Source organism: Elephas maximus, chromosome 12, assembly GCF_024166365.1.
Source record: "Elephas maximus indicus isolate mEleMax1 chromosome 12, mEleMax1 primary haplotype, whole genome shotgun sequence".
In the NCBI taxonomy this organism is placed as follows: Eukaryota; Metazoa; Chordata; class Mammalia; order Proboscidea; family Elephantidae; genus Elephas; species Elephas maximus.
Window position 1 is genome coordinate 104,609,447 of NC_064830.1, and position 970,274 is coordinate 105,579,720.

The 970,274-nt window shown below is 45.6% G+C and overlaps 2 protein-coding genes and 1 long non-coding RNA gene across 10 annotated transcripts in view; all 3 read right to left on the reverse strand.

The window, feature by feature from the left end:
* Positions 1–37,273: 37,273 nt before the first annotated feature.
* Positions 37,274–579,542, reverse strand: GALNT17 (polypeptide N-acetylgalactosaminyltransferase 17). 3 transcript variants are annotated; one of them, XM_049904713.1, is made up of 11 exons: positions 577,896–579,542; positions 356,246–356,429; positions 303,613–303,779; positions 272,107–272,281; positions 257,843–258,040; positions 156,401–156,518; positions 87,205–87,390; positions 83,131–83,268; positions 73,189–73,284; positions 40,101–40,268; positions 37,274–38,980 (listed from the first exon to the last, which is right to left on the reverse strand). In XM_049904713.1, the coding sequence occupies exons 1-11, from the start codon at positions 578,131–578,133 to the stop codon at positions 38,852–38,854; spliced, it is 1,797 nt and encodes a 598-aa protein (XP_049760670.1). In that variant the 5' UTR covers positions 578,134–579,542; the 3' UTR covers positions 37,274–38,851. The 3 variants fall into 3 exon arrangements, with proteins under 3 accessions (XP_049760670.1, XP_049760669.1, XP_049760668.1); XM_049904712.1 differs by lacking the exons at positions 257,843–258,040; positions 272,107–272,281; positions 303,613–303,779; positions 356,246–356,429; positions 577,896–579,542 and adding an exon at positions 221,981–224,222; XM_049904711.1 differs by lacking the exons at positions 257,843–258,040; positions 272,107–272,281; positions 303,613–303,779; positions 356,246–356,429; positions 577,896–579,542 and adding an exon at positions 205,426–206,388.
* On the reverse strand, positions 228,801–237,261 carry LOC126087338 (uncharacterized). 3 transcript variants are annotated; one of them, XR_007519727.1, is made up of 5 exons: positions 234,414–237,261; positions 233,942–234,177; positions 233,706–233,882; positions 232,880–233,646; positions 228,801–232,525 (listed from the first exon to the last, which is right to left on the reverse strand). It is a non-coding gene; the product is annotated as an uncharacterized LOC126087338 (long non-coding RNA). The 3 variants fall into 3 exon arrangements; XR_007519728.1 differs by lacking the exon at positions 228,801–232,525 and having other exon boundaries at positions 232,536–233,528; XR_007519729.1 differs by lacking the exons at positions 228,801–232,525; positions 233,706–233,882 and having other exon boundaries at positions 232,536–233,646; positions 234,060–234,177.
* Positions 579,543–820,158: 240,616 nt separating the features above from the next.
* AUTS2 (activator of transcription and developmental regulator AUTS2) overlaps positions 820,159–970,274 on the reverse strand; it is a 1,314,883-nt gene continuing 1,164,767 nt past the window's right edge. For 2 of the 4 annotated variants that reach the window (XM_049903251.1, XM_049903253.1), the window contains 14 exons: positions 931,594–931,642; positions 851,357–851,828; positions 849,746–849,999; positions 848,503–848,723; positions 846,842–846,886; positions 843,566–843,661; positions 840,696–840,767; positions 839,152–839,181; positions 837,351–837,422; positions 832,065–832,206; positions 828,426–828,503; positions 827,441–827,524; positions 825,811–826,033; positions 820,159–823,274 (listed from right to left, as the gene is read on the reverse strand). In XM_049903251.1, coding sequence (XP_049759208.1) covers positions 822,026–823,274; positions 825,811–826,033; positions 827,441–827,524; positions 828,426–828,503; positions 832,065–832,206; positions 837,351–837,422; positions 839,152–839,181; positions 840,696–840,767; positions 843,566–843,661; positions 846,842–846,886; positions 848,503–848,723; positions 849,746–849,999; positions 851,357–851,828; positions 931,594–931,642 — 3,087 coding nt within the window. In that variant the 3' untranslated portion in view covers positions 820,159–822,025. Of the gene's footprint in view, positions 823,275–825,810; positions 826,034–827,440; positions 827,525–828,425; positions 828,504–832,064; positions 832,207–837,350; positions 837,423–839,151; positions 839,182–840,695; positions 840,768–843,565; positions 843,662–846,841; positions 846,887–848,481; positions 848,724–849,745; positions 850,000–851,356; positions 851,829–931,593; positions 931,643–970,274 lie in introns of all 4 variants that reach the window. The other 2 variants (XM_049903250.1, XM_049903252.1) reach the window with 1 other exon arrangement.

A 970,274-nucleotide genomic window follows, 5' to 3' on the forward strand; every position in this document is an offset into this window, starting at 1 on the left:
GACCTACTTTCTGAACATACGGGGGATTGAGTGCCACAGGGCTGCCCATCAACCTGATCCAAATGACATGCTCTGCAAGGTTTAAGAGGAGCCTGCTAGCTCGCCTTTCCTTTGAGGATGCTGACCTCTGCCCAGCCCAAAAGGCCTTTCCGGGGCTTCGGTCTGGGCGGGCTCAGACCTGTTGAGCAGAGACTAGAGAGCAGATCCGATAGCCAGAAGTGTGGCCAACCCTGTCAGCTGGGAAGGGCACAGGAGGGAGGGCTCCAGGAGCCTCAGCCACCCCCACTAGCCGGGTCATTCCGAATGTCTTCCCTCCCTGCCTCTGGTTTCTCATCTCTAAAGCCGGAAGGAAGGTAAACCAGATGTTCCAAACAGCCTGCCCATCGTGACACTCTGTTTGTCTCAAACAAATCAGAATAAATGCCCACTACTGAGAAGCTCCCTATTCCCCCCCAAGGATCAGGCTCAGGACCGGCGGTTTCGGTTTCTTTTTTAACACACGTCCCAAGAGGCAGTTGTGATAAACCATCTAGTTTCTGTCGATGGAACAATGCAAGTTGGTTTCTGTCAAGTTTGCCGGCAAGAGGCTTTGTTTACTCCCTGAGGTCTTGCTGAATCAAGGGAGCATCTATGATGATGGGCACTGTGTCTTTGTCTTTGCCAGCGTGAGAATTAAAGGGGTCACTTCACCACAGAGGCCGTGAATCAAAGTCCCTGAATAAATAGAGTGGAACAAAGCCAGATTCCAGGAAACGATACTTGCTTCTCCTTCTGAGAAAGCTAACTGGAAGCTGTGGACTCAAGAGCACAATTTCCGGTCGTTTCTTTCTTTCCTTTTGTTTTGGTCCCTGGAGCAGCAGTCCCAGTAGATGTGATAGTGGTTTGTAATTATTGGTAACACTGCAGAAGGAAGAGTGTTGCCATCTTTGGTGACCATCACGAATTAGGTGAAGTCCAGGGAGATCAGGCGCCTGTCATGGTCATTCGGAAGGCTGATGAGGGATACTGAATACAAGTGCCTGCTTTAAATGGCGACCCAGGCATGACTAGGGGGAGAGAGCACAAGAGAGGACCCACAAAGTCTCCCTCCCTTCTGCCCCATGCCGACATAAGCTCCTAGGTCTTTGTCCTACCCGCCCTCTTCCTGAAGCAGACAGAGGCCCCAGTCATGGGTGTTATCACAAGCCCTTCTGTTCTTCCCTGGAAAGCCCAGATTGTCCAGGAAAGGGCCCTCTCTGCTCCCAGTGGACCTTGGTACAGGCCATTGTCTCTCAGCTCTCTCCAAGGGAACAGAATATTCTTTCTGACCTGAAAATCAGGTCCCCGGGGTCCTTAAATGGCTTCATAGTGGGGTTTGGTTTTTCTCCCCCAATCCTAACTCCAGGAAGAAGCTGTTTCTCCAAGGACTAACCAAAGACAGTGCCCTTGGAGGGGCAACAGAAGAGAGAAAGTCTGTTCAGGCAGCGGGTTGGCACGCCATCATCTGCTGGGGTCATCATGATCCTAGGGGTCGTCGTACTTGAGATATGAGTTGTTTCTCAAAGCACAGCAGTAAATGACTGGATGCCCCCAGCCTGCTGGGTGGAAATTGGAGCACAGATGAAGACTTTATGATCAGGACGTTTGGAGCTTGGTAGCTTCACGGCCAGCATGGGCATGGGCCACTAAGAGTGAAATTTTGGATCATATCTTCCTGTTTATCTCACTTGCTTTCCATTGTTTTCATTCTGTATTAGTTGGTGATTTCTGCTATTCAGCGTCGCGAGAGTCTGCAGACTAGGTGAAAGAAAAATCTTTATATAAAATGTATATACTAATATAAATTAACTGGGCATGCAAACCACGGATCAAATGAAGTATATATTATTAACATGTTATCTTAGTGTATAAAGGAAAACTGGCTGCCATATTTACCAGATGTTTTCTCTAACCAAACTCGTCTGTAAATATATAATCTATATAAAAAAGTCTAATTTACCATTATTTATGCAATAGAAAAAAAAAATAAAAGTTCTTTTTTTTTCTTTCTTTTGATGAGAGATTCAGTTCATTACCTGTGGTTTGGTTTCAAATGGGTCATTTAATTCAGTCCTGTGACCCAGGCTGGCAACCAGGTCGGCTCAGGGGAAGTGCCAGCATCACCCCCTCCGAGAAGCGGCAGGTGAGAAACAGTCAGGGGGTCTGTGGGGAGGTGGGACCGTGGGGGGAGATGACTGGCAGCAGGAAAACAAGCCGACCACCGAGCATACGGTGAGAAACACGAGCCATCCTCTGCCTGGGGAGCAGCCAGTACGATGAAGAAAGCTTTGCAGGCACCCAAGCTAATGGCGTCATCCTTTTGGGATTCCGTTTGCCAAGTTTCCCTGACATTACTGTTCAGGTAGTGCATAGCTTTTCATTTTTTAGAATTTTTTTTATGGTATTTGAGCTTCTTGGGTACAGGAAAAGATGTTGTTGGTATGGTGGGTGCCATGGAGTCAATTCTGACTCACAGCGACCCCATATGACTGAATGAACTGCCCTGTAGGGTTTTCTTGGCTGTGATCTTATGGAGACAGATCGCCAGGTCTTTCTTCCTCAGGGCCACTGGGTGGGCTCAAACCACCAACCCTTCAGTTACCAGATGAGTGCTTAACAGTCTGCACCACCAGGGCATTCCTTAACACACGTGTGTTGTAAGCGTATGTGCCATCTCCACGGTGAAGGTGGTACAGGACCCAGCAACATCTCCTTCTGTTGTATAAAGGTCTCTGTGAGTCAGAGCCAACTCAACAGCAGCTAACAACGACATAATCACATGAGGAAGAAAGACCTAGTGACGTCCTTCCAAAAATTAGCTAGTGAAAACCCTACAGATCTCAACAGAGCATCGTCCGATACAGGCGGAAGATGTGCCCCTAGGCTGGAAGGCACTCAAAATACACAGGGGTCGCAGCAATAGACTCGAGCAGACCAGTAATCACGAAGGTGGTGCAGGACTAGGCAACAGTTATTCTGTTGTGCGTGGGGTCACCATGAGTTGGAGCCAGCTCAGTGGCATCTCGCAACAACATAATCACACGGTGTTAGATATGATTATAGGCTTTCTGGATGGTGGAACACAACACATATTACAGTGGCAGAAATAGCTGTTGTTAGGTGCCATCAGGTCAGTTCCAACACATAGCGACCCTGTAGGACAGAGTGGAACTGCTCCGTAGGGTTTCCAAGGAGGGGCTGGTGGATTTGAACTGCTGACCTTTTGGTTAGCAGCCTGAGCTCTTAACCACTGAGCCACCAGGGCAAGTTAAGTGACAAGACTAAGAGGGCTAGATTAGATCCTGGCCTAATTTGGACCAGAATTTTGGCCTCCACTCTCCAAGAATGAGGAGGCATCTCACAATTTCCTCACTTTCCAAAAATGTGACCACACATTCTTCCCAATGTACTTATGCCAAAAATCTGAGTCTTGACTTACGGTCTGACAGACATTAGTGAAGCCCCGAGAGTATGGCCCCCAGACACCCTTTTAACTCAGTACTGAAGTCACTCCTGAGGTTCACCCTTCAGCCAAAGATTAGACAGGCCCATAAAACAAATACTAATACACTTCGCTCAACCATGTATAGGAGTCTAAATGGGCACACCAGCCCAGGGCCAAGGATGAGAAGGTGGGAGGGAACAGGAAAGCTGGTAAGGGAGAACCCAAGGTCAAGAAGGGGAGAGTGTTGACATGTTGTGGGGTTAGCAACCAACGTCACAAAACAATATATGTATTGTTTAATGAGAAACTGATTTGTTGTGTAAACCTTCACCTAAAACACAATTAAAAAAACAATCTGAGACTTTCCATTGGTAGTGTTTCCAAGGTTTCTGATTTGGTACCCCATTTTAAATGTTTTATGTTATCCGTCTTCTCAGAGGTGACTTGTGAAGTAAAATCACTAAACCCAGTGCCATTGAGTCGATTCCGACTCATAGCGACCCTATAGGACAGAGTAGAACTGCCCCATAGAGTTTCCAAGGAGTACCTGGCAGGTTTGAACTGCCGACCCTTTGGTTAGCAGCTGTAGCACTTAACCACTGCGCCACCAGGGTTTCCGTAAAACCACTAGGCATCTGTTATTGTTTAAGAGTTCTGACAACACAGTGTTCCAGGCATAAAGCACACACTTTTCTCTCCATTAAAGGAGGCCTCTGGCAAATTCTGAGGACAGTGTTGGTTCAGTGGTAGAATTCTCGCCTTCCATGACAGAGACCTGGGTTCAATTCCTGGCCAATGTGCCTCTTGCACAGCCTCCACCCATCTGTCAGTGGTGGCTCGTGTGTTGCCGTGATGCTGACGAAGCTTCCAAGGCGCTCCCAGACTAGGATGGACTAGTAAGAGAGGCCTGGTGATCTATTTCCCAAAACGAGCCAATGAAAACCCTGTGGATCACAGTCCAGTCCATGACCGATCGTGGGGGTGGTGTAGGATCGGGCGATGTTTACTTCCATCGTGCATGGGCTTGCCGTGAGTCAGGGCCGATTCGACAGCTGCTGACACCACCCACAGGTGAGACAGGCAGGTAGACATGCAATTACAGCCCAGGGGAGAAGGATTCACTACCCGGAGGAGGAGAACATTGCGTGTTTTCAAATACTTTTAATTATGAAATATTTCTAATACACAAAACTCGGAAACAGCCAGCCATATACCTATCACCCAGCTGTAACATATGTGAATATTTCACCTGAGATCTCACTCTCTCAGACATTAATATTTTGACTGAGATTTTACCGAGATCTCTGTCTTTCTCTCTGCATCTCTGTCAAGAAATACAACCTTAGAGTGCACCCAGTGCCCCGTCCACTCCTGTCTTTCTGTCTTCCCTCCCTTGTCCTGATGTGACCACCTTCCTGAAGCTGGTCATCCCCACCTATGTGTTTTGTAGGGCAATTCTTGGAAGGGCAGGATGAGCTTCCTGGTAAAGAACTAGCCAGGCAAAGGGTGGGGAGAGTGCATTCCAGGCAGGGGCAGCAGCACGTGCAAAGGGCCAGGGGTAAGAGGACACAAACTGGACTCTAACCAGGGAGGAGACGACAGTAGCCTTAACACAGTGAGTGGCAGAGGGGACAGAGAGAAGAGGGCAGGACAGAACCGAGAGAGGCTGAGGAAGGAAAGTCAGTGGGCCTGGTAGTATGAGGCTTGGTGACTAAGGGTGAAATCCAGACTTCTGGCTTCAGACGAGGTGGGAAACACTTTGAATTTAGTCTAAGTGATGATTCATTCGAGATGCCTTTAGGCCATCTAGGTGATATCAGGTAGAGAGATCCAGTCTGTAGAGCTTTTGCTCCAGAAAAATGAGTGGCAAGTCGGTCTGTCTGCCCCTGGAGTAAGCTAGAGAGCAAGGCACCCAATGAGACGAATTTGTCTTCAAACCTCTCCCTTCCATTTCTTCCTTCCTTCTCCTCCTTGTGGCAAGAGAGAAAACTGCAGCTTGTCCTAAAAGTTAAAACTAGTTGCTGTCAAGTCGTGGGACCCAACTCATGGTGACCTCAGGTGTCAGAAAAGAAGTGTGCTCCACAGGGTTTGCAATGACTGATATTTCAGAAGGAGATTGCCAGGCCTTTCTTCCAAGGCACCTCTGGGTGGACTCAAACCTCCACCTTTCGGTTAGCAGCCGAGCACACTAACCGTTTGTACCCTCCAGGGACTCCTTGCAGCAGTGCAGATCTGATTAATTCCAGTTTGCTAATGAGGAGGAAATGGAGGCTCCGAGAGGTTAGTGATTTGTTCAAGATGGCCCAGCCACCTGAAAGCACAGCCAGGTTTAGAAACCAGAGACCCTGCTCCTTCCCTGTTTTTGCTCCCCCTGTTGCTGAACAGGTGAATAGAATCCTGAAAACTTGGCTGAGGACATGCTAAGCAAACAATCAGGCAGTGGCCCTGGGAGTCTGTCTCCAGGCTCAGCAAGCCAGGAGGGCTTCCTGGAGCAGGCTGTGCTATGTGGTGGGTACATGGGGAGGGGAGTGGCAGGACTCAAGGATGGCTGTCCCTGCAGTGTTGACCTAGGTGTGGGGGACCTCTCCTGTGCCCACAGCCTACCTCCCACCCGTCTTAGGTAGTTACCACTGTTCTAACATTGGGACGTACCGGGTGCTCGGGTAAAGTGCTCAGCCTCCCTCCAGCTTTCACGTAGACCCAGCCTCCGCCTGGCTCTGTGGGAGGCGGGCAAATGAGGGAGTTTCCTGCCAGAGGCAGGCTGGAGAGTGAGAACAAGATCTGCTCACCTCTGAGCGGGCACACAGGCTGGTGTCACAGAGAGGGCACAGCACCTCAGTAGCTTGGCCTAAAAGAACTGCTGCTGGCTTTCTCATTGTCCCCTTTGTACCCACCAGCTTCCCAAAAGATTTTTAAGGGGGTTCCTAGGGTCCAGATAGACAGAGGTGTTCCTGGGGGGTACACTCGATGAATGCACTTGGTTGCTAAGCAAAAGGTTGAAGGCTCAAGTCCACCCAGAGGTGCCTTGGAAGAAAGGCCTGATGATCTACTTCTGAAAATCAGCCATTGCAAACCGTATTGGAGCACAGCTCTGCTCTGACACACATGGGGAACCGTGAGTCGGGCTCAACTCAACGACGATGGGTGGATGAACAGAAGTGGTGGGCGTGGGGTCAGACCCCATTCGAAGAGTCTTGCTCTACTCGGTATGAGCGGCCTGGTACACATTCGTCAGAGGCCCTGTGAAAATGTGCACACCTAGCAGTGCAGCCAATTACCTACCCTCCTCGCTCCAAACCCCGGCTCCCCATCACACACACTGCCAGCCTTGACTTTTGCTCAGTTATTTCACAGATTAGTTGCCAAACCTGGATTTTTATAAATGATTTCCAGGAAACGTGAGGGTTGAAATGGAGTTGAACTCATGTGGTTTTGCTGTTTAACTTGTGTTTCCTCTGTGATTTCTGGAAGTCCTTGCAGCTCTGACTTTAGCAACCTCTGTTGGCTGCTTGTTTTGACTCTGGGAAGCTCCAAGATAATCTATCCTGTTAAACCCGGATAGAATGTTGGCAAGAAGAGTCTTCACAGCTGCCTACACGAAAGAAGAGTTTGTCTGGCCTGAGAAGTATAAAACCAAATACCCCTGTCATCAGAGGGAATTTTCCTCGCTTGGCTTTCAGAATAAAATATGCTTTGAACTGCCTCCCCGGAGGAAAGAAAAGAGCGAAATTTCTTCGGCTGAGTCACTTTGGCAAGACCACTGCTCCTGCCTTCTCTCTTGACACGTTGGAGGTGTCACAGTTGGTGTGATCATCTGACTATGAACCACTTTCTAAGTATCTTCATGGCAATGACATGTCATCATGTGTCACTGTGTGAAAGGACCTGTGTGAAAAAGAAATGCCACCTCACATCGTCAAAGATATTCATTTGAGATGAATCATAGACTTAACTACAGAAGGTAAAATAATACAAATTCTGGAAGAAAACGTAGGAGAATAGCTTCAGGACCTTGTAGTAGGCAGCAGTTACTTGAATAGGACACAGAGGACTAACCATAGAAGAAAATTGATAAATTGGAATTGGTCAAAATTTAAATGTCCACTCATCAAAAAGCACCATGGAGACATTGAAAAGGCATGTCAGAGACTTAAAGAATATATTTGCAAAGACCTAAATATAAAATCTAAAACGATAAAGATCATGGAAGAAAAAATAGGGACAACGTTAGGAGCCCTCATACACGGCATAAACAGTATACAAAACATTACTAACAACGCAGAAGAAAAACTAGATAACTGGGAGCTCCTAAAAATCAAACACCTATGCTCATCCAAAGACTTCACCAAAAGAGTAAAAAGATTACCAACAGACTGGGAAAAAGTTTTTAGCTATGACATTTCCAATCAGCACCTGATCTCTAAAATCTACGTGATACTACAAAAACTCAACTGCAAAAAGACAAATAATCCAATTAAAAAATGGGCAAAAGATATGAACAGACACTTCACTAAAGAAGACATTCAGGTAGCTAACAGATACATGAGGAAATGTTCACAATCATTAGCCATTAGAGAAATGCAGATCAAAACTACAATGAGATTTCATCTCACTCCAACAAGACTGGCATTAATCCAAAAAACGCAAAACAATAAATGTTGGAAAGGCTGTGGAGAGATTGGAACACTTATATACTGCTGGTGGGAATGTAAAATGGTACAACCACTTTGGAAATTGACTTGGCGCTTCCTTAAAAAGCTACAGATAGAACTACCATACGACCCAGCAATCCCACTCTTTGGAATACACCCTAGAGAAATAAGAGCCTTTACACGAACAGATATATGGACACCCATGTTCATTGCAGCACTGTTTACAATAGCAAAAAGCTGGAAGCAACCAATGTGCCCATCAATGGATGAATGGATAAATAAATTATGGTATATTCACACAATGGAATACTATGCATCGATAAAGAACAGTGATGAATCCATGAAACATTTCATAACATGGAAGAATCGGGAACACATTATGCTGAGTGAAATTAGTCAGTTGCAAAAGGACAAATATTGTATAAGATCACTATTACAAGAACTCAAGAAATACTTTAAACAGAGAAGAAAATATTCTTTCATGGTTACAAGAGCGGGGAGGGAGGGAAGGTGGGAGGGGGCACTCACTAATTAGATAGTAGATAAGAACTGTTTTAGGTGAAGGGAAAGACAACACACAATACAGGAGAGGTCAGAACAACTGGACTAAATGAAAAGCAAAGAAGTTTCCTGAATAAACTGAATGCTTCGAAGGCCAGCGTAGCAGGGGCAGAGGTCTGGGGACCATGGTTTCAGGGGACATCTAAGTCAATTGGCATAATAAAATCTATTAAGAAACATTCTGCATCCCACTTTGGAGAGTGGCATCTGGCGTCTTAAACGCTAGCAAGCAGCCATCTAAGATGCATTAATAGGTTTCAACCCACCTGGATCAAAGGAGAATGAAGAACACCAAGGACACAGGGTAATTATCAGCCCAAGAGACAGAAAGGGCCACATAAACCAGAGACTTACATCAGCCTGAGACCAGAAGAGCTAGATGGTGCCTGGCTACAACCGATGACTGCCCTGACAGGGAACACAACAGAGAACCCCTGAGGGAGCAGGGGAGCAGTGGGATGCAGACCCCAAATTCTCATAAGAAGACCAGACTTAATGGTCTGACTGAGACTAGAATGACCTCGAAGGTCATGGTCCCTAGACCTTCTGTTAGCCCAAGACAGGAACCATTCCCAAAGTCCACTCTTCAGTCAGGGATTGGACTAGACTATGGGATAGACAATGATACTGGTGAAGAATGAGCTTCTTGGATCAAGTAGACATGTGAGACTGTGTTGGCATCTCCTGTCTGAAGGGGAGATGAGAGGATAGAGAGGGTCAGACCTGGCCGAGTGAACTCGAAAAGAAACAGAGGAGGGAACGAGTGTGCTGTCTCATTAGGGGGAGAGCAATTAGGAGTATATAGCAAGGTGTTTATAAATTTTTGTATGAGAGTCCAACTTGATTTGTAAACTTTCACTTAAAGCACAATAAAAATTAAAAAAAGAGAAAAATATATATTTGCAATACATATATCTGTAAATATATTACCCCATACCAAAAACCCATGGCCACTGAGTCAATTCTGACTCATAGCGACCCTATAGGACACAGTAGAATTGCCCCATAGGGTTTCCAAGGAGCGGCCGGTAGATTCAAACTGCTGACCTTTTGGTTAGCAGCTGAGCTCTTAACCACTGAGCCATCAGGGCTTAAAATATATTACCAGAGTATATATATTTTTAATTTCTATAAATCAGTAAGAAAAAGACAAACAACCAAATGTGTAAAAAACCTGAACAGGCACTTACAAATGAAAATATCCAGAAGGCCAATCAACATATCAGAAAGTACTCAACATCATTACTTTTCTGGGAAATGCAAATTAGATCCTCCACCTGACCCTACTACACACCCAGTGGAGCGTCTGACATTTTAAAGACTGACAGTTGCAAATACTGACAAGGATGTGGAGAGTTAGAACACTCAGACAATAGAAAACTATTTGGCTATCTACTGTCTGCTAAACTGAACCTACGCCTACCCTTTGTTGTTGTTGAGTCGATTCTGAATTATGGCGACCCCATGTGTGTACAGAGTAGAACTGCTCCATAGGGTTTCCAAGGCTGTGGCCTTTTGGCAGCAGATTGCCAGGCCTTTCTTTTGGGGCACCTCTGGGTGGACTGGAACCTCCAATCTTTAGGCTACTAGTTGAGCACTTAGCCATCTGCGCCACCCAGGGATTCCATGAGCCAGGAATTCAGTTCCTAAAGAAATGAGTATATCCATCCAACAAGACTATAAGATTGGTCCCAGAAGCTTTATTCAGGATAATCAGAACACTGGAAATATATGTTGATCATCAGTATAATGTATTATTATAAACAATATAATGAAATACAGATGCAGCAGTACATCGAGAGGGAACTGCAGAAATTCAAGCTGGATTTAGAACAGGATGTGGAATGAGGGATACCATTGCTGATGTCGGATGTATCTTTGCTGAAAGCAGAGAATACCAGAAAGGCGTTGACCTGTGTTTTATTGACTATGCAAAGGCATTTGACTATATGGGTAATAATAAATTATGGATAACATTGGGAAGAATAGAAATTCCTGAACACTTAATTGTGCTCATGTGGAACCTGAACATAGACCAAGAGGCAGTCATTCAAACAGAACGAAGGTGTGCATCAGGGTTGTATCCTCTCACTGTATCTATTCGGTCTGTCTGCTGAGCAAATAATCTGAGAAGCTGGACTATATGAAGAGGAACTTGGCATCAGGATTGGAGGAAGACTCATTAACAACCTGTGATATACAGATGACACAGCCTTGCTTGCTGAAAGTGAAGAGGACTTGAAGCACTTACTGATGAAGATCAAAGACCACAGCCTTCAGCGTGGATTACACCTCCACATAAAGAAAACAAAAATCCTCACAAATGGAGCAACAAGCAGCATCATGATAAACGGACAAAAGATTGAAGTTGTCAAGGATTTCATTTCACTTGGAGCCACAATCAACAGCCATGGAAGCAGCAGTCAAGAAATCAAGCGTTTGCATCAGGCAAATCTGTTGCAAAAGACCTCTTTAAAGTGTTAAAAAGCAAAAATGTCACCTTGAAGACTAAGATGCGCCTGACCCAAGCCGTGGTATTTTCAATCACCTCATGCATGTTAATGCCGGACAGTGAGTCAGGAAGACCAAAGAAGAATTAATACCTTTGAATCACAGTGTTGGCAAAGAATACTGAATATACCATGGACTTCCAGAAGAATGAACAAATCTGTCTGGGAAGAAGTACAACCAGAGTGCTCCTTGGAAGTGAGGACGACGAGACTTCATCTCACGTATTTGGACATATTATCAGGAGGGACCAGTCCCTGGAGAAGGGCATCATGCTTGGCAAGGTAGAGGGTCAGCAAAAAAGAGGAGGACCCTCGACGAGACCGATTGACACCTGGCTGCAACAGCAGGCTCAAACATAGCAATGGTTGTGAAGTGGCTCAAGACAGCGCAGCGTTTCGCTCTTTAGTACATAGGGTCGCTGTGAGTCAGAACTGACTTGATGGCACCTAATGACGATAACAATACAGATGAAAGAAAAAAAACCAAACTACTGCAACTTTGGTTAATCTCACCGACAGAAAAGTCGATGAAGTCATATACAAGAGTGCCTGCTGTATTATTATTAATTCTGAAGTTTCAGGAAAAAAATAGAGGCTTAGAGAGTTTAACCAGTGTTTCAAAGTCACACATCAAGGAAGTAGGGGATTTTCAAATTAAATCTAATAATCCTATCTGATTCCCAGATTAAATTAACAGAGACCAACAAAGAAACAGGAAGGGAAGGTGCTTGGAAGAGGCACTTCTGCTCCCATTCTTACATGGATCTGGTGAAAGCTCCCTGCAATGCTCTCAACTTGGAGTTCTAGAAATAAAAGCTTAAGAATGTGATTTTAAAACTTAATAGTAGTTTCAAAAACACATAAAAATCTAAAATTACTAGACAATGGTACACAAAAACGCTTTAGTGTCAGTTTGGAAATAAGAACATCAACATGAACTCATGATTTTTCATTTTAACATATTCCCTTGCTTTTCCCACGGAAGCAATGATAGCCCCCTAGCAGTGAGGACACTCGGTGACCAGAGCTTGGTTTCTAAATACCGCAGCCAAGAAAAGCCTACGGAGTGGTTTTACTCTGTAACACATGAGATCTCTGTGAGTCGGAACTGACTCCGCAGTAATTGTTTTTTTGTTTTTAATTTCAGTTGAGTACTGATCAGCACATGCCCGTGAGGAAAGTACCAGAGGCTGGGAAAGAATTACTGCAGAGGGTTAGAGAGGGCAGTACCAGCGGCCCCTGACTTTGGGAAGCTCATTATCCGCCAAGGGTTGGGGAAGGGGCTCAGCAGACCCACGAGCAGGAGAAGGAGGTGCTGTCCCCCAACCCCACCGCTGCCCTCTGTGGTGCCCGCTATTGCTCCCTTACAATTCAGCCGACCAGGACTTTTTGGTCTCCAGGAGTCTCCTATGAGGCTGCAAACATTTCTTATCAGGAATTCGATTCCAGACGTCCCCAGCCCTGGCTGCACCGTGGAATCATCTGGCGGACTTTTAAAGCATATTCCTGTGGTACCCGGCTGTGGTGCCTGGCTGTGGTGCCCGGCTGCAGTGCCCAGCTGTGGTGCCCAGCTGTGGTGCTCTGCTGCAGCCCAGTTAAAGCAGGATCCCCGGGGAGCACCCAAGCTGTGTTTTCAAAGCCCCCCAGGAATTCTAAAGTCTTACCAGCGAAGGGTGAGAGCCTGGACTGGCTGACTAGTCCAGAGCAGGAAGGGACTTTAGGAATCACTAACTTTTTTGGCAGATGAGGAAACTGAGGCCCCGACAGGGGCAGGCTCAAGGATTTCAGTGATGGAGACCAGACAAGAAGTCTGCTAGGCGTGCATCTGAGCCCTCCTCCCTCGAGGCTGTCTCTGCACCTCTGAGAACACAGTGGAGAAGCGGGAGTAGAGAGGCATTATTAGATAGACGAGTGAGGCAGATGTGAGGTCCTGGTGCCCAGGGGTGGGACAGGTCATCAAAATGCTAGTGGATGCACGGAGGAAGGGGTCCCTGGTGGTGCAAATCATTAAGCACTTGGCTACTAACTGAAGGGTTGATGGTTCAAACCTACCCACCTGGAGGCACCTCAGAAGAAAGGCCTGGTGATTTGCTTTTAAAAGGTCACAGCCATGAAAACCCTGTGTAGCACAGCTCTACTCTGCAGCGCATGAGGCAACCATGAGTTGGAATTGACTCAGTGGCAACTGGCTTGGTGTTTTTTGTTTGAGACCAGGGAGAAGCTTCTAGATTCACCATTTTGCCCACTTGGTCCTGGCAGGAGGTTCTTGGCAACGGTTACTTTTTTGGCAGAGGAATTCCCTCCGTCTCTCCCTTCTGTCTGTCCTACCTGCCTTCTTTCGCTTCCGTATTAATTTCCTGTGGCTTCCATAACAAATGACCACCAACTGGGTGACTTCAAACACTAGAAATTTATTCTCTCACAGTTTGGGAGGCTAGAAGTCTGAAATCAAGGTGTTGGCAGGACCATGGTCCCTCCAATGGCTGTAGGGAAGGATTTTTCCTTGCCTCTTCTAGCTTCTCCTTGGCGTTCCTTAGCTCATGGCAGCATCACTCCAATCCCTGCTTCCATCTTCGCGTGGCCTTCTTGTCCATGTCTCCTCTGCGTCTTCGAACCTCTCCTGGGAAAGACACCAGACGTTGGATTTAGGACCCACCCTCATCTAGAATGCTCCTTAGAAGCAAGAATTGCAAGACTTTGGCTAGCTGACTTTGGACACATCAGCAGGAAAGACCAATTTTTAGAAAAGGACATCACGTTTGGTAATTAAAGCGTCAGCAGAAAACAAGGGAACCCCTCAGTGAGATGGACTGACACAACGGCCTCAACAATGGACTCAAAATCATGAAGATGGCACAGGACAGGCGACATTTCATTCTGTTGTACTTGAGGTCATTCTGTTGTACACAGGCTGTCTCGATGGCAACTAACAACAACCAGTCCCGTATGGCCTCATTTTAACTTCACTGCATCTACGAAGGACCTATTTCCAAATAAGGTCACATTCACAGGTACTAGGGATTAGAACTTCCACATATCTTTTTGGGGAACACAATTCAACCCCCAACATTTTCTTTCTTCCTTCCCTTTTCTCCTGTTGTTGTTCTTGGGTGCCATCGAGTTGATTTCGACTCATAGTGACCTCGTGTGACAGAGTAGAGCTGTCCCATAGGGTTTCCTGGCTGCAGGCTTCACAGAAGCAGATTGCCGGGCCTTCCCTCTGAGGAGCACCTGGTTGGTTTGAACTGCTAACCTTTTGGTTAGCAGCCGAGCACTTAACCATTGCACCACCAGAGCGCCTCCCCTTTTTTCGTAGCTGGCCTTTATTCAAAACTTTCCCTTATAGATTTTCCCCAGCGACCTAGAACATCATATGCTAAAATTTAGACTTTGCAGATGGGCTCTGGAGTCCAGAAAGGCAGGTGACCTGCCCATGGTTACTCAGCAGGCCCTTCCCAAGGCCGGCCAAGTTCAAGGTGCTTCTGCCCCAGGAAGGCTTTTCTGCCAGCACCAACTCATTGGCCTCCTGGCTCCCTCCCTGGGATAAAGGAGAAGCATGAGGCTGGCAGACCCACTGGCCCTAACTGGGCACCTGCTTTCCTGGTCAGCAGGGGTGGAGGGCAGACTTGGGCTGGTGGCCAGCCTCTGGGCTATTGGTGCAGACCTCCCATGCCAACAGCCTGCCCCTCAGGACCTGGGTGTCACAGGCCCCAGTTCCAGGTGTCACTCCAAAAGCTGCCACTTCTTTAAACCACCTGAGTGTCACACAGGCCCCAGTTCCAGGTGTCACTCCAAAAGCTGCCAACCAGTGGGTGGGCAGGGAGGTAGAGGAGGGATACACCAAGCCGCTAGGACCGACCAGAGCCAGGTAAGCTGAGAGTGGCAGGACAGCACCGTGGAGGAGGCACAGCCCACCTTCCGGACAGACAGAGCCCCTCCTCCGGCCCCGGGGCAGCCCCAGTCTCCTTCCTTCAGCATGGTACATTTGCAGCTACATAAGGAGCCCTAGTGGTGCAATGGTTAAAGTGCTCAGCGGCTAATCAAAACGTCGGCAGTTCAAACCCCTCTGCTCCTGGGGAGAAAGACCTAAGCAATCTGCTTCCGTAAAGATTACAGCCTAGGAAACCCTATGGGGTGGTTCTAGTCTGTCCTATAGGGTTACTATGAGTCGGAATCCACTCCACGGCACACAACAAGGGGCCTAAGCCCCGGTGTGACCACAGTGGCCCTGGGAGTGAGGGCTGACAGAGGACAGACCACCAGGACAGTGGGGGCTGAGACCCGCTGGCCTGAGTCCTGCGCTGGCCGCCTGCCCGCCCCCACGCTGAGCCCACTGGCAGCGGGCACCGCGCGCCCTCTAGTGGTCCGACGCGGCACTGCCGGGACTCCCTGAAAGCATCCACGGTGCACCCCGCAAGGAGGGAGCCTCGCAGAGCCTGGGAGCCAAGACACAGCCTTCCAGAATCTTCACCAACCCCGTGGCTCCCGGCCCGTCATCGTGTTGCGGTTTGCCACCGTCCTTTTTGCTTTTGTGTTGCAGTCCCCAAGCCCGTGCGGTGAAAAGACTTTGTCTTCTGCATTTATTAAATAATACTTAAAGGTTTTCCTAGAGCTCTTGTGGCGCCGTGGTTAAGAGCTCGGCTGCTGACCAAAAGGTCAGCAGTTAGAATTCTCCATCCGTTCCTTGCAAACCCTGTGGGGCAGTTCTCCTCTGTCCTATGGAGTCGCTATGAGTAGGACTTCACTTGAGTCGATGGAAAAAATCAAAACAAGATTCCCAGGTGGAATGCGGTGAGCTGAGGCAGCAGGTGTGACTGAACTGTAGCCCAAATGGAAGAAACACAACCTTTGGCCAGCTCTTCTGAGCCCGGCACTGGGGAAAGGACCTGTGGGAACCAGGCTGAGCTCCTGCTTGGTGTCCTGGGGTGTGCCACGTGGGCTACCAATATACCGTCACTGCCCTACACATGTTGTTAGTTGTTGTTGAGTCAGCTCCAACTCAGTGTGACCCCATGTACAATAGAACGAAACATTGCCCAGTCCTGCACCATCTTTGTGATCATTGGCATGCTTGAGTCCATAGTTGTGACCGCTGTGTTTTCAACCTAGGGGGCTCATCTTCCAGCACTCTATCAGACAATCTTCTGTTGTGATCCATAGGGTTTTTGTTGGCTAATTTTTGGAAGTAGATGGCCAGGCCTTTCTTCCTAGTCTGTCCTAGTCTGAAAGCTCTGTTGAAACCTGTCCATCATGGGCGATCCTGCTGATACTTGAAATACCAGTGGCATCATAGCAACATGCAAACCACCACAGCACTACAAAAGGACAGACAGTGGTGCCCTAGACGTACTGCTTCAGGTCAGCCTTGGTGGATAGAATGAGCCCAGAATGTATCTGCCCTTGACCTTGACCTCTGTGTCTCTCTCTGTGGTCTGGTTTCCTTATCTGCCATATGTAGCTCACAGTCCCTGCCTCGCTTACATCCTAAAAGTGCCGTGTGATGAAGAGTCAATGAAACCCTGTGCTGAGTGTGCTGAGCGTTTTGTAGACAGCAAGAGTGTGTGAGGGGGTGTGGTTGTTGCCTGCTCCTGCGTGCCCTGTGTTACTCTCCCTCTTGATGTCAGGGATCCCCTGGTGACCCCCTTCTGACCTGATCCTCAGGGAGCATTAGGACTCAGAATACTCAAAGAAGACTCTTCCTGGATGGTGTGAACAGTTAATGCACTCACTGTTGACCAAAAGGTTGGAGGTTCAAGTCCCCTCAGAGGCACCTTGGAAGAAAGGCCTGGTGATCTACTTGCAAAAAGAAGCCACTGAAAACCCTGTGGAACACAGTTCTACTCTGACACACATGGGGTCGCCCTGAGTTGGAATGGACTTGGTGACAACTGGTGCTGGCACCTGCTGTCAGGACTCTATTCCTCACATTGACCAGATATGAAGGCCCAAGAGTCCAGGGCTGACCTGTTACGCCACCCAAGTCAGACCAAATAGTAGATTTGGAGAAGAGATATGTTAAAGTCATTGCATCGAGGCAAATTGACAGAGTAGCCAAGTTGGAGCCTGGAGGAGAATGCTTGCTTTGCCCACCCCTCCCATACCCCCACCCACCCACACATACACACATGCTCACACTGCTAGAAGCACACCGCTAGAACCACCGCTACCGAGAACCCTGGTGCTGCCCACCCCTCCCCATATCCCCACCCACACATACACACATGCTCACACCGCTAGAACCACCACCCAAGAACCCTGGTGCTGCCCACCCCTCCCCATATCCCCACCCACACATACACACATGCTCACACCGCTAGAACCACCACCCAAGAACCCTGGTGCTGCCCACCCCTCCCCATATCCACACCCACACATACACACATGCTCACACCACTAGAACCACCACCCAAGAACCCTGGTGCTACCCACCCTTCCCATACCCCCACCCACCCGCACATACACACATGCTCACACTGCTAGAACCACCACCACCAAGAACCCTGGTGCAGCCCACCCCTGGTTCGCACTAGCTGGTGCTAGGTTAATTACATAGGCATAGCCTGGTTCTCTGTAGGGCTGGGGTGGAGCCCCAGAAATCTAAATTTTTCATTTCTACCCAAATGCAACCATGGGATCTACTGGTGACCCCATCAAGCCAAGCAGGAGACACAGGCAAACCTTTCTAACAGAGGTTCTGAAATAACTCAGTTTTATGCTTAAACCAAATGTTTAAAATCTTTAATTTTTTAAAACTTGGTTTAGTCCCTGTGTTGGGAGGACTGTGGATTAATGCCAAGAGAGCCATATTCTGCCCCAACCTCTTGATCTACAGTTACAAGGCCAAGCCCAGAGACATGACCCTGAGCACTGCAGTAATTTATGAGAAGACCCTACATGGGTTCACAAGCATTTACTGGTGGCTTGTGTAGGGGGAAAAAGGGGGCGGGGAGGTGAGAAGAGGAATTAGAGAAGGAAAAGGAAGGGAGGAAGAAGAAAGAGAAAAGAAAGCTACTGAAAAGACATTAACTTTCAAGTTAGAAGGGACTGTTACAAGTACAAAATATAGAAGGGGGAGAGAGAAAGGCAAAAAGAAAGGAGAGAGGGGAGAGGAAGGAAGAAAGAGGGGGAACTGAGGGAAAGAGGAAAGAAATAAAAGAAGGAGAGAAGGGAGGGAGGGAAGGAGGCAGGGAGCCAGGGAGGCAGGCAGGGAGGCAGGCAGGAAGACAGGCAGGTAGGGAGGCAGGCAGGCAGGCAGACACGGAGGCAGGCAGGAAGGGAGGCAGGGAGGCAGGCAGGGCAGCAGGCAGGGAGGCAGGGAGGCAGGGAGGCAGGCAGGGAGGCAGGGAGGCAGGAAGGCAGGCAGGGAGGCAGGGAGGCAGGCAGGAAGACAGGCAGGCAGGGAGGCAGGCAGGGAGGCAGGGAGGCAGGCAGGCAGGGAGGCAGGCAGGCAGGGAGGCAGGGAGGGAGGCAGGCAGGCAGGGAGGCAGGGAGGCAGGGAGGCAGGGAGGGAGGGAGGGAGGCAGGCAGGCAGGGAGGCAGGCAGGAAGACAGGCAGGCAGGGAGGCAGGCAGGGAGGCAGGGAGGCAGGCAGGCAGGCAGACAGGGAGGCAGGGAGGCAGGCAGGGAGGCAGGGAGGGAGGCAGGCAGGCAGGGAGGCAGGGAGGCAGGGAGGCAGGCAGGCAGGCAGGCAGGCAGGGAGATAGGAAGACATTCACTCTACCTTACATAAAACTTGTAGGAAAATTTGCCTTTGCAGATCATGGTGTTACTGGCATTTTCTGAACAATTTAAGATGGTGGTTCAGGAACGGAATTGTGAACAAGAGATTTTAATGCCAAGGAATTTGCTTTGTTTTGAGAAGAGATTCCTTATAGGATTTTTATTATCTGTGTTTTAATATATATATTTAATGATATTTTTCATCCTCCCACCCCCACCTTCTTCTGTTTTCTTTTAAACCTTGACCTTGACAATCCAGGCTTTGCCAACCATGACATTTTCAGGTGGGTAAACCGGCAAGAGGCTCTTCTGCTTCTAGGAAGGGCGATCACCTAGGTCTCTCTCCCCTGTTTCAGGGTCAGTGCTGCTCCATTTATAGACTGCCTGTCTCTCTAGTCCCATTTCTGTGCCAATGGTGGCAGGCTTCAGATGAAAGCAAGTCTTTTCCCCATTTCTGAGCTTCATTCCCTCGAAATCAACAGGGTTGGCCAAGTTATTCCCTAAGTCCCTTCTGGGCTCTGACATTCTAGGTTCTGAAGACTTCTCCAGTGCTGGCTAATGGCACTAGACACTGGACCAGAACAAAAAATTTGTGTTTTCACTTTCTCATCTGTAAAATTGGTGTCTGTCACAGAAATATGCTGGGAGATGCCACTGGGGCATCTGGGGAACATTCTGAGGTCAGCTGTGACTCCAGGATTGCACACAGACCAGAGACTCTGCCCCTGCTTCTGGGAAGATAGATGTGTTTTGTTTGCAAAGATGAGAAAGAGGAAGCTTGAACCTGTAATTGTTAAAAATAAAATTTCCGCACTATTAAATTTGTGTATTCACTCATAAGCTTATTCTTCAGTCATGAGCTGGGAAACGCCAGGTCTGGAAGTCAGATGAGCGTTTGGAAGCATGGTACCAGTAGAAAGGCTTTGGAACGCCAGACAAAGAGCAACAAGGAAGCTATACTGGGCGATTTTCAGATTGCTTACCGCGTTTTTCTTTCCTTATATAGGATTAAGGGAAAAATTTGAACCAAGCTAAACTGAGTGTCTTAGTTATCTAGTGCTGCTATAACAGAAGTACCACGAGTAGATGGCTTTAACAAACACATTTATTTTCTCACAGTGTAGAAGCCTAGAAGCTCAAATGTAGGGTGCCAGCTCCAGGAGAAGGCTTTCTCTGTCGGCTCTGGGAGAATGTCCTTGTCATCAATCTCCTTGTGTCTAGGAGTTTCTCAGCACAGGGACCCCAGGTCCAAAGTACACACTCTGCTCCCTGCTCTTCTTTCTTGGTGGTAGAAGGTCCCTCCTTTTCTGCTCGCTTCTCTCTCTTTTTACCTCTTGTAAGATAAAAAGTGTGACTTGAGCAAGGGTGTGGCTTGAGTAAGGTGGGTGAAGGGTGGTGACTTCAGATACATCCCACCTTAATCCTGCCTCATTAACACATAGAGGTCAGGATTTACAACACACAAAATGGAGGATAATTACATCAGGTCACAAAATGGAAAATTCTAGCCAAGTCGACACATATTTTAGGGGGACACAATTCAATCCATGACACTGAGCAAGCAAGTCCTGCTGGCTAGCTTAGGTTTCCAGGAGAGTTCATTGATTAACTTGGATTTCAGTTCCTGGGAAGATTAGGCATTGACAAGAAATAGAAACTTAGGGTTCTGTTTGCTGACATGGGGCTCAGCACAAGTGACTCCGTTTTGAGGCTACTTATAGTCAGGTTAACAAAATTAACTATTTACCCAAAAAGATTGTTTGTGAACTAGAAAGGACTATGTCACCATGAACTGTCAAGTTTACCATCCCCTGCCCACCACACCCGTCCCCCCATACTGGAGCCCCAGAGCAAGATGAGGTCAGATATAAAAAATAATTTGCATCTTTGTACTTCTGAGCCCCTAAATTTCAACTCCACTGTATTTTTATAAAATTGTGGTGCATTCGTGGGTCCCTGAGGATGTGAACATAGTGTGGAAGGGTAGACACCCAGGATCCTCCTGCCCAGCCCACCACCCCAAATCAGACGATGGCCTCACAGGGCAGCCTCTCTGCCACAGTGCAGAAGACAGGAACACGGCTTCTGGACCCTTCTGGCCAATCCAGGTCCTCACTGATTTCTTCTCTGTTAATCATGGGTTCTGGGTAGACAGAGGGTTGTCAGGTGTTCAGGCTGCCATCTTGATGCAACCCCCGCATCAATACACTCCAGTGGTTTCTCACCTGAAACCCAGGTGCTCAGACCAGCAAACGCTTCTTCCCTGGACATCCCTATTCGGCACAACCCGCCAAAACCAAAAACCCAACCCCGTTGCCGTGGAGTTGATTTCAACTCATGGCGACCCCACGTGACAGAGTGGAACTGCTCCATGGGGTTTTCTTGGCCGTGATCTTTACAGAACTAGATCGCCAGGCCTTTTTCCTGTGGCATCACTGGGTGGGTTTGAACTGCCAACCATTAGGCCTTTAAAGGCTCATTTAGGAAATATCAGTCATCCATAGGATTTGGCTTCAGGCTTCATGGTAACTAGCCTCACTTGTAAGGAGCCCTGATGGCACCATGGTTAAGTGCTCAGCTGTTAACCCAAAGGTCGGTGGTTTGGACCCACAAGACATTCCTCAACAGAAAAGACCTGGTGGTCTGCTTCCATAAAGATTATAGCTAAGGAAACCCTATGGGGCAATTTTACTATATCCTATAGGGTCACTATGAGTCAGAATTGACTTAGTGGCACGCAACAACAACATCACAGCTTCACTTGTCAGTTTATAAATAAAAAACCTGAACTCTAAGTAGTTGACTGCTATATAAAGAGCCAGCTCTAATTTCTTCAAATATTCTAGAGTATGTTTTTCACCCTGTGGTCAATTTGTGGTGTTGTGATACTAAGAAGTAAGAGGGAGATGGGCCCCACTCACCCACCTTTACAAACAGATCAGAGAGAGGCAGCGCTGGGCAAAGGTTAGAGCTGACCCAGTGCTGAATGAATCAAGTATGACTCAGGCATCCAGGCGGCATCTCATCCCAAGTTTTGGCAATGAGATCTATACGTGTGTTGTGGTATGGGTGACTTTGGCTGGGAGGAAGCTGGGGTTAGGAACACTTTTTCTCAATCTCTTCAAATTTACCCCAGACCTTTCTATTTAAGTTGGGGACGTTGTGCCTGAACCCCCAAAACTATCATCCTGCGATAATCTTTAAACTAAAACTATCCCCTGAAGTCTTCTTTGAAGCAAAATAATAGTTAATCTTAATAATTAAATATGTCTACCTTTGAGCATTGTGCTCTTTTAAAAAGTTATGTGAGATCAAATTGACAGCAGCAACTCGAAAGGTTAGATGAGAAGCTTAGGGGGCAGTGAGTCTCAGTCAATGGCGGTGGAACAATTTGGAGAAAGATGGTAAGATGTTTGCACAACTTGAAGACTGTAATCAATGTCACTGAGTTGTACACGTAGAGATTGTTGAAATGTTGTTGTTAGGTACCACCAATTCAATTCCAACTCATTGTGACCCCATGTGACAGAGCTGAACTGTCCCCATGGGGTTTTCTTGGCTGTACTCTTTACGGGAGTGGATGGCCAGGTCTTTCTCTTTCAGGTTGCTGAGTGTGACTGTGTATATTTTTACCAAAATAAAAATAAATTTTAAAAAGGGGAAAAAATAGAAGATACTATATTAAAAAAAGAGTGTAACTACAGGAAAAAAAAAGGCATTCCATAGTTTGTTCTGAGGCTCACAGAGCCTGGGGCTGCCTGGGGCCAACTGCAGGCCCTGCAAAGAGGGGCTCAGAGGAGCTGGTTCCCTGCTCCTGGAGCAAGGGGTTCTGCTCCCAGTGGGAGGATCCACTCAGCTGTAATACTTTGTCTTTTGCCCACTAGATGGCACTGCCAAAGGGTTTGCTTCTGAAGCCTTTGGAAAAGAGTATCACAGACCCTATCAGAAAGAAAGAGGCAGAGTTTTCAAACTTTCTCCACCTGTTTTAACTCTTCGCTCAGCTGCTAACCAAAAGGTTGACAGTTCAAACCTACCAGCCTCTCTGTGGGGGAAAGATGTGGCAGTTGGGTTCCATAAAGATTAAAACCAAACCCACTTGCAGCGAGTCTCATAGTGACCCTATAGAATATGTCGACTCACAGTGACCCCACAGGACAGAGCAGAGCTTCCCCATAGGGTTTCCAAGGCGCAGTTGGTGGATCCAAACTGCTGACATTTTGGTTAGCAGCGAGATCTTAACCACTGTGTTGCCAGGGCTTCTCCGTAAAGATTACACAGACCTAGACCTATTACTGTCAAGTCGATTCTGACTCATAGTGACCCTATAGGACGTGGTAGAACTGCCTCATGGGGTTTCCAAGGAGTGCCTGGTCGATTTGAACTGCTGACTTTTTGGTTAGCAGCTGTAGCACTTAACCGCTATGCCACCAGGGTTGTAAAGATTACAGCCTTGGAAATCCTACCAGGCAGCTCTACTCTGTCCTTTAGGGTCACTATGAGTTGGAATCGACTCGATGGTAATGGGTTTGGGATTTTTGGCTACTCAGTAGAAGAGCCCTGGTGGTGCAAACAATTAAGTGCTCAGCTGCTAACCAAAAGGTTGGCGGTTCAAACCCACGCAGAGGCACCATGGAAGAAAGGCCTGGAGATCTTCTTCCATAAAGATTTCAGCCAGGAAAATCCAGTGGAGGCATTTTTACTCTGTCACATGGGGTCACTATGAGTTGAAATCGACTCGACAGCACCTACCAATGACTACTCAGTGGCTTGCTCCCTGAATTGTCTCTTGGGGACCTCTGGGGCCTCAAATTCCATATTAACCTCGTAGCTTATCTTAAGCACATTCCTCTGGCCTAACTGCCGTTTGGCCAGGGTCGGGGTTTTCCTGTGGGATGTGAGGTGCAGGGACTGGCTTCTGGCAGGAGCTCTGATGGCAGAATTCGGTAGACTTGGGCAGCACAAATGCTTAAATGCTGACTACTAACCAAAAGGTTGGCGGTTCATAGCCGCCCAGAGGCACCTTGGGAGTAAGGCCTGGTGATCTACTTCTGAAACGTCACAGCCCTGAAAGCCCTGTGGAGCAGTTCTGCTCTGCACACACAGGGTCTCCATGAGCTGGAATCCACTCAAGAGCAACTAGCAACAGTAGCTGAGATGAGGGCAGCAGTGGCTCAGTGGTAGGATTCTCACCGTGCACGCGGGAGACCCGGGTTTGACTCCTGGTCAGGGCGCCTCATGTGCCGCCACCACCCACCTGGCAACGGAGGCTTGTGTACAGCTAAGGTGTTGACGGATTTCAGCAGAGCTTCCAGACGAAGGTGTTCGTTAGAGGTTTTCAGCGATGGGGGCGGGGGTGGGAATTCCCTCTCTAGATAGCAGACACTTGTTATTCTGGTGACGGGAGAGGGAACACAGAACGAGGGTGACGTGTGCACATCTTGATGACGGTAAATAATGACACTAAAAAGCACACAAGAAAAAAGGGCCTGTTGGTAACTGCTATGGCAGATATAATTTTGAAACAATAGCAAAACAACCAAAAATATATGTATGGGTATATGTGTATGTGTATGTGTAGGTGTATGTGCGTATACGTATGTATATATGTGTGTATATACAGGTATATGCGCATATATGTGACTGTATGCACATACGGTCATATATATAATAAAGTCATATATGTAATAAAATACTAACACTTCTTAGACAAGACCAAAAACCTCGCAGGATTGGTTTTCGGGGTGTGAAGAATGTGATAGTTAAGGTTGTGTGTCAGCTTGGATGGGCCATGATTCTCAGTGGTTTGGCAGTCGTATGATATTGTGGGAAACCCTGGTGGCATAGTGGTTAAGTGCTACAGCTACCAAGCAAGAGGTCTGCAGTTCGAATCCGCCAGGCACTCCTTGGAAACTCTATGGGGCAGTTCTACTCTGTCCTATAGGGTTGCTATGAGTCGGAATCGACTCGACAGCACTGGGTTTGGTTTTTTTTTTTATGATGTTGTGATCAATTCCATGATGAGATTTGATATAATGTGATCCCCTCCATGGTGGGGTCTGTTGTGAGTAGCCAATAAGCTGAAAGGGTGTTTCTTTGGGGACGTGACCTGCAACCCATCTAGATGGACTCTCTGGCAAGGCTCATGGTCTCTTGCTGGCTCTGAATCCTGCAGCAGGCTCTTGTTTTCTGACCTCCGATTCCTGAGACTTGAGCTAGCAGCTTACCTGTGGTCTTGCCTGCCAATCTTGGGTTTGCCAGCCCCTACAGCTGTGTGAATCAGTAGAAGTCCCCAGCCTGACCCACGGACTTCGGACTTTCTAACCTCTACAACCGTGTAAGCCATTTCCTTGATCTAGATCTCTCTCTGCATATGTATACTTTACTGGTTTCGCTTTTCTAGAGAACCCAGCCTAAGACAAAGAATTAGAACCACAGTCTTGCAGAACATCTCAGTCAACTGGCATAATATAGCTCATAAAGTTATGTTCTACATCCTAGTTGGTGAGTAGTGTCTGGGGTCTTTAAAGCTCTCAAGTGGCCATCTAAGATACAACTCGGGGTCTCTACTCGTCCAGAGTAAAAGAGAAAGAAGGAGACCAAAGACTCAAAGAAAAAACCAGTCTACAGAACAAAGAGTCTGCACAAACCACAGCCTCATCTACCCTGAGACCAGAAGAGCTAGATGGTGCCCGGCTCCCACTACCAACCCCTAATCCGGGCCACAATAGATGAACCTAGATAGAATGAGAGAAAAATGTAGAACAGAGCCTCAAATTCCAAAATCAAAAAAACTAAAACCAGACCTACTGGACTGGTTGAGACTGGAGGATTCCCCGAGACTACTTCCTAGGTACTCTTCAAAATTTAAACCACAACTGACCCCTGAGGTCGCCTTGTAGCTAAATGACAGATTAGCTCAAGAAATAATGAAATTGCCCGTAAGAACCACACAGCTTTAAAAAATCACCTGTGTGAGACCAAACTGTCAACAGTTACTTTAAAACAAAGGTGAGAATGTAAGGGGGCAGAGAAACTAGACTAATGGAAATGGAACAACCAGAATGGAAATAATTACAATGTTCCCTTATAATGAAGAGTGTAACCAACATCACTGAACAACTTGTACAGAAATTATTGAATGGGAACCTAAACTGCTGTGTAAACTTTCACTGAAAACACAATAAAATATTATTATTAAAGGAAAAAATCCTTGGAAGGCCCTCAAACGCCTGGAGATAGTGGGTCCCCCACAGCTGGTACCACCTGTCAGACCAGAGGTCAGAGCACAGAGCGGGAAGCTTGGTCCCCTCTCACCGGCTCCTCCTCCCAGCCTTCACAAACAGCCAGCCCTGAGGTCTCCTGAGGCCACAAGCTCCCCTTGTTTACTTGTTTTTTGGTGACAATATACACAACAAAACATACACCCATTCAGCAATTTTTACATGTACACTTCATTGATAATAATGACCTATACTTTTTTTTTTTTACATTGATCAAAAGGAGGAAGAAACGTGGAACAGAATTTCAAATTCTCATTGAAACCAGAGGATACGTTGAGTCTGGAGGAGCTCCCAAATCTATTGCCTGGAAACAGCTTTTAAGCCTTGAACGGAAGCTGTCCCATGAAATCATCTTTAAACTAATTTAGCTCATTTAATCAAGAGTGTTCCCTTGTTTTAACTCATTTCAGAGAAAAGGAAACAGCGGAAGCACTGCCAGGCGACAGACAGCAGGGGGCGCCAGAGCACTGCTCTCCGCTGCCCCTTTGGCGCGACCTTCTGGAGCTCAGCTCCTAAAGGAGGCCGGGGGCCCCCGAGACAGCAGACCCCGGTTTTGCACACACCGAGGTCCCCAGCAGCCACCACTCTGTAAATGAGAGGGAACAGCAGAGAGGGGGGCTGATGCTGTCTAGCCAGGCCCTGCTCTCTGCCACTCTGCTGTGCCGCTGTCCTGGCAGCCATGGGCACCCACATACCACGCCGGGGACACCCCAGGCTGGCTCACAGCTTGCTGTCTTTTCAAACCTCACAATTTTCTGTCCTCTCAACAAGAAAGGGGGATGCGGGGTCCGTGTCATAGAAGAACGTGCTTCAAATCTCCACCAGAGGCCGCAGGTGTGCAGCTGTGAGGAGAGCCCACCTGCCTTTCTCCCCTTCAGAAAAGGTGGGGCCTGCAAAGGAGACCACGGTTGACCAGCCTGCTCTCTTTCTGCCTGTTTTTCTCTCTTTGCCTGTCTCTATCTCGCTCTCTAGGAGGTCTGGTGGCGCAGTGGTTAAGCGCTCGGCTGGTAACCAAAAGGTCTGGGATTCGAACCCACTAGGCGCTCTGAGGGAGAAAGATGTGGCAACCTGCTTCTGTAAAGATGACAACCTTGGAAACCCTATGGGGCAGTTCTTCTCCGTCCTGTAGGGTGGCTATGGAAACCCTGGTGGCATAGCGGTTAAGTGCTACAGCTGCTAACCAGAGGGCCGGCAGCTGAAATCCACCAGGCGCTCCTTGGAAACTCTATGGGGCAGTTCCACTCTGTCCTATAGAGTCGCTATGAGTCGGAATCGACTCCAGGGCAGTGGGCTTGGTTTTTTCAGTGGAGGGTGGCTATAAGCTGGAATGGACTAGCCAGCAATGGGTTAGCCCACTGTCTGCTTATCTCTCTCCTTCTTCCCTCTCCTTTTCTTTCTTTACTCTTTGCCTCTCCTTTTGTCTGTCTCTTTGCCTTTCTGGCTGAATGTCTCTAAACCAGTTGCTGTTGAGTTGATTCCGACTCATGGCGACCCCCTGTGTGTCAGAGGAGAACTGAGCTCCATAGGGCTTTCAATGGCCGATTTTTCAGAAGTGGATAGCCAGGCCTTTCTTCTGAGGCTCCTGGGTGGATTTGAACCACCAACCTTTCGGTTAATAGCTGAGTGTGTTAACCATTTGCACCACGCAGGAAATCACCTGATGTCTCTTTGTCTCTATTTCCAGTTCTCTGTTTATTTCTACCTCTCTTTGTCTCTTTTTATCTCTCTCTTTGGATATGTTTCTCTCTGTCTCTTCTGCTCTCTTTCTAACACACACACACACAGAGGGAGAGAGAGAGAACACTGCAACTCAAGCAGCCCTTTGGCCTTGGCCTTCGTACTCACATGGCACAGGCCCTGACGTGATTCATCCTCCAGGCAGCCTCACCGCCGGATCCAATGAATCTTGCGGTCTGGACTGTGGTGTGGTCAGACAAACACAGGAGCTGACGTCCACAGACCCTTCTCCACCTGCCGTGACGGGCCTGCATCCATGGACCTTCTCCGTCTCTGTGACGGCTGACTAACCTTAGACAAGCTGCCTCACCCTCTGCGTCTCTTGTTCAAATGGACCTCACCAAATTCGATTAAATCGTTTACTTAAGTCGGGTTCGTGTAAGGGTTAAATAGACGTGGTTGGCAGTTTTGGTTCCTGAGACCCCTGCGCCTCGTGTATCTTCTCCCCTTGAGTGCGGGCTGGGTGTAGTGACTTGCTTCTAACACAAAGTCTGTGACAAAGGTGATGGGATGTCATTCTGAGATTAGGTTACCAGAGACTGATTTCTGACTTGCGGTGCAAACAGGTAACATACTCGGCTGCTAACCAAAAAGTTGGATATTCAAGGCCACTCAGAGGGGCCTCAGAAGAAAAGCCTGGCAATCTATTTCCCAAAAAACAACCACTGAGAACTCTACGGAGCACACTTCTACTCTTGACTCCCTCAGCGGCAGCTGGTTTCCGCTCCTCTCCCGGTGCCTCTCGTCTGCTTGCTCTGAGGACCCAGCTGCAGTGTGGTGAACTGTCCGAGAGAGCCCACATGGCAAGGAACTGAGGGGCAGCCTTATCATTGCAAAATAGCTGCTGCAGCTCCAGCCATCATGTCCATGTTCCGGGGAGCAGGAAAAGAATGGGACAAAGGTCAAAGGGCATATCTCCCAACTGTACTGGCTTCTCTAAAGAGCATTCGGAGAGGCCCCAGCCAACGACTTGCACTTACCTCTCGTTGCTGCTCACTGAAATACAGAGTTCCCTTACCACATCCCCTTGTTCCCTAGGGGAGCAGAAGATGGATTCGCTCAGACCCAGATCCCAATTGGCTTTTCTATAACAGCCATTAACGGTATTGACTGAGCTGTCGGTGTCACTGCGCTTCCCTGGCTGTGCTGAGAATGCCTGCGGCCACGGGCCTTTGTTAGGGCTAATAATGGATGGGTGTGAGCCAGTGGCAGGGACATCTCCTGGGCGGATGGATGACCACTTCCCAGACACAGGCATCCAGAGCTGGCCAGGGCTGCCCGGGATGACAGGACGGCATAATGCCCATGCAGCACCTTCTTTTAACTATTGAAACCTGTGGCTGTCAAGTCTATTCCAGCTCATGGCGACCCCCTGTGTTAGAGTAGAACTGAACTCCGTAGGGTTTTCTTGGCTGTAATCTTTATGGAAGCAGATTGCCAGGCCTTTATTCTGTGCTGCCACTGGGTGGGTTCAAACTGCCAGCCTTTAGGTACTAGTAGTTGAGCACAAACTGTTTGAGCCACTGAAGGACCTTTTTAATTATTCGTAGACTGTGTTTATTTGTTTTTTTAGGGAACCCTGGTGGCACAGTGGTTAAGAGCTCAGGCTGCTAATCAAACAGTCAGCAGTTCAAATCCACCAGCCACTCCTTGGAAACCCTATGGGGCAGTTCTAGTCTGTCCTGTAGGGCTGCTGTGAGCCAGAATCAACTCGATGGCAATGGGTTTTTGTTTTGTATTTATTAGAATAGTTTCAGACTTACAAAAAAAGTTAGACTAGATAGTACAGAGAGCTCTCATAAGATACTCCACCCACACACCCAGTTTCTCTTGTTGTTATTATCTTATCTTACATTAGTATGATACATTTGTTACAATCTTTGTTGTTGGTTGCTGTCCATTCAATTCCATTCTGACTCATGGCCACCACATGGTGAGCATAGACCTTCATAGGGTTTTGCAAGGCTGTGACTTTTCAGAAGCAGATTGCCAGGCCTTTCTTCCAAGGCACCTCTGGGTAGTTTCGAACCACCAACCTTTTGATGAGTAGTCTAGGGCTTAATTGTTTGTGCCACCCAGGGACTCTTTTTGGTTACAATTAATGAACTAATGTTGATGTACTATTGTTAACTAAAGTCCAGAGTTTATTCGGAGTTGATTCATTTTTACCCAGTGGCCCTCTGTTTTGGGATATCATCCAGGATCCCACATCACATTCAGTCATCACGTCTCCGTAGGCTTCTTTCAGCTGTGACATTTTCTCAGACTTTCCTTGTTTTTGATGACAAGCAGTTTTGAGGAGTAGTGGTCCAATATTTTGTAGAATGTCCCTCATCTGCAATTTGATGTTTTTCTCATGATTAGGCTGGGGTTATGGGTTTTTGAAGGCGCAGTGGCTGAGCACTCAGCTGCTAACTGAAAGGTCAGCGGTTCAAACCCCCCCAGCTGCTCTGAGGCAGAAAGATGTGGCAGTCTGCTTCTTAAAGATTACAGCCTGGGAGACCCTATGGAGCAGTTCTACTCTGTCCTCTTGGGGCGCCATGAGTTGGAATCAACTGGATGGCACACAACAACAACAACAACAACAACTACAACAACAACAACATGGCTTAGGGGAAGGAAGACCCCAGAGGTAGAGGGCCATTCTCATCACATCGTATCAAGTGTGTGTACTGCCAACATGGTCTGTGACTGTTGGTGTTGACCTTGGTCACCTGGCTGAAGTGAAGTTGTTTAGGCTTCTCCAGTATAAAGTTACCCGCCGCCCCCCTCCATACTGTGCTGTTTGGAAGGAAGTCACTATGCGTAGCCCCCACCTAAGGAATGAGGAGTTATGCTTCCTCTCCTGCAGGTGGGCTTGTGGTTGTTAGCTGCCATCAAGTCAGCCCTCACACTCATGGCGACCCCACGTACAACAGAAGGAAACACTGTCCGGTCCTGTGTCATCCCTGTGAGGGGTTGTTCATCAGACTATTGTGATCCTCAGTTTTCACTGGCCGATTTTGGAAAGTGGGTCATCAGGCCTTTCTTCCTAGCCTGTCTTGATCTGGAAGCTCTGCTGCAACTGTTGGGTGTCGTAGCAATATACAAGTTTCTACTAACAGGTGGGTGGTGGCTGTACATAAGGTGTATTGGCCAGGACTCCAGCTTGGCCTCCCACATGTTAGGTGCTGTTGAGTCAATTTTCCACTCATATCGACCCCCTAATGACAGAGCAGAACTGCGCCATCGGGTTTTCCTGGCCGTAATCTTTACGGAAGCAGATTGCCAGGTCTTCCTCCTGCAAAGCCAAGGGGTGGGTTGGAACCACCAACCTTTAGCTTAGCAGCTGAGTACTTAACCATTGTGTCCCCAGGCGTCCTTGGGTCTCCCATAGAGAAGGCGAGAATTCTACCATTGAGCCACCCTGCCTCCCTCTGTGAGGGTGCAGCACTTATATAACTTACTTGGAATTCTGCACTTGCCTCTTCTCAGTGAACATTTTTAAACTACAAGAGGCCGTGATAGTTTCTTCGTGTTTCACTGCTTGACCTAAAATACCCCTGTTACGTTTTCTTAAAATAAAAGGCTTAGGAATGTGTACTTTGACTTTGCCCAGGCTTAAATATTAAGTGATGTTTTTAAAGAATGGCGTGCTTTATTTTCCACCCTGTGAATCACCCAGTTAAATAAACTATGAACTGTCTGGTCCACTCCTCAGCTTCAAAAGGGACATGTAACAAGTATAACTTTCGTTGCCCGGCTGTCACGCACATGCCCATGAAAAGAAGCTCTTGTGATACCCAGCTCTGTCGCTGGAGCCCACGGCTCACGTTCGTACCAGCACTCGGAGGAGGGGGACAGAGAGCCATTGAAGGGGTTTACTTCAGACCAGCAGAGTCCTACAGACGTAGGGCTGGCGGTAACACCAACACTCACCTCAAAAAGCAGTCGCTGGACAAGGGCATCGTGGTTGGTCAAGTAGAGGTGTTACCAGAATAAGGGTCTGGCCTCTCACTGGTCAAGAATGAGCAGGTAAGTCATGTAGAGTTTTCCACACGAGCAAAGCTTTACTGAAGAGGTTTGCAAGTGGAGATGAGGAGGGCCTAGAGCAACGCATACGCCCCTCTCACAGAACAAAAGACAGGCCTGGGTTTTTAAAAGTTCTTGGGCAGGAAAAGATGCATGTTTATTCACAGGCACAGGCGGGGATATGGTAACTATGGTGCCCGCAGCAGCTTTCTAAGATGGCTCCTGTCCTGAAGGCCTCTGGGATTTATAGCAGGACTTATTATGGGGTGTCGCGCCTGCAAAGTCTCTCTCTCCCCAAGTTCGATTCCTGGCTGCTGCTGCTGCCCCTCACCACCCCTGGTGGAAGGTCACACAGCAGTCACAGGTGGATGTTCTGTGTATGTCCCTGGGGCTGGTTTTCTCCAGCTGCTTCTCTAAGACAACTTTAAAGAAGTTTGCCAGCTATCTTCTGATACCCTGCCCGTTTGTTCTGGGGAATGGCTTTGTTTCTACACCCTGGCCCATTTTCTGTACTTTGTTTGCAGATTTGGGGGCCCCTCTGTTACCTGTTTTAGAGGGTCAGCAAAAACAAGGGAAACTCTCAATGAGATGGATTGACACAATAGCCCCAGCAATGGACTCAACATACAAATGATCATGAAGATGGCGCAGGACGGGGCAAGCTTTCGTTCTGTTATACAGGGGGTCTCTGTGAGTCAGAGCCAACAACAACAAACCTCAACTTGAACTTCTCCAGGGGACAGAACCCCCTCCCTCCTCAGTCCTCCCACTCCTGCTTTGGACAAACAAACAGCTCTATTACAAAGCAGGTCTTACACTGAGCTTAAATCCAAACTCCGCTTCCGCCCATCTGGCTCTGCTCTGCCTCCTCGAGCAATAAGGAGTACATCCATCCATCTCTCCCACCACGGTCCCCCACCTGCCCATGGCCCACCGATTCTTCAAGTCTTCTCCAAGCTCAACCCTCTGGTTTCTTTAACGACAAGAATGGTTTCCAGTCTGGTCACCCACCAGCTGCTCTTCCTTGAATGGACTCCGGGGGGGCAGGGTAACACTTCCTTCTGGACTTGAGACTCCAAGATCCCACTGGCTTCTTTCTGAGACTCCAGACCCGTGTTGAGCTAACCATCATGAGCTGACAAAATGAGCCCATCTCATTTAGTTCCAGATGCCTGTTAAGCCAGACCTCCCCTAGCGTGCATCAGTACAGGTGGCTTTTTGGACCAAAATGTAGGAATTTACATTAATCCCATTATATTTAACTGTCATGACCCCATTACGTATTACATGTATGAATTTATGTGTATCCATATGCAAGGAGGAATCCCAGGGGGATGCAATCGGAAAAAGCACTTGGCTAACTAACCGGAAGGTTGGCAGTTCAAACTCACCCAGAGGTTCCTTGGAAGAAAGGCCTGGTGGTCTGCTTCCAAAAGGTCACAGCTGTGAAAATCCGATGGAGCACAGTTCTACTCTGAAACACACGGGGTTGCCAACAGTCAGAACCGACTCCATGGCACCTGGGTGTTTGAGAGAAGCACCGACCTTTCCCAACTTCTAGCCTTCAATGTTCAACTTCCTCACCCCCTGAATAGTTATTTAAAGATTATTAAAAATGAGTAACTTTAAAAAAATTTTAAAAAAAGAAAGGAAAGAGAAGCCTTCCACCACCACAACCCAAAGCCCGGATGATTTCTTCCTCAGAGATGGCAGCTTTCTCCCACAAGCTGTCATCACTCCTATTTATCGCACAGCAGTCAAGAGTTAGGTACTATTTAATATGACACCCCTGGGAGATTGTCACACGTGCTGGGAGAGCCTGGGAAAGCAGACAGGAGGGCTGTGGGAGGCCAGGGTGCCCAGTGGCTGGGAATCAGGGTTCTGTCGTTCTCTCTCCTTAGCAGTTACCAATTTCCTGGACGCTGTTGGCTGCTTTCTGCCCAGCACTATGCCCTAGGCTGCTTACTGGTTAGACCCTCACTGAACTCTCCAGAAAGAAATGCAGGTTCACTCTAGGGGCCAGAGCTGCAATTCTACGTTCAAAAGGAATTCTGGAAACAGCGTTGAGAAATACTTCCTGTAAACCCAAACCCGTTGCCGTCAACTCAATTCTGACTCATAGCAACTGTATAGGACAGAGTAGAGCTGCCCCATAGGGCTTCCAAAGCTGAAATCTTTACCGAAGCAGACTGCCACATCTTCCTCCTGCGGAGCAGCTGGTGATTCAAAATGCCAACATTTTGGTTAGCAGCCAAGCACTTAACCACTTAAACAAAAAAACCAGACCCGCTGCCGTCTAGTTGATACTGACTCATGGTGACTTCATGTGTTACAGAGTAGAACTGCCCCATAGGCAGCTCCTTGGCTGTCATCTTTATGGAAGCAGATTGCCAGGCCTTTCTTCCATGGTACGCCAGGTAGATTTGAACTGTCAACCTTTAAACGAGCCGTTGAGTGCCAGTGAAACAAAATTATATGACAGGAAAAAAAGGCTTCCAAAACCTAAGTAGAAAGGATTGGAGTGACTTAAGACGGTGGATCCTGGCCCAAGTTGTGCTTTTTAGTTTTATCTATTTCTTCCTTATCTAACCACCCCAGCGATGGTATTTCAAGCCACCAGAATAAGTGAAAGTATAAAGAAAACATTTGAGAAGTAAGAGACATAGATTTGTTGGCTTTGATGGCTTGGACGTTTACCAGGAATACCATCTGTGAGTTTTCTGCCATTTAATTTGAGAGGGAAGAGTATGCGAAAAAAGAGAAAGAAACGGCCACAACCAGGGCTTGTGGGAGGGTCGGTGTAAGGGAAGAGGGCTGAGGAGGTAGGAGGAGCCCCAGAAAAGGCCATGAGATCTCCACCCCTCCTCTACAGCATCCACCACTGACTGAGGGCAAGAGGGGGCCCAGAACGGATGTCACCTCTCAAACTCTGCTGTTGTCGTTGGTAACCATCGAGTTGGCCTCCGACTCATGGCAATCCCATGCACAATGGAAGGAAGCGCTGCCAGGTCCTACACCGTCCCCGTTGTGATCCACGGGGTTTTCTTCGGCTGATTTTTGGAAGCAGAAGGCCAGGTCTTTCTTCTTAGTCCATCTTAGTCTGGAAGCTTCTCTGAAACCCATCCAGCATCATAATAACACACAAGCCCCTGCTGACAGACGGGTGGTGGCTGCACACAAGGTGCACTGGCCGGGAATTGAACCAGGGTCTCCCACATGGAAGGTGAGAATTGTACCACAGACCCACCAGTGCCCCCCTCACTATACAAACTCGAAACATTCGAGGTCGGGGGTGAGTTTTCCTTGTGCTTGTTGCTGGGAGCTGGAAGGTGCATTTAACTCTCTGCCCAGCAGTCACCCTGCCGACAGGTAGGCTTTTGTCAGCTTTCACTCCCCCCTCCCCCAGCCGCCTACACACCTCTTCTTAGCCTTTGCCCTTGGCCTGCCATGCCTACCTCCATCAGGCCCAGGTGAGACCCTGTGGGTTGAAGCGGGTGCTGGCCCCCATGCTGACCTCACCTCTGACCTGTCTCCCCAGGGCTCCCACCCTTTGGGAAGTAGCCGTGGTGCCGGTATGAATGGACAGCCCAGGCCCCCTGACGCTGGAATCCAGGGCCGGGGCTGAGACATGGAGCACACCTACTCATGCCAGGAGGCCCTGAGCAGCACCCCTATCCTATCTAGCCAGACATCTGTCCTGCTGGGAGGTGGTGCTAAAGAAGGGACACCCACCTCTCAGTTCCAGGACACTTCCGGTACCGGTATGGAGGGGGAGGCCTCACAAGGAAAAATGAGCCCGAAGTGTGGGACCCTCTGACTCTCTCCTTTGGCTTGGGGTGGGGGCTCTAGCCCCATCAGAGGCTTTGGGTGTGGGCGCTGTGGGACAACAGAGCAGGAATTACGGCTGTCTTTGGTTTGAGGCTGTTTTGGCTCGTGGCGCAATGATTAAGGGCTCGGCTGCTTATAGGGTAATTCTCTGTCACATGGGGTCACTATGAGTCAAAATCAACTCGATGGCACCTGGCAACAGGTTCTTCTCCTGTAGGATAAACCTGGGCCCACTGAATCCTCTTTGGATTTGGGGCCAAAGCCTCAGCTAAAAATAGTAAAATGGGGGGCTGCCATCTTTGTACCTGCATCTCACGACATTCACATGGAGGGAGAACAGCTCAGTCAGGCAGGACGCTGCCCACAGGACGTCTTACAACCACCTCAGCCTATGCCTGCAGCCCACGTGGAACCCTGCCAAGTTTTAGCGCTTTTCACCTCACAGTTACCCTGATGTTTAAGACATTGATGTTTAAGTTTCGCTAACTCCTTGCTACAAAACGGCACCATTTCCCATTGATGTGCTCATGAACCCCAATTCTCATGGAACCCCAAAGATACATGGCAGATGTGAGTGCTTAAGTGTCGTGTGATGCCAAACAGGACGGGCCTTCTGGCCTCCTCAGAGGTTTTCTGGTTTCTTCAATAGAAAATGGGGGTGTCGTGGCCGAGGGGGCTCCCTGCCCGTCCCCCTGTGCCCACTGCCATGACAGAGGCCTTCCGTCCTATAGAATTTCCTTCCTCCATGCACAGCCAGTAGGCAGATGCTGCCCCAGCAGGCCCCATGGTCTAGCGGGCCGAGGACTCCACAGCATGGGGCCAAGGTGGTCAGGGTCATGAGGCCAGGCCACCTGCAACGCTTCTCTCCTATAGCACCAACCTGGCTGTGCTAACCCAGGTGTTCCGGGGGTTAGTAAGTGGGTGCCAGATGCCAAGCTTTGTCTGTCCTCTTTGGGGGGAAGGCATGTGCAAGGGCAGGCTGGCTTTGTCTCACCCCTGTGCTGGGAGGGCTTTTTGCCTTTAATTAGACCGAAAAAAAGGGGGGAAAAAAAAGCCAGCTGCCATTGACTCAGTTCTGACTTATGGCGACCCCATGTGTACGGAGTAAAATGCTCCAGTGGAACTGCTCAATAGGGGTTTCCAGGCTGTAACCTTTTGGAAGCAGATTGCCAGGACTTTCTTCCACAGTGCACCTGCTAACCTTTGGGCTAGTAATCAAGTGCTTAACTGTGCCACCCTGGTACTCCTTAATAAGACCAAACTCCCCAAAACCAAAGACGCCTTCTTCTATGTTGCTCAAGCCGCCCTCCCAACCCTGGGCTCTGGAGGAATCAAGAAGCAAACAAGATATCGAGAATGGCTACACAACTCGACGAATACGATCAGTGTCACTGGATTGTATGTGTAGAAGCTGTTGAATTGGTACATGTTTTGCTGTGTATGTTTGCACCAAAAAAATAAATAAATTATTACAAAAAAACAAGAAGAAGCAAACAAGACCACTTTGGGAAGTGCTAACAGGTATTTATTTCACAAGGTGGGAGATGGGGTGGGGGATGATCACGAATAAGATGCCACCAAATGAGACACTGTGAACCACAAACTGGGCAGCTTCAGGGTTTGGTTCTGGGCAGGGGCTGGCCGGGGCAGCAGGAGGGAGAGAGATGGTAACGGGTAAAAGGGGCAGCCTTCCTGTCTGGGCACCACTCGAGGCCACCCCAGGACTCCACGCCCCTCTGGCCTTCTGCTTGGCCAGCGACGGGCAGCCAACCAGGCGAGCAGTGAAGCACCAAGCCCACAGCTACACATCTATGTTTGGTCTACCACACGCTCAGCTGCACGCATCCAGACACGCACCCACACGGAGCACACATGCTTGCACACACACACGTGCTCGCACACACACATGCTTGCAGACACCCTGCCATGCACACCACACAGCACACGTACTCACTCATGTGCATGACACACGGCCATATATTAACTCTGATTTACAAGTGTACCCTAACCAGAGGGCAATTGGGGAAAAAAAAAAAAATTATTACTCTTAAGAGAGGAAAACAACTGCCTTCTCCCTGTCAACCAGCAGAGTGTGGGGCAAGATGAGAGGAAGGCAGAGCTGCTTCTGGGTTTCTGGCCCTCCTGGGCTGGCTGCAGCCCTGAAGCCCCAGGTGGTGCCTCCTCTTGCTCTTCTCCCTGGGGCAGCCTGAGTGTCCAGGCATCCTGGTCCTCACACAGACAGAGTGGGCACCAACAGGCCCTAGCCCCGGCCCCTAGCAGCTGAGACCATCCTGCCTGCTCAGCAGACACAGGCAGAAGAGCCCGCCCCAGCACAAAGGAGCCTGGTGTCCAGGTGACCGGGAGCCGCAGCACCACTTCCTTCTAAGCCATCTCTGGGGAGGTCCAGAAGAGTCTGGAGCTGTCGCCACGAAAGCCACCCTGATGGGAGGGTTTGGGGGTGGTGGCTGTCTTGGGGTTGTGGATGGGCATCTGAGCAGAAGCAATCCAGGGGAAACTGAGTCTCAGGGTCTCGCTGCCTCCTCAGAGACAGAGGGGGGCTAGGATGTGGCTCAAGTCTCCCCCTGCCACTTTGATTAGGACCAAGATGGAAGTCAGAAGCTGCTGTGGATGCAAAAGGTGGGAGCGAGGAGGGGACCCTGCCGGCCCCGGATCCTGACCCCGGGGTGGGAGCAAGGAGGGGACCCTGCCAGCCCCAGATCCTGACCCCGGGGTGGGAGCGAGGAGGGGACCCTGCCGGCCCCGGATCCTGACCCCGGGGTGGGAGCAAGGAGGGGACCCTGCTGGCCCCGGATCCTGACCCTGGGGTGGGAAGATGACCAGGAGGAGATGTGGACAGTTTCACTCTTTTGCACCAGGTTACATCCGGGGCTGCAGAAGACACATCTCTGGTTTTCCAGAGCAGGGTGGGGGGCCTTTCCACAGAGTGCAAGCCTCATGGGTGGCTGAGTGCCTGATGGGCAGAACGTCTCCCTCGGGGGCACGGGACGCTGGACAAACACCACTTCTCCCCTTGCTGTCTCTGCACCCCAGTGGCTGGTCCAGGGATGGACAGACCCCGGCTCCTGCTGGCTACTTAACGGAGTTCTTGATCGTCCACCTCTGCCCAGTGCAGCCGCGGAGAATGAGGTCGACGCCCGCCAGGCCGCGGTTCTCCACCTCCAGGCAGCGTCCTGTGCCCTTGTTCATGATGGCTCCATTCTGGGAAAAGGGAGAGAGAGAAGGAAAAAGACAGAGAGGGGCAGACAGAGACACAGGCGTAACCACCTCTATACCTGGCACACGGCTTCTCATTGGGATCCAATCCCATTGAAATTCCACGCACAGGGAGGACTTGGGGAGCCTCCTCTGGGCACCCTTAAGTCAGAAAATAAATCAGCTTCATCAAGTTCAAGTGGCTGAGCCAGGCGATGGGCACTGGGTAGCGGGGTCAGAATGAGTTTTTTGGGTTTTGAGCCTAGCTCTCAGGAGCCCTGGTGGTACAGTGGTTAAGTGCTGGGCTACTAACTGAAAGGTCGGCAGTTCTAATCCACCAGACGCTCCGTGGGAGAAAGATGTGGCAGTCTGCTTGCATAGAGATTACGGCCTTGGAAACCCTATGGGGCACTTCTACTCTGTCCTATAAGGTCACTGTGAGTCAGAATTGATGCTGGTGCGTTTTGGTTTGGTAACCTAGCCCTCACGCTGACCCCATGTGTGCAAAGTAGAACTATGCTCCATAAGATTTTCACAGCTGTGACTTCTTAGAAGCGGACCACCAGGGCCTGTCTTTCAAGGTGCCTCTGGGTGGGTTTGAACCACCAACCCTGCAGTTGGTAGCCAAATGTCTAACCATTTGGGCCACCCAGAGTTGGAATCAACACTACAGCAATTGGTTTTAACCAAGCTCTGGAGTCCCTAGGTTAACAGGCTTGGCTGCTAACCACAAGGTTGGAATTCGAGTCCACCCAGAGGCACCCAGGAAGGAAGACCTGGAGCTCTACCTCCCAAACATCAGCCTGGAGAGCCCTGCGGAGCACGGCTCTGCTCTGACACACGAAGGGTCGCCATGGGTCAGAATCAGTTTGACGGCAGCTGTTCTTTCCTTCCTGTAACCCAGCCCTCGCACTGACAGTATTCGGTATCGGGAAGGCCGACTCCCATAGAAACCCCCCACTGATTCCCCGGCAAGTGCTCTGAGTCCAGGAGCCTGGCCTGGGGCTAGGAGACAGCACTCTGGGCTGCACCTGGCTGGGTCCCCTCGGGGAAGCCAGCTTTCCACCTGTGGCCTGCAGCATCCTCACCTGCCCCGGGCTGCTGGCCCAGGCCACGCAGCACTCACCTGGATGAAGTTCCAGCGTTTGTACAGACTGCTTTTGACCTTGTCACAGTCGAGAAGCTGGGGGAGTCGACTCTTGGCATTGTCCACCAGGCAGCGGGTGTCAGGGAGGAGCGTGGTGGTCCCCAGCGCGCCCAGGTGCAGGAAGCCTTCCTTGGTGTATCGGGCCAGCTGTGGGGGAGCCGGAGAGCAGGGGTGGGAGGTAGGGTGTGAGCACAGGAGGAAGTCTGCAGGCCTCACCCGCCCCTACTGGTCAACACTGCAGAGACGGCCACCTCTAGTCCTGCCACCCCGCCCCCCAGGGACCCATCCCTTAGCACAGCCTGCTCCAGGAAGCCCTCCTGGCCACTCCCTGATTGCTTCCGTAGCATGTCCTCAGCCAAGGTTTTAGGATTTTAGTTGCCTGTTTAGCAACAGGGGAAGCAGGAACAGAGAAGGAGCAGGGTCTCTGATTTCTAAAACCTGGCTGTGCTTTCAGGTGGCTGAGCCATCTTGAACAATTCACTAACCTCTCGGAGCCTCCATTTCCTCCTCATTTGTAAATTGGAATTAATCAGACCTGCACCGCTGCAAGGAGTCCCTGGGGGGTACAAACGGTTAGTGTGCTCGGCTGCTAACCGAAAGGTGGAGGTTTGAGTCTACCGAGAGGTGCCTCAGAAGAAAGGCCTGGTTATCCACTTTCAAAAAATCAGTTATTGAAAACGCTATGGAGCACAGTTTTACTCCGACACACGTGGGGCCACCATGAGTCGGAAGTGATTCTACAGCAACCTTTTCTGGTTTTTTTCACATTGCTGCAAAGGGCCCAGAGAGGCAACTCCCTGAAGGAGAAACAGGTATGTCAGAAGGCATGGAATTGCACAGGTATTAAGAGACACTAAAAACTCAAACCCCAATGAGACACCACATTTTATAAAAATAGAGCTTCCTCATTGTGGCGATGTTAGCATAACTCAGGACCTCGCATCCCTGGGCTGGGGGGAGAGTAAATTACTACAATCTTTTTGGAAGGAAATTTCAAAATATGTACTTGGTGCTTTAAAAGTGTTCCTCCCTCCTTGACTCAGTAAGCCCCCTTTTAGAAATCTCTCCCAAGGAAAGAACCGGAACGTGAATGAATTTCATGTATATATAGGGTGTCCGCTGCAGCCTGGAACACGAGGGAAAAGCAGCCCCATCGTAAGTGTGCAGTGCAGTCCTGGTACTTGCTTTCTTGTCCGAGCAAGCAGCAAGCGGACACTGGGAGACAGGGGTAGGTGGCAAAAATGGCCACACCCTTCACTCTTCCCTGTGTGTGTCAGCTGCAGTAAGACTTTGCGGCAGCTCCCATCAAGAAATGGAGGCGATTTCCCTATCCCGGGGATGTTGGCCTGTGACTTGCTTTGGCCAAAAGAATGTAGCACGAGTGAGGGTGCACCTGTTCTTAGACTAGGCCTAAAAATGCCTTGCTGGCTTCCACCCAGGCTCTGGGAACCCTGCGGCCACCGTGGAGTTAGCCCAGGCTAGCCAGCTGGGGGATGAGAGACAGTGGCCCAGCCAATAGCCGGTCCACCACTGGACAGTGGATGAGGCCATCCTACATCAGCCAGCCCTCTGCTGACCTGCTAGCCTGAATTATGCATTCAAGAGATGCCTGAATGAACGTGTAAGGTCAGTCAAGCCTGACCCAGATCCATCCAGCTGACCTGTACCCTCATAGACCAGAACCAAACCCATTGCCATCAAGTCGATTCTAACTCATAGTGACCCTATAGCAATAATAAATGAATACTGCTTGAAGTCACTAAGTTTTGGGGTGGTTGTTATTTAGCACTCATTAACTGATACAGAGATGGTCTGCCCACCGACCCTTCCCACAACAGGGCCCATACTAGGTGGGGCTTCCCTTCCCTGGCTGCTCATTCATGGCGACCTCGTGTGTGTCAGAGTAAAACTCCGCTCTACATGATCTTCAAGGGCTGGTTTTTCAGAAGTAGATTTCCAGGCTTTTATTCCAAGGTGCCTCTAGGTGGACTCGAACCGCCAACCTTTTGGTTAGCAGCCAAGCGCATTAACCATTTACCCCACGCAGGGACTCCTTGTTGTTGTTATTAGGTGCTGTTGAGTCAATTTTCAAGCAGCCCTATGTGACAGAATAGAACTGCCCCACAGGGTTCTCTAGGCTGTCATCTTCACGGGAGCAGATCACCAGGTCTCTTTCTCTTACGAGGCTGCTGAGGGGGCTCAAATCGCGAACCCTTTGGTTAGCAGCTGAGCACTTTACTATTGTACCACCAAGGCTCCCCTAGGGACTCCTTAGTCCAACTTAAAGAAACAAACAAAATGTATTGACCCGTCTTACACACTCCTTAGGGGCAGAGTATGTGAGTAATTAATTTTGTTCCTTGCCAGGAGCAAATCACATACCAAGTGCTCAAAACATTTTTGTGGATGAGCACAATACACAGGGGGTGAATGTCTTCGTTTAAAAAACCCGTCATGTCTGTTCAGTTAAACTCCATGGGTGTACTGCGAAGAGTCTCTTGTGTGCCCTCCTGGGGAGGGCTTGGGGAGGATACAAGTGGGCTGTGTTCCCACCGAGATGATCCCAGTGCAGCCTGAGGGTGACTGAGAGGCAAACGCGGTCCTGCGGTCCTGTCCCCACAGTCCTACGAGGCGGCTGAGGTAGCAGTGACGATTATTTATACAGCTGGAGTCCAATAAATTAAAAAAAATCAAAATACCAGCTAGCACGTACTGAAGGCATACTCAATATCCTCTCTAAGCACGGTATGGTTTTGTCGTTAGCTGCCTCGAGTCGGCAACCCCAGCACAACGGTTCGAAACGCTGCCCAGTCCTTCACCATCCCGTGATCAGCTGAGTGGGACCGTTGTGATCCCTCCGTAGAGTTTTTGTTGGCTGATTTTTGAAAGCCAGGCCTTTCTTCCTAGTCTGCCTTAGTCTGAAAGCTCTGCTAAAACCTGTTCAGCATCAAGGCAACACACAAGCCTCAACTAACAGGCAGGTGGTAGCTGTGCTTGAGGTGTATTGGACGGGAATCGAACCCAGGTCCTCCACGTGGAAGGCAAAAATTCTACCACTGAACCAGTGCCCTATAAGCATTGTATAACCTAAAATCCTGTTGCTGTCAAGTGGATTCCAACTCATAATGACCCCATGTGTTATAAACTCGAACTGTTCCACATGGTTTTCTTGCCTGTAATCTTAAGAGAAGCAGATTGCCAGGTCTTTCTTTTGCAGTACTGCTGGGAGTGTTCGAACCACCAACCTTTGGGTTAGTAGCTGAACATCTATATAGATCTTCAACTACAAATAACGTAGTTTTCATAACAATTCTGTGAGATAGTTCCTATTACTCTCCCCATTTTATAGATAAGGAAACCGACGCATGAAGACATCTGGTCACCTGTCTGGGTTCCCAGTTGGAAATCCTCGTTTGGCCTTGCTCCTTAGGTCCCGAGAGGCCCCGTGGCCTGGCTGCCCCAGCCCTGCAGCTGAGCACCAGAAGGGCTTCCTCGGGGCTTGCAGCAGATCCGGCCTGCACCCCCAGGGTCTGGGCGTTTCCACCTGGGGTGAAGGAAGATGGTGGCTCTGCCGAGTGAGTGTAGGAGTCCCTCTTCTCCTGGGGACCAGAGCCTCTGCGGGGGTCCCTACCTCCTGGTGAAAGCCCTCAGAAACTTTCCGCATAACCCAGAAGCAGGAGCCTGCCTGCTCCCTCCGACACAGTGACAGGGAGTTTATTCAGTGTCCTCGAGAGAGGCAGAGAGCGTGTGCTTTAAACCCAAATTAGTTCCAAATCAGAGTCATTGTCGGAGGCAAAATGGAAAGAAAATCAGAAGCCCTCCTTCCCCTGCCTAAACAACGTCTCCCTGAAATTATTTAAATTCACTGAGTGCAGAGCGATGAGTGACGGCAAGCTGCCTTTATGTTCCCGGGAAAGATATACACAGCTGCTTATTGAAATTATGAATCAATCCATTATCCAGCAGGCAAATGAGCAGCGCCAGAAACATTAATTAACTGAGCGTATCTGTGACCCAGATGTTTAAAGAGCGAAGCGCAAGGCCACTGGGAGTCGGAGGTTTTCCTTGCTGAGGTCTGTCAGGGCATGAAAACAAGGGGATCCAGATATTAGAACCTGGAATGGCCAAATGCCACCCAGGCAAGCAGGTGTCAGGGTGGGCAGGGACAGGGGAGGTGGCTCTGGGTGGGATTTCTTGTCTGGGAAATGCACTGAGCTGCTGCATAGGCCCTGTCTGCCTAGGGAGCAGCCCCAGGGGCCGACACCTGGCTTCATTTTATGATGGAGTCAGGGGCAGGGAACTGGGGGCTGAAGCCAAGCCTACAAAGCTAGCACCCACTTCTCCTCCACACGGCAGGAGGCTGGAGAGCGCTGGGACCTGACATCAACCAAAAACAACAATAAAAAAATTCAAACCATTTGCCCTGGAATCGATTCGAACCCCATGTGTGCAGAGGAGAACTGCGCTCCATCGGGTTTTTAAGGCTTTCAGGTAGTAGTCAAGCCGTTAACCATTTGCACCACCCAGGGACTTGACATCAACCTCATCCCTGTTTTTGTCCCGGTCCTGGATCAGGAAGCTTCTGAGGTGACCTTTTGAGCAGGCTGAGTCCACCTACCACCGCTCCCTGACCCCTGGCTGAGACCCCACCCTCCCTCTTAAGCCCTCTGCTCCCTGCCCTCTGCATGTTCCACAGGCTTTCCTGCCGCCAGGACTTGGCTCCAACTGCCTCCCTACCAAGAAATGCTATTTATTGGCTTTCTTCTAGAACGTTCTGGCTGTGACTTTCCTGAGGCTCAGGGTAGTTCTCTCTTCTGCAATGTCTTCTCCAACTCTTCCAGCCCCAGTCATCTCCTCTCTAGTCTTCAGAGCCACTAGATATCTAAGCCCTACTGCCCTCTTACTCATCTTGGCTGATGGACATCGGGGTTATTTCCACTTTGGAGTTATTATGAATAATGGTGGTATGAACATTTGTGTACAAGTTTTGTGTGAATGTATGTTTTTAATTCTCTTGGGTATATTCCTAGGAGTGAAATTGCTGGGTTATATGGTAACTCTTAGGAGCCGTGGTGGCACAATGGTTAAGAGCTCGGCTGCTAACCAAAAAGTCGGCAGTTTGAATCTACCAGCTGCTCCACGGGAGAAAAGACCTGGCGATCTGCTCCCGAAATGATTACAGCCTTGGAAGTCCTATGGGATAGTTCTACTCTGTCTTGGAGGGTTGTTGTCAAGGATTGAATTGTGTCCCCTAAAATATCTGTCGACTCGGCTAGGCCATGATTCCCAGTATTGTGTGATTGTCCACCATTTTGTCATCTGATGTGATCTTCCTGTGTGTTGTAAATCCTGTCCCTATGGTGTTAATGGAAACCCTGGTGGCAGAGTGGTTAAGTGCTACGGCTGCTAACCAAAAGGCCAGCAGTTCGAATCCACCAGCTGCTCCTTGGAAATTCTATGGGGCAGTTCTACTCTGTCCTACAGGGTCGCTATGAGTCAGAATCGACTCGATGGCAACGGGATGGCTGGATGATATTAATGAGATTAGTGGCAGTTATGTTAATAGGGCAGGACTCCATCTACAAGAATAAAAACCCACTGCCATCAAGGTGATTCTGACTCACAGTGACCCTATAGGATAGAGAAAAGCTGCCCCATAGAGTTTCCAAGGAGCAGCTGGTGGATTCAAACTGCCAACCTTTTGGTTAACAGCCGTAGCACTTAACCACTACGCCATCAGGGTTTCTGTTAACACCATAGAGATAGGATTTACAACACACAGGAAGATCACATCAGATGACAAAATCGTGTTAATCCAACTGTTTGGAGATATAAAAGAGAGAAGTGAGCAGAAGAGACAGGGGGACCTCAAACCACCAAGAAACAAGAGTCAGGAGAATAGCACATCCTTCGGACCCGGGGTCCCCACGCTGAGAAACTCCTTGACCGGGGAAGATTGATGACAAGGACCTTCCCCTAGAGCCGACAGAGAGAGAAAGCCTTCCCCTGAGCTGGTGCCCTTGGACTTGGACTTCTAGCCTCCCAGACTGTGAGAGAGTAAATGTCTGTTTGTTAACGCCATCCGCTTGTGGTATTTCTGTTACAGCAGCACTAGATGACTAAGACAGTCACTATGAGTCGGAATCAATTTGATGGCAACAGTTTGGTTTGGGGTTTTATGGTAACTCTGTTTAAATTTTGAAGAACTGTCAAAATGTTTTCCACAGCAGCTGCACCCTTTTACAGGTCCATCAGCAATGGACAAAGATTCCAATTTCCCCACATCCTCACCAACACTTGTAATTTTTTGTTTAAAATTTTATTTTTATTATAGCCATCCTAGCAGGTATGAATTGGTACCTCATTGTGGTTTTGACTTGGATTTCCGTAATGATTAATGACATTGAGCATCTTTTCATGAAATTATTGGCCATTTGTATACCTTCATTGGAGAAATGTCTATTCAAACTCTTCGCTTATTTTAAAAAATTACGTTTTTCATTGTTGAACAGTAAGTTTTTAAAATATATTCTTGATAAAAACAAAACAAAACCCTTTGCTGTCAATTCTGACTCATAGTGACCCTTATATAAGAGAGCAGAACTGCCCCATAGGGTTTCCAAGGAACAGCTGGTGGATTCAAACTGCTGACCTTTCGGTTAGCAGCCAAACTCTTAAACACTGCGCCACCAGGGCTCCATATTCTTGATACCTGACCCTTACTGGAAATGTGATTTGTAAATATTTTCTCCCGTTCTGTGGGTTATCTTTTCACTTTCCTTCTTTCTTTCTCTTTTTTTTAATTGTACTTTGGATGGAGGTTCACAGAGCAAATTAGCTTCTCATTAAACAATTAATACACACTGTTTTGTGACATTGGTTGCCACCCCCATGACATGCCAGAACTCTTCCCTTCTTGATCTGGGGTTCCCTGTTACCAGCTTTCCTGCCCCCTCCTGCCTTCTTGCCTTGCCCCTGAGCTGTGGTGCCCATTTAGTCTCGTTTTGTTTTATGGGCCTGTCTAATCTTTGGCGGAAGGGTGACCCTCAGGAGTGACTTCAGTACAACTCAGTACTTTAACTTTTTTTTTTTTTTTAACTCAAAAAGGGTGCCCAGGGGCCATAGTCTTTCCATTTTCTCGATGGTGTCCTTTAATGCACAAAAGCTTTTAATTTTAATGAAGTCCAATATGTCTTTTTTTTTTGTTGCCTGTGCCTTTGACATCATATCTAAGAAATTGTTTCCCAGTCCAAGGTCATGGAGACTTCCATCTATGCTCTCTTTTGAGAGTTTTATAGTTTGGCTCTTACATATAGGCTCTGATCAATTTTAAATTAATTTTTATATATGTTGTGAAGTAGGGCTCCAACTTCATTCTTTCGCACGTGGACATACAGTTGTCACAGCACTATTTGCTGGAAAAAACCTTTCTTTTCCCATTGAATGGTCTTGCCACCCTTGACACAAATCAGTTGACTATAGATGTGTGGGTTTATTTATGGACTCTCCTTTCTATCCCATTGATCTCTATGTCTACCCTTATTCCAGGACCAAACTGTCTTGATGGCTGTAGCTTTGCAGTAAGTTTTAAAATCGGGAAGTGTGAGTCTTCCAATTTTGCTCTTATTTTTTGAGATTATTTTGGATATCCTGGGTACCTTGAAATTCCATATAAACTGTAGGATCAGCTTGTCCAATTCTGCAAAAATGGCAGCTGGGATTTTTATAAGGATTACATTGACTCTGTAGATCAATTTCAGAAGTACTGCAGTCTTAACAATATTAAGTCTTCCAATCCATGAACATAGGATGTCTTTCTGTTCATTTAGGTCTTCTCTGATTTTTCTCAACAATGTTTTGTACTTTACAAAATGCAAGGCTTGTACTTTTTGGTTAAATTATTCCTAGGAATTGTATTCTTTTTGATTCTATTATAAATGAATTTTTTCTTAATTTCAGTTTTAGATTGTTCATTGCTGGTATAAGCAGTACCTAAAAGACACTTCCATGAATTCCAGGTAGCCACTCCGGTACTTCTTGGTCACTCAGAACTGTGAGCTCTGCCTCCTGCTTCCACAGGACCAGGTCTGGGTGCTGGACTGACCATACCTACTGAAGACCCATATTCCACCTGTATCTCAGCCTCTCCTACCTCTCCCTTCACTTACTTCATGTCTCCCTGGCAGTCTGTCTTGGGCTGAGTTCTCTAGAGAAGCAAAACCAGTGAAGTGTCTATATACATACAGAGAGAGAGAGAGAGATTTTATCAAGGAAATGGCTCATGTGGTTGTAGAGACTGAAAAGTCAGGAGATTTCTAACTCTTGTAGCTGTAGGGGTTGGCGAACCCAAGATAGGCAGGTAAGCTGGCAGGCCGCTGGCTCACAGACTGCAGAGGCTGACGAATCCCAAGATCAGCAGGTAAACTGCTAGCTCGAGTCCCAAAAACCAGAGGTCAAACAAACTGGAGCCAGCTGCAGGATCCAGAACAAGCAAAAGCTCACAAGCCTTGCCGGAAAGTCCACCTATATTAGATGCAAGCCATACTCCCAAGGAAACTTTCTTTCAACTGATTGGCTACTCACTGCAGATCCCGTCATAGAGGTGATCACATTATATCAGATCTCATTACGGTGGTGATTACATCACTATATGATGCAAGGGTACATCCTAACTGCCAAACCACTGAAAATCACAGCCCAGCCAAGTTGACCCACAACTTTAATGATCAGTCTACCCCTTGTCAATTTGACACCTGTACACATCTCCTTAAACCATATATAATCTCTGAATAAAGACAGTTATAAAGTCATACTTGTACCCAACATAATACGACTAACACATGTACAACTGAAAACACACTAGCCCTTTTTACACCTTAAAAGTAAAGAAAACAAAAATATTTGAAGCACACATACATAGCAGAAATACTCATAACAATTACAGTTTTTGTTTCTGCAACTGGTCACGTAGTCATAACTGCTATTTAGAACTACCTTCTTCCACCACCCATTCTATTTTCCCTTTGCCCTCAGCAAGCACCTGAGCTGATCATGGTTCTTTGCCTGGTGGGTTGACCCAAACCTTCATTCCTGAGAGGTTTCAGTCATTACTAGTTGTCATGGATTTAATTATGTCCTCCCTAAAATGTGTGTATCAACTTGGTTAGGTCATGATTCCCAGTATTGTGTGGTTGTCCTCCATTTTGTAATTATAATTTTATGTTGAGAGGATTAGTGGGATTGTAACATCATTCTTCCTCAGGCCACTTCCCTGATCCAATGTAAAGGGAGTTTCCATGGGGTGTGGCCTGCACCACATTTTCTCTCTCAAGAGATAAAAGGAAAGAGAAGCAAGCAGAGAGTTGGAGACCTCATACTACCAAGAATGCAGCACCAGGGGCAGAGTGCATCCTTTGGACCCCGGGGTCCCTGCACCTGAGAAGCTCTTCAACCAGGGGAAGATTGAGGACAAAGATCTTCCTCCAGAGCCAAGAGAGAAAGCCTTCCCCTGGAGCTGACACCCTGAATTTGGACTTGTATCATACTAGACTGTGAGAGAACAAATTTCTCTTTGTTAAAGCTATCCACTTGTGGTATTTCTGTTACAGCAGCACTAGAAGACTAAGACAGAATTTGGTATCGAGAGTGGGGTGCTGCTCTAACAGACACCTAAAATGTGGAAGCAGTTTTTGAACTGTGGTTAGACAGAGGAGCAGCAGCAACAGAGAGCCTGTAGCAGCAGAGAATCTGCAGCAGCAGAGAACCAACAGCAGCAGAACCAGGAGACCAGCGCGATACCGCGCTGGAGATGACCCACAGAGCCAGAGAGCTGAGTGCTTGTGCGCAGGAGGCTTCCTGGTGGAGTGGGGTGGCTCTAGGCATTTATTGGTGCAGCTACAGAGCTTTGGAACACTTGCCCAAGTGGTGCAGATGTGGGTGTGAGGCCTGAGGAGCTGAGAGACCAAGAAACCAGGAAGCAGAAGCTGAAGAGACAAGGAACAGAGGAAGCCGAGCTGTCTCGGTCTCAAAAGGTATGGCCATGACCTCAAGGGTTTCAAAGGGTGGAGCCACGGCCCCTGGTGTTTCTAAGGGTGGAGTTGCCACTCAGATGGAAGAGGAGAACGGTGCGCCTAAAGCTGAGGGAGCAAAGTTGCTGTCCCAGTGGGCCTGGAAGGCAGAGGTGAAGCTCAGGGCCGAAGGGCCTACGCTAAGAATCGGAGAATGTGGCCAATACCTACAGTCTGGAGGGCAGGGCTGTTGTGTAAATTGTCTCAGGGAACAAAGGATGAGTATGTGTTCTGCTGACTTGCTTGGTGCCTGTTATCCCTTCTTTCCCTCCAGTTTCTCCCATTTGTAATGGAAATGTCTAGCTTGTGCCTGTTCTGCCATTGTACCTCTGGAAGCAGATAACTTGTATTCTAGATTCACAGATGAAGAGGAATTTTTTGATTTTGGACTTGGAGTTAAGACTTTTGCTATGGTTTGGACTTGTAACCTACTAGACTGTGAGGGAATAAATTTCTCTTTGTTAAAGCCATCCACTTGTGGTATTTCTGTTATAGCAGCACTAGATGACTAAGATACTAGTCATGTCAGAATTAGGTTGTTGTAGTTTATCACTGATCTTAATCACAGGGCATGGAAGTTCTAAGAGATGCCCTAAGGGATCTCCTATATTCCAGATATACTCTTCTTTACCTCCACTATGTAATATCAATCCGATTTCCTCTTGGGAATCATGATCAATCGCACCAACCAATATGGTAACTCCTTTTCTTGCCTGTAGACTCAGAAGCATAAGAAACCCAAAGTGGCAAGGTGGCATTTTTAACTCCCAGTTCAATGGAATCAGTAATGTGTCTTTAGGTGGGAGCAGTCCTCCCTTTGGAACTAAGACATCTAGACCTGCTGAGCATAGGATCACAGGTACGGGAAGCAAAAATTTCGCAAGTGGGTCATGAGGGGTAATAGTGAATGGTGCCACTCCCATTTCCACATCTTGATTCCTGGACCCAAGAATCCTGGCAATGGGAAAAACGGCACCATATATTGGATGCTGGTTTAGAGCATATACAACCTCCTGGAGAACACTGCCCCAACCCTGCAAGATATTGCCACCTAGTTGGTGCTGTAATTGAGTCTTCAGAAGGCCATTTCATTGTTCTACCAAGGCAGCTGCTTCAGGATGATGGGAAACACCGTAAGACCAGTAAACTCCATGAGCGTGGGTCCACTGCCACACTTCATTTGCTGTGAAGTAAGTCCCTTGATCTGAGGCAGTGCTGTGTGGGACACCATGATGGTGGATAAGGCATTCTGTAAGTCCACAGATGGTAGTTTTGGCAGAAACATTGAGTGTAGGGAAGGCAAATCCATATCCAGAGTGTCTATTCCATTAAGGACAAAACACTGCCCTTTCCGTGATGGAAGTGATCCAACGTAATCAACCTGCCACCAGCTTGCTGGCTGATCACCTGGAGGAATGGTACCATATCAGAGACTCAGTGTTGGTCTCTGCTGCTTGCAGATTGGGCACTCAACAGTGGCTGTAGCCAAGTCCCCCTTGGTGAGTGGAAGTCCATGTTGCTGAGCCCATGCATAACCTCCATCCCTGCCACCATGGCCACTTTGTTCATGAGCACATTGCGCAATGATGGGATTGGCTGGGGAAAGAAGATGACTGGTTTCCACAGAACCTGTCATCCTATCTGCCTGATTGTTAAAATCCTCCTCTGTGGAGGTCACTCTTTGGTGAGCATTTAAATGAGACTCAAATATGTTTACTTCTTTGGCCCATTCACAGACGTCTGTCCACATACCTCTCACCCATACCTCCTTGTCTCCAATTTTCCAGTCATGTTCTTTCCAAGTCCCTGATCATCCCTGGCCAAACCACTGGCCACCACCCACGAATCAGTACACAATTGCACATCTGGCCATTTCTCCTTCCAAGCAAAGTGAACAAACAGGTGCACTGCTCCAAGTTCTGCCCACTGGGAGGATTTCCCTTCACCACTGTTCTTCAGGGAGGTCCCAGAAAGGGGCTATAGTGCTGCTGCTGACCACATTCGAATGGTGATTGCATATCACGCAGAACCATCTGTAAACCAGGCACAAGTTTTCTCTTCCTCAGTCAGCTGGTCATAAAGAACTCCCCATGATGCCATAGGTGCAGATTGGGAGATGGAAGGTAAATGTGACAGGAGCAGAGATCATGGGCGTTTGGGCCACTTCCTCATGCAACTTACTTGTGCCTTCAGGTCCTGCTCAGGCCAGATCTTATATATACCACTTCCACTTACTGATGGAGTGCTACTTTGCACGTTCAACTTTACGGCTCTGTGGGTCAGACAACATCCAGGTCATGATGGGCAGTTCGGGCCGCATGGTGACTTGGTGGACCATGGTTAAGTGTTCAGTCTCTATTAAGGTCCAGTAACAAGCCAAAAGCTGTTTCTCAAAACGAGAGTAGTTATCTGCAGAGGATAGCACGGTTTTGCTTCAAAATCCTAAGAGTCTGCGCTGTGGCTCACCAATAGGGGCCTGCCAAAGACTCCAAACAGCGTCTCTGCCACTGACACTTCAAGAATGGATCAGCCAGATCATATGATCCAAGCAGCAGAGCAGCTTGCATGGCAGCTTGAACCTGCTGCAGAGCCTTCTCTTGTTCTGGGCCCCACTCAAAACTGGCAGTTTTTGGAGTCACTTGATAAATAGGCCAGAGTATCACTCCCAAATGAGGGATATGTTGCCTCCAAAATCCAAAGAGGCCCACCAGGCATTGTGCCTTCTTTTTAGTTGTGGGAGCAGCCAGATACAATAATTTATCCCTCACTTTAGGAGGAATATCTCAACATGTCCCACACCACTGGACCTTAGGAATTTCATTGACGTGGAAGGTGCCTGAATTTTTTGTCAGATTAATTTCCCACCCTCTAGCACAGAAATGTTTTACCAATAAGTCCATAGTCATTGAGACTTCTTCCTCACTAGGTCCAGTCAGCATAATGTCATCAGTGTAATGGACCATCGTGATATCTTGTGGAAGGCAAAGGCAATCAATAACCTGACTTCCACAGGCTCCCACTCCAACTGGTGGGCCACAGTGATGTTTTGGGTCTCCTGGAATCAGTGTCAGTTCAGAGCCAGTATCTAGTAATCCCCCAAAAGTCTGATTATTTCCTTTTCCTCAATGAACAGTCACTCTCGTAAAAGGCAGTAGATCCCTTTGGGGAAGGCTGGGAGAAAGATTAACGGTCTAAGTTTTTGGCAGTGTTGTGGAGTCCTTCCTCAAGGGGACCTGGCCTCCCCTTCATTCAAGGGGTTGTGGGTCTGTAAACTAGCTCAAGTCTGGGAATTGATTGAGGGGCTGTGACTCTCCATTCCGGTGATTCAAGTTAGACTGCTGTTCATGTGACCTACAATTCTTCTGCTTTATAGATCAAGTAAAATATTTAGTAGATTTCCCATCTATTTCATTCCTAGGGACACCATGACTAAGTAGCCAACGCCATAAGTCTACAGGAGTCAGACTATCCCATTACTGCTTTGACTCCGCTGTCCATTACTGTAACCATGCCTCCCTTGTCTGTTGACTGAGTGCTGCCACTTGACCCCTACCACCACAGGCTCAATCAGCCCCAATGTAGTTAGGTGTCTTAATTCAGTAAGGGCAGCTTCCACTGTCAAATCGGACTTACATAAAATAGCAATCACAGCGGTCTTCAAGGATGCTGGGGCACCCTTCACAAATTTTTCCTCACCATTGTGAGAAGACGTGTGTCCTCTGGGCAGTCCACATGTGCGCCTGTGGGTCGTCTCAGGAAAAGTCAGCTTTCAGCGCAGTCAGCAGGACAGAGGCGTGATATTCTGACCATGCTGTCTCATTTTAATCTAGATTTCCAGACTAACAGCTATGTTGTTTGAGAAAAACATGTTTCTCCTTGGTGGTCAAAACCAGACCGTGAAACCACATGCCGTGAGGGTCTTCACCAAGTGGCCATCTGCACCCCTCAAAGCACCCACACCCCAGAAGAGTGCTGTCTAAGTGCTGTTGACAGCAAGGTATTTTTTTCTTTTTGCAAGATAGACAAAGAAAATACGTGTCAGCATCTTGTGATCATAACGTAAGCATTCTTTGAAACTATCTGTAATCACTAACTATCCTATTAATAATCAGTGACCAATCAGAGTGTGATTAGTACAGTATTAATTGATTTTTCTGTAATTGCCCTTCCTGTGGTTTGGTTCCTCTTTTTACTCCATAAGAATACTTGTATAACGAAACTGCCCCAAGACCACCTGGCTCCATTTCCAATGGGCTATATAGTTTCCCCATTGCAATCATTTTATACCCTTATTAAACCTCTCTGTTTTGATTTGAAACAGCATTCCAGTTTCTCTCTACAACAGGGTCTAACCTGATAAATCCACTCTAACACACCAATTTCCCTAAGCCTTTGGATACCTTTTTCTACTATATAGCAAGGCAGGTCTGGTACTTCAACTTGACTGAGTGTGGGCCACCACGTAATCCATGCTTCAGTGACCCAACCAAATAAACTATCAGATCCTTTCCTAACCTCTCAAGCTGAAACACTGAATGAAGAATCTGTACTTAGTAAGCCCATATCAATAAACTCAGACTGATTCATCTCTATGTTCCTTGTACCATCATCCCACACCCTGAATAGCCATTCCCAGACATATTCTCTAGGTTTCTGTTTGTACATATTAGAAAAGTCAAGCAGTTTTTTTGGAGTGTAGTGTACCTCCTCATTGGACAAATCTGCTGCAAAGGACCTCTTCAAAGTGTTGAAGAGCAAAGATGTCACCCTGAAGACTAAGGTGAGCCTGACCCAAGCCATGGTATTTTCAATCGCATCATATGCATGTGAAAGCTGGACAATGAACAAGGAAGACCGAAGAAGAGTTGATGCCTTTGAATTGTGTTGTTGGCAAAGAATATTGAATATACCATGGACTGCCAAAAGAACGAACAAATCTGTCTTAGAAGAAGTACAACCAGAATGTTCCTTAAAAGCAAGGATGGTGAGACTGCATCTCACATACTTTGGACATGTTGTCAGGAGGGATGAGTCCCTGGAGAAGGACATCATGCTTGGCAGAGTACAGGGTCAGCGGAAAAGAGGAAGACCCTCAACGAGGTGGATTGACACAGTGGCTGCAACAACGACCTCAAGCATAACAACGATTGTAAGGACGGCGTAGGACCGGGCAGTGTTTCGTTCTGTTGTGCATAGGGTCGCTGTGAGTCGGAACTGACTCACGGCACCTAACAACAACAACAACAGTGTACCTCCTCCTGGGTCACACTGTGTACTTCACCTTTTGGGGCTTGCTGGGACTTTAGTCTAGTTATAGGTCTAGAAGCCAAAACGGGTGGTGGGAATGTGTTTTGAGAACATTCAGCATTGTCCTGTAAGGCATTTACCTCAGGCGATGCCCAGGCAATGACTCAGACAAAGGCTCTTCAGACACAGCTGGGTTAATTTCATCAGATGTGAGTGGAGGGGCTAATGCTTTTACTGGAGAGGGTGGCTTAACGGACAAAGATGGTGTTATCTCTTCAGATGGGGGTAGGAGAGCTGGTTCTGTAGGCAGGCATGATTCAATGGAATTTAAGGGCTCAACGTCCCCAGCTTCCTGATTATCTGCCTATATGTCTGTCATGGACTGAATTGTCTCCCCCAAAATATGTGACAACTTGGTTACGCCATGATTCCCAGTATTGTATGCTTGTCCTCCATTTTGTGATTGTAATTTTATGTTAAGAGGATTAGGGTGGGATTGGAACACCACCCTTACTCAGGTCACTGCCCTGATCCAATGAAAAGGGAGTTTCCCTTGGGTGTGGCCTGTACCATCTTTTAGCTCTTGAGAGATAGATAAAAGGAAAAGGAAGCAAGCAGAGAGGGGGGACCTCATACCACCAAGAAAGCAGCACCAGGAGCAGAGCGCACCCTTTGGACACAGGGTCCCTGTGCCTGAGAAGCTCCTTAATCAGGGGAAGATTGAAGACAAGGACTTCCTCCAGAGCCAAGAGAGAGAAAGCCTTCCCCTGGAGCTGATGCCCTGAATTTGGACGTGTAACCTACTAAACTTTGAGAAAATAAATTTCTCTTTGTTAAAGCCATCCACTTGTGGTGTTTCTGTTACGGCAGTACTCGATAACTAACACAATGTCCCCATCCCAGGTTTCAGGATCTCATTTCTTCCCGATCAATGCCCTCACTTTAACTTCAGACACCTCTTGAGGTTGGCAATTGAGTTGGCATTGTAATTCAGCCACTCTTATGATAAGACTCTCGGTTTGATTTTTGGCAATATCGGGTCTGTTAGTACAAGAAATAAGGCTTTCTTTCAAGGCACAAGTGGAAGCTTTGACGTCGTTTATGTGGTACTTGAGCTTTGACTCTGAAGCCCTGAGCACATCTCTTTCTTTCACCAGTTTGTCTAGAGAATGTAGGACCAACCAACCAGCTTCCTTACACTTCTCATTATTATACAATTGTAGGAACATATCAAAATGCTATCACCCAGAGCTCCACCTCTCACCAATACATCATCTGTTGGTGCTGATATTTTGCATATTTCTATTGCCACCTCATGCCATGGATTAGCAGTGCCCTCTTTACTACTGGAAGCATAGCCACCAACATCTTTTAGACTAACCAGACTTGAGAATCAATTTAGAAAACTCATCCTTACAACTGTATTTTTCTAGAACCACTCTCGGTACCAAATTTCTTCGGCGGGTTCTCTAGAGAAGCAAAACCAATGAAGTGTCTATACACATACATACATATATAAAAATATATATATATACATATATGCATATAATAGGCCTCTGGCTCAGACAGCAGAGGCTGACAAATCCCGAGACTGGCAGGTAAGCTGCCAGCTCAAGTCCCAAGAACTGGAGGTCAGATGAACAGGAGACAGCTGCAGAATCTAAAGCACGCAAAAGCTGGGACCCTTGCCAGAAAGCCCACCTATACTGGATGCAGGCCACACCCCCAAGGAAACTCCCTTTCAACTGATTGGCTACTCACAGCAGACCCCATCATGGAGGTGGTCATATTACATCAGATCTCATCATGGAAGTGATTACATCATGATACTACTACCAAACTACATCATAACTGCCAAACCACTGAGAATCATGGCCCAGCCAAGTTGACACACAATCTTAATGATCACACAGCCCTATCCAACATCTCTCCCACTTCCACCAGCGTCTAGATTTAAAACCATGTGCCCCCCCTTCAGTCTCCTAGCCTATGTCTTGGGGCCTCACTGCCCTCAGAGAATCTCACCTCCCACTTTGTTGAGTAGTTATCTCTCCAACCCCTCAAATCCTGTCTTTGCTTCCTCACCTCCTTTAGTCTCTGTTCCCTCCTCACCCTGCAGGTACCTAAGCCATTATCTCTCCCTTCTCTTTTCATTTCTTCAATCTGGTAAACTTGCAAGCATAACCAGATTTTTATTCCCAGAAGATCCTCCCCAGCAACAGCTCTAGGTATCTCCTAGCTTTCTCCTTGGATTTCCTCTCTCCTATTCTTGTTGTGGAAACCCTGGTGGTGTAGTGGTTAAGTGCTACGGCTGATAACCAAAGGGTCGGCAGTTCGAATCTGCCAGGTGCTCCTTGGCAACTCTATGGGGCAGTTCTACTCTGTCCTATAGGGTCGCTATGACTTGGAATCGACTCCACGGCAGTGGGTTTGGTTTGGTTATTCTTGTTGTTGCGTGCCCTTGAGTCAATTCCAACTCATAGGGATCCGATAGGACAGAGTAGAACTGCCCCACAGGGTTTCCAGGTTGCGAAGCAGACTGCCACATCTACCTCCTGCAGAGCAGCTGAGAGGTTTGAACTGCTCACCATTTGATTAGCAGCCAAGTGCTTGAACCATTGCGCCACCAGGGCTCCATTTCTTATTCTGACTGCTTCGCAATTTGGTTTCTGCCACCCCCATTTCATTGGATTTGCTCTTTGGAACGCCACCGTGATCCATTAATTATCGACTTCAATTCCTTTTTCTTAGTCCTAATATTGAGCACCAACTATGGCCCATACACTGCTGGGTGCAGATGGTACAGCCTCTGCTCCCTCCACACCACTCTCTTGAAGAGCTACTCCATTCTCAAGACTTTAAATAGCGCTTAGAGTCCCTGAGTGGTGCAAACAGTAAGCACTCAGTTACTAACCAAAGAGTTGGAGGTTCAAATCCACCCAGCAGCACTGCGGGAGAAAGGCCTGGTGTTCTACTTCTGAAAGATCACAGCCATTGAAAACCCTATGGAGCACAGTTCTACATGGGTTCGCCATAAGTCGGAAGCGACACAAAGGCAAATGTTCATTTTGGATATGCTAATTAACTTGGCTAAATATGCAAATTTCTATTTCAAAACCACACTTTTCCTGCAATTCCAAATTTGTATATATTAACTTCCTACTTGACATGTCTACTCGATGTCTAACACGTGTCTCAAATGTGCCTGACCAAAGGGGAACCCAGCCTCTCCTGTGTCTCCCACCCTCCCCTACACACTCATCCAGAGTCTTTCCGCCTTGGTGATGACATCTCCATCCTTCCAGCAAGGACTGTGACTTTAGCCTTGGCTCGGTTTTTTCTCTGACCCAGCATATCTGACCACCTCCACTACTTCTCTGTCCCACGCCACCCTTACCTCTTGACCAGATAAGTGCATTGGCTTCCTAACATGTCTCCCAGCTCCCAGCCTTGCCTCCCTGTCTCTTTCCCACATAGCACCCAGAGTGACTGACCTGAAAACATCATAACTGCACTGTTGATAATTATATTCCTTTAACATAGAGTTACATCATGCCATTCTTCTGCTTCCCATCTTACTCAAAATGAAAGTAAAAAGTCCTTACAAGGATGACAAAATTTTACAATCCTACAAGACCCAACTCAACCTGATAAGAGCTCTCTGAGCTCAAATCCCACCACTTTGCCCCTTGCTCCATCCATTCCAGCCACAAGTGGCCTCCTTGCTGATCTGTGCACATGCCAGGCCAGCTCTGGCTCAGAGCCTCTGCACTGGTTATTCCTTCTCTCTCTGTCCAATCTCACTCCCCACCTACGGCCAACAAGCAACCAGCTCAGTGCTGGACACCAAGTCCTGAGCTCTCCCCCAGGATCTCCACCAGCCAACTTGAGTCACATTTACCCCCTCCCTCTCCTTTATCTTCTCATCCACAAAGTTGCAAGCTCTATAATTTCTGCCTCCATCATGTCTCTTATGTTTCTTCCTAAAACTCCAGGTGTGATTATTCTGAAAACCTGACTGCTGTGTGGCTTTCTACCTGGTCCTCCTGCCTCCAGGACTTTGCAGTTTAAACCTATCCTACCCAAGTCTGTAGGTTCAAATCACACTACTCCCTGCAACAACCTGAAATTGCTCCCATTGCCCACCAATTTAAGAAAAAACCACGACCTTTCCCGAGAGAGCCTGTAATTACCTTTTCAGGCTTAGTTCTTGGTTTCCTGGCTTAGTCAGATTACTTGAGGTTCCTCAAAAGCAGCCCAAAGTTCTGCCTTCTGTATGGAGGGCACTCACGCCCCCATCCCCACCCTATCTCCACAGGTTCCACAGAGCTCCCCTCTTGAATGTGATCTCTTTCAACTTATTTGATACTTTATGAGCATGTCGAGGACCAAGAACCTTGCATAAAGCGAGTGCTCCGTACATGTCTTTTGAATTGAATGCAATTATTCTAAATTTGGCTGCTGAGCCACAACCTTAACGCATTAGAAAAAACCTCAAAGCTCAAATACAATTAATTCTCATTGGGGGTGGGGAGGGTGGAGCGAAGAATTTGCTATTTGAGATGATCTAAGAGACATACACAACCATTAACCCACATTTAACAGCCTGGAGGGAAAACTGAAACACGCACGCCGCAGCCAGATAAACACCAGCCAAACAATCGGGATGACTCTAGAACACAGCAGAATTCAACGAGTTGTCAATGAAAACATGGGTCGCAACTGCTTTGGTATTAAGGTTTTTCTCATTACTTTAAAATCAGGCAGTAGCTGCAGAAAACCACGGCTACGTGAAAAATGCCGTTTGCTCAGCAACCAACGGGAGACAGTGAGCAGTGTTACATGGATTCAAACCTGCTTTGGGGTGATTTTATTTGTTTATTGCTTGGTTGAAGCCCAAAAGAATGGTTTCTTGTGACCCCATGGACATAAACATATTCTTAAAAACAAACAGACCTTCTTCACTGTCCTGGGCAGGTGGGAATCAGGGCCAGGACAAAGAAAGAGGCAGCCCAGCAAGGGACAGGAGCCCTCCAGGGCCACCAGGGAGCAAAGACCCAGTTCCTCCTGGAAACAGTGGAGGCCTTGGGCCGGGAACATCTCAACCCCCACTGGCCTTTTGACATTTACAGAGAACTCTACCTTCAGGTACTTCATCAGGAGAGACAAATCGCTGGAGAAAAGGATGTCACACTTGGTAAAGTACAGGGTCAGCGAAAAACACAGAGACTCTTAATGAGATGGACAGACACAACAGCCCCAACCACGGACTCAAACATACCAACCATCACGGAGATGGAGCAGGACTGGGCAACGTTCCGTTTTGCTGCACGTGGTGTTGCCATGAGTCAGAGCCCCCTGGAAGGCATCTAACAACGATGGCAACTGCCTTTGGGACTTCTCAATGCCAGATCCCAAACTGAATACAGAAAAGAAGAACTATCTCAGAAACGTTTCTGAAAGTGGAGGGGGGTAGATTTCTGGGAGCTGGTGTGGAGAAAAGGTCTGACTGCAGAGGCATCCCTTTGGGGGTGATGGAAATGTTCCATGTCTCCACTGCGGAGGTGGCATCGCAGGTGTGGATATCGTTGCTGTTAGCTGTACTGGGTCAGCTCTAACTCACGGCGACCACACGTATAACAGAACAAAACTCTGCCCGGTCCTACACCATCTTCATGATCGTTCATCTGTTTGAGCCCACTGTGTGGCGACTGTGCCAATCCATCTCACTGAGGGTTTCCCTCTTTTTTTTGTTGACCCTCTACTTTACCAACCGTGATGTACTTTTCTAGCAATTGGTCTTTCCCGATGACGTGTCCAAAGTAAGTGAGCCCAAGTCTCACCATCAATTCTAAGGAGCATTCTGGCTGTATTACTTCTAAGACAGGTTTGTTCATTCTTCTGGCAGTCCATGATATACATTCGATATTCTTTGCCAATACCACAATTCAAATGCATCAATTCTTTTCTTCTGTTTTCCTTTTTCGTTACCAACTTTCACATGCATATGAGGTGACCTAAAAGACCACGGCTTGGGTCAGGTGCACCTGAGTCATCAAAGTGACATCCTTGCTTTGTTAAACTTTAAACAGGTCTTTTGCAGCAGATTTGCCCAATGCAATGCATTGTCCGAATTCTTGACTGCTGCTTCCATGGACTCTGATTGTTGATCCAAGTAGAATGAAATTGTTGATGACTACAATTGCTTCTCCATTTATCCTGCTGTTTTTTATCAGTCGAGTTGTATTTTTGCTTTCTTCACGTTCAGGTGTAATCCACACTAAAGGCTGCAGTCTTTGACCTAAAGTACGCATATGTGTTGTTGGTATTAGCTGCTGTCAAGTTGACTCTGACTCATGGAGGCAGAACAAAATGTTGCCCGGCCCCATGTCATAGTCACAATCACCTGCATGTGATGTCCGTCGTTGCAGCCACTGTGTCACTCCATCTCATTGAGGGTCTCCCATGCCCTTTGCTTCACCAAATATGACTTCCTCCTCCAGCGACTGATCCCACCTGATGACGTGTCCAAAGTGGGTCAGATAATGTTCTGTTGTGATCCATAGGGTCTTCATTGGCTGATTTTCAGAAGTAGATTGCTAGACCTTTCTTCCTAGCCTGTCTTAGTCTGGAAGCTCCGCTGAAACCTGTCCACCATGGGTGACCCTGCTGGTTTGTGAAATATTGGTGGTAAAGCGTCCAGCATCACAGCAACATGCAAGCCACCAAGGTACAACAGACTGACTGACAGGCGATGGGTGTGCATACGTAGACACTCTGAAATCTAACCAAGTCCTGTAGTTACGGTTCAGGGTCCAACTTCACTGAGCATCTTCTATCCCTGTTTTGGGTCTGTTCATTCAAGTGATGTTATTTAACCACTGACATCGACCCTGAAATATCAGGGCATGTCCCCTTTTTCTTATTCTGAAGAGACTATATTCTTTTTCTTGACTGAGAAGACAAAACTCCCACTGGAGCAGCAGCTTCTGCTCCTCATTTTACAAGCCTCTCCAACCGGTTGTGGAGCAGGAGACCTGGGTTCAATTCCTGGCCACTGCACCTCACGCACAGCCACCAACCATCTGTCAGTGGAGGCTCGTGTATTGTTAGGATGCTGAACAGGTTTCAGCAGAACTTCCAGACTAAGGTGGACTAGGAAGAAAGGCCTAGTGACCCACTTCTGAAAAATCAGCCAGTGAAAACCCTATGGGTCACAGCCGTCCGATCTATAAACGATCGTGGGGATGGCACAGGAGTGGGCAGAGTTTCGTTCCACTGGGCATGGGTCACCATGAGTAGAGGCCAACTCAACAGCGGCTAACAATAACCACCACCAACCAGGCTGGGTGCTCTCATGCTGACCGTCTCCACCTTCCCACCTGAGCTCACGAGCCTACCTGGAGCCCACTGTGGCTGCGTCCACCGTGCACTCACATCACGGCCACAGGCTGCCCGGGCCGAAGCATCAGGGGCCCGTCCCTGCCAGCGGCTAACACTCCATCTGTACCTTCTTCGTTGAACATTAAACATTTCTAGACCACCCACCATGCCATGCGCTCGTGAGTCAGACAGAATATAAAGTCCCCTTCTCTGGAATTTGGGTCCTTTAGAATTGTAAGCTCCACATGGTCTTCAGGGGCTGATTTTTCAGAAGTAGATCTCCAGGCATTTCTTCTGAGGCACCTCTGGGTGTCAGAATTGATACCACAGCAACTGGATTGGTTTTGGTTAGCACTGTAAGCTATATGAGGTGAGCTAAAAGTTGTAGTTCTCTGAAGGGTATGCCTGGGCTGGCAGGTCAGTCGTTTTCCACGTTTCCTTTGAGATGAGCTCATAAATTTCTCTCCAGAAAGAATAATCTAAATTTCTGCATCAATATCCCATAATTTGACCCAGGGGAAATTTAGTGTTAGGTGCAAAACCCATCACTGTCGAGTCAATTCTGACTCATAGTGACTCTATAGGACAAAGTAGAACTGCCCCACAGGGTTTCCAAAAAGTGGCTGGTGGATTTGAACTGCCGACCCTTTGATTAGCAGCCGAGCTCCTAACCACTGCGCCATTAGCCTTCAGGGTTCCTCAAGTCTCTGTTAGACCGGCAAGCCTTTTTTTTTTTTTGTGAATTTCAATTTTGGTCTATATTTTTCTCCCTCTCTGTCCAGACCCTCCATTGTGATCCCTGTCAGAGGATTGGTGGTAGTAGCTGGGCACCATCTAGGTCTTCTGGGCTCAGGCTGCTGGTGGCTGTGGTTCATGTCTTCTGGACTAATATTTTCCTTGCGTCTTTGATTTTGTTCATTCTCCTTTGCTACGAATGTGATGGGACCAACAGATGTATCTTAGATGGCTGCTTGCAACTTTTTAAGAACCCACATGCTACTCACCAAAGTAGGATGTAGAACATTTTCTTTACGAACTATGTTATGCCAATTGACCTAGATGTCCCCTGAGACCATGGTCCCCAGCCCTCAGACCTAGTAACTCAGTCCCTCAAGGTGTTTGGATGTGTCTAGGAAGCTTTTATGACTTTGCCTTTGTTAAGTTGTGCTGACTTCCCCTGTATTGTGTATTGTCTTTCCCTTCACCAAAGTTTTTTTTTTTCCACCAAAGTTGTCTACTATTTAATTAGTGATTTGCCCTCCCCACCCTTCCCCTCCTTTGTACCCAACAATAATCGTTTTTTTTCTGTGTTGTGATGGTTAAGATTGTGTGTGAACTTGGCCGGGCCATGATTCTCAGTGTTCTGGCAGTCGTGTGATGTTGTGGTCACTTCCCTGTTGAGATTTGATATGTGATCACCCCCATGATGGGATCTGCTGTGAGTAGCCAATCAGTTGAAGGGGAGTTTCCCTGGGTGTGTGCCCTGCATCCAGTGCAGACATTTAGGCAGGGCCCGGGGGCTTTTGCTCATTCTGGATCCTGCAGCTGGCTCCTATTTGTCTGACCTCTGATTCTCGGAACTTGGGCTAGCAGCTTACCTGTGGTCTTGTCTGCCGATCTTGGGATCGGCCAATCTTTACAGCCTGTGAGCAACAGCCCTGCTCTTCGACCTGCCGATCTTGGCTTTCCCAGCCCCTGCAACTATGTGAATCAGGAGAAGCCTCCTTCCTGATCCATGGACTGGGAACATTACAGCTTCTACAACCACAGGAACCATTTCGTTGATATAACTCTCTCTCTCTATATATATTTATACACTTTACTGGTTTTGCTTCTTTAGAGAACCCAGCCTGAGACATGTGTGTAAACCTTTTCTCGGGTTTTTATAATACTGGTCTTAAATAATATCTGTCCTTTTGTGATTGACTTATTTTACTCAGCATAATGCCCTCCAGACTCATCCACGCTGTGCGATGTTTAGCGGATTCATCACTGTTCTTTATCACTACATAGTATTCTCTTGTGTGTATGTACCGTAATTTGTTTATCCATTTATCTGTTGATGGGCACTTTGGTTGCTCCATCTTTTTGCTATTGTGAACAACGTTGCAATGACTACGGGTGTGCACATGTCTATTCATGTAACAGCTCTTATTTCTCTAGGATATAGTCCTAGGAGTAAGTTTATACATTTTTAGCAGAAAAACCACAGAGATGATGTTGTGTCCTTTCCAGTGCATGCTATCGGGGGCACATGGTGTTTTTTATGGTAATGTTAAACTTGTACAAGGAGCCCTGGGGGCGCAACGGTCAGACACTCAGCTGCTAACCGAAGGGTTGGCAGTTCAAACCCACGAGGCACTGCGCAGGAGAAAGACGTGGCAGTCTGCTTCCCTAAAGATTACAGCCTTGGAAACGCTATGGGGCAGTCCTACTCTGTCCTGTAGGGTCACTATGAGTTGAAATCGACTGGACAGCTGCAGGTTTGGTTTTTTGGTTTTTACTTCGATCATCTGGTTGAAGTGGTGTCTCCAGAATTTGTTCACTGTAAAGCTATTGTTTTTCCCTTTAAGAAGGGAGACACCTGGAAACTAAGCAAATATCTTCTTTTTCATCATATTTTGGCATCCATTGCTGGGAGGGGACTGCAACAATTATTCCCGTGATGATTGTTTAATGGTGATTTTCTATTTTCCACTTCCTTCTACATTTATTAGGTCGTTGGGTGGTGCCAACGGTTTGCACTGGACGACTAACCTAAAGGCTGGCAGTTCGAACCCACCCAGCGGTGCCAGAAAAAAAGGGTCTGACAATTTGCTTCCAAAACAATTACAGCTAAGAAAACCATATAGCAGTTCTATTCCGTAGCACATGGGGTGGCCATGAGTCAGAACCAACTTGGCAGCAATGGGTTGGGTTTTGGCTCTACATTTATGAATCTGAAATTCTACTGAAAGGAAGAGCTGTCCTTTCTCTCCATTTATTCATTTCTGTCAGTATGGATTCATGCATTTTTTTTTTTTTTTTAATCTACAGGTGAAGACCCAATGCTGTCAGTATTTATTTTGTTGCTGAATTGTTCTAGCTTTGGCCATTAGGCACTCCTTTAGGATAGCTTCTTGGTTCTTTGGACAAACCAACCATCGTGTTTTGAATGCTTCCTTTCTTTCTGGCACCACAAGATGTTCCTGGCTCAACTTGTATTTTCCCTACCCCAGCTCTGGAAGTAAGACCCTTTTAGTGGAGAGAATTAGGAAATAGATGTGTGTACACTAACCCACACATACACGTATGAAAGTATATTTACTTCTGTATCTAGAGATCTGTGTGTGTGTGAACACTTAGGTAGGCAGATAGATGGACAGATGGGTGGGTGGGCAGGTAGGCAGGCAGGCAGGTAGGTAGTTGTCAGCTGCTGTTGAATTGGCTTCCGACTCTTGGTGACCCCATGCACAACAGGACAAAATGCTGCTGTCCCGACGATGGTTTTTGGATGTGACCTTTGTGATCCATAAGGTTTTCACTGGCTGATTTTTGGAAGCAAATTGCCAGCCCTTTCTTCCTAGTCGGAAGCTCTGCTGAAACCTGTTGGGCATCCTAGCAACATGTAAGCCTCCACTGACATAGTGCATTAACTGGGAATTGAACCCAGGTCTCCACATGGAAGGTGAAGCTTCTACCACTGAACCACCGCTGCCTCCACAACCGAACATTTGGAAATATGAAACTTGTAACTAAGAAGCTCTATTGGCAAACAATTTACAGCTGTAATTCTGATTTCCTGGAAAGAAGAGCTCATCAGCCCAGACTGGGAAGAAAGGAGGAGTAGTTAATTCCTCCTTAACCTTGAGTCTCCTTAAGCAGAATCAAACACATGTGAACTTACTTCTGGGCATCATTAAGGAAAGCAAGCACTCCCAATCCCTATGTGTGAACTGTAAGACCCACTAAAAAAAAAAAGAAACCAAACCCAGTGCCGTCCAGTCAATTTCGACTCATAGCGACCCCACAGGCCAGAGTAGAACTGCCCCACAGAGTTTCCAAGGAGCGCCTGGCGGATTCGAACTGCCGAACCCTTTGGTTAGCATCTGTAGCACTTAACCACTACGCCACCAGGGTTTCCCTGAGATCCACTAGTCAGGAATAATTAGAAAGGGGGAACTGGGGATTGGAAATAGAGAAGCAGATGGCTATGAGAGAGCCTCGGGGCTCCAGAAAGTCTCAGGAAGTAAGATCAGAGTGACCCTGCATTTCAAAGAGGTCACAAAGAAGGAGGATGCCAGGGAGGTACAGAGGGCTGCTGAGGGCAGACGGGGCTGGGCGGGGCTGGGTAGGGTTAGAGGGGGCTGGGGGGTGGAGGGGGCTGGGCAGGGCTGGAGGGGTATGGGCAGGGCTGGAGGGGCCTAGGTGGGGCTGGAGGGGTCTGGAGGGGGCTGGAGGGGTCTGGAGGGGGCTAGAGGGGCTGAGTAGGGCAGAAGGGGTTTGGAGAGCCTGGAGGAGGCTGGGTAGGGCTAGAGGGGGCTGGTGGGGCAGCTGGGTGGACCTACTTGGGGCTGAGTGGAGGGAGGGCCAGGAGGCTGGAGCCAACGACCCTGAAGTAATGAAACCAGAAAGGTTTTGAATATTTTGAGAGAAGATGAGTCAGAGGAACAAGAAGAGAGCTCTTAATACCCGCCCTCTCTGAATTTTTCTGAGACAAAGCAACATGTACGCACACGCATACATGTTGGGGGGGCTGTCTTTAACACTGTGTGAAGCTCAGGAAATGGAAATGAGCCGTCCAGACACCCATAAAGCAGTGGGCATTTTCTCTCCTGGGCTGCCTCTTCCCTCTCCTTTGTGTGCGCTGGGTTTCCTTAGCATAAAAAGATACAGTTGATGTAATGGGTTGAATTGTGTCCCCCCAAAATATGTGTCACCTTGGTTGGGCCATGTGTAGTTGTCCTCCATTTTGTGGTTAAAAGGATTACTCAGGTTACCTCCCTGATCCAAAAGGGAGATTCCCTGGGGTGTACCACCTTTTACCTCTGTACCACCTTTTATCTCTCAAGAGATAAAAGGAAATGGAAGCAAGCAGAGAGTTGGGGACCTCCTACCACCAAGAAAGCAGCACCAGAAGCAGAGCGGGTCGTTTAGACCTGCGGTTCCTGTGTAAAGAAACTCCTCGTGCGGGGGAACACTGATGAGAAGGCTGACAGAGAGAGAAAGCCTTTTCCTGGAGCTGATGCCCTGAATTTGGACTTGTAACCTACTAGACTGTGAGAAAATAAATTTCTCTTTGTTAAAGCCATCCACTTGTGTTATTTCTGTTATGGCAGCACTAGATGACTAAGACACTTGACCTCAGTGCTCCACCATTTTCCTACCAGGTCTGGAGTTTCCCTGCTCAACTTTTCCCTCTCCTTCAGGGTATCCCACTCCCAGGACTGGAAAGGATGGCTGGGTTTGCTTCTGATGAATGGTGGGAGGCAGGTTCCCTGAATCTGGGTCAAGATCATCTTTCCTTGGGTGTTAACTTCAATTTGTTCTCCATGGCTTCATCCCCAGTGTCCCAAGACTTATTTAACTTCATAGGGAAGCCAAGAGGCTGCCGGTTGTCATTACCTTCTGTGCTTTCTGAGGATCTGGATGGGGAGGCTTGTAGGTGCTAACAGCTCACGGAAGCCCTATCACTCCATGGTGCTCCAGAGCTTACTGGCATGATGCGTCCTAATGACAAGGTGTTTGGATTATGTATGGCTTCAAAGATAAAGCCATGGAAGATTGAGTTCAAGATCAGATTATGTTTAATTATGGGATAAAAGGACTCTTATCTGTCACTCCGGTGATGAATTAACTGAGGGAAGGAATGGAAGCTTCTAGAAAAGAAGGGAGAGGAAGAGTAAAATGCATCCCATAGATGATAACCAGAGGAGAGACCTCTGGTACCCTCCCCAGAATCCAAACCAGAAAATAAAAAAACAGGTAAACCAAACCCGTTGCCGTCAAGTCAACTCCGATTCATGGTGACCCCACATGTTACAGAGTAGAACTGAGCTCCATAAGGCTTTCTAGGCCGTGATCTTTATGGAAGTGGATCGCCAGGTCTTCCGTGGTGCTGCTGGGTGGGTTCAAACCATCAGCCTTTCAGTTGGTGAAGGAGTACAAACTGTGCGTGCCACCCAGGGGCCGCACCCCCTGAACCCATTGAGCCAGGAAAGAAAGGTCCTTGGGACAGAGACTGACACCCCTCAAACAGTAACTGACGCCCTCGATCCCTCTCCATGGTGGCCAACCTCATTTTAAGAGCATCTCATTACCGATACTCAACCACCTTCTGTCAGGGGGTCACACCGTGTTGGCCTGTGTGTTGCTGTGATGCTGGAAGCTATGCCACTGGTGTTTCTTACCAGCAGGGTCACCCATGGTGGACAGGTCTCAGCGGAGCTTCCAGACTAAGGCAGACTAGGGAGAAAAGCTTGGTCTCTACTTCTAAAAATTAGCCACTGAAAACTCTATGGATCACAACAAATATTATCTGATATAGGGCTGGAAGATGAGCCCTCTAGGTTGGAAGGAAAAAGAGGAAGACCCTCAGGGAGGTGGACTGACACAGTGGCTGCAACAGTGGGCTCAAGCATAACAACGATTGTAAGGATGGTGCAGGACCGGGCAGTGATTCATTCTGTTGTGTATAGGGTCGCTATGAGTTGGAACCAACTTGACGGCACCTGACAACAACAACAACAACAGGTTGGAAGGCACTCAAAATACCCACTGACTGCGAGAGTGACCTCAAGGGTACCAGTGACTGTGAAGATGCTACAGGACCGGGCAGTGTCTGATTCTATCATACGTGGCGCTGCCGTGACTCGGATCCGACTCAACAGCAGCTAACGACAACCATTACAGATGCCAGCTGTTCCAGAGACACTCGCTGGTTCGCCAGGGCCGCGTCACGTGAACCTCTGCAGGTCATACCCGTTGTCCAGGGCCCCGATTCCTGAGTACCTGTGGTCCTCAGCTCAGGGAGGGAGCCCACGTCAGGGTGGCCTGGGGAACATTTACATGTCCGGGTGCACAGGCAATTCCCACAAACACTGCCGGGTGAGTTGGTCCTCAAATGTGATGTCCATAAAAGCAACTAAAAAGGGGCTCTGGGGGAGTATGTGGGGTGATGGAATTGCTCTGTATCTTGATTCTGGCGTGGGGACTTGACCACGTGTGTTTGTCAACACTTGGCAAAACTATACATCATATAAAGAGTGAACCTTACCTTAAGAGTGAAAAGAAAAACAATTACGTTATTACAGATAGTATTATAAATTAAAAAAAAAATTAAGCTGGATAATAGGCGTAAACTCTCCTGGGCAAACGGGGCCATATGATCACCACCTTAAGGGCTAACACAGAGCTTTGTCCATAATGATAATAATCATAAAACCGTTACCGTTGAGTTGATTCCGACTCCTGGTGAACCCAGGTACGTCAGAGCAGAACTGTGATCCATAAGGTTTTCGATGGCTGCCTCTTCCGACATAGATCACCAGACCTTTCTTCTGAGGTACCTCTGGGTGGACTTGAGCCATCAACCCTTTGGTTAGCAGCTGTGTATGTTAACTGTTTGCACCACCCAGGGGCAATGGAAGCTGGCGGGTTTTCTGGTGGCCGCTCCAGCTGCTCCAGCTTGGGGGCCTGCCCTGGACTTGGGCCCAGGAAGGCAATGGCACCACTCTGCTGGGCACCCCTGATACCTGGCTGGGGGTGCTGTGGGCCTCCTTCGCCCAAAAACTCCCACTCTTAATGGTTCAGGCTGACACCAAAGGCTGCGGCTGGGTCTTGACATTCCACTTTTAAATAAAACGTAGGCTCAAGGAAGAAACAGATGTTTGCGAGTGAGGAGGACGCAGAGAGACACCTCCGAGAGGGGAGGATCGCTGAGTGGCGGGAACCGTCACCATCTTGTTGACAAACACATGTTGCAAGACAGGAAATTACTCTCCTCAGTGCCTATTTTATCTCCGTTTAATTGCTGTTGGATAATAAATTACAACAGAGAGTCCATTAATTAAGCTAACAATGTACGTGGAGCACCAGTTCCATCTTCTGGGAGTTGTCTTGTGACAGGAGCTTTGACGCGGTCTCTGTTTGCCACAGCACTTCACAGAGTGGTTTACAAAGACGCCAAGGCACATGAGAGGTGGGAAGGCAGGGCTCCTAGATGAGCAGGAAGAGGCGCTGGTGGTTGACTGCTACAATTCTCACTTTCCCGTGAAGGAGACCCGAGTTTGATCCCGGCCGATGAACCTCATGCACACCCACCACCCGTCTGTCAGTGGAGGTCTGCATGTTGGCTGTGAGGCTGGAAGCTGTGCCACCAGTATTTCAAATACCAGCAGAGTCACTTACGATAGACAGGCTTCACCAGAGCTTCCGGACTAAGACAGACTAGGAAGAAAGGCCGGGTGGTCTACTTCCAAACATTAGCCAATAAAAGCCTTATGGAGCTCAACAGAACACTGTGGGATGCGCTTGCTTTGGACACGTCATCAGGAGGGATCAACGGCTGAAAGAGGACACCGTGTTTGATGAAGTAGAGGGCTGGTGAGGGGTAAAGGAGACCCTCGGTGAGATGGATTGGCCCAAATGCCACCACGATGGATTTGAACATCTGGCAATCCTGAGGATGACGGGGGACCAGGCAACTCTTCGCTCTGTTGTACATAAGGTCGCCGTGAGGTGGAATGGACTAGATGGCAGCTGTCTGTCTATAGGCACGTGGTAGGACTCAAATAAATACTTATCGAATTAAATGGAGCTGATGTGAATTTAAAGTGCTTCGGCTGTACTGGAGGCCTGGGTTCTAGTTTTGCTTTGCTCACAGGCACTCACCTCTGGGCCTCAGTTTCCTCATGCTGCCTGTCTACCCCCCAAAGTTGCTGCAAGGTCAGTGACTCAGGACTTGACCTGTAACCTGTCTGGCATTACTCATCCACCTTCGGAGGAGCCATCAGGCCAGAGGGCACTTGAAAGGTCTGGACTGTGGTGTCTATCATCGACACGGTGGTGGTGGAAGGAACACAAATCTACTCTTTCTAGGTACTGGCCCAGTGAGGAAGCAAAACTGCTCTGTGCAGAGAAAACCCGAGAGCCTTTGTGAGTGCACGCGTGACAGACAGATGTGAGTTTGCATGTGAGTGTGTGTGTTCGTCAAGCATGGGAGAGACCAAAGGAAACTTACAGGGCAACTTGTACAGAGGAACAAGCTGAGATCCAGAGAGAGAAGGTTCTCTGACCTTCTGTGAGGCTGGCTTAGAACCCAGCTGTCCAGTGCTCTTCTGGAATTGAATGTAAGTGTCTGCTCGGTTTGGAGTTTGCCTTTGTTACTACTGGTTAACGTAATGATGGTTTAAATTGTAATGGGTGTCAAGTCCAATGGGTGGCACTTAATCATTTGTGCCACCCAAGGAGGCATGAAAAACAGTAGTCCAAAAACCTTGCCATTGTGAAATGCTCTAAAGACACTGATTTATCCACACAAACACATACATGTACACGTGTATGTGTGCACACACGCGCACACACACAGCTGGCTAGCACAAAGTTGACAAAGGAAATCCAGTCGTCAGGGCTCTAGCTCTACTTTCGTGGATAATCATCTCGCTGTCTTCATGTGATCCCGTGTGTTCTCCTGAGGAACCAGAGAACACGTGTGTTCTGGGAAACGTCACTGTCAGCACTTTCCCCTCCCAGTCAGCACGCTGCTCTCCTCTCGGCACTTCCCGTCAAGGTCATACTCACGATCCAACTAGTGACGTCTTTCTGGATGGACACGTCAGTCAGGTCCTCACAGAGGAATCAGCTTATCATTTCTTTGGAGTTATGTGCATGGAGTCCCTGGGTGGCGTACACGGGTAAGTGCTCCCCTACCAGCCCAGAGGCAGCTCAGAAGAAAGGCCTGGCAATCTGCTTCTGAAAGATCACAGCCTTGAAATCCCTATGGGGGTTCTACTCTGCACACATGGGGTCACCATGAGTAAGACTCGACTCGACAGCGACTAACAGCAGCAGCACACGCGCGTGTGTTCTACACCAGCAAATTGGCAAGTGATTTGCTGTTTACTCACGTTTTCCTTTTAGTATGAAAAGTCCACATTGATCCTATTAATATTGATTGTAACAGGTGTCAAGGCCAATGGGCCTTAGGAATCTTTTCCCCGGCTTCTTTAGAGAAAAAGGCAGAAAGGCCCACCTTCTCATCAAAAGCTTACAACAGGTGACTGAGTAGGTAATAGCTACCCAAAGGAGGGTGACAGAAGGTTCCAGAAGTCTCCCAAGGCCCCAGCAGGCCAGTGATCTCACTCCCTTCCTGGTCTGAGATGGATTCCTACCTGCGGTCCCCAGCCGTGGCACGGGTACAGTATTGCCGTGTGGTTCTCCAGAGGCCCCTGGTCCAAGCAGACGTCTTTCGCCTTGTTGTTGCGAAGCTGCGGGAATAGGCAAAACACCACCGGTCAGAGCTCGGCTAGTGGGGATGCTCTTTCCCAGTCACGGCTTTCCCAGCCCTTGGAGCCTCCCAAGTAAGGACTCAGCTGAAGTCTGAGAGGCGGTCACTTTAGCAAGAAAGACGAGTCCTTCAGCGGTGGCCTGGGCTCTAGCCCTCCACCAATGTACTGGGTGGTCTGATCCCTCAACCCCTCTGCTCCCTCATCCTTAGCAGGAAAGAGGATTGCGGGGACTTTCTGGACATGGTACTGGTTCCCCAGGTGTTAGGTTTGTAGACACCTCAGGGAGAGGTCGAGTGGGAACTGTGACTTAGGAACAAATTCTAAACGGGTCTCTGCACCCACCCTGGGTTTTAATAACTCTGGGGATCAAAGGCCAGCTTTTCAGATCATTACTGACATTCCAGTTGCCATCAGACTCACGGTGACCCCATGTGTGTCAGAGCAGAACTGCGCTCCATACAGTTTTCAATGACTGATTTTTTGGAAGTAGATCACCAGGCCTTTCTTCCAAGGTGCCTCTGGGTGGACCCCAACCTCCAACCTTTCAGTTAGCAGCTGAGGGTGTTAACCATTTGTACCACCCAGGGACTCCATCACTGGCATAACCGACTGACTGATCGACCGACCGACCGACTGACCAACCAAAAAAAATCCCAAATCAACTGCCATTGCGTCAATTCCAACTCATAGCAATCCCATGTGTGTCAGAGTAGAACTGCGCTCCATAGGGCTTTCAGTGGCTGATTTTTAAGAAACAGATTGCCAGGCCTTTCTTCCGAGGTGTCTCTGGGTAGACTCAAACTGCCAACCTCCCAGTTAGCATCTAAGCATTGAATCATTTGTGCCACCCAAGGAGGCATCTTGCCATTGTGAAAAACTCTAGCAACATTTATTTACATATTCAAAGAATATCTACTGAACACCGATGCTGTGCCAGGCATCATCCTGGGTGCCTGGAATGCATTCTTGAGGGAAACAGACCAAAGTCCCCAAGGCAGCACCTTGTGCCTGCACGTCTCTTTGCTGGTATGCTGTAACTTGCATCGGATCTGGACCTCCAGGCACACGGGATTCTACACTGGGATCTGTCCCATCCACCACGCGGCAATCTCAGCGAACGTGGAAAATGGCAATGCTGGTCTTCCCCGTATGTACCTATTCGGTCCCCTCCAGGTGCGTGGTCCCTAGGTGGTGCATGTGGTTTGCAGTCACTGCGAACTGAATGGTTGGCGGTTCGAAACTACCCAGCGGCTCCACAGGAGAGAGACCTGGTGACATGCTTCCATAAAGATTACAGCCTAGAAAACCTTATGGGGCAATTGTACTCTGTCATAGGGGGTTGCTATGAGGCGAAAGCTGACTCGGTGGAGACAGGTTTGGTTTATTTTTTCCACGTGTATGTCTCCATGGAAACCAAGCTAACTAGGCAGGCTGTTCTTTGGGCACCCAGCTGTATCCAGGTGCAGAACGTGAGCAGACTCGTCTTAATGACTTCTAAAAAACCATTAAGATTATGAAAGTAACACCATCTCATCTGAGACATTTTGGAAAATACACAAGGACAGTTGTTCACAGTCCACTCATGTGTTCCCTAGTTCTGTGGATAATTGAATTTTGTCGCATCCTGGCTGTGATGAGCAACTTCATGCATAAAGCTCTGCTTCTATTTTGGATTATTTTCTGAAGACCAGAATCCTAGAACTGGTAGTACAGTACCAAAGGCACAGACAGCGGAATAGTCTTTACAGACTCTGCCCTTGACAAAGCAGGAGAAAAGTAGGGTGCAGAACTCAAAGTCTAGTAAAAACTCCAGACTTAATGGTCTGACTGAGACTGGAGGGAAGACATGGCCCCTGGACTCTCTGTTAACCCAGAAGTAAAACCATTCCCGAAGCCAACTCTTCAGACAAAGATTAGACTGGACTATAAAACACAACATGATGCTCGTGAAGAGTGTGCTTCTTAGTTCAAGGAGATACACAAGACTAAATGGGCAGCAACTGTCCAGAGGTGAGATGAGAAGGCAGAAAGGGACAGGAGCTGGTTGAATGGACATGGAAAACCTGGGGTGGAAAGGGCGAGTGTGCTGTCACATTATAGGAAGAGCAACTGGGGTCACATAACAATGTGTGTATAAATTTTTATATGAGAAACTAACTTGAGCTGTAAACTTTCATCTAAAGCACACACACACACACAAAAGAATGCCACCCAACTGCTTTCTGGAAGCTTTGAACTCATTCATATTCCCACCCACGAGATATGTAAATGCTTCTCAGTGTAATCATTTAAAAAGATGTGTTTTACACACCAGCCCAGGGGCAAGGACAAGAAGGCAAGAGGGGACAGGAAAGCTGGTAACGGGGAACCCAAGGTCGACAAGGGAGGAGTGTTGGCTTGTCATGGGGTTGGCAACCAATGTCACAAAACAATACGTGTATTGTTTAATGAGAAACCAAATTGCTCTGTTAACCTTCATCTAAAGCACAATAAAAAAAATACTTGTCTTAACTAAATGGTAAATATGTACCTAAAAAACAAAACACTGCCCCTTTCAGCATGTTCATTAATTACATTCAATCATGTTTTGAAACCATTAACTCTACCCATTTCCAAAAATCCCCATCACCCTCCTGTTCTGACGGGAGTCCCTGGCCGGTGCACATGGTTAACAAGCCTGGCTGCTAACTGAAAGTCTACTCAGAGGTGCCGCAGAGGTAGGTGCCGCAGAGGTAGGTCCTGGTGAACTGTTTCCAAAACATGAGTCATTGAAAACGCAACAGAGCACAGTTCTATTCGGAAACACGCGGGGTAGTCAACTCGACCGGCAACTGGTTTTTTTGTTTTTTATTGTTTTGATAAATTGTATTTATTTTAATAATAGCAAATATGTTTTATGTTTAGCAATTATTTCCCATTTGAAGAATTATTTGTTTATGCTCATTTTCCCTTCCCCACTGAGATCGTAAGTGGTTTTATTACAAATTTGTACGAGTTCTTTACCTATTAAGGATATTAATTATTTTCTGGCATATTTGTCCCATATAATGATTTCAGGATGCCAGGCTTTTAACTTTTGTTTTAATGCCATGCAATCAAATGTGTCATCTGGCAATTTAACAAATATTTACGGAGGGCGTGGTGAGCTCCTGGCACTGTGCTAAGTGCAGCTAACACCAAGATAAACAGAACAGCCTGTGCCATGAAGTGGTCCCCGGTCCCAGGGAGAGACAGGCACTGGAAGACAGGTGATGTCAGGGGCTCTGACAATGGCTGGAAGACGGTCTCCAAGGAGGACGTGCTCACGCCAGGTTCAGAGACCACAGCCAAGAGGAGGTGATTCCTCAGCTCAGTACTGAGAAGGGTACATACAGATGATGCCGGCAATGTTCTATCTGTTTGCCCAGGCAGTGGCTACGTGGATTTTTGGTTTGTGTCCATCTACTAATCCAGTGATGCTGCAGAAGAAAGGCCTGGCAATTTGCTTCTGGAAAGATTACAGCCTGAAAACCCCATGGAGCTCAGTCTCAGTTCTGCTCTAACACGTGGGGTCTCCAGGAGTCGGAACTGACTTGATGGCAATGGAGTTTTGGTTTATGTCTGTTATATTTCACAAAAAATAAGGGGTAAGTAAAAAAAAAAAAAAAAAAAAAAGACTATTAAGAGTGAACCAGGCGCAGAGGGCAACTCAGGCCACAAGGGCAGTGCAAGCTGGTCAGGGAGTTTTGAGTGCAAGAGCTGGTGAGCCAACGTTTCTGTGCACAACAAGGAGCTTTTTGTCACGTGGAGACGCAACACTCCATACAGGTGAGACGCAGGGCCTAACACATAAACACAGCTTTCTTTACAAATTATTTGAAGACACAATCCAGCTAACACAGATAAATGAAAATTTTTAAAAATCAAGGAAAAGGAGCTTGTTATCTAAGTGGGCCAAGGGACTAGAGGTGTTACAGGTGAGGCAGGGGCCCAGGGCTGATACCTGCTCAGACGCCTCTGCCCTCTGCCCACTCCCTGCGGTCTACCTATAACCCATTGCTGTCGAGTCTATTCTGACTCATGGCCGACCACATAGGGCAGAATAGAACTGTCCCGTAGAGTTTCCAAGGAGCGCCTGGTGGATTTGAACTGCTGTCCTTTTGGTTAGCAGCCACTGCTGTATAATCACTATGCCACCAGGGTTTCCTCCCTGCGGTCTAGGTGTGTTGAAAAAAACTAGTAGGAATGAACATTAAAAAACAGTTGTCTGAATAATGGTAAACTTTGTTACCAAACTGAACTTGATTAAAAAGTTATTCTTAAAGAATATATAAAATTTAAGTAAAATGCAATCATATTTGGGTCTGAAATCCCTGATGACATTAACAAAGACTGGAAAGTTAATGACGAGTCAGGGAAAAAGTGTGTTAAAATTCTTTTTCTGAAAAGAAAAAAAAATTTTTTTTAATTTAGTATACACACACATGTACATGGAAAAGTTTAAAGTTATCGTTTCTTGTTGATTGCCTTTACGCTGATATTTTTGTCCTTCCTACCAGGTTTTCAAAAAGTTGACGCGGTCCTTCTTGTATGAGAGAATGTTCTTAGTACAAAAAACCCACTGCCGTCGAGCCCATTCCAACTCGCAGTGACCCTAAAGGACAGAGGAGAACTGCCCCACAGTTTCCAGGGAGCACCTGGTGGATTTGACTGCCGACCTCCTGGTTAGCAGCCGTAGCTCTTAACCACTACGCCACCAGGGTTTTTCTAGTACGTGGTAGTAGCTGTTATTTTTAAAATGTCCTTACTTGGCAAGGGGCCCTGGTGAAATTTAAAGTCCTTGTATTACAAACGCTTGACCCTTGATTTTGACATAGAAAGGCTCAGAAGCTATTTTTTTTTTAATTAGCTGTAATCATAATGTAATTAAGAACAATATGCATAAAATTCACAAGACTAAAAAGCTTTTTAAAGCCAAAAAACCAAACTAATTACAAATAAGATCGAGAAGCGTAAAAAGTAGAACTATTTATTGGCCTGGGGACAGTCTCTCAAACAGAAATGTAAATGAAAACCATAGACGCAAACTACGTGTATAGTGAGAGACCCACGGCAGGCAGAGAAGGAGTAGCATAAGCAAATGCCCTGAAACGTTAACATTGATTCTATCTGGGAATTGGGAGGCGGAGTGAGTTTTGCTTTCTTCTTTATGTTTTCTACAGAATGCAATATATATTAATTTATTATTTAAAAAAAAATAAGGAAAATTTGCAAAGAAAAAAATGCTTCCCTTCCCAAAAGTCAGGCAATGGTCTCTATGTTCCCTCCCCAGCCAGCACAGCTCCAGGGGCATCACTTAAGCTGCAGCGATGTGAACGGCAGCCTCTGCAGTTGTGCAGTGCACAGCCTGTACAGCTGTACACAGCAGCCCTGGCCACCTTCTAGCATTTTCCCATTTTCATTCTTTCTTTTTCAATAACCACTTTTTGCTAATTATAAACTTAACACATAAACATTAAGGAAAATTGGAAAAACATGAAAAAGTCCCCACACAGAACTGTCTGCAGTCCTTTTACCCAGAGGCACCTGCAGCCTCCACCTCCATTCCCCAGGTGATTCTCCTTTCTTTCAATCTAAACTGTGGCCAATACAGCTTTTTTTTTTTTTTTTAATGGTATGCTACTTTTTTGTTTTAATCGTGGTAAAAATATACGTAACCAAACATTTGCCAGCTCAAAGATTTCTACATGTATAATTCGTTGATATTAATTACACGCTTCATGTTGTATAGCCATTATCATCATCCACTGCCCAAATCTTCACCACATTACCATAAACTAATGCCCCCTCTCACTAGCTCCTCCTGTCCACCCCCTCCCGCCCCTGGTAACCACCAACAAGCTTTGGTTTCTATCTGTTCACCTATTTTGTACAAGTGAGATCAAACAGTATCTGTCCTTTTGTGACTGATTTATTTCACCCAGTATAACATTTAGGTTGTTCTGCTCTGCCCTGTGGAAACCCTGGTGGCGTAGTGGTTAAGAGCTACGGCTCCTAACCAAAAGGTCTCGGCAGTTCAAATCCACCAGGCACTTCTTAGAAACTCTATGGGGCAGTTCTACTGTGTCCTATAGAGTCGCTAGGGGTTGGAATCGACTCGATGGCAACAAGTTTGGTTTTTGGTTTTTTACTCTGTCCTCTAGGGTCACTAGGAGTCGGAATCGACTCCGTGGCCATGGGTTTGGCTTCTGGTTTAACATTTTCAAGGCTCATCCGTGTTGGGGTGTGTTACAGGTCTCCATCATAGTTGTATAATCCCGATTTTCTCTTTTTAAGCATTACGTATATTATCAGTATTTTTCTCACGTCATTGACCTTTTCTACACACCTTTCGTAATGGCTGCAAAAGATTCCAAACCGTGAATATAGTCTACTGTAGTTAACCAACCATTTCCCTTCAAGTTTTGCTCCCTCTCCCCCCAAAAATCACTGAGATGAACAATTCTTCTCTTTAATCTCTGTCCCCACTTTAAGATATTTGCTCAGGATGAGAGTGGAGGTCAAAGTACGGCTATCAAGAAACCTGTGGTTTAAATTGCTTCTTAAAAAGCTGGTTTCAGTTTGCAAGCTCTGACACGTGATTTTTCATATTACCAAGACCTTGCCAGCAAAGTACCAACATACATTCCAAAACTAAACCTACGTTCATTCGGTAGGGGAAAAAAGGCACTTCGATGTACCCAAAAAGTTTCTGTAATTTCTTTGATTATGAAATAAATTTAAATTTTTCATATGTTTTCCAACCATTTGTATTTCTTCTTGTGTTAACTGGCCTTCCCTGTACTTTGTCCATTTTTCTTTTGGGATGGTCGTGTTGCTGATTTTTTTATTTAAATTGATTTGAGCTCATCACATGTTAATGGTATTATCTACTTATCTGTACTACTTGTGGCATACGTATTTCGAGTTTGGCTGTTATTTCCCTAACCAGTTGACGTATTAAAACCAAACCAAACCCAGTGCCACTGAGTCGATTCCAACTCATAGCGACCCTATAGGACACAGTAGAACTGCCCCATAGAGTTTCCAAGGAGTGCCTGGCAGATTTGAATCGCCCACCCCTTGGTTAGCAGCCGTAGCACTTAACCACTACGCCACCAGGGTTTCCAGTTGACGTACAGATTATTTTAACATTTATGTGCTCAGACACTCAGGCTTTTCTTTTGCATTTCCTTGCATGGCTTTCATTCTTAGAAAGCCCTTTTCCTTATTCAGAGACCAGATTCCTAGCTCTTCCTTATGGTTTCCTTTCTTTCATGTAATGCTATGTATCTGTCTGAGATCTATTTTGATATATGGTGAACAGTAAGGATCCAAATTGATTTCTTTTCCACAGAGCTAAGCAATTCACCCGATTGTCTCAGGCCCCTCTGGGTGGATTAGCATTGCCAGCCTTTTGGCAAGTAGTCAAGGGCATAACTGTTTGCACGACCCAGGGACTGGTCTTATTTTGATAACCTGAGAAATAACACATGCTCTTGTTTGATGAAGAAAAACAAGTCGGTTAGAACCTATCATAGTTAATGCGGCACGTCCGGGTCTGTTCTAGAAACTTCATATCATAGCTTGTCTTGTCCTATGAAGCAGGTGCTTTTATTTCCCCCATTTTACCAATGGGGGAAGGGAAGCCGAGAAGAGCCACAGCTGGTAACAGGCTGCTAGAATTTGAAGCCGGCAGGCTGGCTGCAGAGTCTTCACACGTTCTTGGCCACTGTACAGCCTGCCACTCCAAGAGATGGGCTTCTCATGCCAGATGCCACCATCAGATGGTCTAACCTGGCCTTGGTTGACTTTCTATACAACTATACAAGCACTGAGCATAAAATAGGGACATTCACAGTTGTAGAGAAAATGTAAACACTCTAAGTCAAAGACTCTTCTTAGCTTCTGCTCGGTCATCAGAGGGTCCCAAGCCGCAGAGGAAAGAGAACCAAATGCCAGAGCCAGCAGGTGTCTTCTCTGCTGCTGCCTCTGGGGGCCACGGTTCCCGCTCCCTGCTCCGAGCCCGACTGTGTCCCCAACTCCATGCCTAAAACCACACCCAAGGAGGGTATAAAGCAGGTGAACCAAGACTTATATGTAAGGGTGTTCTCAGCTGTGGTATTTATGATATTTTCAAACTGGCAACAACCTAAATGTTTAAGTTTTCAAGCAAAGCACCACACACACGATGCAATCATATGCATGTATTGATAATGTCGCAAAAAATACCTGATGACATAGGAGGCTATTCTCTGTATGCTACTAAGTGAAATTTTAAATGATAAGGCATTGTGGATAGCATGGTGTTAGTTTAAAATACAATAAATAAATGAATAAACACGTGTATACAGAATCCATGGTGAGTGCAAATGGTTAACACGCTCAGCTGCTAACCAGAAGTTTATAGGTTCAAGTCTACCTAGAGGCGCTTTGGAAGAAAGGCCTGCTGATCCGCTTCCAAAAAGCCAGCCACTGAAAACCCTTCGGAGCACAGTTCTACTCTGACACACAACGGGTCGTCATGAGCTGGAGTTGACTTGACCTGACAAATTTGTTGTTAGCTGCTGTCGAGTTGACTCCAACTCATGACGACTCCATGTGTGTCAGAGCGGAACTGCTCCATACGACTTTCAAGGCTGTGACCTTTTGGAGGGAGATCGCCAGGTCTGTCTTCCGAGGTGCCCCTGGGTGGGTTCAAACTACCACCCTTTTGGCTAGTAGTCAAACACTTAAATCATTTGCACCACACAGGGAGCATGTGCGTGTGTGTATGCATACACACACACACTACATACACACATACATAAACATACATGCACATGTATGTACATACACACAGTGTAAAATGCCACATGTCAAATGTCTACGTTCTCTCTGGAGTCAGAATGCCTATGTTTAGTCCTGGCTCCATGACTGATAAGCTGGGTGACCATAGGCAATTCATTAAATGTCTCTAAGTCTTAGCCTTCTTGTCAATATAATGGGGATAAGAACACACCCACACCTTCTAAGGTGAAGGTGAAATGTATTAGTCGTGATGAGCACTTAGAATAGTGCCCGGTGCATAAAAAGCACTCAACAAATATTTGTGGCTACTATTACTTGCGAAATTTTCTAAAATGACTATTTATAGTATTTGCACACTTTGTTTTAATGTTTCAAGAGGGGATTTTATCTCATTAAGGTCATCTGCAAAGAGCAGCCCTGTGCTTCTTCAGCGGAAAGCAGCTCCGAGCCCTGGCACCGAGCAATGACTACTGGTGGTGCTTTGGGTGAAGCCTCTCCTGGACTATACCAAAAAAAACAAACCCACTACCGCCGAGGCGATTCGCACTCATAGATGGCGTACTGGTTACGAGCTCGGCTGCTAACCAAAAGACTGGCAGTTCGAATCCACCAGCCACTCCTTGGAAACCCCATGGGGCAGTTCTACCCTGTCCTGTAGGGTCGCTGTGACCATGAATGACTCCTGAACTACAGAGCCAACTTCATGCTCAATGTCTCTGCTTATGTGTCCCTGAGCACCTGAAAATCAAAATGTTCCCAATAGAACTCACGGCCTAGTCTCTTCCCCAGGCAGAGCAGGCCGCCATGGCCATGTGTTCAGGCCTGCACTGTAAAGTGTGTTACACATCTCCCCACCGGCCTAAGAGCCTTGCTGTCAGGGCTGCCCCTGCACAAATCTCTCACCGATGGATAAACAAGCAAATGAATGAATGACTTCGCTGCCTAGCTCCCCCAGCAAGGCAATCCACACCACAGTGAACAGCAAACCAAGCCGAGAACACAGACGATCTGAATTACCTCCCCGTACGCAATGGTATTGTTGTATCTTCTCATTTCTGGGTAGACATGGTCCAGGTACCACTGAAAATTCTTACACTTTAAGCTTTTCCTTAGCGCTTTTCTTTCGGAGACATCACCAATGTCAATTCCTGGATTCTGGAAGGAGAGAGAAGCAAAGGGGTGTGAGTGGCTATGGAGCTCCAGCCAGAGAGGGCAGGTGGAGTCACCTTCAGGGAACCCTCGCAGAGAGATGCTAAGCTTACTCAAGAGGTCGTCTTACAGAAATCTGCTTGAATCATCTCCACCACCGGCCTGTCGGTGTGCCGCACTGTGGTGGTTTGTGTGTTGTTGTGATGCTGAAAGCTACACCGCTGGCGTTTCACATACCAGCAGGGCCACCCATGGTGGACACGGCGCTGGAAGGGACATCCCGATCACTGCGTCCAGTGTCCTCTACTGCTCGGATGTCTGGGTCTGGGTATTTTCAGTCTCTCATCTCTGTCTGGTTTGGCTCCATGGCACATAATTTCAGAAACACGAATGTAAAAAACTCGCACCACTGAGAGTCAAGAATCTGGATTTCTTTCCAATCTAGCTCACCCACTGTAAGGCCTGGGGCAATCTGTTAACCTCTCTGGGTATTAGTTGGGAGCTGCAAGTAGATAGCTTTATTTTAGTCCCACCACCTGTCTGTCAGTGTGTCATACAGCGTGCCTTGTGTGTTGCTGTGATGCCAGGAGCTAGGCCATCAGTATTTCAGATGCCAGCAAGGGTCACCCATGATGGACAGGTTTCACTGGTGCTTCCAGACTGAGACAGACTAGGAAGAAAGGCCTGGCAATCTACTTTTGAGAATCAGCCAATGAAAGTCCTATGGATCACAGCAGAATATTGTCCCACGTAGTGCTGGAAGATGAGCCCCTAGGTGGAAGGCACTCAAAATGCACAGTGGCTGCAACGATGGACGTGAGCATCGTGAAGACGATGCAGGACCGGGCAGTGTTTCATTCTGTTGTACACTGGTCACCATGAGTCCCAGTGACTCCACGGCAACAAACAGCAACTTGAATCATCTAGAACCAAGTCAGAGAATCCTGCTTCCTGACTGCAGTTATGGGCACACACCCCTAAGTCCCCAGATGACAGTGGCTGCCCTTGTCATCGCTGCCTCAAAGAGTCGCAGGACACACTGCTGTAGTGTGTGGCACATCCCACACTTCCTTGGTGACTCCCTGAGCCAATAATTAGGGGGGCTATTTGATTAAAACAAGAAAATAAGTGCCTATCCCCACCTCCCATCTTTCCCTCCTAGACCTGTGTGATTTCCCCCTTGTCGGCTCTTTGTGAAGTTCATTACATGTAGAAGTGAAAATCATTTTCCACTGCAAAGCTTGTAATGATGTCCTAATGAATAATTCACTCTGCTTTTATAGAAATGAACCTGTAATGGACTGCTGTGTGCTGACAGGAGAAAATAAAGTCTGAAATATGACTTCGCAGCCTTGGCCACAAGATGGCCGCGATTAGTGCAGATGGGATGTTCTCTCTGGGACCAGGCGGCCTTTTGGAGAAGAGTTCACATCATTTCATCAAGGTTTGGGCCGTCACAGCATGCTTTTGAAGGAAAACCCCTTTAAATCCCAAACATTAAAATTCAAAGGCAAGCCTAAGAAACAATTTTAACTCTTTGTTTTTACTATACTTCGCATGATTGATGAAAATGGTCGTTTTTTAAAAGCGCAGTCGGGGACCACTGGTAGCAGGTACTTGAAGGCTGTCTGCAGTGATGGAGAAAGCACTGGCTAGAGTCAGGTGACCTGAGTTCTTATGGACTGAAGTCTCAGCCTGTTCTACTGACTTCACGGGGCAGTGAGGGTGCTGAGTTCCATCCCTGTCCTGCCATGGACTAGCTGTAAGGTCATAAGCAGGTCACTTAGCCTCCCGAGCTTTGGTGTCCTCATCTGTAAAATGGACATCCTAATAGGTTCTCCCAAGTTAGCATTTACTGAGCACTTAATATGAGCTAAGCTCTGTTCTGGGCCTCCTTCCCACCTTCACAACAGCCCTATGCAGTAGATATTACTACAGTCCCGATTTTATAGGTGAGGAAACTGAGGGAGATAGTTTGTATGCCATGAGGTTGTTACGGGGAGTAAATGAGAGAATGGAAACCTGGGACATAGTAAGCCCTCAACAAATGTTGCTGATATTTGTTATAATTATTAACAATGCTGTTTTGTTGGGTGCCATGGAGTCGATTCTGACTCATAGGGACCCCAGGTAACAGAACTGAACTGCCCATATGGTGTTCTTAGCTGTACTCTTTATGGCAGCAGATAGCCAGGTCTTTCTCCCATGGAGCCACTGGGTGAGTCTGAACCACCAACCTTTCAGTTAGCAGCCAGTGCTTAACCAAGTGCTCAACCTAGCGCTTAACCTTGCACTTGGCACTAGGGCTCCTTAATAATAATTATGTTGCTGTTGTTAGGTGCTACTGAATCAGCTCTGACTCACAGCGACCTCATGTGTAACAGAATGAAACGCTGCCTGGTCCTGTACTGTTTTCACAATAGTAGGTATGTTTGAGCCCATTGCTGCAGCCACTGGGTCAACCCATCTTGTTGTAAAAGCACTTATTGTTTAACAACTATAAAGGGTTATGTGACCAGAAATGATTTTCAGTTACGTATTTAAAAAGGTATTTCAAAAATTCTAACAATGATATAAAGTCTTGACTTTTATCCTCATTATCTGTAAAGCTTATGTACCTTCAGCTGCAATTCTGCTGTTCTGGGCTCCAGCCTCCTGAAACAAAGGGGCTGCCAACTCTCAGTGGGACCCAATTCCAGTGCATTCAGTTGGCATGCCTCAGGGACACCTATGGATGCTGTGGCTGAGGAGAAAAACCCAGCTGTGGTGGACGGGGGCTGGTCACCCCACTGTGATTAAAGACGCTCACCAGTGTTACCAAGCAGGTATCCCAGGCCAGGCACTGCTCTGAGCAGGTCATGTGTATTAAACTCATTTTGTCCTCACAATCACTCTATGAAGGAGGAGCAGTCATTATTCCCATTTTATAGCTGAGGAAACTAAGGTACAGAAAAGAGAAGTGGATTTGTTCAAGATCTCATAGCTACTAAGTGGCGGGGCTGGAACTCAGACCAAGCTAGTGCACAACCACTGTGCGATCCTCCAGTGGGGCTGGAGTAACATGGGACTTTCCCTGGCCATACTCCAAGCCAAGCAGGAGGAAGAGCTGAAGAGCCATGTAGGCAGGGGTTCAATAGCCAGTAGGCATGTCCCAGGGCAGCTGGAGCTCCATGGTAGGGTGCAGTGGGAGCATGTGACGGGTTCTGGTGATAAAACTTTGGGGAAGAACCTTCTGGGCACAGTGTACATCCAGGAGCAGGTGCAGCTGATCCATGTAGTAAGACCAGGATGAACACAAGAGCTTTCCCATAATGGCAAATGCATTTAGAGGTTCCCATTGTACCCAGCCCCACATAAAGTGGGGTTCTAGAACTCGGAGGTCTGTGAACACCCTCAAAATACATTTGTGATTTTGCAAGTGTGATGGCTCATTTTATGTGCCAACTCGGCTAAGCTATGCTTCCCAGTGGCTTGGCCAAATACTAGAGAGTGACTTTCCATAATGTAATGCGATGTAATTGCCTTCTAGAATGCAATCTAATGCCATCAGTCAACCAGTTGGAAGGGAAGTTTCCTTAGGGTGTGGGCTGCCTGTAGACTATAAACAGGTTTTCTGGCAGAACTTTCGTTCTCCACTCTCCCTGCTGCCTGACCTATGGATCTTGGGATGCAAGCCTACAATAGTAGGTATGTTTGAGCCCATTGTTTCTAGCCTGCCACCTGACCTACGGATTTTGAACTTGCCAGCCCCCACAACCCCATGATCGTGTGAGCCAGTCCCTTGGAGTAAATGTCTCTCTCTGTAGGTGTGGCCATTTGTCAACCACTGGCTGTTTCCCTAGAGATGCGTAAGACAGTGAGTATGAGCGCCTTTCTGAGGAGTGGCCCTCCAAGCAGCAAGGCTCGCTCTTCCAGGGTGCAGGGAAGGGAAGCTGGCCGTACCTCCAGTGGCAGGTTCCACGCTATGTACACGTGGGACTTGTAGTCGTCCATCCAGACCTCAGCCACCCGGAGAGCATTCCTCTTGGTGTAGAAGCCGATGTTACTGTTGTACGGCTTCTTCTTCCTCTCAATGTGGGCCACCCGTGAGCACGGCAGGACCTCCATGCTGCCCCCGCAGAGCCACACCTGGGGGTACAAGGACTTGGTCAGCCTGATGGAGAAACGCCCAGAGGCCACCGCTCCTCCCCGGGGCCCAAAAGGCAATGGTTCGGCAGACTTAGCATGAGTAAGAAAAGACATTTTGCTATACAAAGCCACTGAGACTGGTTTGTTACTGCAGCAGAGTCTAGCCTGGCCTGACTAAAACCACCAGTTGCCATTCAGTCAATTCCGACTCATGGCAACCCCATGTGAGTCAGAGTAGAACTGTGCTCCAAAGGGTTTTCAAGGCTGTGTGACCTTTTGGAAGCAGAGTGCCAGGCCTTCCTTCCAAGGTGCCTCTGGGTGAACTTGAACCACCAACCTTGTGGTTAGCGGCCCAGCAGCCTACAGTGAAGTACCGGGGGGACGGGGGTGCCAGCCTGAGGATCTGGCACTGGCTATTCACTTCCTGCTCTGGGAGTGTATCCCCAGTGTCCCCGCCTGCCGGCACAGGGGGACCCCTCAGTTGCCTCCAATGACTCCATTCTGGATTTCGTATCATAAACCCCTGCCCATCCCCTTAAATAGCACCAACACATCTTGCATGAGATGAAAAATTACATCACTGGAACACGGAGCCAGCAAACTGTTTTGGCAATATCAGAGAGAACAGGCAGTTAAAGCTTAAAAAAACAACAAATAACACACAGAGGATGTGGGAGGCAAAGTCAGCCCAGGCCCTGGGTCCCAAGGCATCGCCAGCCCTGGAGCCGGGTCCTCCTCTCACTCCTCAGTGCACCGAGAGCTGGCTTTTACCTCCACTGTTGTTGGTGTTAGCGTCATTACTAACTACCCTGCAGCTGGACCCCTGCTCAGGGCAACCCTGTGCAGAACAGGACAAAATGCTGTCCGGTCCTGCACCACCCCAATGGTCAGCTGCAGATCAGACCATTGTGATCCACAGGGTTTTCACCGGCTGATTTTCAGAAGTAGATTGCCAGGCCTTTCTTCCTAGTTCATCTTAGTATGGAGGCTTTGATGAAACCTGTTCAGCATCACAGCAACACGCAAGCTGTCATGGATTGAATTATCTCCCCAAAAATGTGTGTATCAATTTGGCTGGGCCATGATTCCCGGTATTATGTGATTTTCCTACAGGTTGTAAATCCTGCCTCTATGATGCTAATGAGGGAGGATGGGGTGCAGTTGTTAGTGAGGCAGGACTCGATCTACAAGACTGGATTGTGTCTTGAGGCAATCTCTTGAGATATAAAAGAAAGAAGCAAGCAGAGAGACAGGGGGACCTCATACCACCAAGAAAGCAGTGCCAGGAGCAGGGTGCGTCCTTTGGACTTGGGGACCCTGCTCAGATAAGCTCCTAGTCTGGGGGAAGATGGATGAGAAGGTCGACAGAGAGAGAAAATCTTCCCCTGGGGCTGACGCCTTGAATTTGGGCTTTTTGCCTACTTTACTGTGACGAAATAAACTTTGTTAAAGCCATCCACTTGTGGTTTTTCTGTCACAGCAGCACTTGATGACTACGACCCAAGCCTCCAGGGACAGACAGGTGGTGGCTGCCCATGAGGCGCGTTGGCTGGGAATCAAACCCAGGTCTCCTGCACAGAAGGCAGGAATCGTACCCCTGCACCACCACTGCCCTCTACAACACTCCCCTGAGTTCAGGTGGATTTACCTGAAGCTTAAGCTTCAGGACCCCTTATTCTCAAGGGCTCCTTCCAAGGCCTCACCTTATATTTTATAATTTTATATTTCTAAAGAAAAAAAAAAAAACCCAAACCAAATCCGCTGCCTTCAAGTTGATTCTGACTCATACCGACCCTATAGGACAGAGTAGAACTGCCCCATAGGGTTTCCAAGGAGTGGCTGGCAGATTTGAACCGCTAACCTTTTGGTTAGCATCTGAGCTCTTAACCACTGTGGCACCAGGGCTCCATGTTTCTACAGAGGGTCCCCCAAACTGTAGAAGAATCAGACCCCACCAAACCTGGATACCCTGCCCCGGGGATTTCTCACTCAGAAGCCTTCCTTTCTACAGACAAGACATCCTTCCAGATGGAAGTCACTTTGGAAATCACTTAAACACATCTGTATTGTTATAAACAACATTTGTAGAACTTTCAACACAGAAATTCATGAAATAACCCCATTCAGTAATCCAAATGCTAGCACATTTCTGCCCTTTGTCTGGTGGTAAAATTGATTCAACAACACAGATTAAGTACTGATGCATGTTATGACATGGACGAGCTGACATGATGCAAGCGGAAGACGCCAGACACAAAGGGTCACGTTACATGATTCTGTTCATAGGAAGGAGTCCTGGGGAGGTCCAAATGGTTAACACACTTGGCTGCTGACCGAAAGGTTGGAGGTTTGAGTCCACCCAGAGGCACCTCGGAAGAAAGGCCTGGTGATCTACTTCGGAAGAATGAGCCATTGAAAACTCTATGACACACACGGGGTTGTCATGAGTCAGAATCAAGCGGACAGTAACTTAAAAAAAAAAGTATGGAAAGTCTTTAATAGACAAATCTACAGAGACAGAAATAGATTTAGAGGTTGTTCAGGGCTGAGGGGTGGACGGGAGCACAGAGGGGTGAAAGCTAAAGCATACAGGGTGCTTTTCCGGGGTGACAGAAAATACTAAAGCTGGCTGCGGTGACGGTTGTGCGTAGCTGTGAACATACTAAAACCCACTGAACTGTATACTTTAAAAGAGTGAATCGTATAGTACGGGGATTGTATCTCAATAAAGCTGTTAAAAGCAAACACACAAAGAAGCCCAGGGGGCACAACGGTTAAGTGCTCAGCTGCTAACCAGAAGGTTGGCAGTTTGAACCCACCAGCCGCTCCGTGGGAGAAAGACCTGGTGGCCTGCTCTAAAGATTAGGCTCAGGAAACCTTATGGGTCAGTTCTGCTCTGTCACCTGGGGCCGCTGTGAGTCCAAAATTGATCCAATGGCACCTAACAACAAAAACAAACCTGTTTTTTTTTTTTTTTTTTTAAAGCGTCTGAGAAAATACACACGGATTTCCGGCTAGCATTTTAAGTCATTGCTCCTATCCTAACAATCCTTTTGGGAGGACCTGGTCACCCGCTTCCTGAAAGAGCAGACTCCATCCCGCTGAAAGGCAGGGCTCCCAGAGGTGGCCCTCACTCTCACTGCTACCCCTGCCACCCAGGAGACAGGAAGCTGGCTTTTCTCTGTTTAAATGCACTTTCTCTCACTAAACTGGACTGACATTAATAATGGCTTTCCTTCTAAAGTCCTTTCCCGAAAATTCAGTTTCAATCTTCTGCTTTACTTATTGTTTCTCAGAAGAAGGATTTACAAATACGGACCTCAAGACACATCTCAATTTAAGCACCACAGTGGTGAGGAACCCTAAATACCCGGACTACCCTGCCAGTCGATACAAATCATTTCTCTCCATGCGAGCCGAGGAATTAAAATGAAGAAACACGTATCGGAAGCCGCTTGAGTGATGGAGCCTGGAAGGGGTGGTGGAGGGCTTTCTTCCTTTTCTTCTGATCTTTGTGGCTGTTGTTTATGCATTTAAAGGAATATACTGGGGGGAAAAGAATAATATTGGGTCTATATTCACCACTTTAAAATTTATCCCAGCCGTTCCCCCCAGCTTGATAGGGTGTTACTGTCAAGCGGTTTAGGGTTTCTATGTTAGCAGTGGTTCAGTGGTATTCTCGCCTTCCATGTGGGAGACCTGGGCTTGGTTCCCACCCAGTGCACGTCAAGTGCAGCCACCACCCGTCTGTCAGTGGAGGCTTGCCAGTTGCTATGGTGCTGAACAGGTTTCAGTGGAGTTTCCTAAGACAGACTAGGAAGAAAGGCTTGGTGATCTACTTCCAAAAAAACCCGCCACTGAAAATCCTACAGATCACAATGACCCGATCCTGTTGTGCGTGGGGTCGCCATGACTCAGGGGCCAACTGGAGGGCAGCTAACAGCAACAGAAATAGCTGAACGCAGCCTCAGAGCTGGCTTCAAACGTATCTAGGTCTGCTTCTCCCTGCCCTCTCCTCCTTCCTTCCCTTCTTCTCTTGCTCCTTTTCCTTCTTCTTCCCTGTACTCCATCTTTACGTCAACCACTCCCATTTCTCTACCACTGAGGACTCCCCACGTCCACCTTCTCTTGCTCCTGTTTCTGTCCTTCTCACTCCATCCCACTCACACGCTCCTTCCCCAGGACATTCCCTCCTTTTCAGGCAGCAGCTCCAGCTCAGTTGGGGTTAGGCATTTTACTGCTCTCTGTATACACTCACCTGCTCTTTGCATAGAGTCGCTATAAGTCGGAATCGACTCGACGGCAGTGGGTTTTTGGTATGGGTTTTGTATTCCCAGTGCCCAGCCTGATGCCTTTAACTTCAAACAAACACCTTCCTTCCTCATCCATATACATTTAGGTCAAGTTTACTAAGCTTCCTAAGATCAGGAGTCCCTGGGTGATGAGAATGGTTAACACGCTCAGCCGTTAACTGAAAGGTTGGAGGTTGAGTCTGCCCAGAGGAGCCTCAGAAGACAGGTCTGGGGATCTACCTCCAAAACATCAGCCACTGAAAACCCTATGGAGCACAGTTCTACTCTGACACGCGTGGGGTCTCCATGAGTCGGAGCTGGCTCAATGGCAACTGTTCGTTTAAACTAAGACCAGAGGTAAATGTTCCCAAAGACATAAAGATAATCGGGGCATGGATCCCACTTGCCACAGCTCATAGTCTCTGCTTCTTCATCTTTCCTCGGTGCTTAGACGTAGGATTTCAGGGGAACGCTGAAGACAGCTTTAGCGCCTTGGGGGAAGCAACGCGGGGCCGCGGACCTGAGAAAGGACACTGCGAACACTGCATCTGCCTCAGTGGTCCTGCTGTCGTTCAGTCTGCATTTTGTGTAAGATAAAGAGGAGATGGCAGGGTGTAATTACAGCAAACCATGCTCGACCACACGAGGCAGTGGTGGTTCGGTGGTAGAATTCTGGCCTTCCATGCAGGAGTCCCACGTTCGATTCCCGGCCAGTGCACCTCATGTCATGTCCACCCAGCTGTCAGTGGAGCCTTGTGAGCTGCTACGATGCCGAACAGGTTTCAGCAGAGCTTTCAGACTAAGATGGACTAGGGAGAAAATCAGCCAATGAAAACCCTATGGGTCACAATGGTCTGATCCGCTACCCATCATGGGATGGTGTGGCACTGGGTGGTCTTTGTTCCTTTATTCACGGGGTTGTCATGAGTGGGGGGCTGACTCGACAGCAGCTAACGATGACGATGCTTAATCACAGGAAGAAAGTGAATCATGTTTAATTCTTTTTCAACACCAAGGGCCAGAGCTTGGAGGTGGGTACAGTGATCTGGACGGGGCCTGGTGTGTCCAGATGCCTCAAAGACAGTGATATCACCATGTCCTAAAAGGTTCTCAAAGAGTCTTAGTTACCTAGTGCTGCTGTAACACAAATACCGCAGTGGGTGCCCTTAAAGAACAGAAACTTATTTTCTCACAGGCCAGGGGCTAGAGGCCAGAGTTGGAGGCATGGCTGTAGAGGAGGTCCTTCCTTGTCTATTTCAGATCCTAGCAGCTGCAGCCATCCTTGCAGATGCGTCTGTCTCCGCATCTGTCCTCTTCTCCCTCTGCGTGTCTGTGCTCACTCTGCTTCTTCTATAACTCAGAAGCGACTGGATTTAGAACTCACGCTACTTAGGTACGACCTAAAGAACACAACAAAGAAAACCCTATTTCTGAACAGGATCAGATTTACAGGTATCCAAACCGTAAACCCCAACCCATTGCCACCGACTCAATTCCAACTCAAAGTAACCCATAGGACAGAGTAGAAATGCCTCACATGGTCTCCCAGGTTGGAATCTTTACAGGGGCAGATCACCAGGTCTTTCTCCCACGGAGCAGGTGATGGGTTCAAACCACCAACTTTTCAGTTAGCGGTTGAACACTTAACCATTGAGCCACCAGGGTTCCTTATTTTCAAGTATGCCGAAAAACCAAAGCCACTGCCGTCCAGTTGATTCTGACTCATAGCGACATTATGAGTAGACAGAGTCACAGGACAGAGCAGACCTACCCCATAGGGTTTCCAAGGAATGACTGGTGGATTCGAACTGCCAACCTTTTGGTTAGCAGCCAAACTCTTAACCACTGTGCCACCAGGGAATTTCAACATATATTTTGGAGGGGCACAATTCAGTCCATAACGGCTGTGGTCACTTCCTCTAACTGAATCCCACAGGGTCAAGGCTAAACACAAGGCGTTGTCAATCACTGCTCCCAGAACCTCCACAAGGGGACAGTGGGGTATGAGCTGCCTGTAATTATGGGCTGGAATGAGGGGAGGCCAGAGTTAGGGACTGAATCACCGAACACTGTCCATGGCAGAGGGGACCCACAAAGGAGCGTCGTCCAGGTGGAACAGCTTTCCTTGCCCTCCCCCTGCCCTCCTAAGCCCTAGATGAGGAGAGAGGCCTACTCAGTTCCTCTGTGGACTGGGACACCGCAGGAGTCACAGCCCATCAACTCAGACACACTCCAGGTCTCAGGCTCGGCCGGGAAAAAGGGAAAGAGGAAAAGAATAATCCATGAACTTTAAACAGCAGGTGATTCCACCTCCCAATCCGCTCCTAAGAGGTAAGCGGAGTTCCTTGCAGGCAGCCGTTAGGTCCAGGGGGTAGGTCTGTAAGCTGACACTGCTCACACGCTGGGAGTAGCCTCACTGCTGTCTCTCTAAGCTGGGTTATTCACCACTTACTTCACCGTTGGCAGGTCCCTGGAATCCTTCTAATAGTGCAATTTCCCCTCACTACCTCCCCCCTTTTTTTGCATAAACTTTTTTTTTTAATTAATTTTTATTAAGCTTCAAGTGAACATTTACCATTCCAATCAGTCTGTCACATGTAAGTTTACATACATCTTACTCCCTTCTCCCACTTGCTCTCCCCCTATTGAGTCAGCCCTTTCAGTCTCTTGTTTCGTGCCAATTTTGCCGTCTTCCCTCTCTCTCTATCTTCCCATCCCCCCTCCAGTCAAGAGTTGCCAACACACTCTCCAGTGTCCACCTGATTTAATTAGCTCACTCTTCATCAGCATCTCTCCCCCCCCCCCCGCTGACCAGTCCTTTTCATGCCTGATGAGTTGTCTTCGGGGATGGTTCCTGTCCTGTGTCAACAGAAGGTCTGGGGAGCATTGCCTCCGGGATTCCTCTAGTCGCAGTCATACCATTAGGTATGGTCTTTTTATGAGAATTTGGGGTCTGTATCCCATTGGTCTCCTGCTCCCTCAGGAGTTGTCTGTTGTGCTCCCTGACAGGGCAGACATCGACTGTGGCTGGGCACCAACTAGTTCTTCTGGTCTCAGGATAATGTAGGTCTCTGGTTCATGTGGCCCTTTCTGTCTCTTGGGTTCTTAGTTGTCGTGTGACCTTGGTGTTCTTCCTTTGCCTTAGCTCCAGGTGGGTTGAGACCAATTGATGTATCTTAGATGGCCGCTTGTTGGCATTTAGGACCCCAGACGCCACATTTCAAAGTGGGATGCAGAATGTTTTCATAATAGAATTGTTTTGCCCATTGACTTAGAAGTCCCCTCAAACCATGTTCCCCAGACCCCAGCCCCTGCTCCGCTGACCTTTGAAGCATTCATTTTATCCCGGAAACCTCTTTGCTTTTAGTCCAGTCCAATTAGACTGACCTTCCTTGTATTGAGTGTTGTCTTTCCCTTCACCCAAAGCAGTTCTTATCTACTAATTGATCAATAAAAAACCCTCTCCCTCCCTCCCCCCTTTGTAACCACAAAAGTATGTGTTCTTCTCCGTTTTTTCTATTTCTCAAGATCTTATAATAGTGGTCTTATACAATATTTGTCCTTTTGCCTCTGATTCATTTCGCTCAGCATAATGCCTTCCAGATTCCTCCATGTTATGAAATGTTTCAGAGATTTGTCACTGTTCTTTATCGATGCGTAGTACTCCATTGTGTGAATATACCACAATTTATTTACCCATTCATCCGTTGACGGACACCTTGGTTGCTTCCAGCTTTTTGCTATTGTAAACAGAGCTGCAATAAACATGGGTGTGCATATATCTGTTTGTGTGAAGGCTCTTGTATCTCTAGGGTATATTCCGAGGAGTGGGATTTCTGGGTTGTATGGTAGTTCTATTTCTAACTGTTGAAGATAACGCCAGATGGATTTCCAAAGTGGTTGTACCATTTTACAATCCCACCAGCAGTGTATGAGAGTTCCAATCTCTCCGCAGCCTCTCCAACATTTATTATTTTGTGTTTTTTGGATTAATGCCAGTCTAGTTGGTGTGAGATGGAATCTCATCATAGTTTTAATTTGCATTTCTCTAATGGCTAATGATCGGGAGCATTTTCTCATGTGTCTGTTGGCTGCCTGAATATCTTCTTTAGTGAAATGTGTGTTCATATCCTTTGCCCACTTCTTGATTGGGTTGTTTGTCTTTTTGTGGTTGAGTTTTGACAGAATCATGTAGATTTTAGAGATCAGGCGCTGGTCTGAAATGTCATAGCTGAATATTCTTTCCCAGTCTGTAGGTGGTCTTTCTACTCTTTTGGTGAAGTCTTTAGATGAGCATAGGTGTTTGATTTTTAGGAGCTCCCAGTTATCTGGTTTCTCTTCGTCATTTTTGGTAATGTTTTGTATTCTGTTTATGCCCTGTATTAGGGCTCCTAGGGTTGTCCCTATTTTTTCTTCCATGATCTTTATCATTTTAGTCTTTATGTTTAGGTCTTTGATCCACTTGGAGTTAGTTTTTGTGCATGGTGTGAGGTATGGGTCCTGTTTCATTCTTTTGCAAATGGATATCCAGTTATGCCAGCACCATTTGTTAAAAAGACTATCATTTCCGCAATTGACTGACACTGGTCCTTTGTCAAATATCAGCTGCTCATACATGGATGGATTTATATCTGGGTTCTCAATTCTGTTCCATTGGTCTATGTGCCTGTTGTTGTACCAGTACCAGGCTGTTTTGACTACTGTGGCTGTATAATAGGTTCTGAAATCAGGTAGAGTGAGGCCTTCCACTTTCTTCTTCTTTTTCAGTAATGCTTTGCTTATCCGGGGGTTCTTTCCCTTCCATATGAAGTTAGTGATTTGTTTCTCTATCCCCTTAAAATATGACATTGGAATTTGGATTGGAAGTGCGTTATATGTATAGATGGCTTTTGGTAGAATAGACATTTTTACTATGTTAAGTCTTCCTATCCTTGAGCAGGGTATGTTTTTCCACTTAAGTATGTCCTTTTGAATTTCTTGTAGTAGAGTTTTATAGTTTTCTTTGTATAGGTCTTTTACATCCTTGGTAAGATTTATTCCTAAGTATTTTATCTTCTTGGGGGCTACTGTGAATGGTATTGATTTGGTTATTTCCTCTTCGGTGTTCTTTTTGTTGATGTAGAGGAATCCAAGTGATTTTTGTATGTTTATTTTATAACCTGAGACTCTGCCAAACTCTTCTATTAGTTTCAGTAGTTTTCTGGAGGATTCCTTAGGGTTTTCCATGTATACGATCATGTCATCTGCAAATAGTGATAGCTTTAGTTCCTCCTTGCCAATCTGGATACCCTTTATTTCTTTGTCTAGCCTAATTGCCCTGGCTAGGACTTCAAGTACGATGTTGAATAAGAGCGGTGATAAAGGGCATCCTTGTCTGGTTCCCGTTCTCAAGGGAAATGCTTTCAGATTCTCTCCATTTAGAGTGATATTGGCTGTTGGCTTTGCGCTTTGCATAGATGCCCTTTATTATGTTGAGGAATTCTCCTTCAATTCCTATTTTGGTAAGAGTTTTTATCATAAATGGGTGTTGAACTTTGTCAAATGCCTTTTCTGCATCTATTGATAAGATCATGTGGTTTTTATCTTTTGTTTTATTTATGTGATGGATTACATTAATGGTTTTTCTGATATTAAACCAGCCTTGCATACCTGGTATAAATCCCACTTGATCAGGGTGAATTATTTTTTTGATGTGTTTTTGGATTCTATTGGCTAGAATTTTGTTGAGGATTTTTGCATCTATGTTCATGAGGGATATAGGTGTATAATTTTCTTTTTTTGTAATGTCTTTACCTGGTTTTGGTATCAGGGAGATGGTGGCTTCATAGAACGAGTTGGGTAGTATTCCATCTTTTTCTATGCTTTGAAATACCTTCAGTAGTAGTGGTGTTAAGTCTTCTCTGAAAGTTTGGTAGAACTCTGCAGTGAAGCCGTCCGGGCCAGGACTTTTTTTTGTTGGAAGTTTTTTGATTACCGTTTCAATCTCTTTTTTTGTTATGGGTCTATTTAGTTGTTCTACTTCTGAATGTGTTAGTTTAGGTAGGTAGTATTTTTCCAAGAATTTATCCATTTCTTCTAGGTTTTCAAATTTGTTAGAGTACAATTTTTCGTAGTAATCTGAAATGATTCTTTTAATTTCATTTGGTTCTGTTGTGATGTGGTCCTTCTCATTTCTTATTCGGGTTATTTGTTTCCTTTCCTGTATTTCTTTAGTCAGTCTAGCCAATGGTTTATCAATTTTGTTAATTTTTTCAAAGAACCAGCTTTTGGCTTTGTTAATTCTTTCAATTGTTTTTCTGTTCTCTAATTCATTTAGTTCAGCTCTAATTTTTATTATTTGTTTTCTTCTGGTGCTTGATGGGTTCTTTTTTTGCTCACTTTCTATTTGTTCAAGTTGTTGGGACAGTTCTCTGATTTTGGCTCTTTCTTCTTTTTGTATGTGTGCATTTATCGATATAAATTGACCTCTGAGCACTGCTTTTGCTGTGTCCCAGAGGTTTTGATAGGAAGTATTTTCATTCTCTTTGCTTTCTAAGAATTTCCTTATTCCCTCCTTGATGTCTTCTATAACCCAGTCTTTTTTCAGGAGGGTATTGTTCATTTTCCAAGTATTTGATTTCTTTTCCCTAGTTTTTCTGTTATTGATTTCTAGCTTCATTGCCTTGTGGTCTGAGAAGATGCTTTGTAATATTTCGATGTTTTGGATTCTGCAAAGATTTGTTTTATGACCTAATATGTGGTCTATTCTAGAGAATGTTCCATGTGCACTAGAAAAAAAAGTATATTTTGCAGCAGTTGGGTGGAGGGTTCTGTATAAGTCAATGAGGTCAAGTTGGTTGATTGTTGTAAGTAGGTTTTCCGTGTCTCTATTGAGCTTCTTACTGGATGTCCTGTCCTTCTCCGAAAGTGGTGTGTTGAAGTCTCCTACTATAAATGTGGAGGTGTCTATCTCACTTTTCAATTCTGTTAAAATCTGATTTATGTATCTTGCAGCCCTGTCATTGGGTGCATAAATATTTAATATGGTTATGTCTTCCTGATCAATTGTCCCTTTTATCATTATGTAGTGTCCTTCTTTATCCTTTGTGGTGGATTTAAGTCTAAAGTCTATTTTGTCAGATATTAATATTGCTACTCCTCTTCTTTTTTGCTTATTATCTTGATATATTTTTTTCCATCCTATGAGTTTTAGTTTGTTTATGTCTCGAAGTCTAAGGTGTGTCTCTTGTAGGCAGCATATAGATGGATCGTGTTTCTTTATCCAGTCCATGACTCTCTGTCTCTTTATTGGTGCATTTAGTCCATTTACATTCAGCGTAATTATAGATAAATAAGTTTTTAGCGCTGTCATTTTGATGCCTTTTCATTTGGGTTGTTGGCCATTTCATTTTTCCACATACTTTTTTGTGCTGAGACGGTTTTCTTAGTAGCTTGTGAGATCCTCATTTTCATAATGTTTAACTTTGTGTTTATTGAGTCATTACGTTTTTCTTGGCTTTTTTCTTGAGTTATGGAATTGATATTCCTTTTTGTGGTTACCTTGTTATTTACCCCTATTTTTCTAAGTAAAAACCTAACTTGTATCGTTCTATATCGCCTTGTATCACTCTCCATCTGGCAGTTCAATGCCTCCTATATTTAGTCCCTCTTTTTGATTATTGTGATCGTTTATCTATCGATTTCCATGATTCCCTGTTATGTGTATTATTTTGTTTATTTATTTATTTTTTAGAATTAATCTTAATTTGTTTGTTTTTGTGCTTTCCCTATTTGAGTTGCGTTGATATCAGGACGTTCTGTTTTGTGACCTTGTATTGTGCTGGTACCTGATATTATTGGTCATCAAGCCAAACAATCTCCTTTAGCATTTCTTGCAGTCTTGGTTTAGTTTTTGCAAATTCTCTAAACTTGTGTTTATCTGTAAATATCTTAATTTCTCCTTCATATTTCAGAGAGAGTTTTGCTGGATATATGATCCTTGATTGGCAGTTTTTCTCCTTCAGTGCTCTGTATACGTCATCCCATTCCCTTCTTGCCTGCATGGTTTCTGCTGAGTAGTCTGAACTTATTCTTATTGATTCTCCCTTGAAGGAAACCTTTCTTTTCTCCCTGGCTGCTTTTAAAATTTTCTGTTTGTCTTTGATTTTGGCAAGTTTGATGATAATATGTCTTGGTGTTTTTCTTTTTGGATCAATCTTAAATGGGGTTCGATGAGCATCTTGGATAGATATCCTTTCTTCTTTCATGATGTCAGGGAAGTTTTGTGTCAGGAGTTCTTCAACTATTTTCTCTGTGTTTTCTGTCCCCCCTCCCTGTTCTGGGACTCCAATCACTCGCAAGTTATCCTTCTTGATAGAGTCCCACATGATTCTTAGGGTTTCTTCATTTTTTTTTAATTCTTTTATCTGATTTTTTTTTCAGCTGTGTTGGTGTTGATTCCCTGGTCCTCCAGAAGTCCCAGTCTACATTCTAATTGCTCGGGTCTGCTCCTCTGACTTCCTATTGTGTTGTCTACTTCTGTAATTTTATTGTTAATCTTTTGGATTTCTACATGCTGTCTCTCTATGGATTCTTGCAACTTATTAATTTTTCCACTGTGTTCTTGAATAATCTTTTTGAGTTCTTCAACAGTTTTATCAGTGTGTTCCTTGGCTTTTTCTGCAGTTAGCCTAATTTCATTTGTGATGGCTTTAAGCATTCTGTAAATTAGTTTTTTATATTCTGTATCTGATAATTCCAGGATTGTATCTTCATTTGGGAAAGACTTTGATTCTTTTGTTTGGGGGGTGGAGAGGCTGTCATGGTCTGTTTCTTTATGTGGTTTGATATGAACTGCTGTCTCCGAGCCATCACTGGGAAACTAGTTTTTCCAGGTAATCAGCTGGTACGCTGGCTCCTGGTTCTGAAAACGATCGCTGTCTGCCCGTATTTGTTCGTTCTCCGTCTCTAAGTCTGTGTTTGTTGTTCAGAGTTCGTAGATTGTTATGTATGTGATCGATTCACTTGTTTTTCCGAGTCTTTGTTGCAAGAGGGATCCGCAGTAGCGTCCACCTAGTCCGCCATCTTGGCCCCGCCTCTGCATAAACTTTTGCAACCAGAAGCATGTCTACTAATTTTTAAAAACTGGTAGTAGTAATTGGGTTAGAAGCCACAGATGTCAGGAAAATGGAGGTTTTCTGAAATTGGTGATGAGCTCTGATCACGGTGGTTGTTGTTAGCTACTGTCGAGTCAGTTCCAACTCATGTCAGCTAGGTGTGGCTGTAAGGTTCCTTCTCACAGTGCAGGTGAGTTGAAGTGAGGTGGTTACTCAAGGCCTCACGGGACTGCATAGCTTCTGTGCCTTCTCCACCCTCTCTTTCCCACCGCACGGAGGCCGTGGAAGCCAGGTGTTGAAGACGGAGGCAACACGATGTGGAGGAGCCTGGATCCCTGAAGGACCCCACAGAAGGCTACCTGCTAACCATGAACATCCACAATGGACTTTTGCTGCATTAAGTTACTGAGATTTGGAGTTTTGCTCAGTCCAGTGACTAGAGTTACTTCCCTATGCAGATGCCAGCCCCCGTTTCGACATGTAAGCGTGCAGAATTTTTAAATGTTTTGTCCAGGAAGCCTATGCTCTGAATGGATGATGTGTTCAGAAGCAAGAGGCTCCCCTACGTTCCCTTCCAGTCTGGTCATTTCATTTCTGCTTCTCTCCCAGAAAACAATCCACTTCCTGGCTTCCGTGGGAGCTGGTACTGCACCGGGCTGCGAGAAACGTCACTTATCTGCCCCATCTCATTCGGCTCTCTGCCCTGCCGGGGGCCAGCTGCAAGTTTTGGAAATGGCTGGAATGGGAGCCAGCAGCTGAGCTGATAAAAGGAAAAGGCCATTTAATTTTTCAACAGTTCTTTCTGGTGCTGCTTCGTTCTTGCTCTCCTAGCACTGCATACGGCATAGCCTCCAGGCCTGGGGTCTCTTTGAACAATTCAAAAATGTCATCTCCTTCCTGCTGGCTGGGGGTGCTGTAGGCAGCTGGCAGCTGGGCTCCCACAGAGCTGGTCAGGTACGATGTGTGTTTGTGTTCTACTCAGCCACAGGCGCGGTCAAAAGGAGGGCTGACCTGGCCGACAGGCCTAGCTGCCCTCTGGTTCAGAGAAAACATGGCCACAGCCTTGCGTTATCTTGAACATACCCCCTTTTTTACCCTTTAGTAAAAATGCTGAGGTGTGTTGGGGTTTTGGTAGCTCTTGGAGTGCCATTTAGTAGCATTGATCTTGAAACCTTAAAGAATCACCAGCTTGGGGTTACTGCAGAGGCCACCTCGGGCCTTCATCCTGGTGTATCTGAAGCACCATCTGTTGTGTTGATTCAAGTTCACTGTCTGACTTTCCCGACACATGCCGTGTGCACCTGTGTTTTCTTGACACCTTTAGGTCCTACGAGAAGCACTGAGAGGGTGGGAGAAAATCATGTCCTTCTTAGATTTTCCAGTCAGCTCGATGCAACGGGTTTGTTCTTTTGGTTTAATGACCGGCCGGGGTACTGCCCTAAACCACCACCCGTCTGTCAGTGTGTCATACTGTGGTGGCTTCCGTGTTGCTGTGAGACTGGAAACTATGCTACCAGTATTTCAAATACCAGCAGGCTCACCCACGGTGAAAAGGTTTCAGTGACGCTTCCAGACTAAGACAGACGAGGAAGAAAGGCCTGGTGATCTTCTTCTGAAAACTGGCCAATGAAAACCCTACAGATCACAACAGAACAGTCTGATACAGTGCTGGGAGATGAACCTCCGGGGTTGGAAGGCCCTCCAAACAGACAACGGTCACAACCATGGACTCGGGCACATCAATGACAGTGAAGATAGTGCGGGACCAGCGGTGTTTTGTTCTGTTATACATGGGGTCACCATGAGTCAGAGCTGACTCGACAGCAACTAACAACAACAGGGGGACCTGGCTCACAGAACCTAGAAGAAGGTTATGTAGCAGAAAACCTTCCTTCAAAGAATGTAATCTCCACGGACTGGACGCAGTCAATTGTCCAAGCACCGCAGGACCTTCTGTTACGAGCTTGGAGGCCCCTTTCTGGGGAATCGTTCAAAATCCCTTCCTGGTAGCAGGTGGGGAAGCTTCTGGCCTGCGGACTGGAAGGGGCTGCTTTGGCAAAATGAGATGCTCTGTTTCATGCAAAGAGCAGGGGCAGCAGGAGTGAGGCTGAGCGCCCTGGATCATGGAAGGGGCATCAGCAGACAGCCCTGCACCCCTGGTGACATGTCAGCACCGTCCCTTGCTCCAACAGTGGGATCTGCTCCTCCCACTGGGGCCTCTCGGCTGCACTGTAAACTCCAGAAGAAATGCTTCAGAGCGCAGGTCTTGCCATCACTTTATAGCTGCTGCTTCCCTCCCGTCTCTGAAACTCCGGTTAGCTCCCTACCAACAGGAGGAGCATGCTGTCATGGTTAATGTCATGTGTCAACTCGGCTGGGCTATGACTCCCAGTGCTTTGGCAGACACTGGACTGGGTGCTTTTCCATCATGTAGTATAATGTAATCACCTCCCGTGATGTGACCTGATGTGATCAGCCAATCAGCTGAAAGGGGCGTTTCCTGGGGGGTATAGCCTACCTCTAGCATATAAATGGATGTTCTGGCAAAGCTCCCTCTCTCTCGACCTTGCACTCTTCTAGTCTTACGTTCCTGGGACGTAAGCCTACAGAGCTAAGTCTCCAGCCTGCCACCTGGCCTGCGGATCTTGGGTTTGCCAGCCCCCACAATTGCGTGAGCCATTTTCCTGAAGTCAATCTCTCTATACTTGTATGTATACACGTACGTATACATCCATCTATCTCACTGGCTTTGCTCCTCTAAAGAACCAGGCTAAGACAATGCTCAGCAGGAGCAGCAGCAGCTGATCCTTATTATGTGACTTGTGCTCTACAAAGTGCTTTACATTCACTCTTCTGCTCACAGCAAGCCCACGAGCTCAGTCCTTCCATTTATCCCAAGTTATAGGTGGAGAAACTGAGGCCGAGTGAGGCAAATTTAGGGAGCGTGCTGAAGACACACACCTCATTCACACTCGGGAGAATTGACACATTTGAACTGTGATGTTGGTGTTGGTGAAGAATATTGAGTACATCATGGACTGCCAGAAGAACGAACAAACTGTCTTGGAGGAAGTACACCCAGAATGTTCCTTAGTTGTGAGGATGGCGAGACTTTGTCTTGGTTACTTTGGACACGTCATCAGAAAAGACCAACTTCTAGAAAAGAACATTATTTTTGGTAAAGTCAGTGAATATAAGAGAAACCCTCCATGAGATGAAATGACATGGTGGCTGCAACAATGGGCTCGAACATACCAAAGATTGTGAGGATGGCGCAGGACCAGGCAATGTTATGATCTGTTATGCACGGAGTTGCTGTGAATCAGAGCCAACTTGATGGAGCTAACAACAACTCTTCCCACCACACATACTTCCAGAAAGGTAAGAAGACCCTCTACCTAGGACTGAGTCTCTCAGTGGTGCTGCTAACCTCCATGTTTTGAGGCCCTGGTTATTGGGATGTAGGTTATCTAAGCCAGAGGCTCTCAAACAACAGGCCTGTGACCTGGGCTGGCTATATCCCCACCACCTGGGGACCTTTGGAGAAACACACATGTTCAGGTTACATTCCCTGAGATTCTGATTTAGCAGGTCCTGAGAGGAGCCTGAGAGTCTGCATTTTGACAAGCTCAGGGACTCTCCTTGTCCGGAGCTAGGCTGAGATTCTTAAACATTCCTGCCACAGATACTGCTGGCAGTCTAGGGAAGCCCAGGGATCCAGTCTCAGGATGTTTCTAAATGTGCCGCCTACAATAAAATGCAGAGAATTACAAACGAAACCAATTATGCTGAAATACAGGTCTCAAAACCTTTTAAACTGTGATATAGTAATACATGTGCTTCTTTATTAGCACATTAAATAATAAGATCTAGTGTTGGGTTCCACCACCCGTCTTTCAGTTTGTTACTATGATGCTGGAAGCTATGCTACTGGTATTTAAAATATCAGCATGGTCACCTACTGTGGACAGGTTTCCGCAGAGCTTCCAGACTAAGACTAGGAAAAAAGGCCTGGCAATCTTCTTCCTAAAATTAGCCAGTGAAAACTTTAGGATCACAACACAATATTGTCCGACTCACTTGCCTTGGACATAGCATCAAGAGGGATCAGTCACTAGAGAGGGTCATCATGTTTGGTGAAGCAGAGGGACAGTGACAGTGAGAGAAACCCTTGGTGAGATGGAGTGGCCTGACAGCTGCAACAATGGGCTTGAGCATACTGGCGATTGTGAGGGTGATACAGGACCGGGCGGCGATTTTTTCTGTTGTAAGTAAGATTGCCACGAGCCAGACTCAACTCGACAGCAGCTACCAAGAACAAAACTGTTGGGTTTAATCATGATCATAAATTTCAAAGCAGTCAGGAGGGTGACTAGGAATTTTGAGATATCACGTGAACCGGAATGTGGCGTGAGCAGGTGTGTGACGACTACTGGCGACAAAAACACAGGAACTGCCACAGCAGGGACGCTTGTGGCCTATGTAATATTGGAAGCATATGCTAAATATCAGTTACAGATTAGTGGAAAAAACAAAACAAAACAAAAACCCGTTGCCACCGAGCTGATTTCGACCCATAGCGACCCTATAGGACAGCGGGACTGCCCCACAGGGTTTCCAAGGAGCACTGGTGGACTCAAACTGCCGACCTTTTGGTTAGCAGCTGTACCACTTAACCACTATGCCACCAGGGTTTAAATAAATATGTATTTTTTATTCCTGACCAAGTTTACAGACCCCTGGATTTTACCACAGACCCCCTTGGAGATCTGCAGATCCCGGGTTAAGGACTCCTAATTTGGGGCTACAGCCAGATATCATTAAAAAAAAAAAAACAGACTATAGATCTCAGGTAATTTTTTTCTCCTCCCTCCACAAGCACAGGCTTTACTGAGCCGAAGAGGTGCCTCGTTTTCATGGGCAATGAGACTTCTCCATGGATATTTTAATTCAAAGGGACTATATCAAGCGATTGAATTAAAAATTAACAATGGCTGGTGGAATAGCAACCACCAGAAATCACATCCATGCGAATCTTACGGAGAAAAAATGTCGCCCGGTTTACCTTCCAGCCGGCATCTTGGCATTCAGAGGTGCAAGTTATTCCTTTTCCTCACTCTTGCTTTCTTTTGCACTTATCCTAATTTTCTAAATAACATGGTTTCCAGATTGCAGGAAATGATTATCCTCATTCCAAGCAAATGGTGCCAGAGATATACACTCATGAAAAAGGCTGCGTTCTTCGGGTAATCAAGCATCCTCTGGTTCCCCTGTCAGCGCCCAGCCCCCTCCGATGACACTACCTGAAGGTCCAGCTGGATCAAGCAACGGAGAAAAGCCCCAAGTGGCCACGAGGAACAAAGCGATACGGGCAGCCAAAATTTTGCTGTTTTTCGCTTTTCAGTATAGACTGGTGATAGGAGGATTTTGTTACTGCTCACCAAGCATTTGAAAGCGTAAAGTGTTCCCTGCTGGCCGCTTTTAGTTGTGTGCTGCCCTTGAGGTGGGTTTACACGTCTCCCAGGCCGCTCGCTATTATTCACCTCCCTGACGGAGGTTAACGGAGAGCCCGGCCAGCCTCGCTGCCCACCGGGTGCAATCACTCCGGGTCACAGCCTCCGATGGCGGAATAGAGACAGCAGCCTGAGGAGGACGGCGGGTGGCTGCCACCTCCCAGACACTGGTGGGCACACTGATGCATCCGGGAGATGAAGGGGCCTTACAGACGGTTAACTTCCTCCTAGGTGTGCGCAACGGAGGTGACAGTGCCGCTCGGTCAGACCCGTCCTTGGGAGGGTCTTATAGATCGAATTGTGTCCCCCCAAATGTGCTGGAATCCTAACCCTTATGTCTGTGCATGTAATTCTCTTTGGGAATAGGGTTTTCTTTGTTACGTTCACGGTGCCGTGTCAGTGCAGGGTGTGTCTCAAGCCCATCACTTTTGAGATATAAAAGGAGCAACTAGGCACAGAAGTGCTGCTGTGTCCAGTTGGTTCCGACTCACAGCGACCCTATATGACACAGCACAACTGCCCCATTGTTTTTGTTTGTTTGTTTGTTTGTTTTAGTTGTGCTTTAGGTAAAGGTGTGTAGAGCAAATTAGTTTCCCATCCAACAGTTTGTACATAAAATGTTCCAGGACATTCCCCTCAATTCGTCGGCACTCTCCCCATTTCTGCCCTGGGTTCCCTGTTTTCCTTTCATATGGATGTTCTCCCCCTCCTGCCTTCTCATCTTTGCTTTTGGCCAAATATTGCCCTTTTGGTCTCATAAAATTGATTGTTTTAAGGAATGTTTCTCTCAGGATGTTACTGTTTATTTGACGGGCCTGCCCATGGTTTGGCTGAAAGGTGGTCTCCCGGAATGGCTTCAGTTTCACCTCAGAAGGGCGTCTTAGGGCCATAGTTTCAGGAGTTCCTCCACTCTCGGTCAGACCAGTAAGTCTGGTCTTTTTTGTGAGTTTGATTTTTTGTTCTACATTTTTCTCCGGCTCTGTCCAAGACCCTCTTTTGTGATCCCAGTCAGAGTGGTCGGTACCCCATGGGATTTTCTAGGCTGTAATCTTTATGGAAGCAGATCACCAAGTCTTTTCTCCCACAGAGCCGCTGGTTCTTTAAACAGCTGAGCACTTAACCACTGAGCCACTGGGGCTCCTTAGGCACAGAAGTAAGGATGCACAAATGGGGAAAGACTGACGCCACGTGGAGATCACCAAGGAATGAAGGAAAAGAAGATGAAAGGGACAAGGATTTCCCCCAGAGAGAAAGTCTTCCCCTAGAGATGGTGCCCCAAATGTGAACTTCTGGCACAGTGGTTAACAGCTCAGCTGCTAACCGAAAGGTTGGCAGCTCAAATCCACTAGCTGCTCCTTGGAAATCCTATGGGGCAATTCCATCGAATCTTTCGAGTTGCTGTTGTCACTTTGATCCCACATATCCAAAGGTTTTCAATGCTTGATTTTTTTTTGGAAGTAGGGTACCAGCCTTTTCTTCTGAGGCACCTCTGGGTGGATCTGAACCTTCAACCTTTAGGTTAGTAGCTGAGTGTGTTAACAGCTTGTCCCATCCAGGTTCTTCCACTTCTGGCTTAAACAGCCTTAAATTCCATGGTATACAGAAGCCAGTGTAAAGATATCCTTGCTCTGATTCGTCCGTAAGCTACTCAGTGCTCTAAGTGGGGCTGAGAATGTGGTGGAGGCTTGGGAAGACCTCCCTGTCCAACATCCCCCTGGGCAATGCCTGAAGTCCACCCAAGCCATAGCGGCCCGGATAGAGGCTGAGGTCTCTTAAAAAGGGTACTCCCTGCAGGGGGTGGGGGTGGGGAATGGCATGAGGGTACCCCTGAGGGCACAACTCCATGAAGACAAGGGCAGGGGTGGGTACCAGAAAAGGGGTGAGTACAAGAGCGGGGGTCGGTACCAGGACAAGGGTGTATGAGGGCAGGGGTGGGTACATAGACAGGGGTGAGTCCCAGGACTGGGGTGGGTACCACGGCCAGGGTGGGTATCAGAACAGCAATGAGTACTTGGGCCGGGGTGGGTACCAGGACAGGGGTGAGTCCCACGACCAGGACCAGGGTGGGTACCAGGACCAGGGTGGGTACCAGGGCCAGGGTGGGTACCAGAACTGGCATGAGTGCTTGGGCTGGGGGTGGTACCAGGACAGCGGTGTACCAGGGTGGGAGGCAGTTACCAAGACAGGGATGAGTACCAGGGCAGGGGTTGGTAGCAGGATAGGAGTGGGAACCAGGCCTTGGGTGGGTACCAGGACAGGGGTGAGTATCAGGGAAGGGGTTGGTACCAGGACAGAAGTGAGTGTCAGGCCTCCGGTTGGTAACATGACAGCCGTGAGTACCAGAACTTGGGGTGGGTACCTGGACTGGGGTGGGTGGGCGTAGCAGCCTCAGACCAGGTAGCCAAGGGGAAGGTCCTCCAAGGGAGAAATGGGCTGTGATGCGGTGCTCCTCCGAGCTGGGCTGGGCCCTACAGACAGCTTCCCCGCTTTGTCTCCGCCCAGGGCTGACCACGCTTACAGTTCTTGATGTCGCATGGCTTCAATGCAAAGTAAAAATGGGCTTCATCCTCCAGCCCCGACCTGCAAATGCCAGTCATGGCCGGGACCTGCCATCCGCTGGGGAGAAAAACGAGTCCCGCCTGGGCTCTACTACGGCTTGCTGTGTCTCTGGCATTTCCAGGCCAGCGAGTCCTGAGCAACCGGAAAGAGGGCTTCAGTGACAAACTCAGCCCACAAATGCTGAGGGAAAGCTCTCGGGGCCTCAGAGAGCAACAAGGCGTGCTGTGTGAAGATCGGCGGAAAGAACAGCCAATCCCCCTGAATAAATAAATAACTGGGTGTAAATATCGAGGCGCGCAGCCATTTCCTCGGCCACTTTGACCTTAATGCCCAGGCTGGGTGAGAAGACTTCGTTCACTCCTGGTTGAGATGGATTCCGGGAGCTCAGCCCCAAACGCCGGGCAGGCTGGAGGGCTGTCCTGTCCCTCGGAACCCACTGTCTAGTCTCAGCTCCCCCACGTAAAGGGCCAGGTAGGCAGGTGTCTTAGTTTGCTAGTGCTTTAAAGAACAAAATTTTATTTTCTCACAATTCAGGAGGCTAGACTTCTGAATTCCGGCCTCTGGCTCTAGGGGGACATGCTTTCTCTCTCTGTCCACTCTAGGGGAAGATCCCCGTCTCTTACACCTTCTGTAGCCCTGGGGTTCCTCGGGTCCTTGGCTGTCTTCAGGTGGCCTCTGTCTTTCCCCTGTTTTGTGCTTCTGTCAAGGCTGCTTTTTCTGTCACTCAGAAGAGATTACGTTCAGGACACATCCTACTCGGATATGGCTTCTTTAACATAGCAAAGAAAACCCTGTTTCCAGATAGGGTCACCTCCACATGTACAGAGGTTAGGATTTCAGCACATTATTTTGGGGGGACACATTTCAATCCCAACAGTGGGCTATCTTTAAGGCCCCTTCCAGTGGTTTTAAGATTCAAATTTCATACACTGCATCAAAACACTCCATGTTGGGGGCCTCCCCAATCTAAAATGGGGCTGGGGCCAGGAGGAGGCAAGTGAGACCCTCTCCTCGAGACCAACATTTAAGGGGGTGCCAACAAACTCAGTAATCAAGATAAATAAGATTTTATGCAATAACTAAAAAAAAAAAAAAAAAGGCAAAAACAGAACTTCAAATTTTCAAAGAATCCAGACTTACTGGACCCATTGAGCCTGGAGGAATGTGATGTTTAACCTTGTGTGTCAGCTTGGCTGGGCCATGATTCTCAGTGTTTTGGCAGTTGTATAATGTGATCACTTCGTTGTTGAAATTTGATCTGTGATTACCCCCATGATGGAATCCGCTGAATGATATGGGTGGGGACTGGGCCTATGGCCACTCACCACCCCTCAGCCTTCACCTCTCCACTCTCTGCTGCCTGTTTCCTTCCTGCTTGCCTTGCCAAGGCTTTTGGCTTGCTTTGGATCATACAGCTGCTTCTCGTCGTCTGATCTCCGGTTCTTGGGACTTGAGCTAGCAGCTTACCTGCCAATGTTGGGATTCGTCGATCTTCACAGCCCATGAGCAAGAGTCCTGCTCTCCAGCCTGCTGATCTTGACTTTGCCAGACCCGGCAGCTACGTGAATTAGGAGAAGCCTTGAGGTTTTGCCTGCTGATTTTGGGATGCATCAACTTTCATTCACAGCCTGTGAGCAGGAGCCCTGATCTCCGACCTGCAAATCTTGCGCTCACAAGCCTCTGAGGCTACGTGAATCGGGAGAGACCTCTATCCTGGTCCATGATCCAGCCTCTACAATTGTGTGAGGTGTTTCCTTGATATAAATCTCTCTATATATTTATACACTTTCGTGGTTTTGCTTCTCTAGAGAACCCAGCCTAAGACAAGGAGTCTCCAAGACCACTGCCCTGAGTTATTCTTCAAATCTTGAATGTATACAATCCCCTGAAGTAACCTTTAAACTCAGTTCAGAATCAAAAAGTTAAGATTGTCACCCTTGATTACTGTGTTCTTTTTAAAAAAATTATCTATATAAGGCCAACAGCAGCTATTTTAAAACATGGATGAGAAGGTTGAGGGCAGGGAGTTTAAGTCAATGGGAGTGGAGCAGCCAGAACAGAAATAACGAGAATGTTGACACAGTGTGAAGACTGTAACCAGCATCAATCATCATGTCCAGAAACTTGAATGGGAGTGGGTTTTGCTGTGTATATTTCCACCAAAAAGAAAATAAAATTTTAAAAACAAAAAACACCAAAAATCCATGATGAGCAAAATGTCAGAGTTTTAAATAAATACAGGATCCAACCTTGTACGTGCACGACTCCCCTCACTCGCCCCACCCCTGCTGTCTCCCCCATAGACCCAAACTCAAGAGAACAAGTCCACCTATGAGACGGTGGCACCCTCCCCATCTCTACTACCCCTTCTTGTTCACCACCCCCCAACCATATTTTCAGGACTAGAGTCCCTGCATGGTACAAACGTGTAACACACTTGGCTGCTAACTGAATGGTTGGCAGTTCGAGTCCACCCAGAGATGCCTCAGAAAAAAGGCCTGGAGATCTACTTCCGAAAAATTAGCCACTGAAGACCCTATGGAGCACAGTTCTACTCTGACACCCATAGGGCTGCCGTGAGTTGGAATCGACTGGTGGCAAACGGGGTTTTTTTTTTTTTTGGGTCAGATGCACCTTAGTTATCAAAGCAAACAGGCTTCAGAGGGTCCCTAAACCCCCACTGTTCATACATTGTCCTGAGTTTGTACAGTTTGTGGGGAGAGGAACCATAGTTGCCATCAGACTCTCCAAGTGCCTGCTGATCCAAAACATAAAGAACCACTTGGTTAGAATAGGGTGTGAATGAAGCCGGTGGGGCTGTGGGTTCAGTTCCTGCCTGGGGCAGTCTCTCAGCCTCACTTCCTCCTCCAGCCCCCCTCTTCTGCTGGAGCCAAGCCTCACTTCCCACCAGTCTTCACACACACCATGTGCTTCCCACTCGGTGTTTTTACTCTGTCTGAAATGCTCTTCCCTTCATTCTTCATGGCCAAACCCCACGGGTCCTTCTAGACACCCAAGGATGTGCTCCTCGAGGCCTGTCTTGAACACCCATTCCAGGACCCCCAGAGCAGGACCACCAGAAGTGTGGCCCACAGACTGGTGCGTGCCTACCAGCAGCCTGCAAAAAGACCGGCATGGAAATTGTGAATAAGCTTTAAAGCATTTTGGTAATTTGTTGTTCTTGTTGTTAGGTGCCGTCGAGTTGATTTTCAACTCATCTTGACTCCATGTGACAGAGCAGAACTGCCCACAGGGTTTCGAGGCTGTAGTCTTTACAGGAGCAGATTGCCGGGTCATTCTCCCACGAAGCCACTGGGTGGGTTTGAACCACTGACTTTTTGGTTAAAAAACCGAGCGCTTAATCATTGCACCACCGGGGACTCCTTTCATAGCAATCAGACAGAGCAATTTTATGCCCATTAAATCTAATAATAAAAACTCGGGACTTATGTTTTATTTTTCTTATATTATTTTTCTAGTAATTCACTTTTATTGTATTTTATACAAATGATCAGTCTTTGATGGATTGGAAATAAAATACCTGATCCTGCACCCTAGACCAGTGTTCCACAATCTTTTTAAAATTATCACCCCTATGGAGCATTTCAGACAATTATTTCCTTAATAGCCCCCTGCCAGGAAGTTTTAATACCACAGATACCATGTTTATGTGCTGTTGGTATGTTTGGGCTTTACACATAAAAAGAGTAATTCTTTTTTGCTCCTCCCCAAGAACCAATCTTCATCCCCTTGGGGGCAATATCACATGTCCCCATGAGAATGCATGCCAGAGGGTGTTTGAGAAGGACTGCTGTGGTCCTCACGAGGCTGGCACTGCCCCAGGTAGGCTTTGGACACATCTATGGGTGTTTGTGTCAGCCAGCAGTACTGCCGACTCATGGCGACCCTGTGCGTCAGAGTAGAACCACTCCATACGGTTTTCAATGGGTGACTTTTCAGAAGCAGATTGTGAGGCCCTTCTTCTAAGGTACCTCTGGGTGGACTTGAACCTCTAACCTTTTGGTTAGCAGCCAACCATGTTAACTGTCTGCACTACCCAGAGATTCTGCTGAAATATATATTTTCTAGTAAATTATTTTTATTTCTCTCATACTATAGTTATTCATAGCAACCCTATAGGATAGGGTACAGCTGCCCCATGGGGTTTCTAAGGAGCGGCAGGTGGATTCGAACTCCCAACCTTTTGGTCAACAGCCTGAACTCTTAACCACTGTGCCACCAGGGTTGCCATGAGTCAGAATCCACTTGGTGGTAACAGATAGATCCTATTACCTATGATCTACCTGTTGGATTTGTGACTGATGGATGAGAAGGAGGAGGCAGCCATGGAGATGCCTGCAGTCAGTGGTTCCCATTGTTCTTGTTCCTCTGGTCATCTGCCCTGTGACCACCTACTACTCATCATCAAGACATCAGGGCAGCCACAGTGAGTCCTGTGGACCATCTGGAATGGCTGTCCCTACAGTGTGGGTAGGAGACCTTGGATCGTACAAATGGTTAAGCATTCAACTACCCACCCTGAGGCCCTGGTGATCTACTTCTGAAAAGGTCACAGCCTTAAAGACCCTATGGGGCAGTTCTACTCTGCAAACATGGGGTCCTCACGAGTCAGAGCTGACTCAGTGGCAACTAACAACAACACCAACAGAGTGTGGGTACCTGAGTCTAGTGAGATGTTCTGCAGACAACACAGTTGGAAAACGCTTCTCTCCTGGATCCTTACACTGCACGCAGCAGTGTAAAGACCCTGGGAGCCCACGTGTCACTTGGCTCTGTTCAAGGCAGAGTCTTCCAGGTGTGTTTGTTCACAGAACTCCTTTACTTTTTGCAGGAGACCTATGACAACCCATGGAACCAGCATTCCATGGAAAACCCTTTGGGAAAAACCAAGCCCACGGTTTTATTAATTCATATTCCTTTAAGTCAACTGGTAAAATCAGAACCCCCTCCTGGTCTGTGTGGGTGCTGAAAGGCCCGAGGTTCCTGGGGCCCCAGGCCTGTGTGTTCAGATATCGTCCAGGTTTGCACATACTGCCCACGACACTCCTGTAGCAAGTCTGAGGGACGTCGACACCCCTGACACTACCACACTTGAGGCTGGTCATCTCTCTCTCCAAGGTCTAGATCAAGATTCAGCAGACATAAAAGACTCAACTCATTTCTTGATTTCTCTTTGACCAAAGGTAGACTAGTTCTACCCTGTGGATTCCTATAGTTCCTCACATTCCCTCCCTTTGGGTCACAGCTAGAGCTTATGAGTGTTACAGCCACATTTAATGCTCAGTTCCTCTGAGTGCTCTTTGGAGCTGCCCAGATGGTGTCTCTTTCCAGAAGAACCCTCTTCCAGAGAAGCTGTCTTAAAAACAAAGAGGCAAGGCTGAGTTAAAAATCACCATCTGTTGAAGACGCCAGGATGCAGGCTTAGAGAACTCGGATGGGACAGGTATCTGCCTCTCTAGTTCAAGGCTTAGCCTGGTTCTAGTTCGAGGGCTGGAAGGGGCTTTGAAGACAGTTGAACTCATTCATTTCATAGATGGGGTACCAGAAGTTTTGGTTATTTTAAGAATAGGTGGCAGTATTACTGTTCTCACAATCACCCAACCAACCAGTTGCTGTTGAGTTGATTCCAACTCATGGCAGATCCCATGTGTATCAGAATAGAACTATGATCCATAGGGTCTTCAGTGGCTGTGATCTTTTGGAAGTAGATCGCCAGGTCTATCTTCCAAGGTGCCTCTGAGAGGATTTGAACAGCCAGCCTTTCAGGTAGCAGCTGAGCATATTAACTGTTTGTGCATTCCAGGGATTCCTCACTTCAGAGACTGGGAAAATGAGACCCAGGAAGGTAAAGTAACCTACCCATAATAACAAAGGCCATGGGCCTTGAACTCAGACCCAGTGGCCAATCAGTCCAGTAACCCACCCAGGCATCTGCTAGACAGTTTCTCCTCTGCACTGCTATCGCCACATCCCCCACAACAACAACAACAAAGAACAGAAACCAAAAACTACATAATTTTTAAAAAAGAGAAGGAAAAACAGTTCTCTAAGGGTGATGCAAATACTCGAAGCCTGGTTTTATAAAGATTAGAGACCAAAAAGGCAATAGTAACTTGGTGCTCCTGAGTTGCAGTTTTCAAAGTATGGTCCATGGAACCTCTGAAGGTCCCCAAGGCCTTTCCAGGAGGCCACGAGGGCCATACTTGAATGCACAGCGTTTCCCACAGGTTACATGGTAGAGAACAGATCATTGCTGTGAAGATCAATGGAATGAGTGAAGCAGATAGGAGAATCCAGCTCTCTTCTATTAAGCCAGACATTAAGAGATTTGCATAAAGGTAAAATGGTGCCACTCTTCTTACTAAATTTTTTATTTTTTGAAGAATATGGTTATTTTTCATAAGAATGTGCTATTTATGTAACATGAAATGAGCTTACTATTTGTTGGTTTTGAGTAGTTTAGTAAATAATTTTTCCAGTTTTAGTTTCTTATATAGTAAATATTGATCTGCACGGGTGAATTATCCAATAGGCAATGTAAGCACGGTACTTATCTTGCTTACCAGATCATCTGTAGTGAACAATTTCACATTTTTTCACATCAAAGATTCTGCTTCTAGAGCTATCCAAGAGTTGAAGGAAAAAGCAGATAAAAATGAGGAAAAAATAGACAAATTCATGGAAAGGCAGAAAAAAAACTCATGGAAAATATAGACAAAAAATGGAAGAATTTGGGAACATAACATAGTAACAAAATACCAAATAAATTCCAAATTGAAGTCATACCAAAAAAAAAGATAAACAACAAGATTTCAGAAACGGATACTGTCACAGAAGGGCTGAGGAGCAGATTTGAAACAATGGAAGACAGGACTGGCAAAATTGAAGACAAACACTTGGATACAACTCTAAGGAAAAACTGGAAAAAAGAACAAAGAAAAATGAAGAAACTCCGAGAATTATGTGGGATACAATCAAAAGAAAAAAATTTGGTAATGGTCAGAGTTCCAGAACAGGGAGAGAAAACGGAAAACACAGAGAGGATCACTGAAGAACTGCTGACAGAAAACTTCCCTAATATTATGAAAGATGAAAAGCTGACCATCTAAGAAGCTCAACAAACTCCATATAAGATAGACCTCAAAGGAAAATCACCAAGGCATATCATAATCACACTAGCTAAAACCAAACACAAAGAAAGAATCCTGAAAGCAGTTCAAGAAAAATAAAAAATCACATACAGAGGGGAAACAATAAGACTAAGCTCTGATTATTCGGCAGAAACCATTCAGGCAAGAAGGCAATGAGGTGACATATACAAAACCTTTAAAGAAAAAAATTACCAACGAAAAGTAATATATACTGCAAAACTCTCGTTCAAATATGATGGTGAAATTAGGGCATTTCCAGATGAACAGCAATTAAGGGACTATGTAAAAACCAAACCAAACCTACAAGAATTATCAAAGGGAATCCTTTGGTTTGAGAACAAACAACATCAGACCACAGCCTGAATCCAGGATGCAAGATTATACCAGCCAGATACCAACCTCGGAAATGAACTCTCATGTTCTATCCAAAACCAAAAGAATTACACCAGGGAGCCAGAGAGGTAAATCTGTAAATGACAACAATGCCAGAACAATAAAAGAGGGAATAAACGGTGTAGGTATAGAACTTTCTAACGGAGAGGAAGGTGAGGCGATACCAAGTAATAATATACTCATTCAAACCTAGGAAGATACGGGTAAATTTCAAGGTAACCACAAAAAAAGTTAACAAATCTACTCATCAACATAAAGAAGAAAAATATAAAGTCTCAGTAAAAGAAAAATCTACAAAAACAAACGAATGAAAAAACAATCACAAACAAAAGGAACTCAGCACAGGAGAGTAAGGGGAACAAAGAAAATGTCAGCACCACAAAAAAAAGCACTACACAATGACAGCAATAAACTCACACCTATGAACAACTTTTTTTTTTTAAATGTAAATGGCCTAGCACCCATAAAGAGACAGAGAGTGACAGAATGGATTAAAAACAAACAAACAAAAAAAAAAACCAGGCTCTATCAATATGCTGTCTACAAGAGACACATCTTAGAAACAAAGACGTAAATTTATTAAAAAAATCAAAGGATAGGGAAAAAAAAAAAATCAAGCAAAGAGCTACGGAAACACAGCAGGAGTGGCAATACTAATCTTAGATTCAATAGGCTTTAAAACAAAACCACCACAAAAGACAGAGAAGGGCTCTATATAATGATTAAAGGGACAATCCATCATGAAGATATAACCATAATGAACATCTACGCACCCAATGACAGGGCTCCAAAGTACATACAACAAACTCTAACAGTACTGAAAAGAGAAACTGACATTTCCACAATAATAGTAGCAGACTTCAACACACCACTCTCAGTATAGGACAGAACATCTAGAAAGAAACTCAACAAAGATAGAGAAGAGCTAAAGGGCACAATCAGCCAACTTGACCTCATAGACATATATAGAACACTCCACCCAACAGTGGCAAAGTACTCATTCTTTTCCAAAGCCGATGGAACATTCTCCAGAATGGACCACATCTTAGGCCACAGAGCAATCCTCAACAAAATCCCAAACACCGAGATAATACAAAGTATCTTTTCTGACCACAATGCCATCAAGGTAGAAATTAACAACAGGAAGAGCAAGGAAAAAAATCCAATACATGGGAACTGAATAACACCCTGCTTAAAAACCACTGGATAAAAGAACAAATCAGACATGGAATCAAAAAATTCCTAGAATCAAATGAGAATGAAAAACATCATATCAAAACCTTTGGGACACAGCAAAGGCAGTGCTCAGAGGTCAATTTATAGCAACAGGTGTACACATCAAAAAAGAAGAAAGGGACAAAAATCAAAGCATTAGCTACAAAACTTGAACAAACACAGAAGAGCAAAAAAGGCCCACAGCCACCAGAAGGAAATAACAAAGATCAGAACAGAAGTAAATGAAATAGAGCATAGAAAAACATAACAAAGAATCAACAAAGTTAAAAGTTGGTTCTTTGAAAGGATCAACAAAATCAACAAACCACTGGCCAAACTGACAAAAGAAAAACAGAATAGGACACAAATAACCCAAATAAGAAATGAAATGGGGGACATTACAACAGCTCCAACTGAAATAAAAAGAATCATAACAGAATATTATGAAAAACTGTACTCTAACAAATTTGAAAACCTAGAGGAAACGGATAAATTTCTAGAAACACACTACCTACCCAAACTAACACAAATTTGAACAGATCCACAACAAGAGAAGAGAGTGAAAAGGTAATAAAAAAGCTCCCAACAAAAAAAAGGTCCTGGCCTAGATGGCTTCCCTGGAGAATTCTACCAAACATTCAGAGAATAACTTACACTAGTACTATGCAAACTATTTCAGAACACAGAAAAGGAAATGATATTTCCGAATTCATTCTATGAAGCCAGCATAACCCTGATACCAAAACCAGGCAAAGACACCACAAAAAAAGAAAATTACAGACCAATATCTCTCATGAATATAGATGCAAAAATTCTCAACAAAATTCTAGCCAATAGAATTCAGCATCATATCAAAAAAATAATACACCACGACCAAGTAGGATTCATACCAGGTACGCAAGGATGGTTCACCATTGGAAAATCAACCAACGTAATTCACCACATAAATAAAAGGAATGAAAAGAATCACATGATCATCTCAAATGATACAGAAAAGGCATTTACCAAAGTCCAACACTCATTCCTGATAAAAACTCTCAATAAAATAGATATAAAAGGGAAATTCCTCAACATAATAAAGGACATCTATGCAAAACCAACAAGCCAACATCATTTTTAATGGAGAGAGGCTGAAAACATTCCCCCTGAGAACAGGAACAAGACAAGGATGCCCTTTATCACCACTCCTATTTAACATCGTGCTGGAAGTTCTAGCTACAGCAACAAGGAAAGAGAAGGAAATAAAGGGCACCCAAATTGGTAATGAAGAAGTTAAACTGTCCCTATTTGCAGCTGATATGATACTATACATAGAAAACCCAAAAGACTCCATGACAAAACTACTAGAACTAAAAGAAAGATTCAGCAGAGTAACAGGATACAAGATAAACATACAAAAATCAGTTGGATTCCTATACATCAATAAAGATAACAATGAAAAGGAAATCAGGAAAACAATACCATTTATAATAGCCCCTAAAAACAAAAAACTTAGGAATAAATCTAACCAGGAATGTAAAAAATCTGTACAAAGAAAGCTACAAAACACTACTGCAAGAAACCAAAAGAGATCTATACAAATGGAAAAACATATCATGCTCACGGATAGGTAGACTCAACATTGTGAAAATGTCAGTCCTACCCAAAGCAATTTACAAATACAACGCAATCTCGATTCAAATACCAACAACTTTCTTTAAAGAGATGGAAAAGCTGATCATCAACTTTATATGGAAAGGGAAGAAGCCCCGGATAAGTAAAGCATTACTGAAGAAGAAGAATAAAGTAGGAGGCCTTGCACTACCTGACCTCGGGACTACTATACAGCTACGGTAGTCCAAACAGCCTGGTACTGGTACAATGACAGATACATTGACCAATGGAACAGAATTGAGAACCCAGATATAAATCCATCCACCTACAGTCATCTGATCTTCAACAAGGGCCCTAAGTCCATCAGAGGGGAAAAGACAGTCTTTTCAACAAATGGTGCTGGCAAAACTGGGTGTCCATTTGCAAAAAAAAATGAAACAGGACCCATACCTCACACCATATACAAAAACTAATTCAAAAAAGATCAAAGACCTAAATATAAAACCAAAAACTATAAAGTTCATAGAAGAAAAAATAGGGTCAATGCTAGGGCATTAATAGGATACAAACCATAACCAACAACACGCACACTCCAGAAGATAAGCTAGATAACTGGAATCTTTTAAAAATTAAACACTTACACTCATCAAAAGACTTCACCAAAAAAGTAAAAAGAGAACCCACAGACTGGGAAAAAATTTTTGGCTATTACAAATCAGACAGAGGCCTGATCTCTAAAATCTACAGGAAAATCCAACGCCTCTAAGAAATAGAAACCCTCATGGCACAGTGGTTAAGAGCTACGGCTGCTAACCAATAGGTCGGCAGTTTGAACCCACCAGGCACTCCTTGGAAATCCTATGGGGCAGTTCTCTGTGCTATAGGGTTGGCAATGGGTTTTTTGGGGGGTGTTCTACAACAAAAGACTAATAATCCAGTTAAAAAATGGGCAAAGGAAATGAAAAGACACTTCCCCCCCCCAAAAAAGGAGACATTAAAGCAGCCACTAGACACATGAGGAAACGCTCGTGATCACTAGCCATTAGAGAAATGCAAATTAAACCCACAGTGAGATACCATCTCACCCCAGCATTACTGGCACAAATAAAAAAAACTGGAAGTAACAAATACTGCAGAGGGTGCAGGGAGATCTGAACTCTTACGTGCTGCTGGTGGGAATGCAAAATGATACAACCATTTTGGAAAACAATATGGCGCTTCCTTAGAAAGCTAGAAATAAAAATACCATATGTTCCAGCAATCCCACTCTTAGGAATACATCCTAGAGAAATAAGAGCTGTCACACGAATAGACATACGCACATCCATGTTCACTGCAGCATTGTTCACGGTAGCAAAGAGATGGAAACAACTAGGTGCCCATCAAGAGATGAATGGATAAACAAACTGTGGTACATACACACAATGGAGTATTATGCAACAGTATAGAACAACGATGAATCTGTGAAGCATGTCATGACATGGATGAATCTGGAGGGCATTACGCTGAGTGAAATAAGTCAATCACAAAAGGTCAAATATTGTATAAGACCACTACTATAAAAACTCATCAGAACGTTTACACACAAAAAGATGGTTACAAGGGAGGGGAAGGATGGGGATGGAAGAACACTAAATAGACAATAGATAAGTAGTAACTGTGGTGAAAGCTAAGACAAATACTCAACACTGGGGAAGCCAGCACAACTTGTCCAAGGCAAGGTCATGGAGGCTCCACAGACACACCCAAACTCCCTGAAGGACTGAATTGCTGGGCTTAAGGCTGCAGGGACCATGGTCCCAGGGAACATCTAACTCAGTTGGCATAACATACTTTATAGAGAAAACGTTCTACGTTCTACTTTGGTGAGTGGCGTCTGGGGTCTTATAAGCCTGTGATTGGCCATCTAGGATGCTCCACTGGTCTCACCCCTTCAGGAGCAAGGAATAGTGAAGAAAACTAAAGACACAAGGGAAAGATTAGTACAAAGGACTAATGGACCACATCCACCACAGCCTCCTTCAGACTGAGTCCAGTACAGCTAGATGGTGCCTGGCTATGACCACTGACTGCGACTGCTTTGACAGGGATCACAATAGAGGGTCCTGGGCAGAGCTGGAGAAAAATGTGGAACAAAATTCTAACTCACAAAAAAAGATCAGACTTACTGGCCTGAGAGAGAATGGAGGAACCCCGAGAGTATGGCCCCCGGATACCCTCTTAGCTCAGTAAAGAAGTCACTCCTGAGGTTCACCCTTCAGCCAAAGATTAGATATGCCCACAAAACAAAATGAGACTAAAGGGGCACACCAGCCCAGGGGCAAGGACTAGAAGACAGGAGGGGACAGAAAAGATGGAAATGGGGAACCCAAAGTCGAGAAGGGAGAGTATTGACATGTCGTGGGGCTGTTAACCAATGTCATAAAACAATATGTATAGTGTTTAATAAGAAACTAGTTTGTTCTGTAAAACTTCATCTAAAGAAGAATTAAAAAAAAAAAAAAGAAAAAAACCCAGCTTCCATGAAAAAAGTAACCCTCAGGACTTCCTTTCTTGGGCTGCAGTGAGAAGAACAGGTAAAAAGGTCATGCTGGGGTGAGGGTCCTGGGGTTCCACAGAAATGTCAACTACCTAGTCAGAAGGAAGGAGAAGGTTCTATGAGCCCCCTTCCCAGGAATAAGATAAATGGCTGGAATGCAACAGAACTTTTCTTTACCATCTCAGAAAGAAGTCTGTCTGGAACTATAAACCACAAATCTTTAGTACATGAACTTTGGGAGATTTTCAAACCTTTGTTTACCCATTGGGGTCATTTTCTCTTTGCCTCCCTTTATTGATTTGCAGTAAAAACCTTAAAAAAAAAAGAAGATTCTGCTCCTAGGTATGGCTGGCATCTCTGGCTCTCCCAACCCCATAGCACCTCCCTACAGAATCAAAGCCTCTTTTCAAATTTACAGACCCCAACAGGGCAGATGATCCAGTAAGCAAGGTAAGCACGGGCTTCCTCGTGCTTACTTCCTAATCTCTAGTGAACAGTTTCACATGTTTTCATCCCATCTCCAGTTGAAAATGTTCACTAAAGATTAGGAAGTAAGCACAAGGAAGCCTGTTCTTACCTTGCTTCTTGGGTAATCCCCCCTTGTCGATCCACCATCCATCAGTTTGCTGAACTGTGGGGGCTTCTGTGTTGCTGTAAAGCTGGAAGCTATGCCATCAGTATTTCAAATACCAGCAGGGTCACCCATGATGGACAGGTTGCAGCAGAGTTCCAGGCTAAAACAGACTAGGAAGACAGGCCTGGTGATCCACTTCCAAAAATTGGCCAATGAAAACCTTAGAGTCACAACAGAACATTGTACGATTCCCTCGCCTCAGACACGTCAGCAGGAGGAATCAATCACTGGAGGTCGTGTTTGGTGAAGGAGAGGGCCGGAGAGGGCCAGCGAGGGCAAGAGAGACCCTCAGTGAGGTGAACTGGCATAGTGGCCACAATGATGTACTCGAACATGCTGGTGACTGTGAGGATGACATAGGACCCGGCAACGTTTCCTTCTGTCGTATATAAGGTCATCATGAGTCAGAGTAGAAGGGACAGCAACTAACAACGACCACAATCACACAATTGATAGATATGACACACATAATCAAAAGCTCTTTGGGGTCTTCCATAATGTTTTAAGATTGTGAAGGGATGCCAAAACCAAAACGTTTGAGAACTACCGTTCTACAGCAACGAAGGTACTTACTGATGAAATAACCTGTCTTCTTTCTTCATTCTCCCCTATGCCATTTTTCAGGCGATTCCTTGTTAAGGCCTGATTTAATTTCTCCCAGGCCCTGATAGAAAGGAGAGACCGCAATTGATTACCTAGGCCCCTGTGGAGACGTGTCCCTAATTGTGGCTCTTGGCTGCACTGGCCTCCTGGCTCCCTGGTAGAGACCCCGCGAGGAAGGCTGCTGGGTCAGCTCCCCAGCTTCCCAGTGCTCGCTTCATGAATCTGTGATGTGTTCTCATCCACTTAATGAAGGGCCTCATGCCCTGTGGTTGGTGACAAACGTAGGAAATCAGCACCTCGCTGCTGACCCAGACGGTTCTGCAGAGTGCAACAGTGCCTGACATCACACAGCCATAAGGACGTCCTGGGTGGCTGTGACCTCCCTCTGGTCAGGGACAGGCCCTCTCCTGCCCGGCTTCCGCAGCCCCTTGGGGGACGCTCTGAGCTCTGTTTCTTGACTGGAGTTTTGGGAACATGTGGACACACCATAGATTCACCCTTTGTGTACTTAAGCAACCTGAGAGTTTGTCCTTTCTTTTGCCATTTTGCCCGGTGATGGAAGAAGGGAGGACGGAGGGTGCAAACAGGCAGGTGAGGGGGCAAGGTGTGTCTTAGTTCCTAGTGCGGCTGTGACGGACATGCAAGCGGGCGGCTTTAAAGAGCAGACATTTATTTTCTCACAGTTCAGGAAGCCGGAAGCGTGAATTCAGGGCACGGGCTCTAGGGGAAGCCTCTCTCTGTTGGCTCTGGGGGAAGATACCCGTCCCAGCTTCTGTAACCCTGCTGTCCTTTGGTTCCTTGGCCATCCCCACGTGGCATCTATCGTAACCGCTCCCCCCTCCCCCCATTTGTGCTCGCTTCTCTCTGTGTCTAATCTGTTCTCAGGTTTAAGACACACTTTACACTGATACGTCTCAGCAATATAATGAAGGAAACCCTATTTCCAAACGGGATTCAGCCGCAGGTATAGAGGTTAGGATGCCAACAATAGTCGGGCGGGGGGGGGGTCACAGTTCCAAGCAGAACATCGTGCACGCTTACGCGTGTGCACATTTGCACACGCAGAGGCCCACTGGGTGCACGTTTCCTGAGTACTCCCGTGTCAGGAAGCACCCACAACAGTAACAGGAGCTTACGCTTACTGAGGGCTTTCTCTGCACCGGCTGTTGGTCTGTATGAATTCATTTAATCCTCACAACAACCGTGTTGCTATGAATTAAATTGTGTCCCCCCAAAAAGAAGCTCTAGCCCTCAGTACCTCTAAATGTGACCTTGTTTGAAAATAGGGTCTTTGAACACGTTGAGATCAGTTAATATGAGGTCATACTGCAGGAGATGGGGCCCAAACTCCATCAGAGTGGCGTCCTTATAAAACAGGAGAGGAGAGGCAGAGAAACAGACAGAGAGAGGGACTACAGCCACGTGAACACGCAACTGCAAAAGAGGAAACGCCTGAGGACACCAGAAACTGAGAGAGCCAAGGAAGGATCTTTCCCCAGAGGCTGCACAGAGAACATGGCCCTGCAGACGCTCTGATTTCAGACTCCCAGCCTCCAGAACTGTGAGACAATTTCTGTCCTTATCAAAAAAACCAAACGTTTTGCTGTCAAGTTGATCCTGACTCATAGCAACCCTACAGGACAGAATAGAATTGCCCTATAGAGTTTCCAAGGGGCACCTGGTGGATTCGAACTGCTGACCTTTGGTTACAGCTGAGCTCTTAGCCACTGCGCCACCAGGGCTCTGTCCTCATAAAGCGGATAATGTGTGGTATTTTCTTACGGCAGCCCTAGGAAACCAGTACAACTGTGAGGAAGGCACTATTATTATCCTCATTTTGTGGGTGAGGAAGACGAAGCACAGAGCCATAAGTCACTTGCCCAGGGCCACAAAGCTAGGAAACAACAGAGGTTTTCGCTGGGGATGCCTGGTGCCAGAGTACGGGCTCTTTCCCGCTATGCTATACAGAGGGGAATAAGATGCATGCCCTTTCTCTGGGAGCTCGCACCTGAAGGGACGATATGGCCCAGACCCAGGAAGACAGAAAGGGGCAGTTGGATGTGAGGCAGGTCAGATACCACACTCATTCAGAGGGGAGAACTTGGTCTTAAGTAGGAAGCAAGTGCACATAGGAGGTGGGGCAGAGAGTTACGATCAGATGGACTGGTGAGGAAGGTCATACAGCCATGAAAACCCAGCCACGTCTCTCTGGACCCCCTCAACCCACTTGCTTCAGATACATCATCATCAACTGCTGAAGGAGATCATCACGTTTGGTGAGGGCAAGAGAGACCCCCAGTGAGAGGGATTGGCACAATAGTCACAATAGCCACATCGACAGACCATCCATCCACCCATCCATCCATCCACTCATCCACCCACCTATCCATCCATCCACCCATCCATCCATCCCCCCACCCACCCACCCATCTATCTATCCATCCATCCGCCCATCCATCCATCTATCCATCCACCCATCCACCAACCATCCATCCACCCAACCATCCATCTGCCCATCCATCCATCCACCCATTCATCCATCTACTGTTCCACTCACCCATCCTTCCATCTGTCCATCCACCTGCCCATCCACCCATTCATCCATCCACCCATCGACCCATTCACCCACCTATCCATCTGCCCGTCCATCCATCTACCTATCCACCCATCCATCCATCTGCCCATCCACCCACCTATCCATCCATCCATCCACCCATCGACCCATTCACCCACCTATCCATCTGCCCGTCCATCCATCTACCTATCCACCCATCCATCCATCTGCCCATCCACCCACCTATCCATCCATCCATCCACCCACCTAACCATCCATCCATCCATCCACCCATCCATCCGTCCACCCATCCACCCGTCCACCCGTCCACCCATCGACCCACCTATCCATCCATCCATCTGCCCATCCATCTATCCACCTATCCACCCATCCATCCGTCCACCCATCCACCCATCCGCCCGTCCACCCATCCATCCATCCATCCACCCATCCATCTATCCATCTATCCACCCACCCATCCGTCCACCCATCCACCCATTCATCCATCCGCCCATCCACTCTAAATGTTTCTTAAAGGCTAGCTACATGCCAGGCCCTATGCTAGGTTGGTCAGTGGATACACTGATGAGTAAAATAGACACAGACTCTCTCAGGTAGCTTGGAATCTAAGACAGAAAGGAGATGATGGAGCAATTACAAATATTTCCAGCATGCGTGGAGAAGGAGGTGGTCAGGGTGCCAGAAGAGCACTGAGGTAAGGAAGGGAGAAGAGAAGAAGAAAGAAAGCCGTGCAGAAAAGAAGTGTGTTAACAGAAGGCTCATTCACACTGAACTCACACCAGGCTGAACCCTTCGTTACCTAAGAATCCAATTAAAATGTGGGGATGCTGTCTCTCTCATATCTGCATTTGAATATATGACTAAGTCTATAATTAACTGAGTTTTTAAAAAATGCAACCCAGTGAAATCACAGACCCAAATCCTGTCTCTTGGGTGATTTACTAAAGCCCCATTAGCAATCAGACAAAGGCCATTGTCCCAAAGGCAGTAATTTGGATTGCAGCGTGATTTGAATTTGCAAGTCTGTGTGAATCGAGAATCGGAGAACAAACCTAATATTTATCCAAAAAGGGGAAAAATCCTGCTGATCCCAGAGAAGAATGACAACTGGGACAGCTGAAGGGCCAGCAGAAACCGACACAGAGGGGACTCAGCTTCTGTTAACGAGCCCCTTTTCCTGTTAATACTCTCCATCTTATTTCTGAATAACTCTCTGGATGAGAAGAATGGTCTCAAAGCCTCTTCAGAAATGACGAAAAATTCACTGATGAAAGAAGAAAGCCGAGAGGTTCACACTGCCCCCTGAAGTGAAGGGACCCATCACGTGTCACACTTCTAATTTAGGGGTGGGGGAGGGAAGGATGAAGCTTTGCTCCCTCCTTTGGAATCGCACTTGTCATTCACAATTATGACAAGTGTGTGACATGATGGAGGTCCCTGGAGCAGAGTCCCTGGGCAGAGGTGGCTCAAGGGCAGGACATGTTCTAGAATGACGGAGCTGCCCTTCCCAACCCACCCTACAGAAAGGGTCTCTTGTGGCCAAACCCACGCTTCAGGCGCCTGACCCATGGGTGCATTCGGCCTGTGGAGCCCAGTCTTCAGGACGAGGGGTCGGCCAGCTCGCCTCTCTGCTGCTGAGGGTGGACGACCGGTTTCTCTACCGTTGTTAGCTGCCGGAGGGTTGACTCGGACTCATGGTGGCGCCACGTGTGCAGAGTACAACCGTGCTCCATAGAGTTTTCAATGGCTGTGATCTTTCAGAAGCAAATCACCTGGCCTGTCTTCTGAGCTGCCTCTGGGTGGCTTTGAACCACCAAAATTTTGGCTAGTAGTCGAACACTTAACCTGGGGGGATCAAAAACGGTTAAGTGTTTGGCTGCTAACCGAAAGGCTGGCAGTTCAAATCCATTGGAGGTGCCTCAGAATAAAGCCCTGGGGACCTGCTTCTGCAAGGTCAGACCTGTTGAAACCCGTATGGAGACAGTTCTACTCTGACACACACGGAGTTACCACGAGTTGGAGTCAACTCAACGGCAGCTAGTTTGGTTTTTATTCTTCTCTAGTCTGCACTCACCCTGTCTACAGAGAGGGCCCCCAAGGCGCCTTGCGTCTAAGAGTCCAGTGTCCACCACACAGCACTGGAAGTGCCCCTACTTCCATCCTACACGCACGGTGGGCTGCAGGCTGAAACATTCAACTTAGATGACCCATGAATGATCAGCTATGTGTGGGGATGAGTGTCTGCTCCTAAAGGGCTCTTGCTGGTTGTTAGCCGCCATCGAGTCAGCCCCCAACTCATGGAGATCCCATGTACGATGGAAGGAAACACCACCCTGTCCTGCGCTATCCCCGTGATTGGCTGGGGATCAGGCCATTGTTACCCACAGGGTGTTCATGGGCTGATTTTCAGAAGTAGATGGCCTGGCCTATCTTCCCAGTCCACCTTAGTCTGGAAGCTCTGCTGAAACCTGTTCAGCATCATAGCAACACTCAAGCCTCCACTGACAGACGGATGGGGGCTGCACTTGAGACGCATTGGCTGGGAATCGAACCTGGGTCTCCAGCTTGGAAGAATTCTATCACTGAGCCACGACTGTCCCTCAAAGGCAGCACATTCTACTATTTTCCACAGGAATCCAGATCTTTTCCCTCCCAACCTCTAACCTCCTATTACAGAAGTTCAAGACTAGTTCTTTGTCTTTCACAGAGAAGGAGAAAGCACGGTGCTACCAGACGAAGCCAAGCTACATTCTGGGTGGTTCTAGAACTAAAAAGTAGACTCTCTCAAGAGGAGGAGGAGGGAAGAGGAGGAGAACCCGGAAGGAGGTCAAGGTGGCTAAATAAGGAGTAGAAAGTGTTCACAAAAAGCCTCTGGCGACTGTAGGGAAAACTGCTCCAGAGGAATAGTCTAGGAGGTGGCAGATGGAAGAACCCGGAAGAGGAATGGCAGTGTGGGACCCTTTTACTCCCAGGAGCCTGGATGAGAAGAGGAGAGAAAACCACAGCTAGAAGGGGAGGATGCTGGCCAGATTACGTGATTACAGAAAGAAATCAGCAAGAGGGAAGGGCTGAGGAAAGGGGGCGACAAGAGAAGCCATGAAGCCCCTGAGGCGATGGAAGGAAAGGAATCTTGGACTTAGTTGACTTTAAGCTCAGCATAAGCCACCACCACCCACCTCAGGCTCCAAGGTCAGGCCCAGATTCTAAGGGGACCCCCACTCCAGTAGGGTGTAGGCACAAACTGGGAGACCATCTGATGGGCACATGTGCTCATATTCTCACAATTTTCCAGGCATTACCCCAAGTGACCCTCACATCCCGTCCCTCTGTGAGGCCAGCTGGACAGGTGCCAGCCCATCTTACAGAGGCACAGTCTCCCCCCCAGAATATCAGGTTCAGAACTGGAATCTAGGTCTCTGAGCCCCAGGTCAGGGCTCTGCCTGCTTCCCTTCCATGCAGCACCTTCCCTGGTCAGAGGTGAGAGAAATGAGGGCTAACGGCTCCCCCTGAAATCACCAGGCAAAACTCTCCTTGCTTTCCTCCTGTCAAGCCAAGGGGAGCCAGGTCTTTTCTCGTGGCCTCATGCACTCAGAGTCCTTCGGAGAGAAAAGAAGTTAATGCAGAGTTAAAAAATAAATAAATAAAAAATAACAGCTGATGTCAAGTTGATTCCATCTCATGGAGACCCCATGTGTATCAGAGTAGAACTGTGTTCCATAGGATTTTCAATGGCTGTGATCCTTCAGAAGCAGATCTCCAGGCCTTTCCTCCGAGGTACCTCTGGGTGGACTGAAACCTCCAACCTTTCAATTAGTACCAAAAAACCCCATTGCCGTCAAGTTGATTCCGACTCATAGTGACCCTACAGGACAGAGCAGAACTGCCCCATGGAGTTTCCAAGGAGCGACTGGTAGATTTGAACTGCTGACCTTTTGGTTAGCTGCCATAGTGCTGAACCACTATGTCACCAGGGCTTCATTGTGATTAGTAGCCAAGTGCTTAACTGTTCATGCCACCCAGATACAGAGTAAGGGAGTTATAAACGAGAAAGTGCTTTGATTTCCAAGAGTGGAAAGAAGAGGAAGCCAAGCTACCTTGACCTAAGCCACAAGCCAAGAAAGTCACACCTGGGGCCATGACCAGGGCGACTTGCAGAGCTGGTCAGTGGATGAGGGCTGGGAAATAACAGAGTGACAGCACCTGTGACAAGGGGAGCCCAGCAGGCAAGGGCTCTGGAAGCCAGTCTGGATGAAGTCTCCATTGAACAATTACATCTAAAATTAAATATGACAAACAGCCTGCTCAGTTATAGGAGGTACTGGCAATGAGCCTGCACACTGTTTGCCGAAGTTCTTACCATTTCTTTCTGGCATCTTCCCTTCCCAGTCAATGATCCTCCCTGCCAAAGCTACCAGGGTGGTGTCGGAAGACTCCTACTAGTCTCATTGGTCTTGTAATAGGCTATCAGGCAGGAAGCCATAATCCATTTCCTTCTTAAAGAAAGCTAGAAGTGCCAGGTTGGAAACAACCCCGTGAGTCACCTCAAGGCCCTCTCCAGAAAAAATTTGTGTTGATTCAACTTTGTAGGATCATAATTGGGGTCTAAGGGACTTTTGTTTTGAAATATCAACTTGTGACAACATTGTGCCATTTCACAATAAAATCCTGGACTAGATAGATATATGTCATCGAGTCGACTCTGATTCATGGCGACCTTATGTACAACAAAATGAAACACTGCCCTTTTCTGTGCCATCCTCACAATCACGGGCATGTTCGAGTTCATTGCTGCAGCTACTGTGTCAATCCATCTCACCAAGGGTTTCCCTGGACCTCACTGGCCCTCTACTTCACCAAACATGATGCTTTCCTCCAGCGATTGGTCCCATCTGATGACATGCCCAAAGCAAGCAAGTAGACAATGTCCTGTTGTGATTTATAGGATTTTCATTGGCTAATTTACAGAAGTAGATCACCAGGCCTTCTTCCTGGTCTGCCTTAGTCTGGAAGCTCCACTGAAACCTGTCCATACTGGTGACCCTGTTGGCATCTGAACTACTGGTGGCATAGCTTCCAGCATCATAGCAACTTACAAGCCACACTGCATGACACACTGCCAAATGGGTTGTTGTTATTGTTAGGTGCCGTTGAGTCGGTACCAAATCATCACGCCCCTATGTACAACACAACGAAACACTGCCTGGTTCTGGGCCATCCTCACGATCGTTGTTATGCTTGAGCCCATTGTTGCAGCCACTGTGTCAATCCATCTCATTGAGGGTCTTCCTCTTTTTCATTGATCCTCTACTTTACCAAGCATGATGTCCTTCTCTGGGGACTGATCCCTCCTAAAAACATGTCCAAAGAATGTGAGATGTAGTCTCACCATCCTTGCCTCTAAGGAGAATTCTGGTTGTACTTCTTCCAAGACAGATTTGTTCATTTTTTTTGGCAGTCCACGGTCTGTTCAATATTCTTTGCCAACACCACAATTCAAAGGCATCAACTCTTCTTCGGTCTTCCTTATTCATCGTCCAGCTTTCACACGCATAAGAGGCGATTGAAAACACCATGGTTTGGGTCAGGTGCACCTTACTCTTCAGGGTGACATTTTTGCTTTTCAACACTTCAAAGAGGTCCTCTGCAGCAGGTTTACCCAATGCAATGTGTCTTTTAATTTCTTGACTGCTGCTTCCATGTGTGTTGATTGTGGATCCAAGTAAAATGAAATCCTTGACAACTTCAAACTCTTCTTCATTTATCATGATGTTGCTCATTGGTCCGGTTGTGAGGATTTTTGTTTTCTTTATGTTGAGGTGCAATCCATACTGAAGGCTGTGGTCTTTGATCTTCATTAGTAAGTGCTTCAAGTCCTCTTCACTTCCAGCAAGGAAGGTTGCATCATCTGTGTAACACAGGTTGTTAATGAGTCTTCCTCCAATCCTGATGCCCCGTTCTTCTTCATATAGTCCGGTTTCTCAGATTATTTGCTCAGCACACAGACTGAATAGGCATGGTGAAAGGATACAACCCTGATGCAAACCTTTCCTGGCTTTAAACCAATGGGTATCCCCTTGTTCTGTTCGAACAATTGCCTCTTGACCTATGTACAGGTTTCTCATGAGCACAATTATGTGTTCTGGAATTCCCATTCTTCGCAATATTATCCATAATTTGTTATGATCCACACAGTCGAATGCCTTTATGGAGTCAATAAAACACAGGTAAACATCTTTCTGGTATTCTCTGCCTTCAGCCAGGATCCATCTGATGTCAGCAATGATATCCCTGGTTCCGTGTCCCCTTCTGAATCCGCTGGAATTTCTGACAGACGGGTGATGGGCCTAAAATAAAATTATTTAGTTGTGACTGCCAACTAATTCTCAGAGAGTTAACCACTTGCTCCAGGCCTTACAGTGTGTGAGCTAGATCGGAAAGAAATCCAGATTCCTGGCTCTCAGAGTTACAAGTTTTTCATATTCATTTTTCTGAAGTTATGTGCCATGGAGCCAGGCCGGATAGAGAGGAGAGACTGAAAATACCCAGACCCGGGCCTCCGAGCAGTAGAGGACACTGGACGCTGTGTGTCCTCGAAAGCAGAGGCAGCTCATGGGCAGACGGACGCGGATTTAGCTGCAGCCTCCGCAGAAGGGCGCTGCTCCCCGGGGCAGGCGAACGCTGACCCCTCGACATCCTCGCCTTTGATTTCCTTAATGTGATTGCTTTCTTTCTGTGCTGTCTGACAAAAGGTCAGTTCCTGTTTGTCCTCTAATGAATGGGCTACTTAGTGCTGAAAAAAACAAGATGACAGAAAACCCTCATTGCCATCTGTGCATAAGTCCGGTGTAAGCCCTTTCCTTCTTGGTTTCTTCTTGCACCTTTGAAATTTTTAGGACATACAAATGCACCATCATTCGCCCTCCCTGGCAGCATCAAGCCCTTTATGGAATGACTTCCTCTCAAGAAAAAAATCATGCTTTTCTGAACATGCTGTATTTTCCTTGAACTGCTGGGAATGCAACTTCCTGTTAACTGGAACCCACAGCCAGCGCTGGCTGGGAAGCAGAGCCAGGCCTGCTGGCATCACAAATGTGTGTCGCAGCCACGAGGGCAGTGAGGGGCTGCTATGCCACCCACAGGCGGGCTCTGGCTCTCTGCCGAAGCTCTGTTTGTACCTGGGGACGCTTGCTGGCTCAGACAACCGAATTTCCATTCTCCCTACTTGTCATTCACGGGGACCGGGCTGGAGAGCGGAAACGAGTGGCTCATGCTGAAAGTCGTCACCTTGCCCAGTTTCTATCTGCAACTGTGTGAATCTGCTAGAAGCTTGGAGCAAAGAAAACAAAAGAGTCACCCAGGAAATTTCCAGTGTTTCCTATCAATATGCGAGGCCCAAGCGTCCTCTCCTTTCTAAGGAGAAACAATGCAGGGCTGCCTTTCCTTGCCTTCTGTTACCGAGCAGAATAGTCAGCATTCTGGAAAGGACTCCACCACTTCAGGTTCTCATTCTATCAAGCAATTATTTAGAATTTACAGCTTATTAATACAACAGCGTGTCTCATCTACACGGTATGCTAAAAAGCTTATACTTAATCAGAATACCAGCGCGATGAGTCCCTAAACACTGTCTCTTCTCCGGCATCCCTCTGATTTGGTGAATTTTAACCAAGCACATGAAGGGCACGGGGTTGGAGGCCAGTGGTTCATATGGAAATCAGGCAGAGTAATTATGCAGAATATCAAGTGAGGAATCCTGAGCATCTAAAAGGCCATTTCTGTATGCACATCACTTCAGACCACAGTACTGCTGAGCGATGTGTGGGAAAAATCCCAACCATTCAGTAAGATTCCTGGCCTCTTCCATCATGGGAACTCAGGTCTGATCTCAAACTCCTTCACTCTCCTAGTGTATAGTCTGGAAACGGTGGATAAAGTCTTCTGCATGGGGAAAAATTCAACTTCAACTCATTACACATTGTCAGGTGCATCGAGCCAGGTTTTCAAGAAGAAAGAAATCTGTCTCAGCCTGACGGATGCTGACCGTTTCAACCACTGACTCTTTACCACTGCCAGTACCAGGTGCTCTCCAGTCAACTCCGGCTCATGGTGACCCCAGGGGTGTCAGAGTAGAAATGTGTTCCGTAGGTTTAAAATATATGTATTATTCTCTCTTTTTTTTTTTGGTGAAAATATATACAACAAAACATACACCCTATTATGGATTGAATTGTGTTCCCCCCAAATATGTGTTGCGAATCCTAAATACCTGTGGTTATAACCGCATCTGGGAATGCGTTTTGTTATGTTAGTGAGGTTATATTAATGTGGGGTATATCTTAAATCAATCTCTCTTAAAATAGAGAACAGCAGATTAAGCAAGGAAGCAAGGAGACAGGGAAGATAGGTGCCCTGGTACGTGAAGATCACCAAGGAGCCAAGGAGCAGAAGCGGAAAAGAGACAAGGACCTTCATTCCCCAGAGACAATGAGGACAGAAAGCCTTCCCCTAGAGCCAGCGCCTTCAATTTAGACTTCCAGCCTCCTAAACTGTGAGAAAAGTTTCTGTTTATTAAAGCCACCTACTTGTGGTATTTCTGTCACAGCAGCACTAGATGACTACGACACACCCATGCAACCATTTTTACATGTACACTTCACATTGTGTCAACATTCTCACTATCTCTGCCCCTCTTGTTTTACCACCGTTAACTTAGACTCTGTCCTTTAAAGTTCTCCTCTGTGCTTTAGGGTTGTGGAACCAGGGATATCATTGCTGATGTCAGATGGATCCTGGCTGAAAGCAGAGAATACCAGGAGGATGTTTACCTGTGTTTTATTGACTATGCAAAGGCATTCGACTGTGTGGATCATAACAAACTATGGATAAAATTGTGAAGAATGGGAATTCCAGAACACTTAATTGTGCTCATGAGGAACCTTTACATGGATCAAGAGGCAGTTGTTCGGACAGAACAAGGGGATACTGATTGGTTTAAAGTCAGGAAAGGTGTGCGTCAGGGTTGTATTCTTATCCACAATCAACACCCATTGAAGCAGCAGTCAAGAAATCAAAAGACACATTGCATTGGGTAAATCTGCTGCAAAGGACCTCTTCAAAGTGTTGAAGAGCAACGATGTCACCCTGAAGACTAAGGTGCGCCTGACCCAAGCCATGGTATTTTCAATCGCATCATATGCATGTGAAAGCTGGACAATGAATAAGGAAGACCGAAGAAGAGTTGACGCCTTTGAATTGTGGTGTTTGTGAAGAATATTGAGTACACCATGGACTGCCAAAAGAACAAACAAATCTGTCTTGGAAGAAGTACAGCCAGAATGCTCCTTAGAGGCAAGGATGGCGAGAGTCTCACATACTTTGGACATGTTGTCAGGAGGGATCAGTCCCTGGAGAAGGACATCATGCTTGGCAGAGTACAAGGTCAGCGGAAAAGAGGAAGACCCTCAACGAGGTGGATTGACACAGTGGCTGCAACAATGAGCTCAAGCATAACAACGATTGTAAGGATGGCACAGGACGGGGCAGTGTTTAGTTCTGTGGTGCATAGGGGTCGCTATGAGTCGGAACTGACTCGACGGCACCTAACAACCATGCTTTAGAGTGACTGTTGCCATTTCAATCTCATATAGGTAATTCTTTAATAGGGCACAATGCTCAAGGCAGACATTATTTATTGAGCTAAATTGTTTAGTTTAAATATGACTTCATGGGATAGTTTTGGCTCAAGGTGTAAAAGTTGTTTCTAGGCAATAGATTTGGGGGTTCCTCCAGTCTCAGCGTATCCAGCAAGGCTGGTTTCCAATAAGAATTTGAAATTATGTTCCACAACTTTCCTCGTTTAGATCAAGACCCATCTGTTGGGTCCCTGATCAAAATGTCCAGTAATGGTAGTCAGGCACCATCCGTTTCTTCTGGGCCCACGTCAAGGGGGTAGTAATTCAGCTCCGTAGTATTTTCAATGGCTGATTTTTTGGAAGTAAATTGCCAGGCCTTCATTCCAAGGTACCTCTGAGTGGACTTGAACTTCCCACCTTTCTATCAGCAGCTGAATGCATTAGCCATTTGCGCCAAGCACCATTACTCTGACGTGTCTTTTAGGGTATATTCAGAAGTGATTCTGGATTCCCCAGGCTCTGGAATTCTCTTCGTGATTACAGATTAGCTCACATACGTCAGTATTACTGCTCTCATCATGCTTTGTCGCCACGCTCAAATGTAACTGTTTCTCTTCTCCTTGCCCACCAGATTCTAAGATCCTTGAGAACAGGAATTATGACTTATTCACATTTATGTCCCCGGTACCCAGTGCTCTGCTTGAAACCCTTGTCGGCACTCTGTCGTTCGGTAAATATGGAAGCCATGAATGGGCTGGAGAAGGAGTAAACAGAATGCTGGCACAGAGGCACATACTCCATAAGCTTAAACCCAGGGCGCTGAAGAATGGGCGGTGGACAGCTCTCTACGTACCCCTGAATCAGGTCTTCAGCGCTGGTGGTAGGGAATTCCCACAGTATTTCTCAGTCTGATGGAAAACAAAAGGAGTTTCAGCTACAGTGTCTTCCCTCTATCGATAGCACGAGGTGCCAGAGGGGCCACTGTGATCACAGGCTTCATTAAGCACAGCTTCTAGAATCAGGAATGGGATGACACAAGAGAAGGCGGCCCAGGACGGTGGGGACTTGAGTCGTGAGACCCATGGAGGAAGCAGGTCACCCCACAGAGGAGAGGACTGAAGCGCCAGAGGCAGTGAGGGCCCCACTGTGTTCAGCTATCTGAAGGAATTTCGTGCAGAAGAGGGGTTGACTTGTGCTACAGAGCTCAAGTGTGCGGAGCCAGTACCCCATGTAAAGTTCGCAGGGAGACATCACATTAAAGCTACCAAAGACAAACACAAAACACTAAGCCAGTTGTAGTCAAGTTGATTCTGACTCCTGGTGGCCCCATGTCAACCCCACTAGTGTCAGAGTCCACCTGTGCTCCGTAAGGTTTTCAAGGCTGTGAACTTTCAGGAGCAGATCACCAGGGTGCCTCTGGGTGAGTTTAAACTGCCAACCCTTCTGTTAGCAGTTGAGCACTTAACCAAATGTGCCACCCAGGGACTATTAAAGCCTCAGTGAAATCAATTAGGAAGCTACACTGCATGGTGATTAATTCTGCCTCTGAAGTTGGAGCCCTTGGGTTCAAACCCCAGCTCCTCCATTTGGTAGCTCTGTGACTCAGCTTCCTTGACTGGGTAGTGGTGATAAGAATGACAGGGCGTTGGATAGTTCTGAGAATTAAATAAGGCAATGAACACTTAGTTAGCATAGTGTCTGGATTAGGGTCCTCACTCTAAAACGCCGGCCATTAAAAACAATGATTGTTTCCAAACATCCAAGCAGTGCAATGGCAGAAGGGACGGTGAAGGTAGTGAGTGCCTCGTCGCTGGAGGAATTCAAGCACAGGCCTGCTGACTATTGGCACAGATATTTCACTGTTTATACCACATGAGTTTTTAGGTCCCTCCCAAGAGAACTCGACAGCCAACCGGGGAGCCTATAAATGGCCTGGTGGACATCTCTTACCAGCCAAAGACAGAGGCAGAAACGGCACCTCATCTGTGCGCAACAACCGTCTTGAGAAAGCAACACAGCCTCGATTCTCATAATTTCATTCCTCATTTGAAACGCTCCAACTACACTACATTAGAGCAATGTTTTCAATGTCAAAACATCAAAAAATCCCTTGCCATCAAGTCGATTCCAACTCATAGCGACCCTATAGGACAGAGTAGAGCTGCCTCGTAGGGTTGTCAAGGCTGTAATCTATATGGAAGCTGACTGCTACAACTTTCTCCTGTGGGGCAGCTGGTGGGTTTGAACCGCAGACCTTTTGGTTAACAGTTGAGTGCTTAGCCACTGTGCCACCAGGGCTCCTTCATCAAAGGTTCAGCTTTTCCTGCCTGCTGGGTCACCATAGGCAAGCAAAGGAGGGTTCATCTATTTTGGAGTACATACTGGGTGCTGGCGACTGCCTCCCCAGAATGGGCCATTCAGATTGGAATTTAAATCTTTCCTCAGCACAGATGGTGGATAAAAATAGCTAAAATTTCTGGCCTAAGAAGACAGCACTATTTGCCAAAAAAAATGGCATGAAATAGCATTATTTCTCTGTGTAGCTATATAGCTTGGGAGGGAAACATTCTACACATTTCTTTTTGAAATTAGGGAATCTCGGCAAAATTCCTTCCCCAAAAGACCATGAGCTTAAGACGAGGAGGAAGTCGGTTGAGACTAGTCCCAGGAAAAAGGCAGGAGGCACACTGATTTACTTAGCAAGTGTGAAAGGACGAGGCAAAGGCCAGCTTGCATGGGTCAGCGGGAAAGGATCCATTTGCAGACGCCCAGCCAAGCCTGCTCCAATCTTTCTCTGCAGCCACCGGGGAGCAAAAAGGCAGGCAGAGGCGCCAGGAGCAAGTTACATTAAGGATGGCGCTGAAGCTCCAAGGGTGATTAGTCCCCGGGTTGGAAGACTCAGCGCCTGGCCTCCCCCGTGTCTGATCTCTCAATTCTCAGTTTTCTTCCTCCTCACTTCCTAGTTCCTTGCCTTTCTCCTGCACCCCTTTCCAGCCCTCTGTCCCCCTCTTGTCTCACAGGTTCCCACCCGCTACTGACCCATAATCCAAAACCACCCCCGTTATGCATTGAACTGTGTCCCCCAGAAGAGATGCTGAAGTCCTGACCGCATTACTTGTGAAGGTGACCCTGTTTGGAAACAGAGTCTTTGAAGCTGTTATCAGTTAACATGAGGTCATACCGGAATAGGGTGGGTCCTAACCCTATATGACTGGTGTCTTCATAAAAGAGGAAATACACAGAGACAGAGAGACAGGGGAAGGATGCAGGAGACGCTGCAGCTGCGAGCCATCCAACACCTGGAGCGACCAGGACCTGGGAGAAGTGTGTGGACGGATTCTCCCTTAAAGCTGCAGAAGGCACCAACATGGCCGATACCCTGATCTTGAACTCCCAGCTTTCACAGCTGTGAGACAATAAAGTTCTGTTCTTATGAGCCCCTCAGTACGTGGTATTTTGTTATGGTAGCCCCAGGACACTCATAAAACCCCAGGTGCTCACCCCTCTGACCAGCATTTTGTCGTCACTGTGATTGTATATATAAAACACAGCGCTGGTCAACGGAACGTTTCCCACGTGTACAGTTGAGTGACGTCAATTACAGTAATCGTGTTGTGTGACCATCGCCATGGCTAAGTGTTCCATCACTTAAACAGAAACTCAATGCTTCCTACACAACGACTCCCCCCACCCCTCCCTCCACCCCTGGTCACCACTAATGAACTTTTCTGACCAGCTCTGTATATAACACCCCTCCAGGTTCCAAGTCAGCCTGGGTCCACATGACAAAGAGGAGTCCTTCCCTGGGACTGCTTCTGTAGCTCAGCCAATTATTTAACCTGTGTGTGCCTCAGCTTCCCATCTGTAAAGTGGGAAGTCCACAAGAGCACCTACCTCACAGGTCACCCTCGGCATGCGGTAAGCACGCCGTGTTAGCGATCATCACGATACTTTGTCCCTTGGTTCAGCTTTGCTCTGTGAATCCCTGCCCACCCCTTCTCAGTGTGCCCTCTGGCTCCCAGTTCAGTTTCTAGGTTCCTGTTGTACAGCCTCCAGGGAAGCCTGGCTAGGCCTTGGTCTAAGTCAGCCTTTTTTAACCTTGTTTCCATTATCACCCTCCTAAGGATCCTTTTCCACCTCCCATCTGTCAGTGCGTCGTACTGCGGTGGCTTGTGTGTTGCTGTGATGCTGGAAGCTATGCCAACGGTATTTCAAATACCAGCAGTGTCACTCAGGGCCTGACACAATACTTAGCTCACACCCTTGCACACAGGACTCAGACAATGTTTACTGAACTGAATTTAGTTCCTTCTTGGGTAGGAGGCCATACCAAGGTTGGGAGGCCTGCACATGGCAGCAGAGACACCCATGAAGGAGACGGCGCAGAGGGGAGAGGGAGGGATGACAGCAAGCTGTCCCGGCCCCCTGCCCTGGGATGGGGAACGTCTCACCCACCCAAGCTGGTGAGCCATGGTTTCTCCACTGTTGTGGTTAAAAACTGTCAATTCAGATTCACGGAGACCCCCCTCGTGCACAGTAGAATTGTTCCCTAGGATTTTCGAGGCTGGGACTTTTTGGAAGCAGATTGTCAGGCCTGTCTCTGAGGCTCCTCTGGGTGGGTTCAAACTGCCAACCTTTTGGCTCATGGCCAAGCACTTAACCATTTGCACCACCCAAGGACTCTCATTCTCCGCTGTGGCAGATGGTATTTTCCAAGATTGGCCGCATCGACATCTCTCATCCCACATGTTCCTCCATAATGTGACTCTGACACTCCGCCCACCAAGAAGTGAGGTCTGTTTCTTCCTCGTGAATTTGAAACTCCCCTTGAATTGTGACCATGCTCAGGGTGACGCTACATGGCTTCCGAGGCTAGGTCATAGAAAGTGATACAGCTTCCACCTTGCTCTTTAGTGAGGCTTGCTCTTGGAAACCAGCCGCCATGTTGTGAGGAAGCCCAGTCTGGCCCACCCAGAGAGACCACCCAGAGAGGCACATGGAGGTGTCCTACTCAACAGCCAAGCTAAGGTTCCAGTCTGTAAGCAGTATCAACTGCCTAACATATGAGTCAGCATGCTTCCAGATGATTCTAGCCCCCAGCTGAGGCCCCAGACATCATGGAGCAGAGACAAACAGTCCCCACTGTGCCCTGCCTGAATCCTTGACCCACGAAAGCAAAAAACCAAGCCCAATGCCATTAAGTCGATTCCAACTCATGGTGACCCCGTGTGTTACCGAGTAGAACTATGCTCCATAGGGTTTTCTTGGTTGTGCTCGTTATGGAGGCAAACTGCCAGGCCTTTCTTCTGCAGTGCTGCAGGGTGCGCTCAGATCACCAAACTTGGTCAAATGCAAGGCATTTGTGCCACTCAGGGGCCTCCAGATCCACAGGGGAGAGAATAAAATGGCTGCTGTTCTTTTAAGCCACAAAATTTGGGGTGATTTGCCATGTGGCTGGAAATGGAACATCGGCCATGCCTCCAGCCCGTCTGACTCCTTCATCGCCCTTGTCAAGCACCCCTGCCTCATACTCTCTTGCCTGGGGTGCAAATCTCTTCCTATTAACACTTTTATTGGAGTCTCCGATGGCTGTCCAGCTCTTTAAGGAGCCTGACCTGCCTCCAGACCACCTTCCCCAGCTCCAAACCTGCCCTGGTACCCTCAGGCACAGCTCGATGAGTCCCAAACCCTGGCAAGCCTCTGAGTTCATTTTCCTTTGACAGCTTCCCAAAAGAGTCCCGCATTTCCCATAATTATTGTAAGCCCAGCAGAAATGCTGGCTTTCTGGGTGAGCAAAAAAAGAACTTGGTGTGTGTATCAGTGGGGGAAGAACAGACAAAAGAAAATGATGGCTTTTCACTGAAATCTGCACATTCCTTGGGCCTCCTTCACTTCCAGGGAACGGGCCTTTGTAATCTCCCGCGTGGTTGGTCTTGTAGGAGGAATGGAATTTGAATGTGTCTCACAAAGGCTGGAAAAAAAAAGCACAAATGCAAGCTTTGAAAAATATCTGAGGCTTTAATTTTTTCCATTTCTGTCACATTGAGGAAACACAGTTGCAATTCCAAGCTTGAGTCCTTTAAAATTGATGGAGTTGTCAAATGCACAATGTATTTATTTCCCTTTTAGATTTTCAAAAAAGGGAGAGAATTCATTACAAACTGGTCAAATGTGGCGCCACTTCATGTTCTGTAAAGCAGAGAGTGGCTCCATGTGGCCGTCAGTGGAAGACAACCCCACACATGGCCTTCCATACAGGCTGAGAGTCACCATGGGCAAATCCGTCCGCCATATTTCCACTCTGCATTCTTTCTCTGAGCTAAGTGCTCTAAGTAAGAGCTTCTCCAGTGATGAAGGCCACTGGCATAAAGAAAGAGTGTTCTTGCTGAGCTGGGTTGGTGCGTCATATCTAGGGAACGATCTTCAAGGACAATCAGGGGCAGCCCCCAGCACAAACCACCCAGCTTTAGAACACAGTAAAGAGATGTCAGAGACGCTTCCAGGCTGGACTCAGGAATGCTCCAGGGGGACTGCAGCTGAGTGAGGGGCTGGCCTTCGGCATCTTCTGCCCTGTTGAGGCCCTTTAAATGCAGCTACCCCAGCATCATGTTGTAGAAAGAGTGGGAAGGCCAGCCTGGGGCACCTGCCTGTCCCAGGTACTCTCCCACGACAGCTATCTGCATTGGTGGTCCAGCCCGTCACTTCTCCCTCTGCTCTTCCTGGCTCTCTGATTCCCCGGCTGCATACTCTAGCCCCGATTCTTCTCATGCCCCCACCTCCTTGATGTAGCCTCTCTTCCCACTGCCTACTTGCCTGACCCTGGAGGCAACCAGAGTGCCAGGTACAAACAGCCTTGGTCCCAGAGGACCCACGGCAGCTGGCTAAGTGACACCTCACCCTCACCCTTTAGCATCTTGTTGTTGTTGGTTGCCGTCGAGTTGATTCCGACTCATGATGACCTCATGTGTGTAGAGTAGAATTGCTCCATGGGGTTTTCAAGGCTGTGACCTTTCAGAAGCTGGATCGCAAGGCTTGTCTTCTGAGGTCCCTCTGGGTGGGCGTGAACCACCAACCTTTCAGCTAGTAGTCAAGTGCTTAACCACTGGCGCCACCCAGGACCTCCTTTGTCATCGTAGCAACTGAAAACACCACCACCCCCCCCCCAATCAGTTGCCGTTGAGTCAATTCCAACTCATAGAGACCCCATGTGTATCAGGGTAGAACTGTGCTCCAGAGTTTTCAGTCTGCCTCCCCACTGCCATGTAGATCACCAGGACTTTTTTTTCAAGGCACCTCTAGGTAGACTCAAACTGTCAATCTTTCAGTTAGCTGTGAGCATGTTAACTGTTTGTGCCACCCAGGGATGAGGGAATAAAACACCAGTGTTCACCAGATAACATTCAGTGGGCCAAAGGACAAGACACCAAAGATGGATTACCTGGGGTTGTCCAACTGGCTGCCATCCACGTGACAGCCAACCCCCCTGGGGTCACCAGACACTCGATCACTTTCCATCTACCAGGTGCCCCTGAGTGGACTCTGACTCATGGCCACCCGATGTGTGTCAGAGTAGAACTGTGCTCCAGAGTTTTCAGTGGCTGATTTTTTGGAAGTAGATCACCAAGCCTTTCTTCCGTCGCACCTCTGGGTGGACTCAAACTGCTACCCCTTTGGTTAGCAGCTTAGAGTGTTAACCATTTCCACCACCCAGGAACAGGTGAAAGCAGTAACCCTGAAATTATCAGCATTTGCCACAGGGGTCCCTGCAGGCCGAACACACCCACCGTGGCCATAGTTGGTGCAAAACATCCACCTACCACCTGCAGGGAGAGGCTCAGGACCCTGGTGGCTATTCTCTGTGATGTGGCGTTCAACCAGCCTACACAGTACCAGGAAACTAGATGTCACGCTCAAAATAGAATAGGGACAGGTTGATTCTCAGTCCCTTTCCTATGGAGATAGTGGCAAATGGCAGCAAACACACCAGGATGCCACCTCCCAGTCCCCTGTCCCAGAAACACAGAGCCATAAATCATCCAAATCACAAATGTCCCAACTGGAGAGGATGGTATAAATTCAGGTTCACATTTATAGAGAATCAAATTATTGCTGTATCCCCAGGGAGATGAATGAGAGAGACAGGCCCTTTGCAGTTGTAAAAATAGATGGATGCTGCCTATAAAATAACTCACAGATGCCTACAGTCATTTCCAATAGATCTGGCAGGCTGGGAGCGGGCAAGGGGAATTCCAAACAGAACCCCATACTATTTTCCAGTGGCAGAGTAAATGGTTTGGCTATTATGATAATATAATACATTCCAGCATAGCAAATATATCTCCCCCTAATAGAAGTACATTAGACATCATTTATAAAAATATCAACATTGCCCTTCTGTTGCTTGGACTATATGTTAGACATAAATATAACACCATTTATGGATGAGGAAATCCAATTTCATGCTGTTTCAGACACATTTCTATTTATTACATAACGACAGCTCTCTGTGAATGAGATAGCGTATTACATGACATATATGTATGGGTATGGTGTCTGCGTGAGTACAGAGAAACCGTGGATACTCCATCTACCACCAGTGGGATTATTTTATGATCTGCGTTATATACAAGCAACGTTCTGGCACCTGTTATATGACTATATCACCATCTAATCTGCAGCGCTGTCACAGTTATCTGGATGGTCAGAGGAAGAGGGTCTCTGGATGAATAAATATTCCAAGAAATGGGGGATAAAAGCCTCAGAGAGTTTTATAGTCAGAGATCTGGGCTGAAATCCGGCTCTTCTATTGACTAGCTGTAAGACCTCAGATGAATTACTTGGCCTTTGCCAATTCCAGCACCATCTGTAAAATGGGATCAATAACCACAAATTCAAGGATTCTCGAGAGGCCTGAGTAATGTAATGTGTGTGGCGTGCACAGCACAGAACCGGGCACAATGTCAGTGACAACTGACAGTAGATTTATCATTCTGAACTGCACAAGGGAGCTTCTGAGACGACAGAAACGTCCTGTATCATGTTTTCAGAGATGATTATAGGGGTGTACATAACTGTCGAAAGTCATCGAACTGAAGACTGAGGATCTGTGTGTTCTATTGGGTTAAATTACACCTCAATAAAACACATATAGAAAGGCAAAACTACGGAGGCAGTGAAGGGTCAGTGGTTGCCAGGGTTCAGGGGGAGGAGCGAAGGAGGACTAGACGGAACACGGTGTTTTAAGGGAAGTGAAGCTAGACTGTATGATACTGTAATGACGGATACATGGTGTCATATATCTGTCAAAACCCACAGGGCTGTAGGACCCTAAAGTAAGCTATGGACGTCAGTTAATCCTAAGGTATCAGTTTTGCTGGGTGAATTGTAACAGATGTACCACACTAGGGCAAGATGTTAATGACAGGAGTAACTGCGGAGAAAGTAGGGGATACGTGAGAACTCTGGACATGCTGCGCAATTTTTCTATAGACCTAAAACTGCTCTAAAAAACAAAGTCTATTCTTTAAATTTTTTATTATTTAAATATATGTGTGTGTGTATATATATATGAAAGAGAAAATGAATAATGACTGCAATGAATTTAAACACATAAAATATATTTAAAATAAAAGCTTCGATTCTACAGTGTTACTAAAACATACACAAACTCACCAGTCTTCTCCGGAGGTTACTATGGCACTAACCCAGTTCTCTAAAAAGGTTTAAGCAAAAGGAAAGAATCAAGCATTTACCCTGCCTTTCTTGTCTGACTGTGTTTCAGTGTCCAAAGAGTTGAGGAGGACAAGTCCTTTTTTAAGAGAATTACAGTTTATAAATACAGCACGAACAGAGGATTTCAAAGTCACTATTTTGTAGGTTCAGATGAAACAACAGGCCTAGGCGACGACCGTCGGCGGCCGCTACAACCATCCCGGTGAGTCAGGCTGATAGCACCGGCAGCCACGGTTGAGTCTGAACATCACGGAAAGGGAGACTACCAGACGTTATTTATCTCCCGATGTGATATGATGGCAACTTTAAGTGCCACTTAAAGTATTCTCAAAGTGAGGAAAAAAAAAAAAGAGAAAGGGAAGGTGGAAGGGAGGAAAGAAAGAGGGAAAGAAGACAGGAAAGAGGGAAGAAAGGAAGAAAACTGAGTCTTATAATGGAGCTTCTAGATCTAATTACAGTTTAGAGATTGGATGTTGAAGACATCAAGATAAATGAACCCACCAAATCCACACTGAGCACATTTTATGGGACAAATGAATGACATGAAAATAATCCACGTGAGGGGAAACATTGTAGATGACAGGAGAGTTAAGGGACGCATCAACCAGATGCCATGTGCGCACCTTGTTTGTAAAAAGACATTCTTCAGGAGCTCTGATCAAGATTTTCAAGAAATACTTTTGACACGGCATGGACTGGGTATTGAACTGTGCTCAGTGTAATGTTATGCTGGAGCCCCTGGGTGGGACCAGTGGTAACACGCTCAGCGATGAACTGAAAGGTTTCGAGGGTACCTGTGATCTACTTCCGAACGACCACAGCCATCAAAAACCCTGAGGAGCGCAGCTCTGCTCGGACACGCCCGGGGTCGCCAGGACTCAGAGCTGACTTGACAGTGGCAGAGCTGGTGGTGGCAGAATGTCATATTGAGCTTCAATGTTTTTAAAAACATCTTTCTGGGTTAGAAATGCACACACAAGGATTTAAAGGTGGAATAATAAGACGTCTGGGATTTGTTTTTAAAATGCTGTGAAGCAGTAGCGGAAAAAAAAGGCATAGCAAAACGTCGATATTTGCTGAATATGAATGATGCGTATATGCGGACTCCTAATATTACGATGGGTATCAGTATGCGTAAGAGCAGTATGCTCTATTTTTGTGTACGTTTAAAATTTTCCATAATAAAATGGTGAATTAAAATAAATTAACATAAAATGTCCCGACTGAATCCTCCGTTTTCCAATTTGTTTTGAAGGGGGAATAAAAAAAGACCGGGAAAAAAATAACCTACACCCTCACCCACTCAGCCTGTACGCAGTTCCCACTACAGTTCCAGCCATTTCATTCTACAGCTGGTGTCACGTTTCTGCCGGCCTTTAGAATGAGTCTTGAGGAAGGACTGTTCGGGATGTGTTGTGTGTGTCTGTGTTCTGTGTTTTTTTTTTTGGTGTATATTCTGTGTTTTGTGTGTGTATGTATGTGGTTTTTTTTGTGTGTGTATGTTCATGTTTGGTGTGCATCTATGTGCATACATGTGTACATGCAAGAGAATGGTGATACATTTTAAGACGGCAAAATGGCCCTGCTGTCTAATGGCAGAAGCTCTGTTCTCATTGACTTTCTCCTGCTCTTTCCCTGCCATCATCCCATCCTGCCCTGAGGCTGAGCAGGCTGTGTCGCAGTGCAAGCTGGGAGAGCAAGGTGCTGACACTGACATTCCTTTACAGGTAGGTGGTTTGTCAGCTGCGGCGCTAGCGGGGCTTCACCTGCTCTTTGGGAGGCACCACTGACGCACCTGGGTCAGCTGCTGGGCTGGATGAGGAGTTAGAAACCCACATTAAAACCCAAAACTAAGCCTGTTGCTATTGAGTCGATGCTAACTCATGGCAACCCCATGTGTTACGGAGTAGAACTGCTCCACAGGTTTTCGTTGGCTGTGATCTTCACAGAGGCAGCTAGCCAGGCCTTTCTTCTGCAGCACTGCTGGGTGGGTTTCAACCACCAACCTTTTGGTTAGTAGTCAAGTGCACTACCCCAAAAAATCAGCCACTGAAAACCCTATGAGCACAGTCCTATTCCGACACATATGGCATAGCCATGAATTGGAATTGACCAAGGCAACTGGTTTGATTTTTGGTTTTTTGGAGCAGAGAAAGACGGAAGAAAGTGTATCAAAAGACGCAGTGGTGGCTGTGGCTGGGTGCCCAATTCCGGAGAACTTGGTAAGCAAGGACGTGGGCTTTTTCTTAAAGACCACGTGGATATTTTTGAACATATATGTAAACAGGAAAGGTCCTGGGGGTGGGCTGAATCAGGCAAGATGTTAGCATACCTGAACTGCTCCAATCCTTCTTATTCGCTTATCTTCAAAATCAGCAGCTGCCTCATAAATATATATATATTTTTAACAATAACGTACAACTCAGGAATTCTGCCTTTTATTCAGTCCTTGAGGTTCCTGATGAAGCTGAGGAATTTTCTGAGAGCTGGAGGGTGTCTTTCTATTGTCTTCCCTCAGGAAAGGCCGCCCGGCAGGATCCCGCAATCTTGTACACCAACGTTTTACACAACGGTTCTTCCCAAATTCACTGACATTCTGGGGAATTCTGAAGCCATCTGGTTTTAGAGCCTTTCAACGTAATCTGTTCTTCTCCTCTTGGGTAACTTTTTTTTCCCTTGTAACATTTAGACACGATACTGTAATATGTCTCGTTGATAGTTTCTGATTAATGTTACCTAGAACAAGATGAAAACTTTCAACTTCTAATCTCATTTATTTTCTCAGTCTTGGAAAGCCTTTTTTTTTTTTTTTTTTCTCCTTCAGTGTATCGATTGTTTTGGTCACAAGCAAGCTGCCTTTCACCCAAGCAATAACCCTCGTGTTAACGCTATTTTCTTTCCCGAACCTTCAGTTAAGACTTTCTATTCTGGTGACACCTCTTCCCTGACTGGGAGTGGAATTAAAAAGTAACAAAAAAATATCTTCAAGTAGTTAGAAAGATTGCAGATGGGTCTATTTCTGGTGCGAGGAGAATCACCAAGAAAAACTGGTATTTTCATATTAACATTTTCCCACTTAACTAAAGCATAGGGTCTTGTGTGATTAAAGGTTAATTAGTACATATGAATACATACGTGTGTATAGTATAAGAGAATTACATACATATATACCTACCTACCTACCCACTGCCATTGAGCCGTTCTGACTCAGAGAGACCCTATAGGACAGAGTAGAACTGCCCTATAGGGTTGCCAAAGAGCACGCGGTGGATTCGAACTGCCAACCTTTTGGTTAGCAGCCATAGCTCTTAACCACTATGCCACCAGGGTTTCCAGCTATATATATATGTTGTTAGCTACCGTCGAGTGGTGACCTCGTGTACAACACAATGAAACACTGCCTGGTACTGCCTCATCCTCGCAATCACGGGAATGCTGGAGTCCACTGTTGCAACTGTTGTGCAAATCCATCTCACCAAGGGTCTCCCTGGCCCTCGCTGGCTCTCTGCTTCACCAAACATCTCTCCTTCTCCAGTGACTGATCCCTACTGATGATGTGTTCAAAGCCAGCAAGTCAGACAATAGCCTGTTGTGCTCCATAAGGTTTCTATTGGGTAATTTCTGGAAGTAGATCTCCAGTGCTCTCTTCCTAGTCTGACTTAATCTGAAAGCTCCATTGAATTCTGTCCACTAGGGGTGACCTTGCTGGTATTTGAAATACTGGTGGCATAGCTTCCAGCACCACAGCAACACACAAACTGCTAGATGGGTACTAGCATGTGTGTGCGTGTGTGTGCATGTATGTCCATGTAAAACATACATATACTACATAAAGCTCCAGAATTTTGTCACATGCGGATGGATTTCTTAATACATTTATTATGCACCTTATTTGTGCTCTGAGCCACATAAGACAGCTCAGGATATGAAGGAGAGGAATACAGTTCGTAAAACAAAGCTCTCCCCATATACATTCATCAGCAACCTTGCAGTCACCTGGCAAGATGTCTGCATATGAAGAGTTCACGAGGAAGTGGATGCTGGTGCCCAAGGGGCCCAGGCATAGGGGCTGCGGTGTCCTGGAGGCCACCTGGAGGCCTTGAAAGATGAGACCACTCACGCAGACTCCTTTCTGATCAAGGCATGTATTTGCCAGAAAGTTGGCTGAAGTCAAAGTCCCTTTGCACTTGACTGCTAACCAAAAGGTTGGAGGTTAAGACACACCCACAGGCACCTCGGAAAAAAGGCCTAGTGATCTATGTTTGAAAAATCAGCCATCGAAAACCCTATGGAGCACAGCTCCGCTCTGACATACATTGGGTTCACCATGAGTCGGCGTCAACTTGACGGCAACTGGTCAGCTGAAGGTGGGGTGTAGACCAACATTTCCCCAACTTGGGTGCATATCAGAATCACCGGAGGGCCCATTAAAGCACAAGTTGCTAGGCCCCAGCCCAGGGTCTCTGACCCAGTGCGTTTGCTGCGGGGACCCAGAATTTGCATTCTAACCAGTTCCCAGGCGAGGCTGCTGCAGCTGGTTGGGGACCACACTGCAGGCTGTGGCTCCATGGATCCTGATCCACAACTTGACCTTTGTGGCACCAACCCTGCTCAACTCCTACTTTAAAGGACAGGCAGAGAGCCAAGAGCTGGCTAACAGCTTGCAGGCAGTACGGTCTACAAGAAGTAAGAGGCATAAACATTCCACCTCTCCTGCACTGATCTCAGATATGTCTCAGAGTATACTGTAAGAGGCAGGTAATTGCCCATGAGGGTGATATCCAGGCCTGGATCCATCAGACACTGTGATAAAGAGCAGTCAGGGCTGGGGTGGGGGTAGGGGGGCATAGGGGCTAGATGCCGCTGAGAAGACAAAGCCAGCAGCACCGTGTCTGGGAGCAGCTCTGCACGGCACACAGCACTCTCTCCAGCCTGTTAACAGAGGGAGGGGCCGTGCAACTCTCACCCTCAGCTGGGGGTCCAGGGCCTTGGTGCTCTGGGCTCCCCCTACCCACGTGTACTACAGGGACTGGACAAAAACCGGCAGGCCGCCTCCCTTCCTTTAGAGACAGCCCTGCCTGCTCATCATCACCATCACCACCACCCTACAGCCTGGTCTCACACTCAGGCCTTCCCTGCCAGGTCTCTGCAGAGCAGACGCCACTGCGAGTGCAGGGAGAGGAACAGCAACCCCCCAGCGGGTCTTAGCAACAAGCGTCGCTATCACTGCCTCTCGTCACCGCAGAACAGAGCTTGTGTTCTGGGGGCCTGGCAGTCACATCTGGGTGGACTTAGATAACTCTTTTATCGTTAAGTCCTTCATTATTGCTTTTACAGAGAGCCAAAGACTAAAAGAACAATGTCCTTGGTATAAGAGATTTGGGTGTCATTCCTCAGCCCATCATTACTTGACCTTAGGCCTGTTAGTTGACCTTGCTGGGTCTCAGTTTTCTTATCTGTAAAAAGGGGGGTGTCCCTGCTGTCCCAGGGTCGTTCCACACCTGCGGGGGCAGGGCTTCATCCCTCATCGGGTTTTCTCTCCTGTGGGGAACGTTCTACTCTTCATTGGCCCCCATCAAGCAAGTTGTTGTCAAGTCGATTCCAACTCATGGCAGCCCCCCGTGTGTCAGAGTATCACTGAGCTCCACAGAGTGTTCAATGGCTGATTTCTCACAGGAAGGTCACCAGTCCTTTCTTCCAAGGAGCCTCTGGCTAGACTCCAACCTCCAACGTTTCAGTTAGGAGCCGAGCATGGTAATTGCACCATTTGGGTGTTAAACAGGGACTCCTTGCAGCAATACAGATACTCCAATCTCTCTTGTATTTAAATTAAAAAAATAAATCTAATAAATAAATAAATAAAGCTCAACTGTCTCCATGCAGGGCTTCCCTCCACAGATAAGTACCTGGAACAAGTTCCCATTTTGTCTCATTTAGTCATCAAGTCACTCTAATCTGGCTGGCCTCCACTGCTTCACGGCTTCTACTCATGTGAAGGTTGCCATAGGCGCTTGTTCAATCACCTAAAATGTGTTTACTGAGTGTCTCACACGTGCCAGGCATGGTTAGCAGAGTAGCGCCAGTAGGCACGAGAAGATGGTAACAGGGTTGGCATTTAAGTTATAAGTCAACTATCAATATGCTGGGTCCAGATCTTTTCCATCCATTAAATTCAAAAAGGATGAATGACAAATATATTAGCTTTGATAACAAATTAATGGGCTTTTTAATTGCTGGGCTTTACAAAGAAATCCTACGTAAGTTCCACTGACGAGAGAACTCAGTCTGGAATTGAAGGCCCCGTTAGAAGAGTCTGCAGTCTTCAAATGGGAGTGATTTTAGCACCCGAGGAGTGTCCTGCTCCTTTCCCACCACCCCCTTCACCCTGAAGCCTGGACGTTCACCCCACCACAAGGCATGTGCCCTTCATTCTATAAGGAGAGATCAAGGGCGGACGGGATGTTTTGAAGGCAGTTAGGGATAAACCAGTAAGCTCAGATGCAGAGAGCGGACTTTGATTGGCATAGCGCTCCACAGGGGGTACCTACCTGGTTAGAATAAAGAAGAATGCAGCAAAGGAAGGCAGAAGAAATTCAATAAACCTTAAGCCTTACAACTGTGAGCCGAGTTGTTTCCAGTAAGACTATCCCAGGGACCCAAGGATAGAAAGGCTCAGCACAGGGGCATCGCCACAGAGACTGCAGCCTGGCTTCCCCTCCGGTACACACCTCACGGCATCGTAGGAGACACTCCAGGCAGAGCAGCGAATCCAGTATTAGCTGGTTACCAAGCACTCCCGAGACCCATCACTAGGACTCGGTCATCTTAACTCTCAAGGGAAGGAGTTGGATAACATCAATGCTTTCCAACTTTTTGTTGTTGTTCTGTTTTTTACTGTAGATTCCTCTTTTCAAAAAAAAAAAATCTTAAGCACGACTCAGTACATAAAATATATAAAAGTAGAGCTGATCTGAAGTGGGGGCCCAGCAACAGGCCCGTTCTGCTTCCTCCTTGTTCCCTTCCCTCATCACCCTCTCCACAAAGCTTTTCTGAGAAAAGGGGAGGGGCATCCCAGAGCACCCGGGCCTTCCTTCCTCTGGCATCTTACGTATGACGTACAGGAACTGTCAAAACACACATGACGGAAATGTTAATTTAAGGAGATACAGCCGACCTTCATTACTCATAGATTCTGTATTTGTGAATTCACCTACTTGCGAAGATTTATCTGTAGCCCCAAAGTCAAGGCTTGTGATGCGTTTGTGGTCAACTGTAGACACGTGCAGAGCAGCAAAAAAGTGGTCGCCCGACGTGTGTTTCCAGCTGAGGTTGAACAAGCTCTCCCTTTTTGCAGCTTTCATACTACGAACAAGTGTCCTTTTCATGGTCTATTTTGTGCCACATTTTGAGCATTTTTGTGCTTTTGGTTGGTGATTCTACTGTATAAAACGGCCCCAAGTTATCACATTTGCCAAGTTATGTGGCCTCTCTCAACCTTAGAGCAGGGCCTTACAGGTGGCCCAAGATGGCGGAGTAGTCAAATGCTTTGTGTTGTCCCTCTTATAAAAAAGACCCAGAAAAAACAAGTGAATTAGATATATATGACATTCTAGGAACCCTAAGCATCAAAGACAGGCTGAAGAATTGGGCTGAGCCTCAGGTGGAAGGAGAGACAATCCCAAAACAGAGGAAATGGAGAATTATGGATTGCTGGTGTCCTGTTGGAAACCCTGGTGGCGTAGTGGTTAAGTGCTGCGGCTGCTAACCAAAGGGTCAGCAGTTCAAATCCGCCAGGCGCTCCTTGGAAACTCTATGGGGCAGTTCTACTATGTCCTATAGGGTCACTATGAGTCAGAATTGACTCGACGGCACTGGGTTTTTTTTTTGTTTTGGTGTCCTGTTAGCCATATCAGCGTGGCGTGGACAAATTGAGACACGCAAACAGCATTCCCAGCTGAAACCCACGCCACCTGGTGCATCTAGGCAGGAGCAACTCTGCACACACCTCCATAGCAAACCGGGATTGCTTCTAGCCCTTCAAAAGTTAAGGGCAGGCACACCACACACCGTGCACACACCGTGCACACACCGTGTACACACCAGCCCCCCGCACCAGAGATCCATGGGCCTAGGGGCACTCCCACCCTCCTTGTATATCCCCTCTCCCTACTCCCAGATGCAATCCTATGGCATTTGACACCACCTGACCCCTAAACCAGGAGCTCTTGGTCCACACCTTTGCCCAGTCGCTGGTGCAGCGGGTCCACGGACTTGCAATGCCTTCTGCCCCCTTTGGTTACCTGTGCAAGTGCCCTGATGGCCCAGGCTGCACAGCGCAGCCATACTGAGCAAAGTAAGCAGCATTCCCAGCTGAAACCCCTTCCTCCAGGTGCAGACAAGCAGGAGAATCTGCACTCACGGCCAGAGCCAGGCAGGGGTGCTTCATGCCCTGAGAAAGTTAACTGCACCCACTCTGCTCACCCTGCACAACCCAGACCCTCATGCTGGGGGTCTGCAGGCCTGAGGGGCACTCCAACTCGCTTCACCCATCCCCTTCTCTGCTCGTGACTGCAGCCCTATGGCATTCATCACTGCCCCACCCCCCAAGATGGGAACTCAACCACCTATACTGTGGACCTGAGGGCTGGCGGTGTAGCTCACTCCAACCAGCCACCCACACCAGAGGCCTGAGGACCAGTGGTACCCCCCAATACAGCCAGTGAATGGCACCGGGCACCAGAGGACTGGCTGCACAAACTCCCTCATGAGGCATTCTAGTAGAGAGGCGCAAGCCCTCCAACTGGGCACCCAAGGGCAGGCAATATCCCCCTGCCTCATCCCCTACCTTGTGCCTTCCTGCAACCAGAGGCTTTTGCTTGCTCTGAACATCCCTGCACAGCCCTGCCCACCTTGGGCTGTGGGTAAGAGTCTCTGTACCACCCACCTGGTGACCGATGACCTGGGCACCTTTGCCATGACCAACCGGCAAGTGGCAGTGCACCCATACAATACCCAGCCCAATGACCAGGGAGAACAGCCCCTTATCTATGGCCAGGTGACCAGCAAGGCAGATACATCACCTCACCAAAAATGCCACCTACATTTTCAGCAGCCCCACAAGACCAGCAAAGAGGTACCCATGCTCACACACCCAGTTGCTACTCCAGCCACCTAGAGACAGGAGGTGAGAGCTTCAATGTGGCCAGATTAGCAATCAGAGTAGCAAACATGCCCAGCCTACTTAGATATATCAAAACAAAAAATTCAGGATGCAGAAAACAAACATATAATAAATAAATGAATATTTATTGATGCCTCAGAGATAATAGACAATAGGAAATCACATAAAGCAACAGAACAAGGAGGCTCCAGTAAGTGACGAAAATAGAGAACCAGAAAACCTTCCGGAAGAAGATAAAGCAATGGAACTACCCAATAAAGAATTCAAAAGACTAATATACAGAGCTCTCCAAGAGATCAGGAAAGAGGTCAGGGAAAACACAGACAAAACCAAGGAAAACACAAAGCGATAGAAGAATTCAGGAAAACAATACAAGAACAAAATGACAGAATAAATAGGCTATTAGAAAACATAAAAATCAACAACTAGAAATCCAAAAGATTAACAATAAAATTTCAGAACTAGACAACTGAATAGAAGGACACAGGAACAGAAATGAGACTATGGAAGACAGAATTAGTGAAACTGAAGACAAATTCCTTGTCACCAATTTGAGGAAAAATCAGAAAAAAAGAATGAAGAGAAATAAAGAAAGCCTAAAAATTATGTGGGAAAATATCAAGAGGAAAAACTTACATGTGATTGGAGTTCCAGAACAGGCAGCCAATGGAAAACACAGAATTGTTGAAGATTTGCTGGCAGAAAACCTACCTAATATCATGAAAGATGAGAAGATACCCATCCAAGAAGCTCAATGAATCCCACACACCACAGACTCCAAAAGGAAAGTCACCAAGACATATCATAATTGAACTTGCCAAAATGAAAGACAAAGAAAGAATCCTGAGAGCAGCTAGGGAAAAGCAAAAAGTCACCTGCAAAAAAGAACCAACAAAACTAAGCTCTGATTACGCAGAAGAAACCATGCAGGCTAAAAGGCAATGGAGAAATGGGAGAAAAAATGTAGAACAAAATTCAAATTCACAAAAAAGACCAGACTTACTGGTCTGACGGAGACTGGAGAAACCCCTGAGACTGTGGTCCCTGGACACCTTGCTAACTAAGAACTGAAGCCACTCCCGAAGCCCTCTTTTCAGCTAATGATTAGACAGGCCTATAAAACAAACAATAACACACCTGAGGAACATGCTTCTTAGTTCAATCAAATATATGAGACCAAACAGGCAACTCCTGGCCAAAGGCAAGACAAGAAGGCAGGAAGGGACAGGAAAACTTGACAAATGGACATGGGAAACTTGGGGTAGAAAGGGAAAGGGGGAGAGTGCTGACACATTGCAAGGATTGCAACCAAAGTCACAAAACAATTTGTATGTAAATTTTTGAATGAGAAACTAATTTGTGCTGTAAACTGTCACCTAAAGCACAATAAAATAAAAATAAAATAAAACTGGCCCAACCACAGTGCTGAAGTGCTGTCTTGTGTTCCTAAGCAAACGAAAGCTGCGATGTGCCTCATGCAGAAAACACATGTGTGAGACACGCTTCACTCAGGCATGAGTCATAGTGTGTTGGCCATGATTTCAAGGCCAATGAATCAACAATACATATTAAATAAGGTGTCTTTGAACAGAAGCATACATAGTAAAAGGTTATGTATTGATTAGTTGATGAAAGTGTTGTGACCAGAGGCTCACAGGAACCTGACCCTGCATTTCCCCTGGAGCAACGGTCCAGTGGGTGACTTTATGGAACATAACTACCACAAGTAACGAGAATGAGAATTGACTGTAATTTAATTCTGAGAAACATTTAAGGAAAGAACTAAACTGAACAGGACTGAGAACCAAACTCTCTGGCTAATATCACAAATTGGTACTGAGTCATGGGACAAATGGTTCACCTTCTCTGAGTCCAAGTTTCCCCCTATCCAAAGAGGGACGACAACCTGCTTGAACCTCCCTCAGGTGCAGGGCCGGGATAAATGAATCTGTTGATGCATCAGCTATGTTGTTGCTGTTGTTAGCTGCTGCTGAGTTGATTTTCAATTCATGAGGCCCGCATGTGACAGAGTAGAACTGTTCCATAGGGTTTCCTAGTCTGTAATCTTTACAGGAGCAGATCACCAGGTCTTTCTCCCATTGAGTCATTTGGTGGGTTCGAACTGCCAACCTTTCGGTTACCAGCTGTGTGTTAAACCATTTGTGCCACCAAGGGCTCTGCATCAGCATTAAAAAGCTTTAAGGAGCACACATCAAGGATGACTTAGCACCTCTGCTCACAAACATGAAGAAACCAAAAGGAAAGGGTACCATGTTACCAACCTTGATTCCAAGTTCTATATTTTCTCCTCCATACACATCCATCCCAGGGTCGAGGAGACCAATTTCACCGAAGAACTTCCTGTTGACTACGAAGGAGCAGCCAATCATGGCCGGCGTCCTGTGGGAGAGACAGAAGCTAAGCTCATTAAGGTGTCAGCATCAGAAGCCCTTTCATCAGCGCCCGCCGGAGACAGGGTGCTTGGTTCCACTACAACAAATCAAATAATTTCCCTGAAGGCTCTCCGGAAACCCTGGTGGCACACTAGTTAAGTGCTATGGTTGCTAACCGAGAGGCCAGTAGTTCGAATCCGCCAGGTGCTCCTTGGAAACTCTACTGGGCAGTTCTACTTTGTCCTATAGGGTCGCTGTAAGTTGGAATCGACTCGACGGCAGTAGGTTTTTTGGGTTTGGAAGACTCTCCATTCCCATGCTCCATCTCTCTATAAAGCTGCCTTTTGGGTTCAGAAAAAGTAGGGGATTCTGAAGCAGCAGGAATAGCCTGGCTCCTTCGTAGACTGGGCAAGGACTGACCTCACACAGCAGATGGTGACCGCATACCTGAGAACCAGGCTCCTCGCTCTGGTGTGCTCACTGCACTCCTAGTGACAGATGTGTGACAGGATGAGGACCCATGGGGGGGCTCAGAGAAGCTGGGAGGTGAGGAACAAGATGCGTCCACTCCCTACCTCAGGAATGAGAAAAGCTTTTGCAAGCCAGGAGTGTGAAGGGAAGCTAGAGAAGAGAAGGGAAGGTCAAAAGGAAGAGGCCCAATCCATAATACCTAAAGAGCTTCTACAACTCAACAGTGAAAAGAAAAACGATCCAATCAAAAAATGGGCAAAGGAGTTGAATAAACATTTCACCAAAGAGGATACACAAAGGGCCTTAAATAAGCACTTGAAAAGATGTTTGATGTCATTAATCATTAAAAAAAAAACACCCGCTGTCATTGAGTCGATTCCAACTCATAGCAACCCTATTGGACAGAGTGGAACTTCCCCATAGTTTCCAAAGCTGTAAATCTTCATGGAAACAGACTGCCACATCTTTCTCCCGCGGAGCGACCTGTGGGTTCAAACTGATGACCTTTTGGTTACCAGCCAAGTGCTTAACCACTGCACAACCAGGGCTCCTAGCATTAGTCATTAGGGAAATGCAAATCAAAACCACAATGAAATATCACCTTACCCCCCATTAGAATGGCTCTGAAAAAAAAAAACAAAAAAAAACCCAGAAAGCAACATACGTTGACAAGGATGCGGAGAAACTGCAAAATGCAAAATTGTATAGCTGCTATGAAAAGAGTTTGAGACTCCACAAAAAGTTAGAACAACCATATACCCAGCAATTCCAATCCTAGGTATATATCCCAAAAGAAGTGAAAGCTTCTATAAAGATCACAGCCAAGAGAACCCTATGGAGTGGTTCTACTCTGTAACACAGGGGTTGCCATGAGCCAGAATCAATGGGTTTGTTTTAGGTTTATGGTGGCCCCAGCACATGGGTGATTCAGCAGAGAAGCCAGCATGCAGAGGAAGGAGACAGAGGCACAGTGGAGACATGAGGCCACATGGGGTGAAGCTGCCTAGTGATCTTGGCTTTCCACTTGCTAAGAAGCCTGGCTCTGCTCTCTGCCCCTGGGTTGCATGAGAGTCCCCTATATCTTTGCAGTCAGTCCTCCTACTTAAATGGTGTTAGATAGGCATCTATCCTTTGCAACCAAATGATGACTACAATACATACCAACTGTGATGGTTAAGTTTACGTATCAACTTGGGTAGGCTATGGTTCTCGGTGCTTTGGCGAAATACTAGTCTAGTTGCTGTTCCATGATGTGATGTGATGTGATGTAATCACCTTCCATAATGTAATCTATGAATCAATGTAATGTAATCTAATGTAAAGAAAATTTCCTTAAGATGTGTTCCGCCACCAGACTAGAAGTAGATATTTTGGCAGAACATGCTCTCTCTCCACTCTGCACTCTTTCCGTTGCCTGACGTATGGATAATGGGACACAAGCCAGCAGGAATTTCCAGCCCGTTGTCTGACCACCAGATTTTGGACTTGCCAGCTCCCACAACTGTGTGAGTCAATCCCTTGACGTAAATCGTCTCTCTCTGTCTCTCTCTCTATATATGGTCACTGAGTGGCGCAAATGGTTTGTGTTTGGCTACTAATCAAAAGGTTGGTGGTTTGAATCCACCCAGCAGTGGCATGGAAGAAAGGTCTGGTGATTTATATATATTTCATTGGGTCTGTTTCTTTAGAGAACCCTGACTAAGACACCGCCCCCTCCTATGTTTGATTCAGAGAAAAAACAAAAACTGCTTTATCACACAGCCAGAAGAAGCAAACTGCACGGAGGATTCATTCTGGGAGAGTTCAAAGCCAGGGCCCCCCAAGTTATCAAGAAATGCTGGCAACACCCGTGCTCGTAGACATGAGGCACAGCCCTGGGTGCGCTGGAGCTGCCGAGAAGGAGGCGGTCAGAGGCAGCCCCGGTGTTAACTTAGCTTTCTAGAGAGCAGTTGCTGAGCACATCAAGAAATTCTGTGAAATCAGAACATTCTCGCCAAAGCCTGTGTTACAGTCTGAAAATCTGCAACATTAACAGGCCTGTGTAATTAAGACCCCACTCCCAGACTTCGAACTTCCCAACTCCTCAAAGGCACCCCAGAAACAGTACAGGCACAGAGAACCCCTCAATCAGCAAACTTTCTCTAGGCGCTGGCTTTGGATGTGGGCCCAGGACAGGGTTTCTCAGAGATGGGTCCAGGCCCACGGGGCAGGTCCTCAGAAACGCGGATCCCTGGGTCCACCCAGAACCACAGACCCGTTGCACAGAGATGGGGCTGAGGGATGTGCATTTGTATGGGCGGCACAGCCCCAGAAGTCCCTCTCCCCATGGACTCTCAGCTCCTGGAGAGCAGAGCAGCAGTTTATCTCACTTCTGTCTTCCCAGGACCAGTGCACTGCTGCATTGCTGGGCCCAGAGCAGGTGCCTGATAACTACTTTTGAATAAATGAATGGGCATGACAGACCTGGATGACCATTCCCGGTGGGAAGGGCTCTGTGACACCTCAGGGACAAACTGGCTGGACTGAACCAGAACCTAGGAGTGGGCTCTAGCTGTGGTTGGAAGGAGGGGAGAGAGGGAGGGAGGGAAGAAAGGGGGAGGGAGGGTGATAGAGAGAGGGGGAAGTGAGGAGAAGAAAGCAGGAGGGGAGGAAGGAAGAAGGGAAGGGAGGGGAGGGGGAGAAAGGGAAGAGAGACTAAGGGAGGGAGGAGAGGGAGAGGGGAGGAATGGAGAAATCTGATGCAAAGAGGGAGGGAGAGACAGAAGAGGGAGAGATGGAGGAAGGCAGGGAGAGAGGGGAGGAAGAAGGGGGAAAGACAGAAGGAGGGATGAGCGAAGGGAATGAGGGGAGGAGGGGAATGCAGGGAGGGGGAAGGAGGAAGAAAGGGAGGGAGGGCGAGGGTGGGAGGCAGGGCCTGAAGCGCACACTCTCACCATCCAGGGAGAGCAGACAGGCTCCCTCTTCCAGACACCTCTCAGATTGCCCTTTGGGTAACATTTTTCCCTGTCAAGCAGCTTGACATCTTAATCTGACTTGATTTGATCTGGGTGGTATTTTTTGGTTGTGGGCGGTGAGGAGAGAAGAATTCACAGTGTCAATTGCCCTTGGTCTATCTGCCTGGGAGCAGTTCTATTCAGCACATTCGACCAGGTTCCATCATCAGAAACCTTGAAATTTCTAACAACGGAGCTGAGAGTTACCTAAGTGCCTCCTCATTTAACAAGGCCAGCGCAGGACAGCTGCCCACAGGAGGCCACAGGAGCCCACAGGATCTGATAGGAGGTCACAGGAGTCCACAGAATCTGACAGGAGGCCACAGGAGCCCACAGGAGACCACAGGATCTGACAGGAGGCCACAGGAAGCCACAGAAGGCCACAGGATCCCGTAGGAGCCCATGGGAGGCCACAGGATCTGACAGGAGGACACAGAAGCCCATAGGAGGCCACGGGAGCCCCCAGAAGGCCACAGGAGCCCATAGGAGCCCACAGGAGGCCACGAGAGGCCATAGGGAGGCCCAGGAGACCATAGGAGGCCACAGGACCCCACAGGAGGTCAGAGGAGCCCATACAAGCCCACAGGAGGGCACAAGAGGCCATAGGGAGGCCCAGGAGACCATAGGAGGCCACAGGACCCCACAGGAGGTCACAGGAGCCCATAGGAGCCCACAGGAGGCTACAAGAAGCCATATGAGGCCCAGGAGACCATAGGAGCCCACAGGAGGCCACAGAAGCCACAGGAGGCCACAGGGTCCCACAGGTGGCCACAGGATCCTGGAGGCCACAGGTGGCCCACAGGAGGCCACAGGAGCCCCAGGAGGGGAACCCTTGGAGACTGGCTAGGCCAGCCAAAGCTGCCCGTGAGTTTAGTCAGAGGAGTGCTTTGAATTCTAGAAGGATCTGACTGAACTGATGGCCGCAGTACCCTAACAGCCCATGGTCTCCAACAGACAGCCACCTCAGCAAAAAATTAGCCACTGAATCCCTCTGGAGCACAGTTCTACTTTGACACACATGGGGTCTCTATGAGTCAGGGTCGACTTGATGGCAATTAGTAGCCCCTAGGCTGGGAGCTTCCGGGATCTGGACCCTTAGCCACACTCCTTCTCACAATCAGTAAGCCAAAGGCAGAGCCTGGCGCCACGTCCCTTGGAGGCTTCCCGCCACCTGCCCAGCCCTGCAAGCTGCTGTAATGGTGCTGCAGGGCTGATGAGGTCCTGGAATGTGCGTCTGCAGCCTCATTCTTCAAACTCAGCTTCAATTACCACCATTAGTACAAACATCTCAATTCAAGATCATTCAAAATGGTAATCGTATTAAGGCATCTGCCAGAGCCTAATCGCTCCGTTACAGGGAAGAGGAACGGCTGAAAAATAAACATGTTCATTGTTGCTGTTACACAAAATGCATGAGACACTCACAACAATGCAGCAGAGAGAGGTGATCGAGGAGAGGGCGGTGGCGCCAGGAGTTCCCACCATGGTCTCCTGAGGACATAAAGCAGATAAGATGTGGCCTCTACGTGAAACCACCCGCTGACTCCCCATGTCGTTCAGAGTGAGAACCAGGGTGTCACAAGGCCTACACGGCTCCGTCTAGATGGTCTGTGTCCCAGCGACTTCTCCCACCTCCTCTCCTTGTCGTCTCTGCAACATTCTTGCTGTTCCTTGGACAAGGCCACCATGCTCCATGGCAGGGTGTACCAGCTTCTCCCTCTGTCAAGGCAACCATGTTCCGTGGCAGGGCGTACCAGCTTCTCCCTCTGTCTGCACTGCTTTTCCAGGAGGCTTACCCATACAGCTCCTTTCCCCCACCTTCTTCTTGTCTTTGCTCAAATGTCATCTTCTCATGAAGACCAACCCTGACCACCTGATTTAGAAACTACAACCACCATCTATCAGTCTCTCCATGCCCCTTCCAAAAAACTAAACCCACTGCTGTCGAGTTGATTCCAACTCACAGCATCCCTACAGGAAAGAGGAGAACTGCCCCATAGGGTTTCCAAGGCTGTAAACTGTTATGGAAGCAGATGGCCACATCTTTCTCTCTCACAGAGTGGCTGGTGGATTTAAACTGCCGACCTTTTGATTAGCAGCCGAACCCTTTAGCCACGGTGCCACCAGAGCTCCCTTCCATTCCCCTCATCCAGTTTTATTTTATATTACCTTCTGTCATGGATTGAATTGTGTCCCCCCAAAATATATGTATCAATGTGGCTAGGCCATGATTCCCAGTACTGTGTGATTGTCCACCATTTTGTCATCTGATGTGACTTTCCTGAGTGCTGTAAATCCTGCCTCCATGATGTTGATGAGAGGGGATTAGTGGCAGTTACATTAATAAGGCAGGACTTTTTCAATCTACAAGATTGGATTGTGTCTTGAGCCAATCTCTTTTGAGAGATAAATGAGAGAAGAGAGACATGGGGAACTCGCACCACCAAGAAAGCAGTGCCAGGAGTAGAGTGTGTCCTTTGGACCCAGGGTCCCTGCACTGAGAAGCACAGGAAGACTGACTACAAGGACCTTCCTCCAGAGCCAACAAAGAGAGAAAGCCTTCCCCGGGACTGATGACCTGAATTTGGACTTCCAGCCTACTAGACTGTGAGAGAATAAACATCTCTTTGTTAAAGCTGTCCACCTGTGGTATTTCTGTTATAGCAGCATGAGATGATTAAGACACCTTCTTTCTCACCTTCTGACATATTATGTTAAAACAAAACAAAACAAACGACGGTTGCCATCAAGTCAATTCCAACTCATGGCAACCCTACGTGTGGCAGAATGGAACTGAAAAGTTGGAGGTTCCTGTCTACCCACAGGTACCTCCGAGGAAAGGTCTAGTGATCTACTTCCAAAAAACCAGCCACTGAAAACCCTACGAAGCATAGTTCTGGTCTGACACAAACAGGGGCAGCACGAGTAGGAACCAACTTGACGGCAGCTGCTGGTTTCATTATCATTTATAAGGGAAGGCTTCTCAGCAGGGACCAAGGGTCCTTGTTCATTTGTCAGTCTAGTCAACAACATTATGAGGCGACTCAGGAAGCCTCTGCTGGACTAAGTCCCGAGCCCCTGAAGATAGAAAAATACACGTGATACAGTCCTAGTGAACAAGCAGACTCTATTTGTTGCTCCTTAGTAAACACAGTTTCTGGTTAAGCCATGGTGTACGTGTCACCTGTCTGTAGGGGAGGCTGTTGGGACAGCCCCAGTGGTGGGGGTTCAAGGAGCCAGAACTTGGGGATTCTGCCCACCTGCTCCCTAACGACTGGGTGACCTGCTGCCTTCAAAAAGTCGTCCCTGTGGGGAAGTGTCTTCCCTCTGCCCTTGCTCCTCTCTTCAGGGAGGGCCCCTACCAGCTGTGCGCTTGTCACCGGGAGACCAGGTTGCCCTGGGGACCCAGGGGGGGACAGCAGTGCCGAGTCCATCCCTTGCCTTGCCCTGCCTGTCTTCCACCCCTGCTGTCCTCTGAGGCCCCACCTGCCCCCTGGCCTCTGTTCTCTGAGGCCATGTCTCCAAATCGGTATCTGGTTTACGGCCCAGGGATCAGGGGCTTAGCCCGTTTCGTCTCCACGATTCCAGGTGGCCTACCTCACGTGGCGGCTGCCTTTCTCTGACCTGGACCTTACATACCTGACACTTTCTCTGGTCCCACCTCTGCTGCAGCTAAAAGCCTATTTGCCTAAAACCAAGCCTAAAAAAAAAAAAAGCCTAGCACCTTTCAATACCCAGGCCACATTTGCAGGAAAAGGATAAAACTCAGCACCATCCCTGCAGCTGCCTTTGTATGGATTTCTGCACATTTTGTTTGCAGGGTACCACCAGCACTGGGTATTTTGGGTTTGGTTTTAAGAGCGTTGGTGGCACAGTGGTTAAGCGCGCTCAACTACTAACCCAAAGGTCCGTGGTTTGAACCAGACGGCTGCTCCTAGGGAGAAAGACGAGGCAGTCTGCTTCTGTAAAGGTTACAGCCTAGGAAAGCCTGTGAGGCAGTTCCACTCCGCCTTAAAGGGTCGCTGTGAGCCGGAATCGACTTGACGGCACTGGGTTTCGGGTCACCTTCTTTGGCAATGCTTAGGTTGGTTAATTTAATCAAAATGCACTTAGTTCAGTGCATTTTGTTGCAATCCTTGTGTGTAGATTCTTTCTATGCTGCTTTTGAATAACCAGAACGAGAGCTTGATTTGTGGGCTACCCTTCTTCAGTCACCCTCTGGCGCAGACCTGGTGGGCTACGGGGCCCAAAGGCGGGTCGAGGCCCAAAGGCGGGGTGGGGCCCAAAGGCTGGGGAGAGGACTGGGGGGGGGACGCGCCCCCCGGACCAACAACTCCCTTAAGGAGCAGCTCTACTCGGCTGACGATAATAGCCCCACTTTCCAGATGAAGACACTGAGGCTCAGAATGTAAGTGAATTGCCCAAGGCCACACACACAAGCAAGTGAGGAGCTAGAACCAACCCAGCAGCGTTTGACCTCACATCCTTTCTAGGTGCCCTTGTTGTTATTGTTAGTTGCTGTCCACTTGGCTCCAAATCAAGATGCATGGCCTTACGTAAAATAGAACAAAATGTTGCCCAGGCCTGTGCCATCTTCATGATCCTTGGTCTGTCTGGTCCACTGTTGTGCCTAGGGGGCTGAACTCTCAGCACTCTATCAGACACTATTTAGTTGGAATCCACTGGGTTTTCACTGGCTAATTTTCAGATGCAGATCTCCAGGCCTTCCCCATTTGTCTTAGTCCGGAAGCTCTGCTGGAACCTGCTCACCATGGGTGACCCTACTGGTATTTGAAATACCTGTGGCATAGCTCCCAGCCTCACAGCAACATGCCAGCTGCCGCAGTGAGAGACACTGACAGACAGGTGGCGGTCTAGGTGCCATACTACCTCCCAAACAAGATCACAGAAAACCGCCAGCAGCTAAGAGCTCCCTCGCTGTGTGGGATAAGTGGTCCCGCATTGAAGGTTTCTGGGAACCTGCAGCTGCTAAACACTAAAAATACAATTTTGGGGAAGGAATTGGCTGACTTGCACAGAATTCTCAACTGGCACAGGACTGTAATTTAATACTCAGAGTTCCATTTGCCTTTGCTATCCATATAAATACCAAAAGGATAAGTGCCGCTGCCTTTTTAAAAATCAAATGCTGTATCCAGCACACAAATATCTCACAAGAAAATGGAACCCAGAGGCCAGAGCTTCGCCTGTTAAATGGAGGTAGCGCTTTCATTTTTATTGCTGAAAAGATAATTCACGCTGAAACAACTTCCTCCAGACTGGGAAGTGAACAGTCGGGTACTAAGAGCCTTTCCCTTTGGAGGATAAAGGGAATGCTCATTTCTCGGGGGTGTAATTTTTACCAGATGCAGAAAACGCCAGTGTGGACTTAAGTTGCCAGTCACAAAGGCACTTCTGGGGCTGGCTGATTTTGCCTGTGCTTGTTCTATTGAAACAAAGACCACGTCAAACTCTCTACTGAGATATTACCTATAAATAACTTTCATAGGATAACACTTTTGTTCTTTGCTAATCACGTTTTCTTTAGGCTTCAAGAAACTCATTCGCAAATAATTCAATGAAGAGTCTTTTTGTAAAAGCATAGATGTTCCTTAAGAGGTGGTAACATACCGAGCCATCATCAGCCGTCAGCATCTTATACCAAAAGCAGACAAAAAAGTGTCTGGTTAGCTATCTTGCTAGGTGAATGTTTTAGGAAAAGAGAAAGGAAAGATCTAGAATAAGAGTCAGCGAGCTACACGGCCTGTTTTGGTCCAGCCCATGAGCTAAGAATGGTTTTAACAGATAAACACTTGTAATCGATTTGATGATAAAACCAAAAAACCAAATTCATTGCCATCCAGTTGATTCTGACTCATAGTGACCTGTAAGACAGAGTGAAACTCCCCCATAGGATTTCCAAGGAGCGGCCAGTGGGTTTGAACTGCCAACTTTGTGGTTAGCAGCCGAGTTCTTAACCACTGCACCATCAGGGCGCCAGGATTTGATGATAGGAACACTAATTTTGAATCCCAGTTAAGCAAAATTTTAAGAAATCCCACACCAAATTCAGCTATTCTCATTAGCAGACTTGTATTACAAATTGGACTCAATTGCTATTATTACCTTCTGGAATTCGTCAATAAAACATTTGTGAGAATTGGTTTTCTCTCCTGCTTATACGTATCTACAAAATATTCTCAATTTTGTCTCTTGGCCTATAAAATATTTACTATCTGGTTCTCTAGAGAAAACACGTGCTGACTTCCGTCCTGGAGGAGAGTGCAGGCTCAGGACAGGAAACAGCGAGGTACCGGGTGACTGCAAGGTAGAGAACTTCGAAAAGGGATAGATAAGGAACTCGAATGGGAAGATACTTAAAATATAGATTAGCTTCCTTCTCATTTATAAAAACCGGTCCAGTTGCCATCGAGTTGACTCTTACTCATGGTGACACCATGTGTGCCAGAGTAGAGCTGCTCCATAAGGTTTTCGGTGGCTGATTTTTCGGATGTGGACCGTGGGCCTTTCTTCTGAGGTACCTCTGAGTAGACCTGAGCCTCCAACCTTTGGGTTAGCTGCTGAGCACATTAACTGTTTGTACCCCCAGGGGCTCTTCAACTTGCAGGGCTAATGTAAGAACAAATGTGATAAGGCTTTGGGCCATACTCTTAAAAACGGCATCAGGTAACAATGCAAATAATGGTCTGTAAGAGGGAGTTGACTCGAGGCACTGGCTACTGGGGAAGAGGGGAAGAGCACCGAGATTTGTGCCTGGGGGGGAATCTTCCTGAAAAGGTTTTAGAACGTCCTACAAAAGGGAGACATTACAGGATAGCAGAGGTACAAGTAAGTAAATGAGGACAAGTGGGCAAAGGGGAAATGAGTTTGTTATATGAAATGCATACGTCCGTGCACGTTGTGTCTGGTGAAGTGGAGGGAAAGTGAGGGTGAGGGAGACCCTTGGTGAGATGGATTGGCACAGCAGCTGCAACAGTGGACATGCCAGAGATCATGAGGACGACACAGGACCAGGCAACATTTTGTGTTGTTGTTTGTAAGGTTGTCATGAGTGGGAATCAACTTGATGGCAGCTCAATCGATTGATGACCTATCAATCAATCTATCTATGTATCTATCACCTATCTGTTTATCGATCTATCTATCCACCCTTAATAACGGTGGGCCACAGAATCAGCTCTAAGCCCTTCTGCAGCCTGTGCAAACAGAATCACTGGAATGATCCAACTTACGTAAAAGATTTCTTTAAGACAAGTGCAGCTACTTGAGCACTACAGCTCAAAAGAAATTTCTCTACTGAGTAACGTGGTGAAAGTCTCCTCACTTCAGTAAATACAAGCTCCACAAATATGTTTCTTAAAACACCCTTCAACATCGGCCGACAGGGTTTCCCAAAGCACAATAAGACAGAAGCAATTGTTTTCAGGGCCAAAATGAGATCCAAGTAAGGACACAGCTTTCTGGCAGCCTTACTTATTTCACCCCTAGAATAGTAGTAAATCAGCACTAACAACAGTTGGCAGTAGTGGTAGAATTCTCGCATGCCATGTAGGAGACCCGGGCTCAATTCCTGGCAAGTGCACCTCAGGCACAGCCACTGCCCATCTGTCAGTGGAGGTTTACATGTAGCTATGATGCTGAACTGGTTTTAGCAGAGCTTCCAGACTAAGACTAGGAAGAAAGGCCTGGCAATCTACTTTCAAAAATCAGCCACTGAAAACCCTATGGATCAAAACTGTCCAATCTGCAACCAATCATGGTGATGGTGTAGGACTAGGCAGGGTTGTCCTTTCATCATGCTTAGGGTCACCATGAGTTGGGGGCAACTCAACGGCAGCTAGCGGCAATAACAGTCACAAGAAAGCAGTAAAGTAAAATGACATGATAATACATTCTAAAATATCTGAGGGCCTTTGTACTCTGAGTCTGCCGTTTCCGTAGCCTTGAAATGGGCCGAGACTATTAGAGCCGGAAGAAAAAAAAAAGCAAAGAAGATGTTAATTTTCAATTGTGGTTATAAAACAGACTCTTGAAGCCAACTTCTGAAACAACAGCCTCAAAGTCAGGATTTCAAGTGTGTGAGCCAAACATCAGAGAGATAAAAGCATTTTCTACATTTCAAAAGCCTCCCTTTAAATATCAAGGACCACAGCTGGGCAAACCCGGAGATGAAGGCAGTAACAAAGCCCTGTCCTCAATGCTGGCTGCCCTTAGCATCACCCATGCTCCGTGGTCACTGCGGCACCATTCACAATAGCCACAAGGTGGAAACAACCCAAATACCCACCAGCAGACAAAGTACAAACAAAATGTGGTGTATACACACAATAGAATATTACCGCGCCATAAGGATTTTTTTTTTTTATAAGGAGACTCTGAAGTCCTGACACGCGCTACAACCACAATGAACCTTGAAGACATTACGCTGAGTGAAATAAGTCAATCACAATAAGGACAAATATTGTATGATCTCAGGAATCTGAAGCTCCTAGAATAGGGAAATACTCAGAGATGAGAGTTAAGTAGTAGTTGCCAGAGATGGGAAGAGGACAACAGGGGAAATAGGGTTCAGGGAGCATCGAGTTTTTATGCGGATGGAAAGCTGCCAAAAGATATTGGTGATGGTTGTGCAACATGACTGATGGAACTGACCTCGCTGAATTGTACACGTGAAAAATGCTGAATCGGCAAATGTTGGGTTATCTGTATTTTTGCAACAATAAAAACAAAATGACCTGTGCACACTCTCACTCTGAGTAAACTGGTCTACGTCTGTATTTGATTCTGAAGCATACACAGGGTTGACAACCACTGCTATATGGAAGCTTCCAAACCCAGCCAAACCCAACACCAAACTCTCTTCTGTCGAGTCGATTCCGGCTCATAGTGACCCTATAGGACACAGCAGAACTGCCCCATAGGGTTTCCAAGGAGCAGATGGTGGGTTCGAACTGCCATAGCTCTAAGCAACTAATTCTTCCTGGGCTCAGGGTGGAGGGAGGAACGCTACCTTGCAGAGTGGCCTGGGCAAAAGCAGAAAGGTGGAGTGATGTGCAGGCAGACAGAGGACAGAAAACAGTGCTCCCAGGGCGTCCCAGCCAGCTTCCAGCATGCAGAAAATCCTGGAGTTCCTGTGTACCCCAGGGGAGACCAACCAACTGACGTTGAGTTGACCTCGATTCACGGTGAGGCCATGTGTGCCAGAGTAGAACTGTGCCCCATGGGGCTTTCAATGGCTGACTTTTCAGAAGTAGACTGCCAGGCCTGTCTTTCGGGGCACCTCTGGGTAGACTTGAACCTTTAACCTTTCAAGTAGCAGCCAAGCAGAGTGGCAAAAGCCTGAACAGGTGAAGAGGGTTCAAAAAACAAAAACCAAAGGCACTGCCACTGGGTTGATTTTGACTCGTGGCAACCCCCGGTGTTACAGCGTAGAACTGCTCCATAGGGTTTTCCTGGCTGTAAGCTTTACAGGTCACCAGGCCTTTTTCTTCCACAGTACTGCTGGGTGCGTTGGAACTGCCAACCTTCAGGTTAGCAGTTGAGTGCAAACGGTTTGGCAAAGGGGCGTCACTGTCTCTAGAAGGCCCAGAAGTTCAGAAGCAAAGCTGCTTCTCACACACCCTCACTTATTTTCTGGCTCCACAAAAAAAACTGGAAGTGCAGTCAGCTTTTTTGCTAGAAGGCTGATTAGCTGATAATTACACTGAGATGTAACACATATAATTAAGCAATACTCCACAGGAACAGGGATTTTACTGCCTTTTTCCTTAATGAAATCATGCCTTGCTGGAGATGTCTGACTGTTCCGAGGAAGAAGAGACAGGACACCAATTTCTAAGCACAGGGTAGACCAGCTGGCTCTGCCTCAAAACACTATCCCACACCCACCTCCAGACACAGAGGCAACAGCTCCTCAGAGGTCCCTTCCGTGCTCACAGCACCTTCAACCTGGCCTCAACACCTGCATAATGGATTCCAAACGCCTGGGTCAACCTTCAAGGGTCTCTGACCTAGCCCCTTCCGGCCTCTGGAACTTTCATTTCCCCAACGCCCTCTGGAAGTGCTCTGCTCCTTACTCAAGTGCCAAGAGCTTTTGGGTCTCTTTCCCTTTCAAGTCCGTACGTTTTACAGTCTGCTCGGACCCTGCTGCCTCCCTAAGTCCTTTCTGGGCGACCTCAGCATGTGGTCGCTCTCTGCTGCTGGAGTGTGTGTTGTCTGTAGCACGTCTTCAGCAGGTGAGTCGTGGGCTGTTTTTCATTTCTCCCCTGTCTCTCCTCCTCACCCCTACACCCAGGCCCCAGGACTGAGGAAATGGCTCTTTTCCCAGTCCTGGGTGTTATGCCCATAACTGTCAGTGATGAGAGGGGACTGTACCCAGGCAGTACCACATCTCGGCGGTAGAATACTCTTTTGCCTTTATTGATGTGACAACTGCAAGCATCCATACCAGCCCCACTCATTGAACAGTGTCGAGAAAAGCATGATGACCACAGTGAGAGACCACTTCACCCCCACTAAGATGACTACTATCAGAAAAATGGAAAATAGCCAAGTGTTGGAGAAGATGTGGAGAAATTGGAACCCTTCCTGCACTGCTGGGGGGAATGTAAAATAGTGCAGCTGCTGTGGGAACAGTTTGATGGTTATTCAGAAGGTAAACATAGAGTTACCATTTGACCCGGCAATTCCACTCCTGGGTACGTACCCAAAGACCTGCAAACAGACACTTCTATGAAAACATTCACTGCAGCACTCCTCACAATAGCCAAAAGGTGGAAACAACCCAAACGTCCATCGACAGCCAAATGGATAAACAAAGTGTGGTGTACACATCTGCACGTCCGTATATGTATACAGGGAGCCCTGGTAGCACAACGGTTAAGCGCCTGGCTGCTAACCCAGAGGCTGGGGGTTTAAACCCACCCAGCAGCTATTCAGGAGGAAGACCTGGTGATATGCTCCTGTAAAGATTATAGACGAGAACACCGTACGAGGCAGTTTTGCTCTGTCGCATGGGGTCACTACGCGTTGGAACTGATTGACAGCACCCAATAAAAACCACAATATATATGCGTATATACATGGAGCTTCATGGTGCTAATTAAAAGGTTGGCAGTTCGAACCCACCAGCCACTTCCTGGAAACCCTATGGGGCAGTTCTATTCTGTCCTACAGGGTCGCTAGGAGTCGGAGTTGACTTGATGGCAAGGGGTTTGGTTTTTGGTATACATATAATGTAATATTATTCAACCAATGATAAAGGAAGTTCTGATATGCTATGACATGGGTGAACCTTGAAAATATTACACCAAGTGAAATAAGACAGACGCAAAAGGACAAATGTGGAATAACTGCACTTACATAAAATATCTAGAATAGGCAAATTCACAGGGACAGAAAGCAGACAGCAGTTACCGGGGGACGGGAGGGAGGGCAGTGGGGAGTTACAGCCGGACAGGTACCGAGCTTCTGTTTGGGGTGATGGAAAGGCTGTGGCGATAGGTGGCGGTCACACTCACGATTACACTGTGAATGTAACTCACATCACTAAATCATACATTAAAAAAATGGTTAAAATGGAACATTTTATGTTATATATAACCATTACATATATATACATATTTTTTTTTTTTAAAGAGCTGAATAATTGAATGGAAGCCCTGGTGGTATAGTGGTTAAGAGTTTGACTGCTAACAAAAAGGTCAGCAGTTCAAATCCCCCAAACCTATGGAGCAGTTCTACTCTGTCCTATAGGGTCGCTATGAGTCGGAATTGACTCGACAGTCCAGAGACTTTGAGAAGAGAACAGGAGGAAACGTGATATTAGGAACAGCTTTGACCATGACACATGGAGAACAGGTGGGTGGAATAAGGGAGCTTGGCAAGGATGGAGTCTGGGGGATCAGGCATAAGGCTGACCTTTTGTGCAGGTGAGTTGTTCCTAGCAGCCCTGACAGGTTCAGAGTTTAGAAGATGAGGCTTGGCACGTTCCAGTGAGGGGGCTGGAAAATCCAAGTCCAGGGTCAGAGTTAAGTCCAGAGCCAGAGCAAGGAGTCAGAGAATGAAAACCAGAGCAGAGGTGTGTTTATGAAGGACTGGGTTCTGCAAGAAGCCCCAGTAGCACAGTGGTTAAAGTGCTCGGCTGCTAACTGAAAGCTCAGCTGCTCACGATCATTAGCCATTAGAGAAATGCAAATCAAAAGTACAATGAGATTCCATCTCACTCCAACAAGTCTAGCATTAATCCAAAAAAACAAAATAATAAATGTTGGAGAGGCTATGGAGAGATTGGAACAATTACACACTGCTGGTGGGAATGTAAAATGGTACAACCACTTTGGAAATCGATTGGGCGCTTCCTTAAAAAGCTAGAAATAGAACTACCATATGATCCAGCAATCCTCCTTCTTGGAATATACCCTAGAGAAATAAGAGCCTTTACACGAACAGATATATGCATACCCGTGTTCATTGCAGCACTGTTTACAATAGCAAAAAGATGGAGGCAACCAAGATGCCCATCAACAGATGAATGGATAAACAAATTATGGTGTATTCACACAATGGAATACTACACATTGATAAAGAACAATGATGAATCCATGAAACATTTCATAACACGGAGGAATCTGGAAGGCATTATGCTGAGTGAAATTAGTCAGTTGCAAAAGGACAAATATTGTATTACAAGAACTCAAGAAATAGTTTAAACACAGAAAATATTATTTCATGGTTACGAGGGTGGGGAGGGAGGGGGTATTCACTAATTAGATAGTAAAAAAAAAAATAGATAGTAGACAAGAACTATTTTAGGTGAAGAAAAAGACAACACACAATACATGAGAGATCAGCGCAAATAGACTAAACCAAAAGCAAAGAAGTTTCCTGAATAAGCCGAATGCCTCGAAGGCCAGAGTAGCAGGGGCGGGGGGTATGGGGACTATGGTTTCAGGGGACATCTAGGTCAATTGGCATAATAAAATCTATTAAGAAAACATTCTGGATCCCACTTTGGAGAGAGGTATTTGGAGTCTTAAATACTAGAAAGCGGCCATCTAAGATGCATCAATTGGTTTCAACCCACCTGGAGCAAAGGAGAATGAAGAACACCAAGGACACAAGGTAATTATGAGCCCAAGAGACAGGAAGGGCCACATGAACCAGAGACTACGTCAGCCTGAGACCAGAAGAACTAGACGGTGTCTGGCTAAAACCGATGACTGCCCTGACAGGGAACATGACAGAGAACCCCTGAGGGAGCAGAAGAGCAGTGGGATGCAGACCTCAAATTCTCATAAAAAGACCAGATTATTGGTCTGACTGAGACTAGAGGGACCTTGTAGGTCATGGTCCCCAGACCTTCTGTTGGCCCTAGACTGGAACCATTCCCAAAGCCAACTCTTCAGACAGGGATTGGACAGGACTATGGGACAGAAAATGAAACTGGTGAGGAGTGAGCTTCTTGGATCAAGTAGATACATGAGACTACGTGGGCAGCTCCTGTCTGGAGGGGAGATGAGAAGGCAGAGGGGGACAGAAGTTGGTTGAATGGACATGGGGAATACAGGGTGGAGAGAAGGAGTGTGCTGTCTCATTAGGGGGAGAGCAACTAGGAGTACATAGCAAGGTGTATACAAATTTTTGTATGAGAGACTAACTTGATTTGTAAACTTTCACTTAAAGCCTCCCCCTCCGAAAAAGAAAAAGATTACAGCCTTGGAAACCCTATGGGGCAGTTCTACTCTGTCCTACAGGGTCGCTATGAGTAGTAATCGACTTGATGACATGCAACAACAACACAGCTGCAGAAGATGGAAGAGAAAACATTTCACAATGTCTTTCACATTTTGGCTTCCAAAAAGGCAAATTGCTGGCTGCAGTCAGTTTGCAGAAGTAACTCCCATGTCTCTGGGCTTTATCATTTTGGGTGGAAAGGCAGACATTTCCTCCCATATTTTAGGGAAAGATAAACTGGATGGGAACTATATAGGGTCAATTTCAAAGGCAGGGGCACAGGATGAGAAATACATTCTCAATCATGGGAAACTGAAACTCTTTGAGCAAAGGACAAAGGAAAATAAAATTCCTTTAGAGTGTGGGTTCTCTTTTTAAAAGGTCAAGTGGTTTCTTTCCTTCTCTAGAAATTGAAGCAAACTGATCAGGCTTCTCGTTCCTGAGAAACCCTCCCACACCAACCAGGGCTGATTTCTACATTCTTACAGCTCAAATTTGTACGTTATTGGGATTCACACATCTGCTGGGTGGGATGTAAAAATCTGACAAGGCTCTGGAGTCATTAGCCTCAGCAGAAGGAGTCTGGGTACATCTACTGGCAAATAATCGGCTGTATATGTCAGTTCTCAAAAGGGCAAGGAGAGTAGCATGTGGCTCCATGTCGTCCACTCTAGCTACATCCTTGACGATTTCAATAACCTTCTCAAGATGGTAATTATCTTTAATTAGAGAGGAATGATGTATCCCAGAGTTAGAGGAATCAGCAAGGAAGGGTGTCTCCCTCCTCTGCATGCCAAGCAGCTTTGGTCCTCACCTCTCATCATTTTCCACCTTACATTACAGTTATTCACCTACATGTTCTACTTCTGCTCAAAAACAGCGCCCATGGTTTATTTCCCTTTGTGTGTCACCGACAGCTTTTAACACAATGTCCTTCACATGGTAAGTGCTCTATAGACCTGTGTTGCGTAGTGAGTGAATGAGTGAATGAATGTACGAATGAATGCTTGATCGATACCGTCACCAACTGCATTCCAGTTGGCCCCCGACTCATGGCCACCCCGTACACAGTGGAACAAAACATCGCCTGGTCCTGTGCCATGTCCATGATCGGTTGTGGATCAGGCCCTTGTGATCCACGGGGCTTTCATTAGCTGATTTTTTGAAGCAGCCCACCAGGCCTTTTCTTTCTAGTCCATCTTAGTCTAGAAACCCCACTGAAACTTGTTCAGCTTCACAGCAACTCACAGCCCACCACTGACAGATGGGTGATGACCGCTCATGAGGTGTGTTGGCTGAGAGTCAAATGCAGGTCTCCCACGCGGAAGATGAGAGTTCTACCAGTGAACCGCCAATGCCCCCTAAAAAGAATGAGGTGGAACTAAACCCAAGCCAAGCCTGTGGTTGTTGAGTCGATCCCTACTCACAGCAGCCTATCGGACAGATTAGAACTGCCCCATAGGGTTTCCAAAGAGCGGCTGGTCAATCCCAACTGCTGACCTTTTGGTTAGCACCCAAGCTCTTAAGCACTGGGCCACCAGGCTCCAGAACTAAATAGCAGATATGAATTTGTGTCCTTCATACATAAGCCAAAAACTCCAGTTGCAGAATAACGTGAACGATGTACTCAAAGCTTGGTACATTGTAGGTGCTCAAAAAAATTTCTTGGAAAAAAATGTTTGTTGAATTTATGTAGAAGGCACCATGTATGTTTATGAGTGGATGTGCATGTATACACACAGGTACACACATGTATACACACAGGTACACACATGCACACCCATCTACACACATGTACACACACATACACTCACACACTAAGGTATCTGTAAATGCGTAAAGGAAAGCATCTGGAAACCATATGCCAAGCTATCTGAAGGAAGGGAGTGAGAGAAGAAACTCCGGGGTTATATAATTCTCAATGTGTTGAGTGTTCCACAATAAACATTTTTCTATTTTTATAATTCAAAAGCCATTTTAAAAAAACTCAGTCTCCAAGAAACCTCCCCATGGAAAGAGCCCAGAGCAGTCGCGTGCATAAAAGGCAGTCATTAACGAATGCTCCTTAGAGGCAAGGATGGCAAGGTTTCGTTTCACGCGCTTTGGGCATGTTGTCAGGAGGGATCAGTCCCTGGAGAAGGACATCATGCCTGGCAAAGTAGAGGGTCAGTGCAAAAGAGGAAGACCCTCAACAAGGTGGACTGACACAGTGGCTGCAACAATGACCTCAACCATCACTACGATTGTGAGGATGGCGCAGGACTGGGCAGTGTTTCGTTCTGTTGTGCATAGGGTTGCTATGAGTCGGAACCAACTCGACGGCACCTAACAACAACAACATCCATCATCAGCCCCGTCCTGCTCCCTCCTTCCCCACCAATAGAATGTGAGGTGCAAGATGATCCAGAAACAGCCCCTCAGCCCAGCTCCCAAGTCACAGAGAGAAGAGACTGCAAAAACCCATTATAAACGCAGGTTAATTTGACAGCGGAAAAGCTATTCCCTCCACTACATTACCAAAAGAGGGAAGCTGATAAGGGCAATTGATCACTTTATTTCATCACTTCAAGGGACTAGAGAAAGATCTTTCACAGGCACTAAACTCACTCTCAAGTTTAAGGGCTTTTAAATCAATTTTATTAGGTTAATTGACGCTTATCTTCTGTGCACTTTTGCTCTGCAATCTGCCATGTCCTATTGGGCTGATGGAAATGCTCAAAGTGGAGTTCCCGGTCCCCTCGTCCCTGCTGAAGACAGGGAGAGAGAGGGTGATGTAACTGTCCACGTGCCGCCGGCTATGGGCCTGCCTGAGAGGAGAAGGGTCATTTCATCCTTCCTGGAAGAGCATGGTGCTTGAAATGGCATTAATAAGCTCTGCTTTCTAAGGTTTCAAGTAGACTCATAAAAACGTGATTGCAGCAGAAGACACATTTAGAATTTTCTCTTTCCTCTTAAATAATCTTTCAGCACTGTAAGTGTTCTAGCTGCCCAATTGTCAATGTTTATTCATTTAAAAGCTGACTCTCTGCTATGTGCTAAACCCGAAACACCAAATCCACTGTTGAGTTGATCCAGACTCATAGCGGCCCTATAGGACAGAGTAGAACTGCCCCATAGTGTTTCCAAGGCTGTAAATCTTTAGAGAGGCTGCTATCCAAAAAGTCGGCAGTTCAAATCCACCAGCTGCTCCTTGGAAACCCTACGGGGCAGTTCTATTTTGTCTTATAAGGTTGCTAGGAGTCAGAATCAAGTCTACAGCAATGGGTTTGGCTTTTGGGGGGTAGTGTAAATAGTTAATGTGCTTGACTGTTAATTGAAAATTTGGTGGTTCAAGTCCACCCAGAGGCATCTCAGAAGAAAATCAGCCACTGAAACCTTATGGAGCCCAGTTCTACTCTGATACTCATGGGGTCGCCATGAGTTGGAAATCAACTCAACAGCAACTGGCTAACTGGTCATCAAATTTAGGGCCGACCTAGATGATGTGGAAGGATCTCAGCTAAGATCTTCAACCCAGTTACATCTGCAAACACCCCTTTTCCAAACAAGTTCACACTCATAGGTTCTGGGGGCCAGGTTGCGCACATGTCTTCTTGGAGGCTGCTGCTCAACCCACCAGACTATCCAGGCCCTGAGGATATAAAGATATACAAGGCACAGTCTCCTCCTTGAAAAGTTCAGTTCATTATGTATAAATAAGTAACTATGATACAATGTGATATAAAATATAAAAAAATATAGAAACAACACCCTGGAAGCTGAGACAATTTAGGAGACAGCTATAGAGGAGGTGACATTTCAGCTGAGGCTTAAAGAATGAATAAGTAATCAGGAGGAGCCTGGGTGACACGAATGGCTAAGCGCTTTGCCAACCAAAAGGTTGGCAGTTCAAATCTGCCCAGAGGCACCTCGTAAGAAAGGCCTGGAGAACTAATTCTGAAAGATAACAGCCACTGAAAACCCTATGGAGTGAAGTTCTACTCTGACACACATGAGGTCACCATGGGTTAGAAACAATTAGATGGCAATTGTTTTTTTGGTTTAGACAGATGAAGGGGCAGTGAGATGGACAACAGGCATCCCAGGCAGCAGAAAGATCAGGGGCTAATGGAGGAAGGAACGGAGGTTCCATCATGCATGGTGTGCTCAGGGCATGGAAAGTAACCCAAAGGGACAGCAGCATAGGGCTCTTGAGGGGTGTGGGGTCAGAATATGGGGCTGGCTAGTGTGGGGTCGGCGTGTGAAGGACCATGCTCTCTGTCATGTCCAAGTCTTGTCAATCCCTTGTCACTACTTAGTCTTTTAAGGACAAACTTGTAAGTCACGTCAAAGGTTTATCTGTGTTCTGTGCATTATACAGGGAGGTTATCAAGGCTGAAGGCCCACTTCCCTGCCATGGCTGTGTCCAGGGCCTGGATCTCTGCCAGGCTGCCCAGCTGTGCTTGGAGAAAAGGTGAGACTCAGATGGAGAAGCCTCCAGAAAGCAGAGGTGTAATCGGAAACCTGAGTAAGCCCTCCTACTAGCAGTAGCTAGCCCTCTTAGTTATCTCTGGGAAAAGCATTTTAAACAGAAGAGCAGTAATTAAAGCTGATAAACAATCTTTGGCTATGAACAGTCACCATGCTTGGTCTTTAATCTTTGATAGCTAAATGCCCAACCAGGCTGATTGTGAAGACAATCAGCTGAGTCATAAAATGAGTCGCTAGACTGAATTCATTGATTTTTATGGCTAAACAGGCTTTTATAACGGCCTGGCTGGCTGTTATATAGACACAGCGTCAGTGTCACAGTACACCGAGTCAAAAATTCCAACTGTTGGAAATCAAGCGCTTATTACTACAAGCTAAATCGCCTGGGGGAAGTCAGCCCTAGGTGTAGGAACATGGAATGTTTACCAACTAATATTTAAATTGCTAAATAACCCCCTTGGGTCCTAACACTTGGCCCTGAAAAGACTTCTGTCTTCTTGATAAACAGATTAAATGAAATTGCGACCACGTGATCGCAGGATTTTAGGTTTGCCGCTCTACCTAGCACAGATGTTTGATGCAAACTTGAGAGACAGAGACCATGCAGAGGTTACCAGGCCGTGTGCTGGAAGGAAGCATCACAAAGAGGGCTGAGTTGTTGCTTCTGCTATCATCCTGTTGACTGCAGACCTTCGTTCCTGCTGTCGTTAGGGGCCCTCGAGTCACTTCTGACTCATAGCTGCCCTCTGTACGACAGAACAAAACACTGCCTGGTCCTGCACCATCCTCCGTAGCAGACCCTCACAGTCCTCAAACGTAATTATTACATACTTTTAATTCGCAGGTGAGAATGCATGGATATTAAAGGAGATGTACCAGCTTTTAACGTAACTGCCCTTCCTTCCCGTCCAGATCTCAGCTGGTGCTGGGCAACACCTCAGAACAAAGAGACAGCAGAATAAAAAGCACATGCCAGATTCAGACGCCACATAGCATCTGGCTAGCAACCCTTTGTGCTGCCTTCCCCTGAGGTGGGAAGATGGATGAAAACACAGAAAAAAGTTCAAATGTCTAATGATTCTCGAATCTTGGGTTCACATAACCTATTGCCAGAATCTGGCAGGAATACCGACTCACTGAAGGCCAACGAGGTGGGAAGGAAAGACACCACTGCAGCCTCCCTTTGGAAACACAGCCTTCTTGTCCTCTTGGAGGTTGACCAGAAGGTTAGCTGGCCCTTCCTCACCACCTGTCCACTGGCCCAAAGGCTCGGGGACAGAAAGAAACAGAACACTGAGCAGCTTGGCTTCTGAGACTTTTTAGAAGAAGCTACTAGACTGTACCACTTTCCCTTCTTTGCACACAAATTAGGAGCCTGAAACTTCTAGAAAACCACAGGGCTGGAAAAATGACGGAAGGGAAAATCGGTGGACTGTATCATAGAAGCATTACGGAAGAGCAGAGAGGAGAGAAAGGAGCAGTTAGTAAATGCTTGAGACTGAGACTAAAATGCAAAATACCTCCAGAGAAACCCAAAACAAACAAACAAAAACAAACCCCTACAGAGCCTGAGGGGGCAGGGGTGGTTCAGTGGTAGAATTATCAGCTCCTCCGAGGGAGACCTGGGTTCGATTCCTGGCCAGAGTATTTCACGCACAGCCAGCACCCATCTGTCAGTGGGGGCTTGTGGTTTGCTGTGATGCTGAACACGTTTCAGCAGAGCTTCCAAACTTAGACTAGGAAGAAAGGCCTGCCAGTCTACCTCCAAAAATCAGCCAAAGAAAATCCTATGGATTGCAATGGTCTGATCCACAACTAATCATGGGGATGGTACAGGCCCGGGCAGCAATTCCGTTCTGTTGGGGATAGGCTCCCCACGAGTTGGGGGCCAACTCGATGGCAGCTAACAACAGAGACTTAGAGGCCTTCAGGGGGTACAGTGAAGAGAGGCTGTCACCTCAGCCTGGACCAGCGGAGGTGTGTGAATGAAGCCTCTAGGACACTGCTCACATCTGTGTTCTGGGCACCTTGTTTGGCCTCTCGGCTTTAAGAGCTGAAAACGGGCTCTGACCAGCAGCTCAAACCTAAGACAATCAGCCTGTCTTGTCCCGCTTCTCTCCTGAGGATGAGAGTCTGCAGAAAAATATTCCAACGCAAGAGAAAGAGAATATCTTCCTGAAGTCTCAATGAGTCTTTGCTACAGGAACCAGAAATTTAAAAAAAAAAATGCAAAACTGCATAGTCTCATGATCTTCCCTAATATATTTCCTAAGACATTATACTTCAGACTTTTTATGGATTCTGGCATGGAAGATGAACATATTTTTGTTCCCCTAGAGGTTAATAAATTCATGAGTTTATATTACTAGCTTCTGTTGGTTCCTGTCTCTATTCCTTAGCTTCCCCTCCAAGTGAGGATGTTTAAGCCATGTGAAGAAGATAAATTATCTTAGATAATTCAAATTTGTATTAAGACATATATTTCTAAATATCATAGTCTGAGTTTGAGTAAAAGAGAAACCGGAGCACTTATTACTATCCTCCATCTGGCTTGCAGGTGGGGATGGGAGCATACACCCTTCCAGTCCGTCTCCACAGATGAAGAGCTTCATAAAACCCACATCAAGATGGCGGACACACAGAGGCCAAGGTGGAGAAGACATAGGAGCCCATTAAGGCAATGGGGCTGTTACTGGAGAAACACAGCAAGTATAAACAGTTGTAGCAAAAGACAACATCGCCTCCATGTGTCTTCCATTCCCTTCTTCCTCCCCATATGGGAGTGGTGAAATTTGTAAGGTTATGGGCAGGAAAAGACAAGGAACAGCTCTCTTAGGCTTGCCGCTAGTGCTCTGAGTCAACTGCACGAGAGAGCCTTCCAGGGACCAGTTAGCAAACCAGGGCTGACGTCCCGGCTCTAATAAAGAGTGTGAATGGGGCTGGCAGCTCCCTTGTGTGCAGGTCCTTTGGGAGCTTAGCTGGGATGAATGGTGCAATTGACAATGAGTACAGATTTGGTCCTTTGTATCCAGGCCATCTCAGGAGACATTGCCTGGCATCTACTATTTAGCTCAGAAAGTGAGGACATCATTAATACATTTAAACACATAATTTCTGGAGGAGTGCTAATCAAAAAACTCTGGGTGCGGGTGGTTCTGTCTATTCTCCCTCAGTTCCAAGCCCACCTACTCTGCATTGTGATATGGGGGCAGGAAGTCCCCAACAGACGTTTTCCAGTCCTCTGTACCTGGTCACCAAAAACCAAAAACCCACTGCCATCCAGTCGATTCCAACTCATAGCAACCCCATAGGACAGGGTATAACTGCCTCATAGAGTTTCCAAGGAGCGCCTGGTGGATTTGAATTGCTGACCTTTTGGTTAGCAGCTGTAGCTCTGAACCACTATGCTACCAGGGTTTCCTGTACCAGGTTAGATTCTGATCAAATTAGATGATGTAGTTTACGCCTGCCAAGTGATAGAGGTGCCAGTGGGAGGCACTGGTAGGAGACCTCAAGCAAGGCGAAGGAAACACTCTGTCTTCTGTTTCCAGCTTGAGCTTCCATCTCTCAAGAAATGAAGGGAGACAAGGCTTTCGACCTCCAACTTCTGCTGGCACTCCCAGTACCATGTGACTCTCGGGGTTCCTGGCATCGACCTCATGGGGTCCCCAGGTGAACTGAGCACTTGCCATCCACATCTCATCCATGGCTGGGGTACCTGCTGTGCTCACGTTCCCTCAGTTCCCTTTGATTCTCCCGGCTCTAGGGATGGTGACTGCATCCTATATTATGAGTCTCTGGGTTACCTCAGAATTCCCTTTTTGCTCTTTAAGTCTTCCAACAGCCAGATTATCCATAAACCAAAACACCAAACCCGTTGCTGTCACATCGATTCCAACTCACAGTGACCCTACAGGACAGAGTAGAATCGTCCCATAGGATTTCCAGGGAGCAGCTGGTGAACCTGAACTGCCGACTTTTTGGTTAGCAGCCGAGCTCTTAACCACTGTGTCGCCAGGGCTCCAATAAAAAAAAAATTAAAAAAATTTTTTTTTTTTTTTTCCCTATATTAAATCCCTTCTGTTTGAAATGCCTATCTTAGCTTCTGTTTTCCTAACTGGACCCTGATTGATCTATTACCTTTAGCAAATATCCTAGGGTTTGTGAGGTTTAAATGAGTTAATATATGAAAAGCTCTTAGAATAGTGTCTGGCACATAAGAAGCTTGGAAAGTTCAGGAGTCAAGCCACGTACAAGCATTGGCTGTTGTTTCTACTAACACCTCTGTTGCTGCTGCTGCTGCTCAATTGTCTAGCTCTGCACTATCCAATGCAGTAGCCACTAGCCACATGTTGCTTTTAATTAAAATCAAATTGAATTAAATTCAGAACTCAGTTACTCAGTTGCATTGGCTACATTTCAAGCGCTCAAAAGCCACACGTTGCCAGTGGGTGCCACAGTGGACAGCACAGATATAGAACATGTCCTTCATCACAGAAAGTCCTGTCGGATAATGCTGGTCTAGACCACTGATTCTGAAGCTTTATTCTGTCTGAGAATCAACCAGAGAGCTTGTCAAAAAAAAAAAAAAAAAAAAATTCTGTGCTCCTCCCAAAGACGCTGCTGATATTGTAGGTTTATGTAATCTGAGTTGATAACTAGACCCTCAAGTACTGCTAATGTGGGTTTTCCCAGACCACACTTTAAGTATAACTGAGATAGGCAACGGAATATCTACCCGTTAACGTTCCTCCTAAAAAGTTTTAAGAAAAATGTATGTGTGTATGTGTCTTGGTTACCTGGTGCTGCTGTAACAGAAACACCACAAGTGGATGGTTTCAACAAACAGAAATTTATTCCCGCACAGTCCAGTAGGCTAGAAGTCCAAATTCAGGGTGCCAGCTACAGGAGAAGGCTTTCTCTCTGCTGGCTCTGGAGGAAGGTCCTTGTCATCAATCTGTCCCTGCTTGAGGAGCTTCTCACTGCAGCAACCCTGGGTCCAAAGGATGCACTACACTCTTGGTGCTTCTTTTTTGGTGATGTGAGGTCCCCACTCTGGGCTCGCTTCCCTTTCATCTCTTGTAAGATAAAAGGTGGTACAGGCCACACCCCAGGGAAACTCCCATTACATTGGATCAAGGATGTGACCAGAGCAAGGGTGCCACATCCCACCCCAATCCTCTTTAACATAATCTAATCTTGCCTCATTAACCACAGGCAGAGATTAGAATTTACAACACATAGGAAAACTACATCAATCACAAAATGGAGGACAACCACACAATACTGGGAACCATGGCCTAGCCAAGTTGGCCCATATTTTTGGGAGACACAATTCAATCCATGACAGTATGCTAGATAAAGAGCCCAGTGGTCTAGTGGCTAAGCACTCGGCTGCTAACTAAAAGGTTGGAGGTTCGAAACCCACCAGCAGCTCCACGGGACAAAGATGTGGCAGTCTGCTTTGGTAAAGATTTACAGCCTTGGAAACCCTATGGGGCAGTTCTACTCTGTACTATAGGGACACAATGAGTTGGAATCAAGTTGACGGAAATGGATTTGATTTGGTTTGGTTTGCTACATAGACATACACGGATAGTGTTAATGCTCAATTAGCAGGCATAACAGAAATCAGAAAGGTTAGAGATTACCCCATCTCAAAAGAAAACCTCAGTCAACCTGAACAATCAAGGCAGGCTAATTGTGCTCAAGGACAGCAGGGACCCCAGAACTTGCCATCTCCCCAGTAGCGCTCTGTCACTAGGCAACAGTTGGCCAGGTAACTAGGAGAAATGGTGGCTCGTCAAACATGGGGTTGGGCCAAAGTGGAAGCGTGCTCACCTCATTAATTACATGTTCCTGTTTACCTTTGTAATCACAAAGCTCATGTTGAATGAATCGCTTCTACTTTGCTTATCACAATGAATGCTTATTTTTAAACAAAAGTATGTTTACATTTTACAGGTATTTACACTTCAAAAGCTTTCTATAGAAAAACCCAGGAGTTAAGCTTAATTAACACTTTTTAAACAATGAATCATTGATTACGTAATTAGCTATGCAAAAACTACAGTAAACATAACTAAAATTCACAGAGTTATTAATTACCTAACTGTCTGTAATGTGATGTACCCAGCCGTCTCCAAGAGCTTACAGAAGAGGATATCGTTCAATACACTGCTTCAATCCTTTATGTAAAAAGAAATAAATAACAAGTGCTTCTTGAAGGTTTGAGCTGGGAAGAGTTTTTTCTTCTAATATATGTGCATGTATCTATGAGAGCTAGGTACTCCATCTTTCTCTCTTTGCCCTGACTGCTAGGAGGCCCATTTCAATAAATGAAGCTTTATCTGTTCATTTTGTAGGAAATGTTATATTTCATTTTACATTTAATCTTATGTCAACTAGTTTTAGTCCACCACTCATCTGTCAGTTTGTTGTACTGTCAGGGCTTGTGTGTTGCTGTGATGCTGAAAGCTATGTCGCCAGTATTTCAAATACCAGCAGGATGACCCACGGTGGACAGGTTTCAGCAGAGCTTCCAAAGACAGAGTACGAAGAAAGATCTGGCAATCTACTTCTAAAAAAATTGGCCAGTGAAAACCTTATGAATAGCAGTGACACACCGTTTAGTCTTATATATCTATAATTTTATAATATATCTCAAATTCTGTCTGCAAATAGGCAATTATGAATTTATTCATCCATCCATCCATCCAACTATCCATCGAAACTATCCTTCCTTGCTGTCCGTAAAAGCTAACATTTGGTAACTGATTTGACTAGAAATTCCAATTCCCCACTGAACAAGCCAGAGTTGACAACTGGATCAATAAACAATATCATGATAAATGGAGAAAAAATTCAAATTGTCAACATTTTCACTCTACTTGGATCAACAATCAATGTCCATGGAAGCATCAGTCAAGAAATCAAACATTATGTTGGGCAAATGTGCTGCAAAAGACCTCTTTAAATTAAAAAAAAACAAACATGTCATTTTAATGACTAAGGCGAGCCTGACCCAAGCCATGGTGTTTTCAATTGTCTCATACGTGTGTGAAAGCTGGACAATGAAAACGGCAGACAGAGGGACTGATGCATTTGAATTGTGGTGCCGGCAAAGAATACTGAATACACTGAGGATGCCAGAAGAATGAACAAACCAGTCTTAGAAGAAATACAAACTGAATGCTCCTTAGAGGCAAGGATGGCGAGACGTTGGCTCGCTTACTTAGGATACATCTTCAGGAAAGACCAATTGCTAGAAAAGGACATCATATTTGGTAGAGGGTTTGCAGAAACAAGGGAAACCTTCAGTGAGATGGAATGACACGATAGCCACAGCAATGGACTCAAACATATGAAAAATCCTGAAGGTGACACGGGAGCGGGCAGCACTCATCCTGTTACACGTCAGTTCTCCACGGGCTGAAGCCAAAGTAATGGTGACTAACAAGAAGAACACAGTTACTGCCTCCCTGCTCTGACCAGGTCTTCCTGTGCACCCTTCTGCACCATTGACTTTTCCTTGGTCATGTGGCTTTCTTCAACCAACTAGATGTGACATAGGCCACGTTCAAACGAAATCTTCAAATGCACTAGTGTACTTGGGCTCTAGTTTCCCCTGCCCTCTTCATGAGGGTGCTATGTACCACACAGGAGTTACTCTTCAACCTGGTGCCTGAATGAGAAGGCACACACACAGCCAAATCTCAGCCTGGAGAAGAGCTGCTGAAATGTTGCCCACCTGCAGGTGACATATAACATGAACGACAATGACCCTTTGTTGCTGAGGCCACCAAGATATGGAGTCACTAGTTATGCTACAGGAGCCCTGGTGGCACAGCGGTTAAGAGCTCGGCTGCTAACCAAAAGGTTGGCAGTTCGAATCCACCAGGTGCTCCTTGGAAACCCTATGGGGCAGTTCTACTCTGTCCTATAGGGTTGCTATGAGACGGAATCGACTTGATGGCAATGAGTTTAACGGGTTCAGTTATGCAACATAACCTAGCGAAAGCACTCTTCTAAATTTTGCTTTTGCTGTTATAAAGGGACACCACTGAGCACTGGTCACATCTGATGGAGAACCATCCAGATGGGATTAGCTCACAGGACCCCACACCTGAGAATACCAGAACACACAGGTGTCGTGCTGGTCTACAATCCTCATGCGAGGAAGATGAAGCACGGGCAAGAGAGAGAATTCCCAGCTCATTTTACCTGCTTTTCAGACCATAAAAAGCAAGGCGATGTAAAAACTGTCAACAGTAACAGGCAGGGGATGTGTCATCACCCTGCACCTGGGACTGCTGGATCACTTCCAAGGTCTCGGCCCATTTGAACTCTCCCCACAGAGACCCTTTGAGTTTAGCACACTAGCCTTGATTATTTGGTCCCAGAAACCGAAGGGAATTTGGGTAAAAACCTCAGATCAACAAGTCATATTTCAGAAAAAGTGAAGAAAAGATAAATAAACACAAAAGTGGAACTCGGGTAGGGTGTGTTTGTGTATGTGTTGGCAGTTGTGTGTGTGTCCTTGTGCATGTCTGTGTGTTGTCTATGTGTGTGTATGTGTTTGTATGTCTGTATATGTTTGTATGAGTGTATGTGTGTGTGTGTTTATGTGTGTGCAAGGCTGTATGCATATGTGTGCACATGTTGTACATGTGTGCACACTGTGTGTCTATGTGTTTGTACATGTGTGTTTGTACATGTGTGTAAGTATGTGTGCATGCACATATGTGTGAGTATTGAAGGATAAAGTAAAGGTCTCTTCATACAAGATGCCAACAAGTCCCTGGCTCACTTTTGACTGTAGACATTTTAATACTTGCTACATTCTCAGATTTGCTAGAGATGGCAAATATTTATTAACAAACCAAGGATAAAATGAGCGCAGCGAGAAGAGACAGTGAAAGGTTTACATAAGCCTTGATGTGGAGAGTTAAGCAGGCTTCAGTGTCAGCTGTGGAGGGAAGGATAACGATCAGGCCAGAAAGGAGGAGAAGTGGGCTCCGCGTTGAGACTTTGAAACCTCTGGGCTAACGGCTGCTTTCAATTACATGCCAGGAAATCTAATGATATTCTCGGAGGACTGAGCTCACATAATCAGGGATAAAACAGTAGTTCCTCACATTTAAACGCTGGCATCACAGTGTTACGTGACAACTTTGTTCTGATTGTTCCCTTGTGTGGGTTTGTACTGCCTAATAACTGTTGCAATAATGGGTTTTTGGTGTGATTTTTATCTGTCATGCTGAATTCTCCTTCAACTTCCTCTTCTGTTTCACTGAAGGGATGTTTTCACATATGCTGAATTGATTTCATTCATTCAGAATTTATGGGATGTCTAATTAACAATGAGTACAACTGGGGCGGAGCCAACATAGCGCTATAGACAGAAACACCACGCTGTCCCTTCACAGCAAAGACCTGAAAAACTAAGTAAAACAGAGACAAACATCAATCCTGGAACCCTAAGCATCAAATGAAGAGATAAAGAACTCAACCAAGCTCATGGACTATTCGTAACCCAAAAGATTTACAATAGGAAGCCAAAGAAGTTAATCTGTAAATGACAACAACGTCAGAACAATAAGAGCGGATAAATGGTGCAGATGCAGAGCTTTCTAATGGAGAGGAAGGCAAGGTGATACCAAGTAATAATAGACTGGTTCAAACCTAGGAAGATAAGGGTAAATTTCAAGATACCCACAAAGAAAGTTAACAAACTTACTCATCGATATAAAGAAGAAAAACATAAAGTCTCAGTAAAAACAAAATCTACAAAAACAAAAGAAATGAAAAAAAAATCTACAAACAAAAAAATTCAGCACTGGAGAGTAAGAGGAACAAAGGAAAAAAAAAGCACTACAAAATGACTGCAATAAACTCACACCTATCAATAATTACACTGAATGTAAATGGCCTAAATGCATCCATAAAGAGACAGAGAGTAACAGAGCAGGTTAAAAAGAAAAAAAAAAAAAGGATTCATCAACATGCTGTCTACAAGAGACACCCCTTAGAAACAAAGATGTAAATTTGTTAAAAATCAAAGGATGGAAAAAATATATATATCAAGCAAACAGCTACTAAAAAAGAGCAAGAGTGGCAATATTAATTTCAGATAAAATAGACTTTAAAACAAAATCCACCATAAAAGACAAAGAATGGCACTATATAATGATTAAAGGGACAATCCATCATGAAGACATAACCATAATAAATATCTGTGTACTGAATGACAGGGCTCCAAAACATATAAAACAAACTCTAACAGACTGACAAGAGAAATTGACAGTTCCACAATAAAAGTAGAAGAGTTTAACACACTGCCCTCGGTAAAGGACAGGACATCTAGAAAGAAACTCAACAAAGACACTCAAAAAAAAAAAACCAAATCCATAGCCATTGGGTCAATTTTGACTCATAGCAACACTATAGGACTGAGTAGAACTTCGCCACACGGTTTCCAAGGAGTGCCTGGTGGATTCGAACCGCAGATCTCTTGGACAGCAGCGTTAGCTCTTAACCACTATGCCACCAGGGTTTCCAACAAAGGTACAGAAGATCTAATGGACACAATCAGGCAACTTGAACTCATAGACATACATAGAGCACTCCACCCAAGACCTGCAAAGTAAACATTCTTTTCCGACACACTCCGAACTTTCTCCAAATAGAGCACATCTTAGGCCACAAAGCAACCCTTGACAACATCTAGAACACTGAGATGACACAAAGTATCTTCTCTGATCACAGTGCCATCAAAGTAGAAACTAACAACAGGAAGAGCAAGGAAAAAAATCAATTACATGGAAAATGAATAACACCCTGCTTAAAAACCACTGGGTAATAGAAGAAATCAGAGATGGAATAAAAAAATTCCTAGAATCAAATGAGTATGAAAACACATCCTACCAAAACCTCTGGGACAAAGCAAAGGCGGTGCTCAGAGGTCGATTTATAGCAGTAGATGCACACATCAAAAAAGAAATAAATGAAAACATTAGCTACGCAACTCAAACAAATAGAAAGAGAACAGCAAAAGAAGCCCACAGCCACCAGAAGAAAGGAAATAATAAAGATCAGAGCAGAAATAAATGAAATAGAGAATAGGAAAACAATAGAAAGAATCAACAAAACCAAAAGTTGGTTCTTTGAAAGGATCAACAAAATCGACAAACCACTAGCCTAAACTGACAAAAGGAAAATAGGAGAGGATGCAAATAACCCAGATAAGAAATGAAATGGGGGATGTTACAACAGACCCAAAAGAAATAAAAATGATCATAATGGAGTATCATGAAAAACTATACTTCAACAAATCTGAAAACCTAGAGGAAATGGACAAATTTCTAGAAACACATTACCTACCCAAACTAACACAAATTGATGTTGAAAATCTGAACAGATACATAACAAGAGATTGAAAAGGTAATTTAAAAAACTACCAAAAAAAAAAAAAACTCTGGCCCAGATGGCTTCACTAGAGAATTCTACCAAACTTTCAGAGAACAGCTTACACCTGTACTACTCAAGCTATTTCAGAACACAGAAAAGAAGGGACATTCCAAATTCATTCTATGAAGCCAGCATAGCCCTGATACCAAAACCAAGCAAAGACACCACAAAAAAAGAAAATTACAGACCAGTATCTCTCATGAATATAGATGCAAAAAGTCTCAACAAAATTTTAGCCAATAGAATTTGGCATCATATCAAAAACAATACACCACAACCAAGTAAAATTCATACCAGGTACACAAGAATGGTTCACATTAGAAAATTAATCAACGTAATCCACCACGTAAATAAAAGAGAACCACGTGATTATTACAATCAATGCAGAAAAGGCATTTGACAAAGTTGAATACCCGTTCTTGATAAAAACACTCAGTGAAATAGGTATAGAAGGGAAATTCCTCAACATAATAAAGGGCATCTATACAAAAACAATGACCAACATTCTCTTAGTGGAGAGAGGCTGAAAACATTCCCCTTGAGAACAGGAACAAGACGAGGATGTCCATTATCACCACTCCTATTTAACATTGTGCTGGAAGTTCTAGCTAGAGCAATAAGGCAAGAAAAAGAAATATAGGGCATATGGATTGGTAATGAAGAAGTAAAACTGTCCCTATATGCAGATGACACGATACTATACACAGAAAACCCAAAAGACTCCATGAGAAAACTACTGGAATAGAAAGATTCAGCAGAGTAGCAGATTACAAGACAAACATACAAAAATCAGTTGGATTCCTATACACCAATAAAGAGAACGATGAAAAGGAAATCAGGAAAACAATACCATTTATAATAGCCCCTAAAAACAAAAAACAAACAAAAAATTAGGAATAAATCTAACCAGGGATATAAAAGAACTACACAAAGAGAACTACAAAACAACTACTGCAAGAAACCAAAAGGTATCTACATAAATGGAAAAACATACCACTTTCGTGGATAGGTAGACCCAACATTGTGAAAATGTCAATTCTACCCAAAGCAATCTACAAATACAATGCAATCCCAATCCAAATACCAACAACATTCTTCAAAGAAATGGAAAAGCTTATCAGTAACTTTATGTGGAAAGGGAGGACGCCCCAGATAAGTAAAGCACTACTGAAGAAGAAAAATAAAGTAGGTGGACTAGCACTACCTGACCGCAGAACCTACTATACAGCTACGGTAGTCAAAACAGCCTGATACTCATACAACAGCAGATACATTGACCAATGGAACAGAATTGAGTACCCAGATGTAAATCCATCCACCTACGGTCACCTAATCTTCAACAAGGACCAAAATTCCATTAAATGGGGAAAAGACAGTCTTTTTAACAAATGCTGCCAGCAAAACTGTATGTCCTTTTGCAAAAAAATGAAACAGGACCCATGCCTCACACCATACACAATAACTAATTCAAAATGGATCAAAGACCTAAATATAAAACCAAAAACTATAAAGATCATAGAAGAAAAATTAGGACCAACGCTAGAGGCCCCAATACATGGTATTAACAGGTACAAACCATAACCAACAACACACACACTCCAGAAGATAATCTAGATAACTAGGATCTTCTAAAAATTTAACACTTACGGTCATCAAAAGACTTCGCCAAAAGAGTAAGAAGAGAACCTACAGACTGAGAAAAAATTTTGGCTATTATAAATCCAACAAAGGTCTAATCTTTAAAATCTACAGGAACTCCAACATCTCTACAACAAAAAGACAAATAATCCAATTAGAAAATGAGCAAAGGAAATGAACAGATGCTTCACCAAAGAAGACATCCAGATGGCTAACAGACACATGAGAAAATGCCAGCAATCACTAGCTATTAGAGAAACGCAAATCAAAACCACAATGAGATGCCATCTCACTCTGGCATTACTGGCAGGAATTAAAAAAACAGAAAACAAATGTTGGAGAGGCTGTGGGGAGATTGGAACTCTTATGCACTGCTGGTGGGAATGCAAAATAGTACAACCATTTTGGAAAACGATATGGTGATTCCTTAGAAAGCTAGAAATAGAAATACCATATGATCCAGCAATCCCACGCCTAGGAATACATCCTAGAGAAATAAGAGCTGTCACAGGAATAAACATATGCGCATCCATGTTCACTGCATTGTTGTTCACAATAGCAAAGAGATGGAAACAACCTGGGTGCCCACCAACAGATGAATGGATAAACAAACTGTGGTCCGTACACACAATGGAGTATCACCCAACAACAAAAAACAATGATGAATCTGTGAAGCATCTCACAACATGGATGGATCTGGAGGGCATTATGTTGAGTGAAATAAGTCAATTACAAAAGGGCAAACGTTGTATGAGGCCACTACTATAAAAACGCATGAAAAGGTTTACAGTCATAAAGAAACAGTCTTTGATGGTTACGAGGGAGAGGAGGGGTGAGGAGGGAAAAACACTAAATAGACAATAGATAAGTGGTAACTTTGGTGAAGGGTAAGACAGTACCCAATGCTGGGGGAGCCAGCACAACCTGTACAAGGCAAGGTCATGGAAGTTGCACAGACACATCCAAACCCCCTGATGGACCGAATTACTGGGCTAAGGACTGTGGGGACCATGGTCTTGGGGAACATCTAGCTCAATTGGCATGACATAGTTTATAAAGAAAATGTTGTACATTCTACTTTGGTGAGTAGTGTCTGGGGTCATAAAAGCTTGTGAGCTGCCATCTAAGATACTCCACTGGTCTCACCACTTTGGGAGCAATGGAGAATGAAGAAACTAAAGACACAAGGGAAAGCCTAGCCCAAAGGACTAACGGACCACAACTACCACGATCTCCACCAGTCTGAGCCCAGTACAACCAGATGGCGCCCATCTAGCATCACTGACTGCTCTGAGAAGGATCACAATAGAGGGTCCCGGACAGAGATGGAGAAAAATGCAGAACAAAATTCTAACTCAAAAAAAGACTAAACTTACTGGACTGACAGAGACTGGAGAAACCCTGAGAGTACGACCCCTGGAAACCCTTTTAGCTCAGTACTGAAGTCACTCCTAAGGTTCACCCTTCAGCCAAAGATTAGACAGGCCCATAAAAGAAAACGAGACAAAAGGGGTGCTCTAGCCCCGGGGCAAGGATGAGAAGGCAGGAGGGGACAGGAAAGCTGGTAATAGGGAACCCAAGGTAGAGAAGAGCGTTGACATGTCCCGGGGTTGTTAACCAGTATGACAAAACAATATGTGTACTATTTAATGAGAAGCTAGTTTGTTCTGTAAACCTTCATTTAAAGTACAATAAAAAAAATTAGTACAACAGCAATGGATCAAATGCCTTTTATGTGTAAGACATTGTGCTAGATACAGTGTTGGACACAAAAATAAACAGGAAAAGATTCTAACTTGAAGGTCTGATGGAGACTCTACTAGAGTCCAGAGACTGCGGGAAGAGATACTGCTGTTGTGAGCAGCTGTCAAGTCGGCCCCCAACTCACAGCCATCCCATGCTCAATGCAATGAAAGGCTGCCCAGTCCTGCACCATCTCTGTGATCTGTTGCGGGTCAGACTACTGCAGGTCATAAGGTTTCAACTGCTTGATTTTCGGAAACAGATCACCAGGCCAGGCTGTCTTAGTCTGGAAGCTACGCTGAAACCTGTTCAGCATCCCAGCAACATGCAAGCCTCCACTGCCAGATGGGTGGTGGCTATGAATGAGGTGCTCTGGCCAGGAATGAAACCAGGTCTTGCGCTAGAAGGGGAGAAGCCTACCGCTGAACAACGGCTGCCCTTCTTAGGGAAAGCAATAAGGATATAAAATGAAATACTTAATAAAACAAAGCAAATTATCAATGCCATCAGTGAGCTACAGATGAAGGGGCAGTGCAGAGATTCCATGGGTTTCTGAGACAGAGGCAGGCGGTCCTTAGGGGGCTAAGGCTGTATCTGGATGTCAGTAGATGGGGAGGGCACTTTAGGCAGATGTGACCATGTGGGTGGATCCCTAGATGGCACAGTTTGCACTGGACTAATAGTCAAAGGGTTGGCAGTTCAAACCCACCCCATGACACTGTGGAAGAAAGGCCTGGAGGTCTGCTTTCATAAAGATTGTGGCCAAGAAAACCCTGTGGAGTTCAGTTCTTTGTAACCCGTGGGTTCACTGTGAGTCGGAAATGACTCAATGGTAATGGATTTGATTTTGGATTTTGGAACCGTGTGGTAAAGCCGCCAAAGCAAGATGGTGCCTGGAGATGTTGATAGTCTGGTGTGCTTCCATTTCGCAAAGGAATGTATTTTGAATTTCAGGATGAGACGTCTTGCCTGATCCTCTAACTGGGCTCAACCACTCTGTGAGACATTGGCTGCAGATCCTGGAAGAGAAGTCGGTGTCTGAGAGTGCGAAGGAAATCGCAATAATCTAGGTCTTGTTTCTATTCCTGGCACTGCGTGTGAGCGGCAGTCACACCAAGTCTCTTCTGGAAAAAAAGTGTAACATCCTACAAAAGAAGATCAAAACTAAGAAGGAAAAGTGGGAACATTTGGACTAAATGTTAGTGTGGCTAGCACTAAAAACATTTAAACACTTAAGACCAATCATTATTATAAGTGAGCTCACGGAAGTAAAAGCAAATGTCTAATATCCTTCTCCTGAGAGACCGTGGCTGATGTAAAAATCCATAATTAGCTGATAGCAATGCAGGTCTAACCTTCGGGGCTTATTAACAGGGAGCAAGAAAGGAGGGAAGAGCAGAAGGGCAGGAAAACACTGAAATGAGTTAAACGCCTTGTCGTACTGATAGAGAAGGCAGCAAATAGAGATTTCTTCTTAACTGTAATAACTTAAAAATATGGGCTTCGAGTGTTTTTGATACAAAAATAGAACTAAAAGTAAAACGTGTACTTTCCAAAGCACTGGAAAAATATGCCTCAGAGAAAAAGACAGAAAACTAAGGCTAAGAAGGGATATGATAAATAAAAGGTACAAAACCAGAACATGAGATAAGGGTAATGGTATGTGTTCTGACAATCAACAAATAGTTCAGACTCTTATATTAAAATGCAAAGGCCCTAATACTGAGTTAAAAAAACAAAATGCAACCACGCGCTACTAACAAGCAACATACTCAAAACAAAACGACACAGAAAGGTTATGCTTAAAGTCACCAAAGCAAGACACAGCGTCCGGAAATGTTGAGCACTTGCTGTGGGCAGAGATTTAACCGTATCTTTTACGCAAATAACACGCACCTTCTGCTGCACTCTCCCCTCCCCTCCTGAGGTATTTTCATAAGGGTGCTATGCTAACTTCTTTCCTTTTCTTTTTTTTTTTTTTTCATTAATCAGCATAGTGGTGCTTAGGAAACTACCTGGAGGAGGGAGGAAGGGCGTGGTTGGCAAATGAACATAGAAGGAGCACATTATTGGCGTAAAAATACGGGGAGCCAGCAAATGCAAACAAAAAGAAGGCACATGTTCAAAACTAGTCCCTGAGGTCATCTTTTAGCAAAATAACAGATAGGCACTCAAATTACAGGATATTACCCGTGAGTACAGGGCTCCATTAAAAACCATCTATATGACTTTTTTTTTTTTAATATGACACCAAAAGGTCAACAATTACAGCAAAGTCGAGAAGACCAGGGGACAGGGAAGCTAGAGTACTAGAAACGGACCAACCAGAACACAATTAAAGGAAATGTTGACACACTGTGAAAATGTAACCGTCACTGAACAATCCGTATAGAAATTGTCAAATGGGAATGTAATTTACTGTGTGAACTTTCACCAAAAACACAATAAAATATTATTTAAAAAAAAGAGAGAGAGAGAAGGCAAGTGTGGCAGTATTAACTTCAGGAAGACAAAACTCAGCGCTTGCTAACCAATAAGCCAGTTGCCATTAAGTCAATTCCAACTCATGGCGACCCCATTTGTGTCACAGTAGAACTGTGCTTCATAGCGTTTTCAAAGGCTGATTTTTTAGAAGTAGATTTTTCAGGCCTCTCTTCCCAGGCATCTCTGGGTGGACTCACATGGCCAACCTTTTGGTTAGCAGCTGAATACCTTAGCTGTATACACCACCCAGGGTCTCCTAATGCTTGCTGTTGTGGTGGTTGTTAGTTGACGTTAAGCTGATTATGACTCATGGTGGCCTCACGCGTGCACAGCAGAACTATTCCCATACAAATCAGAGACCGAGGTTGAGCAGATTAAGCCAGAAAAGTCATGCTCTCGGGGACACAACAACTTCACTTTCTTTAACACTGTTCTCCAAGGACAATTACCAAGAGCTTGAGGGAATTCATCTGGGACGCCCACCATGGCCATCTGCTAAGCCAGTTGGAGACTGAAGTCATGCGTGGACTCCCGACTGGGCAGAGTTCTGTCCAAACTCAGTGGTTCTCAAATGCGGGTGGCCTCAGAATCACCTGGGGGACTTGCTAAAACAGAGGTTCCTGGGCCCCGCCCCTGAGTTTCGGAGTTAGCAGGCCTGGGGGAGTCCCTGGGTTGTACAAGCGGTTAACACGCTCAGCTATTGACCAAAAGGTTGGAGGTTTGAGTCCATCCAATGGTGCCTCGGAAGAGAGCCCTGCTGATCTACTTTCAAAAAATCAGTCATTGAAAACCCTATGGAGCACAGGTCTACCCTGACGCATGTGGGGTCGCCATGAGTCGGAAGGGACTTGACGGCCCCTGGTTTACTGGAGGTCCGCGGGTGGGGGTGTCTAAGAACCTGCATTTCGAACATCCCAGGGGATGCTGATACTGCTGGTGCAGGAAGTACATTTTGAGAACCACTGGCTTAGATGATCCAAACATCCCCAATCAGTCAGGAAACAAGCCCAGGTGAAAACGCCTTCTGGTAGGTAGGAGGACAGGCTCTGTCATCTCCTCACTGGCCTGAAGAGCTGGCCTTGCCCTGCAGGGCCACAGGGTGTGGTCCGTCCACAGGAGAATCACCCACGTGGCCTCAGAAAGGGCCTACCATGCTCGCCAGTCTCTGGACACCTTTGAGGGCTGTCTGCAGCCCAGACGGATGCCATGCCTAGGAGCATATCAATCCCGTGGACTTCTGGCATGTTCTACCTTCTCGTCTGTGAGAACATGAAGCCCCATCAGTGGGCTCCATGGTGCTATGCAAAGAACATTGGACTGAATGCGGGGCCGAGGTTTCACTCTCAGCTTTATCAGTAGCCAGCTGGATGACCTTGGGCAAATGGTGGCAACTCACTGCACCTTGGTTTCCTTGTTTCAACACTGAAACTCTCCAGGAGCCCTTATGGCCTAATATTCTAGAATGTTCTAACTCCTTCTAGAATCAAAACTTTAGGGGGAAGAAACTCCATGGCTATGGGAGTGCTCATTCACCATTTACACTTTTAATACGAACCATCTGTTAGCGTTTCAAATCTGTTATAAATGCAGTGATGGTATCAGCTGGTAATCTGTGTCCTTTCCTTGAGGCAAGACTGATGGTATTCAGCCTTCCACCAAATGGATCAGGAAGAAACAATTTTCCAAGCAAGCTGGTGTGGTGAGCTGTGTTGGGCTCAGAGCCTGGACATGAGAAGTCTGGGAAGAACAAATGGAACGGAGCAGCATAAATCGGCAGCAGGCCCAGAGCTGGGTTCAGGGATGGTGATTGGATCGAACTGCAGGAAGCAGTGAGGAAGAAGGGCTGCCATGTTGGCACTAGGGTTCCAAGGACTTCCATGGGGAAGGTGTAGGTAGCAGCGGTTGGTACAAAAATAGGTCCCAGGCAGGCCCTGGGGTTCATCTGTGGCCCAGACCCCAGGAAAGGAAATGAGCAGGAGCTGGGGGGACTTCTCTGGGCAGATAAGCAAGAAGGATGGAAGAAGGGAAAGGCTCCTTCCTCCTGGGGAAGGAGGCAGCTGAGGGGAAGGTGGCCTTTTCATTGGGCACATCTGGCTGCTCTGGCCACCTGGGGACAGGTGTGCTAACCCAGCCTAGGCCTGACTCGTCAGCTCACACGCATGCCAGCCCTTAGAAGCTAGAACCCACCCTTCGGAAAGACAGAGCTGGCCTCGGCCTGAGTGTCCACAGTCACAGCCTGTTGTGCCACAAAGAGATGTGTGTGTGACAGTCTGGAATCCCAGCCCCCCGCCCCCCACACATCCAGAATCTTCCCTGGCAGCTTCTGTTCTCACCCCAAACCCCCGTGGAGATCAGATTTGCACTTCAGAGCGTGCCAAAACCACCACACCGACTCCTCAGCAGATTGTATTGCAGGCTTCCTGGTGAAAACGCAGAGGGTTACATCCTTCTCCACTCAGCAAACCTAACCCACGTCATCCACCTGCCATTCCTGGTCATTCTCTTCGTGTCTGGTCCCACGTCCCTGGCCCCATCCCCTCCTGCCACGCTTGCTCCGGCCTCCTACCTCTATCTCTCCCTGGTGCTCGACGCAGCAGCATCAGGATTCCAGGAAAGGTGTGTGGGCCCTCCACCTACCTGCCTCTCCAGGCACTTCCCCTGGGCTTCTGGAGCTCCACATACCACCCTGCCTCCTCCCTCCCTCCGCTCTGCCAGTAAGTCCCACCTTCCACAGGATTCCAGCACCACCTTCTACAGGAAGACTCCCTGGAGATGCCACATAGGATTGGGACACCCCCGCCTGCTCTAGAGCCCCATGGGACTGTGTGCATAAATTAGTCATTGTCTAACCCCACTGTATTCTACTTACCTATTTATTTTTACTTCAGAGACCCTAGTTGGTGCAAATGGTTAAAGCATTCAGCTGTTAACCAAATGGCGGCAGTTCGAGTACACCCAGAGGTGCCTCAGAAGAAAGGCCTGGCAATCTACTTTAGAAAAATCAGCCATGAAAACCCCTACGGAGCACAGTTCTACTCTGACACACACGCAGTCACCATGAGTTAGAGTCAACTTGATGGCAACTGGGAAACGGGACATATTTACGTCTTCTCCGTGGGCTATGAACTCTTTGAGAGCTGGGACTGCGTCTTTCTGATTTTTGTATCTTCAGAGCCTCGTGTGAAGCCAGTTCACAGTACGTGCTCAATAATCGTTTGGTAAATGGACAAACCAACAAACAAACGAATCAATGAATGAATGGCCTCAGTTCATTTCTGCCTTTCTGGCCACCCCACCCACCCCTCATCCTGTCTTAGTTCCCCAGTGCTGCTATAACAGAAACACCACAAGTGGGTGGCTTTAACAAACATATTTTCCCACAGTTTAGGAGGCTAGAAGTCTGAATTCGGGGTGCCAGCTCTCGGGAAAGTTTCCTCTCTGTGTTGGCTTTGGAGGAAGATCCTTATCTCTTTGAGCTGCTCCTGGGCAATCCCCTTGTGTCTTGGCATCTCTCTTCCCCTGTCTCCACTCTGTTCTCTTGTTTAATCTCTTTTATATCTCAAAAAAGATTGACTCAAGACACACCCTACCAACACTAATCCCGCTTCATTAACATAACAGAGGCAGCCCATTCCCAAATGGGATTATAGCCTCTAGCACAGAGGTTAGAATTTATGACACGCATTTAGGGGGGCCACAATTCAATCCATAACACCTTCTCAGAATAACTGCTAAACTCGCTTCTGTATCTCACGCCTCCGGGTATCATAGCCCTGAGCCAGCTTCACTCACATCTGGCCCCTCCTGGCTTTCTGCTCCTCTGAATTGCCCCCTACTTGATGCCAACACTTTAACGTGGAAAACAGGAATATGTCGACAGGATTCCTAACCACGACTCTGAAGAATCTTTGTGATTTCCTGAAGGGGGAAATGAAGTCTTTCTTGTTTCAGTATCCTCCAGGACACCTGGCAGAGTATGTGGTTACAGAATGTGAGAATGAATGAATGAATGAATGAACGAATGAATTGGCCAATGGTCCCTTATTAAACCATTTATCCAATGCAAGCAAGAGACCGGGAAAAACAAGCATGGGACCATTTACTGGAACCCAGAGAAGCTTCCAGTTTCATTCCAGGCAAAGGTTTGAATCTTTTCTGGCAGGTGGCTTTTAAAAATATCATTGCTCAGAACATTCGTCTTTTCTCTCTCAGCCCCAGGGGAGATGTGAGAGTAACACCCAAGTCGTGTCTAGAGGAAGCACATCTTTTGAGCTACACTGTTCTTCCGGAGCTTCCCGGTAGCTCACTGAGCGAGGGGACCTTTTGGAGATAACAATTTCAGGCCATATTGATTTTAGTAACACCTGCTGGACGCGTGTCTCTTGGACGATTAGTGGTATCCTGCTTAAATCTCACAGTTTACCCAGGACTCTAAGAAACACCATATTCCAAGCAGGTCCCTGGGTGGCACAAATGGTTTGTGCTCATCTGGGAACCAAAAGGTTGGCGGTTCAAACCCACCCAGTGGCACGGCAGAAGAAAAGGCAGGGCAACCTGCTTCTGTAAAGATCACAGCCAAGAAAACCCTACGGAGCAGTACTAATCAGTAACACACGAGGTTGCCATGAGTTGGAATCAGCTCACTCTGTGGCACACAACAAATACTGAAGCACAGCAGGCTACAGTGGCTTTAAGTGACAGCACTCGGGACCAACCAGAGGTCCCTGGGGAAAGTAATTTCTGGAGTAGAACTTGGATCCCAAAGGACCAATAAATAGGACAACATGAAGATCAAATAATCGTCCTTGTCAGATGTCAAGGGGAACAGAAAATCCACAGGATCAGTAGAAACGAAGAAGGCAGACACACAAAGTAGAAATGACTGGCGAGCACGGTACCCACCATTTCTGTTTTCATCAACTAGATCAGATCATGGCATGCCCCTGCTTAACCCACTAAAGGCTCCTTACTTGAACTGAGACTAACACCATGCCCACATGCCCTGGCGGGTGAGGTCCACATGGCCTGGCCCTCCGCTTCCCCTCTGATCTCATCTCTCATTCCTTCCCTGCATCGCCTGCTCCAGCCTCCCTGGCCTCCATCTAGGTCCCTGGAGGGGCGGAGTGCTGTCGCCCTCTGGGGCCTTCCGCCAGCTGCCTCCCAGAGATGAGAACCCCTCGCCCCAACCCCTTCCCCGTGGCTGGTCCTTCTGGTCGCCCTTCATCGATTTCACTCATGTCACCCTATTCAATTTGCCCTGTATTATCTTAATCACAAGCTTAAGTTTTTTGTATTTATTTACTTCCTCACAATGAGGAAGGTAATAGCTCTCCTCTCCCCATGGGAAATGCAAGAGAGAAAAGGAAAAGATGAGCCAACTTAAAGAGGGCTTGCAGCACACCCGAGGAGAGAGGGGGCCAGCATGGGGGCGCTCCCAGGAAGTCCAACCTTCAATGCCTTCAGTCCCGACCCTTTCTTGGCCATGAAGACCACAGATGGGAAAACTAAAGGCCAAGAGAAACTGAGGTGATGTCAGTTGTGACACGATGAACCAGCTTTAGTCATGAGGTCTACACAGGACTGCTCCCCGCCCATCCGGCCAGATCCTGCTGGCTGGGGGTCTTCAGGCAGCTGCAGAGCCCGCGGGGGTCAGGGTGAGGGGAGCTGTGCAGTCCCGGGAGTAAAATGCTAACCCCACCTCTCACCTGCAGATACGGCATCTCTTTCTCCTTTCAAATAAACTGTGTGGTGGTCGGACTCCGGTGGAAGAAATCTTGGTGCCCAACAGAAACTGACCACAGCAAGAAAGCAACGTTGGAGATGGCAAACCAAGGGGTTCAGATTTAGATCTGTAGAGAAAGGGAAGTCGGCGGAGGCAGAACAAGGTGAGCAAGGTAATGACAGCCTTAGAGCATGCTCTAGAAAGATTAACCAGGCATCCAGCAAGGGACGGTGGAAAGGCTGAGAATGAGGCAGGGAGACCATTTAGGACATTCTACCAAGAGAGAGAGAGACAGAGACAGAGAGAGACAGAGGGTGGGAGAGAGGGGGAGAGAGAGGGGATGAGCGTCTGACGAGGGTTTGGTGGAGGAGGGGGGACAGAGGTCAGAGATTTAGATGGCAGGCTCAGTAGGAACTAGTGTCTCCTTAACCAAGGAAGTCATTGCTGAGGGCAAAGCCCAGATGCCCAAAAAGGAGCCACCATCCATTGGCTCAAAACACTCTTACCTTTTACCTAGCTAATGTTTACCTATTCAGGTGAGGCTAGATCAGGAAGTTTCCCCTGATTATACCCCAGCTGGGTTAGGGACCACTCCCATGTGCTCCCATAATGCCTTTTAGGAACAATAACCCCTAGCACATTCTGCAGTTCTCATATTTTACCATCTGTCTTTTCAACCAAACCGTGAGCTCCTGGTGGGCAGGGTGCCATCTTAGTCACCATGGAACACACAGTTCCAGGATATAGAAAGCTTTTGTTGTTGTTGGTCACCGTCAAGTGGATTCCGACTCATGGTGACCCCATGTGTGCAGGGTAGAACTGTGCTCGATAGGGTTTTCAAGGCTGTGAGCTTTTGATAGCAGGTCACCAGGCCTGTCTTCTGAGGTGCCTCTGGGTGGGGTCAAACCTCCAACCTTTCGGTTGGTGGTCAAAGCGTGTAACTGTTTGCACCACCAGGGATTCCCCAGAAAGCTTCTAGCGCGTGCCAATTCTCTCACCACAATTTTCCTACATGGTTCTTCCCTTCAGGAAAAAGTAAACTAATACCTTAGAAAAAAATTTAATATTAAAAAAATAATAACCACCAGGGGGAGATTGCCCATGGGCTGAAGTTGCATGATACGTGCATGGAGGTTTCTATAAATCGTCTCTACTTTCAGCATATGTTTAAAATGATCCATAATAAGAAGTTGAAAATAAAAGTAAAATGAAATTGCCAAGGGAAGAATCAAAGATCTGGGATTCAGGCTTCCTTGCCCCCATGGAATGTCTCAATCAGGAAAAAGAAAACTCAGCCTTTAGTTACAACAATCATCCTGAAAAAACAACACAAACAGCTTCATCAACCCAGGAACAGAGAGAAGGGTGTTTGTGAAACGTAATTGCCATTTTAATGCATTTTAATTGCATGGAAATGCTATTTAATGTAGTGTTTCGGTTTCCATTTGCCATTTTGGGAAATCACAACGCTCAAAAAGAGGAGGCCAGGTCGTAGTTAGAGGAATTGTGGCTCATTTGACAACGTGAAATATTTCCCTTGACGGCCGACCTGGGCCTCGGGCCTGTTTCTCCAGTCTCTCCCCACCTCCCACCTGCCCCTCAGCCCCCACAACACACACCCAGGGAGCCAAGTTGGTACCTGGTTCTCAGAATGGAGAGAGATGAAGCCCAGGGTGCTACGGGGCGTGGTTCACCACGAGAATAAATGGGGCACAGCCAGTGTGGCCATGTCCCAGGTGGCGGAACTGAGGGCTTTCAAGACCTGCCCCAACCTCAGGAGTTACTGTCGAGAGGACGCGAAGCTTCTGTCCATGGTGGTGGAATAAGTCAGAGAGGGATACGAGAATGGCTGTACACTGTGAAGACTGTAATCAGTGTTGCTGAATTATACATGTGAAAACGACTGAACTGGCAAATGTTTTGTTATGTATACTTCTACTACAATTAAAAAAAAGATAGCACCCCCAACCTCAAAAGTCTCCTACACCAGTCTCAAAGGGGTGCTGGAAGCAGAGCTGCCTCCTCACTGTCCACCAGCGACCAAGCCGATATTTCCTCACACGGCACCTCCCTGGAAGGCTGGTGGGGAGCCTGCAGCTCTTTCTGAGGCCCAGGCAATGAGGCTCACCAGAGGCGCCAGACGTCAGGGTCTGTCCACACAGGAGGACTGGAAGGGAGCCGGGGACAAAGCACCCCCCTAAGCTACTGCCCAAAGTCACATCTCAACACGGCCAGGCAAGGAAGGGTGACCTCAATGACACACAGGAGGATGGGTCCCAAGCTGGCTAGGCATGGCAGCGGCCCACTCACGAAGGCACCTTTCACCGATCTGCTCCTCTCTCCTGCCTCCTTAAGCACAAACGGTTAAGCGCTCAACCATCAGCCAAAACGTCAGCGGTTAGAATTCACCCAGAGGCGCCTGGGAAGACAGTCCTGGTGATCTGCTTCTGAAAAACCGCAAGAAGCAGCTCTACTCTGTGGACACAGGGTTGCCGTGAGTTGGAATCAACTTGACAGCAACTAACAACAACATCAACAACCTGCCTCCTTCCCCTACTCACTCAGCATTTTCTGGGATCATCTCCCCAACAAACTGCTCGCCCCCAAATCCCAGCACCATGCTCCTTGCGGGCATTCCAAACCAAGACACACAGGCTTGGGTTTGAAATTTATCAGCTATGTGACTCTGGGTGAGTTTAAGGCTCAGAGAAGCCAAGTGTCTCCTCAGCTACCAAATGGAGATAATTAACACTCTTGGGTGAATTAAATAAGATAGCAAATATAAACCCCAGAGCAGTGCTTAGCACATGTATTAACAGAGAGAGGGAGCTAGCTAAATGGACAGGCAAGTGGCTGAGAATTAAAGCAGCTGAACACATACGTACACACATACACACATGCACACACGCACAAACACACACATGATACACACATTAACATGTGTATGGTCTTCTCCCGGGAGCTTCTGAAGCTGCAGACCCAGACAAGAGACTATAAGCAGAGACCTTTAAAGTTAGTGACCATATCACAAGGTAGCTTCCGGGTGTGAGTGATGTAACCGGGAGGGAAGATGGTCCTCTGGATGGACGTAAGGGTGGGAGATTGTAATACCTCCCACAGATTCTTAACCTACAAAACAGGGCAGGCAGCCGACCAGGACAGCCCTGAAGACAGGGGGCCACTAGGACCCACAGCTCATCAAGTCCAGTGCAGGCAGGGACCAGGAATAATCACCTAAACCAACAATGACAGCATCTCTCATAAAACAGCCCCTGGCTCAGTTGACCAGCCATAAAGGGCTGCTTGTGTTCCATCTCTGGGTTTTAATGACTGCTCTAGTCACGAAGGCCCCCGGAAAGCAGGGCAAATGTTATCGCTGACGAGGTGATGGCGGCAGAGTTTCTGTCTTAAAAAGCCAATTGGAAATTACACAGTGTCACCGATAAAATATGGGACCAGCAAGGCTGGCATGACAGAATCCTAGTGCTGAATTGCTCTAATATTTCTAAGTTGCCAAAGCCGAGACTCAGGATAAGCTGGCTTAACATAATTGCAAAAGGGACCAAAAACGCCTTTTTTTTTTTTTTTTTAAATACTCTGATGAATGTCACACCCCTACGGGTCTTCATTTAGGTTTCATTTCTTTCTTTCCTTGCCTGGAAACCAGGTTCTGGCTCTAAAAATCACCCCAGGGGAAGGTGTGAAGCCAGGGAAGGTGCCGCCTGCACACCTTGAGGCGCTGCAGCCCCTCAAAACCCCACAGCTCGGCCCTGAGAAGCTCAGCTTCCACCTCATTAGAACAAGGGAGGGCGGCAAAATTAGAAGGCGGTGGCTTCATTTCTTTGGGGTGGACTAGTACAGCTTAAAAGAGTTAATATTTTGTTTTATCTTCATTGACTTGTCTAATAATGCAGAAAATATCCTCCTCGGGCTTTCAACAAAGGGGATTATCCTGTCACACGGGCTTAACAAAGTCTGTGCGCTGAACGCTGATGCAAGATGTATGCAGCTTGCAAAGCCCCGGCTGAAAACAATTAGGCTCCTTCCCCAAGGAGAAGCTTCCCCGTGGTCCCTCATCCCTCGTTCAAACCCTTCCTGCCATACGCACCTGCAACGCGGCTCCTTCCTTCCCATGGGTGAGTATGCAACGTTCTAGAACATTATTTTACCTGGAAGGCTGTTGTAGTTAGTTGCCATCGAGTCCCCTCCGACTCCTGGTGATCTTATGCGTCACTGCACAGAACGTTGCCCGGTCCTGCACCATCTTCACGATCATGGTATGTTTGAGCCCATAGTCAGGCTACTGTGTCAGTTTGCCTCATGGAGCGTTTCCCTCATGTCGCTGACCCTCTACTTTATCAAGCATGATGTCTTTCTCTAGCGATTGGTCTTTCCTGATGCGTTCAAATTGTGGTGTTGGTCAAGAATATCGAATATACCGTGGACTGTCGGAAGAATGAACAAATCAGTCTTAGAAGAAATACAACAAGAATGCTCCTTAGAAGCAAGGATTGGTGAGTTTGGCTGGCTTACTTTGGACATGTCATCAGGAAAGACCAAGCTGGCAGGTCATAAACGGGTAATTGTTGTTGCTGGGTGCCATCGAGTTGATTCCGACTCACAGCAGCCCCATGGGACAGAGTAGGACAGCCCCGTAGGGTTTTCTTGGTTGTCATCTTCATGGGAGCAGATTGCCAGGTCTTTCTCCCATGGAGCCACTGAGTGAGTTTGAACCACTGACCTTACGTTTAGCAGCCGAGTGCTTAACCACTGTGCCATAAAAACCCATTGCCATCGAGTCAATTCCAACTCATAGTGACCCTATAAAACATAGTAGACCTGCCCCATAGGGTTTCCCACGCTGCAATCTTTACGAAAGCAGACTGCCGCGTCTTTCTCCCCCAGAGTGGCTGCTGGATTTGAACTGCCAACCTTTTGATTAGCAGCTGTATGCTAAACCACTACTGAATCAGGGCTCTGTTGTGCCACCAAATCAAAACCAAACCCGTTGCTGTCGAGTCTATTTCAACTCATAGCGACCCTAAAGGACAGAATAGAACTGCCCCATAGGGTTTTCAACGAGCCACCAGTGGATTCTAACCTCCAACCTTTTGGTTAGCAGCCAATCTCTTAATCCCTGGGCCACCAGGGCTCTGTTGTGCCACCAGGGCTCCTTAAATAGGTAATTAAAAACCAAAAAACCAAACCCGTTGCCATCAAGTCGATTCCAACTCATTAGGGGATGCAAATTACTGCTTCATTAAAGAGACAATGCTCAAACCAAAGATTCGGCAACACATTGGCTCAGGCCCAGCTGCATCGACAGGCACAAGCCAGCTGAATTGTCTTGGTATGCGGAGCCCGGCCCATAAAAAATTCAGACTTGGAGGGTGAAAATGGACCTTGAATGAGTGTCCCCTTCGGGAAGACAGTTCCAGCAGAACCATCCCAGAGGTTATCCGGACTCACGACAAAGTTCTCTCCAGAAATCACCCAGGTGGTATTCATAAACACCAAGTGTTTTCATCATTTTGGCTCAATTTAATTCTCTCTTTTTTTTTTTTTTATCATGCTTTAAGTGAAAGTTTACAGCTCAAGTTAGTTTCTCATACAAAAATTTATACACACATTGTTATGAGACCCTAGTTGCTCTCCCTATAATGTGACAGCACACTCCTCCTTTCCACCCCAGATTTCCCACATCTATTCAACCAGCTCCTGTCCCTTTCTGCCTTCTCATCTTGCCTCCAGACAGGAGCTGCCCATTGAGTCTCATGTATCTACTTGAGCTAAGACGCACTCTCTTCATGAGCACCATTTAATGTCTTATAGTCCAGTCTAATCATTGTATAAACAAAAAAATTTGGTATTAAAACTCTATATATATCAAGGTGGGGGGTACACAAGGAAAGAGGAAGGGTGGAGACCTAACTTTAGACCCTCTGGTACATTCAACTTGCCTGTTAAAGCCTTCTTTCTACTGCTCTTCTGTCCAGGAATCCCTGGGAGGTACAAACAGTTAATGCACTCGGCTACTAATCGAAAGGTTGGCAGTTCAAGTCGGAGAGGCACTGTGGGAGGAAGACCTAGAGATCTACTTCTGAAAAATCAGCCACTGAAAACCCTGTGGAGCACAGTTCTACTCTGACCCACGTGGGGTTGCCATGAGTCACGAGTTGACTAGATGACAACTGGTTGGCTCTACTGCCCAAGATGGAGTCCTCCTGTTTGGTTCTGATTCTTAGTTTCACTCGAGCCAAGAGGCATAGAGAGAGCGTAAAGGGAGCGACGAAGCCTGTGGCTTCCACATTTTTGGTGTATATAATGGGTATTGAGGAGCTAAGCGAAATGTTGGGTTGGGCTGGATGATCCCAGATATGATGCTCAATGCCAGAGAGGCTTAATTCATTACTTCTTTCTCTCTCTGTCCTTGGTTCTTTGACTAAGTCCTCTGAAGGCAGGCACCCTGAAGAGCCTTCAAGGGGCTTGTATTCAGTGGGAAGCCTAATCAAATCAGCACACAACTACCTGCAGAATCACTGGGATCGGACACTCTGACGGAGACATGCACGGGGCTCTAGTCAGTTGCTCTTGAGTCAATTCCAACTACGGTGACCCTGCACGTGTCAGAATAAAATTGTGCTCCACAATATTTTCAACGGCTGAGTTTTCAGAAGTAGACTGCCAGCCCTTTCTTCCAAGGTGCCTCTGGGTGGACTTGAACCGCCAACCTTTTGATTAGCAGCTGAGTGTGTTAACTTCGGGACTCCATATGGAGCTGTATGAGCACATAATGGAGGAATCTGACCTCTTGGCAATGCCCTAGAGGTTCTCTAGAAGCGCTGCCTCCTGAATGATGAGAAGGAATTAACTGGGGAAAGAAGGAAGAGATGTCCCAGGTAAAGGGACTAGCGTGTGCGAAGGCCCTTGGCAGGAGGAGGTGGGCTTGTGGGGTGAGAGCAAACACAGTGATGGGTGGCCCTGTTCAAGCTGGACTGGAGAGGTAGATAAGACTAGGGCATGCAGGACTTTGTGGGCCAAGTAAAGGATTAGACTCCTAATCCTAAAAGCCAAGGGAAGCCACCACGTTATTTAGTGTGAGAATGTTTAAGTATGCTAGTGTAGAGTGTGATCCAATGTGCACTTTGACAAAAAGTCCAGGGATTGCAGTTTGGGATTGACTGAGAGAATGTCAGGAGAGGATGGACGTACAGCAGTCGGAAGGGTTACAGCAGAGGCCAAGTGGGCAGTGACAACAGTCGGGAATAGTTTGCCTGCAGCAGAATGACAGGGAAGTGGAGAGATTTGAGAGAGATTCGGGACACAGAGCACCTACAGTTGACAGGACAGAGGGTGAGGCGGGGAGGTGTCAAGGGTGCATTCTACCTGTGTAACTGGATTGAAGTGTGTTCCCCAGAAGATGTTAGGTCCTCAACCCTGATGCCTGTGGACATGCCCTTGTTTGCAAATGGGGTCTTTGAAGATGCTGCCAGTTAAAATGTGGCCATGCTGGAGTTGGGTAGGCCCAACCTGAGTGGTGTCCTTAAAAAAGAGGAGAGATGCAGAGAGGAAGGACAACCACGTGAAGGTGAACAAGCCAAGGACCAGCTGGGGCTACCAGAAGCTCAGAGAGACAAGAAAGGATCTGCCCCAGAGATGCGGCGGGGAGCACAGCTGGGCTGATGCATTGACTGGACATCTAAGTCCGGAACTGTGCGACAATGAATGTCTGTTGTTTAAAGCCAACCCCTTTGTGGGACTTTGCTAGGGCAGCCCCAGGTCAAAAGACACTGGATAGGTGGTAGAGCCACTCAGTTCCCCTTTTTGGCTGAGGGTACATCTCACTCTCCTGGGCTTCCTCCTCCCTCGCGGCTGTTCCTTTTCAGTCTTCGTTGCTGGCACCTTCTCCTCAACATGTCAGCATTTCCCAGGGCTCTGTGTGGCGTCTCCTTTTCTCCCTGTATGCCGTTGTTGTCCTTAATTGCCACTGAGGTGGCCCCAACTCAAGGTGACTCCATGCAGAACAAAATAAAACACTGCCTGGTCCTGCACCCTCCCCACGATTAGTTGTGGTCTGGACTGTTGTGATCTATAGGGTTTTCCCTGGCTGATTTCCTAAAGTAGTTCACCAGGTTTTTCTTTCCTAGTCCATCTTTTTTTTTTTTTTTAGTCCATCTTAGTCGGGAAGCTCCGCTAAAGTCTGTTCAGCATCCCAGCCACACAGTGACAGATAGGTGGTGGCTGAACATGAAGCATTTTGGCAGGAACTGAACCTGGGTCCCCTACACAGAAGACGAGAACTCTACCACTGAATCACCATTGCCCCTTCTCAGTATAAGTACATATTTTTCCTAAGTGATTCAATGCCATTGATTCAAATAACACTACTTGCCCAAATCTCCACCTTCAGCCCTGATTTCTCCTGACTCATATATCCGAATGACTACTCAGCTTTTCCACGTGAATATCCAATAGATACCTCAGACTTCACATAGTCAAAATAGAACTCCTAATTCGGCCCACCCCTACTGACATCCCCCCACGTCTTCGCCACCTCAGTAAATGACAGCCCTCCCCTCTATCCTGCTGCTCATGTCAGGGGTCTAGGGATCACCTTCAACCCTCTTCCTCACCCCTCACATTTAATGCATCCATACAGTTAACGACCATTCTGTTAACTGCAGCTCCAAACCACATCCCAGATGTACCCAGTTCTCGTCATTTCTACCAGGACCACACTAGTCAGACCATCGTCTTCTGCGTGGCCTCCAGCAGCAGCCTCTGTCCCAGGCTCCTTGCCTCCACTCGGGCCCCCTTCAATCCATTCTCCACACAAGAGCCAGAGGGATCTTTTTAAACCAGATTGTGTCATGTTCCTGCTTAGAACCCACCGGTCTCCCAGCCCACTTAGGACACAAATCCAGTCCCAGTCTCTGGCTTTCCTCCATGGTGGGGTCCTGCCCACCTCTTCACCTCCATCCCACACCATCACTCCAGAGCACACAACAGACCTCAGTAAGCTTCCTGGAAACTCCAAAATTTTCCTCCCACCTCAAGGTCTTTTCGTTGTTCTCTCTGCCATGAATGCTTTTGCCTCCAATCTCAACATGGTGGTCCTTCTTTCTTAATAACAGCTTTTTTGAGATATAATTCACATACTATATAATTCACCTATTTAAAGTACAAAATTCGATGGTTTTTAGTATATTCTTAGATTAATGCAACCATACCACAATTGATTTTGGAATACTTTTATCCCCTGTAACAAAAAAAATCACCATCCGTTGATCAGTCTGTTGTACTGTGGTTGCTTTGTGTTGCTATGATGCTGGAAGCTATGTCACTGGTATTTCAAATACCAGCAGGGTTACCAACCCAGGTTTCAGCGGAGCTTCCAGGCCAAGACAGACTGGGAAGAAAGGCCTGGTGATCAGCTTCTGAAAATTAGCCAATGAAAACCCTATGTATCACAATAAATTTCCAAAACAGTGTTGGAAGATGAGCCCCCTAGACTGAAAGGCACTCAAAATACACAGTGGCCACAACAAGGACTTGAGCACACCAGTGATCATGAAGATGGTACAGGAGCAGGTAACATTTTGTTCTTTTGGATACGGGGTCACCATGAACTGAAGCAGACTTGATGGCAACTGTCTTAGGCTGGGTTCTCTAGAGAAGCAAAACCAGGAAATTGTATAAATATATATCAAAGATATGGCTCAATTCGATTGTAGAGGCTGAAACGTTCCAAGTCCATGGATCAGGACAGAGGCTTCTCCTGATTCACAAAGCTGCATCGGCTGGCAAACCCAAGATCGGCAGGTCTGAGAGCAGAGCTCTGTTTACAGGCTGTGAAGATCTATGAATCCCAGTATCGGCAGATAAGGTGATAGCTCAAGTCCCAAGAACCGGAGTCAGGTGAACAGGAGGCAGCCACAGATCCAGGGCGAGCAAATAGCCAAAACATCTGTCTGCTTACTTTTGGATGCAGGCTACACCCCCAAGGAAACTCCCTTTCAACTGGCTGGCTACTCACAGCAGATCCCATCATGGGAGCCATCACATATAAACACTGAGAATCATGGCCCAGCCAAGGTGACACATAATCTTAATCATCACACCTATTAACAACAACAACATACCCATTAGCAGTCACTTCCCATTTCCCTTAACCCCCAGCCCGAGGCCCCCACCAATCTACCTTTTGTCTCTATAGATTTGCCAATTCTGGACTTTCATATAAACAGAATCACGCAATGTGTGGTCTTTCACTGAGCGTAATGTCTTCTGGCTCAACTATCTTGTAGGAGGTATCAGGACTTCACTCCTTTTCCGGGCACGGTGGTTCTTTCTGTCCTTCACACCTCAGCTTTCATGTCCCCTCCTCACGATCACCCAGATCCTCTCTATCACATCACCTTTCTGAAAACCACTGCCCAGTATTTGTCACCATCTTATGGCTTCTTGCTTGCTTATCTCCATACTTACATATTTGTTTGGCTGTCTGCTCCCTCCCACTATCTAAAATAAAAGCTACAAGGAGGGAGAACTTCATCTATTTAAAATAAGGACGGTCACTGACTTGTTGGGTTGTTAACTAATGTCATAGAACAATGTGTGTACTAACTGTTCAATGTGAAAATAGTTTGTTCTGTAAACCTTTATCTAAAGTTCAATTAAAAAAAAAAGTCAGGAATAGGACAAGAAAACAGAAAGCATGGATAACTGCCTCCACGAACAACTGCCTCCTTTGCCATGAGACCAGAAGAAGTAGATGGTGCCCGGCTACCATTACTAAACATCTTGATCAGAGATTCTGTAGAAGAATCCTGGTTCAAAGGAAGAAAATGCCAACGGAATTTCAAATTTTCATGGAATCCAGACTTTCTGGAACCATGGAGGCTGGGTGAACCCCTGAAACTATTTCCCTGAGATAATCTTCAAATCTTAAACCAAAAATATCCCCTGAATTCTTCTTTAAACCAAACAATAGTTTAGCTTAGTAAAGAATGTCTGCCTTGAGCATTGTTCTCTTTTAAAGAATTTGCTATATGGGATCAAAGTGACAACAGCAACTCAAAAGGTTAGATAGGAAGTTTAAGGGACAATGAGTTTATGTTAATGGGGGAGGAATGGCTCGGAAAACGAGGGTGGGAGTGGCTGCACGACCTGAAGAATGTCACCAGTGTCCCTGAATTGTACATGTAGAAACTGCTGAACTGATACATGTTCTGCTGTGTATATTTTCAACAATGACCACAAAAATAAAATTCATTTTTTAAAAAAAAGGAATACTAGCTGGTACAATGCCTGAGTAATGACGGGCTACCAGGAACCCCAAAGGCAGAGCAGGTGGGTAAAAGAGCAGATTCCACATATAATTTTGAAACCTTGGCCATGTTGACCAGAGGGACTGCCTGATAGGTACCTGGACATGTGGGTCAGGAGCTCAGAAAAGGGATACGAAGTTGTAACACATTTGCACAGAGGTGGTAACTGAAATGTGAACCTGGAGGGAGCTGCCTAGGCAAAAAATATAGAGAAAAGAAGAAAATCTTGAAGAATTTCAACATTTAATAGTTAGGAGCCACTATCCGTCTGTCAGTTTGTCATACTGTGGTAGCTGCCATGTTTCTGGATGCTATGTCACTGGAATTTCAAATACCAGCACGGTCACACAGGGTGTACAGGCTTCAGCAGAGCTTCCAGCCTAAGACTAGGAAGAATGGCCTGGTAATCTACTTCTAAAAATTAGCCAATGAAAACCCTGTGGATCACACTTCCCGATTTGCTTGCTTTGGATATGCCAACAGGAGGAATCAACCACTGGAGAAGGACACCATGTTTGGTGAAGTAGAGGGTGTGGGTGATCCTTGGTGAGATGGACCGGCACAGTAGCAACTGTGAGGATGACACAGAACCGGGCAACATTCTGTTCTGCTATGAAAAGGCTGTCATGAGTTGGAGTTAACCAAACAGCAGCTAATCACAACAACAGTTAGGAGACAATGATGGAGGAAAACTGGACAGGAGCAGCCCAAGAGGTAGGATGAAAGCTGAAGGAGCACAGGTGAGGTTACACAGTGGTTGCCAATGGAAATGAGCATTTCGCGGTAGAGTGGCCAACAGCGTAAGGCCAGTGGCCAAGAAAGAGGAGATCTAAAGTATATCTGTTAGATTTACCCACACGGGGAGCCTAGCAACACTGTCTCAAGCATGTGATAGAGCAAAAGGCCCGTATTCAGAGCAGTTTTCTAAACACTGTGAGGAGACATTAATACACTGAGCTGCTAACTGAAAGGTTGGAGGTTCAAGTCCACCTAGAGGTGACTCTGAAGAAAGGCCTGGAGATCTACTTCTGAAAAATCAACCACTGAAAACCCTATCGAGCGCAGTTTTACTCTGGCACACACGGGGTTATCAGGAGTTGCATTCACCTTGACAGCGACTGGTTTTTTCCGATGAGACATAAACACGTAAACATATTTTACCAGACATTAAGACTGTAACAGGAGAGAGTGCAATGAATTGCCAATAATTGCTCTAGGAAATTTAGAGGAGAAAGCAATCAATTGGTTTGTTGTTGATTTTGTCTTTGGTTTGTGACTTTGCAGAGACCCCATCTGTTACAGAGTAAAACTGCTCCGTAAGGTTTTCTTGGCTGTAACCCTCACGGAAGCGGATCGTCAGGTCTGTTTCTTTCAAGGAGCCCCTGGGTCGGTTCTAACGGCCAGCCTTTGGTTACCAGCCGAGTGCAGGCTGTTTGTGCCACCCAGGGACCTTAGAAAGCAATCAGTTGGGATGGATCAGTCAGGGTTGGACCTAGAGAGGAAATGTTTGGATTTGAGATGGTTCCAAAAGAGCAGGTAACATCTGGACAGGTGAAGAGAACTTAGGAGCACATTTCAGGTGGACAGAGGCCAGAGCATCGGTCATGGTTCACTGTCTGAGCTTAAGGATGCTTTTCCTTAGAATCTCTTTTTGCTGAGTATGACGAGTCAACTTTTGACTCCTAGCAACCCAATGTGACAGAGTAGAACTGCCCCATAGTGTTTCCTAGGCCGTCATCTTTACAGGAGCAGCTCGCCAGGTCTTTCTCCCACGGAGCCGTTGGGTGGGTTCAAACTGGTAACCTTTTGGTGAGTAGCTGGGCTCTTAACTACTGAGCCACCAGGGCTCCTTTGGAATCTCTAACCCATTGCCGTTGAGTCCATTACGATTCATAGCAACCACATAGGACAAAGCAGAACTGCTACATTGGATTTCCAAGGCTGGAATCTCTACGGAAGCAGACTGTCACATCTTTCTCCCACGGAGCTGCTGGTGGGTTCAAATGCCGACCTTTCAGTTGGTAGCCGAGCTCTTAACTACTGCGCCACTAGGGCTCCTTGGGAATCTCTAGAGCCCCCCAAATATGACATCAAGACCTCAATATGAAATGACTGTCGTTAATGAAAATGCTGCGGTAGGCAGAATCTTCTCACTGAGCAGAGCCCGCTCACCTGCACCGGTTTGTTTCCCTGAGTCCCTCCCACTTGCAATGATGCCTATGAGTCAACATTATCTGAGACTGGAAACGTTGTTGGTACGTGCAAATACCAGTAACTGGTGACCCCAGCCCCGAGCCCTGCCATAACGGGGGTACCATTCCAGGTCATAGTATGAAGATACAGGAAAAGGCAAGATCCGAGACAGAAATGCCATGTCATTAAATGGTAGTTAACTTGGACTTGAGGTTTGGAGATGAAAAAAATCACACTACACTGTCTTTCTGCTTTCAGGTTCTCCTAAGAATACACTTCTGCCGCAAGAGTTGCTATGGAGATTTCCAAAGTCTTCCCACGTCCTGCGGGTCACCCTTACAGGTGGAGTTGGCTCAGTGCAGATTTCAAAGAAAATATCAACAGATGCTCTTAGCATCAAAAGTCACCGTGTCCTCAAAGGTGGCTTAACACAGGGGTTTTGCATTTTGTCAGAACCACAGACTCTCAGGGTTAGAAGGGACCTTAAATGTCATCTCTTTCAACCCTATTTATCTCTTGACACAGTTATCGGGCTCCCGCATCCATCTCCAGGGTTTGCTGAGGCAGCCCCATAGTTCACACCATGTGGTTCTCGCCTGTCCCTAAAGGGGTCTCCACTCCCCCAGCCCATCAGCCAGTTCAGATCCTCAGCTTCAAGGCATCTAGACTCCGGGCAAATCCCCTCCTCATACCCCCGGTTTGTAACCTCAAAACCCACACCCCTGACATTTTAAGCGCGGCTTCAGAAATCCAGATTCCATTCACTGACTCCAACTCAGATGCCAAACATTCACCTCCTCTATGTTTTTATTTGTTAAATAGTCGTTTCTGTCCTTTATATTATAACCAAAAACCTACTGCTGTTGAGTAGATCCCGACTCATGGTGATCCCACATGTGACAGAGTAGAACTGCTCCATAGGATTTTCTTGGCTATGATCCTTACCAAAATAGATTGCCAGGCCTTTCTTTCACAGTGCCACTGGGTGGGTTCAAACTACCAACCTTTAGGTGAACATTTTTGTCTTATTCACCTAGTGCTGCTGTAACAGAAATACCACAAGCGGATGCCTTTAACAAAGAGAAATTTAATTTCTCACAGTCTAGTAGGCTACAAGTCCAAATTCAGGGCATCAGCTCCAGTGGAAGGCTTTCTCTCTCTGTTGGCTCTGGAGGAAGGTCCTTCTCCTCAGTCTTTCACTGGACTAGAAGCTTCTCTGCACAGGAACCCCGGGTCCAAAGGATGTGCTCTGTTCCTGGTGTTGCTTTCTTGGTGGTATGAGGTCCCCACTCTCTGCTTGCTTCCCTTTCCCTTTATCTCTTGCAGGAGAAAAGGTGGTGCAGGCCATACCCCAGGGAAACTGCCTTTACATTGGATCAGGGATGTGACCTTAGTAAGGGTGTTATAAACCCATCCTAATCCTCTTTAACATAAAACTACAATCACAAAAATGGAGGGCAACCACAGAATACTGGGACTCATGGCCTAACCGGGCTGACATGTATTTTGGGGGACACAATTCAACCCATGACAATAGTCAAGAGCAAACCTTTCATGCCACCCAGGGACCTGTTTATGAAGTAATATGAATTCATTGTAGAAAATTTAGTAAGTACAGATAAAAAAATTAAAAATGGACTCACCCATATTCCTATCTGTTATGGATGGGGCTGTGTTCCCCCATAATTTGTATTAGAATCCTAACCCCTGTTCCTGATCCTGTCTGGGAGGATTTCCTTTGTTATGTTAATGAGCCCACATCTGTATAGGGTGCGTCCTAAGCCAATTGCTGCTGAGTTATAATGAGCGACACGGTCATAGAAGCAAGCAAGCAAGCACAAGTGGGGGATGGTAGATACCACGGGAAGATCACCAAAGAACCGAGAAACGCCGGGGCTACAGAAGCTGAAAGAGACAAGAATCTTCCCCCAGAGCTGACAGAGAGAGAAAGCCTTCTCCTAGAGCCAGTGATCTGAATTCAGACTTCTAGCTTCTTGAACTGTGAGAAAATACATTTCTCTTCTTTAAAGTTACCCGGTTGTGATATTTCTGTTACTGCAGCCCCGGGTAACTGTCTTAGGCTGGGTTCCTGTGTTCTCTAGAGAAGCAAAATCAGTGAAGCACATATATACATATATATATATACACACACACACACACACACACACGCATGCATACACATACATACACACTTCACTGGTTTATACATATATGTGTGTATACATACACACCAGCATATATATGTTTATATATAGAAAGCAAGACAGACAAAGATTTATTTCAAGGAAATGGTTCAAGCAGTTATAGAGGCCGGCAAGTCCTAAGTCTGTGGGTCAGGTGTCAGGCTGGAGGCTTCTCCTGACTCACATAGCTGCACGGGCTGATGAACCCAAGATTGGCAGGTAAGACAACAGGCTGCTGGCTCAGGATCCAAGAACCGGAGGTCAGATGATGATGAGCCAGACACAGGACCCAGAGCAAGCAAAAGCCAGCAAGCTTTGCCAGAATGCCCATGTATATTGGATGGAGGCCACACCCCCTGAGGAAACTCCCCTTAAACTGACTGGCTGATCACATCAGATCACATCATGGAGCTGACTGCATTATATCACAAAACAGAGGATAACTACATCATTACATAACTGCCAAGCCACTGAGAATCATGGCGCAGCCAAGTCGACACACAACCTTAACCATCACAGTAACTAAGATACCACCCTCAGGGATAACCTTCTTGTGGTGTCTCAGGCCTGATTCCACGCGTGCACATACATTCTTTTAAGACAGGACCATACTGTACTTTCTGGTTTGTGAATGACCTTTTGCACTGAATAATCATATACTGTTGATGTGCTTCGTTTCCCCCAGGCCTAGCATCAGTGCAAAGAACACCTGTGCTCCTGGAACTCCCCTTAGTACTAGCACCCCTGGAGGATGCTCCTACCACCTTGGCTCTCAGAACGGCAGCCGGAGGGCACAGGGGCAGATGACTCGCTCACCTTGGCAGGCTCCATGCGCCATTTTGAACATATGTTCCAGGGAAACGGCACACCTCCCAGTGGGCCACAGTGGACACACATGTGGTGAAGGAGGGTCAGTTCCTTGCAGATACAAACATCACACAATATTACCTCTCCAATCTCCACTCCCAGTTAGACTATTAAAAAAACAGCTGCTGTCAAGTTGATTCTGACTCATGGCGACCCCATGCATATTAGCGTAGAACTGTACTCTGCAAGGTTTTCAGTGGCTGACTTTTCAGAAGTAGACAGCCAGGCCTTTCTTCCAAGGTCCCTCTGGGTGGATTTGAACTGCCAACCTTTCGGTTACTAGCCAAGCATTTAACCGTTTGCATCACCCATGGACACCAGTTAGACTATATGGATCCAAATTTCTCTCCTGGGATAAGTTTCCTAATTTTAGGTCATTTTTAATTATTGAAACTGAGGCCGGTCCAGGAGAACTCCGATGTCACTGGGACTCAGTGCTCTCGCCCTTACCTAGTATAGTGAGAGGGGCCTGGACCGGAGACAGGCATCGTCTGACTCTGAAATATCTCCTCCTCAGTCCCCATCATGGCCTCAATCCTCTCTCCTCTGGGTCTGGGGCTTCATGGCCAAAAGGTAATATGGGGGTGGGGTGTAGAGGGAGCCAGAGGCTGTCTTATGTCACAGGATGATGTGAGGGGTCCTAGCCCTCGTTTTGGCTCCAGTGTGGTGAAGCCAAGCCTGTTATGTGCCGTGTGGTTTTCCTGGGGAGACGTTCTCTTCTAATACTAAGGTAAAGTCTCTGGTGGTATGCTCGACTGCCATCCTAAGGGTTGGTGTTTCAAACCACCAAGCAGTAATGTGGGGAAAAAGGCCCGGCGATCTGTTTCCATTTAGATTATAGCCAAGAAAACCCTATGGAGCAGCTCCACTCTATAACACATGGGGTTGCCATTGGCTACTAATAACAGCAAGAGCAATGCTAAGGGCCCCCAGAGAGACAGCCCTCTTCCATGTGCCAGGGGAACTGAGATGGGGCTTCCACTCTTCATTGCTTCCCAGGCACACCCCATGGTCTCGTCACTCCTGGTGGCACTTGTGGGTCAGCGGGCTTCCCCTTTTTGTCAGACCAAGAGCAGGCACCCCCGGAGCACTCCCCGCCCCGCGCTGCAGCCCCCTATACACTTGGGGAGAGGACAGGAATGTGATCACAACACACAGAAGAGGCGTTAGTGTTATTTCCAATTCAAGCTGAGAAACCACTGGCCTCCACATTGACCAACATGTGTCCTCCACTTACTGGGGCTGTGCCGAGATACAGGGTTGGCACACCCTTCCAGGCCTGGTCAGGAATGCAGTGGTTAGGGACCAGGGTTCTTGGGGTCAGACCCTGGCCTTGCACTCAAATCCACTCTGCCACTTGTTAGCTCTGTAACCTTGGGCAAGCTACCTGACCTCTCTGTGCCTCCCCTGCAAAGTAAAGATGATAATAGTAATAATAATAATATTACTGGCTTATTGGAGTAATGACGAGTCGATAATCCGTGGAATGGTAGAGTAGACAGCCAGCAAAAGCCAGGGAAGCCCTCAATGGGACGGATTGACACAACAGCCCCAACAGCGAGCTCAAACACACCAATGATCATGAAGATCGTTGTGGTTTTCAAACTGTGGTCCCCCGACCAGCGGAATCAGGGACTTGATGAAATGCAAATTCTGGTGCCTACCCTGGACCTACTGAATAAGAATCTCTGGGCATGGAGCCAGAAATCTGTGATTTAACCTGCCCTCTGGTGACTCCAGGGCCTGCTCAAGTTTGAGGACAGGTTGGTCCAGGCGGGCTTCTGATTGCATCAAGATGGGGCTGGGTGTGCTGCAAAGACCCTTGAACAGAGCTGACCCACTGGGCTGCACACAGAGTGCTGCCTCTTCTTACGGGCACAGACAGTGGGCTAATTTACCGGAGTGCACAGCTGCCTTAAATCTTCTGGGGAACAAGGCAGGGGACAAACACAAATAATGGTGCGTGCTTGGCTGCCATGATGCACATCACTACAAATCATAAGCTGTAAAAAGCCACTGGTAGAGCCAAGTGGTCTTAGCAGCTCCTTCCATTCTCTGCCTGCCTAGGAAAAGTCAAAGGCTATCCATACTCATCCCCCCGGCCCCACTACTCAGTATTACCATGAAGACCTAGGGGGAGGAGTCTGAGACCAGATGGCACCAGAAGGTCACAATTCTGAAGAGACTGGCTTCCTCTTGCCCACAAAACACCAGCACAGTATGGCCTCACCTGATGCCAGAGCTTTCCACCTGCCTGTCTGTCCACCGCATGTACTACGAATACTTCAGGTGCGTGTGCCATCATTCCAGATGCAGTAGAGGCCGGGCCCAATTCCCAGCCAACACACCTCACGCACAGCCAACACACGTCTGTCAGTGGAGGCCTGCATGTTGCTATGATCCCGAGCAGGTTTCAGCAGAGTTTTCAGACTAAGACAGACTAGGAAGAAAGGCCTGGTGACCTACTTCCAAATATCAGCCAAGGAAAACCCTATGGAGGTGTCTTAGTCATCTAGTGCTGCTCTAACAGAAATACCACAAGTGGATGGCTTTAACAAAGAGAAATTTATTCTCTCACAGTCTAGGAGGCTACAAGTCCAAATTCAGGACATCAGCTCCAGGGGAAGGCTTCCTCTTCTCTGTCAGCTCTGGGGGAAGGTCCTTGTCATCAATCTTCCCCAGCCAGGGAGCTTCTCAGCACAGGGACCCCCGGTCCAAAGGAGGCACTCTGCTCTCAGTGCTTCTTTCTTGGTGGTATGTGCTGTGAGAAGCAATGGGCTTTAGTCCACATTGAAAGGTCTCGACAGCCTGGAAAATAACCATTTATCACTACAAATGGAGTCGAGACCAGGGAAAAAATATATTAAACGTACCTTAAGTCCACTGGATCTACTGAATATTGCTAGCTGGGAGCTTAATTTGTCCTAGCCGTGATCATGAGGCTGGCTCAAGAATGGTCAAGATTTTGTTCTGTTACACATAAGGTCGCCATGAGTCGGAGCTGACTCGATGGCAACTAACAACATAAAATCTAGGGAAGAAATAGAAAACGGCGTAAATCAGTGAAACGCCATTTTGCTCCGACCAGGAAAAGACAACCATGAGATTACAAATCCCTTCAGAGAAGGGACAATGCTCACTGTATCTGATTACACAGCCTGTACGATTTCTGGGGGACAGAGCAAGTACCCATGCAGCCCTCTCGGTCCCGAGAGCAGATTACATTAAGTGAACACATGGGGAGGCCAAGGGCACTGTAAGAACAGTAAATGGCAACCCCAAAAACCACGTCTTAGCTCCAGATGGAAATGCTGGCCACATCCGTCCCCTGTTCCCAACTGTAGAGCAGGAAGGTGTTTGCTGGGTGTAAAATTAAAAGAGACCTAGGGCATGTTGTCCAGGACTACCTCCACTAAGCTGTGAGAGGGGCCGGGTGAGGGAGCCAGGCTGTGTCTCAGTGAAGACGCCACATGGGAAACAAGCATCTTCTATAAGGAACATCTTAAAGCCTGAGCCAGGTAAGCCATCAGAAGCCAGGACTGTCACATCTATGGCCAGATTGAGAGCAGAGGCCAAGGCAGATCTAAGATTAGGGCACTAGAGGAACAAGAAACCTGAAGCAGGATACTCAGTGTATCAGTCAGGGTTCCATCAGAGAAGGAGAACCACTAGGAGATGGACGTGTATCTAGATCCATTACCCACCTGTCAGTTTGTCTACTGTGGTGGCTTGTGTGTTGCTGTGATGCTGGAAGCTATGCCACTGGTATTCCCAATACCAGCAGGGTCACCCACGATGGACAGATTTCAGCAGAACTTCCAGAATAAGAGAGACTAGGAAGAAAAGGCTTGGAGATCTACTTCTAAAAATTAACCAGTGAAAACCCTATGGATCACAACAGAAGACTGTCCAATATGGTGCTGGAATACGAGCCCGCTAGGTTAGAAGACACTCAAAATACACAACGGCCACAACAACGGACTCAAGCATACTGAAGACGGTGAAGATGGAGCAGGACTGCACAACGTCTCATTCTGTTGTACATGGGGTTGCCATGATTTGGAGTTGACTGAATGGAAAATAAAAGTAACAACAGAGAGATATAGATACAGACAGACAGACAGACAGATGGCTTGTTGCAGGGATCTGACCTTATGCAATTGCAGGAGCTGGGTAGGCAGTCTCTAGAAGATTACTGTCTCCATGTCCGATGCTGGAGCTTGAAGTCCCACAGGGCAGACAGTTGGGAGGAGAAGGTGATGGATATAAAGTGGGGGAGCAAGAACAAAATGGAACCCACAAACATGAGCCAGAGCCCTGCAGGACAAATGAAACCTGTGTAAGTTCCTATTGCCTCTGACCTCGGTGGTATGTGTGTCCTGCAGAAGCCAAGGCCCTTGGCCATGGAACTGAATACATACTCCAGGCCGAAGAGTCAGAGAAGCTAAAGAGGCTCCAGGGCAAGGTGGACAGTTGCAGGCCTGGCCAATCAGGGGGGCCAACAGAGAAGGAACAAGGGGTGTGAGCTACCCAACGGCTGTTGCCTCACTTCCACCCTCCACATCTCCCACAGGAATCTCCTGGTGGCCCACCCTGCCCGGAAACACACCAGGACGGGAATTCTGGGAAGTGTAGCTCAACCTCGCCAAGCTGACACATTGCCGAGCCGCCACCTCCAGCTTCCACCTAAACTGAACTTGCTGGAGGACCCACCGGGTATGTTTTCGTAAGGGAGCCAAGCTACCTGCTCAGAAAGTGCACTAGGCCAGTACAAGGCCAGGAGCACTGGACTCCAAGCCAAGAGGTGACTGCAAGCCAGGATGGGGCCTGTTTCCCTGATTATCTTCACAGGCAGGCACACAGCCTCCCTCACTCTTGAGCTCTGTGCTGACGGACGCAGTGAAAGGGCCCATTCAGGAAACTCTTGACCAAGTACTGAAAGCACAGGCCTTAGCAGGCTGGCAACGGCCACTTCTGCAATGATGAGAGGCAAATCCTTGACATCAGTGGCTTCACTGGTGGGCAACATGTGTCACCAAAGTGCCTACGGTGAACGTGGAGCCCTGTGTCTGCCGCAGGCAGCGGGCTGCCCACTGCTGTGGGTATCGGCAGCACCGGGGACATCACACGGGAGCAGAAGGGGAAAACAGAGGCTTCATGTTGGTAGCCAAGAGGACTGACTGCAGAGGTCCTGCCCAGGAGAGCCACTGCCTGGACTGTTGAAGTCCTCTTGGTTCCCAAGAGCCATGGATGTTACTGTTGTTATGGAACATACCCTAACCATCCGTCCAACTGGCATGGCCTTAGAAACCAGGAGGAAAAGTTGTCAACTGACTGAAGTAACAAACTCATTGCTGTCAAGTCAATTCCAACTCATGACGACCCCATGTGTTTCAGAGTAGAACTGTGATCCACAGGGTTTTTGGGCTGTAATCTTTACGGAAGCAGGTTGCCAGGCCTTTCTTCTGCAGCACCACTGGGTGGATTTGAACCACCAACCTTTAGGTCAGTAGCCAAGCACAAATCGAAAGAAGTATACCAAATGGCAAAAACATCTTCTCAGAGGAGAGGCCTGCTTGGTTGAGGAGTAGCTGACTTCAGAGGTTGAGAAAAAGCCTTTGAAATTACTCCAGAGGAGAAAAGAACACAGCTTCATGGGGGTCAGGGAAGAAGAAGCAAAGCCTCTCTGCAAAAGTAACTCTGGTGTACTGTTTACATTTGAACACCTTCTTGAAAAATGGCTGGAGTAGCCCCAAAGTGGGTTCTGTCGCCTGAGAGTATCAGAGGAACGCTTCACTCAGACGCAGGTGCCATTAGCAGCTCTTCAGGTCCCAGCCCGTTCAAACAAGATTTAGTTATTCATTTGCACATGAGCTTGATGGCATCCCTGGAGACAAAATCTTGGATTTTACAATCTGTGGATATTTCTGCAGAGGCTTAAATATCTATTTGTCAAAGAATGACTTCTAGGAAGAGAGAAAAGTCATCCTCGATGCCTGAACTAAAGCCTTTTTCTCACTGATCAAGTCAGGAGAAAAGCTCTGTGCTTTTTAATGTCGAATCGGCTCCAACTCCTGGTGACCTTGTGTGTAACAATGAAACACTGCCTGGTCCTGCGCCATCTTCATGATCGTTGGTATGTCTGAGCCCATTGCTTGGCTATCGTGTCAATCCATCTCATTGAGGGTTTCCCTTGCCCTTGCTGACCCTCTACTTTAACAAACATAAGGTCCGTTTCTATAGATGGGTCTTTCCTGATGACATGTCCAAAGTCAGCAAGCCAAAGTCTCACCATCCTCGCTTCTGCGGAACATTCTGGTTGTATTTCTTCTAAGACTCATTTGTTTGTTCTTTTGGCAGTTCTTGGTATATTTAGTTTTCTTCACCAACACCACACAAAATCAAATGACATACTGCATTGGGAAAATCTGCTGCAAAAGACCTCTTTAAAGTTTTACAAAGCAAAGATGTCACTTTGATGACTAAGGTGTGCCTGACCTAAGCCATGGTCTTTTCAATTGCCTCACATGCATGCGAAAGCTGGACAATGAAAAAAGGAAGACAGAAGAACTGTGCCGTTTACCGCTCACAAATTCTCTTGTCTGAAGCAATGAACTGTCTGAGTGTCATTTGAAGCCATGGTGAAGTGTAATCAAGGAAGGCATCCCTGCCTGCCATGGCTCCTCTCTGCGGTATCTTCTAAGACAGAGCCTACCTGAAGGCACATGGGAGAACCACGTAATGAAACTGGGTAGAAAAACATTAATTTTGTTTTATATTTAAAACATGTTTTTGGAACTCATGTAGAAAACTGAGTCAATCATACATATGGTCATCAAGAGCTATGCCAGGCCACTGATGTTGAACTCAACTGTAAGAGACAACTTCTGATCTATAGAAAAAAAAAAATTGCCATTGAGTCAATTCTGACTCACAGAATCCTACAGGACGGAGTGGAACTGCCCCATAGAGTTTCCTTATGTAATCTTTATGGAAGCAGACTGCCAAGTCTTTCTCCCACAGAGTTGCTGGTGGGTTTGAACCGCCAACCTTTGGGTTAGCATGTGTTAACGCCAAGCGCTTAACCATTGCGCTACCAGGGCTCCTATAAGTAGTGTATTACCCAGCAATTCCACTCCTAGGTTTATACTCAGAAGACTTGAAAGCAGGAACACAAACAGATACTTGTACACCAATGTTCACTGCTGCACTGTTTAGATAGCCAAAAGGTAGAAACAACCCAAGGGTCCCTGAGCAGATGAATGGATAAACCAACTTTGTGTGTTCGTATGAATAGCATTCAGCCATAACAAGAAATCTGACACACGTACAACATGGATAAGCCTTAAAAACATTATGTAAAGTGAGATAAATCAGATACAAAAGACCAGTATTATGCAAACCCACTTACATGACATACCTAAAATAGTCAAATACACAGAGAACAAAGTTTACTGCTGGTTACTAGGGGTGAGTGGGAGGGGGGAAGAGGAAACTATTGCTTAAGGGGCACTGAGTTTCTGTTCAGGGTAATGAGAAAACTTGGAAATAAATAGCGATGATGGCCGCACAATACAGTGGACATAACTGTCATTGAATTGAACACGGAAAAATGGTTGAAACGGCAAATGTTTTGTTATATATGTATGTGTATATATATATTTCACTATGGTAGATAGACGATTGATAGCTAGCTAGATAGCTAGCTAGCTAGATAGATAGATAGATTAGATAGAGAGAGAGAGAGAGAGAGAGATTGGCCCTAACCCAGCTGTCCCTTCACTGATGCTAGGGACAAGATGCCACCAATAGGATCAGTACCACATTTGGCTTTAAAAGCTCAACATTTCTCCTCCACTGTCACCAGGATAGATTTCACAAGATACCCCCTCTTCTTCCATCACTCTCTTTCCAATTAAAGGCTCCCTGCAGGTGAGTCTGACTGGAGAAGCCTGGCTCACACTTCTGGGCCCTAGCTGCAAGGGAGGCGGGAAACCAAGCTTCCACTTCTGCCTTAGAAAGGCAGGACTCACAGGGTGGAAAACATAAGAAGGGTGGTCTCAAAGATGGTAGACAGTCATTAAGCAGGATAAATGTTCCCACATCCAGTGTGTCCTTACTTTTTTCTCCCAGGAGCCATGGTGGTACAAATGGCTAAGCATTCAGCTGCTAAGTGAAAGGCTGGCTGTTTGAACCCACCCAGCAGCAACATGGGAGAAAGACCTGACAATCTGCTTCTGTAAAGATTATAGACAAGAAAACTCTATTGGAAGTTCTGCTCTGTCACGTGGGGTTGTTATCCATTCAGTGGCACCCACCACCATCACCACCATCCTGAGCCCAAGCTTCACTACTCTAAGATTACCAAAACCAGCTGCCATTGAGTCGACTCAGACTCATGGTGAACCCATGCGTGTCACAGGAGAATTGTGCCCCAAAGAGTTTCCAGTGGTTGATTTTTCAGAAACAGATCACCAAGGCTTTCTTCTAGGCACCTCTGGATGGACTTGAACTTCCAGCTTTCCATTAAGCATCTGAATACATTAACTGTTTGTACCGCCCTGGGACTCTATGGTTAGAAGAGGCAAAAACATAAGCTATGGATTTATTTAAGACTCCAGCTTCCAGAATATTTACTGGAGTTAGAATAATACCAGCCCTAAATCCTACATCCTCTAAAGGTTTAGGGCCAAGGGTAGGCCCAGTAAGTGCCTCCATAGATGCTCTCTGGAAGATTCTCAATAAATAAAGAACTCTTTTATTACATGCAGTTTAATGTGTTTATTATGGTTGGAAATTAAACTAGTTCATTCTGGAAAGACTTTCAGCCACAGGGACCGAAATACCACAGGTTTTCTAGAAGGGTCTCAGTGAACACTTGGGTCAGCTAAGGCATCAGGGGAAGGAAGGGCACTGGGTTCCTCCCCGAGCACTGCCAGTGACTTGTGCTAGGACCTCAGGTGAGTCCCTGGTTCCATCAGACTTCCATTCTTCAGCCACAAAATACAGGGTCAGAGGACATCAGCGCTTCTCAAGCATGTTTTGGAGCAGCAGTAACACTCAGCTGAGCACTCCTGCCAGGCCATACAGACAGCACAGGCAAGAGGCTCTGCCTGAGGGGTGGCACCTGGAGACCGTCCCTCCACTCCCCTCCCCACCCTCTGGGATCTGAAGGTCATCATTTGAAAACCACTAAACTGCCTGATATCTAAGGCCCCTTCCAGGGCTACGATTCTAGGGGCCTCAAACTCTCATCCTAGATCAGTTTCTCAGTTTTGGCAATACTGACATCTTGGGCTGGGCAATTCTTTGTTGTAGGGGGCTGTCCTGTACACGGTAGGAGGTTTGGCAGCAGCCCTGGCCTCTACCTACTAGATGCCAGGAGAACCTCCCAATTGTGACAGCCAAAAATATTCTGGACATTACTGAATGTCCCCAAGGGAGTAAAATCCTGCCCCTTCCTTGAGGACCACTACCCTAGATTAATTAAAAATTCTATTAAATGTTACGTCCTATTCCATCAGCATTCTTGTCAACCTATATTTTCCTCACTCCCTCCCCCCCTTTTTTTTTAATACGATCTTCTTTTAAGCTGGCAATAAGGCACCTTGCTTTGACAGGTTATGATCCATGGGGTTTTCATTGGCTGGTTTTCAGAAGTAGATCACCAGGCCTTTCTTTCTAGTCCATCTTAGCCTGGCAGCTCCATGGGAACCTGTTCAGCACCGTGGCAACACACAAGCCCCCACTGGCTGATGGGTTGTGGCTGCCCATGAGGTGCTCGAGAAAAACCCATTGTCGTTGAGTCGATTCCAACTCATAGCGACCCCTAGAATACAGAGAAGAACTGCACTGGCTGGGTATCGAACCCAGGTCTCCTTCACAGAAAGCTAGAACTCTACAACTGACCCACCACTGCCCCCTTTCACAGGGTGACAGCTGAACTACATAACCTTTACTGTCCTCCTAAGCCATCCTTGCCTTGTATCACAGAAGTCTGTAGTTTGCTTAGTGAGTTCAACAAACATCTCCCCAACAATTCCCATAAAAAATCAAGCACATTAAGGGGACTTCTAAGTCAACTGGCAAAATAATACTATTATGAAAACATTCTGCATCCCACTTTGAAATGTGGCGTCTGGGGTCTTAAATGCTAACAAGCGGCCATCTAAGATGCATCAATTGGTCTCAACCCACCTGGAGCAAAGGAGAATGAAGAACACCAAGGTCACACGATAACTATGAGCCCAAGAGACAGAAAGGGCCACATGAACTAGAGACTTATATCATCCTAAGACCAGAAGAACTAGATGGTGCCCGGCCACAACCGATGACTGCCCTGACAGGGAGCACAACAGAGAATCCCTGAGGGAGCAGGAGATCAGTGGGATGCAGACCCAAAATTCTCATAAAAAGACCAGACTTAATGGTCTGACTGAGACTAGAGGAATCCTGGCAGTCATGGTCCCCAAACCTTCTGTTGGCCCAGGACAGGAACCATTCCCGAAGACAACTCATCAGACATGGAAGGGACTGGACAATGTGTTGGAGAGAGAAGCTGATGAAGAGTGAGCTACTTGTATCAGGTGGACACTTGAGACTGGGTTGGCATCTCTTGTCTGGAGGGGAGACAGGAGGGTAGAGAGGGTTAGAAACTGGCAAAATTGTCACGACAGGAGAGACTGGAAGGGCTGACTCATTGGGGGAGAGTAAGTGGGAGTATGGAGTAAGGTGTATATAAGCTTATATGTGACAGACTGACTTGATTTGTAAACGTTCACTTAAAGCTCAATAAAAATTAAAAAAAAAATCAAGCACAGATCAGGCTCCCTGAGGGCAGACAAGATGATACCCCAGGCTGAGGAGAGCTACATTATTTTTCTCCTGTTTCACAACATAATCACAAAATATAAATATCAGGATTGAGCCAATACACATAGACAAATTGAAAAATAAATATCTGTGCTGGGAAAAAGTTATTTGTTGTTTATTACCAATTCAAATAACACTCAATATTTGAAACACCTACCCTGTGCTCCCCAACGTAAGAACCAGGCAGCTGCCTTCCCTTGTGGCTCCCAGTAACTGTTGTCAGAGCTCTAGGTTCCCTTGGGTGTCACTGAGTTAAGCAAGTTCTCCAGGCTGTTCATTTTCTGAGTCATTTGAAATCTCCGCCTAGGTTGTGGCTTTTATATCATCTCCCTCCGTCTGCTTGGATCAATATTTTCACTTCTAAAAGCCACCAGTCTAAAAAGCATTCTCCTTCCTGCTTCCGAGTCTAAACCACTTGACGGAGACCTGTGTGCATTCCAGACAGGAAGGTGGGAAGGGGGCTGGCAAGGCTGAGGGGCGTCAGCTCAGAGTGCTCCTTTCAACTCAGCTTCCAGGAGTGTTTCTCCTCCTGGACACAGGTGAGGCCAAACCCAACAAACCAAAAAAAAAAATTTTTTTTTTTTTTTGGAACCTTGGTATTCCTAGTGTGTCTCTTATTTTTGGTAATGTATCACTGCTTTGGAAACCCTGATGGCATAGTGATTAAGTGTATGGCTGCTAGCCAAGATGTCAGCAGTTCAAATCCACCAGGCGCTCCTTGGAAACCCTATGGGGCAGTTCTACTCTGTCCTATAGGGTTGCTTTGAGTCAGAATCAACTCGCTTGCACCTAACAACAACAATACTGTCCATGGACCAGGTGGGAGTCAGAGATTAACAACGTGAAAGGATTATGGACTGACATTTGAACTCCTATCCCGCCCGCCTTTTTTCTTTAAAGGAGACCAGAAAGAATGAAAAGAGCATTTTCCCAGCAAACCTTTATGGTCTACAGTTAGGTAAAAACCCACTGCTATTGATTTGATTCCAACCCACTAAAAAGAAACCCACAGAGGGCAGTAAAACAGCATCTTTCTGTTTTAGGGGCTTCTCCAAAAAAAACGCCCCAGCCCTGCCTTTGTTTAGAGGTGGGGTTCACCAAGTGCACAGAGGCCGGGCTAAGAGGGCGCCCCTTTGGGTGAAGGGATGAAGGCCGGGGGCAGGAATGAGCACCTTGGAGGTTGGAAAGAGCATGAAGGTGGGACCGGGGTTCCAGAGGTGAGGCCTACCCCACAACCTACACCACAACCCACAGTGCTCGCGGGGGCTGCCGACCTGAGGCTGGGCTTCCCAGGAGCAGCAGCGAGAATCCTCTGATTTCCATGAGGGGCACACCTGTAACCGCAGGGCCCGCAGAGGACCAGCAGCCCACAGGAGCGGTGGTAGGGGCCTCCACATCACTGAGGCCCCAGTTCTGCTCTGCTCTTTCAGGACCCCTGTGTCCTTGATGAAGCAGGCTGGAGCACAGAGGTCAATAATGGCATCCCTGGGCACCTAAGCCATTAAGTCAGGTTTCGATTGGTCCCAAACTAAAGACAAGCATCATTTCTTGTCCCAGAGGGTCACACACAAGTTCATAACCAAGCCAACCCAGTTGCCATGGGATCCATTGTAACTCATGGAGACCCCATGTGTGTCAGAGTAGAACTGTGTTCTACAGTGTTTTCAGTGGCTGATTTTTTGGAAGGAGATTGCCAGACCTTTCTTCCAAGGCTCCTTTGGGTGGACTCGAACCTCCAATCTTCTGGTTAGCAGCCAAGTCGTGTTAACCATTTATACCACGAAGGGACTCCAGCAAGTTCAGGTTGCTGTTGTTGCTAGGTGTCATCGAGTAGATTCCAACTCACAGGGACCCTATAAGATGGAGTAGAACTCCCCCAAAGGGTTTCCAAGGAGCAGTTGGTGGATTCGAACGGCCGACCTTTTGGTTAGCAGGCGAGCTCCTAACCACTATGCCGCCAGAGCTCCAGCAAGTTCATAGCCGTTATGTAATAAACAACCCTGCCCTGTTGGGATGTCTGTGGAAGGCAGAGGGGAGCCGCTGGGAATGACACTCAGGAGCAGGACAGTGAAAGGCAGAGAATGGGAAGGGGGTGGCTGGAGGGCCCCCAGGCAGCCAGGCTCTAAGAGGCAGCAGCATGAAGCAGCCACGTGAGATATGCTCTTTCTGCCCGTGGATATGTTAATGGGGTCCCATTTCCGACTTCTTATGTTAATTTAAATGATGTGTGTTTGTGCCCCACTGAGTCAGAAGGACACTGAATTATGTGCCCATGAAAGGCGCTCATAGCCCTCAGCAATCACTCTCAAAATACCCTTTCAGGTGCTTTTGGACGAAGGACTGCTATACTCTGCTTCTAAGAAATCCTCCTATTATCACCTCCACGTTTTGAATGCTTACCTTCAAAGTCATTAAACACTTGGTTTCTTAATGAGAAGAGCATGCACCCAGTCAACAATTTATTTAATGTCTCTGCTTAAGAAAAATGAAAGTCCCCTTCCCACATTCTCCCTGCTTTTGCCCTCTAATCTATTTTTTTAAGCGTTTGTTTAACATCCGAAGTCCAAGGCGCTCAGCTGCTAACTAAAAGGTTGGAGGATCGAGTCTACCGAAAAGTATCTTGGGAGAAAGGCCTGGCAATCTACTTCTGACAAGCCAGCTATTGAAAAGCCTCTGGAGCACAGGTCTATTCTGACACACATGGGGTCGTCAGGAGTCAGAGTTGACTTGGTGGCAACTGGTAACTGGGCTAACATCCATGAGAGAATATTTTCAACGTTCAACGAAGTTTTGATTTGGTTTTCACCTGCTAAGTGCCCGGTGTCATCTATAAAGCCTGGAAAACGGGTTGGTGATGTCTGGCTAGTGAGTTCTTAAATGTCTGGGTTTCAATCACAAGCATGAGGAAGTTTTCAGGAACATGAAGTGTTATGTCTTTCTAACTTCCCCTACTTCTTAACTTTAGTCCCAACCCCAATTCCTTGGCATGAGACCGCCTGTGCCCTGTCAGCCCTGGGAAAGCTCTGCCACACACCACCAGTTACAGGTGGCTGCACGATCAACTACCTCGGTTGTTGTTTGTTGTTAGGATGGCAGTGATCTGGTTTCTATTTATTTTTATCTGCCAATGTGACCAAAACTTCTTTTTACTAAATATAAATCTCATGGTACTTTACTTCCCCCCAATCCTACGGTTCTATACTGTCACCCTTGTCTATTTAATAGAAGGCAGCGTGGATCAGTGGTAGAATTTCCATCTTCGATGGGGGAGACCCGGTTTTAATTCCCAGCCAACGTACCTCACACACGGCTACCACCCGTCCGTCAGTGGAGGCTGGTGTGTTGCTATGACGCTCAACAGGTTTCAGCGGAGCTTCCAGACTCACACAGACTAGGAAGAAAGGCCTGGTCATCTACTTCTGAAAATCAGGCAATGAAACCCTGTGGATCACGACGATCACATTTGCAATCATGGGGACAGTGCAGGACCGGGCAGTGTTTTGCTCTGTTGTACACGAGGTTGTCACGAGTCGGGGGTCGATTCAACAGCAACTCACAGCAAGGACCGTGACCTGGCTCCGCGTGTGTCCGCTGTGCCTGCCTGTTACCCGTGTGGCTATTCACGCGCTGGGGAAGCTCTGCTCTCTGGTTCTCTGAGCAACCATCAGACGCTAGCCCACCGATGCATAGCGGAGTCCCACAACCCCTCTGCAACGAATGCCATCAGACGCTAGCCCACGGACGTAGAGCAGACTCCCACAACCCCTCTGCAACGAATGCCATCAGACGCTAGCCCACGGACGTAGAGCAGAGTCCCGCAACACCTCTGCAATGAATGCCATCAGATGCTAGCCCACGGACGTACAGGAGACTCCCACAACACCTCTGCAATGAATGCCATCAGATGCTAGCCCACGGACGAACAGCAGACTCCCACAACACCTCTGCAATGAATGCCATCAGATGCTAGCTCACGGACGTAGAGCAGACTCCCGCAACACCTCTGCAATGAATGCCATCAGATGCTAGCCCACGGACGTAGAGCAGACTCCCACAACACCTCTGCAATGAATGCCATCAGATGCTAGCCCACGGACGTACAGCAGACTCCCACAACACCTCTGCAATGAATGCCATCAGATGCTAGCCCACGGACGTACAGCAGACTCCCACAACACCTCTGCAATGAATGCCATCAGATGCTAGCCCACGGACGTAGAGCAGACTCCCGCAACCCCTCTGCAATGAATGCCATCAGATGCTAGCCCACGGACGTACAGCAGACTCCCGCAACACCTCTGCAATGAATGCCATCAGATGCTAGCCCACGGACGTACAGCAGACTCCCACAACACCTCTGCAATGAATGCCATCAGATGCTAGCCCACGGATGTAGAGCAGAGTCCCGCAACACCTCTGCAATGAATGCCATCAGATGCTAGCCCACGGACGTACAGCAGACTCCCGCAACACCTCTGCAACGAATGCCATCAGATGCTAGCCCACGGATGTAGAGCAGAGTCCCGCAACACCTCTGCAATGAATGCCATCAGATGCTAGCCCACGGACGTACAGCAGACTCCCGCAACACCTCTGCAACGAATGCCATCAGATGCTAGCCCACGGACGTAGAGCAGACTCCCGCAACACCTCTGCAATGAATGCCATCAGATGCTAGCCCACGGACGTACAGCAGACTCCCGCAACACCTCTGCAATGAATGCCATCAGATGCTAGCCCACGGACGTAGAGCAGACTCCCGCAACACCTCTGCAATGAATGCCATCAGATGCTAGCCCACGGACGTAGAGCAGACTCCCACAACACCTCTGCAATGAATGCCATCAGACGCTAGCCCACGGACGTACAGCAGACTCCCGCAACACCTCTGCAATGAATGCCATCAGACGCTAGCCCACGGACGTAGAGCAGAGTCCCGCAACACCTCTGCAATGAATGCCATCAGATGCTAGCCCACGGACGTAGAGCAGAGTCCCACAACACCTCTGCAATGAATGCCATCAGATGCTAGCCCACGGATGTAGAGCAGAGTCCCGCAACACCTCTGCAATGAATGCCATCAGATGTTAGCCCACGGACGTAGAGCAGACTCCCACAACACCTCTGCAACGAATGCCATCAGATGCTAGCCCACGGACGTAGAGCAGACTCCCACAACACCTCTGCAATGAATGCCATCAGATGCTAGCCCACGGATGTAGAGCAGAGTCCCACAACACCTCTGCAATGAATGCCATCAGATGCTAGCCCACGGACGTACAGCAGACTCCCACAACACCTCTGCAATGAATGCCATCAGATGCTAGCCCACGGACGTACAGCAGACTCCCACAACACCTCTGCAATGAATGCCATCAGATGCTAGCCCACGGACGTAGAGCAGACTCCCACAACACCTCTGCAATGAATGCCATCAGATGCTAGCCCACGGACGTAGAGCAGACTCCCACAACACCTCTGCAATGAATGCCATCAGATGCTAGCCCATGGACGTACAGCAGACTCCCACAACACCTCTGCAATGAATGCCATCAGATGCTAGCCCACGGATGTAGAGCAGACTCCCACAACACCTCTGCAATGAATGCCATCAGATGCTAGCCCACGGACGTAGAGCAGACTCCCGCAACACCTCTGCAATGAATGCCATCAGATGCTAGCCCACGGATGTAGAGCAGACTCCCACAACACCTCTGCAATGAATGCCATCAGATGCTAGCCCACGGACGTACAGCAGACTCCCACAACACCTCTGCAACGAATGCCATCAGATGCTAGCCCACGGACGTAGAGCAGACTCCCACAACACCTCTGCAATGAATGCCATCAGATGCTAGCCCACGGACGTACAGCAGACTCCCACAACACCTCTGCAATGAATGCCATCAGATGCTAGCCCACGGATGTAGAGCAGACTCCCACAACACCTCTGCAATGAATGCCATCAGATGCTAGCCCACGGACGTAGAGCAGACTCCCACAACACCTCTGCAATGAATGCCAACAGATGCTAGCCCACGGACGTAGAGCAGACTCCCGCAACACCTCTGCAATGAATGCCATCAGATGCTAGCCCACTGACACATAGCACAGTCCCACAACACCTTTGCAATAAATGCTGCACGAGGCCTGGCCATCCCTGAGCCCAGCATCAGGTCTGGGCAGACACCTCAGACCGGCCTCTGCTTGTGGCACTCCATGGTGGCGGGATGGTGAGTGGGAGAGCACAGAGGACCCCAGTGGGGAACAGGGCATGGTTTCCTAGTGTGTGTGTAGGGGGATGCTCCCTGCCGCCCGGTAATGCCTGCTGTTCTGAGCAAATGTAACATCTGTAGCCCCTTTCCTCACATATACCAGCACCCCTTCGCTGCTCTGCGGGCCTCACACTTGATTCTGAGAAGCAGAGGAGAGAACCCCAGTTCACTGACCCCCATGATACGCCAAATACTCTGGTAAAGGGTGACACACATTTGATCTTATTTAAACTCTGCAGGTGCCCTGAGAGGTAGGCAGTCTTTTCTGACATTTGTCATGGGAAATCTGAGGTTGGCTGAAATTAACCAGGCCAAACAGCAAGTGCTTCTGGGACGGAAGTCTGACTTGTTCTCTTACTCACACAAGTTGTTGCTGTTGTTGTTGGCTGCCATCGAGTCGGCCTCTGACTCGTGGAGACCCCATGTGTTACAGAGTAGAACACTCCATAGGGCTTTCTTGGCTGTATGCAATCTAGACAGAAGCAGCTCACGAAGCCTTTTCTCCACAGAGCTGCTGGGCGGATTTGAACTACCAACCTGTAGGTTAGTAGCTGATCGCAAACTGCTTGCACCACCCAGGCCCCTACTCAAATAAGACTATCCATTAAAAAGAAGCCATCTCCTGCCCAGTGTGGCGTTTGCCAGGTGTGATCCGAGGTTCCAGATGAAAGCCCCTTCCCTCCTTACTCTTGTCTAACCCCGGGTGGAGAACGTGGAATGTCAAGCATTTGAGACAGCTGTCTTCTCTGGTGGAGTCCCTGGGTGAAGCAAACGGTGAATGTGCTCAGCTGCTAATGGAAAGGTCGTCAGTTTGAGTCTCCTCAGAGGTGCCTTGGAAGAAAGGCCTGGTGATCTACATCCAAAAAATCAGCCACTGCAAACCCTACGGGGCACAGTTCCACTCTGACACACATGGGGCCGTCAGGAGTCGGAACACACTCGATGGGAACTGGTATGGTGTGGTCTTTCCTGGAGCAAGAGCTATTGTTTGTCCCACAGGGTCTGGTACAGTGCCTTACTGCAGATGAGTAGATGTTCAAGAAATGTTTGATGAATGAATAAATAAGAGGAGGAATAAAGACTCATTAAAATGTAAGACAAAACAAAACAGACCAAACTCAGAAAGGTATTAACACCACTGGGACACATTAAACTGTTACATGAACTTTCAAAACAGTAGCGTGGATGGGTTTATAAGAGTTTAGCAAGTCAGTCACTGGGCAGGGGCCAATGTGCCAGACGGAGGAGAAAAGCCCTAAGAGAGGGACATGGAGCACCCAGCCAGGAGGTGGAATGCCAGAACACAAGAGTTGATCAGTGTGTCTGCTGGTGTTGACGAAGGGGCCTGATGAAAGCAGGGAACACCCAGAGAGGACTAGGGTGGGAAGGGGAGAAGGTACTGCTGAAAGAGACCGAAGAAGGGGGTGAGAGAACACCCAGAGAAAAAAACATGGTGCTTATTCATAGCCTGGGGCATACCCGCCCCCACTAACGCTACGCACACACACACACACAAAAGTCATTCGTGAATATTTTTGGAATCAGTTTGCCAGTTAACCAGGTTATTATGCTAGATAAAAAATGTCTGGAAAATCATTATGAATGTAGGTTCAAAGTGAAATCTGGTTAGAACTCTGCTCCCCTGGCCACGCAGCCACTCTCAACTTGAGTTCATGCAACAAACCTGTCTTTGCTGTGGTCTATACCCTAGAGGCCTGATAACGAACAAGGTAAGCAGGGCTGCTATCCGCACGGAGTTCACAGGCTGAGACTCTCCACAGCACCAAGGACAGCACCGCATGGAGTTCACAGGCTGAGACTCTCCGCAGCACCAAGAAGAGCAGGGAAAATAAGGTGCAGGAAGAGCGACCGAAATGGGCCAGCATTCAGGAACGACTGTCAATAATTGTAAAGGTACATGGAGCAAAACTGAGAAAAAAAAAAAGCTACCCAGGATTCAGCACCAAGAATATACCGGCTATACTTCAGGAAAAAGAAAATACCAGAAAAAAAAAAATAGGAAGATGCTTTGTGCTTGCCCCAGAGACCCTGGGTCTGCACCCACCAGAGCTGCAGGCAGGCTCCCTCTGCCATCAGACGCTGTGCTAAAGGGGACAGACTGCTATCCTCCTGCCTGCTCAACTCAGCTTGCATCTCTCCTTCTCCAGGTGGGCCAAGGAGGCAAAACACGAATGGCTTAAAAAACAATGTGTACCAATTTTTCTACCCAGTAGATAACCCACCTCCTTTCCCAATATTCATTATAAAAAATTCATTCTATATTACACCCGAAAATCTTAATACTAAATTACCAGAAAAAACAAATTTCACAATGCACTTAAAGCCAGCGATTGAGACCAAAGATTTACATTTGGTTATACAAAACAAAAACAAAAACAAATCTTCTAAATAACTCTTAGATCAAAGAGGAAATAAAAACTAGAATTATACACTATTTAGAAAATAGTGACAAATCTAACACTCCATATAAAAACTTATGAGCTGTGGCAAGATCTGTCCTCAAAGGAAAACACACAGCTTTAAATGCCAGGCTATTAAACAAGACAAAATGGGAGAAGAAAAAAAAAAAGAACTGAGATTTCACCTCCAAAGGACAGAAAAAGGGCAAGAAAACATGGGGAGAAAGAGGAAGAGACAAAACAAATTATAAAATTAAAATAGAAGCAAAATCTCCGCCCCCCCCCCCCCCCGCAAAAAAATAAACCCGTCGCCTTCGAGTCAATTGTGACATAGTGACCCTATAGGGCAGAGGAGAACTGCCCCAGAGGGTTTCCAAGGAGTACCTGGTAGATTCGAACTGCCAGCATTTTGGCTAGCAGGCATAGCTCTTAACCACTACACCACCAGGGTTTCCAGAGAGAAAGAAAGGAATTGGTAAATAAGGAGTCAGTTCTTTGAAAAGGCGAATTAAATAGAATTTAAAATTAAGCCTACTTTTAAAAGGAGAGAGAAAAAAATACATGCCAATGCCATCAGGACTAAAAAAGGGGCTTTGGGCACAACCTTAAAGAAGTTTTATAATTGTTTATGATAAACGAGTGAAGGAATGCCAGTCAACAACACTTTCTAAGACAGAGTAGAAAATGGGTGTAGACTACCCACTGAAAATCTTGGAAAAGTCATCAAGAATTACTATCTAAAAGGCACTAGACCCAGAGGATGCTGTTGTTAGCTGCCAACAAGTCAGCACTCATGGGGACCCTATGCATAAGAAGATCAGATGGTTGTGATTTTCAGAAGTAGATAGCCAAGCCTTTCTTCCTAGTCCATCTTAGTCTGGAAGCTCCACTGAAGCCTGTCCAGCATCATAGCAACATGCAAGCCTCCACTGGTAGTTGCGTGGTGGTTGCACATGAAGTGCAATGGCCAGGAATTGAACCCAGGTCTCTTGCGTGGAAAGCAAGAATTCTACCACTGAGTTATCATTGCCTCCAGACCCAGATAGTACTACATGTCAAATCTGTCAATTTCTGGAGGAATAGAAAAATACCATGCAAACTGAACTACTCCAGAACATAAAAGAAAATGGAAAAGTTCACAATTTTGTCCAAACTTGTGTAATGCTCATTACAAAAGCTGTGGAGGCAACACACAGCCTTTGAAAACATGATACTAAGTAAAAGAAGCCAGGCACAAAACACCACATATTGTAGGATTCTATTTATAAAAAATGCCCAGAATAGGCAAATCTATACAGACAGGAAGTGGATTAGTGGTTGCCTAGGGCTTTGGGGGCTGGAGATATGGGTACGGGGTCTCTTTTGGGGGTGATAAAGTATGCTAAAATTAATTACGATGGTTGCACAAGTCTGTGAATATACTGAAAACCATTGACTTGTACACTTTAAGATGTATAATAGGTGAATTATATCCCACCAAAGTTGTTATTTAAAAGTAGACAGCACACACACATAAAAGAAAAAACTACAGACTAATTCCACTAATCGACTGATGAGTGCCGTTTTTAAATAAAATACTAGCAACTGATATTCCATGGCCAAATACAGTTTATTTCAGAAATACATATACATGGTCCTAGTGTACCCAATCTATTAGTTTAATTCAAAACATTAATAAATTAAGAGAAAAACTATAATCACCTTAATAGATGACAAAAAGGCATATGAAAACTTTCAATATGTGTTCTCAAGAAAAACTAGTAAATTAGAAAGAAAATTCACTTAGTCTGGTGTCTTTCTAAAAAAAAAAAAAAAAGTCCAGTATGAGTTTTAATGACAAAACACTGAAGTCAGGAAGGAGTAAAGCTCTGTTATCACCATTTAGAGTTCCATATTGCTCTGTAAACGCAGCTAAGGCAATATATATATATATAAAGTTATAAAAGAAGCAAGTATGATCATTTATACATTATATGATTATCTTCCTGGAACAAAAATAAGAAAAGCAACAAAAAATTATGAGAATTTATTGTAAAAAGTTCAGAAATGTGGCCAGCTGTTATTTCTCATGAAGACATCATATTGAAGTAGAGCAAACATACAGAAAAATGCACAAATCCCAAGTGTTCAGCTCGATAAATTTCACAACCTGAACAGACCCATCTACCACCCACATGAAGCGGCAGAACGTGACCGCCCCAGGTGACCCCTCCATAACCTGCCCACGTTGTGCAAGAAAGGGAAAATAACCAAAGCACAGCACCGGAATCAGTTGCAAATAGTTAGAACAATGTAAATACTTAAAAATGATCTAATCAGAATTACAATATAACTGTAATGAAGGACCACCATCCATCCGGCTGTCAGTCTGTCATACTGCGGCACTTGCATTATTACTATGATACTGGAAGCTATGCGACGAGTATTTCAAATACCAGCAGGGTCACCCAGGGTAGATAGGTTTCGGCAGAGCTTGCAGACTGAGACAGGTTAAAAATTAAGGCCTGGCTATCTATTTCCAAAAGTTAACCAATGAAAACTCAGTGGATAACAACAAAATATTGCCCAACATAGAGGAGCGCCCTAGCTTGGAAGGCACTCAAAGCAGCAGTGGCCACCAGGCATCATGAGGATGGTGCAGGACCAGGCAACACTTCACCCTGTCGGGCATGGTCGCCGTGAGTCAGAGCTGACTCCAGAGCGGCTACGAACAACAAATAATGGAGGAGGGTGAGGGTGAGACGTACGTGTGTAGACGACAGGGGTAGGCCTGGGTGAGTCAAAAGGGTACATTCAAGGCCTCTCAAAATAGGAAGTCAAGTAAGAAAGCCTCAATCTTAACAAACAAAAAGTAGGAAGATAAGTATGTTATTTAGAGATACAGAGACAAGCAGAAGGATCACTTACAAGAAGGGAAGATGGCACCTCTGGAGAGTGGGTTACAACCTTACAGAATGTACAGTGGACTTTTTAAACACGAGCTTGCGTAATTTTTATAAAACTAAAAAAAACAATTTAAAATATGTAAGATACTCGTGAAATATTAACCGTGGCCATCGCTTGGTCGTGGGATTATCTAATACTTCCATCTATCTTTAAAATTTTTTACTATGAATATTAATATAATAGTATTCATAATAAAAATGTATTATTAATAATACTTGCAGTATTTATAATTGAAAAATGTACCATTAAATGTGATGTTTAAAGTTTCTGGTCTCCTAGCAACTGCCCTTGTTCTTCTCTACTGGGCTGGAAGACAACATCTGGACTGGAAGCCGGGCAGAAAAGCACTCATTTCTTCCCCTCCTGAATGCCAACAGACAAATTACAGAGCTCTGATTTCATGGCTGTCAGCTCTGTTCCTCCCTCCTCATACTCTTTAGGATTTGAAGTCTCTGCAATTTCAAGTTTCTTCAAGCAAATATTCCAGTTTCCCAGAGATGATGACAAGATTTAGGGGGATTTTTTTTTTTTCTGTGCATAATAACTTTTCAGTGGTAGAATTCTCGCCTCCATGTGGGAGCTGGACTCAGGCTCAATTTCCAGCCAATGTGTCCCATGCAGAGCCACCTCCCATCTGTCAGTGGAGGCTTGTGTATCACTGGGATGCTGAACAGGTTTCAGTGGAGCCTCCACACTAAGAGGGACCAGGAAGAAAGGCCTGGCGATCTCCTTTTGAAAATCAGCCAATAAAAATCCCTATGGATCACAATAAGGGATCACAATAGTCTGATCCACAACTGATTATGGACATGGCGCAGGACTGGGCACTGTTTTGGTCCATTATGCATGGGGTCACCACGAGCTGGGGCTGGCTGGACAGCAGCTAATAACAACATAGGGTTTGGTGGAGAAGGGTATGGAAATCCTCAGGGATACATGGTGGTCTGGTGTCAAAAAGGTCGAGGTTGCCATTCAAAGTCAAGGAATGTCATGTACTGGGCACAGAGGAGGAGCCCTGGTGGCACAGTGGTTAAGTGCTTGGCTGCTAACTGAAAGGTCAGTGGTTCAAACCCACTCAGTGGCTCGGTGGGAGAAAGACCTGGCGATCTGCTACCACAAAGATTACAGCCTAGGAAACCCTATGGAGTGTTCTCCTCGGTCACATGGGGTCACTATGAGTGGAAATTGACTCAATGGCCACCACCAACAACAGGCACAGAGGCTGACTGAAGAGGTTCAGCCCGTCAGGCAGAAGCACAAGAGTTCAGGTGCCCAGCAGCTGACCTGGGCATCAGAAATCCACAGTGACGTCATGAAGCTGGGACCAGGGCTCGGCCTGGCCAACACAGGAGCAGGGGTCACAGCCTGGGGTCCACGGCAGAGGTGGGAGAGCAACACTTCCCAAGAGGCCAGGCCTCCGGGTCTATCACCCATCCATCAGTCTGTTGTACTGTGGCAGCTTGGGTGTTTCTGTGATGCTGGAAGGTGTGTCACTGGCATTTCAAATACCAGCAGGGTCACCCACGGTGGACAGGTCGCAGTGGAGCTTCCAGACTAAGACAAACTGGGAGGAAAGGTCTGGTTGATCTACTTCTGAAAATTAGCCAATGAAAACCTTATGGGTCACAATAGCACACCGTTCGACTTCTTGCTTTGGACGTGTGGTCTGGAGGGATCAACCGCTGGAGGAGGACATCATGTTTGGTGAAGGAGAGAGCCAGTGAGGAGGGCGAGGGAGACCCTCGGTGAGATGGACTCCACATGCCAGCGTCTGTGAGGATGAGGCAGGGCTGAGCAACACCTCGTTCTGTTATACATAATGCCCCCTGAGAGAGAGCCTGGCTAAAGGAAGAAAGGCCCCTGGCTAGAAAGAAGCCAGGATTCTAAGACCTGGGCAGAGGTTTGCAACTGAGCGTCTAGATTCGGAGACCATTCCAGGCACCTCATTATCAGAACCAAGGTCTGTAGGAGCACAGGGTTATGTGGGAGGAGGGAGACCCTGCTGATGGCTGGACACAGAATGCCCTCAAAAGTGGCTCCACATTCAACCTGAGTACCACTTCTTAGCTCAGAACCGGGGGCCAGAACTGCCTCTGCCACCCACCTTAGACGTCCTGACCGAGGACCTGAAGTGAGACTGAGTCTGCGGATGAACAGACGGTGGTCATGGTGCTCGTGGGAGGCAGGGTGCCTCAGTGGAAACGGGGTAAGAACAAGCTGGGAAGTTGAGGGCAGAACTGACAAAAGACATGAGAGGCAGTGGTGCTTCGGTGGTAGAATTCTCGCCTTCCGGGCAGGAGACCCAGGTTCGATTCCTGGCCAGTGCATCTCAGTGCAGCCACCACCTACCTGTCTGTCATTGGAGGCTTGTGTGTTGCTCTGATGTTGCAGAGTTTCAGCAGAGCTTCCAGGCTAAGGCAGACCAGGAAGACGGGCCTGGGGATCCACTTCTGAAAGTCAGCCAGTGAAAATCCTATGGATCACAACAGTCTGATCCACAATTGATCATGGGGATGGCACAGGAGTTGGCAGTGTTTCCTTCCACTGTGCATACGTCACCATGAGTAGCTGGCCAACTCAACAGCAGCTAACAACCACCACCAACCATGTCTGTCTGCAGCCAGCAAGAAAAAGCCAAGGTGAGCAGAGTCAGATGGGACCTCACCAAGCTCAGAGGTTAGATCACGAGTTAGGCCAGCTGCAGAGGCTGGCCAGGTAGACAGGGCACTCTGCCCAAAAGGAAGGAGAGGACGCTCCCCACAAGCATCCTGATACTCCTATCGGCCACAAAAAAAAAAAAAAAAACTAGTGCCACAAAAAAAAAAAAAAAAAAAAAAACACAAGGAGGTATAAATTTCCCCTTCCCATAGAGCCAGGAGCCATCTTAGAGGAGCTGGGAAGGGCAGGGAGGAGAGCTGAGAAACCCGAGACTGAGCGTTCTTTCTGCAGAGGCTGGGCATTTCCAACCCAAAACCAAACCAGTTGCAAGGAGTCGATTCTGACTCATCATGACCCTGGGTGTATCCATAGGGTTTTATTTATGTATTTTTTTAATTGCAGTAAAAATAGACCTAATGAAACACACACCACCTCAGCCTTTCTCCACATACAGTTCAGTGGCATCGATTGCCTTCTTCAAGTCATTCAACCGTTCTCACTAGGCTTTTCCAAAGTCATTCCACCATATAAACTCACACCATAAACTCAACGCCCCCCAAGTCCATAGGGTTTTCAGTGGCTGATTTTTTGGAAGCAGGTCACCAGGTGAAACCGAGGTGCCTCTGAGTGGACCTGAACCTCCAGTCTTTCATCTAGCAGCTGAGCACTGAGCGTTTCCAAAGGGACGATTTAAATTCACAGGTGAGACGAAGTTTAATTAGGATGGGAGATGACGGTGACCTCTGAAGTACAGAGTCCCATGTCATGCTCGGAGCCCGTCTGTCCCACTGGAGCCACAGATCAGCTATGGCCCCGGAACGGCTCACCCTGCCTGCAGGTTCTGTCTGGGAAACCTCCCACAGCCACCACTTAAACCGCAGCCGGGGATTCAGTGCTAATAAAACACCCAAGGAGCGTCTTTTCCCTTTAAGTTACACTTCTTAGGAGCCTGGGGGGCTCCCCTGAACTCCATCCTCAGAGTCAAACTCCCAAACGCTGACTCGGGCACCCTACCAAGTCTATCAAGGGCTGCCTGTGCGGCCCGCATCCTCAGCCCTTGCTCGCTGCCGTTTTCAAAAAGCTTCTGAAGGGGCCAAGACTTGAGCCTGGAGTTATGTTGTTCTTAACAGTTAAGAAGCTTGTCACAACCCCTCTGTGGCTGTGAGGATGTGCCACCAGAATGATTTAACGACACAAGGGCTTAGAATGCCAGGAGAACATGATGTCCACGGCACCTGACGGCTGGTACGCCTGGTAGCAGGAGCTATTATTAGAGCCATGTTGGCAGCAAAAAGAGTGAAGGCTCTGACCTAAAACTCTAAATAGATATTGCAAAGCGTCAGCTCATATTTCCCTGCTTTGGCAAAGTTTGGGTAAAACCCCTGCAGCCTTAGGAGCTGTGCTGGGTCGAGAGGATGAGCAATGCCTCCTTGTCGGGTAAGTTAATGGCAAACGGTTATCTTTGTATGCTGGGTGGTGATAGTTCACTACTTGGCAGAAAAGGTCACATTCTGGCTCGGTCATGACCACTGCTCATAATTAACTTCCCAAGCACCGCAATAACATTCCATTTGCTTTCTCTCCTGTCTAGGAGACATGAAATAGTCTTATGTTCCTGGGCCTCCATCAAGGAGAGGAGAAAATGGACCAGTCTAGGGCTAGGCCTCCAACCTGGGCTAAACATGTGTGGTAAGGCCTGATAAGAACTAACCTGTCTCAGAGGATGAACACTCCAATAAGTGCGACAGCAGAGCTGGGTCAATGAAAATGGCTGTTTAGGTTTACGTACAAGTTATAATCTGTATCTTAACTATTTCACCCAAGATAGGTAGATAGACAGGTAGATAGCTGCCATCTAGTTGACTCTGACTCATGGTGACCTTATAGACAACAGAACATTGCCCAGTTCTGAGACATCCTCACGATCACCACCTTGTTTGAATCCATCATTGCAGCCCCTGTGACAATCTATCTCACTGAGGTTTTCCCTTGCCCTTGCTGGCCCTCTGCTTCATCAAACATGATGTCCTCTTCCAGCATCTGAGCCCTCCTGATGAGGGCAAGTTGAACCATGTTGTGATCCACAGGGTTTTCACTGGCTATTTTTCAGAAGTAGATCACAGGCCTTTCTTCCTAGTCTGTCGTACGTAGTCTGGAAGCTCTGCTGACACCTGTCCACCATGGGTGATCCTACTGGCATGTGAAATACCAGTGGCATAGCTTCCAGCATCGCAGCAACATGCAAGCCACCACAGTATGACAAATTGACAGATGGGTAGTGGTCTTACTCAAAGGACCCTCTGAAAACAACTAAGAAACAATAATTCATTGGGGACCAGATGGGTCAGGAGACAAGAGCTGCGCTGTAGAGAAATTTATCGGAGGTGGTCTGGAAGAAATGAGGGAAGGATATTTTCTGCTCTGAGCTCAATCCAAGAATCTTCTATAGTTTTTGGACTTTGAGGGTGAAGTAGAAAAAGAGGAATAGGGAGAAAGGGCAGAAGAAGAAGGAGGGACTACAGCAGTGCCCAGAAGATGGCACATCTGGATCCATCTCAGGTGGGGGAGTTAAGGCTACCAAAATAATGGCGGGGGCTTGCCCCTCCCTACCTTACCCAAACATACATAGCCTGATTCCACAAACATGCATATCCTGATTCCAGAAACATACATACCCTGATTCCACAAACACATAGAACCTAATTCCACAAACATACACATCCTGATTCCTCCCACCAAAGAAGAGGGACCTGAGCCCATTGCGCTTCTCCCATCTGATCAATTTGATGAAATTACTGGTACTGCTGCTTCCCTACATGTCCAGGGACTGGGTTTTTAATTCAAAGGGAAAGTGTATTCCATTTTTTTCAAATCCTTAAATTTGAAATGAAACTTGTCTGCTTTTTGGCAGCCCGCAGCATTGAACCTCTTTGTTAGGGGGGAGAAAAGCCTTTCCAACATTATTCAGATTAATCTACTGGCTGCTGTGAGCTGTCACAATATATGTTGGTCGATGGGGGCGGTCTCTCCACTTGTCATCGCCGAGAACGTTTACCCTGCAAAAATGTTCTCTCGCTCCAGGGCACTGCTTGGGAATTTTACTTCCAACTGAAAGGTATCTAGCAGCAAGATCTGTGTGTCATGCAAAAAGAAATAGTGATCTATCCAGGCCGGTGTTGAAGGTACACAGGTGAGGTGAAGAAATACATTTACTTCACCCAAAAGCAGCATGTTCACCATTGCGTAAGCACCCTTCCATCCTCTGACAAATAGCCTCCCTGTAGGGGCTGGCTTGGGTGGTGGGGGTCCCTATTTTCCTGTGCAAATTCCTTGGCATTAAAAACGCTTCTCCTTCGTTAGCATGCGGGGTTCTGTTCATGTGTAGGATACCAATGCAGGTACGGTTATTTTCCATGATCATTTGGTCATATAAGCTGCAACCAGATAAGAAGAGAAAGGCTGCAGTGACCCCATGGGGAAGTATAGCTTGCCACTGGGGCACACAGAAGGGCAATAATAGTAACTACATTTTTTTGAGTATTTGTTGTTGTTAGCTGCCATTGGACCGGCCTCTGACTCACGGCAACCCCATACACAAGAGAACAAAATGCTGCCTGGTCCTGCTCCATCCCCATCATCGGTTGTGGATCAGGCCTTTGTGATCCATAGTTTCGGCTGATTTTTGGAGGCTTTCTCCCTAGTCTATCTGGAAGCCTGTTCAGCATCACAGCCACATGGGGTGCGTTGGCAGGGAGCCAAACCCTAGTCTCCCATATGGAAAGTGAGAATTCTACCACAGAAGCACCAATACCTTATCAAAAATGTGCGGGCATAGATAAATATGAAGGGGATCGCAAGACAAGGAGAGCAGAGGTTTGCACATGACAGGAACTGACCAAAGCTCATGAACAGAAGGGGAGACACATGGAACACTGCAGAGCCAAGCCCTGTTCCTGAGTCATGTTTCATGGCGATACTTCTTCTGGCCGACGTGGAAGCCCTTGGTTGACCACATTGACTTAGCCGACACTCTCCATCAACCAGGCTCCTCCAGGCTTGTCCCTTGAAGAAACCAAGTTGAGTTTTCAAGTTTTTTATTTCTAACTATAAATTGCCTTGTGCCTTTCTGAGGTAAACTCTATTAACTGAAATATTTGATTACCTACAACACCTCACACCATGACTTCGGAGAGTTCACAATTAGTGCTTTTCTTCTGAGGGACCAAAGCTTTGTTATGGAAATTATCTACTTTGGGACAATACCCTTTTAGATGCTGGGTAGGCTTTATGGATCAGAAAATCAAAAGCTCACTTGCACAAAGAGTGAGTGACCCACTTGATGGCACAAACCGTGTTGGTGGCAAAATAGAGCAGGACACTGCTCTGCTCAGGAAGACTGGAAGGGCAGGAAAAGGAGGTGAGAATACCTAACTTTTCACTGTCATTTTTCTCTTCCTGAATTGCGACAGGATTCGCCTGGCCTCAAGCTAGATTCTTCCCCTGACTTACCTTTCCTAGACCCAAGGAGAAGTACTAACCACAGGGGCCTTCCACCGTCCTTACCCACAACATACTGCTACTGGCCAGTGTCACTTACAAAGCCAGAAGGTCGACAGCACCAGTCGTCTGACCCTGTGTGATGTCTAGTTCGCGCTGAGGTTGCTCCTTACTTTCTGAATCCCTACTCGCGACAGTATCACAGGAAGTTCTACTGTCCCACGTTTGGCCCGGTTTGATTGCCTGGTGTACTCTGTACTGTCCTTTCTCACAACAGGGGGGCCACACAGGACGCTAGGGTTAGCCTGGGATAAACATTCTAGGCCATTCTGAACCAAGAACTAATACCCAACGGCCTTCATCTTGTTGCAAGCTTGGCCATCTGCCATCTACTGAGAGCCACCAGGTCCATCATCATGCCTATCATCATCCCAATAAGCTTTTTTTTTTAAATAGATTTCTTAAGAAGTAATTCACACACCATACAATTCACCTATTTAAAGTGTACAATTCAATGGTTTTTAGTATAGTTAGGGTTTTGCAACCACGGCTACAAGCAATTTTAAAACAATTTTGATCACCCCTCTCCCAAAAAACCCAAACCCATTACCAGTCACTTCCCTTTCTCAGACCCACCTATAGCCCTAGGCAACCACTAATCTACTTTCTGCCTCTCCCAAAAAGTTTTTTTATCCATCTTCAATCCACCTCCCTGGGCCAGTGGATTGAGTCTGGGAACCACTGTTTGGCTTTTGATAAAAAAAAATCACCCTCTCATTTTGATCTACTGGATCAATATGCAACATCATGATAAATGGAGAAAAGACTGAGGTTTTCAGGGATTTAATTTTGCTTGGATCCACAATCAACACCCATGGAAGCAGCAGTCAAGAAATCAAAAGACACACTGCATTGGGCAAATCAGCAGCAAAAGACCTCTTAAAAGTGTTGAAAAGCAAAGATGTCACCTTGAGGACTAAGGTGCACCTGACCCAAGCCATGGTATTTTCAATTGCCTCACAGGCATGTGAGAGCTGGACAAGGAAGACCAAAGGAGAATTGATACTATTGAATTGTGATGTTGGCGAAGAATATTGAATATACCATCGACTGCCAAAAGAACGAACAAATTCGTCTTTGAAGAAGTACAACCAGAATGCTCCTTAAAACCAAGGATGGTCTCACATACTTTGGATATGTTGTCAGGAGGGGTCAGTCCCTGGAGAAGGACATCACACTTGGTAAAGTGGACGGTCAGCGAAAAAGAGGAAGACTCTCAATGAGGTGGATTGACACAGTGGCTGCAGCAATGGGCTCAAGAGTAGCAACAATTGTTAGGATGGTGCAGGACCGGGCAGTGGTTCGTTCTATTGTACATGGGGTCACTGTGCGTTGGAATCGACTCGAAAACACCTAACAACAACATTTGGATCTACACAATCTTCTGTTTTTCCTCTACTTTTCAATGCACATTTCCTACATTTAGTCTCCTCACCAGACCCTAAACACCCCAACCTCATTGTGTAGGAAAGGGTTAACTCAGCAGACTTAGGGTGCTCAAACCTGCACATCCCACAAAAAGGACTGGCCCTTGACCAGCTCTTGGGAATAATTTCTAAACCCTTGGAACATCCTGCCTGATAAAAGTGACTTTGTATACCTGGTACCTTGGGTCATGCCAGAGAGTTCTTGCTAACAGTGTGATTTATGGTGAAGGTCTACTTTTGTTTCCCTGGGTACCTGGGACACATTGTATTAGTTTGACTTCTTGGAAGACTAGAAGCAGAATAGCTAAGGTTAGTCATGAGGGTGCTCCATGCCTACATGACTGATTCCCAATAATACCTTGGACATCAAGGCTTGGGTAAGCTTCCATGGTTTGCAGTACTTCGTATGTGCTGTGACACATTGTTGCTGGGAGAGTTAAGTGCTGTCCATATGATGCCACTGGGATAGGACAACTGGAAGCTCATGCCTGACTCCTCCTGGACTCCACGCTACCTGCCTTTTTCCTTTGCTGATTTTAGTCTGTACCCATTCACTGTAATAAACCATAAGTATGACAGCTTTTTTTAGCTCTCTGGGTGTTCCAAACTTCAACATGCTCAGTTGTTAAGTGAAAGGTTGGAGGTCTGAGTCCCGCAGAGTTGCCTTGAAGAAAGGCCTGGCGATCTACTTCTGAAAAATCAGCCACTGAAAACCCTATGGAGCACAGTTCTACTATGACATACCCGGGGTCGCTGTGAGTTGGAGTCGACGTGACGGCAGCTGGTGGCGGTGGTGGGGCTATCCTAGTGAATCATCAGACCTAAAGATGCCCTCAAGGCCCCCAACATACTCATGTTCACCACCCTCCCTGGAATCGTGTTGTCCCTCATATACTTTGCCAGGACAGATCCTCTTCAACTTGCAAAGTCCAGGAAGCTGTACCTTTTCCAGGGGAGGTAGCTCAGTGTGGTTTGGAGAACATACCACACTGGACCTGGGCTAAGTCCGAATCCCAGCTCCACCACCTACTAGGCATGTGACCTTGGGTAAGGTGCTTAACCTCACTGTACCCCGGAGCCCCTCTCTAAAAAGGGAATAATACACGGCTTTTTTTTTTATTATTATGAAAATAAATGGGTTTGCATTTTAAAGCACAAGGACAGTGCCTGGCACGTACAAAATTGCAATGGCTATGGTTGTTACAAGGTGCCCTGGTGGTGCAACAGTTAAGCACTCAGCTGCTAACCAAAAGGTTCGAACCCATCCAGCGGCTCCGTGGGAGAAAGACCTGGCAATCTGCCCCAGTAAAGATTACAGCCTAGAAAACCCTACGGGGAAGCTCTACTCTGTTACATGGGGTTGCTGTGAGTCGAAAATCAACTCAGTAGCACCTAACAACACAACAGCAACATGGTTGTTATGAGCCTTCCCATCCTTCCACTCACACAATACCCCCCTGTCCCGTGTATTCACACCCACCTACGCTGAAGCGCTGTCACATGCACTGGGCCCTGAGTCTCCAGCCAGCCCACGAACTCCTACAGGACAGGAAGATGCTGTAATTTACCAATGCTGCTCCCATGGGTGCCTACTGGGGGTGAGCACACAGTTGGTTCTTAAAATATATTTGCTGATGAAGAAGGAAGACATCTTTATTATAACCTCTGAAAAAAATCCAATTCTTCTTTTAAAACTTTCCTCCTGTGTAAGCCAGTCAAATTCTCCTAGGGAGCAAAAAATAACCTTCTCTCTTTATGTACATTTGTGCATGGAATTTGAGATCCCAGCAACTATGTATACCCAGAGCAGCCCTTTCAATGAAAAGAGTCCAACAGACTCTAACGGCTCCTGCAACTTATAATTTATTAGCAAATTATATGTTGGATTACGGATTGTTAATTGTTAATTATCATCTCGAATTAGTTATTAATGAGTAATGTCACTAATTACAGGCCACATAACACCAAGCAGGAGGCATCGCTGGAGCATCATAGAAGAAGCCTGACTCAGCTTTCAGCCAGCCCGATGAAAGCAATGTGCTGTATTGTACAACGTTCCATCTATGACACCTAAGACCCTACCCTCTCATGGTAAGAGTCACGGGATTTTACAGCTGGGAAGAGCCGTATCCATCAGCAGTCCCCAAGCTGTGACCTACAGGCCCCTGAGGGCTGCTGAGTTAAGCCACCGTTCCATGAATTCACAGGCACAACCATCTAGGCTAACACTGCCTTCAGGCTGAATGTAGAATCTTCCTTCTTCTCATCTTTGCTGACGTTTTTTGTGTGTATATACGTATATACGGTCATGAATTTAAAAACATTAAGTTTACATAAAAGCACAATAGAATTCATAGTTTTTTTTTTGCCAACAACTCTTTGTGGAAAATTTGTTGAATGGATATTCTGGGCCCTAAAAACCACCACAGTTTGTTTTTTGTGTTCTTGGTCAGCTCACCCACTCCCATTACTCTCAGCAGTTGTCCCAGACCTTCTGCACTTTTCTGTAGGCCCGTGTCCAGGGCCTAACTTTCTGAGGAAATGACGGGACCTGCTGATTCACAAGGAGAACGTGGGTCACAGAGTGCGAACTCTCCACGGGTGGCTATTCCTGCCCTTCAGGACCACAGCGCTATTCGTGTTCTGAAGCCCCGGCCTCCCCTCTTCAGGCTCCTTCTATCTCAATCAGCCCCTCTCCTCTTTTCCATGTCTCAGACCATCCCCCTTTCCCCTTGTTCCATCCCCTCAGCCGTATGAACTGTGTTAAAACAGGACCCTTCCTTGTCCTCATTTCAGCCGAGGCATTCAGGCAACAGATGCCACATTCCAAAGAGATCATGAAAGAAGTTCAAAGTAAATATCCAACCCCATTGCCCTCCAGTCCGTTCCGACTCATAGCAATCACACAGGACAGAGTAGAACTACCCTACCCTATAGGGTTTCCAAGGCCACAATCTTCTCAGAAGCAGACTGCCACAGCTTTCTCCCGTGGAGCGGTCGGCAGGTTCCAAGGGACAATCTCTCAGTTAGCAGCCAAGCGCTTAACCACTCTGTCACCAGGGCTCCTTTCAGAGTAAATAGTACCCTCCCCCCACCTTCCACCCTCCCCAGAAGAAAACTGTTTAGCTGGTAAAAGGGGACTAGTGAGTGGAGTTTGGGAAAGAAAGGCGCTGGGGGGGTTTCTCTGGAGAGGACTACACCCTGAATCCCACTTTCCATCTAAGTCCAGGAAAGAGAAACGGCCTGTGGAGAACAGGGGGCAGCGCATGTGGGAATGCACCTTGCCCCCACATGCTCCTCCCAAGGTGGGACGAAGCTGTGTCAACCCCGGGACCATATACGGAACCCAGAGAAGGGAGGTCGAACTGGGATCACTTTAAAAGGGAGGCCGGACATGAAAAGAATCAAGTACTGAGAGATGCTACAACAGGGAGACACCTTGAAAACACTACGCTGAGTGAAAGATACCAGACACAAACAGCCACATATCCTATGACTCCGTTTATATGAAAGATCCAGGACTGGTAAATCCACAGAGACAGAAAGCAGATTAGTCCTTGCTGCGGGTGAGGGGAGGGGGGATGGGAGGTAGTGGGTTTCCACTTGGGGTGGCGAAAAGTCTTGGAAGAAGACTGTGGTAACGGTTGTGCAACTTTGCGACTGTTACTCAGTTGTACACTTTAAAATGGTAAATTCTGTTATATGATTTTATCCCAATGAAAAAATCATCAACAAAACAAATAAATGGATGCGCAAGACAGTGGCCTGGTAGGGCAGGAGAACCCAACAGTAAGAGGAAGGGGAAGCCACAAAGACAGGGGCTGATGGAAAGTCAGTCTGTTTCCCACACCCACACTGAGGATCGGAACGGCCTTCCAAGAGGTCCCTGAAAGAACACCTGCTGGCCAAGAGGATACAAGGCCATCAAAAAACAGCACTGATCAAACGAGAACCTTCTTACCCTCTTTCCCCCCACACCGCCCCCTTGCCCCCAGCTCGGGCCTGGGTGGGGTCAGACAGCACCCACTGAGAAAAAGGTGAGTGAGGGAAAGAAAGAGTAAGGACTACGTCCCCTTCCTCATAGCGAATGGTCAGCAAGAGCAGAGGGAGAGGGGGAGGTTTGAATTTCACCCAAGTTCAAAGCCAATTTCAATAATAGAGCTGGGGCTGGTTTGTGGCTCAAAGTGACCCTAGGACTTTCGTGACCCAGAGTGATAAAAACATGTTTGCTGGAGTTTTCAAACAGGGACAAAGGTGGGCCTTTATTGGACTACACTGGCCTCACAGCGTCATGAGGAACCGCCCTGTCCTAACAGTTTAAGAAACCATACTGTATCTGCTCAGTGATATCAGAAGGACCATAAAAATTCCTTCCTACAATTACATCATCTCCATCAACTACTGAACAAGTGAAAGAGGTCAGTGTTGCTGCTGTTATTTGCTGTCAAGTCGGCTCCAACTCACGGTGGCCCCACGTTCAGCGGAAGGGAACACTGCCCAGTTGTGCGCTGTCTTCGTGGTGGTTGGTATGCTTCAGTCCACTGGGCACGTACCCTGGAGAACGGGATCTACGGCTTTCATCAGATAAGCAAAGAGGTCGTTGACTTTGAAGAGTTTTAAACCCACGGTGTAATGTTGGGTTGGTGATGTGACACTGGAGATGGTATCATTTGGGAGAACAATCAGTGCTTGAGGCATAGATTTGGGAACCCTCTCTGCATATGGAAACCGTAATGGCATAGTGGTTAAGAACTATGGCTGCTAACCAAAAGGTTGGCAGTTTGAATCCACCAGCTGCCAACTTGGAAACCCTATGGTGCAGTTCTACTCTGTCCTACAGGGTCACTGAGAGTTGGAATCAACTCAACAGCAATTTTTTTTTTTTTTCTCTGCACACAGGTGAGAGGAGACCTGGGTCGATTCTTCTCAAACTCTTTCACTGAAGAACCTCAGTAGCAGAGGGCTGTGTACAGACAATGGGGAGGGGGCAGGCTCTCTACAGGTTTAACTCAAGCCCCAGGAAGCCTAGCAATGCTTATGCTATGGCTCTTAGTCAGTCTTAGTCATCTAGTGCTGCTATAACAGAAATAATACAAGCAGATGGCTTTAACAAACACAAGTTTATTCTCTCACAGTCTAGGAGGCTAGCAGTCCAAATTCAGAGCGCCAGCTCCAGGGGGTGGCTTTCTCGCTTTGCCAGCTCTGGAGGAAGGTCCTTGTCATCAATCTTCCCCTGAACTAGAGGCTTCTCTGCATAGGAACATGGGTCCAAAGGATGTACTCTGCTCCTGATGCTGCTTTCTTGGTGGTATGAGGTCCCCAAATCTCTCCTAGCTTCCCTTTCCTTTTTATCTTTTGAGAGAGAAAAGGTGGTGCAGGCCACACCCCAGGAAAACTCCTTTTACATTGGATCAGGGATGTGACCTTAGCAAGGGTGTTATATCCCACCCTAATCCTCTTTAGCCACAGGCATAGATTTTGATTTATAACACACAGGAAAATCACAAAATAAAGGACAACCACACAATACTGGGAATTATGGCTTAACCCAGTTGACAAATAATTTTGGGGGACACGATTCAATCCACGACAGTCACCTTCCCCAACCCCCTCCACACAATAATGCACCAGGTGTCCACCATTCCCCTGGTGGTGCAGTGGTTATGCGCTCAGCTGCTAACCGAGAGATCAAGGGTTCAAACCCATCAGCCACTCCAAGGGAGAAAGATGTGGCAATCTGCTTCCATAAAGATTCCACTACCCACTGCCATCGAGTCGATTCCGCCCAGGAAACCCTATGGGGCAGGTGTGCTTTGTCGCATGGAGTCACTATGAACCAGAATCGACTCGACAGCAACAGGTTTGGCAGTCCACCAGTCCCAGGGTAGGCAGCATGGACCAAAGCTATCTACCTGGGAAAGACAGAGGTCTCCAAGGCGGTGAGTGCAGAACAAAGATCAAATGCTAAGGGGACCCGTCTAGCAACATGTTGTTTGACCCTTGTGGTTTTAAAGAAGAAGAATTTATGACCAGCATTTAAAAGTCAGGAGGTATCACAAAAGAACCTTGATTTGTGGTTTCTCTTAAAAATCTGAAGACCTGACAATGCTGGATCTACATCCACCCCCTAGGCCCCGTCCCCCACTGGCACCATCAAGTGGGGTTTGGGAGCAGTTGCTTGTGTGGGCGGGGGTGGGGTGGGCAGGTGTTCCCCAGTTTCCCACAGGGCCACCAGGCCCAGCTGCCTTACACTTGACCCCTGCCCTCTTTAATACACCTGCCTGTTCTCTACACATGAAACTCTGGTGCAGACAGAGAAGACCAGAGGACTGACAGCAACCTGGGGAAACAGCCATTCACCAGAGAGGGAAAAAAGGATACCTAGGGAGAGACAAGATCCCCGGGTGGTACAAGCAGTTTGCACTCAGCTACTAACCTAAAGGTCATTGGTTCGAACCCACCCAGTGGCACTGTGGAAGGAAGGCATGGTGATCTGCTTTCATAAAGATTACAGCCAAGAAAATCCTATAGAGCAGTTCTACGCTGCACACATGGGGTTGCCATGAGTTGGAATCAACCCGACAGCAACAGGTTTAGTTTGTGGTAGGAAGAAATGGGGAAAGAACTAAAACAGAAAGTCTAGAAATTTCCTTAATGCAAAACCTCCTATATCACAGGGTGGGGGTAGGGGGAGCCACCATGTCTTAAGAGTTGAAGAAACCATATAAAGTCTGCTTAATGGTATCAGAAGGACCATAAAAATTCCTTCCTACAATTACATATCTCCATCGACTATTAACAAATGAAGCATTTCCTAAGTTACATTAAAAAGATTCTGCACATCAGAGATGCACGCAATATTAATGGCTCATGAACACAACTCTATTTTCTTAGCTCTTTTTAAAGTGCGTGTTAATCACCTGGTAACGTCACTGTAATCATTAAATGCAAGCTATCTGTTCGCTCAGAGTCCCACATACATGCAGAGATAAGAATGGTGGATGTTTTCTGGGCACCCCAAGGGCTGTAACCTCTTCTTTCCCTCTGTTGCTAACACTTACCTTTGTTATCTTTTCATAATCGGTCAGGGCGGGAGGTCAGCCTCCCTGTGTGTCTGGGAGGACACTTTGGAGGAAGCATCGTTTGGCCAAAAATACGCAACTCACTGTCAGTCCATCCTTTGAGCTTCATTCCTTCAAGTTCTGAAGGCCAAGGGGTCCTCAAATAGTCCCCACTACGGTTTAAATATTCCTGATGGTTATCAGATAAGGCCTTAGTCACAAGTCTGCCTTATTATTTACAAAGAGCCGAGAGTATGAGCCTGTAGCCCTGCACAAAGATGAAGGGCTGGGCTGGGATGGGAACTGAACCTACAAGACAGCTCCTGCTGAGGGAGTCAGAGGACCCAAAAGATTAAAAGTGGAGACTCATTGCTGTTGAGCTGATGCTGACTCAAGGTGACCCCGTGTGTACAAAGTAGAAAGGGACTCCATAGCATTTTCATGGCAGTGACCTTCCTGAGGCAGATTGCCAGGTCTTCTTTCCGAGTTGCCTCTGGGTAGGTTTTAACTGCCAACCTTTCAGTTAATAGTCAAGCACTTAACCGTCTACACTACCCAGGTAGCACCCAAAAGAGTTTGCCCACAGGTGAGTCTAATATAATTCTCCAGTTTTCAACTGGAGCAAGAAAATAAGAGAACACTTGCTTACCAAAAATGTGTAAACTGAGAAAAGAACTTCCTAGCTATCTGTAAATGGTCCCCACTCCTATTCCATAGTTCCTTCTTGCTATCCCTCTTTACATCACAAAACGCTTCCCCCCAAATTAGGCAAAGGTAAGGCAAGAAGGTCCAGGAGGGGAGGAGGCCATGAGATGAGAGAGGCAGGGAGAGAAACGATGAAATGATGTGGCCAGGAGCCAAGGAATGGGGACGGCCTCTAGCAGCTGGAAAAAGCAAGGCAACAGACCCTCCTCTAGAGCCTCCAGAAGGAGCCAGCCTGCCGACACCTTGGTTTTTGCCTCCATGAGGCCCACTGGAAGCTTCTGACCTCTAGAACTGCAGGGAAATAAATCTGTGTTGTTTCACGACTTCAAGTTTATGGTAAATTGTTACAGCAGCCACAGGAAAGTGAGACAGCATCAAAATCAACTGGTATGCAAAGGACACTGGCCTCCTGTCCCCGGGGCAACTGGGTGGGACCTGGGCGAGGTCTGCATGGAGCTCCCAAAAGGCCCTCCAGTTACCTTATGGTGCCGCACAAATATTGTCCTTTTCTGTGAGTGCTTGGCTGATAACCAAAAGTTGGCAGTTTGAATCCACCCGGAGGAGCCTTGGAAGAAAGGCCCGGTGACCTACTTCTGAACTATCAGTCACCGAAGACCCTGGGGAACACAGTTCTCTGATGTACATGCGGTTGCCATGAGTTGGAATCAACTCGGTGGCAACCGTTTATTTGTTGTTGTTCGTTTGCTTTACGTGTTCCTATACCACGATAAAAAGCACAGCAACAACACGAGGCTTCCCGCATGAAACGGCCCCAGAAATTAATGCCTGTCAAACGTGACACTTAAAACTCCCTAACAAAGTTCATCCTATATGAGGAAGAATAAACAACTGTGAACATTATTATTAACTTTAAACTTTGTGACTTGCTGTTTGATAAGCTGCATTTGAAAACTTCAGCTGAAGGAGAAGAATGCAACGCCCTTCCCCAGCAAGAAAACCACAGTCCTAAGATACTGGCCGTAAAGGTGCTGTTTCAACACTGGGCAGTCCCTCCCAGGCTCCCCCAGGAGTTGCTCCTCTTGACCCCGGACTTTGGGGACATACTGGCCCTGAGACGCGCTTGCTACAGACCTGATGGGCAGAGAAGGGTCTCCGGCGTCCCACCAGTCTTTCGGGGGGCTGATGTACATACACCAAAGCTCCCAGCTGTACCCGTGGGCTGAGTTCTCGTACCGCTGCACCTCGAAGTTGTCCTGCTTGATGTTGTCAATGGAGGGAAGGATCACTCGCTTCCGGTTTTCCTGGATTCGGGACAGAACTGGCTCGGCCCTGAAACACAGAGAAGCAGAAATAAAATCTCTCTCCTGAGGTATCTGCACTCTTCAGTTGATACAGAATAAATAGAAGCAACATAGCTAAAGGCTGGTGTTACGGACTGAATTAAAAACTAGTAAAAAAAAAAAAAAAAACCCAGCTGCTGTTAAGTCAATTCTGACTCATGGAGACCCCATGTGTGTCTGAATAGAACTGTGTTCCATAGTGTTTCCAATGGCTGATTTTTTGGAAGTAAATTGCCAGGCCTTTCTTCTGAGGTGCCTCTGGGTAAATTCGAACCTCTAACCTTTTGGTTAGCAGCCGAGTGTGTCAACCATTTGCACTACCCAAGAGGCTGACATGGATTGAATTGTGCACTCCAAAAAGATACACTGAAGTCCTAACCCCTGTACCTGTGGATGTGACCCAGTTTGGAAATAGAATTACTTTTTTTATGTTAATGAGCTTTATCCAAGAGTAGGGTGGGTCCCAAACCTAATCCCTTGTGAGTAGAACAAACAGCAGACACACAGGGGGAAGCGGCCACATGAAGATCCATCTACAAGTCAAGGAGCACTGACAACTAAGGCGCTGCCCCTAAGGCCAACGACCTGGTTTGGACTTCTAGCCTTGAAAATGGTGAGACAGTATTTTCTGTTCTTTAAAGTCACCTGCTTGTGCTATTTTGTTATGGCAGCTAGACAACTAAGATATGGAGCTTCGAGCAGTCTGGAACCCAGATGGAAACTGAGGCTCAACTGAGCTGAGTGACCTGTCCAGTAGGGTCAGGCACCTTAAAACAAATGCTGTGAAATGCAGCGTCCCAGAGCAGCTTGTGAGCTCAGGCCCTGGCTCTGTGGACTCTCAGGGTGATGCCCACCTCAGCATGAGACACCTGGAGCGAGAGTTCAGAACAAGGTGCCCGCCGGTCTGCAGACAGTGCCAGGCCTTTCCTTCCCACCTGAGGGCACAAGCCAAAGCAAGGCCAGCCTCCCCCTGTGACATGCTTTGCAGGGCATTTCTATAGCGTTTTAAGTTTCCCCGCAAAAGGCAATAACTGATGCTTTTTGTTTTTTCAGCTGGCTCCCAATTCCCCTTCCCAAAATAGGTCACTTCTGCCCCTGATGGCCTGGTTTTAATAAGCATCTCACCAGCTCCTTTGTGTGTGTGACTATTTCTGTTGTTTTAACTGATTATTTAACGGATTTCTTAAAAGGGATCTAATTGAATTGGTTAGCAAGCAAGGATGGGAGCTAATTAAATGCAAAGGCAGACAGGATCCTGCCTCCCGGTGAGCCTCCGTGTCTTGGGGCTGCAGCAGGCCTCAGGCGGCTCTGACTCGAGTCTGGGGCAGCTCTGCTGGCCTAGGAGACAGCGGAGGGTCAGATACCTCCACCCAGCGTGCATCTCCAAGGAAGGGATCATATCCCGGATTTGGGAAGCCAAGATGGCTCTCATAAAGCAGGTATTACCCTCCCTGCTTAGAACAGGGCGCAGGCGTTGGAAACGAGTCAAGGGAAAATCCCATTCCTTGGCATTATTTGGGAGAATAATGAGGATGCTTGGCCTATCACCCATCTCTTCTCATTCGCAGCAATTGAATTACCTGTCGGCTCATCTCCTCCTTCCGTTTAAAACGAGCCGTAAAACACGTGCTGGGCCATTTACCGCTGCCGAAGCTTCTGCACACAGCACAGAGGTGGAAGCCAAACGGGGCTGATGTTTCACGGCTTCCTAGCCGCGCTCTTGAGCTTGGTCCTCTCCAAGTCTTCCTTTCTGCTCTTCTCCTCTGGGAATGCCTTTGGCCGTGTGCAGAAGGCCTAGCCTCCTAGCAAGGCTGGATCAGGGGCCGCCTCTCCCAACAAGCCTTCCAGAATTTTCCTGAGGAGGCAGGTTCCACCCTCCTCTAAACTCTTAGACCACTTTCTCCACATTATTCATGTCACGCTGACCGCATGCTGCTGCCCTTCCTCATCTTTGAACATATGTTAGTTTTCCTTAAGAGCTAATAATGAATCCTGTTAGCTGCCGACGAGTTGGCCCTCAACTCATGGCAGCCCCATGTACAACAGAATGACACACTGCCTGGTCCTGTGCCATCCCCATATCAGTCACAGATTAAACTGTTGTGACCCATAGGGTTTTCACTGGCTGATTTTCAGAAATAGATTGCCAGGCCTTTCTTCCTAGTCCATCTCAGTCTGGAAGTTCTGTTGAAACCTGTTCAGCATCACAGCAACACACAAGCCTCCAATGACAGACTGGTAGCAGCTGTGCTTGAGGTGCAATGACCAGGAATCGAACCCGGGTCTCCCGCATGGAGGGCAGGAATTGTACCACTGAACCACCACTCCCAGAGTTAATAAGTTCTATATGTTGGAAACCCTGGTGGCATAGTGATTAAGTGCTACGGCTGCTGACCAAAGGATCTGCAGTTCGAATCTGCCAGGCGCTCCTTGGAAACTCTACGAGGCAGTTTTACTCTGTCCTATGGGGTCGCTATGAATCGGAATCGACTCCATGGCACTGAGTTTGTTTTTTTTGGTTTTACATATTGAGTGCTTACTACTGCTAGGCACCATTCTCAACATGAACATTTTACATATGTTGACTAATGTAATCCCACGACAAGTCCATGAGGTAGATACTATTACCACCTTCTTTACCAATGAGGAAACTGAGGCCCAGGAAGCTTAAGTAACTTGCCCCAGCCACAGCCAGCTGGGGGCAGAACCAGGGTCTAACCCAGATGGTCTGGCTTCAGGCCTAACCCCCAAGCTGTACTGTCTCCTGAAGGCAGGGGCCACCTCCTCTCCCCAGGCCTGTCCTGGTGCGGTGCACACAGAAACCGTGGTTCAGCCCATCACAGCGTGGTGAAGAGTTACCAGAGACTCCAAATAATGCTGCTGAAGCTAAGGAGGCCGATCTTACGGTCTGTGGCAGAATGTCACCTGGTGCCGCCGTAGCAGAAATACTACAAGTGGTGGCTTTAAAGACTAGAAATTTATTTTACAGATCTGGAGGTCAAACGTCCAAATCGGGTCTTGGCCCTGTCGATTTCGTCTGTGGACCCCCTCCCAGTTTCTGGTGACTACCAGCAATCCTTGGTGTTCCTTTGATGGTAGACCACCCTCACACGGCATCTGTCTTCCCTGTGTGGGTCTCTGTCTCTATTCTACTCTTTTTATAAGGCAGAAGGAATTTGCTTTAGGAGCCAAACAACTCTGATATGACCTCATTAACATACCAAAAGAAAAACCCTACTTCCAAACAAGATCACATCCACAGGTACAGGGACAAGGACTTCAATACATATTCGGGGGGGGACAGAATGCAATTTACAGCAATAACTGTTTCCAGTTACTTGCTCTCCTCCCTGGTGGCCCGAGGTGCTTCCCTGTAGAAGAGCACACTCTCCCCCTGACCTCCAATCAACGTTTGACCTGGACATGTGATTTGCTTTGGCCAATGGCTGGTGAGCAGAAGTGGCGTATGTCACATCTGAGCAGAACTCTAGTAGCCATGGGAAGGTTCGGCCATTGTTCTATTCTCTGAGCCAAAAAAATGGTTGTCCTAGACAGGATGAAGAGGAGACATCAGGCAGAGCCACAGACAGACAACCTGCCATTGACAAGCCACACGGACTGGATCTGTGATTTATGTTGCCATAAATTTCTGTGACTGGGGATGGTTTATTGCCACCATATGACGCAGCAGAAGTCAGGGCACATAGTCTACCATGTAAAGAGGAATCACAGGAGGGTTTGAATGCAGAGGGGGACATACGCCGTTCCACTAGCAATGTGGAAGATGAGTCTGAAGGGCTCAGACTGGAGTCGCAGAGGTCGGCAAGAATCAGACTGAAGGCTGCTTCAGGGCAGACACCAAGTCTTGCCAGAATGTGAACTCCAGCTAGGGTTTGCCCAGGGCTCTCTGGTTTTATCATTGAAAACCCTGCATTCTTGAAAACTGGGATAGTTGGTCACTCAAACCGTAGCTGAGGAGAGTGCCTTGGGCATCCAACAAACATATGACAAAAGAATGAATTCAGGCAGTTATGGCATTTGTTTAGGTAAAAAAAAAAATGGAGGTCTGAGCCGGCAGAGAAGTTCCTGAGTGGCACAGCTGGTTACGCACGGGATGACTATCTGAAAGGTCTGCTGGTTCAAACCCAACCAGGCACGGCTCAGAAGAAAGGCCTGGTGATCTGCTTCCAAAAAGGTCACAGAGAAGTGGAACCAACATGGTGCTATAGACAGAAGCACCATGCCATTCCTCTTCAGCGAAAACCTGTAAAACAGATACAAATGTCGATCCTGGAACCCTAAGCATCAAATGAAGGAATAAAGAACTCAGTTACGCACCAAACAGAATAAGAAACTGACAGAGAACAAGGAGAGCTACGGAAGTGGAGGACCCCTACCAGCTAATGCAGTGCTGATCTGCCATCTTGGACTATAGCCACCAAGGAACACAAACAGGTCGTATAGGAAGGCAACATAACAGAGCTCCCAACAGGAGACAGAGCACCCAGTAACCAGGGATACACACTTTCCTACTCCCCACCTTCTTCCCTGTACGAGGCCTCTGCCACTTTCCAACAGGGTTGGCTGGAGAGACACCAGCTCACTGCTGCCAGGGTCCGCATCATTTTTTTGTTTGTTTTTAGTTTTTTGTCTTTTTTTGTTTCCTCTTCTCTCTCTCTCTCTCTCCCTTCCTTCCTTTTCTTTCTCCCATCCACCTGGACCCATGTGCCGTCCCTGCCCCTTCTTGATGGGCCTTGCTGCACTGCTTGGCTGTGGGGCCACCAGCACATGGCCTCCCCAGGTCTGCACTGCCACCACCAACCAGCTCACTCAGCGTGATATTTTCTGGTTTGTTCTTTATTTTCTTTTTCTTGTTTCTTCTCTCTCTCTCTCTCTTCATTTCTCCAGCCCACCTAGTCTTGCGCATCATCCCCCCGCCGCCAAGTGCTGCACCACGCAGCTAGAGAGTCACTGGCACACAGCCTCCCGGGATCTGCACTGCTGTCACTGGCCTACTCCCTCAGTGCTATTGCATTTACTTATTTTTTGGTTTTTTTTTTTCTTCTTTTTCTGCTGCTATTGTCTCTTCTCTCTCTCCCCTTTTCTTCCTTTCCTTTCTCCCACCCACCTATCCCCATGTGCTACCCCTCTCCCCCTTCCAGGAGGGCTGTGCTGTACCACTTGGCTGGAGAGCTTCCCATATCTGTGCCGGCCCCATAGGTTGGCTCCCTCAGGGCCATATTTTTTTATTTTTCTTTATTGTTCCCCTTCTCCCTTTTCTTTCCCCTCCCACCTAGGCCCTGTGCTGCCTCTGCCCCTTCCTGATGGACCACGACATGCTGCCTGGTGAGAGAGACTTCAGCTTGCTGCCACCCCAATTCTGCCCTAACTCCAACAGCTGGCACTCCCACCACCATATTATTTTTTGTTGTTCTTGTTTTTTTTTATTATTATTTATTTGTTTGTTAGTTGGTTTCTTCTCTGTGTTTCCCCTCTTTCCTTTCCCATGCCCCTTCTAGACAGGTCAAGCCACACTGCTCGGCTACAGAGCCATCAGCACATGGCCTCGCCGGTTCTGCCCCGCCCCCACATGCTGAATCCTACCGTGCCATTTTATTTACTTTTTTTCCTTTTGTTTGTCTCTCTTCTTTCACTCACCCACTTAGCTCCACACATCACATCCTCTCCCTTCCCTCCTGTCTATCTGCATCATGCACTGTTTTCTTTATGTTGAGGTGTAATCCATACTGAAGGCTGTGTGTGGTCTTTGATCTTCATCAGTAAGTGCTTCAAGTCTTCTTCACTTTCAGCAAGCAAGGTTGTGTCATCTGCATAACGCAGGTTGTTAGTGAGTCTTCCTCCAATCCTGATGCCCTGTTCTTCTTCATATAGTCCAGCTTCTCGGATTATTTGCTGAGCATACAGATTGAATAGGCATGGTGAAAGGATACAACCCTGACACACAACTTTCCTGACTTTAAACCATGCAGTATCCCCTTGTTCTATTTTAACAACTGCCTAACAGATTCCTCATGGGCACAATTAAGTGTTCTGGAATTCCCATTCTTCCCAATGTTACCCATAATTTGTTATGATCCACACAGTCAAATGCCTTTGCATAGTCAATAAAACACAGGTAAACATCCTTCTGGTATTCTCTGCTTTCAGCCAGGATCCATCTGACATCAGCAGTGATACCCCTGGTTCCACATCCTCTTCTGAATCCGGCCTGAATTTCTGGCAGTTCCCTGTGGATATACTGCTGCAGCTGCTTTTGAATGGCCTTCAGCAAAATTTTACTTGCATATGGTATTAATGACATTGTTCAATAATTTCTGCATTCAGTTGGATCACGTTTCATGGAAACAGGCATAAATATGGATCTCTTCCAGTTGGCTGGCCAAGTAGCTGTCTTTCAAATTTCTTGGCATAGAAGAGTAAGCACTTCCGGTGCTACATCTGTTTGTTGAAACATCTCAATTGGTATTCCATCAATTCCCGGAGCCAATGCCTTCAGTGCAGCTTGGACTTCTTCCTTCAATATCATCAGTTCTTAATCATATGCTACCTCTTAAAATATTTGAACATCGACCAAATTCTTTTTGGTATAATGACTCTGTGTGTTTCTCCCATTTTCTTTTGATGCTTCCTGCGTTGTTTAATATTTTCCCCATAGAATCCTTCACTATTACAACTTGAGGCTTGAATTCTTTCTTCAGTTCTTTCAGTTTGAGAAATGCCCAGTGTGTTCTTCCCTTTTGGTTTTCTATCTCCAGCTCTTTGCACATGTCTTTACTTTGTCATTATAATACTCTGTCTTCTTGAGCCACCCTTTGAAATCTTCTGTTCAGTTCTTTTACTTCCTCAATTCTTCCTTTTGCTTTAGCTGCTTGATGTTCATAAGCAAGTTTCAGAGTCTCTTCTGACATCCATTTTGGTCTTTTCTTTCTTTCCTGTCTTTTTAATGACCTCTTGCCTTCTTCACGTATGATGTCACTGATGTCATTCCACAACCTGTCGGTGTTTGGTCATTAGTGTTCAACGTGTCAAATCTATTTTTGAGATGGTCTCTAAATTCAGGTGGGATATACTCAAGGTCATACTTTGGCTCTTGTTGACTTGTTCTAATTTTCTTCAGTTTCAACTTGAACTTGCACAAGAGTAAATTGATGGTCTATTCCACAGTCGGCCCCTGACCTTGTTCTGATTGATGATATTGAGCTTTTCCATCATCTCTTTCCCCAGATGTAGTTGATTTGATTCCTATGTATTCCATCTGGCAAGGTCCGTGCGTATAGTCGCCATTTATGTTGGTGAAAAAGGTATTTTCAAGGAAGAAGTCGTGGGTCTTCCAAAATTCTATCATGTGATTTGCATCGTTTCTATCACCAAGGCCATATTTTCCAGCTACTGATCCTTCTTTCTTTCTAACTTTCGCATTCCAATCACCAGTAATTATCAATGTATTGTGATTGCATGTTCGATCAATGTCACACTGCAGAAGTTGGTAAAAACCTTCCATTTCTTCATCTTTGGGCTTACTGGTTGGTGCGTAAATTTGAATAAATTTAACTGGTCTTCCTTTTGGGCATATGAACATTATCCTATCACCGACAGTGTTGTACTTTAGGACAGATCTTGAAATGTTCTTTTTGAGGATGAATGCAATGCCATTTCTCTTCAAGTTCTCATTCCCGGCAGAGTAGACCATATGACGGTCTGATTCAAAATGGCCAATACCAGTCCATTTCAGCTCACTAATGCTTAGGATATCGATGTTTATGTGTTCCATTTCATTTGTGATGATTTCCAATTTTCTCAGATTCATACTTCGTACATTCCGCATTCCAATTATTAATGGATTTTTGCAGCTGTTTCTTCTCATTTTGAGTCATGCTACCTTAGCAAATGAGGGCCCTGAAAGCTTTACTCCCTCCACATCATTAAGGTCAACTCTACTTTGAGGAGGCAGCTCTTTCCCAGTCGTCTTTTGAATGCCTTCCAACCTGGGGCGGGAGGAGGCTCATCTTCCAGCACTATATGAGACAATGTTTCACTGCTATTCATAAGGTTTTCACTGGCTAATTATTTTCAGAAGTAGACCGTCAGGTCCTTCTTCCTAGTCTGTCTTAGCCTGGAAGCTCAGCTGAAACCTGTTTGCCATGGGCAACCCTGCTCGTAATCTGAATACTGGTGGCATAGCTTCCAACATCACAGCAACATGCAAGCCCCACAGTATGACAAACTGGCAGACATGTGGGGGAAAACCATTTATTTATACCATTTTTTTTATGGGCTAAGTACTATTTATGATAGCCCATAAAAAAAAAATAAAAAAAAAAAGGAATAAATCTAACCAGGGATGTCAAAAGACCTGTACAAAGAAAACTACAAACCTTACTCAAGAAACTAAATGAGACCAATGTAAATAGAAAAACATACTATGCTCATGGATAGGTAGACTCAACATTGTGAAAATATCAATTCTACCCAAAGCCATCTACAAATACAATGCAATCCTGATCCAAATACCAACAGCACTCTTTAAGAAGACAGAAAAACTAATCATTAACTTTACATGGAAAGGAAAAAGTCCTTGGATAAGTAAAGCACTACTGAAGAAAAAGAATAAAGTAGGAGGACTTGCGCTACCTGACCTCAGAACCTACTATACAGCTACGGCAGTCAAAACAGTCTTGTACTTGGACTACGACAGACACATTGGCCAATGGAACAGAACAAAGAACCCAGATGTAAACCCATCCATGTACAGACACCTGATCTTTGACAAGGGCCCAAAGTCCATTGAATGGGGAAAACACAATCCTTTTAACAAATGGTGCTGGCGAAACTGGATTACCATCTGTAAAAAAAATGAGAGAGCCCCATACCTCACACCATACACAAAAACTAATTCAAAATGTATCAAAGACCGAAATATAAAACAAAAAAATATAAAGGTCATAGAAGAAAAAATAGGGTCAATGCTAGAGGCCCTAATACCCAGCATAAATAGGATACAAACCATAACTAATAATACGCAAACACCAGAAGAGAAGCTAAAAAACTGAGATCTTCTGAAAATTAAATACTTATGCATATCAAAAGATTTCACCCAGGATAAGACAGTAGACAATACTGGGAAAGCCAGTACAACTTATACAAGGCAAGGTCATGGAAGCGCCACAGACAAATCCAAACTCCCTGAGGGAGTGAATTACTGTACTGGGGGCTGTGAGGACTATGGTCTCTGGGAACATCTAGCTCAACTGGCATAACACATATAAAGAAAATGTTCTACATTCTACTTTGGTGAGTGGCATCTGGGGTCTTAAAAGCCTGTTAGTGGCCATTCAAGATACTCCATTGGTCTCACCCTTTCGGGAGCTAGGGAGAATGACGAAAACCAAAGACACAAGGAAGAGATTAGTCCAAAGGACTAACAGACCACAACTACCACAGCCTCCATCAGACTGAGTCCAGTACAACTAGATGGTGCCTGGCTACCACCACTGACTGGTCTGACAGGGATCACAATAGAGAGTCCCAAACAGAGCTGGAGAAAAATGTAGAAGAAAATTCTAACTCACAAAAAAGAGCAGGCTTACTGGTCTGACAGAGACTGGAGAAACCCTGACAGTATAGCCCCCAGACATCCTTTCAGCTCAGTAATGAAGTCACTCCTGAGGTTCACCCTTCAGCTAAAGATTAGACAGACCCATAAAAGAAAACGAGACTAAATGGGCACACCAGCCCAGGGGCAAGGACTAGAAGGCAGGAGGGGACAGGAAAGCTGATAATAGGGAACCCAAGGTTGAGAAGCAAGAGTGTTGACATGTCTTGCGGTTATTAACCAATGTGATAAAACAATATGTGCACTGTTTTATGAGACGCTAGTTTGTTCTGTAAACCTTTCATCTAAAGTACAATTAAAGAAAAAAAAAAAAAAAAAGATTTTACCAAAAGAGTAAAAAGAGAGCCTACAGACTGGGAAAAAATTTTTGGCTATGACACATCTAACAAAGGTCTAATCTCTACAGGAAAATCTAACACTTCTACAACAAAAAGCCAAATAATCCAATTAAAAAATGGGCAAAGGAAATGAACAGACACTTCACTAAAGAAGACATTCAGATGGGTAACAGACACATAAGGAAGTGCTCGCTATCATTAGCCATTAAAAAAAAAAAATCAAAACTACAATGAGATACCATGTCACCCCAACACTACTGGCACAAATAAAATTAAAAAAAAAAAAAAAAACGGAAAATATCAAAGGATGGAGAGATTGTGGGGAGGCTGGAACCCTTATTTACTGCTGGTAGGAATGTAAAATGGTATAACCACTTTGGAAAATGATATGGCGCTTCCGTAAAAAGCTAGAAATAGGAATACCATACGATCCAGCCAACCCACACCTAGGAATATATCCTAGAGAAATGAGAGCCTTCACATAAAAAAAACATATGCATGCCCATGTTCATTTCAGCGTTATTCACAATAGCAAAAAGATGGAAACAATCTAAGTGCCCATTAGCAGATGAATGGAGAAACAACCTACGGTACGTACACCCAATGGAACACTACGCAAGGATAAAGAACAACGATGAATCTGCAAAACATCTCACAGCATGGATGAATCTGTAGAGCATTACGCTGAGTGAATCACAAAATAAGCCAATCACTAAAGGACAAATACTGTATGAGACCACTATTATAAAACTCATGAAAAGCTTATACTCAGAAAGATAGAACCTTTGGTGGTTATGAGGGAGGGGAGGGGTGGGGAAGGAAAATCACTAACTAGACAATAGATAAGTGATAGCTTTGGTGAAGAGTAAGACAGTACACAATACTGCGGAAGTCGGCACAACTTGACCAAGGCAGGGTCATGGAAGCTTCATAAATAAATCCAAACTCCCTGAGGGACTGAATTACTGGGCTGAGGGTGGGGGGTCATGGTCTCAGGGGACATCTTGCTCAACTGGCATAACATAGTTTATAAAGAAAATGTTCTACATTCTATTTTGGTGAGTAGTGTCTGAGGTCTTAAAAGCTCGTGATTGGCCATCTAAGATACTCCACTGGTCCCACCCCATCTGGAGCAAGGGAGAATGAAGACAACCAAAGACACAAGGGAAAGATTAGTCCAAAGGACTAACGGACCACAACTACCACAGCCTCCATCAGACTGAATCCAGCACAACTAGATGGTGCCCGGCTATCGTCACTGACTGCTCTGGCAGGGATCACAACAGAGGGTCCCAGACACAGCTGGAGAAAAATGTAGAACAAAATCCTAACTCAGAAAAGAAGAGCAGACTTACTGGTCTGACAGAGACTGAAGAAACCCCGAGAGTATGGCCCCCACACACCCTTCTAGATCAGTAATGAAGTCATGGTTGACGTTCACCCTTCAAGCAAAGATTAGACAGGCCCAAAGGAGAAAACGAGACTAAACGGGCACACCAGCCCAGGGGCAAGGAGGAGAAGGCAGGAGTGGACCGGAAAGCTGCTAATGGGGAACCCAAGGTTGAGAAGGGGACAGTGTTGACATGCCATGGGGTTGACAACCAATGTCATACAGTATGTGTGTTAATTGTTCAATGAGAAACTAATTTGCTCTATAATCCTTCATCCAAAGTACAATTTAAAAAAAAAAAAAGGTCACAGCATTGAAAGCCCTATGAAGCGCGGTTCTACTCTGCACACATAGGATTGCCGTGAGTGGGAGCAACTCGATGGCAACTAGTTTGTCTTTGAGCTGGGAGAGTGGCAGTCATGGTGGAGGGGAAGAGACAGCTGTGAGGAATGCTTAGCAGGTAAGAGTGGCAAGAGCTGGAGGTTGACTGGATGGGTAACATGACGGAAAGGGAAGAATCAAGTGAAAGAGACAATGGTGGGTGCCACCAGTTCCTACGGGAAAAAACAAGGAGGTGGTGATATGGAGGAAAAGGCCATAAGCCAGTGTGGGATCTGCCAAGCCACTGGCTCCAATGGGCAATGGCACACCGAGAAGCACAGTGCAGGAGGCCTCTAGTTCAGTGGTCGTCAAAGCACTGGAGAGTTCATCCGAGTCACCTGGAGGGCTTGTTAAGACTAATCGATGGACCCCCACGCTCTGCCTGACGGTGCTGTGGTTGAGCACTTGGCTGCTCATCGGAAGGTCTGACAGCCTTGGAAACCCCAGGGCAGCTCTATTCTGTCCTACAGGGTCACCGTGAGTCAGGATCAACTCAACGCCAGTGGGTAAGGTGAAGTCCAAAATGCGCATTTCTGGCAAGTTCTCCCCCAGATGACGCTGAGGCTACTGGTCTGGGAACCACATTTGGAGATGGATTATCACTGGCGGTAAACAGCTCTGAAGCTCAGGGAGAGGTCAGGGCTGAAGACATCCAGTTGTGAGCCATCAGAGTTTGAGGGTAGCCAAAACCTGGTGTCTGAGATGGCAACAGACACCAGCGTCCCCAGGCCCCAAACTTTTGTGTGGTCAGGTACATAACCTTTCTTCTTTTATCCAGCCAATAAAAGAATTCTAGTCTGGTGCAAGTGAAGAACAGCAGACTTTTAAATGTTAATTACTGACAGATTTGTTCCTTAAATCCACTACTGTAAAAAAAAAAAAATCCACTACTGTGGACACTACTTATTCAACATGGTAGCATCGGCTGTAAACACACGGTATCTGTGAAATAAACGACTCTATCTCTCACTGGTTAAGGAACCCCGGGCACAGATTAAAGAGCCCAGGTGGTGCACCAGTTAAGCGCTCGGCTGCTATCCCAAAGGTCAGTTCGAACCCACGGGCCGCTCTGCGGGAGACAGGTGTGGCAGTCTGCTTCCGTAAAGATGACAGCCTTGGAAACCCTCGGGGCCAGTTTTACTCGTCCTGTAGGGTCGCCAGGAGTTGGAATCAACTAGACCAATGCATTTGGTTTTTGGTTTGGGATACAGGCTATTTAAACTCTGATTTAAATTTATCTTTGTTTAGTTAGCACTAACCATATGATCACACTTTTGAAGTGTAAAGCCCTATTCCAGTTTTAACATGCTAATTGAATGGTTTGGACATTTCTGATGTTTCACTCTTCACAATTCCAAAATCTCCCACTCCCTATAAAAAATAATGTAGGAGTACCAATTTCTCTCCCATTGTCCTTTTCACCTAGAAAACGTCCTGTGCCACATCTACAGAGATAAACCCCTCCCTCCCTCCAGATGATAATTCCACAAGTTCCGGGAAGCTCTGCCTGAGTAGATAAATTTGTAACTGGAACTCACTTCTCACAGTAGGAGTTCCCGGTTGGTACAAATGATTAATGCACTCAGCTGCCAGCTGAAAGGTTAGAGGTTCAAATCCCCCCAGAGGCGGCTTGAAAGAAAGGCCTGGCAATCTACTTTCAAAAAACCAGCCATTGAAAACCCTGTGGATCACAGTTCTACTCTGACACACATGGGGTCACTAGGAGTTGGAATCGACTCAATGGCAACTGTTTTTTTCCCCACAACAACAGTCAGCCATTATCTCCAGAAAAGGGAACATGCAAAGTAGCTTTTGAAAAGAGAATAAAAATGATTGCCTTGTCTCCCGAGCAAGGATTGTCTTGAGTTCTGCCCAGTTAATACAGTGAAACCTGTGAGAACCGGAACTCCACGGGGCTGCCTTATTTTTCTGGGTCTCACAAGTTTTCCGCCTTTGATAGGGTACAGTCTTACCACTTTCTATTGCTATTAGTGGAAAATATTTACGTTTTCCTTCTCTGACAGGTTTCTGCCTTACATGGGTTCTGGCTTTCACAGATTTTAGTGTGTATCATTTTCATGTGGAATTTTGGTGATAATGATGAGTATGATGATAACGGTGATGATGGACTGAGTGGAGACCAGACAAATCTCTCCGAGTTTTATCCCAGACTATGGTCTAGCCTTCCTTTTCAAACCAACCCTGCCTTCTCCATTCCAGAAGAATCAGTGAAAGGTGCCCCACCTCCCTGATTCCAGGCCTCCTGACCACATTACAGGCCCAAGTGCCCTACATCTGGGCTTATAACCTACCAGCCAGCGGTGAATTCCACGTGGGCATCAAAGAAGCCAGTGACCTGGCCAGTGGCCGCCTTCCAGCCCTCAATGCGAGCCCGGATCAGGCCTTCCCTCTTCTGATTACGCACCACCTTCACCAGCCCGGGGTAGCGTTTGTGGACGTACTCCTCCAAGGGGGCCTTCAGCTCCTCTGCAAACGACAAAACACAAGAAGGTCCCATAAACACGTCAGGTCAAGTTTGCGTCCAACCCACTGGGGTGATTGCAGATTTGTCTAAGAATTTGCATGTTCGTGATTTTCGCAGAGGAGTTCCTGAGTGGTGCAAAGGGTCCATGTGCTTGGATGCTAACCGAATGGTTGGCGGTTCAAACCTACCCAGAGGTGCCTGGGAAGACAGGCCTGGTGGTCTGCTTCCAAAAAGGTCATAGCCTTGAAAAAAAAAAAAAAAAGAAAGAAATCCTATGGAGCAGTTCTACTCTGCACTCATGGGATCACATGGGATCACCATGAGTCGGAATCGACCACACAGCAACTAATGATGACAAATTCAGGAGAAAAGACAAGGCAGTGCGCTATCAGGAGGCTTCTCCGACACACACGCTCAGGCCAGCCATGTTCTCACAGCTGACAACATACGTGACTGGCCCTGCACCCACTGCTGCAGGCCGGAAGGGGCCCTTCGAGATGTCTTTTCTCTGTGGTCCTTTCTCCTTCACGGGTCAACATTCCTGTCCTCCCACCACCCCAGTGGCCTGCTGGTCAACTTCAGTAAGGCCTCCCCCCGCACACAGAATGGTTCTCAGGAGTCTTGGTGGCCCAGGCCAACAGCCACGCACCGAGTGTGAAGGTCACAGGCTAGGCTGGTCTTAGGATGTGAAATAAGTCTCTGCCCGGAGCAGAAATGCCACCAAGGTGCAGAGGTCATGCAGCCAGGGACTGAACACTCCTCCTTCCGTGACAAGCAGGTGGTAAGTGCTCTGTTTATAGGATCTAATGCAATCCTTACAGCAGCCCTAGGAGGTTGTTAGATTAATCCTATTAATTAACTAGATGAGTTCCATTTTGCAAATTAAGGAACCATCTTAGAGAGGCTAACCTGTCCCAAGGTCACACACTGAGTAATGGGAGAGCTGAAATGCAGCCCAAATTTGTGTCTTAGTATAGAAATCACCAGGCGAAGGGAGCGCAGCAGAGGGGTGCGTAGATCTATACAGACTTTAAGGAGCCTCGTCCTGAAGGTCACCAGTGGGACCCAGGAGCAGCCCAGGTGATTCTGAGGCAAGCAGTGCAGAAGTGATCCTTTGGAAAACTTTGTTGACTAGATTTTGCTCTAGAAAAACCTAAAAAGGGTGTGTGACCAGAAATTGTTCGGATTCCTCACTTACCAGCTACACATGGCAGCTTTTGCCAAATTAAAGTCATACATTTGCAATATATGTAGAAGCTGATTGCTTTGGGTCATGGCCATTTTCCTTGGGAATGGATGCAGCCATGTGACCCAGCAAGAACTAGAGAGTGGGGTGTTTAGATGGATGCAGGGGAGAGTCTCCAGGGGCACAGAGACCTATCAGCCAAAAGGCATGGATGGTGGGGGAGCACCAGGTGGGCTGCATGATATTACCATCTTTGAGGAGAATGAAATGGAACCTTGAGGAAGGAGTGTGGAGGGGGAGAGGAGCCTCTGACTCCCATGAGGTAGAACATGTGATTAGGAGTGTAGGCTGGAGTCAGACAGCCTGGGCTGAGGTCCTAGCACCACCCTTTACTAGCTGAGTGACCCCGGATAAGTTAGTCAATCAATTTGTACCTCAATTTCCTCATTTTTTTTTTTTACAGACCAGTTGCCATGGAGTAGATTCCAACTCAGGATGCCCCCTTGTCGTCACAGTAGCACTGTGTACCACAGGATTCTCAGCAGCTGATTTTTCAGAAGTAGATCACCAGGCCCTTCTTTCAAGGCACCTCTGGTGGGGGTTAGAACCTCCAACCTTTTGGTTAGCAGCCAAGTGTGTCAACCATTTGCAGAGGGAACCCCATCTACAGAAGGGGGACGATAAGAATAGTAGCTACCACACAGGGTTATAGAAAGGATTAAATGAGTTAACTTCGAGCACTATCCTTGGCATAGCATAAATGCTTAGGACTGGGTTGCTGGTACCTGGAATTACTGTTCCTCTTTTCCTCCACGTGGGCTTGGGGCACTTGAACAAGAGATTTCAGAGCAACCAGGGAACCTGAGGAAGCCATGTCTGAGATAGTAAAAATAGGTCTTTAATGCCTATAAGCTACAACTGTGGTTCTCAAATTTGAGGGTGCACTGGCACCAAGTGGAGCTGTTGAAGCAGATTGCCAGGGCCACCCCCACGGTTTCATTTTCAGATGCATTCGAATTGTGGTGTTGGCCAAGAATATGAAATATACTGTGGGCTGCCAGAAGAACAAACAGATGAGTCTTAGAAGAAACATAACCAGAATTTCCTTAGAATGAAGATGGTGAGACTCTGGCTCCCTCACTTGGGACGCATCATCAGATGTGTCTTTGGACACCAATCACTAGGAAAGGACATCAGGGTCAGTAAAGTGGAGGCTCGGTTAAGGCGAGGGAGGCCTCCCATGAGATGGACTGACAAAGTGGATGCGACAATGGACTCAATCATAGCAACAATCATAAAGATGGCACAGGACCAGGCCACACCAACAATCATAAAGATGCCACAGGACCAGGCGATGTTTCGTTTTGTTATGTATAATGTCGCTGTAAGTTGGAGCCAACTCAATAGAAACTAAAAACAACAAAAGAGTGGGCTCAAGTATTTGCATTTCTAAAAAGACCCAGGGTGCCGTACTCCAGGACGGGAGCCACGGAGCTAGAAGATGCGTAGGCCGCTCTTGGCACATGCTTGGTGCATAGCAAGCCCTCAACGAGCGTCATCTATTGTTGGTGTTTTTGCTGGTGTCGTCATCTTCGCCATCATCCCAGAGTTGATGAGGGGGCCAAGGGAGAAGGCAGGCTGTGAAGACCCTCTGCTTCTTCACTCACCAGGACCGGGGCAAGGATGACCACTGGAGGGGAGGGGCCCAGAGAACTTCTAGATGCCAGGTACTGACTTAGTGTGTCCTGCGTTTCCCTGCAGGTTAAGTAAATTTTGGGAACAGAAATTCCAGCAAAAAGGTTGGAGCAGCCATGCCTGCTTGGTTTTTCATTTATTCCCACAAGTTCTGGGTCTGCAGATGGGGGAGGGAAGGACATGCTATTGAAGGCAATGGACCACAGAATGGGCAGAGTGCCCACAGAACGGTCTGATGGGAATCCTACCCACTCACTAGGGTTGGCCCGTGATGGCAGGGATCTATGTACATTCAGGAGCACATTCTGAGTGATCAGAGCTGGACAGCACGCCAGGGGACCAGCAGGCACCATTAACTCCTAGCTGCTAGGCAACTTAGGACCTAGCTCTGGCTCTGCCCAGTAGCCAGGTATTGGCTCCTGGCCATGTCAGTAACTACGGCTAAGTACCAAGTGGTTTCTGATTTGGTAAGTGGTTGTGATTAAGGCTGCATGGGAGAGAAAGCGTAGGAGTTTAGGAGGTTGATAAGGAGACTGTGGCTCACTATCACTGCCCTTCTCAAGGCTACTGAGTTGCGGATCCGAAAAGCCGAAGAGATGAGAGGATAATGCCTAGTCATCTGGTTCTAGCTTGTAACTGTTAAATGTAAATGAGATGCTATACATAAAACTATACACATTCAATAAACTTATTTCTAATAATAATCAGTCTCTTACTATTAGTAATATGGAAGTTACTATGACTAACTTCTACGAATGATAGTTTGCCCTTCATCCATCCAGTATCTTTTAAAGTCTGCGTCCCACTGAAGAGGGATAAGCAACATTCTCACTTTTACAAGGTTTAGGGACGTATTGTTCCAAACAAAATTGGAGTGACAGCCTATTGGCTTGCTGAGAACACTGAAGGAGATGCCACCACCCAATGCGCAGGGTTCAAGAACAAATGACACTGAGCAGACTTGACTTTTCAGTGTGTGATTCTGTACTTCACTAGGTATTGGGTTGTGCTCCTACCTGGACTCATCAACAATTCAGACACAAGCACTTCCTCTCTCTCAAGACACTTAAAATCTCATCAAGTAGGGGAGGCATGTTCAAAAATGGCAATATTACAAGGTAAATGGAGCTAAGCGCCGAAGAGAAGTAAAGGGAAAGTGCTATGGGGAGTCTTGCCAGCCCCCACAATTACATGAGCCAAATTCTTTAAGTAAATCATCCGTCCATCCATCCGTCCATCCATCCATCCATCCATCGGTCCGTCCGTCCATCCATCCATCCATCTATCTACCTATGTCTCTGGCTCTGTTTCTCTACAGAGCCCTGACTAAGACAGAAGGAAACAGCTCCTCAACCTGGCAGGAGTAAAAATATCACACCCATTACTCTAAGACCCTTTATCATCCTTAACAGATGAAATTCCTCTTGGATATTATAATAACAGTATGGAAAACATTTTAGGTAAGTTTTTTTTCCTCACCACCAAACTCAGAGAAGAAAATGAAACCTAACTTCTACAAGAAAAAATGTTTCCCTTCCAGCATTACAAAATCCAATACTAAATTGGTCTAATGGCATTTGGGAACCCTTCTGTGTCTTCATGTTTTGAAAAATAGCGTTTGGATCCTCAAGAGGGGAGAAGCAAATGCTACCCACGATCAGAAAGGACTGGAAAGGGAGATATATCTTTCCTTAACAATAAAAGAAACACCTGTCAACCAGGCCTAAGGAGTTAGAGGCAGTTACCAGAAAGTTATGAATCACGATAACTAAAGAAAAAAAAAAATGATTACAGAATTACATATAGATCCTGTACTTTCAGTGATAAAAAAAAATAAATTTTATTTATAGCACAGAATAAATCATCAGTACACGCCTTTATCCCTACGCCTTGCTCAGAACAAGTGTTGAACTGGCAGGCTCCTTTCCACCTGCTCCCAAGGCCAAGGTCCTGCTCCCAAGGCCGGGGTTAGAACCTTGGTGCCATGTAGTTGTAGGCATGGGATGTGGCATGCTGTCCAGGGTTGGGCCAAGGCCATGTGCATACAATGGTGTGTGACCTTAACTCTCACCCAGTAAACCTTGCCCAGCTACCAAGCCTTGATGATGAGACTTATGGAATATTCTAGTTCTTACAAGGTCACGAGCCTCAGTGAAGGGAACCAGTCTGATAAGCTCAGTCAAGTGTTTCTCAAACTTGAACCTGCATCGGGATCATGAGTAGGTCTGGGCTGGGGCCCAGGAATTTGCATTTCTAACAAGTTCCCAGGTGCTGCTGCTTCTGTTCTGCAGGGCTGAGAGCTTCACCCCCTTGCCAAAGCCCATCTGTGACGAATTAGCCCCATTCTTTACATCCCTCTGTGCTGAATAAGACTCATAAACCCTTCATAAGATAGACTGACACAGTGGCCGCAACAATGGACTCGAACATACCAGTGACGATCATGAAGATGACGTAGGACTGGGCAACGCTTCATCCTGTCGCGCAGAGGTCGTCATGAGCTGGCGCCTACTCAACGGCGACTGACAACAATGCAGCTAAATCCTCAGTGAGATGGGCTGACACAACAACCACGACAACGGACCTGAGCATAGCAGCAACCACGAAGACGGCACGGGGCCGGGCAGCGTTCCACCCTGTGGTGCATGAGGTCAACCTGATGGCAACGAACAACAACTACACAGGTATCTAGCAGCCCGTGTTGCCACAGCCCCTCTTTGATCTTCCCACTGCCTGGGGCCTTCTTGCCCCGCCTTGTCCAAGGCAGCGAGTCCCTTGGGAGATGACCTCAGCCTGAATGGTGAGGGCTCACCACGCCATTTCCAAAACTGGTGCCTTCGCTGTTGGCCACCCTGCACAGAGCAACCTCACGCTTTTTAGAATCCTGGTGTTTGCTCTCCCTACCATGATTCCTATTTGCAAAAAAAAAAAAAAAACGGGGGCATGCTGGAGGCGTCGGACCTCCTCTAGCTCCACAAGGGGAAGGAGAGAATCAGCATCGACAGCCCAAGGCTGATCCCTGTGAGGTGGACGTCACACATCCCTCCGTTCTCCAACCTTTTTACCAATTCTGACACCAGCTACCCTTCCCACAGCACTCTCTACTCCTCTGCTGGGTTTGATAATTTCTTGCAATGGCCACGCAGAACTCACAGACCATACTCACAGTTATGGGTTTTATTAGGGAAGTAACAGGTTACAATTCAGGGTCAGGGATGACTCAGAATACAGTTCTTCAATCAGGACAGCCTCTTCTCAACCGTGCCCATAGGCAGGCCTCTCTCTGGCCCTTAACCACTCATACCCTCGGCCGAGCCTCTGCCCTGCTCAGGCTAGTCTTACAAAGCTCTTTAGCTCTACCGATAAGTGCCCAGAGGCACCCTACTCTGCCAGTCAGCCTTGGCCTGAAGGCGCTCAGCTCTCTTGCTCTCTGGGTCTGCACATCCACTGAACTGCCTTGCTCTGTGGGCCGGGAAGCCCACTATGCCATCTTGCGCCAGTCTCCTGGTTCTGTTGCCGCCATTTCTCTGCTGCCACTTCTTGCCGTCTTGCGCTGTCTCTGGTGTTACTGCTCTTTCTCTCTGTCTCCTGCGTCTAGGAGGTTCTGAACACAGGGACCTTAGGTCCAAAGGTCATGTTCTGCTCCCGTCTCTTCTTTCTTGGTGGTAGTGGTCCGCCTGTCCGCCTCTGGGATGGCTCATTTTAAGCCTAGCAGGATGGTAAAACTGACTAATCCCCTCATTAGGGTTCTATACATGTTATTTTCATGGTCACACCCCACAAGGGCACCACGCACCTTGTCTGCATTATTAACAAGCTAGCCAATTCCCTTGGTGGGCCACAATACCTAATTTGCATCGTCCCACTCAGTCATCTGTTGGGAGCTACAAGTACAAGGCAGAAAAGGCCACCTAAGAGCTATCCATTACACCACTCTATTCCTACTACTACTGTTACTTCAGTCCTACTGGCATTACTTCTGTTACCATCAGCACCGCTGTCACCGTCGCAGCCCCTCCCATCACTAATACCCTGCCCTGGAGTAGCAGTGGAGGTTTTGTTCTGCCCAAGCTGGGAAGGTATAGCTTGTGACAGCTGGGGATGAGAAAACAGCACATATGGCATATTCCAAGTCAGAAAAAGAAAAAGCCTGCCTCTAAGCTGGTGTTCCCAGGCTCCTACCTGGGAATCACCTGGGAGCCTGAGAAGCTGTCGGTTCCCCAGCTCCACTCTGAGAGTTTCTGACTTAGTAGGCCTACTGGGGTGCAGGAGCCCCGGGGTACTGCGAGTGGTTAACACACTCAGCTGCTAGCCAAAAGGTTGGAGGTTTGAGCCCACCCAAAGACACCTTGGAAGAAAGGCCTGGTGATCTACTTCTAAAAACTCAGCCACTGAAAACCCCCTGGAGCACAGTTCTACTCAGACACACATGGGGTTACCACGGTCAGAGCTGACTTGACGGCAGCTGGTTGAGTGAGGTGCTACCAATCTGAATAGCATCCCAGACGATTTGCACGCAAACCCAGCCTTCTTAAAAGCCTTGGTTGGTTCTAAGGGAGGGGTGCAAGAGGGATGTGGTTTTGTGATTTTAAGCTCCTAAGCCTCCCTGAAGACCTGATGCCATATTCTGAGGCTAGTCGGCTCTTCCGGTCACCATTTTGGTTATTTCATTGGCTGGAAGTCTGGTTGGCTGCCTCAGATTCCTGCCAGCCACTGTGGCCCCAGATGGAACTGTGCTCCTGGCCTGTTCACCAAGGTTACCCCCGACCGAGAGTGTCTGGATGATACATGTGTGTAGATAAGACTCCCCGTTCAAACCAGGTTTGAGTTCTCATGACCTGGTCACACAATGGCTGAGTGCTCGGCTGCTAACCAAAAGGTTGGTGGTTCGAACCCACCCAGAGGCTCCATGGGACAAAGACCTGGCAATGTGTTCCCATAAAGATTACAGCCTAGGAAACCCTTTGGGGCAGTTCTACTCTATCACATGAGGTTGCTAGGAGTCAGAATTGACTCAAAGGCACCCAACAGCAACAAAAGCCCCTCCACATCAGTGAGGGAGGCTGTCGGCCACTCTGAGGGAAGGATCTGGACCTTGGATCCGTGTTCACATCTGATGAGCTTCTCTCCATCCCAATAGGGAACTCCCAGCATGCCATGCTTGGGGGCCTAACAATAACCATCATGGGAAAGACATGGTCTTCAACGTGAGTGTTAGCACGGGCATGAGTCACGGCGCTCCACATTTCTGCAGCTTCTTTATTTCTGAAATAGTTCAATATGTTATATATATGAGGATGAACTCTGATACCACAAAAAGGATGCAAAAAAAAAAAAAAAGACTTAAAACACCTGGATTTTTGGGTCTACCTGATAATATCTTTATGCCTGAAATAACTAATAAATGCATTAAAATGGTCATACAAAGACCAACAATGACTTTTTAAAAAGTATTGTTTAAACATTTTTAAAGGGGTGAAGGAGAAATTTCATATTCTGATCATGTAGCAAATGTTTTTCTTATTTGTGAAAGGAAGATAGTTAAGTCCTAGGAACAAATTTGGGTTTTATACAATTTCAGAGAAGTTCTTTAAAAAAAAGGAGTCCCTGGGGGTACAAATGGTTAACGCACTCTGCTCTAACAGAAAGGTTGGAGGTTCGAGCCTACCCAAAAGCACCCTGGAAGAAAGGCCTGGCAACCTACTTCCAACAAACCGGCCATTGAACACCCTCTGGGGCACAGTTCTACTCTGACATGCGTGTGACGGCCATGAGTCAGAGCTGACTTGATGGCTACTGGTTGATTTTCTTTAAGAAAAAGAAAAAACCTCACTTTTGAAAATTTTGCAAAAAATACATGTGCCTGCTACTGCTAGGGCCTGTCAGAGGGACTTGAAGGGCACCCTGCAAATGCAGCTTGAATTGTGTCCCCCCTAAAAATTGTGTCAACTTGGCTAGGCCATGAACCCCGGTATTGTGTGATTGTTCACCATTTTGTCATCTGATGTGATTTTCCTATGTGTTGTAAATCCTACCTCTATTATGTTAATGAGGAAAGATTAGAGGCAGTTATATTAACGAGGCAGAACTCGATCGACAAGATCAGGTTGTATCTTAAGTCAATCTCTTTTGAGATATAAAAGAGAGAAGAGAGCAGAGAGATGGAGAGACCTCATACCACCAAAAATGCAGAGCTAGGTAGGAGTGCATGTCCTTTGGATCCAGGGGTCCCTGCACTGAGAAGCTCCTAGATCATGGGAAGATTGATGACAAGGACCTTCTTCCAGAGGTGACAGAGAGAGAAAGGTTTCCCCTGGAGCTGGCACCCTGAATTCGGGCTTCTAGCCTACCAGCCTGTGAGAGAATAAATCTGTTTGTTAAAGCCATCCACTTCCAGCACCTCTGTTACACCAGCCCTAGATAACCGAGACTGGTCCCAAAGGGGAAACTTCAGCAGCTTCACAGTGAGGCTGGCCAGGCTGATAAGGCTCATGTCACCAACGCAAAGTTAGCTTTTTCGCTGACAATCACTATTTTAACAAACATTTCAAATACCACACTTGTCTGTACTTAAAATGAAATATTTTTATCCTAGAACTGCTAACCACGCTGACTAAAAATGTGAGCCAGCTAATCACGCAATGCTCCAGAACACTGTTCAGCCAGAGTAGCTCCCTTTTCTTAATTTAACCAGAGAATGGTCATTTATGGAGTGCTGGCTGTGTGTCCCATGGTGTCGTCATCACTTCTCCTGTTTTAACTGTCTGTTCTCAGAATGCCTCCGTGAGGTAAGGGGTATTATTATCCCCATTTTATAGATGAGAAAACTGAGGCCACGCAGCCTGTAAGTGGCGTGCCTGTACCATCATCATTCTGCCTCTAATCCTTGTGGGTGTGACGCTGTGACAGCTGGCATCTGGAGTTGTCTAAGGGTGTAAACTGTGCTGACCAGGGCCGGCCCCAGGCTTGTCCTCAGGCCCTTGAAAGCCCTCTCACCCTTGCTTGCACACTTGCACACTAATGGCTGCTGTTGTTCGCTGCTGTGGAGTCAGCTCCTGACTCATGCAGAGCCCGTGCACAACGGAACAAAACACGGCCCAGTCCTAAGCCATCCGCGTGATCGGTTGCAGGCTGGACTTCTGTGATCCATAGGGTTTTTACTGGCTGATTTTCAGAAGTAGATCTCCAGGCCTTTCTTCCTGGACCAGCTCAGTCCAGAAGCCCCACTGAAACCTGTTCAGTGTCATAGCAACACACAAGCCCCGCTGACAGATGGGTGGTGGCTGCACGTGAGGCGTACTGGCCAGGAAACGAACTTGGGTCTCCCGCCTGGGAGGTGAGAATTCCACCTCTGAAGCAGCACAATGCTGTTATAATAATTACTCAGCATATATTTGTTGAATAAGTTAATTTAAACTGCATACGTGCATAGATTTTTCTTCTACTTCCCCTGGCATTGTTCTGGAAGTTTTCGTACTTGGCATCATCGTTCGTGTTTTGGCCTCAATGTTACAGTCATTCTGGCTTGGATCTCACACACCACCTATCTACAATCATCAGCACTGAAGTATCCTGGTGACCCGAACACCTGTATGCCTTGGCACTAATAGTCCCCTGAGGAACAAACGCACCTGACCCACCAAAACGTACACCAACAGATGACTGGATAAACAGACCGTGGTACAGCCACACAATGGAATGCCACTCAGCCATTACGGGAAATGAAAGCCTGACACAGGACACGGCATGGATGAACCTAGAAAACATTATGCTGAGTGAAATAAGCCAGACACAAAAGGGCGAATATTATATAATCTCACTTACATAAAATATTTAGAACAGGCAAATGTACAGAGGCCAACGGTTAGGCGCTTGGGCTGCTAACCAAAATGTCGGCGTTTGGAGCCCACCCAGTGGCTCTGCAGAACAAAGGACTCTGGGGCAGTTCTGCTCTGTCACATGGGGTCACTAGGAGTCGAGATCAACTCCACAGCACCCGACACAACAATATTGAGACCAAAGTGCGTCAGTGGCTGCCAGGGGCTGGGGAGACGGGAGTCACTGCTTGGGGGACACTGAGTTTCTGTTAACGGAGGGGGAATAATTTAGAAAAAGACAGCGGTGATGGTGGAACAGCATGACGAATGCAATCAACGTCACTGAATTGTACGTGTAAAAATGGCTGAATTGGCAAACGGTTTGTCATCTATTTTTACCATAATAAAAAAAAGAAAGAAAAAAGAGACGGCGCATCTAGAGAAACCTGCTGGGCCCTGAACCTCCCGGGATGGTCGCACACAGAACTCTGCAGGGGCCACAGTGCTACGAGAGCACAGTCCCGGCCTCCAGGGCCCTGGCCAGCGCTCTCGGAGACCTCGGCTCTAGGAGCAGGGACGGCGAGAGGGAAATGAGCATCGAGAATGCAGGAGGCAGTAAGGCGGAGGCAGGAGGCTGGGATCACAGCTGAGTCTCCGAGCAGCCCCCAGCTTTGTCAACTTCAAGGACGGGCTTGCCGACTTGGGGAGGAGGGCTGCAGCAAAAGGAGGCAGGAGCCGGAGGAACTTCGGGAAGAACGGGGGAGAATAAAAAGGGCTCCTGGTGGGCTGTAGGAAAGCATTTGAAAGTGATGCTGTAGCGAGATCAAAGCAGGGAGAAAAGAAAGCAAGAGACGGGAAGAAGAAAGGGAAGAGATGTGAGGTGCAAAACACCAAAGTGTTAAACTAAATACATCACCCCGAGAGCGGCGCATTCACAAGAGAAGCTCTGAAAAAGGAAGCCATCCCGCTTTCAATGCCTTTGTTGAGAAATGTCTCGCCACCGCTCTGTCCGTTTATACCTCACCTGTGAAAAGACAGATACAAGCAGCCCAAACCAACAGGGAAACATGGTTGTACCTCTGGGTGGTGCCTCCGAATTGTTTCCTTAAATTAAAAGAGTGCTCTCTTATTTTCACCTCATCAAAAGGCAGTTGAAATTCTGGCATTTGCCACTGATTCTAATAATAACATGTGAATTTAAGCGATGAAATTTGTCTACAGGCTGCAGTGTGTTTTCTTTCATTGTGTTTCTTATTTACTGCAATATTGATTCGGAGTGCTCCGGAGCTGGCAAATCTTTCCCCTGAAATAGCAAAAGTCACAGTCATTAAGGTGGTGCGTGGGGGGGTGGGGTGAGGGTGGGGATCAACACAGAACACAGGAATCAGGAAGCCCTGCAGATTGTAGGGCCACCTCTCAGCTCAGGCGCTTCTCTCTAGAGTTTTCTTTAAACCCAGCTGGCAGCCAGGAATGAAATAACTGAAGCAAGTCCTCCACGCAGCTCCCATCTCTAGCATTTTACCTGCCCTTTGCCGTCAAGTCAATTGTGACTTATAGTGACCCTATAGAATAAAGTAGAACTGCCCTACAGGGTTTCCAAGGCTGTGACCTTTTGGAAACAGATTGCCAGGCCTGTCTTCCAAGGCACCTCTGGATGGGTTCTAGTCACCAATCTTTTGGTTAGTAGCCAGGCACTTAACTGTTTGTGCCACCCAGAGACGCATATGAAATATCCAGAACAGGCAAATGTACACAGACCGGGGGTTATACATGGTTACCAGCGGCAGATACTCATAACACAACCCAACAATTGCACTCTTGAGCACTTATTCCAGAGAAATGAAGACGTGTGTTCACACAACATCCTGTACACAAAGTCTACAGCAACCTGCTGTGTAAAAGCCCCAAACTGGAAACAATCCAAACACCCGTCAACAGAGCAATGGCTAAGTGTGTCATGAATACTCTACAGCAGTGAGAAGGAATGGGCCATTGAGACACCAACAACTCGGATGGATCTCAAGAGAATTATGCCAGGTGTAAACAACCAGGGCCCAGAGTTACATACTCAATTCCATTTATATACTGTCTTAGTCATCAAGTGCTGCTATAACAGAAACACCACAAGTGGGTGGCTTTAACAAAGAGACACTTATTCTCTCACAGTAGCAGACTAGAAGTCTGAATTTAGGATGCCAGTTCCCAGGGAAGGCTTTCTCTGTTGGTTCTAGGGGAAGGTCCCTGTCATTATCTTCCACTGGTCAAGAAGTTTCTCAATGCAGGGACCCTAGGTCCAAAGGACACACTCCACTCCTGGCTCTTCTTTTTTGGGTTGTATGAGGCCCTTCTCCTCTCCGCTCCTTTCTCTCTTATATCTCTAAAGAGATTGACTCAAGATACAATCTAATCCTGTAGATTGAGTCCTGCCTCATTAACATAACTGCCTCTAATCCTGCCTCATTAACATCATAGAGGTTAGCATTAACAACACATAGGATAATCACATCAGATCACAAAATGGTGGACAACCACACAATACTGGGAATCATGGCCTAGCCAAGTTGACACATATTTTGGGGGGACACAATTCAATCCATAACATATATAGTTCTTGAACTAACAAAATTATAAAGCTGGAGAATGGATTAGTGGTGGCACAGTGGTTAAGAGCTCGGCTGTTAACCAAAAAGTCAGCAGCTCAACTCCACCAGTTGATTCTTGGAAACCCTATGGGGCATTTTTACTCTGTCCTATAGAGTTGCTATGAGTTGGAATCAACTCGACAGCAATCGTTTTGGGTTTTAGGGGCTAAGGGGAGGGAAGAGGGCTGGGTATCAGTAAAGAGGGTTGGCATGAGGGAGTTTTGCAGCAATGGGGCAGTTCTGTATCTTGATTGTGATGAATCTACACACGTCATAAAACTGTACAGAACACTACACACACACACACACACACAAATAGGTGTACGTAAAACAATACGGTTTGTGAATTTTATGAGTTCTTGGGTGGCACAAACGGTTAAGTACTTGACTACTAACTGAAAGGTTGGAGGTTCGAGTCTACCCAGAGGTGCCTCTGAAGAAAGGCCTGGCAATCTGCTTCCAGAAGGTGACAGCCATTGAAAACCCCCTGGAGCACAGTTCTCTGCAACACATCGGGTTGTCCTGTCTTGGAATTGACTAGAGGGAGACTGGTTTGTTTTTTTTTTTTGTTTTTCTATTGATTTTCCCAACGTTAAGTTCCTGGTTTTGATATCAGGCTACAGTTATTTGAGATGTTACCATTTGGGGAAACTGAGTGAAGAATACATAGGACTTCCTTATGCATGTTTTTTGCAACTACCTGTGAATCTATAATCATTTCAAAATAAGAACAGAAAGCAACCGCTATATGAAGCATCCACCAGCGCTCTCGCACCGTCGCTGTGTAAAGATACACACTCCCAGGTTATCCTCTTCTCTCCAAAGCCGGAAAATACACCAGGAGAAATAGAAACGCACAGCCTGGCCACGACTGCAGAGCCTGAGAGCAAACGCTGTCACATGGCTGCAATCTGGTTGGGGGCAAAACAAGTATTGCTTCCGACTAGGGAGGGCTAAAAGGCAGGTGGTATTCCCACACTGAGCGGCTGGCCAGGCTTGGAGCCCTGTGATAACGAGGTGTCCCTCGGCTATGTCATTTGGACCCTCAACAACACAGCTAGCATGTTATCTCCCAGAAACACAAGACTTCTCCTATCTCTGCAATTATAAACCAAGAAGAAAAGCAAACAACGCGAGTGTAGGCTTCTTCTCCAGTACCCTTTTGGAAGTCCAGAGGGTATAACCCTCCACTTACAAAAGTGTTTGAACCTGAGCCATCTTGCTTTCAAGCTCTGAACACACCCAACAAAGAGAAGAGGCTGATCAGGTACGCTTGTCGCACAGGGCAACGTTAGTGCCAAGGTATACAAATGTCCAGATCACCAAGATACTTCAGTGGTGATTATTAAAGACAGGTGATTTCTGAGATCTGGGCCAAAATAACTATCTCATTGAGGCCAAAACATATACAATGATGCCAAATACAAAAACTTCCAGAACAATGCCAGAAGAAGTAGAAAAAAAATCTATGCAAATATGCAGTTTAAATTATTAATTTATTCCACAAATACATACTGAGCAATTACTAAAACTTAGCTTTTAGCATCGTGCTTCAGTGGTGAAATTCTGGCCTTCCATGAGGGAGACCCGGGTTCCACTCCTGGCCAATGCACCTCGCGTGGAGCCACCACCCGTCTGTCAGTAGAGGCTTGAGCGTGGCGAGGATCCTGAACAGGTTTAAGCAGAGCTTCCAGACTAAGACGGACTGGGAAGAGAGGCCTGGTGAGCTACCTCAGAAATCAGCCAAGGAAAACCCTATGGATCAGTGATCTAATCTGCAACAGATCTCGGGGACGGCACAGGACTGGGCAGCATTTTGTTCCGTTGTGCATGGAGTCACCATGGGTCAGAGGCCAAATGGGCAGCAGCTAACAACAATGTGGACGGTATTGTGCTAGGCCCGGGAAATGCAGCACACAAGGAGCTAGGGATCCTGCCCTCAAGGGGCTAACATTTTAGTTCAGGAGCTGGGCAAGTAAAAAAATAAAACATGGCGTGGTCAGTGTTACACCAGACCACACCCATGTGCCACAGGGGCAGAGAGGAAGGGCTGCCAACCCAGCCACACCTGGGAAACCCAGGAAGGCTTCCTGGTGTGGACGTCACGGCAGTTCAACACTAGAGAATAAGCTGGAGTGAACACATCAAATGATAGCGTGCGCACACTCCACTGCTGCTTCCTTTATAATACTTCCAGCATTTGTACCATGTGCTCCACGAGTATTAATGGCCTCTCTACCTCACAATTAAAATTCTGCAGAAAAGCTGCTATTATTCCCAATTTATTCAAGTTCAGAGAAGTTACGTGTCTTGGCCAAGACCACACGGCTAGAGTCTGGGCCAGAATTTGATTCCGAAATTCTGCCACATGGTTGCTTAAGAAAAAGAAGGTAATGAAAGGAGTTAATTTTAAAAAAGTTAAAAATGATGATATTTTTAAAAAGTATTAGGGATCATAATACTAGAATGAAGCGCTTCTAATGCTGTTTTAAAGAAAACTGTAGGGCTGAAGTTACGTACACCTGAGTTTTGAAGACATAAGTAAACGTCCACAGGAATTTAGAAATGGAAATATCCAAAACCTAAACTCAACCCCTTTCCCCAAATCTGCTGCTCCTACCATAAAAAAAATATGTATATATATATATATATAAATATATATATATATATATAAAAAACCATACTCCCTTTTAATTAAAAAAAAAAAAAAACTTTCTTAAAATTTTTGTTCTGTTTTAGGTGAAAGTTTCCAGCGCCATTTAGTTTCTCATTCAAAAATTTATACACAAATTGTTTCGTGGCACTGGCTGCAATCCATGTAACGTGTCAGCATGTTCCCCCTTTCCCTTTCCACCCTGGGTTTTCCGAGTCCAGTTGCCCAGTTTTCCTGACCCTTCCTGCCTTCACGTCTTTGCTTTTGGGCGGGTGTTGCACATTTGCTATCACGTACTTGATTGAACTAAGAACCACGTTCCTCACATGTGTTATTGTTTGTTTTACATGCCTGTCTAATCTCTGGCTGAAAGGTGGACTTCGGGAATGGCTCCAGTTCTGAGCTGGCAGTGTGTATGGGGCTATAGTCTTGGGGGTTCTTCCAGTCTCAGTCAGACCAGCAAGCCTGATATTCTTTTGTGAATTTGAATTTTGGTCTACATTTTCTCCCACACTGTCCAGGACCCTCTACTGTGATCCTGGTCAGAGCGGTTGGTGGTAGTAGCCGGGGCCCATCTAGTTCTTCTGGGATCAGATTGGTAGAGGCCATGGTTCATATGGTCCATTAATCCTTTGGGCTAATATTTTCCTTACATTTTGGATTTCTTCATTCTCCTTTGCTCTGAACGTGTTGGGAACAACAGAAGATGTATCCTCCATGGCCACTTGCAAGCTTTAAGACCCCAGAGGCTACTCGCTAAGGTAGGATGTAGAACATTTTCTTTACGAACTGTGCTACGCCAATTGACCTAGATGTCTCCTGAGACCATGGTCCCCGGTCCTCAGCCCCAGTAACTTGGTCCTTCAAGGTGTTTGGATGTGTCTAGGAAGCTTCCATGACTTTACCTTGGTCAAATTGTGCTGACTTCCACTATATTGTTTATTGTCTTTCCCTTCACCAAAGTTAGCACTTCTCTATGGTCTAATTAGTGATTTCCCCTCCCCAACCTTCCCTCCCTTGTAACCATCAAAAAAATTTTTTTTTCTGTGTGTAAACTTTTTAAGTTTTTGTAATAGTGGTCTCATACAATATTTGTCTTTTGTGGCTGTCTTACTTCACTCAGCATAATGCCCTCCAGCTGTTTCACGGATTCATCATTGTTCTTTACTGACGTGTAGGGTTCCATTGTGTGTATGTACCATAATTTACTTCCCCGTTCATCTGTTGATGGGCGCTTAGGTGGTTTCTATCTTTTTGCTATTGTGAATAATGTTGCAATGAACACGGGCGTGCATATGTCTATTCGTGTGACGGCTCTTATTTCTCCAGGATGTATTCCTAGCAGTGGGATTGCTGGATTGGATGTTATTTCCATTTCCAGCTTTTTAAGGAGGTGCAGAATCATCTTCCATAGTGGTTATACTATCGTACATCCCTACCAGCACTGCATAACAGTTCCAATCTCCCTGCAACCTCTCCAACATTTGCTATTTTCTGCCTTTTTTTTTTTTTGATTCATGCCAGTAATGTCAGGGTGAGATGGTATCTCGTAGTTTTGATTTGCACTTTTCTAATTTTTTTAATGGCTAATGATAGTGAGCATTTCCCCGTGTCTGTTAGCCACCTGAAATGTCTTCTTTGCTGAAGTGTTTGTTCATATCCCATTTTTAAATTGGATTATTTGTCTTTTTGTGGTTGAGGTGTTCAAGTATTCTATAGAATTTAGAGATTAGACCCTTGTGGGATATGTCGCAGTTTTTTTTTTTTTTCCCCCACGTCCGTAGGTTCTCTTTGTATTTGGTGAAATCTTTTGATTAGCATAAGTGTTTGATTTTTAGGAGCTCCCAGTTATCTAGTTTATCTTCTGCTGTTTGTGCACTGTTGGTTATGGTTTGTATTCTACTTATGCCATGTATTAGGGATCCTAGTGTTGCCCCTATTTTTTCTTCCACGATCTTTATTGTTTTTTAGGTTTTATATTTTGGTCTTTGATCCATTTTGAGTTAGTTTTTGTCTACGATGTGAGGTATGGGTCCTGTTTCATTTTTTTACAGAACGACACCCAGTTTTGCCAGCACAATTTGTTAAAAAGACTCTTTTCCCTGTTTAATGGACTTGGGTCCTTCGTCAAATATCAGCTGGTGACAGGTGCATGGATTTATATCTGCGTTCTCGATTCTGTTACATCGCTCTATGCGTCTGTCATTGTACCAGTATCAGGCTGTTTTAACTACCATGGCTGTACAGTAGGTTTGGAGATCAGGTAGTGTGAGGCCTCCAACTTTGTTGTTTTTCTTCAGTAATGCTTTTCTTATTTCCTTTCCATATAAAGTTCGTGATTAGTTTCTCCATCTCATTAAAGAATGCTGTTGGTATTTGGGTTGGAATTGCATTATATCTGTAGATCCCTTTGGGCACAATTGACATTTTCACAATGTTGAGTCGCTTATCCATGAGCATGGTATGTTTCTCCATTTATGTAGATCTCTTTTGGTTTCTTGCAGTAGTGTTTTGTAATTTTCTTTGTATAGGTCTTTTATGTCCCTGGTTAGATTTATTCCTAAATGTTTTATCTGTTTAAGGGTTACTAAAAATGGTGTTGTTTTCCAGATTAACTTTTCAGAGTTCTCTTTGTTGGTGAATAGGAATCCAACTGATTTTTGTATGTTGATCTTTTATCCTGCTACTCTGCTACTATTATTTCCAGAGGTTTCTTGTGGGATCTAGGGGGTTCTGTATGTATAGGATCATATCAGCTGCTAAGAGGGATAGTTTTACTTTTTCCTTTCCAATTTGGATGGCCTTTATTTCTTTTTCTTGCCTTATTGCTCTAGCTAGGACTTTTAGCACAATGTTAAATAGGAGTGGTGATAAAGGGCATCCTTGTCTTGTTTCCATCCCAAGAGCAATACTTTCAGCCACTGTCCATTGAAAGTTATGTTGGCTGTTGGTTTTGTATATATAGATGCCATTTATTATGTCAAGGATTTTCCCTTCTATTCCTATTTTATTGAGAGTTTTTATCAGGAATGGGTGTTAGACTTTATCAAATGCCTTTTCTGCATCTATTGAGATGATCATGTGATACATTTATTTATGTGGTGGATTACATTGATTGACTTTCTAATGTTGAACCATCCTTGCATACCTGGTATGAATCCCACATGGTTGTGGTGTATTTTTTACTTTTAATATTATTCTGAATTCCATGGGCTAGAATTTTGTAGAGAATTTTAGCATCTACATTCATGAAAGATATTGGTCTGTAATTTCTTTTCTTTTTTTGGTGGTGTTTTTGCCTGGCTTTGGTACCAGGATTATGCTGGTTTCACAGAATGAATTCAGGAGCATTCCTCCCATTCCTATGCTCTGAAATAGTTTGAGTAGTAATGCTATGAGCTCTTCTCTGAATGTTTGGTAAAATTCTCCAGTGAAATTATTGAGGCCAGGGCTTTATTTTGTTGGAAGTTTTTTTTAATTACCTCTTCAATCTGTTCTTTTGATATGGGTTTGTTCAGATTTTCTATCTCAGTTTGTGTTAGTTTAGGCAGGTACTGTGTTTCTAAAAATGTGTCCATTTCCTCTAGGTTTTCAATTTTGTTGGAGTACATTTTTCATAGTATTCTGTTATGATCCTTTTTATTTCAGTTTGTGTCTGTTATGTTCTCAATCTCTTTTCTTATTTGGGTTATTCCTCTCCTGGTTTTTTTTTGTTGTTGTTTTGTTTTTTGTCAGTTTGGCCACTGGTTTGTTGATTTTGTTGATCTTTTCAAAGAACCAACTTTTGATCTTGTTGATTCTTTCTATTGTTTTTCTGTTCTCTATTTATGTATTTCTGCTCTAATCCTCATCATTTCCTTTCTTCTGGTGTCTGTGGGCTTCTTTTTCTGTCCTCTTTCTATTCATTCAAGTTGTAGGGCTAATGTTTTGATTATGGCCTGCTCTTCTTTTTTGATGTGTGCATTTATTGCTGTGAGTTACCCTCTAAGCACTATTTTATCTGTGTTCCAAAGTTTTTGGTATGATGTGTTTTCATTCTCATTTGATTATAGGAATTGTTTGATTTCCTCTTTGAGTTCTTATATTACCCAGTTGATTCTAAGCAAGGTGTTATTCATTTTCCATGTATTTGATTTTTCCTTCCTTGCTCTTCCTGTTGCTGATTTCTACTTTTATGGTGGTGTGATGTATTTCGATGTTTTGCATTTCATTGAGGCCTATTTGTTTTATTTGTAGCCTAAAATGTGGTCTATTCTGGAGAATGTTCCATGTGCGTTGGAAAAGAATGTATGCTTTGCTGTTGTTGGGTGGAGTGTTGTATATAGTCTAGGAGGTGAAGCTGCTTGATTTTGGCCTTTAGAGCTTCTGTATCTTTGCTGAGTTTCTTTCTAGATGTTCTGTCCTTTACTGAGAGTGGTGTGTTAAAGTCTCCTATTATTATTACTATGGAACTGTCTATTTCTCTTTTCAGTGCTGTTAGAGTTTGTTTTATGTATTTTGAAGCCCTGTTATTGGGTGCATAGATATTTATTAAGGTTATGTCTTCTTCATGGGTTGTCCTTCAATTGTTATATAACATCCTTCCTTGTCTTTCATGGTGGATTTAGCCTTAAAGTCTACTTTATCTGAGATTAGTTTTGCCTCTCATGCCCTTTTTTGGTTACTGTTTGCTTTATATATTTTTTCCATCCTTTGATTTTTAATATATTTATGTCTTTGTGTGGAAGGTGTGTCTCCGGTAGACAGCATACTGATGGGTTGTGCTTTTATGTCCATTCTACCACGCTCTGTCTCTTTACTGGTACATTTAAGCTATTTACATTCAGTATGATTATTGATAGGTATGGGTTTACTGCTGTCATATTATTGTGGGTTTTTTTTTGTGATGCTGATGTTTTCTTTGTTCTTCTTACTTTCCTATGCTGAGTTCCTTTTGTTTGTTGATTTTATTTTCTTTTGTTATTATAGATGTTGAATTTACTGAGTCTTTCCGTTTTTCTTCTTCTTTATTCTCCGTAGGCTTGTTAACTTTCTTTGTGGTACCTTGAAATTTACCCTTATCTTCCTAAGTTTGAATCAGTCTTTTATTACTTGATATCACCTTGATTCTCCATTTGAAAGTTCTATACTTACACCATTTATTCCCCATTTTATTGTTTTGACATCATCATTTACAGATTGATATCTCTGTTTCCCTGTTTTAAGCTTTGTTTTGTTATTGAGAATTCTTTACCTTGGTTGGTTTCTGGCTGATGCTGTTGTGTCCTAGACTCTAGTTGTTGTCTGATGTTGTTGGTTTGCTAACTGAAGGATTCCCTTTAATGTTTCTTCTAAGTTTGGTTTGGTTTTCACAAATTCCTTTAATTTCCATTTATTTGGAAATATCCTAATTTTGCCATCACATTTGAGAGAGTTTTGCTGGATATATAACTCTTGGTTCGCAGCCTTTTTCTTTCAAGGTTTTATATATGTCATCTCATTGCCTTCTTGCCTGCATAGTTTCTGCAGAATAATCAGAGTTTAGTTTTATTGTTCCCCCTTTGTGAGTGACTTCTCATTTTTCTTGAGCTACTCTCAGGGTTCCTTCTTTGTCTTTGGCAACAGTGATTATGATATGTTTTGGTGACTGTCTTTTGTGGTATATTCTATATGTGGCTCATATAGGATATATGTGTGGATGGTCGGCTTTTCATCCTTTATGATATTTGGGAAATTCTCTGCCAACAAATCTTCGATAATCTTCTCTGTGTTTTCCATTTTCTCAGCTTGCTCTGGAACTCCAATCACTCACGAATTTTTGCTCTTGCTTGTGTCCCACATAATTCTTAGGTCTTATTCATTTTTCTTCACTCTTTTCACTGATTTTTCTTCAGAGTGGTGTCCATGGGTTTGCCTTCAACCTCACTGATTCTGTCTTCCATTGTTTTAAATTTGCTCCTAAAACCTTCTGTTGAATTGTCCATTTCTGAAATTTTGTTGTTTACCTTTTGGGTTGCTGTTTTTGTATGCTTTCTAATTATTTATTTAGCCGTGGCGATATGGTGTGGCCCATTGGGAAGGGGGGAAAGTGGCATATAGGGCCAGGTGGGAAGGAGACATAAAAAGAAGAAAGGGGAAAAAATGGCATGGTGGGAGCCAGCAGGTGGGCTTGGGAGGGCCAGGGCGGTGATTGGCCAGTGGCTCTCTACCCACAGCAGTGCAGCATGGCCTTGTGAGAAGGGGTAGAGGTGGCATACAGGGCTAAGTGAGAGGAAGAAAGAAATGGCAGGGGGGAATAAAGTGCCATGGTAGGAACCTGCGGGTAGAGGCAAGATGGTCCCATGGCAGCAGTGGGCTAGTGGCTCTCTAGACATGGTGATGCAGTGTGGCCCAGTGGGAAGGGGTAGGGCTGTGGTACAGGGCTAGATGGAAGATAGAAAGAAAAGGAAGAAAGTGGGAAAAATGGTGTGGTGGGTCCGGTGGGTGTGGGCAGAGTGGACCCAGGGTGGTGGCAGGGTAGGGCACAAGGTGAGAGGGAGAAAGAAAAGGAAGCTATGGGAAAAAATGGCGCAGTGGGAGCTGACAGGTGGGGGTGGGGTAGACCCAGGCTGGCAGCAGGCTGGTAGCTCTCTAGCCAAGGTGTGGCCTGTCAGGAGAGGTGGAGGTGGCATATGAAACAGAAGGGTGGCGGGGACGAAAGCCTATTTCTCTGATTACCAGGTGCTCTGTCTTCTGTTGGGAGCTCCATGAAGCTGCCTTCCTATATTGCTGTCCAGGGTCATTGCTGGCTGTGTTCCAAGATGGTGATGCTATGCTGTGTTAGCTGGCAGGGAACCTCCACTCTATATCTCTCCTTGTTCTCTGTTTTCCTTCAGTTTCTTCTTCCATTCAGTGTTTGATCTAGTTTTTTATCCCTTCATTTGATGCTTAGGGTTCCAGGGTGGACGTTTATATCTGTTTTACCTAGCTTTTTGGATCTTTGCTGCAGAGGGGCAACATGATCCATCTACCAAGGGCGCCATGTTGAATCTGTCTCTCCATATTCCCTTTTTTAATTAATGGAACCAATACCCATCCTGTGGCCCAAGCCAGGACTCTTGGTGTCCTCTTTAACCCTCCAAATCAGTTATCATGTGATTCAGACTTAGTGCTTCCAAGTTTAAAATATTTTAGCATGTGAAAATGGTAAATTTCATACCAGAGATTGAAGGATTTACTATTAAACAAGCTGAAATAGCCATTTAATCTTTCAGGGAAAAAGTTTATATGTTAAAACTCTTACACCTTATATAAAAATATTTAACTCATTTGGAATTTATTTTGAAAATATTTATGTATAAGAAAATACAGATGAGTATTTGTACACTTTAGGGATAATGAATAACTTTCTTAGGATGTCACTAAGGAAATGGCTGATTGATTTGACTATTTTAAAATGTAAAACTTACACTTGTCAAAAAATACTGTAAACAAATTAAAGTTCAAACCACAAGTTGGGAGAAATGCCTGCAAAATGAATGTAAAAGGAAAGTTTAATACATAAAAAGTTCTTATAAATCAGTAAGAAAAATAATAGAAAAAGGATCAAAGAGTCACCAACAAGCAAATCTCTTAAGAAATAGAAGTAGTTAAACATATGAAAAAGTGTTCATCATCACTAGCATTTAAAGAAATGTAGGTTTTAAAATGAGATGCCATTTTTCACCCATCGGGATGGCAATTATGGCAAAGATGAATAAGAGTTAGTGTTGGTGAGGGTATGGAGGAAAAGACACTTCCATATACTCTTCATGGAACAAAGCAACATATCTGGAAGACAATTTAGCAATTAGCATTAAAAGGTTTTAAATATGAATACAGAACTTTCAGGACAAGACGGCAGAGTTAACTCATGCATCTGATATCGCCCCATACCCAAAAGCCACTGAAAACTACGGTAAAGGGACTCTTTAAAAAACAAAACCATAACGTTAGAGAAAATACAAGAAGAGAAAATAGACATAAAATCGGGGGAGCTGGTGAGCAGATTCACAGGAGTAACCAAATTGGCAAATGCCTGACAACTAAATACCAAGGACACAAGGGCCAAAACTGAGAACCAACTCGCTTTGTGCCAGAGAGTCCTTAAGAGGCATTGAAGACTAAGAATTGGCAGCACCAGGTACTGTTGAACGAGGGGTAAAATGAAGAGGTGAAAATAAAGAGGACTACAGTAAAGGCTGTTTAAAAAGAAATTAGATCACTGGATCCTTAGCTGCACTCTATGACCCAGGGCAACTACCCTGCCTCCACTCTCACCGCTGTTAACTTCCAAAGACCTATCCTTCAGAGAGGATAGAATAGGGGGTTTCCAGACTGCGGGAACACTAGGCACAGGTGCGGGTGTGGGTTCTGTATTGAAAATAGGGGGTGTAAACAGCCCTATGAATACTCAGTGATGACTATGGGGATCCCCAGCCCTGCTGTCCCACTGGGCTCCCAGATGCTGACAGTCAGACACTCAGGTTTCAAGCAAGAGTTTGGGACATTTTCCTTGGGGAACCTGACCAGCCTAAAAGAAAAGGCCTAAAGGTATTGGCTCTCCAAACTCCAGCCCACACAGATCACCCTACTCTTAAAACCAATAAGCCCAACCCAGTGCTCAGAGTGTCTACTCTGTTTTTAAGAGCTAATCCTGAGCAGACAATAAGGATCATTAGACATCTGTGGACACATGAGGAGAGCCTCAGATAGAAGTCAGAAGCCAAAACAATAAAAGCAAAAAAAGCAATTTGCAGAAACAGACTCTGTGGGAAGAAAAAAACAAAAATTATTAATATCCCCTAAGGGATCAGAAAACTTATTGCTTCCATTAAATAAGAGCAATATGCTGGAAAAAGGGACTTTTGGAAAATAAAAATGAGTACTTAGAATTAAAATCATCATATCAGAAATTTAAAAAAAAAAATTGAGTAGAAGGGGTGGAAGAAAAACTTGAAGAAATAGCTCAGAAAACAAAACAAAAAAGATAACATAAGATAGTAGAGAACAGGTAAGAAGACTAGAGGATCAGTCTAAGGAGTCCAACATTAGAATAATGGGAGCTTCTGAAAGAGAAAAGAATGAAAAACGGGAGGAATTATCAATTTAAAATCTCAAGAAAATTTCCCAAGAACTGATGGATGTTAGGGTCCAGATCAATGTCAATAACGTTTGGCTCAACTGATGATAATCAACCCCACCAAGGCTCATCACTGTGAAATTTCAAAACTCTGGGGTTTTGACAAAAATGAAGAATCCACATATTTTCAGAAAGTAAAAATATGTAAAGGATCAAAAACAGAATGATTTTGGTTCTTCTAAAAAAAAAACTGAAAGACAGAAGATAATGGAGCAAAATCACCAAAATTCTGAAAGAAGATATCTAACTCAACCAAGCAATCGTTCACATAGAAGATTAGAATAAAGCCTTTTTCAACACGGTGGTGGGGGGGGTATCTTAAAAATTATATCTACCACGCAATCTTTCTTAAGAAACTTCCAGTGATTGTGTTCCACCAAAATAAGCAAGGAGCTCAAGAAAGAGAAAGGCACGAGATTCAGTACAGGAGAAGGGGTGAAGGGAATTCCCAAAAAGATGGTGGAGGGCAAGCTAGGATGACCACTAGGCACAGCCGCAGGGGGCAATGGCCCATAGCAGAATGCTGTGACTCGAGGCAGACACATGGAGGGTTGTCATTACTAAGATCTCTCCTGCCAAAGGACTTCACTGGAAGCTGAGGATAGACTGTCTGGATGAACCAGGTCTCCATTCTTATCTATAACTGGATGTTCTGGCCACATGCTATTTAAGATCACGCTCTTTCTCTCTGTACCTGCTGCGTGGAAGAGCTGATGATATTCATTTTATCCCTGAGATATGTTCTCCTTTGGCCTATTCCTGAGAGCAGGCCTTAGGCCATGGGGTGATCAGAGGCAGAAAATGGAGAGTAGCCCACTCCGTCTGTGGAGAGTTTTGCCTATGTCCAGTACCTGGTGCACACAACAGCCCACCAGATGCCCAGGTCTCCCAGGCTCGCTCATGCCTTTGCTGCCTTCTCCAGAAGAGGCTTTTGTAAACTCTTACGAAAACACACAGGTCAATGTTTTTGTTCTTGAGATGGTAGCATAACAAGTGCTTAGTAATAAATACATTTTTAAAAGTAATAAAGGAGGCAATTAGGCAAGAAAAAGAAATAAAAGACATCCAGACTGGAAACAAAAAAAATTATCTGTGTCTGTAGATGACATAATCTTATGTACAGAAAACTCTTAAGAACCCACCAAAACACACTGCAGCTCATAAACAAGTGCAGCAAAGTTACAGGGGTCACGACCAATCTCCAAAAATCAGTTGTACTTCTATACATTAGCAATGAACAATTCAAAAAGGAAATTAAGAAAGCAATTCCATTTACTAAAAAAAAGTCAAAAGAACAAAATATGGGTAAATTTAATCGAAGTGCAAGAATTGTATACTGAAAACTACAGAACACTGTTGAAGGAAATAAAAGAAGACCTGAATAAATGGGATGACATCCCATGTTCGTCAGACGGAAGACTGAATGTTGTGAAGATGGCAGCACTCCCCAAATTGATACACAGACTCATGGATGTACAGAGCGGGCAAATTCACAGACGCAGAAAGCAGATTTATGTTTGCCTGGTGAGGGGAGGAACTGCTAACGAGTGTGGGGTTAGGGAAATGTTTTGGGATGATGGAAATGTTCTGAAATTAGATAACAGTGGTGGTTGTACAACAGTATGACTATACCCCAAACCACTGAGTTACATACTTTAAAAGGGTTAATTTTATGTTATGTGAATTAAACCTCAATTTAAAAAAAAAGAAAAAAGAAGTAAATAAAGGGTAACCATACGTGGACCAAAGATGAGAGTCTCAGGAATTATGATTGATGATTCAATTGTGTGCACCCGAGTTCCCCCACTCCAGCGCCCCAAACAAAGATCAGGGGAAAATGCTGAAGGCTGAACAAAGACCCAATGGCTCAGGATACGGACAGGTGGAATCACACTCAGGAGGTATTTAGAAGGCCCAAGTAGCAGGGCCAGTGGGTGAGAAAGGGAAGAGCAAGAGTGTAAAAGGACAGGTTTTTGAAGTGATAACTGGGGAGAAGGTAGAGCCCTTCACCAAGATGACTAAGGGAGAGAAGTAGGTTCTCCAGAGGGAGAGGAGATGGAACGCTTATCTTTGGACCTACCGAGTTTATGGTTTCCCAGGGACCCTGGGCAACCACCTAAGAGGCTGATGGACGCACGGGTGCAGAACTCAGGGGAGAGGCTGAGTTTCTCTGGGTTGGAATGGTGGATCTGGGGATCATCAGCACATACGCTGTGGGTGTGATTGCCTGGGGTGTACCGATGGTAAGAATTATAAGTGATCATAATGTAAGCTCAGAAGGGAGGAAGAGGAAGAGCAGACATAAATGATAATCAGAAGACAAGGTACTAGGGGCATCAGAAGAAGAAACATACCAGCGAGGAAGCTGCCAACAATGTCAGATATGGCCAGAAGGTCAAATATGATCAGGGCGGGACAGTGCCCATTGGATTTAGTGAGTAGGTGATTACTAGCATTTTTTTTTTTAATTGTGGTAAAAATATACATAACACAACATTTTTTACAAGTAAATTCAGTGACAGTGATTACGTTAATCATGTCGTGGAACCATAACTTAAATCCATTGCCAAGTTTTTCACCACCATTAACAGATACTCAATACTTCCTAAGCAATGATTCGCCCTTACTCTTCCTGCCCGCCCCTGGCAACCAATCAACTTTGGTCTCTCTACATTTGCCTATTCAAGATACTTCATGTAAGTAGGAAGACACAGTATTTGTCCTTTTGTGACTGAATTCCTTAAGTCAGCGTAATGTTTCCCAGTTCATGGATGTTGTAGCACATATCAGGATTTCACTTCTTTTTGTGACTGAGCAATATATTCCTGTATGTATATGCCACTTTTTTTTAAATCCATTTTTCTGTTAACGGACATTTAGGTTGTTTCCACCTTTTGACTACTGTGAATGGTCCTGCAAAGAACACTGGTGTACTTGTTTCTCTTTGAGTTGCTGCTTTCAAGTCTTACTCACCAGCAAATTTTGCCTGAGTGATTTCAGTCTGACATACAAGGTGCAAAGAATTGCATCATGTTGTTGCTGTCAGGTGCCATTGAGTCGGTTCCAACTCACAGCGACCCTATGCTCAACAGAACGAAACACTGCCTGGTCCTGCACCATCCTCACAATCGTTGCTATGTTTGAGCCCATTGCTGCAGCCACTGTGTCAATCCATGTTCTCAGGGGTCGTTCTCTTTTTCGCTGACCCTCTACCTTACCAAGCATGATGTCCTTCTCCAGGGACTGGTCCCTCCTGATAACATGTCCAAAGTATGTGAGATGAAACCTTGCCATCCTTGCTTCTAAGGAGCACTCTGGTTGTACTTCTTCGAAGACAGATGTTCCTTCTTGGGCTTAATTTAGGCCAATGCCAATATTCACAGGAGCCCTGGTGGCATAGTGGTTAGAATACTTGGCTGCTAACTGAAAGGTCAGCGGTTTGAACCCATCAGCCACTCTTCAGGAGAAAGATGCGGCAGTCTGCTTCCGTAAAGATTTACAGCCTTGGAAACGCTATGGGGCAGTTCTACTCTGTCCTATAGGGTTGCTATGAGTCAGAATCGACTCGTCAACAGCAGGTTTGGTTTTTGCTTTCAGCAATATTCAAGCTGAATGAAACAAATTACTTAAAAAAAAAACAAAAAGAATGAACAACAGAATGACGGCAATCCCTGCCTCGCTGTCTCCACTGACCAGACTCCCCAGGCTGTGTTCAGCCATACCCTGAGTCAGTCTTGGCCAGGGCACGACACAACCTGCAGCTGGACTGTTCTTCCTTCACAACAAGGATGTCTGCAGAGCTTTTTTTTTTTTTTTTTAAATAAAAAAGGAAATGATTAAGCTCTACAGTTCGAAAGGAGAAAAGCAGAACATTCATTAGTTGATACTATATGACCTTAATGATGTAAAATGTGCTTTCAGAAGGGGAGTAAAGACATGGGCCAATGAGCAGTGGCCTCTCGTTATTCTCTTCAGTATCTGTTTTTTCCAAGTAGGCGTGCTATTTGATACACTCAACATTTCCCACAAAGAGATGCATTACTTCTAAGGTTACCAAAAAAAAAAAAGGGTGAGGCTGGACAACATGTTTTAATTAAACCTGGGGAGAAGATAAGCAGGGGTAGCAATATTAATGTATTAATGTTAGGAGAACTAGAATTCAGGGCAAAAAAAAAAAAAAAAAGAAGGTATGGGGGAGCATTACATAATGGTAACCACCAGGGCTAGTAAGGAAAGCACTTGGTTACAAATCTATAGGTGCCAAAGAAGCTGACAAGACACAGAAATCACACCTTATTAGGGACAAGGGAAGGAACAGTCATTCCAGGAGGAGATTTTAAAACACCATCATCAGAAAGACTTAAGAAAACAAACTCACACTCTACCTAAATACACAAAACTGATGTCTGGCAGGAATTCAATTCTATGATTACAGTGTGTTGGGGGGCTTTTCAAGTGTATAGAGAACACTGACAAAATTCAATCATACCAGTCACAAAGAAAATCTCCATTAAAAAAAAATATATTAACTTCCTCTTCCAGATGGAGCAAGTGAAGAGCTTCCAGCCAAGGAGGAAAGAGGGAACCCATAATGAATACGGCTGTCTAGCCAACTCCAGTCTCGCAGCTATCTGGGGAAAGGGAAAAGATGAATAGGAATTACCTGACTGAACCAAATCGTCCTTCCCCTGTTTTCTCATCCACTAAAACGTCTTCAAGAGGAGCCCTGGTGGCCCCGTAGTTAAAGCGCTCAGCTGTGAACCGAAAGGTCAGCGGTTCTAACCTGCCATCTGTTCCATGGAAGAGAGATGAGGCAATCTGCTTCCTTAAAGATGACAGCCTTGGAAACCCTATGGGGCAGTTCTACTCTGCCCTATAGGGTCACTATGAGTCAGAATCGACTCAATGGCAACAAATTTGGCTTGGTTTGGGGTTTTAAACACCTTCAGGGAGGGCAGTGATTGAATTCTCACCTTCCATGCAGGAGACCCAGGTTCAATTCCTGGCCAATGCACCATCTGTCAGTGGGGGCTTCCTTGTTGCTATGATGCTGAACAGGTTGCTGCGGTGCTTCCAGACTAAGACAGACCAGGAAGAAAGGTCTGGTGATCTACCTCCAAAAATCAGCCAGTGAAAACCCAATGGATCACAGAAGTCCAGCCTGCAACTGATCATGAAGATGGCACAGGACCGGGCAGCAGTTTGTTCCGTCACGTAGGGGCCGCCGTGAGTCGGGGGCCAGCTCGATGGCAGCTAACAACAGCAATAACAATCTTTTGTTGTAAGCCCCTTGGCTTTAAACCACACACACTCACTGGCTTGCTTTTATGTCATGAGCTTGTGGGGGTTGCTCCTTGCAGTGAGCGTGTGACCTTCATGGCTCTGAGCCAAGACAAAGGCACGATTAGCAATCCCAACCCTATCACCACCTCAACACCATGCCTTCATCTGACAAGTCTCCGAGGACCTCAGAGGAGTTTCGTTATTGCTGTTAATTTAAATTAAGCCAGCATTCCTAACAGAGCTGAACTCCCAAAGACCCACCAACACTGCTCATTTCTGCCTACAGTCATGTCGGCATAGTGGCCCCAGGCAGGAATTCTGAGGGAAGATGAACCGTTCCCACCACAGGGCAGGGTTTCATTTTTCCTTTGGCCTTTATCGGAAAAAGACTATGGTGGTGTGAGAATCATGTCAGTCCTTCAGCAACATCCAGATCAGGTGATATGCCAGTTACCTTCCAGTCAACTCCGACTCATGGCGACCCCACGAATGTCAGAGTAGAACTGTGCTCCATAGGGTTTTCAATGGTTGATCTTCTAGAAATAGATTGCCAGGCCTTTCTTCTGAGGTGCCCATGGGTGAACTCAAACCTTCAACCTTTCAGTTAGTGACTGAGTGCATTAATCATTCGCACCACCCGGGGACTCCACTTTGGGTAATATTAGAGGAGAAATTAATTTAGATACAGAACCTGTAATTTATTCTTAAAACCCCCAGAAAACTCAAGGAATAACGAACCAGCTTTTGCCTGGGTGTCTTCTTCTAAAACACCTCCCACTCCCCGGATACGCTCCAGGGACCTGGAGAAAAAGACACTTGGGCTCATGTTGGGATGGGCATGACTCCCCCCCTGCCCCCTGACCTGGGGTGCTTGCACCTTCCTCTCAGGAAGCACCACACAGACTGGCTGCCCCATACCTTCATCACTGTTGTCATCGACCAGAATAATCTCCTTCAGCAGGTGTGTTGGCGTGTGATTGACAGCACTGTGGACCGACCGCAGGATCACCGACAGGGCCTCGTTCACAAAGATGAATATAATGGAGATCTGCGGCAGGTCCTTGGAGTACTTCAGCTCCTTGCACCTGGGGGAAGATAGCAAGGTGAAAGCAGTCAGGAAAGATGAAGGCACAGTGCTACAGTGGACACTAGCAATTCCCACAAGTCTTCATACAGATTCCCCAAGGAATTCATCCCTGGCTCCTTCTTGGCCTCTCCTTGGCTAAGAACCAAGAATAAAACATTATGGAGGAATGTATGGCTAACTGCCTCGATAAACAACTGCCTCCTTTGCCATGAGACCAGAAGACGTAGATGGTGCCCAGCTAACATTATGGAACATTTTGATCAAAGAATATATAAAAGAATCCTGATTAAACCAGAGAAAATGAAGAACATAATTTCAGGTTCTCAAAGAAACAATTTCTAGAGCCGCAGAGGCTGGATGAACCCCTCTAAACAAATGTCCTGGGATAATCTTTAAACCTTAAACCGAAAATATTCCTTGATGTCTTCTCTAAACCAAACAACAGTTTAGCTTAACTAGTAAAGGATGTCTGTCTTGAGCCTTGTGCCCTTTTAAGAACTGTCTATTTGGGATCCAACTGACAACAACAATTCAAAAAGATTAGACAGGAAACTTAGGGGGCAGTGAGTTTATGCTACTGGAGAGGAACAGGCTGGAAAGGGAGGGTGAGAATAAGCTCACAGCTTGAAGAGTGTAATCAGTGGCACTGAATGGTACATGTAGAAATTGTCGAATTGATGTATGTTCTTCTGCGTATGCTCTCAACAGCAGTAATAAATAAATTTTGTAAAAAATTGAGCCTGGAAAAAAAAAAACCCTAGAGAGGACAGTATTAAGGATGCAGCCTCACTTCCCCCCGTTTACAACCCCAATGGAATGGGGAAGCATCAGTCTTGCACGCACAGGTGTCTCCTGGCTCACCCACGCTTCCCTGCACACCTGCCTGACTTCCGATTCCTAGCACTTGGGTTCCCTTGCCGGGAGCCTACTTTGCTGCCACCTTAGGAGGCAATTAGCCCATTCCCAACAGCTCTCACCCAAAGATTGCTGGGAGTTGGTGTATGAGGTGCCCCAGCTCCCTCAGCCTGGATGAACTCGGAGTAGGGCTCACACTGGCTCCCAGGGTGTGTCCAGTGGGATTCGGCTCTAGCTACCCACGGTAGTGATCGACACAACATACCCTGTTGGGGACCCCTCCCTTCTCAGTCTTACTTCCTCACCCTCCTGCAGGTGTTCTCCTTGCCTCCCAAATAGACTCTACTGTTGTTATTAGTTACTGTCGATCTGCTCTAACTCACGGTGACCTCATGGACAACAGAACAACTATTGCCCAGTCCTGTGCTAGCTTTGTGACCGTCAGTATGCTCGAGTCTACTCTTGTGGCCGCTGTGTATTTGAAGCATCTTCCAACCTAAGGGGCTCATCTTCTAGCACTATATCAGACAATCTTCTGTTGTGATCCATAGGGTTTTCACTGGCTAATTTTCAGAAATCAATCACCTGGCCTTTCTTCCTAGTCTGTCTGGAAGCTCCACTGAAACCTGTCCACGATGTGTGACCCCACTGGTATTTGATGTACCTGTGGCAAAACTGCCAGCATCTAAGCAACATGCAAGCCACTACAGTGTGACAGACAGACAGATGGGTGGTGGCCAAATAAACTGCCTGCACCCAAACCTTTGTTTTCAGGTCTGTTTCTGGGGAACTCCAGATGTCTACTGAACCTACTACGTACCCCACAGTGCACTGGAGGCGCCGGCTCTCACAGAGCTTACGGTCTAGAAGAGGACATTCAACACACATGCAAACGACCTCACAACGGAAGGAGGTCTTCTGCCTGTGTCGTTGTTGTTAGCTGCTTTTGAGTTGATTCTGAGGCATGGCGACCCCATGTGCATCAGAGAAGAACTGCCCCATTGGGCTTCCAAGGCTGTGACCTTTCAGAAGCCGATCGCCAAGCCTGTCTTCCGGGGCACCTCTGGGTGGGTTCAAATTGCCGACCTTTAGGCTAGTAGTCCAGTGCTTAATCATCAGCATTACCCAGAGATGCTACCTCCTACTCAACACACCCTAACCCCTCTTACAGTGTTCCTAGAATCTCCCTGGGGGTAGAAGATGGGACTGCCTGCCCAAGTGGACCTCCCTCCTAATAATATCCAGCAACACCCATACCCCTGGAGATGGAGATTAAAGAGACGAACCCTGTTCATCCAGGACCAGAAAGCTTTGGCCCTCCCAAGGGTCTGGGGCTCCAGTGATGTAAGACATGAATTCACACCAGTCGGAGCAGCACCTCAACACAACCAGGCAGCCCTGGGGAATTTTATTCTAGGCTCAGTCCAAGCCATATCGGAAACACCCAGCAGAAACCTAACGGTACACAGAGATGTGCACGTTAACACATTCTTCTTCTTGTGTGAGCTTACACAACACACAGCACAATGCAAGGGGAACAGGAACAGTGCTGAAGAGCGAGAGACAAAGACGGCTGTTTTTTATGCCGAGCAGCTTGGGCTGTGTCGGGCCGTATTAATCATGTAGGCAATTTTCGGAAGAAAATAAAGTTTTGTTACAATATACGTTGTGTCTCCTGGAGGAGGCTGCTCAGGGAGTCATTGATCACGCAGCCTCATTTTTACCACGCAGCTGTAAATTCACTTCTGGGGACTGCCACTGAGCTTAGAATGGTTATTGACGGGCTCGCGACAGTCAGCAGGAATCATCTCATTTACTACGTGGTGATCCCTCGGGGGAGGGCACCCAGAGGGTCCCTCCAAGCCCCCTAGGCCAGAGGCCAGCAGTCACCCTGGGCCTGGTGGGGGGTCAGCTGCATTTCTCAGCCCGTTATTCACGGGCATATGTACGTGGGCATATGCCACCCACGCTACACACCCATCTGCTCGGAGCTGGGTTCTTTGGTCCTTTGTTTTAATAGTTTCTGCTTCAGACCCTTGCAACTAAGTCTACGAGTGGTGCAAACGGTTAAGTGCTTGGCTGCTAACCAAAAGGTTGGAGGTTTGAGTCCACCTGGGGCGCCTCAGAAGAAAGGCCTGGTAATCTCCTTTCAGAACACCGGCCATTAAAAACCCCACAGAGCACAGTTCTACTCTGACACACATGGGGTCACGAGGAGTCGGAATCAAGTGATTACTGGTTATGTGCCAGAAATGGCTGGAAGCTTCCATATACTGTATTGTCTTATTTAATCCTCACAACAACCTTATGCGGTAGGCAGTATTATCGTTCCCGTTTCACAGATGAGTAAGTAGGGGCCCAGAGAAGTGAAGTCGCTTGACCTAAATCACACAACTTAGAGGTATGGCTGAGTGTGAAAAGGGGCAAGGGTGCTTTGACAGTGAATTGCATCACGCAGTATTTGTTGTTTTATAGGCCTAAGCCTCAGCTTCCTCACCTCTGCACTAAATACTCACCTAGGAGCCTGTTCTTCATGGCCAGCAGCACCACATCCTTGGCCTGCTGGGGCAAAGTACAGGTTGAATTCCTGCACCAGGCCAGGCAGGTAAATTCCCTTCAGTGGATGGGCAGAAGCTAGCCCCACCTGCCCTGATGTGGATGGTGGGAACAAAGGCACAGCTCCTAGCATCAGGCTGTGAGTCTGAGCAGGGATCCTGGGGTGGTGTTCCCCCCACCCTGGGGTGCCAGCAGAAGCCCCTTAACTGAAGGACCCAGGCAGAGAGAGCAGCCCTGCCCCGGGCCACGGCAGCCCGTTGCAAAGGTCCTGCTACTAAGGCGCCCTGCAGCTCTGCGGCCCTGTGCCAGGCTGGCTGAGGGGAGCCCCACCTCTGTCTGCACAGGGCAGAAGCAAAGTCCTGCTACTAAGGCGCCCTGCAGCTCTGCGGCCCTGTGCCAGGCCAGCTCAGGGGAGCCTCACCTCTGCACAGGTCAAAAGCAAACGGCCAGTATGAAGGCTGCGCCTGTGCGAGCACTCAGGGGGAGATCAGGGCCAGCCCAGGCAGGCGCCCTCGGACCTGAGCTCCAGACCTAACTCCCTGGTCCCCTCTCAGGGCTTCTCTGGGTTTCCAGTATCATTGGGCTCACCTTGCCCATCACTGCCCGGGCGATCAGCAGGACCTTCATGGCTGCTCACCTCTACTTTGGCCCCCAGTTGCAAAGACGTCCATAGGTCTCTGACTCCAACGTCTGCCCCAGCCAGGGGCAGGGAGCAGTTACCATGCACTACCTGAACACGAATCCTGCCATGAGAGCTCCAGGACGTGACAGTGAAGCATGTTCAACAGGACTAACAAGGCAGTGTGCAAAGCGAGGCGGTGAATGCCAAGTGCCACCTGGACGTCCCAACAGCACACATAATGGATGAGCCAAGGGGACAGAGCACAGGGGACAGGTGAGCTGATCTGAGGGCCGGATCTGACCACCTTGGCCAAGGACGCAGGGGAGAGCAGCAACCACAGCACGCCTGAACACACGGAAGGCATTGGGTTCCCTTCTTTTTTCTTCCAGAAGAATACCTTTTAAGCTTGTTGAGAGGCTGAACAGCACTGAGAATTCATAGCGGGTTGAATTCTTCTCATCTTCAGAGTCTCCAAGAACACGCATTAGGGAGCTTGTCACTAAAGCTTCTTTGGCACAGACAGCAGAGTCCTGCTCTATCAGTGCCCGGTCCTCTCGGCCACTCACTGCCCCCCCGTCCCCTGGGCGCCGGAAGGCAAGTGGAGGGAAACAAAAAGGCGCAATCGCAGGAGTCAGACCGAACAGGAAGTTTCAGTCAGAAAACACCACCTGACTATCTCGAGGGCAGCCGCCGTCCAAGGAGAAAACGAGAAGTTATGGCCTGGGGCTTGGGGACAGACACACGTTCCCCGTCACTCTTTCCACTGCTACTGGAGGTGTGGGAACCGAGGACTCCTGCGATTGCCCTTTCAGGCAGTGTCTCAGGCAGGAGCTTCTTCCTTTTCTAGAGTCTCCATTTTCATCATCATTCCAAAAAAAAAAAAAAAAAAAACCCCAAAATAAAAAACCAGATGTCATCTACTTGTCTCCGGCTCATGCTGACTTCGTGTGCGTCAGAGTGGCACTGAGCCCCACAGGGTTTTCGGTGGCTGATTTTTCAAAAGTAGCTCTCCAGACCTTACTTCTAAGGAGCCTCTGGCTGGACTTGAAACACCAAACTTTTGATTAGCAGCTGACTGCGTTAACCATTTGCATCAAATGGAATTTCTGACTTCCATCCCCATACCTGAGTTCGGTTCCCAGCCAGTGCACCTCACGCGTAGCCACTATCTGGCTTTCAGCGCAGGCTTGCATGTTGTTATAATGCTGAGCTTTACAGCAGAGGTGTCCGCAGAGATTCCAGACTGAGATGGACTAGGAAGAAAGGCCTGGCGATATAGTTTAGAAAATCGGCCAATGAAAACGCTATCAATCACAATGATCTAGTTCGAAACCGATCACGGGGATGGCACAGGACTGAGCCATGTTTCATTCTGTCGTGCATGGGGTCGCCATGAGTTGGGGGCCAACCTGACAGCAGCTAAGAACAGCAACATCCATCCTGTTCTGCTAAAACCCCTCAGTGGCCAGAATCAACAGACACTTCCCTACCTCAACTCAGTGGGCTCATTTCTGCAGTATTTGACATTGCTGCCCCTCTGCGGATAGACACTGTTGACTCTGGGATCCTGAGACACTCTCTATTCCCCGACCCCCACCACTGACTTTCCTCCCAGGGGACCTGTCCTGGCCACTCCTTCTGTCTGGCTGACAGGCTGCTAGTCCTCTAAATTCCCAAACTCCTCGGAGCTCCTTCTTCTGCCCTCTGCTATTCTCACTTCATACACTCCTCCTCGGTGACCTCGTTCAAGTCTACAGCTGCAACTCTTACCTGAATGCTAGTAACTTCCAAACCCACATCTTTAGTCTAGACGTCCACTCAAGCTTCAGCTTCCTGCTGGGTATGTCCACTCCGACCTCTCATGTTGTTGTTAGTTGTCATCGAGTCAGCTCCAACTCAGGGCCTCATGTACAACAAACTGAAACGTTGCCCCGTCCTGTGTCATCCTCACAATCCCAGCATGTTGGAGTCCATTGTTGTGGCAACTGTGCCAATCTATCTCACCTAAGTTCCCCCATGCCCCTGCTGTCCCTCTGTGTCATCAAACATGACATCCTCCTCCGGCGGTTGCTCTTTCCTGATGATATGTACAAAGGAAGTAAGTTGTGATCCATAAGATTTTCACTGGCTAATTTTTGGAAGTAATCACCAGGCCTTTCCTCCTTGTCTGTCTTTGTCTGGAAGCTCCGCTAAAACCTGTCCACCATGCATGACCCCACTGGTGTTTGAAATCTGGTGGTGTAGCTTCCAGCATCACAGCAACCCCTAAGTCACCACAGTATGACAGACTGACAGACGGTGGTGGTAAGTGCGGCGCGTATTTCCTTTAGTTTCCCCAGACTAGCACAATGCTTGGCAGATAAATGGTTACTGAGCAAACAAATGAGAAACCTACTTCCTTCTCGATTATTCCCTCGCTCTTCTAATGATCAAAGTTATCACTGATTTCTTCTTGCAATTACAACTCTGGCGATGGCACCTCAACACTTAAAAGACGCCATTCTGAACACAACCTCCCTGCTGTCTCCCTCGATTTACTAATCAGGGCTCAAATTTTGAAAGTAGTTTGACTCAAGTGCATTAACCAGCCCTCTCTCTTCCCTCTTCAGCAAGCCTTTCCTAGAGTCCTAAGAAGGAGCAGGGCCATTTTTAGCAACAGCAAACCTTGCAGAACGAGGTGCAGGGGCAGAGCGGCTGAGACGCCTGAGGCCCCTCTTTCGGGGCTGTCCTTCCAGGGGAAATGCACACTTCGCTGAGGGTCTCATTTCCCCCGGTTGAGCTCTGCCGTTCCACACAGAGCCGTGACCCCCACAAACTGCCTACTCTGGTGTTTGAGTCTCTGTGTGTCCCATCTATCATCTTACTGGGGCCAGTTTTATGACTCAAGAGTCAGCCTGCTCCATGCTTGGGTTCATATCTTGGGGTCCAGTGAGCCTCCAGGGAAACCCCCAGAAACTGAATGCATGCTGTTGAGGGTAAGTGAGTATTTGTTGGCTTTCTGGGTAAAGAATTCATACTGCTCATTGGCTTCCAATGGGGGCAGTGGTGGTTTAATGGTAGAATTCTCGCCATCCATGAAGGAGACCTGGTTCAGTTCCCGGCCAACGTACCTCCTGCACAGCCGCCACCTGTCAGTGTTGCTGTGACGCTGAACAGGTTTCAGCTGAGCTTCCAGACTGAGAAGGACCAGGAAGAAAGGTCTGGTGAGCTACTTCTAAAAATCAGCCAACTGAAACCCTACCACGAGGTGTTCTTAGTCTCTTAGTGTTGCTATAACAGAAGTACCACAGGGCGGGGGGGCCCTTAATGAACAGAAATGTGTTTTCTCACAGCTGAGGAGGTTAGAAGTCTGAATTCAGGGTGCCGGCTCTAGAAGGCTTTCTCCGTCAGTTCTGGAGGAAGGTCCTTGTCTCTTCTCAGCTTCTGTTACTGGGTTCCTTGGCGATCTTCAGGTGGCGTGGCGTCTGTCTTCCCCCATCTGGCGTGGCTTCAGTGCCTCATCTGCTCTTTTTATATCTTAAAATTGATTGGCTTAAGACATACCTACACTCCTATGGCCCCATTAACATAACAGAGAAATCTCTATTCCCAAATGAAATTATATCCACAGGTTAGGGATAAGGAACCCTGGTGGCGCAGTGGTTAAGAGCTCAGCTCCTAACCAAAAGGTTGGCAGTTCGAATCTACCAGCCGCTCCTTGGAAACGCTATGGGGCAGTTCCGTTCTGTCCTATAGGGTCACTGTGAGTCAGAATCGACATCACAGTAACGGGTTTTATAGGGATATGGCTTTACAACACATAATTTAGGGGACACAACTTAATTCATAACAAGCGTCCCATGGGCAACCACTCATGGGGAAGGTACAGGACTGGACAGCATGACATTACGTAGCACGTGGGTTCGCCATGAGTCAGGGCTGACCCCACAGCAGTTAACAACAACATTGGCCCCACAGAGGCACTGCAGGAGGGCATGAACCAGGCACTGGGCCACACGACAACCATCAGAGGGCACCATCCTCAGTGTGCCAGCCCCTGCCAAGTCTGGCCAGCGGCTGGCTCCGCCTCTGTTTTCAAACACTGTGGGCTCAACAAAACTTCCAAACACTGTGGGCTCAACAAACCTTCCATGCCTTCAGTGCCAGCCAGGTTCCCATAAACATTTATTCTGGAATGTTCTCCAAGGCATTTTTGATTCTCCATGCCCCCTAGGAAGGCTTTTTCTCTGAGTCATGAAGAGTTACATTTCAAGGACAGAAAGTCCAGGAGGCTCAGCTCTCCCTTGGCCAGGTGGCAGATATACCAATCTCAAGGAGGAACAGTGGGCCCCAACATGGGCAAAGACACCCAGCTTGCCTCCCTCTACCTTTAGAAGCCTTTTTAAGCAAAAGCGGTGGATATGCCTTTTTTAACTCTCCATTCTGACCACAGTTCCTTGCTTTGCACAGCCCTGCTTTCTCTAACGGAAAGGGAAGACACCCACACACAAGTGCACGAGCACACACACACGTGCACGTGCACACAGAGACCCATGCACACATCGGGGGGCACCCTTCTGGTTCTCAGGTCAGTACATGAATCTGTCAGGGTGTGATGTAGCTTATCTTGCTGCTTACAACTGGAGATAAAAAAAAAAAAAAACCTAGAATTTTATTAAGCAATGGCTCAGAAACTGAATTTCTGAAAACAATTAAGGGTAAATTAATGCAGACAGTTTCAGGCCAGCATGAAAAAAGCCTTAGCAAGCTTAAGACGTAAGGGAATGCTGGCCAAACAATTCACACACAGGGTTTCTCCTTTAACCTTTATAAGGTGAGTGGAATGAGAGGAGACAGCCCCGACTGCTACAGGAAGAGCAAAAAGACATTAGGAAATGATGCAAAAAATGATGCAAAAAAACAATAAACAGTCGTATTTCAAGGCCCCGCAGCTCCAAACTGTGGCCAGTAGGATTCTTCGTGGAAACTGAAGGTCATAAAACCCTTTACTCTCAGCCCAAACCTGGCTTCCCCAGTCCGTGACAGAGCTTCAGTCTGCTTCTAAAGGTTGTTATCCCGTAACTTCAGCACAGAAATGAAAGATTTATTACCAAAATAGCTGTTTTTCTTTTTAGTGTTCTGGCTGAACTGGCCAGTCAAGCCCGTCTTTTCACTGACGCTGACCCTGGAAACACGTCTGTTTATTCCCACGTCTGGGCCGCCACTCCATCTTTATTTTTATTATTGTTATCTCCACCCAGAATCTCTTCCCTGAAGGTTTTCTCTCCCCCAACACACCAGCCCCTGCAGACCCGGCTTTGTCCTAACCTGGCCCTGTCTACCTTAGTCGACCTCCCTCTCCTGAAACTTCTAGAACCATTTAGCAGATCCTCTTATGCTCCGTGTGGGGTCCCTAGATGGTGAAAACAGTTAAGCGCTCAGCTACGAACTGAAAGGTTGGTAGTTCCAATCCACCTGGACGCGCCTCAAAAGGAAAGCTCGGTGATCTGCTTCTGAAAGGCCGCAGTCGCTGAAAACCCTGCGGGTGTAGCTCTACTCTGAAACGCTTGAGGTTACCGTGACTAAGAAACAACTCAAAGGCAATTGGGTTTTTTGGGGGAGGGGGTTCTTTTTTTGGTTTATTTACCGTTGTTGGGTGTTGTCGAGTCAGCTCTGACTCACAGCAACTCCATGTGACCGAGCTGAACTGCCCCATGAGGTCCTCTTGGCTGTAATCTTTATGGAAGCAGATCAATCGTCAGTGTTTTCTCCCTCGGAGCCACTGGATGAGTCTGAACCACTAACCTTTCCGTTAACAGCTGAGCGCTTAACTGTTGTGCCACCAGGGCTCCTTTCTACAGTTGGCAAAATACATCAATGGCTCCAATCCTTCACCCCTCCCTGTAAACACGTCCTCTGCCATGTGACTTTATAATTTTCCCCACTAAACAGGCAGACTCTATGCCCCACCACTTGGATCTGGGCTTGGCCAGACGGCTTGCTCTGACCAGTAGAATGAGGCCTCAGCGCCGTGCACCAGCTTCAAGCCTGAGCCTCAAGAGGGGTTCTCTTGCCCTCCACCATTCCCAAGAGAAGCACTGGGCTAGCCCACTGGTCCCAGGGGAGATGGAAGAAGCAAGACGGAAAGCTGACCTCTAGCAGGGCACACCTGCATCTGTCAGCCCCACCATGTGCCAGGCCCTATGCTTACAACTTTATAGTGCATACGTAGTTTCACCACTTTTCACAATGAGCCAATAATATACATATTCCCATTTTGTAGATGAGAAAACTGAGGCTCAGAGCAACTTGCCCAAAGTCATGTGCGTGATAAGCAGAGCTAGATATTAAACCCCAATCTACTTGACCCCAAAACCTGTTGTCTTAGCTTCTGAAAAAAAGAAGGAATTATTTATCAAGGAGGCTCTGAGTGGAAAGATTTTTTTTTTTTTAATTTTTATTGTGCTTTAAGTGAAAGCCTGCAAACCAAGCCAATCTCTCATACAAAATCCTATACACACCTTGCTATATACTCCTAGCTGCTCTTCCCCTAATGAGACAGCACACTCTTTCCCTGAGTGGAGAGATTTTTGACATCTTCTATTATTCCTTTATACTTCAGTGTGGCCTCCCTCCAATTGTCTACACTAAACATGTATTACTTTACAACTTAAAAAATACTATAAATGTTACTTTCTAAAAGATTTCTATGGAACTAGTTTTAGCGCAAGACAAATGATTTCAACATTGGACCTGAAAGACTAGATGGATATGAATAAGTTAAAAAAAAAAAAAAAAACCTCTGAGGTGAAAAGAGAATTAAGGAAAAATAGACACATATATGATGTTAAAATCCAATATATAGCTATGATAATTCAATCAGCACGGCCCTAGAACAAGCAGACTGACAAGCAAAAATGAGCCAAGAAACCAGAAACAGATCTTCTCTTAGAGAATTTGGTATATGCAAAGAAGGTACCAGAAACCAAAGGGTAAGGAAAGAATTATTCAATAAATGGTGTTGGGACTATAGTCTATCAGGGAAAAAGTGACTCCCTTTAAAAAACACTTCAAAATACACTTCACATAAAGTAGCTACACCTAGAACTCTAAACCTAAGGAAAATAAAATAAAAACGTAAGTGAATATTCATATAAACACTGAATACTGAAGAATTTATAAGCTGAAAAGCAACTGTTTAATAATTGCAAGCTTCTGCGCCTCGAAAATAATAAAAAGACAATAGCAAACTGCAAAAATCATTTGCAATAATTATAAAAGATCTGATACTATTCAATAATGAAAACCCAGAGAACATAATTAGATAAGCAAAGAACACAAACACACAGTTCAGAGGACAAGAGCTGTAAATGACTAACAAACATACGAAAATAGGTAGAGCCCGACTAGTAACAAAAGAAATTCAAATCAAAACAGCAATGAAATGTCATTTTGCCTCTAGATGGTGAAATTACAAATAATTTTCCTTGCTTCTTTCTACTCTTTCTATTCTTATTTTTTTACAATGAGCAAATACAACACAGAAAAACACAGTTGAGATTAATTCATGGATGATAGAACAATACTGCAGAATTAAAGGGCACTGCAATGCTTAACTAAAAGCCCTTAGATTTTCACGTGGGCATGACATCAGTTGGCATGAATAAGAGACACACCATGTCACCCCACCGGGTCCTCTGATGCCACAGTCAGTAACAGAACGCTGAGTTGAAATTGCGATCACAACTGTCTTAACTTTCCAAATGCAGATGTGCAGAAAGACAACATGGTTGGATCTGACATATCCATTCTAGACAACAAGTATGAACGCCACTAACGTGGGCCTCCAACTTTTCTTTCTACCCAGAAGCTATTAAATGATGAGGTTGTATATTAAACACAAAATCAATCACTTCAATTGCACAGGCCTTCTCTGTTAGCCAACACGTGGCTTTAAAAGAGCTTAAGAAACTCAAAATGAAAGTACTAAAAAAAAAAAAACCCTTCGAGTTGATTCCGACCCATGGCGACCCCATGTGTGTCTGAGTAGAACTGTGCGCCATAGGATTTTCAAAGTCTGCTTTATTGGAAGTAGGTCATCAGACTTTTCTTCCAAGATGCCTCTGGGTGGGCCTTTCAGTGAGCAGAGGAGCACCTTAACCATTTACAACACTCAGGGCCTCCTAATTTCGTCTAACATCATCCAAGTTGGCTACAGCTGTAGACCAACTTCTGAAGGTTACGGAACTACCATTTACAATTATAAATGTCGTGCAAAACGTGAACCCAAGGCTGAGCATTTTATAAAGAAGATGAGCTGTCAATTGGTCTTGCGGGGATCTGGGCTCATCTATGAACAGGCATTTATAAAACAACCTAGTAACTTTTGTGATCAACTGCAAACTCCAGGACATATAGGAGAATGTCTCTGAGGTAGAATGGCCTGAAAAGAAAATTTTCAATCATCTTTAAACTCCATTTCCATGGGTTCTCAGAGTACTGTCAAATTCTCCCTGTCCCTTGTGACATCCCTCAGACATGTCAAATAATTCATGAGTTTCCATTCTTTTCAACCTTCCTCCAGCTGGTAAACTCCTATCTGGTCAGACCTCATACTAATTTGGAGACTGCCATGTTGACTCAATTTCTTACATGTGAGATACAGAAATGGTAGCAAACATGCAAGCAAAGAGCCCACGGTGGCAATAAATCTTTCTATGAATCCCTTGACCCCAGCACTTACCCTTCTCTCTCATCTCTAGCCCATAAGTTCCATAGGGACAGGGACCACGTCTCTTTGGTTGATCTCCCTATGCTAGGCCTGGCCCACTACAGATACTCAATAAATATTTGTTAAATACAATAATAAATAAAACAGAGAAAAGACATTCTACTCCAGGGTTGTGTGGTGCACACAGACAATGAAGGAATCCACGAAGTCATTATACCAAAAAGAACTAATGGACATTCGACCATTTCAAGCGGTAGCATGTGATCAGGTACTGAAGGTACTGAAGGAAGAAATCCAAGCTGCACTGATGGCACCGGCAAAAAACAAGGCTCCAGGAATTGATGGAATACCATTTGAGATGTTTCAACAAATGGATGCAGTGCTGGAAGTGCTCACTCATCTGTGCCAAGAAATATGGAAGACAGCATCCTGGCCAACTGACTGGAGAGATCCATATTTATGCCTATTCCCAAGAAAGGTGATCCAACCGAATGCAGAATTACCAAACAATATCATCAATATCACACACAAGCAAAATTTTGCTGAAGATCATTCAAAAGTGGCTGCAGCAGTATATCGACAGGGAACTACCAGAAATTCAGGCCGGTTTCAGGAGAGGACGTGGAACCAGGGGTATCACTGCTGATGTCAGATGGATCCTGGCCGAAAGCAGAAAATACCAGAAGGATGTTTACCTGTGTTTTATTGACTATGCAAAGGCATTCGACTGTGTGGATCATAACAAACTATGGATAACACTGCGAAGAATGGGAATTCCAGAACACTTAATTGTGCTCATGAGGAACCTGTACATAGATCGAGAGGCAGTTGTTCAGACAGAACAAGGGGATATTGGGTGGTTTAAAGTCAGAAAAGGTGCGTGTCAGGGTTGTATCCTTTCACCATACCTATTTAATCTGTATGCTGAGCAAATAATCCAAGAAGCTGGAATATATGAAGAACGGGCATAAGAATTGGAAGTAGACTCATTAACAACCTGCATTGTGCAGATGACACAACCTTGCTTGCTGAAAGTGAAGAAGACTTGAAGCAGTTACTAATGAAGATCAAAGAGCACAGCCTTCAGTATGGATTACACCTCAACATAAAGAAAACAAAAATCCTCACAACTGGAACAATAAGCAACATCATGATAAATGGAGAAAAGACTGAAGTTGTCAAGGATTTCATTTTACTTGGATCCACAATCAACACCCAGAGAAGCAGCAGTCAAGAAATCAAAAGACGCATTGCATTGGGTAAATCTGCTGCAAAGGACCTCTTCAAAGTGTTGAAAAGCAGGAATATCACCTTGAAGACTAAGGTGCACCTGACCCAAGCCATGGTATTTTCAATTGTATCATATGCATGTGAAAGCTGGACAATGAATAAGGGAGACTGAAGAAGAACTGACGCCTTTGAATTGTGGTGTTGGCGAAGAACATTGAATATACCGTGGACTGCCAAAAGAACGAACAAACCTGTCTTGGAAGAAGTACAACCAGAACGCTCCTTAGAAGCAAGGATGGCGAGACTGCATCTTACATACTTCTGACATGTTGTCAGGAGGGATCTGTCTTTGGAGAAGGACATCCTGCTTGGTAAAGTACAGGGTCAGCGGAAAAGCAGAAGACCCTCAATGAAGTGGATTGACACAGTGGCTGCAACGATGGGCTCAAGCATAACAACGATTGTAAGGGTGGTGCAAGACCGGACAGTGTTTCGCTCTGTTGTGCAGAGGGGTCACTTTGAGTCGGAACTGACTCGACGGCACCTAACAACAACAGTGGAGCACATAGGATCCCCAGGTGGTGCAAACAGTGATATGCTTGGCTGCGTGGTCCTGAAATTCTTTTTTAATTTTTTTATTGTGCTTTAGGTGGAAGTTTACAGCTCAGGTTATTTTATCTTATAAAAATTTATACACACATTGTTATGTGTTCCTAGTTGCTTTCCCTATAATTTGACAGCACACTCCTCCTTTCCACCCCGGGTTTTGTGTGTCCATTCAACCAGCTCCTGTCCCTTTCTGCCTTCTCATCTCGCCTCCAAACAGGAGCTACCCATTTAGTCTCCTGTATCTACTTGAACTAAGAAGCACACTCTTCACAACTATCATTTAATGCCTTATAGTCCAGTCTAATCTTTGTCTGAAGAGTTGGCTTTGGGAACCGTTCTGGTTCTGGGTTAACAGAGAGTCCGGGGGCCATATCTTTTGGGGTTCCTCCAGTCTCAGCCAGACCATTAAATCTGGTCATTTTAGGGCTACATAGTTCTGAAATTTTAAGGATTATTGAAGGGCCTGTGATGGTTGGAAAACTGGGTCCCCTCCAGAGGTATCTCTTATGGCTGCCTAAAGTGGCGACATTCAATCACTGGACAAGAAGCTCACCTTGCTGGGGGATGGTGACTTTATTTAATTCCAAATTTTTTCAGCCCACTGGCAAGAGCCAGGAGAGAGAAAACTCGCAGGAACCTGAGTATTATAAATATGATTCAATGTTCATCACTGACGGGAGGTGGTGCCCACCCCTCAATTTTAACTTGGGTCTTTGTACAGATTGAATTGTGTCCGCCAAAGTGCGTGTTGAAATCCTAGCCCCTGTACCTATACACATGACCCTGTTTGGAAATACAGGCTTTCTTCTGTTATGTTAATGAGGTCAGACCAGAGGAAGAGGATCCTAAATCTAATCACTTCTGAGTGACAAAAAGAACAGAACAGACACAGAAACACACACGGGTGAAGACAGACACCAAGGAATGCCAAGGACGGCCGGCAGACACCAGAACCTAGGAGAGGCTCACAGAAGGAATCAAAACGGGCAAGACCCTCATTTGGACTTTTAGCCTCTCAAACAGTGAGACCATAAATCTCTGTTCTTTAAAGACACCCACTTGTGGTATTTCTGTCACGGCAAGCAGTGGGTAACTAAGACAATCTTGTATCTATTTTTAAATAAACCTTGTGTCTTCATTTTTAACACATCAAAGGACAAGCATACCTATAACATCCGGCAACATCAGCTTGACCGTGACATTTACCAACTTGAAACATCAATTATGGACCTAGAAAAGTGATGAGGATACAAAAATTTTAAAAAGTCACTGTTGTCCTGGAAGCGCTCACAGCTCCATAAGAGAAAAAGATACGTAAATTACAATTATGATACGGAATGCTAAACGTCATGAGGGGTTTGTACAGAATACCCTGGAAGCTCATTTCTGCCTGCAGGGAGATTGATGGGGAACCAGGGACCGTTCCGCAGTGGAGGTAACATTTGATCTGGGCCAGGAAGCAGGCGTAGGTAATTTCCAGGTGAGGGCCTGCGAAGGGAGAGGGGAGGACGGGAAAAACTCTTTAGGCAGAATGGATAGGCTGTGCAGACATAGAGAAGGAAAAATGTACGCTGCATTGCCAAGGAAAAGAAAGGTACAGAAGGCAGTGTTGGGGTGAAGAAAAGAAAACAGCGGCCGACCGGTATTCCGAAGCCAGTTTATAAAATGCAGGCTTCATCCTCCAGGAGTAGGAAGGCAGGATGTCAAAGGGGATTAAACAGGAGAGTGACATGGCTGCACTGGGCCTGTGTCCAAAGCAAAGAGCAGCGTCCCTTCATGTCCGGCAAAGACGCAGGCTCAGAGGCAGAGCTCCAGGCCGTCAAAGAGGACGCAGCGTGAACATTCCCTGTCCAAGCAGCCTATGCAAGACGGCCAGGGTGGCCTTCTACCTCCTCACATGCCAGTTCATCTGATCCACAGGCTGCTCCAGAAACTGTGTCTCTCCCCTTTTGGCCCTGAAGGTCCTTGGGTGGTGCAGACGGTTTGCACTTGATTACTAAAAGGTTGGCGGTTTGAATCCACGCAGCAGCGCCTCAGAAGAAAGGCCTCATGCTGTGCTTCCATAGAGATCACAGCCAAGAAAACCGTACGGAGCGGTTCTACTCTGTAACACATGGGGTCTCCAAGCGTCGGAATCAACTAGACAGCAACGGGTTTGTTTTTGTTTTTTTCTGGCCCTGAGCAATTCAGAATCTATAGAGACATTCTTCAAAGTCATTCATGATTGGTTCCAATACTTCAATTCCACTTGTGGTTTCCAGTGCTCTGGTTCTCAAGGGGGATCTCCCTCAGCCTGTTGACCAGACCTACCTACCCCGCCCTGAATAAAGACCATAATAAAAGGTACTTCCTTGACCACATTGTTGTTCTTGTTTGCAGCTGCCGAGCTGCCCCCCACCTCAGGGCCACCCCATGCACAACAGGACGAAATGCTGCCTGGTCTGGCACCATCCATGATCAGCTGCAGGTCAGAAGGTTTTGATCCATACGGTTTATATTGGCTGATTTTCAGATGTAGATCGCCAGGCCTTTCTTCCTAGTCCATCTTAATCTGGAAGCTCCACTGAAACCTGTTCAGCATCCTAGCAACACGCAAGCCTCCGATGACAGACAGGTGGTGGCTGCGGTATGAGGTGCACTGGCCAGGAACTGAACCTACGTCTCCCGCACAGAAGGTATCTTAGTTATCTAGTGTTGCCGTAACAGAAATACGACAAGTGGATGGCTTTAACAAAGAGAAATTTATTTTCTCACCGTCTGGTAGGTTACAAGTCCAAATCCAGGGTGGCGTCTTCACGGGAATGCTTTCTCTGTGTCGGCTCCGGAGGAAGGTCCTTGTCCTCAACCTTCCCCTGGTCGAGGAGCTTCTCAGGCACAGGGACCCCATGTCCAAAGGGTGCGCTCTCCTCCTGGTGCTGCTTTCTTGCTGGTATGAGGTCCCCAACTCTCTCCTTGCTTCCCTTTTCTTTCATCTCTTGAGAGATAAAAGTGGTGCAGGCCCTGCTCCTGGTGCTGTTTTCTTGGTGGTATGAGGTCCCCCACTCTCTGCTTGCTTCCCTGACCTCTCTTGAGAGAGAAAAGGTGTACAGGCCACACCCCAGGGAAGCTCCCTTTACACTGGATCAGGGAGATGACCTAAGTAAGGGTGGTATAACAATCCCACCCTAATCCTCTCAACATAAAATTACAATCACAAAATGGAGGACAACCACACAATACTGGGAATCATGGCCTAAAGAAGCTGACACATATTTGGGGGGGGGGGGGCGGTGAGGACGCAGTTTAATCCAGGACAGAAGGTGAGTATTCTACCAATGAACCACGGCTGCTCCTTCACCACATCTTACCTAAGGAACAATGACAGTTTGTTCTATGTAACTCACTGCATAATTGGCAGGAAATGTGTTCTTCAGTTCAAGTAATCGTATCTGTGGGTGAAGCATTTCATCCTGAAGATAAAGCCCCAAGTGGAATGGGGATAAGCCCCACAGTTACATTTAGGAGGAGCTGGTGGACTCAACCCACAGCCAGTAGGAACAATCAAAAGAGGCTGGCAACTTGCCAAATCCGATTTTCAATTTTCCAGTTGGCTCAGGCATTAGGAGCTTTACCCTAACCTGGCCTCACCTCTTCTTGGCAAACCCGAATAGCTCTGGGGTACCCACCCACACACCACTCTGGCTCCACAAACATGTCAAAGAGAAGGGCAGCTCTGCCTATACCAAAGGCCAGTGGGCCACGAGCCATGATGGTGGCCCAGCAGGAGAAGTGCCACCTTTCACTCCACACACAAAGAAAAACCCTTGGCCAGCCAATTGGGGCTTAGGGTTTCCATACATGCCCTTTGGGCCCACCCTTCATCAGCTCATCTTCATGACAAGAACCCCCCCCCCAAAAAAAAAAACCTGTTGCCATTGAGTTGATTCTGACTCATAGTGACCCTAACAGGACAGAGTAGAACTGTCCCATAGAGTCTCCGAGGAGCACCTGGTAGATTCAAACTGCCGACCTTTTGGTTAACAGCCGTAGCGCTTAACCCCTACACCACCAGGGTTTCCTGATAAGACCCAGCTAGAACCAAATCTACGTTTTGAAAAGATACTCTGAAGGCAATGAGGAAGAAGGCTCAGAAAAGGGAGGCAAGAGGGAAGATCAATAAGATTACCGCCACAGTTTTAAAAAAGAGATACAAAGGGATTCAGGGTCAAAGAGGGATATTTTTTATTGATAAATGATATTAATTACAAAAATTAAATAAGCATGAATGTATGTCCTAAAAACATTGTTTGAAAATACACAAAGCCAAATGTACAGGAAATTCAAGGAGAAAAACAAATTCACAACCATAGTGAGAGATATTAACAAATCTCTCTCAGATATCAAGAGGAGAAACGAAAATATCCAATAAATATGTGAATAGACAATCAACCTCTACAGTAGTCAGGGAAATGCAGCCAAGAAGTATAAAGAAACATGTTTTTTAGCCTTCAGATTGGCAAAAAAATTAAAGACTTATACAGTGTCGTCAACTGTAGAAAAGACACGTTTATATACTATCGGTTGAAGCATAAACAGGCAAAGTCCTTCGCAGAGGAAGTTAGCAGAATCTTTAAAAATTCAAAATGGGCACGCCCAGCATATTCAGCATAGGAAATGTCAGAGGGATATATACCAAACACCTTTGCTAAGAAGAGTGAAATTTGGAGGTGGAGCTTAAAGAAGGATTTTTCTAGATTGTCGCTAGTTGCTGTTGAGTTGGCTCCAACTCACGGCGACCTTATGTATAACAGAACAAAACGCTGCCCCATCTTGTGCCATCCCGCTGATCACTGGTATGTTTGGGTCCACTGTTGTGGCTACTGTGCCAATCCATCTCACTGAGGAGTTCCCTCGTTTTTGCTGACCCTCTACTTTACCTACCGTGATATCCTTTTCTAGCAATTGGTCTTCCCTGATGATGTGTCCAAAGTCAGTGAGCCGAATTCTGGCCATAATTCACCAATAATACACTCACATACAATCTGCATACTTTCTTTAATGTAAAAAAAGACTAAAGATCTATTAGATCTGACAGGAAATCATAGGTGACATCTGTAAATTTCACTATAATGTTCACCAAAGCACTAGACATACCATGATGAGTAGTGGTGGGAATGAGAGACATAGTGAACTAAGACTATAATTGCTTCCAGAAATCTGGGAGTGCAGGGAAAGAAAGGAGGAGGGACGTAGGTTAAAACAGAGGACTCTTCACTTGGCACTCGGCCCCAGCAAACAAGTCCCTCTGGTCCTGCGCCCCTACATCCTGTAAGAATCTTGTTTCTGGCTCAGCCAGCACGCTTGGCTACAGGCAGGGAGCGTGTTAAGGTCTAGCTGGCAAAGTAATGGCTTTAAAAATGAGTGTCCTGACAGCTAACTCTTTTCTTCCTAAGACATTTTACTTCCAGACTGTGTGTGTGTGTGTGTGCGCGCGTGCGTGCATAAGTGTGCATTTTAAAATGGCTTCCTGAGTAATTGCCAGTGGATTTTAATGAAAAATGTTTAGTAATGTATCTGGAAAATTCCGTACAATATTCTACCTTCAACACTGTTTAAATAAAATGTTTATAAGAGCATGTCACTATTTAGCCAAATAATAATGGTATATTTGGAATTCCACCCCCACACAGTCACCTACGGAAGAGGGGCTGGGCTGGGCCTGGCTGGGATGTTTGTTGATGGAGGGTGCTGGGGCCTATGAGGACCAGGGCTAGGGTAAGAAGCTTCATCCAAGACGCTTAGAGCAGGAGAAGAAAAACACTGCACAGGAGTGCCAAGGTCTGAAATGCGAGGATGAGAGGGAGGCAGGTTGCCAAAACTGAGGAGCTAAGAATGAGCATATCGAATCAAGAGTTTGCATCCCGTTTTCAGAACACCCAGCTCAACAACTGGGCCGACCAGTGTATGAAAATGGGGAAACAGCCTGGCTTAAACAGCCAGAAGGAAAGCAGCCCCAGCCCCAGGTAAGGCTCCTCTCAGCTGTCTTGATGGCTGTGGGACCCTCCTGAAGCAGAGGGCTGAGTCCAAAGATGGTTCTTCCTCACTCTGCCTGCCGTACAGGAGGCCTGGCCACCAGCAGCACAGCAGATGTATGAGGGCTACCTCCTCACCTGGGGACGCAGCTGTGCAGTGTCTCGGGGGCTTGGTCCAGAATGTGAGAAGAATGAAGCTTCCTGGGAGGCTGGAGAGTGTGCTGGTCCCAGGCAGAGCTTCCAAGACTTGAACTTACATATGGGTCAGCAGAGAATCTTGTTAAAATGCAGATCCTGATTCAGTAGGTTTCGAGCGAGGTCCGAGATTCTGTGTTTCTAACAAGCTCCCAGGTGAGAGGAGGCCACTGGTACCTGGATCACACTTTGAGTCATAAAGGTTTAGAGCCCAGGCTTTATAGCCAGGCTGAACCCCTAGTCTGCCACTCACTGGCTGTGGGCAAGTCACTTAGCTGCTCTGGGTGGAGGGTCAGGCCTGGGACAGAGAACAAGAGGAGGCTGGGACTGAAGTCAGAGAATGGAGCCAAGAGGGGAAGTCTTACCTGGGGACAAGAGAGCAGACCCACAGGTCTGGCTTGAAGGGAATGCAGGTGGTAGGGCTGTCCAGAGAAAGTGTCTACGTGACAGCTGGCATTGACTGGTGGTCTCTAGAGAGTGGCCGGGGCATAAGGTGTGTTTGCAAATGGTTACCCTGCTGTGAGGACAAGGACTTTGCCTCCCAGTCACCACTGTACTTCCCGGTTCCTGGTGCAATGGCACAAGTGGTTTGTACTCGACTAAGAACATAAAGGTTGTCAGTTCAAACCCAACCCGTGGCACTGCAGAAGAAAGGCCTGGCGATCCACTTCGTTACGGATTACAGCCAAACCCCTGTGGAGCAGTTCTGCTCTGTAACACGTGCGGTCGCCGTGAATTGAAATCGACTGGACAATAACAGGCCTTGTTTGTTTTTTGTGCCATCCAGGGCATGTCATGTGTACTCTAAAAATATGGGTTACTGAGTAAATTAACACGTTAGAAATAGAAAGAAGCTTAGATAGCAACTTGCTCAAGGCCTCTTGCCCGGATGGAGAGGCCAGAGTGGCTGAGATTTTTCCAACAGCAAACAGCTGGGCTCTGGCGTCTGCGTTAAGACCTGAGTGGCCCTTCCAACAGCCACCAGTGGGCCACGTTTCCCACACAGTTCACTGAGAAGGCTGTTACTGGGGAAGGGCTGGGGGGAGCGTTTCCTGTAAAAATATACATAAACAGATTTGTTTTCCAGAAACACTTTTGACAAGAGACATGCAACTAAATCAGCAACGGCGGCCATCAACGCAGGCAACAGCAAGCCTTCATCCGAGTCCAGAGCCAAGCGTGCTGTCGTCCCCCAAGGCCGACGCACCAGCTTCAGCAGGCAAGACGGGATCAATGAATTTCTTTGTTAATCTTGATATTTGCAGGAAGCAAATGAAGCCAGTGCTCTGCAAATCACTGTCTTTAATCTTGAGAATTACTTATACCGCCATTTAGGAGCGTCCTCTCTTCTGGGGAGATCTGCACACAGCAGGCGGCAAACACCCTAATTGCTGTTAAGCACATTTGGTGTAATATGTTGGGGGAAGTGCAGTTGCTGAATCAGTTATGCGTGGACGCACGTGCTCACAGGCAGAATGCATGTTTGTACACAGACATGCTCACCAGAAGTGGTTTGGTCACAAAGACCATCTCCTACAGGAAACAGCCTGCCTCTCCCAGACATAAACCGCACCTGGGCCCAGCCCCAGTTCATCTCATAAACAAAAGCCCAGACAAATTGAGCTCAACCTTTTATGTTCCTCCTGCCCGCTCTCTCCGAGTTCATTTGCAGTCAAGATGCAATGCTATTTATAACACAAACCGCTGCAGTCACCAGGATTTGCGATCGGAAGCAGAAGACATTCAATCTAGGCTACAGAAATAAAGCTCAATGAGAACTCAATGTCATGGCTATTCGATACTGCCAGGTATTACAGCCAGAAATGTCCACCTCTCCTACTAGATTGTAAACTCCTGTGGCCAGGTAGCATGTCCTGCTCATCTTCACACACCAGAGGCTCCTAGCTCCATGTCTACCACATGGTAAGTGTGCAGTAGTTGTTTGCAGTATTCAACTGCAGATTACCACCCAAAAATTATAATGAGGAAGAGCAGGGATGGGCAAAAGAGCGGAAGGACCTCATCATTGCTGGTGGGAATGTAAAACGGTACAGCCGCTGTGGAAAACGGTTTGGCAATTGCTCAAAACGCTGAAGGTAGAACTACCATATGACCCAGCAATCTTCATCTTAGGTCTATACCCAGAAGAAGTGAAGGCAAGAACGCAAACAGAGACCAATGTTCACTGCAGCACTTTTCACCATAGCCAAAGGTGCAAACAACCCAAGTGCCCACAACAAATGAATGGATAAACAAAATGTGATATTCAAACACAACAGAACATTGGGCAGCTGTAAAGAAAAATGAAGTCCTGAAGCATTCAGCAACGTGGATGAACCTTGGAAATATGCTGAGCGACATCAGTCAGTCACAAAAGGGCCAATACTGTATGATCTCATGTACATGAAAGAAGCAAATACATACAAACCATAGCGGTTACTGGGGTGATAGGGAGGGGGGAGAGGAGGATTTTGGGCTCACGGGACATTTAGTTTATGTTAGGTGGCCCTAGTTGCTCTCCCTACAATGTGACAGCACACTCCTTCTCTCCACTCTGTATGTCCCAGGTCCTTTCAACCAGCTCCTGAGCTGCCCACATAGTCTCATGTATCTACTTGAGCTAAGAAGCACACTCCTCACCAGCATAATGTTATGTCTTATAGTCCAGTCTAATCTTTGTCTGAAGAGTTGGCTCTGGGAATGGTTTTAGTTTTGGGCTAACAGAGAGTCCGGGGACTATGACCCCTGTGGTCCCTCCAGTCTCTGTCAGACCATTAAGCCTGGTCTTTTTACTGAATTTGAGATCCGCATCCCACTTTTCTTCTAATCCGTCAGGGGTTCTCTGTTGTGTTTTCTGTCAGGGCGGTCACTGGCAGTAGCCAGGGCTTTTTAACAGGTCTTTTGCAGCAGATCTGCCCAATGCAATACGTCATTTGATTTCATGACTGCTGCTTCCATGGGCGTTGATTGTGGATCCAAGTAAAACGAAATCCTTGACCACTCCAATGTTTTCTCTGTTTATCATGATGTTGCTTATCAGGCCAGTTGTAAGTTTTGCTTTTTTTTTTTTTTTTTTAAATATGTTGAGGTGTAATCCATACTGAAGGCTATAGTCTTTGATCTTTATCAGTAAGTGCTTCAAGTCCTCTTCAGTTTCAGCAAGCAAGGGTCTGTCATCTGCATAACACAGGTTGTTTAGGAGTCTTCCTCCAACCCTGATGTTCGTCTTCATATATTTCTTCTTCATGTAGTCCAGCTTCTCTGATTGTTTGCTCAGCATACGGATTGAAGAAGTATGGTGAAAGGATACAACCCTGATGCACACCTTTCCTGACTTTAAACCACGCAGTGTTCCCTTGTTCTGTTCAGACAACTGCCTCTTGATCTATGAACAGGTTCCTCATGAGCACAACTAAGTGTTCTAGAATTTCCATTCTTCACAATGTTATCCATAATTTGTTATGATCCACACGGCCAAATGCCTTTGCATAGTCAGTATAATACAACTAAACATCCTTCTGGTATTCTCCGCTTTCAGCCAGGATCCATCTGACATCAGCAATGATATCTCTGGTTCCTCATCCTCTTCTGAATCCGGCTTGAATTTCTGGCTGTTCCCTGTTGATGTACTGCTGCAACCACCTTTGAATGATCTTCAGCAAAAATTGACTTGCATGTGATATTAATGATATTGTTCAATAGCTTCCACATTCTCTTGGATCATCTTTCTTTGGAATGGGCACAAACATGGATCTCTTCCAGTCGGTTGGCCAGGAAGCTGTCTTCCAAATTTTTTGGCTTAGACGAGCAAACACCTCCAGCACTGCATCCATTTGTTGAAACATCTCAATAAGTACTCTGTCAATTCCTGGAGCCTTGTTTTTTGCCAGTGCCTTCAGTGCAGCTTGGACCTCTTCCTTTAGTGCCATGGGTTACCGATCATATGCTACCTCCTGAAATGGTTGAACTTTGGCCAATTCTTTCTCATACAGTGACTCTGTGTATTCCTTTCATCTTCTAATGGTGTTAGTGGGTTTCAAGTGCTTAAATTTTCCATGAGAGGCACACTATTAAAGCTCACCGACTCCCAAATCACAGCTAAAACTCGAGACTCAATTTTTTTTAATGACAGTACAATACTGGTTTGATTTCCATTTATATCACTGAAACCATTTAAGGTCTTTGTAGTCAAGTGTGAAATAATTCTAGGTCGCTATGAGTCAGAATCGACTCGACGGCACTGAGTTTTGTTTTTTTTTTCCTTTGGTGCATAAGAATAATTTTTTTTGGTATCTGACAAGTTGTAGCTAAATACATAATTTACCCATAAGGGACAGAATGGCATAGTTTGGTTACCTGACTCTTCTGATTAATGGGAAGCCACAGGCTAAACCATACACATACACAGAGGGCCGAGTATCAAAGAATTGAAGAATTAGGTTGCATAGTATGAAATTTCCACTTCTGGTCAAATATCAGCAATTTCATACCGTGGACTAAAAGAAGAACGAACAAATCAGTCTTAAAAGATATACAACTAGAACGCTCCTTAGAAGTGAGGATGGGAAGACTTCAGCTTTGAATACATCATCAAGAAAGATCGAGTGCTAGAAATTGACATTGCCAGACAAAGACATCACAGTTAGTAAATCAGCGGGTCGGTGGAAATGGGGGAGATCCTCAATAGGATGGACGGACGCAGCAGCCACAACAACGGACTCAAACAGACCAAAAACCATGAGGCCAGCACACGACCAGCCGATGTTCGTTTCTGTTACGCGTAAGGTCTCGATCAGCTGGAGTCAACTCAGAGGCAACTAATAACAACAACAACTAAATACAATGAAAATACACTTAGTACTGAAGTACAGTTACTGAACACACTTTGATATTGTATATATTTTATAAAGCTATTTAATAAACTAATTTGTTTTTAAAAAGTTATTCATCTAATGGTCGAGATATTAACGCCACCAGTTCAGATCTTCACCATCAGAACTCCTGAGTAAAGGGAAGAAATGTCATTTCCCGTTCAGACAAGTCACTGAAACAAGGAACACAGAAGAAAAAGCCAGTTTGTGATAGAAAAGTTATGTCTCAAGTGCCCAGGGACATGACCACAGAACGTCGGTTATCACTCTAAATGGAGCAGGCATACAAGGTTTGGAACTGGACCTGAATAGGTATAATGTCAGGCCCTGAAAATGATTTATGTGTACTAAACCTCAAATATCAGATGCTATTTGTCCTTGTCCCCAATAGAACAGTGTAAAAAATTAGATACTTTCTTATTTTTATTTTTTCAGCTTTCTGATGGCTAAAATTTACATCAAGAAACAAACGATCCCGATAGAAGTCATTTGACTTGTTCAAAGTTATAGACCTGCTTTACTGGTGACCAATAAGTTCTTCTGGAATGCATACGAGAATGAATGATACATTGGGGCCCATAAATATTAAGTGAGTTGCCCAAAGTACCCCAAAATTCCTGGTTTGCAATGCTATGGCCAACAGTAGTCGTTTCTATCTGTGATGATATAGTTTTTACCATCTACATCAGTGACTCGAAAACTTTAAAGTGTGTAAGAAATATCTGCGGTCTTACCTGAAATAGAAATTACTGAGCTCCACTCCCAGAGATTCACATTCAGCCTATGTAAGGCAGGCCCTAGGAATCTGTAGTTAACACGGGCCCCAGGGAAATTGGATGCAGTTCTTCTACTGATACACGTACATATTCCCACTGGTGTAAAACTTGAATCTAGTATCTCCCGTATTAAAAACAACAATGAAAATTCTAGGCTCCATAAATCTAATTCTCTCAACACATTCTCCAAAATAATAACAAATATTATCTAAAAGAACAAATAAAACCACAGGATTACTGTAAGACAAAGAACACCAAAACCTTCAAATTACCCTTAAAAAAAAAAAAAAAAAGAAAACAGGGGGCATGAAATATCAGTGAGCTCTCTCTCTCACACTCCTGGTATAAGCCTTAATGGAGGGCAACAGCAATCTAAGGAAACTGTGTGAAATAGAAAATAGAAGTGAGCAGTGAGCCTGGGATTGATTTAAAATAACTACCAGAAGGAGAAAGTCCAGCCTAAGTGTGAAAATACGGGGAAAAAGCCCTGGTAGATGAAAGCACTTAATACAAAGGTGGGACTTCAAAATGTTCATGATTCGAGGCATTGTTTCTGGGAGAGAAGAAAGTTAAAAAGATAAAAAGCAACTTTTGGAGACTGGGTTGTGAAAGGGGACATAAGCAAAATGGAAAATTTTAGGGTGCTACAGGCAAGAGAGAACCCAAAAGCCAGATAACACAAATCTCTCTCCCACCATACACACACACACACACACACACACACACACACACACAACATCCACTTAAGAACCCATATATGACCTCTTTGAACTATGAATCTTGTAAACCAACCCAAATTCACAAAATTAAGAGATGGAAGCAGCCTCTGTCTATATAAAGTTAAAGTTACTACACAAAAAGTAAGAAAAAGAAAAACCGGAAAATGAGACTAAATCATGAAATCTCCCCCTCTAAACATTAATCCCTAAGTAAAAAGAAAATTATATCCCAACACCCCAAACTTACTTAAATATCCTCAAAAAACATTTGAGGATATGAAGAACTGTGCTAAATCAGCAATTTAAAAATTAAAAAAACAGAAAGGGACAAAACAGGAAGAAATGAAACAAGTGTTGACTCAACTCCAGTAAGAAATGAAAGAAAAAGACAAAAATTGTCTCAGAAGTGAAGACTAAAATGGAAACTGCCCAAAGGGAGTAGATATAAAAGAAAATTTAATAAGGATATCAAACAAAAGGAGGAGAATAACCAAGACAATGAAAAAGAGATAAAGACAGAAGAAAAATGGTTATAGAAAAACTAGTTGAAAGGGAAGATAGACAAGGAAGAAACAACTGTGCATCACTGGAGTTCCTATTAAAGAAAAATAAAACAATGGAATAGACTGATATTTAAGACCATAAATTAAGGAAACTTTCCAGAATTATAAGAAGACCTGTAGCTGTATACAGAAAGAGTTCAGTGGCTACCTTAGAAATTTGGCCCAGAATGATAAACTCCAAGAAATAGCCTAAAAAACAATTAAAAGAGAAAGAAAGAAAGAAAGAAAAATCCTCAGACACTCCAACCCCCTACCCATGCCAAATAATATAATAACCAGGACAAGAAAACTAAACAGGAATGCAACTTCTCAGAAACAATATACAAAGAAAAACAAGACAGAGTAGCATTTTTTAAAAACTCAAAGAAAACATGACCCAGGGATTTTACATCCAGCTAAACTATCCTTCAAGTATCAAGGCCATTAAAAAATGCTTTAGATATGCAATAACTCAGGAGATTCTGTCTCACTAAACCCTACTTGGGGAATCAAGCAGAGGATAAGTGCCAGTTAAACAACGGGTGACTGGGGAAACTTATTTGTAATTGTAGATCTAAGACTATAACAAGGTGAGAACAAGGACAAAAGAATAGAAAGTTACAGGCTTGTGGTCTGACAAAGTAGAAACAATGTAACTAAAAGTAATATAAAGGCAGATAAAAGGAGAACAAGCTCATTTGTTGTGGTTTATATAATAGATGAACATTAAGGATATCATTCAAAACTGATAAATCAGATTGCATAATGTTAAGTAGAAAATTAGTGGAATAGGATCATTTAATATGAATACTTTTTGAAAAGAAATACATAACCCTAGAACAACAAAAATCCAAAAGAAATTATTAAAATAAAAAATCAGATTTGATTTGTAAACTTTCACTTGAAGCACAATAAAAATTATTTTAAAAAAATCAAAACACAATATAGAAAAAAGAAACACAGCAAACATAACATACATAATTATTATAATACAAAATAACGAAAATTATGATCAAACATACCAATCATATCAGTAGATGTAAAAGGGCTTAATTCATTCACTAAAAGAGAAAATAAAATAAATTTATCTCACAAAGTAAGACCAAGCATGTGCTGTATATAAATCACACAGCTAAGAAAAATGATTTAGAAAGTCTAAAAATGTAAGGTTGACCAGAGGAATACGCTTTTCCATTGCTGTCGAGTCGATTCTGACGACTCATAGCAACCCTGTAGGACAGAGCAGAACTGGACCATAGTTTCCAAGGCTATAAATCTTTGCAGAAGCAGACTGCGACATCTTTCTGCGATGGAGTGGCTGGTGGGTTTGAACTGCCAACCTTTTGGTTAGCAGCCGAGCACTTCACCACTGTGCCACCAGAGCTCCTCAAAGGATTACCAGGCACACAGAAAGAATAAGAAAGCAGGGACAGTGATGCTGATATCATAAAAATAGAATTCAAGCCAAAAAGCATTTAATCTGCAAAGAAGGGTATTTTTCATGCTCAAAGCCACAGTTCACAATGACAATATCTCCATTTTTTGTATCTATGCACCAAATAATACAGCGACCACTTTTATGAAGCAATATAGGAGATGCAAAGAGACATAGACAGAACCCACAATAACCCTGGTGGCATAGTGTTTAAGAACTACGGCTGCTAACCAAATGGTCAGCAATTCGAATCCACCAGGCGCTCCTTGGGAACCCTTTGGGGCAGTTCTACTCGGTCCTATGGGGCAGTTCTACTCGGTCCTATAGGGTAGCTATGAGTCAGAATCATATGGACTGCAGCGGGTTTGGTTTTTACCTCCCATTCGGTGCGAGCAAAACGAAGAAATAAACAAATGAGTAAAAATATAGAAGACTTAAGGAAAATAATAAGATAGAACTTTGGGATAAATAGCAAGCCTTACTCCCTGAGGAAACCCTGGTGGCGTAGTGGTTAAGTGCTACAGCTGCTAACCAAGAGGTTGGCAGTTCGAATCCACCAGGCACTCCTTGGAAACTCTATAGGGCAGTTCTACTCTGTCCTATGGGGTCACTAGGAGTCAGAATCAACTTGACGGCAGTGGGTTTTTGGTTACTCCCTGAAGGTAGAGAATGCACCTTCTCAGTCTCACAGGGAAGAGACACAAAAAATAATCACACACACACACATCAGTAAGTTCGATAAAGTGGGAATATTATAAACAACATTATCTGATCACTATGCAATAAAAATGATAAATTATTAACAAGATTTTAAAAAAGGAAGGAGTCATCCACCTGAAAAAAATTTTAAGACCCTACTAAACAATTCTTAAGTGACGGGGTAAATGCAAACCAAAATGAACAAATTTCTGGAAAATAATAATAAAAATACCAAATATAAGAATCTGTGAGAAACTTTTAAGCAGTGAACAACAAAAACATTCAAAGCCTTAAAAATTTTCAGCAATGAAAACACCTGAATTACATTGCCAGTTCAAAAATCTAGAAAAAGAACAATAAAGTAAACCAGGAGAAAACACAAAGAGAGCAATAATAAACATAAAAGCAGAAATCGATGAGGTAGAGAATAGAAAAACACAAAATACAATCAATAAGTCAAAATCCCGGTTTGTAAAAAGTAACAAAAGTGACGACCTCTAAAAAAAAAAAAACTAACTTTAATCGGGAAAAAAGGAGAAAGCATAAATACATAAATAAGAAATCAAGGGGAGAAATAACCACCGAAACAGAACACCGTAACAGGCTCCTCTGCCCATCTCCATATAAAAAAATTTGAAAACCTAGATGAAATGGATAAATTCCTGGGGAAAGGCTGTTTACAGAGTTACAGCACTTTTCCAAAAATAACATAAACACGCCCACACATATAATACACTCAGCATAGCCACTTAGGAAAAATAGCAGAGGAGGCTCGTGTAACTCTTGTGTTATTTTCATTCAAATATGGTAATCTCATTAGACAGTTAAGTGCTGGGCTACTCACTGAAAGGTTGGCAGTTTGAACCCACCTAGAGGTGCTTTGGAAGAAAACCCTGGCACTCTACTGAAAAAAACAAAAAACAAAAAACCAGCCACTGAAAACTCTATGGAGCAGTTCTACTCCGTAATACACGGGGCGCTGTGAGTCAGAATCGACTCAATAGCAGCTGATTTTTTTCCCCCCTAGAACAAGGAAACAATGCCCAGTCTCTCATTAACTCAACATTGTACTCGGCGTATCAGGAAACGTAATTAAACACCAGGCAGACACCACCTGAAACACGGGATCAACAGTAACCCCACCCGTGATGAGACAGACGGACACCACGTACATCCTGAGAAGATGTACTGAGACGAAAACAACATCACTTTCGCAGTATTCCGGCCACAAAAGCGCAACTTCAGTCTAGTTCTGACGACACATCAGACAAATTCAGATTGAGGGATATTGCACAGAGTACCTGGACAGCCGTCTCCAAAAACATCCGGGTCATGATAGACAAACAGAAAGACTTGAGGGACTGTTTCAAAGCAAAAAATCATGACAAGCCAATACAATACCTGATCTAGGACTTCACTTTGCTCTAAAGGGCATTATTGAGACAACTGGTGAAATCTGTACAAGGTTTGTGGATTTGTCTTACAATTCTTTTGCACAGTGGTTATGTCTGGGAATCTCCTTGTTCTCAAGCTAAACACACTGGAACTATTTAGAGGTAAAGGAGCATCATGCCTGCAACATATTCCCAAATGATTCAGGAGAAAAATTATATGTATATATAAAAAATATAGAGAGAGATACAAATTTGCTAAAATGATAACATTTGGGGAATCTGCGTGAAGAACTTTTTTGTATTATTCTTGCAACTTTTCTGTAAGACTGAAGTGATGTCAAAATGAAAATAAAATAAAAAACTATGATACCAATAATAATCTCCTTAGTCCCTGGTGCAAATGGTTAACATACTCGGCTGCTAACCAAAAGGCTAGAGGTTCTAGCCCACCCAGAGGCACCTCGGAAGAAAGCCCCAGTGATTTCCTTCTGCAAAGTCAGCCGCTGAAAACCCTCTGGAACACAGTTCCACTCTGACATGCATGGTGTCACCATGAGTCGAAACCACCTTGACAGTACCTGTTAACTGGTTCATTGTGTGACTGGAAGTCAAATCAAACTTAATACACTCAGGGTAGAACTCTTAAATATCCCCCCAAATCTGCTGGTTGAAAAGTCTTCTCCATCTCGTTAAACGGCACTACCACCTATCAGGACTGGAGGAAGACTCATTAACAGCCTGCGTTACACAGGTGACACAACCTGGCTTGCTGAAAGTGAAGAGGACTTGAAGCACTTACTCATGAAGATCAAAGACCACAGCCTTCAGTGTGGATTACACCTCAACATAAAACAAAAACCCTCACAACTGGAACAGTAAGCAACATCATGATAAACGGAGAAAAGACCGAAATTGTCAAGGGTTTCATTTTACTTGGATCCACAATCAACACCCATGGAAGCAGCAGTCAAGAAATCAAATGACGCACTGCATTGGGCCAATCTGCAGCAAAAGACTTCTTTAAAGCCTTGAAAAGCAAAGATGTCACTCTAAAGACTAAGGTGTGCCTGACCCAAGCCATGGTGTTTTCCATTGACTCACATGCATGCAAAAGCTGAACGATGAATAACGAAGAACGAAGAAGAACTGGCGCCTTTGAGTTACAGTGTTGGTGAAGAATGTTGAATATACCGTGGACTGCCAAAAGAATGAACAAATCTGTGTTCCTTAAAAGCAAGGATAGCAAAACTACCTCTCACACACTTTGGACATGTGGTCAGGAGGGGTCAGTCCCTGGAGAAGGACATCACGCATGATAAAGTAGAGGCCCAGCAAAAAAGTGAAGACCCTCAATGAGATGACTGACACAGTGGCTGCAACAACAGACCCAAGCATGTTGTGAGGATGGCGCAGGACTGGGCAGTGTTTCGTTCTGTTGTGCACAGGGTCGCTACGAGTCAGAACTCACTTGACAGCACCCAACAACAACCACCACCACCTACCCTTTTGCTTAGACCTAAAACTTAGCTCACAGTCTTCCTTGATGGCTTCCAACATAAACCTCATCCGGCTTTCTTTCCTCCATCTTACCCTGCTCACCCCAGAGGGAATCACCATCAGCTCCGACCTGTGCTCTCCTCCAAGCCGGGCTCCTCGCTTCACTTTGGCTCTCCATAATCCCTTCTCCAAACAGCACTCAAATTGAACCTGGATAGACATAAACCCACCCCGACACTCTCCCATGTCAAATCCCCAGTGGCTTCTTACTGCCGCTTTTATCCCCGCTGGAAGAAAACCCAGATTCTTTACCATTGTCCATGGTCCTGCAAGATCAGCTTCTACCAACCTTTCCAGCCCCCCAAATCCTTTGCCAGAATCTCCTGCTGTTGTTGTTGTCGTTAGTTGCTGTCAACCCGATTCCGACTCATAGCAACTCCTTGTGTTACAGAGTAGAACTGCCCCATGGAATTTTCTTGGCTGTAATCTTATGGGAAGCAGATTGTCAGGCTTTTCTTCTGTGGTGTCACTCGGTGGGTTTGAACTGTCGACCTTTAGGTTAGCAGTTGAGCACAAACCAGATGTGCTATCAGTTCCTAAATAATGCCACGCCCGTTCCAAACTCAGGGCTGTTCTGCCAGGCCTCGGAACTGCCGGCTTGTCACCACCTCTGCTACTCCTCAGTGGACCCTCTCTCACCACACAACCTAAAGCAGACCCTCATTTCCACGTACCCTCCATATCCCAAACTGAAACTCAGGCCCCTTGCTGTCCAGTTGATTCCAACTCACAGCCACCCCACGTGTGCTCCACAGCATTTTCGATAGTCGACTTTTTGGAAGAAGATCTCCAGACCTTTCTTCTGAGGCACCTCTGGGTGGACTCGAACCTCCAACCTTTTGGTTAGCAGTTGAGCACTTAACCTTTTACACCATTCTACATATCCACCACCCGTTTACTTACTCTAGTGCACTCACCACAATCTATAATTACCTTGTATTTTTTTCCCAGTTTATTATCTGTCTGTCATTATAACCTCAGCATCCAAGATAATGTCTGGTTCACAGGAGTTGCTCAATGAGTATTTACTGAAAAATAAATAAATTCTAATGAGTCCATACAATCTCTTACAGCCTTATCTCATCGTACCTGGCCAGTCCTATCTGCATAGACCGCAAAAATGTCTGTGGAGTCAAGCGATCGATTAATTCTACCAATTGTTTAGAAAAGGACATCATGTTTGGTAAAGCAGAGGGTCAGTGAAAAAGAGGGACACCCTCGATGAGATGGACTGACATAGTAGCTCCAACAATGGACTCAAACATACCCGCGATCATGAAGATGGTGCAGGATCGGGCAACGCTTCTGTTATACGTGAGGTTGCCACGAGTTGGAGCCAACCAGAAGCCCTAACAACAACAACACCATCAATTGTCACCATGCCACAAATTATACGTAGGCAAGAGTTCCCCCGAGCACCCAGGCTCACTGCCTGCTAGCTGTATTACTTTAGCTGAGTTACGTAATCTTAACCTCTCTGAGCCCCGGTTTCCTCATCTGTCAAAGGGGAATAAAAATGGCATCTACCTCTTGGGGGGGGGGTAAAAAATTCTCCTGATCAGACTTCATACGGCAAAAACAGTGACTCTAATTCTACCATTGGAGTCCCAGCTATTTATTCAGAATCACGTGTCTAGCATGACACAGCCCAAAATGCATCAAACTTCTGGTCACCACATATTGCTTAAGCAGATCCACGTGCACACTGGCACTGCTTTCGCTGCCAGGAAGGTAAGCCAAAGCGTATTTAATGTCTTCAAGGTCATGTGAGGAATGGGACTGCACAACTGAAAAACTTATCTGTGATTAACAGTTGAGAGCTACAGAGAGCTCAATATAACCACAAAGGGTCAAGGGTACAGCCAGGCGCTGTACGCTGAGGTATAATCGCGTTACTTCATCATCGAGACGTGCACCATGACGGGAATTTTCAAGGAATAACAATTTGCAGTACATCCACTTGAAGCAATTTTATATTTATCTATTCAATTGAATTATTTATGCCGCTCGTAATGAAAGGAAGCTCAGACAGCGTTGGTTCCATCGCGCATTCTCTGCTTTCATTCGCTTTGCTGCCTATGACAATCTTTATGCAAATGAGGTCATGATGGCATTAAACATTTTCTACTGATTTTCCAAGAACAAATATGTTCCCTCCATATGCCACCGTCTTCCTTTTCTCGCATCCATCCTAGCTCTGTTGGCGAATCAGAATTTCTTCTAAATTAACTCAAAGGACGTACCATCTGTAATAGTGATGAGTCTGTCTCCCTCTGCACCGCACACGTGGCGCTCCCATTAACACCTGAATTTAGTCAACTCTCCCGTCCCACCAGAAGCCTCATTGATTCCCCCAAGCTCTCCCAAAGCTGTAAATCTCACCTCCTTACAATGCACTGTGGCACTCTCCTGCTGCCACTTTGGGGGATGTTTACTGTACCCACAGACCCAAAACAACCCAGAACTCAAGACATAAAGGACATGCTGACTGCAGAGATGTTTGCCTCTATTGATTATTCTCAGGGCTGGGAACAAGCATTAGCAGGAGAGTATTTCATGTAACCATCCACTGAACAAATTCAGGTGCAATTAGGCAGGCTGCCTAAACCGGCCTTTCTGTAGGAGAGAGAGAGAGAGAGAGTATGTGTGTATGTGTGTTTGCCAGTTTGGGGTGAGTCTGTTCTAAACCACTGATGTAAGGGGCAGTGGGGACACTGAGTAGGCCAGAGAACCCTCTAGAAACAAGCACCGGTGCTAGGTCTAGAGTCCTAGCTACGTGCACTAGGGGGATTTTTGAGTACTAAATGCCATGAGCTATTCCTCTCCTGGAGCTCCTGGATGGTTTAAGTGGGTGATGCACTGGCTGCTAACTGAAAAGGTTAGCAGTTGGAGTTCAGCCAGAGGCAACTCAGAAGAAAGGCTTGACAATCCACTCCCCAAAATCCAGCCATTAAAAACCCTGCAGGGCACAGTTCTGCTCTGACACACGTGGGTCACCATGAGTCAGGTGGACTGGAGGGCAACTATGGTTTGGTTTTGTTTTCTTCCCTCCTACTGTTCTCAAGTACCCCCAATCCCTGCATAACATCTGAAGGGCTACACGAGCTAGAACATCCAGTCTACAAATCCCAACATCGGTTAGATTGAAGCTAATACATCAAGAATCCCGTGTCCCATAGTCACATCAACATCTAGGGTACATGATTTTGGAACTCAGGGATGCTGGGGGTTGTAAAGAGGGCAAGGACCAGTCCCATTTGCACAGGTAGGGCAATGCTGACTTCGGTTTCTACCCACTGGTTTCACGCTCCCCATGCAAGAAACTGAAACTTGGCCAGAAAGCTCTCTAGAACAGAAATGAAGAGGAATCTTTACTGCAGCACTGCTTTAATGCATTTGGAGGGAAATCCTTTCAGATGTCAATAAAAGATGATGTTAACTTTGCCAATTCCTACACCTCTGGGCAGCCAGGGAGGGACTGCCTCTGGAAAACACAGGAATCCTTCCCCAAAATTAGTGAACTCTCTGACCTCCATCATGTTTGTGACACCCCTCACACTGGAAATGGCATCTCTGCTTTGTATCTTTCTGCCCTACATCCCTAAGTTTGAGTCACCCCAAGAGTTGTCAACCATTTTGTGAGGTATCATGAAATTCTAAGAGAAAACTCATCCAAAATCAGGTCAGTTTCTACTTATCTTCATGTATTAAATAGATGGATGTGCTACAGAACACAGGACGGAGAGGAACGAGGGGAAGTAGAAGTGGCTCAGCTAAGCCAACAACAACGCCCAGTAAGTCCCAAAAGCGGAGGGCCTCCCCACAGGCCCTGACCATCGCTCTCTCTTCTACCTGCCCCTACATACGGATATTCTCAGAAAATGGTAGGGCCCCAAGGATTCTCAAAACTTAAAAAAAAAAAAAAATAATAAGAATCACCAACGGGATTTGTTAAAAATGCAAACCTACAGTCACCTTTGGATCTATTAACTCTGTAGTAGGACCTAAGACTCGCCATATTTAATAACCCTCTCACCCCAGTGATCAGATGCAGGTTGTCCAAGGACCACCCTTTGAGAAACGTGGTAAGTCCACTGGTTCTCAGTCCTCTAAGTGAGATACTAGAGTTGCCTGGTATGATGGTTAAGGATGTGATTCTCAGTGGCTTGGAAGTTATGATGTAGTCTGGCAGTCATATAAGGATGTGATCACCTCCATGATGAGATCTGCTGTGAGTAGCCAAGCAGTGGAAAGGGAGTTTCCTTGGGGGGTGTGGCCTGCATTCAATATAGGGGAGCATCCTGGCAAAGCCTGGGGGCTTTTGTTCATTTTGGATCCTGCAGCTGGCTCCTGTTCATCTGACCTCCAGTTCTTGGGACCTGAGCTAGCAGCCTGCCTGCCAATCTTGGGATTCGTCACCCTCCAAGGTTTGGATCTTGGGTTTGCCAGCCCCTGCAGCTCTGTGAGTCAGAAGAAGCCTCCGGCCTGAACCATGGATTTGGGACTTTCCAGCCTCTACAACTGCATGAGTCATTTCCTTGATATATACCTTTCTCTCTCTCTCTCTCTACATACATACACACACACACACATATATGTATACACACACATATATATGCATATATATATACATATAGACACTGCACTGGTTTTGCTTCTCTAGAGAACCCAGCCTAAGACACGTGTTGCTTATATTCACAAACAACAAAAGAAAAAAATAGGTAAGTTGGACTTCATCAAAATTAAAAATTTTTGTGCATCAAAGGACTTTACGAAGAAACCAAAGATCAACCTACAGAAGGGGAGGACATATTTGGGAGCTACATACCTAATGAGGGGTTAATATCCAGAATACAAAAAGAACTCCTACAACTCAACAACAAAAACAAAAAGCCCAATCAAAGAATGGGCAAAGGATTTGAATAGACATTTCTTAAAAAAAAAAAAACAAAAAAACCCCACAAATGGCCAAGTATAAAAAAAAATGATCAATGTCATTAATCATTAAAAAAAAAAAAATCATTAGGGAACTGCAAATCAAATCAAAACCATAATGAGATACCACTTCATACCCACAAGGGTGGCTATTAAAAAAAGAAAAAGGAAAATGACAAGGGTTTATTATAGCTGCGATGGGTGCACAACATGGTAAATGCAATTAATGCTACTGGATTGTACACTTAGAGTAGTTCACATGCCAACTGTTAGGCTATATATATTTTAACACACACACACACACACACACACACAAAATGAATGCCGATGCGTGGGCGCCACTCCCAGAGATTCTGATTTAACGGCCCTGGGGTACAGCCTGGGCGTCCCAAGCCTTAGAAGTTCCCAGGCAATTACCACGTGCAGTAGAGGCTGGAAGCTGCTGGTAGAGGCTTTTCAGAAATACGGGAGACTAGATGACTTTAGAGCCCTGGTGGCACAGTAGCTAAGAGCTCGCCTGCTAACCAAAAGGTCAGCAGTTCAAATCCACCAGTCACTCGCTGGAAACCCTACAGGGCAGTTCCACTCTATCCTGTGGGGTTGCTGTGAGTCAGGTTTGCTTTGGCATGGGTTTGTTTTTTTGGTTGTAGATGCCTTTATCACCACCCATCTGTCAGTCTGTCCTACTGAGGTGGCCTGTGTGTTGCTGTGATGCTGGAAGCTATGTCACCAATATTTCAAATATCAACACAGTCACCAGTGGTGGACAGGCTGCTGAATAGTTGCCATTGAGTCAGGAAGACAGGCCTGGTGATCTACGTCCAAAAATTAGTCAATGAAAACCCAATGAATCACCACAGAATATTGCCTTGTACAGTGCTGGAGTGTGAGCCCCTAGGTTGGACGGCACTCGAAATACACAGTAGCCGCAACCATGGACTCAAGCACACCAACCACCGTGAAGACGGTGCAGGACTGGGCAACGTTCCATTCTGATGTCCCTGGGATCGCCGTGAGTCAGAGGCCACTCGACAGCAACCATCAACAGCAACGGGCCATAATGATCTACAGTTAGTCAAATTCGAGACACGGTCCCTTTGGTGGTGGAGTTTTGTTATAATTGGAAGAGTTAAATTAAAGGACCAAGACAACTAAAGCAGAATACACACTCACACATACACATGCACACGTGTGCACACACGTACGCACACTCATACATACACACTCACATACACAGGCCCAAACTGTCCTTGTTCTCTATGACTCAAAATTTCTTTTCCTCTTGACAAGCTGCATGGAGTGAGAGACTCTGCTCAGCAGATACGGAAGAGAAGGCAGGGCAGGAGCTGGAGAGGCAGCTTGGGGAGGGACGCCGACAGGCTGGGAGACAGGCACATCCGGTTTGCATCCGCATTCCAGTACTTACAGCTGTGTGACCGTAAGGGATGACTTACCCTCTCTTACAGCTGTGTGACCATAATGGATGACTTACCCTCTCTTACAGCTGTGTGACCATAAGGGATGACTCACCCTCCCTCTTACAGCTGTGTGACCATAATGGATGACTTACCCTCTCTTACAGCTGTGTGACCATAAGGGATGACTCACCCTCTCTCTTACAGCTGTGTGATCATAATGGATGACTTACGCTCTCTTACAGCTGTGTGACCATAAGGGATGACTTGCCCTCTCTCTTACAGCTGTGTGACCATAAGGGATGACTTACCCTCTCTTACAGCTGTGTGACCATAAGGGATGACTTACCCTCTCTCTTACAGCTGTGTGACCATAAGGGATGACTTACCCTCTCTTACAGCTGTGTGACCATAAGGGATGACTTACCCTCTCTCTTACTGCTGTGTGACCATAGGGGATGACTTACCCTCTCTCTTACTGCTGTGTGACCATAAGGGATGACTTACCCTCTCTCTTACAGCTGTGTGACCATAAGGGATGACTTACCCTCTCTCTTACTGCTGTGTGACCATAATGGATGACTTACCCTCTCTTACTGCTGTGTGACCATAAGGGATGACTTACCCTCTCTCTTACAGCTGTGTGACCATAAGGGATGACTTGCCCTCTCTCTTACTGCTGTGTGACCATAAGGGATGACTAACCCTCTCTCTTACAGCTGTGTGACCATAAGGGATGACTTGCCCTCTCTCTTACTGCTGTGTGACCATAAGGGATGACTTGCCCTCTCTCTTACAGCTGTGTGATCATAATGGATGACTTACGCTCTCTTACAGCTGTGTGACCATAAGGGATGACTTACCCTCTCTCTTACTGCTGTGTGACCATAAGGGATGACTTACCCTCTCTTACAGCTGTGTGACCATAAGGGATGACTTACCCTCTCTCTTACTGCTGTGTGACCATAGGGGATGACTTACCCTCTCTCTTACTGCTGTGTGACCATAAGGGATGACTTGCCCTCTCTCTTACAGCTGTGTGACCATAAGGGATGACTTGCCCTCTCTCTTACAGCTGTGTGACCATAAGGGATGACTTACCCTCTCTTACAGCTGTGTGACCATAAGGGATGACTTACCCTCTCTCTTACAGCTGTGTGACCATAAGGGATGACTTGCCCTCTCTCTTACTGCTGTGTGACCATAAGGGATGACTAACCCTCTCTCTTACAGCTGTGTGACCATAAGGGATGACTTGCCCTCTCTCTTACTGCTGTGTGACCATAAGGGATGACTTGCCCTCTCTCTTACTGCTGTGTGACCATAAGGGATGACTTGCCCTCTCTCTTACAGCTGTGTGATCATAATGGATGACTTACGCTCTCTTACAGCTGTGTGACCATAAGGGATGACTTACCCTCTCTCTTACTGCTGTGTGACCATAAGGGATGACTTGCCCTCTCTCTTACAGCTGTGTGATCATAATGGATGACTTACGCTCTCTTACAGCTGTGTGACCATAAGGGATGACTTACCCTCTCTCTTACTGCTGTGTGACCATAAGGGATGACTTACCCTCTCTTACAGCTGTGTGACCATAAGGGATGACTTACCCTCTCTCTTACTGCTGTGTGACCATAGGGGATGACTTACCCTCTCTCTTACTGCTGTGTGACCATAAGGGATGACTTGCCCTCTCTCTTACAGCTGTGTGACCATAAGGGATGACTTGCCCTCTCTCTTACAGCTGTGTGACCATAAGGGATGACTTACCCTCTCTTACAGCTGTGTGACCATAAGGGATGACTTACCCTCTCTCTTACAGCTGTGTGACCATAAGGGATGACTTGCCCTCTCTCTTACTGCTGTGTGACCATAAGGGATGACTAACCCTCTCTCTTACAGCTGTGTGACCATAAGGGATGACTTGCCCTCTCTCTTACTGCTGTGTGACCATAAGGGATGACTTGCCCTCTCTCTTACAGCTGTGTGATCATAATGGATGACTTACGCTCTCTTACAGCTGTGTGACCATAAGGGATGACTTACCCTCTCTCTTACTGCTGTGTGACCATAAGGGATGACTTACCCTCTCTTACAGCTGTGTGACCATAAGGGATGACTTACCCTCTCTCTTACTGCTGTGTGACCATAGGGGATGACTTACCCTCTCTCTTACTGCTGTGTGACCATAAGGGATGACTTGCCCTCTCTCTTACAGCTGTGTGACCATAAGGGATGACTTGCCCTCTCTCTTACAGCTGTGTGACCATAAGGGATGACTTACCCTCTCTTACAGCTGTGTGACCATAAGGGATTCCTCACCCTCTCTAAGTCCCCTTTCCTCATTTACAGAACAGAGATGGCAACAGCTACTTTAGAGAGCCGTTAAATGTAAATGAGATCAGTAAAACACGCAGCACAGTGACAAAAACATAAAGGCAGTCAATAAAGGCAATAATTATTGTGGTTTGTGAGGCAGTCTCTCGCACAGGCACCCACTTATTATTTCAACCAACAAGCATTCACTGGACAGCTTCTCTCTGCCCACATAAGATTCTTGGCCTTCTTAGAAGCACTTTCGCTCTATTGAAAACCAACCTGTGAGATACGGGGTGAAGCAGCATTGCCTGCCAAAGGCTCAGGTACCTACTGCCTGAAGAATGGTTCAGATAAAAAAAATCCAGCCACAACTACAACAATCAGAATGTCCTCTTCATATGAGTGGGAAAACAGGTAGATTCTAACTCATAGTGACCTACAGCACAGAGTAGAACTGCCCGATAGGGTTTCCAAGGAGCACCGGATGGACTAGAACTGCTGACCTTTGGGTTAGCAGCCATAGCTCTTAATTACTACGCCACCAGGGTTTCCGGGAAAACAAGAGTTGGGTCTTAATCGATGATCAGATTTTTTTTTCCAGTTGCCATCAAGGTGACTCTGACTCATGGGGACTTCATGCGTGTCAGAGTAGAACTGCTCCACAGGGTTTTCAATGGCTGATGTTTAGAAGTAGATCACCAGGCTTTTCTTCCAAGGTGCCTCTGGTTAGACCTGAACCTCCGACCTTTCAGTTAGCAGCCAAGCACATTAACTGTTAGAACCATCTAGGAACTCCTGGAGTAGATCGGTGTTATGGCTGAACTGTGCCCCGCTAAAATATACGTGGAGTCTTGGTGGCGTGGTGGTTAAGAGCTGTGGCTGCCAACCAAAAAGGTTGGCAGTTGGAATCCACCAGCCGCTCCTCAGAAACCCTAGGGGGCAGTTCTACTCTGTCGTATAGGGTCTCTATGAGTCAGAATTGACTTAAAAGCAACGGGTTTGGTTTTTTGTTTTTGTTTTTAAATATGTGCTGGAGCCCTAAGCCCTCTACCTGTGGATGCAATCCTATTTGGAACAGGGTTTTCCTTGTTATGCAGATGAGGCCGTATCAGTGCAGGTATGTCTTAAACCTGATCCCTTCTGAGATGTGGAAAGAAAAGATGAGGTACAGAAGCAGGGACGAACGGGGGTGCGGAGTGGGGAGGGACAGATGCCAAGGAACAAACACGGAAAAAGACAAAGATCTGCCCCCAGAGCCTCCAGAGAAAGAGCCTTCACCTAGAGCCGTACCCTGAGTCAGACTTCTAGCCTCCTAAACTGTGAAAAAATCAATTTCTGTTCGCTAAAGCCACCCACTTCTGGTATTTGTGATAGTACAACTAAGAAACTAGGATAACTAGGACATTCATCACAGACTCGTCATGAGCCATCTCATCTGCCACCACCCCTGTCCCCCACACTCACCCACTCAACCCAAAATACCCGCTGGACTTCGATGACCCCTAAGTCCATTGTCATTGCAGACATCATTTCTGACCTGCGGATCCAACACGCGTGTCTGCTGAACGTGCCGTAAGGACAGTCCGCAGACACCCCACAGGCCCTGCGGAAGCAGACACTGCTGGAATACAAAGGGATGGGCTTCTGGCAGGAAAGGAAAGAGGAGACTTCCTGAGGAGAGTAAAATGAATTCCCAAGAAACCTGACATCTGGATTTATAAGAAGTAGGCCAAAGGAGAAACTGGAGATAACAGCAGTAGAAGCTGCCCATAAATTACCGACAAGGCTCTGAGTGGAGGAGGCGGGCAGTGAAACGTGTACAGGATCTCAGCCGTGGCTTCAGTAAGCACACCGACTTCTGTGCTCCTGGCTGGTCCCCTCCCATATCACGAGATCCCAGGGCAGGCGGCCCATTAGCATGCTGTGACGTAATGCAGGACAGGCTAGCTTGGCAGGTGTCTTAGTTACCTAGTGCTGCTGTAACACAAATACCACCAGTGGGTGGCTTTAAACAACATTTATTTTCTCATAGTTCTGGGGGCTAAAAGTCCACATCAGGGTCTCAGCTGTGTTGACCCCTTCCTTGTAGGCTGTGGGGGTTGTCGTTCGGTGCTGGAGGGTCAGTTCCAACTCCTGTGGAACCGAGGTGGTCCCGGGCCTTCCTTGGTTTCTCGGTTTACAGCTGTTCCTGACCTGGAGTTGGGCTTCCCTCACGTGTGGGTGTCTCTCTGGCTACTCTGCTTCCTTTGTAACTCAGAAGGGATGAGAGGGAGCACTCACCGCACTCCACTAGTATTTAATTTAATAATAAATAATCCAATTTCCGAACAGGATCCCATCCACAGACACAGGGGTTAGGATTGAACACACATTTTGGGGGGAGATAATTTAATCCGTAACATTAGCTACGAGTATAGGGGCTCGGATGCCAACACATATTGGCAGGGTGGTGGGCACAATTTAATCCATGACAGCAAGGGAAAGAAGTGGGGGTTTATAAAGCCTTCCGTGGGGGTTTATAAAGCCTTCCGTGGGGGTTTATAAAGCCTTCCTTGGCTTCCGCAAAGACGACGGCTTGTCACCAAACCTGACGTCTTTGCTTGCACACACAGAACCAAGCAATGACTACAGCTGGCCAGATTCACCTCACAGGGTTACCCGAAAAACAGCCTAGCTATGGAGAGATCCCTGGAGAAGCAGAGCTGCTATCTTCCCCTACAAAACATGACCTCTGCGGAATTCTCACCCCCAGTTAATGAAGCCACTTCTGCTCAGTATCCCAAGCTAGAAACTTCTGAGAGCACCCACTTCATCGACATCCAATTCACTGTCCCACCTTGCTGATTCTCAGCAGGTTTTTCTTGAATCTAGCCCTCCCACTCCATTCCTGCTTAGGTCCTGGTTTATTACAGAGAAGTAGGTTACACATAGGTGGTATAAACCAGAAAACCAAACCCACTGCCTTCGAGTCGAATTTCGACTCAGAGCGACGCTATAGGACAGAGGAGAGCTGTTCCCATGGGGTTTTCAAAGCAGTCAATCTTTACAGAAGCCGACTGCCACATCTTCCTCCCAGGAAGTGGCTGGTGAGACGAAACCACCCACAATTTGGCTAGCAGCCGAGTGCTTAACCACTGCACCACCAGGGCTCCTTACAAGTAGTTCTATAATAACAATAAGATGCTCACTTCATTATTAGAAGCCCTCCTCTTCGCTCTATTGGGCAGTGCCTCGCGCACAGTTGGCACTCAACAAATGCTGGCTGAGTGAAGGCTTATGTTTAGTCATCTCTTGAATAGAAGATACTCATATTTAGCCATCCTGCTACCAGCCTCCATCTCCTCCAGTCGGCCCTCCACATTTCTGCCACAGTTATCATCATTTAAAAAAGGAAAATGACAGCAATAATGCACATCTTTCAGGGGTTGGCCATTGACAGGGATAAAGTCCCCACACTGAAACACGGCTACATACGAGACACTTCACATCTGTCCTGCTCCTTTCCCTCCAGCCTTTTCTCCTATAACTCACTCTGGAAAGCTCCACGCTCCAGCCATCTGTTTCTTGCTGATCCCCAGACCCTGAAATCTAAGTACTTTTCCGTCTCTTGGTGCTATTACACATGCTGTTCTCCCTCCCAAAGGCCTGCTTTCTCTTCAGAGGGAAAATTCCTGCTCATGGTTAAGATCTAGCTCAAGGTCACCTCTGTGCAGCCCTCTGACTCCTTCAGAATTGCCCGTTCAGTTATCTGACTTCCTCTGAAAACGATCCAAAGGGCAGCAAAGAGTCACCTGCCACCCCCACTCGTCTTGGGTTTCCCAGGGGCCAGGCACACCTCACTCCTCTCTCTATCTCCATCCCAGTGCCTGGCACTTTGGAGACTTCAGTTCAACAAATATCAAGGAAAGAAGGGAAGGAGGGAGGGACGGAGAGAGGGAGGAAGGAAGGAAATACAGACTAAAGGATACTACAGAGTCTAGAAAATAAGCCACATCTTATATAAAAACAAGAAAGGTAACATATGTAGCAGCTCCAAATGAGAGAAAAAGAGTGATTATTCAACATATTGGTTTGGAAAAAGAAAAAATAAACCACAGACATTTGGAACAAAAGATATATATACTTGCAGCATATTCCAAAATAAACTGTGGATGGATGGAGGGGTGAAATATAAAAGAGTGATAGAAAAGCAACACAGAACAGAATACAATATTTATAAGTATTCTGAGAGATGGTAGCTTTCTCAGCTTTAATGCAATGGAAGAAATAAAAATGGAAAGATTGACAGTTGGGGATTCATACAAATTTAAAATGTCTAGCGGAAGGAGAAAAACCACAGAATTAAAATAAAAAGGAAAACAACATTTTGGAATCCATTGGCATAAAACAGGACAAACAAATGGTTAAAAAAAAAAATCTCACTACTACCTAAAAATTCAATCATATTTATAACAGCAACAATTTTCTCAAGAGTAATATTTTAGTAATAAAACAATAAGAATGAAAGCAACTTGAGGTTTTTTGTTTAAAACTGCAGTGAAATCAGCCAACTTAAATACTCGAAAGCTGTTTGGGGCTTATCAGGAAGGATCCTGCTCACTGGGGGATAATTTCTCCTGGGCTTTGGGCTGCACTAGAAGAAAGATGGGGGGCAGTGATGAGAATTCTCGCCTGACACCCAGGTTCAATCTGTGACCAGTGCACCCCACGTGCAGCCACCACCCGTCTGCCAGCAGAGGGCTGTGTGTTGCTATGATGTTGGACAGGCTTCAGCAGAGCTTCTAGACTAAGATGGACTAGGTAGAAAGGTCTGGCAACCTACTTCCAAAAATCAGTCAGTGAAACCCCTTTGAATCACAATGGTTCCGTCCCATTGTGCATGGGGTTGCCACGAGTTCAGGGCTAACTAGATGGCAGCTAACAACAACATCAATGGAGGAAGGAACCCACTGTGGCCCCAGCTGCCTTCATATCCCTCAGGGCTCAAATATCAGAGAAACCACTTCTACAGGCAAGATCCTTGTCACTCATTGATGGCAAGGATTCATCCGCAATTAACAAAAGTTAATTTAGTAACTTTTGCCACGGAGTTCAGAATTTACAAGGTATGGCCTGTGGGCAAGTTTTCAAATTCATCTCAAATTCCACCTTCAAATCCATCCTCCAGATAGCTGCCAGAATACTCTAAAAAGGCAAACACAGTCAAAGGCATTCGACCTAGTTTTCCAACCCTTTCTTCCACCCCACCCATCTTGCACTTAATTTTTTTTGTATGGATTTACATTTACTTCTTAACTGATTGTTATTTTATCAAAACAAAACTCATACAGTCTCATCCTGTCCCTGTAATCTCCATGTTTTCAAATCAGAATGATTACGTTACTCTTTTTTGGTTTTTAAATTTTAGACATTTTCAATTGATTTCCTGTTCCTGGACATGAAGAATTAATTTTCTTACACTAACACCTCATCACACATTTCACTTCCTCCCATCTCCATTATAGTTATAGCGTAATTTGTGGTTAAATCAATATCCAATAATTACATTTGTATGACTATATTCTTCACAGCCAATCCACAGACGGCATGGAATTGCAATTCCTATTTCAAAGAGCTTTTTCTTTTTGGTAGTTAATTATTGCTTCACTTTTTCATAAGCTTAGTTTTCTGTGTCTATCACTAATTCGGCTCCAAACTTTCTGAAAGAATGATAAAAAAAATTCTTCACAGTCAAAAACACCAGGTAATGAAATAATTCAATATCGCCTCCAATGGAACCATCCCTCCTGGAGACTTCCATCCTCCTTTTCCAGCGTGAAATGGCTACTTCTTAAGTCAGCTACATAGCTGTCATCCCAGAATGTTACCCTGGAACACCCCCTCTAATATTTCTGGGATCTGCCTTCTCCCATTTAAATTGCCTGTTTCCTGGATCCTGTATCATCCTTTTTCTTACTTTACCCTTTTGTTTCACTGGAGCATATCCTTGGGTAGCTTTCTGAAAACAGATGCAAGGAAAGTAAATTTGTCAAGAACCTAAAAAAAAAAAAGAACCTACATGTCTGAAAATTCCTTTACTTTGTGCTCTCTCTTGATAGATAACCTGGCTGAGTATAGAATTCTAACTTAGAAATAATTTTTTCTCTCTCTCAAAATGACTTAGGCTTTGTTCCATTATCTTCTAGTTTCTAACGTTGCTACTGAGAAATCCCATGCCCTCTGTATTTGATCTGCATTTTCTCTCTGGAAGCTTTTAGAACTTTCTCTTCATCCATACTATTCTGAAATTTCACCTTTAGGTTTCTTGATGTGGGTTTTATTTTTTTGTTTCCATTCATCATGTAGGCACTGGGTGAGCTCTTTTAATCTGGGACCTCATGTGATACAATTCCGGGAAGCTTTCTTGTATCTGGAAAGTTTTCCTGTATCATTTATTCAACAATTTCCTTCTCTCTATTTTCTCTGTTCTCTCTTTCTGATATTCCTATGGGTTAATGTCAAATCTGCTCGACTGATTTATTTTTTAATTTCTTCTCTTTTATTTATTTATTTATTTTCTTTAGGGTTTCTTCAGACCTTTTTTTGAATTATTTATTTGTCCTATCTAATTTTTAATTTCCAAGATTTCTTTTAATTCTCTGGTTATCACTTTAACGTAACACATTGTTCTTATTTTGTGGATACCATGTCTCCCATTAACGTTCTAAGTTAGCAATTATAGTTTTAAAGATTGGAGTCTCTGTTTCCTCCAAATGCCTTTTCTGTTGTTGTTATTGTGGGTAAGGTCTTTTATAACAGATACTCTCCTGAGATATCTAGGCGCCCTGGCTATCCTTTCTTATTTAAGAGTAGGACAGCTTTATGTTGATAGCTGGAGCTTTACAGGGGGCACACCTCCAGGAGCAGAGCCCGGGCATTTTGTTGGGGAATCCTCAACCCTCAGCTCTATCAACATTGTCTTTAAGCTGGATGGTTCCCTCAGTAGATTCCTCAAACACCTGCCTAGTAGGAAAGGAGAGCCTGGCGGGGTAACGAGGCTGGAGGGTATACCTGCTTAGTACACAGGCTTATCCCCTGCCCTATGCACATCTTAGAGCCCTGGTAGCTCAGTGGTTAAGAGCTCAGCTGCTAACGAAAAGATCAGCAGTTCAAATTCTCCAGCCACTCCTTGGAAACCCTATGGGGCAATTCTACTCTGTCCTATAGGGTCACGATGAGTCAGAATCAACTGCATGGCAACAGGTTGGGTTTGGTTTGGTGTAGGCTACATCTATGAACTAAAAGCCCAGAGCCTCTCTTGTTCAGCATCTCCAGGGAGTAAACCTCCTGTATCCCGCCAGGTAAGAAAGGGTAGTTACTGGCTGTGCCAAGTAGGAGAAAGGATCTAGGCAAATAACTAACCTCGCCTGTTCAAATCTATCTCCTGGCCATCAAAAGTCCCCGGTGCCTCCAATTCTGAGTCTGTCCGGGATTATGAGAGGTGGCTGGGCTGCATCTTTCCACTCCTACCACAATTCTCCACCTCATCCAAAAGGACAGGTCCACCTTCCTCTAGCTCCCGAAGTCAGTCACCATTCTCTTTGCATCATCCACTAGTTACAGGCATCTGTCTCTTCCCTGTTGTCATCCCTGAGCCTGTTCAGTGTTCCCTTGTGAGTCTCCATCGTCTCTGCTCCTTTACTACCATGTTAGTAGAGTTTCAGGAGAGACGAGATATCAGTGGTGCATCCAAGCCACCATGTTGCACTGCACAGCAGTACTGAGCTGTGCCTCCCTCCCTCAGCATGCCATACTTGTACACTGGTCTCCATCTCTGCTCATCCTGTTCCCCTGCCTGGGCAATGCTTATCTCTCTTCACACTTCAACCTTCTAATGTTTAGTGGTCCTTCAAGATTCAGCTCAGACAACACCTCAAGAAAGAAACTGCCCCAGACCCTCCCTGACATCCTGGGCATCATTCCAGCCTGACACCCACAACGTAGACCACTCTGCATGGAAGCAATCTTCCTGCACATCTGTCTCCCTCCCTAGAGAATAAGAAGGCCAGGATCGTGTCTTACACAGTGTTCTCGCTCTAGTGTGGGGAAACCATCTGGCACACTATAGGTTGTTGTTGTTGTTAGGTACCATCAAGTCGGTTCCAACTCATAGGGACCCTATGTACAACACAATGAAACACAACGAAACACTGCCCGGTCCTGCGCCATCCTCACAGTTGCTGCCATGCTTAAGCCCATTGTTGCAGCCACTATATCAATCCATCTCGTTGAGGGCCTTCCTCTTTCTCGCTGACCCTCTCTTTTACCAAGCATGATGTCCTTCTCCAGAGACTGATCCTTCCTGACAACATTTCCAAAGCATGAGAGATGTAGTCTCACCATCCTTGCCTCCAAGGATCATTCTGGTTGTATTTCTTCCAAGACAGATTTGTTCGTTCTTTTGGCCATCCATGGTATAGTCAATATTCTTCGCCAACACCACAATTCAAAGGCATCCTTTCTTCTTCGGCCTTCCTTATTCATCGTTCGGCTCTCACATGCATAGGAGGCAACTGAAAACACCATGGCTTGGGTCAGGTGCACCTTAGTCTTCAAGGTTACATCTTTGCTTTTCAACACGTTAAAGGGGTCCTTTGTAGCAGATTTGCCCAATGTAATGCGTCATCTGATTTCCTGACTGCTGCTTCCATGGGTGTTCATTGGTGATCCAAGTAAAATGAAATCCTTGACAACTTCACTAAAATTTCTATTATTACCTCTCTGCCAATTTGTCACATTGTGGTGGCTTGTGTGTTGTCTTAATGCTGGAAGCTAGGCCACCAGTATTTCAAGCACCAGTGGGGTCACTCATGGTGGACAGGCTTCAGTGGAGCTTCCAGACTAAGACAAACTAGGAAGAAAGGACAGGTGATCTACTTCCAAAAATCAGTCAATGGAAGCATTATGGATCACAACAGAATATTGTCCAATATAGTGCTGGAAGATGAGCCCCTAGGTTGGAAGGCACTCAAAATATACAGTGGCCACAACAATGAGCTCAGACATACCAATGATCATGAGGATGGGGCAGGACCAGGCAACATTTCATTCTGCTGTCCACGGGGTCACCATGAGTCAGACTGGACTGAATGGCAACTAAAAACAACAACAACAACACTATTTCTTCAACTGACCCATTTCCAGTAAGCTGTGTGTTGGAAGCATTTTCATCCTCATAGGACTGCAGAGAACATGGCTGTTTATTTGCCAAGTCCAAATAAGAAAAGCTGATCAGCGAGCACCAGGGAATGAAAACAGCCAGATGTTTCTGAGAGCAAAAGTCCAGGAACACAAAATAGCTTCCAACAGGGGTGATGTATATTTTCCTAGTGATTCAAAATGAATATATGCTTATTAGGCTGAGAGCGGAATTTAACAGGTTTCTGGGCTCATGCTGCAATTTTAAATCCATTTAAGATAATTTTCTTTATCTTGAATCTATTTTTCTCAGTAACCAGGATACTTAACTGATTTGTACTAAATCCATTTGAAAAAGAAATAATCTACTCCAAACAAGGGCACCGTCTAAATGAAAAAAGAGACATGCTACAAATTTAACAGCAGAGTCCTTTTGAGAAACCAAGATGCAGTCTTGTCTAGAAAACAGAGCTTTTTCTCCAGCATCTTGATTCCATGACAAATCTCTTTTCTCTGTTTCATAAGGAGAAGATAAATAATTCTTAAATCTGAGAATGCAGAATAAAATAGCTGTGCAAGGCGTAGTCAAACCTTTTAAAAGGTAAGAACTTCAATCAAAAAAATATAAATTGAACCCATAATGAGATGTATTTTCTCAGCTATCAACACGGCAAAGATTTTTTTAAATGCCAGTACCAAATATTGGCAAGAATCTAACAGAATTCCAATACAAGTAGAAAATGGTACACATTTCATGGAGGAAAATATTACAGTGTGTATCAAGAACTTCCAAAAATAGTCCTATCCTGTGATCTATTATACTTCTAGAAGTATGGATTAACGCTATGTATCAAATCAATACACATGAAGATATGAGTGGGAAGGCGTTTTCAAGATGTTATTTTATAATAATGAAAAACCCAGGCTCCTCCCAACCATGGAAGCAACGGTCATTATTAATAAAATCAGAAAGCGATCATGATATAACGTTAAATGACAAAAGGCATAAAATCAATGTAGAAACTGGTACAAACTTTCTGGAGGAAAATATTACAGTATGTACCAAAAGCTTCCAAAAATATTCCTATCCTATGACCTACTATATACTTGTAGAAGTGTGGATTAAGAAAATAAATATTAAATCAATGCAAAGGAAGATACGAGAGGGATGATGCTTAGCAAACAGTTATTTATAATAATAAAAAATTGGAAATAACCTATATTTCCGGCCATGAAGATTACAATCATATAAACAACATCAGAAAATGATCATGATATAATGTTAAATGAAAAAAGGATAAAATCAGTTTATATATTCTCACAATCTGATTAATAAATAGACTTGAAGGCAACATACCAAAACTTAAATAGTTGTCATCTATAAATAATGAGATCATAGTGCTTTTTATTCTTTTTACTTAAGATGTTTTGTACTGAGGCCTTCCTAAAGGTTTCTGGATTACTTTTATAAAAATTAAAATATTTTCTTTAGCTAATATTTCATGGAAACCCTGGTGGCGTAGTAGTTAAGTGCTACAGCTGCTCACCAAAGGGTCAGCAGTTCAAATCTGCCAGGCGCTCCTTGGAAACTCTATGGGGCAGCTCTACTCTGTCCTACAGGGTCGCTGTGAGTCGGAATTGACCCGACGGTACTGGGTTTACTGGGTAATATTTCATCATCCACAGTCTTCAGTTTATTGGCTGTGGAGGAGGCTGCGTGGAAGAAAAGTTTCCTCAATGGTTACAAACCACATGAGAAAACGTCACAGGCTCAGCGTCTACACCCACCCAAACGGCTGAGCAAGTTCTTGTGAGCGACCGAATCAGAACTTACTTGGTGGGACGATAATCCGGAATGGAACGATCCAGTGAAATTTTTTCACTGAGGTAGGAATTGTAGCCATACTTCTCATGAGGTCCCTTGGCTTTTTCCTCTTCGGCCGGGGAAAGGGTAGCAGGAAGGCCCCCTTTCCCCCGCCCACCATAACCCTCAATGAGCCCAAGGGACTTGGATAAGCCTAGAAAAAAAGGGAGAGAAAAAGAAATATTTGAAAACCACTAGCTTCACTTGAAATTTTAACATTACCTGTCGCAGAAAAAAAATACATGCTCCACTTATGAATTCCAGGTATAAGCTCTGAGATGGGGCCCTGGTGGTTCAGTAGTTAAGAGCTCAGGCTGCTAACCAAGAAAAGGTTGGCAGTTCGAATCCACTAGCTGCTCTCTGAAAACCCTATGGGGCAGCTCGACTCTGTCCTGTAGGGTCACTTTGGGTTTTTCTTTGGTTCTGAGAACATTTATATTGAGAGAAAGGTCAAGGCAACTGTGAGTTCTAGAGTTCAAGTTTGGTTAACTACTAGAAACCTCTCTCTCCTTTCAGAACTAGGGTGGGATGGGAGTCTATATAAGAGAGAAAACCAAGACCAGCTGCCACTGAGTCAATTCAGGCGACCCCATATGTGTCAGAGTGGAACTGTGCTCCATATGGTTCTCAGTGGTTGTGATCTTTCGGAAGTAGATCACCAGGCCCTTTCGCTGAGCACCTCTGGGTGAATGTGAACCTCCAAGCTTTCATTTAATAGCCAAGCGCTTAAACAGTTGTGCCATCCACGGACTCCCTCTGAGAGAGAGACCGCCTAAACTGGGAGTGATACAGGCAAGGAGGGCACCAGAAATGGGACACACTGGAGCTCTTATTCAAACCTGTTTTCCTTTCTCTATGGGGCAATGACAACAAGGGTAGAAAGACCTGGAGGAGCCTGGGTCCAGCACAGAATAAGAGCAAGTAACAGGGAACTGTCCAACTGATGGTGTTTTTGCTTCCTTTGAACAGAGAACTAGAGACAGATTTATTTTATCCCCAGTTTAACGTGTCTAACAGTCTGACACACACCTCTTTGACTAATGGTTTATTTAAATTTCATCTAAATGGCAGGAGGAAATACAAAATGTTTGAGAATAAATCACAGAGAAAAACCGCATGAGGGTGATAACCATGCCAAGGAGAGAGGGCTGCCTCTGTAACAGGCCTCACTGAGCAATGGCAAGCTCCCGGGATGGCGGTGGCTTCACACCTATTGTTCTTGTATGTGACACAAAGTTCGATGGGCAATTTTTAAATCCCAGAGTTATGGGAGGTGTTACCACTTGGCTAGGAGACTCTGGTTGTTAAGGGCTCTCATTCCCTCTTGCCATATTTCAAGTGCTCAAGCTACTGAATACACACTTATCACACGTATTCTTCCTGTCTGTCTGTCTGTCTCTCTCTCTCTCTCTCACACACACATACACACACACACACAAAACACTTTAACCATAAGAGTCCCATGCTTACTCTGAAAGGAAGAACACAAACCAGAGATGTAAACGGCTCCCTTGGCTTTCACGGCGGAGCAGCCTGCAGAGGGCTGCCTTGTAGTGAGCTGCCATTGAGCTGGCTCTGACTCCTGCAACCCCACAAGGTTTTCACTGGCTGATTTTCGGAAGTAGATCACCAGGCCTTTCCTCCTGTGCTGTCTTAGTCTGGAAGCTCTGCTAAAACCTGCTCAGCATCATAGCAACATACAAGGCCCCACGGACAGGCAGGCAGCGGCTGTACATGAGGTGCACTGGATGGGAACCAAACCTAGGTCTCCCACATGGAAAGTGAGAATTCTACCACTGAACCACAACAGCCCTTTCTACAGAGCAAAGGAAGATCAATCCGCCCAGGAAGGCATTCGTAGGACAGCCTAAGGCCAGGATACCTGCTGTAGTCATGGGACAGTTCTCCATTACATAATGGCAAGACTGTTATTTTCTTTCCTGCTTCTCAGAAACCAGAAATTTACTCTCCGTAATATCCAGTTCAAAAGCAAAGATTGAGGAAACAGCCGAGTCGGTCTCAGGTGAACCTCATTTTTCTGCCTGAGAAGTCCTGTCACTGTCCAACATGCTCTTCAGGAACCCTGACAACTTTCCCTCCTGCAGTCGCCCCTTTCTTAGCAACGAGTAAGCTGAGTCTGAGAATATGGCAACTGTTCTAAGGTTCTGTGGCTGGTGAAGGAGGACAGAGCCTGGGCTCTGTGGTGATGACAGATGACGACACCAGTTGGAGGCCTGAAGCAGCCCAAGCAAGAGATGGCAGGGGGCCCATTTTATGGCAGTGCTACTTGTGGTCAGGAGACCCTCGGTGGTGCAAACAGTTAACGCGCTCGGCTACTAACTGAAAGGCTGCAGGTTCCAGTCCACCCATAGGTGTATCGGGAGAAAGGCCTTGAGGTCTACTTGGAGATCATCAGCCACTGAAAGCTCTGTAGAGCACGGTTCTCCTCTGACACACATGGGGTCGCTATGAGTTGCAACTGGCTCAATGGCAACTGGTTTCTGAAAGTATTGATCAAAAAGAGAGGAGAAATATTTAAGAGACAGCATCACAAGGCAGGAGACAGACAAATGTGGAGGGAGAGAGAGGAGAACTGAGTTTGAGACTGAGGCTTCCAGAGTTAGGACTGGAGAGCGCACACAGGAGGGTTTGAGGAGATGGACAGTTCTACCCTCTACACATGGCAGATGAGGCAACCAACTCTACAGCAGGGAGCTGAGACACACAAGGATGGAAGCTCAGAAGGCAGAGGAGGTCCAAGCTAGGAACCCGGTACCACGAGTACAAAGGGAGCTGGCACCATGAGAGAGCACCTGCGAGCCTGTGATGAGTGGCGAGGAGGAGGAATTCAGTATCAGGAAGTGTTCTCTGACAGCACTTCTCTTGTACCTTCGCCATGTCTAGAGTCAGAATTGCCTGCTTCAAAACTTATTTCTTCTCTGCTTTAGTGCATTCTCTCTCACTTAGGCTGTATCTGAAGCTCAAGAATTCAAGGAACTCAGACTTAAGAGAGTAGCGAAACTCAATAAACACAGTGGTTAAGCTTCCTATTTGTCTTCATAAATCCACTTGACCACTCTGTCCGCCCAATGATGATTACTGTTCAGGCTTTACATTTTTTTCTAAATGCTTCTGTATCCACTTTTCTATTAGCCAAGGTGTGATATTGTCACAGTCATTTCAGAGATAAGGAAACAGAGGCTTAACAGATTAATTAGTTGACTTTCCAAAAGTAACAGAGACAGGATAAGACATTCCTCCCACCCCCCAACACACACACAAATGCTCTTTGCACTACTTCATGCTTTAATCACTCTGTCCAGGAAACTCTGTGGGAAGGAAGAACGTGGCATTGAAAATATGATGAAGAATGGTAAATAAATAATGGTATATTGGTAAGAACACCACCCGTCTATCCGTCTGTTGTACTGTGGTGGCCTGTGTGTTGCTGTGATGCTGGAAGCTATGCCACCAGTATTTCAAATACCAGCAGGTTCACCCATGGTAGATAGGTTTCAGCGGTGCTTCCAGACTAAAATGACTAGAAAGAAAGATCTGGCAATCTACTTCTGAAAATTAGTCAATGAAAACTTTATGGATCACAACAGAGCATTGTCCAACTGGCTTGTTTTGGACATACCATCAGGAGGGATCAGTTGCTAAAGCAGGACATAATGTTTGGTGAGGCAGAGGGCCAATGAGGGCAAGGGAGAACCTCAGTGAGATGGCTGGCACAATGGCTGCAGTGATGGACTTGAATATGCCAGCAATCATGAGGATAACACAGGACCAGGCAACATTTTGTTCTGTTGTACATAAGGTCACCATGAACCAGAGTTAACTTGAGTGCAGCTATCTCTATCTCTCTATATGTTCCCAGGAAGGAATACTATACAGCAGTGAAGATGAGGGCATCGCAGTTACATGAACCAAATGGATGAATCTCACAGACTTAACGTAAAACAAAAAGGAAGGATCATGAATGCATAGAAGTAAAATTCTATTTACACAGGTTCAAAAAAACTAATCAATGTATAGTTTGGAGATATAAACATATGTGAAGAAACTATAAAAGCAGCAAAAAGAGAGAGGGTTATGATTGAGGAAAGACACACCAATAACCTCAAAGCTACCAGTAATGCTCCACTATAAAACTGGGAGACGAATTATGAAATTATACAATGAATACCACTCATATTCATTATATAATAGCTCTTTATACCTGACACACATGTGATATTTATAATGTGTGAAATACTGCATAGTAACAAAGAGGACAAAGACACAGTGTGTGTGTGTTTTATTATTATTGTGTACTATTGCTCGCTCATGCTGGATTTTCTCTTTTTCTTTTCTTGCTGCCTTTTCTCACAAGCCACCAACTGGGCCTCTGTGGTTTCCTGCCAGCATGGAGCCCAGGGGTCAAGGAAGGGGACTTCAGAATGGGGCAGAGCTGCCCTTCAACATAACTTAGCAGTTTCAGGGGGAAACATCTGATTCGTCCTCTTATTTCCCGTATGTGGTCTGGTCAGCACATCTCCTCCAGCCACTTGGCGATATAGCATTTCTTTTGCCCAGTCTACACAGACAGCCTCCAATCCCAGTCACTGAATTCCACCTCAGAGCCAAATGCATCTCAGCTGTTTGCCCTACAGACCCCCACAGGCGTCCTTTCCAGCATAGGCAGAGGGGCCAGAGAGGGCACTTATTTTAAAATGGCACAGAAGTTACCACTAGGAATGCAAGCTAATCCCACCAAGGACACCCAAGGAATGCCAGTTCCCAACGAGATTCTTTTCTCTCAGTGGCATTTTCTTCCATTATGAAAGTCACTCACTTAGGAACCTCAAAAAGATCATTCCTCACAGGGCGATGTTGACAACTTTGAATTATGTATTTTGTGGCCTGTGTGCTCCCATTTTCCCCCCAATTGAATCTGCCAGAAAGGTTCAACAAAGCAGTAAAATTTCCCCTGGCATTTTAACACGTTTACTTAGCGGGCCTTGGAAACTGTTAGCAAAGATAAATAAAGAGTTCAGGGCCACAGGCATGGCTCAAGTTGGTCTTAGCTTAGCCCAGGACAAGCTGCCACTGGAGCCAGTTGGGATGACACCATGAACCCCGGGAGCCTTCTTCCCTGGTAGCGCTCCTTGCTCTTTGACCAGATGCAGTGGCAGCCCCTGCAATTTGGCAACGGGAAGAAGCAAAGAGGGCGAGTGGAAAGAGAACAGTGGGTTGCTTGGCACTAGGCCTGGCAGGGCTAATTGCTCCATCTTCTCTTTCAAGTGCTGCCTCCTGAGTTAACTTAGCTGAAGACAGCATAGCCAAGTGGAGCTACCAGGCAAGAAGTTGAAGATAAGGGAGGAAAGCGATTAAGATCAGCCAACCGATAGCATCTCTACTGAACAGTCTTCATGCTTCCCTCCAGATCCACTCTTGACCCTTTTTCACCTTGCCGTGTGCCCTGGGCCCCAGAAGACTGACCTGTATGCCCTGCAAAAGGGTTCCCTTCCCTTGCCCTCTGACTCTGGGTTGAGTTCGACCAATACGAGGCACCTTGGAGTCCCTGATAGTGCAAACAGCTAAGCGCTTGCCTACTAACCAAAAGGTCGGCAGTTCAAATCCACCCAGAGGCACCCTGGAACACAGGTCTAGTGATCTACTTCCAAAAGATCACAGCCATTGAAACCCCTACGGAGTACAGCTCTGCTCTAACACATGTGGGGTTGCCGTGAGTTGGAATCGACCCAACAGCCACTGTGTTTTGTTTTGTTTTTGAAACAGCTGATGGATAGGATGCAGTTCAAATCTGCCAGGCGCTCCTTGGAAACTCTATGGGGCACTTCTACTCTGTCCAGTAGGGTTGCTATGAGTCGGAATCGACTCGATGGCACTGGGTTTGGTTTTTTTTTTTTTTTTTTGATGGATAGGAAGAGAGGGAGGTTGGGGTTTTCATTCCCCAGCCCCCTCCCTACTGGGCTGTGGTTTAGTGGGGGCCACGTTCTTCTGCTGAAGGCCTCGGTGCTACCTGTCCAGGCAGAGCTCTCCAAGGTGACAGCTATTCCTGCATTCCATTACCTGCTCTCTCCTCTTTCCCTCCAGGTCTCTGAGTGTGCTGCAAGGGCCTCATGGGTGAGGATCCAGCTAAAGCTGATTCCCAGAAGGTGGCGACCAATCACATCCCGCGTTCCCTCTTCTCCATCATTTCTGACACCAGTCACCCTAGGGCTCTCCCTCTCTGTCCCCAGCCACCAGGGGCGAGGTCAGACCTTACAAATTAAGAGAACACTGTACTTGGGATCATTAGTTCACTGGAATGACTCACAGAACTGATGAAAGATATTATACTTAACGAGTACTGGTTTCATTACAGTAAGAGAATATAAATTGGGATCATTACAGGGAAGATTTAGCCAGCAGCCATAGCTCTTAACCACTGCACCACCAGGGCTCCACAAGAAAGAGACACACAGGTGAGGTCTGGGTAGGTTCCCTATGTCTCAGAGACAGCAAGACAAAACACCTGTCTTCGCTGACCGGGAAGCTCTCTGAGCCTTAGTATTCTCAGTTTTTCTTGGCCCATCCTGCATGATCAAACCAAAAAACCAATCCCATGGCTGTTGAGTCGATTCAGACTCATAGCAACAATATATTACAGAACTGCACCATAGGGGTTCCAAAGAGCACCTGGTGGATTTGAACAGCTGACCTTTTGGTTAGCAGCTGAACTCTTAACCACTATGCCTCCAGGGTTTCCTTCTACATGACAGGCTACATCGTCATTACTCCTGAGGCTCAGAGATATCGGTCTCCCAGGCGAGTCATTTCTGGTCTGGCCAGCCCCCTCTTACCAGTACAAATCCTCAGATGTGGCCTGCAAGTCCCAGGCCAAGGTACTGCAATTACTCCAAGAGTTACTTCTCAGGTACCAAGGACAAAGACCACCTTGTTTAGGATAAACTTGGGTCCGCACCATACAGGGTGGCAGCTACTTCCTCCACTGTGGCTAGCCTGAGGGGACTTCATCATCTCTTGTCATTCGTTGTTGGTGTCCCTCAACTCTGCCCAAACCTTTGGAAATAATTGTTTTGCTAAACTCTCTCTGATCATCCCGTGTGAGGGCACCATTTGCTTGCTTCCTGGACCCTGACAGATAAACCACCTTACATGTCACCACTGGCAAACTTCTCCCACGGTACATATCTAGGTACCCTCCTTAATGCCTTGGATGTACCCCCTACCTCCAGTGTCTGACACGTAGAAAGTTCTTAAATACTATTGACTACATGAAGGAAGGAGCCCTAGTGGTGCAGTGGTTAAGAGTTCAGCTGCTAACCAAAAGGTTGGCAGTTCAAATCCACCAGCTGCTCCTTGGAAATCCTATGGGACAGTTCTACTCTGTCCTATTGGGTCGCTATGAGTCAGAATTGACTGTGACAGTTCCTTTTTTAACGGAAGAAAAAGGAGCCCTGGTGGCACAATGGGTAGTGCTCAGCTTCTAACCGAAAGGTTGGTAGATGGAACCCACCAGCCACTCCGAGGGAGAAAAGACCTGGTGATCTGCAAAAAAAAAAAAAGACTATAGCCCAGAAAAAGTCCTATGGGGCAGTTCCACTCTGTCGCATAGGGTCACTAAGAGTTGGAAATCGACTTGACAGCACCTAACAACAACAATAACATATGGACGACTAAAGATCAGGTTTAGAGATTCAGCTTGGACCTATCTATTATAAAGTGACTAGCTGACATTAAGAAAGAAAAATAAACCTCCGATAAAAATATCTAATAGGAGAAGAGAAGAGGAATTAAGGCCAAATGTTGGAGTATATATATTCATAAAGAAGACAATTGACACTGATTAATGTCACAGAGAAATCAAGCCTGAAAAAAGCCTTTTGTGTGGCTCTGAAAAGGGCACTGATGACCTTCAAGACAGCCATGGCCATGAAGTCAACGTTTCCAGTGTGACAGAGAAATGAGGCCGGAGGTAAGGCCACCATCTGGTCGTGATGCCTGGCCTGCAGCAAGCAGAGAACTCTGCGTTACTCAGGCTTTGTATCCCAGGAATAACCAACTAGAATACATAATGTTTTAAAAAAAAAAAATCCATTTGTAACAGCAACAAGTATTGTAATATACCTAGAATTACTCTATGAAGAAAATAATAAATTTTTACTAGAAGGAATGAAAATAGACATACATAAATTGACAAAGGGAGAGATGTTTCTGAATTGAAAGATGGAATATTACTAAGATACAATTTCTCCTCGTTAATTTGTGGATTTAATTTCACTCCAAATTGAACTTTTTTTTGTTCCTGGGACATGACAGAAGGTTCTAAAATTAACCTGGAAGAGCATAAAGGCAAGGAAAGCTTAGACTTTTTTTTCAAAAGGAAGAGGCAAGAAGCCAGTTGCCCTATCCGGTATTACACTGGGAAATCGAGCAGCAATAATTAAAGTGGCACGATGACCGGGAGGAGATTTTACGTATTTGCTGGGAAGGAGAAGGTCCCTGGGTGGTGAAATTAATTTGCACTCAACCACTAACCTAAAGGCTGGCAGTTTGAACTCACCCAGCAGTACCACCGAAGAAAGGCCTGGCGAGCTGCTTCTGTGAAGACGACAGCCAAGAAAACCCCCTAGAGCAGCTCTGCTCTGTAACACATGGGGTCACCATGAAATCGGAATTGACCTGACAGCAAAGGATTTGGTTTCGTTGGTTTGCTGGGAGGTGAGACCTTAATTTTTTTTTTTTCCGGTAGTTAACCAATTACCCAAACATTAGTAATAAAAATAACCTCCACTTTTGAAATTTAAGAAATACCCTTCCCGTGCAGCCAAGTGAACCACTCATTTCTGCAGGTTCCCACACCTGGGAACCACTCAGCAGGAGTTATTTCACTCTGCCCACATCTCTCTCAGGCACAGCCTCAGCTACAAAGCCTCCAAAATGCTGGTAAAAATAAAGAACTGAGGTTGTAAATCAATGGTGAGCTGCCTTCCCCATCTCTCTCCATACCAGGAAGGACATAATTTTCTCCAGGGTAACAGTTTAAATATACGAGTTTACAGATAACCGGCATCATTCTTTCCAAAACAGGGATGGCCCTCACAACAGGTGTGCAAACTGAGACTGCGGCAAAACGCCATTACCTGCTGACACTCCTCGTCATCTCGGCAGCCAGAGCCAAGCACGCAGAAAACACACCTCACACACAAGCACTCTTAGCTGGAGAAGGGCCAGGCGTGTCTCCCCGCCTGTCTTCAGCTGGATAAGCATGGCTTGGTGGTCTCTGCAGGGAAGCCTGTTTCTTCCTGAAGGTCACAGAGTGCCAGGGAGACCCCACAACTATGCTCTAGTGTTGAGAGTTGGATAAAACTTATAGACAATCTGGAAGTCACAGCTGTACATTTAATTAAAAAAAAAAAAAAAAAGAAGCATTTAATAGTGGGCAATAATTTCAGGTTTATCCCAGGCAAGCTTCCGCATACACTCCTGGGAGGGTGGGGAGCCTTCCTTCGGAAGCCAGCCTGATAGCAGAGGTAGAGAGGGTGCTGGTGAGAACGGTGAAGACCAAGAACTGTGACAGGCTTACCTTGTGTGCCATGAAGACATAGTGAACGGCTCTAATAATTAAGACAGTGAGATCATGGAACACAAAATGACAGGTGGATCAATGGAACAGAAAAGCTAATCAGGAAATGTTAGCAAAGGAGAGCAAAGATGGCACCATTTTGAACACAGATATTAGTGAGAATTAGTTCAAATGACTTTAATTACTATATATATTTATAAATATATACATACTAAACACTATAATACATACTTTATATACCAAAACCAAACCCCTTGCCATAGAGTTGATTCTGACTCAAAGTGACCCTCTAGGACAGACTAGAACCACTGCATCACCAGGGCTGCATATATATGTATATATGGAGCTCTGCTTTCAGCTACGATGAAAGCAGAGAATACCAGAAGGATGTTTGCCTGTGTTTTATTGACAATGCAAAGGCATTTGGTTATGTGGATCATAACAAATTATGGATAACATTGCGAAGAATGGAAATTCCAGAACGCTTAATTGTGCTCATGAAGAACCTGTATATAGATCAAGAGGCAGTTGTTCGGACAGAACAAGGGGATACTGAGTGGCTTAAAGTCAGGAAAGATGTGTGTCAGGGATTCATCCGTTCACCATACCTATTCCATCTGTATGCTGAGCAAATAATCCAAGAAGCTGGACTACGCGAAGAAGAACGGGCATCAGGATTGGAGGAAGACTCATTACAACTTGCATTATGCAGATGACACAACCTTGCTTGCTGAAAGTGAAGAAGACTTGAAGCAGTTACTAATGAAGATCAAAGAACACTGCCTTGAGTATGGATTGCACCTCCACATAAAGAAAACAAAAATCCTCACAACTGGACCAATAAGCAACATCATGATAAATGGAGAAAAGACTGAAGTTGTCAAGAATTTCATTTTACTTGGATCCACAATCAACAGCCATGGAGGTGGCAGTCAAGAAACCAAAAAACGCATTGCATTGGGCCAATCTGCTGCAAAGGGCTTCTTTGAAGTGTTGAAGAGCAAAGATGTCACCTTAAAGACTAAGGTGTGCCTGACCCAAGCCATGGTATTTTCAATCACATCATACGCATGTGAAAGCTGGACAGTGAATGAGGAAGACTGAAGAAGAACTGATGCCTTTGAATTGTGGTGTTCGGGAAGAATATTGAATATACCATGGACTGCCAAAAGAACGAACAAACCTGTCGTGGAAGAAGTACAACCAGAATGCTCCTTAGAAGCAAGGACGGCAAGACTGAGTCTTACATACTTTGGACATGTTGTCAGGAGGGATGAGTCCCTGGAGAAGGACATCATGCTTGGTAAAGTACAGGGTCAGTGGAAAAGTGGAAGGTCTTCAACGAGGTGGATTGACATACTGGCTGCAACAATGGGCTAAAGCATAACAACGACGGTAAGGATGGTGCAGGACTGGGTAGTGTTTCTTTCTGTTGCGCATAGGGTCACTATGAGTCAGAACTGACTCAATGGCACCTAACAACAACAACAATGGCGCTCTGGTGGCATAGTGGTTAAGAGCTCAGCTGCTAACCAAAAGGTCAGCAGTTCAAATCCACCAGCCACTCCTTGGAAGCTATGGGGCAGTTCTATTCTGTTCTATAGGGTCACTATGAGTTGGAATCAACTTGATGACACACAACAATGTACATATACATAAATTAAATATATATGTGTATGTATACGTGTATGTATATACATAAAAAAAAATTTTATATATATACAAAAATTATGGAGTCCTGGTGGCATAGTGGTTAAGAGCTCAGAAACCCTATGGGGCAGTTCTACTCTGTCCTATAGGGTTGCTATGGGTCAGAATCCATTTGACAACAATGGGTTTCTTTGTTGTTATGTGTGTGTGTGTGGACTTGAACTTCCAACCCTGTAGTTAGTAGTTGAGCATGTTAACAGTTTGCACCACACTAGAACTCTGTATATACATGCACACCACACACACACACACACACACAATATATATGTTAAATATATATATGCCCAGTACATGTGTGTTATGTACATATACTAAAATTCATTTAATTCCTATATATGTATTGTTGTTAAACCAAAACCAAAACCAAAACCAAACCCGTTGCCGTTGAGTTGATTCCGACTTACAGCGACCCTATAGAATAGACTAGAACTGCGCCATAGAGTTTCCAAGGAGCGTCTGGCAGATTCGAACTGCTGACCCTTTGGCTAGCAGCCGTAGCACTTAACCACTACACCACCAGGGTTGTTGTTAGGTGCCATCAAGTCGATTCCAGCTCACAGTGACCCCATGTGACAGAGGAGAACTGTCCCACAGGGTTTTCTTGGCTATAATCTTTACAGGAGCAGATCACCAGGTCTTTCTCGCAGGGAGCCACTGGGTGGGTTCAAACTGCTAACCTTCCAGATGATGGCTGAGTGCTTAACCATTGCACCACCAGGCTCTTTCTATGCCTATATAGATACACATAGATTTAGATGTACATGTAACATTTTAAACTCATTACTTGAATGACTCCTGGTGCTAACACTTATCTCTTGACTCCCTTGCTGCCTATCTATCACTTCCGCCACCGCCCAGGTTCAAGCCCGAGTCACCTCTTGCTCTGCTCAGGGCATCACAGTCAGATCCTAACACCATATCCGGAGAGTGCTTTCTAAAATGCACATCTGATGACTATTCGCTTCAAATTCCTTAGGGCTCCCTACCACCTACTACACAAAATCCAAAAGGTTCACTCAGAAGCTGACTCTGCCCAGCCTCATGCCCTGCCCTCCCCTCCTCCCTCTCTCCTGCCCAGCCTCATGCCCCGCCCTCCCCTCCTCCCTCTCCCCTGCCCAGCCTCATGCCCCGCCCTCCCCTCCTCCCTCTCTCCTGCCCAGCCTCATGCCCCGCCCTCCCCTCCTCCCTCTCTCCTGCCCAGCCTCATGCCCCGCCCTCCCCTCCTCCCTCTCCCCTGCCCAGCCTCATGCCCCGCCCTCCCCTCCTCCCTCTCCCCTGCCCAGCCTCATGCCCCGCCCTCCCCTCCTCCCTCTCTCCTGCCCAGCCTCATGCCCCGCCCTCCCCTCCTCCCTCTCTCCTGCCCAGCCTCATGCCCTGCCCTCCCTTCCTTCCTCTCTTTACTGGAGCGGATTGCCACATCTTTCTCTCGTGGAGCAGCTGGTGAGTCTGAACCACTGACCTTTCAGTTAGCAGCCAAGTGCTTTAACGACTGTGCAACCAGGGCTCCTCTGTCTCAACTACGGCATTGCTCATATCATATCTTACATGTGCTTGACTGATTCACTCCCAGGAACACGTGCCTCTTGATAGCAGGGAGGTATCTTGGTCTCTCCAGTGATGAGCACTCTCTCTGGCCCATAGTAGGCACCTCACAAATGTTATACGCATGAATCAATGAATGACCATTGAGTGAATAGATATCAATACATGAAAAAGTACACTCTATCCTGGGCTACCCAGATGGGTTACCATGCTCTAGTGTTGGTACAGAGTCCTCAGGTGGTACCAACGGTTAACGTGCTCAGCTGCTAACTGGAAAGCTGGAGGTTTGAGTTCACCGAAACGGATCTCAGAAGAAAGGCCTACTTCGAAAAAATCAGCCATGAAAACTCTATAGGATACAGTTCTACTCTGACACGCACGGGGTCGTCGTGAGTCAGAATAGACTTGATGGCAGTTAGTTAGCGTTAACACGCAAAGCTTCCAGTGACAAGTCAGAAATCGGTAAACACAGCTTCATGAACTCATGTTAAATCATTATTGACTCCCCAGTTCATACAGTATGACGATGATCTGGACGTCTGTTGACATATCATGAGGACTTTGACATTTTCTGTCCTGTGTCTTCTGTGCTTCCCAGACATGATGTCCTAAGGTTGTCAGTATCTTGAAAACAGTCCTAAGAGCTCAAGTACATTAGGTGTTACTTGGTGGAAGGGAACTTAGTACAATGTTCCCTACACGTGATGGTTAATTTTATGTGTCAACTTGACTAGGCTGTGGTTCCCAGTGGTTTTGCCAAATGTTAGACCAGCTGCTCTTCCATAAAATGCAATGTAATATAATGACTATAAATAGATATTTTGAGATATTTTGGCAGAAGTTGCTCTCTTTCAGCTCTGCACTCTTGCCATCACCTGACCTATGTATGGATCTTGGGACACAAGCCTGCAGGAGTCTCCAGTCTGCCACCCACCTACGGATTTTGGATTGCCGGCACCCACAACTGGGATGAGCCAATCCCTCGAAGTAAATCTCATTCTCTCTCCTCTCTCTAGGTAGGTGTATGTATGTGCATGTGTGTATGTCTCACTGGGTCTGTCTCTCTGGAGAACCCTTACTAACATACTAAGTATAAAGACAACAGTTCACCTGGGGTCCAACTTAGAAGCTTGAGTTGGAAGGGAGGAGAGACTGACTGGCCCCACCCCTCACTGGTGCAGGAATCCCTGCTATGGCCACAGTGTATGCTGAATTCCTACAGGGATGAAGACCTCACGGCCTCCTAGGGCAGTACACTCCAGGATTACAGCTCAAATTGCTAAAATGTCAACAATCTGCCGATCTCTTCTACCCAGTGGTCCTCCTTCTCTGCTGTACGTCTGCCATGTCCAGAATTACACTTCCATGTAATGTTCAAATATTTGAAGATCTCATGTCTGGTCCTCAAATCTTCTGTTTCCAAGTTAGACATATCCACTCCTTCAAACATCTTTCTGTGACAATAGTTCCACACTTTCCATAACCCCATAAAATCCATTACCGTTGAGTCGGTTCTGACTCATAGTGACCCTATAGGACAGAGTAGAACTGCCCCATAGGGTTTCCAAGGACTTTCCATAGTCACTGCCCACAGTCACTTTCCATAGTCAGCCACTAATGGATTTTGGTCTGGAAAACAGAACATGACTAACAGGTTTCTGGGCCACGAGCCCAGAATTCTGGCGATACGTTTTTTTGCCCGTTCACCAAACTGTTCATGCACCGTTTGCAGTTCTAAGAGATATGACTCACTATTATGTGCCTGAAATTCCTTTGGGGCAAAGTGTCCTCAAATTTTCCAGCTGTAATTTTACTCAAGATGACGTATCTTATATGTGTTGTGATCTTTATACCCCCTGGAGTCTTTCACCAAAGGTTATTTCATTTGATCTTCAGAACTGTCTTGTCCCCATTCAGCCCGTCGAAAAACTGAGCACCAAAGAGGATAAAGAATGTTCTTAAGATCACCAAAGGTAGGTAATGGGGGCCTAGAATGAAGGTCTGTGTATTTCGGGGCTCTTTTATCCCACCTCCAGACATCCAATATTCACTGCAGTATTGTTCTCAATAGCCAAAAGGTGGAAATAACCCAAGTGTCCATCAGCAGATGAATGGATAAACAAAATGTGGTCCATCCATACAATGGGATACAATCCAGCCATGAAAAGGAATGCCACAACATGGAGGAATCTTGAAAACATCATGCTGAGCAAAAGGAGTTGCAAAAGGACAAATACTGTATGATCTCACTTATATGAAATAAGCAAATATATAGCAACCAAAGTTTATTAGTGGTTACCAGGGGTGGGAGGGAGGGGGAAATGGTGTTTGCTTAGAGAGCATTGAGTTTATGTTAACGATGGTGCAGTGATTTGGAAAAGGAGGGTGAGAATGTTTGCACCACTTGAAGAATGCAATCAATGTCACTGAATTGTACACGTAGAAATGGTTGAGATGGCATACGTTTTGTGGAGTATATTCTCACCACAATAAAATTAAAGAAAGAAAGGTATTCTTGATCACATGCCACCGTGAAGAAGAGGACCAGAAGGCCTGTGTTGCATTCTCGGCACCAAACCAGCACGGGCACAAACGTCTTCTGTGTGTGGGGGTGAGGCACACAGGACGCAGCCTGTCCAGGCTCTGGCTGGTGCGCACGCCACATGTGTAGGTGGATAGAGTATTTCTAAAAAATCAGAGAAAGGAGAGCATGGCAACCCCCCAGACCTGCTTGCAGCAGATGGATGAGGGCGCTCGCTGCCCAGGCGAATTGTGTCACTCAGCCTCACATCACTTATAAAACCACACAAGGGGGAAAAGAGCTGACCAAGGACAGGGAGGAACATGCTGAGTTGAAGGAAGGCCCAGCCGCGATAAGAAACCTGCTGACGTCAAACGCAAGCACCTCCGCTGCAGACCAGGTTGTTAGCTGCGGTCACTCAGCCCTGCGGGTCCCAACAACTTTCTGAGGATTCCAGCCTCAGCTTCCCATGCCCCAGACTCTGCTGAGAGGGGCTAACGGGAAAGAGGGGAGGGCAGGGCAGATCAGTAACACTAACTGTTACCAGTTCTGCCAAAAGCAAATAATATTTAATATCGTGTGTGTGGAGTCACAGATTTGAGTGACAATAACTGTGGTCATATCAAAGAGAGTAAATTACAAAATTAAAACAGGGAGGAGGAAGAGTAAAACAAAACAAAATTGAACCACCCTGATTCACACAGACACCGTACATCAATGTGCAGCGCAGCACTACTCACAATCGCCAAAAGGTGGCAACAACCCAAGCGTGCATTAGCAGATGAACGGGTAAACATGGTGTGGTCCATCCATGCAGTGGAATACCAGTCAGCCGTAAAAAGAAACGACGTCCTGAAGCACGCCACAACCTGGATGAAGCCTGAAACATCACGCTGAGCTAAAAAAGTGAGGCACAAAAGGGCAAATATTGTTTGATCCCACTTACATGACATATCTAGAATCGGCAAATGCAGAGAGACAAAAGTGGATTGATTGTTGCCAGGTTTTGGGGACAGGGGAGAACGGGGAGTTACTGCTTAATGGGTACAGGGTTTCTGCTTGGGGTGACGGAAAAGTTCAGGAACAGATGGTGGCGATGGTTGTACAACATGGTCAGCGTAACTGATGCCGCTGAACTGTACACGCAGAAATGGCTAACATGGAAAATTGTATTATATTTGTTATACAGATAAAATAAAAGTATTTACTATATATATTATTATGTATTATTATCACGGTTATATACATATATAACTATGATGAAATAATAATTTAAAAAGAACCACCCTAGGAAACTGTTGTGACTTCCTTACTCCCAAAATATCAGTATCATCTTCTTTCAATACACGTCTCACACACACACACACACCCCACACACATCCCAAACACGTCACACACACATCACACACACACATACACACACACATCACACACACCTCACACCACACATCTTACACACACACCACACACACATACATCACACACACATCACACACATCTCACACATCACACATACATCATACACGTCACACACATCTCACACACATCACACACATCACACACGCATCACACTACACACATCACACACGTCACACACACCTCACACACACATCACACACATCTCACACATCACACACCTCACACGTCACACACACAGACCTCACACACCTCACACACATTACACACACCTCACACACATTACACACACCTCACACACGTCACACACACATCACACACATCTCACACACATCACACACACATCACACACCACACACGTTCCACACACGTCACACACACACCTCACACACGTTACACACACATCACACACCTCACACACATCACACACATTACTCACACCTCACACATATCACACACACATCTCACACACATCACACACATCACACACACACCTCACACATCACACACACATCACAGACATCACACACATCTCGCACACCTCACACTCATCACATTCACATCACACATCTCACACACACATCACGCACACCTCACACACATCTCACACACATCACACACCTTACACACACACCTCACACACACATCACACACATCACACACACCTCACACACATCTCACACACACATCACACACATCACACACCTCACACACCAACACACACCTCACACACATCACACACACACCTCACACACACATCACACACGTCTCACACACATCACACACACATCACACACCTCACGCACATCTCACACACACCACACACACCTCACACATGTCACACACACATCACACACATCACACACATCTCACACACATCACACACAGATACATCACACACAGATCACACACCTCACACACACATCACACACACATCTCACACACGTCACACACACATCACTCACATCACACACACCTCACACACACATCACACACACACAGATACATTACCACCATCACTACCATCCCTAACTAATTATCAAAATTTGGAAAATAATAAAATACCTATTCTCAAGGAGCACAAGTTTATATAACACACATCAAGGTCCTCAGAAAAAGACCCTGTTGACAAGACCTCATTTTATCATAAGTAAATACCCTCCATCAATCATTTCTCCCGGGTGGCAGATTTGTTCAGCGAACATTTACTGTGCGCCCTCCGCAGCCCTGGGAGGAGTTCACTTCCTGCTGTGTTACTGCTGGGCTCGACCATCTTGCTGGGCAGTGTAATTCCCACCCTTGATTCTGGGATTGGCCACAAGACTTGCTTTAGCCAACAAAATATCAGCGATGTGACAGGAACAGGGACATAAATTATGCTGGCATGGCAAGTTTTAGCCTCTGGATCCAACCATCACCATGAGAACATGCTTTGGGAGGCCCACTGTTCCCAGGAGGATGAGAGACACGTGAAGCAGCCGGACCCAATCCGTAGCTTAGCACCAAGCCCAATGGAACACAGTCCAGATGGACCAAACTCAGCTTACCCAAAGGTACATGAGAAAAAGCAAGGGTCCAAGCATAACTCACTTTTACATTGTTGGCCTAAGCAATGAAGAATATAGAAGGAGCAGTGAGAGAAGAAAAGATCGGGGGACGTGGGCATATGATGGTTAATTTTATGTGCCTACTTGGCTAGGCTACGGTGCCCAGTTCTTTGGTCAAACACTAGTCCAGATGTTATTATGAAGGTATGTACCTGTGACGAACACCTAAATCAGCTGACCTGAAGTAAAGCAGGTTATTCTCCATAACGTGGGTGGGCCTCATCCCATCAGTTGCAGGCCTTAAGAGAAAAAAAACCGAGGTGTCCTGGATCATACTCTCATAGGATAACTCGGTCAATTGGCATAATATAGTTCATAAAGTTTATGTTCTACACCCTAGTTTGGAGAAGTATCTAGGATCTTAAAAACATGCAAGTGGCCACCTAAGATACAACTATTGGTCTCTTTTAGTCCAGAGCGAATGAGAAAAAAGGAAACCAAAGCCTCAGAAGAGACTAGTCTACAGGACTAACAGTCTCCAAGAGCCACTGCCTCATCTACGCTGAGACCAGAAGAACTAGATGGTGCCCAGCTACCACCCACAGCTGTTCTGATCAGGGCTTGTAAGCGAGACCCTGACAGAAGGGGAGAAATATGCGGGACAGAATTCAAATCTTAAAAAGTTCAGACTTACTGGACCAATTGAGATGAGAAGACTCCCCGAGACTATCACCCTGAGATATTCCATAAACCTGGAACTAAAACCACCCTGAGGTCACCTTTTAGCTAAATAAAGGTTTGGGTCATAAAACAAATATCACCAGTGAGTACTGTGCACCTTTAAAAAATTATCCCTATGAGATCAAATGGTCAACAATGACTCTAAAGCAGAAATGAAAGGGCAAAGGAAAAGGGAACCCAGATGACTGGAGATGAAACATCTGGAATGGGATTAATGAGAATGCTGACACATAGTGAAAAACGTAACCAATGTCACTGAACAGTTTGTTTAGTAATTGTTAAATGGAAACCTAATTTGCTGTATAAACTTTTGCCGGAAACACAATATTTAAAAAAACAAACAAACCTCGAGGCTTTCCAAGGTGTCTTGGTTATCTAGTGCTGCTGTAACAGAAATACCACAAGTGGGTGGCTTTAAGAAAGAGAAATTTATTTTTTCACAGTCTAGTAGGCTACAAATCCAAATTTAGGGCATCACCTCCAGAGGAAGTCTTTCTCTGCCCACTCTGGAGGAAGGTCCATGTCATCAATCTTCCCTCGGTCTGGGATCTTCTCATCGCAGGAATCTCTGGTCCAAAGGACACGCTCTGTTCCTGGCGCTGCTTTCTTGGTGGTATGAGGTCCCCCTGTCTCTCTGCTCACCTCTCTATTTTGTATCTCAAAAGAGATTGGCTCAAGACACATTCAATCTTGTTGAGTGAGTCTTGCCTCATTAACATCATAGAGGTAGGATTTACAACACATAGGAAAATCATATCAGATGACAAAACGGCAGACAATCACACAATCCTGGGAATCATGGCCTATCCAAATTGATACACACATTTTGGGGGAACACAATTCAACCCATGACAGAAGGGGAGGAGGATTCTGCCTCAAGACTGTAAACAGACATCCTCCTGGATTTCTAGTGTGGCACCTGGGCTTTGGATTTCGGACACAAAACTGATGGAGTTTCCAGTTAGTCTCCTGACCTACGCGTACTGGACTTGCCAGCCGTCACAACAGGATGGACCAATTCCTTAAAATCAATCTGTGTGTGTGTGTGTCTGTGTGTGTGTGTGTTATTGGTTCTGGTTCTCTGCAGAACTCTCAGGCAGAGGGTATGGCCCAGTCAGGACTCTGGCTGGGACATATGAAACTGGAGATTCCTACGAGACATCCCAATGGAGATGTCAAGCATATATATGATTTATATGATTTAGAGTTCCGGGAAGAGGTCAGGGTTGGAGATATAAAAGTGGGATTTGGCAGAGTATAAACGGAATTTAAGGAGCCCTGGTGGTACAGGGTTTTAGGTGGTACAGTGGTTAAGAGCTTGGCTGCTATGCAAAAGGTCTACAGTTCAAATCCACCAGCCACTCCTTGGAAACCCTGTGGGGCAGTTCTACTCTGTCCTGTAGGGCTGCTATGAGTTGGAATCGACTCGATGGCAATAGGTTTGGTTTGGGGGGGTTTTAAATGGAATTTAAAGACAAGTTCCTTGATGATAATACCTATGTGGTAGGGACATACAAAGGCAAAGAGAAGGCTGAATACTGAGCCCTGGGCTACGACAACAGTTAGGGGTCAGAAAGAGGAGACGGTCCAAGGAAAGAAAACTGAGAGGAGTGGCCAGGAACACAGAACGTAACACCTGAAAACAGTGGAGTCCGAGAACTGATGGTTGGATTTGGTAATGCCGAGGCACTGGTGACTTTCAAAGGATCCATGTCAGGGAACCAAAGCCTGGAGTAGGTTTCAGAGAACACAAAGGGCAAACAAGCAGCGACAGCAAGTGGAGGCGACTTTTCCAAGGAGGGTGCTGTGAAGGAGAGCAAGAGACGTGGGACTGACACGGTGGCCATAGCAACAGACTCAGACATGCCAGTCACCACGAGGATGACACAGGACCAGGCAGCATTTCGTTCTGTTGTATATGGGGTCACCATGAGTCAGGGCCGATTCATTGGCAACTAAAAACCACCACAAAAACTTCTGTTCTAGGGATCATTAAGTAAAAACAATCATGCTGCCAGGAAAAACAAAAAATTAGCTCAGCACACTGAGGAAGAGGTTCTAACACCAGCATAAAGCCAGGGAGACCCGGGTTCTAGGGCCGGCTCTGCCGCTGGTCAGCTGGGTGGCCTTTAAACAAGCCCCTTCTCCAGGCTCCCACGTCTGTAAAACAGAGACATGCGCTGTGGGGTGTCTGAGATCTCACGCGGAGTGTGAATCCCATGTTCCTCTCTGAAGCTCAGTGTGGAAACGTACGTGACAGAATGAGGACATAAGCAAGAAGGCACATCCATCAGCCAACGGAGAAGGACCATTCACATGGCTCTATCTCTGAAGTCCAGATATTTCCAAAGGCCTTCATCCTGGTAGTTTTATAATTCCGTACGACCCAAGGAAATGGGAATGGGTGAGGTCCCAATACCTGGTAACAACCTTGGAGCACTGTGGCATCACAGCAAACCAGAAGACGGAAATCAAGAGGCTGAATTCTTCTTTACCTGGGTGGGCCCACAGATAGCAACAGAGGAACTAAACAAACCAAAACCAAGCCCCTTGCGATCAAGTCAATTCCAATTCATGGTGACCTCATGTGTTACGGGGTAGAACAGCTCCATAGGATTTTCTTGGCTGTCATCTTTACAGAAGCAGATTGCCAGGCATTTCTTCCACAGCACTGTTGGGCAGGTTTGAACCACCAACCTTTAGATTAGTAGTCAAGCTCAAACCATTTGTGCCACCAAGTGACCTTAATAGAGACACTGGCTTAGGGTTTATCCATTAGTTTTACACTTCTTAGAGAATTGATAAATTTAGCAAACGCGCCAAGAGCCCTCTGAATAAATAAGAGATGACCAAATAAATAGACATTCAGACTCCCAGGATCATCCAACGGCACCCCAGTCCTTGACCTACCTGTAACTGTTGCCATCGAGTTGATTCTGACTCACAGCGACCCTACAGTCCTTGACCTAACATGGTATGAATCCTCCACAGTATAGCCAAGATGGAGCCCAGACTCGGACTAAACACCTCCAGGGATACAAGCTCACTCACCATCCCCCAAGGCAGCCCAGTCCACTGGAGTCATCTTTAATTTTCTCTAAATACAGCCAATGAGGCAGTCGTGGTTCAGTGGTAGAATTCTTGCCTTCTGTGCAAGAGACCCAGGTTCGATTCCCAGCCAATACACCACAAGTGTAGCCTTCACCTGTGTGTGTGTCAGAGGATGTCTGCGTGTTGCTAAGATGCTGAACAGGTTTCAGCGATGGTAGACTGGGAAGAAAGGCCTGGTGATCTGCTTCTGAAAATTAGCCAGTGAAAACCCTATGGATCACAAGAGTCCGGTCTGCAACCAAGCATGGGGATGGTGTAGGACTCTGCAGCATTACTTTCCATTGTCATGGGGTGGCCGTGAGTCAGGGGCCGACTTGAAGACAACAACAACACCTGGGTAGACCCTGATGACCTTCCAGAGGGAAGAAAGGCTGGTGCACCACCCACCTGGGCACACCTAGGCAGGCCTGCTTGCTTCGCCCCTCTGGAATGGATGGGCCTTGGACCCAATTAACAAGCACATGCTGGGGAGCATGGCCTTGGCGCCAGAAAGAAAAGCAATGGAGATGCTCTTTCCATGTAAGTTCTCCGTAGTTCTTTTGAAATAGAAACTGGCATTTTAACCTTGAGGCCTCCCAGGATGCCCGGCTCTGTTGGTCATCAGTCCCCCCAAGGCCCTCTTCAGCCAGGAACAATAAACTCAGGATGTTTTTCCAAGACTACTTCCACGAACTCTGGAAATGTGGAGAATCACCATATCTTGGACGTGTGTGTGTTTTCTTTCGGTCTATCCTAACCATTTGCACCTCTCCGTTGTGAAATAGCCAGACTGTCCCACTTGTTCACCTGCTAGACCTGCAGCCTCAAGGCTGACCTGAGCAGGTAGGTCTGCAGCCACGGCTGAGGGACTGGGCTCTATGTTTCTCCGTGGAATATCCACCTCTAATGGCCTGCTAGTTGCTTTACCCATCTAGGAACTCTGACAGGGGAGGAAACTATGGTCACGTGGAGTAGATGGTCAAATGAATCAGGGAAGAGAAGACTGAGAAATCTCTCCAGGTCAGACGATGCCTCAGGCTCTGGGGATCTTGGGAACCCTGTTAGCTCACATGCTCTGAAAAAGTAAGCTTGTTCTGTGTGTTCAAAGGCAGAATGAGAACCCAGGTGTAGAAGATACGATGATGAAGCTGACTGCCACTCTGTTGTTAGCTGCTGTCCAATCAGTCCCTGGCTTGTGGTGACCCCACGCACAATGGCATAAAGTGCCAACCGGTCCTGCGCCATCCCCTTAATTGGTTGTGCATGGGGCCGTTGTGCTCCATAGGGTTTTCACTGGCTGATTTTCGGAAGTAGTTCTCCAGGCCTTTCTTCCTAGTCGACCTCAGTCTGAAAGCTCTGCTGAAACCTGTCTAGCATTGCAGAACACACAAGCCTGCACTAATAGACAGTGCACGTGAGGTGCACTGGCCAGAAATTAAACCCACAACTCCAGCATGGAAGGGGAATTCTATCACATGACCACCAATGTCACCCACCCCCTCAGGTTACCAAAAACCAAACCCGTTGCTGTTCAGTCTATGCCGACTCACACAGTGGTAAAGAGTTCGGCTGCTAACCAAAAGTTGGCAGTTTGAATCGATCAGCCTCTCCTTGGAAACCCTACTGGGCACTTCTACTCTGTCCTATAGGGTCACTCTGAGTTGCTATAAGCCACCTAGGTTACATGGTACTTATTTAGAACTTGAGATGCATTTATTTATATCCCTCCTTGTTCCAAAAATAGCAACAGCCACAATAACTGAAGCAAAACCTGGAATTGAGAGACTAATCGGTAACTGGGAAGTAACCAAACAAAACTATGGCTCAGTACTATTCCAGGCTGTGATCTAAGGCAGTGTGAGTGCGTATGAGCAGAGACAGAGGCGGCGTGTCTGGGTGGGTCTTAGGGAAACGCCCAGCTCTGTCCCTCAGTTTCAGGCATCTAATAGGTCCTCCTTAAGGTTCTCAGCCCTCCCCAACCACCGCAACTCCTAAGCTGTGTGCTGGGAAGGGCTGATCCACCATTAGGGCAGCAGTTTAAAGCTATGGGCCATGGAACCCCTGGGATCCCAAGGAACCCTTTGTACATGATGGGGAGGGAGGGGACAACAAGAGAGGAACCAACCGGTAGGGCTCCAAGACCTTGCACTTGTTACCCAGGACAACGTCACTAAGATTGTTGCTGTTGGCTGCCATCAAGTGACTCCGACTCATGGCGACCTCATGTACAACATAGCGAAATGCTGCCCAGCCCTGCCTCATCCTCACAGTCGCCAGCATGTTCAAGTCCATCATTACGGCTCTTGTGGCATCAACCACAAGATACATAGTGGTATGTATCTCTCCCTCTCTCTATCTCCATATTTATTCTTCTTCCTTTCTTCCGCACAGTTTAACAAACTGCCATATTTATCCAGCCTAATTCAGTTAAAAACCATTGCCAAATCAACTAAGGGCAGTTTGGGGTCATGGTTACAGACACACACACACACACACACACACACACACATACTTCTCCATTCTTCAGGAATAATTAACTACTATAACTTTTCCATTCCATCGTCTGCAAAGCAGCAAGCTATACAAAAAATATATATATTTCAATTGTGTGTTATTTTAGAAAGGTAGACAAATTCACTGTCCCTCTTAAGGATGAAGGGTGACATCTTCCCCCTGACCTCACAACAAAATAGTGAGCCAAATTAAATGGTCTTTTTCAAAATCCATTAGGGGGAAGATTTTATTCCAAGTAGACAACTTAGTGAGCTCCCCGTGAACTGTCCTGACATTGCCCATGACAAAAGCGTCCCCTTTAATCCTTCCCAAGGCTAACTACAGCAGCGAGTCAACCCTTCACATTAAATTTCCTCTTAAAACCAGGTTTCTGAGGGGCTGGCCATCCAGCATAATAGTTACTCTGGAAGGACTCCAATGAGCAATAACTCCCTCCAACCCAATATGTAATCATTGTTATGCAAATTGCCTTCATAGAGAGAAACTCAGAGTCAATATACATTTTCTTCTCTCCAGACTAGCTTGCTCTCTCTCCCCTAATTAGCTTTTACAGAGCGATGGCTCACCATTTTTTAAGGTCAAAAGCTGTCTTTACAGGATATTCACCAGATACATTTCAGACTTTTTCTCTGGTGCTGGTTTCATTCCTGATAATGACTGTTTCCTAAAGAGTCAAAAACAGTTCTGAGTCACTAATGTGCCTCTGTTGCATTGGACAGTTGGCCACACTTTGGCGGAACCTCGGCGCCTCACATCATTTGCTCTTTCAAATTTCGGTTTACTGGAAAAGCGTCATTCCAAGCACTCAGGCACCTGAAGACGCAGCCTGGCTCTCCTGGAATTTACAGTCTAGACAGGGAGCTGAGATAGACCCACATTGCTTAGGAGGTAAAGGTAAAGGCTCCCGGCACTAATTCTCCTGATGATTCAGGGAACTGAGAGATCAGTATGGGCTTAAAATAAAATAAAAAATAAAATACACGTGTTTATAACGTCTGAGGATGGTAATGAACGATGGTCTTGATTCACCCAGTGGGAAAGTGCCCATCCAGTGTTCTCCAGCACCTGGACTGGGAGCCGGGCTTGTATAAACCTCTCTTTTGGGAAGCCCTCACCCACCCAGACCACAAGTGCCGCCAGTGTACACTCCACTAATGTGCAGAGCTAGGGAGGGAGAGCTTATGTTGGGCCAGGTACAGCAAATGGAATGCGAAGGAAGAGATTCGTTTGTGCCTTCATCCAATATATACCTGTTAGGCTGTTGTTATTAACTGCTGTCAACACGGCTCTGACTCATGGCGGCCCCATGTACAACAGGGCAAAATGTTGCCTGAGCCTGTGCCAGATTAAGACAGAGTAGCAAGAAAGGCCTGGTCACCCACTTCCAAAAATCAGACAGTGAAGACCCTACGGAGCACAGTGGTCTGATCCATAACTGATCATGGAAATGGCACAGGACCAGGCAGTATTTCGTTCTGCTGCGCAGGAGGCTGCCAGGACCTGGGGTCAACTTGACAGCACCTAACCCCAACAACAATAATGGGGTAAGACACATAATGAAGGTCCATTTACAGAGGCTATGGGAACCTAGATGCCGTCTCTGCTTGGAGTGGAGCATGGATGTTTCCTTGAGGAGATAGTATCAGCACTGTGGTCTGAAGGATGGGCCGGTGTATCCCAGGCCAAAGGAGGATGGACGCACACTGCCAGCAGAAGGAAAGGCATATGCCTCAAATCACAGAAAGGAGAGGCAAATTTGGGGAAGAATGAGATGGCAGAGAGGTGGCTGTGAAGGGTGGAAAGGCTGGAAAGACAGATGGGAATCGGATTGCCAAAAGTCCTGGGTTTTAGGCCCCAGGAAGCCGTGAATGTTTTGAGCACAGAGACAAAAGGAAATGTGTTAGTGTAAAGATGGCTCTGATGAAAGTAGGAAGAATGCCAGTTAGATGGTGATGTCAGCTGTCCAAGTCATATTAAAAAGAACCTGAAGGAAGACAAGTGGTGGGTACGGAGAGCAAACAGAACGGAAAGATACTTTGGAAGCAGAACCAAGAGCATCTGCCAGTTTTTCACCCCAACACCCATCACATCCCCGCACTCGTTCAGCCAATGTTTATCAGTCTCCTCTGAGTGCTGGATACTCTGCCAGGTTCTGGAGGTACGGCGGGGGGGGGGGGGATCTCAATCCAGTGTGGGAGAAGGACAAGTTTCCAGGGAGCCTTAAATGGACAGGATGCTGAATATATGTTCCTGTTGTTAGCTGCCATCGAGTCAGCTCCAACTCGTGGCGACCTTACGCATAACAAAACGCAACATTGCCCGGCCCTGCACCATCCTCACCATCTCTGGCATGTTTGAGCCCATTGTTGCAGCCCCCGTGTCAATTCATCTCATGGTGGGTTTCCCTTGTTTTTGCTGAGCCTCTACTTTATCAAACAGGATGTGCTTTTCTAGAGATCAGTCTTTCCTGATGACGTGTCCAAAGTAAGCAAGATGAAGTCTCACCATCTTTGCTTCTAAAGAACGTTCTGGCTGAACATACAACTATTACTAAAGCAAAAAACACAGTGGCTCCAACAATGGCCTCAAACAGAGCACAGGACCGGGCGGTGTTTCATTGTGTTGTACGTAGGTCACCATGAGTTGGAACTGACTCAACAGCACCTAGGAACAAAAGCAAACTGCAGAGAAAGGATTTAATACAGGACTTCAGCAAAATGATATTCTGTCTCTCTGGCTTCTTGTCTCTACTCTGCCCTGCCTTCTCTCCTCTCCTCTCCTTCTTCCTTCCTCTCTGCCCTCTCTTCTGAAGAAGGCACAGAGATCCTGTGACATCAGACCCACAGCCTCTTTTGCAAGCGGTTCTATAAAAGGTTCTGCAAAGGGCTGAGAATGGAAACTGAACAGGCTGGGTGTTGGATGGCCTCGGAAACGGGTGAGATCACACAGCGCCACGCTCCCAGGACCAGAAGCTGGCTTCCCACCTCCAAGCTGCAATCCAGTCCTCTTTCTGGCTCTGCTCATTTCCTCAAAGGCTTCACAAATGTGAGTCACAGCAACGAGAATAACACCATTCCTAAATAGCAGGCTGTCACATCCTTTCTTCCCTATTTGCTACCTTGTCACAGCGTCTTCCAAACACCTTTTCCTGTGACAACGTCCCTCTGACCTGAAACTTCAGTATTTCCAGGATTAGGTGAAGTGGGGGCAAACTCACCCCACCTCGGGGTGGGGGTCAGTGAAGCACTTCCCACCTGCCACCTACTGTGCCGTTTTCTCCCAGAAGTCTCAGTTTGTCCTCTTTCTGGTAACAAGAAATTGAACTAGGTATCTGTAGGGTGAAGAGTTAAAATATTTTACCTCAGGCAGTTTGGCCTTTGTCCCTGGCTGCGGCAAAACAGCCCTCAGAGGAGCTGGACTACACCGACCACTCCTCAGGGTTTGTATTCAGGGTTTGTATTCATGTGTAGGAGCCGGCCTGGGAGCCCACCTAGTAACCGATAATGAGCGCATGGATGGGTTGATGAAAGCCTGAAACACTAAGGCTGAGGGGGCTTCCTGAGGAGAGAATCCTGGAAGGGGAGCTTCCTGGGCAGGGACGTGCCCTCCACTTCGGGGACCTTTCCAGGCCTCACCCAAGTACTTCCTCATGTTGCTTGCTGCATTAGCCACTCCTGAGCTGTGTCCTGTTATTCCTGCTGTTCACACCCTGTACTCCTGAGTTACAACCTTTATCCTAACAAACCACACAACCTAAGTGTAGTCTGTGAGTGCTGTGTGATGTTACAGCAGAGAGAGAGAGAAAGAGTGCCCCGGAGAAGGGAGCACCTGGCATCAGAGAAAATGGAGAAGCTGGAAAAGAGGCATACTTGACCTCTACCTCCTAGGAGCCAGCTTTGCACTGATTCTTTTTCACAAAATTATTCATTTAGTACCCCAATTAAGGAACCATTAGATCTTAGAGCCAGAGCCACACAAACAGAAAGGGAAAAAAATGCTTCAAACACACACATTGTTCTATTCCAAAAGTATGGCTCCAACCAAAACCCACCAATGAAGAGGAGTCTAGATTTAGCTCCTTATTTTCTGGTTCCTTTCTACCAATTATGCTTAGAAGAGTACTTTAAAAAATACTGCCACCTCCGGGAAGTCTTCCTTGATTGCATCCACTCTATGCTCTCTTAAGATCTGTCTCTATCATGGCACTTGCCATGCTGTATTATAATCTTGTTTAGATGCCTGCCTCCTCCAACAGGCAGTGGGTTTCCTTTCCTTATTGTTTCTGTACACTAGCACCTGGCACAGTAATACATACGTGTTGTTATTGTTAGGTGCCCTCAAGCCAGTTTCAACTCATAGCGACCGTATCTGACAGAGTCAACTTCCCCATAGGGTTTTCTTGGCTGTAATCTTTACAGGAACAGAGTGCCAGGTCTTTCTCCCAAGGAGCTGCTGGGTTAGCAGGTCAGTTAGCAGCTGAGTGTGTAACCACTGTGCCACCAGGGTTCCTTAACGCATACATGTTGCTGCCGGGTGCTGTCAAGTTGATTCTGACTCACAGCAACCCTATAAAACACCCAAAACCCAACCCGTGGCGGCTGAGTCAATTCTGACCCTATAAGACAGGGTAGAACTGCCCCATAGGGTATCCAAGGAGTGGCTGGTGGATTTGAACTGCTGACCTTTTGGTTAGCAGCCAAGCTTTTTAACCACTTCACCACCAGGGCTCCTACAGGGTAATGTAAAACTGTCCCAAAGGGTTTCCTAGGCTGAAATCCTTATGGGAGCAGATCACCAGGTCTGGTGGGTTTGAACCTCCAACCTTTCGGTTAGCTGCTGCTGAGCGCTTAGCCACTGTGCCACCAGGGTTCTGTCTAACGCATACATAGAATGCATCAAAAAATGTGGTGGAATGAGTAGTCCTGCTTCAGGGAACCAGCCAGGTAAATTAATAACTATCACCTCTACTGGAATCCAAAATGTTAGCTGAAATACGGGACCATCCTCCTGTCAGCTGGAGCCCACGACACCAGATAACCAGACGATGACTCTTTTACCTCTGAATCCTCGTGGAGCTGTGAAGACGACATCCCAGAGAGCCCCCCTCGCTGCTGTCATGGCATCTACCAACAAACTGGCGCCCTGAGGAGAACCGACTGACAGATTTTCTGCATTAAACCAAAACGCACGTCAGAAACTGTCTCCACAAAAAGAGACGGCCAAATTTTAAGAACAACTGCTAACGATTTCACTTCCTTCTGTGAATTTCCAGGACATAATCTGCCATCCCCAGGGGGAGAAAAATGTATGCTTGAGTCAGCCGAAAAGAAAGAAACTGTGGAGATTTAGCCGGGAGCCACTTTGATTTATGAGTTAAAGACTGCCGCCCCAGGAAGAAGATGAAGTAGGATAAAAATTTGTTAATATAAGAATTATATTAGGATCTACTCCTAGTCTAGCAAGCAGAGATGAGAAAAAAATGAATTAATAAACTCCTCCCAAGGAACTAATAAAATTAAGATGTGCTCAAAGCCTTTTTGCTTCAAATCTGATTATCTTTGATAGAAGAAAAAAAATGAAGTTTAGGATTAGGGTATTTGATTCTATATACCCATATCCGTATCTTTACCTGTGTCTTATCTATATCAATGCTGTTAGTTGTCGTTGGGTTGGCCCCAACTCATGGAGACCCCATTCAAAATGGACGAAAACACTGCCTGGTCCTGTGCCATCCCCATGATTGGTTGTTGATCTAATTACTGTGATCCACAGGGTTTTCATGGGCTGATTTCAGAAGGAGATTGCCAGGCCTTTCTTCCTAGTCCAGTTTAGTCTGGAAGGTCTGCTGACACCTGTTCAGTATCGTAGCAACACGCAAACCTCCACTGACAGACGGGTGGTGGCTGCACGTGAAGTGCACTGGCCAGGAATCAAACTTGGGTCTTCTGCATGGAAGGCAAGAATTCTGCCACCGAACCACAACTTAACACTTCAGAAGAGAGATTTATTTTTAAGGCATAAACCCTCATGGATAGGGAGAACAAGAGAGAAGACAGTTACAGACCCCTAGAAGCAGGAAAGCACCGGAAGGAGCGGTAACAGGCCTGGGGATGTGAGGAAGCCGCGGCCTAAGCCGACAGTGAGGACAGGTGAGCACCAGAGAGGTTTCCTCACGGAATCCTCCAGGTGCCCAAGAAAGGATGGCGCGGGTGTGGCAGCAATGGAGGAATGCTGCCTGACTGTGCTTTCAAGAAAGAACTGGTCACAATAGAGGGTACCGGGCAGAGCTGGAAAAAAACGCAGAACAAATCCAAACTGACAAAAAAAGATCAGATGTACTGGTCTGACAGAGACTAGAGAAAGCCCTAGAGTATGGCCCCCGGACACCCTTTCAACTCAGTACTGACGTCACTCCTGAGGTTCACCCTTCAGCCAAAGATTAGACAGGCCCATAAAATAAATATTATAAATATATCTATAAATGTATAAATTTTATAAAACAAATATTAGTACACACAGTTTAACCGTGTGTACAAGACTAAATGGGCATACCAGCCCAGGGGCAAGGGTGAGAAGGCAGGAGGGGACAGGAAAACTGGATGGATGGAAATGGGGAGCCTGGGGTGGAGAAGGCAAGAGTGTTTACAAGTTGTGGGGTTGGCAACCAATGTCACAAAACAATATGTGTATTAATTGTTTAATGAGAAACAATTTGCTGTGTAAACTTTCACCTAAAGCACAATTACAAAAAAAAAAAAAAGAGAGAAAGAAAAAAAAAGAACTGGCCCGTCAGCTGTTGGCACCTTTTCAGATCTTTGAAGCTAATGGTCACGGGTAGATTCAAACCTCCAACCTTTCAGTTAGCAGCCAAGCATGTTAACCGTTTGCACCACCCAGAGGCTCCACATATAATATAGTGTAATATAACTATCTATGGTATGTATTTATTGGTTTGTTTATTGTCAGTCTCACCCCATCAGATAAAAAGCTCCAAGAAAGCAGGGTCTTTGTCTATTTTTCTCCTGGCTGTGCTGTGTTCCTAGGAGTCCTGGTGATGCAGTGATTAAGACCTCGGCTGCTAACCAAAAGGTTGGCAGTTCGAATCCACCAGTCGCTCCTTGGAAACCCCATGCGGCAGTTCCACTCTGTCCTATAGGGTCGCTAGGAGTCAGAATCCACTCGACAGCGATGGGTTTGGCGCTGTGTTGCTAGTGCCTAAACCAGGCCGGGCAATTCATAAATGCTCAAAAATTAGTTGCTGGATAAAAGAACAAATGAATCAGCGGATGAATGAATACTGCTGAGTCTATGATGTAGGAAAGCCTGCACAAACCAGGTCTGTGTCTTCTGATCGAAACAGCAGACGTTCTGTGCGCTTTTGTTCACACCGGGCAAGTGTGCTTCGGCGGTCAGCCAGAGAAATTAGAGTGAAAAGCTTTGTCCACATTCTCGAGGGACAAGCTCATTCAGGGTTTTAATGGGCTCAAATGCACACGTGTGCACCTGGAGAAACATGTGGAAAAAGAAAAGCAGGCGCGTTTGCCGGCTGCAGATACTTTAACGTGGTGGTTGTTGAAACGCTTCCCTCGCAGCTGCCCTGAGGAGCTCAGCTATTATTTGGCTCCTGGAGAGAAAAATGCAGCCGGTTTTGTTGTCAGATTTCTAGAAAGAGAAATTCAAAGGGCTAATCTCAAATGTTTGGGGTCAACTCTTGCAAGGAGAGTAGCTGTTCGTCAGCTTTAATGGTTTCTTCCCTCAGCAGCTGGTCCTACTTACCCTGAGACACAGAGAAACGGGGGTAGGAACTCCCCACACGGCAGAGTCTACGTGAACTGCTTCGGAGTAACAGATCGATACGCCACCTATCAGTAATTACTGTGTTCACTGGCATCCTAGGGGGTGCGAACCATCAACCAGATCGGCTGCTAACTGAAAGCTGGAGGCTTGGGTCCACCCAGAGGCACCTCAGAAGAAAAGTCCGGGTGATCTTTTCAGCATTGAAACCCCTATGGAACGCGGTTCTACTCTGACACACCTGGGGCCACTAGGAGTCAGAGCCGGCTCTGCGGCAACCGGTCAGCGGGCAGGTAGTCGCGTCGCGTGGTGCTTTCGACTGACGTGGTCCAATCCCAGGCGGTCCTCACTCTGAGGTGCAGTCACACCCGCTGGAGAGGCTAAGCCTCTGACCATTTCAACCTCCCACCGTCTAGTAGCCTCCCTTTACACAGAGTCCCCGGGTGGTGCAAAGAGGTAACTCGCTCAGCTGCTAACCGAAAGGATGGAGACTCAGTTCCACCCTGAGGCACCTCAGAAGAAAGTCCTGGCAATCTGCTTCCAAAAAAACCAGGCACCGAAAATGCAGGGGAGCACAGTCCTACCCTGACATACGTGGGGCTGCCGTGAGTCGGGGTCAACGCCATGGCAACAGGTTTCTTTTGTTGTTTTTTTTACTGTATCGATCAAGAATAATGAGAATCACACATCTTTCTATCACAAGTCAGAAGTGCATCGCATTTCTATGTGAACATGCACTGTTCACAGTCACGTGTCCCAAAGCATGTTCAAACAGCCCTCATTAACGCAGATCCCAGCTATGCAGGATGAGGGTCACTCATTCTGAACAGGCTGGCTAACTGGTACAATCTGATAAAGTTTATGAACAAATTTCTATAATATATGAACACATTGGAGAGAACACAATTAAATGGCATAAATAAGAACGGCCTAACCCACTGAAGGTGTGATTCTTTAAAGACCTTAGTATATTAATTACACGCATGAACACTGCTGCTCCTGATAGCAAATGAGTGCCCATGTTGAACGAGGCAAGGTCAACAGTCTCGATTTAACATTTTTTTAACAGCAGAATTATCTTATATTCCTGAAAATAAGAAATTTCATAAGACCCCCTAAGACCTATAAAATAAAAAAATAAAAAAAAGCCAGTGTTAATACAATAGTATTTCTGATGTTTCAATAACTCAGACTGGCTTTTCTCTGCCCACTGAAAGCAGCATTCTCGGAGGTTACAGTGTCTGAACCTGGAACCAAAAGGCAAAGAGGCTGAAGCCCCAGGACAACCAAGGGAGGGTACGTGCAGGCCTTCGCACGTGTGCATTTAACTCTTTCAGGCCTGAAATTAATGTGCAGTATTCCAAGGTGACCATCTAAAGCTAGAGAACTCACATTTCAAAATATAAATTTTAATATACGCAATAAAAAAAAAATTTTTTTTTGCAATGGAGTCCCTTAATTCGAGAAGCTGAACTGTATGAAGAAGAACAGGGCATCAGGATTGGAGGAAGACTCATTAACAACCTGTGTTATGCAGATGACACTACCTTGCTTGCTGAACGTGAAGAGGACTTGAAGCCCTTACTGATGAAGATCAAAGACCACAGCCTTCAGTATGGATTACACCTCAACATAAAGAAAACAAAAATCCTCACAACTGGACCAATAAGCAACATCATGATAAATGGAGAAAAGATTGAAGTTGTCAAGAATTTCATTTTACTCCAATCCACAGTCAACACCCATGGAAGCAGCAGTCAAGAAATTAAGAGATGCATAGCACTGGGCAAATCTGCTACAAAAGACCTCTTTAAAGTGTTAAAAGCAAAGACGTCACCTTGAAGACTAAGGAGCACCTGACCCAAGCCATGGTATTTTCAATCACATCATATGCATGTGAAAGCTGGACAGTGATTAAGAAGACTGAAGAAGAATTGATACATTTGAATTGTGATGTTGGTGAAGCATATTAAATCTACCACGGGCTGCCAGAAGAATGAACAAACCGGTCTTGGAAGAATTACAGCCAGGATGCTCCTTAGAAGTGAAGACGGTGGGACTTTGTCTCGCTTACTTTGGACATGTCATCAGGAGGGATCAGTCCCTGGAAAAGGACATCATGCTTGGTAGAGCAAAGAGGGTCAGCAAAAAAGAGGAAGGCCCTCAATGAGATGGATTGACACAGTGGCTGCAACAATGGGCTCAAACATTGCAACAACTGTGAGGATGGCACAGGACCAGGCAGTGTTTTGTTCTGTTGCCCATGAGGTTGCTATGAGTTAGAACCAATTCGATGGCACCTAACAAACAAAGAACAATGACGTCCTTGGGTTGTGCAAACAAATAACGTGCTCAGCTGCTAACCAAAAGTTTGGAGGTTCAAGCCCACCCAAAGGCAACTTGGAAGAAAAGCCTGGCAATCTACTTCCAAAACCTTATGGAGCACAGTTCACATAGGGTCGTCATGAGTCAGAAATGACTCCAAAGCGACGGGTAATACATGCGTTCAGAAACTATCTCATTATTTGTGGTCACACTTTGTACCTACTTAGACTATTTTTTCCAAAGTTTTTCAAAGTTATTGTCAATGGCAGGTTGTTCAACTTCCTCCCCTGTGTAAAAAGCGGGAACCACCAATAAGGGGTTAATTCCAAAGAGAATTAAATTATCTTCTCACCTGTGTATACCTCTTAATTCATCTACAATTTATGTTCTTCATTTTTAAAATAAGCTTCTTTTAAGGCAAAATAGTTGGTCAGTGATAAAGTACAGACAAGGACCAAGTCCAGCTTGCAAGGCGCACAAACAAGGAAGCCTTAGAGAAGCTGACATCTATCTCCACAGCCCCAACCAGAGAGTGAGGAGGAAGGCCCAAAGCAGAAGACCCAGCTTCCAGCCCAGGGGTGTGAACTTCAGGTCCACGTTGTAAGGAGTGTGTTTGCAACTCAGGAACTCTGCTTCTTCTTTTAGAAATACTGTGTGTGTGGTTTTTATTTTTGCCCAGTGGTATGTTGATTAGTGTGTGTGTGTAAAACAAATGCCTCGTCTCCCAGCTAGGAAGAACAGCTGTTGTTCGGATCAGAAAATATCCTACTTCCCTTTGTTATCCTGTCCAAGTCCATAAACATCCAAGAATCAGTGACGCATAAATGTTCAGCTGTTTTAGCTCTGGCCCCGAGGGACAAAGGAGGGAAGACAGACAGACAACCACCTAGGTCTGCTAGCACACCGAGTCCAAGTGTCCTCTTGATTTTTAACCGTAATGAGCTTCCTTGTAGAAAGAAAACCTTAGAGCCCAAAGTCCACACACACCTCCTCTCTTTAATGACAGTACAAATCCCTTCGCCCTAAATTATAATGGGGAGCCCCAACTCCCCAGGGTGTTACCAAAGCAATTTGAATCATCTCCCTTAAAAGTTTTCTTGAACAGAGTGGTCGTTTTTCACCTACTGGTATCGGGCACTAAGGGAGCCTTGGGTGGCTGAAATTACGGGGCTCTTTCCCTCCAGGGGCAAAAAGGACAGACACATGAAGGACACAGGCTCAGTCTGACCCGTGGCTTCAAAACGAGGAAGAAAGCCATTCACGTCACTGCACATGGTCTCTGCAGCACACCCACTGATTCCGTGTCCTGGCAGCACCAGCACCAGCCTTGCTATGGGGCAGCCTGTTCAGCCCACGAGGACAAGGACTCTGTGCTTGGTGCCTGAAACACAGCCAGCACTTAGCTAATATACTAGCCAAAAGGTGGGCGGTTCGAACCCACCCAGCAGTGCCTCGGGAAACAGGCCTGGCAGTCTGCTTCAGAAAGGTCACAGCCTTGAACACCCTATGGAGCACTGTTCTACTCTGCACACCTGGGGTCGCCTTGAGTTGGCATCGACTTGATGGCAACTAACGACAGCAGCATGAAGCATCAAGAGGTGATTCTGGAGAATGTACAGGGCTGGGGAATAACCACCATGTGGCAAATCCTAGCTCTGCTCCACACAGCTCTATCCCTTTTAGAAAACTGCTTAAACCTTTGTAAGCCTCAGCTTCCTTATCTGTACAATGGGCAAATAACTGCCACTTCCTAGGTCTGCTGTCAGAAATTCACAAGGTGACATATGTCGAACGCTTGGCATACTGATGGTAGCTTCACAGATGGTGGCTCCCATCTTCTCTTGACAGAATAATTTAGTCCAGGTGGATTAAAGCAGCGTTGTCCAAGAGCAACATGACTAATATGCCGAGAAAAGAGCAACAGACTTGAAACCAAATGCCCCAGAGCATAACAGGTCCCCAGCTCAGGCTTTCACGCCTGTAAAATGGTAGCCAGCCCAGGGGATTAAGGCCCTGCAAGTCGAGTTGACCTTTCTCTGCCTGGCCTGGCTGACAGGCTGTCCCTTCTCACTTTCATGATTCCGCTAGTGGGTGAACAGGGTTTGGCATCTGGAGGTCACTGCTGTGAAAACCCCCTGTGCTCACCAGCGGAGAAGGGGCCTTAAGCCACTAGCCAAAAATAAAAAGGAAATTGTCATGGAGTCAACACCAGCTTCTGGCGGCCCCATGTGTGTCAGAGCAGAACGGTGCTCCACAGGGTTTTCAGTGGCTGATTTTTCAGAAGCAGACCTCAGGCCTTCTTCCAAAGAGCCTCTGACCGGACTCAAATCGCCAACCTATCAGTAGTGGCATGGCACATTAACGATTTACACCTCCTGGGGACTCCTGAGTCACTAGCCAGTGTGACAAACCCACGATTACACAATGGGCACTGCTTCCCCACAAAGCTCCCTCAGGCAGCTACTGTTTTGTAAAATCATATCCCACATTTGGGGGTTAAAATGGCATCGGCCTGCCAACCTCTGAAACAGGCCTCCCCAGTCCCAAAACAAATTGTTATCACTATCCCATGAAGGGTATGCCCCCATGCATACACACGTGGACACACACACACACTGGAAATAAAAACGATGTACAAATTTGATGGATTGAGACCAAAAAATACAGTGCCCAGAACACACCTTTAACCTTGAAAACAGAAAAACACAGCCACCCAGAAAGAAGACAGGAAATATGGCTCTAGCTGTCCTCGTGCTCAGCTCTGAGGGAAACATGGGTCTGAACCAAGAACAAAACCAGCAGCCTCAGGAATCCCTCTGCAGTGCTTGACTACTAGCCAAAAGGTTGGCAGTTTGAACACACCTAGAGGCACGTAGGAAGAAAGGCCTGGCAATCTCCCGAAAGGTCACAGCCTTGAAAACTCTATGCAGCAGAATTCTGCTCTGCTCACACGTGGTTGCTATGAGTCAGAATTGACAACAAAATGGCTAAGAAAGACAACTACACAAATGATAACACAAAAATGTGATGAAACAGAGCAGCCTCAAAATGGGCCCAACCTAGGAAGGCCAAAGCCCTTGCTTGTTGTCCAGAGCCCAGCTCTCAGCATCAGTATGTCTTCTTTTCTTTTTTTTAAATTTGTTTACTCATATTTACTTCAATTAACATATACTTCTTTGTTTCCCCTCTTTTTTTTTTTTTACAAAAAATCACAGCGATTTAGTTTACTAACATAAAATTTGTTGTTAGCTGCTGTTGAGTTGGCCCCTGACTCATGGCAGCCCCATGCACGACTGAAGGAAACACTGCCCACTCCTGTGCCATCCCCTTGATCAGTTGTGGATCTGACCATTGTGGTCGCCAGGCCTTTCTTCCTAGTCTGTCTTAGTCTGAAAACTCTGCCGAAACCTGTTCAGCAGCACAGCAGCACACGAGCCCCCACTGACAGACAGGTGAAGGCTGCACACCTGGGTCTCCTGCATGGAAGGCGAGAATTCTACCCCTGAAGTATCCATACCTCATGATTTATAATTGACACACAGCCAAGTACACAGATCTCAAGCTCGATGAGTTCTGACGATGGTAAACACCTGCTGTGCAACCATCGCGCAAAACAAGATCTCATACACGCCCGTCACCTGAGAAAGTGCCCCCACGCCCCTTCTAGTCCATTCTCCCCACCCCAAAGGCAGCCACGCTGTTACTTCATCACAGAGGTTATTTTGGCCATTCTAGAACTTCATTGCTTGCTGAAAGTGAAGAGGGCTTGAAGCGCTACTTGATGATGATCAAAGACCACAGCCTTCAGTATGGATTACACTTCAACATAAAGAAAGCAAAAATCCTCACAACTGGACCAATTAAGCAACATCATGGAGGAAAGATTGAAGTTGTCAAGGATTTCATTTTACTCGGATCCACAATCAACACTCATGGAAGCAGCGGTCAAGAAATCAAAAGACGCACTGCACTGGGCAAATCTGCTGCAAAGGACCTCTTTAAAGTGTTGAAAAGCAAAGATGTCACCCTGAAGACTAAGGTGCGCCTGACCCAAGCCATGGTATTTTCAGTCGCATCATATGCATGTGAAAGCTGGACAATGAATAAGGAAGACTGAAGAAGAGTTGACGCCTTTGAATCGCAGTGTTGGCAAAGAATATTGACTATACCCTGGACTGCCAAAAGAACAAACAAATCTGTCTTGGAAGAAGTACAACCAGAATGCTCCTTAGAAGCAAGGATGGCAAGACTGTGTCTTACATACATTGGACATGTTGTCAGGAGGGATCAGTCCCTAGAGAACATCATGCTTGGCAGAGTACAGGGTCAGCAGAAAAGAAGAAGACCCTCAACGAGGCAGACTGACACAGTGGCTGCAACAATGAGCTCAACCACAGCAAGGATTGTGAGCATGGCACAGGATCGGGCAGTGTTTTGCTCTGTGGTACACAGGGTCGCTATGAGTCGGAACTGACTCGACAGCACCTAACAAGAGAACTTCATACAAACAGAATTGTACAGCAGACACTCCTTCTGTCTGGCTTCTTTGCTTCGACATACAGTTTTTAGATTCACCCGTTCTGTGCCACGTGTCTATGCAGTTCACTCCTTGCTATTGCGGGGTGTCACTCCACAGTATGGAATATATTCATACTCCATTGTAGGAATACGCCAATGTGTTTATTCATTCCTCTGGTGTTCCCAGTTTAGGGCTATTATGAATAAGACTGCTACGGGCATTTGATATAAGTCCCTTGTGTTTGATAACATCAGTTTGGGGTTGCAGCCCCCAAGAAAGAACAAAGCCCAGGACAGAGGCCATGGCAGCACTCCACTCAAGTACAGCAAGCAAGCCCTCAGGGAATACAAGAGCCTGGAGAGTTTTTTCCAGATGGTGAAAGAGCGGGGGCGGGGCGGTGCAGGGAAGGGATGCAGAAAAGAAGGTTCCTTAGACTACCAGAACCATGGTAGATGAATGCAACCATTGCAGCACCAGGGATGGATGGATGGGTGGGTGGGTGGGTGGGTGGCTGGGTGGATGGATGGATGGGTGGATAAATAGGTAGGTAGGTAGACAGATAGATAGGTAGATATGTAGACAGACAGGTAGATAGACAGACAGATAGATAGGTAGATGCAGCTGTTGTTAGCTGTCATTGAGTCAATTTTAACTCATGGCAACTGGCACAAGTGGTTTGCATCCAACTGCTAATCTAAAGGTTCAAACCCACCAGTGGTACCGCAAAAGAAAAACCTGGCGATCTGCTTCCATTAAGATTCCAAAAGAAAACCCTAGGGCACAGTTCTACTCAACACACGGGGTCACCATGCATTGGACTCAACTCGACAGCAAGCGGTTTGGTTTTTTATGCAGATTTGACACCTTCAATTGGCTCTGGCAGCCCACCTAGCGCACCTCGCCCAGGTGTACCTGGGTCTGCCCAGAAAAACCTACCTATTCCAGTTTGCCATCACTTGGCTACCTGGGGCCAACTGGGTTTACCTGCCTGGCCTCCATTATAATGCCACTTTTCTTAGACTGTATCCAGCTACTGATCCCACTCTCCTACAACCTCAGAGCATAAAGGGGATTGGCAAAACTATTGGTGGCAATGGTAGTGGTGACGGTTGCATACTATTAATTATACATAATTAATGTCCCTGAATTGTACAAAAATGTAAAAAAAAAAAAAAAACACTGAAACGACAAATGTTTTGTCATATATATATATACTTAACCACAATAAAAAAAAAATCAGATCTAAAAGTATTAACTCATTTGAAAATACTGAAAATGGAAATAACTTATAATAGACTTCTTTGAACTCAGGTGTATTCAGAATAAAATTTACAGCCTTAAATGTTTTTCTTATTAGATCACAGAAATTAAAACAAATGAACCAAGTATTCCAATGAAGAAGTCAGAAAAACAAACAAACTCAGAAAGGAAATGGGAAGTAAAAAATGGGGAAACTAATGAAACAGAAAGCAATTGCTTGGTTGATAAATAAACGCAAAAATGGAGTTAAGATAATGAAAGAAACAATCTTCCTGCAAATCAAACTATTAAAGGAGATAATGTTGTTATTATTTGCATATTCAATGACTGTATGCCTAGGAACCATGAGATAATCAAAACAAAAATTTCAAAAACCAGAATGTAGGTCCAGAGACATGATTGGACATAAGGCAAATACAATATAAAAATTAAACCTTTCCTAAAGTAAAAACCAGTTAGAATACATAGTGGGAACAATACCAGCCAAAATATGAACAAGTAAATAAGTTAACTGTCAAGGGAGAACCTTGGCCATAAATGTTTAAAAAGGTATGAAGTATTTCAACCAATGGAGAGGTATACTCTCTCTCTAGATAGGGAGACCGAATATCGTAAGGCAACAACCAGTTTTCACAAACTATATTAAGAAACAACAGAACTGGATTCTAATCAAAATTCCAATGAGACTTTGGGAAACCCAACAAGATAGTTCTTAAGAATATATAGAATAAAAACAAACAAACAAAAAAAAAACCTAACATGTTGCTATCGAGTCGATTCTGACTCATAGCGACTCTACAGGACAAAGAAGAACTTCCCCATAGGATTTCCAAGGAGTACCTGGTAGATTTGAACTGCTGACCTTTTGGTTAGCAGCTGAGCTCCTAACCACTGTGCCACTAGGGCTCCAATACCAACCAAACAGAACCCATTGCCATCAAGTTGATACCAATTCATAGAAACCCTATAGGACAGAACAGAACTGCCCCATAGTTTTTCCAAGGAGCACCTGGTGGATTCGAACTGCTGACCTTTTGGTCAGCAGCCGTAGCTCTTAACCACTATGCCACCAGGGTTTCCCAGGGCTCCAATAGGCAAGTAAAAATAGTTAACGTGTTTTCAGTTAGAAGCATGAGAAAGGTTGCCTCAAGATATTAAAGAAGTTTAATAAAGCCATAATAATTAAAACTACGTTACTCTAACGGAATGATCAACAAACAGACCAAGGTATATAGAAGAACTCAGTAGGTGTAAGGTCGCCATGAGTCAGAGCTGACTTGACAGCAACTATGAACAAACACCACCACAACAATGTTATTTACGAAATGGCATTGGGAAAACTGACCATGGGGAGTTAATTCTGGAAGTGTAAACTTGCCTATTGATGTTGCTATTCTAATAAGTATGTTTCCTTTAATAACCACTTGTTGAGCCAGGCATGGTGCCAAAAGATTTACATGCATTATCTTGTTTAATCCTGACAACGACTCCTGTGAGGTAGGTATTCAATCAACTCACTTATAAATGTGGAAACCAAGGCCCAGAGAAGTTAAGTGACTTGGCCAGGGTCACACAGCCGGACAGAGGCAGGGCCAAGATGAGCACTGTCCCCGGCTTTGCTGTTGCTGCTGTTAGCTGCCTTCGAGTCAGCCCTGAGTCATGGCAACCCCAAGCACAAGAGAATGAAGGGCTGCCTGTTCCGGCGCCATCTCCGTGATCAGTTGCAGGTCTGACTGTTACCATCCACAGGGTATTTTGGCTGAATTTTGGAAGTAAATTGCCAGGCCTTTCTTCTTCGTCTTAGTCTGGAAGCTCCATTGAAACCCGTGCAGCATCACAGCAACATGCAAGCCTCTAGTGACAGAGGGGTGGTGGCCGCACGTGAGGTGCACTGGCCAGGAATGAAACCCAGTCTTCAGCATGGAAGGTGAGAACCCTACCGCTCAACCCTCAAGGCCTGTTCAGCACTCCGATAGCCTCTCCTAAGGGCCTCCCTACAGGGCCTGCTTCTGAATCAGAGGAGGGCACGAGCCATCTCCTCAGTGATCCAGCCGGCTACCAGCTTACAGGTAGGGAAGAGTGCCACACGGCGATGTCAGAACACCACCAGGAAGTCAGAGAATGTCAGGAACACAAGAAATAAGGAGACTCAAAGCTCTCCTGACTCCTATTTGTATGTGAGACAAGAGGCAGGAAGCCTGCTTTGGTCCGGTAGAGGGAACTGTATGAAAGGGACTGTGTGAAAGCCCACCTCTGGGAGGTACATGTCCACTGCAGCACTGTTCGCAACTGCCAAAAGGTGGAAACAACCCAAGTGTCCGCCAACGGATGAACGGATAAACTAAATGGGTAAACTCCATGCCATGGAGTATTATAACACACAGAGAAATGAAGTTCTGATGCATGCTACCACATGGATGAACCCTGAAAACATCATGCTGAGTAAAATAAATCAGATACAGAAGGACAAGTATTGTATGATCACACTTACAGGAAATATCTAGATGAGCCACATGAATAGAGACAGAAGTTTGTGGTTACTGGGGTGGGAAGAAGTAGCACAAATGGGTAAACACTCAGCTACAAACTGAAACACTGGTGCTTGGAATTCACCCAGGGGTAACTCAGAAGAAAGGCCTGGCAATCTACTTCCAAAAGATCATAACCCATTAACCCATTGCTGTCGAGTCGATTCTAACTCAAAGCCACCCTACAGAGCAGAGTAGAACTGCCTCATAGGTTCCCAAGGAGCGGCTGGTGGATTTGAACTGCTGACCTTTTGCTTAGCAGCCATAGCTCTTAACCACTGCGCCACCAGGGCTCTCCAAAAGATCATAGCCACTGAAAACCTTACGGAGCACAGTTCTACTCTAAAAACACACAGGGTCGCCATGAGTCTGAGTGGACTCGATGGCGACTGGTAACCAGGGGCTGGGGTGGGAAATTATTGTCATGGGCACTGGTTTTCTCTTTGGGCGATGAGAATGGTTTCCGAACAAACGTGACAGTCGTCCCACACTGTCAGTGTGATGAGCGCCGCTGGGCTGTATTTCAAAATGGTTAAAATGGCAAATGTTATGTTGTGTATATTTAACCACAATTAAAAAAAAAAAAAAAAAAAAGATCATCTCTGGGAGATCATTTCTTCTTTACAAATGAGGAAAGCGAGGCTCAGGAAGGCTTAAGACAAGGACTCACTGCACGTTCCTGCCAGAGCGGCTCGGCGTTCCCCCAATCTCACCTAGGAGCCTCCTGCTGCAAACGTTCCTCCTCAGGGGCGGACGGAAAAAGCCCAGGCAGGCTCCGAGCTCGTTTCCTTATTTACAAAACGAAAAATAATATTTGCCCTGTCTGGCTCACTGGACTGGAGTGGAGAGGAAATAAAATATTGAGAATCCTTGCAAGCAGTAAACCACTGCCTGACGTGCAGAATTAAATTATTATTTGCTTAGGTATGCATTTTAAAAATAACTTATTTTATTTTACTTTTTGTTGATGTTAAGATTGTACTCAGCAAAACATACACCAATTCAACAACTGCTACGTGTACAATTCAGTGACCTTGATCGCTTCCTTCAAGCTGTGCGACCATTCTCGCTCTCCTTTTCCAGGTTATTCCTCCACCACTAATATAGAAGTATCCTTAATGCCTATTTCAATGAAAAATAAACACTTTTTAAAAGGTCTAAAAAAAAAAAAAAAAACCCCAAATCCAAAGCCACTGCCAACAAGTCGATTCCAACTCATAGCGACCCTAGAGGACAGAGGAGAACTGACCTATAGGGTTTCCAAAGAGCACCTGGTGGACTTGTACCGCGGACCTTCTGGTTAGCAGCCGTAGCACTTAACCACTACGCCACCAGGGTTTCCTCAAAAGGGTCTAATAGAGATATGCAATTCCAGTTCCTTCACCCAGAAGATTCAGTAAATGTCCACATTCGGAAATAACCCACAAAGGACCCCAGCAATGTATGCACACTGTCATACGTTTTACTAAAATCTGCAAAAGCAAGGTATTTTTATTTCGATCAGTTAAAATGACTGTCCCTGAGAAACAAATCACCAACTTCATATGGAAGGGAAAGAGGCCCCGGATAAGAAAAGCATTACTGACAAAGAAGAACAAAATGAGAGGCCCTGCTCTACCTGATTTTAGAACCTATTATACCGCCGCAGTAGTCAAAACAGCCTGGTACTGGTACAACAACAGGCACATAGACCAATGGAACAGAATTGAGAATCCAGACATAAATCCGTCCACATATGAGCAGTTGATATTTGACAAAGGCCCCAAAACAGTTAAATGGGGAAAAGACAGTCTTTTTAACAAATGGTGCTGGCATAACTGGATATCCATCTGCAAAAAAATGAAACGACCCATACCTCACTCCATGCACAAAAACTAACTCAAAATGGATCAAAGACCTAAATATAAAATCTAAATCGATAAAGATCATGGAGGAAAAAATAGGGACCACTCTAGTAGCCCTAATACACGGCATAAACAGTATACAAAACATTACTAACAATGCAGAAGAAAAACTAGATAACTGGGAGCTCCTAAAAATCAAACACCTATGCTCATCCGAAGATTTCACCAAAAGAGTGAAAAGATTACCTACAGACTGGGAAAAAGTTTTTAGCTATGACATTTCCGATCAGCGCCTGATCTCTAAAATCTACATGATACTGCAAAAACTCAACTGCAAAAAGACAAACAACCCAATTAAAAAATCGGCCAAGGATATGAGCAAGCACTTCACCAAAGAAGACATTCAGGTAGCTAACAGATATATAAGGAAATGCTCACGATCATTAGCCATTAGAGAAATGCAGATCAAAACTACAATGAGATTTCATCTCACTCCAACAAGACTGGCGTTAATCCAAAAAACACAAAACAATAAACGTTGGAGAGGCTGTGGAGAGATTGGAAAACTTATACACTGCTGGTGGGAATGTCAAATGGTACAATCACTTTGGAAATCGATTGGGCACTTCCTTAAAAAGCTAGAAATAGAACTACCATACGATCCAGCAATCCCACTCCTTGGAATATATACTAGAGAAATAAGAGCCTTTACGTGAACAGATATATGCACACCCATGTTTACTGCAGCACTGTTTACAATAGCAAAAAGATGGAAGCAACCAAGGTGCCCATCAACAGATGAATGGATAAATAAATTATGGTATATTCACACAATAGAATACTACGCATCAATAAAGAACAGTGAGGAATCTGTGAAACATTTCACAACATGGAGGAATCTGGAAGGCATTATACTGAGTGAAATTAGTCAGTTGCAAAAGGTCAAACATTGTAAAAGACTACTATTATAAGAACTCAAGAAATAATTTAAACAGAGAAGAAAATATTCTTTGATGGTTATGGAGGGTGGGAGGGAGGGAGAGGGGTTTTCACTAATTAGATAGTAGATAAGAACTACTTTAGGTGACAGGAAAGCCAACACACAATACAGGCGAGGTCAGCACAACTGGACTGAACGAAAAGCAAAGAAGTTTCCGGAATAAACTGAATGCTTCAAAGGCCAGCATAGCAGGGGCAGGGGTTTGGGGACCATGGTTTCAGGGGACATCTAAGTCAACTGGCATAATAAAATCTGTTAAGAAAACATTCTGCATCCTACCTTGGCTTCAGGCATCTGGGGTCTTAAACGCTAGCAAGCGGCCATCTAAGATGCATTAATTGGTCTCAACCCACCTGGGTCAAAGGAGAATGAAAAACACCAAAGACACAAGGTAATTACGAGCCCAAGAGACAGAAAGGGCCACATAAACCAGAGGCTACATCATCCTGAGACCAGAAGAACTAGTTGGTGCCCGGCCACAACCGATGACTGCCCAGACAGGAAACGCAACAGAGAACCCCTGAGGGAGCAGGAAAGCAGTGGGATGCAGACCCCAAATTCTCATAAAAAGACCAGACTTAATGGTCTGACTGAGACTAGAAGGATCCCGGTGGTCATGGTCCCCAGACCGTCTATTGGCCCAGGACAGGAACCATTCCCAAAGCCAACTCTTCAGACATGGATTGGACTGGACAGTAGGTTGGAGAGGGATGCTGGTGAGGAGTGAGCTTTTTGGATCAGGTGGACACTTGAGACTATGTCGGCATCTCCTTCCTGAAGGGGAGATCAGAGGGTAGAGGGGGTTAAAAAAGATGGCAAAATGGACACGAAAAGAGAGAGTGGAAGGAGGGAGCGGGCTGTCTCATTAGGGGGAGTGCAATTGGGAGTACGTATCAAGGTGTATATAAGTTTTTGTGTGAGAGACTGACTTGATTTGTAAGCTTTCACTTAAAGCACATTAAAAAAAAAAAAAAAAGACAACTGTCCCTTTCCACTTCAATGTGCCCTCTGTCACTGCTCCCCCAGCCCGTGTTCGGTGGCACTAGAGTTATTTGGGATCTGGCTTTGGAAACTGGGGTTAGCAGTAACACTTAGCTTGGCTTTAGTGGGATATGTTGATGATGGCTCCCAGCCATCGGCACGTTACTAAGTTCCTACTAGGCGCCCTGGAGTAAGAATGGCTTCCAAGAGCACCCATGACGTCATCAATTCAAAGAATATTTAACAGGAGCTACCACAAGAAAACTTGAAGTGCCTTGTGATCTTACAGCTCACATAGCAAATTGATAGAGTTTGTCCCAAATTTGACAATTCTAAAAATTTACATGGCATTACCAATATTACTTGCAAAGTAAAGTTAAATTTCTAAGCTACCAAATATTACCAATATGCATCTATACACACATACCTGTCAACCATACTAAAAAAAGACTGAATTCTCTCTCCATTGTCTCAACAGAAAAGGATATTACCAATCGTTGTCATAGGAAGAAGTACTCTGATAATTTTCAGCCCAAAAAATGTTGGAAAAAGGTGTTATAAAGTTGTGTCAGGTATTTAATGGAAGTACTATTACATTTCCTGGATTTTGTGATGTTTGTGGTATTTGTCAGCATTTTTTAAGTTAGCAATTTATGATTTCACATTCTAAGTTAACATTTACTTTTATACTAATTGTGTATTAGTAATTTGCACTCTTCATCTTAAAGGGGGAATCAAAATTGTATAAGCTTCGGGGCCCACTAAACTCTAGATCCTGCCCCTAACTGTTGTTGTTCCTTGTCACCGGGGTGGTTCCGACCCACAGAGACCCCTGTGTGCAGAGCAGAATTGCTCCATAGGGTTTTCAAGGCTGTGACTTTTTGGAAGCAGACTGCCAGGCCTTTCTTCTGAGGTGCCTCTAGGTGGGTTTGAACTGCCAACCTTTTGGCTATTAGTGGAATGCTTAACTGTCTGTGCCACACCAGGGACTCCTTCCTCCCAACTGATAGCTCGGAATTTTCTTTCATAAAAACGAGTGCATGGATTTGAAAGCATCTCCACCAAGAACCGAGACAAATGAATTTGAAAAACGGTGGATAAAACAGTTAAAGAGAAGAAAGAATCTTCTAGCCATGAAAACTCATAGGACCTCTTCTCTGTAACTCCAAGAAAACAATCTGTCTGGAAGAGATGAAAAGAAACACCTTACCCAGTGTGCAGGGATGCTGACTCCCGGGCAGTGAGAAGAGCCTGGCTTTTTAAACTCCACGAAGAGCCTGCTACTTTTTTTTAACTAAATGATCTATATGCACAAGACACCCTCATGGCACAACGGCTGAGCACTTGGCTGCTAACCAAAAGGTCGGTGGTTCCAACTCACTGCCAGCTCCTCAGGAGAAAAGACCTAGAGATCTGTTCCTGTCAAGATTACAGATTACAGCCTAGGAAACCCTATGGGGCCATTCTGCTGTGTCCTGTAGGGTCACTGTGAGTCGGAATTGACTCAACAGCACACCACAACAACCATATATGAGAATAATTTGAAGGTGGCTTAAACCAGTTGCCACGGAGTACATCCCAACTCGTGGCGACCCCATGTGTGTCAGAGTAGAACTGTGCTCCATAGGATTTTCAATGGCTGATTTGTTGGAAGAGATCACTGGGCCTTTCTTCAGAGACATCTCTGGGTGGACTCAAACCTCTAATCTTTCAGTTAACAGCCAAGTGTGTTAATCGTTTGCACCACCCAGGGAAGACTAAAGGCAGCCTACGGTACAACAACATTGCTATAATTAATCGAAGAGAACAACAGGAACTAACACTTAAAAAGGGAAGGAAAGAGGAGGTCCAAGTCCTGTGAGCTACACAGTTAGGAACATCACAGCCCCTGGCCCTGCCTCAGCTCTGAGCTGATTCCCCCAGCTAATGCCCCCACAGCCCTGTCCCCCAAGGTTATCCTCAGAGCCCCTCCTGCCATCAATCCATTTTGAACTCTCACCCCCATACATTGTCCAGTGCACCCTCCCTCCCAGCCAATCCTCCATCTCTCTCCTCCTGGTAGACCTTTTCAAGGTGGCCTGTAAGACCCCACCCCACAGAAGCTAACTCTTCTGTGGCTGTTCCCTCTTCCCATTACACTCCACTCACCTTCTTTGCTCTACCTGAAACCTGACCCTCCCCCAAAGATGCAGGTCCACTCCCCATGTAATTCTCCCCCACCCTCAACAGCCCTCTCCCGAGGTAGACTCCTCACCCAAGCCCTGTGTCCAGGTGGCTCTTTCCCAACCTTCCCAACCCCATTGTACAACCTTTTTCCCTCCTCTATCCTTTTTTTTTTTTTCTTTATCCTTGGGTAAGACCTTCCTTTTGGCCTACAAACATACTCTAGGCTCTCTAATCTGGCTGAGGTCCACCCATCCACCCATCCACCTACCTACCTACCCGTCCACCCATCCATTCAACCCCCCACACACCCACCCATCCACCCATCCAACTAATATAGATTTCATTCATTCAACAAATATGGATTGAGCACCTGTTGTGTGCCTGGCTCAGAGTTAAATGCAAGGTCTATAATGGGGAGCATGAGCTGGTTCAGTTGTAGAATTCCCACTTTCTCCGGGGGAGACTCAGGTTCACTTCTCGGCCAAGGCACCTCATGTGTGTGCAGGCATCGCCCGTCTGTCAGCGGAGGCTTGTGTGTTGCTATGATACTGAGCAGGTTTCAGCAGAGCTTCCAGACTGAGGTGGGCCAGGAAGAAAGGCCTGGTGATCTGCTCCTGAAGTATCAGCCAGTGAAAACCCTACAGATCATAAAGGTCCAATCCACAACCCATCCCAGGGACGGCACCAGACCGGGCAGCGTTACGTTCTGTTCTTCACGGGGTCACCATGAGGCAGGGTTGACTCGACAGCAGCTAACAGCAACAATGACAGGAAGCAAGGAAAAACTTCTCTTTTCCTTTTTGCTGTTCCCAGGCTCTGCTGTGACCCCCTGACTCGACGACTCTCTCACCAAGCCGTAAGGGCCCCAAGTGGTTGTGTCTCAAACCTAAATGAACCGAAAATCAGGTGGCTACACAGGGCTCACGCTCCCGACCGGGAGTAGCAGCGTGCCAGTTGTCGTTAGGACGAACAGGCGTTTCTCTCAGGGTTAGGTCACAAAAGAGCCTCACACGCCACGAGTTCTGGATTCCCACAGAGGCCTTCACTGCAGGGCTGCTTCTTGGGTTTACCTTGTGGCTCAGTGAAGGCCCAGGAGCCCGAGGGGTGGCGCTCTCTTTTGCCATCCAGGGGAAGTTTGGAGAACCTTGAGGAGGAAACGGTGAACACGTCAGGGGACAACCTGTGACCTGGGTCCTGGAAGAAAGGAGAAGGAACAGAATTGTTCCAGGATAAATCAGCTCCAGCAGAGCGTTCACCCCAGGAGCCTGAGCCTGAAAGCTATGGGTCGCTTTTCCTTTTTTTATTCCAAATTGCATTTTCAAAGCATCCAGTAGGAAACCACAAACTGTTCCCACACAGGGAGGTGGTTAGGTTAAAATGGACTTTTCTATTATCAGAAAATATATATGATTTTCTTCCAAATTCAAAACTGCCGACACAATTTCCAACCTGAGGAAACAGCGGTGCGTTGATGCTGGACACCAGAGAGGGCTCAGTTCAAGGACACAAGCCACGTCAGAAGATGACAAATAAGAGAGACAATGGATTTCCAAGAGATGCTCCTTACAGTTGGACTGAGATGCCACATCACAGAGGCTTTTACTCTCTGGGACATCAGAGCACTCAGGAGCCAAATCCCACCAAAGCGCCTCAGCAGATCTGAAATTCCTTTCACGGCCCCAGCACCTGGACAGCTGCAGGTTCTGGGAAGAGGGAGTGTTCCCTGCCTACACTTGAACTAGAGCTAAAGGTAGCCAATTCCAAGGAGCTGAATGGGTTCTAGAGTCCCCGGGTGATGCAGTCAGTCAATGTGCTAGGCTGCTGACTGAAAGGTTGGAGGTTCAAGTCCACCCAGAGGCACCTTGGAACAAAGGTCTGGCAAACTACTTCCGAAAAGCCAGCCACAGAAAACCCTATGGAGGACAGCTCTACTCTGACACACATGGGGTCACCATGAGTTGGAACTGACTCAACGACAACTGGTCTGGTAAATGGCATTCTCTTTGTCACTTCTTCCTCAGAGAGGCAGCCACATGCTGGGGATGGGAGGTCACTGCCCGTATTTAAACAGCAACCTAGGCCATCAGGCTTTTCTCCACTTGGTGCACTTTTTGCGTGCTTACTCTCAGGGCTGAGGGCAGGACAGGGAGCCAGCCAGAGACTCAGAAAGCTGCCTTTTAGTCTAGAGTGTGAGCGGATTTCTCCGGCCCGCTCCGGAAGTTAACTTTCCAGGATGGCTAGGAAGGCTGACAGGTCCCACCAGGTCCTCACACAATGGATTCTCCTTCCTGGGCCTGGAGGTTTCTTGTCGCTGACCCTCCGCTGGCCTCTGCCGCCTTAGACCAGGCTGTGCCTGGAGTCAGTACCTGGCCTCTTGACTTCCCTCAGGCACTTAACACTGTGGAATACCTTTGTGTTTGTTTCAACTTGGGACTCCTCTGGGTTTCTCCTACCTCTGGGTTCTGGCTGCTCCCCAAACCTTGTAACCGTGGGCATTCCCACAGCTGGTTCCAAAAGGCCCTGCTTTTTCCTCTCTTCATGCATTCATGGGCTGAAACCACCTCCTCTTCTGGAGAGACCACCACCACTTCTAGGCAAGTAATACCCAGAGCGGCCACCTGTGGTTCCTACCTGCCCAGCATTCATTCCATCCCCCTTCTAACGGAAACAGAGCCCCTCTTCTCTGTGGGGCTATATGGACCCAGGCTGACCCTACCCCCGAGACACAGGTGGACATGTGATAGAGATCAGACATCATAAACCCCAGGTGCCCAGCCCTGTGACGTGCTCAGAGACAGACATGTGCCTTAAACCACGGCAGACCCTTTCCTAAGGCTTCTCTGATGAAACCTTCCAGAAGGCCCTTCTTCCTGGTGGGGTTTGTTATGCGGGTGGAATGCGATTCTGGCTACGTTAGTCATCTTAATCATCACATGGAGAGCACCTGTGTAGAAGACAAAAAGGGGGCAGACTCTGGGGGCATCCCCTGAACCTTTAAATTCGGCATGCTACTATAGACATTTGCACAAAACATACTTAAAAGAAAAGAGCCCAGACAAAACAAAAGGATGACCCAAGATTCATCAGCCAAACACAAGTACAAAGTAAGGAGCAAAATCCATTAAACGAGCCAGAGAATTATTTAAACCTGTTAAAAAATATAATTCCCAAGGAAGATATGACAGTCAAGAAAGTTTATATGCCAAGAACATTAAAAAATTACCCAAGCCAAATGTCACCCTTTTAGTGGAATTTTCTGCCCATTCTCAGCCCCGTTTGCCCCATCCCCTCCGTTTCTGCAGGCCTGGGCACGCCGCCACCAAAGTCCCTCCACGCTCCAGACCCCACAGGAAGCAGTGAAGACACAGCTCTGAAATCAGGCAGAACGGGGGTGCAGTGAGTTGAACAGGACCACCCCCCCCCCCAAATTTACATCAACTTAGAACCTCAGAATGTGGCCTTCTTTGCAGATGTGATCAGTTAAAAGGAAGCCACACTGGGTTAGAGTAGACTCTAAATCCAATGACTGACTTCCTTATGGGAAAAGCAGCGGACACAGACAGGCAAGGAAGAAGCCACGTGATGCCGGAGGCAGAGACTGGACTGACACAGCCCCAAGCCAAAGAATGCCAAGGATGGCCAGCAACCACAGAAGCTAGAAGAGGCGAGGCAGGATTTTCTCCCTAGAGCCTTCAGTGAGAGCGTGTCCCTACTTAATGTCAGATCTTGCCCCCAGAACTGTGAAAGAGGAAACTTCTCTTTATTTGAAGCCACTCAGTTTGTAGTAAGTTGTTAGGGCAGCCCCAGCAAACTAATACAACAACGCAGATGACCTGGGGCAAGTCACTTAACCTCCCTGAGCCTCACTGTATTCGTCTGTACGTTAAAACAAACAAACAAAACTGCTGCCATCGATCACGGCAACGTCATGTGTAACAGAACTGCTCCGTAGGGTTTTCTTGCCAATAATCTTTATGGAAGCAGATTGCCAGGCCTTTCTTCCACACCACTTCTGGGTGGGTTTGAACCACCAACCTTGACATTAGTAGTCGAGGATAAACAGTTTGCACCACCTAGGGACCTCAGCTATAGGGTCACTATGAGTCAGGATCCACTTGATGGCAACGGGTTTTTTTTGTTTTAGGAGCCTCATCTGTACATTGTTGTTGTTAGTTACCATCGAGCCAATTCCGACTCATGGTGACCCCACGTGTGCAGAGTAGAACTGTGCTCCGTAGGGTTTTCAAGGCTATGACCTTTCGGAAGCGGATCACCAGGCCTGTCTTCTGAGGTGCCCTGAATGGGTTCGAACAGCCAACCTTTTGGCTAGTAGTCGAGCAATTAACTATTTGCATAACCCAGGGATTCATGTCTACCTCAAATCAAACCCTACAGAAGAGAGTAGAACTGCCCCATAGGGTTGGTTTCCAAGGAGCGGCTAGTGGATTCAAACTGCCGACCTTTTGGTTAGCAGCCGAGCTCTTCACCAGGAACCTATTCGAAGGGTTGTTGTGAGGATTAAACCAGAGCTTAGTATCGAGCACACAGTGCGTAATAAGTGTGAGTTCTATTGTTGCTGTCATTATCATTATCATGTATCATTATGCCCCTCATACCTCCCCGCCAGCCCCCATGCACACCTCGAAAGCTGAGTTTAGATTTAAACACCACCACCGAGCTGACGTTCTCTTAATGTCACCAGAGAGTAGTTAGGGAAAAAAATGTCTAATTATCTTGGGCTCCAAACACAAGCTCTGTTCACAAATTCATTTTTCAAACTGAGAAGAAACAATGGATTTCAAGTTTCCTTCCCCTTTTTGTAACTGAAATCCTTTCCTTCAGGGGTGACCACCCACGGCATGGCCGCAGCTCGCCAACAAAGGAAAGAGGACCACAGGTGGGGCTGGGGGGAGAGACCACAGTTGTCATTACTGCCACCGGGAGAGGGACACGCTCCTCTCCTCGACAGCTGTCTGCACTCGAATGCCTCCTTCACTGCTTCTAGGTCTCTGAAGAACTTTCAGGCCCCGTCTTCTGGCTCGGGTGTAAAGTTCCTGGGTTTGCACACTCGCTGCTCTCAGAACGCTCGTTCTTGATGACCCCCACCCCCACCTCAAGCCATCCCTTCCACACCATTTACTGGATACACCTGTCTTGGTCATCTAGTGCTGCTAGAAGAGAAATACCACAAGTGGATGGCTTTAACGAAGAGAAGTTTATTCTCTCACTGTCCAGGACGCTAGAAATCCAAATTCAAGGTGCCCGCTCCAGAGGAAGGCTTTTTCTCTCATCAGCCTTCCCTTGGTCTGGGAGCATCCCAGTGAAGGATCCTTACATCCAAAGGACGCGCTCTGCTCCCAGCACTGCTTTCTTGGTGGTATGAGGTCCCCACTCTCTGCTTGCTTCCCTTTCATCTCTTATAAGATAAAAGGTGGTGCAGGCCACACCCCAAGGAAACTCCCTTTACATTGGATCAGGGATGTGACCTTAGTAAGGGTGTTACAATCCCACCCAAATCCTCTTTAACATAAGATTATAACTACAAAAGAGAGAACCACACAATACTGGGAATCAGGGCCCAGCCAAACGGATACACATTTTTGGGATGACATAACTCAGTCCATGACAACCTATTACAGGCCGGGCATGGTTCTAAGGGGCTGTCGAGACACAGGCAAACCGATGATGTCTCTCCCTTCGTGGTGCTTATATTCTGGTGGGCGAGAGAGAGAATGCTGTTGTCTGCCGTGAAGTCGGCCCCCAATTCACGGAGATTCCACGCACAACAGGATCGAACCATTGTGATCCACAGGGTTCTCACCGGCTCATCTTTGGAAGTATATAACCACAGCTTCCTTCCTTGACCATCTTGGTCTGGAGGTTTCACTGAAGCATAGCAACACACATGCATCCACAGACAGACGATGGGTGGTGGCGCCGCGTGAGGTGGACTGGCTGGGACTCGAACCTGGGTCTCCAGCATGGAAGGTGAGAATTCTACCACTGAACCACCACTGCTCCCAAGAGAGACAACAGACAAGTAAATATTACAATGTTGTTGTGTGCTGTTTAGGAGATTTCAACTCATGGTGACTCCATGTAACAAAACAGAACTGTCCCAGAGGGTTTCTGAGGCTGTAATCTTTACGTGGAGCCACTGGGTGGGTTCGAATGGCTAACCTTTTGGTTAGCAGCTGAGCATGTAACTACTGTACCACCTGAAAAATGAATTGCAGAGAATAATATGTGCTATGAAGAAAATAAAGCACTTAGAAGGCCGAGGGGGCTAAGGAGCTGGTGGGTATGGGTTTTAGATACCGTGGTTCATTATGCTTGGGGTCCATCTGACCATCATTCCTACTTCTGTTCAGCGAGACCAAGTTCTCCTAGGGCTCCAAGAGTGAGGACAAAAGACTGGGCCCCAACAGAGGGAAGTGAGCTCTGTAAACTGGGGAACAGTGGAGCGAGACGGCTCACACCTGAGAAAAGGTAGTCCAGCAACCCAACCTGCAATATTAACCTGGCTTCCTCCTCCCCCGCCACCACCACACATACACGAAGTCACCAGGACAAAGCTGGCCCCACCTCAACCCACCGGAACCAGCTGCTCTGGAGTTGACTCCAGGCACGGCGACCCCATGTGTGTCAGAGCAGAAATGTGCTCCACGGGGTTCTCAGTGGCTGACCGTTCACAAGCAGTTCACCAGGGCTTTACTCCTGTGTTCGGGTTTGAGCCTCATTCGGTTAGCAGCCAAATGCGTTAACTGTTTGCGCCACCCAGGGACTCCCCTCAACCCAAAGACCCCTTAAAATGTTTTCTCCCCAGAGTGTCCCTGGTGGAGCCCCCGTTCCGGAGTGATCACACATGCCAGGCACAGGGCCGAGTGTTCACACGTGCCAGGCTTGGGGCCGAGTGTTCACACGTGCCAGGCACTGGGGCAGAGTGTTCACACCGGGCCAGGCTCGGGGCCGGGTGTTCACACGTGCCAGGCACGGGGCCGGGTGTTCACACGTGCCAGGCTCGGGGCCTAGTGTTCACCCATGCCAGGCACTGGGGCGGAGTGTTCACGCGTGCCAGGCACTGGGGCCGAGTGTTCACACCGGGCCAGGCACGGGGCCGAGTGTTCACGCCGGGCCAGACGAGATCCCTGTGAGCTGCGGGTCTCACCTCCGCTGGCATCAGCATTGCTGGGCCCCATCCCAGAGCTCTGGACACCTTGGGCTGGAGAAGGCTGGAGAGTGTACCTTTGTAACACAGGGGCAGTGGCCGTCCGGTGGCAGAACTCTCGCCTTCCATGTGGGAGAGCTGGGTTGGATTCCTGGACAACGCAGCTCCCGTGCAGCCACCACCACCCATCTGTCTGCAGAGGCTCGTGTGTTGCTAGGATGTTGAACGTGGTTCAGCAGAGCTTCTAGACTAAGACACAGTAGGAAGAAAGGCCTGGGGATCTACTTCCAAGAATCAGCCGACGTCCAATCCCAGTGCATGGAGTCACCATGAGTCAGGGCCCAACTTGACAGCAGACAACAACAACAAGTTCTTACTTGACGTTCACATTGCTGACTGGGGACTCCAGTCGAGAACCCTGGTTTTATGGGAAAGATTATTGCACTTATTCAACCCAGGAGTCCGGCTTCTGGATACTGAGCCATTTGCCAAGGTGGTAAGAGTCAAGCACAAACCCTTCCCATTGCGCCTGCATTCAATTTACTGGGACCTCCCAGTGCTAAGATCACTCAGCAGTTTTTGGATGGACCTGACTCCTGACACCGCGTCCCTCACGGCCTGAGTCAGCCCCCTTACGGGGACCAGAGGCCAGAGGGCTGTGATCTGCTCACCTCTGGACCCCCGGGGCCAAGTGTGGTCCCTGGCACATCACTACCCTGATAACGATGCTGGTGGTTGGGCAGTGTTATGGATTGAATTTCTTCCCTTCAAAATATGTGTGGGAATCCTGACTTCTGTACCTGTGGATGTAATCCTACTGGAAAATCCTGTTTTCTTTGATAAAGGACCCCTGATGGTGCAGTGGTTAAAAAGAACGACTGCCAAGTAAAAGGTCCGCAGTTTCAAACCACCAGCGGCTCCTCTGGAGAAAGATGTGGCCGTCTGCTTCCTTAGAATTTACAGACTCCGGAAACCCTATAGCGTTGCTGTAAGTCAGAATTGACTTGATGGTAGTGGGTTCGGGTTGGGTTTTTCTTTGTTATGTTAATGAGGCCATTATCAATGGAGGATGTGTTTTAGGCCAATCACTCCCTCCCCTCCTCCCTCCCCCTCTCTCTGTCTCCTCTCTCTCTCCCCTCCTCCTTCCCTCTCACAGACACATACACAATCTCTCTGGAGGAAATTTTTAGAAACACCACCACTGCATTTGAACCTCACTCGACAATCACATTTTTCATAGCTGATGGAAAAAAAAAAAAAAAAAAACGCTTAGCCAAAGACTCTTTATTTTGCTTCTCCTCCTGCGGTCCCCACGGAAACATCTGTGAACTCCCAAGGACAAATGTGAACACGTTCCTAAGAAATGATGTCCCATGCAAACTCTGAACATAATATCCTAAAGTATACAGGACAGAAACCATAGACCCCAAGCAGGGGTATCTCACTGTCCACCTTCATTCAACTCTTCCTGACTCTGCTGACAGAGAAGAGGGGTACAGCGCGAATAATTCAAGTCCCCCGACAGCCAAAAAAAACTACATTTTAGCCAAACTTTCATACAGCTGTAAGCAGGGAGAAAATAATCTCACCTACATTTCATCATCTTCCATTTCTCCTGTCTGAACCAACCGGGAACAGCACTGAGCAGTAAAACAAATGGGCCAAGTGGGAGCAGGCATAATCCGCAAACTACATAAACAGCTTCTTTTATGAGCACCAGTTGACAGGGTTTGAAATTGGAGTAAGGTACACAATAACATTTCAGAGAACTGGTGTCGGGAAGTGGAGTGAGCGATCACGAGAGGTCACCTGCGCCTCAAGAGAATTTTACATTAAACGTCACAACCGTCTATGCAGCTGCTACTCCGAGAGTTTTCAGGGCATTATCGCGGAACTATATACGTATAGAAAACTGTGAAAAGCGGATGAGAAGCAGTCTCGTCCACCTTCACTGTTAATAACAGTTGTGCTTTACTTGAGTCCTGAGGCTTTGGCCAGCAGCAACTGGAGAGCAGTAAGAATCACCATGCCTGCTTTCTTCTCTGGACTATGCCTTTTGATTTCCAAGACTCCTCCTCACTCTCGGGGAGGGTGGGCAAGCAGGCGAGACAACCTCCACTTCACGTAGAGGAGAGGCAGACTCAGGCTGAAAAAAGATTTGCTGGAGGTTATGGGAGTGATAAGGCCCCTGGGCGGCACAAATAGTTTGCGTTTATCTACTAACCTAAGGAAACCCTGGTGGCGTAGTGGTTCAGTGCTACGGCTGCTAACCAAAAGGCTGGCAGTTCGAATCCTATGGAAACCCTATGGGGCAGTTCTGCTGTCCTCAAGGGCTGCTCATAAGTCGGAATCAACTTGACAGCAACGAGTCTGTGTGTTCACTTTTTTTAACTAACCTAAAGGTTGGCAGTTCAGACCCACCCAGCAGCACCAAGGAAGAAAGGCCTGGCAATCTACTTCCATAAAGGTTACACTAAGTAAATCCTATGGTGCAGTTCTACTCTGTAGCCACATGGGGTCCCATGAGTCAGAACTGCCTTGATAACAACAGGTGTGGTTTGTTTTTTGTTTTTATGAGAGTGAGTGATAGGTGGAGGTGGAATTTGGTCCTAGGCTTCCTAGAAGAGGTTCCTCCCCTTTGCCATGTCAGCTCTCGTCAGCACTCTTAAACAATGCCGGCCTCACCAATGACACACAGGCATTAGGCTGCGAAGTGTCTCACCAAAGGCTCACAGGTTATAGGTACAAAGTGGGCTCATACCCAGGGAACCTGGCAGGCAACTTCAGGAGAAAGAGCCTGATGGGGGCAATCACTGAAGCTGGTTTTTGCTAATTGATTTTTGTTTTTTCTGTCTACAAGATAAATTCTTCATTTTTCAAAATATTTTATTTTGTTGTTGTTGAAAATATACACAGCAAAACATTCACCAACTCAACAATGTCCACATGGACAATTCAGTGACTTTGATTACATTCTTGAGGTTGTGCAGCCATTCGCACGCTGCCTTTCTGAGTTGTCCACCATTAAGTGGTGTTCCTCCACCACCGCCCCTAAGCTTCCTATCTAACCTTTTGAGATGCTGTTGCCCTGGGGTAATCTTTAAACCTTAAACCAAAAATACCCCCTGAAGTTTTCTCTAAACCAAACAACAGTTTAGCTTAAGTGAGTTTGGTTTTTAACAGTTGTTTTCCTGCCCTTCCACATATAAAAGCCTGCCTGATATCTACACACATCCTGTTGTTGTGGGCTACAGCAAATCAGATCCCGCTCATGGCAGCTCCATGTACAACAAAACAAAACGCTGCCCGGTCCTATGTCACCTTCACAATTGTTGGTATGCTCCAGCCCATCGCTGCAGTCACTGTGTATTGAGTGCCCTCCAGCCAAGGGGGCTCACCTTCCAGCACAGACAATATTCTGCTGTGAGCCGCAGGGTTTTCATGGGCTAATTTTATAAAGTAGATCACCAGGCCTTTCTTCCCAGTCTTAGTCTGGAAGCTCTGCTGAAACCTGGCCACCATGGGTGACCCTGCTGGTATTTGAAATACTGGGTAGCATAGCTTCCAGTATCACAGCAATATCCAAGCTACCACGGTGCAACAGGCAGACAAGTGATGGACACACATACTACAATGGCTTTAAAAAAAAAAACTGTCGATACCAAGTGCTGACAAAGGTGTGGATCCATTAGAAACGCTGACACAGCTGCAAGTGGGAATATCAAATGATACAGCCACTTTGGAAAACTGGCAATTTCTTATAAAGTTAAACATGTACTCACCGTATGAATCAGCAATCCCACACCTAGGTATCTACCCAGGAAAAATGAAAATATATGTCCACACAAAGGCTGTATGTGAATATTTATAGCAGCTTTATTCATGACTGTCCAAAACTGGAAACCACCTGAATATCCATCAACAAGTGGTAGGGCCATACGCTGAAACACCACTCCGCAATAAAAAGCAATGAAGTATTGATACATGCAACAACATGAATGGCCCTCAAAAGCATTATGCTAAGTGAAAGAAGCCAGACACAAAGGCTACATACTGTATGATTCCATTTATAAACATTCTTGTTGTTGTTGTTAGCTGCCGTCAAGTCGGTTCCGACCCACAGCGACCCTACGCATGACAGAACGGAACACTGTCTGGTCCTGCACCATTCTCACAATTGTTGCTATGCTTGAGCCCTCCATCTTGTTGAGGGTCTTCCTCTTTCTTGCTGACCCCCTGCTTTACCAAGCATGATGTCCTTCTCCAGGGACCGATCCCTCCTGACAACATGACCAGAGTACGTGAGACGTAGTCTCGCCATCCTTGCTTCTAAGAAGCATTCTGGTTGTACTTCTTCCAAGACAGATTTGTTCATCTGGAGAAGTAAAACTATAGAGACAGGGAGAATATCAAGGGTTGCCTGGGACTAGGTCTGGGAAAGTGGACTCATCACCAAGGGGTTCAAAGGAACCTTTTGGGGTGACGGTACTGTTCCGTACCTTGACCGTGGCGGTTGAGTCAGCTATGACTCATGAAGACTCCATGTGTTTCCACGTAGAACTACGCTCCACAGGGTTTTCAATGGCTGTGATCTTTCAGAAGTAGACTGCCAGGCTTTTCTGCCAAGGCACCTCTGGGTAGATTCGAACCGCTAACATTTCGGTTAGTAGTCAAGCACTTACCCATCTGTAGCACCCAGGACTCCATGGTGGTACATACACAACTCTATATATTGTCAAAACGTATCAAACTGTACACCGAAAAAGGGTGAATTTTACCGCATACCAGTTATACTGCCCCATAGAGCACCTTACATAAAGAAAAAACCAGAATGAGGGCAAGAGATTTTTTTTTTTGTTTCAATTTTATTGCGGTAAAGTACATACAACAAAAAACGTGTCATTTTAACTATTCTGAAATGTACCATTCGGTGGCATTAATTACATTCGTTTACATTCAGCATTTTCAGGTGTACAGTTTACTGACATCAATTCCATTGATCACGTTGTGCAGCCATCACTGGGAATTGTTGCCGGGTTTTCTGTCACCATAAACAGAAACTCACTGCTTCCTAAACAATGGCTTCCCCTTACCCCCTCCCCCCAGCCCTGGTCACCACTCATCAACTTTAGTCTCCATCCATTTGCCTGTTCTTGTTATTTTATGTAGGTGAGGTCATACAATAGTTGTCCTCTTGTGATCGACTTACTTCACTCAGTGTAGTGTGTTCAAGGTTCATCGTGTTGCAGCATACACCTTCATTTCTCTCTATGGCCGAAGGATACTCCATGGCGTGTATGTACCACATTTTACTTATCAATTCTTCCACTGATGGGCATGCTGGTTGTTTCCACCTTTCAGCTGATGTGAATATTGCTGCCATTTCCAAAAAGTTTTTTCTCACCCCAAACAGAAATTCAATGCCCTTTCAGCATTAACTTCCATTTCCCCACTCCCTCCAGCCTCTGCAACCACTAATTTTTTTTTTTTCCAGCCTCTGCAACCACTAATCAACTTTGGATGGTCTCTATGCATTTGAATGCCAGCCAGAGACTTTCAAATTCATTCCCCTAAGATCAGACCCTTTCACAAACTGCTTCTGGCCACTTCAGCAAAGCATGTTTCTTGGAAGTGAGGTTATCTCAGAGCCAGCTGAAGCCGGATGGAGACCTGGATGAAGGGGACCTGGAACCCGCTCTGTCACCGGCCAGTGTAGCCCCCTTTGGGAACCCTATCCCTCTGTGAGCATCAGCGTCCTCATGGGAAAGTTCAGGAAAATGCTGCTCAGTACCCTATGAGCTCTAAGGGGCGACCATTTCTTACCCAGTGAGATCCGTGAGGAGTCCCTGGTCGGCGTGAGCAGTAAACTCATTCAGCTGCTAACATAAAGGTCGACAGTTCAAGTCACCTCAGAGATGCCTCAGAAGAAAGGCCTGGCAATCTATTTCCCAAAAATCAGCCACTGAAAACCATATGGCTATACCAACGTTCACTGCAGCGCTATTCCCACCAGCCGAAAGGCAGAAACAAGCTACATATCCATCAGTGAAAGAATGGATAAACAAAGTGCGGTACATACATGCAATGGAATATCCTTCGGCCACAGAGAGAAATGAGCTCTCGGTGTGCACCGCGACACAGCCACAGAGAGAGATGAGCTCTCGGTGTGCGCCGCGACACGGGTGAACCGTGATAACGTTGCACTGAGTGAAGTCAGTCTATCACAAAAGGACAAAGACTGTATGATCTCATATAAAATAACAAGGACAGGCAAACAGATGGAGACTAAAGATGATTAGTGGTGACCAGGGGTGGGGGGAAGGGGGAAGGGGAGCCATTGTTTAGGAAGCAGCAAGTTTCTGTTTATGGTGCCGGAAAACCTGGCAACCATGCCAAGGAATGGCTGCCCAGTATCGTCAATGGAATTGATGTCACTAAATTGTACGCCTGAAAAATGTTGAATTGGCAAATGTCGTGTTATAGATATATTTAGAACACCTTCCCACCACCCCCTCCCCGCCCCCGCCAAAGAAAAAAAGCTGTCTAGAATTCTTAAAGAAAGAAAAGCCTGTGGAGCACAGTTCAACGCTGACACACATGGGGTCACCAAGAGCCGGAGCCAACTTGACGGCAACCGGTGGTGGGGGCAGAGGCTGGCCCCGTGGCAGGTGTCTGGTACTGGGGTGCATGGCTTTTGCCGTAACTGTGGGCTTTTTAGAAGGATAAGTGCAGCAGCCTTGGACAGAAAATATCAAAGAGAAATGAACTGGCTCCAGATTGCTATTCTCAGCTGCTCTCACACATTTGAACGAGGAGTCTTTAAAAGCTTTTGTCCGCTTGCTTTACAAATGAAATTTGATATTATTAAGACCGTCAGACCGTCGGGTAGGAAACAATTATAGAAGTGTAAATGGAAGATTCATTTAGAGGGTCAGAACAAAATCCCTGGGACACGCCTTTCCAGGCTTTCTTTTGTTTTTTTATCTGACTAAATTAGATCAGATAAGCCGAGGACAGAACTAAGTCGCATGTAGAACTTAAATTACCTAAATTACTGTCCTTTTTTTCCTGCTGCTGAACTTCAGAATGTGGCAGCGGCGGGATGAACAACTAAAACTGAAGCTAAGCACTTCTGTTCTGTAACAAATGGCAATTACTCTTCAGACGTTTTTCCCATCCCTTGGCAAACGCTACCTCAAACAAATCTGCTGAAAGAGCAGAAGAGCGTGGGGGCTCGGAGCGCGGCTTGTATCTTGGGAATTGACGAAGCCGGGTGATGCGGATATCGAGTCCAATATATTGATCTGATTACTTCGTATCTGTTAGGAAAACTCTAGAATAAAAGAGAGAGGCAACTTTCTTAACCTCTCTGTACTTCCATTTCCTCTCTGTAAAATAGGGCTAATAACAGAGCCTGCTCTTATTCAATCTGTGTGCTGAGCAAATAAGCCAAGAAGCTGGACTCTACGGAGAAGCACAGGGCATCAGGACTGGAGGAGGACTCACTGACGCCCCACCATCAGCAGGTGTCACAATCTTGCTTGCCGAAATGAAGAAGACTTAAATCACTTAATGATGAAGGTCAAAGCCTTCAGTATGATTACCCCTGAACGTAAAGAAAACAAAAATCCTCACAACTGGACCAATAAACAACATCATGACAAATGGTGAAGAAACGGAAGTTGTCAAGGATTTCATTTTATCTGGATCAACAATCAACACCCAGGGAAGCAACATTCCAGAAACCAAAGGACAGACTGCATTGGGCAAATCTGCTGCAAAGGACCTCTTTAAAACTTTAAAAAGCAGAGATGTCACTTTGAGGACTAAAGTGCGCCTGAACCGAGCTACGGTCTTTTCAACTGCTTCATATGCATGCAAAAGCTGGACAATGAATAAGGAAGACCAAAGAAGAACTGATAGATTCAAACTGTGGTGTTAGCGAAGAGTATTGAACATGCCATGGACTGCCAGTAAAAAATCCGTCTTGGAGGAAATCCAGCCAAAATGAGCCTCAGAAGCAAGGATGGAAAGACTTCATTTTGCTTACTCTGGACATGTTATCAGGAGGGACCAGCCGCTGGAGAAGGACATCATGGTTGGTTAAGCAGAAGGTCAGCAAAAAAACAGGGAAACCCTCAATGAGAGGAATTGACACAACAGCTGCGACAATGGACTCCAACAGACGAACAATTTGAGGATGGCGCAGGACCGGGCAACACTTCCTTCCATTACAGATAAGGTCAGCGTGAGTTGGAGCCAACTCGACGGCACCTAACGACAACAACAACAACAGTACCTACTCACAAGCTTGCTGTGAGGATTCAAAGAGTTTCAAGCATATTTATTCAATGCACAGGGTACCAGGGAGGCTTTTTATAAGTACCTGCTGTGTCGCAGAAGGAAACCCTGGTGGCGTAGTGGTTAAGAGCTATGGCTGCTAATCAAAAGGTCGGCAGTTCGAATCCACCAGGCGCTCCTTGGAAACTCTATGGGGCAGTTCTACTCTGTCCTGTAAGGTCGCTATGACTCGGAACCCGCTCAACGGCAACGGGTTATGGTTACGGTTTATGTGGTAGACATTATGTATACGTTCACGTACGCGTATACGTACATCATCCATTTACATTCAGAAATATTTCCTAAAGCCTCTGTATCAGTCAAAAGCAGTCTGCAGAGTGTATTAAATCTCCGGTCCTGAACTGATAATCTGCAGTTGTGTTCCTGTTAGGTTTTGTAACAAATTCACTGACTGGGCTGAGCTCCGAGGGATGAAGAAGCAGCGGGTTCATTTTCCTCCCTTGGCTGCCCACAGGCTCTCCTGCCCTGTACCACGTAATCTCACCAGATTCCTCAGCCTTCCTGTGGCCTTCAGTACAGGAACCAAATCAGTCAGGTAATTACAACTCAACTGAAGGATTTAAAAGGTTCAGTGCAGCCTAGAATGAAAACTCCAGTTCATATCCACCAATTCACAGCCTGCCACCTGGGTCAAGGGCCGATGGAGTGAGGTGGGCTGGACATGGGCCTCCATTCGCCCTCCCTGCTGAGTCCCATCTCCAGACTCCTCCCAAATCAAGGCAGGGGAGAATGGGTTAGAGTAGGTAAAACAAAAAGCCTTGCAGGGGCTTTGCTGGTGGGGTTCTTCGTTATTTCTTGGCAGGCAACCAAACGGTAGCTCTCCCACGGGGCACGCTATGGGTCCCTGCCTGGCCCCGTGGTGGGGGCTTCCACTCTATAGAACCCCTCAATACTCCAATGAACTCTGTGGCTGAGTCCAGCCTGGTGGCCTCAGTGCCCCCCACTGCAGCCTAACTGCCCTCCCAGGCCTCCACTGGTCACCAGAGACACACCCCAGCCACCACGCAGGGTTGGGTGCAGGCCCTCCCGCCGCCCACTCTTCTCCTGCTGGCCTGCTGCCTTCGGGCTTCACCCCGACGTTCACGGTGTTGTTGTTAGCTGCCCTTGAGTTGGCCCCCAACTCACGGTGACCCATGCACAATGGAACAAAACCCAGCCCAGTCCTGCACCAACCCATGATCAGTTGCAGATCAGACCAGTATGATCCATATGGTTTTCACGGGCTGAGTTTTGGAAGTGGATTGTCAGGTCTCTCTTCCTGGTCCGTTTGATCTGAGAGCTCTGCTAAAGTCTGTTCAGCATCACGACAACACAAGCCTCCACTGACAGATGGGTGGTATCTGTGCATAAGGAACACTGGCCAGGATTCGAACCCGTGTCTCCCACATGGAAGGCAAGAATTCTACCGCCGAACCACCACCGCCTCATACGAACAGGGTACCAAAACCAGCTGTCACCGAGTCGATTCGGACTCACGGCGACCCCATGTATTTCAAAGTAGAACTCTGCTCCGTAGGGTTTTCAACGGCTGATTTTTTAGAAGTAGATCGCCAGGCCTTTCTTCCAAGGCGCCTCTGGGTGGACTGGAACTTCCAACCTTCAGGTATGCAGCTGAGCGCATTAACTGTTTACACAGGGACTCTATGAACAGGGTAAAGAGGGCTAAAAAAGAGCCAGAACACAAAAGGAGAAGGAGAGGTTCAAGGTCCACCAGCAAATGAACAGAAGAGGTATTTACTGAGACAAATGCAAGAAGCACCGTCTGAGGGGAGAGCACATTTCTGGAAATACACAGGCAAGAAGCCGTGAGAATTGCTTTCTGATATTTCGACCTGAACTATCCCTCCTTGATAGATTATTCCAAAGTCACGTTCAGCTATTAGGTTTATTTACATCCATTTTCCAGGCTGCATGACATCTCGGAAGATACATGACTTCCTGAAGGGGGGAAAAGCTAAAAAATTCAGAAGCAGAGATATCCAGGTTAACAACTCAACCCTAGGCATCATTGCAGGAAGGTCTGAAGAGTGAGAAAGGTGGCCTAGCAACAGCCAATCGCTCAGACTCCTGGTATGACACCCAGATAGACGGGCCTGGCAGACAAGGAGAGCCTGCTGCACTGCAGACACCTTACACGGCCGGAATACACAGCCCCTCTCTCGAGAAGCTTGCAGCCCAGTGAATGAGGCGGGTGAGCAAATACAGGTGCCAAATGCTGAGACCCACACCTGCACAGAGGCCACACCCACACAGAATGACATCCAGTGTTTATCATCATCATCGTCACTGACAGCTAATTGCCGCCAGAGCAAGCCCCATATAAAGGATGTCCGTGAAGCTGACCTTTTAGGGGCTTCATTTCACGGAGGAAATGGGGGGCAAGGGGGGACTGAGAAGTAAAACTTCCTCAAGGTACACAGCCAGCAGGTGGAGGACCTGAAAGCAGGGGCAGGTTAACCAGTAAGCAAGGTAGACACCGGACTAATCTGTAGGGCACAATTTCATATGGGTTTCAGCACATCATTGGTGTAGTGAAAAACAGGTGACACTGTGCCCTACAGATCAGCAAGCAGGCACAATTAAACCCGTGCATAAAAAAAAAAAAGAATACCTTGCTTATTGGGCAATCCGCCCCTGCCTTTAACAAAGTCCAAAATGGAACCAGTCCCGAGGAGTCTTGCCAGGGGGACCCAGAAGGCATCTAAAGTAGCCGTTCTCAATCTTGATCGCTCATGGAACCACCCAGTGCAGTGGGCTGAATGGGGTCCCCAAAAGATATGTTGTTGTTGGGAGCTGCCGAGTAGATTTTCAACTCATAGCGACTCACGTGACAGGGCAGAACTGTCCCATTAGATTTCCTAGGCTATAATCTTTACGGAAGGAGATCTCCAGGTCTTCCTCCCCTGGAGTCACTGGGTGGGCTCGAACCACCAGCCTTTTGGTTAGCAGCCCAGAGCTTACCTGTTGTGCCACCAGGGCTCCTTCCGGAAGATATGTCCATGTCCTAACCCCAGAAGCTGTGAACGTGACCTTATTTGGAAAAAAAAAAAAAGCCTTCCCGCATGTAATTAAGTTAAGGATCCTGAAATGAGGTCATTCTGGATTTAATTGTTTTTAGCCATCAAGTCGACCCCCAACTCATAACGACCCCGTGCATGACACAACACACTGCCTGTTCCCGCACCATCCCCATGACTGGTTAACGGATATAACCGTTGTGATCCATAGGGTCTTCACTGGCTGACTTTCAGAAGGAGACCATCAATACTTCCTCCTGCTCTGGAAGCTCCACTGAACCTGGTTCAGCATCACAGCCACACCGCAAACCTCCACTGACAGACAGGTGGTGGCTGGGCTTGAGGGGCACCGGCCAGGAACATAAACCCAGTGATCGATGTCCTTATAAGGGAAAGGCAGAGGGAGATCTGAGAGCTGGAGGCACAGAGAGAAGGCTGCGTAAGACCAAGGCAGAGACTGGTGTGCTGCATCTCCAAGTCCAGGAATGTCTGGGGCCACCAGAAGCTAGGAGGCAGGCAAGGAACTGATTTTTCTCAGAGCCTCCAGAAGGAAGCAATCCTACCAACACCTTGACTTTGGACTTCTGGCCTCCAGAACTGAGAGGGAATAAATTTCTATAGGTATAAGCCAGCCAGTTTGTGGTCATTTGTTATGGAAACCACAGGAAACTCACACACCAAACAAACAAACAAAAAAATCCTTGCGTCAAATTGATTCAACTCACAGGGACCCCATAGGACACAGCAGAACTGCCTCGTAGGGTTTCCCAAGACAAAGCAGGCTGCCACATCTTTCTCCTAAAAAGCGGCTGGTGGGCCTTCCAGTTCGTGGCCAAGTACTTAATCCTGCCCCACCAGGGCTCCTCTACATGAAAAAACCAAAAAAAAAAAAAAAAAACCTATTGCCATCAAGTTGATTTTTGACTCATAACAACCCTATACGACAGGATAGAACTGCCCCATAGGGTTTCTGAGGAGTGGATGGTGGATCCAAACTGCCAACCTTTTGATTAGCAGCTGAGTACTTAACCACTGTACCACCAGGGCTCCTCTACACCCAGGAAGCTTTAAAAAACACTGATGCCCAGGCCCTAGTCAAGATTCTGACTTAATCAGTCTGTGTGCAGGCTGGGCCCTGGGATTTCCCAAGCTCTCCCAAGTGATTCCAAAGTGCAGAGAAGGCTGAGAGCCCTGCTCCTCTGTCAGCCCCACTAGGGATCCGGTGCTTTCTGTGCCAATCAACAGGGCCTGGCCTCTATGTGTGAAAATCTAACACCTGAGTCTTCTTTAAAAGCCTTTTGGCATCAAACTGGCTTAAGAGGTGAAAAGGAAAATAATCCAAACAGCACCCCAAGGAGTAAATACCTTGGGGAGTGATAAGGGATGAGTACAGGGGTAGGAATCGGGCATTTCTAGGAAACTGGGTCCCACTAAACCAAATGCCGGGGCTAAAAATACTTTCCCCAATTCCCCTTGGCAACTGGATCCCACACACTGAAATAATTAAGGAAATGGGTTGGCGTCAGTCAGCCACCCTCTCAACTCCGATGTCTTCACAGATCCAGGACTCTCCTGAGTCAGGGGAGAGTGGTAGAATTACAAAACCTTCAAGAGGTTTCTAGAATCTCTAAATTGCAAGACACGTTGCAAATCATTTGGTGGGGTCTCGTCCCCGAGGAGGAAGCTCCGTGACGAGCAATGTTTCCGAGGTTGTGCCTCTCACTCCGGGAGTCTTACTGTTTCCAGGCAGCCCATCCCAATCTGGGGTGGCATCAGTGGTTAGGGGGAAACCTGCCTCCCCGAAACTTCCATCTAGTGCCCCCAAGGCCTCACAAGACAAGAAGACTCCCTCTTTGTGATGGTTGAGGTTGTGTCAACTTGGCTGAGCCATGATTCTCAGTGGTTTGGCAATTAAGTAATGATGTAGTCATCCTCCATGATGAGATCAGATGTAATCAGCCAATCCACTGTAAGGGGAGTTTCCTTAGGGGTGTGGCCTACATCTAATAGATTTGTATGGATGTTCTGACAACGCTCATTGCTTGCTCTGGATCCTACATCCAGCTTGTCATCAGCTGACCTCTGTTCTTAGGACTTGAACCAGCAGCCTGCTACCCTGCCTGCCGATCTTGAGTTCATCAGCCCCACAGCTATGTGAATCAGGAGAAGCCTCCAACCTGATGCCTGACCCATGGACTTGGGACTTGCCAGCCTCTCCAACCATGTTAGCCCTTTCTTTGAGATAAATCCCTCCCTTTCTAAATATATACGTGTTTATATATATATATATTTAGGAACCTTGGTGATGTAGTAGTTTAAGAGTTTGGCTGCTAACCAAAAGGTCAGTAGTTCGAATCTACCAGGTGTTCACTGGAAACCCTACAGGGCAGTTCTACTCTGTCCTATAGGGTCGCTATGAGTCCGAATAGATTTGACTGCAACAGGTTTGGTTTTATTTATATACATATATATATTTATATAAAAAAATTATATACATATGTTTATATATATATATACACATACACACACGAATACATACATACACACAGTTCACTGGTTTTGCTTCTCCAGAGAGCCCAGCCTAAGACACTCCTCTACATGAATTTCTGCAAATACCCAACGACAGTGATGTCCCCTTCCTTGGCTCCTTGGTATATTCTCCACCCTATAACCTTTTTTCATGGGACAGCAGTCTCTGTGCTCTGCATGCATGTTAATTGGTTAATGTCCCTTCTCACGTGTGATTGGGTCAGCTAACCACATTCTCTGGATGAGACATGACCTGCAGAGCAGGATTACTGCCATTTGACACCCAGAGGCTGTCCAGGGCTGTGGTCAAACACACAGGCCAGGGGCAGACTAGCTTCATTGGAACCTGAGCACTGCCCTTACTAACTGTATTGTGTATGTCTGTGCGTGCGTGTATGTGTGTGCGTGCGTGAGAGAGAGAGAGAGAGAGCAGCTGTTGAGACAACCCCGACTCCTGGCAAGCCCACGTACAACGGCCCAGAACATTGCCTGGTCCTTTGCCAGCCCCACGATCGCCTGGAGCACACCATTACGATCCAGAGGGTTTTCACTGGCTGATTTTTGGAAGTAGATCGCCAGGCTTTTCTTCTTAGTCCATTTTAGTCTGGAAACTCTGCTAAAACCTGTTCAGCATCATAGCAACAACCCTGCACTGATGAACGGGTGGTGACCACATATGAGGTGTATTGGCCAGGAATCGAACCCAGGTCTCCTGCACGGAAGGTGAGAATTCTGCCTCTGAACCAGCAAGGCCTCACTAGCTATATAATCTTGGGCATGACCTCTCTCTGCTTTAATTGCTTCAAAATGGCAGCGTAGGGTAGTCATGGCAAAGACGGACTCTGGGCTCTGATCCTAGGTCTCCACTTAGTAGCTGCGTGACCTTGGGCAAGTCACCTGACCAATGGAGTAGCCTGTTAATGGAGCCTGGTGTGTTGCTATGACACTGAACAGTATTCAGCAGCACTTCCAGCCTAAGACAGACTAGGAAGAAAGGCCTGGTGATCATTTTCCTTGCCTATAAAATGGTACCAAAATACCAAGCTCATACGGCTGCTGTGAGGAGCAAGCAAGGCATACTTGTAAAGTGCTTAGAACAGTGTTCAGCACATAGTACGTACCCCTGGAACATCTAGGCTACTGAGGTCCCCAACTGACTTTCAGATGGCGTGTGTACACAGCCATGTACACACAGGAACAAGAGAGGTAAAATAGCTGTTGTAAAACATTGACAGCAGTGAGTCCAGGTGGGAGGAGCTGGGGAAATACATTATCTATAATGCTCGGGGTTGTCACCCTCGCTGTCACTGTGAAGAGTGTGCGAAAGGGCGGCTGAGGCCCATAAGAGCTCCACACGGTTGTTGTTCAGCCAACATTCCATGTGTCTCAGCCGTCATGACAGCGACTCCCATTTGAGTGACCGGCAAGTATGGCGGGAGCTTTACATCTCAGGAGGCTGGCAGATTTTATTGTCTCCGTTCTGCAGATGTGGAAAGGGAAGCGTAGAGCCCCTGCTGGATGGAGTAGCTGGGGCCGGAGGTGGGCTCTCCTGGCCACCCTCCAGACCCCCGCGGCACTGCACGCAACCGCGACCACAACGGTCGCTCGTCAGGCCTCTCAGAACCTACCCTCCAGCCCACCTCTCCAGAAGTACAAAACAAATTGACTTTTCCTGTTTTGTAATCTAAATGGGAAACTTTGCATCTAAACCCGTTGAATAGATTGTAAGTGTCAGTCAGGCAAAAGCTGGGTTTTCATATCTCTTCAAATCCTTTTCCTCCCCGCCCCATCCCTAACCCAGAGTCAGGACACAGCAGGCCCCAGGAAGCGGCGTTTGTGTTGGGGCAAATGACGGACCACACAGTGAGGGGGTGAAGAATTACGGAATGTCAACAGACTGCAGGGAGGCAGTGGTAGAATTCTGGCCTTCCACACGGGAGATCCAGGTTCAATTCCTGGCCAATGCACCTCACACGCAGCCCCCACCCATCTGTCAGTGGAAGCTCGTGTGTTGCTATGATGCTGAACAGGTTTTAGCGGAGCTTCCACACTAAGATGGACTAAGAAGAAAGGCCTGGAGATCTACTTCTGAAAATCAATCAGTGAAAACCCTGTGGATCACAATGGTCCCATACACAACTGATCATGGGGACAGTACAAGACCGAGCAGCGTTTCATTTTATTGCACACAGGGTCACTATCAGTTGGGGGTGGCTAACAACAACAGCAGCAACTGAACTGCCCTAGGACATACACCTGTTTCTAAGGGGTCTGTCTTCTGCCCTGAGACGGGAGCATGCATCTACAGAAATAAAGACTATGGGCTAAAGAGTGGTCTTCAACTTTTGATTGCTGACTTCCCAAGACCAATACAAACCTTGACTTTTGAACGGGCATTTCCAGAGAAACTAGGGTGGGTATAAACACCAGTGAATGAAACGTTCAATGGCTGACCTTTACATTAACCAGGCAAGGCGTGTTAACGATACTTTATCAGGCCTTGACCCAAGCTATGGTCTTTTAATCGCCTCATAGGCACATGAAAGTTGGAGATTGCCATGAAGCGGAGAAAAGGGCTGGAGAAACTGAGGCAAGGATTTTTTCCCCAGAGGGACCATCCCATAGAGCCAGTGCTCTAAATTCAGATGTCTAGCTCCTAGCTGTGAGGAAATAAATTTCTGTTCTTTAAAGCCACCCACTTGTGGTATTTCTGCTACAGCAGCACCAGCTAACTAAGACAGAAGCCATGTAGCTGTGGGAGGTGGCGACCTGGGTTCAAGTGTATAACAGGCCAACATGGAGGCCCACTATAGCTTGTCCATAGAGTCCCACGGGTCTTTCAGGAGTCTGACAGCCTGTCCCCAACCAGGATACTATGGGAAAGAGTGATTCAAGGAACCCAGACAGCATATAAAGTTTATCACTAGCAACATAATTCCACCTCTGGTCAAATTCCAAGTACCCCTAAAACTCACCGTGTTGCCTACACAGGACAGGGTGAAGCCTCGGACACTCCCACCTTGGGCCGGCCCTGCTGCAGACCCACATCCAGCCTCCCCACCATGGGCTAGACGGGATGAGTTTTCCAGGCACCATCAAGAGGGCACTGATGGTGAACACAGAGTTAACTTCCTTAAGCCAACGTTGTTGCGCTAAGCCATAAATACTAGTGGAGAAGTACAGTGCAGAAGCCACACAAAAACGTATCAAATCTAGAGCTTTTACCCAGTAAATTATCTTGAGAAGCTGCTTCTATTTTTCACTTCTACTTTTGCCCCCCTTGATATATGGGCAGTGGAGTGCTGGTTGGGTTAGGAAGCTATCTTCGCCCTTGGAGAAGAAATACCATTAGCTAATCCACCTACTTGGAGAATTTATTTCCAAGGCTGAGCTTTGGGGAGGTTTTGTAATAGACGTCCTGACAAATGGGAAGTCTGAATCTGTTCCAGATGGTTAATTACTTTTTATCATTCCTTTTAATATCAGTTAAGAATAATAAGACCGAAAAATGAAAATGCAGAAGGCATCAGAGTGAACTATCCGGAACCTGTTCCCCAAAGGAGAACGGGTTGAAGCCGAGCAGAGCGCCATAAAACACCAGGTTGTAGAACCGGCGGAGGTTACATACAACGAGCTGCACAACGTGGAGACAGAACTTCTACGTTAACCAAATAATATCACCACAAGTGGACAAACAGAGGACGCTCGGCCATCCAGCAGGGATGCTGTAGAAGACAGTCCTGCAGGTGGGTGGCTGGGGGCAACGCTGTGTGACAAAGCCTTCTCTCCCCGCTCAGGGATTTCGCCAGCTCTGCACTGGATACCTAAACCCCTCAACACACCCACAGGGCCTGGGATGATGGCAACTCCACTAACCTGGCTAGTTTCATCCCATCACCGTTACTGCTCAGTCTAACACTGAGCTCCTGTTGTTTTTCACACAAACCAAGTCAACAGCCAGCCACTGCGCCTTTACCTATGCTGTTCCCTCTTCTGAAATGCCTTTCCCATTCTCTTGTTGGTAGTTACTATCACGGATTGAATTGTGTCCCCAAAAAATGTGTGTCAACTTGGCTAGGCCATGATTCCCAGTATTGTGAGACCGTCCACCATCTTGTCATCTGATGTGATTTTCCTATGTGTTGTAAATCCTACCTCTATGAGGTTAATGAGGCAGGATTAGAGGTAGTTATGTTGATGAGGCAGGACACAATCTACAAGAGTAGGTTGTATTTTATTAATCTTTTTTGAGATATAAAAGGGCTGAGTGAGCAGAGAGACAGGGAGACTTCATACCACCAAGAAACAAGAGCCAGGAGGATACCACATCCTTTGGACCTGGGGTCCCTGCACCGAGAAGCTCTTAGATCAGGGGAAGATTGATGACAATGACCTCCCCCCAGAGCTGACAGAGAGAAAGCCTTCCCCTGGAGCTGGCACCCTGAATTCAAACTTCTAGCCTCCTAAACTGTGAGGGGAATAAATTTCTTTTTGTTAAAGCTATCCACTTGTAGTCTTCCTGTTATAGCAGCACTAGGTAACTAATACAGTTACCATCAAGTCACCTCCAACTCATGGCAACCTCATGGACAACAGAACAAAACCACGCCTGGTCCTGCAGTATCTTCACTGTCACTGGTGTGCTCAAGTCCATTGTTGCAGTCACTGTGTATTCTGATTGCCTTCCAACCTACAGAGCTCATCTTCCAGCACTATATCAGACAACGTTCTCTTGTGATCCATAGGGTTTTCATCGGCTGATTTTCAGAAGTAGATTGCTAGGCCTTTCTTCCTAGTCTATCTTGGTTTGGAAGCTCCAGTGAAACCGGCATCCATGTGTGAGCTGCTGGTATCTGAAATACCGGTGACATAGCTTCAGCACTGCAGCAACATGCAAGCCCGCAGAGTTTGGCAAACTGACTCACACTGCAGACCCCCGCACCCACAGCATTCACCACGCTGGATTTCACTGCAAGCTTGGAATCTGCATGTCTGTCCCGGAGTCAACTGCAAACTCCACGAGGGCAGGCAGGGAGAAGCTGTCTTTAGCTTAATTCAGGCACACGGTCAATAAATATTTTGTTGAATGGGGAGTGAAACAGACAAGAATCCACTCACACAATTTTCTAAGTTGAGCATTCTGTGGTTCTAGATTCATCCACTCTCCGACACTGCCTTTCCCACCTGACGCTGGCAAGGAATGACGTCATCTCCTGCCAGAAGACCATGGATGTATGTGTTCTCCTTGAGAAGCTCTGTTTATAGATTTGACACAGAATCTTCTCCCAGACCAGTTACAGGGTGTGGTCCACTGAAAGTAGCACTGGCAGACTCCTCATTCTGATTCCTGCCTCCAACTGCTGGATGACTTTGAGCAAGTAACCATGTCTCTCTCTCTATGCCAAAGGATGGAGGCCCTAGGTGGCACAAAGGGTTAAGCACTCAACTGCTAACTGAAAGGCTGGTAGTTAAAACTCACCCAGAGGCACCTTGGAAGAAAGGCCTAGAGATCTGGTCCTGAAAGGTCACAGCCTTGAAAACCCCATGGAGCAGTTCTACTCTGCAACGCTTGGGCCGCCATGAATTGGAATTCACTCCACAGTAGTTGGGTTACAAAAACAACAACAAACTAGTTACAGAAGAAATATATCCAGGTTGTTCCTCAGAAGTGAGGATGGTGAGACTTTGACTTGCTTACTTTTGGACACAGCATCAGGGAAGACCAGTTGGTAGAAAAGGACATCATGGCTGGTAAAGTGGAGGATCAGGGAAACAGGGAAACTGTCCAAGACATGGATTGACACAAAAGCCACAAGAATGTGCTCAAACATAACAATGATCATGAAGAGGGCGCAGGACCTGACAGTGTTTCATTCTGTCATGGCCAAGGCAGCCAGGAGCTGGAGCTAACTCAATGGCAACTAACAGCAACGCTGACAAGTGGGGTACAGGCACATGGAGGAGTGTCAGGACAGCCACAGGGCTGAGGGGAAGCACGCACGTTCGCAGTGCTTGTCTTTGTCACCTAGTGCCGCTGTAACAGAAATACCACAAGTGGGTGGCTTTAACAAAGAGAAATTCATTCTCTCACAGTCTAGTTGGCTACAAGTCCAAATTCAGGGCGCCAGTTCCGGCGAAGGCTTTCTCTTTCTGTCGACTCTGGAGGAAGGCGCTTGTCGTCAATCCTCCCCTGGACTAGGAGCTTCTCTGCGCAAAAACCGCCGTCTAAAGGATGCGCTCTGCTCCTGGTGCTTCTTTCTTGTCTCTCTGCTCGCTTCTCTCTTTCGTATCTCAAAAGAGACTGGCTTAAGACACTATCTAATCTTGTAGATCTCATCATTATAACTGCTGCTAATCCATCGTATTACATCATAGCGATAGGATTTAAAACATACAGGAAAATCACATAAAATGGTGGACAATCACATAAAATGGTGGACTATCATACAATACTAAGAATCATGGCCCAGCTAAGTTGACAGATATACTGCGGGGACACAGTTTAATCCATGGCAGTACTGTGTCCAAAACCCCGGGCCCAAATGGCCTTCAGAATCAGAACTTATGGGTTTTAGACAGGTAATAAGAAGCCCTGGTAGCACAGTGGTTAAATGCTTGGCTACTAAGCAAAATGGCAGCAGTTCAAACACACCAGTCACTTCGAGGGAAAAAGATGTGGCGGTCTGCTTCCATACAGATTACAGCCTAGGAAGCCCTACAGGGCAGTTCTACTCTATCCTATAGGGTTGCTAGGAGTCAGAACAGACTCAACGGTAATGGGTTTGGTTTAGATAGTTAGTAGGTTACCTTTACACGTATCAGCTAGAAAAAAAAACCTTTTACATATATGCGGTCCACCACCCATCTGTCACTTTGTTTTACTATGGTGGCTCATGTGTTGCTGTGAGGCTGGAAGCTATGCCACCAGTATGTCAAATACCAGCAGGGTCCCCCAGGGTGGACAGGTTTCAGCACAGCTTCTGAAGACAAACTAGGAAGAAAGGCCTAGAAATCTACTTCCAAATATTAGCCAATGAAAACCCTATTACCTTGAAAGCAGAGAATTAAACAGAAACTTGTATACCAATGTTCACCGTAGCAGTACTTACAATAATCAAAAGATAGAAGCAACCTAAATGCCCATCGAGAGATGAATGGATAAACAAAATGTGGTACATACATGCAATGGAATACTACCGAACCAACAGGAGAAAAGCAGTTTTGAGATATGCCACGGTATGGGTGGAGTTGGAAGACATTACGCGGCGTGAAATAAGTCAGTCACAAAAGGACAAATATTATGTGACCTCACATATAGAAAAAGACAAGACAAATGTATAGAGAACAAAGTTTATTAGTGGTCACTAGGGGAGGAAAGAGGTAAAAAGGCAGGAGGGGCGGGTAGTGGTGATAGAAAGATTGCAGGAAGGGTAGGGTTGCACAGCGGATTATTACAACTGCTCTTGGCTAAGTTGTACACCTGTAAAAAGGTAAACTGGCAAAAGTTGTGACAGATATATCTACAAAAAAAAAAAAAAGAGTAGCTGCTGCAGCTGCTTATATACAACCGAAAACCTCATGGGATTTGGTTTCGAGGCGTGGAGGTTTAGAGTCATGGTTTCATGGGATATCTCACGTAACCGGCCTCATAATGCACTTAGTGCTTCTGTTCTATCTCCCAGTTCGATGCGTACGTAGTTCCTGGGTCTTAAAAGCCTGCAAGCAGTCATGCAAGTTACAACAACTGCTCTCTATTCACCTGGAGTAACAAGGGAAGGAGAGTCAGGCACAGGATGATACGGAATGTGTGGCTAACTGCCTCCGTAACAACTGCGTCCTTTAGCGTATCGGAAGAAATGAATGGTGCCTGGCTACTGTTACTGAACATTTTGATCACAGATTCCCTAGAAGAATCCTGATCAAAAGAGGGAGAATGTAGAACAGAATTTCAAATCTTCATGGATTTCTGGCTTCCTGGAGCCATGGAGGGTGGATGAACCCCTAAAACTATTGCCCTGAGATAAGCTTGAAGCCTTAAATCAAAAACATCCCCTTAAGTCTTCTTAAGACCAAAAAACAGTTTAGCTTCACTAGTAAAAAATGTCGGCCTTGAGTACTGTGCTCTTTTAAGAACTATATATACGGGATCAACTGCCAGCAGCAACTCAAAAGATTAGATAGGAACCTAAGGGGGACAGTAAATTTAAATTAATGAGGGAGGAACAGCTCAGAATAGAAGAGTAAGAATGGTTGGAAAACTCAAAGAATGTAATCAATGTCACTAAATGCTACATCCACTACTCGTCTGTCAGTTTGACAGTTTCTTATTTCTCCCAAAATGGAAAAACACACTTGGCATTTCGCAAGCTGAAAGAACTGAAGAAAAAATTCCAGCCTCGAGTTGCAATATTGAATGATTCTATGGGCAAAACATTGAACTGGAAGCATCAAAACAAGATGGAAGGAATACACAGAGTCACTGTGCCAAAAAGAACCAATTCAGGAGGTAGCATATGATCAAGAACCGATAGTACTTAAGAAAGAAGACCAAGCTGCACTAAAGGCACTGGCAAGAAATAAGGCTTCAGGAATTGACAGAATACCAATCGAAACGTTTCAACAAACACACACAGCACTGGAAGCACTCACTCGTCTATGCCAAGAAGTTTGAAAGACAGCGTCCAGGCCAACCAACTGGAAGAGATCCATATTTGTGCCCATTCCAAACAAAGACGATCCAATAGAATGTGGAAATTATCAAACAGTATCATTAGTATCACATGCAAGTAAAATTCTGAAGGTAGTTCAAAAAAAATCGCAGCAGTCTATCAACAGGGAACTGCCAGAAATTCAAGCCTAACTCAGAAAAGAGGACATGGAATAAGGGACAGCACTGCTGATGTCAGATGGACCCTGGCTGAAAGCAGAGGATACCAGAAAGATGTTTACCTGTGTTTTACTGACTATGCAAAGGCATCCGACTGTGTGGATCATAACAAATTATGGATAACATTGCAAAGAATGGGAATTCCACAACACTTAATTGTGCTCATGAGGAACCTGTACACAGGTCAAGAGGCAGTTGTTTGAACAGAATAAGAGGATACTGTGTGGGTTAAAGCCAGAAACAGTGAGCATCAGGGTTGTATCCTTTTACCATACTTATTCAATCTGTATGCTGAGCAAATAATCCAAGAAGCTGGACTTTATAAAGAAGAAGGCGACATCGAGATTGGAGGAAGGCTCATTAACCACCTGCAATATACAGATGACACAACCTTGCTTGCTGAAAGTGAAGAGGACTTGAAGCACGTACCGATGAAGATCAAAGACCGCAGCCTTCAGTATGGATTGCACCTCAACATAAAGAAAACAAAAATGCTCACAGCTGGACCAATGAACAACATCATGATAAATGGAGAAAAGACTGAAGTTGTCAAGGATTTCATTTTATTTGGACCCACAATCAATGCCCATGGAAGCAGCAGTCAGGAAATCAAAGGATGTACTGCACTGGGCAAATCTGCAAAAGACCTCTTTAATCAAAACCACAATGAGATACCATCTCACACTGACATAACTGGCACTAATAAGAAAAAGAGAAAATAACAAATGTTGGAGAGGCTGCAGGGAGATTGGAACACTTATGCACTGGTGGTATGAATGCAAAATGGTGCAACTGTTTTGAAAATGATACAGTGCTTCCTTAAAAAGCCAGAAATAGAAATATCATATGATCCAGCAATCCCACTCCTAAGAATATATCCTAGAGAAATAAGAGCCATCACACGAATAGACATATGCACACTCATGTTCACTGCAGCATTATTCACGATAGCAAAAAGATGGAAACAACCTAGGTGCCCATCAACAGATGAATGGATAAACAAACTGTGGTACATACATACAACGGAATACTAAAAAAATAAAAATAAAACGGAATACTACACACTGATAAAGACCAACGATGAATGTGCAAAGCATCTCACAACATGGAGGGCATCATGCTGAGTGAAATATTGTATGAGACCACTACTATGAAAAGGTTTACCCACAACCAGGAAGAGGCAACCCCGGGACTTGATCACAGCCCACAGCCGAACACGGTGTTTACATGTACCATTTTATGATACGGGTCTAACAAAGCTGACAACCAGTTCCCATCTCATCAACCCTGACTCAGGGCAACACCGTGGGTGTCAGACCAGAGCTGTGCTCCACAGGGTTTTCAATGGTTGGTTTTTCAGACGTAGATCACCAGACCTTCCTTCCAAGATGCTGCTGGGTGGACTTGAACTTTTAACCTTTTGGTTAGTAGTCGAACACGTAGACCGTTTGCGATACCCAGGGACTCCAGTTAACGAAATGAGCTTTCATCAAATGGGCAAGGGGCTTAAAGATTTCTGCCACAAGAACAGCACCGGGAATGCCAGTCTGAAGGCACGTACAAGTGAGGAGCCAAACTTGGCAGGGTTGATGCTTTGCTTCCTGCTGTGAGCCTCTGTCTTCAGCTACTATGTGCTGTAAAAACTGTGACAGTCAGCTACAGACCTGACAAGACGAAAAGGAATCATCAAGATGAGTACTGAAATAAGGGGGCAGATCCACTATCAGGCACAGTGACCCTCGCCCTAAGAATATACTGTGCCCTGAGCTATTAGCTAAAGATGGTAGGAGGCCACCCCTCTAAGGAAGACATTTTAAAATGAAACACACAGACATTGAACATGCAATGTTTTTAGTGATACTATTTAACATTATACTAGACATTATCCAAGTACCTCACAAATTTCCCCCAAATTCAACGATAAACACTTTGATTCCATGTTAAGATTTCTTGCTCAACAGCAAAAGATAAGAAACCACATTACGGAAACATTTGAGCTTTTGACTGCACCACAAAGAGCTGAACTAGCGCGCAGAAAACAATCTGCAAGAAACAATGCATTTATTTGTACACATCTCTGTGGAAAACAGGTGACGATTTGAAGAGAGAAACGTGAGGCAGATGCAGGCAGCGTGGGAGGTCCGCTGTGCGGTGGGACCCAGGTTCCTCACATGCTTGTGAAATCTGCGAGATCGCTCTCCACAATGAAACACACAAATACCATATTTTGTGAGTCAATTAAAGGAAGATGTACAGTAAATGCGTTTTCAAATGCGCGTTCTTAACTAAATGACTTCTTAAAATGAAAAGCTTGTTCCAGGGGAAAACCGTTCTGGTATAGCTCCTGATGGAATGGCTGCTTTGCCTGGAATTAAAAAGGATTCTGAGGTGAGGTTACAGAGACAGCACTAGAGAGACTCCTTCCTTCTATTATTTCTGTCAAGTTACTGTAGCAAAGGGCACAAAAGGCTTCTGGGTATCAATCATAAAACACAAGGTATTTAAAATGGAGTTCCTGGGTGATGCAAGTTAAGGCACTTGGCTGCTAACCAAAAGGCTGGAGGTTTGAGTCCACCCAGAAGGGCGTCGGAGGAAAGGCCTGGTGACCTACTTCCAAAAACCAGCCATTGAAAACTTCATGGAACACAGTTCTACTCTGACACGCACGGGGTCGCCATGAGGCAGAATCAACTCGACGGCAACTGGTTTACTGATTTTTTACATCTTCGCAATACTTCTTTAATATGGTAATACAGTGATCTAAACTGCTTGAAACACCCAGAAGTTTGCTGGTTATCTCGTGTCAAGGGACTTTAGAAGACTCGAGAATTTAAAAATAAATTGAAACCAAATTGCACTGCTGTTGAGTCGATTCCGACTCATAGCAACCCAACAGGACAGAGTAGAACTGCCCCATCGTGTTTCCAAGGCTATAAATCTTTATGGAAGCAGACTGTCACGTCTTCCCCCCCCCCGCCGCAGAGCAGCTGGTGGGTTTGAACTGACGACCTTTTGGTTAGCAGCCCAGCGCTTTAACCACTGTGCCACTAGGGCTCCAAAAATAAATTAGGTATTATTACAAAACAAAACAAAACCCAAGTTTCTGTTAAGGGTGATGACAAATTGTGTAAATGTGTAACAGTGATGGCTGTACGACAGTTGACATAATTACTGTTACTGACGCGGACATGTAAAAAGTGTTGAAACGGCAAACATTCTGTTATATATATTTTTACCACGCTAAAAAAAAAAAATTCAAAATTTCAGGATTTATTCTTAGGTGGCAAGTTGCTATCAAGAATATATGTCATCCACCACGTATTTTCAGAAAAAAACTAAACACACTGAATTTGTTCCCTCAAGGTAAAGATGACATTTTAACAATAAATGAGAAAGTAACACCTTCCCCCAAAAAGGGGGGCCGCTGGAGAGGCATTTTGAAAATGGATGTTCAGAAATGTTTCCGTGATTAATGACCTGTGGCTGAACACACTGTAATTTCATTTATAAAAACTTGTATCTGCACACATTAAAAACTTGGAAACAGATTTTTCTAGCCTTTTATATGTCTTCCAAATGAGGACCTTCAGCAGGTTTTGAACCCATTTGTTAAAAATATTGAAATGCAGTGTCTTTCAGTGGCTCTGCAAGGACAGCTGACTGACATCACGAGAAATGGAAATTTACTAGCTGAAATCAACAAAAACTGCTGCATAAAACATGGATGGGACTGAAAAACAAACATCAAAATTTAGCCAGCATCACCAACTTGGATCTACATATGTTTTCAGCTATGGATATGGAAGCGTGAGTTAAAACCAGACATTTAAATTACTGTATCACGGAGCATTAAGTCAAGATTTTGAAAATAATCAAATAAATTCACCAACACTGTTCTCATTGAAAATATAACTAGTAACGTTATTTTAGGTGAGACCTGGGATACGCGGGTTCAAGTTCCAGCCGATGTACCTCACGCGCAGCCACCACCTGTCCCTCGATGGAGGCTTACCTATTGCTGCGATGTTGAACAGGTTTTAGCAAAGCTTTCCAACTAAGACAGACTAGTAAGAAATGCCTAGTGATCTACTTCCAAAAATCCACCAGTGAAGACCCTATGGATCACAACGGTCTAATCGGCGTGGCAATCCCACGTACGAAGGAACAAAATGCTACCCGGTCCTGTGCCACACCCATGACACATTGCTGACTGGACTGGGTTTTCACTGACTAATTTTTTGAAGTAGATTGCCAGGCCTTTCTTCCTAGTCTGCCTTAGTCTGAAAGTCCCACTGAAACCGGTTCAGCATCATTACAACCCGCAAGTGTCCACTGACAGATGGGCGGTGGTTGCACATAAAGTGCGTTAGCTGTGAACAGAAGCCATCAACCAGTCTCATTTTCTGCTGGTTCCTTCCAGGTCCTGTCCGTATGCACGCGCCTTTATTTTATATATAAATCATAGTATGGACAAAAAATTAAATTATGCTTATTTTCACTTACTTGCATCAGTCTTAGAACAAATCAGTCTTAGAAGAAATACAACCAGAATGCTCCTTAGAAGTGAGGGTGGCGAGGCTGGGGCTCACTTTGGACACGACATCAGGAAAGACCAATCACCAGAAAAAGGACATCTTGGTTGGTAAAGCAGAGGGCCAGCAAAGGCGAGGGAGGCCCTCAGTGAGATGGATTGACACATGGCCAAAACAATGGGCTTGAACACAGCAATGATCTTGAAGATGGTGCAAGACCAGACAACGTTTTGTTCTGCTATACGTTAGGTCACTGTGAGGCAGAGCTGAACTGATGGCAACTAACAATATCATAAGAGACCTTTACTGCAGGTAGGTACATGACTCTACACGGTATTCATAATTATAATCTTAAAGAAGACACAACAGCTTGTTGACCCACCGTTCCATAATTTCAATGACCATTTCCTTCCCATTGGTCTTTTAGGTTGCTTTCAAGTGCCGGGTATTAAAAGCAATGAGGCATTTTCCCGCATGTGGTATGTTTTCTGCTTGCAGACTGATTTCCCTAGGATCAATTCCCAGAAGGAAGATTACAATTTCGGAGGATATGAAATGTTTTTACGGCTCATGAGATGTACTACCAAATGGTTTTCCAAAAGTGTGATTCTAATATTTCAAGGCCACCAGCTAGCTGGGAAGCCCAGGGGTCCGGGAAGCCCAGGGGTCCATGAAGCCTCTCAACCATCTTGGGCAGTAAAAAAAATTCTAGTCTCTGCAGGCTTTTCACTAATTCACACTGTTGTGAGCTCCCACTGAGTCATCTCCCTACTCAGGGCGACCCCATGCACAACAGAATGAAACGCTGTCTGGTCCTGCACCACCGCCATGATCAGCCACAGATCAGACCATTGTGATCCATAGGGTTTTCACTGGTTGATTTTGGGGGGCAGATTGCCAAGCCTTTCTTCCTAGTCCGTCTTTAGTCTGGAAACTCTGCTGAGACCTGTTCAGCATCATAGCAACATGCAAGCCTGCACTGACAGATGGGAGGTGGCTGCGTGCATTAGCTGGGAATAAGGCCTCCCACATGGAGGGTGAGAACTCTACCACTGAACCCCTCAATGTCTCCAATTCACACTAGCTTTCTCCTATTGGTTTCCCCATTTTTTTTTCTTTACTGAAGAATTTCTGTACTTTTTTTTTTCCAAATTTTCCTATCTCCAGAAAGCTAACTTGAAATACTAATTCACATACAGATCTTAGTTTAATTACCTCTAGCCTTTGCCCACCAGAGGGCCAGAAAATCTAAACACCCAACGACCAGTTCAGTCCCCAGTGTCCAGACAGCTGTTGGTCTTTAGAGACTCAGAGCTACAAGATGTAAATAAGCCCAGCGCTTCTCCAGGCCTCACACTCTTTCATGACAAAGTAGTGTTTCTACGACGGTGTCCTGGCCTAGTGTCACTTACTCTCCTGTCTGAGTCCTCCTTCACAAACAGCCCAAGGCAAAGCCATTTGCTTCAGGTGTCACAGTCAACGTGCGTGACATCATACCATGGAGTCCCTGGGTGGCGCAAATGGTTAACTCACTCAGTACTAACCCAAAGGTTGGAAGTTCAAGTTCACCAGAGGTACCTCGGAAGTCTACTTCCAAAACATCAGCCACTGAAAACCCTACGGAGCACAGTTCTACTTTAACACACATGGGGTCACCAGGAAGCAGAATTGACTGGACAACTACTGGTTTTTTGGTCAACTACAAATTCACATAAAGGCATAAAGTTTCCCTTCTTTATACCCATGAGTGACAAGCAGTGCAAAATAAAAATGGCAACAACTGTCTGCCCCACAAAAAACAGAGATGGTTTTTAAAATAGCCTTCTTAGCACACATTCTTTGCACAGCCCCCACGGAATCTTCCCACCTACTATGTCGTGGGTTCCATTAGAAACACTCTGATTCCGGTCACATCATTTGTCGGGGATGACAAAAGTTCCACTGGTGTGGGTGGAAGACGTGGGTGAGTGGGTGCCAGGGAATGAGAGCACAATGACTGAACCATTTGTTATCTGGGAGCCAATAAGGAACAAACACACAGCAGACTTGGGAGCCTTTAGGCTGGGGCTCTGTGATGCACCCTAACTGCGTTTCCATAGAAATGCTCATTTCTTCACGGGGTCCTCAGTATACAGATTTTTGTTTGTTTGTTTTAATCTCTAATCCAAATCTTGGCAATGTTAGGGATCCTAGTCTCTGCCTTCATTCTAAGATCTTTGTCCCCACAAGGTTCTCATGGAATCTCTCTTTTTAATCCTTCCCATAAACCGAAGTAGCTGGCACTTCTATTATCTCCATTTTACAAATGCGGATAAAGGGTCTGGAGAACTTCCTTAAAGCCACACAGTTAAGAAGGGGCAGAGTCAAGATTCAAACTTTCTGACTCCAAAAATTCACCTCCTGATCACCAACCTCTCCTAGGAGAACGGAAGAGCCGTGAAACCAAATACTTTTTTTATCTGTTCCCGCTGAGTCAGTTCTGACTCATGGTGACCCCATGTGTGTCAGCAGAACTGTGCCCCAAAAAGTTTTCAGTGGTCGACTTTTTGAAAAGTAGATCGCCAGGCCCTTCTTTCAAGGAAGGCACCTCTGGGTAGAGGCTGGAGGGTAGTGGATTTCTGCTTGCTGGGAAGAAAACCTTTGTCACAATTTAGACTGCCTGACAAGGTGCAACATCAAAAGGCAGGGAGCCAGACTTGCCAAGAACAAAATCCATGTCAGTAATTCATGTCAGTAAAGGGTGACCTAGATGGATGAGTTAGATAGTTCTTTCTATAACTCTAAGATTCCGCCACAAACTGCAGAAGGAAGGGAAGTTCATCTGCAGTATTTGCGTCTTTACCTGGGCTGGTGACTCCTTCAGCCACGTCACTCAATGAACATGGGGTACCTTCGACATATTGGGCCCAGTGACAGGCACCCTGGGAGATGCAAAGGGGTATGAGTTAGTATACAAGCTCCACTGTGTATGAGGGACTCGGAGTTTGTTCTGGTTGTCGTTAGTTGTCATCAAGTCAACTTCGACTCATGGTGACCTTATATATAACAGAACGAAACGTTGCCCAGTCCCCCACCATCTTCACGATTGTTAGTATGTCTGAGTCCACTGTTGTGGCTACGGTGTCGACCCATCCGTCTCACTGAGGGTTTCCTTCATTTTCAGTGACTCTCTACTTTACCAACCATGATGTCCTTTTCTAGCAATTGGTCTTTCCTGATGGCGTGTCCAAAGTAAGTGAGCCCAAGTCTCACCGTCCTTGCTTCTAAGATGCATTCTGGTTGTATTTCTTCTAAGACTGATTTGTTCATTCTTCGGGCAGTCCACTTCATATTCAATATTCTTTGCCAATACCACAATTCAAATGTATCAATTCTTCTTCTGTCTTCCTTTTTCATTGTCCAAATTTTACATGCATATGAGGCAAATGAAGAGACCAAGGCTTGGGTCAGGACACTGACTTAAACAAGGCAGGTGGCAGTCAGCTTGGAGGCGTCCACAGGGTCCAGGCTCTCCCCCAAGATCCCGAAGTGGTTGCCCTCTTCCTTGTGGCCCAAGTTGGCTCAAAAATACATCTGCATTCCAGCCAGTGGGAAAGAGAAAAAGAGAGCATGCTCCTTCCCTCTAAGTGCAAGATCCCTTCTGTTCACATCCCTGTTCACTCACTATTCAGGGGACCAAATCGAACTGCAAGGAAGGCTGGGAAATGCAGTCCTTTCTAGGTGGTCATATACCCAACTCTAGAGTCTACCACTAAGGAAGTCGGGAGCTCCAGAACTAGGTGACAATGAACAAGCCCTGTCACAAAGGGAGAAGGGTACAAAGGACGCATGATACCTGTCCCTAAGGAGCTCGCCTACCCAAACAGCCTTACCACCAGAGCCCCTCCCAGTCAGCCAAACTCAGGAGAGAGAGGATGAGTAGGTCAGCCAATTTTCTAACCGTTGGAATATGCTAACTATATCTGCAAAACAAGCCACCTTCTAAGAGCTTATGGAGGACATCACCATGAACACGGCAAGCTCAGCGCCAGTGAGATAGGATTCTTGTTGTTTGTTAGTTGTGGTCAGATCAGCTCTAATTCATGGTGGTCCATATACAACAGACTGAAACGCTGCCCCATCTTCGTAATCGTTGGTCTGCTCAAGCCCATTGTTGTGGCCCCTGTGTATTTCAAGTGCCTTCCAATCTAAGAGGCTCATCTTCCAGCAATATATCAAGCACTATTTTGTTGTGACCCATAGCTTTCACTGCCTAATTTTCACAAGTAGATTGACAGGCCTTTCTTTCTAGTCTTAGTCTGGAAGCTCCAGGGAAACCTGTCTACCGTGGGTGACCCTGCTGGTGTTTGAAATATTGGTGGCATAGCTGCCAGCATCACGGCAACTTGCAAGCCACCACAGTGTGACAAACAGACAGACAGGTGGTGGGAAACAGGACTACCTCGCCCCAGTGCCACTACCAGGCATATCTGATATCTGAGAATAAGTCGACTCCGGTCCCAGCTGGGGCAGCTAGGGCAATACATGCATCTCTGTCTATTTCAGGCTCTTCCCCTGGAACTGCACAGTAGCTACTTGGTAAGGACCCAAAGGAGCAAGTATGCTTTTAATACTCCATCCTTCAAGGAAAAAAGTGGAAAATGTCACTTTTGTGTAACTGGAAGGCATTCTTTTATTTCCATATGTCTCAGGTCCCTTAAGACACTCAAATTTAAGAAAGCTGAGTTGTAACTCCCAGTGATGCCAGGGTAATATCAGACGAAGATGACAGCTGATTTTTCATAAACTGCAAACAGCCACTTCCCCTTATTCTATAGTCACGTCACCTTGATGCTGCAGAGTAATAATATAAAAATCACTTCTCCAGCTCCATTCAGTATTAACTAAATGGATGGCTTAAATTTAAAAGTGTGAACTGGTAAAGCTATTTTTAAACCTGTTTCCAGAGCCGAATCATGTGTTCCAGCTTGTCTGTCTCCCTGGTTTGGGGCCTGGAGAGAAAAACAACACCAGGCTATGTCCGCCTATGCTACTTCAAACATGCAGTCTCTGCTCCTTCGGAATGGGAAGCCATGTGCTTAAGATATTACTGGGACTTCTGGGTAAGGTTACTGTTTGGGGGCCCTCACGGAGGAAAGAGAAAGGACTTTGTGTATTAGTTATTTGCTGTTGCATAAAAAATTATTCCAAAACTTAGTGGCTTAAATAATAAACATCTGTTATTATTTATTTAGGTCCCTGGGTGGTCTACTAACCTTAAGGTTGGCAGTTCAAACCCATCCAGTGGTACCATGTGAGAAAGGCCTGGCAATCTGCTTTCATAAAGATTGACTCGTTGCTGTGGGGTTGATTCTGACTCATAGTGGCCCCATGAGTTACACAGAAAAACTGCTCCGCAGGGTTTTGTAATATTTATGGAAGCACCAAGAACGCTATTAAGATTACAGCCAAGTAAACCTTGTGGAGCACAGTCCTACTCTACAACACATGGGATCGCCATGAGTCAGAATCGACTCAACAGCAATGAGTTCTTTTTTTTCTTTATTATTGTTGTTTGCTTCTATAGGTCAGAAATCTAGGCATGGCTTAGCTTGGAGCCTCTGAAACGAAGTCTGTCCTTGGGTTGCAATCAGTGGGGCTGCAGCCTCACCTGAAGGCTCGACTTGGGGATGTGGGGGAATTCTCTCACAGGTTCACTCACATGGTGTCGGCAGCCTTGATCCCACACCACACGGGCCTCTCCGCAGGGCCGCCTCATGACAACAGGGCAGCTGGGTTCTGCCAGGTGAACAAGAGTAAGCCTGCCCAAGACAGAAGTCACAGTCTTTTTATAACCTAATCCCACAAGTGTCATCCATTACTTCTCCCATATTCTGTTAGAGAATACAAGTCCATAAGTTAGAACGAGTCCGTAAGTCCTGCCCACACTCCAGGGAAGATGATACACAAATGCATAAATGCCAGGAGGCAGGGATCTTGAGGGTCTCAGAGGCTGCTAGGGGTGTGGGCGAGTTTTCACTACATGTTTTAACTGTATAAAGAGAGCTATTGTCTTATTTTGCTGCTGCTGCTGTTGGTAGCAGCCGTGCAGTCGTTCCCCAAGTCACGGCGAACCCACGCACAACGGAATTAGACTGTTGCGATCTGTAGGGTTTTCAATGGCTGATTTTTCGGAAGTAGATCGCCAGGCCCTTCTTCCTAGTCTGTCTTAGCCTGGAAGCTCCTCTGATATTTACTCGGCTTCACAGAAACAAGCAAGCCTCCACTGACAGATGGGTGGTGGCTGCACTTGAGATGCAAATACACTGTTGGTATTTGGGGTACCAATGGCATCGCTCCCAGCCTCATAGCAACACGTAAGCTACTCCCACAGTACAACAAGCAGACAGACAGGTGGTGGAAACTCCCACACAGCCACCAAGTACTTACTGAGCACCTACTATGTGTACGGTGTGCAAGGCTCTGTGCTGGGTGCTGGCTTCCAGCCCAGAGATTTTCACATTCTGCTCCAGACAAATGACTAGACCTCTCCGAGCCTCAACACCCTCATCTTTAAAACGGGGATCAAAGAAATGATGCGCATAGGGTGTAATAAATAGGGAGCAAAGGTTAGCTATTCTCACCTTGCAGTGTGTGGGGAGAAAGCCTATTCAGGTTACAAATATGTACAAAGGCTATCCACCCATCTGTCCGTCTGTCACACTGTGGTGGCTTGCATGTTGCTCTGATACTGGAAGCTATGCCACCAGTGTTTCAAATACCAGCAGGGTCATCCACGGTGAAGAGGCTTCAGTGGAGCTTCCAGACTAAGACTAGGAAGAAAGGCCTGGAGATCTGCTTCTGGAAATCAGCCAATGAAAACCTCATGAATCACAACAGAACACTGTCTGATAAAGTGCTGGAAGATGAGGCCCCTAGGTTGGAGTTGGAAGGCACTCAAAATACACAGTGGTCACAACAATGGGCTCTAGGGCACCAACAATCATGAAGACGGTGAAGGACCAGGCAACGTTTCGTTCTATTACACATATGGTCACCATGAGTCACAGCCGACTCTACTATAACTAACCACAACAATAAAGGACACAATTTGCCAACCATCTGATGAATCCGGGCATTTCTGTCCCACTCTAGTGGCTTAGGGCCTGACCTCCCACTCTCTGGCCTCCCAAAGAATGTGCCAGTATGTCTGTGCATTGTCCGAAAGGCACCAGATTCCCTGAGAGCTCTGGAAAGCAACATGTGAAATCCTGCCAGGGCAGTCACAAACGAAGACAAAGAACTTAGGCAACTCCCTCCAGGACACTCAGCGAACGTGGAGCACAGACAGAAAGAGCACAGCCTGGGTCATTTCCTCCTCAGTCTGGCTTTCTCTCCTCTCCTCCCTCTAATGGGTAGATTATTATTTTTTCACAGCACGGCTGTCAGCTATTGCAGCAGGTGCATCTTTCGTAAACACCACGCAGAAGTGCTGAGACCAAGGTCAAGGGCAGGTGCCCCCACTGAGGGCTGGCCTGGATTCCAGGTCTCTTGTTATTTTTGCTATTGTTGCAGATTGCCAGCACAACCAGGTGGCTTCATCCTGACACCCAGGGGTGCTTGGCAAAAGAGGGGCCGCTAGCTCCCTCCCAGGTGAGACGGCAGAAGTTTTAGGCAAAGCAATCCAATTGCCCGCCCCTCGGAAGACAGGTGAAGGAGGCAGCCACCCAGGATGCATGGTTTAGAGCTCTGAAAAGGCTCCCCAATAAGGAGATTGTGCCCCCCAGGAAGTGAGGCTAGAAGAAAACAAATAAAGAGACAAACACATTGCCACTGGGTAGATTCCGACTCATGGCAACCCCACGTGTTACAGGGTAGGACTGTGCTCCTTAGGATTTTTTTGGCTGTCATCTTTATGGAAGTACATCTCCAGGTCTTCCTCCTATGGAGCCGCTGGGTGGGTATGAATTGCCAACCTTTAGGTTGGCAGCCGATTGCAAACCACGAAAAGTATGGCCATAGAGCTGAACCTGTAGCCACTGTCCCTAAAAAGGAACAGCCTGCTTTCTGGTGCATGAAGCTTCAGGTTTCCCAATTCAGACCTTTGACCTCAGTTTTAGACCACTCAAAAAAAAAGCGGCCCAAGAGACGGAGCGTATGAAGCCTTGTCCACCGTTTAAACATCCGAGTGAATGGATTTGTTGGCTCCTTTCCTGAGACAGAAGTTTTTAAAGGGCCAAACAGATTAAAGGACTGTTTTTGTTGTTGTTAGTTGCTGTCGAATTGGTTCTGACTCATAGTGACCCCAGGTACAACAGAACGAAACACTGCCAGTCCTCACCATCCTCACAATTGTCACTGTTTGAGCCCCTTGTTGCAGCCCCTGTGTCAATCCATCTCCTTAAGGCTCTTCCTCTTTTTCACTGACTCTCTACCAAGCATGGTGTCGTTCTCCAGCGGCTGGTGCCTCCTGATAACATGTCCAAAGTATGTGAGACCACGTCTTGCCATCCTCACTTCTAAGAAGCACTCTGGTTGTACTCCTTCCAAGACAGATCTGTTTTTAATTCTAGCAGTCCACAGTATATTCAATACTCTTCACCAACACCATAATTTAAATGCATCAATTCTTCTTCGGTCTTCCTTATTCATTGCTCAGCTTTCACATGTATGAGGCAACTGAAAACACCATGGCTTGGGTCAGGTGCATCTTAGTCCTTAAAGCGACATCTTTGCTTTTGAACACTTTAAAGAGGCTTTTTGCAGCAGATTTGCCCATTGCAATACAGTGTTTGATTTCTTGACTGCTGCTTCCATGGGCATTAATTGTGGATCCAAGTAATATGAAATCCCTGACAATTTCAATGTTTTCTCCTTTTCTCTTGATGTTGTGAGTATTTTTGTTATATGTTGAGGTGTAATCCATACAGAAAGCTGTACTCTTTGATCTTCATCAGTAAATGCTTCAAGTCCTCTTCACTTTCAGCAAGCAAGGTTGTGCCATCTGCACATTGCAGGCTCTCCATAAGTTTTCCTCCAATCCTGACATCATGTTCTTCTTCATATAGTCCAGCTTCTCGCATTATTTGCTCAGCACATAGATTGAATAAGTATGATAAAAAGACAGAACCCTAACACACATCTTTCCTGATTTTAAACTACATAGTATCTACTTGGTCTGTTCAAACAGCTGCCTCCTGATCTACCTACAGGTTCTGCATGGGCACAATTAAGTGTTCTGGAATTCCCATTCTTCACGACATTATCTATAATTTGTTATCAGAGGACTAGGTCCCTGGAAACCTGCCTGGTGGCGGGGGAAGAAGGGCATGGAGGGGAACAATGCCCCTTCACGTGCTGGCTGTGCACACCCAGGCCACAGGCAGGACTACATGGGAGTTTGCTTTCATTTAGTGTAACATTTCCTTCCTACCACTGGGAGCTTGCAGGGGCTGATGAGAAGACTGATAAAAGCCTGTCTTTTCAGTAAATACGGAGAAAAACATACGATAATTCTTTGCCTTACTCTTCCGTTGTTTCTAGCTAATGCTGTACAATGATGGTTCTGTTGAAGGCCTTTTTTTCTTCTTTCCCTTCTCCTTGCAACATTGGACAAGGATTTCTCATTTCATACATCATTTAGTTCAGCAGTAACTCCATCCAAGTCACTTCAGGTCCTTACCAAACAAAAACAGCATAATGGAATTCAATTGCTGTATTAAGATCAGAGATATTGGATAATGGAAGCTTCTATGTAGCAAACTCACAAATCCTGGACAGCATATTTTAGTCTCAGCTAGGGGCAAAACCCACAAAAAGCAGATGCATTTACATCCTCAATGTCAACATCAGACCTCCGGTGTCCTCTAAACAGGCAAGAGATCCAAAAATCTCTATGCAGGGGAAGGCAAGGTCCACAAGGTTCAAATACCCAGCCTACCCAGCATACGCACGACAAGCTTCCTCCTTCCCAAACTCTGGAATCAGCAACTGTAATATGCAAATGTGCTTCCACAGGGCAAACAAGGAACGTTGTCTAGTATTGTGGTTCATCACAGTACAAAGTCCCACAGGGACACAGTCAACTGTTACTGTAAATGAAGCTAAGACCCGAAGCAGAAGGATCAGCCAGTCCATGGAAGCTCCAGTTTAGCGTCCCTCCCTTCACCCTACCCGCTGCCATCCCCATTTGGCTTGTCCTCCGAGATTAAATGTCATGTTAACATACAGTAACTTGGAAATTAGTCATGCAACCTACCTGAAAGAGCCAGGATGGCTCCCAGACTGTAGCTCGAAGGGATTTAAATGTTTTAAAACATCGAACGCAAGAAATGGCAGCTCCAAGGGACCATGGGTCAGCACGGAACCACAGACAAGGAGAGCCCCAAAGACCACCCCTCTCACGACGCAGCACGGATGCAGCTGCTGTCCCACATGGATGACACGGCACACTTGATTCATCTGGCTCCTTGTTCGGATTCCAAGCCCAGAGCATAACCTCCTGACTATTCTGTGACTCTCCATACGGCCAACAGGGCGGCCCTATGCTGAGCACACCAACGTAAACAGTCTAAGCCTTGTAGCTGTTACAGCTCTCTTTGCAATTCCATTAACCGGCATTCTACGGGCTACTGCTGTTGAATGTGACTGCCGGTTAATATGTGTCACCCACACGGGCACCGTCCCTGGAGCCTTTACAGGGCAAAGTGACACAGAATGAGCCAAATACTCCCTCAAGGGGCTACTGCCTAGTGCCGCCTGCCTTGCCCCAGCTCTGTACCCTCCCCCTCTTCCACCTCACACAATTCTGGGAAATGAGACAGGGACTTGATGTGGCCCCGACATCGCTGCCTCTGAACCTCACATCCCCAGGCACATGTTGTTGTTGGGTGCCGATGAGTCAATTTCGATTCATAGCAAACCCAAGTAACACACGACTTCCCCATAGGGTCTTCTAGGCTGTAATCTTTACAGGAGCAGATCACCAGATCTTTCTCCCACAGAACCACACGGTGGGCTTAAACCGCCAACCTTTCTGTTATCCGCAAAGCCCTTAACAACTGTCCCACCCAGACCCACTGCTCTCAAGTCGATTCTGACTCACAGCAACTCCACAGGGTTTCCAAGGCTGTAAATCTCTATGGAGGCAGACTGTCACATCTTTCTCCCACAGACCTGCTGGTGGTTTCCAACTGCTGACCTTTCAGTTACCAGTCAATAGCTTTAACCACTGCACCACCAGGGCTTCTCAAAAACTTATAGACTCAATACTTGGAAAGGAAGGAGACAGAAAGACCCAAGGAATGAGGGTGTGGACAGAGAGGCCACCAGGGCTGGTAAGAGAACAGCTGAGTATTTACGGGTCATCTCCCTCTACCTGACTTTCCCCTCTGTGATCCCAGGAGAATAACCTACCTCACAGGGTCGTTGGGAGGATTAAGTGAGAGGCCATGTCTGAATTTGGAACTCACCACGTAAATGCACCTGCTTTCGGTCACCTGTAAGATCACGTGGTCACCTCTCCCCTGCCCCTCCTGTTCCATCTGCTTCTGCACTTATAGCCCTCCACCTCTACCTCCCAAGTAACCTGGAGTGGTCAGCGCACAGACCACTGTACTGCCTCCACTGACCCGGACTGCCAAGAACAACTTCCAGCCTTGTGTGAAAGAGATGGGGAAGGCTGGAGAAAGGCGATGGGAATTTAGCAGAGGACCCTGAGGGGAGTGTCTTCTACCCGCTCTCACTTTCCGGGTCTTGTCCCACATCCCCAGCCATCTCTCAGTACTCACTGACACCCCCTTAGTCTCCCACTGCTTGCTGGTCTATGGGGCAATCCCAGAATCCCCCAAACCCAACAATGACTTTTAGTATCACCCCAGGAACCGCTGGGAATACTAATGACACTCACACACCCCAAAGGAGACCAGCTAGCCAGCTCCTACCTCCCCATTCCCCACCCTGCTCCCTCAAACCTCTCTTCCATAGCAAGCTCTGTGCTTGTCCTGCTCCAAGAATAGTTTACAGATTAACCACCAACAACCAGTCACTGTTGAGCGGATTCCAGCTCACGGTAACCCCACATGTGTCAGGGCAGAACTGCTGCTCCACTGGGTTTGCAGTGGCTGATTTTTGGGAACTAGATCACCAGGCCTTTCTTCCTCGGTACCGCTGGGTAGACTCAAACCTCCAACCTTTTGCTTAGCAGCCCAGCACGTTAACCCTTTGCATTAATTACCCAGGGGCTCCAGTTCACAGATTACCTGTATCAAAATCATCAGCCCTGCTTCTTTTACTTGCAGGTTCCTAAGCTCACCCTAAATCTACTGACTAGAAATCTCTGGAGGACTCTCAGGGATCTGGCCAGAAACCTGCACTGCACACAAGCTCCCAGGAGGTTCCTGTGCATATTCATGTTGGCAATCAGCTATTCTACGGTTGAGCCCTGGTGGCACAGTGGTTAAAGCACACGACTACTAACCAAAAGCTCGGTGGTTCGAAACCACCGGTGGCTCTGAGGAAGAAAAGATGTGGCAGTCTGCTTCCATAGAGATTTATACCCTTGGAAACTCTACGGGGTCTCTATGAGTCAGAATTGACTCAACGGCAATGGGTTATTCTAGGGACTACCGGAAGACACCACAAAGAAATAATTCAGTCAGATGTGGGCCCCACCAGATGAAATTCCAAACTTCCCCTCCCAAATCTTGCTAATCATCAGCAACGGGGAATGCCAATTTAGAAACTATGACCCACTTCAGGAAATGAGAAGTAATTTACAAACGTGAATGAATTTTATCCCATGCCTTTTCCTTCCCCTCCCTGCCCAGCCGATAGTCACATTTCAGATGGTTCTCAAACTTGAGCTTGCATTCAGAGTCACCTAGAGGGCTTGTTAAGACACAGACTACTGGGCTCCAATCCCCAGAGTTTCTGATTCAGCAGGTTTGGGGTGTTGTTGTTGTTGTTAGCTGCTGTCCATTTGGCCCCTGACTAATGGCAATGGGATGGGACCGCTGGTACTCCATAGGGATTTCACTAGCTGGTTATCAGAAGTAGATTGCCAGGCCTTTCTTCCTAGTCCGTCTTAGCCCGGAAGCTCCAATGAAACCTGTTCAGCATCATAGCAACACCAAGCCTCTGCTGACAGACGGGTGGGGGCTGCACATGAGGTACACTGGCCAGGGATCAAGGCCGGGTCTCCTACCACTGAACCACCATTCCATAGGTTTGGGGTGAAGTCTGGGAATTTGCATTTCTAACCAGTTCCCAGATGATACTGATGCTGCTGGCCTGGGGACCACACTTTGAGAACCACTGTCCTAAGTGACCGACCTTTGGAGCACACCCGTGTGGGGATCTGCAGAAGCAGAAGTCCACGTAGCACCTGAAAGGCACCCAGGGGTGACTCTGGACACCCTTCTCACCTCCTTGGCAATGAAGTCATCTGCTCTCTTCCTGCCAGTCTCCAGACATCAAAACTCTATACCCAGCAGTGTGCTGGATCTGCTGGCTGCCTAACCCAGCCTCATTCCCAACCCCCAAATCATCATCAGCCCAGCCTCTTCTGCAGCTAGGGTGGCCATGTGACAGAGCTCTGACCAAAGGGACAGAGAGTCTGCTGGGGGGTTCCGAGAAAGCTGTTGCTCCCCTGATGCTGCTGCCAAATCTTCTTCCCTCTCTCCACCTAGAAAGCAGGCAGCATGCCTGGAGCTGCAGCAGCCTCCTTGTAACCATGAGGAAAGCCCTGAGATTCAGCTTCTGACCCAGGAAGTAGCAGTCTGTCCCCATATACTTGGTCATGAGCAAAACAAACACCCGAAACCAGTTGCTGTCAAGTCGACTCCAACTCGTGGTGACGCCATGTGTGTCAAAGTAGAACTGTGCTCCATAGGGTTTTAAATGGCTAATTTTTCCAAAGTAGATCACCAGGTGAACTCCAACCTTCAACCTTTTGGTTTGCAGCCGAGTGCATTAACTCTGTGCACCACCCAGGGACTCCAAGCAAAACAAACCCTTGTTTAATTTGATGTTCATTGATTTTCTGTTGCTCGAGGCTGTTTTTGTTTGTTTGTTTGTTTGTTTATTGTACTTTAGATGAAGGTTTACAGAGCAAACTAGTTTCTCATTGAACAATTAGTACACATATTGTTTTATGACATTAGTTGCCAACCCCATGACATGTCAACACTCTCCCCTTCTCAAACTTGGCTTCCCTATTACCAGCTTTCCTATCTCTTCCTACCTTTTAGTCCTTGCCCCTGGGCTGGTGCGCCCCTTTAGTCTTGTTTTGTTTTATGGGCCTATCTAATTTTTCGCTGAAGGGTGAACCTCAGGAGTGACTTCATTACTGAACTAAAAAGGTGTCTATGGGCCATACTCTTGGAGTTTCTCCAGTCTCCAGCAGACCAGTAAGTCTGGTCTTTGTGTGTGTGTGTGTGTGTGTGTGTGTGTGTGTGTGTGTGTGTGTGTGTGTGTGTGTGTGAGTTAAAATTTTGTTCTACATTTTTCTCTAGCTCTGTCTGGGACCCTCTACTGTGATCCCTGTCAGAGCAGTCAGTGGTGGTAGCCAGGCACCATCTAGTTGTGCTGGACTCAGTGTGGTGGAGCCCACAGTGTTGGGGGCCATTAGTTCTTTGGACTAACCTTTCCCTTGTGTCTTTGGTTTTCTTCATTCTTCCTTGTTCCAGGCGAGGTTAAACTAATGGAGTATCTTAGACAGCCACTCACAAGCTTTTATGACCCCAGACGCTACTCACCAAAGTAGAATGTAGAACTTTTTTTTATAAACTATGTTACACCAATTGACTTAGATAGATGTTCCCCAATTGAGCAAGATGTTCCCCAATTGAGCAAGATGTTCCCCGAGACCGCGGCCCCCACTGCCCTCGAGGCTGAAGGCATTCTTAACTGATACGCTACTGTTGTACTTTAATTTGAACTAAAAGCAGGAAACAGTAAGGATAAGAAGAAACCCCTTCTGCTTTTTCTTCTCCACTCCCTCGTCTTGCTCCTGTGCTCACTGGATCTATTTCCTTGGGCTCTTCTGGCAACTCCAGTCATCTGGCTCCTGCTCAGGACAGTGTTTTCTCCAAGGCCTATGCTGGGAAAAGCCTGAGGTTTGCTCCTGCAGGTCTGTCCCAGGAAACAGGCCCAAGCATGCCTCGGCTCAGCAGCCTGAGCCCATCAGGGTACAGCTGCTGCTCTCGGCTTCCTCCTGTCCAGCCGTGGGTGACAGCACAGCTTGTCACAGGCAAGAGGTGAATGAACACAGTGGTTCGATTCCACAGCTTCTCACGGGCTGCAGGTGTGACTAGGGCCCAGCCACTAGCAGAGACTTCAGGTTTGGTGGAGTGAACTGGAAACTTTTCGAAGCGTCAAGCCACCCCTACCCTGGAATATCACGGCTCTTGGACTGGAATATCATGGCTGTGGAAGGAGAGCCAGGAGACACTCAGGAATGGCTCACAAAACCTAAACCAAAGCAGCTGTCATCGAGCCAGTTCCAACTCACGGAACCCCATGTGTGCAGAGTAGAACTGAGCTCTGTGGGCTTTCAAGGCTGTGACCTTTGAAAGTAGGTTCACCAAGGCCTTTCTTCTGAGGCACCTCTGCGAGACTTGAATCGCCAATCTTTCAGTTATTAGTCAAGTGCTTAACTGTTCTGTGCCACCCAGCTACTCCAAAAGGATCACAGACGTTCCGAAATCTCCCTCACATGCATGGATCTCCTGGTTTGACCTCCTCCTTCAGAGCCACTGGCTACCAGACAGAGAAGCTTAGCAGCAACATGCCCTTGGCCAAACCATGTGGCTAGCAGCTGCTCAAATGTACCGTGACTGCTGCAAGGACAGAATATGCTCCCAGAGACGATTCTGGAATCTAAACCGGGCCTGTCCTGCCCTTACCCTGAGTGTCTCAGGTCAGAGCTGGTAGGCTAGGTAAGGCAGAAGAAGCTCCCAGGTGAATCTTGGGTCAGTAAAGAGCCTTCTGACCCCCACTCTCAACTAACAGTGGCTTAAGTCAGAAAGATGTAGAGACAGCCAGTTCTGAGTCCTGGGGCAGATTCTCTGTGATTCCCTTGGCCTTCCCTCCATGGCTGAGAAACGGCTGTATCACCTCCGGGAATCATGCCCTCACCCAACAGCTCCAGAGCGGGAAAAAAAAGACGGGGAAGGAGCGAAAGGTCTTTTTCCTCATCTGCTCAGCGAAGGAAGTGTATCCCAGGGCCCAGTGCAGACTCACCCTTTGACCCATGGGCCACAGCTGAGCCACACCCCTAGACAAGAGGACCCCTGGCAAAGGGAAGTACATTTCCAGTACAGCTATCGGCCAAGTGTGACCAAACTGGATATAACAGACTGAATACTTGCCCCCAAAGATATCAGGTCCTGATCCCTGAACCTTATTTGGAAAACAGGTCTTTGTGGATGTGATCAAGTTCAGGCTCTTGAGATGGGGGGATTATCCTGGATGATCACGATGGGCCCCAAATGTAAACACAAGTGTCTGTGTAAGAGGGAGACGAGACAGACATGCACAAGAGAGGAGAGGGATGTGACAATAGAGCACAGAGGTCTGAGATGCTGGTCCTGAAGGTCAGAGAGATGCAGCCACAAGCCAAGACATGCCGGCAGCCACGGAAGCTGGAAGAGGCAAAGACAGATTCTCCCCTAGAGGCTCCAGTAGGACTGTAGCCCTGCTGGCACTTTAATTTTGGCCCAGTGGTACTAATTTCAGACTTCTGGCCTCCAGGACTCTGAGAGGATAAATATCTGCTGTTTCCAGCCACCCAGTTTGTGTCATTTCTAATAGCAGCCAGAGGACACTAATACAAGGAGAAGTGGCTTCTGGACAGTGACAACTGGATTGGCCCTAGGTTCCTTCCCTAATACTCTGACTTCTCCTTCCCAGTTCAGCCACACACACACACACACACACACACACACTCACATACATACCACACATGCCAAGCCAAAAAAAAACTGTTGTTGTCAAGTTGATTCTGATTCGTGGCAACTTTATGTGTGTCAGCAGAGAGTAGAACTGTGCTCCACAGGGTTTTCTTGGCTGTAATCTTTATAAAAACAGGTCGCCAGGCCTTTCTTCTGTGTAGCAGCTAGATGAGTTCAAAATGCCAACCTTTCAGTTAGTAGTCGACCCTTCTAATTCTATGTCCTGATATATCCTGAAGCTGGGTCCCTGGAGCAAATGCCAACCTGGGTTCCTCTGGGGCCACTGTCTCCTCCTCTATTGGCCCGCGGAGGCAGGCTGACTCTTGCCCCGTGCTGGAAGGCGAACTCTCTCCGACTCACTGGGCCAAGCACAGAATGTCACCAGTGGATGTGCCTTTCAGCCAACCCCTCATAAAACATTCATAGCTGCAGCTGACCCTCATTAGAATGCGTTTCATTAAATTAAAACATCAGTCCCAGAAATACATGTCTGCTTAACAGGCAGAAATGACTTGGGACCTCATGCTGCACACCATCAAATCAAATCAAATGGTGGGAGCAAACGAAATTAAGCCATCAAGCAGAGGGGTGGGAGGGATAACAGGCATCTCCCGCCAGAGAAACATAACCACGGATTATGACAAGAGCCCAAAGCATCCAAATTGTGTGTCCACAGAAAGCAGTAAAAAGGGAGGACAAACACAGCCAGACAGAGTGCCCAAGGGGAGCAGACAGGCTGGCCTCGAGGGTCCTGGGTTCTCCCCGGGGCCCGCCCCCCAGTACCCTGCAAACATGATCTCCATAAACAAGGTTCTCCCTTCCAGGTGCTTTAAATACAGAATCTGAGAAGGGGCTCTATTATGACAGGACCCAATGGCTAAGGGAACATGGTGAGCCCCCAGCTTCCTTCAATTCCGAAGATGCGAGGTTCCACAGATGTGGCATGAGACGAGAACAGACTGTCACCCTAAAAAAGTAAAGAGGCAGAGCCAACGGTCCAGCTTCGTGTCCCATAGAGCCCCAATAGGACCACGGAGCTCTTCTGATGACATTTTCCTTTATTTAAGGGCTATTTCTGATACATTATCCCATTTGCTAGTATCCTGCTACGACGTAGATACAGACAGCTTTTCCATGCCCCACCACTGCCCGCCTGCCACTTTGCGGTACCGCGGTGACTTGTGTGCTCCTTGCTGTGATGCTGGAAGCTATGCAACTGGTATTTCAAATGCAGCAGGGTTACCCATGGTGACCAGGTCTCAGCAGAGCTTCCAGGCTAGACAGACTAGGAAGAAAGGCCTGCAATCTACTTAAAATTAGCCAACGAAAATCTCATGAATCATATGAGAACACTGTCCGACTCGTTTGCTTTGGGCACGTCATCGGGGGGGATAAACTGCTGGAGGAGGACATCATGTTTGATAAAGCAGAAGGCGCGCGACGGCGAGGGAGACCCTCAGTGAGATGGACGGGCACGGCAGCGACAACAATGGACTCAAACATGCCGGTGATTGTGAGAATGACACAGGATAGGCAATGTCTCCTTCTGCCGTACATAAGGCCGTCGTGAGTCAGCGTCGACTCCATGGCAGCTGTCTATTTATCCCCCTATTGTGCCCCAGTTTAGCAGAGGAGTAATTTGCTTCATGCCACAAAGACCATAAATGAAAGCTCCCCAATTAGAACCCAGGCCCATTGCTTCTTACACTGAACTCTGGCGCTCTCCAAAGGAAGCTCTGCGTCTCCACTCCAGGGCTGCGCCTGAGCTAACAGCTGGGAGGGCAAGGCAGGGCGGGAGGGGAAACACCAAAAACCTAGCCAGGGAAGACCTGAACAGCTGATACAGTGGTCAGTCATTACAGAGCCCCCACACCCATTTTATTCACCGTTCAGAAACGTAAGCTCCCGAAGAAGGGCACTGATGTCATATAGCTCATTTCTGTTCTCATTAATTTTAGTAATATGTTACTCAAAAGCGATATAGATTTGATTTAGAAAATTAGAAAACACAAATAACTAAAAGGCCAAATCAAAACCAGCTACTGCCGAGTCAATTCTGACTGATGGGGACTCCACGTGCATCAGGGTAGAAATGTGCTCCACAGGGTTTTCACTGGCTGATTTTTCCGAAGTAGATAGACACGCCTTTCTTCCAAGATCCCTCTGGGTGGACTCGAACTGCCATCCTTTCAGTTAGCGGCAAAGTATGTTAACTATTTGCACCACCCAGGAACTCCAAAGGACAAACAACCTATAAACCCACCAAAAAAAAACAAACACCACCCAAAAAAAACCCCACTAAGAGTCTGGAATACCTCTCGACATTTAATACGCATCTAAATATACACATTTTTACAAAGTGTGATCATACTCTACTTACTGTGATGTAATTGCTTTCCTTTTAACTGAATACTGAATCATAAACGCCATCTCATGTCAACAGTATACACGCACACCATTTAGTAGCTGCGTAACACGCCACTGCATGCACGCGTCATCATTTACTTAACCAATCACCCTCATTTTCCCGGGCGATAACCACATTGCAATAACCCTCCGGCACATTCTTTCATTGTGCACACACGTTTGTCCGCTTATTTCCTTGAGATAATTTCCTAAGATGGAGCTGCCTGGTCGAAAGGCTGGCTGATGGCTGTGTCATCCACTGCCACAAGGCAACAGGGAAGTTTCTTAGATGACACACTCCAGGACTGCTTTGTGCGTGAAAAGGAACATGCAGCTCTGTTTATTGTCCGGACTTAATTGGCATTTCTAACTATCTGGGAGAAGGCCTGGGGCAGTGAGTTTGCAGCCTCAAACCTCGCAGGTGTCAAAGGAGCAGTTTCCAATATAACTGCTGTGGTCGTTATGCAGACAGAAAGCCCTTACCAGCCTGGAAACAGAAAACAAGACGTGCTTGCTTCAAAATAATTGCACATCAGCTCTGATGGAATTATCTCTAGTGCATATTCTTCATGCACACTTAAGAGAAAAACCAAAACCAAACCGAACCCATTGACATCGAGTTGATTCCGACTCATAGTGACCCTATAGGACAGAGCGGAACTGCCCCATAGGGTTTCCAAGGAGCACCTGGTGGATTTGAACTGCCAACCTTTTGGTTAGCAGCCATAGCTCTTAACCACTAGGCCACCGGGGTTTCCCACACTTAAGAGAGTAAAGCACAATTTCTGCAGGAACGAGACAATACTAGAAGGTGTTGGAAAAGCCGATACCCATTGGCTTAATGATAAAGGGAGTATTTTGATTCATGAGTAGAAATGTCCAGAAGTAGGTCAAGTTAAGGCTTCCTACAGAAGCGACCGAAGCCCCGGGAAGCTGGTCCAACCGCTTTCCTCTTCATTCCTGGGTTAGCGTCACCCCCAGGCTCATGGCAACTCCGGCTTCTCTGCTCAAGGTGGCAGAACGGCTGCAGCAGTGTCAGAGTGGATGGTCCAGAGCACATCACCGCCCAAGGAGAGGGAGAAAAGGCTGTTCTGGATGCTTCCACAGAAGAAAGAGAAAGCTTTCCCCTCCCAGGAGGCCCAGAAAAGCTTTCCTCGCAGTTCTGTGACTCTGACCAGGATGAGAGGTACCAAATGGTTTAAACCAAGTAGGGCCCAGCACTGGAGTCAGGCGCTGTTAGCCCCCAACTTACCACTAAGCTAAGGATGGGTGTTATGGGTTGAACCACATCCCTCTAAAATGTGTGCTGAAATCCTAACCCCTAAACCTGTGGATGTGGTCCTATTTGGGAATGGGATGTTATGTTAATGAGGCCACATCAGCATAAGGCATGTTCTAAACCTAATCACTTCTGAATTATAAGGAGCAGCGTAGACACAGAGGAAACCCCGGTGGCACAGTGGTTAAGAGCTACGGACTTCTAATCAAAAGGTCGGCAGTTCAAATTCACCACCTGCTCCTTGGAAACTCTAGGGAGCAGATCTACTCTGTCCTGTAGGGTCGCTATGAGTCGGAATCGACTCAACGGCAACGGGTTTAGTTTTTTGGTTTTGGGAGACACACAGACAAGCAAGCACAAAGAAGGGCAGACAGATGTCATGTGAAGATCACCAACAAACCAAGGAACGCCAGGGCTGCAGAAGCCGAGACAAAGATCTTTTCCCAGAGCCGACAGAGAGAAAAGCCCTCCCCTAGAGCCAGGGCCCTGAATTCTGGTTTCAGCCGTGAGAACCCACCCAGCGGCTCTGTGGGAGAACGACCTGGTGACCTGCTTCTGTAAAAACTGCGGCCAAGAAAACCCCATGGAGCAGCTCTACTCTGTCACCTGGAGTCGCTGTCAGTCGGAATTGACTTGACAGCACCAAACAACAACAAACTGTGAGAAAACAAATTTCTCTAAAGCCAGCCAGGTGGGGTATTTCAGTTACAGGAGCACTAGGAAGCCATGACAGTGGGGGAGGAAATTCAGGTGACTGCTGCTATAAGTAGGGGACTATTTCATGGATTGAATTATGCCCACCCCCCCCCACCCCCAAAATGTGTGTATCAACTTGGTTAGGCCGTGATTCCCAGTATTTTGGTGTTATCCTCCATTTTGTGACTGTAATTTTATGTTGAGAGGATTAGGGTGGGATTGTAACACCACCCTTACTCCGGTCACCCCCCTGATCCAATGTAAAGGGAGCTTCCCTGGGGTGTGGCCTGCACCACCCTTTATCTCTCAAGAGATGAAAGAGAAGCTAGCAGAGAGTGGGGGACCTCATACCACCAAGAAAGAAGCACCAGGAGCAGAGCGCGTTCTTTGGACCTGAGCTTCCTGTGCTGAGATGCTCCCAGACCAAGGAAAGGCTGATAACAAAGACCTTCCTCCAGGGCTGACAGAGAGAGAAAGCCTTCCCCTGGAGCGGGTGCCTGAATTCGGACTTCTAGCCTACTGGACTGTGAAGAAATAAATTTCTCTTTGTTAAAGCCGTCCACCTGTGGTATTTCTGTTACAGCAGCACTAGGTGACAGAGACACCTGGATCCAGTCTTTCACATAGACTTCTACCACGGAGGTGATATGGTTAGTCAACAGTGAATATAAATAAAAATAACATCATAAGAAACAAAGAAAGCCTTTACAATCAACAAAAGCTTAGGGGAAGTGTGGTATTGAACACATGCTTCTCTGCTTCTCTCTGAAACCTCACCAAAGTAGAAGGAAAAAAAAACTGAAGAATCCATGAGCTATTCTAACTGCACCTGGAGCATCTGGTGGTGTCAGAAGGAAGGAGGTGTTCACAGAGACAAAAAGATGGAAGGATATCACAAGGCTAGAGGAGGCAACCAGGGAGAGCTCTCACAAAGCTGGCGGAATGTGAGCAACGAAATAAACACAAATACAGTATTGGATATAGGGTCCCTAGGTGGCACAAATGATTTGCACTCGACTACTAGCCAGTAGGTTGGTGGTTCAGACCCACCTGATGCACCTCAGAAGACAGGCCTGGCAATCAGCTTCCAAAAGGTCAGAGCCTAGGAAGCCCTGTGGAACAGTTCTACTGTGCACACATGGGGTCGCCATGAGTCGGAATCAACTCAGTGGTAACTAACAACGAACTGAAAGGTTGGCGGTTTGAATTCACCCAGCAGCCCCATGAAAGAAAGGCCTGGTTATCTACTTCCGTCAGAGTACAGCCATTGAAAACCCTATGGAACGCAGTGCTACTCTGATACACGGGGGGAAGAATTGACCCACAGGATTTCCAGGGCTGTAATCTTTATGAGAGCACATCACCAAGTCTTTCTCCCGTGGAGTGGCTGGTGGGTTCGAATCGCCGACCTTCTGGTTAGCAGCCGAGCACTTAACCACTGCCCCACCAGGGCTCCTTTTTTATGGGACTGTTGTTGTTGTTGTTGTTAGGTGCCACCAAGTTGGTTCTGACTCATAGCTGCACTACGTACAACAGAACGGAACACTTCCTGGTCCTGTGCTATCCACCAAAAAAAAAAAAATCCAAATATGATGATTAATCCTGTGTGTCAACTTGGCCAGGCTATGGTGCCCAGCTATTTGGTTAAACACTGTGAAACAGTTATATATGATTAAATCAGCTGGCCTTAAGTGAACCAGACTGCCCTCCATAACATGGGTGGGCCTCATCTAATCAGTGGAAGGCCTTAAGCGCAAAAAGGGAGTTTTTCGCTTCTGTACCATAAATGGAAACCCCGGTGGCACAGCAGTTAAGTGCTATGGCTGCTAACCAAAGGTCAGCAGTTTGAACCCCCCAGGCGCTCCTTAGAAACTGTATGGGGCAGTTCTACTCTGACCTCTACATAGGGTTGCTATGAGTCAGAATCGACTCAGCGGCAGTGGGTTTGGCTTTTGGTTTTATACTTTAAACAGACATTTGCCCAGAATCCTTCACTCTTCTGACTGCCTGATTTACATTTTAGGACTTGCCAACCCCCATCATCACATGAGCCCATTCCTCAAAATAAATACCTATCTCTCAATAGGGTTGTCTGGATAAATAGAACCAGTGAGATATTTTTCTCGTTCTAGTTTTCTAGAGAAGGAGCCCTGGTGGCACAACGGTTAAGCGTTTAGCTGCTAACCGAAAGACAAGCAGTCTGAACCCACCAGCGGCTCTGCAGGAGAAAAGACCTGGTGATCTGCCCTGCCCTATAGGGTCACTATGAGTTGGAATTGACTCAATGGCACACAACAACATGTCTCTAGAGAACCCTGACGCAGTCACTAAGCAAATTAAAAAAAAAAAAAAACAAGAAAAGTGAGACAATGATTAACTCCAGGAAGTTGTACAAGATAAAAAATGTAAGCACAGGTTACATACACAGGAACGGTACACACACAGTCATACCAAGGTAAATGCTGAATAACTATTCAACCAAAAACGGGGATATGAGGCAGTAGGAGGGGCGGGGACGGGTGGGGAAGGGAGTTAAAGCTGGTGGAAGGCAGAGAACAAGTCACACCACAAAATGGCAACAGCTGTGTGCCAGGCACTCTGTGGGCAAACGGAAACAAGGACAGACAGGGCTCAGCCACTTCAATAATGCCACAGGCAGCCTTCTCCTCCAGGCACGGTCTTGAAGGATGGTGACAGATGGTGTGATAGGTTCAATGGCAGTTCCTGTATTGGTTTGCTAGGGCTGTCATACAAAGTACCACTAACTGGGGAGCTTAAAACAACAGAAGTTTATTCTTCCACTGTTCTGAAGGCTAGAAGTCTGAAATCAAGTTTCAGCAAGGCCACCCTCTCTGCAGGCTTTAGGGAAGCATCCTTCCTCGCGTCTTCCGGCGTCTGGTGGTGCCAGGCGTTCCTTGGCTTGTGGCTGCATCACTCCCATCTCCACTTGCATAGCGACATGACCGTCTCCTCTGTGTGTGTGTGTCCTCTGCTCCCCTCTCATAAGGGCACCAGGTATTGGATTTAGGGCCCATCCTAAATCCAGGATGATTTCATCTTGAGATTTCTAATTAATTACATCTGCAAAAACCCCTTTCTAGATAAGGTCACAGTCTGGGGTTCCAAACTGTAGGCATGAATTTTGGAGGGAGAATATTGAACCCATTACCCATTACACCCTCCAAAGGATGTTAATTTCAGCACTGACTGCAATAGGAAAAAAGCATGGACACCCTTTAAGGCCCACCAATAGCAGACAGATTAAATAAACTATGGTGAATCCATACTACACCACACGGCATCTAAAAGAACACAGAGCTGCTTGAACAATGTGGAAAGATCCCCAAGACATACTGTCAGGTTAATAAACAAAGAAAAGCAAGCTGCAGAATAATCAAAACGTACACAACAATGAGCTCAAGCATAACGATTGTTTAAGGATGGCTAAGGACAGGGCAGCGTTTCGTTCTGTTGTGCATAGGGTTGCTACGAGTCGGAACCGACTCAAAGGCACCTAACAACAACACACTCACTTATCTTTTCTAAAAACACGTGAAAAAAAAATAAATATTTACTTTTTAAATACAAATTCATTGTGGTAAAATACATACATAAAATGTTGCCATTTTAACCATTTTCAAGTGTATGATTCCGTGGCATTAAATACATTCACCGTGTTGTGCGACCATCACGACTATCTATTTCCAAAACTTTTCATCACCCCAAACAGAAACTCAGTGTAGCCGGTAACTCCCCAGTTCCCTCCTCTGCCCAGCCCTGGCCATAAACCTTGGTCTCTACATTTGCCCATGCTAAATATTTCATATAAGTGGGATTATACAATACTTGTCCTTTTGTGACTGACTTATTTCACTCAGCATAATGTTTTCAAGGTTCATCCAGGTCATAGCTTGTGTCAAAACTTCATTTTCTTCATGGCTGAATGATATCCCATTGTATGAACAGACCACATTTTGTTGATCCATTTACCTGTTGATGGACACTTGGGTTGTTTCCACCTTTTGGCTGTTGTGAACGACGCTGCAGTGAACACTGGTGTACAAGTATCTGTTTGAGTCCCTGCTTTCAAGTCTTCTGGGTATATATTTAGAAGCGAAATTGCTGAACAATTAACTTTTTGAGGAACCACAGAACAGTTTTCTACAGGGACAGCAGCTTTTTACAATCCCACCAGAAACGGCTAAGAATTCCAATTCCTCCCCATCTTCAGCATCACTTGCTATTTTATGCAATTTTTATAATGGTCATCCTGGGAGGTGAGAAGTGGTGTCTCACTGTTGTTTTGATCCGCATCCTCTAATGACTAACGATGGTGAGCGTCTTTTCACGTGCTTATTGGCCATCAGAGTATCTTCTTCAGAGAAATGTCTATTCAAGTCCTTTACTCATTTTATGACTGGATTGTTAGTCTTTTTGTTGTTGAGTTGTAGAAGTTCTTTCTATATTCTGGATATCAACCCCTCATCGGATATATGGTTCCCAAATATGTCCTCCCATTCTGTAGGTTGTCTCTTCATTTTTTGATAAAGTCCTTTGATGCATAAAAGTTTTTAATTTTGATGAAGTCCAATTTATCTTTTTTTGTTGTTGTTGTTCTTGTTACTGCTCTAGCTTTTGTGTCATACCTAAGAATCCACTGTCACAAACAAACTCTTGAAATTTTAGCCCTGTATTTTCTTCTATGAATTTTAGGGCTTTGGTTCCTATATTCAGGCACTTACTTTCACTTACATGTGTGCCAATATATGTGTGGATAAGTGCATAGAAACACGCTTTGAAAAGGTGCACACAAAATTGTCCACAACACTCATCAGCACGAAAGGGGGACGTGACATGCGTAAGGAGCTTCTGTTTATTTTACCTAACCTGCCTATGACTGAATCTGTGTGTGTGTGTGTGTGTGTGTGTGTGTGTGTGTGTGTGTCAGAGTAGAACTGTGCTCCACAGGGTTTTCTTAATTGTACTTTAGATGAAGGTTTACAGAGCAAACTAGTTTCTCATTAAGCAATTAATACACATATTATTTTGTGACATTGGTTGCCAACCCCACTACACGTCAATACTCCCCCCTTCTTGACCTTGGCTTCGCTATTACCAGCTTTCCTGTCCCCTCCTCCCTTCTAGTCCTTGCCCCTGGGCTGGTGTGCCCCTTTCGTCTCGTTTTGTTTTCTGGGCCTGTCTAATCTTTGGCTAGAGGGTGAGCCTCAGCAGTGACTTCATTACTGAGCTATAAAGGTGTCCATGGTCCAAACTCTTGGAGTTTCTCCAGTCTCTGCCAGACCAGTAGGTCTGGTCTTTTGTGTCGAGTTGATTCCGACTCACAGCAACCCTACAGGACAGAGCAGAACTCCCTCATATGGTTTCAAAGGAACAGCTAGTGGATTCGAACTGCTGACCTTTTGGTTAGCAACCGAACACTTAACCGCTACATCAGCAGTTCTCAAAGTGTGGCCTGGGACATCTGAAGGGCCCCTGGGACCATTTTACAAAACCCACAAGGTCAAAACTATTAATAATGAACCAGTCACCAGTGGCCATCAAGTGGACTCCAACTCATGGTAACCCCATTTGCGTCAGAGTAGAACTGTGTTCCATTGGGTTTTTCATGTCTGATTTTTCAGAAGTAGATCACCAGGCCTTTCTTCCAAGGAGCCTCTCGGTGGACTCGAACTTCCAACCTTTCTGTTAGCGTTGGACCGTGTTTTGTTTTTTTTTTAATTGTGCTTCAGGTGAAAGTTTACAGCTCAAATTATTTTCTCATTCAAACCTCTACACACATATTGTTTTGTGACATTGTTTGCAATCCCCGCAATGTGGCAGCACTCTCTCCCTTTCCAAGTCAGGATCCCTGTGTCCATTCGTCCATTCTTCCTGACCCTTCCTTCCTTCTCATCTTGCTTTTGGGCAAGGGTTGCCCATTTGGTTTCATACATTTGACTGAACATTTCTCGTGTGTGTTATGTTTGTTTTTTAGGCCTGTCTAATCTTTGTCTGAAAAGTAAGCTTCAGGAGCAGCTTCAGTTCTGAGTTAGCAGGGTGTCTGGGGGTCACAGTCTTGGGGGTTCCTCCAGTCTCTGTCAGACTGGTAAGTCAGGTCTTTTTTTGTGAATTTGAATTTTGTTCTACATTCTTGTCCTGCTCTGTCTGGAACTCTCTACCGTGATCCCTGTCAGAGGACTGGTGGCGGTAGCTGGGCACCACCTAGTTCTGGTCTCAAGCTGGCAGAGGCTGTGGTTCATGTGGTCCTTTAGTCCTCTGGACTAATATTTTCCTTGTATCTTTGATTTTCCTCATTCTTCTTTGCTGCAGATAGGATGGGACCAATAGATATATCTTAGATGGCTGCTCACAAGCTTTTAAGACCCCATATGCTACTCACCAAAATAGGATAATGAACAATTTTCTAACGAACTATGTTGTGCCAATTGACCTAGGTGTCCACTGAGACTATGAAGGGACCTCCTTTTAATAATACTAAAATCTGATTTGACTTTCTTGCTCTTCTGAGTTCACCCAAGTTACAGTGGAGTTTTCCAGACACTCCATGACACGTGACGACATCATATCCCTGATGTCTGACGGAATGTAAGCCTATACATTGTTGTGTTTTAAGTTTCCTCAGTTATAATTTTTAATGTGCTAAATATCAATAGATACAACTGATGGTACAATGGTTAAGCACTCGGCTGCTCATTGAAAGGTCGGTGGTTTGAACCCACCAGCCACTCCATAGAAGAAAAGACCTGGCAATCTGCTCTTATAAAAATTTCACCCTACAAAACCTTATGGGGCAGTTCTATTCTGTCCTATAGGGTCACTATGAGTTGGCATTGACTCAACGGCACACAACAACAACATAACTCACATAAATTAAAGCATTTGGGTGGTAAAGGGGTCCTGAGGCAACAGAACCTCTGCTCTTGATCTAACCACCAGTTTACAGGAAATATGGGGTCTAGAGGAACAAGTTAAATGACACCATGAGGAAGCACCAGTCAAGTCCAGGAATCCACTATCTGAGATTTATAGGCAAAATGACGTAACATCTGGGACTTGCTATAACATACTACAGGATAAACAAGGGGTGGTCTGTGGGGCGGGAATGAATCAAGGTTGAAAAAACGATCATTAGTAAAGCTGAGTGATGAGGACATGGGACATGGAGGTGTGTTACACAGTCCTCTCTATTTTTGTGCAAAGGAGCCCTGGTGGCACAGTGGTTAAGTTCCCACTGCTAAATGAAAGGTCTGCTATTCGAACCCGCCAGCCACTCCAGCTGAGAAAAGACCTGGCAATCTGCTTCCTCAAAGATTACAGCCTAGGAAACCCTATGGGGCAGTTCTACACTGACCTATAGGGTCACTATGATTCCAGGTTGACTGGATGGCAAACGGGTGTGGGTAATTTTGTGCAGAATGTCTTTATTGTTACAATACAATAAAGACAGAAATGAAAAGTCTTAATTGCTGGGAGTAATAGCTATATTGGGAGGAAAAGTAAAATAGAATAATAGACCATTTTGTAAAACAGCAATAACAGAGACACTGTCCAGACATTAAAGATAACAACATGCTCCTCTATTAAAAACACCAATAAAATAATCAGGGGAATAATGTTCTTCAAACAGAAAAACCTCAACAGGATAAATCTTACGAGGCAGGAAGCCATCCCGGATTGAGGAAGGCGGGCTGGCAGCCGAAGCCTCCTATGAGCCAAGCAGGGAGATGGGATGGAAATCAGACTTTGGTCACAAGCAAAATGGAACAACTACGAGAATCTAAAACAGATTTCAGGAAACACTTGACATCTATTCTCAAGAAGATGAAAGGTGACATTACAAAAATAAACCAAGATTAAACAGCCAGTGAAAACCCTACAGGAATCACAACAGTCGGACCTGCAACCGATCACGTGGATGGTGTAGGGCCGGGCAGCGTTTCACTCCATTGTGCATGGGGTCACCGTGAGTCAGGGGCCACACAACAGCTCCTCACAACAGTAACAAATTGGGTTTAGCAGAAGACTACAACACAATACTGTTACTAAAAAGTTTCAGGGACAGTCAAAAGCAGAGCTGATACCGCAACTGATGAAACTCATGAAAGAACGTTAAAGAGAACAGAGTGAGCTAAAAGGAAGGCAGAAGCCTGGACGGAAACAATCTCCCTAGACTGCTTAAAAACTCAGCCCGGAGATGCAAAGAGCTCACAGTGTCCCTTACATCGCCCACAACCAAGTGGAAGACCGATTCCCAGAACTATGAAATGTCTTTTTAATGCACAGAAAAAGGAAAGAACAGGTTGCATTTAAAGGTCGGCAACAAACAAGTATTTTCTCAGAGTTCTCACCTCAGACCTTAACAATATGCATTTTAAAAAGTTGCCGTCGAGTTGATTTCCGACTCACGGCGACCCCACGTGTGTCAGATCAGGACCGTGCCCCGTAGAGTTTCCAGTGGCTGATTTTTCAGAAGTAGACCGACAGGCCTTTCTTCCGAGGCACCTCTGGGTGGCCTCAAACCTCCAATCTTTCGGTTACAACCCAGTACCTTAACCAGTCGCACCACCCAGGGGTGCGATATGCATAAACTCTCAGAAATAAAATCAGAGTGTGTTCTAGGACCTCCCTGCCTGCACAACTGTCACTTGAGAGCACCTGCGACTGAAGAACCTAAATGTATGTGATGCCTGAAAGAATTATTTATTGCTTACACCTCTTACTGGCAAATTCCACTTCTGAAATGACTTCAAAGCATCAAGTGAATGAAAACGGCAACTCTGAAATACAGATAAAGGGCCGTAACGGGAAGGGCTGCCGTACTGTGAGAGCCAACACACTGCCAGATCAATGAGCCCTAGGAAGCGCTGCATCAGCCAGACGGCTACCAGGAAGGAAAGGAAAGCTGTGCCCAAGCCCCTCAAAGTTCACCCACGAGGCTTGCGAAGGACGGGGTGCGGGCAGGGGGGGCATGGGGCCCACCCCTGGGCTCAGGGCTGGGGACAGGGCACACCTGCTCTTCTTCCACCGGGGATACGAAATTCCTGGTTCAAGTTCAGCCGCTAGAAACGTGAACACGTGTACACAGAGATGACTGCTTGGGTTCAAGTTCAGCCGCTAGAAACGTGAACACGTGTACACAGAGAAGACCGCTTGCTGGCCTTTCGGGGTCAGTAATAGGACAGTAGAAAGAGCTAGTTACCAACAATAAAATCAGTAGGAAAGAAAAGGAGGAAGGGGTAGGAAGAATGGCCAGGAATTTATAGTCCTCATTGGAAAGAGACATTAAAAGTACTATAAAAATGAAAATAAAAATTAGGACGGCAGAAGATGATCGAGATTTAACAGCAGATATAAAAGGACTCGATGCTTCTCCCTTCCAGAAACAAGAACTCCTTCCTGGATTAGTGAGCAAAATCCGCTACTTGCGAATGAAAAGCGGATGTAAAAGAATGTGCGTATGTTGTTGTTGCTGGTTGCCAGCGAGCCGATTCCCACTCACGGCCACCCCATGTGTGCAGAGTAGAACTGCTCAGTTGGGTTTTTCAAAGCTGTGACCTTTTGGAAGCAGATCCCTGGGCCTGTTTTCCGAGGGGCCTCTAAAACCAAAAACCTTTTGCCAGTGAGTTGATTCCAACTCATAGCGACCCTAAAGGACAGAGTAGAATCGTCCCATAGTGTTTACCAAGGAGCACCTGGTGCATTTGAACTGCTGACCTTTTGGTTAGCAGCCGTAGCTCTTAACCAGTACACCACCGGGGTTTCAGAGGTGCCTCTAGGTCGGTTCAAACCGCCAACCTCCCAGCCAGGAGTAAAGCGCTTAAACGTGTACGCCACCCTAGGACTCCGAAATGATAAAAGCAAACTTCATTCAAAAAAAAAACAGGAAAGAAAAGGAAAGGTAGGGAAAAATGGCTAGGCCGGTCAGTGTTTAAGTCAAAAATCATGTAACAAATTATATGGTCATTGCAAAATTATAAAAGGCATAACAAGAATGGAAAACCAAAGAAGGCTGAATACACATTTCTCAAATAAAATGTATCAATAAAAACCGATTACCAATATAAAGTGAACTTAACACAATCACTGTTGCAGTGTTATGCCATAAAACCAGGCTGTTAGAATGCAGTAATCGAAAACACTGAGAATCGAAGGCATTGATCTGAACAATACAATTAACAAGACTGAATTCATGGAGAATTAGACCAAATCAAATAAAAACAGAGTGTTCCCCTTTTCAAAAGAGAGGGGACGGGATAGCAATTAGTTCTCTTTAAGTACGGAAAGGTGATTATTATGGAAGTCAAATTCTCTGACCATAATGTAATGAGCATGTTTTAATAAAAGACAGAAGAAGATAATAACAAAGCATACAGCAAAGAATAATGATGAAAACACCTCACATTAAAACCTTTGAAATCTGCCATAAGAGAACTTAAAAGAAAAAAAATCCATATGCTTAAATGTCTTCCTAATTAAGAAAGAAAGAAGTTCTGAAAACAACGGTCATTAAGTCACGAGAAAACAAAAAGTAGTAACAAACGGAAAATGAGAAGAAAGGAATAATAAAAGAAACGGCTTAAATTAAGCAAGTAAGAAGATGAAAGCACTCCGGGAATGATAATTAAAAGTAAGATCTGGTTCTTTCAAAATTCTAACAGAAGAGAAATCCTGAGAAATTTTAATCGAGAAAGAGAACACAGATGTGTAACAATGTACAAGAGAGAGTCATTTGAGAATGCTGTGCACTGATAAACGCTAAGAAATTGATCTAAGGGTAATTTATCATTCTTTATAAAAGTTTAAAACACCAATGAGAAATACAAAATTTAAACAAATCGATAATCAGGAAAAAACAACCGTCAAAACAAACAAACAAAAACACTATACACGTATAAACACATATAGTCACAAAACCCTCCTGAATCTGACAGGACTACAATGAATTTTAATAAACTTAAGGGTGTTGCTAAGCCCTGAAAATTAATCCCAAACAAAGACAAGGTACAGGTAGTCCCGGATTTACCACATACTCGAGTTAACGATGAACCACGCTTAAGACAGTCGGGTTTTTCTATGATTTATGTACTTTATGTATGTATGCATGTATTAAAATATATCTGTAAGTTTAAATGTAATGGTCCTAACCCCCAAAGACAAATAAAGATCAGATTTATAAAGATATTGATAATAAAAGGCAATAATAACGAACACTTAAAAATAAAAAGAGGTATTCCACTTACAGTCTGAACAAACTCACAACAGTCGTTGGAACAGAACCGTCATAAGTCGGAGACTGCCTGCATGTGATAGATTTCGCCCTGACAGATGTCATTCTGCATTCGTAAAAATTTAATAAGGATTACATACATAAAAAAAGGAAACTGTTCAGCAATTCCATTTTTGAATGTAAGTAAAATACATTGAACACTATAACCCAAAACCAATCCCACCGCCATCGATTCCATTCAGACTCATAGCAACCCTACTGTACTGCCGGTACATAAAACAGAGTTTTTTCTCCAAAAACAAATTCACAAATACAGGATGAAGGAGAACATATTTAGCAGCAGTATGGGCTTTCACACAGCCTTAGGGGTTCTTCTTGACTCTAACTTCAAAATAGTAATGTTGTTGTTGTCAGGTGTCTTCCAGTGGGCTCCTGACACGTGGAGACCCCATGCGCTCTGAGACAAAGCGCTGTCCAGTCCTGCACCAGCCCCACGATCACTTGTAGATGGGACTTTTGTGATCCGTGGGGTTTCACTGGCTGATTTTTGGAAGCAGACCGCCAGGCCTTTCATCCTAATCCATCTTAGTCTGGGAGCTCTGTTGAAAGCTGTCGAGCATCACAGAAACGCACAGGCCTCCACTGACTGGTGGTGGTTGCGTATGAGGTACACCGGCCGGGAATCAAATGGAAGGCGACAATTCTACCATTGAACCTCCAACGTCTAACACTAGCTCCTGCTCATTGAGCATGCACCATGTGCCAGTCACTTAACATGTCCCATCTCACGTAATCCTCGAAACAATTCTACAGAATGAACGCTACCGTGATTTTCACACTACAAATGATGAAGCTGAGGCACAGAAAGGAACTTGGAGGTGAGTGAACTCCCCAGTGGCGGAGGCGGATGGTAACCCAGGCAGTCCCTTCTCCTCACTGCAGTATCCGAGAGTGACGATGCACTTCGGGGCTAATCTCATAGGTTTATCTACATGTTGCATCCAGGGAACTTACTTGTCAATTACACTATAATTACATGCTGTTGTTGTTGTTAGGTGCCACGGAGTTGGTTCCGACTCACAGCAACCCCACGCACAACAGAACAAAACACTGCCCGGTCTTACACCATCCTCACAATCATTGTTACGTCTGAGCCCACTGTTGCAGCCACTGTGTCAGTGCATCTCCTTGAGGGTCTTCCTCTTTTTCACTGACCCCCTACTTTACCAAGCATAATGCCCTTCTTCAGGGGCTGGTTCCTCCGGATAACATGTCCAAAGTATATGTGACGAAGTCTCGCCATCCTTGCTTCTAAAAAGCATTCTGGTTGTACTTCTTCCAAGATAGATTTGTTTGTTCTTCTGGCAGTCCGTGGTATATTCAATCACCAACACCATAATTCAAAGCGTCAATTCTTCATCAGCCTTCCTTATTCATTGTCCGGTTTTCGCATGGATATGAGGGGACTGAAAACACCATGGCTTGGGTCAGGCACACCTTAGTCCTCAAAGTGACATCTTCGCTTTTAACACTTTAAAGAAGTCTTTTGCAGCAGATTTGTTCAATGCAATGTCTTTTGATTTCTTGACTGCTGCTTCCATGGGCATTGATTATGGATCCAAGAAAAATGAAATCCTTGGCAATTTCAGTATTTTCTTCGTTTATCATGATGTTGCTTATTGGTCCAGTTGTGAGGATTTTTGTTTTCTTTATGTTGAGGTGTAATCCATACCGAAGGCTGTGGTCTTTGATCTTCATCAGTAAGTGCTTCAAGTCCTCTTCACTTCCAGCAAGCAAGGTAGTGTCATCTGTATAACACAGGTTGTTAACGAGTCTTCCTCCAATCCTGATGCCCCGTTCTTCTTCATATAGTCCAGCTTCTCGGATTACTTCCTCAGCATACAGACAGAATTAGTATGGTGAAAGGATACAACCCTGACACACACCTTTTGCTGACTTTAAACCATGCAGTATTCCCTTGTTCTGTTCGAACAACTGCCTCTTTGTCTACGTACAGGTTCCTCATGAGCACACTTAAGTGTCCTGGAATTCCCATTCTTCACAATATTATTTATAATTTGTTATGAGCCATACAGTCTAATGCCTTTGCACAGTCAATAAAACACAGGTAAATATCTTCCTGGTATTCTCTGCTTTCAGCCAAGATCCAGCTGACATTGGCAATGATATTCCTGGGTCCACATCCTCTTCTGAATCCAGCTTGAATTTCTGACAGTTTCCTGTTGATGTATTATTGGAACCATTTTTGAATGATCTTCAGCAAAATTTTACTTGTGTGTGATATTAATGATATTGCTTGATAATTTCCACATTCTGTTGGAACACCTTTGTTTGGAGTGGGCATAAATAATTTTTCCAGTCAGCTGGCCAAGAAGCTGTCTTTCAAATTTCTTGGCATAGACGAGTGCACACATTCAGTGTTGCATCCCTTGGCTGAAACATCTCAACTGGTATTCTGTCGTCAACTCCTAGAACCTCGTTTTTTTGTCAGTTCCTTCAGTGCAGCTTGGATTTCTTTCTTTAATACCATCGGTTCCTGATCATATGCTAGCCTCCTGAAATGGCTGAATGTCAACCAATTCTTTTTAGTACAGTGACTGTGTGTTCCTTGCATCTTCTTTTGATGTTTCCTGCATCGTTCAGTATTTTGCTCATAAAACCAAAAACCAAACCCATTGCCATAGTGTCGATTCTGATTCATAGTGACCCTACAGGGCAGAGCAGAACTTCCCCACAGGGTTTCCAAGGAGCGACTGGTAGATTCAAACTACTGGCCTTTTGGTAAGCAGCCATAGCTGTTTACCAGTGTGCCACCAGGACTCCATTTTGCCCATAGAATCCTTCAATATTGCAACTTGAGGCTTGAATTTTTTCTCCTTCTTTCAGGTTGAGAAATGCTGAACATGTTCTTCCTGTCTGGTTTTCTAACTCCAGGTCTTTGCACATTTCATTAAAATACTTTGTCTTCTTGAGCCACCCTTTGAAATCTTCTGTTCAGCTCTTTTACTTCATCATTTCTTCCATTAACTTTAGCTACTCGACATTCAAGAGCAAGTTTCAGAGTCTCTTCTGACATCCTTTTTGGTCTTTTCTTTCTTTCCTGTCTTTTTAATGATGGAAATGACAGGCAATCACATGGAATATTCTATTACAATTACAAAATTGTTTCACAACACCACTTTCTTTCCACAGCTCTTTAAACTCCCCAAGAACAGAGGCTCTATCATTAAAACAAAACTCAGCCATCAGGTAGACCCTCAGTTCAAATGTCGCTCTACCATGACATGACCACCACCTGTCCATGGGCAAGTGACTTAACCTCAGCTAGCCTCAGTTTACCCATCTGTAAAAAATAATTCAGAGTTTTTGAGAGAATTATGTGAGTTGATATACGCAAAGCATGTAACACAGTACCTAGCACACAGAAGGTGTGAGTAAATAATTGCTATACTAAACCAAACCAAAACCAATGCCATCCAGTTGATTCCGACTCATGGTGACTATGTGTTATACGGTAGAACAATTTCATTGAGTGTTCTTGGTTGTAATCATTTTGGAAGGAGCCCTGCTGGTGCAACGGTTAAGTGCTTGACTAACCAAATGGTTGGCAGTTCGAACTCACACAGTGGCTCTGCAAGAGAAGCACCTGGCGATCTGCTGCCATAAAGATTACAGCCAAGAAAACCCTACGTGGCAGTTCTACGCTGTAACACATGGAGTCTCTATGAGTCGGAATCGACTTGACGGCACCCAATAACAACAATCTTTATGAAGGCAGGTTGCCAAGCTTTTCTTCTATGGCACCATTGGTGGGTTCGAACCACCAACCTTTAGGTTAGTAGTCGAGTGCAAACCGTTTGCCCCACCCAGGGACATGTATTTCTATATAAAAAAATAGACAACCCCAAATTATGATGTAAGCCAAGAGTCAGCAAACTCTGACCCCTGAGCCAGATCAGGCCTGCTGCAAGCAAGCTAGCAATGGATTTACACTTTCAAAGGGGTGGGAAAAAAAATCCATAGAATTATAATATTCTGTGGCACATGAAAATTTTTTGAAATTCCAATTTCAGTCTCCAAAAATAAAGTTTTATTGGAACACAGCCACACTCATTTGTTTACACATCGTATACGGCTGCTTTCACGCTACAGGAGCAGAGCTGCGTAGTTGTGACAGAGACCATATGGCCCACAAGGCTGAAGATGTTTGCTTCCTGGCCCTTTGCAGAAGAAGCTTGCCAGTCCCTGACCTAATCAATGATTGGACAAAGGCAGCAAGTCAAATCATTACAAATCAATCATTTGCTTCCCATGAATAGATTATTACAAATGGAGATTCCATCCCTGAAAACCAGTATCATACCATAATAATAACAAAAAGGCTTACATAAGGAAAGAACGAATACAAATCTATTCTGTTTCTTAAGCACTGATTACATTAAAACAAGCACAATATGAAAGTTATGCTATAAATGTTGCTTTGGGGGGTTCTTCCACATGAACTGGCCTGGCTAAGGGTTTCTGTGATCTGTGGGTGGGGGGCTCCTTCCCCCACTCATAAACCTCCCTGTGGGTACACGCATCCGTTGTTCTAGAGACCATCACATTTAAATCAAAATTACTGCCATACGTTATAGAAATGTAATCATGGTGAGAAAATCCTACAAATAAGTAAAGAATAGTTCGAGTCCAGACTGTCGTTAGTTGCCAGTGAGCTGGCTCCAACTCATGGCAACTTCACGTTTGACAGCCCAAAACGCCGTGCAGTCCTGCACGTGTTCACGACCATTGGTGTGCTGCGCCCACTGCCGAGGCCGTTACATCAGTCCATCTCATTGAGGGTTTCCCTTGTTTTTGCTAATCCTCTACTTTACCAAACATGATGTCCTTTTGTACAAATTGGTCTTTCCTGATGACATGTCCAAAGTAAGTGAGATGAAATCTTGACATTCTTGCCTCTAAGGAGCATTCTGGTGATATTTCTTCCAAGACCGATTTGTTCATTCTTTTGGCACAGTCCACAGTATCTTCCATATTCTTTGCCAACACCACAATTCAAATACATCAGTTCTTCCTTTTTCATGACCCAGCTTTCACACGCACATGAGGCAAGTGGAGAAAGACCATGGCTTGGGTCAGATGCACCTTAGTCATCGAAGCGGTATCTTTGCTTTTTCTCAAACTTTAAAGAGATCTTCTGTAGCACATCTGCCCAATGCAATATGTCATCTGACTTCCTGACTGCTGCTTCCATGGGTGTTGACTTTGACCCAGGTAGAATGAACTCGGCAACAACTTCAATCACATAGGGTTTATTTAGTGCTACCTTGGTGAGGAACATGGGAGGGGTTTGTGCTTTGAAGAATAATATTGTAAAGGAAAAGAATGTGCTTTATTTATAAAACACTTAACTTGGGCCTTCACACTCATGACGGCTCTGGGTCCTGCTGCATCTCCCGCTGCCTATGGTCAAGTCAGGGCAGAAAGTAAATCACACTGGGTCATCCGGTCTACGTATCACCACTGCTGTTGGGAAGGGGCAGTGACTGCGGCAGGTGGGAAGTTGCTCCCCTGACCCCTTGTGTGAGTTAGGCTGGGTTTATAGTAATCTACACAGCCTGCTTGCTTGCACTGCTCCTGCCTTTACCATCACCTAAGGGTAAAAGTAGGCAAAAGAACCAACAATTTGGCACCGCTGACCAAGTATGCCAACCAGTCTCTGTGGTACCTCTAGTAACAGCTTGACTGACCCACACTGCTGAAACAGTGATCAGCGAGGTCCCCTCAGATGGCATTTCTGGAAAGAGTGCAGCTTCCGGGAAAGCAACCCACAATTACAAAACACATTGAAAAAAAAAAAAAAGAGCAGCCAAAAAAAACCAACAATTGGAACATCCATTCACTCTGGACAATAGAAAAATAACAGAATAATTCCATAGATTTTCAAATGAATATTTATAGAATACTTCAGTAGATAAATGGAAGAATAGCACCCATTAGAAAAAGAATAAGAAACGAAATTCTGATCAAGCAGAAATGAAACAAGAACAGGTGGAGATGAAAAAGAACAAATTAGAATTCTGGAAATAAAGTATATAGTCACGAAAATTAAAAATGGAACAGATGAGATAAATCCTTGACTGGGTGCAAGTGAAAAGAGAATTAGTGAAATAAAGATAACCCACTGCCTTGGAATCAATTTCAACTCATGGTGATCCTACAGGACAGAACGGACCTGCCCCATAGGGTTTCCAAGGCTGTAAATACTTACGAAAGCAGACTGCCACATCTTTCTCCCATGGAGCAGCTGGTGGGTTCAAACCACCGACCTTTCAGTTAGCAGCCATGTGCTTAACCACTTAACTACCAGCACAGTTTCCTGCAGAATTCCCCGCTCCATAGCACAGAGAGACAAAAAGGTTTGGGGGTTTTTGTTCTGTTCTGTTTATTTTAATATGAGAGAGTTGTCACAATATATAAAGGTTAGACTGGGAAGCTCTTGTTCACGTACCAGAAAGGAGAATCAAGGGAAAGGTAAAAAAAAAAAAAAAGCCATGTTCTGAGAAAATGGTAAAGGAAGACATGTGCCCTCAGTTCAGAAGTGTAAAGCAGAAAAATTAAAATTAAGTCTGCAGCAGACATCTGGAAAACATCAAGGATTAAAAAATCTTAGAACTACTGTGATAGTTAACTTTATGTGTCAACCTGGCTAGGCTACGGTTCCCAGCGGTTTGGCTAATACTAGTCTAGTTGCTGTCATGGAGTGGTTATATGTGATTAAATCAGCTGGCCTTGGGCAGAACAGATTACCTTCTAGAATGTAATCTAATGTCATTTAATGTAATTACCTTACATTCAAAGTAATCGCTTATCATAATCGTAATCAGATTCCATTATGTCCCCGAGTAGTGTGGTGCAAATGGCTAAGTGCTCAACTCCTAGCCGAAAGGTTGATCGTTTGAACTTAACCAGAGACACCTCAGAAGAGAGGCCTGGAGATCTGCTTCTGAAAGCTCCAATTTTGAAAACCCTACAGAACACAGTACTACTCTGACACACATGGGGTTGCCATGAATCGGAATTGACTTAACCAATCTAACATAAGATAATCAGCTTCCATAAAGTAAGGTGGTGTAATCGGTTTCCACAACACAATCTAACATAATCTAATCAGTTGAGGCCATTATCAGTGTAAGGTGGGTCCTAAACCTAGTAGTCGCTTTTGAGTTATGAAAGAGCAAAACACACACAGTGACACACACAGGGGAACACAAAGGCCATGTGAAGGAACCAAGGAATGCCTGGGGCCACTGACAGAGAAGGAATCAACACTGCAGAGACCTTAATTGGGCTCTTAGCCTCCAGAACTGTGAGAAAATATATTTCTGTTCTACAAAGCCACCCACATGTGATATTTCTGTTACAGCAGCACTAGGTAACTAAGACAACTACCAAAGAGAAAATTCAACTAACCTACAAAGGAACGATTAGATTGAAAGCAGTGACAGAAGATTCCAGAAGACAAACACATGACACCTTTAAAGTGCTACAGTGAGGGTGAAGGGGGGACCCTTACAACCTAAAATTCTTAATTATTACTCTGGTGAAAATTTTAAATAACAATTAATTTCACAGACTAAGACTTTTTATCTACCACTCACCCTGACTAGAAAAAAGTCCTAAGGAAATGAAAATAAAGGTGAACTTAAAAAAAGTAATGAAATGCAAGAAATACTAACAAGAATGCAGCTGATCAAAGTTCATCAATGAAATAATTAAGTGTTGTTGTTGTAGGGTGCCGCTGAGTCAATTCGGACTCACAGCGGCCTGTAGGACAGAGTAGAACTGCCCCAAAGGGTTTCCTAGGCTGTAGTCTTTACAGGAGCAGATCACCAGGTCTTTTCTCCTTCAGAGCAGCTGGTGGATTCAAACTGCCAACCTTCTGGTTAGCAGCCAAGTGCTTAACTGTTTTACCACTAGGGCTCCTTATAATAATTAACTACTGATAGTAAATTATAAGAATAATTATTCAATTTTTATCCCAAAAAGGCAAAACTGCACCACTAGGCCATGCTGATGTTTTGGTCTAAAACAAACCCAAGCCCACTGCCATCAAGTCAATTCCAACTCACGGTGACCCTATAGGACAGGGTAGAACTGTCCCATAGGGTTTCCACAGCTATAAATCTTGATGGAAGTAGGCTGTCACACCTTTCTACTGTGGAATAGCTGGTGGGCCCAACCCTTCGGTTAGTGGCTGAGTGCTTAATCATTGCACCACTAGGACTCCTTATAAAGAATTAACTACTGATAGTAAAAAATAATAATAAATAAATTTTTACCCCAAAAGAGCAAAACTAAAACTCTAATAGCAATAAAAAATCTGACCATATTACCAGCCCAACACGCACACACCTCTGGTAACCCTTCAGGACACTCAGCACTTCTCCTGAAAATCACGACCACGCGGCTTTCTCTTACAAAGCCCTTCGTGCTCTGGTGTTCACCAGTTTCTCAAATTGAGGTCCTTGGAGCCTAAGGTTTTTTTTTTTTTTATTGCTGCTGTTTTTTTTAATTTTCATCATCTCAATGGTAATCTTTTAAAAATAATACGAATCACTGAATCATATATGTGTAAACTGTTGAATTGGTAAATGTTTTGTTGTGTATGTTTTCACTACAATTAAAGAAAAAGAAATCAGCCTGCTTCAGAGGACCAAGTATTACCATCTATCTGACTTCATGAGCCCTCTGTAGTTGAGTTTATGATTGGGTTCATGCGGTATACAGGTGTCCCTGTAGTTCATACAGAGAACATTAGTAGGAAAATGGGGTCTCGAACGCTACACGGTAGATAAGAATACCAGAGTCAAAGAACAGGGGGCTCAAAGAACAGGCAGAACCACTGACTACAGTAAGAGTGGATGTGCCATGTGAATGGTGTCCTCACACCTAAGAGCTAGTCATTCTACTATCGATAAAAAGCATAGTATTCAAGATCCAAGCATACTATTCTACTATATTTTCTTCACTTTATACTTTAGGAGATAGTTTATATAATATAAAACAGTATATAATACTATACTATTAAATTTGATGATTGGCCTATATGAATAGTGGGCTGATGGTTAAAAAAAAAAGCTCATCGTTAGAAACGAAAAAACAAGTGGCGATGTGATGGCTGAAAGGACGGTTCAGTATGCTCAAACCAGAGGAATCACCTTTGCATGTGAGAAGTAACAAAGAGAAGGAGAATACAGCTTGCCGTATCAAATCTAACATCAACATATTTGTTCCAACAAATAATATCATGTAACTCAATCTATCACCCATCTGTCAGTCTGTCCTTCTGGTTTGCATGTTGCTATGGTGCTGGAGGCTATGCCACTGGTATTCCCAACACCAGCAGGGTCACCCATGGTGGACAGGTTTCAGTGGAGCTTCTAGACTAACACAGGCTAGGAAGAAAGGCCTGGAGATCCACTTCTGAAAACTAGCCAGTGATAAACCCTATGAATCACAACAGGATATTACCCAACAGAGAGCTAGAAGATGAGCCCCCAGGTTGGACAAACACAGCACCAACGATCATGAAGATGGCACAGGACCAGGCAACGTTTTGTTCTGTTATACATAAGGTCTCCCTGAGTCAGAGCCGACTCATCGACAACTAACAACAGCTTATTAATATTGTTAGTATGAGTTCCAGAGCTTTTACAGGGAACACCGCTCCGGCCCATCTCCTGGCACTCCCCATGCATTCTCCAAAGCAGTCGAGTCCATGCTCACATTTTAATTTTGGCTCCTCAAACTCCCAGGGGCCGCCTCCTCTCGGGAGCTTCGGCAGTACTGGTCATTTCCTCTGTCTGGAACACTCTTTCCTCCTTGCCTGGCTACATCCTGCCTGTCCTTGGTCCCAGCTTAAACATCAGTGCCTCCAGGAAAGCTAGACTGGGTTAGGTGCCCTGCCATGTGCTGCCAAGCTCCTTCACTCCCAAACGTGGCCCTTCACACAATGGGCTGAGTCATCCACCGTCCCTCCTCCAAGTGGGCAGGAGGCTGGCTGCTGCTTTCATCTGTCCCTGGCACAGGGCACGACCCTCAATAGGTACACGATAAAAACCAAAAACATGAGTTTGTACCGAGCTGATTCCAACTCACGGCAATCCCACGTGTGTCAGAGTAGAACTGCACCCTCTAAGGTTGTCAATGGCTGGTTTTTCAGAAGTAGATTGCCAGGACTTTCTTTCAAGGCACCTCTTGGTAGACTCAGCCTGCCACCTTTTTGGTTAGTAGCCAGGTGCTCAATAAAGCTCTGTGAAAAGGATAAACTGGACCAGGGACATAGCTAACGCAAGAAGTACCATAAAAAATGAACAAATGCAGAAATGTTCAACCTCAAAGGAACACGAACGGAAATTATGTGATTGCCTTGCTAATTCACGAAATCTCCAATACAGGCACACACATTTTATATATCAACAAGCAAGTTATATATAACAAACAAGTCTGTCTCGGAAGAAGTACGGCCAGAGCGCACCTTAGAAGCAAGGATGGAGAGAATTGGTCTCCCATACTTCGGACATGTTATCAGGAGGGTCTAGGTCTTGGAGAAGGACATCATGTTTGGTAAAATAGAGCGTCAGCCAAAAAAGAGGAAGACCCTCAACAAGACGGATCGACACAGTGACTACAACAATGGGCTCAAGCATAGCAATGATTATGAGGATGGCCCAGGACTGGGCCGTGTTTCATTCTGTTGTACAGAGTCACTATGAGTCGGAACCAACTCGACAGCACCTAACAACAACAACAACACACACATATATATACACACATACATACACATACCTATATATACGAAAAAAGCAAAGCTGTGATAAAATTCACCACGTATTTGTATAAAAAAAAATACATTATAAAATTTATAAAAGCTCTCAAGTTGTCAAAGCAACTTGGCAATGTGTATAAACCCCTACATGCTTTGGCCCAGTGATCCCACGGAGCAACATGCTCTAAAAATCATTCTCGGGAGGCGGGGGCCAAGATGGCGGACTAGGTGGACGCTACCGCGGATCCCTCTTGCAACAAAGACTCGGAAAAACAAGGGAATCGATCACATACATAACAATCTACGAACTCTGAACAACAAACACAGACTTAGAGACGGAGAACGAACAAATACGGGCAGACAGCGATCGTTTTCAGAACCAGGAGCCAGCGTACCAGCTGATTACCTGGAAAAACTAGTTTCCCAGTGATGGCTCGGAGACAGCAGTTCATATCAAACCACATAAAGAAACAGACCATGACAGCCTCTCCACCCCCCAAACAAAAGAATCAAAGTCTTTCCCAAATGAAGATACAATCCTGGAATTATCAGATACAGAATATAAAAAACTAATTTACAGAATGCTTAAAGCCATCACAAATGAAATTAGGCTAACTGCAGAAAAAGCCAAGGAACACACTGATAAAACTGTTGAAGAACTCAAAAAGATTATTCAAGAACACAGTGGAAAAATTAATAAGTTGCAAGAATCCATAGAGAGACAGCATGTAGAAATCCAAAAGATTAACAATAAAATTACAGAAGTAGACAACACAATAGGAAGTCAGAGGAGCAGACCCGAGCAATTAGAATGTAGACTGGGACTTCTGGAGGACCAGGGAATCAACACCAACACAGCTGAAAAAAAAATCAGATAAAAGAATTAAAAAAAAATGAAGAAACCCTAAGAATCATGTGGGACTCTATCAAGAAGGATAACTTGCGAGTGATTGGAGTCCCAGAACAGGGAGGGGGGACAGAAAACACAGAGAAAATAGTTGAAGAACTCCTGACACAAAACTTCCCTGACATCATGAAAGAAGAAAGGATATCTATCCAAGATGCTCATCGAACCCCATTTAAGATTGATCCAAAAAGAAAAACACCAAGACATATCATCATCAAACTTGCCAAAACCAAAGACAAACAGAAAATTTTAAAAGCAGCCAGGGAGAAAAGAAAGGTTTCCTTCAAGGGAGAATCAATAAGAATAAGTTCAGACTACTCAGCAGAAACCATGCAGGCAAGAAGGGAATGGGACGACATATACAGAGCACTAAACGAGAAAAACTGCCAACCAAGGATCATATATCCAGCAAAACTCTCTCTGAAATATGAAGGAGAAATTAAGATATTTACAGATAAACACAAGTTTAGAGAATTTGCAAAAACTAAACCAAGACTGCAAGAAATGCTAAAGGAGATTGTTTGGCCGGATGACCAATAATATCAGCTACCAGCACAATACAAGGTCACAAAACAGAACGTCCTGATATCAACGCAACTCAAACAGGGAAAGCACAAAAACAAACAAATTAAGACTAATTCTAAAAAATAAATAAATAAACAAAATAATACACACAACAGGAAATCATGGAAATCAATAGATAAACGATCAAAATAATCAAAAAGAGGGACTAAATATAGGAGACATTGAACTGCCAGATGGAGAGTGATACAAGGCGAAATAGAAGGATACAAGTTAGGTTTTTACTTAGAAAAATAGGGGTAAATAAAAAGGTAACCACAAAAAGGAATATCAATTCCATAACTCAAGAAAAAAGCCAAGAAAAACGTAACGACTCAATAAACACAAAGTTAAACCTTATGAAAATGAGGATCTCACAAGCTACTAAGAAAAACATCTCAGCACAAAAAAGCATGTGGAAAAATGAAATGGCCAACAACACACATGAAAAGGCATCAAAATGACAGCACTAAAAACTTACTTATCTATAATTACGCTGAATGTAAATGGACTAAATGCACCAATAAAGAGACAGAGAGTCACGGACTGGATAAAAAAACACGATCCATCTATATGCTGCCTACAAGAGACACACCTTAGACTTCGAGACACAAACAAACTAAAACTCAAAGGATGGAAAAAAATATATCAAGCAAACAATAAGCAAAAAAGAAGAGGAGTAGCAATATTAATTTCTGACAAAATAGACTTTAGACTTAAATCCACCACAAAGGATAAAGAAGGACACTATATAATGATAAAAGGGACAATTGATCAGGAAGACATAACCATATTAAATATTTACGCACCTAATGACAGGGCTGCAAGATACATAAATCAAATTCTAACAGAATTGAAAAGTGAGATAGACACCTCCACATATATAGTAGGAGACTTCAACACACCACTTTCGGAGAAGGACAGGACATCCAGTAAGAAGCTCAATAGAGACACGGAAGACCTACTTACAACAATCAACCAACTTGACCTCATTGACTTATACAGAACTCTCCACCCAACTGCTGCAAAATATACTTTTTTTTCTAGCGCACATGGAACATTCTCTAGAATAGACCACATATTAGGGCATAAAACAAATCTTTCCAGAATCCAAAACATCGAAATATTACAAAGCATCTTCTCAGACCACAAGGCAATGAAGCTAGAAATCAATAACAGAAAAACGAGGGAAAAGAAATCAAATACTTGGAAAATGAACAATACCCTCCTGAAAAAAGACTGGGTTATAGAAGACATCAAGGAGGGAATAAGGAAATTCTTAGAAAGCAACGAGAATGAAAATACCTCCTATCAAAACCTCTGGGACACAGCAAAAGCAGTGCTCAGAGGCCAATTTATATCGATAAATGCACACATACAAAAAGAAGAAAGAGACAAAATCAGAGAACTGTCCCGACAACTTGAGCAAATAGAAAGTGAGCAACAAAAGAATCCATCAGGCACCCGAAGAAAACAAATAATAAAAATTAGAGCTGAACTAAATGAATTAGAGAACAGAAAAACAATTGAAAGAATTAACAAAGCCAAAAGCTGGTTCTTTGAAAAAATTAACAAAATTGATAAACCATTGGCTAGACTGACTAAAGAAAAACAGGAAAGGAAACAAATAACCCGAATAAGAAACGAGAAGGACCACATCACAACAGAACCAAATGAAATCAAAAGAATCATATCAGATTACTACATAAAATTGTACTCTAACAAATTTGAAAACCTAGAAGAAATGGATAAATTCTTGGAACAATACTACTTACCTAAACTAACACATTCAGAAGTAGAACAACTAAATAGACCCATAACAAAAAAAGAGATTGAAACGGTAATCAAAAAACTCCCAACAAAAAAAAGTCCTGGCCCAGATGGCTTCACTGCAGAGTTCTACCAAACCTTCAGGGAAGACTTAACACCATTACTATTGAAGGTATTTCAAAGTATAGAAAAAGACGGAATACTACCCAACTCATTCTATGAAGCTACCATCTCCCTGATACCAAAACCAGGTAAAGACATTACAAAAAAAGAAAATTTTAGACCTATATCCCTCATGAACATAGATGCAAAAATCCTTAATAAAATTCTAGCCAATAGAATCCAACAACACATCAAAAAAATAATTCACCCTGATCAAGTGGGATTTATACCAGGTATGCAAGGCTGGTTTAATATCAGAAAAACCATTAATGTAATCCATCACATAAATAAAACAAAAGACAAAAACCACATGATCTTATCAATTGATGCAGAAAAGGCATTTGACAAAGTCCAACACCCATTTATGATAAAAACTCTCACCAAAATAGGAATTGAAGGAAAATTCCTCAACATAATAAAGGGCATATATGCAAAGCCGACGGCCAATATCACTCTAAATGGAGAGAACCTGAAAGCATTTCCCTTGAGAACGGGAACCAGACAAGGATGCCCTTTATCACCGCTCTTATTCAACATCGTACTCGAAGTCCTAGCCAGAGCAATTAGGCTAGACAAAGAAATAAAGGGTATCCAGATTGGTAAGGAGGAAGTAAAGCTATCACTATTTGCAGATGACATGATCGTATACATGGAAAACCCTAAGAAATCCTCCAGAAAACTACTGAAACTAATAGAAGAGTTTGGAAGAGTCTCAGGATATAAAATAAACATACAAAAATCACTTGGATTCCTCTACATCAACAAAAAGAACACCGAAGAGGAAATAACCAAATCAATACCATTCACAGTAGCCCCCAAGAAGATAAAATACTTAGGAATAAATCTTACCAAGGATGTAAAAGACCTATACAAAGAAAACTATAAAACTCTGCTACAAGAAATTCAAAAGGACACACTTAAATGGAAAAACATACCCTGCTCATGGATAGGAAGACTTAACATAGTAAAAATGTCTATTCTACCAAAAGCCATTTATACATACAACGCACTTCCAATCCAAATACCAATGTCATACTTTAAGGGAATAGAGAAACAAATCACTAATTTCATATGGAAAGGAAAGAACCCCCGGATAAGCAAAACATTACTGAAAAAGAAGAAGAAAGTGGGAGGCCTCACTCTACCTGATTTCAGAACCTATTATATAGCTACAGTAGTCAAAACAGCCTGGTACTGGTACAACAACAGGCACATAGACCAATGGAACAGAATTGAGAATCCAGATATAAATCCATCCATTTATGAGCAGCTGATATTTGACAAAGGACCAGTGTCAGTCAATTGGGGAAATAATAGTCTTTTTAACAAATGGTGCTGGCATACCTGGATATCCATTTGCAAAAGAATGAAACAGGACCCATACCTCACACCATGCACAAAAACTAACTCCAAGTGGATCAAAGACCTAAACATAAAGACTAAAACGATAAAAATCATGGAAGAAAAAATAGGATCTACCCTAGGAGCCCTAATACAGGGCATAAACAGAATACAAAACATTGCCAAAAATGATGAAGAGAAACCAGATAACTGGGAGCTCCTAAAAATCAAACACCTATGCACATCTAAAGACTTCACCAAAAGAGTAAAAAGACCACCTACAGACTGGGAAAGAATATTCAGCTATGACATCTCAGACCAGCGCCTGATCTCTAAAATCTACATGATTCTGTCAAAACTCAACCACAAAAAGACAAACAACCCAATCAAGAAGTGGGCAAAGGATATGAACACACATTTCACTAAGGAAGATATTCAGGCAGCCAACAGATACATGAGAAAATGCTCTCGATCATTAGTCATTAGAGAAATGCAAATTAAAACTACGATGAGATTCCATCTGACACCAACTAGACTGGCATTAATTCAAAAAACACAAAATAATAAATGTTGGAGAGGCTGCGGAGAGACTGGAACTCTCATACACTGCTGGTGGGGTTGTAAAATGGTACAACCACTTTGGAAATCCATCTGGCGTTATCTTAAACAGTTAGAAATAGAACTACCATACAACCCAGAAATCCCACTCCTCGGAATATACCCTAAAAATACAAGACCCTTCACACAAACAGATATATGCACACCCATGTTTATTGCAGCTCTGTTTACAATAGCAAAAAGCTGGAAGCAAACAAGATGTCCATCAACGGACGAATGGGTAAATAAATTGTGGTATATTCACACAATGGAATACTACGCATCGATAAAGAACAGTGACGAATCTCTGAAACACTTCATAACATGGAGGAATCTGGAAGGCATTATGCTGAGCGAAATGAGTCAGTTGCAAAAGGACAAATATTGTATAAGACCACTATTATAAGATCTTGAGAAATAGAAAAAACGGAAAAGAACACATACTTTTGTGGTTACAAAGGGGGGAGGGAGGGAGGGAGAGGGCTTTTTATTGATCAATCTGTAGATGGGAACTGCTTTGGGTGAAGGGAAAGACAACACTCAAAACATGGAAGGTCAGCCTAATTGGACAGGATTAAAAGTAAAGAGGTTTCCGAGATAAAATGAAAGCTTCAAAGGATAGCGAAGCAGGGGCTGGGGTCTGGGGAACTTGGTTTGAGAGGACTTCTAAATCAATGGGCAAAACAATTCTATTATGAAAACACTCTGCATCCCACTTTGAATTGTGGCACCTGGGGTCCTAAATGCCAACAAGCAGCCATCTAAAATACATTAATTGGTCTCAACCCACCGGGAGCAAAGGCAAAGGAAGAACACCAAGGTCACACGACAACTAAGAACCCAAGAGACAGAAAGGGCCACTTGAACCAGAGACCTACAATATCCTGAGACCAGAAGAACTAGTTGGTGCCCGGCCACAATCGATGTCTGCCCTGTCAGGGAACACAACAGACAACTCCTGAGGGAGCAGGAGACCAATGGGATGCAGACCCCAAATTCTCATTAAAAGACCACACCTAATGGTATGATTGCGACTAGAGGAATCCCAGAGACAATGCTCCCCAGAACTTCTGATGGCACAGGACAGGAACCATCCCCGAAGACAAATCATCAGGCATGAAAAGGACTGGTCAGTGGGGGGGAGAGAGATACTGATGAAGAGTGAGCTAATTAAATCAGGTGGACACAGGAGAGTGTGTTGGCAACTCTTGACTGGAGGGGGGATGGGAAGATAGAGAGAGAGGGAAGAAGGTAAAATTGGCACGAAACGAGAGACTGTAAGGGCTGACTCAATAGGGGGAGAGCAAGTGGGAGAAGGGAGTAAGATGTATGTAAACCTACATGTGACAGACTGATTGGAATGGTAAATGTTCACTTGAAGCTTAATAAAAATTAAAAAAAAAAAAAAAAAATCATTCTCAACAAGAAAACGCCAGACCGTGTTACAAAGTTCGTTAAGGCCTTATCTGTAATTGCAAAATGTCAGAAACGAGCTAATTATTTAATGAAAGGAACCGGTTAGGTAAATTATTAAACACTAACTCCAAGGGACAGTCATGTCACACAATGATTAGTTAAAACATTATGTAGAAAAATTCAAGTTAATGAAAACCTAAAAATATGAAATTAAAGTTAAACTAGAATTAAAATTACATAAAAGTTTATGTACATTTAAAAGCAATTATGTATGTATTTGAAGAAAGTACTACAGGCGACCGTGAGAGAATTTCTCATGGTATTTTCTTAGCTATTGTTATAATTTTGTCTATGTAAAAATTTTTTTAATATATAAAAAAAACTATTGCACAGGAACTGGAAAATTGGGAGCTGCTCTTCACATTTCCTTTGCTCCACAAAGTTTTTCATTACTTATTTATACTGTAGACAGCTTTCAGCAGAACTTCCAGACTAACACTAGGAAGAAAGGCCTGGCAACCTCTAAAGATTAGCCAGTGAAAACCCTTTGGATCACAACAGAATATTATCCAAGACAGTGCTAGAAGATGGGCCCCATAGGTTGGAAGGCACTCAAAATACAGAGTAGTCACAACAATGGCCTCAAGTACACCAAAGATCTTGAGGATGGTGAAGGACCGGGCAATATTTCATTCTGTTACACATAAGGTCACCAAGACTTGAAGCGAACTCTGTAGCAACTAACAACGGTAAAATGTAATGTAAAAACAGCAAATAAATGCTAAACTTACTATTTTGGGATGAATAAGAGATTAGTTTCTCCATCAAATACTAGAATATGATTAAAACAAACATATGAAAATGAATAATGGCTTGAAAACCAAGTCACAGATTACAGAAGCAAAAAAGACCACCCAGAAGTACATCCAAATTTTACAAACTAAATAAATGGCAAAGTTAAATAAAACAGTATTTCATAATTATGACAGAAATCAAATAACAAAAAGGAGAAAAATAGGCTTAACCCAAACAATTTAATTAAGTGGTAAAAATGCTAAATATAACAAATCAAACCACTGGGGAAAAAACTAGAATAATACAAAATAACACTCTTTTCCCAAAAAAAGAGTTTTTAAAATTATTATAACAGAAGAGAGCTCAAAGGAAAGATATTCACTCATTCAATAAATACTTGTGTTCATATGACCAGACTTAGTGGTCTTACAAAGACTACAGAAACCCCGAGAGTACGGCCCCGGAAACCCTTTTAACTCAGTACTGAAGTTACTCCTGAGGTTCACCCTTCACCCAAAGATTAGACAGGCCCATAAAACAAAACCAGACTAAATGGGCACACCAGCTCACAGGCAAGGACTAGAAGGCAGAAGGGGCCGGGGAAACTGGTAATGGGGAACCCAAGATGGAAAACAGAGAGTGTTGACATGTCACAGGGTTGGTAACCAATGTCACAAAACAATGTGTATTCATTTTTGATGAGAAGCAAATTTGCTCTATAAACCTTCATCTAAAGTACCATATAAAATTTTTTTTAAAAAATCTTAAATCAAAAATATCCCCTGAATTCTTCTTAAAACCAAACAAAAGTTTAGCTTAACTAGTAAACGATGTCTGCCTTGAGCATTACACTCTTTTAAGATCTATCTATACAGGATCAAATTGACAACAGTAACTCGAAAGATTAGATAGGAACCCTAGAGGGTAGAGAGCTTATGTTAGTGGGGGAGGAACAACTCAGGAAAGGAGGGTGAGAACGGTTGCACAATTTGAAGAATGTAATCAATGTCACTGAACTGTACATGCAGAAATTGTTGAGTTAGTATACATTTTGCTGTGTATATTCTCAACAATAACAAAAACAAAATAAATTATTCAAGTGTTAAAAAACAAAAATAAACACCTGCGTTCCTGCCAAGTGGCAGACATTATTGGATATAATTTTATAAAAATCATCAACTTCTAGGAAACCCAGCCGAACACCTTTGCATAGTCAATAACACAGTTAATCATCTTCCTGGTATCCTCTGCTTTTGGCAAAGATCCATCAAACATCAGCAATGATAGCCCTCGTTCCACATGCTCTTCTGAAACCAACCACCTCGAATTTCTGGCAGTTCCCGGTTGATATGCTGCTGTAACTGTTTTTGAAATACCTTCAGCAAAATTTGACTTGCATGTGATAGTAATGATATTGTTTCATAATTTCCCCATTCCGTTTGATCATCTTATATCGATCTCTTCCAGTCAGGCAGACAGGTAGCTGTCCTCCAAATTTCTTAGAATAGATGAGTGGGCGCTTCCAGCATCTTATCTGTTTCTTGAAACATCTCCACTGGTATCCCATCGATTTCTGGGGCCTTGTTTTTTGCCAGCGCCTACAGTGCTGCTTGGACGCGTTCCTTCTGTGCCACTGGTTTCTGATCATACACTCCCTCCTGAAATGGTTGCACGTCAAACAATTCTTTTTGGTACAGTGACTTGTGTATTGCTTCCATCTTCTTTTTATGGTTCCTGCATCATTCAATTTTTTGCCCATAGAATTCTTCAGTATTACACTCAAGGCTTGGCTTTTTTCTTCAGTTCTTTCAGCTTGACAAATGCCAAGTGTGTTCTTCCCTTTTGGTTTTCCAACCCCAGGTCTTTGCACATTTCATTATACTACTTTATCTTCTCGAGCAGCTCTTTGAAATTTTCTGTTCAGCTCTTTTACTTCATCATTTCTTCCATTCACTTTAGCTACTCTATATTCAAGAGCAAGTTTCAGGGTCTATTCTGACATCTAATTTTGGTCTTTTCTTTCATTTCTGTCTTTTAATGACTTTTTGCTTTCTTCATATGTGATACCCTTGATGTCATTCCACACCTCATTTGCTCTTTGGTTATTAGTGTTCAGCACATCAAATCTATTCTTGAGATGGTCTCTAAATTTAGGTGGGACATACTCAAGGTCGTACTTTGGCTCCCATAAACTTGTTTTAATCTTCTTCAGCTTCATCTTGAACTTGCATAGGAGCAACTGGTGGCCTATTTTGCAGTTGGTTCCTGGCCTTGTTCTGACTGATGATACTGAGCTTCTCCATCAACTCTTTGCACATATGTGGTCAATTTGATTCCTGTCTATTCCATCCAGCAAGGTTCACGTGTATAGCTGCCGTTTATACTGTTGAAAAAAAGGTATTTTCAATGAATAAGTCATTGGTGTTGCAAAATTCTATCACGCAATCTCCGTCACCATTTCTATCACCAATGCCATATTTTCCAACCACTTCCTTGTTTCCAACTTTCGCATTCCAATCACCAGTAACTCTCAATGAATCTTGATTGCATGTTTGATCAATTTCAGACGTCAGAAGTTGGTAAAAATCTTCAATTCTTCATCCTGAGCATTAGTGGTTGTCGCGTAAATTATTAACTGTTCTTCCTTGTAGGCGTATGGATATTATCCTACCACTGACAGCGTCGTATTTCAAGATAGATCTTGAAATGTTCTTTTTGATGATGATTGTGAAGCTATTCCTCTTCAATGTGTCAGTCCCAGCATAGTAGACCATATGACTGTCCAATTCAAAATGGTCAATATCAGTCCATTTCAGCTCACTAGTGCCTAGGATATAGATCTTTATGTGTTCCATTTCATTTCTGATGACTTCCAATTTTCCTTGATTCATACTTCGTATATTCAATGTTTCGATTACCAATGAATGTTTGCAGCTGTTTCTTCCTATTTTGAGTCACGCCACTTCAGCAAATGAAGATCCCAAAAGCTTCACTCCATCCACATCATTAAGGTCAACTCTATCTTGAGGAAGTAGCTCCTCCCCAGTCATATCTTGAATGCCTTCCAACCTGAGGGGCTCATCTTCCGACACTATATCAGACAACATTTCGCTGCTACCCATTAGGTTTTCACTGGTCAATTTTTCAGAAGTAGATCATCAGGTCCTTCTCATTCTGTCTTAGTCTGGAAGTTCCACTGCAATCTGTCCACCATGTGTGATCCTGCCGGTATTAGAAATACCAGTGGCATAGCTTCCAGCATCACAGCAACACACAAGCCACCACAGTTCAACACTTTAACAGACAAATGGTACAAAGGCATTTGACCGTGTGGGTCATAACAATGTATAGATAATATTCCAAAGAATGCCAATTACTGAACACTTAATTGTGTTCATGCAGAACCTGTACACAGACCAAAAAGTATCCTACAGAACAGAGGATACTGCAGAGCTTAAAATCAGGAAAGGTGTGCATCGGGGTTGTATCCTTTTACTCATTTAATCTACATGCTAAGCAAATAATCCAAGAAGCTGGACTACATAAAGAAGGACGCTGCATCAGGATTGGAAAAAGACTCATTAACAACCTGCAATGTGCACATGACACAACCTTCCTTGCTGAAAGTGAAGAGGGCTTGAAGTACTGATAAAAATCAAAGACCACAGCCTTCAGTATGGATTACACCTCAACATAAAGAAAACAAAAATCCTCACAACTGGACTAATAAGCAACATCATAATAAGTGGAGAAAATACTGAAGTTGTCAAGAATTCCATTTTATTTGGATCTATAATCAACACCCATGGAAGCAACAGTCAAGAAATCTTGACTCTTGGGCAAATCTGCTGCAAAAGACCTCTTTAAAGTGTTAAAAAGCAAAGATGTCACCTTGAGGACTAAACTGTACCTGACCCAAGCCATGGTATTTTCAATCACCTCATATGCATGTGGAAGTTGGACAACGATTAAAGAAGACCAAAGAAGAATTGATGTATTTGAATTACGGTGTTGTCAAAGAATACTGAATATACCATGGACTGCCAGAAGAACAAATAAACCCGTTCTGGAAGAAGTACAGCCAGAATGCTCCTTAGCACCAAGGATAGTGAGACTTCATCTCACTTACTTTGGACATGTTATCAGAAGGGATCAGTGCCTGGAGAAGGATATCATGGTTGGTAAAGGAGAAGGTCAGTGAAAAAGAGGAAGACCCTCAACGAGATGGACTGACAGACTGGCTGCAGCAATAGGTTCAAACACAGTGGTGATTGTGAGGATGGCGCAGGACCAAGCAGTGTTTTTGTTCTGTTGTGTATGGGGTCACTATGCATCGGAACTGACTCGACGGCACCTAATAACAACACAATAGGACATCCAGCAAACCCAGATGAAGAGGATAGCAACAGCACTGGAAAAACCCAGACATAAATAGTGTTCACACACACACATACACACACACGCAAATAGTATATAAATACCTCATACAAGGAAAAACATTCCAGTAGCTTCTAGCACACACATGAACACGTAAGCAGACCACTCACATACGAAACTCCTTTAGTAAACCAAGAGCTGAGAATGGGTTTAACAGTGTTAATAAAGAAATGCAAATCAAAACAGTGGGTATACTCTTTAAAATTGACTAAATTGGAAAAACAAAGGAAAAATTATTAAGCCCAGCTTTGTCTGGGAGCCATATAAACTGGCTCACTTCTTTGGGAAGAAAGCCTAACCAGTTACATCAAGCCATTAAAAATATAACAATAACAAGGACCCCAACCATATAAATGTATGTAAATAACGCAAGAGAAGAAAAAATATTTTTATCTATTTTCCATGTAAAGACGCTCTCTATCAAAACAATAGTTATGTTTACAAAATAGAAACAAAGTAACATCCAGCCATGGAAGATGGAAAAGCAATAAAGGTATGTTAAACCATGGACTATCACAGAGTCATTATGACCACGTAGGAGCAAAAAAGAACATTTACCAAATAACGTTAAGTGAGAATGGCATAAAATATCGAATATCCATAATGACTACGGTCATGTAAAAAGCTGTATGTGTTTGAGCAAATATGGGACGAGGATGAGGAGAGGTGAAAATAACTTCGGTTTTTAATAAAAGTTTATAACTCAAATTTTTAAACACTTACAGGATTAAGGGACACACACACAGATTATACCATTTAAAATTGTTCAGGACCAGCCTCTCAGAACCATTAAAGCAGTTCACACCACTGGACATGAAGTAACCTGATTAATCACCTCACCTGTAGTGAAGACAAGGAGCCCTGGTGGCACAACGATTAAGTGTGAGGCTGTTAACTCAAAGGTTGGCGGTTCGAACCCATCCAGTGGCACCACAGGAGAAAGGCCTGGCAATCTGCTCCCACAAAGATTACAGCCTAGAAAATTCTATGGAGCAGTTCTACTGTGTCACATGGGGTCGCTTTAAGTTGAAAATTGACTAAACGGCACCCAAAAGCAACAACAGCAGTGAAGGCCAAAACGGTGTCTGGTCAAGGGATCCCAAGGAAGGTGCTCTTGAATTATTTACAGGGTATTCACTACTCGTGAGGGAATACAGTAGCTCAATGTGGCTGGGGCCATCCATCATTGCAAAGACAGCTTGTAGAAGTAGTAGTCTTTCCCTGGGACCCACCAATGAACCTCGTGCTCAGGACCTCATGCATCAGCCTGGCTTCTTGGATAGGAAGAGAGTGTGGGCTCTCTTTAACAAGGCGTCTTGACCCAAAACACATCCCATAGCAGCTGCTGGCCTATCAGCACATCCCTCTCCTCTTGTCCTAAGGACATGTCAACATTCCCAGAAACCAATTAGTCATGTGTGGTGTGTGTTATATGGCACCTGGCCAACCCCGCTTCTATATCTGTTCCCAGTGGGGAAGGAACAAGGTCCTTACCTGCAACACAAGAGGGCTGTATGCAGAACACCAGCCTTGTGTCAGCTGCTGGGAGTGACCCTCTGGTCATGGGGGACCAGTGCCACCACTGAAGCTGACCTTGCTCTGTCTCTTCTCCATGTAAGTAAAGCATTGTTCCAACCAGAGCCTGTGTGTAAGTTGTGTTTTTATTGGCGAACCCTGACCTTGGCTTGATACACCTTCCACAAACATCTTCCACAGAGCCACTGACCAGGCTTATTGGAATCAATACGGTTCCTTCAAAATGACCTGATAATATGTGGAGGTTGCTAAAAAGTAGCATATTTATTGAGAAAATCTCCCTATCATCAACACAAACAGGAAATAAAAACTTTCCAAGGACTTGCTGCTCAACGTAAGGCATTAGGTTAAAGACATCGATGACTTTACTTCAAGAAGTCAACAGATTTCTCAAAACACGTTCTGAGGAAATGTGTGTTTACAGGGTCACTATGAATCCAATGGACCTGTCTATGGTCTCAACTTGCTAGAAAGGAAGAATCGCATGCTAGAAAGCAAACAAGAAAAAGGAGCTTCTGACATAGTATCACAAACTCCTTGAGGTTAAGGACATCATCTTTGTAGCTCCATGGTCTACCCGCACATTATGTTGGATGGACGGATAGGTGGATGGGTGGGTGGGTAGGTGGATGGATGAACGATGATGATGAATCTTGATCCACAAGGGTGGTTTCAGAAATCCTAATCCAATGGATTATAGGAATTACAACAGTACCAACAGTCAGTGATGCTCTGAACACAAGTCATAAAAGAGAGCAAACAAAGGATCTGAGCAGTCATCCTGTGAAATGTAAAATAGGTCATTTGTGAGATCCTTCAAAGAAAAAAAAGGTCCCTCAGTGGCGCAAGCAGTTTGAGATCAGCTGCTAACCTGAAGGTTGTTGGTCCAAACTCACCCAGCAGCATCGTAGAAGAGAGGCCTGGAGATCTGCTTCTATAAAGATTATAGCCAAACAAAACCCTATGGAGCACAGTTTCACTTTATAACGTACAGGGTCGCCATGAGTCAAAATCGACAAGATGGCAACAGGTTTTTATAGTGCTGGAAGATGAGCCCGGTGGGCTGAAAGGCACTCAAAATACACAGTGCCGCGACAATGACGCTGTGAACTGGAACATACCAACGATCGTGAGGATGGCACAGGACCGGGCAACATTTCATTCTGTTGTATGTGGGGTCGTTAGGAGTCAGGGCCAGCTCGATGGGAACTGTCAACAGAAGCAACATTTCTTCTTTCAAGCCCAGGCCAGGACTGGACAGACCCGTTTCTACATCAGCTCATATCCCTGGGACCTACGGAGAGATGCAGCAAACAGAGCTGTGGCTGGAGGCCATGATAACGTCTCCAGGCCCAGGGACAGCCAGCTCTTAAGCATCTCTTCACCCATTTAATTCCTAAGGACCTTGCTCCAACATGGCCAAATAAATCTGACAAGACAGCTCTGCCATGCTGAAGGGGGCTGACGTTCTGCTGGCAACTCTACCAAGCCAACGCTCTTTAATGCAAGGGCATTACCATGGAGGAAATGGAAGTTGCTTCAGGCAAGGAGTCAAGTTTGGACAGAAGGAAGAGAAAAGATCATATCCAAGAACCCAAATTTAAAGATGAGAAAACTGAGGTAGAGTGGGATGGAATACTTGGCCAGGTACACAAAATCAGAACCTTCTTCCTCAGTGCCAGTCTGTCACCCCTCCGCCCACCTCACACCCCCACTAAAACCAGCTGTCCTCACGTGGACTCCAACTCATGGCGACCCCATGCACGTCAGAGTAGAACTGTGCTCCACGGAGTTTTCAATGGCTGATTTCTCAGAAGTAGATTGCCAGGCCTTTCTTCCGACATGCCTCTGGTTGGACTCAAACTTCCAACGTTTCAGTTAACATCCGAGCATGTTAACCCTTTGCACCAGTCAGGGACCCACAGCTCCCCACTAGTAAGCATCAATACCAGGTATGAATCTGTACTAAGTTCTCCTCCCCAAAGCCTCTCTTTCTTCCTCTCCCAATTCTAATACTGCACCTTCCTGAAATTAGCATCATTTGACCTTGAGGACTGCCTTAGTCACCTAGTGCTGCCATAACAGAAATACCACAAGTGGATGGCTTTAACAAAGAGAAATTTATTCTCTCACAGTCTAGGAGGCTAGAAATCTGAATTCAGGGTGCCAGCTCCAGGTGAAGGCTTTCTCTCCCTGTTGGGAAGGTCCTTGTCATCAATCTTCCCCTGGTCGAGGAACTTCTCAGTGCAGGAACCCTGGGTCTAAAGGATGCACTCCCCTCCCTGTTCTTCGTTCTTGGTGGTAGGCGGTCCCTCTCTGCTCTGCTTGCTTCTCTCTTTCATATCTCAAAAGTCACTGACTGAAAATACTACCTACTCCTGTAGATTGAATCCTGCCTCATTAACATAACTGCCTTTAATCCTGCCTCATTAGGACTTACAACACATAGGATAATTACATCAATTCATACAATGGAGGACAGCCACACAATACTGGGAATCATGGCCTAGCCAAGGGGACACACATTCTGGGGGGACACAATTCAACCCATAACAAGGATCTAAACCCTTTTTAATTTATTTTTAAAAGATTTCATATCCCCCTTTACAGCTGGGAGAAAAGTACTCACTGAAGTATCTCATAACAAACCAAAACATGTGTAATTTCAATTACCTATTAGACTAGGGAAAACCCTGGTGGCTTAGTGGTTAAGAGTTATGGCTGCTAACCAAAAGGTCAGCAGTTCGAATCCACCAGGCACTCCTTGGAAGCCTATGGTGCAGTTCTACTCTGTCCTACAGGGTCCCTGAGTCAGAATCGACTCGACGGCAGTGTTTGGTTTTTTTTTAATTCAACTAGGAGAAGTTCCTGGTGACATAAATGGCACAAATGCTTAAGTGCTCAACTACTAACCAAAAGGTTGGCAATTCAAACCCACCCAAAAGCAACTTGGAAGAAAGGCCTGGTGATCTGCTTCTGAGAGGTCACAGCCTTGAAAATCCATGAACTGCAGTTCTACTCTACACACACGTGGTCGCCGTGAGTCAGCACGAACTTGACGGCAACTGCTTTTTTTTTTTTTAATTCAATTAGGACCATAGTCCAAGCTAAGTGACCATGGGTAAGTTACTAAACTACTGTGACCCTCAGACTCCTCATTTATGAAGTGGGCATAACAGCTAATAAAAACTACTGTACATGGTTATTTTCATTACTGAGCAAGAGTGGATATAAGAACGCTGTATAAATCTAAGCCACCACATGGATAGAAGACACCATCACGGCTCTTGTCAATACAGACCTAAAGAAACTAAAATATTTCTCTTTTTAACTGCACATGGACCAACAACAACACATTATTTTTTTTATTCACTTGCTATTTCTGTAGCTAATTTCCCAGCTCTCCTTCTTTCCTTTTATAAAAGAAGCAAACAAGGAAATCAATGAAATAAGAATACTGGTATTCTCTAACACAAATTTAACTCCACATCTAAACACAAACAGAGTAAGCGGCAGCAGATGGGTCTGTGTTCTCAATCTTCCCCCCGGGGGAACGTCAACCATATGGCAGGAAGGAATTACTGGGTGTCACAATAAATGGGGGCCCGCCTGGCTGCAAAGCTCTGAAGGAGGAAGGACCCTGGCACTTTTAAAGCCAGAGACGTCATTGTTGACATCTTTCTCCAGCTCTGCTCCCCCAATCAAGCCAAAGCCCTGGAATGGGGTATTCACACCAAAGAAGGCAAAAGGGGTCATTAGTGTAAAACCCGACTCATACCGACAATTAATACAGATGATTAAAGACCAAAATATATTTGTCAAAGAGTCAGGGTATACACATGCCAATTACTTGTCCAGGCTCTGTGCAAATTCTTGTAAGATAACGTTCATAAACTCAAAAACCAAACCCCGCTGCCGTCGAGTCAATTCTGACTCATAGTGACCCTAAAGGACACAGCAGAACTGCCCCTTGGGTTTCCAAGGAGCACCTGGTGGATTCGAACTGCTGACCTTTTGGTTAGCAGCCGAACTCTTAAGTACTGTACCACCAGGGTTTCCATAATGTTCACAGTAGCTACTACAAGGTGGGAGGTTGATAGCAGTAAGAGCCTTAGCCTCTCAGCCAGTACAATTGCACCTCAGAAACGAAGGCCACGCCTGGGACTGAACTGCATCAGTCAAGAAGTATTAAAAGCACAATGAGATACCACTTCATACCCACTTACCATCTGCCGTCCAGTCGACTCATGTGTGGTGCAAATGATTAACGCACTCAGCTGCTAAACAAAAAAGTTGGAAGTCTGAGTCCACCCAGGGATACCTCGGAAGAAAAGCCTAGCGATCTACTTCCAAAAACTCAGCCACTGAAAACCCTGTGGAGCACAGTTCTACTCTGACACTCTAGGTTTGCCACATACCCACGAGAATGGCTAAAATGAAAAAGACTGACAATACTAAGTGTTGGCAAAGATGTGGAGCAACCAGAGCTCTCATATGTTGTTGGTAGAAGAAAGTGGTACAAGGACTTTGTAAAACTGTCAATTTCTTTAAAAGTTAGACACCTATCCTATGACACAGTAATTCCACTCCTGGGTATTTAACCAAGAGAAATGAAAACTTAGGTACACAAAAGTCTTGTACAAAAATGTTCATAGTAGCTTTATTTCTAACAGCAAATAGTCAATGGCCATTGCTATTGACTGAGGCATCCGTGAATGACAGGGTGGATACATAAACTGATATAACCATACATGGAATACTACTCAGCAATAAAAATGACCAAAACTACTGATAAACACAATAATATAGATCAGGGGCCTGCAAATTACACCCACGGACCAGCCACCTGTTTTTTTAAATAAAGTTTTATTAAAACACATCCATGTCCATTCACTATGTATTATCTATGGCTGCCTTCTTCCTCCAACAGCAGAGCTGAGAAGACGCTCCACAGATCTTGTGGCTAGAAAGCCTAAAATCTTTCCTGCCTGGTTTTTAAGAAAAAGTTTGCAGACCCCTAACACAGATAAACTCAAAAACATTATGCTGAGTGAAAGGGCGGGGGGGGAGTATATATATCACATGATTTCATTTCTATGAAATTCTGAGGCGGTCAGACTAGTCTGGTGGAAAAAATCAGAGGAGCGTTGTTTCTGGTGGAGGTGGAGGACTGACTGGGAATGGACACAGGAGAATTTTCTGGGGTGAAGGGATATATTAGTGGGGTGTGGGTTACACAAGGAACCCTGGTGGAGCAGTGGCTAAGCACTTGGCTGCTAACTGAAAGTTTGGCAGTTCAAACCCACCGGCCGCTCCGTGGAGAAAGATGTGGCAGTCTACGTCAGTGAAGATTACAGCCTTGGGAACCCTATGGGGCAGCTCTACTCTGTCCTATAGGGTCGCTATGAGTCAGAATCGACTCAATGGCAACAGGTTCGGTCTTTTGGGTTTTGGAGCATTACACAGATAAATACGTTTGTCAAAACTGACCAAACTATAACTTAAGATCAGTGCATTTCAGTTAATATGCAAATTATACCTTGATTTTAAAATAATAATAATAAATACTTTCTAGAACCCAAGGGTGGATCTTAGCTCTGAACTTCTCTTTGTACTCCATGTGTTCTTAGCTTAGCACTTGAAATTCAAGTTCAGGTCCATCTTGTGCAGCTGCTTTTTCTTAATGATCAAGCCTCAAGCCTCTTGGTATTCCTCAGGAGGAGGGCTTTTAGCCTTATTTCATCTCTAGTTCACACATTCTTCCAGGGCACTCTCAATATACAGAAAGCTCAAAGCAGAGGTTCTGATTTAGATAGAGGTGGGGCCCCGGCCAAAAAGTCTCCTAACTCCCTACACCCAAGACAGCCCTTGGGGTACCTCCTCAGTGCATGACCACAGTGACACTGACCCCAAAGTCCTTGTGTGCTTCCTGAACTAACCACGGGACCACACTGGTGTGTCTCGTGGCCAAGGTTGCCCCCGCCTCCCTCCCTCCAACAGCCACCTCCCTCAGGGACTCTGATCAGTCAGTTCCTGGTCTAACTGCTCCCTCTGGTACCCACACATCAGCTGTTACCCTCAAGGCCTCTGGGGGAAGGAGGAACCCCTGAGAGAAGAAACATTACAAAGGCTGTCTTCCAAGGAGCAGCAAACCTATTTTGTACAGTTTTTCCCTCTTTCTTGTTCCGAAACTTTTTATTCTTCTCCATGAGCTCAGGGAATGAATCAAAACACACATACTTAATATACCAAGACGTACTTTACAGCTGGAGCCCTTGGGTGGTGTAAACAGTTAACACGCTCGGCTGCTAAGCCGGAGGTTGGTGGTTCGAGTCCACCCAGAGGCACCTCAGAAGAAATCCCTGGTGATCCGCTTGTGAAAAATTCAGCCACTGAACACCCTATGGAGCACAGTTCTGCTCCAGCACACATCAGGCCACCATGAGTTGGAATCGACGCGACTGTGACTGGTTGCTTATCCTACATTTAAAGTGCTGCTGTCCCTGCAGAAAAGCCCCTTCCCTCACTCTTCCCCCCTCTGGCCCCATTACATCAACGCCCAGAGGCCCAGGGACGTGTCTGAAGCCTTGCTGCAGATGTCTCACGCTGTAAATCTGCCCGACCCGCCAGGAAGCGCTGTCTCACGCTAGTTCCAGAGGCAGCCAGCAACCACCGTACCCCACGTGCAGGCCAGGGCCTACGGGCTTTTAGGCCCAATCTGCACTCTCCAAAGAACAGAGCTCTACAGTGGAAAAATGGACTGGGGCGGGGGGAGAATATTGGAAAATAATTTATTTTAACAGTTTCTTTGAAAACAAAATTGTGGGGCAAAACTAAGAATGATATAAACGAAGCTGACAAAACAGGGCCTAACCCAGGACAGATTTCTACCTGACCCTCTCGGGTTTCTCAATGTCTTTACTTCAGCCCTTCTGAGTTAATAATTTTAAGGTATCCACCAAGACTTGGGGAAAAAGGACTGGCACTCTACTTCCAAAAGATCACAGCCACTGGAAACTCTACGGAGCCTAGTTCTAATCTGAAAAGCCTGGGGTTGCCAAGAGTTAGAATCGACACAACGCAACTGTTTTTTTTCTGGTACTAAGACTTCACGGGGATGGACAGTGGTGGTTCAGTGATGGAATCCTCACCTTCCAGGCAGGAGACCTGGGTTCAACTCCGAGCCAAGGCGCCTCATGCACAGCCATCACCCATCTGGCAATGGAGGCTACCATGCTGCTGTGACACTGAACGGGTTCCAATGGAGCTTCCAGGCTAAGATGGGCTAGGAAGAAAGGCCTGGCAATCTACTTCCAAAAAATCAGCCAGTGAAAAGCCTACAGATCACAACACTCCCGTGTGTAACGAATCATGGAGATGGCGCAAGACCTGGCAGCGTTTCATTCTGTTGTGCATGGAGTTGCCATAAACTGACGGCCAACTCGACAGCAGCTGGCGACACCAACACCCCCACAAAGACTCAGAGCGTCTTCCCTGTTTTTCAGTTAGCTCCTTCTCACACTGTGGCTGGGTCCATCTGTAAGAGTTCCAAGCTCTGCTTCTAAACAAAATAATGCAGAGAGAACGGAAATAAAACCTGGGAGTGAGGGTAGGGAAGGCTGTCTGCCTATATGTTTACCTCTGGGGAGAAAAAGAAAATAAGAGAAAACGCAAGCTCTGTCCCAAGGGAAGGAGCTGCCAAGCTGCGGCAAGCTCAGCCTTTGTGCCGGAGGGAAAATATTTATTTTCCATTATAGCACCAGTCCTGACACCCAACACCAGGTAGCTGAGCTTGTCTGTACGGGCTCAAATCCCACTTTCATTTTGGTACCGACTACAGAAAGAAGGCTATAAAACCTTTAGTCAGGGAACTGAATTTGGGGCTTGGATGATGTTGGGCCAAGCACCCCTCCTTCTCCATCCTCGTACTGAGTTTGATCACACAAAGGGCGACAGCAAATGCAAGTGACATCTGGTTGGAGCATGTGGCTTAGGACCAAGTTTTAGGGGCTTATTCCATCTGCTGGAGTCCCTGGGTGATGCAAATAGCTAACATGCTCAGCTGTTTACTGGAAGTTGGAGGTATGAGTCCACCCAGAGGCGTCTTGGAAGAAAGGCCTGTTGATCTACTTCCAGAAATTCAGTCACTGAAAACCCTGTGGAGCACAGTTCTACTCTGACATACATGGGGTGGCCATGAGTCGGAATCGGTTCCACGGCAGCTGGTACTCCTAAACCCAAACACACAACTAGGGACCTTGTTACTCTTCAGATACAATATGAAGACCACGGAGTACTCACAAGAGAGGAGCAGAGAGAGAGGACAGTTGTGCCTGCCCAGAGGGGACAGGGCCCAGCTGAGCTTAGGGCTGTGGCAGGAGTGAGAGGAAGAAGGGGCCACGCTCTTGTGGGTTAAGGTTTCACCGACAGTAACCCAGCCCAGCAGTAAAAGTGCCCCATCTGCGTCCCGGATTTTGACCCAAGTGGATCGGTGTTCCCTCCTCTTGAAAGAAGCAAGAGGGAAGGAGGGAGCAGAAGGGATACAATTTTAGCTTCTGGTTTTTAATAACAAAAGGAAATAAGCAAAAAAAAAAAAAAAAAAAGGAAATCAGCCAATGGATGAACCTTGAAAGCATCATGCTATGTGAAAGGAGCTGGACGTGAATGGCTACAAACTGTATGACTCCACTTCCATGAAATTTCCAGGGTAGGCAAATCCAGAGAGACAGGAAGCAGATTCTTGGTTGCTGGGGGCGGGGGGGTGGGGGGCAAAATGGGGAGTGGCTGCTTGGTGGGTATGTATGTACAGAGTTTCCTTTAAGAAAAACAAACTCACTGCAGTTGAGTCGACTTCGACTCATAGTGACCCTATAGGACAGAGTAGAACTGCCCCATAGAGCTTCCAAGGAGCAGTTGGTAGATTCGAACTGCCTACGTTTTGGTTAGCAGCCGAGCTCTTAATAACTGTGCCACCAGGGTTCCAGAAGTTTCCTTCAGGGATGGTGAATATCTTCTGGAACTAGGTAGTGCTGATAGTTGCACAACACTGTGAAGGTACTAAACGTTATTAATGGAAAATTTTATGTGTAGTGAATCACAATAGAGATATATATATATATTACATATATATATGGAAAGCCTGGTGGCGTAGTGGTTAAGTGCTACACCTGCTAACCAAAAAGGTATTTCTGGGGCCTGGGGACCATAGTCTCAGGGGACATCTAGGTCAACTGGCATAACACTGTTCATAAAGAAAATGTTCTACATCCTACTTTGGTGAGTAGTGTCTAGGGTCTTAAAAGCTTGTGAGTGGTCATCTAAGATACATCTATCAGTTCCACCTTATCCAGAGCAAAGGCGAATGAAGAAAGCCAAAGACACAGGAAAATATTAGCCTAAAGGACTTAAGGACACATGAACCAGAGACTACCAGCTTGAGACCGGAAGAACTAGATGGTGCCCAGCTACCACCAAAGACCGCTCTGGACAGGGATCACAACAGACAGTCCCAGACAGAACAGAGGAAAAATGTAGAACAGAATTCAAATTCACCAAAAAAAAAAAAAGACCAGGCTTACTGGTCTAACAGAGATTGTAGGAACCCCTGAGACTATGGCCCCCAAACACTCCACTAACCCAGAACTGAAACCATTCCTGAAGCCCACTTTTCAGACAAAGAGTAGATCGACCTATATAACAATCAAATATACGAGGCCAAATGGCCAACTCCTGTCCAAAAGCAGGCCAAGAAGGTAGGAAGGGACAGGAACTGGACAAATGGACACAAGGAACCTGGGATGGAAAGGGGGAGCTTGCTGTCACACTGTGGGGACTGCGACCAATGTCACAGAACAGTATGTGTATAAATTTTTGAATGAGAAATTAACTTGAGCTACAAGATTTCACCTAAAACACAATAAAAAAAAAAAAGAATAAAGACAAAATGAAAAAAAAAAAAAAGTCAGACAACAACTGAGATGAACAAAGAAACCAGATCCCTCCTAAAAGAATTACTAAAGGACATACTTCTTGAAGAAGGAAATGAAAACCAAAAGGAAAGACTGTTAGAAAAGAAATTGGTAACAGATGGGTCAATCGACATAAGCAAGGAATGTGTTAAATAACAATCAGCATGAAAATAATTTGGCAAGTTATAAAAACAAAGTGGAAATAAAATACTTGATGATAGTATAAAAGCCCAGAAGTAGGCAAGTGGGGTTAAATCATTCATATACTGGTCAAGAAGAAAGTACAGTTATTGATTATCTTTAGACTTTATTAAGTCAGGTATCTGCATTTAAAAATGTAGAGATAACCACTGTTATGGATTGAATTGTGTCCCCAAAAAATACGTGTTGTAAATTCTAACCCCTATAGCTGTGGTTATGATCTCATTTGGGAGTGAGCTTTCTGTTATGTTAAAGTGGCAGGATCATTGCAGGGTGTGTCTCAAATCAATCTCTTTTGAGATATAAAAGAGGAGATGAAGCAAGCAGAGACAGGAGAAGATAAAGATGCCAGGCCATATGAAGATCACCAGGGAACCGAAGCTGAAAAACAGCCAAGGACCTTCCCCCAGAGCAAACAGAGAGAGAGAAAGCCTTCCCCTGGAGCCAGCACCCTGAATTCCGACTGCTAGCCTACTAAACTGTGAGAAAGTACATTTCTATTGGTTAAAAAAAAAAAAGATTATAACCACCATTATTTAGTATATCTCTGTTGGGTCACAGGGTACACAGGGATTGTGAATTATCTTGGGGTCTTTACCAGGAAAGTAATAACCCTAACAATCAACTAATGTTTACTGAGTGCTCACTTGGGGTAGAGACTCCACGTGCTTCACATACACCAGTTACCGTCGAGTTTAACTCCAACAATGGTGACCCCACGGGTGTCAGAGTAGAACTGGGCTCCGTTGGGTTTTCAATGGCTGATTTTTTTAGATCACCAGGCCCTTCTTCCTCCGAGGATCCTCTGGGTGGACTCAAACCTCCAACCTTTCAGTTAGCAGTTGAGTGTGTTAACCGTTTGCACTACCCAAGGGCTCCATGCCTCACACACAGTATCCCTAAACTCCACAAGACCTATGACTTCTACAGTTATTACACCCATTTTGCATCTGTGGAAACCAAGCAGTAGAAGATCAGACAACATTCCCTGGTCCCACAGTCTGCGGGGGAGCCGACTCCAGATCAGCACACTTACGCCCTGCCCCAAACGTTCTCTCTCTTTTCCTATACTGCTTTCAGAGCAGCTCCAGCAGTTCATTAAGATTCCCAGTTAGTGACAGCTGACTCAGCACTCTGAGGTGTGGCTACAGACACGTTTACTCATCATAGTGCACAGTAAAATGGGTCTTTGATAATACTTATCATGCAGCAAAGCCAAGAGGGAAAATGAGTGCATGGCCTTTTACAGGAACCAACTCTGTTTTCAGTCTTGAGAAACTTGGATGGGAAGTCTGACAGCTGGGCAAAGAAGATGGCAATTTTAGTCAGAGAGTTATCTCTAACTCAATAGCCTGTCATAAGAGGGCGTGTCTCCCAGATGGTTGGGCTGAAGAGGGGAGGTGCTGCTGCCGTTGTGAGCTGCCATCTAGTCAGCCAGTGACACTGGAAACCCCATAAACAGCAAAATGCAACTCCATCCCCACGATCAGCTGCAGATCACAGCATTGTGATCCACAGGGTTTTCATTGGTTGAATTTTGGAAGGAGACTGCCAGGCCTTTCTTCCTGGTCTGTCTTAGTCTGGAAGCTCCGCTGACACCTGCTCAGCATCAGAGCAACGTGCACGCCTCCTATGACAGACAGACAGTAGCTGCATGTGAGGTGCACTGGCTGGAAATCGAACCCGGGTCTCCCTCATGGAAAGCCAGAATCCTACCACTGAACGATCGTTGCTTCACAGAAAGGTTTCATCCGAAGTAAAATGTGTGTGGGTGAAGACAACAGTAGATGGGCTGCATTTGAGTCCAAGCTTTCTAGAGGTCTGAGGAACAGAGCCGGCGCGGCCTGGGCAAGTCGACCACAGCGACCAAGCCAACAGAGGAGAGGGAATCATCTAGTAGCTAAAGGACCTGGGTGGCTTCATCACTATGGCACACTGCAGGCATTCTTAGTGAAGGTGTGTTACTGTCTTTACAGACAAGCAGCAGCTACTGGGCTCTGGACTGGGGGAGCTCTGAGGCTTGTTCAGAAGGGGTCAGACCAGAGTCTTGGTACCCACCACCAACTCTCACCTAGGAGCTACCACCTTAAAAGGCAAACTCCTTGGGAGGAATTCAATACCCCTAGGAGGTCCTCATGGAGACCCTGGCTGGTACAAATGGTTAAGCGCTTGGCTACTAACCAAAAGGTTGGTGGTAAGAACTCACCCAGAGGCACCTTGGAAGAAAAGCCTGGTGATCTGTGTTCCAAAAATCAGCCATGGAAACCCCTAGAGAGCACAGTTCTACTCTGATACACACAAGGTCTCCAAGAGTCAAACCTGACTCGACGGCAACAGGTTAGGAGGTTCTCCATCTCAAAAACTGTGGGAGTGTGGGCCTTTGTAAAATGCATGTCATCTGAACAGAGAGGTTGGAACTGGGGACATGGCAAGTCCAGAGCAGTGGCATTTACTCAGGAGAGACTCTTCCTGTCTTCAAGGGCTACACTGAAAAGAACTGTATGGGATCTCAAAGACATCAGTCCTGGGAAGTGTAAGGGCTCAGTGCCCTCAGCTACTGACCAAAAGGCTGGACGTCTGAGTTCACCCAGAGGCGCCTTGGAAAAAAAGCCTGGCAATCTACTTCTGAGAAATCTGCCATTACAACGCTATGGAGCCCAGTTCTATGCTGACACACATGGGGCTGCCATGAGTCAGAACTGACTCCATGGCACTGGTTTACTGGATCAAAGACATCAGCTGCATAGTAGGATACGGTGAACTGGGTCAATTTCCATCAGGAGCGGACGTGTGCCCAATGTTCACGCTCAGTTCCCGGAGAAAAGACGAAGCCAGCCAGGTCACTGTCATCTTCTCAGGCACAGCTTCTGCCTTGAACTGACAGTAAATTGAAAAAAGCTGAACCCCTTCACTCTGTACATCTGGGTCATAAAACCTTAAATGAATCGGGAAATTCTGCAAGGTCCACAAGGCCCCAGCTGCCCTGCGGTTCACCGGCATGAAATACACATGGTGTGTTCAAGAAACAATTACCCTCTCGTCCAAAGGCCTCACGTGCAAAGCCTGAAAACATTAAGTGGTTCATTAGCAGGGAAACACTCCTTTCTCTGCATTGCAAAAAGCAACCCTGGAAGACCCCTGACAATCTGGTGAGCTGTCCAGGATGCCCTAGTTGATGATACGTGAAGTCATGATGGCGCACGTTGGCTAACGAGCACGCTGCCGTCCCGCGAGGGCCTCCCCAATCTGTCCGTGGTTAGAGCCAGTCAGCTCTGCCCACCTCCGGCCCAGCACCGGGACACAGGGGCTGCTGGAACATTTGAGAGCTCTCAAAATGTTGCCTGAGAGGCCCAGAGACAAGGCTCTGGGCTCCTGAGTTAAGTGAAGTAATGAGGTAGATTTCCTACAAATGTTAAACTGGGATTACTGATCCCAAAGGACACCCCTCTGACTGCCGCCTGCAGTAGACAACGGAAGGAAAACCATCTCTGTACGTCAGCGCTGAACACAAAGGGCAGACGGCAGAACTCAGAAACACTCTCCTGATCTAGGGCAAGGGTTCTCTAAGTGAGGCCCTGGACCAGCAGCAGCAGCAGCACGTGTTAGATCTGCAAAATTTGGGGCAGACTCCAACCTGCTGCAGGTTCAGAAACTCCGGAGTGTGACCTAGCAATTGCTCTTCAGGTGACTCTGATGTAAACTCAAGCTAGTTGTTGTTGTTTTTGTTAGACGCCATTGAGTCAGTTCTGGCTTATAGGGACTCCATGCACAATGGAACGAGACACTGCCCGGTCCTGCGCCATCCTTACAATTGTTGCTACGTCTGACCCCACTGTTGCAGCCACTGTGTCAATCCATCTCGTTGAGGGTCTTCCTCTTTTGTGCTGACCCACTACCTTACCAGGCATAATGTCCTTCTCCAGGGATTGGTCCCTCCTGATAACATGTCCCAAGTACGTGAGATGAAGTCTCACTATCCTCACTTCCAAGAAGCATCCTGGCTATACTTCTTCCAGGACAGATTTGTTCATTCTTCTGGAAGTCCATGATATATTCAATATTCTTCACCAACAACATAATTTGAAGGCATCAATTCTTCTTCAGTCTTCCTTATTCACTCACTGTCCAGCTTTCGCATGCATATGAAGCGACTGAAAATACCACAGCTCGGGTCTGAAGTACCTTAGTCCTCAAAGCACAATGCTGACGGTGATAGGATAATATCCATATGCCTACAAGGAAGACCAGTTAATACAACTATTATTCAAATTTACTCATCAACCACGAACACTAAGATGAAAAAATAGAAGAATTTTACTAACTTCTACAGTCTGATATGGACCAAACATGCAATCAAGATGCATTGATAATTACTGGTGATTGGAATGCCAAAGCCAGAAACAAGAAGGATGCATACTTGGAAAATATGGCCTTGGCGATAGAAAGGATGCTAGAGATCACATGATAGAACTGTGCAAGACCAACAACTTATTCATTGCAAATACATTCTTTTCAACATGAACTGTGACTACACATGTAACCCTCACCAGATGGAATACAAAAGAATCAAATCGACTGCATCTAAGGAAAGAGGCGATGGAAAAGCTCAGTACTGTCAGTAAGAACAAGGTCGGGGCCAGCTGCAGAACAGACCATCAACTGCTCATATGCAAGTGTGATTGTTAAGACTGTGTGGCTGGGTCATGATTCTCAGTGGTTTGGCAGTTTTAAGTAGTTTAGCAGTTGTATGATGATGTGATCACTTCCACGATGAGGATTCGATATAATGGATCACCTCCATGATGGGATATGCTGTGAGCAGCCAATCAGTTAAAAAGGAGTTTCCTTGGGGGTATGGCCTGGATCAAATGTAAGCGGACTCTCTGGCAAGGCTCGCGGGCCTCTGCCTGCTCTGGATCCTGCAGCCGGCTCCTGTCCATCTGATCTCTGGTTCCTGGGACTTGAGCTAGCAACTCACCTGCGGTCTTGCCTGCTGCTCTTGGGATTCATACGTCTTCGCAGCCTGTGAGCAAGAGCTGCTCTCCGACCTGCCGATCTTGGGTTTGCGAATCAGGAGAAGCTTCCAGCATGACCCGTGAACTTGGGACGTCCCAGCCTCTATAATCCCATGAGCCATTTCCTTAATATAAATCTCTTCCTATCTACATATTTACATGCTTTACTGGTTTTGTTTCTTTACAGAACCTAGCCTAAGACAGCAAGTTCAAGTTAAAACTGAAGAAAATGAAGACATGAGAGCCAAAATACTACCTTGAATATAATCCAACTGCATTTGGAGACCACCTCAAGAACAGATTGGACACACTAACACTCATGACTGAAGACCAGACGAGTTCTGGGATGACACCAAGGACACCATACATGAAGAAAGCAAAAGGTCATTAAAAAGACAGGAAAAAAAGAAAAGCTCAAGATGGATGTCAGAAGAGACTCTGAAACTTGCTCTTGAAGGTAGAGCAGCTCAAGCGAATGGAAGAAATGATGAAATAAGAAAGCTGAAAAGAAGATTTCAAATAGTGGCTTGAGAAGACAAAGTATTACAATAAAAAGTACAAAGACCTGGAGTTAGAAAACCAAAAGGGAAGAACATGCTCAGCATTTCTTAAGCTGAAAGAATTGAAGAAAAAATTCAAGGCTCGAGTTGCAATGCTGAAGGATTCTATGGGCAAGATATTGAATGATGCACAAAGTATCAAAAGAAGATGGAAGGAACACACAGAGCCACTGTGCCACATTCAACCATTTCAGGAGGTAGCGTATGATCAAGAACCAATGGTGCCAAAGGAAGAAACCCAAGCTGCACTGAAGGCACTGGCGAAAAACAAGGCTCCAGGAATTGTCAGAATATCAATTAAGATGTTTCGACAAATGGATGTAACACTGGAAGCACTCACTTGTCTATAACAAGAAATTTGGAAGACAGCTACCTGGCCAACCGACTGGAAGAGAGTCGGGAAGAGAGACGTACCTGTGCCCATTCTAAAGAAAGGTGATCAAACAGAATATGGAAATTATTGAACAATATCATTAATATCACATGCAAATAAAATTTTGCTGAAGATCATTCAAAAACAGTTGCAACAGTACCTCAACAGGGAGTTTCCAGAAATTCAAGCCTGATTCAGAAGAAGTTGTGGAAAGAGGGATATCACTGCTGGTGTCAGATGGACCTTGGCTGAAAACAGAGAAAACCAGAAAGATGTTCACCTGTTTTTGTTTTTTGGTTTTTTTTGACTATGCAAAGGCATTCAACTGTGTGGATCATAGAAATTATGGATAACATCACAAAGAATGGGAATTCCAGAACACTAAATTGCGCTCATGCGGAACCTGTGCACAGACCAAGAGGTAGTCGTTTGAACAGAACAAGAGGACACTACGTGGTTTAAAATCAGTAAAACTGTACATCAGAGTTGTATCCTTTCACCATATTTATTCAGCCTGCACGCTAAGCAAATAATTCAAGAAGCTGGATTATATGAAGAATGGGGCACCAGGATAAAAGGAAGGCTTATTAACAGCCTGCGATATGTAGATGACACAACCTTGCTTGCTGAAAGCGAAGAGGACCTGAAGCACTTACTGAAGAAGATCAAAGACCACAGCCTTCAGTATGGATCACGCCTCAGTATAAAGAAAACAAAAATCCTCACAAGTGTTCAATAAGTGTTCAATAATCATGATAAACAAAGAAAATACTGAAGTTGTCAAGGATTTCATTTTACTTTGATCCACAATCAACACCCATAGAAGCAGCAGTCAGGAAATCAAACAACATATTGTATTGAGCAAATCTGCTGTGAAAGACTCAAGCTAGAAAAGCACTAATTTAGGGTTTGTAAGAAAGCTTTTCCCCCTCGCTTTTCTCCCCAACCTGATTAATCTATTGTAGAAGAAACACAACCAGAATGGTCCTTAGAAGGCAGGATGGGGAGACTTCAGTTCCCTTACTGTGAACACATCATCAGGAAAGACAAACTGCTAGAAAACGACAACAGGTTTGGTAAAGTAGAGGGGGGTCAGTGAACATGGGAGAAATTCTCAGTGAGATGGACCGACGCAACAGCCAAACCAATGGACTCAAATACACTAATGATTGTAAAGACGGTGCAGGACTCGGCAACGTGTCCTTGTGTTACACAGGTCGCCAGGAGTCAGAGTCAACTTAATAGCAACTAATAACAGCGACCTTTATTGGGAGTCCCTGGGTGGCGCAAATGGTTAATGGGCTCAGCTGCTAACCAAAAGGTTGGAGGTTTGAGTTCACCCAGAGGCACCTCAGAAGAAAGGCCCGGTGATCTACTTCTAAAACACCAATCGTTGAAAACCCTACGGAGCACAGTTCTACTCGGACACACGGGGTCGCCATGAGTTGGAAATGACTTGATGTCAACTCGTATTGTTTTTTAACATATACTGAGTACTTCTATGTCAGGAACAGTGCTAGGCAGGAGTGTGGGGAATTAACACAGAAGTTACCCTGGACCCTTACTTTTCTTTTATCTCTTACGTACAGTCTCCTACGTTCTCTCAGTTCTTCCTTTGAGAAGACTCTGATATCTATTTCCATTTTGACCACAGCCATGCTCATCACATTGCCCCTCGGTTATTGCGCCTGCTTCCCTAACTGGGCTCTGTGCCTCTGTACTTACTGAGCCCTTCCTTCCTCTTGTATACTGCCCCCTCCATTCACCCCAACACTCCTCTGCTCAAGCACCACAGTGGCTCCCCACTGCATCCTGTCCAAACACCTTCGCCTGGTTTTCATGGTCTCCAATTTCTCTACCCCAAACCAACCTGTCCCTGCTCTGAGCTTCCTTTGCACACACCTGTCAGTTTCATCTCCCCAAGAGAAATAAAATGTAACTCCTGAAGGCAAGGACCATGATTTACGCATCTCCCCGGGTGTTTAGTGGTTTAAGCAAACACCGTAGGGATCATGAAAAGAGCAAGCCACTTAACGTATTCGCCTGTTTTTCACCTGCAAAAGGACAACATTAAGAACCACTCTGACTCCTAGGCATACCGTGACAATCAAAATAAGACAATGCATTTGAAAACAATCTGTAAAATATTACGTAGGAAAACATGAAAGACCCTTACTTCCCACTACTCAAATTCATGATTTCATAATGCAACTCTAAAACTCACTGTTATCCGGATGGTAGCAATGGTTTCAAGGGTATAAACATGTGTCAAACTTATCAAAGTATATACTTCATTATGTGTAGTTTACTATATGTCAATTATACCTCAGTAAAACGAACAAACAAAAAAAACACATTGTTGAATTCTGGCTTTCAGTAATGTTGGAAACTGAATTGGATAGACTAACTCTCATACAGAAAAAAATTACCGAGTTTGGACATAATTTTTTTAAAAAAAAAAAAACATTTTTAAAGACACTGGACAGTGGCATACATCAGGCAAACTTTGTGAGTTTGTAGCAAGCTTCTGCTGAGGGCAACCCTCTAATTCATATACAACTAGGGGTGGTGAAAAGTCAATGTCTTAACTGGCTTGATGTTTCATTAGGGAATAACTTGGAGGCTAGTAGAACAGCCAGAAAGTTAGAGGGAAAATCCTGAGAGGAAGGCACAAATCTCTGTATAAATTCCACCCAAATCCATGACTGACTACTAAGCTACATCGGGATATGAAGTGATGAAAAAGCTGAAGCTGCAGGCTGAAAGAAGTGGAAATTTCATCCACTGTCCAACTCAAGAGGCAGAGTTTGGAGTTACATTCCAGCCAAGTTAACTACCTGCTAAAACAAAAATCCTGTTCAAAGGAACATAATGGATCCAGGGTTTCTACAAGATATATTTCATAAAAAAAAAAAAAATAATTCCCATTAATTAGTCAAAAATCACTAGTCATGTGAGGAAACTGGAAAATACAGTCCATACTCAAGAAAAAAATAATTCAATAACAATCAACCAAAAGATGACCCATAGGCTGGAATTAGCACACAGGAACTTTAAAGAAGCTATTATAAATATGTTCGAGGATTTAAAGGAAAATACATGCATAATGAATGAACAGATGGGAAGTCTTAGCCAAAAAAAAAAAAAAGAAAACTATGATAAAAGAAATCAAATAAGAATTCCAGGAGTGAAAAGTACAATAACTGAAAATAGATTAAGAGTAGATTGGAGACAGCTGAAGAGTCAGTAAATGTGAAAAAAAAATCAATGGTAATAATCCAATATGAAGAACAGTGGGGAAATGACTGAAGACAAATGAACACAGTCTCAGAGACATGGGTGACAATATCAAGCAGTTGAACATACTTAAATTTGGACTCCCAAAAGGAGAGAAGACAGAATAGGAACGAAAAAAATTTCAAGAAATAATAGCCTAAAATTTCTAACTTTAGTGAAAAGACAAACATACAGAGCCAAGAAATTCAATAAACCCCAAGCAGGATAAATATAAAGAAAACAACAATTAGGCAAACTGCTGAAACAGAAAGTTAAATATCTTGAAAAAAGACAGAGAAAAAATGACACATCACATGAAACGGAACAATGATACAAATAATGTTGGACTTCTCATCAAAATCTATGGTGGCCAGAAGACAGTGGAATGACATCTTTAAAATGTTGAAAGAAAAACTATCAATCCAGAATTCTACATGCAGCAAAACTAGCTGACAAAAACGAGAACAGGCTGATCCATAGCCAACATGGCACCCTAGACAGCTGCGCTACACTGTCCCACTGCAGCAAAGACCTGAAAAACTAAGTAAAAGAGATATAAACATCAATCCTGGGACCCCAAGCATCAAATGAAGGGATAAAGAACTAGATCAAACACCAAATGGAAGAAGAAATTGATGGAAAACCCAGACCCAGGAGAGATACAGAGCGGAAGTCCCCTGCCAACTAACACAGCACAGAGTTGCTCTCTTGGAAAATAACCAGCAACAACCGCAGACAGGAAGTATGGGAAGACAACTTCATGGCACTCCCAATAGGAAACAGAGCACCTGGTAACCAGAGAAACACACTTACTCACCCCTTACCCTTCTGCCCCATATGGTATCTCCCTTCCCTTCCCACCAGCCCCTGAGTCCACCCCATCACACCCACCAGCTACCAAGGTGCTGCCCCTTTTCTTTCCTCTCTCTCTTTTCTTCCCCCCTCCAACCAAGCCCTGTACACCACCTCTACCACTTCCCACCAGCCACCCTCACACAACAGCAGCTACATCAATAAGGCAAGAAAAAAAATAAGGAGCATTCAAATTGGAAGGGGAGAAGTAAAACTATTTCTAATTGCTGATGATATGATACTACAGAGAACCCCAAAGATGCCACAAGAAAACTACTGGAATTAATAGAAAGATTCTGCAGAGCAGCAGGATACAAGGTCCACACACAAAAAGCTGTTGAATTCCTCACTGCAGCGATATTCACAATAGTAAAAATATGGAAACAACCTAAACGCCATTCAACAGATGAACAGATAAATTACGGTGCATACACACAGTGGAATACTATGCAACAATAAAGAACAATGATAAATCCACCAAACACCTCAAAACATGGATGAATCTGGGGGGCATTATGCTGAAATAAGTCAGTCATGAAAGGAAAATATCCTATGAGACCACTATTATAAGAACCCATGAGTAGGTTTACACCCGGGGGAAAAAAAATTTTTTTTTTTTTGATGGTTATGAAGGTAGGGAAGAGGAAGGAGGGGAAATCACTAACTAGGTAGTAGACAGGTGTCAACTTTAGTGAAGGGAAAGACAAGACACAATATAGAGGAAGTCAGCAGAACTTGACCAAAGCAAAGGCATAGAAGTTTCCTAGACACATCCAAATGCCTTGAGGGCCCAAGTTAATGGGGCTGAGGGTTGGGAACAATAGTCTCAGAGTCCATCTAGGTCAATGGGCCTAACATAGTTCAAAAAGAAAATGTTCTACATCCTACTTTAGTGAGTAGTGTCTGGAGTCTTAAAAGCTTGCGAGAAGCCATCTAAGATACAACTATTGGTCCCATCCCAACCAGAGAAAGGGAGAATAAAGAAAACCAAAAACACAAGGAAAATATTAGCTCAAAGGACTAAAGGACCACATGAACCACAGCCTCCACCAGCCTGAGCCGAGAAGAACTAGATGGTGCCTGGCTACCACCATCAATCCCTCTGACAGGGATCACAACAGAGAGTCCTGGACAGAGTAGGAGAAAAATATAGAACAAAAGTAAAATTCACAAAAAAGACCAGACTTTCTGGTCTGACAGAGGCTGGAGGAACTCCTGAGCCTCTGGTCCTGGCCAAAAAAAAAAAAAAAAAACCCGTTGCCACTGAATTAATTCCAACTCATAGCGACCCTACAGGACAGAATAGAACAAGTGCCTGGTGGATTTGAACTGTCGACCTCTTGGTTAGCAGCCATAGCTCTAACCAATACGCGACCAGAGTTTCTACGGCCCCTGGATACCTGCTAAATCAGACCTGAAGCCATTCCTTCCCTAAGTCATCTTTCAGCCAAAGATTAGACAGGCCTACAAAGCAAACAATAACACACGTGGGGAATATGCTTCTTACCTCAATCGAGTACATGAGACCAAACGGGAAACACCTGCCCGAAAGCAGGAAGGGAAAAGAAAAATGGAGGAATGGACATGGGGAGTCCATGGTGTAAAGGGAAAGGGGGAAAGGGGTGCAAAGGGAACCAAGGACGGTGAGACTGTCTCATGTACTTTGGGCATGTTATCAGGAGGGACCAGTCCCTGGAGAAGGACATCATGCTTGGTAAGGTAGAGGGTCTGTGAAAAAGAGGAAGACCCTGGATGAGATGGCCTGACACAGTGGCTGCAACAATGGGCCCAAGCACAGCAGTGATTGTGAGGATGGTGAAGGAGCGGGCAGTGTCTTGTTCTGTTGTACACAGGGTCACTATAAGCCAGAATCGAATTAATGGCACCTAACAACAACAAATTTTATTGTATCTAAAATTTAGTAGTATCTAAAACGCTTCCCAAAACATTTCAAAAGTTTTGACTTAAATCAGAATATTCTCAAGCTATTGATTCTATTCACATAATCTAATATCTAAATTCAGTTGGATGGCTCTATTCAGGTTTCCTGATAAAAAGTCCACCTATAGGCAAGATGTAATAATGATATACTTTTAATAAAATTTTTAAGATGCAGAGGTAAATGACCTCACACCAACTATATCCATGCTCTTATCAGCAGATTGCTGGTGAAAGATATTATTTAAAAATAAATAAATTAGTAGGTAGGTAGGTACAGAGATGGATGGATAGACGGATGGACGGACGGACAAGCAGACAGACAGGCTTCTTTCCTAGTCTAACTGGAAAGTCTTTCTCCATCATCCCTGTCTATCCAACTCTATCTAGCCTTCTAGGTTCAGCTCAAATGCCTGCCCCTCAAAGAAACTTTCCCTGTTCCCTCAGAGAGGCGGGCTCCCTCCCTCTCTGGATCTCTTTCAGCAGTTCAGTTCTTGCTGACTTGAATTATAGTAGTTTGTGTACAAGCTACAGGGAGTCAGATGTTGAGTCAGGGTTCTCAGAATAAACTCAATATCAGAAGCATGCAGCTACAAGGATACCAAGTCAGACTCCAGAGAGAGGAGGCAGGGAGTGAGGGTTAAGGGTGGGGTGGGGGCTCCCAGGCAAGCTGGATTTCTGGGACACTGGGTATAGGGTCTCTATGAGTCAGAACTGTCTCGATGGTAACCAGTTTGGGTTTTGTTTTTTTTTTTTGGGGGGGGGGGGTAGTTGGAGGCAGAAGTTTTGCTCAGGGACACCGGAGCTCTGGCTCTGTCCCTGGGGGGAAGTAGCCTTGTTGATGCTGAGTTTAGCTTGAGAACCCAGAGAGCCCAACATCTATAAATGGCCCCACAGCATGTGTGGGCAGTGGCTTGGTCTCTCCTGTTGGGCGTGACCCTATCTGCTCTGAAAGAGACACCAGCACCAGTGCACCCTTTGGGGAACTAGAGGCAAGGAGAAGCCCAGGCAGCACTCTGCGGCTGCTCCTGCTCAGAGCTCTGTCTCCTGAGCTAACTACCTGGGGCGTGTACTGTGTGGTCTGTTCCCATTCTCCATAAGCCACCTGCACTCCTGCCCAAATATCGGCCCCTTAGACAATTTTTTTTTTTTTTAGACAAAGCTCTTGAGGACAGTGTTGGTGTTCAATTTATTTTTGGATTCTCTAGGTCCCTGCATACCAGGGATGCTCAGTAAATGCCTGTTGAATGAATTTAATAAGTGCTGTGTCCCGACTGGCTGCTGTAACTTCACAGAGAGCAGCCAGTGCTGACGGCCACATTCCCAGCAGGCTCAGAAACACATCGAGAGCCGCTGCCTCTCCTGGGCTCAGACTGTGCAGCAGCCTTGGAGGAGCCCAGGGCGGGCCAGAAAAACTGCTCAGCTCAGAGCTACTGGAAAACTACTAAACTAGCGAACACCTAAGCCAGTATGTCCCTAGAGCAACACTGCATCTCTGGGGGTGTGGCTTATGAAACCGTTCTGACGCTGTACCTCCTGACACATCAGGGGACCCCAAACCAAACTTCCTCCTCCTCATTGCCTGTCTCCTGGGAGAGCCTGGCCCTCCACCCATACTCCTCTCTCTGGGGTGACACCCCCATCCTGGAGACACAAACCTGAAAGCTGGGCGTCATCTCAGACCCTTTGCTCTCCCTCATTCCCTACATTCCACCAAGTGAACCATCAAAGCCTATCATCTTGGCCCTGGGCAGACTATATGTCCCAAAAACAGCCAACAGCAGTATTTCCAGGCCCTAGATCTTCTAGAATCTTGCCACTCCACATCAAGAGGTGGAAACTATCTTCCCTCCTCTTGAGCAGGACTTTGTGACCCCCGTCAGTGAATATAATGTGGTAGAAATGGCAGTACACGGCTTCCAAGGCTACATCACAGAAGTTGAAGTTTTTCTACCTGCTCTTCTCATTCTTTCATTCTCTCCCTGTCCTCTCTCCTCCTTCACCCTTGTAATCCATGCTCCGTGCTGTGAGGAATTCCATGTCGCACGGCCAGGCCACACACAGTTGTTCCAACTAAGATCTTGGCCAACAGCCAGCATGAACGGGTGACGTGTGTGGGGAGGCTTCAGACGCATCAGACAATTCTAGTGAGCAGAGAGGAGACAAGGTAACCCTGCTGCAACTGCAGATTCGCAAGCGAGATAAATATTGCCGTTATTTTAAGCCACTAAGTTGTGGGATAATTCGTTATAGAGCCATAGTCACTGAAGTAGCCGCTACACTCTCCTAGTTGCCAAAACTTAGTGGGGACACCACCATCACCTGTCACCTTGACAACTTCAAAAGACTCTCAGTGAATCTTCCTAAACTCCATAACCTCTTCCTTGTCTAATTCATCCTCCATGCTGCTCCCAGGGACCTTCTAAAAAACAAATGGCTCCCCTATTCAAAACCCTACAGAGAGGCAGACAGACAGGCAAATAGGTAAATAAGATAAAGAAAGATGGTGAAGGAAATAGGCCAAAATATTAAAAATTATAGAATTACAAGTGTTGAGAAGATGGGTATCACATACTCTTGCTGCTACTTGTATATATGTTTTTAAAATTTTTCATTTAAAAGGCTTCAAAAATAAAAAAAACCCTACGGGTAACAGAGTAGAACTGCTCCGTAGGGACTTCCTGGCTGTAATCCTTATGGAAGCAGGTCACTAGGCCTTTCTTCTGTGGAGCCATTGGGTAGGTTCACACCGCCAACCATTAGCCTAGTACCTAAGTGCAAACCATTTGCATCAACCGGGGACCTATCATGTGTGTATTATCATACTATTGTTTCTATTTTTATGTATGTTTGAAAATTTTCTTTTAAAAGGTTTTAAAAGCAAAAATAAACCTTCGATTTCTCACCAAAGACTGACAACCAAACTCCTAAGCACAGCCCACAAGTCCCTTCTTAATTTGGCGTCTTCGCATGCCCTGCCCCCAAGCCTAGACCCTTCCCACAGGCCCCCAGAGCTCCAGCAACACCTGATCACATGGAGACCCCCATGGGCTGATGTCCCACACCTCAGTGCCAATGCTCTACCCCAGCCTCTAAACAGAGGAAACCCCAGGTTTCTTTCTCTGCCAGCCTCCTACGAACGTCTCAATAATCAGCTCAGATGGCCCCTCATCTGGGACCCTGGAGAAGCCACCAGGTTTCCTGGGCATCTGAAGGAGACCGCACAGCTGCACCCTGAGTGGCGAGAGTTAAAGGTCAGAGACTCAAATCCACCCTGAGGAGCTTCAGGAGAAAGGCCTGGCGATCTCAGTCCAAAAGATCACAGCCGCTGAAAACCCCAGAGAGCACATGTGGGGACATCAAGAGTCAGAGTCGACTCGACGGCAACTGGCTTGGGTTAGTTGGGTCTCTCTCTTGCCTGGGTGTGAGCTTCTGAAGGGCAAAGCTGAGCCTTCCCATCTCGTTAGCTCAGGGCTGGGTGCGGCACTGAGCAATCTGTCAGGGTGCCTCAGAGAAAAGACTGTACAAAACAGGGAGAAACTAGTTCAAGCACAAATCCTCCCTCCCTCCGCTTCCCTCCCCTGACTCCCTATCCACTGCAGGGATACATTCCACAAATTCACTCATTCAACTCATATGTCTTCCAGGTGTCGAGGCTACAATGTGAATAAAACAGACAAAAACCCTCATCTCATGTGGGACAGCAGTCTCCCTTATGCATGGTTTCGCTTTCCACGGTTCATTGCCCGTGGTCAACCCCAGTCCGAAAATATTAAATGGGAAATTCCAGAAATAAACAATTCATATGTTTTAAGCTGCGAGCCCTTCTGAGTCGCATGAAGTTGCCCCATCCCACTCAGGATGTGTTCAGCGTGTCCATGCCGTATACTCTATCCTCCCTCTCGGTTAGCAGCTCGACTATCACAGCATCGGAGGGCTTGTGTTCAAGTAACCCTTATTTTACTTAACGGTGGCCCCAAAGCACAAGAATAGTGATGCTGGCAATTCGGATAGGCCAAAGAGAAGCCACAAAGTGTTTCCTTTAAGCGAAAAGGTAAAAGCTCTCGACTTAATAAGGAAAGAAAAAAAAACTGTGTGCATGTTACTATAAGATCTTTTGAGAAAATGAGAGCCCACGTTCACAAAACTTTCATTACAGTACATTGTTATAACTGCTCTAGTTTATTATAAGTTATTGTTGTTAATCTTTTACTGTGCCTAATGTATAAATTAAACTTTCTCATACATATGTACCTATAGGAAAAACATAGTATACGTAGGGTTTGGTACCATCCATGGTTTCAGGCCTCCACTGAGGGTCTTGAGACCTATCCCTGTGAATAAACGGGACTATCCTACTTCTAATAGGACAGGTAATAATATTAGGGGCTATATCATCAGTCTAAACACACCATCATCACCACCAATCAAGAAGCAATGACACTCATCACTTTATAAAAACATGGAGCCCCAGGTAGTGCAAGCGGTTAAGTGCTCAGCTGCTAACTGAAAGGCTAGAGGTTTGAGTCCACCCAGAGGCACCTTGGAAGAAAGGCCCAGAAGATCTGCTTATAAAAAACCAGCTATTAAAAACACTAAGCAGCACAGTTCTGTTCTGAAACACACAAGGCCTCCATGAGTTGGAGTTGACTCACGGCAACTGGTTCATTTTTGCTTTTTTTGTTGTTGTTTCTTATCAAAATAGGCTCTCTCATACCTTGATCCTAAAAGTAAAGGCGCGCCATCTTGTTTTCCGTTCCCATGCCAAGCCCTGAGGGCTCCTGAGGACCCCACGTGCTCTAACCTAGTCTGAGACTCACAGAAACAACCAGAGTCTTGCACGGAATCCACCCAGGTTCTCCCGGAACGGGCACAGGAGTGTCCAGCAGGGTATCTGCCTGATTCCTGTCCAGCAGCTACATAATGTGCTGTGACAGAGAGCCTTACAAAAACTAAAGGCTTCTACGGCCATGATCAACAAAAGGAAGGTAAGAGGTGCTGGTGAGAAACTGGGACGTTCATCCATTGCTGGTGGGAATGTAAAATGGTACAGCCACTGTGGAAAACAGTTTGGCAATTCCTCAAAAAGTTAAACATAAAACTACCCTATGACCTGGCAATCTCAATCCTAGGGATGTGTCCAAGAGAACTGAAAGCAGGAACGCAAACAGATACTTGTACACCAGTGTTCATGGCAGCACTGTTCCCAATAGCCAAAAGGTGGAAACAGCCCTATGTGTCCATCCACTGATGAACGTTAAAAAATTTTGAAATGGTAAATGCTCTGTTATGTATATTTTTACCACAATAAAATAATCATTAGAAAAGCAAAAAAGGACTTCCAGCCTTTTAATACCAAGCAATCATAATCATAATGACGAGTAATACACAGTAGCTTTGTGGGGCCACAGAGCCCTGGTGCTACAGTGGTTAAGTGCTCGGCTGCTAACCAAAAGGTCAGCAGTTCAAATCCACCAGCCACTCCCTGGAAACCCTGTGGAGCAGCTCTACTGGACTTGACAAAAAAGGGTTTCGTTTGTTTTTAATTTGGTCCCAGGGCCACAAAATCCAAATACTGCTCTTAGCATCTGCTCTTTGCCTGGTCCCATTTTCTTCCCCAATTTTCCTTTTCCTGTTCTTGGTCCCTCCATAATTCCTCTTCTCCTTATCTCTGGAATAGAAGAACATCTTCATTTCAAAAGCTCCATTTCAAATCCAACAGAAAGTGCTATGGCATTTCAAAACTGGCTACTCCATTCATTAAGAAGACCTGAGTCTGGGTGCAACTGCAAGGCTAGGGAACTTCTTTTTATTCAGTAAACATTTATTAAGCCACTACTCTAGAAACTGGGTGTGTGGGGACACAGACCAGCCCTTTCACTGTAGAGAGCTTGGTCCTCATGGGAGCTTCAGCACCAAAGAGCAGTCCAAGACGGTGCCCAGCCATTGCTTTTAGGGACAACCAAACATCTTAGATATGACTTTTATTTTTTTCGCATGCATTCCTAAACCTGGCTAACTTCACCAATACTTCTGATGAACACATACCTTTTACCTCTCCATTTTAGTTCTTTGCCTCTTCCCATAGTCTTCCTACATTCTACTGTCTTCTGTCCTATGTGGTTTGCTCCTATCTCTGACTCAAATCCCTTCCATAGAATCTTTCTCACCTTAGCACTCCCAGGTAACCCCAAAAGCTGACAAGAGTCAGTGAAGAAGATCAGCAAGGTGGGCAGGTGGAGTCCTTTCCTGAGAGTAAATTGATACCAAACGGACACTCACAAACAGTCAAGGGAAACACTCTAGAAATTGTGGTGAGGTACCTTTCATGCAAGGTCTTCTAGCTGCAAAATTCCCATAAGCCCACATTCATCACAATCTTGCCCATCTCTTCACGAATGAGATCACAAAAACAAACAGTTAACGAATGGCATAAGCATAGCCAGCAGCGACTCTAGGACTGATATACAACCCACGTAGCTGCTCCTCCACATTCAACCATGACGTGTGTGTTTCCAATACGGTTACAAGCAATTCCCAGTTGTCTCTGGCAACATTCTAGAATCTTTTTCAAATTGAGCAAAAGTAAACAGCACAAAAACTTCAGAATCAAAAAATTCCTTGGCACCGCACAGTACATTCCATCACAGAAGGATGCAAGTTTCCAAATGGCTCAAGTAGATTAAAAACTCGGTCTACGTTCATTCTACACTTCACATTCTGCGATGGCTACCAGCACAAATCACAGAAAACTGAGCAAAGCACAGGGCAATTCCCTACTTAGTAACCTGCCAGTAATTTAAAAGCAAACATTTCTAATGAGAGTATTTCTAAGGAGAGTTAAATTCTCTTGCTAAAATAATTATTCATAGACACAACCCTTCTCCTCCCAAATTTTTTCTCTATGGATGTTCTCCCTGAAACTCACTAGGCACCTTATTGTTGATGTTAGGTGCCAACAAGTCGGTTCTGACTCATAGCAACCCCACGTATAACAGAACAAAACGCTGCTTAGTCTCGCACCATCCTCCCAATCACTGCTACGTTTGAGCCCGTTGTTGCAGCCACCGTGTCAATCCATCTCATCAAAGGTCTTCCTCTTTTTTGCTCACCCTCTATTTTGCTAAGTGTGATGTCCTTCTCCCGGGACTGGTCCCTCCTGATAACACGTCCAAAGTAAGTGAGACAAAGTGTCGCCATTCACACTTCTAAGGAACATTCTGGCTATACTTATGGGCAGAAAATTCCCACAGACAATTCCTATCGATTGCGTATTTGGGCAATTTTGTCTCTATCCTATCTAGCAATACAGATGAAAAAGGAAAAAATAACTAAACAGTACAGGTTATTTAAGATAGTTATAAAGTATAATGGCACTTGTCTTGTAAACTTTCACTAAAAAGCAAAGTCTGGGTCCTGGACCTATATCTGTTGGAGAGAAACTGATTATATACCTTGAATTATTTTGGAGGCAATTTAACTCCTACTTAGCCATCCCTTTGGAAACCCTGGTGGTGTAGTGGTTAAATGCTACAGCTGTTAACCAAAGCACTGGCAGTTTGAATCCACCAGGCGCTCCTTGGAAACTCTACAGGGGAGTTCTACTCTGTCCTATAGGGTCGCTATGAGTCAGAATCGACTCGATGGCAGTGGGTTTGGTTTTTTTGGTTTAGCCATCCCTTTACCAGTGTTAAAACACCAAGTACTCCAGCTCTGTTTCACACATGCATACACATGAACACACACTCAAAATTTAAAATAAGCTAAGCTTTAAGTAAAGCTTCTACCTTGAAACAGAACATGCCCCATTTCTGATCTACTTCTTCGAGGAGAAAGGGAGGAACGGCATCCTATATGTTCTTACAGAAATGGAAAATTCCACTCGGCTTCATTCACTCATTACACAACCATTTACTATCAGGGCACGAGCGTAACCAGGACCCATCCACAACCCTCAAGGAGACTACAATCAAGTAGGAAAGACAGACAACAAGAAAACAATTATAAATGCACCTGATAGGAGTTAAGACAAAGTACCATAAATTCAGGCCAAACGAAGGGACTCTGGAATGGACAGAACTTACACTCACATACAAAAGATCAGGTGGCCTGGTGAAAAAGTACTCCAAACTATATAAGAGACCATTATGTCAAATCCAAGTGGTAGGTGCATAGATGCAGAAATTTGAAACAAAATTTTACCAAATACAATTCCGTAAGAATTTTAAAAAGAAAACATCATAACCAAGTGGTGTTTATCCCAGGAATACAAAGTTGGTTTAATATTCAAAAATCAAGCAGTATAACTCACCATATTAACAAACTAAAAATGATACGATCATCTCAATAGATGCCCAAAAGTCCAACATCCATTCCTGATAAAAATTCAATCTACTAATAAAGAGCATCTACAAAAAAGCCTACAATTAACATCATACTTAGTGGTGAAAGACTAAATGTTTTCCCCAAAGGTTGGAAACAAGATAAGGATATCTGCTCTCACCACGTCTATTCAACATTGTACTGGAAGCTCTAGCTGGTGCAAGCAGACAAAAAAAAGAAATAATGGACATCCAGGTTAGAAAGGAGGAAGTAAAACTGTTTGTATTCACAAACATGATTCTCCATGTACAAAATCTGATTGTATCTACAAAAAAGTTATTAAAGCTAATAAGTGAAGTTAAGCAAGACTGCAGAAGACAAGATCAATATAAAAAAAAAAAAACAAGGTATTTCTACATACTAGCAACTAATGATCATAAATTGAAATGATTAAAAATACCATTTATAATAGCATCAGATATGCAAAATAATTAGGGATAAATATAACAAAAGGTACGAAAGACTTATACACTGAAACTATAAAACATCTCTGATGGATCTCTTGAAGAAGGCCTAAATAAACGGGGAGATATACTACATTCATGGATTGGGAGACTCAACACTGTTCAGATATCAACTCTCTCCTAACTGTTCTATAGTAAACCAAAACCAAACCCATTGCTGTGGAGTTGATTAAAACTCATAGTAACTCTATAGCGGCCCTATAAGACAGCATAGAACTGCCTCATAGGGCTTCCAAGGAGCAGCTAGTAGATTCAAACTGCTTACCTTCTGGTTAGCAGCTGAGCTCTTAACCACTGAACCACCAGGGCTCCAACTGTTCTATAGATTAATGTAATTCCAATCAAAATCAAGCAGACAATTTTTTTTTTTCTGGAAAACTGATTCTAAAATTCATATAAAAAGGCAAAGGATTGAGTGCAGTCAAAACAGCTTTAAAAAAGGAACAGGAAGTTGAAAGACCAAATTACCTGATTTTGAGACTTATTATAAAACTACAGTAATCAAGGCAGTACTTGCATACACATGGGTACTGGTGTAAATACAGGCAAACATATCAATGAAACAGAACACAGAGTCCAGATAGGGACATACATGAACAACTGATTTTCAACAAAGGTACAAAGGCAATTCCATGGAGAAATGATAGCCTTTTCAACAAATGGTGCTGGAACAACTGGATTGCAATTTTACAACATAAAAAAGGCACTTAGAGCCATAACTCGTACCATGTACAAACATTAACTCAAAATGGATCACAGATCCAAATGTAAAATCTAACACATCTACAACAAAAAGACAAATAGTGCAATTAAAAAATGGGCAAAGGACCAGGACAGGAACCACTCTGAAAGCCAACTCTTCAAACAGGGAACAGACTGGACAATGTGATGGAGAGGGATGCTGGTGAGGAGTGAGCTTCTTGGATTAGGTGGATACTTGAGACTATGTTGGCATCTCCTGGCTGGAGGGGAGATGAAAGGGTAAAAAGCGGGTTAGAAGCTGGTGGAATGGATACAAAAAGAGAGGGCAGAGGGAGGGAACGGGCTGCCTCATTGGGGAAAAGCAACTAGGAGTATGTAGAAAGGTGTATATAAGTTTTTGTGTGAGAGACTGACTTGACTTGTAAACTTTCACTTAAAGCACAATAAAAATTTTAAAAAACTAAACCAAAAAAAAAAAAATGGGCAAAGGAAATGAACAGACACTTCACTAAAGAAGACATTCAAGCCACCAACAGACACATGAGGAAATGGTTGTGATCACTAGCCATTAGAGAAATGCAAATCAAAACCACAATGAGATAGCATCTCGCCCCCCCCCCCCCCCCGCCATTGCTGGCACAAATCAAAAAACAGGAAATAACAAATGCTGGAGAGGCTGCGGGGAGATTGGAACTCTCATGCACTGCTGGTGGGAATGCAAAATGATACAACTATTTTGGAAAATGATATGATGCTTCCTTAGAAAGCTAGAAATAGAAATGCCATATGATCCAGCAATCCCACTCCTAGGAATATATCCTAGAGAAATAAGAGTTGTCACACGAATAGACATATGCACACCCATGTTCACTGCACCATTGTCCACAATAGCAAAAGGACAGAAACAACCTAAATGCCCATCAGCAGAAGACTGGATAAACAAACTATGGTACATACAATGGAGTACTACACAATGATAAAAAAAAAAAAAAAAAAAAGATGAATCTGAGAAACATCTCACAACATGGATGAATCTGGAAGGCATTATACTGAGTGAAATAAGTCAATCACAAAAGGACAAATAGTGTATGAGACAATTACTGTAAAAACTCATGAAAAGGTTTACACACAAAAAAGAAACAAGCTTTGATGGTTACGGAGAAGGGCAGGGATGGGGATGGAAAAATACTAAATAGACAATAGATAAGTGATAGCTTTGGTGAAGGTAAGACAGTACACAATACTGGGGATGCCAGCACGACTCGTACAAGGCAAGGTCATGGAAGCTCCACAGACACATTCAAACTCCCTGAGGGACCGAATTGCTGGGCTGAGGGCTGTGGAGGCCGTGGTCTCAGGGAACATCTAGCTCAATTGGCATAACACAGTTTATAAAGAAAATGCTCTATATTCTACTTTGGTGAGTAGCATCTGGGGTCTTAAAAGCTTGTGAGCAACCATCTAAGATACTCCACTGGTCTCACCCCTTTGGGAGCAAGGGAGAATGAAGAAAACTAAAGACACAAGTGAAAGATTAGTCCAAAGGACTAATGGACCACATCTACCACAGCCTCCACCAGACCGAGCCCAGTACAGCTAGATGGTGCCCGGCTACCACCACTGACTGCTCTGACAGGGACCACAATAGAAGGTCCTGGACACAGAGCTGGAGAAAAATGTAGAACAAAATTCTAACTCACAAAAAAAGACCAGACTTACTGACTTGACAGAGACTGGAGAGACCTCGGGAGTATGGCCCCTGGACACCCTTTTGGCTCAGTAATGAAGTCACTCCTGAGGCTCACCCTTCAGCCAAAGATTAGACAGGCCCATAAAACAAAACGAGACTAAAGGGGCACACCAGCCCAGGGGCAAGGATGGAAAGGTAGGAGAGGACAGGAAAGCTGGTAACGGGGAACCTAAGGTAGAGAAGGGAGAGTGCTGACATGTCGTGGGGTTGTTAACCAATTCTATAAAACAATATGTGTACTAACGGTTTAATGAGAAACTAGTTTCTTCTGTAAACCTTCATCAATAAAATAAAAACAACAACAAACAAGGCTAGCATTAATCAAAAAACACAAATTAAATGGTGGAGAAGCTCTTGGAGAGACTGGAACGCTTATACGCTGCTGGTGGCAATGTAAAATGGTACAACCACTTTGGAAATAGATTTGGCACTTCCTTAAAAAGCTAGAAATACAAGTACCAGATGATCCAGCAATCCCAGTCCTTGGAATATATCCTAGAGAAATAAGAGCTGTCACACGAAGAGATACATGCACACCCATGTTCACTGCAGCACTGTTTACAATAGCAAAAAGATGGAAACAACCTAGGTGCCCAACAACAAATGAAGAGATAAACAAATTACGGTATATTCACATGATGGAATACTACACAACGATAAAGAACAGTGATGAATCAAGAAACATCTCACAACAGGGATGAATCTGGAAGGCATCATGCTGAGTGAAATCAGTTGCAAAAGGGCAAATGTTATATGAGACCACTATTATAAGAACTCAAGAAAAGGTTTACACAGAAGAAACCATTCTTTGATGGTTATGAGGGTGGGGAGGGTGGGAGAGGGCAATTCACTAACTAGACAGTAGACAAGAATTATCTTAGGTGAAGGGAAAGACAACACATAATATAGGGGAAGTCAGCACAACTGGACTAAACCAAAAGCTAAGAAATTTCCTGAATACAACCAAACACTTTGAGGGACAGAGTAGCAGGGGCAGAGGTCTGGGGACCATGGTTTTGGGGGACATCTAGGTCAACTGGCATAACAAAGTTTATTAAGAAAATGCTCTGCATCCCACTTTGGTAAGTGGCATCTGGGGTCTTAAAAGCTTTCAAGAGGCCACCTAAGACACATCAGCTGGTCCCAACCCATCTGGAGCAAAGGAGAATAAAGAACACCAAAGACACAAGGAAAACATAAGCCCAAGAGACAAAATGGCTACATAAACCACAGACTCCATCAGCCTGAGACCAGAAGAACTAGACGGTTCCGGGCTACCACCAATGACTGCCCTGACAGGGAACACAACAGAGAGTCCCTGATGGAGGAGGAGAAAAGTGGGGTGCAGAACTCAAATTCACATAAAAAGACCAGACCTAATGATCTCACTGAGACTAGAGGAACCCCAGAAGACATGGTCCCTGGACTCTCTGTTAACCCAGAACTAAAACCATTCCCAAAGCCAACTCTTCAGACAAAGATTAGACTGGACTATAAAACATAAAATAATACTCATGAAGCGTGTGCTTCTTAGTTCAAGCAGATACATGAGACTAAAAGGGGAGATCCTGTTCAGAGGCAGGATGAGAAGGCAGAAAGGGACAGGAGGTGGTTGAATGGACACAAGAAACCCTGGGTGGAAAGGGCAAGTGTGCTGTCACATTACAGGGATTGCAACTAGGGCCACATAACAATATGTATATAAATTTTTGTATGAGAAATTAACTTGAGCTGCAAACTTTCACCTAAAGCAATTTTTTTTAAGTCATTAGGAAAATATAAATTAAGGGCATAATGAGATACAACTACATAAAATAAAACAGCTAAATTTTAAAAATCTGACCATACCATACCAAGTATGGACAGGATATGGAGGCACCGAAACGCTCAAACACTGTTGGCGGGAGTGTAAAATGGTACAACCACTTTGGAAAAAAGCTTGGCAGTTTCTTAAAACGTTAAAATACACCTACTATGTGATGTAGCCATTTCACTTGTACTTATTAACTAAAATAAATGAAAGTACATGACCATACTTGTACATGAATGTCCACAGATATTTTATTTGAAATAGCCAAATCCTGGAAATAGTCTAAATGGCCATCAACAAGAAAATGGATAAACAAACATGGGTGGTACAAACAGGTAAGTGTTCAGCTGCTAACTGAAAGGCTGGAGGTTTGAGTCCACACAGAGGCACCTCAGGAGAAAGGCCTGGTGATCTTTCAAAAAAAAAAAAATCAGCCATTGAAAACACTATGGAACACCATTCTGCTCTGACACACATGGGGTCACCATGAGTCAGAGTCGACTCGAAGGCAGCTATTTTACTGATTCACACTACAATAGGGATGAACCTCAAAACAATGCAGCTGAACTAAAGAAATCAGACAGAAAGAACGCATTCTGTGGACCAGAGGGCTTCACTGGGGATTTCTACCAAATATGTAGAGAAGAATTAGCACCACTATTATTTAAGCGCTTACAGAAGATAGAGAAGGAAGGCATACTCCCTACTTCCTTCTGTGAAGCAAACATAATCCTGATACTCAAAACAAAGGCACTACAAGAAAAGAAAACTACAGGCCAATATCTCTTGTGAATATAGATGAGAAAGTTCTCAACAAAATACTGGCAAACAGAATCTAACAGCTTATTAAAAAAGTCATACACCGTGACCAAGTGGGATTTATTCCATGAAGGCAAGGATGATTTAACATTAGAAAACCAGCCAATGTAATATACCACATCAACAGAAAGAAGGGAAAAACCAGATGATGACCTCTGCGGATGCAGAAAAGCGTTTGACAAAATCCAACACCTGTTCTTGATGAAAACCTTAAGAAGACCGGAATAGAAGGGAAATTCTTCAATAGGATTCAGGGCATATATGAAAGGCCATCAGCCAACATTATACTTAATAGAGAAAGACTGAGAGCCTCTGCCTTGAAACTGGGAATAAGATGAGGGTCCCCAATCTCACCACTTCTATTCAATATTGCTTTAGAAGTCCTAGATAGAATAATAAGACAGGAAAAAGAAATAAAAGGTATCCAGGTTGGAAAAGAAGAAATAAAAATATCTGTATTCACAGATGATATGATTCTATTTGTAGAAAATTCCAAAGAGTCCACAAGAAAACTTCCAGCGATAATAGAGGAATTTAGCAAATTTGCAGGGTACAAGGTCAACAAGGAAACCCTGGTGGCATAGTGGTTAAGACCTACGGCTGCTAACCAAAAGGTCAGCAGTTTGAATCCGCCAGGCGCTCCTTGGAAACTCTATGGGGCAGTTCTAGTCTGTCCTATAGGGTCGCTATGAGTCAGAATCGACTCGATGGCACTGGGTTGGGTTTAAGGTCAACAAACAAAAACCAGTTGGTTTTCTATACACTAAGGAGAAATCTGAAAGGGAAATCAGGGAAGCAATCCCATTTATAGTAACATCTAAGAGAATAAAATACTTTAGGAATAAATCTAACCAAAGACATGAAGGACTTATACAATGAAAACTATAGGAAGCTGCTGAAAGAGATGAAAGAAGACTTAAATAAATGGAAAGATGTTCCATGCTCATGGACTAGAAGACTTAATGTTGTTAAGACGTCAATAATTCCAAAAGTGATCTAGAGATTCAATGCAATCCTGATCAAAATTCCAAAAGCATTCTTTACAGAAATAGAAAAATGAATCCTCAACTTTATACAGAATGGCAAGAAGCCCCAAATCTCTAAGAACAATGTTGAAAGAGAAGAACAAAGTAAGAGGCCTCACGCTTCCTGATTTTAAAACATACTACACAGCTACAGTAATCAAAACAGCCTGGTAGAAAGAGAATCAGCAAAAAAGAGGAAGACCTTTGATGAGGTGGACTGAGACAGTGGCTGCAACAATGGGCTCAAGCATAACAAAGATTGTGAGGATGGCACAACACTGGCAGTGTTCATTCTATTGTACATAGGGTCACTATGAGTTGGAACTGACTCGAAGGACCTAACAACAACAAGATGCCTGAGATTTTTTTAAAAAAGAAAGAAAATAACAAATGTTGGCAAGGATGTGGGGAAATTAGAACCCTTATCTACTGCAGATAGGAATGTAAGATGGCACAGCCATTGTGGAAAATAGTCTGGCAGTTCCTCCAAAAACTAAAAATAGAACTACCATAACCAAAAACTAAACCCAGTGCCATCGAGTCGATTCCAACTCATAGCAACCTTATAGGACAGGGTAGAGCTGTCCCATAGAGTTTCCAAAGAGCGCCTGGCACATTCGAACTGCTGGCCCTTTGGTTAGCAGCCATAGCACTTAACCACTACACCACCAGGGTTTCCAGAACTACCATATAACCCAGCAATTCCACTCCTAGGTATATACCCAAAAGACTTGAAATCAGAAACTCAAAAAGCAACTTGGCAAAGGAAAATGAAGAACACCAAGCCCACATGACAACTAAGAGCCCAAGAGACAGAAAGGGCCACATGAACAAGAGACCTACATCATCCTGAGACCAGAAGAACTAGTTGGTGCCCGGCCACAATCGATGACTGCCCTGACAGGGAGCTCAGCAGAGGACCCCTGAGGGAGCAGGAGAGCAGTGGGATGCAGACCCCAAATTCTCATAAGAAGACCAAACTTAATGGTCTGACTGAGACTGGAGGAATCCCGGCGGCCATGCTCTCCAGACCTTCTGTTGACACAGGACAGGAACCATCCCTGAAGACAACTCATCAGACATGAAAGGGACTGGTCAGCGGGTGGGAGAGAGACGCTGATGAAGAGTGAGCTAATTATATCAGGTGTACACTTGAGATTGTGTTGGCAACTCTTGTCTGGAGGGGGGACGGGAGGATAGAGAGAGAGGGAAGCCGGCAAAATTGTCAAGAAAGGAGAGACTGAAAGGGCTGACTCAAGACGGGGAGAGTAAGTGGGAGTAGGGAGTGAGATGTATGTAAACTTATATGTGACAGACTGATTGGATTTGTAAACGTTCACTTGAAGCTTAATAAAAGTTATTATAAAAAAAAAAAAAAAAAAAAGCAACTTGTACACCACTGTTCACTGCAGCACTATTCACAATAGCCAGAAGGTGGAAACAGCCTAAATGCCCATAAACAAATGAATGGATAAACAAAATGTGGTACATACATACAACCGTACACTAGTCAGCCGGCAGGAGAAATGAAGTCTTGAGATGTGCTACAATATAGATGGAGCTGGAAGATATTATGCTGAATGAAATAAGCCACTCACAAAAGGACAAATACTGTATGACCTCCCATAAAAAGACAAGAAAAGGCAAAGTCCAAAGTTTATTAGTAGTTATCAGGGGCAGGAGAGAGGTTAACAGTGATGGAAAGTCACAAAGATTAAGGGTGGGTTACACAGCCGATTACTGTAACTGCTGTCAGTAAGTTGTACACCTATAAAAAGTTGAATTGACAAAAAAATGTTGTTATAGATAACAGTTACAACAATGACAAAAAAGAAAAAAAGAGTAGCCACTGAGGCTGCTTATGTACAAGCAAATACCTCATGGGATTTGGTTCCTTGGTTTGGAGGTTTAGGGTCATGGTTTCATGGGACACCCCAGTTAACTGGCCAATAATGTGTTTAGCGATTCTGTTCTACCTCCTAGTTTGTTGCATACTGCCTGGGGTCTTAAAAGTTTGCAAGTGGCCATCCAAGGCACAACTGGTCTCTGTTCACCTGGAACAACAGAAGGAGAGTCAGGAACAAGAGAAGGAGATGGAAGGTGTGGCTAATGGATTCCATGAACAACTGCCTCCTTTGCCATGAGACCAGAGGAACTGGATGGTATCTGGCTATCGTTACTGAACGTTTTCATCAAAGACTCCATAGGGGAATCCTGATCAAAAGGGGTAAAATGCAGAACAGAATTTCAAATTCTCATGAACTCTAGACTTTCTAGAGCCATGGAGGGTGGATAAACCCCTGAAACTATTGCCCTGAGATAATCTTTACACCTTACACTATATCTGTTCCCTGAAGTCATCTTAAAACCAAACAACTGTTTAGCTTAACCAGTAAAAAAATGTCTGCCCTGAGCATTATGTTTTTTTAAGAACTAGCTATATGTGATCAGGAAGCCCTGGTGGCGTGGTGGTTAAGTGCTACGGCTGCTAACCAAAAGGTCAGCAGTTCAAATCCACCAGGCACTCCTTGGAAACTCTATGGGGCTGACCTATAGGGTCGCTATGAGTCAGAATTGACTCGACAGCAACAGGGTTGTTTCATATGTGATCAAATTAACAAGAGCAACTCGAAAGATTAGACAGGAATCTTAGGAGACAGTGAGTTTATATTAATGAGAGAGGAACAACTCAGAAAAGGAGGGTGAGAAATGGCTGCACAACTCGAAAAATGTAACCAATCTCACTAAATTGTACACGTAGAAATCGTTGAATGGGTGTATGTTTTCCAGTGTGTATTCTCAACATCAAAATAAATAAAATTGAGAAAAACAATAAAAAGAATGCATACTGTATTGGTTGCATTTACATAAAACCCTAGAAAAATGCAAACTCGTCTATAGTGACAGAAGGCAGATCAGTGGCTGCTGGGGACGAGGGGTATGAGGGATGAGACAGCACAAAGGGACACAAGGGAACGTTGGAGGTGATGAATGTTTACCATCTTCACGAGGTGATGGTTTCATGGATGCATGCATATACCAAAACTTATCAAATTACAAATTTCAAATACATGCAATTCATTACAGGAAACCCTGGCAGGGCAGTGGGTAAGTGCTACAGCTGCTAACCAGGAAGTCCGCAGTTAGAATCCACCAGGCGCTCCTTGGAAACTATGGGGCAGTTCTACTCTGTCCTCTAGGGTCGCTATGAGTTGCAATCAACTCAATGGCACTGGAATTTTAGGGTGCTTTAGCTTTTTAACTTACTGTATGTCAATTACATCTCAATAAAGCTGTTTTAGAAAAAAAAATAATAAAACGAAGTCCAAGTAGGTATTAAAGAAAGGTAGATTACTGAAGAAATCTAATGAGCACTACCTCCACTTTATCCATGGGAGAATTTAGAGAGATTAAACCACCTCCCCAAGATCACACAGATACAACTAAACTGAGATCTTTGCTGTTGATTGCTGCCGTAGAACTGACCCCTACTTGTGGTAACTCCACGCACAACGAAACAAAACACTGCCCAGTCCTGCAACGTCCCCATGATCAGTTGCAGGTCGGACCACTGTGATTCATAGGGTTGTCACTGGCTGATTTCCAGAAGCGGGTCACCAGGCCTTTCTTCCGAGGTGTGTCTAGGTAGACTCAAGCCTCCAACCTTTCAGTTAGCAGCCGAATGTATTAACTATTTGCACCACCCAGGGACTCCACTTAAAGAAACTAAACAGGTTTAATTTCAACATTAAAGTCAAGGCAAATTTCATTTGCAATACAAAGCAAAAGAGTTTCTTCTTTTTAAGAGTCAAAGCTGAAACACTTTATTTCAGATAAACTAAGCAGCAGTGTTACAACTTGAACCCACGTCTTTGGGCTCCAAGCCCAGTGTTCCATTCCTCTAGTGCTACCCCCAACACAGGGCTAGCCCAGACCTTTCCAATCCCTGAAAACCTGTCTTTTTTTAGGCATCACTGTTATTTTCAGCTTTGGTCCATCAACGTAAAGTAAATTATTTTTAAAGCTTTTCTTATTTTAAATATTCATCTTCTTGAAGTAGGTCACTCTTTCATGAGCCTCAGCTTCTCTTTGAACTGATCCATGCTTCTCCGTATCTCCCCTAACGGGAACGTGTCGGGCATTCTAAGTGTGAAATCCAATTCCAGCTAATTTTATTGATTCCTTTCACAGGCTCCAGGTTTCTTATGCAAATTCGTGTTTACTTGAAAAAGAGAGAAAACAAAGCAGCTTTTTTGGAGAGAATGCCTCCAAAATCTGTGAAGAGCCACCACATTTTTATTCAATTATAAATGAGCCATACAATATTTAAATCACTGGTCGGAAAGACAGGCTTTAATCCGTTTCCAAACACGGCAAACATCCCGAGATAACTTAGCTGCTTCTTTAAAAGTGAATTCATGAAATGACCTCACTTATACGAAATAAGCAAATATAATATATGGAAATCAAAGATTCTTAGTGGTGACCAGGGGTGGGAGGAGGGGTCTCGGGAGTTTTTGCTTAGGGGGCACTGAGTTTATGATAACGGTGGTGGGATGATTCGGAAAAAGACAGCAAGAATGGATGCATAACTTGAAGAGTGTAACCAATACCACTGAAGGGTACATGTCAAAATTCTTGAGACGGCCTATGTTTTATGTATATTTTCACCATAATAAAATAATATTTTAAAACAGCGAATGAATGACTGAGATAAAGATAAAAGAAATACTTTGTCACACACACACACACACACTCATAGGTTTCCAAATTGTTGAAAAACCTGTCTACTGTTTTCTCTGTGCCCTCGCTGAGTTCTCATCCTGAAGACAAAACACACATTGCAGGTTCCATTAAGTGCACTTCTCCAGTGTGACCCTTCTCCGTGGAAATCCCACTTCATTTTAAAAGGGGATGAGCGTGTGCGTTTTTTCCCTGCATAACTTGCCTCCACCCTGGGAGGGATGGACAGACAGACACCGGCAGAATTATCCCCCACGGTCAGATCACAACAGCCTGGGACCCACCCAGTACCTCCTTGGATCTCAAAAACGTTCTCTTCTCATCTAAGTCCACTGGTTCTAGAGTACCCAGCTTTCTTCCTCTAATGGATGGCGGATGGTCTCCATAGAGCCTTCTGGTTCCTGTGAGGTAGCTGCTAAAACGACAGAGGCATAATGGATCCCATGCACCACTATGAGATTCCACAATGGGCTGAGTGTCACAGCAAGCTGATATTTGACTTGCTTCCAAATGCAGCCTGAACCCAACCCACAGAGCAATCACCGCCTGCCCTTCTGATCTGCGTCAGGTCTTCAGGCCCGGCTCGGAAAGAGGTAATGTACTACCTGGACGCTAGCTAATGGGCCTTCTGATCCAGTGTTTCTGGAAGAAGTCATTTCCTCCTAAACCATTAATAATTCAACATTTAAGTGGCGGCACATTCTGTCTTCATAATAAATAAAAATCAAGAAATTACCTTCACCATCTCCCACAGGAATTCAACTTAGAAGAAATACTTCTAAGACTAGCTCTTTCCCAAAAGAAAGAAACATGACTCTGTCTTGCGCTGGGTTCTCTAGGGGAGCAAAGCCAGTGAACTGTATATATATAAACACACACGGAGAGACTAATTTCAAGGAAATGGCTCACACAGTTGTGGAGCTAACAAGTCCCAAATTCGTGGGCCAGGCACCAAGCCAGAAGCTTCTCCTGACTCGAGCGGTGGCGATGGCTGACGACCCCAAAATCAGCATCCTGCTGGCTCATGAGGCCACAGGAGCTGGCAAATCCCGAAATCTGCAGGTCAGACGGCAGGCTGCTGGCTCACATCCCAAGAACCAGAGGTCAGAGGATGATGAGTCAGGTACAGGATAGAGAGAGGGGGAGCTTTGGCAGAATAGCCACATATATATTGGATGCAGACCTTACCCCCGAAGAAACACGCCTTTCAACTGACAGGCTGCTTACATCAGATTACAAAATGGAGGATGATTTCAAAATATCTACCAACCACTGAGAATCACGGCCTAGCTAGGCTGACATACATAAGCTTAAAAATCACAGTCCACCTCTTGTCAGCTTGGCACCTATACACATCTCCATAAACCATGCATAGTCTCTAAATACAGAGAATTATAAAGTCATACTTGTACCTAATATGATACAACGAACACACATACAACCAAAAACGCACTAGTCCTGTTTACATCTTATATTTTCTAATAAGTAATGGAAAAAGGGAGGGAAGAAAACAGATACTTCATATACATATGCACAAACATACACACAAACACACACACATATAACAAAACAAGGAAGAATACCAAAAACAATTACAGCCCTTGTTTCTGCAACTGGTCACGTGGTCGTAGCTGGTATCAGAGTTTCCTTCTTCCACAACCCATTCCATATTCCCCTTGCCCTGAGCAAGCGCATCAGCTGGTTATTGTTCTTTGCCTGATAAAAGCCAAAAGACCAAACTTGTTGCCATCAAGTCAATTTCAACCCATAGTGACCCTATAGGGCAGAGTAGAACTGCCCCATAGGGTTTCCAAGGAGCGGCTGGTGAATTCAAACCTTTCGGTTAGCAGCCATATCACTTAACCACTGGGCCACCAAGGCTCCTTTGCTGGTTGTTGTTATGTGCCGTCGAGTCGACTTCGACTCACAGCGACCCTTTGCTGGTAGGGTGACCCAAACCTTCATTCCTGAAAGGTCTAGACCATTAGTAGTCATGCTGGAATCAGCTTACTGCAGTTTTCCATTGATTTTAGTCACAGGGCATCATAGTACTAAAAGGTGCCCTAAAGGAGCTCCTGTAATCCAGACACACTTTTCTTTACCTCCATTATGTAACATCAATCCGATTTTCCTTTGGTAATCAGGATCAATTACACCAGCCAATATGTTAAGTCCCTTCTTTGCCTGTTGATCCAGAGGCACGAGGGGCCCAAAGTGGCCAGGTGGCATTCTTAACTTCCAGTTCAATGGAATCAGTGTCGTATCTCCTGTTCTCAGGATTCTTCCCTTTGGAATGAAGACCTCTAGACCAGCAGAGCATAGCATTGTGGGGACAAGAAGCAAAAATTTTATGAGTGGGTCACAAGGGCTAATAGTGAGTGGTGCCACGCCCATTTCCACCCCTTGATTCCTGGACGCATAACTCCTAGCTATGGGAGAAGCAGCTCCACATATTGGACACTGGTTTGGGGCACACAGGAGTCCTGGTGGCACAGTGGTTCAAGTGCTTGGCTGTTACCAAAAGGTCTGAGGTTCAAACCCACCAGCCACTCCATGGGAGAAAAGATGTAGCAGTCTGCTTCTGTAAAGCTTTACAGTCTTGGAAACCCCATGGGACAGTTCTACTGTGTCCTACAGGGTCATAATGAGTCAGAATCAACCAACGGCAGTGGGTGGGTTACAGAATATACAGCCTCCTGGAGAACACTGTCCCAACCCTGCAAGGTACTGTCACCTAGCTGGGCCCATAATTGTGTTTTTAGAAAGCCATTCCATCATTCTATCAAGCCAGCTGCTTCAGGATGATGGGGAATGTGGTAAGACCAGTGAATTTCATGAGCATGAGCCCACTGCCACACTTCATTTGCTGTGAAGTGAGTTCCTCGATCTGATGAGATGCTGTGTGGGATATCATGAAAGTGGATAGGGCACTGTGAAAACCCACAGATTGTATTTTGGCAGAAGCATTGCATGCTGGTAAGGCAAAGCCATACCTAGTGTAAATGCCTACTGTAGTAAGAACAAAATGCTGCCCTTTCCATGATGGAAGTGGTCCAACGTAATCAACCTGCCACCAGGTTGCTGGCTGATAGCCCCTAGGAATGGTGCCATCTGGGGGACTCAGTGTTGGTGCCTGCTGCTAGCAGATTGGGCACTCAGCAGTGGTCACAGTCAAGTTGGCCTTGGTGAGTGGCAGCCTGTGTTGCTGAGCCCATGCATAACCTCCATCCCTGCCACCATGGCCACTTTGTTCATGAGCCCATTGGGCAATGGCAGCAGTGGTTGCGGAAAGAGGTTGAGCGATATTCACAGAAGGCGTCATCCTTTCCACTTGACTGTTAAAATTCTGCTCTGCTACGGTCACCCTTTAGTGAGCATTCACAATGACATAAGTATCTTCACTTCTCCGGCCCATTCGGAGAGGTCTATCCACATAGCTCTTCCACATAAATCCTTGTTTCCAATTTTCCATTCATGTTCCTTCCAAGTCCCTGACCATCCAGCCAAACCATTGGCCACAGCCCATGAATCAGTATATAATCACACATCGGGCCATTTCTCCTTTCAAGCAAAGTGAACATCCAGGTGCACTGCTCAAAATTCTGCCCATTGGGAGGATTTCCCTTCACCACTGTCCTTCAGGGAGGTCCCCTAGAGGGGCTGTACTGCTGCCACTGTCCACTTTCAAGTGGTGCCTGCATATCACACAGAACCATCTATAAACCAGGCACTAGTTTTCTCTTTCTCAGTCAACTGCTCTTAAACTCCCCATGAGGCCATAAGTGCAGACTGAAAGAAGGAAGGTAATGTGACAGGAGTGGAGACCATGGGCATTCGGGCCACCTCCTCATGCAACTCACTTGTGCCTTCAGTTCCTGCTCAGGCCTGATCTCATATATGCCACTGCTGTGCACATCCACATCTATGACTCTGTGAGTCAGAAGACGCCCAGTTCATGATGGGCAGCTAAGGCCGCATGGTGACTTGGTGTCCCATGGCTAAGTGTTCAGTCTCTACTAAGGCCCAGCAACAAGCAAAAAGCTATTTCTCAAAAGGGGAGTAGTTACCCACAGAGGGTGACAGGGTTTTGCTCTAAAATCCTAAGAGCCTGCTCTGTGATTGACCAACAGGGGCCTGTCAAAGACTCCAAATAGCATCTCTAGCTGTCACTGACATCCAAGAACCACTGGATCAGCCAGATAATATGGCACAGCAGTCTGAACCAATTACAGAGCCTTCTTTTATTCTTGCCCCACTCCAAAGGAGAGTTAATAGATGTCTGAGGTAGGACAGTGAAGGTACACTGTTGGCCCTGCCAGCTGAAGGCAAACTGCTTCTGGTGGTCCTTCAAAATCAGAACCAAGAAAAAGGCATTTGCCAGATCAACAGCTACATACCAGGTACCTGGGGATGTATTAATTAGCTCAAGCAATAAAACCACATCTCAAACAGCAGTTGCTACTAGAGTCACAGCCTGGTTAAGTTTTCGATAATCTACTTTCATTCTCCAAGATGCATCTGTTTTTTGCACAGGCCAAAGAGGTGAGTTGAATAGGGATGTGATGGGATTTACCACCCCTGAATCCTCCAAGTCCTTGATGATGGAACTAATCTCTGTACTATCTCTAGGAATGCAGTATTGATTTTGGTTTACTGTTTTCCCAGGTAGGGGCAATTCTAGTGGCTTCCACTTGGCTTTCCCTACCATGATAGCCCTTATTCTACCTGTCAGGGATCCAATGTGGGCATTCTGCCAGTTGCTGAGTATGTCTATTCCAATTATGCATTCTGCAACTGGGGAAATCACTACAGGATGGGTTTGGGGGCCCACTGGACCTGCTGCAAGACGGATATGAGCTAAAACTCCATTAATAACCTGACCTTCATATGGCCCCACTCTGACTGGTGGGCCATAATGATGTTTTGGGTCTCCTGGAATTAGTGTCAGCTTAGGGCCAGTGTCCAATAATCCCTGAAAAGTCTGATTATTTCCTTTACCCCAATGAACAGTCATTCTCATAAAAGGCTGTATGTAGGTTCCTGTGGGGAAGGCTAGAGAAAGATCAACAGAATAAATTTTTGACAGTACAGTGCAGTCCTTCCTCAAGGGGACCCGGCCTCCACTTCATTCAAGGGTTGTCGATCTGTAAACTCACTCAAGTCTGAGAGCTGATTGAGGGGCTGTAACAGCTCCATTGTAGACAGGGGTCTTAATTTAGTCAGGGCAGTTCCCACTGTCAAATCTGACTTACATAAAATAGCAATCAGTGCAGTCTTCAGGAATGCTGGAGCTCCCTTCACACATTTGTTCCTCGCATTGTGGTAAAAGGTGTGTCCTCCGGGCACTCCATGGGTGTGTCTGTGGGTCCAACGTGATGAATCTACTCCAGTATGCCAACTTGCCTTAGCCTTTGGATACCTTCTTCTACAGTATACCAAAGCAAGTCTGGCACTACAGCTTGATTCAGTGTAGGTCACTGCTTAATCCATGCTTCAGTGAACCAACCAAATAAACTATTAGATCCTTTTCTAACCTCTCAAGCTGAAACACTGAATGAAGAATATGTGCTCAGTGGGCCCATATCAATAAACTCAGGCTGATTCAATTTTATGCTCCTTGCACCATGATCCCACACCCTTAATAGCCATTCCCACACGTATTTCCCAGATTTCTGTTTGTATGTATTAGAAAAGTCAGGAAGTTTTTTTGGAGTATAGCATACCTCCTTCTGGGTCACACTTTGTTCTTTACCTCTTGGCCATCACTGGGATTTAACTCCAGTCATAGGTCTAGAAGCAAAAACAGGTGGTGGGGGTGGGTCCTGGACATCTAGCAATCTCTTATAAGGCATTTGCCTCAGGTGACGCCCCAGGCAGTGCCACAGGCACCACCCCATATGATATCTCAGACAAAGACTTCAGGCACAGCTTGGTTAATCTCATCAGATAGGGGTGAAAGAGAAAATGGTTTACTGGGGAGGGTGGTTCAGCAGACAAAGATGGGGTAATTTCATCAGATGGGAGTAAGAAGGCACGTTCTGTTGGCAGGACTGGTTAAATGGAATTTAAGGGTTCAATATCCCCATCTTCCTGATTATCTGCCCATATGTCCCCATCCCAAGTTTCAGGGTCCCACTTCTTCCGAATCAATGCCCTCATTTTAACTTCAGATACCATTAGAGATTGGGAAATCAACTGGCATTGTAATTCATCCACTTTTACAGTAAGACTCTAGGTTTGGTTTCTGGCAATATCAGCTCTGTTACTTCAAGAAATAAGGCTGTCTTTCAGGATACAAGAGGCAACTTTCAGGTCTTATATGCGGTACTTGAGCTGTGCTCTGAAGCTTTGAGCTTATCCTTTTCTTTCGTCACTTTATCTAGCAAAAGTAGGACCAACCAACCAGCTGTCTTACACTTCTCATTCTGAAAAAACTGTAGAAAAGTATCAAATACACAATAACCGAGAGCCTTGTCTCACACAAGTATCTGATCCATTGGTGGTGATATTTTGCATATTTCTATTGCCACCTCACACCATGGATTAGCCGCACCCTCTTTACTACTGGAGGCAGAGTCATTAGCACCTTTAAGACTAGCCAGACTTGAGAACCAATTCAGAAAACACATCCTTACAATTTTGTTCCTCTAGAACCACTCTCGGTACCAAATGCTTTAGACTGGGTTCTCTAGAGGAGCAAAATCAGTGAAGTGTATATATAAATATACATACCCGTACCCCGTTGCCATCGAGTCAATTCCAACTCATAGCGACCCTGTAGGACAGAATAAAACTGCCTCATACAGTATCTAAAGAGTCACTGGTAGATTCGAACTTTGGTTAGCAGCCAAGCTCTCAACCACCATGCCACTAGGGCTCCATAAATATATATACAGAGAGATTTACTTCAAGGAAATGGCTCATGCAGTTGCAGAAGCAAGCAAGTTCCAAATCCACGGGTCAGGGCTGAGGAACCCAAAATCAGCAGGTCAGACAGAGGGCTGACGGTTCACGGGGCTGTGGGAGCTCCCAAAATCTGCAGGTCAGACTGCAGGCTGCTGGCTCACATCCCCAGAACCAGGGGTCAGAGGACGATGAGTCGGATGCAGGACGGAGAGAGGGCGAGCTTTGCCAGAACATCCATCATATACAGTGGATGCAGGCCACACCCCCAAAGAAACTCCCCTTTCAACTGATTGGCTGCTCACATCAGATCACAAAACAGAGAATGATTCCATAATATCTGCCAAATCACTGAGAAACATGGCCTAGCCAAGTTGACACATGATCTTAACCATGGCAGACTCTAAAGTCCAAAACCTCTCTTTGGCTAATGAGTGAAAAAAAGGGCTTTAAAGGTTGGTCAGTTTTATTTTCCAACTTTCTCTACTTCTCCACATCCAATCAGCCACCAAGAACATTTCAAATTTTGTTAACAGTGTCTTTATTATCTATTCTTCTCCAGCAACCTCATTGGCCAAGCTTCTTCCCTCCCTTGTCTTCTCCCTCTTGGATCAAGTCCAACTCCAGGATTGTACCTCCAACTGCCTACTCAACATCTCCACCTGGATGTTCCACAGGCATCTCAGACTCAACGTGTCCAAAGTTGAGTGTTTCATCTTCCCACGTCTTCCTCATCTTAGTGAATGGCAACTCCATTCTTCCAACTGATCAGATAAGTCATCCTTGACTGCTCTCTTCCTCTCACAACTTACATCTATTTCATTAACAAATCTTAACAACGGTAGCTTCGAAACATATCCTGAATCTGACCACTTCTCACCATCTCCACTGCTACCAAACAGGTCGAAGCTGCCATCTTCCCTAGCCTGAATTATTGCAACAGCCCCCTAAACTAGTCTCCTTGCTTCCACCCTTGTCCCCTACATGTTTTCCATGTAGCAGAGTGATCCTTTGAAAATGTCTGACCTGGAGCATATCATTCCTTTGAGCTCAAAACCCTCCAAAGGTTCCCTGCACCATCCAGAGCAAAAGCCGAAGTCCTTTAAATGTTAGTGCAAGCATCATCCGCTGGAGGAAGGCTGCTCAGGCTGCTGGGTGTGGTGGAGTTCTCTCTCACCTCTATATAACCACAACATCCTATGCAGACCTCCACCAAGTACTTACAATGTCGTGGCTGTCTCGCCTGTGTCCTCCCCTAAACTGTGAATATCTTGAGGACTCTTCCCCTCAAAGCACACAACACATAGTGGGTGCTCAATAAGTGTCTATGGAATGGATGGAGGATGGATGGATGCAAGACTGACTTAAGGAACGTATGACCCGCGCAGTCACATAGGGCCCTGAGCTTAGAAGGGCCTTGCACTTGGTTTAATGCTCTGCTGTCACAATCTTGAAATTGTTAACAATTGTTGAACAAGGAACCCCACAAAGAACTCAGGTGGTCCTGGATGGATGGATGGATGGATGGACGGACAGACGGACGGAGGGACAGATGGATGGATGTAGGGAAAAAAGATGGATGGATCGATGCATCGATGAATGGATCAATGGACAAATGGACTTATGTGTTACAGTATCAAATGTCACAATATAATATTATAGCTTTCAGGAGAAAGAGTCTGGCAAAGGAATTCTATAGTTAATGAAGGTGTATATATGTAAAGGCAAAGAAATAATTTAAAAATGAAATCTCTGGAAATATATCATCCCTATACCTTTCTTTTGGGAATGTTACTGGTCTTTGAGAAATGAACAAAATTAAGAATTCCAGAACATGTAAGTTGGGAACAAAATGAAGTACAGCAATAAGCATCTTAAAAAAAAAAGTAAGAACAGAAGAAAAATGATGGATATTAATAGGGTCATATAATTCATACAGCATAATAATGATTCAAGTACAAATATAATATTGGAACAGAAAAGACATCTCAGGAAATTATCCTTCTTTGTGTACATAACAATCAAGAGCATGACAAAGGACGATCACAAATCACTGGGAAGAGCAGCATTACTCAACAAACGGGGTTGAAATAACTAAAATAAGTGGAAAAAAATCAATCTAGAGCCTCAATTCCCAAGTATAAAAAAAGACATGTTAAAATTTAACTTTTAAAAAATTTAAATAAAACCAAAAAAAGTATGTATTTTTTCCAATACTGTATGAGAGAGAACTTTGTAAGCTTAAAGCTCTATGAAAACGTAAAGCCCGTACATCCCATCCAAAAATATTATCAAAATGAAAAGGTGCGCTATGAGCCTGAAACAATATTTGTAATAAACACTGAAGGCAAAGGTAATGTCTTCACTACGTAAGAAAAATGCATTCAAATCAACAATAGGATTTATCAACAGATAACCATGTTTTTCATAGATAAATCAGGACTTCATATTTGGCAAAAATGTAAATACAAATAAATGACTTCTAGAAAAATATTCAATCTCACTACCAATCAAGAAAGTGTAAACAGAAACAAGAAGATCTGATTTTTTTTAATATGTCAATTTAGAAACATCTTAAGAATTATATTGATTCATTACACAAGAGGATAAAGTAACATTGCTGCTAAAAGTATAAATTGATACAATGTAATGGAAGGCAGTTTGGCAAAAAGCATCAAAAGCCTTTCAAAGCCCATACGTTTGACCTTTACGGGAGACTATATCTGAAATTCGATACAAAGTTCTATGTACAAGATGTTCATCACTTCATTTTTTTTATAATAAATCACACCATTTTCTATAATAAAACTCTGAAAGCAACCTACCTACTCACCTACAGTGAAGTGGTAAAGAAGCTCAGGGTAAAACCATTTAATTAATATGTTGTTGCTGCATGCTGCTGAATCCATTTCAATTCACAGTGACCCTATACGACCGAGAAGAACTGCCCCATAGGGTTTCCTGGGCTGTAATCGTTATGGGAGCAGACCGCCAACAGAGCAGTTGGTGGGTTCGAACCACTAACCCTTCAGTTAACAGTCAAGCACATAACCGTTACACCACCAAGGCTCCTTTAAAATAATGTACAACAATTACAACGAATGTTTACAAGGCATTTAATAAAATGGGTAAATGGTTTCTATAAAAATGTTAGGGTCAGAAGAGTAGAATGCAAATATTTAAAGGTGAGTACAACCTTAAATGTGCAAAAATGTTTACAGAGTGAAAAAAAAGCAAAATGCTGTTATTTCTATGTAGAATTACAATTTTATTCTTACTTCTATTTTTCTATGCTTCCCTAATTTATCACAATGAACCTGCTAATTTAATACAATAGATGTTCTTTTAACTGGCTCACCAGACTTTCTCCACCTCCTGTGTAAAACACAGTGCCACCAGATGCCCCAGGCATGCGGTCAGCTCGGGGCTGGTATCCAGCTAGAAACCCATCTGTCTAGCGTGCCCGTCCATTTCTGCTCTCAACAGTTGAGCTGTGTACCTGCCAGCAGCTTGTTTCTTTCCCAAACCCGCTCACGCCAGCTGTGCTTGTTATTGTAAGCACGTAATTCTATTAAATTACATAAATTGATGATATTATGAAGGAGAAGAGAAAAAAGATTGCCGTTTCAGGGAAAACCAAGTTGAATGCTTTGGAAAGACTCAATTTTTGCCAGGAAAAAATTTTTAAAAGGTATACAACTAGATGTGGGCAAAAACACTATAAAAAATCTGGAAAAATTCATAAGCCATACATGATTTCTGTACTCTGCACCACAAACTGGTCTTCTGAAAGTCTAGGTCCATGTCCACCCAACCTCTCCACCCCTCAGGAGCTCTGAGATGACAAGTCACTTTCTTGAGGAAAGCTACATTTGAGCTAAAGGGTTAGAAGCATTTTAAGAGATGAAGAACAAGAGGCAAAACCCAGGCTAAGGGATCAGCGGGACTGGGTGAGAAGCACACCCCAAACCAGGTTTTCGGAAGAGAACACTGGTGGAAAGTGCAGCGCAAAGCCAAGGAGCAGAGCCTGAGGACAAAACAACTACAGAGTCTGCCCTCCTGAGAGGCCGTGGCGATTCAGTGGTAGAATTCTCACTTCCCATGTAGGTTCAACTCCCCAGCAAACGCAGCTCACGCACAGCCGTCACCCGTCTGTCAGTGGAGGCTTGTGTACTACCGTGACACAGAACAGGTTTCAGCAGTGCTTTCACTAAGAAAGAATAGGAAGAAAGGCCTGGAGATCTACTTCCAAAAATCAGCCAGTGAAAACCCTATAGATCACAACAGTCCGATCCACAATCAATCACGGGGATGGCGCAGGACGGGACAACATTTTGTTCCACCACGCTTGGGGTTGTCATGAGTCAAGGGCCAAGTCAACAGCAGCTAACAACAATAACAAAAATGTCCTAGGTAAGACAAGAGCGGCTGCACTCCAAAGAGGCAGAGGAAACAGAACGGAGGAGGTACGAATTCACAGAAGTCAGCTACGGATACCTACTGGGTGTGAGAAGAAAGACTGAGGATACCGGCTCGTAAAACCTGAGATCCGTCGTACAGCAATCCGATTCAGGAAACACCAGAGGACAAACAGGTTTTACACAAAAATGTAGAACTGTACTCTCAGCAAACAGATGGAGCAGGCTGAAGGATGGTGCAGGTGGGACAGCCGGCAGCCCTGCAGGAGCCACAAACGAGCCCTGACAGGTATGCCAACCACCTCGGCCACAAGGACAGCAGCCACAACGCGTGCTGATCAAGAATCCACGAGAAGCCAGGAATGCATCACACGTCCCACACAAAGAAAACTCATCAAATCCTTACAACAGCCTTATAAAACAGGTAATATGACTGAATCTCCCCCGCCCCACCCCAAATTTTTGTTTGTTTGTTTGGGTGAAAATACACGTAGCCATACACCATTTCAACAGCTCTATGACGCTGATTATATTCTTCAAGTCATACAAACATTCTCGCCATCCTTCTCCAAACTGTCCCACCGCCACTGACTTAAACTCACTGCCCCCTAAGCTTCTCTTCTAACCTTTCGAGTTGCTGTCGTCAATTTGATCTCACACAGATAATTCTTTAAAAGAGCACAATACTCTAGGTAAACGTACTTTACTTATTAAGGTAAACTATTTTGGTTAAAAAGAAGACTTCAGGGGATAGCCGTGGTTTAAGGTTTAAAGTTTAAAGATTATCCCAGGGCAATCGTTTAGGGGTTCATCCAGTTTCAGTGGCCCCAGAAAGTCCAGATTCCGTGCAGATATTGACATTGGGGAGATGGGTTTGTTTTGTTTTTCCCTCAGTGGTTTGTTTCTAATCTGTGTGGTTTTCTAAGTCCACACTGGGGCCATTAAACTTTTTCCAAAGGTGCATGAGGTTGTTTTCATACATCTGGTCCACAAATGTTCACAAAGTTGGCCGTGTGCCCAGCGCTGCTGTAGGCCCTGGGGACTCACAGGTGAGCTGGATAAAATACCTGCCTCTGAGAAGTAGTTCATCACCTGTTTGTTTGCCATACTGTGGTAGGTTGCATGTTGCTGTGATGCTGGAAGCTATGCCACTGGTATTTCAAATACCAGCAGGGTCACCCATGATGGACAAGCTTCAGTGGAGCTCCCAAACAGACAGACTAGAAGAAAGGCCTAGTGATCTACTTCCCAAAATTGGCCAATGAAAACCCTGTGGCTCACAGAATATTGTCTAATATGGTGCCGGAAGATGACCTTCTAGGTTGAAAGGCACTCAAAATAAACAGCGGCTACAACAATGGAGTCCAGCATACCAACAACCACGAAGATGGCGCAGGACCAGGCGGTGTTTCCTTCTGCTGTATGTGGGGTAGCCGTGAGTCAGAGCCCGCCTGACAGCAATTAACAACAACAGAAAGAGCTCACAGGAATAAGACTTTAAAGCTTTTGCCAGGAGAAAAAAGACTGGAAAGTACTTCAAAGCACAGGAGTCTACCCACCTGTCTCAGGGATTCCCAAACCAATCATCCACTGAGCTTCTGAAAAATGAGGACTCCTAAGTCAAGTCCCACCCCAAATCTACTAAATGTGAATCTCCAGGTTGCAGAGCTCCCCAAGTGACCATAAAGCTCAGCCAGGTCTGGGGAACACTGGAGTATTGTACCCCTAATCTTCAATGAGTGCTAAAGATATGGGCACCCTGTGTGTCCAAGGTAAGAGTAAATTTTAAAAAGTGTTCTCAGTCCAGGAACACTAAGGATATAAATTTAGTTTCTCTGCTGTAAGACCATAACTCAGACAGGGGAGAAAAGTGAGTCCTAGAGAGGCTAATAAGGAGCCCTAGTGACTCAGCTGCTAACGGGAAGGTTGGCAGTTCAAACACACCCAGCTGCTGTGCAGGAAAAGGACATGGCGATCTGCTTCCATAAAGATTACAGCCAAGAAAACACTATGGGGAGATTCTACCGTGTCATATGGGGTCGCTGTGAGTTGGAATCGCCCTGAGAGCACCTAGCTACAACAGAGAAGCTAAATGTCTTGTTCCAAGGAGCCGTGATGGCAGTAACTACCACAGCAGCACTATTAAAAATACCACTCACCAACATTCCCCTATCATACAGGCACTCTGCAAGGTAGCTTACAAATACTACCTCACACAACCTGTATCATATTTACAGGAGCAGGTACATTATTCAGATGGTAAACGGGGGCTCAGCAACCTTGTGATTTGCCCAAAGCCCAAGTTTTGGTTTGGCTTTGTTAAGTAACCAAAAGGAAGTTGAAATTCCTAAGCCGTAAAAATGATTAATGCGCTCAGCTGCTAACTGAAATGTTGGAGGTTCAAGTCAACCCAGAGGCACCTTGGACGAAAGCCCTGGTGACCTACTTCTCAAAAATCAGGCACTGAGGACCCTGCGGAGCACAGTTCTACTCTGACACACGTGGGTCGGAATCGCCATGAGCTGGAATCGACTTGACGGCAACTGGTTAACTGAGATGGCCCACCACCCATCTGTCAGTGTGTTGTACTACGGTAGCCTGCGTGCTGCCATGATGTTGGAAGCTATGCCACCCATGGTGGACAGGTTTCAGCAGAACTTCCAGACTAAGAGGCTAGGAAGAAAAGCCTGGCAGTCTACTTCTGAAAATTTGCCAATGAAAACCTTCTACTGAAGATTAGGCTTTCAACAGAATCATCCCTGACAGGTATCCATAAACTCACATTCTAAAAAAGATGTGAACCATTATGGTATGCATTGAACTGTGTCCCCCAAAAGTGTGTGTTAAAATCCTAACACCTACATCTGTAAATATGACCCTGTTTGAAAATTGGGTTTTTCTTTTTTGTTACATCAATGAGATCATACTAGCGTAGGGTGGATCCTAAACTTAATTACCTCTGAGTTATAAGAAAGACCAGAATCAACACAGAGACACACACTGGGAAAAGACACCATAGGAAGATCCGTCTACAAGCAAAGGAAGGCCAGGGGTCACCATCAGACACCAGAAGCTGGGAGACAGACTCCCGGAAGGAATCAACCTGGCTGAGCCCCTGACCTGGACATTTAGCCTGCAAAACTGTGAGAGTATAAATTTCTGTTCTTTAAATACTTGTGGTGCTTGTTACAGCAGCATTGGATAACAAAGACACACCAACACAGATCCTTTCTTGAGGAGAAGAAGAAGGGCAGTCAGGGTATTCAAGAGCCTTTGGGGGCCTCAGGTTTTCAGAGCCCTGAAGTAGGAGCCAGAGCCCCAGGAAATGATGTTGAGGGGGCCTGCAAACCTTCACTGTCTGCTCAGTTTTGCCAAGTAGAGATCTGAGAAGAAGGATGAGAATGGCAAAACTGAGAGTAGTCAACCCCACCCCAAGGGTCTATTCATACACACTACTGAGGAGCCACAGAACAAACTGAAACAAAAGCTTTAATTCAAACCACCCATTAGTAATCACTATTTAGCTTCTGCTTTCTCCCCAAACTGCTCTGTCCAAGTAGGCACAGTCCAAGAGTCCTTGCATCTTCCTGAGTGTTCACCTTCAGCTAATGAAGGAAGAGAGGTCTTGAAAAGCTTTTTTGTAAGATTTGTATATTTTAATATTAGTTCCAGCCCATTTCTCGAAATCTCCCTGGAATCAGTTCAACTGCAAGAAGATGGGTAGGCAGGAAAAAAAAAAAAAAATTGAAGTGGATTTTAGAACAACTTGGCAAATTAGCAAAGTTTTTAACATCATTAAAGAGCTCTTAAATATTCTACCCCGAACTCCATTTTTACCTTGTGAATGCATTTCAGTAATTGCTCTGAAGGAAATTGTGGGACTCTGGCACAAACATAAATGTTTGCATGATTTAAAATGCAGTGGCAGTGAAGATCGTGATTTGTTTAATTGCTAATTCTTAAACTAACCTTTCCAGTCTGTCTCATCTTGAAAAATGCCAGTTCCTATCAACAGAAGCTGTAATAAAGACAATGCATATATTATTTAGTTGTTTATAATTGCAAACAACTTAGCGATATTTCAATACTTAGCCCTCAGCTCCAACATGGAGCTTAAGTAGGAGATGATTATAATCATTCCATCATTCTGTAAATAGAACACTGGGGTGCTGAGAAACAAACAATTTTCTTAAAGCCAACAGCAGATGAGGCACAGAAGGTGGCCTAGAACTGGGTGACTTTCAATCCAACCACCTGACCCCTTCCCACTTTACTGTTAGGTCCTTGGGTGACGCTAACAGTTAAGCACTCAACTACAAGCTGAAAAGCTGGCGGTTCAGACCCACCCAGAGGTGCCTCAGGAGACAGCCTGGCAATCCCCTTCAGAAAAGTCACATCCATTATGTCACAAAACAATATGTGTGAAAATTTTTGAATGAGAAATTAGCTTGAACTACTAACTTTCACCTAAAGCACAATTAAAAAAAAAAAATGTTATGAAGTAGATCTACTCTGTACACACAGGGTGGCCATGAGTTGGAATCAAGTGGACAGCAACTAACAACAACTTAATCAGTATCTGCTGATCGTATTAATCAAGGACAGAGATCAACAGTAGATACGTGGGCCTGTCACGTGGGAAGACTAGTGTTCCAGCCCTGCCTAATTAAGTTAGAATAAGTAACACTAGCCGCTGTAACAATCTCCAGTATCGATGGCGTAACACAACGGTCCAATGCAAAGAGTAAGACAGAGTTAGGAGAGGGAGGTGGTTGGCTCCACACATTCAGGGGGTGAGGATCCTTCCATCTTGTATGCCACCATCTTGTAAGCTTCAAAGGCCACCATCAAAAGGTCAAGAGCGAAGACACAAAAGACCCAACCTTATCCACCCAAGACTGTCGGAGACAGTCTCTACACCACCCACCTGGAGACTGACAACCCTGGACCTTAGCCCCGACCACCCAGTAAGCGAAGGGAAGCACACATGACATCCAATTCAATGACCAGGGAGAACATCCCCTGTACCCATAGCCAGGAGACAAGCAGGACAGATACATCACCTCACCAAAAACATCACCTATATCCTCAGCAGCCCCACAAGAACAGCAAACAGAGACCTGTGTTCACACACAGAGTCACTGCTCGGCCCATCCAGAGACAGGAGGTAAGAGTTTCAACATGGCCAGATTAGTGAAGAGAGTAGCACACACATCCAGCCCACTCAGATATATCAAACAAAAGAACAACAACTAGGACACAGTAAACAAACAAACGTACAATAAATGAATTAACACATATAACTTACTGATGCCATGGAGATAACAGACAATATCAAATCACATAAAGAAGCAGGACAACATAGCTCCAGGCAGCAACCAAAATAAAGAATCAGAAAACATTCCGGAGGAAAATAAGGCAATGGAACTACCTGACAAAGAATCAAAAGGTTATACAGGGCTCTCCAAGAGATCAGGGAAAACACAGGTGACACAACAGAAGAATTCAGGAACACAGTACAAAAACAAAATGAAAGGCTTCCAGAAACCACACAAAAACAGCAACTAGAAATCCAAAAGATTAACAATAAAATTTCAGAATTAGATAAGTCAATAGAAGGACACAGAAGCAGAGTTGAGACAATGGGAGTCAGAATTAGTGAGATTAAAGGCAAATCCCTTGAAACCAATTTGTTTGAGGAATAATCAGAAAAAAAAAGAATGAAGATAGTGAAGAAAGCCTAAGAATTATGTGGGACACTATCAGGGGGAAAAACTTACACATGATCAGAATTCCAGAATGGGGAGGTGGGGGAAGAATGGAAAAAACAAAGAGATTTTTGAAGATTTGCTGGCACAAAACTTCACAACTATCATGAAAGATGAGAAGATATCCATCTAAGAAGCTCTATGAACCCCATACAGGATAGACTCCAAAAGAAAGTCACCAAGACATATCATAATCAAACTTGCTAAAACCAGCTAGGAAAAAATGAAAAGTCACCTACGAAAGGAGAACCAATAAGCCTAAGCCCTGATTACTCAGCAGAAACCATGCAAGCAAGAAGGCAACGGGATGACCTATATAAAGCCTTAAAGGAAAAAACTTCCAGCCAAGAATTACATATCCAGCAAAACTGTTTCTCAAATATGATGGTAAAATTAGGACATTTCCAGAAAAACAGAAATTAAGGGGATATATAAAAACCAGAGCAAAATTACAAGAGATATTAAAGACAGTCCTCCAGTTAGAGAACAAACAACATCAGACAACAATTCAAGATTAGGACACAGGACTGATCTGCCAGATACCAACCTAGACAGGGAATTCTCAAAAAAAAAAACTAAGCTTAAAAGATTGAAAATAAGAAACCAGAGACATCAATATGTACATGACAACAACATCAAAACAAAAAAGAGGAAATAAACAGTGCAGTTATAGAACTTCCATATGCAGAGGAAGTCAAAGCGATATCAAGAAATAAAAGACTAGTTTAAACTTAGGAAAATAAAGGTAGCCACAAAGGAAGCTAAAAACCCTACCGATCAAAAGAAAAACATAAAGACTCAATAAACACAAAATTAAAAAATAACAGAAGAAATGAAAAGAAACTCCATACACAAAAAGAACTCAGTACAGAAAATTAAGTGAACCAGAGAAACCGTGAACACCACAAAAAAAAGACAAAATGACAGTAGTAAACTCGTACCTATCAATAATTACACTAAATGTAAATGGCTTAAATGCACCAGTAGAGAGATAAAGAGTGACAGAGTGAATTTAAAAAAAAAAAAAAAAACACAATCCATTTATATGCTGTCTACAGGAGACACGCTTTAAACACAATGACGTCAATTAAAACTCAAGGGATGGAAAAAATATATCAAGTAAATAATAACCAAGAAAGACAAGGAGTGGCAACATTAATCTCCAGTAAAATAGACTTTAATGCAAAATCCACCACAAAGAATAAAGAAGAACAATATATAATGATTAAAGGGTCACTACACCAGGAGGACACAAGGATAATAAATACACACACACTGTCTTAGTCATCTAATGCTGCTGTACAAGAGGGTATCTTCAACAAAAAGAAATTTATTCTCTCACAGTCTGGTAGTCTAGAAGTCCAAATTCAGGGTGTCAGTTCCAGGGGAAGGCCTTTTGCCTCTGTCAGCTCTGAGGGAAGGTTCTTGTCATCAATCTTCCGTTGGTCTAGAAGCTTCTCTGCATAGGAACCTCAGGTCCAAAGGATGCGCTCTGCTCCCAGTGCTGCTTTCTTGGTGGTATGAGGCCCTCCTGTCTCTCTGTTCTTCTCTCTTTTATATCTCAAAAGAAATTGGCTTAAGACACAATCTAATCTTGTAGCACACATCAACATAACTGCCGCTAATCCATCTCATTAACGTCATAGTGATAGGATTTACAACACATAGGAAAATCACATCAGATGACAAAATTGTAGACAATCATACAATACTGAAAATCTCATGACCTAGACAAGTTGACAGGCATTTTGGGGGGACACAATTCAACCCATGACATACATACAATGACAAACTCTAACTACACTGAAAAGAGAGACAGTTTCACAAGAATGGAAGGAGACTCAACACACCATTTTCAATGAAGGACAGAATACCTAGAAAGAAACTCAATAAAGATACATAAGATCGAAATGCCACAATCAAACAATTCAACCTCATAGACATATACAGAACGCTCCATCCAACAGCAGCAAAGTATGCATTCTTTTACAACACACATGGAACATTCTTCAGAATAGACCACATCTTAGGACACAAAGCATGTGAAAAAGAAAATTTTTTCTTAGGACACAAAGCAGCACCTGATAAAATCCAAAACATCAAAATAATACAAAACATCTCCTCTGATAACAACACCTTGCTTAAAAAGTATTGGGTAATAGAAGAAATCAAGGATGGAACAACAACAACAACAACAAAAAACAGATTCAAATGAGAATGAAAACACATCTTATCAAAACCTTTGGGACACAGCACAAGCAGTGCTTAGGGGTCAATTTTTTTGTACACAACAAAAAATGAAAAATCAGCCAAAATCAAAACATCAACCATACAACTCGAACAAATAGAGAGCAACAAAAGAAACCCACAGTCACCAGAAGAAAGGAAATAATAAAGATCAGAGTAGCAATAAATGAAATAGAGAAGAGAAAAACAACTGAAAAGAATCAACAAGACCAGAAGTTGGTTCTTCAAAAGAATCAACAAAGTTGACAAACCACTGGCCAAACTGACAAAAGAAAAGCAGGAGAGGACATAAATAACCCAGATAAGGAATGAGATGGGTGATATAACAACAGAATCAACTAAGATAAAAAGGATCATAACAGAATACTATGAACAACTGTACCAAATTTGAAAACCTAGAGGAAATAGACAAGTTTCTAGAAACACACTACATACGTACAATAACACAAATTGAGATAGAAAAACTACATACACCCATAACAAAAGAAGAGATTGAAAAGGCAATTTAAAAAACTGACAGCAAAAAAAAAAAAAAAAAGCCCTGGCTCAGATGGCTTCACTGGACAATTCCACCAAACTTTCAAAAAGAAGCTCACACCAATACTACGCAAACTATTTGAGAGCATAGAAAAGGAAGGAATACTTCAGAATTTATTCTATGAGGCCAGCATAACCCTGATATCAAAGCCAGGCAAAGACACCACAAAAAAAAAAAAAAAACTATGGGCCAATATCTCTCATGAATATAGATGCAAAAAAGTCTCATCAAAATTCTAGCCATCAGAATTCAACAGCATATCAAAAAAATAATACATCATGAACAAGTGGGATTCATACCAGGTATGCAAGAATAGTTCAACATTAGAAACTCTATCAATGTAATCCACCACATAAATAAAATAAAAGAATCACATGGTCATCTCAATAGATGCAGAAAAGGCATCTGATAATAATACTCAGCAAAATAGGAATAGGATGGTAATACCTTGACATAATAAACAGCATTTATACAAAACCAACATCCAACATCATTTTCAACAGAGAAAGACTGAAAGCAGAACGGCAACCAGACAAGGGTGCCTTTATCACCACTCTTATTCAACTTTGTGCTGTAGGTCCTAGCCACAGCAATAAGGCAAGAAAAAGAAGTAAAAGGTACCCAAACTGGTAAAAAACAAAAAAAAGAGGTAAAACCATCCTTACTCGTAGATAATATGATCCTATACATAGAAAACCCCAAAGAATCCACAAGGAAGCTCCTGGAACTAATAAAGAATTTCTGCAAAGTAGCATGACACAAGATTCACACATAAAAATCAGTTGGAGTCCTCTTCACCAAAGAAGAGAATTTCAAAAAGGAAATCTGGAAACCAATACCATTAATAATAGTGACAAAGAAGATAAAATACTTAGGAATAAATCTGACCAGGAAGTTAAAAAAAAAAAACCTATACAAAGAAAACTACAAAATACTACTTCAAGAAACCAAAAGAGACCTACATAAATGGAAAGGCATACCATGTTCATGGACAGGGAGACTCAACACATTGTGAAAATGTCAATTCTACCTAAAGCGATCTATAGGTATAATGCAGTCCCCATCCAAATTTCAACAGCCTTATCTAACAAGATGGAGAAATTAATCACCAACTTTATATGGAAAGGGAAGAGGCCCCAAATAAGCAAAGCATTATTAAAGAAAAAGAACAAGGTGGGAGGCCTCACACCACCTCATCTCAGAACCTACTATACCACCACAGTAGTAAAAACAGCTCGGTACTGGTACAAGAGACACACAGACCAATGGAAAAGAATTGAGAACCCAGAGGTAAACCCATCCATCTACAGGCAGCTGATATTTGACAAAAGGTCCAAAGTCTGTTAAATGGGGAAAAGGTAGTCTCTTTAACAAATGGTGCTGGCATAACCAGATGTTTATCCGTAAAAAAAAAAAAAAACAAACAGAATCCATACCTCACACCATACACAAAAACTAACTCAAAATGGACCAAAGACCTAAATATAAAACCTAAAACAATAATGATCATAGAAGAAAAAATAAAGACGGCCCTAGGGGCCTTTATACACAGCATACACAGAATACAAACCATAACTAACAATGCACAAACACCAGAAGCGAAAATAGGTAAGTGAGAGCTCCTAAAAATTAAACACTTAGGCTCATCAAAAGACTTCACCAAAAGAGTACAAAGAGAACCTATAGACTGAGAAAACAATTATAGCTACAACATATCTGACAAGGGTCTAATCCCTAAAATCTAGAAAATACTTCAACAACAAAAAGACAAATAATCCAATTAAAAAATGTACAAAGGATGTGAACAGGCATTTCATCAAAGAAAACACTGAGGCAGCTAGCAGACACATTGAAGAGATGCTCGCAATCATTAGCCATTAGGGTAATGCAAATCAAAACTACAGTGAGATAGCATCTCACTCTAACAATACTGGTACTAATTAAAAAAACAGAAAATAATAGATGTTGGTGAGGTTGTGGGGAGATTAGAACTCTTATGCACAGCTGATGGGAACGTAGAATGGTATAACCACTCTGGGAAACGATTTGGCACTTCCTTAAACAGCTAGAAATAGAAATATCATACAATCCAGCAATCCCACTCCTAGGAAAATATCCTAGAGAAATAAGAGCCATCATACAAACAGACATATGCACAGCCATGTTCACTGCAGCACTAGTCACAATAGCAAAAAGTGGAAACGACCTAAGTGCCCATCAACAGATGAATGGACAAATTATGGTACATATACACAATGGAATACTACCCAGTGAAAAAGAACAATGATGAATCTATGAAACATCTCACAACATGGATGAATCTGGATGGCATTATGCTGAGTGAAGTAAGTCAATCACAAAAGGACAAATATTAAATGAGACCACTATTATAAACACTCAAGAAAAGGTTTACACGTAGTAAAAAAACATTCTTTTATGGTTACTGGGGTGAGGAGGGATGGGAAGGGGGAATCACTAACTAGATAAGAAAAAAAATAAATAAATAAGATAAGAGACAAGTGCAACTCTGGTGAAGGGAAAGACAACACACAATATAGGGAAAGTCAGCACAATTTGACCAAGGCAAAATCACAGAAGTTTCCTAGATACATCGAACACCTTGAGGGACTCAGTTGCTGGGGCTGAGAGCTGGGTACCACAGTCTCAGGGGACATCTAGGTCAACTGGCATAGCATAATTCACAAAGAAAATGTTCTACATCCTACTTTGGTAGGTAGCATCTGGGTCTTAAAAGCTCTCGAGTGGCCACCTAAGATACATCTATCGGCCCCATCCTGTTTGGGGCAAAGGAGAATGAAGAAAACCAAAGCCACAATGAAAATATTAGCCCAAAGGCCTAAAGGACTGCATGAACCATAGCCTCCACCAGCCTGAGCCCAGAAGAAATAGATGGTGCCAGGCTACCATCACCAACTACTCTAACAGGGATCACAACAGAGAGTCCCGGACAGAATGGGAGAGAAGTGTAGAACAAAATTCAAATTTGCAAACAAAGACCAGACTTACTGGTCTGACAGAGGCTGGAGGAACCCGAAGACCATGGGCCCCAGACACCCTGCTAGCTCAGAACTGAAGCCACTCCTGAGGGCCACTTCTCAGACAAAGATCAGACAGGAATATAAAACAAACAATAGTACACATAGAACACGCTTCTTGGTTCAGTCAAATACTCAAGACCAAACGGGTAACTCCTGCCCAAAAACAAGAGAAGAAGGCAGGAAAGCAGAATGAATGGACACGGAGAACCCAGGGTAGAAAGAGAGAGCATGATGTCACATGGTGACACATGATGTCACCAATGTCACAAAACATTTTGTGTATAAATTTTTGAATGAGAAACTAACTTGAGCTGTAAACTTTCATGTAAAGCACAATAAAGCCAAAAAAAAAAGAAAAGAAAAGAAACTTGTTCTCTGTCTTTTAGGAATTCCAGACTAAAATCCTATACTGCACACATACTCAAGCCCAGGTCTGTAGCACAGATCAGAACAGGGAGCAGGATTGAGACGAAGGCCATACTGGCCAAAGGGCTTACCTGGACACTGGGAACGACATCAGCCATTTGCACCAGCATCCCAGAAGTCCCCGTGATGACACACAACCTCTGAAGACCCCACACGCTTGTAGGGCCTGGGCTTAGTGCTGTGGTTCCTACTCAAGGCTGAGTATCCATTAAAAATGGCAGGTGCTGTCAGTTGGCCTAATATTGTTTTTAGAGTGTCTGTTCTACTTCCTAGCTCAATGACTAATATCTGGGGTCTTAAAAGGTTGTAAACAGCCACCCAACATACAACAATTGGTCTCTATGTGCCTGGAACAGCAGAGGAAGGAGATCCAGGTAACAGAAAGAAATGGACTGCAGGTTTGTCTCCATGAACTACTTCCTCCACTGCCATGAGGTCAGAAGGATGGGATAGTGCCCAGGCACCATTACTGAACATTTGATCAGTGATCCAATAGATAGATCCTGATCAAAAGGGAGGAAAAATGTGGAACAGGGTTTCAAATTCTTAGAGAAACCAAACTTACTACACCCACTGGGACAGTGGGAACCCCCGCATCTATCGCCCTGAGATAAATCTTTAAAGCTGGAGCAGAAACTATCCCATGAACTCACCTTTAAACTAAACAACAAGTTTAGCTGAACCTGTAAAGAATGGAAGCCCTGGTGACGTAGTGGTTAAGAGCTTGGCTGCTGACTAAAAGGTCAGTAGTTCAAATCCACCAGCTCCTTGGAAACCCTATGTAGAGTTCTACTCTGTGCTATATGGTCGCTATGAGTTGGAACCAACTTGATGGTACACAACAACAACAACAGTAAAGAATGTTCACCTTGAGCATTGCATTCTTTGAAAGAAATATCTATGAGATCTAATTGACAACAGTAACTCAAAAACACAGAGAAGTTTAGGGGACGGAGGGTCTAAGTTAATGGGGGTGTAACGATATGGGTACAGGGAGCAAAAATGATGACACAATGAGAAGAATGTAACCAACGTTACACTGTACAAGTAGAAAATGTTGAATGGCTGTATGTTTTTGATATATTTTGCCAAAAATAAAATTTTTTAAAAATGACTGCTGCAAGACTACACTGGACCTTGCCCAATCAAAGCCTCCATGATCTCAATCAGATAGCTATGGGACTGTCGGGAGGGCACAGGGCAGCAGCCAAGGACCAAGGCTTGCCTGAGGCCTGCCCAGAGCCGCCCAGACGAAGAAAGCATTGGCAAAGTGCACTCGTCAGCACCCCTATTTTGTTGTGTTAATTTCCTCGCAAATATAAGCAAAGCCTTTTAATTAACGTAATATCAATTTCACTTTTCTCACATTTCGTTCTAATTATGGGCTGGATGTAAAGCTCACACAGCATAATTTAGAGCCCTAGAATTAACAGCTTTACAGCTTTACACACCGGAAACTGCTAAACCTGAGTGACACAGGCTCCCTGCCACCATCCTGTCACTTGTGACAGGTGTTCCCACTGCCGTCCCCGAGCCCTGGGCCAGTCACCACCTGATCAGTACCTAGTCTGTGCCGCACCCCACAAGTCAACAAGTGCCAGCTTCACAAAGGAAGACACGGAAAGAGGCAGATCTCTCTGAACAATGCATTTCTCTCTCTGGGCTTTGGTTTTCCCATATGTAAAATGGGTATAATGGTGTAAGTAGATGATTCGGTGGTAGAATTCTCACCTTCCAGGTGGTAGGCTGTGTGGATCACAACACATTATAGATACATTGCAAAGAATGGGAATTCCGGAACACTTAATTACACTCACGAGGAACCTATACGTAAATCAAGAGGTAGTCGTTCGAACAAAACGAGAGAATACTGCGTAGTCTAAAGTGAGGAAAGGTGTGTGTCAGGGTTGTATCTTTTCACCATACCTATTCAATCTGTATGCTGAGCAAATAATTCAAGAATTGGACTATACAAAGAAGAATGGGATATTAGGACTGGCGGAAGACTCATTAACAACCTGCATTATACAGACGACAAAACTTTGCCTGCTGAAGGCAAAGAGGACTTGAAGCACTACTTGATGAAGATCAAAGACCACAGCCTTCAGTATGGATTACACCTCAACATAAAAAAAAACAAAAATCGTCACAACTGGACCAATAAGCAACATCATGATGAACAAAAAAACACTGAAGCTGTCAAGGATTTCATTTTACTTGGATCTACAATCAACACCCATGGAAGCAGTAGTCAAGAAATCCAATGACACATTGCATTAGACAAATCTGCTGCAAAAGACTTCTTTAAAGTGTTAAAAAGCAAAGATGTCACTTTAAGGATGAAGGTGTGCCTGACCTAAGCCATGGTATTTTCAATCGCCTCATATGCTTGCAAAAGCTGGACAATGTATAGGGAAGACCAAACAATTGACCCTTTGAGTTATGGTGCTGGCGAAGAATGCTGAATATAGCATGGACTGCCAAAAGAACAAACCTGTCTTGGAAGAATTGCAGCCAGAATGCTCCTTGGAAGCAAGGATGACGAGACTTTGACTCACATACCTTGGACATGTTATCAGGAGGGACCAGTCCTTGCAGAAGGACATCATGCTTGGTAAAGCAGAGGGTCAGCAAAGCAGAGGAAGACCCTCAACGAGACTGACTGACACAGTAGCTGCAACAATCGTGAGGATGGTGCAGGACGGGGCAGTGTTTCGTTCTGTTGTACGCAGGGTTGCTGTGAGTCAGAAACTGACTCCGCGGCACCTAACAACAACCTAAGGGAGGAGAGCCAAGTCCAATTACCGGCCAGTGCACCACCCATCTGTCACTGGCGGTTTACATGAACAGGTTCCAGCAGACCTTTCAGACTAAGACAGACTAGGAAGAAAGGTCTGGCAACCTACTTCCAAAAATCAACCAATGAAAACCCTATGGATCACAACCATCCAATCAGCAACTGATTACGGGGATGTCACAGGACAGCTTTTTGTTCCACTGTGCATGGGGTCGCCATGAGTTGAGGGTCAACTCAAAAACAGCTAATAAGAACAATAATGTGGAATAAAGTCACACAAAACACTCGACACATATCTGAAGCTCACTAAAAACAGCAGTGTAGGGGAAACTCCGCTATATGGACGTTTACGCAAACACCATATGTAGTATTTCATCAAATGAAATAAAATATCATCAACTGTACGATGGACCATTTTATGTACTCATGGGAAAAAAAATGCTGCCAATTAAACCATGACACACCATTGATTCTAAGATGAGTCCCAATTTCAAAGATGTAAAACATGCATCTTAAAGTTGATGAAATATAGTTGTATAAGGTACTTTCAAACCATGAAATCCCTTCAAGTCAAATCTAAGTCAACCAGAACGCCAGAAGGCTTGCGCATTCTAGTTAATTGGATTTCTAGTTAGGATAGTATCTGGCTTCATTTTAATATTCACTGACAAAGTAACGTGAGTGGAGAGGGATGGCAAACCCTGGAGATTCACAATGCAAACGCCCTTCCTTCTCTCCTTCTCTCTTGCCACCACCATATTTTACTTTCTCTGGAAAGCAACTACTCTTGAAACAAGGGTGGTCAAGTGATCATTTTCTAGCCCACATCTGGGAGGCTGCCAGGGAGGCTTCTGAAAAAACTTCTGCTTTCTTGATTAAACAATAGGAGCAAATATGGCCAGTGGTGCAGTGCTTCCTACCTTGTATAAAGATGCAATGGCTGGAATTACAGCAGCCATCTTCTAACCATAAAGAAAAAATGAAGAGAAATATAACATGAGCTATGACAGCATAATACTGAACTAACACCAGCTACATTACCTCGCGACTTCTTAAATGAAAATAAGTTTAAACCATTGTTACTTGGGCTTTTTTTTACTCGTTGATGAATTAATTCCTAAATAACGTAGAGAGGGATTTTTAAAAATCAATTAAATCTACTCCCTTGCAAACTATTGGGACTGACCATGTAAACAACTCCTTTATAATAAAAGGTGGAAATGAATGAAGGCTAAAAACAGACATAAGGGCCCAGAAGAAGGGACAATTCATTTTGACAAGGTGGTCAGGGAAGGTTTCAAAGAATGAAGGGTTTCTGGAGTCCCCCCTAGGTGGTGCCAATGATCAGCTGTGCAAGTGCTCAGCTACTAACCGAAAGATTGGCGGTGCGAGTCTACACAGAGATGCCTCAGAAGAAAGGCCTGGCAATCTAGTTCCACAGCCTTGAAAATCCCATGGAGCACAGTTCTACTCCGCAACTCATGGAATCGCCACAAGTCACAATTCACTCAGTGGCAGCTGGTTGGTTGGAACTGGTCCTTGAAGAATGAATGAGATTTTAGTAAGAATGGGGCAGGGTAGGGCATTATTCATAGCCTGAGAGTTAAAAGGACCCTACAGTCTTGAAGCTCTCATTTTATAGGTGCATAAACTTCACTCCCTAGAAAAAGGGTAGGACTAGTCTGTGCTTTCTACCAGGGAGGTACAGCACCTAACAAGCCCTGCAGAGCCAAAAGCCACCCCTCAGTAAACACTAATCACACAATTAGCCATCATGTCTGAGACTAGGACAGGAGGAAGCGCTTCCAGAGCCCTGCTCCCTATTAACTGTCAGCGTGCTGTGTGTCGGTGTCTGGATGTCGCCGCCTGTAATTACAGCAGCGGTTCATTACTCATGCGTGGTAAGGCTGAGGCTCCGCCGTTAGCCATGACAGAGACATTATTAAAAAGGAAAATTCCTTTATCAGCGGCTAAGCCGATTGTCATCCACACGTCAGAACAGTCTAGAGGACTGTGAGGAGCAATCACCAAGGCAGAGGAAGGCCTTTCAACCATGGTAGTCCTGCCTTTACCGAAGGGCTGTGGGCAGGAGGAAGGAAGGAGGGAGAAGACTCAGAAAGGATACACTCAAAACTGATGGCAAAGAGGCTAGATGAACCCCTGAAACGACTGCCCTGAGACCATCTTTAAACTTTTGTCTCAGCCATCTAGTGCTGCTATAACAGAAATACCACACGTGGATGGCTTTAACAAACAAATTTATTATCTCACCTTAAAGTAAGCTTAAAGTCCAGATTAAGGGTGTCAGCTCCAGGGGAAGGCTTTCTCTGTCTGCCGGCTCTCGTGGAAGTTCCTTCCCGTCAATCCTCCCCTGAACTAAGAGCTTCTCTGCGCAGGAAGCCCAGGTCCAAAGGACACACCTTGCTCCTGGTGCATCTTTCTTGGTAGTAGGAGGTCCCCCTCTCTGCTAGCTTCCCTTTCCTTTTATCTCTTGAGAGATAAAAGGTGGTACAGGCCACACTCCCGGAAACTACCTTTACCTTGGATCAGGGAGGTGACTTGGGTAAGGGTGATGTTACAATCCCACCCTAATCATCTTTAACATAAAATTACAATCACAAAATGGAGGACAACCACAGAATACCGGGAATCAGGGCCTAACCAAGTTGATACACACATTTTTGGGGGGACATAATTCAATCTATGACAAGCTTAAACCAAAAATATAAGTCATCTTAAAACCAAAACAACAGCTTAGCTCAATTAGTAAAAAAGGTCTGCCTTGAGCATTGTGCTCTTTTAAGAACTATCCATATGGGATCAACTTGACAACAGCAACTTGAAAGTTTAGACGGGAAGCTTATGGGGCAGTGGTGGGGGAAAAACACTTCATGGTAGAGAACACCTCAGAAAAAGAGGGTGAGAATGGCCGCACAACTGAAAGAATGTAATCCATAACACTGAACTGGACACTCAGAAATGGTTGAGTTGCTGTATGTGTTGCTGGGTACATTCTCAAAGACAACAAAATAAATACAATTTAGGGAAAAAAGGTCTCGGCTAGAAGTACACATTTGAAAATCATCAGCATAAGTAATAATGTCAGAGGAGGGATGAGGTACTGGAGTGTGATTAATTAATGCCCATTAATTTATTTGCTTTTGTAAAAAAAAAAAAAAGTCAAGAAAAATCAGTGTAGAGATTGAGTTTTACGAAAGTTACGTGCCACAAATACAGGACTTTTCAAGCAAACGACTTTGAGAAATCTATATAAATAGCAAATACTAGGAAATGTAGAGAAATTTTTAGGGATATATGTTCCCAAAGTGGTATATAATTATACCTTGTCCCTTCCTTCCAACTTGTTATTATGATAAAATTTAGAAGAAAAAAAAAAAAACGGATAGCAAATAAAAACAAACGTTGCCATCAAGTTAATTCCAACTCATGGCAACCCCACGTGCTACAGAATAAAACTTTTCTATAGGGTTTTCTTGGCCGTAATCTTAACAGAAGCAGATCGCCAGGCCTTTCTTCCTCGGTGTTGCTGGGTGGGTTTGAACCATCGATCTTTAATTTAGTAGTCGAGCACAAACCGTTTGCACCACCCAAACTAAACACCTGTTGCTCTTGAGTGGATTCTGACTGATAGCAACCCTACAGGATAGAGCAGAACTGCCCCCTAAAGGGTTCCGAAGGCTGTAATCTTTATCCAAGAGATTGCCCCACTTTTCTCTCACGTTTCACTACCCAGGGACCTTAAAATTGATAGCAGTGCTGATAAAATGGAAATGGCACGGGGGACCGAGGGGGTTCTCTGCTTTTTTTTGAATATTTCATGGATTGCTTACAGTTGTTTTCTATTCAGAAAATAAATAAATATAACTCCATGAGCCCGAGGGGAACACTGATGCTTCGGTGGTAGAATTCTCGTCCCCCCAGGCTCCACTCCCCCCCAGTACACCTCATATAACTCCATGAGCCCGAGGGGAACACTGATGCTTCGGTGGTAGAATTCTCGTCCCCCCAGGCTCCACTCCCCCCCAGTACACCTCATATAACTCCATGAGCCCGAGGGGAACACTGATGCTTCGGTGGTAGAATTCTCGTCCCCCCAGGTTCCACTCCCCACCAGTACACCTCATGTACAGCCGTCACCCGTTTGTCAGTGGAGGCTTTTGTGCTGCTATGATGCTGAACAGGTTTCAGGAGAGCTTCTAGACAGACTAGGAAGAAAGGCCTGGCAATCTACTTCTGAAAATCAGCCAATGAAAATCCTGTGGATCACAATGGCCCAATTCCATTGCACGTGGGTCGCCATGAGTCAGGGACCAACTTGTGGCAGCTAACCACAACATGAGCCAAAGGACCCCAGGGAGCTGGTTGGCCCTGGTTAAAACCGGGGATGAGAACTTCATCTCTGCGTCCCCGACTCCTGGTCTGGACCGGCGTCATCTGAGTCCTCCCCTCTGCCTTGGGCTCCTGGGGGCTCTTATTTTTCCATCCCATTTTTCACTGACCGAAGCATCAGGTCTTGTGCTTAAATCCAGTACTCACTAACTAAAGCATCTCTCATGGACGTGGCACTGAGAGCGAGCCTTCCATCTTACTTGTTCTCCTTTATCAACACAACAGTGTGGTGAGACCTACGGCCTTACCCCCTCTGACCAAGAGGGAAACTGAGGTCCTGGAGGTATCTGAGTTGCCCATCTACCAGTGGAAGCTTGTGTGTTGCTATGATGCTGAACAGTTTGAGCAGGGTGTCCAGACTAAAAAAAAGGGACTAGGAAGAAGGGCCTGGTGATCTACTTCCAAAAATCAGCCATTGAAAACTCTAAAGATCCCAGCGGTCGAATCCGCAACCCATCACAGGGATGGTGCAGGACCGGGCAGCGTTTCATTCTGTTGTGCTGGGGTCACCATGAGTTGGAGCTGACTCCAGGGCAGCTAACGATGACAAGGATTCAAAGCTCGTCTCATCTTAGGTTGCTTCTTAATTTGACTCAGGCCTTGGCCTACCCATGCCCGTTCCTGCTGTCACTCTTAGCTCTAATAACTGAATTTTCTTCCTGTCCAGAAAGGCCACTCCCAATTTGGCAACAGCAAAGGTCAGACAGGGGGCTGGATTTCTGCCTCTAGCAGGCAGGCAGCAGCTGCCCCAGCTGGCAGGGTGCCTGTCACACACACTGGCCAACACGGGTGTGCCTGATCTGAGGGCTCTCCAAACACGGGGCTCCCCATTTCTCCAGAAGGGCCAGCTGCATTCAGATGCTATCGGCCACTGGAAGTTAAGGAGTGAGCCTCTCTTCTGCACCCAGGCCCTGGCCCCACTGACCAAGCCTTCCACACAGCCCAGCAGAGTGTCCTTGGAGAGCACAGGAAGGCTTACCGTGCTCTGGCTTCCTTCTGACACTCTGCAGTGACAGATTTTAATGTGATCATTGGCCCTCATCCCCTGTCTCCTTCCCACAGGACAGCCTGGTACCATTCAGCATCTGTAGCCATTAGGGGTATGTCTATCTCCCTGCAGGAAAAGGGAAAGAGCATCAGGGCCGCTCTGGGCTCCCAGAAAGATGTGCTTTCAAAACGCCGCCTTTGGTGATTCCTCAAAAAGTTAAACATAGAACTACCATGTGACCCAGATATTCCCCTCTTAGGTATATACCCAAGAGACCTGAAAGCAGCAACGGCAACACACATGTACTCCAGTGTTCACTGCGGCACTATTTACAACAGCCCAAAGGTAGAAACAACCCAAGTGTCTATCGACAGATGAATGGATACACAAAATGTGATACATCCATGCGATGGAATATCAGCCTCAAAGGGAAATGAACTCCTGATGCACGCCACTACAGGGATGACCCCTGAAAACACCACACTGAGCGAAATGTCAGTTGCAAAAGGACAAATACTGTACAATCTCACTTGCATAAAATAAGCAAACACATGTTGTTGTTCTTAGGTGCCGTCGAGTCTATTTCAACTCATAGTGACCCCAAATGACAGAGCAGAACTGCCCCATAAGGCTTCCTAGGCTGTAATCCTTACGAAAGCAGATGGCCACATCTTTCTGCAACGGAGATGCTGGGTAAGCTCGAATAACAAGCCTTTCAGTTAGTCACCGAGCACTTAACCATTGTGCCACCAGGGCTCTTCAAGAAAATATAGTAACCAAAAATCATTGCCTTTGAATCGATTCCAACTCATAGCGACCCTACAGGACAGCGCAGAACTGCCCCATAAGGTTTCCAAGGAGCAGATGGTGGGTTCAAACTGCCAACCTTTTGGTTAGCAGCTAAGCTCTTAACCACTGCACCATCAGGGTGCCAAAAAAAAAAAAAATACAGAAACCAAAAATTATTAGTGGTTACCAGAAGTGGGAGGGAGGGGGAAAGGGGAAGGTTTTCCCTAGGGGGCTGTGAGTTTATGTTAATGGTGGTGGGATAATCTGGAAAAGGACTGCAAGAATGGTAGCACAACACAAAGAATCGAATCAATGTCACTGAATTGTACATTACAAACTGTTGAGCTGGCGCATGTTTAGTTATGTGTATTTTCATCACAATAAAAAAAAATGCCACCCCTCTCTCTGACCCTACCTTGGAGGCCTGTGAGCAAATCTCCACCTCAGCCCTTCTGTGCCAACTCACCTCCCCTGCTCACTGAGCGTGCGTGTGGGTCAGGCTGCCGGGCTGCACTTGGTTTATTTAAGAACAGTTTGTTTTCTGCAGCTCCGTTTGCCTGTGTGGCTTGGGGGCAGGACGGAGATAGGTAATTCTAACTTCTCTTCATTCCCACAAAGATTTTCAATTTGTTCAAACAACCCTACTTCTATTGAATATCCTTCTGAAATCTAAATGTGGAACCTAACCTGAATCAATTGTATTTCCTCTCACCACCCTAGGCTTACTGGGTGGAGCTCGGACGTGCACCCTTCCAAGTCACTATAAAGGGGCTCTCACAAGGGGCAGGGTCACCAGCTAGAGATTGGGGCTTGCGCAGGGCCAGGAAACACCACACCACTCCGCCATCTTGGCCCCTACCCATTAGAAGGTGTCAGACTGGGTAAAAACCTCCACAGAGGTTCAAGTCCACCCAGAGGAGTCTCAAAAGAAAGAGATCACCCAGAGGTGATCTATTTCCAAAAAAATCAGCCACTGAAAACTCTATGGAGCACATTTCTACTCTGACACACATGGAGTCGTCATGAGTTGGAATTGACACGATGGCAGCTGGTTTGTTATTAATCTTGGCTCTGCCCCTCACTGGCCGAGCCACCCTATCTAAATCACCCAACACCTCCGTTTCTCACCTTTTACATCTCTAAAATGGGAAACATAAATAACTTCTTCAGAACATGACGGAAAGCCAAAAGTCACGTACAGAGTTACATGGGGAATTCTGACAAGAAATCTATCTCAAAGTCCATTTCCTTAATGCTGGCAAAAAACCATCATGCGACCATTTTAAAACAATATCTAAACATAGTATTATTTTCTTCCACATAAATTTTTAGATTTTCCAAATTATCTACAATAAATCTGAATTAATTTTATCTAACAAAAAATATATATCAAACCACATTCATTTTACAAAATCACGCATTTAAAGAAAATATACTGAGGCTTGCTGGTCCCTAACCTGGAGGAATGCTTAACTTCCAAGCTCCTCAGAAGGATCTAGTCCCCTTCAGTCAGGAGGGTGAAGGCCCAGAGTGGCCTCAAGATGGCGCAGGCAAGATGGCTTCCTCACACTAGGTGTCCTCAGCTAAGTCCTCCCAGCCCTTCCTCCCACCACATCCGCCCAACCCAGGCTTTACAGTCTGGTTTTCTGGAGCTTATTTCCACTCTGGCTGTCATTTACCTCTTAAAGCCAGCTCCCATCCAATTAACCAACCAATAAACTTTAAATGCCCACATTGTGGGCAAGGTGCTATGTCAGATGCTGAGGGATGGAGGTGGTATTAAAAAAAAGTCCAAAATATGATTCCAGACATTAAGACAACTACAGTCCAATTCTGGACTCAAAAGATAAACCCATGGAGACCACAAGGTCTCCAGCACCTCAGAGCAGAATGAGCTCAGACTGTGTGGCCTGGCTCAACCACCCCACCCCCAGAGTTGACCTTGAGCCCAGCCTTAAAAGTAGACACAATGCAGAGAGGAAGAAGAAAAGAGAGAGCAGACCAGGACAACTAAAAGCAAAACCCAGTTGTCATTGAGTTGACTCCGACTCAAGACAATCCCATGTGTGCCAAGTACAGCCGTGCTCCACAGGGTTTTCATGGCTGTGACCTATCAGAAACAGATCACCAATCACCAGGCCTTTGTTCTGAGGTGCCTCTGGATGGGTTCAAACCGCCAACTAAACTTTTTGGTTAAGCAGCCAAGTGCTTAAACAGTTAGTAGCCCTGCTAGGGCTGAAATGTGGTAGCTAAAAAACCTATGGTAAACGCAAGCAGGTTCAGCAAGCAGGGCAGCCTGGCTGGAGGAGGGAGAATGTACTGGGCCAGAGTGAGAACATGGGAAAGGGCGTTGGGACTGGCTGTGCGGGCCCCAGTTGCTGGCCTCCATGCTTGACCGTGATTCTTAGGGGACAGGAAGCCACTGGAAAGTGTTGAGCCCTTTGGATGCGCTGATTTTCACTCGGATAACTTGATCCATTGTATGTTCAGGGGAATGGAGTGATGAGTGAACACAGGTAGGAATGCCGCTAAAAGGTTACTGCCATAACAACTGAAACGTCCACCAACAGAAGAACGGATAAACAAAATGTAGTATATTCATACAATGGAATATCTGTTGCTGTTGTTGTTGTTGTTAGCTGCTGCCGAGCTAGCCCCCAATTCATGTCGACCCCGTGTGTTACAGAGTAGAACCGTTCCACAGGGTTTTCTTGGCTGTAATTTTTATGGAAGCAGTTCACCAGGCCTTCTTCCACAGAGCCAGCAGGTAGGTTTGAACTGCCAGCCTTTAGGTTAGCAGCCAACTTCAAACTGCTTGTGCCACCAGAGCTCCTTAGAGAAATATTACTCAGTCATAAAGAGAAATGAAGTGCTGATACATGCTACTACACGGATGAATCTAGAAAACATGACTGTGAGTGAAATAAGTCAGCCACAAAAGGACAAATACTGTATGATGCCACATATATGAAATAAGCAAATACACAGAAACTAAAGAGCATTAGTGGTTACCAGGGTTGGGAGTGCGGAGGGAAGGGGGAGTTACTGTTTGGAGGCACTGAGGTTATGCTGTGGGAGAAGATGTGGCAGTCTGCTTCCACCGGGATTTACAGCCTTGGAGGCCCTAGGGGGTCAATGAGTCCGATTTGACTCGATGGCACTGGGTTTGGTTGGTTTTGGAGGTTATGTTAATGGTGACGGAATGATTCAGAAAATGATAGTGATAATGGTCGCCAACATGGAGAGTATAATCAATGTCATGGGACTGTACCTCTAAAAGCTGTTGAGTTGGTGAATGTTTTTAATGTATATTTGTCCCATGATTTTTAAAACAGGAAAAAAAGGTTACTGCTGAAACCAGCTCAGAGGAGGAAACATGGGCCGGGGCAGAGGGTCCACGTGGGAGCCTGGTAGAAAAAATGGAAGAAAAGATGCAAGACAGACCCTGTAGGGGTAAAAATTCCTCTTTGTGTGCCATCAATGAATGGAAGACTCATTACCAGAACCAAGCATGGGCAAAGGATGGAAGGCTGGGGGCAGAGGGAACAAGGACAGAGAGAGGGTAGAGAGAGGGAGGGTCTTTTCCTTTTCAGAACTTTCCCCGCTCTTTTCCTGCAGGCTGCATGTCACTACAAATTACACTCGGCAGCCAGGACGATAACATCTGCGCAGAACCAGCCTGAATCCCTGGCTGGCCCAGGAAAACTCTTACCTGGTCTTCCTGCCAGCAACTCCTCAGAGCTGCAGGACAACTCTGCCTGTCCACCCTACAGCTCCCAACCCAACAGCCCCAAGTATGAGACAGCCCCACCCGCAGGGAACTGCCGGAATGGCCGAAGAACACCGAGAAACAAGACAGAGCCCCAGCCCACAGAAGCAATCTCTGGGCTTTTCAGAAGTTCCCCATCCCTTCTGACCAACAACTTTGTTTCAAGGGGTTTTCTGCACTGGCTTTGCTTGCTGTAGGATCACGGTACCTGGCCACAAGCTGGTTAAAGCTGCAACTTTTGGGGCCTCGCCCCAGACCTAGGGAGTCAGAGACTCAGGGTGGGGCCCAGAAGTATGTGTTTAACAAGCCTTCCAGGCGATTCTACACAAACTAAAGACTAAGAAAGGCTGGTGCAGTGGGTAAGCACCGCCATGCCGGCGTCAGAAGGCCCAGCTCTAACCTTCCCTAACCACGGGACTGCGAGCATGTTCCTTCAGGGTAACAGCACCTACCTCACATCAAAAAAAAGTAACAGCCGATGAGTCGATTCTGACTCACGGAGACCTCATGTGTTAGAGTAGAACTGATCCATGGGGTTTTCTTGGCTGTAACGTCAATAGAAACTAGAACAACAATCTTTAGGGAAGCACATTGCCAGGCCTTTCTTCTGTGGTGCCACTGGGTGGGTTTGAACCGCCAACCTTTAGGTTAGCAGCCAAGTGCAAATCGATTGCTCCACCCAGGGATCTTCCCCACCTCACAGGGCTGTTGTAAACTGTATGAGTTAACACATGTCTGGCACTTAGTAAACACTACGTTTTTGTTGTTAGCTGCTTTCAAGTCTGCCCAAGACTCACTGCAACCTCACGCGTTACAGCACAGAACTGTTCCATACGGTTTTCTTGGCTGTAATCTTTACGGAAGCAGTTTGCCAGGCCTTTCTTCTGTAGAGCTGCTGGGTGGGTTCGAACCACAAACCTTTAAGTCAGCAGCCGATCCCAAACCACGTGCACTACCAGGGCTTCTCGTTATTAACGGGAGAGCTGGGGGGTGCAATCATATTACATTTAATTTTCCTAACTGAAATTAACACTAAAATGGCCTTGTCTCCCTGAGTGCAGCCTAGCAGTGGGGGAACCCAATGACCCTTGCACTCTCTCTTTGGGGTCCTATGGGTAAATCTATAGCAGGTATCTGTGCAGGATAAAAAGGCTCGCCCCACAAGCTTCTTATTCCTGCAGAAATGAACTGTAGGTTTTTGCTTCACTTTGTGCCTCAGTTTCTAGACCTTCAGGAGAACAGCCTCAGCATGACTCCTGAGAGAGACACTGTGTGCAAGGGGTCAGAGGACCACAGTTTCCTGCTACAGATGCAGATTCAAGTCCAAGGCCACCCATGGACACGTGTCCAATGGCATCCAGATGACCCGGGTGTCCTTTCAGGAGGCACTCAGTACATCTGACCACCACCCACCAGGAATTACCCAGAAAGGACCATCAGAGAGAGGGAAGAGAATGGTCTGGCTGTTGTCCCCCTCCCTGTCCTGGGCCAGTCTCACTGTCTAACTGCCATGAAGGCAGTGGGGTCCATTCCTCCTAAAAAGAACACAAGGCAGTTTGAAAGCTGTATCTGCAGCTCCATGTATCAATTTTTTCCATCAAACTTAATGTTGTTGTTAGTTGCCATGGCAACTATAAGACAGTAGACAGAGGTTTCTGGCTTCTTGTCAAGACCACAGGGTCTGCAGTCAACCAGACATGAGTTTCTGACTGCAGACTTAACTAGCAGCAGGTGCCTGGCAACTTAGTTAACCTCTCCAAATCTTATTTGCTTATTTCTAATTTGGGGCTGAGAAGCCCTGGTAGCACAATGGTTAAGCACTGACTCCCAGCCAAAAGGCTGGCAGTTTGAACCCAACCAGCCACTCTGGGGGAGAAAGACCTGGGGAATCTGCTCCCATAAAGATTACAGCCTAGAAAACTCTATGAGGCAACTGTACTCCGTCACATGGGGTCGCTGTGAATCAGATCAAATCAACAGCACCTAACAACAAGGAGGGGCTAGAATGGAATCTACCTGGAATGATGTGAACAATGAGATAGCGCACTCGTACCAACTTTGCACGGTGCCTGGTATAGTACAAGAATCACACTAATTATGATTATCATGATTTTTATTATGACTGTCTGTAGTTCTGGAACTACTGTGTGAGATTAAGTAAGAAGCACAGGAAGGGACGAGGCAGCCTGTCTCCGAGTGCTGCATCTGTTGCAGATAGCTACCACGTGGACCCTGGAGAGCTGCGGACTCCAGCAGCTAACACTCACTCTGACCTTGGGGACAGTGAGTGTCCAATGACCCATGAGTCCCCGGACCAGGTCTAAATGTGGCACAGAAAAAAGTGTCCCCCTTCTCCTGAAGCACAGAGGAGGACATTTTAGATGGGGCAGACTCTCACAATTGCCACTAATAGGATGCTCCACTCCGCTTTGCTACACGCTATAAAAACCTGCTTCCCAGCCCACGACGAACTTTAACAATCGCCCCACGGCAGCTCCGGGGGAGAAACCACTTCGGGCGAGAAACCGGGTGTGTTTTTCATAGCAACCTCACCAAGGCGGCGGGAAGGGAGGAGTTCTAATTATCAGCTGTGCAGCCTGCCTCATCCAGCGATAACACAGTCACCTAACTTACTACCTGAGCGCATTAGCTCCACGACCTGGGGCCCTGAATTTGCCTGCAGGCTTTTAAAGCCCCTTCATCCCCCATTCCCTGTCTGTCCAAACACTGCGCGATAGAAGCTATTTCCTCCCTCGACCCCCGCCCGCGCTCCGGTCCCATTTCTGCGCTGGAGCTGGAGTCTCGAGAAACGATTTCGTGAACCGCACGCGGAGCCGGAGGCAACTGTACTGACACGTTTCCACCATGCAACCAAACTTACAGCTGGGGCACAGAAACGCAGCAGACAGTTCTTTCTAGGAGCCCCGGCCTCCTGACCGACGCCGGTCAGAGAGAGGAAGAAGGAGCGCACGGAAGGCTCCAGGCGCCAGCGCCGTGCTGTCCCTCCGCGCCCCGCCGGCTCTCGGGCACTGGGCGCAGGACTCCCGGCTTACGCCGTTCCCGGCCGGCCCGCGCGAGCCCGGTGGGCGTCGACGCGCGTCCTTACCATTCAGCTGCCGGTACACGATGTCCTCGAGCAGCGAGAGGCGCTTCAGGACAGCATCCTGGATGGGGCTGGCGCTGTGCGCGCTGAGGTTGGCCGCCTCAGCGCGCGGCCGGATCTCGTGGAAGGCGTCCCCGCTGCGCACCGCGATGGGCCGGCACTTGGCCAGGAAGAGCACGAAGCCGGCCACCGCGATCAAGTTCAACACCAGCAGCACTTTGACTCTTCTCAGTGAAGCCATCAAACACTCCCGGCCGGCCCTCGCCCCGGACCCGCGCCCCTCGAGCTCCTGCGAGGCGCGGGGCAGCCAGGGGACGTGCGAACCTCACGCTCCGGCCGGCCGGCGAGGACAGCGGCTGCCCGGGCCCGGTGCGCGGGAGGCGGAGACGGCTAGAAAGACGGGGCGGTCGGAGGAGGGCGGAATCGCTCACATGGGAGCCCCCAGTCCGCAGAAACGCTCTCGAAATGCCTCCTTGGTCTCCAGCGCCCGGCCCCTTCTAGGCGCCTCCGCTTCTCAGCCAAAGGCCGGGGCCGGGGGTCCCTTCCCTTGCCCAGCGAGCGGCTCGCCTCTGGGCTGGTAAGCGGGGCTACGGTCTCAGCGGAAGCCCGGGTCCGGCGAGGGGCTGCCCAGGAGCCGCGGCGGGCGCGTCGCGCAGGTGCCGGGTTAGGGCTTACAGCCCGCCTGCGGGGGACCGCGCTGTGCCTCGGGCCGCACTGCCAGCACCGTGGCCCGCAGGCGGCTGTCGCGGCGTGCAGCCCGCGCTCTTCAGCCTAGGACCTGCTCTCCGGGGCGAGCGCCTTTGTTCCGTTCACCGACCCGCTCCATCACGCCGGGCCAAGCGAAAGCCCGCGCTCAGCGCCCGCATCTTCGCATCTCCGCAGTCACGCTCAAGTCTCAATTACTCTCCAAAGTGGGGGCAGCAGCAGGGGGCGGGCGGAGGGGTAGAGCGCGACGTCCTCTCCGCCTCTCGCGCCTGGGGACACCCCACCCCGCCGCCAAACTCACCAGCGCGCTCAGAGCCGCCGGCCCCGGACACGTTCCAAGTCCCAACCCCACGTAGCGAGTCTGCGGGGCCTGCCCGGCACACTGGCCTGTCCCCGAGCTGGCGCGTCCGGAGGCCGGCCGGAAGGAGGAGTCGGACCTCAAAAGTCACAGCAGTTCTCTACCCCCTCCACCAACGTCGCGGGGAGCGCGGCAGGGAGGGACGCGCGCCGGCGCACCCTCCGTTTGCCAGTACCGGCAGCGCAGCTCATCCCGCTCCCTCAGGAGCCAAACGCCCAGTCTCCGAATAGGCGAACGCAGTGATCCCGCCGCTGCGGCACCGAAAGCCCGCACGGCCCAAGGCACTGAGAGCCCGTAGGGGACGCGCAGGTGGCGGCGGAGGGCGGGGCGCGGCCCGAGGGGACCGGCTGCAGCGCCGGCTCCTCCCCCGCCGCCCTTGGCCACCCCTCTCCCCGCGCCGCCGCCGCCCGCAGGCTGTCGGGCGCACACCTCCCCTGCGCGCCGGCTCGTGCGCGCGCACCCGGAAAGGGCGGGGGCGGCTGGCGAGTAGTGGCCGGGAGGGCTGGGGGCAGTCACGGCATGTTGGAAGCTGCCGGGGCTGGAGGGACCCTTAGGTTCTCAGCACTCCCTGAGCGGGCGGGCGTGTTTGTTCCATCCTGGTTGGCGATGAAGACATCCCTTCTGTTTGCTCGCAGCTCCGCTTTGCATGGCCGTGAATGGCTACAGGGAAAATCTGGCCTGGAAACTCGGATTCTGTTACTTTCGGAACAATTCTGAGCGGCAGCGGGCTGCGTGGGTTCTATCCGGGTGAAAATACTGCCCATCCAGGTCACTGTTTATGCGCCCACCCACACCTCTCTACGCATGTTGTTATAAGAGGGAGGATTTGGCGACTGGATTTCCACGACCCCTTTCTGTTCCAAAAACCCTACAGCTCCAAATACTGGAATTCAAACTCCCTCCTTGATCCGTTTAGTTCCTTGGGCCTAAAAAAGAAATGAGGCTGCCAATTAATAGAAATGAGGCAGCAAAGTCAAATGACTCGGGTAGTCTCCACCTCGCCATTTCTGTCTCATTCAAGTTTTTCTTTTCCCCGTTGTTGTTAGTTTTTCTTTGTGATTTTTTGCTTATTTGTTATTTTAAGTATTGATTTTTAATTCTGTAGAGAAAAACGCATGAAAATATTCGGCTTTTTTGTGTGCCGTTGAGTCGATTCCAACTCATGGCGACCCCATGTGATGGAGAACTGCCCCATCGGGTTTCCTACGCTTTAATTAACAGAAGCCGATAACCAGATTTTCCTCCCAGGACTCCACTGGGTGGAATCAAACTGCCAGCCTTTTTGGTTAGCACTCCCTTACTCTCTGCCTGGGTTCACCAGAATCCTTAAGGTGTTTGTTTTGTATAATCTACCAGAAAGTGGACATAAAACGGTTAAATAAGAAAGGCACATCAAAAGCCACAAGGGTCAGTTTTTACCACACCTCTTGGGTAAAAGAGCTGTTACAAGGGAAGAAAACTGGGTTACCGAGCACTTAATACATGCCACGCACTAGGCTGTACCACGTTGTCTCACTGATTTCCCAGTTGAGTTAGGTGTTATCATACCCAGCTCCAGATGCAAACTGGCAAATAAACGAACACACCAAAACGAAAGCGTCTGCAAAAATAATTTCTGAAAGTTCACTCAGTGGCCGGAAACTTAAGCCTGGAGAAGCTGAGACATTGGTCTAAAGTCCTCAGCCAAAAAGGGGGCCTAAACCCAGATGCGTTCAACTCCCAAGCATGTACATATTTGGGAGTGGGGGCCAGCAAACAAAGCAGAGAAAAAGGCTTTTGAGTAATTAGGAAGAAATTTCTAAGCAATAATCAACTTCCGGAGATTGTTCTCCCTCTAAAGCCTCTAAGGAGTCCCTGGGTGGTGTAAACAGTTTGCATTCAACCACAAACTTAAAGGTTGACAATTGGAACCCCCCCAGTGGTGGCACAGAAGGAAGGCCTGGCAATCTGCCTCTGTAAAGATTTCAGCCAAGAAGACTCCATGGAGCAGTTATACGCTGTAGTACGTGAGGTTGCCATGAGCTGAATCAAGTCAACATCAACGTGTTTGGTATTTTATTTAAAGCATTTAAGGAGTCCCTGGGTAATACAAATGGTTACTGCGATCACTGCCAACTGAAAGATTGAAGGTTCAAGTCCACCCAGAGGCACCTTGAAAGAATGGCCCAACGATCATACTTCCAAAAAAAAGAAATCAGACGTTGTAAACCCTATGGAGCACAGCTCTGACACACTTGAGGTCACCATGACTCCGAGTTGACTCAATGACAACTGGTTTAAATCCTCTAAAAAGATCCCTTCCTCAAATAAGCTGCTGACTATCGTTGTGTTCTGCAGGCTCCTCTCCCCTTGGCTTCAGCCTGCATCCTAGAACAGCTTCTGCATTCATAAATGACCCAGTAGACTCAATAAGTGACTTACTGTCAGGACCAGGCCCTGAACCCTGTCATCACACAAAACTGTTTCGTTCCTGCAGTCCTGCCCGAAAACCCCACGCTCTGGACCCACTCTCTAGCTTTTTACTCCCCTACCCTCAGCTCCAGCAAAGCATATTCTCCAGCCCCCAGCAGCCTGTAGTGGCCTACAATCCCTCCCTCCCTCCCTCCCTCCCAAGTATCTCAGTCATTCCATGGCCCCTTGAGCTCCTTTTCTACCCTGCCTGAAGTTCATGGTCATTCATTTATTCCCAACACACTTCTAATAGAACCCACAAATCACACACGCTCATATGCATGTTCCCCCACTGCCCCCAGCCTAGCAATACCCGACTTGAATCAGTCCCACGATCTGCTTTGTGCACCCAGAAGAAAGAGTGCTCACGGGTAAAAACACATCACTCCAGAGGCTTGGGGACATTACCAATTGGTGGTGCCTAGCTTTAGTTGGGCTCTTGATTTGGCTCAAAAACACTGTTCCATGTCCCTCAACACCTCCTCTTCCCAGAGATGCCCAGGGTAGACTTTGGGAGTTGTATCCTCAAACAAATACAAAAAATTGTGTATATATCCCTATGGACATTTTTCTGGAGAAAGAAGGACCCATAACATTCATCAGATTTTCAGAGTGGCCCAGTGACAGAACTTAGATACACTGTCTCCAGTGTTACAGCTCTCTCTGTCTCCCGGATCTAGGAGGTTCTCAACGCAGGGACCCTGGTCCAAGGGACACACTCCCCTCCAGGTTCTTCTTCTTGATGGTAGTGAAGTTCCCCGTCAACCTCTGTGACATTGGTTCTTTTAAGCCTAGCAGGATGACAAAACTGACCAATCCCCTTGATAAGCCACAAGTACCTTATTTGCATAGACCCAGCCAATCATTTCATGAGAGTCAAGAGACCATAGCTAGGAAGGCCATGTAAAAGCAAGTCACTGTACCACAGGTCACCATGAATTGGAGTAAACCTATGGCAACTGATTTTTAGGCATATACTGGGTAGTGGTACTCCATAAATCCTGGTTATTACTGTAATTATTAAAATTACTAGAACTGAGAAAGGCTACTCAGTGGTAGAAGCAAGATTGGAAGCTAGGGTCACTGGTCTTCGTGGCTCAGACCAACCCCTCCCTGCCCACCCAGGGTCTTCTCCTCTGAGGATCATGATTGTCATGAAGCAGCAGCACCAACTTCCAAATCAGGGGCACAAGACAGCCCACTGGGGTACAGGAAGAAAATACTACAACTTCTGTGTACTGTTACGCAAAATAAGAAAGAAATTAAAATCTACTGCCATTTCATCTATGCGATGACAGCTGCTTATGTACGTAATTTCTAAACAACTGTACATGCTCAGTGGGCATGGGTGCTTCACATCTTTTCCTGATAGGACCCACCATGAAACGGCAATTGAACCTACTGGCAGAGCAGGGAAATACCCACGGGTTTGCACTTTCACTAAAATGCTTCCTTTCTGTTATTGAATGCTGTTATGGGTTGAATTGCAACCCCACAAAATATATGTTGGAATCCTAACTCCTGTACCTGCGTGTAATCCTCTGGAGAAATAGGGTTTTCTTTGTTGTGTTAATGAGGTCGTATCAGTATAGGGTGTATCCTAAACCCGATTTTTTTTTTTTTTTACTTTGCTTTCATCATTTATTTGTTGTTGTGTGTGTGTGTGTGCTTTAGGTGAAAGTTTACAGAGCAAATTAGTTTCTCATTAAACAATTAATACATAAATTGTTTTGTGACGTTGGTTGCCAGCCCCACCGTGTGTCAACACTCTCCCCTTCTCAACCTTGGATCCCTCATTTCCATTCCTCAGGTTTTCCTGTCCCCTCCTGCCTTCCTATCTTGGCTTTTGGGCTGTGTGCCCATTTCATCTCAAATACATGATTGAACTGCGCATTATTGTTTGTTTTTCAGGCCTGTCTGAAGGGAAAACTTCAGGAGTGACTTCGGTACTGAGTTAAAGGGGTGTCCGAGGGCCATACTCTCAGGGTTTCTCCAGTCTCTGTCGAAGTCTGGTCTTTTCTTGTGAGTTGAATTTTGTTCTTCATTTTTGTCCAGCTCTGCCCGGGACCCTCTGTTGTGATCCCTGTCAGAGCAGTCAGTGGTGGTAGCCGGGCACCATCCAGTTGTGCTGGACTCAGTCTGGTGGAGGCTGTGGGAGTTGTGGCTCATTAGTCCTTTGGACTACTCTTTCCCTTGTATCTTTGGTCTTCTTCATTCTCTTTTGCTCCAGACAGGTGGGACCAGTAGATATATCCTAGACGGCCGCTCACAAGCTTTTAAGACCCCAGACGCTACTCATCAAAGTAGGACGTAGAACATTTTCTTTATAAGCTCTGTTATGCCAAGTGACCTAGATGTCCCCCAAGACTATGGTCCCCAGCCCTCAGCCTGGTGACTTGGTCCTTCAGGGTATTTGGATGTGTCCATAAAGCTTCTATGACTTTGCGTTGGTCAAGTTGCGATGACTTCCACAGAATTGTGTACTGTCTTACCCTTCACCAAAGTTACCACTTATCTGTTGTCCATTTAGTGTTTTTCCCTCCCCTCCCTTCCCCTCCCTTGTATCGTCAAAGATTGTTTCTTTCTGTGTGTAAACCTTTCCATGAGTTTTCATAATAGTGGTCTCATACAGTATTTCTCCTTTTGTGATTGACTTATTTCACTCAGCATAATGTCCTCCAGATTCATCCACATTGTGAGATGTTTTGCAAATTCATCATTGTTCTTTATCGTTGCATAGTGTTCCATTGTGTGCATGTACCATAGTTTGTTTATCCATTCATCTGTTCATGGCCATTTAGGTTTTTTCCACCTTTTTGCTATTGCGAACAATGCTGCAGTGAACATGGGTGTGCATATGTTTATCTGTGTGACAGCTCTTATTTCTCTAGGACATATTTCTAGGAATGGGATTGCTGAATCCCGTAGTATTGCCATTTCTAGCTTTTTAAGGAAGAGCCCTATTGTTTTCCAAAATGGTTGTACCATTTTGCGTTCCCACCAGGAGTGCATAAGAGCTCCAGGCTCCCCACAGCCTCTCCAATATTTGTTATTTTGTGTTTTTTTGGATTCCTGCCAGTAACGCTGGGGTTAGATGGTGTCTCATTGAGGTTTTGATTTGCATTTCTTTTAATGACTAGTGATCGCGAGCATTTCTCCTGTGTCTGTTAGCCGCTTGAACGTCTTCTTTGGTGAAGCGTCTGGTCATGTCCTTTGCCCATTTTTCAATGGGATTATTTGTCTTTTTGTTGTAGAGGTATTGGATTTTCCTATAGATTTTAGAGATTAGAACTTGGATATGTCATAGCCAAAAATGTTTTCCCAGTCTATAGGTTCTCTTTTTACTCTTCCGGTGAAGTCTTTTGATGAGCGTGTTTAATTTTTAGAAGATGCCAGTTGTCTAGCTTATCTTCTGGTGTTTGTGTATCATTATGGTTTGTATGCTGTTTATGCCATATATTAGGGCCTCTAGTGTTGACCCTATTTTTTCTTCCATAATCTTTATAGTTTTTTATTTTATACTTAGGTCTCTGATCCATTTTGAATTAGTTTTTGTGTATGCTGTGAGGTACAGGTCCTGTTTCATTTTTTTAACAGATGGACATCCAGTTTTGTAAGCACCATTTTTTTTTTTTTTTTTTTAAAGACTGCCTTTTCCCCACTTAATGGATTTTGGGCCTTTGTCAAAGATCAGGTGATCTCTGTTCTGTTCCATCGGTTAATGTGTCAGTCATTGTACCAGTACCAGGCTGTTTGGACTACCATAACAATATAGTAGGTTCTGAGGTCAGGTAGTGTGAGGCCTCCTACTTTGTTCTTCTTCAATAACGATTTACTCATCTGCAGCCTCTTTCATTTCCATATAAAGTAAATGATTAGTTTATCCATCTAATTGAAGTATGTTGTTGGTTTTTGGATGGGGATAGCATTGTATTTGTATTTTGGGGGTAGAATTGACATTTTAACAATACTGAGTCTATCTATCCATGAGCATGGTATGTTTTTCATTTTTCTATGTTTCTTTTGGTTTCTTGCAATAGTGTTTTGTAGTTTTCTTTGTATAAGTCTTTTACATCCCCGGTTAGATTTGTTCCCTTTTTTTTTTTTTAGGAGCTATTTTAAATGGTATTGCTTTCCTGATTTTCTTTTTGTAGTTCTCTTTACTGATGTGTAGGAATCTGACCGATTTTTGTATGTTTATCTTGTATCGTGCTACACTGCTGAATCTTTCAATTAGTTCCAGTAGCTTTCTTGTGGAGTCTATAGGGTTCTCTATGAATAGTATCATATTATCTGCAAATAGGGATAGTTTTTCTTCTACTTTATCAATTTTGGTGCCCTTTATTTCTTTTTCTTGCCTTATTACTCTAGCTAGGACTTCCAGCACAATGTTAAATAGGAATGGAGATAAAGGGTATCCTTGTTGTGTTCCTGTTCTCAGACAAAATGTTTTTAGCCTCTCTCCATTGAATATGATGTTGGCTATTTGTTTTGTACTTAAAAAAAAAAATGCCATCGAGTCTATTTCGACTCATAGTGACTCTACGGGACTGAGTAGAACTGCCCTATAGAGTTTCCAAGGAGCGCCTGGTGGATTTGAACTGCCAACCTTTTGGTTAGTAGCCGTAGCACTTAACCACTATACCACCAGGGTTTCCTGGTTTTGTATAGATGCCTTTTATTATGTTGAGAAATTTCTCTTTTATTCCTATTTTATTGATAGTTTCATCAGGAATGTATGTCGGACTTCATCAAATGCCTTTTCTGCATGGATTGAGATGCTCATGTGATTCTTTTATTTTATTTATGCAGTAGATTATGTTGATTGGCTTTCTAATGTTGAATCCTTTGCATACATGGTATGAATCCCACTTGGTTGTTGTGATGGTTAAGATTGTGTGTCAACTTGGCTAGGCCATGATTCTCAGTGTTTTGGCAGTCATATAATGTTTTGATCATTCCTTGTTGAGATTTGGTATGTGATCACCCCCTTGATGGGATCTGCTGTGAGTAGCCAATCAGTTGAAAGGGAGCTTCCTTGGGTATGCAGCCTGCATCCAATATAAGTGGACATTCTGGCAAGGCTTGGGGGCTTTTTGCCCGTGCTGGATCCTGCACATGGCTCCTGTTTGTCTGACCTCCAGTTCTTGGGACTTGAGCTAACAGCTTACCTGCAGTCTTGCCTGCCGATCTTGGGATGCATTGATCTTCACAGCCTGTGAGCAAGAACCCTGCTCTCTGACCTGCTGATCTTGGGTTCCCCAGACACTATGGCTACGTGAATCAGGAGAAGCTTCTATCCTGACCCACAGACTTGAGACATTCCAGCCTCTATAACTGTGTGAGCCATTTCCTTGAAATAAATCTCTCTCTCTGTCTCTCTCCCTATGTGTGTGAGTATACATATATATACACTTTACTGGTTTTTCTTCTCTAGAGAACCCAGCCTAAGACATTTGGTACCAAGAGTGGTTCTAGAGAAACAGAATTGTAAGGATGAGTTTTCTAAATTGGTTCTCAGGTCCAGTTAGTCTTAAAGATGTTGCTGACTCTGCTTCCAGTAGTAAAGAGGGCACTGCTAATCCAAGGCGGGAGGTGGCAATGCAAATATGCAAAATATCACCACCAATAGATCAGGTAGTGGTGAAAGGCAAGGCTCTGCGTGATTGCACGTGTGGTGCCTTTCTGCAACTTTATCATAATGAGAAGTGTAAGGAAGCTGGTTGGTTTGTCCTACGTTTACTAGACAAACTTGAGAAACAAAGAGAGGAGCTCAGGACTTCAGAGTCAAAGCTCAAGTGCCATGTAAATGATCTCAAATTTTCCACTTGTGCTTTGAAAGAAAGCCTTATTCCTTATAGTTACAGAACTGATATTGCTGAAAACCAAACCCAGAGTCTTATTGTAAGAGTGGCTGAATTACAATGCCAGCTCAATTGCCAACCTTGAGAGGAGTCTGAACTTAAAGTGAGGGCATTGATTGGGAAGAAATGGGATCCTGATACCTGGGATGGGGACATATGGGCAGATAATCAGGAAGCAAGGAACGCTGAGCCCCAAAATTCTGTTGAATAACTCCTACCGACAGAACCAGCCCTCTCATTCCCATCTGAAGAGATTATTCCATGTTTGTTTGCTAAACCACACTGTCCAGTAAACTGTTAGTCCCTTCATCCCCATTTAGTTAGATTAACCCAGCTGCATCTAAAGAGCCTTTGTCCTAGTCATTGCCTGGGCCGTCGCTTGAGGCAGATGCTTTACAAGACAATGCTGAATGTTCTCAAAGCACTTCCCAACTACAGATTTTGGTTTCTAGACCAATAACTAGACTTAAGTCCCAGGGAGCTCCAAAAGGTGAAGTATAAAGTGTGACCCAGGAGGAGGTACGCTATACTCTAAAACAACTGCTTGACTTTTCTAATATGTACGAACAGAAACCTGGGGAATATGTGTGGGATAATGGTGCAAGGAGCATAAAGATGGATCACTCTGAGCTTATTGATATTGGCCCACTAAGCACAGATTCTTCATTCAATGTTTCAGCTCAGAAAGTTAGGGAAGGAGTCTAATAGTTTATTCGGTTGGGTTGTTGAAGCATGGATTATGTGGTGGCCTACACTAAATCAAGTTGAATTACCAGATTTGCCTTGGTATAGTGTAGAAGAAGGTATCCAAAGGCTTGGGAAATTGGCATGCTAGAGTGGATTTATCAGATTAGACACACAGGCTCACCCATAGAATGCCCAGAGAATACAGCTTTTACCACAGTGAGGAACAAAGTTGTGAAGGGAGTTTCAGCATCCTTGAAGAGCACTGTGATTGCTATTTTATGTAAATCAGATTTGACGGTGGGAACTGCCCTAACTGAATTGAGATACCTAACTGCAATGGGGCTGATTGCACCCCATGATAGCAGGGGCTAAGTAGCAGCACTCAATCAACAAAGACAAGGTGGCCATGGTTACAGTAATGGAGAGCAGAGTCAAAGCAGTAACTAGAACAGTTTAACTCAATTGGACTTATTGCGTTGTCTTCTTAGTCATGGTGTCCCTAGGACTGAAATAGATAGGAAATCTACTAAATACTTGTTCTGTACAAGCAGATGAATTCTAGGTCAAGTGAATAGCAGTCTAACTAAAATCATCAGAATAAAGAGTCATGGTCCCTCAATCAATTCCCAGACTTGAGTGAGTTTAAAAACCCACAAACCCCTTGAATGAAGGGGAGACTGTGTCCTCTTGAAGGAAGGCCTCCAATACATTGCCAAAAATTTGTACTGTTAATCTTTCTCCCAGCCTTCCCCAAAGAGATCTATGGCCTTTTATGAAAGTAACTGTTCTTTGGGGAAAAGGAAATAATCAGAATTTTTGGGAATTACTGAATATTGGCTCTGAACTAACACTAATTTCAAGAGACCCAGAACATCACTGTGGACCACCAGTCAGACGGGGGCATATGAAGGTCAGATCATTAATGGAGTCTTAGCTCATGTCTGTTTCACCATAGGTCCAGTGGGTCCCTGAACCCATCCTGTAGTGACTTCTCCAGTTCCGTAATGCATAATTGGAACAGATATACTCAGCAACTTGTCGAACTCCCACACTGGATCCCTGACAAATGGAGTAAGGGCTATTACGGTAGGAAAAGCCAAGTGAAAGCCATCAGAACTGCCCTAACTAGGAAAATAGTAAACCAAAAGCAATACCACATTCCTGGAGGGATTGCAGAGATTACTGCCACCATCAAGGACTTGGAGGACACAGAGGTGGTGATTCCCACCATATCCCCGTTTAACTCACCTATTTGGCCTGTGCGAAAAACAGACGGATCTTGGAGAATGACAATGGATTATCGAATACTTAACCAGGTGTTGACTGCAATTGCAGCTGCTGTTTCAGATGTAGTTTCATTGCTTGAGCAAATCAGTACATCTTCTGGTACCTCGTATGCAGCCATTGACATGACTATTGCCTTGTTCTCCATACCTGTTTTGAGGGACCATCAGAAGCAGTTTGCCTTCAGCTGGCAAGGCCAGCAATACACCTTCACTTGCCTACCCCAGAGCTACACCAACTCTCCAGCCCTACATCATAATTTAGTCTGCAGGAAACTTGATGTCATACTGGTCCATTACATTGATTATACTGTGCTGATTGGACCTAATGAGGAAGAATTGTCAATGACTCTGGACTTATTGGTAAAAAAAATTTGGGTGCTAGAATGTGGGAAATTAATTCCACAAAAATTCAGGTGCCTTCACCTCAGTGAAATTTCTAGGGGTGCAGTGGTGTGGTTCATGTTGAGATATTCCTTCTAAAGTGAAGGATAAGTAATTACATCTGGCTTCTCCCACAACTAGAAAGGCAGCACAATGTCTAGTGGACCTCTTTGGGTTTTGGAGGCAACATTTTCATCATTTGGGTGCACTACTCTGGCCTATTTATCAAGTGACTCGAAAAACTGCTAGTTTTGAATATGGCCCAGAACAAGAGAAGGCTCCACAACAGGTTCAGGATGCAGTGCAAGCCACTGTGCCACCTGGTCATATTATCTGGGTGATCCAATGGAACTTGAAGTGTCAGTAGCAGGTAGAGATGCTGTTTGGAGTCTTTGGCAGCCCCTATTGCAGACACTTGGGTTTTGGAGTAAAGCCCTGCCAACCTCTGCGATAACTACTTTTCTTTTGAGAAACGGCTTTTGGCTTGTTACTGGGCCTTAGTAGAGACTGAATGCTTAACCATGGGCCGCCAAGTCACCATGTGCCTTGAGCTGCCCATCATGAACTGGGTGTTGTCTGACCCACAGAATCACAGAGTTGGATATGCACAGCAGCTCTCCATCATTAAATGCAAGTGGGATATAAGAGATCTGGCCCTAGCAGGACCTGAAGGCATAAGTAAGTTCCATAAGGAAGTGGCCCAAATGCCCATGGTCTCCACTCCTGTCACATTACCTTTCATCTCCCAGTCTGCACCTATGGCCTCTCGGGAGTTCCTTAAGATCAGTTGACTGAGGAAGAGAAAGCTCTTGTTTACCGACGGTTATGTGTGATACACAGGCACCACTCAAAAGTGGAGAGCCGCAGCACTACAGCCCCTTTCTGGGAGCTCCCCAAAGGACAGTGATGAAGAGAAATCCTCTCAACGGGCAGAGCTTTGAGCAGTGCATCTGGTTGTTCACTTTGCTTGGAAGGAGAAATGGCCAGATGTGCAGTTGTGTACTGATTCATGGGCTGTAGCCAATGGTTTGGCTGGATGGTCAGGGACTTGGAAGGAACACTACTGGAAAATTGGAGACAAGAATTTATGGGGAAGAGGTATGTGGATGGGCCAAAGAAGTGAAGATATTTGTGTCTCATGTGACTGTTCACCAAAGGGTGACCTCAGTAGAGGAGGATTTTAACAATTAAGTGGATAGGATGGCGCATTCTGTGGAAACTACTCATCCTCTTTCCCCAGCTACTCCCGTCATTGCTCAATGGGTTCATTAACAAAGTGGTTATGGTGGCAGGGATGGAGGTTATGCATGGGCTCAGCAAAATGGACTTGCACTCAACAAGGCCTGCTTGGCTACAGTTACTGTTGTGTGCCCCATCTGCCAGAAGCAGAGGGCAACACTGAGTCCTCTATGTGGCACCATCTCTTGAGGTGATCAGCCAGCAACCTGGTGGCAACTTAATTACTGAACCACTTCCATCATGGAAAGGGGAGCATTTTGTTCTTACTGGAAAAGACACTCTAGTTATGGATTTGCCTTTCCTGCATGCAATACTTCTGCCAAAACTATCACCTATGGACTTACAGAATGTCTTATCTGCTGTCATGGTATCCCACACAGCATAGCCTTGGATCAATGGACTCACTTCACAACAAATGAAGTGCGACAGTGGGCCCATGCTCATAGAATTCACTGGTCTTGCCATGTTCCCCATCATCCTGAAGCAGCTGACTTGATAGAAGGTGGGAATGGTCTTCTAAAGACACAATTATGATGCCAACTAGGTGGCAATACCTTGCAGGGTTGGAGCAATGTCCTCCAGGAGGCTGTATATGCTCTAAACCAGCATCCAATATGTGGTGCTGTATCTCCCATAACCTGGATTCGTGGGTCCAGAAATCAAGAGGTGGAAATGGGAGTGGCACCATTCACTATTACCCCTAGTGACCTACTCCCAAAATTTTTGCTTCCTGTTCCAACAACCTTATGCTCTGCAGGTCTAGAGGTCTCAGTTCCAAAGGAAGGAAAGCTCCCACCTGGAGGCACATCACTGATTCCAATGAACTAAAAGCTAAGAATGCCACCTGGCCACTTTGGGCTCCTTATTCCTCTGGATCAACAGGCAAAGGAGGGAGTTACCATACCGGCTGGTGGTGCCTGATTCTGCTTACCAAGAGGAAATCAGATTGATATTACATAATGGAGGGAAAGAAGAATACGTCTGGGATGCAGGAGATTCCTTAGGGAGTCTCTTAGTACTACCATGCCGTATGACTAAAGTCAATGGAAAACTACAGCAACTCAATTCCAACATGACTGCTAGTGGCCCAGACCCTTCAGGAATGAAGGCCTTGGTCACCCCACCAGGCAAAGAACTATGACCAGCTGAGGTACACGCTGAGGGCAAAGGGAATACGGAATGGGTATTGGAAGGAGGTAGTTCTAAACACCAGTTAAGACCACATGGCCAGTTGCAGAATAAGGACTGTAATTGTTATGAATATTTCTGCTTTGTATGCATGCATCACATATTTTTGTTTTCTTCACTTATAAAATGCAAGACATAAACAGTGCTAGTGCATTTTCAGCTGTGTGTATGTTATATCACATTAGGCACAACTATGACTTTATAATTGTCTTTAGAGATTATGTATTAGTTTAAGGAGATGCATACAGGTGCCAAATTGACAAGGGGTGGACTGTGATGGTTAAGATTGTGTGTCAACTTGGCTGGGCCATGATCCTCAGTGTTTTGGCAGTTATATGATGTTCTGATCATTCCCTGTTGAGATCTGATATGTGATCACTCCCCTGATGGGATCTGCTGTGAGTAGCCAATCAGTTGAAAGGGAGTTTCCTTGGATGTGTGGCCTGCATTGAATGTAAGTGGACATTCTGGCAAGGCTCAGGGGCTTTTTGCTCATGCTGGATCCTGCAGCTGCCTCCTGTTCACCTGGCCTTTGGTTCTTGGGACTTGAGCTAGCAGCTTACCTGTGGTCTTGTCTGCCGATCTTGGGATTCACGGATCTTGGCAGTCTGTGAGCAAGAGCCCTGCTCTCTGACCTGCCAATCTTGGGTTCCCCAGGCCCTTCGGCTACGTGAATCAGGAGAAGCCTCTATGCTGACCTACAGACTTGGGATGTTCCAGCCTCTACAACTGCTTGAGCCACTTCCTTAATATAAATCTCTCTATGTATTTATAGGCTTATACTGGTTTTTCTTCTCTAGAGAACCCAGCCTAAGACAGTTCTGGTATATTATTTTTTTTCTTATGATTCTGAATTCTATTAGTTAGAATTTTATTGAGAATTTTTGCATCATGAGAGATACTGTTCTGTATTTTTCTTTTTGTGTGTGTGTTTTTTTTTGTTTTTTTTTTTTTTTGCCTGGTTTTGGTATCAGGGTTATGCTGGCTTCATGAAATGAATTTGGAGGTATCCCTTCCTTTTCTATGTTCTGAAATAGTTTGAGTAGTACTGGTTTGAGCTCTTCTCTGAATGTCTGCTAGAATTCTCCAGTGAAGCCATCTGGGCCAGGACTTTGTTTTGTTTTTTTTTTTTCCTAAAAAAAAAAACCCACTGCCAGTGATTTGACTCTGACTCATAGCGACCCCATGAGGCCTCCAAGGCTGCAAACCTTCAAAGAAGCAGACTGCCACACACCTTCCCACCCCCCACCATGGCTGGGAACTGAGTGCCCCAACCACTTCGCCACCAGGGCTCCTCAGTGGATCACTACCTATGATCTGAAAAACCGCTCTAGAAGGCTGGAAGACTGGTGAAGAGCGATAAGGCAGAGGCAGATTAATGTGGTGGTCAAGAGTGGGATTTGGAGCCAGGGCGCCCAGGCTCAGATCCTTCACTTGCTGTGTAATGTTTCCCAAGTCACTTCTCTTGTCTGGGTCTCAGTTTCCTTCTCTGTAAGGGATGTAATAATAGTACCTACTACGTGGGGTTGTTGTGAGGATTAAATAAGGTTACTATTTGTGAAGTTCCGGGAGCCCTGGTGTGGCAGTGGCCAAGTGCTCCCCTGTCAATGGAAAAGTCAACAGCTGGAACCCACCAGCCACTCTGTGGCAAAGATCCACAGCCCTGGAAACCCCATGGGGCAGTTCTACTCCATCATACAGGGTCTCCATAAGTCGAAATTGACTGGACGGCAATGGGTGATCTGCAAAGTGCTTAGGATGGCACCCAGAATATAAAGCGTTCAGTTACAGGTAGCTTTTTTTTTTTTTTCTTACCAGGTGCCAGGTGGTCATAGTGCCTTACATATACTTTCTCTCTCTTGCTCTCTCTTATTTTTTTTTTTTTGTACTTTAGGTGAAAGTTTACAGCTCAAGTTAGTTTCTCGTACAAAAATTTATACACACATTGTTACATGACCTTGGCTGCCATCCCTATAACGTGACCACACATTCCCCTTTTCCACCCTGGATTTTCCATGTCCGTTCAACCAGCTCCTATCCGCTTCTGCCTTCTCATCCTGCCTCCAGACAGGAGCAGCCCACCTAGTCTTGTGTATCTACTTGAATTAAGAACACTCTTCATGAGTATCATTTTGCATCTTATAGTCCAGTCTATTCTTTGCCTGACGAGTTGGCCCTGGGAATGGTTTTAGTTCTGGGCTAACAGAAAGTCTGGGGGCCACGTCTCCTGGGGTTCCTCCAGCCTCAGTCAGACCATCAAGTCTGGTCAGGACTTTTTTTTTGTTGAGAGTTTTTGTTTTCGTTTTTAATTATCTTTTCAATCTCTTTTGTTATGGGTCTGTTCAGATTTTCTACCTCAGTTTGTGTTAGTTTGTGTAGGTAGTATGTTTCTAGGAATTTATGCATTACCTCTAGGCCCTGGTGGTACAAGTGGTTAAGTGTTTGGCTGCTAACCCAAAGGTTGGCAGTTTGAGTCCACCAACTGCTCCTTGGAAACCCCATGGGGCAGTTCTGCTCTGTCCTATATGGTTGCTAAGAGTCAGAGTTGGCTCAATGGCAAGGAGTTTGGTTCTTTTTTTTTTCCCTTGGTCTAGTTTTTCAAATTTGTTGGAGTATAGTTTTTCATAGCACTCTGTTATGGTTCTTTTTATTTCAGTTGAGTCTGTTGTATTGTCCCCCATTCATTTTTTGTTTGGGTTATTTGCTTCCTCTCCTGTGTTTCTTTGTCAGTTTGGCCAATGGTTTGTCAATTTTGTAGATCCTTTCAAAGAACTAAATTTGCTTTTGTTGATTCTTTCTATTGTTTTCCTAGTCTCCGTTTCATTTATTTCTGCTCTGATCTTTATTATTGCCTTTCTTCTGGTGGCTGTGGGCTTCTTTGGCTGCTCTCTTTGTTAGAGTTGTGTAGCTAGTTTTGCTTTTATCCCTTTCTTCTTTTTTAGGTTTGCATTTATTAATATAAATTGACCTTTGATCACTGCCTTTGCTGTGTCCCAGAGGTTTTGGTATGATGTGTTTTCATTGTCATTTGATTCTGGGAATTTTTTGGTACCATCTTTGATTTCTTCCATTCCTCAGTGGTTTTTAAGCAAGGTATTATTCAGTTTCTTTCTTTCTTTTTTTTTTTTTTAATTTTTTTCCTTGTTCTTCCTGTTATTAATTTCCACTTTTATGCTGTTTTGATTAGAGGAGGTGCTTTGTTTTAGCGCAGTATTTTGGATGTTGTTGAGGGTTATTTTGTGGCCTAAGATGTGGTCTCTTCTGGAGAACATTTCACGTGCATTGGAAAAGAACGTGTACTTTGCTGCTGTTGGGTGGAGTGTTTTATATATGTCTATAGGGTCAAGTTGGTTGATTATGACCTTTAGATCTTTTGTATCTTTGTCGAGTTTCTTTCAAGACGTCCTGTCCTTTACCAAGAGTGGTGTGTTGAAGTCTCCTACTGTTACTGTAGAACTGTCCATTTCTCTTTTAAGAGCTGTTAGAGTTTGTTTTATGTATTTTTGAGTCCTGTCATGGGTTATGTAGATATTTATTATGGTTATGTCATCATGGTGGACATTGTATAATGTCCTTCCTTCTCTTTTATGGTAGATTTTGCTTTAAAGTCTATTTTATCTGAGATTAGTGTTGCCATTTCTGTACTTTTTTGGTTGCTGTCTGGTTGATATATATTTTTTTCCATCCTTTGATTTTTAATATATTTATGTCTTTGTTTCTAAGGTGTGTCTCTTGTACACAGCATATTGATAGGTCATGCTTTTTATCCGTTCTGTCACCCCCTGTCTCTTTATGGGTGCATTTAAGCCATTTACTTTCAGTGTGATTAATCTTTTAAGGGAGAGTTTATTGCCGTCATTTTGTAGTGCCTTTTTTTTTTTTTTTTTTTGTGGTGCTGATGTTTTCTTTATTCCTGTTATTCCCCTGTGCTGAGTTCGTTTTATTTACGGAAGTTTTTTCATTTCTCTCAATTTTGTGGATTTTGTGTTTACTGAGACTTTATGTTTTTCTTTTTTATTTTGGTGAGTAGGTTTATTAACTTTCTTTGTGGTTACCTTGAAATTTATCCCTATCTTCCTAAGTTTAAACCAGTCTTACATTACTTGATATCAACTTGACTTCTCCTGCATTTGAAAGTTTTACAGCTATTCCCCCTTTTATTGTTCTGCCTTTATTGTCGTTCACAAATTGACCTCTCTGGTTCCCTGTTGTAAATCTTTCAGTTTTGTTTTATCCTTGAGAGTTCATTACCTAGGATGATATCTAGCTTTTGCTGTCCTGTGTTCTAGATTCAGGTTGTTGTCTGATGTTGGTTCTCTAACCAAAGGACTCTCTTTAATAATTCTTGTAAGTTTGGATTGGTTTTTATATATTCCCTTAGTTTCTGTTTATCTGGAAATGTCCTAATTTCACCATCATATTTGAGCAAGAGTTTTGCAGGATATATTATTCTTGGTTGGCAATTTTTTTTTCTTTCAAGGTTTTATATATGTCATCCCATTGCTTTCTTGCCTGCATGGTTTCTGCAGAGTAATCAGAGCTTAGACTTATTGTTTCCTCTTTGTATGTGACTTTTTGTCTTTCTCAAGCTGCTCTCAGGATACTTTTGTTGTCTTTGGTTTTGGCGAGTGTGATTATGTCTTGTGACTTTCTTTTGGGGTCTATCCTATATGGGGTTCATTGAACTTCTTGGATGGTCAGCTTTTTGTCTTTCATGATATTTGGGAAGTTTTCTGTCAGCAAATCTTCAATAATCTGCTCTGTGTTTTCCATTTTCTCTTCCTGTTCAGGAACTGTGATCACATGCAAATGTTTGCTCTGACTGTATCCCACATTGTTATTACGTTTTCTTCATTCTTTTCTGTTTTTTCCTCAAACAAAGTTGTACTCATGGATTTGTCTTCAATTTCACTGATCCTGTCTTCCATTGTTTCAAATTTGCTCCTAAAACCTGCTATAGTGTCCATTTCGGAAATTTTGTTATCTTTTGGATTTCTAATTGCTGTTTTGTATGATTTCCATTTGCTGCAGCAGGGCAGGTCTAGCGGGGGGTGGGAGGGGCAGGGATGAGTCATGTGTTTGCAGCATGATCTAGGGTCAGCAGGATGGGTCAGGGATGGTGAGGTGGGGCGGAACCAGTGATCCAGACGTTCACACTTTTCTCACACAGGGGCACAGCACTCAGAGAGCAGAGCTGGGGAGCAGCATGGGGTGGGATTAGGAGTCTGGAGGTCCATGCCAGTGACACTCAGAGGCAGGATACTCAGTAGGTGGGGCTGTGGGGTGGTGCAAAGTGGGGCCCGGGGGTCTAGGGGTCTGGACCAGTGCTGTCCAGCGGCACAGTGCTCAGCAGGGTGGGACCAGAGGCAGAGTGGGGTGAGGCCTGGGGTCCCAGAAGTCCACACCAGTGCCGCTTGGGGGCCCTAATTGCTTTTAAAATATAAAAGGAGCAGATGAGACACACAGAGACAACAAGCACACTGTGGAAGACAGAAGCACATGTGAAGATCACAAGAATCTGAGGAATGTCAGGGTTACAGAAGACAAGACAAGGCTGACAGAGAGAGAAGGTTCCCCTAGAAGTGATACCCTGAATTAGGACTTTTAGTCTCCAGATGTGAGAAAATAAATTCTGTTCTTTAACTCCTCCTACTTGTGGTATTTCTTTTACAGCAGCACTAGGAACTAAGACAGACCCTCTCTGAAACCCAAAGACTATTAAGCTCCAGCTTAGTATTCCAATTTTCCATGAAGTCCTATCAGAGAGCCCCTGATGTGTGCAGCTTTTTATCTACAAATTACATGGCTGTTATTACTCATTCTTTCACTTGTTCTTTAAATAAGCATTTACTGAGTATTTTCCATGGGGCGTTCCTATACTAATCACTTTGGGTACAAGGAGAAAAGAACATATTCCCTGCCCTCACAGGGCTTCAGGAGACCTGACGGTGCAAAGGTCAAATGTTCAGCTGCTAACTGAAAGGCCAGCAGTTCAAACCCACTCCGTGACTCCGTGGGAGAAAGACTTGGTGACCTGGTCCTGTAAAGATTATAGCCTAGAAAACCCTATGGGGCGGCTCTCCTCTGTCTGTGAGTCAGAATCAACTTGACGGCACAACAACAACAACAGTCGGACTTACTGTCTAGCAGGATAGGCAGATAGTATATGAATAATAACACTAAAATTATTAAATTGCAGCCATGAGCAACAATATGGCCTGAGCCTGGGGAGTTGGTAGGCCAGCCATTTGTTCCACCGCGCCCTATGATTTCAGAGTCATAGCACTTCAGGCAGTCCCAGCCAACTAGCTGCTCTGGGGGAACACCCTTTCCCTCCTCACAGCCTTGACAGATCTCTCCCTCCTCCCTATACTTCCATTTTTCAACTTAGCACCTTCCTACACTCTTCCCAAGGATGCTGGCTTGGGAGTGCCTAGATCTAAAAACTTGCTTCTGAAATGCACAAGAACCTTACTCTGGTTCTTTGTATGTAGAAGCCTGTATTTTGATTTATGTATGCATCTTTTCTTAATTTAATAAACTTTATAACAATGAAGTGGCCCCTGGGTGGCCCAAACAGTTTGTGCTTGACTGCTAACCTGAAGGCTGGCAGTTTGAACTCACCCAGCGGTACCACAGAAGAAAGGCCTTGTGTCTTAGGCTGGGTTCTCTAAAGAAGCAAACCAGTAATGTGTATAAATATAGAGAGAGAGAGAGGGAGATTTATAGCAAGGAAATAGTTCATGCAGTTGTAGAGACTATAACGTCCCATGTACATGGGTCAGGATAGAGGCATCTCCTGATTCACATAGCTGCAGGGTCTAGGGAACCCAAGATCAGCAAGAAGAAAGCAGGGCTGTTGCTCACAGGCTGTGAAGATTGATGAATCCCAAGATTGGCAGGCAAGACCACAAGTAAGCTGCTAGCTCAAGTCCCAAAAACTGGAGATCAGACCAACAGGAGCCAGCTGTAGGATCCAGAGCTAGCAAAAGCCCCAGCAAGGAGAGAAGGAAGAGCTAGGCAGAGGAGAGCAGAGAGATGAAGGCTGAGGTGGGTGGTGAGCCGACTCACAGTAGATCCCATCACTGGGGTGATCACATACAAAATCTCAACAGGGAAGTGATCACAACATTATACGACTGCCAAAACACTGAGAATCACAGCTCAGCCAAGATGACACACGATTGTAACCATCACACCTGGCGACCTGCTTCCATAAAGATTACAGGCAAGAAAACATTATGGGGCAATTCTACCCTGTCAAAAAGGGTCACTATGAGCCAGAATTGACTCGACAGCAAGAGGTTTGGTTTTTGTTATAACACCCAATAGATTGTCTGTCCTTACAGATGCTAGGTGAAAAAGAAGAGAAAAGCAGGGAGGGAGGATGAGAGGCAACTCTTCCCTGTGTCCATTGCCCATTGTTACTATGAATAACCCCCCTACAGAGTCAATCCATCGCTGTGGCGCCTTGCATGTTGCTATGATGCTGAAGCTATGCCTTTGGTATTTCAAACACCAGCAGGGCCACCCATAGTGGGTAGGTTTCAGTGGAGCTTCCAGACCAAGACAAACTAGGAAGAAAGGCCTGGTGATCTACTTCCAAAAGGTTAAAAAAACAACAACAAAAAAAACCATTGCCGTCAAGTCGATTCCAACTCATAGTGACCCTATAGAACAGAGTAGAACTGCCCCAAAGGGTTTCCAAAGAGCAGCTGGTGGATTTGACCTCCTGACCTTTTGTTTAGCAGCCAAGCTCTTAACCAATGCTCCACCAGGGCTGCTTTTGAAAGGGTACAGCCACTGAAAACCCTATGGAGTGATATTCTACTCTGACACACATGGGGTCACCATGAGTCCAAATCGACTGGACAAAAACTGATTTATTATTATTGTGCCTATTTCACAAGTGAGGAAACTGAGGCACAGAGATGTTTAGTAACTAGCCAAGGTCACACAGCTTGTAAGCAGAAGATCCAGGATTTAAACCACGGAGTCTGGCTCTAGAATTCATGTTCAGAACCATTACACACTACTGCCTTCCTTTATGGGTTTATTTTGAAAGCTGTCTTTGCTTATAATGCACGTCAAGTGATTAACTTTTTCACAAAATGTGTCTATCCACAGACCACCTGATTCTTCCGTATTCCATCAGAGTAAGGGTACCGTACATTAGCAACACTGCTCCCTAACAACCACTGCAAGCTGAAGAAAGCCTTGCCAGTGATGCTGCACATCTTCACTACACACAGGAGGTCCAACCCCAGGGCGATGAGGTAGACTGAGGGTGAACTACCTGGTGGAGGTGGGGCTGGGCTGCATTCCCAGGGTGGTGGGGGAGGCAAAAAGGGGACGGCAGCAGGTACTCGGGGGGACAGAACAAATAGCAGGTGATGGAAGAAGCCCGGGCAGGCAGGTGGAATATGGCACTCAAGGAAGAACAACAGATGAGACGTCTAGGAACAAGTAGCTGAGTTTCAGATCACCAGGGACAGGAAATATCCAGGGATCTGGTCCACACCATGTGGGTCTTTCATCAGGTCATAGGGCCTGGCCACAGGTTGGGGTCTCAGGGGCAAGAATACTTCCCTGGGAGAGGAGACTGACCAAGAAAAAGACAGGCACCTGAACTGATGGTAATCAGGCATAGGGTTGGGGCAGGGGCTCAGGCACAGAGAAGTAGAGAGAGAGCCTGGGTGCAAGAGGAGGTCTTGACCTTGAACCACACTATCAGAGTGACCAGCAGCCTGGCTGGCTCAGCACCCTAGTGTTGCTGTAACAGAAATACCACAGGTGGGTGACTTTAAAGAACAGAACTGAATTTTCTCACAGTTTAGATGGCTGGAAGCACAAATTCAGGGCAGCGGCTCTAGGGGAAGGCTCTCTCTCTGTCGACTCTGGAGGAAGATCCTGCCTCAGCTTCTGTAGCCCTGTTGTTCCTTGGGTCCTTGGCGATCTCCACGTGGCGTCTATCTCCCCCGTTTGTGTCTGCTTCTCTCTGTGTCTCAATTGCTGTTTTTGTGTCTCAAAAGTCATTAGGTTTAAGACACACTCTATGCTGATATGGCCTCATGAACATGGCAAAGAAAGCCCTATTCCCAAACAGGTTTACACCCACAAGTATGGTTGTGGGGTGCCTTCAAATTGATTCCAACTCACAGCGATCCCATGTGACAGAGTAGAACTGCCCCATAGAGTTTTCTAGGCTGAAATCAAGATTTCCAAGCCTTTCTCCTATGGAGCCACTGAGTGGGTTCGAACTGCCAACCTTTAGGCTGGTAGCTGAGCAATGAACCGTTGCATCAACAGGGCTCAAGGGTTAGGATCCCAGCACATATTTTGGGGGGACACAATTCGATCCACCAGATTCTGAGTCCCTGAGCACTGTTATACCTGATCCCCCTAAGACCTTGCCTCCTACTGACTGAGCTCAAGGCCAGGCTGCCCCAGACCAGGCAGTGGGATCGAGCCTGCGGGTGGACTTTAAGCATCTACGCCTGGGAGGAGCGCCCTGGAGGAGAAAGCAGATCGCAGAATCTGACATTAAAAGCCTCTAAAATTATAATGACTTACAGGCACTGGCCCGGTCTGGATTCCAACCAGCGAGCAAGAAGACTTCCATCTCCCCTTCTACAGTCAGCCCCACAGTGCTGCGTTAATGAACTGTGTTCTCAGAATACCATTACAAAATCTGCAAACGACATTCTTTCTTACTGATCTTTTGCCTAGGAGGACGGGGAGGTTGAAGGTATCTCAAAGAAAAAAGGGGTAAAAAAGAAAAAAACAGAACAAAAAATGAAATCAAGAATGATGTAACCAAATCCAAGTCTCTTACGGATTTGAAGAAAATGTATCTGTATAATCCCCTAATGGCAATCGATAAATAATCCACACACATTAATAAATTAGATGAATAAATAAATTATGCCGGTGTGCTGTTTTATTCCTTACTCCCGGAAGATGGCTTGTGCTCTTATTGTCACGGTTGTTGTTGGCTGCCATCAAGTCAGCCCCCGACTCACGGTGACCCGTGTACGAATGTCCTGTGCCATCTCAGGATCGACTGCAGACCATTGTGATTGACAGGGTTTCCACGGGCTGCTTTTCAGAAAGAGACCACCAGGCCTTTCTTCCTAGTCTGCCTCAGTCCGGAAGCTCTGCTGAAACCCGCTCAGCATCATAGCAACGCGCAAGCCTCCACTGACCGGCGGATGGTGGCCGCATCTGACGGACACTGGCCAGGAATTGAACCCAGGCCTCCTGCTTGGAAGGCGAGCCTTCTACCACTGAACCAACTATGCTTTAATTGTTGTTGCTGTTAGGTGCCGTTGAGTCGGTTCCGACTCACAGTGACCCTACGCACAGCAGAACGGAACACTGCCCGGTCCTGCGCCGTCCTTACAATGATTGTTCTGCTTGAGCTCATTGCTGCAGCCACTGTGTCAGTCCACCTCACTGAGGGTCTTCCTCTTTTCTGCTGACCCTGTACTCTGCCAAGCATGATGTCCTTCTCCACGGACTGATCCTTCCTGACGACATGACCAAAGTACGTAAGACACAGTCTCACCATCCTTGCCTCTAAGGAGCATTCTGGCCGCACTTCTTCCAAGACAGGTTTGTTCATTCTTCTGGCAGTCCATGGTATATTCCATATTCTTCACCAACACCACAATTCAAAGGCGTCAACTCTTCTTCAGTTTTCCTTATTCATTGTCCAGCTTTCACATGCATATGATGTGATTGAAAATACCATGGCTTGGGTCAGGTGCACCTTAGGTGACATCGTTGCTCTTCAACACTTTGAAGAGGTCCTTTGCAGCAGATTTGCCCAATGCAATGCGTCTTTTGATTTCCTGACTGCTGCTTCCATGGGTGTTAATTGTGGATCCAAGTAAAACGAAATCCTTGACAACTTCAGTCTTTTCTCTGTTTATCATGATGTTGCTCATTGGTCCAGTTGTGAGGATTTTTGTTTTCTTTTTTTTTTTTTATGTTGAGGTGCAATCCATACTGAAGGCTGTGGTCTTTGATCTTCATTAGTAACTGCTTCAAGTCCTCTTCGCTTTCAGCAAGCAAGGTTGTGTCACCTGCATAATGCAGGTTGTTAATGAGTCTTCCTCCAATCTTGATGTCCCATTCTTCTTCATATAGTCCAGCTTCTCGTATTATTTCTTCAGCATACAGATTAAATAGGTATGGTCAAAGAATACAACCCTGATGCACACCTTTCCTGACTTTAAACCAATCAGTATCCCCTTGTTCTGTCCGAACAACTGCCTCTTGATCTATGTTAAGTTTCCTCATGAGCACAATTAACTGTTCTGGAATTCCCATTCTTCACAGTGTTATCCATAGTTTGTTATGATCCACACAGTTGAATGCCTTTGCATAGTCGATAAAACACAGATAAACATCCTTCTGGTATTCTCTGCTTTCAGCCAGGATCCATCTGACATCAGCAATGATATCCCTGGTTCCATGTCCTCTTCTGAAACCAACCTGAATTTCTGGCAGTTCCCTGTCTATATACTGTTGCAGCCGTTTTTGAATAATCTTCAGCAAAATTTTGCTTGCATATGATATTAATGATATTGTTCTATAATTTCCACATTCAGTTGGATCACCTTTCTTGGGAATAGACATAAATATGGATCTCTTCCAGTCAGTTGGCCAGGAAGCTCTCTTCCATATTTCTTGGCATAGACCAGTGAGCACCTCCAGCGCTGCATCTGTTTGTTGAAACATCTCAATTGCTATTCCATCAATACCTGGAGCCTTGTTTTTTGCCAATGCCTTCAGAACAGCTTAGACTTTGTCCTTCAGTACCTTTGGTTCCTGATCATATGCCACCTCTTGAAATGGTTGTATATCGACTAATTCTTTTTGGTATAATGACTCTGTATATTCCTTCCATCTTCTTTTGATGCTTCCTACGTCATTTAATATTTTCCCCATGGAATCCTTCACTATTGCAACTCGAGGCTTGAATTTTTTCTTCAGTTCTTTCAGCTTGAGAAACACTGAGCATGTTCTTCTCTTTTGGTTTTCCATCTCCAGCTCTTTGCACATGTCATTATAATACTTTGTCTTCTCAAGAGGCCCTTTGAAATCTTCTGTTCAGTTCTTTTACTTCATCAATTCTTCCTTTTGCTTTAGCTGCTTGACATTCAAGAGCAAGTTTCAGAGTCTCCTCTGACATCCACCTTGGTCTTTTCTTTCTTTCCTGTCTTTTCAGTGACCTCTTGCTTTCCTCACGGATGAAGTCCTTGATTCATTCGACAACTCGTCTGGTCTTCGGTCACTAGTGTTCAATGTGTCAAATCTGTTCTTCAGATGGTCTCTGAATTCAGATGGGATATACTCAAGGTCATATTTTGGCTCTCGTGGACTTGCTCTGATTTTCTTCAGCTTCGGCTTGAACTTGCATATGAGCAATTGATGGTCTGTTCCACAGTTGGTCCCTGGCCCTGTTCTGACTGATGATATTGAGCTTTTCCGTCATCTCTTTCCACAGATGTAGTCAATTTGATTTCTGTGTGTTCCATCTGGCGAGGTCCATGTCGCTGTTTATGTTGGTGAAAGAAGGTATTTGCAATGAAGAAGTCGCTGGTCTTACAAAATTCTATCATTCGATCTCTGGCATTGTTTCTATCACCAAGGCCATATTTTCCAACTACTGATCCTTCTTCTTTGTTTCCAACTTCGCATTCTGGTCGTCAATAATTATCAATGCATCTTGATTGCATGTTCGACCGATTTCAGACTGCAGCAGCTGATAAAAATCTTCTATTTCTTCATCTTTGGCCTTAGTGGTTAGTGCATAAATTTGAATAACAGTCATATTAACTGGTCTTCCTTGTAGGCGTATGGATATTATCCTATCACTTACAGTGTTGTACTTCAGGATAGATCTTGAAACGTTCTTTTTGACAATGAATGCAACACCATTCCTCTCTGAGTTGTCATTCCCAGCATAGTAGACTATATGATTGTCCTATTCAAAATGGCCAATACTGGTCCATTTCAGCTCACTAATGCCTAGGATATCGATGTTTATGTGTTCCATTTCATTTTTGATGATTTCCAATTTTCCTAGATTCATACTTCATACATTCCAGGTTCCAATTATTAACAGATGTTTGCAGCTGTTTGTTCTCATTTTGAGTCTTGCCACATCAGCAAATGAATGTCCCGAAAGCTTCACTCCATCCACATCATTAAGGTCTACTCACTTAGAGGAGGCAGCTCTTCCCCAGTCATCTTTTGAGTGCCTCCCAATCTGGCGGGCTCATCTTCCAGCACTATATCAGACAATGTTCCGCTGGTATTCATAAGGTTTTCACTGGCTAATGCTTTTCAGAAGTAGACTGCCAGATCTGTCTTAGTCTGGAAGCTCATCTGAAACCTGTCCTCCATGGGTGACCCTGCTGGTATCTGAATACCGGTGGCATAGCTTCCAGAATCACAGAAGCACACAACCCCCCACAGTACGACAAACCGACAGACACTTGGGGGTATGCTTTAATAGGATGAACGAAATAGGAGTGCCCATTCCCTTCATCCCAGAACTGGAGATGCTGTAAGCTATTTCCTCTTTGACTCATTTTTCTGTTACTTTCAGCCTCACGTAGGTTTAGAGAAATCCATGAGTGACATATTCCCTGTGGAATGTTTAAAGGAATGCCGAAGGTCTGGGATAACTCATCCTTGGAATTTCTGTAGGATGAGTATCTGCGTAAGTGTGTGAGTATATATGTATGAGTGTGTGTGTGCAAAACCTTCCCTCTTTTCCTAGACCGTGTTAATCACTGCCTCATCTGAGTTGCATAGCCTAGTGAATGCTCACCCCAATCATCACGTTGTTGTTGTAGTGTGCCATCAAGTTGATTCTGACTCACAGTGATCCTACAGGACAGAGTAGAACTGCCTCATAGGGTTTCCTAGTCTGTAATCTTTAAGAGAGCAGATGGCCAGGTTTTTTCTCCTGTGGAGCTACTGGTAGGTTTGAACCACTGACCTTTCAGTTAGCAGCTAAATGTTACCCACTGTGCCACCAGGGCTCCCTAGCCATGTAATTATTTGTCTACATTTCTGCCACAAGTGAGAGCTTTGTGTCAGAAACCACCTTCTGTATCTTCAACGCTGTATATGTGGTAGCTTGCCGATGAATGTTGGCTGAAGAAGTGAGTGAATGAATGAATTGAAGAAATAAATGAACGATCATTGGCCTGGCTGGGTCATAAGGGTGACCCATGATGGCTATCTTTATGTTCTCTGGTCTGAAGTATGCAGTGTTTCCGCTGGAATTTGATTTGTGTTGGCCATTGTACAGAACAGGCTTTTATTTCTATAAAAAGGGGTAAAGGCGATATCTGAATCTGATAAGAGGTAGAAAGCCTATTTGTGTCCAAAACACAGGAGAATTTCTTTATGGGTATCCATCAAGCCAGCATCAAGACACGCGTGCTGTGCCTTCGCGACCCACAGTAGCTCCGCTCGGCTTAGAATATTCGTGTCTCAGTGCAGACCTATAAAAGCATTTTAGCTGACGTTTTCCGAGTTCGTTATTACCCACCGCTTACAAGGAACTTGGTGCTACTTAGCGTGATAGATGTGATTTCATATAGACCCACCTAACCACTCTCTGGAAACCCTGCTGGCATAGTGGTTAAGAGCTACGGCTGCTAACCAAAAGGTGGGCAGTTCAAATCCAGCAGGTGCTCCTTGGAAACTCTATGGGGCATCTCCACTCTGTCCTACGGGGTCTCCATGAGTCGGAACCCACTCGATGGCAACAGGTTAACCACTATCCGCCCTTCATCCTTCGCCAGCTGGGCCGTTGTAGCTGGAGAAACACAGCTATGAACAAACTGTTGTGGAGAAGAAATTCCTGCTTCGGGACAGCTGATTTGCCTTCCTGCTATGAGTTTTGGTTCCTGCTTCTCAATTGTAACTCCTTAGCCCACTTAGAAGTCTCTGGAAAGTTTTCAGTCTTGTTTATTGATTCAGATTTAGAGTTGTGTTTTCCCATTCTTTTTTTTTTTTTAATTGTGGGCGTATATATAAGAAAATATTTGCCAATTCCACAGTTTTTACATGCATAATTCAGTGACATTGATTATATCCATCATGTGGTACAGCCGTTACCACTATCCTTTTCCAAGTTATTCTACCACCAGGAACTCAGTGCTCCCTAAGCTAAGACTCCCCTTTCCTTCTCTCTCCTGCCCCTGATAGTGACTAATACTCTTTGGTCTGTAAACATTTGTGTATTTCATATAAGTGAGTTCATATAATATTTGTCTTTTTGTGACTGACTTATTTCACTCAGCATGATGTTTTCAAGGTTCATCCATGTCATAGCACGTATCGGGACTTCATTTCTCTTTATGACTGAGTGGTATTTCATTGTCTGTATCTTAGGCTGAGATCTCTAGAGAAGCAAAACCAGTAATGCATATAAATATATAGAGAGAGAAAAATTTATATCAAGGAAATGTCTCATGTGGTTGCAGAGGCTGTAACGTCCCAAGTCCGTGGGTCAGGATAGAGGCTTGTCGTGATTCATGTAGCCACAGGGGTTGGTGAACCCAGGATCAGCAGGTTGGGCAGCAGGGCTGTTGCTCACAGGCTCTGAAGCTTGATGAATCCCAAGACTGGAAGGCAAGACCAGAGGTAAGCTGCTAGCTCAGGTCCCAAGAACTGGAGGTCAGATGAACAGGAGCCAGCTGCAGGTAGGACCCAGAACCAGCAAAAGGCCCTGAGCCTTGCCAAAACGTCCACCCACACCCAATGCAGGCCACATGCTGAAGGAAACTCCACTTCAACTGATTGGCCACTCACAGCAGATCCCATCATGGGAGTGATCACATATCAAATCTCAACAGGGAAGTGACCACAACATCACATGCCTGCAAAAACACTGAGAATCACGGCGCAGCCAAGCTGACACACAATCTTAACAATCACAGCACTTATGTACCACATTTTGTTTATCCATTCATCTGTTGATGGACATTTTGGCTGTTTCTACTTTTTGGTTATTGTGACTAGTACTGCAGTCAATATTGGTATACACACACCTATTTGTGTTCCTGCTTTCACGTCTTTTGGGGTATATACCTAGGACTGGGATTGCCGAGTCATACGATAGTTCTATGTTCAAACAAAAATTTTTTTTTTATTAACTTTTATTGAGCTTCAAGTGAACGTTTAACAAATCAAGTCAGACTGTCACATATAAGTTTATATACACCTTACTCCGTACTCCCACTTGCTCTCCCCCTAATGAGTCAGCCCTTCCAGTCTCTCCTTTCGTGACAATTTTGCCAGCTTCCAACTCTCTCTATCCTCCCATCCCCCCTCCAGACAGGAGATGCCAACACAGTCTCAAGTGACCACTTGATATAATTAGCTCACTCTTCATCAGTATCTCTCTCCAACCCATTGTCCAGTCCATTCCATGTCTGATGAGTTGTCTTCGGGAATGGTTCCTGTCCTGGGCCAACAGAAGGTTTGGGGACCATGACCGCCGGGATTCCTCTAGTCTCAGTCAGACCTTTAAGTATGGTCTTTTTATGTGAATTTGGCGTCTGCATCCCACTGATCTCCTGCTCCCTCAGGGGTTCTCTGTTGTGCTCCCTGTCAGGGCAGTCCTCGATTGTGGCCGGGCACCAACTAGTTCTTCTGGTCTCAGGATGATGTAGGTCTCTGGCTCATGTGGCGCTTACTGTCTCCTGGGCTCTTAGTTGTCATGTGACCTTGGTGTTCTTCGTTCTCCTTTGCTCCAGGCAGGTTGAGCCAAGTGATGCATCTTAGATGGCCGCTTGTTAGCATTTAAGACCCCAGACGCCACATTTCAAAGTGGGATGCAGAATGTTTTCATAATAGAATTATTTTGCCAATTGACTTAGAAGTCCCCTTAAACCATGGTCCCCAAACCCCCACCCTTGCTCCGCTGACCTTTGAAGCATTCGTTTTATCCCAGAAAATTCTTTGCTTTTGGTCCAGTCCAGTTGAGCTGACCTTCTGTGTATTGAGTATTGCCCTTCTTATCTACTAATTTATCAGTAAAAAACCCTCTCCCACGCTCCCTCCCTTCCCCCCTCGTAACCACAAAAGTATGTATTCTTCTCAGTTTATACTATTTCTCAATATTTGTCCTTTTGCCTCTGACTAATTTCGCTCAGCATAATGCCTTCCAGGTTCCTCCATGTTATGAAATGTTTCACAGATTCGTCACTGTTCTTTATCGATGCGTAGTATTCCATTGTGTGAATATACCACAATTTATTTACCCATTCATCCGTTGATGGACACCTTGGTTGCTTCCAGCTTTTTGCTATTGTAAACAGTGCTGCAATAAACATGGGTGTGCATATATCTGTTTGTGTGAAGGCTCTTATTTCTCTAGGGTATATTCCGAGGAGTGGGATTTCTGGGTTGTATGGTAGTGCTATTTCTAACTGTTTAAGATAACGCCAGATAGATTTCCAAAGTGGTTGTATCATTTGACATTCCCACCAGCAGTGTATAAGAGTTCCAATCTCTCCGCAGCCTCTCCAACATTTATTATTTTGTGTTTTTTGGATTAATGCCAGCCTTGTTGGAGTGAGATGGAATCTCATCATGGTTTTAATTTGCATTTCTCTAATGGCTAATGATCGAGAGCATTTTCTCATGTATCTGTTAGCTGCCTGAATATCTTCTTTAGTGAAGTGTGTGTTCATATCCTTTGCCCACTTCTTGATTGGGTTGTTTGTCTTTTTGTGGTTGAGTTTTGACAGAATCATATAGATTTTAGAGATAAGGCGCTGATCGGAGATGTCATAGCTGAAAATTCTTTCCCAGTCTGTAGGTGGTCTTTTTACTCTTTTGGTGAAGTCTTTAGATGAGCATAGGTGTTTGATTTTTAGGAGCTCCCAGTTATCTGGTTTCTCTTCGTCATTTTTGGTAATGTTTTGTATTCTGTTTATGCCTTGTATTAGGGTCCTAAGGTTGACCCTATTTTTTCTTCCATGATCTTTATCGTTTTAGTCTTTATGTTTAGGTCTGTGATCCATTTGGAGTTAGTTTTTGTGCTTGGTGTTTTATCTTTTAACTTTTTGAGAAACCCATTCATTTTTTTAAGTAAATTCTATTTAGGTGTGATTTACATTTAATAAACTGTACCTGTTTAAAGTATATATTTTAATAAGTTTTAACAAATATATTCACTTATGTAGCAAGCACCCCTTTGAAGATAGAGAATATTTCATCATCCCAAAAAGTTCCCTCATGCCTCTCTGAAGTCAATCCCTCCCAAGCTCAGCACCAGGCAGATACTGATACTCTTTCTGTGTGAGTGAAATTATATGGTGCTGTGTGTACCCTTTTTTTGTCTGGCTCCTTTCACACATCATAATTGTTTGAGATTCACCATGTTGTAGCATTATCAATAGTTCATTCTTTTTTCTTGATGAGTAGTATTTCATTGTATGAATATATTAGAATCATATATTACAATTTGTTTATCCATTCACCTGGGCAATTAATTTGTTTCCAGCTTTTGGACAGTTACAAAGAAAAGTGCTGAGAACACTTACAGGCAAGTCTTTGTGTGGGCACATTTTCACGTCTCGGAAAAAATACCTAGGAATGGGATTGCTGGAAGATAAGGTAAGTGTCTGCTTAACTTTAAGGAACCTTGGTGGTATAGTGGTTAAGAACTCAGTTGCTAACCAAAAGGTCAGCAGTTTGAACCCACTAGCTGCTCTGCAGTAGAAATATGTGGCAGCCTGCTTCCATAAAGACCTCAGCCTTGGAAGCCCCATGGGGCAGTTCTATTCTGTCCTACAGGGTCGCAAAGAGTTCAAATGAACTTGACGACAAAGGATATCCTTAACTTTATGAGAAACTGTCAAACCGTTCTCTACAGTGACTCAATCGTTCATATTCCCACCAGCAGTGCATGCTCTGTGGTACTCGAAATGGTCAGTCTCTTTCATTTGAACCATTTTCCTGGGCGTGAACTGGTATTTCTCTTTGGTCTTTATTTGCATTTCCCCGATGACGAATGATGTTATTGTGTACTTGTAGGTCATTCATGCATCTTCTCTTGTGGAGAGTTTGTTCAAATCTCTTTCTACTTTTTAATGAATCACTTACCATTTTATTGAGTGGCAATAGTTCTGTATGTATTCTGAATACAAATCCACTCTTCTGTTTCATTGGCAGTGGGAGTGACAGGAATCCCTGGATAGGCCAAATGGGTAACATGCTCGGCTGTTAATCAAAAAATGGGAGGTTCTGGTCCACTCGGAGGTACCTTGGAAGAAAGTCCTTGCAATCTGCTTTGAAAAATCAGACATCGAAAACCCTGTGGAGCACAGTTCTACCCTGATACACATGAGGCCACCATGAGTCAGAACGGACTTCACAGCAATCGGCAGGGAGTGTCCTGGCCTATCCTACTTAGCAGAACTTAGTTATCAGAACTAGTTATTTTCTCAGGACCTTATTATCCACAATAGTTATGTGAATTAGCCTGGGCTTCCAGCTGATATTGGCTGAATTTCGATGGTGCTCTGGACTTTGTTTCTGGGCAATGGTATGTGTGATGGTTAAGGTTGTGTGTCAACTTTGCCGTGGCCTACACCAGATCAACTTGAAGTACCAGACCTGCCTTGGTATACTGTAGAAGAAGGTATCCAAAGGCTTCAGGAAAGTGGCATGCCAGAGTGGATTTATCAGGTTAGACCCATAGACCCACACATGGAGTGACCAGAAGACACACCTTTTACCAAAATAGTGAGGAACAGGTTTGTGAATGGAGCCCCAGCATCTGTGAAGGCTGCTGTGATTGCTATTTTATATGAGTCAGATATGACAGTGGGAACTGCCGTGAATGAATTGAGACCCCTAATATAAGAAGGAGCTGATTGGACCCCATGGTGGTAGGGGCCAAGTGGCGGCACTCAGTCGACAAAGACGGGGTGGGCGTGATTACACTAATGGACAACAGAATCAAAGCGCAATCAAAATCGTTTACTCGGATGTACTTATTGCATTGGCTACTTAGTGGTGGTGCCCCTAGGAGTGAAATAGGTGGGAAATCTACTACATACTTATCTGTACAAATGGAAGACTCCTAGGTCAAGTGAACAGCAATCTAACTCGAATCACCAGAATTGAGAGTCACAGCCCCTCAATTAATTCCTAGACTTGAGTGAGTTTACAGACCCACAATCCCTTGATTGAAAGAGAGGCCAGGTTCCCTTGAGGAAGGACTCCACTGCACTGACAAAACCTTATACCATTAATCTTTCTCCTAGCCTTCCCCAAAGGGGTCTACCGCCTTTTACAAGAGTGAATGTTCGTTGGGGAAAAGGAAATAATCAGACTTTTCAGAGATTACAGGATACCAGCTCTGAACTAATTCCAAGTGACCCAAAATATCACTGTGGCCCCTTGGTCAGAGTAGGGGCATATGGAGGTTATTAATGGAGTCTTAGCTCGTGTCTGTCTTACGGTAGGTCCAGTGGGTCCCTGAACCCATTCTGTAGTGATTTCCCCAGTTGCAGAATCCATAATTGGAATAGATACACTCAACAACTGGTGGAACCCCCACAGTGGATCCCTGACAAGTGCAGTAGGGGCTATTAGGATAGGAAAACCCAAGTGGAAGCCATTAGAACTGCCCCTACCCAGGAAAATAGTAAGCCAAAAGCAATACCACATTCCTGGAGGGACTGCAGAGATTCCCACCACCATCAAGGAGTTGAAGGATGCAGGGGTGGTTATTCCCACCACATCCGCATTCAACTCACCTACCTGGCCTGTGCATAAAACAGGTGGGTCTTGGAGAATGACACTGAATTACTGAAAACTTAACCAGATGGTGTCCCCAATTGCAGCTGCTGTTCCGGATGTAGTTTCATTGCTTGGGCAAATTAATACATCTCCTGGTGTCTCTTATGCAGCCATTGATGTGACTATTGCCTTGTTCTCCGTACCTGTTTCGAAGGACCACCAGAAGCAATTTGCCTTCAGCTGGCAAGGCTAGCAATACGCCTTCACTTGCCTACCTCAGGGCTACATCAACTCTCCTGCCCTATGTCATAATTTAGTCTGCAGGGATCTTGATCGTCTTTCCCTTCCACAAGACATCACACTGGTCACACTATGCTGACTGGACCTAGTAAGGAAGAAGTGTCAATGACCCTGGACTTTTGGTAAAAACATTTGCATGCTAGAGGGTGGGAAATTAATCACCTTCCACCTCAGTGAAATTTCTAGGGGTCCACTGGTGTGGAGCATGTCAAGATAGTCCTTCTAAAGTGAAGGGTAAGTTATTGCATCTGGCCCTTCCCACAACGAAAAAGGAGGCACAATGCCTAGTGGGCATCTTTGGATTTTGGACGCAATATATCCCTCCTCTGAGTGTGCTACTCCAGCCTATCTTTCAAGTGACTTGAAAATTTGCCAGTTTTGACTGGGGCCCAGAACAAGAGAAGGCTCTACAACAGGTTCAGGCTGCCAAGCAAGCCACTTTGCCACTTGGGCCACATGATCCAGCTGATCCAACGGTGCTTGAAGTGTCAGTGGCAGATGGAGATGCTGTTTGGAGTCTTTGGCAGGCTCCTATTGATGAATCACAGCACAGACCCTCAGGATTTTGGAGCAAAGCCCTGTCATCCCCTGCAGATAACCACTTTCCTTTTGAGAAACTGCTTTTGGCTTGTTACTGGGCCTTAGCAGAGACAGGCTGAATGATTAACCGTGGGCCACCAAGTTACCACGTGGCCCGAGCTGCCCATCATGAACCGGGTGTTGTCTGATTCACAGAGCTATAAAGTCGGACGTGCACAGCAGCACTCCATCATTAAATGGAAATAACATATATGAGATCAGGCCCGAGCAGGACCTAAAGACCGAAAGGCACAAGTAAGTTGCATGAGGAAGTGCCACAAATGCCCATGATCTCTGCTCCTGTCACATTACCTTCCATCTCCCAGTCGGCACCTACTGCTTCACAGGGAGTTCCTCATGATCAGTTGACTGAGGAAGAGAAAATCTGTGCCTGGTTTACAGATGACTTGGCATGATATGCAGGCACTACTTGAAAACAGAAGCAGCAGCACTACAGCCCCTTTTGGGGAGCTCCCCAAAGGACAGTGGCGAAGGGAAATCCTCCCAATGGGCAGAACTTTGAGCAGTGCACCTGGTTATTCACTTTTCTTGAAAGGGGAAATGGCCAGATGTGCGACTGTATGCTGATTCAGGGGTGGTGACCAATGATTTGGCTAGTTGGTCAGGGACTTGGAAGGAACATGATTGGAAAATTGGTGACAAGGAGGTAAGGGTAAGAAGGAATGTGGATAGACCTCTCTGAATGGGCCAAAGAAGTAAAGATATTTGTGTCTCATGTGAATACTCACCAAAGGATGACTTCATCAGAGAAAGATTTTAACAATCAAGTAGATAGGATGACATGCTCTGTCAAAACCACTCATCCTCTTTTCCAAGCCACTCCCTTCATTGCCCGAAGGGCTCATGAACAAAGTAGCCATGGTGGCAGAGATGGAGGTTATGCATGGGCTCAGAAACATGGACTTCCACTCACCAAGGCTGACTTGGCTACAGCCACTGCTGTGTGCCCAATCTGCCAGCAGCAGGGACCAACACTGAGTCCTGGATATGTCAGCATCCCTCGAGGTGATCAGCCAATAACCTGGTGGCAGGTTGATTACATTAGACCACTGTCATCATGGATAGAACAGTGTTTTTTTCTTACTGGAATGGACACTTACTCCTGCACTCAATGCTTCTGCCAAAACTATTATGTGTGGACTTACAGAATGCCTAATCTACTGTCATTGTATCCCACACAGTATTGCCTTGGACCCATGGACCCATGCTCATGGAATTCACTGGTCTTACCATGTTCCACATCATCCTGAAGCAGCTTGCTTGACAGAATGATGAAATGGCCTTCTAAAAACACAATTATGGTGCCAGCTAGGTGGCAATACCTTGCAGGGTTGGGGCAATGTTCCTCCAGGAGGCTGTATGTTCTAAACCAGAATCCAGTATAGTGGTGCTGTTTCTACCATAGCTGGGATTCATGGGTCCAGGAATCAGGAGATAGAAATGGGAGTGGCACCACTCACAGTTACCCCTAGGGACACAATTGCAAAATTTTTGCTTTTGTGCAACCTTACGCTCTGATGGTCTAGAGGTCTTAGTTCCAAAGGGAAGAATGCTCCCACCTGGAGACACATCACTGATTCTCTTGAACTGGAAGTTAAGAATGCCCCAGGCCACTTTAGGCTCCTTATGCCTCTGGATCAGCAGGCAAAGAAGGGAGTTACCATATTGGTCGGTGTGATTGATCCATATCGGTCGGTGTGATTGATCCTGATTACCAAGAGGTAATTGCATTGATTACATAATGGAGGTAAAAAATAGTATATCTAGAATGTAGGCGATCCCTTAGGGTGTTTCTCAGTACTACCATGCCCTGTGATTAAAGTTAATGGAAAACTACAGCAACCCAGTTCCAACATGACTACCGGAATGCCCCAGACCCTTCAGGAACGAAGGTTTGGGTCACCCCAACAGACAAAGAACCATGACCAGCTGTGGTGCTTGCTGAGGGCTAGGGAGTACGGAATGGGTGGTGGAAGAAGTAGTTCTAAATACCAGTTATGGCCATGTGACCAGTTGCAGAAATGAGGACTTATTGTTATGATTATTTCTTCTTTGTATGTGTGCATCACATGTTTTTGTTCTCTTCACTTATAAAATATAAGATGTAAGCCAGGCTAGTGCATTTCTGGTTCTACATGTATTATTTGCATCTTGTTAGGTGCAAGCATGACTTTATAATTGTCGTTTTTTAGAGCCATGTTTTTTATGGGTGCCAGGTCGGCAAGGGGTGGACTGTGATCATTAAGTTTGTGTGTCAACATGGCTGAGCTATGATTCTCAGTGGTTTGGCAGTTATGATTTGTTTGGCAGCTATATAATGACGTAATCCCCTCCGTAATGAGATCTGATAAGAGCAGCCAATCAGTTGAAAGGGAATTTCCTTGGGGATGTGGCCTGCATTCAATATAGGTGGATGTTCTGGCAAACCTTGTGGGTTTTTGCTCTCTCCTCATCCGGCAGCTCGCTTCTGTTTATCTGACCTCCAGTTCTTGGGCCTTGAGTTAGCAGCTTACCTGACATCTTGCCTGCCTATCTTGTGATTCATTTGACCTCTGCAGGCGGGGAGCCAGAGGCCTGATGTCTGACCCGCTAATCTTGGGTTCACCAGGCCCATGAAGCTCTGTGAGTTAGGAGAAGCCTCCAGCCTGACCCATGGACTTGGAGCCTCCTAGGCTTTACATCCACATGAGCCATTTCCTTGATGTAAATCTCTCTGTATATATATTTATATGTTTTACTGGTTTTGCTTCTCTAGAGACCTCAGCCTAAGACAGTATGGAAACCTTCCCACTCTCTTAAATCCTGACAACTTCTGAAAATGGCTAAAAGGAAGGGAAAGGAGCAAAGGAAGAAAAGAGTATTCAAGGGACCTATCTGCCACTTACAGCTCCTGTCGGGACCTAGGCAAGGTGGTCACGCAAGCAGCAAATGAAATATCCTTTCACCTGGGCCAACTCTGCCTTCTGAGTCTTATGAGTCTAGATAATAGAGTGTCTTCCCTGTTACCAACTGATTCATAGGAAAGCAGACCATGCCCCACTCTTTCCAGGTCTCATCTGCTGTTGTTAGTGGCCTTAGAGTTGGCCTGATTCATGGCAACCTCATGCACGATGGAACGAAGCTGCTCAGTCCTGCACCATCCCCAAGACTGGTTGCAGATTAGACCGTTGTGATCCACAAGGTTTTCACTGGCTGATTTTTGGAAATAGATCACCAGGCCTTTCTTCCTAGTCTGCCTTAGCTGGAAGCTCTGCTGAAACCTGTTTGGCATCATAGCAACATGCAAGCCTCCCCTGAGGTACATTGGCCAGGAATGGAATCTGGGTCTCCTGCAGGGAAGGTGAGAATTCTACCACTGAACCCCAGAGTACCCAAATTATCAAATAATTTGTACAACAAATTGAAGGTAGAAAACAGAAGTTCATTGATTCCAGAGTCAGCTCTTGGGTTGACTTACACTTACCAAGGGGAAGAGCCTCAGTGCCAAATAAACTAAGGCTTCTAGCCCAGAGCAGCAGGGGAGGGGTGCTTTTCTTCTTTCAGAGCATCTCGCCAAGCCTCTTTGGGCCCCGCAGAGCTATCAAGGAGACTGGGCTATAGAAACATCAGCCTCTGCCTTCAATAACAGGATTAACACATTTGGAGAACTTGGGTTTATTCAAAATTAAATTAATCCGCTGGAGCGAGTTTGGATATGAAGGAGGAAGGGGAGGATGTACGGAAGACTTGGGGCCTTGAATGGAAAAAGTCATTGTTAGCTGCAGTCAAGGCAGCCCTGAGTCATGGCAACCCTGTGTGTGTCCGAGTAGAACTGCTCCATAGGGTGTTCTTGCCTGTAATATTCATGGAAAGGAGCCCTGGTGGTACGATGGTTAAGTGCTCAGCTGCTAACTGAAAGACAGGTCAGCAGTTCAAACCCACCCAGCAGCTCCATGGGAGAAAGACCTGGCTATCTGCTCCCACGAAGATTACAGCCTAGAAAATCCTGAATGAATACCTGAAAATCTCAGTAATAGCAGAGGGACATTGTCAGAAAAGCCTACAGGGCAGTTTTCCTATGAGTCAAAATTGACTCGACAACGCCCAGCAACAACGACAATCTTTACAGAAGCAGTTTACCAGGCCTTTCTTCCTCAGAGCTACTGGGAAGGTTTGAACCACCAACCTTTAGGTTAGCAGCTGATCACCAGCAACTTGCACCACGCAGCCTCCTTGGAAAGAGTAGGGATGGGGCATATTTTACACTGAGTTGTGCTGGCCATTTTCAGCTTTTTGTTTCAACACTATCCCAAGGCGCCAAATAGAGAAAATGGGCAGGGGTGGATCAGGATGTCTTGATGTTATCATGCACACAAGTGGGAAGACAGTGTCTCTCTTCAGGGCCAATGTAGCACACATCAGCAGCTTGCTGGTTCCAAGCACTCTTTGCCCTGTCCCCCCTACCAATAGCCCTGCTCCTCCTGCAGAGCTGAGGGGTCAGAAGACAGTAAGAGAGGACATTCATTTGTACATCCCTGCTGTAGAAATCTCCCTGCTCATCACCATCTTCCATAAAGGCCTTGGCTTCATCTGTGAAGAGGTACATGTCATGGATTGAATTGGGTTCCCCCCAAAATATATGCCAACTTGGTTAGGCTGTGATTCCCAGTATTGTGTTGCTGCCTCCATTTTGTGATTGTAATTTTATGTTAAGAGGATTAGGGTGGGATTGTAACACCACCCTTACTCAGGTCACCTCCCTGATCCAATGTAAAGTGTGTTTCCCTGGCATGTGGCCTGCACCACCTTTTATCTCCCAAGAGATAAAGGGCAAGTGAAGCAAGCAGACATTTGGGGTCCTCACACCACCAAGAAAGCAGCACCAGGAGCAGAGCGCATCCTTTGGACCCTGGGTCCCTGTGCCTGAGAAGCTCCTTGACCAGGGGAAGATCGAGGACAAGGACCTTCCTCCAGAGCCGACAGAGAGAGAAAGCCTTCCCCTGGAGCCGACGCCCTGAATTTGGACTTGTAACCTACTAGACTGTGAGAGGACATACTTCTCTTTGTTAGAGCCATCCACTTGTGGTATTTCTCTTATGGCAGCACTAGATGACTAAGACAGAGGCCATTCTTAAATCCCACAGGTAACACTAGCTAGCTTTCTCTGTTTCCTGATAGGCTCCAGAAACCCTTGGGAGAGGGCTTATCATTTTACAGACCAGGAAACTGAGGCTTAGGGACATTCTGAGCTTTACCCAAGGTCACCTAATAAGTGTCAGAATTGGGATGTGAACAGGGAGAGTCCAGTTCAGAGGCTAAGACATTGATTGCTTGCTTATTTAATTGACTGACTGCTTGATTGAAGAGACCCCGTCTTATTTCAGAAATAAACTTGAGAAAGAAGCAAAAAGACTTCAGAAAGCTTCACAAATCAGTGTTATAAACCAGGATAGAAGTTGTTGTTACTAGCTGTCATAGAGTTGTCTTTGACTCACGGTGACCTTGTGTATAACAGAATAAAACATTGTGTGGTCCCGCACCTCCTTCATCAACACTGGAATGCTTCAGTCCCTTGTTGGGGCTGTTGTGTAGTGCCTTCCAACCTACAGAGCTCACCTTCCAGCTGTATATGGGACAATATTCTGTTCTGATCCATTTATTACGTGTTTCTTATGCTGATTTGCAGAAGTAGATTGCCAGGCCTTCCTTCCTATGTCTTAATCTGGAAGCTCTGCTGAAACCTGTCCAGCATGCGTAGCCCTGCTGGTATGTGAAATACTGGTGTCATAGCTTCCAGCATCACAGCAACACTCAAGCCACCACAGTAAGACAAACTGACAGATGGGTGGTGGAGGATGAAAATATCAACGTGGAAATCAAGGCAGCTAGGAAGATGTGGTTGACCTAATTCTAGTTACCTAAGTTGAGAAATTCCTCAAGTGTCTAGGCTTCAAATTGAATTATTTTCCAATTTCCTTCTTAAGGTAATTTTTTAAACTACTGATTTTTATGGGCTTGAGCATGTGAGAAGCCGACTACTGTGTGTCTTTTTAATTAGATCCTTTACACAATAATTAAAATCTCTCTTTGCATCTTAGTTATTCTTAAACTCGGCAGTAATGCTCTTCTGGCTGGAAGTAAGCTGACCATCTGGAAGCAATAAACTATCTTAACCTTAAAATGCAAACTATCAGTTAGAAATACCATAAATTAGACCTCCTCGTCATGGCTTTAATGGGTAAATGCCAGGGCTCCATTCTTCATTCTGCAGAATCAGGAAACTGTAGACTTTCACAGTTGGAACAGGGCTTTTGAAAGTCAAATAGGCCTTCTTCCTTTGTCTTTGGAAAACCAATCCTGACTACGCCTCCCATGTCATGGCCCCCAGGGGCATACTCTATCCCAGAAGGAAATTCCAAGGCTGTTCTTGGAAACTTCTTCCAAAGTTTATTCATTGTTTGGGGTCCAAGACTCGCCTTGGAAGCAAAAGGGGAAAACAAATGCTGGAAAGAAGCTTGGAAAGAGTCAGTGTGCAGAGAAGAGGGAATAAGCAGGCTGATGCCTAGGAACCAGCCGGAGAATGAATTATGAAAGAAAGGGTTGTGAGTCCAGGTAAAGAAGGGTGGGCCAGGCAGAGGGCAGCCTTTGATGTGGAACCCAAGGATTCGCACAGTGGGTTCAGTTTATAATACCCGTTGTAACTGTGGGCAGGTGTCCACCAGGTGAAGGTATGCTCGCTAGAGTTAGCAATTCAAAAAGTGTATTTTAATTATGCTGATGGTGGCTTTTCCATTTACAGGATAGAACCATTCCCTCTGAAATGTTTTGCCATTGTTTTCATTTATTTTAATTCTATATCTGTTCTCAATGACATAAACATTGTTGTTATCAAATGCAACCAGTTTATTCATTTACCGTTTACAAGGCAGAATAGCATGTTGGCCAAATGAACATGGACTTTGAGGTCAGACCACACAGTTCAAAGTCCAACTCTACTACTTATTTGCTGTGTGATCCTCGGCTAATAGTTTAACCTCTCTGGTGCTCAGGTTTATCACCTGCGATGGAGAGAATAATAGTACTGGTGGATAGAATTATTTGGAGGATTAAATGAGTACAGGGAAAAACATGTAAATCACTTAGACCTGGCACCAAGTAAACATTATATAAGTGTTTGCTTTTATTACAAATTAAACAAACAAGCAAACACACACACACACACACCCCAAAACAAAAAACAAAAAAATAGGAAGATGCAAGTGACATTTTTAAAATTCCAAGAGTTACCACGATACCGCTCCCTGCAGTTTCCTATGCTGTAATACACACAATTCAAGAAATGTAAAACCAAAACAAACGCACACACACACACACACATACACACACATACACCATTGCTGTCAAGTTGATTTCTACTCATGGAGACCCCAGTGTTACAGAGTAGAGCTGCTCCCTAGGGTTTTCTTGGCTATAATCTTTATGGAAGCAGATTGCCAAGCCTTTCCCCTACAGAGCCCAGGGTGGGTTTGAACCATCAACCTTGAGGTTAGTAGTCAAACACAAACCACTTGCATGCCCTAGGCAGGCATCAAAAAATACAAAGAAACTATTAAATATGCAGAAACACTCAACATTAAACGTTTAAAATCTAATGTACGTGGCTTCTCAAAAAACGACTAATACATAAAAATATAGGTTCTTACAGGTTCTTCCTACAGTGAATCATACCAGCACTACCCAAGTCTGCAGTTTTATCCAGAAACAACGCTTGCCTTCACCTCCTTAGGAAGTCATTGATTGAACACCAGCCTCTCGGGGGCAAGACAGCCAGTTATTCCTTTTTTTAATCCTTTTTAAAATTGCAAAATACAATACACCCACAGAAATGTTTACAAATAAAAAATGGACAGCTTACATTTATGTGAAACGTCTCACATAGGCAAATGCAGAGACAGAAAGTAGGCTAGTAGCCATCCTGGGCTGGGGCCTCCATGCTTAATGAGAACAGGGTTTCTGTTGGGGCGATGAAAACATTCTGGAAACAAAGAGCGGTGATGTTTGCAACAATGTTTACAACATTGTAAATACAATGAATGCCACTGAATTGTACGCTTAGAAATGGTTAAAATGACCAGTGTGTATACATATAAACACATAGACACACAAAATATCAGGAAATTTGCCATTTCAACCATTTTTAAGTATACAGCATATATGTTGTTGTTGTGTGTTGTTGAGTGAATTCCAACTCATAGCAACCCTATAGGACAGAGGAGAACCAACCCATAAGGTTTCCTAGGCTGTAAATCTTTATGGGAGAAGCTTGCCCAGTCTTTCCTCCTGCAGAGCCACTGGTGGGTTTGAACTGCTGGGTTTTTTATTTTTATTTTTTTTTATTGTGCTTTAAGTGAAAGTTTACAGCTCAAGTTAATTTCTCATACAAAAATTTATACACATATTGTTTTGTGACATTAGTTGCAATCCCCGCAATGTGACAGCACGCTCCCCCCTTTCCACCCCAGGTGCCCTGTGTCTATTCGACCAGTCCCTGCCTCCTCCTGCCTTCTCATCCTGCCTCTGAACAGAAACTGCCCATTTGGCCTCGTGTATCTGCTTCAACTAAGAAGCAGACTCCTCACACGTGTTATTTTTTTTTATAGTCCTGTCTAATCTTTGTCTGAAGAGGGGGCTTCGGGAATGGTTCACGTCTGGGTTAACAGAGTGTCCGGGGCCGCAGTTTTAGGCGTCCCTCCAGTCTCTGTCAGACCACTAAGTCTGGTCTTTTTATGTGAATTTGAGTTCTGCTTCATACTCTTCTCCGACTCTGTCTGGGACTCTCTGTTATGTTCCATGTCAGGGTGGTCATTGGTGGTCGCCAGGCACCATCTAGTCCTTCTGCTTTCAGGCTGGTGGAGTCTCTGGCATGTAGACCTTTAGTCTCTTGGGTTAATATTTTCCTTGTGTCTTTGGTTTTCTTCATTCTCCTTTGCTCCGAGTGGGATGAGACCAACTGATGCACCTTAGACGGCCGCTTGCCGGCTTTTAAAACCCCAGATGGCACTTGCTCAAGTGGAATTGAATTGCTGACCTTTTGGTTGGCAGCTGAGCACTTAACCATTGTACCACGAGGACTAACTCAATCTCTCTCTTACTCTCTTTTTCTTTCTCCCTTTCTCTGTCTATATATGTAGTTGTTCACTGCCATTGAGCCAGCATCCAGCTCGTGGCAATCCCATACACCATGAGAGCTATAAGGGTTCCATTGGTTGGTTTTTCAGAAGCAGATCATCAGGCTTTCTCGCTGGTCCTTCTTAGTCTAGAAGCTCTCCGAAACCTGTTCAGCATCAACAGGTAAACCTCCACTGACAGGCGGGGGGTGGCTGTGCGTGGGTGGTGGCTGGGGATTGAAGCCGGGCCTCCTGCATGGAAGGTAGTGTGTGTGTATAAGTGTGTATATGCATATACCTGTATCTGTGTGTGTGTATATATCTGTGTGTGTGTGTGTGTGTGTGTGTGTATGTGTATATACATATACCTGTATCTGTGTGTGTGTATAGAGAGGGGAAACTTGGGTGGGTAGTGCAAATGGTCTGTAATCAGTTAATTTAAAGATTGGTGGTTCAAACCCACCCAGCAGCTCTGTGGAAGCAAAGGCCTGGAGAACGGCTTCGATTCAGATTGTAGCCAACAAAACCCTATGAAGCCATTCTACTCCGTAACACATGTAGTCACAATGAGTCAGCGGCTGACTCAATGGCAGGTAACAACGACTATACACATATATCACACATACATATATATGTATATATTACCACCACCACCACAACAAAATCAAACAAAATAAAAAAAAGTCAGGCTAAGGACAGAGCACTGTGATCATTAAGGTTGTGTGTCAGCTTGGCTGGGGCATGATTCTTAGTGGTTTGGCAGTTATGATGTCATTTGGCAATCATATACTGATGCGACGGCACTGGGTCTGGGTATAACGACGCAGTCACCTCCATGATGGGATCAGCTGTGAGTAGCTATTATGGATTGAATTGTGCCCCCCCCCCGCCCCATATGTCTCAACCTGGCTAGGCCATGGTTCACAGTATTGTGCGGTTGTCCACCATTTTGTGATACGATGTGATTATCCTATATGCTGTAAATCCTAACCTCTAAGATGTTAATGAGGCAGGATTGGAGGCATTTATGGTAATGAGGCAGGACTCAATCTACAGGATTATTTTGTATGTTGAGTCAATCTCTTTTGAGATATAAAAGAGAGAATTGAGTGGGGGAGGGGGGCTCATTAACACTAAGCAAGAAGAGCCAGGAGCATGTATGTTGTTTGGACCGAGGATCCCTGTGCTGAGAAGCTCCTAGACCAGAGGAAGATTGATGAGAAGGACCTTTCCCAAGAGCCAACCAAGACAGAAATCCTTCCCCTGGAGCTTGCATTCTGAATTTGGAATTTTAGCCTCCTAAAATGTGAGAAAATAAAATTCTGTTTGTTAAAGCCATCCATTTGTGGCATTTTTGTTATAGGAACACTAAAGAATTAAGACAGTAGCCAGTTAGTTGAAAGGGCGTTTCCTGGGGGTGTGGCCTGCATCCAATGTAGGTGGACTTTCTGGCAAGGCTCACGGACTTTTGCTTGCTCTGGATCCTGCAGCTGGCTCCTGTTTGTCTGACCTCCAGTTCTTGAGACTGAGCTAGCAGCTTAACTACTGTCTTGCCTGCTGATCTTGGGATTTGTCGATCTCCATAGCCTGTGAGCCAGAACCCTACTGTCTGACCTGACAATCTTGGATTCGCCAGCCCCTGCAGCTACATGACTCAGGAGAAGCTTCCAGCAAGACCCACGGAATTGGGAATTTCCAGACTCTACAACTGTGTGAGCCATTTTCTTGATATAAATCTCTCTATACCTATTTATAGAGAGATTTATATATGGAAACCCTGGTGGCATAGTGGTTAAGTGCTACAGCTGCTAACCAAGAGGTCGGCAGTTCAAATCCGCCAGGCGCTCCCTGGAAACTCTATGAGGCAGTTCTACTCTGACCTATAGGGTCGCTATGAGTCAGAATCGACTCGATGGCACTGGGTTTTATATCTATTTATACACTTTACTGGTTTTCCTTCTCTAGAGAACCCAGCCTAAGGCATTTGGTACCAAGATAGTTTCTAGAGAAACAAAATTATAAGAACGAGTTTTCTAAATTGGTTCTCAAGTCTGATTAGTCTTAAAGATGTTCATGACTCCGCTTCCAGTAGTAAAGAGGGCACTGTTAATCCACGGAGTGAGGTGGCAATAAAACTACACAAAATATCACCACCAATAGATCGGGTATTGGTGAAAGGTGAGGCTCTGGGTGATTGCATGTGCAATACTTTTCTACAATTCTGTCATGATGAGAAGAATAAGCAATCTAGTTGGCTGGCCTTACTTTTGCTAGAAAAAGCGGTGAAAAAAAGATATGAGCTCAGGAGTACAGAGTCAAAGCCAAAGCGTGACATAAATCACCTCAAAGTTCCCACTTGTGCCTTGAAAGAAAGCCTTATTTCTTATAGTAACAGAGCTGATATTGCCAAAAACCAAACCCAGAGTCTTATTGCAAGAGTGGCTGAATTACAAGGCCAACTCAATTGTCAACCTCAAGTGGCATCTGAAGTTAAAATGAGGGCATTGATTGGGAAGAAATGGGACCCCAAAACTCGGGGTGCGGACATATGGGCAGATAATCAGGAAGCTGGGAACACTGAGCTCCAAACCTCTGTTGAATCACTCCTACCAACAGAACCAGCCCTCTTCCCATCTGTAGAGATAACACCATCTTTGTCCGTTAAGCCACCCTCCACATTAAAACCGTTAGCCTCTCCACTCACATCTGATGAAATTAACCCAGCTGTGACTGAAGAGTCTGCCTGAGTCATTGCCTGGGGCATCACCTGAAGCAGATGCCTTACAAAGACAATGCTGAATGTTCTCAAAACATATCCCCACCACCCATTTTGGCTTCTAGACCTAAAACTAGACTTAAGTCTCAGGGAGGCCCAAAAGGTGAAGTACATAGTGTGACCCAGGAGGAGATGGACTACACTCCAAAAGAACTGATTTACTTTTCTGATATGTACAAACAAAAACCTGAGGAATATGTGTGGGAATGACTATTAAGTGTGTGGGTTGATGGTACAAGGACCATAAAGATTTATCAGTCTGAGTTTATTGATATGGGCTCACTATGCACAGATTCTACATTCAATGTTGTAGCTCAGGAGGTTAGGAAAGGATCTAATAGCTTATTTTGTTGGGTCGCTGAAGCATGGAATATGTGGTGGCCTAGACTAAATGAAGTTGAAGTGCCACACCTGCCTTTGTGTACAGTAGAAGAAGGGATCAAAAGGCTTAGGGAAATTGGCATGTTCGAGTGGATTGATCAGCTTAGACCCACAGACCCACACATGGAGTGCCCAGAGGACATACCTTTTACCACAACAGTGAGGAACAAATTTGTGAAGGGAGCCTCAGCATCCTTGAAGACTCTTGTGATTGCTTTTTTACGTGAGTCAGATTGGACAGTGGGAACTGCCCTAACTGAATTAAGACACCTAACTACAATGGGGCTGATTGGGCGGCACTCAATCAACAGACAAGGTGGGCGTGCTTATCGTAATGGACAGGGGAGTCAAAGCAGTAATCAGAATAGCCTGACTCATATGGACTTACGGCATTGGCTACTTAGTCATGATGTCCCTAGGAGTGAAATAGACAGAAAATTTACTAAATATTTTACTTGCCCTGGACAAGCAGACAAATTCTAGGTCAGGTGAACAGCAGTCTAATGTTCCAAAAATTTTAAATCCCACCAGCAATGTATGAGAGTTCTAATTGCTGTATGTCTTGCCAGTCATTAGAATTGTCAGGGTGTTTGTTTTAGCTGCTCACGTAGATTTACTGGTATTAAATAGATTATTGGTTTACTGGTAATAAATAGTGGTTTTCATCTGCAATTCCCTGATGACAAATGAGGTTAGCAGCTTTTCACATATTTATTGGATATTTGGATATCTTTTTTGGTCAAGTGACTGATTATATTTTATGCCCATGTTTCTGCTGATTATTTTCTTATTGGTTATGGATTTTTATACAGTTTGATTATTGGTACCATATATTGTATGAGTAATCCTAGTAAGAAACATTCTTAGTCATGTCTTTCAGTACACATAAATCCCAAAACCCAGTGCCGTCAAGACATAAAGATACATTTATATTGAGTGGAATTTCGAGGAGTGAAATTTTTTTGGTGATAGATTATAAGAATCTTTAAACTTAGTAGATAAAAATAAACTATTTTCTGAAGTGCTTTTAACAATTTACACTCCCACAAGCAATACACGAGAGTTTTCCTTGCTCCATGTTTGTCAACACTTATTATTGTCATACTTCTAAATTTTAGCCATGCTGTTGAGTATATAGTGGTATAAACTTGTGGTTTTCTTTTTACATTGTCATGATTACTAATAAAGTCTGATACCTTTTGATATAATTATTGGATATTTAAATATGCTCTTTTTTGAAGTACTTGTTCAAGTCTCTAGCTCATTTTTATTTTCTTTTTCTTATTGATTTGTAGAAGTTACTTACGCATTCTTTTAAATACTCTCTTGTTGGTTATAGGTATGGCAAATATTCTTCCACTCCGTTGACTGCCTTTTTATTCTCTTAATGGAGTTTTTTTGTTTGTTTTTGTTTTTGGAAAAAAGTTCTTATTTTTAACTTTCAATCTCTTTTGTATTAGTGTGTCTAGTGGCCTGTTTAAGAAATCTTTCTCTACCCCAGGGTCATAAAATGTTCTCCTGAGTTATTTGCTAGAAGTTTATTATTTTGCCTCTCACATTTAGTTCTACATTGAACTTGAAATTGAATTTTGACTATGAAGTGTTCACCCTGCTATGGCTCTAATACCTGATTCTGGACACCTTTCTTTCTCTGCCCCACCTAATAGCTTTAGGACTGAATTGTTTAGGAAGGGAAGGGAAGGGGAAAAGGAAAATGAATTTAATTAAATCTTCTCAGTATACTTGCAATATGGGTTTAATATAACATTTGAAATGTAATATAGTAACTATATTTTCTGTTTCAACGAATTCCAACCTCAGGAAATTATTTTATTTTTCAAATAAAGTGAAGAATATGACTGTAAAGGTAAGAGCAGTGAAATACAGGAAATACAGTGAACAAACGAATAAGATGGTTTTTCAGTGGTGACCACTCATTATTTTGCTTTTGGGAACCAGGAAGAAATTGTCTTTTTTGAGTTTCAAGCGGCCTTCTACTTCCTAACTACAGGGAAGCTTAATGTTATCAATGTAAAAGTTATTGTTTCTTGCTGCATTCTATTTAAAATTAATTTGAATATCTGTTTTGGTTTCATAGTTTATGAGCTACAAGCATAAGGAATTTATGTCTTGTTTAACGTTTGTATATATTTAAGTAACGAATAAGAATAACGTGAGTCGATGCTGGAGGTGAGAGCTTATTTTTTCCTTTAAAAGAGATTCTCTCCTTAAAATTGAAAAATGCTGTGTTACACTAAGCTGTCTCTCTATTTACTACTCAAACCTGTCACAAGAATTCTTTCAATGCACTTTTATAATAACGTTGGTGCTGGCACAATGGCAAGCAACTGCATCTGGCCAAGAGCTGAATTCAGGTAGCTGAAGAATAAAGCCTCGCAGCCAAGACAAAGACATTTCAGGATATTTCTAGAAGGTAATTCCTGATGAATTTCAGAAACGTGTAACTCAAAGGTGTTTGTAGCAGTTGGTGGCAAGAAGGAAATTCTAGGAGGCTGACAGTCTTTACGTTCGGGGCTGTGCGAGCCCAAGGTGGAGCCATCTTTTAGCTTAAGAGATTAGGGGGTCCATAGGTGGCGCCAACGGTTTGCACTCGACTGCTAACCTAAAGGTTGGCTGTTTGAACCCACCCAACAGTGCAGCGGAAGAAAAGGCCTGGCAATCTGCTTCTGTTAAGGTTATAGCCAAGAAAACCCTATGGAGCTGTCCTCCTCTGTAACAAGTGGGGTCACCATGAGTTGTAATCAACTCAACTCAATGGCAACTACACAACACCACCTCCCAGGTGGAGCACAAAATGAGCAAAAAAGAGGAATGAGTTTGATGGCGTTTAAACAAAACAAGACCCAGTTCTTAGATACGTACAACTAATCTACACATTTCCATTCTATTTGCACCCTGAAGCTGTTATCTTTTTTATTTCAAAGTTTGTTTATTTTTACTTTATTTCAACAATTTTGACTTGATGTGTTTAGTTGGGGGAAACACACAGAAGGCTTTGCTTAGCTAAGGCCTCTCAGGATGGCCTTGGATCCCGCATACCTGAGGAAGTGGGTCACAGGACGCCATTCTCTCTAGCTCTCTCCCTCCAGTTTTCCCAGTCTTCATTGCAGCACCACCTGTCCGTTCACCTGCCCAGTCTCAGAATTTAGTATTCAATAGGTAATTATCAAGTCTCGCTTCACCAGTACGGGGTGACTCCCAGTCCAAAAATCCTCTGCAGAGAATATGTCTCCAGTCTCCACCAGGGTGAGGAAAAGCAGGCCACTCAGGGTCTGGAATGAGGCAAGAGGATGCAGGGACCTCACTCCTCAGTTTTTACCCAATTCTGCTCATTCTGACTGCTGCCTTCACCCAAGCTCCAGAGGTACGAATTCCTGAGCCTTTTCAGGATTCTGTAACATGTATCAGAACGGCTTTTGGGACTGCACACTAGTGGGCTAGGATTAAATTTATTGGGTCTCCTAGTGAGTTGCCGCTATCTCTTGAAAGTGAAGACCCAGTAAAGCTAAACCCTAACCCACCAGTGTGTAGAGCTGAAAACAATTCTGATATATGTTACAGAATCCTGAAAAAAGCTGAAAACAAAGAGGACTTGAACCACTTATTGATGAAAATCAAAGAGTATAGCTTTCGGTATGGATTGCACCTCAACATAAAACAAAAATCCTTACAACTGGACCAATAAGCAACATCATGATAAACGGAGACAATATTGAAGTGGTCGAGGATTTCATTTTACTTGGATCTACAATCAACGCCCATGGAAGCAGCAGTCAAGAAATCAAACGATGCATTAGGCAAATCTGCTGCAAAAGGCCTCTTTAAAGGTTTGAAAAGCAAAAATGTCACTTTGAGGACTAAGGTACACCTTAGCCATGATATTTTCAGTTCTCTCATATGTGTGTGAAAGCTGGACAATGAATAAGGAAGGCAGAAGAAGAATTGATGCCTTTGAATCATGGTGTTTGTGCAGAATATTGAATATACCATGGACTGCCAGAAGAACGAATAAGTCTCTCTCAGAAGAACAACCAGAAAGCTCCTTGGAAGCAAGGATGGCAAGACTTTGTCTCATGTAATTCGGACATGTTATCGGGAGGGACCAGTTGCTAGAAAAGGACATCATGCTTGGTAAGGTAAGTTGGAGAGTCAGCAAAAAAGAGGAAGACCCTTGATTGGATGGATTGACATGGTGACTGCAGCAATGGGCTCAAACATGGCAACAATTGTGAGGATGGTGCAAGACTGGGCAGTGTTTCATTCTGTTGTATGTAGGGTTGCTACGAGTCAGACCCAATTCAATGGCACCTGACAACAATAACAGTGAGTTACCAGGTCCCTGGGTGGCACAAAGGGTTTGCACTCAGGTACTAAACTAAATGGTGGCCATTCAAGCCCAACCAGTAGTGCTGCGAAAGAAAGGCCTGGCAATAGGTGTCTTTAAAGATCACAGCCAAGAAAACCCTATGGAGCAGTACTGCTCTGTGACACATGGGGTCGGCTTGAATCGGAATCAACTCGATGGCAACGGTAGTCAGTTACCACACACCCTTCTGTTCCCATCTTCCAAAATTTTGTGGCTATCGTCTTCTCTTTTGTTTTTTCCAAACATTTCTGTTTATATCTTTTTGATAGTCTTACTGGGATTTAGGAAGTGAAGAGAAATGTGCACTTTCAACCCACATTTTAACCCAGGAGTCCTTAAGTGCCTTTATAACATAGAGTTTTCCCAGGCCCCATGGCATGAAGTCAATTTGTGATTTAAAGTGAGTCTGGCTGCTCAGTGTCTTTTCAATGCCTCCCCCCACCTCCCAGGATAATGCTCTCCGTTTGGGGAACCAGAACATCCGACCTCCCTGTTCTGGTCTTTATAAGATTGGAGTCCTTTCTAACGGAACACTCAACCCCCAAAAGCAAGAAACTTTTAGATAAAAGCACTTTAGGCTGGCACTTGGATTCTCTTCCCCTGGAATCGGCAGTTTTCATCGAGGCTACACTTTTGTAGCAAACGGTAAGCTCTGATACCCACTGGGAGTGCTGGTCTTGCAAAAAGTTCCTGTGCTGTCCCTGGGGTTGAGTCTGATTCAAATGTGAAAAGCCATTTTATGAGGGATAGGCTTATGCAGTTGAAGTATGATTTAATAGTTTTTCCCCCACGCTTTTAATCATGTGCTTCAGAAGTGTGAATGTTAAGACTTTCTTCCTGTAATTGGGAAAATGCAATATATATGCTCTATATTTTTATATGTATGGGGCTGGGATATGTATATATATATATATTCAATTGATATTCCATCAATTCCTGGAGCCTTGTTTTTCACCAATGCCTTCAGAGCAGCTTGGACTTCTTCCTTCAGTACCATCGGTTCCTGATCATATACCACCTCTTGAAATGGTTGAATATCAAATAATTCTTTTTGGTATAATGACTCTGTGTATTCCTTCCATCTTCCTTTGATGCTTCCTGCGTCGTTTAATATTTTCCCCATGGAATCCTTCATTATTGCAACTGGAGGCTTGAATTTTCTCTTCAGTTCTTTCAGCCTGAGAAACGCCGAGCATGTTCTTCCCTTTTGGTTTTCCATCTCCAGCTCTGTGCACATGTCATTATAATACTTTACTTTGTCTTCTCGAGAGGCCCTTTGAAATCTTCTGTTCAATTCTTTTCCTTTACATATGTTACAAGTCGTGCCAACGGTTAATGTGCTTGGCTGCTACCAAACGGTTGGAGATTGGTGTCCACCCAGAGGTGCCTCAGAAGAAAGGCCTGGCAATTTACTTCTGAAAAATCAGTCATTAAAGATCCCGTGGAGTGGAGATGGGGCCAAGACGGCGGAGTAGTCAGACACTTCCTGTGGTCCCTCTTACAACAAAGACCCCCCAAAATAAGAGACTAGATTATATATGACTATCCTGGAGCCATGAACATCAAAGGCAAAGTGGAGGCGTTGAGCTGAGCGCCGGGGGAGAGAGAGACAGTTTAGAAGCAGCGAGGATAGGCTACAGCCGACCTGGCCGGCACCCTGCAGGCGGGACTGGCGCGCTCTGGACACCTTTTCCACAGCGGGAGAGACTGAGCGGCAGAGCGTTGTCTCAAGCCTCTAGAACCGGGGAGAAGCGGAGCTGATTCTTCTCAGTCTGAACTTAGAAGCTCTGCTGAAGCCTGTTCAGCGTCATAGCGACGCACAAGCCCCCAAGCCCCCAAGCCCCCAAGCCCCCAAGCCCCCAAGCCCCCAAGCCCCCAAGCCCCCAAGCCCCCAAGCCCCCAAGCCCCCGCTGACAGGTGGGTGGTGGCTGCACGCGAGGTCCATTGACAAGCATCGAACCTGGGTCTCACACGTGCAAGGCGACAGTTCTGCCACTGAACCACCGCTGCCCCCATCCCCACCACCTTCAGTGTGGTTAATCATTTGTCACACAATTAAGCTCATTTGTTACAGCCTGTATTAGATTTCGAGTTTCTCGCATATCCTGGTTGATTTTAATTATTCATTTGGAGAAGTGTATGAAACATTACTATATTTCTAAAAGTCACAACTGTGTAAAAGGTATACTCAGAAATGTCATTCCTCCCCGTTACTCCTATCCCGTGTCCCTCGCCCTTATGTACCCCCCCACCCCCACATAGACAACCACTTTATTGCATTTCAGGTTTATCCTTCCGGTTTTTTTTTTTTTTTTTTTGCACAAGTGAGCAAGGTATGGATATGTTTGAAGTTCTTTTCACATATTGACAAATTACTTTCCAAAAGGCTGCTTCAATGCACGCTGCCTGGAAGTCCACACAATAATTCCTGATTTACTGGCCAACAATGGACATTCTAGATTTTAAATCTTTGGGAATTTGGTAGGCAAAAATAATCTTCTTGTCATAGTCTGGATTTCCTTGATTGTCAGTGACTATATACACCTCAAATGTCTCTGAGCTGTTTGGACTGCCTCCTTTGCAAGCTCTCTCTATTCATGAACTTGGCTCATTCGTCTATTGAGTCAGGATTTTACTTACAGATTTTGAGGCTACTAACTCTTTGCTCCCCATCACTATTTATGCATTCCTTAGAGCACCTATAAATCCTCCTTAAAATGCTTTCTCCAAGGGGTTGTTAAGATTATCCTTTTCACCCAAAGCAATCCAAATTTGACCTTAAAGGGTGTGGACAACAAATGTTGACTCTAAAATCCAGTGACCCCTGATAAACAGGACAAGGAAAATTTCTCCTGTCTTGTTTGCAAATATAAATTTTATGAAGCTCATAAATTTTGTTTGAAATGAGTGAGTAATTTCGAGCTTGACTTCACATACGCTGCTTAGTTTCAACTGGATACATGCTAACGTGTCCTCAGAAGTTACTTTGGAGAAGAGTGTTTGAACCTGAGCTTGATTGAATATAAGCCGTTTAGTTACATACCCATCAGCTCTAAGGAGAAATAAGAAGTTTTGTTGGATGTGAATGAGTGATTCAGAACTTGGCCTCACATAAACTGCTCAGTATCAACTAGACTTACGCTAACGTCTCCGAAGAAATTAGTTTTAGGAAGAACGATAGATTCTGAGCTTGTTTGACGTAAGCTGCTTAGTTTTGTCTAAATTCGTTCTAAATCATACTAAGACGTTTCATTTGAGTTAGAAGTATCATTTCCTTTTTCACAGTTGCTTTGGTTATTTGGGGCCCCTTGCAGTTCCATATAAATTCGAGGACTGGGTTTTCCATTTCTGCAAAGAGGGCTGTTGGAATTTTGGTGGGGATTGTGTCAAATCTATAGATTGCTTTGGGTAGTATTGACATCTCAACAATACTAAGTCTTCTAATCCATGAACATGAAATGCCTTTCCATTTATTTAGGTCTTCTTTAATTTTGTTCAGTCATAATTCATAGTTTTTAGTGTACAAGTCTTTCACTTCCTTGGTTAAGTCTGTTACTGTTGTTGTTAGGTGCCGTCAAGTCGGTTCTGACTCATAGCAGCCTCATGCACAACAGAACAAAACACTGCCTGTTAAGCTTATTTCTAAGTATTTGATTCTGTTGGATGCTATCATAAACTGAATTGTTTCCTTAATTTCCTTTTCAGAATGCTCATTGTGGATATATAGAAACCCAGCTGATTTTTAGGTGTCAATCTTGTCTCCTGCCACTTTGCTGAATTTGTTTATTAGCTCTAGTAGTGTCCTTGTTGATTCTTTGGGGTTTCCAGAACAAAGTAGGAGGGCTCACACTTCCCAAATGCAAAACATACTATAAAGCTACAGTAATCAAAACAGTCTGGTACTGGTATAATGACAGACATATAAACCAATGGACTAGAACTGAGAGTCCAGAAATAAACCTGTACATCTACGTCTACTGATTTCCAACAAGGGTGCTAAATCCATTCAATGGGAAGAGCCTGCTTAATAAATGATGCTGGGCAACTGGATTTCCACAAGCAAAGGAATAAAGCTGGGCCCATACCTCACACTGAAGCGGGCAGAGGGTTATTGACCACCCCATAATAGTTGTTTTTCAGAAAAGTCTGCTGTTGTTACATTTTTGTTGCAACCGTCACAACACCTCACCATGCCTGGTTGATTCACTAGGTTCCCTCTCTTTTCCCAGCAGGAGGCCAAGGTGCAGACGTACCAACTCCAAATTTATGTACGACCTTCCTGGGGTGGCAGCAGCCGGGCCTTCACCACTTTTTTAGGGCTGTGTGCAGTATTTTTAGAGCTACATGCAAAAACTCATTCATAAAAATTATGTGGGCTATGTGCCCATCACAAGACTGAAGATCCGCCCCTCACTGTTCATGCATATGTACGTCACTCCCTATAAAAGGAGCAAATCTGCCCTGGTTCAGGGAGCTGGCAACCTTAGGTCCTGAGACCCTGCCTGTCTCCCAGTTTGCAAACTGTGAATAAACGTTTCTGTTCTTCCAACCCCACGTCTGGCTGACTTCTATTCACTAGTCTGCTGGGCAAGAACCTATTAGTTGTCGGCTTCACAACCAAGTATGAAAATTAACTCAAAATGGATCAAGGACCTGAATGTAAGAACTAAAACCATAAAACTCTTAGAAGAAAACATAAAGAGTAACCATTCAGGACCTAGTTTTTAACAACAGATTTTTAGATATGACACCAAAAGCATGAGCAACAAAAGACTGAATAGATGAATGGGACTTCATCAAAATTAAAAATTTTCTTCATCAAAGGACTTTTATCAGTAAAGTGAAGAGGCAACCTACATACAGATTGGGATAAAATTTTGGGGAACCATAAATCTGATAAGGGTTTAATATTCAGAATACATAAAGAACTCCTACAATTTAACAACGACAGCAAAAAAACCTCAATCAAAAAATGGATAAAGGACGTGAAACAACATTTCACCAAAGAAGAAATACAAATGGCCAACAAACACACGAAAATTCTCAATGTCATTAGTCATTGTCGTTGGCTGCCATTGAGCCCATTCTGACTCATAGCAACCCCCTGTGACAGAACAGAATTTCCCCATAGGGTTTTCTTGACCGTAATTTTTACAAGAGCAGATCAACAGGTCTTCTGCAGAGCTACTGGATGGGTTCAAACTATAAACCTTTTGGTTAGCAGCTGAGCGCTTTAACCACTGTGGCACCACAAAACCACAACCTACAAAAATGACTATGATTTAAAAAAATAAAAACCTGAGAACAATAGGTGCTGGTGAGAATGTAGAGAAACTGGAAAATTTACCCGTTACTGGTGGAATACTAAAACCATACAGTCACTGTGGGAAACAGCTTGGAGTTTCCTCAAAAAGTTAAACATAGGATTACCATACGATCCAGCAATTCTACTCCTAGGTATACACCCAAAAGAACTGAATGCAGGAACACAGAGACTTGTACACCAGTGTTCATTGCAGCACCATTCACAATAACAAAAAGGTGGAAGCAACCTAAGTGCCCATCAACAGGTGAATAGGTAAGCGAAATGGAACACATGCATACAACAGAACGCTACTTTACTGAGCCATTAGGAGAAACGAAGTCCTGATACATGCCACAACATGAACGAAACTTGAAAACATTGTTCTGAGAGAAATAAGTCAGTCACCAGTCACGAAGAACAAATGTTCTGGGATCCTACTTATACGCGACTTATCTAGAATGTGCAAATACATAGAGATCAAAGTTTATTAGTGGTTACCAGGGGCGGAGAGAGAGGAAAGAGGGAGTTATTGCTTAGGGGATGCTGAGCTTCTCTTAAGGGTGATGGGAAAATCTGGAAACAGATAAAAGTGATAGTTGCACAACGTGATGAATATCGCTGAATTGTTATTGTCATTAGGTGCCATCGAAATCGGTTCCAACTCATAGCGATCCCATGTAAAACAGAACGAAACACTGACCAATCCCGTGCCATCCTCCAATCCTTCTTATGCTTGAGCCCATTGTTGCAGCCACTGTGTCAACCCATCTCCTTGAGTGTCTTCCTCTTTTTTGCTGACCCTCTACTTGACCGAGCATGATGCCCTTCTCCAGGGACTGGTCCCTCCTGATAACATGTCCAAAGTACTTGAGACAAAGTCTCACCATCCTTGCTTCTAAGGAGCATTCTGCCTTTACTTCTTCCAAGACAGATTTGTTTGTTCTCCTGGAAGTCCGTGGCATACTCAATATTCTTTGCCAATGCCATAATTCAAAGGGGTCAGTTCTTCTTTTGTCTTCCTTATTCATCGTCCACCTTTCGCATGCATATGAGGCAACTGAAAATACCATGGCTTGGATAAGGCACACCTTAGTCCTCAGAGGAACATCTTTGCTTTTTAACACTTTACAGAGGTCTTTTGCAGCACATTTGCCCAAGGCAATGCATCCTTTGATTTCTTGACTGCAGCTTCCATGAGTGTTGATTGTGGATCCAAGTAAAATGAAATCCTTGACAACTTCAGTATTATCTCCATTTGTCATGATGTTGCTTATTGGTCCAGTTGTGAGGATTCTTGTTTTCTTTATGTTGAGGTGTAATCCATACTGAAGGCTGTAGTCTTTGATCTTCATTAGTAAGTGTTTCAGGTCCTCTTCACTTTCAGCAAGCAAGGCTGTGTCATCTGCATAGCGCAGGTTGTTAATGAGTCTTCTTCCAATCCTGATGCCCTGTTCTTCTTCACATAGTCCAGCTTCTAGGATTATTTGCTCAGAATACAGATTGACTAAGTAAGGTGAAAGCATACAACCCTGACACATACCTTTCCTAACTTTAAACCATGGACTATCTTTTTGTTTTTTTCCAACAGTTGCTTCCTGGTCTGTGTACAGGTTCCTCATGAGCACAATTCTGGAATTCCCATTCTTTGCAGTGTTATCCATAATTTACGATAATCCACGTGGTCCAATGCCTTTGCATAGTCATTGAGACACAGGTAAACATCTTTCTGGTATTCTCTGCTTTCACCCAAGCTCTATCTGACATCAGCAGTGATAGTCCTTGTTCCATGGCATCTGCTGAATCCACCTTGAGCTTCTTGCAGTTGCCTTTTGATGTACTGCCACAACTGCTTTTGAATGATCTTCGGCAAAATTTTAATTGTGTGTGATATTAATGACATTGTTCAGTAATTTCTGCATTCAGTTGGATCACCTTCCTTGGGAATAGGCATAAAAGTGGATCTCTTCCAGTCGGCTGGCCAGGTAGTGGTCTTCCAAATTCTTGGCATAGATGGGTGAGCACTTCAGCGCTGCATCCGTTTGTTGAAACATTCTAGTTAGTGTTCTGTTAATCCCTGGAACCTTGTTTTTTGCCATTCCCTTCAGTGTAGCTTGGGCTTCTTCCTTCAGTACCATGGGTTCCTGGTCATATGTCACCTCTTGAAATGATTAACGTCAACCAATTCTTTTTGGTACAGTGACTCTGTTTATTCCTTCCATCTTCTTTTGATGCTTCCTGCGTCATTTAATATTTTTGCTGCAGAATCCTTCAATATTGCAGCTCAAGTCTTGAATTTTTTCTTCAGTTTTTTCAGCTTGAGAAATGCCCAGTGCGTTCTCCCCGTTTGGCTTCCTAACTCCAGGTCTTTCCACACTGCATTATAATACTTTAGTTTGTCTTCTCAAGCCACCCTTTGAAATCTTCTGCTCAGCTATTTTACTTTATCATTTCTTCTGTTTGCTTTAGCTACTCTATATTCAAGAGCAAGTTTCAGTCTCTTCTGACATCAATTTTACTCTTTTTTTTTCTTTCCTGTCTTTTTAATGACCTTTTGCTTTCTTCATGATGTTCTTGATGTCATTCCACAACTTGTCTCGTCTTTGGTCATTAGGGTTCAACGCATCAAATCTATTCTTGAGATGGTCTCAAAATTCAGGTGGGGTACACTCAAGGTGGTATTTTGGGTCTCGTGGATTTGCTCTAATTTTCTTCAGCTTCATCTTGAATTTGCATATGATCAGTTGGTGGTCTATTCCACACTCAGCCCCTGGCCTTGTTCTGACTGATGATATTGAGCTTCTCCATCATCTTTTTCCGTAGAAGTAGTTGATTTGATTCCTGTGTATTCCCTCTTGTGAGGCCCATGGGTATAGTTGCCATTTATGTTGTATTTGCAATGAGTAAGTCGTTGGTCTTGCAAAAATTCTACCATGTGATCTCTGGTGTTTTCATCACCAAGGTCATGTTTTCCAACTACCAATTTTTATTTCCAGCTTTTGAATTCCTATCACCAGTAATTACCAATGCACCCTGATTGTATGTTTGATCAACTTCAGACTGGAGAAGTTGCTAAAAACCTTCAGTTTCCTCATCTTTGGCATTAGTGGTTGGTGTGTAAATATGAATAATAGTCATTTTAACTGGTTGTCTTTGTAGGCGTATAGATATTATCCCATCACCGGTAGCGTTGTACTTCAGGATAGATCTTGAAATGTTCTTTTTGATGACGAATGTGATGTCATTCCTTTTCAATTTGTCATTTCCAGCATAGTAGACCATATGATTGTCTGATTCAAAATGGCCAATATCAGTCCACTAATGCCTAGGACATCGATCTTTATGCATTGCGTTTCATTTTTGATGACTTCCAGTTTTCCTAGATTCATGCTTCATACATTCCATGTTTCAATTATTAATGGATATTTGCAGCTGTCTCTTCTCATTTTGAGTCATGCCACCTCAGCAAACAAAAGTGCCAAAAGCTTTACTTCATCCATGTCATTAAGGTTGGTTCTACTTTGAGGAGGCAGCTCTTCCCCAGTTGTATTTTGAGTGCCTTCCAACCTGAGGGGCTCACCTGTAGGTGCTATACCAGACAATGTTCCACTGCTATTCATACATAGGGTTTTCACGAGCCAATTTTTTCAGAAGTAGACCACAAGGTCCTTCTTCCTAGCCTGTCTTAGTCTGGAAGTGCCACTTAAACCTGTCCACCATGGGTGACCCTGCTGGTATTTGAAATATGGGTGGGATAGCTTCTAGCATCACAGCAACACGCAAACCACCACAGTACGACAAACTGACAGACAAGTGGGGGTCACTGAATCGTACATGTAAAAAATTTTTTTCACATGTACATGTCACAATTTTTTACATGTCACTGAACTGTACATGGAAAAAACGTTGAGATGGTAAATGTTCTGTTATATACAGCAAAACCCACAAAAGCTGGAACCTGCATAAGGCAGAAATCTGTCAGAGAAGGAAAACTCAAATATTTTCCACCAATAGAAAGCAATAGAAAAGCTGTAAGACTGCACCCCATCAAAGGCAGAAAACTTGCGAGTCCCAGAAAAATAAGGCAGCCTGGCTGAGTTCCAGCTCTCCCAGTTTTCATTTACTTCCTCTGAAAAAGAAAAAAATGGCTGCCATCCAGGTGACTCTGACTCGTGGTGACCCTCCGTGTGTCAGAGTAGAACTGGCCTCTGTAGCGTTTTAAACGGCTGGTTTTCCAGAATTAGATCACCGTCCTGGGTGGACTCCAACCTCAAACCTTTTGGTTAGCGGCCAAGTGTGTTAACTATTTGCACTGCCCAGTTCATTCATTTTAGCTTTAGTACAATTTAGCGCATCAACACGTTACAATTATGTATCCATTCTCCTGTGAGTGGATATTCGTATCCTTTCCTTTTTTTTTTTTTTTTTTTTTTGCTATTACAAACAATTTTGCTATGAGTCATCATAGGCATGTCTCCTTTAGCTGTTATGCGAGAGTTTCTTTCCTGAGTGGTACAGTATGAATACCTTCGCTTTCCTGGATATAACCAAATTGACCTCCCAAGCTGTTACATCAGTTTGCTCGCCCACTAGCCGTGTAAGAATTTCTGCTTTGTCGTATTCTCACTCACACAGCGCTGTCATTTTAATTTTTGCCAAATGGGTGGGTGTGAATTGACACTAGCTGTTGTTTTAACATGCATGTTCACGATTGCCTGTGAGATTAAGAATCCTCTTGTGTGTTTATTGATCATTCAGGTCTCCTCATGTGTGATTCTCCTATTCATTATTTGCCTATTTTTCTATTGGGTTGTCTTTTTGTTACTGGTGGTAGAAGGTCCTCAGATGTTCTGTAAATAATTATTTCTCTGTTTTGTGCATAGTAAATATTTTCTGTCAGTGTGTACCTTGTCTTTTAATGTTCCTTTTCCTATCTTTATTGTGCAGAAGTTTAATATTTTAATGGAGTCTAAACTTTAATCTTTTCCTTAACATTTTGTGCTTTCTTTTAAAGAAATTCCTCCCTATCGAGAGTATGAAGATACCAGAAAAAACCCATTGCTGTCGAGTTGATTCCAATTCATAGAGACCCTGTGGGACAGAGTAGAACTGCCCCATAGAGTTTCCAAGGAGCACCCGGTAGATTCGAACTGCTGACCTTTTGGTTAGCAGGCGTAGCACTTAACCACTATGCCACCAGGGTTTCCATCATGAAGATAGTTTTCTGTATTTCCTCTAAAAGATTTAAAGCTTAGTCCTTGAAATTTAAATTTTTAGCTCCTTTAAAATTTATTTTTGTTCACAGCATGCAATGTGAATATAATATTTTCCACGTAGACAAGCCACTTCCCCAGAAATGTTTCCCCCTTCGCTAATTTGTGATGCTCTCTCTTTCCTCTGTCGAGTTTCCACACATCCCTGGGCAGCTCCTCAGCTTTCTAAGGAGTATCACCCTGTTAATACTTTGTAAAATGGCGCCAGAGGTCCTCTAACCTCCCGGGGAGGAGAGAGAATCACCACCAGCCCAAGGCTGATTCCTGTGAAGTGGGGGTCACTCTCTGCTTCTCTGCTGGGTTTGATAACTCGCTGCAATGGCCACACAGAACTCACAGACCACACTCACGATTATGCGGTTTATTAGGGAAGCAGCAGGTCACAATTCAGGATCAGGACCAACTTGGAAGTAACAGGAACAACTCAGGGAATAGGATACAGCTCATCCATTGGACATCTTCCAAACTCTCAGATCCTTCTCTGCCATTCCCACAAGCAGGCTGGCCTCACTCTCCGCCTTGACCCTTGCTCTCGACCTGGTTTCTGCCTTGCTCGGGCAAGCGTTGCAAAGCTCTTTAGCTTCACCAGTAAGTGCACAAAGGTACGCCACACCACCAGCAATCCATCTGCCCAAAGGCACTGGGCTGTCTAGCTCCGTGGTCAGCAAGCCCACTGTAGCCCACCCCCACCACGGGCTAGGAAGCCCACCACATCATCTTGAACTGGTCTCCTGGTTCTGCTGCCACCGTTTTTCTGCCATTGGACTTCGCTGTTCCTTTTGCTGCTTCTTGCCATCACGTGCCGTCTCTGGCGTTACAGCTCTCTCTGTCTCCTGAGCCTAGGAGGTTCTCAGTGCAGGGACCCTGGGTCCAAATGACACACTCTGCTCTCAGCTGTTTTTCTTGATGGTGGTAAGATCCTCCCTCAACCTCTGGGATTGACTCCCATTCAGCCTAGCAGATGGCAGAACTGGCCAATCCCTCACAAGGGTTTCATGTATCTTATTAGCATAGCCACACTCAGTCATTTCATGGGAGTTATAAGACCGTGGCTAGAAGGGCCATGTAACAGCAGTTCACTGCAACTTGGAGTACATTTCCAAATTAAAGATATTTTAATTCAATTTTATAATATTCCCATGGCTTGTCTCTTCAAAAATGGATTCTCTATCACTCGCACCATTCTTTTGTTCTAGAACTCCCAGACTTCCTACCAGCTGAATGTTGAAGTATCTCAACTTATCCTTCTTGTCTCTTACCTGGTCTTTCATGTTTTGCATCTCTTTGTCTTTCTATGATGCATTCTGTGTGAAGTTCTCAATTCAATCTTCCAATTAATCAATCCTCTCTTTGTTTTCATATTGTAAAATTCCAGTGACCACTTGTAATTTTTTTTGTTTTTTGAATAGAACACGTCTTCGTCTTTCTCTTCGAGCATCCTAGTAATGTATACTTCAGGATAAGCACACAACTACTAGCCAAAAGTTTGACAGTTTAAACCCACCTAGAGGCACCTCGGAAGACAGACCTGGTGATCTGCTTTTGAAAGGTCATAACTATGAAAACCCTATGGAGTAGTTCTCCTCTGCATACATGGAGTCACCATGAGTTAGAATCAACTCAACGGCAACTAACGATAACAACAAGGTCTTTGTCAGATTACTCTATATACTTAATTTCACGAGTGAATTTTTGTTCTGTTCTGAATATTGATTTCATTGGTTGGCTTCCATAAAATACATTGTTCTTGTATTTCAAAAATTTGGTTTACAGTCTAATTTCCTGTGGACTTTGTTTTTGTTTAATTTTTATTTTTCTTAATTTCATTTATTTGTCCCTCTATCTAGTGGCTTTTAGTTGCCTCTACCTGGTCCTCTAGGACCCCAACCCAGAACAACACCTTGCACTGATATTGGGACTACTACATATCCAGTCACATAGCTAGAGCAAAGCTTGGCTAGGCTCCTGGTCTGGAGGTCAGGTCCATGTTCACCTTCTTTCCTAGGTCTGCAGCTTACCAGGAGCTATAGCCCTAGGCAACATTTTTTAAATAATAACTTCAATGAGATATAACTCACGTACCATAAATTAGCACTTTTAATATGTACAATCTAGTAGTTTTTAGTACATTCACAAAACTGTGCAACCATCACCATTTTCTAATTCCAGCACATTTTTATCAATCCAAAAAGAAACCTTATACCCATTAGCAGTTACTCCCTGTGCTGGTTAAAGTTGTGTGTCAGCTTGGCTGGGCCATGGTCCTCAGTGATTTGATAGTCGTAGGATGGTGTGCTCACCTTCATGATATGATTCGATATCATGTGATCACCTCCATGATGGGATCTGCTGTGAGTAGCGAATCAGTTGAAAGGGAGTTTCCTTGGGCGTGTGGCCTGCATTGAATATAAGTGGACATTCTGGCAAGGCTCGTGGGCTTTTGCTTGTTCTGGATCCTGCACCTGGCTCCTGCTCATCTGATCTCTGGTTCTTTGGACTTGAGCAAGCAGCTTACCTGCAGTCTTGCCTGCAGATCTTCAGGATTCATTGATCTTAACAACCTGTGAACAAGAGCCCTGCTCTCCAACCTACTGTTTTTGGGTTTGCCAGCTCCTGTGGCTATGTGCATCAGGGGAAGCCTCTATCCTGACCCACGGACTTGGGACGTTCCAGCCTCTAGGACCACATGAGCTATTTCCTTGATATAAATCCCTCTCTCTGTATATATTTATGTGCTTTACTGTTTTTTTTTCTCTAGAGAACCCAGCCTAAGACACTCCCCATTCCCTCTACCTCCATCCCTGGCAACCACTAACCCTCTTTCTGTCTGTATGGAGTTGACTGTTCTGGACATTTCATATAAATGGAATCATATAATATGTGGCCTTTTGTGTCTGGTTTCTTTCACTTAGCATAATGTTTTCAAGGTTCATTGATGGCGTAGCATGTATCAGTACCTCAGTGCTTTATACAGATGAATAATACTCCATTGTATAGATACAGCACTTTTGTTTATCCATGCATAAATTTATGAACATTTGGGCTGTTTTTATTTTTGGACCAATGCTGCTGTGAACATTTATGTGTACGATTTTGCACGGACATATATTTTCAGCTCCCTTAGGTATATACCTAGGAGTGGAATTGCTGGGTCATATGGTTAAGCACTCAGCTGTTAACTGAAAGGTCAGTGGTTCGAACCTACCAGCAGCTCCCTGGGAGAAAAGTCCTGGTAGTCTGCCCCCGTAATGATTTCAGCCTAGGAAATCCTATGTGGCAGTTCTACTCTGTCCTAGAGGGTTTCTCTGAGTTGGAATGGACTCCACAGCATACAACGACCATGGTAACTTTATGTTTAACTTATTGAGGAACTGCCAGACTATTCTCCAAAGGAGTTGCACCACTTTACATTCCTACCAGCAATGCATGAATGCATGAGGCTCCTGTTTTCTGAGCATCCTCACCAACACTCATTATTGTCCTTTGTTTTGAATATAGCCGTCATAGAGGGTGTGAAGTATTACCTTACCGTGGTTTTGATTTGCATTTCCCTTATGGTTGATGATGTTAGATACCCTTTCCTGTGCTTATTGGCCAGTTATGTACATTCTTAGGAGAAATGTCTATTCGAATCCTTTGCCCAATTTTAAAGTGTGTTATTTGTCTTTTCATTGTTGAGTTGTAAGAACTCTTTACATATTCTGGATACAAATTCCTTATCAGATGTGTGATCTGAAAATATTTTCCTTAGGCAGCATTTTGCACGTTTTTTTCAGCCTCCTCTCACAACAGTCAGTAAGCTTTTCAGCTGCTGCCTTCAAGCAGTGAGTTTAGCTCGGATTTCCCACACCCAGCTTAGTTCAGCAAGTACTTGGCTTTAGCTGGTGTTTCCCCCGTGTCTAATCCGTGAGATGTTTATCTTGTATTTGAGCCTCAATCTGTCTTTTAGTTTTCCCTTTTGTGTTTTATCCACCATTGCTCAGTTTCAGGCAAAGAGCATCATTCAAGTGTGAACTCACAGCATCAAACTGCCCTGGAAGGCCTTCACCAATAGAGTTTATAGCACTTTTCTTTGTGTGCACGTTGTTTTTTAAATTGTGAAGTTAGATCAATTGGTGTTTTTATATGATTTCTTCCCTTGCTTTTATGTTTAGAAAGATCTTTTCTTCCTAAGAGGAGAGAAACATGATCTTATGATATCTTCAGATGGTTTCTTCTCTTTTTTCTATTTAACTCTCTAGTCCATCTGGAATCTATTTATTTTGTAATTAGGGATCCGAGTCAAAGACTTTCCAAACTCTTTGCTAATTGCCTCATTACTATCCATTGATTTTAAATGCCATTCCAATTACATATCAAATTTCAACGTCCACTTCATGTCTATTTCAGAACTTTCCATCTCAACCCTATTCCATTTTTTTTTTTTTTTTCATTCCTGCTTCAGAATCTGGAAAAACATCTTCTGTGTATGTGTTTCCTCTAACCCTAGCACAGGGCCTGTTATATTAGATAGAGATAGATAGTTGCCGTCAAGTTGACTCTGACTGTGGCTTACATACAGCAGAAGAAAACGCTACCCAGCCCTGCATCATTCTCATGGTCACCGGCATGTTTGAGTCCATCAGGACAGCTGTTGAGCCAATCCACCTCACTGAGGGTCTCGCTGGCCCGCTACTTCACCGAACACAACATCCTCCTCCAGGGATTGATTCCTCCTGGTGACAAGTCCAAAGCAAGCAAGTTGGACAATGTTTTGCTGTGATCCATAAGGTTTTCATTGGCTTTCTTGGAAGTAGCCTTTCTTCCTAGTCTGTCTTAGTCTGGAAGCTCTGCTGAAACCTGTCTACCATAGATGCCTCTTCTGGCATTTGAAATACCAGTGGCATAGTTTCCAGCATCATAACAACATACAAGTCATCACAGTACAACAAATTGACAGACAGGTGGTAGCATTATGTTGTTGTTATGTCCTGTCAAGTCAATTCTGACTCATAGCAACCCTATAGGACAGAGTAGAACTGTTCCATAGGCTTTCCTAGGTTGAAATCTCTATGGAAGCAGACTGCCACATCTTTCTTCCACGGAGTGGCTGGTAGGTTCGAACTGCTGACCTTTCAATTAGCAACCAAGCACTTAACCATTGTGACACCAAGACGCTTATATTTGCCAGATGAATTTATGATTGAAGGTTGGGATAGTAGAAGGACAAAGAGGGAAAATGTTGTAAGATGCTCTGGGGGCATTGTTAGGATGGCTGACCGTGACATTGTAGGGCAACTAGTGTCTGGCCAGTGCCTAGCACATGATACACATTGTACCAGTTGCCATCGAGTAGATTCTGACTCATGGTGACCCCATGTGTGTCGGAGTAGAACATAGGGTTTTCAGTGGCTGATTTTTCAGAAGTAGATAGCCAGGCATTTCTTTTGAGGTGCCTCTGGGTGAACTCAAACCTCCAACCTTTTGATTAGTGGCCGAGCACTTAACTATTTACGCTCAGTGGCTCTAGCACACAGGAGGTAATCAAGAGAATATCTAATACATGAAAAGAGCTTTGCGGTGGTAAGATCTACCTGAATTAACTTCTTCCTGCTGAGGTCTCCCCCCACCTCCCCCCGCACCTCTATTGCTCCAACGTGCCTCAGAGTTCTTAGACGGACGTTTCCGTGTGTGCTCCACATGGCTTCACTCAGAAACCCATGGATCGCTGCTGATTTGGGCAATCATGTAATAATTCTCAAGACAACTTGAGAAACTCTAGCTTATGACAATAGCCTTTGTGAGTCTAACGTCTCAGGCGTTTCTCCCTGATGGCTGGCCTAGCATTTAAGGCTCATATATATTATTTTTATATCTGCCTATCAAAGCATGGCAGACTGAAAGGAACGTTGAACTGAAATTCAGAAGCCACCAGCTTCTAACTCTGCCACTTCTATTAGCTCCGTGACTGTTGGCAAATGGCTTAACATCTCTGAGTCAGAGTTTGGTCATCAGAAAAGCAGAGATAACAAAAGCCTGCTTAAAGAGATGTTATAAAAATTACAAAAACACCAGACTTACTCCTCCGACAGAGGCTGGAGAAACCCTGAGGCTGTGGCCCCTGGACACCCTTTTAACTCAGTGTTGAAGTCACTCCTGAGGTTCACCCTTGAACCAAAGATGAGGCAAGCCCATAAAACAAACAATATAATACATGTAGCTCAACCATGTAAATGAGACTAAAAAGGCACGCAGCCCGGGGCAAGGACAAGAAGACAGGAGGGGACAGGAAAACCGGACGAATGGAAATGGGGAGCCCAAGGTCGAGCAGGGGAGAGTGCCACACGTCACCAGATTGACAACCAATTTCACAAAACAATATGCGTATCAATTAACGAGAAACTAATTTGCTTTGTAAACTTTCATCTAAAGCACAGTAAAAAAAATAAACAGATGTTATAAAAATTAAATGAGATAACTCGGTAAAAGAGGTATTTAATTAACAAGGGCTATTTTTTTTTTTATTTATATGAGGAGCCCTGGTGGCACAGTGGTTAAGTGCTGGGCTGCTAACCAAAAGGTCAGCAGTTCAAATCCACCAGCCACTCCGCAGGACAAAGATGTGGCAGTTCTACTTCGTCCTATAGGGTCGCTAGGAGTCAGAATCGACTCAACGGCAATGGGTTTGGTTTTTTGGTATATTTTTATGATTATAAACTAAACCAACCAGTTTCCATCACGGTGATTTTTGACTTACGGCAGCCCCATAGGTGTGAGTAGAACTGTGCCCCATAGGGTTTTCAGTGACTGATTTTTTGGACGTTGATTGCCAGGCCTTTCTTTCTAGGCACTTCTGGGTGGGCTCAAACCTCCAACCTTTTGGTTAGCCACCGAGAACATTAACCATCTGTGCCACCCAGTGACTCCTATGTGACTATTGTTGTTAGTTGCCACCGAACCAACTCCGAGTCCTGGTGACCGTACATACAACAGAAGGATACGTAGCCTGGCCCTGTGCCGTCTTCACTACTGTAGGTATGTTAGAGTCCATTGTTGCAGCCACTGTGTATTTTGAGTGCCTTCCAACGGGGGCTCATTTTCCAGCACTATATTGGACGATAGTCTATTGTGATTGATAGGGTTCTCACTGGCTAATTTTCAGAAGTAGATTGCCAGGCCTTTCTTCCTAGTCTGTCTTAGTCTCTGCTGAAACCCGTCCACCATGGGTGACCCGGCTGGTGTTTGATATGCCGGTGGCATAGCTTCCAGTATCACAGTCTGACACACAGACAGACCGGGGGTGGTATATGATAACCACCCATTACTTTACCTGTGTCCCGACAGCCCAGGGTCTTCACTGCCCCTCACTCTCAGCTTCTCCCCTCACTCTTCCTACAGTTCTTTCTGTCTATCCAGAGTCCACTCCTCCTTTAAGGCCCAGCCTCGGCCCCTCTTTGCTTCCAAATACTTCTCATCACTTCTGTCCACACGCATCTTCCCTGTCTTTGAACTTCTCTTATTCCCACGTGTCATTCTGCACTCTAATGTTCCATTATTCCCTCCTTTCTTTATGAGGGTTGATTATCTCCAAGAGAACCTGCAACTCTTTGTGGGCAGGGGCCATGTCTACCCCACAGTGACTTGTGCTAAGCTAGGCCCAAAGTGTAGGCTCAACATTCACTACAATTATGTTCCTTTCTTGGGGAAAGCATATTGGTTGTAATTTCCATGTAATTTCCACACACCCTGTGTGTGCAGAGTAGAACTGCTTCATAGGGTTTTCAAGGCCATGACCTTTTGGAAGCAGACTGCCAGGCCATTCTTTTGACACTCCTCTGAGTGGGTTCAAAGTGCCAATCTCTCAGCTAGTAGTGGAGCACTTAACTGTTTGCATCACCCAGGGAATTATATGTGTACGTTATATTGTGCGAAGTCACCGAAACCATAGCTGTATGTCTTCAGTAGTGCCAAGACTTCAGTGACTTCAAATGTCCAGCCTCTCAACTACAATGGACACAAGAAAGGTACAGGCGCAGAGTCAGGAGCAGAGCCACCAAAACACTCTGGGCAACAGAGTTAGAAGTCCAACCACAGATCATTGGCTCCGGGAAGAGCAAATCTTAGAGATAATTTACACCAATCTTGTCATTTTACAAAAAGGAAGCTAAGACCCGGAGAAGGTGATGATTTTCCAGGGTCAGCCCCTAGAACCACGACCCAGCTCCCCACCCAGCGCCCCTCCTCTGTGCTCCTTAGTACGATTTCCCAAGGTTGAGAAGTCACAGCAGAGGCGGTAACAGACCAGCGTAGGGGCAGGAACCACAGATGGAGTCCAAAAGGCTGGGAGACACAAGAACAGCTGAACATCTCAGAATTCCATCACCAGCTCTGTCTATCATCTGCCCAAACCAACTTGCTTGGAAGTTAGAAAGTTCTCCTGTTGGGGCTTGTATCAAAGTCCCAAACCATGAGGCAGGTGGACATCCACTCATCCCAATGAGGAAAAAAGCCTTTGAGCAGCAAATGAGGCAAAAACCACCCCCTTTCCTGCGTCATTGATTTTCCTGTGTGTTTTTCACCCTTTCCTTCCTGACTGTGGAGCAGCTGTCTTTCTTCATACAGCAGATGACAAAGAAGCCTGAGTCTGGTTCAAGATGAATTCTGGCCCCCAAAAGTGTGTGGGTTGCAAAGTAATTATTCTGCAGTAGCGCATGTGGATTCAAGCAAATTACAGCCTTCACTCCCCCCAGTTCAGCTGGGCCTGAACAACACTCAGCTGACTCACACTAATGACGCTGTCAGAGCCTTTACCTGTGATATTCCAAGCAGCAGGTCTGGGGGTTGGCAGAGCAAGGGCTGGCTGATAAAGCCACAGGCACCTGCAAAAAAACAAAAGTTGGCCTGTCAGGAGAACGAGCAAATGTAGGAAGTTTTGGTGAACAGCATGGCCACTGCCCCTGAAAATGTCCCACTGTCTCCACTAGTGTGGACACAGGGAAAGATGAGGCAGAGTCAGGCCAGGGTCACTAAGACACCCCAGGCAATGGAGTTAGAAGCAGAATCATAGAACGTTGGCCCTGGAAAGACAAATCTTGGAGATCATTTACTCTAACCTTACTGTTTTACAAAAAAGGAAACCTAGGTGTGGAGTGGCTAATTACAATTCCAAGGTCAAGTCACAGAGCCAGGCCCCAGGCCCCCTGGCTCACCATCCAATGCTCTTCCATCCATGGTAAGTTCAGGTCCTTGTATTTTTTCCAAATCCAGATTGTTGTTGATGCTTTTATTTGCCGTTGAGTTGGTCACCGGCTCAGGACGACCCCATGCACAACAGAATGGAGCACTGCCTGGTCCTGTGCCATCCCCAGGATCAGTTGTAGATTGGACTCTTGTGATCCATAGGGTTTTCAGTGACTGATTTTCAGAAGTAGATTGCCAGGCCTTTCTTCCTAGTCTGTCTTAGTCTAGAAGCTCCATTGAAACCTGTTCAGTATCATAGCAACAAGCAAGCCTCTACTGACGGGGTGGTGGCTGCACGTGAGGTACGCTGGCCAGGGATCAAACCCAGTCTCCAGGATGGAGGGCGAGAATTCTCAGCTCAACCACCAAGGCCCAGTCACCACTCCTACAGCCTCTCCCAGTGGGCCCACAGGGCCTGCTTCTGAATCAGAGGAGCACGTGAGTCTGTTTGGCCCCATAGCAACACCCAAGCCTCCACTGACAGACAGGTGGTGGCCACACATGAGATGCATGGGCGGGGCAGGGAACCCAGGTCTCCCGCGTGGAAGGTGAGAATTCTGCCACGGAACCCCCACTGCCCCCAGGTCCACATTCCCTTTATGGAATGAGAACAGAAGGATGTTGAAGGCTCTTCTCTGCTTTGGGTGCCACAGCGAAGGCCCTGCCTTTGAGAGGGTCTGCCCAGGCAGACAGAACCTGGGAGAAGAACTTGGCCTGGCAGGTGAGAATGGTATTTCAGTGCCCAAAGCGTTCTTAAGAGAAGCTGTGGAATCTACAACCCTAGAGGACCTTAGCCTGTGTGACACCAAAAAAGAGAAGCTGAAATGGTCTTCTCAGCAGCCTGTCTGTGGTTGGTCATGCAGAGGGCCAGCGTGGTGTTCCTCCTGGGCTCTGTGGGAGGAGCCAGGTGTTTGGATGTTCTAGAGACTCTGGTTTCCCTGAAATGCTTTGTGGATGTATTTGACTCCATAGTCAGGTGCCGCGCCACTCAACCTCCCCGAGGAAATCAATTGTTAGTCTACCAAGCTGGGGCTCAGTATCTTCAGTTGTAAAGTCAGATTCATGAGACCTGATCAACAGATGCAGAATCCTGGTGGTGCAGTGGTTAAGAGCTTGGCTGCTAACCAAGAGGTAGGCAGTTTGAATCTACCAACTGCTCCTTGGAAATCCTATGGGGTAGTTCTACTCTGTTTTATAGGGTCACTATGAGTCAGAATTGACTTGATGGCAACGGGGTTTTTTGGGGGGGTCAACAGATATTATCTTTAACCCTTACGGTGACCCAGCTCAGTTCCGGATAAAATATAAATGAGAGCCGTTTGTTAATAACTGTTGTTATCCACCACCCACCTGTCAGTTTGTCACACTATGATGGCTTGCATTTTTCTATGATGCCGGAAGCTACGCCACTGGTATTTGAAACACTAGCAAGGTCACTCATGGTGGACAGGTTTCAGTGGTGCTTCTGGACTAAGACAGACTAGGAAGAAAGGCCTGGCAATCTACTTCTAAAAATTAAGCAATGAAAATCTTACCGATCACAACGGAATATTCTCTGACTCTCTTGCTTTGGACACAACATCAGGAGGGGTCAATTGCCAGAGAAAGGTATTGTTTTTGGTGAGTGGAGGGCCATCGAGGGTGTGGGAGACCCCTGATAAGATGGACTGGCACAACAATAGCCACAACAATGGACAGAAGCATACCAGCAATCACGAGGGCAATCCAGAACCGGGTAGCGTTCCATTCCGTTGTACGTAGGTCACCATGAGTCAGAGCTGATTCAATGGCAGGTCACGACAACACGGTTATGATTCAGGCAGGAGGAGGAGAAATCAAAGCCACCAAGCTGTAGGCCCCGAACCCAAAGCCAAACCTGGAGAAGTATAGAATCACTCATTCATTTAACAAGAAATATTTATTAAATATATACGATGTGCCATGAGCTGTGCTGGGGCTGCAATAAGAAGCCTCCAGATCTGCCCTCACAGAGCCCACGGTCTGGGAGGAAGAAAGACGGTTATTCAAACAATAAGCAAATGTCATGGGTCCTTAGAAAAGCTCAGGCCGTGGAAGCCCAAGAAAGAGAAGCTCGTGTTTTCAAGCTACTCAGCTCAAGATTACATTTTATTTACAGTTAGCAGGAATTTCTCCCAGCAGAGAGCAGGGCCCTCACATTGATTTGCTCTTATTCACTTGGAGACTTCTTACATAAGCTCATTTAGGACACCAAACTGAAAACGAAAACCGACTCATAGTGACCCTACAGGACAGAGCAGAACTGCTCAGGATAGGACCTTGTTTATCTCAGCTTAGCACACGCTGCCCGTTGCCACTGCGTTGATTTCGACTCGTGGTGACCCCAGGTGTATCAGAGCAGAACTGCTCCAAAGGGTTTTCAATGGCTGATTTCTCAGATCACCAGGTCCTTCTTCTGCAGTGCCTCTGGGTGGACTTCATCCGCCAACAGCACAGGACCAGCACTCCCATAGTACACATGACAGCTAAACCAAAAACCAAACCTGTTGTCATCAGGTCAATTCTGACTTATGGTGGCCCCATGTGTTATAGGGGAGAACTGCTCCATAGGGTTTTGGCTATTTTAAATAGTATTTTCTTGTGTTTTTGGTGACAGTTTACACAGTAAATTAAGTTTCCATTTGACAATTTCTACACAAATTGTTCAGTGAAATGAATTACATTTTCTACAATGTGTCAGCATTCTCTTTGTGTTCTGGTTGTTCCGTTTCCAGGGCTCTAGTTTCCCCGTCCTCTTGTCTTTTCATCTTTGCTTTAGAGTAATTGTTGACATTTTGGCCGCATATGGGTGGTTTCTTGTTGTGCTTTCTTTTTATTTTTAATTGTGTTTTAGGTAAAAGTTTACATGTCAAGTTAATTTCTTGTACAAAAATTTATACACATATTGTTTTGTCTTCTTTGGTGAAGTGTTTGTTCATGTCTTTTGCCCCCCTCTCTTTTTTTCTCTGCGTGTGAGTCTGTGTGTGTGAATATATCTGTGTGAGAGTGTGTGTCAGTGTGTTGAGTGTGTGTGTGTATGAGTTTGAGTGTGTGTGAATGTGAGTGTGGGTCACAGCTCCCTCACTACAAACTGCTCAAGGGAGGAGTCCTTTGCCCATTTATTAATTGGGTTGTTTGTCTTTTGTTGTTGTTGAGCCGTTGAAGTTTTCTATATATTTTGGAGATTAGATCCTTATCGGATATGTCATTTCTAAAGATTTTTTTCCCAGCCTGTAGGCTGTCTTTTTATTCTTTTGATAAGTCTTTTGGTGAGTAGAAGAAATTTTGATGAGGTCTGAATTATTTAATTATCTTCCGCTGCTCATGCATTTGTAGTTACGGTAGCCTTTTTTTTTTTAATTAGTTGCTGTAGTTTTCTCCCTATATTTTCTTCAAGGAACTTCATAGTTTTAGGTTTAACATTTAGGTCTTCTTTTGAGTTACTTTATGTATGGGTGCTGTTTCATTTTTCTGCAAGTGGACACCCAGTTTTGCCAGTGCCATTTATTAAAGGGAAACCTTGGTGGTATCGTGGTTAAGAGTTATAGCTGCTAACAAAACGATCATCAGTTCAAATCCACCAGGCACTCCTTGGAAGCTCTATGGGGCAGTTCTACTCTGTCCTATAGGGTTGCTGTGAGTTGGAATCGACTCGACCGCAAAGGGTTTGGCTTTTTTTCTTTTTTTTTTTTTAACTAAAGAGACTGTTTCTTTCCCATTTAAAGGACTTTGAACCCTTGTCAAAAATCAGTTGTCTATAAATGGATGGATTTATTTCTGGGTACTTAATTCTATTCCACTGGTCTATGTGTCTATCGTTGACCCAATACCAGGCTGTTTCATGTCTTGGTGACTTTCCTTTAACATCTACCTTATGTGGCGTTCACTGAGCATCTTGGATAGATATCGTCTCATCTTTCACGATATCAGGGAAGTTTTCTGCCAACAAATCTTCAAAAATTCTCTCTGTATTTTCTGTTATCCCTCCCTATTCTGGTACTCCAATCACTCGTAGGTTATTTCTCTTGATAGGGTCCCACATGATTCTTAAGGTATCTTCATTTTTTTTTAATTCTTTTATCTCATTTTTCTTCAAATATATTAGTGCCAAGTACTTCATCTTCAAGTTCAGAAATTCCGCCTTCCACTTGGTCAATTCTGCTTCTCTGACTTTCTATTGAGTTGTCTACCTCTATAATTTTATTGTTAATCTTCTGAATTTCTGATTGCTGTCTGTCTACGGATTTTTCCAGCTTATTAAATTTTTCATTATGTTCCTGAATAATCTTTTTAATTTCTTCAACAGCTTTATCTGTGTGTTCCTTGGCTTGTTCTGCATATTGCCTCATTTCCCTCCTGATGTCTTGAAGCGTTCTGTGTATTAATCTTTTGTATTCTGCCTCTGGTAATTCCAGGAAGGCATTTTCATCTGGACGATCCCTGGATTCTTTGTTTTGAGAGCTTATTGAGGTGATCACGGTCTGTTTCTTTATGTGACTTGATATTGACTGTTGTCTCTGAGCCATCTATAAGTTATTGTATTAGTTTATTTTATGTTTGCTTACTGTGTTGTAGCTTCTTGCTTTGTTTTGTTTTGATATGCCCAAATGGGTTGCTTGAGCGGAGCTAGCTTGATTATTTTCACCTTTGGAACTCTGATATCCTGTCCCCAGATCGCTACAGCTATTATAAGGTATATCAGTCTAGGAGTCCATTCACTTCTCTTGTATGAATTTGGCTCAGGTGTCCAGGTAGCTGATCATCAAGTATGTGGTACAGGCTCTGTCCTACAGTCTTAGAGGGGCAGGGGTGATTGGTGTAGATACCACTATCTGGTTGCAGCTGGTCATGCTCTGAACAAGGCAGGGGGCTGAGAATCATCCCCCACATGTCTCTGAGGAGAGCGTGTCCCTGTTCCCTAGAGCATACAGGTGGGTGGGTTAGGCAGACAGACAATGGGCACCCAATGTTTTTGTTTGTAAGGACTGGGAGGTACCAGTTGTCCTTGGACCTCTGTCACAGGTGGCTGGGTGACCTGAGTGGAGCTACCAGTCCTTAGGCCCCTGATGTAGGTAGGTGAGGACCCTGTTTAACAGGCAAAGCAATGTCAAACATCAAACACCCACCTCTCCACCGCACAGCTGAAATGGTTAGAGTCTGCCAACAAGGGCCTATTCTCCTGAAATAGGCCCACACAGGTCCATGCAGAGGGGAAAGGTACTCAAAGTCCATGGACCATTTATGCCTGGACGGGAGCTGCTTCTGTCCTGAGCTCTGCTGGTTAGTGGAGCTGGCAAATTATCTTTTCCCCCAGTTGCAAATTTATTCCTTCTCCAAGGCTGGGAGGATGGCTCTAGGTGCTCAACAGGGCCTATCTCAGGCCCAGGGAATTCAGTCACTGAAGCCGGCTTGAGGGTGGGGGGGCATGGTAAAATATACGCAAGTACTTAGCTTTTGCCGAGAGCCCCGTTCTTCTCTGGATCCGGAGGTGTGAGTAGGCTGTGTGGCTGGCTGCTTCTCCCTGAGGAAACTGCGGCTGAATGCCAGTACCAACCTGCCGCCGCTGCTCCAGGAATGGTGCCTGAGGGCTCCCCACGATTCAGGCCCGGTAACTCCTCTCTGCTTCTGAACCGTCTCTTCCCCCCCTGCCCCTCTGTTTGTTTTCTGAGCTTGCCTTTGATGCTCAGGGCTCCTAGCTTGTCATAAATGTACTCGTTTCACTTGTTTTTTTGAGTCTTTGGTGTAAAGCGCGCTCGCTGGAAGCGTCTGTCTATTCCGCCATCTTGGCTCTGCCTCCAGAAGAGTACCAGGCTGTTTTGATTAGGGTTGCTGTATAATATGTCTTGAGATCAGAGAGTGCAAGGCCTCCTACTTTGTTCTTCAATATTGCTTTGGCTATTTGGGGCCTCTTTCCTTTCCATATAAAGTTGGTGATTAGTTTTTCCCTTTCAGGAAAGAACGTTGTTGGAATTTGGATCCGGATTGCATTGTACGTATAGATTCCTTTTGGTAGTATTGACATTTTCACCATATTAAGTCTTCCAATCTGTGAGCGTAGAATGTCCTTCCATTTATGTAGTAGCGTTTTATAATTTTCATTGTGTAAGTCTTTTTATTTCCTGATTAGGTTAATTCCTAGGTATTTTATCATTTTGGGGGCTATTGAAAATGGTATTGTTTTCTTGGTTTCCTTTTCGGAATAGTCCTTGTTAATGTAAAGGAACCCAACTGATTTTTGTGTGTTGATATTGTACCCCTCGAGGCTGCTGAATTCTATCAGATCCAACAGTTGGCTCCATAGGATTTTCTTGGCTGTACCCTTTACAAATGCAGATCTCCAGGGCTTTCTTCTGCAGGACCACTGGGTGGGCTTGAACCTCCAACCTTTAGGTTAGTAGTCCCAGCGGAACCTGTTTTTACTGTGGCTAGGAAGAATGGCATATTAGACCCAGGGACCTTAATACACATAGCAGATTCTCAATTAGTATGGGTCAAATAAAATTAAATAAATGAATGAAATAAAACAAAATGAATGAATTTCTTTTTTAAAATTGAGGTGAAATTCACGTAACATAAAATTAACCATTTAAAAATGTATAATTCAGTAGCGTTTGGTACATTCGCCATGTTGTGAAACCATCAACACTACCTAATTCTAGTACTATTTCACCTCCCCAAAAGGAAACCCTGTACCCATTAAGCAGTCACTTCCCGTTTCCTCTACCCTGAGGCCCTGCCAACCACTAATCTGCTTTCTGATTCTATGAATTTACTTAATCAGGGTGTTTCATGTACACGTAATCATACCCTATGGGATCTTTTGGGTCTGACGTCTTTAACTTAACATGGTGTTTTTGAGATTCATTCACGTTGTAACATATATCAGTACCTCATACCTCTTCATGGTGTATGGATTCACTTTTAATTACTTCATAGTAGCTCACTGTACGCATGTAACATAATTTAAATAACCATTTCCCATTTATTGACATTTAAATGCATTTTTGCTAATGTGTTTCATGATCATTGAATAACTTTTGTGCACGTGTGCAAATAATTTTGTGGGCTTTTTTAAAAATAATTTTTACGTGCTTTAAGTGAAAGTTTACAAATCAAGTCAGTCTCTCACAAAAAAAACTTATATACACCTTGCTACATACTCCCAGTTACTCTACCCCTAATGAGACAGCCTGCTCTCTCTCTCCACTCTCTCTTTTCGTGTCCTTTTCGCCAGCTTCTAACCCCCTCCACCCTCTCATCTCCCCTCCAGACAGGAGATGCCAACATAGTCTCAAGTGTCCACCTGATCCAAGAAGCTCACTCCTCACCAGCATCCCTCTCCAACCCATTGTCCAGTCCAATCCGTGTCTGAAGAGTTGGCTTCAGGAATGGTTCCTGTCCTGGGCCAACAGAAGGTCTGGGGCCTTGACCACTGGGGTCCTTCTAGTCTCAGTCAGACCATTAAGCCTGGTCTTTTTATGAGAATTTGGGTTTGTTTTTTTTTTTATCCCACTGCTCTCCTGCTCCCTCAGGGGTCCTCTGTCATGTTCCCTGTCAGGGCAGTCATCGGTTGTAGCCGGGCACCGTCTAGTTCTTCTGGTCTCAGGATGATATAGTCTCTGGTTCATATGGCCCTTTCTGTCTCTTGGGCTCGTAATTACCTTGTGTCCTTGGTGTTCTTCATTCTCCTTTGATCCAGGTGGGTTGAGGCCAATTGATGCATCTTAGATGGCTGCTTGCTAGCGTTTAAGACCCCAGACACCACTCTTCAAAGTGGGATGCAGAATGTTTTCTTAATAGATTTTATCATGCCAATTGACTTAGATGTCACCTGTAACCATGGTCCCCAAGCCTCTGCTTGTGGGCTTTTTAAGATCAGCTTTTGTTGAACGTAGTGCTACTTATTTATTTCATAAGCAGCTAATCTAGCTTTGTTAACCAAAGCGACCAATTTTCAACCGGTCATTTCAGCCAAATTGCTGAACTGGGTGCCCCACAGAGATACAAACAATGCTTCATGGAAAAGGAAAAGTGACACTGGGAAAGGGGAACGGATCCAGTGGAGAACCTAATCTGCCTTCTTCCTAGCCACGGGGGAAAGCACTTACATCTTCCGCGACATAATTACCTTCCTGGTGTTTAATGAATACAACTTTAATTCGAGCTATACAGTTTAAATCTGCTAAAATCCAAGATGCAGGGCAAGTTTCTTTACACTTGCTGATCTGGTATATAAAAGGAAAGCTTTAAATGTCTGGAGATTATTGATTTGGTTGTTTACTTTGGGGCTGGCCCGTAGGGTGTCAATGCAAGCAATTATCTAAACTATCTCAACATGTTAAACAAATCTAATAGAATGTCCCAGCGAGGACCCTAGCTGGTGGAACCAGGAGCGTGGAAGGGCTAGGAATGAGGCTTCTGGCACTCCTGGACCAGAACAGATCAATGGTCTTTGGTAGGCACTAGGGTCACCAGGAGAGATGATCAAAAACACAGGTTCTCACCCCAATTTGAGGAGGAGGAGAACAAAAACAATGAGTATTTGTAATAAACCATATTTCTGATTTTATTTTAGTGGCTAGAGAGCTACCCCCAGTTACAGTTTTAATAGTTATCATTTTGCCTCATTGAACCATATATAACTCTTGGGTTTCCACCAGACGTATCCCTCCATAATGTCTATATTTTCCTATGCCATAATTTAAATTTTTTCCTTCTATTTTTCATATTGGTTGTATTCTTGTAAGCTGTCTCAGAACTTTTGTAGTGTGAGGCATGGTGTGGGTGTGTGAATTGTGTATGTGTAAGGTGGTCTATTTCTTCGTCTACCTGTTTATATTTCTCAGTGGTGGCAATGCTAGCTAAAAAGGATGGAGGTTCAAGTCCACCCAGAGGCATCTCAACCTGGTGATCTGCTTCCAACAAATCAGCCAGTGAAAACCCTCTGGAGCACAAGTCTACTCTAACACACATGGGGTCGTCACGAGTCGGAGTCAACTCCACGACGACTGGTAGACAACTTCTGTTCCCTCAGAGTCGACTGTCTGGTATGGTCAGTAGCTTCGTGGCTTCTCTTTCTATCCAGCATTCTCACCAAAGAGGAGCCAAGGACGTGATTCGATGGAAAGATAGGGCCATTCACTAAAAGCTGCCTGAAAAGTGTAATGATTCAGGTAAGTGGTTATGACAGCCCTACAACGAGGCCAGTCTAGATGCAATTTCCTCCAAGGATGCTTCCTGGCCCATCATTGCCTCCACCTCTGGGGTCTGCTGAGCCTGGCAGGCTCAGGGCTCACAGCTTCCCTTCCTTCCTGAGCCAGCTTGCTGAGTCCCAGTCTCCGGGGGACAGATAGTTCTCCTAACCTTGGCCACCTGCCTGACAATCCTTGCCAAAGCAGCAGTCCAGAACATGGGAATGGAAGACCATAAATCCCTCTCCACTCCTGGGAAAATGGCTTCTAGTTTACACGCTGGTGGCTGCAGCTTAGCAGTGTCATCTTCAAAAGGCACGGATAAGACGGCTTTAATAGGGGGAGAGATTTGTTCTCCCACTCATACCTTTAATCCGCTCTGGCGGCATTGGCTCATACAGTGGGCATATCTGAAACAGGGGCTGGCATCTCAAAGACTTGCAGCTAAGACCCCAGAGAAGTGATTAGTGGGTCTGGTGCAGCATAGACTGCTGATGACCTTGCCACTGCACAGATCACAGGCTGGCTGCAGAGCCCGATTGTCCACCTAAGTCCACCTAAACAGCTCCTCTGGCTGCTCTCTAAATTGAGTCCCCCGAAACCCACCCATTTACGCAGAAAGAGTTTGGAATAACGAGACAGCTCTTATTTCTATTTCCTGACCCAGCACCACTGCTTGTATTCAGAATTTGGCCGTGTCCATCTTTACGTTCGGAAATGAGTCAACAAGTCAACACTGTTAACTTCCTATCAGTGTCTCCTATCAACAGTGATGGTCTTTCTCTTATTTTGACAAGCGAATTTTCCCCCCTTAGGAAGCAAATGGCAGCAGCTGGGCTAAGTGGTCCTCAGGGTCTACAGAAGCAAACTGTGAGCAGAAAGAACAGGCAGGCCGCCACTCTAAAGGGAAATAATGTCTTCTAGTTTGCTTGTCAGTTTACATAGCATCTGTGCATTGATTTCTCTCAGTGAAGGAAATATTAATCCCTCCATTGGCAACTAACCATAAAAATCCAAAAAACTAAACCTGTTGCTGTTAGTCGATTCTGACTCATGGTGACCTTATGTGTGTCAGAGTAGAGTTGTGCTCCACAGGGTTTTCAACAGCTGTGAACTTTTGGAGGTAGATCACCAGGCTTTTCTTCTGAGGCTCCTCTTGGTGGATTTGAACGGCCAACCTTTTTGTTAGTAGCCAAACACTTCACCATTTGCACCACCCAGGGACTCCTAACTAAGGCGCACGTGGGTCAAACGACAAGCTAAGAGTTGAGGAACAGCATGTAGGGATCCAAGATTCCTTCCTCCTGCTGAGACTCTGACACCCTGCCGTACTCTCTGGCACCCCACTTGTGGCAGGTATTGAGCTGACTAGCTGGAGGGTGGACTGAGGGTTGGGAATGATGTGGGTGGGATGGTCCCCCTGAGGGGGCCCAGCTCCTTCAGGCCCAGCCTTCCCTGATATGTACCCACTGTTTTTCTTTCCCCACATTCTTGTAGCCCAATTAGTTTTACCAGATACATCTAAAGAGTTAAGATTTTAAAATCATTTGGGTTTTTTTTTTTTTTTAATTCGGTAATGTGTTTGTTTTTGCCTGTAAATGATTTGACTTCATAGCGTGTAAAATAAATGGGAAATTCTCAGCGTCATTCTCCTCTTAGAAGCTGCTATCCACAAACATCTATTTTGGTCCCAGCAATTTTTCCCCTTTCTTTCTCATTTGGGGAAGATGAGCTGCAAAGCCATTTATCTCCTGCAAATTAGCCATGTGACAACTCAGAGCTATTAATAACCACTCCCCATGGCCTTCATGTTTATGTCAGGAGAGGGGTCAAGTGGTGAGTGCCACACAGGGACAGGAGCTAAGAAAAATGTAGCAAGTGGCAGAGACACAGCCCCAGTTGGCATAGCCCACGTAGGGAGAGAACAGATGTAACCCAAATGCCCCTAGCCGCACCCACTTGTAGGTACAAGAGGGACCACAGATGCCTCCCTGACCAAGGGCAACGTGCTGAGCACCCTCCAGCTCGGCCGTGTGGTCCTCATGGCTGACGGCACGCCACGCACGCTCCTGTCACTGTTGGTGCTCTGCCCTTGCCCCTAATGGTATCCTGGTCCTCCCTCTGCTGACCAACTCCTGCGGTCCAGGACCAGCTACTTGGGGCCATGGCTGCTCTGGCCATTCGGGCCCCGGGGGCATTGTGCTTTCCTTGGTCACTCTGTCCCAAGTCTCAAACACGGAATTTGTCATTGTTGCTGTCGAGTCAGCTCCAATTCATGGCGACCTTATGCACAACAGAATGAAATGTTGCAGGGTCACTTAAGCTTTTGCTTATTTCTCCCACCTCCCAGGAGATGCTCTCAGTGCTCAGGTGAGTGTTGCTTGGGGCTAAATTAGAATCTTCCATGGCTGAAAATCTGTGCATTTCTTCACCATGTCCCATTATTATTATTTATGTTATTATTATTGTTGTTGTTTGCTGCTGTGGAATCAGCCCCAGACTCATGGCGACCCCACACACAATGGAACAAAACACAGCCCGGTCCCATACCATCCCTGGTGATTGGCTGCAGGCCAGACCATTGTGATCCACAGGGTTTTTGCCGGCTGATATTTGGATGTGGATTGCCAGGCCTTTCTTCCTAGTGCATCTTAGTCTGGAAGCTCTACTAAAACCCGTTCAGCATCATAGCCACACACAAGCCTCCACAGATAGACACGTGGTGCTTTAGATGCATCAGGTGGGAATAGAACCTGGATCTCCCACATGGAAGGCGAGAATTCTACCACTGACCCACCACTGCTCTCATTTATGTCACTGTAGCCGGAATTAAGGTGGGCAGCCCTCCCGCATCTCTTGAGAGTGACCAAAGCTAAGGCCAAAAATGAAATCTACCTGTAGAGAGAGAGGGACACTCTGGCATCAGATTGCTGGGGTTCAAATCCTGGCTCCATCACCTCTGAAATATAGATGAATTACTTCACCACTCTGTCTCCGTTTCCTTATCTGTAAAACATGAATTATAGTGTTGTTAGCTGCCACCGAGTCAATTCCGACTCATGGCACCCCAGATGTGCGGAGTAGAACTGCTCCATAGGGTTTTCAAGGCTGTGATGTTTCAGAAGTAGATTGCCGGGCCTGTCTTCCAAGGTGCTTGTGGGTGGCCTTGAACTGCCAACTGTTCAGTTAGTAGTTGATCTCTTAACCATTTGCGCCACCCAAGGACTCTACACACCTTCCAAAGGCTGTTGTGGAGGTTGAAAAACACGATGAACATATTTCATGTCACTGACCTATACTTGTGAAGACGGCAGAAATGGAGAGTGTGTTGTTACCTATCTACTTAAAAAAACCAAAACAAACCCGTTGCTGACGAGTTGATTCCGACTCATAGCGACCCTGTAGGACAGAGTAGATCTGCCCCATAGGGCTTCCAAGGAGTGGCTGGTGGATTCAAATTGCCGACCTTTTGGTTAGCAGCTGAGTTCCTAACCACTACACCACCAGAGTTTCCACCTGTCTACTTACATGAAAACAATTTAAAAAAGGCTATTGTGGCACTTAATGAAGGGAGTCTATGATCCACGCTGAGGGAAACAGATGTTAGTTATATCAAAGATGGTGGTGACAAGCGAGTCCAAGTTTTCAGGAGAAACAGGAATCTTTCTAGGGTGTCTGGCTTTGGGGAAGCCCCTACAGGGGAGAAGCAAGAAAAGATCTAGTCCTGGGTAGCACATTTCTGTGAGGAGGACAGCACCCCCTAACAGAGGCTGAATGAGCCAATGAGTCCCAGAGGCTCCCGTGCGCTGACACTATTAGGCATGAAGTAGCATCCGGAACCCTCTCTCAGCCTTCTGCAGTGCTCTGGATGCGGACATTAACAATCGCCTTCTGGGTAGAAATATAAAATATTGGAAATGTCAAACTGGGCTGAAGAGAGAAGCAGCAATTGAAACACCTGCTGTTTCCGTAATGGACAGTGGCTCCGTCGTGGGTGGCATCTGTGGGCTCTGCTCGTAAAACGTAACGCTACCGCAGAGCGCGGCCTTCAATCTGCAGCGCCAAGGCCTCACTTAGGCGGCGGAGGGCTCTCCTTAGGAGTTAATAAAACCATGATGGCCAGGCATCAGAGCTTCTTCATTTCCTTCAGTAGCTGAGGCACTTTCTTAGGAAGTCTATAAAATCATTTCAATCCATCCCTCATTTCCATTCCTGCTGTGGTGACGATCGTCATTCTCTTGGGCTGCCTACCACCTGGACCTTCTTAATATTCCCTGAGAAACAGCCCACCTCTAACAGAGAAGATGGGTCCCTGGGTGGCACAAACAGTTTGTCCTCCACTACTAACCTAAATGTTGGCAGTTCGAACCCAGCCAGTGGTGCCATGGAAGAAAGGCCTGGCAAGCTGTTTCTGTAAAGGTGACATCCACGAAAACCCCACTGAGCAGTTCTACCGTGTAGCACATGGGGCCACCATGAGTCAGAATCGACTTGATGGCAATGGGCTTGGGTTTTGGAACACAGAAGCTAACATGGTGAAAATCTTTCCCAGCCTCCCTTGAAGCTAAGCATGGACTTACGACCTGACTCCGCTGACCACGTGCCCTGCCTGCACTTCAAGTAAGAAGCTAGAGATGTGAAGAAGCAGGGTCCGTGTGGGGTCATTTTGTGATTGGTGTGGCAGCCGCATCTCTAGTCCCAACTCCTGAGTCATGGGTGGCAATTCTCATGGCAGCTCCCGGTGTCCAGGGTGGTGGGGTACGAAAGGCCTCGCACAGTGGCAGCCGTGTCTCCCCTGCGCCAGCTGCCAGCACCCGTGTGCTGCCCTGTCTCTGTGCCCTCTGCGCATGGGTCTCAGGCCCTTCCAGGGACGGTGTGGGTGCCTCACCATGGGGCTGAGCTCCTCCTCTTTTCCGTATGTTCTTCCCTCTCTTCACCACCACCTGCCACTAGCTTGTCACACACACTGTGGCGGCTTCCCTGTTGCTGTGATGCTGGAAGCTATGCCACCAGTATTTCGAATGCCAGCAGGGTCACCCGTAGTGGACTGGTTTCAGCACAGCTTCCAGACCAAGGTGACTAGGAAGAAGGGCCTGGTGATCTGCTTCTAAAAATTAGCCCATGAGAGCCCTGTAGAATCCCAACAGAACACTGTCCACTCACTTGCTTCTGACACATCGCCAGGAGGGATCAACTGCAGGAGGAGAACATCTTATTTGGTGGAGTAGAGGGAGGCCGAGGGTGAGGGACACCCCTGGTGAGGTGAACTGGCCACAGTGATGGACTCAAGCTACCAGTGATCATGAGGATGACGCAAGACCAGGCGACGTTTCCTTCTGCTGTATGTAGGGTCGCCATGAGCCAGAGTCAACTTGATGGCACCTACCTAGCTGCCTACTTACCTACCCACCCACCCACCCACCCATCCTTTCACCCACCCATCCATCCACCCATCCCTCCCTCCCTTCACCTGGCTCTTACTCTTTGTTTTAGATTAGACTCAACCATGACTCCTTCAAAGAGCTTTCTATGACATACTCTTCCCTCCATCAGACTGTGGGCCTTGGTTTCCTCATTCATGCAAGGAGGACAGGGCTAAAACTACCCAGATCAGCAAGGCTGTCTCCCAAATTCCCACAAAAGAATACACACTTTCATCATAAAAGCACACTTACTATATGGCTCTATATACATAGCTCAAAAACAGGCACAACTCTATTGTTTAGGAATGCTTACATGGGTAGTAAAATTATAAAGAGAGCAAAGAAATGATTGTCACAAAATCTAGGCTAATGGTTGTGTGTCTGGGGAGACAGGAGGAAGAAGGTTCTAATCAGGAAGGGGGACACAGAGAGGCTTTTGGGGTCTGCCAATTTTCTATTTCTTGACATAGATTTTGATTACACAGCTATTTGCTAATCTGTACATATACGCTTTATACACTTATTTTTACGTTACTTTTTAATTTGGACATGTTGGAATGTCCCTAGAAGTAAGACAATAGTATAATAAACCTCAGCTTCAACAATTATTCACACTTTGCTATTTTTATCTTACATATGCATAGCTCCCAAATTTGGGGGAGCACGGGACATTTTACAGTCAGCTGCAGGTGTTAGATCATTTCACCCATAAATGCTCAGGTATCTATATATACACATTTATGCAAATTTGACAACAAAATGCCTGGAGTAAAAGAGATGGAGTGGAATTGGTCTTGAAGGCAGCACTTTATATATGGAAAGGTATAGGGGTGTGTGTGTATGTGTGTTAGGGCCATGTGCCCACAGCACAATGTCTGCTTTGGGTTGGAGGAACATCTATGCTGCTAACTTCCCATCCCAGTTTGGGGCCATCATCTTGGTTCCCCAAGAAGGGGTGGGACACTTAAATGAGCACAGTGAATTTTGGGAGCCCAAAGGAGCTGTAGCCCCTGGACACAAGGGGTCTTGTTGTCATCGTTGTTGTTTTCTGCTGTCCAGTCGGCTGACTCATGGTAACCTTATGTACAATGGAATCAAACATTACCCAGTTCTGTGTCATCTTCATGATCTTTGATATGCTTAAATCCATTGTTTCCACTATTGTGTCAATCCTTCTCCTGGAGGGGTTCCCTCATTTTCACTGACCCCCTACTTTACCAACAGTGATGTCCTTTTCTAGTTATTGATCCCTCCTGATGATGTGTTCAAAATAAGCAAGCCAGACTCTTGCCGTCCTCACTTCTAAGGAGCATTCTGGTTGTATTTCTTCTGAGACTGATTTGCTCATTCTTCTGGCAGTCCACAGGATATTCAATATTCTTCACCGACGCCACGCTTTGATCACATCAATTCTTCCTTTTTCCTTGCCTGGCATTCACATGAATATGAGGCTACTGAAATGACCATGGCTTGGGTCAGGCACACCTTAGTAATCAAAGTGACACCTCTGCTTTTGAAAACTTTAAAGAGATTTTTGTAGTAGATTTGTCCAATGCAATATATATATTTTTTTAATATTGTGCTTTAGGTGAAAGTTTACAGAGCAAATCAGTTTCTCATTAAACAATTTACATACCGTTTTTGTGACATTAGTTGCCAACCCCGTGACGTGTCTACACTCTCCCCTTCTCGACTTTAGTTTTCTCATTTCCATCGGTCCAGCTTTCCTGTCCCCTCCTGCCTTCTTGTCCTTGTCCTTGGTCTTGTGTGCCCATTTATTCTCATATACATGGTTGAGCTACATGTGTTATTATTTGTTTTATAGGCCTGTCTAATCTTTGGTTGAAGGGTGAACCTCAGGAGTGACTTCAGTACTGAGTTAAAAGGGTGTCTGGGGGCCATACTCTTGGGGTTTCTCCAATCTCTGTCAGACCAGTAAGCCTGGTTTTTTTTGTGAGTTAGAATTTTGTTCTACATTTTTCTCCAGCTCTGTCTGGGACCCTCTATTGTGATCCCTGTCAGCAGTCAAGGTGGTAACCAGGCACCATCCAGTCGTGCTGAACTCAGTCTGGTGGAGGCTGTGGTAGTTATGGTCCATTAGTCCTTTGGAAGAATCTTTCCCTTGTGTCTTTGGTTTTCTTCATTCTCCTTTGCTCCACATGGGGTAGGTCCAGTAGACATATCTTACTTAGATGGCCTTTCACAAGCTTTTAAAACCCCAGATGCTACTCACCAAAGTAGGGTGTAGAATATTTTCTTTATAAACTATGCTAAGCCAATTGAGCTAGATGTTCCCCAAGACCATGGTCCCCAGCAGCCCTCAGTCCAGTAAATCAGGCCCTCAGGGAGATGGCTGTGTCTATGAAGTTTCTACGACCTTGCCTTCGTCAAGTTGTGCTGATTTCCCCAGTATTACGTACTGTTTTACCCTTCACCAAAAAGCTACCACTTATCTATTGTGTAGTTAGTGTTTTTCCCTCCCTACCCCTTCCCTCCCTCATAACCATCAAAGATTGTTTCTTTCTGTGTGTTTTTTCATGCCTTTTTACAGTAATGGTCCATATACAATTTGTCCTTTTGTGATTGACTTATTTCACTCAGCATAATGCCCTCTAGATTCATCCATGTCATGAAATATTTTGTAGATTCATAATTGTTCTTTATTGTTACGTAGCATTCTGTTGTGTGTGTGTACCTCAGTTTGTTTATACATTCTTCTGTTGATGGGCATCTAAGTTGTTTCCATCTAGTTGTTATTGTGAACAGTCTGCAATGAACATGGGTGTGCGTTTGTCTATTCGTGTGATGGCTCTTATTTCTTTAGGATATATTCCTAGGAGTGGGATAGCTGGATCATATGATATTTCTATTTCTAGCTTTTTAAGGAAGTGCCATATTGTTTTTACTTTCCCACCAGCAGTAAATAAGAGTTCCAATCTCCCCGTAGCCTCTCCAACATTTGTTATTTTCTGTTTTTTTGATTAGTACCAGTATTGTTGGGGTGAGATGGTATCTCGTTGTGGTTTTGGTTTACATTTCCCTAATGGCTGATGATCGGAGCATTTCTTCATGTGTCTGTTAAATGTCTTCTTTGATGAAGTGTCTGTTCATATCCTTTGCCCATTTTTAAATAGGATTATTTGTCTTTTTGTTGTAGAGGTGTTGATTTCCCTATAAATTTTAGAGATTAGACCTTTGTTGGATAAGTCATAGCCAGTTTTTTTCCCCAATACATCATTTGATTTCTTGACTGCTGCTTCCATGGACTTTGATTGTGGATCCAAGTAGCATGGGGTCCAAGATCCCAGGGGTGTCCCCTGGTTCCGGTCAGATAGTGTGATTGCTTGTTTGTATAATTCCATGGGTTGGCAGGGAACTGAAAGCCAATACTCAGGGATAGGTAGGAACTGTGTCTGGTCCCCTTATAAAGAGAGTTGTTTGGTGAGGAGGCCTTATCCACAGAGCAGAGTGGGCAGCGGAACTTGTAGTTAGGACATCCAAGGTCTCCCAGTTCACCAGGTGTCAAAGCAGCACGTAATGTTGGCCTTAATTGAGGCCTTACACCTTGGTTTTTCTCTGTTATATGTGCTTGATCAGGGTTCACCAGGGTCCTGGTGTGTCTCTCTGCTAAGCCCAGCTGTGTCTCTCACTCTTGCCTTGCCCTGGTATCTCAGCTGCGTTACCTTGTGACTTTAAGGTCTAACAGCCAATTCCAGGTCATCTAACCCTGCCTCTTTGTGGACTGGTTCTGCATATCTATATTTCTACCCTGTCTTCTACCTCATCATGGTCCAGCCTCCTGGGCATGGTTCTGGCCTCTTCTGTCTGGTCTTATTCCATAACTAGGGGCTGCTCCATCACCCAACTCTCCTCCTCCCCACCGTTTGGCTGCCTGACAGCCCCCATAGCCTCCCCAGAAGGACTTCTGTCTTCGTCTGAGCAGCTCCGCAGGGCGTGTTCTGTGGAGGCCTGTGAGAGACTCAGATTGAAGCTTGAAAGCAAAGGAACACAGCAGCTGGCACTTCCTCAGTGATATCCTTGTGTCTACCCACACACACTGGTTCAATCGTCTTGCCAGCCTTGGTGAGTCAAATTCAGAAGGTCTGTGGTCTTGGCAAGGAGCCCTGGTGGCGTAATGGTTACACGCTTGGCCGCTAACTAAAAGGTTGGTGTTTTGAACCTACCCAGTGGATCCACAAGAGAAAGGCCTGGCGATCTACTTTCATAAAGATTACAGCCAAGAAGACCCTGTGGGGCAGGTCTGCTCTGTCAGGGTGTGACTCGCCATGAGTCAGAATCAACTAAACAGTACCCAACAACTACACCATGGTTTTGGCCAGTTAAGACATTGCCCTGCGAGGAGCTTTGGGGTGGCCATGAAAGTGTACCCCCATTCTTCTACTGGGGCCCCAGATGGTCACTTGGAGGGTCATTGCTACATCTGCACTGAAGCAATGCTTCCTAGCTAACTGAACGCAGCACGGACACTAAGGAGGGCCCATCTCTGCAGGATGCGGGACCCCTCCGACTGGTGACTCTGGCTCAAGGGCCCCACATCAGCCTTGCTGAAGCCTTCTTAGGACTACTCTGTAGTCTAAATCTTCCTTCCTTCCCTCCTTCCTTCCTCTCTCCACCCTTCCTTCTTTTCCTTCCATCCTTCCATTCTTTCTTCCTTCCTCCCTCCCTTCCTTCCTTTCCTGCATCTTTATTTCTCAGGGGTCAGACTTTCATCTAGTCTAACACCTGGTGGCACAACGGTTAAGTGCCCAGCTACTAACTGAAGGGTTGGCAGTTCGAATCCACCCAGCGGCTCCATGAGAGAAAGGGCTGGCGATCTACTCCCATAAAGATTACAGCCTAGGAAACCCTACGGGGCAGTTCTGCTCTGTCACATGGGGTCATTAGGAGTTGACACACAACACCACGACCACCACCTCTCCCAGCCTTATCTGGCTTCCTGCCCACTTTCCCTCACAGGTGTTTCCCCCGATAAACCTCCTGCATGTGGAGCCCTGTCTTAGTATCTACTTCTTGGAGGATGCAGACTGACGAGGCCACTATAGTTTGAAAGTCTTAAACAATCCCAAGGTCCCAACAGCTGGCGGGGAGAGCCTGGGCACTCCAGAGAGGCTGGCCAGGTGTCGATTTCAGGGGAAGGCAGTCTCCCGTAGCCATTAAATACCTAGACTAGGAGAGTGTGTAGAGACCAAATGTTGTATGTGTGTGTGTGTATATATATATATATATATCTTTACAACAACAACAAAAACAGAGCTTTTAGAGTTAGATAAACGGGATCAGACTCCAGCTCCTGCCCTTGACTTGAGGTGTGATCCTCGGGGAGTCTTGTAGCCACTTCCTGCCTCAGTTTCTGAAGCTGCAAAATGGGATTGTCATGAGAACGAAATGTGGGAATGTGGAGGGTAGAGTGTTCAGGGACAGCATATACGGAGTGTCTGGAACGTGGCGGTGGTCGGTGAATGGCAGCTGTGGTCAGTAGTACGGCAGGCACTGTCGGGGCGCCCTCTTTCTGGTGAGAATTCATGCACAGATGGTGTCCTCGGGCCGGACTTGCCTCCGCTTGGAATCAGAGCTGCCCTGAAGCCCAAACATCTCCTTACCTAGAGCCTCAGGCCAACAGATGCCTTTTTAGGCACCCAAAACAAACAAACACACAAACCACCCTAGCCAATTGTCGTTGAGCTGATTCTGACTCATGGCAAGCTTGTGTGTTGCAGAGTAGAACTGAACCGAATAGGATTTTCAGTGGCTGTGACTTTTCAGACATAGATCACAAGGCCTTTCTTCTGAGATGCCTCTGGGTGGATTCAAACAGCCAACCTTTCAATTAGCGGCCAACTGCTTAACAGTTTGTGCCACTGAGGGCTCCTTTTTCAGTACCTCCCCTCCCCCAGCAGATACGTGGAGACCTCTAAGGGCAAAGGACTCCTGATACTGCTGAGCATGCCTGAGACTGTCGTCGAGTCCTGTCACAAACCCTCAACCAGGTCCTGGACCTCTCACTCAACCCCCTTGGACCTCAGTTTTCTCATCTATAAAATGGGGAGGAAAGAGGTAGCAAACACAATCTCCAGCTCGCCCCTAGCACTGCGACCCCGTTCCCTGAGCCAAGCTCCAACACCCCCAGCGCTTACAGCTCCAGCCTCTGGCTGCCCAAGTGAATCAGTGTTGATATAATGTGCTGGCTGGGACTTGGGGCATTTATTCTCCAAACACACTTAATCTGTGATCATCGCAGTACAAGGAGGATTTTCCAAACAAGGTAAACCTAACCATGTTTAACTTGCAGCTTTGTAAGATTTTTGTTTAATCAAAGTTTTCTAGTGACAAAGAGCCTACAATCTGCAAACAACTGAACAAAAGCCTCTGACAGAGAGGGCTTGCTCCCAGGCAGGCTTCACCGGCAGCAGCTTCTCATCTTGTCTACAGGGAGCTGAGGTTTGGTGGAAAGAGATTGCCGACGCCCTGCCAGGGAGGCAGTGCCAGGCTGGGGACCAGCCACTCCCCAAAGGAGGCTGACACTTGTCCCCAGAGAGCTGGAGAGCCACTCAGGCACGATGAGCCCCGAGGTGCTAACTGACTGGGGGACCACTGTGAACCTCGGTCTCCTCCTCCAGCATCCAGCCTGCCCTCCCTTTCTAGCTTATCCTTCCCGTCTCCTCTCTCCTGAAAACTGGCTCCTTAGGTCCAGTTCCAACAGAATCCCTATTTCATGAGAAACGGGAGGCAGGCAGACTCCTTCCCAGGGGTAGACAGATCTTTGTGGCTCCTCAAAATGGGGGACCAAAAAAAAAAAAATTAGTTGCCATCAAGTCAGAGTAGGACTGTGCTCCACAGGGTTTTCAGTGGCTGGTTTTTCAGAACTAGAAAGCCAGCGCTTCCTTCTGAGGTGCCTCTGGGTGGACTCAAACTGTCACCCTTTCAATTAGTAGCTCAGCACTTAGTCTGTCTACCATGTCCAACCTAAATACTTAGAATTCTTTTCCCTTTGTTCTTATGACCAACTTTCACTGTTTTTTAGCAAAACTAAGACATGCCCCCCACCAACTGTCTGTCAGTTTGTTCTGTTGTGGAGGCTTGTGTGTTGCTGTGAGGCTGGAAGCTTTGCCACCAGTATTTCAAATACCAGAAGGGTCACCCTTGGTGGACAGGTTTTAGCTGAGTTTCCAGACTAAGACAGACAAGTCCAGGAGAGCCAAAGTACAACCTTGATTATATTCCACCTGAATTTAGAGACCACCTCAAGAATAGATTTGAACACTGAACACGAACAACCGAAGACTGGACAAGTTGTGGAATGATATCAAGGACATCATACATGAAGAAAGCAAGAGGTCATTAAAAAGACAAGAAAGAAAGAAAAGACCAAAATGGGTGTCAGAAGAGATTCTGAAACTTGCTCTTGAATGCAGAGTAGCTAAAGCAAAATGAAGAAACAATGAAGCAAAATGGCTGAACAGAAGATTTTCAAAGGGCGGCTTGAGAAGACAAAGTCAAGCATTATAATGAAAAGCGCAAAGACCTGGAGTTAAAAAACCAAAAGGAAGAACACACTTGGCATTTCTCAAGCTGAGAGAACTGGAAAAAAAAATTCAAGCCTTGAGTTGCAATACTGAAGGATTCTACAGGGAAAATATTAAACGACACAGGAAGCATCAAAAGAAGATGGAAGGAATACAAAGAGTCACAGAATGAAAAAAAATTGGCCAATGTCCAACCATTTCAGGAGGTAGCATGTGATCAAGAACCAAGGGAACTGAAGGAAGAGGTCCAAGCTGCACTGAAGCCACTGGCAGAAAACAAGGCTCCAGGAATTGATGGACTATCAACTGAGATGTTTTAACAAACAAGCTGCTTGCTTATCTATGTCGAGAAATTTGGAAGACAGCTACTGGCCAACTGACTGAAAGAGATCCATATTTGTGCCCATTCCAAAGAAAGGAGATCCAACAGAATGCAGAAGTTATTGAACAATATCATTAATATCACTTGCAAGTAAAATCCAAAAGTGGTTACAGCAACACATCGATAGGGAACTGCCAGAAATTCCAGCTGGATTCCGAACAGGACATGAAGCCAGGGATGCCACTGCTGATGTCAGACTGTCTGATGGGTCCTGGCTGAAAGCAGAGAATACCAGATGGACGTTTACCTGTGTTTTATCGACTATGCAAAGGCATTCAACTGTGTGGATCATAACAAATTATGGATAATATTGTGAAGAACGGGAATTCCAGAACACTTAATTATGCTCACGAGGAACCTGTACATAGACCAAGAGGCAGTCGTTTGGACAGAACAAGAGGGTACTGTGTGGTTTTAAGTCAGGAAAGGTGTGCGCCAGGGTTTTATCCTTTCATCATACCTATTCAATCTGTATGCTGAGCAAATAATCTAGAAGCTGGACTATATGAAAAAGAACAGGGCATCAGGACTGATGGAAAACTCATTAACAACCTGTGATATGCAGATGACACAACCTTGCTTGCTGAAAGGAAAGAGGACTTGAAGCCCTTACTGATGAAGATCGAAGACCACAGCCTTCACTATGGATTACACCTCAACGTAAAGAAAACAAAAATCCTCACAACTGGACCAATGAGCAACATCATGATAAACAGAGAAAAGATTGAAGTTGTCAAGGATTTCATTTTATTTGGATCCACAATCAACACCCATGGGAGCAGCAGTCAAGAAATCAAAAGATGCATTGCGTTGGGCAAATCTGCTGTAAAAGACCTCTTTAAAGTGTTAAAAAGCAAGGATGTCACTTTTAGGACTAAGGTGCACCTGACCCAAACCATGATATTTTCAATTGCCTCATGTGCATGTGAAAGCTGGACAATGAATAAGGAAGACTGAAGAAGAACTGACGCTTTTGAATTGCGGCGTTGGCGAAGAATATTGAGTATACCATGGACTGCCAAGAGAACAAACAAATCTGTATTGGAAGAAGTACAGTCAGAATGCTCCTTAGAGGCAAGGATGCCTCTTACATTGTCTTACATTCCTTGGACATGTTACAGGTCCCTGGAGGACATCATGCATGGTAAAATAGAGGGTGAGTGAAAAAGAGGAAGACTCTCAAGGAGATGGATTGACACAGTGGCTGCAACAATGGGCCCAAGCATAATGAGTGTGAGGGTGGCGCGGGACCAGGCAGTGTTTTGTTCTGTTGTAAACAGGGTCTCTCTGAATCGGAATCGACTCCACGGCACCCAGCAACAAACAATGAGACATTCCTCAAATAACTGTCTCTTTCAAAGCCAGCATCTCACTCGGGGAGGCTTCAGACACAGTGCCACTTTCTTCATAAACAAATCCTTCCTGCAGTCATAAGGGGAAGTTTTCCTGTGAGTCTGTGTAAGCCAGAGGCATAGACGCGAAGGGAAGAGGCTTTTAGTCTTCCTCCTCCAATAATGAAAACCCATTTGTACCAAAACCTCCTCTCTCCAGCGCCCAGGTCACTCTAGTGAGGGAGATAATAGGGATACCAAACGGCCCCTTGCAAGTTAGAGGCCAGGATGGTACAAAGGGATAACACACTCGGCTGCTAACAGGAAGGGTGGCAGTTCAAATCCACCCAGAGGTGCCTCGAAAGAAAGGCCTAGTGATTTATTTCTGAAAGATCACAGCCATTGAAAACCCTTCGGAACGTCGTTCTACCCTGAAATACATGGGGTTGCCATGAGTAGGAATCAACTCGGCACCAAAAGGTTTGGTTTTTCGTTTTCTTTTTTTTTTTTGTCTAGAGCCCGTCAGTCCCCAGTGTAAGTAACCAGAGTTAGTATCAATCATGACTTATTCCACCTCTACAAACTTCAGTAGAGTAATACTGGAAGACTAATATCAAAAGGTCAGCAGTTCGAATCCACCAGCCACTCCCTGGAAACCCTATGGGGCAGTTCTACTCTGTCCTGTAGGGTCACCATGAGTCAGAATCGACTCAATGGCAACAGGTTTGGTTTGGATGGGTTTAATATCTCCTTAAAGGAGCCCTGGTGGCATAGTGGGTAAGTGGTCAGCTGCTAACTAAGCGGTCGGTGATTCAAACCCACCAGCTGCTCTGTGGGAGAAAGATGTGGCAATCACTTCCGTAAAGATTACAGCCTTGGGAACCCTATGGGGAAGTTCTGTTCTGTCTCACAGGGTCAGAATCGACACATCAACAATGGGTTTGGTTTTAGTATCTACTTAAAAGTTTTGTTGTGAGATTAAATTGCTCACTATGTAAAGAGCACTATATAAAGGGGTACACGTGTACTCAGACAAGCCTGCAATTTCCCCAGCGTGAACACCCGTAATTCCTCCCTGCTGGACCCTCAGCACCAAGGGAACCATAGTAACTGGCATGGACCTGGGGAGGCTTCGAGTTTAATGAAAATGACTCCTCTCTGGGGTCAGAAGGATGAGGTCCCAGTCTCACCAAGCATTCAGGAGCTGGCCGGTGTGCCTAACTAGCAAGTGAGTGTGCCTCTCAGTGCTTCTCTGCCCTTTTCCTATACGGTTTTGAGAACCGCACCAGACAAAGCACACAGCCCCTTTTGAAGGAAGGTTCCAGAGCCCTGTCAAGTGCCATTTAGAGGCTGATTGTGTTTTTCTGAGCTGGAAGGTGACTTGACCGAGGGGCTGCTGTCCCAGGAGGTGGGTGGGGGGGCTTCTCCCTCAATTTAAAGGCCGGCAGCTGCCTCACACTCTTTTCCGGGGTCCGGCTTCCAGGGCCTCGAGCCCCAGGCTGGGAGCCCAGAGAGGCCTTGCTGAGAAGATGTTTGGATGTTTGGACCTTGGCCCTGAAGTGCCTGGCTGTGATTTATTTCCCCTCCTGGCCAGTGTTCTGCTGACCTGATCCTCTAACCGCATAATTATGTTATTAGCATATGATGAACTGCGGGACACAGCGTGTCCTGTTAGAGGATTAGAATAAAGCGCAGCTTCAGCAGCTGGAGACACAACCGCAGCATGACGGGAAAACAGGGAAGGCTTGGGAGCGGGCAGGCCGTCCACGCAGATCATCGTTGGCTCTAAGAGGGATTCAGGCATCTCTACGCCTCCCCCTCATGTCAGGGGTGAAGAAAGCCAGAGGGCCTGAGTGGACTTGAAGACTCACACCATTAAACGCGGAACCAAGGGCTGCCAGTGCCCCCTTGCCCCCCATTTCTGAGGCCTCGGCAGGAATTGCAGTGTTGGGAGAAGACAAGATGGGTGTAGGGATCCAGCTCAGGGGACGGAGGACAGAGAGGAGCTGAGAACTCCCTTGCAGAGGGCTTAGGGCTGCATGGCTGGGCAGCCCACAGAGCAGGGCCAGTGTGCAAGCCCACGGGAGCTCACACTTGGTCACACCTTAGCAGCCGCACCCACAGCAAGGCACACGAAAGACTGGGCTGACCAGGCTGGGGGCCTGGAAAACATCACAGGGGACCCAGCACAGCTCAGCCTCTCTATTCACTCTGACCTTGGATGACCCCACTTTCCAGGTTCTTCTTGACTCTGAGCCTTTGCTCATGAAGTTCCTTCTGCCTGGAATGCCCTTCCCCTTTTGCTCCTGCTAGTCCTTTAGAGCTCTCATACGTCAGGGTTAGGAGTCCCTGGGTGGCACAAATGGTTCAAGCTCCCCCCCAGAGGTGCCTTGGAAGAGAGGCCTGGCGATCTGCTTCTAAAAGGTCACAGCCTTGAAAACCCTATGGAGCAGTTCTCATGGAGCCCCCAGATGGTGCAAAAGGTTAACACACTCGGCTGCTAACCGAAAAATTGGAGGTTCAAATCTATCCAGAGGCACCTCAAAAGCAAGGCGTGGTAATGCACTTCCAAAATATCAGCCATTGACAACCCTATGGATGCAAAGACTCATAGAAGAAGCTAGTCTACAGGAGAAGCAGTCTACATGAACCATGGCCTCGTCTACCCTGAGACCAGAAGAACTAGATGGTGCCCAGCTACCACTATTGTTCTAATCGGGGTCGCAATAGATGGACCCTGATAGAATGGGAGAAAAATGTGGAACAGAACCTCAAATTCGTAAAAACAAACAAAACATAGACCTGGTGGACTGTTTGAGCCTAAAAGAGCCCCTGAGACTATTGCCCTGAGATACTCTTCGAACCTTGAACCAAAACTCACCCCTGAGGTCACCTTATAGCTAAATAGCAAATAGCTCAGAAAATAATGAATATCACCTGTGAGTACTGTGCTCCTTTAAAAAGGTACCCATATGAGACCAAATGGTCAATAATTACTTGAAAACAAAGATGAGACTCTAAGGGAGCAGGGAAACTAGATTAATGGAAATGGAACAACCAGAACGGAAATAATGAGAATGTTTACACATTACGAAGAATCTGACCAGTGTCACTGAGCAACGTGTGTAGAAATTGTTGAATGGGAACCTATACTGTGGTGTAAACCTTCACCTAAAACACAATAAAGTATTACTTAAAAAAAAAGAAAGAAAACCATGGAGCACAGTTCTACTCTGACACGCATGGGGTCGTCGTAGGTCAGAATTGGTACAACTGGTATTGTACTGTACATGATGGAAACCCTGACGTAAGAAGGCTGGAGTCAGCCCGCTTGAGTAGACGGCACGGTGATTGCAAAAGCCAACCTTCCTCTGCATTTGTCTCCCTATTCCAGACACCCCAGCATGCTTCCCCTGCCGCCACCAGGGGACTCTGCTGTGCCCATCCCCGCAGCCTCCACCCTGGCCATACCCCAGCGTCCACCCTGGCCATGCCCCAACCTCCTTCCTCCTTCCCACACTTGGAACCCTGTGTGCTGCTGGAGAGAGCCGCTTCCCCTACTTGGCTTCTGGATGCCGCTCTGGTTGGCTCCCAGCTGAAATTCCCAGAGTCTCTGCTCCAAATGTTCCTGCTTCCCTGAGGCCCCCAAACACACTCAGTCCCAATCACACTTAGCCGATGATCTCATCCTCTGCAGGGAGATTGGAACTACACAGAGTCATCTCCTTCAGACTCCATCCCTTCTGCATCAGTGTTTTCTGTCTCCTCACCCCGCCTCCCCTTTTCTCTCATCTCCTGGCAAGAGAACACCTCCCCTCTGCCTCCCTCCTACCTCCTCCCAGCATCCCCTTCTCGTTTTCCCCGTTGCTCCTGCTGCTTGGCCAACAGCAGGTTTGTCTCATCCAGCCTTAAAAACTGATTCCCCAGCGCAGCTGGCCCTCAGAAGTTAATCCAAACGCCCCCACTCACTCACCTCCCTCTGACTCCTCAACCCTGGCAGTCAGGGTTTCAAACCCAGAACACGACTAAAAATATGCACTTGGAAAGATAGTCACATCCTATTGTGAATTGGAATATGTGGATGACAAAACAGGATGCATACAGAGATTCCGCTTTTTTGGGTTAAAAAAGGTGTTATATTTACATATTTTTTTATAGAGAAATGTTATATAATAAGAGTAGCTATCTCTGGATGGTGGCTTTGTGGGTGATTATACATTATTTTTATCTCCATTTTCAGTCTTTTTTTTTTTAATCAATGAACATGAATTACTTGTGGAAAAAATACAAGCTTTAAAAAAAAGGCAATGAACTGCTTTTTGGATGTTCAATAATAATTTTAAGATTCAATGGCTTATATTACTCTCCTTATACCTAAATGAGGAGCCCTGATGGTCCAGTGGTTAAGAGCTCGGCTGCTAACCAAAAGGTTGGCAGTTTGAATCTACCAGCCACTCCTTGGAAACCCTACGGGGCAGGTCTACTGCGTCCTATAGGATCACTATGAGTTGGAATTGACTTATCAGCAGTGGGTTTGGTTTTCTTTCTTCCTTTTTTTTTTTTTGGCATAAGTAAATGAATTACAGATGGAGCAAAGATTTAAAAGTAAAAATATTAAATAATAAAAGAATTAGAAGAAAATGTGTGAACATTTATTCTAATAATCTTTGAGTAGGCAAGACTTTTCTGAGCAACTCATGAAAACCAGAAGCCACAGAAGAAAAAACTAATAAATTTGATGGCAGCAAATGCAATAAACAAAGTGGACAAGCTGGAGGAAACTACTTACGTGTAAGAAATAGTTCCTTAAATGATAAACAGCAATTTTTAATTAGGAAGAAATATCAATAAATCAATAAAAAAGTGATGGACAAAGGACCTGAAAAAACACATTACAGATACATTTTGAGACCGTGAACGCACATTGCATGATTTGTATTATTTTAAGTTTATTAACTTAGAAAAATACAAAAAAGAAATGCAAAAAAAAAATCTTTTAAAGACACCTGTCAGATTAGCAAAGAATAAAAATGTTGATCATGTACAATGTAGGCAAGAGTATGCCAAACACTGGGATTCTCACACACTGGGCAGGAATGTGAACTGATGCTGCCTTTGTAGAGATCAATTTGGTGATATCTTTCCAAATTTAAAATGTTCACACCTTTTGAGAATGCAAAATGGTACAACCATTTTGGAAAACAATATGGCACTTCCTTAAAAAGCTAGAAGTAGAAATATCATAGGATCCACCAATCTCACTCCTAGGAATACATCCTAGAAAAATAATAGCTGTCACTAATAGACATATGCACACCCATGTTCCTTGAACGTTATTCACGATAGCAAAAAGATGGAAACAACCTAAGTGCCCATCAGCAGACGAATGGATATGCAACAATAAAGAAGAATGATGAAACTGCGAAATATTTCACGACATGGATGTATCTGGAGAGCATTTCGCTGAGTGAAAGAAGTCACTCACAAAAGGACAAATACTGTATGAGACCACTGTTACAAAAGCACGTGAAAATGTTTCCATACAGAAAGAAACCATCTTTGATGGTTTCAAGGGAGGGGAGGGGTAGGGAAGGAAAACCACTAATTAGATAGCAGTTAAATGGTAAATCTGGTGAAGGGTAAGGCAGTACACAATAAGGGGAAGTCAGCACAGCTTGACCAGGGCAAAGTCACAGAAGCTTCACAGAAACATCCAAATGCCCTGAGGGCTGGGGACTGTGGTCTCCCAGGACATCTAGCTTAATTAACATAACATAGTCTATAAAGTAAGTAGCAACTGGGGTCTTAAAAGCCTGCAAGTAGCCATCTAAGATACATCTACTGGTCCCATCGTGCTTGGAGCAAAGGAGAATGAAGACGACCAAAGACACAAGGGAAAGATTAGTCTACCACCACCAGCTGCTCTGGCAGGGATCACAATAGAGGGTCCTGGATGGAGCAGGAGAAAAATTCAGAACAAAATTCAAGTTCACAAAAAACAAAGAGACCAGGCCTGATGGCCTGACACAGACTGGAGAAACCCTGAGAGTATGGTCCCCAAACACCATTTTAACTCATTACCGAAGTCACTCCTAAGGTTCACCCTTCAGTCAAAGATTAGACAGGTCGATAGGGTCAACAATAACACACGTGAGGGACGTGCTTCATAGTTAAACCATGTGTACGAGACTAGTGGGCACAGCAGTCCAAAAGCAAAGCTGAGAAGCCAGGGTGGGAGAGGAAAACTGCATGAATGAAAACAGGGAACCTGGGGTGGAGAAGGGGAGAGTGTTGACACATGACGGGGATGGCAACCAATGTCACAAAACAACTTCTGTATTAACTGTTTAATGAGAAACTAATATGCTCTGTAAACTTTCACCTAAATCACAATAAAATAAAATGTTCATACCCTTTGAGCCATTACATCCACTCCTAGGAATTTATTCTAGAGATATACTTTCAAAGAAGCAACTTGTTTTTTTAATTGTGCTTTAAGTGAAAAGTTTACAAATCAAGTCAGCCTCTCATACAAAAATTTATATACACCTTGCTGTATACTCCTAATTGCTCTCCCCCTAATGAGACAGCACACTCCTTCCCTCCACTTTCTCTTTTCATGTCCATTCGGCCAGCTTCTGACCCCCTCTGCCCTCTCATCTACCCTCCAGACAGGAGATGACAACATAGTCTCATGTGTCTACATGATCCAAGAAGCTCATTCTTTACCAGTATCGTTTTCTATCCCATTGTCCAGTCCAATCCCTGTCTAAAGAGTGGTCTTTTTACGAGAATTTGGGGTCTGCATCCCATTGCTCTCCTGCTCCCTCAGGGGTCAAAAAGCTAACTTTTGGTTTCTTTGACTCTCTCTATTGTTTTCCTGGTGGCACAATGATTAAGGGCACATCTGCTAACCAAAAGGTTGGCAGTTCAAATCCACCAGATGATCCTTGGAAGCTCTATGGAGCAGTTTTACTCTGTCCTATAGGGTTGCTATGAGTCGGAATTGAGTGCACACCAACAGGTATTATTTTCCTGTTTTCAATTTCATTGATTTCTGTGCTAATTTTTATTATATCCTTCCTGCTGTTTGCTTTATGTTACTTTGCTCTTTTTTCAGTAAGTTCCTAAGGTGGAAACTTATTGTTAGATGCTGTCAAGTCAGTTCTGACTCACAGTGGCCCTATGTACAACAGAACTAAACACTGCCTGGTCCTGCACCATCCTCAAAATTGTTGTTGTGCTTGAGCCCATTGTTGCAGCCACCATGTCAATCTGTCTCACTGAGGGCCTTTCTGTTTTTTAACAGGTGGAAACTTAGGTTATGTATTTGCGATCTTTCTAATACAGGCATTCAGTGCTATAAGTTTTCCTCTAAGCAGTGCTTTAGCTGCATCCCACAAATTTTGATATTTTGTATTTTACTTACTATAAAATCCTTTTTTTTCCCCCCTTGATACCTCCTCTTTGACCTATGAGCAATTGAGAAGTATATGGTTTAATTTTGAAATACTTAGACTTTATTCTTTCTTTTCCCCAGTATTTTTCTATCAGTGATTTTTAGTTTAATTATGGCATGTTTCAATAATGCATGCTGTATGATTTTAAAATTTTTTAGGTTTGTTTTATGGGCCAGGATATGGTCTATTTTGATAAATATTTCACATATACTTGAGATAAATGTATGTTCAGCCATTTGGCCTATGACTTCAGTTTTCTGATGGATTCACCAAAAGTCATTAATGTGATGCCTGTACAGCTATTTTCTTGTGTTAACAATGGAATCTGATCTTTTTTGGTTCTCTGTGTATCCTAGGTGTCTACTTTCAAATGTAAATATATATATATATATATATATATATATATATATATGAATTTGTTGCCTCATTACTTGTACTAGAAAGACCGAAAACCCAAATGTCCCTTAGTAAGAGAACATAAACGAATCATAATACAGGCAAATAATGTAATATTATGCAGTATATCTTAATAGGAATAAAATGTGCAGCAGTTAAAGGGAGTAATATTAAATATTATAAAGCAATTATATGCTGATATAGAATTATTTCCAAGATACTGCTCTTGGTTTCCACTTTGTGCAGTTTAAATGTTTTTACCATGTGATAAACTTTAAATCTGTTCCCAAATACTCTGGTTTTCCCTCCTTCTGAACCCATGGTGGAGACCCTGGGGGCTGCAAACGGTTAGCATGCTTGGCTGCTAACTAAAAAGGTGGAAATTTGAGTTCACCTAGAGGCATCTTGGGAAAAAGGCCTGGTGATCTATTTCTGAAAAGTCAGCCATTGAAAATACCCTATGGAGCACAGTTCTACTCTGACACACATGGGGGCCCCATGAGTCAGAGTTAACTCAACAGCAACTCTTTTTTCTTTTGGTGGACCCATGTGGAAATACACATCTTGACCTTCTTTGAAATTTGTCCATGTGCCTTGCTTTGGCCAATGAAATGTTAGTAAGAGAATTACACTGAGTTTCAGCTGCTACTCACTCCCTTGGTAGGGAACCTCTGGGCAAGGCCCAACCTGCAGAGATGGCATCTGTCTGTGGGTCCTTGGACCACAAAATTCACGTGGACACAGTTCAGGGCCGCCATTTTGAGATCCTGAATGCTGGAGAACAGGCAGAGATAATGGAAGAGGTACACAAGAGAGAGACCTGAGAGAGACAAAAACACAGAGCGGCAGAAAAACAGGGTAACTGGTGGGGAAAGGTCTGAAAACACCCAGATGAACGTTTATTTCTGGTTCCCAGGGTAAGTCCCTTGAGTGACTCAGCTATATTTCAACTCTATGGGCTCTGTGAAGAACCAATATATCTTAAAATGAATCCCCTTTTATGTAAGCTATCTTGAGTGGGTTTCTGTTCTTGCAACCAAATTACCTCTGACTAAGACACATGTCATTAAGGATTTTTTCCCAATCTGTGCACCCCACTACCCAGCATTTCCAGCTATTTCTCCTGACATGCCCCAGAACAGAACCTTCCCCAGATTGTTCCATTTCCCAGATACCTCCAGCACTGGCAGCCTCAGTACCTCTGTGCACCACTCCTTCTGCCACAAAATTGCCTGCTGTCCATGTCCATCTGTCTTACATAATCTTCATGCCCAGTTTTATGGCCTCCTTCCCACCACTGTCCATCTCCCCAAAACACTGGACAGAATCTCTTTCTCAACTCTGTGTTAATCCCTTTCTTGTACCAGTTGTCAGGCTCTACCTTGCATTTTAGTTGTTTCCATTCTTTTATTTCTGGGGCTACATTTTAAGCTCTTTGGTGTTCATAAGTGTTATCTTAGGAATCCCCAGACAGCCTATACATTTACTGGATGTTTAAATTATTTAAGGTTGTTCTCATTAGTTTCTACTACCCCCTGAAAGAGGGTAGGAGGAGGAAGAAGCTAAATGAGCCCTCAAAACAAAACTCATTTTGTTTCCTCTTTCGCTGAGTGCCCAAATAATAAAAATGGCAAATACCGACATTACTTACTCTCTGCAAGGCATTTTTCTATGGGCTTTGATATTTATTAACGCAGTTAATCATTATCCAACCCTATAAGGAAGGTATAGTTATTATTCTAAATTTGCTGGTCAAGAAACTTACACAAGGGCACATAACTAAGGGACAGGACCAAAATTTTCACTCAGATGGGCTGCCCCCAGTTCCTTGACTTCAATCACTAGGGCTTCGTCCCTCTTGTGAGAAAGACCTGAGAGGGAAGAAAGGTAGGATCTAGCTGTCCATTCTTTGGTCTGCGGAGAAGACTTTGGAAGTGAAGTTCACAGTGGGTGTGAAAAGGATGAAGAAAAATTTCTACCTATAGATCAGGGATCTCTGAAGGCATAGACAGGCTCATAACAGGGGTTCATGTAAGGCCTTCACACACACGCACACACACACACACACGAATTTGTGTGTGTGTGTATATGTGCATTATCTGTACATTTTTGGAGGGAGGAGGTCAATAGCTTTCACTATATTTTCAAAAGCATCTTTGACCTCTCAAAAGATTAAGGAACAGTTCGAAGGGGAGTGAGTAAAGAAAGGGTAAGGGAAGTGTTATGGATTGAATTGGGTCCTCCCAAAACATATGTTGGAATCCTAACCCTTATATCTGTGGATGTAATCTAATGTAGTATAATGTAATTACGTCTAATGTAATGCAATACAATCACCTATCGTAATGTAATCACTTTCCATAATGCAATCTAATGTAATATAATCAATTGATCACTCACAGTTATACCAGTGGAGGGTGGATCCTAAACCTAATCACTTCCGGGTTATAGCAAGAGTACCACGGACACAGAGACACACATAGGCACCGGGAATACAGACGCTATGCGACTACGGAGACAGATGAATCTAAAGGTCCAGAAACATCAAGGATTGCTGGCTACTAGAAAACAAAATAGGTCAAGAAGCTCCCCCCCGACCCCCCGCACAACCCCCGAGCTAGAGCTACTCCCTGAATTCGGACTTCTAGCCTCCTGACGTATGAGAATATAAATTTCTGTTTTTTAGTCACCATCTGTGGTATCTGCACTACAGCAGCACTAGATAACTAAGACAGGAAGAAATGGCAGAGAGAATAAGGGGAAGAAGGAAGAAGATAGGAAAAGAGAGAGGAAGGGAATAATGCAAGAGAAACAGTCATTCCACATCATGTGTTCGCACAGCAACGCTCAGGGCAAGCACGGGAATCTTATTCTTGCTTCCGAAACACACCAGGTACAAGGTGCCCCATGAGCCTGGCAGCACTCAGGACAAGGGCTGCATGGGCAGGTGCAAGTTCATAAGGAGTGGAGGGTCCTGAGGGAATAAGTGAGAGCACAGCCTCAATACGGTCCTGCTTGACCAGCTCCCCTTTCCAGGTGGAATGGCAGATGAGGGGAGTTAGGAAGACACTGTCAAACCCGAAGGGTCAGACTGCCATGCTGGGAACTCAGTCATGGCATTCCCAGCCGGAGAGCTGAGTTAGTCCTGAAGTGCCCTCAGCCGCAGGGACTGGCCCAGCTGGGCACCAGACAGCGGTTCACCTGTTGGAACAAAGCACAACCAATACGAATAACACTTGTTACAGAGTGAATTGTGTCCCCTCCAAAATATGTGTTGTAAATCCTAACCCCTGTACCTGTAGATGTAATCTCATTTGGGAATAAGGTTTTCTTAGTTGTGTTAATGAGGCCGTATCTGCCTAGGGTGTGTCTTAAGCCAATCCCGCCCCCCCCTTTTCTTTTAATAATGTTTTGTGTTTCTGGTGAAGGTTTGTGCAGCAGGTTAGGCTCCCACTCAGCGGTTTCTACACAAGTTGTTCAGTGATGTTGGCTACCTTCTTCACAAAGTGAGAACATTCAGCCAATCACCTGTGACATACAAAAAGCACAGATTAGGCACAGAAGGAAGCAAACACAAATGGGAGAGATAAGTGCCACGTGGAGATTACCAAGGAACCAAGGAAGAGACTGAAAGAGACAAGAATTTACCCCCGGAGCGGACAGAGAGAGCCTTCCCCTAGAGCCGGCACCCTGAATTTAGACTTCTAGCCTCCTAAACTATGAGAAAATACATTTCTGTTTGTTAAAGCCACCCGCTGTGGTGTTTCTGTTACAGCGGCACTAGCAAACTAAGACACCACTCCACCACGCCACTCCTCCCCACACACTCACACACCGTCACTCCATGGCTAACCAGTTGACTTAGAACAATAACATCAGGTGTTTCACTCCCGCAGGAGCTTTCTGTTGCCTCCTCTGAGGTCTTGTCTTGGGACGTTACTTTGAACCACTACGTGGGTGCTGCCAGCTTGCTACAAGGAGCTCAATGGAAAAATGATTGCCAGTGAGATCTGGAGGTCGGATTCAAGCTCTGCCACTTGCTATATGACCTTAAACAAGTTAATTAATTTCAGTTTTCTTATTTACAAAATTGGGATTGAAATAGTACCAAAGGCATAGGTTTGTCCTGTGTATTCAGCGTATTCAAATGTGTAAATGCTTGGTACAGTGCCTGGCACGTGGCAGGCACCTGGGAACATTTAGCTGCTCTTGGTGTGCAGAGCGTCTCTGGGCTCTTCCCTGGGAAGACACCTCAAAGCCAACCGCTAAGCCATACTTTTTAGCCCTTCAGTGGGATAGCCCAGCTTGATAATTCATTTATTCACCAAACTTGGCCCAAATCTTCAGATGAAGATGAACTTCAGTTAAAACAGTCATAAGAAAAGACCAAGGTCCTTAGGTGGTACCAACAGTTTACACTCAACTACTAACCTAAAGGTTGGTGGTTCACATCCACCCAGCATCGCCATGGAAGAAAGGCCTGGTGATCTTCTTCTGTAAAGATTATAGCCAAGAAAACTCTAGGGAGCAGTTCTACTCTGTAACACAGGGGGTCGCCATGAGTCAGAATTGACCTGATGGCGATGGGTTTGGTGTTTTGGCGAAGAAAAGACCACAGAACCTGAGACAATTCTGAAAGAGAACTGTTAACCATGTGAGCAATGACAGAACTATGTGATGAAGGGCACAGTCTACAGAGAACTGCTTTGTGTTTTTGGTTTTTTAAAGTACATTTCAACACTATAAAAGAAAAATAACTATGTAAAAAAGCTGAGAAGTACTAAGAAGTTTAAAATTAACCTCTTTCATAATCCCTCCAATTAAAAAAAAAAACTGCTGTACTTGTGCCCATTTCTTTAAAAATTTTAAAATTAAAAATAGTCAGTATCATACTACATATACATATTGGGGCTGGGTTTTTTATTGAATACTGAAATGTTAGCATTTTACTATATTATTAAAAACTCTTTGCCAACTTCCTGGTAAAGATGGCAGAGTCAAAAGGGCTCAGTGATTCTTCCTCTTTCCAAAGCTAACAAAAATGAACTAAAGAGAAAACCAAAAAACCAAACCCACTGCCATCAAGTAGAACTGCCCCATAGGGTTTTCCAAGGAGCGCCTGATGAATTTGAACTGGTGATCTTTTGGTTAGCAGCAATAGCTCTTAACCACTACACCACCAGGGTTCCTAAACTAAGTGGACATTAATTGAAAGGGAAAGCCCAGAATTCCTAAGGAACAAATAAAGCAAAAAACAAAACAAGTTGCCACTGAGTCAACTCCAATTCATGGAGAGCCCATGTATTTCAGAGTAGAAATGTACTCCACAGGATTTTCAGTGGCTGGGGTCTTTTGGAAGGACCAGGCCTTTCTTTCGAGGTGTCTCTGGGTGGATTTGAACCACCCACCTTTCAGTTAGTAGCCCAGTACTTAACCATTTGCACCGTCCAGGGACTCTGCAGGAACAAATAGGGTACACGTTGCCTGGCTTACAACGTGAAAAGTGGTAAACAGGAAAGATTCTGGTGAGTGGGGCTCAGTGTGGCTTTTATCCCAGCAGCCAGCACCCAGAGAACTGAAAGGGAGAGAAGGTGAGCTGTAAGTCAACAACGACAACAAAAAAGTCAACAAAGGCTGGGGGATTCTCTTAATATGCCCCAAATGGGTGAGGGGTGGACCCCAGGGGCTGAGGAGGCTACCCTGGGGGAATTATGGGAGCTCGCCAGGTCTCTCGTGTTGCATGACTACTTGACTACCCTAGTACCGCTGAGGAAATGGGGGAGGTAAGAGAAGGCCCCAGGACTTTCCATGTGATCTCTCCAGGCTACGATTATAATAACTACATTGTTGTTATTGTTGTTAGTTAAAAAAAAGCCAACCAGTTGCCATCAAGTCATGGCTGATTCTTGGTGGCCCCATGTGTATCAGTGTAAAACTGTGCTCCATGAGGTTTTCAGTGACTGGTTTTTCAGAAGCAGATTACCAGTCTTTTTTCCCGAGGTGCCTCTGGGCGGACTCGAACCTCCAACCTTTCGGCTAGCAGCTAAGTGCATTAACTGTTTTCATCACTCAGAGGTTCCACGTAACTAATTACCCCCTGCAATAAGCTGGGGTCCTCAGAATTAGGGCACAAAGAGAAAATATGAGATAAAGTCCTCTAAGGGGAAAGGAAGCCAGGGAGAAAGAGGCACGTAGTAAGGCTGGAAAAAAGTAAAGGAGAAAATGAGAGACGGTCTGGGGTGGGGTGTGGGCTAGGAGCTCTTTGGATCAAGGGTGAAGGAAACCTCCCAAAGGGAGTGGAATTTGAGTTAGTTCTGAGACGAGGCTTCAGTCAGAGGTTCCGAGCAGTGGTTCTCCAATCTGACTGCACCCAAATTGCCCAGGGAGCTTTGAAACAAACAACGACAACCAGCTGCATGTTACCTCCACCCCAGGGTTTGGGTTGAGGCCACGCACCAGTAGTTTTTAAAAGCTCCCAGGTGATTCTAAAGTACGAAGAGGGTTGAGAACCACTGCTCAGGATGTACATTTTTGAATGCAAAACTATTTACTGTTTCAGATGATTAAGCTTGGTTCCTATAAAGCAGAGGCAGATTATCCAATAGACAAGGTAAGCACGGTGCTTACCTTGCTTACCAGATCATCTGCAGTGAGCAACTTCACATTTTTTCACCACATCAAAGATTCTGCTTCTAGGTAAGGCCAGCATCTGTCTCTCTCCCAACCCCACAGCACCTTCCTACAGAATCAAAGCTTCTTTTCAAATTTATGTTCCCTGACAGGAACAGATTACCCAGTGAGCAAGGTAAGCACAAGGGAACCCGTGCTTACCGTGCTTATTGGGTAATCCACCCCTGCTATAGGGTCCCTATGACTTGACTCGATGGCACACAACAACAACAAGAAGCTTGGTTCCTAGTGAAAAAAATGACTGTTCAAATGATAAGGACATTTTTTAAGGTTCCTGATATAAGTTATGAAATTATTCCCAAGAAAAGATTCCAACAACTGTACTTTCAAAGGGCTTACTTTAGAAAGGGGTCATCTTTGGAGGGCATTGGTGGTTCCATGGTAGAATTCTCACCTTCTAAGCAGGAGAGCCACGTTTGATCCCCTCCCAACGCACTGATGTGGAGCCACCACCCGGCTGTCAGTGTGAGGCTTGCGTGTTGCTGTGATGCTGAACAGGTTTCAGGGGAGCTTCCAGACAGAAGAGGCCTGGTGATCTCCTTTCACAAATCAGTAGATAAAGACCGTCTGGATCACAACGGTCCAATCCCATCATGCATGGCTTGCCATGAGTTGGGGGCCGCTCGATGACAGTAACACCAACTCTCTCTCTCTCTCGTACATGTTATTCCCGTGCTGCAAACCCATCTCAAACATTGACACGGGGCCCCTCTCCCACCGTGTACTTCTTTTATTCTTTCTTGGATACCTTATCATTTCTCTCCTTTCTCCTCTATTTGTTCTTTCTCTGTTTTCTCACTTTAATTCTACTTAACAGAATCTTCCCGTATCTTTTGCTGCTCAGCAGGATTCAGTGGCAGGAACTGTCACAGGTTTTACTGTAGAAAATCCCTCCGCAACCACTTCCCTATGTTTTTACTGGGTTGATGAATGATATAAGAACTAAAACTCCAGTTTCTCTGTCAGGTTGTGGGCATATAATACCAAGTAGCACTTCATCATGGATTCCACCCCCCTCAGTCGCTTTGTCGTACTGTCATGGCTTTGTGTGTGGCTGTGATGCTGGAAGCTATGGCACAAGTATTTCAAATATCAGCAGAATCACCCATGTGGACAGGTGTCAGTGGAGCTTCCAGACTAAGAGAGACTAGGAAGAAAGACCAGACAATCTACTTTCAAAAATCAGCCAGTGAAAACCCTATGAATCTCGCAGAATATTGTCTGATATAGTGCTGAAAGATGAGCCCCCTAGACTGGAAGTCACTCCAGATACACAGTGGCCACAACAATGGACTGGAGCTTATGGAGTCACCATGAGGTAGAACCCGCTTGATGGCAACTAACAAGGATTATAGTTTAGAGGTCAGTTGAAAATGAAATTGATACGCCCTTGCATGTACAGCTCTCAGAGATATACCCTCTTGCTGGACCCATTGGTTCATTTCTTGGTGGGGCGCGTGCAGAGACCCAGCCTCCTTCTCTGTCTCCTTCTCCAGCCCTTGACATTCTCCTTCCACTTAGATAACAAGAGCCTTTTTGGGCAAGAATATTCATAATTCTAAAAATTGTCACTTAAGGCACTCAGAAACCAACCACAGAATCTCCAGGGAGGGTCATCTCTTCATTTATTTGTTTCTATTCTCTCTTAAGATTCTATATTTGATTTCCTCTTAACAGTCTAAATTTAGCAGCTCCTTGTTTTTTGATTTCTTTTTCAAAATTTAAAGCCCGCTCTGCAGGGTTGCTATACATTTCATTACAGAGGTGAAGGGGGCCTGGCTGGGACACCCATTGCCCCACTGACCACTAGCGGGGAGGCAGCAGAGCTTAGTTGCTTAGTGCTGCTATAACACAAATACCACAAGAGGGTGGCTTTAAAGAACAGAAATTTATTTTCTCACAGTTTAGGAGACTAGAAGTCCTAATTCAGGACCCTAGCTCTACGAGAAGTCTCTCCCTATCTCTCTGTCTCTCTCTCTCAGCTCTGGGGAAAAATCCTTGTCTCTTCCAGCTTGTGTAGCCTGTAGCCCTTTGGAAATCCTTGTGAGGCATCTGTCTTCCCTGTCTGTGCTTGCTTTCTCTGTGTCTACGTTACTGCTTATAACTCAGAAGTGATTAGGTTTAGGACACACCCTATACTAATACAGCCTTATTAACATAGCAAAACCCTACTCCCAAACGGGATTGCATTCACAGGTATTGTTGTCATTTTGTGCCATGGAGTCTATCCCGACTCAGAGACCCTGTAGGACAGGGTGTAACTGCCCCATAGGGCTTTCTGGCCTGTAATCTTTATGGGAGCTGATGGCCAGGTCTTTTCTCCCTTGGAGCCACTGGTGAGTTCAAACTGCCAGCCTTTCAGTTAGCAGCTGAGTGCTTAACCACTGGGCGACCAGGGCTCCTTCCACAGGTATAGGGATTAGGATTTCAACATATTTGGGGGAGACACAATTCAGTCCATACTGGTAGCTCCCAGTTCTCCTTACCCCTTTAAGAGTATCCCATCCAATGCTGCAACTTGCCTCCATACACAAAGAAAGGCATTCTCCTAGCCAGGGAGTAAGAAGGGCACTTCCCTCTATCCAGATCCTTTTATGAGAGGACTGGGGGACCAAGATGGCAGTAGTAAAAGAGGAACTGTCAGAAGCTCTTAAATATCGTCTTATCTCCCGTACAGTGTCCCTGAGTAGTACAGGTGGTTCATGCTCGACAACTGTCCAAAACGTTGGCAGTTCAAACCCACCCAGCGGCGCCACAGAAGAAAGGCCTGACAACCTCCTTCCATGAAGATTACAGCCAAAAAAAAATGAAACAAGACCCGTACCTCACACCATGCACAAAAACAAACTCAAAACGGATCAAAGGCCTAAACATAAAATCTAAAATGATAAAGGTCATGGAAGAAAAAATAGGGACAACGCTAGGAGCCCTAATACACGGCATGAACAGTGTACAAAACATTACCAACAATGCAGAAGAGAAACTAGACAACTGGGAGCTCCTAAAAATCAAACACCTATGCTCATCCAAAGACTTCACCAAAACAGTAAAAAGACCACCTACAGGCTGGGAAAAAGTTCTTAGCTACGACATTTCTGATCAGCATCTGATCTCTAAAATCTACGTGATACTCAAAAACTCAGCAACAAAAAGACAAATAACCCAGTTTAAAAAATGGGCAAAGGATATGAGCAGGCACTTCACTGAAGAAGACATTCAGGTAGCTAACAGATACATAAGGAAATGCTCATCATCATTAGCTAAGCGAGCTATTAGAGAAATGCAAATCAAAACTACAATGAGACACCATCTCACTCCTACAAGGCTGGCGTTAATCCAAAAAACACAAAATAATAAACGTTGGAGAGGCTGTGGAGAGACTGGAACACTTGTACACTGCTGGTGGGAATGTAAAATGGTACAACCTCTTTGGAAATCGATTTGGCGCTTTCTTAAAAAACTAGAAATAGACCTACCATACGATCCAGCAACCCCACTCCTTGGAATATACCCTAGAGAAGTAAGAGCTTTGACACAAACAGATATATGCACACCCATGTTCATTGCAGCACTGTTTACAATAGCAAAAAGCTGGAAGGAACCAAGGAGCCCATCAACAGATGAACGGATAAATAAATTATGGTATATTCACACAATGGAATACTATCATTGATAAAGAACAATGATGAATCCACGAGACATTTCATAACATGGAGGAATCTGGAAGGCATTATGCTGAGTGAAATTAGTCAGTTGCAAAAAAGACAAATACTGTATGAGACCGCTATTATAAGAACTCGAAAAATACTTTAAACAGAGAAGGAAATATCCTTTGATGGTTACGAGAGCAGGGAAGGAGGGATGGAGAGGGGTTTTCACTAATTAGATGGTAGATAAGAACTATTTAAGGTGAAGGGAAAGACAACACACAATACAGGCAAGGTCAGCACAACTGGACTAAACCAAAAGCGAAGAAGTTTTCTGTATAAACTGAACACTTCGAAGGCCAGCGTAGCAAGGGCGCAAGTTTGGGGACCATGGCTTCAGGGGACATCTAAGTCAATTGGCATAATAAAATTTGTTAAGAAAACATTCTCCATCCCACTTTGAATTGTGGCGTCTGGGGTCTTAAACACTAGCAAGCGGCCATCTAAGGTGCATCAATTGGTCTCAACCCACCTGGAGCAAAGGAGAATGAAAAACACCAAAGATACAAGGTAATTATGAGTCCAAGAGACAGAAAGGGCCACATAAACCAGCAACTACATCATCCTGAGACCAGAAGAACTAGATGGTACCTGGCTACAACCAATGACTGCCCTGACAGGGAACACAACAGAGAACCCCTGAGGGAGCAGGAGAGCAGTGGGATGCAGACCTCAAATTCTTGTAAAAAGACCAGACTTAATGGTCTGACTGAGACTAGAAGGACCCCGGAGGTCATGGTCCCCAGACCTTCTGTTAACCCAAGACAAGAACCATTCCCATAGCGAACTCTTCAGATAGGGATTGGACTAGACTATGGGATAGAAATTGATATTGGTGAGGAGTGGGCTTCTTGGATTAAGTAGACACATGAGACTATGTGGGCAGCTCCTGTCTGGAGGGGAGATGAGAGGGCAGAGGGGGTCAGAAGCTGGCCGAATGGACATGAAAATAGAGAGTGGAGAGAAGGAGTGTGCTGTCTTATTAGCGGGAGAACAATTAGGAGTTTATAGTAAGGTGTGTATAAATTTTTGTATGACGGACCGACTAGATTTGTAAACTTTTCACTTAAAGCACAAAAAAAAAAAAAAAAGATTACAACCAAGTAGAACTGGAAAATAGTCCTACTCTGTAACATATGAACTGGAATCAACTAACTGGCGACAGGATTTGGTTTGGATTCCCCAGTAGAAGACTATGCCAAAGGGTTTAGAGAAGGGGCAAAAGGAAGTGTACGGCCCCAGCAGCAAAGCCCTTGCAGCCACACTTCAGTAGTGGCGGGCAGTTCTTTCTCCACTTTTCCAAGGGCTACATGGAAAGTTGAGACAATTATTGTCATGTTACAGCTATGTGATATTAAACATCTGGTTGCTAGGAAATATTTGGAAAATTGCAAACAGGCTTTGTTTGAATTCCAGACCCTCCGACAAAGCTTTGCCAAGGACCTGTCACCACCGCCCACTCTTACCGTGCAGCCGGGGTCTTCACTCACACAACCCTGCTGAGGCCCCAGAACTCCAGGGAGTCCGTCTGCCCAAGGTTGCCAAAACCAGTGACTCGGCCTCCTCGTAGCTCAGAATGTCTGGAGGCAGACACGCTGGCTTTTATTCAGATATGATGCTCATTTTTATCCGGATGTGTTGGCCACCCAAGCAAAATTAAAGGCAGCATGAAGGAAATTCTTTCCTCCCCCAATCACACGTGCTTGCTCTGAACTTGAACTCTTTCTTCTGTAGCTAGACTTGATGGGTTTTCAGCAAGAACAATTCCATTTTAAGCCAATTACATTATCAGGAGCTCATTATCAGCTAGCTGTAGGCCATGCAGAGTCAGGATCTTACATATAGGTATTAACAGTAATAATAGCTAACAACTACTGAACATTTCTAGGCGTTGGAACACGGTGCTTAGTGCTTTAAATGCCATAATTCCATTAGTCCTTACAGGATCCCCGTAGAGCTAAGTATCAACATTTACTCTGTTGATAGCTGTGAAGATGCACACACAAAGATCCGAAGTGTCCTGCCATGAATCTGAGGACTCGGGGGCCGAGGAACTGCAAGGATGGAGTTACCATTTGCTAAGATGAGGAACGGGAACGGTGGGGGGTCAGTGGTAGAATTCTCGCCTTCGGTACAGGAGACCCAGTTTCCATTCCCAGCCAGTGCACCTCAAGTGTAGCCACCACCCACCTGTCAGTGGAGGCTTGCATGTTGCTAGGATGCTGAACAGTTTTCAGTGGAGCTTCCAGACTAGGATGGGCTAGGAAGAAAGGCCTGGCATTCTACTTCCAAAAATCAGACAATGAAAATCCTATGGCTCACAACGGTAGGATCTGCAAGCTATCATGGAGATGGCACAGGACCGGGCAGGATTCCTTTCAGTTGTGCATGGGGTCACCATGAGTCAGGGGCTAACTCAAAGGCAGCTTATAACAACGATGAGATTAGGAAGAGTCAGAAGGAGGCTTAGGCAGGGGAAACCATGACTTCTACTTTTGGTATGTCAAATTTTAGGTGCCATTCAGACACCCAAATAGAGATATCAAAAAGGCTTTGGTACATAATTCCAGGCTAGGTGTGTACCTTGGGGGTCACCAGGACACAGACAGCATTTAAAGCCGTGGTGCTGGATGGGAGCGTCTGGGGGAAGAGTAGAGAGAAGAGGTCTAAGGACTGAGCTCTGGGCACTTCAACATTTAAACTCAAGGCTCTAGAGTCACTTCCAATTCCTGATGGCCCCATGTGTGTCAGAGCAGAACGGTACTCCATAAGGTTTTCAGTAGCCAGTTTTTTGCAAGTTGATTGCTAGGCCTTTCTTCTGAGGCACCTCTGGGTGGATTCAAACATCCAACGTTGCAGTTAGCAGTTGAGTGTGTTAACTATTTGCACTGCCCAGGAACTCCACCTCAACATTAGGAGGTCTGAAAGAGGAGCCAACAAAGGAGACAAAGGTTGGTCCCCTGGGTTGGGTGATGGCTGGAGAGATGGACACCAAGAGATCATGGTGTCTGAGTGTCAAATAAGGAAAGTGTTTCAAGAAAGAAGGAGTGGTCACCTTGTTAAATGCTGCCGACAGGTGGAGTATGATGAGGACTGGCCAGTGGATTTGGCAACCCATGTCACTGTTGACCTTGTCAAGAGTAGTTTTAGTTGAGGTGTGGGCTGAAAGGTGGTCTGGACTCACTGCGAGACTTGCATGTTGAGGAAGGAGACTTGTCCACAGCCACCCTTGCCTCACAGTTCCTGGACCTCTTCAGTGCCAGTGACTTCCAGTTCCAATCCACTTCAACCCATACTGTTGTTGTTGTTATGTGCCATCGAGTCAGTTTCAACTCATAGTGACCCCATGCACAACTGAACGGAACACCACCCAGTCCTGTGCCACCCTGACAATCATTGTTATGCTTGAGCCATTGTTGCAGCCACTATGTCAATCCATCTCGTTGAGGGTCTTCCTTTTTTCCGCTGACCCTATACTTTGCCAAGCATGATGTCCTTCTCCAGGGACTGAGCCCTCCTGACAACATGTCCAAAGTATGTAAGATGCAGTCTCGCCAGCCTTGCTTCTAAGGAGCATTCTGGCTGTACTCCTTCCAAGACAGATTTGTTTGTTCTTCTGGCAGTCCATGGTATATCCAATATTCTTCTTCAACACAATTCAAAGGCATCAGTTCTTCGGTCATCCTTATTCATCGTCCAGCTTTTGCAAGCATATGAGGCGATTGAAAACACTGTGGCTTGGGTCAGGCGCACTTTAGTCTTCAAGGTGACATATTTGCTTTTCAACACTTAAGAGAGGTCTTTTGGAACAGATTTCCCCAATGCAATGCATCTTTTGAGTTCTTGACTGCTACTTCCATGGATGTTGATTGTGGATCCACATAAAATGAAACCCTTGACAACTTCAATCTTCTCTCCATTTACCATGATGTTGTTTATTGGTCCAGTTGTGTGGATTTTTGTTTTCTTTATGTTGAGGTATAGTCCACACTAAGGCTGAATAACGTCCCCTAAAATTCATGTCCTTCCTGGAACCTCAGAATGTGACCTCATTTGGAAATAGGATCTTTGCAGGTATGATTAGTTAAGATGAAGTCAGAGTGATTTAAGGTGAGCCCTAAATCCAATGACTGGTGTCCTTATGAGAAGAGAGGAGAACGCAGACATGCAGGAAAGAAACCACGTGGCGACGGAGGCAGAGGCTGGAGTGATACAGCTACAAGCCAAAGAATGTCATGGATTTCTGACAGCCGCCAGACGCCTGAAGAGGCAAGGGAGGACTCTTCCCCCAGAGTCTTCCAGGAGAGCATGGTCCTGTCAACACCTTCATTTTGGGCTTCTAGTCTCCAGAAGAGCCCTGGTGGTGTAGTGGTTAAGTGCTGTGGCTGCTAACCAAGAGGTTGCCAGTTTGAATCCAACAGTTGCTCCTTGGAAACCCCATGGAGCAGCTCTACTCTGTCCTATAGGGTCACTATGAGTCGCTATGATAGACTTGACCACTATGGGTTTTTTTTTTAGTTTCTAGAACTGAGAGAATAAACTTCTGTTGTTTTAAGTCAACCAGTTTGTGATAATTTGTTATGGCAGATCTAGCCAACTACCATCCGCACCAATGAATCTTCTTTTCACCCTGATCTCCGGCACTTCTGAAATCTTAAATGCTAATGCCCAATTCTATAGCCTCCTCACCCCTCAGCATCCCCTCCTTAGCTCACTACACCTTTTCTTTTGCTATAATGAGACTCCAGTCCCTTGGCTAGCCTTGGTGGCACAACAGTTACATGCTCAGCTGCTAGTAGAGAGGTTGATGGTTCGAACCCACCCTGTGACTTCTCGGTAGAAAGACCTGGTGATCTGCTTTCATAAAGATTACAGCCTAAGAAACTCTATAGAGCAGTTCTACCCTGTCACATGGAGTCACTGTGAGTTGGAATGGGCTTGACAGCACCTAACAACAACAACCCTTCTACTTTCTTCAGTCCTTCTTTACTCAGACTAATATCATATGTCCCCAAGTCATCACACCTCACCTGGCAAAATCCCACCCCTGGGTTAATTCCACATTCTAGTTCTCTGATGATGGAACCTGCTGGAAAAACTCAGACCACCCCCAGACAGATGTCACTACAGATTCATGATTCTCCGCCCTGACTGCCCCCACTCCTGGTCATCTTACTGTTGGTTAGCAGTCAGATTCCATCTCAATTCCGTACAAAAATTCCCCTTATTTCAAAGCTTTCATAATCTCTTCCCAGTTCACCTCTTCCCCCTTCACCAGCAGAAACATTTTTGCCAGGTCAGAAAATCTTTTCTGGAAAAAAGATTCTAGCACTTCTGGGCCAATACAATGGCTCTAGGAATACACAATCAATTAGAAGGAGAAATTATTAATTCTGGGTACCAGGGACAGCCTGATTCATATTCCATCCCTCAGCCAGACAGAGAAAGCCCTGCCAGTGGGAAATGGATGACGGTGGTAAAGGATGAACGTTGTCAGGACCCAGACTCATTCCCCAGGTGGATGGTGCTGGCTGTGCACCACAGCATCACTACAGGGGGTCCCAGTTCTCACAGGGCAGTGCGAAGCCCCCTCAGAGATACCTGGGGCCTGGTAGGGCCATTACAGTCCTTAGCCATGCATGACTCTTGCATTTTATTTTTTAAATAATCTATTTTGTTGTTGCTGTTGTTGTTGAGAATATATACAGCAAAACATATCAATTCAACAATTTCTACATATACAGTTCAGTGACATGGATTGCATTCTTCAAGTTGTGCAACCATTCTCACCCTCCTTTTCCAAAATTTTCCTCCGCCATTAACACAAAACTCACTGCCCCCTAGGTTTCCTCTCTAGCCTCTTGAGTTGCTATTGTCAACTTGATCCCATACAGATAGATATTAAAAGAGCAATACTCAAGGCAGGCATTCTTTACTAATTAACTATTATTTGGTTAAAGGAAGACTTCAGAGAATATTTTTGGTTTAAGGTTTATGATTTAAAAATTATCTCAGGGCCATAGTTTCACGGTTTATCCAGGTTTCAGGGCTCCAGGAAGTCTGGATTTTATGAGAATTTTAAATTCTGTTCTGCATTTCCCCCCTTTTGATCCAGATTCTTCTGTAGAATCTTTGATCAACACATTCACACATGACTCTTAATATTTAAATAACAAATATGCCCTTGAGTGTCTTTGCCTCACTCTCTTATCCTGGTGCTTTGGATATGTACGGAATACAGTAGATTCTGGTAGTGTACTTACAAGGTAAAAGATTCCAACAATTCTATGAAGAATCAAATGGGTTAATTATTTGCAGGGCTTTTTACATGCCAAGTATTAGCTAAGTGCTCTATACGCCATGAGGTCCCTAGATGGTACAAACACTTTACACTCGACTACTAACCCTTGGCAGTTCAAACCCACCCAGCAGTGCCACAGAAGAAAGGCCTGGAGATCTGCTTCTGTAAAGATTATAGCCAAGAAAACCTCTGCTAAAGTTCTGCTCTGACACACGTGGGGTTGCCATGAGTCAGAATCCACTCGGTGCCAATAGGTTTTTGTTTGTTTGTTTTCTTATGACTTTATAATTATGCCAGGGACTGTGCTAGGCACTGGATAAACAGTGGTGATAAAACCAATATGGACTTTGTCCAGGGACTAACAAGCAAGAAAAACTTTAAACAAATAAACTCACAAATAAAAGTATAATTGCAAATCGCGAAAGTACTACAAAACAAAAAATAAACCACGATACTAAGGTTTAATTTAGTTTGGGATGTCTATTAGTTAGGCTTCTTTGAGGATAAGCGACAGAGATGCTGACTAATGCGGTTTTTGACAAGGGGAAATTTATTCAAAAGAGATGGTGTAGCCCAGAGAATTGACATAAATGCTACACAACTAAGCCTTGGGAAAGTCAGAAACCAGGGATGTTCTGCGATCTGGGAGCAAGGACCAGTGGGCAGATTTTCAGGGGACCACCATCAGAATAAATAGGTTCTCACTATTTTATTCCCTTGGGTCAATCTGCCCAAGGATTCAAATTTCTGGGAAAGGAAGTCCAACTGCCTTAGCTTGTGTCATGTGCCAAGTCCTCAGGGGCTGAAGGGACATAACTGGGACAACTGGGTACCTTGACAGTCCACCCCATGAAGCACACTGCATCCCAAATGAAAATCAGAAAGGGGAGGAGGCGCTGGACAAAACCAGATGGAGTGATTCTCTGGAGAAACAGGGTTTCAGCTGGCCCTTGAAGGATGATTAGGAAACATACAGGCCGAGATCAGAGGATGAGGGGTCACAGGAATGAGGGCAAGACCACTGGAAACAACTTGGTTCAAGGCAGACACAGATGGATATGACATTGACTGAGAGCGAAAAGCCTGGAAGGAGAGCATATTAGATCAGAGTCTAGTTTGGGTGCTCTTTGGTTTGAGAAGCTTGTGGAGAACATGTTGTTGTCAGCCCCCAACTCATGGCGACCCCACGCACAACGGAATGAAGCAGTGGTGGATCAGATCGTTGTGATCCATAGAGTTTTCACTGACCGATTTCCAGAAGTACATTGCTAGGCCTTTCTTCCTGGTCCGTCTTAGTCTGGAAGCTCAGCTAAACCTGTTCGGCATCACAGCAACACACCAGTCTCCACTGACAGACAAGTGGTGGCTGTGTGTGAGGTGCACTGGCGGGGAATTGAACCTGGATCTTCTGCATGGAAGGTGAGAATTCTACCACTATACTGATGAAAAACAGCAACTGTTAAAAAGGCGATTGAATACACGAGTTAGGGTTGAAGGAGAGGTCTGACATCTAAACTCCCTGAGGGACTAAATTACTGCGCTGAGGGCTGGGGACCATGGTCTCCAGGCATATCTAGCTCAATTGGCATAACAAAGATTATAAAAAAAAAAATGTCCTACATTCTACTTTGGTGAGTAGTGTCTGGGGTCTTAAAAGCTTGTGAGCAGCCATCTAAGATTCTCCACTGGTCCCACCTTGTCTGGAGCAAGGGAGAATGAAGAAAACCAATGACACAAGGGAAAGATCAGTCCAAAGGACTAATGGACTACAACTACCTACCACAGCCTCCATCAGACTGAGTCCAGCACAACTAGATGGTCCCTGGCTACCACCACTGACTGTGCTGACAGGAATCACAGTAGAGGGTCCTGGACAGAGCTGGAGAAAAATGTGGAACAAAATTCTAACTCAAAAAAAGACCAGAATTACTGATCTGACAGAGACTGGAGAAACCCCGAGAGTATGGCCCCTGGACATCCTTTTAGCTTAGTAATGAAGTCACTCCTGAGGTTTACCCTTCAGCCAAAGATTAGACAGGCCCATAAAACAAAATGAGACTAAATGGGCACACCAGCCCAGGGGCAAGGACGAGAAGGCAGGAGGTAACAGGAAACCTGGTAATGGGGAACCCAAGGTTGAGAAGGGGAGTGTTGACAAGTCGTGGAGTTGGCAATGAATGTCACATGTTTAATGAGAAACTAATTTGCTCTGTAAAACTTCATCTACAGCACAATAAAAAAAAAAAAAAAGAGAGAGAGAGAGAGGGAGAAAGAGGCCTGGATAGGCATGCAAATTTAGAAGTTATTGACATATGAATAGAAATTAACGTCATCACCTAGGGAGAGAGTATAAGCGAAGAGAAAAAAAAATGTTGTCATCTAGTCAATTCTGACGCATAACGACCCTATGTGACAGAGTAGAACTGCCTCAGAGCTTCCAAGGCGGTGATCTTTACGAAGCAGGATGCCACACCTTTTTGGTGTGGAGGGGCTGTTGGGTTCGAAACACAGACCTTTTAGTTAGCAGCTGAGCACTTAACCACTGCATCACCAGAGCTCCTTAAGAGAGAAGAAGAGGTTCCAAAGTCAAGCCCTGAGGAATTCCTACATTTAGACCAGTGGTGTCCTTCAAAATGTTTCTGATTCCGCCTCCATCAGTAAGCATTTTTAACCTATGCCCAATGTGCGTATTTATTTGAAATTATATACATGTGCTACTGTACTCAAATATTTTGTAACTGCAAAACTTACACAAGACGTTTTTAGAAGGTGAAATCCTTTAAGTTAAAATTAATCAAAACAAGAATTAATGTACATTGGTGTCAGCCTAGTGATTCCAATTCTAAATATGTATTTGAGTAACTGCTTTAGATTTACGATTTTTAGCTTGAAATGCATATTTTATAAGTTAGTAAATGGTATTGGACTTTTTAAGAGAGCTTAGAATACCCTATGTTTTATATTTAATATTTTGAATTTTGTTGAATTTTTCTAAGTGCTTGGGAAAGTTTTCCTTATACTGGAAAAAATGCTTTTAAAAGATAGTTGTATTAAACATGCAAGTGCAGTAAAAAATGTTTAAGAAACGTTAAGTTTATAAAAGAAGCAAATTGATTTGATTCTTAAAAAAAAAAAAAAAGAATTAATGCAAACTGGGAGACAAATGATTTATGGGTTGTGGCAGAGGAAATGAGCTAGCCAAGGAGTGCCCAGAGAGGCAGGTAAAAAACTAGAACAGAATGCCATGCATTTGAAAAAAAAAAAAGAAGAAGAAGAAAGTTTCAGGAAAAAGGAATGCTAACAATATAAAGTTTTGCTGAGTAATCTAGCAAAAAGGAGCTCTGGCAGTGCAGAGATTAAGCACTCGGCTGCTGACTGAAACATTTTCAGTTCAAACCCACCAGCCACTCTGTGGGAGAAAGATGTGGTAGTCTGCTTCTGTAAAAGATGACAGCCTTGGAAATTCTACAGGGTCACTCTGGGTAGGAATCGAGTTTTTTGTAATCTAGTAAATTGTGGGCAGAGAAGAGTCTTGGATTTGGAAACATGGCAGACATTGGTGACTTAGAAAAGAGCTATATCCCTGGAGGACTGAGTTTGGAAGCCATATCAGAGAGCTGAAAAATAAGTGGGTGCGTCCCCTTGAGAACAGGAACCAGAAAATGATACCCTTTATCACCACTCTTCTTCAAAACCATGATGGTAGTCCTAGCTAGAGCAATAAGGCAAGAAAAAGAAATAAAAGGCATCCAAACTGGTAAAGAAGTAAAACTATTCCTATTCACAGATATGATCTTATACACAGAAAACCCCAAAGAATCCACAAGAAAGCTACTGAAACTAATAGAAGATTTCAGCAGAGTAGAAGGATACAAGATTAACATACAAAAATCAGTTAGATTCCTCTAACAGAGAACTTTGAAAAGGGAATCACCAAATCAATACCACTTACAATAGCCCCCAAGAAGATAGGAGCTCTGATGGTGCAGTATTTAAGGGCTCGGCTACCAACCAAAGGGTTGGCAGTTTGAATCCACCAGCCCCTCACGAATAAAACTAACCAGGGACATAAAAGACTTACACAAAGAAAGCTATAAAACACTACTGCAAGAAACCAAAAGAGACCTACATGAGTGGAAAAACATACCATACTTATGGATAGGAAGACTCAACGTTGTGAAAATGTCAATACCATCCAAAGGAATCTACAGATACAATGCAACCCTGATCCAAATTCCAACAGCATTCTTCAATGAGATAGAGAAATGAATCATCAACTTTATATGGAAAGGGAAGAGGCCCCAGATAAGGAAAGCTTTCCTGAAGTGGAAGAACAAAGTGGGAGGGCTCACACTACCTGATTTTATAATCTATGATACAGTCACAGTAGTCAAAACAGCCTGGTACTGGTACAACAACAGACACATTGACCAGTGGAACAGAATCCAGAATCCAGACATAAATCCATCCATCTATGAGCGGTTGATATTGACAAAGGGCCAAAGTCTGTTAAAGAGGGAAAAGAGTCTCTTTAACAAACGGTGCTGGCATAACTGGATGTTCATCTGTGAAAAAATAAAACAAGATTCATACTTCACACCATACACAAAAACTAGCTTGAAATGGATTAAAGACCTAAATATAAAATCTAAAACGATAAAGATCAGGGAAGAAAAAATAAGACAATACTAGGGGCTCTAACACATGGCATAAATAGTATACAAACCATAACTAACAATGCATCAACATCAGAAGAGAAACTAGATAAGTGGGAGCTCCTAATAATCAAACACTTATACTCAGCAAAAGACTTCACCAAGAGAGTAAAAAGAGAACCTACAGACTGGGGGAAAAAAATTGGCTATGACTTATCCAACAAGGGCTTAATCTTTAAAATCTACAAAATACTTCAGCACCTCAATAATAAAAAGACAAATAATGCAATTAAAAAATGGGCAAAGGATATGAACAGATACTTCACCAAAGAAGACATTCAGGTAGTTAGTTACCAGATACATGAGGAAATGCTCATGATCATTATTAGCCACTAGAGAAATGCAAATCAAAACTACAATGAGATACCGTCTGGCACTAATCCAAAAAACACAAAATAATAAAAGTTGGACAGGTTGTGGGGAGATCGAAATTCTTATGCACTGCTGGTGGGAATGTAAAATGGTGAACCACTTTGGAAAATGATATGGCGCTTCCTTAAGAAGCTAGAAATAGAAATGCCATACGATCCAGCAATCCCACTTGTGATAGTTAAGACTGTGTGTCACCTTGGCTGGGCCATGATTCTCAGTGTTCTGGCAGTCATATAATATTGTGATCACTTCCCTGTTGAGATCTGATATGTGGTCACCCCCACAATGCAACCTGCTGTGAGTGGTATAGGCAGGGACAGGGCCTATGGTGACTCGTGGCCCCTTCAGCCTTCATCTCTCCACCCTCCACCGCCTAGTCCTTCCTGCTCTCCTTGCCAGGGCTTTTGCTTGTTCTGGGTCCTGCAGCTAGCTCCTGTTCATCTGACCTCCAGCTCTTGGGATTGTGCTAACAGCTTATCCGTGGTCTTACCTGCTGATCTTGAGACTTGTCAGTCTTCACAGCCTATAAGCAACAGCCCTGCTCTCTGGCCTGCCAAACTTGGGTTTGCCAGCCCCTACATGAATCAGGAGAAGCCTCTTTCCTGACCCAAGGACTTGGGATGTTACGGCCTCTAAAAACCTTGTGAGCCATTTCCTTGGTGTAAATCTCTCTCTTCTCTCTCTCGCTCTCTATATGTATTTACTTGCTTTACTGGTTTTGCTTCTCTAGAAAACCCAGCCTAAGATACCACTCTTAGGAGTATATCCTAGAGAAATAAGAGCCATCACACAAATAGACATATACACACCCATGTTCATTGCAGCACTATTCACAATAGCAAAAAGGTGGCAACCACCTAAGTGCCCATCAACAGACGAATGGACAAATTATGGTACATACACACAGTGAACTACTACTCAATGATAAAGAACAATGATGAATCCTCGAAACATCTCAAGACATGGATGAATCTGAGGGCATTATACTGAGTGAAATAAGTCAGTCACAAAAGGACAAATATTATATGAGACCCCTACTATAAGAACTCAAGAAGGGTTTAGACACAGAAAAAAAACAAAACTTTGATGGGTGGGGAGGGGTAGAGAGGGGAAATTACAAACTAGATAGTAGATAAATGTCCATGGTGGTGAAGGGAAAGACAACACATGACACAGGGAGGTCGGCACAACTAGACCAAAGCAAAGACGTACAAGTCTCCTAGACACACCCGAACGCCTTGAGGCACTGAGTTGCTGGGGCTGGGGCTGGGGCTAGGGGCTGGAGACCATAGTCTCAGGGGATATCTAGGTCACTTATATAACACAGTTCATAAAGAAAACTTTTTACAGCCCACTTTGGAGAGTATCATCTGTCATCTTAAAAGCTCGCAAGCGGTCCCATCCCATCTGGAGCAAAAAAGACTGAAGAAAACCAAAGACACAAGGAAAATATTACCCTAAAAGACTAAAGGATCACATGAACCAGAGCTCCCATCAGCCTGAACCCAGAACTAGATGGTACCCGGCTACCACCAACAACCACTCTGACAGGGATCACAGCAGAGAGTCCCAGATACAACAGGAGAAAAACGTAAAACAGAATTCAAATTCATACACACACAAAAAAAGACCAGACTTACTGCTCTGGCAGAGACTGGAGGAACCCTCGAGACTATGGCCCCTGGATACTGTGCTAACTCAGAACTGAAGCCACTCCCGAAGCCCACTTTTCAGACAGACTTGTAAAACAAATAGTAACACATGCGAGGAACGTTGCTTCTTCGTTCAATCAAATATGCGCGACCAAATGGGCAACTCCTGCCCAAGAGCAGGGAGGGACAGGAGCTGGACAAATTGACACAGGGAACCCCAGGGTAGAAAGGGAAAGGGGGAGAGTGCTGACACATCGTGGGGTCGCAACCAATGTCACAAAACAATATGTGTACACATTTTTGAATGAGAAATTAACTTGAGCTGTAATGTTTCACCTGAGGTCACACACACACACACACACACACACACACACAAATCAGACCAAATAAATAAATGGGCATGAACTCAAGTAAGTTTTCCAACCAGCCTTCAAGGTGGGAGTCATTACCACCACTTACAATAGAGAAATCAAGGCTCAGAGTGGTAAAGAATTTCCTTTAGTTTTTATACTGCAAGAGGAAGAAGAAAAATTTAAAACCAAGCCTCCCTGGATTAACGATACACTGATTCTTCCATTAAAGAGGGTTAGGAGGTATAAACATGCCATTAGGTAGAAACAGGGCCTGGGTTAAAGTGGGAACAACTGCTCGTAAATGGTGCAGCGTTAGCTACAGAGCATTCTGGGAACGTCAGCTAAGACGAAGAGAAGAAATCTGTGCTAAGCCAAGAGGAAAATACCTCACCCCAGGCCTCCTAAAAAAGAAGGTAGAGTTAGTCAGTCTCTGAGAGTTTATCTAAGGCTGTCTTTTCCCCCATTTAATGGGCTTTGGGCCCTTGTCAAAGACCAGGTGACCATAAGTGAATGGATTTACATCTGGTCACTATGTATTTTGAGTGCCTTCCAACCTAGGAAGCTCATTTGGAAACAATTGGATGAACCTAGGGGGCTCATCTTCCAGCACTATATCAGACAGTTTTCTGTTTTTTCATTGGCTAATTTTTGGAAGTAGATTGCCAGGCCTTCCTTCCTAGTTCGTGTTAGTCTGGAAGCTCCACTGAAACCTGTCCAGCGTGGGTGACCCTAACGGTATTTGAAACACTGGTGGCATAGCTTCCAGCATCAAAGCAACCCGTAAGCCTCCACAGTATGACAAACTGCATGAAAGGCAGAGAGACCAGAGTTGTGAAAGGGCCTGGCTGGTTTGAGGAACAGTGAGAAGTTGGGTATGAGGGGTCGAGAATGATTCTGAGGTTCCCATCTTGGGAGGCTTGGTGGATGGCGATGTTGTCAACTGAAATCAGGCATAGAAAGGGGAGGTGATGGGTCTAGTGTGGAGCATGGAGGTTCTGGGCTCTGTGTATTTTCCAGGGAGAGATCAGGAGTAAGGACGGGATGGAGGCATGGGATTGTCACCACCAACAGACAAGGGAGAGCTGAAGTCAAAGGTCAAATAGCTGAAGTTGACAAGGGCACCCAGGGAAGCCTGGAGAGCATGAGGAGAAGGGGAGCAAAAGTGGAGCCCTGGGGAAGATAGAGGAGGTGGAATTGGACTAGAAGACTGGGAAGACCACTGTCAAAGCAGCAAAGGGGAACGAGGAAAGAGTCTGAAATGAGGGAGTGATCAACAGTGTGAAATGCTCCATTGAGGGGGAGCCCGAGAATAGCCCATTGACTATTAGTACCATAATTTTCAGCAAAATGGTCAGAGTTAAAGAAGGAAGAGTGTGACTGTGGGGAGATTTTAGGGTGTTGGTGAGCTGGGGGAGTGGAGCCAGGGGAGCAAGCTATGAGGTGGGCTGAGGTGGGTTAGCAAGTGGAGCAAGCTGCAGGGAGAAGTGGACAGGGCTGAGACCCCCTGACAGAGAGAGAACTGTGCCTTGGGTGGAGGTGAGACGTGTTTCTCTGAGGTAGGAGAAAAGGATAGGTGCCTCCACAGCGGTGGAAGAACGGAATGAAGTGAAGTCAGAGGACTTCTTGGATTGTGACTTCTATGACCCTGGGAAGATGGGGGAAGCTCACTAGGGAGAGTTGGATGAAGGGGAGGACAGGTGGGAATATACTGGAATGATTAGTGAGATTCGTGAAGGGGAGTAAAAGCGGTGAGGACAGGAACAGGCAGGTGTGTTGGGAAACCAACCATGAATTTGTGGTCATACGACCCAGATCTTTACAAAATTTACTTAGTAGCAATTGGCCATTTTGGAGGAAGTTACAAGGAAATGGGCAGTCAGACTGACCCTGACTTGGGGATTAGCAGGCAGGGGTGGTGGGATGCTGAGGGGGCTAGGGACATGCTAGTAAAGTGGCTGAAGTGTTTGTCCTGAGGATCGGGCTGGGTAGGAAAGCCAATGACGCCAGAGGAAGGTCAAAGTCTGAAAAAATAGAAGCCCTGCTCACTAGGTGAGACTGAAAACAACAGTAACAGGCAGGTGGGAGAGGAAGAGGGTGGCAGCAGGTTTGTGGGTTTAAAACTTTCGAGTTTCTGTTTGAGGTGACAAAAAAGTTTTGGAAAGGAAGAGTGATGAATGCACAACCGGAGACTGTCATTGATGCCTTTGAATTGCACAGTTAAAAATGGTTAAAATGGAAAATCTTACGTTGCACAAATTTTACCACATACACAACCTGAGGAAGAGCATTCTGGGTCATGGCAGGGTCCAGGGTGTGACTGAGGGAGGCAGGGGAAGGCTGCCTGAAGAGGAGTCATAGCTTCCTCAGTAACGGACATTTCCTTCCACTTGTGCCTGGTCCAGCTTCCAGGCTCCTCTCCCCACGGAAGACGGAGGCACTGACCAAGAGGGGACAAGCGAAGTCTGTGTGGCCTCCGGACTGCAGGCGGGTGGCCCCCAGTCATGCCTATCGAGACCTCCACACCATGCCCTGGGTCAGCTCAGCCCAGAATCAACCCTGAAGGATTGCAGCAAATTTATTTCATTTTATCTAATCCAATCTTCATATGTGTATATATGTATGGATTTATATATATTTATATATATATAATTTTTTGTTTTACATGTATATATATGTTTTTGTTTTTACCTAGTTAGATGTTAGATGGAGTCCCTGGGTGGTACTAAAGGTTATGGCGCTCGTCTGCTAACCTAAATGTTGGAGGTTTGAGTGCACCCAAGGGCACTTCGGGAGAAAGGTCTGGCAATCCACTTCCCAAAAAATCAGCCATTGAAAATCCTATGGTCAGTTCTACTCTGACACACGTGGGGTTGCCATGAGCTGGAGTCGACTCAATGAAGACTGGTTTTTTGTTTTTTTCAGGTGTTAGATGCATATTTTTTTCCTTCCTCCCTCTCTCCCTTCTTTCCTTCCCTCCTTTCTTACTAAAACACCTGACTGCATGACTCCCTGGAGTTAGCGCTGTATTCCATCTGATGAGCTCCCTGTGATGGGAATCGGGAAGTACCTATTTGCCAAAGGTGCAAAAACCAGGTTATAACCAGACTGCTTGATCATTTGGGATTTGATCTGTACTCAGGAGCCAGGCACACCTTGGCTGTCTGGTGGTGTGTGGAAGGCAAGCAGCCCCGTGAGGACCAGCCTCTGTCAGATGCCGAGGCCCCTCACCTCATCTAGCTGCAGGCAGCATCAATTGGTCTGTCTCAGCTCACACCTGCCAATAGGTTGGGCCACTCTCCAGGGCTGCAACAGCCTAACATGCTTGTCATGGGGTTCCTGCCGTATCAGGGACATCATCCCCACAGTCCTGGGACTGGATCGATGAGACTCACCTACAGAATACTGAGTGTGTCTGAAGGCAGAGGGTCAGAGGAGAGGAAGTAATTGCTTGTGGCTGGTCAAAGGTTCCTAGCTGGGAGAATTCAGGGATTTTTTTTTTTTTTTTTTTTTCTCCAAAGGCTCTGAAAGATACAGAAAGCATTCACAGCTTCACTGCTCGATAAGACACTTTGCTCTATCCGAGTGGCCCATGTGCTCAGGACTGATTAAAGATGGAAACAAGCCTCTTTCCCCTCCAGCTCCCAAATCTGGATCATGGGGCTAGCCAGCCTAGTTTGCATTCACATCCAGGCAACCAGACAACCAAACCAGAGTTTTCTGGTTTTTTCCTGCTTTGTGATTCTGTGCCTAAAAGGTAACATCTTAGACTCTGTTGAACATACAGTGTTGGATTTCTCCTTCTCTGAGCGGGAGAAAGTGCAATGGATGTAAAAAGCGCCATTAGCTCTCTCAGCTACTGCATATTCACTCCAAAAAAATGACTTTGCTTCTTGGCCAGAAGCTCCAAAAATAAAGTTGTTAAAAGTGATGCTTTCAGGGACTTTTTGGGATAGTGGAGTGTCTCTAGTCTGTGACTATTCTAAACTCCACTGCTCTTAAAAAGTCACTTACCAAAAAAAGAAAAGGTCCTTGGTGTTTTTTTTTGACATTTTTTAAGCCTCACAAAAATGCACGCTTGCCAGTGGTAGGGATGTGGCAAGTCACAGTGAGCTTCTCTATCGAGGACACACAGCCGGCCACTTCTGGTGCTCTGGCCTCTGCCCTAGCTACTTTGATCTGCTAACTGGGGTTTATGACTTGAGAGTTCTCCAGGCTCCCCTTCCCCCTCTGAGTTCCTGCTTGCAGGGCAGGGCGACTCCCCCTAATAGATTAAGATCTATTCCTTGCAAAGCCCCATCAACAACTAACCACTAACCACCCACAACTGAGTTAACTGGTTGTCACACATATATACACAACTAACCCTGACATTTTTCTGGTCTCTCAGAAGACAAATAAAAACTGCCTCAAGATATGCTAAACAATGGAACATAAAGGCATTTCGTTGAGAGCCGAAGACGCAGCAATTACTGGTTGAAAGCAGTTGGATGATCTCTCTGTGTTAAAATGTCTTAATATAAAAGCAATCCTTTTTTTGAATATGTGTTTATTGCTACAGCAATACCGTAATGACATTAAGGTTATGAAAAACAGAGTCGACCTGTAATATCCTCATCTGAACAAGGGTTATAAATAATGCTGCACGTAAATCTTAGCCATAAATCTCTGTCCACTATTCTGGTTATTCCCTAAGAATATAACCCTAGAAGAGGAATAACTGGCTCTAAGGGCATGGATATTTTTAAAGATTATTGATGCATTTTGCCAGATGGCTTTCCAGAACTAGTATTTTACCACCTCATTGTTATTTAATTTACATTTCTTTGAATATTAATGAGCTTGAGCATCTCTAAATACTTACTAGCCATTACTTATCCTCTGTAAGTTTTCTGTTTAAATCGTCTGTCCTTTAATCCAATGGAATCTTTATACATTTTCTATCAACATGCAGGAACTCTTTATTTATTAAGGCTATATTATTTGTTGAAATTTTTTTCTGTTTGCCCTTTAAATTTTATTGATGCTGTCACATACAGAACTCTAACACTTTTCTGTATTCAGATTTATACGACTATCCCTTATTATTTCCTGAATAGTATGTATCACTTAATGAGCACCTATTATGTGCTATGCAATGTGTGAGAGGCTTTATGCTTATGACCTCATTTGATCCTTCTGCAAGCACTGGAAGCAGGGAATCGTATACCCATTATACAGATGGGGATATAGTAATAACGAAATGAAATAATAAGAGTCACAATAATCATAGCTTACACTGAGCAATTACCATGTTCTGGGCTTTGTAAAATGGGATTAGAACTACAGGCACAGAGGTTAGGATTTACAACACGCATTTTGGGGGGACACAATTCAATCCATAACAATATCTGTACTGAGTCTTCATGCTCCAAAAAAAGCTGATAGCGGTTTTCCAGCAGTTTGCTCAGGTGCATTGAGCTTCTGCAGAGGACCCAGCGACAAGAGAACAAGTCATATTGCTTCCCCACCTCTTGAAATATTGACAGATATACATTTGTTTGGATGTGCCCATGACGTCTCATATTGAATTATTAACTTTCTCGCCAAAGAACATTGATATCTACCTCCCACTGGACAAGAAAAAATATATCAAACTAAACTTCCAGGAAAAAAAAAAAAAAAAAAACAGGTTGTCATTCTATACAGGGAGACTGCATGAATAATTAATTTGCAGGGTTTTGATAAGTCTCACTCACGAATACTTCATGGCTTGCTGAGAGTTGTTAACTCAGCTGTATGTTTAGGGGAGGCTGGAAGGAGATGGGGTCACTCTAGGCCCTGAAGGGGTGGTCAGAGGTCACCAGAACCAATGGGGGATGGATGGATGATTTGGGGCTGAATCCTGAATGTTTTTTCTGGTCAGTTCACCTGGGTATGGAGCCCTGGTGGCATAGTGGTTAAGAGCTTGTCTGCTAATCAAAAGGTCAGCAGTTCAAATCCTCCAGCTGCTCCTGGGGAACCCTGTGGGGCAGTTCTACTCTATCATATAGGGTTGCCATGAGTCGGAATTGACTTGACAGCAGTGGGTTTTTTTTTGTTTGTTTGTTTAATATGGGTATACTGAGGCCTGGGAATCAGCTATTTAATAGAGCATTTTAAAACATATAAGACATGGTCCCTGCTTTCAGAGGGTTTCATGGATTGAACTGTTTCCCCCCAAAAGGGGGAGGATTGAAATACTCAGCCCCTGGTGCCTGGGAACATGAACTTGTTTGGAAGGGGGGTCCTTGAAGATCTAATCAGTTAATTTAACATGAGGTCACAGTAGAGTAAGGTGAGTGTGAACACCATCTGAGCACCATCCTATCAAAGAGGAGACCCTACATAGCCATGCAGGGGAAGACAGCCGTGAGAGGGTGCATCTACAAGCCACAGGCTGCCAAGAAACACCTGGGCTACCTGAGCTGAGAGAGACATGAAAGGGTCTTCCCCTAGAGCCTTCAGAGAGAACATGGTGCTGCTGATGCCCTGAATTCGGACTCCTAGCCTTCAACTGGGAGGCAATAAATTTCCGATTTTACAAGCCACCCAGTCACGGTATGTTGTTATGGCAGCCTACGAAACTAACAAAAGGGCTTATCGGAAATCTTATTCTTTATCATCATCATTTCCCACAGCCTTGTTGCCTACCAAAATCTCAACCGTTGCCTCATCTGGGGCCACAGGCACATGGGTTGTCTTTCCAGAGATGTTTGCTAGGTCTCCTCTTGCCTTTTTGTCTGCCCACGGGTGGTGGCTGTGGTGGGATTCACGTCTCCTCTCGTCCCTGTCACTTCCCCAGCGAGGAGGCTTGTTTCCCTAGAGGCCACACCAGGCTATCAGACAGTCACCTCTGTTCTCCATCCGAGTCTCCATGACCAAGACCACACCTGTTCCAGTCCACATCCTCAACCCCTCAACAGGTGCACACTGGCCGATCTCCTTGGGGAATCCTGTGATTGTCCTGAGCATCGCTCCTGAGCAACTGGTGTTTCCCCCTGTGGCACAGAGCCCATACTGTCCGCTGACCTTTCCTCCTGTGTCACAGCCCTCCACATTCCTTCCTGGTCCTCCTTCTGTCCAGAGACTCTGCACATCCCTCCCCTCTATCTACAGGCTGAGTCTGGGATCAACCCCTCCCTCGACCTCAAGCCACCATCTGCCCTTAGCATGTGTGTAGCTAGTGCTGATTGAGCAGAAAAACAAACACACTGGGCTTCTTATGCTGACTTACAACCCTTCACACACCTCTTACTCATTGTTTTAGCTAACTATTGTCTGCAAATATTTGTATAGGAGAAGATAAATTAAACTTTCTGCATAGCTCTAGAGGGCAGCATTAGGAGCCGTGTGTAGAAATTATGGGAAGGCAATCCTTTCTTCTGTTAAAGGGCAAAGTTGTTAACAGTTATAGCTAGCAATGGAATGAGGTGTCCTCGCAAAGGAGTAAGCTTCCTGGTTCTTAAATGTCAACAAGCAGAGGTAAAATAGCTGTGTTTCTCCCTTCCTCTTCCTTCTGCTCCCCTTTCTCCTCTTCCTAACCCTCTTCCTAAGGTCCTGGGTGGCGCAGATGGTTTGTGCTCATCTACTTACCTAAAACTTGATGTTTAGAGCCCACACACCCAGTGACTCTGTGGAAGAAGGGCCTTGCAATCTGCTTCCATAAAGATCACAGCCCAGAAAACCCTACAGAGCAGTTCTATTGTGTAACACATGGGGGTGTCATGTGTTGGAATTGACTCGATGGCAACAGCTTTGGTTTGGTTTTGGGATCCTCCTTCTATGTGCTTATGCTGAGAGCAGTATCACTGTCACCCCTTCAGCCCAAGTAGGCCTCTGGGATCCATTTTGATTCCCATCTCTCCTTCTAGTCACACCCATTGGGTGGTTTGACCTCACAGTTCATCACTCATCTCCACCTCCCCTTCCCCAGACTCGCCCCAGGTGCTTATCACCTCCTCCCTGGAGCAAGGTAGAACTGTCTCTTCACTGGCCTCCTTGCTCATCCAATTCCTTCTCCACTGCAACTCAGTGGCTTTCCCAAAACACAAACCCATTTCAGATCCTTTGTGTTGCTTCTTTAGAGATAATAACCTCTCCACTCCAAACTCACCTTTCTAGACTCCACTTTGTCTAGGCCAGCTCCCAGAGATGTTTCCAAAAAAGGACTGGGATTCTGCGAACCACATTTCTGCTTTGCCAGCTGGCTCCCCATCAGATTCTACATGAGAAAGAGCTCGCTCCCTGCTGTGTGCCTGCTGTGCCTGTCAGCTTCACCCTGGCAATGGCCTTGCACCCCAGTGGCAGCAGCTGGGTAGAGCCTCCAGCTTCTCTTGACACTTCCAGAACCCACCCACCGCAAACCCTCTGAGATACAGCACCAGCTGGGCAGCACCCCCTCCTCAGAGGGCTGAACTCCTGCTCTGTGCACCTCAGAGCCTCTGGGTTCTCATGAATCAACCTCTTCCCTTGTTTCCCAAGTCTTACCCATTGTAGCCATTTCCTGCAGTTATTGTCTTTGGGTTCTCTCCTTCCTGTTACCCTTTCAGCATCTGCAGGACTATTTCCCTATATTAAATCCCCTCATTTGAAATACTGGGAGCCCTGGTGGCATAGCGGTTAAGAGCTACGGCTGCTAACCAAAAGGTTGGCAGTTCGAATCTACCAGGTGCTCCTTGGAAACCCTATGGAACAGTTCTACTCTGTCTATAAGGTCCCTAGGAATCGGAATCGACTCAATGGCAATGTTTTTTTTTCTAAATACCTAATGGAAATCTGCTGTTTTCCTGATTGAACCCTGACTGAAGCAGCTCCAGAGAGCCTTTGGTATAAAGTTTGAGTCTCCTAGCTTGGTGTTTTGGGTCCATGATGACCTGGTCCCAGCCTAAGACTTGGTCTCATTTCAGATCCAATCCAGGCTGCCTGCTGAGCTAGCGCTTTACCCATCCTGGTGCATTTGGCTGCAGGCATCGCTCTCTGGTCTGGGGCTTTGTCCACACTCGTCTGAACACCACCATCCCGGCCTTGACTTGTCCTGGCAGCTGAGCATGAGGTTCTCCTGCTCTAGAAAGCTTGGCTGGCCCTGCTCCTGTCCAGTTCACAGCTGGATAAGGTGTTCCATCCTTGTGCCTCCTTTCCTGTCTGTTGGCACTTAACGCAATGCTTCAAGAATATCCGCTAACGCGTCTGTATCCCCCACAGGGGTGCATAGGCTCCTCTTTTCTGCCCACCCCCTCTGTCTCCCTATGAGCTTCTTCCTTGTGCTCAAAAATAATTTCAGAATGAAGAAGGAAGGAAGGAAGGAAAAGAGGAAGAGAGATTTCTTGTGTCTGTAATAATTTTCGATGCCACCAGTATAAGTTTCTGAACTCAAAGTGTGTTGTAGAAGATATTTTTTCTGAACTAGAAGGATGGCTAGAATTTAAAGACTTTTTTGGTTCTACTCTGGATCTGAAGGCTCCTGAGAGGCACAAGCTGTTCACACTCACCTACTAGCTAAAGGTGGGCAGTTCAGTAGCACCGTGGAAGAAAGGCCTGGCAATCGGCTCCCGTAAAGATTACAGCCAAAGAAACCTGACGTAGCAGTTCTACTCTGTAACACACAGGTGACCATGAGTCAGAACCAGCTTGACGGCAAGGGGTTTAGTTTCCTTGGTTTGGTTTCTGGACCTGAATAGTTCTTTACTTCTTTGGTGTTCATTTCCTGGTGAAGATGCTCTGCTTGGCTACAGTGCTCAGCTCCTGACTGAGACAGCTCTGTGGAGTGGTGACAAGGAAAACAGGTTCTAAAGCACAAAAGAGAACCCCGACCCCGAGCTGGTGCGGGAAGTGGAGGACTGGGCCTGGGATTCAAAGAGGCAAGCCAGAGAAACCTGGCACCAGCTCTGGCCCTGCTACAGCAGCAGGCTTCCTGCTCATAGCGAGAGTAGCCGCCCTAATGAAAGAGAAGAAAACAATCTGTGGGCCCGGGAAGCAAACCTCAGCCTGAAACAAAACAACAGCAGGGAGGCCTGGAGAGGTGCTGGCAAGGGCGAACCCCAGCTTCTTTGATCAGGTAATAGTTACCTCCACCCCCTCAGCCGGCACAAGGAGAGCGGTAACATTGCCAGCACAGGGGCTCTGGCAATTATAAGCTCTGCTTTGCCCTCCTGTCCTCTCGCCTTCTGGTGTCCCTCGGATTGAAAAAGCACTTGAATTATTTTTCATCTGTTCAAAGTAACACTTGGAAGAGGGGCTTCTTTGTGAGGGGTGTGCACGCATGCGTGGAACGCCTGTCCAGCCACCAGCAGCCTGTCTGGCTCACCAAAGTGCTCAGTGAGTGTGGAGAAGATACAGAGAGAAGCAGAGGGGAGGAGGAGAACGCTGGGAGATTTTCTGGTCTGAGCAAGTCCCTGTGCAGGAGGACAGAAGGCCCAGAGAGGCGAAGACGTTTGCCTAAGGCCACACAGTAGGCTAGCTGCCCAGTGGCCAAGCCAGCACAGGAGCCCAGAACTTCAGACTTCCAAGGTGATGCTCCGCCTTGATTCACAAAAAAGAACGCGTTATTATCCTGCAGCTCCTGCTGGCAGGTTCCACGTCCCTGTACCAGTGAATTATTGATATTGGAATGTCTTCCTGGGAGGCCACGCAAAACCATATGAGCTGGGAGCATCATTTATGACTGTCTGGACCCCCCCACAAACAGCTGCCTGTGCCGCAACGGTCATTTTTAATGCCGTGTTTCTGGTTGCTGTTGACATCGAGTTGATTCAGACTCGTGGAGCCCCTATGCATGTCACTGTAAAACTGCACCACATAGGTTTTCAATGGCTGGTTTTCTGGAGGTAGATCTCCAGGACTTTCTTCCAAGGCACCTCCGCATGGACTTGAACCACCAACCTTTCGGTTAGCAGCCAAGTACATTAACTGCAGCACCCAGGGACACTGCACACCTGATAGGAGTGCAATCGTGTTCGTGGGCTGGAATGCCCTCCCACCTGCAGTGACCACACCTCATGCTCCTGTCCCCTCTGAACTGCCGAATAAGCCCAATGTCAGGTTCACATAATGTAGATCTAGTACTACTGGGCACCTAGCACCATGCTGGGTGCTTTGTATAGGTGACCTTGTTTTCCCTCCACAATAGCCCAGCAGGGGACGTGTCACCTGTCTGTGGGTACAGACAGGGAAGCACAGGTGGGGAAGTCACCCCCTTCCGTCCAGGGCTGAACAAGGAGCAGCAATGGATTCACACTCACGTTTGTCTGGTTCCGAAGGCCCTGCTCACGCCAGCCAGCCCTCTTGAGAGGCTGTGGGGCCTTGTGGTTAAGAGCAGAGGCTGTTCCTGGGGCCAGTTCCTTAGACTCTTAGGCCTCAGCTTCCTTGTCTGTGAAGTGTGGAGACTGTTGTGAGGGTTAGATGAATTAATAGAGCAAGCTGCTCATAGCAGAGCATGCTCTTTTAAGAACTATCTATGTGAGATCAAACTGATAACAACAACTCAAAAGATTAGATAGGAACCTTGGAGCCCTGGTGGCACAGTGGTTAAGAGCTTGGCTGCTAACCAAAAAGTCAGCAGTTTGAACCTACCAGCCGCTTCCTGGAAGCCCTATAGGACCGTTCTACCCTGTCCTGTGGGGTTGCTGTGAATCGAAATCAACTCCACAGCAATGGATTTGGTTTGGTTTGGTCTGGTTTTAGGGGGCAGTGAGTTTATGTTAACGGGGGAGGAATAACTCTGAAAAAGGAGGGTGAGAATGGTTACACAACTCAGAGAATGTAATCAATGTCACTAAATTGTTGGTGTCGAAGCTGCTGAATTGGTGTATATTTTGCTGTGCATATTCTCAACATCAACGAAATAAATAAAATTGTATTTTTTTAAAAACTCTATTGCCAAAAAGTTGAATATGGAGTTACCATAAAGGCCAGTGGCCGTGGAATTGATTCCTAGAATATGGAGTCACTGTAAAGGCCAGTCGCCGGGGAATTGATTCCCAGAACATGGAGTCGCCGTGAAGGCCAGTCGCCGCGGAATTGATGCCCACCCGCGGCCAACCCGTGAGCCGGAGTCAGACTGGGCTCCACGGGCTTTAAAGGTGGAGTTTTTGAAGGTAGATCACCGGGGCTTTCTTCCGAGGTGCCTTTGGGGTGGGCTCGAACCTCTTACCTTTTGGTTAACCATTTGCACCATCCAGGGACTCCAAAAGTACCACGTTATTGCTGTCCTGTGCCGTCAAGTCGATTCTAATTCATAGCGACCCTATAAGACAGAGTAGAACGGCCCCATTGGGTTTTCTAGGCTGTACCCTTTACAGAAGCAGGTCGCCATGTCGTTTCTCCCATGGAGCCACTGGTGGGTTCAAACTGCCAACCTTTCAGTTAGCAGCCAAGCACTTAACCATTGCACCACCAGGGCTCCTTCTAGAAAAAGCACCATATAACTCAGCAGTTCCACCCTCAGGTCTATACCCCTGAAGAATTGACAGCAGCGACTCAGACAGATACTTGTACGTCAGTGTTCACGGCAGTACTCTTCACAACGTCAGCAGATGAATGGGGAAGTGAAATGTGAGACGTACACACAATGGACTACTACTCAGCCATAAAGAGAAAGGAAGTTTCTACATGACCAACCTTGAAAACCTGGTGCTAAGTGAAATAAATCAGACACGAAAAGACAAATATTTATGATCCCACTTATATGAAATATCTAGAATAGGCAAATGTATCTCATTAACCCACTGCTGTCAAGTCAATTCTGACTCATAGCGACCCTGTAGGACAGAGTACAACAGCCCTGCAGGGTTTCCAAGGAGCAGCTGGTGGACTCCAACTGCCAACCTTTTGGTTAGCAGCCAAACGTTTAACCACTGCGCCACCAGGACTCCAGGCAAATGTAGACAATGGTTATTAGTGTTTACCAGGGTATGGGAGCTCCACCAGGACTCCAGGCAAATGTAGACAAAGGTTATTAGTGTTTACCAGGGTATGGGAAGGGGGAGAGTGAGGAGTTACTGCTCACAGGGTAATGAGTCTGTGCTTGATGAAAAAAAACCGGAAATGGAGAATGGTGATGGTTGTACAACGCTGTGAATGTAATTAATGTCACTGAATTGTACACTTAAAATTATTAAAATGGCAATTTTTGGGTTATATCTATTTACCACAATAAAAAGGTTGTTTTTTGTTTTTTAATACTACTGCCAGTAAGCCACAGGGCCAGCTATAGTCTTGCTGGTGGAGATGTCAACAAAAGCCACGTTTAGCCTAGGTCACAGATTTGCCTGGTGCCTAAAAAGGAACCCAAGAACCCTCAATGTCACACAGCAGAGCCCAGAATCAGGTTCTAGTCATTGTTGTGTTACTCATTAGCTGTGGCATTTAACCCCTCTGAGCCTCAGTTTCTGTATCTATCAATGGGGGACAGTGATCCCTGTCCCGTTTGCTTCACAAGATCTTGACATTGCATGCCCTTGAAAGTGTGCAGCATGAAGTTCTTACTGTGATCATGATGATGGAGAGGGGCCAAGGAACCCCCAGGACCTGGAGAGGGGTCCCCTCGCCCTGCCTGAACTACTTGCAGCTGTGCAGAGTCCCTGGTGTCATGACCCAGGTGTCATGGCCCGGGTGTCACGGCCACCACTGCACAGCAAGTCCCAGGAAGCACAGGCTCCTGCCGAGCCTTTGACCTTTGCCCACGTCACCCAGTTCTCCACTTGCCCCATATTGACCCAACGAGACATAAGTGCAGAGAGTGGAATTATCTTGCCCTTGACCTAGAAGGTTCTCACTTCCTGCCTTTTTGACCTCTGTGATCTCCCGCTCATCCTCCAAAGCCTGGCTCAAACGTTCTTTCTTCTGAGGAGACTTCCTGGCCCTTCCGCAGGCAGAGTGCACCACTTCTTCCTCCGTGCCCCTCACACTGGGCCAGAAAAGGCCACCAAGCCAGCAGGCAGTCGTGTGGCAAGAGAGGATGATCCCTCTCAGGCAAGGGTCAGCAGTGGCTGGGATTATCCCTTCAGTCTCCCCTACACAAGGCCATTCTCAAGACTTCAGGTGGGGCACAGGAACAGGGGACGCAGGTGGTGAGAAGGGCTACAAGCATCCTTCATGGCAGCTACCAACCAAGTCTCTCTTTGTTTCTCTGACACAGATAGGCTTCGCTCTTTCAAACTCTCCCCCCAACTATGGCCCAGTCCTGGCTACAGAGTGATGGGACGCTCCATTTTCCTCAGATGACAGCAACAGCGTCCTCTCTCATTCCACCCATGGGGAACCTGGCGCGCTGCCAGAGACCCCCGAGGAGAAGGTGATCTACAAGAAGCAGCCAATGTCGTTGCTGAGGTGAAACCATGCTCCTAATGCCTAGAGCCTGGAGAGGGTGCTTCCTTACCTAGCAACCAAACATTAAATGCTTCAGGGCTTAGCCAGGGTACTTAAACCTGGCTGTGTGTGAGAATCACCTGGAGAGCTTACAAATGACAACAGTAACTTCTGGACCAGTTGAAATCAAACCTCTGGAGCGAGGCCCAGACACGTCCTCTTAAAAAAAAAAAAAAAAATTCCAGTCATTCTAACAATCCCCAACTGAGCCTTTTGAGGGCTGGAGTCCTTTCCTCTTGCCCCTGAGCTGGGGGCAGAAGCACAGCAGAGACTTGCGCTACAGCTGCGGAACACAGAGAAGCACGCGTCCTCGACTGTGTCTACAGCTGCAGAACACAGAGGAGAAGCGTGCGACCTTGACCTTGTCTACAGCCAGACAGAGTGGGTCGGTATGGCTATTTCCGCAAGCGTACACAATGTAAGGAGAGCCTGGGTGGTGCGAATGGCTAAGGCGCTCAGCTGCTAACCAAAAGTTTGGATGTTTCAGTCTGCCCAGAGGCACCTCAGAAGAAAGGCCTGGTGATCTACTTCTGGAAAATCAGCCATTGAAAACCCTGTGGAGCACAGCTCTGCTCTGACACTCATGGGGTCGCCAGGAGTTGCAATCAACTCGATGGCAACTTTTTTTTTCCCCACATCGTAAAACCAGGCAGTTCAGCGGGAAGGTATTGTTCATGAAATCAAACACGGAGAAATCACGAGGTGCTGGAGCAGAAGCAGGAGATCTGGGTCCTAGGCTGTGTTGTCTGCCTCCTCTGCAGCCCGTTGGGGAGGGAGGGAGTCCTGCCCTAGAGCTCTGGGGATGGCTAAACACACGATACTTAACACTGAACAGATGAGATTGGCAGCAGTTTATTAGTCACAGATCCTCTCGTCCCAGGAGAGGGGACACCGCCCACTGTGGGGGCAATATGAGGGTTGCCCTAGGAGCAGAGTGAACCAGCAATGGCTGTGAGAGGTGAGCTTATAGTAGCAAGAGGGTAAGGTGACCCTTGGTTCCCACGGGAGGATGTAGTTGGATGTAATGCCACGGGCTGTCAGGGAAGTGAAACCTGTTTGGTGGAAGACCAGGTGGAGTACAGAGAGCCTGGCTGATAAGGTAACCAGCCAGGTGGGGAGATTTTCCCACTGAGTGGTAGGCCTGTCTAGTGAGAGCAGGGGAACTCACAGTTGGGTCTTTGGGGCCCTGTAAGGCTCTAACATGTTAAGGCACATGAAGTTTTAGGCCCAATAATACATACACCCAGCAGTTACTTTCTCCTATTGATAAGGCAGGACAACTAATAGGCATCCTGCCTGTCTCTCGGGTTGTTTACGACACCCGAAAGCAAATGCAGATAGTAAAGCACACTGCAACTTATAAGGCTTTGTGCTGCGATGAATTATTATGTTGGATTAAAGTTGTCACTGCGCTGCTGGTTTTGTGGGCATAAAATACATTCAACATAAAAATAAACAATTGTATGAAAAACTCCTCTTGTTAGACCAATTTCCACCTGGAAACTAGGTATGTAGGTATCATGGAACCCAGCCTACAGACGCACTTAAATCCCCAACTCCAACCCCTTGAAAAGGGAACCACACTAACAAAATTGTTTAAGCTCACCCCAAGCAACCAACGTTAAATGAAGGTGAGTTTTTGCCTTAACTGAGCCCAGCCTGAACCGGAAAGACAGACACGTGTCTGGGCAAGTTTCCTACCAATGTTTTCTTGAGCAGCGAGGCTCCTTCACATCCATTTTACTTATTTGTCTTCGTCAATAGCTGAGCATGGAGGAAGAGCAGCAAAGAGGTTGGGTCAGAGAGCGTAGGCCATAGGGCCTCTCAGAGCAGCTCATCCACCTCGGGAAATGCAAGGGTCAGAACCCAGGGAGGGTCAGCAAGTAAGGAGCCATCACTCCCAGGAAGCCGGAAACCATGGAGTCCAAGCTGGTCCTCATCCCAGTTGAGGGGTCAGGGGATGCTGTCTTTGGCGACATCCAGAGCCACCTTCTGCCCCCTTTCCTAAGACATGATACTCTCCCAGTCCCAATCTTATATTCTTAATTCAGCCCATTCCAGCTCTATCCCACCTGACTGGTGACCAGCAATGTTGAGGGAAGACACCGTGGGCCCCAGACACCCTTTGCTTGACTTTCATGCTTGTATTCTGGCCCTATGGACCTGGCCATTAGTTTTGATCACTTACCTAAGACCATTGCTGAGTACCTCACCCATTCGTAGACTCACTCCACTCTTGAGAGTCATAGGGGGATCCCTGGCCCGGGTATTACACTGAGTCCTCCTTGGTTCCAAGAATCAATGGCTCAAGATACGTGCTCCTCACTACAGCTTCTTGACTGTCCAATCTTTCTGCAAGTGTTCTACAGTTTGGATGGGGAGAAGACCTGGGGAAACGTAAGTGGCCCCTTTTGTCTGATTATCTTTGGCAATGGGGGTAGCCTCACATAGGTCCCTTTAAACTCTATGTTCCCACTGCTCCAATCTCTGGAAAAAAACAACCAGCCTATTCACAAATTTAGCTACGGATGTTCATGGACACACAGAGAACCTACTTCTCAAGAGATGTCTGGCATATTGACGTTGCCAAGGAAGGGAAAGATGGTGCCCTTATGGGATTCGGCAGTTCCTTCAGGGTATTTGTGACAGCCTCAGGTCACCTCATCCCAGACAGGTAAGCCAAAGCCACCAATCCTAGGGTTGTTGTGACGATTAAATGAGTTAAATCCTTGCACACTGTTGTCAGGTGCTCCGACTCATGGCTACCTTATGTATAACAGAACCAAATGTTGCCCTGTCCTGTGCCGTCCTCACAGTAGTTGCTATGTTTGAGCCTATTATTGCAGCCAGTGCGTGACTCCATCTCATAATATGTAGTACGTAGTAAAAAAAAAAAAAAAAGTAGTTACCAGCAAATGCCCTCAGAAGACTGTGTTCTGCCCAGCAGATGGGATTGTCTCTCCATACGAGCAGCTGGGTTCCCAGTGGGGATACATGGTCCCAGGCCCTGGCTCTTATACCTCCCTGCTTTTTGTTAGCAGTCAAGGGCAGCCTAATCCCAGATCCGAAATGCTGGAATTCCCATCACCAGAGGAGCAGCGGAGGAACTGGGAATGTTTAGCTTTATGAGGGGAAGACTTGTAGAGTCCATGAGGAATGCTTCCTGTCCTGCCCTTGTCTAGGCTCTCAAGGGGAGGAGCTTTGTTTGTTTCCTGTCCAGGGCACAGAATCGGGATCAATATGTGGAAATTACAGGAGACAGATTTTTGCCTTGAATTAAGGGGGAGTTTTCCAGGAATGAGAAATGCCTGAAGATTATGGGGTGGGAGGATGGGTGAGGGGAATTGGAGTTAATCAAGGGGAAACAAAGAGCAAAGGGGTCCCTCTATCCTGTTCCTGTGCTGGACACCTCCCTCCCCCAAAAAATCCAGTTGCTGTCAAGTCGATTCTGACCCATGGTGACCCCATGAGGTTTTCAATGCCTGATTTTTCTCAAGTAGATTGCCAGGCCTTTCTTCTGAGGTGCCACTGGGTAGACTCAAACTTCCAACCTTTCGATTAGCAGCCAAATGCTTTACTGTTCATACCGCCCACGGACTTCTAGGCTAGGCCCCAAGGGGGAGGGTAATAAAACTTCTAGTCAAGCTTGGCCTCCCAGAGGAGAAGTGGCCTATGTCCTTGTCCCTGGGCAGAGCCAAAGAGATGTCCCAAACCTCAGAACTGTCAGCCCCAGTGTGGTGCGGGAGCAGGAGCCACACCCATGGATGTGAAAGCACGGGGGGCCGTGAGCACGGCTGGCCCCACACAACGTGTGTCAGAGCTGGAATGTTGGAGTAAACCTGAAGGATCAAAGGCAGGGGATCCTGAAGCCAGAAAGCAGGGTGCAGCAGAATGTCCCACACACACCCAAGGATGGCAGAGAGGAGGCAGCAAGAGCCAGTGGATCCGAGGGGGCGAGCAGCTGGAGGGGAGGACACAGCAGCCATCCAAGTGGACTGGTGACCAAAGACCAGACTCAGGACCCCTATATCTCCCCCTGACCCTCCGACCCCTGCAATCTGGAAGACCCCTGGCATTAAGACACAGCCCCAAAGAGGCAGGGAAACTCCGACTTGGCTAAGACCAGGTCTTATGCCCCTGGTGCGATGGGAACGTGAAATGGAATGGGAACTTCAGTTATCTGAAAATGCGGTGCCATTTCTTATAGGAGGAGTTTGTGGCTGAGATTCATACGGGCTCCCTAGGCAAACTCGAGGAACCCGCTCGGCCCTCTTGGGGGAGCCTGCAGCTCCCTGGTTGGAATAGTGATTTGCTTTGCCGAGCTGCATTGTTTATCAAAATGTCAGGAGCTCCAGGCCCAGGGGATACCAGCTGCAATGCAGAAAGAGGGAAGGAGGGAGCGGAGGGCCTCATGACTTGGTGCACAAGAATCCGGAGGCCCTCCTCAGGGACGAGGGTGGGCTCTTGGGTGCCAAGCCTCCCAACTCAGCCACCTGGCACCAGGGGTCTAAAGTTGACATTGTTCTGCAGCAAAGGGGCTTGGGGTCTCTAAGCTACCAGTCCCCCAGGCTGAGTGGCTTCCCAGAGTGGGAACAATTTGTGCTGAACCTGGGCACAACTTAGAGGGGTGCAGTGTCTCTGTGATTTGCTGGTTCCTTTCTACAGCCATTGCCCGTCTCTGGCATCATGCCACCCTGGCTGCCCTCTGTCACCCCTGCAAGGCCAGCTGTTATGGATTGAATGGTGTCCCCAAAGAAATATGTGTTGTAGATCCTAACCAGTATACCTGTGGATGTGATCCCACTTGGGAATAGGGTTTTCTTTGTTATGTCAATGAGGCCATGTCCTGTAGGGTGTGTCATAAGCCAATCACTTCTGAGTTATAAAAAGAGCCCACCAGACACAGGAGGAAGCACAAAAGCGGGGTGGGGACAGGATGGAGGTCCCCAAGGAACACAGAGAAGAAACACTAGAGAAGCGAAGACAAGGACCTTCCCCCACAGCCCACAGCTTGAGCCTTCCCCTAGTGCCTGCACCCTGAATGCAGACTTCTAGCCTCCTCAACGTGAGAGAATAAACTTCCGTTTGTTAAAGCCCCCCCACCTGTGCTATTTCTGTTACAGCAGCACTAGGATGCTGCACCTTGTCACCCAGTACTGCCCAACTCCCATCCTCAGTCCTGAGCTCTCCACGTGCACGTGGGGAATGGCCCCGTGCCTGCGTGCTGCCCACGCCTCCTGGAGCAGAGCTGTCCCCCACGTCGTCACTGACTCCCCCGGATCAGTAATGGCACCACTTTCACCCTCAGGCCCCAACCCCAGGGGTCGTTCTTGATTCCTCTCTTCCCTCACCTCTGTATCCAACCCAGTCCTTCAACTCTTCCTCCAGAATATATCCCAATCCCAGCCCTTCCGGCTCGCTTCTCCACCACCCTGCTCCAAGCCATTGCCACCTCTCACCTGGACGATTTCAAGAATCTCCCACCTGGTTTTGCTACTTCTGATCTTGCACCTACATCCCTGCTTGCAAAGTGCCTGGCTCAATCCTTTAAAATTACCTATGATTAAACCAATCTCCTGCTGGCAGGCCCCAAACGGCTTCCCAGTGTGTTGGAGGAAAATCCATACCCCCAGCATAGCCTGCAAGCCTCCAGGTGATTTTTACTCTTTTTTTTTTTTTTATCACATTTCTGTTTACAAGGCGTTAGTACACTGTCAGTAGAAACATGATGATGTGTTTTATAGCACGTTAGTACAGTGCTACATGTTTATGTTGATAAACACCTACGTGGTGTTGTCGTTAGCTGCATTCCAGTCGGCGCCTGATTCACGGCCATCCCGCGCACACTGGAAGAAACGCGGCCTGGCCCCGCACCATCCCCGTGGTCACCGGTGAATCGGACCGTCGTGATCCACAGGGTTTTCACGGCCTGGCCCCACGCCATCCCCGTGGTCACCAGTGAATCGGACCGTCGTGATCCACAGGGTTTTCAATGGCTGTTATTTAGAAGGAGATCACCAGGCCTTTCTTCCTAGTCCATCTTAGTCTGGAAGCTCCGCTGAAACCTATTCACCATCATAGAACAGGCAAGTCTCCCCTGACAGATGGGTGGTGGCTGCACATGAGGTACATTGGCTGGGAGAATTGCCACATTGGAAAAAAAACAAAAAAAAACATTGCTGTCGAGTCGATTCGGACTCATAGCAACCCTGTAGGACAGAGTAGAACTGCCCCATAGAGTTTCCAAGGAGCGAGCGCCTGGTGGGTTTAAACGGTCGACCTTTTGGTTAGCAGCCATAGCTCTTAACCACTAGCCACCAGGGTTTCCATATATCTGTGTGTGTGTGCGTGGTGTGTGTCTAAATACTTGTGTATGTGACATGTGTTCATAAATCTTTGATGGAAGTATGCAATCAAAAAATTTGGAATCTACTATAATGTCCTATTTTATTATTTCTTGTCACCACTAGACAAAATTTTTCTTTTATTTTGTTTATTGACTATCTCTGTGTCCTAGAATGTAAGCTTCATGCAAGACATGTTTCTCCTGTTTGCACTGTTACCTGTGTGATAACACAACACTTACAATAAAGTCAACCACAGAGCACGCTTTCAATAAGTACTTGTTGAGTGTGTGAATGAATGAGTGTGTGAGTGCATGAGCGTGTGAGCGAGCGGGCAGGTGAGCAGGCAGGTGGGCGGGTGAGAGAATGAACAGAGCCTCCCCAGGATCCAGCGGAAGGACATACAGCTAAACCCCATACTTTTCCACATTCAGAATAGTGACCAGTAACGTTATAATGGAACCCCAGGCCTAGTCCCGGAAAAACTGTCAACTTCCTGGGCCTTTCTCCCCTTTCCAGATTGTTCCCTTGCTTCTACCTACAGAGACACAAAGATTTCAGGCAACCAAGGTCCCAGGATCCGGATAAAAGCCCCAGGGAGGGATCAACACCTTAGAATGAACCTCTAGGTCAATGTACTACAACTTCCTGAAGTACTTGCCTCAAAAAGCATTGCCAAGCTAGGGAGCCAGGAATTCTAGTCCAGATCAGCTAGGAACTCTTTTCAAGGTCTTATCCAAACCCCTAACCATCTCCACAGTCTCATCCATACCCTGAGAGGGGCTGGCCCAGAGCAGTACTTTTTACGTTGATATTTGGAGATAATTTCAAACTTACTGAGGACTTGCAAGAAGAACACTCGCATGTCCCTTCACCTAGATTTACCTGTTGTTCCCCATTTGCCTTATCAGTTGCTCTCTTTCCATACACATACATGTACTTTTTTCCTAAACCATTTGAGAATAAGCTGCAGACATCATACTAAATGTTTCTGTGTGTATCTCCTAAGAGTAAAGACATTGTCTTACATAATTACACGTGCAGTAAATTGAACTTCGAGACAGTACTTTGCTCTAATCTACCATCCGGAGCTGTAGGTTAACACACGTTCTGCAGCAGTGCTCCTTCTTCGAGTGAAACCCGAGCTGGAATCCCGTGTATGTTGTAGATGGAAATAGAAGGTGCACTTGGAGAAGGGGGACGGGGGAGGCTGCAAAGTACCACAAACTTGGTGGCTTAGAACAATACAGAGTCATTATTTTACAGCTCAGGAGGTCAGAAGTCCAAAATCTGCCTCACCGGGCCAAAGTCAAGGCGTTGGCAGAGCTGGTTCCTTCCGGAGACTCCAGGGAAGAAGCTGTCTCCTAGTCTTTTCCAATTCCAGAGGCCGCCTGCCTTCCTTTCTCAGCTCACTCTAACTTCTTGCTTCTGCACCTCATCTCCTACTTCTTCCCTCTCTCTTTGTTTTTTAATGTTTTTGTTGTGGTAGAAATATATGTAACAGAACATCTGCCAGACCAACGTGTTTTCCACGTGCAATCCTGTGATGTTGATTGTGTTCCTCGTGTTGTGTGACCATCACCGTTGTCCTTTTCCAAGTTATCCCACCACCGTCAACAGAAACTCGGTGCCCCCTGGGCAGTGACTCCCCTTTCCCCCTCCTTACCGCCCCTGGTTGTTGTTGTTGTTAGCTCCCATCAAGTCAGCTCCAACTCATGGAGACCTTACGTATAACAGAATGAAAGGTTGCCTGGTCCTGCGCCATCTTCGTGATCATGGGTGTGTTGGAGCCCATTGTTCCAGCTAGTGCTCACTCCGTCTCACTGAGGGCTTCCCTCATTTCACTGACCCTCTACCGACCACGACGCCCTTGTCCAGCGAGTGGTCTCTCCTGATGAATCACTGATAAGCTTTGGACTCTATGCATTTGCCTAGTCTAGATATTTCATGTAAGTGGGATCATACAATAGTTGACCTTTTGTCTCGCATCCCTCTTATAAGGATCTTTTTTATTATAGTCAGGGCCCACCCAAATAATCCACAACTATCTTCCCATCTCAAGATACCTAATCACATCTGCAAGTCCCCTTTGCCATATGAGGAAACAATTCATAGTCTCCAAGGACAAATTAGAAGAAGACATGGAGATGTTTTGGGAGGCCATTATTCAGCCTTCCGCAGGTCACATGTGGTTGAGCAGGTCGTACACTATACAAAGGCACCAAAAACTCAGCTTGTGGTTCACTCGCCAATTTCTGTGCCTTTTCCTTTGCAAGAAGACACTGTTTGGCACCAAGTATGTGCCCACAGGATGCATGTTTCCACAGGATGCACGTGCCCAGAGGAAGCTGCTTTTTCTAATTTACGTGAAGTTTCCATTTAGGACAGCCAGCAGCCAACCTCCTCCTCCCCTCCACCTCTATTGTCCCCAGAGGCTCTTTATGAGCAGCCCTTAAGTTTCCAGGATCTCATTAAAACCCCAGGACTCATTGTTAAGGTGGCTTCCAGCTCTGATATGCCGTGCTTGATACCACATCTAAATGGGCCCCAGGGCACCTGGGGAACAACTAGACATCGGTATACATTGTGGCCCAGAGGCAAAGAGAACCTGTAAGAGGCAGCCCAGCCCTCCCTCAGAGAGGCCCAAGGACTCACAAATTCTGAAAGTTACCATGATTCTTGGTTCCTTCCTCAACTGCCCAGCTTCCCAGTTTCTCCAAGCTAAGATCTCAGCATCCATCATTCACTACCCCATTGCTGACGCCAGATTCCAGCACAACTCCCTCTGTATAGCAACTCAGTCCTGCTCTGCCTGAGGCAAGTCAAGGCTCCCAGGAGTCCCTGAAATGGCTCCAGGAGAGGGCCTCCTTCACCACTACACTCGGGTCTCCATCCAAGTGTACACACTATTTATGTAGGCACTGGCGACCAGCCCAAGTCCAGCAGGACATCTGGTATCTCCAGGCTTATTGACACACTGGGGTGCTTGTGTGAGAATAAAGTTGTGGCCCTGGAAGCTCTAGAGATGTTACCCCCTTTGCCCACTGAGGTCTGCTTGGTGAGCTGTATCGACAAAAGCTATTATTGGTCTGCCCCATCTCAAAGACACCAGGTCATCTGTATTCTCCTAGAGGGCCTCTGTTCCCATAATATGCCTGAGTCCACATTTCCATGGCTGTGGTTAGCTTGATGACCCTCTTCTTCTAAGAAGTCTTCAGATCCTGCAACCTCTGTTTCTGATTTCCAGTCCACTTGGTTGAGTCAACTTGGATACTATCTAGTCCAGCATCACCTCCTTCAAACACAGTCTTCTCATAGCTAGTCGTCTGTCCCTCTGCCAGCAGGCCGGCTGGTCGACCTTGGTCCTTTCTAAATCAGTCTACAGACATGAGGCCAGGGATTTAGTCCAGACGTCTTGGTCTGTAGGAGCTCCTGTATTTATCTCCTGGTACTCCCTCTGACAGGTATCCAGTACCCCAGAAGTCATCAGAACCTGCCAACTGCAGACCACCAAAGCCCATTTCACAGCTGCCACTAATAGGCCACCAACAGGCAACAAGCTCAGGGAAATTCTGCTCTAAGAAGAAAGCCACCTATGCTCTCTGCAACCTACTGTCATTCCATCAACCACCTGGAATAACTCCCCTCCCAGATGCCGCTGCTCTCTACCCCCTGGCTTCCGACCTGCAGACCTCAGTATCCATGTAGAGCATGGAGCATCTCCCCACTTTCTCCCACATGGGCCAGGCAGCCCTGCCTGCACCCAGACATCAAAGAAGAGTCAAGTACACCACTTGAGCTGCTCTTTGGTGCGACATGGCCAAGGTTGAAGGACTCTGACTGGGAGGCGTCACAGCTCAAAAACCAATCAGAACCTTCATCCATTTCTGGTGGGATTGTAAAATGGTGCAACCACTGTGAAAAACAGTTCAGCAGTTCCTCAAGAAGTTAAACATAGAACTATACCATAAACCATCCCTCCAAAAAAAGAAAACCCACTGCCGTGGAGTTGACTGCGACTCATCTTTTTTAGAGCTACCATATGACCTAGCAATTCCGCTTTTAGGTTCATACCCAAGAGACTTGAAATCAGTGACCCAACAGACACATGTCCACCGATGTTCACTGCAACACTATCCACAGGAGCCAAAAGGTAGAAACAACCCAGTGTCCATCAACAGATAACGGATAAGCAAAATGTGGCACGTACGTACAACAGAGTATTACACTGCATAAAGAGAAATGAAGTCCCGATGCACGCCACAACACAGACGAACCTCGAAAACACTACGCTGAGTGAAAGAAATCAGTCACAAAAGGAAAACTACGCTCTCGTTAATAGAAGTGCCTAGAACGGGCAGATACCTGGAGATCCGCGTTAGCGGGGGTTATCAGGGCGGGAGGGGCAGAAGGGAGAATTACTGCTTCGGAAGCGCTGAGTTGTCGTTAACAGAGACGGAGAATTTGGGAAAGGATGTTGGTGACGGTTGCACCACATGACCGATGTAATTGATTTCACTGAATTAAATACATGGAAAATGTTGAAATATCATATACTGTGTTATCTATATTTTTGCAACAACAACAAAAAAATTTTTTTTAAATCAATGTGAGAACCAACCACAAGTGAGTATCGTGCCTAACTTAGGGTCTACGTTCACACACACCTTCCCACCACCATGTGGCCCATCCCAGCCTCGGGAAAGGCTGGGGCTTAAGGTGGGGGGTGCTTCCTGGGCCAACTGTCTGCCCAGCTCCTTTTCCCTGCAGCCAGAATTCCTGTTTTGCCCATTTTAAAGGAAAGGTCATTAATGCTTTCAAGTCATATCTTTTCTTCTTTGAGGACACCAAATGCTCATTTTGGACTTGGATTTATGTAAAATCTTTCAAAATTACCCTGCAAATGAGTTTCCTCTCCAGCAGAGGCACGGAGACCTAACAAACCTGCTAAATTGCTCCCTGACCAGTGTTAAATTGCTTTAAAGGCTGAGGTGTGCGTTCGTGTCAAGAAAGGCAGCAGGCTGGGAGCTGCGGACCTGTGTGAGGGCGAAGCTGGCTTCTCCCTGAGCAACAGCCCCAGGGAGGGCAGAGAGGGCAGACCGGGAGCCTCCACAAAGCCTGCACCTGAGAGAAGGGGGAGCCTTTCCCCAGAGAGCAAGAAGGGGTGGCAGATCCCTCAGGCCCTCAGAGGTCCAGGCAGCCAGAGGTGACCCAGAGTAGTTAAGTCCCAGGGTGTAGCTTCAGAGCGAATCGGGGCTTGGCTGCCCTCAGTCACCACCTTGGCCACCCTGAGGCCAGCTGTGCCTTGGGATGGCTTCCAGGCAGGCACCCAGGCCTTGAGCATTTTCTGTATCCTGGAGTTTCTATTCTCTTTTAAAAATGCATTGTGAATATTAGTCATAATAGCCCCAAACTGGAAACAACCCAAATGTCCATTAATGGATGAATGGATAAACAACAGGTGGTATACACACACACACACACACACAAACCAAACCCATTGCCATCTAGTCAATTCCGACTCATAGCAACCCTATAGGACAGAGTAGAACTGCTCCATAGTGTTTCCAAGGAGCATCTGGTGGACTCGAACTGCTGATATTTTGGTTAGCAGCTGAGCTCTTAACTGCTGCACCACCAGGCCTCCGTATACACACAATGGAATATTATTCAGTCATAAAAAAAAATGAAGTCTTGATATACACTACAACGTAGATGAACCTTGAAAACGTCACGCTGAGAGAAATAAGTCGGCTGTAAAAGGACAAATGCTGTATGACCGCGTTTATATGAAATATCTAGAACAGACAAACGGATGGAGACTAAAGTTTATCCGTGGTTACAAGGGATAGGAGCGGGGAAGGGGACAGAGGGAGTCGTTGCTTGGGAGGCTCTGAGCTGCTGTTAAGGAAAGATCTAGAAATGGATAGTGGTAATGGTTGCACAACATGAAAGTAATTAATGTCACCCAATTGTACATGTAAAAAATGCTGAAACGACAAATTTTCCGCTCTCTATATACTCGCCACACCAAAAAAATTGATTGTTTACAAATGAGATGAATGAGGAAGCCGTCAACAACGGATGATGATTGTACGACAATATGTAACTGACGCCACTAAGTTGTATACTTGGAAAATGGTGAACTGACAAGTGTTGTACAGCTGGATATAGATAGACAGGCGTACCTCTGTCTCTGTCTACCTACCTGCCTACCCGCTACCTCCCTATCTACCTATATCCACTCCTCACTTATCGACATGGTTAGGCTCCAAAGACCAGGTCATTGTGTGAAAATCAGCTTTATACAAAAATGGAGGATGACCACATCAGATCACAAAATGGAGGATAACCACGTCATTACGTAACTGCCAAACTATATCGTTACATAACTGCCAAGTCACTGAGAATCACGGCCCAGCCAAACTGACACGTAACCTTAACCATCACAGCCAGCGTTAACTCTTAGTGTTTGTTACTGCCAGATGTACATCACTAATGCACAAAACAGTCAGATTTTTTTTACTGTTGTTGTAATGCAAAAAGTCAGGTAATAAAGAGAGTCAATAAGTGAGGAGCAGGTGTGTTTGTGTGTATATGCATATATACAAAAAAAAAAAAAAAACCAAATCCATTGCCATGGAGTCAATTCCAACTCATAGTGACCTTATAAGACAGAGTAGAACTGCCCCATACAGTTTCCAATGCTGTAATCTTTGCAGAAGCAGACTGCCACGTCGTTCTCCTACGGAGCAGCTGGTAGGTTCAAACCACTGACCTTTTGGTTAACAGCCAGGTGCTTAACCACTGCACCACCAGGGCTCTCTCTCTCTCTCTCTCTGTATATAATTTCAGGGGGGGACAATTAAATACATTTTTAAAAAATGAGATGAGAAGCCCAACTTCACAAGGTTGAAAAAGCCAGTAAGGTACGAGGTGTGGAAGTCCACCATGCTACTCTGAACATAGTAGGAGCTGACAACAAGTGTGTTGATCAGTGAATGAGTGTGTGGACATGGGACAGACGTCCATTCTGCCTTCTCTCTACACACTCACACCCCACCCCTTCAGGGCACCAAGACTGAACAAGCCTGTGCCTCCTGCCACGTGGGTCAGCATTGTTGGCACAGGCTTTAGCCCCAGAACAAGGCCAGCCCCAGGACTCAAAAGGAGGCCCTGAGTCTCCATGGAGGGAGGGTCGCACAGCCAGGAAGGCCCTGGAGCAGGCAGGAGCTTGCTCGTTTTCTCTCTAGGGAGAGTGGAGGCACTGTGTGTCTCTGGTGGCCTCTCTGGGCTGTCCCTCAGAGCACTGAGGTCCAACCCCTGTGCCTGTTCCCATGCCTCCCCAACATGTCCCTGGAGCATCAGCTGTCCACCTGGGGGCACCTGGGCCCTCCAGTCCCCTCTACTCATTCAGAACGAGCAGGACTGAATAACCTCCCTTCGTCCTGGAGATTCGAAAGAAAAGGAGGAAAGATGAGGGTTACAGGAGCCACACAATCTTTCTGAGATTCCCCCTGAGCATCAGTTCCGAGTCCAAGGAGTAAGTGAGCCCTTTACTGCACCTTGGCCTCCTTGTCTGAGGCCTCCTGTGGAGCTACCCAGCATGTTACAACAGCCATAAACAATGTGATGTGACAAGGGAGACCCAGCTTCAGGCAAAGGGCAGAAGGCAAACTCTCCACATAGCCAGAAGGGATTAGCTGAGTTAGCGCAAACAAGGGAAGAGTGAAGAGAGGCAGTTTATACAGCAAGTTCATGTCCACTGTCTTGTTTTACCACCCCCAGGTCCCTAGGCGGCGCAAACGGTTTGTGCTTGACTACTAACCTAAAGGTTGGCGGTTTAGTTCAAACCCACCTGGGAGCACCACGGAAGAAAGGCCTGGGGATCTGCTACCATAAGATTACAGCCAAGGAAGCCCCATGGAGCATGTTCTACTCTGTAACACGAGGGGTCACCATGAATCGGAATCCATTCAATGGCAGTGGGTATTACCACCCGCATTGTACAGATGAAGACTGAGAGTCTCAGGGTCACACAACCAGAAGGAGCAGGGCTGCCTGTATAGGATCAGAAGGGAATTCTTTGCTGTCCTTTTCTGAAGACATACCACCTGCAATCAAGTGCAAAAACAAACTCAATATTAAATGCTGAGCACGGCTCTTCAGTGACTGCGGACTGGAGCCTTCATGCGCTCAGATTAACGATGCTTCCATAGGGGATGCTGAAGGAGGTCACTGACTGTTTAGTTTGGTGAAAATAATCCCCCTGCCAAGAGCTGAAGAGCTCCTGAGAGGAGAGCTAGGGTGGGACGAGATCTAGGCCGAGGCTCCTTCAGGAAAGAGAAAATGGTACCGGCCATAGAACATGGGAGAGGCAAGTGAGCCCTTCCCCTGGACACTCCCCTTGCCTGAGGCTGCCCTGACCCTCACACACACCTCAGGACCCCAGGAACCAGAGAGTGTGGTCACATTGGGGATGAGGCCTCGTCTCTGAAAAAGCCGGAGTGCAAGGCCACAAGAGAAGAAATGATCTCCCTCACACAGTGCCAGTGGGGTGACCAGTTATCCTCCTCCTGTTGTCAGGCTGTTTCTTGTACCCTTGCTTTCCTTTCCTGGCATAGGTGTGTCAGGGGCTTCTCCAAGTCAACCTGCTGCAGACTAAAGAGGTGCTAAGGACAGACATAGCACTAGACGGACAGACACGGTCCGTGATCTCATGGAGCTGACGTTATCGGGAGAGCCATGAACAAATAAACCAATAATTACATAGAAACCAGTAAGCAGTGGGGATAAGAGCTCTGGAGGCAGGAAAAGCAGGGCAGTGGAAGAGACTGAGCAGAGGGTAGGGACGGGAGACCTCTCAGAGGCGGAGACCTTTGAACAGAGACCTGCGTGATGAGCAGGAGCCAATCACAGGAAGGGCATCCAGGCAGAGGGAACAGCCAATGCAAAGGCCTGAGGTGGGAACAAGTCTGAGTTGAGAGAAAGTGGAAGGCCAATACGCCTGGAGCCTGAGGGCTGCAGGAGAAGGGGGTGAAGACAGGTTAGAGGGGTGCCAGGGGCAGATCATGGGGTTTCTAGGTCATGTGGAGTCTGGATTTTCCACCCAGCACTGTGGTAGGCCTTGGAAGGGTATGTGCACAGGAGTGGTGTGACCTGGTGAATGTTCCAGAAAGGTCACTCCAGCTGCAGTGCAGACAGTCAGAAGGGCAGATGTGGAAGTGTGGGGAGCAGTCAGGAGCCTGCACAGCTGTCTACATGAGAGATGGTGGCGGCTTGGCCCAGGGCGCTAGAGGCAGAGGAGGGAGAAGTGGTCAGACTCAGGGTTTACTCCAGTGGTATTGCCGAGGGGACCTGCAGATGGATGGCCTGCACATGGAATAAAGGACCAAGGAAGAGTCATAGGGTTCAATGCGGCCGTTTACTGAGATGGTGAGACGGGTAGGAGGAGGGAGTCTGGGTGGAGGAAGCAGAGAATCACGAATGCCCTTGGACTTGTTACATTTCAGATCACAAATACGCAGGACTGGGCTATGGCAGAGGCTCAGCTGTGACTGGAGTCCCTGGGTGCTGCAAACGGTTAATGTGCTTGGCTGCTAACTGAAATGCTAGTGGTTCAAATCCACCCAGAGGCACCTCAGAAGAAAGACCTGGAAATCTACTTCAGAAAAATCAGCTGTTGAAAACCCTATGGAACATGGTTCGACTCCAACACACTTAGGGTCCCTGTGAGTCGGAATAGACTGGATGGCAACTTGTTGGCTTTCTACAGGACTTGGAACCAGTTCTTCCCGATTCAGTCATGGCCGATGAAATGAAACCAGAACAGACCCAAATGTGTAAAATGTGGGTGAATCGGGACGGTAACAGGAGTGGAAAACTTATGTGTCAACCTGCTAGAAACTTAATCTCCCTCCTAGAAAACAAGGGCAGCGTGTGTGTTGCATAGCAACCAAATCTCTCCACCAGCAGTAGGAAACAGCAGTGCCCTACTCAAAGATGGTGGCAGGCCAGGCCACTTTGAATGTGTGTCACTCTCCACAGCCCTGGCAATAATCCACTCTCCCGTATCAGGCTCCTGAAAGGGCTCACCAGGCCTCTTCCGAGTCTCCCATTCCAGGGCTTCGATCCGTAATTTTCCCCATTCCAGCTATCATTCTGCTTCACCCAAATTTTAAAAATTCAGGTCTATTTCGCTTTTGCTTTGCCAGCCATGACTGAACCAGTTTGAAGCCCTGGTTTTTTATGGGCAGCTTGCTCCCAAGAGGGAAAAGGATGGGACCCAGGAGAGAGAGAAGAGATGAGGGTGCCTTATTGATTCTTCCCAACTCTATCTACCAGATCAGCCCCTGTACCTGTCCTGTGTGGGGTGAGAGAAGGGGCAGAGGAGCCCCAGAAATAGGAGGACACTCCCAGTGGCCAAGGTGTCTGAATGCCTCACTCATTCTCAGTCCTCAGGTCACAGCAAGGCCTCTGCTCACCCACTCTATATAAACCACCCCCTCCCCTCCCCCCGCCCACCCAGCCTCCACTTCGTCTTCACTCTCTGAAAATACTTCTCACATCCTGGTTGGGCATCAGTCACCACCACTAGGGCACAGCTCTGTGAGGCCAGTGGCCTTGCCCAGCACCTAGAACAGTGCCTGGCACATAGCAGGACCTCAACAGGCATTTTTTAATGAATTTAAAAGACAAGAGCAGGAATCCCTGAGCCTACATCTCTTTGGCTGTGGCCTGGAGCTGGGGGCTTCTGCTTCTCTCGCTGGGGACAACGACCCCCCAAAGAAGGTCCTCCCAGAGCAAGGACGAGTGGTGGTCCTGTGAGAGGGTACCTGGTGACAATGTTTTCCCCACCGTCTTGAAGTGTCAGGCCTCTTCTTATAAAAAATGTATACTGTTTTAAGAGACAATTTGTGACCAGCTGCCATGACGACCGTGTCTCACCTAGTTCCTTTGCTGGGGAACTCGGATCATTGAAAACGCCATGAAATGTAATTGGTTTTTTCAGCGTGGTGCCTAAGCTTGCCGGAGTGTATTACGTTCCAAAAGAAAAGGAACCGCAAGAGAAACCATTGCCCCTGCTCCCTCCCTCAGAACGAGCCGTTTCTACCTGGCTCCTGCCAAACCATGGTGGGGTTACTGATAGAGGCAGATGCCATCACCAGGACCACCCAGTGAGATGTTGCTTCTCGGCCCTGAGAAAGGAAGTGGGGGCCATGAGGGAAGCCAGACTCCAATGTGGCCACCAGCTTCTCAGGGTGCCAGGCTGTGACCTCAGAGTTGGGGACATCTCACTACCCACCCTAAGTGTAGCTGCCTAGGGGACTCCCCAGCCCCACTCCTCATAAAGGGGTCCTCACTGTCAAGTCCATTCACTTGCAGGCTTTGAGAGTCTACTCATTGAGGATAGAAGCCGCGGGATCAAGGGCCCCCTCAGGGGCTTGTGGTCTGAGGGGAGAGAAGACAGCTCGGGGACTCTGGGCAAGGAGGCCAGTGTCTCCTTTTTTCACAATAAGGCCAGGACAGAGCAAGTCTGACTGCAACCCCCTCTCAGCATCCAAAGTCCCCAAATGCCTGTCACTCCAACTACTGGCCTGGTTTTCGATCTGTGGCGGAGACAGGGAGGCTAAATAACTCTCATTCCTTGTGTTCCATTAATAACTAAGCGGCAGGGACTGAAATATTTATGGGCAAGATCACAGATTGTACTCTGAAAGGACCGGGAGGCCACAGCGATTTGCAGGAGAGACAAACTGGTTGGGTGGGAGGCCACAGTGAAAAGACGACCGAGGGTGTGTGATCCACCCAGGGCTGCCAGGAAGCGTGCCCCTCCTGAGGAGGCGTGGGTGGCTCTGCTGCTGTCAGTGCCCCCACCCACTTTCTAACCCACTGACGGGGCCAAGGAGACCCCAGGTGCCAAGCCACAAGCCCCTGGCCCTGACTGGGCCCGGCACTTTAGCCTCCAACAGAACAGATATCTGGGTTGCCCAGAAAGTCCCTGGATGGTGCAAACAATTCAGGGCTCAACTGCTGACTGAAAGATTGGAGGTTCAAGTCCACCCAGAGGTGCCTCAAAAGGAAGGCCTGGTGATCTGCTTCTTAAAAATCAGCCACTGAAAATTCCACTCTGACAGCCATGTGTCACCATGAGTAGGAATCGATTCGAGGGGACTGGTGGAGGGTCCAGAATAGCAGCTGATTCGTGGCCAGAGGCCTGGCCAAGATGCTCCAGGTGACCTGGAGTGGGTCACGTGACCTCCTCGAGCCTCTGTTTCCTCACACCTAAAACACAGAGCTTGAATTAGATAATCCCTAAAGTCACTTCCATAAGGTTTTCACTGGCTGATCTCCGGCAGTAGATTGCCAGGCCTTTCTTCCTAGTCTGACTTAGTCTGGAAACTCCACAGAAACCTGTGCACCATGGGTGACCCTTCCAGTATTTGAAATACCAGTGGCATAACGTTCAGCATCACAGCAACATACAAACCACCGCGGTAAAACTGGCAGACGGGTGGTGGCCACAACAATGGATGAAATATACCAACGATCATAAAGATAGCCACGACCGGGCAACGTTTTATTCTGTTATAGGTCACCATGAGTCAGAGCCGACTTAACAGAAACTAACGACAATAAAGTCACTTCCAATTCTACAATGTTAAAGAAGAGCTTAAGTTTTATTTTCCAAAAAGAAAATGGTACGGATGAATGAGAATACAAAGGCAGGAGGTCCCATCCCAAGTAAAACTGTGAAGAATAATAATAACAATAATAGCCAGACTGACATGCATTCACAATGGACTTTTCTAAGTCCCTGAAATAGATCAACTCAATTTCCACCAGGGCTTCCAACAGTTTCTTCTGGTTCAGACCCCTGCTGCGAATTTGCATTGCTAACAAATTCACTGCTGGTAATTTTTTGGCGGGGGCGGGGGCGGGGGAATCATAAGATTTAATCCAAGCAGTTATTCTAGATGCACACAGAGAAACCATTCTGATTCCAAAAAAAACAAAACGGCTGAAGGCAGGCTAGTTACAACGAGGGCTATAAAGAGAAGAGAGAATAGATCAACCACTTGCTGTCTTTGCGTGTGTGTGCACGCATGAGTGGGTGGGTGCTTTAGGTGAAAGTGTACAGGGCAAATTAGTTTCTCACTCAAAAATTTATGTACAAATTGTTTCCAGACATTGGTTGCAATTCCTGCGATGTGTCAGCATTCTCCTCTTTTCAACCCCAGGTCCCCATTTCCATTCGTCTAGTTTTACGATCCCTTCCTACTTTGGGGCAGGTGGTACCTGTTTGGTCTCGTATACTGGATTGAACTAAGAAGCTCATGTTATTGTTTGTTTTCTAGGCCTTTCTAATCTTTGGCTTAAAGGCAGTCTTTAGGAGTGGTTTCAATTCTGAGTTAGAAGGATTCCAGGGGCCATAGCTTTGGGCTTCCTCCAGTCTCTGTCGGGTCAGTAAGTCTGGTCTTTTTTGTGAATTTGAATTTTGTTCTACGTTTTTCTCCCACTCTGTCCAGGACCCTCTATTGTGATCCCTGTCAGAGTAGTCGGTGGTGGTAGCCGGGCACCATCTAGTTCATCTGTGCTCAGACCGGTGGAGGCTGTGGTTGATGTGGTCTGTTAGTCCTTTGGGCTAATATTTTCAGTGTGTCTTTGGTTTTCTTCATTCTCCTTTGCACTGGTCAGGATGGGACCAATAGAAGTATCTTAGATGGCAGCTGGGAAACTTTTAAGACCCAGACACTACTCAAAGTAGTTTGTAGTACATTTTCTTTATGAACTCTGTTATACCAACTGACCTAGATGTCCCCTAAGACCATGGTCCCCAATCTTCAGTCCCTTAAAATCTCTGGATGTGTCTAGGGAGTTTCTTTGACTGTGCCCCCTTTCTGCTCTGTTATATATATGAATATACACGCTGTACAAATATGTCTGTAAAAATATCCACAGCCTTCATTCAGCACACATATCTGCCTATGTATCTGATTTTAAGTTATTATTTGTTTTTTACCATTGTTGTAGCGTTGAATATGTTGTAGTATTTGCTGTGGTTTTCTCTTCCCTCCTCCGCCCCCCTCACCTTGTGTTCCTCTGTCTTCCTTTGCCTCGGTCAAGTTGTGCCGACTTCCCCCATATTGTGTATTCTTTCCCTTCACCAAGTTATACTTGTCTACTATCTGGTTAGTGACTTCCCCTCCTCAGTCCTCCCTTCCCTCTTATCCATCAAAGATGGTTTCTTTCTGTATGTAAATCTTTTCTTGAGTTTTTATAATAGTGGTCTCATACAGTATTTGTCCTTTTGTGATTGCCTTATTTCACTCAGCATAATGCCCTCCAGATTCATCTATGTTGTGAGATTTTTCACAGACTCATCATTGTTCTTTATTACTGCGTAGTATTCCATTGTGTATATGTACCATAATTTGTTTATTCATTCATCTGTGAATGGGCACTTAGGTTGTCTCCATTTTTTGCTATTGTGAATTATGCTGCAATGAACATGGGTTTCTCTACCTGGGTTGGTGTCTTGGTGATGCCATCACGTGGTATACTCTCAGTTTGTTGTCTGCTATTGCTGGTTCTCTATCTGAAGGTCTACCTTCAGATAGTCTGGTCTTCACAAATTCCCTTAATTTCTGTTGATCTGGGAATGTCCTAATTGTTCCAGCGTATTTGTGAGACACTTTTGCTGGGTATAGGATTCTAGATGGACAATTCTTTTCTTTGATGGTTTTATATATGTCTTCTCATTGACTTCTTGCTTGCATAGTCTCTGCTGAGAAATCAGAGCTTAGTCCTATTGGAGTCCCTTTTTAGGTGGTATTTTGTTTTTTTCCTGAGCTGCTCTCAGAATTCTTTGTCTTTGTATTTGGGAAGGTTGATGACGACATGTCTTGGTGACTTTCTTTTGAGGTCTATCCTGTATGAGGTTCATTGAGCTTCTTGGATGGAAACCTTCTCATTTTCATGATATTGGGGAAGTTTTCTCCCAGCAAATCTTTAAAATGTCTGTGCTTTTTTTTTTTTTTTTTGTCTTCTCCTGTTCCGGAATTCCCACTATGCATAAACTATTCTTCTTCACATTGTCCCATATAACTTTTAGGCTCTCTGTTTTGGGTTTGGTTTTTTTTTCAATTATTATTCTTTTTTCTGATTGTTCCTCAAATAAATTGGTATCAAGGGATTTTTCCTCTATTTCGCTAATTCTTTCTTCCATTGTACCAACCTACTACTGTGTCCTTCCATTGAATTATCTATTTCTGATATTTCATTGTTAATCATCTGAATTTCTAGTTGCTGGTTTTTTTTGTATGGTTTCTAATTATCTATTTGTCATTTTGTCCTTGTATCATTTTCCTGAATTTTTCTAGGGTTTTGTCTGTGTTTTCCTTGATCTCTTTGAGGACCCTGTATATAAGCCTTTTGAATTCATTATCAGGCAGTTACATTACTGTCTTTTCCTCAGGAAGGTTTTCTGCCCCTTTATTTTGGTCATTTGGCTGAACCACCTCATCTTGTTTCTTTATATGATTTGATATTGTCTTCTGTCTCAGATGCACTAAGGTGGTTTATTTATTTATTATTTTGTTTTGTTTTATCAGCGCAGGTACATTGGGCATGCTTTGGGGATCACTCATCTGGTGGCACAGAGGCACTTCCTGCCCCCAGTTGGACAGGGCAGGGTGAGCCCTCGTCACTGTTCACTGTACATGTGAGGCAGCTGAAGGCATACTGGGTAGGCAGGACTACTCATAATCACTTACCAGGTGGGCGAGCAGTGGGCAAGGGGCAAAGTGGCATCTGGGAGATACTGAGGTACTCCCTTCATCCAGGGAAGTGGGGTAGTCAGCTGGGGGACATACAAGTATTCTCTCCAGTGGGCATTTGGGTGACTGGGGTCACGCAGGTGCTCTCTCCAGCAACGAAGGGGCAAAGTGGGCATCCAGGGGGAGTAGAGGTGCTCTCCCTGGCAGGGGAGGATAGGGCGCTGCCCAGGGGTTGCTCTATCCAGTGGGGGAGGGGCAAGGAGGGTGGCTGGGGGTCACGCATGTGAGGAGCAGAGGAGGAGTAGGGCATGTGGTGGGGGGTCATGCAGGTGCTTTATCTGGTGGGGGAGTGGAGGGAGAGAAAGAAAAATTCTAAAAAAGAGAGAAAAAGAAAAAAAAGAGAGTGTGTTCGTCTATTGCTCCATGTGCTCTACCTGCCCTGCCAGCCAGGTAGCACTGCTGGAGAGTCACCCTGTCTCTGGGTCCTGGTTCCCTCCTTATTGTGTATATGCCAGGATTCCTGAAGCTCTCGTCCTCCTTCCTGTACTTTCCGTCCTTAGCTTCATTTCATGTCCTGCTCACCTTGCTTCTCTCTGGGTACGTCGACACAGTTTCTCTGTCTCCTCCTGAGGGCTCTGTGATGTTGTCTTCCTGTGCTCCTCACCCAGGGTCACTGCTGGCTTTGTCTCAAAATGGCCCCACTGTGCCAGGCTGTCTGGCAGGGTACCTCCACTCCATATCTCTCCCCATCTCTGCTGTCATTCAGTTTCTTTTTCCAATCAGAGTTAGATCTAATTCTATATCCTTTCATTTGATGCTCAGGGTTCCAGAGTTGCCATCTGTATCTGTTTCACTTTGTTTCTCAGGTGTCTGCTGTAAAGGAACGGTGTGGTGCATCTGACTAGGCTGCCATCTTGAATCTTCCACCTGCTGAGAATTCACATTTTCACCCCAGAGATACTGAATCAGAATCTACATTTTAACAAGATTCCCGGGTGATTCTTATGCATAACTTCCTGGGAAATTGTTAGAAATGCGTGTTCTCAGCAGGGAACTTGTTGGAAATGTAAATTCTCAGCAAGTTTGAACCAGAATGAACCGGTTTGAAGGCCTGGTTTCCACAACAGTCCTATGTGGCGAGTGCCTTAATTATGTCCACTTTAGAGATGAGAAAGCTGAGGCAAAAAGTGCTTTAATAACTTGCTTCCACGTTGGTACAGCCAGGTTTCCAACCCAAGCAGTCTGGCTCCACAGCCCACACTCTTAATCACAATATAGTACTGTCTAGTAGATGACATTCATCCACTCGTTCATTGAGTCATTTGTTCAACAAGTGTGTGTAAAGCACCTGCCATATGCTGGCATTGCTCTGGGTGATGACTTAAAACGCTCATCAAACATAGTAATGGACTTGCACATAAGACACCCAAAGAAGGGTAGAGAGACATGTTTCCCCCAGAGGTTAGTTACTCCAGGTGTCCCCAAGTCTGAGATAGACTATTGGGGTCACCCTGTCCTTTAGGATTTCAATAAAAACCATTGAGCCTCACACCATATATAGTAAGAAGCCCAGGATATTTCCAATACATCAGAATTCTTCAGTGGATGAGGTGAACTTAACTTTCCCCTAGCCATGTCTTGCTCCAATTTACTACTTCTGCTGAGTATTTTATCTCCTTCTTGTCATCCCTCATGTTCCCTTCTCTCTACTCACATGTACTCAAACATGGTCAGAGTATAGTCTACAGAAAAAAAACACATAATCATATCATTTGACACACACAAAAAGGCATTTTAGAAAATTTAACATCCTTTCATGATTAAAAAATAAGAAGAAGAACATTCTCAGCAAACTAGGGATAGAAATTCCTCAAGTTAATAAAGGCCATCTACCAAAAAACTATAACTAGCCTGCCACAACATGGATGAACCTTGAAATCACTTTGCTGAGCTAAATAAGTCAATCACAAAAGGACAAATACTGTAGGATCTCGCTTATATGAAATAAATAAATATATAGAAGTCACAAATTATTAGTAGTAACCAGGAGTGGGAGAGAGGAGGAAAAAGGGAGTTTTTGCTTAGCAGGGTTTGAGTTCATGTTAACGGTGGTGAATAATTTAGAAAAAGATAGCAAGAACGATTGTACAATATGAAGAATATTATCAATGTCACTGAATTATACATGTAGAAATTACTGAATTCACATGTTTTGTTGTGTATATGTTCAGCTAAATAAAAAATTTTATTAATTTTATATATATATATATATTTAAGAAAAAAAACCATTGCCATCGAGTCAATTCTGACTCATAGCAACCCTATAAGACAGAGTAGAACTGCCCCAAGGAGCACCTGGTGAATTTGAACTGCCGACCCTTTGGTTTGCAGCTGTAGCACTTAACCACTACGCCACCAGGGTTTCCAATATATGTATAGCTAAAATCATGCTTAATAGTGAGAGACTGAATGCTTTTTCCCCTAAAATCAGGAACAAGGCAGGGACATCCATTCTGAACTCTCTTATTCAAACAGCATACTAGAAATTCTAACCAGTGAAATAAAGCAAGAAGAAGAAATAAAAAGAGTATTGGTTGGAAAAGAAGAAATAAAATTGTCTCTATTTATAGATGACATGGTTACTTACATAGAAAATTTCAAAGAATCCACAAAAGACTCCTAGAGCTAATAAGCAAGTTGAGCCAGGTTTCAGGATTCAAAATCAGCCAAAAACATCAATTGCATTTCTATATACTAAAAAAAAAATACTAGCAATGAACAATTGAAAACCAAAAATTAAAAATCAATGCCATTTGCAATAGCTCCCCAAACTGAAATGCTTAGGTATAAACCTAACAAAACACATACAACTGAAAACAAAAAACACTGATAAAAGAAATCAAAGAAGTCCTAAATAAATGGAGAGACATACCATGCTCATGGATTGGAAGGCTCAACATAATAAAAATATCAAATCTCCCAAAATTCATACTGACCTATATATTTACTGCAATTCCAATCAAAATCTCACCAAAATTGTGTGTGTGTGTGTGTAATTTGGAAACCCTGGTGGCTTAGTGGTTAAGTGCTACAGCTGCTAACCAAAAGGTTGACAGTTCAAACCCACCAGGTGCTTCTTGGATACTCTATGGGGCAGTTTTACTCTGTCCTGTAGGGTCACTATGAGTCAGAATCAACTCGACGGCAATGGGTTTTTTTTGGGTGTGTGTAATTTATAAGGAAAGGTAAAGGGACTATAATAGCCAAAACAATTTTGAAAGAGAATAATGTTGTAGGAATCCCACTATTGAATTTTAAGATTTACTGTATACTATAATAATTGAGACAGTGGTTTAAATCAGGAAAAGTGTGTGTCAGGATTGTATCCTTTCATCCTGCCTGTTCAATCTGTATACTGAGCAAATAACCCAAGAAGCTGGACTACATGAAGAAGAATGTGGTATCAGGGTTGGAGGAAGACTCATTAACAACTGGCAATATGCAGATGACACAACCTTGATTGCTGAAAGCGAAGAGGGCTTGAAGCACTTACTGATGAGGATCAAAGACTACAAAATACAGTATGCATTATACCTTGACAAATCTGTCTTAGAAGACGTACAGCCAGAATGCTCCTTGGAAGCAAGGATGGCAAGACTATATCTCATATTTGGACATGTTATCAGGAGGTATTCAACATGATTAATGTAAAATAACACTAAAGTGTACACCTGAAAAATGTTGAATTAGCAAGTGTAGTGTTACGTATGTTTTTACAATAATGAGAAAAAATCTAAGTTAAATGTTGAGGAAAAAGAAGTGTGGTTTGGCGAAGTGATAGACACATAGAGTGTAATAGGAAGTCCAGAAATAACCCACACAAATATAACCAACTGATTTTTTAAAATAATAGTTATTGTGTTTTTGGTGAAGGTTTACACAGCAGTTTAGGTTCCCGTTCCACAATTTCTACACAAGTTGTTCAGTGACATTGGTTACATTCTTCTTAATGCATGAGCATTCTCATTACTTCTGCCTGGTTTTTCCATTTACATTAATCTAGTTTCCCTGCCCCTTAAATCTCGTCTTTAGTTTTTAAATAATTGTTGACCATTTGGTCCCATACAGGTGATTTTTTAAAGAAGCACAGGACTTAGCTGTGATATTTATTTTTTTAGTCTATTCGTTATTTACTACAAGGTGACCTCAGGGTTTAGTTTCAGTTCAATGTTTGAAGAGTATCTCAGGGCAATAGTCTCAGGGAGTTCTCCAGACTCAACGGTAGGTCTGTTTTGTTTTGTTTTTTTTTTTAGGAATTCGAGATTCTGTTCTACATTCTTCCCTGACCCACCCCCTCCCCCCCCCCGCCCCATTCTATCAGGATCTATCTATTTGGCCCTGATTAGAGTGGTCAGTAGTGGTAGGTAACCAGGCATCATCTAGATCTGGTCTCCAGGTAGAGGATGCCATGGTTCATGTAGACTATTTGTCCTGAAGGCTAGTTTCTTCTCTGAGTCTTTGGTGTCCTTCTTTCTCTTTTGCTCTGGATGAATAGAGATCAATAATCAACTGATTTTTTACAAAGATGGAAAGGCAATTTGATGGAGAACAGATGTACTTTTGCAATAAATGATACTGAACAATTAGATAACCACACATAGAAAAATGAAGCTTGGCCTAAATCCCATACTTTATACAAAAATTAACTCAAAATGGGTCACAGATCTAAACATAACAATAAAACCATAAAGCTTTTACAAGGATATAGGAGAAAATTTTAGTAACCTGGGGTTAGGCATAGAAGTTCTTAGACATGATATCAAAACCATAATACACACACACACACAAAAAGATAAATTGGACTTCATCAAAACTTAAAACTTTTGCTCTGCAAAAAGAGATTGTTGGGAGAATGAAATGACAAGCTGCAGACTGGAATAAAACGTTTGCAAATCACATTCCAACAAATGAGTCGTATACAAAATAAAGAATTCTCAAAACCCAACAATAAGAAACCAACAACCCAGTTTCAAAATAGGCAAATGACTTGAACAGACCCTTCACAAAAGAGGATAGAGAAAAGGCAAATATGCAAATGAAAAGATGTTCAACAACATTAGCCATTAGGGAAATGCAAATTAAAACCACGATAAGATACCAGCACACCTACTAGAATGACTAAAAAAAAAAAGAAAGAGAGCAATAGGAACTTTCAGTTCTTGCTGGTGGGAATGCAAAATGGTACAGCCACTCTGGGAAACAGTTTGACAACGTCTTAAAAAGAAATCCCACTTCTGAGTATTTACCCTAGAACAATGAAAACTGTGCTCACACAAACACCTGTACACGAATGTTTGCAGCAGCTCCATTGAGTATCACCCAAAGCTGGAAACAACCCGAACGCACCCCGACAGATGAACAGGAGGTGAGTGGGTAAACATCCTGTGGTGCGGCCATATAACAGAATACCAGTCAGCGATAAGAAGGAATGACCTACTGAAACACACACCAACTTGATAAATCTCAAAGGGGGTGAAAGAAGCCAGTCTTACAAGGTTCACCTGTGCTGAGTGAAAGATGCCATCTCAAAAGGTTATATACTGTATTACTCCATTTATAAGACGTTCTCAAAAGACAAAACATAGTGATGGAGAACAGCTCAGTGGTCCCGTGGGACAGGCGTGGGGGAGTTCGGGAATGCTGAAACTTCTCAGTATGCTGACTGCAGTGGGTGCCGCGGCCAGTCTATAAACCAAAACCCCAAAACAGTTGCTGTCCACTCTGAGTCATGACGACCCCATGTGTATCAGAGTAGACCTGTGCTACATGGGGTTTTTAGTGGCTTATTTTTCAGAGGGAGATCACCAGACCTTTCTTCTGAGGGCACCTCTAGGATGACTCCAACCTCCAACCTTTTGGTTAGCAGCTGAGCTTGTTAACGATTTGCACCACTCAGGGACTCCACATCAATCTATAAAACCAAAAAACCAAACCCAGTGCCATGGAGTTGATTCCGACTCATAGCGACCCTATAGGACAGAGTAGAACTGCCCCATAGAGTTTCCAAGGAGCGCCTGGCAGATTCGAACTGCCAACCCTTTGGTTAGCAGCCATAGCACTTAACCACTACTCCACCAGGGTTTCCCATCAATCTATAGATGTGTTAAAACTCACAGAACTGTATCCCAGGAGAAAAGGTCAATTTTACAATATATTCATTTTTAAAAAATTAAAAATTGTAAATACAAAAAAAAAAAAGAGCTCCACCATCAGCTGTCTTTTTTTTCCCCATGGGAGGGCTTTTCCTGCCAACGAGGACCTTACTAACCCAGAGAAAGAGTAAGGAGCAGAAGGGTAAAACTGTGTTTCTATCAACTCTTTCCAGATGAGCAGAGCATTGATCAGCCGACTTGCCAGACTTAGAGAGCGTGGCAAAGGTTAGACCTGGAAACCTCATGACACCTGTTTCTCCATAGAATCCCATTCAGAGAGCTGAGCAAACAGGCCCCCACCCAAGTTCTAGCAAAACAAAACACACCGCCCTCAAATAAATAAAGAACCATTCCCATCCTTAGTGAGCATCTCTCAGAAACCTAAGCAGCAAGGGGTGCGCGCTCTTCCCTCTCCTCTTGCTAGTTCTCTTGGATTCCACTGTGCTCCAGAGCCTCTTGTTGCCAACAGATGTCTCCTCCCTGCAGCTCACAAACACCTCTCTCCTCTCTCTCCACACGCAGTCCCTACCCGAGTGGCTTTCTTCCTTCCTCACTGCTGCTCTCCTCAGCTCCTTCTGCAGTAGTTCAGCCTGGCCCCTCTCCAAGTCCTGTCTTCTCCTCTCACCATGCCACTTGGGCCCTCTCCTGCCCACTCGACAATTCTGCATTTAAAAAAATGATTCAGCTCAGCCACAAAGAAAAATGAAGTCCCGATGCATGCCATTACATAGATGAACCTTGAAAACACCATGCTGAGCAAAAAAGTCAGTCGCACAAGGACAAATACGATATGACCTCACTTAGAGGAGAGGGAGGGGAGAGGGAGTTTGCTCAGGGGGCCTGGAGCCCATGTTAATGGTGGTGGAATGACTTGGAAAAGGAAAGCAAGAATGGGTGCACGACTTGGGAAACGTAATCAATGTCACTGAACTGTCCATGTGGAAATTGTTGAGTTCCTCTGTTTCCTTATGCATATTTGGACCACAGTAAGGTAAAAAAAAAAAAAAAAAAAAATTCGGGAAAATATTCAATTAAGCTAGATCACCTAGAGGGTTTGGAAGCTGAGCGGATCAGATTATATCTCTTTACAGAGCAGGGTGGAAAAAAGCCTAAAGCCTGGAGCATCGACGTGTTAACATTGCATGCCACGCCACATAACTGTAGGAAGCCCTCGTGGTATGAATGGGTAAGCGCTCAGTTGCTAACCAAAAGGTCAGCGATTTGAACCCACTCAATGGCTCCATGGGAGAAAGACCTGGCTCTCTGCTCCCATAGAGGTCACTGTCTAGGAAACCCTATGGGCCAGTTCTGCTCTGTAACACTTGGGGTCGCCATGAGTCACGATCAACTCAACGGCACCTAACAACAACAACAAAAATCGTGTAAGTGTAACCCAGAGTTCTTTTTGTTCGTTTGTTTCATTGTCCTTTCGATGAAGGTCTACAGAACACACTAGCTTCTCATTAACCAATTAGTACACATATCCTTTTGTGACATTGGTCACCAACCCCACAGCTTGTCAACACGGTCCCCCTTCCAACCTTGGGTTCCCTACCACCAGCTTTCCTGTCCCCTCCTGCCTTCTAGTCCTTGCCCCCAGACTGGTGTGCCCCTTTAGTCTCCTTTTGTTTTATGGACCTGTCTAGTCTTTGGCTGAAGGATGAAACTCAGGAGTGACTTCAGTACTGGGTTACAAGGGTGTCAGGGGCCATACTCTTGGGGTTTCTCCAGCGTCTGTCAGACCAGTAAGTCTGGTCTTTTTTGTTTTGTTTTGTTATTTTATGAGTTAGAATTTTATTCTGCATTTTTTCTCTAGCTGTGTCCAGGACCCTCTATTGTGGTCCCTGTCAGAACGTTGGTGGTGGTAGCCTGTTCACCATCTATTTGAACTGGCCTCAGTCTGGTGGAGGCTGCAGTACTAATGATCCATCAGTCATTTGGACTAACCTTTCCCTTGTGTCTTTGGTTTTCTTCATTCTCCCTTGATCCAGACGGGGTGAGACCATTGGAGTATCCTAGATGGCTGCTCACACACTTTTAAGACCCCAGACCAAAGTAGAATATAAAACATTTTCTTTATAAACCATGTTATGCCAATCGAGCTAGACGTTCCCTGAGACCATGGTCCCCACTGCCCTCAGCCCGATACTTAGGTCCCTCAGGGAGTTTGAAAGTGTCTATGGAGCTTCCATGACCTTGCCTTGGACAAGTTGTGCTAGCTTCTCCAGTATTGTGTACTTACACTTCACCAAAGTTACCACTTACCTATTGTCTATTTAGTGTTTTTCCATCCCCATCCCTCCCCTCCCTCATAACCATCAAAGGTTATTTCTTATTGTATGTAAATCTTTTCATGAGGTTTTATAGTAGTGGCCTCATACAATATTTGTCCTTTTGTGATTGACTTATTTCACCCAGCATAATGCCCTCCAGATTCATCCATGTTCTGAGATGCTTCTCAGATTCGTCATTGTTCTTCATTGTTGTGTGTATGTACCATAGTTTGTTTATCCGTTCATCTGTTGATGGGCTTCTAGGTTGTTTCCATCTTTTTGCTGTTGTGAACAATGCTGCAATGAACATGGGTGTGCATATGTCTATTCATGTGACGACTCTTATTTCTGTAGGATATATTCCTAGGAGCGGAATTGCTGGATCATATGGTATTTTTATGGTATTTCTATTTCTAGCTTTCTAAGGAAGCGCCATATCGTTTTCCAAAATGGTTGTACCATTTTGCATTTCCACCGGCAGTGCATAAGAGTTCCAGTCTCCCTGCAGCCTCTCCAACATTTGTTATTTTCTGGGTTTTTTTTGATTCATGCCAGTAATGTCGGGGTGAGATGGTATGTCATTGGTTTTGATTTGCATTTCTCTAATGGCTAGTGATCCTGAGTATTTCCTCATGTGTCTGTTAGCTGCTTGAATGTCTTCGCTGGTGAAGTGTCTGTTCAATTCCTTTGCCCATTTTTTAATTGGATTATTTGTCTTTTTGTTAAAGAGGTGTTGGATTTTCCTGTAGATTTTAGAGATTAGACCTTTGTCGGATTTGTCATAGCCAAAATTTTTTTCCCAGTGTGTAGGTTCTGTTTTTACTCTTTTGGTGAAGTCTTTTGATGAGCTTAAGTTTTTAATTTTTAGAAGAGCCCAGTTATCCAGCTTATCTTCTGGAGTTCGTGTGTTATTAGTTATGGTTTGTATCCTGTTAATGCGGTATATTAGGGCCTCTAGTGTTGATCCTATTTTTTCTTCTATGATCTTTATAGTTTTTGTTTTATACTTAGGTCTTTGATCCATTTTTAATTAGCTTTTGTGTGTGGTATAAGGTATGGGTCTTGTTTCATTTTTTTGCAGATGAACATCCAGTTTTGCCAACACCATTTGTTAAAAAGACTATCTTTTCCCCATTTGATGGACCTTGGGCCCTTGTCGAAGATCAGGTGGATGGATTTACATCTGGGTTCTCAATTCTGTCCCATTGGTCAATGTATCTGTTGTTATACCAGTACCAGGCTGTTTGGACTACCCTAGCTGTAGCGTAGGTTCTGAGCTCAGGTAGTGCAAGTGCTCCTACTTTGTACTTCTTCAATAGTGCTTTACTTATCCAGGGCCTCTTCCCTTTCCATATAAAGTTGGTGATTAGTTTTTCCATCTCTTTAAAGAACACTGTTGGTATTTGGATCGGGATTGCATTGTATTTGTAGATTGCTTTGGGTAGAATTGACATTTTCACAATGTTGAGTCTACCTATCCATTAGCATAGTAAGCTTTTCCATTTATGTAGGTCTCTTTTGGTTTCTTGCAATAGTGTTCTGTAGTTTTCTTTGTATATGTCTTTTACATCCCTGTTAGATTTATTACTAAGTTTTGTTTTGTTTTTTTTTAGGGGCTACTATAAATGGTATAGTTTGCCTGATTTCCTTTTCATCATTCTCTTTATTGGTGTATAGGAATCCAACTAATTTTTCTGTATTTATCTTATATCCTTCTACTCTACTGGATATTTGTATTATTAGTTTCAGTAGCTTTCTTGTTGAGTCTTTTGGGTTTTCTATGCATAGTGTCATATCATCTGCAAATAGGGACAGTTTTACTTCTTCATTACCAATTTGGATGCCCTTTATTTCTTTTTCTTGACTTATTGCTCTAGCTAGGACTTCCAGCACAATGTTAAATAGGAGTGGTGATGAAGGGCATCCTTGTCTTGTTCCTGTTCTTAAGAGGAATGTTTTCAGCCTCTCTCCATTAAGATTGAAGTTGGCTATTGGTTTTGCATAAAAAAAAAAAAATTTTTTTTCATAGACGCCCTTTATTATGTTGAGGGATTTCCCTTCTATACCTATTTTATTGAGAGTTTTTAAAATCAGGAATGGGTGTTAAACTTTGTCTAATGCCTTTGCTGCATCTATTGAGATGATCATGTGGTTCTTTTTTTTTATTTATGTGGTGGATTATGTTGATTGATTTTATAATGTTGAGCCATCCCTGCATATCTGGTATGAATCCCACTTGGTCCTCCTGGTGTATTATATTTTGATATGATGCTTAATTCTATTGGCTAGAATTTTGTTGAGAATTTGTGCATCTATATTCAAGAGAGATGTTGGTCTGCAATTTTCTTTTTTCGTGGTGTCTTTGCCTGGTTTTGGTATCAGGGTTATGCTGGCTTCATAGAATGAATTCAGAAGTGTTCCTTCCTTTTCCATGTTCTGAAATATTTTGAGTAGTGCTGGTGTAAGTTCTTCTCTGAATGTTTGGTGGAACTCTCCAGTGAAGCCATCTGGGCCAGGACTTTTTTTAAATTACCTTTTCAATCTCTTCTTATGGGTCTGTTTAGGTTTTCAACATCAGTTTGTGTTAGTTTGGATAGGTAGTGTGTTTCTAGAAATTTGTCCATTTCCTCTAGGTTTTCAAATTTGTTGGAGTATAGTTTTTTTTTTTATTAACTTTTATTGAGCTTCAAGTGAAAGTTTACAAATCAAGTCAGACTGTCACATATAAGTTTATATACATCTTACTCCGTACTCCCACTTGCTCTCCCCCTAATGAGTCAGCCCTTTCAGTCTCTCCTTTCGTGACAATTTTCCCAGCTTCCAACTCTCTCTATCCTCCCATCCCCCCTCCAGAGAGGAGATGCCAACACAGTCTCAACTGTCCACCTGATATAATTAGCTCACTCTTCATCAGCATCTCTCTCCTACCCACTGACCAGTCCCTTTCATGTCTGATGAGTTGTCTTCGGGGATGGTTCCTGTCCTGTGCCAACAGAAGGTTTGGGGACCATGACCACGGGGATTCCTCTAGTCTCAGTCAGACCATTAAGTATGGTCTTTTTATGAGAATTTGGGGTCTGCATCCCACTGATCTCCTGATCCCTCAGGAGTTCTCTGTTGTGCTCCCTGTCAGGGCAGTCGTCGATTGTGGCCGGGCACCTACTAGTTCTTCTGGTTTCAGGATGATGTAGGTCTCTGGTTCATGTGGCTCTTTCTGTCTCTTGGGCTCTTAGTTGTCGTGTGACCTTGGTGTTCTTCATTCTCCTTTGCTCCAGGTGGGTTGAAACCAATTGATGCATCTTAGATGGCCGCTTGTTGGCATTTAAGACCCCAGACGCCACATTCAAAGTAGGATGCAGAGTGTTTTCATAATAGAATTATTTTGCCAATTGACTTAGAAGTCCCCTTAAACCATGGTCCCCAAACCCCCGCCCTTGCTCCGCTGACCTTTGAAGCACTCAGTTTATCCCGGAAACTTCTTTAATTTTGGTCCAGTCCAATTGAGCTGACCTTCCATGTATTGAGTGTTGTCCTTCCCTTCACCTAAAGCAGTTCTTATCTACTAATTAATCAGTAAAAAACCCTCTCCCTCCCTCCCCTCCTCGTAACCACAAAAGTATGTGTTCTTCTCAGTTTATACTATTTCTCAAGATCTTATAACAGTGGTCTTATACAATATTTGTCCTTTTGCCTCTGACTAATTTCGCTCAGCATAATGCCTTCCAGGTTCCTCCATGTTATGAAATGTTTCACAGATTCATCACTGTTCTTTATCGATGCATAGTGTTCCATTGTGTGAATATACCACAATTTATTTACCCATTCATCTGTTGATGGACACCTTGGTTGCTTCCAGCTTTTTGCTATTGTAAACAGAGCTGCAATAAACATGGGTGTGCATATATCTGTTTGTGTGAAGGCTCTTATTTCTCTAGGGTATATTCCGAGGAGTGGGATTTCTGGGTTGTATGGTAGTTCTATTTCTAACTTTTTAAGAAAACGCCAGATAGATTTCCAAAGTGGTTGTACCATTTTACATTCCCACCAGCAGCGTATAAGAGTTCCAATCTCTCCACAGCCTCTCCAACATTTATTATTTTGTGTTTTTTGGATTAATGCCAGCCTTGTTGGAGTGAGATGGAATCTCATCGTGGTTTTAATTTGCATCTCTCTAATGGCTAATGATCGAGAGCATTTTCTCATGTATCTGTTGGCTGCCTGAATATCTTCTTTAGTGAAGTGTGTTTTCATATCCTTTGCCCACTTCTTGATTGGGTTGTTTGTCTTTTTGTGGTTGAGTTTTGACAGAATCATGTAGATTTTAGAGATCAGGCGCTGGTCGGAGATGTCATAGCTGAAAATTCTTTCCCAGTCTGTAGGTGGTCTTTTTACTCTTTTGGTGAAGTCTTTAGATGAGCATAGGTGTTTGATTTTTAGGAGCTCCCAGTTATCTGGTTTCTCTTCGTCATTTTTGGTAATGTTTTGTATTCTGTTTATGCCTTGTATTAGGGCTCCTAGGGTTGTCCCTATTTTTTCTTCCATGATCTTTATCATTTTAGTCTTTATGTTTAGGTCTTTGATCCACTTGGAGTTAGTTTTTCTGCTTGGTGTGAGGTATGGGTCCTGTTTCATTTTTTTGCAAATGGATATCCAGTTATGCCAGCACCATTTGTTAAAAAGACTATCTTTTCCCCAATTAACTGACACTGGGCCTTTGTCAAATATCAGTTGCTCATATGTGGATGGATTTATATCTGGGTTCTCAATTCTGTTCCACTGGTCTATGTGTCTGTTGTTGTACCAATACCAGGCTGTTTTGACTACTGTGGCTGTATAATAGGTTCTTGGAGTATAGTTTTTTATAGCACTCTACTGTGATTCTTTTTATTTCAGTTGCAGCTCAAAGCTCTTGAGGCCAAGACTGAGAGTTTGATTCCTGCCCAGGGAATAATAATTCCACTCCCCACACACAGCTTAGGCCTGTTTTCCCCATCGTCCATCTCATGACCACACACATTCCATAATTACGAGGTGGCTTTGTACAGAGTCAGCCATGCTCTGGCAGACATTCATGTCCGATGGAGCTGAGCATCATCTTTATCTGCGACAGGCACCATGTAAAAGTGACTTTCAATTCCAGCGAATACTTTTCCTAAAAGTTATGGAAGCTTCTAATCCCGTTAGTTGTTGTTGAGTAGGCTCTGACTCATGGTGATCCCATGTACAACACAACAAAACTTTGCCCAGTCCTGCACCTTTTTCACAGTTGTTGGTATGCCTGAGTCCACTGTTGCAGCCACTGTGTATGTTGAATGCCTTCCAACCTAGGGGGCTCATCTCCCAGCACTACATTAGACCATATTCTGTTGTAATCCGTAGGCTTTTCATTGGCTAATTTTCAGAAGCAGATCACCAGGCCTTTCTACCTAATCTTAGACTGAAAGCTCCACTGAAATCTGTCCATCATGGGTGATGGGTGACCCTCGTGGTAATTTGAAATACAGGTGGTATAGCTTCCAGCATCATAATAAACATACGAGCCACCACAGTATGACAAACTGACAGATGAGTGGCAGTGTAATTTTGGGATGAGGAATTTTAGACTACAGTGTTGAGCTGGTTTTGCAATTACTTTCCCTACTTAGGGTCCCTCCCTCACACCTTCATCCTTTAGGGAAACTCAAGATACAGAATCAAGGGCACAGCAGTCCCTCCTGGCTGCACTAAGCAAGTGCCTGAGCCCAGGCAGGGGGTGGGAGGCAAAGCGGGGAGATGGTCCAGGTGGTCTCCAGCTCAAGGAATGCCGCGGATATTGGCAGCCAGACCGCTCCAGGGCACTTAACAGGAGACTGGGGCCAAAGAACAGCATTTCGTCTTGGCTCTCCCTCAGAGTTGCTTTGGCAGTTTCATTCAGATGTTCACGACAGAAAGTGCTTTAACATAAGAAAGACCAAGAAGACGGAGCACATTTCCTTTCTGTTTATGACTTTTGGCATCAGAACTCGAACTCAGGGGCTGGAGGTCTAGGTGACAAGGATCCCATGACCTGTGGAAGGAGACTAACTCCTGTGAAAAAGGAAATTAGCTGAAAATGGGCCTGAGGGGTCTTATCAGGGTGATGAAAATGTTCTAAAAATGGATTGTGGCAATGGCTACACAACTTGATAAATTAGCTGAAGATGACTGTACATTTAAAATGGGTGAATGTTATGAGAGGTAATTATACCCCAGTGAGGTTGTTTAAGGGGGCAGTGGTAGCTCACTGGGAGAATTTTTGCCTTCCAGGTGGGAGATCAGGGTTCGATTCCCAGTCAATGCACCCGAAGCACAGCCACCACCCGTCTGTCGGTGGAGGCTTGGGTGTTGCTGTGATGCTTAACAGGCTTCAGTGGAGCTTCCAGACTAAGACAGAGAAGGAAAAAAGGCCTGGTGATCTTTTGAAAATCAACGAGTGAAAACCCTATGGACCACAGCAGTTCAATCCACAACCGATCATGGGGATGGCACAGGAACAGGCAATGTTTCAGTCCGTTGTGCATGGGGTTGCCATGACCAGGAACTGACTTGACAGCAGCTAACAACAACAACAAAGTCATTTTTGAAATACAAAAACGAAAGCAAAAACCAGCGGTGGCAGCTGTCCTCTGGCTTCCCACAGGGCCGGGCAGAAAGGTGAACCAGTCCCCTGATAGCTGAAGTATCACAGCTACGGAATCTGCAGAACGACTTCGCTCTACGGGCCTCTCTCCTGAGCGTTTGCGGCTCCTGCTACGATAACGCTCAGCAAAGGATGAGCTGGCACCCCCAACGCTTTCTCCACCCTCGCTCCCCCGGCCGCACTCTGGTCACACAAGCGCCTGCACAGCTCAGCGTCTCAGAGCTCGAGAGCTCCAGGTCCAGCCTTCTCATCTTCCAGAGACGGCAAGAGACTTTCTCAACGGCCCAGAAAGGAGAAAGCTAACCCCAGAGTGGACGTCGAGGTCCAGGGGCCTGGGTCCTCATTAGGCAACTCTAGCTCTTGTTAGTTCTCAGAGCTGATTGATAAGCTCCCACCAACCAGACAGCAAAAGTTTTTACCTAAAATACGGCCAGGTGTTGGTAGGAATGGAGAGGTGTTGGTAAGGACGTATAAATCCACTGCCGTTGAGCTGCTTCCGACTCATGGCGACCCTGTGTGTTGCAGAGCAGAACTGCTCCACGGGGTCTGCAGGGCTGTAATCTTTTACCAAAGCAGGTCCCCAGGTCTTTCTTCTGTGGTGACACTGGATTGGGTTCAAACCATCAACTTTTAGGTTAGCCATCAAGCGCAAGCCTTTTGCACCACCTATAAAAAAAACCTATAGCAACGGCATATTATTTACTGCTGGTAGGAGTGTCAATTGCTACAACCACTTGGGGAAAAAAATTTGCCAAAACTTTGAAAGCTGACCATGTACTTACCCTCTATGACCCAGGTCAGTTTTCTTCCAGGACAGAAAGAAAAGGGAAGAGAGAGGGAGCCATGACAAGGAGGTGGGGAGGCGGGTTAAGGATGGGGGGACAGGTTCAGAGTCAGGATTCAGGAGCGTGGGTCTGCATTTGAGGGGTGCCGTCCTTCCCAGAGTCTGTGGGTGATGCAATCAGCTAAGTGCTCTACTACTAACCAAAAGGTTGATGATTCCGACCCACCCGTAGGTACCTCAGAAGAAAGTCCTGGCAATCTGCTTCCAAGAGTTCACAGCCTTGAAAACCCTGTGAAGCACAGTTCTACTCTGTACACATGGGGTTGCAGTGAGCTGGAATTGAGCTGACACTTGGCTTGGTTTGGTTTTTGGTTGGCCTGTCCTAGCGCCCAAGTGCTACGTTGGCCACGCTGTACCTTATGGCCCGTGAACACTCAGAACATCGCTTGGGCACAACGTCTGATGACCCCACAAAGACAGCCCCTCTTCTAGGTGCTAAGCCATCTCCCTCTGCCCCCATGAGCCTTATGGTAGAGGGTGTGCCCACAGACATCAGAGGAATGGGGTATGGAAAGGAAAGCAGGTGTATGAATGGACCAACTCAAGGTCTTCTCCCTGCTGGGACAGTTAAAACACCAGCTCATTACTCTCTATCGCTTGTTGTTGTTGTGTGCTGTCGAGTCGATTCCAACTCATACAGGCCCTATAGGACAGAGTGAACTGCCCCACAGGGTTTCCTAGGCTGTAATCTTTACGGGAGCAAGTTGCCAGATCTTCTTTCACGCAGACCCATTGTTGGGTTCGAACCACCTACCTTTAGGTTAGTAGCTGAATGCTTAACCATTGCGCCACCGGGCCTCCTCTCTCTCGCCTAAAGGATTGCTAATTGTCTAATTCTGACCACTGACCCCATCCACTGGCGTCATCTCTTGTCTGTCCTTTGACCAGGCTGCACAGCTCTGATCGTATCACTGCTGTGCATAAAAGAGGCAAAAAGAGCAGGACTTTGAGGCCGAGGAGAGTGAACCCGTGGGGGCTCCTTAAACAAGAGCCACTGGCCAATCCCTGGGACTTCACCGAGGACAGAGGAATGGCTTTTTCCTGAATCTTGTAATCTTCCGGAAGCTTCTCTCCAGCGTTTCTCAGTCTGTCACTAGAAATCAGTCTCAGCCTGAGCGGCCTGCTCGTTGCTAAGTTCCCGTTGCCTGATTCATCGCCATGAGCTGCCATTAAGAAGCCTGTCAGTACGTGTTAGGATATCTGGGTTCCCGTGAAGAAAACATTCACGGCATTGCTGTGGACGCTGTGCGTCAGACCCCAGAAACACCACAAAAACCTGCCTCGTGCACACGTTAAAGGGTGTGTCGTGACGTCCTCCACTCCTCTGTCTCTGCTCTACTCACGGCACAGACTCTTCCTCCTCCTGTCTCCTCCTCGTCCTGCACGTACTCCTTCACATGGAGTGAGGTCTCCACGAGTGGAAACTAAGGCAAGAAATAAACTGTTCTAAGGTTGTATTAACAGAAGCATAGATTCCAGAATGAGGGAGGTGAGAGTCCTACTGCGTGTAGTCTGCACTCTTTACCCCCATCACAGTGATCTTACTAAATTCTGTTCTCTGTGACAATCTTCTCTTGAGGTTATGGAGGCCTCAGTTTCAGCTGCCTTAGTAGGGAAAGGTCATAGTACTATAGGAAATACCAGGAAAAGAAAAATCCTGTAGCAAAATCAGAGTCCCTGGGTGGTGCAAATGGATAATGTGCTCAGCCGCTGACAGGAAAGTCGGCCGCTCAAGTCCACCCGGAAGCACTCAGAAGAAAGGCCTGGAGATCTGATTCTGAAAGAGCAGCCACTGAAAACCCCGTGGAGCACAGTTCCACTCTGACGGACACGGGGCTGCCCTGAGTAGGAGCTGGCGTCGTGGTGACCGATGGCGTTGGTGGTGGTGGAGAACACATCCCCACGGTACATCATTAGTTTCCTTGCCCCTCCTCCCAACCAGACTGAATTCCTGGAGACCGGGGGCTGGCACACGTGCACACACATTCGACAGGTGTTTGTCGAACGAATGAGTGACTGACAGTTGCTCAGCATACGTCCACCACACTGGTCAGTTCCTAGCCCTCCCAGCTCCGGATGTCTCCCCTGCTTCCTCATCCAAGTTCACACTATGCCCCATATGGAAGGTTCTTCTCTTTGCAAGGTTGCTTTCTTTGCCTTCCTTGAGCTTCCATTTGTGAAGACCTCCTGTGGCCAGGCACTGTGCTAAGCTGCCTGATTCAGGTCTTATGACAACCTTGTGAAGTAGGCACTTTATTCCCATTTTAAAGATGAGAAAACTGAGCCTTAGACTGTTAATGTTCCTAAGGTCATGAAGCTAGTGAATAGAGAACTGGAAGTGAAGTGTTGGGCTTTGGAGTCCAACGTCTTTCTCTTGACCACGTTGCCAGTGGTTCTCATACTCTCTTGTGCATACAACTCACTGAGAAATCTTACTATAAATCAGGCTCCCCACCTGAGCTACATCAGAGCCTGGAGAACAGTGACTGCCTTATGCATCTTCCTCTGTCCCCTGTTTCCAGTGCAGTGGAAGTCATGTAGGAGTTTGAGAAATACCTGAGGTTTGCAATGATGCTCTGAATTCCAAGGTGCCCAGATTATGGGCTCCTGAATAAAACCCTGGCTTTTGAACAGCAGGCATTGTCTGACTAATGAAATCATCACAAACATGTTGAGTTTACTTGATAATAAGTAATCACAATCAATTGATAATGAAGTGAAATACACAGTCAGTTAATGGAGAATAATCAGGCTGAATGGCAAACTTAGATTCCTGATGAAAATTCACTGTATTACTCAGACAGCCTTGGAATTCCAAATGAAAGTAATTAAAACTTTCTCAGATAAGGAAGGAGAAGGTCTCCTGTCTGGCCGCCCAGCAACAAGGGGTCTGTTTATAGCAATTTCTTAGCTAGATTAAATAAAACTAATGATGAAAAAAAGACACAAAAAAGTAATGGTGATGTTGTCTTTGGACAGACGCTAGAATGGAAAGCTACAGCCAGTTCATTTAAATGGGCAAATATAGCATCTTTTTCAAGAAGAAAACCATTTAATCTGGGTACTCTGGGGAGGGTTTACTAATTAATTGAGGATTTGGGTTGGAGAAAAATGCAAAATGAGTGTTTTCTGGAACAAGGAAGTGGTGGGTGGATCAGCAGCCCAGGCCCCAGGTGAGACCCCTTGCCCTGCATGGGGGGCTAACTCAGGAGCTCCTGGAGGTGCCTGGGCCTTAGGCCATCTCTATCTGTGCTCACCAGTCTTCAAGAAGAGCAATCACCTGGGAATCTTGCTAAAACACAGATTCCAATGCTGTAAATCCAGGGAGAGGCCTAAGCTCCTGCATTTCTAACGATCTCCAGGGTGCTGGCCCACACTTGGTGAAGCAAAGGTCTATATAGAACACCAGGTCAGGCCTTGCTCAGCAGCAAGGTCTGCTCTTAGAACTTCCAGGAACATTCTGAGACGCAGAGAACCAACCTGCAGGGGCTTTCTTGGCCAGGGTTACCTGAGCATTGCAGGTTATCCAGTAACTACTCGCAGGCCCCAAACAAGGCGTAAGCTTCCTCATCCATGGGCCTCCCATACGCTGTTCCCTCTGCCTGAATTCTCCGCCCAGAGCCAGGGTCAGAGTACTTAGGTCAACACAGAAACCTGTCCTAGCTGACTTACGAAGAAAAACAGTTTGCTAAGAGATAATGTCTGCCTTGAGCACTATGCTCTTTTAAGAACTATCTACATGGGGTCAAAATGATAACAGCAGCTTGAAAGATTAGATAGAAACCTTAGGGGGCAGTGAGTTTATGTTAATGGGGGAGGAACAACTCAGAAAAAAAAGGGTGAGAATGGTTGCCCAACTCTAAGAATGTTATCAGTGTCAAGGAATTGTACATGTAGAAACTGTTGAATTGGTGTATGTTTTGCTGTGGATTTTCTCAACACAAACAAAATAAACAAAATTTTTAAAAAAGGTAATGGCGATGACCCAGCAATCCCAACCCTAGGGATAAACCCAAAACAGTGAAGGCAGGAACACAAACAGAAACCTATGCACCAATGTTCACTGCCCCACTGTGCACAAGAGCCCAAAGGTAGAAACAACCCAAGTGTTCATAACTGATGAATGGATACACAAAACATGGTTTATACACACAACGAAAGACTACTCAGCCATAAGAGAAATGAAGTCCTGACACATGTCGCCACATGGATGAACCTTGAAAACATGGTGCTCAGCAAAATGGCCGTTGCCAAAGGACAAACGCTGTATGATCTCGCTTAGATGAAATAAGCAGGTATCAAGGGACCAAAGATGAGTAGTGGTTTCCAGGGGTGAGAGGGAGCGGTGAGGGAGGGTTTTTGTAAGGGGATATTGAGCTTGTGTTAATGGTGGAAGAATGATGTGGAAAAGGACAGAGATAATGGTCACACAACATGAAATCGGTGTCGCTGAATTGTACACGTGGAAATTTTTTGAACTGGTGAACGTATTGTGTATGTTTTTACCACAATAAAAAAAAGATAATGGGGGCGGTACAACTCAAAGCGTGAACCCTGGTGTATACGATTGATAATGACGTATCAGTATTGGTTCACCAGCTGTAACAAATGTGCCATAGATGTTAATGACAGGAAACTCCACAGCGGTGGGCAGGTATGTGGGAACTCTTGGTATCTTCTGCACAACTTTTCTGTAAACCTAAAACTGCTCTAAAAAATAAAGTCAACACCTACTCCTCACCTATAGCAACATTTCATATTTAAGACAACTTTGAAAAAATTCTCAGCTGGCACCTGGGATGGTCCAGGTCCCACTGCAGCCGCAGGGCCTTGGCCCAGCCAGGGCATCTTCTGCAGGCCACCCCCAGCGAGATGGCAGAGACCACTGGCCATGGGATGCCTTCTCGTGTTGAGCCAGCCTTGGAGGGTGTGAGGCAATGGTGGGACAATGCGAGGTTGCAGGGGGGTGGGGGGGGCCAGGTGAGGGTCCGAAGGCTCTGGGGAGGTCAGTGGGGAGATGGGAAGGGGAGAAGAGAAAAGATGGTGGAGGTGGGCTGAGGGGCTGGGGCAGACAGAGGACCAGCGGTGTCCCCCCCAGGGCAGGTGGAGGAAGGCAGTGTGTGGCTAGCCACACCCAACCACCACTACCACCACCCCCAAAACCCCCAATTCCCCATGGGCTCTGCGGTGGGGAAGGCATGGTGAGGAAGGGACCTGCCATGCAGTGGGCTGAGATGCACTGGAGGCACTTGGATCAGCCATGAGTTGGGGGGCCTTGGCACTGAAGATGGGGCACAGCCCGACTCTGGCATAACTCCAATTTCACATAACGACTTGGTCTTTGAAACCTAATCATGCCCACAAGTGAGGGGTGGGTGTATTTAAAAAAAAGAATGAGAGAGAGAGAATGGAGGACCATTTAAGGTACAGTCTGAGGTACCATTATCAGCTGCCAGAGAGTGAATTCTGACTTATAGCAACCCCATGTGTGTCAGAGTAGAACTGTGCTCCATTGGGTTTTCAATGTCTGGTTTTTTGAAATAGATTGCCAGGTCTTTCTTCTGAGGTACCCATAAGTGGACTCAAGCCTCCAACCTTTTGGTTGGCAGCCTAGCTTCTTCACACTGTCAACTCCCTGCTTGTACCCGGGCTGCCCAACAGGACTTGAGGGTGAGAAGGGTTTGAAGAGCCCTACTGGTGGCACAGTGGTTAAGAGCGCAGCTGCTAACCAAAAGGTTGGCAGTTCAAATCTACCAGCCACTCCTTGGAAACCCTGTGGGGCAGTTCTACTCTGTCCTATAGGGTCTCTGAGTGGGAATTGACTCAACGGCAACCAGCAACGGTTTTTTGGTTTTTTTTAACTGGAAGGCAGCCAGGGCCCACCAGACCTCCACTTCCCTAACAGTGGGGGAGCCCACCAGACCTCCACTTCCCTAACAGTGGGGGAGCCCTACCTTCCAGAAGGCTCCTTCTCATCTAGACTCTGAAACTTCATTCCACTTAAATTCTCTTTGACGGCCTTTTGAATAACAATGAATTCTGCTAAGCCGGGCTAACAGGAAAGTAATCTTTCTCTTTCAGAGCTATTGCTCTGTGAAGTGATTACCAAATAGGGTTTTTACATAGCAGGAGAGCCAAACTCAATTTGGGAATTAATGTGTTTAAACCTAGCTGGAAGTGTTCCCCTCCATTCCCAAGGCAGAAACTGGAATCAAAATGAAATCTCCAACTGGCCCCGGTCTGGGTGGGCTTCAGGACTGAGGACAAGCCAGGAGATGCCGGGGTGTGTCTCAGAGCTAGGTTCTCCCCAGGCTACCTGGATACTCTGACCTCCAGTGTCCCTGCTGGAGCCTGAGAGCTCTCCTGTGTAGCCACCTAAAGGCCACACTAGCCCAATCACCTCTGGACCAATGGACCAAGCCAAAGGAAGGGCAGATTTGTGACCCCGTGTTTAGAGGACAAGGCTTTAGAGGCAGCTTAGCGTAGGAAAAGTGCCTTCTTCCTGCCCTTAACTATTGGGACCCTGTCTTCATCTCCAGAGCACAAGCCAGGCATTGGGCTCAGGTACCACCACCTGTCTGTCAGTTCATCATCCCGTGGTAGCTTGGATGTTGCTATGATACTGGAAGCTATTCCACCAGTATTTCAAAACTGGCAGGGTCACCTGCTGGACAGGCTTCAGCAGAGCTTCCAGACTAAGACAGGCTAGGAAGAAAGGCTTGGAGATCTACTTCTGAAAATTAGTCAGTGGAAACCCTGTGGATCAGAAGAGAATATTGTCCAATATCGTGCTGGAAGATGAGCCCCGTAGGTTGTGTCTTAGTCACCTAGTGCTGCTATAACAGAAATACCACAAGTGCATGGCTTTAACAGACTACAAGTCCAAATTCAGGGCATCAGCTGTAGGGGAAGACTTTCTCTTCTCTGTCGGTTCTGGAGGAAGGTCCTTGTCATCAATATTCCCTTGGTCTGGGAGCTTCTCCATGGAGGAATCTCGGGTCCAAAGGATGTGCTCTGCTCCTGGTGCTGCTTTCTTGGTGGTACGAGGTCCCCAACTCTCTGCTTGCTTCTCTCTCCTTTTATCTCTTGTAAGATAAAAGGTGGTACAGGCCACACCCCAGGGAAACTCCCTTTACATTGGATCAGGGATGTGACCTGAGTAAGGGTGTTACATCCCACCCTAATCCTCTTTAACATAAGCAGAGATTAAGATTTACAACACATAGGAAAATTACATCAACCACAAAATGGAAACCAACCATACAATACTGGGAATCGTGGCCTGATCAAGTTGACACATATTTTGGGGGGGACACAATTCAATCCAAAACAGGTTGGAAAGCACTCAAAGTACACAGTGGCTGCAACAATGAGCTCAAGCATACCAAGGATTGTGACGATGGCCCAGGACCAGACAATGTTTCATTCTATTGTCCGCGGGATCGCCAAGCGTCAGTGTCAACTCTGTGGCAGCTGACAGCAACTTTCTACCAAAGACTCCAGTTGGCTGTTGGGAGCCAGGGGCTGGGCCACACCAGCAAAGCTCCGTGCCGCCAAGTCCTCAGCAGGCCGAGAAGGGCCCAGGCCAAGCTGGTGATGGAGGGCTGCGGCTCAGACACCCCTTCCGACACCAACCCTGGATTCCTCGCGGGACCCCAGCTTTCTCAGCCACGCAGAGCAGACCCACCCCATGGGGCTTCCACAGCTGAAACCGCCTCCGAAGCAGCTCCCCGGCTACAAGGGTGTTGGAGGCGCCGGCCCAAGCACCTGCCACGCGTTTCCAGTAAACGCCTCCCACGCAGCCTCGGCTCACCTGGGCTTCTTGTTCTTCTCCACCGTGGTAGCTTTTTTCTTTCCTTTTCAGAGTCTCCATCCTCTCTTCATCCCCCACCTAGCAGAGGGCGCCAGACCTCTTCAAGCCCTTAGCCTCCCACCGAGCCGAAGAGCAGAGCTGGGAGGGAAAAGGGGGGCAGGGCGGAGGAGCTGGAATGAGAGTGAGGAGCATTTGTGTTCTCCGGGAGAGTGGAGATCTGTCAGGAAAAGTCACGGAATTTGTGTGTGTGTATGTGTGTGTGGGAAACCCCGGTAGCGTAGTGGTTAAGAGCTACGTCTGCTAACCAAAAGGTCGGCAGTTCGAATCCACCAGGTGCTCCTCGGAAACTGTATGGGGCAGTTCTACTCTGTTCTATAGGGTCGCTATGAGTCGGAATCGACTAGACGGCAACAGGTTTGGTTTTTGGTTTTACATGTGTGTGTCTTTTAAAACTGGGCAAAATCACCTCCAAATTAAGATGGCTATCCGGAGCTGGAGGGGAGAGGAAATTGAATATGGGCTTTTCTAAGTTCTGAGGTATTGATTGGGGACTAATGGAGGGAAATGGGTAATTGGCTAATTGATCAAGTAATTTAAAATCTCCAACAATTACCAGGGTGAGGGGCCCCCAGCTAGACATGGAGATGTAGAAGCCTGGAGAGCCCAGTCTCTGTACCATGCTGTGACGGCTATGTCCATCAGAAGGCTCAGGGGAAAGAGACTTTTGATGAATTAAACCCCATTCTTTTCATCCTTTATTGGTAATCCTCTATCAATTCTGCTTCCCTGTATAACCCACTGAACAGCCCTGGTGGCACAACAGTTAAGCACTTGGCTGCTAACTAAAAAGTTGGTGGTCCAAGCCCAGCAGCTTCATGGGAGAAAGACTTGGCGATCTACTTCCATTAAGATCACAGCCAAGAAAACTCCATGGGACAGTTTTACTCTGTCACGTGGGGCCACTAACAGTTGGAATTGACTTGATGGCACCCAACAACAAAAACATACAGTCCAGTCAGTCAGCCATAACTGAATCATTTCTGCAAGACTCTCCAGCCCCTGGGACTACTTTTTTTAATAAAATTTTATTTAAATAAACTATTGTGAGGACCCTGCAGTGTTTCATTCTGTTGTACATAGGGTCCCTAGAGCCAGAACTGACTCAGCAACACTTAACAACAAAAACAACAAACTTTTATTTTAGGACAGTTTTATATTTACAGAAAACTGAGAAGGTAAAATTCCCATATGCCCTCACAGAAATACCACACATGGATGGCTTTAACAAACAGGATTTCATTCTCTCAAAGCCTAGGAGGCTAGAAGTCCAAATTCAGGGTGCCAGCGCCAGGGGAAGCCTTTCGCTCTCTGTTGACTCTGGAGGAGGGTCCCTGTCATCAATCTTCCCCTGGACTGGGAGTTTCTCAGTGCAGGAAGCCCAGGTCCAAAAGACATGGCCTGCTCCTGGCACTGCTTTCTTGTTGGTGTGAGGTTCCCCGCCCCTTCGCTTCTCTCTTTTATATCTCAAAAGAGATTGACTTGAAACACAACTTAATCCTGGAGATTGAGTCTTGCCTTATTAACATAACTGCCTCTGATCCTGCTTCATTAACATCATAGAGGTAGGATTTACAACACATAGGATAATCACTCCAGATCACAAAACTGTGGACAATCACACAATACTGGGAATCGTGGTCTAGACAAGTTGACATAATTTTGGGGGGACACAATTCAATCTGTGACACACACTGTTTTTCCTCTCTCCAAAAACTTGATTGAAATAAAAGTTCTGATTATATAACCATCTTGTTAGCTAATTTAATATTACATCTTCTATATATACATTTGGTTATATTTTCTTTTTATAAAGCCATTAAGTACTTTTCAGTTCAGGAACCCCTGGTCCAAAGGACATGCTCTGCTCCTGGCGTTACTTTCTTGGTGGTATGAGGTGTCCCCCTCTCTGCTCACTTCTGTTTCCTTTTATCTCTTGTAAGATAAAAGGTGGTACAGGCCACACTCCAGGGAAACTCCCTTTACATTGGATCAGGGATGTGACCTGAGTAAGGGTGTTACATCCCACCCTAATTCTTTTTAACATAATCCAATCCTGCCTCATTAACCACAGGCAGAAATTACGATTTATAATACATAGGAAAACTATATCAATCACAAAATGGAGGACAACCACACAATATCAGGAATCATGGCCTAACCAAATGGACACATATTTTGGGGGGACACGATTCAATCCATGACACCATGGATACTATAAATTTCAATTTCTTATGAAAATACAAGTTCTTGCATTTTAATACCATAGTTACTGTGCAATTAATTCTAATGCTAAGGAATTTGAGGCAAAATGTGGACAAAACCCTAGAAGGAAGCAATTCCATGGCAACCAAAGGTAGCAGTTAAGAGCTCAGGAAGGGGGAAATGTTGAAGGACTAATGACCTCCACCGCCTGTCTGTCAGTCTGTTGTGTTATGATGGCTTGCATGTTGCTGTGAGGCTGGAAGCTATGCCACTGGTATTCCAATTACCAGCAGGGTAACCCACGGTGGACAGGTTTCAGCGGAGCTTCCACACTAAGAGACTAGGAAGAAAGGCCTGGAGGTCTACTTCCAAAAAAATAGTGAAAACCTTATGGATCACAAAAGAAGGCTGTCTGATATAGTGCTGGAAGATGAGCCCCCTAGGTTGGAGTCAGAAGGCACTCAAAACACACAGTGGCCGCAACGATGGACTTGAGCATACCAACAGGCACGATGGTGCTGCAGGACCGGGCAGCATCTCATTCTGTTGTGCACGGGTTGCCACAGTTGGAGTTGACCCTATAACAACTAACAACGGTGGTGGAGCCTGCATGACAAGAGACATTTTGAGCTAAGAATGGCTCTAAATGAAGAAAATCTTCCTACCGGGAACAATACATTTTCGTCAACAGGGAGCCAGCCAAGAATACCTTTGGGTAGTTCAACAAAAACAAGACTCCAGGTAATAAGGCCAATATGATGAGCGTGAGCAATTTATGAAGCAGATTCAACTCTTCGCGGGTACTCACATGACATGGTTTCATTCTCCCAAGACTCATCCTCTAAAGAATCCCCTTTATCTGCTAGATTCCCAAAATGACAGTTTGATTCTGCGTTATTTGAGTTATTGCAAGAGCTTCATTCTCTTTTGTAAGCCTTGGTCTTGTTCATTTGAAGACTGTAATTTCATATCCCATTCAAAACCCTAGAGATCTGTTCTCCCCGACTCCTCCCCATCCCCAGCACAGGCATCAGCAACTGGGGTTGGGGGACCGTGTTTCCTCCCCAACCTTCAACCACTGCTCTTGTCTGCTGCTTGCTGGGGAGGGGGCGTGTGGGAGGGAAACAGAGAGGGAATGCAAACAGCGTCCTCTAATATGGAGGTCACTACTTCCCTCACTGACTAAAGGTTGGCAGTTTGAATTCACCCAGGAGTGCACAGAAGAAAGACCTGCCAATGTAGTTCCGTGAAGAGTATACCCAAGAATACCCTATGGGGTCACCATGAGTAGGAATCGACTTAAAGGCAATGGTTTTTTTTTGGTCGGGGGGCATTGAGGAGGAGCTTGGCACAGAAAGCTCAGACTCCTCCTTCTCTATCTCTCTCCTCTTTCTCTTTCCTATCTCTCTCTTCTATCTTCTCCCTCTCTTTCTCTCTCTCTCTCTCTCTGTCTCTCACCTGGAACTCCCTCACAGCTTCTCACTTCCGTGTTGCCCTCCCCCCGGAGATGACACTTGGTGGTGGTGTTGTGCTGGGGAGGTGATTACAAACAATACCCTCCACCACGTCCCTCTATCCACCACAGACTCCACAGTATGCCAAGGCGGGAATGCAGGTAGACCCCACGTGGACCCTTTCGTACTCAGCTCCTTCATCTCTGCCCCAGCAGCAGACACCTTTCAGATAACACAGCACAGTGGGGTGGAGTGGGGTACAGTAAGGCGGGTTGGAGTGGGGTGAGGCAGGGTGGAATGGGGTGAGGCAGGGTGGAGTGGAGTGGAGTGAAGTGGAGCGGAGTAGGGCAAGGTGGGGTGGGGTGGAGTGGGGTGGCATGTTGGAGAGTCACATACCCCCAGTCCTGGAAAAGACTCCAGGATGAACCTCCTTCCTCCACAGAAACAACCCCAGTACCAACTGCTGTTGAAGGGACCCCAGCTCGTGGTGAACCCAGGTGTGCCAGAGTGGACCTGTGCGCTACAGGATTTTCACGGATGACTTTTCAGAAGTAGATCACCAGCCTTTTTTCCAAGGCTCCTCTGGGTGGTCTGGAATCTCCAACCTTTAGGTTAACAGCCAAGCACATTAACCTTTCGCCTTACCCCAAGGACTCCTCAGAATCCCTGAGTTCCCCCCAAACCGACTTCCTTCTAGCCCAGTCCTCCTCGTCCCTTCTGAGTTGTTGTTAGGTGCTGTGGAGCCTATCTGACTCACAGCAAACCCATGTGACTGAGTGGAACTGCCCCATCGGATTTCCTAGGCTGTAACCGTTGCACGATCAGATCACCAATCTGCTCCTTTTCCCATAGAGCCGCTGGGTAGGTTTGAACTGCCAGCCTTTTGGTTATCAGCCAAGTGCTTAACCAGGGCTTCTTTTCTCTGCTGAGTAAAGGTGGCCAAACCAGTTTTGCGTCTCTCCTCCTTCTCTGGCCTTGCCTGGGATAACTGGGTCACTGAATGCTCACTGTCTCTCACTCTGGCAGGAAGTGCTCTCCATCAGCTCCTCCACAGCCCCAGCCTGGGGCCTTCCCCATCCTGGGGCCGTTTCAGTGGGGATTCAGGGTACAGGTAAACCAAGGAAGGGCTTCAAACTAGTTCATTCCAGTTCCAACCCTTGCTGAGAATTTGCATTTCCTCCCCAGATAAACTGAGTTAGAATCTACATTTTAACAAGACCGCTGGGTGATTCTTATGTATAATTTCCCAGGAACTTGTGAACCAAGGTCAGCACAGTGGTTCACAGAGTGTGGTCTCAGGCCAGTAGTATCATATCTCCTGGGAACTTGTTAGAGACGCATTTTCAGGCCCTACCCCATACCTACCGAATCAGAAACTGTGGTGGTGACAACCAGCAACCCGTGTTTTAACAAACCCTACAGATAATTCTGATGCCCATTACAGTGTGAGGACCACCACTTGAAAGTGCAAAGTGTCCTTTTTTTTTTCATCATGTCTCTGAGTCTATACATTCAACTTCTTCAGATCTCAGTTCCTAAGCAGTATTATTGACTTTGCTTAATTCAAGCAGCTACTTACTATCAGTGTTAAGATTAGAAGCAAGGTCTCCAAACTGGTGGAATTCATAATATCTAGTGATGCAGTCGAGTCCCTGGGGGGTGCAAACAATTAACACACTCAGCTGCTAACCAAAGGTTGGAGGTACAAGTCCACCCAGAGGTGTCTTGGGAGAAAGACCTGGCGATCCACTTCTGAAAAATCAACCGTTGAAAACCCTGTGGAGCACGGTTCTGCTCTAACACACATGAGGTCAATTAAAAAGCCCAAGGGGGGCGGAGCCAACATGGCACCCTAGGCAGATGCGTCATGCCATCCCTCTGCAGCAAAGACCCAAAAAACTAAGTAAAACAGATACAAGTGTCGATCCTGGAACCCTAAGCATCAAATGAAGGGATAAAGAACTAGATCAAACACCAAACGGAAGAAGAAACTGAAGGGAAACAGAGAATGAGGAGTGATATGGAGTGGAGGTCCCCTGTCAGCTAACATGGCACAGTGCCGCTACACTGGAGCACAGCCAGCAATGACCCCAGAAGGGAAGACAACTTCATGGAGCTCCCAACAGAACACAGAGCCTCCAGTAACCAGAGAAAAACGCTCTTCCACCCCCACCCTTCTACCCCATATGCCACCTCCACCTTTCCTGACAGAAAACTGGTAATAGGGAACCCAAGATCAAGGAGGGAGAGTGTTGACATGTCATGGGGTTGTTAACCAATGTCATAAAGCAATATGTGTACTAACTGTTTAATGAGAAACTAGTTTGTTCTGCAAACCTTCATCTAAAGTACAATAAAAAAAAAAGAGAGAGAGAGAGAGATCAGCTGTTAGCCAAAAAGTCAGCAGTTGGAATCCACTATCCACTCTCTGGAAACCCTATGGGGCAGTTCTACTCTATCTTATAGGGCTGCTATGAGTTGGAATCAACTCCACAGCAATGGGCTTTTTTTTTGGACATACAATATACTGTGCATATTTAAAGTCTATAATTTGATAAGTTTTGACATATGTATACATCAAGAAGCCATCACCACAATCATATCCATCACCCTCAAAAGCTTCCTTGTGCCCCTTTGTAATCCTCCCTGCTGCCTTCCCCACCCTCCATCTCCACGGGTCTGCTTTCTGTCAATATAGATTCATTTTCATTTTCTAGAATTTTATATAATCATATATAATCATAAAATCATAGCATGTAAAAAAAAAAAAAAAGCTGACCACTCAAGAAGCTCAGCAAACCCCATAAAGGATGGACCCCAAAAGAAAGTCACTAAGACATATCGTAATCACACTTGCCAAAACCAAAGACAAAGAATCCAAAGAGCAGTTCAAGAAAAATGAAAAGTCCCCTACAAAGGGGAAACAATGAGACTAAGCTCTGATTACTTGGCAGAAGCCATGCAGGCAAAAAGGCAATGGTAAGATATATATAAACCTTGAAAGAAAAAAACTGCCAACCAACAATAATATATCCTGAAAAACCCTTGCTCAAATACAATGGTGAAATTAAGACATTTCCAGGTAAACAGAATTTAAGGGAATTTGTAAAAACCAAACCAAATTTACAAGAAATATTAAAGGGAGTCTTTCAGTTAGAAAAGCAACATCAGACAAAAAACAGAGTCTAGGACACAGGAGAGCATCACCCAGATACCAAGCTAGGTAAAGAACTCTTAATAAAACAAAGCTAAAAGACTTGAAATAGGGAAACAGAGATGCCAATCTGTAAATGATGGCTACGTCAAAACAATAAAAAGGGGAATAAAAGTGTAGGTATAGAACTTTGAAATGCAGAGAAAATCAAGATAATATCAAGTTAATAAAAGACTGGTTCAAATTAGGAAGATGAGGGTAAATTTCAAGGTAACCATAAAGAAAGTTAACAAACCTACTCATCGGAATAAAAAAGAAGAAAAACATAAAGACTCAGTAAACATAAAATCTATAATAACAAAAGAAAAGGGAAGAAAATCAACAAACAAAAGGAACTCAGCCCAGGAAAGTAAAAGGAACAAAGAAAATGTCAGAGTCACAAGGGAAAAAAAAAAGCACAACAAAATGACAGCGATAAACTCGTACCTGTTAATAATCACATTGAATGTAAATCACTTAAATGCACACGTAAAGACACAGAGAGTGGCAAATGGATAATAAAAAACAACCCAACAATATGCTGTCTAAAAGAGACACATCTAAGACACAAAGTCATAAATGCATTAAAAATCAAAGGATGGAAAGAATATATCAATCCAACAGTAACCAAAAAAGGACAGGAGTGGCAATACTAATCTTAGACAAAATAAACTTTAAGGCAAAATCAACCATAAAAGACAAAGAAGGACATTCTATAATGATTAAAAGGACAATTGACCAAGAAGACATAACCTTAATAAATATCTACACTCCCAATGGCAAGGCTCCAAAATACATTAAAAACAAAACAAAACTCTAATAGCACTGAAAAGAGAAATAGACACTTCCACTACAACAGTAGGAGGCTTAAACACACCATTCTCGGTAAAGGACAGAAAACATCTAGAAAGAAACTCAACGAAGACACAGAACATCTAAAGGCCAAACTCAACCAACTTGACCTCATAGACATACATAAAAAACTCCACCCAACAGTGGCAAAGTATACATTCTTTTCCAATGCACATAGAACTTCCTCCAGAATAGACCACATTTTAGGCCGCAAAGTAATTTCAATAAAATCCAAAACACTGAAATAAAACAAAGCATTCTCTCTGATCACAACATCATAAAAGGAGAAATCAATAACAGGCAAAGAAAAAAACCTCAAAACACGGAAACTGAATAGCACCTTGCTAGAAGAAATCAAAGACGGAATCAAAAAATCCCTAGACTTAGGTGGAGCCAACATGGTACTATAGACAGAAGCAAAGACCCGAAAAACCAAGTAAAACAGATACAAGCGTTAATCCTGGAACCCTAAGGATCAAATGAAGGGATAAAGAACTAGAATAAGTACCGAATGGAAGAAGGAGCTGATAGAGAACAGAAAACAAGGATAGCTACAGAGTGGAGGACCCCTATCAGCTAACGAGGCAAAGCTTCGCCATCTTGGAACACAGCCAGCAGCAACGACGGACAGAAAGTACCAGAAGGCAAATTCATGGAGCTCCCAGCAGGAGTCAGAGCACCCAGTAACCAGGGATACATGCTTTCCCACCCCTCACGCTTCTTCCCTGTACATTGCCTCTGCTGCTTTCCAAAAGGCCATGGCTGCTTGGCCAGAGAGACACCAGCTCACTGCTGCCCTGGGTCCACCCTGCCCCCACCAGCCAGCTCCCTCAGCAATTTTTTTTCTCTTTTTCTTCTCCACACACATAGCCCCCTGCTCTGCCTCCGTCCCTTCCTGACAGGCCATGCCATACCACCCAGCAAGAAAGGCAGCAGCCCACCACCACCCCAGATTTGCCCCACCCCCAACAGCAAGTTTCCTCAGCACCATATTTTTTGTTTCTTCTCTCCATTTCTCTTCCTTCCTTTACTCTATCTTACCCATCTAGCCCTGTGCACTGCCTCCGCCCCTCCTCCGCAAACTGTGCCAAACCACCTAACTAAAAGGCTTCCAGCACACAGCCTCCCCGAGTCTGCCCCATCCCCACCTGCTGGCACCTACCATACCACCATTTATTAATTTTTTTCTTTCGTTTCTCTTTTTTTCTCTCTCCCACTAGCTCGGGCCTGCACATCCTCTCCCTCCCCTCCTGCCTCCCTGTACCACCTGCTGAGCACTGCACCCCTGAGAAGCACCAGCGCAGACCTCTGGACACCTGGACCTTGCCCCATTCCACCTGCTGACCGTACCCCACCAAGCACCTTGACCTCCAGAATCCCGACCAGCCCAGTGATGCTCCCCGGCCCCACCCTGCTGAGTGCCGTGCCCCCGAGCAGCACCAGTGTGGACCTCAAACCCCCAGACCACTCCCTAGCCCCAACCAGCTGAGCACTGTGACCCTGAGCCATACTGGTGTGGACATCTGGACCCTAAACCCCACTCCTTGCCATCTTTTGGTCCTGCTCTACTGAGCGCTGCATCCCCAAGTAGCATGAGGCGGATCTCCGGACTCCTGACACTGCATCACGCCACCCCCCAACCAACCCCACAGAGCACCATACCCCCATGTAGGACCAGCTGGGACCTCTGGACACCCAGCCCACCCCACAGGCCCTGGTTTGTGCCTCAAACAAATGACTAATGCCCACCCTTCCCCACTCCCCATTGGACAAGCCCTGCTGCACCATAGCTAAGCAGCCAGGCCTGCCCACCTGGACAAGGTGGTGAGAATTACTGTGCTACAGATGAGCAAGTAACAAACCACGGCCAGCCCATCTGCCCAGACATAACCAAATAAAACAAAAAAGCAGGACAAAACAATCTACAATCAATAAAAGAAGAAAATAATTCCTGCATGTCCTGAAGACAGCAGACAATATCAAAACATTAAAAAAAAAAAACAGGACACGATGGCTCCAGAAAGCAAAAAAAAAAATGACTTTCTGGTAGAAGAAAAGGCACTGGAACTACCTGACAGGGTATTCGAAACTCTAATATTCAGGACACTCCAAGAGATGAAGGAAAACACAGACAAAAATAAGGAAAAAATAGACAAAATCATGGAAAACCCAAAGAAATGGAAGAACTCTGCAAAATAATACAGGAACAAAATGTCAAAATAAACAAGCAACTAGTAATCCTACAAAAACAGCAATTAGAAATCCAAAAGATAAACAAGATTTCAGAAACGGACAGTGCAATAGAGGGTTTTAGGAGCAAATGTGAAACAATGGCAAAAAGGATCAGTGAAATTGAAGACAAAACCTTGGATACCACTTTGAGGAAAAATAAGACAAAAGAATGAAGAAAAATTGTCATGGATTGAATTACGTCCCCTGAAAAATGTGTGTATTCATTTGGCTGGGCCATGATTCCTGGTATTGTGTGATCTTCCTGTATGTTGTAAATCCCGCCTCTATGATGTTAACGAGGGAGGATGGGCAGCAGTTGTGTTAGTGAGCAGCACTAAATCTACAAGATTGGACTGTGTCTTGAGGCAATCTTTTGAGATATAAAAGAAAAAAGTGAGCAGAGAGACAGGAGGACCTCATACCGCCAAGAAAGCAGCACTGGTAGCAGAGTGTGTCCTTTGCACCCAGAGTCCCTGTGCCTAAGAAGCTCCTCAACCAGGGGAAGATTGAGGACAAGGACTTTCCTCCAGAGCTACAGAGAGAGAAAGCCTTCCCCTGGAGCCGACACCCTAAGTTTGGACTTGTAGCCTACTTTACTGTAAGGAAATAAAGATCTAAAACACTGGGTAATAGAAGAAATCAAAGACGGAACAGAAAAATTCCTAGAATCCAATAAAGAATGAAAATACATAATACCAAAACCTTTGGGACACAACAAAGGTAGTGCTCAGAGGTCAATTTGTAGTAATAGATGCACACATCAAAAAAGAAGAAGCATATAAAATCAAAACGTTAGCTTTACGACTAGAACAAATAGAACAGCAAAAGAAACCACAGCACCAGAAGAAAAGAAATAATGAAGATCGAAGCAGAAGCAAGTGAAATAGAGAACAGGAAAACAACAGAAAGAACCAACAAAACGTAAAGTTCGTTCTTTGAAAGGATCAACAAAATCGACAAACCACTGAGAAAACAGGAGAGGCAGCAGTTCACCCAAATAAGAAATGAAATGGGGGACATTATAACAGGCAGAACTGAAATAAAAAGGATCATAACAGACTACCATGAAAAATTGTACTCCAACAAATTCGAAAACCTAGAGATAATGGACAAATTTCTAGAAACACACTACCTACCTAAACTAACACAAACTGAAATAAAAAAACATGAACAGGCCTGTAACAAGAAACAGATTGAAAAGATCATTAAAAAAACAAAAACAAAAAAAAGTCCTGGCCCTGATGGCTTCACTGGAGAATTCTACCAAACATTCAGAGAAGATCTCACACCGGTAGTACCACTCAAACTATTTCAAAACATAGAAGAGAAATGGATACTTCTGAACTCATTGTTATGAAGCCAGCATAACCCTGATACCAAAACCAGGCAAAGACACCACAGAAAAAGAAAACTACAGACCAATATCTCTCATGAATATAGATGTAAAAATTCTCAACGAAATTCTATCCAGTAGAATTCAGCATCATATTTAAAAAACAAAACAAAACACCTCGCCCAAGTGGGATTCATACCAGATATGCAAGGATGGTTCAACATTAGAAAATCAATCAACATAATCCACATAAATAAAAAAAAGAATGACATGATCATCTCAATTGACACAGAAAAGGCATTTGATAAAGCCCAACACCCATTCCTGATTTAAAAAAAAAAAAAAAAAAAACTCAATAAAATAGGAATAGAAGGGAAATTTCTCAACTTAATAAAGGGTATCTATGAGTTTTGACTCGACGGCACTGGGTTTTGGGTTTATACAAAACCAACAGCCAACATCATTCTCAACAGAGAGAGGCTGAAAACATTCTCTCTGAGAATGGAAACGAGACAGGCATGCCCTTTATCACCACTCCTATTTAACGTTGTGCTAGAAGTCCTAGCTAGAGCATTTCCTACCAGTACGCTCATCTTGAGGCTAGTTTGGGGTTTCAAAGGTGAAAAAATACAGTTAATGGAGATCAAATGCAATTGTGTGGTATGAAGAATGACTTCCACAGTCTCTCTCAGCTGAAGAAATGTCTCGTTTTCAAAGCCCTTCTGTATATAACCCCCTGGGAGTCAGAGACAGCAGCCATTAGCATATGTGTTTTCACAGATACGTGTTTCTGAGTGCTCCAGATTTTTAAAGCGATTACACAAAGGACACAGAGCTGGCAAGTGTCACCCTAGGCTTGAGCCCAGAGCTCTCTGACTCCTACTCGGGAAAACCATGTTTCATTGCTTACGTTTCCAAGAGTGTAAACCACTGTGATTATCATAGGATCCAACGGTAGACCCTGAGGTGCCCATAATAACATGGAAGGGGCAATGGTCTTCCCCAATAGTTTGAAGTGCTAGGTCACTGGGCTGAGCTCTATTTGTAACCAGCAGATACCTTGCATAGAATTTTCTCAGAGTTCTTTGCTAAGCTTACCAAATCAATGCACACCTTCCAAGATTACAGGGTTACCTGAAAAAAAAGCTGTGGTAGCCAAAGGTGTGTGAGTGTGAAGTAGTAATTTGGTTTCTTCTTGGAAACCCTTCTCCACGTCTTTACCCCATGGGTATAGTCAGAGAGCCCTGTCATGGATTGAATTGTGTCCCTCAAAAATACGTATCAACTTGATTAGGCCATGATTCCCAGTATTCTGTGGTTGTCCATTTTGTGATTGTAATTTTATGTTAAAGAGTACTAGGGTGGGACTGTAACACCCTTACCAGGTCACATCCCTGATCCAATGTAAAGGGAGTTTTCTTGGGGTGTGGCCTGCACCACCTTTGAGAGATAAAAGGAAAGGGAAGCTAACAGAGAGTGGGGACCCCGTACTGAAGAAAGCAGCACTGGGAGCAGAGTGTGTCCTTTGGACCCAGGGTCCCTGCACCTCAGAAGCTCCTCCACCATTTCTTTTGGGTATATACCCAAGGGAGCTATTGCTAGGTCCCATGGTAATTCTACGATTAACTTGAAGAACTGCCAAACTCTTTTCCAGTGTTCATTTTTTCTTTTTTTTTTTTTTTAACATTTTATTGTGCTTTACGTGAAAGTTCATATAGCAAATTCGTTTTCCTGTCAATATTTCATACACAAATTGTTCCATGGCATTGGTTGCAATCCCACACTGTGTCAGCACTTTCCTCATTTCCTCCCCGGGGTTCCCTGTTTCCATTCTTCAGATTTCCCTGCCCCTCCCTGCCATCTCATCTTTGCTTCGGGGCAAATGTTGCCCTTTTGGTCTCCTACAGTTGATTAGTCCAAACAGCACACACCTCATGAGTGTTATTGTTTATTTCATAGGCTAGGCGATTATTTGACTGAGATGTTCATTTCTTTTTAAAAACTAACAGTACCCAGCTTTCTGACCAAAAAACCAAACCAAAGCCATTGCCACTGAATCTATTCCAACTCATAGCAACCCTATGGGACAGAGCAGAACTGCCCCAGAGGGTTTCCAAGGAGCAGCTGGTGGATTTGAACTGCCAGCCTTTTGGTTAGCAGCCAACCGCTTCACCACTGTGCCACCAGGGCTCCAGTTGTCTGACAGCTACCATTCCTTAAGCACTTGCTATGTGCCAGACGCCATATTCCCAACAGGTCACTGTATTTGTACATGACCCTCCAAGGGAAGTATTATCATCCTCATTCTACAGGTGGGGAAACAGGCTCAGAGAAGTAGAGAATTGCCCAGTCACACAGCTAGTAATGACAGAGGTGGGATTTGAACCCAGATACTTTCCAAGGAGAAACCCCTTAGCCACTCTGCAGTCCTTCCTCCCTGGTCACCACTGTCATCTCTGCCCTACTTCTCAGTTTCTAGGTGACCTCCTGGTGGGACTGAGAGGAGGGGAGACAGCAGGGTGATGGGCAGCTATAGCGGTTAGGAAGAACTTACAGGGGACAACCAAGAGTGAATGATAGCTTTTCAATGAAGTTCTCAATAACAGTAAAAATAATTTTTTTTAAGTTTTTACTGTGGTAAAAAATACACACCAAAACATTCCCCAGCACAACGTCCACATTTACAAACAATGACATTGGTTACATTTCTCACGTTGTGTCACCATTATCGCTACCCTTTCTCAAAACATTCCACCACCATTAACATAAACTCAAAGTTCCCCAAACAATCAGTACATTTTTAAAACAGTCGTACAGACTCTTTTCCCTGATGGGAATGCGAGAAAAACTAGAAACGCGTAACATACGTTCAGGAAAATTGGCCCAAACAGGTGGAAATTTTAAAATGCTCTCTTCTAATTGAGGAGCCCCTGGGTGGTGCGAACGGTAGACACGCTCGGCTGCAAACCAAAAGGTTGGGGGTTTGAGTTCACCCGGTAGTGCCTCAGAAGGAAGACCCGGTGATCAGCTCCTGAAAACTCAGCCACAGAAACCCTTTGGAGCACAGTCCTTCCCTGTGGAGCACAGTCCTTCTCTGTGGAGCACAGTCCTTCCCTGTGGAGCACAGTCCTTCCCTGTGGAGCACAGTCCTTCTCTGTGGAGCACAGTCCTTCCCTGTGGAGCACAGTCCTTCTCTGTGGAGCCCAGTCCTTCTCTGTGGAGCCCAGTCCTTCTCTGTGGAGCACAGTCCTTCCCTGTGGAGCACAGTCCTTCCCTGTGGAGCACAGTCTTTCCCTGTGGAGCACGGTCCTTCTCTGTGGAGCACACTCCTTCCCTCTGGAGCACACTCCTTCCCTCTGGAGCCTGGTCCTTCCCTGTGGAGCACGGTCCTTCCTTGTGGAGCACGGTCCTTCCCTGTGGAGCACAGTCCTTCTCTGACACACGTGGGGTCGCCAGGAGTCAGAGTCAACTGGATGCAACTGGCCATTCTAATTGAAATCACCCCAGATAGGGATAACATGCACCAGGCACCCAGTGATGGTCTTTAAGGGACCTTGGGTGGTGCCCGAGTGGGGGTCGGGGGCACTTTGGACACCTCCAGGGTAGCCACAGGCTATTTCATGTCACTTCATGAAAGCCTGTCCTGTCTTGTAAAAGCCACAGATAAGGGAAGAAAGGCCAAACCACTGCCCGAGCCAGGCTGTGAAGCCTTAGCACTTGGTCAAGTCCTTCTTTGCTGCCGTTGTGGCTCAGGGCTCCAGCTGTGGATTTTCCTGGGCCACTGCTGTCAGGTGACTCAGGAAGGAAGCCAAGTGCATCCAGGAATTCATCTGTGAACGGACGAATTTAGAAAACACGAAGACCGCTTGCCTGTGAAAGGAAGGGTCGCCTGGTGCTTCATGCATGCAGGTGGCAAGACAGAGCTGAGGTTAGTGGCAAGAAAGCTGAGCTGATTCTCCTCCTGCCCCTTCCAGCCTGGGACAGAGGATGGTGATTGTAAATTATAACGGCAAGTGGTGGCTTGCCAGGTTGCTATGATGCTGGGCGTTATACCACCAGGATTTCAACTACCAGCAGGGTCACCCACGATGGACAGGTTTCAGTGGAGCTTCCAGACTAAGACAGACTAGGAAGAAAGGCCTGGAGATCTACTTCCAAAAATTAGCCAATGAGAACCCTATGGACCACAACAAAACATTGTTCAATATAGTGCTAGATCGACCCTTCTAGGTTAGAAGGCAGTCAAAATACACAGTGGCCGAAACAATGGCCTCAAGGCACCCCAACGATCATAAAGATGGTGCAGGACTGTTTTGTTCTGTTGTGCATGGGGTCGTCATGCGTCAGAGGTGACTCTATGGCTCCTAACAACATGTACTAAACACGTACCCCATGTCAGACAAGGTGTTAAGTGCCCTACATGCATTGCCTAATATAATCCAAACCACACCCCTAGGAGGTATACACTATTATTTTCCCATTTTACAGATGAGGACACGAAGGTAAGGCCAGAGAGGATCATAACACCAGTGGAGCCCGGATAATGAGGAAACCGCAGCATCGCACCGTTGCCAGGAGGGTAAGGACCCAGAATCCCGCCATCCCCTTTATGCAGGGAAGATTCCCACCGGGAGGACACCTGGCAGGTCTGGAAGGGAGCACTGGCCTTCTATCCCAGTGCTTCCAGACTTGGGGCAGGGGTTTGCACAGGGCACAGTGAGACCGTCGTTCCTCAATGTTGGAATCTTCAGCTGGAAGGCTCAAAGCCTAGTGGTGACCCGATGGCAGACGAGTCACCTGAGGGCTGGTTCACTCACATATCTAGCCGTCGATACTGACTCTCAGCTGGGACCGTACTGGGGGTTATCAGCTAAAATACCTACACAGGGGCCATCCATGTGTCTGCTTGAGCTTCCTTCCAGCATGGTGGCTGGGTTCGAGGAGAATGCATTCAAGGGAACCAGGCAGACACTAACTTCAGAAGTCACATAGTGTCACTTCCACTGCTTTCAAAAGAGTACCCAGCATCAAGGGGGAAGAAACATAGATCTCAACTCCTGATGGGAAGAATGTCAAAATCACATTATAAGAAGAGTAAAAAGGGTGGGAAATATTGTTACAGCCATTTTTGGAAATTATAATCTGCCATACCTCCTTACTGGGATTCCTGCTTGATGTCTCTGCCTTAGTTCCCTAGTGCTGCTAAAACAGAAATACCACAAAGGGGTGGCTTTAGAGAACAGAAATTTATTTTCTCACAGTTTAGAAAGCTAGAGTCCAAATCTGGGGCACCAGCTCTGGGGGAAGACTCTCTCTCAGTTGGCCCTGGGGAAACACCCTTATCTTCCAGCTTCCGTAGCCCCAACATTCCACGGTTCCTTGGCGATTTTCATCTGGCATCTATTTCCTACTCCCACCCCCAAACCTCGTACATCCTTGTATCTAATCTGCTGTTTCTATAACTCAGATGGACTGGGTTTAAGACACACCCTACACTGATGTGAGCTCATTAACTTAACAAAGAAAACCCTACCTCCAAATGGGATCACACCCACAGGTATAGGGTGAGGATTCCAGCACACATTTTGGAGGGACACAATTCAATCCGTAACAGTCTCTGACAGCAGAGTGAAGCAAGGATTGGAATGGTCAGAATTATCACCACAAAACACGTACTAGCTAATCCTGGCCCTCTCTCAAGAAGAACCCAATAGCTTGGCTTTCTACAACTAGAAGAAGAAATCTAAGACCCTGATCTGGCCCCAGCAATTTTCCAATTTTGTCTCCAACGGCCTCCCTCTCTTACATTTGTATCAGATGACTTGCTGTCCTTGAACTTGTCCTGAACTGTAAACACTTCCCTACTTTTTCCCAGGCTGATCCCTCCATTGGAAATGTGTTCTCCTGGAATCAGTATCGCTGTGAAGGCAAACGTAACCAAGTGGCCCTTCTTAGCCTTGGAAAGACAAGAAGGGAAAAGAACTACTTCCCGACCCCATTGAGCAACAATTACACGCCCAGAAAAGCAGACAGGTGGCTCTGAGGCTCACTGGTCACTATGCTTTTCAACTTAACCCCCAAAATGAGTTCTAATCACTGCCCCAAATGCAGCCTCCTCCTTGGGACCCCCTTGTCTGTGCAATCTGTAGACATCCACCTTCCCCCAGGAGGTCTCTCTCCAGCCAACCGCCCCACCCGTCCGGAGGTCAAGGTACCCAAATTCACACCATACAGCCCTGCAGACTGCAGGCTTGCCTGACCTCCCTGACTGGGCCAGTTAATGGCTCAGCCGGAAGCTGGGTATTTTAATGAAGCACCGGAGGCCGCAACAAATCGTCTTGTGCACAAACACCATAACTGCTAAGATGACTTCAATTAAAAGGGAGTTCATTAAGGTTTGATTGCAGAAATCTCTAATGAACCATGAAGTCTGAAGGACAAAGCAAACTCTATTCACTCAGCAACATTGGATGAGGGGTCAGGTGATGGGGTCAGACCCTGCAGACAATACTCCTGTTGTTGTTAGGTGCTTTCGAGTCAATTCCCACTCACAGAGACCCCGTAGGACAGAGTAGAACTGCCCCATGAGGTTCCCAGGCTGTAGGGTTTTCCTTGTTATGTTAAATAGGTCATACCAGTGTAGGGTATGTCAAGGATTTCGTTTTACTTGGATCTACAATCAATGCCCATGAAAGCAGCCGTCAAGAAATCAAACAACGCACTGCAGCAAACCTGCTGCAAAAGACATCATGAAAAGTCTTAAAAAACAAAGTGTGTCACTTTGAGGGCTAAGGTGCACCTGACCCAAGCCATGTTATTTTCAATCGCCTCATATGAATGCAAAAGCTGGACAATGAATAAGGATGACCAAAGAAGGATTGATGCCTTTGAATTACGGTGTTGGCGAAGAATACTGAATATACCAGGGACAGCCAGAAGAATGGGAGCCCTGGTGGCGTGGTGGTTAAGAGCTCAGCTGCTAACCAAAAGGTCAGCAGTTTGAATCCACCAGCAGCTCCTTAGAAACCCTGTGGAGCAGTTCTACTCTGTCCTATAGGGTTGCTATCAGTCAGGATTGACTCGACGGCAATGGGTACGGGCCAGAAGAACAAACCAATCTACCTTAGAAGTATGGCCAAAATGCTCCTTAGAAGTGAGGACGACAAGACTTTGCCTCTTGTACGGTGGACATGTTATCAGGAGGGGTCAGTCCCTGGAGAAGAACATCGTGCTTGGTAAAGTAGAGGGTCAACGAAAAAGAGGAAGACCCTCAGTGAGCTGGACTGACACAGTGGCTGCAACCATGGGCTCACACATGGCAACGATGGTGAGGATGGCGCAGGGCCGGGGGGTGATTCATTCTGTCGTACTTAGTTTCGCTGTGAGTCAGAACCGACTCGGCGGCACCTAAAAACGACATCAGCAATCTTTACGGGAGCAGATTGCCAGGTCTCTTCTCCTAGGGAGTTGCTGGTGGGTCTGAACCACCAACGTTTTGGTCAGCAGCCAAGTGCTTAACCATTGCACCACCTGGGCTCCTTATACTTTTTTTTTCTTTCCTTTGGACCTTGGGTGCAGAAAGTTGAGTTCATCTTAACATTGACCTCATAGTAGTCCATGCTCCTGATGCCCATGGAGGACCCCTCTTGTGTCCTCTCCCACCCTCCAGCCCCTACCAGAGGCCCCCATCCTGATGTGGTTATATATCCTTGGACATAGCTGTTGGACCCCTCTGTAGACTCTCTCTATGGGTCTTCTCGTCTATGACTTGGAGTCTTGTACAAGTTGTGTAGACTTAACTGAGTAACAGATAGACCCAAACATGGAATAAATGACCCAACACAATGGAAGTGTATTTCTCTCTCACATAACTGTCCAGGAGAGTTCCATGCCAGCAGTGGGGGAGAGGGTTGGGGTCTCTGCTCCAGAAAGTCTTCTGGACACAGGTGTCTCTGCCATCTTCGTCCTGGGAGTTGCCATTCCGGCTACCATAACTGATGCCTGGCTCTGATGTTTTTCTATCCCACAGTGGCTATGGGGAGGGAAGAAGTATGTCCAAGGCGATGTGGGTGAAGGAAAGGGCCTGTTTCTCTCCACCCCAACCTCATTTCTGTGGCTGCCCTTTCCTCCCACTGTGGGACCCAACCACCCTCTGACTCCCAAAGGATTTCTTGCTATTTTTATGTTAGATTCTTAGATTCCTTCTGACTTCTGTGACTTCCCTCAGGGTTGGAAGAATCCAGTTGTTTATGTTAGCTGATCATCTTGTTAGGAGTTTAAAAAAAAAAAAAAAAAATTGCATCTAGATTCTTACATTTCACCCAATGTCTTCTCTGCATGTTTGCCCTCTAATTTCTTCCCCAATTAGCCTAAATTTCTCTCCCCTTTCCCACCCTACTACCAATATCTTAGGGGTCCTAATCTCAAGATAACTAATTTCCTAAAAGAGGTGATACTTGAATTGCATTTTTCTATAATAAAAAAATCAAGCCAGTTGCCGTGGATCCCGACTCACAGTGACCCCACGTGTGTCAGAGCAGGACTGTGCTCCAGAGCATTTTCAGCGGCTGGTTTTTCAGAAGGGATTCACCAGGCCTTTTCTTCCAAGCACCTCTGGGTGAATTCAAACTGCCAATCTTTCAGTTAGCTGCTGAGCACAGTAACTGTTTCCACCACCCAGGGTCTCCATAATAATCCCTCTATATAATGGACTGAAACATGCCAAAGACCATGAAGAAGACACAGAACCAGCCAATGGTTCGTTCCGTTATACGTAAGATTGCCATGAGCCAGGGCCCAACTAGAGGGCAACTAACAACAACAAACAATGATGCATTTGAGTCAGCAAGCCAACCACACAGCTTTATTTATTGTACAACCAAGGTACACAGAGAAAATTTTCTCAATCAAGTTTCTATATCTACCTCCTCTGGAAATTTTTCGAATGAGCTGGCACAGAGCTCTCCCTGGTCGCAAAAACTACCCCTTCTCTGGGTTCTTTCCAATTTTCTGCAAGAATCTTCTCCTTCTCACCCTTGACCTCTTCCTGTCCTCCAGCTACAGACAGCGTTCTCATCTCAGCTGAGCTTTATGATAGCATAGACCCTTCCGGTCATCTGCAGTCACTCTCCCATTCCATTCCTTCAGCTCTGCCATCCACCTCTGCCTACCCCTACCCCCACCCCACTGAAATCCTCAGGCAAAGATAACTAGTGGACACTTAACAACAAAAAGACAAACAACCCAATTTAAAAAACAGGCAAAGGAATGAGACTACGGTGGCATACCAGCCCAGGGGCAAGGACTAGAAGGCAGGAGGAGACAGGGCTGGTAATAGTGAACCCAAGGTTGAGAAGGAAGAGTGTTGACATGTCATGGGATTGTTAACCAATGTCATAAAACACTATGTGTACTGTTTAATGAGAAACCTGTTTGTTCTGTAAACCTTCATCTAAAGTAAATTAAAAAAAAAAAAACGGGCAAAGGAGTTAAGCAGACAGTTCACCAGAGAGGCTATTCAAACAGCCAACAAGCACATGAAAAGATGCTCAGTGTCATCATTAGCCTTTAAAACCAAAAAACCAAACTCAGTGCCATGGAGTCGATTCCGACTAATAGCGACCCTATAAGACAGAGTATATATATATATTTTTTTAAGACAGAGTAGAACTGCCCCAAAGAGTTTCCAAGGAGCGCCTGATGGATTTGAACTGCCGGCCCTTTGGTTAGCAGCCGTAGCACTTAACATCTATGCCACCAGGGTTTCCTCATTAGCCTTTAAAGAGATGCAAATCAAAACCACAGTGAAATACTACCTCATCCCCATTAGAATGGCAGTGATAAAAAAAAAGGAAAACAAGTGTTGATGAGGTTGCTGAGAAGTGAGAATCCTCACCCGTTGCTGGTGAGAATGTAAAATGGTGCAGCCATTGTGGAAAACAGTTTGGTGGTTCCTCAAAGTTGAACACAGAACTACGACAGGACCCAGTAATCCCAATCCTAGGTAATTACCCAGAAGAAGGGAAGGCAGAAGTGCAAACCGAAACCTGACACCAATGTTCACTGCAGTACTTTTCACAATAGCCAAACGTGGAAACAGCCTAAAGGTTCATTTAGAGACGAATGGATAAACAAGATGTGGGAAATACACACATGCAATGGAATACTATTCAACCCTGAAGAGAAATGATATCCTGATGCGTGCCACAACGTGGATGAACTTTGAAAACACTATCCTGAGTGAAATCAGTCACCCAGAGACAATTTTTTTTTTTTTTTAAATAAGCAAATATATAGAAACCAACGATCACAGCCTAGAAAACACTATGGGGCCGTTCTACTCTGTCTCATGGGGTTGCTTCAAGTCGAAATTGACTCGTTGGCACCTAACGACGACAAAGATTATTAGTGGTTACCAGGGGTGGGGGGAGAGAGAAAGGGGGAGTTTGTGTGTGTGGGGTGGGGGTGTTGAGTTTATATAAACGGTGGTGGAATGATGTGGAAAAGGACAGCCAGTGTAGGGCATAGCACGAAAACGTAATTGGTGTCACTGAACTGCAAATGAGGAAGTTGTGCTGATGACCGCCTTGGTGTGTATGTTTTCACCACAATAATAACAACAAAAGAAGCAACCCATGGACTGCACAGTCTGAAACTCCAGGGATGCCTCTCCGCCCTCGCCTGGCTCGCCCTCCCCCTCACCCTCACCGTAGGGAACACTTCAGCTGCTGCATTTGCCCCCTCAGCCCCTTTCACTTGTAATGTCCCCTCCTTTTGCTCCAGGAGGCCCCATGCATGTCAGGGTAGAACCGTTCTCCATGGGGCCTGCAACGGCTGATGTTTAGGAAGGATGGGACCTTTACCTGGGCAACCGGCAGGACAGCAGCCTCAGTCAGGGAGATGCCAAGGCTGCCCCTTCCCGGGCTGTGGAGAAGGAGAGGAGAGACGGCTGGTACGCCGCCACTGGGTCAGCCAGAACATGGCTCCCATCCCTGGGATTCTTCAGAGCTCTGCCAGGGAAGGGGGAAGCCAGAGCTAAGGGCTCTGCCCCCTCCTCCAGTGCGGGGTTCTCTGGAGGGAGAGGTCCCAGGTTGGTGCTTGGCTAGTCTTTTACGAGCTGTTTGATCCCAGGCAAGGTTCTCATCCTCAGCTGTCCTCGTCTGTAAAATGGGAACAATACACAGAGTTTCGAGAAGGCAAGGCTCTCAGGCTTGAGTGGGCATCAGCATCACCTGGGGAGGGGGGCGCTATTTAAAACAGATGGCTGAATTTGGTGGTTCCTCACACATTAAACATAGAATTACCACATGACCTAGAATTTCACTCCTAGTTATGTACCCAAAAGAATTGAAAACAGATATTCAAGGAAATAAACCAAACCTATTGCCGTTGAATCAATTCTGACCCACAGCAACCCTATAGGACAGAGTAGAACTGCCCCGTAGAGTTTCCAAGGAGCACCTGGTGAATTTGAACTGCTGATCGTTTGGTTAACAGCCGTAGCTCTTAACCACTACGCCACTAGGATTTCCATTCAAGCAAATACTGATACAAAAATGTTTACAGCAGCCAAAAAGTGGAAGCAACCCAACCGTCCACCAGCAGACAATGGATAAACCCAGTGTGGTCCATTCGCACCGTGAAGTATCACTCAGCCACAAGAGCAATGAAGTCCTACAACGTGCTCTGACTTCCGTGTACCTGGAAACACTATGCTAAGTGAAAGAAGGCCACACGTTGTATGACCCCATCTCTACGACTCTCCAGAACAGGCAAATCCATAGAGACAGGAAGATCAGGGGTTGCCAGAGCTGGGGGAGGGGAAGGAGAGCAGCTGGAATGGGGTGCAGGGCTGCCTGTTGGGGTGCTGGAAACGTTCTGGAGTCAGACAGTGCTGCACCGCCTTGTGGGCACACTGACAACACTGAACTGCACACTTCAAAACGGTGACCTTTATGCTATGTGGAGTCTATCGCAATTTTTAAATAATTACAAAAATAGTAAAATTGAATCAAATATTGAAAAAATAGTCAGACTGGGTCCCATCTTCCAAGGACACATTTCACATTCTTCACACAGTCTCCTTGAGGTGCCTCTCTCCCCAGCTAGGCTTCAGGGAAGAGGGGTCACCTCCACGTCTCCATAGGAGGGCAGAGGGGGTTCCCACAGCACCCCAACAATTGTCTCCAAAGACAGCCTTTCCCTGGTCCCAGCTGTTCTCGCCTCTTTGATAGGCTGCAGGTGGGAGGTCACTGGGGGCTGCAAACTCACCTTCTCCTTTCAAGCCCCACATAGGTGGGTAGCACCTTGCTTTGGAACAGGGTGGTGCTTGCCAGCTGTTGTCTTTTGCCCCCGCCAACACGGAAACAGAAAGTCCCATCTCATGTCCTGTTGTGCATCTTTTTAAAAAAGAAATGAAGTACTGTCCAAACTGTCCCCTGCCAAGCATCAGAGGGCCCATTTCGCTTCTGGGTGGTCCTAAGAGTTCAGCTGTCCTACCCAAACGCTGGCCACCCCAGGGGGTCAGCAGAGCCAGGCCTGGGTCCAGCCCAGCCTGTGTTCCCTGCACAACCCTGCCCTTTCCTCCTGTACTCTGCTCACTACCAGCACAGGTAGCGCAGCTCCCCTGCACAGCAGACCAGGTGTCTTGAGGGCAGGGGGAGAGTTGGGAACAATGGCAAATTTGACTCCATCGCTGGATACAGGAGACAGGGGTCCCATCCCACACGTACCAGCTCCTAAGGATGCGACAAGGCCAAGTCACTCCCCCTCTCTGAGCCCCCATGTCCTCATCTAAAAGATGCAGGGATTTGGGCCTAATAACGCTCCAGATATAATATTCTAGAATCACAGAAATAGTAAACCTTGGGGAGCTCATTAATAAGCACAAACAGCTAAAGCATTTGACTGCTAACTGAAAGGTTGGAGGTTTGAGTCCACTCAGAGGCACCTTGGAAGAAAGGTCTGGTAATCTATGTCCGAAAAATCAGCAACTGAAAACCCTATGGAGCAGCACTACTCTGACACACTTGGGGTCACCATGAGCCGGAATGGACTCAACAGCAGCTGGCTGTTTTCTTATCCCCCCTCTCCAAGCTCAAGTCGTTCTGCGCCGACCTTGGCCTCCTGTAACTCCTGAGCTAACATTTCTGGAAAGGAACTTGGGTTTGGCTCTGGCGCCACCTGCTGGTTAAGATGAATCGCAGTTCTGGTTTTGAGGCCCGGCTCAAACCCTTTGGGTGTGTTTTCTAAAACTCACGTTAACCGGTTTCCATGGATTCTGACTCATGGAGAACCCATGTGTGTCAGAGTGGAAGTGTGCACCATAGGGTTTTCAATGGCTGTGCTGTTTCAGAAGTAGATCACGAGGCCTTTCTTCCCAGGCACCTCTAGGTGGACTCGAACCTCCAACCTTTTCAGTTAGCAGCCAAGTACTTACCCATTTGTGCCACCCAGGAACTCCAAGTCTTCCACATAACCTGGGCAAAATATTTCTGCCCCCAGTCCTCCCCTCTCCTTCGCAAGCCCCAGGTTGATGGGAACACTACGCTGAAGCCTGAGGAGGGCAGTGAAGGCTTCAGGGCTGGGCCCTCTCTGTGAGTACACGGAGGAGGGCAGGGTTTGGGAAACCCGACACTGGGAACAGCTGCTACAGAGAGGGGACTTGGGAACTGGCCGGAGTTGAACGGGTGAATGGATGAGGTCTCTCCCTGCCAGGCTGAGGTCTGACTGGATGAACCCTGCCCCTGCGGAGGGGCTGGCCACTCTTCCTGCATTCTCCCAGCACAGAACCTCAAAATGTTAGAGCCAGGTCAGGCATAGGCTCTGAGACCACGACCAGCCCGTGACCTGGGCACCACAGCTGGAGGGGAAATAGGATGGTGAGTCCCTACCTGGGGATGCGGCCCATGCATTTGGGGACGCTGTCACGCCTGTCCCACCAGTGAGCACTGTAAGCCCGGTACACTCTTATATCACAAGGGCCTCCGTCTGCGTCCTGCTGGGGACCTGCCACCGCCTGAAACTCTTCACCTGAGTGCAAACCAATACAGCAACTTGGGGTTTATGCGGATATTAACAGTAATTCAACGCACAGGGCTTTAAGGCACATTCCAAAATGACCCTGCTTTAAGAAAAATGTGTATGGCAACGATTTAAAGTTAGAGAAAGCAGGTAAGTTAGAGCAGCAAGTACTCAAAGGAGGAAGGAAGGGAGAAAGCGGGGAGAGAGGGAGAGAAGGGAAGCAGGAAGGCTTGAGGGAGTAGAGCATTTATACCCAGCCTGCAGGTTTCTTTCGAGCCAGCCCCAGATGCCTCGTCACCCTCAGAGCTGTGCTGTTTGTTTCCAGAGGCGCACCTTGAACAGAGGCAGCAGTTGGCCAATAGTTTCCTGAGACCACATTCCTATCCTAGAGCTCACACCTGTCTTTCCTGCTTAAATCTGTGTTCTCGTGGTGCCCTCTGGTGTTCAGACTATGCAATAGCAGGAAGTCAGGGGTGTTTTCTCTGCAAACTACTGGAGCTTGGCCTCTGGGTCCACCTGGCAGTAAAAACCAGGCCCTGGTGGTGCCTAGGAGCCCTGGGTGGTGCAAACAGTTAACTCGCTCACCTGCTAACCAAAAGGTTGATGGTTTGAATCCACCTAGCTGCTCTGCAGAAGAAAGGCCTGGCAATCTAATAAAGACTATAGCCAAGAAAACCCAATGGAGCAGTTCTTCCACTCTGTAACACATGTGGTTGGTTTGTTTTTTTCTTGGTCTTAGTTTCCAAGGGCTGCCATAACAAAATCTCACGGAGTCAGAGGCTTTAAAGAACAGAAATTCATTGATGCACTGTTCTGGAGGCTGGAATTCCAAATTCTGGGCAATGGGAGGGCCGTGCTCTCTCTGTCCACTCTAGGGAAAGACCCTTCCTTGTCTCTTTCAGCTTCCAGCAGCCCCCTGGCGTTCTGTGGTGTTTCAGTTGCACCTTCACATGGCTTCTGTCCCCCCCTTCCCCCCGCCCCCAGTGACTCTGTCTCCCTGTCTGTTCGCCCCTTCTGTAAGGCACCACTCAGAAGGGATTAGGACCCACCCTACTCTAGTATGACCTTGTTAACTGAGCTGATAACACCTTCAAAGAAAAGCCCTATTCCCAACTAAGGTCACAGGTGCAGGTACAGGGTTAGGACTTCAACACATCCTTCAAGGTGACACAATTCAATCCTTACCAGCCACCTTGCTGAAGCCTCAACTCCAGTCCTCAGGAATGCATCTAACAGATATGTGCAAGATTCTACTAGAAAATTCTAAAATCTTACTGAGAAACATTATAGAGCCTAAATAAGTGGATACATAGTCCATGAACTAAAAAGCTCAACGTTGTAGAAATGTCAGCTCTCCTTGAATAGGTTTATGGAGTCAACGGAATTCCAACCAAAATCCCAACAGGTCGTTTTCTTTTTTTTTAATAGAACTTGCCAGGCTGAGTCTCAAAATTTTCCATTTCATCTAAATTCTCAAATTTGCAGAAAGTCAATATAATCTCCTATTATCTGTGGTGAGGTGCCTCTTTTCATTCCTGATAGGAGTGATTTGTTCGCTCTCTTTCTCAATTAATCTCCCTGGAGAGGGCTGTTCAGCCTATCAGTGTTGGCAGAGAACAAACTGTTGGCTTCGTTTATCTTTTCCAGTCTTTGCTTGCATGCTTTTGAAAGAATTTCAGTACAGAAATTTCTTGCGATAAATTTGAAAATATAATGCAATAAACACCCAGACACCCTTCTTAATAACTGGCAATTAAGATTTTGCTACATTACCTTTCTCTTTGTGTGTCTGTGGTGTGTATATGCAGACATTTTTTTGCTTTATCATCTGAGAAAAGCGGCAATCGTTATGACATTTCATCCCTTAAAACTCCAGCGCGATTCTCTTAAGAATTAGTACTTCCTTCTGTACAACACAATTATCGTCTTCAAGACATGGAACATTGACACAATGTTGCTACAATGCCATCGTGGATCATACAACCCATATGCAAAGTGGCCACTGAAATTTTAAATTGTTTCTAGTATGTTTAGTTTACAGTGTTTTAAAATATGAACCCTAAACCAGTGTCTCAGTAGCAGAGGGAAATTCAGGCTCATTTATCAAAAATGTTAAGCTCTAAGGTTCAAGATTTTGGTTTCCTTTTCCTTTTTTTTGAACTTAATTCATTTTTGTTAGCCAGAGACCTAGTTTCTTATTTTAGACCTTAAATATACTAGTTCCTTTAATTGGAAAGATTTTTATAGTAGCTATTGATGATTTTAATCTGAACATCGTGATTCTTTATCGAGAAACTGGTTCATAAAACAGGTACACAGCTACCACTTCTCCCTGTGAATTTCACAAAACAGGTCAGGAGCTGTCACCCCTGAGAACTTGGCAAAACAGAGCCCTATTTCCCAGGTTTTCTCTAGTGCTGTAGCCTGTGTCACGACCATTCTACCCTGTCACGGAGGTTTTTAATGCTCGTGATGAGTGCTGCAACCGCCCTAATAGCTTTTACTGGTCCACCCATGCTTGGATTTTGTGGCTTACAGTGACCCAGAGCCATTTGGAAATAGAATTGTCTTTTTAATGTTTCAAGCACCTGAATCCAGACACTAAACTGCAGTTCACCAAAAGTTAGTAAACCTCTCCTGAACCAAATGATCAAGCAAAAAATTTGAGAAAAAGTCTCCTTAATCAAACAACTCGTTTTCAAAACAAATATGCCAAACAAAACTTAAGAAAATATGAGAAAGAGAACAAAAAGAACACGCGAAGACTCCTTTTCAGAGGGCACTCACCTGTCGGTGCTGGAGGGTCGTGGAGGGCAAATGCGTGAGTCCAGAAGACGGGAGCTCTGTTTTTTTGCCAGCTTCTGCTCCACAGTCCAGATCTCCTCGAGGTCAACCGGATTTGTGTCTTCAGAACCCCTGCAACAACTATGCCATTAACTCTCGCAGGGTGAAAACACCACCAAGTTCAGTAAAGCAAAAAGAAAGGTTTTATTCGGCATATATTATAACTTGATAGTGACTGTTGTCCCTGAGCCATCTATAAGTTATTGTATTAGTTTATTTTATGTTTGCTTACTGTATCATAGCTTCTTGCTTTGTTTTGTTTTGATATGCCCACCAGGTTGCTTGAGTGAGCTAGCTAGATTATTTTCACCTCTGGAACTCTGACGTCCTGTATCCAGATGGCTAAAGCTATTATCAGGTATATCAGTCTAGGAGTCCATTCACTTTTCTTGTATGAATTCAGCTTAGGTGTCCAGGTAGCTGGTCATCAAGTGTGTGGTACAGGCTCTGTCCTACAGTCTTAGAGGGGTAGGGGTGATTGGTGTAGGTACTGGTATCTGGTTGCAGCAGGGCGTCACTCTCTGAACAAGGCAGGGGGCTGAGAATTGTCCCCCAAGTGTCTCTGAGGAAAGCGTGTCCCTGTTTCCTAGAGCGCACAGGTGGGTGGGTTCTGCTAATGGACCATGGGCACCCAGAGTTTTTGGTTGTAAGGACTGGGAGGTAGCAGTTATCTCTGGACTCCTGTCGCAGGTGGCTGGGTGACCTGAGTGGAGCCACCAGTCCTTAGGCCCCTGATGTAGGTAGGTGAGGACCCTGTTTAACAAGCAAAGCAATGTCAAACGTCAAACCTCCACCTCTCCACCACACAGCTGAAATGGTTGGAGTTTGCCAACAAGGGCCTAGTCTCCTGAAATAGGCCCACACAGGTCCATGCAGAAGGGAAGGTGCTCAAGGTCCACCAACAGTTTATGCCTGGACAGGAGCTGCTTCTGTCCTGAGCTCCCCCAGTTAATGGAGCTAGCAAATTATCTTTTTCCCCCAGTTGGAAACTTTTTCCTTGTCCAAGGCTGGGAGGATGGCTCTAGGTGCTCATCAGGGTCTATCTCAGGCCCGGGGATTCAGCCGCTGAAGCCGACTTGGGGGTGGGGGGGGGGACACGGTAAAATATACGCAAGTCCTTAGCTTTTGCCTAGAGCGCCCTTGTGCTCAGGTCCTGGAGGTGTGAGCGGGCTGTGTGGCTGCTGCTTCTCCCTGAGGAAACTGCGGCCCAACGCTAGGCCCAGGCCGCCGCCGCTGCCGCCGCTCCGGGAATGGTACCTGAGGGCTCCCCGCGATTCAGGGCTGCTAACTCCTCTCCGCTTCTGAACGGTGTCTTCCTCCCCCTGCCCCTCAGTTCGTTGTCTAAGCTTGCCTTTGATGCTCAGAGCTCCTAGCTCGTCACAAATATACTCGTTTCACTTGTTTTTTGAGGTCTTTGTTGTAAAGAGGGCTCACCAGAAGCGTCTGTCTATTCCGCCGTCTTGGCCCCGCCCCCATTCGGCATATATTTAAGGAAGTAAAAGTAGAAAAGGGCCAAGCGTGCTGCCAGAGCCATGTCTGTCTGAGTCTCTGTTCCCAGATGCAGGTTCATTGCTTGAGCAAATTATTAGATGTCATGGTACCTGGTATGCAGTTACTGATCTGGCTGATGCCTTTTTCTCCATACCTGTTTCAAAGGACCACCAGAAGCCATTTGTCTTCAGCTGGCAAGGCCAGCAATACGCCTTCACTTGCCTATCTCAACTCTCCAGCCTTATGTCATAATTTAGGCCACAGGGGCCTTGATCCCCTTTCCCTTCCACAAGACATCACACTGGTCAACTACATTGATGACGTTATGCTGATTCTAGACTTACTGGCAAGATGTGGGTACTAGAGAGTGGGAAATTAATCTGACCAGAATTAAGCCTCCTCCCATCTCAGTAACGTTTCTAGGGGTCCAGTGCTTTGGGGCATGTAGAGATATTCCTTATCTATTTATTTATTGCATCTGGGTCCTCCCACAACTAAAAAGGAGGCACAATGCCTGGTGGGCCTCTTTGGATTTTGGAAGCAACATATCCCTCATTTGCGTGTGCTACTCTGCCCTATTTATCAAGTGACTTGAAAAGCTGCTAGTTTTGAATGGCACCCAAACCAAGAGAAGGCTCTGCAACAGGTTCAGGCTGCTGTGCAAGCCGCTCTGCCTCTTGGCAGCGGATCACATGGTACTTGAAGTGTCAGTGGAAATACTGACGCTGTTTGGGGTCTTTGGCAGGCCCCTATTGGTGAATCACAGCACAGACCCTTAGAATTCTGGTGCAAAGCCCTACTATCTTCTGCAGATAACTGCTCTCCTTTTGAGAAACGTCTCTGTCTTGTTACTAGGGTCTGAATGCTTAACCATGGGCCACCAAGTCACCATGCAGCCTGAGCTGCCCTTGATGAACTGGACATTGTCTGACCCACAGAGTCATAAAGATGGACGTGCACAGCAGTACTCCATCGTTAAATGGTAGTGGTATATAAGAGATCGGGCCCCAGCAGGACCTGAAGGCACAAGTTGCATGAGGAAGTGGCCCAAATGCCCATGGTCTCCACTCCTGTCACATTACCTTCTATCCCCCTGTCTGTACCTATGGCCTCATGTGGAGTTCCTTATGATAAGTTGACTGAAGAAGAGAAAACCCGTGCCTGGTTTACAGGTGGCTCTGTGTGATACGCAGGCACCACTCAAAAGTGGACAGTGGCAGCACTACAGCCCCTTTCTGGGACCTCCCTGAAGCACAGTGGTGAAGGGAAATCCTCCCAATGGGCAGAAATTTAAGCAATGAACCTGGTTGTTCACTTTGCTTGGAAGGAGAAATGGCCAGATGTGTGACTGTATACTAATTCATGGGCTGTGGTCAATGGTTTGGCTGGATGGTCAGGGACTTGGAAGGAACGTGACTGAAAAATCAGTGACAAGGAGGTATGGGGAAGAGGTATGTGGACAGACCTCTCTGAATGGGCCAAATAAGTAAAGATATTTGTGTCTCATGTGTCTCATGTGAATGTTCACCAAAGGGTGACCTCTGCAGAGGAGCATTTTAACAGTCAAGTTAATAGGATGATGCGTTCTGTGGAAACCAATCATCTTCTTTCCCCAACTTCTCCCATCATTGCTCCATGAGTTCATGAACAAAGTGGGCATGGGGGCAGGGATAGAGGTTATGCATGGCCCAGCAACATGGACTTCCCACTTTCCGAGGCTGACTTGGCTACAGCCACTGCTGAATACCCAATCTGCCAACAGCATAAACCAACACTGACACCATTCCTGGAGGTGATCAGCCAGCAACTTCTATCAGGAAAAGAGCATTTTGTTCTTACTGGGAGAGACACTCTGGATATGGATTTGCCTTCCCTGTATGCAATGCTTCTGCCAAAACTGCCAGCCGTGGACTTATAGAATGCCGTATCCACTGTCATGCTATCCCACACAGCATTGCCTTGGATCAAGGGACTCACTTCACAGCACATGAGGTGTGGTGATAGGCTCATGGTCATGGAATTCACTGGTCCTACCATGTTCCCCGTCATCCTGAAGCAGTTGTCTTGATAGAATGATGGAATGGCCTTCTAAAGACAGTTACAGTGCCAGCTAGGTGGCAATACCTTGTAAGGTTGGAGCAATGTTCTCCAGGAGGCTGTATATGCTCTAAACCAGCATCCAATATATATAGTGCTGTTTCTCCCATAACCTGGATTCATGGGTCCAGGAATTAAGGGGTGGAAATGGGAGTGGCACCGCTTACTCTTACCCCTAGTGACCCAGTTGAATAATTTTTGCTTCCTCTTCCCACAACCCTATGCTCTGTAGGTCTAGAGGTCTTAGTTTCAAAGGGAGGAATGCTCCCACCTGGAGACAGATCACTGATTCCATTGAACTGGAAGCTAATAATGTCACTTGGCCACTTTGGGCTCCTTGTGCCTCTGGATCAACAGGCAAAGAAGGGATTGTATTGGCTGGTGTGACTGACCAAATTGATATCACATAATGCAGGTAAAGAAAAGTAACTCTGGAATACACCTGTGATCCCTCAGGATGCCTTTTAGCACTGCCGTGCCTTGTGATTAAAGTCAGTGAAAAACTATAGCAATCCAATTCCAACATGGCTACGACTCATACATTGCTAGTGGGAATGTAAGGTGGTACAGCCACTCTGGAAAACAGTTTGGCACTTTCTTAAAAAACAAAACATACAACTACCATACAACCTAGCAGTCACACTCCTGGGCATTTATCCCAGAAAAATGAAAACTTACATTCATACAAAAAACTGTACACAAATGTTCACAACAGCTTTATCTGAAATAGACGAAGACTGGAAACAGCCCAGATTCATCCAATAGGTGAACAGCTAAACAAACGATGGTTGTTCCATAGATGAAAATCTACTAGGCAATAAAAAGGAACAAACTATGAACTATGAATACATGTAGCAGCCTGGATGAGTGTCCAGGGAATTATGTTGAGTGAAAAAAGGCAATCCCAAAAGGTTACATACTGTAAAATTCCACTTATGTCACATTTTTGAAATGACAAACTTTTAGAAATGGAGGACTGATTAGTGGTTACAAGGGATTAGGGATGGGAGGGTAATGATCACAAAAGAGCATCATAATGTATCCTTGTGGGTCTGAACCTGGTCCATGTCTTGACTGTGGTGGTGGATATAGGAACTGCACAGGTGATACATTATAAAGAAAAACACACACAGACGCAAATGACTTTAACTAAAACTGAAAAACATCGGTGTATTGTATCAGTGTTGATACCCTGGGTGTGATCATATACTATAATTTTGCAAAATATTACCATTGGGGGAAACTGGGCAGACTGAACACGGGCTCTCTGTATTATTGCTCACAACTGCATATGAACCTACAATTATCTCAGTAAACATTTCAAGGAACTAATAATGTGTAATGTTTAGGGTGTAAATTTATGTGGGTCATGCTTAATAGAATCTGCTCTCTTTCATACTTCCAAGATTTTAAAAAATAAGTAAACAGGCTTTGAATATTTTTCTGTTTCTTTTTTCAGCATCTATTTTTTCTTTCACCAGTTCCATTCTGCATTTTCCATTTGTATCATGAAGTTGACTTGAACACATTCTCAAGCACCTACAGCAGAGGTTAGCAAACCACGGCCTATTGATGAAGTAAAAGAAGTGAACAGAAGATTTCAAAGGGCCTCTCGAGAAGACAAAGTAAAGTATTATAATGACATGTGCACAGAGCTGGAGATGGAAAACCAAAAGGGAAGAACACGCTTGGCATTTCTCAAGCTGAAAGAACTGAAGAAAAAATTCAAGCCTTGAGTTGCAATAGTGAAGGATTCCATGGGGAAAATATTAAATGATGCAGGAAGCATCAAAAGAAGTTGGAAGGAATATACAGAGTCATTATACCAAAAAGAATTAGTCGATATTCAACCATTTCAAGAGGTAGCATATGATCAGGAACTGATGGTACTGAAGGAAGAAATCCAAGCTGCTCTGAAGGCATTGGCGAGAAACGAGGCTCCAGGAAATCATGGAATATCAGTTGAGATGTTTCAACAAACAGATGCGGCGCTGGAGGTGCTCATTCATCTATGCCAAGAAATGTGGAAGAGAGCTTCCTGGCCGACTGACTGGAAGAGATCCATATTTAAACCTATTCCCAAGAAAGGTGATCCAATCGAATGTGGAAATTACAGAACAATATCATTAATATCACACACAAGCAAAATTTTGCTGAAGATCATTCAAAAATGGCTGCAGCAGTATATCGACGGGGAACTGCCAGAAACTCAGGCCAGTTTCAGAAGAGGACGTGGAACCAGGGATATCATGGCTGATGTCAGATGGATCCTGGCTGAAAGCAGAGAATACCAGAAGGGTGTTTACCTGTGTTTTATTGACTATGCAAAGGCATATGACTGTGTGGATCATAACAAACTATGGATAACACTGCGAAAAATGGGAATTCCAGAACACTTAATTGTGCTCATGAGGAAACTTAACATAGATCAAGAGGCAGTTGTTCCGACAGAACAAGGGGATACTGATTGGTTTAAAGTCAGGAAAGGTGTGCGTCAGGATTGTACTCTTTCACCATACTTATTTAATCTGTATGCTGAAAAAAAATCCGAGAAGCTGGACTATATGAAGAAGAACAGGGCACCAGGATTGGAGGAAGATTCATTAACAACCTGCATTATGCAGATGACACAACCTTGCTTGCTGAAAGTGAAGAGGACTTGAAGCACTTACTGATGAAGATCAAAGACCACAGCCTTCAGTATGGATTACACCTCAACATAAAGAAAACAAAAATCCTCACAACTGGACCAATGAGCAACATCATGATAAACGGAGAAAAGATTGAAGTTGTCAAGGATTTCGTTTTACTTGGATCCACAATCCACAGCCATGGAAGCAGCAGTCAAGAAATCAAAAGACGTATTGCATTGGGCCAATCTGCTGCAAAGGACCTCTTCACAGCGTTTAAGAGCAAAGGTGTCACCCTGAGGACTAAGGTGCGCCTGACCCGAGCCATGGTATTTTCAATCGCATCACATGCATGTGAAAGCTGGACAGTGAATAAGGAAGACCGGAGAAGAGCTGACACCTTTGACTTGTGGTGTTGGCGAAGAATATGGAATATACCATGAACTGCCAAAAGAACGAACAAATCTGTCTTGGAAGAATTGCGGCCAGAATGCTCCTTAGAGGCAAGGATGGCGAGACTGCGTCTTACATACTTTGGACATGTTGTCAGGAGGGATGAGTCCCTGGAGAAGGACATCATGCTTGGCAGAGTACAGGGTCAGCGGAAAAGAGGAAGACCCTCAACGAGGTGGATTAACACGGTGGCTGCAACAATGAGCTCAAGCATAACAATGATTGTGAGGATGGCGCAGGACCGGGCAGTGTTTTGTTCTGTTGTGCACAGGGTCGCTATGAGTCGGAACTGACTGGATGGCACCTAACAACAACAACAACATATACAGGAACTCAAGAGTAAAAGGAATTGTTTATCATTACAAAGCGCTCCTCAGTTCCTGCAAATGTGACTCCGGAGCTAAGTCCTGAGGACACCAGGAAGCACGAGCTAGGATAGGAAGAGACAGGAGGAACTGGAAGCCTGACACTGGCAAATAGCGCTATCGTGACAGGAAGGGTTTGACGAAGTAATTACATAGTGTTTCTGTTATCTAAGCGGTTCCCCCACTCACATCCTCCTGCTTGCTGAAGCTGAACCCAGCTCCGGTTGGCGCTGGGACCTCCCACAGACTTCTTGGCATCTAGATGCAGTGGCTTTTGTCTTGGAATGTGGACAGGTGGTTCCCTGGGCCCTGAATGATGGCAAACCAGATCCCAGTGGCAGAGGTGACCACGTGCTCTTTAACGAACTGTGTGTGTATATGAGATATGTCCCTCCTCCCCCCCCCAAAAAAGCCTGGGGCCCCGGGAATAGGCCCCTCTTGCCCACGGTTGCATCCCAGAGAACACCTACTATTCCGTAGACTAGGAGCCAGGAGGAGGCCCTGGTTGGTGCTTGGTGAATCAGTCTCAGACAGGTAACTCTTAACGCTCAGGTATGACAGCCACCCGGGAGAGTACAGGGAAACCTAAGTTACCCAGCCAGCATGAAGGGCCCACCTGAAGTTCAGGATCACAAATGTAGCACGTTGGGCAGCATAATTTCATGTTTTTCTCATTTAGCCCTCGCTGCTCACCAAGGTTGGGGTTTACACAAATGGTTAACATGCTCGACTCCCAATGAAAGGCTGAAGGTTCAAGTTCACCCAGAGGTGCCTTTTAAGAAAGGCCTGGTGATCTACTTCTGAAAAGTCAGTCATTGAGACCCTGAGGATGTGATATTTGTTAACTATAATTTGTATTTTGACCTGCAGTTAAAAATTTGACTATTGGAGCACAGTTCTCCCCTGACACACACGGGGTCGTCATCAGTAGGAGCTGACTCAGTGGCAATGGGTTTGGTTTTGGGGTTTAGCCAGTGGCGTGGGGTTCAGCAAAGCAACAGAGGCCCACGGAGGTTGAGGGCATATGTAAGGGAGAGATCGTGATAATTCCCCATGGAATTTAAACTGGGGGAGGAGGGAACTGAGAAAAGAGAGAAATGAGAACAGGGTCGAGGTGGCAGGTGGGAACAGAGGCCTCAAAGGACCGTTGACGGGCGGGTTCCAGAAGCAGGTCAGAAGGTGTGTGTTTAAGACTGAGATCAGGGAGGAGCTGCAGTTACTGAGAACACCCAAGGCCAGGCACGACCACGGGGTGAGTGGAGGCGTTCAGGGGAGCAAGGGCGTGAAAACCACTGAGAACGGCAACAGCGGGTTGTTGAGGGCGACAGTGAGCTGGCCTAGAGCCCTCCAGGCCTGAGGGGGGTGTGCTCAGCAGATGATGGCAGCCAGCCTGCACGAGCTCGGGGGTTGGAGGAGCAGCGGCGAGAGGAGGAGGACCCCTGCCCGCCTCCATGGGAAGAGTGTGGGAGAGACACAGGCCCCATTCTAGAGAGCTAGGGGAGTCGGGTCCTTGGGGGAGAGCAGGACAGCAAAAGGACATCCAGAGAAGCACAGACGGAAGGGGGTCTGTGCTAATGGCTGCCATGAGTTCCAGAGGGCCCAAGATGGGGGCTTCCAGGACATGAAGAGGTGGGAGATAGAGTCAAGCAAAGCGGACCCCAAGGGCCATAGGGCATGAGTCCCATCCCATGGCAGAGGGTGGTGTGGAGGCTGAGTGAGGGTGGGGCTGGGAGTCAGGGGTGCAGCATTTGGGGCTGCCTCTTGACCCCTGCAGGTGGAGGAGGGGGCTATACACGCGGGCTCTCCTTGATGACAGAAGCCTGTGGGGCCGGGTGTGGTTCCCAGATGCACCACATCAGTTGCCGCCAGGTTGACTGTGACTCAGGGCAGTGACCCCACGTGTGTCAGAGTAGAACAGAGCTCCACAGGGTTTTTAATGGCTGATTTTCAGAAGTAGACCTCCAGGCCTTTCTTCCAAGGTGCCTCTGGGTGGACTTGAACCTCCAACCTTTTAGTTAGCAGCCGAGCACATTAATTGTTTGTACCACCCAGGGATACTTCTGGCCCTTAAAAAAAATAAATAAAAAACTGTTGCCATCAAGTTGATTGCAACCCAATATGACAGAGCGAACCTGCCCCAAGGTCTCTACGCTGCAATCCCTACAGCAGCAGATCACCAGCTCTTCCTCCGGTGGAGCCGACAGCTGAGCGCATTACCCGTTTGCGCCCCAGGGCTCCTTAGGCCCTTGGCTGACTTTACTGTCATGACAACAGGAAGAACACCGTCTCTCCCATGGATTAGAAACCCTCGGGGGCAGAGGCCACATCTTCCAGGCCTCCCAGTGCAGAAGGGAGCTTCGGGAAACCCAGGAGGGCAGGAAACCCAGCTTGCCACCAAACTTGGCTGAAATTGAAGGTTCATTAACTCAACAAATTCCTTGGAAATGCCCCTGACCATGGCCTTCACGAGGCGGCCTCTCTCAGAGCTGTCCCTCAGGCCTGCTGTGTTTCTCATAGCTTTTCTCCCATCAGCAGTTGCCTCAGCTGTTGGTTTTTTTCTTGCCCGTCTTTCCCCCTTGTATGTGAGCCTACTAGGGAGGGAGGAGCCTTGTCCTTTTGGCTCCTGTGGCTGCTAACAAAAAGATTGGCAGTTTGAACCCACCCAGCAGCTCTATGAGAGAAAGGCCTGAGGATCTGCTCTCTTAAAGACTACACCGAAGACACATATGGACAATATGGTGGGCTTCTTAAAAAGCTAGAAAGAGAAATACCATGTGAAATACCATCGTATAGAAACACCACACTACCCAGCAATCCCACTCCTAGGAATATGTCCTAGATAAATAAGAGCCATCACTCAAATAGACATATGCACACCTATGTTCATTTTAGCATCATTCACAATAGCAAAAAGATGGAATCAACCTAAGTGCCCATCAACAGATGAATGCATAAACAAACTACGGTACATACACACAGTGGAGTACTACGTAACGATAAAGAACAACGATGAATCTGCAAAACACCTCACAACATTGATGAATCTGGAGGGCATTATGCTGAGTAAAATAAGTGTTACACAAAAGAACAAATATTGTACGAGACCACTATTATAAAAACTAAGGAAGAAATATTCTTCAATGGTTATAAGCGTGGGGAGGGATAAGCAGGGCAAACCTGTAACAAGATACTAGACAAGTGTCAACTTTGGTGAAGGGAAAGACAACACACAATATAGGGGAAGTCAACACAACTCAACCAAGGAAAGACCAAAGAAGTTTCCTAGACACATCCATATACCTTGAGGGACCAAGTTGCTGGGGTCGAGGGCTGGAGACCATAGTCTTGAGGGACATCTAGATCAATTGACATAACAATGTTCATAAAGAATGTGTTCTACATCCTACTTTGGGAGTAGCATATGGAGTCTTAAAAGCTTACAAGTGGCCATCTCGGATATATCTATTGGTTCCATACCATCCAGAGCAAAGGGGAAGGAAGAAAACCAAAGACACAAGGAAAATATCCCAAATGGCTAAAGGACCACATGAACCAGAACCTCCACCAGCCTGAGCCCATAAGACCTAGATGGTGCCCGGCTACCACCACCAACTGCTCTGACGGGGATCACAATAGAGGGTCCTAGGCAGAGTGGGAGAAAAATGTAGAACAAAATTCAAATTCACAAAAAAAAAGACCAGACATACTGGTCTGTCAGAGACTAGAGGAACCCCTGAAAATATTGCCTCGGACACTGTGCTAACTCAGATCCGAAATCACTCACAAAGTCCACTTTTCAGAAAAAGATTAGACAGGCCTATAAAACAAACAATAACACACGTGAGAAATGTGCTCCCTGGTTTAATCAAATACATGAGACCAGATGGGCAACTCCTGCCCAAAAGCAAGACAAGAAGGCAGGAAGGGAAAGGAACTGGACAAATGGACAAAGAGGACCTGGGGCGGAAATGGGGTGTGCTGTCACATTGGTGGGATTGCAAGCAATGTCACAAAGCAATATGTGTGTATATTTTTGAATGAGAAACTAACTAGAGCTGTAAACTTTCACCAAAAGCACAATAAAATTAAGAAAAAGAAAAGAAAACCCTGTGGAACTCAGTTCCACTCTGTCACATATGCGGTCTCCACGAGCCAGAATCAACTCGATGGCAACTGACAACAGCAACAATCTGCGTGGAAGCAGACCGCCAGGACTCTCTTCCGTGGCAGCGGTGAGAGCTCACACCACCAACTTTTTATGAATAACCGAGCGTGAAACATTTGTGCCCCCCAGGGTTACCCCTTGAGTCCCGTAAGCCACTTTTTTTTTGATAACCTTAGATGTGTCGTTGTTACTGTTGTTAGGTTCCGTGGAGTCAATTTTCAACTCATAGCGACCCCACGTGACAAAGTAGAATGTCCCATGGAGCTTTCCAGGCTGTAATTTTTTTTTGCAGGGGGCGGGGGGGGGTGGTAGGAGTGTATGTTGATAAACAATTAGGCTGCACTTTTTTATCTTTTTTTTTTGCATTTTTTCTTGTGCTTTAGATGAAGGTTTGCAGAGCAAATTAGTATCTGATTAAACAATACGCATATTGTTTTGTGACATTGGTCGCCAACCCCACGACATGTCAGCCCCTTTCCCTTCCAGACCTTGGGTTCCCCATTACCAGCTTTCCCGTCCCCTCCTGCCTTCTCGTCCTTGTCCCTGGGCTGGTGTGCCCCTTTAGTCTTGTTTGGTTTTACGGGCCTGTCTAATCTTTGACTGAAGGGTGAGCCTCGGGAGTGACTTCATTACTGAGCTAAATAAAAACTGTTCAGGGGCCATATTTTCAGGGTTTCTCCAGTCTGTCAGAGCAGCAAGTCTGGTCTTTTTTTGCAAGTTAGACTTTTGTTCTACATTTTTCTCCAACTCTGTCCAGGACTCTCTATTGTGGACCCTGTCGGAACAGTCAGTGGTGGTACCCAGGCACCATCAAGCAATGCTGTACTCAGTCTGGTGGAGGCTGCGGTAGTTTTGGTCCATTAGTCCTTTGGACTAATCTTTTTCTTGTGTCTTCGGTTTTCTTCATTCCCCCCTGCTCCAGAGTGGGACCAGTAGTCATATCTTAGATGGCCGCTGACAAGCTTTTAAGACCCCAGACGCTACTCACCAAAGTCGAATGTAGAACATTTTCTTTATAAACTATGTTATGCCGGTTGAGCTAGATGTTTCCTGAGACCATGGTCCCCACAGCCACAGCCTAGCAACTCAATCCCTCAAGGAGTTTGGATGTGTCTATGACGCTTCTATGCCTTTGCCCTGGTCAGGTTGTGCTGACTTCCCCAGTATTGTATACTCTCTTACCCTTCACCAAATTTACCTCCTATCTACTGTCTAGTTAGTGTTTTTCCCTCCCCACTTCTCCCCTCTTTCATAACCATCAAAGATCGTTTCTTTTTCATGAGTTTTTATAATAGTGTGTCATGTAGTATTTGTCCTTTTGTGATTGACTTGTTTCACTCAGCATAATGCCCTCCAGATTCATCCATGTTGTGAGATGTTTCGTGGATTCATCACTGTTCTTTATCGTTGCATAGTATTCCGTTGTGTGTATGTACTGTAGTTTGTTTATGCATTCATCTGTTGATGGGCACTTAGATTGTTTCCATTTTTTGCTATTGTGAATAATGCTGCAATGAACATGGGTGTGCATATGCCTATGTGAGTGATGGCTCTTATTTCTGTAGGATATATTCCCAGGAGTGAGATAGCTGGATCGTACGGTATTTCAATTTCTAGCTTTTTAAGGAAGTGCCATATCATTTTCCAAAATTGTTATACCTTTTGGCATTCCCACCAGCAGTGCATAAGAGTTCCAATCTCCCTGAAACCTCTCCAGCTTTTGATATTTTCTGTTTTATTTTTATTCGTAATAGTAGAGTTTGGGTGTGATGGCATCTCATCGTAGTTTTTGATTTGCATTTCTCTAATGGCTAGCGATCGCGAGCCTTCCTCATGTGTCTGATAGCCACCTGAATGTCTTCTTTGGTGAAGTGTCTGTTCATTTCCTTTGCCCGTTTTTTAAATTGGATTCTTTTTGTTGTAGAGGTGTTGGATTTTCCTATAGATTTAGAAATTAGACATTCGTCAGACTTGTCATAGCCAAAATTTTTCTCCAAATCTGTAGGTTCTCCTTTAACTCTTTAGGTGAAGTCTTTTGATGAGCATAAGTGTTTGATTTTTAGACGATCCCACTTATCTAGCTTATCTTCTGGAGTCTGTGTGTTGTTGGTTATGGTTTGTATCCTGTTTTTGCCATGTATTAGGGCCTCCAGTGTTGATCTTGTTTTTTCTTCTATGATCTTTATAGTTTTTAGTTTTATGTTTAGGTCTTTGATCCAATTTGAATTTGTTTTTGTGTATGGTGTGAGGCATGGGTCCTGTTTCATTTTTTGCTGATTGACATCCACTTGTGCCAACACCATGTGCTAAAAAGACTGTCTTTTCTCCATTTGATGGACATTGGACCTTTGTCAAAGATCAGGTGATCATAGGTGGATGGATTTACATCTGGGTTCTTAATTCTGTTCCATTGGTCAATGTGTCTGTCTTTGTACCAGAACCAGGCTGTATTGACTATTGTAACTGTATAGTAGGTTCTGACATCAGGCAGTGGGAGTCCTCCTACTTTATTTTTCTTCTTCAATAGTGCTTTACTTATCCAGGGCCTCTTCCCTTTCCATATAAAGTTAATGATTAGTTTTTCCATCTCGTTAAAGAATGCTGTTGGTATTTGGACAAGGATTGCACTGTATTTGTAGATTGCTTTGGGTAGAATTGACATTTTTCGAATGTTAAGTCTACCTACTCATGAGCATGGTGTTTTTCCATTTATGCAGGTATCTTCTGGTTTCTTACAGTAGTGTTTTGTAGTTTTATTTGTATAGGTCTTTTATGTCCCTGGTTAGATTTGTTCCTAAGAATTTTACTTTTTTAGGGTCTCTTATAAATGGTATTGCTTTCCTGTTTTCCTTTTTGTAGTTCTCTTTATTGGTGTACAGGAATCCAAATGATTTTCTTATGTTTACCTTGTATCTTGCAACTCTGCCGAATCTTCCTATTAGTTACAATAGTTTTCTTGTGGAGTCTTTTGGGTTCTCTACATAAAAAAAAAAAAAGAGTATCATATCATCCACAAATAGGGACAGTTTTACTTCTTCCTTACCAGTTGGATATGGCTTAACTTCTTTTTCTTGCCTTATTGCTCTAGCTAGGACTTCCAGCACAATGTTAAATAGGAGTGGGGATGAAGGCCATCCTTGCTTTGTTCCTGTTCTCAGGGGAGATGTTTTCACCCTCTCTCCATAAAGAATGTTGGCTTTTGGTTTTGTATAGATGCTCTTAATTATATTGAGGAATTTCTATGCCTATTTTATTGAAAATTTTTAACAGGAATAGATGTTGGACTTCATTGAATACCTTTTCTGCACTGATTGAGATGATCATGTGATTCTTTTATTTATGTGGTGGGTTACATTGCTTTTTCTAATGTTGAACCATCCTTGCACACCTGGTATGAACCCCACTTGGTTGGGTGTACTATTTTTTTTTTATGTGATGCTGAATTCTACTGGCTAGAATTTTGTTGAGAATTTTTTCATCTATATTCATGAAAGACATTTGTCTGTAATTTTTTTGTGGTGCATTTGCTTTTGATATCAGGGTTATGCTGGCTTCATAAAATGAATTTGAAAGTACCCCTTCCTTTTCTGTGTTCTGAAAGAGTTTAAGTACATAAGCTCTTCTCTGAATGTTTGGTAGAATTCTCTGGTGAAGCCATCTGGGCCAGGGCTTTTTTTGTTGGGAGTTTTTTTTTTTTTTAATTACCTTTTCAATCTTTCTTGTTATAGGTCTGTTCAGGTTTTCTACCTCAGTTTGTGTTAGTTTAGGTAGGTAGTGTGTTTCTAGAAATTTGTCCGTTTCCTCTAGGTTTTCAAATTTGTTGGTGTATAGTTTTTCATAGTGCTCTGTTATGATCCTTTTTATTTCAGTTGGGTCTGTTATAATGTTCCCCATTTCATTTCTTATTTGGGCCCTCTTCTGTTTTTCTTTTGTCAATTTGGTCAGTGGTTTGTCGATTTTGTTAATCTTCTCAAAGAACCAACTTATGGTTTTGTTGACTCTGTTGTTTTTCTGTTCCCTGTTTCATGTATTTCTGCTCTGACCTTATTTCCTTTTACTGGTGGCTGACTCGACGGCAGTGGGTTTGGCTTTTTGGTGGGCTTGTTTTGCCGTTCTCTTTCTATTTGTTCGAGTTGTATAGCTAATGTTTTGATTTTGGCCCTTTCTACCTTTTTGATGTATGCATTTATGGCTATAAATTGACCTCTGAGGACTGCCTTTGCTAAGTCCCAAAGTTTTTGGTATGATGTATTTTCATTCTTGTTTGATTCTAGGAATTTTTTGGTTCCATCTTTGATTTCTTCAATTACCCATGTTTTTTAAGCAAGGTGTTAATCAGTTTCCATGTACTTGATCTTCCTTGCTCTTCCTATTATTAATTTCTACTTTTATAGTGTTGTGATCACAGAAGATTCTTTGTATTATCTCAGTGTTTTGGATTTTGTTGAGGGTTGCTTTGTAGCCTAAGATGTGGTCTACTCTGGAGAAGGTTCCAGGCACATTGGAAAAGAATACATACTTTGCTACTGTTGGGTGGAGTGTTCTATATATGTCTATGAGGTCAAGTTGGTTGATTGTGGCCAGAGAGTGGAGTGTTGAAGTCTCCTACTATTATTGTGGAACTGTCCATCTCTCTTTCCCATGTTGTTAGAGTTTATATATTTTGGAGCCTTGTCATTGGGTGTGTAGATATTTCTTATGGTTATTTCCTTAGGGTGGATTTCACTTTAATCATTACATAGCTTCCTTCATTGTCTCTTACAGTGGATTTTTTTTTTTTAATCTGAAATTAATATTGCAACTTCTGCTCTTTTTTGGTTGCTATTTGCTTGATTTTTTTTCCCCCATTTTTTGATTTTTAATATATTTATGTCTTTGTTTCTAAGGTGTGTCTCTTGTAGACAGCACATTCACGGGTTCTGTGTTTTACCCATTCTTTCACTCTCTGTCTCTTTATGGGTGCATTTAAACCATTTACTTTCAGTGTGATTATTGAGAGGTGTGAGTTTATTGCTGTCATTTTGTAGTGCTTTTTTTTTTTCTGTGATGCTGACATTTTCTTTTTTCCTCTTACTGTCCTGTACAGAATTTCTTTTGCTTGTAGATTTTTCATTTCTTTAGTTTTTGTAGATTTTGTGTTTATTGAGATTTTTATGTTTTTCTTCTTTATTTTGATGAGTAGGTTTGTTAACTTTCTTTTTCATTACCTTGAAATTTACCCCTATCTTCTTAAGTTTAATCCCGCCTTTTATTACTTTATATTGCCTTGACTTCCTCTCCACTTCAAAGTTTTATACGTATGCCGTTTATTCCCTCTTTTATTGTTCTGACGTTGTTGTCATTTACCAATTGACTTCTCTGGTTCCCTGTTGTAAAACTTTTAGTTTTGTTTTATACTTGAAAGTTCATTACCTAGGTTGGTATCTGACTGACGCTTTTCTGTGGCCTAGATTCAGGTTGTCTGATGTTGCTGGTTCTCCAACTGAATTGACTCCCTTTAATAGTTCTTGTAAATTTACTTTGTTTTTTACATAATCCTTTAATTTCTGTTTATCTGGGAATGGTCTAATTTCACCATTATATTTGAGAGAGAGTTTTGCAGGATACATTAGTCTATATTATTTTTTTTCTTCGAGGTTTTATATATGTCATCTCATTGCCTTCTTGCCTACATGGTTCCTGCCAAGTAATCAGAGCTTATCTTACTCTTATTATTTCCCCTTTGTATATGGTTTTTTGTTTTTCCCAAGCTTCTCTCGGGATTCTTTGTCTTTGGTTTTAGTGAGTGTGATTATGGTATATCTTGGTGATTTTCTTTTGGGGTCTATCCTATATGGTGTTCAATGAGCTTCCTGGATGGTCAGCTTTTCATCTTTCGTGATACTAGGGAAGTTTTCTGTCAGCAAATCTTCAATGATCCTCTATGTGTTTTCTGTTTTCTTTCCCTGTTCTGGAAAACCAATCACAAGCAAATTTTTGCTTTTGTTTGTATCACGCATTATTCTCAGGGTTTCTTCATTTTTCTTTTCTCTGATTTTTTCCTCAAAGTGGTTTCCAAAGATTTGTCTTCAATATTGCCAATCCCGTGTTCCATTGTTTCAAATTTGCTACTAAAACCTTCTAGTGCACTGTCCATTTCTGAAATCTTGTTTATCTTTTGGATTTCTAATTGCTGTTTTTGTGTGATTTCTAGTTGTTTATTTCGACATTTTGTTCCTGTATTATTTTCATGAATTCTTGCATTGCTTTGTGTTTCCTCAGATTTTGTCTATTTTCCCCTTATTTTTGCCAGCATTTTCCTTTATCTTTTAGAGAGCCTTGAATATTACAGGTTTGAATTCCCTATCAGGTAGTTCCAGTGTCTTTTCTTCTACCAGAACCATCCTGCCCTGTTGTTTTATATGTTTTGATAATGTCTGCTGTCTTTGGGCCACTCAGGAATTATTTTTTCATTTATTGATTGTAGATTTGTTTTATTTGGTTATGTCTGGTTATGTGGGCTGGGCATGCTTTGTTGTTTGCTCGCCTGTGGACACAATACTTCTCACCACTTTGTCCTGGTGGGCAGGGCTGATCGCTCAGCTGTGGTGTAGCAGGGCCGGTCCAGTGAGGGGAGAGGGTTGAGGACAGGTCGTTTGAGGCACACACATTATGGGGCTTACAGGATGGGGCTGGGGGGTGCAGTGTGGGGGTCTGGTGGTCCACTCTGGTACAACTTGGGGGTGCAGCACTCAGTGAGTGATGCAGATAAGCAGGAGGGAAGGGAGTGGATGTGATGTGTGGCACTAAGTGAGTGAGAGAAATAGAAGCCAAAAAAGGAAAAAAGAAAGAAGGCAAATAAAATTGTGGCATGGTAGGATTTGGAGGGTGGGGGCAGTGCAGACTCAGCGAAGTCATGTGCTGTTGGCTCTCTAGCCAAGTGGTGTGGCTCGGCCTGTTGAGAAGGGGCGTGGACAGTGCATGGGTCTAGGTAGGTGGGGGAAAGGGAAGATAAGAAGGGAGAGAAGAAACAATAAAAAAACAAAAACAAAGAACAACAACAAAAGTAAATATAGTGCTGGAGGAGCTGACTATTAGCTGTGGGGCAGAACCAGGGTGGCGGTGAGCTGACATTTCTCTGGCTGGGTGGTGCGCACAGCCTCTCAAGAAGGGGCAGAGGCAGTGAAGGGCCTAGGTGGGAGGGAGAAGGAAAAGGGAGAAGGGGAAAGATAGAGAAAAATAAAAAAATATGGTGCTGAGGGAGCCAGCCTGTGCGAGTGGCACAGACCCAGGGAGGCCGTGCGGAGTGACTCTCCAGCTGAGCGGTACGGCACAGCCCATCAAGAAGGCGGCTGGCGGACGGGGCTAGGTGGGTGGGAGAAAGGAAAGCAAGGAAGAAAGATGAAACAACAACAGAGAAAAAAAAAAAAGTAAAAACAAAACAAAAATGGCACTGAGGGAGGCTGCCGGTGGGGACGGCACAGACCTAGGGAAGCCGTGTGCTGGTGACACTCTAGCCAGGTGGTGTGGCACAGCCTGTCAAGAAGGGGTAGGAATAGCACACAGGGCTAGCTAGGCAGGAGAAAGGAAAGGGAGAGAGAGAAAAAAAACTGAGGAAAAAAATGGCGCTGAAGAAGCCTGCCTGTGGAGGCGGCGTGGACCGTAGAGGCTGCATGTCAGTGGCTTTCTAGCTGAGTGGTGTGGCACAGTCCATCAAGAAGGGGCGGGGATGGCACACAGGGCTAGCTGGTCAGGAGAAAGGAAAGGGAGAGAAAAAAAAAAAAAGCCAAAAAACAAACGGCACAGAAGGAGCTGGTCAGAGGGGCTAGGTTAGACCTGGGTGGCAGTGAGCTGGTGTCTCTTCAGCCCAGTGACTGCAGACCCTTGGAAAGTGGTGGAGGCTCTGTAGAGGGAAGAAGGGTGAGGGGCAGGAAAGCACGTGTTCCTGGTTATGGGACGCTCTGTCTTTTGTTGAGAGTTCCATGAAGTTGTCTTCCTGTACATCGTGTCTGCTGCTCTTGGTGACTGAGGTCCCAGTAGGGGACCTCCACTCAGCAGCTCTCCTCGTTCTCTGTTCTGTCAGTTTCTTTTATTCCATTTGGTGCTTGACTGAGTTCTTGATTTCTTCATTTGATGCTTAGGGTTCCAGGATTGACATTTGTGTCTGCTTTACTTAGTTTTTGAGGTCTTTGCTGTAGGGCGAAACATGGTGCTTCTGTCTGTGGTGCCATATTGGCCAGGCTATAATTCTCACAAGAGCAGATAGGTCTTTCTCCCGCAGAGTCGCTGGGTGGGTTTGAACCACCAACCTTTCAGTTAGCCGCCAAACGCTGAACCATTGTGCCACCGAGGCTTCATGCCTTGGATGTGCAGATGGGCTGATCATCATCCTTGGTTCATGACACTGGCTTCACCGGGCCATGCATGCTTCTTATTGCACTCATTCATTCATTCATTCCAGGCCACCAATTTGCAGTCTCTGGAATCTATACGGTGTAATTATAAGGGCACATGAAGTGGGTGCACGATGCTCCTGCAACTGCTGTTTATCTGGTTAATTAACTCAGCCAGCCTTGTCTCTGTGGCAGTACAGGGCCAGGCTCTAGAGGGACACTGCCCAGGTTGGTATCTAGGTTACACACTTGAACATGGGCAAATGGCTTTAGCTCTCTGTATTGTGTTTTTCTCACTTGTTCAAGTCGGGGTTACGCCTGTACCCACCCCCTCAGGTTGCTGAGAGCATGATGGAGATAATCCATGATGAACACAGTGTTTGGCTTGCAAAAGCACTCAGTTAACACTGGCTACTCTCGCTATCCAAACTTCTGCCTGTTTCACACTGTTAGTGCTGTGCAAATTACCAAAGATAGACTAGCGAGAAATTAGACAGACCTTGAAGTGCATCCCTGGGTGGCGCAGATAGTTAAAGTGCTCAGCTGCTAACAGAAAGGTTGGAGGTTCAAGACCACATAGAGGTGCCTGGGAAGGAAGGCCTGGTGATTTACTTCTGAAAAATCAGCCACTGAAAGCCCTGTGGAGCACAGTTCTCCTCTGACACACACAGGGTCACCATGAGTCAGAACTGACCCAGCAACTGGTTGGATGCAGAAAATACCTTGTAGTTCAAACAAGATTACAACTTCTTGATCAGCTGGACCAAGGATCAGGCTGGAAGCCAGAGAGCACAGCTTTTCTGTTATCTGAGAATTCTTCTTACAACTTTTGGCCAGAACTTCCCCTTGACCTTCTTACATGGTCTAAGCCAGCAGCTGGCAAACTTGAGCCCTATCAGAATCACCTGGAGACCCCACCCTCAGAGTTTCTGATTCAGCAGGCCTGGGGTGGGGTGGAGAAATTTTCATTTCTAACATGTTCTCAGGTGCTGCTGCTGCTGCTGCTGATGGTCTGGGAACCACACTGTGAGACCCGCTGGACCCTGTAATTAACTACGCAAGAGACCAGGGACAAGGGGCAGTTGGGGGAGGCCGCTCGGAGGTGGTGGCCTTGAATAAGTCTGGCAGATGGAGGTAGCACAGGGGACAAAGACGCAGAGATGAGTGAGTGTCTCCTATGTACTGGAAATGACACATGGGAGATGAAGCTGACAGGTCCCCAGCCACCAAAGGTGCAGCGTCTCAAAGTCCAGGTGAGAATGCAGGCCCCATCCTGGCAAGCTCTGTAAGTAAAGGATGTGTAAATAAAAGATGGTTTGGAACCCAGGACAGAGGTGGCCAGAACTGGCGGAAGTGTGAAGGCTGGTTTAGGGAAATAGCCGAGGTAAGAGGCTGCTGGGACAAGCTGGTGAGAGAACCAGGGCAGAAGCTGTGGGACACAGGCAGTGTTGGTTCAAGGGTGGAAATCTCAGCTTTCCTGTCGGAGACCCGGGTTCAATTCCCAGTCAATGCACTTCGTGCACAGCCACCACCCGCCTGTTAGTGGAGGCTTGCGTGTTGCTAGGACGCTGAACAAGTATCAGCAGAGCTTCGAGGCTAAGAAAGGCCTGGTGATCTACTTCCAAAAATTAGCCTACGGATCACAATGGTCCAGTCTTGTTGTTCTTGGGGTCACCATTAATTGGGGGCCGACTCGACAGTAGCTAACGACAGCACCATGGGACAAGACCCCAGATCCTTGTCCTGAGCGTCTCAGAAACTCAATGCTGCCCAGTTGATTTCGACTCCTAGGGACCCTATGGGACAGAGTAGAACTGCCCTATGGGGTTTCCAAGGCTGTAATCTGTGCAGAAGCAGACTGTCACATCTTTCTCCCAGGAGCGGCTGGTGGGTTCACCGCTGACCTTTTGGTTAGCAGCCAAGCGCTTAACCACTGTGCCACCAGGGCTCCTGGGCATGTCTCACCCTCCCTTAAAACCGTCCAAGATACCAGTTTTCCCACTAGGGATTGAGACCCAAGTTTCACAGAAGTTGGGAAATGAAGTAGTGATTGCAACCAGCATTAAACAAAGAATGAGAAGAGAATGGAATTAAAAACCCAGAGTTCATTACAAGTGATGAGGGGATTGTGTGTGTGTGTGTGTGTGATCATGACATATCTGTGACAGTGGGTTACAAAAAGGTTTGAGAGCTGTGCAGAACCAGCCTGGGAATGGCCACCATGCTGTCTGACCATCTAGCACAGGGCCTGGCCTGGGGCCCACACCACCCAGATCCCTGCCCTGAGGGGCTGCTGATCCAGCAAAGGAGAGAAGATGTGGTCCTAAGGAACCCCAGAACAGGAGGGCCAGGTTGGGTTGTGGAGCGAAACTAAGCCCTAGGCGGGTTCCAGGGAGGGAGGGGCTGACACGAGGCAGTCAGGGGAGGCTTTACGGAGACGGCCTTTGAGCTGGACCCTGTATGGTGGCTAGGGTTCTCACCCAAGGCCTTCTCAGAAGAAATTCTGCAGTTACACAGAGACAGTAAATTGCCAGGAGATGTGGGAAAGGCAAACGGTACACGGTGTGAGAAGGAAAATAAGGCTTAAAAAGTAACCCCAGGCCCAGCAGGGCTACAAATTCAAACAGAGCTGCAAGAGGCCTTACGTGTGAGCTGATAAATTTGCATTACAGATGAGGAAATTGAGGGGGACTTGCCCAGCACCCACACCAGGACAGGGACACAGGCCTTGCCAAGGCTGTGGGTCCTGCTCTTTCTAGGCCCCATTGAGATCTCCAGATATTAGCTCAGAGACCAACCTCCACTTTGTGTCCGTCAATGTCTCATCAATGTTTCAGAATGGTTGGGAGGTCAAGACCCAGATGTAAGACCCAGCTGGTGACAATGACCTGGGTGCTCTAACCAGGTCCTAGTCCCCACTCCCACCCCTCAAAGTGATAAGTGATGAGGTCTGGAACCAGGGGAGTTTGACAACCTGGAATCACCAGCCCACCCCCTTTGGTCCTGCCAAAAATTTCAGCAAATTAAGTTTAGCAAGGGTTTTTGAGACACTGTAATTGGACTGAGCTTGTTAACAAGCAAAACGAACTATTTCCCCGTTTGTTTGGGCCTTTCTCTACCCAGGGCTACACTTTTCACAGACCCTGGAACTGCACACAAGTCCATCCGCGCCCTGTCTACCGGCCTGACAGCCTGGTTGTCGTTAGGACTCACTATGTTCTGACAGCTTCATCTCACGTATTAGGAAACAGAAAATGGGAGAGGTTCTGTGACTGGCTTGAAGTCAGCAAGAACAGAGGACGCAGGGGATGGATGCACCCGCCCCCCCGCCCCCCGCCGACTGCTGGTCCACTGGCTCCTTCCCATCGAACTTGTCCGAGGTCCTAACATCTCAGGCGTGAGACCCTAAAATCTTTGCTGGGTACCTGTGATACGGGCGGACGAAGAGCAGCCATTTTGCACGGTGGAATTGACAACCTTTGATAATATTTTTCTAATACCCCTACTCTATTGAAAGGAAACTTTCCAAGTTTAAGATATTGCTCAGGAACTCACAGAAAAAAAAGACGACGTTTAAAACCTAATGGACGAAAAAGCCAGTGCCACTTTTGTTATTCTTTTCCCTTCAACTGATGTAATGCTGAGGCCTAGTTGTCTCTGCAGTATGGACACAAACACACCAGGGTCCTGAGCGTCCCACAACCGCACGGCTGACTGCTACAAAACCCTGCCTTCCAGAAAGGGCCACATGAACCAGAGACTACATCATCCTGAGACCAGAAGAACTAGATGGTGCCCGGCTACAACGGATGACTGCCCTGACAGGGAACACAACAAAGAACCCCTGACGGAGCAGGAGAGCAGTGGGATGCTGACCCCAAATTCTTATAGGACCAGACTTGATGGTCTGAGACTGGAGGGACCCCCGTGGTCATGGCCCCCAGACCTTCTGTTGGCCCAGGTCAGGAACCATTCCTGAAGCCAACTCTTCAGACATGGATTGGACTGGACAATGGGTTGGAGAGGGATGCTAGTGAGGAGTGAGCTTCTTGGATCAGGTGGACACTTGAGACTATGTTGGCATCTCCTGCCTGGAGGGGAGATGAGAGGTTGGAGAGGGTTAGAAGCTGGCAAAATGGACACGAAAAGAGAGAGCGGAGGGAGAGAGCGGGCTGTCTCGTTAGGGGGAGAGTAATTGGGAGTGTGTAGGAAGGTGTATATGGGTTTTTGTGTGAGAGACTGACTTGATTTGTAAACTTTCACTTAAAGCACAATAAAAATTATTTAAAAAAAAAAACAAAAAACCCTGCCTTCAACTTCTCTGTATGCTACGTGTGTGCAGAGCCCCCACGCTCACACCTCATTTCCTCACCCACCCCGACGGAGGCAGAAAGCGGATCAACAGCAAACGCTGCCGCAAATACCCATCCAAAATGGTAATTATGGCTTCATTATATTCGCTATTTTACTTGTCATGTACCATTAGAAGGTAACAAGATCATTGTCAGTCAAAGACTGTGCAGATAATTAGAGCACCTATAGCTTAGCAGGAAATCAAATTGGTGCTGGTACCCGTCAACGCCAAGGAGCTGAAGATAATGAGAAGGAAATATGCAGAGGTTGCCATGAAATCAAGCCCCCGGGATTAAACACCGTGACTGACTCCTGACTCTTCCCTGCTTCTGCCATTGCACATGGCGCCACGGAAAGAGGTGCACAATAGAAAGCAACACGGTACGCTGCCAGACACAGCAGATCAGGACACCACTGGTATGAGGGTCTGCAAGGTCTCGAGAAGGCAAAATTGCTTGGATTTGGAAAGACGTAGTGTTTACCCTATTTTCCAATCCACTAGTTTCCTTCAAGTTGTTTCCTCCAGGCTGGGCGTCAGCTATTAACGTACAAAAACAGTGCTGAGTGACATGGGTCTTGACCCAAGCAGTTACCAGCTACGCATCAGCTCTTTGGGCTTGCAGTCCTTGTCCCTGGCCAGGAGAATCTTTCTGAGCGCCCTGGACTTCCCAAATGCCCCTGTGGGGTAGCACTTCATAGTACCCTGCCGTGCCAAACATACATCCCCCAATTTCTGCCCGCTTCATTTCTAACTCCCACTCAGCAGACACCCCATCCTGCTAAACTGGACTTCTGAGGTCAAAAGCAGGCTTTGGTTTTTGTGCCAGTAAGATACAGACACCACCCCAAACGATCTCATACGCAACAGCCATTTTCATCAGGTTGAGAGAAAGAAATTTAAGTTTCTACCTCCTGAAAAATAAAACAGATTTTGGAGGATGGGGGAAGCCTGCAGACTGTCAAGGGATTTGTCACCTAACTCCAGGAGACACAAAGAAGTAGAGACAGGAAAAAAGATCTCTGGAGGGTCTTAAGTAACACACGGCTGACTGACTCCACATACTGAAAACACAAAGAAACAGGCAGACTGGGGGCAGAGGTCTTAAATCAGATTTCTCGTCAACGCAGATAAAACAAATGTGGACTTTTGGAGCAGCTCCAGACCCAAACAGCACTTGCTAACTTGGCCTACACATACACTCTCCTACAGAATCCAGAGGTACCTTTCCATGACTTTTATAGTATTTTATTTTGTACCAAAAAAAAAAAAATCATTCACAACTGACAGTGCGGGAGCAGTGGTTTTCAGAAACTAACTGGCGGGTTGCTAACTGAGTTGGGTAAGGCGGCTGGCCAGTGCAGGTCAGCCTTCTGCTCTCCCACGGGCCAGTGTCATGGATCGAATTGTGTCCCCCCCAAAATATGTCAACTTAGTTAGGCCATGATTCCCAGTATTCTCTGGTTGTCCTCCATTTTGTGACTGTAACTTTATGTTGAGAAGATTAGGGAGGGATTGTAACACCACCCTTATTCAGGTCACCTCCCTGATCCAGTGTAAAGGGAGCTTCCCTGGGGTGTGGCCTGTACTACCTTTTTATCTTTCAAGAGATGAAAGGGATGGAAGCAGAGATTTGGGGACCTAATACCACCAAGAAAGCAGCACCAGAAGCAGAGCGTGTCCTTTGGACATGGGGCCCCTGGACCTGAGAAGCTCCTTGACCAGGGGGAGACTGAGGACAAAGACCTTCCTCCAGAGCTAACAGAAAGAGAAAACCTTCCCCTGGGGCCAGCCAACACCCTGAATTTGGATTTGTAACCTACTAGACTGTGAGAGAATAAATTTTTCTTTGTTAAAGCCATCCACGTGTGGTATTTCTGTTATGCAGCACTAAATGACCAAGACAGCCAGGGTCACAGGTACGGCTTCTTCCCCAAGGGAATGATGGCCACCTCACACACAGAAGCAGCTGGAAGCTCAGTTCACATTTTTTAATAACATGGCACAGTTTACATTACACAAGAAGTCTCCGCCGATGAGGACATGCTGAAGACTCAGTCGCTGCACTTTTCTGTTCACATAGGATCTAGAAAGGACTTTATTACATACAGGATAAACAGCAAAAAGGTCTGTATAGAACAATCTCTTTACAATACTGAAAGCTACCACTACAGTTCCAGTGTACATATTCCTTGGATTTTTTTTTTTTTTTTTAGTTGTTGCTTAAAAAAAAAAAAGAAAAAACACTGCACAACATTTGGAGTTCACAAAATCTGAAGCTCACAACTAAACCTTCAGTTTACTACTAAAATAGATCTCTCTGCTTATTAGAAACAATGGTCTGTAGTTAACTTTTTTTTTTGCAAAAACAGGATTAACAACGTCAGATAGCACTTGAATATACTAGAAGACCAAATGGAACTAATTTTCTTTCATACATATATTTTACAGTCCAGTAGACAAGATATATTGTATTTCTCTGCTAGTAAAGTCATATTCTCTCCAAATATGTAGACAAGAGGCTTAATGTGTTATAAAAGTATCATGAAGAGACTTCGAGATCGATGCAAACTTAAAAAAACACACGCACACACTAGACCTTTCTTCCTCCCTCTGTAACTCTCGACTGCTACGCCAAGTTTGACCTGTTCCGGCTAACCCCAGAGGTCATTACCAACTGGAATACAAGGAGTCACAGCAGGAGATCTGTACCTCAAACTCATCAGTTATTGAATACAGTGAAAACATATCCATCATCTGAGAAAACTTGAAGCTTTCTTTCAGGATCTGTTTGGGTGTAACTGACTCTCTTTATAAAACAAGGAAGTGTGTACAGATATGAGATAGGACACACTGAAAAGGCATGGTTCCCACATGAGGTGTGTATGACATCCCCTGACCGATGGGGACCGGGTGACAGGGACCGGGTTCTGGCGACGTGCCTGTGCCTGACGGATGCCACCACCCGGCCCCTGATTTTGGCATCTGACAAACCCCATCCTCCCTGGCCTGACTGCTCAGTTGCCTTTCCGGGGCGCACCTGCCCCCGCCCCCAACGCCCATGGCCAGCAACTTCAGGTGCAAAGTTCCAGCCTGGGGCCCAATCTGCAAAATCAGTTGTTTCTCCATTTGAAAAAACAAGCAAAGAAAACAGAGTCGTTATCACGTAAGCGTTTGTTCAGGGAAAATATGACCTTAAGTATGCTGTAAATGGACTGGAAAAGGCTCCTTTGAGTTAGGCGGGCTTTGGTGAAAAGCCCTGACATTCATTGCATAGTTGAAGGGTTTAGCTGTCTATAACAACACACGGGAACGCAGTCGGGCCGACCGTGTTCACTGATAGTGAGTTTGCAAATAGCACATTTTAAGAAGTATTAACGTATTATGTTACTTTTTAACTATTTACATTTGTACAAAGTAAAGCTTTCATCTTACCCTTTTGCATATATGAACCGTTAGCTCATGAAGCGGTCTTTTTTTTACAGAACTATGTACAGGCCTTCCCTTCTCATCTGAAACAGCTTTGCAGGTGGATTGTGTGGAAACCCCCCCCGCCCAAATCATCATCAAATTGCTGTGTGTGGTGGTCTTCACTGTTTTGGTTCAAATAAAAGTTTTATATGAGAAAAAAAGAAGTGTAGGAGACGTAAGAACAGATGACTTGGCTAAAAGATCTGAAAAATTTCCACATAGAATATACAAAAACATTTCAAAATCTGCACTGGAGTCTATACACTTTGTACAAGGGGAAGGGCTGGGGCTGCTCCCTCAGTCTGTCAGCTCGCTAGGTTTACAGTCCGGTGTCACCGAGCGGGGGGCTCCTCTTCCTCTCCCGCGCCCCCCCTCACCGAGCCTCGATGTCCTTCAGGGTGTGGGACGGCGGCCTCTCCCTCATCTCTGCGGACAGAGGGGTAGTCCTTCGGGGGGAGACGGGGCGGCCCCCCAGCGTGGAGATGAGCGGGGGCGGGGCACTCAGCGCGGCCGTCGGGGGCGTCTTGTTGAGCAGCCCGTTCTGGTGGCCCGTGGTGGGGCTGATCCGGGGGTAGTGCATGCTGGGGAGCCCCGGGGTGATGAGGCCGGGGTGGGGCAGGTGTCCGTCGAGGGAGGCGGGGTGGACCGAGTGGAGCCGGGGGTGCTCGTAGTCCTCCCGGAGCACGTGCAGGCGCTCGCGCTCGTCCAGGTGGGCCCCCCGCTCGTGCTCGCGCCGCGGGTCCACGGACAGGGGGTGGTGGTGGTGGTGGTGGTGGTGGTTGTAGTCGTGAGGCTCCCGGTCCCGGAAGGAGCGGTCGGCTTCGTACAGCCGGGGAGTCGAGAGACGGTGGAGGGGGTCGCTCCTCAGCAGGAAGTCCCTGCCCAGAGGGTCTCTCCGGTGGATGTCCAGTTCTCGGTAGGGGTCCCTCAGGGGGTCCCGGATGGGGTCCCAGTGGAAAGAAGGGTACGGGAAGCGCTCCCCGCCCGGGATGGGGCTGATGCCCATGAAGGGTGTCATCATGCGAGTCCTGTCCAGGGTGCCGAGGTTGTTCATGGGGTGAATGCCCGCCACCCCCACCGTCATGGGCATGGAGGCCAAGGGCCCCGGGTGCACGCTGGACGAGGAGCTGGGAGGTGGCGGCTCGGAGGCCCGGTGGGCCTGTGGGGCCTCGGGGGGCAGGTCGTGGTCCTCCTTGCGCTCCTCCTTTACCTTGACCTCCGAGCTCTTCTTGGGGTGCTCGTAGGCCGGCTCGCTCTTGCGCTGGTCAGCCTCACGGCTCGAGGTACTGTTGGGCCTGGCGCCCTCCACAGCGGGGGCCCGCACGTACGGGGACGGCCCACGGGCCAGCTGCTTGGCCTCGTCGCCCCCGGCGCGCCCCTCCTGGCCGTGCCCGTCCTTCTCGGGCAGGTGGCCCTCCTTCGCCTTGTGCTCATCGGTGGCCGGGTCCTTGCGGGACTCTGCGTGGTCTCGCTCCCTCTCTTTGGGTTTGTCTTTCTCGCGAGCCTCAGTATTCAAATGCCCCCTGATCTGTTCCGTGGAGCTGCGGCTGTGTCCCAGGGTGTTCACCGGGAGGACAGGTGCTGGTGACGGATGACTGGAGTGTCTTTTCTCAACACTTTCCCTGAGGGAGAGAGGGAGACAAGGGAGCAGGTGAAATGGCTTGTCGGCCTGCAGGGGGTGCCAATGAGATGGTGGTGTGAAGAGGGTGGGTTCTGGCCCAGCCAGCACCGCTGCCACCAAGGCCTCGGATGTGCCCATGAGGGCAAAACCAGCCACCCTGGTCTGACTCACCTAGATGCCAGGGCCCGCTTCGGGGTGAAGCCCTAGGAATGGGGGAGAGGGAGAGCCTGAGGGGAAACAGTTCCCTGTGTTTAAGGGTCCTGTGCCTCAATCACAACCAGAGGAAGATTTCAGAATGCCAACCCGCAAACAGAGCAACGTTGGCCAAAAGTCACCACGACAACACGGCCCATCTGGCTGAGTTCTCAGGACCACTCAGTGCTAAGAATGATGTTTTAAGAGCCCAAGTGCAAACATGACTTTCCGTCCAACTCTGGCAATTCAGAGTCAGCAAGAGGAGTTTCACGTTAACTATCTCAAGAGCTTCCTGGTGCTGACATTGGTGACAGAGAAAAGAACGTGGACACAGAGCAGCATCCATGATGCGGTACGTGGGGGAGGTCTGAGAGGAAATCACCGTCTCGGGACTGTCAGGTTGCAAAAGACACTCCTGCATGAAGATAAAGATAAGAAAGCCCAAATCTGATGAGACACGGGAGGAAAGCCAGTAGGAAACGTGAGCCCATAAACAAAAAATCATGGGGGAAAGAACAAGAACAATTTCCAAGGGCATCCCTGAACGAAGACGTGAAACCAGACTGAGAGGCCTGTCTTGGGTTGGGGCTTTAAGACCTCCCGGCCAAAAATGCAACGTAATAGAAGGAAAAGGAAATTAAGATGAAACTTGGAGAGTCTGGATGAAGAACCAGGCGAGCTTCCAGACAGCCCTGTGACCGACTTTGTAGAGGTGACAAGAAGCCAACGTCACCCTGGCTCACTACAGCCAAGACCAGAGGATAAGGAGAGCTGGCACTGGGAGAATTAAGGAAGATTCCCTAAAAACTGTGTTTCCACCAACACAGAAAAGGCCGAGATGAAACCCTAACTGTGTAAAAGAGAAGAAACGAAGAAGAATGCATTTTATTTTCAGTTCCTGATTTCAGCTTCGTAAAGAAAAGTGTGAAAAGTTTTGCTGCACATGGTTTGCTCTCCAGTGATGGCTGGTCGACTGAGGGCTCAGGGGGCTAGTGTCTGTCCAACATCAGGTATACCTGACTTCAGCAGGTGACAGCTCAGGACTGAATGTTCTGAGTGGTCTTCCCATCGGTTAAGAGATTTGTCACGGTGCCTTGACGGAAAAGTTGTCCTTTTCTAAGAAAGGAATCAGTTAACATGAAGGCCTATGATGAATAGCTAGAAACCTGCCACATTCAGAGCCTGCAAATCTGAATTCCTTTAAATTACTAGGAGGGGGACACACACAGACACAGACACAGACACACACACACACTATACACAGTGAAGAAAAAGTAAGGAAAATGTGCATCAAATTCCAGCCTTAAGTACTGAAAGGAGATTGTAATGAGTGTTTTCTGTTAAGTATATCTTGTGTACTCCCTGGGGTCCCTTGGTGGTGCCAACGGTTAATGTGCTTGGGTCGGAGGTTCAAGTCCACCCAGAGGCGTCTTAAAGAAAGGCCTGGTGATCTACTTCTGAAAAACCAACACTTGAAAACCCTGTGGAGCACAGCCCTACTCCTGAGATGCTCAGATGGGGTTGCTGTGAGTTGGCATCAACTCCACGGCAGCTGCTTTTTCGTGTACTCTTTGCTTGTCCACTTGTTTCAAAAAATCAACAAAAAAAATACCAACAATACCCAACAACATACTTTGTCAAGAATGCTTATGACATTCTTTAGAAAAAACACTCTCAGACATCTTCCTCTTTAAGGCTACTTCTTTTCACGCATGGGTTACCAAGTACAGAGATAAAAATGGTTAGTAAAATTATCCACTGGCAAAAACGAAGAAAACAAAAAACCCTGCTTGTTGACATTTCTCTGTATCTAGATTAGTAAAATTATATTAGTCATCTGTGAGCCCCAGGATGTGAGTTTGAACAAAATTTGAGGAAAAATATGATGAGGCAATGCAAACATGACTTTCTAGAAGAAAACAAAAAGAAAGCGAAAGAGAAACCTATGGATGAGTTAATGAACTACACAGACTTGAAAGCAAATATGGTATTGATTCATGCTGTGTGTGTTTGGTCCAAGGTTCCAAAACTCACTGTCTTTCAGAGAAAGATTTCTATCTGGACACACTAGTGCTCAGGAACTGTGGACTTCTGCACATAGAACTACTTCTAAGTCAGGAATATTCCACTGTCCTACCTACGCTCACGTTCTATGGTCACCATGCACTACGGGGCCTGCTGTCTGCTGGAGGACTGCGGGCCTGCTGCCTCGCTGTGTGTAGGCACTGCGGCTCCACGTCGTGGAAGCACAAGGCTGGGCAGGGAGGGTGGACAGCTGGGTACGCTGGTGCGTGGCAGAGTGGGCTCCCCCATTGGGACTCGAGAGCAGTTGCTTTCCGTACCTTTCTTTGTCATCTTTACTAACGGAGGAGTCTCGTTTATCTACATCTCTATCTCTGTCATGAGCTGCAGCGGGCGCGCTGCGCTCCGGCTCCCCTGGCTTCAGCCAGGGCGGAGGGGTCGGGAACGACGGAGGCGTTCGGTGCAGCCGGTTCCAGGGCTCGTGAGGGCTGCTAAAGCTCTGCACACTGGGGCCATCCTTGTGGCCGAACACTGAGTTGGGTGCTGAAATGGTGAAGTGGAGAACAAAAAGGTTTCAGAGAAATTATAGAACCTGCCGTAATGAAGGTACTTACCCAAAAACTTTTAACAGCATTCAGAGTTAAAATGAATACATATTATTGGGAGCTGGAAAAGGAAAGGAGATTAACAAATTCATTAGAGGAACTCTTGTCCTAGCCTGAAGAGGCAGCTCACAGCTTATTTTTATTTTTTAACCCAAGACAAAGGGGGAAGTAGGGGAATTAAAAAGGAAGGGGACAAACAGGTGCCAAGATGGCCTCATCAGATATACCGGTGCAGCATGCAGAGGGTGGACTCTGAAGGTGTGACTAGAGTGGAATTCAAGGTACCCTCTACCTCCCATAGCCCCGTTAATATGACTGCCACTCTTCCCAAAACTTTAGCAACCTAAAACAAATGTTATCAGAGACCAGGCAGGCCCATGACCCAAACAGGTGCGTATGTTCTCCACACTCTGTTTTCAATAAAGACCAAATTGTGATGGGACCCTTGGAGCTGCAGTTTAGGTCCCCTGTACAAGGACAGAAGGAGCCCTAGTAGTGCCGCGGTTAAAGTCGTCAGCTGCCAACTGGAAGGCCGACAGTTGAGCCCACCAGCTGCTCTGCTGGAGAGAGATGTGGCCGTCTGTTCCCGTAAAGATTTACAGCCTGGGAAACCCTATGGGGCAGTTCTACTCTGTCTTATAGGGTTGCTATGAGTTGGAATTGACTCGAAGCAATGGGTTTGATGTTTTTTTTTTGTACCTGGAAAATATTATCTTTATTATGAAAGAAAGCAAGTTGAACATCTCAGGGACCAAAACAGAAGGCTTTGAATATTCAGGGACTTAAACACCACGCAGGTGTTGCAACTCTGTCCCTATTCCAGACACATTCTTTAATAGCAGAAAACTACACTGCCCTAGATTATAAAGAAAGTTTTTTTTTTCTCCTCAGTACACAATTAAATTATGCAATGTTGCCAGCTCTTGGCTATCCTGAGCCTGACAGTCCCCCCCGCTGGAATTCCTCACTGAGCTTTTTCAATCCCACTAATGCCAAAGGCAAGATAAAACTTAAAAATTGTCTTCACTTCTAAAAGTCTTGCATAGTAGGGATGGACGACAGATGGAACTATGAACTTTTAAATGAACCTTCTGGGGTTCTGTCAACCACATACCACCCCTGGCCCTTGGTTACATACATTAGCAGTGGGCGCTATGCTTCCAAGGAGGGTTTTGTTGTAAATGCATGCTTATACCCAACTCTACTGTTTAGGTCCCCTTTTGTAATGATATCACCTAAATGCACTTCCCTAGAGTATAGTTTTATCTAGAAAGGTCTTGAGCCACATACAGATCAGAGGAGGTAAACAGTCCAAGGTAGAGTTTAAAAAGTTAGAGGCACTCACTAACTGAAGGGTTTCCAAGTCCCCCGAAGGCATTGCCACCAACTGCTGCCAGGCCTGTGAACGTGGACGGCCGATTAAAAGGCTCTGTAAACCGGATCAGGAAGAAGGAAATGGTTACTGGACTCTGCTGAGTGAGGATGCTAAGGGTTTCCTGGGAGCCGGAAAATGTGTGCTCCTTCCCGCCTACCTAGGTCTGTCCCACCGCTCCTACCAGGCTGTGTAAAAGGCTTTCACCACACTTGGATGTAGGCATTTTTGGTAATAAAAACACGTATGAGGGCCATTTTTCCAGAACCGTGTGTGCCCTTCTGCCCTGTAGGGAACACTACTTGCGCCATAATGTTCTAAGTTTTCTGTCTTTCCAGTTGTCCCTCTCCAGTGTGTCTTGCGGCGTCTAATGGAGTAGCAGACCACATCTTAAAACAGCCTTCTGAGTGATGAAATTCTAAAGGCACACATCTGATCTATCCTGTCGTTACGCACACCATTGCCTGTATCTGCGTGGACACTTGCAGAAAATATCAAATACACAAACAGAGGCAGGAAGAACATGCGCCTTCACCAGGAAGAGATACGTTAACAGGGTAGTGAAATGCAAAGTCATAAAACAAATGGGTAATGTCTCTTCAAAGCATCATCTTATCTTTCTTTCTACCTCCTGCAGGCGACCCTCAAGACGGGGCAAGGATTCACCATCTCTCTCTGATAGCCAAGGAGCAGGTGGTTGTAAACCTGGATTTCCTGAGGTACGGAGGCAGGGCTGTGACCTGCTGCACCATGAGTTACTTCAGACAGAACCCTTCCTGAGAACACGTCCATCATGAGATGGACGGCATGCCTCCGAACTTCTGAGAGCACCAGCTTCTCCTAGGGAGTGAGGTATCCAGGACTGTTGCCAGCTCGCTAGGAGGAGCAGCAGGAGCCCGGTCAGCAAAGGTTTGCTAAACCATGCGTGTCAGTTTCCCATCATCGACAAGTGACTCACCTAGGTGTGCAGCGGGGTTAAGAAAGTTGCTGTGATGAGGAGGTGGCCCAAAAGGGGTCCCGGTTGGGTGTGCAGCACCTGTTAAGTCAAACAAAACAAAATCAGACTTCATAGAAAGCCACCTTCTGCTGTGCAGCTGGCTCCTAGTTGCTTAGGCCCTGGTGAGAGGCTCTGTTAACGTCAGAACAGGGCTGAAGTCCACCCAGGCTGACAGACAGCACACAGGTGTTCGAATATTCTCGTTAGGAAGCAGACAACAAGCCACCTCCTTTTCCCTTTGCAACTGGAGTGGCCACCACCAAAGAGAGCTTTCATCTTTTTTTAAGATGACGGCACATGGTATTAGGAACATTGAGATAATTTCGGTAGAGAGGGGAAGTTTCTATAACCAAGAAAGTTTGGGGAAACAGGTGTCTAGCAAGGCTGTTTCCTGAAGGATTTCCTGGAGCCATTAATATGCTCACAGGCCCACTCAGTCCCTGAGAGGGGAACACGTGACCAGGAAATACTTTCTTCATAGAGCGTCTCAGGGGACAAATCTTTCACTCTGAGAAACACTATTCCGGAGAGTCTACATGTTCTTGTCCTTGGCTCGGGAGCAGCTGTCAGGAAGCTGTGTACCTGACTGAGCTGCTCTGGCCTCTTGCGGAACCCCTTTCCTGAAGAATGTGCTAGTTGTCATGGATCCACGGTGAAGGATGACACAGCCCCACGAAATGCATCCTGGCGAGTTACTAAAGGTCGTGGGAGGGGTCGTCCTCCCATTTCTCTCCATGTTCATCCAGTGCCAAGAAAAGCTAGTTTCTTCCAATTTTTTTGGACCAAAAACCTTGTGACTATAGTCTCTCTTTGCCTGCCACGGAACTCGGATGCAACATCGTGATCTCCTTCCCTTCGGTTTCCCTTTACCTACAGTTCCTCCTCTACTTTCCTCTCAGGGAGACAGGCTTTGCTCTGGACAAGAGATTTGCCAAGGTCATCTGAAGAAAGCTCTTTAGTTTATTCTGGACATTAGCACCCAACAGTAAGAGGAAAGTGGCTGAATTTAACAAGTATGCGCAAATTACTATACCAGTCAAAAGTTTCACCAAATACCCATTTGGGGCCAAATCCCATATTATTTACACTAAAAGAGATTAGCTTCCAGAATGGAAGTATAAAACAGGGCCTGGATTATTGAGTTTACTAATAACGGTTCCACAGTCCTTTGCATTTTGTCTGAGTTTCTACAAGCAAATGTAAATTCCCTCAGGGCAACAGATAAAATGCAGGAGGGATGTCCTCTCTACATCCTATTAAAACTCCATTTATGTTTGGGACCTCTCTTCCTGAGATGGCAGTGGCCCTGTGTGCCTGGGTGTGCACAAGAAGCCACCTAGCACAGAGCATCCTTGCACAGTGTCACCTGGTGCTCTCAGGGTACCAAGACTGAGGGTGACTGTCACAGTCATGGTGTCTCAGAACTGAGCGGTGCTCTTACTTTGCCTAGATGGTGACTTATCCTCACATGAGAAGTGAAAAAATGACATCCCATCGCCACAAAGCAAACTGAGCCCAGTGTATTCATTAGTCACTAGCTGTGTTGCCAGCTAAATAAAATTTTGGCCACATACTGTCAGCGTATTAGAAGCTAATTAATGCTTCAATGAAGACCAGAGCTTTGAGAAGCCCAAAGCCCCCAAGGGTGCCCTGCAGTTCCAGAACTACTGAAGTAAAAGAAGACAATTCATCTGCTTGGCTAAAACGGAAGCCAGGGAGAAATCTCTCTATTTCTCTCCAAAAATTGCTCTTACTGTAGCCCTGTCTCAGAGCCTGGGTGCCATGGCAACAGAGCCTTCAAATACGTCCCCAGACAGACTGATGGAGAAAACCTGAGACCTTAGCAAATTCTGTCCATTCCCAAGGGTGACTAACTTGCTCTCACGACAAGCCTGTTGTAACGATTATTTGTGGGTATTTCTTCTTTCTTCCTCACGGAAGAGCCTGGGTCCACCAGAAATGGGTCTTGGACACAAGCCTGGGGAGGCGGCAGGCAGGGTGGATGTGAACCTTGTCCCTTGGGATGAGAACAGGAAGCCCCTTTGAATGTTTATGTCCAGAAAACAAATTCTACTGAATACACTGAGTACGAAGTTATGAACCTCGTTACTTGAGAGACGAGAATGAGCTCGGTGCCACTGTTTACAAGCACTGATGGAGTGGAGTGCTGTGCCAGGGACTGTGCACTAAAAATAGCTCCCTGGCACCAACAGGCTCGTTCTCTTCTAACAAATACTCCTGTTGTGGTTGCTGGGATGCTGTCCAGGCGATTCTGACTCCTAGCGACCCCCTGTGACTGAGCAGAACTGCCCTACAGTTTCCTGGGCCATGGCGTTTTCAATTTCCTCATATGCATGGGAAAGCTGGACAATGAACAAGGTAGACTGAAGAAGAACTGATGCCTCTGAATACTGAATATACCACGGACTGTCAGAAGAATGAACAAATCTGTCTTGGAAGAAGTGCAGCCAGAATGCTCCTTAGAAACAATGATGGCGAGACTTCATCATATGTACTTTGGATATGTTATCAGGAGGGACCAGTCCCTGGAGAAGGACATCATGCTTATAAAGTAGAGGGTCAGTGAAAAAGAGGAAGACCCTCAATGAGATGGACTGACACGATGGCTGCAGCAATGGGTTCAAACATAGCAACAACTGTGAGGATGCCGCTGGACCAGGCAGTGTATTGTTCTGTTGTACCTAGGGTCGCTGAGTTACAGCCGACTCGACGGCACCTAACAACAACAGTCTTTACAGGAGCAGACCGCCAGGTCTTTTTGTGGAGCTGCTAGGAGGGTTCGAACTGCCAAACTTTTGCTTAGCAGCCGAGTGCTTAACCACTGTGCAACGAGGGCTCCATACTCCTTAGAGCCACTGTCTTTTGTTTGAACTCACCTGGAGCAGAAATGGGCGCTGTCATCTGAGGCAGAGTCTTGATCCTCCCACCCACTCCCAAAAGACACACCCAAGAGACCCAGGGAGCAGGCCATGTGCAGAGGTTAAAAATTACTAACCTAGGAGCAGGCCTCTCAAGTGGCTTTACGCTCTGTCCCTCCATCATCACAGCCAACCAGGCGATCACGTTACTTCTGTAGCACCTAGCTGACTCACCCTCGCCACAGAGAACACGCCCCTGGCAACTCTCTTCACTGCACTGCTTCATCCTCACACTCTCGAAACACAGCATGATGGGGCCTCCTCGCGCAATATGACTTCGTGCTCTGCAGGCACCAAGAGCGAGGGCAGCCGTAGCCCTATACAACTCCCGCCACAGCTTCCCTCTGAGCTGCTGTGACAAGGTTCCCAATCTTTGCCACTAGCATTTGACATGCTTGTGATTATACTAGTTTAATATGGAAGAAATAATGAGCCGAAGCGACGAGTCCCGGGAAGGGAAAGATGATCTTTTTTTCCTGCTTTAATGAGAGAGGCCATGTCAGTGAAGAAAGGTCCATTTCCCTAAATGGGCTGGGATGCTGCCTCATGAGCGGCCCTGAATGGTATCCTTTTAGGTAGTGACTGAGTGGAGGCATGGAGCACAAACATCATTTATTCAGCCACCAGAGAGCCAAAGGGCTCAGCCCTCCCCTGCACTCACCAGCGGCAGAGAACAAAGTTGAGGGCCGTGCCAGGTCATGGGGGTGGTGGATGGCTCCGAAGAGACTGGGGCCTGGAGGGCGGCTCAGGAACTCAGGCTTCAGTCCAAAGTCCAGCTTGTGCGGGTCTGACTGCATCTGTTTCTAGAATAGCAAGGGGAACAATCGAGGTGAAATCCCATGAGGAACAGCAGGGAAAAAGAGCCTGAGCCTGGCTGAGGAAGCTCTGCGAACAGAGCATTGGGCTAAAGGCCCAGTCAAGCTCAGGTTTAAGAACGCCATGAGGATGCCCAGCTTAAGGGCTGCTTGACCCTCAGAGGACAGAAAAGCAGGCCGACCTACGAGGGGTCAGCAGTGCCTACAATGGACTGGGCAGCCCTGTTTCCCACAACAGAAATGCCAAGGGGCAAAATTCCTTTGTCATCTTTGAGGTTATATGATTTGAGCAATAAAACCAGATCCGATTTATTCAGACCGCCACCACTCCTGAGGTAGTTTATTATTCGCTGCAAAGGCCCATTTTAGCAAGTTTTAAAACCGGAGTATTTTAAAGCTGATTTTATTAGGAATTTTGCATGAATAATTTGTTGTAAAATTAATTGTTTAATGACTCTTTGCCACGCTTTAATAGATCACACTACATTAGTAACTGGATGTTATGAAGAAATATTTGCGTGCCTACAAGCTCATTTTCAAATGATCGTTGTTACATATTAAAAAAAGAAGAAAACCCACAAAGTAGGGGTATTAATTTAACTAATGGGATCTTTTCTTTTCCTTGCTTTTGTAGGTGCCGTCAAGTAGATTCCGACTCCTAGCAGCCCCGTGTGTCAGAGTAGAACCGTCCCACAGGGTGTTCTTGGCTGTAGGCAAGAAAATTTATGGAATCAGATCACCAGGTCGTTCTCCCATGGAGTCGCTGGGTGGGCTTGAACCATCAGCCTTTCAGTTAGCAGCTGGGTGCTTAACCACTGCACCACCAAGGCTCCTTCACTTTCCTCTAAGACTGTGGAAACTGGCTCATAATCTTCCTTCCTACCCCTTCCCCTGTCATCCTTGAGGCTGACGGTCCCCTCAACAGCATGGTTTCAAAGCTGCCCTATCTTCTGGGTTTTTAACCATCTTCTCTTTGAACCAGTTTCAGCAGCCCAGACAGCCACTGCCAGCCTTGGACTCGATGCACCTTGGAGACTGGAAGCTCTGAGTTCCCTTCTTTCGCTCCTTCAATGCCCTTAGCCTCCTTCTGACTCTCTCTTCCAATCCTCAGTCTCATCTGACGTTCTCGGTCCACTCGACCCCCTTTCGTGCCCCACCTCCAACTCCCTCATTTCCTCCTGTAAAGTCTTGCCACATTCCAGAATAGAGAAGTTGGCAAGGTGGCATCTGAGATAGCGTGGCAGGAGAGTCAAAGAGACAGAGGAAGTCTGCTTTTCCCTTATTGGTGAAGGCCAAGGTCACGCTCATCCATCACGCCCATTTAATATAGAACCTACGCAAGCACTCAAAGGAGTCCCCGGATGGTGCAAACAGTTAAGCACTTGGCTGCTAACTGAAAAGTTGGAGGTTCAAGTCTACTCGGAGGTGTCTTGGAAGAAAGGCCTGGGGATCTACTTCCAAAAAGCAGCCCCTGAAACCCTGTGCAGCACAGTTCTACTCTGACACACATGGGGTGTCCTGACTCGGAATCCACTCAGTGGCAACGGGTTTGTCTTTTCTGAGTCCCTCGAGCTGGCAGCAGTGCCCCTTGGAAGCACTCAACACTTTCATCAGTTCTGATGCATGCCCTGACCCCACCTATTAAACTCTGAGCACCTGATGACACAGAGATGACTGCCACCTCTGTCCCCCCTGAGCCTGGCACAGTCACCTGCAGGTGGTGGCCCTCTCAATGTTTGGCAACTAAAACCTATTTTTGCTGAGTCGATTCCGATTCATAGCGACCCTAAAGGACAGAGTAGAACTGCCACACAGGGTTTCCAAGGAGCGCCTGGTAGATTCTAACTGCTCTGCTCACCTTTTGGTTTAGCAGCCTTAGCCCTTAACCATTACGCCACCAGGGGTTTCCTTGGCGACTAAAACAATGAGTAAATGAATGTTAAAGAGAAAAGGAACAATGTAATTTCTGTTCACATCTATAGGGAATACAATAGGGAAAGTACCCCTCTGAAGTAACAGCCGAGCCCAATGCAAAGCTTCTAATTCACTGTAAATCTATAAAACTCTTTTGAGTACCTCCTTTCATTTGGTTGCCAAATTATTTAGCGCTAATACTGCATGGTACACAGCACAGTTCCATTAACCACAACTTAGGTCCACAGAGCAAAATGGAGCCTGGGGATTACAGTCTGCTGAAACCAGAGGATGAGCAGAGTTAGTTCACGTTCAAGGGGTCTTTCTAATTGAATTGGGATAATGAAAGTTTCAGTCACCGGGGGCACGTTTATGGAAAGGAGTTGCTAAAGTGTGCGCATACAACATCCCTCATCGCTTTTGGGCAAAGGAGTTACTAGGAGGACGTGTTTTCCCTACAGCTCTGCTAAGGCCATCAGCCAGAACACAAAGTGGATTGAACTAAGCATCCAAATCTAGTTAGCTCTTCAAGGCACACCCATTTTCTAACTAAGCTAGACCATAAGGTTTCTAATTAAACCTTGCCTACCAATAAAGGAAAAGTGAGCAAAGCTCACCGACGGGAGGTTATGAGAAAGAGCAGGTGCTTGCAGACTACAGCAAAATATCTTCAAGGCCTCGTTTATTCAGGTTTGCTCTTTAACTAGGTTTTTTTTTTTTTTCTTTTTTAAACACTTAGCCATTTTAAAAAACATTTATTTATTTATTTATTTATTGTGCTTTATGTTTACAAAATCAAGTCAGTCTCTCATACGGAAACTTATGCACACCTTGCTATGTATTCCTAGCTGCTCTCCCCCAATGAGACAGCACACTCTTCCTTCTCCACCCTGTATTCCCTGTGTCCGTTCAGCCAGGTCCTGTCCCCCTCTGCCTTCTCATCTCCCCTCCAGACAGGAGCTGCCCACATAGTCCCATGTGTCTACTTGAACCAAAAAGCAGACTCTTTACCAGTATCATTTTCTATCTTATGATCCAGTCCAATCCCTGTCTGAAGAGTTGGCTTCGGGAATGGTTCCTGTCTTGGGCTAACAAAGGGTCCAGGGACCATGACTCCAGGCTCCCTCCAGTCTCAGTCAGACCATGAAGCCTGGTCTTTTTATGAGAATTTGAGGTCTGCATCCCACTGTTCTCCCTCTCCGTCAGGGACTCTCTGTTGCATTCCTTCTCAGGGCAGAATCATGTAGCCATTTTTAACATTCCCCTTCCGTGCTGACTGGTTTTCTCCCTCTTTGCTTATTGGTTTCTTTTACTAGTCTCTTGATCTTGATCAAGTTCCCAAATGCTATTTAAACTAAAAGTTGTTCACGAAAAAATGGATTCCCTGAAGCTTAGTTACAGGCTGTAAATACCCAGACCATAAAATCTGGACTAGCTACTTTGTTTCCAGCCCAATCACCAATGGCACATCAGGTTACCTGCAGAAGTTCTTAATCTCTTCCCTATTGTATCAATAAAGGCCCTAGGGGTCAGTGTCATGGGATAATTCAGGACTGGCATAATACAGGTCATACAGTTTATGTTCTACATCCTAGTTTGGTGAGTAGTGTCTTAAACGCCTGAGAGGGGCCATCTAAGATAGAACTATTGACCCCTACTTGCCCGGTGAAGGAACTAGACTACAGGACTGTCTCCATGAACGGCTGTCTCTTCCACCTTGAGACCAGAACTAGATGGTGCCCAGCTACCACTACCAAATGTTCTGACCAGGGTCACGATAGATGGATACTGATAGAAAGGGAGAAAAACATGGGATGGAACTTTAAATCTGCAAGAATCCAGACTTACTGGACCTACTGAGACTGGAGGAATCCCCAAAACTACTGCCCTGAGATACTCTCTAAACCCTGAACAGAAACTATCTCCTGAGGTCACCTTTTAGATAAAGAGTAGGTTAGCTCAAATAGTAAAGAATGTCACCCTTGAGTACTGCGCTTTTTAAAAAAACTAACTACATGAAACCAAATTGACAACGGTTATCCTAAAGCATGGATGAGAAGGCTGGGGGCAGTGAGACTGTCAACTGAAATGGAACAACCAGAATGGGAACAACGAGTGTGCTGACACAACGTCGCTGAACGGTACGTGCGGAAATTGTTGAATGGGAACCTGTTCTGCTGTGTAGACTTTCGCAAAAAGAAGAAATAAATAAATAAATAAATAAATAAATAAATAAATAAATAAATAAATAAATAAATAAATAAATAAATAAATAAAGGCCCTAATAAAGCACGGAATGTACTTATCTATATGAAAACGTACATACTGAAAAGAAAGAAAAAAAACGCATCTGTAGACTGTTAGGGTAACCAACCAGTTCTGTCTGTATTCTAACCTGACACTGGTCACCAAGAGGACTAGTGGAAAACTACTACCGTCGAGTTGATTCTGACTCACAGCAACCCTCTAGGACAGAGGAGAACTGCCCCATAGGGTTTCCAAGCCTGTATCTTTACGAAAGCAGATTGCCACCTCTTTCTCCCACTGCTGACCCTTCGGTTAGCAGCTGAGCGCTTAACCACTGTGCCACCAGGGCTCCCTGACTAGTGGAAAGGTCACTGCAAATCAATGACCACTTCTCGAAGAGTCGTTTTTAACAGTCTACATCGCTAACGGCAGTTCAGTAGCACCACCATCTTCATAAAAAAAAAAAAAAAAAAACCTTTTTTTTTTTTTTAGAGGGCGTAAATTCCTCTATTATTGTTACAAAACCGTAAGTGAAAAGAATGTACCAATCTTATAAATGAAAATAAAACTCATTTACATAGCTCTTTCCAGATACTAAGTAGTCTCCATATTCTTATGCTTTCCTATTCTAATTCTTAGTTACTATAGTTAGATTTCTGAAACCTTTGTTTTAGAATTTAATCCATATTTAAGCACTTTGGATCAATAAGACGACAAAATCGTAAAGAAGAAGGAAAAATCACCAGAGATTAACTGGTGTGGTTTTCTTTTGTCATTTTGCTAGCGGCCTCCCTAGCTAACGGTAAGATTTCTGAGTAGCTTCTCCAAGAAGGACTGGGTCGTTCCTGCCTGTGGGTGCCTAGGGCACACACTCGAATGCCTCCTTAAGCAGTTTCTCAGTAAACAGACCACACACCCTCATGCTCCGGCCCCTGCCCCTGCCCCTCCCTGCCCCGGATGGCTGCACTGACCTTGACTTTCTGTTGGTGGTGGTAAATCTGCCAGGCAATGTGCACATGCATAGCACACCACTTCCCTGGTTTCTGGAATAAGAAAGCACAACATGGTCAGAAAGGAGACGTTTCCAAGAAAACCACCTTCAGTTCCCCCAAAAGCTTGCAGCAGATTTTGCCGCAGAGGCTTTTTCATGAAGCCACAAGGGTGCTTTGTACACTCCCAGCACCTTGCACCGGCAGTGCTCTGGTGCCCAGGCCTAAAGGAAGCCACAGGCAGCTCCAACTCTCGTTCTGTGAGCCTGGGATGCCAGCATCCGCTCAGAAAGCCATCCTTGACAAGGGCCTCCCCAGTTACCAAGGCCAAGATGGTAAAAGCCTGAACTCCACTTTGTGTCCCTCCTCGCTCTCTTTTCTGGGGCCAGCTGGCAGACCCAGTAGGGTAGAAAGCCTTACTGAACAAAGGCGGTACCATGCTAGAATGCAAATCAGCTGTTCCAAAGAGCTAATTAGGGAATGCCTGTGAATCAAATCAAAACAAGAGCCTACAGGACCTATTCCAACCTCCCCCTACACTGTGTGCATTTTTTTTTTTAACTCCCAAAGTGGCACAAAGAAATTCACCACATTTTTATGAAAGCCCAATTCCCACAACTGTTTCACTAACAGTCAACTACCCATTCATGCTGGTGTGCACTGTTTTTAAGTAAAAAAGGAAAAGAACACATTCCTTCCCACTCTTCAGGCCTCTGCAGACATAAGTTTCCCCGTTCTGGGAAGCGTATCAATCCGTCTCCCTCAAATGATTTCATGTCTTGCTTTGCACGCAGTGGGTAACTGTGTGTATTCTGTATGGGAGGCCAGGGACCATATCTCTCCACTTCATTTGTATTCCTGCTAAGTAACTGACCCATAGCTCAGTGTGCACTCAGTAACTACTGGGTGGATGAGAAGAAATACCGTCCCACCCCTACCTCGGCAAAGGACAGAAGCTTCTGGTTTCTATGTTAAAGGGATGTTTCTGAAATAGATACTTTAATCCAAGGCTGGGGTCAGTTCTCTTGTAATGAAATTATGAGTCTTTTGAAATCACAAATAATTGCTTGTGTCACCTAAGTGACCACACAGTCCCCCTTTCCCTTTGCAGAAATCAAACTCACTGACTATATGCACCAGATATGGGTTAAGTATAGCAAGAAATCTATACATTCATCTTCCATCCAGTCATCCGTCTACCATTCCCTCACCTCCACACACCCAGCTCACTCAGCATTCGTTCATTCATCCTGCCGTCATCTACTGGACACTCCAGATATTCAAACATCTTGCTGAAAGCATGCTTATGGTATCCCTTCTGTGCACCAGGGAAATAGGTCAAATGGCTGTGGCAAGCCCACGCTGCTTAATGCAGAATGAGGGAGCCACAAGCCAAAATGAACAGACCCAGGCATATATTTTCCAGGCACAAGGACTGTATAACTAAGTGAAATCCTAAATTCACCCGAGAGCTTCAATCTTTCCCCTTAGTTCCAATAAGTCAAACCCGTTACCAGAACTGCTGACAAGACAGTTTGACTCATTTGAAATTTGTTTTTCACCATTCTCCCCACACACCTCACCCCTACCCCACATGGCCTGGCTTCCTCCAACACTGGAAGCAATGCAACTGGGGTGTTCCTCAGTCCCACCACCAGGAAAGCTCAACCGCTCCACTCAGGCCACCACTTCTATGGCTTATTTCTGTGCAGTGGGTTTGTATTTTTAACCCACAGGGAGTCAAACAGAGGTTGCAAAACAGTTCTAGAAGAAGCGTTCTTACCCTTAACATAGGTCTGAAAGGATCTGTCAACTGTGAAAAGAAAATGACAACTCGGTTACACGCCTGTCACTCAAACAATTGCTCTAATTAACAAATTTGTAGTGCTTCATTAGGAGGGGAAATTAAAATGTTAGAATTTTACTTTTAAATGAAGCCCTTTTAGAGAATAATTAACCCATTTTCACACTATCAAAAGTGCCAAGCGGCCCCTCCCCCACGTCACAAGCCTGGGTACCTCCACACTGACAAGCCCCTGAACAAGTTCAATCAACAGCAGTCTGCCCTCCGGCTACAGATTCTCTCTCTTTACACATCAGAGGAGCTGCACCAGCTTCGGGAGCCCTTCCACACCTCACCAAATGGGTCTGAGGGGGAGCCGCTTTAGAGCAGAGGATTTTAAGGATGGACATTAATGGGTATCTGGGGAGAGGTGTCCTTTCAGATACAACATACAGTAGAACTAGGCTCTCTTTACCGATTCCCTTCATTTGATGACTATACATTACTAATAGGGATTAGACATTTTAAAGAAGTTCACTAGACATTGTGAAAATACTTACATAGTTGAGTCATTTAAAACTTCTACCTAACTCTGGGCATCAATGTCTGACTGCCCTTACCCAGAGAAAAAGACAATATTATAAAAGGTAATCATTTTTTTTTTCACATTTACTATAAAGATGAATGTAAATAACAAATCAATGAGACAAGATCATATCTTCTATCATACAGCTTCAAATTCTTGAAAGTAGGCAGAACTATACAGATTGTGGATAAATGATATAACCAAGACATACTGGATCTTTCGCCTAGTTCTAGAGCTCAAGTGGATCCCTGCCCATATTAAAACAGAGGACAGATACTGTATGATCTCACTTACAAGAAATAAGCAAATATACAGAAACCAGAGACTACTAGTGGTTGCCCGGGGTGGTGAGGAAGGGAAACGCGGAGGATTTGCTTTAGGGGGCAGCGAGTTTATGTCAGTGACGGAAGAATGATCTGGAAAAGGCCAGCAAGAATGCTTTCATGGCTGGAAGAGTGTCATCAGGGTCACTGAACTATACATGCAGAAATTGTTGAGTTGGCATGTGTTTTTCACTGTTTTAAAAATACAAAAAAAAAAAAAAAAAAAAAAACGGGGCCAGGATGGCTGTGTTGTAGAGTGACTTCTTAGACCCCAGGAAACCAGGGAAGGTATCCTGACTTCCAGAAAGAAAAGCCATTCGTGCTTTTCTGTTCCAAACATTTTACAGCTGGTTCTTTTGTGTAAAAGAAACTTAAGGAGATGTAGACGGAGAAGTAGATACTACACAAATTCACAGTGTCCAACTTCTGGGCTCAGGCCCTAAACCAGTCTGCCTTCGCTACTGCAAAGTCACGCCTGGTGTTGTGTGGCCAACGTAGACAAGAGAGACTTGGTCTCCTAGAAGGAACAGCGACCACGGCAGCTCCCTCAAATGGCTGACGGAGCGGGGTGCTGTCTCCCTGTGTTGACAACCCCACCCGGCGTTACCTGAGACCCAGTCTGACTGTGCACCTACCCTCGGGTCCTTCTGCAGCAGCGTGTGCGGGACAGTCCCGGGTCGAGCAGCAACGTCAATAGGGTTGGATGTCTACAAGCAAACAAGACCACAGCTTAGGACGCACGTAACATATGACACACAAGCAAGAGATTTCTTTTATTCTAAATTACAGAAGTCAAACTTGGATTTTTTGTTTCATTCTGAAATACAAGAGTTCACAGATTCATTTTCCTCAGTAACCACACGCTCTTTAGGACAGCCCACTGTCTAGCTTCTCAGGCCACAATGAGCTGAGTGTCGTCACTAGCAATATCGTCTAAAGACAGAGAGGCTGACCCTATTCAATTCCACGGAACCAAAAAGAGAAGGACCGAAAAGACCAGCAACATAGATAAGCACTGACCCTGAAACGCTCCTTCTTCGGAGTTAACTCACAGGGTTGCCTGGAATGTCTTTTTTTTTTTTTTGCTCTATCACCAAACATTCCAAGAAGTGCTTAAGTGAACACGATCATCATCTTCAGTGTCAGGTGCTTCTCATCAGAATGGCGAGCCGTACTCCACAGACATTAAGCTAACACTCTCCGTTTTAACTGGCAGGCAACAACAAGGAATTACCGAAGTAATTACTCATTAGCAGGGGTGGAAATGGGACAAGAGAACCTAATTTCGGGACCACGCAGACCGACTATTCAATGATTTCAGGCAATTCTGCTTCATACGGAGTAAGCTATTCCTGTTCCCACCACCGTCCTTACATATCACTAATAATATTAACCTGATCTATAGGCTTTCGTCCTTTGGGGCGGAGGGGGGAAGGAAAAGAAAGAAAAAAGCCCACTCCAGGCATGAACACAGTCAGTCCTTTCTAGTGGGAAAAGGATTCAGAAAATAACGCCAGCGATTTTATTTAATAAATGACAACCTCTACGCCAGGAAGTTAACGCCCATGGACATAGAGCCCAAGTTTAGGCGCTGAGCTTGCCTGCAAAGGGGGTGGGGGAGAGGAGAACTCAGCGAAGAAAAGCAATCACTGCGGCACAACCAACAATTAGGCTGGAGTTGTTAACAGCCTGATTTGCATACATATGAAGAACTCCACTAATGAACTGCAATCTACATATTCAATCAGGAAGACGGCCTAGAAAGGCCTATTCCAACACCAGGAGAGACACTTTCTGCCCAGATGTAGTTTTCTGTGTGATTGGATAATTGTGAGTGAGGGAAATAGTCTAATTTATTAAATGACCTACCAGCCCGTTTGGGGAGGCACTAGAGATTTGTTGCAACCTAGAGGGGACAGGCCAGAGTCTGAGGGAGTAATGAAGAGCAGATTGGGGGGAAGGAGTTTAAAAGTCATCATTTCATCCCAAGACAGGGGGTGGTACCGTGGCCAATGTAAAGCCCCATGTACATATAACCTTGCGTATAAGGTCAGGCCTAATGAAGGCAATTCCACGCAGGTAAAGGTCATTTCCAAGGCGTAGCCATCCCACTCCCAGTGTCTTTTGATTTCTTTTCCTGTTTCTAGTTGTAAGGCCGCTAGCGTGCCTTTGGAAATGCAGTATGTGTTCATCCTGGGAGATTTTGGCCCAAATCTAAGTGTTTTGCCTTAAAAATGACATGGGAAAATAAAATAAGAAAAAAAGAAAACCAGAATCACATGCAACGTGATTTCCTGCTTAAAAAATCTGAGAATAAAATAAGGATTTTGCTGCTGTTGTTAGCTGTCTGCCCCCTTGACTCATGGAGACTCGATCCACAAGGAGATGGAACTGCCGTAATTTATGGGGTTTTCACTGGCTGATTTTTAGGACCTAGATCGCCAGGCCTTTCTTCCTTGCTGTCTTAGTCTGGAAGCTCCCCTGAAACCGGTTCAGCATCTGAGCAACACATGTCTGTACTGACAGACAGGTGGTGGCTGTACATGAGGTGGTGGCCAGGAATTGAACCCGAGTCTCCCACATGGAAGGCGAGAATTCTACCACTGAATCACCCCTGCTCCCTCAAATAAGGGGTTTATCTTATACTGTCACTAACATGAGAGGTACATTTCGCTTTTTCTGTATGAAAGCAAAACAGCAACTATACTCGATTTCAAGTCATACAGAGGTGAGTATTCTGAGAATTACTCCTCAACGCTGACCTGCAGAGACAAGCCTCCCCAAGCTGATTGCACATCACCGACCAGGTAGAAAACCATTTAGTTCTCGTAAAGGGTAAAGGTTACTTTGTAACTCATGACAGTCCTGACTTTGGCAAGTATGACCATGGATGAGAGGTAGGAGGGCTGAGAGAGAGTGGGGGTGAGAGGCTATGAGACAGGTAGGTGGCTGCCCTCCACACAGGCTGACCCCCTCTGCAGAGGGGTGGGGTTGATGAGGGAAACAAGAGAGGAGAGAAAGGATCGTCACCTGATACCATTAAAAAAAAAAAATACCATTACGAGGGTACCATTTTAGTCTGGGGGTTTTCTTTTCCTCCTCCTATTAGACTCAATAAAGACTCAGCTTTGCATCTTTGTGAATAACGTATCCTTCAGGGACTGATGGCGCACATATGTCTGACATTTCATTTAAATTCCTGACCGGAAGCTTCGGTCCACAGAATCCGTGGGGGGAAGAACGCTTATATTCTGCAAATTTTTACGAGTACAGAAAATCCTTGCTCAACTGAGATTACATGGATATTCCACATTGAAAATTAGATGTTGGTTGAGGTTTTAAACGGCATGGACTAGAATCAAATATTCTCCCTCTAATCCTAACAGTCACGTGGGATCTGAAGAGTCCTCACTGGGCAGACGGGAGGATGTAGGACGCACCTGCCCTCCTAGCCCGGGAGTTCACTTACAAACACGCTGTGCGTTAGCACTGTAAGGTGTCTTACCTTCGGCTGGAATGCTCCTTGTAGTGAACCAAAGGGGCCAGTGGGTGGAATCATGGGGGGGATGCCCGAGACTGCAGGAGGGTAGGAATGGAAGAGCTGTGGCCAAAGATGGAAAGGGAAAACAGATTTTAGTAGGAGGCAAATGATACTTTACAGTTCCCTTCCCATCGAAAGACATCAACATTAACAAGCCAAGTAATCTCAGTTTGATGCTATTAGTCAAAGAAGCCAGGATGAAATGATCACACAGATGTGCCATGAATGTTTAACTTAAAAAGTTAAAAGTAGTTCAGAATCAATCAGCCAACAAATGACGTCCCCGATGAGGACATCAGCAGAACGGGAGCCTTTCTAATTATTAATTGTTAAAGTGGATAGAAGTCCTGAATGGTTAGAGATTTTAATGCATCTCAAAAACAGGAGGGGTGCTGAGCCAAGGAAGATGCCCAGAAAATTACAAGTTAATTGGAAAAAAAGAGAGAAAAGGAAGAGGAAAAAAAGAAAAAGAAACAAGTGTTTATGAGTTCCAGGATTTTATACCATTAAAACTCAATTAGTGCTTTTAGATTTTTAATAGTTTGTGGAGGAAATGAGAAGATATTCACAATCCTTGCTTCATTAGGCTATTCTAGAAGTGGCAGTCCCAGAGGATAATTTAATTCTCTCATCTTAAATGGTGACAAGTATTCGCAGAAGGGTGAAATGACTGAATATATACTTTACGTGGAGCTACGCATTTTTCTTTAAGCTGTATTACAGTGGCACAGGACTAACCCAAGTCTGAGATAATGCCACCTAGCTGCAAGTTACACTTGTTGTTTCCCAGAGTCTGGGGTCTCAAAGCACTTCTGTGCTGACCTGTGAGTAGATTCTAGTGGCCAGCTCTTAATGGCATTCGTATATAAGGTACGAGTTCTGGGAGACTGCTCCAGCCAGGCCCTTGGCAGGTCTGACCACTCAATGGCAGAGGAAGAATGATTCTGAATTGAGAAAATGAAGTTTCTTGAATCAAAGCTTAGAGAAGACACAGCAAAGAAAAGAAATACACAGCAGTGCTGAAGACGATGAAAATGCAGCTTTTTCCCTCCTTCTAAAAACTTAGTGTTTCTGGAATTCCATGGCTCTGGCCATTTACTTTGCTCAAACCACCATCCAGGTATGTAACTAACCCCCCACCCTTACGCTGCATGATTGGTTAAAGATGCAATCACAAGGAGAGCATTTCTGCACCTCAGCTCTTTCTAGGTAATGTCTGAAGTACACATTTTGCAATCTTGTCTATTTGCAGAGCACGTACTTCTTTCTGGTGGTCTTTATTTCTTTTTGCTCCCTTCAATGATGCGGCAAAGTTTTTCAGACTAATTGATATTGAACCAAATCCACTTAAACAGTGATTGCAAGCCAAGGGCCCTCATTTAAAAGTACTTTTAAGTCTAAAATTGTGTTTTAGATACTTGAGTGCATTGCATCTTAATTCCCCTTATAACGTCCTAATCCCCAATGCAGGGAGTCTAAGTACTTCATATATTATCTGCTATAACTAATAATATGAAATAACTCTCCCACAGTACCCTGAATAAAGCAGAGTAATTAAATACACACCACACTAAAACACAGTCCAATTTCTATTACTCTGCCTCCAGGTAGGTATTCTCCCTTTAGTGTTTTAAGAAAACATAGTGGATGATCTCACCACTTTTCCTTTGCTTTATTCTGTTACTGACCCTCTCAGAGTACGGTTAGCTATTTCCCCCTTCACTAAAAACCTGAAGCACCTATGATTTAAAATTCCAGGTCTTCATGCTTATTCTCCATCTTAAACCTAGGTCTCTCTGTGAAACAGACACGGCACCTGGTCCCAGGAAGTCTACCTGAGCCACTTGTTGGGCATGTTAAACTTTCTCTCAGAATTATTTTATTAGCTGGTCCTTAATTTGCCAGCAAGAGACAAAGGACAGAAATCCGATGGTTATCAAGGATGGCACCATTCACGGGACAGACCCAAAGAGGAAACCCATACATCTGCTGGATTTTGCATGTCCATTTACAAAATGCTTTTGTATCTAGTCCTGAACAGAAGGGGGCTGGGAAAATGGGGGCAGGGAGGGGGCAGGTCACTCTGATATACTTTTCTACTTCCTCTCTGAAGAAGCCTTCCTAATGTTATTTCTGAATGTCCTAGAGTAAATAATTATTAATTGATTTCTAGTATTCACTAGTCTCGACTTCTCAGCAACGTTTAGGACTGAGAGAGCTTCTAATCATCTGGTTCAAAGGATGAATACGTTCAGAGGTCTTGTCTATCTATTTCGTAGTACTTCTACTCAAATGACAGCACTACCTAAAAATCAAAACAGGAGCAGTTGGGTGCAGTGAGTCAATATGACTACAAGCAATTATTAATCTTCCTTGTCCCCGGCTTCATTGAAAAAAATTACAAATAAACCACTGAGCAAAGAAACTTGCAAAATTTCGGTAAAGATGATGCAGTATACACCCCACAATCAAAATATCACGGTCAGATGTTCAATGACTTTGTATAAAAGCAGCTCTTGTTTTATAAGGAAACTCTGGATGGCAGCAATTTAAGTTCCAAAATGGAGTCCTAAAACTGCATAAAATAATACAGTATTTTTCAAAATTGCATAAAACAAGACATTTTTGAGTGAAGAAGAATGAGTTTAATGAGAAAAATATCATTCATTTAATTTTTCAGACTTTTTAAATTTAAATAATAGTTTTCAATTGTAACAAGCTCTGGAGAATGGTCCCAGGTACGAGCCATGTGGAAGAGGGTTCTACATGTAGTAGAATGTACATTTAGTCTAAGAGGAGGTTAAAATTTGCTTTTTGAAGAATTATGAGCCGAAAAGACCAGGGACTTTCTATCTGGAGGTAATAATTGAAGTTGAATTCCAGGCATTCTGCCGTAACGGCATTTTGATGGATGACCGCCCATCCTGTGATTGCAGGCTCTCCTGAAACTCCACGATCAGCCGCAGACACCCTGCTTTGCGGGACAGATGCCTGACTTCCAACACAGTCCGGCTTTGATTAAAAGTCTTGGGAGGGCTTAGGATCTTTTGATTCAGAAGATGATACTGCATCTTTACCCAGAAACGAAACGCCACAAAAGCAAGCATCCAAAGTGACGAGGAGAATGGGAACTCTGGCAACGATGAGGAAGGCAGGCTGCTAGTCATGAACTGATCCGTGGCAAGAGCACACACACGAAACAGCAGTGACAGTCAATGGTAGCATGGCAATACAACTCACACTGTGCCGGTAGAATGGGTCAACTTTTGTAGGGTATTTGTCAAACTGTAAAGGGATCAAAGCAAAAGCTAGTTACTTAAAGAGTCTATATTTCAGTTTGCTGCTTTCAGTGGAGGCTGCCCTAAACAAGCTTCTTGGTCATTCAGCCGTCATCAGATTCAACAACCTCACTGTACACGAAGCCATTCTAAGCTTCTGAGTTGCTCTGACAAAAAACCAACAGCCGCAGAAAAAGAAGTAAAAACCCACACAGCACACATTCAAGTCCTGACCACACTATTATGTCTTTCTTCCTGCTCTGTACTTACAGACTGACATACATATCTAAATTGGAGAAAAGAGGCAATTATCCAGACAAACCAGAGGGAAATAAGCATTTGGTCTGATTTATCCAGAGAATTCTCTCCATTTTCGTGTTCGCTTTGGCTGATGAACTTTACGTTCAGCTGTCTTCTGAAATGTTATCACATCCAGATACAAAGCAATTTGGACAAGATCTTACCATCTTTCTTTTTAACAGGAAAGAGTACGCTACTGTTTCCTCTAAATAACTTCATCATCCTGGTGTTGTGCCTACCCTCAGTTAGACTGAACCCACTTGTAAAATGGAGAGCTGTGAAACATGTAGTTTATGTGAGAGTATAAACTCTTTCCCAAAGTATTAGGCCCTTAAAATGATAATTATCCAGAAGTCATACAGAATTTGCTGTGGGAGAATTTTTTTTGGGTCCTGAGGTCTCATCTCTAAGATTTTTAAAAATAAAATTTATAAAGCAAACTGTTAAAGTATATTTGAAAAAATTAAGTTGAACCAAATTAGAGGGTGGGGAGAGCGAAAAAGCAGTTTGATAAAGGTAATGCCTCTTAAAAAGGGAGATTTCAAATCTGTTCTCATAACACCTACATTGTCTCAAAAATCAAGTATTAAACACTAAAAAATAAATAAGCAAAACACCAATACTGTTAGAGACAGAGATCTATTTCAGAATATATAGCATTATTCATTGTAGTTTCTAATTACAGGAAAAAAAAAAATCCCAGCCACTCCTCAGGTGCGTGTCAGCCCCCAGTGAAGACAGGGACCGTGCCATCGCTAGTGGTGCTTCTCCCCACAGGCAGAGCTCTGCCCCTTCGGGGCGCACTGATCCCCGACCACTTGCCGACAGAGGGCCACACCACATTTAAGGAAACCTTCGGAACCAGTAGGTGTTACCCAGCGTGGTCCAAGTTTTCTAATGGGCCTCTCCCCGACCCCCAATATTCAAAGCATTTCCTTGCTAGTACTCAGCGCAAAGCACAGGCACGTTTTCACGTGTGCTGGCACTCCCCCAACATGCTCAAGACAAGACCACCCCTCGGGAAGCTAAGCGCTGACGCTGGATGAGACAACCTTGAGGGCGTCTGGAATAAAATCCCCCACTGTGCGGGATGTAACTGTCCAGGAGAAAGCTCCTCCTTCCGGCCCAGCGTCGGGGCTGCCTGAAGGAGGGCACGTCCTCCCTCTCCGGCAAAGCTGGCCAAGGCCACAGAGCCCCCTCCGCGGCGCTCACGCCCCAGCCCATCTCCTGTGGCCCACGACGGCCCCTGCCACCCCCCGTGCTGCCTACGGAAGGAGTTGCGCTCCCTCGACTTATCCTCACATTTCTGCCCGGGGTACGCACCATGGGAGGTGCTGGCGTCGGCATGATGGCGGCGGGCGGGATGGCGTGGGGGAACGGCGTGAAGGTGTGCTGGTGCGTGTGCTGGTGCGTGTGCTGGTGCTGGTGCTGGTGCTGGTGGAACTCCGTCCGCAGGTAGGGCGGAGGGCCCAGCGAGGCCCCACGGTCGGCGCTCTGAGAGGCCAGAAACCGTGTGTTCAGCTCTTGTCGCAAGATGTCTTGCTCTGGAAAAGAAGAGATGGGAGATGATGACACCCCTTCTCTCATCAGATACTCATTTTTTCTACAACAGGGCATCCGAGTGCCTTAACGTGGAGGGTACAGGGCCAGTGCTGCAGCCGCTGGGGGCTCCCTTAGCTACGAGGGAAGAACCGATGAGGGCCAGTCACAATCTGTTTGTCCTGTTCTCTCTGCAGCCTCGGGAGGTGACAGAAGTCCAGGCCAAACTGCTAGAGTTCAACTTTTCCCTCTGTTCCTGCAGCTGAGTAACCGTGGGCTTGACAAACCACACATCTGTGTCGCCATTTCCTCGTCTATAAGACGGAGACGACAATCTCCTGTGAGTGTGTTGTGAGGGTTATGGCACGAACGTAGTTACACACCAAGAACAGTGAACTGTTAGCTGCCACCAGGCCTTCATGCCCCCTTTCAGAGCCCTCACTGTTAACAGCTCTCTAGGTCAGTGGTGGAATATGGCTCCACTGGACCAGCATCAGGACACCTGGTGTGATTCATACGGGTGAGGAGAACATCAGGTCTGTCTCTGAAATTCTGAGATAGGCTGTCCCAATAAGTGAGTGTTCTTTTACCAAGAAGAAGGCCCTACTCAACTAATAGAAAATTCATCCCTTGACCAGGCCTTCATCTAAGATCCTGGAGTTAAAGGGATGTGGACCCGAGAAAGCTTTTCTCACTCGAACGGGGGGCCTAGACAATAGGGCACGCACTGTCGGTGCGTCCCCACCCAGTGGGTGAACTTAACTGGAGAAGTCTCATGACTGCAAACAAACCCATTCTATCTGGGCAGTGTCTGACTCACCACAGCTGTACTAGGTTAGCATGGGTGTTTATATGCGTTTCTGCTGAAGCTTTGGCCGCAGAGGATTTGAGGAAGATGACAAGATTACATATAATAAAGCAGAAAATGGTAAATAAATGAAACCCAGCCATCAGGGTTTATGAATCGGCAGTACAGACAGCAAGGAAGGTCCAGCTGCCAGCAGGTGGGAGCAGGGGGCAGGCCTACCTGAGTAAGTGCTCCCGGCCGGATGTCCCGGCACCTGCAAACTCCCTGATGTCAGCGGTGGTGGTGGAGGCAGAGCCGTGGGAGGGGCAAACATATTGGGGTGATGTGAGTGAGCAGGGGGCTGGAGGGTGGGTGTGAAGCTGTGCAGAGGGCTGTGGTTGGGCAGTGAGAGCGGGAACGGGGAGGCGGAGGGGTGGTGGGAGATGTGAGGGGGCGCGGGCTGAGTCTTTGCCGGAGTGCTGCTTCTGCTACTGCTGTCAGGATAAAAGAAAGAAATGTAAGCCATTTATTTTCTTTGGGAAAGAAAAAAAAAAAATCCTATCTCCATCCCCCAAAGTCATTCAAGGCTTTCTCTCTGGCCCAACCTATCTGTAGATTGGCCCTTGCACTCAGGAGGCGCAGTATCCAGAAATGGACGTCTTCTAAACGTTCTCATGGCCACTACAGCCCGATGGCGTTCCCCAGATAGAAACCTCCCCAGACACAAAGTGCTGCTCCAGAGAGATCTATCGGACGCTGTAGCGCCAAGGCAGCTGGATCTGCTGAAAACTGAAGTTCTCTCTCACTCTGTGGCCACATTCTCATCTCTGCCCGTGGAAGCCCCCAGCCCTCCTACCTCCACTGGCCACCTTTCCTATACAGCAAGTAACCAAATTAACACAAAGGAAAAAGGTAGAAAATGGGTAGTCTGAGTCACCCTGACTGTCCGTCACCTCACAAAGGAAGGAACACAAGTAAGAAAAGTCAGGTGAAGCACTGTGTCTGTCACCTTTATGGCCTGAGGCTACAGAAAGGGCCTAGGGGTCAGAGGACAGCCCCTGGGGGAAGGAGTCTGCCTCCCTAAGAGGCTTCCTGCCCCTCAAAGACAGGAAAGAGTCAGTTTCTGAACCACAAACTTCACCAGGTCGTCAAAAGGAAGGCAATAACAAAGACTCGGACCCAGTGGAGATGTGAGGGCTCATAATTACAACCCTGGGACAGCCAGGGTTGGTGCCACAGCCCCTGCACCCAGGGTCTGTCTCCCTTTTCGCTGCAGTTCTCCCTTGCAAATTTGGCAAAGACGAGATAGACTGAATCCTCACGCTGGACGCCCCCTTTCTCCAGGCACAGCTGTTTCTTCTCCACCCCTCCTACCCAAAGGGAGAAGGTCAAGTATAACGGTGTTCCACACTTCCCACCTTGGGAGCAGAGGGGAGATGCAACTTTTTGCAAAACTTTTGGTCAAACCTTCTTCCTCCCGGGGAGGCAAACAGCCCCCCTTTCTAAGAACCTCCTGACATTCAGTGACTTCAACTTGGGTTTCAGGTCCCTGGCCCCCTAGTGGGCTCCCTGGCACGGTGCCCTCACTCTCAGCTTCTTAAGCCTTCTTCTCCTTCCTGCCCTCTCCCTCAGGAGTCCCTACAGATATTTTATTCTTTATAACGTCCTCTTTCACGAGACCCACGCCCCACCTGGCTGCTCCCTTCTGTCTTCTATCTCTGCCTCAGAGAGAAAAGAGCAGTGTTCCCAAGCAGGACACTCCAGTCTCCTCGGGCATCATCCCACAGGACCACTGCCGGCCTGTCCCAGAAGGATGGCAGAAGCCAGGTGGAACCAGTGCAGGCGGCTCACCTTAGACTGTTGAGGCTTAAGCTACTGCTGTTGTAGGCAGACAGCGGCTGGGAGAGGCTCTGAGACGCGGGGTGGGCCTGCACCGGTGGCAGGCCCTGGTGGAGCAGCTGGCCAGGGGACTGGGGCCGGGCCGGCCTCTGCGCCTGAGGCTGTGGAGTGGGCTGTAGCTGGGCCTCTGGGGGGGCCTGTGGTGGCTGTGTACTTGGAGGTGGGGGCTGAGCTGGGGCCTCAGGGCGCTGCACCAGGTTGGGCCCTGGAGAAGGTGCGCGGGGCTGGGGCTCTGTGGGGGGTGGGGGGAGCGGCTGTGGGACCTGGGGACAGGGGTCTTTAAGCACAACAGGCTCAAAGATCGGCTCTTTGCAACAGTCCTGGCTCTTCTCCTGGCTTCTCTCTAGACCCGATATCTTGGGGACAATCGGCCCTGCATCTCGGCTGTCATGTTCGGGCAGCGTGCCAACACCTGACTCCGGATCTGTATGGGGAGAGCAGAGAGAAAACCATAGGCAATGACACGTGTAGAACAGGAGGGGACGCAAATGCCACGGCTATCTCATCGGGTCCCAACAACACCACCGGCAACAACTCGGGATGTGCACACTGGTTAAGTCAGGCCAAGGTGGGGATGGGAAACAAGGCGGGGGGGGGGCCTTCGCCCGCCAAGCACCAACGCTCTGGGGGGAGAAAAGCGAACCCCCAGGCGAGGCTGCACATCAGAAGGCAGCCCAGCCTACTACCAGTCTGCAAATGAATGTTTTCTTCATCTTGACAGTCTTTTATGGAGCAAAATTAAAACACAAAAGCCAACAAGTTGATTTTTCCCTTTTAAAACGAATACACAGTTCTTGAACGCACAAAACAGAAGGGTCTTCAACAGCAAGTGAAGCAAACGTTCTTTGGCAACCCGCAGATGTTTCATCTCGGCCTTGCCCTCCCCGCCCCCCTCAGCACTTTGACGGTTGAGACATGCTTGACAATTAGAGAAATAAGTTTTTGTTCAGCAACTCTTAAACTTCCAGGCCAAAGTCAGGCCTCTGAACGCACACCAAGTGATCCCAGCAACCCTGAGATCAAAGGTGCAGACAAGAATCTGAATTGCATTGTCAACTATGCAAGCTACAGCTGGACCGCGCTCTGCCTTATGTTTTCATTCTGCAAGGTAATGCTTTTGGTTGGTCTTTAACCGACTCTCCCTTTCTAGCACCCTTGCCTGAGAGTGAGTTTCTTTTTATTTTCGGTCTTTCAACTTGGACAGGTCTAGCTGGAAATGAAGAACACAAGTAGAGTGGGCTAAAGAGCGGAAACGGATGTGGACTCAGCTCAGACCTGGCTGCCCAGCCTTTCCTTAATCCTAGGTGCCGAGACTAGGAAGGGAAGCCCCCCACCCACACACAGTTGTGCTGACACAGACCTGTGGGTGCCCCAATGCCCCCTGCTCCCCTCACATGTCCCCATCCCCTCACTCCATCCTAACCTCCTACCGGCAGGCCTAAGCGCACACCAGCCCATGCCTGCCCGAGAGTGTGGACTTCTGATGAGAACCCATCCAGGGAAAAGAGAGCCGTGCACCAAATGCTTCATGTCACCACCTCCTCAGCCTTGCCTTCTTCAGGCTTCCTCTGGGGTTTCAATGTCAAATCTCAGATACTTACTTACACTACTGAGTGGTTGACAACGCGCCTTGAAAGCAGTACCAAGCCCACGCCTTACTGTTCTTTTAGGTCCTTTTCACTGTGACACCCGACGATGCCTGAGTTTCCAGGTGGTGCAAATGGTTATCGCACTTGGTTACCAACTGAGAGGTTGGTGGTTCGAGTCCACCCACTGAAGCCTTGGAAGAAAGGTCTGGCAATATACTTCCCAAAAACCCTGTCACTGAAAACCCTAGGATCACAGCTCTACTCTGACACATGTGGGGTCACTATGAGTTGGAACTGACACGATGGCAACTGGGTTTGTTTGTTTCTACCTTGCCTAGTTTCTCCAGGGAGGCCTGGTGGCACAGTGGTTAAGAGCTACAGCGAGCTATAGCTGCTAACCAAAAGGTCAGAAGTTCGAATCCAACAGCTGCTCCTCAGAAGCCATATGGGGCAGATCTCCTCTGCCCTATAGGGTCACTATGAGTTGGAATCGACTCAACTGCATTTTTTTTTTCTTGTCGGGGGGGAATCTCTTTAGCAACCTGCCACTGGAGGGGCCTATTTATAGTCAAGTCCAAGTACTGCTGGGACCTAAGAGCTTTCATGTGTTGCCATTTCACCACTGGGTGCAGGACACTGGCAACCCCTTTACCCCAGCCTACCACCCAGGGCAAGTGGCAATGCCTGTGAGCAAGGCAGGAAGGACATTAAGAATGAAATGAGAAGGGATGTGACAGTGACACTGACGGGGTGTGGAGAATAGGGTGGCCCAAGGTACCACGAGCTCCCTTGGATGTGAGCTGCTGGTGCCAGCTGCTGACTTTTCCACCTAATGGCTCAACAGGCTGGGGGCTGGAAGAGCAAGACTGCTGTCAATCATTCTTACACCATTGCTGGTGAGTCATTTCTGACTCCTAGTGACCCCAGGTGACAGAGCAGGTTGTAATCCTTATAGCAGAAGACTGCCAGGTCTTTTTCCCCAATTACTTCTTAGATAAAAATTAAATCTGAAATGCAGTAGCTCAGTTCCCTCCTTCTGGGGATGTGAACCAGTAAACTGCCATCGACATGACAGATGGCCCACCAATTGAGGACCAGGGATGAGATGCTGGACACCACCGAGACCAAGTCACAAAATCCTACAGCCATGAAAGAAATACAGAAAATAGATGCTTCTGTGTGAATTTAAAGGATACACCTATCTGCAAAGGTGAAAAGATCTAAGTGCCACACTTAGTACCGTGGTTATTTGATTACCCCAAAAGCCAAATTCTATAAAATTCTATCACAGAATAATAAAAGCAAAATGGCATACATCTGGGGAAAAAGGACCTTTCCCCATTTTCTGTGCTAAAAATCTCTGTCTTTTATTTACTACGGCAGAAAAGATTACAGTCTTCTCTGAAATGTGGCTGTCTTTCAGGCAATCCTGCAACAACTACTCTGTGAAAAATGAACAAGCGTGAAAACACGTGGTAGTCTCACTGCTCGTATTCATTTCCAGTGATGTACTTCCTTGTACACACACTTGTTTGTCATTTTTCTTCCCAGGAAATTTCCTTCAAAGCAATCCATTATTTGCAATTTTTTTTGGCAAAACTGTACACACAGGGCAAACTGTGCCCCGCACAAAAGCAGAAGACAACCCTGGGTTTATACACAAAGCATGTTTTTGGCTAGTGTGAACCTGTCTATCTTCAAGCCCTGAAACAATCACACCAGCACGAGGGAAAGAAAGCCCCCTTTCCACACACTTCAGTGTGCAGGGACAAAACATCATATAATCCCCAGTGAAGTCACTCTAAGTCACTCTAGACTCTGCATCATTCTCACATATATTTCTATCCAGGGCTGTCTGAAGTATCTTTCTAGGCAGATTTTCACTTGTGGCAAAAGCTGAAATTTTATAGGCTCCCCAAACTTTAATTTCTAAACTTCAAGGCTGAAAGAGAACATCAAGACTGACCCCACTGGAAGCCAGCACAACTTGTCCCAGGCAAGGTCATGGAAGGTCCACAGATTCATCTAAACTCCCTGAGGGACTGAATTGCTCAGCTGAGGGCTCTGGGAACCAGGGTCTCAGGCAACATCTAGTTCAGTTGGCATAACTTAGTTTATAAAGAAAATGCTCTACATTCTGCTTTGGTCTGTAGTGTCTGGGGTCTTAAAAGCTTGTCAGCGGTCATGTAAGATCTTGCACCCCTTCGGGAGCAAGGGAGAATGAAGAAAATTAAAGACACAAGAGAAAGATTGGTTCAAAGGACTAACGGACCACATCTACCACAGCCTCCACCAGACTGAGTCCACCACAACTAGATGGTGCCTGGCTACTACCACTGACTGCCCTGACAGGAATCACAACAGAAAGTCTCGAATAGAGCTGGCGGAAAAATGCAGAACAAAATTCTAACTCACAAAGACCAGACTTACCGGTCTGACAGAGACTGGAGAAACCCTGAGAGTACGGCCCCCAGACGCCCTGATAGCTCAGTGATGAAGACACTCCTGAGGTTCACCCTTCAGCCAAAGACTAGACAGGCCCAGAAAACAAAACGAGACTAAAGGGGCGCACCAGCCCAGGGGCAAGGACAAGAAGTCAGGAGACAGGAAGGCTGGTAATAGGGAACCCAAGGTCGAGAAGGGGAGAGTGTTGGCATGTCGTAGGGTTGGCAACTAATGTCACAAAACAGTATGTGTACTAATTGTTTAATGAGTAAACCTTCATCTGAAGTACAATAAAAAAAAGACTGACCCCATTCTCCCAGGAGAGGATGACAAAGGAAGACTCCTTATTTGTGGCTACCCACATCCTCTCTCTCGTTGCTTCTCCTATCAGCGTTCACAGAGTCTTCCACACCAAGCAACTGCACGAGCTTACTGCAAATCCTAGGTTCACTGAGAGCAGCCCTACTAGTCAGGAGGCCCTGAGCGGTGCAAATGGTTTGTGCTCGACTACTTACCTCGGCATTGGCCATCTGAACCTACCCAGTAGTGCCGTGGAAGACAGACCTGACGTTCTGCTTTTGTAAAGATTACAGCCAAGGAAACCCCATGAGCTGAAACTGACTCAACAGTAACGGGTAAATAGGGCAGGGATTCAAAGCACCAAGAACCCAGAAATCCTAACAGCACAAACTAAAGCAGGACTCTTACCCTTCTGAAAGTTACACAGGATTATGATGCTTGATATAAGAGCAGGACACATTTTATCCTGTTGTGCTGCTCTGCTCTATCTGGGCTGGGGCGGGTGGTGAAGAACAAAGAAATATTTTCTGTCTTGGTAAGTTTAATTTCAAATGTATGATTTCCCTCCCAAAAAAGTCAATGCCCAAACAGTTTCTCCCTCACATAAAAGAGAGGATATCACTTATGCTGGTAAGGAAGCACATTCAAAATACATAGGCAAGCACTGCACGTATCTAGCTTGACTGTATTTATCTCCTTGCTCTTTAACAGAACTAGAACTTGGACAACACAGCCAAGTGTGCAGGAGGCCTCGTGCAGGCTCGGGCCTGCTTCCCAAGGCTCTGTAGAGACAAGTAAACAGAGCTGGCTTTCACATCTCCTGTCGCCCCATTTTCTCAGGGTTGTTTTTGGAGCTACCCCCACCTGACAGAGTAGAACTGCCCCATAGGGTTTTCTAGGTTTTTTTTAATCTTTATGGGAGCAGATCGCCAGGTCTTTTTTCCTGTGGAGCCGCTGCGGGGGAGGGGGGGTGGTTTGAGCCAACCTTTCACAGTTTCTCCAACAGGGCTCCACCAATCCCAGTTCGGCTACAGTGACAGGAATGGTACCAGGACTGTGACTGTCACTGCCATCACTGACAATCAGCAAGGCATCCAGGGAAGACCAAACCCTCTTTAATGCCCCTTCCAAGTATGTACAGAGCCAGCTGTGATTAACAACTGAGACGGTATAGAAGCAAAGAATTCTGAAATAAAACCAGAGTCTGGGAGACCCTCTAGGCCAGCACTGCTCACACTGTAAAAACAAAACAAAAAACCCGTTGCTGTCGAGTCAATTCCGACTCATAGTGACCCTACGGGACAGAACAGAGCTGCCCACAGGGCTTCCAAGGAACAGCTGGTGGATTCAAACCGCCGAAGCTCTGGACCACCACGCCACCAGGGTTTCCACTTTAAGGAGCGTACAGATCACCGGAAGGTATTATTAAAATGCAGATTCGGATTCAGTCGCTCTGGGGTGGGGAGCCAGAGTCTGCAGTTCTAAGACTCTCTCAGGCGATGTTGACACTGCTGATCCTTGGACCATGCTTTGAATAATAAGGGTCTTACCCAACCTGCTCTGACTTGATGGGGAATCAGGCCCAGAGAAGTCACAGGACTTGGCTGCTGGGGGTCACCTGGCTGTTTAACCCATCAGAAGACAAGTTATGGTCCTGACTCTTCCACCACCATGTACCTTTTCAATGACACTGTTAAAACACCCAGTTGCTGTGGCATTGATTCTGACTCACGGTGACTCTGTGTGTGTTAGAGTATAACTGTACTCCACAGGATTTGCAACGGCTGTGAGTTTTCAAAAGTAGGTCGCCAGCCAGGGCTTTCTTCCAAGGCACCTCTGGGTGAAATGGAACTGCCAAACTTTCAGTTAGTAGCCAAGCGCTTCACCATTTGTGCCAGCCAGGGCCTCCTCTGATTTACGCCTTACCAAAAACCAAACCCACTACCGTCAAGTCAATTCCAATTACAGCAACCCTACAGGACAGAGTAGAACTGCCACATAGGGTTTCCAGGATTGTAAGTCTTTACAGAAGCAGACTACCACATCTTTCTCCCGTGAAACGGCTGGTGGGTTTGAACTGTTGACCTTTTTGGTTAGCAGCTGAGCACTTTAGCCGCTGTGAATCAGAATCAACTCTATGGCAACGGGTTTGAGCTTTTTTTTGGAGGCGGGGGCCCTTAATCCAAGCAGGATATGGGTAGCTCCAGGATTCAGTTATATACTTCAGTAAACCACACAGTATAAAAGGTTAGGAAAGCTATGAAGGACTGCTGGAACACTGCACTTCAGCTAAACCTGAAAGTTCCCATCAATCATCAGTGCTCTGCTATTGCAGCACAGAGGAAGACAGTGCCAGCTCTGAAGGGACACTGAGGGCTGAACCAGTCTTAAGACTCCCATTTACTTGGCTCTCCTGAGGCGCAGAAGAGACATCGTGCATTTCTGTGGCTAATTGGTAATGCATTTCCTCTTCCTTTCAATTATTCAATAAATGCATCTCTCAGTTAAGCTTTCCTATCCTGACAGTCAATTTTTCTTGCTGTGCTCCTCCAAAACTGGCAAGAACACATTTAAAACAAAAATCATTTTGTATCGCTCCGTGCGCTCTTCATTTTCCGAAGGATGAAATCTGCTGAGGTTGAAAGAAATAAGAATGTGCAAATTGACTACTCTTATTTAAAAGTTTTACTCATTAGATTTGGTGTGTTAAAATCTCTCTTCTTCTGATGATAAAAATAACACTTCAAGCTTATAATAAAAGAAATGCTAATTATAATTGCTCTGCATACGCTATAGCAGAAACAGAAAGAAAAGGGTGAATTTACTACATGTAAATTATACCTCAATAAACTTACCTCAAACATGGTAAGTTTTTAAAAATATTACAGGTAGATTAGTGAAAATCTGTTTAGTTTTGACACAACTTCCCTGAGGCTGTGGGGAAATGGGCCCTCTTGTACTTTGAAACCCTACAGGGCAGTTCTTCTCTGTCCTACAGGATCACTATGGGTTGGAATCGACTCAACAACAACAGGTTTGGTTTTGGGTACTTTACCCAAACTTTTTGGAGGGCAATCTGGCAACATGTAGCCAAACAGCAAATGGAGTTCCCTTGATCTGGCATCTAAGAATTTATTTAGTTCTTTGAAACAACAATCACTGTTTGAATTGCAAGTCTGGAAACAATTCAAATGTAATCACAGGGCGACTGGCTCAATAAATTTGGTATGTCCATTTAAAAAAAAAAAATTTTTTTTTACAATGGAAAATAATACAACTGTACAAATGAATGAGGAACTCTGTATCTACAACTTATAGCACGTTAGCTACCTTTCTGCAAAAAATGCAGAGAAAATAACATGTATCCATTTTGACTTTATGCATAAAGAAATTCTGGAAGGATATCCAAGAAATCAATACTGTTTGGGGGCTTAGAAAGGCGTGAGAACTGGGTACAGAGACACTGCAGGGTGGGGAGATATTTCACTGTCTCATATTTACACTCACATTTAAATTTTTGAACCACGTGATTGTATTAGCTATTAAATTTTTTAGAAAAAAACTGTTCTTAAATTTAAAAACAATCTGAGCAAGAAAAAAAGAAAACAGAAGCAAACAAACTGAGAATTTGAAGGGAGGTATGATGGAGAACCTAACAATTAAAAGAAAATCTATACAAATTTATAATAAAATTTGACATTAAAATGGACTTTCTGAAAAATACATAAATTACCAAAAACAAAATCTGGTCATTAAGTAAACTGAATCTCCCCTCTCCTCTACAAAAAAAGGCACCAGGCCCATATAATTTTATAGGCAATGTTGACTAAACCTTCAGGAAAGAAATTATTCCTGCCAGTAAATTGAAAACAAACATCAAACATCATACAATAAAAAGAAGCAGAACTATTATTTACCAAAATATATAGTTATCTAGCTAGAAAACACGGGATGATCAATTGAAAAAGTATTAGAATAAGATGGCTCAGTAAGGTGCCAAATCAAGGAAAATCACAAACATTAGTAGCTTTTCTATGCACCAGCAGTAGTCAATATAAAACAGAGATCCTATTTACAATAACAAAAATAATACTCAGGAATGAGCCTGACAAGAACTTCCAGAAATGTATCCCGATAAAATGGTTTATTTTATGGGTGTTTATTATGCAAAAAAAGAAAAAAAAAGGACAGAGAAAAAAACAGGTGAAGAAAGCTCTGTGATGCGTGGCTCTCCTTACAGGGACCCCACATCCTAAGGAGAGGGTTTTAGGAAGTCTGGGAGTAAGTTTGGCTGTCAAAATGACTGGAGGGCATTGGTGGCTCTTTGGGATGTTAGACGGACATTTCTGCAGCTGAAAAGCCTATTTATAATCATCTTAGCCTAGAACCTAACTCAGTTTTTGCATATAAATACAAGTAATTTTTGTATACGCTGAATTTTCCCATAATGCTGCTACTGTACTTTGTTACGTCTTGGACTTCACCATTAGGGAAAATCACGAGGCCGATGGTAAAGCTGTTCCTGGTATTTGACTTGTGATGACCCTCTACTTGTATGTTTGCACTGGTAGCTGCTGTATTTGTACCCTGCTCTATGCACAGATTCAGGTATCTAACCATCTCGTTATCTTCTAATATAAATAAGCATTTACATACTTAAAAGCATATTATTTTATTATAAACGACTTTCCAATTATTTCTTCTTTGCACTGCATTAGGGATGGTTAGACACATATAAATTCATATATGTAAATACATAAATGTAAATTATGTATCTAGATAGGTTATATTAACTCTATTTTGTCCAGAATGTAAAGGGTGTGTTATAAAGTATTTCTTTTATTACACAAGGGGGCATTAGATCTGGTAGGGTTGAGATTTGATGCAGTATGTACCCACGATGAGCTATTGTGCTTCTAGAACTTATTGCAATAATGTAGTAACTACCTCGAAGGACTGCTGTAGAAATCAAGTCACGTAAAGCACTTCCCACAACCAGAGCATATAATCAACCAATGCTCCCAAAACTCTTGCACAAAAATATTTCATGACAAAATGTCTATTACGTAAAATTATCTGTGTAAATGTATGTACGTATGCATAGAAAAAAGAGTGGAAAGATACGCACCCAAGTTTAAATGGTAACACTGCCATCTGGAAATAACCATTAACTTTTATTTTATTTTTGTGCTTTTCTTAACTTTCCAATTTTTCTACAGTGAGTATGCCATTACTATTACTATAAACATAAAGGAAATGATATACTCTAAAATAAGCTCCTAATACGCCTCCACCATTAAAAGAAGCCAACTGGGAAAAGTCTTTTAAAATGGCTTTACCTACTAGATGGGTTTTTAAAACCTCTTCCCCAGGACAGCTAATACTTGCCTCTCACAAATGAGGGTAGGCTAGAAGTCCACCAGCCTCCCACGTACTCTTCCACATCTCTAACTGGGTGTTTTGGTCAAAAAAAAAAAAAAAGACAGAAACCAAACTCATTGCCATTGAGTTGATTCCGACCCATAGTGACCCTATAGAACCCACAGAGTTTCCAAGGAGTGCCTGGTGGATTCGAACTGCCAGCCTTCTGGTTAGTAGCCGTAGCACTTAACCACTATGCCACCAGGGTTTCCAAAAAGGAAATGGTAAATATTGATGAAGAAGAAGAAAGAGGAGGAGGAGAAAAACTCTCCCAAGGCATCGTTTTTTGTTCTGACCTTCGTACTCAGAAAACCTGAACAGGGCTTCCTCACTACAAGGTCATTACTGCAGCAAAGCTGAAGAAGCCTCCAAGGATGAGGAAAACCACGGGTGGTGATCCATCCATCTATGTCTTTCTAAATTTCTGATCCATATTACCTAGAGAATGTACATGTCCTATTTCTAGATTATTCCATTTTTCAGTTAACTTCTCTTCCCAAGTGACAGAGCCACTCAGGACTGGACATCACAGTCAAATCAGAAAAGGAATCCAGATTTTAAGTGAAAGAAAGGTGGGACCATTAATAAAGGTTTGAAGTGTTAGACACTGAAAAGCCCAGAAACATACGGAAATACCAATATCTCAGAATTAACACGCAATTATTTCAAACAATGTCCATTATTGAAACTTTCACTTTTCTACGGTTACCTCAAAATTTTCTTTCAAGCAAAGACTGCATATATTGTATACACTAAAACACAAACTGCACTATTGAATTAATTTCATAATAGTTTTAAACCCCCAGGCCCATTTCAATTCTTTTATCTCCAAAATACTACATTCCAACAGTGTTTTTCAGAACAGCATCTACCTTCTCTGACATACACCTCTTTATCTTCCTCCTCTCCCTCTTTATCTTCAAATCATTAAACAGAAACCAGTTTGTTCGATCAGCAGATTCAATTACTCGAACGAATGGAAGGATGACATTCAGACTTGCAGCTCTCCTTCGCGGTCACTGTAACTGTACAAATAAATTGAGGAAAACCCACTGTTTGTTCAAGGCAAATTAATTTTCAAATAGCGCAGGAGTGGAGTTCAGGGGAATGATGGGTGCTTGGCAAGGCTCAAAGAGATTCCATTTTTTGCTTGCCATTTTGTGTAAATATTAATTACCATCTGGGAGGCTAAGCTCTGGGCTGGGATCTGTATCACAAACCTCTGAGAGGCTGCAGGGTTCCTATGAAAAGCAAAATCCTAAACAGGAAAAAACTAGCCATCGCATCTGCCAAGCCACTGGGAGCCCACTGGAAAAGCTGTATGAGGACCAAGCAGATTACAGGCTCCTATTAAATTCAGAGAAGCTAGTTAGAACGTTAGCTGGTTCACCAGATTAAGCTAGGACATGGGTTAATTGGACAGGGGCTAAAGAAAAAACAACACACTGCTGTTGAGTGCACTTAAATTGTTTCAAGATTATTCCTCCCAAAGCCCACGCCCCAAAGCATCAATCCTGGAACACATGCCCATGTTCCTGATTTCATAAGACCAAAACTCTGTCTTCAGGGGAAGTATCAACCACAGTCTTGACAGTGTAGACTGGAGGCCATCAGAATGGCTTCACCTACAGCAGCAAGAGCCCTTCAAGGTCAACCTGGGCTTGCAAACATTTTATTTCCTTTGCAGCCTCTGGAAACCCTGGCGGTATAGTATTTAAGAGCTACGGCTGCTAATCAAAAGGTCAGCAGTTCGAATTCACCAGGCACTCCTTGGGAACTCTATGGGGCAGCTCTGCTCTGTCCTATAGGGTTGCTGTGAGTTGGAATTGACTCAACAGCAGTGGGTTTGGTTTTTTTTTTTTGCAGCCTCTAGCAGATAAGGACGAGCCCTGGTGGTGCAGCGGTTAAGCACTCAGCTGCTAACCAAAAGAGATTTGAACCCACCAGCTGCGCTGCTGGAGAAAGATGTGGCAGTCTGCTTCCGTAGAGATTACAGCCTTGGAGACCCTATGGGGCAGTTCTGCTCTGCTCTATAGGATTGCTATGAGTCGGCATCGACTCGATGGCAGTGGGAACAAATAAGAGGAGTTCCTGGGGGGTGCAAATGGTTAAGGCACTTGGCTGAAGGTTGAAGGTTCAAGCCCACGCAGAGGTGCCTTGGAAGAAAGGCCTGGTGATCTACTTCCCAAAGATCGGCCACTGAAAACCCTTTGGAGCACAGTTCTGCTCTGACACACGAGATCACCATGAGCTGGAGTTGACTCGATGGCAACTTTGCACTAGATAGCGAGTAAGAGGGATGAATGTATATGTACATGATGGATGAAAATTAGGAGAGAAATACGCTGTGTAGGTGGTGACAGAGGCCTAAAAAAAGCCTTTAAAAACCCCATAGTGTCAAGATCACCTACAGTCCTTGAGTTCTTCACTTCATCTGAGGGAAAGGATGGTTATGAGTATGTTACGTAATATGCCCGGCACTGCGCTAGGTCCTCACATGAAGAAGAACGAGAAACAAACAGCCCTGCCTTCCAGGAGCTGGTGGTTGATAACGAAGAAGGCAGTGTAGAAGAAAAAAGTGTAAGACTAGCAGTCGGGAAACCCGTGGCCTTAAACATCAGGTTTTGGTTCTGAAAGGCTCAGAGATAAGCTTAGGTAACTGGTGATCATGAAGATACTGTGCTTCATTGATTCTGAGTCACTGATACTAAGGCACTGTTATCTCTAACGTGTTCCCGCTACAATGACCACAAGGTGCAGTCTATCAGTTCTAGGTACATGGAACTGGAATGATACGCTGGGATGTGTAGAGACCTGACATGAGAAACAGGGTGTCAAGGATGAAAGCTCCAATCACTTCTGAGAACCCAGTAAACACCCCAGGTACCAGTTGTGGAGAAAGCCCCAGCTTTCGCGTTCTGGCCTCAGAGACAGATTCCTACTATTCTGGCTAGTTTCCTTCTGACAGGCTCAGTATTTACCAGCTGACCCTCCCCAACAAGATCACCTGTTGTACACCAATGTTCACTGCAGCACTTTTCACAAGAGCCAAGAGGTGGAAACAACAGATGAGTGGATACACAACATGTGATATATGTACACAGTGGAACACGACTCAGCCGTCAAGAGACACGAAGTCCTGACACGTGCCACCACGTGGATGGACCCTGAAAACATCACGCGGAGTGAAATAATTCACTCGCAAAGTGACAAATGTATGGCCTCACGTATACGAAATAAGGACGTTTACAGAAACCAAAGACGGCTGTGGTTACCGGGGTGGGAGGGAGCAGAAAAGGGGACTGTCTGCTCAGCGGGTGTTGAGTTTATGTTAATGGCGGTGGAAGGATTTGGAAAAGGATCTCGACAACGGTTGCACGGCTTGAGGAGTGTAACCAATGGCACTGAATTGTACATGTAGAAATTGTTAAGACAGTCTACGTTTTATGTATATTGTCACCATAATAATAATAATAATAATAATAATAATAAAAAGATCACCTTCTGCTTGGTTTCATCCCCGTCCCCTCCCCTGAGCCTCAGTTTCTCCACTGTCCTAACCAGCCCTGTCTGGCTGACTCAGCGCCCATGTGACGCTGCGGCACGCACGTGCACACACCCAGACATACCACCCTTGAAACCAGAGCAGCATACCTAACAGGGCACCTCTGTGTGTGCCTGAGCAACCATACAGGGGGTCCTGACAAGGAAAAGTTCCAAAGGATTGTCAACCAAACACTCCTGAAACATGACATACCCCCCTCTGAGTAAAGGGCAGATCTACGGACAAGGCTATGTCATAATAAAAGGCCTGTGGGTGGCCCTTTGCTTATTTTAGAAAGTTTCCAAGAGTGACACCAAGGCACTGAAAGTGAATGGTCATTTTAGATGTTGAGTTAAAAAAAAAAAACAAAAAACTAAAGGTGGTGCTGTGGTTTGAATTGTGCCCTCCAAAGAGTTATGTTGAAGTCCTAACCCTCGGTACCTGTGAATGGGACCTGGTTAGGGAATGGGGTTCTCTGTAGATGTAATTAATTTAAGATGCTGTCTTTATGATTGGTGTCCTTATGAGAAGACGCAGAGAGACAGAGGGCTCATGGCCATGAGAAGACGGAAGCAGATATGCGGTGATGCTGCCACAAGTCAAGAAGCACCTGGGGCTGCCAGAAGCTGGGAGAAACAAACAAGGGAGAATTTTCCCCTAGAGCCTTTGGTGAGGGCATGGCCCTGCTGATACCCTGAATTTGAACTTCTAGTCTCCAGAACTGTAAGAGAATAAATTCCTGTTGTTTTAAGCCACTGAGTTTGGTGTACTTGTTACAGCAGCCCAAGGGAACTAACGCAGATGGTCGTCCTAGTACCTAATCATCTTACCTTTCATATCCAGAACAACCACGTGAGGACAGAAGACAAGACTGCTCTTTCTGAAGGCAGCTCTCCCTCCAGGATTTTCATTACTGAGTACAAATGAGTAACCGCAAGCTGTCGAGCTCACAGACAGGGTCTATTTAAAAGTCTGACACCTTCCTTGCTACACTGCTGCCCTCTGACTCCTAATGTCATTCATTGCTGGAGGGCTTATTGTCCACAACCAGAATGGGCAATAACCATCAGGCTAATCTGAACCCCGGCTCCTTCTGAAGCAAATATTCTTTGGTGCAGCGTGCCCTGTCATTTTTGCCTCTTAATAAACAACTTCTCTTGGATCTGCGTCTGTCTTTTGTATCAATATGTTTATGATATTACAGGGCTAAGGAATAAGGCACCTGGCTAATAATTTTCACATTCTAAGGATTAGAATGCCCACTGAGATTGGCAAATAACTGGCCCCCGGTTAAACCCTAGTTTCAACACTTTGAACTTTACCAAGGATTATTTTCTCAGGGATGAAGGTAAAGCCACCAGGAGCAAAGTCCTACTGAAATACTAGCAGTCTGCCTACCTCCCTGCCGTGTACGCTGTGATCCCATCTGATCCGAGACACGTACTGGACAATGCCTGAGGGCACTGGTGGCTCGGTGGTAGAATTCTCTCCTTCCATGCGGGAGACCCGGCTTTGATTCCAGGCCAATGTACTTCAAGGGCCCGTGTGGCCACTGTCACCGGAGGCTTGTGTGCTGCTATGATGCTTTAATAGGCTTCAGTGCAGATTCCAGACTAAGATGGACTCGGAGGAAAGGCCTGGTGATCTACTTGTGAAAATCAGTCAGTGAAAACACTATGGATCACAATGATCCGCTCTGTACCCACTCACGGGGCTGGCGCAGGTCTGGGGGTAGTATTTCGATCAACCGTGCATGGGGTCACCATGAGTTGGGGGCACCCTTGTTGGTAACTAACAATGGTAACATCAGACAATCACAAAGACACATTTAAGAAAGAGGCTGGGTGGGGCGTACGAGGATGAAATGTAAGAATTTCCATTTCTGAAGCTTATCCTAGGCTTTCCCTCAACTCCCTGACCCAACACACAGACACTCCCACCCCCGAGCTTCTTGTCAGGCCTCTGCATGCGGGGCTAGGATGTATCAGCTGAGCTCCTGGTTGACATAAGGTCCAGTTAACACTGGCTTTCCTTTTCACTGCTTCGTAGCCTATGAGAAACATGTACACCATATCCCTTTAAGATGAAGAGTCACCCAAAAACAACTCAAAAGGATAGATGAGAAGCTTTTGGGGACAGTGACAACGATGGTGAAATAGCTTGGAAAATGCTGTCAAGAAATGTGGCACAACTTGACAATTGAAACCAACATCACTGAATTGTACATGTAGAAATTGCTGATGTATGTTTTGCTGTGTGTATGTTCACCAAACAAAAAAAAAAAAAGGAAAAGTCACCTACTCACTCTCCCCTCGGGGCCCGGGTATCAGAAGGCAGGCCCCAAGTTACCCTAGTACCAAGAGTAGTTACCCTAGTACCAAGAGTGCAGCAAGCCTTTGGGATACCTTGCAGTTGTAACTAAGTTTTTCTGTCTGTCCTGGAGAGGATGGAAGGAATCACAGACATGAAGTTCTGGCCTAGGGCTCACCCTGTGCCAATCTAGCTGCTGAGAAGGGGTGCTTAGTTTTCCATAAGCTAGACAGGCAGCCTCAATCAGTTGTCTACCACGTTCATTCAGCTGTCACTTGGTGAGCAGCCCTATGGTGGATATTCCTTCGTAAAACATGTTTTCCCAGTGTTACAGGAAAATGCCAGAGCCACTCCTGTCCTGCTCTCCTCAGGCAGGCCTGTAAGCAGCAGGCTTTGCCTGGAGAAATATCTCCCACCCTTTGGCAATGCTCTGTCAGCAATCAGACATGCCTGCCTGTTCTCCTTGAGGACAGATGACAAAACTCCTCCCCAAGTCTGTTCACACAGCCTGCGAAGGCCCCTGGGACCTGGGTGCTGCCAAGCCCCTCAATTTGCCTGACTTACTTTGTATGAGCACCAGGGATGCCTCCAGAATGAATCCACATGAGATGTTTTCTCTCATATCACGGACCCTTTGAAGAGGGCTTTGACAGTTCCTCTAATTAAGTTTTGACCTTTCTGGGCTCAAATTGTCTACCAGCTCATACTCTGACTCCAGTGTACCCTAAAACCTCGCCACTCCCAGTGAGGGGCACAGACCAGCAAGAGCAGCATCACCTGAGCACCTGTTAGGAGGGTAAATTAACAGGCCCCACCTACATTCATGCTCACGGAAGGAGTGTTAGAGCCCAGCAAGCCCCAGCACCCAGGGGTGTGTCCATAAGGTTTCCCCATCCTTCTGGGTCTCCTTCTCCCAAGACCCAATCCTTGGAATTATTTCTTTCATTCCTTTACCAGCATGAGTGCTGGGAGATGTCCTTCACAGGATCAAGAGCTGCCCACATTACTGAGCATATTCACAAAAGCCGGCCACAGTGAGCTCTTACTTGTGGGGCTATTTCTAATCCGGCGCCACGCAGGTCCATTGCATCACAAGCTGTAGGACAGGGACGTACTGAGCCTTGCCCCAGAGCACAACCATGTATCACCTTCAAGAACCTGATGGCTGTCACAGAGAAGGGAGCAGATTTATCCTGAATGGATCACGGGCAGAACCGGGACCAGAGGATGTATACTGCAAAAGAAATTTTCAAGCTGAAATGGACTGGGCTGCCTTATGTGAATACCAGCTGCTTGTTACTGGAAGCTTCTAAGAGGAGGCCGAACGACCAAGTCAAAAATGTTGACGTGTTATTCACAGGTTGGGAAGGGGCTGGACGAGAAGACTTCTTGGATTCCATGAGTTCCTGAACCAGATGTTGGTAGAACATTCCCTGGAGGAACACTGTTGTTACCTGCCGTACGTAGCGTCACAGCGGCCCCACTGTGTTAAGAGCAGAACTGCTCCATTGTGTGCCCTTGGCCGTGATCCTTAAACAGACGCAGTTCCCTAGCATTTCTTCCACGGAACTGCGGGGTGGGTTTGAACCTCCAACCTTTAGCTGGTAGAGAACCGCAAACTGCTTGCGCCACACCCAGGCTCCTCTATTTTCCTCCACCTTTTCAGAACTCAATCTTCTCAAATTTCTTGCCTGTAGGTTAGTGAACACTGTCTTCTTGATTTACAGAAATTGTGATAAATGCTACATCTTAAACAATTATAACTAAGAATCCCTATACCAAAAGGCTTTAGAAACCATTTTCTTTAGGAACAAAAGAAGTAAATTTGTTTATCCTCACCTGTGGTTTTGTAAGTTGAAGGAAATTTTAAAAACAGAGGAGGGGAGGTGTACAATGCAGTTTTGTATATTTGAAATATTTTATCATTTTTAAAGGACAAGTCCACCAATCCTTAAGTTGATTTTCTACAAATCACTCAGAGGATAAATGTTGTTGTTAGCTGCTGTTGAGTTGGCCCCTGACTCATGACAACCCCACACACCAAAGAATGAAATGCTACTTGGTATTGAGCCATCCCCACGATCAGTTGTGGGTCAGGCTGTTGTGATCCATAGTGTTTTCACTGGATGATTTTCGGATCACCAGGCCTTTCTTCCTAGTCTGTCTTAGTCTGGAAGCTCTGCTGAAACCTGTTCAGCATCCAGTGACAGACGGGCGGTGGCCGCAGCGCAGTGACAGACGGGCGGTGGCCGCAGCGCAGTGACAGACGGGCGGTGGCCGCAGCGCAGTGACAGACGGGCAGTGGCCGCAGCGCAGTGACAGATGGGCGGTGGCCGCCGTGCACCACCAGCCGGGAATTGAACCTGGGTCTCCCACGCAGAAGGTGAGAGTTCCCCACTGGACCATCAATGCCTCATATGGAATAAACACTTGGTACCTGTAATACCTGTTGCTGCCGAGTTGATTCCAGCTCACAGGGACCCTACAGGACAGAGCAGAACTGCCCCACAGGGTTTCCAAGGAGCAACCGGTAGATTCAAATTGCCAGCCTTTTGGTTAGCAGCTGAATTCTTAACCACTGAGCCACCAGAGCTCCAAATACTTGGTAGGAAAATAAAATCTCTCGCCATTATTTCATTTACCAAATATACCCACTCCTCACTTATCGACATGTTTAAATCCCAAAGACCAGGCTGCTGTGCGAAAGTTGGCGGTAGGTGAAAATGGAGGTTTTTTTTTTCTTTCCTGTTTTCAGATCACCCATTTGTCCAACTTGTTTAATTTAGAAAATATGATTAGAGAAATAATAACGGCTAAGTTTTACTGATGTGCTCATCACTGTGACGAGTCCAGTTACGGATTATTCCTCTGAGGAGGAGGTGGCCTGGAGGAGGCACAAAGCTGGACGAAGCCGGGCTGTGCGACTGGAGGGCCGGCCCATGGCTTAACCACCTCACCTTCCTCCTGTGCTGGGTTCACAGCTCCCCTCCCAGAACTGCTTCCAGGGCTCCACTCCCACCCCTGCACGCCCTGAGATCGAGATCCCGGAGCCTGCTCTGTCCTCCCGGCCTGGGGAGTCATGAAGGCTCGGGGCTTCCTGCAACAGCACTGGGAGACTGGCCATGCACCCAGCCCACCGAGGCAGAGGCTTCAGGCCCAGTTTGGCTCACTTTGGTTGTCATTACATTCAAACGCATTTCTTCCAAACACCCTCTCCGATGCCTCTTTCTTTCCTCGCTTCCCTCCCCACGGCAATTTTGAGCTGTAGGGCCTCAGGCTGCATAGGAGCTGGGAACCCAGAACAGGCGCTGGCTGGCTCAGTGCCTCCAGCAGCAGGAGAGAGCAGAGGGCATGGGGCAGTACGGCCCAGTTCCCCAGAGGCCACCCAGAGACCCTCCTTGAGGAAGGGGACACTCCACGGCCCTTGCTGCAATGCCTGCAGCCTTGTTAATACATAAAATAGATAGCAGATTTTACTAACGATGTAGACGCAAAATGGCGGGTTAACGAGATAGTGAGGAGTAGGCCTATTAAATCCCTAGTTCTTCCTAGAAAAAAAAAAAGTTCAAATACAAAAAACTCTGAAGCTGTATGTCCATAAGGTTCAGGAAAGCAATGTATAATCTGAAAGGGGAAGATGGTGATAACGTCAACCTGTGACCTTTGCAATCAGAAAGGCTAAAAACCAACCTGCAGAAATAAACAGGGAGATGGTCACGATCCTTGCATAGTGAAGTAAGCTGCCTCCAACTTACAATTACCGTCCCAGAAGGAAAATGCTGAGAGATACTCAACTTGAGGCTCAGGACATATACTGTTGTAATGGCTCAAACCCTACTGCAAAGACCTCAACCTTATCTTCAGTGACGCTTCCAAAGAATGGCAGAGAGTAACATGGCATTCATCGGCTCTTCTCAGCTGCTCAAGGACAGTGTCCGAGGATCATCCTGCCACACGCTACAGCTCGACTTGACTAAAATCAAGCCCACCTCATCCCACCCCAACTCTGGCTCCCCCGTCCCCGCCGTCAAGGCTCAGAATCACAGCATCGATCTATTAATCGGGGTCCGTAATGGAAAGGCTGGAGGTTTGAGTCCACCCAGAGGGGCTTCCGAAGGAAAGCCTGGAACTCTGCTTCTGAAAAATCAGCCACTGTAAACCCTACGGAGCACCGTTCCGCTCCTGACACACATGGGGCTGCCACGAGTCAGAGTCCATTTAGGGCAACAAGTTTTTACATTAATCAGTAATCATTAAGTGCCTTCCGTATGCATTACTGCTTACATGACGCCGCTGATGAGTCGGAATTGACTCGATGGCACTGGGTTTTTGGTTTTTATGATGCCACTTAAGACAATAAAACAACTCTTAAAGAAACTACTGTCTCCCTAGCAGCCTGAGTAAGCTTTTGAAATGTAAATCAGATCATGCTGTCAAATCCCTCATCATTTACACAACAACAACAAACCACTGCCGCGACTCGTGGTGGCCCTACGTGTTACAGAGTAGGGCAGCTTCACAGGATTTTCTTGGCTGTCATCTTTATGGGGTGCCCTGGGGCCACAACGGTTAAGCCCTCGGCTGCTAACTGAAAGCTTGATGGTTCAAACCCACCGAGCAGCTCCATAGGAGAAAGACCTGGTGATTTGTTCTCCCCAAGAAAACCCTATGGGGCAGTTCTACTCTGTCATATGGGGTCTCTATGAAATGAAACTGACTCAATGGCACACACGACAACAATCTTTATGGACACTGATTGCCAGGGCTTTGTCTGTGGCGCTGCTGGGTGGGTTTGTACCTCCAACCTTTGCGCCACCCAGGGACCTCTTCCCATCATCTTACAGTAAGTTCCCAACTCCTCATCGTGGCCCCTGCTTGGTCTAAATGCTCCCGCCTTCCTGCTGGCTTCCTTTTTCTCACACAGACTTACAAATTACAGGGCCAGCCTTCCGGAAGCCCATCTTTAAAGTCCTATTTCTGTCAAACCACCCTGTCAACACCTTCTCCAGTCATCACAGCCCCGGCACCCGGTAACCATTCTTTCAATGAGTTCCTATACTTCAATGCCTGTGGGGTTCACCAGGGGTACCACGCATTGTTATTTGGATTTTAATACCCACAACCAGGTTTTGGAGAGGAGGGAGGATCTCTTTAAACGTCTGCATTCACTTCAATCTCGAACACAATGCCTTCCACAGAGTGAGTGCTTGATAAATATTTGATTTCTTTAACCACATAATAATCAACTTACGAAATCTAAGCAAGTTCCTTTACTTCTGCAATTCAAAAGGGGGAAAAAAAATCACTATCATGAGAACAAATACTCAAACAATTACACATCAGGCCAGAAAACTCTCATCTCTTTGGAGTCATTTCCATAATTGGACATTATTTTGCAATTAAATTAATAGTATATAATGCAGGCAAATGTGAAATAATTGGAAGGCATTATCAAGTTTAAGGATCCATTTTTGGTACATAATAAAAGTAATGTTCTATTTTGAATCATAAAAGATTCTAATAGTTTTGTTATGTTTGTATAAAAAAGTAGAGCAATCAAAAGCAGGTAATGTTAAGAGAGCGATGTTAATAGTCAAAGGTAGGCAAAGACTCTTTAGGTATAGCCTATGGTCTGCAGGCTGAATCTAATGGAATCTACAGACTTTTTGAGTACACACAGACGACTTTTATGTGCAACGAAAAGAATAAACAAGAAAATGCAAACAGTTGTTACCCCAGGGAATGGTTATAGGGAGGAGTCAGAGGATTTTTATTTTCTAAGCCGCTCCGGTATTTAAATTTGTAAGAGAACACGGGGTTTAAAGCCTGAAACGAGATACAAAGCCAAACAACTATGCTACCAGCAGGTAACTTCACACGTTCATTATGAGAGCACCAAAGTGAAAAGCTTTAAAAAAAATTAGCCAAAGAGAACAGCTAACAATGAAAGAGAAAAATTAAACAGCACTGAAATGCCAATGAACACTGAATGCTAGCAGGAATGATGTCTGAACAATGATAAAGCCCAAAGTACACAGGGCTGAGGAGAAAGGTGGTTTTTTTTTTTTTTCTTTTTTAAAAACTTCTACTGTCTCCCCAAGTCCCTGGTTACCACTCATCTTTTGTCTCGATGGATTTGCCAATTCTGAAAGATAGGCTTTGTCCTGACACAATAAAAACCTCTGTGTTGCTGTTTTCAGGTGCTATTGAATTGTTTTTGACTCATACTGAGCCTATGTAACAGAGAAGAACTGTCCCATAGGGTCTTCTTGGCTGTAATCTTTATGGGAGTAGATCGCCAGGTCTTTCTCCTTGGAACCCCTGGGTGTGTGCAGTGGGATAGGTCGTTTTTGTGTGGCCTTTCTCGCCACGGTCTTGTGGCTCCCACCCAAGTGATTGAGTGGGACTGTACAAACAAGGCAATTGTGGCCCATCCAGGGGACTGGCCAGTTTTGCCTGTAAAGAGAGCCAATTTCAGAACAGAGAGAGGATTCTACACCACCAAGGAAGAATAGCCAGGAGCAGAAAGTGCGTCCTTTGGACCGGGGATCCCTGAGCTGAGAAGCTCCTGGAGCCAGGAGACCAAGGTGGGGGGGGGGGGGGCGGGGGCTGTAATCCTGAAGACGGTGAGAAGCGGTGGCAGGAGAGATGGGCAGGGGACCAAGCAATACGCTTTCTGGCCCATGGAGTGAGAAAGCTGAGTGTCTGGGGTGCCTCCAGTGACTTACTGGCAGGGGCTAAAAGAGCTTTGTAACACCTGCCCGAGCAGGGGAGAAGCTGAGGGCCAGAAGAAGTGTGCCTTTGAGCAGAATGGAAATGAGGCTGTCCTGATTAAGAACTGTGTGTATCCTGAGTGTTCCTGAGCCTGGGTTTGTTAACTGTGACTTCCCTAATAAACCCCATAATCGTGAGTATGGTCTGTGAGTTGTGTGTGGCCACTGCAATGAATTATCGAACCCAGCAGAGAAGTAGACAGTGCCATGGGAGGGATGGTGGGTGTGAGCAATGGTAAAGATGGTGGAGAGAGGAGGCCTCTCTGACCTCCGCCTCACAGGATTCTGTCGATCTTGATTCTCCTTCCCCGGTGTGAAGCTAGAGGAGGTCAGACACCGCTCCCATGCTATTTTTACAGCGGATTTGAACCGCCAATCTTTCAGGTTAGTAGGCAAGCACTTAACCGTTTGCGCCACCAGGGCTCCTTAAAAACTTCTTTAATGGTGGCAAAATACCAATGGGAAGCGCGGGCACACACACACACACACACACAGATTTACAAAATCAGGACTTCATTAAAAAATGGATGGGTTAAGAGTCAATTATTTAGAGCCGCAAAATGGATAAATCACAGATTGGAAAGTGAATACTCAAATCGCAACGTTCCTGAGGACAACCTGAGAAGCGTCACTGCAGAGAAACGTGAGGGAGGATCCAAAGATGGCCAGGTGGGATCCACTGTCTCAGCTAAGAAGACTTAGCCAGGTGTCCTGGGAGACAGTGTTCGCAGCTCCGCCACCTGACCATAAGCACTGCTCAGACAGCAGAGTCTGATTCTCTCCGGGGTCAAAGCTCCTCCTGCTGGAGAAAACCACCACTCTGCCAAGTGGTGGTTCACATGTGGACCTGGGGTACTTCAGTTCAACAAAGACACTGTCACGGGCTAAACGACAGGGGCTTCACGCTCCTGTTTCCCTTGCACCTCAGCTATGTCCTCCACCTTTGGGTTGTTTACGGAACCGAGCCACCTGTTGGGCTCCACAAAGGCACACACCTTACCGCCCCGTGGAATTCTACAGTCTGCTGGCTACGCCCTATTTTCACAAAAGCCCTAAGGACTAACTTAAAGGTGCCTGTCCCTTAAATCTCCTTCTTGTTCAGGTACCAAGGCAGAGGCTGAGGGACATTCTGAAATCCTGTCCTTAAAGGCAGGAGGCAGCCCGAAGAGGCAAGGTAAAACAGAGGGCATTCAGCTAATGTCCCTAAGCTAGAAACGTGCCTGCTACAACCTCGGTGGCTCCAGAGAGCCTCTGTTCAGAGAACCACGTCTACTTCACCACAGAAGAAAGTCATTTGCCACGGGAAGATCGATTGTTAATTACTGATGTTGGTTTCAGTTCTTTGGATCCTGATTTACTTAGATCTTAAATTATTTTAACAACCACGCTTAGGATAAATGATTCCAGTTGAAATTGATGTCTTCAAGGCACTACGCCTAGAATTCAAAGCTGAAGATAAACAAAACCTATCTCCTAGGGACTGTTTGGAGTCCCTGGGTAGCACAAACGGTTAACCGCTCAAATACAAACTGAAAGGTTGGCAGGTCAAGCTCACTCAGAGGGCCTCAGGACTAAGGGCTGGTGATCTGCTTCTGAAAGGTTATAGCTTTGAAAACCCTATGGAGCAGTTCTACTTTGCACACATGCGGTTGCCATGAGTTGGCATTGACTTGAAGGCAACTAACACCACCACCATCACCGAGGGAATTTTTGGACTCAAACAGAACAATTCGAAAAGGCTTTGGAAGCACTAGGAGTTCAAAATATATTAGTTCATTTCCTCACTACAAAAAAAGGGGGATTATCCTTCACCCCCGAGGCCCTGAGTGGTACAGATGATTAACAGGCTCAGCTGTTAACTGAAAGATTGGAAGTTCAAGTCCACCCAGAGACTCCTCAGAAGAAAGGCTGGCGATGTACTTCAGAAAAACCAGCCATCAAAAACTCTACATGAGAACCGAGGACTCCCTGAGATGATGGCCCTGAGACATCTTTAAACCTAGAACCGAGCCTATCCCGAGATCACCTTTCGGCGAAATAGCAGAGAGGCACACAATTAATAAAGGATATTACCAGTAAGGTTGGTGCCTTACTTCAAAACCATCAATATGATACCATAAGGAGCCCTGGTGGCGGGAGAAAGATGTGGCAGTCTGCTTCCATAAAGATTAAAAAACAGCCTTGGAAATCTTATGGGGCAGTTCTCCTCTGTCCTACAAGGTCACTATGAGTTGGAATAGACTCCATGGCAGCGGGATTAACGTGACACCGAAAGGCCAACAATTACTCAAAAGCAAAGCAAAGACGAGAAGATAAGGGGGCAGAGAAACTACAGCACTGAAAAGTGAACAAACTGAACACAAAGAGAATGTTGACACATGTGATAAATGTAACTAGCGTCCCTGAACAATTTGTGTGGAAACTGTCAAATAGGAAACTAACTTGCTGTGTCCACTCTCACCAAAAACTCAATTTAAAAAAAAAAAAAGCTCTACAGAGCACAGGCACACATGGGGTCGCCATGAGTCCAAATCTACTTGGTGGCAATTGATTTTTTGGTTTATCATTCACCCCACACTTTAAGTAAATTATTATTATTATTGTACTTTAGAAGAAGGTTTAAAGAACAAACTAGTTTCTCATTAAACAGATAGTACGCATATTGTTTTATGACATTGTTAACAACCACACAAGTCAACACTCTCCCTTCTCGACCTTGGGTCCCCTATCGCCAGTTTTCCTGTCCCCTCCTGCCTTCTTGTCCTTGGCCCTGGGCTGTTGTGCCCCTTTAGTCTCGTTTTATGGGCCTGTCTATAGTCTTTGGCTGAGGTGACCCCATACTTTTAACCATCCTTCCTGCTTTCTTGAAGTGCCACACAAATTCTTTGCTTCAAATTCCCGATGCTGCTGTCGAGCCCATTCTGACTCATAGCGACCCTATAGGACAGAGCAGAACTGCCCCGTACGGTTTCCAAGGAGCAGCTGGTGGATTCCAACTGCCGGTCTTTTGGTTAACAGCCTGAGCTCTTAACCACTATGCCACCAGGGCTCCATATCCTGCCTAGAGGCAATGAAATCTCAATCCTCTGGAATGTACCATAAAATCTACAAACATAACCAGGGTTTTTTTCCCCTCAAAACTCCAGGTCGATTCATAGAAAATGCTTAAATTCTTTTTTGGGTACAAAGAAACATTTTTCAGTACACTCTAACAAAGACATGTAATTACAAAGCATGCAATCTGAGCGAGATCCACCTTGGTGAATATGTGTGGCACCAGATTTTAGATAGGAACCAAAATAAAACAATGAGAAGCCTATTATGAATAGGAACTGGAATGGTAAAACTCAATAAATACATCGCAACAGTGAAATAAAATAAGTTCACTTTAGATTTCTCCCTAAATGAACAGACAATTTTTAGAGGTTACGTGGCTCAAAAATTAGCTGGATTCAAGTTCTGGCTTTGCCACTACTTAGCCATGTGACTTGGAGTAAGACGCAAATTTGCCTCTCAAAGCTTTGGTTTCCTTATCTGAACCATCTGAACAGAGATAAGGTTGAGCCTCCCAGTTTCTGGGTTTCCTTCTAGTTCCAAGAGGCTGTGATTCTATCGGCATGTTAGTCTATTTTCTATGAAGACCATCATCAAATCATACACATGAAAGTCTATTTTAAACCAGATACTAAAAAAACCAAACCCGTTGCCGTCAAGTCGATGGGTAAAACAAAGATCTTTCCTCTATGCTGTTCCCTAAAGAAAAAACCATCTCTTAAATAGCCGAAAAATAAGAACCATTCAAATGCTAGCTTTCAGATTTTAGAGAAATCTGCTACGTATAACTTACGAAATATTCTTCTGGCTGGAGGGGACTCTGGAACATGGCTAACCCAGCCAGTCTGTCTCTGGTCCATTTGTTTTCACACCTCCTAGTCCTCAAGACTGAGCTTCCTGAGCGTCAACGGGTACCGTCACTTACGCACCCGTATTCTCCCTGGGCCTGGCATACTAAATGAACACAAACCACGTTGTACCGAACGAGTGAGTAACAGAATGAGGAAACGGGCTGTTTTAACGCTTGTTTTGAAAACATGAATTTGTTCCAATGTGAATCTGGCATTTGCTTACAAATTTGTCTGCAAGAAACACTAGGTGAACGCAGAAAACTGCACCCCGCTGAACCAAGTCCGTGGGAACACACTAAATGCACACACCTCGGACATCTGCCAGCTACCTCCCTGCACCGCGTGCCTTATCAGCCACTCCCATCCACACCTGCTGTTGGACCTTTCCTGCAGATTTCAGATCGACGCCTTTCACCACTTTGCAGCAATTCCCAAGACGTGACCCTTCCAACACCACTTCCACAAGCAAACTTCAGGTCATGTATTTTAGTTGTTGTGTTGACAGTACACACAGCAGAACATACACCTATTCGACAGTCTCTCCGTGTACAATTCAGTGATACCGATCACATTCGAGTTGTGCAGCCGTTCTCACCCTCCTTTTCCGAGTTCTTCCTTTCCCATTAACATAAACTCACTGCTCCTTAAGTTTCCTGTCTAATCTTTCAAGTGACCGCTGTTAATTTGATTCCAATGCTCAAGGCAGACATTTTTTATTAGTTAAGCTAAACTGTTCTTTGGATTTAAGAAGACTTCTGGGAATATTTTTGGTTAAAGGTTTAAAGATCTCAGGGCAATAGTTTCAGGGGTTCAGCCAGCCTGAAATTCTGTTCTGCATTTCCCCCTTTGTGATCAGGATTCATCTACAGAACTGCAAAAAGCCATTATTAATGTAGCATTTGTCTATTAACCATTTCACATTTTACCATTTTTACTGGGTTCTTAACTTTCTTTAAATGTGTCAGAGACAAAAGTTTTGTGTATATCTAACTTCATTTGCCCCATAAGCCCCGTGGTTTAGACTGGCTGGCTGTGCACAGTACAGTGATATTTGGGGTATGTGTGTAACGCTACAAGACTGCCCGTGCAGTTAGGTGAATTCATGATGACCTGAGCCTGACCTGACAAAGAATGCTGCAGAATGGATCCAACCTAGAGGAAGGTTTCCAGTAAGCTGCAAAATTGCATTTAAGGTGTCATCTTCTTCAACTTATCAATTTGTATATTTGTTAATATGCAGAATTCCAGAGGGCAAATCTTTTTATTCACTCATTCAACAGAAATGTTTAGTAATTAATGCATTTACTGTGAGCTAAGTTCAATCCTGTCCTACAGGGTCGCTGTGAATCGGGATCGACTCAAAGGCAATGGGTTTGGTTTTGGTATAAGCTAAGTAAACAGCCCTGGTGGCGCACTGGTTAAGTGCTCGACTGCTCAGTGAAACGCAGGCCATTCGAATCCACCAGCCGTTACATGGGAGAAAGATGTGGCAATCTGCTCCCGTAAAGATTACAACCTTGGAAACCCTATGGGCCAGTTCTACTCTGTCCTATAGGGTCGTCATGAGTCATAATCAACTCTTTGGCAATGGTTATAAGCTAAGTGTTGGGGAGAGAAGAGAAAGATGATAAGCTATGGTTATTATCCTAATGGAACTCATAACTGAATAGACAGAAGACATAAATAGCTATAATGCAGTGTCATAAAAGCTCTAATAAAGATAACACAAAGTTCTCTGGAATCTCAGAGGAGGGAAAGACTCTCAGTGACAGAATATGCCTAATATACCAAAGCTTAACAACCTGAAATGATGGCTTTAAAGTTAAAAAAAAAAAAAAAATTACAATAGCACCAAGTATACGTCCCTATACTTAAAACCTTTACGGCTCTTCTTTCTTTTATGTGAAAACAGTCGGTGTTTGGATTCACTCTGCAGTAAGGTGAAATCAGTCAAAAGCAGTACTAATGCCAGTTCTGGCTGTATTAATAAAACATGTAACTGAGAAAATGGGGGTGATAGGCACTGGCTAAACCTCACTGGAAAGGGGCTGTGGAGAAGCTGGAACACACTCAGAAGAGGGTCCAGAATGATGCAGAGACTCAAGCCAAGCTCCGTGGTAAGGGCTGAAAGAAGGGGAAGAGGAAGAAGGCAGGGAAGTCCCCTATCCTTTTAATACTTGAAGAGCTGTCTTTTGGAAGAGGAAGTAGCCATGTATTACATGGCCCCAAGGGGGACGACCACAGAGGGAACAGGAAGACTTTTCTAATCATCAGGGCTCCCCAGCGATGGACAGAGCTCCCTGAGAGACATCTCAGGGGTGTTCCAGCACAGACTTCACGACCATCTAGTGGGGAAGCTACAGACAGAAGACGGACACACCAGACAGATGGCTGACGTCTAGATCACCTTGAAGACCTTCCTCCAGCCAAAATCCCTGATGGTTCGCATTACTAGAAATTAGCTTTGTGGCTTTGGGCAAGTCACACTTTCTCTCCATCTCATAGTTTTAGATCCAGACACATGATTCACACCATGAAATTGTGTTGTCCAATTTTTAACCAGTAAAGAAATCTATGATGGTTAAAAAAGAAACAAAAAGCATGAGAAAGAGGTCAAGGAGAGCACCCACAAGTATCAACTATCTAACACCCACGTAACGCTCTCACCAACCAAAGATTTTCATTACCATTTTCTCTCCTGGATCCTTAGAACAAATGGCTTTATGAGGCTGATAAAGACACAGGGAAAGGGCCAGTCGGTGTTGTGTCTTCTCCTTTGAAGACAGGCTATTCTGAAAGGAAAATTCAGGTTCAGTTAGGGTAAGTAGCTGGTAAAAGCCGATCTGCATTTATTTTTGGACTGAGATTTCTCATGTGAGTCCCAGACCCCTTCCTTCTCCTAGCTCTGTGTCCATGGCTAGTGTGTGGACAAGTCAGAAAAAGGCTCGCACGACATGCCCCTTATTCCAGCAGCATGGGGTACATGCAGTCCTTCCTGCAGGTACACGCTGCTCCGAAATGTCTCTAAAACCTGAGAGCCAGCACAGCACGGAAAAGGCCTCAACACACTGCTGAGGTCACCAAAGAGTAACAGAAAGCAAATTAAAACCTCCCGGGGGGCATGGCCTCCACCAAGGGGGACTTGGAATATACCCAGAGTCCGCGTGCCATAAAAACGTGGAAAAGACATTTAAAGCCAGATTAATTTCTTCCTACTGAAGCCAAGTGTACCCCAATGCTTTAAGGACTTTAGGGACTAGGAAAACCACACGAAGTTCCAACATCCTCCTTCTCCAATACTGAGAAATGTGACCGTATAACGTGGAAAACATACCTAGTCGTGCAAACAGCAACTGTGCTCGGCTGCTAACTAAAAGGCTGGAAGTTCGAATCCCGCCAGAGGGGCCTTGGAACAAAGGCCTGGCAATCTACTTCTGAAAAATCAGCCACTGACAACCCTGTGAAGCATGGCTCTGCTCTCACACACACGCAGTTAAACCATACAAGACCACCTTTCCTCCTTGGACTGTCACCGTTCCCTCAGGGACCGAAGCGCGGGAACCCTGAGCAATGCATCAAAGATCGCACCAGCCGGTTTCACCCCTTACGGTTCACCCTGGGGAGTGGTACCACTGCTTCCACAGAAGGACATACCCTGGTTCTGTTCCTGTGCTTGCCACACACCTCACAGCTAGCAACTATTTAAAAGCAACTTTCCAAAGATCAGCTCAATTCACCAGCTCCTAGCGCCCTACACACAACTTTACACAAACATACACTACACTTTCACAAAAAGGTAAAGAAAAAAAAATTTCTTAGTATGCTCCAAAAGGAAAAAAGTGCTAATGTACCCAAGTGTTTGTATGCAGTCATAATTAGCCTTCCCACCGGCTCCAGAAGAATCACCTGTTCCTCAGGCCAGTCGTTGTTACAGGTTCTAGCAGCAGGAGAAACAGCCCTGAGAATGGTCGTTTCCTCCCAAACGTTTTTAAGGAGAGAACTGCCACTCCCAGGCCTTTCGCACATTTACAAGGTGATGTCTGTAACTTCCCTCTAGGAAGCAATTACCTGGAAGCATTCATTTCCTGACTCTGAGGGAAGTTTGCAGGAGTCCCTGGGTGGCTCAAACAGTTAGGTGCTCCACTATTAGCCAAAAGGGTGGCAGCCTGAATCCACCCAGAGGCACCTTGGAAGACAGGCCAGGTGACCTGCTTCGAAAGGTCACAGCCGTGATAACCTTTGGAGCAGTTCTACTCTGCACACAGAGGGTCACCACAACAGCAAAGTTTGCAGAAGTCCCTGAGGCACGCAAACCACAAACGCCCTCAGCTGCTAAACAAAAGATTGGAGGGTCACGGTCACCCAGAGGCACCTTGGAAGAAAGGCTTGGTGATCTCCTTCTGAAAGATCACAGCCACTGAAAACCCTGTGGAGCACAGCTCTACTCTGACAAACACGGGGTGGCTGTGAGTCAGGGTTGACTTGACAGCGACGGATCGGAAAGTCTGCAAAATTGTCCACGAAGTTTCAAAGCCTCCTAACTGCACTGGGGGTCTAAGGGTAACTCAGTCTTACCTCTCAACTTCAGTGTTCCGGTGTATGGATTTCATCTGACTACAAGTTGGTTTAAGAATTGGCTCATGTCTTCAGTAGAAGGGTTTGTTAATTACCAAAGCTAAAATTTAATTAACTTGTACATTAAAACACTTGTCTTTATTGCTAACTGGCTGCAGCATAATAACCTGTTTCTAATATTTTACTGCTAATCACATCATCAATAAAATGAACAATGACTTTTCGCCCCTTCAGGGTCACCTATGAAGCCCCGGGGCCCTGAGACAGACGAGGCCTTCTCATCTGGCTTCTCCCAGCTACTCCTGCCCTCTGGATTTTAGGTCATTTCAGCACCTGTACATTCCTCGGTGACAGAGAAGGTATAAAATGGCAGAGCAAGTAAAGAAAAACGCAAGTTGAGTCTGGCAACTATTTAGTAACTTTGAGTCAGGAGTTTAGGGAAGAGGAAATAAACATATTCGGGTAAAATTAAGCTGGAGGGGGCCGTGCATTTCAATGACCTATGGCACTATGTCCCTTCCTCCAAGGGAGGAATATATGAGACCTGAATACAGTGGGCTAGGGGATTTCTGGCCCACACTACAGACAGTAGAGCAAGCTGGGATTCAGAAGTAAACTCCTTCTGACTGCAAATCAGAAACGTGACGTTCTGACTGTTCTGATTCTACAGACTATTTGCCCTCAAGATGTTACTAGACAATGCAATTTTTGGGAAATCTAACTTTCGATAAAGATTTTAGTGAGACAAAATCCACAAACCTGCACCCTAGTACCTGAGCCATGTAACGGAAAGGGCTATGTTGGTACCTGGAAGCTGTCTGCTCTGTGGCAGAGCACGTGGAAAATCCAATTAGAACACTCTAGTCCACTGGGGGTCATCAGCCAGCGTGTACGGCCCAAATGTGTTAATTTTCACTCTTCCCAGCACCCTGCTTTTTCTATTTATCACTGCTTGTTAGGGTCACTGGAGCTCTGCTGGCACAGAGGTTAAGAACTTGACTGCTAACCAAAAGATGGGCAGTTTGAATCCACCAGCTGCTCCCTGGAAACCCCACGGGGCAATTCGCCTCTGTCCTATAGGGTTGCTATGAGGAGAATTAATCTGACGGCAACAAGTTTATTAGGTTTGCATTAAAGAGGTAAAAGGAAAATACCTTCGTCTCCTTGTGAGCAGTGATGGTCAATGTTTTAGTCAGCTTAGAGACTAGAACTTCTGGCTTCCAGGGAGAGGTGGCAATGAACCACGCGTCCCTTCTCTCTGTTAGTCTAGCTGAAATCACTGAGTGTCCACGAACGCCCATGCTTCATGAGGGGGCAGGGAGGGGTGAGGTTGGTCCCTGGGGAGCACAAGGGCGTATTTATGACGCTACTGCACAATCAATCCAGGTTACATCTAGATCCTTCTAACACTCAGAGATGCACTTTGTGGAAACAATCTCCAAAGTACATGAAAAAGGAAATACAGCCCTGATGAGCCAGCTCTAGAAACGGAATGAACTACGTTGATATTTCTCACACCTATTATACGGCACGTTTTTTCACATGGTGTCCTCCTCCTGACTACGGACAGTCTTAACTATGAACTAACGACCCCATCAATCAGAACAAACCCCTCTTTCAATTACTCCTATTTGGATGGATTAACATTCAACTAATTTATACTTAAAAAACACTGACCTGACATCTTTTAAATGACGGAGTAAACTTAAAACCTTATAAACATATTTTATAAATATTACATAAGAAATATATTTATACTATAAATATCATAAATAAATTTTTCTTCAGGTAAGTATGCTAATCACATCACAAATCTTGGAAATCCGAAAACAAAAATACCTATCATCCCCAACCTTCTGAAACCACCAGCAATAATGCCTATCTTTTCCTTCAATTCATATTTCACATCATTTGGTGTCTGAAGAGCTTTTCCATACTGGCACCTGTTCTTCATAACGACTATTCCGAAGGGAGTGACCTATTGACTTTTACCGGTGGTTTACGTTTTTGGTAACCTATATTTAACTCTAATTCATCTGCCATTTTCTCTGGCATGAGATAAAGACCTCACCACCTAGTGAATACGCTTTCATTCCACTCCCCTCGGATTTCTAAAGGCTCTCTTATCATATATTAAATTTTCACGGGGAAATAGGATTATCTGCTTGTAACTGTATGGTCTTTTACCAGAACCATAATATTATAGTTATTACAGCTATACACACATGCAGGTACACACAAGCAGGAAACCCTGGTGGCTAGTGGTTAAGAGCTACAGCTGCTAACCAAAAGGTCGGCAGTTCAAATCCGCCAGGTGCTCCTTGGAAACTCTATGGGGGCAGTTCTACTCTGTCCTACAGGGTCGCTATGAGTTGGAATTGACTCGATGGCAATCGGTTTGGTTTTGGTTTTGGACACACAATAAATAGGTAGATCTCTGTTCCCTGTTGCCATCGAATCAATTCTGACTCACAGCAACCCTACAGGTCAGAGTAGAACTGCCCCATAGGGGTTCCAAGGCTGTAATCTTTATGGAAGCAGACTGCCACATCTTTCTTGAACCTCTGACCTTTTGGCCTTTCAGTTAGCAGCCAAATTCTTAACCAGTATGACACCAAGAAGGGAGGAGGACAGGGAGGGAGAGGAAGGGGGTGGATAAAAAAGTGGTCACCTCCTCCTTCATAGATTTTCAATTCCAAATGCCACCTGCCCCTCCTCACTGTCAATCAAGTTAGAATCATGATTATAAATGTTCTAAACTTGATTTGGACAAACTTTAATACTTAGCCTCCCATTTCAAGAACTTGGTGTATCACTGTATTTATATGCCTTTTCTTCCGTCCCACGTCTCTCAGAGATTTGTTGTTCTCTTTATATAGCCCAGAGCCCTGGTGGTGCCGTGGTTAAGAGCTGGGCTGCTAACCTAAAGACTGGCAGTTCGAATCTACCAGCCAGCTGCTCCTTGGAAACCCTGTGGGGTATTTCTACCCTGTCCTATAGACAGTGGGTTCATATAGGTCACACATGCCTTCCTCAAAGCTGACAGAGCATGGCCTCTCTACTTCAGCTCTATTTTCTTGTCCCTTATTTATTTATTTTATCATCAGGCATCCTGGTGACATATTATTCTCCCACCCCCAGACACTCTGTTCTTCAGAGGCGGATTTCAGGAACATGCAAAAGCATCTCAGTAAAGCCAACACAGGGCCCAGTGGCAGGGAAGATAACGTCAGATCCAGGGGCATCCCCTGACAGAGGGAAGTGGAAGACAGGTGGGCGTGTCCAGCATCCACTGGATTCAGAAATGAACCGCCCCCGCAAGCCCTCAGGCATCCTTCAGAACAACCAGGTCAACACCATCCAGACGGCCCCCAGCAGGCCGGCCACATCGGCTGCTGCCTTTCCCGGCCGTCCTCCTCCTGTCCTCTCCTTGGACGGACGTGCTCCTGAATGACTGCTGTCACTTCCAGAGAGGAAGAGGAGAAAAGAAGTTGCCAACAAACCAGCTGAATGTGTATCACCCTTTCAAAAATCAATTTCATTTTGTTTGTTTCTTGATTATACAAAAATCCCAGTAGGGCAGAGAAAACAAAAGAACCAAATGCATCTTCCAAGCTCCTAATTCCACTGCAATCTAGTCAGCTTCCCTTTGGCAAGGCTTTATTCTTCGGGAAGGGGCCGCTTATCTGAGGAGTTAGCTGTGCGCTCTCCACCCCAGGGTCGCCCGCCTGGTCCCTGAGCCTCCAGGTCTGTCTGGTGGCAGAGGGAAAGGGTCGCTGTCCACTGCCTATGGAATATTCAAGTCTTCTAAATCGCGGACGCCGCCCTACTGGTGAGAAGCTAGACTTCTCTTTTTCCCTCTCTAGATTTATATTTATTTGACCTTGGGTTGAGCACTTATAATTATCTCCCTTGCTACCTAAAGTACCAAAAACTTCTTCCTTCACCTTCAGGAGAGCTACAAGGAGTTTAAGTTTAGGTAACGATTAGGCATTCACGTGGCTCTCTGACATCTTGTAACAGCCTCTGCAACACGGCATTGCTCGCATTTTAAAAAGAGGCAGAGATACTAAGAAACAGAGTTTAAGAATTCCAGAAAGGCAACAAAATTACTTAGGGCAGATACTACATACCAGTTCAACAATTAACCTGAGGACGATTGCAGTTACTGCCTGGCTGTATTTTCCAGTCCTGGAAACTCCAGCTGATCCAAAGAGTGCTCCGACCTGGTAGAAAACTATACTACCGTAGGCACCATACCTGCCCCCATGACAACATATACATATCTGCCCCCCCAAACCTTGTTCTTGGGCAGTTTTCGCATTAAAAAAAAAAAAGGAGGTAAATTTTCCATCTCCACATTGACATGTCCCAGTGTTGTCACGTGATCCGAGCCAGCTAGCCTACTGTGAAGACTGGCACGCAGTGGGCCTTCAAGAGATGTGAGACTGGGGATGGAGGCCTTTCCTGTCAGCTCCGGACTATGTTTCCGGTGTTCAGAAGTACTCTGGGAAATAAGGAAGCCATAAAAAGACCACCGAAAATGTAAAAAATGCTAAACGACTACATTAACAAAGTGTGTCAAAAAGAGGCTGGATGTATGGGATAAAGCAAATACAGGAAAATGTTAACAACTGCAGAAGCTACGTGGCAAGGGGTGGAGGAGACAAGGGCGTTCCCTGTACAATTCTCTCAACTTGTCTGTATGTTTGAAAATTTCTGTATGAAACTGAGGGAAAATAACTGAGACAGCTGGCACCATCAGTACTCTCCAGCACTTGTCATGCGACACCAGGCTGCCTGAGCTTCTGTAGAATGTTCTATTTATTCAACAGAAACATCCCACGACTTGGAAGAAGTCCACTGTGCGTATTCACTAGCGCCAGGTCTAAGGCTCCCAGGAACCTGGGACACGGCTGTCAAGGATCCCCGGGCTCTCTCACCTTTGCCCACAGGGCTCTCCCTCCGCCCCTCCTCTGTGGAGTTAAGCTGGCAAGGGGCTAACCTTTTTACATACTTCTCTGCTGTCTCAGATCATTAAAAATCCAGGGTGTAAATGTTTATTATTTCTGAACAGTGCATAAACCAATTCCTACCAAGCCCACAATTCTGGGTTATAATTAACAAACTGATTAGGATGCGTGGAAACAGCAGACCAGGCAATCGCAATCGGAGGCCGGGTGTGAGGCTGCCTCTACTGCTGCCCTGAGGAGGGACTTGGGGCAAGGGGCCACCGCCCAGACCCGTGTCCGCGTGGATAAAACGGAGAGCACACGTCAGGTCTCTCTCACACATTTATTACAAGACCAGAGACCTATCAATAAGCCATTTAATGATAACATAAAGCAGAAAACACTTTGAAGACTATAATGTATAATACGCTTCAGTATGACTGCTAATTTAACTGGGATAGTTATTGCATCCGTTTTTGGAAACAGCACCTGCCTTGACCATATCATGTTAAGACAGAAGCGACAGGATTTCGAGTTTGTAGTCTGGTGATTTATAACCAGACCAGGAGGAACTGAAGGAGGTACTGGGCTCACCAGGGCTTCCTCACCAGGAATAAGACTGAGTTAAATGAGAGCCAAGAGCGAACAGGAAGCGTCAAAAGGTCACTGGATCAAGACAACTTATGCTGAACCTCCTCACGCCACGTGTTTCTGTCAGAAGAGAGCAGCCCTTTCAGGAGCAGATGTCCACGGTGGGGGGACAGAGAGCACTCTGGGAAGGAAGGGACCTGGCTACAGGCTCATGACACCTGGAGGTCAACCCAGGCATTTGGGACGCTGATACCCGCTCCTGTCTCTTTCTCAAAGGGCAGACTGGCCCATGCCAGTCTCCTCCACTCCCTTCTCCCTGTGAGTGCTCAGAAAATAAAGCCCTCCCACCAGAGGCAAGGAGTCCTCGGGACAGGTGGGCCAGAGGAGATCAGCTAGGAATCGTGACTCACAAAGTGAAGGGGCCCAAAGCACCAACACAGGTAAGTGCTTAGGAAATACACGGACAAATGTTAATTTTCTTACTCAGATGCAATACCTGATCCTAGGCTGGATCCTATCCTAGAGGAACAAAATGCCATAAAGGACATTGTGACAAAACTGGCATATGGAAGGTTGATTAAATGAAAGTACCCTGTCAGTGTTAAACTTTGTGATGTTGATAACTGTGTAACTGTGGTTAAGTAAGAGAATATCCCTATTCTTACGAAATACTCCCTGAATTACTGAGTCAAAGGGTCATCATGACATATACAACCTACTCCCAAACGGCTTAGAAAAAACCCCATGTATTTGTGTATGCAGAGAAAGAGAGAGAGCCGCACGCACGAGAGCGCACAGATGAAAAAACACATGGAATAAATGCTAAGAGGTGGATCTGGGCAACGGGTCTATGGGCTTTACCTTATCCTCATTCTTGCAATCTTTCCGGAAGTTTGAAGTTGTTTCCAAATTAAAAAACAGTAAGAGTGCCTTTGAGACAGTCACTTGGAAGGAAAATTATTAAAGATGGAATAAAATTTGTGATTAGTCTTCAGTTAGTTTCGTTAAAAAAAAAAAAAAAAAAAAGTGCTTCGAAAGACACTAAGTCATTTTATTGCCTTTCCAAAATTCTAAAGATAACTCTCCCTCTTTTTTAAGACCAGGTCAGGAAAGTGTAATGAAAACCCACAGAATTGAAGAAATTATCTGCAAATCATATATATGGCAAGTGTTTAGTATCCAGAATATATAAAAGAAACTCTTACAACTCAGTAACAAAAAGACAAACCAATTAAAAGTTGGCAAAGGATTTGAATAGATATGTCTCCAGAGAAGAGTTGCAAATGACCAATCAGCACATGAAAAGATATTCAATATCATTGGCCACCAGGGAAATGTCCATCAAAGCCACAATGAGATACCACTTCACATCCACTAGGATGACTAAAAAAAAGGCAATAGCAAGTGTTGGCGAGGATGTGAAGTAATCAGGATCCTCATACACACTTGGTAGGAATGAAAAATGGTATATAGCCACTTTGGAAAACAGTCTGGCAGCTTCTCAGAAGTCTAAACATGGAGTTACCTATCTGACCCAGCAATTCCACTCCCACGTATGTACCTGAGAGAAATGAAAACTTACGTCCACTCGAAAACTTGTACTTGTTCACGGCACCACCATTCATAATAACCAAAAGAGGAAACAACCCAAGGACCATCGACTGGTGAATCCATTAACAAAATGTGGCATATTCATAGAATTAAATATTACTTGGCAATATGAAGAAATGGCAATATGAAGAAATGAAGTACTGATACATGGTATAACATGGATGAATTCTGAACACATGCTAAGTGAAAGAAGGCAGTCACAAAAGACCACGTATTGTATAATTCTATTTAGGTGAAATGTCTAGAACAGGCAAAGCTATAGTGACAAAGAGTACATAAATGGTAGTATAGGTTAGAGGGGATGCAAGAATTGGAAAGTAATGGTGAAAGGGTTCAGGATTTCTTTCTGAGGTAATGAAATGTTATAAAATTGATTGTGGCAATGGTTGTGTAATTGTGAATGTATCAGAGACCACTGAATTATACACTTTAAAATGGTGAATTGTCTGGTGTGATCACTGAGGTTGTGTATCACCGTGGCTGGGCCATGATCCTCAGTGGTTTGGCAGTTATGATGTAGTTTGGCAGTTGTATAAGGATCTGAGTCCTGCAGCTGGCTCCTGTTTGTCTGGCCTCTGGTTCTTGAGACCTGAGCTAGCACCTTACCTGCCGTCTTGCCTGCCGAACTTGGGTTTGTCAGCCCTTGTGGCTAGGTGAATCAGGAGAAGCCTCCAGCCTGACCCACGGATTTGGGATGTTCCAGCCTCTACAAACGTGTGAGCCATTTCCTTGACATAAATCTCTCTATATAGATATTTATACACTTCACTGGTTTTGCTTCTCGACATCTGGTGTGTGAATTCTATCTCTGTTAAAAAAAAAAAAAAGTTGTCCTATCACTGTTGTTGTTAGGTGCCACTGAGTTGTATAACAGGACAAAACACTACCTGGTCCCATGCCATCTCCATGGCTGCTGTGTTTGAATCCATTGTTTGGGCTATTGTGTCAGTCCATCTCATTGAGGGTTTCCCTTGTTTTCACTCACCCTCTACTTTGCCAACATGGCGTCTTCTTCCAGCGATTGGTTACTCCCATCACCTGTCTGTCAGTTTGTCACACTGTAGAGGCTTGTGTGATGCGATGATGCTGGAAACTATGCCACTGGTATTTCAAACACCAGCAGGGTCACCTATGGTGAACAGGTTTCTTCAGAGCTTCCCAATTAAGACAGACTAGGAAGAAATGCCTGGCAATTTACTTCCAAAAATTAGCCAATGAAAACGTTGTGGATAGCGACCTTATGTTCCATCGCTGGTTCCTGTTTCATAATCATCAGACAAGAGCGTCATCTCCAGCAAGAAGTAACGAAAGGTCATGGTATCAGGCTTACACAGCTCAGCCAATTGTAGCTTTTCAATTTTTTATCCTAACCTCCAAAAGAGGAAGGCACTTGAGCTCTGAAGTCTTCAGACTCTAGGGGACAGAATAAATGATATCCCCAGCTTCATCACCTAGAGCATGAGAATAATTCAACAGTTCAACAAATGACTGCCATGCTTCAGGGCCTAAAACTGGGGAATCTCACAACTTATTGGGGAAGTCTGGTCAAACAGAAAACTGCAGCTTAACGCTAAGTTCCCTAACAGAGCAAGGAAGCCCCTTGGGGATTCAGGGCGAGGGGACATTTCCCAGAACAGAAATGGGAACAGAAACACTGGGCAGCATGAAGTGTGGAAAGAAGAAGGTCCTGGGGGAGCAAATGGTTAGTCCACGCAGATTCCCATCTATCCAGGGGTGCTTCAGAAGAAAGGCCTGGTGATCTCCTTCCCCAAACCCCACGGAAACCCCACCCAGCACACAGTTTTACTCCGGCACACGTCCGGGTGCTGGGATCCGGGATCAGCGTCTTGACCACTCCAGCACACAGGCGGGGTGCTGGGATCCGGGATCAGCGTCCTGACCACTCCGACACACGTGCGGGTGCTGGGATCCGGGATCAGCGTCCTGACCACTCCGGCACACGTGCGGGTGCTGGGATCCAGGATCAGCGTCCTGACCACTCTGGCACACGTGCAGGTGCTGGGATCTGGGATTAGCGTCCTGGCCACCGGTTTGAGTGTTTCAGTGCGGGGCGGCGGGCGAGGGCTTAAGGGAGAGTTAGATGTGGGCCAGGGTGGAACGCAACAACCTTCAGGGGGCGCTGGGCTCATGACAGGAAAAAAGCAGGGAGTGGACAGATGCAGAGGAGGAAGGCACCGGGGTATGTACTGGCTCAGGATGGGGCCCTTGCCCATCTGCACGGGATCGCCATGCCCACCTGTTATGTCATCAGTTGCCAGAGAGTTGGGCCAACTTGGCTCATGGCAGCCCCACACACAAGGGAACAAAATGTACCACTGCAATCCACAGGGTTTTCACTGGCTGATTTTAGGACGGAGATTGCCAGGCCTTCCTCCCTAGCCTGTCTTAGCCTGGAAGCTCCACCAAACCCTGTTCAGCATCACAGCAACACGCAAGCCTCCACTGACAGATGGGTGGTGGCTGTGCATGGGGCGCACGGGCCAGGAATCAAACCAGGTCTCCCACTTGGGAGGTGAGAATTCTAGCACTGACCCACCACTGCCCTCTATGCCCACCTCAGGGGTCTGCAAAGGCAATAAAAGTACCAGGAAAAACAGAAAGATAGAACGTGTGGCCATCATCTTCCTCTCATTTTGTAAATTCACGTTCTCAGGTGTGGAGCTGCTCTTAGCTCCCACCAAGAGCAGAAAGCGGCTCTTTGCAGTCTGCTAATCCTGCCCAGAGGTTGCATGGGTCTCTCTCCCTTTCCTGCCGGCTCCTTGGGAGAAAGAGCAGCTCAGGGGATGGTGGGGAGGTGAGCTCTCTTTAAATCAGGGAGCACTACTTGGGAAGTAATCCAGGGAGGAAGAAAGCGAAAGGCTCAATGAAGAACTCAGGGTGCCAGGGCACTCCTTATGCGGGCCATGTGAAAAGTGCAAAATGCTTCTCTCTCTGGCAAAATTACCTATCAGGGAAGTGGTCAAAGGCTCAACTCCACAGTGTGGCCCCTAGATGGGCTTGGGAATCCGAGGTTCTGTCTGGATGAACTCACCCTGATAACAGGTACCAGGGTCTTTCTGATCCAGTTTTTCAAAAAGACAACGAGCAGTACAAAAATTACAGTGACCCTGGGTTCTCTTCTACTTTTGGCTGGCATAAAAATTACATTAAAAAAAAAAAATGAACTGCTTTTTAAAATCTCAGATGTAGCAATTAAGATCTACAGAACAGCACTGCAAAGCAAACAAAATTTTGTTTCTAGGTGTAAACTGTGCCTGAAACCATGAGGGTCATTTAGGGAGAGTGAGATGATTTCAGGAAGTAAACGGGGAAGGAGAGTATCTTTAAAATATGAGGGAAAAGTATTGAAAAACTCAGTAGATTTAAAATTTTTTTTTTTTTACAGGCCAAATTCTGATCACCAGTTTTTTTTTTTTTAATTGTGTCTGAAAATAAATATTCATAGAAAATTTTAGTCATCTACTTCTTATTGAGGAGCGTTGGTGGTGCAAGTAGTTTGCTATTGGCTACTAACCCAAGGCTGGCAGTTCAAACCCACCCAGTAGTTCCGCAGGAGAAAGGCCTGGCGAGCTGCTCCTGTAAAGACTACGGCCAAGGAGACCCCGCGGAGCACAGTTCCGCTCGGTAACACGTGACGTTGCCGTGAATTGGGGGATGACTCCAAGGGAACTAACAAGAACAACACTTCCGACTTTGTTCAAAAAAGAAATCATAAAAATCTAAATTTACAAACAACCAGACCTGCTAATCTCACTTCAGAGATCAACTGAGTCTTCAAGATTAAATCAAGAGCAAACTAGAACAGGCCAGACGCCACGGGTTCACCTTCTCCAGTCAGATTCCTTCCCAAAGGAATGGAGGCAAGCGAACAAATAAACCATTCGTGCTTTTTCCTTTACAAGTTCCAGTATGTAGTTTTGGTAATTTGATTTTATTTAAAAAAAAAAAAAAGCTTTTTTTTTTTTTAAGTACTACCTACCACTTCTGGAAGTCATTATGATTGCTTTTAGGACTTTGCCTTTCTCAAGTTACAGTTTACAAAACGACAGATTCATCTTCCCCTGTTTACGTCTAGTCATAAAGTCACCCTCTGAGGGTGTTCACATCCACCAAAACTGTTCCACACCACGAAGCCGAAGCCGAGGGCTAGGCCTTACCTCAGCTGCTGCAGGCGCTGACCAAGAAGGCTTCCAGAGTCAGCAGGTGCCCAGAGTAGGAGCGGAACCTGTTTGGTCAGGTCTGACATTTAAGGCTGACTTGTCTTATAAAGCCACAACGTGTGTGTTGGGATAAGTGAGATGACTAAGAGAGTCCTTTTGTCTTGAGATACAGTGTTAAAACGATCTTTGAAACTTAAGTTTTACAACAGCCCTGTGATAAACGGGCTTTGGGGGCTGTCACGCCCCGGCTGAGACCCCTTGGGCGCGAGCTTTGGTACCATTACCGCTGCCATATAACGCACACAGGTTCTCACATGCAGACCTGGAAGGCGTTGTCTCTTCTGTTCAGAATTGGAAAGCTTCCTTTGTGTTCCCATGAGGTGAGGTAGAGATAACCTTTCTCCCCTCAGACACGCACAGCTCAGGGAAGAAGCCAGCTGGGCAACAGTGTAATAAATACTCAGTCCTCACAAACTCTGCCCATCCGTCAGGACTATCTGATGAGGAGGGTGAGGGCATAAAGCTGGCAGAGAGAAGGGAAAACAAGTCTACCAGTGCTTCACAAGTACCGCCCTGATCAAAGTTATTTTATACCAGCAGCGGGGAGAGGGAAGAGGGAAGGGGGAGCTGGCTGAGGCTTTACAATAAGATAATCCTGCTGTTATCCTTCACACCTGCCTCGCAACAGAACAAAAGCGCAAGATCCACTCTCAATACAGGTCGCTCGGGTTCCAGAAGACGCCTTTGTGTCTAAGCCTCTCTGACTTGATGATATGATCCTCTAAGTGGGGGATTAAGGGGCCTCGGGATTTCTTAACATTTACGATTTTATCTTCTCAAAAACTCTGGGATACGGAATTACAGGCAGTTCCATTAGTAACGTGGTGTTTTGCTTGTTCCTGAGTCTGTGTTTTGTCTTTGTGTAATTTTTCCCCCTATCGTTAGTATTTTAAGCCACAGAGACTTTACAGGGCCAGCACTGGATGGCAAGAACTGATCATACATTTGGGACAGAATGCTTAAAAGTTATCTAGTGTATGCTTCTATATCGAAATCCACAAATTCAAATAGAGGGAAGTGAGTCAATAATACATTTTCAAAAGAAATTACATTTTTCATTCAAATATATAGTATGATATCAAAATATCTCCCTGGGGAGATTTCCTTTTGAGTACATAAATAAGAGCCCCTGGTGGAATAGTGGTTCAGGGCTGTGGTTGCTCACCAAAAGGTCGGCAGTTCGAACCTACCAGGTGCTCCTAGAAACCCTGGGGGCAGTTCCACCCTGTCCTGTAGGGCGGCGATGAGTTGGAGTTGACTCGACAGCAACAGGTTTGATTTTGTGGTTTTAACAGGTACAAAGTCAGTGGGTGGTGCTCTTCTGCTAACAGGAAGGTTGAAGGTTCCAGGCCACTCAGAGGCTCCTGAGAAGAAAGGCTCGGTGATCCACTTCTGAAGAACTGGCCACTGTAAAAACCCCACGGAGCACAGCTCTACTCCGACACACACGGGGTCGCCACGAGCAGAGTCGGCCCGACGGCAGTCAGAGCGCCACCGACACATCGATGGTCGCTGTGTAAAATCTTCCACTGACTTCCTACTCTTCTCTTGAAATGTGAAAAAAGTTGTTAAAGAGAACCCTCATTCAAACGCACACCTGAAAGCGAACATTATAAATCCTGACTCCTCATAAAATGCAACCTGGCTTTATCCCTTCTTTCTCCCAGAGTCTTTATTTCAAGCGGAGTACAATTCAGGGCAGCTCTGTGTGTGTTTATTACTTTCGGCTATTTATCTCTTATGAGGACAACGAGGCTGTTTATCTCTAATGAGGACAACAAGGCTGTTTCTGGGCTTTCAAATTCTACCCACACCGACTGGCAGCAAACAGCCAGAAGGGCTGCCCCCTTAAGTCCTGGCTGAGCTCTCAGAATTCTTAAGTCAGAGGTATGAATCCCTACTGGCAAATGTGCCAAAGGCAGAAACAAACCAGATTTAGGAATCCCCCTGAATAACACTGCTTTATTGTTTGTCATGGAAGTTCACTAACCTGGAAACCCTCAGGCGGCTGCAGGATAAAATTGCATTTGATGTTGACAGAACAGAACACGGGACTACAGAGTCGCTCTCAAATCCCACTCATTCTTATAATTCTCTTAAACAGCTGTCCTTATTAAAAAGGATTAACGGCCTGCCACTGTAATTTCCATTCTACTCAAGGCATCCTTTAAAAAATGGGGTGGAAGAGCCACTGCCAACGGAACGTTCCAAGTTGATGACATTTCAAATAGGCCTTCAGGGTGCTGACAGTGGTCCTTCCCTCATGCTTAGCCAAGGCACTCACTTCCAACAGGCTTCACCCCAGAGGAAAAGGGTAAGCCATTCTCCAGGGCCAATTTAATTTGGTCTAAGTCTTGGAAAGAAGGTCATTTCTCTATCTTCCTAAGAGGCCCAACTTCCTGCTCTCTTTCTCAAAAGATCTATAAGTTACTGTTGTAGTAGATAAATTATAAAATGTGACATAATATGCTACAGAAACATCATATTTCTTCATCTCTAAGCCATATATTCACCCCTGACACACACACACACACACACACACACACACACATTTTGTTTCCGAAATTCAGGTGTCTTGCAATCAACATGGCAGTATACCATGGTAGTCCATTTCGGTCGCCATCGCTCCCCCCCACCATGTCCCCTGCCAAAATCGGTATTAAGTCAACAGTGCATCTTGTAACAGAGGCAGTCAATTCCTTAATGCATGCGATTACCGAAAATGATCCATCTAGATTAAGTCCTATCAACTCAATTTCAGCAGTATGCTACCACGTTCCACTGCCGTTGAGTCGATTCCGACTCATAGCGACCCTACTGGACAGAGCAGAACTGCCCCACAGAGTTTCCAAGGAGCGCTTGGCAGATATGAACTGCCGACCTCTTGGTTAGCAGCCGTAGGCACTTACTCCCTACGCCACCAGGGTTTCCTGCTACCACCTTAAAAACCTTAGCACCTAACAAATCAAGAATTTCGAGATGGAAATGAAACCATTCCTCCTTCCAAAAAGAGACTGATGTTTTACTTCTTACCATGCCCTGCCTTTTTGTAAAGCTTACTATACATAGAGAATCAAGTTAGAATCTTAGCTTTCTACACCCACAGGGTTACCAATCAAACATGGAATCCAGTCACTGATAAGCACATATGAAAATATCCAAAGGTCTCTCCCCCTCTAAGATCACAAGTACATTTTCTAGAAGGTCTATAAACAAAACACTAGTTTCAGGGGTGCCTGATCATTGTTTCTGAATTTCATATTCTAGGATTCTAGGTAACGGCTCCTAACACATTAGTTTTACAACTATAAAATAAAACTGGAAGGCACAAGAAAGTTTCTTTTATTGAAGACACAAATAAAAATAGGGCTAAATAAGTATTTTTCCCGACAACTCAGAAAGGGAAATTAGAATAGTTTCTCTGGAGAAAAAAAAAAGAAAAACAACAAAACAGAGCCTTTTATTTCCTTTAAATGCCCCAAAGCACTTTGGGCAGACAGGCTCTACAACAGACACGGAAACGCCTGCGGTCTGCCTGGCGCCAAAGGAGGAACTCCTTCCAGGGTAGTTCAAAGCGCAGGCTTGGGGTCCTTCTTCCAGCTGCAGTTGGGTGGACTCCGACTCATGACGATGCCACACGTGTCCGGGTAGAGCTGTGTTCCCCAGCGTTTTTTCAATGGCTGATTTTTCAGAAGTAGACTAGGTTTTTCTTCTGAGGTTCCTGTGGATGGACTTGAACCTCTGACCTTTCAGTTAGCAGTCAGGCGTGTTAACCGTATGTACCACCCAGGGACTTCTGCCAGGCTCAAATCCAGGACTACCATTTGCTGGTCCTGTGGCCCTGGACAGGTGCCTTAGCCATTCTGAGCCTCTAAGTGTCCCTGGAGGTCTCGACCAGGTCAAAACTCTTCATCTTCAAGGCATTTGGGAAGCCTACTTGATATCATCCAGTGTCACAGTGAAACTCAGAGCCCAAAGGTGCTAAACAAAAGCAACTACAGGGGAGAGATGGAGGAAGTACGTTCTTTTCAACGTCCAACCTGGTGCAGCATGCGTGTGAACTACAAAAATAAGTTCCAAAAGCAAAGCCTCTTTGTCAACGTGACTGAGAGTGCCTTAGGGAAAAGTGCCTTATAAAGCACTGCCCATTGTGGGTGATTCAAGAAACCCAGTGTTCTCAACCCCTAGCCCAACTCCTCACTGCTAATTCTGATACTAAACCAAACTACTGGCTTTAACCAACATTCAGACTTATTTTAGAACAAATTAAAGCAATAAACTGAAATTAGAAAGTGAGTGTCATGGATTGAACTGTGTCTCCCAAGAATGTGTGTAAACTTTGGTAGGCCATGATTCCTACGATTGTGTGATTGTCCACCATTTTGTCATCTGATGTGATTTTCCTATGTGGTGTAAATCCTACCACTATGATGTTAATGAGGCAGGACTAGAGATAGTTATGGTAATGAGGCAGGACTCAATCTACAATATTAGGTTGTGCCTTAAGCCAATCTCTTTTGAGATAGAAAAGAGAGATGCAATCAGAAAGACAGGGCAATCTCATATCATTAGGCAAGTAGTGCCAGGAACAGAGGGTGTCCTTTGGACGTGGGGTACCCGTGCTGAGAAGCTCCTCCACTGGGGAAGATTGATGACAAGGACCTTCCCCTAGAGCTGACAGAGACAGAAAGCCTTCCCCTGGAGCTGGCACCCTTGATTCGGACTTCTAGCCTCCTAGATTCTAAGAGAATAAACTTCTCTTTGCTAAAGCCATCCACTTGGGGTATTTCTGCTACAGCAGCACTAGATAACTAAAAAAATGTCCTTCTCCAGACACTGAGTTTGCAAAAACTAAGTTACATCAGAAAATACGTGTGCATCCACCGGGTCTTCAAAAATAAAAATAAGACAATATTTAAGAGCCTGGTACCTTAAGGTTCCCTAAAACCCACAACAGACTGAATCTAAAATTCATGACTACATTTCAGAACTTTTCAGAATATGAAAGAAATGGTGTTTCCTGCTATTTATTAGGGTGATACATACATATACCCACAGTTTTTAAAAATCATCTTGAAGAATGTTTGGCAGACATAATGATTTAAACTTAATGGATACTCCTACCATAAGGGATACTGAGCCTCACTTCCCTTATCAACCAATCAGTCAGTTTGATAAACCAAAAACCCATTGCCATCAAGTTGATTCTGACTCATGGCAACCCTATAGTCAAGTCTAATTAGTTACAACCACTTCTCACTTATTAACAGGGTTAAGTTTCAAAGACGAGGTCGTTATGCGAAAACTGGTACTATGTGAAAATGGAGGATGACCACATCAGGTCACAAAAATGGAGGATGACGACATCATTACCTAACAGCCAAATTACATCATTAAATAACTGCCAAACCACTGAGAATCATGACCCAGCTAAGTTAACATATAACCTTAACCATCACAGCCAGTGTTATTCGCACCTCGGCGTTTGTTACTGCCAGATGTATGTCGTTACCGCACAAAATAGTCAGATAGTAGATTTTTTTACTATTGTCGTAAATGTGAAACACTGGATAGTGAGATAAACGATAGGTGAAGAGTAGGTGTAAACGCTTCTTTAATTAAAACGTTATGCCTTAAGTGGTCTGCCAGTTCCATGGCTGTTGGCAACTACATACAAATCTCCACAAAAAAAAGGGGGAAGAGGAAAACCTTTAAATTGTAGAAGTTCTAGAAGCTTGTTTGGCCATATAAATTATTACAACTTATACTGCTGTTAGGTGCCATACAGTTGATTCCAACTCATCGCGACCCCATGTGACAAAGTAGAACTGGGGTTTCCCAGGCTGTAATTTTTACAGAAGCAGACTGCCAGGTCTTTCTCCTGTGGAGCTGCTGGGTGTGTTCAAACTGACCACCTTTCAGATAACAGCTGAACACTTAACCACAGGGCCCCAAGAGCTCCAAATATCTTTCAGTATGTATATGAAATACGGTATACATCTTGCACGCATCCTCTCTTACAAGGTTATTTTGCACGTGTCCTCCTTCTCAAAGCAGTTCCTTTTAAGTACCCCAAAGACATATCAGAAGCAGACAGAAAATGAGATTATTTTTAATTAAAAAGTAATTGGGTAACAAGTTAAAGGGCACCATGAGGAAATAATCAGACAAATTCACAGTGCAGGTCATTCCACTAGACCGTCAACCTATTCAAAAAGTCAATGTCATGAAAAAATTTACAAAGTGTATGTGGAGAGGGGCTGGGTGTAGAGTGCTATATTCAGTTTCAAGAGGCTAAAGAGACAGGATAACAGGAAGACTCATTAACAACCTGCGTTACGCAGATGACACAACCTTGCTTGCTGAAAGTGAGGAGGACTTGAAACACTGGTGAAGATCAAAGACTACAGCCTTCACTATGGATTATGCCTCGACATAAAGAAAACAAAAATCCTCACAACTAGACCAATAAGTGACACTGATAAACAGAGAAAAGACTGAAGTTGTCAAAGATTTCAGCTTACTTGGATCCACAATCAACGCCCGTGAAAGCAGCAGTTATGAAATCAAACAACGCATCGCATTGGGAAAATCTGCTGCAAAAGACCTCTTTAAAGTGTTAAAAAGTAAAGATATCACTTTAAGGACTAGGTTGCACCTGACCCAAGCCATGGTGTTTTCAATTGCCTCATATGCATGTGAAAACTGCACAATGAATAAGGAAGACGGGAGGAGAATTCTGGCGTTGAAGAATACTGGATATACCACGGGCTGCCAAAAGAACAAATAAATCTGTCTTGGAAGAAGTACAGCCAGAATGCTCCTTAGAAGCAAGGATGACATCATTTCACGTATGTTGGACATGTTATCAGGAGGCACCAGTAACTGGAGAAGGACATCATGCTTGGTAAAGAAGAGGGTCAGCGAAAGACATCAAGACCTCGATGAGGCGGACTGATACACTGGCTGCAACAATGAGCTCAAGGATAACAATGATTGTGAGGATGGCACAGGACTGGGCAGTGTTTCGTTCTGTTGTGCATGGGGTTTCTATGAGTCGGAACCAACTCGACAGCACCTAACAACAACAGCAACAAAGAGACATGACAGCAATGACTGTCAGGATGGCCCAGGACTGGGCAGTGTTTCTTTGTGTTGTACATGGGGTCGCTATAAGTTTGAGCCGACTCAAAGGCACCTAACAACAACAAAAACAAAGAGAATATCAACCCCAAAAATGTGACCCTGATTAGATACTGGACCTAAAACAGGAAAAAAAAAAAAAAGGGGGTCGGGGAGGAGAGAAGTCCACTATCAAAAACAAACAAAGCCCTTTGGAAACAAGTTCGATATAAGCTATACACTACGTAGGTAACATGATGGAGAGTGTGATCGTGGTATTTCGATGTAGAAGAAATCAGGATTTGAATGCTGCAGTATCATGTTATCTTTAACTCTGAGGTGAGTTAGCTACAATACAGAGATAAAGCAAATATAACAAAATGTTATCTTTAACTCTGAGGTGAGTTAGCTACAATACAGAGATAAAGCAAATATAATAAAATGCTAAGAACCGGTAGATCCAGGTGAAGGGCACATAAGCGTTCACTGTATTTTTCTTTCAACTTTTACGCATGGTTGCAATTTTGCAACACAACAAATAGAAAAAAAAAATAATAACTGAAGAAAGAAGTGTAAAGAGAGAAAGGAAATGGGCTGTGAGGAAAGCCACGCCCGCCTCAGTGTCCAGTGTCCCAAGCACAACACATGGCACAGCAGGCACTCAAATACCTGACCGGCGGGTGGAAACACGAAGGAAACTCTGGCTCCTGCACACGTCTGTCCTGTGGCTCTGGGCAGGCACCTCCCCGGGCTCAGTGGTCTCCATGTGTAAAGCAGGTAACAATGCCGGCCTTGAAGGGCCACAGGGCCCCTCAGAGAGAACGCATACCAAGAGCACAGCACTTGGATATACTCGGGACTCAGTAAATGGTGCTATTATTATTATTATTAGATAATTTAATGTTTTAAAAGTCCCTGAGAATGAAGGGAGCAAGTGGTTTTAGTTTTCAACTGTAAGCATCCAGATTTATGAATACATGAATATATGCCAGGCTGTTGGCCTGGCACTTGCACATGACCTTGGAGATATTTCTTCGTGGACCTCTCTCATTAAAGGCATTTAACATTACGGACACAGCTTTTCTTCGTATCACCATCTGAAACGGGACATCCCTTTCCCAGAGAAATCCAAGCTTCACCTGATTTCCCCGGCACTGGAAAGCTCTTCCAAATAAGCTTCTCTTTAACGAGGGAGAGCGATGAGCTGGGTCACCGAAAGGGTTGTGTTAGGTGCCACAGAGTCAATTCCAGCTCATGGCGACCCCACGTGTGCACAGCAGAACTACTCCACAGGGTTTTCAAGGCTATGACCTATCCAAAGGAGATGCCAGACCTTACATCCGAGGCCCTTCTGGGTGGGTCTGAACCGCCAACCTTTGGGTTAGTATTTCAGCACTTAACCATTTGGGCCAACCAGGGACTCCTTTAAAAGGAATTCCTCAACAGCAATACTGCAGATGGTTAACAAACTCAGACAGGTGAGAAACGGGGAGAGAGGAAATTCCTCATGGAAGATGTTTGGTAGCAAGGATGGAGACAGTACCTTTCCAGAGGGAAATGGCTGAGAGAAGGTGCATGTGTGTGTGTGCACATGTGTGTAAAAACATGAACAATAAAAAGACTCTACTTTACCAGGTGCCAGATTCAACAGGGAAAGAAGAGTCTCTTCAACAAATGGTGTTGGGGAAACTGAAACTAAAGCCATAGAATTCTTAGAAGAAAACACAGGGGCAACCCTGTCAAGTCCAGCTTTTAACAATGGATTATCTAATAACAAAAGCACAAACAGCAAAAGACAATAAAAAATGGGGCCTCATAAAAATTAAAAACTTGTTCATCAAAAAGTTTTATCAAAAAAGTATAAAGACAAACTACCGACTAGAAGAATATCTTTGGAAATCATGTATCTCACAAAAACTTAATAACCAAATATAAAACTTCAACAACTTAACAAAAAGACAACCCAATCATAAAATGGGTAAAGGAGTTGAATAGGCATTTCATCAAAGAGGACAGTCAGATGGTCACCAAACACATGAAAAGATGTTCAATGTCATCAGCCATCAAATCAAAGAAATCATTAAATCAGTAGAGATGCAAATCAAAACCACAGTGAGATACCATTTCAGTCCCATTAGGATGGCTAAAAAGAGCCCTGGTGGCAGAGTGGTTACGTGCCCAGCTGCTAACTGAAAGGTCAGTGGTCTGAACCCACCAGCCGCTCTCCGGGAGAAAGATGTGGAAGTCTGCTTCCATGAAGATTTACAGCCTTGGGAACTCTATGGAGCAGCTCTACTCTGTACTACAGGGTTGCTGTGGGTCAGAATTGACTTGATGGCAAGGGGTAGTAGGAGAAGGATGCCTTAAAAAAAAAAACAAACCAGAAAATAACAAACGTTGGCAAGGATGTGGGGAAAATTAGAACCCTTGTCCATTGCTAAACCCTGGTGGCGAAATGCTGAAGTGCTGCTGCTGCTAACCAAAAGGTTGGCAGTTTGAATCCACCAGTCGCTCCTTGGAAACTCTATGGGGCAGTTCTACTCTGCTCTACAGGGTCACTATGAGTTGGAATCGACTCCACGGCAACGGGTTTTTTGGGTTATCTATTGCTGGTAGGAATGAAAAATGGTAGCGTCGTTGTGGAAAACAGCGTGGTGGTTCCTCAGAAAATTAAAAGTAGAACCACCAGCAATAAAACCACCCAGCAATTCCACTCCTAGGTATACACTCAAAAGTTTTGTACCCCAATGTTCACTGCAGCATTCTTCACCACGGCCAGAAGGTGGAAACAACCTAAATGCCCATCAACAGATGAATAAACAAAACTGGTACATACATAAAATGGAATACTACTCAGGCAGCAGGAGAAACCAAGTCTTGATGCATGCTACCACATGGACAGAGCTCGAAGACATTATCATGAGTCAAGTACAGGTAGTCCCCAACTTACGACGGGGTTCCATCCCAATGACTCTGTCCTAAGTTGGTTCTGACGTAAGTCAAATACCTCTTGTTTTTAAATTTTCATTATTATTGCCTTTTATTGTCAGTATTTTTATAAATCCGATCTTTGAACATGTGCGAGTGAACGTTGAGAATGGTAGCACCAGCGAATTACATCCGCAACTCTGTACGTATCGCATATTACTAAGGACAAGATGTCCAAAACAAGACAGCTGTGAATTCAGGTTATCCTAACTCCTTACCTCGTAAGTCAAGGATTACCTGTAAGTCAGTCACAGAAGGACAAATATCATATGACCTCGCTTATATAAAAAGACAAAAAAGGCAAATGTATAAATGCTGGAGTTTATTAGTGGTTATCATGGAAGGAGGGGAAAAGGAGGAGATTAACCGTGATGGAAAAATCCCATTAATTGAGGGTAGGGTTGCACAGCTGATTATTGTAACTGCTGTCAATAAGCTGTATGCCTGTAAAATTTGAACTGGCAAAAATTGTATGAGAGATATATTTACAACAACAAATGAAAAAGTAGCTGCCGAGGCTGCTTATGTACAGTGGAACACCTCGTGGGGTTTGGTCCCTTGGCTTGGAGGTTTAGGGTCATGGTTTCATGGAAATGCAGGTAACTGGCCTAATACTGTGCTTAGTGCTTCTGCCCTAGCTCCTAGTTTATTGGTGCCTGGGGTCTTAAAAGCTTGCAAGTGGCTATCCAAGGCATGACAATTGGTCTCTTTTTGCCTGGAGCAACAGAGAAAGAAGGAGAGTCAGGAACAGGAGGAGGAGGCAGAATGTGTAGCTAACTGCCTCCAAAAGAACTGGATGGGGCCCTGCTACTATTACCAAACATTTTGATCAAAGATTCCATATAAGAATGCTGATCAAAAGGGGGAAAAAGCAGAACAGAATTTCAAATTCTCATGGAATCCAGACCTCTGGCGCCAAGGGGGCTGGATGAATCCCTGAAACTATTGCCCTGAGCTAATCTTTAAAACGTAAACCAAAAATATCCCCTGAAGTTTTCTTAAAACTAAACAACAGTTTAGTTTAACTAGTAAAAAAGGTCTGCCTTGAGCATTATGCTTTTTTAGAAACTATATGAGATCAAAGTGAGGACAGCAATTTGAAACGTTAGATAGGAACCTTAGGAGACAGTGAGTTTATATTAATAGAGAGGAACAACTCAGAAAAGGAGGGTGAAAATCGCTGCACAACTTGAGGAATGTAATCAATGTCACTGAATTGTATGTGTAAAAAACCCAGTGCCGTTGAGTAGGAGCGGTTACATTGGTATATGTTTTGCTGTGTATATTCTCAACAATAAAATAAAATAAAATTTAATAATAATAATAAATAAAAATGTCCCTACCAACCACTTTCCTCTCATGACACTCTGCAGAAACATGAGGGGAAGGTCCTTCGTGCCTACAGGTAAGAATGCTGCAAAGCTCCAGAGTAGCTTTCATGTTGGGAGTGGAGGACTCTGGGTAATAGCCACTTTCTTTCTCCCCTACATAACCCCACAGGTTGACTGTGGTGATGTTTGTGATGCAGAGGCCAGTGGGAATGACTTGCTGTCTAGACCATAACAGTATTCCCCAAGGCCGTCCCTGGGAGTGCTCACCACTTCCTTAAACTCTTGAACCTTGTGAATATTAGAGCAAACAAAACAAGTTAAGGTTTCAATAAATCCCCTGTCAGCTTCTCAGCATTAAAAAGAAATGTTCATGTTGACCTTTGGATCTACCTAAATAATAAACTTCGTGGGGTGATGATTCCGAGTTTGGCAGCACAGGCTTTCATAGGCTTTTCAAAAAGGGGGAGGAGAAGAGCGGAGGCCAGGAAAAGGAACAGGGAAATGTGGTATCACATCGGCCTACAGACCTGAGAGACAGAGCTCTTTCTAAAGAGGTGCTGTAGTCTTTAAACAGAAACTTTCAGTTTCCTAGGTAACATCAAGAACTTTACAGCTTAATATCTGCTCACTAGGCCAACTCCAACCAGCCTTGGTGGTGCAATGGTTAAGTGCTCAGCTGCTAACCAAGAGGTCATCGGCTCTAAGTCACCCAGCAGCTCCGTGGGAGAAAAGAACTGGTGATCGGCTCCTGTAAAGATTACAGCCTAGGAAACCCTATGGGATAGGGGCACTATATGACTTGATGGTACACAATAACAGGGTAACTCTGGCTCTCTTAGGTAACACCATCCTAAAAATACCTCCAGGAATGAGAAAACCAAGGGATGAGAAAGACTAGCAGAAAAAAGCAGAATTTCACCAAGTGGGATGTAACTGTCTAGGCTTTTCCTGTGTTTGTTTTTAAAAAATTGTTTTAGGGCTGGAGTAGCTCTATTCTGTACACACGAGGTTACCGTCAGTTAGAATGGACTCAAAAGTAACTAACGACAACAAAACACAAACTCCTCTGCCACTGAGCCAATTTCGACTCAAAGTGACCCTACAGGACAGAGGAGAACTGCCCCGTGGGGTTTCCAAGGAGCTGCTGGGGGATTCAAACCGCCAGCCTTTGGGTTAGCAGCCAATCTCTAACCACTATACCACCAGGGCTTCAACAACAACAAAGAGAGAAGGTAATCCCTGCTTACTTGCTCTAATTTAGGGCTTGTTTGCTGTTTGAGAAAAAGATTAAGTATTTTACTCCTATTAACCAGCCCTTCCTAGCTATGTAACCTTAAACATACTCCAGAAGGTGATATTCTTGTTTACATTGTACATTCCTTTTCACTCAAAAGACATTTGCAAAACTCTGCTAATGCTTCCAAGGATTTAGGAAGGGATGCTGAAGCAGGCTGGCCTGACCTGGGGCGGGGGCTGATCTAGCCAGGGGTGAGGAGAAAGTAGCTAACTAGGTGTGTAACCTTGGACAAGGAGCCCTGGTGGCACAGTGGTTAAGTACTTGGCTGCTAACAGCAAAGGCTAGTTGGTGGTTTAAAGCCACCCAGTGGCTCTGTGGAAAAAAGGCCTGGTGATCTGCTACCATAAAAATTACAACCAAGGACACCCTATGGGGCAGCTCCAGTGTCATATGGGGCCACTGTGAGTCGAAATTGACTCTCTGGCACACAGCAACATAACCTTGGGCAGTTTGCTCAGTAGCTCTGGTCTCAGTTTCCACATGGTCAACACAGTGTTCACAACACTATCTACTTCAAAGGGCAGAGGATTCTCGGAGTTAATCCGTGTAAAGTGATTGGGACAAAACCTGGCTCAGAGTAAATAACAGTAAGTTCCATTACCATCGGACTGGCACTTGAGCTGTCAGAGAATCTGGATTACTGGGGTGACCCTGTGTCTGGTTTGCACAGACGGGCCAGGGTTAGATGTGTTAATTCACAGTCATCATCAAGCGTAGCCTGCTTCCTTCTCCAGTGTCCTGGTCTGGTCACTAAGCTGTTGTTGTTTGCTGTCAAGTCAGTTCCAACTCATGGCGACCCCACATGTACTGAGTAGAACAGTGTGGCTGCGACCTTTCAGAGGCAGATTGCCAGGCTTGTCTTCCCAGGTGCCTCTGGGTGAGTCTGAACCGCCAACCTTTCGGTTAGTAGTCGGAGCACTTAACCATTTGTGCCAATCAGGGCCTCCTACGTTAAGTTATATACGTAATCATCTTAATTCTCACTAAAAATTTATATTAATGCAAAGTATTTTACAGGAATAGGGAAGAGAGAAAGACATAAAAAAAGGGTTTATTTTGTTTTAAGGATATGAAGAGAAAGCAGCCCTAGTGGTGTGATGCTTAAGTGCTTGGCTGCTAATTGAAAGCTTGGCAGTTTAAACCCACCCAGCGTCTCCAAGGGAAAGATTTGGAGATCTGCTTCCGTAAAGATTACAGCCAAGAAAGTCCTGCTGGGAAGCTCTGCTCGGCAACACAGGGGTCATCGTGAGTCAGGATTGACTCGATGGCACCCAACAACGACACCTGAAGAGAAGCAGGGTTATTAGCTTTGCTGATGGTTTTGCTGTTTTTTTAAGCTAACGATAACTCTTAAGTCTCAAAGGTCCTGAAGGAACTAAAAAGCCATGGAAAAGGAAAGGTTGGAGTGAGGGGGCAAAGGCTGAGAAGGTGAGTGGGAATGGAAAAGTCAACTATAGAGCCAGCCCTTGGGGAGAAGGTACAAGAAGACCCCATTTCCTCTCTGCCAAGGGCAAGAAGAGAGGAAATTGCAGCTGTTCTCCGACAGATGACCTCTGGTGACCTCTTCCTCAGAAAGGCCAACTGACGGGGTAGCATCGGAGCAGTTCAGGGAGCAGATGGGATGAAACTGCTCTGGTGGGAGGGGGCACAAGGGAGTTACTTCAATTTTTGTTCCACAACTGAATGAAGGAATGGGTGGGTGGGTAGGTGGGTTGATCCAGATACTTGAAGAATTCAGCTGAGGTTGGAGAGTACAAATGTATGGGAAATCATCAGCTCAGTCATCTGCTTTTCTTCTGGAACATTCAGCAGCCCAGGGGCAGGAATGGAGGAAAGAAGATGACTGGTGCTTTACCACGGTTGGCAGTTGGCAACTGTGCATAGCAGAATACTCAGAGAGGAGTGGTCGTAAGGATGCCTTCAAAATTACTGCATTTTAGGGTCCAAATACATCTGTGTAGCCTTTTAAAAAAATAGAAGTGGCTTAACAGAGATACTTTGCAAAGAAAAAAAAAAAAAGGGGGCACTGTTATCCATGAGGCTAATTGGCATATAGGACCAAAGACAAGCAACAGATGCAATGTGGCTTGGTTAGGATTTGAGGCTCTTCAAAGAAGAGAGTGTAAGCAACAGACACGAGAAGGTTGGGTTAGGGTTTGAGGCTCTTCAAAGAAGAGAGTGTAAGCAACACAAATGAGAAGCCCAGGTTAGGGTTTGAGGCTCTTGAAAGAAGAGAGTGTAAGCAACACACATGAGAAGCCCAGGTTAGGGTTTGAGGCTCTTGAAAGAAGAGAGCGTAAGCAACAGACATGAGAATGCTGGGTTAGGGTTTGAGGCTCTTCAAACAAGAAAGTATAATAAGTAATGGATAAAGAGCAGGGATTTCTTACACTGTTGCCACCAGAGAACTCAAAGTAGGGTGGGCTATCCAGGCTTTGTGGAGGACAAGCCAAAAAAGCTTAACCAAGGAAGGAACGCTTTTTTCACCCACCCATTAGGAAACCCATTTCCATTCCCTGCCACACACAAATACACACATGGCCAAAGGGTGCTTTTCAAACTAAAGTGCCAAGTTCTAAACAGTTAAAAACCAACCAACAAAGAAAACAACTTGTTAACAGTTTTAATAACTCCATTAAGATTTCCAGTCATAACTACTGCCACTTGAAATTCCTAAAGGATTTCAATTTTTTCAGTTTAAGGTTTATTGATCAGCAATACACTTTTCAAATTCTATAAATCCATAAAATCTAATCTAGTCTCGGGGAGGTTAAGTTTTAACATCCCATTGAATCTTCCACAACATCGAGCAGCCAAAAGCACCTGGCATCTGCTGAAAACGAGGCTGGTGCTCGAGGTGCGGTCTCAGATCTCTCTCCTCAAGCCGCCCCAAACTTCAACTGCCTAATCAATGTTCTCCCCCAAGGACAAGTGGGTTTGGTTTTTTGGTTTTTTATCCTGCCTATAGCTGAACAGGCTGACTGAGAAAATGTGATGTCAACACACCAAATTCACTAAACCAAACCCCAAACCAGTCGCTGCTGAGCTGACTCCCGATCACGGGGACCCCACGTGTGTCAGAGTAGAACTGTGCTCCACAGGGTTTTCCGCAAGAAAATCATCAGGGCCTTCTTCCAAGGCGCCTCTGGGTGAACTTGAACCGCCAACCTTGCAGTCAGCAGCCAGGTGTGTTAACTGTTTTCACCACCCAGGGACTCTCTTCTCCAAATGAAAGGCCGGCCCCCTTTTCGGCTGAGCCAGCACAGTAACCCCATTGCCAAGTCGATTCTGACTGATAGCGACCCTATAGGACAGAGTAGAACTGCCCCACAGGGTTTCCAAGGAGCAGCTGGTGGATTCTAACTGCCAACCTTTTAGACAGCAGCTTGAGCTCTTAACCACTGTGCCACCAGGGCCAGCAAAGAAGAAAGAGTAGACTGGGAGGTTAGCGGGCTGGGGCAGTCAAGACCTGGCTCTGTCACTTAGTTTCCTCACATGTAAAATACCTACTTGGCTGGACTGCTGTATGAGTTAAACAAATCGGCATATGAAAATCCCTAGCACACTGTGGGCACTCAATATATGTGAGCAGCCTCTCATTCCTTCCCTGAAAAATGCTCAGTTAGGATCATCAGATTTTCTAAAAATGCCTGGTGAGTTGGTTAGATCAAGAAAGATTCCAACTTTTCCTTATTTTCTTTACCCATATCACTTAAATTCTCTGGTTATAACCTAAATTCCAAGGTCTGAAATAATTTTTAGGATGTTACATTTTAATTTACTTACATTCAACAAACATTAAAGGAGCCTGTACTGCATACGAAGCTCCCCATGGTCACTGGGGGGTTGGGGTGCGAGAATTCAAAGAAAAGGAGATGGCAATGATCTGCAGTAAAACCCCCATGCAAGGTGGAAACCCGCCAGAAAAGGAAAACTCAAACATTTTCTGCTGAAAGCAGTGACCGAAAAGCCATAAGGCTGTGCCCTGTCAAAGGCAAAAAACTTCTGAAACCCAGAAAAACAAGGCAGTGCCATTGAGCTCCAGCTCTCACAGGTTTCACTGTGCAACTCTGCTACAGGCAGAAGACAGTAAGTGTGGCAGTAGAGGCTCAGACCTTGGGAAGGTGGGAGGGCTTCATGGAGGATGAAGCATTTCAGCAGAGCTGTGGAAGTCAGACTTACTTTAAATTTACTGTATTTTTACACAAATGACGTACACCTTCTGTGTTTGTTTGCCAGCCTCACCCTCCCTCTGCAAGGTATTTTCTATTTTCGTAAGCATGCTATGCTAATTTTCTTACAGCAACATGTGGAAAAGGGTTGCCATGGTGGTGCTTATAAGGGTATCTTGCGGGGGGAGGGCACAACCAGCAAACAAATGCAGACAGCGTGTTAAAATACAGTACCCACACGAACGCATATATACAAACTCCTTTGGCGTTGCTCTTTTTTAGGCTGTTGTTAGGTGCCATCGAGTTGCTTTTTTACTCAAAGCAACGTGTTATGGGCTGTATTGTGTCCCACCCCAACCCCCAAAAAAGTACTGTAAATCTTAATCCCTGTTATGTTGTCCTTAGGTGTTGAGTTGAGTCAGTTCCGACTCACAGGGACCCTATGTACAGCAGAATGAAACACTGCCTGGTCCTGTGTCAGCCTCACAATTGTTGTTATGCTTGAGCCCACTGTTGCTGCCACTGTGTCGACCCATCCTGTAGACAGTCTTCCCCTTTTTCACTGATGCTCTACTTTACCAAGCATGATGTCCTCCAGGGACTGGTCCCTCCTGATAACATGCCCAAAGTGTGTTGAGATGTAGTTGCCATCCTTGCTTCTGAGGAGCATTCTGGCTGTACTTCTTTCGAGACAGAGGGATTTGTTCTTCTGGCAGTCCATGGTATGTTCAATATTCTTTGCCGACACCATAATTCAAAGGCATCAATTCTTCTTCAGTCTTCCTTATTCACTGTCTAGCTTTTGCATGCGTACGAGGTAACTAAAAACACCATGGCTTGCGTCAGGCACCCCTTAGTCCTTAAAGTGACATCTTTGCTTTTTAACACTTTAAAGAGGGCTTTTATAGCATTTGCCCAATGTGACACATCGTTTTATTTCTTGACTGCTGCTTCCATGGACGTTGATTGTGGATCCAAGTAAAATGAAATCCTTGTCAACTTCAATCTTTTCTCTGTATATCGGTCCAGTTGTGAGGATTTTTGTTTTCTTTACAGTGAGGTGTAATCCATATTGAAGGCTGTGGTCTTTGATCTTCATCACTGAGTGTTTCAAGTCCACTTTACTTTCAGCAAGCAAGGTTGTGTCATCTGCATAAGGCAGGCTGTCAATGAGTCTTCCTCCAATCCTGATGCCCGGTTCTTCTTCACATAGTCCAGCTTCTCAGGCTATTTGCTCAGCACGCAGATTGAATGAGTATGGTGAAAGGATCCAATCCTGATGCACACCTTTCTTGTCTTTAAACCACGGCAAAAAATTATCCCCTTATTTTGTCTGAATGACTGCCTCTTGGTCTATGTACAGGTTCCTCGTGAGCACAATTAAGTTTTCTGGAATTTCCATTCTCTGCAATGTTATCCATAATTTTTTGTTATCCATAATTTTTTATGATCCACACAGTCGAATGCCTTTGCGTAGTCAATAAATACAGGTAAACATCTTTCTGGTGTCCTCTGCTTTCAGCCAGGATTCATCTGACATCAGCAATGATATCCCTTGTTCCAAGTCTTCTTCTGAATCTGGCTTGAACTTCTGGCAGTTTGAATCCAGCCTGAACTTCTGGCAGTTCAATAATCCCTAAACCTGTGACTATAATCCCATTTGGGGATGTGTTTTCTTTGTTATGTCAATGAGGTAGTATTAGTGTAGGGTGTGTCCTAACTCAGTCTTTTTCGAGGTATAAAAAAAGAGCACACTGTGCAAGGGACAAAGAAGGCAAGCAGAGATGGTGGAAGACAGGTGCCTTGCCACATGGGATTGATCTCCAAGGAACCAAGAAACAGAAGCTGAAAAGAGACAAAGACCTCCCCCCGGAGTCAACATAGAGAGAAAGCCTTCCCTTAGAGGTCCCGCTGCCGTCGAGTCGATTCCCTTAGAGATGGCACCCTGAATTTCCACTTCTAGCCTCCTATACTGTGAGAAAATAAACTCGTTTATTAAAGCCAACCATTTGTGGTATTTCTGTTATAGCACCGCTAGATAACTAAGACACTACCCCAATGTGACAGAGTAGAACTGCCACACAAGGTTTCTAGGCTGTAATCTTCACAGAACTGCTGGGTTAGCAGCCTTCTCTGGGCTCCTTTTCTTTCAGGTAGTGTTCCAATGTACCCTTCAAATGATAAACACAAACCATGGATGAAAAGACTCAACAAATTAAAAATATGGACCTACTGTAGGAGTCCTGATGGCACAATGGTTAAGTGCTCAGCTGCTAACGAAAAGATTGGCGGCTTGAACGCACCAGTGGCTCTGCAGGAGAAAAGACATGGTGATCTGTTCTTATAAATATTACGGCCTAGGAAACCCTATGGGGCAGTTCTACCCAGTCACCTGTGGTTGCTATGAGTCTGAATCAACTAGGTAGCAAACAACAACAACAACAAAGATGTAGTGTAAGAAAACGCAAATAGAGAAGGGTACAGTCGTATCAGTAAAACTCTGGTGAGACACCAACTTCTTGCTCTGATAACTTGGAATTTAACAGTAAGAATTAAGTATTTATCTTGCGTTTCCTTTAGTTATATTTGAGGGTAACCGAAGAGCTCTAGTTGAGGAGGGACGGCTCTGCTATACAGAAGAATTTTACCCAATAAGTGTGGAGGAATTAGAGGAAGATCATCCTTTCAGCATCTCTAAAGAAATAACACCTAAGGCAGGGATCATCAATGGATGAAAGCAATGGGTGAAAGGTTGACTGGGAACTTGACCATGAGCTATCAGGTCGTCACAACTTATCAATCTTGGCATCACTAAAAATGGAGCATCCAGACATCACTGGGTGTGAAATGACATGCAGCTCACCGCAATGTCTACAGAGCTTTCTTGCCACCAAGTCTAACCTGAATCTATACAAGGCTCTAGAGCCAACTTCCACTTACAGAACAGATGAGGGACAGAAGAACAAGTTAAGTGATTTCACAAGGGCTTGCAGAAGGTGGGACAGTCTATGGGACAGCTGACCTGGTTTCTGCAACCAGTGAATGACCTGAAGAGTGAAGGGTGAGGGAAAGGGTGGGTGCTCTGGATTGAAACATGTACTATATGGACCTTGTTTATATACTGATGTGAACAGATCACGTAAAATAATGCTTTGAGACAATCAGGGAGATGGGATGATGGGTGGGTGGGTGATACAAGGAGCCCTGGTGGCACAACAGTTAAGCACTTGGCTGCCAACAGAAAGGCTGGCAGTTCGAACCCACCACCCAACAGCTCTTTTGGAGAAATACCTGGTGATCTGCTTCCATTAAGATTACAGCCAACTGACGGGCATCACAACAGAGGGTGCCAGACAGAGCTGGAGAAAAATGTACAACAAAATTCTAACTCACAAAAAAAGACCAGACTTACTGGCCTGACAGAGACTGGAGAAACCCTGAGAGTACAGCCCCCGGACACCCTTTTAGCTCAGTACTGAAGTTACTCCTGAGGTTCACCCTTCAGCCAAAGATTAGACAGGCTCATAAAACAAAACGAGACTAAAGGGGTACACCAGCCCAGGGACAAGGACTAGAAGGCAGGAGGGGACAGAAAAGCTGGTAAGAGGGAACCCAAGGTCGAGAAGGGGGAGTGTTGACATGTTGTTGGGTTGTTAAACAATGCCATAAAACAATACGTATCACAACTGTTTAATGAGAAGCTAGTTTTTTCTGTAAACCTTCATCTAAAGTACAAAAAAAAAAAAAAAAAGGCTGCCAAAAGCTGTAAAAAAAGAAAGCGGAAAAAAAAAAAAAGATTAGAGCCAAGAAAACCCTATAGAGTGGTTCTACTTTGTCACAGGTCACTAGGAGTTGGAATCTACTGGATGGCACCCAAGAACAACATTAGGTGATAAAGAAGCAGATGTTTGTTTTTTTATGGATACAAACTGAGTATATAGGGGTGGAATAACCTGATGCTGGAGATGTGCTCAGCACCCTATCTATCCTATCACCCGAAAACAACTGTGGCAAAATCTTGATAACTATGTATCTGGACAGTGGGTATATCGGGGTTCATTCTACCATTATCTATATTTAATGAGGTTTGAACATATTCGTTTTTTATAAAGCTCCTGATGTGGGTCTGTGATAAAACTGAATTCCTCCTCACGTATGAATGAGCTGTCTTTGAGCAGGAAATGCTCAATTCAGTTTTTCCCTCTAGGAAAGGCATTTAACTTTGGAAAGCTTTAACACATGTGAGCCTCGAAGTGTAGCCCTGGGACCAGCAGCAGCACAGGCATCACCTGGGTACTTGCCGGGCATGCAAATTCTTGAGCCCAGCCCAAACTTTCCTGAATCAGGCCCAGCAATCTGTCTTAACAAGTCCTCTGGATAATTCTGATGCTTGCTAAAGTCTGAGAACCATTACTTAACACATCTAGTCTTCGAAGATACGTATGTCAAAAGACATCTAAAAACGCTTTAATATTTAGGTGACTTGCTGAAACTTCTTATGGTGTTACTTTTTTTTGAAAACCCAACTTAACAAATGTAATTTTATGGCCTGAAAACTTTATACTTGCATGGAGGGAAAAAAAATACTTCTGAACAATGCTGCCCAGTATATTCTACAATCTTCGATAGTATGGTTTAATAAAGAATTTACACAGTACCTGGTTTACAAAACAGTCACTGCTAATCATGGCAAATTTTGCCCAGTATGTGTGTGTTTTTTGATGTTATGTTAACTCTTCACACAGATGGCAAGGGGGCATCTGTGATGTGGCATCTGCCAACCAGGAACTAGACAGAACAGTTTTGTTTCTGAGAGGCAGTTGAGCAGGTCAGCTTAGCTAGCTGGTTAAAGCAGAACATTGGCCCAACGTTAGCATTCTGACTCCCACTGAGATCGGCTAGCTTCAGTCTGCGTTATAGCTCTAACCCAGGCCTAGCGTCTGCCAGCCACCCTATACCCAAGTAGGCATGTTCACCGGGCTAGAGAGAATGAATGGATTGGGAATTGATAATGAGAAAGACAACTAAATCCAACAGTTGGTCCATGGTGGCACCTTCAACAGATCAGGTGCATTTGATAAAGGAGGAAAAAAAAGGGGGAGGGGGTAGCTGCCCCATAAAGAACAAGACAGATTTATATCCTGTCCGACCCAGTACAGATTTCACTGAGAGTTTTGGCAGACCATCTGAACACTAACAAAAGCTCTCAATGCCAAAATGTTCTTCCTTGTATCTAGATCAGTGACTGTCTGCATCAGAATCACCTGGGAGGCTTGTTAACACCCAGAAAGAATGCTGAGCCCCGCCCATGGAGCCTGCCCCCAGAGTTCTGGGGGTGGGGGATTTAAGAATCTGCATATCTAACAAGCACCCAGATGAAAGGGATGGTGAGAACCTCAGGTCTAGATCCAAACCTGCACCTGAGTTCCATCGAATCCATTCCTTTTAATGGTGACTCCCTGATCAGCAGAGACCCCGCCTTTTCCATATTCTACAAAACTAAGTCTTGGACCAGGAAACCCCATCTATGGCACATCAGGAAGATGGGGGCGGGGGGGGGGAGAGTCGAATCGCAACACTCTGAGCGTGCTGGGCTGGGCACTGGTCCTACCCTCAAAAAGCTGGCCCGTATTTCTGCAGCCCTTTCTCAGATGAGCTCTGAAGGAGTAACAGAGAAGACCTGGGGGTGGGGAGGTGAGGGAAGAGTGTGAATGTATGTGTGGTGTGTGTGAGTGAGTGAGTGAGTGTGTGTGTGTCTCTTTAACACCAGCTTCTGCCACAAACACAAACAGTCATCAGAACTTGAGACCCCCCCCCCCCCGCGGCCCTGCCCCACCTGCCCACCAAACACAGCCGCCACCCTCCCTGTTCTAGGATGTCAGCGGTTCACCTGTGTGGAAATGACAGCCGCTTGTCACAGTCTCCATGCGAGGTGTCACTTGCAGCGGTAACTAGCATGCCATTTCCAAAGCTGTCATTCTCTGGTGTCAGCACAACCCACTGTTCAAAGATTTGCTCTGACACGAACCAGGCGGCACGGTGACTGTTATTGCTGCGGACTCTTCTGTGTGTCGACAACCGGTGGCAGCTGCTCGGCGCCCAGGTTTGTTTCACCCAATTATTTGTTTGTCACTTGCGAGCCCTGAGTGTCGAGCAGGTGCTGGGAGGTATTTTTGGCCCGATGCACAGGCAGAAGCATAATGAGGCCCTCAGGTGAAGGTCTAGTGTGTCAGTGAGGTGCTCGCATGATGTATGGCCCAGAAGCCTGAGCAGCAATTAGGATATTTGAATAAGATGAGATACCTGGCAAGATGCTGAGGAGGCTCAGAAAGTCGGCTTTAACTTCTAAAATGCCAAGAAAGCCTCAGAATAGGCAGTTTTCAAGTTTGTCTGGGAGCGAACACAGACGAGGAGGTGTGAGAGCTGTCTTCCCTCCACCCAGAGGGCCCAGGAAAGCTGGCTGCCTAGGCCAGGCCTCAGCCTGACAGGAGGTGTGCCCTGTAGGGGGCGCCCGGCAGGGGTAACAGGTCACTGGGTCAAATACCAGGGATGCCTGGGAAGCGAGGCCTGAACGGAAACAGAGAGCTATCTCTACCCGTTGTCGACACGACAGAAGTTTCCACCTCCCACGGGAGGAGAAAGGAAATTGATTTGATGTCCAACATCTTCAGAAAGGGAATTATAAAGGGCCACGTGGTTTCCCAACCAGCTGGAAAACACACACACAAACAAGGAATCCCTAAGTGGTGCGAACAGTTCACGCAGTAACTACACTGGCTAACCAAAGGGCTGACAGTTCAAGTTCACCCAAAGGTGCCTTGTGCCTCAGAAGAAAGGGATGGTGACCAAAAACCTCAGCCATTGAAAACCTTGTGGAGCACAGTTCTGGGACACACACGGGGTCGCCATGGGTTGGAGTCAACTCAACGCTAACTGGCTAATCCTTCCTTCCTGCTGTGAGGCATGTTATACAAAAATAAGACAAAACAAACAAAAAAGAAAACCACAAAAGTAAGTTTATAATCTAAACTGAACCACCACACAACAGCACCCCTGGCTCCCGATCCAGGAAGCTGTTTCTAAGAGTCTCAGTATCTCAGTGTCAGGGCGTCCTTCCCGATTACGGTGACCAATCTCAGAAAGTAAGGGGAAAGTCCGTAAGTTTATAATCTAAACTGAACCACCACACAACAGCATCCCCGGCTCCCGATCCAGGAAGCTGTTTCTAAGAGTCTCAGTATCTCAGAGTCAGGGCGTCCTTCCCGATTACGGTGACCAATCTCAGAAAGTAAGGGGAAAGTCCCGAAGAACCTACTTCTCCCAAATGGCACACGATGGATTTGGTGACAATCAAAGTTGGAGCGCTCCTTCTTAAATCCATGCACAGTTTTAGCTTGTACCACTTCTTGGGGCTCACCAAGACACCAAAAGTCTTATTTCCTTTACTTTGCTCTAAAATGAGGTGTCCCACAGTAGATACGAGAAGGCTGTGAATAAAGCCAAAACCCAACAAACAGCAAGTGTGGGATGGAGGGAATGAGGTCAGTATTATCATCACCTCCTGGCAAAAGGAAAGCAGGAAGACTGCTTCTACCGAGAAGGCCTAGATTAACTTCTGAAGCAGAGCTCTGATGGGCTGCTTGGTGTAGGAGAGTCTGCTGACAGCTAAAGACAGATGGTGAGGTGGTGATGCTCGCTAGATTCTCTAGAATGATGCATTCAAGCCTCATTGCCACTCACATTGGTAAAGTGAGTTGTCCCATAGAAAAAGAGGCTGCCTGGCAGCTTGCCCCTGGGGTGCTCTTAGGTGAGGGATGTTCTCCCTGCATCTAACCCCCCTGCCCCCACCATCATCTAACCAGCAGCAATCCCTGCCTAGGGAATGGTGGAGAAGACGGGAGTTCCACTTCTGAAGTACAACAGAAACCCCCCTCCTTCCAACTAACCAAAAAAAAAAAAAAAAAAAACCAAACCCACTGCCATTGAGTTGATTCCAACTCATAGCGGCCCTAAGTACTTTTAAATACAGTGGGGTTTTATAAACATTCACTAAGCCGATAAAACACCTTTTAACACCACCCAAGATGCAGAAAAGCAGAGGGGGCTTCTACATTGTTAGTCTTAGAGGTTAACACCTACGAGCTGATGTTCAGACAGAAACAGAGTGAAGAAAGGACCCAAGGTGTCCTTGTAGAAAGCTCACTTTCATCCCTCTCCTCTCCCCCTTCTCCCAAAAGGCTCAGCCCCCTTCTTCCCTCTAAGATCCTTTTTACAGAGATACAGTCTCCTGAAAGGAAGAGAGGTTTATACAGCCCTCACCTTGCTTGCAAGTTCAGGACTGAAGATGAGATACTGGCTACAAGCCACAACTCCCTTCAAAGGCAAGTACTCACTATTCCATTCACAGTTTTTAGGGAAAATACATGCCTTCTGCAGAAGCTTCAGGCTCTGAGAAGACCTAGAACACTCTAGAGCACACGAGACCTAGAACATGCTAGAGCACACAAGAAGACCTAGAACACTCTAGAGCTACAATGTCCTTTAGAATTGGAAGAGATCCTGGAATCTATCCAACGTCCTCATGTTCCTGATCAGAAAACCAATCCAGACAGAGTGATTTGCATGAAGTTACAAGTAGCCCAGCTCATACTTGAGCCTGACCTTCTATTTCTAAACGCTGTGCTTATTGTAGCACAATCCCATTACCACCTCCTTGTGTGCCAACCCGGCAAAAATTAAAGCAACAAAATCTACTGGGAGAAACAAGAAAAAGGGATGCCCTATTTATATGCTACACAGAACCTTAAGATGCTGCGAAGTCTCTCGGCAAATTCAACTAACTTAACAATACCATCAGTTTTTAAAATGGAAAACCCAATGGGTTAGGTTTTAGTTGAACAGTGAGCACCAGCTGGCACATTTTGTGGCTCTCGAAATGGGTGGCGTATTCTATAGTCTAATGAAAACTAGTCTATTCCTGGTTTGCTGACTCTTCAGGGCTCAGCTTAGATCAGCTTTTTCTCCTAAGAAAGTCCTAAGGCTATGTATACATTTTTAAATGAAGCAGCTTCTTTGCCATGACACCACTAAAAAATCTTTTTGTGTTATAAAATATGTTTAAACTCCTTACTCTTCTGGTCAGATGCTTAGTGTGATCGGTTCACTGCTGTATCTCCACAGCCTAGCAGATTGTCTGGCACAGAGTAGGCGCTCAATAATATTTGCTGAATGAAGGAATTAATTTTAATATAATTTTCGTTTTTAAGGACTCCCTGGGTGGCGCAAACCATTAAGCACTGGGCTACTAACCAAACGGTTGGCTGTTTGAGCCCACCCAAAGGCGCCTTAGAAGAAAGGCCTGGTGATTTGCTTCTGAAAGGTCACAGCCAGGAAAACCCTATGAAGTGCAGCTCTACTCTGAAACACATGGGGTCACCACGAGTCAGAATCGACTCGACGGCAACTGGGTTTTGCTTTTCGCTAGCTGAAGAAACAAATACTGACCTCACATACATAACAGCTAACACATCTAATCTCAGAAGAAGACTCCTTGTCAAACTTAAGTTAATGGATACAGAAGCCTTAACAGGTCAGCCTGGGAAGTGCAACAGAGGGCAGCCCACACCTGGAGAATCGAAACCCGGTATAAACAAGAGGGACGCCATGGCTGGGCGTTTGGTGAGTGCAGCTTTACTACAGAGAAGCCTCTCTGGCTACAAACAGATAATGAGAAAACGATGTAATCTTGGCTAAAATGAGGTTTTAGTGTTACTCTGTGGAGAGACGTGAAAGGTGACAGATAAGAGGGGAAATGTTTTCCAAGTGGCTTTTAAAGGCATCCAAACATAACTGCCTCCCACATCAGTCTATTAGCAGGCACACTTGAGACACTCCCCTCTTCAAACGGCCTCTTAGAAAGCAATGATGTTCTCTCAGCCTCCTCCTTTATAAGACAAGGTTTACGAAGTCAGAGACGCAGATCTGGGCGCCCACAGAACACCGCTCCCACTAACAGCCCAACCCCCAGCAGATGGGGGTCGCCTGTTTATGTCATCGGCTACCAGGGAAATGCCCCTGAAAACCCTAAGTCGTTCCTAATAAAATCTATTTGAACAGTAGAGAGCAGCCCACTTACAGGCACAGGGATGGGCAGGAAGAGGGAAAATATGGTCTCACTCAGGAGGCGAGCAAATCTGAAACACCCGAACTTGAGCCTTGCTGCATGCGACGTGGCAACCATGAAGATTCTGGCCATAGCTGCTCAGGTCACGACAGACGTCTTGGGACGGATGGGAATCTCCATCATTAAGGTGAAGTTCTTACCAACCTTCAGGAAAGACAAAATACCTTGGGGAGGTGTGATGGGAAAAGGTCCAGGGAGCCTTTGGGTTGGGGCTCCTTACTGGTATCCTCCCACAGCACCCAGCTCCCCCAATCCTGTATCCATCGCTGCCATACCCAGGGCCCAGCACAACGTGGCTGTCATGAGCTTGTGCTCTGGAGTCAGCTGGACCCAGATCCACGCTTACCAGCTGTGTGACCTCGGGCAAGTTAATCTTTGTGAGCCTCAGTTTCCTCACTTGAAAGATGCGGATCATAACAATACCACCTATCTCACAGAGTCAATCTCAAGTAGTACGTAAATAAATAACTACCTAAAGTGCTTAGAACAATACCTGGTATAAAGCAAGTCTTATCAATAAATATATTTAGCTTCAGTTTCCTTACCTATGAAGTCAAGACTGCACTTAACCTAGTACGCTGTTGTTGTCAGGTGTCATCCATCTGATTTTGACTCATAGTGACCACATGTGACAGAGTGGAGTTTTCTAGCCTGTAATCTTTACGGGAGCAGATTGCCAGGTCCTTCCTCCACTGAGCCACTGGGTTGGCTCAAACCACAAACCTTTTGGTTAGCAGACAAGTGCTTAACCATTGTGCCACCAGGGCTCCTTAAAACCAAGAAACCAAATCCACTGCCATCGAGTCAATTCTGACTCATAGAGACCCTACAGGACAGAGCAGAACTGCCCCAGAGGGTTTCCAAGGAGCGCCTGGTGGATTTGAACAGCCGACCTTTTTTGGTTAGCAGCTGAACTCTTAACCACGACGCCACCAGGGTTTCCCAGGGCTCCTTGGCCCAGTATATATCTAGACTAAAATACAGAACACAGTAGTGTCGGCTAAGTATTTCATATACATGGTCTCATTTGCGCCTCACAGTCCCTCTACGAGATGTGGTTGATTACTCCCATTTTACAGAAGAAAAAACTGGTGCTAACGTTACATACCAAACCCAAATCCACTGCCACCGAGTCAATTCCAACCCATAGCGACCCCACAGGACAAAGGAGAACTGCCCCATAGGGTTTCCAAGGCTGTAAATCTTTACAGAAGCAGACTGCCACATCTTTATCCCATGGAGCGGCTGGTGGGTTGGAACCACTGACCTTTCAGTTAGTAGCCGAACACTTAACCACTGTGCCACCAGGGCTCCTTCAAAAAAAAAAAAAAAACCCGTTGCTGTTGAGTCAATTCCAACTCACAGCATCCCTATATGACAGAGTAGAAACTGCCCCAGAGAGTTTTCAAGGAGCGGCTGGCAGATTCGAACTGCCAACCTTTTGGTCGGCGGCCTTGGCTCACAACCACTGCACCACCAGGGCTCGAGCCTAAGGTTTTATAACCACTCACTGACATCGAGTCGATTCTGACTCATAGCGACTCTACAGAACAGAGCAGACCTGCCCCACAGAGTTGCCAAGGAGCGCCTGGCAGCTTCAAACTGCTGGCCTCTTGGTTGGCAGCCGTAGCACTTAACCACTACGCCACCAGGGTTTCCAGGGTTTTATAAGTGGCCCCAAATTCTGCAGCTAGTAAGTGGTGGAGCAGCAATTCAAAACCATGTCTGTGTGAGTTCCCAAATCCAAAACCCACGTTCTGAGAGCCGTGTACACGTTCTGAGAGCCCACGACAGCGTGCACTACTTCTCATTACCGTTTCGGCTCCCTGTGGCGATATGGCTTTCTCCGATTAGTCATGCCGATCCCAGACGCCCTGCCGGGTCCCACGTTAATTCTCTGTGGGTCCTGGAAATCATTTCTGGATTCTAGGGCAGCTCTACCCTTAGCCCTGAAAGCCAGCAACAAGCTAAAACAGGTAACTAAGAATGAAGTAACCAATTTCTTGAAGATCTACCTGATCTCATTGGGGGGGGGGGGGTGTAAATAGCTATTAATGAATCAGGGTGCTAAAAGCCTACGATTCCACTGCCAAGGTTATCCTAAAGCCTCCTGCCACATGCCCCACAGACCCCATGCGTTCTCATTACCACTCTAGGGAGTGACCTGCCGACGGGACCCTGGGGCAGACTGACTTATCTGTGCAGTGTTTCTCCTCCCTTCCCTCCAAGGCCCATCCCTGTGGCACCTTCTTCCCCGTGGGAGGAGCTTTACTTCCCACTTGATTGCTGTCAGGCTCGGTCACAACGCTTGTTGTAGCCAGTGACATGTAGGAAATGCCACAGGCATGCTAAAACCTTATGCAGCAGCTCTGGTTCTTTCCCTGCTCTCTCCCCCTTCGGTTTGGGCCCCAGAATAACAATAAGGAGAGCCGCAGCCCGAAGCTGACACCTTACTGACACTTCTGCTGTCATAATCCTAAGTTATTTTGTTATTGCAGCGTAACGTACCAAAGCAGACTAACAGAGAGCCTGCGAACTGATGTGGAGGAGCAAAGCTATCTCTCAAAAGCCAGTCGTGTCAAATCCACTACTGGCTGTGCTGCTGTGTACACTGCACGACTTACAACAGAAAAGCACACAGGGCCTGGTGGTTTTTCATCCTAAGCCATGCAAAAAACAAACAAACCCAAGCCCACTGCCATGGAGTAGATCCCAACTCACAGCAACCCTACAAGACAGAGTACAACCGTCCCATAGGGTTTCCCAAGCTGTAATCTTTATCAAGTAGACTGTCACAGCTTTCTCCCACAGAGCAGCTGGTGGGTTTGAACTGCCAACCTTGTGGTTAAGCAGCCGAACGCTAACCATTGTACCACCAGGGCTCCTTAAGCCATACCAGTGGCAGAGTATTTATTTTTCAAGTCTTAGATCCAGTTAACCCTGAAAGGCTTGCTCACATGGAACATTCTGCACATAAGACCCACAGAGACCTGACTGGGCACCTCACAAGGGTTGGCTCCTTCCACTGCTACTCCAGGGGCTCGAGGGGTTGGTGAGAAATCACTTCTAGGAGGGGAACCAGGAACACAGCCACTTAAGGCCAGCTTTCCATCTGGAGGTAAAATCCCCAAATACCAGCTTGTGGACCGTCTTACATACCCAGGCCTTAGAATGCAGTCTCCCTGAAGGGCCAGGGAAGCTCAGTCAATGTCAGAGTCAGGGCGGGGGGCGGGGGTGGGCAGGCTGTTGTATGCCATCACGTCAATTCAGACTGAGTAGAACTGCCCCATACAGTCTCCTAGGCTGTGATCTTTATGGGAGCAGACTGCCAAGTCTTTTCTCCTGTGAAGGTCCCGAACCACCAACCTTCCGTTGGCAGCCGAGTGCTTAACCATTGTGCCACCAGGGCTCCTTGGGTGAGTGCTACAGAACGTCTGAATTCAAGCCCAGTCTCCCTGGTGAATTCAAAAAGTGGATCTCCAACAGAAGGCATTTCCCGCTTTTTAAAGAACAGACTGGGAAGCAGGTAAAATACCTCGACAGTTGCTCCAGGCTAAATCAAACCCAGCTGAGCAAAAGTTCAGGCACCATGAAATTACTAAAACCATGCTGCACTGGACCCACCACAGGTTCAGGAACAAACTGGTAAAATCTGAATGCACAGAGCAGGTTACCAGAGTGGGAAGCCATCATTTTCTCCTCCGCATTTGCAGGCATTTCCTTACATAGCGCACTCACTGGATTCCTATTCCCAAAGTTGCCTCTGGAGCCTGCGCACTGCTGGGCTTTCTGAGTAATTGAGACCGATTTTGTTTGTTAAATAAATTCCAGGCAAGAGTGTATCTGACTTGTGCACAGGAAAGGAAAGGATTCTTCTGTAAGCCGCAAAACAATAAGAGTTTTATCTTATCTAAGGAACTTATTGCCGCTTGCCTGTGTGTGTTTTACTGCCAAAATAAAATAAATTGAATCAGCTCACACATGATAACACGCTCCTTCCTAACTCATACTAATTGCTTGGCTAATTGATGTTTGTTGAACTTTCTCCATTTCATTGAGTGATTAGGTACAAAGCTAACAGTTGACATCTGTAGGCGCTTAACTGGCGTCTGTAATTACTGTTAATGTTAAATAATTGTTAGTTAATTGGAGTGGTAACTGACTGAATGGAATCCAGATTGTGAAGCAAAAAGAAACCTAGTTAAATAAACACACATTTTCAGAGAAAACAACATTTTTTCGGCAGTTGTCACAAAGTAGACATAATCCAGAGGCCAGGGGACAAGCCACCAGGCTCCTCTACGTAGGAAACCCAAGTCTGGGTTTAAGCCCCACAGTTCTAGAAAGTGGTGTGCCTGAGGAAACCCTTTGTCATGAACTGTTCTCATTATGGGCTCCTGAGAATTGATGTGATTTCTTTCATTTCCATCGTCTATTAGGAGTGTATATTACTTTCTGAAACAACCAGATACTACATCGTTGGCTAAACAAAACATGAAGTACATACAGACTCAAAAGAGTGGCCGGTCAACCTTCAAGCTTTTTGGCCCATCTTGCAAGCACGCAGGGACGGGCAGCCCAATAAGCAAGGTACGCAGGGCTGAACTGTGTTTACTTCCTAATGTGTAGGGCACAATTCCACCTGTTTTTCCCCACACTGTGCCCTACACATTAGGAAGTAAACACAGTTCGGCCTGTGCATAGCTTGCTTACTGTAAGCTCCTACGTGCCTTGCTTACTAGTTAATCAGCCCCTGAAAGTAAGCATTCTTTCCGAGGACTGTACTAATCACCCAATAAAGTTAGTGAAGGGCTTTTTAAGAGGATTCAAAAGTAAACAGAGTGCCCTCTCAACCTTTGAGTCAAAAAGCATCTGTTTCTAAAAGAAAAGAATTCTGTTATATTGTAACCTACTCCCAGCCAGGCAGGCAGGATCTAGGATCTGGCCTTCTACCCTACCTGGAAAAGTGGCAGTACTGCCAAGGTTCTACCCCAAAGACACATGAAAAGAAAAGACCCAAAGCCAAACTCGTTGCTGTCTACTCAATTCTGACTCACAGCGACCCTACAGGACAGAGTAGAACTGCCCCGTAGGGTTTCCAAGGCTGTCATCTTTATGGAAGCAGAATGCCACATCTTTCTCCCACAGGGCGGCCAGTGGGTTCCAACCGCTAACCTTTCAGCTAGCAGCCAAGCGTTTAACCATTCTGCTGCTGGGGCTCTCCAAGAGAAGAGGAGAGGGTCCCAAGTCAGGCCCTGAAGAATTGCTATATTTAGACCAGTGGTATCCTCCAAAATGTTTCTGATTCCACCTCCATACAAGATCCAGTCAAATACCTAGAACATCTTCTACCTTCTTCACTAAAACTTCCATGCTGAGATCCAGCATTTACCCAGGATTACCCCTATCACACTCATTCACAAGGTCAGCAAAGACCAGGGTGCACTTGATAGAAAACGATCCCAAGGGAAACACTTTTCACAATATGGAATATTTTTAGATCTTCCTTGGTGGTTTCACACCAGGGCTGCTATGTGCCGGGACTGACTCGATGACAGTGGGTTGGGTTTGGGTTTGGTATAAGGCATCTGTTTCCAAGAATTCTCAAGGAATAATTATATACAACAAATTCTGTATGTAAGAGTCTATAGGAAGGTCAATTTCCATAACAAAAGGAGCTGATTGCACGCTATTTGCAGTGCAGGGTAGGAGGGCGAACTGCACTCCTCTGAACTCCTTTGTCTGGAATCAAGCACCAATTACCCCTCAATAGTTTTTAATTCTCCACACATCAGCCATCTCCAGGGCCCAAAATGCTCTGAAACGCTCTGTAACAGTACAAATCAGGTCCAGAAGAAGAAAAATAAAGAACGATAGCCCAACTTTCCCTTACCTAGGATGTTAAAAAACAAAAAAACATACCAAAACAAAAAGGTAATTCACAGAGTTTCAAATTGGCTGAGTTTACTGTTCGGTACATCAGGAATGTGATTTATGTAATGGCCTCGCTACAACTAAATCTAAGACACTACTAGGAATTTTCAAATGGTCTCCATATGCTCATTATTATAAAGGGATTTTAAACTTCAAATCTTTTTTTTTTTTTTTTAGGAAAACAATCCCACAGTCAACTGCATTATTTCTACTTAAGCAAAAAGCATGGAGTTACTAAGGGGAGGGACACTTCTCAAAAGCCAGTGGTGGCCCTGGTAGTAATATAACTTTTCTTTTTCAGCACCAAACCAAGGAATCCCCTCATGTCTAAACCTAACGAATATCACCGTCATTAGGTACCCAGCTGCTGATTCTCACCACACCAGCAGTAACTCAGGGAAACTTGTTTCTCACCTAGTCTCCTTAGATCTTACACAATTATCTTAGCCAGGTTTTCTTTCTACGCTGCTGATAAAAGCACACTGTCAAAATACCCAACGGCCTCACTAACCTAAAGGCTGCTCTATCAGTTGTTTAGCCTCACCTGTGGCCCACTGGAAACAGTACAAACCCAACCCCAAGAAAAGCTCTGGGAGGGCTGTCAAGAGGGAAAACTGTTCAAGGTGGCTGGAGTGCTCGACTGGGTGTGAGTGTGTCCACCAGAATCCCCACGGACGACCTGGACCTGGCCCAGCAGCGGGGTAGGGTGCGCCTTTGTCATTCACTTGTCGGTAGACACTGGGAGCTTACAGTAGGAGGGAGCAGAGTGAGGGGTCTCCCTTACCAGGATTATTACACCCCCCACCCCAGCACAACAGAGATGCTCTGGGCAGCCAGGCACACTCTCAGCTAACTTAGAAGGCAGTTTCCCCAGGATGGTCCAACTCTACACTACAGGACAAAGACGAAGGAAAGAGGTGAAAAAGCCACAGGGTGAAATACGCCTCTGGGTCACCTCTCATCCTCCATAACTTGCCTTGGCTTCAGGAGAGAACCTGGAAAAGAGGACTCTGAGGCAAGAAGGGCCAGCAATTCAAGGTCTGGTGATCTACCTCCAAAAAATCTGCCAGTGAAAACCCTATGGATTGCAACAGTCCCATCCAACTGTATACGGCAGCCAACAACATTCGACAGCACGGCCCACACCAGGGCTGGCTTCAGGTAGGCAGAGGGCTTCCGGGGACACCTGACTACTATTCTGCCTCCAGGCAGCTCTGCCCTGGGGCAGTTTAAGAGCTCTGAAGGAGATGAACTGTCTTGGCGGGATGATAACGTACAGCAAAGAGAAATGCATTTTCTTCTGCACTTCTGTCTACCTACTGAAGTGGCGAAACCACCAGGAAGCAGGACCTAGTGTCAGTAGGAAAAAAACAAAACCCATTGCTGTCAAGTCAATTCTGACTCACAAGGACCCTGTAGGGCAATGAAGAACTATCCCATAGGGTTTCCAAGGAGTGGCTGCTGGATTCAAACTGCTAACCTGTTGGTTAGCCGCCAAACGCCTAACCACTGCACCACCAAGAAAGGGAAATAAATACTGGCCAGACTGAATTAGCTAGAAAGTTCCTTTTAAGGACAAACATTCCAGAATTTTGGGTTCAAATCTCCTACAGCAGTTCAACCAACCACATAAGGACAACAATTATAACAAACAGTCTCTCTCTGTGTCTAACTCACTGGGAAAATTAATTTTTTCTTTGGCAGATGGTTAAGTCACAAAGACAGAAGGATTCATGGAATTTACATGAACATCCTGTAAACATTTAAACACATAAAGATTAAAGAAGGCAACCATGACCTTGATTAAAGTGAAACTTTTTTAAATGTTTACAAGCCTGAGCCTTGCCACTTGCAGGCTCAGCTTCCCAGCTCTTTCACAATGCCCATTCTCATTGGGCACACCGTGTGTACACACAAGCGCGTGCTGTTTAACTTGTTTTAAGATGGAAAATACACGGCATCTGAAGAAAGAGCTGACTGGGAACACTGAAACACCAAAACCTTCCGCGTTCTCTATGAAACTGGGTGGGCTGAACGCAGGGAAAGTCAGCAGGATCAACAGGCGGACGTACTATGTAACATATTCAGCCCCCTTCCTTGCCAGTTATTTATTTCATCCCCACCGGAGACACTAGCCCTGGACTAGGAGGTGCTGTTACAATTGAAAATCCTGACCTGAAGAGGTGAAATGACGTACTCAAGCTCACAAAACAGACTTAAGGGGCTTAAGCCAGGGCCCTCGCTTCTCCAGCCTGGCGCTTCACCCCCCGTCTGCACAGACCCCGGGCCACCGCTTCCACCGCGATCAGCTTGTGAGGTTAGCACTGCCCTCCCACCCACAGTGAAATTTTATGGACCAAATGTGACGGCCACCAGGCTCAGCAGCTTAATCTCACCAGCAGCTTAAAGCCACGCTTCTCTAAGGCCGGAGTGCCGTCAGCTTTCTCAGAGGCAGAGGTGATGTGTGGCTTTAAACACCGGAGGTGGGGGATGCACGTGTCAACTCACCCACACTCTTGTTAAGCTGTCCAGTACGCCGAGCCTCCGAAGATCTTCCCAGCAGTGTCTGTTACCTGGTGTAAACGCACCCTCTCTCACAGGGCTTTTGTTACTCTTAGCTAAGAAGACTGCACAAAGGCTGGAGACCTGACTTTCTGGCAGGCAGACCGCTGGGCAGAAGAACTGGAACTTGACGTGCATGAAGCTGACAGTTCCTTGCAGGCCCTGTCAACCATCCATCCAGGAAACACTGCCACTACCCGGAGTCAAAACAGACCCAAAACCGCAAGCACAGAACCAGACTCTGCACCTGTCTTGAAGCAATTATTGACATTACTGTCATACAATGAATCTCTTTTTGAAGTTGTTTTCCTGATATTTAGCAGTTTGAATACTAATCCCCTTAACAAAACTGTCCCCAGAGCTTTCCCCCCTCCCCACCCCCCTTAATCTCTCCCTCTCAGGGAAGAAGGGGGTGGCTGGATACCAGTCAGTCGACTTTGCAGCACCTGGATTTGCATTGATTCCGGCTCTTGTCATTCATGTTACCAAGAGGAATTAGCATAAGGCATTAAGGGGAAACTTGGGAGGAAAAAAGAAAGGCCATTTTGATGGAAATTAGGGGCAAAGGAATAATCTGCCATCGACTAAAATGCTTATTTGTGTACAGTTTCCCAAGCAAAGCTCCGAAAAAGCCTATGTTGATTTTAGTGTACACAAAGAAACCTAACCCTTTCATGGCAACTAAATTACCCCCAAAAAGTAGCTCAGAAGAAAGGCACCCTGTCAGGGGGACGGCTATTCACAACCGAATAGATGCCACAAATCACCCTTGGTAAATAAACAAAAACAAGAACGTGGGAAACATCTGATTGGAGAAGGGGAAGAAGGGGGGCAAAGGCAAGAGGCAGAGGGGCAGTATTTGTTATCAATCACGCTTCACCCTCCGGAAGAGAGCCTTTTAGCCTGGCAAGGGCAACCAGGGCCAGAATGAAGGTCCCAGAGCCAACTCTCACTGGAGGGCCTGATCCCAGAAAGGAGAAACACATTCCAGAGCTTTTGACGGCAAATTAGCAAAAGAAAGATGCTGGAAGTCCTGGGGGTGGGGGGTGGGGGGTTGGGGGGCCCTGAAAAGGAAGGCCTCCTTTTAGTGACCTGTCCCGCCGCCTTTCCCCCTCCCATCACCTCCTTTCTCACATCCTCTTCCCTCACCCAAATGAGCGATAAACAATTACGCATTTTTACATAGGAACCCTGCAGGTCTTCTTTATTGGGCTTTTAGCATTATGGATACCAAATTTATACAAACTTTCAGTCCATCAAAAGATACGATGAAATATAAAACCGGAGTACTCCATTATGTGATAAAAAAGATAAAATTCAATGTGACAGTAATTCAAACAGCAATCACGTAAGCATATACACCTCAAGGGAGTGCTAAACATAATGTACTATTTAAAAACGCAGTTGGTTCAAATTCTAAAATAATCTGGGAGCTCAAAATAACTGCACTTGGAAAGGCATCTTACTAACCAGGTACCAAAAAAATGCTAGCCAAGGCAACTATAGAATGCTCAAGTGATTTCAAACTGCAATTTGCCAAGGCGGACTCTCTTCAAGTGCTACCAAGTTATTTTCAATGCAACAAAGAGCCAGATTAGGGGAAAGCACACCTTCTTTATGTAGCAATTATCAGGCAAGGCCCTAAATCAGGCTCCACAGCAGAAAGGGAAAGATCCAGTAGTTTGTATAATTTATACCTTTCGAATTACACATCTTTGCAAAACCAGTGATTAGAGACTTCCCTAAATTTCATTATTTCCAACAATACTGGTACAAATGAAAACTGCCCAGAAACCTGTTGGCAATGATGTAAGATAAGCTTTCCCTTAACTTACTGTTCTATCGTTAGCTGCTCCTATTCTCTACTGCTGTTTGGAAGAAATTAATGAGATAGTGTATAATTTAAATTTTGCCCTCTTGCTTGTTTATTAACTTTACAGAAAGCCCACTGCAGAGTAACGCTTAGTTTATGACCATAATACTGTGAACACCAAGCCTTTGCTGGTTATTACAGTCTGCAGCACAAATCGGCTATTTATAGTTCCCCGACTGCTGGGTGGCTGATAGTAACAATAAGTTCAAGCATTTTGAGAACTGTTAATCTCCATTACAGCTTCCTACATGAACTTAATTTAAATAGGATTCAATGTATTCTTTAAAAACTGACTGGTTTTTAATGCATCACACAGAAGCAGACAGATTCTGTCTCAAGCAGACACCAAATAGGAAGAGTTGCTCCAGAAGGCAGAGAGAAAGATACTATGTGTTCTATTTCTTCATTGGTAACAATGAAACAAATATGTACATATAAAGCCATTACTCAGAAGAATTAAGGAGTCTTACCTTTGTTTACAACAGTGTTGAAGAGTTTTTCAGAGCCAGCATCAGATGCCTAAAAAACAAGAAGGGGTAAAAGTGTTACTATTGTCATTAATATTGTGGGCCTCTTCCTCATCACCATTATTTTAAGTCAATACACTACATTTTCAAAAGTCGAAGAGGGAAAGCAGCAATTTCCCCAAATCATCCATAAGGTGGTGCTAGTTGACTGCGCGAGAGACTTGCAGTACAGCTAGCTGCTGGGGGAAAAATGTGATTTAAAAAAACCTGTCCTTATTAGACACATTATCTGTGTAAAACATATTTCTATGAGATGATACACAAAGCAATTCAACTCGTTCACATAATGGTTTTGCAATTTCGTCCATAGATCATTATTTTGGAGATGGTACTCTTTAAATGATATTTACAGACATGCCTATTTTTCAATTTTCTTTCACAAACCAGAAATGTCTATTATTTAACTCTAAGCTTTTCCTCCCTAAAAAGTGTCAGGTCGAATTTCCAGAAATTAATGTTTAAGGGTTCGTCTGATGACCCCAAGATGGGGTGGGGGGTTCCTTACAGTAACCAGGGCGACTTGGCGTGAGTCAGACACACACAAACCTGCCTCCAAACCCGACCACTATCCATTCCATAAGCGTGATTTCCTGTGGCCAGTTCTAGAGATCATGAGTGCTAATTACTACAGTGGCTTAAGGAAAGTGAAACAAGCCTGTTTAAGCAGCAAGGCTAAGGCCAATTTAAATTATACACTAATGTTCCAGGAAATAAACATTAAGTCGCTTTGGAGGAAAACCCTATTTCATGAACTTGAAAAAATGAAATACAATTAAACTTCGCATTACATAATTTGAAGACATACCTGTATTTAAAGTCATAACGACTATACTATATTTAGGTCGTTTTTGCCATGCAACTCTTTTAAGAAATCACTTTACATTTCACACTTTATACACAGAGACGCATGTTTGACAAAGCAAAACGCAGAACGCTGGATAAACGTGGAAGAAAGAAATACAGAAAATACGGGGCGGGAATCAGAAGTATAGCATAGTCTGAATCTAGGGGCTGGCTTTTGGGACAAAGAAGACACTCAGTGTAGTCTTTCCGTGTCACACTGATGAAGTATTTCTGTGCCCATCTGGTGGACATGCTATAGCTGTCAATGCAACTGCTATGAAAATAAAAATATTTTTCTAGTGACTGCTTTCCCCTTTATTTTACTTCTAATATTCCTACTGTAGAGTGGTTCAGAAGACTAAGGGATCCAGCCAAGGAGGTATGTACAAAACAAGTACTGTGCTGCGTGCATTTCTGCACAGTTTGGAATAAATCCGAGATAGATTTCTCCTATTTTGCAGGAGTAAGAAAAAAGACACTGAGGGCCTTCGTGACTTTCAAACATAATTAAATAACACTACATCTTTTAGTAGCTTTTCATAAAAATAAACTGCCAAAAAAGTGTTTCATGGAGACAGAGGTACAAGTTATGCATTAAACAGATAAAAAATATTGAGTTATAAAACCCAAAATGAGATGAGTGATGCTGTTATACTGAACTATGAAGTGAGGTTGCTAGGAATGTTGAGTTTCCATGTTCAAAACTTAAGAGATCTGAGTGTATCACCATTAGCGAGCTAATATTTTAAAAAGATTAAAATCTCTGTTATTTTACCAAACTGAAATAACCCTTGATATCTATAGGGTCGCTGTGAGTTGGTATCGACTCGATGGCAATGGGTTTTGGTTTTGGTATTCTGGGGGTTCCTTTATTAAAATGAGTCTAGTTGGCCCAAGGAAATATTAAAACAAAGTATCGCGCTACAAATGTAGAAAACGTGGGATTGTAAGGCCATTGTTCCTGATTAAGTGTGCATGTGTGTGCGTGAGTGTGAGTGTGTGTAGTGTGTGTGTATGTGTGTGTGACAGAAGATGCAGATGAGCAGGCTGTTCACGTCTGTCTTCAGCCCCTCGTTGGGGCTGCCACCTCTGTCACCTCCACTGGGCCACACACCATATTCCCAGATGGGCAGTTAAGTGATCCCATGTCTGAACAAACCTGAGGATGGGATTACTAGGATGCCAACCCCTAAATTATTAAGGAAATAATTCTGACGGATCACGTAGAGGGGCTTAGCAAGGCCTTCTAATGAGAGCTGTCTCAGCCCTTTAGTTTACTGACTCACATCACAAAGCCTGAAATGATGTCTTTTGCAACTGGGGGAAGGGACGGCTCAAAAAAGGCCTCAGGAGAAAAATAGCCAAGGAACATGACTGCAAGGGGAATTGTACTACTATAAAATCATTCTGGATCCCTTCTTTTCTCCACCAGGCTGGTTAAAACTGTGGCCGACCCACCTCCCTGAAAAGTCCTCTAAGGTGTAAGCTACAAGAACATCCTTTGCTTTCTTCCTCAATTAACTTCCCTTTTGCTTATGCTTTTGAAGCATGTCTATAAATTATTTGGCTCCTCCAGCTCTTAATCTTTGGGACGTTTTCTTTTCCATTGATTTAAGGACAAATGTCTTTTATTTCCTTCTATTACCTGGGCCATTTTCCTGGGTTTTTTTTTTTTTTTAAATCAGGAACGACTAACAAAAACGAGGCGAGCAGAGAGTTAGCAAGCGAGAGGCGTTTTCGCGGCAAACCTCTTGGATGGAACGTTTCCTTCTCTGCTTTTTTACCACGGGGATATCTGTACGCGCTAAAAAACCCTTAGATTTTGCTCGCCATTTCCTTTCATTTCCCTCCCTCGGCTTTGGAGGCTGAGGGGCTGAAGTAGCCAAATCTACAACCGAGAGAAGACAAAGCTCTCTTTTGGCTGCTTTTAATTGGGAGTGGACAACAGTTTGTTTTTTCAATACTAAAAACATCACTACAAGCCATACGTTGCGGTTTAAGGAAAAGTTAAATAAGTCAAACAGATTGACAGAAAGAACGCGGAGAAAGAGAAAATCGAGTAAAAGCCTTGCGTTCGGACGCGCCTGGGTCGCGGCGCTCCTGCTCGAGGTCCACCTTTTTTCCCTGCTCGGACGCAGCCCCTGGGGCCAGCCCTCCGCACCCGCGAAGAGAGGGGCTTTCGGACAAGAACAGAGACACCTCCTCGAAACTTAGGCGCGAGTTCTTTCCCCAGCTGCCGAGCCCAGATCTCTTTAGTTTCCCTGGGCCCCGCGTGCGGGCCGGGGATCCCGACCTCGGCGCGGGGTGAGAGCGCCGTGCGGGGACCGCGACCCTGGGGACCGGCAACGCAGAGCAGCGCTCAGGCCTCGGACCCGAGTCCAGCGGAGCCTCTCGTGGAGGGGAAGCACCGGGGCGGCCCGGGCCTCTTCCAGCGTCTGGGCTCGGCTACGGCGGGGCCCTGCAGGCGGGACCGCGCGGTCCCGCCGCCGCTCCCGGGTCGAGCGTGTAAAGTACAAAGGCGGCGACCGGGTGGCAGAGGGAGCAGGGGGAGGGGGCGGCAAGGGGGCTCGCGCGCCAGACGAAGGGGCCCGCCCTGCCACCCGGCCCGCGCCCCGGCCGCCACAACAAAAGACCCCGCTGGCCGCCTCCCTCCGACCGCGGGTGGCGGGCCAGACGCCGCGCCCCAGAACTGCATTACCTGGTCGCAAAGGGTTAAGCGGTGCTGTCAGCCCCAAGTTCATGGTTCGGGTCCTGGGCAGGGCTCACGCTGGGGGGTCATCAGCTAGCAGGGGACAAACACCAAAACGCACGGAGAAAAAACGCCCAACTCCGATCGGCTCCGGCGGCACTCTCCTTCCTGCTCAAAGTCTGAACGCGGTCCACACGGGCCAAATCCGGAGCAGAACTGTCCCTCCGGCGCCGCGCGCGCATCCAGCGCGGCCGAGCCGGGCGCCTGGCGGAGGTGGCGCGCCCCGAGGGCGCCCGGCCCGCGTCGCCCGCTCGCTCCCGGCCGCTGGGTCGCGTGGGGCCTGGCGAGCTGCGGGGCTCGCGGGAGGCGTCCCGGGCAGGCGAGGTGAAGAGCAGCGGCCAAGCCGCCGCCGCGGCGCGCGGAGCTAAGAGCGAGGCGGCGGCAGCGGCGACAGGACAAAGGAGACCATGTGCGGCGGGCGGGAGGAGGGAGGAGGAGGAGGAGGGCGCTCGGCGGCGGCGGCGGCGGCTTCTCTCCGGCGGTCGCCCCGGGCTCCCCGCCCGCCGGGCCGCCTCTCCAGCAGCGCCGCGGGCTGCCCGCTCCCGGTCCAGCCGCCGCCGCCGCCGGGGCGCACGGGGGAGCCGCGACGGGCGTCTCTATCCGGTCCGAGCTCGCGGCGCGTCGCGGGAGGCGCTGCAGCGGCCGGGGCGCGGGCGGGCGCGGACGGCGGCGCCTCCCGACCGGGTGCCCGGAGCTCGCGGCGGGCGGGCGGGGAGAGCCGGGCTCTGGGCTCCGGCCCGCGCTCCTCTCCGGGCGCCTGCCTCTCCGCCGGCTCACGGCTCAAGTGAACTCCATGGGCGGCCGCCGCCGGGACGCGCCTCCAGCTCGCCGGCGCCGCGGGCTCCCTGGCTGGCCGTGCGGGGGCGGCGGCGCGGGGCCTCGCTCGGACCGGGCTCCCAGACCGCGCCGGGCGCGCCTCCTCCGCCGCTCGAGCTCTCGGAGCGGGACTTCCTCGGCGCGTCCAGCCCGAGCCGCCGGCCGCCGCCCCGCCCCCGCCCCGCCCCGCGCGCCCCGCCCCGCCCCGGCGCCCCTCCTCCCCGCCCGGCGCCCGGTGGCCCCGCGGGGGCGCAGTCCCCGGCGACACATCGACAGCTGTCGCTCCCCTGTGGTTTGGGCCCGGGGTCCCCACGGATGCCTTCTCCGCGAGCGGGCGCGGAGGCAACCACCCGGCTCCGCGTCCTCCGGGTGGCTGCAGCTCCGACACTGCGCCGCCGACTAGAAAGGCCACAGGCCCGCAAGCCGGGGTTGAACTAGGCCGGTCACATCTCAAAGAGCAGCCTCTTCGGTTGTGGGGGCTCGATGAGAAAGTAATGTATATAAAAGGCTTGGCACACAGTAGGTGCTCAATAAATAAGAACAATTCTGTTGTTGAGAATGGAAGCGGGGGCTGTCAGAGTCCAGGTATTAGAACAAAAAGGTCTGAATCTAACCTCCATTCCCACCCAGTCAGAGACGAATGCAGCCGGTAGATCTTACAGATAATTAAGCGCATAAACCGGCCACTGACAAGCCCCTCAACTCCCTGCTATTCCTTAAAGTCCACTGGCACGTATACACCCCACACAAAGGTGGGACGGTCGGCTCCCCTGACGTCCACCAGAGGCAGGGAAGGATAAACGCAAAGCAAAAAAAAAAAAAAAAACTATGGGCCCCAACTGCACCCTGTTTATCATCACTGTGCCCCCTAGAGTCCAGTGCAGGGTCCCGCCCTGGCCCCCCCACCCCCCATGACCACAAACTTCCTGGATTCCACTGAGCAACCTAATCCCACAGAGTGCACAGAGCTCCCTCTCTGCCCAGCCAGGTGGGCCCCTCTGCAGGAATTCAGGCCTCCTTATCCTACCCACAAAGGCAAAAGTTGCTGTCCAGTTGATTCTGACTCATGGCAACCCCATGAGTGTCAGGGTAGAACTGTACTCCCTAGGATTTTTAATGGATGCTTTTTTGGATTGCCAGGCATTTCTTCTGAGGTGCCTCAGGGTCAATTTGAACCTCCAACCTTTTGGTTAGCAGCTGAGTGTGTTAACTGTTTGCATCACAGCGGCCCTGAAATGGAGCCACACCACGCATGGAGATGAGATGCCCGCAGCTCAGTGGGGTCCCTCCTTGGTGCACCATAAGAGTTGCTACAATGCTCCAGAGAGCAAGAGCAAGCAAGGCCTAAACTGCAAGTGGGAGAGCTCTAGGGTAGAGCCAGCACCCTCAGGTGGAGTGGGAGGGAAGTATACAGTTTCTTATTTCCCTCCCAAAACCCTGGTGGTACAGTGCTTAAAGAGCTATGGCTGCTAATCAAAATGTCAGCAGTTCAAATCCACTAGTTGCTCCTTGGAAACCCTAGAACTGTCCCATAGGGTTGCTCTGAGTCAGAACGGACCTGACAACAATGGGTCTGGTTTTTGGTTTATCATTATTACGGTTAAGCACTCAACTACTAGTCGAAAGTTTGGAAGTTCGTAGCCTGGTGATCTCCTTCGGAAAGGTCACAGACTTGAAAACCCTATGGAGCAGTTCTACTCAGCACATGTGGGGTCCCATGAGTTGCAACTGACTTGACAGTAACTAACAACAACAACCTCTGTTACCTGGAGTGGGGCCGGTGGAAGGAAGAGAGGAACAGGGCTTGGGGGAGTCTGTACACCACCATGTACAGATGACACGGAGACTGGCTTAAAGCAATGGCGTCCCTTCCTAACCTTTTTGAAGGTGCACATCAGTCACTGCTTGATTTCACTGCAGTCTTCAAAACCCTCTCAGGGCAAAACAGGGGTGTTTATTGTAGGGCATGATAGTTTTTCTTTAACCACTACATAAAATTAACTTCGGAAATAAGAGGGCCACTTTTCTCTAGCCCTACCTCCCAACTGGCCACACTTTGTGGTGTTTAGAATCTTTTTCAAGATTAGGTATAGAGAATACTTTCTCTACCTTCCTCCCTCTCCCCACCCCTCTCCCCGCCGCCCCAGAAAAAAGGCGCCCTCTGAAGGTGTAAGTTGGAGTTGGATTTTCCAATTGCTTACAGATGTCACAAACCCCAGCCGGGGCCCTCAAGCTAAGGGGCACTCATTTTGAAGCTGTTGCTGTAATACCAAGATAGCTCAAAGGCAAACATTAAATTTTCAAGAAAACACATTAAAATGTTGTTTCTTTCAGAGCAATCAAAATGGGACACTTTCCTTGTCTTGTTGCTCTAATAAAATCAATATTCCAGGGAAGAAATCGCCTGGGCTCCTGCCAGCTCCCCTGCGGGGTAACCTGAGACGCACAAAGGCAGGAGAAACCTAGCTGACCAACCAAAACACCCTGGAAGCCTGCAGAGCCCTTTTCTCTGGCGGCCTTCCTGACACTCGTCATGCCTCACATTTGACTGTCATGTCTGATTATCAGGGATTAGGCCTCAGATGAAAGCCTGGGACAGATTGGCGTGTGTGCCTGTATCTTGATTATCTCTAATCAGGAGGGACCTGGAAACACCAGTAGCCGAGCCTCGGGATCACACAAGGACGGCGTCTGCACTCCTGCGTCCAGCTTCAGCCCCCTGCTGCCCTCTGACTCCTTCACCCTGTGGTGCGCAGTCCACCCTTCCCACTTTGCTTCATGTCCTCAGCCTCTTACCCCCAACATGAATGAGTCGGTCCTGACTGGTTTCCAAGTTGTTCTGTCCCCTCTCCTGTCTGGAAGGGGGGAACCAATGTCAGAACTGAGAGGAACAGGCACATGGCAGCATCCACGGTACGAATAAGAAACACAAACCCAAGGTCTGGATGACCCCGCTGCTGTTGTGTGCCACTGAGTTAATTTTCATTCACGGCAACCCCGTACCAGAGCAGAACTGCCCCATCCAGTTTTCTCGGTAAACACTTTAAAGAAGCAGATTGCCAAGCCTTTCTTCTGCAGAGCCACTGGGTGGGTTCGAACCACCAACTTTTTCAGTTCGCAGCCAAACACTTCATCACTGCACCACCATGGCTCCCTGGATAATCCATACACTGGGTGATTAGATCCTAGTCGGAGATCTGACTTTCAACAGTCAGGAAGATGCACTATGCTGGTTTTTTTTTTTTTTTTTCTCTTGAGAAACTTAACTTTCCTTTATTAGAATTTTAATCTGAAGATTACAAAGTTAAGGCTAGAATCCAGCATCATGTCTGTTATATTCAGGAAGTTCAGCATAATAAACAGTAATGGTTCTTACCATCACCTTCAGCCTCTGAGCCAGATGGAAGGAGATCAAGTCTTATAAAGTGGGAACGACAACAAGAAGCAGATCGCAGGAATACGGACTCAACAGACTTTCCAGTGTTTGATTAATTATTTCAGAAACAAAAACATTGCTTCAATATCTGACCAAGGACTTTAGCCAAGTTTCTGAATTAATGACCTAAAAGTACCAAAAAAAAAAAAAAAGGGCAAAACTAAAGAACAACTTAGCTCAATGAAGAATGTCTGTCTTGAGCATTGCACCCTACTGAAGAGTTACCTATATGTGACTGAAATGACAAGGGTAACCCTAAAGCACAGGTGAGAAGCTTAAGGGGAAGAGTCTGGGTTAATGGTGGTAAAAAGACATGGGCAGAGACAGCCAGAGTGGCAACATAATGAAGAACGTAGTCCATGTCAATAAACCGTACACGTAAAAGCTGGTGGCTGGCGTTATGTTTTGTTGTGTATATTTTCACCAAAAAAAAAAAAAAAATTTTTTTTTTAAGCAAGCTAAATTAAAATACAGAGTCTTCTTCCTCAAAGTTAAAAATTTAACCAAAGATAAGCAGATTAACAACTACCAGAAGTTCTTTTAAATCAACATAAAATGGCAAGATTTTAAAGCTTCACCTGTGAGACGTGATTCAATTCGCATCGCAAATGACCAGACTGAGAGCAAACGTATTTTGGTAAAATACTCCTCAGAAATCCTGGTCTTCTGTGGGGCACTTGATACAGAGAAAGTCCGTTATTTTCAGTGTTCCCTCTCCTAAATATAAATAACTTCAACACTCCCTCACAGACCATGTGCTGAGTGATTTTTCAGGTGGATTAAAGGAAGAGGAAAGTCTTTACAAAAGTTTCTTTCAGCCTTTCATTTTGAATTATACAGTTTTAAAAAGAAGTTACCTGGGTGGCGAAAACGGTTTGTGCTTGCCTACTAACCTAAAGGTTGGTGGCTCGAACCCACCCAGTGGGACTTCAGAAGAAAGCCCTGCGGAGCTGCTTCTGTAAAGACTGCTGTTGTTGGGTGCCATCAAGTCATTCCAACTCACAGCAACCCCATGTAACAGAGTAGAACTGCCCCCATTGATTCCTACTATGTAGAACTGCCCCTTGGGGTTTTCTTGGCAGTAATCTTCAGGGGAGCAGATTACCAGGTCTTCCTCCAGCAGAGTGGCTGGGTGGGTTCGAACCACTAACCTTTTGGTTAGCAGCCAAGCGCTTACCTGAGATGCCAGTGGGACTCCTTCTGTAAAGACTGTATCCAAGAAGACGCCATAGAGTAGCTCTATTCTGTAACACTTGGGGTCCCATGAGTCAGAACTCACTCAGCAGCAATGAGGTTTCTTTTGTTTGTTTTGTTTTCATTTTAAAAAGACCATTACAGGGAGTCATGATACCTGAGTTCTGACTCCAACTAGCTTTGGGGAAGATATGACCTCGCCTGGCTTATTCCTGCATTTCTAAAACCGTAACAACCATAACCCGCTGACGTAGAGGCTCGATTCTTTTCAAATTCTAGGGTTCTTCAAGCTGATGAAATCCAAGTGTCTATCTGTTCTTCAGGTAGAGGTTAAGAGCTGGAGCTCCGGAGCCAGGATCAATTAGAATCATGGCTTTGTCATTTCTAAGGCAGGCATCCCTGACCACATCTCTTCACTCCCTAGTGCCTCAGTTTCCTCACTTGTAAAATGAGATGACAACAGTGCCTACCTCACAGGGCTGTTGTCAGTAATAGCGCTTGGCGCTTAGTAAGTGGGATATAAGTGTTGAGTATTATGATTAAGGATGACATGCTTATTTTTTTAAAATTGTACTTTAGATGAAGATTTACAGAATAAACTAGCTTCTCATTAAACAGTTAGTACACGTATTGTTTTATAACATTGGTTAACAACCCCACAACATGTCGACACCCCACGAAATATCAGCACTCTCCCGTCTCGACCTTGGGTTCCCCGTTACCAGCTTTCCTGTCCCCTCCTGCCTTCTCCTCCTTGCTCCTGGGCTGGTGAGCCCCTTCAGTCTCCTTTTGTTTTATGGGCCTGTCTAATCTTTGGATGAAGGGTGAACCTCAGGAATGACTTCATTGCTGAGCTAAAAGGGTGTCCGGGGACCATACACTCAGGGTTTCTCTAGTCTCTGTCAGGCCAGCAAGTCTGGTCTTTTTTTGTGAGTTAGAATTTTGTTCTACATTTTTCTCCAGCTCTGTCCAGGGCCCTCTATCGTGAACCCTGTCAGAGCAGTCAGTGGTGTTAGCTGGGCACCATCTAGTTGAACTGAACTCAGTCCGGTGGAGGCCATGGTAGATGTGGTCCATTGGTCCTTTGGACTAATCTTCCCCTTGCGTCTTTAGTTTTCTTCGTTCTCCCTTACCCCCGAAGGGGTGAGACCAGTGGAGCATCTCAGATGGTCCCTCACAAGCTTTTAAGACTCCAGACACTGTTCACCAAAGTAAAACGTAGAACATTTTCTTTAACGCCAGTTGAGCTAGATGTTCCCCAAGACCATGGTCCCCACAGCCCTCAGCCCAGTAACTTGGCCCCTCAGGTAGTTTGGATGTGACATGCTTATTTGGATTACTGTAGAAACCAGTGAAATAAGAGTGTGTTCTGGTATGGTTGCAATGCCCATGGCCATGCCTTCTACTGGATTCTTTCAAAGAGCATCACTATAATAATAACTAATATAATCACATGAAAATAAAAATCTACACCAATCCCCAAGAATGGTGACAGTGGTTTGCACCATCTCTACCAGCAGGCCACACTTTTACACAGTCACCACCGTAACCCATCCCTCAGGCCAAGGTCAGAGCCAGGACACAGGATAACCTGGATAGCATCACAAGGCTGGAGGGATGGGGTAAGATAGATCTACTTGATAGATTATAAAGTCCATCCAAAATACTGTAAGAGTCTGTCAAGCCTCCTAATAACGAGGGCTTCAATTCCTTAAAACTAAAAATTGCGTGCCTCCCAGTTATGCCATTGTGACATGTTAAATAGTAGTTTACAGTTTAAAGAGGACGACAGTTTTGCAAGGGTTCCATCCCGTTGTGCATGGGGTCGCCAGGAGCTGGGGGCCGACTCCACAGCAGCTCACAATAACAACAACAACTTTGCCTCTGACTATAAACATGATTTCTAACTGGTGCAGAAGCATGTTTTGTGTTCTGTTCATTTTCTCTGTGTGGGGGACCTGCCGCCTCAATTTGATTTTCCATCTGGCTATTTTTTTTATACGAGGACTATGTCCTGCATGTCTTTACTCATGCCACAGCCTCAGCAGCGGTGTAAGTGACAGACATGTGGTTGGAGATGCAGCCAGCCCTTTATTATCTATCTGTAAGGATGGAATGCTATCCTAGTCTGTGATACGCCTTCTTTCCCTGTGATATTCCTATCTGGTTTCTTATGGATATAATTCACACCTTGGAATTTGTTTCCACACCGTGTACCCAGCACAGGACTAGGACTAGGTCAACAGATGCACGCTGAGAGAATGAAGACATGGCGGAGATTCTTCAAGCATGCCAGTCAGGTTGGGGGCCCTAACAAGGTAACTGATAGAGGGGAAACAGGGTAGAAAACAGTTGCTGAGAGGCCCAGAGGGCCCTGCATTTTGACCCAGGCACCTATTGTTTCATATCCACGGCAGGAGCCAGCCAAGAGTCCAAGCTCGCATGGGGAACAAAATCAACAGGTTACTCACTACTGGGAAAAAACAAAAAACAAATCTGCTGCCGTTGAGTCAATTCCGACTCACGGCAACCCCGTGTGTTACACAGTAAAACTGCTCCATAGGGTTTTCCTGGCTGTAATCTTTATGGAAAGAGAATGCCAGGCCTTTTTTTCCATGGCACCTCTGGGTGGGTTTGAACCACAAACCTTTATGCTAGCTGCTGAGTACAAATCATTTGTCGCCCCGCCGCCCCACCCCTCCCCCACCAGGGACCTTGCTTACTACTAGGAAGCAGGAAATTCCCCAATTGCAAGGATGTTCTCCTTCTTACCTCTGCCAATTCCTGACATTTTGCCTCCCACACTGGCCGGCCCAGGAGATTAAAACTCTTTCTGGGCTTCAGGGGTGTCTTTTGTGTAAGCCAACCCATTTTAAACTAGGGATCATGATTTCCTCTGTTAACGACGCATGGCTGTCGGCCTCAGATAGTCTCAGACCCCTCTGTTCGGCATCCTCCACCCCTTCTGAATGGGTGCTTTTTAAAACGGAAGCTTCATTACTTATCACTCTGAAAGGCGGCTGCGGTAGCTCATGTTCCCACTGTTGTAAAGAAACTCTCTACCATTCTATGCCTGCATTGCTACCATTGATCACGGAGCTGCACCAAGAGGGAAGTAAATAAACCGAACTGGGTTAGTTTATGATGTATGCTATTGAGACGCAGGGGGGAATAAATATTTTCCAAGTGTAGAAGTCAAGAAAAAGAATTTTACTTTCAAACTTCACAGGGTCCTATAAACTACAAAGGGAAAAGAGTGAAAAAAAATCATAAAATACATCTTACTTAGCCACCAAATCTACATTAAAATATTAATATTCAGAATCCGACAATCCCACAAAGAAAGGCAATGAAAAATCAAAATAAATTCAACTCTCTGCTCATGTCAGCCAATTGGCCATGAATAACCTATCTTACTTTTTCATGGAAGTGCATATAAGACCTAGAAGACCTCTCCACCGCCCCTAGCCTAGCCTTCCTGGTTTCTACCTATACTTTGTTCACTCCCCTATCATACTGTTCAATATTAATGAGGGTTTGTAATTTGGGGTCTACAGGCCTGCATCTGGATCAAGGCCACGCTCCTGAGGACGGGTACACACCTTATCTTAACTACCTGCTCAAATCTCCAGCACCTGGAGGCGGGGGAGACAATGATAACGAAAACTGTTTATATTAAAAGGTCCTCATGAGCTAAAAGCTGGGTCAATGAAAAACAAAACGTGTAAAAAAAAAAGGCACTGAGAACAATAAAATGTTAAATCGAGGAAAGTAAAGGGTTAAATCGAAAAGAAGATGCTTTGGGTGAGAAACTTCCTTTCTCTGTCTTTGTCTAAGTCATCCCCGCATCAGACTTTTAAATAGGCTTACAGGATTTTTAAAACTCACGCTCCCTGCCCTGGTGGTTAGGAGTGTGCACTTGAACTTAGACAGACCTATGTTTGACTCTGGTCTCTATCAAGAGAGCTGGTTGATCTTGAGTAGTTCCTTAACTTTCCTAAGCCTCAGTGTCCTCATCTGTAAAATGGGGCTAATAATAGAATTTAACTTTTGCAGGGTGGTGGTGGTGTGAACATTAGATGAGATAATGCAATCTGATGCGCAACACATATCAATGACACAGTAAAAATGTATTGTTGTGCTTTTCATACCAGGGTGCCTGCTCAGGAGGCTGTGAAGCTGGTGCCAGTTATTCTGGCTTAGGAGGCAACTGAGAGGTCATTGGTCTTGCGGTTAAAAGCTTAGCCACTGATGATAGAACTGCTGGGTTCAAATTCTGGCTTGGTCTCCACTCCCCCTTATTAGCGACGTGATGGTGGACAGTTTACTCAACATCCGTGTGTCTCAGTTTCATCATGTGCAAAATTAAAACTCTTTCTGGGCTCCAGGGGTTTCTCTTATGTAGACCAATCCAGTTTAAACTGTAATACCGGAGCAGCATTCCTGGGTGAGGAGCCTGGGAAGGCAACTTCACATAACTCCCTATAGGAGAGAGATACTGTGTAGACAAACTCGGAACAATGCAAGGTGAGCAGAACATGAATTAAATCTAAGGAGGCAAAGTGCAGGAAGGCAGGTGAGAGCCCTAGGGATCTAGGCGACCACACAGCAAGGAGGGAGTCAGAAAACGGGGACAGAACTACTCACCGTGGCGGTCCATGATCACTTAGGTGGGTGGTGCTGGCAGAGTGGAGGATCCCTGGAGTGGTAGTTGGAGATCCCCCACCCTCTAGTCTCTGGACAGAACCCCCTTCTTGCATTTGGTCAAGGCCGGGTCCTGATCACCAGCTGCACTCTGCAGGGAGTGCCCCAGCACCCACACCAGAGACTGGGGGAACACACTGACCCCCTCACCCTCCCAGTGACCAGCGGTGGCCCCCCACCATTCTGGTGATCCATGGCACATGCTCCCGTGCCATCAGACTTGCAACTCGTGCCCACATCACAAATTCCTGAGCCACCCCTCCAGCCTGGCAATTGCTAGTGTGTGTTGCCACTGCCAGACTGGTGGCCAGAGGCATAAGACCTCCCCTACCCCCACTGCCCCGCATACCCGGTGACTAGTGGAGTGAATTCCTGTGCCATCTACCCAGTGACTCTTGTCCTGACCACCCAGAGACCGGTGGTACACACACAGCACCCAACCCAGTGACCAGTGAGAATGCTCCCTGCACCCATGCCACGCTGACCAGCTGGACAGACACATCACCTTATCAGCCACACTGGTCACATCCTCACAGGTGCCAGCCACACCTCTGCCAAATGACGAGCAGGAGATCCTGCTGCCCCCATCCAATGTCTGTCTGGCTGCACTGTCACACATCCCACACCCAGGCCATCTCTGCAGGCCATCTGCACTTGCACTGAAATCCCTTGGTACCCCGCCACCTACTGAGACGCCAATTTGTGCACACACAGAGGGCCTACCCCATCCATTTGGGTAGCATTCCCTCACAGTGGATACTGAGATGTCCTGCCCTGATCTCCAGAGAATGTATTAACAGCTAGTACCAGCCTAGAAGGACCCCATGATCCCACAAGGGCTATGGAGGGACCCTGACCACTCAACACTTGTCACTCAGTACTAGGAAAGAACCTGCTCTCCCACCTCCGCTCAGTCTGGCAAATGAAGACATACGAGTCTAACCACAGATGACTCGCACGAGGGTGAGACCCATCATATCTACTAGTGATGGGAAAACACACACAGCCAACACATATCACCGAGGCTGCACATAGGCCAGAACCACAAACAACAATTAAAATAATACAAAGGAAGGAAGACATTCTAAAGAGAAAGAGCAGAAACAAAGTTCCGGATACATCAAAACAAATTAAAAAAAAAAAAAAAAAACCAGCACAAAACAAACATACATACAATCAATAAGGAAATAAATAAGGAAACAAATTAACACCTGAATGCCTCACACACAGCAGATGGTAACAAATCACACAAAGAAATGGGATAAGGTGGCTTAAACAAGTGAGCAAAATAAAGGGGCAGAAAACCCTCCTGAGGAAGAAATGGTAATAGAACGACCTGATAAGGAATTCAAAACATAGATAGGATTCTCAAGGAGATCAAGGAGAGCACAGACAAAACCCTAGAATAATTCTGGAAAACAATACAAGAACAAAATGACAAAATAAATAGACAACCAGAAATCGTATAAAAACAATAACCAGAAATCCAGAAGATTAACAATATTAGAAACGGATAACTCAATGGAAGGACACAGAAGTAGAATTGAATAAATGGAAGAAAGAGTCAGCAAAATAGAGGACAAATCCCTTGATACTAATTTGATGAACAATAAGAAAAAAGAATGAAGAAAATCTAAGCATTATGTGGGACACTCTCAAGAGGAATAATTTACACATAATAGGAGTTTCAGAAGAGGAAGGTGAAAAAGCAGAGAGAGAATTTTTGAAGATTTATTGGCAGAAATTTCCCTAATGTTGTAAAAGATGAGAAGGTTTCCATCCAAGAAGCTCAACAAACCCCATACAGGATAGACACCAAGACATCATGATTAAACTTTCCAAAATGAAAGACAAAAGTTCCTGAGAGCAGCTCATGAAGACTGAAATATCAGCCACAAAGGGGCACCAATAAGACTAAACACTGATTTCTTGGCAGAAACCATGCAGGCAAGAAGGTAATGGAATGACATACATGAAACCATGAAAGAAAAGGGCTGTCAACCAACAATCATACATCCAGCAAAACGGTCTTTCAAACACGATGGCAAAACTAGGATGTTCCCCCCCAAAAGAAAAAAACAGATATTAAGAGAATTTGTAAACTAAAAGGGCAATAACAGCACTTACTTCAACTGTTTATTTACATGCATTAAATGAATTCATATATGTAAAGCACTTGGAGCAGGACTTATCTTCATCACTAGCGTTAAGTTTCCAGTCACCCAGGAGTAGATACTCTTTGTTTCCGGAAGAACGATCTACAGTGATCCCTCTTAGTTGTATAAATGAAGGCTGTCAAGCACCATTCTTCTAAGGGAAGAGCAAAAAAGATCCTTTAAGCCCGATAAAGGCAGGCTTGCCCATGCTCTCTGCTGGATGGAAAGGGCTGTAAGGCCTATTGACATGTGAGTGCCCCAGACAGGTGTTCACAAGGAAGGAAGGAGGGCTGTGGAGGGCCAGCACGGGTGATAGTGGCTGCCCCTGTGCCCAGGTATAAATGAACAGTGGTAGCCATGGGCTCAGGCCCTTGGGTGGTGCAAACAGTTAAGAGCTTGACTGCAAAACAAAAGGTTGGTGGTTCAAACCCACCCAGCGACACCTCGGAAGAAAGGCCTGGCAATCTGCTTCCAAAGTGTAACTGTCTCGAAAACCCTGTGGAAGCAGTTCTACTCTGCACACATGGGGTCACCATGAGTTGCAATCAACTCAGTGGCAACTGGTTTTTGTTTTCAGTCACGAGCCCAGGCGTCAGCACAGGTCTTGAGAGAGCTGGCCCAGCCAGGCAGGGAGACCCTGCGGTCATTGTGGGGTGGGAGGAGGGGAAGAGGCAATTGTGTGTTTCAACAGGTATGCTATGTGGCCACGTTAGAAACGACTGCTGTGGGAAGCTTGGAGCTGCTGGTGAACTGATGACGTTTTCCAGTCCTCTTTGTAAGAGGCAGTTCGCCGTCGTGGACTAGAGGGAAAAAAAAAATTTTTTTTTTGGACCTCCCCATAATTCCCAACAGCTCATGGGATGGAGGGAGGGAAAGGGTCCTCTGAAGCCACATTGCATGTTTCTCAGGTGACTGCTTGAATGAGTAATATGATATTTAAAGGGGTATTACCTTATTTGGGTTCCCCAACATGGTAAACAAGTCACACCAGGTACGTTATTAAAGTTTCAGTTAAGTTTTGCCTTGAGGGGAAACGATTTTTTGGTATCTGATTTGACGATCTTCATTTCTAGCTTTGCTAAGTACTAAGGAAAGACTGTTGCTATTCTAGGTCTGGGTCTGCCTTGAAATGGAAAGGAGGGAGAAACCAGCAGATAAACTAGGGAGCCCCAGACCAGGAAAAGAGTGTGGGCCATAAATTATGTATGAAGGTGTCAGTTACCGGCTCTAAGATTTAGCCTCTGATAAGGATGTTGCCAGACACGCCTATAGTCACATACATTTTTAAAAAATGTTTACAATTACTGTGTCATTTGCTCCTGCACCAGTCCTGTGAGGTAAACAGGGTAACTGCTGCTCTCCCTATTCAGAGGAGGAAATTGGCAGAGGCAGCCTGAGAAAGCCCTTGGGAAGTAGAGGAGTCAGGATGACAGTCCAGTTGTAACAAGCATGTCCAGCCCCTTCTTCCCTCTACCATCTGCACAGCTAGATAATTACAAACACCAAGTTTCCAAATCTCACTTTCTTGGTCAAACCTAGAATTCAACAGAATGTTAACCCTGAAGTATGTCAGTTCTAGATCTAAGTCAGAGTTCTGGTGGCACAGTGGTGAAGCACTCGGCTGCGAACTGAAAGGCTGACAGTTTGAACCCATCTAGCCGCTCCGTGGGAGAAAGACCTGGAGATTTGCTCCCATACAGATTACAGCCTAGAAAACCGTATGGGGCAGTTCTGGGGCTGCTATGAGTCCAAATACTCAATGGCACCTAACAACAACAAAAGATCTAAGTCTAAATAAACTCTGATACCCTGAATCTAGAGAGGCTCCAAGGTCCAAAGGATCACGGTAAAGCTACCTCTGAGCCTTATGACTATTACTAGGCTATACGAGTAGTTTACCTTCCAAGGCTTTGTCGTTTGAAAGATTATCTACATCCTGTATTAAGGTAACCTGTGACAGAGAAATGGTGACCAATTGCATGTCAGTACATCCTTCCCCAAACCTTCTCTCAAAAAATTTGCTCTCTCTTCACAGCAATGTTACCTGAAAATATTAATAATATATAGGATAACAGAAATTGTGTTCCTGCATTTATACTAATACACATTAATTTAGCAAATCTTTCATTTTAGCTTCTTTATGGGGTATCCTGATGGTCCAAATAGTTACTTGCAGGAAGTTTAGTTGTTGGGCAAGAACGAAACACTTGTTTCCATTGTTTTGGGTGACCTGTTAGTGGGCAGCTAGACTGTCACGGAATTCCTTTGGCTTTGCTTTCCTGAAAGCATTCCCACTGATCAATGTTTCTGATTCTTCACCCTTGTGCTAGCTCTAGCTTTCTTTCCTGGCCTCTCCCATAACCATAAGGATGGAGCAGAAACTCTAACATGGCCATTCCAGGAGCCTCCACCTCTGTGAGTTTATCAATCAAACGAGCGTACTCTGCAAACTGGCTATAGCAACGCTGGTTGTTACGACCACTATACTGCTCTTACCTCAGGTCAGCGGCAGCCTGTGCACCTACAGAGGCGCGCCACCTCCTCTCTGGTTGTTGTTTCTCAGGTGCCATCGAGTCGATTTTCAACTCATAGTGACCCCATGTGATGGATCAGAACTGGCCCCAAAGGGTTTCCTAGGCTGTAATCTTTATAGGAGCAGATCACCAGGTCTTTTCTCCAGGGGAATGACTGGTGGGACCCAACTGCCAACCTTTCAGTTAGCAGCTCAGTGCTTAACCACTGCGCCACCAGGGCTCCTTATCTCCTCTCTAGTCCTGTATAATTTCCATCTACAGACTTATGTAGCAAATTAATTCAGCCTGCAATTTCTTCTTCTGCTCCAAGCCATAGCGTATTTTTGAAGTTCCCTTAGGAAAATGTACCCAAGACATTGTATGACAGGCATTACCTGTTTCTTGGCTCACCTCTTCACGCTGTCATTCCTGTAGGGACAGAGGTTTCCTTAGTGGGAACAAGCAGTGCTTTGGGGGGGAAGTGCTATGGATATTCAGTCGCTTGAGGGCCAGGCTGACATCCTCATACACATCCCACCACCACTGCTTCACCACCATCACCCCTTAACAGCTAGACAAGTGCTCTCATATCTTACACCTAACAGATGGCCAGTCAGCAGTGCTCGGGTCAGTGAATTAACGAACGGCCAAATCTCTGCTAACTAAAACAGAAGAGAAGGAAAACATCGCCTCAAACATAAACTAAACCGTGAAGTCCTTTTCAGGGATCACCACCAATTTAGTATTTCCCAGGATATGGAAACCCAACACACGTAAATTCTTGTGAAAACTGATGACTCATTAACGCACCACATCGACATTGTGGTAGCTAGTCTTCAAGGGTGGCCCCAAATAATTCTGTGTATGAAGCCAGTCCTCCCACAGGAAGGTGGAGCTTGCGTCCCCTACCCTGAAATCTGGGCTGGGGGCAGAGGAGGATCTAAAGTGTGGCACGTACCCTGGGTGCCACCTGAAAGGGGTGTGGGCTGTGGCACCTGGCACACGCATACACCACTGAGAAGTTTCTATTAACCCAGTACAGCCTGACATCCTTCCTCAAATACAGCAGACACAGAGGTGTAGTGATGGGGGGGGGGGCAGGGGCACAGAGGGGGCCACTTGCCCCCGGGCGCAGGTCTAAGTGGGCACCAGGCGAGGTGTGGGATGGCATTCCAAGGCATCACCAATAAGACAGGTGCCCGACAGGGCAGCCGGACAAGATGGGGACAAGTGTTTCTGCTGACACATTGCTTCTATCAACATCTATTCTTCTTGAAATCTGGGGGAGGGGCAACTTAGAGATTGCCCTGGGAGCTCGTTACCCCCCTACCCATGGGGCTGCAGGGGCACAACCTTAGCATAGGTGCTATTTTCCACAGACATGTCTCTGGCTGGGGGTATGACTGCTCTGACCAATAGAATTGGGCAGGAAGTGATGTTCTGGAGCGTCAGAGCTTAGCTATTAAGAAGGTCTGGCAGCTTCTGCTCCCTCCCTCTTGGAACCCAGCCACCATGTTGTGAGGAAGCCCAAGCAGGCCCACAGGGTGGAGACCTGAGGGCTCGGGACCAAGGACCCAGGTGAGTTCCCAGCTGAGAGCCAGCACCAACTTGCCAGCCCCCTGGGGAAGCCGTTTGGGTGCAGATCCTAGCCCTAGCTGAGCATCCCTTTGGTGATGCCTGTACAACAGAAATCCCTCTGCAGGTCCCTGCCCAAACTGCAAAACTACGAACAAATACGTAACTGTTGTGCTTTAAAGCTACTACATTTGCGGTCTCTCATATAGTAACAGTTAATCAAAATAACAATCTGGGTCAGCCCAGACATTCAGAGAGAGGAAGGACGGTGAACACAAGCCAGGATGGGATAGATGCATCCGAGAGAATCACATCTGCTTTCCTGTCTCTGCAAAGGAATGACAAGGACCTCAAAGTCAGAGAGTAAACAGTGCTGAAATGAGAGAAATAACCACAACAAAAAAAGTCCTGAAATAAGAAAATCTTTGCCAAAATAAAAGCAAGTTTTCTGTTCGCTAAAGTAGAGGAAAATTGAACAGGACAGTATTAATGAAAGGGTAAATCTGATCCCCCCTGTCCTTCTAGAGGCTGGGAGTGTTTGCAAAACTAAAACGTCTTTAGTAAGTCCTTCTTTTATCCAAAACAGATTGTAGTTTGAAGCACAGCCTCATAAACTGCAGGTTCAAAGGAACCTGAAAGTGAATTAGCATAAAATCTGGAATTTTCATCTCTAGCAAATGCACAGCTGCCATCTGACAGCTCTTCTGTGATTCGGGTTTCAATAGGAATTGCACAGAGCTGAGGTGGCGTGGGTCATGGGCTCACTCCTCAGTTCCTTCCACACACGCGCGCGAGCACACACACACACACACATACATTTGAGCCTCAGGGTCCTACTTAAGCCTTGGGTTCATGAAATGAATCCCCTTTATGGCAACCTGCCCAACAGAGCTAGTGTGAAAAAAACCCAAAGCCAGGGGACAGCTTATAAGTGAGGAGGGTTGGGGGATGCCCATGGGATATGAAGAGTATGTTAATACTTTTTGGAGTGGTAAATATTTTAAAGGAAATTCACAAAAACTGGTTTGAATCTGCTGGGACTTGGTTGGTGGGAGGAGGCAGAGCCCTCTTCCCAGTTTTTGCACCAGAAATGAGGAGAAACCCACACTCCAATACACTAAAATTTAAACACCAGCAGGGATGCTGATTCTCTTTGGTGACTCACTTAACACTTGCTCAGCTTTCTCTGTGGGCAGTGACAGCTCTACAAAAACCAAACCGAACTCTCTGCCAGAGAGTCAGTTCTGACTCACGGCGACCCCATGTATGAGAGGGTAGAAGTGAGCTCCATCGGGTTTTCTGGCTGTAATCTTTACGAAAGCAGATTGCCAGGCCTTTTTTCCAAAGCCCTGCTGGGCAGGTTCCAGCCACCAACCTTTTGATTAGTAGCTGAGCACAAAGTGTTTGCATCATCCAGGGCCTCATGGCAGCTCTAAAAAACCCCAAAACCAAACCCATTGCTATCGAGTCGATTCCAACTCATAGTGACCCTATAAGATAGAGCAGAACTGCCCCCACAGGGTTTCCAAGGAGTGGTTGGTGGATTTGAACTGCCGACCTTTTGGTTAGCAGCCGTAGCTCTTAACCACTGCGTCACCAGGACTCCAAACAACATTTAATTCCTGAAAATCAGAATACCATCAGCTTTTGGACAAAAAGTTACACCTCTTTGTATAGGGAAGAGAAGAAATGCTGATAGGTATCTGCTCCCCCAGAGAAGTATATGTGTTGACGAGCATTTTCCTGCCCCCAGTAGGGAGAGTGGATTCGCCCAGGGCCTCCCAAACCTACTCCTGATTCCCAGATGATGTCCTACATGAATCCAAGTGACAGCTGGTGAGGGCAGTGTCAGGAGCACATGAAAAGCAGACTGTACAGCCTTTTCCCATTCACACTTACCCCCTGCCAGGCCTGCGGGTCCTCCCGTCCTCCACGCCCCACTCCAAGCCATCTGCTCCTGAACCAGGGCACAGTGTTAACTGGATGCGAGCTGCTAAGGCCAGACATGGGGACGGGCCTGTACTTTCCAAGTGTGGGGGGCTGCTCTCACTCAAAAAATCTGAAAAATTCACGAGGATGTGAGTGTGACCCTTCTGGGCCTCACTTCCATCCAGTTCTGCCCCTTCTCTGAAGTTCCCCTACAGCGAGCGTACAACTTCTCACATTCTCCAGGAGAAAAAAAACTCAGTGAGCATCTGGTATTTACACAGAATCTTAGAAGGAGTTGACGGGGTTTAATTGCAAGTGTTAGTAAAACAGGAAAATTGTAGCCAGGCTTTCAAATAGCCACTCGCCTGTAAGTAACAAGACTCCTTTTGTACTGCTGGTAAAGACAGTGATTTATTTTCCCAGCCAGAGTTTTCTTGAGAAGGGGTGGTTGGTAAATATACAGTTGCTGGCTGTTAGCTTTTATTTTAGTTTATGATGTTGTCCTTCTTATACAAAGACCAAGCTACAAACAACATTCTAGTAGGGGGTGTGCCCAAGTTGTTTTTCCATTAGCACTAGTGGGGATGGTTTTCCCTGCTGTTGCCGTTTCACAGCTGACAACATGCATTTGTGAAATGACAGGCGGGGTTTAAGGACACCACGTGAGGCCAGGAAAATGACTGCAGAACAACTGACTTACTTATGGGGCGGGGGGGGGGGGGGGGGGGGGGGGGAGGGTGTGGAGATCGGAGAGCTGACCTGATCCTCGTTAGCAACAGACTCCGGTGAGTTTTAAAAGCTGTTGCAGGGCTATATGGCCCATTGCTGGGAAGATTAGGAGCTGAAAGAATCCTGTACGAGGTCAGCAAGGTCAGGGGACCTGGGTTGAGCCAACTAGTTCTGGCTTTGAGCAAGTATTTTAACCTTTTCTTCACCATTAAAAGGGAGTCCCTGCAGGGGTGTTACTAGAGAGAGGGGTGAGTGGTCTGTGCCCCCCACTGCTCCTCGCAGTGGGGCCCCCTTCCCCAAGCGCTGCCCAGTGTCCCCTCTGTGGCCTCCCTGCTCTCCACCTTCCCCTCCTCCTGGTGACATCACTTTCTGTTGGAAAACTTTGTGTCACTCTGCAGATGATGGTGGCGCCTTGTGCCTGGGGGCTGGCTGGGTGCTCACCCCCTCTCGTGGTATCACCCAGAGCGGTCCGTACCCCCCCCCCAACCAGTGATGCCACTGAGTCCTTGGGGGGTACAACAGGTTAAGGAGCTTGGCTGCTAACCAAAAGGTTGGAAGTTTGAGTCCACCCAGAGGAGTCTTAGACGGAAGCTCTGGTGACCCACTTCCGAAAAACCAGCCACTGAGAGCCCCACGGAGCACAGCTCTGCTCTGACGCACACGGGGTCGCTGCGGGCTGGGACGGAACTGAGAGCCCCACGGAGCACAGCTCTGCTCTGACACACACGGGTTCGCCGGGGACTGGGACGGAACTGAGAACCCCACGGAGCACAGCTCTGCTCTCATACACATGGGGTCCCCATGAACTGGGACGGAACTGAGAACCCCATGGAGCACAGCTCTGCTCTGATACACATGGGGTCCCCATGAACTGGGACGGAACTGAGAACCCCACGGAGCACAGCTCTGCTCTGACGCACACGGCGTCGGCGAGGACTGGGGCGGAACTGAGAACCCCACGGAGCACAGCTCTGCTCTGACACACACGGGGTCGCCGGGGACTGGGGCGGAACTGAGAACCCCATGGAGCACAGCTCTGCTCTGACACACATGGGGTCCACATGAACTGGGACGGAACTGAGAACCCCATGGAGCACAGCTCTGCTCTGACACACACGGGGTCGCCACGGACTGGGACGGAACTGAGAACCCCATGGAGCACAGCTCTGCTCTGACACACACGGGGTCCCCATGAACTGGGACGGATCGGACAACTGGCTTCGCTGTTAGCACGCGCACTGGCTGAGGTGAACTACCTCTCCTTCTCTTCCGTTCATAAGATCCTGTGACTCCATATGGTCTAACACCTACTTCATAAACAGAGAACAGTCTCTGCGTTGGAAAATAACACTTTTCCTCTTTCCTTTCTCTTGGAGTTTTTCTATTATTATTTTCTACGGAGGGTATAATGTTCCACTTACCTTTTCTGGCTCCCCACCCCCGCCCCCCATTACTCTCTTGCAATTTCCTGATAAATCAATGAAATGTATGCTATGGTTATATTTAATCCTTCCAACTGGTGAGTACAATTCAACTTCCTCATCAAACAGCCCAGGCAAAGAGCGCCTCTCGGGCTCCGGGCTCTGGGCTCCGGCGGCTGCCTCTTGGTACTGTGGGCCTAGTAAACACATTTGTCAGCCGCGCTTTAAAAGCAAAACCAAGAGGGCGCGTGTGTCATCTATCTATATATATATATCATCACGTACTCTTTAATCTGAAATCCACAGGGGAAGGACTTCAGAAAGAAAGGAGAAAAAAAATATGCATACCCTCCCCCAAACCCACCCACCCGAAAATCAGAACACTGCAAAATTCTAAGCTGGGCTTTGACTTAATGAGACCATTCCTGGCCAAGGAAACGTGCAGACCACATTGGGAACCGATTAGGCATTTCTGACTCTCGACAATCAAATAAAGCAATAAATAGCCTGAACTGGGCTTGAAGGGGAAGAGGACCACATGGATTTCCCCTCAGGATTTTTTTTGGTTAACATGAAAGTTTGGCTTGAAAAGAACTTACTGCACAAACACACGTGGCCTCAATAGTACAGACCCTGAGTTGGTGAGACAGATTCCAGATTTGAGTGCACGGCATCAGGATTCAAACCCCCAGAAGTCGGGAATGGAAAGTTTGGGTCACATTAAGGGCTGCGGGATGCAGGGATAAGATTTAGTTTTAAATTATCCTCTCAGGCAGGCTGAGCAGCCCCCAAAGAAGCACATATGTCTCAAATTCCACCTCTTCCTCCTCGCCCGGCACTCCCCCCTTGGAAGGACCAGAAAGCTCCTGGATCCAGGTCCCTTCCCGTGTATTTGCTGTTGACTCTCAGCCTCAGGAGGCCATGACTCGTACCTTTCCCAGCTCTCAAATTTTTCCTCAACTCTTTATTTTGAAGAATCTCAAACTTAGAGAAAAGATGAAAGAACAGTACGAGTGACATCCCAAAACCCTTCCCTGATGCTTGACTGTCAGCCTTCCGCCATGTCTACTTTAGCTCTCTTCACTCTTCGACTTTGTTCAGACACACGGACCGTGGAGCAGCCATTCAGTTACCTGCCCATTTAGTGTTTGTACAGGGGAAGGGAAACTCTCTCCCCCAACTTTCCTTCTAGTGTTCTTCTCATGGTTGCTAATCTGATTCGATAGCATCGAAGACACTGAATGGGTCACACTTACCGGTGGAGAGGGTCTCTGGGCTGTGAAGAAACCACACAAATGTGTTGAAGAAGTCGTGCACATGCTCGGTTCTTCTCTGCTACTTCCTGTTGCCGGGGGCCTAGTGATGTCTAAGCCCAGCTGGGGGTCCCCTGGAAGTTGCTTTGGGCTTGGTGCTCAATAAATAATGCAATTTGGACTAAGGAAAAATGAGAGGGTCTGCTCTGGGCATGGAGTCCGTGGGTGGTTGCTAACCGAAAAGTTGGAGTCTTGAATCCACCCAGAAGTGCTTCCAAAGAAAGGCCTGGCAAACTACATCCCAAAAATCAGCCACTGAAAACCCTGTGGAGCACAGTTCTACTCTGAACACGTGAGGTTGCCTTGAGTCAGAGCTGATTCAACAGAGATTGATTACTTGCTCTGGTCGTGAACCTGAGCACGCACTTGCTCACACACAGATTACAAAAAGGCACGTATTGTGCTAGTAGGCATTTACTCAACTAACAATGGAGTGGAATTTTTTTCCTCAGCAATAAAGTGGTATTTTTTTATTTTTTTTTCTCTCATTGTTTCTTCATCTGTTGGATGAAATGCATAATGTACCTACCTGAGAGTTGTTGTGAGGATTAAATTAGTAAGAACAATACCTAGCACATAGTAAGAATTCAATAAATATATCTGTTACTGTTGTTACTACCATTCCTTGTATGTATTGCTCCCTCAGGTACCTCTTCGATCGACAGTTGATAGGCCAGACAGGATCTGGACATGCGTTTGGCCATGTTAGCCTCTTAATCTCGTCAAAACCTTTCCTTAACTCCAACAGGTTGTGACCTATTGTATGATTAATCTCGATACAGTTACTAAAAGCCATTCATTCAGCAAGGACAATTGTATTGAGTATGGACTATGTGTCAAAATAGTGAAAATAAAACATGTTCTTTGCTCCTAAAAATCAAAAAACCAAACCCGTTGCCATCGAGTCAATTCTGACTCATGGTGACCCTCCATGTGTCCGAGTACAGCTGTGCTCCACAGGGTTTCCAATGGCTGATTTTTGGAAGTAGATTTTCTGAGGTACCTCTAGGTAGTCTTAAACCGTCAACCTTTAGATTAGCAGCTGAGCACAAACCGCCTGCATCACCCAGGGACCTTCTCCATCCTTAGGTAACTCTTAGCTTAGGAGAGGATTGAAGACAAATATACACAGAACTAGAAGGAAGAACATGAGAGATGTGCCGGGAAGCACCAAGAAAAGTGACCTGAGGAAACAGGCAGGTCCAACAGGAGAAGAACAGGAGGAAGAGGGGTGAAGGTAAGCTGAGGAAAAATACTGAAGAAGCAGAATTAAAAGGACCAAACAGCTGCAGATAGGAAGCCAGACAAGGTGAGATGCTGAGAGTTAAAGCTTGGGGAATAGTTTACACTGGAACACAGCAGCACGAGGAGGCAAAGAAGTCGCTTTGGACAGTAAAATGCTGTGAGAGAAGCCCAGTCAGTGTCAGACACTCAGAATGGGACCACAGGGAAGGGCTCCAACCTGTAGATGAGGTGTGGCTGTCCTCTCAGAGAGCTCAGAACTGACACTGTAAGGGTGACGCGATTGCCAAGAGCCAAACTGTGGAGGAGGAAGACAATATCCCAACAATGTCCATGATGACTGGGTTGAGGAAGCAGTCACAGAGAAAATGGTGTGGAAAGACAGAACCAACTAAGTCATCACTACAGAGTCCAAGGAAGGGCAAGATTTCAAGAAGGGAACTCACAAATGACAAATGTTTGAGATACACTAGAGGATAAGGACTCAGAAAAGATGAACGGATTGGCAATTTAGGAGGTCTTTGGTGAACACCAAGAGGACAGTAGAAAAATGAGATAGAAGCTAGATTACATACTAAAAACTAAGAAAGTAAATGAAGTGGTAACAAAATCAGACAGTTAAGTACAGACTACGTCTGAAAAGTGTACTGGAACAGAACGGGAAGGAAAGAGAAAGGTAAGCGTTCAGTCTAAGTCCATGACTCTGTTTTAAAGTGTCTGCAAGTGAGGGCAAGAAAATGGCATATCGCCCTTCAAAATACGCCCACGCGATTAGAGTATGCTTGTGTGTGCTCAGAAACCCTTGTGGCATAGTGGTTAAGAGCCATGGCTACTATCCAAATGGCTGGCAGTTCAAATCCACCAGGAGCTCCTTGAAAACCCTATGTGGCAGTTCTATTCTGTCCTTAGGGTCGCTATGAGTAGGACTCGACTAGATGGCAGCGAGTTTGTTTGTTCTTTTTGGTTTTGTGTGTGTTCTCTCTCTTGCTTGCTATATATCAATGTTGTTGTTGGGTACCATTGAGTTGATTACAACTCATAGCAACCCCATATGATGAAGAAGAACTGCCGCATAGGGTTTTCTAGGCTGTAATCTTTATGGAAGCAGATCACCAAGCCTTTCTCCTACAGAGCCCCTCGGTGAGTTTGAACTGGTTAGCAGCTGAGTGCTTAATCGTTTACACCACCAGGGCTCCATATATACCCATATATACATACATAGGAAACCCTGGTGGCGTAGCGGTTAAGTGCTACAGCTGCTAACCAAAAGGTCAGCAGTTTGAATCCGCCAGACACTCCTTGGAAACTCTACGGAGCAGTTCTACTCTGTCCTATAGGGTAGCTATGAGTCGGAATCGACTCGACAGCAGTGGGTTGGTGGTTTTATACATACATACATATACACACACAGTGGCTTTTTTTTTTTCAAATGAAGAGGAGTAACCTTTTATATTAAGGCAGTACTAAACAATCCAAATGTCATTTACTTTGCATTCACTGACCATTTTGTCCATGGAAAACAAATGAAAGTATAAGTAGAAAGAAATTTTAAAGCATTATGGTAGTTTTAAAACATGGGCACAAATTTATTGACATGCTCCCATCAAGAGGTGGGGTTCAACTTTCTTTTCCAATGCACGTGGAGCATTCTCTAGAATAGACCACATATTAGGTCATAAAACAAGCCTTAACAGAATCCAAAACATTAAGATGTTACAAAGCACCTTCTCTGACCATAAAGCCATAAAAGTATAAATCCATAACAGAAAAAGCAGGGAAAAGAAATCAAATACATGGAAACTGAACAACACCTTGCTCAAAAACTCTTGCGTTATAGAAGAAATTAAGGACAGAATAAAGAAATTCATAGAATTCAATGAGAATGAACATGCTTCCTATCAGAACCTTTGGGACACAGCTAAAGCAGTCCTTAGAGGTCAATTTATAGCAATAAATGCACACATCCAAAAAGAAGAAAGTGCCAAAATGAAAGAATTATCCTTACAACTTGAACAAATAGAAAGAGAGCAACAAAAGTAACCCTCAGGCACCAGAAGAAAGCAAATAAGAGGTGGGGTCCATACTCCCTTGCCTTGAATCTGGGGAGGCTTGTGACTGCATGGACTCAATGGCAGAGGTGGCTCTACATATATTTCCAAGGATAGGTCACAAGAAGCCTTAAGTTTCTGCCTAGGCCTCTCGGAATGCTTGCTTTCTGGAAGCTCCCTCTCAGGACACTCTCTCCCAGAACCCAGTTGCCATTGTGCGAAAAGCCCAAGGCACGTGGAGAGGATGTGTGTAGGTGTTCCCATGGACAGTCTTAGCCAAGCCCAGCCTAGAGCATCTCAACCCAGGCAAGTGAGAGAAGATGGCTCAGATGATGCCAGTCCCACCCCTTCAAATCACCCAGACACTGTGGTCTAGAGACAAGCTGCCTGCATTTCTGACCCACAGGATCCATGAGTGTAATAAAGCAGTGGTTGATTTATGCCACTAAGTTTTGGAGTAGATAAGTGGAACAAACGTTTAAGCATAGGTTTTCTGCTTTGTCATCATCATTCTTCAGTATAAAGCTGTTCATGTCAGAGGCTGTTGCACTGCTGGGGGTGGGAGAGGCAAATCTGGAATATTTCTATAGCATAGGCCACATCTGAGGTGCAGCGAGAAGATTAAAAACAGGGTAGACATTGCCAGTCTGCACTGTGGGGTGTAGAAGGTGCATCAAGTCACACTGGGAGTTCTTACAATGTCACTTTTAAGAGAATCGACAAATGGCAGAGAATTTGATAAATATTTTCCAGAACAAAACACAATTGGTTGCAATGGGCTCTAGCGCTGTTCCTCATTAGTTACCCTTCGTTTGTCAGACAAGCGCCATAGCTCACGGAAACCCACTGTGGCTTCTTTATAGTTCGCAGGGAAATGTGACTCTACATTTCCTTTCTACCGCAGGCTTTCTTGAGCCTGCTTTTAAATCTAGAGCACACGCTTAGTTCCCTCTTCCCACAGGAAAAGGAGCTCCAGCTTCCACAGAGAGGTAAACACAGGCAACGAGAGCAACATCTGAACCGGCAGCGGCAGAGGTGGAGAAGGCCAGGATGCCATTATCAGTGGCTAGCAGGTGCCACAGGATCACGTTAGGTTATAAAACACTCGGGTGACACCAGAACAAGGAGTCACCCCTCCTCCTCTACCCCACTCTCATTCCCCCGCTCCCTCTTCATTTTGAAAAGGAGGCTTTTTACTCTCATTAAATGAAACCTTATCTCTGAAAGACTGCAATCCTCGGCAAACGACAAGTGTGCCTAATCTCATTTTCTGACAAGTGATTCTGACAGCGCCTTCCTTGTGATTTCTGAGACATGTAGTTAGACATATATTAATCTGTCAGTCATCATCCCTAGGAAGAATGAAAAAAAAAGTGAGAAGAAAGAAATGAACATTTGTGAATATGAAGGCAAGACAAGATGCCAGGACAGCTATTTTAACTGATGCCTGAACATTCCTCCCTCAGGCACAGGGAGCCTCTACAGAGGAACTGGAGCTGCCCAGTCAGGGGCCGCGGAACAGGTACCTGCAGTTCCAGGCGGCGAGGCCCCAGTGGAAAAGAGCATGTACTCCAGAATTAGGCAGACCAGGTTCAAGTCCCTGCCCTTTCCCTTGAAGGCTGGGTTGATTACACAATTCTCTAATCTCTGAACCTCGGTATTCTATCTGTAGGACAGAGCTCATGACAATTAGTAGCTATAAAGATTAGATAATCTTTATCCAATGAATGTACAGGCACACAGTAGGTGCCCAATATACAGCAACGCTTGCACTATTATTATTTCTGCTCAGTTCTGCTAGAAGAGGAAGTACACCTATTCTTCACTTATTGACATGGCTAGGTTCCCAGGACCAGGTTGTTATGCAAAAATTGACATTAGGAGAAAATGGAGGATGACTACATCAGATTACAAAAATGGAGGATGACTACATTGCTACCGAACTGCCAGATTACATCATTATGGAACTGCCAAAGCACTAAGAATCATAGCCTAGCCAAGGTGACACATAACCTTAACCATCACAGCAAGCACTACTCTCGCCTCACACCTCGGCATTCGTTGCTGCCAGATGTATGTTGTTAATGTACAAAATAGTTGGATAGCAGATTTTTTACAACTGTCGTAAATGTAAACATCAGGTAATGAGAGAGTCAATAAGTTAGGTGCTGGTGTAGATGGCTCCAACTTTGCCTGAGGGGAAAAGAGGGAAACACAAAATGTACCCCATTCCCTAAGAGGTAATCTATGCAGTGGGTGTTCCAGAATTGCATGGAAGCTCTCATAATGGCTGCCAGGAAAAACCACCTCCAAAGTGGCACCACACAAGACCCAGCCTAGCATGCGTTTTGCTCTTAGACCACGTTAAAGACTTGAGACACCACCATCCCTCTCCTGTTAACAACTCTGTTACTAAGGCATTGGAGAAGGGGCGTGTGTGTGTGTGTGTGTGTGTGTGTGCTTTTCTTTGGGTGGGGAAGGCATGGGAGCCAAATGCCAGTCTTGGATCACTTTGGTGTGAACTAGTCATTGCGTTCCTGTTTGATGGAGTAAAAGCAGTGGATGTGTTATTTTCTAACACCTTTCATTAATCAATACCTACAATGGGAAGATATCAGGAATTTATGAATAGGCCTCTAGCTTTACCTCAGAACTAAAAAGGCATGAAGACATAGGGTGTCTGGGCTTCTCTTCCAAGAGCCACACTGGTGGAGAAGCAGCCTGACATACGGAGCCAAGCTCTTCTCCTTCTTCACTGGGGTTTCAAAATCACGCGAGGGCTTGCCAATGTACTTTGGAGTCGCTGAGCCTTAAAATAGAACCCGAAGGTCTTCTCCAGGAGTATACCATTCTCAGGGGCTTCTGTGTCATGTGCTCAACTCTCACCCTAACCAACAAAACCCAAAGCACCTGGTTACTCTTCCACGCCCCTCCTTGCTCCGATTCCACCACGCCAGGACCTGGTATTAGACGGGTCATCTCCCTGTCGCTACATGAGGGTCAGAGGTCATAGCAATGGAAGGGAGCAGGAGAATTAAGAGTTTACTGAGTCATTTTCACCCACTTCTTAGATATTAATAAATTTTGTTCCTTGAAAAACAGGCACCTCCTGCCACGCTTGCTCTTTCTCTCCTCTCTCTCTTTCTTATTTTGAATCCAACTGTTCATTTTTCTTTTTTTTTTCTAACACACCCATCTAAGATTTTTTTTGTTCCAAGTGTTTGTTCTTATTTTGAATCTATGGTTCTGTCTTCACGGTTTTGTAGCCTATAGGTAAGGAAATCAACAGAGGTCTAGCCAGGATTCTGGCTAAGGTAAGAGCACCCAGGACAGAACAGATGGAAGACTAAAAGGTCCATGCTAGGGCAATAACACTCTGCACAATCACCAAAAAAAGCCAGTGCCAGTTGTCATCAAGTTGATTCTGACTTACAGCGAGTCCATCTGTGTCAGATTTTTCAAAGTAGATTTCCAGGCCTTTCTTCCGAGGCACAGTCAATGGTGGGGGGAAAGGAACTCCTCCCCACTCCTTCCCTCATTCACTCATCAAGCACTGTGCTAATTGGGCACTAATGGGCCCCAAAGGAGGAGGAGTTTCAGCACAACAGTTGAAAGATAACTGAAGAAAAGTCTATCACCGGAGAAAAGGCGATAGACTTTTAGCGAAAATGAATTAGAAAGTCTCCAAACAATGCAAAACCTCCTTGAAGAAATGTGGCCTTTGGGTAACACTCCATGTTTGTTAACTAATATTTTAGCCACAACAACAATGGATCTGGAGAACAAATGACCAGGTCACTCAACCCCTGTCAAGTAGGGGGGGACACACCAGAGACTGCACAAAGGTGCCATCTCATAAAACATGTGCCTGGAGCCCAAAGCTCTGGTCTGTGTGCTGCTGGTACCTGTGATGTCACTCCAGGCCCCATCAGTGAAGTAGGGTTTCTACTACCAACTCCTCTTGGGGTTTCTATGAGAATTATTCTTGAAAAATGTGTATTTAAAAAGCAAGACATAAACTCCAAAAGGCTGTATGTTGTTGCTGTCTGCTGCTGAGTCAATTCCAACTCATAGTGACCCCATGTGACAGAACTGAACTTCCCCACAGGGTTTTCTCACAACTGGACCAATAAGCAACACCATGATAAACAGAGAAAATACTGAAGTTGTCAAGGATTTCATTTTACATGGATCCACAATAAACACCCACGGAAGCAGCAGTCAAGAAATCAAATGATATATTGGATTGGACAAATCAGCTGCAAAAGACCTCTTGAAAGTGTTAAAAAGCAAAGATGTCACCTTGAGGACTAAGGTGTACCTGACCCAAGCCATGGTATTTTCAATTGCCTCATACTCGTCTGAAAGCTGGACAATGAATAAGGAATACTGAGGAAAATTTGATAAATTTTAATTATGGTGTTGGTGAAGAATATTGAATATACCACGGAATTCCAGAAGAATGAACAAATCTGTCTTGGAGGAAGTACAGCCAGAATGCTCCTTAGAAGTGAGGATGGCAAGACTTCATCTCACATACTTTGAGCATGTTATCAGGAGGAACCAGTGTGTGAAGGTCATGCTTGGCAAAGTTGAGGGTCACTGAAAAAGAGGAAGACCCTCAACAAAATGGATTGACACAGTGACTGCAACAATGGGCTCAAACGTAGCAATGATTGTGAGGATGGCACAGGACCGGGCCGTGTTTCATTCTGGTGTACACAGGGTCGCTGTGAGTCATAATGGACATGATGGCACCTAACAACAACAACAATCTTTATGAGAGCAGACTGCCAAGTCTTTTCTCCAGTGGTGGTGCTGGTGGTTTTGAACAGCCGACCTTCTGGTTAGCAGCTGAGCACTTAACCACTGTGTCACCAGGGCTCCTTAAAAGCCTGTATAAATGGGTGTTACTGTCATCAGTGTGTTCAACAAGGGGCCCCAGGGCCTTGAGAGAAGATTCTTTTTAAGATAAAAATTACAAAATCGAAATAACTAAAAATGTAAAGAATGAGACTGGCCGACTGCAGAAGTAGCCTAAGAAATTGCCTGTACTCAGACGCACAGTTGAAGAATGCTAGTTCCACCAGAAGTCATGGTATAAATGCAATTAGGTCTAAGAAAGCAAAAACCCAATCCAATCATCCTCCCATCTGTCCACCCAGCCATCCTTCTATCTGACTCTCCATCCGTCCCCCCACCCAGTAAGTACCTACCACCCTGTGTCTCATATGGGAGAGACACAGAAGACTGCACCAGGGCACAGAGGTGAGTAAGACGTAGACTTCGCCTTCAGAGAGCTCACAGGCCAGTATGGGGAACAGGTCTGATTGACAGAGTATAATGAAACATCACAAGGGTACTAACAGAAGTCATGCACAGTACTAGGGGCTCACACACCAGAGAGTGGGCAATTCTGCTCAGGGCCCTTGTCTTACCGTCCCTGGTCACCATGTCTCCTCCTAGGTATAATCTGACTTCCTTTGGGAGTGTCCTTCAAGGGGAAAACGTGCCAACTAGTGCACAGAAATCACCCTGGTTGGGGCTGGTGGATACACTCCTCATTGTAAACGGAAGTTTGTGTTCAGATTTAACCGGCTTCCCTTGGGTCTGATGAGCATGATTGCCTCTGAGCTTCCAGCCAGGCTGACCCAATCAAGCCACTGCTCTCTGTGAGGCTGGGTTTGTACCTCCAGTAGAGCTCCCCGTCTGATTTTCCCATTTGACTGTTCCATAAATGCCTGAGGGTGGTTGTTTTCACTTGTATGGGGACCTTCCCCACCCTTCGGCTTTTAAAACTCTTTGCAGTAAATCAAAGACTGTTATCTGCTCACCTTCCCTACAGCTATTCCACCAAAAGCAAAAGGTGTCAGGGCCTTGAGCGTTTATGAGGTTAACAGGTCTGTGGCCAAGGACCTCCTATTTAACAAATCTCATGGCCTTTTCTGTTTGCAGGATCTGTCGACTGTCTATTCAGTTTTTATTGGACTTCCCCAACAATGGACCACTTATTGTCCTCTTATCTCTCCAAATGATGTTCACTTCTTTTGACTCTCTTATCTTCTCACATTGGGACCTAAGGTCCCCCTTCAATGACCATAAAAAAGGAGCTGGGGGACTGTCCCTCACCAATTCCTCAGCTTCTACCATAATTTCCAAGTGATAACTTTCAAGTCTCCAGCTCCAGATTTCTCCTGCATTTCAGACCCCCATTTCCACCTCATTTCTTGGACTGTGGCACTGAGCGTCCTATCAGCACTTCAGAAATCAACGTTTCTAAAAGTGAACGCATAGACATTTCCTTCTGACTGTAAATCAATGGTCTCACCCAATCCATCCTCCCTCCACCAACTCCAAACCCAGTTCACCAAATCCTACGCTCTTCTTGCTCCCCATGCCTCTCGCTCATTTCCTCCCTTCCACCCCACTGCTGTGGCTTCCACTCAGGGCCTCAGCCTGCTGAGATATTTTTCATACCCTGATTCACTCCTCCAGCCTAGTGGTTTCCATTCTCTCTTTTCAACCAGGTAAAGGCTGTCAACAGGCCAGGCTCCAGGACAGGGTTTTGTGCCAAACTATCTCTGACACTTCCCTCCAGGTTGACAAAGCTAAGGGAAAGGTTAGGCAAAGACTGACTTCCAAATTTCACTTCTGCTCCCTCAAAGCTGTACGGGTCTTGGAAAAGATATTTAACCTCTTGGAAGACAGCTCCCTCTTCAGTCACGGGGGACTATTACTTGCTATGCCCCAGACTGATAGGAAGAAATTGTGTGTGGTCTGGGGCAGAGTAGCTCTCAAAATACATGCGTACCTTTGCTGAAATGAAAGGAACCAAGAAAAGTGTCCCTGGGTGGCGTGAACAGTTGATGCGCTTGGCTGCTAACCAAAGCTTGGAAGTTCTAGTCTACCCAGCGATGCCTCCGAAGAAAGGCTTGCAGGTCTATGTCTGAAAAATCAGCCACTGAAAACCCTGACTCCATGACAACTGGTTTGGGAGGAGAAGACCAGTTTATTTGCCTTGCTTGGTCTGCAGTGCCCAGCCTGGTATACAGTACAGAGTAGGAACATACACACTGTTACTACCTTAGAAATAAGGGCCTCTCATTTAGCAAGTAAGTCTCAAGGGGAGGAAGCTTTTACTAAGGGTTAGGGCAATCCTTTTAAAAGGATAATTTTCCTTTCTTGAAGCAGTTAACCAGCACCGACAATCTTCCCTTTCAACCTTCAACTCTAAGCCTTTTACCAAGTCTGAAGAATGGCTGCCCACTCAACAACCTCTTGGGGATGAAGCAGGCCCAGTGAGGCCAGAAGCCATCTCCGTGTGAGCCAGACTCGCTTGTGATTCTCCTCAAAGGCCCTGGCAGGACGGCTGTGACTATCCTGCCACCAGTGGCTGGGCACAAAACAAACAGGTCAAACATTATTAATGGGGCGAGGGACAGGGGGTAGAGGAACAGCAAAAATTTAAGGGAATGTGGCCATTTACTCTCTTATCCTAAGGGCAACTCAATAACCCCTTGAGAACTGGAAAAGCTAAATGGCAGTTTCCTTGTTTATGGCAGCCACAGCCAAGCACGTGCATGATAACTGTGCCTGCTCTGGGCTGTGACCAAACACAGCAGAGAGACCACATATCCTTTGCAGGCCACTTCTCGATCTTGGGTCTATGAGCCTTGTTAACCTGTGGGCTGTGCAGTTCAGAATCAAGGGCGCTGTGTAGACGCGTCTGAAGAGCTTCCTTCTGCTTTGATGGCGCCACCTGACAGCAAGAACGGAGCCCCGACTTCCTTTCCTGGATCTGAGATAACGGCAGCAAAGCTCACTCTCAGATTAACATTTCCAGCCTTCCTACCCCACCGCTTGCTGCTTACTGACACACGCACATGACAATGGGGGCTTCTCTGTGGCTGGAATCAATTATAATTTGATTAAGACAGAGCAGAAAGACAGGAAGTAATAACAATAATCATTTAATTTATAAAGCCCGCCTCCCCACCCCATCGCTGGGTGTGCAGAAAAGGCAATTAAACAGGGTTCAGTTAAAAATACCATAAAACAGAAATCGAGTAAAATATTAAAGAGCCAAAGGGCCATTATTCAGTGTTTGTGAGAGGAGGCCCTGAGACAATAACAGAGTCTAGAGGGGCCAGGAAACAGGCAGCACTGTGGGGACACAGCACGCTCCGGGTACACCGACGGTGAACACAACGTTGTTGTTGCAGCGCAGGATGTTTGTTTTGTTGGAAAACACAGGAAGGCTCCCCTTGGCCACTCCACAAGGGCATGGAACGTACTCCTTTTCCACCTCCTCATTCTTAAGTGGCCTGCTCCCCTGGCTGCTCTGCTGCGAAAAGGCACGTCCCCATTGACCTGCATGGGCGGCAGCCTGTGTCTGAACCTGCTAACTGTGTTTGCTCTCCTGCCCAGTACAATGTGGAAGCATCCTTGGTGCTCTCGAACCCAAGAAGGATCAAGTGAGAAACATGCAGAAAACACTGTCATTACATGGCCATTCACATAACGGCCCCAGCACTCAAAGGAGGAGCAAGAAATTGTCTAACTCTGACTGTGATTTTTATTAAACAGCAGGGAAAATCTGAAAAGGAAATGTTATCTGCAGGACACTATGATGCATGAAATAAAGAGATTTAGGAGACCTGGGGTTTAGTCGAGGGGCCCTGGTGGAACACTGATTAAGTGCCCAGCTGTTAACCAAAAGGTCAGCGGTTCGAACCCACCGACCACTCAGAGGGAGAAAGATGGGGCAGTCTGCTTCCGTGAAGATTACAGCCTTGGAAACCCTATGGGGCAGTTCTACTCTGTCCTATAGGGTCACTATGAGTCGGAATGGACTTGACAGCAGTGGGTTTGATTGGGTTTTAATCCTGGTTGTGTGACCCTGAGCAAGTCACTTAAATCTCCTGGTGCCTCAGTTCCCTCAACAACAAATCTAGGGGGCTGGACTAGACTAGTCTAAGTCCATTTCTGCTCTGAAGTTCTCTGCTCCTGTGCTCTGTGTAAACAGAGAACACAGGCATCCTCTCTGTTGAGCTTGACTCTCTACCAACACTAGAGAAAAAAGATCCTTAGAAGTATATAATCTGAATAACCAGAAAGGATGTAATTAAAATCAGGGATCTGTTTCCACAAACACACCCAAGGATCTTCCCATAAAAATACTACGATAATTAATAAACCTGCAAACCACAGGTTGCCGCCCTCCAGGCCCTGCCGGGCTTAGATGCCAGCCTGACTCATCCATCCAGGCTCTTGTCCGCACGCACAGCCAGCCAGCTTTGCTTCTGACTGCTGCTGGGGTATGTTTTTGCCCACGGCTTTCAGTGAGAGGAGCATTTTCATGTCATGCAGGGGCACGAATCCGTTGCTGGAATTTTAAAAATCATTAAAATGATGAAAGGGGAATACACGGGGCCTGCTTGTATCAGAGTATTCTCAGGCCTGTGTTAATACCTCCTCTTTTCTCTCTCTGCCTGCAAGGGATTGCCACAGAGCAGGTGCCAAATTGGTTCCTGGGGAACCTGGCTCTGGGAAGAAGCCTGCTATCCCCCAGCTCCTGCCTCCTCTGGAGGGAAGAGAGCTTCATGGCCCAGATCCTCCAGGGCCCAGCATTCCACAGCTGGGCCAGCCCTGGCACAGCTCTGACAAGAGTCAAGTCTATTCTCAGAATCTGCCTCCACTTTTACCACCCTTATGTCATGCGTTCACCCAGACTGCCTCTGCTGCCCAGAAATTGTATCTGTCCTGTCAACTGGCTAACCTGATAAACTTAAAGTGCCCCGCAGGACTCAAGCCGGGGAACTTGAGGTCGCCTGGGGACAGCCAGCAAGCTTTTAGCAGAGCATGCTCTCGTCAGGGTCTCCAGATAGCTCCCGGAGAGGTGTTCTCAATCACGTGGCCAATGAGGTCCGGCAAGAAAGGACTGAGAAGGACACCGA

Bases quoted from the DNA above. Each gene is read 5' to 3' on its own strand.
- GALNT17 (XM_049904713.1), bottom strand. From the start codon at position 578,133: ATGGCTTCACTGAGAAGAGTCAAAGTGCTGCTGGTGTTGAACTTGATC. The intron at 272,282-303,612 runs GTATGGGGCAGC...TGTCGTTTGCAG, and splicing joins CGATGACAACAGTGATGAAG to AGGAGCTGAAGGCCCCCTTG. The intron at 258,041-272,106 runs GTAGGTTATAAG...TCTGTGTTTCAG, and splicing joins GTGGAATTCACCGCTGGCTG to GGCCGAGCCAGTTCTGTCCC.